Source organism: Callospermophilus lateralis, chromosome 5 (genome assembly GCF_048772815.1).
Source record: "Callospermophilus lateralis isolate mCalLat2 chromosome 5, mCalLat2.hap1, whole genome shotgun sequence".
Classification (NCBI taxonomy): domain Eukaryota; kingdom Metazoa; phylum Chordata; class Mammalia; order Rodentia; family Sciuridae; genus Callospermophilus; species Callospermophilus lateralis.
Window position 1 is genome coordinate 93,695,484 of NC_135309.1, and position 1,153,433 is coordinate 94,848,916.

At 35.6% G+C, this 1,153,433-nt stretch overlaps 6 protein-coding genes and 2 pseudogenes across 7 annotated transcripts; 5 read left to right on the forward strand and 3 right to left on the reverse strand.

The window, feature by feature from the left end:
• The first annotated feature begins 32,304 nt into the window (after window positions 1–32,304).
• Window positions 32,305–45,307, forward strand: Arrdc3 (arrestin domain containing 3). 2 transcript variants are annotated; one of them, XM_076856030.1, is made up of 8 exons: window positions 32,305–32,795; window positions 36,686–36,767; window positions 38,397–38,544; window positions 39,502–39,604; window positions 39,921–40,177; window positions 40,611–40,773; window positions 41,074–41,228; window positions 42,583–45,307. In XM_076856030.1, the coding sequence occupies exons 1-8, from the start codon at window positions 32,516–32,518 to the stop codon at window positions 42,637–42,639; spliced, it is 1,245 nt and encodes a 414-aa protein (XP_076712145.1). In that variant the 5' UTR covers window positions 32,305–32,515; the 3' UTR covers window positions 42,640–45,307. The 2 variants fall into 2 exon arrangements, with proteins under 2 accessions (XP_076712145.1, XP_076712146.1); XM_076856031.1 differs by lacking the exon at window positions 42,583–45,307 and having other exon boundaries at window positions 41,036–41,198.
• Window positions 45,308–196,417: 151,110 nt separating this feature from the next.
• On the reverse strand, window positions 196,418–196,894 carry LOC143399323 (ubiquitin-conjugating enzyme E2 G2 pseudogene; annotated as a pseudogene).
• Window positions 196,895–200,924: 4,030 nt separating this feature from the next.
• Adgrv1 (adhesion G protein-coupled receptor V1) lies at window positions 200,925–723,681 on the reverse strand. Its single transcript, XM_076857025.2, has 89 exons — window positions 723,499–723,681; window positions 720,899–721,048; window positions 719,473–719,568; window positions 717,261–717,365; window positions 714,933–715,046; window positions 713,502–714,067; window positions 712,871–713,141; window positions 711,931–712,260; window positions 705,698–705,874; window positions 703,265–703,488; window positions 697,878–698,004; window positions 697,609–697,794; window positions 696,680–696,860; window positions 695,395–695,558; window positions 694,106–694,229; window positions 692,736–693,002; window positions 687,998–688,124; window positions 687,197–687,414; window positions 685,770–686,513; window positions 679,089–679,462; window positions 671,366–671,542; window positions 667,764–667,944; window positions 666,220–666,422; window positions 661,314–661,443; window positions 658,229–658,309; window positions 656,277–656,416; window positions 654,129–654,738; window positions 647,228–647,443; window positions 644,155–644,370; window positions 643,194–643,438; window positions 641,762–641,943; window positions 640,164–640,975; window positions 637,397–637,606; window positions 630,464–630,594; window positions 629,772–629,871; window positions 628,974–629,153; window positions 628,216–628,379; window positions 626,063–626,156; window positions 623,995–624,073; window positions 623,736–623,874; window positions 623,008–623,149; window positions 620,482–620,744; window positions 617,977–618,152; window positions 617,127–617,251; window positions 615,490–615,647; window positions 615,230–615,376; window positions 614,805–614,912; window positions 609,855–610,119; window positions 609,007–609,129; window positions 602,616–602,838; window positions 602,089–602,293; window positions 597,861–598,007; window positions 595,196–595,451; window positions 593,615–593,817; window positions 591,070–591,246; window positions 590,520–590,702; window positions 588,087–588,266; window positions 584,834–584,995; window positions 577,599–577,716; window positions 576,394–576,517; window positions 575,357–575,495; window positions 574,989–575,174; window positions 574,495–574,727; window positions 572,232–572,380; window positions 570,251–570,452; window positions 569,547–569,766; window positions 567,119–567,358; window positions 565,611–565,760; window positions 564,102–564,575; window positions 559,596–559,739; window positions 557,361–557,535; window positions 554,802–554,937; window positions 551,933–553,038; window positions 549,004–549,121; window positions 548,028–548,199; window positions 544,825–545,067; window positions 535,710–536,117; window positions 529,309–529,493; window positions 522,997–523,246; window positions 522,299–522,438; window positions 520,360–520,520; window positions 512,372–512,472; window positions 397,739–397,855; window positions 383,159–383,337; window positions 299,201–299,358; window positions 269,903–270,024; window positions 213,128–213,319; window positions 209,148–209,322; window positions 200,925–201,043 (listed from the first exon to the last, which is right to left on the reverse strand). The coding sequence occupies exons 1-89, from the start codon at window positions 723,679–723,681 to the stop codon at window positions 200,925–200,927; spliced, it is 18,897 nt and encodes a 6,298-aa protein (XP_076713140.2).
• On the forward strand, window positions 213,663–214,066 carry LOC143400017 (developmental pluripotency-associated 5 protein pseudogene; annotated as a pseudogene).
• Window positions 723,682–792,531: 68,850 nt separating the features above from the next.
• On the forward strand, window positions 792,532–805,530 carry Lysmd3 (LysM domain containing 3). The gene is made up of 3 exons (XM_076856032.2): window positions 792,532–792,722; window positions 796,859–797,124; window positions 801,839–805,530. The coding sequence occupies exons 2-3, from the start codon at window positions 796,870–796,872 to the stop codon at window positions 802,502–802,504; spliced, it is 921 nt and encodes a 306-aa protein (XP_076712147.1). The 5' UTR covers window positions 792,532–792,722; window positions 796,859–796,869; the 3' UTR covers window positions 802,505–805,530.
• A 3,178-nt stretch (window positions 805,531–808,708) lies between these two features.
• On the reverse strand, window positions 808,709–843,472 carry Polr3g (RNA polymerase III subunit G). The gene is made up of 8 exons (XM_076856033.1): window positions 843,358–843,472; window positions 833,611–833,757; window positions 830,398–830,527; window positions 823,839–823,895; window positions 822,155–822,205; window positions 818,555–818,637; window positions 814,166–814,315; window positions 808,709–808,845 (listed from the first exon to the last, which is right to left on the reverse strand). Exons 2-8 carry the CDS (start codon window positions 833,725–833,727, stop codon window positions 808,759–808,761), a joined length of 675 nt encoding a protein of 224 aa, XP_076712148.1. The 5' UTR covers window positions 833,728–833,757; window positions 843,358–843,472; the 3' UTR covers window positions 808,709–808,758.
• A 182-nt stretch (window positions 843,473–843,654) lies between these two features.
• On the forward strand, window positions 843,655–863,639 carry Mblac2 (metallo-beta-lactamase domain containing 2). Its single transcript, XM_076856034.1, has 2 exons — window positions 843,655–844,555; window positions 862,736–863,639. The coding sequence occupies exons 1-2, from the start codon at window positions 844,102–844,104 to the stop codon at window positions 863,119–863,121; spliced, it is 840 nt and encodes a 279-aa protein (XP_076712149.1). The 5' UTR covers window positions 843,655–844,101; the 3' UTR covers window positions 863,122–863,639.
• A 35,952-nt stretch (window positions 863,640–899,591) lies between these two features.
• On the forward strand, window positions 899,592–914,732 carry Cetn3 (centrin 3). The gene is made up of 5 exons (XM_076857026.1): window positions 899,592–899,736; window positions 901,618–901,753; window positions 903,560–903,674; window positions 909,408–909,599; window positions 914,465–914,732. The coding sequence occupies exons 1-5, from the start codon at window positions 899,720–899,722 to the stop codon at window positions 914,506–914,508; spliced, it is 504 nt and encodes a 167-aa protein (XP_076713141.1). The 5' UTR covers window positions 899,592–899,719; the 3' UTR covers window positions 914,509–914,732.
• The last annotated feature ends 238,701 nt before the right edge of the window (window positions 914,733–1,153,433 follow it).

A 1,153,433-nucleotide genomic window follows, 5' to 3' on the forward strand; every position in this document is an offset into this window, starting at 1 on the left:
TAGATTATACACAGTTTTCAAAATTTTATGTGCCACAATCTAAACTGATTTGATCATTCATGAAACTGAATTCATTCACACTACTGTAACTGATAAGGTTTAGGAGTGACCTTTTATACTGCAGTAAGTCACCTCCTGAGGTAGATTAACCAATGGAGATCCGCAGGGAAGCCCTATTATCAAATCTTATGCCTAAGGAAATTTGCAGGTGCCCCATTACAAGCTACAAAACTAATAGTTATTTTGTACAACTACTTATCTACAAATGAAAAACCACACCCCTTCCCCTTTCTCTGCCCTCCACCTCCTTCTCCATATCTGTTTCAGGTTATTTTCATTTCAGCATTCTGGATCAATCAATTTCAGTTCAACAAATTAGCTTCCAAATATGAACAAACAAAGGAAGAGTAAATAGTTGTAACAGGAAATGCTAAAAAACTCTATAATGCTTTTTCCCCCTTTATGGAGCAGTTAACATTGCCCCCAAATTACCATCATTAATAACCACAAGAGATATTTATGGCTAGTTTATCCAGAACAACTTAAAATACAGCTGTATGATCATCTAGCACAGAAATAGCCATTAACATGTTAAAGGTTCCAGTGGTAGGGATGAAAAACCCCGGAAGACAAAGCTGGACATTTACCTCTGATAAGCTGTCAATACAATCACAGATTTAGAAGCAAGAGTCAAAGAATAAGATGGTATAAATTCTGTACTGGAAGGAGATAAAGAAAAGTCCTGCAGTAAGCTGGATTGCTTCTAGGAGAATGACAGGGGCACATTCATGTTCATGTAGAATGCAAAGCTACAAATTTTAAAAACTGGGGACAAAAGTGAATATTTATTTACAAGAAAAGAAATAAAAACTTGCAAACTTGACAGACAACACAGCTTTTTAATACTATCTTTCTACATTTGTATCTATATGTTCTTTGATCACATTTTCAAATGATAATTTGGTTACATTTTTCTTCTTGCATGATTGGCAGTTTTTTATTATTATCAATAGATTCTAAAGTTTCTTTTAATTTTGATTTTTTTCATTTCCAATGTCAAATAAATTTTAGGATAATTTTCCAATTTGAGAAAATCTTTCTCACTACCATTCTTTCACACGTGACAAGAAAAAACATATTTTTCTCTTTTGCTTCCATTTTCAGTGCCATTGATAAGCCCACCTCTCATGAGCTCTCTGTCCTGCTTCTTTAAATCAAGCTGCCTGATGAATCTCTCATGGTAGGAAGCTGCGCAGTCCGGCTGCTGCAAAATAACCTGGGGGGGGGGGGTGATGAACAATTTGTGTACATTGATACAGCAGGAGTGGGAGACATTTATTGTAGGACAGGAGGGGTATTTATACATTCCACACAGCTTATCTTAATTAACATAAACTAGATACAGCAGTCAACCAATAAGGAATCTCCACACTTAATGGCTAATGGCTCCGTGGTGTTACTTCACAAACCACTCCCTCTGGCAAAATGCCAGGCACCATCCTGACTTGTTTACAGACTCTAACAGGAAGCCTTTCCCATACAAAGCCAGTAGCTTTAGTTCTGAAACCCCATGCTAGACATAGGACACATTTCAATAGCCTTTTTATAATATTTCTCTATAAGCAGGTTGCAAGAAGCATTTAGACTAACAGGCACTTAATTAATTCTGTGCTAAATGTGGTATATAGCAAGAATTTGCCAAAAATTTCCCCCTCACCAATAGTTGTTTCTTGTGGTTTTGATTTCTTCCACATCCTCTGAAATTATCCAATTATTCAGAAAACTCATAAAATGTTAGATCATATTTGTTTTTAATAAAGTCATACTCAGATCTGAACAGGAAAATCATCCCTACTTCTGCAGAACAAAATCAATTTTTAAAAGGTATTACTCAAAAAGAGTGCATATAATAAAACAGAGTATTCTACATTTAAAGCAACATGTAGAAATATAGGCAACTGTGACCGTATCCATTCATAGGAGAGATGGCGAAGTTTTATTATTCGTGTCATTTTATTGTCGCAAAATGTTATGTCTTACCATAAACTACACAGTTTACTAAAGAACTGATAATAATCCCCAAAGTACCTAATATAAAAGCCAGATTTTAATACCACAAAATAAAAGCAGTATTTCCATAAAGTTAATTGAAAGCATCCATTCACACTATTCTTAGCATGGCGTTTCTGATTTGTGTCCCAATGATTTTACAAAATTAAAAAACTCAATAGGCATTTTTATTCTAAATTTAATAGTTTGAAAAAATATAAAGATCTAAAAATACTTCCTTATCATTTAGGAAATTCTAAAAAAAAAAAAAAAAGGTTTAGGATTTCAAGATAAAATAAGTCTTTTAAAACTCTCTTTGATTAAAAATAAGAGTAAAATATCACTTAAAGGCCGCTGTCCTCAATGCATATTAAAGAGACACCCAGGAAGCTTTTAAACTCCCCACCACCATCACTATCCAACCACACCCCAGACAAATTAATAAGAATATCTGTATTTAGAGCCTAAAACACCAGTATTCTTAAAGATCCCAAGCGATTCCAATGTGTGCTCAAAGCTGAGAATAATGGCTTTCCCATGTATTTGTAATCAGCTGGCAGGCAAGAGCAGACAAAAACACCTTTAAGAAAGTGCAGAAGAAATCACTTCTATTTGCTATAATTTAATTCAGAGAGAAAAGCTTTACAGAGAATGAGAGTTGGGGAAAGAAGTCATTCCAGACATGATGAATGGTCTGATTTGACTACAATAATAAAGCCTGAAAGGTAGGGTAGGCTCACACAATATAAAGAGTGTCCCAAAGTGGAATCCATTGTTCCAATGGTGCAGGTGGGGCTTGTGAGAAAGAGACCCCTCTTCAATTCCCTTTCACAAAGAGATAACAATTCCAATGTCTCTTCAGAGTCTTTCTACAGCTTTTTGAAAAAAACAAGATCAGCTTTGAGCTCAGAGTATAAAAGAGAAGTAAATAATAATAACTAAATAATAGCGAGAACTAAATAATAATTTTTTATTATATATTTTAACAGGTACTCTATATTTTTGACAGTGTTGGCTTTCCACTTGTAGAAAGGATATACATTTTTTTCTAAAGTGAAATTGTTTTTAAGTTTTATTAAAAAATAAATATTTTATAGTGTATTAAGTTAATTCACAAATAGAACATAGGATTAAGGTCACAAAAATGGAAAATAATTGTTAGAAAATTGAGCTACAAGCTGTCTGAAAGCTATGATCATAGATGTAATATTAACTAATCTTTAGACTCAGCCTCAGCTTTATCTATTTATAAATGGTCTTAAGTAAAGTGGCAATATAGATCTACACAGTTACCCTTGAATAACTCATTTATATCAATTTTTAACAAACTTCTCATACTGGTTGTTAGCAGAATTCTGTGGCTTGAGATTATAGGACTGAAATCCACATTTTCTTGTTGCTATGAACTGAAGGTTATTTTTAACTGTTAGAGGTCACTGCAACCTTTGACACATGGTCTTATTTTCCCATCTTTAAAGTCAGCAACAGTCTCAATCTGACTCTCTGTCTCTCTCCTGCCTTCCTCTTTCAGGTGAATCAATTGTCCCACATGGACAATCCATCATACTCTTTCCTTCTGAAATCCTTAACCTTAATCATACATGCAGAACCCCTTTCACTATATAAGGTAACATATTCACTGATTCTGGGGACTAGGACATCTTTGAGGGGTCTTTTTATGCCTACCATGATCACTAAGCACCATAACCCTCTGTGCTGGTTCATCTGAATTGTCAACTTGAGAGACATCTAGGATTAAGAGACTTCTGGCTGTGTCTGGGAGGCTGTTTCCAAAGATGATGGCATGTGAAACCACATGATATGGGGAGACCCACCCTGAAAGTGGACAACACTGTCTAAAAGGTTGAGGTCCTGGATGGAACAAAAGGCAAAAGAAGGAGGAAGCCCTGTGGAAGCAAGCACATGCATCTATTAGTGCTGCCATTGCCAGGGAACCTCAGACTCTGGCTTCTTCGCTCTTCCAATGTAGTCTCTCACCAGGGATTCTCCAGAGAGTTCCCAGACCTTCCATCTCAGCCTGGGGCTGCATCCTTGGCTCCTCTTGTGCTAAGGCTCCATCTTCTTGGGCTGAGCAGTTACTGGTTCCTCTAGTTCTCCAGCCTGGTAGATGGCCATAGTAGGACTATCCAGGCTCTCATTATGAAAGCCAATCTAATAAATAAATCCCCTTTTATATACTGAGAAACTGATGTGACTCCATTTTTTTAGAAACTAGCCTCTACCTCAGAGCAAAGCCTGTCCAAGGAAGGGGAGTGACCCTTGTCCTTGGAAAAACCCACAGAGCACTCCTAGGCGCATACCCACCCTGCTGAGTTGTTTGTCTGCAAATAACAGGAAAGATATGCCATCCCAGGTATCCCTGACTCAGTTAGGCTAGGTGAGGACCCATAGCAACCCCCTAGCAACCACCAATCAGCATGAGACAGGGAAAATACCTGGAATGCCAGATGTCACCCCCCCCAGTAGTTTATGGTGGTTGATAACATGTTGGGAAACCATGTAGTTTAGCACGTACACCCCTCGTTGCTTAAACCAATCAGTTCAAACGGAAACCCCCCTCTTGTACTAACCAATCACCCCTACCCAATTTGTTCCCGCCAGTGAATGTGCTAATCAATGTTAAGAGTTGTTGTTTGATTTTCCCGCGGTGTGAAATGATTTGCTGTGTGATGTTGTGACACTTAGAGTAGCCTCAAAAAACCTATAAAATCTCACTGAACAAAGGACCAGGACTCACTCCCTGGGTCTGCTGTGTCGGAAACCATTGTAAGTCCAGGCTCGAGCTTGCAATAAAGACTCTTCTGTGATTGCATCAGATTCGGCTCCTGGAGGTCTAATGGGGTCCCACCAATCTGGCATTACAATACAACCTGTTGGTCATGTTCCTCTAGAGAACTCTGAATAGTAAAACATCTGTTTTCTTCCTTTTCAATTGGGAATGTACTTTGTGGCCCAGTTTTCTGTGTCCTTCCAGGATTTGTGCAGGGAAGAGGGTAGAGAGGGGGGAAATGGGGAATAGGGACATATAACCTGCCTCTTTACTGCACAGCTCTTTAGAATAATTAGAACTGATATCAAAGAGTTGTACTTCCCCCCCAAACACACACACATACACACACACACACACACACACACACACACACACAAGAGGGCCCTCATCTATATCTGGACCTGTTTCAGATGAAAAGGTCCTGGATTTGGAGCTGATTCTGTAATAAAATGATTTATTTTATAGGAACATGATAGAAACGGGAGTTTATGGGAGGAAACATTTCCACCAGTGAAAGGCTATGGTAGATTAAAGATAACCACAATTTCTTTGTGACTCCTCTCATTGAAAGGTGGAGTTGGCTACTTTTGCCCTTGAATCTGGTGATGGCTTTGACAAATCGCATGTGACAGATATGATGTGATGGGACTTCTCAGCAGATTACTGTGCCTGTTGATGATGGAACGCAACGTTTTTTGAGCGAATGAATAAGAAAAATCGGTCCTGTGTAAAACTCAGAGCAGAGGACTACCTTAAATATTAATCATTTTATATGGTCTCATGGCCATTTACTGGCAGCCATGTGCTAGGCAGTATGCTAAGTACTTTTATATATATTATAATTGCACCTTATAGCAATTATATGAAATAAACACTTCATAAATGAAAACAGAGATTAAGTAGGATGCAAATAATCATATAATATGTGTTATGGTTTTGATGTGAGGTGTCCCCCAAAAGCTCATGTGTGAGACAATACATGAAGTTTAGAGGAGAAATGATTGGGTTATGAGAGCCTTAACTTAATCATTGAATTAATCCCCTGGTGATATTAATTGATCATTGAAGGTTGGTGGAATGTGGCTGAAGAATGTGGGTCAATGGGGCGTGGCTTTGAGGTATATATTTGTATTTGGCAAGTGAAGATCTCTATCTCTCTCTCTCTGCTTTCTAATCATCACATGAGCCACTTCCCTCTGCCACATTCTTCCACCATGATGTTCAGGCCCCCAGGAATGGCACCTTCTGTCTATGGATTGAGATCTCTGAAACCATGAGCTCCCAAATGAACTTTTCCTCCCCTAAAATTATTCTGGTGGTTTCTTAGTTACAGAAGTGAAAAGCTGACTAAAAGAGTAAGTGGCATAATGGATGTTCAAATCCAGATTCCTCTAATACCAACAATCCTCTTGCTTTCCTTCTTCTTTCTTTCTTCCATTTATTTTAACTGCATTTTAAATGGAAATAGTCAAAAGAAAAATACAAACACTTCAAAAGAGTGTACAGGGAATGTATATCTTCCTCTCACCTGGGACCCTATTCTCCTAGTCTTCCAATTCCACTCTTCAAAGAAAAGCACTGCTGTTTATCTCCTGTGTCATTCTAAATACAATCCATGAATATACAAATACAAGTGTGTCAACTTGTCACACACCCGTATGTCTCCAAAATTTTAAACAAATTGTACATTCCCACACACTTAAAAAAGAGAAAGGTAAAAACTTGAAAATCTGAAAGTAATTTGAGATAGTTTGTTTGTTTAAACAATAAAGCATTAATGTTGCCAAAAGAAATCAAATACTTACTTATTCCTTGGGGTTCTTTTCAATTAAATCTTTCAAATATCTGTTATTCTCCTTGTAACAGTTAAAGGATATCAAGTATTGTATTCACTAAGCAAGTAAAAAAATTCTAAGTAACTTAAGTAATTGTGGCAAGTTTTGTTCATAGGGTAGACAACTTCAGAAAAAAGAATAAATGATAGGGGTTTAGGTCTGACACTATTTAACTGATTTTAACTAACCACTAAGGAAAACACCATGAAAGGTATCAATAGAAAAAATGTAAACATTTTATAGAGTTTTGAAGCACTGAATCTATAGCAAATTTTCATAAGGAAAAATTATATAGGCTACCTCTTATACTGGTTTATTTCATCTATTTTTTTTACTATTTATTTATTTTCCATATTTTTATTGGTGCATTGTAATTATATTTAATGGTGGGATTCATTGTTATTTATTCATGCATGCACACTTCCACCTATTATTAATAAAAAATAAAATTTGAGCAATAGTTTTCTAAAGAGGTAGTAGAAAAGTTTTGTTAGTATAAAACAAGAAAGCATAAATTTTGCAAAAGATGAAAGGATGACTTGGCAATATGAAAGATTAATTCAATACTTCAAGAATCATTCTCCTGGAATAGACATTTATGTTTCAACTATGAGAAAATTATCAAACTACATCTTTCAGGATAAATTTAGCCAATAAATGTCACACAGAATAAAACTATCAATTAATAAAGCCTGTCTTTCCTTTAGTAGTAAGAAAAAAATGGTCCAAATGTTTAGTGATAAATTTTTCATCACACCTGGGTAGCTTATGCATCAAAGTGACAGAATAAATAATACATGTGGGAATGATTCACATTTGTCTTAGTTTGGATTTTCCTAGCAGCATACCAGGACTCTATTGGCAGGAGGTCCCAGGACACCCTGTATCAGAGTGGTAAGTCAGCAAAGTTTGTTTTATCAAGACAGTTGCCACTGTGGTAATCAGGCTTAATCCCAGATAAAGGGGGACACTGACAGCCCAGGTAGGTCATGCTTAACTTTGGGATGAGGAAGACAGGGTATTCATCCACTAAAGTTCATTGGTTGAGCGCTGCTTCTCCAAAGTGTTGATTCATGGACCCTTCTGACCTGCTGAAAACAGATATAGTGCTCAGACCCAAAGAAAGTCTTCAGAGGTAGGACCTGAGGGCTATGGGCAGCCTCTACTATAATACTTGAGACCAGGAGTAGGCAAACATTTTCTGTAAAAGGCCAGTCTTTGCCATTGATGATAATCTGTCATAGCTACTCAACTGTGTGGTTATGACACAACAGGAGTCATAGACCATACATAAACAAATGAGTGCAGCAGTGTCTCAATAATACTTTATTTGTGGACACCTAAATTTGAATTTTATATCATTTCATGTGTTACAAAATGTTATTCTTCTTTTGGCTTTTTCACCCATTTAAAAATGCAAAGACTATTCAGTTTGCAATCATGTAAAAACAAGTGTGCGTTGGATTTGCTCTCAGGCCCTAGTGTGCTGTTCCTGGTATTAGACTATTAAGATATTTGTCAAGCATTTATAAAATCCCAAGGGAGATAATGTTCAATTTTTGAGACTATCACAGATCCTTTAATGACTAATCTAACACAAAACAGCGCTTGTGTTTTGAAAAGTAGTTTATTTCTGTGTTGGTCTACAGCTCTATGCTAGAATTACCAGTGAGCCATTAAATGAAGTGAACTATATGAAAATCCAAGTGAAAACAAATTATTTCGCACTTGTTTAAAAGCTAATAGAGTTCATCTCATTAACCTGTTCTTTTACATCAGAGTAATCTTACATCTGATGACTACTAAAAAAAAATGAATTAGTATGTCACAGTTTCTCATCAAGTGCATTGGGCAGACTTGCATATTTAAATTAATTGGCTGAATTCTACATAATGCAATCGAAATAAGCTACTCCAAAATTACATTTTACAGGAGACTTGAGTGAACTCATAGGAAGGTGGGGCTTGTCTTAGACTCCCTGCATAATAAGCACATTACTTCTCTTTTGTAAATTTATTAGAAATCAATTTATAAGGCGCAGGAATAAGATGTTGTGGATCATAGGAGGACATAAACTCTCCTCCTCAAAGTACCCATTTATGTCAACATTGCAGGATGCAAAAGACAGAACCAGAGATTGTGATCTCCAACCTTCCACACAACGGCACATGACCTGGAGGACCCACTTGACAGCTCTAATGATCACTCACTTGTAAAATAGTCAGCTTTGCAAAAACCACCTTGCTAGATGCTGCAGATAGTAAAACAAACAGCCTCCTATTGTAAAACATATAGTTTTGTGCCTTAGAGGAAGCATTCTGAATACATCAATAGTCTTCAAGAGATTTCACTGAATATTATTTGTTGATTAAAACAGTATTTATGAAATATCTTCTATGTGCCAAGCCCAGTGCTAAGCCATATGTTTTCAGCAAAGAAACAAATAGACAAATCTTGTCGGCTCATAGAATACAGTCTATAGTAGGAGAAGATGTAAAACAAATAAACAAAGTACGACAATCACAGACTTTGCTAAGTATGTTAAGGGATGTGTTGAATACTATGATAAAGAATAGCAAGAGACCTGCCTAAAAACTGATTTTTTTTTTTAATGTAGTTTTTCAGGACTAAATTTTTCTGAAAGGGTTTCATTTAAGCTGAGACCTGAGAGAAAAGATCAAGGAAGCAATCCAAGATGATAGCAAGTGCGAATCTTTTTGTGAGAAAGAACTTGATCTGCTCTCAAAAGTGCCAGAAGGCCTGACACAAAGGAAGACAGGAATCAAGGGAGAGATGGAGGAAAGCCTTGTGAAAGATCAAGATGGGATCTGAAAGTTAAAGAGAGAGAAGGAATTGATGTTGAGTCCAAACTTGCTAATTTTATTAATTGGATTGCTGGCTGTATAATTTGCAAACAAAATGGAAACCAAGGAAAAGGTGAAAGTTGGGGCTAACATCTAGAATTTCATTTATGTATCTTAGGTTGAGTTATGTATAGACCCTTAAATGGGGATCTAAACAGAAATTTGGGTACATAAGTCTGAATTCCAGAAGAGAATTTGACTGAAGAAATACTCTAAAGTAGTTTTATCTGAGAAGGGGGCTACACCATTCAGTGACTGTTTGCTGATGAACAGGCCATTAAAATTTTGCCTTATAAGTCAGAAAAACACAGAGTTAAATCTTCACTGTGCTACTTGCTGAACTGTGTGACCTTGTGTAAATCACTTGACCACACTTAGCATAATCCTCTCATCTATAAAATTGGAAACAAAAAAAACAACCAGCTCACTTGGTTGGTGTTTTATCAGTTTTTTGTTTGTTTGTTTGTTTTTTGTTTTGTTTGTTTGTTTGTTTGTTTGCAATAGTGACCAAGAGACCTGATTTTAGAACAATTAGAGGAGGAAAATTTTATATGGGGGCTCACAGTGTCAAAGGTCTTAGTCCATAGATGGCCAACTGCATTTCTCAGGGCCTGAGGTGAGGCAGAACGTCATGGTGGACATGGGTGGCAGAGGAAAGTGGCTCAGAAACACGTCACTGGGTCACTGGGAAACAGAGAAAGAGAGACACCTCCTTTTGCCACAGACAAAACCTAAACTCCAAAAGCTTGCCCCCAGGTACCCATCTCCTCCAGTCACCCTCTACTTGCCTACAGTTACCACCCAGTTAATCCCCTGTCAGGAGAGTAATGTACTGATTAGGTTGAGGCTCTCATGACCCAATTATTTCACCTCTAAACTTTCTTGCATTACCTCATACATGAGCTTTTGTAGGAAACCTTATATCTAAACCATAATAGTTGGTTCTAAGATTAATGAAATTATTATTATAAACTGCTTTATAGTGTATGACATATAGCAAACCCCCACAGATGTTAACTTTCCTCCACTTTATTTCCACAAATCCCAATGCCTTCCTATATCTTTACCAATACCTTTTATATAACTAGCACCGGTTATCCTCTCCTCTTGTCTCCTTCTTTCTGCTTTCCTTTCTTTTCTTCCTCTTTCTTTCTCTCTCTTTGTCCCCATCCTCACTCTCTTTCTTCTTTTTTCTGTCAAAATCTGTTCAGCACCTACTACATAAATAATGCTGCTTTGGGTCATAGCAATGAATAAGAGTGTGATAGAAAAGAATAAAACCTTTCAATTTTTTTATCTTCCTAAAGACAGAATTAAATCAAACACCCAACTAATCTAATTTAAAATGACAAAATCAGTCACTACAAGAGAAAAAAATACTGAAAATATCTGTTAATTCAATTTTCTAGCATAGCTTAATATGAACAATTACAATCATTTTGTTAAAATAAACTTGGCTATTTCCTAAAATGTTAGCATTTGTGTCCTTAACTTCTTGCATGTTTCTTCAGCAGTAAACCTGGGACAACAGTACCCATTTTGAAAGATAGTTGTAGAAAGTAACTAAGACCATCTATTAAAAGTATATCACACAGCTTTGGATACAAAACACACAATTAACAATGTTATTCCCAGCTTCCTTCTTCTTTCTTGCATTTGAAAAATAATTTCTGATATTAAAATGTGCACGTACACACACACCCAGCTTAATCTTCTATAAGTTTAGATTTTATTTAACAAGTCTAATTTATTTTTGGAAAAGAACATTGTTTTATAATAAGAAAAAGGTGACAGTTTTATGTATGTGATGCTGTCAAAACTGAATCCAATACAAACATAAAAGAACTTGCTCAAGATTGAAATTGCCATGTAACTATATGTAGCTTGTGTTACACAGAAACCTCTCTTTGTTATTTTACACCAGTTACTGGGAGTAACATTTTAAATAATTTTTTAAAATATTTTTTAGTTGCTGATGGACCTTTATATGGTGTTGAGAATCGAACCCAGTACCTCACATATGCTAGGCAAGTGTTCTTCCACTGAGCTACAACCCAACCCTTAAATATTTTACTTATAACAATAATAGCACTTATTAGAACATATATGTGTGTGTGTGTGTGTGTGTGTGTGTGTGTGTATTTTTTTCTTCTTTTTTTCAATCTGGTACAAGGGATTGAACTCAGGGGCTCTTAATCACTTAACTCATGCCCCGCCCTTTTATTTTTTATTTTGAGAGTCTTGCTAAGTTGCTGAGACTGGCCCAGAACTTGTGATCCCCCTGCCTTAGTCTCTCAGTCCGATGAGATTACAGGCGGCACCACCACAAACGGCAAAAAACATATAAATATTCTATCTTGAAAAAAGTTTAAGAGAATATGAAAATTTGATAATTGGCCAGCAGATGGCACCAAGGCTCCAAAAATTTTTGTGCCAGTCACAAGGCCTTCAAAAGTTAGGAGGTTAGTCAACTTTTGTACTTAACAACCACCTTGAGGAATCATGGTAACCCATTTCCTACTAGTCAAGACTTCCTTACATGACCCTACCAGATTCTTGCTTTGCTGTTCATATTTTAACCTATCCTGTTCAGAAAGTACTTTCTACCAAACCCCTTAGCACGTAAGCTCAGTGAAGAGTTTGTTCAGTAAATATTAGACCATAAGATCAAATATTAAACAAAATTACTTCCAGCTCTCAAATTTTATTTATTTTAAATCCAAAATAATACTATAAAAACTGATTAAAATCAGCTTTCCTGAAACCATGAAGATTTAGAATCGAAAGAAGTATTTCATATGCATTAATGACACATGGGAATTTTGTTCTTGAGGACTATGTTCAGCCACTTCTTTTAAAAGGAATTTACCCTTTATGTGAGTTTTGTTTTCCACTTGCCCATCTCAGTACTGTGAATTTTTAAATCTGTTCTATATGTTTCTAGATGACGCTGAGATTTTGAGTCTTTATTGTCTCATTAAATTATTTGGGTTTCTTCTATTCTTTACTTTTAAAGATAAGAAAAAGAATATATTGAAATTATATTCTTTGACATTTTCAATGAATTAAATTATAAATGATCAAAAAAGAAAATTGGAAATTTTATCATTTTTTACTAACCCAAGTTTACATTTACTTCATGTGATAGGTTAGATTATACTGCTATAATCTACAACTTCCAAAATCTTAGAGTTAAGAAACAAAAATTTATTTCTCACTAATATCTCAAGTTCTCTTGAGGTTATTTGGAGACTTTCCTCTGCACTTACTCACTTCAGGTGATCTCTGTGGCACAAGAGAGAACAGTTAATCTGCACTTGTCCAAAAAGCTCCCACCTGGAAGTAACATATCACTTACACTTAGATCTCCTTGACCAAAACCAGCCTCATAGACACACCAAACACCAGGGGACCTGCATAGCAGAAAGCTGGAGTATCTTGTGAAGAGATGCTATAATTTATTAAATCATTACAGAAAATACAGTTGAAGGTCTATTAAGACTCAAAATATTTTACACAAGCTTTTATGTCCTTAGCAAACTTCTCTATATTTCCCATCTTTGTAAGGTAAACAGTAAAGTAAATGAAAAAAGTTCTTTCTTTTACATTAAAATTGGTTGGAAAGAAAAGACATGTTCAGGGAAAAAAAAATTTATGGTAACCAATATCAGAGGTTTTGATTAATATTTTCATAAGTGCTAAGGATGATGAATGAAGAGACACAAAATGTGAAATAGAAAAGACTAAATGAAGGGGAGGAAATTTGGATTATAGGATTATAGGAAGATTCTTGCTTTGCTGTTTATATTTTAACCTATCCTGTTAAATATGAACTATATAGTCCTATATGGATCATAGGAAGCATAGAACTTACATTAAACTAGCAGGATATTTGAGAAACAGGAATGACTATGAGAAGACAGAGGTGAAAATAGGAAAGATTGTTGAGTATAAATTATGCAAAACACTTGGATGAGACCATTAAGTTTTCTGACTGGCAAAAAATTTTAAGAGAACGTGAGGTTTGTTTGTGTTTGTGTGTGTGTGTATGTATGTGTGTGTGTGTGTGTAATAGAGAGAAGTGGTGGGCAAAAAAGGTAAGAAAGTCTTAAGAAGGTTTTTATTTCTTTTAATGGTTTGAATAACAAAGTTCTTAAATATCTGACACATCAAAATGTTCCATAGATCTTGGAAAATGCTATATAAACAAAATTCTAATTCAGCAATGAGAAAAAAAGAGTATTTCAAACATCCCTTCCGGTCAGGGGCATATCACTTAAACCTTCATCTGGTAGACTTGCCCCTGGGGAATGCCACCATCTGATCTTGTTTATGTAACTCTAATCTCAATTGTGTTTTACTTTTGTTGTGACCCATTCAACCACACAGCCATAGGAACAGGATACTGCTTAAGCATCCAACAATTAGTTATTTGTATTTTTGCAACTCTGGAGAGGGAAAGCATTACTTAGATTAGAATACAAGTATTTTTTCAATAGTTATTAAAATTAGGAGTATATTTTATCTTCAAGTAGTTTTAACCTGATTAAATCACAGTGCTTTTCTTTGAAGTAATATAATACTTTATTTTTCTTGGGTGGAGGGGGAGAAGCTTTGTTACATCACCTAATTTTTAACGCATATTTCTTTATGCAAGAAATTCTTCACTGCTCCAAATAAATCAACAGATGGTATAAATTTGAAAGATCGAACAGATCCAACATCTAATTGAGTTCATTATATAATATTAGGCATCATATTGGAAAATTCTTATTGCCACATGTTTTTAAATAATAACAATACTTAATTTTATACCTGTTTTAAATGTGAAATATTTCAGGTCTATTAAAACATACAGAGAAAAATGGTAGAAATATCTAAGTACCCATCATGGATTTAAAGGAAAAGTATGAAATGAAATCATCCACATCTCCACACACACACTGATCCAGCCTTTTCCCTCTTTGAGACAAGAAGTAAAACACTATCTCAATTTGATGTCTGTCATTATCCTGCATAGTGCTGTATCTTTACAACATGTGTAAACATTCATAAACAATACACAAGATTGTTTGGCACATTTTAAAACTTACAGTTGAGACTCTATCATCCATATCCTTCCCATTTTTCTTTTATCCCTTTTAGATGCTATTTTGTTGCCAGGACTTTCTCCTCTCCTGCATTTTTTTCCATATATTCCAGGACTTTCTCCTCTGCCTGCATTTTGTCCATATTTTCACTACAAGCAATGTTACTTCATCTTTTCCCAGTTTCGTTGTACACACATGTGAAACCTTCTGTAAATTCCACATCATTACCTGGCAGTCTCTCAACAGCAGTTCTCTTTTGCTTCTTCTCCTCACCAATACTTCCTTTTCTAAAATTTTCTAATTTTATGCCAATCCTATGGGTGTGAAATGGTGTTGTTATTCAGAGGTGTTTTCTTGTGTTAATGGACTCTGAAATTTTTCTGTTCTGTGAAATGGCTCTTCAAATTTTTGTTTGTTTCTCTGTTGGGTTATTAATTTATTTGTTACTAATTTTGTCGGTATCTTTATATATTTGGAATGTCAATTCTTTGAACATTAGTATTAATCACTATAAATATTGGTGAACCCATGGTTCAAATTTTTACTTTTTAATACTTGTCTTTCATGCCTGTGTAGTAATATTAGGCATACCTACATAATTAGCATGCAACTTTATCCATTTTACATTATGACTAGTGCTTTTTATATCTTGTGACTTATTTAAAAACAAAAAATTCACTCTGCTATGATTTGACTGTGTCCCCCAAAGTTCAGGTGGTAGAAATTTGACACCAAGGCAGCAGTATTGAGAGATGAGACCCTTAAGAGGTGATTAGGCTAAAGGATGCTTCCCTCATGAATGGGGCAAGTCCATTTTTGCCAGAGTGGATTAGTTTTTGTGGGAGTGGGCTCCTCACAAAAGGAATGTTACCATTCCTTCCTCCCCTACCAGAGCTGCCTCTTTCATTGTCAGTCAATCCACGCACTCTATGTTGCTGAAATCTGCTTAGGTTTCACAATCTTTCTCAATACGGAGTTCTAGGCAGTCACTCCCAAGTGACTACCACTGGCCAGTAGGATTATGCTATCTCAGCTTTATGCCAAATTACAGATAAGGAAAATAGCATTCTTCCACAGTGACATTCCCTTTTCATTTATACATAAGTGATTCAAATATTTGCCTCTTCTGTTTTTATTTTTTACTTTATTTTATGGGTATAATATTATTATTTTACTCCCTAATCATGGACTTTTTGTCTTTTCAATTATATGATGTTTTTAAGTGCAGTATCAACCATCACTACAATTTAGTTATTGAATTCTCATATCTCAAAAAATCTATTAAGGTAACTAGTCTATGATCAAGACTTTGCTGAATTCATTGGTTGAAGTTAGCTGTAATGTCACTGGTGGAAGATTTCAGAGATGCAAATTTACAAGAGTATCGTGTGGTAGCTGACCTATAACATTGTGCATTTTTGTATTTTATGAGGACATTAAATTTTGTTTATTGCAAGTATATAACTATCTAATTTATTCCGGATTCTGGACAATAAGAGATAATGCCTCAACCTAAAAAGGTGATTAAAAATTAGTTTATATTTTCTGGGGATTGAAATGGTACCTGGTCTACATGACAAAGATATATTTATTAAGTTTTAGCAAGAGTCTCATGGTCTAGAGAATTCTTTCTTACATGAAACTTAATTTTGCCCTACAGTGGAGCTTCCTCTAGAAGGCATCCCCCCACCTGCTGCCAAAAAAAAAATTTAAAAAAAAATGTTGAAGTCTGATAATAGCAAAAGTGAAAAAAGCTGGACTTTGTAATTAATCTCTGTTCAGTTTCTTACCAGCTATGTGATGCTGAGCAAAGTATTAACCTTTAAGAACTTGAGATTTTTTCACCTGCAAGATAGTATAATGCTATAAGGATTAATTATATTTTAAATTTTTTATTTACTTTTTTATATTTTTAGAAAAAACAGAACTTTGCTGATTACTTATGAAATTGTTTCTGTTGGGTTTTGTTGTTGTTGTTTTTATCAGAATTGAAGCTGAGGAGTCAGTGTTAACAGGCCTGGATTTGAGATGTGACCCATTCCAAGTTAATTAGTAAGAGGTCCACATGGCTATGTTAGGTGGCTGCCTTCCTATCCAGTTTGGATCTTTGACTCAGGTTTGACCCAGACACTAGCTTATTCCTTACAGGTAGGCTGGACTCCTTAGACACTGGCCCTTGGGATACATGGACAAAACGTCTCTTTCCATTCTGTCACCCAGATGTCCACTGAAGATTCCCTGCTACCCCAGCACTTGCAACTGCTCATATTCTCTATGCTTTATTCTATTTGTAGCTTCTTCACTATCTGGAATCAAATGTGAATCTCAAACATTAACTTGTTCACTACTTGAGTGTTTTAGTCAAGTTTTTCCATCATCATGACCAAAAGACCTTACGAGAACAACAAGGAGAAAGACTTCATTTGGTGTTCACAGTTTTAGAGGTCTCAGTCAATAGATGGCTGACTCCATGCTCTGGGCGCAAGGTAAGAAAGAACATCATGACAGAACAGCGTGGAGGAGGATAGCAGTTCAGGACACCACTATCAAGAATCAAGAGGGTTCCTCACCAGGGACAAAAATCTACACCTCAGTGACTTACCTCCTCCAGCCACACCCTACCTGCCTACAGTTACCACACTATCCATGGATTAATCACTGATTGGGTTAAGGCTCTCATAACCCAATCATTTCTTTCTGAATGTTCTAGTATTGTCTCACACATGACCTTTTGGGGGACACCTCATATCTAACCCATAACACTTGACTCCACCATTAAAAATATAAATTTCATAAGGGAAGCCAACTTGTCTCTCTTTTTACCAATGGATCCTCAGTGTCTAAAGCATACAGTGAATTCACTAAGTGTTAGTTAAATAAGCAAATGACTCATCAAGCAAATGTAACTACTGTATGCTTCTGAACATAAATTTCAACTTTGATTTAAGAAGTTTTAAGTAATTCACACAAAATATTACAGGGAAAGGTTGATTTACTAAAAACTTCTATATAGAAAATAGAGAAAAATGTAACAACATCTCTGTATCTTAAAAACAAATATTTCTGGAAAGGAAGAAAACTAGTATGAATTCTTTTGTGCTAAATAGGAATTAAAGGTACAGGTATTAATTCATAATTTATTTTATATAAAAATAAATATCACTGTAAATAGCTGTCTGTTTGTTAAGGAGGCCAACAGCAAAGAGCAAACCTAGCACTCGGATCCTGGCTTCTGAATGCCATTCTCCACTAAAAGAGTCCATAAAGCAATAGCTTATCATAGGTCCAGGACAGGGAAGGTACAAGATGAGCCTGGAACAATTGTGAATAAGAAGGAAAGCAGAAGAGATTGAAGAGTTGCCCCAGCAGTTAAGCAGAACACAGGATTCTGGACTAGTTTCTTTTGCTACAAAGAACATAATAGGGAGAATGGAAAAAATGTGAATGGAGTCTGAGGATTAGATGGCCATAATACATCAAAGTTGATATCCTGATACTGGTGGTTTTACTTCGACTATATACATGAATGTTCTTGTTTATAAAATATATAACCTCCTATATAAGTGGTGCATACCTGTAATCCCAGTATCTTGGGAGGCTAAAGCAGGAAGATAACAAGTCTGAGGCCAGCCTCAGCAACTTAAGTAGACCCAGTCTCAAAAAAAAAAAAAAAAGTTTTAAAAAAAGGATGTAGTTCAGTGGTAAAGCACCCCAAGGTTCAATCTCTAGTATCAAAATTAGAAAAAAAAAAAATGTAATCTAAGGTATTCAAGAGCACAATTAGTGACTTACTCTTAAATAATCTGGGCAGGGGGTTCTTTGTACTTGCACCTTTTCTATATGTTTAAGATAGTTTCAAAATTGTTTAAAATTGAACGTTAAAAAAATAAAATGAAACTAAATTTATTTGCCACCTGTCAGATTTGTGGAAATGTAAAAATTTGATAAGACATTTTATTGGTAAAGTTGTGGGGAAAAAAACAGGCACTTTCATTTATTTCCATTGAGAATTTAAACTAGTACAACTCTTTAGGAGGGAAATTTGGCGATGTCTATCAAAATTACAATTGCATATATCCTTAAGCAAGAGTAGCACTACTAAGAATATACCCTAGGGTAAGCACACATGTGAATGCAAAATAAGGTCTACATAGGTTTACCCCCTGCAATGTTGCAAATGTCAACAATTGGGAAAACTCAGTGTCCATAAATAGGTTAATTATGGTGCATCAATGAAATAGAGTGAGAAAACATGGTCAAAATATATAGTTTTAAGAAAAAAGGAGATAGACATGCTATTATCCTTATCTATTCAGTACACATTTATATATGTATCGAAATATCACAGTTTATGACATAAACATGTACAATTAGTGTGTGTGAATTAGAAAGAAAAATAAATTTTAAATATATATATATTTAAAATGTATTTTTTATGATATATATATCACATGATATATCATAAATATATATATATCACTATGATATACATATATATCATAGTGAAAAATTTAAAGTACAGGACAATATATAATATATTAAATTCAGCATCAAAATGCAGAATATAAAAATAAAAATACTTATATTTGCATAAAACTGAAAAATACATAAGAAAACAGTTAACTGTGGTTACCTGGTGGAGAGACAGGTGAGCACTGAGGAACCAGGCTGTTAAGAAGACTTTCTGGCCTGTGTTTTTATACTTCTGTTAAAACATGAATTACCATAATTTATCCAAACATTAATTTTGAAAATCACTCATGAGACATTTTGGATTTCAAAGGTTTTCCTTAGCCAAGAAGTTACTTTATTTTCCTCCTCAAATTCAGGGTCTAGCAAGATGGCTCCTTGCTCCTCTTCCCAGACCGCCCCATTTCATTCTCCTCACAGATAGCAGAAAGTTAGCCTGGTCCTCAATTCTACTTCCAAACCTTCTCACTAGCTCTTTAGGAAAGTTAACAAAACCAGGCCCTACTGAAAGGCAATTTGTCCTTAATGGTTGTGGGGCAGTAAGGAAACTACCCCCAAGCTGTCTTTTTTCTAAATACATTATGTTCTTTGCCCAAGAGAAACTCTAATGACCAGGATTTCCTCCACCTCCAGGAAGCATTCATTTACTCCTCCTTGGTGGTACCCCTCTGTGGGCACACAGGGTCTACCCACCCTAGGACCCTCTTCAGTTCTTCAATTTGGTGAGTGCTAATATGCAAGTACCACCATTCTCCTTATTTAATACTGAACTAAACTGCATCTATCTCTAAATAGGCCAAAGGCTCTGACCAAATTTGGAGAAACATTTAAAAACAAGTCAAAACTAAAGATTTTTGGCTGTAACTCAAGATGAAAAGGATAAACAAACCCTGCCCAAATGGAATCTAGTTCTGATATATTTTCCTTCCTTTCTAATTAAAGCCAAATGTTTGAATATTTTCCAAATTACCTCTGATGAAATTCACTGTATTATTTTGCCTTACAAAGCAGATAAGCTAATATTTATACTCTTAGTAAATTTATCTCAATACATCTACTCAGTTTACTTGCAATGGGGTGTCGTGAAATCTCCCATGGGCTAGCTCAGCAAGCTGTATTCTTTGATGGTCTGACTGATACATCTGTTTCCTGGGCCACGGAAAGAACTCTAGAAGCCAGAAGTGGTCAGAATACCATCTTATCTAACACTTTGCTATTATTTTTCTCCCTGGCAAGAATATAGAGGGACCAGGGGAAAGATTCCAGGATATTAGAGATCAGTTAACATCAATAGTGGAAAAGTGAAATCTTCCGACTGATCATATTTCAAAATAATTCCAATACTAATGATCTGAAACATTCTGGTAGTGCATTACAGAGGCCACTGTAGGTTTTATCCCATTTTATTCCTACAATTTGAGATAGATATAAATATATATTCCCATGCTATAAGTCAAAAGAGAGATAATAATAGAATTTCTCCGGATCAAACAATGAGGAAGAAATAAGCTTATGAAGTACCTGAATTAAGCTTATCTTCAGTGAGCTGAGTAAATCTCTGTGATTATTAAGTTTAATAATTCTATTAATAATGGGTATTTCCAAGTTCAAATGAGTTTTAAATTTTATGAGGCTACTGAATGCCTCGAGAACAGTGTCTGCGGAGGCTGGGAATTCCAGAAAATAGGAGCTAAAAAGGTTAATTTATTCTGACAGGAGGATGATTGATGAAAGGTAAAATTACTTATTTCTAATTAACCTAGTCCATTATTGAGTTCTTAACAAGAAGAATATGGATATCAAAAATGTCACTCAGAAGGAAGTTAGCTGAGAAAGCTAGTAGTCAGTACTACTCTGGGAATGATCGTCATTACACTTGTTGGCCACTGGGAATGCTTCAAGTCATCTTCACATTTAAGCCAGAATCTAAAATTCTTCTTTATTCAAATTTCTGTTTAGGGAACTATGGGGCTTCAGATTAACGAATACATTTTAACATTAACTTAAGTTTAAGAATGTCTTTCAAAAGTCTTAAAGAGAAATGTTTATTTTTTTAATCATCCCAACCCTGTTTACATACAAAAAGCCTTCAAAATAAAAAGTGAAATTTTGTTAGTGAGCTCGGTTTGTGACCAGTGATTTCACTATAGGACTAACTCTTCTCCACACTCTGTTACCTGCTCTCCACCACTCTGACCCACCATGTTCCAATAGGGAGTCAAACAAAATGATCATATTGATAGTACTTCTGATAAAATTAATAGTACCTTGACAACTTAATGTTGCTTTACAGAAACTTTGAGGGAAGCTAGCTGGCAGAACTCAGGAAAGTAGAATAAAAATAGATCATTATATTGAGTGGAGCTTAAGAAGGTAGAAGAAACTTACAGCCCATTCTAAGTTTTCTCATTATTATTGAACTAAATTGTTTGTGTCCTATCCCCTAAAATGTCCATGCTGAAATCCTAACCTCCAATATGATGATTTTAGGAGCTGGAGTTTTGGGAAGGTGATCAGGTTATGAAAATGGAGCCTGCATGAGAGGTACGAATGTCCTAATATGAAGAATTTGCCCACACTCTCTGCTTTCATGTGAGGACACAAAGAAGACCACCTGCAAATCAGGAAGAGTACTCTCAGCAACCACCAGATCTGCCAGCACCTGGAACTTGGAATTCCCACTCACTAGAACTGTGAGAAATAAGCATTTGTTGTTTCAGCTACCCAGTCTACTGTTTTCTCTTATAGCAGCCTGAACTAAGACAAACATTTATAATTCAGTAGAAGAGAGCTTTCCTGTTTCACTCAATATGGAGGAGAGAGAAGAGAGGACAAAAGTCAAGCCCTGGAGTTACCCAAGAGCTCCTTCTTAAGGGGGCTATATTTGAACTAAAGGGAGACATCAGTGTTCCTCTCTGCAGGCATCCTGGGTGATAAAGTGAACCAAAATGAAGCTAAACAACCCTAAAAATTGCAAAAAGTTATAAGGAGACTGCCAGAGGCAATAAAATTTTTAAAAAAATAATTTTTAAAAAATTTTAAATGGCCTGGAGATGTTATTTCAGTGGTAAAGTGGTCTGGTTCAATCCCAGGAAAGAAAGAAAATTGGGGGCGGGGGGAGAATAATGAAGAAAGGAAGAAAGAAAAGTAAAGAAGGAAGGAAACTTATCTTGATAATAGTAGAAAACGTAAAGAACAACCACTACCCCAAAGTGAATTCTTAAGTATAGGGATTATGAAAGGACAACTATAGAGCTAATTTTCCCAATAGTGCTCTAAATAAGGTGTCCCAATACCTTGAACACCAAAGTTATGGTGTTTCCTGTATCTCAGAGGCATGACTTATTCAGCCTGACTTTTACATTTACAGGGTACTAAACATTTACAGTAAGTTCCTTCTTCACCCAGGAATTGGAGGAAGCTGGTTTCTGACGTTGGCAGACCAAACCACATAAGAACCTTGGAACCTATTAAGAACCCATCTACTGTTTTTCTAGATCACTGTCTCTTCCTTTACTTTCTTAATATTTTAAGGAGCCATTCACTTCAACACTCATTCCCTGCACTTTAACCTCTCTCCATTCAATGTTCTCTATTCCTCCAAACTACCTTCTCCACACTTAGGCCTGGAAGCTGCTGAAGAAATCATTATGTTGGTGTCTCAATTCACTTTCAATTTCTATTCCAAATATGGTCTTCCACAACTATCATAAATTTTTTGCTCATTTTACTTTCTCATTTTCCATGAATTTCAGAACTTTCTGCTCTCTTTAAATCTCCAACTAGTCGCATGTCTATAATCCCAGCAGCTCCGGAGATCGAGGCAGGAGGATGCTGAGTTCAAAGCCAGTCTCAGCAACAGCGAGGCCCTAAGCAACTCAGTAAGACCCCGTCTCAAAATAAAACACAAAAAAGAGCTGGGGATGTAGCTCAGTGGTCAAGTGCCCCCAAGTTCAATCCTTAGTACCAAAAAAAAAAAAAAAAAAAAAAGATCTCCAACTAGATCCCTCCTCAGCAATAGCTGCATAGAGAAAATAAAGACTATAAGAAAAAAATCCACTCCACTTTGGCCAGGTATCTCTCAAACCAACTTATATTCAACTCACTCCTTGTGTTAAATAAAAACTATTGGAAGCCATTATTATGGACTAAGCATCTGTGAAATTAAAAGGAAAAGTTTATGAAAGCAACACTGAAAGAGCTTTTCAAAATGAAGCCAGGAGGCCATTAAAGGAATGAGACTTACACAGGGCTTAAGCTGCTGCCTGGAATGTGAACTTTGGTCACTTTCTCCCTTTGACTAAAGGCATCTGGAATGACTGGAACAACCAGAGACTCCAAATGCATATCAAGAGTTTATCAGACTTTTGTTTTCTGGACATTTCCACTTGGTTTAGTTTTGTATTCTCTATCTTCTATCGCACATGTAGCCCCTGTCAAGTAGCCCTTGTATTCATTTCCAAATTCAACAGGAGTTTCTCTTTAACCAATTTTAATTACTTTGTAATGATTAGGAACTTTTTACTTATAAGCTCCCATTTACCCTACCTCCTTCAGAACACTGATTCAGAGGAATTCAAATTTTTGTCTCCTGGATTACAATTCCTAAGACCTCCAAATAAAGTTCTTTTACTTTTATAGCTTCTAAGTTTGAGTTGATTGACGCTCCTTAACAGATCAAGCTAAAATCCAAAGGGAGTCACTTGTGCCAAATTTCAATGTACATAATGCTCCCGAATTATATACTTACAGTGGTTAATATGGTAAATTTCATGTTATATGTATTTCACACAACTTTTTAAAATCTAAAAAAAAAAAAAAAATCTTTTTAAGACTAAAAAATAGACATAAAGTTGGACATCATCAAGCTGAAACTAAGCTGTTTATCTGACCTTCTAAAGAATTCAGGACTAGAGAGGTAACAGCCAAATTTCCTAACCAGGACAATTTCAGCTGTCATAGCAATAAAGTTTAATTCTTACCCAAAACCAGGTGCAGCCATACATGCCTGTAATCCCAGCTATCCTGAGGCAGGACGATGGCAGGTGTGAGGCCATCCTGGGCAACTTAGACTGTCTCAAAATAAAAAAATAAAATAAAATAAAGAAAGAGAGAGAGAGAGAGAGAGAAGGGCTGAGATGTAGCTCAATGGTAGAGCATCCCTGGTTGCAATACCCAGTACTGTGAAAAAAGAAAAAGGAAAACATAACAAAACAAAAAAATCCTTAACAAAAAAGGTGGAACCTGAAGTAAGCGTAAGCTAATCTTTTTTTTTTTTTTTTAATTTGAGCTTTTTGTTGTTGTTGTTACACATGACAGTACAATGATCTTGACATTTCATACATTTGAATCAAATGGGGTATAATTTCTCATTTTTCTGATTGTACAGGTTGCAGAATCACATTGGTCTTACAGTCACCTATATACATACACCCATAATAATGTCTGTATATACTGCTCTTCTTCCTATCCCCCCTTCCCCCCACCTTCCCTCCCATCACATCTCTCTACCCAATCTAATGTGACACACTTTTTTTTCCTCCTCACAACATCATACATGTATTCTGTATAACAATGAGGGTCACCTTCCATCTTCTATGCAATTCCCCTTCTCCCTCCTTGTCCCTCCCATCTCTCCTTATTTACTTTAACTGGATTTAGATACTATATCACAGTAGTGACACTGACAACCAGCATTCATTTTTTTTTTAATGATGATTTGAACTTATTTTTAATTTTTCAGTCTCATGTGGTTTCATGTGGTTACTGGAAGAATTAATCATAAGATTCTACAATCTTACAATGGAAAATTGCTCAAAGATAAGAACCCATTATCAATCTATCACATAAACATTTATTGAGTGTGTATTATGTACCATGCTAAGTACTAAGCCTGTAAAAATGATTACCACTGCATATTAGATAAGACACGGAAAATGCCCTTGAGAAGCTTGGAGTATTATTGAAGAGATAATAAATGTACACACCACATAAAAAAAAAAAAACTGTTAAGGAATAGGATTTTAAAAGATGCTGAGAACCAAAAGCAGAAACATAATCTAAACTAAGCAAGGGACAGATTATACAGAAGCCTTCTTGCAGAAGGTAACACTTTATTGATCAAAATAAAAAGCTTACTGTATTCTTTTTCAGGACAATCTAGTGATCAAAAGCCCAGGTGTCAATCCCAACAGCACCAGTTCTCCTACTTAGTTAAGAGAACTAAGTAAAATAGTGAATAAAAAGGATAGTGCTTATTATAAAATATGCTATTATTCTGGTTGTTACAATTATAATCCCCCAAAACCCCTGTCTAATACACATATTTCTCAATCAGTATACAATCTCACAGTTTTGAACTTGTTGGCCAATATATTCATGTCTTATACATTTCTAATTGAAAAAAACAACCCTGCTTCATCCCCCAGGAACAATCCACTTTCCATCCTCCCATCCTCTGTAATCAACCAAGTTTCCCAAGCTCCTAAAAATCTTCTAGACTTCCTCTTATTACAAGACATGCCTGCCCCATGTGTACTTGTTGACATGAGCCTGACCCTGAGGTGTCCCTAGATGGTCTAACAGCCACAACTCTCTTCTCACCCTTCTCTATCCCCACTTCCACCAGGAGACAACTCTCTTACTCTTTGCCTTCAAACTACTCTCCTGATAGGTCTTCCTTATTTGGTGGATTTTATATAATTCACTCCTAGCCAGTAGTCAACATTTCATTCTATTATTTAATCTGAAGTAACAGTAAACTTTTTTGTTTTTGTTTTGTTTGTTGTTTCTGGAACCAAGGAACCAGATCCAGAAGCACTTAACCACTGAGCCCTTTATATTTTTATTTTGAGACAGGGTTTCACTAAATTGTTTAGGATCTCACTAAGTTCCTGAGACTGGTCTTGAACTTGCAATCCTCCTGTCTCAGCCTCCCAAGTTGCTGGGCATGCACCACCACACCCAGCAACAGTAAACTTTTAATAATTTGAATTATGTGAAAATGAACATATAACAACAAAAACATTTATAAAATAAAACCAAGATTTATGCAGTCAGACAGAAAAAAAGTGATTTCAGCTGAGCACAGTGGTATATACCAGTAATCCCAGCAACTCAGGAGGCTCAGGCAGGAGAATTGCAAGTTCAAGGCCAACTTGGACAGCTTAGTGAGATCCTGTCTCAAAATAAAATAAAAAGAACTGGGAGTGTAGCTCAATGATAGAGCGCTTACCTAACATGTGCAAGGTTCTGGGTTCAATCCCCAGTATAAGTTGGAATAAGTGATGTGATTAGAATCCAATATCACTGAGGTTTGTGAAAATTAGAAAGGTTAATGCTAGAAAGAGATATTATCCATATTATCCTCTTAGGTTTTTTTTCCATTACTATAACAAAATGTCTAAAACTGGGTTTTAGAAGTTACTCACTTAAGAAAGGCATTAAAACTTTCATGCAGGCTCCAACCCATCATCCAAGCATCCCTGTTAGGCCCCATCTCCCAACACTGCCTCACTGAGGAACAAAGGTTCTAACACTAAACTTTTGGGGGATACACTCAAACCATAGTGTCCTCCGAAGGTTCATGACTCTAATTTACAGTCAGTCATTCATTCCCTTGCAACATCTCCCATTGGCCATTTGTCTATATGTAAAAAGTTTCCTTCATTCATTTGCAAAAACATTCAAGGGACAGAAGACTACTCAGCTGAGTTTCTTCTGACATTCACCTTTTTGAGGGTTTCCATTAAATGTCATCAAAACAGATCAAAATAATAATAACAAATAAAAAATTAATTTAAAGCTAAATGATTTCTCTCTATTCCAGTGGCCCACCAGAGAATGCAAAGCACTCCTCATTTTTAAGAGCATAAAAGATATGATTTGGATGTTAAACTATTAAATAAAATTATATCTACTACAGCTTCCTATTTACAAGATTATTTTGGTTATTGAAAAAAACTGTATTTCTACTTTTCAAAGATCCAGAACTGAATGTTTTCATCTGTAAATTGTTAAAAATTTAATTCTCTTGCTCATTTTGGATATTTTGCAGTGTGCATCTTTATGACAGCATGTGTACTCTCATGTCCATAAAGCTTTCACATGTGTTCAAGTCCAACACAACAAAAGCACTAAAGTGCTTTGTGCCAGATTCTTTACAGTGAAATAATTTGAAATTTTTACACAACTATACAAACATTATGGGCTGGGGTTGTAGCTCAGTGGTAGAGCGCTTGCCTAGAATGTGTGAGGCACTGTATTTGATCCTGAGCATCACATAGAAGTAAATTAAATAAAGATCCATTTTTTTCCTAACAAAATTAGAAATTGAGTAGGAATTTTCCATTGCAATGAATTGATGTGGATAGTTTGTACATGAATTTAAAAAGATGTTTGTTACAAAAGTAACAAATATACAACCAATTCATAGATAAAATGCATGATTTTAGATTTAGCTATACCTAATCTGTTTCCTGACTCTAAAATAAAAGGAACTTTGAAACATGGAATTATGAAGGCTGTGAGTTCTCAGGAAATTAAACTTAAATCACTTCTCCTCCTTAGAACTCTTCCCTAGCAAATATATTTTTTAATCATAGCTACTTCCTCAAGTAAAAGTCCCCCCAAACAGGAAATATAGTTAACATGAACACTAGATGGTTAAGGATGGGTAATGAGCAATCCTCTCTTATAATTTTTAAATTATGGTAACCTAAAAATATTAATTTAAAATGGCAAATAAAACAATTTTAGAAAACAAACTTCAATTCTCTTGAAAATAAACTTCCATCAAACAGTACTGAGAAGGTATTGGCAGCAATTAAAAAGTTTTAGGGCTTTATTATATAATTTATAAACCCCTATTCATCAACAGAAGATACAGATGACTCAAAGGGTAATATTCCCAAGTAAGACACTGAATATGAAGTAGCAGTTAGCCAAATATGATGTTTTTTGTTTTGTTTTTGTTGTTTTCAGTACTGGGGATTGAATGCTGGGGCACCCTACCACTGAGCTATGTCCCCAGCTCGCTTTACTTTATCTTGAGACAGGGTCCTGCTGAATTGCCAAGGCTGGCCTTGAACTTGGCACTACTCCTGACCCAGCCTCAAAAGTCACTAGGATTTCAGTTGTGCAGCACCCCCCCACCCCGCCAGTTGCAAATACAACTTTGATGTCAAAAACTGGGTACTAGTTCATTTTGTTTATACTTTGCCACTAAAACCCGATGTCTATCAAAAAAAAAAAAAAAAAAAAACATATAAAGTTGTACTTGGTTGAAAATCACAAAATAGTTAGTAAAAGAAATTTACTGTTTCTTCTTGCAGGCCACAGGCCAGATACTACTTGAACCCAATGAATAAACTTCACCCACTCATCTTCTGTGGGATAAGAAGCATAGTTATAGTTTAATTGGCAATGCTTTCTTATTTTTTAGTTACACATCTAGATGGAAATAACCAAATATTAACAGTAAAATATCTTGGTAGATATAAAGATATGAGTGATTTTATTTTAATCAGAAAGAACAGATTATCTGGTACTCATAATCACACAAATTATTATTTCTTAGTTGCATAAAATAGAGGACAGATTTGGTCTGGATATTATCACAAAATCTACAACATATTTAAATGTCTATTAAGTATGAAGAATGTAACAAACACATATTTAACTCCCAAATATTTTTTAAGACTTATGCATTTTGCTAATTTTATTAAACATCTTTTTTTTTTTTTTAGCCTCCATGCCAAAGTCAAATTTTTTGCATTCTGATGATGCTAAAGGGTTCATGTCAGAGCTTCAAAATCATGAAGTCCAGAACTAAGACTTAAAAACAAACAACAAAAACCTTAGTTCAACAGCACTCATGTCTGTCAGGTACTAATAAAAAATAAAGATTAATTCTGTGTTTCATATTTTTTTTAAGAAACAAGTTCTGTCTACTGGTATGATTTTTCTTACAACCAAACACCAAATCTTTTTGTTGAGATGGCTTGCTATATATGTAGGTAAGTAGGTAGGTAGGTAGGTAGGTAGATACCGTTCAGTATTATAATACATAAAGAACTCCAGACTTGGCAGTAATTTTGACATATTGACTCAATACTATATATCTTGACAGCAATGATCATTTGTGAGTTTTTGACAGAGTTCTTGAGATTGGTTTCAAACTTTCAAACATAAAAGTAGGGTTTTGATTCAAAATCAAGAAACTACCATAAAAAGTGATTTCTAATTAAGCTCAGAAGAAGCCATGAAAAATAGAGCTAATTATTCTGTCCAGTGGGAATTTTATTCAGTTGTATCAACTGAATCTACTGGAAGGAGGAGAAGAAGGAAAAAGAGATAGCATAGTAGTGGGATGTTGTTCTGGGCACAAAAAGCAGCGTGTAACTGCACATTGGCAACAGCAAGACAAGCTAACAAAGGGGACAGAAGATGTACTTGACAGGAGTATAGAGAATTAGCAGAAGAGTAGGAGGAGATGGCATATGTAATGTAGGCTGGGATGCAGTAGGAAAGAGCCTTGGTGGTAAAGATGAATAGTTTAAATTTAATACAAAATACAATAAGGGCCCAGTGAAGCAAGCTGAGAAACCCTAGAGAATGGCTACAGCACAGCATTTCCAGCTGTCTAAAGGGTAGATCTTTAGAGAGGGAGTCTGGAAAAGGGGGACGTTTTTAAAATCATGAGAGAAAACATTCAAAATCGGGCCCAAATGTTATTTTTTGTTATTTTAGAAATGAAAAGATCAACAGGCATTTAGAGGTGCCAGAATTGTTTGTTTCTTGGGTTTACATTGTTTGAATAAACACAGGGAGGAAAACAAAGTGGAAATAACTCAAGTTTAGACACTTGAGAGTCATACGTGACCAAATCTAAAGTAAAGAAAGGTGATAATGAGGGCAAATAAATAGGATCTTACACGAAAATGACAACAGATAAAATTTTCTTGGCAACTTTTCAGTTACTAAAATGTTTTAGAAGAAACAGGAAAAAAATAAAGAAAAAGTAGCAAAATAAGTATGAAAGACAAATATTCAAGCACAGAAAATAGTGAATTATCCAGTAATAGGCATGATTAATTTCTTAAAACAATTTTCCAAACTACAAAATTTATTAAGGTTGTTTTTTATCAAAGTAATTCTAAACTACAAATTTTATTAAGGTTGTTTTTTATCAAAGTAATTCTAGTGTAATTAAATACTAATTCTTACTTTTTCTGACACAGGTTACGTTTTACTTTGAAAAAAAATAGTAAGAATTCAGCATTGTAAAGTAGCTCTATATAACTTAAACATGTATTTGGTAATGAACTTATGTACTCACTGTGTACTGTACCTTTTACTTTATTCCTTATTCAATATTTGAAAGCCTAAAAAATATTATGGACCATATGCTGAGGAAAAGTGACATTCTAGCAAATTCACTACTTTTACCACTAGGGGGAGAAAAAACACAAGCAGTATATGTTATCAAAGCTGGCAAGAGGCCCCAGGTACTTTACCTAGATTTTCCACCAGGTGTCAACCAAGAGGGAAAAGGCTATTTCTTCCAAATAAATACCAAACTTCAAATTTTAACCATACCAATCTAAACCAAGATAAATGACTTGCCTACTAGTTACTGTTTGCCTATTTATGTTCTAGATATACTGTTGAATCCAGGATAATGAGTTGTCAACTAAAATTAAATAAAATTTAGTTTATTTTGAAACAAACAGCAGAACCAATGAATTTAGTTTATTGGGATTCTCAGACTCAACCTATCCAAATATACTATACAGAACAATCTAAAATGCTTAAACATGGATAACTAAAATTTTTCCAAAGTATTTTTGGTCAAATATATAGTTCGAGATTCTTAAGTTTTTCTTTCTAAATTTCTCTTATGGTGTGCTATGTTGATTGCCAGTAATCTGAGTCCTTATACTCTGAATCCAATACGATGTGAGGAAGGCACTTGCTATTTTTTATCAAAACATTTACAATGAAATGAGAAATGCACCTATATTTTGTAGAATGAGAATCACTATTTTGAACTGTCCGAGGCTCTCCGCTGAAAATGAAGTTTTACAGAACTAAGTCTCATTTATATCCCAAGACATACTTCTTAAAAAACCATCCTATATGCTTCACTAATTTCTAACAAAGACTGTTCGGTGTTGTTATAAACCTGTCAGCTAAACCACCATGTCATACTGCCCCTTATAAGGTGGTACATTTTGGGGCCGAACTCTATTCTTACTCCCGTGGGCACAGGAGTTGTAATTGTCATACTCTGCAAATGAAGCCGTAGGTGGCATCTTAAAAAAGGACTTTTTTCTTCCTTCGAGGAAGTGGGCAAGCCTTTTCTCCAGTGTCATCATGGAAACAAAGTTTTCTTTGTTTTATTTTCTATCTAGAGGATGGAGAAGGCAATTAAGAGAAAAAGCAAAGCCTATTGATCTGATTGTAGTTTCTCTTCTTTTGGAGTATTCTGTTTTAAGGCTTCTTTGGCCTCTGCTGAGTTCATTTCGATTCTGCCTGCAAAGTTCTGTTGTTGTTATTGTTGTTGTTGTTTTTAAGAAAAAGAAAAAACTTAGTCAAGAATGCTCTTGTCTATGAATAATATTTGTCTGGCTTTTATTACGTTTTCTTTTGAAATTCGTTAGCTTAAACTCAGCAACCAGCCGCTTGCCCAACCGGTTTCTCCCCTTCCCCCACCCCTCTTCACACATCACTTTTTCCTCCTCCCATCCAGGCAGCTGGTAAAACCCTGCAGTGCCGGTAACGCACGCTCCGGGCTGGTCACTCAGCAGTTTAGCCTTACTTGGCTGTGCAAACAGTTCCCCACCCAGCCCTAGTCGCTTCCCGGCCGTTCCACCATTATCTTTCTATTAGAGTGTGCTCGGTAAGGGGTTCCAGATAGCATGTCGAGGGTTTACGGTAGCCTGCCTACCAATAGGAGCCCACAATGAAAAGAAGTCAGGTTCTGCCTCCCGGCAGCGCCACTGTCTCCTTCGCCAAGCTCTGCACCTACTGTACCCGCGAGCGAGCGTGCGAGCCAGGGAGCGAGCGAGCCGGCCCGGGTGGGGGCGCGCAGGGAGGGCGGACCGCAGCCGCGGCGTGCGCGTGCGCACTGGGGTTGTTTTTCACAAAGCTGCTCTTAAAGTGAGCTGGCAGGCTCCAGCCGCCCGTCTTTGTAAGGAGACCACTGAGACGAGCAGGAGCGCGGAGCAGCAGCCTCTCTGCTGCCCTGACTTTTTAAGAAATCTCAATGAACTGTTTGTGAAGAATCACTGATCCTGCCTGCAAGGTTTTTGCATGGCAAAGACACTGATCAGTGTTAAGTGAAGATCACATTTTATATGCGATCTTGACTCTTTTTTTGTCTTACATTATATTTTTATAGATTTTGTTATAATCATGGTGCTGGGAAAGGTGAAGAGTTTGACAATAAGCTTTGACTGTCTTAATGACAGCAATGTCCCTGTGTATTCTAGTGGGGATACTGTCTCAGGAAGGGTGAATTTAGAAGTTACTGGAGAAATCAGAGTAAAATCTCTTAAAATTCATGCAAGAGGACATGCGAAAGTACGCTGGACTGAATCTAGAAACGCCGGCTCCAATACTGCCTATACACAGAATTACACTGAAGAAGTAGAATATTTCAACCATAAAGACATCCTAATTGGGCACGAAAGAGGTAAGTTTTTATGTAAGTCATTAGACTAATTTTTTTGGGAAAAGTACCTTTTCGGTTTTCTCATTTAATGTGGTTCTTTTAGCATAACAGCAGTTTGATAAAGATTAGCAAAGTTGGAAGATTTTGATTCTCCTTGACGTTCTTCGTGTTTTAAGCCGTAATGCATGCAGGCATCTGCAAAGTGACTGCAAACTGCACTTATTCAACTACCTCTATACCCGGCTTGGTCTGTGCCTCTGCCATACGCACTTGTAATCCATTTGCATCTTACTTAGAAATTCAGCTTAAATCCGGTTCAATAATTTTACTAATATGTTTTCAGTTGAATTGCAAAAAGCTGCAGCACAATATTAGATTGTTTCTTCTTTTACTTTACAACCTTAGATCTAAAAACTGATCTTCAGTGAAGAAGTGAAATAACATTTTTAAGAAGGTCAGTAGATGTATTTCATTTCAATATTGACATGCAAAAGACTTTTAAAGACTTGATCATTGTTCTTTGATAAAGGGTTGCCCTGGCTTATTTTGACATATGGTTATCAACACCCCACGTGTTTTTTTTCCCTATTCTCTCCAATTCCTTCAGAAATTTACATCAAGCATTCTCATTTTAAAGGATAGTATCTGACATTATGGTAGGGATTAGGTCAGTATACGAAGCCATTCAGGGTCAGTAATTTTCTTTTCCAAGCATCATGTCTAACTTCGGAACGTGCATTCAATGAAACCCATGCCAGTTAGATGGAATTGAAAAGTGTACTGCACGTTGGATTTGATTTTTGGTTATAAGAGGGAGATAAAGGGTTGTCAAAGGGAGAAGGGGTCCTGAGATTTCCAATCTATTGTTTAAATGGTTACATTGTGGAAATATAGGAGACTCTAAGCTTGTTTTTCTAAGTTTCCACCCTTTGTTAGAAGCGGTTCAATCCTGTTTCGGACCAGTTCTGGGGGGTGGTGAGGAGGGGCGCTTCTTCTGCTCTCAGCAGATTGGTTACACGCGTCAGGTGGTGGCGATGACTTAATTCCTAGCCCAAGAAGAATATAATGTTAAAACTGGTTATGTAATTTTTGTGCTTCTCTTTTTTAATGCAGCATTTAGTTCAAGTCTTGACGATTTTACAGAAAGGAGAGGGGCATATTTTTACCTTCTTTATTTTATTAAAAATGTATGTCCTGGTAGAGTGCTAAGGCAAGTGAGAAATGAAGGATGCTTACAGCATTAGATGCATCACTGTGAAAATTTAAAGGTGAAATCAATTTAGGATTTTCATAGTTACAAGGTACTTTGCATCCTGTAATAATTTCAAGTTAATCTCACAAGGATAGCACCAATAGGTAATGCAAATGCCTAATGACAGCCCTGGCATTTGTTAAAGAGTGGACACATGAGTTTGTGTTTGAACCTTTCTGGAAATTGCAGCCTTGTATAAAATGGGTGAGAAGAAACAAAGATTTTTCTTTTAAGGAGTTGAGACTTGCAATGGAAAAAAAAGTAGAACAGTGATTTGTAGGAAAAACTTAATTTTACTAATTGCATAATGGTTTCATGGTAAAGAAAACTATCTGCCCCGCACCCCCACGAGATGCCCCCCCCAACCCCTGCAACGTGTGGACATGATCTTAGCCAGGAATAGTTTCAATGACTTAAAACTGGGAGCTCTCAAACTAGCCTGGTAACTGAGACCCGCCCCGGTCTCCCAGTGATAGGCGGAGTCGGGTTTGTTAGCCTGTTGCTAAGGCGATGCCAGGCGCTGATTGGATTGGGCACAAGCGGGTGGGGAGAGTGGGCTCGCGGTGTCTGGGGCGAGGCTTGGAACCGGCGTGCGCCGGTAAAGGTCCCTCCAGAGCAGCCGCCTCCTCTCGTGTTCGCCTTGGTTCTGGGGCTGCTTTTGGCGCCCGGTGCTCATGTCATACTGTGTCCTGTTGTCTTTTATGGCAACTTGCTTGGTACACCCCCCGAAAACGATTAACAGATGCAGAAGCTCCCACCGGCCTTACAGGTGCCAAATGGCCTTAGGCGCAACTTTAGCTAAAAACCCTGTTAAGAGGGACTTGGGTTAGGAAAAAGAGCAAGACCCCATTTTCCTGGGCGGTCTATAAATGCTTGTTTTCTCTTATTAGCGCAAACAAAGCGTATTTGCACACCTGTCCCGTCCCCAAACAGGCTACCCTAATTTGACCTGGGGATGGGGGGGCGGGGGATGTCAATTGCTGTCCAGGAGAGGGGAAAGTAGTTCAAACATCGAAATCTGTGTAGGGCCTTAGGGGAATATCTCTTGCCCCTTACCCCTTTGTTCCCCTAAACCGTGGCTCCCTCCCCTTCACCACCCAGTTTTCCCTTGCCTTTACTGTAAAGGTGTCAGAGTGGCCCAAGCCAGATCGAACCGGTCACCGGCTGGGGCGTGTAAAGCGGAAGCGCCGCGGCGCAGTCGCCCCGCCCCTGATCCAGCAGGCTAGGCTGCGCGGGCACGGGCGCGAGCGCCGCGCGACGTATGCCGTATGTATAGCGGAGCGCGCGAGCTGCGGAGGCGCGCGGGCGGGCCGGCTGGGATCTGCTCGCGCCGGTTTAGGCCGGTCCTCTCCTGCTCCGGTCTAGTTCTTGATTGACAGCCAGGCACTTGTTTACCACGGCTCTGCCCGCCGTGGCTCGCCTCAATGAGACTGCTGAGCTGGCACAAAAAGGAAGCAAGAAGGGAAGAAAGACAGAGGAAGGCAAACTTTGGGAGCCTTCACGGAGAACGTATCTAAAAGGCCCCCAACTCCCCAGCTAGTTTTCAGTGCTGGGATCTGTTCGGGGGAATTTACCCAGGGAACAAGGGAAATAATCTGTAGACATGAGCGAGTCCCAGTGATTTCGGATGAAAAATCGATGTGTAGGTGCTTTTCCTCCCATTCCTTTGATATAAGGGAAGCATCACATTTTTGTGTCTATTTAGTACTTTGGTGAAGAAAAATTAAATAATAATCCAGTTTTTCCTTGCTCTGGTAGCTAATTAAAAAGGTTTCTCCATCCAGAAAATAAAGACATTGCGTAATTGTATTACCTAGTCGAGGCTAAAAGTACTGTTTTAATAATTGAAAACCTCTCCCACATTTTTCAGTAATATATTTCTTCATGCCACTTAAGACATAATGCATTTGACCTAAAGAAATTGATTATAAAATGAAAGGTCATTCCTTATTCTAACAACTGGAAAGTACTATACTTCATTTTTCAAGGATATTGAACAATTTTGTTTCCTTGTTAGAAGGCATCTTTTTAAGTCCTGTCCTTTGTGATGAAATAAAGTATACTTTGTGTATATGAGATTTAAGCTGTTGCTAGGAATAGGACAACATGAGTGTTGAGTATTGTGATCAGTCTGGATCAATATGGAATTATTTTCAGCTATGAAACCAGCATTAAAATCACTTTTTAAAACCCCAGCATTTTTGATACTTTTCTAGTGGTTTGGGAGTTGTGACATGTATATTCCATTCTGTAATGTCAGTAGTATTCCCTCTAACTGACATACTTTTAAAATTTTTACATGAACAGTCTTTTTTATTTTATATATTATATCTTAATATTTTAAAACAGTTGGCAACAACGGTAACGATTGAAACTTGAACCTATTGTTTAGCATATGCTGTACTAGACAGGGATGCTTTGCAGTTTGGGTCATTAAAAAAAAAAAAAAAAAGCCTATAGGGTACAAGTATTTGTTTATTATCCCCCTCTTAACAGGACAGATGAAAGTTAAGGATTTTTATTTTATCCAGAGAAGTGGAGTGAATTAGAACTCAAGATTCCAAAGCTTATGGCCTTAATTATCTTATGAGCATCTTTAAAGTTGTACCACCCTGAGTTGTGTTAACATTTAATTATAAGCTTTCGTTTTTTGTTTTAGATGATGATAATTCCGAAGAAGGCTTCAATACTATACATTCAGGAAGGCATGAATATGCATTCAGCTTCGAGCTTCCACAGACGTAAGTATTTATAAGTAATAGGCATTTTTTATAGACATTCATTGTCAAAAAGCAGTCTTACAATGAAATATTTTTAAATTATTTTTATTTAAAAAAAAACCCTTTTCATTACAAAAACTGGCTAGAGGAAAACAATATATTAAACATAAGAAGCTATTTTTTTAGTCTGTGGCAAAATTATAGAAAGCAAGCAGAATTATTAGTATTCTGTACCAATGTTTATGAGGTTTTTAAAACATGAATAGTATTCCATTTAATGGAAGTGAATGGAAGATACAATCAAATAGTAAGCACTTTATAAATATTTGGTTTAGGGCTGGGGATGTAGAGCACTTGCCCAGAGTGGTTGAGACCCTAAGTTCAGTAAGTTTGGAAGGTAAAAATAAAAAGGAATAGCCTAACTTCAGTAGTGATATTTATATACACATTCGTTAGCTTCCATGCAGAGAGCTGTTAAGAAGGTCACATAAGATATTATGACCTGCACTTGAAATAGCTATCAGAATACTTTAATATAAAGCTTGGAATCTAGTATATCTTAATAACAAATTATTGAGAAAGATTTTTTTTTTTTTTTATTAACACCTTTTAACAGAGCTTAAAACCTGAAAACTGGCACTTGTACTGATTATTCTGGAGGATAAATTTAGATTACATAAGCGTTTATCAAGTGCCAGGTGAACATAATTCTATATTTTCTTAATTCTAGTGTTTGAGTTGTTAAATGTAGCATTCATAAATGTTTTTCAGAGTATTATATTTAAGTACTCTATTTGTAAACCAGTCATTTAACATAAACTCTAGAAGACCAGCATGAAGTGTAAGATTTAGAAGTACTGTATTTCATTGCTGCATTATATAAGTTAATGTGATAGTCTAAAATGTAAAAAAAAAAAAAAAAATGTGAAATGCATCTACCAGTCAAAGCTAACACTCTATCTTATAAATAATTAAATATTGTGTATTTTTAATAAAACCTGAAAATTGGCAGAGTTCAGAAACAGTTCTTATTTTGATATGAATTTAAGCCTTAGACAGTAAAGTTAGAAAATAAAGAAGAATTAGAACATATTATGTGAAAGCAGTTTTTCAGACTTCTGTGGACTTTATGAAATCTGAAATTTTTGAAACTGTAAGGACTATTCTAGGCATTTTCTTGGACCTTAATGAGTTGCTATAAAAAGAGGTAAAATAATTTCTTGCTAATGAGAAATGGAGCACTATAGGGAATTTGGTCTGAATGTTTAGTGTCTAGAATTGCTCAATAGAAGTAGTTAAGCCATTCTTAACTTTATTTTTAAACTCTTGACCTTTGCAGGAATTGTTTATCATACTTTCATAATTTTGCCACTAGCATTAAAAGTAGCCTCTTTTTAGTTTAAAGGGATTGTTATTCTTCTGGCTTTTTAAGGCAGAAATTTCCATGATATTTAGCTATTATTCATTGTTATTTGGAAATAAAAGTTTTTTTCCCCAGTGACTTATCCCTTTGGAAATTTTTTTAAACCATGGATTTTATACCTCATTGGTACATAAACAGTACGATGTATTAACACTTCTATTCTGACCTACTGTATAATTCTTAGAAAGAGGTATAAGATTAATATATTCACTTTATATTCTGCACAGACCACTTGCTACCTCATTCGAAGGCCGACATGGCAGTGTGCGCTATTGGGTGAAAGCCGAATTGCACAGGCCTTGGCTTCTACCAGTAAAATTAAAGAAGGAATTTACAGTCTTTGAGCATATAGATATCAACACTCCTTCATTACTGGTAAGAATTGACTGAATTATTCATTCTTTGTCTTGACATATAAATACTAAATAATAATCACCTGAACTACGGAATTTTTATAACTTTAAAATAACTTCATTTTTAAATTTCATACATATGTATATTTTTAAATACAAGAGGATACAAACTGGTGAAGAATATGCTCATATTTTTTATACTATAATAACTTAAAAGTAAATTTAGAAGTAAGACCAATATGTTGTATGAAATAAATCTGTTCCCTGGATAATTTTTAGTGGAAGAGGAACAGTGATGTCATTAATTATAATATTACATAATTGGAAATATCATAATTTAAAATTTGTACTTATATTGAATTATTCCAATTAGGGATAGTTGTCAAATGATGGGGAATTATCACTTTCTTGAAAAAACTTAATTCCTGCTTAAAATGAGTCTTTTAATGGCATTTTTATGAGATTAATTCAAATTTGACTTCAAAAACTTTGGTTTTTAGCAAATGATAACATCTTTAAAGCAAACAAGAATTATCCTTAAAAATGGGCAGTTTCCCCTTTTTTGCATATGATTTTTACATTCTCAAAGAAAGATGTTAACATTTGGATTATAACCAAGTTCCTTTCTGTGCTGCTTTTCCTTAAGGTAGTTTAAATAAAATTTGGAAAGGGTTTTTTTGTTTGGTTAGATGTTTTAAATTACTGTATATGTAAATAGATGGGCTAAAGCTATGGGATACTATGTTAAGCCTTTTGTCCTTTTTTCATTTAATTTGATAGAAATTTGTTTAAAGACAAAAGTAATGGTATATGCAGAAGCAATGAGAGAAAAAAGTATATTTGGGTGCATGGAAAAAAAGCAATAACAAAGTGACACTATTAGTTGTTAAATTCTCCAAGAATTAGAATTGTATTTTCAAATATTTTGTTATTTTGCCATTTCATACATTGATTTTTTTTCTCAATTTGTTTCTTACAGTCACCCCAAGCAGGCACAAAAGAAAAGACTCTCTGTTGCTGGTTCTGTACCTCAGGCCCAATATCCTTAAGTGCCAAAATTGAAAGGAAGGGCTATACCCCAGGTATGTATGAGCTTGATCCCCACAGAAAGTGATCTTTTTTCACCTAGCTATTGTGTCTAAATTTATAGTATTGGTGTCAAATAGAAACATCACATAAATATTCTGTAAAATGACAGAAATTGCATTTGCCTAGTTTCTTTTCACAAATTAGAAAGTAGTCTCTTTCATACAGCTGCTGTAAATGAGTCAGTCATTTTCATGAATTTTAAGTTACTTGCTTACTCCAAGGACAGTTCTTCATCCATGTAGTTAGTTAAACCTTCTAACATTGAATCTACATTACGTTGTGGTGTTTTTTTTTTCCCTCTTTCTCTAGGTGAATCAATTCAGATATTTGCTGAGATTGAGAACTGCTCTTCCCGAATGGTGGTGCCAAAGGCAGCCATTTACCAAACACAGGCCTTCTATGCCAAAGGGAAAATGAAGGAAGTGAAACAGCTTGTGGCTAATTTGCGTGGGGAATCCTTATCATCTGGAAAGACAGAGACGTGGAATGGCAAGTTGCTGAAAATTCCACCAGTTTCACCCTCTATCCTCGATTGTAGTATAATTCGTGTGGAATATTCACTAATGGTATGTCTAGGTTTTAAGAGGAGGGCTTTTTAAAAAAGTTGTAAAGTTATGTAGAAATAATTTTATCTTAGATCTAGAATTTGATTTGATTTTTTGTGTGCATGTGTGTGCAGTATTGGGTGTTGAACCCAGAGGCAATCCACCCTTGAGCTGTATTCATACCAGCCTTTTTAAAATTTTTTTTATTTTTTTAAGACAAGGTCTAGCTAAGTTGCTCTGGTTAGCCTCACACTTGTAATCCCTCTGCCTCAAATAGATAGGGATATTAGGCATGCACCACCACTACTGGCCTAGGATTTGGTTTTTATATTTTATACATACAAATACGTAGAAAAACTGAAAAGGGAGAGGGAACCTCAATTAATATTAAAACTGGGTTATTTGTGAAATCACATTTCTTATTCTAAACTTAATATCTCTTTTCAATATTTAGGTATACGTGGATATTCCTGGAGCTATGGATTTGTTTCTTAATTTGCCACTTGTCATCGGTACCATTCCTCTGCATCCATTTGGCAGCAGAACCTCAAGTGTAAGCAGTCAGTGTAGCATGAATATGAACTGGCTTGGTTTATCTCTTCCTGAAAGACCTGAAGGTAATAATGCCTATCTAAATTTAACCAATTAGTAGTAGTAGTAGTAGTAGTGTGTAGTAGTAATAGTAGTAAGAACTTTATTTTGCTTTTGATACTACATGACCCTAGATAAATCTTAATCTTTCTTTAAAGAGTAGATGTATGTACCCCTAATGTTAAATTTAAATTGATGTCTCCCTAGCTTTAATTACCAAATAATTATTATTTTGCTTTGACATTCTTTTTTAATACCTACTATTCTGTGTATTTTGACATGCATAAGAACATGCTGTTCGAATTGCGTGTATCTTTTTCCTTCAGCACCACCCAGTTATGCAGAAGTGGTAACAGAGGAACAAAGGCGGAACAATCTTGCACCTATGAGTGCTTGTGATGATTTTGAGAGAGCGCTTCAAGGACCACTGTTTGCATATATCCAGGAGTTTCGGTTCTTGCCTCCACCTCTTTATTCAGAGGTAAGAGCACCAACTTGAGTATGAAATGGGCTGGATTTAGTATTGCAGAGTTTAAAAAATAGGTTTTGATTATCATGATAATCAAAGAACAAATAATTTAGAACAGGAGATTAAAAGTTATTAGGGTTGTTGAATTTACTAAGTTTGACACAGAAGTAATTATGACTATTCACTTTTTATTTGGAAAAATAAGATAATGATCTTACCCTCATTGAATTCATTTTGTGTTTGGGGGGTAATTTTATATTTCAAGCATCAATAGAAAAAGTGGCATTTTACAAGCATTAATTGAATATGAGAATTTATCTTACTCCTCATGTTCCTACAATTTAGTTCTTGTATATTTTGACATTTGTTATAGGGTAAAGTAGTATATTTCAAAATACTTAAACAGAATTCCTACACTGGTATATTATTTTTATCTACCTCATCTTGATGGCAGTTAAGCAGTGAACATGAATAAGCTTTGTGCTTAATGGGAATAAGTTCATAGAATAGTGAGAAAAAAACTTGGAACCAGATATTATATTGGCAATGTTAGGAATAAACAACTCAGGAGCAGCTTATTGGGCCTTGGGAATTAGGGAGGCTTCTTAGAGAAAAGTTACTGTTAGGCTGTTTCTTGAGGGTGAGTGGTCCCCAAAAGGTGGGAGAGTCCAGTTACTCAGGAAGAACAGTGGATAAAGGAAGGATGTGAGGAACGAATCCAATTTTAGGATTTTTCAAAATGACTGGAAAATGTGCCTATGGTCCACATTTTTAGTACCTCTAAGATTGGTCTAGATATCCAAAATAATGTTGTAAATCACAAGACTTAGCTTATTCTTTGGGTTACTGGAGTTTACACCATTGTTTTATAATGAAATATTATATAATGTTTTATACTCTTAAATTTAGACATGAATTGTTTTTACTCTTAGTACTCTTTTTTTTTTTTTCCTGAGTGCCTTAATTGAAAGAGTCATTTTCCTTTGGGTGTGATAAGTGATCCTCTTCATTCACTGATAATAGGATATTCAGAATCTGTTCTTCAAACTTTTTAATTGGATGTATTTTTTTCCTATCCTATTATTCTAGTGCATTAGAATTTCTTTAGATGCTAAAAATGTTCTGCCATGTGTTCAGATCGTGGTAATACACTTTCATTCTGACATTTCAGTCTTACTAGGCAAGTCAGTCATTTGTGGCTTGATTTGAGGATTCCTGGCTGTCCGGGGGAATATTTTAGAAGAATGACAGTCTAAATATAATTCACTTGTAACTAATTCTTCATAAAATTCTGCCTCCTCCTTTTTGTAGAATGAACTTAAGATAACTCATCAAATAACAGTAAATGTTTCCCATTGTTTTCTAGATTGATCCAAATCCCGATCAGACTTCAGATGATAGACCATCCTGCCCCTCTCGTTGAAGGAACGCTTGGTTAAATCAAGTTGATGTGGGTTCCGAACTGTATCTCTTCCGGCTGAGGACAGAGAAGTATCTTGGAGACACGTTTTCAGAGGAAGTGGAATTGCTTTTGCCCAGAAAAATGGCAAATACATGAAACAACGAGTGATCATGCTTCAGAAGCCTACAGCAACATTCTGGGACTGCTCCAATATGCTTGAAGATCTAAGCTTTTCTTCTTTAAAACTGGCACATACTAAGAGCAGTCATCTTTAGCCTATGGTCATACGTGTCAAGACACCATGTTGTAAAGAGGGATGATTTCCTTCTTTTGATTTGAAAATTTGCACATGCTCAATGCTTACATTGTGCAGTTCAATGTCACTACAGCTTTTTTTTTTCCATTTAAGCCAGACTCTTGATACTCTTTTAAAACTTGTTGTGGTCTGCACAACAAGGAACAAAAGAAAGCTTTGAAAAAACTTTAACATGAAAAAACGCACTGACATTTTTTTTTTTTTTTATTTAATATAGCCTGGACTCTACCTGCGTATGCACATGCTCAGAATTGTCCTACTAGGCTGACCATGTATCACCTCTTCAGCTTGGATCCTATTGTGGATTTATTTACAAACATCAAATGCCTTCAAGCCAATCCTTTTTGCTGTATGTTTTGCAGCCTACTGTAGTAGATACGCAACAGATATGTGGGGAAAAAGAGATAAGAGGAGGAAGCTAATAAGAGACCTGTCAAGATTGTAGAACTTCTTGGTTTCTTTTGAGAATTTGTTGCCTTTCTACTATTACAGCAAAGCAGCATTTTGTTACTGACTGCCTAAAATCACTTAATCTCAGGTGAACGCATCACTTGCCAAACTGTTGGAATGCTATTTGTGTTTTGTTGCACTGTTGAGTTTTTTTTGTTGTTGTTGTTTATTTGGTTGGCTTTTTGGAGAGGGAAATTTGGAAACGGGACATACACAAAAGTGATAACCCACCCACATCCCCTTTTTGTCATTACATACAAGAAGAAACTAGCAGAGTTAAGAATGGAGTATAGAAAGGCAGTATGGCAGGCACCAGCAAAGAGTTAAGGGCTGTTGCTCTTAAAAATTAGTATTTTTATTATTATTTTAAAAATAGTGGAAATTTTCCAGTCACTGGGGAGAGGAGGGAAAAGTACATTTATTTTTATACAGAGTTACTTAATTACCTCCAAAACACATATGTTGGAAATCATTTTTGCCGATGCAAAGTATTTTAATGAGGATATATATATGTGTGTGTGTGTGTGTGTGTATATATCTCACACACACACACACACACATATATATACATGATTAGAGTTCAATTTATACATTTGCTATCCTGGTCAAGTTGACAGTATAAAAACCCAAGTTTATTCTAGAAGTATATAACTTCACAATTAAAAACACTAGAATGTTTGCTGGGATGATTTTTTTTTTCCATTATCTAAAAAACAATTTGCTAAATATGAAAAGTTATTCTGATGAGTATATATAGAGAAAAGAGCAATCACATCAGTAAATCCTAGGTTTTTTTAAGTAATTTACAGTTGGATCATAACATATACCAGCATTCATGATAACATTTAAAACCCTAATCTGAGGTACTAAGTGTACTGAATTTTTTTTAAGAAGGAATTCAGCTGTGATATTTTTAATGAAAATCAGCATCTCATATTACAACATACGTGTGAAATGGGTATATATATCTTACCATTTAACCCCACAATTAATAAAGTGGCTGAAAATAATAGTAACTCTGGCTTGGTGCTTGGTTAAATACTGTCTTAAAGCTTCATACAAAATAAATAGGCTTTTCCATAAGTGGCCTTTAAGAAAACATGGAAGACAATTCATGTTTGAAATAATGCTGACAGGGTGAAGAAAGCCCAGTGTAAAAATGAATCGCGTTTTAAGTGATTCGGTTAAAGGGTTTGGGCTCCCGTAGCAAACAAATACTAGATAATAAGGAAATGGGGGTGAAATATTTTTTTACTGTTGTTAAATCATTTTGTGAATGTCCCCCTCAAAAGAAGCTAGTGGAATATTTGGCATAAAGGGCATTTGGTGGTTTTCTTTTTATTTGGGGGGAGGGGGTTGTCAGAAAATCCCTTTTGTTTTCTCTCTTCTTATGTCTGACTGACTAGGGAACAAATGTTGATATGCATAGCATTGGAATACTTATTACCACGTACTCTCACAAGTAACACAAGAAGCAAGAATGACCAATATTGTGATAATTGGCACAGGATCACAAGATGTGATAAAATTTTAAGTTTATAAAGCTTTATTAAATAAAGTTTTATTTTTCCCATTAAAGTTTTTGTCTCCCTGTCATTCAGAGGCATTACTTTTTTTTTTCCTCCTAAATATTGGTCAATTCCTAATATAAGATGTGAGGTTCACAGTTGTATTCCAGTATTCAAGATGGATTCCTGATTTTTCAATTGGGAAAAGTAAAATCCAAAATGTTAGCAAAACAAAGTGCAATATTAAATGTTTGCTTTATAGATTATATTCTATGGCTGTCTGTAATTCTCTTTTTTCTTTTTTTATTTGGTGCTGAATATGTCCTTGTAGGCTCTGTTTTAAGAAAACTATGTGGGAAATGATTTAATTTTTCCTATTGCTCTTCCTTGTGGAAAATAAAAGTGTTTTTTTTTTCTTTTTTGTATAATTGTTTGGAGATTTATTTGACTCTTGATCATATTAGTAACACTATACATGCAAACACTATTAATATCCGCTATTCTAAGAATTATTTCTATATCTGAGCTAAAGAAAATTAAAACTGAAAGGAATTTTTATACTAATCATTGTTTTACTTATAACACTATAGAAGCTTTTTATAAAATGTATAAGATATATGTCCATAATTTTCATTCTTAAGTAAGAACCAAATCTAACCAGGAGAATTTACTTTCAGATATTAATTTTTTCCCACTATGATGCTTGTCAGTCAAAAGAGCAATCTGTTGAAAAAAAAACAATTTTTCTAAATTTTTAAAATAGTAATGAATTTCATGGAGATTGCTAACTTGAAGTTTTGGAAAACAGATATTGTCTGAAGTGTTTTACATGCATTCATGAATTATGAAGTTGTTTATGTAACTTGCTGTGGGATTCTCCCAATACTTCCAAATGTATTTTCACAGAAAGTATATTACAAATAGACATTTATACATACATTTTGTATTTATTTATAATCAATTTTTCAGAGGTGCTATCAGCCTTGTTCACTCAAATGATATACACAGGTATTAGTATAATAAGGAATAAAAGTGATAGGAAAAGTGACTACAGGATGAGAAAGGGAAACCTAGGTTCTCCGTTCAGTAACTAGATGGGGCATTGACAAAGATGTACAAGTTGACTTCTTATCTGCAAAATGGAAAAGTAGCTATCCAGGATCTTTTTCTTCCTGAAAGTGTTTGTACATTTTTTTTTTTTTTTTTACACAATACCTTCATTTTATTTATTTTTATGTAGTGCTGAGCATCAAACCCAGCACCTGGAACATGCTAAGTGAGCACTCTACTGCTGAGCCACAACTCCAGCCCCAGTTTGTACATCTTATAGTATTTACTTTTTTAAAATATTAATTTATAAGGAAATAATACTCTACATCATTGTAACATTTGGAAATTCACCCCTTAGCTTCTAAGTTAGCATTGGAACATAATGGCATCTGTGAGTTATCTTGTCTTTGTTTTATATTAACTATACTTATCAAACCACTTGTCATAATTTATTAAGTGGCTGAACTTAGTATATTAATGACAACTTCTGTTGTAGGAGGAAGAAATTTAGACTAGCTCCAGTAAGATAATGTATAAACTAATAATTTCAGGGATGACATATTAAACACATCTGGATCCAGGAATCCATATAGGGCCCTGGGGACATACTCTCGTCTTTCATCTATGTTAAGATTAACTTTTTAGTGTTGACCCTTATTCATATCTGCTTTTGTGTTAAATGACCAGAAAAAGGGACCCCAGTTCTTATAACCCACAGACAAATACCATCTGGAATCCCTAAAATCCCCAAGTTGTGGAGATCCTGATTTGTTGATACCTGTTCATGTTTCATACCATATAGAATGGATTTCCCAATTTACTTCTATTTCCAAAAAGAACAGTGGTCAATACTTTCTTCCTATATCCAGTAGTGTTTAAACCAGGAACAACATCCCCTGAAAACTCCTTAGGAAAGCAGAATATCAAGGTCTACCCCAGAATATTGACCAAAATCTACCTACTCAAATGATTCCAAGAATCATTTTACATACTTCAGATAGAATTTCATAATCCTTGAGATAGTGGGCAATTATAATTTTGAAATTCCTATATCAACAATCAGCATTTCTAAAACTTGCATGACAGTAATGCAGTATTTTGCCTTTCCTTCTACCTGATTTTCAAATCAATACAGAGGAGAAAAATGTTTCAACTCATGAAAATTTTTATTTATAAAAGAAAATTTATTTTTATTTTTGAGAAATGCAATCTGCACTCTTTTACCAAAAAAAAGTTAGAAAAATAATGATATGAAGAGCAACTTCAAATTTAAGATAAATTTATGGTTTGAAAATTCAAAAGCATACCTACCTGGGAATGAACACAGCATCATTATTGGTCAGCACAAAGCTAAACATAAGAGGAAATGTTAAAACGTTTTCAAACCTGTTTTATAGACACAAACTTATACAAGTGATGTCAAGTTAGTCATACAGAGCAAAAAAAACAACCACCACCCATTAGATTGTTTAGGAGTAGTATTTAGCATTTACATGTTTTTAAAATATGTGTTAGGGCTGGGGATGTGGCTCAAGTGGTAGCGCGCTCGCCTGGCGTGCGTGCGGCCCGGGTTCGATTCTCAGCACCACGTACAAACAAAAGATGTTGTGCCTGCCGATAACTAAAAAATAAATATTAAAAAATTCTCTCTCTCTCTCTCCCCTCTCTCACTCTTAAAAAAATAAAATATGTGTTACATACACATCCATATATACATACATTCTTTTTTATATAATAATATATATATCCTTACTTTTTAACATATATACATATAATGTGATCTATATATATCCTACTATGATTCAAGATTAAATATGATATTCTTTTAAGAATTTCTGGTATATCATGGCTAATTCTAACTGGAAACAGATTTATTCTACTTCTAAATGCAAGGTTTTTTATAACCAATTTCTTATCCAAACAGAATGATTGTTACTTCCGTCAATAGTAGGTCTCTGGGAACATTAATAAAGTTAAGATAATCAGAACATCATTTTATATAGTTTAGAGGTCTATTTACTAGTTGCACAAAACAGTCTCAGCAGTGAACTGAAGAATGTGAGAGATTCAAATATATTGTCTTAATTTTTTTAAATAGTATTTACTTTTCTTAAATATTAATTTTATTTATTTATATGTGGTGCTGAGAATTGAACCCAGTACCTCACACATGCTAGACAAATGCTCTGCCACTGAGCCAAAACCCCAGCCCAGTGTCTTAATTTTTAACTTTATAAAATGTTTATTTTACCAACTCATAGATCTAGTGATGATACAACTACTAAGAGTCAAAGTTTTACACTGTGATTGTTTTAGAAGATGTGATGTTTTTGCCAAAAGAAGTCTGATCCTTACAGAATATAGGAATTTAGCTGGGTGCTACGTGCACACCTATAATCCCAGCTACTCAGGACACTAATGCAAGAGGATTGCAAGTTCAAAGCCTGCCTGGGCAATTTAGCAAGACCCTGTTGCAAAATTTAATAAAAGGGCTGTGAGGTGGTGTTCCTTAATGGTTAGAGCACCTCTGAGTTCAATCCTGGTGCCCAAAATGTAAATATTTATATATTTATAGATAGATACACACACACACATACACACACACGTGTTAACATGTATATATCTGTTAACATGTATATGTGTGTGTAGCATATATATTTACATTTGTGGTAATGTAAATACATATATAATGTAAGTACATATATATGTGTATGTGAATTTGTACTTAACAGATAATTTTTATCAAATGAATTAACTGAAATAATGATAGAAATACAAATTGACAGAATAAACAGCCAGTTTCTAGCTTATTCTATTAAGGAAATCCACATTTCCACCTCCTTAATGCAAAGCACACTTTTGTAATCTAGACAGCTGGACAACTCAAAATCCCAAAAAGTAGTATTCAATATGTTTAGAATAATAACAGGAAGCTATGATACAACACATGCATCATGCAAACTATATGCTCATTGCCAACAAGAGCATACACAGAACTGAAAAGAACAAAAGCACATTTTTTTCTTCTCCAGTTTGTTAATTCCAAAATTACAGGGACAGAGGAGAAAATGTTCCCCTCCCTCTGGCCTCCCCCCAATCTGGAGAGCCAACTCTAGAAAATCTTTGTGAGGAGCTGCCACAGGAATACATGCTGTATAGAGAAGCATTGGTCAAATGCCTCAGGCTGTTGAGCTTTTATATCTGGAGCCGACTTCCTTGTTTCAGCAGACTGAGCAAGAAAATTCCTTATAAAGTCTCTTCTTACAGTGCCCCCAGGTTAATTTCCTACTTACAAAGACTGCTGAAACAAAGCACCACAAAGGAGCTGGTTTAAAACAATAGAAATGTATTCATATCTCAGTTCTGGAGACCAGAGTTCCAAAATCAAGATGTTGGTAAGGACATTTATCTTTCTGAAACATGAAGAGAAAATCTTTCCTTGCCTCTTCCAGCTTCTGGTAGTGATGGAAATCTGGCATTCCTTGGCTTGAAGTTGCAAAATTCCAGTCTCTGCCTCCATTGTCTCATGGCCATCTTTTCCCTGTGTGTCTCTGTCTCTCCATATGACATTCTGTTATGTCTCTTCTTGAAAGGACACCAGTACATTGGATGAAGGGTCACCCTACTCCAGTATGACCTCATATGAAGCAATTACATATTCAGTGAACATTTATTTCCAAATAAGGTCACATTTCCAAATAAGATCCCATTCTGAGATATTTGGGTGTTAAATATATAATACATGTAGAGTATATATGTGTATATATAATATATAGTCATATGTCATATAAAATATATAATATAATTTATATTTTTATGATATTTATATGTATTTATATTTATATAAAAATTATATATTATAAATTATATTATAAATAAAATTATAAAATTATAAAAGTTATATATTATAAATTATATATATGATTTATATAATATATATTGTAATATATGAGAGAGAAATTTTTTTTGTTTTTGTTTTTGATGTTTAGAGGTACTGGGAATTAAACCCAGGGCTATTCTACCACTGAACCACATCCCCAATCCTTAAAATTATTTTCAGTTTTGAGACAGGGTCTTGCTAAATTACCCAGACTAAGCTCAAATTTGCGATCCTCCTGCTTCAGCCTCTCAAGTAAATTGGATTACAGGCATATATCACCACACCTGGCTCTAACATATCTTTTTGAAAACACAATTTAACCCAAACAATCCCCTTCCCTCCAAAACACATATGGCAACTGTGTCGCATGCATAAGGAAAAGCTGCCTATTTAGAATACATACAGTTAGCTTTTTCTCACTTATATAGGGCAAATTCAGTGCTAAACTGTAAAATCAGTATAGGTGAAAGGAATCCCCCACTACCATTCCCTATTTTTTTTTTTTTTAATTGGCCTGATGCAGGTACTGTGGTGGGTAAGCACACAAAATATGAGATGAAAAAACTAAGTTCTGGTCCAAATATACTAATTTGCTCAATGAACTTGACCAAGTCATTTATGTTCTCTGGGGCCCCATTTCCTGTTTCCTTACTATAAAACAAAGGTCTTTGGGGCTCCCTCCAGCAATATCTTTCTACTTAGAGTGCCTGATATAATTTGACTAAATTGCCACAGCTTTGTGTAGAACTTTAAGATTTTATATTATTGTAAAATGGATGATTTCCCTCTATTTTAACTGATCTGTAGCTTAAAATTTATACAACTTAATTCTACCCTAGGAAGTAATTTATACTGCTATGTAGGCCACCACCTTATTTCAAAACAGTAAAAGCTCACCATGTTCTTTTAAAGTTGGCCAAAACATTATCCAGTAACCACAGTGCTTTGGAAAATACACTGAGTCAGGAATTAAAAATTCCTATCCCAGTCTTCCTCTCCATCTAATCACACAGCACACATCAGTAAACTCTCTGGACATCAGTTCTTCCTTCTTATCAATACAAATGAGAGTTTTCCACAACCTGTGAAATTTCTTCTAGCAAAATATTCTAAACCTTTTCTGGGAGTATAAAAATCAGGAGAGACCTTTCTTTTAAATTGTTACAAACTATGTAATTTGGTGTTAGTTTGGTTAATTAGGCATAATTCCTTTTCTTAAGATAATTGGAATTCCCATTTATAATATGAGGTTACTTATATATATATAAGTAAATATATATATATATATATATATATATATATATATATATATATATTTACTTAATATATATTCTTAAAACCAAGATATAAGAGAAAAATTTTTTCAATAACTTCTAATGTTCTATAGCACAATAGACTATGGTTGATAACAATCAATTATTCAAAATAGCTAGTAGCCAGAATTTTGAATGTTTCAAACACTAAAAAATGATGTTTGAGGTAATGAGTATACTAATTACCCTGATCTGATCTGATCATATTTATGAGTACAGTGTGACATTTCAATACATGTATTGAAATGTCACACTGTACCCCATAAATATGTGCAATTATTATGTGCCAATTTAAAAAACATATACATATATATTTAAACTTGTCCAAGACATTACTAGCAAATAAAGAATGGATTTGGTTTTATAAAATTCATGACAAGAAACATTAATTTGTAAAAAAACAAGCATTTGAATCTTAGTTGGTATAGGAGTCACAAGAGAGTAAAACTTTGGAAGAGTTGGCTTAGTCCTCAGCAGCAGCTGCAAAGTCACCTGCTACTTATTTATGGTGAAAGTACTTGTGACTCAGACTTGCATAAAAGAAGCAAGGAAAATAATAAGGTAAACTGAAACGTTCCTTTGAAGTAAGGTTGAATAATTAACTGTTCACTTAATATTGTTTACTTCTATGATAATCCCCAACTTCAGGTTAACATTAGATTCTTTCAAGGGGAAACAGGGAACCTGGGATAGTTCCATTGAGACAACACTACCAGGGACAAAGTAGAAAAACCTGCAGAAAAAAGTAGCATAATGGCTCTGCTACCAATCTCCCCTTTATTTCACAGTGAAATTTTCTTCCAAAATACCCTTGGCTCAGCTCTAATGGAATATAACATAATAGAGTTTTGTTACCTTAGGGTATTATCTGCATTATTCTATACCTCTTTGACAGTTAGCTTTCTTGATTCAATAATGGAGAAGAAAATTGCTCCAATTTAAGGAAAATCTATTAACTCGTTTAGTTCTCTAAGGTACTATTCTTCAATACACTGAAGCACTAGCTTACAAAATAATATCATAGAAGTCAAAAATTTCTGATCAGTTAGTACCTGGAGTATATATTCCTAAATTAAGGAAAAGATTGTTTGTCTTCTTTACTCTCCTTTCTTCTAATCCAATGTAGAGTAATTTGGGGAAGTAGAGAAATGGCACACATATATTTTTCTTTGGCCTGTCATATAAATACCATTCTATTAAGCTCCTAAAAGATACAGGGCCTCTTTATGTGCATTACCTTAGTAATCCTTACGATGACTTTCAAAGGTTGACATTATATCTTTTTTTTTTTTTAAGATGGAGAAGCCATGCTCAAGAAGAATTGAGCAACTACCTCAAATGACACACTCATCAAATTAGAAGTGAGTCACATCTAAGATTATTTGAACATGGATCTACATATATTATTAATTAACCCTTTATCTGACCCAAGGTTTGTCTTCAGAGAGCCCCCCTGGCCTGTTAGCTTCAGTCTGGTGCCTCCACAACAACAGTCAACAAGAACCAGACACCAGAATGGTAAATATAGTTAGTGAAGAGAAGAGGATCTAAAATACTGGGTTCAATTGTGAGCAGCCCTGCGCTCCCAAGGGACGTGCAAGTGGGAATAGGAAATTTAAAGGCAGCCCACTGCACATCGCCTTCACAGAGGTAAACTTCACAGAGGGCTGGACTGTCAGCAGCAGCTGTTGGTTCAGAGAGAAAGGTCAGTGAGAGCAGACCTGCCAAAGAGAGGAGAAGCCAAGGTAGAACCAGGAGAGAGGCACCCAATTCCAAGGAGAAAACCAGGTCACGGGGCGGTGCTCTTCCAGGCTCCTTGCCCACTAGGAACGCCTGAGCAAATGTACCTGGATGATCTGACAATCAGATGATGCCTCTGAAAATTGAACTAATTAACCCCTTCATTGCAGGGAGCAGTACTTCATCTCATGATGTTGTCTAGTGTGTGAGTAATACAGTTGCTCAAAACACTCAATTAAATGGAAGCGGGAAAGCTGGTTTAACTTCAAAACATCCCTGATGCACACTAGGCATTTTGGATTTCAGAGTTCTAACATTCACTCATTCTATAAGCAAGCCAACCAGCAAACATTCATATTATGTAGCACTGAACAAGGTGTATACATCCCCTGAGAAGATCAGAACTGAGTTCACTACATTTTCAATAGTCCTACACTACAGTGCCATTCACTGTTGACAGCTCTTTCAGGGTGACGGTGATGTCTACTTAGTTCTTTTTTTTAACACAATTTCTTTATATTTTCTCAGAAGATTAGCCTCAATTAACAACCCCTATGATGACTTAAACAACCATCATCTCCAACCCAATTTTTTCTCATCTCCTTTCTCTTATTCTCAACGACATTATAGATGCTTTATTTGGTAAATTGTCTAGTTGCTCAAAACAAATATTTCTAGAATAAACTCTTCCTCTCTCCTCATGTATCCAACCATACCTTCCACTGTCTGGAATTTCTGATCTCTGTTCATGAACCACTCTCCTCACCCACATTGCCCGAGTTATGAAGTCCTCTTAGTGAAGACCTGCCGCAGTCTGGCTGGGCACAAATCACGAGCCACTCACAGCTTTGTAGATTCAAACAGCAATTCTTTATTCCCGATCTCACACCGGCCTTCTACAAACACGTTCTTGGGAAATCCACGTTCTCTGCCCAAATCCACACCTCCACTGGGCTTCTGTCTCCCCAAAATACTGTCTGAATCCCGTAAGAACTCAGGAGGAACTCAGGCAGCAGGATACGCCCTATTCCCAGCAGGAATAACCTTCCTAAACCGGGAATGCCCTAAACCTGGATCCGCCCTGGTCCTAGAGCAAGGTCACCTTACATGCAATGTCACTGGAAAATGTCCTATTTCCAGGAGTCCTTCCACTAAGCAACATGGGGTACACTGGCAAGGAAATTGTCATACCTACTTGGCTAATGGCTCCCAGCAAAGATCACTATGGTAACTGGACCTCTCCCTCCACTTCCATTAGCACCATTCTGGTCTAGGTTTATATCCTGTCTCATCCTTCTTACTCTCTTGCATCCAGTTTGAAATTGCAGTTTAAGCACCAACTCTTCCATAAAGGCTTTTTGTTCACTCCAATCCTCACTGATCTCTGGAGTTCCCCCAGCTTCTATTCTACCTCCACAGTATTTATTTGGTTTATGATTTATTGGTCTTGCCTCCCTGGGGAGACCAAAAGCTCCTGAAGACAGAGACCAAATATATTCCTTTTGCATTTCATCCCCTCCCACAAACTCTCACAATAGATGGACCAAGATGAGTGCGAAATGATGCTTTAAAAATACCTAGGCCATGGTTAACACTTGGATACTGCTATGAACTGAATTGGTATCCCCCTCCACCCACATTCATGTGTTGAAGCCCTGCCCCGCAATGTGATAGTATCTGGAGAAAGTCTTAGGAAATGAGACCCTAAGGATGAAGTCTTAATCCAATAGGGTTATACAAAGAGGAAGATACATATCTGCCTCTTCTATTTCCCACATGAGGACAAGTGAGATGACTTTATGACTTAGCGAGAGGGACCTCATCAGAGAACTGAATCAGCCTTTACCTTGGTTAAGGGCTTCCAACCTCCAGAACTATAAAAAATAAATAAATAAATTTAAGCCATTTAAGTTTGTATTTTTTTAAGGCAGTCTTAGCTGATTAAGAAGTTAATTTTACTAAGACTGTTTTTCTTATTCTTTTACTTTTAAGCATTAGCCACATGGAAAAAGAAAAGAGGAAGGGCTATCATACAAAATGTTTTTCTCTGTATGTGAAAGAACAAGTGAGATTATCATAATTAAGGAAGGCCTTACCTCGCCCTATAAGTAGTGAAGATGGGATCTTGGTCCAGTTTTTCTACCAATCCTTCATGATAATCGTTTTCCCTACCCCACATTTAGCCTTGAGGTTTTCATGGGCTAATCATGAGCCTTCATCTTGTTACCTTGAACACAACTAATCATTCAAGGATGGGCAAAGGACCCCCTGCTGGCCAGAAGAATTTAAGCAGAATTTTGTGAGGATTTCTAAGAAATTTCTCATTGCCAAAGAAGAAATGTTCCCTTTTTTTCTGGAAGTCATTATACATGGGACCACTTCAGTTACTGTTTGTTTATTACGAAGGAAGCCAGGCTAAAAATGAAGTAGACTTCTTTGGTTTGAATGCATCCCCAAAATTCCAAATGCTGGAAATTTAATTCCCCAATTCCTATGCTAGTGCTATTTGGAACTGTGACCTTTGGAGGTGACAAGTTCTTAGGGGCTTATGGAAGGAATAATTTATCCATGGATTAATGGGTTACTGAGGGAGTGGTTTGTTATAACAGTAAGCTCTCTCTGGCTTACTTGCTGTCTCATCCTGTGATATCCTCTGCCATGTTATGATGCAGCAAGAAGACCCTCATCAGGTACCATGATCCTGGTCTTCCCAGCCTTCCAGATCACTAACTAAATAAAAGTCTATTCTTTGCAAATTACCCAGACTCGGGCATTCAGTAATAACCAACAGAAAATGGACTAAGACATAGACCAGAGCAGAGTGGAGAAATTCAAAAGATCAGTAGAGCTGGAGCCCTGACCTAATTATTCCTGAAACCTGACCTCCCTTCATACTTTCCAGTCTTCTGAGCTAGTAAATTTCCTTCATTACCTAAGCCAGTGTGAGTCTGGCCTTCAATTACTTGCAGCCAGAAGCATCCTTCTTATAGAAGAGAAAGTTAAAGCCATCAAAATGAGAAAATTAGTATTTGCAAGAGAAAATTCAGACCTTCTCACTCTTGGTGTCTCCAACTGATCCATTAATAACCCAAATGTTTTGTAAGGACATTTGTATGTGCTCACCAGTATTGTGCCTCTGCTAAGTGCCAGTTCATCTCACAGTCTGAGGCACTTTACTCTCAAGGACATTATGTTGAAATCACATTAATTTGTCCTCTCAGACCAACAAAAAAGTCTCTGACATATTGAATAAATGGAACAAGAGAATAAACATTTGAAGAGTCAATGCAAAGGAATATACTTAGGAGGATCAAAACTATACTAAGAAGAGCTGAAAAATACTTGAGAACCACTGAAAAAGGCCCTAGAAGCAGAATGAAAGCTAACAATGTAAAAACTGTGGAAATCAATTGCAAGCAGCAGGAAACCCTGAGTGATATATTTTTGTTATAGTGGGAATAATACAATTTAGCTAAACTCTTGCTGATTCAGGGGTCACAAACTTAATGTAAAAAAAAATAATAATAATAATTTTTGAGTGGGAATGTCCAAAGAGGATCTAATGACAGCAGAGCAACATTTATAAAGGAAGGTTTAGGATGGAGCTCAATGGTAGAGCATGTGCTCTGTAGGCATGAGGCCCTGGGTTCAATCTCCAGGGAGAGAAAATACTAGGAGAAAAAGTCTAAAACAAGGATAATATAGTCTAGAGGTCACAAGCTCAAATGCCTCAGTGACCAGACATATTCTAGGAATGAACTGTGTGCAATGGGGTGTGGACATGACGAAGGATCCGTGTGCTGTCCAAAGTACACAGGAGCTACTGGACTCTGTTGATGGGTGTCCTCTGGAAACATCAGTCTAGGAATTGGCAGATTTTTCCCCATTTTCTTTTTCAAAAAGCAGCTGGAAGTGTTTGTGTTGTGGGGAGGGGGGCACCAAGAGAGCAGAGGGAGGAGAGAGAGAGGAGAAATAAAAGGAGGGGCAGGCAAGGCATGCTCAGTGGTTCTCTGAGTTATCCTTTACAGGAATCACCTTAAAAGAGCCTGAGGATCAGATGGATCACCTGAGCATCGTTTGCTTTCCATGTTCACTTTTGTTCACTTCTTTTTCCACAGAAATACCCAGTAAAGGGCCATGGAATTAAGCAAACGATGTTCAGAGATAGAGGAGGGCTTTTCTACCTTCAGTGTGTAACGGAGAATCTTGAAGTTCTTGCTTTTTTTGAAAAATTCTGACCCCCAGCAAGGCTGGTGTGGTGCCTGAGATTTGCATTTCTAAGTAGCTCCCAAGTGTGATTGCCAATGGTTCACATTTTAAGCAATTAAAATTTAGAGCAAGTTTGTCAAACTTCTTTGACCACACCAAATTTTACTCGGTAATGTAGATCACATAAAACCAATGTACACATGTAATTGAAATAAATTTCACAAGACTAACTTATTTTATAATTTTGTGTGTACCTTGATATTTTTATTCTATTCCACGGTTTTATCCTATCCTATTGAGTTATATTTTATTTTTAAGACGTTGTTCATTACAAACTCAAACTCAATTTTGTGGCCCAACTATATATAGCTTATGATCTACAGCTTGAAAAAAATTTCTATCGATATTTTTTTTTCTTTTAGGTACCAGGGTTGAACTTAGGGGCCCTCAACCACTGAGCCACATCCCCAGCCCTATTTTGTGTTTTATTTAGAGACAGGGTCTCACTGATTTGCTTAGCACCTCACTGTTGCTGATATTGGCTATGAACTCGCGATCCTCCTGCCTCAGCCTCCCAAGATGCTGGGATTACAGGTGTGAGCCACTGTGCCCGGCTCTATCAAATTTTTATTAAAACACTTACATTACATTTTTTTAAAAATGTGAATGCCTTTTCATCTTTTCAGATGACAAAACAAGAAGAAAGAACCCTTAAACTTTGCTTGAGGAACATAAGCCAGCAGAGACTATAGTAGCAGCTAACAGGGGTTGAACACTTAATTATTTGCCATGTGTCTTCTTCCATTTGTGCTACTGTAACCGAACACCACAGAGTGAATAATTTATAAAAAACTAAAATTTATTTTTTCATACTTTTTGAGGATGAGCCATCCAGCACAAAGGTGCTCTTTGCTTCCCAGATGCCGCTCTGTCCTTCGGAGGAGAGGAATGCTGTGTCCTCTCATGGCTGAAGGTGGGAGGTGGGAGAGCAAGTAAGCTGAATGCTGTCTGAAGCCTCTTTTCTAAGAACTCTTCATGGCCTACTCCTACCTTACATGTCATTACATTGGCCATTAAGTCTTAACAACCAAACTTTTGAGGGGACATTTTCAAACCATGGTACAGAGTATGGTGAAGAACACATGCTAAAAAACAGGCACAATGGAGCATGCCTGGAATCTCAGCCACTCTGGAGGTTAAGGCAGGAGGATCACAAATTTTAGGCCAGGCTGGGCAACTTAGAGAGACCCGGTCTGAATTAAAACCAGAAAATTGGTTAAGTGTGTAGCTTCTGGAGATCTGGAGGCAGATTGCCTGGGTTCTAACCCAGTTTAACCACTTACAAGCTATAGACAAGTTACATCACCTGTCTGTGCCCCAGTTTCTTAGTCTATGAAACTGAGATAACAATAATACATACACATCCCAAATGGGACTTTGTAAGAATTGTTGTATATGTAGTATATGTAGCAGATGGATAAAACAGTGTATTGTGCTCAGAAAGATCCATTATTATTATTACTACTAAGGAATTCACAAAAGTAATATCATTCATTTTTCTAATAATCTTGTGAGATCATATACAGAGAGTTTGGGTGGCCTGGTTTCTACCTGCTTCATTGCTGATGGAATTCCTTTTTTATTTAGGGCATTCATCCCTCCCAAATGATTCAAGGTGAATCCTGATTCATACAGTGATCACAATAAGCCCTCTATTCTTGCCAATAACTCTAACACAGGGTATATGAAACAGTTCTGGCCTATAACCATGAAAAATCTGAGAAATGTTTCTTCTCCCATAAAGTAAAACAGAAGGAAGAGACAGCCTATCTTGTTGGACTGGATTTGGCAACCATGACAGAGACAGGTAGAGAATAATGTAAGAAGTGTGTTCATGGATGCAGGTAGGCAGGGATGTCATTTCCATAACAGAGCGGTAGATGAAGCCTAGTAGGAAATTTCCAAAAGTCCCACTCAGGGAATCGCCTGTTCTTCACCATGCTGCAACAGCCCCATTTTAAATGCATTTTCAATTTTAATTTAATTCTTTTTGCAGTGCTAGGGATTGAGCCTAGGGCCTTGCTCATGTGAGACAAACATTCTACCACTAAGCTACAATTCCAGTCCCCAAATAACCCCATTTTTAAAGAATTCCAATCATTTTTTTAAATGTCCTCAAGACACAAATAAATAGATATAGAAAACATTCCAGATTTGTTTGTTCACCTCAAGACCTTTAAGATCAGTTAAGATGGGTGAGGTAGGTTGTGTTCCTCTTAGTATGCACAGTGTTTATGTACAGGCGTGTACCACTTAAGGACTTTACTACCAATAATAGACTGTGTATACAAGGCTGGTCCCACAAGATTATGATGGGGCTGAAGACATTCCCATCACCTAGTGACCTCACAACACAATGCATTACTCATGTGTTTGTGGTCATTCTAGTGTCAACAAACCTACCACACTGCCTATCATATACAAGTATCGCACATGCAATTATGTACAGTTGGATAATAATAATAACTATGCTACTGGTTATTTGCTACACATATATGTATGTCGCCTATTTAGCATACATATTTAAAAAGTTTACTGTGAAACAGTATGCCATATTCTGTCCTCAGCAGTCCCACGTATTTTGGGGCTTGCTACATCTCTCGATTGCATAATTTGCTTTTGTGCTTGATATAATCCCACTGTGTTGTTATGTTCATCATAGTCCTAAGATGGCTATAGCATATACACACACCAATATAGCCTAGGAGTGCCATAGGCTACACCATCTAGGTTTATATAAGTTTACTCTATGATGTTCACACAACGAAAATGCCTACTCACATATTTCCCAAATCTAGCCTCATTATTAAGTGACATGTGCCTATATTTAATTTGTGCCATACTCTGCCTCTTGTACATACTTGATACTTTGCAGTTATTATCTTCTTATTTCTTGTGGATGGATTAGTTTCTTTCTGACTGCCAATTCCAAAATTATTCTGATGAACAATTTGAACCGAAGGTATTATTGACTAAGCATAGATTAACACATTACTATTTCCTGACTATGTTTTTAACATATATTTTACCTAAAATAGTTTAAATACTATGGAATTTCAAAGACTGACAGAGATCTAAGTATATTTGGGGGCAAGATGACCATTTTAACACCTCTCCAAATAGCACTCCTTTAGGAGCTGCCACAGACTCTGGAATCTGACATTTTTCTTCTAAAACAGCAGCAGGCACAATATTCTCCATGGTAACCTCTCATTACCTCAATAAACACAGGAATACTTAAATGAAAAATATTAAATAGGTATGATGTTTACAATTAACTATGTTATTTTACAAACTCATAACAACTGTTTTTAATCAATTTTTTGATTAAAAAAGAAATGCATTTTTTTTTTCACATTTTAACATCTCTGACATTGAGCAGTGTCTTGCGATTTTTGTTGGCCAGGTAGCAATCATGACGCAGTTGCCATTGACTATACATACAGAAATTTTTAGTTATTTCTGGTGACAAGACTGGAAAATTATGTACCCTGTCATTTTAGAACCACCTGAGTTATTGTTGTCCAAAATCCTTTTGTAGATACTTTCTCATAAGGTGAAGAAAATCTTAGCATCAATACTTGTGAATATATAATGACAATAGGAAGGCAGTCTTTGAAAATCCTACAATAGCTCCAAAGGCATTAATAGATCTGATTCAAAAAGTGAATCTAAAAAGCTAGAAATCTTTGGAATACCTTGACTAATTTTGCTTCTTTTTATCCCCTTTTACTACATTCAAGATTGCAATATGATTTTTTTTAAAAAAATGTATAACTGTGAAAAAATTCTTTAAATTATTTTTTAAAAAAGGAAAGAAAAAAGGAAGGATATTCTTTTGGAGGGGGTACTGGGAAATTTAACTCAGGGGTGCTTTACCACTGAGCCACAGCCGTTTTTATTTTATTTTTTTTCAATTAGTTTTAATTGTAGATGGACATAATATCTTTACTTTTATTTATTTATTTTTATGTGGTGTTGAGGATCAAACCCAGTGCCTCACATGTGCCAGACAAGTGCTCTACCACTGAACTACAACTCCACTCCAGCCCTTATTTTTTATTTTGAGACAGGGTCTCCCCAAGTCGCTTAGGGCCTTGATAAGTCGCTGATAAGTTGCCTTGAACTTTTGATCCTCCTGTCTCAGCCTCCCAAGATGTTGGGATTAAAGGCATACTCCATTGCATCAAGCCAGGAATAAAATTCTAAGTGATAAAAAGCATTGTGTCATAGGCTAATTGTGACCATTTTTTCCTTTCTTAATGGTACCCAAAATAATGGAGCATATCCCAGTTAGTGAGATCTTGAAATCCATGAATAGTATATATACTATATATAGTCCATGAATATTATTATTATATTATTAATATTATTCATAGATCAGATCAGAAAGGCTAAACAGCCTACACACACACACACACACACACACACACACACACATTTGCCAAAGGTCTAGAAGACATCTTTTCTCAGCACTAAAATATTTTGCTTGTCTTTTGGTATCTGTATATGAACCAGTTTCCCAAGGGTCCTTCTAATTTAAGGATTTGATCTGGAGACAGTATTTGCCATTCATGAAAACTTATATGAAATTCTCATCTCTAAAACTCAGTGCATATGAAATAAGAAATGTCATGGAAAATATAGGGTCTTCTCTTAACATAAATCACAATGAAGGAAAAAGTTGTCCAGATATTAGGCAGAAACGATAATGATGTAAAACAGATTGTGTATGTTAGAAAGAAAGATACAGTGTGCATATGTGCTCTGTCTACTTAGCACAAGTATTTTCCATGAGAGCCTGTCAGCCCCTGGAGAAAGAGGCATGCTTTTCGTAGGGTGACCTACATAACCCACAATGCAAAAGGTTTTTCTGATCACTAGAGTATGTTTAAGTGTTTAACTCCAGTGATTCACTAAATAGATAAACAATCAAGATCCCTCGTTTTTTAAAAGTTTTTGTAGTTGTAGATGGACAGAATGCCTTTATTTTATTTGTTTATTTTTATGTGGTGCTAAGGATCAAACCCAGTGCCTCACACATGCCAGGCATGATCTCTGCCACTGCCCAAGAGTCACAGCCACAGCCAAGATTCCCCATGTTTTTTTAAAATCTGAAAGTACCTAAAGGGAATCTTAGTATAATATCACACAGTGTTTGTAGGCTCATATTCTTATAAGCCCCTGCTTAACCACATGTAAACATTTCTTTTTTTTTTTTAATTTATTTTTTAGGTGTAGATGGACACAACACAAAGCCTTTATTTTTTATGTGGTGCTGAGGATCGAACCCTGGTCCCGCCCGTGCCAGGCGAGTGCTCTCCCGCTGAGCCACAATCCCAGCCCCATGGAAACATTTCTTTATAAACAAATCAATTAAAAAAGGTCTCAGAAAATAGGGGGATCCTGGGCCATGTGACACTGCTGAAGTGTTCAGGATTAAAGAAGTCTACAAAGATCATACTTTGTTGTCTACGTTTGGAATGCAATGCTTTAAATTAAAAACAATAAATCTTAAACTCTAGTTATCTGCCAATAATGATTTGGAAAGTGAAGCACAGATCATCTAGATGAACAGGTCTTTGGAGAGGAAAGAGTAAAATCTGAAAAGTTCCTGCCATGAGGTCTTTAAGAGAAGTCTGCCAAACTGACAGTTCCTGCGTTTTACTGACTGGGGGCTGGGAGGAGCATTTGGGGTGCTGGGGCAAAGACAAGAAAAGTCTTACTTGCTACAAAGATACTAGTCAGCCTGCTCTCAGTCAAACCAAGGATGTTAAAATCTTAATACTGATTTGATTCTCCCTTCTCTAAAGCAAGTTATGACTATTAAAAAAAAAAACAAAAACTAATGTAGGTCCAAAATTTTTTACAAGGTTGAGCTCAACAGTTAGCCAAATTTAGAGATAGTAATTTATTCAACAGCATTTTTTTGCGACTCCTAAATGATAAAAGTGTTAGGTAGAGTCTCCAGTAGCCTTAAACCTGAAACATTTTTCATGTAAATCTAAAATATCCAGGCCCTGCCTTCAAAAAGGGAAAAACAAAGTTCTTCCTGGTAACTCTCAGTATCTGCATTTGCAATGTGCCTGCTTCTGCTTAAGGAAGAGTCCTGTAAATAACCAGGAGCACTTTCAGTCATCCTAGAAGATTATGTCAGGGTGAAAAGAAAAAGGATTTTATGTCTATATTTTTCCTATAATGATCTAATTCTTCTAGAAAACCTAGTCTGAAATAAATAAACATAGAATTTCCTAAATGGACAGTTTATGAAATTTTACTATAGAATGTCCCAAAGTAATTTTCATTTCAATTATTTTCAAAGACTCCAGTTTTGAATTTTTTTTTTCCAGTCTGGTAATTTTAAACATTTTCTCAGATAATTTCAAATACATGAATATCTATGTTTATATTGATCTGTGTTGTTCTCAACAGTGAAAAATTATGCTCTCCCCAACACCCTGAACCCCAAGGTACATTTGGCGATGTATGTATACATTTTTGATTGTCATAACTTGGGGAAGGAGGCAGATACGGTTGCTCCTGGCATCTAGTGAATAAGGGAGGGAAGTTACTAAATATCCTACAGTACACAGCTCAACACCCACAACAAAGAATCATCCTTTCTGAAATGTCATAGTGCCAAATTGAGAAACCTTAATGTAGAAATATCTTTGTTTTTCTTTATTTGAAATGTGCAATGTGCTAAAGGGAACATAATTTAGTTCATATAGAGAAGAAACAATTTGGCATAAACCCTTTTTCCCATATGCACTCCTAGAAGCTAGACCTGTCCAGCATGATTTTTTTTTTTCCTAGTGCTGGAGATGAAACCCAAGGTTTCATGCATACTGGACAAGTGCCATACCCCTGAGCTACATCCTAGCTCAACCATAAATTCTTGCCTGGACTCCTTGTTTCTACTTCTGTCTCTTCTACTCCATTCTCTCCTAGAACGGCCAAAGTGGCAGTTCCCGTTGCTGAGGTTACTGTCTTGGTCCATTTTCTGCTGTCATTAAAAAATATGTGAGATCTGGTAATTTATAAAAAATATTACTTGGCTGACAGCTCTGGAGGCTGGGAAGTCCAGGAGCACAGCAGTGGCACCTGCTCAGCCTCTGGTGAGGTACCTGGTGGGGCACCTGGGGTGGGCATCTTGTGAAGTCTTCTTAAGGCATTAGAGCAAGTGCAGGATGTCACAGGTGAGGCAGAGGAAGCTGTCAGCCCCGGTCTCCTCCTCTTCCTATAAAACCACTAATGCTTCCAAGGGGACCCCGCCCTCATGACCTCATCTAATCCCAATTACCTCCTATTAACATGAATTTGGGAATTAAATTTTCAACACATGAATTTTCAGGGGGACACCTTCAGACCTATCAGTCGGTACTTATGAGACCCTGTGGGATTTACTTCCTGCCTCCTTCTGTAACCTCATAGTATATGCCCTTTGCTCTGTCCCCTAAATACACTGGTTTTCTTTTAGCTGCTCATATTGCCCTGATTGCTTCCATCCCAGGGCCTTCAGCTTTGCCCCCAACCCCTCTTTATCTTTTTTTACCCTTCACATCTCATCTCATCTCATCTCAGCTCAGTTTCACTTCCTTCATCTGGAAGTAGTCAAAAGCTATAGGCTGTCATAGCCTCTGAACTAGTCTCATTACTCTGAGAGTTGACATGATATATTTGTATATTCTTTTTTCTTTTTTCAGTAACATCTTTCCCTGCTAGTCCACCATAATTTTGCTAAGGCAGGGTCACTACCCAATTTAGTCATTATTGCCTAAGACAGCACAGTACATGATATAGTCGCCCAAATAATATGACTGAATGAATAGGTTCATACTTTGCCTTCTCGGATAGTTTACGTAACTGATGGAGGTTGGAATAAATGTTGCTTACATTTATCAATATACCTCATATACAGCTTGCTATATACAATGGAAAATACAGAATAGCATTGCTTAGATAGGAAGAGTTTTAAAGAGTTAAACTGCTCTAAATAATAATAAGAACTTTAGCAGTCTTGGGAATGGGAAGGGACTGAAAGAGGAAAGACCTGGGGTCTCAAAAATGTCACCGAAACTGTTATAAGGGGATATTAAAACCCTGTGGGATTAGACTCTCAGATTTTAGGAGGTATGGCAATGATTTTGAAGCTGTTTCCTACACTCTGTGGCTCTATAACTCTTTATTGTTAATATGAGCTTCAGTAAAATTTTGTCCACTCAATCTTATATTACTGGTGCTTTATGGAATGGTGGTGACCCAGATTATGTTCAGTGTTGGGACCAGAATGGAAAAAATACATCAGAGAGGGCTGAAGCCTGAGGTCTCAACAGATAATAGCAAACTGGTATGAAAGGAGTACAAATAGGAGCTCTCCGAGGGTGCCTGTGATAGACATTGAGACTGCTCTGATTTAACTGAAAGGGCTCCAGTCAATCTCATTAAACAAGGAGGTTTCCTTGCTCCTGCATAGGTGATGGGCATTTGTATCTGGATGTGAAATGAATGAAAGACCCGTTGCACTCTGTAATATCTCAGGTCTCTTTTTCACAAATCTCCCCTATTTAACATAATTAAAGGCAAAAGCATGAATCTGAAAACAATTGCTTTTAACTTTTTAATATTTCTATGTGTGCACATTTTCCCTGATATGTTCACTTATTTTGTTCTGTTAACTCTCATGTGACAGGCAAATGAAAATCATACTTACCCTTTATTCTGAAGTTCCCAGAAAGGTTCATAACTTCCTAAAAGTCACCTAGTAACTTATTATGGAAAGGAAAGGGGAAAAACAACTCTGAAAGGATAAGGAGAAAAGAGCTACAACCTCTCCACAGCTACTGTTTGCATTTTACTGTTAGTTGATGTATATATGTGAGGTTCTGTTTTTAAGCACTCTCATATTATCAATTCCTTCAATCTAGCAACTCCATGAGGTAGTGCTGCAAAGCACGGCTAAACCAGTCAGGGTCACTCCAGGTGAACTGGGCTGACACGAAATAATGACACAGATGGAGAAATACCTTTTTCTTTAGGTTATATGATGGTCCATCTGACCCAGCTCCCACCAAGGAGGCAAGGCAGACAAGAAAGAGGTGGGAGTGGGGGTGGGGGAGTTGGGGGGGAGCTAATCCATGGAACATTCTTTCCAACAAAGGGTAAAAGGGATTACAACAAACAGGTGGGTGTAATTCAACCCCATCGGGTGACACCCACTCCCAGAGCTGCACCTTTCTTATCTGAGCAGAGGTAAAGTCCACTTGCATTGCAGGGTGCAATACCAGTCCAGTACCTCTTTACTTAGGACTTAAAGGTGTGTGTTCAGGGAAGCCTGTTCAGGGCAGCCCCCAACAAGGTAGGTGTATCATTATCCCTATATCACAGGAAAGAATTTTGAGGCATAGAGAGGTTACTTAACTTACTTCAAGTCACACAGTTAGTAAGTAGTAAGACAGGATATAAAACCAGGCAATCTGCTTTCATGGGCTGCTCACTGAACTGATGTATAGTCATGCCCCATTTTAATTAAGTTCATACTGATTGGTTGACTTTCAACTAAGGTGTATTGTTAGGTAAAACACAATAATACATCTAGTTAATGCCACCTCTGTCCTTCATTTGCTCAGACCAGAGAAACATTCTCGAATTCTCTTTTCCTTACATTCTACATTCAACTTGTCAGAAAACTTCCATCACCCCTATTTTCAAAACTTACTCTGACTTCAACCACTTTTCACCCTCTTTACCACAATCATCCTGGTCTAAATTGCCCTGGCCTTAACACTGAATATGGCATTAACTGTCAAGCATCTTCTCTGCTTCTGCCCTCACTCCTATAAGGATGTATTTCCGATACAGTTTTCAGAGAGCCTTTAAAGAACCAGGTGCATTTGTAATCTCAGCAACTTGAAGAGCTGAGGCAGGACAATCTTCAGTTTAAGGACAGCCTCAGCAACTTAACAAGACCTTACTTTAAAATAAAATAAACAAGGATGGGATGTACCTCAGTAGTAGAGTGTCCCTGGGTTCAACCCCTAGAATTGAAAGAGGAGGTGGGGAGAAACTTTCAACATCACAAGCTAGATCAAATCCCTTGTCCTCTGAAAACCATTCAGTGGCTCAGAAAGCCAAATTTCTTACCATGGCCTGTGAGACCCTCTGCCTCTAGACTTCCTCCCTGCCCTTATCCCTGCAGTGACCTCAAATCCCATCTCTCCCATGCACATCGCATTTGGGCCACACCTGACTGCTGGCTGTTCCTTGAGTGATCCACACGGGCTTTTCACCTTACAGCTTGTGCTCCGTAGCTTCCTCTCAGGGTCAGGCCTCGCTTCCTCCAAGTCTTTATTCACATGATTAGCCTGCCCTAAGCCCCACTTTTAAATTATAAAGTGCTACTGCCTGAGTTCTACTGAACCACTTTTATTCTTTCTCTCTTTCTCACTCTTAGGTATTTTCCCATAGCTCATAACACTTTCTAGGGTAAGAGTTCACCACTTATTATATTTAATGTTTACCTTCTGTAGTAGAATTAAGTTTGTGAACACTAAAGTGTCTCAAGTGCCATGCATGATTGTTGACTAAATGAATGAAGGAGTAAGTGGTCATAGTGACCCTAAAGAATGAATATAGCTGGATTTTATTTATTTATTTGTTTGTTTGTCTATTTATTTATTTATTTATTTTGGTGATGCTGAAGGAGCTGGTTCTTAATATCAAAAAAAAAAAAATTTCACAGAGTGTATGAAACATATTCTATGGGCTGTTATGGTTTGAATATGCAGTGTTCCCCAAAAGTTCATTTGTGAGACAAGGCAGAAATGTTCAGAGGTGGAATGATTAGATTATGAGAGCTGTAACCTAATCAGTGGATTAATCCATTTGACGGATTAATAATTTAAATGGATTAGCTGGGTGGTTACTGTAGGCAGGTAGGGTGTGGCTGGGAGAAGTAGGTCACTGGAGGCGTGCCCTTGGGGATTATATTATCCCTGGCTCCTTACAGGCAGCTCTCTCTGCTTTCTGGCTGTCAAAAACTAAGCTGCTCTCTTCTACCATGTTGTTCTGCCCCATATCAGGCCCAGGGCTATGGAGTCAGCCAACCCTGGAAAGAAGCTCTGAAGTTGTGAGCTCAAATAAACCTTTCTTCTTTAAGTTGTGCTTGTCAGATCTTTTGATCACGACAATGCAAAGCTGACTAAAACATGGGCATATAAGTTCTTTGGCATGTAAATATTGTGTTTGGAATTTTAAGAAATGAATTTTTCCCTGTGAATCTCCAACTTTAAAATAAGTTTAGAAGTAATGATCATTATCACTTTAATTGAGTCGTGCTCCATTCCCACATTCCCCATACACCCCCTTTCTATTCACCTTCCAGGCCCCCAAAAGGAATAGGAACAGTTATGGAAAAATTATACGCAGAAACACTTTGTTTTCAGGACCGGTCCTCCTCCTAGCCTGCTCAACATATCCTTGTAAGTTTTCTTCTAGAGTCACTTCAGTTATGTATTTTATCATGGAATCATTCATAGAAATGGAACAGGGTAAACAGGAGAACCACTGCTGTTAGCAGGTGCCCTCATGCTATAAGCTGGCCGCCCATCCCTGCAGCACCTGAAAGTCTGGTCCAGCAAAAGATGCAACAGATTCCTGGACCCTTGTGAAAATGCTGCTTCCTGGGACTCCAGGAATTCCTACTGGGTGAGACTCCCCAGAGAGCTGGGCTGAGCATTGACCTTTGGGGTTTGATCCAGTTCTCACATCTTGCACCAAATGCTTTGCCAAGGCTGATCTAAGATGTTTAGACAATCATCATGGATAATATTTTCATGCATTCACACCCGAGATCCCCTATCCATAATTATATCTGATGCCTTCATGCAAACGTGTAAGCAATGGCAGGAGCAGTCCGCATACCCAGGGAGACAGAATTTATCACGACCTCTCTTTCAAGGCAATTCTTCCTCTATAATGTTCTGCCTTGGATGTGAGTTTGACTGAGGGGATGGATTCATTCATTCTCTCTCTCTCTCTCTCTCTCTCTGCAGTATTGAGGACTGAACCCAGGGACACTGCCACAGAGCTACATCTCCAGCCCTTTCAATTTAATTATGGGACAGGATATCATTAAGTTGCTGAGGCTAATCTGGAACTCATGATCTTCCTGTCTCAGCCTCCCCAGAAGCCATGTGCCACCATTCCATCTCTCAAATTAGCTTTGGTGTTCTTTTCAGATTGTCTTCTCTTTCAAGTCACATATCAAATTATGTTCTTGTACACCATGTTTTTGTTTTATTTCACCACCTACCAGTTTGCTCTCTCTCTCTCTCTCTCTCTCTCTCTCTCTCTCTCTCTCTCTCTCCCCCTATCTATCTATCTATCTATCTATCTATCTATCTATCTATCTTGCTTGTGCTCCTTGCACATGTGGCTGGTCCTCTTTTCATTTCCAACCATGTTGTGATGCAGCCAGAGGGTCTTTGCCAGGATTCCAGTGCCATGCTATTTGGACACTCCAGCCACTGGAATCAAGAGCCAAACAAACCTCTTTTCTTTATAAAGTTCTCAGACTCAGGTATTTTATTATAGCTACATAGAATAGATAACTACATACAGTTCCAGCACAACATGAGCATCTCAAGGGCTGCATCCTGTTACTCACTTTTGCATTAACTTGTATATGCCTGACTCATATTAGATTCTTATTAAAAGTTGATTTTTGGATGAGTAGATGGATTAATATAGGGATCAATGAGTGTCTAACAGAGATTTGCCTGTTGTTCTCACATTGGAGGGTTTTAAAAGTGAGAAGGGGTCAAGTGTTTCTAATTTTCACTTTGTTCACATATTTAAAACGCAGTTCTATAACTCTAGCTACAAGCCAAACACTGCAGCAGGCACAGCAGATAGAGCAAAGCAAAAGATAAAAAAGTCTTTGTCTTACAAAACTTAATATGGGGCACAGGGTACCACATAAATAAATAAACACATAAATGACTTTAAATAGTAAAAAGTGTAATGAAGGGAAAAAATATTGAGGGTCATGTGGGCAGAATCACTGGGTTGGCAGTAAGGAGGCTTCCCAAAGGGATGACATTTGAACCAAGTCCTAAATGATGATCAGAAACGCGTCACATAAGAGCATAGAGGTCACTGAAGGGATACATTTTACCTAGGCTCACAGTTCATTGGCCAGCACTGGTCACCTGACCTTGACTGATTTCAAGTTGACAAGGAAGCAGATCATTATATGCCCAAGAAGGAGGTGAAGGCAAATCATGATAAACCAATAATATCTCTCCAATGGGAAGAAAGAAAGAAGGAAGGAAGGAAGGAAGGAAGGAAGGAAAGAAGAAAGAAAAGGGGAATTATTAAAATAATAACTTTGCTATTTAAACCAATTTCTGTCTTTGAATATTAATAAATTTAGTGTGTGTTAAAAATAAAAAACCAGAGGAGCAACTTTTTGAACAAAAGGAGTAGCAAATATCTGACACATGAATGACACAGGCAAAAGACAAATGTGTGCCTGGCACACAGTGAATGAGAACCAAGGTGATGGCTCACAAGGAGTGCTACGGATATACCAAAAGGTATGGATTTTACTCTCAGCACAATGGAATGCCTTTGTGAAGTGTTAAATGGAGAGTCAGATGATTTGGTTCATATTTTACAGTAGAACCTCGTTGGCTGTTGTGTGCCAAATAGATCATGGGGAGCAAGAGTATAGGTGGAAAGACACAGGAAGGCTTGCGCTTTTGACTTGGCTGGGAAAGAAGAGCAGATAGGAAGAAAGGTAGGACTTTAATGTAGAATAGACAGGACTGCATGATAGATTGGATGGAGTGGGTAGAAAATATAAAAATCCTCCACCCATAAATCAGGTTATATGCTTTTGTTTTTCTTTCTAGTTCTTATTTTCATCTGTGAACTTGGGAATGCCATAATATATGCTACAGTGTGTTCCTGACTACAAAATTTTTAGGAACTGCATTAAGAAAGTCAGTGTAACATAGTGAAGGCAGTTATAGTCAATCTTTTTTTTTTTTTTTTAGAGAGAGACAGAGAGAGAGAATTTTAATATTTATTTATTTTTTTAGTTTTTGGCAGATACAACATCTTTGTTTGTATGTGGTGCTGAGGATCGAACCCAGGCCACATGCATGCCAGGTGAGCGCGCTACCACTTGAGCCACATCCCCAGCCCCATTTTGTTGTAATCAATCTTAAAGTTTAAAAGTGAAATATACTTAGTGGTCCTGGTTAAGCTCATTGCTAGTTTTAAAAAATTAAGACTATTCTTGAGTTTAGGTTTAAAAACACAACTTATGATTGAGATTCAGGATACACCATTGCAGAATGAATTTGTGTTGAAAGTTTTCTAGAGTTTAGTTTGTGATTGAGTGATGTGGTCTGAGTATTAAATTTATTGTCAATGTCAATTATACACACATTTTTTCTAACTTTGCTACAATTACTTATACCCTTTTTGATTCCATTACAAAATAGGTGTTCCCAACATTATTTCTTGAAATTGTAACTGCAATCTTTCATTTTCATTCTATCTGGAATTCTATCTGGAAACATAGAGATTGTTCATATATATATTTTTAGAAGATATTCACAGCTTTTCATGGAGATGTGGTTAAAATGAAGTGGGAGCATTTGCTCTTTGGCCATATTGAGGTTTATATTACTGCTGCTAGAGTTTGGATCAGGAATGTCTCTCAAGGGACATCTATTAAAGATTTGGTCCTCAGCTTGTGGCACCACTGGGATGTGGTGGAACATTTGGAAGGTGTGGCCTACTGGGAAAAGTTTAGGTCATTGAGGATGTGCTCTCAGAGGGGACAATGGGACCCCAGCTCCTCTGTCTCTCTTTAGTCTCTGGTGATATGAACAGTCCTTGTTATGGTTTGGATGTGAAGTATCCCCCCAAAAGCTCACATGTGAGACAATGCAAGAAGGTTCAGAGGAGAAATGATTGGGGTTGTGAGAGTCTTAACCCAATCAGTGAATTAATCCCCTGATTGGGATCAACTGAGTTGTAACTGAAGTGGTAGGGTGTGGCTGGAGGAGGTAGGAATTAGGACGTGGCTTTGGGGCATATATTTTGTATTTGGCAAATAGAGATTCCCCACCCTCTCCCTGCCTCCCTCCTTCCCTCCTTTCTGATCACCACAACATGAGCTGCCATCCTCTCCTGCCACGATGTTTAGCCTTGCCTTAAGCCTTGAGGAATGGAGCCATCTTTCTATGGACTAAGTCCTCTGAAACTGTGAGCCCTCAAACTCTTCCTCCTCTATAATTGTGCTGGTTGGGTCCTTTAATCTCAGCAGCAAAAAAGCTGACTAAAATAGACTTCTTCCTCTGCCATATGCTTCCATCATGACGTAGGCCCAAAGCAACAGTTCAAAGGGACCATGGGCTGCAGCCTCTGAAAACATGAGCCACAATAAACCCTTCCCCTTATTAAGTACATCTCGGGTATTTTGTCACAGTGAAGGAAAATAGACTAACACCTGGCAAAGTTGAGTTGCCTCAAAACAAGTTATTTGGTGTATAAACCACAAACATACAAGACTCATCTGAAACAGAGAAATGAGAAATATCTGTTTATTTTGTGTAATGTGACCAGATGTGTTTAAATGCTGCAAAAGCTGAGTCAAGTCTTATATGAGGCTAGGCACTAGGGAGAACAGCTCTATCTTGAGATTATAAGAAGAAGGTGCTTGCAATATTTTCTTTTAATCTATATCTTAAGCAAAGGGTCCCCTTCCTTTAGCTCTGTGTACTTTTTGTTTTTTCCAGTTCTGGGGATTGAACCCAGACCCTCACACACGCTAGGTAAGTACTCTACCACTAAATGACACTCCCAGCCCTACCTTCCTACATTTTTTCTGAAGCAAATTATGCACAACATTCTTATCAGTTGTACCAACTTGACAGCTAGAGCAGGCTCTAGACTGATCCATTGACTTACTTGATAATGTCTCTTTTTCTGCTTTCTTGTGAGCACCAGGCTGATTCTTAGAGCAAACAGGAATCATTCTCTTAGAGGACAAGTTATACCTGTGGCTGCCCAGCTCCTACAGGTGAGATGAGTCTGGTTTCAATCAACAGCCTAAGGGAAAAACTTTTTCTTAATCTAAGGAGTTTATCAAGATGAAAGATACAGTGGGGGAAATGTATGGAATAGGAACACTTAAGAGGAAAGGAAAATAGGGAAATGGGGCATTCCAAGTTTGAGGGTTTTGTGTGTTTTGTTTTATTTTTTTTGAGAAGTGATTTTGTAACTTTGTGGGGGTATTTATGTGTTCCTCTTTTAGATTGAGGATGCATCTTTCTGTGAAAAAAGAAGTTATTGTAAATGCATAAGTGTATTTCTCTTCTTTCTGCTAAGTGAACTGCTATTAAACATGCCCCTGTGCTCCCTTATTTTGCACCAAGTGAATGTTTAAACATTTTAAATAAACATGTTTCAGCTGCCTGCTGGGTGAGATTCCTTCCAGCCAGGAGGAACTCAGTGGAGCTGTTCAAGGAGATCTGGTTAATATCCCCGCGATTTATGCTTGCGGTAGAAATTGCACTAATATTTACACAAAGGGCGTGGTTTGGGGGCAATGGCAAAACCAATTGAAGTGGGAATTTGCAGTCGATGCCCACTAATGAAAATAGTTACAGTTCAGTACCCTTTCCAAAAAGCATAATTAGACCCTTCAAATGACATGTTATTTTCACATTTTTACTTTTAAACGACAAATTTTTCTTGCCATTCGGAACCTACATGAGACTACTATTTTGCAAAAATAATTAAGTTAGATAATATTCTAAGCTTCTGGATAACAACTTTTTCTTAAGTTGGCTCTTCTCCTTTAGGCTTTTCCAATTAGAAACAAAGGAATCGTGAATTTCTTGATGATTTTAGAAAACAAAACAAAACAAATAATGAACTACAAGTTATCTTTATGGTGTCTTGTACAACTACGGTTCTTGGCACTCCCAGTTCTTGAATGAGTTCCACTGGGGCAGAGAAGGAACTCAGGCCAACAGTTGCACTGCAAACACAGCTCTGCTAAAGTCCTTGTGGGTTTCCTCATTTAAGTGATGGGGGAGCCACGGGAAAATCTCCAACAGAAGGGTTTTACTTTTTCTTTGTTTTTGGTCTTCTAGTTCAACCGTTTTCTAACTTGTTCAGGAAGTAGAACATCCTGGAATTCAAGGTGCTCATTGTCATAGGATAAAATATAGATTTTATTTATTTCATTCCAAAAAACCCTGGTTTAGTACAAAAGGTATTACCAACATGTCCATAACTAGATGTAGATACCTAGATAGATAGATATAACAATATTTATGTATTGATTTTATTTATTTTTCAAGAATAGTCAATGTTGGTGCTGTAAATCACACCTCCTCGATCTGATATTTATAAATAAAGCATGTCTGCTTCCTGGTTTCCAGCTGGGGCTGTTTCCGTCTTTTCCTGTTAGTATTTGCTACTTGTCCACTCAGTTTTGTACCCAGAAGATAAGATGCAATAGTCGATGTTTAAAGAAAATTGTGGGGGCCGGGAGAGAAAAAGCAAACAAATTTTTAAAAAATTCTATCCACTTGTTTGATATTTATTTCTGAAAGTAAGCAAGTTCTGTTATTTGATCTCAACCCTGAAGACATTAGTACACCTCAAAGTCCAGCATTGGTATCTTTGAGCATAGCTTGAGAACAATTCTAAGTTGAGAACTCATTACAGCATCCAGTTGCTGCTCAGAAGAGAGACAGGGTTCTGGGCACAGTGGCACACACCTGTAATCCCAGTGGCTTGGGAGGCTGAGGGAGGAGAATTGCAAGTTTAAAGCTAGCCTCAGCAACTTAGCAACACAGTGAGACTCTGTCTCAAAGTAAAACATAAAAAGGTCTAGGGGTGTGGCTCTGTGGTTGAGTGCTTCTGGGTTTAATCTCTTGATATAGCCCAAGGTTAACTATAACTTTGTATAGCCTTCCACCATTCCTTTTTTATCTTTACTGAGTTCTGACTATGTGCCAGATTCTGATGTAATCCCTTTGCATGTATTAATATTTTAATCTTCAAAACAACTCTAAAAAGCACATAATATTCTTTCATTTATTAATTATTTCACTTATATTGAGTGCCAGACACTGTTTTATGCCCTGGGGGGTAGAACGTGAAATAAACAAAGTTTTCTTATTATGATTTATAATTATCATCAAGGGTATAATTCTGTTTGTGTTTAAATCCTGTTCCATCATTAACTAACTCTGTGACCTTGGACATATTATGTAATCTCTCTGTGCCTCAGCGTCTTTATCTGTAAAGTACAGATGGTAACAGTTCTAACAGTTCCTACCTGTGAAGGTTGATATGAAATGATAAGATATATTATTAATGAGTTAATTACCAAAAAACACTCAGAACAGTGCCTGGCAGACAGTAAACATGATATCAAGCATGTGTCCTGTCATGATTATTGTCTGCATGGCAAAAACACAAAACACGTTCCCTGTATTGGGCAGAGGAATGACAGACAGACAGACAGACAGACAGACACACACACACACACACACAAAGTAGTGATAAGTGATATGAAGATAAGTCAAATGAGTAAAGGAAATGATGAATACAGAAAATGAAGAAAGACCAGAGATGGTGTAGAGGGCTCCTTTTATATAGGTGGATGGTTTCCCAACCTTGCTGGGAAGGTGATGGGGCACCAGATCATGTGGCTATGCAGAGAAGGCTCCACGCAGAGGGAACTGCATGTGTGAAGGACCAGAATGAAGGATGCTTGGTGTGTTCAAAGCACAGGCCAACTGGACTGAAAGGGGGCATGATAGAGATGAGGAAGGGGGAGCAAGGTCATGCCAGGAAGACCTCTGAGCTGTGATAAGAACTTCCTGTCTTGATCAAATGATACTCTGATTTAAGTAAAAGAAAAGCCCCATTAAGTTGTACCCATCTCCACACCCAGGTTTTAAAAAAATTGGTGAAATAAAGCAAGAAATTCTGGTCTAGTTTTCTTTTTCTCTCTAATGTATCCCAAGCAGCAGAACAGCATCTGCCCCATAGTAGGCTCTTGGATGAGTGATTGAAAGAGGTTCTGTTCTAAAGTAAATAAAGGTAGAAGCCAAGTATTATAGTTTGAATATGCCATGTTCCCCAAAAGCTCATGTGTGAGACAATGCAAAAAGGTTCAGAGGAGAAATGATTGGGTTATGAGAGTCTTAACCCAATCAAATAATTAATCCCCTGATGGGATTAACTGAGTGGTGACTAAAGGCGGATAGGGTGTTGCTGGAGGAGCTGGATCCTGGGGGTATATATCTGATGAGTGGAGTCACTCATTCTGCTTCCTGATCATCACCTGAGCCACCTTCCTTTCTGCCACACTCTTCCACCATGATGTTCAGACTCACCTCAAGCCCTGAGGAATGGAGCCAGCTGTCTGGACTGCGACTTGGGAAATGAGCCTCAAATGAACTTTCCCCCCTAAAACTGTTCTGCTCAAGTCTTTTAGTCACAGCAGTGAAAAGTTGAGTAAAAAGACCACCAAGAAACCCGCTCTACTATCTGTGGAGGTTCAGTTGTCAGGTTCGTCGGCCAAGTGGACTTGCTGGTACGAACTCCCAGCATCGGGCAGGAGGAGACACGGGTGAGTGCACAGCTGCACGGAGGCCACAGGAGCCCAGCACAGCAGAGGGGCCTGCCTTCTGCAGACTGGCTCCCTCTCAGGAGGGTGAGAAAACGATGCCCAGGAGCAGAGTGTCTAGAGACAGCAGCCAGGGGTATGTTTACAATGATCTTCCCTTAGGAAAACCGAGGGTGGGGAAAGAAATATCCCTCTAGTCACTGAGATGGGCACAGGGCAGAGGATGTACAGAAGGGAAGAAAGAGCTCTGCTACCATTGCCTCTGTCTGCCCTGCAGATCCACTCTTTACCTTGCTCGCTCTGCTCTGTGCCTGGAGTGACAGGGCGAGGGGTTGATCTGTGAAGTGGGCACCCAGGAGATGGATCTGTGGTCTGGCTTTTTGCCCTCCAGTAACCAGTAACTGAGATATGACACCACTCATTTTTTTATTTCCCCCAACAACTCCTTACCTTTGTAAATATTGCCTTTATTAAACTCTCTTCAAATGATCCAATTTGTATATGCATCTTGTTTTTGCCCTGGCCCTAATAGATGCATGCTCTTGTATTTTGTGGGGGTGGAGTGGGTGGGTGTGGGGCAAGGAGGTGTTAGTTTGGATAAGTGTCCCCTGAAGGCCTATACGATGAAGGCTTGACCCCCAACCTCTTCTATTAGAAGGTGTTGAAACTTCATCAGGGTGGAGCCTGGGGGAAGAAAGTTGGAACATTGGGATTGTACACTTGAAGGGGATAGTGGGACCCTAGTCCCTTCCCCTCTCTCTTTGTTTTCTGACCACAATGAGATAAGCTGCTCCACCATGCATTTCTCACCATGATATGCTGCTTTGCCACATGCCCACAGCAACAGGGCCAACTGATCACAGACCAGAAACTGTGCAACTGTAAGTCAAAATAAACCTTTTCCCTTTTTAAGTTGATTCTCTCAGGTATTTTTTTCACAGTAATGGAAAGGTGACTAAGACAGAAAGAAGGCAGGTAAGAAAAGCAGGCCTGTTAGAATCTGTTGTAGGAATCCAGGTGAGAAGGGATTGTGTTGTACACCTGGGAGGTAACAATGAATATGATGAAAGACATTTGGAATTGGGATTTAATTCGAGGGTAGAGCAAACAAGACTTGAGGATGCAGTGAATATGGGATGTCAAGGGGAAAAAAGTGTCAAAAAATACTTATTTTGCAAATCTGCAGACCAGAAAGATGCTATTAAGAGGCCTGACAGAGAGGGAATTCACCATGGCTTGGGTTTTTATTTTTTTCCCCAGACACAGCAGGATATCCTCCAAAGAATTTGCAAGATTGCTCTAGTAAGTTTTTTCCTATTTGGTAGTGTTCATCTAAACACTGTAATTCCTAGTGCCTGCCCTGTGGTCTTCTGAGGTTTCTCCAATGATCTGAAATTTTGTAAATATTTCCACCCAAGGGAATGAATTTTAACCCACTTTAATTAAAAAAGCAAACGTGTGTATGCCACGCAACATTTTCAGGAGGAGGGAAAGGGAATATTTTAAACCAAATTACTGAGGGACATTGCAATTTCACAACTTTGGGTAACTACTCACCCACAGAATAAAACCCTGACCTGTGAGCAGTAAGTCTCCTCACTGGATCCACCAGCCCTAGGAATCATTCAGAATATGTTAAATGAGTGAGCATAGAATGTTTGGGATCCTGATGATCTCTGGATGAGTTGAACAAAGCAAAAACCGAAAAGATAAAAAGACAAAGGATAAAAGAAACCAAAGTGCTAAGATTATGGGGAACTTTTCTCCTTAGACTTCTTCAGACTCAAAATTTCTTGAAATAAACAGTTATTCCTTTTAGAAACAGTTTCTTTCTCTACCAATATTGCTTCATTATACTGGGCTTACCTGACCATCTACCTAAAACAATGATCTCTTCCCAGGCCCCACTGTCTTTTTTTGTTTGTTTGTTTTGTTTTTTTTGTGGTACCCAGAATGGAACCCGGAGACACACTCCCATTGAGCTACATCTCCAGTCTTTTTCAATTTTTGTTTTGAGACAGGGTCTCACTAAGTTGCTGAGGCTGGCCACAAACTTGTGTTCTTCCTGCCTCAGCCTCCAGAATTGTTGGGATCACAGTGTGCGCACCACACGGAACTCCTATCCCACTTTTGCACAAGTGCAGCATACACATACCAATTTACTCTTCTTCCCTGCATATGTGACAGCCTGAAATTATATTATGTGTTTGTTACAGAACAGCATAAGACTTAAATTCTCTGAGGCAGTGTCTTTATGTACCTTGCTAACTTTTCCAGTTCCTAGAACAGTGCCTAGAACTTAGGTGCTTAATAAATATTTGTTAACACATATTATTAACACACATTCTATTTTAAAGGTATTTTTTGGCAGCAGAAAGAGATTATCATGGTGATTCTAAAATATCTACATATGGGCTGGGATGTGGCTCAAGTGGTAGCGTGCTCGCCTGGCATGCATGCGGCCCGGGTTCGATCCTCAGCACCACATACAAAACAAAGATGTTGTATCTGCCGAAAACTAAAAAATAAATATTAAAAATTCTCTCTCTCTCTCTCTTTCAAAAAAAATCTACATGTTTCAAAGGAATATAAATTTAAATAAATGTTCTAATTAGAAATTGTGCCATATATCGACAATTTTTATTGTCTCCAGAGGGCTGGGGTTGTAGCTCAGTGGTAGACCGCTTGCCTTGCATGCATGGGACACTGAGTTTGATCCTCAGCATCACATAAATAAATAAAATAAAAGTATTGTGTCCATCTACAACTAAAATTTTTTTTAAAAAGCACTTCAGAAAGAGCATAATCTTCAATTAAATAACTCTACTTTTAGGAAATTGAGGGAAAAAATTACAAAAAGTATCTTTGTAGGGAAAATAAGTTTTGGTTAAATATATCATGAAGAAGCCATAAAATAATAATCCATTATAGCAACTAAATTGCTGTAGAAAGAGGTTTATCAAGTATTATTAAATTTAAAAAGTAACAAAGCAGCATGTTTAGTATAATTTCTTATATCTGGGGAAATTTTGGGAAGTGTATACTGTAGAACCTTAGTTTCATCTGGATTTTGAGAATGTAGATGTTTCAGTTTCTTCTGTGTGCTTACCTATATATTTTTAAATGTCTACAGACAGTTAATGGGAAAAGATGCTATTTCATTTTGTTTTGTGTTTAAATAGTGTTAAAAATTATAAGCAGCCAAGTAAAAGTCGTGGTGCATGCCTGTAATCCCAATGACTTGGGAGGCTGAGGCAAGAAGACCACAAGTTTGAGGCCAGCCAGGGCATTGCAGAAGGACCCCCATCTCAAAACAAACGAACAAAAAATTTTAAAGGGATGGGTATATAGCTCAGTATAGAGTGCCCTGAGTTAAATAGGTAAAATATGCAGTATCATTCTCTCTCACACACACACACATATTTTTATAAGCAATCTAAAGTGAATTTCCTAAGGACTCACAAATTACAGCATATATGAAAGCAGAAAAAGTAAAATCTGCAGGCAAATTTGCAATCTGAATGATCACTCTCTTTTTTTCTGTTACCCAAATATTTATCTCAAGTGGCAACTGTTCCCTCTGGGCTCCATAAAGGATTTGTAGAATGGCCACTGTCTGCTACAGGAAATTAATATTCCAAGTAATGAGTAGATTAACAATGAAAAACCCCAGGGGCGGGGTAAATAAAAAGCCACAATTCACTATTATCTTTGAGTGGAATCTGTAGGGGTCAGAGGCAAGCGAAGAGCTCTTCTTTCAAAGTCAAATCAAATAAAAGGTATTAAGCCAGCTGCGCACACAGGACCTACTGAACTAAGTTCTGTGGAAACACAAATGTGTGACCCAAAGCCCTTGCTTGCCAGAGACCACACTGATGCACTGAGGAAGTTCTCATCAGGAAAACTGTTCTGAGTAGGAAGCATGGTATTAGAGATGAAGACTGTGATTGTGGGCAGACAGCATGGGTTACTTTCCAAAAACGAGCCAGGGGTTGCAAAAATATAATATGAAAGTTATATAATATGACCAACTCTGCAGAAATGTTGAAGCGTTTATGGTGCTTAAAAATAAGTTTGAAACTTTATTTAGTTTATTTCATACATAGCACTGACAGCTAGTCCAACTCACAAATTTGAGTTACTTGTTCCTATAGGTTTTGTTTTTAATTGATCTTTGAACCCTAACTGAAAAGTTGAAAAACATTTTTCAAACAAAAAAATCTAGAGACTACTGTTCTTTAATGACCAATATGAAAATGTTGTGCTACTAAATTTTAATATTAGTAACTTCTGCAATTTTCAGGAAACAGCTACTAGATAGGATTTCCTCCCAGGCTTCTTTCTTAAAGTTTTATCCTGCTACTATTTATCTGCCAGGGACAAAAACAAAGAAACAAAATGTAGCAAACCAGTATGAAGGAGAAAACAAAACAAGTTAAAAGTCTATGTGTTGGAAAGATAGGTATAGATTTCTTGCAGGACCCTGATTGCCAACATATTAAATTTTGACTTTAACCTAAAGATAGTCAAGAGTCCTTGAAAGGGAGATAGCCTAGAAATTTAAAATAAGCCTCAAAGTTTCAGAAATAGAACTTATTGATAAAAGTCCATTTTTAAGATAAATCTCTACTCTTGACACATGAGGTCATGGCTGTCAAGCAAATTCTGTCAGTCACCAGATTAGAGATGGGTGATTTGGCATCCTGGCTAATGGGCAGGAAAGAAATGAACTTGTGTCATATCAGAGACCTCCACAGACACCCTGGGCAATGTGATTTGTCACTTAACCAGGGAGGCAGCCAGAATGTACCATCCTCCCACTGCTGAGTCATCTAGCCTTGGTAGCTATTTAAACAGAAGCTTCCAGGAGACACACAATGAACGCTCCACTCAGACAATGCCCAGACTTCCAGAAATCCTGCGTCCAGCTTGGATTTCCCAAGCCAAGTGCAATTTCAAAACCATTTTCATCCTCTTTTCCCCGGTATTGTCTCACTATGGGTTCTGAATTCAATCTCCTTTCCTCAAAACCAGCTGATCCAACCAGCACTCATGGGACCTTGGCGCCAGAGGCCACTAATTCCTCTCTCAAGTTTTCTCATGGCAACGATGTCCTCTCTGACCGACTTTTCTGTATTTATTCTGCATTAACAAACATGGTTTGAGCACCTGCTGTGGGCTGCTCACTGAGCTGCGGGTGAGGGCTGGTAAAAGGATGTCTTTAGGGGCTCACACTCGGGCAGAACAGTCAGTCAAAAGTCAGGCTAACACAGGGTACCGGTGGAGGTTCCCAAGTGAGTACATGGTGTAGCCCTGGACCTCAAAGTAAGTGGTGTTGTGGCAGGAGGGCAGGGACAATATTTCTTGCTAAAAGCTACCAGGCTCTGCCAGGCGTCAGGGGACATGAGAGGCATTGGAAAGATGGGGGATGGAAGGATGGATGTTTTAAAAGTGCTTTTCATATCTGACGGCGGCGTTCGCATTCCCACCTGTCGGCCAGCCCTTGCCCCACTTGACCTGGGCACACGCTCGCTGCTGGTCTGTCCTCTAAGCAGTGCTGGTGCACCCTTCAATGTGTCAGATGAGGACTCCTTTCACATTTGGCAGCCATCCATAAGCCACAACTGCCCTTCCCAGAGAGCTGGCTTTGGTTTTATAGCCTGCTTCCTGGCTGGCCCTCCGAACCACTGTTAAGGAACCTGAATTGCCATTTGGTATCACATGTGCTACAGGTGCTGTTGATGCAATTGCTAAAGGGGCTGGACATGACTGACGACTGGAGGAAGGGCAAGACTCAGCATGCCCATGCAACTGAGTCCAAATGCTGTTGTTATCTCCCAAGAAAAGGTATTGTAAATAAAGAAGAAGAACACTAGTTTATCTCAAACACCAAATATAAACTAAAAGATGTCCTAGGCACTATGTAAAAGCTTTGAATTCTCATAGTAATACTGTCCTTATGTTAGAAACTCATTTTATAGAATGAGGATTTTTGTGGCTCAGAGAGTTTAAGAGACTTTCCCAAGGTCACCAACTCCAAAAAATTCTCGATGACCCTGAACACAGGTCTATGTGACTTTGAATTCTAACAGTTCTTTAAACTGGTAAAATAGTTCACAGAAGGAACCATGGAATATTAATGTGGCAATAAGACTTGTGGTTCCAGCCTGATCATCAGTTTCCTAAGAGTAAGTATGAAACCCATAGGCTGAGTCTCTGAAGTTTTGTTCTGAAACATGCTACCAATCTAAACAGATCAGGTTGGAAGGAAACAACAAACTAGTTCATCAGATAAAAATATAATGAAGTATATTTACGTTACCAGAACTTTTAATATTAAAGACTAAAACATACACTGGGGAAAAGATATGCGGACAATATGCCTGCTTTTATGACTTGTTGATATCTAAAGGGTTTTTCCTTAAGCCTCAAAACAATTTACAGCATCGCCAGCAGCATTCAGTACATTCAGAACAGGATCCTCTCACCCGCAGCTGAACCAGGGCCATGCTTGGGACGGCACTGCGGACAGCGGTCCAGCAGACAGGCGGGGAGTGAGCCAGGGTCAGCGAGTGAAGAGGAGGGCAGGGCCATTTAAAGAAACATGGTTTATGTAAGTGTGATCTAATTGCTTCCACTGGAAATGGGTCATATTTGAGTTGAGAGAACAGGGGTCTCCATGACCACAGTGAACTCAGACCACCGCTTTTCTCTCACACTCTGAGAGTGTGGCCCTATGACGAAACAGTGATGCTTGCGTTCATTTCAATCTGTGTATTTTCCTCCCTCTTCCTTCTCATTTCCTAATGATATACTAGGTGTTTTTTTTTTTTCTTTTGGAGGGAGAGTTGATTGTTAAACATGTAAACTAAACAGGATATATCATATGACAGACTATGATAAATTTACTACTGGGAATAGGGAAAAAAAGTATGGGATAAAGAAATGGGTCTTTTTCGCCTCTCACGGCTGTGATTCAGTTCTGACTCAAAAGGAAGCGTGCCACCTCCTGAATCACAGAAACCACTTCCTGTCGCTGTTTGGTTTATTCTAGGGGCATCAGGCCAAGTCCTGCCCTGCCCTGACCCTGACTGCTGTGCACAGCCAAGGCGCTCACAGCTTGGGGTGATTTGGCCTCAGCTCCTTGAGAACAGTACATATTAAATTGCAAGGGTTTCATGTCCTAGCAAGGAGGCTTTAGCAATGTGGAAACGAACATGTGTTGTTTGGGAACCCACAGTATCGTTACTCAACCTGAATATCCTTACTTTTTCACAAGGTATGTATCCAGATGACCACTTGCAAGATCTGAATGTACGCTGGTTCTGTTTTTCCTGTCGGAAACTTGGGCAGTCTGTAGGGGTGGCCTTAGCCAGATGGGGCTTCAAGAGCATGCTTGAATTAGTGAAGCAACACTAGACTTTGCATTAGTTCATTCAGTATTTTTTAAGCATGTACTCACTGCTGTCTGTTCTTCTAATTAGGGGCTGAGGACACAGTGAGGAATAAATCCATACAGCTCAAGACATGATATGGGAGTTAGACACTGCCCTACCCACTAGAGAGGGATCCCACTTTTTCTACCCAGCACTCGGCAATTACAGCATCCAGCACTCAACCTTGAACAACAACAACAAAAAAAGCCCCTAAGCACTTGCTTATAAAATACATGCATGAAAGAGGAAGGAGGGAGGGAAAGAGTTTACCTCATCATCATCCTTTGTTGTATTTGACAGTGAAGATGAAAGTACCCAGCTAGTTGTTTTTTTCTATAATGAGATTTCCAAATAGACTGAAGGCTTTTATTCCTACATGGGTCTGGAGAATCTACAGCACCTCTGGACACATGTGGACTCTTGGTCAGCAAAGTTCAGGAACCAAGTAGGAGGGCCACTCGAGGCTAGGTCAAGGCAAGGCCTGAGAATCCTGTCTGAGAGTAAAAAGAGCTCTTTGCTCTCAGAATGGATCAGAGTTCCCAATGATAGAGCATCTATTATTTCTCTAATGATCCATGTCCAAAGATGTGTCAAAGAACAACTGCAAATCTGTGCAACTGAGCAAGTAATGGGCCTACCTCAGGGAGAAGTTGTGGCAATTCAAGGGTTACAGTGGTGTTTGGCACTCAGCCAGCTTTGCATGAGCAGAAGCCATAACTGCTTCCATGCCTACTCCCATACTCAGGCTGCACCTGAGGCCAGAAGTTTCAGCAAAGTCCAACCAACCACCTTAAGTCTAAGGACTGGATTCTATGGCTGCTTGTGTCCTGGGCTTTGTACACCCATGCCTTTCTTTTGAAAATCAAAAATATCTTAAGCCAGCCTCAAGTTGACATCCCCTGTCAAGACAGTAGTATCTAGGTTGCTATCAATATACTTACAAAGTACTAAAATCAAATTTGTGGCCAGGTTGGTGGAGCAAGCCTGTAATCCCAGCAATTTGGGAGTCTGAGGCAGGAGGATCACAAGTTTGAGGTCAACCTCTGTAACTTAGCAAGGCCCTTTTTCTGAATTAAAAAATAAAAAGGATTGGGGATATAGCTCAGTGGTAAAGCGCTCCTGGGTTCAACCCCAATACCAAGAAAAAAAATTTTTAATTTGTAAAGGCAGCATTTTTCCCAGACATAAAATCATATTATATTGAATGTTTAAAAATCATATGTAACCCAAATATGACTAGGAAGACTTATGTAGACTATTCTCTACACATTTGATATAATAAAGAAGAGAAAAAAGAAAAGGAAAAAAAAAGGAGGATGAGAAGTAGGAATAGATGGAAAAAATCCCACCAAAAGTATGATGAGTGTTGGAGCTTGTATTGAAGTTTTTTCTAAGTACTGAGGAGGCATTTATACTCTACCTCACACCAAAAATATAACTTAGATCTGGCTTAAACCTGGACCACCTTTCTTCAGAATTTCACTTCCTATAGAAACTCTAATATCTCCCTTCATGCAGATTCTTCCTCACTTGAAGGACACTTTTCTTCCTTATGTCCTCCAAATTATAGCAGCAGTCAGTCCCTCTGTCCTCATAAAGGTCAGTGTAACCCCCCTCTAAGCTTCCCCAGTTTGGCCCAATAAGGACAGGAAATTTAAATAAAACTTAGATTTTCAAAGTCAAGGCATTATAAGAGCCAAGAGTTATGATAACAATAACAGCAAGCAAATAAATTGGTTTACAAGAGTCTTAGAAGCCTTAAAGTATTTAAGCCTCATCTTCATGTACAATTTTGTTACTGTTTTTGTTGTGTTCAATAATGTATCCAAAGCTCTATACTTGGCATACAGTACCTGGCCCGTAATAGATGCTTGATAAATATCTATTGAATAAATAAACAAACTTGAGATTTAACATTTCAAGTAACATAACCTACTGATTGTTCTATTTTTCTACTTTTTTCTTTTAAATATTCGGTAAGAGACAAAAAGTCACGTATATATACATCTGCAGAACGAAATATTGTTTTCTGTCATTAATTGTTTACGATGTTACTTTAGGTCAAATGTCACAGAAAATTATATTGAACTCTTGACCAATCTATCTATTTTTTCCATTGGAATATTGGCCCAAATAAGAAATAACATCAAGGAAAAATTATTTTTTTGGCAGGAAAAATGTCCTCTCTAAATTCTTGTGTGTTTTGTTTTGATTTTTCCTTAGTGACTGGAGGCCAGTTTCAATCCACTGAAGCACAGATTCCAAATTTTCAATCTGGTTTTCTTGAGTACTGACTGAATGCCAAGAATGAGGCAATGACACAACACCTCCACCAAGACACACACGCACACACACACATGCACACTCCAGAGTCCAGGGCATATTCTGGTGACTTGCAAGAGTCTCCTAAATACTTATTGTCAGAACCATATTTTTAAAAATTTCAAGTAGAGCTCTTCCTTTGATCTCTAGCCAATGCTCATGAAATTTTTGTCTTATGTGCTGGGGGGTACTCCAGGCCCTATATCCTAATGGAACTATGTACCAACTGCAGATAATCAGCATCACCTAGTTATCCTTTATTTTTTTCCTTCCTGTTACACCTTTAGTTTTGATATGTTTGGGGTGAAGCAATGACTTTAAATACAATTATTGAAGAAACAATAATTTTGTGTTATCCTAGTGGGAAAAATAAAGGAACTCGAATTTTTTGGCAGCCCCAGAGGAATCACATGTTTAAGGTAGTGGAGGAGCAGTGCCCTGGAGGAAAGGTGGCCTGATTAACAGCCAAAAGTACAGACGTCCACTGGAAGTAACATGAGCACTAGGTTTGGATGAGACTCAGCTCTGCTGAGACTTGGGGCAGTTCATTTAATCAGACCTCCATTGCTTCAGCTGTTCACCAATATTCATACCTGCTGCGTATTTTGCAAATATGTTTTCTAAAAGTTAACTCAGTCTGTTGTTCTATGATTCCATAAATCTCAGAATAACCTTGTTCTGTTATAGTCAAATTCTCCCTCATTGACAGAAGTACTCACCTAGCTGTTTTGGTTTCTCTGATCCTACTCATGAAAGAACTTCCAAGGGAGCTGTCAATCAGGAGCTAACAATGGCATTTAAGGTCCCTTTTGAGTTTGATAGAGAAGGGGAAATAATTTGAAGGGAGACCAGGATCTAATCATTAATAGTGCAGTTTTTTACTTCCCTGATAGTTATGTTAGCTCACATTCGGTAAGTCCTTATTACATTCTTGGCATCCTTTTTATGAGTTACCTCATTTAATTGTTACCCTAATCCTTTGTGTTAGTGTATGGGTGTTTGACTATAAGTTACAGTGGGGCGGGGGGGGGGAGGGGAAGCAAACAACTCTAGCTAACATAAATAATCAGGCATTTGTCAGCATACTCACCTGGGAGTCTGGAGGAGATGGCAGCATCAGTGTCTTCACATTGTCACAGGTCCCCAGGATCTACCTGTCTTGACATCTAGTGTAGGATTCCCCTAACACTAATTCCTCTCTGTAAGACCACCATTAGTAGGAAATCTGCTTCCTTTTATTTACCTAGCAAAGGAGAAAAGGTGCCTCTACAATAAAGGAAAAAATAATAGCCTAACTTAGTTAAAGTCTGAAACAGTAGCATGTAGGGGGTGGGAAGGAATGCTTCTACAGAATTAAGGTTCATCTTCTAGAATCCAGAGGATTATGATTATTTTGAGTGATTTGGATGAATTAGAACTTATTCCTGGAGTTGACACAATTCCCTGAAACATACTGCCTGCTATACACTGGAAGAGGAATAAATTGAAACTGGGGGGCCAACTACATAGTATACTATAGGTAAATATCACTAATTCTCAATTTTCAGATGAGAAAATTAAGGCATGCAGTGGTGGGGTAAAAGGTAAATAATTTCCCCAAGATCACAACTGAAACATACCACATCTCCAGTTTAAAAATTAATTTATCTCCTGTATGCATTTTTTCCCCTTTGGTACCAGGAACTGAACCCAGAAGTGCTTAACCACTGAGCCACATCCCCAGTCCAGTCCTTTTTATATTTTATTTTAAGACAGGGTCTTGCTAAATACCTTAGGGCCTTGTTAAGTTGCTGAGGCTGGCTTTGAACTTGTGATCTTTCTGCCTCTACCTCCTGAGCCTCTGGGATTACAAGCATGTGCCACTGTGCCCAGCCCTGTACACTTTTCTTGAGAGTTTATGATATATAAAGGAACTCCAAGATAAGGAGAAGGTGCTAAGGGAAATACTGCAGCACTAGATATAAAGGATAAAAAAATTGGTTTTGCCTCTCCCATGCACTACCTGTAACTTGTTTGAAAATGGAATAACAAAACCTGTTTACTGGGGCTGGGGTTGTAGCTCATTGATAGAGTGCTTGCTTAACACATGTAAGTACTGGGTTCGATCCTTAGCACCATATAAAAATAAAAGTGTTGTGTCCATCCACAACTAAAAATATTTTTTAAAGTTAATGAGTAAAATAAAGATATTGTGTCTATTTACAACTAAATATATATATACATATATATATATATGTATATATATATATATATTAGGCAATTTACTGCAGTAGGAAAATATGTTAAAATAAAAACTGTGCAAGAGAACAGTTCTCAAAATGAAATCACTTAGGACCTTAAAAATGAAAATTCTTGCTTTACCCCAGTGATGCATCCCTTAACAAGCCCTCTGGGTGATTCTCATACTTGTTAAATTTTAAGAACCATCAGTCTTCTGGGTGTGGTAGAACATGCCTGTAATCCCAGCATATCTGGAGTCTGAAGCAGGAGGATCCCAAATTCAAGGCCAGCCTCAGCACTAAGTGAGGCCCTAAGTAATTTAGCAAGACACTGTCTCAAAATAAAAAATAAAAAGGGCTGGGGATGTGATTCAGGGGTTAAGCTCTCCTGAGTTCAATCACTGGTACTGCCCCTCCTACCACCAAAAAAACAAAAAGAGAGAGAGAGAAAGAAACGAACCATGGGTTTAAGGCATTGCCTGGATATAAGCTTTTATTTGCTCTTATTGTTCCAAAGACAATGGGCATACTGACATTTATCTCCTGGAGTTCAAAATTAGAAGTAGGGAAAGGAAGACAGACATTCTTTAATACAGGACCATACAGATTGATAGTTGCTTTAATACAGGTTGAATGTGTGTTGAAAACTTATAAAGAGATTGAATTTATTTACAACAAGATGACTCTCAGAAAGATTTATAGATAAGAAATAGAAAAGGCAGCAAAATACAACAGACACCAGAATGGCAATATGTAAATCAATGGTTGTGCAACTGATGTGATTCTGCAATCTATATACGGGGTAAAAATGGGAGTTCATATCCCACTTGAATCAAAGTGTGAAATATGATATATCAAGAACTATGTAATGTTTTGAACAACCAACAATAAAAATTAATTTAAAAAAAAGAAAGAAATAGAAAGGGGAAATACAGTTATGAACTGTTAAGCAGCACACATAAACTTCCAGTGGCTATTACAATAATGTAAATAGAAATTACATGAATATATATATAAACAGAAATTAACAAACTAGCCAGGTTCGATGGTGCATACCTGTAATCCCAGAAACTCAGGTGGCTGAGACAGTAGGATTGCAAGTTCAAGGCCAGCCTCAACAATTTAGCAAGGCTCTAGGCAAGTTAGTGAGATCCTATCTTAAAATAAAAGATTCAAATGGTTGGGAATGTAGCCCAGTGGTAGAGCACCTCTGGGTTCAATACCCACTACCAAAAACTGAAAAGAAAAGAAATTAATAAATGAGAAATCCCCCATCATATGAGAACAAAAACCCATTAGAAACCAGGAAGTAAAGACTTTAGTCCTAATGTTATGCTTGCCAACTGGCCTCAATGTCCTATTTTATAAAAAAAAATAAAAATAAAAAAAGAGGTTGGTCCCAATCCTCTTACCAGGGAAAATATAATGAGATCAGGGCAGGTGTAGATGTAAATTTCCCCAAGAAGAGTATGGCCCACCCTGGTTAAGAAACATCAGACTGAGGTAGACATGGTAGCACTCGCCTATCTGTAATCTCAGTGGCTCCGGGGGCTGAGGCAGGAGGATGGTAAATGATGGTAAATTCAAAGCCAGCCTTAGCAACTTAATGAGTCAATCCCCAATACCAAAAAAAAAAAAAAAATCCAACCAACCAACAAATATACTTCAAACAAACAAACTCAAAAACTACACACAAAAAAACAGAGAATCATTAGACTGAGCCTGGTGTGGTTTTACACACCTATAATCTCAGTGACTCCACTCAGAAGGCTGATGCAGGAGAATCAGAAGTTCAAAGCTAGCCTCAGCAACTTAGCAAGACCCTGAGCAACTTAGCAAGACCCTGTCTCAAAATAAGAAATAAGAAGGACTTGGGATGTGGCTCAGTGGTGAAGCACCCCTGGGTTCAATCCCCAGTACCAACAAACAAAAGTTCAAACTGAATGTTTTTAAATCTGTAACTATAGGCTAAAGAAAATCAAATATGCAGTTAACACATTAAGGAGGTATATACATATTATTAAAGTTTGTAAGCCTGTCTCTGCTTTTTTCCCCTTGCTCCATATTTCTAAAAGTACTTCAGTACCTAAACAGCTACTAATCAAACATCTGTAAGAGATAACAACTGTAAATGTCACCTTCCTGCATAGATCACAAAGTCCTTGGCAATCCCTTCCATACCAGACTAGTGAGTATTGTTTTTCTCCTTTCCAGATGGATAAACAGAGGCAAACTGAGGACAAAGGGCTTGCCCCATGTCACACACTTCAGTCACTAATTGAGATGCGATGAATGCCAGTCTTCTCATCCCTTCAAAAACACAGTGCTTCCAAGTTCTTGCTGTCAACAAGAACTTTTAGAAAGATTACCCTGGCTGAACAGGCACAGTCTTTCCTCTGATATCATGGATTCTATACCCACAGATTCAACCAACCAAAGACTGAAAATATTTTTTTTTAAATTGCATCAGAACTGAATATGTACAGACACTTTTCCTCATCATTATTCCCTAAACAATGCACTGTAACAGCTACTTTTGTAGCATTTACACTATATTGATTTTCTAAATAATTTAGAGATATAGGAGAATATGCATAGGTTCTATAGAAATATTATGTGTATTATGTCAGACACTTGAGCATCTATAGATTTGGGTATCTACTGGTCCTGGGGCCAATCTGGAGGGATACTGTAGGACAGACGTACATATAGAGGACATCCATGAAGAGAGGGAAAACCAACATGAAGCTGAGTATCTCACCTCACTGGCTCTAAGCCAAAGAGAGAAGAAAAGTAAAGTTTCAGGAATCAGATTTCCCCACCTCACACAGCAGAGGAGAAAGTGAGGGACAAAAGCATGGCAGTCCCCATGAAGAACTAGGAAGAGAAAGGAGCAACCACAAATTCAGACTTCAGGTGACTGAGATCCAGAAAGCCCGACATGCAGCCTAGACTGGAGAATAAATCTGAGCAGAGAGTCACCCGAGGTGCCAAGAGATGTGCAGAAAAAATAGTTAGTATAGTGATAAATTTTTAGTATAATTTTTGATACCAGTATAAAAGTGAATTCTGTAAATAATGATACGGGTGTGTTTAAGAAAAGAAAGAATTTTTGTCTTTAGATTGGTTTGTCTTTAGAACCTACAAGGGGTCTACAAAGGGCATTGCCAGCCAGTTCCTGAGTGGTAACGATTTATGTCTGGGGCAGGTGGGCAAACCATGTTTCCTCCATATTGCAGAATAAAGCCCTGCTTCCTGATGTCCAAAAAAAAAAAAAGAAAAAAAAAAAAGTTCTGAAACAAAATAAATTGAATATAGCTAGTTATCAAGTGCCATTATGTTACACAGTAAAACAAAGATAACATTATTCTTTTTTAAGTAACAGTTCTTATTTCTTGACTAACTGAATCATCCATTCATTCAGTAAATATTTATTTATTGCTTTGGTGTGCTGAGCACTTATCTCTGTTCTGAAAATATAATGACCAAAGCTGCTGCAACTGATGATGATGATGACAGCTAATGTAACAGGTACTGACAATTGTTTGTTGAGAAAAATATCAAAACCCAGCGTGGTTTAGCTTTGTCTTTGGGATTGCCCCCATTGACTATAATGGAGCTAACCACTCAGAACGTCTCCAGTTTCGGGGTTTTGTAACAGAAGCTGCTGTGGCCCCGCCCCTGGTTGGCGATGCCTCCCCCAATGAGAACAGACTTGCGCTCATGGTTCTTGGAAAGACAACAAAGCTGACACAGCCTTGTGATTTTTTTTTTTTTAATTAATTAATTTATTTATTTATTTTTGTACTGTGGTAATTTTAAATTACCAGAACTAATTCTTCTTTGTTTACCTCTTAACAAAATACTGGAAATGATGAGTAAAATAAAATAAATGACATCTGAACATTGTTTTAATGATAAAACGACAGCGTTCCTTTCCACTACCTTTGAGGTGGAAGGAGACATACATATGTATTTGAGATTACGTGCATTCATTCCGTACCATCTTTAAAGGTAAATGCTTCAGGAGCTTTGAAACCATTTCAGTCTTTTTACAATGTCAGTTCACTGGTGATGCTCTCAGGATGTTAGGAAATCTTTTGAGGCAGAAAGTGGGAAGGGAGCGTTGAGGCGGAGAGTGAAGTGATGCAATGTGCCTTAGTGCTGTTGGATTTCACAATTTGTTTTTCAATCTGTTTGGACCTCCAAAAGGAAGACTCTCATACGTCAAAAGCCCAAGAAGTGAAGTTTTAAATACTGGAAACAAAACCATAGAGTCTAAAATATATGTACACATAGGTATCCATATTCTTGGATGGAATGCAGTCAGGAATTAATGTTGGATCTCCTGAGAAATGTGAGTTTTGCTTTGTACAGCTTGTTTCATCTGAACACTTAAGCATAATAATAATAATAAGAAGAATTAAAAAGTCTACTTTTTTTTTTTTTTTAATACTGTGATTGAACCCAGGAGCACTTAACCGCTGAGTGTCATCCTTAGACTTTTTTTGTTGTTCTTGTTTAGAGACAGGGTCTCACTGAATTGCTTAGGGCCTTGCTAAATTGCTAAAGCTGGCTTTGAACTCAAGATCCTCCTGCCTTAACCTTGCTAGCAGCTGGGATTATAAGCATGTGCTGCCACACCCTGCTAGGTTCCTGCATTTTTTTTTATTAGTTACACATGACAGTACAATGATCTTGACAATTCATACATTTGAATCAAATGGGGTATAATTTCTCATTTTTCTGATTGTACAGGTTGCAGAATCACATTTGGTCATACAGTCACCTCTGTACATACAGCAATAATGATGTCTATTTTATTCTGCTGCCCTTCCTATTCCCCTTTCCCCACCCCTCCCCTCCCATCACATCTCTCTATCCACTTTGAGTATATATACACTATTTAAATATTAGAGATAAATCAAATCTGAGGAAGCCAAAAAAATTAAGAAGATGTTTCAAATGGAGAAAAACATTCAAAGACACTGTCTTAACTTAATAAAATTTACTACATGAAAAAAAATAAAAAAATAAAAAAGTCTAATAAAAAAACTTTCTGTCTTCCCCAAGGTCAAAATTGGAACAAATAGAGGAAATTGTTCTCCTTACTTGAGGGTGTTCATCATTCTCATAGTAAGAATGCATGTGATGATCACAAATTTCAGAACTGAAAGGTAAAGTGATTAGATAGGAAACATATAAAATAAAGTTTCTAACCTTCTATAGTCTCAGATACACAGTTTAAACTCTATGCTCTCATGTTATGAAAAGGTCAATATAATTATGATCAAGAAAAAAAAAAAACATGTTCCACCAGTCTGAGCACCTATGGGAATCTCTGTTGGTGCTCACCAGTTAACCCACTCACTGTATTGAAAATTCTATTTTCTACCCTCTGTTCAGCATTTTTGGAACAGTATTGATATCTCCGTGATACTAGTTAAATAAAAAATAGAAAATAAAGTTCTGAAATGGCATTAAGAATAGCAGCAATAAAATACAATTGTTTGGACATGTCAGCCTTGGATGCAGTTTGTTCCAATAAAATGTGTAGCTGGTTTGGTGTCAGGAGATGACTGGGATTGCTTTATTGGGCATGTGTTCATTAAATGTCTGCTAGTTAAGTGCCCTCCCTTTCTTCCTCCCTCCCTCCCCTTCTTTCTTTTTCTTTTTAGATGGGATCTCAGTGAGTAGCTCAGACTGGCCTTGAATTTGCAATTCTCCTGTCTCAGTCTCCTAAATAGCTGGGTTTACAGATTACCACTACAATGTGCAAGGCTTGCTAGCTTTTCTGTGCCTCTGATTTTCAAAATAAATTTTAAATACAATGAAGCCATGAATGTATTGTTTAAGGTAAATTTACCAATTAAATATAAAGTGACATGAATAGACTTTATGGAAATGAGATGCAAATTCAATGTTTAATTGCCAGTAGCAGAAGCAAAGCTTTGAAATAATCTCCATTATTATGGAGTCTATCACTCTCTCAAAATTCTTAGATTTACTAAACCATATTTTACTACCATCAATTGTATTAATGGGTACCACAAACATGTTTATTTACTTTAAGCCATAGTCAGCTCTTCCAAATAGATTAAGAACTATTTACAGCATTTTAAATCCAATGCACTTTACATTTCTGAGTAGAGAAAGAACACTATCACACTAGAACTGAGATGACAATATGATGAATCACATGTCGGTGGCAACATATTACAAGAAAATTTAAGCTTGTTAGAGCAGATATAGTACTAAAAATAAAATCCCACCTTCTCTAAAGCTCTTCTAGTTCCCAAGGCCATCATTTAAAAATAAATATTGCATCTATTTTTTCTGTATTTCACTAGTCTAAAATTATTAATATACTTTGTAAAGTGCACAACTTATTACCAGGTGCTAACTTCAGCAAAGAAGAAATCTGGCAGGAAGAGTGATTTGTCAGCAAGGTCTGCATCATGAACCTTGGTCCAAAAGTAGGAGGTGGTGGTCCAGTGAGCCAGGAATTGCCTGGCAGCATCAACATCCTGGCTGTTGCCTGGGATAGGTTGCATTTTTTGGCTTTTGTTCTTGATCCAAAAGTTCAAGTGTGAAAACCAGGACTGAAGCCTCTTCTCTGTTGGAGCCAGGATGCCCCCAGTTCAGCCAGAAGTGAGTCTGAGGGTGGAGTGGCCCAGCATTCCAGGAGTGGCACATGTCAGCAGGAGGTGTGCCAGGGCAATGTCCCAACCACAGAACTGGGCTTGCTGCACATCCTTCACTTCATTAATATACTGCATTTCTGGGTGGCTGGGCAGAGACAGTGTGGAGAAAGAATTAATATGTGACTTCCATGCTGCTGAGTGTATTAGATCAGCTTTGGGAGGAACATATTGTATAAGAGTCAGGCTGAGGCCTGTAGATTTCAGACCTCCTTCTACAGAAGAGGTCATATTTCTCCCTGTGCTTTTTTGCATAACCACGCTTCTTTGCATAACAGCAGTGGTTCCCACACCTAACTGCATCAGAATAAAGTGAACACCTCTAACAACCCTTCTAACATGACCTGTCCCATCATGAAGCTGGCATTTGATGTTCTAAAAACAAAAATTTTCAACAAGTACTACAATGATAGGTGTGTTGTATGAAAATTACAGGAGGCCAATGATTTGGATTGAGTGCAGGATTCCAATAGATCAGGGTAAAAATCAAAATGGAGCCACTTACACTAAAGATCTTTATGTCACCGAGCTGAGATGAACCCATTTATCAGACCTTCTGATTAATCAGAAGTGGGGTAATAACTGTCAAATATCTCAAATAAGTCAGTTTCAGTTGGTTTATTTAATAATAATAATAAAATTAAATATTTTCCCCCTTTTGTACCAGGTATTGAACCCAGGGGTACTTAACCATTGAGCCACACATCTCCAGCCTTTTTTTTTTTTTTTTTTTTTTTTTTTTTTTTTTTTTGAGACTAGATCTCATAAGGTTGCTTCAGGCCTCACTAAGTTTCAGAGACTGGCTTTGAACTTGTTATCTTCCTGCCTCAACCTCCCTAGGATTACAGGTATGCACCACCACACCCAGCTTGAAGTTAAATTTTTATACAAATAAAATAACCTAAAATATCCTCATGCTAAAAAACTGGTTATTTTTCTATTATTCTGTCCCCACCTCATAAGAAAAGTAAATTAAAAATGACCATTCCACCCTTTATTCTTTTGGTTTTTGCTTTCTTTAGTCATTCTCTGTCTATAAATCCAAATTTTTTTTCAGTCCATCTGAATACTAATTCTATTTTTATGAAATGAAGTGTTGTCCAATCCTAGAATGAGAAAATAAAAACAACTAAAATTAAATTAAGTTGTAGTTTTGTCCCTTGACAGATGTAAAAGAAAAACACCCCAAACTGTATTTCTCTCTATTCTCATACTTAGCACAGAATACTTCTTTGACCTAAACTGTGAGTTCTGCACCACCCCCAACATTTCCCCAGCATACCCCATGGGATGGGGAGGGGGGTGGGCATGACACTAATCTCTATTCAATTAGTTTATGGCACAATCTACCTAGAAATAGGGTCAGATTCCACAGGTTAAGGTCTCAGTCCCACAAGACTGCCCCTCACTTCAGATGTCAATCCTGTCTCAGGCTATTTGAGGTTCCTGCATAATTTTTGGGTCCAATAATTTCCTAAGATTATTCACAGAAGACAGGGAAACACTTTACCTACATTTACTGGTTTATTTCAAAGGTTGCAGATGAGTAACCAAATGAAGAGGTGAACAAGGCAAGGTACAGGAGGGACAAGGTGAGGCAGTGGAGCAAAGAGCTTCCATGTCTGTCTACGAAACACTACTCCAGAACTTTCCTGTGTTCCCCATCCCAGAAACTCATCAAACCTCATGGAGAGATTTTATAGAACTTCCTTCCAGCCCCTACACTTTCCCGGAAGTTGGTAGGTGGGGCCAATAGTTCCTAACCTCTAATCCTGTAATCAGCTGATCTTTTGGGTGGCTGGCCTATCTAGGGACCCCACCCTCTCAGCTCATTAGCATAAACTCAAATCTTGTCAGTGGCTTGTTATTGAATAGCAAAAGACACTCCCAGCATTCAGAAAGTTCTCCCCCTCCATTTTTTTTATTGGTGCCTCATAGTTGTATACAATGGTGGGAATTGGTGTTATGCACTCAATATAATAATATATTGCACTCAATATAATAATATATGGGCTAATATCATTCCCCAGTAATTCCCCTTTTCCTCCCCTCTTCCCTTCTCTCCTCTCTCTCCTGGTCCCTTTCCTGGATTCTAGTCACACCTCTCGAATTTCATGAGATTCCCCCTACCTTTCTTTTTCTTTTTCCTCTTGAGTTGCCACACATGAGAGAAAACATATAACCTTTGACTTCATTAATTTGGCTTATTTTGCTTAATATACAGCTCCATTCATTTTCTGTAAATTATGATTTCATTCTTCTTTATGGCTGAATATAACTATTGTGTAGCAGGGTGTTGTGACACACACCTCTAATCCCAGCAGCTCAAGAAGGTGAGGCAGGAGGATTGCAAGTTCAAAGTTGCCTGAGTGGCCCAGTATTTAAGTACTTTGGGATTCAACCCTTGGTACACATGCAAAAAAAGATTCTGAATATATGCCACATTTTCTTCATTCATTCACCCATTGATGGACTTCTATACTGGTTCCATAATTTGGCTATGGAAACATTGAGAAAGTTTTAAGGATTGTTTGTGCTCTGTAACAGGAACTGGAGACAAAAAAAAAACAAATATATTTCCTACTATATCAAGTGGACTATATGAATGAGGAAAATAAAATCAGAACACTATAGAGTTGTTTAAATTGAAAGCAAAGTCCACCTCACCAACCGTTTTCAGCTTCACTCTCAGAAGTAATAATTGTAATTTTCTTTTCTTTTTTTTTTTTTTTTTTTTTGTGGTGCAGGTGAATCAAATTCAAGACCTTCTGTATGCTAGCAAGTCCTCTACCATTGAGCAATGCCCCCAGGTCCTACTGTGAACATACTGATATGTGTTTTTCTGGACTTTTCTAAACACATACAAATTTTACATATGTAGGGGTTTCTATATGTTTTGTGTTTTATAAATTTCATTTTGTTTTAACAGAAATGAGATTTCAATGTTCCCTTTCCCTGTCATGTCAAAGTGTATGTGCAGAAAGCAGCTGGATGGGGTGCCAAATGGAATTTACTTTCCTTCCCTCCCTCTGAGTCTCTCCTCTGTGCTCAGGTTCTATGTGATCTCATGGCAGAAAGAGCTTTCCAGTATGAAATGCAGGACCCTGGCCATGCAGCCAGGATATGGCCACTAACACAAATAAGTCAAGCAGGTCAAACTCAGATATGTGTGTTTCCGAACCTTAGCACAGTTCAGAATCAGATTCTAACCAGCTGAAGATTTCAATAATTAAACTGCAATGAAATTAGAATAAAATTTCCCAGCGGCTAAAATTTTATAGTTCACATTTGCATTGCTCTTAGCACAAAAGACAATTAGGATATGTTTGAGAAATGGTAGCTGATTACTTTTTCACACACAAAAAAATGAGTGCTTTTCACACATCTTAATTGCTTTTCTGCTAAAGAAAGTGTAGCTGTGAATCATAAAAGTGTAGCATCCCTTCACATAATAGTTTTGCTTCATTAGCAGATAATAAATCTTGAATATTTGTGAAAAGTAACTATAAGACCCATATTTATGATGTTAGGACACTGCCCTCATAGAAGACAATTACAATAATACATTATAGTTCCCACAAATACACACATCTCTGTGTAAAAATAAAAATAATATTTTGAAATAATCTCTGAAGTTTTTCTTTCCTACATTTCTCTTGTACTAGTAGGTTAACAGAAAATACTGCCTCACCAGCCTTATCAACTTAAGGAGGCTCTCAGCAACTTAAGACCCTATCTCAAACAAAAGGCTGGGGATGTGGTTCATGGTAAAGTGCCCTGGGTTAAATCCCAGGAAGGAAGAAAGGAAGGAGGGAGGGAGGGAGGGAAGGAGGGAGGGAGGAAGGAAGGAAGGAAAGAAGGAAATACTGCCTCAAAAAGAGGGAGGATGTGTGCCAGTGGCATGCATTTATAATCCCAGCAACTTGGGAGGCTGAAGAATGAGGATTGTGAGTTCAAGGTCAATTTGGCAATTTAATGAGACCTTGTCTCAAAATAAACAATAAAAAGAACTGGGCTTAAGAGTAAAAAAGCTTAAGAGTAAAGCGCCTCTGGGTTTGATTCCCAGTACCAGGGAGGTGGAGAGAAAAGCAAGGATACAGACTAAAGAAATAAACTAAGGCACTCAGCAGCTCTTGGACACGGTAGAGAGGATCATCTCAAAAGACAACCCTTAAAGAGAAGAAAGGGCAGTTGGGTGAAATGGCACACGTCTGTAATCTCAGGGACTCAAGAGCCTGAAGCAGGATGATCACAAGTTTGAGGCCAACCTGGTCAATTTAGGGAGATCCTGCATCAAAATGAAATATAAAAAGGGCTGGGACGTGTCCCAGTAGTAGAACATATCTGGGCTCAATTCCCAGTATGGGGAAGGGAGAGTGAAAAAAAAAAAAAAAAGGAAGAAGAAGAAGAAAGGGATTGGAAGCTGCCAAAGACCAAGAGCCTGAAAGAGCCAGGCACCACAGATTCTATCACAAAACACAGTGTGAAAACAGTTAGTTCCCACCACTGAAAAGGGGAAGGAAGGAGCTTTTCCAGTGCAAAGATGAAGAGATTTAAAAGGAGAGCTGTTTAGTACCTACATGCCACTAGGTCCTGAGAAGGGCAATAGGATCCCTCAATAGGTTCAAGAAGACGGAAGATGGAGAATGTGGGAGGTTATGCTTCCACTCTCAGAATATAGTCAGAAGGGGGCTCACACCTTTGAGAGAAACACCATGTCCAACAAAGCAGCAGAGCCCAGCAGATGAGGGAAGGGCTGAGGGGCTGAATTGAGGAGAGCCTTCAACAGCAAATTCATAGTTCTTAAGAGCAGTGACTAACGTTACTGAGAGCAGCTAGGGAAATCAAAGCATGCTGTGGTAGGATGAGGGAGAATACAGAATGCCCTAACAGAGTGCTGATGGAGTGTTGGAGGTCAGTGACAAAAGAAGGGTGGCAGACCAAGGGCCCTTTGATGCCCACCTGATCTCAGGATATGTGGAGATGGGCTCTGGGGTTAGTTTAAAGTCCATGATAGAAAAACAAAGCTACCAAGTAGCCTGTCTCAGTCTGGGTCTGGAATTTTCAAGCCCACTATGATATGCACATGGACCCATACACATTATTTAAACACTAAATAAGTGTTTGTGTGTATGTTTTTTTTTTTTTTCATAATATCACAAGGCTTGGAGGTGTACAGACTTGAGCTTGAATCTTGGCTCATCCACCTAATAGCTAGATGAATTTTGGTAAATTTCTTAATCTAAGATTCAACTTCTGTAAACTAGAAGTAAGAATAGTGCTTAAAGATAGTTGTAAAGATTAAATGAGATACAGTTTACTGTAAGACCTGGCACATGTTAAGACCTTAATAAATGTTATTTATCATGATCATGAACAACATCACAGCCATCATAATTATTATAATTATAAAATAGTAATAAATTAGTATTACTATCATCACTGTGTGCTTGCTCATTTTGACTGTGAGTCTGAGCTTTTGATGGGCAGGCTACAATTACCTGTTGTGTGCACAGCATGTCACAGCCAGCTCTCAATATTATAAATGTTTAGAGGCTAACAAGACATTCATGAACAGCTCTTAATGTTAGTATTTAAGGGGATTCCCTTTTACATATTTTTTTTAAATCGGTTCGTTGGGTTTGTTTTTGAGAATTTGCTCAGGGAGAGCTAAGTGCCTCTAGCTTTGTTAACATTTGAGCCAGGATAGAAAACTACACTTTAAGTGAGGAAAGTCTGTTCCCCAACCACCCCCCCTCACTTAGATGGAAACATGGCAGCCAATCCGAAAGTCCATAGAGGTTTCCTCCTTGCAGAAAATTTTCATTTGAACCTTGCCCTAGCACTCACTGAAGAGCACTAGCTCAAGCATGGCATCCACCCATGACTCATGCAGGGGGCTTATTAATAAAAGATCCCTTATGGAGTAGACAAGTATAGCATTTCTGATGTGGTAGCAATACCTACAGTGTAAGAGGCTTCCTTCTGATCTAAGAGGTTCACTAGACAAAGCACCCAAGACACTTCTGGTTTAAGCATCCCACACCTTTTTTCCAAGAATGTCTAGGTAATCCTAGTTACACCATCTACTCCACCAAAGTACAAACAGAGTAGGAATCCGTGTCCCCAAATACTAAAACTCAATCACAAGCCCCAGTGGTCTGTGCTGTATTTGGTAGAAGAGGCATAAAGTCTGCTGGGTTCCTCATGGGCCTTAGTTAAAGCATCTAATCTCTTGACTGAGTTAATTTATCTATACAAAGGGAATAATGAATGATATTGTGACAATTTGCCTCAAAGGGATATTATGCAAAGGCACAGATGCAAGGGCAAAACCTTTGCAAATGCTGAGACTATCATTAACCAACACTGATTTTATTCATATGGTGAATCTGTTTATTGTTAAACCACAACCATTCCCTATATTCATGAAAAGTGTAGATAAAAGCTTTGTAACAGCAGACTTTTAGACTGCATTCAAGCTATCTTTAATTCATTTGGGCCTTTGAGTCTTTCACTGCTGGATCCTGAGAAGATCTGCCTTTTCCATCAGAAAGGAAGTTCTCTCCCAGGAAGTAATCCAATTTAGAGGCAGGCTTAGTCCTGGCTAGATGAAAAAGGACACATGCATGTGTGCCAGATGTCACCTGAATTAGGCCTGCCCTAATTCACAAAAGTCTTTTATTTTAGCTGATGGTCTTGTTGAAAAGAAAAGTTTTATGTGGATCAACATTTGGCAAGTACTTTCACAAGCATAACTGTTTTCTTACAATTATTAACAAGAGTAAACATTCCTTGGCTTATACTTATGGTATTAGAGTACCCAATGTTCTTGCATTCTTCAGAACCCATCTAGAAATGTTAGCAAATCATTCCGCAGTCACACTGAGATATGTTATGTACACTTGTGGAATAAACACATACAGAATTATAAGTAATCACCTTGAACTATAAAGGCAACTCTGGCATTTGAAGCCATGGGAAAGAGTCTGGTTCTTTTTTTTTTGCTATTGCTCAAGTTTCCTCAGCGTCCATGGAATTGCTGAGGAGACTTAAAACAAGCCCTCATCTACTGGGATGAATGCCAGCTTTATACTTTGGTCTGGCTGTGGAAAGTCCCAGAGTAGATCTAGGAATATCCTGGTTGGAAACAAGTGATTACATCATCACCATTGTCATCCTTTGCGTGTAGATGCCTCTCTCTCTCTGATGTTTCCTTCTCACACAGGACTCTGGAGAAAGCCCTCATTACTTAGTGAGTCAAGGCCTGTCTGGCCTGTTGGACCTCAGTGGATCAACGAGGCACCCAGCAAAGACAGTTCCTGGGGCTTACTCAAAGATGGAGCATGATCAAAAGTTATCCCACTGGGCCCTAGAATTGTTCTCTTGATTTGGTTCCTTAAGGTAGGAAACAAAGGAGTCCATGGCTATTCTTTTTTGTATTTCATGGGCTACTCCTTCAGTGATTCTCCTTCCCCTGGGGAAACGTGGGTTCTGAGAACATTCAAAGATTAATTGGAACTTAGGACAAGGAGCCATGTCTATTTGTTTTTTGAGATAGTTATGATGTGCACTGTTATTATACCTTGCTAATTTGATTAAGAGCGAATACATTTTATTTTTTCCTACTTTTCTCCACCAACTGATAACAAGGTTGGTTCATATATCATATAGTATTACCACCTTCCACACCCCAGTGTTTCCACATTTATGTTACTGAAATCTTTCTCAAGATTTGCATTTTTGTTGACTTTTGCTTAGAAATTATGAAGAAAACATTTTCAAACTAGAAAAGGAACTCATATATTTACTCAAAAAACACAATTGAGGGCTGGAGCTGTAGCTCAGTGGTAGAGATCTTGCCTAGCATGTGTGAGGCACTGAGTTCAATTCTTAATACCACATTAAAAAATAAAGATATTGTGTCCATCTACAGCTAAACAAATATATATATATATATATATAAAATTGACTGCATTCACTATTTTGTTTTGTTTACAGTACTGGAGATTGAACCCAGGGATACTCTGCCACTAAGCCACATCTCTAGTCCTTTCTATTTTATTTTGAGACAGGGTCTCATTAAATTGCCCAGGTTGGCCTCCAGCTTGAGATCCTCCTGCCTCATTCTCCCTGGGATTACAGCTGGGATTACAGCATGTTCCACTGAGCCTGGCTACACTCACTGTTGATTTATATTCAATTCTAGTAAAATCATTGAAATAGGCTTTTAAATATATGCTAATAAAATAGATACCTGAAGCCTATTAAAAAAGAAACAGCTTGTCTTAGATTCTAGTCTTGTGTTTACCTGGAATGATAAGGCAGGAGGATCTCAAGTTCAAGGCCAATCTGGGCAAATTAGTGAGACCCTGTCTCAAAAGAAAAAATAAAAAGAGGACTGGGAATGTACCTTAACTCAGAGTTAAGGTACCCTGAGTTCAATTCCCAGTACCAAAAAAAAAAAAAAAATCTGTCTTTGGCCTCAAGAAGGTTTATAAGTCAGTTGGAAAGACATTTATAAAGACATGTATAAGATACATGAAACACTGATACCATCATATAACATCACAAAACTTAAAGATTGGTCAGGGGCTGGGGGTATAAATCAGTAGTAGAGCACTTGTCTATCATGCACAAGATCCTGGATTCCATTTCCAGCAACTCCCCCTCCCTCCCTCTGCAAAAAAAGAATTCAACATAGATAGCAAGTGTATTTTACAAGGTCACGGAGAGATGAGATCCATTTGGTTTTGAGTGTTAGCGATCAGACTTCATAGAGAAAATGGAACTTTCCTATGCACTAAGATTATAGGACTTTACCCATGCATTAAGATTTTTAAGACTTGGTCAGGCATGGTGGCACATGCCTGTAATCCCAGCAGTTTGGAAGGCTGAGGCTGGGGAATGGTAGGTTTGAAGCCAACCTCAGCAATTTAGTGAGGTTGTATGCACCCTAGTGAGACCCTGTCTCAAAATAAAAAAAAATAAGAAGGTCTGGGGACGTGGCTCCATGGTTAAGTGTGCTTGGGTTCAATCCCTGATACCAAACAACAACAACAACTACAAAAGACTGTAAAATTTACCTGTGCATAAAGATTGAGGTGGATTTGAATACATAGTCAGGAAAAGACATTACATCATGCCTTAGCAAAAGTACAGAGATGAGTGCCATGAGGATTCCATGATGCTAAAAATTACAGATTATTAAATGAATTTATAAAAGGAGGTATATGAAAACCCATTATCGCAAGTAATTTTCCACATAAAATGCAGTTACTTTAGTGATGATGTTCACCACCTGAACAGAACTAGAATTATTTTCAAAGCAGTTGCTTTTGGGAATAATTTTCGAAAGATATCACATATCACCTAAATTATGTCTTCCCTGTTAAATTAAATTTGATAGACTATTGTTTGACTGAGCTTCCATACCAGGATAAAACAGACCAAATCAAAATGGAATAAGTCACACCACATAATCAAACTGAAACTTGAAGGAAGCAGGTAAACTCCAAACAGACCAGTTTTTTCCCCCGTAAACAGGAGATTCAAAGCCACGAATTGGAAAGAGCCCAAACAACCTGAATGACCATAATAAGGAAGTCTCCTCTGCTTTACACTTACAAGAAAAATAACCTGAAGCAACCTGACATTAATCAATCTGCATTTTTTCTCTTATTCTATTTCCTTGTTCCCATCTTACAAGAACCAACTACTCAGCCATGCCCAGTGGAATACTCACTGTTTTTTGTTGTTGTTGTTGTTGTTGTTGTTGTTGTTGCTGTTTTGGTATCAGGGATTGAACCCGAGCACACTTTATGGAGCACACTTTACTGCTGAGCCACATTCCCAGCCCTTTTTATTTTTTAACTTTGAGACAAGGTCTCACTAGGTGTCATACAGCCTAAGTTGCTGAGGCTGACTAAAGAACCTACAGTCCTCCTACCTCATCCTCCCCAACTTTGGGGATTATAGGCTTGTGCCATCTGGCCCAGCCACTCATTATATTCTGTAGATTCTAGAATTCCAAATAAAAGGGAATTAAATGTTTAGACTAAATTGGTTGCAATTTTTCATTTAAACACATCCAAAGCTCATATGTTGAAGTTAAGGGTTTTTTTTTTTTTTTTTTTTTTTTAAGGGGGGGGGGAGTACCAGGGATTGAATTCAGGGGTGCTTAAACACCAAGCCATATCTCCGATCCTTTTTTATTTTGAGACAGGGTCTCAAAATAACTTGTTGAGGCGCTAAGTTGCTTAGGGCCTCACTAAATTGCTGAGGATAGCTTTGAATTTTTAATCTTCCTGCCTCAGTCTCCCAAGCCACTGGGATTATAGGTGTGGGCCACCACGCCCAGCCATATATTTAAGTCTTAACCCCCACTCCATCTCTATCCTCCCCACTACTTAATTAAGCAGGATACAAGCTTTATTTAGTGAAATATTTTTTAAGATATGCCTGGTGTTGTGCTTTTTTTTTTTTTTTTTTTAAGTGTCTGGTGTTACTGGGGATTAAAACCAGGGCTGTCTACCACTGAGCTACATCCCTAGTTCTTTTTCACTTTTTATTTTGAGACAGGGTCTGGCTAAGCTGTCAAGGATGGCCTCAAATTTGCCATCCTCCTGCCTCAGCCTTCAGAGAAGTTGGGATTATAGGTATGTACCACTGTGACTGGCTTGTGCTAAACATTTTTTATTCATTATTTCTCCTAATATTACCTATAAATTGGTAAAATGGTGACAGTGATCTCCATTTTACAGAGGAGAAAACAGGCTTAGATAAACCATGTAACCAGCCCAAGCTCACACTTTCAAAAATGAAGTTGGGTTTAAAAATGAAGTTTGACTTCGTATCAAGGCAGCATCTTGGACAAGCTAAGAGCAATGAATTTGAATCAAGCACAGTTGTTGTTTTTTTTTTTTTTTTAACAGTAAACAATGTATATCATCCAGTTAAATTTATATAATACTTTATATAAAAATTTTTGATTTTTTTTAAAGAAAAGACTAGCACATTAAATGTATCTCTTGTATTGAATAGCTCAAATGTAGGAGATTGTTTCTGGCCTCTACTACCCATTTTGCTTTTCTGGGCTTTCACCATCTCTCTCACATTTTTGTGTTTCCTTATTTTATCTCATTTGGTGGCTTTTCCCTCCTTAAAAAAAGTTGCATAGTCATATTTCTCTGTGACCTTGGTGAGTCAGTTAATTACTCCAGTCTCCTTCCCTTGGAGAAAAGCAGTCAAAATACAAGGAGGCTTCAATGTTTTGCATCATTTCACACGCACGCACGGATAAGAAGAATACGATTTTCCCAAAGAAGCAGAACTACTGGCAACAGCTGGCACCCGGTGTGCCTTTGTTTTGTAAACCAGCCAAAAAGTGTCCATAATAGCCATTACTCACCTGTACCAGGACTATCTCCCTGACCAGCTATCTTTAATGACACAGTACCTGCTATTGACTTTCAGCATACATGTCATCGTTACCCGGACATTTGGTATGACCAACAAGTATCATTTGTGCATCAAGACAACAGGATGTTAGCTGAGGTACAGAACACACAAAGACATGTCCCCTCCGTTCTTTGGTAATCCCATACCAAATTATTATTGGCATGTTTCCAGTCTTTGGAATAATTTAGTTATTATAAAAGAGATTTGGAAAAGAGCAAAGATTGACAAACAGTAAATCAGAACAGTTAATAACTCCCCTCTCCCCAGTTATCCAACATTCAAAGCTTCTAGAGAAGCCACATTATAGTAATTTGAGATCCATAGCCCTGTGATGATTTGGTGCCTAATTTGCAACACATGTTCTATTAACGCGTTCTTCTTGTGCTTCCTTTAAAATATTGGAAACTATAAAAAGATCAGCGTGTTAACTCTTCTGCCAGGAAAAAGGAAAGGAAAATAAGTTAAAAACCTAACAACACGAAAAAAAGCAAGAACAACTGGAATCTCAGTTTTGAGGAAACACATGGGATGAAAGCATCCGCCTGAGCTCAGTAAACACTGGTCACATGTGAGTCTTCCCCTAGGCGGTGAATCCTGGATGTCACCAGGCCCTAGCAAGGAGGCGTGCGTGCTGGCGACCGTGTGCCTGTGGGGGCCTTGGAGCTGCGCGCAGTCGACGCCGCCCTCCGGGCGCGGGGGAGGGTCTTCCAGGAAGCCGCGGACCTCAGCCCGCAGCGCGGCTGCCTGGGCCGGCACGTATCGCCCAGCGTGACTCAGCGCTGACTCACTGCGCTCGCTGCCAGTGGATTTCCCCGTCAGCTGCTCGCGCTCCGCTGGTCGCCCGGAGTTCGCAGGACCTTGCGAACACACGCTGCTCGAGTGTGTCCCACACGGCACACCGGTCTCCTCGCTTTCAACAGAGCAGGACAGATTTTACTGCTTTTGAATCCCGACCAAGCAGAGAATTGCCTTGCTGGGTTTTCTTTGCCTGAGAACGAAATAGGGCACTAAACAAATTCTTTCGTCAAAACCTGTTGGAACAAGTCCCTGGCACCGTCCTTCCACAACGACTTGGACATGACCTCCACTCGGATTTCACTTCTCTTGTACTCAACTCTTGTCTTATTTTTGTCCTGCATTTTGTGAGGTTATCGTCCCCATATTTGATAACTAAGCTTGTCACAAACCCACAATTGTGGTGACGCAAATCAGGTTGGAATTTGGCATCGTGTGCGGGCATTGAGTGACTTACTGTAAAAACCAAGACCTTCATAAAGACGTTCTTATCTGTCATCTCAGTTGCTGATTAAATGTCTTGCTCATTTTCAGGCTGTCCTATCCTTTGAAAGGTTCTGTGATAGGTCTAGATGGACTGTTAAAAAGAAACGTGTTCTTGAGCAGTCATGCTCATTTCTTCCTCTCAAGAGTTTAAAATGGAGAGAGAAATAGGCTACATTTCTTCATGGATCACTTGCTCAGAAGCGCTGGGGCTATTTGATTAAAATGCAGTTCCTTTTAACTCCCCATCCAAACTACAGATTCACAATGTCCTGGGTTGGAGCCTAGAAGTTATTTCATTAAACAGCCTATGAATGATTTCCTATGTACATTTCGGTTTGAAAAATATCAGCTAGTGGATGAAGGTGGGAAGCTTCATATTATGCAGACTCTACAATCTAGAACTCTTTGTTCTAAAGTTGTGTTTGAAGTTTTGATGAAAGGCAATCGTATTTCTAAATTTGGTCTCATATATTAGATTGTGTTGCTTTAACTGTATATTAAGATAGACACAGTTCTTTCTTTTTAATTGAAAGTTTGGATATAAAGTAAAATCGAGGTGGAAAATGTAGCGCACTGGTGGAGCACTTGACTGGCATGAGGGAGACCCTGGATATGATTCCTAGCAATGCAAGGAGGAAAAAAATCATTACCTGTAGAATAAATTTTCTTTATTTTAGAGTAATATTTTCCAATCTGATTTTACATCAGAATTTCCTATAGAACTTTACAGAACTCTAATTTCCAGGCCAGATGCTAGGCCTTAAAAAAATACTTTTGAAGGTTAAAGCTGGGTGTAGATGTTTTGAAAATCTCTCAAGTTCTTCTATGAACCTTTGCAAACCATCATTATTCTCAACTGCAAAAGAAATTTAACTAACTCCACTATAGCTGGCTTGTATTTTTTTTTTTTTTAAAGAGAGAGAGATGAGAGAAATAGAGAGAATTTTTTAATATTTATTTATCTTAGTTCTGGGTGGACACAACATCTTTGTTTATATGTGGTGCTGAGGATCGAACCCGGGCGGCACGCATGCCAGGCGAGCGTGATACTGCTTGAGCCACATCCCCAGCCCCAGCTGGCTTGTATTGTTACAGTGCTCACTAATCTTTCAGTCTGCAGTGGTTCCTTTTTAAAAATCACTGTTTAAAAAATAAAATCCCCCACGCATGGTCATGCAGGCCTGCAATCCCAGTTACTTGGGAGGTTAAGGCAGGGAAGATCAAAAGTTTGAGGCCAGTCTGGACAACTTGAGGAGAGCCTGTCATTTTTTTTTTTTTTTCCTTTTTTTAGGTACCAGGGATTGAACCTAAGGGTGCTTAACCAGTGAGCTACATTCCAAGCCCTTTTTATTTTTTGAGACTAGGTTGCTTACAGCCTTGCTACATTGCTGAGCTGGCTTTGAATTTGTGATCATCCTGCTTTGGCCTCCCAAGCTGCTGGGATTACAGGCATGCACCACCACACCTGACTGACCCTATCATTTTCAAAATAAACAAAAGGGCTAAGGATATAGCTCAATGGTAGAACACTGACCTAGCATGTGCCACGCCCTGGGTTCAATCCCCAATACCTCAAAACATAAAAAAGGAATGGCTCTCTCTATATATGAAATTGGAAATGGCCCTGCAAAATATTAAATTATTATATTGAAAAGTTTACTTCTTTAGAAAGCAAGTTTGAAATCTCTGTATTCTAATTTTTTTTTTTAATTGCTGGGGGTTGAACTCAAAACCTTACATATGCTAAGCACCAGCTCTACCTCTAAGTACCTCCAGCCCCAAATTTTCCTTATTTATTTGTTTATTGGTACTAAGAATCCAACCCAGAATCTTGCACATGCTAGGCAAGCAAGGGCTCTACTACTGAACTGTTGTCCTTGTCCCTGATGACAATCCATTAACAAGGACACAGTTTTGAAAAAAAGGAAAAAGAAGGTTTATTGCTCTGCTAGCAAGGGAGAAACACAGGGGACTCCTGTCTCAAAGGCTGTTATTCTGCCCATAAATAGGAACAGGGTGGGGTGATTTTCTATCGGTGATTCAGAGAAAATGAGATTAAGGAGGAGAGATCAGCAAGGAGAAGTTTAAAGAAAAGTGGATAAGGAGGAGAAGTTTTAGCAAAAGAAGATTGGGGAAAAAGAAAACACGTTTTAAGTTTCAAAGCCACAAGAGACATAGTCAAAGCGCATCAAGTGAACCCCTGTTACAAAACTACACCACCAGACCTTTTTATTGTTTTGAGACAAGGTCTATTTAGATTGCTGAGGCTGGTCTCGAACTTGTGATCCTCCTGCCTTAGCCTTTCTTGTGATTACAGGCATGTGCTACCACTACTGGCTAAAATTTTCCTTATTTTTTAATCCCTTGAATATTTTACTTGTTTATTTTCTTTTCATCTCACTGGATGAATTTCTTCATTTCTGCTACCTTTTATGGCACAAAGCCTCTATCTGACAGTGCCTGACAAAGACATCTCCTGGCTAACTCTCTTATATTCTTGCTTCTCCAAATCTGGTCCATAATCAAGCAGCAGTAGTATCATGGGGGAGTTTGTAAGAAATGTACACTCTTAGACCCCATCCATAATTATTGAATCAGAATCTGTAGTTTGCAAGATTGCCAGGAAATGTGTGCATGTTAAAATTTGGGAAATGCTGTCTTAACTGTAATGATACAAGTTAAAATCCAGGGCTGGTGTATGACAAGTGAAGAAACAGGAATGGGGAAGGATATTTGTTTCCTGGTACTACTGCAAGAAAGTATGGGGTGACTTTAAACAATTGAAATCAGTTCTCTTACAATTCTAAAAGCTAAAAGTCCAAGAGCAAGATTTCTACAGGGCTCATCTCAGTCTGAAACTCTGGGCAGAACCTTCCCATGCCTCTTCCTGACTTTTAAGTAGACATGGATCCTAGGAGATCCTTGGCTGGTAGATGTTTTTCTCTATTTTTTGCTTCTGTGGTCTCATGATAGTCTCTCTGCATGTTTGTCGAAACGTTATTTTATTATTGGACAGCAGTCTTAATGGATTAGGGCCCATTCTCATGAATTCATCTTAAATTGATGTTTTGTTTGTTTCTTTGTCCCCCACCCCCCAAGAATATCAGAGCAACCCTAATTGCTGTCTTCCCAAGTCCCAAATTGTGTAACTCTTCCTTTTGTTCTAAAAGCTACCTAGTATCCCTTTAAATATTATACTATTTAAAATTTTTGGGAATTCCAATGTTTACTTGTAACTTATTACTTTATATTGTGATTTTATATTAAGTATAATTTAGCTTATTTCCCTCTCTCTCTCTTTTCTGGTCTTAGAGATTGAACCCAGGGGCACTTTACCACTGAGCCAAGTCCCCAGCCCTTTTTATTTTTTTATTTTGAGATAGGTTCTGGCTAAGTTGCTTAGGACCTGCCTTGTTTACTTGTTGAGGCTGGTCTCAAATTTTAGATCATACTGCCTCCACCTTCAGAGCCCTTGGGATTACAGGCTGCAGGACGACACTCAGTGCTTAAGTTATTTTTAATGGAGTCATGAGTTAGCTTCAGTTGGTTTCTGTTGCTTATGATCAAAGAAATCTAACCACTACAGAAATATTGATGGGGAGAACAAATATTGCCCCCCCACTAGAAGAACCTGAAACAATAGTCCGCATTTGTGATAAATAAAGCATGTGCTTTTGCAATATTAAAAGCACTTTTCTGTTTGTTTCATTATGCACTGTATTTCAAACTGAGTCATTTCTCCCTTCCAAGCCATCCAAATTACTAAGGAATGCAAAAGAAGGAACATTTCTTATTATGCTACTTGTAGACATCAAATAATCATTATGTTGTCTCCAATTTTTTTTTTGTGTGTGTGTGTGTGTGATGGTTTTTATAGTATTTGCAATATTAAGGAGCTCAAACAAGTTTTCCAAAGTTTCTTATTAGAGATATTTTACCAAGGGGCTGATTGGCATAATAAAAAGTCACTGTTAGACCAGTCTAAATGTGTTTTTTTTCCTCTGCAAGCAATAATAATAATAATATTAGCTTAAAGCTTTCATTTTGGCCAATACAAAATGTGTGCCATTTGAATTCTCCTAATAAAATTTAATTTTGCAGAGGTATATCAGCTTCTCAAAATCCTTATTCTGTACTCTAGTAAATATCCCTCTCTTTATATGTATATGTCAATGGTCACATGGTGGCTATGGTTTCATTTGAGTAAGGTATTGGGAGTATGTAGCAAAAGTCAATCCAAAATGATAGCTGAATTGAAATTACAGTAAATTATGAATTAGACCATTAATAAGAACTGAGATTCAATTATATTGGATAAATAGATGTGTAAGCACATTTTCAGGCTAGAAAACCAGGATTTATTGGGCCAAGCTAAAAATTCTATTCACTCTTCCCAATTTATGAAGGCAGTTGAAAGACATATGTAGAGAGAGCATTCCAGAACTCAATGTAGCTATCTACTGTTGAAAAATTCTTGGCTTTCTTTCAAGTAAGTGTCCTAATTTTTTAAATGCAAAAGAGCAACATTTCAAATATACAGAACCTCTCATCCTTACAAACAGATGCAAAAAAAAAAAAAAAAAAAAAGGTATCAACGATTCTTCCTAAGGCTTATATCTGTACTGAAATGCTGTGGTTCACACAGTTCACTTTCTATTAATAGAACAGTCTGATGACTCATTTTGTACATTTAGAGTCTAATGAGGATTTTCAGATCTGCAGTATCTATGAAGACCATTAATACTTTCTTCACATTAAATTTTTTTTTTTTTTTTTTTTTTTTGCAGGAGTGTGGAGGGAACATTTCTGTGAAAATAATGATTTTTTAAAAAAAACTTGTTATAATGTATATACAATAAGTTTTATCATTTTTAGTGAAGAGTTCTGAGTTTTGACAAATGCATACTGTCATGTAACTAAGACCACAAACCCAGAACAGTCCTTTCACTCCTTCAGTCCCACTCCACCCCATGCCCTTTTGAAGTCAAAACCTCCCTCCTAGCTTCCAGAAACCACTCATTTGTGGGTTTTTTTTTTTTTTTTTGGTGTGTGTGTGTGTGTGTTTATTTTTCCTTCTCTAGTTTTGCCTCTTCCAGAATGCCAGATAGAGATTACTAGGCAATATAGAGCCTTTTGAATTTGGCTTCTTTAATTTAGTATAATGCATTCGAGACTCATGTATTTTCCTGCGTATGTCAGCAGTTTCTTGGTTTTTACTGCTGATGATATTCCATTGTATGGATATACCACAGTTAGTTTATCCAAATAATGATATTTAATATTGATATTTGATATCAATAACTTTATTTTATAGACAAGGTTAGTTTCATGTCTACGAAATTATGCATTCACTAAAAGGGCAAAAAACCAATTCCTTTTGCATCTTAAATCCTTTAGTTAGTTTTGATTTACTTGACAATATTTTAGGTATAACTCTTTCAAAAATATATTTCTCATACAACCTAGAAAACAACAGATATTTGTTCAGATTCCTAATTGTGGTGTACATTTGAAAATGTGTTATGATTCAAAGGTTTTCTTTATCCATAAAGAGACTAAAATACAAGGAATTAATGCTGATCATAACACCAGGTAATATTTTTCTTAAAGTTTTTAAGTCAAGTGTTTTATGAAGATGCCATACAACCTGTACCTTTGAAGTGGCTCATTTCCCATTTAAATCCTATTAATCTTTTACCCCATGGAGGCAACAGGTGGTTTAAAAAATAGCCAATAGAACAATAATTCTTGTCCTTCAGGATGAGTGCCAATGGAAAAAAGTGACCTGAAATGCAGATCTCAGGCCTGACATGATGAAAATCTAATGCCACAGCTGTTGTCTCTCAGAACTGTCACTCATCATGTTTTAATTTAACAGTTTTGATTTAATCTTTTCTAAATACAGCACAAGATAACAAGAGTTACCAGCAAAGGAGCCAGGTTGGTGTTAGCACCACCCCCCTTTCACCTTCTTCACAGCCCTTTGGGTTTTATTTTCTGTGATGATTGCATCTTTGGGACACTACTTTTTATGTTCTCAAGGGCCAGAGTGTTTTTACTAGCTCATAAGCCTAAGAAGAATGACAGAGGGTTGATTTCAGGGTAACTTACTCAACTTTCTCATTAGGCCAGTTGGGATGCTTTTATGAACTATGAAGGTGACCACTAAAGTATAGTCTTGCGAGATGCTTTTACCAGCCACTTTAACTTGTAATGCACAGTGGAGTTGGATCTGAAGAGAAAAAAAAATCAGAAATATTAAAGAATCCACAAGTAAACTATGGGGACCAGTGAAAATATCAAAGTACAGGTTAATATTTAAAACTTGGTTGTGGGTTCCTTAAAACTTTTTTTTTTTAATGTACAATCATCGTGTTTGTGATTAAATATGGTTTTACTTCCTTTCTGACCTTGTCTTTTATCTTAGTTTATTTATTTATGTCTTATTTCAATGGTTGGGACCTCCAGAGTAATGTTGCTGAATAGATGTGATAAAAGCAGAGCTTTCCCTAGTTTTTGAGGAGGAAATATTTCAGAATTAAGTACAAGGTTAGCTGTAGATTTTTCACAGGTGCCCTTTATGAGATAGAGGATGACTTTCTATCCTGTTTGCTTTGTCATAAATGGGTATTGAAATTTGCCAAATGCTTTTCCTGAAACTATGAGATAATGATGGCTTTTTCTCACTTATTTTATTAATATGCTGAATTTACATTAATTATGAATGTTAAATAAACCTTGAAATCTTGGGATTAAAAATACATAACCTTGGTGATGACATATTTTATTTTATTTTTTAAAAATCTATTTATTTATTATTTTTGCATTACAATTCTTAACACACCATTATACAATAATTTATCATATCTCTGATTATATATAAAGTATATTGACACCAAATTCACATCTTCATACATATATTTTTTATAAGAATGAGGGTCTCCTTGGTGACATATTTTATTTGTTGCAGGATTGATTTGCAAATATTTTAAGATTTTTTTCTTTTAATACATATTAAGAAGATATTATTCTCCAGCTTCTCTTTCTCATTTTTGTTCTTAATTTTGGTACTGGCATAATACTCATATTGTAAAAGGAGTTAAATTGTTCAACCTCTCTTTAATTTTCTCATGCAGTTTGTGTACAATTAGTATTATTTATTGAATGTTTGATACAATTCAGTAGGAAAGCCACCTGGGTCAAAATATGGGTCTGTGTTGGTGGGGACTTTTTTGTTTATTTCCTTTTTGTGGTGCTAGGGATCAAACTCAGGGCCTCATGCATGCCAGGCAAGCACTCTACCACTGAGCCACATTCCCAGCCCCTTGTGTGAAGTTTTTAACTATGAATTCAAATTCTAAAATGCATATTTGACTGTTAGATTTCTACTTTTCTCTTATCCAAATTGGCAGTTTGTTTTTTAAGGAATGTTTATTTCATGTAATTAATTAATGTATTAGAATAAGGATGTTAAATATTTCCTCATTATTATTTTAATATTTGTAGAATCTGTAGTACTCTCCCTCCCTCCTCATGTTAAAATATTTGCTCTAATATATCTTTGAAGCAAATTAAGTGATGAAATGTAGGCATCTACTATATATCTATTTACCCAAACTTTTTCAATTTCCAGCATTTTTTCTTCCCTTTCATATATTATAGTTATGATCTGTCTAATTTTAGTAGTTAGTCAAGAATTTGGACAAACTCTTTAAATTTGAGGCTCATACTCTGTAACTCTTGACTTGAGTTATCTCTGGGGTGGGATTGTGGCTCAACGGTAGAGCACTCCCTTAGCAAGGGCGGGACCGGGGTTGGATCCTTAGCACCACATTAAAATAAATAAATAAATAAAGGCATTGTGTTAAAAAAATATTTTTTAAAAAAGGAGTTATCTCTTCCCATCCTCTCCAAATTTCCAAATACTCCTCTGGCCCCTCATGCCAATAAAGCCTCAGCTTTCTGCCTCTTGAGCAGGGCTAGGATTGGGAATTTACTCAAAGATCAACAAAGTCATAAATCTTGCTCAATGTAATTATGTTTAGGAAAGGTAAGTTATTCTCTCTTTTCTGCCTATGTTGAACTGTCCCTGTGTGGTCTTTCCTGCTTATCCACACTTCAGCAATCAGCTAGGGATTTGGGTGAAATTTAAGTTCAAAATTTGGGTCTCACCCTTTCTATGGTTCTTTTTCTTGAAGGATTTCTCCCTAAAATTCTAACTTCTCTGACAGTTTTTTTTTTTTTTTCCTGTTTTCTGCCTCCAGTTAGGAATGCAGTTTTTTAATCCATGCACATATAAGACTTTGATAGTGTCTGTCCTCCCTATGACTCTCTCTTGCTGTCCCCAAAGCATTGTTTTTTTTTTTTTTTTTTTTTCTTTTCTTCCACTCTTTCTTTTTTTGAACTGGGGTTTAAGCTCAGGGACACTCTTCCACTTAACTGCATCCTTAGTCCTTTTTGTCTTTTATTTTGAGACAGGACCTGGCTAAACTGCCCTAGCTGAACTTAAACTTTCCATCCTCCAACCTCAGCCTCTTGAGTTGCAGGGATATCAAGCATGTGCTGTCACACCTGGCTTCCAAATTATTGTTTTTTAAAACAAACACTATTTTGCGTGGTTATTATCATCATTACCTGACTACTTCTTACTGTCATAACCAGAAATCTGACTGTTGATTTTCTTTGCCTTCAGCTTTATACTCAAACATTGAAATTGTTTCTCATATGTGTGTTTTCTGTAAGTTGTTTGGGATGTTTTTTTTTTTTTTTTTTTTCCCTACAGGGATTGGGAATAACACTCTTCTTTGCACATGCCGCATGTTTAATTTCATTCCACATACATTTAGCGATTATTTGCCTGCCTTGAATACAAGGGTGAATAAAACATGGCCTTCATGATTTCTCTAATAGATAATGGAGTAAGAATATTGAATTTTTATATTTTTATTGATATTATGCTAGAAGTAGTTATAGGGTACTGTGGACCACAATGGATATAAGAGTGAAGACTCTCAGATTAGAGAAGGGCTTTACAAGAACCAGCAACACTTACACTAAATCTTGGAATAAGTTGAGATATAAGCACATGTTTATGAGTTTTGGTGAAAGTGCTGCAGAGAAAAAATAGAAAAAGGCAAGAATGTGATACCTTACTATTTGTAGAGAAGGGTCCAAAAAAGTGTTCCTAGATAAGCAGGCGTTTGGACTAAGGCCTGGAGTGAGTGAGCGCAGGAAATGGCCACGGAAATACCTGGGGTATCATATTCAGAATGCAAAAGAACACATGTGCAAAAGTAAGTTCTAAATACAAGGAGAAACATCTATCTAAAAAAGAAAAGTGCAGGAAAGACACATAATATGGATGGTTAAACAGGTAAAAAAATTAAATGAAACTCATGGTCATTTATAAATCCAACCATTGTAATCACCTCAAATGTATCCAAACAAAATAGACCCATGTGTCTATTTTAAGTAAATGCATTATCGTGAAAACACATAATATACAGATCGTATCCATGTACACTGGTGCATGCCTATAATCCCAGATGCTCAGGAGGCTGAAGCAGGAGGATTACAAGTTCAAAGCCAGCCTCAGCAATTTAGCAAGGTCCTAAGCAACTTACTGAGACCCTGCCTCAAAATAAAAAAATAAAAAGGGCTGGGATGTGGCTCAGTAGTTAAGCACCCTTGGGCTCAATCCTTGGAATCGCACCCCTCCCCCCCCCAAAAAAATTATACAGATTGTATGTTAATTTGTGAACACTAGAATTCTCAGTACATAAAAATAGCTCAATTTGGGGCTGGGCTGTAGCTCAGTGGTAGATTGTGAGGCACTGGGTTTGATCATCAGGACCACATTAAAAAAAAAAAAGTAAATGAATAAACAAATAAAGGTTTTGTGTCCATCTACAACAACAATAAATATTTTTTTAAAAGTTCAATTTAAGTTCAGAAAATGAGGAATAAGATAAAATGAGAATCATAGCAATCCTATGAAGTAGGGAATGAACAACTATTAGTTCTACAGTTCCATAAGCTTTAAAGTCTAGACAATTATATAGCCCCATTGCTCAAATAAAATGTGTCAAGGACCAGGATCAGTATCTAATTCTAGCCCAGATAAAATCTTTGATCAATTACTAACTCTTACTCAAGGATGTCCAGTTTTAAAAATCTTCTTTTAATTGAAGTTAACAAATACCAACATCATTTTTTTTCCCAGTGCTGGCCTCATGTATATCAGCCAAGCATTCTACCATTGAGCAACACTGACATCTTTGAATATCATCACCTTTAACACCCATGACAATCATCCTAAAACACCAGCAGATGAGTATAAGAAGATCCTACATAGTGTTAGGATTTAGTAATGTCCACTAAAGGATATATTAATAATTAAATATGTACAAAGATCCAAGTTGTAAGAAGTCTTTATGGTATTTATTAGCTACCTGATGTATGAAGATGCCTTATTCTGTAATTGTATCATTTCCTTCCTACTTATTTTGCAATAGCAAAATCTGTTCAAATACATGTGTACGTTGCTTGGAGGTAAGAGGTTAGTTTAGAAATTTACACAGAAAGAATATTCACAAGCACATTTAAGCAGAGCTGACTTGGGAGCTGTAATTTTTAATTCTGTGATGCTGAGCACATGATGACAATTACTTTTCCCCTGAAACAAAAACAAAAAAGAAAAAAAAATAGGGAGTAGGGTGACTATAGAATTTAGTTGTACTAAGGAAATTGGGTGGTGTGGATTCTTTTATTTCATTGTAAATATTTTGCAAATGTCTAATGTAAGCACCAGTAATTAGGCCATAATGGTAACTTGTCACTCTTAAATACAACAGCTGTGTGTATTTGGAAAGACCAACGACAGCTAGATTGTTCAGTAATTCTCTCATAGTTTACTCGGCATGATCTAAGTGTATTTTATTAAATGTTAAATATTTATGACTACATGGTTTAAAATTTTCTAAAGAAGGCATTTAACTAAATTTTGAGGAGGATTATTTCTTTCTGATATAACTTTATAGTGCCCAATAATGTGCTATGTATAATTTGATACTTGATAATTATTTTTTCCTCAGTCATGACTTCATAGGTTGATGGGCACACATGTATTTTAGAATTGAAATATATTTTTATTGGTTATTCTTGAAACTACTCAGAAGGCAGAAGGCAATTGCATTTCTATTTTACAGATAAAAGTATAAATATTTAAATGTGGTGCACCAGGCTAAAATCAAACGGGTAAAAGAATGAGTACTAGAACATGATTCATTAGTTTTGTATTTGAAGATCAGTAAGCCTTGGAACATTTGTTCCTGGACTGTTCTTTGGCAGGATGGAGTAAAATACATCTATATTTGTTTTTGGTGAGTGCCAATGCACATTTTTTACTGGTATAAGTTTAAAGTAGAACAGAATGTTAGGGGAAAAGATCACATTTTCCAAATAAAATCTGGACATTTGAGCTGGTGTTGTGGCTCAGCGGTAGAGTGCTCACCTAGCACTTGTGAGGTGCTGGGTTTGATCCTCAGCACAACATAAAAATAAATAAATAAAAAATCCCAGTGGCTCAGGAGGCTGAGACAGGAGGATCAAAAGTTCAAAGCCAGTCTCAGCAATGGCGAGACGCTTAGCAACTTAGTGAGACTCCATCTCTCAATAAAAAAATAAAATAGGGCGGGTTTGTGGCTCAGTGGTTGAGTGCCCCTGAGCTCAATCTCCAGTACCAAAATAAATAAATAAAATAAAGGTATAAAAAAAATATGGACATTTAACAGCAAGTATAATCTGGATTCATATTATTTGGGAACACCCGAATACATAGGATAACATAAATCATAACGTAAATTCATGTTGCCTAGTAGCAATTTTTAATAAAATCCATTTAAAATTAGAGAAGACGATTTGGAAACGCTATCAATTATTCAACCAATAACGGCATTGAATATCTGTTTTATGTCCATCAGTGGTTTAGGGTGATGAAATATGAAACAGAAAATAAAATGATCTTTGCTCTCAAAGAATTTAATTTTGTTGCAGGTTGGTCAATGCAAGGGAGCTTTGGGTGCTTCTTGATACCTTTCTTAAGGGAATCAGAATTCGTGAGAATCACTTAACTTTTGGAAGATACTATAAAATGAATATACAATACTAAAGATATTTGCTGCAAACAATATTTATTTAATTGTCAATGACAGTGTGATGTCAAATTGTATCTATTTGAAACACCTCGGTGAAGGAAAAGCCCTGACTAACTAGCTGATCTCTGTGAATACTTTCATCCTCAGAAAATAAAAGTAATATTTATTCTGTTTCCTGGTACTTGCAAAGAACACATGAGATGATAACTGCACATGTGCCCATAGGGAACTTCAATATCATTTATAAGCCAATTCCAAAACAACAAAAAGCCAACCCCTGAACTACACAACTAAATTTTAGGAAAAGATCTTAAAATAAAATTCTACTAATTATTTAACCTAGTTGGGCAATTATTTCTCCTATGTCCTACCACAAAACTCCTTCTTTTTGGTATTTTTTTTAGAAGAAAAAAAATAAACATTTTTTAATGCCAGATATTTGGTTAAAATTACTGAAAGACTATTATGAGTTTATTAGATTTTTTTTTCTTTTGAGATACTATGGATTGAACTCAAGTATGCTTTACTACTGAGCTACATTCCAAGCCCTTTTTGTTTATTTATTTTCAGAGAGTGTCTCGCTAAGTTCTCCAGACTGGCTTCAAATGTGTGGTTCTCTTGCCTCAACTTCCCAAGTCAAGGAGATTACAGATGTGCTCAACCACCCAACAAAATATCAGTTGTATTTCAATGCAGCAGCCATTTATTTTGCAAGGTCCAAATTCAATTCACTGTGTTAGACATGGAGAAAAACACATAAATGTAAATGTGCTAACTATTTTTGATGTCCAGATGCTTACAATCTAGCAGAGATAATTTCATAAATTCCATAACACTGAAATTATACTGCTGAGCTTAGTAGAGCATGCCTGTAATCCCAGTGGATCAGGAAACTGAAGCAGGATTGTAAATTCAAAGCCAGACTCAGCAATTTAGTGAGGCCCCAAGCAACTTAAGTGAGACCCTGTTTCAAAATTAAAAAGGGCTAGAAATGTGGCTCAGTGGTAAAATGTACTGGGTTAATTGCCCAGTACAAAAAAAAAAAAAAGGAAAAGAAAAGAAAGAAAGAATTTTACTAGGATGCATCTGAAATAAGCACTTAAAATTTTTTGATTGATGCATTATAATTATACAGAATATTGGGGTTCATTATGCCCTATCTGAATCTGCACATAATATAGTTCGATTCATCTAATTATCTGGTACCTTTCCTTTTCCTTTCCTTTATAGTCCCCCTTGAAAGAAGCAATTTTCAATAAGTAATTACTAAAGTAAGTAAGGTTATATATATATATATATATATATATATATATATATATATATATATATATATTTTTTTTTTTTTAATAATAAAAAATTGGCTGGGGAGCTGAGTGCTGTAGCACACACCTATAATTTTAGCCACTTGGGAGGCTCATACAGGAGGAGTCAAAGTTGGGGGCCAGCTTCAGCAACTTATTGAGGCCCTAAGTAACTTAACAAGACCCTGTTTCAAAACAAAAAATAAAAAGTACTAAGGATGTAGTTTAGTGGTAAAGCATCCCTGGGATAATTCACAGTACCAAAATAAATAAATAAATAAATAAAAAGATTATTAATCAATTGAAAATATAGTTTGTAGGGCTTGCATATGGTTTAGATGCCATAACAAAGCATTTTAAATATGTACAGAGAAATATTTTGGTGGACAACAGCTGAATGATAAAGTAGCCTGCATTACTGAAACCATCACCTATCAAATTCAAAATGTGTAGAAAATTATGAAGATTGTAATTCATTTTAAAACCTTTTTTTTTTCTTAATTTAAGCAATGCATAAGTTGCTATAAAATAAACAAATAGCTCAGTAACTTTTTATTGGTACTGTGGACTGAACTCAGGGGTACTTGACTGTTAGAGTCTGTAAACAAGTCAGGATGGCGCCTGGCATTTTGCCAGAGGGAGTGGTTTGTGAAGTAACGCCAGTGAGCCATTAAGTGTGGAGATTCCTTATTGGTTGACTGCTGTATCTAGTTTATGTGAATTAAGATAAGCTGTGTGGAATGTATATATACCGCTCCTGTCCTACAATAAACGGCTCCCACTCCTGCTGTATCAATGTACACAAGTTGCTCGTCACCCCCTGGCTATTTTGCCCAGCCAGCCAGGCTGCGGCACTTGCCCATTGAGCCACGTCCCCAGCCCTCTTTATATTATATTTAGCTACAGGTTTCACCGACTTGCTTAGCGCCTCAATTTGGCTGAGGCTGGCTTTGAACCCTCTATCCTACTGCCTCAGCCTCTTGAGACACTGGGATTACAGGTGTGCACCACCACACCCAGCTAGCTCAGTAAATTTTTGAGAATCAAATAGAAGTTTTCGTGGTTTACCTACACCTGTTCAACCTAAATAATTAGGAAAGATATCTATCTATCTTTGGACATTTTACATAATCCTAATATCTACAGCTTCTAGAGTGCTTGCCATAACAGCTAAAATAATGAAAAAGAAAAAAAAAAGATTAGAGTCCTAAGTAAAGATTAAGGATCAAATACATATACTTGTGTTTTCTTTCTCTCTATAATCGCATAAAAATGACAAAAAGTAATTTGAAAAGAGAAATAAACACATAAAAACAAAAAGGACAGAAGGGGATTCAATACAATAACATTTTGGAAACAGACAAACAGAAATGGTAACTACCCGTTAAAGCTTTGGAAAGCAACTTTGGGGAAAGTCAGAAGCAAATTTGTTTTTATTTCATATTTCTTCAATGCTTAAATTGTAGGAGGTTGTACATTTTGCTGTAAATGTGAAGTTGTAAATAGAAGTTGAGTTGAAAATGTAAGATGAAGTCAGATACCTCCCTGCCCCAGAGCTCTTCTCCTCTGTGTAACGGACCAATGGTACATCCTCAACTAAGAAGCTTGCAAGTCTACTCCAGAGATGATATCTGAAATGGAAGACACTAGGCCAACTGGAAGCTAGCAGACCATGGTAAGAAACGGGGGAATTTAATGAACTTTAACATGCTGAATTCCCAGAATGTTTACTTCCTGCTTCGACTCTCTAGGCCAAGAAGTGGAAAAATCACCTCAGGGTCATTTGATCAGCCAAGAACACCTGAAGATTCTGAGAGCAGAATTTCTCCAATGATCATTCATCAAGTAAAGGTCCCGCACAATATACTGCATCCAAAATACGCTCAGAACTCCCTGAGATTTCCCCAGATCTTAAAAAATCCAAGGTCACTTCATGCAACCACATTTGAGAGGACACTGATTTTTCTGTCCCACCCTGGTCACCTAGCAATTCTTGGGACTGAAGACACTCTCTGAAAGACAAGTGGAAACAAGGGATTAAAGCAACATGGACATAGGTGGAGAAAGAAAATGGAAATACTGTCTTTCATATTTATAAAAGATAAGAGAGAACTATATCAATGTGTCCATGTGTCTATCATCTATTATCCATCTATTCCAAACAACAACAAAAAACCACTTCCTTAAAAAACATACTCCATGAAAGGCTAGAGTTGTGGCTCAATGGTAGAATGCTTGCCTAGCACGTGTGAGGTACTTGGTTAAATCCTCAACACCACAAAAAAAAAATAATAATAATAATAATAATTAATTAAACAAAGAGGTATTGTGTCTATCTACAACTAAAAAAAAAAAGTTTTAAAAAAACATACTCCATGAAAAGTTGGAAAGATAGAGGAAATCTCTCAGGAAATAGAACAACAATAACAACAAAACAATGAGAAGGGTAATTACAGAGAGAAAGAGTTAGCAATTAAAAGACTAAAGGAACTATTAGTCCTACTAACTAGTTCTAATATCCGAATTGGAAAATTTTCAGAAAGATAAGATAAAATGGATAAAAGAAAATAGCCAAATAAGTAAGCCAAGAACATTTTTTCATAACAAAAGGATATGAATTTCTAGATTAAGTACAACTACCAAGAAGATATGATTTTTAATTCTTCTGTGATTTATTTTGGAGGATAGGCAATTTTTGACAATATTTCTAAATAATATATGCATATTGCTGCTTCTTGATTTTTTTCAGCTTTAGGCATAATCTATTGACTTCTTGCTTTGCAAGATGTGGGTTTATCACTGTTTTTCCCAATACTATCTTCATATAGACCCACCCGTCTTATCTCCCAGCCACCTCATGTAATTACTTTGCTATTTTAGCTAAATCAGTATTCAAGGTTTACCTTGTCATGACTGTTATGACTGTGTAAAAGCAGTTGACAGCTAAACCATGTAACATTTTTAATTTCTTCTTTTCTTTTCTGGGTAATCTTGTGTTTTCTTTTTTTTTTTTAATTTTATTTTTTTATTGGTTATTCAAAACATTATTGTGTTTTCTTTAAGTTATTCTTTGTCTTGTTTCTTCCATTGTGAAATTAGGTCCAAGGCTCAATGTATCTCAGGCAAGACCAAAAACAAAGATCTGAACATGGTCATTAAGAAATTTCTCCCTCCCTAGATCAGCTCTTCTCCCCTCTGAGTTACTTTATCTGCAGGCTGGCATTCCCAGCAAACAGGTGATAAGTAGAGCCTAGTTAACAGGCCAGCAATTTAGAAACCTCAGGAGATAAAGGGAGCCTTTTCCTTAGCAAGAGGAACCAATTAGCTCCAGCAAGAAAACCAACCTTCGGGGCTGAGGATGTGGCTCAAGCGGTAGCGCGCTCGCCTGGCATGTGTGCGGCCCGGGTTCGATCCTCAGCACCACATACAAACAAAGATGTTGTGTCCGCTGAAAAACTAAAAAATAAATATTTAAAAAAAAAAAATTCTCTCTCTCTCTCTCTCTCTAAAAAAAAAAAAAAAAGAAAACCAACCTTCAATCCAAAGGATGTGCCATTCCTTCTGTCCCCCTTCTCCTGAGTTACCTAGGTTTGGTGTCAGTTTTATCTCAGTCTCTAGAAAGTGGAATCTGAGTAGATCAAAACAGATAACACTAACACATTTTAAATTTGTATCTAGATCCTAGAATTATATCGGCTAGAAGTGACAAGATTTCTTTGATTTAATCAGGGTCATAACCAAATTATTGCAGATTTAACATCCCAAATTCACTGACATTGAACTCTGAAAATGATTTCTTTTTGTTGAAGAAATATTATATAAAGGGATAATGACAGCATTATAATTTTAGAACTAATTCAGAAATTTTATATTGATATGCAAAGGGGCAGAAATTCATATATAAATCAAAGTTAAGATATATTGATTTATGTTGTATTCTAATATTACAAAACATGTTTCTCTGCAGTTCATTTCATCTTTTAAATGTTGAATTTAATATTACTTTGATTGAGTTTTGAGACTCATGAGATCTGTCAAGTGAGGTAACAATTAACTACCAGAAACTTAGGGTTTGGGCTGCTTTACTGCTTTGTGAGTCTTTGGCCAAATAATAGCTATTTGATAGAAATAACCACAATTTCAGTTTCTAAGGAGGTAAAGCCTAAATTTGCTTTTCCTCTTTTTCTGGCGAGATATCTTTTTTATCAAACCAAAATTTCTTATCTACATTCCTGTAAAGAGGATCAAGAATGTTGATAGAAAAAAAATCTTACTAACAGAATATCAAACAAAAATGAATAGTTCCATAGTTCAGTGAGCCTCTTAGTTAGGTACCAATCTTTAGTGTAAATCATATTTGTATTTACTCTGCTATTATTTTATTATCTCTGTTCAATACAACAATGTTTCTATGTAAACTTTTCAGGGCTAGAAGACTATAATAACCACTTTTAATTAATGCAACATTGGCATTTGTAAATAGTGATTACAATAACAATAATTCTTTAAAAAGTAGAAATCTACAAGTTGGACACATTATTTAGTCCAGTTACTGATGAGGAAATTGATAAAGAGCATAGCAACTTGCCTAAGGCAATATTACATGGTTAGGGTTGAGCCAGCCTGAACCCAAAGCCCACATGACTTAATAAACAGGAGAACATTATGAGGACATTGGGCTTGTCCTGACAGCCTGTCTATTCCTAGTTTAGAATACCTAGAAAAAAAAAAAAAAGCATCAAAATGTATTTTGAATGGCATGTGGAATAAGCCAATTGATCTGTAATTTAGCAGATAAAAGTAGAGTGTGGTTATAAGTAGATAGATTGCTCATGTTTTACTCAGCTTTTTTTGCTGCTGTGATCAAAAGACCCGATAAGAACAACTGTAGAGGAGGTAAAGCGTATTTGGCGCTTCCAGTTCCAGAGGTCTCAGTCCCTTTCTGTTGCTCTGAGCCCAAAGTGTGGGAGAATTTCATGGTAGAAGAGTATGTAGAAGGAAAGCTGCTCAGGACACTGTAATCAAGAACCAGAAAGAGCTCTGCTCACCAGGGACAAAATATAAACCCCAAAGGCATGCCCTCAGTGACCTGTCTCCTCCAGTCAAACCCTACCTGCCTACAGTTACCACCAGTTAATCCCTATCAGTGAATTAATCCTGTTAGAGTTACAACTCTCATCATCAAATCATTTCACTCCTAAATCTTGCCTTGTCTCACATGTGAGCTTTTGGGGGATACCACATATCTATACTATACCACTCACTGAGTCCAACTATTGCCTATAAATATGATAAAAATAAGTTGGTAAGGATCAGAGCTCACCATGAAGAACAGTCTTTTTACAGTTCTGGAAAAAGAGAATGTTCTTTTAATACTGTGTTGTCACCCCTTTCTCTGTACCCCTTCTTCACCCAATCGTTTTAATTGTTTTTCCATACTGAGGATTAAACTCAGGGCTCCTCTACTACTTAGCTACATCCCCAGCCCTTTTTATTTTATTATATTTTAAAGTTGCCCCAGTTGGCCTTGAACTTGTGGAATTGTGATCCTTCTGCTTTAGTCTCCCAAGTAGCTGAGATTACTACAGGTGTGTGTCATCAAACCCAACCTCTCATAAATAAATAAATAAATAAATAAATGTAATTAATATATTAGATATACAAAAAGTATAGCAAATACTTAATCAAATATAGATATACCCATTATTAAGTTCCATTAGTTTTAACCTTTCACCATATTAGCTCATTTTTGTATTTTTATTATTCTTTTAAATTATATGATAGATGAGATGCTTTGAATATCATATAGAGAACATATTTATGTAGCTTAAGGAATAAGAAGATGAATGCTCAGGTACTCTCTCAAATTCTTCAAAACAGAAGGTCACTCCTAACTTAGAAGCCTTATGTTTCTCTTGACTGGTTTTAGTTTAACTTTTACAGAATTCTAAGTTAGAAATGATTTTTACCTCAAAATTCTGAAGTCACTGTTTTGGTATTTTCTGGATACCACCACTTACTGTGTTCAGAATCCTCATGTCACTGAGATTCTTTTCCAAGATTTATTTATTTGTTGTTTTTGTGATGCTGGGGATCAAACCCAGGGCCTCATACATGCCACTCAGAGCTGTACCATTGAGTTACATCTGTAGCTCCTCATTCAGATTCTTTTCCTTTGTACATGACCTGTTGTCCTCTGTGGAAACTCTTTCCCAGTGTTTTGAAATTTCCAAGTGAGGTCCCTTAAGATGGTACATACACTCTATGCTGTGCACTCAATGACTCTTTTTTTTAAAAACCATGTTCTTTTTAATTATACATGACAGTAGAGACAATTTTGACATATATATGCAAACATGGAGTGTATCTTATTCTAATTAGGATCCCAGTCTTGTGGATGTACATAATGTGGAGATTCACTATGGTGCTTCATACATGTACTCTATGAGCCTTTTTGAACTAGAAATTTATGTACATCTGCTCTGTAAAATGATATTGGATTACTTTTTTGATGGTTTTCTCCAGAACATTTCCCCTACTATTATTCAAGAACTAGACATGATGGGCTAGTGTCCTAATTTTCTTTTCTTTTCTGTCTTATCTCTTTAATTTTTTTATTTTGGCGCTACTTTCTGAGAGCATATCACAACTTTATCTACAAGGCCTTCTAATTATTCCTATCATGTTTATAATTTCCAGTCCCTCTTTTATTCTGGTCTTTCTTTCAATAAAGCATCCTATTCTTTGATGGCTGCACTGTTTTATCTCCCTGAAGATAAAAGTAACTTTAAAAATATTTTTCCCCTTTTATGGCTTCTATTTCTTAAAAAAAAAAAAAATGCTGCTTTCTGTTTCTTTGTTTTGGTGTCTCTTTCTCATATTCCCTGGTATTTCAAACTGACCCTTGACAGTCAGCTCTCAATTAAGAATGGGGCTTTAAAAAGATGTTTGGAATTCTATGTCCACGTGTGGGTTACTGATCAAGGGGGCTTTGTTATAAGGTGTTTGGCTAAATCATTTCATTTGGAAATCCATGACATTTGTACCTACAGGTATTTTGATGATAGCTGGAAGATTCCCCAGAAGAGATTCTTCCATTTTCATGCCTTGCAGGTAAAGCCTGGGGGCCAATGTTTCAGTCAGAAAGCTGGTGGAGGAATGGAGATATCTCAATATTTAGTAGGAAACATTTCATTTTTTTTCTTTTTAAAATTTATTTTAATTAGTGAAACATGACAGTAGAATGCAATTTGTTACATCATTTATAATGGAGTATAATTTCTCATTCTTCTTGTTATACATAATGTAGTGAAACATTTCATTTAACCCTCTATTTTTAGCACAGCAGCCCTGCCCTCAATTATGTTCTGAACTCAGTAGTTGAGAATATTCTGTTCTATCCATTTTAGGGGATAAACCTTCAGTGTCCTGCTGGGGTGGGAAAATGATGATCCCCAAACTACATGGAGTTTTAGGTATCAAGCAGTAGCATTCTCCTTCTCCTCCTCCTCCTCCTCCTCCTCCTCCTCCTCCTCCTCCTCCCCCTCCTCCTCCTCCTCTTCTTCTTCGATTTGCTTTTTGGTAAAAGGAGTTGAACCTAGGGGTGCTTAACCACTGAGCCTCATCCCCAGCCCCTTTTATTTTGAAACAGGGCCTCACTAAATTGCTGAGGCTGGCTTTGAATTTGTGATGCTCCTGTAATCCTCTGGGATTACAGGTATGCGCCATCACTCCTGGCTTCAAGCTGCTTCTTAAACATTCACTGAATCCTTTTAAGGCCCAAATTTGCTCTCGATTCCAAATTATCAGATGCTCCCACTGCTGGGTTGTTTACGAGTTTGGGATGTACATTAGGTTGCATATTTACTTTCCTTATTATCATTATAGAGTAGAAAGCTACTTGAATTCTGTTAAGTTCATTTGGCTTTCAGATTCCTATTCAGATTTCCCATTCTCTTTGTCCTTGTGGCTAAATCTTCCTTTTTCTTTATCTCACCTTTTTCTGCAGTTTAACTATAATGAGTTGAGTTGTGGATTTCTTTTACATCATTTCTTTTACTTGGAATTCCTTATGTGAAGTTTTGTATCTTTTACCAACCCCAGAATATTCTAAGCCATTTTTTTTTTAGTTGTCTTCTACTAGAAGCATTAATGTATATGCCACTGTACAGAATTCTGGGCAGTTTTTCAGCCTAATTATCAAACCCACTAATTCATTCTTCAGCTCTGTCTGTAAACTGCTTTTAATTTGTAAAATATCTTACATAAGCTTTTGCATATTTCATTTCTAGAATTTCTATTTATTTTTTAAAAATGTGTTCTTTAAATGCATTAAGCATGTCTCGGAGTATATTCTTTGTAGTTATCGTTTTAGTGTCTACAGTCTGCAGATTCAGTTCTGCTGTGGTGATGTCATTTTTCTTTCTCATTGTTTCTTTGCTCGTAGTGCTTGGTTTCATTCCTTTCCTTGGAAATTTATATGTGAGAATATTTTGAGACCTGGATTTAAAACACCTACATTTTGTTCCTACCCGGGGACTCTATTGACTTATGACTACTTTAATGCAGATTTTTTAGCTTGGGCATTTTGAGCCACAAAGGCAGTATCAGGTTTAGAGCTAGTTCAAGGTTATGTGTTATCAAGGAGGACTTCCCATCTTCATCCTTGATGAGGGGAGACAAGTTTCTTTACTATTTCCCTTTATCTTAGTTGTCCCATTGACAGGACCAAAATTTGCTTTTTTGGGGGAAGGGTCTTAAATTAGAATTGCCATACTTAAAATGACTTACAGTCTGTCCTTATTGTTTATATTTAAGCCATTAATCTTGAAGCTTTAGCCACATGCAGTAGCGCACATCTGTAATCCTTGGGAGGAGAATACAAATTCAAGACCAGCCTTAGTAACTTAGCAAGCCCCACAGCAACAGAGTGAGACCCTGTCTCAAAATAAAAAATAAAAGGATTGGGGATGTGGCTCAAGAGTTAAGCACCCCTGGTTTCAATCTCTGATACTATAAAAAAATTGTTTTTGAAGCTCTAGAACCCCTAGAATTCGTAGACACCCCCACCCCGCCTGCTGTGGTATGGATATGCTAAGCTATCTCGGTGGCTTTCACAACAAAGTTCTCATTCCTGCTCATATCATAATTCTTTATGGAATAGTCAGGTCTTCTCAGTCATTTTTTTCTAAGCTATGGGTTGAAATTCTGGGCTTCTACCTTGTAGAGCACCACCTGCAACATCTAAATTTTAAGATTTTACAGAAGTGCCTATAGGAAAGATGGTAGGATCAAGAGGGATGCTTTCAAGGGTCATACTTCTAGTTAGTTGTCATATGTCAGCCCCAGTCTAAATTCACAGGAGGCCAAGACATATAATCTTCCTGTGTGCTGAGGAAAAGGAATTGGTAAACACATAGAATTATCCACGACACTGAAGAGTACGCTGTATAATCTATTGGATCTATGAAATATAAATGTGCACAATGAAATAAAAGAATAAATAGTAAATCAGGGAAATAATTTATAATCCATGTAATTCCTTCATGTTTACAACATACAAAACTTGGTTCAAGCTAAGAGCATCCCATGCTCAGCATCTCTGAGCATCCTTGCTCCAACACTGTATTCTCTTCATGACAGGCTATGAGTTACTTTGGGAACCAATATGGTGATGCCTTTAGAATAATGTGTACAGAAATAAGATAAATTTTCTGGATTTATATTTCTGGGAAAGGCTGAAAGATTTGTTAGGATTTAGTACTCTGATCCCTCCTCTTTTTTTTTTTTTTTTTTTTTTTGTGTGTGTGTGTGCTTTTTTAGGGAACACATTGGCCTAACCTTCAGACATATGGTCCTCTCCTTTGCTTTTTAATCTGTACAATTTTTGTTCTCCATACCTGGGGTTCCTTATTACTGTTTACTCTTCTGATATCTTGTTATCTCTAAAAGCTCATATGTTGACTCTTCTCAAAAGTCTTCCTGGAATTCCCTAAAAGGAATTGCTTGTTGTTTCTCTGTACTTTCAATTATTTTTGTTGGCATTACTTGTTGATATGATAGTGTTGATATGACCACAATCCTGTATTTCCTAAAACACAGATATACTCATAATTAAGGTGTGAATATATTAGAAGGTTTATGCCTTGCTGCACTTATACTCTGTAATCTAGGACAATTCCAGACATGTAGAAAACACTCAATAAATGTGACTCAGTCACAGTTCTTGCTTAACAGAGTTCTCCAGGCACATGGTTAAACTATTCAATCCAGCTGAGATACACCATTTCCTTGTCTTGCATGATAGCGCTATTCCATAATCTGCATTATTGTGAGACTGAGACAGATTGCTTTAGTTATAAAGGAAGAAGTTATTGCGATCTCTAAAAGAAAGATATAAAGCACATTCAAGTGCACACCAAATCGACAAAGAATTACAATTAAATTTAAATATATAAGGGCTTGTTAAGCAGCAAGAGGTGAAGATGGAGCTGATTGGAGAAAAAGAAAACCTATGACGTGAGTTGAATAGCACAGGAAAATGTGGCAGTGTACCCAGCTTGGCTGTCCTCATTCGCCCCTCAGCTGCATGCTGACAAAACATTCACTCCCTCTATTTGGCAGCTGGAACATTTTCAGCAGGCTCAGAGTTCAGACATACACATATTTAGCTCCTCAACACGGCTCCCAATTGACAGTCCCTAAAATGGCAATCTCTGAAAATTTGGTCTTGGATGAATCTAATGTCTCATCAGAAAGAATTAAAAAGCAAAATAAATTGGTCCTTTTCCAGCCGAGTGCATTCCTGTATTCTGAAGACTTGAAATTATATGGTGCTAAGCATGGATTTTTCCGTTGAGTGTGGAAATCCTAACCCTAATGTTAGTCTCTTTTTCAAAGCCCCAAGTGGCAGGGAACAGAATTGCTAACTTTGGAGACAGTGGTAGATTTAATTACCACAGGGAAACAACTTTGTCTATAGAGAATGAATTTAGAAAGAAAACATACATCTGCTTTTTTGTTGTTGGGTTTTCTTCTTCTTTTTTTTTTTTTTTTTTTCTGATACAATTTAGCAAAGCAGCTCACATTTGTAGTTCTGGGATGACCACTGTATCTGACATGCCCCACAAAATCCTCCAATTTCCCCATCTTCTTTCCTGGACACCCATTTCCCATTTGTTTCGTTCTTACCACTCTGAACCAGCTCTCCTACTGCTACTCTCTAGGCCCTGGTGCTGAACGCTTCATAACCACACCAGTTGTTGTAATAATGGTGGTGGCAGTGGTGGTGTGTGGCTTGGTTGGGGGCAAGTAATACTACATGACAGATTGTCTCCTCTCTATATTTTTTTGATGATGACTAGACTTCAGAATTCTATATGTGCAAATCAAAACAAACAACAAACCACACACAAAACTGAGTACTAGGGATGTCCATTTCCTGCAGTGATACTTAGTATGAGATCAAACCTTCTATTAAGTTCAAATAGAAAAGACAGGGGAACAAAATCTACTTGAAGCTAAAGTAATTACTGAAAGCTTAAGAAGTGGGGAAAGAATTACTCCAAAATTTAGAAGAAAATAGAAATGCAGAACTTGTGTCCTAGGCTTGAGGCTAATTTTCTCCTACAGACATTTGATAATTCCAGAATTGGCATTTGGAAAATTAAGAAGATGCTTTGCATTTCTGACAATCTATTGAAGCCAGGGGTATAAGAGTATAAGTCTGGTTCTTCTCAAGTGTGGGCTTATTAACTTCTGGTTGGAACTCCAAAGAGATATGACTAAGAATAGAAGCATAAATTTAAAATAGGATAGAAATTCAGAACTATACAATTTACACCAGCATAAACACTTAAAAGGTTTAGAAACAAATGATTGTGCAAGATGGGTGTATGTAAATCTATAAAATATGAAAATCCTGAGAGAACTTGTGTGTGAGTGTATGTGTATGTGTGTGTGTGTGTGTGTGTGTGTGTGTGAATTTATCAAATTTTGTGTGGTCAAAAGTCACTGTTAACTGTCTATTTCTCTCCTACACATATACAGGGACTACAATTGGAAGATCATAAATAACATTAATACAATGGCAAAACATCATTCATATGATTTTATGTGTCATTTATAAGCATGATAAAGAATTTAATGTATTATGTAATACTTCAGAGATTTAAAAATATCACTTCTGAATTTAGGATTATTAAGATATTTGTTAGGAAATTTATATAAGATTTTAAAATAGTTCATTTTTAGTTATCTTCAAAAGAATCTCATTTTTCTTCTTAATGATAAAAATAAAGTCACTATACTTAAATATGCTTTGTTTGTATTTTTATTACATTTAATCCTATGCTGTTTTTTATTTCTGTATAGGAATGCAAAGAATAAAATTTGATTATACCCTTAGTTATTAATGAAAAATAATAGTAATTATTTAGTTATTGATATATTATAAATTCAGAATGCCTTAGGAGATTTAATTATTAGGAATTTATATTTGAAATAAAATCTTTAGTTTTTTTCCTTTGAGGAATAAAATTATCCTCAGTAATCATTATTATTAATACCAACAAAGACTGTACTTTAGCAGTTAATTATTTATAAATTATATTCCAGATCCCAATATCTTATGTCTAATCTTCTCAAATACAACCCCCAAATCTCCCTTAAATAGTGAGCTCTGTGTCATTACAAAATACTGGACACAGGCTACATATGAAGTAAAGAGAAGACTGTTTTGTCTCATGTTTCTGGAGGTTCAAGTTCAGCATTAGGAGGCCATATAGGTTTGGTTCTTTGGTGAAGGTAGCACATTATGGTGGGAATGTTTGTGAGGGGGCTAATATTTCATCTGGAAGCAGAGAAAGAGAGGTAGAGAATGGGCAGGGTCCCACAGTCCTTTTTGAGGGCATATTCCTACTTACCCAAGGATATCTCATTAGATCCCACCTACCAAAGGTCCATAGCACTTATCAATACCACCAGCCTGAGACCAAGTCCTAACATGAATCTTTGAAGGTGACCCAACACATAACAAATAGTTAGGTTTTTCCCCACAGGTCAAATTTTGAATGTCTTGCAGTGGGATGCTTAGAAATATATCAATGATATGCTAGAACTTGTGTGAACTGATCATGAGAAACAATTATGAGCATGTCTTTCCAACTTGTATTCAGTGACATCATATTTGCAGCTAAGTTGTGTGTGTGTGTATGTGTTTCTGGGGACCTAGGATTCATGGATGCTTGGCAAACATGCTACCACTGAAGCAAATACCTTTAGCCTCATATTGATAGGACAAAATTAGCTATAGGAGGCTCAGAAATGAGCAAACACTATACATCAGATCTATTTACCCTGAAGATACAGCTGTCAAACATCTACTAGTACATCACCATATTAGGGGAAGAAAAAAGAAAAGAAAACATGGATGTGCTTTCATTATAGGAAAACTATGGAATGTGAGAATGGAGTTCCAAGTGACTTGTCTGATTTAGAATTGTAAATTGTTATTCAAAATTCTGTGTATTTGAAGAATATTTTACTTTTTGCGGGATTAATTAATTTTGAAAGCTTGGAAGCTGCCTACTAGGAGTTTTAAGTTATGGAAAGCCTTAAGGAATCTAGGGCTCTTATCAAAGTGATATGCAATGTGATGAAATGAGTATCTAGCCATGTTTGTTAATTCAAGTTTGCTCTAAGATTTTCCCAATTAGAAACATGAACATTACTTCCTAGAACCTTGGTAAAATCTAATGCAAAAGGTCAAGGGACCTCAAATATAGAGTGCAGACTGGTGGACACATAGGGAACGATCTTTTATATTCTCCACTTTGTAGAGGAAACAAAAGCCAGTTTTCCCTCACAGCAATGAAAACAGATAAACTTCTCAGACATAATTTGACCCCAGTTGAGGTCTACAATAGAATTCACAAAAATATTTCATTTAATTTTAGCTCTCCTTCCTTCCTTCCTTCCTTCCTTCCTTCCTTCCTTCCTTCCTTCCTTCCTTCCTTCCTTCCTTCTTTCTTTCTTTCCTTCTTTCTCTCTTTCTTTCTTTCCCAGAGAAAAGGGGTGCTTTACCACTTTACCACTGAGCTACATGCCCAGTCCTGTTTGTTTGTTTATTTATTTTTTGGTATCTGAGATTGATCTCAGGGGCACTTAACCACTGAGCCACATCTCCAGCCCTATTTTGTATTTTATTTAGAGACAGGGTCTCACTGAGTTGCTTAGTGCCTGGCCATTGCTGAGGATGGCTTTGAACTGGAGATCCTCCCATCTCAGCTTCCCAAGATGCTGCAATTACAGGCATGTGCCACCATGTCTGGCTTTGTTCATCATCCTCAAAAAGTAACTTGATCAATTATACAAAAAACACAGACCCAGCTATTTTGAACATAATATGAACCCACAAGTTATCCTATCCATTGTAAGTATTTATAAGTAATAAGTAGACGTACACACAGACATGTGAAACCACCATGGTATCCAAATAATAAGTGGGCCTATTTTTATAATTGCATATTTTATTATTAATCAATATTCCATATCTTCTTCCTTGATTTTTTTTTTCTGTGAGCACTTGTCACCATATGTCACCCCACGGATATTTTCTAGCTACTCTTAATAGTATCTATTTCCGTCCACTAGAATGTGCAGCCCTATGTACTTAAGGGCCTTTTCTGTTTGTTTACTGCTTTATCCCCTCTGATATGTCCTTATTAGCCAATGGCACATGAGATATTCAGTGAATATGTTCTGAAAGAATGAATGAATACGAATATTGATTAAGAAGTCACAATAATTGAAATTCCAGTATTGTACTCTGCTTGAGATGTCACAGTAACCATTCAAAATCAGAAACAGAAGAGGCACAAACATGGCAAAAGTAAATGTTACTCACTAGCACCAAGTTTACTAAGCATTCTAGCTATTTAATATATTAAGAGTATGCTTCAGATGTCATGTCTCAACTTTGTATGAAGAATTAGGGAAGTATCTTCCTATTATTTTGATCAAATAGAAACAGTAACTTTAAAGCCAGACAGGTGAAGCTACTATAAACCCAATTTCAAGAACAAACTTAATTATTCCTAGAAGTCTCGGATATAGAACACTTCTCAACAATGAAATGCAATACAATGGTTTCCCTTCCTTGTTTTGGGGATTCACATTCTTACTAAGAGTTTCTTTAAAAATATTTAAAGATGTTCTTAGGGAAATTGATACTTTCATACAGACAGGCTTTTACTTTGAATAACTTTTCATATTTAGTCATTATTTTAGTACTTATAAAGGAAACCCAGGGACTCATTTTAGATTTACTATAGAAACAAGTTAAGAAAAACTTGCTTTTTAGTTAGCAGAAATGGGTTTTGTGGTTAGGAAAATTCATGTTATCCAGATTACAATAATGATATTAAGAATCCATTTGAAAATGATGTATTTTTTCACTTGGCTTTAATTATATAGAGATAGTAGTAAATAAAGCTTTACGTCTCTCTCTGTTTCTTGTATGACATAAAAATTAAACTTGTTTAATTGTGTATGTATGTGTTTGTGTGTATGTGTGTGGTGTGTGGTTTAAATTATTGAATTATTCAAAAAAATTGTCTATCTGATAGTCTAAGTGAGTTCCTTTGGGGACAATGGCTTTGTCATCCATATATTTCGTATGGGACTAAGATTATAATTGATTTTCAATAAATATTAGTGGAATGAACATTGCTAACTGACTTTAAAACTGTGTCCCTGCTATGAGGCCTATAGCTTTGGATTGAGAGTCAGACTAGATAATTGGTTTCTTAAAACCCATTTTATTTTATTTTTGTGCTGGTTGATTTGATGCACAAAGAAATTGGTTAAATGTTAAACATGAGGTTAATTTTATCTTATATATATTTAATATCATATTTTCTAATATCTCACAAAATACATCTTTATAAAACAGCTACTGACTTCAGATAAATGGAATAGTCTATCCATACTGGATAACCCTACTCCAATCCTACCCAGTTTTCCTTCTGTGAGCTAAGAAAATCAATACTTAGGTCATATCTACATCAGAAAAGTTAAGAATTTTGAATCACTTACCAAGCCATTAAGTTTCAGAAGAAACAAATTAAATATACTCAATTAATAATTGTTTGGTAGGCCTAAATTTCTAAGTTCTTGTTTTCAAACTGTTTTTCTATTTTATTGTGGGAACATAGACAATGTAGCTAGAACTCTTGAATGTTTGCTTTTGAAATTTTGTTGGCACATTGATCGCATGAAAGTTTCCTGTACGTGCTTACTTCCTTGCTCACTGTTATATCTGGCATATGCATATTATTTCTGTGACAGTAGTTCTAGTTTATTTTTTAATCCATATGGAGTTGGTCTCTGTATCCATAGGTTCCATATCTGTAAATTCAACATACCAAGGATCAAAAATCTATTTTTTTTAAACTGTGTTTGTATTGAGACTTTTGTCTTACTATTATTCCCTAAACAATGCAGTATAACAGCTACTAACACAAAATTACATTGTAACAGGTATTATAAGTAATATAGAGAGGATTTAGCATATAGAGGAGGATGTGCATTTATTATATGCAAATACTGCATACTTTATAGAAAGGCCTTGAGCATCTGCAGATTTCCGTATCCATGGAGGGCTGAGTGGCATCCTGGATCCCATCTCAGAAAGTGCATTTCCAGTATGTTTCATTCCTCTTCTTTACTGATCTTCAATATGTCTTTTCTCTATGAGAAAAATGTAGAATCTGAAGCCAACAAAGAAATAGAAATGTACATTACAGAGACCATGTGACATTTAATAAGAGTCCAAACTCAACTGGCTGAAAAGTTTTCTGTGTGCAATGTATTTCCCAAGGTCAGGAGAGTTCAAAGAACACAGCAAACTTTGTGAAGCATGCCAATGAATTCTGTAAAAGTTGTTTTTGTGTGTATGTGCATGAAGACACAGGGCTTGGCTGGTCATTTCGGTCTCCAGATGGTCACAGGATGCAGCCAGTAATGACCATGAAACATCCTGAAACAGATTATTAGTTTAATCAAGCAACATAGTCTCATTTGTTTGCTTATAAGAGAGGATTTTTTGTCAAAAATTTTGACGTGTTCTCTGTCATCCATTATTTTTTAGCTGGATTATTATAATGACATTCTAACTAGTTGCCTTTTTAACAATCTTGCTTCTTTTAATCTAGTCACACTGAAGTTGGAGAAGTCATTTTAAAACCCAATTTGAATTTTGTCATGCCTAGTCTTAAAAATGTTCCTGGCTTCCCATTGTAGTTAGAGTACAAAAATCTTCACCATGGCTTGATTGGGACCCCACTTTCCTTATCAGCTTTTTTTTTTTTTAAATACCACTGTCCCTTTGACTCAATGTTTCAGCAATACCAGCCACATGGAGCTGCTTATGGTTCCTTGAAAGCACCAGACTCTTTATCTCAGGGCTTTTCCACTCTTTCCACTCTCTGAAACTTTTTCTTTTGCAATTCAGTGCTATATGTACACTTGCTGACATCTCTTTAAGACTATTAGCACATAGCTGGCAATGGTTACTTTTACCTGGCCAGACCGGAATTCTCAAAATTGAAGATAGGTAAACATCATAGACAGACAGGTGGGACACAAGTGTAATCTCAGCAGAAGGAAACCATTTAGTATAAAAATAGCAATGCCATTTGTTAGAAATAAGGAAAACAGACTGAGGAGGAAGTTTGGAGAGAAAGGTAATCACTGCTTAGAACCTGTTGAGTTTGATTTATCTGGGATTGCAGGATGGAGATAGAGAAAAGACAACTTGATATGTGAGGAAGGACATGAGACGGTTAAGTTAAGGGCAGGGAAGGAATGTGAATCTAGAAGTTATCAGAACAATTTCCTAAGGAAATACTATAAGATAATTTAAAAAACAAACAAACAACAACAACAAACATTTAAATAGCAGGCACCAGTAAAGAAGACAAAGGTATGGTTTGATAAGTTAGTGTCTCTGGCAACAAGAGAGTGGGAGCTTCCAGAAGGAAGTGGTTCATAGTTGCAACATAGTAGGTAATTTATCTGAGGTGAGAACTAAAGGAACATAAGGGATTTGAAAACTGGAAAGTCACTCATGAGTTTTTCCAGGGAAATCTGAGAAACTGAGATAAAAGGAAAATAGCTGGAGACTGAGTGAGGACAAAGTGGGATATGAAGATAGGTAGCCAGAGACTGAAGACTATTCTTCGGTGGAGCTTGTTTGGGAAAGAGGCAAGGGGAAGAGGAACTGGGCAGTCAGCGGTGAAGTGGGTGCAGAGTTGAAGAATAGTGTGACATGGCTTTTTAAACTTAGTTTTTTGTTATTTTGCATTTTTCTCTTGCCTCTAACTTTTTATCTTTGTGTGTGTTACCCTGATGAGTTAACAGCATTCTGGACCCAAAGCAAGCACTAGATAAATTACCTGCTACTTAACCAAATCCCAGAGCAGCATACTCCAGTCACAGGGTCAAAGCAGAAAAGTGACATGGCCAAGTTCCGCCTGTCCTCCTGGTTGTTCAAGACACCCCTAAAATGAAATGCAGCTCAGCTGTCCTGCAGTGCTGCCCACAGCATGGTGTCAGTGCTGCTAGGAGCCTAGGAGGGAGAATTTACTAAAGTATGGAAATCTTTAGCATGTTTCTTTGTCTTTATTTTAGCTGATAAGCTGAATGAGACTGTCAACATAAAGGACCACAGGTACATTCCCCCCTCCTTAAACAACAACAACAAAACTATAGCTTTATCATCAGTAACAAAATCTGGGGGAGTAAGACCAAGGGTTGAAGCTATACCATAGAAAGTAAAGTTGTTCAAGGCAGCTGCCTCAGACATCTGTTTTTTATAGCCCATTAAAAAGAAGTTTGCAGGTGTTTCTCTTATAAGTAGTAAGCAGTAATTTTTTCCTTTCTCTCTATTTTTTTTTGCAAAGCCACACTATTATTCTGTAATTACTCTGTCATATTTTTAGTACATTATTTGACTTGCAGTGTTATTGATTTTTTTCCTAGAAATTTTTTATTATTGCTTTTAATATGCAATTTAAAACTTTTGCCTACTCTTTCATGTGCAAAGGTTTTTTTTGGACCGTGTTTTTTTTTTTTTCTTCAAAAATGGTGCCTAGAGGCCCATAATTTTCAATAGGAGTATGTTTATACTACGTAAGACAGGTGAGGTCCTTGTCCTCATGGAGTTTATCTTCCAGTGGGAGGGTATTAGGAAACAAGTAAAATAATAAATAATATAATTTTGGGGAACATTATGAAGGAGAATACACAGAATGAGAGAATGGAGGGATGAGGCTTCAGTTGGGTTGGGAGTTATTGTTTTAGACTAGATTATCAGAGATGAATTTTGGATTTTAATTGGAAATCAAAATGAAGGAAATGTGAGAAGTTCAGGGAAAGTAGACCCAGAATGGTAAAGCAAGACACAACCCTTGAGCTGTGTACTTAAGGAGCCATGTGTTTACCAGGGTCAGTGGAAAGGACTGTTACAGCAGGATAGGGTCATGTTGGGCCCTGTAGGCAATAGTGAGCATTTTGGATTTTATTCCACTTGTGAAAGTGGGGAGTTGTATTAATCAGCTTGGGCTGCCTTAACAAAATACCAGAGACTGAGTGGCTAAAACAACAGAAGTTTATTTTCTCACAGTTTTAACGGTTGGAGCATAACCAGTTTCTGGCAAGGCTCTCTTTCTGTCTTGCAGACAGACACCTTCTCATTATGTTGTCATATGGTGGCCTTTCCCTGGTGGGCATACAAATAGAGAGCAGATTCTCTGGTATATCTATTAGTGCCTTCCTATAAGGACACTATTCCTATTGAATCAGAGTCTATCATGATAACCTCAGTTAGCCTTAGTTATTTTCATAGAGGCCCAATCTCCACACTGGGATTAGAATTTCAATATATGCATTTTGGGGAAACACAAAACATTCAGTTCAGAAAGTTAGTCATTTTATGATCTGATCTAATTTGTAAAAGATTAATTTGGTTGCTGTGTGCTGAATAAGCCATATGGTAAAAGGAGTGAAAACAGACAGACTAATTAAAAAGTCTAAGGTAGTGGTCCAGGTGAGAGACGATAAAGGTTCTGAATAGCTTGACTGTAGTGGAAATTAGGAAGAAATGGATTTAGGACATATTTTAACAGCAAAGATGCAAGGACTTGCTAGTTACAGTTGTTTGAAGGAATGATAAAAACTGAAGAACGAAAGACCATGGTTTTGGGTCTGAGCAATGGGGTGCATGGTGGCAACATAAACTATGAGGGAGGACTGTGGGAGGAAAGGAGTCTGATGGAAACATCAGGAGTTGTGATTCCAACATGTTATGACTGAGATTCCTATTAGACAATCTTACAGTGATTTGGAATAAGCAGTTAGATGAATATTCAATTTGTAGATTGTCGACTCACAAACAACTTTCATAAAAAGTGTATCAGAAAGGTTCCTCATCATGTAGTAAAAAGCACCTAAAATTAATTCCGGTTGAATTAGTAATTAGTACATTGGGTAGATCAGAGAATCATTGGGAGAGCTGAAGAATCAGAATTCAGCCTAAATAATCAAGAAAGTCTTCTCCAAACACTCCAAACCAGAAATGACTCTGACGAGAAAACTGTGAAGTATATTTTAGGATGCTATTGCCCCCAGCTGGGCTTGAACCTCTAACATTTCAGTTTCCATATTATCCTGGTAGCCTATTAATTACATTGGGATGTTTCTATAATGATGAATGTAATTATTTGGTAATAGAAGATTATTTTAATCAGCGTTGTTCAAAAAGAACCAATAGGAGAAAGCGATAAGAAGGGATTTATTAGGGGAATTGACTCACTTGATTATGGAGGCTGAGAAGCCCCATGTTAGGCCATCTGTAAGCTAGAGACCAGGGAAGCCAGAAGCATGACTCACTCCAAACCCAAAGGCCTTACAACCAAGGAAATGAATTTCTTAGTCCAGGTCAGAAGTCCCAAGACCCTTGGGTGAGGGAGGGGTTCTAGCGAAAATCCCAGGAGCCAAACAACCTGGAGTTCTGATGTCCAAAGGTATGAATATAAGGGCAAATGACTTGAAAACAAAGAACCCCAAATTACCCTTTCTCCTACTTTTTTTCCGTCTGAGTCACCAGCTGAGTGGATGATGCTTGTCCACATTGAAGGCGGATCTTCCTCACTCAGTCCACCTTATCAAATGCCAATCTCCTCTGGAATTATGCTCACAAACACACCTGTGGCAGCCCACTTATTGTAATCAAATGCCAGACCACCTGTGTTTTCATTTCATCAGAAGGATGGGCTCAAGGCTTATTGAAGAATGGAGAATAATTGATGTTTTACCAACTATTTGGGCTCTCCTTAAGGTACTCAAGTAGATACCCCAAACCAGTCATCACAATGATTACATGATTATTCTGCATTTTATTTCCTTTTATTTTGCCCACCGTGTTATACGATATGATACTTCATGATGGAGGAACTTACTTTATGGTGGAAGAAAAAAGAAAACAGACTAGTAGTGTTCATGGGGTTACTGGCTGTACTCTGTGTCCCATCATCCAGTTGCTCTGTGCCTTACGGAATTTTGAAATGGCACAATGAATCTTCAGTTATGGTGCCAGCCAGAGATAACACTTTGCAAAGCTGAGGTGCTAGTCTGTAAGACAAGGTATGTGTTCTGACGTAGTGATCAGTTTATGGTACTGATGCTTCCATAGCCAGAATAAATGAAGGTAGTCATTAAGGAGCAGAACTGGAATGAAAGGTGTGTTTGTGTGTGTGTGTGTGTGTGTGTGTGTGTGTGTGTGAGAGAGAGAGAGAGAGAGAGAGAGAGAGAGAGAGAGACTGGGTATTGAACTCAGGGTGCTCTACCATTGAGCTACAACCCCAGCCCTTATTTTTATTTATTTATTTATTTATTTGTTTGTTTGTTTGTTTGTTTGAGCCAGGGTCTTGTTAAATTTCCAAGACTAGTCTTGAATATGCAGTCCTCCTGCCTCATTCTCCCAAGTTTCTGGGATTACAAGTGTTCACTGTTGGGATGAAACTTCTCACCAACTTGCCTAGTGAATCACTAAAAAAATTGGTATTCTACTTCAGTCCCTTTAAACTCTACTGGCTTAGGGGTCTTAGTAGACAAGAGAGGATTGCTTCTTCAAGGTATCAAGTAAAAACTGGCTTAATTGAATTGTAAACTAAGGCTGTCACTTCTTTGATTCTGAAATAGCATTAATCGTTTTTTAAGAAAAGGATTATGATATAATAGGAATGATTGATCCTGACTATAAAGGAGAAAGACTATTATTACACAACAGGATCAAGAAGACTGTTGATGGAAACCTACTACCTCTGGGATGCCTCTTAATACTGCCATTTCCAGCACCTAGATTTAAAGGAAACCCACAGCAATCAAATGTTGGAAGGAAAGGGTCAGCTTTCTCAGGATAGAGGTATGGGTAAACTCTTGACTGAGGGCAAAAGAAACTTGAAATTTATAGTAGAGGTGGCAAATCATCAGTACAAATACACCATCAAGAGGAATTGCAGAAATAAGATGGTAGTGTCTACTCATATTTTCTTTAATATGTATATTTATGTCTTTTTCTACATTTTCTCTCCATCCCTAAGCTTACTTATACAGTATCCTTTAGAGGTGGCTTATTTTATATATTAGCCCATAATTTACAGAATATTGAGACAAGGTCATGGCATAATTCCAGGAGAATTGGGCAGCTTCCAGAAATCCTGAATTTCAAGATGGATAAGACCTCAGCAGGCTCCCTTTATATGGGGGAAAGACAGTTACTTTAGGCTGAGTGGGAACATTTTTTTTCAGGAACTTTAAGTATGGTGGGAAGCCTGTAAATTGAAGTTAGGCTGCCAAAGGTTTGGCTTATAGAGGACATTCATGATTCATTTTGGCCACACAGTAACCAAGCCCCTTTCTATATTTGGGGAATTCTCCACTTATGAATCTTGGTGTGGGGCAGAGAGTCCATCCCTATCGAGTCTGAGAATGTTAGCAGCTTTTCTTGAAGCTCTAAGACTCTCATGAGACAGGTTCAGAGCTGGACTTTGACCAAAGAGTTAATAATGCAAGAAACCAAAAACAGGGATCCTTTTCCCTTGTGACTGTGGCAATGACAGCAATTATTTCTGTATGAAAAATAAGGCTGAGACTTGGTTTGGAATTCTTCCTTTGGATTCTTAGCCTGAAATAGGGCTCTGATGCTATCCCAGTGAATCCATAAACTACTCAATATGTATTTTAAACTACTCAACTATAAGCTACTCAACTATGCAATAAAACCTCATTAATTCAAATGAGATGGGAAGAAAGACTGTGTTCACCAACAGAAAACACTAGCTTTGAAAGTAACAAAGTATGTGCAACAAATAACTGTGTCTAAACACCATCAAAGCATTACCAGAAATGCCAGTTCTTCTCCCCTGGGGACCTATTTTCTTGCCAATAAGTGTCAAAATTCTTCCTTATATTGAATTAAAATTAACTTCCTTGGATTTTAAAAACACAGGCCTAAGCTCTGTTCTCTAAAGTATAGAACTTGCTTCCTTGAAGTATTTGAGGTCAAATATTGTACAAAGCATGTCTCCCAAGTTGTATTCTAGTCTCTTCAGCAGTTTCCTTAATTACACATTTTCCAGAACCTTTTCTATCTTGGGCACTTTTCTCCAGGAATTTTCTTGTTTGTCTATGTTGCTTTTACTAAAGTAATATAAAAAAATAGTACTATACAAGAATGTCTTTGAAAGATAAATAGCACAATAAGGAAACAAATTTATACCATGAATACAGACTATCCTTTGGATAACCATGACCTATCTTTCTACAAGTAGTTTGATTTGGTTAGAATGTCAATCCATGGATTTGGAGGTAAATAAAATGAAATAGGTTTTTTTCTTTCTTTTTTCCCCTAGAGAAGGTCTCAAATCATGCCTTCTTGGCTAGTGTAGTAATTACTAGTGTACAGTGCAAACTTTCACTTTCAAAACTTTAATTTGCTCAGGCTTGTCTTGAATTATCATCTGCATAAATGTATTTAAGGTTTACAATTTATTAGTAAATTATAACAGAATCTCTAGCAAAGTGTTTGATGTAGCAAGCACACAACCTGACCGATTTTGGATTTCAAAATGTGTTGATCCAGCCAGGGAGTCTCCATGTAAGTTTTCCTTTCAAATACTTTTGGTTGATCAATACTAGGTAATAATGCTTCGAACATTTGTCTTTCATATTCCAGTTATTCAAAGCACAAAGTGACACTTTTTTGGCATTGGCAATGTTACAAGTTTGAGGGGGAAGGATATCTATGAGCAATAAACATATGCTATTACTTTGTGACTGAAGGGGTTCTGTTTTATCATCATGTTGTTAATCTATTGGCCATAAACTGCTGTTAGTTAATTAATTTAATAACTGATATATTTAGATTTATGTTGACTAACTTACTATTTGCTTTCTGTTTGACTTGTTCTGTATCTTCACCTTTCTTTTCTTGCCTTCTTTTAGATTGTTTTTAAAAATATTTTCAAGCCTCTATTATCTAGATAAGTCTACATTCTTTTATTTCTTTGGTTGTTTCCTTAGAGATTGCATACTTATCAAATTTTAATATAAATTAGCACTGTTACCGCTTCCCAGATGATATAAGGAACTTAAAGCATTAGGACACCATTTAACCCTTTTCAACTTTGTTTATGTAATATGCATAATCTCCAACTCTAAGAGAAATCATTACTTAAGATGTCAGTGTAGGTGGCCAATTTAGATTTATCTTTGTATTTACCATTTCTAGAGCCTGCTATTTCTCTCTGTGTCTTCTAGGCTTTATCTGGGATCATTTTCATTCAGGGGTTAGTTTGAATGAGCTGTTCTATCATTCCTGGAAATAAAAGTCTTTATACATAATGGTTCAACTTTATAAATCCCTTTGCAGCTTTTAGACTAAAGATTCATCTCCATAGTCCCCAAATGTAGAATACTTAGATTATACTTTTTAAATTTTCTGAATATTGTAAGTAGCCTAAGGGAAATGAAATATATATTATAAAGTATAGGTAGTGTTAGGTAATTCCTAAACATATTGATGTACAATTCAATTTTTCCATTGAGAATTCAAGGTAGTGCCAAGAACTGAGCACAAGACTCTTTGGGTATCTTTCCAGAACTCAGTGAGATACTTTGAATCTTATTTTCATTTCTTAACTCTGTATTTTTATTTAGCATTTCATAATAATATCAATGTTATATATTTCAATTGTTATATTCATGTTTGGCTACTGTAGACCTCATATTTAACTAAAATCCATGGGCCTTTTTCACATTGCTACTGATATGCCAAGTAACCCACAGGAATAGAGGTGTATTAGGTGTAACCTACTTGGGAGATTATATTTTATTTGACTTTGTATTCTTAGAACTTATTGTAGTTCTATTTAATATATGTTTATTGAGTAAGAGAATAAATAAATTCAATAATGTTTTTACACTTAAGCAGAAAACATTGTGCTTGTCCTTTAAAGGTGTACATATAACTGACATTATTTATAGTTTAAAACAAGCAAAATGCCCTCTGCTTAAAAATAGCCCCAATATTTCATAGACACTTAAATCAACTATGGAAAATGATTAAATAATTGCAATTTAACTGTAGAAGTTCACCTTCTAGAGTATCCATATGCATAGTTAAAATTTTTAGAAATTGGTAACTTCAAGGCTGTCTTCAATAATATTTAATCACCACATGTGTAGATTATAATGGTGAAGCAGACACGAATGAAGTGAATTCAACAGATTTTTATCTGTAAATACCTATGAGTTCAGTTTAATCCAGAAGTATTAAAAAAAAACATGGTTTAAATAAAATACTTAGAGAAAGTAGCAATCTAGAGTCACAGAATTCTAGCTTGAAAAGATGATAGAGAACATTTAGTTCAAATCAATCTTTTGTATAGGAGAAAAGTTGAATCAAAAAAGATAAACTTCGGGCTATGGTTGTCAATCAGTGATAAAGAGCTTGTCTAACATGTATGAGGCACTGGATTTGATCCTCAGTACTACATCAAAATAAATGAATAAAATAAAGATATTGTGTCCATCTACAACTAAAAAAAGAAGAAGAAAAAAGGATAAACTTCTCTAAGTTCATGTGATTAGATTTGCAGAAACAGATAAAGCACATATATCCTCAGCCAGGAAGTATAGGACTTATAACTTTTAATTAATCGGGTTTTCTATCTTTTTCTCCCCTTCCCCATCCCCAACATTGATGATTAAACCCAGGACCTATCATACTGAGCAACATCCTGGTTCTTTTTATTTTTTATTTTGAGACAGGGTCTTGCTAAGTTGCCCAGGCTGGGCTAGAATTTGCAGTCCTCCTGCCTCAGCTTCCAAACTCAGTGGGACTACCTGTGTGCAACATCACACCTGGCTGGTGCCTTCTTAATGAAGGTCATTAGAAAAACATTTTAAAAGTCTTTGTTAACTTGTTTCTAAAAAAGAAACCTGGATTCTACTGATTCATATTTCAATGACCTTATTTTCCTGAAGAGCTACAGGAGTACATTATAATCATGAGGTTTTCCTATAGTAGTTGTAGAGAGAAGGCAGATTGAGTGAACTAGATGTAGGATGGACAGATAAATTATTATTTTTTTATTTCTGAGAAAAAGGAAAAAGATGTTTCATTACTTTGCTAGCAAAAGAGAAAACATGGGGACTCCTGTCTCAGAGGCTATGATTCTGCCCATCTGGGGGAACTGAATTTTTAAAGAGATAATTCAAAAACTACATTCCAGCTGTGCCCTAACACGGGACCATAATTCACTTGTTAATTGGGGAGAGTCTTAGATCTTCTGGCACCATCCCTGAAATCTGAATTATTTCATTCCTGTGATGGGTGTGTGTTCAAGGACAGATAACTGGGCCTAGGATGGGAAAGAGAATCTAATGTATGAAATATGATATGTCAAGAGCTTTGTAATGTTTTGAACAACCAATAAAAAAAAAAAAAGAAAGAAAGAAAGAGGAGGGGCAGGGCATAGCAATCCGGGAGGAACGAGGAGATGGCCATACATGACTTTGAAAGGTGAGAGATTAGAAGAAAAAAAAAATGTCAATTTAAAGATAATCTGTAGTGGCTGAGCTGCAAGGGCTATATTCAAAGCATGAAGTGGACCACTGTAACATTTCCCCACTGTCAATTTCTATATTCCATTTCTGTGGAAAAATGGGCCACAACATCTTCCAGTTGCCTCCTGCTGAAATATGGTGAAGTTGGGAGTGACCTGAAGTCCTTGTTCCCAATCAAGTCAGGCATGGACAGTTAAAGGCATTAAGACAGTACAGAGGTTCATGGTGGCAATTTGTTGCAGGTTACTGGACAAGGCAAACATAGGGCAGGGATCATGCTATGACAATGATAAACAAGACAGCAAATCATTATTTTGTTGTTGTAGTAAACAGTTAGCACAAAAGTAATTAGTGTTTCAGCCATAGTTTCTGAAAACTATGAAGACAATAACTCATTAAAGGTTAAGGTAGTATCCAACATGCCATTAATTTGTGAGTGGTGGCCATTTAAGGCTTTAAATACATTGGCAGAGTTATCAAAAGCATGTCCACAACATTTAGTTTTTATTTATTTATTTTTTCAAGAGAGAGAGAGAGAGAGAGAGAGAGAGAGAGAGAGAGAGAATTTTAATATTTATTTATTTAGTTAGTTAGTTAGTTTTTGGCGGACACAACATCTTTGTTTGTATGTGGTGCTGAGGATTGAACCCAGACCACACACATGCCAGGCGAGCGGGATACTGCTTGAACCACATCCCCAGCCCCACATTTAGTTTTTATAATGGCACATTATCCCTTTGAGCAGTAGTTAAGATATCTAATGTCATCTGGACAGATAATTTATCACTTGAACATAGACATATCTGAGAGCGAAAGAGGTATCTATTAATAATTATGATGGAGCAATAGATGCAAACCAGAACTATCCTGGGAAAACAAGGATAATCAGCTGGACAAATGTGTAGTTGTTTGTAGTTAATTGTTTTTTTACTAGGAAGCTGTGGACAAGAGTTCTGGTAATGGAAGTTAGGGTGGAGGCCTTTTTGGACTTGTTGTATTAAGTATGTACCTTAAATGATAACAAATTCTATTATTTGAATTTAGTCCAAGCAAATAAAACATCTAGAATTTACACAATCAGAAATTGTACATCTACTATTTCATTTCAGGACATCAGCATTAGTAACTATAGCATGAGTCAGGTCTCAAGCCGGAAAGGGAAAGTACAAGTTGTTTTGAGACACCTCAACCTGTTTCTAGTTCCATTACTAAACACGAAAGAAATGCAAATGTTTTATTTTCTTTTTGACTTGGGTCACATTCCATTGTGCAGTGATGTAAGGGTTTTAGTCAAGCATAGAATAATAAGGAGCAATTTGGGAGATGCTGTTCTAAAACCTTGCATTTGGTCACAGGTAACCAGAATCTAAGGACATGCAATCATTTGATTTTCAAGGTTAATTGTATGCCTGTTTACTTTTGGCATATTTTCTAGGAAGTTAACCTGGGAAAGCAAAGAGTAGGTTATGGTTTGCTTGTCTGAGAAAAAAAAAATAAGCACATGATTCTTCCAGTACTTTTCCTATCACATTGAAACATGCAAGTTTGGCCACCATGCTCTTCTAGGCAAACCATAGAGGCCTCATGACTTCTGCTGATAGCCAGTAATTTCTAGGCTGGATGCACATTAGAATCATCTGGGGAGATGTTCAACAATCCTGATGTGCAGGCCATACCTTCAATCAACTAAATTATCATGTCTGGTGGTAGAACTCAGGCATCAGTAATTTATAAAGACAGCAGATAATTCCAATACGCAGGCAACGTAGGGAACAAATGCAGTAGAATCAGCTCCAACCTCAGTTCTGGAGTCATTTAAGAGCTCATTGAGGAGTTCTAGTCCAGTGCTCCAACATGTGTGAAGGATTCAATGCTAGTCCAACTCACAAATTCTTGTAACCAAGCTTTTAGAGTTGTAGAATGAAATAAGAAAAGCAGGATCATTAGTTTTGGAGTTGGGTGGCTTTATTTTTTAACAGGATGAGGAATTTAAATTAGTTATAAAGCTGTGGCCCAGTTACTAATTTTCACTAAACCTCAGCTTCCTGATGTGTGAAATGGACCAATAACACCTCTTGTTAGACTGATACTGTTGCTAACCTTGTTAATGAAAGCAAATACTCTTTTTCATTCAATCTAGTTTTGGAAAAATATACTTCTAAACATATTTAGAACCCTATCTTTATGACCTTACATTCTAGGACTCAGCCTTTACTTTGATTGGAAATGCTATCTCAATGACCATAATCTCCCCTGATACTAGTCCAGTGGCTTATAGTCTGCTCCCTGCTGATGGATTTTCCTGAACTTTCATGCTATCCCTTCTGAATTTACTGTTCATGGGCTCTTGCCAACTGATCCATGGCATGTTCCAGAGCTTCTCTCTGGATATCACTGATGGTTGTTGCCTGTGAGCACATGCTATACACCAAGTTTCACTGGCCTGACTAGATATCTTCCTAGTATCTCTAATTGGGCTGTCACCCGAATTCTGCCTCAATTCAAGGGAATGTATTGGATTTATTTATCAAATTTATGTTTACTGAGCATTCATCAAACCCAAACCCTTGGATCCACACACAGGGAGTTTTAGTACACTGGAGGAAGATGTTCTACAAAAGGTGTATAAATACAGTGATAGGGACAGTTCCAAGCTTTGACAGCCCCTCAATCCTTTTTGCTTGTCAAAATATCATAGCATAGGATCATTGTTAAAAAATTATTTTAATATCATTTTGCAGGGTAACTGGCAAAGGAAATGGTTATTGGCTATATGAAGTTACGTTGGATACTCATATATGCTCTACACAATTGTCCATTATTTGTTTTATTCTGATATTATTTTTCAAAGTTCATTTCTTTCTCCTCAGGTACAGCAAGCACACCCTGAGGTCTACTTAGGGGTCATCTCAATGTACCTAAAGTGAGCCCCATGCTTTTCCTCAAGAACAATTTATATGTTGTGTGGCATGAGGGATCCTCTGGCTTGGTACAAGTTAACTGATCTGGCTCCACCTGTCAAATCCTATAAAGACTTTACAGATTTGTAAGCAAACGGGTCTCAGAGAAAGCCTTCATTGGTGGCCTTGCCAGCGATATGCATTTCAGAGCAATCAGAGATGATTTTACCCTTGTTGCCCTTCAATGGCTGTGCTTAAGGGCCCCCGATGCCCCTCTGCACCTTTCTAATGCCCTTCCTTTGTGTTATCAGTGGCTGCCTGCTCCTTTATATGACATTTTGAGGGATGAAAGTGACTGATGCTACCCAGGGTGATTGAGTTGTATATGGCTTGTGGGGGTGACCATGATGATGATGATGATGATGGTTGTTATTTGGTCACTTTAGGGAATTCAGAAGTAATTTACTGCCTCCTGGGCACTCTACTCATGACTTGTTAACCTTAAGGTTGTCCAGTTTTCTTTATAGTGATCAGGGATGACTTTTAAAAAATTACAAAGCAGATAAAAAAAAAACGGGTTTAGTAAATTTGCCTCCACTACTAGGCATCTTGTGCTGGTTTCCTAGGGTGCCCTCTGCTGGGCCCCAACTCGGTTTTCTGTTCTGGGTAGTAGCCTGTGAAACTCATGCCTTAGCTCTCATAAATAAAGAGTGTACAAGTGCCATTTATGTTGCACATCATTAGAATCCTAATATTTGTTTTTCAGGCCAACAGTCCAGGTAAGCTAATCATTGTCAATGTGTTTTATTGTATAAATGGGGAAACCCCAGCGCCTCTGCCAGAGCACTGTTCATTTCCACTGTGGCATTATGGTGATAATACTTCTATTTAGTGTCTAACTCACTGGTGACTAATGATGGAAACAGAAACCAGGGATACAGGAAGGGCTATGTTCTGAGAAATCAAAGAAGCAAATATTTTCCAACAGGCAGGACCTTCTGGCTTCCTTTAAATTACACTGTGTAGGCAGCTCTTTTCTAGCTATATAGCTATATGGCCAACCCCCATGGAGGTGTTTCTCACCCTGCCAGCCAGAAGAATGAACATCATTGTTTTCCTTCAGGTTTTTATGAAGGATGCCCTGAGCTCTTTGGATGGTATTATCTAAATCCTAATAACAAGTAAGTACATGGCATTGTTTTGTGGACTAGTTTATCCATAAAGATGTGTGTGGAGTATACAATCATTGGCATGACCTCTGCTGCCTTGTGTACTTTCTCATCTACTGAAATCAGTTGGGCAATCCCTGTCTGTAAGCACATTTCCCAAGAACTGGTTAGAGCCAGTCTTCATGAGAGGAACCTATTATGAAATCAGCTCCAGAGGATATTTACTTTGTTGAAGATCTTCTGAAAGATACACTTAATTTGAAAATAAAATTGTTTTCTTTTGGCTCCTACCTAGCCCCTTGGACATCATTGACCCTTGGGGGTTGGTTGGAATTAGAGGGAGATGACATACTGGGCCTGATCTGCATTTTTGTGTTGCTTTTCTCCTTGTCTAAATGGATATTTGCCTAGTTGTTGAATGTGTGTTCTTCACATTCAGGATCAGCTAACCAGATAGAACTATCAAGATAAAAATGTGATGAATATTAGGAACTTAGGGGAAAAAGAAGGATCAGGAACTTAGAGTATATAGCACAATTTTTTAAAAATATATTTTTTAGTTATAGATGGATATAATATCTTTATTTTGTTTATTTATTTTTATGTGGTGCTGGGGACTGAACCCAGTGCCTCACATATGTGAGGTAAGGGCTCTGCCACTGAGCCACAACCCTAGGCATAACACAATTGTTTTGAAGGTTCACTTTTTTAAAAATAATTTATTGTGTGAATTTTCTTTCTCTTTAACATATCCATTTTAAAATAATATTCATGCAAAAATAACTTTTTACATTGCTTTCCAATTGAATTATTAAATCTCTTCTATCCAAATCTTCAGTTAAATAAATTCTCCATTGAGAAATATTATCTTTATGTCATGGCTCCTGATCTAAAATTGTATATACCCAGGGATATATGCTTCCAAATTCAGGAAGCCCAGAGGAAGAATGAGGCTAGTCCAAGGGAAGCACTTCCTAAAGATCCACCAGTAGGTAAGGAGGACTCACATTCTTTGTTGTGATTGACTTTCGCAGGAGAAAACAGCTTATGATTAGATCTAGTGCCCAGTCCTGATGGGACAGGGATGCCAGGATTATCTACACAGAGGTGGAAATGAAGAGAAAATAAACTTAAAATATGGAATTATCAAGATGGACATAGAAGAGGCAGAAATGTGATAAAAGTAATGCAGATTTCTTGGGTTTCTTATAGACCTGTTGTACTTGTGATGTACAAGGTAAATAGTCTGGGAGTTCTGCCTTCTTGTTGTTTCTCTCTCTCTCTCTCTCTCTCTCTCTCTCTCTCTCTCTCTCTCTCTCTCTCGGTAATGGGGATTGAACCTGGTTGTGCTCTACCACTGAGCTACATTGTCAGTCCTTTTTATTTTTTATTTTGAGTTAGTGTCTCAAAATAGAGATTGGCCTTAAACTTGCAATACTCCTGCCTCAACTTCCCAAGTTGCTGGAAGCGTAAGCATTCACCACTGTGCCTGACCTCCATTTAATTTTTGCATGATAGCAAATTCTGTTTCCTTTTTAGAATTTTAAAATGAATATCCTTTTAATCTTAAGAGTATGCATATGCATTTGCTATTAATGTTCATATGTATTATTTACAACATACTTATTTTAGAGGTTAAATCATTGAAAGGTTATTTGAAGCTCAGAGTATGCTTTCCAATAGAAGGAGTCTTAGTAATAAGTTATCAAGTCAATTTCCAAAGTGAATTTAACACGTAAGACATCTGGAGTAGGTCTGGGATAAGCACATAGGTATTTGCACTTTTTTTCACAGACATACTTGGATGCAAGTGATCTGAACAACACTGTGAGAAACAGTATTATAAGAGGTTGAAGATTCTTTAAATAGTAAGAGCCAGAGACTGAGGACACTGACTGAGAGCCAGGGACAGGGCTGAGAAAGGGGTATAAAATATGCAAAGTTGTTTGTCCTTTCTCAGCTACCTAGTGCCTCTCCCCACCACCCAACAGGAGTAGTTACCTTGCTATTAGATGAAACAAGTTGATGAGGAGTAATGGACACTTGATCTAATCTACTTCAAATATTTTAAATTACATATTTGGAACAAGTACACCAATTAACTACTGCTGTTTGTACAAAATGAAGAGGTTCCCAGGGGATCTAGGAAGCCAAGGATGTTAAGTGAATAGAGAAACAGAAGACAGCCTGCAAATAAATAAATAAACAAACAAACAAATAAATAAATAAATAAATAGAAAAAAAATCACAGAAAGAGGAAGTGAGGCACTATGAGTTGGAGGTGGAGAGGGAGAAGGAGACAAAGAGGCAGAGAGAGGAAGACATGGAGAAAGACAAGAAAACCAGAAGGAGAGAATCTTCCCTGGAGCCTAAAAACTTGCCGCAGCAGAAGCAAGTCCCTTCTCTGTCTAGTGGTGTTTTCTATAAGTTGTTTGTTATCTTTCCAGTACATTCCACTTTTTCACTTAAGCTAATGATGTTCCTGGGTGAGAGGATAACCAAGAGTTTAGGAGAAGCAAAAAAAAAAAAATAATGAGAAGGATCTTATTCTCTCTACTACCTCTTCCCACCATTCTTTCTTTCTCTATTCTCTCTTCTCCTTTTCCTATTTCCCTTTCTTTCCACCTGGGGTACCTCAATCCAAGATTGTTGGGGAAACTAGTTAAAGATTTTTTTTCTCTCCTAATCCTCTCTATCCTCTTCCCTTCCTATTTTTGACTCCCTTTTCTTCGTCCTACCAGAGGGAGGGAACTTCCTTTTCTTTTCTCATCCCTTCTTGACCATCTCTGCCTTTAATGAAAATAAATATCCATGGGGCTGTGGTGTAGCTCAGTGGTAGAGAACTTGTGCAGCATACATGAGGCCCTGGGTTTGATCCCCAGCACCACAGAACAAAGAGCAAAACAAATAAATTAAAAAGTGTCCACAATGTGGGGGGCCATGGGAAGATTAGATGAACTTTAGATAGGGCAAAGGGGAGTGGGGATGGGGGTAGGAAAGATGGTGGAATGATGGGCATCATTACCCTCAGTACATATATGAAGACACGAATGGTGTGACTCTACTTTGTGTACAGCCAGAGATATGAAAAATTGTGCTCTGTATGTGTAATATGAATTATAATGCATTCTGCTGTCATATATGACAAATTAAAATTTAAAAAATAAATTTAAAAAAAGTTTCCACAAGCCAAGCACAGTGGTACATGCCTGTAATCCCAGCAGCTCAGAAAGCTGAGATAGGAGGATTGAAGATTCAAAGCCAATCTCAGCAACAGCTAGGTGTTAAACAACTCAGTGAGACCCTGTATCTAAATAAAATACAAAAATAAGGCTGGGAATGTGGCTCAGTATCCCCCTCCCCCCCCCCAAAAAAAAAGTGTCCACAATAAATCAAAACAAAAACCAAAAAAAAAAAAAAGAAAAAAGAAAAAAAAAACCACACACACAAGCAAACAAATGTCCAAGATGAAAAGGAAAGGAGACATTTCCAGGATCACCTGGGCACATAAGAAAACTCTATGTATTAAAATAGAATACATAGAGTAGATTTATTTAAAATATGGCCTCAGCAATTTAGTGAGACCTTCAGCAATTTAGCAAGAATCATCTCAAAATAAAAAAATAAAAAGAACTGGAATGTAGCTTAGTGATGGAGAGCCCTGAGTTCAATCCCCAGTATATGCTGCCCCCCCAACAAAAATAAAATAGTTCATTTGCTAACTACACTGAATTTGTTATTGATGTATTAAGATTATACATTGTTAGGGCTGGGGATGTGGCTCAAGGGTAGCGCGCTCACCTGGCATGCGTGCGGCCAGGGTTCTATCCTCAGCACCATATACAAACAAAGATGTTGTGTCTGCCTAAAACTAAAAGAAAATAAATATTAAAAATTCTCTCTCTAAAAAAAAAAAAAAAGATTATACATTGTGACTTATTCAAACATGCACAAAAATGATTTGATAAACTTCATTCCCTAGTATGTCCCCAAGCCCTCTCCCATCCCCTTCCTCAACTTCATTGATCTCCCTTCTATTTTCCTGAGGTCTTTTTTCCTCCTCTTTTTCTATAAATTCCACATACAAGAGAGAACATATGACCTTGAATTTGTGAGTCTGGCTTATTTCACTGGATGTTCTCTAAGTCCATCCATCTTTCTGAAAATGGTATAATTTTTAAAAAATGGTTGAATAAAGTTACATTGTGTGTGTGTGTGTGTGTGTGTGTGTGTGTGTGTGTGTGTGTGACATTTTCTTTATTCATCTGTTGATGGTTATCTAGGCTGGTTCCATAACTTGGCTATTGTGAAGTGTGCCACTATAAACATGGGTATGCATGTATCTCTATGGTATGCTGATTTTAATTCTTGGGAAAAATTCCAAGGAGTGGTATAGATGGGTCATTTGGTGGTTCCATTCTGAGTCTTTTGAGGAACTTTCATACTGATTTCCATGGTGGTCATGCTAATTTAAAATACCAACAATACTATATAAGTTTTCTTTTCTGCCACATCCTTGTCATTATTATTTGTATTCTTGATGATTGCTATTCTAACTGGAATGAGATGAAATTTCACTGTTAACTACATTAATTTCTTATGGTTCATATTAACATGATATGTGTTTATTTGGCCATGATAAACATTTTTCTTTCTGACTACATTGAATTTTAATTTAGGCTAGCTTGACAACATTTATCTGTAACAAATAAGAGTATTTATTATTCCCTTTGAAATTTAACCTAGTGTAGTGTTTTACTTAACAAAACACTTCTCTGGTTCAATCAACTCCAATTGTGCTAACTGGACCTCTAAAAATTTGATGATATTCACTGAAACAGAGAGAAAGAAATGCAAATGAGAAATAAAGATTTAGATTTGTTAATTCGCTTGAAAGATAACAGGTCATACATAAGAGTTACACCATGATGTTATCCAAAATTTTGCTTTGTTGAGAGGGCCACATTTAGAATGTTCCAGCTTAGTTAACGTTAGATAACTTTTATGAATGGATGGAATCATTGCAAACTCACCTGATCAAGACAGACAAGTTCTTTGTCTTAAAAGAAACTTTAGTGGGTTTTCCTTCTTGCATTTTGTGTGAAAATGGGAAAGATGTAGCTTAACATGAGCTGACTGAAAAGACAACTTCTATTCTTACCGGTTGCTGCTCACTGGGCTAGATATAGGAATTTTAATGAGGCACAATTTCCCTGGCTCTAAATTTTTTCACTTTCAAAAACTGTGAAAACATTTCTTTGAACAAAGATGCAAATATGAATGTTAGACAAAAGTAGATTGTCCAGATTGGATTTGGCTGGGATGAGCAGACAAACCCAGAATCCCTTTCCTCATGCTCCTCTTCCCACAGCCCTGGAACTCTACCCACTCCATCCTACCCACCTGCCTTCACCCTAGCACATCCATGAACTCTCAGGGTTTCGCTGAATACCCCCAGAAATCCCTAGACTGAAAAATCTCCACACCTGCTTCCAACTCATTAATTCTGCAACGCACTAAGGTTTTTAATGAAGACTCCACAAAAGGGAAAATATCTCATTTGCTCTGATTAGTTTTTATGAAGGCTGTCTGATGACTCTGCTCTTTATGATTAAAGGGGCAGCTGGTGTGGGAAATCAGATTTTTATTGAAGCTGCCATTTTCAATGCTAGAAATCACTTCGTATATGTGTTTGTTACAAAAAGAAGATCCCTCATGTTCCACAGTCTATATTTGCATTTTGATGGAACTTCAGGGGAAAGAATGTGCTCATAAAGTTAGTTAAAAGTGACTTTCCAGTCTCGCCTGGTTTATAAATGCACCTCTTCTTCCAGGAGCTCATAATCAGTCAGTATTGCTGATGGTTTAGGGAGCACACGCCACCTTCCTTCTTCCCATCAACCTCTTCAAGGGGCTTTGGAGTCAGTTTTGCTGTTTAACAGAAAAGAGTCTAATCTGGATGGGGAGATTATTTTAAAGTTTTACATTAAAGTATGGACAAGTGGGGACTAACACATCTGTACTTCCTGAGTCCTACTGTTGTATAAAGAATGTGACCCACAAAAAGTTACATGAAGTCTTAATCCTGAGGACCTCAGATTATGACCTTTTTAGGAAATGTAGATGTAATTAGCCAAAATGATGTCATCTGTAGTAGGGTGGGCTCTGATCCAATGGGATCGTGTCTTCATAAAAGGGGGACATTTAGACACAGACACACAGGGAGAATGCCACGTGAAGATGAAAGCAGAGAGTGGGGTGATGCTACAGAAACAGGAATGCTGAACATCGCCAGCAAACCACCAGAAGCCAGCCAGGAGAGGTTCAAGGAGCAGTTTCTTCCTCAGAGCCCTTAGAAGGTCATCGACCCAGCTGATACCTTAAGCCTTCCAGCCTCCAGAACCGTGAGACAATGCCTGTCTGTTGTGTGAGCTGCCCAGTTTGTGACCATCAATAGTAATTTTATGTGGGGTGATTCCTAAATTTTTTTTTTTTAAAGAGAGTGTGAGAGGGGGGTGGAGAGAGAGAGAGAGAGAGAGAGAGAGAGAGAGAGAGAGAGAGAGAGAGAGAGTTTTTTAGTATTTATTTTTTAGTTATCGGCGGACACAATATCTTTGTTTGTATGTGGTGCTGAGAATCGAACCCGGGCCGCACGCATGCCAGTCGAGCGCGCTACCACTTGAGCCACATCCCCAGCCCCATGATTCCTAAATATTAATAACTTCTTTAACACTTTACGACTTTTGCTTATGGTAGTATGTGCTATCAGTATTATTACTTATTTTGTATATTTTGCTTTTAAAGTGTACTTTTTGGTTAACTGGGCATAAAAAAGAAGAGAGGAGACTTTTTCTTTAAGTGGACTTGTAGTTTCAGTTCTCTAGAAAAAAAATCCACCTGATGATCTGGGTTTTAATGTAATAAATATCTTTTATAATGTATGGCCGATCTTGTGAGGAAAAAAAGGGAAATTCCAGGGTTCAAAAAGAACTTTTGACTCCATCCTCTGCTTTCTGCTTCTGCCTGTCCCAGCGAAGCACCATATTCACCTTGGACTACCTGGCCTTATCTGAAGCCATATGGACATTTTTCGTTGTTGTTGTTGTTTTATTGATTCTTTTTAGTTATATATAATATTAGGATTCATTTTAATATAATTATAAAAGCATAGAATATAATTTTATTCTAATTCTTCCCCTTTCCCTTCCCTCCTCCCACCCCTATTTCCCTTCCCTCTAATCTGCTGATCTTTCTACTATTTATTTATAGTTTTTTTTTTTAATTAGTGTCTTGAAAATGTATGTAAAGATAGGATTCACTGTGTACATAGGAAATTTGGGTCACATTCATTCCACTGTTCTTCCCTTGTCCCTTTCCCTTCCCACAATCCCCTTCTTCCTCTGTTTCACCAATGTTTTTTATTTTGATGAAATTCCCCTCTCCTCTTCCCTCTCCTCCCGCTTCTCCCCCCTCCCTCTCCCCTCTCCTTATTTGGATTAGCTTCCATGTATCAAAAAAAAAAAAAAAAAAAAAAAATCTGACCTTTGACTTTGGGGGTTTGGCTGCCCCATGACAAATGAATGGATAAAGAAAATGTGGTATATATACACAATGGAGCATTACTCAGTCGTAAGAATGAAATATGGAATTTACCAGTGGATGGATGGAACTGGAGACTATCATGCTAAGTGAAATATGCCAGACCTTGACACATTTTTATCACTTTACTGCAATGTGAAAGCAATAGCCAGAAGCAAAATTAAAAAGACATTATTATATAATAAATTTCTTTAATTTTTCCAAGTAGCAATGTCTTGGCAATATACTTCTAATTACTGCAAGGCATCTATTATTTTAAGGTTGTTACTTAACATTATTATGAGAGTATATTAGTAGAAATAAGTAAGTAAATTTATTTGCTTAGTTTTCCTTTAACCAGTAGTTGTGGTTGACATCATTGATTTTACATTATAACTAAAGAAAGTTGTGGCTGACTTAAACAAATTTTATTTTTACATCATAAGTAAATCATGTTTTTTTTTAATTTTTTTTAACCTGAAAAATTAACTTCCTTTTCCACAATAGACAAAAGGATAAATCTCTTCTTCTTTCTCCTGGTATTTCAAAGATCCATACAACAGGTGTTACTTAAGATTTACTTATCATGACTTTATGTAGCCAATCTCATTTAATTTTTTTTTAATTGTTGATGGGCTTTTATTTATTTTTTATTTATTTATATGTGTTGCTAGACATCGAACTCAGTACTTCACACATGCTAGGCAAGTGCTCTACCACTGAGCCACAACCCCAGCCCCCAATCTCATTTTTAAAATATTAAAATTTAAAAAAAAATTTAAGTGACCATGGGTACACGTTTCTTTTCAGAAATCTTAACCAACAAAAATCTCTAACAATGAACAAGCATATTTTGGTAAAGTAAATGTAATAATTAAACTAGTTTTATTAGAGTTTGATAACTTTTAAGAGCATGAATAATTTTTTTTTCCCTCATGCTATTTCATTCCATGAACATTATACAACTTTTAACCATTCCACTGAGACCTAATTTCCAATTACTTAACCATCTCTTCTGGTTCTCATTTGAATCTCTCTAGGTTGTATATGGGTTTTTAATTTATGGATTTTCCTACTAGTCTGGTAAGAGCAGAGAATTTAAGATCTATTGCTTTTCATTTGCTCAATTATTCAATATGGGTCAGCTCTGTAATAGGCATTGGTGAAAGAGAGCCAAAAAGCAGAGCCTCCCTCTGGCAGAGGCTGAGTGGCTATTTGCCAAATTACTTCTTCTTCCTGGGTGCCCAGCTTTATTACTTTCTCCAGTTCTCCTTATAATGGGTGGGGCCATGTGCCTGAGGCAAATGGCTTGTGGGCAGAGACCATGTGTAGTACCAGCAGGCATGGCTTATAAAATTTCCTTTCCCTTTTAAAAAAATGAACATGAATTAAATCTGGATGAGCCACGTGATGGAACTTGGGACCCTGACTCATACTTGGAGTAGAGCCACCTCACAATTAGGAACATCTGTTTTGGACTTCTTGTGGGAAAGAAATGAACCTCTATTGTATTAAACCATTCATATGTAGAAGTTTGTCTCCTGTGATAGGTAACATTGCCCTAATTAATACTCTGCACTTACAAATCAGAGGACAGATTTTAAAAACCACTATAGAGTAGACTGCTTTGACAATGGTAAAGTGTACTCTCATCCAAGCACAGAGGATGGCCTGGGAAATCAGGTACATAGCAGGTAATATCTGAATTGAATTTTTCCTAGGTAAGTGTCAGGCAAGCAGAGAAGAAACAAATGTTCAAGACAGGTAATTGTATGCAAAAAGATCCACCAGTTAGGAAGGATCTATTTCAAAGAATGAAAAGAAGTTTGGGAAGGGTTGAATGCTAACTTACTCGGAGGAGAATGGTGAGACATGACTCTTGAGAGGTAAAAAGAAGGCAGATGCTGCAGGAGGACTAGAAAATCTGAAAGGTGAAGAACAGGTGAGAAGAGGGCATTCTGGGCAGAAAAAAACCCTGGGTGTACAAAGCTCAGATTTATCAAAGAGCATAATGATCCCTGAAAGTTGAAAACAAACTGGCAGGCATGGAGTGAGGTAGGGGTGGAAAAAGGTAGATAAGAAGACAAGATTGAAGCGGAATCACAGACCCCTCTTCTCCCTGTCTCAATTCTGAAGGTAACAAAGTGCAGTTAGGAAATTTTAAGCTAGGAAGTAATAGACATATTTTACTTTAGAAATGCTCTGCTGGTAGAAAGTCATATAGAAGAAAGATTAGGGTTTATGTTGTCTTTTAACATAGTAATGTTTTATTCTTTTTCCTACCAAAAACCAGAATGAGTTTCCCATTAAATTTTACCTTATTTGATAAGAGAAAAAATTTCAGTGCATTTGATCATCACCAGGTCGTATTAGATTAGGAAAGACTGAAGTTCGGGGAGATTTCAGGAGCTATCAGTATTGTCCAAAACAGTGATGGTGGTAGTCTGAGTTAGGATGGAGTCAGAGGAAAGAGAAAAGACAGAATGAATTCAAGAAAGAGACTAAACAACTTAAAGAGGGGGCTTAGGTGGAAGCCAACATCAGAGATGACTTAAACTCTTTGTCTTGAATGAATAAGGAGCGGATAGTACTACTCACCCAAGAAAGGCCCGAGACAGAGGAAGGAGAACAATTTTCATGGGAAAGAAAATTTTGGATTTTGGAATGCTGGTGCTAAGATGATGGAGGCACATCTTGGTGGAAGCACAGGACTTTCATTTGGAAAGCTCAGGTTCTCAAAGATCAGAAAAGGGAGGCAGATTGTGGAATGCTAGTATATACCCATCCCAGTAAAGCCTGAATGAAAGAGAGATGGTCTAGGGCCAGCCAAAGAAAGGAGGTCTAAGTGTGGAAGTCACTTTATTTCAGCATCCAACAAATGAAAGGAAAGACTGAGGCAGGAGGAGAGCAACAATGAGGGTGGAGTTGCTCAGTCCCAACAGGCACTTTATGCAAGAAGGGCAAAAATTGTGCACCCCAAAGTCCTTAGAAAGGTTTTAGGAAACTTTTAGTGAAGCAGTGAGAGTGGAGGTCAGATTGTGGTGAATGAGGGGAAAGTATAGATGTAGAGACATTAACCATCACTGTACTTTCTAGAAATTTAACAAGATGTCTGGAGAGTGAGAGAAATGTAGAGTGGAGGAAAGATTCTCTTAGGAAGAGGATTTGGCCTGGGTACAATAGTGGGGCAAACTCTTAAAAGAGCCATGAGGTAGAGATACGGCTTCTCTTCATTGCTTATGTGGGCAACTTGTGGTAATCTTGGCTCTGGAACACAGCCATTGCTAACCACGGGTCCCACAGAAAGTCCCTCCCATGCTGACCCTTCACTGTGGGCTTTGGAGCCAGTCAGACACAAGCGTCAATCAAAGAACAATGGCCTGCCAGAGAGGTGTAGACTTAATTAACGTATACATTTAAAATGGATTTATGGAATATACCTCATCCATGTTTTGGAAAACAATTCCAAAAATTTGAAGTTAAATGAACTTAATCCAGGGAAATTAATGTTGAAAGGATTATTTAAGTGTTCAAATATTTCAGTAGTTTTTATTTTCCAAAATTCCACACATAACTCAAAAGACTCGTGTCTGAGTTATAAAACAGGTGTATTTTTTATTCTTTGTTTTGTGAACTAATGATGAAGAAAATAAGCCACTTCTCTTTAAAAATAAAAAAAAAAAAACTCTTCAGAATCTGTGGACATATGTTGCTTATTCCTACTTTTCTTGTTTGAGACACCAGGGATTGAACTCAGGGATATTTAACTACATCCCTAGACTTTTAAAATTTTTATTTTAAGACAGGGTCTTGCTAAGTTGCTGAGGCTGGCCTTGAATTTGCAATTCTCCTACCTCAACCTCTCGAATTGCTGGGTCTATAGGTGTGCATCACTATGCCCAGTTTCATTCCTACTTCTCAACAAGTTCTCTAAAACTTTGTAAAATTCAATATTTTTTTTAAATGAAATGCTTTGTCTTTTAATTCCATTAACTTTCCTTGTCACTTGATCAGATCAATAAAAAACAAAAAAATTTCTATTTTGTCTTTACTTATCTGTGTTTAAAATAGGCTATTTGATAACTTTCTGCTCTCTGGAGAAGAACTTTAATTAGTTTATTCTAGTTTTGAATTTTTCATAGAACAAGAGGAAACGAACGATCTAATGTCAGATCATTCAAGTTTGAGACCCAGATTTATCTTTCATTAAATACTAGGTTCCCATTTGTGTCTCAGGAACAACAAATAATAAACATACCTCCTTTTTAGACTATTTAATATCGGTGGACAAGGCTTACATAAATAATAATTTAGATCTCTACAGTTCAAAAAGAAGTAATGGGATAATAGCATTAGCTGACCCGGAATAATCCCATTTCTATAGATAACATGTTTTACTAGGTAGACCACAAAAACCAACTGGCACAGTTAAATGAGTTTCAAGAAAATTTCTTTTGAAGGTCTCCAAGGGGATTTCTGGTATTGAACCTTAAAAAAAATAGTACAGTTTGGGCAACCTTCTACACTCAGGGAGAAGTGGACTTTATCAAGGATTTAAAACGAGGGAAAAAACCAAAATGGACATAATGATTCAAAGAAATTATGCATTTTTTGTGGATTGGCCTTATAAATATATGAATATTTCTTACCCAAATTATAATTTAACTTTGCTTTTATTCCTTATTGTGTCTCCATATGAACCTAACATTTGATTCTGTTACACATGGTTCCCTGGAGTTCACCTAAACTTCGGTCTTTGAACAATGTGTACACTTTTTTATTGCCTACTTTCTCAGGGGACAGGGTAACACCTGAGTTTTAAGCAGTTTATTAGAGCCTTAATAAACATCCTTTGATCAGTTTTATTTGCTCTGTTAAAAAAGTGAACAATTACCATTCAATTAAGTAGTGATTCTGGTTCTTATTATAAAATCACAACAATACATACGGCCTTTTGCCAGTTTATGTGTTTAGGGACAATCTATTGAATACAAATGAGCTCATGCTGACACATTCCTAGAACAGGAATTTTTGATGAACTTTTTTTTTTTATTAAAAAAAACTAAACATTTGCAAATTTTAAAAGATATCTCATTTTCCAGGAAAATTTGGGTTTTTATTGGAGCAATATCTTGTGTATTTCACCATTTCCAATCTGTATTGCAGTTACAATTATGGCCATACTCATCTTCCTGCCTGTGGTCTACTGGCTACCTTTTCCAATGGGATTTCTCATGTAGTGTTTGTGTTTCTTCTGGTCTGCTGTTTTTTGTTTTGTTTTGTTTTTCCTGATCTGAGTTTTGCTGATTTTGAGTTTAAAGTTATGTAATGTTTGTATACTATTATCTTCTGGAAGTTGTGTTGAAGTAAGGATATTTGATTGAAGGGTGGGCCCTCCATTTTTTTCAAAACATTGTAGGTCACTCTAAGGTTTGAAAAACTTATGGGGAGAGAATGAGCTTATCAGCTCTGTTTATCAGCTTTTAAAGTAAGGTGATTCTAACAGAAATACCTACTGTAGAACCACTTAGCTATTTACTAGTTTTGAGATATGCCTTTGACTATCTACTTTAATCCAGGTTTGTAAAAGGTAATATTTTTCCTGAAGTACTCTCTCTCTTTTTTTATTGTGGTAAGATATATATAACAAACTTATAGTTCTAACCACATAAGTTTGCAGTTCTGTGGCCTTAAGTACGTGCACATTAACCTTGTTACACAAACATCATCACCTTTCCCCTCTAGAACATTTTTATTTCCCCAACAGAAACTCCACCAATTGAACACTTATGCCCCATTTCCCTCTCCCCTGAACAGCCACCTGTTTTCTGTCTCTATGCATTTAACTATTCTGGGTACCTCATCTAGGTAGAATCATGTAGTATTTGTCCTTTTGTGACTGTCTTCAATGTCATTCATGCTGTTGCATGTATCAGAATTTCCTTCATTTTTAAGATTGAGTAATATTCCACTGTATGTATACAACACATTTGCTTATCTATTCATCCATCCATGGACACTTGGATATGGTGAATATGCCTTTACTGTATTATCTCCAAAATTAGGATGATTTAAAATCATTGGAGTGTCATAGTTTTCAAATTAAGGCATAATTGGCATACATACTGATTTGTAAGCATATCTCAAATATTCTGAATTCCTGTGACATTGTATAGCAGATATTTTCTGATATCTGTAACTTTTATTTCATGTTTTAATGATATCTCTTGATGAGCAGAGATGTTTAATGTTTGATGATTTTCGATCACCATTTTTGTCTATTTTTTATGCTTTATCTCTTACTCTGTTTTCTAAAAGTTTGTTCATGGTTAGAATTAATTCTTCCTTAAATATTTGATGCAATTCACCAGTTAATCCATGTGACTAAAACATTTTGCTTTTTTTTTTTAAAAAAAATAGTCAATGTAGTAATTATTTTTCTTTTTTTTTTTTTTAAAGAAGGTTTTGTTATACATTCAATTCCTGTGAAAGAGATAAAGTCATTCAGATTTTCTATTTCTCCTTGAGTCAGTTTTGGTAAGTTGTGTGTTTAAAATAATGTTAATTTCTTATGGATTCTTTAATGTAGTGTCATGAAGTTACTCATATCATTTATCATTATTTTAATGTCTATAGATGTGTAGTGATGGTCCTTCTCTTGTTTTTGATATTAGTAGTTTACTTTTCCCCTTTCTCTCTCTCCTACTTTTCTTCATTTGATCAGTCCTACTGGGATTTAATCAAGTTTATTAGTTTTTATGAAGAACTAACTTTGGAATATATTGATTTTTTCTATTAATTGTTGCCTGTTTTAGAACTCTTCAATATTTCCCCAGTTCTACTCACTTTAAGCTTAATTTTTATACATTATATTTATATGTAGTATATATTTTGTATCTTATATATAAACCTAGTATTATATTTTAGTTGGTAGGGTTTTTTTCTTTTTGTACTACAAAATGTTCATAGTATTATATTTTGTCAGCTTTTGTCTTTTTGTAGTACAAAAATATTAGTGCATGTTTTATTCAGCACCCAACCAGAGCAACTGTAGAGGAGGAAAAGTTTAATTAGGGGCTCAGGGTTTCAGAGTTCGTAGTTCATAGAAGGTTGGCTCGACTCCTCAGGGTTCGAGGTGAGGCAGAACCATCATAGCAGAAGGGTGTGGTGGAGGCAACCAGCTCACATGGTGATCAGGAAGAGAGAGAGAGCATCTCTACTTGCCAGATACAAATATATACCCCTAAAGCCACACCCCAATTCTCATCTCCTCCAGCCACATCCTACCATTTCAGTTACCACTCAGTTAATCACAATTAGGGGATTAATTCACTGATTGGGTTAAGACTCTTAAACCCAATCATTTATCCTCTGAACCTTCTTGCATTGTCTTACACATGAGCTTTTGGGGGACTCCTCACATCCAAACCATAACAATGCAGTTTAAAATAAAAAAATATATATTTTAGATCTATGAAACAGTGTTATTTTTACAACTTCTAATTTTACAGACATTATTGAAAAATATCACAACCTTATTATTACAAAGATTTGGGACAATTTCCCTAAAGTTCAAATGTCTTAGAAAACAATATTAAACATTAAAAATAAGCATTGCATATAAACAGGTAATCCACAAAGAAGAAATATAGTTGATTAATAAACCTAAAAAACATGCAAAACAAGTTATAAAAGTAACAAATAGCACATATTTTCTTTCACCATTTAGATTTGTAAAATGAAAAAAGTGGTCAAAACCTCATAGTAAGCTAGGCATAGTGCTGCATGCCTATAATCCCAGCTACTGTAGAGGTTGAGGCAGGTAGGAGTTCAAGGCCAGGCTGGGTAACTGAGTGAGATCCTTATACACAGCAAAAATACACACACACACACACACACACACACACACACACACACAAAACAAAAACAAAAACAAAACCTATTAGTGGTAATTATGGAGGAAAATAGACATTTCTGTATTCAGTATTTTAGGAATAAGCTTTCATAATATAAAATGGACAGTTTCTTAGAGGAATTTTAATTATCAGTCCTTTCAATGATTACATAGTTCAGAATTTACATTAAGATAATGACTGCAAAAGGATAAATAGATGTGGTTACAAAAGTGTCTGTTTTTAACAGCTTTACTGAGATACAATTCTCATTCAGCCAGTACACTTCAGTGACTTTGCATAGCCATTGGTATGTGCAATCATCATACTCAACTCTAGTATATTTTCATCACCCCAAAAAGAAACCTTGTACACTTCAGCTATCACTTCTCTGCCCTTCTAGTCCCCATTCAGTGATGTTTTTAAGAGTGAAAAATCAAAAACAATTTATGTATCTATTAAGTTAAAGTCTGGTTTAAAAATTTGAAAACATCTAAGCAATGAAAAACTGTCAATATAGATATATATAAAGGTTTGGAAGTATTTCTGCAACCTACTACTGAGTGTAAAAGTGAGTTTTAGATGAGAACAGAAAAAAAATCATCACATGCATGATGTATATTATACGTAATATGTATATGTAAAAAGACCCATGGTAAGATGTCTGAGGGGATGTCCAATAAAATGCTCAAGACCAGATGGTGAGAACTGAAGTGTTTTTTGCTTATTTTCTGACACTCTCTATACATAAATTTAAAAACAATAAAACAATTTAGAAAAAAAATGCTTGCAATTTTTAATAAGAAAACAGTCTCTAGAATGTTATGAGATATCAGTATAATTCACTCACTATGACAGAGAAAGGATACTTTTATCTGAATTGAGAATTAAGACTGGATAAAGACAGGGTTATGGATACTAGTAGTTACACCACACAGACTCCTAAAATCTGAATGGTTTAAAATGACAAACATAGACACATTTCTCCCTCATATTCTGGTCTGATGCAGGTATAATTGCTTCCATCATTTCATAGTTATGCAATTTTACCTCCTGTCTACAAGCAGACAGAGAGGGGAAGAGCCAGTAGATGAGGTATGTTAAGGTTCTGGACCTGGAAGTGACTATGTTCCTTCTGCCCTCAGCCTATTTGCAGAACTAGTCTCACAGTAGAAATCTAACAATAAGGTATGTTGGAGAATATAGAAAGCACAAGGATATTTGTTGAGCACCATAATCTATTCTCTAATCCAAACATCATCTTTTTTTTTTTTTTTAACTAGTATTTGGGAAAACTTTAGCAACTTTCTTACTATAGCTTTAAAATGGAGCAGAATTAGGAAAGACCACTGCTGTCTCAGTAAGTTCCTTGAGCTGAAAGTATGGGAGATAATAGTGTGGCATGAAGGTTCAATCTTGGGTTCAGGACTGAATAGATCTGGGCTCAGAATCAAGCTTTGTGGGGACTGTGCTAGGACTGCAAAGGCTAAATTAGAATCTTAGATTTGGGGGCTCCTTGTTGAATTCTCAACAGTCCCATAGCTAGGATTAGTTGACCAATGAATTTGGGCTACAAGTTTGATAACCCTCTCACATTTGGAACCATATGGAACACTTTGACTCAGGTGGGGAAAGCTATTAGAATTCAGTGTTAATTCACTTACGATGACAGAGAATTGGATTGAGAAATAAGACTGGATAGATACAAATATCCAGGAAAAAAAAAAATCAGTTTTTTTTTTTTTTTTGGTTTGTTTTTTCAGGCTTCTTCCCTGAAAGAAAAACAGATACTGGATACACTGCTGTGAAATAGGTATCCTAGGAATAGTCTAGGATATTAATATATCTATGCCTCAGTGCAGTCTCATTGCAGACTGTCCCCACAAGTATGTTCACAAAATTAAATACAGTAAAGCAGCCTATATGCACTTTGTTTTTGGTTGGGAAATTTAAATAAATTAAAGTTAACTAGTTGCATTTCCAGTTGAATTTAGATCCATTCTGTTATCAAGTCCAGCACAGGGGTAGGAGCTGGCACGTGTCTGCAATAGCTCTAGAAGCAGTAACAATCTTCACAATATTACCTTTCATTCACAGCAGGTGTCTCTGAGGAGCTCCAGCACCAGAAATCACTCTGGTGGGTAGAATAGAAGCACTTCATGTGCTCAGTGCACCGAGGAACAGTCAAAACACAACTATGAAGAGGGGTGACCCTTTTACGACATTGGCCACTGCCTGATCTCTGTTGTTGTAATGACTACCACTCATCAGGTTTTTATGGCTCAGAGCGATCCAATAAAGAGAGCAGATGGAGTTTGAGTCTCCTTGGAGAACTGATTGGCAACCTGTGGAACCGCTCCCTTCACATTTTTGCCTTGGCCTTTTTCAGAGGTAGTAAATGAATATGACAGGGAAACTGATAGGAAAAATGCAAGTTTCCGGAGCTCAGAAGCTGCTCTTTTGTTTGTACTGATCAGGAGCTTAGTCTTATTCAGGAACCATAGTGATTTCTTCCCCATGCCTAGCAAACTCAGTGCTTCTGTTCACATTGAAAATTAGAACGCTGCACAGTGTTCAAACTACCTGACAGGAAGCGGGTATTTCTAGTCTCCATCACTCTCCACGGATCTTTTCTTTTTTTCTTTCTAATTATATTAATCTGCTCAGGCTGCCAGAACAATACCATAGATAGGACTCATGTGACCTCTCTGATTTCTGTTCTTTTCAGGGTACTAATCCTCTTGAGCTCCTACACCAGATCCCTTCTAAACCTAACTAGCTCCCAAAGAGCCTGTTTCCAAATATTATCAGAAGGAGCTCAGGACTTTGATATGAACTTGGAGACCCAATTCCAATCCATAGTGCTGATATAATATATGAACAGGCATACTCTAAGAGGTTCTTAGTGGATCTCCCTGCTCCTGTGATTTTTATTTTTAGGTATCAATTTGACTAGATAAAGAAATACCAAGAAAACAAGCCAAGTGCTACATCTAAATGTGTCTGTGTTTCCAGAGGAGATTGGAGCATGAGTCAGTGGACTGAGTGGGAAGATCCACCCTCAGTGTGGGCAGGCACCATCCAATCAGCTGGAGGCCTTGATGGAGCAAAAAGGGGAGGAAGAATTTCTGTCCTCTCTCCTGAAGCTGAGACCCTCGTCCTCTTTGCCTTGCACATCAGGATTTCAAGCTCTCCTGCCTTGGGACTCTAGGACTTGTACCAGTGGACCCTGGATTCCCAGACCTTTGACCTTAGCCTGAGAATCACACCATTGGTTTCCCTACTTCTCAGGCTTTCAGACTTGCTCTGAGCCAGGCCACTGGCATCCTAGCAGCCCCAGCTTACAGACAACTTGTGGTGGAACTTCTCAGCCTCCATAATCATGTAAGTCAATTGCCCTAAGAAATCCCCATTTATATATCTATCTCTCTATCTGTAATCATCAGCCCATTTCTGGGGAATTCTAATACACACCTAAAATCCACTCTCAGCAGAGACAAATTTTGGAAAAAATATAAATCATATTATTTCACACCCCCGCACACCTGTTCAGAGTCCTCCAGTGATTTTCCAAACCATCTAGAAAAATATCTCATGGACTCCAAGAGTCCACGTGATCCAACCTTCTTTCTTCTTCTAGTTGCTTCTTTGATCACTTCACTTCTCTCACCAAGCCTCTTGCTATTCCTCAGTGTACTTCCCTCCATGGCCTGTCATTGCCATCCCTTTGGCCTGGATCATGCTGTCCCCGGTCTTCAATGACTTACTCCTTGTCTTCATTTTTACCTTCTTATATGCCACCTTCTTGAGACGCTCTCTTTCTCCTGTACTAACTGGTACTCCATTTAACGTAACTCATCTATTTTCTAAAAGCTTTGCAAATGAAAGTTTGTTGTTTTTCAGTATATATTTCTAATGACCAGAATGGTGCCTGATACATCATAGAGACTAAATTATTGTTTATTATAGACAGTAGTGAAATTTTATGTACTTGCCAATGACACCCACTTGTATATTTCCATTTATATTCCCAATTTACTAGTGTTCTTTTTGATTTCCAGGCCTATATAACCAACTGTCTACTTGCTATTCTCAATTGATTATTTCATAGATATTTCAAACTAAAAAGTTTTCCAAATTGATTAATCTATCCCATGAAACCTGTATCTTCTATCATCTTTTGCTTCATGTAATGGTTCAAGTAAAATATGAACCATTTATTTTTTTCCTCTTTCTCACCTCCTCACATCTACGCAAAACCCAAATCTTATTAGTCCTGTCTCATCATGACTTTGTTCTTCATTTCATCTCTACCACTGCCACTCTTGTCCAAAATGTCACTGTCCTTTGTTGGGAGCACAGAATATCTTGTAATGGGTCTTCCCACTCTCCTCCTTTGCATACCTGTCTCATCTGTTTTCAAAGCAGTATCCAGAATGATGCTGGGTAATTTATTTTAATAACAATAGTGAATATTTATTGAATCCTGCTATGTGCTGTTATTCTTTTGATACTTGATGGTAAACAAATCAAACATAAGTTTTGACCTCCATAAAGATTAAAAATATAAATCTGTCCATGTAACTACCCCATGTGAAATATTTAAAAAATTAATTCTCACTGCCCATATAATAAAATCCAGTGTCTTCCACCTTGCCACCAGACCTGGTATGCTATGGCCCTGCCTGCTTCTCTGGTCCTAGCAGATGCTGGCCTCCTTCTGCCTCTTTGCCTCTGCTTGTCATGGCCCCACAGAGCTTTGGAAATTCTCTGTCTCAGAGGGTATTTCTTCCATTCTTTTCCTGAATAATCCTTGCTTCTTTTAGGCCTTTGCTCAATAGTTACTCCTCAAAGATGCCTGCCATGAAATATCTTGTTAAAAAATGAGTCTCCCCAATACACTCTTTATAAAATTTAAACATTTGATTTTATTATAGTTGGAAATTAAAGATTTATCTTCAATTGTAAGAGATACCTCTGTTATTATCTGCTTACAATCTTGTAAGCTTTGTTAGTTCAGAAGTCATGGTTTGATTTTCAACTGTCATTTCTTTAAGGGTTGAGCTGAGTATAGGTTCACAATTGGATATTTATAAGTAAGTATGTGTGTATGTATGTATGTATTTTGCAGAACTAGGCATTGAATCCAGGGTGATTTACCACTGAGCTACATCTAATAAATTGGCAGTTTTTTTATTTTGAGATAGGGTCTTACTAAGTTGTTCAGGCTGGCCTTAAACTTCGGATCCTCCTGCCTGAGCCTCCCACCTAGCTAAGATTATAGGCATGCACCACTGTACCCAGTCAAGTATTGTAACTAAAATAAGTAAATCAATCTCCCTCACTCCCCCAACATAAAAAAAAAAATACTCAACAGCCTTTTAATTTTGATTCCTTGAGCAGCTTAAAACACAATAAAACTCTCCATCAGGTTACTACAAAATGTACAACCTGCCAAGTAACTGAGAAAAGGGAGGAGTGTTTAACCATAGATTTCATTAAAATTGTTTAGTTTTCTGTTCAAGGTCAAAATTTGTAAATAGAAAGACTCATGTTTTCGTGTAAGGAATGTAGTTGAGTTGATCACCAGTTGTTCATTTGTAAATTACACCTTTTAAAAAGTCTATTTCTTAAAAAAAAAAAAAGTCTATTTCTTATGACATACTGACATTTTATTAATGGAAGTGTTGGAATTTCATGATCAAATTGAAAATCATTGCTACCCAGAGAGGTGTGAAAGCATATGTTCTACCGTTGTTATATGCTAGAACTACTTTGCCATATTTAACAAAGGACTTTGACAGATTATTTTATAGCCCCCAACACTATTTTGTTTTAACAAAAATGTTGTGGGTTTTTTTTTTGTGTGTGTGGTTGTTATTACTAACAACCACACAAAAAAAAAAATGTACCTCTAAATCCAGGTGTTTTAAATCAAAATACAAAAGACAAAACAGCCAGTAATAATAGGAGACTATTTTGGAATCAAGCTGAAGGCAATTGATTATAACTGATAAAATCAAGTTGAGGGTCAAAACAAAAAAGGTAGATCAGCCTAGATAGGGGGCCAACAACCTCTACAGGTCATGTAGGCCAAACTGGCCAGGCTGCTGTTTTGTTGTAGAACTCAGGAACTAAGACTGGTTTTACTTTTTTTTTTTTGGCAGGTGCAGGGTGAGCTGGGTACTGGGGATTGAACACAGGGACACTCAAACACTGAGCCACATCCGCTGTTCTATTCTGTACTTTATTCAGGGACAGCGTCTCAGTTGCTTAGTGCTTTGCCATTGCTGAGGCTGGCTTTGAACTGGAGATCCTCCTGTCTCAGCCTTCCAAGCTGCTGGGATTACAGACAGGCATGCGCTACCACGCCCAGCTGGTTTTATATTACTAAGTGATTGAAAAACAATTTTGTGGTATCAGAGGAAATGCAAGTTTCTTATCACCGTGTATATTCAAACTAGTAAAATCAAAATCTCTGCACATCTGGGTATCAGATTAAAAAAATAGCAAACAAACAACTTCTTACAGTGATCTTGCACAGAGTCAAAGTTAAAAGTTCATTCTCTTATTACTCAAAACCCAGTCCTCAGAGAGACGCTATCAATTTCACTTGGGAGTTTGTTGAAATGCAGAATTTCAGGTACCAGTACAGACCATAGGATCAGATACTGCTTTTTAGCAAGATCCCCAGATTATACCATATGTACATGCAAATGTGAGAAGTGCTGATCTAAACAAAGGAAAAGTTTGATTAAGCATTGCAGCACTGGGTACTCCTCTTTGTGGGGAAAAGGAAAATCATCTGCCTGTGGCTGGTATTGGATTTCAACCTGCAAGAGCAAATGGCAAGGGATAAAACATATCCATAGTGAAAAGTCATTTCTTCTGTGTGGCAGCTGCTACCTGTAGGAGCCCATTTAGCACTGTAAGTGGGGGCGGGGGGGTGTTGAATGGGCTTCCTGGAAAATAACAGAAGTTATTGAAAGTGCCAACCACACCAGACAACGAAGCTGGGTCTAAGGGCAATCTGGCTCTTCCCTCTTTCTCTGCCACAGCTCTAGTGGGACCTGTTATACAGCTTTCTCTAATCTCAACCTTCCCACCTGGGTCAGAACCAGGCTGACTTCTAGGAATCTGACTATAGGCTCTGCTACTGTCTGTTTGATCAGAAACATCCGTTTCAGAAACCAAAGTTCTCTGGAGCATTTCATCCCAGTGAGATCAAAGGCAGAGTTTCTGAGCTTTCTCTGGTTGCTGAGTCTGAGGCTTCCTGGGGACACAGTGAGTCACAGAGGAGCCACTGAGGGGCGAGGTCTCCAGTAACCTACACAAACTCCTTGGCAACTGGAATCTTGGATGGAAAGTTTTCCCTCTGTAATTTCCTCAGGCCTCTTCCACAGTTGAAACTACTTGTGTTCTCACAGTATTTCCAAATGCTGGTTTTACCCTCCACTGACCTGAGCAATTCTATTGCTGCTGTCATTAACTTTTTAACTGCTGGTAAGAGACCACAACATTAAGTTTAGATTTTCACTTTATTTTGTCTTTGTTTTTAGGAGAGGGAGAGGATGCGAAAATAGATAGCACTGGATTTAGGAGCAGCCATTAATACAAATTTAACCAAATAATACTTGATCTAGGCAAGAGATTAGTAGCCATGTCTCTCTTTTTTCTTTACATCCCCCTTTCAAATAAATATACAAATGATAAGAAAACAAACTAAAAAACCGGACCTTTAAACGCCTATATCTTGACCTGTTTAGGGAAGTTCCCATAACTTCACTTTGAAGTTACTGCTCTTCCAGTCCCACTGTTGGAAAAGAGCCCTTCCTAGGGCAGTGGTTTCACAGCGTGGTACCCTGGGAAGAAGAAGACCCTTTGCATCCAGACACTTGTTAAACATGCACATTCTCAGGCCCCCAGACTTCTGAACTGGAAGTTCTAGGGATGGGGTTCAGCCCTCCATATGATTCTTAAGTCATGCGAGAATTTGAGGACCTCATCTAATCACACCTGGTATAATTTACCTGGTCTCCAAGACATGTTGATATGCTTTGGGAAGAAGCTAGTTCCACCTGCAATCTCTGAAAAAATCTGAGTGTTATGAAGGTGGATCCTTAGGCTGAGCCTAAAGATTAACTTTTGATAGCCATCACTACACTTTTCCAAAGACCTTAAAACCTGTATTAGCATCACCAAGCCTCATTAATTCTCACAGTTACACAGTCAGTTGGTCATCTTTTGTTGAAAATGATGTACTCCAGAGTATGTGAATCGGTCAGAAGGAAAGGAATACATAGCTCTCATTTTGCAGTTGAATTATAACTTCTAGTCAATTAACTAGATAAATTAATGTTTATCTGGAAAGAATTAAAATGCCACCAAACAATGTGAAGTTCACCTGTCAAGATTTGGTTAGTAGAAAGAAGCCACTGTTCCCAAATATAGTTCCTTAAAAGCTAAAGGATAAATACAAAAACACAAGCAGTGTATAAGATATGTTTGCCGGATAAAACATAAAATGAGACTTAGCAGGGATCTCTGAAAAAGTGAGAGGTCAAAGTTGCTAACCAATGCTCTGAGACAGCTGTGGCCCTGAAGGAACCTAAGTCCAGTAGAAAAATCTCAAGGTTCCACTAATGAATGTACTTAGGATTACTTTAAAAACAAAAGTGAAAACAACCTCAAACCAAAGGAACTAGAGGCAAATGGTTTTCCATTTAAAACTTTCTTTTATAAAATAAAAGGTGAAAAAAGCCAGGCATGGTGTCTGGTGCACGCCTGTAATCCCAGCGGCTCTAGAGGACTGTGAGTTCAAAGCCAGCCTCAGCAACAGTGAGGCACTAAGCAACTCAGTGAGATCCTGTCTCTAAATAAAATACAAAATAGGGCTGGGGAGGTGGCTCAGTGGTTGACTGCCAAGGAGTTCAATCCCTAGTACTCCCCCCAAAAAATAAATACATAAAAGGCAAACAACAACAACAACAACAAAAACATTTAAAAAAATAAATAAATGGGAGTTCATAACCCACTTGAATCAAAGTGTGAAATATGATATGTCAAGAACTATGTAATGTTTTGAACAACCAACAATAAAAATTTAAAAAAAAAGACAAAAATAAATAAATAAATAAAAGGTAAGGGTTGGAGGGTAGCTCAGTGGTAAAGTGCTAAGCATATGCAAAGCCCTGGGTTCAGTCTTCAGCACCAAAACAAAGAAAACAACAACAACAACAACAAAAAAAAAAAAAAAAAAAAAAAAAAACAACCAAGCCAAAAAATAAAATGAAAGATAAGTTTTGAGTAATGTTTTAAACAAAAGAACCCATATGGTTTCAATGGAAAAAGCAGGAAAGGAAAATGGTTGGTCAGATAATTTCATATTCATGAAATGTGTGTATTATCCATCTGTCAGTCCATCCATCCATCCATCTATCCACTCATCCATTCTGGTGCTTGTTCATTCCTTCTCTCCATTTCTGGACACTTTGAGCTCTCCTTGCCCAAGGGATTTAAAATCATTCTTGATGATGAGTATTCTGACTTGTAATTATTGGTCATCAAGGAAACACAAAAGATTTGGCTATTTCAATCTGTGTGTTCTTGAACAAATTACTCAAGTTCTCAGCAGCCTGCTTTTCTCATTTTTGAAACAAAATTATACTTCTTTTTAATGGTTCTTGTTCATGGACCTTCTGTATAATCTGCCAATGTGGTATTTTTCTCCATGAAATAGAATTTAATGGAGAAACTCAGCAAACATTTATTTGGGTGTTTTGTTTTGCCTTGCTAAATTTGATATGCCACATTTCTTTGCATATTCTAGATGTTTTTTAAATTAAAAATGTTCAAATGTTATTTCCCCACTCAATAAAGTCTCTTTTTTATCAATGTTTAACAGCCACATTATTCCAACTAATCAACCTAAACATGTTTTTGTTCTCTTTACAATCTCAAAAGTACAAAGAACATCAAAATCCTTCTGTGTCTTCCTTTGTAAAATCTTCGTCTTCTTCCCTTTCCTTTTGCCTCATCCTCTTGAGTCTGGGCTTCTGTGAGAGCCCGTAACATAGTTTTCTGTTTCTGGTTTCAATAGTAGTGTAGTGGAAAGTTAGGCAAGTGTTAGAACTGCACTGTAGGAGCTTGACTTTTAGCTCTATCCCTTTATAGCTGCATAAACTTGGGAAGTCATTTCAACAGAAATAGTTCACATTTCTTTGTCTTCAAGGTAGAGATAAAAAAAAAAAGCATCTATTTCACATGTTTTTTTTTTTTTTTAAGATTCAGTGACACAGTAGATATAAAATACTTATAGTCCCTAATAAATACTACATAAAATGTTAGATGTTATTATTTTATTCATTGCTTAGTTAATCTTACTAAAGCCCATGTATTTATAATATGTTAAAATACATTCTACTATCATGTATATGTAAAAAGAACAAATAAAATAACTTACTAAAGCATATTTATCAAGTCCATTAGAAAATCCAGAATAACTCCCTATGCCAACAATTTAGATTCCATAGAATGTTCATGAACAGCTGATGAATTTTTAGGAAAACAGATATCATAGGAAGTTCTTAGTGCCTTTACCGTAAGCAACCATGTCTACTAGTTCAGAAGAGGATGCTAACTTAGTGAGACTCTGTTATGGCAAGACCCTCTGGAATCCAGTATCTCAAGAACAACTAGAACTGGATGACCTTGATTCATTTCTCCCAGTACAGTTTTCCCATTTGGTCAACACTCTATATGGTGTGAAATGAAAGGATGTTTGTTTAAAGGACACTTCTTTCAAGTGCAATGTCATGTTTGCTTTCAGTCGACTGCTGGTTAAATCTTCTGACTTTCACAGTTCTAACACCTCTGCCCTGACCACCCCTATTTTTCCCCCTCCTGGCAACCTGGTTGTGGTCATGGCTGTACTTCATTCACCTAGTTCTAAAGAATTTCAGAAAAATTTTTAAAATGTGTATAGCTGGAAAAAATAAATAAATACATAACTCATGTTCAATATAATGAAATTAAAAAATGTAGCCAAGTGAGCACTCTTAAAATCTGGAGTATTCAAATCAAGTTCCCTTATGTGTGTGTGTTCCAATTAGGCCGGATAAAATGCATCCTTAATCTACTATCTATGAAAGTAGGAGAAAAAAGCTGTATAATGCTGAAGAAATGCTGGAAGGGGTTTTCCTTTACAAATCTTGCATTATCACAAGAAAAAAAAAAGATGACTACAATACAATCAGATATTTTTAGAAACAACATTCCCATAACTCCTATTACTGTATATTTTTTAACTGTTCAATTTTATTGCTAATCTCTTACTACGCTTAATTTATAAGTTAAATTTTATCAGAGGCATGTATGTATAGAAAAAAACATAGAACTTGTGAGGTCAGCAGTTTTAGGCATCTACCAGGGGGCTTGAACAGTATCCCCTGTGGATAAGAGAGGACTACTGTGTCTTTTAGCCCATCATCACAAGTGTTGGGCTGACATTCCACTAACAAAACATGGGTGTAAGGAGAATCTGCCATATACATGCTGGGATATGCTGGGATTCACTAAAGTTGCTGGCCCTAAGGAACATCAGCCATTGAACTTCTTAGTCATGTCTTCTTGCAATTGATAAAGAGCATAACAGGCACTAGCCATAGGCATGCTTAGCAATGATTGGTAACAATTGATAGGGAGCACATCTCCATGGACATGGGCAAAGAACAAGCCCAGTTGCAATTACATAACCTCATTGGACATAACTAATGGACATTGACTTTTACTGGGTGTAACCAATCACCAATGTACACCACCAACTTGGAACTGTATTTAAATTGCTTGTCTTGCCACATTGAAGAATTTTGCTCCAAGTACATTGGGAAGACTGGCCGCCTTCCTGTACATTCTGGACTGTTGGAGTGCTCCAGCACACCCAACATTTTTGCATTAATTGTTTATATTTAATGATTGATGTGATTGAATATACACTTGGCATTTAAAGACAACCCACCTCTGAGTAATCATTATTAGTGCCACATGTGACAGTGGATTAGCAAGAGAAAAGCAGAATAAATTTATTCACTCATAGTAACATGGGAGTCTTCAGAAATGAGAACCTAATGACCCAGCAAAAACTGCTTACTTTTATGTTTAGGTTTGATGAAAAACAGAAGCTACACAGAAGTGTGGTTGGATGAAAAGGGTACCTCCTAATGCCAATGTACTCGGGGGTGCTTAGCCGGGTCTATGCAGATTACTCTCAGCCTGTATGGGTAGCAGTCCCTCCTCTGGGTTTAAGGCAGAACACCCATCTCACAAGTGCTTCAGAGAGGAAAAGAGAAGTTTTTTGGATTGCCCTGGGTTTGAAGAGTCCTAGTTCTATGATTTGCTTGGGAGGAACACAGTGGAGAGAGAAAGGAAGATAGGAGAATGTCAGAGAGAATTTCTTACTCCTGAGGCCTGTCCAAATTTTCTTCAACTCAAAGCAGTCAGCATGCCAACACACTCTATTGTGTTCTGAGGACCTGTATTATTTGTGTATTTTCTATCTCCATATTTCTACATGTGTATCTACTTATATATAGATCAGGCAAACTCATGGAGTTGGGGCTGAGATTAAGCTTATGAGATCTGTTGATGAACAGTAAATTGATCAAGTTCTTTTAAAAGATGAATCCAAGGCTCTACTAAAACTTGGAGAATTTGGAAAATACTGACACTTTGTATCCAAAATAAACTTTCAAGTTATACAAAATAAAACTAAATATCTTTGAAAATAATATGGACATTATGGAAAAGACTGTAGGTATTTTAAAGAAATTGTCTAGAAGATTTACAGTAAGTTAGATATGTGAAAAACCTACATCTTAGTTTCACAAAAATAAAACATGTGATAAACCTGCACAGTGGTACCAGCGATCTCATTTATGTGGGAGACTGTGGCAGGAGAACTGCTTGGGCCCAGGAGTTAGACCAGCCTAGGCAACATAGCAAGAACCAATCAATCTCTTCAAGTCTAAAATAAAGTAATAAAATAAAATACGATGAAGCTTAAAACAGATTGGTTGAGGCTTAGAATGTAAGATTATTTTTCAAGAAAGTGGAACAAATTCATTTCTCAGTATAACAAAGAAAGCTAACAACATCCTTGCCACACTCTGATGTAATAAAAAGTTATGAGGAACAGAGAAATACTGTTTCAAATATTCACTTATGGGTGGGTTGACCACATGTCCTATTCTACCCTCGTCAGTTCACGTTTATGATGTGTTGTCTTGGCGTGCTTCGTTTTGCTCTTAAAAATGTCTTAGTTTATGTGATTAATTGCTTGTTTATCTCCAAGATATATAAAATTAGATAAACAACATTTTATATGTTGACTGACTAAAAATTGCCTGATTTGCAAAACCTGAGATCTAATAAAAACTACCTGTTTCAGTTGGAAACAAGCCAATTTATCTTTCTAAAAGAGTGTTGCTTCTAGGAATCTTCCCAATGACAAAAATTCTGCCTGGATTTTGAAACTCTGGTGTTTTGTAGGAATTAACATTTTATTCTTTTCATTTGATAGGTCATAAATATATGACTTTTGGGAAGGACTAGGACATCTGACAGGAATATGGGACAGCCAAGAATGTGAGGCTAAACAAAAGTCCACTAGAAGTTGGGGCTAGGGGGAGTGTATTAATCTCATGCAAGTTCTTTAGACAATTCCTAAAGGGCCCAATAGAGTCATAGTTCACAAGCTAACTGTGAAGGTTAATTAAACCTTAATTATCTCCATTCACTTCCTCAATGCTCCCTAAGAAGAAAAGTCTTCCTAAGTAAGTCCTTATAACTTTAAGCTCTTTCCCACACATGAGCTGCCTAGAAAAGAAGTATAGACTTCTGGCAGGTTCCAGGAAGAGGTTTTACAGCAGTCTGAAGAATCTAAACTTCAGTGGAATATTGCCAACTTGCATATATTTTGGGGGAAACTACTCATATGACTCTAGACACGTGTTGCCAGAGATAGTTTTAGTGTGTGCCACCAATGCCTCTTTGTGAATTTTTTCTTGCTACTGCATTAGATAACTATTAAAATAAACAGTGATAGCATGATATATATTGGAAATCAGGGTCTCAAGTGAATTTAGGGGAACTACATCCTCACTTTTATCTTAAATCTCACATACACTTTAATAAATGAGATACTGTTAAGTGGTTATATAATATGACCAGTGAGAGCATTCTTGGTAAAGAGGTTACACAAATGTAAGGCATTATTATGGTTAAAATTTCACAGGTCTGAATCCTCCAGATTTCTTGGGGTGGTTGGCTCCAGAGTGGAATGGGATTCAGAGGTGCATTGCATCAAGACCATTTGGAATCAGAGGTGAAGTTTACCAACCTCTTCTCCAAGCAGGTGGGTGGGAGGCAGGGCAAGTGTCACCAGCTGATGTCTTCATCAAACTTGTTTTGGCAGTCAGGCGAGCCAGGCAACTTTTTCTGAGACAAGAAGAAGGGAAGAGAGGTTGGGTCAGGAGTAAAGCCCCAGTATGGCTCTTCCCCACTTCTTTGAACAACAAGTTCAAGTTGGTTCAGGTCATGCTTTTCTTTTCTTGAGTTCAAACTTTATGTGTGTAAGATCAAATGTCTTGTTCTTATAAAAAGTTAAAGGAAAGGAAATATCAAGGGAAAAAAAAAACAGAGAAATGGAAAAGAAAGAAAGCTGGAAAAGAAGCAAGAGGAAAGAGAGGAAAAGATCAAAGTGGAAACTGCTGATGGAAAAAATCTTAATATTTCTGAGCTTTGTTTCCCTGTAACCCAGGGATAATCAGCGTAAATAGCATTTAGTAAAGTTAATAAAATCATAAAATATAAAGTGTATGAAGGACAGAAAATAGTGCTTGACATTTATTGGTGAGCAAGAATTTTATTATTATTATTATAACAAGAGACTAAAGAGAAACAGTAGGGGTATCAGGAACAGTTTTTAAACGTCATATTTTCATCAGTCTTTTTTTTTTTTTTTGGTCAAAGATAGCTCCAATTTAAAAAAAATTAACATGAAACAAACCATAATCCCATCCCTTGTTGGAATGTATCATAGAGATGATCTGATGTTTGCCCTCTGAGCACCATTCTTGGTGTCTATGACCCAAGGAATTAGTGAACAGGTATAGATTTGTTTCCTCCAGACCCCACTTATAAGCCTGTGACTCGTGTGTGTGTGTGTGTGTGTGTGTGTGTGTGTGTGTGTGTGTGTGGCAATAGGTTTGCTATCATCCTTGGTTTGCTTTTCAATAAAAACGACATGATTCATCAAATAACTCAAGACCTTTTGCAATGGAAATAATTAGAAAGTATGCAGAGATGCCTCATGGGTTACAGTTGATCTTACTAGAGAGTCACACCCTGAGTCTCTAGGGTTGTTGGTGCCAAGCCTGAACAGCTGTCCCTTGAATTTCAGATTCAGTTGGACTGATTTTGGATGGTAAAAAGACAGTGACTAGAAAGATCATAAAAACCTTCAGAAATCTTTTCAATTATAGGTGCAGTGTTTTCAAAATTATACTGTTTTTCACTGAGCTCAGCTCCACCCAGAGGCAAGATCTATAGCCAACCAGAGAGAAGTGATTTTGGTAAGTTTCTACATACAGAAAGAAGAAATAAGGAAGCTCATGCCTTCATTTCTACCTGGGGTGCAGTGTTCATAGGGAACAGGCAATCATCTCATCTTAAGCCCTGCTAGCAAACTTCAAGTAAGCTTGTATCTCACACAAACCAGATCCTCCCTTTGGGCAAATCTCTGGGGCCCTCTCTGGTTGCTTGAAATCCTGTTCCTACTCCAAGAGAAACTCTATGCCCCATTTAGTTACAGTCTTAGTCACAACTAGCAATAGAAGCAGATGCAAGTGGTATCCACGACATTCTGTATGTCAATCAAGGAAAAGAGTTAGCAATTGGGAATATAATTTCTAGATACCAAACATCTAAAGACACATCATGAGCCAAGGATTGAGAAACACATTTTTTTTTTCTCCCCTCAACCTCTTTGGGCACAAAATACATCTGTTGTTTTATAGATCTTATATAAGCAAGCTCTATAATGTCAGAAGACCATTATGGAAGAAAACAAATAATTAAAAAAGACATCCAAAATGATCTAGTTCAATGGTTTATGATGTCCTTTACTGTATATTAGAATCTGAAGAATTATATAAAATACAAATTCCAAGCCCTATCCTCAAGAGATTTTGATTTAATTGTTCTGGATTGAGTTAGGCAAAAATATTTTAAATATTTCTCCAAGGTGATTTCAATGTATATTTAGGGCAGAAATGGTAGCAATTTATTTGTGTTCCTTTACCATCTAATAGTATCTAACATAAAATAAGGATTAAATAATGGCTATTAGCAGAAAGGATCAACATATTGTTTATTTAATAAAAATAAATGTATTATTTAATAAACATTAATTTTTCTAGATATTGGAAATAGAAGCAAAAATTTTGAGGTATGAGCTTAATTTGCTCTTATACTTAGTTCATTTTGGTGAGTTTTTCTCAGTATTGAACAAAAATAATTGAAGCTGGGCATGCCTGTAATACCAGCAGTTTGGGAGGCTAAAATAGGAGGATCGTGAGTTCAAAACCAGCATCAGCAACAGCAAGGTGTTAAGTAATTCAGTGAGACCCTGTCTCTACAAAATAGGGCTGGGGATATGGCTCAGTGGTTGAGTGCCCCTGAGTTCAATCCCCAGTACCAAAAAAAAAAAAAAAAAAAAAAAAAAAGGAGAAGAAGAAGAAAGAAAAAAAAAGTGAGTACCATATTGTCTCAAAGGAGACTCTTAAGATGTCATTTTTAAATGATTGGTTTTAAAAATATGTCTACAAATTCTTTGATATTCTTCCTTTAGAAGGGTGGAGTCTAATTTCCCTTCCATTAAGTGTGGACTGGATTTAGCAACTTGCTGAGAACAAAGTAGATGTTGTAGTGTATGACTTTGTTGACTAAGTCATAAAAAGGGATTGTGACAGAGCATATGCTTTGTAGAAAACAGCTGACATAGTGTCCATTCAGCTAGCCTTATGGAGAAGCCCACATTGTAATGAAATGAGGCTCCTGCTACCAGCAATTTGAGTGAGCCGTCTTGGAACTGGATCCCCTAACCCTTGCCAAGCCATCAGGAGACTTCTCATGAGGTTGCAGCTTGCAATTTGAACCACTAAGCTTCTCCCAGGTTCCTGACCCTCAGAAATTGCATGAGACAATAAATATCTGTTGTTTTAAGGTGTTAAATTTTGATTTAGATTGTTATTCCACAATACATAATTATTACTGTGATTGAAGATGCCTAGCTTCCACAAACTGGCAGTATAGTTGGAAAAGTAGGTTACATGCCCTAAAAACAAACAAACAAACAAACTATGGAAGTTTCTAAATAGTGTAGCAGATGAAGAGAACTGTTGTGCAGTGGAAATCCAGGTGATGATACTACATGGTATCATCATGGTCCTTGGGAACTGAGTACTGAGTCCTTTGTGAAGTAAGTCCTGAAGCTGAGAAATTCAGAGTTTATGGGGCAATACTAGATTGGTGGAATATATATAAATGTTTTTTTCCTTTTATCCCCCAAAAGAGTACTGTGGATTTGTCAATAACTAGTCATTTAAAGAAAGAAACCAGACTCATGAGAGCTTGAAAAATGATAGAATTTGGAAAGGTGGAAATATTGAGAACACTATAAAAATCTCAAGATATGTCTTTGGGAATTTTCTTCATAGCTGTGAGATGTCTTCAGAAGCCACTGATGGAATTAGTCTGTGAACCTGGATCTTTATGTGGCTCATTGAGACTGCATATAACAAGCCACCAATGCAGGCAGTTCATCAGTCAGATCAATAAAAAAAAATTGTACTTGAAATAGCCAATTAATCAATGTGCAAGCTGACTTTTCTTGTTTTTAAGGTTAATAGTGTTCCAACCATTCTCTATTATTGTATATTGTGTTTTCTTTTAACTGTACCAGAGATGGGCCTCTGTTTATCATTTGTTGAAATAACCCAATGCTGGAAAAGTTGGTTAGATTAGAGGTTGAAAGCCTGATTCAAGTTATAACAATTGGAGATCCATTTCCAGGAACGGAGGTCAGCAACTCAGTTGGTACTATAGTTTGAATCTTGCATGTTCCCAAAAGGTCCTCGTGTTACAGGTTTGGTCCCAAGAAGGGTGCTGTTGGAAGGCAATCGAATCTTTAAGGGGTGGGACCTAGTGGAAGGGCCTTAGTTCATTGGGGATATGCCATCAAAGGAGATTGTGGGAATATGGACCTTCCTTTTCCCCTTTTGCTTCCTGGCCATGAGGAGCAGCTTTGGTCTGCCTTGTTCTCTCCACCATTGCCACCTGGCATTCTCACTACAGGCCTGAAAGCAATGGGTTCACTCAGTCTTGAACTGGCCCTCCAAAACTATAAGTCAAAAGAAACTTTTTTCTCTTTACAAGTTAACTATCTTGGTTATTTCATTATAGTGATGGAAAACTAGACTGATACAGTTGGGGTACTCTCTTAAATGGAGGATATGTTGGTATATGTTGTTGGACATTTTCTCCTATATCAACTGGAAGCCCAGAGACTAGTCTAGAGAGGATGCAGGATAAGGAAGAGAAATAGGGAAGGAGGAGATAGAAACACACATACACAGATAAACAGAAGAGAGAGTTCCGTAGCCTTCATGAAATACTCCTGTAATTTTGTAACAATTTGTCAATTATCTCTTATCACTGGAGCTGGTTACAAGTGAATCTTTTCTGTAACTGAAATAATCTAATTATGATATCATTTATGATTTTGCGTTTTAGACTACTAATATTAAAAATGATTTGAAATTTGTCTATTGTATATTATAATAAACTCATAGGGAAAAGCATCTATTCTTTTGCAATTTAAATGATTTTCTTTTTTCCTAAATTGAATAACTTTCCAGATAAATGGCAGAAGTAAAAGAATTTATAAACAACATCTGTCTAGCTCATGTTATTGGTTATTTGTGTGAAAATTTGTCTTATTACTCACACAATTTTTTTTTAGCCTTTGGAAAAGAAAAATCTATAATTTCCTGTAAGTAAAAAAGCCAGGGGGAAATTTTTTTCTATGATCTAAACTATTTCTTCATCTTTAATTATGACACCTAATATTTCCCCATCCAGTCAGAAAAACCTGATCTGGTCTAAAGCCTTAGACTAATTTCACTTAAAAGAAGTTTCATTGGCAATAATCAGGTAATTTAAGCCAAAAGAACTATCCTGTTCCCATAAAAGATACAGATAAAATAATTAATAAGATAAACATAAAGATAGTTTGAAACCTAATTGTTCCATTATTACAATCAAATCAGATAAGAACAGTTTTCCCCTGTACATGGATTAATTAGATAAAAGCAAAAACTAAGAAATCCAGAAGTACCTTCTTCTGTTTTCTTTCTCTTTAGGTGTTTTGGATGATTCTGAATTCCAGAAGAAGCAGTAAGGTCTTTTCACAAGTGGTATTATTGTTCTGTTTCTGGGGAAAGAAAATATCTGAATCCTAGCATCTCAGGAGGGTGAGGCAAGAGGAACTCATGTTCAAAGTGAGCCTTAGTAACTTAGCAATACCTTAAAAAACTTCACAAGATCCTGTATCAAAATAAAAAAATTTAAAAGGTCCAGAATGTGGTTCAGTGGTTAAGCATTCCCAGTACCAAAAAAGAAAGGAAGGAAAAAAAGAAAGAAAATTTCTGATGCAGTATAGGAGACTGCTCTTCAGAACATTTTCATTCATCTTTTGGGTCCCTGACTGTCAGATCTGAAAGTTTTAAGATGTTTTTGTGTGTTCACTCTTCTCTGGAGAACTGCCATTTCAGGACTTGAGCTTCTGCCCCTTGACTATCTGTCAAATTTTGAAGGATTTTGAACATGTTTCAGAATCTCAAAAATTAATGTATTGATCTTTTATGAAAAATAACATAAATTCTTATTTCTGTTTCTATCTCATCTAGAAGTTTCTTTAGGGTAGCCATTTGTATTATTTCTAACACTTGACCTGAATGGTTTCTTATGTTAGTCAGGGATGATGCTATTAGCTTATTTTTCCCTCTGTTTATTCTTTATGGAGACCATAGGGATTAACACAACTGAAGGCTCTGGAAACATTTGATTCCTACCTGGAGTTTGAGGTAGAGTGGTGAGAGTTAGCAGGGAATGATACACCGGGGTTATGGGAAAATAGCTCAGGGTGAGTTAAAATGAAATGCCAAAAAGTCAGGGCAGAGGTGACAGGGTGGTAGGGATGGTGAAAGGAATATGTGTACATGGTATGGTTGGGATCTGAGGTGTCCCCAGAAATCTCCTGTGTGAGGCAATGCAGGAATGTTTGGAGGAAGTGGGTCACTGGAGGCTCTTGGACACTGTATTTTCCCTAGCTCCTTGAGTACTCTCTCTGCTTCCTGGTTGCCGTGTTCTGAGATGATTACTTTGCCACTCTCTTCATCATGATATTCTGCCTCATCTTGGGCCCAGAGCAAGGGAGTCAACTGACCATGGATTGAACCTCTGAAGTCATGAGCCAAAATGAACTTTTCCTCTTCTAAATTGTTTTTGTCAGGTCTGGCAGTCATAGTGATAGTGATACAAAACTAAAGCAGAATAGAGACACACATTAGGTTATGGTTGTCCACCTGAGATGCAGGGTTGTGGAAAAACGGAAAGAATGTCTCTATATGATAGAGATTATTGGTGATCATCTGTATCGGCTCCTTCCTGACACACAACTCAATATTCTTTCCTCGCTCCACTAGCATTTACATAGGACCATGTGACTGGGTGCTGGTCAATTGGTTCTAACTACAAAATATTGCATGAAAGCTTCCATCCTCTCATTCTTTTGCAGTCCAACCTGCAAGAAATGAAGGAATATGAGGACCTCAAGGATGATACTCCCACAGAATTGAGGAAGCCAACATTCCTGAGTCGTCATTTAGAGAAGATAGATATTGAACTTAGTGTATAAACAATAAATAACCTGGTATTAAGTCATGGAAATCTGAATTTTGTTTATTCCAATAACAAGTATTAATTATCCTGTTTAGTGTCTTTGGTTCTGCTGTTGTCTTTGACATTGTTACAGAATGAGAATAAAGAAAGAAATACAAAAATCGAAAAATATTACTCAGTATTACTTATTAGGCTTATAACTGATAGGTAGGCAGAAGAAAACAGATGGTATGGGGCATGGATGGTCTCATGAGATAGGAAACATTTTGTAGGTATACTGACCTAATTTTAGAACTAAGCTGGATATTTCTAAATGCGCTTTGATTAGTGTAAAAGAGGATTGACATATTTTTGACAAGTACAGTTAGAAGAATATGCCAACATCTATTTTATACATGTATAAATGAAGTACAATAAATTAATTGAAAAATACTTTTAAAAATCAGATATCAAATTTTAATTTCTTAAATATGTTTAAATGCATATTTATATACATATAAAAGCTTTTTTTTAAATGCTGAAGTAAGGTACATGCATTTCAAAATACCATGGGGAGAAATAGGAGAGGCCTGAAGTCCTGAGCTTGCTGAGTGAAAGAATGTTGTGGTGATGGGCAGGGTATGTGGGCAATGTTTGGACTGTGTGCAATTAAAGGAGGAGTGCACAGGGCCTGGGACCCAGAGAAAGCGTCAGGAGAGGGCTCAGTTTTCCCTTTGCCTTTTAGTACTTCAATATAGTCACTGAAAAGTGGGATTCTATTCAACAAAGGAAAATTTAGCGATCATATTTGGATGAGTTATTTGAAATTACAGAAAGTTGGAAGGGTAAAAGTTTTTTACCCTTTACAGTTGCTTTTGAAATATAGTTTTCTTTCTGAAACATGGAATAAATCCCAAAGTCTCTCAAATGTTCATTACTCTCAAATGTTCATTACTCCATGTATCATTCTTCTGTGACCATCGCCTTTATGTTATTATCTATTAAATATCTAAAGTTGTGGCACCATTGATGAGGTTAGATGTATTCCTTTGTTCCTCTACCCAACTGTCAGGGACAGACATTTCCTTTGGCTTGGAGTCCCCCACCATGTGTGTGTGTGTGTGTGTGTGTGTGTGTGTGTGTGCCTGAAGTAGATTTCCTTGAGAAGTAAGTCTGGTTCAGGGACAGAGATCCCATAAGCTCTAGCACCTGCAGTGCTAGTGTCCCACGGCTCACTGTGCACTAATCATGGTCACTTAATGTCATCTGTGAATAGGATTTCAAGGCACACTATTCCTACCAGGAACAGGGAGTCCACATCTGCAGATGAAAAACCTAAACAGTGATAGTTGCTTCTCTAGAGGTTGACTGAGTAAAAGAATACATGCCTTAAATACTACTTGTACTGAACCCAGGGCTCAGATAATTTCCAAAAAACTAGACACATGTCTTCTGATTTTAAAGATCACACATCTTCTTTTGTAGAAAACTTGGAAAATATAGAAAAACCAAAAAACGAATTTGAAAATCTCTCTAATTACACTGCTAATGAATTGCTATATACCTATATGTGTTTGTGTACAAATATGTATGTATCAATACATATTTGCATTATAAATATAACATATAAATATATAAATGTGTGTTACATCTTTATATAAATACATAATACTTGTATATATTTAGATTTCATAAATATGTAATAGTTATATATGTACTTATATATATTTAGATTTTTATTATACCCATTTTTGTGAGCTATGAACTGGGATTGTTTTATAAAAATTATTTTACCTAAATTGCTGATATTTTTAAGAACCTCTAAAAATATTCTTTCAAGTAACTTCAGAAAAGTTTTCTTTCTACAGTTTTTTCATTTTCCAAAATTTTGTATCATGAAGAACACATATGCTATTCATACCACTATTACATTTTTCTTTAAAGCATCTGACATCCTTTCTTTGATATAAAACTTTGGGCTTATTAGGGAGAACCAAGAACTATCAATAGCCACCACCATCAGAGGAGGCTTGCTAAACCCTGCCGTATGTCCTGCCTTGACTGCCACCAGCATGCATGCTGCCAGCAGATGTAACTGTAGGAGGCTGCTTTTTTAATGTCTACTTAATTTTTTTTTAGGCTACCTGATTTAATAATTAATTTAATAGTTTTGGTCATCATCTATGATTCTTTTACAGTCCTTGAAGCGTCTGTTATTGCCTGAGGTGGTTTCTCTGTTATTCCCAGAATGAAAATGATAAATGATAAATCATTTTAATGGTTTCCTATTTCACTGAAACCTTGGCACTCTCAAAGTCTATTTATAAGGAACATTCACATAAGTTACTTGTAAGGATGTGATGACATGCTGAGCTTAATTTTTACTTTGCATTGAAGAAGGCAGAGAATGAGCAATTCCCTCTCTGTGCTTCATGTTACACAGCTTAGATCTAAAACAGAAAGTAGCTATTGTTTATTCCAAGAGCCCTACGGGGCCTTGGGTTCTACACATTTTATCACAAGACACCCGGAACCAAGCTGATGAAGTGCATGAAATGTATTCTATTTCCAGTTGGCATCTGACCCCTCGGAAGGTCTAAGTAGTCCACAACCCAGCTCAGAAGAGGGTGTGGATGCTAAGAGAAGTACTATTCACTGAAGTTAAGAGGCTTGGCATCTTTGGAGTTTCTAAATTACAGTCACATTTACATTAATTACAATCTAAATTTTGTGAAAGAATGGTTGTTCTCCAAGGAGAGAAAAACAGGTCAAGAGTTTAAATGCCACAAATTGAAGGAATTCTTTGATTCCAAATTGTCAACCTTGTATTCTGGAGATAGAATTTGAATAAAATACAATGTTCACTGAACTTAGCTAAAGACTTCTGTAGGCTGGATGAAATAGGACCATATAGTCACAAATATAGTACTCAGAAACCAAGATAAGTGTGTAGTAGAGTAGTGCACATTTTGTGAGTAGGACATTTATGATTCGCTTCTTGTAGCAATGAAGCAGTATCTGAGTTGGCTTACATGTAATTATGCCAGTGCTAAATTTAGTGATGTTTTAGAAAAATGTTGGGTACTGGCAAAGGAAGCCTTCCAGAGTAATCATTTAGTTAATAATTCTTTTCTTGGAAAATCACCTTTCAGTGAACCAGGCAGACATCAATCTGGAGTTGACTACAAATTTTGAGTATATCTTGGTAACTCCTTTGTGTTCTAAAATTGTCAGGTATTTTATAATTTTTGTATCCTTAACTTAAATATTTGTATTATTAAAGAAGTCCAAATTATCACTTATTTTAAGGCTTGTGAAAATTGTACTTTCTTTCTAGCAACTTCATATACCTGTAATTTTTCAACCTGAATACGATTTATTATTGCTCTTGATGTTAGAGTCATTATGAAAATCCATTCTATGTTATATTTATTATGTTATATTTATTTTGTTTGGTTGTGGAGTTCATAATTTGTCTTATTTTCTAAAATTTGTATAAGTTCCTTTGTTTTATATCCAGGAAAGTAATTTCCTCCATAGGACTTCCTAGCTATCAGCAGGAATCGTCTAGTAGCCTGCATTTCAAAGCAAAGTGAACACCATGTAAAGAAAATGAATCATGATTGAACTTATTATGGGTAATTATTTGGCCTTATTAACTCCTAACCTCTATTTCAGTCTACTTACAGTTGAGAGAGAGAGAGAGAAAGACAGAGAGAGGGAGGAAGGAAGGAGGAGGAAAGGAGGGAGGGAAGGAGGGAGGGAGAAAGAGAGGGAGAGAGAGAGAAAAGAAGAAAGAGAAGGAGGAGGAAGAGGAGACAGAGCAGGAGAGACTAATTGACAGAGAATCACAGTCCTTATGAGCTAAGAGGAGAGCAAAAGGGCCATGTCATCCTGCCTGGGTCTTTGTCTTAGAGCAAAATAATTCACCTACATGAATAAAAATAATCTCATCCTCTGCTTTTAGTAGAAATGCACATTTCATTGGGAACACTTAACAGTTGAGTGTCTTTCTACCTCTTCTATGATGAAACATAATTGTTGTTGAAAATCCTAGAAGTCAGAACATACCAACTGTTCTTATCTCTTTTATGGCAGGAACAGAGCTGGTATTTATTTAATCGTTTTTTAAAAACCCAGAATTTAATATGTAATTCATATTTCAACACTTGATAGGAAAAATCTAGGAGGGACTTGTGTGAGGAAAAATAATCAGGGGTTTCCAGCTCAGCAGTGTAAGGGATATGCAGAAAAACTACCTCTATGAGGAGAGAATATGTCAGTCATTTTGGTTCTTTACTAACATTCTGACCAGGATCAGTATTCAGAAATGGAACTTCCTCCACCCCTCCATAACATCCCCATACACCAGCTGCACAGTAGGTGGGGCCTAGGAGCAGCCTGCTGGAGGAAGAAGGAGAAGATTCTCATTCTGTGCAGTGGATCTGCAAATTCATGTTTTCCAGGGACAGATGAGTATTCCCTCCATGGATATTTCAGTGCAACTGATTAATCTAGTGTGTATTCCAATCTCGATGTCCATATCTCTGAGTTAAAGAGTAACTAAAACATTTTAGAACTGTTATCAGTCATAAACCCTGGGTAATAAGATAAAAACAGAAAGAGAAACATTTTTTGTTTTTTCAACTCTGCTTGCCCCTCTGTCTCAGTTTAGATGCTGACTCACACTTTGGCACCTTAATTTGCATATCATTTCCAGCAGCTAAATAATTATCAGTTGGTGACTGAGGCTCTGGGAGGAACAGGCTAACCATCACCCATCTTGGTATTTTTGGAATTTCTTTTTACTTCTCATGAGCAGTAAGATGCACTTCATTTTAATATAAATCAATTTTTATTAGAATCCTTACTTACAATGTTAAATAAAATTTATGAGAGGCCTTTGTTTTTGACTGAACTCTGGAATTAAACCCCCAAAGACCAAACCAAAATGGATTCACTTAAGCCATAATCAAACTGCAAATACATGAAATAAAAACCCTGAAACAGGCCAGTTTTCTTAGAAAATAGGACATTTACAGCAATCGATCAAAAAGGACCTGGTGACCAGATGTGGTGGTTTCAGAGTTTGGGAGGCTGAGGCAGGAGGATCCAATTTTGAGGCCAGCCTGGGCAACTTTGCAAGACTTTGTCTCAGTTTAGAATTTAAAAAGGGCTAGGATGTAGCTCAGTAACAAAGTGTCCTTGGGTTCAATCTCTGTAACATGCCACTGTGTGCCCAACACACAAACACAGTCAACCTGTGTTGGTACAAGGAAGTACCTTCTGCTTTGAACTTTACCAAAAAAATAACCTGAAGTTACCCGTTGTTAACCAATTTGCTTTTTGTATCATGCTGTTTCCTTGATCCTAATCAAGTTATCTTATGAATACCAACTGTTCTGCCATGCCCAATAGAATTCTCTCTATTTTGTAGACAGGATGCTGCTTGATACACAAATTTCTAATAAAAGACAACTTGATTTTTAAATTACTTTGGTTGAAATTTTGTTTTATAAGCAATAGTCTGTCACACATTGTGTGAAGGATATGCTTTACTTAAAAATGTTTTAATGGTTTTTCAGAAATTATTTGACATAAGTGCACTATAAGAGGAAAAATAGAAAGGTGAATAAAAAGAGAAAGAATGAAGATCCAAATTTTCTTTACTATGTGAGAAGTCTTTTGTTGTAAGAGGGGGAAATGTAGAACTTCATTTTTTAATATAGGAATTAAGTTCCCTCACAAAAGCTGGACAGCATATGATTTTTTTCATTCGATAAATAAAAATACTATGTTTTATAAAGAGAATGCTGCTCCTCTTCCACCTCCCATGGACGCCCAGAGGTGACTCTGTCCCCATGGTCTTGAAGCAGGCCAGCAGTCTCCACACCACCTACTGCTTCCCACTCTGGAGAGGCTGCATCTCGTTCATGCCTGCAAACACTACATTTCTCCTCCTCTACCCTTCCAAACACAAGTCCTGGCATGGAATTTCAAACATTTAATGATTAATCATTAAATTAAACATTTCTGAGAAGAAACAAACCTGGCCTCCACAGAAGCTCAATACTGAGCCCCTGAACCAGAATTGTCAACACCACGAAATGTGAGATTTTGGTACAAGACAAATGTCTACTGGACATATTCGAAAAGGGAAGGAAAGAGGCTAATGTGAAATGAAATCTATTGCATGTTGCATAGGCCATCTCTTATTTTAAAAACAGAATCTCCTATTGAAATGTAACTTGTTTGAAACAGGCCGGCCATCTGCTTCCCCATACAACAGACCTATTGTTTCTTATGGTATCTGCTAGGGGTACTGTGCTGCTCACCTCTCTCTGCTATCAGAGACACCTAGACAGCACCAAAATCATAGGCTGTAAAAAAGTGCTCCCTCTACTTGGGGCCTGAAGCTGAAGTCCAGGTCCCTAGCCAGGTCCATTTTTTGGGGAAAGGCACACCTCTGCATTCTGTACCAGCTAATGGTAGAGTCCCTTCTGACTTCAAGAGCAAAGAATGGTCCTGGTGCAACCACAGTATACAGTGCAGAGCCCCAGAGTGACCCAACTTTTAGCTGGAAAAAGAAAAACTTGTAAAGGACTCAGGAGAAAAAGTCACTAAAACTTCAAAGATCTTCCCGTGCCTGCTCTAGCAGTGTACCAACAATCATGACATGAACACTCATCTCCTAAAAATGCAACCAGAGAAGCCAATGGTCTTCATGGCCACCAATAATCTTCTGTTCTGGGTTCCCATTTCTCACCCACCATTTACAAAGTGTTCCCAAAGGCGTTTCTAAGTGTGATTGTGATGCACAATAAATGAAGAGACTGTACCTAGGCTGTAAGAATAACCTCTACTTGTAAAACACAAAAGGAGTGCCATGGTTGTGCAAGCTTGCCTGTTTTGGTGGCAGCACTGGCAGCACTGTCACTGAGTGTCCCAAGAGCAGCACTGGAACTGCACCATGTTCCCTCGCCATCCACACATGGGTAGCCTCAGATCCCCAGAGACTTCTGCACAATCTGCTGGGCAATCTTGTAAAACTGCTCCTGTTAGTCCCGCCACACTTTGGAGGTATCCATGCTTAACTCCACTTCTGTTGTCACCACTGACAGCAACAGAGGGATCTCTTCTCCACATTCCACACCAGGTTTCACTTCTTAAATCTGTTCTTGTAAGTCCAGTGGGGTCATTGCCGGCTTGTGGAGGATGGAGATGAATTCTCTGCCATTTGGGTCGATGTTGCGACGGAACATGTCACAAGTGCACTTCATTTTCTGAGGACTCAGTGGGTAGTCAAGTGAGAAACTCATGATGCCAGGAGAAACACCAAACTCAAAACTGGTATTTTGGGGGCCCATGATCCATGCCTCCCGTTCAAAAAAATTCTCTTCACTCATGGGGCCTGTCACAATTCTTTCTGAAGAATTCAGAGTTAGTTGCTTGTACTTGGCCTTCAGCCTCTTGAGCGCCGTCCCGTGATGTTTGCAGTAGCTGCATCGCCACTTCTTCTCACCTGCATCCCAGCACTGGGGTGAGAAGTCTTTCAAGGGAAATTTTGTCATATTAAAAAAAAATGTTTTATATCTCTAAAAATAGTCTGTCTCTTCCAGTTATACCACATTTGGATCCCTGGACCAAAGGTAAATTCAAATAAAATCTATTCAATTTTTTGTTCATCCTCCCATTTTGTTGTTCTGTCATATTTGCTGAAGAATCCACATTGTCAAATTGTGATTTTTGAGCATTTTATTGAAACATTATTTTGTTGGCTTTAAAATATTTATTCTTTAAAAAATTAGTCACTGGGGGCAAGGGAGGAGAGGGATTATAAGGCACCAGAAAGTAAATTAGGTGCTTTTCCAAGCATTTTTGTCACTGTTGTCCTTTACTAGAAAGGAGGTCAACTCTCCAGTTTAGTTTTTATCTTAGGTGATTGGCAAGAAGCAAAGAATTTTGACTCATGATCTTTTGGACCGTCTTGAGAAATTAAATGTGGCTAAATAATGGAAAGGTCTTGATTTTATCAATAATTAGGTCCTAACAGTATATAGTAGAGGCATCACTCAGTTATGAAAGAGGACAGTTATGTTTCTCTGGAACTTGGGCACTAACCATCTGATGGACATAGCTTCCTTACTTTCAGAGTACAGTCTTCCCCTGGTTCACTATGATTAGAAATCACCTGTTATCAAGGGTTGAGTGTTATAGTGCAGCCTGTTATTTCAAATGTACTTAGCAGAGGCATAATAAATCAACCATGAAATGACAAACACACGCTTCTCTAACTTCCTACTGTGGAACCAGATAAGTAGGAGAGCTTGTAGATTATAATCATTTGGTTGCAAAATATTCATGCATATGTAATTTTCCACACAAAACCTGATAGGTGAAAAGTAACTGTTTCATGACTAACAGGTCATGAAATAGTAGAGAAATGAGGAATTTGCTCTCAGTTTGCCCCTTCCCCACCCCAAATAATCCTTAACAAACTATTCTATCTTCAACTTGTTATATACGTGCTATGGTTTTGATGTGGTTTGTCCTGCAAAGGATTAAGTGTTGGAGGAATGGTCCTCATTGAAGTGATTGAACCATTAAAAGGTGGGAACTAGTGGGAGGTGGTTAGGTCATTGGGGATGCCGCCCTCAGAAGGGGTTAATGCTAGTCTCACTGAGTGAGTTCTCTTAAGAGCAAACTGTTACAAAAGAGCAAGCCAGCTCCCGAGTCACTCTCTGGATTCCTGTCTCACCATGCTGTCTGCCATAATGCTATCCATCATGTGATGTAGCCCAGGAGGCCCTCATCAGAGGCTGAACAGATGGAACTGCCCTATCTTGAATTTTCAGCTTCTAAAACTATAAACTAAATAAACCTCTTCAGTTTATAAGGTACCCAGTCATGAGTATTTTATTATAGCAACAGAAAATGAACTAATAAGATAGGCCACTGTCAAAATGAAATAATGTTGGTTATAGGTCTTGAGCAGAAAAAAACTTGATGAATTATAGCTTGAAAATGAAAGCTGTTTGGTACCATGAAGATGTTATGAAATCTGATTGATTCAATAATCACTATCCATTTGAATATATTTCTTAAGAAAAATATCTGTAGCAATCTCTAAAAGATCAAGAAAAATGATGCTCTCTAATTTAGCTACTAGAATAAAGATGATTTAACATAAAATTTAAAGAACCCTAATTATGTAATATCCTAAATAACCTTGAATTGTACACTTTAAGTGGGTAAGTTTTGTAAAATAAGAATTATATCTTAATAAAGCTGTTAAAGAAATGTTATGGATAAAAAGAGATTTCAGACTAACTGAATGAGAAAGGTCACAGGTGATATCTGAGTGTTCCAATCTCATTCTTGAGAATTTGATTTGATTTGCTTCTTCCTCCTGAAAAAGCAAGTGTCTCATTTTAGTCTACACTGGGAGGAAACAGGAAGGGAATTACTACTGCTGTTGGCTTATGAACTTTGTTTTTGCAATCCAAGGATTGAACCCAGGGATTTGTACATACTAGGTAAGCGCTCTACCACTGAGTCACATCAGCAGCCCTAGAAGCCACAGTACTAAGGTTTTCATTCCAATATTTAAAAGAACAGTGGCAGGTGGTCCTTGTGATTCCTTATCAAGATGGCAATACAGACACCAATAGAAATCCAGTAAACTAAAAAACAAAAGTATCCCTGTTTGTCATGTTTTTTTTTTTTTTTTTTTTTTTGGCTAGGGTTTCCCAAATTCTGAAACCATGTAGAAACAAGTACCATTTGTCAACAATTACCTTTGTCAGACAGTTGAATGGCTAGATATCTGCTAAGTATGTTACTAGTGAATATGACTAGAGTATTCCACACAGTGAACATTCGTATTTCTGTAATCATCATCATGCAATAAAAATCCACTAACAATTTGAAAATGCTTACCAATTTCAAAAATAAATTAAATGGAAAGTGACATTTTAAGTTAGGGTGGGTGCAAGTAGGAGAATCAGTTCTAACTTAAAATGGACTACAGTGCAACATTGTAGGTTAAAAGACAACTCACTTGTCCCTTAAGGTGAATTCAATCTTATTACCAAAATTCCGAAAGCTCCTAAAAATAAGTTGAGTGCTCCAAAGATACAGTCTTGGTTTGTATGCTGTTTGACACTGTTGGGCAGCCTTTGCTTGCTATTTATGAGGACCATTTACTAACCAAAACTCAATATAGCAGGGAGGAGACAGATTAGAGAGAGTCCTCACAGGAAGAGGAGAGATTTATTTGACATCTCCTCAAGATAAATGAAGCCACTTCAGGAGAGAGAGAGAGAGAGAGAGAGAGAGAGAGAGAGAGAGAGAGAGAGAGAGAGAGAGAGAGAGGAAGGAGAAGAAGAAGTAGAAGGAGGAGGAGGAGGGGAGGAGGAGGAGGAGGAAGAGGAAGAGGAGGAGGAAGTGGAGGAAGAGGAGGAGAAGAGAAGAAGAGAAGAGAAGAGAAGAGAAGAAAGCAAGCCACACAACAATAGGGCACTTGGATATTTTTTAATTGTGACTTTAAGGGAAGTTATTAACAGAATAAAATATTCTCCCAGATTTTTTTTTACAAAAATTTTTCCTGAGATGCTAATGGTTTTCTCAAAAAGACTTAGGGATTAAAAAATAAAAGGTCAAAGCCTTCTTCAGCACAATCTTGTTCTGTTCCTAATGATTCTCCTGGAACAACAGTCAATGAAATCACCTCTAACACACCAGGGTTTGTTCTGGGCTATACTTTCTGATTTCTCATTCCAAGACAAAGAAAGACTAAAACTCCAAAACAAGAATTTTTTTTTTTTTTTTCCAAAACAAACTCTATATTGTTAGAATGAGCCACTTCTCAGCTGTGTGAAAGGCTTGGTGGAGTTATTTTTATCTGGGGACAAGACATTCATTCTGGAAAGAGTTCAGATCCCTAATTTTATGATGAGCAGAAATATATACTGTTGGCAAAAGACTATGTTAACTGCAGTATCCCTGTCAGCACTTAGGTGCAGAACCCTCAGCACAACATAATTTTATGGATCTCAGGAATTAAGTCTCCTAGATGCAGTGAAATCTTGATCCAGGTCATTGAATCAGTGCTAGAAGAACACAGACATTTGACACCATCTAGATACATTTTGCTTTTTTGCTCACGCACGTTTCCTCAAATAATGAGCCTGCATGATGCCAAATGAATCCCAGTGTTTTTATTGGTTATTACTTCCATTAAACAATGTTAGCCAAGTAAAATGATTAAAAGTCAACTAATATTCTTGTAATATGTATATCCTATTAACCTATTTAAATGGGTATTTATATAGCAGTATATTTTCAGGTTGCACAAATATAAGCCATTTATATTCCAAATATAACAATCACTTCTGTGTTAATCAGTACAACTCATGGATTCCTATTTCACAGCTGCATGTACTTAGCGGCTTAGTACAAAACCAAGACAAATGTGAAAGTATCCTCATTTGAACAGTTAGTGAAGCCTTAGAGGTGGGTGTCGGCGATGGGTATCCTCCTGAGTTCTACAATCTGGGAGTCAGTCAAGGTGCCTCCTTCCTGGCTGCCTTGACCAGATTCATTATCACTGACACTGAGACCGGCACCTGCAATGACAAAAGAATAAACATGAAAACAGTGCAGTGAGTTCTTGAGTTATATTAAGCCAAAACATGTTTATTTCTATATTATTTTTTTTTAAAAGAACTACACAATTTAAAATAGATATTAGTCCCTATCAGTTATGGAAGTATATTGACATTGACTTTGGTAACTTTCAAATCGGAATTAATCTCTAAAGACACAAATTTGTGGTCTTCATTGTTGTCTGTTTATTTTTGTTTGTTTCTGCATGGTAGACAGGTGGAACTAACTACCAAGAACAGTGTTTCTCAATTAAGGGCTTATCAAAATAAAAAATATGGAGGTTTATGAGATTTTTTTTCAGCAGGTGAGCAGGGTTTGTTGTTAGAAAACATAAACCCTCCAACCTCATAACTCCCACTGAGCCCAGCAGCTCCATTAGTTGATACTCAGTGTTGGTCAGTGATCTGCAAAGAAAAACAGGCACCAAAGACACTGGCTCTGAATGATCAGAGCTGATTCCAAGATGTAGGTAATTGTCTAGCTGTGCTGAAACAGATCCACACAGGGATCCTATGAAGCCAGCTTCTGTTAACTACAGACAATACCTGATATCTGTTTTCAGGACACTCCAATACTACTTTTCTTTTTTTTCACAATTCAGAATAATAAATTCTAAAACTATGCCAGACTAACACCTGTTCTTTTTTTCTGTAATACCTAGAACAACATGAACGCTCATGTACTTGTTCTCTCTCTCTCTCTCTCTCTCTCTCTCATACACACACCACACACACACACACCCACACACACACACAGTGGGGATGTGGTCACAGGGTATGCTTGTGTGAATCACCAGAGTTCACAGCTCCTCCCCCTCTGCTTGGCACCAGACTCTGCAAAAAAGGAGAAAATGAAAACCCAGTTTCCTGGGTAGCTGAGAAATCTTTCTCAGTCTACGATAGTCTGAGACAGAGGAAGGGCAATTCTGCAGAGCTGGCAGCTATGGGAAGATGGTGAATTTGCCTCCGCGTAACCTATGTGGAGAAGGAAGTGCAAACACACTGGTGCTCCTTCTGGCCAAGCCCTCTCTTCTCCTGGGCCTCTGTCCTTCACGCCCTCTCTGTTAAAGGCTGCTGTTGAAATTTCACTTCCTTCCTTTGCTTCAATGTCACATAACTTGCCCATCTCATCCTCTGATCTGCTGACTCTTTCCAGAGCTCTTCTGCTTTCTCTTGCATCTCCTCCTGCTGTCTCAGCATGGCAGCGCCTGTCTTAAGCCCTGCTTCAGAGCCAACAGGACCTTTCTGACCCTTGGTGCTCTCCCAGCTCTCCTGAATCATGCATGGCATTTGCCTGGCTTCTGAAGGAAAGCCTGTTCTCAAAAGATAAATGGCCATGCTTCTCTGCCAGGGATATAGGAGGACTGTTCGACTTGAAAGAACTTCGGGGTAAGATAGTGGCCATCCTACAAGGAGGAGGTGACTGAGACCCTGAGATTCATAGCATCTTTAACTGGATAAGAAAGAGCTCGTGGGCTTAGAAACAGAACTGCCCAACATGGGACCAGCTAGGAAGATCTCGGGAGGACCCTACAATCAGCACCAAAGAAGAGCAGTCTTAATGACTTAACAGGTACCAACCCACAGTGATCTCAGAGTCTGCCTACTTTAAATCCCATAAGGAATGCTGTAATAAAGCCTTTGGTGACCACAGGGACAAAGCGCCCTAGAAAGAAAAGTTCAGAGTACTGAGTGCACTGAACTTGTTTAGTAGCCAAGGGCCCTGAGAGATGGAAGAACATCCTAGCCTCCCCTTGAGTTATTACATCTAAATGAACTACCTTGTCCTCCTTCCTAATGTCTTCCCAGTTAAAATAAACACACAATATCCAAATATTAATCCATCACAGAGACTCAGAAAGGGCACATATTACACATAAGAATGACTAAGCAGAACTGGGAACACAAACTAGGTCTCCCATATCTTTGTCATTCACTGAGTGGTCTCAAATGATACTTGGCAGTAAGTATTATGATTTTTTTTCTAAGGTACTTTGGTATTTATCTTTTAAGCCAAAATTTTGAGAAAAACCCAGCTATTGTGATAACAGAAACTCTTCCCTTTGGTGGACAGAGCAGGCAACTTTGAAGGAATTCATGCAATAATTTACATTAATCTTGAACTTCCCCTTTTCTTAATGTTGAAACACGATTCGGTTAGGAAAAGGGTGATTATTGGGCTGGGAATATAGCTCGATTGGTAGAGTGCTTGCCTCACATGCACAAGGCCCTGGGTTCAATCCCCAGCACCACAAAACAACAACAACAACAGCAACAAAAAACGGGCGGGGGGTGATTATTAGTTCTATTTTACAGATGCAGAAACTGAGTGAAAATCAGAGATGTCCACTGAAGTGCCCACATCAGACCTCAGGGAAGTCACAGAATGGAGATATCTACCAGCCTTCTGATCCCAAATGGAAGGTGTTTTCTTCTACACCATATTGCCTCTTCTGAGGACAGCTCTGATCTGTCAATTCCTTCATCATGAAGTTTAAAGTGTTCCTCTTTGTCTACAGAATAAATTTCAAATTCCTTGGCACATATTTAAATTCTTTCTAATCCCGTGCCACTGAATGTCATGGCACAGGAACAAGCAGGTGTTGTGGAATACATTGTGAACTTTTAAAATTATTATTATATATAACAACAAATTGAACCCAAGAAATAATTTATAACATATACTGAATCTTAACTCTGCCAGACACTGTCCTAGGTGTTTTACACAGATGATTTCCAAGCCCTCCAAGAACCTACAAACTAATTATAATAATCCTCATTTGATAAATGAGGAAACTAAAAGGCTGAGTCCCTTGCTGAAGTCGCAAAGTTAATAGACTGCAGAACTGGGATTTCAACACAGGGTTCTCTGACTTTGTGGCCCATTCTTAGTTTTTAGCAGTTTCCCAGTGTGAGAGGGACAAGAAGGTCATATTCATTCCTTCATTCTTTTTTTTCTGAGGAAAAAATTTCAAAATCTTTCCAAACTTGAAATTTTCCCTTTCATTCTCAACTAACTCTGATACACTATACTGCAGAAGTTCTTGGAGTTTTAACAAGCAACAGTGGTTTGATGTGTGATCTCTCACAGAGAAACTTGAGGAGTTTGTTTTGGGTCTTAATTCTGAGTGTTTTCATTTGTGTTCAAAGACTTGTCATTCATTTCCTTCTAACTGAAGAAAAAGTCATTTCTGGGTTTCCAGGAGGGAAACGTTTACTGTGACATTTGAGTCATTGGCCTGAGGTAAAACTGGAAGCTAAGGCATTGGGGATGATGGGGAATCAGGCTAGTAGCTCTGGGAGAAGCTGTCTGTGAAGAGAGGCGTTTCTATGCCAAATATGCTCCAAACTTGACATTTTCTAGGATCTTGTCAGCTTTTGGATCTACATGAAAGTGTCAGTACTCAAGACAATTCTTGTTAAGAATGTAAATATAGTACATTCCCTTCCACTCTACCCTCACCCTCAGTGTAGACTGAGTCTCTCTTCTATTTAGCCTGATGCTTTTTCTTCCCTAAAATGAAGGCTGTCCGAGGGTAACTGTTCCCATTCTCCTAAAGGCTTGGTAGGGGGCACTGATGATACATCAGATAGTTCTATTTAAAAACAAACAAACAATAATATCCAAGACACCACTATTTTAGAACTGATGGTCTCACTTGCCTATGGAAAGGCTGGTGCCCTTCAAGACCAACTAATGGAAATATGTATTGTTTTTAGAGTAAAATGTGGATTTCTCATAGAAAAACACTTTATGAACTAGAAAATGACAATAGTGGTTTTCTGGTTTTAAGCAAAATTCAGTATGGTTAAAATTCAGATGGGGAGGCTGGGGTTGTGACTCAGCAGTAGAGTGCTTGCCTCACATGTGCATCACCTCGGGTTCAATCCTCAGCACCACATAAAAATAAATAAGTGAAATAAAGGCAATGTGTCCAATGACAACTAAAAAATAAGTATTAAAAATTCAGATGGAAAACAGTTCATGACTGGCTTTGGAGTCAGGACTTCCTACTTTAAACTAATATACGTGTTTTACTGTTACTTTGAAATTTGCAACAAAAACTATACACCAACATGGTGGTCTCAAAAATATTGTCTTTCTCATTTTTGAATTTGGTTGTTAGAGGTGAAGATAAAGGCACATTTCTAAGTGCTTAAAAAGAAGTGATAGTGTTTTCCTGTTTGGAAACGGATTATCTGAGCTTTCTTTCCCTCTTAGAGGTCTAATCTTTCTCAGTTTAATGTAATTAGAAAGAGATTGTCTTAGCTAAAAAGACATTAAATTCTCTCTAGTATACCCAGTAAAGGTATTCTAATCACTGAATTTATATATTATTTATTTATTTATTTATTTATTTATTTATTTATTTATACAGGAGATTAAACCCAGGGTGCTTAACCACTGAACCACACCCCCAGTCATTTTTATTTTTTAATTTGAGACAGGGTCTTGGTTAATTACTTAGGGCATCACTAAGTTGCTGAGGCTGGCTTTGAACTCTTGATCCTCCTGCCTCAGCTTCCTGAGTTGCTGGAATTACAGGTGTGTGCCACTACATCTGGCTCATATAAGTCTTTTAATATGTGCTCAAATATCTAAACACTATTTATTGAAAAAATAAAAATAAGTTCTTAGAGTAATTGAAAGGGCACAGGAAATGTTATCAAAACTTGACTACTGAAAGACCTATTTGGTCCTCTTTCCAGGAAGTCATCCATCCATCCAAATGTAAAAGAAAAGCCTGTTCATACATTCAAGAAATAAAAAAAAAAAAAAAAACATTAGGTACCAAATTGCTAAGATACTAAGATACCTTTATATCAGTTTAAAAGAATAATGTAAATTTTTATTTTTAAACACTATAATTTACAATCAGTAAATTTTATAGTTTTGATACTCAAATACATATGAGAGACAAGCATCAACCAGAAACTGTGGATGCTAGACAATCTGCACTTATGTTCAAAAGGGCAGCCATTGCTCAGCTCCAATGGAGCAGTGCAATATAGATTTCAGGTATTCTGTTGCTAAATTTTTCTAGAAATTCTGGGTTTTTTTGGGCTATCTCTAAACTTTTATATTGGGTCAAAAATATTAGAATGATATGGATTAAACAAAACACATGTTTGGCTGAATCTGGACTATAGGTCAATTGTAAATTCAGCTGTAGATGGAATGGCATGTGAATTGCTCCTTTATTTGACCTTATTCTGTGATGGAGAATGTCTGGGCGGAGTGCTTGATTATTATAGTACCTTTTCTAAAAATACAAGGAACCAATGTTAGAGATTGTTATTTTTATCTTTTAAAGTATTTATTTCCTAACGAGCCTAGGGAACTCTGAGGAATGCTAAACTAAATCTATAAGTAAGCAAGTCATTCCATACATTCCTGAATCAAATGCATTTAGTACTTGTTATATGTATATATATAAAACATGCAGATCTAATTGAATTATGCTCCAGGAATTCGTTTTATGTTTCCAGCGTCAGACCATCAACAACTGACAACACTGTATGTAGTACTGGGGACAAAATTTGCCCTGAGCATGATTATTAATCTGAAAGCTCCTTTTCAGTTCTAACTCCAATGGTTGTTTTATGTAGCTGATCATTCTCTCCTAAAACTCTCTTCCCTCTTTTGTTTTTGTTCTGACTATGCCAGAGTTTCTCTGTGGGACCCTTGTCTATTTACTCTTCAGTGTAGTTATTATATAGGACTTTGTTCCTGTTTTTCTTCCCTTTCCTTCTCTCCCCTCTGTTCCTCGTCTCTTCCCCCTTCTCCTTCTACTCTCCCAGATCTCACCTTGTTTGTCCATAGCTATAGGTATAAGCTATATATAATCTCTTTGCGGATCACTTTCAAATATTAACTTCCATTCTGGACACTCACCTAAGATCCCAACCTGAATACTCAGGAGCCACTAGGCCTAACATCTAAGTCTTAACTCCTCAGCTTCCCCCTGCTGACAAAACATAAATACAAATAAACAAATGTCTGATTACTGTTCCTTAGTCACCCAGGGCAGCAGCAGGAGCTTTGCAACTGTCCCCTGGGCTCCTCCTCAGCGGTCTTCCTGTGTTGTTCTTATTTTGTTTTCACTCCTAACATTTGAGGCTTTGACCTCATTTCCTTGGACTACAGTAATAAACTCCCAGTCTTTCTGATATTGCTTCTAAATTTACTCTTCATACTTTCATAAAAGTTATTCTGCCTCAAAAACTGATGGGAACATGTTAGGCCTCTCCTCAAAAACCTTCATGGCTATGTTCTACAAAAATCTCACTCCTTACCATGATGACTGAACAGTAATTTAATATCATGCAAAATATCAACAAGAGTTTTGCTTCCCCAAATGAATCTACACCAATAAATGTGCTTCAGAAATACCAGGTTGAGGGGCTAAGGTTGTGGCTCAGTGTCAGAGTGCTCACCTAGCACATGTGAGGCACTGGGTTTAAACCTCAGCACCACATAAAGATGAAATGAAGATATTGTGTCCACCTTACAACTAAAAAATAAATATTTGAAAAAAAATACCAGGTTGAACTAAATAAACTGGGCTTCTTTAGGAGTTTTAGAACTACTAAAACAATAATATGTAGTAAGAATCTTTGCCATTTCTCAAATACACTTGATCAAGGGATCCTCCTATGGAGAAGTGACTGTGAAGAGCTTCTTGCCAAACAGGCCCTACCCTGTCAAGCTTTTGGGCTTTGACTAATTCTATTTCCTCAGTTTGTAAGGCCCTTCCTCCATTCTATACGTGTTTAAAAAGTACAGGTTCTTCAAAAATCAAAACAATATATCTCATAGCCAATCAAACTGTAATATAATCAAATGTACTTTTGAATAAATATTTCGGCAAGTTCACCTAAGCATGGACATATCTTTCTTATTTGGATATCTAGAAATTAAAAGTTAATATATATTTTAATAATAGTGACAGTTCAACATTTTTTTTCTGAGGAAAAGAATGTTTTAAAACTACCCATTAGGGGCTGGAGTTGTAGCTCAGTGGTAGAGAACTTGCCTAGCATGAGTGAGGCACTGGGTTCAATTTTCAGCATCACATGTAAATGAATAACAATAAAGGCCCATCAACAACTAAAAAAAATTTAAAAAACAATTTTAAAAAAGTTACCATAAGGTTTGAAAAACCTAAAATTATCTCACAATATTCTTTTAAGAATAGAATTTTGACGAATGAATTATCTACTATATCTATACTATAAATCAAACATGTAGACACTAGAAGAATACACATTAACTAGTTTCCTGAAGAGCACATGACCTTTAATCATGTTTCCAGAGTCCTTCATGTGACTTAGCATATTTCTAGCATCACACACTGCTAAACTGTGGTGATTAGGACTGCATTTCTGTCCTCTGTAAGAGTTCCTCGTAGGGGTCACAGATTGAGTGGGATTGACAATACAGCGTTTCATTGCCACTTTATATAAACATAAGGGGCAATGAAACTCTGTGTGTGTTTGTGTGCATGTATGTGTGTGTGTGTGTGTGTGTGTGTGTGTGTGTATAAAGGAGCAATGAAATAATATACATATATATGTATATATAAAGGAACAATGAAATAAAGGGTCAATGAAATGCTCTATGTGATGGCAGTTTGAAAACTATAGAACTATACAACACTCATTATGCTGCCTTTGCAAGATTCTGCTTGAAAAATACTCCAAAAGAAGATCATTTTGGCAGGTCAGAGGCAAAATTCCCTCAGTGAAATCTCTACTAGCTATCTTACACAGAACTTGACTCAATAGTATCTTGGTGTTTTAGCAAGATTCTAGGACAGAGAAATTTACATTTAGTTGGAGTATGCCTCATTCTTTCTTAAAAGCAAATTATATATTATTTTAGGTTGTGCTATATTTGGTTCCAAGAACAAAATATTCTAGAGTTTAACTGGGATTAGGAAAGGGTCATGAGAATCAGGATGTGCTAAGGGTACTGATGGTACTGTTGCCACTTCTTGAGAAGATAAAAATAGTATCGTATAAGAGTTCCTACTTCTAATGTAATTTGTGGGTTCATACATACCAGTTTTTAATGCAAATATCAAGTCATCAAACTCCTGTGACTCTTCATCCGCTATCAATGACCCCTGGCCATATCCTGCAGTAGGGAACGTAGCTCCATTTTGTGGACTTGTCTTCAAATCAGGGCTGGCCTGACTGGCTTGTTGGAAGGACGCTCTCTCCCAGTCAGGTGGCACCTTTTGAATTGGGATAAAGGGAAAAGGAAACTGTAATGTGAATGCGTTCACATTCATTTTGAAATGCGTATTAACAATTTATTTCCACATCTTATTATAAAGACCCAGTGAAATAGCTATTGAATTGTTTTTAAATTAAGACCTTTAGTTTTATCTTAATTCTTTAGGAAATTATGTCTTTCCTTGTATCAATCTAATCTGGTGATTTAAATAATTTCTGTATTAGAATTACATGTAGATTTCTGTCCTGTAATGTGTACAGAAATAAAACTAATTTTAATCTAATAAGTATACTTTATTATTTTTTTAAGATGTGCAGAAGGAAATTCGGTTATGTACATATACATATTAAAGACTACTCCTAATCTTTAATCTAAAATAAATTTTAAATATAGTAGTTATCTATAAGAACACACTAAATTGAAAAAGAAATGTTTTTTAAACCCCTCCTTGTTTTCATTTAAATGATTCAGAAAATAAGTTCTATCATTAAATGTTTAAATGTACTCATGTTCTTCTAGGTTACTGGTAAACAATTCCTTAATCCTTCCTTTCCTTTCCAAGGCTTTCCTTCTGTGAAAGTCTTTTTATAATGCCTCCGACAGTCCCTCCTAGACAGCTGGATCAAGGCCAGTTCCAAGTCTCTGAGGAATGCAGAGCACACATTGAGCTATGTGGCTATGCAACATCCCAATGAACACTCCAGCAGTGGCTTCAGCCCAGGAATTGGACCATCACAGCTGCTGCTTACTAGGATAAGATTTTTTTTTAAATTTTTTATTTGTTTTTTTTTTCAGTTATACATAAAAGTAGAATATATTTGACATACATACACAGAGTATAACTTTCCATTTTTGTGGGTGTACACGATGTGGAGTTCCACTGGTAGTGTATTCATATATGAACATAGAAAAGTTGTGTCTAATTCATTCTACTATCTTTCCTATTCTCATCCCCATCCCTTAACTTCATTCCCCTTTGTCTAATCCAGTGAACTTCCTCTCCCCGTTTATTGTGAGTTAGCATATCAGAGAGAACATTCAACCTTTGGTTTTTTGGGGATTGGTTTATTTCATTTAGCATGATAGTCTCCAGTTCCATCCATTTACCAGCAAATGCCATAATTTTCTTCTTCTTTATGGCTGAGAAATATTCCAGTGTGTGTGTGTGTGTGTGTGTGTGTGTGTGTGTGTGTATGTCTGTGTGTATACTTTAGTTGGAGTATGCTTCATTCTTTCTTATCATTTATATATGATAATGTGATATATATATCACATTTTCTTTATCCAAATATCTGTGGAAGGGCACCTAGGTTGGAATTCATAGTTTACTATTGTGAGTTGAGCTGCTATAAACATTGATTTGGCTGCCTTACTATGGTATGCTGATTTTAAGCCCTTTGGATATATGCAGAAGAGTGGAATAACTAGGTCAAATGTTGGTTCCATTCCAAGTTTTCTAAGGAATCTCCATACTGCTTTCCAGAGTGGTTATAGCAATTGGCAGTCCTACCAGCAATGTATGAGTGTACCTTTCCCCCCACATCCTTGCCAAGATTTATTGTTACTTGTATTCTTGGTAATTGCCATTCTGACTGAGGTGAGATGAAATCTCAGAGTAGTTTTAATTTTCATTTCTCTAATTACTAGAGGTATTGAACATTTTCTCATATATTTGATGACTGATTGCATTTCTTCTTCTATGAAGTGTCTGTTCAGTTATTTTAGCATAAGGTTTTCTGAGAGACTGTAGGGGTACTTTAAACTGAGAAAAATGACCAGAGGACTTCAGAAATTACACTGAAAGAAGCCTGGCTTGGTGGCATACGCCTGCAATCCCAGCAGCTTGGGAGACTGAGATAGGATTGCAAGTTCAAGGCCAGCCTCAGCAATTTAGTGAGGCCTCAACTTAGTGAGGCCCTCAGCAATGTGGTGAGATACTTCCTCAAAATAAAAAAAACAAAACAAAACAAAAAGGGGATATGGCTCAGCTCAGTGGTAAAATGCACCTGAGTTAATCCCCAGTACAAAAAAAAAAAAAAAAAGAAAAAGTACACTGAAAGGAGATAATTCCTTAAAATTTTTAATATGAAGTTTATCATCTCGACAAGCACTGTCCAAAAGAACTTTCTGCCATGATACAAATAATTTATGTCTATGTTCTCAAATACCTAAAGCTACCAGACCCATGGTTGTTGGCACTTAAAATGTTGGACAGGGTGAAAGATAAATTGAATCTTTAATGTTTTAAAATTTTAGTTTAAATTTAAATAGCCACATGCAGATAATGGCTATTTTGTATGAGTGTTAATATCTAGACAAATGTTAGATTAGCTAATCATTCACAAAGACAAAAAAAAGTTTTTGAAGATTCATTTATGAACTTTTCATTATAAAAATATCTGGGTTTTTTTGCTGTCAATTTTGATGAAATAATTCTATTTTTTTAAAGAACTTTTGGGATACAGAAATGGTACTAGATTTCCAAATATTTAGAGATTCTATAATCTTATCTCAAATTTTAAATATTATACTTGAACTTACTCATCTTATAGCTAAAATGTGTACCCTTTGATCAAAATATCTCTCTATTTTTCCCACCCGCAGCCCCTGGCACGCACCTTTTTTTACTGTTTCCCTAATATCAGATAATAATTCTTTACATGAAATTTCCTTTGTTTCAAATATGTGTGTGTGTGTATATATATATATACACACACACACACACACACACACACATAAATATGTATATAAACAATATACATATATACATATGTGTATGTATGTGTATATATATACACATACACACACACACACACACACAATTTATATACAAATACAATTTGACTTGTGATCATTTACCTTAATTTTAACCTGACAGGAATAAAATTACTTTCTATATTGCCATGGAGGACAAAAAAAAAATGTCTCTGGGCAGGTAGATCACCTATCTATTTCCCTCTCTCCCTCCCTCTTTCCTATTGCTTGATCAATAAGCTGTTTTCCTTTCAGACAAATATATTTTGGATTCCTATTATTTTGCAGGACATAAAAACAAATGCCATTTCCCTTGGCTACTTAATACATAGAGGGCAATATGTGCTGCATGAGGAATGATAACCAAGAACATTTTAGGCCCCACAGAGATTGTCATGGATGTGCATGACCATCTCTTCCTGGCTAGATGTATCCAGGTTTGCCTTAAAATCTGAGCAGTGGCCTCATGCTATGGGTTGCATGACAGGTTAGTGGCAATGTGATTCAGACACAGGAAATCAAACTGATGTGGATAGAATGCAGAGAGCTGCAGGAGGTAGATTTTATAGATGAAATCCTGGCTGGATTTTTCAGTAGTGCCACAGAAGCACTGGTTCTGAAACTTCTTCGTTCTAAAATATTTTCTAGTCTTTAAGGTGAAAGAAGTTTCAGCTTATTTTCTTTTCACTGAGTGTTTGGGTGAAGGAGGAAAACTGTGGAAACATTTTTAGGAGGAATACTATTTTATAAATTACTTCTTAGGAGGACTCACTCACTGCCATATCAAATTACAAAAGATCTTGAAGAAGGAGATGTTAAATTTTGCTGTCTTTGATTTCCCATTACAAATTACTAGTCAGTATAGATCACAGTGTAGGGAAGAAGAATAATAACATAACAAGTATGTTATTACTACCCTGAGGAAAGAAAGGTCCAGAAAACAGGGGATGTCAACAGGTAAAGGATATAAAAGTTGTCAAGCATCGTTTATCTTATAATTTTTTTGACATGAGGAGGTTATCAAGGGGGTGGGGTGGGGATAAGCACACCTCTTCCATAGCACTGATAAGATTCTGGGTGGACTTGCTGATTTCACCCCCAGCAGGAGGCATTCCACTCCCTGGGGTGAAGAAGGCTGTGCTGGGTCCTGGGTGGCCATTCATTTCCACGGTATAGCTGGCCTTCATAGGGCAACACATTTGGTTGTGTAGAATGAAATAGACCACAAAAACATAAAGTCCCTGCAAAAGAAAAAAAAAACATTAATATGTCAAAGGAAGTTCTGCCATTACACTGGGGAATAAACACATTTGCATGCAGAATTGATTTTCTACAAATGTTCTCCAAATTCTATCAAAAGCCAAGAATTCTAGAACATGTTAGCAGTATAGCAAGAGGCCACTGTAAATCCAAATGTCACAAAATGTTCATCAATGTCCTTTAGGAGAACTCACTTTTCACTGATAAAATAGCTTTCTATCTTGGTTAAAATATAAGCCCTACAAATACATGAAAGTAGATAGAATGGTAGAGGTAATTCTGATTAGCTGTGTACATTTTGCTTTAGAAAACAAACCTCTTGGCATGGTTAGGACTCGCCTCCGCAAGACAGTGGTTGGTTTCCAGGAACTCAAGATGAGAGCATTTCCAAAATGTGAAGCTATTCCACTGTGGGTGAAAGTTCTGGAAGACCTGAGAGATCCAGAGATGTTCCAGGTCCAAATGTAACTGCTGGAAGCCCTCCTCTGCCGGCCTGCATGGATCTTGAATCCCTTACAGTAAGCAAGTGAGGAAGGCCATGCTCTAGCAGAAGGCTCTGGAATCTTCAGATCCCCTAAGGTCGTGGTTTATGGCTCCCACTTTTGAGCCCCAGACCAAGTGGATGCTTCAATCCCTGACTGAGTGGCAGCACCAGTGGCAGAAGCCAGGAATGCTCAAACTTGAGGAAGTCATGAATACCCTTCCAATTAGGCCCTTGGATGAAGTGAAGCTAATTTCCAGCCAATGTGATTGGAATCCATAGTTAGAAATTAGGTTGTGGCAAGAGCCGGAGTGGGGCAGGCTTGTTTTAAACTCTGCTATAACCTCTACAAAGGAGGTAGGGGAAAACCAAGTATTTTGGAGTCTCTGCCTTGCTCTGAGTCTTAATGTGTATTTCTCTTTCCAAGGTAACTAATGAAAGAACAAAGTTTTAAATAAGGGAGGAAAAAAAAAAGCAAACAAATCTTTTGCCTTCTATAAAATGACCATCTTTTCCCATCTATCTCACTTTCTCTCACCCTCTCTCTTAGTAAAATGATTGAAGTGGGAGTATCAAATGCTTCACTCATATTGTAAATATCTGGAAGGGCAGTATTAACTGAGCCTCCTAATTTCCTTTGTGTGTCTCACCTACTTATCATATTTGGAAGTACAATCACTGGGTAGGGACTCTGAGGAATTCATTGGATTGCTTAATATTTAGCATGCCTTGCTTCTCAGTACATGTTATGTAAGAATAATAAAGCTATCTTATGCATTCTTCGAGAGCTGCCGACCCTTTAAATTCTTTTGCAATCTGATCAAACTCTTGACAATGTCTATGCTGACGTCACAGATAGCAATTCACATTCTGCATTTGTGTTCTAGACATTCCACACTGGCTCTCCTTCATGATTTCTACAAGGGGTCCACTGTATACTTGTAATGATGCTTCTATAAAGCTTGGTAATTTTGACCTTTACAACCAGCCAATAAATGTGTTAAATCATGCCTTTTGTATCTGTTCATCCTGGTGTTTTACGTTTTGGATGCAGAATTCTTAAATCAATACACAAAGATATACTCAAGACATGCAGCTAATTAAAGACCAAAGACTTAACCTCAAGATTTTTTGGAAAACATGAATAAGTGTCTTCATTTTGTGAAATCTGTACTCTCCCATGGTTGCTAATATTTCTAATACTGTAGAAGCAACAATACACTTGTGAACCTGAATTCCCAACACCCTTGTTTTGGGAACTAAATCCAGGGACTTGCATATGCTAAGCATGTGTTCTACCACTGAGCTATATCCCCAGTCCCACGAACCTGAAACTTTTATCTATGGGTATAAATAGTAAAAAGTCTATTAGAAAACACCCAAGGCTTAAGAATTGCAAATAATTTTTATGTAAAATGAAATTAGAGGACAGTACAAAAGGTACACATACTAGCATTTGATCTCTGCTGCCATTTCTAGAATACTGTGATAATTTAAGCCTTTCTCCCCTTTCTTTCAAAATGATGCCTTCTTGGGTTGTGGTATTATTAAATTAAAATCAATGGTGTATTTGCTAAAAATATTTTTGAAAGCCATTTCTCTAAACCATATAAACATTTGTTTTCATTTTTATCTACCATTTATTTATTAGGGTTGTTTGTTCTTTTGGAAACAATATTCTAAGTTAGGTAAGTAAATTTGCTTCATGTCCAAATGATGTTGTGAGTAGTAGCAGAAGAAAAATCTTCCTGAAAACACTCATACACATCCAAATTTTTTCTTGTACGACTAACTTTTCACATGGCTATGACCTAATTGCATTGGCCACAGCAATAGACAAAACAGGAAAAAATTTAAACTGTCAGCCTTAAAAACTGTGCAAATGTTACTGATTTATTTCAGGATTTCTGTAAGTGCTGTGAAGTGATCGGGTAAAAGCTGGATCAGGAAACAAAACCCATGCTTTAAAACTCATCTCTAAGGACCCATTTGTTAAAACTGCACATTCTCTCTCTTGTTTGTTTTTCTATCTTGCCTTTTGTGCTTCAGGAAAGGAACTGCCTGCTGAAAATAACTTGCATGTGAAAACTGTATTTTTTTTCTTAAAAGCATAGAAATATACAGTAAATATTTTGAAACTTTTAGATGTGCCCCAGGAAACATAAACACTATTAAAATGGAAAGGAAAGAATGTTTAAATGCAGATTGTAAGACATGTGCCTGTGTCCAGACCAGGCTGGGCAAATATAGAAAAAGGACCTTCATTATCCAAAGTACTCAGCTGTGGAGGTTTCTGACCTCAGACTAAAAACAAGTTCCCATTCCAAACACTGTTGGATCGCAAGCTCTCATCTGTATGCTGATCTGGAAAGGAATTCTAAGAGAGAATCTGGAGTCTCACTTATTCGGTCCAATATTGCTGATTACCCATCAGGCACTGAGAAGCAAGGAAAAGACATTTGGCTCCTGCTCTCTAGCTGCTCATCAATACAACAATGTCTTACCAAGTAACAAGTTAACTGTCTCAGAAGCAGGACATATATAATCCATCTGTGCTTCCTATTCCTTACCACAAAGGCTTAAAAGGAAGAGAATTCTTTCTATGTACTGTCTTTCACTTTGTTGGTCCTCCTATTACAATCATGAAAAATGTTTTCAAAAGTCTTTAGATTATATCTGGATTGATCCTCATCAAGACCAATTCTGTATTTCTTTTCTTTTTATCTTTTTTCTTTCTTTCTTTCTGTACTAGGGATGGTACCCAGGGCCTTGCGCATGCTAGGCAAGTGCTCACCCACTGAGCTATATCCCCAGATATTTTACTTTTAAGACAGTCTCCACAAATAGCCAGGCTGGCTTTGAACTGAACTTTGGATCTTATGCCTAAGACTTACGAGTAGCTTAGATCACAGGTTTGTGCCACAACACCTGGCAATTCTGCATTTCTTTTGAGTTGGAAATTAAAACTTATTATCCAACATTCAGTGAAACACAAATGATAGTCTAAATGATTATAAGTACTCTTCAAATCACTAAGGAGCAAAAAAAGCACAGGAGATTCTGGTTGCCATCTCAATAATTTCTATCAGTACCATAGTACCATGGCATAAATTTAACATGAAGCAGTAGTAGGGGAGAAGTAGTTAAAACAGGAAGGTGATTCACCTGGGTTTTACATTTCTGAGATCATTTTACAAGTTCTCCAAGGCTTAACAACTCCTAGTGAGGGATGCCTAGGTTTCAGATGAGCTTTCCTAATCAGTCACATCCTTCAGAAACAGTGCAGAATAAGACACTCAGAATAAATGGTATCTCCATTGGAACTGATCTTTCTGCAGCTCAAAGATTACAAAATTGGGTTTAAAAAGAGATAGAAGAGCAAGGATGACTCCTATTAAACTGCAAACTTCCAAAAAGTAAGAGACCACGCCCAATTCACTGTATTGTATTTTTTAAACTTATAGTGTGATCTCTAGCTTGTAGGTGGAGCTTAAGAAATATTTGTTAAATAAAAGACAACGGTTTTAAATTTTCATCAGTGAGAGAGAATAGGAGAGGTGAGGACAGACAGGTCTGAGGCATGTGTTGGTTTTAGTCCTCTAATTCTTTTGAAACTATAGCCAGATGATTCAGGAGTTGTTCAATACAACTTCTGGTTCCGCTCAGTCTTTCTGTTTTACATGTCACATGTGCCAGGACTCTTCGTGGGAGAATGAAGTCTCATGGTCAGGTCTCTGTTCCTCTGGGTAGTGTCTGGCTGGAGGTGGGGCTGCTGTGTGCTAAACCCTCCCTCCGGTGACTGTCAGGCTCTTCTACTGGGGCTTCCACTGGCTATCTCTGGCTCTTCTACTGGGGCTGGGTTTGCAGACTTTAGCTACTCTTTCTTATGGTCTTGCCCTCCCCTTCAGATGCCCCTGGGCATTCTCCATGATCCCTTGCTTTTGGCTTCCACCTGCTCTTGGGCTGCTGACCTGCCGCTGTTGTGCACCACCAGTGATTTAGCTGCAGACAATGAATTTCATCCCAATGGCAGACTTGAAAAGACAAATGCAGTGTCTTGGCATTTGTATTTCTTTTTAGGTGTGAGAGAAGTAGGAATTTCATCTTTAATTGATTCATCTTTGAAATTGTGCTTAGGTTTAATATTTAAAGTTACTTTTGTTAATAGTCTTATTTATAAGAACCCATAATCCAACTGTGTATTAAATATACAAAGAAAGGAAACAAGTGGGTTTACCTTGGTATTTGTTGGTTAGTAAGCACAACTGGAACACTTAGGAATCTTGGGGAGCAGTTACTGCTCAAGAACTTTTAAAAATATTTGAATGGGATAAATAATTACCAAATACTCTCCAAAAACTATGTCAAGTTCTTCTGTAATTCCTTACTAGGTTAAAGAAAAGATAATGTATCTGAATAGATAACTTATCTATTCAGAACTAGTAAAGTCAAAACAGAAGTCTGTGGCTTTAGTCACGTTCATGACTAAATATGTGGAAAGCAGCAGGTCTTCAGTTTTTAGGTTTAAATAAGTATCTATTTCTAAATTTTATATTTCCTAGGAACATTTCAATAGGTTTTATTTTTGTCATAAATACTCAGTGTACAGATAACATATTGTCCCTATTATACAACCAAGTTTTGTATGTGTAATTTATGAATATATTTCTCTGTGTTGCTTGTGGGCACAAGAACTATTTGGTCAAAGTTCTCAGTGTGATAAATATCCACGATAATGATGAGCTCATGCCTCAATAACCTCATGGCCAGATGACATAACCCTGTACTTCAGCCTTTTTTTGTTCCAGTCTTGGTTATAGCACTTCATCTCTGAGTATCTCTATGTTCTCCATGTTTCTGGGGGTTTCAAAGTGTGGCGCTCCAATCAGTCATGATGCTACTTATCAGGTGTCAGACTTCTCCATCTAGATAGAAGGCACTGGGCTGGGCCTGGGGCTCAGCGGTAGTGCATTTGCCTGGCATGTATGAGGCACTGGGTTTGATTGTCAGCACCACATATAAATAAATGAAATAAAGGTCTATCAACAGCTAAATATATATATATATATATATATATATATATATATATATATATATATATAGAGAGAGAGAGAGAGAGAGAGAGAGAGAGAGAGAGAACTGTAAATCAAGTTTTTAAAAAGTCACAGGAACAGAAACTTCTAACTCCAGAAACCCTGCTGCATTGAAAATTCCTAGATTAGAAAATTTTCTGAAGTACAAATCGAGTTGGATAGTAAGACTGAGGGGAGGAGACTGGAGGTCTAAGAGTACTGAGATGGGACTAAAGAATGTAGAAGAGATTGGAAATCTGAGAATAATTTTTAAAAGTTTTAACAAAGAGGAGAAAATAACTGAGTTATGGCAAGCTTTGAATAAGAAGAATATTTTTTATTTAAAATTATAAAACTACTAAATTTTACTGTGATTATTTAAATATTACAGGTACTTTAAAACATCATTTTTTAAAATCAGCATTCTTTAAATGGCCTTTTTGAAAACAAGGTTTTAGAAGTTAGTGTTCAGGCCGAACATAGTGGCACACACCCTTAATCCTAGTGACTCTAGGAGGCTGAGACAGGAGGATTATAAGTTTGAAGCCAGCCTCAGCAACTTAGTGAGACCCAAAATAAAAAATAAAAGAGGGGACGGAGATGTGGATCAGCGGTAAAGCACCCCTGGGTTCAATTCCCAGTACCAAAAGAAAAAAAAATAGTGTTCAGACATCCCACTTAATCATTCTATGGAAAGTTGTTTGGATAGTGGTAAGGAATAGTGTCTCTGATGATGATGATGAGAGGGGAAAACTGGATGACATTGTGCCAGTAGAAATATGACATGACTTTATCATGGAAGCTAAAGCTCATACATGTTTGAAGCGAAAATATGGAAAATATTTTAAGTACCAGAGTGGCGATGAGGGGAGAAGGAAGTGAGGAAAGTAGCTGTGTAATGGTGAAAGCAGAAGTCATGTGTGTGTGTGTGTGTGTGTGTGTGTGGTTTTGGAAGACACTCTATGGAGAAAAAGGCTGAGTGCTCAGGATGAAATACAGCTGGGGGATTCGAACAGGAATAATGACCAAAGAAGTAAACAAAAGGCAACTAACTTGTCTGGCAAGTCAGATTAAAAAAAAAAAAAAAAAAAAAAAGAACAGCCACAATTATATCAGGGCAGCCAAGAGAAGATGCTGTTCCAGGAGGATGAGGTGGCTTGTGAAGAACAGATATCAATGAGAAAGAAGAGTTTGTTCATTTCAGATGCAAGTGATGCATATGGAAGAAACACAATTACGATAGAGAAAGAGATGAGAATAAACCAAAATATGTAGTATGTGGCAGTGTCAAGGAAAAGGTCCTTTGAGATTAGGAGAGTAATCTGACTCAGGACATTAGAGCAGCCTGTTCAGTAACCCTTCACACTTGGTAGGAAGGTTTTCTCCTCCTACCTCACCCACTTTGATCTTTAGTTTTCTTGTTTAGAGCAAAAGACTGTGTAGCACAGAGTTCAATTCCTTTAAACTACAAACTGAATCAAATGCTCCACCTGAAGAGAAATACTGAGTCACACTGCATATCTCGTGTTCTCTGCAACGCAAGACCAATGTAGGTGTGCCTTCCTGAAAATTCTAACATCACATCTGACACCAGCATCCCTTCTGGAAATGCACAATTTTGATATTCCTGATTTCTTCCTGTCCACAAGGTGCTAAAGGCAGTCAGTCAGCTAAAGATGCATATATTGAACTCCTAAAACTTGTATGTTGCTTTTAAAAAGAAAAAAAAAATTATTTAGCACACTTTCAGGAAAGCACTGATTTCATTATAATGCAAATTAAATATCAAAGATGATCTAAATGGCTTTGTTTTAGGAACATTCTCATATGAATCAATTCCAAATAATGATAAACCATGTAGACACTTATACAAATGCAAAACTCCACATTTGCTATACTAAAACCCTGTGTGTTTAACTTATGCTCTGGGAAAATAAGAAGTTTATCGATACAACTGGCAACATTGCAAATACTGAGATGTCTCACCAGTAGACGATTCCCAGAATTTTGCCAGTTTGGACTTCAAAACATTTTAATCAAGGAATTCTCACAGCACGGTGATCAGAAGCTTGTATTCTTGCAACTTTAAGAAACTTAATTTGCAATTCTTTCTAAGTATTTCTTGAGGTATCATAGTCTTTGCAATCTTTGCATTGATAGATTTCAGATAATAGAGTATCTAACCAGAAATAAATAATGATTCCAGATATTAAGAATTAGAATACATGTTGTGGAAAATATTATGTTACTGTTTTCATATACTCTCTTCTTATGATTCTTAGCTTGTTTTGTAGGGACAAGTCATTGAAGATCTTTTTATTGCAATTTTCTTATTAAGAAAATAAGAACACTAGGATTTCTCCGTTGATGGTATGTCATAATCGATTTACTAGCAAAGCTCTAAAAATCTATGAATGTTTTGATTTAAAAAAATAAAAATATAAGGCCAGGCACAGTGGTGCACACCTATAATCCCAGCTACTTAGGTGGCTGAAACAGGAAGATTGCAAATTTGAGGCCAGCTTCAGCAATTTAGCAAGGCCCTAAGCAACTTAGGTTCTGTCTCAAAATTAAAAATAAAAAGACCTGGGGATGTGCTTCAGTGGCAAAATGTCCCTGGGTTTAATCCCTAGTATAAAAAAAAATTAAAAGCAAACTAAGTTCATATTTATTGTGGAAGAGAGAAAAAATATATAGAGAAGCCAAAAAAAATTTTTTATATACCAAATATTAACACTCAGAAAGAACCACTCAATATTGGATGTAAACTTCCTTGAAACTACAATTTCTAGAGAATTTTTTCCCCCCAACTCATTAATTATGTAAGGAAATGTTTTCATGTGTAAGCAGGGTTTTGGAATAAGAACTGAAGGTTGGATTTATAGTTGGGCAATTGCTAGGGTACTTCAAGTTCTAGTTTGCCTGTGAACATTCTGGTTGGCTTGGGATTTGGGGTTTAGCCTCTTGAGTCAGCATTTTTATTAACATCACCTCCTTTCATGCTATTGGCAATGACAGTGTATTATATGGCAAGCTAGCAATTGCTCACTGAGCACCCAACATTGTAAAAGCAGAGGTGCCAATTTCATTTTATAAAAATCAGGTTTCACCCAGCTCTCTTACATGAGGATGATGTGCAATTTAAATGCTTTCCTATCTTTGGTTCATTAAAATTCATGTGTAATAGCTGAGTGTTATTTAATCATGAATCAAATTCATGTGTAATAGCCTGGAGATGTACACTGCAGGCTTCAGAGAGGCAGTGTCCTTCTTTCAAGGCATCTCATGCCCACTCATTGGTCTAGGCGTGGAGGCTACCAGGAGCTCCTCCACTCCCCAGACTTCAGACTACTGCTTGTAGAGGAAATCAGTAAAGGAAGATGGGTCCAGGGAAGGCTTTATCTAAATTTAGTGATGTCCTTCCAACTATTTTATCTTTCTTCAACAAAATAATGCTGCATATTATTCTTTAAAAGTTTGTGTTTACTGTGTGGTTCCTGTGACTGATAAAATGAAGTAAGAGATTCGGTATTGATTTCCAACAGCATACACTGGAATTCAAAAGGCGAGGCATGTGAATGAAGTCCTGAGCCCAGAATGCCTGCCAGGAGGTGGGCCTCACTCTCAGATTTCTTTCTCAGCAGAAACTTTAAACTTTATAAAGAGTGGATAAGTTTCACATGTGAGACTATCTCACCGACTAAATATCTGGCTGTACCTCTTTTAATTACCATTACACCAAATCAATTGTTTTCCCTTTTAAAAATAGATTTTAAATAGAGTATTTCTTTTCCTTATGCCAAAACAGATGCAAAGTCAGAGAAATAGGCATTATAATGCTTTCTATTTGGAGTCTTAGGACCTTCTTCGTTATCTGCTAATCTTTAAGAAAATGGAGTGATCAATTCTTGTAATTGATAATTTAACAAAAAATGTAAGGATTTTTGTTCATTTTCTTGATTGAAAACTGCCTATCTCTTGGAAAGAACAGGATTTAAAGTCAGTTATCTTGGAAATGAAACTCAGTTCTGCTGCCTGTTAAACATTATTAAATTGAGCAATACTTTCTATGAATCTTAGTTTTTTTTTTTTATTAGGAAAATGGGGATATAAATACCAATTCCTTCAGTGGATTTTTATGAGGCTCAAATAAAATAAAGGTAAGGTACATATTTGCAGACTATAAACCTGCTTTGTAAAGTTAAGGTGATATTTTTACTGCTAAAAGAATTTGCACAAAGTTAACCTCATTCTTAATATGACTGATTTATTTCCTTGTACTTCATCACATTCCTGCCAGTCAAGGGGGATTGTTGCTTCTGAGAAACATGGAAGCATCGGAAGGCCAAGCGGATCTTGATACTTAAATGCATTACACAGCTAAGAAGCACCTCTTTCCCAGAACTGGAGGAGAAAGCAATGCAAAGTGCTGGGCTGCCTTAGTGTGATTCTAAATACAATTCTTGACCATTTTCCTTCACATAGGGTCATTTTGCAAGATGGCAGCTGTTAATGCTTCAGTGGTTCCCCAACACTTTCAGAGTAGAGAACAGTATGTAACCCACTAATAAGCTTTCTGCGGTATGTTTCCTGTTTGTCACCACCACTCCTTCTTCAGACTCCACACTTGGGGTGTACTGAACTACCCGTCACATACAGCTCCTCCAAACATGCCATGTTCTTTTTTGGGTTTGCCCTGTAGACTTGCTGTTCCCTCTGCTCATCTTCCTCCCACAATCCAACTGGTCCTGCTTTAACTGTTTTTGTCTCAGCTTCCTCTAAGATGCAGGGATACTTCTCTGGCCACCCCACCACCCTGTACTGGTTAGAAAACCTGATCCAAGAGTCCTAGCCTTTTACAGTACTTATTTTATTATTATCTTTTCCAGCACTGAAGATTGAACCCAGGGCTTCATGCATGCTAGGCAAGCACTCTACCACTGAGCTACATACATGCTCAGCCCCTTTCACAGCACTTGTTATGCTGCCTCCTAACTGCCAGTTTCTAGCTGGTCTCCTGCATCACACCACAGTGCCTGAACTTCTTCAAGCAAGACAACTGGATTTCTTCACCTTTGTTAAGTCCAGCAGAAAGCCTCGGAAATACTAAGATTTTCAAAAAATATTTGTTGAGTAGATGAGTGAACATATGAAGTTCAAAAAGTCTATACTACAAGGCCTAGAAAAATGAGGGCAAGAAAATCTAGGATCCCTATGCAAAGAGCTCATGGGCTTTAAGGGCTCAATTTTCACTAAGAAATGGGTCTACCTGTGCCATCTGCACCTTGTCCATATGATATCTTCTCAAGAAATTTGGAGGTCTTAAATTGGAGTGCTGTCTTTGGCAGCTATTTCCATGACAAATCCCAAGTAAATAGGTATGAAGGTATATAATCACATTTTTTTTAAAAAAGATGACTTTTTAAATAACTTTATTTTCTTTACTTATTTTTATGTCATACTGAGGATAAACCCAGTGCCTCCCACATGCTAGGAGAACGCTCTACCACTGAGCCACAACTATAGTTATAGGGGCTGCTCCTATAACCATAATTTTTTAAAGAGAAAAGTTTAGATTTTATTAATTACAACATGAAATCTATGATACATTCCACATAAATCAGTAGTAAACATAAGTCCAACACTTAAAGTGTGATTCCTCCTTAAGAACATGCTGTTGCAGTTCTTTGGATTAATCTCTCTGATTATAATCAGATTTTTATAGGCTGTTAAATTGAAATTACAAAACACCTGTAGGTGCAGAGGATGAAAGGTATATTACCATACAGGCAATAAAAGCTGAATTCTGTATGTGAGTGGTGTTTAAAGTTCTCAGGAGTATATGTAAAATTATGTCATATTTTACTACTTTATTCATTTAAAAATAATATTAATTTAAGTATATAAGGTGATTACTATGTCTTAAAAAAGAAAATTTTCTAAAATTAAGGAACTAAATACAAAACCCCGAATTTTGGTTTCCTTTATGTAATTTTGTAAGTCTTTTGTGCACAGAGTGGTTTATATCTTGACTTTAAAATCACCACACTCATTAAAAAAATGTATATTTTGCCAAATTATGCTAATGTAGGTTATAATTTTTAGGACAAATAAAAATGTTGGATTTATATGACAAAGAAACAATATCCCCATGTTTTCTGAAAAAAAATTAAATACAAGGAAATATTCTAGATTTGTATAAGGAAATGTTCTTAATAAAAGCAATTTTAAAAAGTAATAAAAGCAGTTCATTAATATTTATTTTATTGGTGAAAAATAGTGAGTCTGTGTCACCATGCCAAAAAGATGACTGAGGCACTTTGTATGGTTTGTGAACACCTGTAATTGTCTGCACATAAAGAAGTAGTGGCCATTCCCGTGAGACTCATGACACAGGCTGAACACATATGTGTAAAATTAATAGGATTGAGATTCTAGTAGTTAGGTCTTTCTGATTTAATAAATCTTTAGTATGTGAAGTTGAAGTCAGTGATATAATGGACATTTGTCTTTTTTATTTAAAGGTAGCTATGGTTTAGGGAAGGGACATGCTCTTGATTCTATAAGTAGTTATTGCTTACTTGACAGTAGGTACATATCAATATTATTATTTTTTCTTTTGGTACCAGGGATTGAACTCAGGGTCAATTAACCACAGGGCCACATCCTAGACCTTTTTATATTTTATTTAGCGATAGCAACTCACTGAAGTTATAACTCACTAAGAGGGCCTCACTAAGTTGCCGAGGCTGGCTGGCTTTGAACTTGTGATCCTCCTGCTTCAGCTTCCTGAGCCATTGGGATTACATATGTGCCACCATACACAGCAGGCACACACTTTTAATATGTTGTGTGATTGCACAACCACTAAACACAAATCCAAAAAATTATTATAGTAATAATAATAATAATAATAATAATAATAATAATAATAAATAATAATAATAAAAAACACCCAATTATTATAGTAATAAATCATATAGGTTTCAGGTGGGATTCCTAGAAATATAAGATATGAGAAGCAGCACAAAAAAGAGGAAAGGTGGATTCTATCTCATTATATTTCTCTTTGTGCCATGCACCATATCAGGGACTTTGCAATCATTGTTGTTCATATCTTCCAACAATTCCATTAAGTTTTATCATCCTTCCTCCTATGAGCCTTCAGAGGGGCTTGGGACTTCTGAAGAGTTCTTTCTTAAGAGCATGATTCTCCTTTGCAGGCTTGGAAATGTGAGTGTGGAGTAGCTGAAGCACAGGGGGTTTGCTTGCTTTGTATTTGAGTAGTAAACTATCTCAGATTAGTGGCAGAGTGAAATGACTTCAGGATGAGCTCAGAAGTGGGGTGCAGAAGTAGTGTTAGTGGAGTTGGAAAGATCCAGACAGGTCATTTATAGATACTGATGTTACTCAGATGGCCTGGGATACTTGCAATGACCCCCTTTCTCCTTCCTCCTGCAGCCCCCAATCCAACCCATCAACAGGCAAGTCAATTTCATCTCTAAAAAAACTCTGGAACCTTTAACTTGTCTTCAGATACTCTGCTAATATGCTAGACAAATTCACCACCATCTCACACCTTCACCCAGACAAAAATCCCTATATCACTGCTCTCTTTACTTCCTCTTCTGCAATAAGTGTCTGTAATAGAAGATGTAACTTCATTCACTACTTAGATCATCTAATGATTGTTAGCCACTACTTTGAGGACAAAGTCCTGAATCTTTACATATCATTGCTTCTGCATGAGCTGGATTCTAGCCACCTTTCTTAGGCCATCACTGACACCCTTACTTCACTATCCAAATCCAGCTACCTAGTTCTCAGTTTAAGTTCCCCACCTCAAGGCCTTTGCAAATTGATTTATTCAATCATCCATGAAGGTTTATTACCCAGGTAGGGTGGCCAGGTCCTGATAGTGCTGTTCTCTTTGCCTGGAATCCTCTTTTAGGACAGATACTCCTGCTTGGGCCTGGTGATTTCACTCCTCACAAGTCCTCCCTGTTAGATGGCATCCTTATCCTTAGGCTTCCACAACACCCTGCACGGTTCTCTTTTAGGACTTACCACAGTTTGCAACAACGTGTGTGTGATAACCTTATTCAAATCTGCCACCCACAGTAGAATGCAGCCTGTGATTCATGCATTCTGTTTGTGAATCACAAACAGAATCCTGTTACTACTCTATTGAACCCTCAAAATCTAATGTAGTCATTTATTTAATAAATGCCTTTGAATGATAAATGGTGAGAATCTACCTGTTGAAATCTTTTCAGAAATAACCTAAATTATGATTCATAAAGATATTATGAAACTCAAATTTTCCTGAAATTCTGAAAGGCCTTCTAATTAAGGCCACATTGATATTGATGTAAGTAGTTTAAAATAAAGTCAACACTATAGTCTAAAGAAAAGTATTTGGTAAACAATGACAAATGATCATTTCGATAGTCAGCAAGCATGTAGATTATTCTTCACTGACTAGGGAACCAGGTACTTGATTTATTGATGTACTATTTCTTTTTATATTTAAAAACTTCTTTTTCCCTTTCCCCAAAAGTGGAGAGAAAGGGGCTCTATCCAATGACTTAGGCTTAATAGAAATACTTCTTTTAGTGTTTTTTTCCCCTTAATTATACAATTGCTAAAAAAATCGGACCATGTCTAATTCCAACTTCTGACCCCAGTCCCACTACAGGATTCAGGAGGCAGTGCAGGGCTCAGCTCATGAAGACTACATAAATTTCTTCCCAGGAGACCTGGACTCTAGTCTCAGCCTGCCAAAAAACAGAGAATACCCAGGTTTCCAGTTTCTTCATTTGCAAAATCACATTGTGCTGTCAAATAGATATATCAAAAAATAGTCTTTCTAGAATTAAAGTTTGACTTTTAAAAAATAATTTAAGAATATGATGCAGTTGCAGACTTATACTTGCATGTCTCTTTTTAGGGTTTATCATAAAGAAGGTTAAACCCATAAATTTACTTTCTGTGAGCAATTGGTCCATTTCGTTAGCTACAGACAAATCCCTTGTAATTTAGTACACCATGGATATTTGATAGTGAATCAGCTTTCTGGAGCCTTGTAAAAACCGAGTTATTTTTGAGCCCGCAAAACAAAAGATCAAATTTTGATCTACAATGTTCCCAAAGATAAAGGCAGCCTATAAAATATACTTGAGAGAAAACAAGAGTGCCATAGACTGCCCAACATTAACATAGAGGAGAATCCAAGAATGGCAAGCAACTCCAGAACCCACAGATAGAGGAGAACTCCACCTTCTCTCCAAAGTGCTTTCTAACTCAGCTTGGCTTATAACCTGCAGGACAGAGAATCAGAGAGGAAGAGAACACTTTAAAATATATTTTCAATAATGATTTCTGATCTTCTTGCTACATACATCAAAAATCATGAGTTGGAGAAGACGGAGCCCCTCTAGTAAATAAATGTCAACTATATTTGCTTATAAAAAAGGAAATGAATTTCAGAGTTCTAACTCATAAATGCAACAGCAAAACATTCTAAATCATTGTGATTTTAAAATGCCCAGAACAATTTACATCCATCTCTTAGTCTAGAGAAAATTAAGTACAACCAAGTGTCAAATACCAACACTTAATATCAATGGTGGACCCCACATATGATGGTGGTTCCCTAAGTGTATAACACCTACTGACATCTTAGCCATCTTCTTTAGGCACACACGATGATGATTTTTCTCATAACAATGAAACTGCCTAATGATGTATTTCTCAGATCTTATCCCCATTGTTAGACGACACATGGCTGTATTTTAAGTCCAGGCGTTTTCTCTTTTAGGCTGATTACTGTTTTCTCTCATCCATACTATGTCTTCTGGTTTTAATTACAGAAGTCTTGCTTTGTTTTTCCAACATTGAAGAATCTTTGTCTCACTGTTTTTATAATAATCCTCCAGGAATTTAAAGAAAACATTTATTTTCTAGTGAATCCTGTTCTTTCCAATTTGCCTGAAATCAAAGAATGACGATTCAAGTGCTAAGTACTGGAACACAGGAAAGATCATTATGGAAGTAGTGCCAGCCTGCCCAAAGAATGGCAGAATGTGCTTCCACGTTATCACTATTTTTTTCCAGGGTGTGTGTATTTGGGGGAGGGTGGCTGGAGTGGTGGAGAAGAATCATTTGAATTTGGGATATGGCAATATGTTGGAAAGGTATAATAAGACTTTTGTTATTCTTAGCATTCATTCAATTGTTTGTTCATTCATGGATCCATTCAATCATTCAACCTTTACTGAGAAAAGCATTGTTAAGGTTTGGAACACAGAGATGAAACACACAGCACCTGGGCTTCAAGTTTGCAGCTCAGTAAAAGACAGACAAGAGTAATCACATTATAATATATAAATGTTGTGATAAAACAAAAAAAAATTTCATATTTCAGGAACTCATCAAAAGCTTCAGAAAAATGATTCTCTCCCCAAATATTAATTTACAATAGAAGTGGTGTGCGCTAAGGAAATGGACCAATTGTTCACAGAAAGTAAATTTATAGGTTTAACCTACTTTATAATAAACCCCAAGGGGAGACAAAATAGAAGTTCTGTCCTCCTGATGGGCAGAATCACAACCTCTGGGACAGGAGTCCCCCCTGTGTTTCTCCTTTGCTACAAAACAACAAAACTTCTTTTTCCTTTTTCTTGAAGAGATCTCTTGAAATATATTCCTCCTAACTGTACATTATTTATCCTCTGGCCATATCTGCATCCCCATTCCCTGTAAACACCCCAGCCTTTGTAACTACCATTACACTCTCTACTTCCATGAGATCAACTTGTGTAAATTCAACATGAGTGAGATCACATAGTACCTGTCTTTCTGTGCCTGGCTTATTTCACTTAACATAATGTCCTTGAGGTTCATCCATGTTGTCACAACTATCAGGATTCTATTCTTTTCATGGCTGAATAGTATTCCATTCTGTATATGTACCACATTTTCTTTATCTGTTCATTAGTTAATGGACACTTTTTTTTTCTGGGCAACTGTGAATAGTGCAGCAATGAACATGGAATGCAGATGTCTCTTTTACATAGTGATTTCATTTCCTTTGGGACTCATCAATCATATGGAAGTTGTAGTTTTAATTTTTTAAGGAACTTCCATATTGCTTTGCATAATGGCTATACTAATTTACATTCCTGCCAACAGTGTGCAAGGGTTCCCTTTTCTCCACATCCCTGCCAGCAATTGTTATCCTTTATCTTTTTGCTAATAGCTGCTCTTGCTATTAGTGACAATGAGCACTTTTCCCTGTTGGCCATCCTTCTTGTGAGAAATTTCTAATCAGGTTTCTGCCCATTTTTAAATCGGGTTACTTGTTCTTTTGGTATGAAGTTGTCTGAGTTCTTATATATTTTGGATATTAACTCCTTGTCAGATATAGTATAATTTGCAAATATTTTATCCTGTTCTGTCGGTTGTCTCTTTGTTTGGCTGGTTATTTCTTTGCTGAACAAAAGCTTTTTATAGAAAAGTATTTAAATAGTGAACATGTATTATTTCTAGAACTCTTGGATAAGGACAAGCTGTGTTTATCCTTCAGTGGCTGGGAAGAAATTATCACTAAGAAGTCTTAATTTATTATCATTGCTCTGTGCCCCTGATTGTCTTAGGTATTATATTGGGTCAATAATTAGTAATAAATAAGTATGTTTTCACATTTATAACAATTCTGTACATAAGTTATTACTGTAGACATTTCATAGGTGTTAAAACAGAAGTTAAAATATTTAGTGCCAAGCTCAGCAGGTCAGGACTGGCTGGCTTTAGGATCTCTATTCTTTATATTCACTGTAAATGACAAGACCATCCTGCAAGCTAACAGCCATACTGCAATGCATTTTTGCTCTATTAGTAGAAAGAGGACCCAGAAAACAACCAAAAGTGAAACAACAAACCTCTAAACAACGTCAAGGCACTGAGTGGCTCAACTCAAAAATTTCTACAAAATTTCCTAACCCATGGAAACAGCTGAGAGTGAAAATGGAAGGAAAAGAAACTGTTTCTACCTAGGATCAGGTGCTAAAGTAACCAACAGAAAAAAAAGTGATGGAGCTTTGGATTTGAGACTGAATAAAATCTTCTTGTAGCACTTTATTTTCAGTATTTAACTGAAGGGAATCACAGATGTTGACTTAAACAAGCCATATGGTTCCCAATGACTGCATTGTAAACCCCAAACAAATCCTGTTGATTGTTCAAAATTCTAACACTAAGCAGTGTGATTATATTTTAAACAATGTTATAGAGTTATTCTTCCAGGCAGCATGAAAAACTCTGAAGACCTGTAAAGCTAGCATACTTCTAGCAAGTTTAAGAATCAGAGTGACTATTTAGGAAAGGGTTGACAAGGTTGTTTAGGCTGTGAATCAACAGCATGACAGTCTGTTGATTTTGAAAGCATCCCAAAATTGTATTATGAAAACAGAAAAAGAATTAAAATGGTTCAGGGCAAGTTCTGGTGTCTCCTATGAAGTCGGCTTCCTAATTTCTTTTCCTGGATTCAAGCTGTCAATCAGATCTTGCTTTCACTTTGTCTACCTACGTACGACTACATGGATGGTTTAGCCAGCTGAAGTGATATTTTTTTTTCTAAGTTATAAACTATTTTTGACAATCCCCTTGCAGTATCTTAAAACTCTGAGATTATTATAATTTAACAAACACAAAGTCTCAGCTTAAAGAAGCCTGCAGAAGAAATTTAAGGGGTAATAACAAATAGCTCTGCCTGGGGATGGGCTTCCATATTGGTAATGTCTAGTTCATCTCTAACCTGAGGGAATTATTTGGTTACTGTCATTCTGGAAATAATTATTGAGCAAACACCCGACTGTTCTGAGAAGTTGATGCCTACCTAGAGATGTTAGGGGGACTCTAGGTATGTTGTTCACTGCCTCTAAGACAGGAAGAATGGACCTTGAATGGAGAGTCAAACACCAGGTATTTCTTTTTTTGCTTCCACCCTTCCTACTTTCTACAGCAGTGGTCCAGAAATTACAGAGCCAAGTTACAGGACAAATCCTGTCTCTAGTTCAATGCTGCAAACATAGATTAAGTCATATCTTGGAATTCTTCCACAGAGAAAACTTACAAGAAGAAAAGCAACTTTTCAAAGCATAGCAAAATAAACATTTGCTCCATGACTTACTGAATTTGGCACATAGAAAAATAGGCACTTCCAGTAAACTTAGTGAGTTAAGTGAGGCACCGACTTCACCTTCCTGGTTGCTCAAGGCCACCAGACTGTTCTGGGGGGCTGACCTCATTTCCATTCCTAACCCTACCACCAAGTCTATTATTTGAGGCAAAGCACGTAACCTTTAGCTATTTCAACTCCTCTAAGTGGGCCAATGCTCCTGGCTAGTACCACAGTTGTTAGGAAAAATGTTGGATAATTAAATATGTTTTTGATATAAACATTGTTTTGGTAGTACACACTGGAAAATTATGAAGCATGTAAATAATTTAAAAATGTCAGTTTGGGATGAGGTGCTAAAATTTGTTAGTCATTCGAGAAAGAGATTCCCTAAATTGAGGGGATTTGTGGGAGGGGAGTAGAGGCATTAGAGATTTCGAATAAGAGATTTAATTCAACAAGAATTTACTGAGGACCTTTTGCCAGCCCTGTAATTAAGCTTTACAGGCAGTACAAAGGAACAGAGAGAGTGGGTCTTCAGGGAACTGGTTAGGGAACAGCCCTAGGCAGTGTTGAATGAGGTGCCAAGGGAGCAAAAATACAGAAGACAATGATGTGGGGGTTGGCATCAGAAGAGATTACTGTAAACTAGGAAGGGTACAGATGATCTCAAGGAAGTGGTACAGTTACAGCTGGATTCTGACGAAAATTAAGCTCATTTTTAAAAGGGGAAGAGAATTACATATGGACATAAGAGCATGGTCAAAAGGAGTGGGAATGAAATAAAACCTCTCTGTATTATCTATGAGTATAATCACTGTTTGTTACAGCCAATTTAATTTGTGATATATGTTTCCATGTTTTGTTGATCAAGTTACCACTAAAACTCTAGCACCAAGTACACAGACTCACAATAAATTTGGAGAATTATTTAAGACCATAAAACTATTTTCTTCTCTCCTCTTCCTTCTCCTTCTTCTAAATATTGAAGCTATTCTTTTCTGTTTATTATGTGCCAAGCAACAGGCTAAGCACCTTATGTTGACACATTTCACTTACCAGGATTTAGGGATGGTACTGCATGTGGAATTCAAACTAGGCCCCTATGATCCAAATCCTTAACTTTCTGCTATGATTTCCAAAGACTAGTGTTACTTGTGTTCTCTCTGGGCCTTAGGGATTTCAAATGCAGTCTCATGAATCATGTAATTTACTCTAATAACTCTATGATGTGATGCTACAGGTTACAGCTTTCACTGTATCTTCTGACTATATTCCTGATCCTTTTAAAGAATTACAGATGGTTCCCCATATCTGCCGGTTTTATATCTGAGGATTCAATCAATGAAGATTGAAAAAGTTCCAGAAAACACTGCATCTGTACTAAATATGTACAAACTTTTCTTCATGTCATTATTCCTCAGACAAATAGTTGTCAAATAAAACAACTATTTACATAGCACTTATATGTACTAGGTATTACAAATAATCTAGAGATGACTTAAAGCATACAGGAAGGTGTACATAGGCTATATGCAAATACTATATCAAAAGGCACTTGAGCATCTGCAAATTTTAATATTCTCAATTGGGTCCTAAAACCAGTCCTTCACAGATACCAAGGGATGACCTGGTATTAATGGCTACTTTTTTTTTTTTAACAAATGTATTATATATGACCTACTTCTTACATTTTGGGTCTTAAGGTCATCTAAAACTCATGTGTTGAAGGTTTGTTCCTCAACTGATGGCACTACTGGGAGATGGTGGAAAATTAGGAGGTAGAATCTAGAGGAAGGAAGTTAGGGTGTGTCCTTGAAGGGAATGCTAGGACCTTAGGCCTGCGTCTCTCTGCTTGCTGGCTGTCAGGAGGCAAGCAGCTTTTCTCTGTCACATGATGTACAGCCTTGCCACAGGTCCCCAAACACCCCAGCCAGGTGACCACAGTCTGAGACCTGTGAAACCCTGAGCCAAAATATATCTTTTCTCCTCATCAGTTGAGTTTTGTTCACAGTGATGAAAACCTAACACACCACCAAAAGGAAATGACATGAGCTTTTTAAAGACAAGTATTTGCACATTATGTCAGCAGTTCAGTTTAAAAGACTTTCACACGGGCTGAGAGAATGTCAATGGCTGTGCTTGTCTATTCTTGATGGGAACAGACAGATGTGAATGGTGGGAACAGAAGGTTAAGGGAATAATTCTATAAAATGGGCCCACTATGCTGACCCCCCCACACTTCCTTTCTTTTCCAAGAAGCAATTTACCTGCAACCCTGCCCAGCTTAAGTGGACAGGATATGCCACATTCCTCACCAATCTGCAGGAGAAAACCAGGCCCGAAAAAATGTCGATAAGAGAAACAAACCTAAGTTACCCTGAAGGGGAAGGCTTTGTAACCTTTTTCACAGACCAGATCCCAGAACTCAGGGAGATAAGGATAATTCCTCCTAACCATAAAATCTGTCAGAATTTCCAGGTATGAATCCAATTAAGACCAGTCAGCATGAAACAAAGTGAACAGGAGTTGTCATGGCAGTGAGGACTTGAATGTCTAATGTCATCCTCCTGTCAGTCAAATGTCAAGAGGTGGACCTGGGTGGGATTCTCTGGAAAGTTCTCTGGGATTCCCAATAAAACTGGAGTGCAGGAGAGACATGCTGTCCCTCTCCTCTTGAAGAGGACCCATTCCCTCCTTTGAGAGTGTCCCCTTATACCTTTTTCCATCCCTTCAATAAACTCAGTGTTCGTTACTCTGAGTGACATGTCTGAGATCTTTCTGACTTGATTGCAAGAATCGGGGTCTAAAGGGAGGTGTGTTTGCACTGCCTCAGTTTCCCAGAATGCCTTAGCCCTGTAACATTCTGATTGATTCAAGAGAGGCAAGTCCTGAATGTTGAGAATATATGCAATAGGAAATGGAGAAGAGCAGCTGTGACTTCACTCTGCCTACTCTGCTGGTCTTGCAGAGCCTTCCCAAACTCATTACTCTGAAGTCTGCGCTGCACACTGGCACAGCAGCTGAAATCGGGTGTCTCTGAGGGCCTGCCTGGCTCTCTCTCTCTCTCTTTCTCTTCTCCATGACTCGTTTGTCTCACACAAATGTGGACAGAAAAGTTCTAGAGATTTTTAAACCTCACTTTTGAAGTGATAATTCATTTTAGTATTAAATAATTAAAATATATATAGAGATAAATTAGTTGAAAAACTCATACAAATTCAAATACGAGAGCATTACAGAAAATTTTACATTTACATATTTTCGTGTTGTTTCTCCGAATTAAATCAACTAATCGAAAATTTTTCTTCCTGACCCTGTAACTTAAATGCTAAAGTTTGTTATGAACAGAGTTTTTGGGGAAACCTTTTACATTTTACTATGAAGTCTGCTTTTGTCCCATTCCTTGTCGCTTTTATCATGTTAATTCAGGTGTCTGCACTAGAAGTCAAGGATTTTTCCACAGGCATGTTAAATTCACCACCAGGACTTTTCAATCTTCAAGTATTTTTGGTCTAGTTTTGCTCACATTGCACCTACTTTGCTAAGTGATGTTAAGCCAATGCTAACTTCCTTTTGATGCAGCAATACTAAACTGGCCAAAGTTAAAATAAAATCTTACATAACGGACCTACTATTAACCCCACTTAACTGGGAGGGGAAAACAGGACAGATATTTTTTATGGGTATGTACCATTTATAGAGAATGGTGTGTTATGTTGTGGCATATTTATACATGTATAGAACATAATTTGATCAATTTCACTCTCCTGTACCTCCTTCTCTTCCTCTCCTCCCCCCTGACTCCCTTCTACTTTCATGATTTTTTTTTTCTTTTCCTTCTAGCTTCCACGTGAGAGAAAAGCGGAGCTATAAAGACATTTTTTTTTTGAAATTAATTTTGTGATGCTTTTGGAGACATAAACTCAAAATATACTAGAAAGTAAGGAGAAGAGAAAAATTTTAGGATAAAGGCCAAAAATAGACCAAAGGATCTGAGTCTAAGAGACATTTCCTTTGTCGTATTAATTAGATAATGAAACTCCCTGATGACTATTCAGAAATAATACATAAAAATGTGGAAGAAAATTGAAAACACATATGTGATTCAGAAAAGAAAGTCAAACCAACTGAAGGTGGACACTGAGGCCCTCCTTGCTTCCTTCTCCATAAAGAAGGCCACTAGGCAAGGCCATTTCAAAGAGCCTCCATGACCACCTATTTAAAATGCAGCCCATCTCCCTGCCTTGCACTCTCCTATACTTGGCACTTACCTTCTTAACAAGCTACATAATTCTCTTGTGTTTATTTGTTTTGTCTATATTTTCCTTCTACCTCTAACTCTCATACCAGAACATAAGTTTCTCGAAGGCAGGCATTATTGTCAGTTTTGTTAGTAGGAAAGTATTTTCTCAGTTTTCTGGTTTATCCAGATCACATAAAATAGTTCCTGGAATAGAACAGGTATATAAGTAGGTAGATAGATAAAAATTAAGTATCGTCTAACTCTAAGTACAGCAAATAGCTCAGAGAGTGAAAGAGTAATTACACAGTAATTCAGAAAATGTGATGTGTAAAAACATGGATGGTCATACTGGGAATTGCTACGTCTGAATGTTTGTGTCCCTCCAACATTCATGACGAAACCATACTATTAAAAGGTGCTGCTTTTAGGAGATGACTTGGTTAACAGGGTTCCACCCACAGGAAGGGGCTTAGAGCCCTGGTAAGGGAGCCCTGTGGAAGCTTTTTCCTTCTGCCGTGTGAAGATATACAGAATACAGCACCTCTGACAAAAAGGTCCTCAGCAGACACAAAACCTGCTGGCACTTTGATCCTGGCAACCTCCAGAACTATAAACAGCTCATTATTTATAAATTATCTAGTATACAATATTTTTGTTATAGAGGCCTGAGTGAACTAAGACAAGAATAATAGCAGTAACATAATAATTAACGTTCAGTGAGTGCTTCCTATGTATGGCCATCCTATCAGATATTTTACATGCATTGTCGTCTCATTCAGTCCTCACAACAATCCTGTAAGATAGGTGTCATTATCTTTCTTAATTTACAGATGAGGAAACTGAGGCACAGGAATGCACAGATCATAGATCTGATAAGTGAAAGAGCCAGGTTTTGAACCTAGGACATATGGTGGAGAGCTTATAGTTGCTATTCCCACAACCGGGAAGGCAGATGGCCAAGGCAGGTGGGTTTGGCATGTTTGCTTTATCTCCAGGAGAAGGCAAGATGGGCAGGAGGCCTGGGAGTCCCTCTTGAAAACACCAATATCCTGGCAAGAGACCTTTCTGAAACTAGCACTGTGAAACATTCAAAGGGAATTACCTAACAGTAAGACAAGCTCAGCCAAAGGATGCAAGTTAGGGAACCATGGTGGGGGGGGGGGCAAGAGAAGCAAAAAACAAGCAAACAGAAAACAAAAGCAGAACCCCCAAACCAACCAGAACAAATACAACAAAAAGCCAAACATGGGAGCTGGGTGGGGTGCTCCCAAAGATAAACTTGTGTATATTCTGTTTTTAAAATGTCACAACTATGTCATGACAATAATGACAATAATCATTTCCTGGACTACATTTTGCTAGACTACTCAGCTTTGTAATAGGGTCAAAAGGCTCAATTCAATAGAAATTTATGATTTCATGCTATTAAATAATGCTATTTTATTATTTTCACTTTATTTCCCCCAATAGAGTTATGGCGTCTCAATGCACTATGATGAGCACAAACTGCAGTAATAAATAACAACAGTTATCAGAAAGCTTCTTTGAACAAATTGTTCTTTCTCTTCTTCTTCCTGTGTGTGCGTGTGTGTGCTCCATCGTTCATCATCAATTATAAAAAAATGACTTCTCTGCTGGAAGAGCAAGTCCCTGGTTACCATTTGGTAAATGCCACTGTGAAATGTATTCATTAAAAGAATTTTATTCCCACAGCTATATTCTGTTCAAGAACATGTAAGGTCAGAAAAGCATGAGGAAAACATTATAACTTCCCCTCTTCCTGGTTGTTTATTGCACATATATGAACAACCAGAGAGTGATCATAAGTAACTGGCTGCCAAACTACGTTCTCCTTGTTGTTTTTCACTGAAAGGCCCATAAAGAAGAGGAAAGTTAGCAGCAAGTCATTAATTGCAATCTCATCTCTTCTTGTTTCAGCGTCACAAAAACATTTTAAGGTTTAACTTTACTGGTAAATAAAACACTTCTGAAGTTCAATAACAAGTTAATGGTCCAAGTTTGGTCATTTTTTTTTTATTCTTTTCTTTTCTTTTTAAGCCATAGTGACCTTTATAGAAGCTAAAGAACAACATTTGACATTTTGTGAAAAATAAAGAAACATAATTTAGCAATTTTTAACCAATTGCCGCATGTTACAGCTTTGGAGTTGCTCAACTCTTTCCAGACACAAATGTCTCTCTAGTGTGCTTCATATTCCTTTCAAAATCACAAGTAAATAAACAAAAATTTTAATTAGATGAGCCTGTATCTCATATTTGGCTGAGGTCATCCTTTCCTCTCTGGGAAACAAAATCCACTGAAGAAAGAAGGAAAAAAGAAAGTCAAGAGGAAAAAAAGAGAGAGGGAGAAGGGCCTGACAGTGGGCATGCAGGTTGCTCGTGTGCCAAATGCTCTGCACATTTCTGAACTACAACTCAGATTAAGCCAAACTTCAGGTCCTGACTCGGTTCTTCAGACTTCTGGCCCGACTTTCACACCATAAAGAAACACACCCATGAGCTGGGGAGCTGACAAGTTCTTTTCACTTGTCCCTGTTTTTAATCTCTTGTTTGGCCTCTTTCTTCCACTTGGAACAAAAATAGTTTGTTGTCTCCATCCCAGCCCCTGGACCACTGTCCACTGCTTCTATTTTTGGTGAAGATTTCCAATAGCCTGGCATAGGGATGGGCACATTCATTGAATAATAGGGAGGAGCACAACATTTCCCCTGGCCTGGTTAGTCAGGGCCTCTGCTTTTGATTTCCATGACTTTGTCTTACAATTGAGGAATAGGAACAGTGTTCCCCTTCACTCCCTGTGCTATACCAGTCCCACAGCGTCCTATTCTCTTCTGCATGAACATACCGCATATTGACAAGCACAGAGGAGCAGGATCTGGTCTGGCTCACATTGACATGCTCCTTTTCCTCACATATCAAGGCTACATGGACATGTGCTGGCTAAGGGGCTACAGTTCTGAGGTAGGTGGACTCCAGTATTTTGCCCCAGTCCAGAAGAGTTCCAGAATGTCCAGCCTTTCCCTCCTCCTCTATCAGGTCAGCCATGGACTTGAGGTCACTTGAGGAGAATGGATCATCCTGAGGCCACCCTGGGAGCTGGGGTTTATTACAGACTGTGTTCACAAAAGGGGTCCAAGAACTCTAAAAACGACTTGGATTAAAAAAAAAATCAGTGTAGAAAATCTGTGAAAGACAAAACTGGAAAAGTTTTCTTCCCTGATTAGCACGGAGTGTGAGGGAGAGGCTACAAGGAAGGCATAGGTCACATACTGGTGCCTTGCACACCGCCTGCCCAGGGTGTTCACATTGACTCCAGTGTTTAAAGGTTGTTCTTAAATACATGCCAATGGGGGGGCTGGGGTTGTGGCTCAGTGGTAGAGTGCTCACCTCACATGTGTGAGGCACTGAGTTTGATCTTCAGCACCACATAAAAAGGAATAAATTAAAGATATCGTGTCTATTACAACTATATATATATATATATATATATATATATATATATATATATATATATATATATATTTAAAAAATACATGCCAATGTTAACAAATCAGGAGCTGTCACAAAAAATTTGATTTCTGACTTTTTCAGAAAAATTAGAAGATCTGTTTGCTACTACATCCTCTTCTTGTCTAGAGCCAAGAGCTGCTGCCCCTTAGACAAGGTACACTTATTTCTTACAAGGAGCCCCAAGCCATCTGCTTCTTGCCCCTGCAGATACTGGAGTTTGTAACTTCTGGTGTAAACACCCTAAATCTCTAAGTCCCTGGTCTAAGTTCTAAGTTCTGATCAGTAGCTGATGGCAAGTCCTGGCTTATGCTGTTCTCTTGCTGGCTCTACCCTTTCTCTTTGCCTTTGAACTGCCCTGAGGCTGGGTCAGTACTGAAGAGTAAGAACTATGTCCTTTGCCAAAAGATCCAGAAAGGCCAAACAAAACCAAAATGTCACAACAGCACTCTGTTTTCCTGATGCCTATGAGTCCAATTGCTGCTTTGGCTAGAAAAGACTTTTATTGGTGTGGAAGATATATAACTCATATAATTGAGCCAAAAACTTGCCAATAAAAAGATATAAAGTCATGCCAATAGAGGAGGAGTTCTGAGGGCCAAAAGAGAAGTAAGTGTGTGTGGTTTTATTATTTTTCCTAATGCCAACCCTAAATCAGGCTGCAAAGTTGATAAATATAAAGCATGATGCCTCAAGCCAAAATAACAAGAACTCTAAAACCTTTGCTTTACTTCCACCTGATACTGTGGAGATATCATTTAGATTTCATCTTCAGGATAGTTGCCAGCTCTCTATAAGGTAGCAGATGCTAGCTTTTGGTGACACACAGCATGAAAGCCACCGCAGAGTTAGGCGATAAGTTGGTAACACAGAGGCAAAAGACAATTAAGGGCGATTTTCAAAGAGCTTCAGGGCCTGCAGCTGCAAGACTCCTGTTGGCTGCACAGCAGCAGTTGCCTACACTTCTCATCTTCATGTGGTTCTAAAAACATAAGCAGTCAACTCTGGACTGACTTCAGGAATCCAGTTGCCTGTCTGATTCCTCACAACACCTGCCGTTATTAATGGCTGCTAGGAATGCACAATGGCATTCTGAAATGGCACAAGATTGAATCTTTTCTTATTCTTCTCACTCTTACTGAACTGGAAAATTCACCATGTCTCATAAAACAAAACAAAAACAAATTCTCTATGGAACATGGTTAGGTGGATTCTTTGTTTTGTCTTTTTAAATATAGGGTTGAGTCCTTGTGTGCTAAGGGCTCACTCTCTCAGAGAACAGGCCATACATGGTTATCTTTAGGATTACTAACAGAGCTGCCAATGTGTGAGAATGATCAAGCCTGATTTAAAAAATAAGAATAGAGGGATACAATAGAAAACACATGTCAAAAAAAAAAGAAAGAAAAATGATAAATTCCAGCTGATAAAACAGAGATGGAGATGGAGAAAAAAAGAGAATTGCCTGTGATTTTAGACAGATACAAACAGAGCCAATCTCATCAGGCCCCTCACTGGTGCCATTTTCTGTGTCTTAAGGATGAAACCAATTTTTTTTTTTTTTCACTTTAGTGTCCATCTGTGCAGTGTGCTTAAGTGCAAGTGCTCCCAGGAGTTCCATTCAGTGGTTCTCAGCTTTTACAAGGCACTGTGATGGTGAGATGCACAGAAGACCTAAAAGTCATGGCTCTGATCTCAAGAAGATTATGCACTGGATTACAATTTTATTTTATGCATTTATGCATTATTTATTTATGGTAAGTTCCTTTTATACTGCTCTGAGCTCACTCTCTCAGGGTCAGTAGGGGGGAATGCGGAGAACAGCAAGAGTGTCCATGATAACTCTTCTGTGTTCCAGCAGAAGAAACTCCTTGGTGAATGTCTTAGAACTTGTCTTTAGAGATGGAATGAAAGAGGCCAAAATTCATTACTGCAATGGTCAAGGTATTAAAAGAAGAATGATCTTTTTAAAGAAATCTTTTCATTTTAAAAATTTCCCTAAACTGTTCCAATATACCACATAATAATGTTGCACCAAGGCTTCCTCTTATCACCGACCTGCACCCAGGGCCTTTTCAACTCTATTTTTCTCCAGTGTCCTGGCATAAACTTCATTGCAATCAAGCAAAGCTAACTATGCTCTCTCCTTCCTGTGTTTTTGCCCAATCCTTCTTCTACTGAAGAACCAGAAGAGACTTTCCTTTCCTCTAGACTCATCCAAATTCCATATCCTCTGCAGGCCAGCTCAAAGACCAGATCTTTCCTAGAGCCATCTCTGAGTTTTTTAGATATCCCTAGGAACTTCTCTATTATTATTACTGACAATGGTTACAAATAACACCAGGTGGCTAACACCACTCTCACAATAAGAGCACCAAGTATTTTCTAAGCAGCATTCCATCCTCCTATACATGGCCATGCTTCACACATACCAATGTTCTAATTCACCATGGTTCTACTCAGGTTTTTTGACTTTACAACAGTACAAAAACAAAACACATTCCATAGAAACCATATCTTGAATGTTAAATTTTGATCTTTTCCAGTTTAGTAATATTTGCTAAGATATTCTTTCACATTGCTGGGTGGTGACCATGGAATCATGGCCCCCAATTAGCCATGTGAGCATGAGGAAAATAAGCAATGCTACAATGTACTGTATTCAGCAAATTACATGAAACATTCAGTACTTCATTAAAAACGAACACATAAAATCATGTGTTAGATGACTTTACCCCACTGTGAGTTAATGTAAGCATCCTGAGCAAGTTTACAATAGGCTAAACTATTATGTTGTTAGGTTAGGTGTATCCAGTGCATTTTCAACTTGGAACATTTTCAACTTCTGATGAGTTCATCAGGGAAGTAACTCCATCGTAAGGCAATGAGTGTCTGTATCATATTACTCAGTATTCTTAACGATCCTAAGGTAGGTAGATACCATTATTATCTCCATTTTTTTCAGAAGGGGAAACTGAGGTGCATAGAAACTCGGTGACTTTCTAATAATATCTAGTAAGTGATAGACAATTATTATCATTATGATCCATTTAGAATTTAAGAAAGAAGTGATTGTGTTTCTTGAGTCAATATTTATTGAACAGTTATTCAATTATCTTAAATTAGGATTTGAGTAAGTGGTTTGAATAAATTCAAAATTGAGGTTTCAAGTGCAAAATGTATTCTTCTGCTTATCCTGAGAAATCTAAATTGAAGCAAAGAGAAGCTTATAGACCACCTACAAATGAAGAAAGATGAGTGGTATCCCAGAAAGACTACTGGACAACCAGTGGTTGTTGGAAACCCAAGTTTAGTTCCCAGACCAAACCCTTAAGGGCCTGCTGTTCTGGAGATCATTTCACTCTCAGAAGTCTCAGTTTTCCAATTTCAAGCAAAAGAAGAGCAGAGAACATGTGTACTTGCAAATGCTATAAAAAGAATGAATGACAAAAGCAATGTTTACAAAAACTCTCTTGGTTTCACACAAAGCACTGTTCATTTTTATAAAATTTTTAAATAGAAAAAAATGAAATTTTTAAATAGAACCATGAAATCCAAGAGGTAGATGGGATATTGTCCAGTTCTACTCATTTTTATAGATGAAGAGATTCCAGCTTCACAGTACGGTCAAGGTCACACAATTTGACAGTGACAAATCTGTGCTTCCTAATTCTCAGTTAAGGGCTTCGATTGCAGGTCGTCATGACCCCTAAGCACCACTAACTTCCCAGGAGGTTGCATACACATCTGCTGATATTTGGGCTAACTGCTTATAAACTTTTCATTTGTGTCTTTTTACAGTAACACTTTTCATTGACTTTTTTGGCCCCTCATGAAAAGACATTAAATAAGTAAACATTTAGAAAGGAAAAGTGACAAAGCAAATCAACCTTTCCAGCTTTGGTCCTTTTGTCTGTAAAATGAAGTCACTGATCCAAGATCACTAAGTCAGAGAGAATTTGGTTGATGATAAACATGCTTTTGGTCTTCCACGTGAAGCAGGAAGGGCCCGTGTGGTGTAGGAGAAAAACAAAAAGGCCATATACGTTTCTGGGAGATAACAACGTAGAGGAGCAGAGAGTAAACAAGGTGGTTGGGTAGGGGCAAGTGGCTGCTGGACATGGAAGAAGGGAATTATGAGACACATAGGGTCTCTCAGAATTCAGAAGGTAGAGAATGAGAAGGGAGGTCTGCGGAAGATGGAATGGGTTAGAGAAAAACAGGGCTGTGAGAAGTAGTGGTGGCAGCCAGGGATGCTTCTTGTGAAATTCATAGTATTTAGAGAGTGGGACAAACAGCACCCCAAGCACAGCAAGATAGAACCAGTCTTGTGCCCTACCACCTGAAAGGAGGTGGGAGACAGAGCAGTGTCTCTGAGCATGGAGATCAGGAGCGCATGTGGTTTTATCAACTCACACTGATTAGTGAAACCTTCTGGTGACTCAAGCAGAGCTGAATTTTAATCAGATTTTATAGTTAGTGTCTATGCACTTCTGCATTAAAAATGTTCATTCCATGCTTGAGAAAGAAGACCACATGACGAAATTAAATATCAAGGACTAACGAAATGCGGTTTTGTTTTGGTAGAGATGACCTTTCTGTTTCTCTGACTCTACTTTTCCTAATAAAATGTTTGATTTATATGGTTTAGAGACATAAAAAAAAACAAACACTGTGGACTCTGTCCAAAGAATAAAGTACTAAATGACAGTGTACTAAGAGAAATCTACCAGTTGCAAAATACTGTGGCTTTTATCATTTATACGTAAGTAACAACATACTGGAGCACAGAAGAAGAGGATGTAATGAGGATTTTTTATAAGCACATCTTAATAAAACCTGGGAAGACTTGGGTGATGAATATACCAAGTCTAGAAACTTGAAGCAATGATTTGGAGACTCACATTCTTCAAGATACTTCTTGCGTTTGCAGATCATGTTCAGAGCATGCTACTCTAATATTTTTCTGCTAATTTAAAGTGAAGCCCATTACAAAAAAACAGAACTGAGAAGGCATTCTATTGCCAATGAAGATTGTCACTCTTCATTGTATGGAATATTAGTTCATGTTATTGAAGATTTGTATGCACCTGAAATCATATTGACACTGATGAAAGAAATTCAAACATGTTATCTTGGGCCAATAAAAAAATTTTATTTTACATTTCTTTAAATATTAAAACAGGTTTGAAATTAATAAATTTGCAATGGACAAAATTCAAGTAAACGTGAAAAGCTTTTGCCAATTACTTTTCTAGAATGGCTATTTAATTATTTTCTTATGAAGAAAAAAAAACCCTTTAAACTATGATGAATGGAATTCTCTAAATAAAAGAATAGCAACAGGCTATTATAGAAAACTTTTTCAAAATACTCTCATAGGAATATAATATTATCGATAAAGAAGAGATTCTACTGAGATGGCTATTTTTCTTAAGTTTGTCTCAAGCATGAACATTTTTAATAGACTCTGAGAATTGTAAATGCATTATTAATACTATGAAAGTTGTGAATAAACTTATTACTAACACAAGTACTGTCTTTGACTTAACAATAATTTGACTTATAATTTTTTTTTACTTTGCAATGATGTTGTTTCTCATTTTCAGTATTGTATTCAATAAATTATATGAAATATTGAATATTTCATTATAGATTAGGCTTTGTTTTAAATGATGTTGCCCAAATGAACACTAATGTGTCTGAGTATGTTTATGGGAGGCTGGGCTAAGCCATGATGTTCAGTAAGTTTGGCGTATAAAATCATTTTCAAATGACAGTATTTCAGTTTCTGATAAGTTTATTTGGGATGTAACTCCATCACAAGTTGAGAAGCATCTGTATTACTATAATAAAATAACAAAGAAGCAGATTCCTCATAGAGTCAAAAACACTTGAAAGAATTTTCCTACTTAGGATGAGCAGTGAAGAGAGGCTTCCCAGTACAACATCCTATTTTCCTATAAATTATTCACAAAAAGTGGATAACTTAAAAACATATTATCTGTAGTTAGAAAACATTGAGAACCATTATAAAATCCATTTAGTAGCATCATAGTCCTTCCAACTCATTGTAATAGGTAGAATTGCCTCATGAACAGATAGCCTGCTAGGATTTGAAGCAGGGACGAATTTGAGGACTTTGTGATGAAAAAAATCTGGGGCAAACATTCAATTTTAATGTGTCTATCAATCTTTGTTGCAGCACTAAGGAAAAAATTCTTTTAAGAACTTCCTTTTAGGAGGTGATGAGGTCACTAAGTCTGTTGTAGTAATCAGCTTACACAATTCTTGTAAAAAATCTTCTTTCTGCACTATTGCACTGGAGATTCTCCAACTCTGGCTAATGCTGAAGATGGAGGTGAACACTCATGATAGAAGCACAAATCTCAGTACAGAATGCTGCACAGACACACAAGAGGAGATAAGCAAATGAAAGTAAAAAGAGCATTGACTGTTCCAGCTCTCATATCCTCACTTCATTTCTAGGAGACCTAGGCACAGTTCTGAGAACTGCTTCCTGGACTGAACTTTGGAGTGAATCCAAAGTTTCCACTCTCTTTTTCTAATTCCATCATTTCATATGGCCTATGTAGTTAGTTCAACTATACAATGTCTTTGTCTTGTCACTGCAACAAGTAATTAAATGGAGAAAAAGCTAGAGGATGATAGAAATCTTAATTGTACTGTGCATTTGCTGCCATGTTAGCATCAATCAATAGTCATGAAAATTACTTTGTGTCATGGATATCAGAAAACAGTGAGGTCAAGGGCGAGGGTTACCCAGGGTGGGAGTCCACTCAGGCTGCCCGTTTAGCTGAATGCATGTGACTTTGGGGTCTTGCATCTTCCTTCATGTATGTGAGTGTGGACCATGAGATCCAAAGCTCGGTTTCTTATAGCCCTTTGTCTCTCAGGGTCTCATATTTTTTTATTGAATGAGGCCTATCCTATATTTAAAAATATGGAACAGTTCATTGTCTCGGTAGAAGGAGCTCAGTGCAGCAGCTGTCGAGAGCAGGGGCTTCTGGGAGTGGGGAAGAAAGTGAAAGGTGGGAAGAGAAAGCAGCAGGGAATGAAAGAGAGTCAGAGATACACCATCAACTGTACCCTTTATTTGTTGCAGAATGATTGTCCTAAGAAGCAGTAAAAATTTCATTTGCTAACTTGACTTGATGCTCTTACTAAATTATAGAATTGGGAAAATGAAAAAATATAAATTTTCAGAAGCATATTCACCGTAGAATCCCCTCTCTGGACATGCCATCTAATTCTGCAGTCAAATAGCTCCCTCAAAAGGTCTTCAACTAAACTGAGATTGTTCTTTGGAGAAAAACGAATTTATAATGAATATCAATGTTAAGACAGACGAACATTTGTGGGGCATGGTGGCACACACCTGTATTTCCTGCAACTTGGGAGGCTGAGACAGAAGATCACAAATTCAAGGCCAATCTAAGCAAATTAGTAAGATCTTGTCCCAAAATGAAATATAAAGACTGTGGATGTAGCTCATTGGTAAAATGATCCTGGGTTTAATCCCAAGTACCACACAAAAAAATTATTGAAATGCATTAATTTTTCTTTTATATATTTTAATTCAGCTAGGAATGTTAATTCAACAAGCATTTGTTGAATAGCTACTATACACACAGTCTCTGCTAAAGCACTGTGGAAGAAGCAAATAAAAAGAGGTTTCATGGTCTTTCACTATTACATAACATAATGGATAACCTGGTCATGTTTACAGAATCACAGCTTTGCAATCCTGGAAATGTGTCCTTGCACGCAGCTGAACTTTTTTATGCTTCTGTTTCCCTATATGTAATATGGCAGATAGTCCCTATTTTTCTGGTTATAGAAAGAATTAAATGAAACAAGTATAATTCCACATAGTAAAAATAAATAATAGACTTACTGTTGTGATTTTTATTTAATACACATTAAAATACAGAATGTGTAATCTAACATACATACATAAACACATTCTGGTAGATGAATGCTCTTGGATGACTGAATAAATAAATGTAAGATTCCCGGTGTTATGATGTGGGTTCTAATATTAAACTACATATTTACTTTGAATATTTTTTTATTTTAAAATTTTTAAAAAAATAAATATATTTTTTAGCTGTAGATGGACATTATACCTTCATTTTATTTATTTATTTTTATGTAGTGCATTAAATTGAACCATAACAAGACAGGGACTGTCTATGTACATTTAACCTGAGAATTTCCAAAACTGAGAGTCTGATGTTACCTCAAAATGTTCTAAAACATTAGTCATGGAACAAAGGACAAAATATAACTGACAGATTTTATATCTACATCAAAGAGCTATGCCTTGAGGTCTACTTGCCAAAGAAGATCCCTGAATTGGTGACTATGTGGCCTGTGACATAACTGAACTTCTGAACAAACTGAATGATTAGCAATTAGAGAAATACTGCTGGTTTCAGTGATGTGCTGTAAAAATCTGAAGCTCAAAGTATTTGTTTATGTGAAACAATCTAAGTCAAAATGCAATCTTAAATCAAACCTTAGGGGAAGGAAAAAGGCAGTTCATGTTCCTGTACACCTATTAAGTGCTAGAAATTTTAATGTATTTTTTCAGTTGATTTTCACAGATGCCTTATAAAATAAGTAGCACTATCTCCATTTTGAAGAAATTAAATAAGTTGCCCACGATCATATAGCTGAAAAATAATAGGTCAGGATTGGTATTCCAATGCTACTTCTCAAATGAAAGAGAAATATTTGCCAAGGAAAATAGTGATATGGAATTGATTTAGTCTGAAGGATGGAAGACAGAACTTCCCAGATCCATCCATGTAAAGAGGCTTTAAAAAAGTTCAGTTTGTATTTGAGTTCATGCCATTAAAAATTTTTTTTTCCTGTAAAGTTGGAATCAACATTTTTCTATCCATATTCTGAGAGACAGACTTGTTTGCTGGAATGGTGACATTTTAGAGCATACACCATGAGTAGCCATTCTGTGTTGAATATGCTATTTTTTCCTGTTGGTTTAATCTCAGTTTTGTAACATAGGTATGATCATTTTGTAGTTAGAATGGCATATCTGAATATCAATCTTCAATTGCTTAATTATAGACTCTAAGATTTTATTCAGTTCTCCTCATTTATTTTTCCATTTGGGTGATATACAAGACATGAAGTAGACCTCATCAGCTTCTATAAGAGGTAGCACCCATGAGCTTCTTTATCATGATGTTCCTAGGACAGCAGCTCTGCATGAAATACCCATTGACAAGCTGATGAGCTGCAATGGTTCTCAAGATTTTCATTTAATTAATTATTTATTCCATATTTGTTGAACTAAATTTATTGAGACTTTTGCTGCTGGCTCTGATGGAGGTGTTGCAGATTAACTTCTCATTGAGCACAACTGTGCAAGCTGGGAAAATACTTCGGACACAGACACAACAACAAAAACAGTAACAGTAAGAAGATAATGGTTGAAGATTATCAAAGAGTAATGGAATCAGCCAGTACTTGAGGGGGCCATGATTCTGGAGTGAAGCAAGCCCATCGAAAGGGATGCCCTATATTTTTCTTTCTTATTTTCTTTTTGTGTTTTAAAAAATATTCCATAAAGGAATTTTCCAATTCAGTGAGATGCCAAGAGGCTAAACAGAAAGTTGCAGCTTGGGACTTGCAGCAATCTACCTAGGTTGGGGATTTAAGTTCACCAGGGTTCACCAAGGCAACCGGGACTTAAGAGGTGAACATTAAAAATAAATAAATAAATAAATAAATAAATAAAAGAGGGGGACTAAAAAGTCATTTTCCATTTCTGAGATTGCCTGCTTGAAGTGAGACACTAGAAGTCAACACAGAAAGTAGCTGCTCAGAAGCTAAAAGAACTCAGTGAACAATTAAAGAGTCCCCTAGGGCTGAGAAAGGAAGAAATGGAGCTCAGAGGTTGCCAAAGAGGAGGAGCTTCCAGAAAATGCTATAGCATTTAGCTAAGTCACTTGGGTTCTCTGAACAAACTTCCATTTTGTCCCAAGAAAGGAACCAAACTGTAACTAGATGAGCCTTTACAAAGCCTGAAATCTCACGGATAAGGGTGATCTACTCATTTTCCAAAAGAAAACTAAAATCTATCTAGAGGAAGAAATATAAACTTACTTTTATCCAGAGGTTGTAGACTGACTGCCAGTGGTGGGAATTTACCCTGAAAAAGCTTCTTTTGGCTCAAACATGGTTTGTTTTTTCCATTTTCATTCCAATGTTTTCAGGGAAGTCTGAACTCCCCAGTTCTTCTACAGTCCCTACCAATCTCTATGGTCTCCCCACCATACCATTTCAGCCATAAAAATTACTTGCTTGAATCTGAAGTCCTTGGCTATATATTTAAAAGCTGACAAGTGACATGCAATAGCTCTACGTTGTAAACCAAGATTACTTATGGTGATAGTCACAGAGGAGTTATAGGATCATCTTGAAGAGAACATTTCTGAGTGGACAAGATCATTCAGGGCCAGAACCAATGGCATCAGAGAACATTCAAAGACTAATATCTTTGGTCTCTCATTTGTCTTTACGTGGCTCTCAAGACAAACTTAATTTTCTTCATTTATTTATTAAGTTTTGCATGTTTTAAAATTACATGTTTTACAAATTTTATTTATGTACATACATTTTTACACTATCCTTAGAACAGAGTTTAGGGCCAAAATCAACACCTCTGTTTGGAAAATAGATGTCAAGTTGCTTAGAAAAATTAGGATTGCCTGGCACTTGGTTGCATGCTCATTGTATTGAACCTAACAGCCCAATATTAAAGAATGTTACTGTAAAACATACATACAAAAAATATACTGTTGGCCTGGCATGGTGCTGCAAGCCTGTAATGTTGAGGCAGGAGAATCATAAGTTCAAGTTCAGCCTAGGCAATGCAGTGAGGCCTTGTCTCACAACAAAAATTTAAAAGGACTGGGATTTATCTCAGTGGAAGAGCTACATCAGTAGTAGAGCTAGGTTCAGTCCTAGCTGAACCTAGTGCTCTCCCTACCCTAATATTTGAATAACACAAGAAATAAGAATATGATTTTAGATCCTGGGGAAAAAATCATAAACTAACACTAAGGCAAGAAATCTGAACGACCAGGTTAAAAACCAGTTTTATATGACACTTTGTTCTCCCAAAATGATTTTGAAGAGGAGGTATGTGTCTTGCTTACTCTCAGTCTTATAAGCTTGCCATTTCAAGTACCAGAGTGTGCTAGATCTTCTTGCAGGTGAAGTAAAGGTGACAGAACCTAGCAATGGTATGTTACAGGGTTATGATGCAAAAAGTGAGGTCACAGAGGGAGGACTGTGACATGGAAAGCAAAAACAACACAAGGAAATAAACAAAGACATTTGGCATTAGGACAGGAGAAGTGGGGAACTTGTCTGGAAGAACGGAGTGAGGCATCAGAAGGTAAAGTCTGTTCAAGCCTGCATTACTGAAACTGCATCAGTGAAAGCTGTTTACTGGAAGATCAGATCCTGACACTGATCTCTGGAAAAGCCAGCTCAAACAAAAGTGAAAATCCTGCAGTCTGTCTGAAGAGTTTTGCCAGGCCAATCCATAGGCTAATGAGGAGGCAATCTGAGACATGTCAAAGGGAGTCAGAAGTTTATTGCAAACAAAGACAATGACTTTTCACCAGCCCCAATGCTACTGAACACTGGAAAGTACGGTATGAGCTGATCAAGAAAATTTAAATATACCCCCTCATCTCAGCTTCTGTATATTTGTAAAGTTATGGAAATGTTCAGGGGTGTTTTGAAGAGCACATGAAGCAATCATTAGGCTTTCTGAATCTCACTCTACAAAACAAATGTAGTGATTTTTTTTCCACTGAACTTGACATAGCTCTGGGACAAATCAATGACAGAGTTCCAACCTCCCCTGGCTTCTACATGTTTATTCCAGGGTTTTCTGGGGAGACTGCATTTCCACTCTTCATGAATAGTTCATGCACTGGTCTCCAATGGAAACAAAGTGACATTTCGTATTACTGCTGGCTGTTGGAAAGCAATTGCAAAGGGAGTGCCTTGAAACAATTAGTCCTCTGTAACTGATTATTTAACAATGTGTGTTTCCCCAGAGCTGTTTATCCTCAAAAGGCAGCAGCCAAGACTAAATATGTACTGTATCTAAGCAGACACCTGCATGAAGCTTCTCTGGACACTACATGGAAATTCTCACTGAGAAAAATTAAAGATGAATTATTAATTTTCTTCTACATTCCATATGAGATGAAATCTGTACTTTTTCATGAGAAAAGAAATATATCCAGGGGATCCAACATGGCGGCCGGCGAGGAAGCTGCACTTTCAATATCTCCACATTAACGGGATCAGAAACACCAATTAAAACAGCTACATTCTACCTACTGAGGATCTTCTAGCAAAATTCCGTTGAAAGGAGACCTGCCGAGAATTAGTAAGTTTATTAGACGTGACAGTTTGCCCCAGACAAGTGAAACTTGACTGGCAGCGCGGGCTCAGAGTCCAATTCCGCGGCCACCCGCCGCTTCTGCAAGCGGCAGGCGGCCCAGAGCAGCGCGGCAGAAGGGTCCCCGCCCAGCCAGCAGACAGCGCCCGCCATCCCGGCTACCCTGGCGGCCCTGCTTTCGCTCGGCGAACAGCCACCCCACCCGGCTGGTTCTTAGCCACGCCGCTGCAGCCACCCGGCTTTACAAGCACCCCCGGCGGCCCTGCTCGGCGAGAAGGGTCCCCGCCCTGCCGGCAGACAGCTCCCGCCATTCCGCTCTTGTTCCGCAAGCAGCCACCCCGCCCGCTTGGTTCTTAGCCACGAGGCTGCAGCCGCCCGGCTTTACAAGCGCCCCCGGCGACCCTGCTCGGCGAGAAGGGTCCCCGCCCTGCTGGCAGACAGCTCCCGCCATTCCGCTCTTGTTCCGCAAGCAGCCACCCCGCCCGCTTGGTTCTTAGCCACGAGGCTGCAGCCGCCCGGCTTTACAAGCGCCCCCGGCGACCCTGCTCAGCGAGAAGGGTCCCCGCCCTGCCGGCAGACAGCTCCCGCCATTCCGCTCTTGTTCGGCAAGCAGCCACCCCGCCCGCTTGGTTCTTAGCCACGAGGCTGCAGCCGCCCGGCTTTACAAGCGCCCCCGGCGACCCTGCTCGGCGAGAAGGGTCCCTGCCCTGCCAACAGACAGTTTCCGCCATCCCGGCTACCCTGCCGGTCCCGCTCTTGCCCTGCAAACAGCCACCCCGCCCGCCTGGGTCTTAGACACGCGGCGGCAGCCGCCCGGCTTTACAAGCGCCCCCGGCGACCCTGCTCGGCGAGAAGGGTCCCCGCCCTGCCGGCAGACAGCTCTCGCCATTCCGCTCTTGTTCTGCAAACAGCCAGCCCGCCCGCTTGGTTCTTAGCCACGAGGCTGCAGCCGCCCGGCTTTACAAGCGCCCCCGGCGACCCTCCTCGGCGAGAAGGGTCCCCGCCCTGCCGGCAGACAGCTCCCGCCATTCCGCTCTTGTTCTGCAAGCAGCCACCCCGCCCGCTTGGTTCTTAGCCACGAGGCTGCAGCCGCCCGGCTTTACAAGCGCCCCCAGCGGCCCTGCTCGTCGAGAAGGGTCCCTGCCCGGCCGGCAGACAGCTCCCACCATCCCGGCACTCCTGGCGGCCCGCCCGCTCTGCGAAGGGTTACCCCACCCGGCTCTTAGCCACGCGGGCGCCATCTGCCTGGCGCTGAGGGAGCCCCCGGCGGCCCAGCGCAGCCAGAAGGGTCCCCGCCTGGCCCGACAGAAGGCACGTGCCCTTCCGGCTCTGCTAACGGCCCTGCCCACCCAGGAAAGGGCTCCCCACCTTGAGAGGATGGGAAGGAAATCTAACCAAGCCTCTATGAATTAGCGAACTGGGATCTAAAACCAGAGATTATATCAGACCAGAGACAAGCCAGTTCCACCTCTCCCTTCGGTCACTCCTGCAAGGAGCCAGGGGCCCGCCATAGCAGAGAGGGGAAGTCACCAAAGATCGGCCAAAGAGATTCCTTCCCAGCGGACTCTAAATTAGCAGGAGCGGCGAGGGAGCCGGACGGAGCTGGCGGGATCCGTGGCAGCGGCACGGGAACCGGCGGGAGCTGAGGCGGCGCTGACGCAGGAGCCGGCGGGAGCCGCGCGCGCGGGTCTCCCAGCTACAGCACCCACCAGTGCTGACGACTGAGGTCTCTTGCACCAGATACGGGGGCGTGGCTACCAGAAGAAAGAAACGCGATCAGTATGAAAAGACAAGGAAAGAAAGGACCACAAGCAATGCAGGTCAACTCAACTTTAGAAGAGGTAATATCTGCAGCAGATGGAATGTCAGATAAAGAATTCAGGATATACATGCTTCAGATGATCTGGAGTCTCAAAGAAGACATTAGACAGCAAAATCAGACAATGAAAGACCACTTCGACCACTTCGACAATAAATTACACAAACAAATCCAAGAAGCAAAAGATCAATTATACAGGGAGATAGAGGTTATAAAAAACAAACAAACAGAAATCCTGGAAATGCAGGAAACAATAAACCAACTTAAAAACTCAATTGAGAATACTACCAGCAGAGTAGAACACTTAGAAGATAGAACATCAGACAATGAAGACAAAGTATTTCAACTGGAGAAGAACATAGACAGCTCAGCAAAGCTGTTAAGAAACCATGAGCAGAACATTCAAGAAATATGGGATAACATAAAGAGACCCAACTTAAGGGTCATGGGGATACAGGAAGGTATTGAGGTCCAAACCAAAGGAATGACCAATCTATTCAACGAAATAATACGAGAAAACTTCCCAGACTTGAAGAATGAGACAGAATCCCAAATCCTAGAAGCCTACAGGACGCCGAATGTGCAAAATCATAAGAGAGCCACACCTAGACACATTATAATGAAGATGCCCAACATACAGAATAAGGAGAGAATTTTAAAAGCTACAAGAGAAAGGAAGCAGATTACATTTAGGGGTAAACCAATCAGGATAACAGCTGATCTTTCAACACAGACTCTGAAAGCTAGAAGATCCTGGAATAACATATTTCAAACGTTGAAAGAAAAGGGGTTCCAACCAAGAATTGTGTATCCCGCGAAATTAAGCTTCAGGATGGAAGATGAAATTAAAACCTTTCATGATAAACAAAAGTTAAAAGAATTTGCAGCTAGAAAACCAGCTCTTCAAAACATCCTCGGCAAAATATTACAGGAAGAGGAAATGGAAAATATCAATGAAAACCAACAGCGGGAGGTAGTACAGTAAAGGTGGGGGGGAATAATCAAAGAGGAAAACAAACCATGTTTAGTAACATAAATAAACAAATATGGCTGGAAGAACAAACCATATCTCAATAATAACTCTAAATGTTAATGGCTTAAACTCACCAATTAAGAGACACAGGCTAGCAGAATGGATCACTAAACAAGACCCAACAATATGCTGCCTTCAGGAGACACATCTGATAGGAAAAGACATACATAGACTGAAGGTGAAAGGTTGGGAAAAATCATATCACTCATATGGACTTCGCAAACAAGCAGGAGTGTCCATACTCATTTCAAATAAAATAGATTTCAAGCCAAAGTTAATCAAAAGGGATGAAGAGGGACACTACATACTTCTCAAGGGAACCATACACCAACAAGACATAACAATCATAAATATATATGCCCCAAACAATGGTGCAGCTATGTTCATCAAACAAACTCTTCTCAAGTTCAAGAGTCTAATAGACCACCATACAATAATCATGGGAGACTTCAACACACCTCTCTCACCACTGGACAGATCTTCCAAACAAAAGTTGAATAAGGAAACTATAGAGCTCAATAACACAATTAATAACCTAGACTTAATTGACATATATAGAATATACCACCCAACATCAAGCAGTTACACTTTTTTCTCAGCAGCACATGGATCCTTCTCAAAAATAGATCATATATTATGTCACAGGGCAACTATTAGACAATATAAAGGAGTAGAGATAATACCATGCATATTATCTGATCATAATGGAATGAAATTGAAAATCAACAATAAAAGAAGTAAGGAAAAATCATGCATCACTTGGAGAATGAACAATAGGTTACTGAATGATCAATGGGTTATAGAAGACATCAAGGAGGAAATTAAAAAATTCTTAGAGATAAATGAAAACACAGACACAACATATCGGAATCTATGGGACACATTGAAAGCAGTTCTAAGAGGAAAATTTATTGCTTGGAGTTCATTCCTTAAAAAAAGAAAAAACCAACAAATAAATGATCTAATACTTCAACTCAAAATCCTAGAAAAAGAAGAGCAAAACAACAGCAAAAGAAGTAGAAGACAAGAAATAATTAAAATCAGAGCTGAAATTAATGAAATCGAAACGAAAGAAACAATTGAAAAAATTGACAAAACTAAAAGTTGGTTCTTTGAAAAAATAAATAAAATCGACAGACCCTTAGCCACGCTAACAAAGAGAAGAAGAGAGAGAACTCAAATTACCAGCATACGGGATGAAAAAGGCAATATCACAACAGACACTTCAGAAATACAGAAGATTATCAGAAATTATTTTGAATCCTTATACTCCAATAAAATAGAAGATAGTGAAGGCATCGATAAATTTCTTAAGTCATATGATTTGCCCAGATTGAGCCAGGAGGATATTGACAACCTAAACAGACCAATATCAATTGAGGAAATAGAAGATACCATCAAAAGACTACCAACTAAGAAAAGCCCAGGACCGGATGGGTATACAGCAGAGTTTTTCAAAACCTTTAAAGAGGAATTAACACCAATACTTTTCAAGCTATTTAAGGAAATAGAAAAAGAGGGAGAACTTCCAAACTCATTCTATGAGGCCAACATCACCCTGATTCCTAAACCAGACAAAGACACTTCAAAGAAAGAAAACTACAGACCAATATCTCTAATGAACCTAGATGCAAAAATCCTCAATAAACTTCTGGCGAACCGGATACAAAAACATATCAAAAAAATTGTGCACCATGATCAGGTAGGATTTATCCCTGGGATGCAAGGTTGGTTCAATATACGGAAATCAATAAATGTTATTCACCACATCAACAGGCTTAAAAATAAGAACCATATGGTCATCTCGATAGATGCGGAAAAAGCATTCGACAAAGTACAGCATCCCTTTATGTTCAAAACTCTAAACTAGGGATAACAGGAACATACCTCAACATTGTAAAAGCAATCTATGCTAAGCCTCAGGCTAGCATCATTCTGAATGGAGAAAAACTGAAGGCGTTCCCTCTAAAATCTGGAACAAGACAGGGATGCCCTCTCTCACCACTTCTGTTCAACATAGTTCTCGAATCACTGGCCAGAGCAATTAGACAGACGAAAGAAATTAAAGGCATAAAAATAGGAAAAGAAGAACCCAAATTATCACTATTTGCAGATGACATGATTCTATACCTAGCAGACCCAAAAGGGTCTACAAAGAAACTATTAGAGCTAATAAATGAATTCAGCAAAGTGGCAGGCTATAAGATCAACACGCATAAATCAAAGGCATTCCTGTATATCAGCAACAAATCCTCTGAAATGGAAATGAGGACAACCACCCCATTCACAATATCCTCAAAGAAAATAAAATACTTGGGAATCAACCTAACAAAAGAGGTGAAAGACTTATACAATGAAAACTACAGAACCCTAAAGAGAGAAATAGAAGAAGATCTTAGAAGATGGAAAAATATACCCTGTTCATGGATAGGTAGAAGTAACATCATCAAAATGGCGATATTACCAAAAGTTCTCTATAGGTTTAATGCAATGCCAATCAAAATCCCAACGGCATTTCTTGTAGAAATAGAGAAAGCAATCATGAAATTCATATGGAAAAATAAAAGACCCAGAATAGCAAAAACAATTCTAAGCAGGAAATGTGAATCAGGCGGTATAGCTATACCAGACTTCAAACTATACTACAGAGCAATAGTAACAAAAACAGCATGGTACTGGTACCAAAACAGGCAGGTGGACCAATGGTACAGAATAGAGGACACAGAAACCAATCCACAAAACTACAACTATCTTATATTTGATAAAGGGGCTAAAAGCATGAAATGGAAGAAGGATAGCATCTTCAACAAATGGTGTTGGGAAAACTGGAAATCCATATGCAACAAAATGAAACTGAATCCCTTTCTCTCGCCATGCACAAAAGTTAACTCAAAGTGGATCAAGGAACTTAATATCAAATCAGAGACATGGCGTCTGATAGAAGAAAAAGTTGGCTATGATCTACATACTGTGGGGTCGGGCTCCAAATTCCTCAATAGGACACCCATAGCACAACAGTTAATAACTAGAATCAACAAATGGGACTTACTAAAACTAAAAAGTTTTTTCTCAGCAAAAGAAACAATAAGAGAGGTGAATAGGGAGCCTACGTCCTGGGAACAAATCTTTACTCCTCACACTTCAGACAGAGCCCTAATATCCAGAATATACAAAGAACTAAAAAAATTAGACAATGAGATAACGAATAACCCAATCAACAAATGGGCCAAGGACCTGAACAGAAATTTCTCAGAGGAGGACATACAATCAATCAACAAGTATATGAAAAAATGCTCACCATCTCTAGCAGTCAGAGAAATGCAAATCAAAACCACCCTAAGATACCATCTCACTCCAGTAAGATTGGCAGCCATTAGGAAGTCAAACAGCAACAAGTGCTGGCGAGGATGTGGAGAAAAGGGTACTCTTGTACATTGCTGGTGGGACTGCAAATTGGTGCGGCCAATTTGGAAAGCAGTATGGAGATTTCTTGGAAAGCTCGGAATGGAACCACCATTTGATCCAGCTATTCCACTACTCGGTCTATTCCCTAAAGACCTAAAAAGAGCACACTATAGGGACACTGCTACATCTATGTTCATAGCAGCACAATTCACAATAGCAAGACTGTGGAACCAACCTAGATGCCCTTCAATAGACGAATGGATAAAAAAAATGTGGCATTTATACACAATGGAGTATTACTCTGCATTAAGAAATGACAAAATCATAGAATTTGGAGGGAAATGGATGGCATTAGAGCAGATTATGCTAAGTGAAGCTAGCCAATCCCTTAAAAACAAATGCCAAATGTCTTCTTTGATATAAGGAGAGTTACTAAGAACAGAGTAGGGAAGAAGAGCATGAGAAGAAGATTAACATTAAACAGGGATGAGAGGTGGGAGGGAAAGGGAGAGAGAAGGGAAATTGCATGTAAATGGAAGGAGACCCTCAGGGGTATACAAAATTACATACAAGAGGAAGTGAGGGGAAAGGAGGGAAAATATAAGGGGGAGAAATGAATTACAGTAGAGGGGGTAGAGAAAGAAGAGGGGAGGGGAGGGGGGAGGGGGGATAGCGGAGGATGGGAAAGGCAGCAGAATACAACAGACTCCAGAATGGCAATATGTAAATCAATGTGCAACTGATGTGATTCTGCAATCTGTATATGGGGTAAAAATGGGAGTTCATATCCCACTTGAATCAAAGTGTGAATTATGATATATCAAAAACTATGTAATGTTTTGAACAACCTACAATAAAAATCAATTAAAAAAAAAAAAAAAAAAAGAAAAAGCACAATACCATAAAAAATAAATTTTAAAACACCCAAAAAAAAAAAAAAAAAAAAAAAAAAAAAAGAAATATATCCAATTTCTTAAATCTCAAGGGCTATTTTCATTAGGGAAAAGCTCTTAATAAAAGATGGCTTTAATTTTAAAAATGAACGTCAACATATACCACAATATATAGATGAAAAGCAAGGAAAGAGGGGATGAAAGAAGGAAGAAAGGGGAAAGAGGAGGAAAGGAGAAAGGGATGTGGTGTGGTGGAGAGAAAGAGTAAACATAATTTTTATACATAAGACAAATATTTTAAGAACTCAAGACACTCTAGTGGCTACCAAAGAACAATTTTTTTTAAATGGATAAAAAACATTCCCACTTTTGAGTCACTTATTTCCCAGCTACTTAGCAGTTTAAGACATGGGGCTAAGAATGAAAATAATTTTAACCAACTGATCTTTATGTCTGAATATGGGCTCTATATTTTTAGCTACAAAGTCCATGTTGCAACTCCCTTCTCTGAAATAGGGAATGATTCAAAAACTGCCAGGGAACATCTCGACGCCAGATGCTTGTAATAATGAACATGTATAAGTCAGTTACAGGGAGACCATCAAACAGGACCCTAGAGATGCTGAGAAGTCTCATAACTGACATACAGAGAAGTGTCACATATCGATAGTACATAAAATTCTGCTCCCTTGCCAGCTTATGCATTCCAGGAAGAATACATTTCAATATTCGGAAGGCTTCTTCTGTGTTTATGAACCTTCTTAGAAAATGTATTTTCCAGTATGCCCAAGTAGCTCATGCCTGTTACTTCGGGCTACCCTCATTACTTACATGTGATTCTCTACATGTGACAAAACTGTCAGACAGTGAGAAACCCCTAGAAGAAAACCTGAAATAAATGTTGTATGTTGGACTGAATTTGAGTGGTCCAGGTTAAACACAGAATAATACTTGAGGACATAATTATAGCTAAGAATGATATGCAAGATATTAATAAGTGGTATGTGCATTGCCTGATTGGAATGAACTCAGGTTTAGTGTGAGAAGCATCCTGGAGGTTCCCAAGCTGGCCATGTTTTAGCCTTTCAATTTGTTGGTGGTCTGGGGATGATTCTAACTTAAATGACTGGAAGTGTGCAACACATGTGGGTGGCGGGTATGGATAATAGCTGTTTCAGCATTTTATAATTGAGATGGCTCTACCTGGGCCTGCTAGCTGTGAGTCAGCCTGGTGATTATTTCTATTCATTGTTTACAAGTCTGGATATGTATTGGCTTTATCAATTTAAACAACTTGGGAGACAACAAGGGGACCTAAATAAGTAATAAAAAGGTCCATGTAAATGAAGGGTACATTTTAAAAGGTTTGGGTAACTAAGTTGGTCATATATAAGTCAAACAGTTATAACTAGTCAAGGTTTTTCCTTAATGTCAAATATTTAATGTACTGATATAAACCAAAGTTTGATCTATATGTTAAAATGATAAGGATTTCTTAAAATATCAATTTACTTTTTACATTGTGTCTGTTAAATTTTATTCTCTAGAGCAACTAGTCTTAAAGAAATTAAGGTTTTTACAACTCTGGTTAAACAGCAACTGTTATTTTAGAGTATTGTACTATATTACAGAGTCTAGATTTTTTCATTAAAGGCTAGACATGGTTAATATAAAAACATCATGTAACTGTGGTACTATTACTCTTCTTTACATATTAAATGTGTTCTTATCTTTCAGATATACAAGTCTTGAGAGTAAAAGATTTAAAGGAACATTTTATCAAGCTGGTGTTCTCCAAACTAAAGATGTCTGTAATGGTAATTTTAGACTTATGAAGATGGAAAATTTTATTGGAGATTTATTTATTTCATTTGGTGTTTTGTAACCAAACCTTATGTTTCTTTTACACTGGGATATAAAAATTTAAAGGTATTTTTAAAAGATAATGAAAACCTGATCTATTTAAAGGTTAATAATGTAAAACATAAAAATATTTTGCCACTTTTCCACGCAAAAGTTATTAGCCTTTCTTTGATTCATGTTTTAGATGTAATGTCACATTATGTTAGCTAACATTCATATAAACTCAGGAAATAATATATGTAAGCCTTATAAAACAATATCTAAAAGAGAGAGACAAAGATCAGCTTCAGAACCAGAACACTTAAGATTTGTGAAGAGCCCCACCTTATCTGAGATAAGGCTCTGCCTCCCATTTTACTAAATGTTAAAATGGCTCCAAATTAGGCCAGATTTCAATTCATTTAAAGTTGTATTCAAAAAATTGATTTTGTTGTAAAGATTATTGTGATCTCAAACAGGGGATATAATGTATAATTCAGCCAAGGTTCAAGATTATACACAAACTAAATATATTTTTACTTTTATTTGATTTTAAATTTTCCTTGTAGACTTTACTGCTGTTAATGCATAACAACCTAAGTTAATTTGAGATATTAAGCCATTATCTATAGACAGATAATAATTAAAAGGGATGAAAATAACTGTAAAGTTATAAATATCAATGTTAAAACCCAGTACTCTTACTTTAACTGGTAAGACTGGCTTGCTAGATGTTTAAGACCAAGACTTAAGGATTAAGATTAAAATAAAGGAACCAAGAAAATCAGTATTTGGGTCTTACCCTCTGAGTCGGCTTGAATCCAGAGAAAAGGGGAAGAGCTTTGCAACTCTGGGCCACATAACCTCTGGATTAATGAGAGGGAGATTAAAGAGACACTGGAAAATGAAAAGCCAATCAGTGCGCATGCTGTAAAAAAGGAGGGTCATTGAAAAGGGAAGACACCCTTAATGCTTTCAAGGGAAGCCACAGGGTCAGCAAGATCTCAACCCATCCTAGCGCAGATGGCACTATTGGAACTAAAAGGCTGCTCACAAGTTCCCCAAGAGTGTCCCTTAAGGGAACTCAGCTGACTCTTATCAATAGATAGGAGCAAGGTCAGTTTGACCTGCTTGAACTTAAAAACCTAATAAAAACAGTTAAAACCAAACACAATAATTCCTGGGCATTTAAAAAAAGAAACAATAATTGTTTTAATGTAACTTAAGATGTACATTTGTGTTAGCTCCAAGAATAAGTAAAACTGAAGACTATAAAAGAAAGAAAATTCTAGGGCAGGAATGCCTGATAACTATCAAGAAAAACTGCCAGAGTCAGAAATTTTTAGTTCATCTAAGGCCTACAGATCTTCTTAGCCCCCTACACAGGAGGCTTAATCAATGTTTGCTTAGTATAATTATCTAGCCCTAAAGTTAAAGGGATCTCTATTGAACACAGAGGTCATGCCAATAAAAAGATATTTTACAAAAATCAGATTATATTAAGTAATTAAATATTGGGTTTACATTCCTGATAACTCTGATAATGTTAAAGATTTACGTTCCCAAAAAAAGGGCCTTATGAGGCTTTGTTAGACCTTTGTCATGGGGACAAATTCTCAGCTTTTTCATTTCTAGTAAACAATTGTTGATTTCTATCATCTTCATGGTATTCATTGTCAAGTTCCAGATACGACAACTGCTATTTCGTATTAATCTTATTTCAATATTCATGTCTTTGTTTCTCTCATAGAAGCACCCACACCCGGGTGAATTTACGACCTGTTCTCCCTGAACCAGATTTTTACCATGAACCCCTCGAAAAAGGGACTTCAAACTGCTTGCCCCACTGCATGTTGCGCCCTCTGAGCTTTAAGCAGCAAAAGTGGTCATTGCCCTTTTCCTTAGAGCAGTAAGAGGTTCCTAACATTAGAGGGGGAAAAGAATCACAGTCAGTATAAATAAATAATAGGGTTAAATCCCAAAATGGTGGCCAGTCTGGGTCCAGAAAAAAATGTTAGTCATGTTTTTTCTCTTGCTTGGACTATGTTATAAGGCCCAAGCTGCTAAAACTCCCTATTTCACCAGTCAAGTTAATGTATATGCTTGTCCATTACAATCCCTTACCTAATTTAAAAGATAAATCAAAGGTTTTATTGTTTCCAGAAAAGGGGGGAATGTTATGGGCCAGGCTATATGGGCAATGACCAAAGAGACTCCATTTTGCCCTGAGACCCCATGTAATGTAGAAAATGGTTCTTCTGGAAAGCCCCCTATCAACAGTTGGTTAGCACAGCATGTTTGGCAACACAAAATGGCAATTCTTGTACAATATAAAAGTGCTCTCTCTTTGGTTCCCATTTTTCCCAGATAATGTACCCTGTCAGAGATTGATTGTGTAGATGTTAGTAACCATTCTTTTAACTTGTACACAATTAGGGATGTTTTGGTCCACTCCCTTTTCTGTTTATGATTTTAGATCTCATGGCGTTTGTTTACAGTTTTCAATCACAGAAACAGCCACTTAAGTTTTAATATGGTTTTGAACTAATAAAAGGTGTACTCAAACCCCAGGAGGGGGTTGAAGAGTGTAGATTTGCAGCCTACCCCTTGGCCCACCAGCTGGTGTATCTGGACCATCAACTGGTGAACAAAGGTTCTGTCTCCTGCTTTAAGATCGACTCCATGATTTATTGCAATCTTACCTTAAAGTTATAAATATAAGCATGAATTCACTTAGAAATGACAAACTAACCTTTTAGAAAATAAAGGTTCCTGGATTAATGGACCAGGGAATTAAAAAAAAAAAACAACTCCATATGAATTTCTGGCAGACAACATAGAGACACTGATTGTATGATATATCATAAGTACAGCCAAACCGATGACACAGTGATGAAGTTCCCTGGGAGTTCAACTATAGTAGTCCTTGGCCTTGTCAAGGACTTGAGAACAGCAAACTTGAGAGAGTGTGTATGGTGAACATCTATATTCTTGGCCTGATCCCTCCTGTTGGTAAGAGAAGCCTTTCTTTTGGTGAAAATCCCATTCTGTGTGGCTTTTGTGAGATTGATCAGACTCTCTTCACCATTGAAATCTGTTCATGTCCCAGGCCTGGTCAGAGTATTAGATAACATGTGACTGGTTCCTGGATAGAATGTGGCACAAGGTGGGGAGAGTCAGTCCCTCATAGGATTTTCCTGCTTAGGAATAAGTTTTTTCCCTGTTGGGGTTGGCAAGCCAGCAGGAGATGGGTCTGGTGGTGGCCCATCCATAGGTGAGAGGGAGAGTCCTGAAGCTTTTGAAATGTGGGCTAGCTACAGAGTAAGTATGAAACAGTTAATTTAAGTTTCAGGGTTCCTATTTTGAAATGAAATAAAGCACAAGGAAGCTCAGGATTTGTTTACCTCATTTAAGAACAACATGGGGAAGAAGCAAAAATACAATTATCATGATCACACTAACATGATATTTAGTAAGTACTAAAATTAGGAAAAGCTTCCCATGGAATCAGCATAAAGGATGTTTCCATCTTAATTCTCTGTATTCTTCTGACTTTGAAACCCAATAGTTTATTTTAAAAAAAAATAACCAAGAATATATAAATAATGAGGACAAGCTGGGTGAGGTGGTGCACACCTGCAATTCCAGTAATTTGGGAGGCTGAGACAGGAGGATTGCAAGTTCAAGGCCAGCCTCTATAACTTAATTAGACTCTATCTCAAAATAAAATATAAAAAGGGTTAGAACCATAGCTCAATAGTCAAGCATCCCTGGGTTCAATGTTCAGGGCTGCAAAATAAGTAAATAAAAAAACCCCAGTAACATCTTGCATAAAAATTAAGATTAAGTTCTTTGGGAACTTTTTTTTTATAACCAGTTCAAGGAATATTATTAAGCAATAAACTAATAGTAGACATATTGGAGTATTTGCATTATCATGTTTGCAAACTACTTCATGTACATTTTCTTAAATGCTCAAATGTATTATAAGTATGATGACTTAACCTTGATCTTTCAGAAAATGATTAATAAATTCCTAAGAACATTGTACATGATCAAGATATTCTTATTTAAAATGCATCAAATACTGAATATAAAAAACAATATTATAAATATATATATTTTTATCTATCGCTCTCAGAAGACATATGATGATATAATATTCTAGATCCAAAGTGAGGCAATAATCTCTGAGCAAAATCAAGTAGGCAAGCACAAGAACCATAATGTAATTTTGTGGTCACAGGTTGTTATAGTTTGAACATGAGATCTTCTAAAAGCTCCTGTTAATGCAGGATTATTCAGAGGTAAAATTATTAAATTATGAAAGCTGTAATCAGTCCATCCTAGTTTGAATGGATGTTACCTAAATGTAGGCAGGGGGGTAGTGTCTGGAGGATATGGGTCACTAGGGGTCTGCCCTGGAAGGGATCATCTTCCATGCAGCCTCTCCCCACATCCCCACCCCCACCCTCAGCACCTTTCTCTCTCTGCTTTCTGGCCACCTTGAGCAGGACAGTACTCCTCCACTGTGCCCTCCTGCCATGATGTTCTGCCTCACCTCGGGCCCAGAGCTGTGGAATTGGCTGACCATGGATTGAACCCCTGAAACCATGAGCCAAAATAAACTTGTCTTCCTCTAAGTTGTTCTTGTCAGGTATTTTGGTCACAGTGATGAAAAGCCCACTAATACACTGGTACTGATAAAGGCTAGTAAAGAACACAAGGGCCAGTACAAAAAAACAAGAAACCAAAGCAAAACAAACCATTAAATCTTCATGGAACATACTTGGAAGGTCTCACTACAGTGATATTCCACAGAAACTCCTAAACGGAAGACCCGAAGCAATTTATAAATTAAATGAACCCCAATCAACTCTGGAGAGATGATGTTTTCCAAGGGTTTCTTATTAGGCATTAATTTTAGGACTGATTCACTGAGCACCTATCTGTACCAGGAGTGTGCCACTGTGCCAGGTACCAAGCAATAGTGATCCAAATAGTCATTAATGTCACCTAGCTTGAATTAATCTCATTAAACATGTGTTTGAAATATTTTTAGTTTGTACTTATAATAAGTTCCTTAAAGAAAGAGATCATAAAAAAAAAAAAAAACAACTTCCCAATGAATTACAGTACAATGCTAACGGTCCTTCTTTATTTTCAAACCTCTATGAAAGCTCCATAAGTTTTCTGTGTAAGTGCTGCGATAGGTTACACATGCTACCATCATAACCTTAAGGTTTGCATTTATTTAATTACTAATGACAGGTTCAATTACAAATTAAAGTTGTCTAATCTCTGTTGAATTCCACTGGTTTCTAAAAGATATGTTTCTTGACCATTTTCCAACATAGTTCATTAGGTTTCTGCTCAGAAATTACTCTATCTCTTTTGTTATTTTCATCTCAAGCTTTCCACACATTCCTCTACACAAATGACCTTGCTTCCTGCCTTAAGAAAAAAGGCAGTGCCTTTGCTGTAAATCCCAAGTCCCAGCTCCAAAGCAGTTTTTCTTGTCCACCGGCTATTCTTCTTTCCTAGGCTCAGATAAGGGCCTTCTAACCCTTCTGTTCTTCCTGCCTCATCTGTGATCTTGCCATGACCAGTGTCCTACAGTTGTCCCTTCCTCCTTTGTTGTTTCTTTTTACAAGGAAAGAAAACAAAAAAACCAAAATTCTCCTTTGAACCAATCAACCAACCTCCTTTCCTGAACTATTACTTTCCCTCTCTGCATTTTCCATTTAACTCCTCTTTTCTCAAACTGTGGCTCCTAAGCTAGATGAGTCAGCATCACTTGGGAACTTGTTTGAAATGTAAATTTTCTAAGTCCACCCAGACCTACTGTTTCAGAAACTGGTGTAGAGCCTGATGATATGCATATTAACAAGCCCTCAGGAAATTCTAATGCTCACTACAGTTTGGGAACCACCTTCTTAGACCAAATGGTTCCTCAGCTCACATCCTATTTAACTTCTCTACAACACTTGGCAGAAAGTAGTATTGCTTCTATCTGAAGTTTAATTTTCTACCAATAACTGCAAACTCTTATTCTGGTTCTCTTCTTAACTCTCTGATCACTCATTAACAATCTCTTTCACTGTCCCTCTTCCTATATCTTGATATGAAATCATTTCTATGCTTACCACTGTCTCCAAAATTTCACCAATTTTCCTGCCTTTTCCCTAGAGTCTTGCTCATTATGTGACCTTCACTTTGATGAAAGGTGTCAGTGCCTAGCCATTCACCCAAGCCAGGAATTTCTACTTTACATTCTTACTTTGAATTGGCCAACCAAGTTTCTTTAATATTAATCTCCACAACTCTCTCACCTATTCTTTATTCCCAGGTGGATTGCCAGAACACTAGGTCATGTCAATAGTTTATCTGATAATAGCTGCACTTTTCAATGGCCACTCCTCAACATTTCTACTTCACCATCTAAGGGATAGCTTCGGTCATGTCAGTCCCATTCAACATGAAAAAAAAAAAATTCAAAAATGATGGAAATTAAAAAAAAGTCACAGCTGGGCACTGTGGCCCATGCCTGTAATCCAAGGGAGGCTGAGCAGGAGGATAACTAGTTCAAAGCTAGCCTCAGCAATGGCAAGGTGCTAAGCAACTCAGTGAGACTGTCTCTAAATAAAATACAAAATAGGGCTGGGGTTATGGCTCAGTGGTTGAGTGTCCCAGAGTTCAATCCCCAGGGCCAAAAAAAAAAAAAAAAAAAAGTCAGAACAAACAAACTACAACAACAACAACAACAACAAAATGATAACTTTGATGGCTTGCTATCAGAGGCTGAAGTTTAACATCCTGAGCATGGTGAGTTGGCATTTTAGGGCAACCTACCCTCTCTGTCTCCTCTTCTACCACTTCTTTTCTCATTGCAAAACCTTTCTTTCTCCCTCCAAACCTTTTGCTTCATCTAGACAAGATTGTTCACATTCTCTTCTTGCAGACTTGGTTAACAGTTTTCTCTGCCTGAAATATGCATCTCTAACTACATATGCCTCACTTATTTAACAATCATTAAAATTATTACAAACTAAATGGCAGATAGGATGAATGAAGCATATATCAGGTACAACTTGAGGTCATACATTCCACCTAAAGGGGCAGTATCTGATCAGGAATTGAAAAATGCTGGCATATAAGTATTGAATTTAAGAAAAGACAGAAATGGGGCTAGAGAAGAAGCTCAGTAGTAGAACACTTGTGATCCCAGGTACCACAAAATAAATAAAGCAAAATTTAAAAAGCCAGAAATACAGGTTTTTAATGTGACATTTCTCAATTTTAAACTCTTGCAGCAAATATTTAAAAATTTAAATTACTCCTATGTACCATTGAGTGTCTGCCAAATAAAATACATGGCTGTCAATTTGGACCTTGATTTTAGTTCCACTAGGCATTAGGGATCCAAAGGTGATGGAAACAGGGCCTCCCACCTGAAGGCTCACCTTCAGGCTGTGCTTACATGCCAGTGCAGGCAGGAGAAAATAGCCTCTTACTCAGCTCTCATAATGCTCTGTTAATATGTCACTTGCCATCATATGTTCTTTTAGCTAATTCTTACTCCCTTGAATCATCAGACCCTAGAAGGGCATAGACATCTTTTGGCGGGGAACTGGCAGCACCAGCACATTGCTAGGCAGGAGTAGGTCTTCAGTTATATCTATAGAGAGATACCCACGTATCAATTTGTATTAACTCTATTACAAACCTTTAAGTTATTATGTACTTTTCCCTTCCTAGGTTGACATTACACCTAGATTAGACATCACCATGTAAGCTACATTCTGACTGAAGAATTTGTCTTTTAAAGAATCACACATAAAGATACACACATGTTCCTTGTATGATGGTATCCCCAAATAAGGACTATATAGAGGTACTTTTGATAAATTGAAGAAATTATTTTAGACTAGGACAGACCTCTGCACTTTGAAACATGAGGAAAAGCGTTCATTTATCCTGCTTGTTAATCATGGGATGTAGTATTTTTCCATTTAACGAAAGCACTAAAAAGTCAGATTTAATTTTTACTGCAGTTATATAATTTCTAGTTATGTTATTCAGGAATATTCACAAAACTAATTGAAATTGTAAACTGTTGGACATGGATATTGATTCATTTCTTAGTAAAACCAAACATTCTCACATACTCTTCAGCATTAGGCTTAAGAGGGGATTGCTTGGTTACTGCTATTTCACTCCTCAGCTTGTCTAATTTCTAGACATAGCTACAGTCCATGTGTATAGGTCCTATATAGTTGCCATCTGCAAAGTTCATCAACATCAATCTTGCTGAAAAGAATATACTTTTGTAGTTACTTGGATGTTATCAAAATGAAGAATAAAATTTTTAAATATTTTCCCTATGTATATGATAAACAAGTTAAAATCCAAACCATATTTCAGATGTTAAAGATTTAGTCCCCTTCTATTTATTTTATAACTCTGTATGAGTTATAAAATAAATAGAAGTGCACGATTTCATCTATACATGAACTATTACATCTTTGATATTGAGACTCCATGTCTTATATTCATTGAATGTATCTTATCAATAAGACCATAAGGCTTACCTGCAGACTGTTGAAAATGACAAAGAGAACCAACATCCAGAACTGTCTGTAGGCCATGTGCAGTCCTCCCCAGAGCCATGCCATAGAAATCAGGGCAAAGAGATATAAAATCAGTGGAATTTCTAGAAATGATTAAAAAAGAAAGAAATTTTTAGCTTCAGAAGATTGCATAGTTATACATATACACAAAAATATTTTTGGCTCCTTTCTTGTGCTAGATACTCTATGCCTAAGTACCCATTTTACCCAAACAATCTCGGAAATCCTATTCTCATGCCAAAGAAGGCAAAGCACATCCCTGAGTCCACATTATTCATGCTTTTCCTATGGGTCTGCTTTTAGGCCTGATGACTGGGAAGGAACAGAACTGTCCTTCTCCTAGACTACCACCTGCTGGACTGTTCAGGAAGTACCACATGGATTATGGAGCCCCAGTGAATCTGTTCCACTGGAATGGAAGGAAGCAGGGTGCTCCCCAAATTAGCATAATCCAACCAGGCATTTAAGATCAGAAATCTTATACGTTTTTTGTGTGATGGAAAACATGTTCAACTCTTTTTCTTTTTCTTTTTTTTTTACTGTGAAGATATGAAAATATATTGTGAAGGTTAAGAGCAAAGATGAAATGACGAATTTGCTGTCAACCCTGAGTTCATTCTACCCATCATGTTCTCAAGCAATGTGTTTCAATGGTTTTCTGAACAGTTTTTTTTTTTCATATCTAAGGAACTTTATTACCATTTCTATTTGTCTATTTTGAATTTTATTTGATATTTAGATAACAAGTTTTATAAGATTTAGAAGGTGAAGAGATATTAGAAACCATAATAAACATATGTTCAAGCTGTTGAAAGATCTCAAAATGAACTGCACTACTGAGAACCCTCCTGACAGACCTCAAGGCCTTGTTTACCCATCATCGTCAATTAACATAAAAGTTCTATTTAAAATTTTTGATCCATTTTGAAGTTGCCAACCTGATCCTCCTTTACTCTCTTGAGTACTCTGATGTATATTTTCTACAAAGATATTTTTGTAGGTAGACACAATATCATCAAATAGGGAAATTAACTTTGAAATATCACTACTATCCTCATGTCTCAGTTATTCTAATAACTTCCTTTATACAGAAAGATCCAGCCTTGTATGACTGACACATCTCTGTAGTCTTCTTTAATCCCAATGGTTCTGTGTCTTTGACTTTTCTGACATGAATACGGTTGATAATTACCAGACAGGTTTTCTTCTAGAGTGGCATTAAATTTGAGTCTATTTGATGTTTTCTCAGGATTAGAGTTAGATTGTAAACTTTGGCAGAAATCACAAAAGTGATGCTAGGTTCTTCTTAATAGCACTCTAGCTAGAGGCACAAGAATTTGTTCCTCTAGGATAGATGCTCATTTTGGCTACTCGATGAAGGTAGTAGCTTCCTGGATTTTCCACTAAAAAGTGAGCCTTTACAAAGGGCAAGATCTTTGTAATTAATAAGTATCTTATGTGGCTTTACTTGAAAACTATGTATCTTTTTCTTTATCAAATATTTGATTTGTTCTTTCATTTATTTTATAAAATGGACTTCCAGATGTCTATATTACTTAGTGAGTCATTATCTATTATTATTCTCATTTATTTTGATGCCCCAATTGTTCATACTTCAAGAAGGTTTCTATACCTTTGTTATGGCCCTAATTTTTCTGTTAGCATCTACTTGTTATTGGCCCAAGATATTTCAGACTTTCACTTTCCAGTACTGTTTTCTCTTGGGAGAGAAAGATATTTAGAAACTGTGGTCTGGGGCTAGGTGTGGTCATTGTTTTTGCTGCTTCTACGCTCTCTCAGTAACCAGAGCTAGAAATTAGATGTATGTCCCCCACCCCCACACACATACTTACATCTACAGCTGTTCTCCCTTATTCTTGGAGGATAAATTCTCAGACCCTAAAGGATGCCTGAAACTATGAATAGTATTGAACCTCATATATACTGTTTTTTCCCTAAATATATATGCCCATTATGAAGCTGAGAACTTTTCTTTTACTTTAGGACTTCTCTTTGACATATTCAAATTGCCAGTATCACTCTTATACTTTTGAGACTTTATTAATGGTTATTTGAACACAAACAAAGCAATACTGCTCCAGATGATATTATAACCAAAATGACTACTAAGTGACTAATGGGCAGGTAGTATACAGTGTGGCTATGCTGGACAAATGATTTATGTCCTAGCTAGATGGAACTGGATGGCATGAGACTTAATCATGCTACATAGAATGTTGTACAATTTAAAACATGAATTGCTTATTTCTGGAATTTTCCATTTAATATTTTTCTGACCAAGTTTGATCGTGGGTAACTGAAATCACTGATAGGGATGACTACTGTATATTTCTGCATCTGTCTCCAAATAATGAAAATCATTAGTTCACATCAATACTTCCAGTTCCAACCCAATACCACGGGGTTAATTCTAGTTTCCTCCCTTTCCAAATTTTGTAACTACCCTTTCTGTTACTGATGGCCATGAAAGTGGGGGGGAGGGCATGTTGTTAAATAACTACTATAGATTCCACTTGGCAAATGTGTTTCAGAGAAAATAGAATAATTTAAGAAAAAGTTTATGTAGATGACTATTTCCTTTGTCATTAATGCCTGTACCAGGACAGGAGAGAATATGTTAATATTTAAATTTTATCAAAATTCATTTTTAATGAAATCATGTACTTTGATAAAGGGCCAGAGGGCTCCTTTGTGTTTGTTTATTTGTTTTGTTTTAAATTTCTGATGAAATTAGGAAACAGCCTATGCTATACTCACAAAAATCCTCAGATTAGGAAGCAGCTTGGGCAATTTCACTCTTTGCTTTCACTGTGTAAGTACAAAGTTCTATTTAAGTTCTGTGCAGAGTACAAAAGGATATGCTCAATTTATATGGACAACTAGGACCCAGATTCCCAAAATTTGGCCTGCAGGTTCTTTTCAGTGACTAGAGCAAAGCAAGTGCTATGTGCTAACAGAACCTGGTGGAGAAGCCAATAGAATATACTAGAAATACCCACTATGTTTTGTCTGGAACTCTGCAGAAAAGTGGATTGCTTGGCTCTCTAGATCAGAAACTCTGAAAGGAAGAAAGCCCAGTACAATATCTCAGTGTACTGAACCACAGCCTCTATGCTGGCTTTCCAGCTCGGCAACAGAAATTAAGACATGATTTCAAATGGAGGAACCATATCCAGAGGCATAGCTGGATTTTGTGGACTTGAAGCTCATAAAACCTGGGGATTTCTTTAAGTGTAAAACCATAATTAGGTACAGAATCTCAGAAGGCATCTATGCAGGTGAGAGGTCCGGAAACTTAAGCTTCATTAGCTTTGTCATTAATCTACAGCTGAAGAGGCATCTTTTACCCTCTTTGGGGCCTCAGTAAGAAGAGGTGATGGGAGTGGGTGATAGCCGTGAAAGTGGGGGGAGGGCACATTGTTAAATAACTACTATAGATTCCATTTGGCAAATTTAAAATTCATGCTCTATATAGTGGAAATAACATTAGTTAATTATTTCCCAAGTTGTCTCACATTTGATGAGCTACTCAAATTTCTGCTGCCTACAAATCAATGTTTAGTGAAGAAGGTATTTATAATTAGGAATGTTAGAAACAACTTACATTTAGGGTTGACTAGTTAACATAAAATAGAACCACGTCAATGTTCTCATTAAAAAGAAGCTCCTTAAACATAGGATTGGGCCCAAGGGATAAAGGTATCTATATAAAAGACTATGTTATTCGGAATAAACAAAACAACCAACAACCCAATTCAAAAATGGAAAAAAAGAGCTTAAACATTTCTCTACAGTACTTTGATAAAAGAGGCCTCAGTGCTTCCTTGCCCCTTCCACCACGTGAGGATGCCCCAAGAAATCACCTTCTATTGAGGTGGAGGGAGAGCAAAAGGACAGTCAGTGTAGGTATTAAATGACTGGGTCAGGAAAATGGGGTTGATTCAAGAGGAAATAAATTGCTAACACTACCAGGGCACTTCCCTTCCTCCAGGGAAATGTTCCTCCCAATAAGGAGTTGTTAATGAAGTACCTCCCAGGCAGCTCCTCTCCTTCCTTTCTGGGTAGATATGGAGAGGCACCCTGGAAAGTTCCTTTACCACCTTTTGACAGGATCAGGGGAGGAGGGGGCGTGAGAAGAAAGGATAAAAGGGGTAGGACATCCCCACTCCCTTGGGCACCAACTTGGAGGGTCCTCTGCAGAGGAGTATGTGTCTCTCTCTATCTAACCATTAAATAAATTTTTTTGCTCTTGCCTCAGCGTTTCTTGGGTGTTCAATCGTTAACATGGGACTCAGACATGATTCTCAGCATTGGTCTCACTACGAATCAAAAAGCAGATCCCTTAGCAAACACCAAACTTTTGGCACCTTGATCTTGGACTTCTCAGCCTCCAGAACCAGGATAAATACATTTTTTGTTGTAAGTTAGCCAGTCTATGGTATTTTATTATAGTATTCCAAACAGACTAAGACACTTGGGAATAAAAAGGAATAAAATTCTGATATATGCTATAAGATGGATAATCTTGAAAGCATTTTGTTAAATAAAAGCCATACACAAAAGGACAAACAATTTCCCTCACATTAACTTCCTAGAATAAGCAAATTTATAGAGATGAACATGGAAAGTAGAACAGAGGTTATCAGGAGATGGGAGGAAGGGAGAACAGCAAGTCATTATTAAATGGATATGGAGTTTATATTTAGGATGATGAGAAAGTTCTGGAAAATTTGATAGCAAAGGTGTCCCCACCACATTGTGAATGTACTTAATAATATCGAACCACACACTGAAAATAGTTAAATGTTGAATTTTATGTTATATATATTATTACAATTAAGAAAAAGGTAAGAAGAGTATACTAAGGAAATCAGGCTTGTATCAAGATTACATTCTACTACAGGGGGGAAAAAGTGAAATCATCAAAGTATTTAAATACTTAAATTAGCAAGGAGTCACTAGTGTGAAAAGCAATGTACTTAGAAAACATTTTTAGTGGAAAAAATTAAAGAAAAAAAACTAGCAAGTGGATAAGCGAGTTAGTACTACTATCACTAAGAAAGTGTTCTCAAGGAGTTGGTAGATTCCATTGAGAACACATCATATTTCTTAATTTTTTTAGTGGAAAATATGATTTCAATGAATTTAATTGCCATTTTTAAGGAAAATGCAGTGCAATATTATGTTTTGTTGTAATTGCAGCCTTTAAGCTATGCACCAGTGACAACAATAAAGGTTTTATTATGGAAATCACACTGCATTTACAAGAGGCTGAAATTTATTCTGTGTTTACAATCTTCTAAAGTGCTTGTTTTAATTTTACCTCAACTGACCTTCTGATTCTAACAATTTGAGATGTGTTACTAAAACAAACTCATCAAAATAAAACAAGGAACCCAACTGCAAAATGGTGTGGAGTTAAGATATTTGTTAATCTATTTCTAAGAGTAGGCATGCATCATATTTAAATTAGAAAAAAAAGCTAAATTGAAAAAAAAAGTTAACCAAAGGTTCAAAGGTCTTTTTTCCAAAACATGGGCTTTTATTTTTAAAATTGACAGACATTTAGAGGTAAGGAAGATTCAGTGATCTGAGCCAGGTCTTGGTGAGAAAATATCGATTGTGTTCCTGAACTTTCTTAACAAGGGTCAACACTAATTCCAAAATACCTGGTCACCAACCAGTGCTCTCAACAAATTTTAAACCAAGAGGTATTCAGAAGATGACAAGGCAAAATGTATGAACTTCCAAATCGGCATTAGGATACTGTGGGTGGAACAAGTAACAGCAAAGCTTATGGATTAGGTTTACAAACTGTTCAAAGAAACCCCATACACCTCATTTGGGTAGTTTGCAGTCCTCACTTTTGATCACTAGTCCTCTATGTGGTTTCAATTTTGGAATTTCCTTTCCACTTCATGACTTCTCCAACACATTGTCAGATATGTTGAAGTTTGATCACATTCAAACAGTCACTGAAAACTTTCTGGGCAACCTATTTAAAATGGACCTCTCAGCATCTTTTTTTCTACTCATCTCCCTCTTTCCTGATTCACTTTCTTCGCAGTACTTATAACCATCTAATTATATAATTATATAATTTATGTGATGGTTAATTTTATATGTCAACTTCACTAGGCTAAAGGATGCCAAGATATCTGATTAAATTATTTCGGGTGTGTCTATGAGGGTGTTTACAGAAGAGATCAGCTTTTAAATTTTTGAACTGAGCAAAGCTGAGGGCCCTAGCCACCCTGTCTAAACAGAGTAAAAAGGTTGGAATGCTTTCTTTCCTCTGCCTGACTGCTTGAGCTGGGACATGCATCTTCTCCTGCCCTCAGCACTCCTGGTTTGTAGGTCTTTAGATGTGGAATCCACAATATTCACTCTCTGGCTCTTAGGCCTTTGCACTTTATCACATATCTTCTGGGTCCTCAGTTTGATATGGCAGACTGTGAAGAAGACCTCTCAGTCTTCATCATTACATGAGCCGATACTTTATAGTGTACCTCCTATTGCTTTTCTGGAAAACCTTAATACAATGTACACATTTGCTTATTGTTTGATCCCCTAGGAGAATATGAGCCCAATGAAACCATTATCTCAATCATATGGAATTAAATCTTTCTCATCAAAGTAGGGTCCAAAAATTAGTTGAATGAATAAATAAAACCTAAATTCTAATTCAATTTTTGTAGGTCTGGCTAAGAGAATATGATAAACAAAGTAAATTTGTGGGATTAAATTTATATGCTCAGTATGTCTTTTACTCTCTATTTAAACAGCAGCAAAGGTGTAGAGAGATTTGGGCTTTGCAGAAGGACAAAGTGGCTCCTGGGTTGCAGAGGCCTGAACACAATTTAGGCTTGTGACTTGTAGACTTGTGTAAGCATATGAATAACATTCCTATGGCCAGGGATTCTTCCCTGTGATTGTTTGTTTATTAATAGAAGGGGGAAAGAGAAGAAGGGTGAAAAGCTATGATCATTTCCCAGAATCAATTCAGCTTATCCAAAATATCTGTAGATAAGCCAATTTCAGAGATACTGAGGAGTCAAGTCTACTCAATAATGCTGACATTAAAACTCTCTGACCAGGGGCTGGGGTTGTGGCTCAGTGGTAGAGAGCTTGCCTAGTACGCGTGAGGCACTGGGTTTGATCCTCAGCACCACATAAATATAAAATAAAGATATTGTGTCAACCTAAAACTAAAAATTAAATATTTTTTAAAAAACCTCTTTGACCACAAATCACAAAAAGAAATTCATTTTATAATGTGAACTATTATAATCACAAAAGAATTTTATGAAGCCTAAGTTAACATCTTTTATTTTTTATTTTATTTATTTATTTATTTATTTTTAGAGAGAGAGAGAGAGTGAGAGAGAGAGAGAGAGAGAGAGAGAGAGAGATTTTTTAATATTTATTTTTTAGTTTTTGGTGGACACAACATCTTCGTTTATATGTGGTGCTGAGGATCGAACCCGGGCCGCACACATGCCAGGCGAGCACGCCACCGCTTGAGCCACATCCCCAGCCCCTAAGTTAACATCTTGTTCTAGTCTATTCTGTTCTATTCTATTGACTCTATGCTATTCCTTTCCACTCCATTTCATTCTATTTGAAGTATGTTGTCAACGGGACTCACCAATGTGTTGTGATCCACAGTGTGTAAACCTCTGGAAGGTTACTTAAGTAGCTTGTAGGGTATCTTGGATATGAAAATAGGTACAGTGAACATAAACATCCTAGAGGTCTATAGCTATCACCTTCTGACATGGATTGAACCTGACCATTACTGATATGGGACGGATGAAAGCCTGATTTAGAATGAACTGTGCAGGTGAGCTACTGGATCTACAGGAACAGAAGACAGTCATTACTGGCCTGGAGCATATTTTATTGAGATGAAGAGAAAGTGAACAAATTCTCCATAAGTCTCATATTGAGAACCTGAGTAGCAGTGCCTCGTCAATTGCTAAGCTAGGGCTCTCCTGGAAGCTAAAGGACAGTTTAGCGTCAGGCCTACTTTGAGTGTGATTTATTGGGATAGGGAAAAAAAATGGTGAAAGCCTAGAATTATGGTCTCGCCTAGCAAAAGCTATATATAATTTTCAATTTGCAGGCTATAATTTTGAATCTAAGGAGAATAACCAATTTAGATGAGACATACCCACATGGACCTTGCAAGAACTGTTATTAGAGTAATTCCATTTGAACCATGTATTTCAAAGTTGCCAGATAGTATTCTACTGCCTGGGGTGTATAGGTGTGTGTGTGTATCAATTAAGTCTGTGACTCTTAAGGAAAAGGTAAAACAGTTTTCTTCTTGTGAGAAAAAAAATGTCCTGGAACTATGGGAAGGGGAAATTATCACTTGGGTTCATAGCTGACATAGTAATTCTCTACACACTTCATAAATGTTTCATAAAGTGAAATTATGATGAAAGTTTTTAGGAGACCAGAGTTCTAAAACAAACATGAAATCAGCTGACGAACAATTGGAGACTGGCTTAACCTAGTTTTTTTAACTACATTACCAGTTACTCAGCCTTTAAAGAGCTCAAAACACTTATCTACAGGCATGCTCAGGCATCTAACAGCAATTTCCAACACACCAGCTTTTGTAATACAATGCAAATGTACAATGCATCTGCATTTTGAATCTTACTAGACAGCCTCACAATTTTTAGTAATTAGTTACTTTATATTTGGCCATGAATAGCCAGTTAAGTTTTATAGATAGTTTGATAGGACATCACAGAATAGTCATTAAGATTTAACAGAATCACGTTTAGCACTGAAGTCTCCAGTTAAAACTGACACAATGTCTCAGAAAAATTAACACTAAGGATAACTCTGTGCATGCAAGGAAATATTTTTATGGGGTGTTAAATATGTCAGTTCCCAGAACTATTTTTGTGGTAGATTCTTAAGCTGGATAAATTCTAGCTTACCTCAAAGTTCATTTTCTTTCTTTAATTTGGTTCCTTAGCCATCAAGAAAAAAAAAAATTAAAAATTTCATTTGATTTTTAAAAAAATGTCCTTGGCCAATGTCACTATTCTAAAAAGTCTACACATGTCCAATCCTTTATTTCTCTGTCAATGTGATTAGTCTTCTTCCAATAACTATCAGATTATCTCCTTAGAATAAATGTTCTATTTCTTCAAAGCTTTGGGTATATGACTTATTCTCTGTTGTTAAATAATTATATGTGTAAATGGAGAAAAATGAATACCAAACCACATACAGAGCTGTTCTCAGGAATATGCAACAACTGACCCCTAAGTAGCCAGATATCTGCTTAAGCTTATCATCATCCTTTTAAACAAAAGCACAGCACCCACAGGTAGAATGGGGAAATTTTTGCACATGGGAATCAACTTGTATGTTAATGTTCATTCTTACTAACAACCTTGGAACAAGTCCTTAAAGAGAAAAGGAAGAGAAACAATTTTGTTAAGAAAGGCGATCCCCAGATTGAATATCATGTGCATGATCTAGAGGGAGGAGGCTGTCCAAAAAAGCCTCACAACTCCCCTCTGCCTATTTTGACAATATTTGTGTATTACTGATCAAGGTAATTTGAGTGAAGTGTTTGCACCCAATGATAACTATTACTTTTTTCCCTCTATTTGTCCATGTCACATGTAGCTTTTCATTTTTGTGGATTTTTAATTTTAATTTTTCTTCCATTCCGTGTTTTCTCCTCTTCCATCAGAAATTCAAACTGTAGTGGTTGAGCTGGTTCACAGTGTCTGACATTACTAAAAAATGGAAGGTAAATGCTGTTGCTTAATTTCCCCCTAAACCCCAAACTATGTTTTTATTTATTTATTTTAAGAACAAGAGAACTGGGATCTTGTTTAACTCCACGAGCCATGGGTTAGACATTAGTAGATAAGACAAATGAATGAGTAGTCATATAATTCTTTCAGTTCCTATGTTTTGTAAGCCCCATATGAAGTTGCTTTTACTCTTTAAGCCCATTTTTAATAGGTAGACAAGAATTCTAAGTTGCCTTCGTTTGTTCTGTGTTTGTTTCTGTCCTCTCATCTTTTTTCCTGGTAAAGTTTATCCATTTACCAGCTTGATGGAACACATTTGTAAAAAACCAATCCCTCACAATGGCAAAGCCACTTTAGTATATCATATAACAATGAATTAGTATTTATTGCAAGAACTCTTGGCCTTAAAGGGGAGGATGGGGCCAGGGAAACCACTGCACTTCTTCAAGACTTAACTAACTGTGCATAAGGACAAAATATTATTCACTTTAATTACTTATTAATTTGAAACTATAGTGATTTACATTGTCTTTTCAAAATTATACAATAGAATCTGAAATAACTATGCAACATTTTTACTCTTTTCTACGAATCAATTTTGATTTCTTATTTCAAATTGATGCATCCTAATTATAAGTCACATTATTTACTTTCTTGAAGGTTATTTATACTAAAGTTTATAACTTGTTTCTGTCAAATTCAATTTAAAAAGATCTCTTTTGAATATGGGTTCTCAGCCAATTAGGAAAGTAAAAGTATGCATGGAAGGTGAAACGCTATGACTGTGTTCAATTTATACATTCAAAGAGCCAGAATAGTTTTATAGTTATGAACAAGGATTCTGGAACCAGATTATTTGAGGGCCATTTACTAGCTGTATGTCCTTAGTCAATTTCCCTATCTGTTAACTGAATATAATATTAGTACTTCCCAAATAAGATGTTGTACATTTAGTGAGGACATAGTGATTGAAATGCAGAATATTTAATAAGAGTTCCATATAAATTTTAACTATTACTTGTTATTCAAGAAATGTATTTCTTTACCATAAAATGCATTAGGTAAAACAAAATAGATGAGAGGATGGATTAGTAGGGATCTTCTTTCCAAGGTTATATAAATATGAAGATGCATATGTATACATATACATACATATATACATTAACATGCAGGCAAGTGTGCACAGGTATATGCCCTATAGGAAAAGGTAGTTGTCAGGGAGTAGCTTGCAATGAGCAGTAAAATGTGAGATCGCATGTTTATTTTAAGTAACTCTTAAAGTTTTCTTTAAGTTATTGCCAAGGCAGATGAATAAATAATTTGTAGCAGATACCTTGTAGAAAAACACTGATACACAAACCTTGAGGATAAACAAATACAACTAAAGGAGATAATGGGGAGAGGGTCCTCAGTAAGAAGGATTTATGGGACTTTTTGATTTTTGTACTGGGGATTGAATCCAGGGCATTACCCACTGAGCCACATCCCTAGTCCCTCAGGGTCTTGCTGAGTTGCTTATGGCCTCTCTAAATGGCTGAGGCTGGCTTTGAACTTGGGATCCTCCTCCCTCAGCCTCCCAAGCTGCTGGGATTACAGCCATGTGTCACCAGGCCCAGCTATGAGAATAACTCTTGATAGGAACCATAAAGGTCAAGATAAAACCAGAAGTCATGGTGCCTAGTGTCTCTACTAGCTCAGAAGGGAGAATTCTTTTTCTTTTCATTTCTTTTCTTTAACTTTTTTTGTAGTTGTAGATGAACAGCCTGCCTTTATTTTATTTGTTTATTTTTATGTGGTACTGAGGATGGAACCCAGTGCTTCACCAATGCTAGGCAAATGCTTTGCCACTGAGCCCCCAGAAGGGAGGATTCTTTTGTGGTGCCCAGGCAAGAAGGTAACTTCTGACTGGCCACTGACCCAATTCCCACATTAACATGAGATTGACTTGTAGATGAAGCACCCTGAATAGAATGTCCACCATGACAGTTCTGGAGAGGACCAACTGAGGTTAAAAACAAAAAACAAACAAACACAAACAAAAGAACCTATACTGCCCACCATTAAAGAGGAGTTGAACACCTGATTGTCAAGGAGTGAAGAAAGAGGTCCCCAGTTCTCTTGGTAAACATGAAATGATAATAAATTTGGAGATAGTATTGCCTCGTTTGTCATTCTTTGCTTGGAGATGGCCCATTCTCCCTTGAGAGTGCTCTCTGCTTGAGCCTCACTTTGCTTTTCCTTTATTTTCACCTCACTTCCACTCTACTGTCACTTATCATAGAGTTCTCTTGCATGGCTTTTCCTGTCCAACTTTAAATTTACTTTCATTGGAACACAAGAACTGAGATTTGGAGACTAAGCTCTCTGCTTTCCTGTGACATATTCCTTGGTGCCTCAACTTGGAACAATAGCCAACTATAGGACACTTGTTCCTCCCCCAGATTTGGTTGAGATGAGATGTACAACTTAGCCTCTGATATCTTGCTTTTTGCTTTGGACTTCTCTGTGTACATTTTCCTCTGCCAAAAGCTCATCAACATGTCATGCCCGTGTGCTCTGACTTTCCTATTATCTCATTGCATTTGCTTAACTGTTTGTGCTGAGCAGTGACACTTTATCTGTTCCAGCTGGCATGGAGACTTGCACTTTCTTTTGCTTTTTGCAGCATCTTTTTGATTTTGAGCAAGGCTACTACAGAGGCAAAGGGACTATCTCCACTCTTGTGGCTATTGTCTTACGGCATACACCTGACTCACTCTAGGAATGGGCATTATATCATCTCATTTTAGAGGCTATATCAAGCATCTGGAGGATATTTAGGTCACCATCTTTATCTATTATCATCCTTATTCTTTCTTTTTTTTTTAAAGAGAGAGACAGAGAGAGAGAGAGAGAGAGAGAGAGAGAAAATTTTTTAATATTTATTTTTTAGTTTTCGGCAGACACAACATCTATGTGGTGCTGAGGATGGAACCCGGGTCGCACGCATGCAGGCGAGCACGCTACCGTTTGAGCCACATCCCCAACCCCCTTATTCTTTTTTTTTTAATAGCATTACTCCTGTTGTTATTTCTGGACTTGCTATGTTTCCAACTGTTTTTAGTCAGCTTTTTCACTACTGTGACTAAAGGCATCCAACCAGAACAACTGTAGAAGAGGAAAAGTTTATTTGAGGTCTTATGGTTTCAGAGGTCTTAGTTCACAAAAGGTTGACTCAATTCCTCAGGGCTCCAGGTAAGGCTGAACATCATGGTGGGAGCAGATGGCAGAGGGAAGCAGCTCACATGGTGATCAGAAAGCAGAGAGAGACTCCACTCTCTAGATAAAAATATATACCCCAAACCACACCTCAATTTTCACCTCCTCCAGCCATACCCTACCACTTTAGTTACCATTCAGTTAATCCCTATTAGGGGACTAAATCATTGATGGGGTTAAGACTCTCACAACACAATCATTTCTCCTTTGAACCTTTTTGCACTGTCTCATATGTGAGCTTTTGGGGGACACCTCACATCCAAACCATAACACCAACATAGTGACAAAAAAACCCTCTATTCCCCTCTACTTTTCAACATCAGGCCTAAACTACTCTTAAAATTGTATGCAAAAGGGTTAAGTGCCACTTCCCCAAGTTATATCATAAAGTTATAAATTAGATTACAAGCTTGAACAACAGAGATTCAGCAAATAAGCCACAAGTTGCTGAACTTGAACAGGCATGCTACAACAAGTTCTTGGGAACCAAGGCAGGGACAACTCTCAGTTCTTGGTTTTGAATGGAATGTATGAAAGGGATGTCTTCATATATCCGTCTCTCTTGGACATCAGTACTATTGAGGGATCCTAGGGTATTGACAGAGTCTGACTTTATTTATCTTACAGATAGGAAATCCTCACTGGGTTTTAGTACAGAATGGTTAGAGCAGATAGTCTAGCAGGTTTCAACCTTTTTCATGGTCACTCATGGAAGAGGAGACAAAAAACTACCAGGGGACTAGAAAAATCATGGTCAAAAGTGCATTTATTGACACTTTATCTGTTCCACATGGCAGTGGAGCACTTGCCTAGCATGTGTGAGGCACTGGGTCCAATTCTCAGCACCACATATAGATAAACAATAATAAAGGCCCATTGACAACTAAAAAAAAAATCTTTATTAAAAAAAGTGCATTGATTGAGCAGTGTGGGAGACTTTTATTCTTTGCCAAGAGTGAAATGGGAAATAAACTCACAAAACAAATTCCTGTCTTTTGTCCCTGGGGTTCAGGAAGTTATTGATCTAGGGCAAAAGAAAGGAGGGGAAGGAATAGGCTAATAAAAGTGAGGAATATAAATGAAAGAAAATTGGAGGCTGTCTGGTGATCTCTCTGGTCGCTTACTTGAATGTAACCAGTTTCAGTCAGCTATCTAAAGGGCAATTTCTGGCTTTCAGGCATTCTGTTCTCTAAGACAGGGATAAAATTCAGCTTGACCACCCTAGTAGTCCTATGTCACAGGAGAGTTGGGAGCTGAAACTGCAAACTGTCTTCCAATGAAAGAAAATTTAAAGTCAGACACCAAAAATCATGCAAGAGAATTTTATTATAAGTGACAGTAGAGTGGAAATGAGGTGAAAATAATGTAAAAGCAAAGTAAGACTCAAACAGATAGCACACTCAAGGGAGAGAGTAGGCCATGTCTAAGCAGAGAATGACAAAGGAGACAATACTGTCTCAGATGGCTGGCTGAAGTCAATGCTCAGTCAATGCTCTGTCTTGTTATTGGTTCCACAATTACAACAAGAAGAAAGTACTCAGTATTTGGGATAGAAGATTGGTTAAAAAAAAAAAAATCTGGGCATCATGTCACATACCTATAATCCCAGCTACCCAGAGGCTCAGGCAGGAGGATGGCAAGTTCCAGGCCTGCCTTGGCAACTTAGTGAGACACTGTCTCAAGATAAAATAAAAAGTGATGATGATGGGAATGTAGTTGAGTGAGGGAAGTTTTCCATAGCATTGTGTGAGGTCCTGGCTGGAAAAGAAAAGTACTGGGGGGAAAAACAAGGAAACAGTAGGGTTTATATAAGTTTGGCCTTGAAGATGAGCAGTATTACAATATGCAAATATACTGAGGTTAATGTAGTAGAAATATCATAAAGAGAGGCAAAAAAGGCAAATGGTAAATGAGTGCAAATTCTACCTTTTGATTAGAGGCTTTTTTTTTTTTTTTTTTTTTTTTTTTTTGGTACTGGAGAGTGATTGAATACAGGATGCTTTATCACTGAGTTACACCCTCAGTTCTTTTTACTTTTTATTTAGAGACAGGTTCCTGCAAGGTTTCCCAAGATGGCCTTGAACTTGTGATCCTCCTGCCTCAGCCTCCTGTGTCTCTTGAATACAGGTTTGTGGTACCCTGCCTTTCTTGGCTAGAGTTAAAAGGTCCGTGAAGGTGAGTAATGAGAAGATGTTTCAGTATCAGGTCATGAAGAGTTCCTGAGGGCCAGGTTAAGGAACAAAGAATTATTTTATAGCAAATGAATAGCCACTTAACATTTCCAAGAAGAGGTATGGCATGAACAAAACAGAGCTTAGTCTTATAGGAGAGTAAACAGGTTGTCGGCAAGAAGGTGGGAGGCAGGGACACAGGTCACTACTACAGTGAGCTAAACAGGTAACAGTGAAGGCCTGAGGCAAAAAAGCAGAGGAGTGGCTCCTACAATGAACAGAAAGGAATGAGCACACATGACAGAGACAGAAGCTACCACAGTACTTCCAAACCAGAAAACAATGAGAAAGCTGGGACCTCATCACCAGAGATCCAGTAAGTCTGTAGACTTTCAAACTAGAATTTCTGAAAGCATAGTTGATTGATCCGGATGGTCATTCTGTTTTGACAACCACTGATCAAAAAGTCTACGACTGCAGTGAAAGAAACTACACTGGGAAAAGCAAGAAAAGGATGAAGAAGAAGAAAGAAAAGAAAGGGAGGAAGAATAACACTGAGTTTGGAGTAACTGGGGCAAGGTGGAGGAGCAAAGCTGATAATTCTTGTGCTTATTGAAGATGAAGTATCAGAAAGAAACCATGTGGGTATGTCTAAAAGCAGAAAAAAAATGTGTGCCTGTAAGCAGGACTCTGGAAGATTTGAAAATGATTACCATGATATAAAAAAGGCAGAGACAATAACTTCAGAGTTATGTCACAAGAAGAAAGAGGCATGACCTTGAGTCAGCAGAAAAATAAAAAGAGTGTCTTGAAAACCAAGGTGAATTTCCGAGGCAGGGGTGGTTACCAGTTCTGATTTTTGCAAAGAAGCTTAAGGATAAGCACATGAGGAAGAGAGACTGGTGGATCTGGTGTCCAGGTTATGGGTGATGAAGGAAAGAGAATAAGCAAGGTGCTTTCAGTGATTAGCAGTGAACACAAAGTGATGAGTGTGAAGTGCTGGAAAAGTCTGTTGGGGAAGCTTGGGAGAGGCAGGGCGGTAACTTGATAAAGCAGTGATGTTATGAGTAAGCTCCTCTAGGTGGTGAAAAGAGAGGCATGTTTTCAGATGGAGGGGAAAGACCTAGTGGAGAGATTTTTATGATGGAAAATTCAATGAAACAAGTTCCAAGCAAAGGAAAAATAGATGAACAATATAATTGGGAGGATTGGCTTTAGTGAGAAGGAGCTGCTTATTTTCTTGTGAAAGTAGGAGGAACAGTGTCCAAAAAAGGAGACAACAAGAAGAGATGAAAATAAGGACAGTCGACTGAGATAACATCATGTTGTTTTTAATCTCTTAGATAGAGTGGATAGAAGGTATTACACATAACACTGATGGGCAGCAGGCTCTGTTTCAAAGATTACTTAAGAATCAATTAAAGATAATCCAAAGGATTTCTGAGAAGCAGAGATGGCTCAGTTAAGGTTACCTAGAATAAATGAGTATCCATTACAGAGTCCCACTAACTGGCTGATAAAAGAAGAGGAATGTGTGGCATGAACTGGCCTAGTGGTTGGAAAAATTACTTGAAGAGAAGCCCGTTGGTGAGGAAATTGAAGGAGCTAATGCAAATATCCTTGAAGTACCCAATCTCAGGTTCCACACTGGATTCTGAGAGGACAGTGAAAGGTTGAAATTTGAAAGGAGGGTCACAGTGAGGATACAGAACAAGTAAGAAGAAGCAACCCGGAGAGGAGGACAGAGAGAGGTGTGTTCAGAGATCTGCAGAGAGGAAAAAGGGGAAGAATGGAGAATGTCAAGAAGATGACAGCCACAGTAACATGATTGGGAAGATGGTGCAAGCACAAAGCACAGATTTCAAAATAAGAAAGTTTTATGCAGGGACATTGTGGCCTTGAAGTGCAGGAAGGAACAAAAATATTTTTGACATCCAATTAGTTGGAAGAAGGGGTCTTTTGTAACTGGTTTCAAAGGATGTGTTATTTTATGAGGCAGCCTATTTCAGTTACGATAAGGCAACTCAAAGAGTACTTTGTGAGGACCAAAGTTTGTTACTGCCTTTTGGCCCAGTGAATTCAAACTTCACCTTTGATATAGTGTTCTTTTCTTCTGAAAGAAAACAACATATTGTAAAAATATCATTTTCCTCTTTTTAACTTTTTGAGTTTTATAATGTGAAAAACATTATAATAAGTCTGATTGGCATTGTGTCAACCATGTATTTTTAAATAAAATTATGGTTCAGTTGCTAACTTCCCAGAATACCTGTTGCCACTTCCTATTTATCTAGCACTAGCAAACCTGTTTTACTTTCTTTAACGTTTTACCAGTTGATCAATTTAATTAAAGTGTAATCACACAAACTTACTTTGAAGAGCATATATTTTTTAAAGAACAGCACAGGCACTGAATGATACGTTGGAGTAACTTTAAACAATGAGAATGGCAATAAGTAATACATGGAAAAAGTTGCAAACCTAGAATTTAGACCTAAGAACATGTGATTTGATCAGCTATTCAGAGCCATGATATTCATGGATTACCATTTTGATGCCAGTAAATGTCATTCATAGACTAGGTCAAGGGCAAAATATAATGCTTTCAGTGTCATTAATATTGCAAAACAAAATAGCTTTGAAAAAAGGGCATTTCTACTGTCTAATTGTTTTATATATATTCTTTGGCCATGGTCTAAATACAAATTCTAGCAATACATTTCAAAAAGCCAGATACATTTTAATTAGCCAAAAGTTGAATGGAAGACATCAGTTATCTACTAAAAAAGGGTTGTTGTTTTTTTCTCTTAAATTGAAGCAATAAACACGCATGACTGTTTTATGTAGTTTTCAAAGAAGTAGGAAGTAATGACTCATTGGTAATTTTTTCAGGATAAATACAAAAGAATTAGAGAGGGAATAAATTCTTTAGAAAAGTGGTAAAACCTATTCATGTTGGGTATCAAGAAAGAAACTTGCCAGGCACCATGGTGCAGGCCTATAATCCCAGTGGCTTGGGAGGCTGAGGCAGGAGGATCACAAGGTCAAAGCCAGCTTCGGCAACAATGAGGTGCTAAGCAACTCAGTGAGACCCTGTCTCTAAATAGAAATACAAAATAGGGCTGGGGATGTGGCTCAGTGGCTGAGAGCCTCTGAGTTCAATCCCCAGTACTACCCTCCTTCCCCAAAGAAAGAAAGAAACTTGATCCAATTCCATTCTTTCATCAGCATAAATGATATACTCAAGTGAGAGCTAGCTCTGCTATGCTAAGTCTAGTCTTAGTCACGTTACTTTTAGGTAATAGCATCAGGTAAGTATGGCTAGGGCGTATAGAGTTTATATGGTGAAATAGTAGAAATTTCCTTTTATCCTTTAGTCTAAGGATTATCATGGAATGATTTAAATGACATAATCAGTTGTGCCTTTCAGAATCCTTCAGTATGGAATGGAGAGAGATGTGAATCCAGAAATATTTTTCTCTAGAGAGTGGCAATAGCCTGAGATGACTGGTGAAATAACCTAGGTGCTTTGGACTGGACTGTGTTCTTGACCCCTTAGACTTGTATGTTAAAGCCTTGATTCCAACTATGAGGATTTCAGATGGGGCCTTCAGAAGGCCCCATTAGATCACAATGGTGGAGGCATCATGGAAGAATTAGTGATATTACAAGAAAGGATATGAGAGGAATCTCTTTCCATGCCATGTGAGAGCACAGTGAGAAAATAGCTACATTGTAAAGAGGGTGGTTATGGATAACGTGCTATCCCCCAAAAGCTTCTGTGTCAATGCAGAAATATTCATAAGTGAAATAATTAGTTTATGAGAACACAACCTAATCAGTCCATCCTAATTTGAATGGACTGGCTGGGTGTTAACTTGTAGGCAGATGGGGTCTGGCTTGAGGAATTGGGTCCCTCGGGGCTTGCCTTGGAAAGATGCATTTCCCTTTGCTTTGCTTCCTGACCCCACCATGAACTGAGCATCTTTCCTTTGACAAGACCTTCAGCATGAAGCTCCACCTCATCTTGGGGCCAAAGCTGTGGATCCAGCTAACCATAGACTAAATCTCCGAAACCTTGAACCAACATGAACTTCCCCTCCTCTAAGTTTTTCTTGTCAGGTATTTTGATCACAGAAACATAAAGCTGACAAACACATGGGTCCTCACCTAAATCAGCTGGCACCTTGTTCTTGGACTTCGAGCCCTAAGAACTGTGTAAAAATAGTCTGCTGTTCAAGACATCTATACTATGATATTTTGTGTAGCAGCCAGAGCTCACTGGAAAACTAGGCATCATCATGAAGAAAGAAAAAGAGAAGGATACTTGAGAAATATTTAGAAAGAGTATAGAAGGAGGGAGTTATGTATATATCTGCATTCTGTACCAAGGACACATTTAAAATGGTTGTCATGCTAATAAAATACCAACACATATTGAATGCTTGGCAAGTTCCAGGGAGTATATTAAGTTCTTTAAGTGAATTAGTATTTCATCCTCCAAACAATCATATAAAATTAAGTATATTATAATACCTGCATTACCTATGAGAATAGTGAGAAAGCCTAGGGATGTTTCATTTCCAGAAAAACCGTGGGCAATCTTCTTTGGATAACACAGGCTGAAGTAGAAGATGAAGACATAATTTTGCAGCCCAGATTCCTTCAAGTTCTTTTGGGGTAATAGAAGCTAATAATTATTTTGATGGAATTAAAGTTCTCCAAGATTAATGTTTATGTGTTGTGATTATAGATGAGTCTCGGTACCAGAATGGCTAGGGTCCAGTGTTGGTGCTGGCAGCAGTGGTGGCTCTGGAGAGCTTGTGAGTTACGTCTGCTTCTCAGCCCAACTGCATGATCAACAGCGCAATAAATGTGGAACTTTTCTAAGCCTTGTACTCCCCATTTTTTGAATGATTAGAGTAATGATAATACCTGTTCCATAGGCTACATGTAAAAATTAGGGAAAAACACATATATACAAAATTCTCAGCACAATGTCTGGCATATCGGAAGTATCAATAGTTAGTGATGGAGGGGATGGAGATGATGATGATGATAATGACCATGACATGGACAATCAGGATCCAAGTAAATTCCTGCCTGTTACATGCAAATGCAGCCCACAAATATGCTTTATGCTCTTTGCCTAACTAGAAAATAAATGTGGGTTAAATCTAACAGGTTAGTATTGAAATAAGACGAAAGGGGAACTACCTCTGTTGCCAGTCATCAGTATTCAACTGAGAGTAGGGAAAAGTCAGACACTGATGTAAAAATCAGGAAACTTGAGTTCTAGAAAGACACAGTTCTTCAGTTCTTTTTCTTCTCTGGTTACATGTAGAAATCAGGGGCTTCATCAGAAATTTAAGCTTTCAACTCTATGATTTTATCTTTTACTCTTCAAATGGATGTGCAAAGCCTTCAGAAACCACTGATGTTATTGTTCTAGGAGTTTTGTTTTATTCAGTGCTAGAAATTAAATCCAGGGCTCCACAACATGCTTGGCAGGTGCTCTACCATTGAGCTGCATTTCCAAACCCGTTCTATCAAATCCCAAATGTTTTCAGAAAACAAATAGTAACAACATATCATATATAGGCTCAAGCATTTTTGATTCAAACCTTTGAAGATTGAGGGCACAGATATAACTCTACTCAGAGGATGAATATCCATAATGTATCTTGAAATATTTGGATTATTCCCACCATTTAGGCAAAGGATGGGAAGATTGCTCACAGAGATTTTTTGAGTCCAAGTGGAAGAGACTGCTCATTGTATAGCAAAAGGTCTGCGGTTTTTCCTTAGGTCTCTAGGCATTGTTTTTGTATTTTCTTTTCAGCAATAAAATTGGGAGGAGACTGCAAACAAGCAGCTTGCTGCCAAGGACATGTGAAACCTGTTATGTTGGTCAACCTGGATCTCATTCAAGCACGTACTACTACTAGGTAATAACAATTCTACTCTGCATTAGCAGAAGCCTCAGTTGTGCTTTGGGGAAAAAAGTCCCATTTTTCCAGTTTTATTTATAAACCATGAACATTTCTATAAGCAATAATATTTAAGATGACACTGACATACTTACAACTTTGATGTGGGAAAAATGAGGGTTCTAAAAAAGTACAAAATTAAATGAGTGCAAATTATTATTTGTCACAGTCCTGTAACTGGACAAAGCAGCCTTTCTGCTCTGTGTGGTATCTACTAGGGCTGGAACGTGTAAAAAGGCTTCTTTGCTCACGTACCTGAAATCAGATTGGGCTGACTGAAGCAACTACAGGTTGACTTAATACATTTCTCCACATTTCTGCTCCTCATGATCAGCTTGGGATTTCTACTACTGTGGTCATCAAGAGTGATATTGGACATATGTAGTGGCTGGCTTCCAAGACAAAGGAAGTTGAAATAGCTGGTCCTCTGAACAACAGACCCATTATGAGACAACATCACTTCCCTCACATTATACTTACCTAAGCAAGACCAAAGTCAGCCCAGATGTCAAAAGAGGGCAAGTAGACCCCACCGCTTGATGTGAGGATTAGCCTCCATGTCTTAAAAGAAGGGACCTATATTATGGTAGTAATCTTTGGAGAATATAACACCATATATTTCATTTATTAGGGGCTCTTCCTCCTTTTTCTTTTTCTTTTGAATTTCATTGAGTTTATTGTAACTTGATTTGAAAATTTTACAATGTCAGGAGTAAAAATGTCACTCATCTTTAGGTTTAATGGATGAAACTTTGTAATATTCATTATAATAAGCTTTCAACAATTTTTATAATAGCAATGGAATCCTGATTTAACTTACTAGTGTTGTTCTCTTTCAGGATGAAGAAATGTAGCTTCACAAGAAATGGAAGTACTAATCCTCAAAAAATGCTTCCAGGTAAGAGAAGTGGCCATTATAACACCTGGAGATTTTGAATGTGTCAGGTTCACATTACCCGTGGTCAAATGGATCAAGCCACCTTTCCATTTTTAAACATCATATTTAAATCTATGTGTGGGATTTTTATAACAAAGGGATTTGTAATCACCTACTTCCTCTTTTTATTCAAATTAATTTTCTTCCCCAGGTCCATGAATCATCCCTCACATAAGAACTGGCTGATGAATCAGAAAGGAGTCAGCAAATTCTAATGAGTCTAAAAGGAGAGACAAGCTTATCATTGCCAGAGATCAAAACTAACTATACCTGAAAATTATAGGCTTTGTTTAAAATGCTGTGTGAGACACTGAAATTTAGCTTAGTATACCTTTATCATGACTCATCTTTCTGGTGTATCCAACCCACTGAAGGGAGGAGGCAGCTAATGAATCTCACTAGAAGCCATTGACCTTCAATCATTCAGTTCATAGCAGTGAGGGCCCCCAAAGCCAAGCTATTAATGCTGTCCCAAGCCATGCCCAGCGACAGAAGAGAATGAGGTGGGGGACATGCATAACACTGAGTGCATTCCATTTCCTAGGAGCTCTTTCCTTGTTTTTCCCTTGGAATTCACTGAGTTTATTTAAATTCTGAAATTAAGGGATGTCAGAAGCAAAAATATCACTCAAAATGTAGACCATAAGATATTGCTACTTGTATTCATTAAGACCAACAGAAAAATGTTGGGGAAGTTGCCTGTTTTCATGCATATCTAATCTGCATAGAACAGGGTCAGTTTGGAGAATAATTCTACAGAAATTATGGAAGATTCTGAGTCTAAAATATTTTTTTTTTAATATAAGCTCTTCAGTTTAAATACTTTGGTTCCTGGTGTTAACTAACTGTACCTGCTCATCAAACCTAAAGCTCTAGGTAAGGAAATAATCATAATCATTCTGATTATTAATTAAAAAAAACTCACCTTGGCCACAGAGATTAAATTGAACCTTCTTTCTCAAAACGCACCTCATTTATTGTTAAAAATGATATATAAATAACTTCAAACCCTTGACAATTTCTGAAAAAAATACTTAAAATATAGCATAAATTGTATAGGAAATAGAATTTTATAAGAAAAGGGACTTGACTTTTATTCTTAATTTACTTCTAGAAAATGCAATTCTCATAATATTTTCTGATGGACTACAAATGCTCATCTAGTACAAGAATGAAGGGAAAATACAATTAAACTATCAGCCATCTAAGTAAAGTGCTTTATGAGAAGGATTATGTTGCATTCTTGGAACTGCAGAGAACTAAGCTGGATGTGCTTGAGACACATTAGAACTGCACTCCTCAGGTGCTAAGTGTACAAGAAGGTATAAAACAAGCAGGCAAGAGTAGACACTCTGGGTACAAGGTTGTGAGTTGCCTTTGAAGCTTGTTTGTCAGAAAACTGAGCTGCATCTGCTTACACCGCGGACTCTAAGCTCCTGACTGGGGCTTGTGCCACTTATCATAATAGGGTACAATATTAGAAGCAAAGAAAAGTTGCTTCCTATGTATACTTCCAAACCTATAGATGTGGAGCTTTCAAAATGTATTTAATATTATGATAATATGCTCAATGTTTCATCAATATCCCCTCCTTTTATGAGTATAGCATTAATGTGTGGTTACGATGTTTCTTTAATTCTGGAAAATTCTCAACCATTATCTCTTCAAATCATGCTTTTCCACCATGCCCCAGTTCTTTTCTCCTGATAATCTATTTATTCTTATGCCTTTTGGATTTGTTTTCATGTTTTTCCTTTTTTGTATACTTCCTTTGTGAATTCCTCAACTGTATCTTTTTAAAATCACTCATTAATTCCCTCTTCTCTGTGTCACCAGAGTTTATCTCAAATATTAAAATATTTTAAAATTTCAATAGTGTATTTTACATTGCCATTGTTTCTGAAATTATTTTACATTCATGTTTGTCCATCTTCATTTGCTCATACTTATTTTTGGTTTTGTTTTGTGTTTATATGCTTTTTTAAATGAATATATTATACTTTTTTTCCCAGGGGTTCATTGTGCAACTTTTTCTGTTAAGATCTAGATACTAAATATTGTTAGATTCTACAGGCCACATGCTCTCTGTACTCAACTTAGCATTGTGAAAGCAGCCATAGACAATATATAGACAGATGGGCATGGCTGGGTTAATTAAAAAAAAAAAAAATTAAAAAATAGATCTCCAGCCAGGTGCAATGCTGCTGGCCTGTAATCCCTGCACTCAAGAGGCTGAGGTGGGAAGATCGATTAAGCCTGCAAGTTTGAGACCATCCTTGTCACAATCAAAGAAACAAACAAACAAGAGCAGGTAATGGCACACATTTCAGAAAACAGTTTGGCAGATCCTCAGATCGTCAAGCATAATGTTAATATATGACCCAGCAATTGTACTGCCACATATACCCAAGAGAAAAATTTAAAAAGTCATTATAAAATCCTGAATATAAATGTTCTTTTCAGTGTTATTTGTAAAATCTAAAAATAGAAAACAAAGCAAATACCCATTAACTGATTAAGAGTTTTATATCCATAGAGTGGAATATTATTTGGCAATATAAAGGAACAAGATTTTGACACATGTTACAACACTGATGAGCCTTGAAGAGGTTAGGCTAAGTGAAAGATGCATAAAACCACATTTTCCGAGATTTTACTCTGCAAAGTGTTGGGAACAGACACTTTTAGAGAGAGAGAAGGTTGAACTGGTGGTTGCTTAGGGTTCAGATAAGTGGAGGAATTGGTAAGTGACTACTGATGGGTATGACAATTCTTTCTGGGATATTGAAAATGCTCTAAAAGTAGACTATAGGGATAGTTACACAACCATGTAAACATACTAAAAAGCCATCAAACTGTACAGTTTAAACAGAGGAACTTTATGGCATGTAAATTGTTTCTTGATAAACGTTTTTAAAAGTAGATAAATACAGTGGAGAAACAATTAGGTGAGTGGGCTATAGGGTCAGTTTGCTCTTTCCTGCTTCATATTTTTTAGAATTCTAGCATGTTTATTCAAAATTACTTATAGATCACTCTGCTTTGTGAAATGCTTGTGGATTTAATTGACTTTTTGATTTTAGCTTCCTTGTTAGTTTTCCTTCTGTTTTGGAGAATTCTAGATTGCAAATAATCTTGAGTAGAAAGCATTTGCTCCTTTTCTTTTTCTCTGATTTTTCTCTCTGGCTACCTTTCTATTGAAAGGTTTTGTTTTTGCTTCCTCTCAGGCCTCCTTGGGCTGACAGTCCAAAAAAGAGGACCATTTTAATGTCTTGGGCCTTCTGTCTCCATGGTGACATCATGGATGGGTAGATATGGTGTGAACTCTGAACACTTGGCCCTGGTTCTTACTGTGTTGTTTGTCTACTCCTGCCAGATTCCCTTAAGCCTTCCCAAGCTTCTGCAGCAGCTCCTTTCTTTCCATGCAGCATCTATTGCTCTAGTCTGTCATGTGTTAGGGGCTATTAGTTTCCATTTTACCATCATAGCATTTGGGATTCTTCTACATCTACCTGATTCTGGCCCCACAGAACATCAGCCAGCTCACTTTTTAAGTTTCTGCTCTATTTTTTAATGCACTGAGATCTTCATCTTTTTAAAAATACTCTTCTCTTTTATTTTTTTGAACTGTTATGTATATGGAGCAGAGCAGAAGGCAAAGCATGAATTTATTTACCATGCCATTCTGATGGGATATTTTACAGGTCAGTGCAATAAAATTTAGCAAGATTCAAACAGTGTCAAGTAATCCTGATTAGTGTAGATTAAAAATTTTGTTCCTGGAAATTTTGGATTGAGGTAAGTGGGGCCTATTTAAATGAAGGTTACTTAGAGTAGTTTACACATACAGTATAAAAAGGTCAGTCCAAGGTCAAAGTTGAACACTTAGTTTTGGGAAACAAAAAATCATGGAAAAAGAAAAAAAATAGTACTAATTAATTGTCAAAACGTTCAAGGGGCTATCTACAAATAGATCAACAAGAGAAATCATTTCATTTTGATAAAATGTATAATGGTTCCTCTTTTTTGGGGGAGTATTGTTCTATTGAACTCAGGAGCACTTGACCACTGAGCCACATCCCAAGCCCTATTTTGTATTTGACTTAGAGACGGGGTCTCACTGAGTTGCTTAGCCCCTCACTTTTGCTTAGGCTAGTTTTGAACTCACAATTCTCCTGCTTCAGCCTCCAGAGCCTCTGGAATTACAGGTGTGTGTAATCGTGCCGGGCCTAACAATTCCTTTTCTTTCTTTGTATTTAAATATATATATAATTGTAGATGGAAACAATGTCTTTGTTTTATTTATTTATTTTTTATGCAGATCGAACCCAGTGCCCCACACATGCGAGGCAAGTGCTCAACCACTGAGCTACAACCCCAGCCCCAAAATTTCCTCTTAATATTACATTTGGCTAGGATATCCATTTTAAACTGGTAGAATTTTATGGCATATTTATGATTATTAATTTAGTCATTTTTTCAATAAACAATAATTATGTTTCTGTTATCCACTGAGCACTCTGCAAGGCCCTAGAGATATAAAGATGAATAGTAAATATTAATTGACCTATTTAGTGAAGAAATCAACATACACACCTAAACCTAAACAAGTCACCATTCAGTTCTATGACAAGTGCTATGACACTAGGAGTAAATACTTTAAGGTCATGAAAGAGGAAACAGGTAATTCCAATCTGCAGCAATTCTGTTAAGAGGCAATTCCAAAGGCTTCACAGACAAGTTAGAATATTGAGACCTTTGGGAATTTCTGTAAGAGAAGTACAGTGAGGCCAGTGGGAACTACCTTATCAAACACACAATTTTTACTTAGATTACAGGATATTTTGAACAGCTTTGGGGAGTTAATGAACATTGACTATGGGAGGGTGAGAAGCCCCTTCCAGTTCTTTCATCCATCCTCATGCTCCCCTTTCACTGAGCACATAGGGTTATCAACTTATCACGAGATACTCAAAGTAGAGGCTTCCTTATGTGAGAGACATGGCAGGTGATTTTAGGAAAAGAATAAATAGATTGGCAATGTCAGGATGCAGAATAAACAGTGACTAACAGGGGAGATCTGTGGGGACTCTTAAGAGCTAAGAGTCTAGACTCTACTTTGGGCAAACAAGGAAGACCTTGTTTGACTACAGTGAAGTGAAAGTATTCACTTCATATTTTTGAAATATGACCTCTGAGATAGCAAAATGGTGAAGAAAAAGACTAGAAAGAGAGAGACTAATCAGAGTCCAAGTATTATCTCAACTATTGAACTGAATTATCATAGGAATAGGGGAATTAGAAATAACGTAATATTTGAAAAACAACAACAAAGCAATATTTCTATTAATATTTCATTTCAAGAGAGGACTCCCTACTTGAGATAGAATTGTGCTAGAACTTTCAGCGTTATGATGAATGCTTGAGGGCTGCTTTTCAGATAATTAGAGTATAGTTTTATCTATTACATCAGTGGTGGATCATATCCAAGAGGTGTATGGAGTGATTTAGGTCTGCAAAGATTAACTCATTGTGTTTGCCCCTCACATATCACCATTGATAATATGCAAACACTGGCCACTATTATTATAAATAAATAAACAAACTAAACAAAACTTATCATTTAAGGAAAGAAAAAACAACAACTTTTCTTTCCAAAAAATAACATCTGTTTCAATAAAATAAATCTAAGTTGAATAAAGCGCAGCTTTTGGATAAATTCTGTGTCTCCATAAAAATTAGGACTCAGGAGGCTGAGGCAAGAGGATTGCAATTTCAAAGCTAGTCTCAGCAACTTAGTGAGGACCTAAATAATAGTGAAACCCTGTCTAAAAATAACAAATAAAAAAGGTTTAGGGATGTAGTGGTAAAATACTCCTGGATTAGATCCCCAGTTCTCTCCACCATAAAAAAAGTAGTATTTCTACATTATGAATTATTTTTATTGAGGAATTTAAGATTACTCACAATTTTAAATAATATTTCTTCCTACATAATGATCACATGTGGAATGAGAGACAATAGAGAAGAACTATCTAGATAACAATATCTTAAAACCACCACACAAACTAATCAGAAAGTCTCTTTTCTTCATCATATTAGTAAATTTTTTTTTTTTTTTTTGTACCTTCCTGATCCAGTTCAGGAACTAGAAGACTTTTTTTTTTTTTAAATGTTAAAGTGACACCTTATAAGTGACAATATCTATTGAGTCCTTTAATATATTAGGCACTGTTTTAGAGATTTCCTATGTGCTATCCTGCTTAAATGTGACAGGCACTTAAAATGTGAATAATTCCTCTAAGACTGCCATTCGTTTGACTTCAGATCTGTAAAAGCTAAGAACAGAGAAGATCATGGGCCTAAGAGGGATCTTCAATGCTGTATCTTGATGACTCACACAACACTTCAGTGAGAGTTTTTGTCTGTAGGTGTGTGGTTATTGTTCCTAGTTAAGAAAATTCCCAGGAGACTGGAATCTAACGACAACAACAACAAAAAAAGAACCAGATCATAAAAACCTGTGTTAAGTGTGATTCAAAGGGAAAAAATGAACTGCAGTGAAAGCCCAATTTGAGCTGGAAAGACTTGCACTCTTAAGTAACCGGACATGTGTAGTCACTTAGGAAGCTGTCTGATTACATATGTTTTTAAACATCTGTCAGCACAATCAGAGCGCCACATGCAGAATATAGTGCTCGCAAGCATCGCGGAGGTTTGTTCAACTGTGAAGAAGTCTCAAAATCTCCAGGAAATAAATTGGTTTCACAAGCTGAGTGCAGATTATTATTGCATGAGTTGAGGAAAGCTTGGGAAGTGGCTCCCAGTCTGTGTGAGTCATTCACATGGACCTTAATACCTTTAGGACAAAACTTGACAGCAGCAGGCCAGCCTACAGGGCCCTGAAGAAAGAGATGTCAGAAGCACCAGAAGCAGGAGACACTGGGGAGGTAAGGCTTAGTTTAAGCCTTAAGAGCTAAAAGCTGAGCCTAACATTTTTCTGGGTTTTTTTGATTAAAAAATATTCACTAACATTTTCCCACTACTGAAAAGCTCCTATCTCCAAAATGCAAATAGAGTTCTTTTCAAACCTGCAGCGTTGGTTCTCCCTCTGAATACATCGTCGTAGGCTTTCCACTGTGGCTTCACCTGGTAGGCGTGGATGAACACCACGAACACTACCACCAGGCACATCAAAGGAACAAGAGCCGCGGTAAACAGGGCTGCGTAGACGTTTGGAATGAAACATCTGGAAGACAGTAAGGAAGAAAGAGCTCAGACAACTTCAATAAAAACGTTTTTTTTTTCAATTCAGAATGTGTCACTTCACTTATACTAGCTCTTTGTATCTAGATGGTGGCCAAATTGAAGCTTTGTTAGACAAGAGGCTACCTGCTGAAATCTACCCATGGCTTCACAAAGTAGGTTCTATGGAAGTTCCTGAGAAGCTCAGAAAACTTCAAAAAAGATTATGGTCAAGTAAGAGTGAGAGATGTACATTGTTTATATCTCAGAGATTCAGGGTGCAGATCTGCATTTAAAAAGACTGTAGGAAGTCACACAGTCATCATACCTGGACTCTGGAATCAGATTGTCACTGAATTCCAGCACTACATCTTAAATAATGAGTGACTGTTACATGAAAAAAATGGGTCCCTTCCTTTCTATTTCTCTTAGGGGCCTTATGATAGGACTCATGTTCCTTGGAACACACTTTGAGAATCATTGATTTGGTCACATCCATCTTATGTTTCAAATTAGTCCATGTTTTCCAGGGAGAGTCCAGGGCTCATTTCTAATGCCTCCCTCCATCTAACCTCAAATAAAGAAGAATACCATTAGGGCTTCAGGTCATGGGGCTGATTGTGGAGTTACTATGTCCTGATAGGCCTGATCAGTTTTCTATGGCTCTAAGGGCTGTGGCTGCTTCTGCATAGAAGGTGCTAGGCCATGGCTCTTTTCTTCTCCTTCCTCCTTCCTTCTTCTTTCCATCCTCTTACTTTCTCTATCTCCCCATCTTCTTTCCCCCTCTCCTTTTGGACTCCTCCTCCTGGCATAAGTCCAATTCAGGAAATAAAGGATGAAGGGTCATGGAATTACTAGGGAGCTAATCATAAAGCATTTCTTTGCCTGGCTTTGCCAACTTCATCTTCTTGGCCTAATTGTTCCTTGGGTAGCAGAGAAAGTATTCTTTTTTATTTTTTTATAGTTGTAGATGGACAGCATGCCTTTATTTGTTCAGTTATTTTATGTGGTGCTAAGGATCAAACCCAGTGCCTCACACATGCTAGATAAGCCCTCTGCCACTGAGCTACAGCCCCAGCTCGAGAGAAAGTATTCTTTAAAGGCAAATCTGAGGATTCCAGGGCTCCACCCTGTCACATTCACAATCCTGGCTTTTGAGCAGATGACAGTTTTGTCATTCCCTAGCTATACATTTCCCTAAGATCCCTTTGGTCTCTCAAAAATGAAGGTTATTTTCCATTTAGAAGCTATATGCTGTGCCATTGTATCTATTATTCCTGGAGTTTACATAGAACAACAGAGTCCAAAGTAAACTTTACATTATCTAAGTATATAATTTGGTTACAGTATAATAACCAGAAAAATAGTTTTAGAGATTCAACTGGAAATATTTACTAATGGGTCATATCATCCTCTGTTCTTTACTAGTATCTCCCATAAAATTCTTGCTGTTAAATTGGTTATCATCATCTAAAACTGTGCTTTTGAGATATGTATTCTTATATAAGATTTACTCCTTAAAATTTACAAGGCTATAAATTAATTATAAGAAATCATAATAGAAAAGAATATCTCTTCTATTTTTTTCTCCAATTCTTCTCCATTTTTGATACATAATATCTGTAAGCCTATATTATAATACAGCCATAAACATTGGACTTTGAAGAAAACTCAAGAAAAAGAACATATACCTGTATTTTGGATCTTGAAAATCTCAAGATCCAAAATACAGGTAATCAGAGAAATGCCCATTCACTTGGGAAAATAGTGCCTCAATTTTACATTTAAACTCAGATACATTACTAAAGGCCTTACTCAGATATCACTTTGAATTAACATGACCTGTTAAATGTATTCTTTGTGTAAACAAGACTCATCTTAACAGATACTTCAAAACATACTCCACATCTGCAGAGGGATGTCAGAATGATGAATTTCCTGGTTTTAGAATTTAATTTGAACAACACAAAGCCTGAATCCTTCCCTGAACACTCACCTGTATGCAGTAAGGCCTGTTTCTTTTAGATAAAAGGCCCATGATTAAATAAAACAGGCAAACACTAATGGCCTTGATATTAAATATATTTCTGCCTTACAAACAGTGTTCACATTGCTTACACATTATTTTGTACAGTGGCTTCAAATGATTTTTTTTTTCCATCTGAATGATGGATTTACAGACAGACTGGCCTAAAGCTGCTTAGATGAATTCAGAGACTAATGGAGGAACACACTGCCTTATGTTTTGCCTTGAAAACTGTCATCTCAGTTCAATTCGTGGATGATTATTAAACCTACTGTGACTTGTTCTAGTTGTATAAAGATTTGTCCAGAATACTAAGGCATAGGTATGATTTTCCAACACCCACACTTTCCTTTGGCCAACAACTGGAGAGGCTTACTTTTGTATTTGAAGAACTTGCCTAACATTTTCCTTTACCATGGAGAACAATTCTTGGAACACCATATCCAGATAACAATTCACCATCTTTGTTAAAGAATATAATAGACAAAGTAGACATGCAGGGGGCTGGAAGTAATCAGGTATGTCCACAGCACCTCTCAGGAAGAAAAGGGAATTCCCTGGGTTCTATTACTCTTAAAAATGTCCTTTAAAGTCCTCTTTACTTGTACGATGACATGGATCATTCATTCAGAAAGAAAATTACCTGATCCTGACTATCGCCCTTTTCTCTATTTCTATAGAGACCATGACTTCTCATGAGGAGTGGACCACTGAGACTCCCCTAACTTCATCATCCACATAATGTGGGTCAGATCACAAAGGAGTAGGGCTTTGGTTCCACAGCATGCTGGTCTTGTTGGCAGCTCCTTTTGCTGTCCATCTTACCTAAGGCACAGTAATATTGCAGGGCCCTCCCCATTGCCCACACCTGTCCAGTTGTGCCTCCACCCATCTCTCTTGAACAAAAACTACTTGTCTTTTATATTCTCTCTTAGTCCTTTTTCACTTCTGAGACACTAACATTTGCAAATGAGGTAGGGCTAGCTAAAAAGGGTTAAATCACAAGTACCCATAACAGACAAGGCTGTCTACTCCAGAAATTCAGTCCATGGAAAGTAGGTGGAACAAGCCATGTCACTGCACATCCCCAAATTATAGCTCCTATTCTTAACACCTTCTTATTTTAAATTCTCACTTAACATTTCCTTTAAAGCTAATGGGCATTTTTCTAATTTTCTTAGCAACATTGCCTGAATGGGATTTCTACTGGTATATAATAAAATTTACCACATATATTTAAAAGTGTCTAAGATAAATGAACTAGATCCTACCCTTGGGGGAATTTCCTCCAGTCCAACCGAATAAGTGGTGCAAAAAGGTAGTTTTGAGGATTAGATCACCTGAATGTGATATGGTGCTTTAGAAAACTGTGGATGGATAGACTAGTTTCTGAACTAAGGCTGGGAACAAATTCTTGGAAAAACCAAATGTGAGAAATGAGTAGACTGAATGCTATGCACACACCAGGACTGTGGAAGGAGTTGATTAACGTGCTGGCAGTCACTGCTTCAGGAACAGATCTGGCAGACCCCAGAAGAGGAGACAAAGACCATGAGGATTTGCTTTCTTATAAAAGAGCAAGGAGATTGTGTTCCTTGGAATCACCAGCTCATCCAGCTTCAAAGGACTCTGGTGACTCTTCTCTCTCTGGTTTTGGATGCTCTTCTGAGTTTCTGTAATCACATGACTAAGTTTTGCTGTTCCCTTTTAAATTTGAGTAGGTAATTTTTTTCCCCTTATTACTACCCACAGACAATGCCAATGTTTCAAAAATTTGTCAGGACTTCATTCTTTTCTCTATTTTTATCCAGATGAAACAAGTCAGTGCTGTCTCACGACCTTCAGTTCTCCTTCTTCCAAGTGTTCCCTCAGAACATTCACGATGCCTTAGGTCACTTTCTAATTTAGTAAGATTATTACCTCCCCTCAGTATCACTTTATCCTTACTGAAATGTTTTCATTCACATTACCTAACTTGATTTTTATAAATTTTTTGTGGGTGGCATGAGCATATTTCAGTTTCTTTACTTCTGTATGAAATCAGCCTAAGAAGGTGCTCAGAAGCTAAGGCATCCTCTTGAGAGTCCTAAACTCCACTTACAATCCCTAAAAGCCCCAGGCTGTGTGCTGGGAACTCCCTGTACAGGAGGTTGTGATTTGGATTCATTTAAGTTATATTTTAAATCTCAAGTTGACCCTGGCAGGCTGGAAGACTTGAAGAAATCCAGGCAGCTGGGTTCCATCTGGGTTTCATAGGTAATTTAAAAGGACAAAGGTAATGATATACTAATAAATGTTTGTTTCCAAGGTCTTCTTTGTAAGTAGTTCTCGATAGTCAGTGGTACTAGCTGTGATTCACAGGCTCCTGTGCCAACCTCTGCTGGGGCAACCCCTTTGTATTTTTTTTTTTCACGATAGGTGTATTCATCAAAAGCTACATATTTTGCTTCAACCAGCTTTTTCCTCTCCACCTGCAAACTCATGTTGATATCCTTCTTAACTTGGAGAGTAATGGAAATGGTCTGTCAGTTTCAGTCTACAAATTTACTTAAGGTATGGTCAATAAAGCATTGATCATTATTTATTGAAAACTAGTTTCTACTTTGTGTAGAATATATAATATACCTTTTATTGGTTTTATTCGTTGAAGCACACAGATATTATTCTTTATGTAGATGGTTATCCTTTATAAATAAAATTTATAACTAAGACTGAGAAATCATAAGCCAATAGTTATGGGTTCAATACTCCTTTACTTGCATGCCCAACTTACTTTCTTTCTAAAAATGATGCTCTTTTTCAACACAGGTTCACCTGTGAATCTATGTATATATGTGTGCATGTATTTGCATGTATATATGTATTTCCTGGTCCATCCAAAGTGACAGGAGAGGCTTAGAGAAACCCTATAAATACACTAACTTTAAAAAAACAACAACACATTTATGAAGACTCAATAAGAAGAAAATAGGTTTGGGCTTAACCACCTGCAAGATAGGAAAATATATTCCTCTCTCTTTGTGTTGTAGAGGATACAACAATTTCATACCAAGGGGATCCAACTGAATTCTAAAATGCACTTTTCTCCAAGTCTAAACTTTAAACAAAAATAATATGAAAATCAAATGGCAGATAAACTCTACAAAGTGAAATGGAATATAAAGATAGTGTGGACTTAGGATGGAGAAAAACTATATACAGTACTTTCCTAAGATGAATGAAATAATTCTTACATGCATTGTTACACACAAACATAATAATCCTATTAACTTTATTGTGTATGTGGAGAAAATGCCACTTAAATTATAAAAGGTCAAACTGCTTGTAGTATGAACAGGCTCATTTGCTTTCACTGTCACTTCTACAATTCTAAAATGAGCCCCACAGTTCCAGTAAGGATACATTAGAGTTAGTGGTGAATGTGCTTGTGTTCTCCTTGTGGACAGGGGCTATGATATTTTCTCTATATTTCTTTTCTTTTTTTTTTAAGAGAGAGAGAGAGAGAGAGAGAGAGAGAGAGAGAGAGAGAGAGAGAGAGAGAGAGAGATTTTTTTAAATGTTTATTTTTCAGTTTTCAGTGGACACAACATCTTTATTTTATTTTATGTGGTGCTGAGGATCGAACCCAGAGCCCCGCGCGTGCCAGGCGAGGGCGTTACCGCTTGAGCCACATCCCTAGCCCTTCTCTATGTTTCTTAAGGGCTTTGCACAATCAGATCCATAAGAAATGTTTAATTATTTCATTGATTTTTAACAATCTTTGAAAACCATTCACTTGAAAAAATATGAGTAGACAATCTTGTATTTCATGTAAAGCCAGATCAGTCCAAAGCCAAAAGGTGCCCTAGACGTGGTCCCTTCTATCAGGGAGATCTTAATTACAATAAATGCCCTATTTGCAGTTGTAGTGTTCTTCCATTAGCATCACCGGTGCTACCTGTTAAAAACACAGAACCTTATACCCCATCATACACTCATTCAGGAATCAGAACCTGCTCTCACGACATCCCCAGGTGTTCCCTATGTTAGTAAAAGTCTGAGAAGCTCTCTGCTAGCACACACTCAGGACATAATTCACAAATTAATCCTCACATCCCTTTGGCAGTGACTGTGTAATACAGGAAGAACCAGACCCAGAGGTTTCAGAGCACATGACAGTCCTGGCAGCCTGAAGAACCAGAGGGAAAGAAAAACAGCAGGAGAAAAATGATAAGAGAAGCAGAGACTGAAGATATTTAGAAGCCAAGATGAGCAATCTGAATGTCAAGCTGAAGAAAAAAAATAGAGCTTATAATAAAGTGAGAGAACCCAATAGATCTACAGAGTGGCAGGACAAGGTGTGAAGGTGAGTGCTGGACTACAGTGGGTATGGATGAGAGGGGAAAATTCACTTCTGATGCATCAAAACAACTTTTGAAGGAAGAAGGTTCCTATGCTTGTGAGTGCAATATGTGTATCTTTATCCTTACACCCCCCATGCACAGATGACCAGCCCTGAGATGCATGCCTGACCCAAAGAAGCCATGTTTCTGGCTTGCCCCTAACTTACAACTTGGGACTCTGCTCTAGAAATGAAGCTGAGACAATCAGGTTTCTGGGTGTTTCTTTTTTTTTTTTTTTTTTTTTTTTTTTAGCTATTGAGAATTTGACATAGAGAGTCGTCAGTTAATGATGAGCACTAGAACAGAAAAATGGCCTTATAGGAGTAAATACACAATGAATGTTCAGAAAAAAAAAAAAGAATAAAGAAAGCAGGGAAAGGGTGGGAAGAGAGTTCAGATGTTCACAACAACCCAGAAGTGAGAAACTCTGCGGTCCCTGAAAACCAGAGTATAACTTTGGTTTCCAGCTTCTAATTCCAGGTCCTCTGAGGTTAAAGGTACCTAATTTCTTGCTTTGAATATCCACAGGAATTGCTGTGGTACACTTCTATAGCTCTCCCCACCTGAACTTGAAGTAACTTTAGTGGGATTTTATATGCAATATAATGGCCATAGTTAAACCAATGGTGGGGAGCAAGTGATAGAGATCTCTGAGAGTGAGCACACAACTGTTTGTTAAAAGACGTCACTCTTGAGGCTATCAGTTCCATGTCTACCTGTTTAAGAACTTACTTTGCACTGTGGTTAGGGTTACTAACTCTATGCATTGACAGCTGCCTCAGAAAAAGGTCAACAGACAATCAAGAAGCTTATTTTAAAGTACTTAATATGTACTCATATGTTTATATTATTTGGAAGGATTAAGGAAAGAAAAATGTGGATAAAACAGCAATATTATTTCATCAAGTTAAAAAAGAACATATTTTAATTCATTGACTATTAAACTAACTAAAATTTTGAAGCAGTTATATGCATTAAAATACCATCATATGTATAATTAGTTCCTGGTGAATAAGACAGAGTTGCCCATATCCATTAAAAAAGACAAACTATATTTACAGATAACTCCAAAGATAAATAATAGACTAAAAAGTATTAATAGGAAAGATGAAAACAAATCTGCAAATCATGATATGACAAATAATTTTTTCCCCAAGAAACTTAAGTCTGCTTGAGCAGCCTGTTCCCTGAACAATTTGATGATACTGTTACAATCTGTTGGACCCCAGCTTGCCAACTTCACACTAGATAGGTTCCAGTGAATTGAACCCCTTCAGCATGTCATCAGAATAAGATTAAGCTGATATGTTATTGTTTGCTTGTACTAATGCTCTGTTTTCTCTTATAAAACCAAATTGGTCAGGTGCAGTGACACATGCCTGTAATCCCAGTGGCTCAGGAAGCTGAGGCCAGATGATCTTGAGTTCAAAACCAGCCTCAGCAAAAGCAAGGCACTTAACAACTCAGTGAGACTCTGTCTCTAAATAAAATACAAAATAGGGCTGGGGATATGACTCAGTGGTTGAGTACCCCTGAGATAATCCCAGGTACCAAAAAAAAAAAAAAAAACCAAAACCAAAAACAACAACAACAACAAAAAAAAAACAAAACAAACAAACAACAACAACAAAAAGCAAAGACAAAACCAAACCAAAATGAAAACAAAAAACAAATTGGTATTAGAAAATGTCATTGTTCTTGGGCATTCAAAGGTATCCTGCCCCTCTTCTTTATCACCAAGCCTCTAAGAAGATGGCTTAAACATTTTTATAATCATACCACTCCTTGTTCCTGAGGGTGGTAAAATTATAGGTTTTTATAATTTTCTTTTTACAAAAAAATACATTTACAGAGGTAATTATCAGATTACAAGATTCGTGTTCAAGAGTTTATTGATGTCCTCTGCACCCTCTTTACGCCATGTGACTTCATTGACAGCACTGGTGGACAATGGCTATCCAAATATAACTGTCAGGAAAGCAGCTGCAGGTGAAGTTCAGTGCTCATTTTGCAGACAGGGTGCATATCTTTCGTTAATGTTATAGACACATTTATTTTAAAAATTTTTATATAGAAGCTATTTTTACCCTTCATGTTTTTTAAAAATGATACTTCCATGAACTCAAAACATTAACAGCTTAGAAAAATTGGGGTTCACATGACATGTTAGCATACTTTTTGTTTTGATACCAGGGATTTAACCCAGGGGCTTTAACCACTGAGGCACATCTCCAGCCTGTTTTATTTTTTACTTTGAGACATGGTCTTGCTAAGTTACTCAGGGGCTGGCTAAGTTGCTGACACTGACTTTGAACTTGCTATCCTCCTGTCTCAGCCTCCCTAGCTTCTGGGATTACAGGCATGCACCACCACGCTTGGCTGTTAGCATAAACCATATTTCCTTTTCTTGATGAAAAAGTTTGTAGGCTTTGAAGTGATCCCTCCCAAATATTCTTATAATAATCTTGTGTATGCTTCATTTACATACCATGATAAATGTGATAAAGGAAGTGTAGTTCTCTGCTTATGAGAGTGTTACCAGGGTATACTCTATTGAGGATACAGGGTTTGAGGGGCAGAAAATCTTTATAGCACAGTGATAATTTCTCAAAGGGGCAAAAACGGTTTTGTAGAAGGGTAATTCAACTCTTAATTATTTACCATATTTTGCAGAACAGTGGCCACATTACAGGGTAATTACCATATCCATTCTCCATGGCCTAATTGCCCTGGAAATTAGGTCTATAGATTCCTCTGGATTACTTCTTCAATATTCCTTGCAATGTTCAGCACTCAGTCACACCTTTGAACCTTCTATCTTCATGTGGAAATTTATATCAGATTGCAATAACTGGTGCTCTTAAATGATAACATCATTAAGCCAGGTGTGGTGGTACATAACTGTAATCCCCAGTGGCTTGGGAAACTGAGGCAGAAGGATCATAAGTTCAAAGCCAGCCTCAGCAAAAGTGAGGTGCTAAGCAACCCAGTGAGACCTTTTCTCTAAATAAAATACAAAATAGGGCTGGGGATATGTCTCAGTAGTCGAGTGCCCTTGAGTTCAATCCCCGGAACCCCTCCAAAAAAATCATTAAGAAATTGTTCATTGAAGTTAGTCATCCTCTATGTAAAATATACTATATACTTCCTCAAACTCTAAGTAAAATTTAAGCATAGTGTCTGAATACAGTAAGGACACCTCACCATTGAAAGAAAAGTGTGAGTAAGTGAGGTTAAAAGTCAATCATTTTAAGGTCATTATCTCATTGTAGATCATAGAGTTAGGTCTCAACTCTTGTAACTCTATTGCAGAGCCCATTTCAATCCTCTTAGGCTGAATTATAAAAAGTTTATTGATGTGATAATTGCTCATATTTGTGGGATATAATGTGGTGTTTAAATACTCAAGTAATGATCAATCCAGGGTAATTACCATATCCATTCTCCATGGCTAAAGATTGCATAAGGTTCAGACATCCTCCAAGGCCCACTGTGATTGGAGGTTTGCTCCCCAAAGTGGCTGCACTGACATTTGGAACCTTTAAGAGGTGGTTCCTAGTGGGAGCTCCAAGGGTTATTGGGAGCATAAGGGACTTCACATGTGACCTTTTGAGATCTTAAGACAGGGTTGCTATAAAAGGAGCAGCTGTTCTCACCCAGCTCTCTCTGTTTTCATGCTCCAGATAGAATCTTCTTGTCCCACAGGTGTTCCCACCACTGTTACCCACAATAAGGCGAAGTAGTCAAAGGGCAGTCCTGCATGTGCTCTTTGGATTCTGATGTGATAGGTAAATAATACTCTTTTCTTCATAATCAGCCTTTTCCAGATATCTTTCTTAAGAGTGATAAAGAGCTGGCTAATATATACACTAACCATTTCTTTGTGGTAGAAGCATTCAATAAACCTCTGTTCTAGCCATTTAGAAATATGCAGCATTGTTAACTATGTTTACCTAACTGTACTACAGAGCAACAAACCTTCTTTCTTCCTGTTGTACATTTGCAGTCATTGACCAGCCACCCCACCAACCTGCCCCTTCTCTCGGGTGAAGAAGGTTTTTGCTCTCCAGGTTCTGGTAACCACTGTTCTACTCTCAACTTCCAGGAGATTAACTTTTCCATATTCCACATGAGTGAGATCATGCGGATTTGTCTTTCTGTGCCTGGCATATTTATTTTATGGAATGTCCTTCAGTTCTACCCATGTTGCTGTAATCGGCAGAAATCCATCTTTTTTTTTTTTTTTTTTTTGGCTGTGTAACATTCTATTTTCTTTATCTATTCATCTTTTGTCAAACACACAGGATGAATACAATCTTGCTAATCACGAATAGTGCTACAACAAACACAGAAGCACCTCTTTAACATACTGATTTAATTTCCTTGGTATTTATAACTCAGTAGTGAGATTGCTGGACCATATGGGGATTCTATTTTGAGGTGTTTTTTTTTCTGTTTCCTGTAATAGATATATTAATTCACATTACCATTAACATTTTATGTTTCTGTTCTACACAGCCTTGTTGTGATTTCTTGTCTTTTCAGTAGCCAGTCTGAGGTAAAATGATGTCTCATTGTGGTTGTGATTTTCATTTACCTGATAGTTATGTTGAACATCTTTTCATATACATGTTTGGCATTTACTCGTATGTCTTCCTTTGAGAAAAGTCTACTCAGGTTTTTGTCAATCTTCTAATTAGGTTATTTGATGAAGATGATGATGATAATGATGCTATTGAATATTTGGAATTCCTTATATATTCTGAATATTATTTGAAAATATTTTCATTCATTGCACACAATGTCTCTCCACTTTTTTGATTGTCTCCTTTGCTGTGCAGAAAAGAATATTTTTCGTTGGATGTAATCCCGTATGTCTATTTTTGCTTTTAGTGCCTGTGCTTTTCAGGTCCTATCCCAAAAATTCTTGCCCAGACCAACATCTTGTAGTGTTTCTCCTGTTTTCTTCAGGTAGTTTCATAGTTGTGGGTCTCATATTTAAGTCTTTAACCCAGTTTGAGTGATTTTTTCATAACTGATAAGGGAGGGGTTTGGTTTCATGTGGATATCGAGCCTTCTCAGCACCACTTATTGAAGAAGGTGCCCTTTCCCAAATGTGTGTTTTTGGTGCTATGTTAAGTCAGCTTTTTGTTGCTGTGGCCAAAATACCCAATAAGAATAACCTGAGAAAAAGTTCATTTGGGGTTCATGATTTCAGGCGTGAAGTCCATGTTTGGCTGACTCCATTGCTCTAGGCTGGAAATGAAGTAGAAGTGTGAAAGGGAATGGTGGAGAAAGGTTTCTCAGATCATGGTAGCCAGGAAGGAGAGGAGAGGGAGGGAGAAAGGGGGGAGGGGAGAAGGAGCCAAGGACAAATATAATCCATTAATCCATCAAAGGGATTAATCCACTGATGAGGTTACAGCTCTCATCATCATTTCCCCACTGAACATTCCTACATGAGCTTTTTGGGGGACACCTTATGTCCAAATGTTAATAGGTGCCTTTGTCAAGACATAATTGGCTGTAAATATGTAGGGTTATTTCTGTTTCTCCATCCTATTCCATTGGTTTATATATTTGTTTTTCTGCCAATGCCATGCTATTTTGGTTATTACTGTTTTGTAATATATTTAGAAGTAAGGTAGTATGATGCCTCCAGTTTGTTCATTTTTTCTAGAGACTGATTTGGCTACTCAGGGTCTTTGCATATTTTAGGATTGTTTTTCCATTTCTATGAAGATTGTCATTGTTATTTTAATGGGGTTACATGAATCTATAGATTTTTTTTGGTAGTATGGACATGTTAACATTAATAATTCTTCCAATCCATGAACTTGGGATGTATTTCTATCTATTTTATGTTCTCTTAAATTTCCTGCATTAATGTTTTATTGAACAAATATTTTAGAAGGTTGATATTTGCTGAATAGTGGTTGTACATCAAAAATGCATTCTAAGATATCTGAATGCTCTTAATATGCTCAATATGTGGTTTCTAGAGCTGATTGATGACGATACTATTTTTTTAAAGACTTTTTTTTAAGGTGGACACAATACATCTTTATTTATTTTTATGTGGTGCTGGGGATCGAACCCTGTGCCTCACATGTGGGAAGCAAGCACTTTACCGCTGAGCTATAACCCCAGACCCCAGTGATACTATTAATTGCTAATTACTTGTCATTTTTGTATGCTCTGCAATATTACACTTATAGCAGGAAACTTAAGAAATGTTGAGTTCCTAACTCCTTCCTTAAAATGTCCCGGAACAAGAAAAATATAAGGTAACAATGAGAGAACATTATAAAAATCCAATAATACACTGACAATATATGAGGGATATCTAGTTAATGTTTAAAAGGTTAAGAAAAATGAGTCAAATGCCTGGGGAAAACTTGAGATAGACATCATGGATTAATTTCAAAAAAGAAAAGTAAAACTGGAACTAAAGGAGATAGAGGCCAAACTTCTATCCACTTTATGGGAAATTCTTAGTTTTAAGGGGAAAACAGTACATTTCATTTTCCTTGAAGCTTTAAAATCTTAAAGCTTAGATCATGCAGATACAGAAGTAAGATTTTTAAAGCTCCAAGTTTCAAGCTGGAAACCAGATAAACAAATATCATGCAGTCTCCTTCATGATTTGTGTGAAGAAGTTTCTCAAAAGAAAAATGATGTTGCTAATACTGGTATAAGGTGGAGGCAAGGGCAGAGTAGGTAGAAGCTCTTAATGATTAATTAAGATAATTTACTTACAAAACCATAGTGTTAAGAATGGAGACTCTGGAGCCAGATTATTTGGAATAACACCAGGCTCATCTCTACTGACTTTATAATTTGGACCAATATTTAGCTTCTTTATACCTCAGTTTCCCAAATACAAAATGGGAGAACAACAGCATCTACCTCAGAGGAGTGTAATAAAAAACAAATGAGTCAATTTAGGTAAAGATCATGGATCAGAGCTGTAGATACTCAATAAAAGATAGAGATAAATATGGTTATTATGATCATCTCTGACTAAACCAAAATCCTCTTATGTACATACTAGACTTAATCTGTATTCAGAGTAAAAGAAGATGCCAAATAGCAGGCGGAAGTGTGAATATTCATCACATTTGTTTGTATGTAAGGGAATTGCTGAATAGTTGTGTTCAATTAAAAGAAAATCTTTCAACTGGGGCAGCCAGTGAAGATTTCATAGAAGGGATGTGGGAATCCAGCCCCTTCATTCTTGAATTTCTTACCAATCAGCAGATGCTATGTTTCTCAGTCATGCAAATAAGATTATTTGCCTGTGTCCATAACATCTCTGCATGAGAGGAAGGAGGAAAACTTTCCTTTCACTGCTTTTCCCCATGACTCACATGTATTTCTGCAAAATCAGTGTTGAAACCTGGCTACGAGTCAAAATGTTGAATTAGTTATGGACGATTTGACTCAAGGAAGACCAGACTGCCATGGTCACACCACCATAGGCTGATGAGCCAGCCTGACCAGATGTGTCAGCAGAAGTGGACTGACCCATCAGTTCACAGATATCACTAGGGATTTGAACTGATGGTTTTCACCTGCCACACTGCTGTCCCCTCCTCTCCTCTACCGCCCCCCTGGCCTAAAACCTCTAGAGATGGAAAAGGGTGTGGATGAGAAAGGCCAAGTACCTGATGGCTTTCTATAAGAGCAAGTGTTTTCTAGCGTCTTGGAGCCAGTATCCTGGATGGATCCAAGTGTTGACTATCAGAAAGCAGGATGTAGTGAATCTACCCATCACTCTGAGCTACCCTCTGGAAAAACAACAGCATTTCCTCATCTCAGTTAAAAAAAAATTCTTTGTAGAATCTTACAATTAGAAGTGATAGAAATAGAACAAGTCATCCTAGACTCCTTCTTGCTTTGTGGGGGATGACACAAGGACCCCGGATGCCTGCCCAGTGCAAAACTCAGACCAGTGCTGTAATGGTCTCCAAAGCACAGATCAGACTCAATGGAAAAATAGTCTAAAAGGTTTTCAGGGACCAAATTCTGCTGATAATCAAAAATTCTTTAAAGGAAGTATTCCAAGTATTTTATTTTACTTTGTATATGAATTCTTAAGGGCTAGGGGACAATGGAATAAATCATAGCATAAACACTGAACATGCACATTTCTGAGCATAATACTCACTAGCAATAACCCTGCAACATAGACCATGCTTGTTCCTCCCATGAAAGTTTTTAATGACACATTAAAATGTTTTCAAAATATAAAAATCCATACAATACATTTCATTCAGTTAGAGAGATGGCAAAGATAGAAGGAAATAGCAACAAATCCAAACTGGTATTCTGGCACTCATAAGCCCCCCTTCCACTAATGTTCCTTCCCCGTCTCTAAAAAAATTTGGCTTCTGTTGAGCAATATTTTATCATAAGGAATTTATTTCTGTCAACAGGATGTTCCTGTTATTTTCAAGTCCTGTAGTTTCAACAACAGGATTTCAAGGCAGTGAAATGAAATGGGAATGGCAGAGGAACATTAATTTCTGAGAAATAGTCCAAAAATCTGCTTTAAAAAAGAGGGGACTGTCTCCTTATTAACTTTCTGAATTTCTTTTCATTTTCAAAAAGTATCATGATCTAGTATTCAGTAAAAAATTTTGGCTAAAGTTCTTAACTTTTTAAATTATTGCCAAACTTCTTAATGTTAATGCTGGGCTGAGTAGTCTTCAAAAACTTCCCTTTATGATGTTATACTAGTTTTTTCTTTCATCTAACTTTCTTCAAATAAAAGTTGCATGACCTAAAAATTGAAGTAATTTAAAAAACACGCAGATAATTAAAAAATTCAGGAGTATGATTTGCAAGCCACCTGAGAGGGTATCATGTACTTTTATATTATCACATTTTTGCCAATGTCAGGGAAGCTTTTCATGATTTGTGTGGAAGACTATTACTTAGGTGTCTGGATGGGAGTCAGGAAGAATCATCTCCTCTGGATCTAATGCTTGCTTGAAGATAACACTGCCTGCCATCATCAGGAACAGAGACTTATTGAACTGGGGTTGGTAATGGTGGATATATACCAAAGCCCACTAAGGCCTGAGACATTCTGAATTTAAGATAGAAAGAGCATGATGGTTTCACAAAACCAGAGTGAGAAAGCGAGTGCTTACAGATGTGGACACTGAACAATGTGCCTGGCTTTGAACCCCAGCACTGATGTTGAATACTTCTATGACTGGCATGAGTGAAGTTACCTCCCTGAACCTCATAAGACTTGTTTGTATCATTTGAACAATTTTTTTCTTTTTTCAAATTTCTTTTTTTTTTTTTTTTTTGGTGAGGGATATATGAGAAAGTCAAATTATAGTACATGTGATAAATAATAAAGGATGGAAAATCTAAGTATGTGAATTGGTTTAATTACTTTGCTCAAATAATATATTTTCTAACCATGTGTGGCACATAACTGTATTCATATTCCATTTCATGTGATACTCAAATAGTTGGTAATTTTTTTTTTTTTTCAACAGCAAGCTTGTCAGAGATCCTATTGCGTAGTCATCACTAACCCTAACCCTGCTACTATTTCTCAGAAGAGCAAGCATTTCCTTCAGAGCCTCCACAGTAGCAACTTAAATGTGAAAGTCCTGGGTCAACGTTCAGTCGTTTAAAAACAAGGGACACACACATCCCTTTAAAATATGTGTCAAAACTTGGTACATTGGTGTATACCTGTAATCCGAGCTACTTAAGAGGATAAAGCAGGAGGATTGCAAGTTCAAGACCACTTTGGGCAACACTGCACCTCCCTGGATTCAATCCAAGGTATCACAACAAATGTGAAAAAATGTGTAAATCTCTGTCTGGTTCTGCCAAGGTAATCAAAATTGTCTACAGTAATTCATAGATTTAAAGCCACAGAGAGGTGAGACAGTGGTTAATCTTCAAGTTGGGCTCTGGAATGCTTACTTACAGGTGTTCTCTGTGGTTGCTGTTTTGAAGGACAGAGGAGCACATAAAAGCTCAGTGTCTTCCTCCATTATGACTAAGCTGTTATTTTCACAGTTATTATACTTGGATTCTGAAGACATATTCATTGGCAGTTAAGGCAAGCATTGTTATAAGCTCTGGCACAGTTTAAATGGTGTATTTTTCCAAAATTATATATCAAAACCTTAACCCCCAAGGTGACACTATTAGGAGGTGAAGCCTTTGGAAAGTGATTAGGTCATGAAGGCAGAGCACTTCAAAGGAATTAGTTCCCTAATAAAAGACCCCAGAGAGCTGCTTTGCTCTCTCTAGCATGCAAGGTTACAGCAGGAAGATAGCTGTCTTTTAAAGTAGGAAGAGGGTCCTTGCCAGACTAAATACCTGCCCTTACCTTGATCTTGGACTCCCCAGCCAAGACTTCAAAACTGTGAGACACAAACGTCTGTATTCACCCAGTCAAGAGCATTTTTAAAATGGTAGCTCAAACTTACAAAGACAGGTGCCTTCCATGTTATTTCAATATCTGGGCAACAGTAATTACATCCTTATTGTTTTTTCCCCCAACTTTCTTCTTCAGCAAAGGGGCACTGGATCTTCCTTTGTTATTTCTATAAACTACTAAAGTTTAATTGGTGTTCCTTAATATGTTTTAACTAGTTTATAAAGATATATATGCAACATAAAAATAATTATAATATGAGAGAAATTAGGCAAAGGAAAAATAAACCAAAATGAAACTAAGAGTGATACAAAAATGCTGTTTGCTAAAAATGGTCTATATGTTCATCCTAGTTTGTTCTCATTCGAAGATGTTTTAGTTCTCTCTCTCTCTCTCTCTTCCTACACACACACACACACACACACACACACACACCTTTCAGGAAAAGCACAACACTTTCCAACATGAGAGCATCATAGTTACTCCATCATATAGTGGACAAAGTTCTTGATCTTACATTAATGCAAAACCCAATGCTGGTGTTTGTGTGACTTCTATTCATTTGCTTAATTTGTATTTATTAAGCAATGGCTATGTGTCTACTCTCTGCTTTGCTCTGGTTATACCGTGATGGGCAAGACATGCCTCCTGACCTGGGGAGACCAGAGTACAGAGTGCAGGACATCCTCACTCTGAACAGCACTTTGATGCAGTGTATTGACTGACAGAAAAGCTACCTGAGAGTAGGGAAAAGCACAAAGGAATAAGTGAGTTACTGCACGCAGGAGAGGTGGAATCATTTTTGTCAAGAATGAGGACATCTGTTACTTTAACAAATGGCTTGTACAGTCTTGGGAGAGCTCTATTCCCTTTCTGGGACAATAGCAAAAAAAGGGCAATGCTCAAAAACTTCTCAACTTTGTTTCCTGTTGGTTCAGGAATCATCTGTGTTCTTATAAAGAGAAGGGAAGCGTGGCGAGATTTTTCAGGAAGATTATAATTATGATTAATCTTTGTTCCTCTGGGGCCATAAAACTTTCAAGGTCAAGGATATGTGTATGTGTCTGATACTAGAGTCAGGGACAAGAACTAATAAACACATAGAATTAAAATACAGGCTTGACTGGTTCAAAGATTTACAAGAACTGTGTATTTTACTAATTTTAGAAAAAGGGATCACAGAGAAAAACAGGTACCCCTCCAATAAAGTCCTTGTGAAGGATAATTGAGGAGGAAAGCTCAAGAAAGCCACCATATGAGAATTTCAAAAGAATTTGACATTCTAGAATCTAATCACAGTTACATCTGGAAGAGTTCCTGAACCACTGCCCCCTTCCCAGGACTCTTCAACCCCATGAAAATGACAAAACATGAATCATAGATCAAAGCCGAGTAGAGGACCTTGGGAAGTGCCATAGAAGTAAAAGAACTCACCATCCCTGAAAAATTCCACTTGCTTTTATTAGCCCATAATGAATCAATACTTAATGATATAAGAAAGCACTAATACTGGATTAAAGTAGTAAACAGGAGTATTGATGAAGCAAAATTTTCCGGGGCAAAAGAAGCGTTTGGTGTTATTTTTTTCCTGTCTTTTCATTCTAAATTTGTCCAGTATGGATGAATAAAAAACATTTCCTAATCTATAACTGAAGTCTGACATAAATATCTTAAACACAATATAAAGCATTTAAAATGTTAGGTCTAAAACTAGACTATCCTGATAATCCTACAGGTGATATCTTACAAAGAAGCATAGCAGAGTTTCTTCTTTTTCAATGCTGTTAACAAAATAGCACAAAGCACCACAACCCATTCAACAAATGCAATCAGAATACAATTCTGAAAAATTACATTATAAACTGCATTCTTTTAAGGAGAAGAGTTCAAGAATATTTAGAGGCTATCGTGGCTATCATACACGCTAAAATCAGATGCCTTAATCTTGCTAACACTCTTTTAAAAATTCTTATAAAAACTCAGGGCAGAGGCACTGATGTTAACATGTGTACTTGCTTGGAAATCCAAGTGATGCACTGCCTCTGGCTTTCCTTGATGTAAAATTAAAGAAGGGGGGGGGAGGAAAAAGAAAGAGGATGGGGTGGAGAAGAGAGAGAGAGAGGGGAAGGAAGGAATGAAGGAAGGGAAGGAGGGAGAAAGAAAAAAGCAGAAAGAGAGAAGAAAAACAGAAGAAAAGAAAAGAAAAAGCAAGGCATACAGACTTGGGAGTTCATTATATAGTTTAATCATTATCAAATAAATAATACTAAGATACTGTTCAAATAAAGTTACGGGTAATTCTCAATCTTTGATTAAATACAACGGATAAGAATCAGCTGGGCATGGTGGTATGGGCCTGTAGTTCCAGTTACTCAGGAGGCAAAGCAGGAGGATTGCTTGAGCTCAGAAGTTTGGGGTTAGTATAAGCAACATAGTTAAACTCCGACCTCTGCCCCAATAAAGAAAGAAATGAAAAAAGCCATTGCCACCAAAATGCTTATGATAGTTTTTCATCTTTTACATGAAATAAGTTTTGATGAGCCAAACATAAGATGGATTGCTAATGAAATCATAATGAGATTTTCATCATTGTAAAAAGTTCATGTTTACAAACAAAGGATGCTAAACATAAATTTCAAAAGTCAAATATATTTAAAACTTGCATAAAATCAATATTTCCCAGTGGATGGGTTGAAGTCCATACATTTAAAAGTCAATTTTGGCATATCTGGTGCCATATGGGGCCTCTCAGGATATTTGGATTCTATGTCTCATGCTAGGTATTCTGCTAGGCACTTTTGCAAGAAATCTTTCATCTAATCCTCATGATAAATCCACAAGGCAAGCATTTTTATCTCCACTCTTTCATTTGATGAATATTTATTTAGCATCTAATATAGGACAGAGACTATTCAAGGCTCCAGGGTTAGAAGATTCAGATCCTTCTGGAGCCTACATTCTAGTGGATAGTGCTTATTTTAATTCTGTTTAATCTAAACTTATCTTGATATAAGATGTTAGAAGGACTTTTAAAAAGTAAAGTTTCCTCTTAGAACACAATTGGAATCTGGCATAGAATCCTAAGAGACAGAAAACATGAAAAAGCATACAAATAATTATAGGCTACACTGGACAGTGATAATGCCATGACAAAAAATGAAATGGGTCTTTATGAAGTGCTGTGAATTGTTAATCTCAGGTGAGAGGTCAGAGAGTCATAAAGTTCCTTATTTAGAGGCTAAGTGAGATCTGAGATTTTCTATGACTGAATCAATGAGCTAGATCATAGACACCCTTTTCAGAATAGGACTCATTCAGTGTTCTTACCAATGTGTGGTTGCCCCAGACAGACTAATGTTGGTCCTGGAATGCTGAGACAGAACTCAAAGGAGACCTCACCCAATTGGGAAAAAGTCCTACCACTTTATTTCTCAAACTTAGAGACCTTCACTGTTACAATACTACCCAAATAGGTACAGGTAATTATTTTCCTAGCTCTTTATCAGGAAGATCTGGAGGAGGACATCTGGGATTCTCCCTGTAGGTCAGCACATGACTCATGAGGAATAGCTGTCTGAGTCGCTGGTGAGCCTGTGGATGTGTATGAGGTGTTTTGCAACTTCCTATATTATACTGTTATTCTCACTATGCTTAGTTTTTTTTCTTATTCACCTAAAGCACTCTTCCTTCAAAAATAACCAAGAGACATCAGAGATTTGGATATGAAATTTATTCGACATTGACATTTTTCCTTATTTGAATCCATTGCATTAGATATAGTTATTCCTGAAATCCCAGTATCTACTTTAACAAAAGCTATTCAGTAATTACACTCAGTGACAATATTTGTTATAATTAGTTAAAATATAGGGTAATCAGTGTCCATGTTATGGACATGTTATGTCCATGTTATGACAAATCAGCATAATATGCATGCATTTACTTATATATTTCATTTATTTATCCCAAAGGGACTACCACATTCCAAGTATACTACTATGTGGAAAGTCTAAAAATAAATCTTTTTTAAAAATGTGACACATTAATTTCCTAGGGTCCTAAGTGTGAAAAGTCCACTCATAACTTCTTCATAAAAATTCTTCAGAAGAATGGAGGAAACATTCCAAATCACCAGCCAATACATTTAAATAGAGAACTGGTCTGACAAATCCAATTACAAACACATGAAGTTTGAATCACACTCGGGAAACAGGAAACACTAAGAGTGTGAAAACACATGAGTTGAAAGAAAACTGAAAGTACCAGTGCTCCACTCCCTAGCAGAATCAACTTCTGCTGTGGTTCCATTGTAAGTAATGCATCCCCATCATCTCAAATCATCACCTTGGGATAAATAATGACTAGATATTAACAAACTATTATTACTAAAATTGAACATACAACAAATATCAGTGTTTCCTGAAGTTAGTAGGCCTTTGAATATTTTATAAATATTTTTAGAAATGTTACAAGGTTTTTTAAAGGTCAGCTCATGACTCCCTCCAACCCAATTTGCCTCTGATATTCTTTTGCTACCAAATACTCTTAAGAGTTTGGTAAAGGGAGTTGTAGTATTACCATGTACTTCAATCTAGATAGCAAGTTGAGACTAGTTTACTTATTACTTACCATGAAAGTTTATGGGGATAAAACTGTTGTGCCATGTAAACTGTGTTTAATAGTTTAAGAGCTTACCTAGAGATTGTTTTAAAAATTTTAAACCATCCTTCTCTTTGAAAGGTATTTTGTTAACATGGATCACTATCTATTGATTCAGCTCAGTAGTCTTAATATAGTATTATTATTTTTTTAATGGAAAACTAGAATATGCTGTAATCATTGGCTGAATGTGAAAGCCATACCAACAAGCCTGAATTTTTGAAAAACTTGGTTATAATTCAGTTATCATCATCTATCTGCAGGTGGTTTAATAAAAGTCCAGGCAAAATAACCAGAGTGAAATAATCTTCTGTTAGTACGGCTAACTACTTAAGAGGCAAAGAAGGCTGTAACTTTTTTGTGACTTTTATTTATTAAATAAGTTTACAACCATTACTTTTACAAAAGTAGATAAATATTGGTGCTACAATTTGGAAGTTTTGGTCAAGACATTGAAGAATTAGATATCAAAGTAAGAAGACAGACAGCTTTGTAAAAACTTGTGTAACAGTGTCTGAGAAGAGGTTTGATATAAGAGCTTCATGTGTCAAAGAAATTACATAGTCGGGGAAGGAGAGTGACAAAGATTAGAAAAAGGAAGATTTTGTTTTGTTTTGTGTGATGGGGGAGAGAGACAGGAGAAAGCTACAGTTGTGCTTCCTGCATAAACACCTGCCTCCTGGAGTGTGGGGGAGGGATGGAGAGTTTGGTACTCCCATTTGGAAAATCTGAAAGATGAGAGAGCCTGGCTCAGCCTGGCTCAATAGTCTAGTAGCAGGCTAGAAAACAAGGTGGCTGAGCTGAGAAAACCTGCACTTCAAAAGTTTACTGGGTAAAAGTGTTACATAGCTGTTTCTGGTGCCTTGTGCAAGAGAAAGCTGGGATGAGACAATACTAGTTCTTGTGGTACAGAACTTACCAGAAGGGTCTGAAGGCCTCAGCAAAGAGGGGCTGTACTACTGAATTACTAGATGCAAATAAGAAGCAACTTTCCAGAGGATGGCAGCCAATTTATGATAGTACCAATTAAATAAATATGCCAGTATTTTCTGCCTCCATTTCTATCCTCGCTCCCTGTGTTTCAGCTTTGGAGAGACAGAACTAAAGATTTGTTAATAGAGGTAAAAAGGAGCAAGGAAAAAGAAGTTGACCACATCCACTTCCCTATTGGCAAGGTTTATGCCTTATTAAGTTCTTGTTGCTGGAAAGACAGTTGTTGAAACTAAATAAAATTTAGCCTCTTTGACAATTCCATGGGACTGGGATTTGAAATAATTATATCAAGACTCTGATTTAAAGTAGTCATAGGACTCTCTATTTCCTAAGAGTAATTAGAATTTTCAAGACATTTGCCAAGGTTTTATCTAGTTGCAGGAAACTTGTTCCATTGAGTGAATTATAAAGAATGGGCCAGAAAACCCAGCCCCATGGTGCTCACCTGTGATCCCAGCAGCTTGGGAGGCTGAGGCAGGAGGATCATGAGTTCAAGGCCAGCCTCAGCAACTTAATGAGGCTCTAAGCAACTCAGTGAGACCCTGGCTCTAAATAAAATATAAAAAGGCCTGGGGATGTGGCTCACTAGTTAAGTGTCCCTGGGTTCAAACCCCAGTCCCCACCCCCCCCAAAAAAAGACTCAGTAGCAAAATAGCATTGTTAGGATTTCATGAATCCTGACATATGCAAAGACAAATAAAAATAAACAAACAAACAAACAAATAAATCTTGATCGCTAGACTAAACTAAACTGCCTTATTTATCAGATCAGTACACCTCAGAGATTATCATTTGGTTCCATGTAAGTTTCTTAATAAGGGACTAAACCTTTTAGGTGACATTAACTTATAGCCATATTCTTGTAGAGTGTTTCACACACACACCTTATCTACCCTCTTAGACAGTCAGGGGAGATGTCATCCCAGTTGTAAGTACAGAGGAACTATTTGCTAAGGAAGTTGCCCAAGTTCTTAGGTGAGGAAACCTGAGTTCCAATCCAGATCTTTGAACTCGCAGATGAATACTATTTTACTCTAGCACAATCACTAAATTTTGCCTGATGAGGTCAAAGTGTGGTGTTTCTTATAGTGAATTTTAATAATAGCAATGTGGCCACAGAGCATCTGTATTTTGCCTATGATTTCCATGAGACCTCTGCTGTATCCTTACAAGACTATCCATCTTTACAGATATTTTTGGGTGGATTTCTTTTATTTCTGGCCCAAAGACCCCTATGTAAGAGTGAGTAAAATGAATTATATTTTTTAAATTTCCTTTGCTGCCTGTGCTTCATGCATGGGTTGCCCTCCCTTCCTTCCAAACTACCTAGTAAGTGTCTTGTTTGTTTGTTTGTTTGTTTTCTGTAATGCCCAGTTACAGCCTCACCCTCTCCTCAAGTCCTTCTCTGAACTTGATCATCCATGGTGATCCTTCTTTTATCTGAATTTCTGTAGACAAGAATGATTTGCTGATGTGTATTGGTGTCTTATGACTTTTGTGTCTTATTGCTCCAGACTTTGAAGCTATTCAAAAACAAGGCTTCAGCTTGTGCATTTTTATATTCTGTTCGATGCTAAGCATATTGCACATGATTAAGATTCTAGAAACATTTGTTCTTTTATCTTTAAGGTACTGCCAGTCTGCACATAAATGAAAATTTAAAAGGCAAAGTCAATTTATTTTTATTTGAAAATACTGAAATAATAATATCAAAGCAAGTACAATTCTGGTGTGGGTTCAGAGGTCTTCCATTTTTCTAACATCCCCATCTTTACTTAGCCTGGTTAGATTAAAGAGCTTTTGGCTACTTTCTGTGGTATGTTCCAAAACAAAGCAATAGCTTTGACATCAGCTCATCATTGAATGATTCAAAATTGAAATTGAGAAAATACTTTTAATAGTCAATGCTGAAAAAATGCATACTATTACTACTTGAAAAAAAACTTACTCTTTATCAATGATGGAAAGATTTGCCATTTTTGTCTATGAAGAAATGACTTCAATCCTTTAAAGGTGTGCCGTTTTCTCTTCCTGTTTTAAGTATATGTTTAACTTCATTTATAAAGAAAACAAAATTGATGTGGAGAAGTTAAACTCAGGTCAGGGTTTTGTTGTTAATCACTCTTCAGAGTTGGGTATACCTTAGCGTTCTCTGATCCTTCACAAGCACAGCCTAAAACCAGGATCTGATTAATTCTGGAGTAACTGTGATTATTTTGTGCTCTAGAAAGTTCTGATAGAAATATCCATCTATCTGTTGAAATGCATTCTAACGTAAACATCTTTTATAATAATTTCTTCATCCATTTATCTTGTATTTGTTGAATACCTGCTATGTATATACCAGACAGTGTTCTAGACTCTGGAGATACAGCCCTACATAAAAGACCTCACTGAGCTTACATTCTTTTTAATGAAATAAAGTTAAAACATGAACTAGATACAAACTATAATACTGGGTGGTGGTCAGAGCTATAAAGAATAAAACAGCAACCGATTAGAGAGTGAAAAAGATGGTCAGGAAAGGCCTTTCTGAAGGCCGAAAGAATATTTCTCAAAGAAGGGACAGCAACTTCATAAGCTTGAGATAGGAACACATACAAAAATATCTAACACATAAGGGATTTCTTACCCAGCGCAAAGCACTCTGCTCAGTAGTCACTTGGAATGAGTCATTTGATTCTCATAATACTTCTGAGTGGTAATTACTAGTATTATCACTCCCATTTTACAAACAAGTGAACCAAGGCACAAAGAGGTTAAATAACTGGTTCAAGTTAAATCCTAGGAGGAGACAAAATCTGAGTCTGACTCCAAGAAGTGGATCTGGTTTGAATCTCTCCCTAAAGACTGCACTACCTGCCTTTCTAAATGGGGTGGTGGGGCTGGGCACTGAGCAAAAGTTTGTTGTAAGTCTCCTTACAAACCTTGTAATAAGAACTTTTAGAGTCATGAAGACTATCGCCATTTAGAGATAAAGGTGTGTGTGTGTGTGTGTGTGTGTGTGTGTATATATATATATATATATATATATATATTAAACATATGTATGTATATATATATATAATAAAGATATGTATGTATGTATATATATATAGAGAGAGACACACACACACATTACATATACACATACACACACATACATATATTTAAATTAAGACATAAGGACTTGAACCACTAAAATATCTGATATAACTGTATCTGGAAAAGAGACTCTTCAAGAAGCAAGTGAATGCAAATGGATCTGTGTTCCAAATGGGGACAACTCTACTGAATTATAGCCAAGGACACACTACAGATTTACTTCTTTGATTACATTTAAAATAGTAAACAGAGCTGGAACTTTGGTGCCTCTTCTCTTAAGAGTTACATCTGGCTTTCCCAGATGGGGGACAGGAAATTGCAGATATACACTGAACTGTGAATACAGCAACCATACAAGGCTCAAACTGTTGCTGAGCAAACATAAATAAAAATGCTTGGGGTTTCTATTGGCTCAAACTATAGCTTGTTTGTTCTCTTGGGAAAGAAAGAAAGAGTCCAGAAATCAAGTTTTAAAGATCTCAATAAAGAATTGGAGTTAACACAGTAAACTCTTTCAGGATTCTCAATCACATGTACAACCATCATGGAGGCTGAATTCAAGGGTGCCTCCCATTTATGAGTCTACAAGGGTGAGTTTGTTAAAGCTCTGACATACTAAATTTTACAACTGCATAAAGGAAACAGGACACAGATTGTTTGCTAATGTGTAGGGCATTATTTTTTAAAGACTGCTGTGTTTTATGATGCTGAAATTTTATTCAGATTACATTATCCTGATTTAATATTTAAAGATAGCTCTCTGCAATGTGATTGGCTAAAGCTGTGAATGTATCCTGCTTACACTTTGCAGCATCTGAATCTCCAAGGTGCAGGCATGCCTCCTCATGTCCAGAAGGCATGATTGAGCTGAGCTAGTATGTTCTCCTGGGCTAGAGGCGTATAGCTTAATTAAATCACAGGTAAACCAGCAGAACAAACCAAGAGTCTCAAGTTTAAAATATCTGTGAAGCAGTTAAATAACTTCCAGTTTTCTTTATCTTTAAAACTACTTCCCAATGGATAACTCATTTTAGCATTATTGCCTAAATTTCCATGAAATCAAATACTTTCCTCTATAAGAAAAGGTGAGAAAATCAACATATTGAGCATGTTTAGTGTCATGTGTTAAATTTGTTTTCAGAGCATCAAGTAAAAGAAAATAGTTAATCACTAAGTCTCTTGATGGCATGGAAGTTGTACTAGTAGTGACCAACTGAAATTAGCATTCATGTTAAGATATGGTTTCTAAAAGCTCTCCTCTAGCTTCAAGCAATTTTTCTGCTTTAAAATATGTTCTAGTTCAGTTTCTGTCACCAAGAAGTTGTTTGATATTGTGTGAGTCAATTAACATAGGTCAGCTTCAGTCTCATTATCACTTATAATAATGAGATGACCAGAGAAGAAGAGAAGATTGGGTAGATGATGGTCCTTAAGTTTCCTTGCTGAACCCAGTCTCTTGCTCAATTCCAATTTGACCTGGATTTGATACCAAGTCTATTTATAAAGGTGTTGTGACCATGTGTTTTTTTAATTTACTCTAACTGATGATATTAATAAACCCCATCTTTCATAATTACTGAATTCTCTATTGGTGATAATGATAGTGGAAGACAATCTGATGACCAAAAGTTGTACATAGTTAGATATTGTAGCAGTATCACATGGTCATAATCTTTTACTTGAACGAATAGCACATCAAGCTTCTATTCACTGAAAACACAGTAGCTAGAAGGTTGGCTACCTATGAGTCTGCTATGTAGGATGACAACACCAACATAAATGGAATATTTGGAAGAGCCTCGGATTCCGTACAAAGAAGATTGACAATTGAGTTTACATGCAAGGTAACCTCACCACACATTCACTCCACAAATATTTCAAAGTCCATTATGCTCCAGCTCCTAAGAAGCAAATTTATACAGCATGTGATTCTGTGCATGAAGGTTTTTCGCCATCTAACTCGTCACCCTACCTTGTAGCAGTACATTGTCCCCCTCTGCCAAACTCAATAAGAAACTCTATTTTGAAAGATCCCAGAGAAGGCTCAAAACTCATTCCAATACTTATTAACTCTCAGAATGAATTTCTCTATCTGTAGTATAAGTGTTTCATGTGTCTTCCCAAATTTCTCTTATTGTTTTATCTTGAGTAGAGGTGAAGAAAGAAAAATGCCCACTTCTTTATGAATTAGAAAAATATATCTAAAAGTGGTAAATTTCTCTCTACTGTTGCAATAATTTTCCATCTTTTAACTTCCTCAGAAGGTTTTATTCTGTAGAGATAAAGTGGTCTATACATATTTACTGGGTTTTAAATTTTATTCTGTCTCCATTACTTATCTTTGTAGGACTTCTCTGAATTCTTTCCAATGATTTTCAGTCTTTTTCATTAGCTGAGGAGTCCCAGCTTAAGGATTTAACTGAAGGGTAGCAAAATAGCAAAACTAAGTTATCATTCTGGATTCTACACATACTTTTTATTTATTCTTGAATTTCCTTGTTTTTTTTTTTTTTTTTTTTTTTTTGAGATTGAATTCAGGGGTACTTGACCATTGAGCCACATCCCCAGCCCTATTTGTATTTTATTTAGAAACAGGGTTTCACTGAGTTGCTTAGTGCATTGCTTTTGCTGAGGCTGGCTTTTAACTCATTATCCTCCTGCCTCAGCCTCTAGAACTGCTGGGATTACAGGGGTGGGCCACTGCCCAATTTTCTTGTTTTAAAATCATTGGCACCTACAGATTCACAAGCAACATACTAAAGTCTTTCCATATTTTATTTGTAGAATTGCTAAACTACCTCTCCTTCATTTTACATTTATGTTTCTTGTTTAATCTTCTAGACTCTCCTTTCTACATCTGCTCTTACTGAAACCATTTTATGGTATTTCCACGCTTTCTTAATTTAATAATCTGAAATAAACATTTATTATTTGTTGGCTTTCATGTCCATCCACCTTCCTGTAAGTTCTGGAATCAAATCTCTCTCTTATTATGGAGAACAAATTAAACCAGTAGTAGAGAAAATTCACAGCAGACTGGCCAAGGCAAATAGGTGACTGTGATGGGACAATCAGGACCACAATGATTGGTTCAGAGATGACTACATGGCTCAGGTAGTCATCCATGTTTTCATGGTGAGAAAACAACACACTTCCTCTGGCAAATCAGATGGACCTTGTAGGCTTAGAACAGCCTGTGACTTCCTTCCCTGCTTCATGAAGAAAGCCTACCCAATAATGAAGATAACAAAAAACTCCAGAAGGGACTCACAGACCAAGACTGAACCCTAGTGACATTCTTTGTATCTAGAATTACTTGTTCTGAAGGTTTTTGTGCTAGTTGAGTTAGATTTTTGTCAACTGAATTTTAAATACTCCAAAAAGATGCTTCTAGTAATTTCTTAATCCTAAGGAATAATTTACATATCAGAAGCATCAGACTTACTCTCTCTCTCTCTCTCTATATATATATATATATGTATATATATATATATATAATATAGTGATATTCAACTATATATTTGATATAGTCGACTATCACTGCATGTAGTATGTCTGTGAGTAGTAAGACAGCATGCGACAAGGACATATACCTTATTAGAATTAACACAGGGAGCACTGATTTAATTAATTAAAATTTAAATTATATAGATTGAAAGTGATCATACTGGCCAGAAAATTTGAAGTTCAATTATTTACCAGTTTATAGCACAAAAGTATTCTTTCTTCTAAGAATTCGAGGAAAAAAAAGAGTTGTATATTAAGGTCAGAAGGCACGTGTGACATCTCAATTCCCTACAGCTCATCTGTCATCTGCACCAAAGTTAGTTCTGAGAGCTCTGGAGAGAGTCAGGTTCCCTATGTGTATATATCTAAAACACTTTCTGTCACTGAAATAGAAGTGAATTTATGAGATCAATCCCAAGAGGCTAGTTAATTCTTTCTAGGCACTCTGCCTGTGCAGTTGCCCATGCCAGAAATCTGAGAATCATCCATGACTTTCTTTTTCTGCCTCTAAATCAACTCAGTCACCTAGGTCTGCCAACTATAGCTTACAAATATTTTTTGAATCCATTCATTTCTCTTCACCTACACTGCCACTGTCTATAGACAGATCACTATCAGCTTTTTCCAGACTGCTAACAATAATCTCTCTAAAGTCATGGTCTCTATTCATCCATTTCCCTATGCTAGGGAAGTTAGGATCTTGAATGTTCCCAAAGGTCCATGTGTAGAAAGCTTGATCCCCAACCTATAGCACTGTTGGGAGGTGGTAGAAGCTTTAAGAGATGGGGTTTACCGGAAAGAAGTTAGGTTATTGGGTCATGTATTTAGAGGAGATATTGGGACCCAAACAGCTTTCCCCTGCCTCTGTCTTTATAGCAGACATGACGTTATTTTTTCCATATTTTTATTGCTGCATTGTAATTATACATAATGGTGGGACTTATTGTTACACATTTGTACATGCATACAATATAGCAATATAATTTGGCCAATACCATTCCCCAGTGCTTCCCTTTTCCCTCCTCCTCCCTCTCCTAGGTCTTTTTTTCTACTTATTGGTCTCCTTTTGGTTTTCACATGGTTCTCTTTTCCTTTTTCTTCTCATTCACTTATGCTCTTTCTCTCTTTTTACTTCCTAGCCACCACGAGCATCTTCATCTGCCACACTCCCACAGTGAATGACTTACTACCTTACCACAGGCTGAAAAAACCTCCAAAACTGTGGCCCAAAATGAACCGTCCCTTTTATAAAGTTGATTATCTCAGATATTTTGTTGTCATAACACTGAATAACACACTTTATAACCTGTCCCTTATACAACAATCAAGTTGGGCTTTTAAAAATGAAGATCTAATAAGGTCATTCTCTTCTTTTTAGTAGTGATGGAAGGAGGACAAGGTTGAGAAGAGAAGTAGGCATGGAAAAAAAGAGAAAAAAGAATGTAAAAAAGGAGATGTAAAAGGAAAAGAAACACTGAACAATGGCAAGGAAAGTGGGTCAAGAGGAGAAAGGCCAGAGGGGAGAGAAAGTGACCATCCTTTCCCAACTCTTCAGTGCCCCTGCACTCCTTGCAAGCAAGGCCCAAACCCACTCTCGCCCCTACTATGCCTTTCTGCTCTAGTAATCCTGGGCCTCTTACTGGTCCTGCAATAATAAGTGTCCTTTCTTTCAGTAGGGTCTTTCTTCTCCCCAGAACACTGCACTCCCTACTCTTCGCCTAATAATTCCTATGTCTCTGTTAGGCCTGTTTTCAAATGTCAATTCCTCAGGGACACTTTCTTTGACCTCAGAAACGAGATCAAATCCCCCTTGTATAGTTTCATAAATTCATTTCACTTCCACTGGTGGAATTTCTTCAGTAAATAATTTTAATGCTTATCTGTCTTAAAACCAGTAACACTATGTATAGCTTATTCCTTTCTTATTCCTCTGATTATAGTGAAAAGATAATTAACTATCTATCCTTATTATTAACTTTATTGCCCTCTCTCAACTAATATTTGATAATAAACATTCCTGCTGACCTCATAGGATGAATATTGGGAGACAGTTCTCCATGGGTCTCTTGGCTTCTGTGTGGCTTGCAAGCATAGGCACTGACAGCTTTTGCTCTGGATCCTCTTTTTAAGAATGTATGAATCACTTTGGAAACAGAGACAGTGTTTCCTTCTTGGGCAGGTGGCAGATTTGTTTACTACTTAGGATAAAGATATGCAGATTCAGGCAGGTTTGCTTATACCTTTTATAAAAGATTGGGGTCTCCAAAACCTGGGGACCCTTAGGTGTCCCAACTGTGTGTATAGGAGCCACTGAAGCTGCTCTGCATTGCCTTTCAATGTGTTGGGGTCAAGGAGAACTAATATGAACATGGGGTTGTATGGTTTACCATGCCATGAATAATAAAATTACTGTGCCCCTGACCCCAAATTCTTATGTTTGTCAGTATACATGAAACTGACAGGCTAGCTTGTCAGCTACTGAGTAGAGTAAAATGTCAGATCTATCTGGCTCCCTGATAAGGAGGTCATCTATGTTTTGTAATCCTTGACATTAAAAAATATTTTCTTTTTCCTCCCTCCCTCCCTCCCTCCCTCCTTCCCTCCCTTCCTTCCTTCCTTCCTTTCTTTCTTTTTTCATCTGATTTCCTATTAGAAAATCTTAATGCCAGGATTCTTAATTGGATGTACAAGGATAGGCTTCATAGGCATTGTGAATCTTCCATGTAAGCACTATTTTAACATATTACTTGAAATGAGTATATTGTTTTCATCAGATTTTTCAAGAAAAAAAACACATTAAAACTATCTAAGAATATATTCCTTACCTCCTTATGAATATTTAAAATTTATTTGGTATATAAGTTATCACAAAACTACAGTTGGTTAATAATTTATGCATGCTAAACTTTATTCACCTTATATAAAGGAATTAAAATATTTGGTGACTCCAAACAAAAGAAAAATAAATTTTATGTGAATAATAAATCCGAGTAGGGCAGCATCAGTAATATGAAACACTATTACCAATATAGCAATATTAGTTTAAAGTAAAAATATAGAGGATAAATTTCAAGTTAATGTGGTTGATAATATGATAGTACTGATGTATAAAAAAATCCTCTTTTGCTCAAAAGCAAAAAAAAGTTTTAAGTTTATATAGTCTGACTAAAAAATATGGAATTATGAATTCTCATATGTGAAAATAAAGCTGCAACAAAATGTCACATTGGGGCTGAGGTCCAGTGGTTTACAGAAAAATTAGTAACCAGGGAGGCTATGTTTAATACCTGTGTGCAGGTGACATGGCCCTGTCTGCAGATTGCTAGAACTAAATTGCAGCAGAAACCTAGGACCCTATGAATGGCTGCCAAGATCATAAAATGGGAAACAGAAAAATCTTTGCCTAGAGAACTGGGAAATAGTTACCTGTCATAAATTTTGAACTCTCAATGTTGCCCCATATAGATGTGATATCCAAATTTACACTTTCAGTTAGCTAAGGAACATGAAACTTAAAAATTAAGATAAAACTTGTCTGGAACCTGTAAATCATGTAGGACTCCAACAAAGGGCACAGGGAAATTATAGAAAACATCCTTTTTCTAGTTGAGTTTACTATAAAAAATTATAAAGCCCACTAAAAATAAAGGTACTTATGTCATTCAAGAAGAGGCTGAAGAATTCTTAGCTTTAAATATCTGTAAATATATATATATATACACACACATATAGATACACAAATTCATACACTTATACATATGTATTTAACATATCTATATACATCTAAATACCATACAAACTAGTAAACAAAAAAGTAGAGTAAAAAAGAAGTTAATCAGCAATCACAATAAATGTTAATGTATTAAACCATGTAAACATACATGTATTAGCTAGTGAGCTAATCAGAGCTCCAAATTTGATTTAAATAATTTAAATGTCACATGAAATTTACCTAAAAATATCAACTCATAAAGTTTAAAGTAAAGGATTAGGAAATGCCACAGCAGAACAGAATGTCAGGTAGCAATACTTTAAATGCAGTCTAATGAAAGGGAAGGCTTTCTTTTTAGCCATTCACAAAGATCAAGGGTCAAAGAGAAACCTATCCTGGAAGACAAAGCAATGTGGGACCTCTACGTACCTAAGAAGACAATTTTTAAAAATATAATGGAAATACTGAAATAAATAAGCATTTATAAATGCATAATCATAATGGGAGTTTTTTTTTTTCTTTTCAGAACCTGGTCTGTTAAGTTACTAAAAACAAAAACTTTGTGTGTGTGTGTGTGTGTGTGTATGTGTGTGTGTGTGTGTGTGTGTGTGTGTGTGTGTTGCTAGGGATTGAACCCAGGGCGTAGTACATGCAAGGCAAGCACTCTACCAACTGAGCTATTTCACCAGCACCACTCCCCACCAAGAAAAACAAAAACCTAGGAAATGAAAGAATAAATTAATAATTAAGAGACTTAGTTAAAGAATTTAATTACAATTAATAGGGCAAAAAAGAAAACAGAGTTATTCAACAAAAGATAGTACAAGGAAAATCATAAGAAAGATATAAGTCAACATTAAGGAAATAAAGAAAAGGGAATGAAAGCAGTAGACCTGGAAATGACTCCAAGTCCAACTCTGTATCCCCATTACTACCACCTTGATCCAAGTGATAATTACCTGCGCCTCTATTGTTGTAGTAGCCTCCTAACTTTTCTACCTTGCTTCTGTTTACATCTGAAGCTGTAAATTTGATCATGTTATTCCTCCCAGCGCCCTCTGGGTATAAACTTAAAGTCAGAACTCACCTACTTTCTCTGACCTCTCTTCCCTTCCTCTCGCTCACTTTACATGGACGACACTGGCCTCTTCCAAATCCTCAGATAAGGCTGCATGCTTCTACCTTAGGGATTTTGCACTGGCTATTCCCTAGCAGGAACATTCCTTTCCAGTCACTCAACATGACTCACTTCCCTATCTCCTCTAAATCATTGCTCAAATCTCATCTTCTCAATGAAGCCTTTCCTGTCCAGCTTCTTTAAAATTGAAACCCACGTTACTCCCACCCTGTAGCAGACCTCCTTCAACTTGCTCCATTTTCTAAAACATTTTTAATCTTGTTAATATCCCATATATTATTTATATTTTATGTTTGTTTTTATTTGTCTCAACCTCATAAACTCCACAAGATCAGGGATCAATTATTTATTTTTCACTGTATTTTCTCCATCCAAAACAGCATATAGCTATTATCCAATAAAATTCATTGACTATCTGAAAAAAAATACATTTAAAGGATTGTTTCTTTGACAAGATATTAGCAATTGTTGAAATTAATGATTATTAAAAAGCGAAAAGACACAAAAATAATGTTAACAACAAAAGGGGGACATAGCCTTGGATATAAAAAAAAATCAGTATGAACCATCTTATGCCAGAAAATTTGAATACTTTGATGAAATAAACTATTTTCAAAAAAAAAAATGGCAAAAGTGATCAATAAAAATGAGAAATAAGCATGGTTAGCCCAAATGTACAGTATTAGGAAATTAGAGTAAAAAATTTTCTCACACCTCCCAAATCAAAAAATTGTAACAGCAAAATGTTAAACAAATCTCCATGTAATAGATAATCCAATCATATACAAATTTTACCAGTCCTTACCACCTCATTTTTTGGTGTTACAAGTTAGTACCAAAACATGAGAAAGAATTATTGTAACCAATCTTGCTCATGAATATACATGCCAAAATCCAAATTAAATTTGAATACAAGAGTAGACTAAAATAAAGGTAGGGTTGACCCAAGGATTTCAAAGATTGTTTCATATTAATACATCTATCAAGGGGCTGGGGCTGGGGCTCAGCTGTAGCACACTTGCCTGGTATATGTGTGAAGCACTGGTTCAATTTTCAGCACTGCATATAAATAAATAAAATAAAGGTCTATCAACAACTAAAAAATTATTGGAAAAAAGATATCTATCAATATAAGCTCACCATTTATAGATTAAAGGTGAAATATCATACAGCAACTAAAAGAGTATGATATCAAACAGAAAAGCAAATGGAGCAGAAGAGAAATGCTATGTACTCGGGAATGGGAATTTTTGTATAGTGTTTAGTCAGTGTTTAATGAATAAATGGGGAAAGAATAAATTATTTAAATGCTATTGAGATAATTATCATTAAAAAACAGATCTCTACACCATTAACAAAATATATTTCAAATAATAAAATATCTAATGTAAAAGGCAAAGCTTCAGTATTTTAGAAGACAATAAGAGGTTATGATTTTAGAAAAGATGATTTCTTAATCCAATTTTAAGGAAAATATTGGTTAACATGACTGCATTAAACTTGAATACTTCATTTGATACACAGAATTTAAAAGACAAGGAGAGCTATAAGCCAATATTTGCAACATTGCTTATTGACATATGATTATATTAATGAAAATGGTTTACACAATAAATCAACATAAAAAAAGTCTGCTAGAAAAAAGGCCAAGAGTTTGAAAGGGCAAAGCACCATGTATTGGTGAAACTGTGCGGGACATGCCCCTACATGACAGGTGGGGGTATTAAATTGATGGAACCAATTTTTTTTTTTTTTTTGAGAGAGAGAGAGAGAGAGAGAGAGAGAGAGAGAGAGAGAGAGAGAGAGAGAGAGAATTTCAATATTTATGTTTCAGTTTTCGGCGGACACAACATCTTTGTATGTGGTGCTGCTGAGGATGGAACCCGGGCTGCATGCATGCCAGGCGAGCGCGCTACGGCTTGAGCCACATCCCCAGCCCGATGGAACCATTTTTAACAGTAATTTGTCAATGTCTACTTTTTAAGATGTATCTATAAAAACCCAGCAATTTCCAATCTAGCTATACATTCTAGAGAAACTTTTATATACATACATCTTAAAATGTGTTAATTGAACCATTGTTTAAAACAATGAAAAATTCAGACAAATCTACACGTCTATTTATTGCTAGCTAATAAACTGGAGAAACAAATCATATTATATTCATACCTGGGCATAGAGAACGGTTTAAGTGAATGAACTAAATAAAGTACATGCATCATTTGGAACAAACTCTAAATCCTTCTATTGATTAAAAAAGCAAACTGCAGAAAGATAGGCAATTTCCATAATTAACACTCGATTTGGTTCATAAACAGTATAAAAACATAAATTTATAACACGAAGAAGTAGGAAGGGGAACTGAGAAGTCTAGATTTTTACTTGTTGGCCTTTGGCTCAGGCTGTTTGAAGAGAGGAACTTACTGGATGGTGATGTCTTGAACTGGAGCTGGGGAAGGTGTCACCAGATGATGGCTAAATTAGTGTGTTAGGTAAGCCTGGCCACTTACGAGTAAGCACTGCTAGGAGGATATGTGTAGGGGCAGAGTGTGGAGTAGGTCAAGGACAAAATTAACTTTAAGGATATCAAAGATAGCTTGCTATCTTTTGGAAATACAGCCAAAGGTAAATAGCAATCAGTCACAAACCAGGACAGTATCTGGGCCAGCCTTGGGTTTATGGGAAGGAAGGAGAGGAAGCAATCTTGGAATTGGTTCAGGATCCTTCTCTAAATCATGACCCAGATGGCCTCAGAGAAAACTCAGAAGCAGGATCCTTTACCCAGAAACCTATCTTTCCTACTTCTTTTATTAAAAAAAAAAAAACAAAAAACAAAAACAAAAAAAAAAACACCATTAATTGGGATAAAGAATTAAACTAAACCAAACAAAACTGGAACTGAGTAGCAAGTGGGTTTCTTGTGTCGTCCAACATACAAAGCCTGCTATTTAACAAATCCTGATTTAAAAGTAAATTCCATTAGCAAGAAAAGAAAGTCTGCCGTCTTGGTAAAGTTTAGAAACCAGCGGGCTCTTTTAAAAGTTCAGTGTAAGATTCAGTATTTATTACCACCACCGATATTGTCAATAAATTACACTCACCATTGTACAACACAGGAAAAAGCAATGTTCCTTGTTTATTATTGGCTGCTGTTTACTTTTAGCTCTGCTGTGGGAAAGAAAACTCAAACAATGCTAAGCTTTTCCTTAATGAGATCCTGATTAGACAATCTGGACCAATGAATGAAGTACAATACACCAAAACAAGAGAACAAAATTAAACTCTTTGTTGCTGCCTCTCCTATAAGCAAATCGTCGGGTACTTTTGGTATGTCTTCAGCACACAGCAGAGCTACCACGTCAGTGACCTTCCTCTTCCCAGTCAGTGCCTGACCAACCTAGCCCTCTAGTTTTCTTGACCCCTTTTCATGTTTGGAGCCTTTCTTGCCATGTTTCCAAACAGGAAATGAACTCACTGTATCTCAGTTTCACAGCACTACAAATTAACAGAGTCATATAAAGCAGGTATTGTAAAGTATTTGTGGGATTTAATGCATAAAAATTTAACCTGGGTTTTTTTTTTTTTTTTTTTTTTTTTTGGTGAGGTTTAGGGGTCCAAGAACATCATTGAGTTTATACCTTTACATTTCTCAAGAGAAAAAAATTCTGGGTTCTGACTGGATTATCAAAGAGGTTGCAACCATTATCTACTTTATTAATTTCCTCTAGTCAGATAGCTGGTAGAGTGAGAACTAGTTTCTGGTCCTATGGATTTCGGGTTCCACATTCATTGTTTTGTAAGAGCAGATGTAAACTTGTATTTATGAAAATATTGATTCATACATATCTCATGCATTTTAACTGAGATCTTCAGGGTTACCTGCCAGGTCTTTTTGTGTATCTCTAAAATTCACTTAGCACACAGACGTGTTGCCTTTGAGCTTAGAGTGCTCATGTTCAAAGTGCTATCAAGGATTTCTTCCTCCATAACTGAAATTCAAAGTCATGCCTTGTTAGTAAAAGATAACACATGCTCACCTACCTCTACCAACCTCCATTAAACAGAGGTTTAATATTGAACTTTTCCAATTTTTAGAACCTGTTGTCATGCAGGGAAAGAGAATTGTACCAAGATAGAAAAAAAAATATTATTTCATTATTAAATGGCAGGATTTTAAAATAATGGTTTAATTAATATTTACAAAAAAAACGAAGCAGTCAAATGATCTGTGCTTTGTTTTTCAAAAGACATTATCTTATGCCATGCTCTAAAAGATTTGCAAATTCTTTTGGTTTTGCTTAAAGTTTTTGCAAACAACTTATGAGGTGCAGAACGTTAACAGAACCATAAGCTAATGGTTTAAAGCACTGACCATGGAGTAGGTTCAAATCTCAGCTAAGTTATCTCCTATCTGTGTAACTTTATATAAATTTTGTGTAATTCCATCATGACTTAGTTTTCTCATTTTTAAAATCAGGATGCTGATAATAATAGTATCTACTTCATAGAAACAATTAGTAGTGAGCAATTATTGTTGGACAGCATTTTCTTAGTTATCATCTCATCGATTATGGTGCCTGTCTCTTAAAATTTATCACCTCTGCTTGCTGAGAATCTAGGTACTTTTGTGTATTGAAGTAACATGCCACGCTATTCTATGCATTATGCCGTAACAGTATATCATTACTTTTGGAATGATCACGGTGGAGCAAAAATAGTAAAATATCTTTCTTTCAATTCCCTATTTGGGTTGTCAGTGGAGATAATTAGAGTACATGTAATGGAAATGAAAATGTGTGGGTTTTGTAGTTACTTTTTACTGTTGCTGACTGGCAGTTCCCATTTCCAGGATGCCATTCTGAACTTGTAGCAGAAAGGTGGGGAAAAGAGGACACCACTGGTCTAGTCTTTCACCTGTCTAGTATTTAACCTGAAACAAATCATCCTCTCTGAAAGCTTGCCCTTCCTCGATGTCTTCCCTAGCAGAAATAAAAGATCTTATATACTCATAAGTAATTATATCCATTGTCTTAAGCATATGTCCACAAAGGCCACTGATTTTTATGCTAAATCTCATTTTCTTTTTGAGTATTTATGCATCCATTTTGTTAATTACTATTAAAGTGGTGACAGAGCGCTGGCTTAGCAGGTGTGAGGCCCTGGGTTCAATCCTTAGCACCACATATAAATAAATAAAAAGATAGGTATTGTGTCCAACTACAACTAAAAAATAAATATTAAAAAAAACGTTTAGGTGAGACATAGCTTCAAAAAATCTTCTTTATGCCTTTAGTCAATATTATTGCTTCTGGAATATACTAGCTCCTGATCTTGCCCTGTGTGATTTTTATACAAGTTATCTTCTACATGGGGCAGGAGGTGAGAAAGTGTAAACAGGAGAAGGGGTAACTGAAAAAAAGAATAGAAAGTAAGGGAATGTAAAAAAGAGGGAGAATTGTGTAGAACAAGTCATACTGTAATTAATGTGTAGTAGGTCTTTTACTTTGATGGCACTTGGTCTCAAGATTGCCAGCCTTAGTCAGAGAAGCTTGTTACAGGCAATCAACTTCCCTAGCCTAATGAAAGCTCAAAAAGCTGCAGTTGCAAGAAGAAATAGTAATGGAAACTCTAAAGTCTTTTATCTTGGCACAGTTCCCAGGGAAGTCAATGGGGAGACCACTCTAAGGGCCATGCTATGCAATTCGATGCTTTTCATTTAGCAGAATTTTGTTGCCAAGGCTACTGCATCAAGTTACCGAAATCTTAGTGGATGTAAATTGTCTCAACTGTCACATAACCTGGCAAGAAATTTAAAGGGTATGACTTCCTCTGAAAGGAAAGATTTAACCTCTTTAGCCCATTATGCAATAAGCAGAACTCTAAACCGAATGGAAAACCCTCACACTGTAGTTGGTCTGGGAGAACAAACCAATTTCTCTTTAAACCAAAAAGGAAAAGTTTTTGTGGAACCTAGTACTCCTCACTATGAAACATTTGTACACTCAGAGGAATTAGGAATTCAACTTTCTATCTCTAAATCATTTTAAATTCAGTTTTATAAAAAATATGCGTGCAACCGAGTGCTTTTAGCTAATCCCAGGAGAGAAACAAATCAATGCTGATTTACAAAGGATGTAAAGAACAGTTTAATGTTTTCAAATCTTAAGTGTTGACAGAATATAGAAAGAAGTTAATAGAGAAATGCCTTAATGTTTATTAATCTACTTAAATAGTTCAATAATACAAACGTTGCTTCCCTTCCTAAAATAGGCTATTAACACACACTTCCTTCCTCATTTCATTCCTGTTCTCTGGAAATCATCAAACACAGACAAGATTGGCAATACTAAGGATGCACTAGCTAAGATCACCTACAGAATTAGCCAGCTAAGACAAAGAGATGCTATAGGCTAGGGTGATTGAGGAGGAGGAACTAACTCCTGGCTGCACTTTAGAATCAACTGGGAAGTTTTTCAAGCATACCAAGCCTGAACCCTCTGCCCTAGGTGCAGAAATTGGTTCAAGACTGGGCCTATGCACCAATACTAGTTTTTAGAAGCTTTCTAGGTGATTTATTGTGTATTGGAGGTTGAGAACTACTAGTCTGTTAAGATAAAAACTTAAAAGGATGAACTTTAATTTGCAAAGTTAAAGTTTATCCTTTTAAAAAAAGGATAACTTAAAAGGATAAACTTTAACTTGCAAAGTTCTAATATGGGTATAAATTATTACCCTTAGCTCCTAAAATAATATTTTAAAGTTAATTTTAATGACATTTGCTGATTTTCATCCTCTCTCTCTCTCTCAGTACACCTATTTACATTTTCAAAACAGGAAAGGTAGCTCTAACAACCTTACTCATACTTCAGAAGAAAGCATTGCTGGGCCCTTGGTATCCTGTACACTTCATCATCCCTGGAGCCTGGGGTGGCCCAGGATCCTTTGGGCTTTATGAGATGAAGACCATGGATGAAGATACGATTTATATTCTCAAAGTAGATACCACACAGCAACTATTAATGTCTTTCACTCGGGACTCTGGCAACTAAACCTGAAACAGTTCAGAAAAAGTAATCTTGATTCAAAAAACCAAACCAAAGATAGGGAGAAAACACATGCATTTTTTTAAGTGGAACATATAGCAATGACTATATCTCTGGTATCAAATCCTTGCTTTCTATTCCACCCTAACTGCATTTCTGTGCAAATCTGTAACCCTCAGTTTTGTCACTTCCTTATGGAATTCACAATTCTCTCTTTTCACCCGGACTCTCATATCTCATCCCTAATATTGCTATGATCACCTACGTATTAATCTTCATGCTCACCACACAAAGCATCTGTACTCAACTTACACCAAACCACACATCACTGTGTTTTTAATATTTAAATATTGGCTTCATTAACTGTAAGATTTAGCATATGTTTGCTTATAAAGAAAAGTTTCTGTTTAATCTTCAGTTCTCCTTTAAAATCATTGGTTCTTAAATTTATCTACAGAATCTTCAATAGGGTAAAAAGAATCATTTCTATTTTAACTGCTCCCCAGAGAAGTAAGACATGAGATAAGCAAAAGCTTAAAATTTATGGAAATAGCCATAAGATCCCAAATTTTCTTTCAAAGGCTTCAACAGTCTACATCAAAATTAATTATTTTGCCTCTTCTGTCTTCTTTTAATGTGACATTTTAAAATAGCAACACAGAAAGCTGCAGGTTGAAACTACAGCTTATAAACCGGTTGGGACAAATTCATCCCTCACATTAAGGGAAACTAAATTGCTGTATTCCTCTCCCCAAAACTGTTTCACCACAAATAATCAAGCTTATCTGTGACCCAATTTTAGTTTCTCATAAGTGCGTGGGGAGGTGGGGTTCTATAAATCCGAACAGTGGAAACACTGGAAGGATTTATGAGCCTATAAATGGGTGTTAGCCATTTCAAGTAAATACAGGCCAAGCAAACTCTTAGGTGACTGTGTTTAGCCTTGATTACAGGGGTTACACAAATAAGAATACAAATATATTCAGGACTTAGAAAATGGCTTAGAGGCATTTGTTTCCATAAATCTTAAAGCAAAGGGGATACCCTGCATTAAGCCTCTGCATCACATCTGAAGCAGATCTGACTCCAAAGGGTTGAGCTGATCCAGATGGAGATACTATTGTGCTTTTACCTAGACCCTACTCTTCTTTTCAAATAAAATTCACATCTGCCTAAGTATTTTCTGAAAAGCCAGGACAAGGAACACTATGGGTCTATGCTATACTAGATGCAATGATTTGGGGGTAGGAAAGCCACACTCCATCTACCTGCTGCCATTCATTCAGGATAGCCAGTGAAATTTACCTATACTTTATCTTCTTTGGTAAGGATTCACATGAAAGATACTGACATGGGCCAAGACTGTTTCATACAGGAAATTTGGAAAATAAGCAGTCTCTAACTTGGTTCTCTGTGTAGGCTTAATTAGGTCTCTCATTCTTTTATGGGCAGAGAAATTATTAGTCTCAGCTTTGATTTCCCAACCTAATATCAATAAAACAGAGTTCATTAAATCATTTGATCTGCTTCCAGCCTCTCAAATTGGATTTTCTGTGCTTAACTTTGTAAATACAACATCATGAGGAAATTGAGAGAAAAATAACACCACCAAGGAAAGACAGTAGGCCTCAGTTAGAATTCAAGTCACATCTTATTTGCTAGTAAATGAAAGTGACAACCTTATGTCATTTTACATTATAGAGCTTCAAAAATATCAGTTATGACAGTTGTTATTGACGTTCTTAAAATGAGACAAAAATAAAGTTAGATAAAATATTTTCCCTTGGCAGTTCAAAGTTCCAACAATAAGCTAACCAAGTTAGAATAACTGCTGTTTCTGGTTGAAAAAATAATAATTTCTGTTTCTTGAAAAAAAATCTTAAATTTACATTGAAATTTGAAAATATATTGAAAGGGCTTAAAAGGAAAAAAAAAGCAAATCCTCATGTGCTTATAAACCATAGTTAAGCTTGAAAGTATTTAACAGTCAATGGAACTATTTCTCTTATTTGAATTGTGATATTCAAGTAAAGAAAGAACTAACTTATATTTAAAGTCAGTACCCCTTAAATACTAGTTTAGAGGTTTAGATGTGAAGGTAGTGGTGTTCAGTTGGTTTAATATCCTTTAAAATATTGCCTACAGGTTCATTCCTCTTCTCAATTTCTGTCAAGCTCCCATGTCTTCCAACTGAGATGCCCACACATTCCTTAGCCTTACAAACTTTGGAGTCTTGTGCTCAATGGCAGTGTGTCCTCTTTGTATGCTTAGCACTGTCTCATAGTCTGCAAATGCAAGAATGGATTCCAGGCAAGAGCATGATGGAAAGAATGCCATCTCAGTATAAAAGTCTGACTCTGTCATTTCTTAAGTTACATAATCTAGTGAAAGTCACTACGGGTCCCAAACTCTATTCTCTACCTGCAAATACAGCATAATAAGACCTCAGCTATTGTGAGAATCAAGTGGAATAATGTGCAGGGAAGTACTTTCTAAAATAGAAAGTCACATACAAATGGAAGCTGTCTGGCAAGTTCTTTTCTCTGTAATCAGCTGACTACATGATCCAGGCCAGTGAGTATGTCAGTATTAAAAAAGTCACATAGTTCAGAGGGCTGAGAAATGGAACTGGACACATGTTGGATTCCAACTCCTGCTTCTTAGGATCAAGGCCAACTTACAAAAGCTGACACCAGTAGCAGACTGACAGGAATGATTACTGTGAATTGCCTAGAAATAATGAAAACCAGATAATCTTACAGAGATAGCAACATCATTTGCAATCTATGGGGAAGAAATTATACCATCGTGTTGCAGCTTTAAGACAAAAACATTGTGTTTAAAAACATAGTTTTTCTCCTAAAACTTTCTAAAATATGGCATACTTTGATCACCAAGACCCAAACCAACTCAATTTTTTGGTGAGAATTTTAATGTTTCAGTTTTTCAAATGATAATTATACACTGAGCAACAATCAGAAACCTTGAGTGAGAAAGGAACAGAGAATAAGAAATATGTACACAAATGAAAGAGGAACTACTCTGTGAGAGAAGAGTTAAATTTCTTTCTCTATAAATTTAAATAGCTATCATTAATTTGAAGAGTTGAGGGCCAGTACTGAACCAATAACTGTTTAATTTGAATGACAATTTCTAGGGAATTCTAGGAATTTCATAATTAAAACATAATAGTAAAGCAGTTTACAGATCATCAGATGCCTTTGAAAAATGGAGAGACCATGTAGTAACACATCCAATTTCTGCCCACAGAAGAAAAATAACTTAGGTACTAAAGTTTGGATGTAATTTGTTCTCAAGCTGGAAACTTGATATCTAGTATAATGGTGTTGAGGTAAAAGGGACATTTAAGAGGTGAGGCCAAGTATGCCAAGTAGAAGGTAATTAATGGTCATAGGGGCTCCAACCTCATGGATGGATTAATGCTCTCAGAAGTGGGTCAGGTGTAATGTGACTGGTTTAGTTCTCATGAGATTAGGTTGTTGCAAAGCATGGCTGCCTTATGTCTAGACCTCTTCCGCATATGGCTGGTTCCTTTTCTGCTTTCCACCATGTTTTGATATAACCAGACCCTTGCCAAGATATTGGTGTCATGCTGCCTGGACCCTCTAGCCACCAGAATCATGAGCCAAATCTCTTTATATTATAATTACTCAGTCTCTGGGGCTGGGGTTGTGGCTCAATGGTAGAGTGCTTGCTTAGCATTCATGAGGCTCTGGGTTCAATTCTCAGCACCATGTATAAACAAATAAATAAATAAAAATTTATCAATAACTAATAAAAATTAAAAAAAATAATTACTACGTCTTAGGTTTTCTATATTATATATAAAATAACAACACAAAACAAACTGAGACACTAGGTAAGTTAATGGCATTGTGGTGCTCACACTACTACATCTGTCACTGTTTAGCCACTGAAATAGATGAGCTGTCTTAATGTTGGCCTCATTTTGCAGCACAGTGTAACATAGTTATTGAACAGTTGAGATGATGGGGGATGGTTAAGACTGTAGTAGCTAAGAATGATCACCCTTACCAGACCACAGCGGACGTCTGAAGGATGACTGCCAAAGGCCCACTGCTATATTTTCCTTACTACTGATTTACCCGTATACTTCTGTAGCAGAGCTGCTAGCTGCCTGTCCAGTTACTCATTCTTCTTCTGGCAAAAACGCTTTAAAATTTCCTTTGAGATTCATGTGGTTTGACCATAGCTGACCTCAATCCTCTTTGCTCTTGCTCTAGGGATGAGCCTATGACACGGATAGTCAATGTAATCTGCTCTCCTGCCCACAGTGATAAGTCCAGGGATGGAAACTGACTCAATGAAGCAATAAACTTTTACTAAGGATTTTTGTTGGAACCCATGAAATGAGAAAATCTGTTTCATCTGGTTTGGTAGCTGGAAGGAAGAGAGTCTGAAGCTACCAGTTCTCACATTGCCACCCTGAAGGAAGCATCTCACAATATGGAAATGACTGATTTCCATAACACGAACTCAACACCTCTATGGTAAAAGTCAAAATACTGTGACACATTGAACCTGAGTTCAGTAATGATTGAAGCCAGTCATTCACAGACAATTAATTTACTTAAGCTTTAGGGTTTAGCCTTGACAGCTTGGGCCAGGTTATCTCTCATTAGCATAAATTCTAAGTAATATAATTTTGCTTTATAAAATATGAAGATATTTATCAAATCAGCATAAATGCATTTTAGGAGACTGATTTTTAAGGGAACCTCATATATGACTATTTCATAAGAGAATCAAAAATAACTTCCTAATTTGTTTGTACAAGTGTACAGTTACATTTTCCCTTTTAGTTTATTTAGAGAAAATATGGTATGCAAGACTTAACAAGTTTATTCTTTTTAGAAAGGCAAAAATTGCCTTTCACACCTAAGAATCCAAAGCAAACAGTTTGAAGTTAGGATATTGAGTAACACAGATCTCAACTTTTCTTTCAACACCTCTCTTGAAGAGATGCTGCCCAAAACCCCTACCTTACTAGGCTGCTATGTAAATCTCCCATATCCAGTTTACTGATGGCAGCTCCCATGGAATCTCTGTCCAGGTCCTGGGACAGGAGAGAGAACTGTTTGAGAAACTTAGCTGGCTACCAGAGCTTTCTGGACTATCAATTGACTCCAAGTATTTAAGGGCAGGAATAATTGCATTCCAGGAAGCCCACCTGGGACCTCCTGCAGGACATGTGGCTGGCAGGACAGAGGGGAAGGAGACACTCAGAAGCCTGCAGAAAGTTCTTCCTTTCCCTTTCAAAACCAGATTCTTTATTAGGTCTCTGGACATTACTTTCTTTTCCTAACTGAATATAGAAGATCCACTTGGTAAAAACTCAGTAAGGCAGATTGTGAAGACTCTCAAGGCAAGACACTTGTTTTACATTGTCTTTTAGTGTATCAACCATAGTCTACACTTTTGAACAAGCCATTTATTCCTATTAGCAGTTTAGTTACATTGAATGCCAAGAGGAGATTCTTTTCCTTCTACATCCATAGCTTTCAAACTTCAGTCTGCATTAGAATTCTCTGAGGATTCTCCCAAACCTGGGGAATCAGAATCTCTGTAAGAGAAACCAAGAAATCAGAATTTTCAGGTGATGCAAGTCACCAGAAAACCACACACTGAAAAACATCCTGGAGGCAAATTCACTTCAGGAACACGTGTCCATTTGTGCCTTGAAAATCTAATCAAGAACAATTCACATTGCTGGTGCCATGTCTACAACTTGTTGCCACAGAACTGAAAAGACTTTTATATAATAATTGCTCTGACTGCTTGTCTGCAATCACCCCTTGAATTTATGCCACAGGAGGATAAAGTGTTCCTGACTCACTGGTGAAGAGACAGCATGATATAAACAAGCAGCCTCAGCTCTCCTTCAGATAGCAAAGCAAAAGGCATCTTGCCCCCATGAATCCACTGGTAACCTCTTAATTTGAAAATTTATCACGTTTGGGGAGGATGCTTATTTTTGCCCTCATTTTCAATGTGGAATTACAATTACTTTGTCTTTTGCCCTAGAATACATCTGTGCACTGAATGCAGTTCCCATGGTTTGGTAGCTGGTCAATTAATACCGTAAAAGAGAACAAGACCTCTTAGTAGGAAAAAAAAAAAAAATATATATATATATATATATATATATATATATATACACACACACACACACACACACACACACACACAAACACACACACATATACACATATATATGTCAAAATTGAAGGCTTAGCTATAATAGAACAGGGGTCTAAGTACCATGTTCATTCTGAAAAATGTACTTGTAGCAAGTCATGTTTGAAACTGTCATCATTTCTTGTAAATGATGAGTACTACAGAGTACAATGGTACAATTGTTTCATAAATGGTTCTTTTGAAATTCAAACTTACATCCTGAATATACCTAGGTTTTACAATCATATTATACTCTAGAGTAACACCAAAATTCTCTTCCCTGACCTGTTTATTTTTTTCAGGTTTTTAAAATCTTTGTTCTGTTTCTTATTAGCTTCCTTTTCTCATCCATGTACTTTCTTCTTTTACTATCACTAAGATTAATGCCAGGGATTACTTTTATTATGGTATCTTCAACTGATTACATGATTCTAGTGAGAATGCATGTAAAAGATGCTTCCCAAATATCTATTGAATTAATAAATAAATAAACAAACAAACTTAATGGCTTCTCTTCTTTGGTTGCATCATGTTTTATTCCCCCATCTTTATTAAGTCTATCTTCTCCAGGTGGAGTGGGGGGAGAGTAATCTTACATTTTCACCAATTGCCACATGATACCTAAAATTCATCAATTTATCCCTCAGCTGTCTGCTTCATCTACTAATGATCCAAAAGATAAAGTTCCCCTCCTTCCAGGGTCCAGAGGTTTTCTTTTCTTTAATCAATAATCTGCTTAAAGAGATTCATCTAGGAAAAGAGGAAAAGCAAGAGGCCTAGGTCATGAGTGTGGGAATTTGTGTCTTTGCTTGGAATCAAAGCTAGGATGGGGAGTGGTGTATAGAAGAGTGAAAACCCTCCAGGGACTGTTAAGCTCTGAAGAACTTCTACCATATGATGTCTGGAGCCAAAAAGATGACCAATAAATTTTTGTCCAATAGATAAGATACATTTTGTTGTTGTTAAAGCAAGTCATAGCCCAAATCAGCTAATTAAAGGTCAATTAGGAATTTAAAACATCTATATATCTAGTTACATGTTTTAAACATCTATAAACATATTTTACCATACCATTATTACCTCAGCACACTACTCGATGTATAAGAAGTGAATAAAGTAATAAGAGAAAAGCTACATAAATAATGATACAGGAAAATGTGTGGTACTGGCCTTAAGAATGTTTAAATAAATAGAAAGCTACTCATAGAAGAGAGAGTGTCCCTAAAATGAAGCAAGGCTTCTAGAAGAAGTTTATGGAATTTAACCCCAAAGTATATATAAGATTTTAACAGAGAGTGTGATAAGACTGAAGATGATTTATTAAAATAAATGGTATAAGCAAAGGGGCAGAGAAAGGAAAGTATACATTGTTCAAAGGGGAATGATAACAAATATTCCAACCAGACTAGAATAAACAGAGTTTCTAAAGCTATGGAACTAGCTGAAAAGCTATCCAGGGATTTGAAGGTTAGTCTAAGGAAATAAAATTTATTTTATTTAACAATATCTAGAAAACTGGTTACCAGGTAAATGGGCATAGGGGAAGGTAAACCAACCTGATCCCAATATGAAGACAAATTGAAGAGTATTAGTAAGCCACTGAAGTTGTTTGTATTTCAATATTTCAAGTCCTACATTTAAATGAAAATAGTAGGAATAGAAAGTAAAGGTCAGATGTGAGATATACTGTGAAGGAAGAATATAGAGAAGGGGAAATTTTAGACTTGAAGAGTGGAGAGTTAAGGTAAGTCCAGATACCTGGGAGAACCCTCAGTGCTGAGGAGACTATGGATCATTTCTCAGGCAGGAAACTGCTGGAGTGCAAATGTGTAAGTCTGTTAACTGCTACTACTACCAACAATGCAATTCCAAGCTAATAAGGTGGAGGTGATTAAGTGTGAAGCCATGTCTCTTAGCATTGCTCCCCTTTCCCTTCTTCTGACTTCACTAAATCTAAACAGGAAAAGCCTTCATGAATGAAAAGCATAAGTCATGCCATAAATATAATTATGAAAGTATTCAAGTATAATTTCTCTTCCTTAGAAAACAACATAAGGGATGACATAATTTAGCAAAGACATTTGCAAAGTTTTTATTTATTAACTTGAGTTATCATGGTTTTTGGTTTTAAACTTTTTTTTTTAAATTATGAAAGTAGTAGAACACGTTTGTGATAAACACAATCAGAAGACTCTGAAGCACAAAGTAAAGAGCTCCTGATAACCTCTCCCCATCTCATTCCCTAGAGGAAAATACTGTTCCTGATTTTTTTCTGTGCATTTTCATATTTGTAACACAAATTGGACCCAATAAAACATGCTGTCATCTCTTTCTAAGAAATTCATTCATCAAATAGTTTCAGTGTACTATTCAGAAAATCCAAGGTCAAATAAAGTCTGTGTCTTATTTTCAGAACTTACAGTCTAGAAGGAAGGAGAGAAAAATAAATTAATCATTACAATGTAGCTCATAATGTTATGAGTATAATAATAATATAATAATTAATGATTATTAAACAAAATTTTAAAACTCCAGAACACTTTTAGAAATTAAGGTTAATATAGTCTACTTCAATGAAAAGCAGATCCTAGTGCAGATCTTCATTGACTATAGAAGATTACAGATGGTTTCTGATGCAAGTAGTATATGAGTTAGCCAAGCATTTTTAGATGTTAGACAATTTCCTTTTTTATTCTATTTATTTATTTATTTGCGTATTTATTTATTTATTATTGCTATTATGGGGTGAACACCATTTAAAGTATCATTTCCAGTGGTTTAAATATCTTAAAATATCTTTGTCCTAAAATCTTTCATTTTATTTATTTTTATTTTTTAATATCTTTATTTTATTTTTATGTGGTGCTGAGGATTGAACCCAGTGCCTCACGCTTACTAGGCAAGCACTCTACCTCTGAGCCACAACCCCAGCCCCTCTCATTTTATTTTTGACCATTAAAAATCCATTGAGGGACTAGGGTTGTAGATCAGTGGTAGAGCATTTGCCTGGCACATATGAAGCACTGAGTTTGATCCTCACTACCGCATTAAAAAAAAAAAAAAAAACTGAATGGGGGTGGAGAACAAAGGTATTGTGTCCATCTACAATTAAAAAAAATTTTAAAAAAATCCATTTGAGCTGGGCATGGTGGCGCACGTCTGTAACTTTAGAGGCTTGGGAGGCTGAGGTAGTAGGATTGCAAGTTTGAGGCCAGCTTTAGTAACCTAGCAAGACCTTGTCTCAAAAAAAAAAAATATATATATATATACAGGGACAGGAATGTGGCTCAGTGGTAAAGCCCCTCTGGGTTCAATATCCAGAACAACAACAAAAAAAATCCATTTGAGCAAATGTCAACTTGATTTTCTTATTTCCAAATACCTTAGGATTCAGAGAAAAACTAAGCCTCTGTTATGATTCATAAATATGTTTGGACAGGCCAAACAAGAGTCAATGAACAGTGCCTTACAGACCATTTCATCTGACATGGATGTTTCAACATAGCCTTTGTGCCCTGTCAAGCATTTCCTCTTGTCTTAGAAGATGGATAGATGTCTGCTCAAATTTAGGTGGCTCTTTTGATCTTCCCAGGAACTGTGTAAGAAAGCACTGCTTCTCAGAAATGGTGAATGAGATCATTATTCACTACTTAGGAAGCCTGTGTGGCATGGTGCATTCAGCTTTTATGCATCCCCATTCATTCTGTTCTCCACTCACATTTACTTCCTACCCCAGCCAGTCTTTAGTAACTAACATTTAAATACCATTTTATTTGTGACCTATCATAGGCCAATTTTTGTCAATGAGATGCTAAGATGATGACAATATTGCTAGTGACCCTGATCTAATCAATGTCTTTGGATTCTATGATGCCTTAATGGAACTCAGTAATTAAAGCAACTTGTGGAGTTTTAGAAACACATAAAATATGTACTGATAATTTACACAACAATACTTAATTTTTGAAAAAATTTTAAACATACGCTCTTAATTGTTGATCTTTTCAGTCTTCTATTTGATTCCAAATACCTGAAGGCATAGTGTGTTAAAATCCACTCAATTTAGTAAGCACTACAGGACAAATTTATAAACACATATTATAGAATACTGGTTCCTGACATGACATAAATGATTAACTTTTGACTTGTTATTACAAAATTAAAAAAAAATTGAATAGGATGCTTTTGTTAAAGTCATACTCAAAAATTGTAGCTTCCTAAAGAATCTCCATACTGCTTTTCAGATTGGTTGCATCAATTTGTAGTCCTGCCAGCAATGAATGAGTGTGCCTTTTCCCCACATCCTCGACAACATTTATTGTTGTCCATGTTCTTGAAAACTGCCATTCTGACTGGCATAAAATGAAATTTTAGAGTAGTTTTAATTTGCATTTCTCTAATTACTAGAGATGTTGAACATTTTTTATATATTTGTTGATTGAATGTATATCTTCTTCTGAGAAGTATCTGTTTAGCTCCTTAGCCCATTTGTTGATTGGGTTGTTTGTTTTATTGGTGTTGAGTTCTTTGAGTTCTTTATATATCCTGGAGATTAGTGGTGTATCTGATATGTGTGTGGCAAAAATTTGTTCCCAAAATGACTTGGAATGGAACCACCATTTGACCCATCTATCCCACTCCTTGGTCTATACCTAAAGGACTTAAAATCAGCATACTATAGTAATACAGCCATATCAATGTTTATAGCAGCTCATTTCACAACAACTAAACTATGGAACCAACCTAGGTGTCCTTCAATAGATGAATGAATAAAGAAACTGTGCTATATATACACAATGGAATATTACTCAGCATTAAAAGAGAATAAAATTATGGCATTTGTAGGTAAATGGATGGAGCTGGAGAATATCATGCTAAGTGAAGTAAGCCGATCCCCAAAAACCAAAGGCCGACTGTTCTCTCTGATAAGTGGATGCTGATCCATAATGAGGCGGGACGATGGGAAAAAATGGAGAAATTTGGGGCAAAGGGGAGGGTGGAGAGGGGTGGGGATATGGGGGTAGGAAAGATGGTGGAATGAGATGGACATCATTACCCTAGGTACATGTATGACTGCACATATGGTGTGACAATCAGAGAAATGAAAAGTTGTGATGCAATTGTGTACAATGAATCAAAACGCACTCTGCTGTCATGTATATCTAATTAAAATGAATTAAAATGATAATAAATAAAGAAGAAGAAAAACTATTGTTTGTGTAGGTTATACCTATCAAAATTATAAATTAAAGCAGCTAAGATTTCAACTTATTAAATTGTTAAAATACTAAAAAATTTGTACCTTTCATCATAAACTATTTCGATTGTTTTTCACTATTTGATATACATGGGTATTTATTATATGACAGAGCAAACACCAGAGGTGTGAACATTTAGAATAAAATATAAAATTCATTTTGAAATCTCTCAGGAATATCTTACTTCATCAAGGGAAGGTCAGCAGCAAGTTGTTCTGGGGACAGAGCTGACTGTATGATTTACTTGGTTTTGTTTCTCTTTCAAGACCAAGTAGTACAATTTGAGAACCTGTGGTCAAACTGTGATGCTGGACTAGTAAAAACTTGTCAGTGGAAATAAAAACTGTTCTCAATACCACATCTATTTACTCCTCATCGAGGAAAGATCATTTTGTGGTAATTCTGAGAGGAAAGTCACAGCTGCTCTCTTTACCTCATATCTTCATGTGGGGAAAAGTCCCATCTTGAGGAACTTCAGGAAATGAGCAGCAGCATTGGTGTTACTCTATAATTTTCTCTCATGGACCTACACATTTTGAGGATTTTGTGAACTCAAGAGATAGCAAGTTACATACAAATGCCACAGATCATCTGAGGATAACGTCAGCATCAATTTAAGGTCAGTGTTGTGTCCGTACTTCACTACAAATACGATTTTTTTTTTTTTTTTTTAGAATCCTCTGAAAATGATTATGATTTACCAACATTTACTTCTAAGGAGCCACAAACAATGCTACTCTGGGGCTGGCTTGTATAGGCTCACAAGGACACACTGGTAGATTTTCTAGAATTTGGTGAACCAATGGTGAAACACAGCAACTATTCAAAATGAAACTATATAGACTTACAAACAAGTTAATTATCTGAAAAGCAGAGGTAATACTCAAACCTCAGCACTTTCTATGATTTTGCTTCATTTTACAACTATTCATATGTTTACTACATCTGTATGGTTAAAGTACCCTAGAACCCTGTACTATTTGTTGCTTACCTCTTTCCAGCCCTGTGTTTGGAGATGTTGCATTAGCATCTTGTCTTTGTCCATAGTGGGAGCACTTACAAAAAGGCAATGAACTAATGCTACAAATCAGTTGTCCCCTGCCCCACCAAACAGTTGTCAAACATTATTAGCACAACACTGGCGAGGTAGGCTCTGAGGTTATAAAGAAGAATAAAACATTTATACAAATGATGACCTGATTGGGAGACAGGTAAATATTTAACCATAAGATGTCTATTAAATGATAAAATAGGGGTGAAAGGCTTTACAGAGAATGAAAGCGTCATAATTTTGCTGGAGTTGTTTTGAGGAGGACTCATAGAATATACAAACTTTGAATTGAACCACTTATGGAAAAGAATAAATGGGTAATTCTGTTGATTGGAAACTTCAATTTAAAAAGGCCTACTTCTAGGAGTGAATTTCTTTTATTGAATACTACTAATTCACTGGGATTTCCAATTGCCTTTCTTGTGTATGTTACTTGGGGATTTATTTTTATTTCAATCAACTTTTTTTTTTTTTTTTTTTTTTTTTTTTTTTTAACCACTGTGACTAAAAGTCCCAAACAGCACAATTGTAGAGGAGGAAGTTTATTTGGGGGCTCATGGTTTCGGAGGACTCAGTCCATGGATAGCAGTCTCCATTACTCACATCAAGGCACAGTGTCTAGCAGAGAGAAGCAGCTCATGTAATGATCAGAAAGCAAAGGAAGACTCCACTGGGAGGATCCAACATGGCGGCGGGCACGGAGAGATCAAGTCTCTGACCTCTTCAGCTGCGTGGGCATAGGGAGTCGTAAACCATCTACATGCTGTTTGCTCAGGATCACTAGGAAATGCTGAGCTGATGTGGATCTGGGGCGAACAGTCTGGGCCTCTCAGTACACACACCGAGCCTGGATCGGCTGAATTCAAGCTCCTGTTCGCCTGCTTCTCGCAGACAAATTGCTGTGACTCAGCACTAAACAATCCTGCTGAAACAACTGGTCAGCCCTTCTGCACTACGGAGGTAAATGCCAACCGAGCCTTCATAGGCAGTGGCCACAGGATTGAAATGGGGCTTGGGAGAGCCAGTCAGGACCCACCCGTTGCATTGGTCACCCGGCAAAGGGAAACGAACTGTCGCCATTTGCATGGGATACCACCATGGCAGAGAACTGACGTCACCAGAATGCAGCGAAGGAGATAACTTCATTGAAACCAGCGGCGACAGGTGTGTAACACCCTAGCCTTCCCTCTCCACACAGCGGGGAAACCTTAAGGGCCCCTCCCAGCTCTCCTGTGAGCGCAATAGCCAGACCCAGGAAATCAGGAGTGGCGCGAGACCCGCGGGCCCGGAATTCCTGGCTACTGCTCCCACCAGTGCTGACAATTGAGGTCTCTTGCACCAGCTACCGGGGGCGTGGCTACTGGAGGGCAAGCAAATTTCGCTGAGCATTCTCAGCCCCAAGCTGTACAAACTTAGGGTCTAAGGGAATGGCAAACAGGGAGAGTGTACCCAGTCGTTCATGAAAACAGGGCTCCCAGGAGCAGCAGACCTGGCGTGTAGCCAGTATTGCAGTGAGCGGGGCCTGGCTTGAGGAAAATTGGGAAAGTGACTAGACACAAGAGAAGGCCCTAGGCACTCAGGATTGGAGACCCGCCCAGTCTGGGAGGAGGATCTGCTGCACAGTGATTGCTTCCCCGCAGATCGAGAGGAGAAGCTTGGCCCGATGGGCACAGCTCCACCTCCTGGAAGAGAAGTTAATCAAACTCTAAGACTGCATTTATTAATTTTTTTTTAATTTGGGGTTTTTTTTTCATTTCATTTTTTTGTTGTTGTTTTTAAAATTTCTTTTTTTTAAAATTTTTAAGTTTAAATTTTTATTTTATTATTATTATTTTTTAAATATTTTTTCTTTTCTATTTTTTTCTTTTGTCTTTTCAATTTTCTTATTCCCCCTTCCTTGAATTCTTCCTGCTTACTCTCATTCTCTCTAGTGACTTCTTCCCTTCCCTTCTAATACCTTTCCTCCCAAGCATCAAATAAATTTATAGGAGTAAACAGTAACTCAGCAGTCAAACAGACCAAGAAGTAACATGAGCAGCATGAAAAAGCAAGGAAGAATTAATACCAATACTTTTCAAGCTATTTCAGGAAATAGAAAAAGAGGGAGAACTTCCAAATTCATTCTACGAGGCCAACATCACCCTGATTCCTAAACCAGACAAAGACACTTCAAAGAAAGAAAACTACAGACCGATATCTCTTAAGAACCTAGATGCAAAAATCCTCAATAAAATTCTGTCAAATTGGATACAAAAACACATCAAAAAAATTGTGCACCATGATCAAGTAGAATTCATCCCTGGGATACAAGGATGGTTCAATATACGGAAATCAATAAATGTTATTCACCACATCAATAGACTTAAAGATAAGAACCATATGATCATCTCGATAGATGCAGAAAAAGCATTCGACAAAGTACAGCATTCCTTTATGTTCAAAACATTAGGAAAACTAGGGATAACAGGAACTTACCTCAACTTTGTAAAAGCTATCTATGCTAAGCCTCAGGCTAGCATCATTCTGAATGGAGAAAAATTGAAGGCATTCCCTCTAAAATCTGGAACAAGACAGGGATGCCCTCTCTCACCACTTCTATTCAATATAGTTCTCGAAACACTGGCCAGAGCAATTAGAGAGACGAAAGAAATTAAAGGCATAAAAATAGGAAAAGAAGAACTTAAATTATCACTATTTGTGGTCGACATGATTCTATACCTAGAAGACCCAAAAGGGTCTACAAAAAAACTACTAGAACTAATAAATGAATTCAGCAAAGTGGCAGGATATAAAATCAACACGCATAAATCAAAGGCATTTCTGTATATCAGTGACAAAACTTCTGAAACGGAAATGAGGAAAAACACTCCATTCACAATATCCTCAAAAAAAAAAAAAATAAATAAAATACTTGGGAAGCAACCTAACAAAAGAGGTGAAAGATTTATACAATGAAAACTACAGAACCCTAAAGAGAGAAGTAGAAGATCTTAGAAGATGGAAAAATATACCCTGTTCATGGATAGGCAACTAACATCATCAAAATGGTGATATTACCAAAAGTTCTCTATAGGTTTAATGCAATGCCAATCAAAATCCCAAGGGCATTTCTTGTAGAAATAGATAAAGCAATCATGAAATTCATATGGAAAAATAAAAGACCCAGAATAGCAAAAGCAATTCTAAGCAGGAAGTGTGAATCAGGCGGTATAGTGATATCGGATTTCAAACTATATTACAGAGCAATAGTAACAAAAACAGCATGGTACTAAAACAGGTGGGTGGACCAATGGTACAGAATAGAGGACACAGAGACTAATCCACAAAGTTACAACTATCTTATATTTGATAAAGGGGCTAAAAGTATGCAATGGGGGAAGGATAGCATCTTCAACAAATGGTGTTGGGAAAACTGGAAATCCATATGCAACAAAATGAAACTGAATCCCCTCCTCTCGCCATGCACAAAAGTTAACTCAAAATGGATCAGGAGCTTGATATCAAATCAGAGACTCTGCGTCTGATAGAAGAAAAAGTTGGCTCCGATCTACATATTGTGGGGTTGGGCTCCAAATTCCTTAATAGGACACCCATAGCACAAGAGTTAAAAACAAGAATCAACAAATGGGACTCACTCAAACTAAAAAGTTTTTTCTCAGGAAGAGAAACAATAAGAGAGGTAAATAGGGAGCCTATATCCTGGGAACAAATTTTTACTCCTCACACTTCAGATAGAGCCCTAATATCCAGAGTATACAAAGAACTCAAAAAATTAGACAACAAGTTAACAAATAACCCAATCAACAAATGGGTCAAGGACCTGAACAGACACTTCTCAGAGGAGGACATACAATCAATCAACAAGTACATGAAAAAATGCTCACCATCTCTAGCAGTCAGAGAAATGCAAATCAAAACCACCCTAAGATATCATCTCACTCCAGTAAGATTGGCAGCCATTATGAAGTCAAACAACAAGTGCTGGCGAGGATGTGGGGAAAAGGGTTCACTTGTACATTGCTGGTGGGACTGCAAATTGGTGCAGCCAATTTGGAAAGCAGTATGGAAATTCCTGGGAAAGCTGGGAATGGAACCACCATTTGACCCAGCTATTGCCCTTCTCGGACTATTCCCTGAAGACCTTAAAAGAGTGTACTACAGAGATACTGCCACATCGATGTTCATAGCAGCACAATTCACAATTGCTAGACTGTGGAGCCAACCCAGATACCCTTCAATAGATGAATGGATAAAAAAAAGTGGCATTTATACACCATGGAGTATTACGCAGCACTAAAAAATGACAAAATCATGGCATTTGCAGGGAAATGGATGGCACTAGAGCAGATTATGCTAAGTGAAGCTAGCCAATCCCTAAAAAACAAATGCCAAATGTCTTCTTTGATATAATGAGAGCAACTAAGAACAGAGCAGGGAGGAAGAGCAGGAGGATAAGATTAACATTAAACAGAGACATGAGGTGGGAAGGAAAGGGAGAGAAAAGGGAAATTGCATGGAAATGGAAGGAGACCCTCATTGTTATACAAAATTACATATAAGAGGTTGTGAGGGGAATGGGAAAATAAACAAGGAGAGAAATGAATTATAGTAGATGGGGTAGAGAGAGAAGATGGGAGGGGAGGGGAGGGGGGATAGTTGAGGATAGGAAAGGTAGCAGAATAAAACAGTCACTAATATGGCATTATGTAAAAATGTGGATGTGTAACCGATGTGATTCTGCAATCTGTATTTGGGATAAAAATGGGAGTTCATGGGCTGGGGATGTGGCTCAAGCGGTAGCGCACTTGTCGGGCATGCGTGCAGCCCGGGTTCGATCCTCAGCACCACATACCAACAAAGATGTTATGTCTGCCGATAACTAAAAAAATAAAGAAATATTTTTAAAAAATGGGAGTTCATAACCCACTTGAATCTAATGTATGAAATATGATATGTCAAGAGCTCTGTAATGTTTTGAACAACCAATGATAAAAAAAAATAAAAACATAAACACAAAAGAAAAAAAAAAAGACTCCACTGGCCAGATACAAAATACATTCTCCATAGCCACGCCCCAATTCCCTCCTCCTCTAGCTACACCTGACCATTTCAGTTGCTACTCAGTTAATCCTAATCAGGGGATTAATTCACTGATTGGGTTAAGACTTATAGAATATAATCATTTTTTCCTCTGAACCTTCTTGTATTTTCCCACACATGAGCTTTTGGGGGATACCTCACATCCAAACCATATAGTTTTCTTCAATTCTTTCTTCATCTTATCTCTTCACTAAAGGGGAAAGTTCTTTAATACAATAACATGAGGGAAAAATCATTATCATAAAAGAAAATATCTATATTTCTTATATTTGCTCTGGTCTGCGGATATAAGGATCCACCAGTAACCTCCCAGGATAGGGAGAGAAATGGGCATCTTTAGCCATGAATACCAGGACAGTATGAAGCAGACCAAGGCAAGAGAAAAGAAAATACAGGCTGAGCATCTCTAATGCAAAAATACAAAATCCAAAACTTTATGAGTGTTGACATGATACTCAAAAATTTTCAGGTTTTGTTGAATTTCAGATTTTGAATTTTAGAGACACTCGGTCAGTAAAGTCTATACAAATATTCCAAAGTCCAAGCAATTCCATAATCTATAACACCATCGTACATTTCAGATTAGGGATACTCATACTATAGATAGTGAGTTCAGGGAAGAAAAATTTATTAAAATGATGCTAGTTAACAAAGGCTTCAGGGGAAGTATATATTTTAAAACGTTCAGTATTCATGCTCAGGTCCAATAAGAGTATGGAGAAGCATATGTGCATGAAGCTAAGAAAGCTTAAGTTTCAGGACCACTCACTTGCAGAGTCTCTTTTAAGGCCCTGGAAATGCTCCTAAGGATATGGTCACCTAGTCATGTGTTTTTGTTAACTTTATGAAAGTAAAATATTTTAATTGCAATCACTTAAGGTCACTGTCTTTTAAATCGCGTCTTCCCTTCTGTCATACTCCTTGCATTGGGTTGTACTGGAATGACTGGTAGGCTGAGATGTGGCTAAGGGAGAACTGAAGGGAGGCTACATTTGCTGGAGTGTGTGGGATATATTCATGTAGCTTGCAGATATTTCCATGTAGGGTGAAATTATTGTATGCCATCATCAACTGTACCACCTTCCCAAGATGTCAGTGGTGAGGATATGCAGGATCAGAGGTTATTTAGCAATATGAAATGTCCAGCTGAGTCCAGCCACAGAAGAACATGGAGAAGAAATAGGCTTTGAGTATACATAGCCAGAAGCTGATCTATGGAGGACCTGAATTAAGCCTATGAAGTAGGAATGGACAGGAGAGAACAGGTTTTAAATGTTATCAGAATAAACAGCCCAGTGACTAACAGGATGTGGAAACTGGGTGAGTAGGATCTGCCAATGATGACTCTAGATTTATCTGGGTTGAGTACCTAGAGAAATCAAACTGCTGATAATAAAGTTGAAGGATGCAACATAAGCATATTTTTCACAATCATTAACAGGAACAGAAAACAAATTGGAATTGCTGACTTAAGTTTTCATGCAACTTGAAGCTATATTTGAGAATCTTCATTGAATTTCATCTTTATATAAGTATTTTGGATTGTCTTTTTATTTTAGGAGAAGACAATCATGAGAGAATGTATCTAAGATTACAATGTCTAGCATTCTCCTGATTACATTGTTAAACCCCTTATAAAGCAAATTGGTCTAACAGCATAAGTAATCTTAGCTTACTATGGCTTTCTTTTTCTAAGTGCTCCTTAGAAGTAGCTTAGTTAAGATATTCTTACAACTAAAAAATACATTTTAAAAAATACCTATATTTTAGAGGGATTTTTCCTAGACAAGGAGAATTCAGGATTCAATTTATGAAACTGCTTATAATATCTGCCTAGTTTTCAATTATCAAACTGTCCTGCATTCCATATTCCTCAATGCCACTTCATCATGTTTTCTCACATTTGAGTTTTATTTGTGCAGGAAGAGAATATATAAAATGACTTAGAACAACACCCACTGTTTTCTTAATCAGTTCATTTCTCTAAGATTTCAAGTCTTTTTACAGGTAGTCTTTGCCTTTCATCCAACCAAAGATTCTATTTGACAGAGAAGATTGAAGTAAAATAGAACTTAAGTAGCTTTCCTTTACTAACACTTTAATGCCTCATGCAGTATAAATTTTCTCTGACATTAATGAATTTTTAAGTTTGAAATAAACTTTAAATGGCCTCTTCTCTCCTCCAGTTATCATTTTATCATTTTTAGGTTTAAGCTTTTCTTTTCTTTACATTAGCCATTCTTTTTGTACTCTTGATATTTTATTACATTATGTCCTTCCTTCTTATATCTGAGTATACCAAAAAGAGTACATACACCCATATTGATTTTGATGACTGTCTCCCCTATGCCCTCTTTTTAAATTATTTTTAGCTATGCATTTGAATTGAATTTTTGGAATGTTCATTCCTCTGGCACTTTTCTTCTATAGGCTCCGTTCATGAAATATTATCTTATTTTTGTCTGTTTCAAAATTGATCTTCCTAAATTTTAGTGTGCACATATACCTATCTAATTATGTTCCCTGTTTATCAATGACTCCATAGGAAAATAAAGTTTTCTCCTGGGATCTTTTCATTTCTATTTCTAGAATTGAATAAAATTATTTCAAGCACTTTGCCTCGATGCTTCCTCTACTTTCGGAGAAATTATCAGATATTCAAATAAAATAACATTGTTTATTCTGTTTTAAGCACAACAGAATTACCAGTATCTGTTTGACAGTAGCTGTGAATGTATAGATAAGTCAGACACACTGGGTTTGATTCCTCATGTGCTACCTATAATTACTTTGACCTTGCATCCCTTTCCATCTTAATTTCCCATGAGAAAACAAGTTACCAAATGGTTTATATGGTATTTGTTTGATTAAAAGGGCCAGGTCTCTGTTAAGTATAAAGCTGTGCAGCTCTCAAGAACTTCTTCATGAGAAAGCCAGAGTTTTTATTTCCCTTCTGCTAGCAGTCCACCCTTCAACCAGTACTAATGAAATTTATGCCTTGTTTCAGAGGCTGCCGCCCACCAAATCCATAGGAATGGCAGGTGGAAAATGACTGTGTTAGAGTATAGTTTGGAAGCTTTATTTCTAAAACAAGATATAATTCCAGACCCAGAGACAGGAAAAACCCTGATAGGAGTATCCATTGGGAGTTGACATCTTCATGTATTCTACTGGTTTAAAGAGTCAGACAATGAGGCTGTGTAGGTAATGGCAGGTAAATAGAACTTCCACCCTATAAACCAACATGTATACTCATCAATCACTGTTAATTGTTTTATGATGAAGTATATGTCTGAGGTCAAACTTTGTATTTGAAAAAGGAGATTGTAAATAGGAACAAAGTGAACAGAGCCATAATATCATACTTTCATATACTAGATAATGTAAAGCTGCATAGAGATTTCATTCTAGAATGAGCAAATACTTTTTTTAAAAAATCAATATATGTGAGAAGAAAGAACAATGTCTCCCAGATCCAGAAAAGATGATGATGGTTTAGAAAATAACAAGAGCCAGAAAAAAATTTAGCAAACTGTATGAATTGTAAATAAGATATAAAAAAAGTCCCCTCCCCCAACTAAAAGAAGCAAAAGAAGGTCTATACAAAAGTTGTCTAATAAATGAACAAAGGGATGGGGAGGACGTAATATCAACTGATCCACACTGGAAGTGGTGATGAGGAGAATGGCAATGCAGAAAGTTCAGAGACAACCTGCAGGCAAACTCCAGGAGTGTGCCAGAATGCCTGGCCATGCAGAGTTGAAAACTGACAAGAAATAAAGCTTGATTATTATAAATGTGGAAGGTGAATTATGGTGATAAGTACTCACAATACTTTGGCATCTCCAACTCCACAAAAATGGAAAAAAATGTGTAAACTAGGAAAACTTCACTGGGATTGGACTTATATCATGTCTGTGAACTTAAGGATCTTCTAAGAATCAGACAAGCTTAGAAAGAAATATCTATAACTATATACATTCAAACCAAAACTTTGCATTTTAGAAATAAGATTTTAAAGATCTGCAAGTACCCAAGAAGCTGAAGAAAAAAATTTACTTCAATCAAGAAACAATACAGGGCTAACCTGTGCAACACCAAATACCAATGATACTTTTCCTGAGTTCCAGATGTGAAAATAATATCAACCACAAATAATAAATTATTTTATGCCATTAAAAGGAAAATAAATGTAACTTGAAATTGAATTAGCAAGTAGGAAACAGTTGAGAGAACAGAGAAAAGAGACAGTAAGAAGTCCAAATAAGCTAATGGATAGGCAGGAAATAAAGAACTCTCTAAAACATAGAGGAATAAAAAGAAATTTAAAGAAAAAAAAATTGAAAGCATACAAACAAGGCAAGAAAAATATAAGAAAATATGAATAAATTTTAGTATCATTTAAAAACATAAATCATATAGTGGCAAATATTTTCATTAGATACTATAATAGTCATATTTTCATATGAACAAGGCCCTTACAAATGAATAACAGAAACAGAAAAATGAACAAAGAGTATGAACAATTTATAAGTAAAGTACAAGTAGTACAAATTTATAAGTAAAGTACAAACAATTTATATTGGTTTCATAAAATAGAGACAGAAACAACTATATATCTCTCTATGTGCGATAGTAAATTTTATATGTGAACTTGAAATTTGGCATGGCATATTCATTGCAGAATTCTTTAAATATTAAAAATAGGGTAAGGAGAAAAATAACTGTTCAGACATTAATCTGTGTGTTTCTGGGAAGGTTTTTTGGATTAGATTAGCATTTAAGTGTGTAGATTGAAAAGTTAGATTTCCTTCCTTAAGGAGAGTGGGTCCAATCAGCTGAAGGCCTGAATAGAACAAGAAGGCTGATCCTTCCCTGAGTAGGAGAGAATTCTTCCTGCCTGATGGTCTTCAAACTTCCATCTGTTTGTTTTCTGACTTCGGAGGCCAGGGAGGCCAGCTGAAAGGTCAACTCTCTTGGGTCTCTGGATTGCTGACTTAACTTGCAGATCATGGGAAGTGCTGTCTCCACGATCGCACAAGCCAATTCTTTATAGTAAATTTCTTTACACACACAAACACATCTTCTAAGTTCTGTTTCTCAGGAGACCTTGACAAAGATAATGCATCTACCTACCAAAATCACAAAGCTAGTAAAACTCACAATTGAGGCTGACTCTCGTGCTGCCTGACTGCTACTTACTTTGCTAAAACGGAAAATGTCTAAACTTTTCTGAAGGACAATTTGGCAATCTCATTCTTTCTAAAAATGTCTTAATTTAATCCAGTAATCTCATCTCAAGGAATATGTGACATTGAAATATAAAAGCAAATTCACTGCAGACTTTAAAAATGGGAAAGGTAAGAACTGAAGTGTTGAATGCTGGGGAATGAGAAACACATTTGATAGTTCAGTTGTAAAATAGACATTGTAAATTCCTTAAAAATGCTGATGTACTCTTAGTGGTACAGGAAATTCTAATAATTAGAGTGATTAAGTAAAATAAGCAGGAAATAAAACTGTGTGATCCCAATTTTAAAACAAAAATCATATGTCTAGGCATAAACAGAAACACTTCAATGATTGGAGATGCTTATGTTTGAATGATGAATTTACATCTGATTTTCATTTTAAAAATTATACCTTTTCTGCTTATTATTATTATTATTTCTAAAACAAATATTGATTAACTTTATAAGAAAGAAAAGAACATTATTTTTAGAAAAAGTGATAGGCAGATCCTTACTCCTGAGGAGGTACAAAGTAGATGATACACCCCAACAGCAACTGTCAGAAAATCCTATTGAGCCAAAAATGGTTTTCTTAAATTGCAATCTAATACCCTTTTTGATAAATTGTTTATATTTGTGGGCATTTACTTTTTCATTAGAGATGTCTACAACAGAATTTCCTATTTAAATAATTAATTTGCTTTCTGAATAATACACCCTTGAACATTTTTGAATGCATGAGATTTTTACAGTTTTCCAAATGAGTCTTTACATTGTAATAGAAAGCTTCTGAAAATGAAAGGTGAGCAAATTTCTCATTTTCCCTAAAACTTTTACAGAAAATAAGCTAGATGAATTGCAATCTCACAAACATCTCAATAATTATAACTCAATCTCCTGCAGTTTACAATTACTTATTTTCTAATGCTTTATTCCAGTTTGATTTTCAGATGCCTAAGTTGTCAGCACTTTGTATTAAAATGTAATCATTAGTCTTCCTGATTCTGCTTCTAGTTAATAAATTAAGATGAACACAGACTAAGGTTCTTGAGACAACACATATTTTCATCATTTTGACCTTGAGTAGATAACTTTAAATGTTCTCAACATGTTGAAATCCCATTCTTAAAGCTGGAAATTCTACTTAGCACACAAAATATTTAAAATAATTAATTAAAATAATTCTAAAATAGTTTGATATCACACAATAGCTCACTATATATATTAGAATGTAAATTTCCTTTAAGATGGATAGTAGAAAGATATGTTAAAAGAGAAACATTCAGGAGAGACAAAAATTAAAAGACTTAAGATAGCATACCACTTTAACCTCCAAGAAAACAAAACAAGGATAAGAAAAACAGAACTCTTCAAATCACTGAAAAACATGAGAAAATAATCAAGAGAAAAATTAATACAGGAAGTTGAACAAGCAATTCAAAAAAGAAATGAAAATGCTAAATAAATCTATGCAAAGATATTCAAACTCATAGGGGTCATATAAACAAAAATATGCACTTTGTATAGTGTCTGGTTAACAACAAATGAAGTGACTAAAATATAACAAGGAAATTTAAGAAACCACATAATATATGTGATAAATACACATGAGATGTATAGCGCATTTTTGCAAATATTTACAAAAACCTTAAGGTGCCCAGAGTTGGCAAGAATGTAGGAGAATTGCCTGTGTCATAATTTATGGTTTTAGTATAAATAAGTACATTATTTTTAGAAAAATTTTCATAATATAATTCATAAAATGTAAAAAGTTATATAATATCTATCTTTTGATTGAGGCATTCCATGCTTAGAATTTAGGCTGTGGAAAATGTTGACACAAATGGACAAAGATACATATATAATGAAAATGCTATGATCTGGATGTGGTTTAAGTGTGTCCCCACAAAGGTTTATATGTTGGAGGCTTATTCCCCAGGGCGGCAATATTGGTGGGTAGTGATATTTTTAAGATGTGGGGCTTAGTGGCAGGTCCTTAGGTCAACTGAGGACATTCTTATGGAAGAAATTGTGGGACCCCAGTTTCTCTCTCTCTTTATTTATTTATTTATTATTTATTATTTTTGAGACAGGGTATGTCTCTATTGCCTTGGTTGGTCTCAAACTCATGGGATCCAGTGATCCTCCTGGCTTAGCTTCCCAAGAGGTTGCATTAAAGGTACATCAGACTCAACTTCTGGCTTCCTGTTTTGAGATGTAATCTCTACACATATCCTCCGACTGTGAAGTGAAACAGGCAAAGGGGCCCACACCAGAGCTGAGTTAGTGTTTTTCAGAAAGATTAAAGAGTGTATTATTTGCAATCAAATGACAAAGGTGAATACAAAATAAAAGAGTATAAATAATTTTAAAACTGTTTCAGAATAACTATTATAAGCTACTCTTATAATTATAAGCTATTCTTCAGAAATTTATTGTGTCCATAATGTTTAATTGGCCTGTCTGATAGGTTATATGGAATTACTACTTCATATGAGGATGCACATTCACAGACCTATATATGTGGCTGTCACTTATTGTCCTTTCTTCTGTGCCAGCTACTGTATATGCTTTTCCCCTACATGTGTCATCTCACTTAATCCATTTTATAATCCTATGACGCAGGTTTATCATGCCTATTCCTCAGATGAGGAACTTCAAGTTCATTGAGGGTAAGTAGCTTGCTGAGAGTCACATAGTCAGAACATGGCAATGTCAGTGTTTGATTCCTTATCTATATACTTCCTAAATTTCTGCTAAGCAGTGGAAAGCCACTGCACTCCAATCAAGGAAAATTTAACAGTCACAACCACATCTCAGAATATATCAATACAATGAACTTGTCAAAGTACAGATTTCAGATATTAAACACTCATTTACCTAAGAGTTGATGCTTTGCATACTACCAATCAGAGAGAGTTACAGGCTAACACCAGGCCACGGAGATTATTCGCAAATGTCAACTGGTCAGGGGAATTGAATAAACATTACTTTACTAAATGATGCTACTTGATGATAGTATCGCCTTTACAGAGAAGGGTCCTGGAGAGCAAGTTTGAGTAAATGTTATGTAATATTTTCCCCGAATACAGGACATCATGGGATTGGTTTATCTGATATCCTATGTAAAGAGTGTTTAATGAATATTTTACAGAAGGAATAAGTGAGGAAAATAATATATTCACAATGTTTTTCCAGTAATTATGATAGGTAAAATAACCCTAGAGGTTTTTTCAACCTTGAGTGTTAAATTGATCATTAGAAATTTTCATCTTTATGGTGGTGGCTCAGTGGTAGAGCGCTTGCCTAGCATGTGTAAAGCACTGGGTTTGATTCTCAGCATCACATAAAAATTATGAATAAAATGAAGTATTAAAAAAAGAAATTCTCATGTTTGTCTTTTCATGGCAACTCTTATTAACTGAATGCTTTGCTAGTGCATTTTAAATATTACATGACTATGGGAACATAGCTATAGAATACCAAGGCCCTTGAAACTATTCACACTAAATTCTGAAAAATATATACTGGAAAATTTTTGAAGCTATCAGATACCTTCCCTTCATTTTCCACAAGTACAACTACAAGTAGCTAACAAGGAACTTTGTCATGCTGTTTTGACATTAGCCAAACCAGGTCAATCTGGTGAGATCATTTGTGGAAAATTTCATGTTTGTGGGTATGTCATAAAGAACTGATGAGGATTTGTAATCTTTGATGCATGATGCACATGAATTTGAAAACCTACATAAAATGAATAAATTCATGGGTAACTATAGACTAACAATTTGAATTAGAAAGTTTAAACAGACCAATTATCATATAAGAACTAGAGAAAGTTATTAAGTGATCACCACACACACACACACACACACACACACACCCCAGAAACAAGCCCAGATGGTTTTACAGGGGAATTCTATCAAACCTACAAGGATCCATGCTCAATAAAAGGAAAGAAAAACATCTCATATCCTTTTATAAAGCAAGTAAAACACTGTTATTTAAACCAATAGAGACATAACAAAGAAAGAAAGATATAGAGAAACATTACTCATGAATAATCATGCAATAATACTAAATAAAATTAAAATAATGATAATACAACACCATATTAAGAAAATAATAGAATGACCATGGAATATTTCTTCCTGGAACCTAGGTTGATTGCATTAATAAACCATATTCCATATTCATATCCCTAAGAAAAATCATGTGATTGATTTCAAAGATGCTAAAAAAGCTTTGAAAAAATTCAGCACACATTCACACTAAAAACACTCAACATATATGAATTAAAAGACATTTCTTTTTTAATATTGTTTTTTAGTTATAGGTGGACACGATGTCTTTATTTTACTTTATGTGATGCTGAGGATCAAACCCAGTGCCTCACCCATGGTAGGCAAGCGCTCTACCTCTGAGCCACAACCCCAGCCCTAAAAAACATTTCTTAATTGGACAAAATATGTATAAAATCAACACAGGTTTCACTTTATGTTCAATTAAAAAAATGTAATAGAAAAATTCTATTTAAGATGACAACAAAGAATACTAAATATGTACAAGTATATTTAACAAGGAATGTTAAAAATCTGAAACAATCTTGAATGATATAAAACTAGAATTGAATAAATAAATAAAAATGTATCCTTTATTCTTGGTGAGTTTGATTCAATATTATAAAGGTGGCAGTTATACATAAGTTAAATTATAAACCAAATATTAACCCAATAACAAAACCAAGAAGCTATTTTATAAGGATAGACAATTTAGACATAAAGTTAATTAAGATAATTAATTTATTTTGGAGGATACCTGGGATTGAACCCTGAGAAACTCAATACCTGAGCCTTATCCCCAGCCCATTTTATTTTTTTATTTTGAGAAAGGGTCTCACTAAGTTTGCTGGCCTTGACCTTGTGATCCTTGTGATCCACCTACCTTCCAAATGGCTAAGGTTACTGGTGTGTGCCACTGGACCCAGAAAAATAAAGTTAATTTTAGAAAGTCAATATATAAGAATAATCAAGAAAACACTGAAAATGAAAAAAAAAAAATACTGTAAGGGCTGGAAGATGCAATCTGACACTGACTGGGGAGAAGGTTTGGGGGAAACAAAATGGAGCTAGAGCTCTTTCAAAGGTTCATTTCCTTCATTTCCAAAGAAAGCTCCAATTTGCAAGGGTCTCAGTATTTGACCCATTTTAGAGCTTAGCCACTGGGATATATCTATTCCTGTTAGAAACACTAAAACCAAGTAAATTTAACATCATGGCTGCCTGAGAAAACACCATTTAGGCAAATACCTAAAAGCCTTAAAAAGAAAACTGGAGCATTAGATATCTACAGAGGCTTTGAAAAGCTCTAACATATTCCTGAGAATCTACAAAACACAAATTTTCATCTGAAAAATATGTTCTTCATTGTGGAGGAGTTCAAATAGAATGAATGAACACCTGTCAGCAATTCTGCGACATTGCTCCCATACCGACAGAGATTAGATTTAACACTTTATAAACTCCTCCTTTTGTCTAGCTTCCACTGTCTGTGTAAAGAGGAGGATCTAAAAACCCTGAGTAGACTTGAGGGTGTAACTCAAGGCAGCAGCTGGAATTTTTCTGTGAGATAATGGAGTAGTCAGAAAGCTGAGAGATAAGACTGTAACTGGGATAAGGGAGCAAGGTGAGCATTAGCAGGTGAGCTGAATAACAAGTAGCAATAAAAAGCTTAATAAATGAAGCACTAGAATAAGAAGCTCAGGAATCTAACAGTTCTTTGGACAGGGATTTGAAATGTGATACACTTTTGAGTTAGTGCCTGAGACTTTATTAAAGCAGGCTGGACATTTTCCAACCCTTACAGTCTGCAATTCTAAGACCCTGTAGAAGCATAGTTTCAAGATCTCTTTATTTTTAGGGTCTGAATACATGAAACATGCTAGTTTCAAGCTGCTATTATTATGTGCATGCATTTGTATGTGCTGGTTTGTGCGTATGTGTGCAGATGCATAAGCACTTTCCACAGTACACCCCTGCCTGAGCAAATCCAGAAAGAGATCCTCACAATGCTCTACTTTCACAGAAGTGTAGCTGCTGCCTTCAACACTTAGACTAGTACACAGGCTCTCTGTATTTATAAGCATTCTTTCCTTGATTCTCTTGTTAAGTAATTTAATGAAAATAAAGATTCTCATATGATATCATATTTCCCATGCAGAACAATTACTTCTACATAGTTCCAATTTAGAATGCAGAGATTTGTCCTCTATATTAATAACATTATTTCCCAGTAATAGCTAGCAAAATTAGGTTATTTTCACAGGACTGAGCAATTTATAAAAAGGGTAATTTAGTTCAGGAGCAAGATAGTCAGAGTAGGTTAAAATGAATATTTGTTAAGAGGATCTAAAATAAAACACCAAGTTGAAATACTAAGAAATTAAATTACTAAAAAATGAAAAACCTAATCACTTTTAAATTTAAGTTATGAATATATGCATTTATTATGATCAAAGTCTAAGCTTGTAGAAGAGAATTCACTTAGACCTTCATACATAATCATTATTCAATAAATATTTGTTGGATTTTTCTTAAGTTTTAGTTATTATGATTTAGGAATTTAATGAAAAGGAAAAAAACAAGCACTTCAGAAATACAAAACAACTTATTATGTTGTTGTTTTTACTGATATTGACATTTATTAACCTGTTGGGTTCTTGTTGTTTAGAGTAAGCATACTGAGATCTGGATAAGTCATTGTCTTCACTTCTGCATAACATGGTCCTGACATTCATTCCCAAATACTCTATCTTGCAGTATTCACATAATGGGGTCCCAGACTGATGGCATATTCTCTATCTCAAGGTAACCCTTAGGACCATATTTTTTGTTTCCACCCTGGCTTTGACTCAGTTGTATATTCTGTTTCCTATACTTTAAATGCATCAGCTTGTTTCCTTTACCTATAGTAGCTAAGAAACCAACACCCTTTCCCAAATAGGTGGCAACTTTCAAAGATACTGAACATAAACTACTCAGTAGACACATAGTACTATTAACCAATGGCAATCACTCAAGGGCAGATTTCATTTACTTTTGCCTTTATTTTAGTCAAACACTATTCCCTTATGAGTATAGAAGACATCTTTTATTAACTTTGAGTGTTCATGATTCCTAATAGATCCATAGAATCATTTGGCTCAGTGACAAAGAATCAATAATAAGACTGTCTTGGGGTTTCCATGTTACAGAAAAAAAGTACATTTTGTATTTTATGGCTCTTTGGGCCTTTCTCCAACTCAGGTTGAGTGATTTAAATTCAGATTCAAAAACCCATTGGACTTGCTAAATTAGAATTTGATCTTAAATGCACATATGAGAAAATTTCCTTCTTATAAGATTTGACATGTCTAATGTGGAATTTAAAATCTTGAGACATTTATTGACCTCTAGGTATAGTAGATACTTTTTACTGATCATATTATTGTATGGAATCTTTAGAGAAAGTGTGATGTATGTGTGTGTGTGTGTCTTATTGTATAGAAAAAAATCATTTTCCCCTAAAATACCATATATTTAAATTTATTTTAAATTTTCTTTCTTCTAATTCAGATATTTCCACTAAGGTATAAAAGCCTCATCCTTCATAAACTTATTAATTTTTACTAGGTAATCTGAAATTAAGCATTGATCTCTAGGCTGAATCTCAAATTACAATGCTGACATAAATAATTTTCAATATAGTATAACTGATACAATCATAGGATTTATGAAAGGATATAACTCTACTGAGGTTATATTAAGTTGATATTTAAGTTGATGTTTGGAGAAAAATAGGAATGTTTTAGGTAGACAAAATGAAATAAAGGCATTTGGAACATAAAAGGTATATATGAAGATACGGGCACAAAATACCATGGAAAACATCAAGAAATTTAGTTAAAAAGGGGTCATAGGGGAGGATGGTTTTAAGGAATGATATAAAAAGCTAGCTCAGCAGTTTAGTGTCAAGGTGTGGATGACCTAATGAACCATGACCTTGAAGGCAATGAAAAGCAACTACTGGGTTTTAACCATCAAAGTGATATGATTCTTTCCACTTTGAAGAATTTAATGAATAGATTATAAAATGAAGATGTTAAGATAGGGACATGTATTAGGAAGTGACCTAACAACCAAAGATGACAAAGGTAAAACTGAAAATACAGTAATAATACTGGAAGATGTTCAGGAGTCAGATTAGAAAACAACTGTCAATTTTAGGATGTAGAATATAATGAAAAAAGTAGAAATAACTCTTAAATTTGCAGCCTGCTTACCTAGTGGACCTTTCATTAAAAAATGTGGGTCAAGGGGCTGGGGTTGTTGCTCAGTGGTAGAGCACTTGTCTAGCACGTGTGAGGCACTGGGTTTGATCCTTAGCACCACATAAAAATAAATAAATTAATTAAAAAATAAATGTATTATGTCCATCTACAACTAAAAAAATTATTTATAAAAAAGAATTTGGGTTGGGCTGGGGTTGTGGCTCAGCAGTAGAGTGCTTGCTTAGCATGTGTGAGGCACTGGGTTCAGTTCTCATATAAATAAATAAAGTCCACTGACAACTAAAAAATTATTTTAAAAAAACAAATGTGGGTCAAAGCTTGGTGATTACTTCACTGTGCTAAATGTGAGATTTCTGTGTGTCACTTTGATAAAGATGTTTATTAGACATCAGAATATATAACATAGATATGGAGCTTAGAAAGGGGTTTTAGGCGAGAAAGACAACTCTAGGGAGCTATCATGTATAAAACAATAGTAAGCCATGACAAAAGGTAAGAATGTATAGCAAGAGAAATAGGGCAAAGTCAGTAGTCAGAGAACACCAATATTTATTTAAAGTGTTTTAACTGCTATTATTATCATTTTCTATTAAAATATTAACTATAGGTTATATAAGTCACTTGGTAAGAATTTTTACTTTGGCTATACTTTTACTATGGTTATACTATTAATCAGATATTATAATTTTTTAAGATATTTATGCACTCTATAGAATCCACTAAATAAGCTCTAATGACATAGCTTGGGCAAGATTCATGCAAAACAAATGAACAAAACCATTTGTTGGAAGGAATTGGAAAGCTATTGGGGTAAGGTTTGTGACACCAAAATTTTACAAAGAAGAGAAGCTCATTGAGATGATAAAAAAAAAAAAAAACCTTTTATAATAAGTCAGTCATAAGGAAGTGATAGTAGTTCTCAATTTATATGTTCTAAAATGATAGCTTGAAAGTATATAATACAGAAAGGAGTAATAAACAAATTCACAGGCACAGTAGTGTACCTTTCTCAGTAAGCCACAGAACAAGTAGATACAAAGCAGGGGATATGCAAAAGCTCTGAACAGCTGCAAGCAAACTTGAATAATTAGTGTGTACAAACAACTGCACTCAACAGGTAGAGAATTTGTTTTTAATGAGCATGGAACATGTGACAATATTAACCAGAAGCTGGACTCCAAAACAACTCAACAAATTTCTAAGAACTGAAACCCTACAGATAATGTTCTCTGACAAAAATAATAAAAGATAGACTAACAAGTCAAAAATATTTGGAAATTAAGTCCTGCTGCCCTGGAGAGGCCCCACCCTCACAGTGTGGCCCACTGCCCCAGAGAAGAACACTGTGCTGCGGTTTCCTATTCACCAATGTGTGGCTCAACCCAAACTACGTCCATTTTGGGATATTGCAGTCATCTCCATATCCCTCCCCACATGGTAATCTCCACCGGGATACATTGGACAAGGTTAGGAGGCAGCTGCTTGTTGCAGCACTGCAGGCCACACTGTGGCATCACTGAATAGGTCACCCAATGCCACTGTATAGCTAATCCTTCCAGCCCCATCTCTGAAAGCAGTTGCTGTCATCTTGGGACACTTTCACCACCATCTTGGGGTACCTCTGCTGCCACCTCTGCTGCCACCTCTACTATCTTTAGCTACGGCAGCTTTCACCTTGGGACACAGACTGAGGCCTGAAAGCCCAACATAAAGGTACCTACAGCCTTGATGCTACTACCACCAACAACTAGGGACATGGCTCCTTCCATCTAGAGACAATAACCAGGACCTAGAAAACCATTATCAAGGTCCCTATGGACCTGGCTGCACCAGAGGGGGTGTGATAATAGATACCATCCTATTGTAGAGGCAACAGGCAGCCTTGCATGGTGTTGCCTCTCTTTTTTCTACTGCTAACAGCTAACTTCTTCTGATTACCCTTTCATTAGACCTATAATCTAATACCTCTGTATTCTTACATCCTACCTCATACACATCATAGCCAACCTCCTCCTCTGTCTACCACTTAGAAACTGTAAGCCCTTATGCAAACCTAGTGGCTACATGGTAGAAGATAACCAAACTCATCATTTCTGTTTATAGTGACAAAACTGTAAATGTCAAAATAGAAAACAATTGATTTATGGCTGCATATTGGTTGTATTGGGTGCTGTAAACATTGATATCCCCTGTAAAGGTGAGGTATTGGTAACCTGTAGGGACACCACAAGATTAGAGGGTAGAAGCTGTAATATCTCAGATCTGTACTGCAAGACAGGAAGACACACGGGTAATATGAAAAAACAAGGGAGGAAAGTGCCCCAAACAAACCAAGATACTACAACAATAGAATCCATTGATAGCACAGTAGATGAAATGTCAGAGGAGTTCAGAATGTACATAATTAAAATGATCTGTGAATTAAAGAATGACCTAAGTGAGCAAATTAGGCAAAAATTAATCACTCCAACAAAAACATAAGAGAACAAATACAGGTAGCAAAAGATTACTTCAAGAAAGAGATAGAGATTCTGAAAAAAACCCAAACAGAAATCCTTGAAATGAAGGAAACAATAAACTAAATAAAAAACTCAATAGAAAGCATCACCTACACACTAGATCACTTGGAAGACAGAACCTCTGACAATGAAAACAAAATATACAATCTTGAAAATAAAGTTGACCATATAGTGAAGATAGTATGAAACCATGATCTGAATATCCAAGAAGTATAGAATAATATCTAAAGACCAAATCTAAGATTTATCAGGATAGAGGAAGGCACAGAGATTCAAACCAAAGGAATGCATGATCTCTTTAGTGAAATAATATCAGAAAATTTGCCAAACATGAAGAATGAATTGGAAAATCAAATATAAGAGGCTTACAGGACACCAAACGTACAAAGCTACACCAAGACACATTATAATGAAAATGCTTAGCATAAAGAATAAAGATAGAATTTTAAAGACCTCAAAAGAGAGGAATCAGATTATATATAGGGGAAGACCAATCTGGATCTCAGCAGATTTTGCAACCCAGACCCTCAAAACCAAGAGATCCTGAAACAACACATACTAAGCTCTGAAAGAAAACTGATGCCAACTAAGAATATTATATCCAACAAAATTAAGCTTCAGATTTAATGATGAAAACAAACCTTCCATGATAAATAAAAGTTAAAAAAATTTACAGCAAGAAACTTGCACTATAGAACATTCTTGCCAAATATTCCATGAGGAGGAAATGAAAAACAACAATGAAAATCTGCAAAGGGAGGAACTACACTAAAGGAAAGACCAATTAAAGAAGAAACCAAGTAAACTTAAAAACCAAAATAAACCAAGATGACCTGGAACACAAATCATGTCTCAATAGAACCCTGAATGTCAATGGCCTAAACTCAGACAAAGACTGGCAGACTGGAATGAGAACTCCTGTACAACACATCAAAAATCCCAGAAAGCAATATGTTGCCTTCAAAAGACTCATCTCACAGGAAAAGACATCCACAGACTGAAGGTGAAAGAATGAGAAAAAAACGCATCACTCACATGGACTGTGTAAACAAGCAGGGGTTTCCATCCTCATATCAAAGTTAGTGGACTTCAAAGTTAGTAAAAAGGGATAAAGAAGGTAATTTCATACTACTTAGGAGAATCATACATCAACAAGACATAACAATCTGTTGTGAGCCACAGCCGAAGGGGCCCCAGCAAACTTCCAGCTGTCAGCAAACTTCCAGCTGCCAGCTGATGATTGGCTCACAGTGGCCCCAGCTAACTTCTAGCTGCTAACTGATTGGCTCCTCTGTGGTGATGCTCATTGGGCTGTTTCCCCGCCCTTTCAGACCACAGAGCTGCTCATTGGGGGACTTTTTTTGGCTCTGCCCACGCAACCCAGCCAATCAGCCTCAAGAGCAGGAGGAGTGGGGGAGGTTGAGAGGCTTGTGGGAAGCCAGTGGTGGCAGTTGGGCTCTGAAGGTTTTTCCTGAGGAGCTGTGTGGTTTGGTGTGTGTGTTCTAAAAATAAAGTTCGTTTCTTTTGACAAGTGGCTCCTGAATTGTGCCCAGCCAGACTGCGGCATTTGGATTGGTGCTGATAACGCCAAGGTCGCAGGTTCGATCCCCGTACAGGCCACCAAATGCCGAAGTCTGGCTGGGCACAATTCAGGAGCCACTTGTCAAAAGAAACGAACTTTATTTTTAGAACACACACACACCAAACCACACAGCTCCTCAGGAAAAACCTTCAGAGCCCAACTGCCACCACTGGCTCCCCACAAGCCTTTCAACCTCCCCCACTCCTCCTTCTCTTGAGGCTGATTGTCTGGGTTGCGTGGGCAGAGCCAAAAAAAGTCCCCCAATGAGCAGCTCCGTGGTCTGAAAGGGTGGGGAAACAGCTCAATGAGCATCACCGCAGAGGAGCCAATCAGTTGGCAGCTAGAAGTTTGCTGGGGCCGCTGTGAGCCAATCATCAGCTGTTAGCTGGAAGTTTGCTGGCAGCTGGAAGTTTGCTGGGGCCCCTTCGGCTGTGGCTCTCAACAACAATCATAAATATCTGTGCCCCAAACAATGGGGCATTTATGTGTAGCAAACAAACCCTTCTCAACTTCAAGAATCAAATAAACCATAACACAATAATACTGGGTGACTTTAACACACCTCTCTCACCACTGGATAGATCTTCCAAACAAAAACTAAACAAAAAACTATAGAACTCACTAAAACAATCAATAATTTAGACCTAACAAACATATATAGACTGTTCCATCCAACAACAAGCAAATACACTTTGTTCTCAGCAGCACATGGATCCTTCTCCAAAATAGACCATATGTTATGCCACAAAGCAAGTCTTTGCAAATACAAAAAAAAATAGATATACCACCCTGCATTCTATCTGAACATAATGGAATGAAATTAGAAACCAATGATAAAATAAAAAATAGAAGCTACTCCAACACCTGGAAACTAAATAATATGCTATTGAATGATGTACAGATAACAGAAGACATCAGGAAGGGGATAAAAAAATTCTTACAGGTGAATGAGAACTCCCGTACAACACATCAAAATCTCTGGGACACTATGAAGGCAGTAGTACTAAGAGGAAAGTTTATTGCTTAAGCTCATTCATTAAAAGAAGAAAAGGTCAACAAATAAACAGCCTGACAGTATATCTCAAAGCCCTAGAAAAAGAGGTACAAACCAACACCAAAAGAAGCAGAAAACAGGAAATAACTAAAATTAGGGTGAAAAAAATGAAATTGAAACAAGAAACAATTGAAAAATTGACAAAACAAAAAGTTGGTTCTTTGAAAAAATAAATAAAATTGATAAATCCTTAAACATGCTAATGAAGAGAAAAAGAGAGAAAACTCAAAATACTAACATCTGTGATGAAAAAGGAAATATCACAACAGATACTACAGAAATAGAGAAGATAATTAGAAATTCTTTTGAAAAATTTTTACTCCAATAAAATATAGAAGGCATCAAAAAATTTCTAGAGTAATATGATTTGCCCAAACTGAACCAGGATGATATACACGATTTAAACAGATCAATTTCAAACAATGAAATAGAAGACGCCATCAGAAGCCTACCAACCAAGAAAAGCCCAGAACCAGACAGATACATGGCTGAGTTTTACAATACCTTTAAAGAAGAACTAATACCAATAAAACTTCCAAATTCATTCTATGAGGCCAATATCACTCTGATTTCAAAACCAGACAAAGACACATCAAAGAAAGAAAACTTCAGACCAATATCTAATGAACACAGATGCAAAAGTTCTCAATAAAATTCTGGCAAATCAAATACAAAAACATATCAAAAAGATAGTGTACCACGATCAAGTGGGGTTCATCCTAGGGATGCAAGGTTGGTTCAACATACGGAAATCAATATGTCTACTGATGTGATGAATTACATTTAAAGATAAGAATCATATTATCATCACAATAGATGCAGAAAAAGCATTTGACAAAATACCACACCCCTTCATGTTCAAAACACTAAAAAAACTAGGGATAACAGGAACATATCTCAACATTGTAAAAGCTATCTATGCTAAGCCCTAGGCCAACATCATTCTAAATGGAGAAAAATTGAAAGCATTCCCTCCAAAAATGGGAACAAGATAGGGTGCCCTCTTTCACCATTTCTATTTAACATAGTTCTTAAAACACTGGCCAGGTCAATTAGATAAAAGAAATTAAACGGATATAGATAGGAAAAGAAAAACTCAAACTATCATTATCTGCCAATGACATAATTTCATACTCAGAGGATCCAAAAAATTACATCAGAAAAATTCTAGACTCAATGAATGAATTCAGCAAAGTATCAGGATATAAAATCAATACCCATAAATAAAATGCATTTCTATACATCAGTGATGAATCCGCTGAAAGAGAAAATGGAAAAACTACCCCATTCATAATAGCCTCCCCCCAAAAAAAATGTTCTTGGGAATCAATCTAGCAAGAGAGGTGAAAGACCTGTACAATGAAACTATAGAATGCTAAAGAAAGAAACTGAAGATAGAAAGATCTAAATTAATGAAGAAAAGGAGGAGGAGGAGGAGGAGAAGGAGGAGGAGGAGGAGGAGGAGGAGGAGGAGGAGGAGGAAGAAAAGATCTCCCATGCTCTTAGATAGGCAAAATCAGTATTGTCAAAATGGCCATACTACCCAAAGCACTATGCAGATTCAATGTGATTCCAATTAAAAACCCAATGTTATTCCTTATAGAAATAGAAAAAACAATAATGAAACACATTTGGAAAAATAAGAGACCCAGAATAACTGAAGCAATCCTTAGCAAGAAGAGTGAAGCAGAAGGCATCACAATACCAGATGTTAAACCATACTACAAAGTTATAGTAACAAAATGGCATGGTATTGGCACCAAAATAAACTTGTAAACCAATGGTATAGAATAGAAGACACAGAGATGAACTCACATAAATACAGTTTTCTCATACTAGACAAAAGCACCAAAAACATACATTGGACAAAAGATAGCCTCTTCAACAAATGGTGCTGAGAAAACAGGAAACCCATATGCAAAAAAAGAAAAAAAAAAAAAAAAAGAAAAGAAACTAAACCCCTATCCCTCAAAATGCACAAAACTCAACTGAAAGTGGATCAAGGACCCAGGAATTAGACCAGAGACCTTGTGCCTAATAGAAGAAAAAGTAGGCCCAAATCTTCACCATGTCAGATTAGGCCCCGGCTTCCTTAACAAGACTCACAAAGCACAAGAAATAAAATCAAGAATCAATAAATGGGATGGATTCAAACTGAAAAGCTTCTTCTCAGCAAAAGAAACAATCAATGAGGTGAAGAGAGAGCCTACATTTTGGGAGCAAATTTTTACCACACACATGTCAGATGGAGCACTAATCTCCAGGATATATAAAGAACTCAATGCCAAAAAAACAAAACAACCCAATCAATAAATGGGCTAAGGAACTGAACATATACTTTTCAGAAGAAAAAATAAAGTTGATCAACAAATATACGAAAAAATATTCAACACCTCTAGCAATTAGAGAAATGCAAATCAAAACTACTCTAAGATTTCATCTCACTCCAGTCAGAATGTCAGTTATCAAGAATGTAAGTAATAATAAGTGTTGGTGAGGATGTGGGGGAAAAGGCACACTCATACATTGCTGGTGGGACTGAAAATTGGTGCAACTAATCTGGAAAGCAATATGGAGAATCTTTAGAGAACCTGGAATGGAACCACCATTTGACCCAGCTATCCGACTCCTCAGTCTATACCCTAAAGACTTAAAAACAGCATACTATACTAACACAGCCACTTCAAAGTTTACAGCAGCAAAACTCACAATTGCTAAACTGTGGCAGCAACATAGATGCCCTTGAATAGATGAATGGATAAAGAATCTGTGATACATATACACAATGAAATATTACTCAGCATTAAAAGATAATAAAATTATAGTATTTTCAGGTAAATGGATAGAGTTGGAGAATATCATGCTAAGTGAAAGAAGCCAGACTCAAAAAAAAAAAAGGGCTGAATGTTTTCTCTGATAAGTAGATGCTAATGCATATATGGGGTGGTGCATGGGATAAATGGGGGAACTTTGGATGGGTCAAAGGGGAGGGGAAAGGGGGGAAAATGGGTAGGAAAAATAGTGTAATGAGACGTTCATCCTTATCCAAGGTACATGAATGATTGCGCGAATGGTGTGACTTTACTTCAAGCACAACCAGAGAAGCAAAAAATTCTGTTCCTTTTATGTACAATGAATTGAAGAGCTTTCTATTGTTATGTATAACTGATTATAACTAACAAATAAATAATAAAAAGAATACATGGACTAATTAAGAAATAACCAAAATAGATGGTGTGGAATAACACAACCATCTTTCACAGGATCTGGGGCCTTTTAAGTCTGGCAGTAGTCATTGATGACACATAATTTTTTATTTGAATTGCTCTCACATATTACAAGCATCTTAAGGACTAGAACTATGATTTTGTCATAAAACCTAAAATGATACTCCATAATTATTTGTTCTTTGAAAACATTTTTGATGTAGTCAGGTATACTCCAAGCAGCAAAAATGCTGCTTCAGGTACATACAAAGAGATGTTTTCTGTTCCCTTGGGGTGAATCAGAATGAAATACTATTTATTGGGGAGTAATATTAACACCAGGAAGGGTAGAACTGTTGTTCACACTGGCTATTTCTTCCATAAACATTTTTCTGAGAATGATTAAGAAATTATCTGTGAATGATTCACCAGAAGTTCTTAAAGTTATGTGGGCTGAGTTAGTGCTGCCAAGCATGCTATTTGAGAGATTAATTTAGAACTTTGGAGTTGATAATCATTCATGCTCAACTTTGACAGCCTGACTTCTATATATATTCCTCAAACCAGACACACATGCAATAAATAAATAAAATTCAAATATATAAAAAATTAGAAATTAAATAATGTACTTCTAAGCAACTCATGAGTCAAAGAAAAATAATAGACAATATTACGTGGCTCAAAATTTGTCTTGGGAAAGAACAATATTGATCAATCCCAGAAAAACTGATCGAGAAAGAGAGAAAAAAGTGAGAGAAGATACATATCATCAATATCAAGAATGAAAAAGAATATATCACTACAGATCACACAACTTTAAAAACAACAGAGAAACTGTGAGATGGAATTGACCAAACTATGTTATGTACATATGTGAATATACCATAGTGTATTTCACCTTTATACATAAGTATAAGCCACCAATCAAAGTAAAATAGAAGGAAAACCAGTAGAGGAGAGGAGACGAGGGAAAAAGGAAGCACTGCATACTGAAATGAGCAAATTATATTCCATGCATTCATGATTATGTGAAAATGAACCCCACTATTATGTATGACTGTAATGTATTAATAAAAACATAAAAATTTTGATTAGTTAGGTTAAATGGAAAAGTTTATAGAAAAAAGACAACTTACAAAATTAATGAAGAACCAGAAATAGGAAAGATGAATTGTTGTATATATTTTAAAGAAAATGAATATATAATTAAAAGTCTTTCTATAAAAAAACCTTAGGCCTGGCTAGCTTCCTGTGAGTAGTCTTATTACTAAGGAAGAAGTCCTTAACAAGACTTATAGTCTTGTTCTGCTAATACAAAAAGAAGGGTCACTTCCTGACTTCTTAAAAATGTGATCGGCATTAAATTTGACAAAAACTTTTTTAATAATAACACCTTACATATATTAATGCATTAGCGATTTGGAGAAATCTCTTCACTATGGGGAAATTTATTATACCTACATAGTGACCTCTGCACAAAAGATGAGCTATTAGATAAATCACAGAAGCATAAATCGTAGTATTACCTCTAGAGAAATGGCATGCTTTAAAATGATGATATAGGTAAACAATACTTTAATACAAATAATGTGCCAATTTATATCCTTATATTGAGATTGAAGTGATATTAGAAATATGAATCCTTTGAATCACAAATAAGTTCACAGGAGTATTTTATATGAATTAAGTAGAAAAGTAAGCTATAATATAGAATCTAGTCACTTTGGGTCTAATAATTCTACAACATTAAAACCAGATAGAATTTCATGTAAATTTTTTTACATTTTGTTTATTATAATTTAGTTGGTCATAGAGAACATCTTATAAAAGCTTAAGGTGGCAAATATTTTAAGAGTAAGTTATCTGGACATTCTTGTGTGATTGTTTAGTACTCCCTGTAGCAATCCTTTCAGAAGCATCAAGAGTTTCTCTGAGTTAATATCACTTCCATCTCGTCTCATTTATCAAGGCAGGGTGGGGACACATGTAAAAATAAAACTGTCATCAAATGAGCCCTGCTTTGCCAAATAATTCATGAAACTCATGGAAGGAATAGGCTGCTGGCCACCAGGGCTTGCCTCACATTTACTTTATATTTAACAAAGAATGTTGCACAATTTTCTAAAATCAATCCTAACAGCCCAAGATCTAAATGAAAGCGAATAGTCAATAGTAGTAGAACATAAAAGTTATAATAATTTTGAAAAGACACTATCATTTCTTTCTATAAGATTATAGGTTTTTAGAATTTTGTATGGATAAAATACATTATAATACTATAATCAGCATAAGAAAATTTTCTTGAATCTCAATAAAAAGAATGATTAAAAATAGCATATCAGCACGAGTTTAAATGTGTGTTTTATATAGCTAGGCTTTGGCTGAATGTTGTGTAGAGTATGTGTCTGTGACTGCCTAAAAGTGAAATATATGTGCATACATCAATAAGAGGTATTTGTTAAGTATATGACTGATCAGACACACTAATACTAGTGAAATGACTTCTGCTTGTATACTATTTTACCTTTTAAAGATTTTTCACATCCACTAATTGAGTTTTATCTTCACAATCCACCATGAAATAATTAAGTAATACTATCCTCATACGATTATGGATAGACTTTTCCTTCTTGTTCAGAATGTTACTTTTCCTTTATTTCCAGGAAATCAAGGGAGCTGGTTAAACTTTTTTATTACAAACGTTTGCTTTAGCTTTTCCCTGCATGCAGAATCAATAAAGGAGAGGCTAAACAGTCTTCAAAGCTATAAGATGTCTGATTCTGGGTTAAAGCACACACATATGTGTGTGTAAAGGAGCACTGTATTTCAAAGATTACAAGGGTACTTTGATAGGAACATCTGAGAAAGACATTGTCTCCTCATGTAGTATATAGACAATGCATTCTTTTTGATACCTTTTTTTTGGTATTTAGGGGTCTTGTGGTTGATGATGCCTGCTACCTTCAATTCCCCCTGAAAACACACTCTAGATAATGTCCATACTCCAAAAAAAATTTTTTTTTGCTGATTATCAAAATTTTCATCATGCCTTGATTTTGGTAGACATGATCATTTGACTCAACCTAATAAACTAAATATGCTAAAGTACAAATTACCGTAAACTTTTTGATATACCAACTCACCTGAGAAAATTCCATCTATCAGAGAAACCTGAGAGGCCATAGATTCTAGTTTAAAGAAATCATAGAGGAAGTCATGCTTCAGACAGCGTGCTGGGAAAGCTACCGGCACAGAAAAGCTAAGAAGGCAACGTGCCCTCCTGAGTGTACTTACAGGTCACCATGAATGAGTCCGTAGATCTGTGCCATGCTCTGATGATAGACACCCTTCAAAATAACTATGAGGAGAATCACCACAAAAGATGGAAGGCCCCAACTCAGAAGGAAAAACAGCAGATACCTCCTCTCTGTGTGTTCATCATTCATCACAAGCACGTACCAGAAATTCACAGACTAAGAAAGGAAACAAAAAATGAACAGGCTCTGGTTTAATGGCATTTCACAAACTTACTTGGCTTAAGTGTGAAGAGTCAGGGACCAGCAAAGGCCTAGGATCTACTTAATAATTACTGTTTTGATGTGATTTTTTTAAAAGTTAGTTCATACATACATTCTTTCATATAGCCAAGAAATTCAGCACACTTCAAAAGTCTAGGAACACAAGAAAATATTTAGTTTACTTATGTATCTTTTATTTTTCTTAATTTGCTCTGTTTTAATCTCAGTTATAATCTTCTGTGACTGTTCTGTAAATCTGTCCTAGAAGAAATGTGCACTGATATTCAAATTTGCTTCCCATGTGAACAATTCATGATGATAACGAAATAAAAGGCCCTACGTTTTTAGGCTTTTTTTTTTTAAAAAAATAGAGCATTATAATTACACATAGGAGTTGGGTTTATTTTGACAAAATCACCCCTGCATGAAATTTGATTTCAATCCTCATTCCTTTGGCTTTTCCTCCTCTCCTTCCTTCCTTTATACTCCCTCCTCTGTTCTACAGATCTTCCTTTTGTTCCTTTATTTATTTATTTTTGATTGGTACTTTCTACATACACATAAAAGTAAAATTCTCTTTGTTATATTTATATATGCACGTAACATGTCTTTTAAAGAATTCATTCTGCATGGCCTCCCTTTATCCATCCCTCCACTCTGCTTCTCCTTCTTCTACATTAATGATCTTTTCTTTATATTATTCTATCTTTCCCTCCATTTTTCCTTTATTTTGCTCTAGCTTCCACATATGAAAGAAAACATTCAACCTTTAAGTTTTTGGGTCTAACCTATTTTACATATTCTTCACTTCCATTAATTTACCAGCAAGTGCCATTATTTCATTCTTCTTTCTGGTTGAGTGAAACTCTATTGTGTATATATCCATTCCTCTATTGACAGACATCTGTGTTGATTCCATAATTTGACTATTATGAATGGTGCTGCCATAAACAATGATATGCCTGTATCACTACAGTATGCTGAGTTTAGTTCTTCTGGATAAATAAATACTGAGAAGTAGGATAGCTGGGTTATATGGTGGTTCCATTACTAGTATTCTGAGGAATCTTCACATTGCTTTCCATAGTGGTTGCACTAATTCATAGTCCCGTCAATGACTGCATCAGTGTACTTTCCCCCCACATCTTCACCAGCATTTATTATTATTTGTGTTGCTTTTTGACAATTTTTATTCTTTGAGGGCCTAACATATGGTAGGGCCAGACACTATTCCATTGAATGGGGTAATTGTGAAAATGACCCTAGTCTGAGTCCCAGTGGGAGACAGAGAATAGGAAACAGAAATTGATCACATGGAGAAAAAAATAATGGAATAGATTTTGTGGCTTCTCTTTCTCAGTTTATACTACCTCTTTTTTGTAATTCACTTGACAAACATTTGAGTGCTTACTAAATTTCAAAAATCAGTCAAGCCAGTGAGGATACAGGAATGAAAGTGACAGGGAAAGTATTTACTATCCTAAATCTTAGATTTCAAGCTGAGCAACAAATAATTAAGGGCAATATTTAACTTATACTTATATCTGTTATTTCTTATTAAAATAAAATATATACAAGGGGACAGCACATGGAGAGTGAAGGGGATGTGGAGAGAGGTTAGGTACATGGGAATAAGGAAACTGAGGCCTGCAGATATTATTTTTGGCCCCAAAGCCTATGCCTAGTTTACATCAAGCCAAATCTAGAAATTATATATTCTGTCTTCTAGTGTTTTATTTCCACAAGGAATTCTTGTATTTAATTGTGAGTTAATACAGTAATGACATTGAATGTCATGATAGACATATTTTACAACTATTCACTGGTAAATCATCCTTCTCAATTTTATGTGGTAGAAAGCATGAATGTAGATGAATCACACACATATGTATGTGGTGTGTGTGTGTGCACGCGCGCACGCACATATAACAGTAGGGGGATAAACCCAAGTAAAGATTTCTAGGGCCTCGGTTATGTGTACAAGAAGATTATTATAAAGATTCAATGATATGGGAGGGCAACCTCGCATGTGACTGAGTTAACTCCCCTACTGGGCAATGTGGCACCCATGCTGCTAGACTGCCTTGCTCTTCTAGGTTTGAGTAACTGTGTCTTAGCACGGGTCTTCCTACAGCCCCATGGGTGGAGCTGCACTCACCTGTTCCTTTGTAATATTACCCCTTGCCCTGTTTAGGATAGAATGTTCCATGGAAGTGCCTTGTGTGTGTCCCCTTCTCTTACTGTGCCCTTGGGTATGGCCTACCTAGATGTCAGTCAACCTGCTGACAGTGGACATCATGAAGATAGACTCAGCCCCCTGAAACCTGACCCCTTGCCTCATTTGAATAGGTTCTCCTCAATAAAAGGGGTCAGTACGTGCTCGCTCTCTATTCCTGTGGATCCTTAAGGTCAGAGGAGCCATCACAGTGATCCCAAAGAAAAAGGTATTTGTGTCTCTTGTGTGGTTATTTTGCACAGCCCAGTTAGCCCAGTTTACCTGGAGTGACCTCTGAGCCATTTAGTTGTGAACAGAAACCCGGCACAATGAGATATTACATATAAAGTCCTGAAAAATGTGTACACTCTCAAATCTGCTGTTAATATGTGACCAAAGAGAAATAGGTTAAGATCAAAAGCAAGTAATTATACAGTAAAAACCCTTCTTATGTGAGAAAAATATATTTCTAGTGTTTGTGGGAAGGCTTTCAGATTCTGTTAACTGAGGCTTCCAGGGAAGATTCTATCTGGACCAAATTGGCCTTGAGGGATTACTATTAGTCCACACTAGTGAAGGGAAAAAATGTTTGGTTACTTGGATATTTCTGTCTCTGATTTTTATTTCCTGTCAGCACTTCTTATCTTTATGTACATCTGCTTATATCTATAATTATAAAGCATGTTTTGAGTTGCTGCTTATGTAAATTTGTTCTAACTCCTTTTCAAAAAAAAAAAAATATAAGGTTCAAAAGTGTTTTTCCTCTTTTTACATTTAGCATAAGGATGTGGACCCAGGTAAATGGGATGTGTCAATAGTCTGATGCTGAAGTAATCAATACTGCGAGTTGGAGGATAAAACTGCACACAATGTAAGGATCACTGATTAATCTATCTCCAAAAGAGAAGTGCTGGTTATTAAGTAGATATTTGTGTGTATCCATGAATCATGGTGACTCAGTGCTCAATGGAGCAGTAGCTGGAAGACTCAAAAAGGAGAGTACTGGAAGGAGGTAAATGACTTCTAAATTGATTTACCATGATGAAGATTGGGACATTTGCAAAATGTCTGCTTGTACACAGATGGACATCAGATCCATCAGGATCACTGGACCTTTCGGCAACTGTCTGACCTTTACCATAGGCTAAGACAAAATTGAGATAAATTAATTGTTTGTTAGATTTATATATGCAATACTTCTGTAGTGTTGCTAAATTCTTGGATACTTGATTAAGCCAAACAAGCTTCAAATTCTCACAAGCTTTTGTCAATTTGAAAAAAAATATACGTATACGTATACATGCATATATATGTGTTTGTGTGTTTATTTATCTACCTACCTATCTATTCCTTCTTAAGAGAATCCAATCACTGAGGTATACTCCAAGAACAGCATTTCCCATTACGTGTCATTTTTAAAGCTACAGAATGCAAATACTATGCAATAAAACAATATTTAATTATTCTAGAATTACTATGTGGTCTATACATAAGATTTGTTTTGACTAACTCCTTTCAAATATTACTTGAATTTTATTTAAATACAGTAAGGCAGGCATGTGCTGGGACACACCTAGCTCGTGAGCTCCCCTTTTCTAAACATTGTCTACCTTCCTTTCCTAGAGGAGGGCAGAGTGGGTTCAGCAGCTCCTATGCTCCCTGACTCTGCTCCCCAGACACAGATGATTTGATTAGGGGGAGAAGGCTGGCCTAGTTTGGTCACATCTATCATGAATTCCTTGATTCCTTGATAGTCTAGGTGGGTCCACTGAAATAAGAGGGCGCATGAACTCGGGGGGCAGTCACAAGCATAGTAAAGACAGTGGGCCAGACATAATGGTGCATGCCTGTAATCCCAGTGGCTTGGGAAGCTGAGACAGGAGAATTGTGATTTCAAAGCCAGCCTCAGCAATAGTGAGACGCTAAGCAACTCAGTGAGACCCTGTCTCTAAATAAAATACAAAATAGGGCTGGGGATGTGGCTTAGTGGCCAAGTGCCCTCAAGCTCAATCCCTGGTACCCCCTCCCCCCACCCCCCAAAAAAAGAAAATGTGACTGTAGAGAATATTTTGGGAAGACAAAACTTTTCCCTTGCTCACAGTCCCATGTGAGGTCCACCTGCACTTACAATTCATGGGTTCAACAAGTTATCCTACAAAAGTATTATTTCTTTTGTCATTGCAATGTTTGGTTATATTGGCTCAACTTAGTTTTTCTTTCTTGTTCCAAAACAACTTGACTGAGGTGTGTATTGTTATCCTCAAGCAGTGGAATTAAAACCTCCAATTATTGATATTGTTTAAACAACAGAAGATAATAGAACATTTGACTATCCTCAGTCCCTGAAATCATGGCTCCTTCTTTGTAATCTAACTTAAGAGCATCAAGAGATCAATATGTTTACACAGCAATTTCATGCTGGCAGATACGTGTGTGTGTGTGTGTGTGTGTGTATAAATATATGTATGCATATAGAAATATATAGGTGATTTGCATGTCTTAGTGTTTGTGGGCTTTTAACCAATGCTGGAACTAACAGCATGCAATTAAATGGTGTCACTATCACTCAAACATGCCTCATGCTAGCTTGAGCATGGCTTGTCTGTCTTATGATTTTCTTGCTAAAGACTAAGTGTAAGATAAATATTTCGATATCTAAGTCTCTACATTTCTATCTGTAAGCTTTAAAAATGTCTTTAGAAACACAATATGATGATGGATAACAAAAATGAACAAACTATATTGTTATATTGTGTATATACAAATATGTAGCAACAAATCCCATTACTATATATAATTATAATGTACCAATTAAGAAAAAAAAAAGAAACATGTTCTGAGTCATCTCAATATGGTTAAGGTCAGACAGTTGCTGGAGGGCCTAACTGAAGAATGTCCATCTGTGTAAAAGCAGACACTTTACAAATGTCTCAATTTTTATATAATGAATCAATTTAAAATTAGTAGGATTTTAAGCAAAGCATTATATCAAATTTAACCAGCTACTTTAATCTGACTTGACTGTTTCTATAATTTGCACACACTCAGAATACAAGTTTCCTACCACTAAGATTGTTCAAATTGATGTGATGTTGTCTCTGAAAACAAGTCCTAACAGATTCAAAAATATCATCAGCATTATACACCATCAAATTGGCCACTTGGAAAGAGATAACAGAAAAAATACTTTGCAGTTTAAAAAAATTAGTAATATTAGTAGTTTACCACATCCTTACTACCAACTTGGCATAACTGAACTACCATCATCTTTTTTAAATACATTTTTTTAGTTGTATATGGACACAATACCTTTGTTTTGTTTCTTTCTATTTTTATGTGGTGCTAGGGATTGAACCCAGTGCCTCACACATGCTAGGCAAGTGCTCTACCACTGAGCCACAACCCCAACCCCGGCAACCCTCTTATTTTTATTATTGCTCACCAGTAAAGGATGATGCACTTGATTTTGCATATTTACCACCATTACCAGGATATGAAGATTACCTGAGTGACTGTGCTTAGGAGAACTTAACTAAAAGCAAATGTGAATAAGTGTAAAGAACCTTATAAAATTATATTTTTGAAAACTTCATATTATAAACAGAATCTACAGAAATATAGAAAAAGAATTTGCAAAGTTTCCCCCAAGATAATCTTCCAGGTGAATAATAAATAATATAAACAATGATATTTTTAAATTATAAAATTTTGAAAAAACATGATGATTAGAAAATTTTTGCTTTGGATTTTTGACATGGTCCTGGATGAATAAAGTGTATGTTTTTTTGCCAATATAATTTGCTCTCCTGCGTTTTAATTTCATACTCTGGTAAAAGAAGAGGTTAAACTGAAAGTTATTAATAACTTCCTGACACAATGGTTGAATTATTATAGAAATAATGATTCCTTAAGTAAAAAATATTAATGGCATGGTTATACAGACAACAAATTTTGGCAGGAGTACAGGCCTTTTAGATCATCTGACCATGACCTCTTATTTAGAGATGAGGAAACCAATGCAGTGAGATAAAATCATACCTTTTTCTCCTACTTAGTTATGGAACTAGGAAGTAAAACACCATCAAAAGTACCCTGTGAAGACTGATTTTAAATCGATGATTAATTTCCATGGAAATTCACATAAACATTGGCAATATTACCATGTGCATGTGAGTTTATTTTCTTGTCCTTATCACTTCCCAATCCCTAGTTTATATGTGAGTGGGATGTTTTTTCTTGATATGACTATACGTAGAGATAACTACTTCTCGTTCCCTGTTCATTGTGTACCAACATTTAAAGAAAATTGACAAAGGCTGTAGAATATAAATGGATGAAACATAACTGTGAGGTATGGCAGATAATTTTTTATATCTATCATACAAAATTAAATTTTGTAGTTATCTAGTAAAATACTTTGCATATAATCTTCATTGAAAAACATCAAGTAAATGAAAATGTACACAATCTATTTTGAGTATTTACCATTTTATATTGGTATAGTTCTGAATTTATTCATATATAAAAGAATGTGCTTATTCCAGAAAGAATGTGTATATATCTCACATTAAGCTACATCTCATTTAATCCAGACAACTTATCTCCTATATTTTATTTGCTCATTTCTGTTTACACAGAAGAAAACTGGAGATGGGAAAAGCACATTCCTCAGAATTAGCAACTGAAGCTATTAGAATTTAAACTGATTCTGCTTAAAATGCAAACAACCAACTAAAACACTCATATATGATTTAGGTCAAATATGAATATGAATGAAGTAAGATTGTGGTGTGCAAGCATGTTTACTAACATTCCTACATAGACATATCAATTTCTATTCTTATTTCTTTTTTATTATTTATTATTTTTGGTAGTAGGAATTAACCCAGATAAGCCTTATCACTGAGCTGCACCCCCAGCCCTTTTTATTTCTTATTTTGAGATAGGGTCTTGCTAAGTTGCTTAGGGGCTCATTCTGTTGCTGAGGCTGTCCTTGAACTTGAGATCCTGCGCCTCAGCCTTCCAACTTTCTAGGATTACAGTAATGCGCTACCACACCTGGTAACAAAACAAAATTTTTACCAATAACTACCATTTTCCAAGTATCTACAGAGGAAAATAAGACATACCTTGTTAAATGTTTTGATTATCACAGGTTGTAGTTATGCTCTCAAAAGTCTCATAAATAAAGATTCATTATTTATATAATCTTCATATAAATTAGCATATTAGTAAGCCAAATTATAGAACCAGTTTAGGTGTCTGTCAATGGATAAGTGGGTAAAGAAAATGTGGTGCAAGTGTGGAGTTTTATCGATCCATAAAGAAGAATGAAATTATGTTATTTTCAGGAAGGAAAATGAAAGGAACTTGAGAGCATTATGTTAAGTGCAAAAAAGGCAAACTCCAAAAGTCAAGGGTAGTGTGTTTTCTCTCAAATGTGGAAATTAAAGAAGAAAAAAGTAAAAAAAAAAAAAAAAAAAAAAAAAAAAAGGTGCATGGGGTGTCTCATGAAATCAAAATATTAGTAGAGTAGAGAAAGGGGACAGGGGAGGGAGGAGGGAGGGTAAAGGGGAAATACTGGGGAACCATACTGACCATATTGTCATATCACACTACCATCTATAATGAATAATTCACCAATAAAATATATGGATAACAAAAATAGGTTCCTTAAATTCCCTAAATTTTCATGGAGTGTGGAATACAGATTGGTATCCAGGAAGTTCTTTAATATTTGGTTATTAATCGTTTCGCTAGAATCCCTGAACTGACTGATAGCATCAAAATTTAGTCAGAGATGATAGATGTTATTAATCTCTTCATTACCATGTGTTTTTAATCATTCATTTCAGATGAGACTCTAATAAATGTTACCACATGTCCTTGCCCCAGTTTTCCTCCCTCCTTCTTAATATTTATTGCATGAAATAAATTGCAAGGCTTTTTGAGGATTGGAGAATTCAGTATTTCCTGGGTATGTCATTTTTATCTCAGTAATTACCACTCTGTTGTCCTTAATACTTTTGATGTCCCTTCAAATTAAATCAATGACAAAGGAAAAACAGGGATAATTTTAGCATTTCCCTTCCTGTTGCTATGCTCTGGCACTAAGTAGCCTTTCTATTAAGGAATAAATAACCTGCATATTTGCTTATTCATAAACTGGTTATGTGAAGAAATTAAGGCAGAAGATGTGAATAAATGCTCAAGTACAGTTGTAATTTCCAACCTTATTTTACCATTTAAAAATACATTTTTCAAATGAGCTTTAGTTTTGGAAAAAAAAAAAACATTACATTTGGATTAAACTGTGTCTCTAGGCATGAGATGCACAGACTGCAAGGATAATATAAGATTTGGGTATTTTTCATAATTGGAGCACATTGCCATAGAGTGAGTTAAAGTTATGATAGGAAGTTATCATTAAATTGGGCCAAATGAAAACTCAGGCAAAATTACATTTTTGGTTACTGCCATTGTAAATGAATATCTCAAACAATTTACTTGCAATTTATTTTCCTTCTTGGCTTAACTCATGATCTAGCAGTCCAACTGGGAGTATCTTTCATGTAAATAACAGCAAAGGCATGTCTAGAAGTTTATTCTATGGGTACTCCCTAAGTAAACAAATATTCATAGTGCAAAAATGATCAAGAAAACATTATCCACAATAGCAAACAATAACTGGTAATAGCAAGAATTTTATGAATCAGAGACCAAAAAAGTAATCACAGAATTACCATATTACAGCATAGGAAAAAAAGTACAGCTGTACATAGGGAATTCAAAAATGTCCAAATTTACACACATATATAAATGCATTAACAGAAATATACACACACAGAAATGAACACTCATGTGTACTTGTTTATATATTTATAAAGATTTGTCTATCCATGGAATATTCCTGGAGGTATACACAGGAAACCATTAGCAATGTTTAGCTTTGGGTGTGGCATTGAGAGTAGAACAGAAAATGGAGACTGTGCCAGATAGCAAGAAAGAGATATATTTTATTTTATATTTCTCTGAAGTGTCTGTTTTCTATCACTAGTATGTGCTATCTCTAAAATGAAAGCAAATTAAAACAGAAAAAAGTAATGAAAAGAAAACAACTAGTGAAATAAAGATGGTACAAGATTTTAAAACTCTCATTGTCAATCTTTCTTTTTCTTTTCTTTTTTTCTTCTTTAGTTCTTGATGAACATTTATTTTATTCATTCATTTATATGTGGTGCCAAGAATCGAACCCAGTGCCCCACACATGCCAGGCAAGCACTCCACCACTGAACCACAACCCCAGCCCGTCAGTCTTTCTTAAAGTAAACATGACCCTGTGGTCTTAAGGAAGTGGAAAATTTCGATAATTCCACTGAGTGGTCTTATATGAAGGGCAAACAGAAAGATAACTCAACTTCCATGGCCAAAACGTGAATTTGGGAGCTGTTTGCTTTAAAACAAAATAAGCAAAATATTTTCTTACTAGATTCCCACTGTGCACTGAATGCTTTCCTGTTAAAGAAAATGGAAGCCTGAAAAAGAATCAAGGCCCTCAGTTAGGAAGCCTGCTATGAGTCATGCATGTACTTTAATAAAGAGGTTAGAGATTATCCAGCTTGCTAAGGCTTAGCAGCTAGTTAGTGTCTGCTTCATTCAAAGTCAGCCTTCTTTGCACTGTGTCAAACTGAGTCTCTTCTGTAAAAAAGGTCTAAATTACATTGTGAAAGTGAAGTTTTGAAGTCTCTGATATTTTAGCCCCACAATTAGCTTAACTGATAATTTGAGAATGGAGTGTTTAGTTTGTGCCAGGCAGCATTGTAAGCTGTTTCTATGTATGAATTCTTTAATCTTTCCACAGTTCTCGAAGAGAGCTACCGTTATTACAAGCTGATTTATCAGATAAGAAAACTTAGGCTTAAAGAGGTTATATAAATTGTTTACCCATATTTTTTCCTTTAGCTACTCTAAAATATAATCCACGTTTACTATAACAGCATTAAAAAGATATTATACAAAAATAAAATAAATTTTCACATGAGGCTCAGTGGTGCATGTCTGTAATCCCACTGGCGGCTGGGGAGGCTGAGGCAGGAGAATTGTGAGTTCAAAGCCAGCCTCAGCAACTTAGGGAGGCACTTAGCAATTCATTGAGATTCTGTCTCTAAATAAAATATATGTTAAAAAGGGGAGGCTCGGGATGTTGCTCAGTGGTTAAGCACCCCTGGGTTCAATGCTCAGTAAAAAAAAATCATTTTTTCAAAATAAGGTTACTTATATGCATTTATTCTAAATGTGAAGGTGTAATGCAGATTAAAAATAAACATTAATAATAAACATTAATAATTCTGACAAACTTAGGCAAAATATTATAAATTAATGATTAACTTATCATTACAAACTATGCACTCACAGGCATTGAACCAGATTCCTTCCTATATGACTTCCTTTATGATTTTACTATGAAGTAAAATCATTAAAGTGTTAATATTTTTTCAATTCAATTTGACTAATGGTCATAGATTGACAATAGTTTGGCCTCCTATATGATGTTTTAAAAATATTTTTTCAACTCAATTTGACTAATGGTCATAGAGTGACAATAGTTTGGCCTCCTATATGAATGTTTTAAAAATGGATTCCAAGTTGAGCATCATAGTGCACGCCTGTAATCCCAGTGGCTTGGGAGGCTCAGGCAGGAGGATCGCCAATTTCTAAGCCAGCCTCAGCAACTTAGCAAGGTCCTATCTCAAAAGCAAAACATATAAAGGGCTGGGGATGTGCCTCAGGGGTTTAACATCCCTGGGTTCAATTCTTGGGACAGAAAGAGAGAAAGAGAGTGAGAGAGACAGAGACACACACATGGAGAGAGAGGGGGGGGCGCAAAAAAGTTAGGGAGGGAGGAGAAAGGAAGGGAAGGAAAGGATAGGGAAAGGAAAGAAAAGAAGAAAAACCAGGAAATATTTTAGCCCACAGCATTTTATAAATGGGAAAATACGGGTTGGTAAAGTGACAACCTCTGACCACAAAATAACTTATTAAAAGTAACCTGCCTAGAATACAGAAGTTATTGAATTTTCCCTTGTGGCCACACCACAAACCATGAAAAATGTGGTGCACCATCTGAAACACATTAAACTTCGCTGGCACTTCAAATAGATTTCCTAAATCATAAACCATAAACCATACAGAAATCTAATTAATGTACTGAATGTACATCAGCCATAATCGAATTTAAGAGGAAAAGATAGATACCAATTGCCATTACATTGGGTGAAAGTTTTTATACTGTCTTGTTTAAAACTCCCTTAAAGCAGGAAATGCATCTAAAACATGTTGAAAGTTGGTAATCTCTCTGAACATATATATTTTAGTGACTGGATTCACTCTACTTCTAGTCTCTCTAACTTTTGACAGTTATATTGGCTATGAAAGTGCTAAAGATGAATCAAAATTTGTTTCCCCATTTTTTCATTTTTTATTGGTTCATGTTAGTTATATATAACATTAGGATTCACTTTGATGTAATTATAAAGGCATGGCATATAATTTGCTCTAATTCGGTCCTTAATATATCCCCTTTCTTTTCTCTCCTCATCCCTCATTCCCTTTCCTCTACTGATCTTTCTGCTATTTACTGACAGTTATTTTTTTAAAAAAAATTAGTATCTTGTGGATGTACATGATGGTGAGATTCACTGTATGTTCATACATGCACACAGGGAAGTTAGGTTAGATTCCTTCTCCTGTTTATCCTTTATGCCATCCCTCTTCCCTCCTCATCAATCCCCTTTTTCTACTCCACTGATATTTTTTTTCCCTAATTTTTGACCCATGTGTTCTGTTTCTGCCAAGTATAGTTACCTAGTCCACCTTTTTTGTCCTGTAGTAAAACTTCTGTTTATAGACCCCTCCCCCAATACTTTTCCCATTTATTATCTCTAGCTGCCTGGAAGTTTCTTATAGGAAAGAAAAGAATAAAGAAGAGTCTCTCACTGGATGGCAGACCACCTTGCTGAAACATGACACGAGAGTGGCTACTGTAGACTGGACACTGTAGGTTAAAATGTTGCCACAGCTGCCTCCATACTGTTATCCAAGAGCCTAAGTCTGTGAGGTGTCCTGGTCAGGTATCTGATTGCTACTGATTTTATGTTAAATTAAAATCTTGAGTTGTTTACATTAAATTTCATCAGATAACATCTTTTCCTGTCCAGTGTTCCATCTATCAGTACATTTCTCTCTGTTTGTTCTACCATAATCTTAATGCAGGCAGCTTGTTGTTTTAACTATCCTTTCAACTCTGTGTCATTTGTAAATCTGATAAGTGGTTTCCTGTGTTTTCATGCAAGTCATTAATCGAAAACTCTGAATAGGTCAGGGACATGGACAAAGACTTTTAGCACACCCTGGGAACTCCATTCCAGAAGATATGTGGGTACTTATTAGAACTACTAGGCACATACTAAAGTTATGCTTAGTTAAAACCTAAAGAATTCTGAGATGAAAAAATCTAGGAGATTTATTCTAATTTCATATTTATATTATATGTTATATGATTTAGATTTACTGTTATTTCTTATTTTTTGAGGGTGTGTTAGAGAACACTACATATTTTCCATGATTAGAGCTGCTCAAAGAGCTGTAAAACACTTATTCTATGAGTTAGAAATTATTGTCTCCATATGCAAATTTAGAAGCAAACCTTGCAGGGAGTTATTAATTTGATTAAGCTTATATGGACAGTGGTAATGAATTCAAACCCAGATCTAAGCAACACTTGTTCTAATTAGTTCTCTTAACTAAATAGCTCAGCTCTCTTCTCCTTCAGCCTCCACCATTATCTCACCATACCTGGGAAAATACTCCATCCGGAGCCTGGATGGTTTTCTTTCATAATAATACCACTTCACTTTCTTTCTGCTTTTATTATTAATTCAATATTGCTATACAATCAAATCCAACATCTTTCTTATTCAATTATAATGACAAAAAGCATATAAAAGAGCCTACATGTTTCTATGTACATAAAACAGTTCACATGCACAGAGAGAAACACATGAGACCATTTCTATCACAAAATGATTTAACAACTCCATTGTGCAAAAAACATTATCAAAGGCAGCATTTTAGATGAGATATTTAATTAGCAACATTAATAACTATTCATGGTCCAATTCTTTGTCAAGCAAACCAGTACAGAATAACAGAACTTGCCATTTCAGTCAGAAAAGGAGTGTTTAGATCTCTCCCCAAACATTAATAAGTTCCTTAGGAGGCTTTGTGGGGTATATTTTGGCCATATTCTATATAGTTTCCCCAGGTGATCCCTTCCTGAGCAATGGCTCCATTTTCCAACTCAAAAATCAATTATTTTCTAGTGCATTTCTATAGTACACCATAGAGGCCTCAAAGATCTCCCCCTGCCAAAGATCCTATTAGAGGTCTCACAGGGACTTCACACTTAGCATGTCCCAAATTAAACTTGCCATCTATCTCTCCTTCTCCAGTGATCATAGTTTTAGGGCACATATGCATGCCAGAAACTTGGGAAACACCCCAGTTTTCATCTTTTGCATTCCTTATAACCAACCTCTACATCCTAAAGTAATACATTATTTTTTTAATATCCACACTAGTTATTTGTCTTTATTTATACTGTTCTCTCCCTAGTAAACACTACTTTTTTCTCTCTCTCTTGGTTACAGCCAATGCTATGTAACTGGCTCACTACCACCATCCATTCTTTCCTGTCTTCAAAAAACAAACAGGGACATCCATTACAGACAGGGACATACCTATAAAACCCAAATTGTATCACATCACTTCCTTGCTTAATAGAATTCTATTACTTCCCCCCAGAAAAAAAATTAAAATTTCACACCGTACCTTACATGAACTATATTGGAAGCCTCATCTTTTACCAATCTCTTGTTTCAAATCCTACTAGATTTCTCTTATTTTATAAAGTCACCATGTTAGACAGTTTCTAGGGACCTTTTTTTAAAACATATTCTGGAAATGCAGTGATGACTATATTGAATTACTTCCACTTCAGTATAAAGAATGTCATACTAAGACCACTTTGTCCAGATTTATTGGTGAGGTAGAAGGGAGTAGGGAGTGGACTGAGGTACCAACCTGAATGAGCATCCAGCTAAACTGGCAAAGATACAGGTAATGTGTGATGGCAGCCATGGCTGAACAGCTGTCCTCAGTGAGTTGGGGACTTACATATGCAGATACCAGGAACACAATCTGGAAGAAACAGATACTTCTATTTTTAAGTCATACTAAACTTGATGAAGAATGTTAAAAAATAAAAAAAAAACCTGCTTTCTCATCTGAATTTATGATTCAAAGGAAAAAAAATCAGTTGATTTGTTGCCCAAATTCATCTAAGTCTTTCTAAAAATGGAAATATAAAAATGGATTTTTGTATTTCTAAGAAAAAATAAAGTATATGAAATTATGCTACATGTTGCTATGGGCTCATAAGAGGAAATTCTCAAAGCAAACCTCATTCTTACCATTGATAAAACCAAAATCCTATGAAATAATTTTGTTTTTATCTAATTAGAGAATAGGAAACAGAGTGACAACACCCTTCCTTGTTTAAATCAAAGCTGATTGAAAAGCAAAGAACCCGAAGCTGGATTTTCGACTTTGATTTTACCATCACATGTTACATAATATATATAACAAAACAGACGTCAAGTGAGTTTAGAAATCAAATTCTATGATTACCTTAATCCTTGGATTTTTATTAAAACTACATTTAAGACTTTTTTTTTTTGGAAATCACCTTCACAATGAGGCATCTCTTGACTATATTATTTAAAATTACACCTTCTGCTTTTATCTGCTTTCCACACGAAAGTATTCTTTTTTTTTTTTCCCAAACACTATTCATCACCTTCTATCAAGCTCTGTAATTTACTTATTTAATATTTTTCATTGTTGTATCTGTTAGTCTCACCCATTAGAATGTAATCTGTGCAAAAGCGGGATGTTTACTCACTGATGTATCCCAAGCGCCTAGCTCAGTGTCTGGTACCTGGTAGGTGCTTAATAAATACTTTCTGAATAAATGAACAAATGAAGTACAATGCTTTTTGTGATTTCTATCTATCACTTTGTTTTTATTCAAAACACAAGAACCATATACATTTTCTAATGAAAAATGTAGCTGGCAAAGGAAAATTTGGACCAATAATATTAACACAACAATGTCTCCATCAATAAATTCCCCCAGGATTCAAGAATTTCTTCTTTTACATCACTTTTATTAGTGCATTATAGTTGTACATAATGATGAGATTTGTTGTTACGTATTGATATATGCACAGACTATAACAAGATAATTTGGGCAATATCACTCCCTAGCACTTCCTCCCTCCCTTTCTCCTCCCAGTCCTTGTTCCTTTCCTCCACTAACCTCCCTTTGTCAGTTCAAGTTTTTAACCTTATACTTTTAGAGGCTACTATTGTGCCTAAAATATGAAGTGATCAATAATTATTAACAGAATAAATGGTTAGTTCCTCCAAAAGGGGTGATTGTATATAAGAAGGAAACTAGCTAAATTATGTCTCAAAAATGCTTGCTTTCTTCAAAGAAGAAGCTTTAATATTCTTTGAATTTCCTTCTAAAAGTGAATAAAGTGCTCAAAAATAAATCATAACATTGTGACAAAGCATTATTTTAGTTTTCAAGTGATGTGCCCCTCCCAAATTCTCTTGTCTAAAGAGTGTATCAACTCTTCTTGAAAACTTCTGCCCAAAGTTGTTCTTAGGGCAGTATCACAGGGGTGAATTTGTCAGGATTGCAGTGAGGCCTTCCATGCTGATACAACCTCCATTTCACAGTGAAAGACTCACCTTACTCACCTTCCTTAGGCAATAATTGCATAAGTTCCAACATTACTTAATAATAAATGGATGGGCTGTGGCTGTGGGCCCAGAGGTAGAGTACTTGCCTTGCACGTGTGGGACACTGGGTTCGATCCTCAGCACCACATAGAAATAAATATATAAAAAGATATTGTGTCCATTTACAATTAAAATATTTTTTTAAAAAAATGGATAATGGATTTCATATCATGCTAAAGTAACTTTTCCTTTTTGAGAAAAAATTTATTTTTGTATTGAAGAGTGAATTCAGGCAGACTTTTCCACTGAACTACATCCTTAGTCCTTTCTATGTTTTTTTTTTTTTTTTTTTAATCTCAGACAGGGTCTCACTAAGTTGGCCAGGCTGTCCTTGAGCTTGTGATCCTCCTGCCTCAGCCTCCCAAGTTGCTGGATCACAGGTGTGCTTGAGAACTGTTTATTTGAAGACCTGAACTAGTTACTTGCCTCTTCCTGGCCTAATTCCTTCATCAGTAGTAGCTAGAAATTTGAAAAGGTAAAGTATAAAGTTCTTTTGTACTCCACAATTTCAGAATTATTTTTAAAATTCACATTACTGATTCAACATTCTATTTATTTAGCCCTGAATTTGGAACATGTGTAATACATACTATTAATGGTAGAGAGTTGTGTTCATATCACCCAGTAGTATTAGGGCTTCAATTTGAGTAGCACCTCTTTTATGAAATTAGTTGCACCCACATTTGGGGCTAATTATTTATTATTATTATTTCTTCTTGTTGGATTGTTCCTTTACCAATATGAACTGACCTTCTTTGTCTCTGTAGATTAATTTTGGTGTGAAATCTCCTGTCAGATATGAAAGTAGCTACTTCTGCTTTGGGGGGGGGGTTCTATTCACATGGTACATCAACTTCTATCCTTTCACTTTCAGCTTGTGGTTGTCTGTAAGGTGCATTTCATGCAAGCAGCATGTAGTTGTATCTTTTATATATATATATATATATACATTCTTCCAGTCTATGTCTTTTAATTGGAGAGTTAAGACCATTTCCATTCAACGTTATTAGAGAGAGATGTTTATTGACTCCTGCCATTTTGATTTATTTATCATATTTAATTTGGCCCTGTTTCTAATTTGCTTAGCTACTCTTCAAATGAGATTTTTTTTCTTGTGTGAGCTTTGAGGGTTTTTTTTTAATTTCTTCTCTGTGTAGTATTTTAAGTAAGTTATGTGTGCTGGTTTAGTAGTCATGAATTCTTTTAGTTTCTGCTTGTCTTGAAAGGTTTCTAGTTTTCTTTGATTTTGAAGGATAGTTTTTTATGAATATAGCCATCTTGGTTGACAGTTATTTTCTTTTAGGACCTGGAATACATTGTTCCAAAACCATCCTGGCTTGTAGAGTTTATGCTGAGAAATCAAAAGTGATTCTGATTGGGTTGGCTCTAAATGTGACTTGATGTTTTTATGATGAGGTTTTAAAATTTTACCCTTGTTCTGTATGTTAGGCATTTTAATTAAAATGTCTTATGGAGAGGTTCTTTTTCGATCTTCTCTGCTTGGAGTTCTGGATGTTCATCTCAGTCTGAAGGTTTGGACCCTTTTATGTTATTATTTCCCTGAATAATTTATCCATCCCATTAGCCTGTATCTCATAGCCTGCATCAATTCCAGTGATTCTTAAATTTGGTCTCTTCATGTTGCCCCAGAAATATTGTATATTGTTATAATGATGACTTTTTTTTTAAATACTGTCTGAATGTTTAACGCTAGCCACTTTGTATTCCAGGTCTGAGAGTCTGTCTTCAGCATGGTCTACTCTATTAGAGAGACTTTTAACTGAATATTTTATTTGATTTATTTTGTCACTTATTTCCAAGATTTCTGTTTGGATTTCTGTTTGGAAAGGATTTCTCTTCCACTCTCAAGTGTGGACTTTTGTAGGGTACAGTCTTCACTTCCCAAAGTGTCCTAGAATAATCTGGATTGAGATCCCCTCTTAGGTGTGGTGAACACAGCCTTTATTTCTCTCTGTTTTTGCTGTAGCAATGGATGTCCATAGGTGGGACCTGGGAGCCAGCCCTAGCTGTTTCCATTTGGAGCCTGGTCATTAGCTTGGGTTTTTAATCTCTTCTATTATTTGTATTAAAGGACAACTGAAGGTTGAGTGTCATTAATTTGTGTGTGGAGCAAGGTGTGCTGTCCTTTGGTTGAGGTTTAGTTCAGTAGCAGGGTAACTACCCTGTGAAATTGTAGTGTTCTTGTAGCTTCCCAGCACCTCACAGAATGAGTGAAACAAACAACAACAACCAAAGCAAAAAAATATAGAACATCAAATTAAATACTTAGTTCCTATTATGACATCTACAATGTTAATTGCCACAAAACCCAGAAATGGTAGGATCAGCAATTACCATTTGCAACAACAATAAGTAACCATGAACTATATATGGCATTCAAGAAAGCAACATTTTTCAGCTATGTTGTCCACAGCAGTAATAACTGCAACAGCATTAATGGTAGGGGAAGGAGTTACATACATCAATGAGTGCTAAAAGATGGTAAAAATACAGTTAATTAAAAGAAAATGATAGTAAAAAATAATTTCAAAAAGTGAACAGAGAGAATACAGAAGAGATGTAGCATGTAATGATTAAAAGGAAGGGGGAAGAAGTAGAAATAACAAAGTAAAAGGAGAATGAAGGAAAGAATAATAGAATTTGGTTATTAGTAGAAGAAAACAGGGAACAAGAAAAAAACAAATGAAAAACAATATAAAACAAAACCAAATTATATTAGTCAAAATCCCTCACCCTCAAAAGATAAGGCAAGGAAAAATAACTACATTTTAAAAATGCTAAAAATGAGGAAAAAAACACATATGTATATGTATATATGGTCATGAACCAATCAGCACAGCAAAACAAAAGAAAGAAAGAAAGAAAGAAGAAAGAGAAAATTAGAAAGATTATTAATAAAAAAAAATAAGGAATCATTTCTACAGCAGTGGTCAAAATAGTCAATGGGAATAGATGGACACTGACTGTGCCTGACTGTCTTTCTTTCCATTTCTTCTTGAGCAATGTTCTGACAGCAAGAGCAAGGGCCAGGCATTACAAATCCCTGTCTCTCTTTGTGTTTCTCACTAAGCTGCCAATTAAAGTACCCTAAGACTGAAGCTGGTTCAAATAAATCTCAGCTTCTCTTCTCCGCCCACGTATGATGTAGGATGGGATGGGAAGTACTGTCAGTTGGAGAGCTTGTCTGCACAGACCAGATCGTAGCACTACTAGGGTGGGGCTGCTGCAGGGTTTTATGAGTGGAGTTCCAGAAGGTGGGGCTTAGGTCTAATCAGGCCTCAGGGGCTTTACTGGGGTGGCTTCTACTCTGGAGAGATTAGATCAACATATTCCTATGGCCTGACAGTTGCTGATCTCTGCTGGGAGTCTGGATTTTGGGAGCCTCCCAAGGATTCTGCTTGTCAGGTGGGGGAGCCAATTCTTCACCCCCTCTGCTCCCCGTAAACACAGCCTTTTCAGGCTTCCTGGGCTTATTCCCCGAGTATATTCACACCTGCCTGTCCAGATTCCTGACCCAATTCAGCTGGTCACATACACCACCAGATTTTTATAAAGGGGGAACTGAGGACTTGAATCCCCTGGGTAAAACATTCTCTGTGCCTGTTTTGCTCATATTCTGCTACGTACACCCTAGGCTACATGGAAGGTGATTTCCAGGATAGTGCAGCTGTATTTTTTTCAGATTTCCCAGCTCCCAGAGCAGCTGATACAGCATGGCTACCTCAAGATGTCTCCTGCCTCAGCTTTCCATTGCCGGTTGGGAAACACTGAACACTTTTTAAGCACCAGTGTACATGCGGCTTCTGGATCAGCTAAGGGAAGATTGCTTTCTGCAGCTTTTTTCATACTAAATCTGTCCAGTGTATTACTATCTGTTCCCATCATCACTACTACTGCTTCCGCTGCTGCAGCAATTGCCTTGGCTCCAATGTAGTCTTTCTTCTTTGTTTAATGTACCCAAATTTCTGAGTCTCTAAGATACTCTTGACTGCCCAGTATTGAGTTTTAGTGAAACCTCTCTTTGACCCACCTGGCAGAGTAGCAGTACTCCTGCTGCTTGAATTTCAAGTGAATGCAGCCTTCCTCTAGTCTGCCATCTTGAATCCTCTGGAGTAAGAATTCTTGGAGAACCACGTATTACATGTGGCCAAGCCTACCCCAAACTAATTTAATTTAAATTAAAACTGAAATGAAATAATGAAATAAAGCACCCCTGGGTTCAACTCCCATTATCAAAAACAAAATCTCCCAGCATATTTAGCTCATATATCTTTAAGACTACATAAGCTAAGAATAGATGGATTTTTAACATTGTTCTTTTATTCAGACACATTGTGATGACAAGGTAGAAGGTAATTCTGACAGCATCATTTTTAACACAATAATGGAGAAAAAGGAATTTTTAAAAGTTATCATTCATATATTCTTTATATATTGATTCATTCGGAAAGTGTTTGAGCACCTGCTGTTTATAAAGCACTATGCCAGGCAAGATGAAGAGTATTATGGCAGAAAACTACTGTGTACTAGTTGGGTGGATGCTGCTGTATACCCTCTCACGTGTGTGTGTGTGGGGGGGAGGGACTGTGTGTGAATATGTGTGTAGTTCATATATAATGATATAAAGTCATTAATGTTTTTATCCCAATTTAATAAATTATTAAAGTTGATCTGATAACTAAAATTGACATCTTTAAAAGTTATTAAAGAAAGTTTTAGAGATTTTTGGAGTTCAAATTTTGGTGTTCTGAATTGTAAGACCAGTGTTCTTTCTAGAACACCATGCTGCTGCCTACAAAGCTAACCCAAGAAGAGTCCCATCTCCAAGTGCTGAAATTCTAGTCCACTCTTTCTCAATCCTTGTTAATCCAAAGCTTATCATAGATTCACATTTGCAATAGAATATAGAATAAAATGTCAATAGAATGCACAATGCTGTCTTTAATTCCACATAACATATACACATTTTAACCAAAGGAAAAGAATGAGAATAATTCCCCTGAAAAAAAAAAAAAACAGTATATGTATAATCTCTTTTTTAAGGGACTTAAAAATCCTCTGCTTCTTCTTGTCAATTAGAGGCCTACTGTGCCAGTCAACAGAGAAAACAGAATAGATATATTTGTCTCTGTTTGCATGTAAACAGTAATATAATGAATATTGGTTTTTCAAAAAAAACTTAAATTCTCAGCAGCTCATGATGGTGCATGACTGTACAACAGCAGCAGCTGGGAGACTGAGGCAGAAGGATTGAGAGTTCAAAGCCAGCCTCAGTAACTTAGAGAGGCAGTAAGCAACTCAGGAAGAACCTGTCTATGAATAAAATACAAAAAAAAAAAGAAGAAGAAGAAGAAAAAAAAGGCAGGGAGTTGGGGGGGGGGGGCACTAAGGATGTGACCCAGTGGTTAAGCATCCCTGGGTTCAACTCCCATTATCAAATACAAAAAACAAACAATTCAATTCTTTGCACTCCTTAAGATATGAAAACAAAGTTGGTTCTTTGAAAAAAATACATAAAACTGACAAATTCTTAGCAATGCTAACAAAGAGAAGGAGGGAGAAATTACTAACATATGGGATAGAAAAGGAAATATCACAACAGACACTACAGAAATACAGAAGATAATTAGAAATTCTTTTGAAATCTTGTACTCCAATAAAATACAAAATATTGAAGTCACAGACAAATTTCTAGGGTCATATGATTTGCCCAAATTGAATCAGGATGATATACATAATTTAAACAGATCAATATCAAGCAATAAAACAGAAGCCTACCAACCAAGAAATGCCCAGGACTGGATGGATTCACAGCTGAGTTCTACAAGACCTTTAAAGAAGAACTAATACCACTTCATATTATTTTGTGAAATGGAAAAAGAGGGAGCACTTCCAAACTTATTATATGAGGCCAATTCCAAAACCAAACAAAGACACATCAAAGAAAGAAAACTTCAGACCAATATCTCTAATGAAAATAGATGAAAAAATTTTCAATGAAATTCTGGCAAATAGAATACAAAAACATATCAAAAAGATAGTTTCCCATGATCAAGTGGGGTTCATGCCAGGGATGCAAGTTTGGTTAAAAATACAAAAATCAATAAATGTAATCCATCACATCAACAGACTTAAAGATAAGAATCATACAATCATTTCAATAGATGAAGAAAATACATTCAAAAAAATACAGCATCCCTTCATGTTCAAAACACTAGAAAAACTAGGGATAACAGGAACATATATTAACATATATAAAAATCTATCTATGCTATGCCTCAGGCCAACATCATTCTAAATGGAGAAAAATTGAAAGTATTCCCTCTAAAAATGGGAACAAGACAGGGATGCCCTCTTTCACCTCTTCTATTTAACCCAGTTCTTGAAACATTGGCCATAGCAATTAGATGAAAGAAATTAAAGGGATATGGATAGAAAAAAAAGAATTCAAATTAGAACCATTTGCCAAAGATATGATTCTATACCTGGAAGACCCCAAAAATTCTACCAGAAAACTTCTACAACTAATAAATGAATTCAGCAAAGTAATGGGATATAAAATCAACACCCATAAATCAAAGGCATGCCTGTGTATCAGTGATCAATCCTCTGAAAGGGAAACAAGGAAAACTACCCCATTTTCAATAGCCTCAAAAAACAAAAACAAAAAATCTTGGGAATTAACTTAACAAGAGGGGTGAAATACCTATACAACAAAAACTACAGAATGCTAAAGAAACAAATTAAAGAAGACCTTAGAAGTTGGAAAGATCTACCTTGTTCTTAGATAGGCAGAATTAATATTGTCAAAATGACCATACTACCAGAAGCACTACACAGATTTAATGCAATTCCAATTAAAATCCCTAAGACATTTCTTTCTCATAGAAATAGAAAAAGCAGTCATGAAATTCATCTAGAAAAATAAGAGACTCGGAATAGCTAATGCAATCCTTAGCAAGGAGAGTGAAGCAGGTGGCCTCACTATACCAGACCTTAAACTATACTACAGAGCACTAGTAACAAAAACAGTATAGTATTCACACCATAATAGACTTGTAGACCAATGGTACAGAATAGAGGACACAGAGACAAACCCACATAAATACAGTTGTCTTATATTAGACAAAGGTTCTAAAAACATACATTGGAGAAAAGATAGCCTCTTCAACAAATGGTGTTAGGAAAACTGGAAATCCATGTGCAACAAAATGAAATTAAACCCCTAACTCTCACCATGTACAAAACTCAACTCAAAGTGAATCAATTACCTAGGAATTAAACGAGAGACACTGCACCCATTAGGAAAAAAAGTAGGCCCAAATCTCCAACATGTTGGATTAGGCCCCAGCTTCCTTAATAAGACTTCTATAGTGTAAGAATTAAAATCAAGAATCAATAAATGGGATGGATTCAAACTAAAAAGCTTTTTCTCAGCAAAAGAAACAATCAAGGAGGTGAGTAGAGAGCCTATATTTTGGGAGCAAATTTTTACCACACGCACATTAGATAGAGCACTAATCTCTAGGATACATAAAGAACCCAAAATCATTAACACCAAAAAACCAAATAACCCAATCAATAAATGGGCCAACGAACTGAACTGACACTTCTCAGAAGATGATATACAATCAATCAACAATATATGAAAAAAATATTTAACATCTCTAGTAATTAGAGAAATGTAAATCAAAAGTACTCTAAGATTTCATCTCATTCCAGTCAGAATGACAGCTATCAAGAATACAAACAACAATAATTGTTGGTGAGGATGTGGGGAAAAAGGCACACTCATACATTGCTGGTGGGACTGCAAATTGGTGTAGCCAATATGGAAAGCAGTATGGAGATTCCTTGGAAATCTGGGAATGGAACCACCATTTGACCCAGCTATCCCACTATACCCAAAGGATTTAAAAACAGCGTACTACAAGGACACAGCCACATTAATGTTTATAATAGCACAATTCACAATAGACAGATATTGGATCCAACCTAGGTGTTCCTCAGTAGGTGAATGGATAAAGAAACTGGTATATATACACAATGAAATATTATTCAGCATTAAAAGAGAATAAAATCATGTCATTTTCAGGTAAATGGATGGAGTTGGAGAATATCATGCTAAGTGAAGTTATCCAATCCCAAAAACCAATTGCCAAATGTTTTCTCTGATTGAAGGATTCTGATTCATAATGGGGTTGGGGGTGGGAGGCATGGGAGAATTTAGATGAACTCAAAATAAGGCAAAGGGGAAGGAGGGGAGCATGGGAGTAGGAAAGACAGTGGAATGAGATAGACATCACGACCCTAAGTACATCTATGCAGACACAAATGTTGTGACTACTTTGTGTATAACCAGAGATATGAAAAATTGTGCTCTATATGTGTAATATGAATTGTAATGCATTCTGCTGTCATATAACAAATTAAAATTTTTTAAAAATGTAAAAAGACCTAAATTCTTTGTACTTCTTAAGATATGTTGGGCCCTCCTCTACTTTACTAGGAACACTGTTACTCTTCTCTCTGTAACTCATTTTTGAAGTGACTTTCTAGTATTTTATCCAAAACCCATTTAGTTTTTACAATGATAGATTCTTAGACTTCCCATTATTAAAACTAGGAGACTCCTTGCCACTGAACATGTATAACAAGCAAAATGTTGTCTGTTCTAAGGTAGGGTGCCAAAGGCTGAAGCCAGATACATGCATGATACATTATAGCAGAGTATGGAATAAAATATGAGGAAATGAAGAGTTGAGAATGATCAACTCTGATTACTCATCCAGGAAACAAGTCCTCTTTGCTCCTCAACCCTTCTCCTGCTAAGCCTATCTGCCTTTTGTACACCAAACTTTCTATTCCAAATGCATGTTTTTTTGCTATTTCCCAAACATGTTTCATCATGTCCCAAATCTTGCCTTTGTTCTTCCTCCTTTTATCTAGAATTTCTCTCTCATCTTCCTAGATTCAAATCATGTCCATCCTTCAAGGCACAGCTGAAATATCAATTTTGTCATGATATAGGACTATTTCTTTTAACCATAAATAAGCTTTACCTTCCCTGAATTTTTAGAATAGGAGTTTATTAATATGAGGATTGGTTTACCAATATACCTCAATTCCCCCATTTCTTAGATAAAATCCATCTTAATGTCTTATAAACTGTCCTTGTAAGAGGAGGATGTTTTGGACCTGCATAGACATGTGCAGGAACAGATGAGAGACGATGTAAAGACCCAGGATGATGATGACCATCCAAAAAACAAGAAGACGTCTCATACTGCATTCAGCCTACTGCTCCTGTGAACTCAAGACTCCAGCCTCCAGCATTGTGAGAAATACAGTTCTGCTACGTAAGCTATTCAGTCTTTGGTATTTTGTATTGGTAGCTCTGGAAAACTAATATACATATGTTAAATGTTTTTTGACATATCCTTAATCAGATTAAGAAAATTCCTATTCTATTCCAATTTTGCTGGGAATTTGTCTAGGAATGGACATGGAATTTTGTCAAATGCTATTTCTCTATTGAGATTATCAAAGATATTTCTCTATTTTGTTAATGTGGTACTGTAATTGATTTCTTGATGCTAAATTGAACTTGCAAGAGTGGGCTAGCTATTTGACCTGCTAAAACTGCACTAAGAATGTTTGCTTACCTGTTTAGAAGGAACACTGGTTGATAGTGCACCACTTCACATACAGTATAAGAACCTGACAATAGCACACTTCATAGTTTTTCTTCTGAACTGTGTGATATTGTTGGCAGACTTTTTACTTTTACAAATATTATAAACTTCACACTGTATTGCTGTCATCATCCAGAGCTAATTATCTTTAAAATATATTTAGATAATAAAAATTTCCTGCATATTTACCCTTTTATTTATCTTTTTCTGATGCTCTTCATTTTTTTGTTTGTTTCTGCAGAATCACATTACCATCTGATATATTTTTCCTTTGCCTGACCTTCTTTTTTTTTTTTTAAACATTTCTTGTAGTGCAGGTCTGCAGTAATAACTCCTTTTAAATTGTAAATTTGAAAACATTTTTTTCAACCTTCATTTGAAAGATATATTGATTGACAGCTTTTTCTTTTTTCTTTCCTTTCAGTACTTAAACATGTTGCCACAGTGTCTCATTTGCATTATTTCTGACAGGAAATCTGCTATGATTTTTATCTTTCTTCCTCTATATGTAATGGTTTTTGCTTTTATTTTTGTTGCTTTTAAGATTTTTCTCTTTACCACTGGATTTGAGTAATTTTATCATAATGTGTCTTGATTTTTAACATGTTTTTAATTGGGTTTCATCTAACTTCTTAGATCTGTGGTTTTACAGCTTAAACAGATTTGAAAATTTAAAAATCATTGTTTTTTCAAACACTTTTTCCATGCTAACTCTCTTTTAACTTCTTGTCTTTCTGAAACTTCAGTTGCACACATATTAAATCATTAAAATTTTCTAACAACTCACTGATGTCCTATTGATTTATTTTGATTCTCTCTGCTCCTTGATTTTTTTTTTTTTTTTGTGTGTGTGTGTGTGTGTGTGTGTGTGTGTGTGTGATGCTGGGGATTGAGCCCAGGACTTTTCATATGCAAGGCAAACACTCTACCAACTGAGGTAAATCCCCAGCCCTGTGCTCCTTGATTTTTAAGATGGATAATTTTTATTGCTGTGTTGAAGTTCATCAATCTTTTCTTTGATTATTCTCATCCAATGTATTTTTCATCTCCTATATTGTCATCTAATAAAAGTCTATTTGCCTCAATTTTAGTATCCATGTCTCAACATTTTAAACACAGCTACAGTAATTGTTTTAAATTTCTCCCTGTATCCTGATCCTAATCTCTTTGTAAATTCAGGATTAGTTAATTAATTGATTTATCTCTCAATAATGAATCATCTATTCCTTCTTTTTTCCTAGGCCTTATATTTTTTATTGAATATAAATACATTATTATTTTGTTTCTTTGGGTGTTAAATATTTGTTTCCTAGAAACATTTTTGAGCTTTCTTCTGGAATGTACTTGAAAGCTGTTTGATTTTTTTTCAATTCTTGTGGTTAAGACCTATCAGGCAGGACTAAAATGATCAGTTTAAGGCTAATTATTCCTCATGATTGAGAGGACATTTCTGTGTAATCTATCCAATTATGTGTACATCTTGAGGTTTTCAGTCTAACAGGTGAGAATATGTACTGGTCTTGGCCCTGTGTAAGCAACTGGCACTGCTCCTTCTCATTCCCCAACCCTGGGAAGTTTCTGTACACATGGCCTCATTAGTACTCAGCTGAACTGCTGATCTCTAGAGTCTGTCTTTGTGAAGTTCTCTTTTTTTGCAGGACAGAATCCTGCAAACTCGAAACCATCTGAGTTTCCCCAGACATTCACCTTATCTCCTAAATTCTGTGAGTCTGTCAGGCTCTGCTTGGGACAGCTACAGTCTGGGAAAAACTCACAAGGCAGTAAGTAAGCCAGGTAAATTGTTAAATTTACCTTGTTCATCTACTGTACCTCAGAGATAACTAATTCTACTGACTATTATCTAATGTCATGATTTTTTTCCATTTTTTTGTTTGCTTGGATTTGGAAGATAAATCGAGTCATGTGTATTCCATTTAGGCTTAAAATAGAAATTTAGTATGCATTTAATATGTTTCAGATCCTGCATCTTTTCTTTAATTAAAACATTTACCACTATCATGATACTCTGTTTTGAGCAGAAAGCTTCAAATCTAAATTATCTACATACCATTAATTACTTTGTGAGTTTTTTTGTAGCTCACATTTTCAAAACCAATTGGCTTCTCTCTCTCTTTCTTTTTGTGGTGGTGCTGGGGATTGAACACAGTGCAAAGCAAGCACTGTACTAAGTGAGCTTTATCTCAGCCCACAAATGGCTTCTCTTGACTACAAACTTTTATACTCTTCTCTACAGTTAGCTGACGAATAAGTTATTTTAAATATCACTTCAAATGATAAAAGCAAGATATTGTAAGACAAAAAAAAATCACAAAATGATTACTTCTAAACATTCTTTCCTACTTGTAAATCATGTATGTCTACAATATTCCTTTTCAGTAGAAAACTGCAAGCAACTTTAATTGGATGTCAAATACCAGGAGATCTTTATTTATCAGTCAATAAAACACTGGACTATGTTAGATTGGCTGTTTTCATGGTATTCACCAACCTAGTGACATTTCTATGAACCTAATACATGCTATAGTGACACATTTCCTCTTGCTTAACTTGTTATCAACATTTTCTCTCTACAACTTTAAAAAATTATTTGAAGAAATATTAAAAACTATATGAAAACCTTTAACAAAATATTAAACATAAAACATAAATGGAACTGAGTGATAATCACTAATTCCCTATGCATAAATGTGTAAGGCAAAAATGGAAACATAACCAATATTTTTTTTCTGCTTAACTATGCTCAGTATAGATCGACGGGAGCATATTCCAAAGCACTTGGAATAATGCCATACTTGCTTTCTGGTGTCTTCTCCACATTACCTGTGATCACATAACATATATACTAATCCATACTCAGGCCAGTATCTCCTTCATTAGTGTTTCTATTCTATTCCTTAAGAGAACGTTTAAGTGTCAGGAAGATTCTGTCACTACCAGATCTAAACTTTTGCTATTATTGATAATATTTTACTCAATGGTATAGTTATTTCCACTAATTTCACATAGCTAGCCATATTTTTCCCACATTGGCCAGAAAACTTTTAATATTCTTAGCTACTCCTCCATGGTCTTCATGTTAGAGAATTTAATATCTATTACGTAACTTTCGTGGCAGCCTTCCTTCCTTCCTACTTACATTTTCGAACAAATCTTGACTTCCTAAATTTTGTACTTCGGTTGTTACATAAATGTATGGATAGAATCAAAGGAAAGACTTTTGAATGCTAAAGTAAATATGCCTCTGAGTGTCTTAGGTGTGTCGGGGAGGTGTTTTATGTAATGCAGCAGATTTTGGCAACTACTAAATGGCATAAACTCGCCTGAACAGGTTTTTATGATATTTTTTTAATGTTACCATGGTGAAAATACAGTACAAAAATCAATCAACATATTTACAGTTTTAAAATGGCATATTCTGTACATGTTCTGTCCTTTGTGTATTCTTGTCTCTGCTTCTGTAAATAAAATAAGGTACAGATTTGCTAATGTTAAATATTAGCAGTTAGATCATTTAGCATGTCATTTGTTTTCTTACCACATACAACAATTAAAAGATACAAACACACACCAATAATTTCATAGCTGTTACTCAGACCCAAAGACAGGTGGAGATAGAAAATGTTCCCTCTATCAGTGTATACACAGTTGGATTCAGGTATTTGTTTTAGCATATGGCTTAAAAATGTTAGTCAATCAAATGTTGTCATTTATCATGAAAATCAAAACAATACAGGTTGTCAGTATATACCTCAATTTTCTTCATAGCTCATCATTGGTAGAGTGTTTTGGATATCTGCCACTCACAGATGAAGACATTTTTACAGGTTGTTTTATAAAATGCAAGAGTCAAGTTTACCAAAACCAAAGAGCTCTTTTTCCCCACTTTAGAATTTTTATAGAGGTATTTAATTATAGTTTTATTTTTTCTCTTTTCTTTAAAAACGTTTTTTCTCTCTGAGAAACAGATCTTTATGAGTCATCCATTAACAGTGACTAGTCTTTTTCAACTGGTACATAGCCAAAGAATTACTAACTTATTTTTATCAGTAATAATAATAATTACCATTTAACGAATAGTTATTATGGACTAGCTGCTGTGCTAAATGCCCTATAGACATTACTTCATCTTATCCTTCAATAACCTATGCAATTTAGAGATCACTGCCTCCGCTTTATAGAGGAGGAAACTGAGACTTAAGACAAGTAAATAAATTTGCTAAGGTCACAGACATAAGATACAACAGAGCCAGGACTCAGGCCAAGTGTGCGGATTCCAAAGCCTATGTTCCTCACCACAAAATACTTAAAATAACCACTCAAAATGATGTACTCATATATCTGAAAAGTCACTAAGGCCACATACTTCCTGTTCATACAGGTTCTCAAGAAGAGTACAAAATCTTTTCATTTGAAGGAAGAACAGGCATAAAGGCCAGCTGACATGTCAAGATCATCCAAATATCACAAAGGTTAACCTAATGTTTACATGTAGACTTAGATTCTCAAAGTCATATCTCTTAGTTCTTTGATGACTGAGTTTAGGAATTCTGTGGAAATAAAGTTTCTATGCCTGGAATGGACATTGAAATTCTTCACATAGAGTACACTGAGCTTCATATTCCACTCATTTACTGATGGAACTGGGTCATGACTCAGAAAACTCAGGTTATAGGCAATTTTGTTGTTGTTTGTTGTTAAGTGCCTTAGAATAAAACCATGTGAATTTTTCCATTTTATATTGGCAGTAAATATATGACCAGAATCTTTTATACAAATAACCATTCCGACTGCCAAAGTTACTTTGAAATCATGTGACAAGTTTACTTGAAATACATAGTGAAGAATTGCCATGTTTGCTTCAGAGTTGTAGATTGAAAATAGTTTGATTCAACTTTTCATGGAATTCCTTAAATTTAAGCATGGGTATGAGCTGGAAAGGAAATATAATTGAGTGGATTTTAAGAGAAACTCGGAAATTCTAATAGATTTCTACCCAAGTCTAACTGTAGTTCATTAACTCGTAGGCTGAATCTAACCTTACTGTGTAGATACCAAAGTTTACACTTCTCTTCCTAGGAACATAAAGGAAATGGAGTGACTTCAGATGTTTTTATAAATAAAAAAGCCTTTTATTCACATATAACATGGAGTATATGCTTGTTTGCCTTTAATTATGGAGAGTTTTCATTTCCCTTCTCTGTATGCCTATATTTTAAACTACAAAACAGAATTCCCAACTACTATATCCAGTGTAGAGTGGAACAGAGAATATAATGTCAAAGACTAATTTTACTGCACCATTGTTTTTGTTAGAATTGCTCTGCAAAGTACAGAAAACTATCCTAATTAGAAAAAGTTATACTCCATGTATGTATAATATGTCAAAACACATGCTACTGTCATGCACATTTAAAAACAACAAGAACAAAATATTATACTGCTCTACAAAAAGATTTGTAAAAACAGGAAGAAAGTTTTGAGTATAAGAGCACTTTCCCCCTGATAATTATTTTCTCATTCCTCCATTTAATCATTCATTCATTCACTCAGCAAATATTTTTCTGCATGCCTGATTCTAGAGCCAGGCTTTTGTTATTTTATTTTGAGTTCATCTATGTAAGACCCAACATACAGATCTCTCTGCTTTGGAATGGCAGGTAAAATGTATAGGCAATAGAAGTTATAGGGTCTTTGGAATAAAAAATAAAGGGATGCATTGTTTCTAGATTGGAAACAAGGAGATATTATGTTTCTGATTTATTTATTTTGGAATTAGGAAGAAATGAGAGTCAGTTTGGACTGCAATAACTAAACAACAATCATTTACTCCTGAGAGTTCCAGAAGCTAGAAGTTTAAGATCAAAGTGCCAGCAGACCAGGTGGCTGGTGAGGGTCCCCTGGTTTTGCAGATGGCCCCCACCCAAATTCCATCATATTAGAGATTAGACTTCAACACATAAATTTTGAGGGTCAGAAATATTTTGTCCACAGCAAAGTAGAAACAGAGCACCCAGAGAGCACCTTGAATTAACCCTAATTATGCTATTTTCTATGACACAAACAACTTTTTAGTTAACAGCCTAGTAGATCATTATTCACATAAATGATATACTGATTCACATACTTGAAGATGATCTATGGAAATATATAAATCACTACTAAATTTTATACATAAGACTAAAATTATATTAATAATATAAATTATTGCTGGGTGCAATGGCACATGACTGTAATGCAAGTGGCTCAGAAGGCTGAGTGCTGAGGATCAAACTTAGTGCCTCACGCATGCTAGGCAAGCACTCAGCCACTGAGTTATAGCTCCAGCCCTCCATTACTTACTAATTGTATGAACTTAGAAAAATTACAGAGTTATCTGGAACTCTCTTTCCTCCTCTGTAAAATGGAGATAATAATTACATTTGTAGAGTTATTGTGAAGGTTAAAAGTATTAATACGTATAAAACTTTAGGTGATTTACTGTCATTAAGTTAACAGGCAATTTGTTCAAATAGATGCCACTGTTTGCATGAAATTGGTTAGGTGAATAAACAGCTAGCAACAGAAGACTATATTTTTTCCAACTGGTAAATAACTTGGAGGTCAATCAATTACATTTTAAAGAACTAGAGGATTCTATGTTATTAATGAAGTCATATCTTCCTACGAGTTTCTCAATTTTGAATCAGTTTCAATTTTGTTTTAATTTTGCATAACTATTCTTGGAGAAGAAACATCAGGAAATTCATGAATTATCTAGAGTCTTCAATATTTGAATAGCTCAGTTCAAAAACAGAAGAGAAACTGAATTAACAATGAGCTGCATCCTCCAAGAAAATTCAGTTCTTGAAGTTGTCCAAATGGGCATATGAATTCTAGAATTGTCCTAAAATAGAGTGTTTTGTGCATATTGGGTAATGTTTTGACTCAAATAAATGGAAAAGGAAGTAATCAACATTATTAGGTTCTTAAGAGTGTGGTACTTTTCTGTGGTTTCCACAGTTGTTTCACTGTAACTCGCATTTAATTCTCTTAATCCCATAAGGTTATTATCCTTTTGCGATTGCTAAGGAAACGGAAACTTAGAGGTCTCACAGTTAACCAATGAAAAGCTTGGACTGGGTTTATCTGATCCCAATTCAATTACATTTTTGCTATTCTCTGCTATTTTTATGTTGCTTTAAGAAAATAATTGAAACTCAGGTAATGGCTATCATTAATTCTTTAAATGTGGAGACAGAGTTGAGATTGGCAACATAACTTTCAAGATTATTTCTGTTAATATGTTTCCATATTATGGAAATAAATTGTAAAAAGGTGACTGGTGAGCCTCACGGGTGAATACAATTATGCTCAAATGAAAAAATTATATGAAACTGCTTTTTAACTTATTTGTATGAACACTAAAATCTGTATTATTAAATGATAAGATAGGTGACACAATGATTCTCAACAGAAAATCAAGTGGCTCTCTTTTAAAAAAAAATAGTGAACAATTTTTCTATGGACAATTCAGCAGTATACAGGGAATAATGAAGAAGTGTACATAAGAAAACAAAGCAAATCAATACAGACAAGTCAAGAGCTATATAAAGTCCATTCCAGAGTCTATATGGAAGACATTTGAAGTGAAATTCCAGCACTCTCCATTTATAACTGTGTTCACGGAGAGCTCACTTGAGTTCAGATTTACAAGGGGAAAAGTTGATTCTCCCAAGTCATAAAACACTATTTGGAGTAAAACAATGACTTGTGGAAGTTCAATGGTACTTTGACTATACTGTATATCATATATCTACAGATAAGCCAGAAGCCACTTTTATTGGTATATTCCTAATACTTAGCACATTGGCTGGATTAGTGAGAATTTAATAAATAGCTGTTGAATAAAGATTTGTTATATTTAAGATATAAATTTATTTGGAAATGTTTACAAGCATACGGTTTCAACTTGAATTGGAAATCTGTTGATTTTTTCTTTTGCTAGCACCATTAAGTTATTCACTTTAAAATATATTATTAACTATATGCCAATTATTTATAGCCCTGGCTTCTACTAAGAAATTACATTACCTCTTAAGGGAAATGTTAATTCTTATGAGTAAACAGTGACAAGAATAAAATATAATTTTATTCCATTGGCTCTATTTGAGATTAGTAATGATCAGATGGTTTAGTAAACTTAAAATTTAAGGTAGTGCTATAATATGAATTTTAAATGTCCCTCAAAGACCCATGCATTAAAATCTTGCTCCCCAGAGTGAGGCTCTTGGGAAAAGGTGAAAGCTTTAAGAGGTGGGTCCTAGTGGGAAATCTTTAGGTCATTGGGGGCATGACATCAAGTGGGAACTTCACCCCTTCCTGTTGCTTTCTTTCTCTTCTCAGCCATGAGTGAGTAGTGTTGCTCTACCATGTGTTTCCAACAATGATGTGCCACCACAGGCGCAAAACAATGGAGCCAACTGACTGCAAATTGAAACCTCCAAAATTATGAGCTTAAATAAAACCTTTCTCTTTTTAAGTGTTTATCTTAAATGGTTGTTAGATGGAAAGCTGACTGACATAAATTGCAAAGAAATAATTAAAATCATGCTTTGTATTTTCAAGGATCAACAATAATTATGGGAATCTTATTCATTCTTTCACTAGTAAAGCAAGAGACACAGATATCTTCAAAACTTCAAGTCATTTTTCAAAATAATCCATAATTCTGAATTGTCTCCTCTTCAGTGTTGGAAAACTTATCACCTCTCTACAATACAATTAAACTAATTCTTACTTGAAAGGCAAAGACTATCCATTAGGAGTACTCTGTAAAAGACATAAAGAGCAGGAAAAAAAAAAGTTTTCTACTTAGGAAGAGTGGACCATCTAGATACAAAGATAAGTGAATGCCATATCAAGCAAGGGTCACACACCAGATTCCCTCTCTGCTATAGCTTTTTAAAAAATTGTTGTTGTTTATAAAATAATTATTGCTTGTTCTGCAAAGTGAGAATGAATATAAAGAAAGACTGAGGCCTATCACTATTAGTGTCAGTAAAGTAAAATACTTAGCATTAATTATTTTCAATTAACCACATCATCCCTAGGAAGAAAGCAAGACATAGGTAGTAGAACATTGCTTATAAATTGATTATTTATAATTATGTGAAATAATTGGAGATAAATACCCAAACATAACCATTCCCTCCAAAGCTCTAAACCATCCAGTGTGCTGGCATCAACATGTTCTGTGTATCACTCATTGGCTCAGGTTATTCAAGCCCTTGACCCAGGCACCTTTTTTTCATCATCCTGTGCAATTATTTTCAAATCTATTCTTTTTTTATTTTTATTTTTTTTTATTTTAGTTGTTCAAAACATTACAAAGCTCTTGACATATCATATTTCATACATTTGATTCAAGTGGGTTATGAACTCCCAATTTCCCCCCGTATATAGATTGCAGAATCACAAAGGTTACACATCCACGTTTTTACTTACTGCCATACTAGTGTCTGTTGTATTCTGCTGCCTTTCCTATCCTCTACTATCCCCCCTCCCCTATTCTCCACTCCCATCTTCTCTCTCTACCACATCTACTGTACTTCATTTCTCTCGTTTTTTTTTTTCCACTTTCCCCTCACTTCCTCTTTTATGTAATTTTGTATGACGATGAGGGTCTCCTTCCATTTTCATGCAATTTCCCTTCTCTCTCCCTTTCCCTCCCATCTCTCGTCTCTGTTTAATATTAATCTTCTTCCCAATCTCTTCCTCCCTGCTCTGTTCTTAGTTGCTCTCCTTATATCAAAGATGACATTTGGCATTCGTTTTTTAGGGATTGGCTAGCTTCACTTAGCATAATCTGCTCTAGTGCCATCCATTTCCCTGCAAATGCCATGATTTTGTCATTTTTTAGTGCAGAGTAATACTCCATTGTGTATAAATGCCACATTTCTTTTTATCCATTCATCTATTGAAGGGCATCTAGGTTGGTTCCACAGTCTAGCTATTGTGAATTGTGCTGCTATGAACATTGATGTAGCAGTGTCCCTATAGTACACTCTTTTAAGGTCTTTAGGGAATAGTCCGAGAAGGGGGATAGCTGGGTCAAATGGTGGTTCCATTCCCAGCTTTCCAAGGAATCTCCATACTGCTTTCCAAATTGGCCACACCAATTTGCAGTCCCACCAGCAATGAACAAGTATACCCTTTTCCCCACATCCTCGCCAGCACTTGTTGATTTCATAATGGCTGCCAATCTTACTGGAGTGAGATGGTATCTTAGGGTGGTTTTGATTTGCATTTCTCTGACTGCTAGAGATGGTGAGCATTTTTTCAAGTACTTGTTGATTGTTTGTATGTCCTCCTCTGAGAAGTGTCTGTTCAGGTCCTTGGCCCATTTATTGATTGGGTTATTTGTTTTCTTATTGTTTAATTTTTTGAGTTCTTTGTATACACTGGATATTAGGGCTCTATCTGAAGTGTGAGGAGTAAAAATTTGTTCCCAGGATGTAGGTACCCTGTTTACCTCTCTTATTGTTTCTCTTGTGAGAAAAAACTTTTTAGTTTGAGTAAGTCCCATTTGTTGATTCTTGTTTTTAACTCTTGTGCTATGGGTGTCCTATTAAGGAATTTGGAGCCCGACCCCACAGTATGTAGATCGGAGCCAACTTTTTCTTTTTATATACTTGCTATACTTTTTAAATACCTGTTGAATATTATCAGTCCCTCTCCCCTTTCCACTGTTATCCCTTACCTGGACTACTACACACACATACACACAGACTAATTTATCATAAAGGCAGGCATAAGAAATTCATTTTGAGAATGAATTTATCAAAATGTTTATCTCACTAGGAGATAAACATGGTTTCAAATAAAGCACAAAAGTTTTAGTCTATTCATTCCTGTTTTTCAATACAATGGTTGCAACACTTTAATGGATATAGTGCCAATTTTCCGACATTCAGAAATATTCAATTGTTAAGATGCTGGTGGTGCTCATGGACCTATCATTGTGCCAATTCCATGTGTAACAATGTGTAATTCTGGAAATGATTAATGAAACTGAAGCAAAGACATCCCTCCTTTGTCAAAGAAACTCCACATCAGAACACCGTGTACCATACTGAGTCATTTCCAAATAGTCAATATAACATGATCCACCTTGAAAGGAGAGGACTGGTCTAGATGAAAGGTAATGTACCTTACATTACATTCTAAAATTCTACTATTTATTGATTTAGTTGTTGATCTAATTTTTGCTTCCTTCTGGCTAATTATTTGAAAGCATCTCAGAATACCTGTGTCAGACTCTAATCAAAACTAGCCATCATGTACACCCTGTAATGCAGAAAGCACCTAGAGGATTTCCCTGAACAAGAAAATGAAAGTCCCCTGCTTTTTACCTCCTGTGCTCATGATCACACTCTTTTTCTAGATACCTATTCTGAGACTCGGCTCTTATATTCATTACCTCCAACATATATGTCTATAATGCTTCTTATTAATTTGCCATCAATTTAAATTTAACTTTTAGGTTCATTAAAAGAAATACACATACATGGTTTTTAAGACTATTTAGTTTTATAACAGACTAGTTGCTCTGCAGCTGTCATCTGAAATTTCCCTTTAGGTCCCTTAAGGATTTCCTTTGTGTCTCCCCTTTGCTATCACATCCACATGTTTCCTGGATTCTGTATCTTCCTCATCATTCCCCCTCTTTTAGTGAAGCTCATCTCTCTCTCTTTTTTTTTAATTTTCTGAGATATGGTACATGGAGGTAATTATTAGGGGACTTGCATGACTAAAAATCTTTTACTTTTCTTCTCAAGTGAGTGTCAGGTTAGCTGGGGAAAAAATTCTGATATAAAAATAGCATGGTTAGAATTCTGGAGTCAGTAGTGATGTTTAGAACTCTGAAACCAATTCCGAAGAAAACTCTTAGGTTGTCTTTGTATTCACAGTGTTCTAAAATGCCCTGATAATAATGAGCCTTGTTTCATTTGCTAAGCATTTGAAGAGCTTTTATGAGACATTCTTCAATTCCAGTAAAATTTAGGGTATTGTTTCTCTAGCAATTTCCTCCCTTTTATATTTTTCTTTTCTGACTTTCTGATCTCCTATGATACAGGTATGGGACCTGTTGGTCTGATTCTTTCATTTTAAAATTAACTTTTCTCTTTTGTTTACTATCCTTTTGTTCTCACCATAAAATTTTTGCATTATATTTAAGAAAAGAATTCATTTTTAATTTGTTAAATTAAAGTATAGCAAATTTGCAGTAGGGTACACTAATTATAAATTATAGGTAAAAAATTTAAAATGTATAGACCCGTGTGGCCACTATCAATATCAAGATATAGACCACTTCCAATGCCTTACAAGGTTCACTTATGTCCCTTGCCACTCGATACCTACAGCCTGAAATATCACCACGTATATGTGCATGAACATCAAATAGTTTTGCCTCTTCTTGAACTTCAGACATATAATATGTACTATTTCATGTATAGTTTATTTTTCTTAACAAATATCTGTGAGATTTATTCATTTTGCATCTATACATAGGTCACTATTTTTAATGGTCATGTATATACTGTTGAATGAATATACACAATGTATCTATTCTACTTCTGATGGAAATTTGGGTTGTTTATAATTTGGGACTACCACAAATGAAGTTGCTATAAATATTTCATATACTTGTCTTATATGGGATACTTGTGTCTATTTGTAGGAATGAAATGAATGGGTTGCAAGGGTAGCATATGTTTATCAGATGTTCCCACTAAAAATGCTTAATATTATCTCTACTGTCTTTCCTAATTTTAGTCATTCTGCTTAGTGAACAGTTGCACATCATTGTGGTTCACATTAATTTTTTCAGTGTTATTAATCCAGGCTCCAAGGCCAAAAGCAAAGTTTACTTTTCAGTCTTCAACCTACTTGCATTTATTTTTTCAATGTGCAGCATGTCTTCTTTTTCATATTTGCTTGCACATAGCTCCTCTTCTTCTATACCATAAAGATTGCAGCTTCAGAACCAAAAAGTCCTGGATGAAAATTTTGCTATCATCACTAACTAATAAATGACATCAGTGAAGTTACTTAACTTCTGAACTTCAGTATCCATAGATTTTAAAATCAAACTAATTATATCTACCTTGTGGTGTGGTTGTAGAGAATAAATTGTAACACATTTAGTACATCTCAGACATCTCTACCCAAGCAGCAATTTGGGAAAAGAATCTGAGTCTCCTGATTCTTCCTGGGAAGTCTGGGGCTATGTATTCGCCAAGGACCTCTTTTGTGTGTGTGTGTGTGTGTGTGTGTGTGTGTGTGTGAGAGAGAGAGAGAGAGAGAGAGAGAGAGTTACTGAATCTTTTAAAAATTTATATGAATTTTATATGTTGCTCCACATCATCATATTTATTTAAATTAAACTAAATATTAATTTTATTATGCTATAAAATAATATCAATGATTGATGACACAGGAAGATGGAACATGCGATATCTCATTCACCCTGGAACATTGTCCTTGGTGCCTGCAGGATAAATATACCTTTGTTTGACAAGAACATAGACTGGGGCAGAGTACTTGTACTTGTGACCTTCTTCATCCTAATTTGGGACCTGTCTTCTTTTCTTCCAATCTCTTTTAAAATCTGATGGGCCTCCTCCCAGGCTTATTTTATATCCCCTTTCCATCCTTCAATAGCACTCTGATACCTCATAAATCTGGACTTTAGCATAAATTCTTCTGAGAAACAAACATATTAAATAATTTACTCAATAAAAATAATCACACAGATATTGCAAAATGATTGCTATCCAAATCTCAATTCACTATCTTCTTTTCTACCACAGCTCTGATCTCCATCTCTGCTAATGTCATTCTTAAAATGTAATCAAAAACCTTTACCATGGATTCCAATGCTCTCATGATCTTTGCGTTGTGTACTCTGTAACCTCATCATCCATATTACTTTGCCCATTACTCACTTTGCTGCAGTACCTCAGCCCTTTTTAGTTCCTTGAACAAATCAAGCCATTTCTTGTATTAGGTCCTTTGCACAGGAATATACTCCTTCTGGCTGGCTCTTTTCCATACTACATGTCTCAGCTCAAGTATCATCTCCTATGAGAGACCACTCTGACCACACTATTAAAATTACTTTCATTTCATCAGTCTACTATTTTCCTTTGTGGCTTTCATCACAATCTAAAATTTTGATATTTGTTCTAGCCATCAGCCCCGAGCGGTGTCTGTACATTTGTACTAACATTGTTCTAAAATGCTCTGATAGTGATGGGTCTTGTTTTGTTTGCTAAGCATTTAAAGTATTTATGAGAGTAGGTGCTCAGTTAAATATGTGGGAGATGAAGCATTAAAGGATCAGTTGCTACCTACTTCTTGTCTAACACCCTCCCTAGGTGGGGTTTAATTTTGTCTTTTGGCTACAGGCCTAGTATCTGTTGAGTGGAAAGCAAGTCATGAGAGAGTTGGGTTGGCCAAAACTCTCCTACTGAAGACCCTCACCAATGCTTCAATGTTTGTCAAGTTTACTGAATTAAGTATCCTTAGATACAGAGTCCCTGCTAGTTCTGAAGCCCTGACTTGTACCACAGCCCTCTGGATTGGGAAGGTGAGAAGTAGATGTGGGTGTGGCTAACACCCAGATCCTGGCCAGCCTCTTCCCAGTGCAAATTTTCCTCCCTCCCTGTTGGAATGATCAGTTTGTGATACCATGGGGGTGAGGAAAAGGGAGAAAAAAGAAAAATTGTCTTTGGAATAGGAAGAAATCTAGTTCATTAGCCTGGAAGTAACTTGTACTATTTTGCTTTTTAGCTTCACCATTTAAACAGGGACTAAATCTAACAACGTGTTGAGCTAAAGGGCATCTGATTTCCAATCAGCACTATAACCACAGCAGTACTGGTAATATTTCTAGCAAGATTTAAAAAAAAAATGTTTTTGAACAAACTTTTGTGCTTACTAACTGCAATAGCCTAAAGATGTTAATATAGTTAGTCATTTCTCATTTTGACCACAAAGTCATCTTTTCTTTTTAATTTTAAGTATTTAGGAATTTGGGGATTTCATTTAAAAAATAAACATTCTACAATTTAATGCATACAAAATCATGTTTTAATCAATAGGTGTGCCCTTGTCTTAGTGGTAGAATTAAGTGGACTCCTTTTTTCTTGGCAGAATTTAACAATTCCAAAGAGGATGCTTCAGCAACACTGAACTGTTAAAAGTGTCAAAACTAATGAAAAATTTCCACTAGTTTGTCAGTTAAATAATTCAAACTGATAAATTAACTTCCATGAGAAACAATTGTTCCACATTTTCTTAAATAACAAGGAAATGAGTTATACTCCTATAAAAAAGTTGTTTATTTGAAGTAAAAAGATCTTTTAGGGCAACGGTTGTGCTGAAAATAAAAGTGGAAACTGATTAAAGTACATGTAAATTTGGGGTGCAGTTTTCTTAATATTTAATTTTTTGGTAGTTGTACAGCATGATTTTATTTTGTTTATTTTTTTATGTGGTGTAAGGATTGAGCTCAGTGCCTCACATGCTCTAGACAAGTGCTCTGTCACTGAGCTACAATCCAGCTCCAGTTTTCTTATTATTTAGTGTTTTTCCCCCTATATAATCCAGAATGAGTGTTTACTGCACTTAAAATAATCAGAATATCTGAATTTGGTTTTCTGATTTATAATTTCTCTTCAACATAAGGCAAAATAATTGGTGGTTCAACGTCATATGTTTATTTATTTATTTTTTCTCTTTTTAAGTAGAACCTAAATAAAAGATGTGGTATAATTATACTTAAAAAAAAATAGGTCTTTTCATGCAAATGTCAGATTTACAGACCAACTTGGGGTCACTGAGCATCCACAGAAAAGACAGAATCACATATTATTAAAACAGCAAGTTACCTTAGAGACCAGAAATTCAACCCATTATTTTACCAGTGAAAAAGAGCTCAGAGGAAAAAATAAATTATTTAATTCAAGAATATATAGTTTTTGATTAGTTTCTAGATACCAACAATTATCCAAGCACAAAAATGAATAAAACAGACTTGAAACATGCATGCCTCATGAACTCTCCATGTGAGGAAGGTAAGCCAATATATCAATATATAACTATAAATATGGTAAATACAACGAAGAAGAGAGTTAAACAGGAGACATGTGGTGAGTTGAATGGTTCTTCTCCAAAATTCATGTTCACCTGAAACCTTAGAAGTTGACTTTATTTGGAAATAGTTTTTGCAGAGGTCATTGGTGAAGATGAGACTGTGCGGTATTAGGGAGGGTTCCAAACCCAGTGACTGGTGGCCTATAAGATGGCCATGTGCAGACACACCAACACACAGAGAAGAGGGTCATGTGAAATGAAGGCATGACGAGAGCATTGCAGCTACAAACCAAGGAGCTCTAAAGACAGATGACCACCATCAGAAACTAGGAATTGACAAGGAAGGATTCTTCTCGATAGCCTCAGAGGAAGGATGGCTCAAACACCTGGAGTTTGGATATCCAGCCACTCAGAGTGTGGTAATTTTTTTATAACAGCCTAAGGAAACTGATAAAGGCTGTACTCTGACAGGAAGGTCATGGAAGGCTTCTCTAAGGAAGAGGCATTTAGCTGTGATCTCAAGAATGAGAAAGTGATGGCAGATATGCAACAGCCCCAGAATAAAGAATTTATCAAATTCTATATGGTGCATGATTTGTCCAAGGTTATAAGTCCAGCAATTTGCAGTCTTGGGAATTGGTTCTAAAGCCAGGGGTGAGAGCATTTTATTCTATGTCCTAGATTCAATAGATCCTTAAAAAAAAATAATAATAATCAACAGCCATCCAACCAGTCCACCTACCCTCACTGTTCAATTTTCTGGGCAACTGAAAGTAAAGCATAGTCAGAGGCTGGTGGTGAGACAAAGGGCAGTTTTCCGAAAGGGAGGACCAGGCTACCATTAAAGAGCTACCTCTCCTGGCCCAGCCAAAGCACCCTAAAGAAACACATAAGGGCCAGTTTAATCCGTTACCAAATCTTGCTGACTACTTATTTGGATATCACTGCACTTCTAATTAAAGAAAGGAAAGAAAAGGCTTCCTGGTACCTATAGTTCTGATCTTTCCTATTCAAAAACCCTATAATAGCCATTGTGACAACATTCCTAAAATATCCTTCATAACTCTGTTCTTACTGAAAAGTGCCAACACTCCCTTTTCCTACCCAATTTTGCTGGAGTGTCATGGATTAAAATCAGCCTCCAGATAGGTTTTGTTTGATCTGCTTGATATGCTTAGTTTTAAAAATCCAGGTATTTCACACAACAGTTAAGATACTCAATTGTTCTTGAAAAATAAGAAGGCCTCCTCCTAGGGAATGACTGGTTGGAGTTGAATAATAGTTTCCTCTCAGAAAGGGTACATATTCACTAGTTTCTACCATTCCTTCCAGTCCCCTGAAGCCTCATTTGAACAGCCTATTTGACTTCTTGTGGACATCTGGGGTTTTGAGTCCTGACCTATAAGGATTAACTTTGTGATCTTCACTGTGACCTTACTACTCTCAAACTTCTCCCTGGTCTCAAAATCAGAACCAACTATTAACCCTGGGAAACTCCTCAATCTTGTATATACATTTCAGAGTATTCCCTTTCATCTCTCCTTTTATCTAGTTTTATTCTCCCTCCAGAGGATGACTCAAGTTATAAGACTTTACTCAAATACACCTGGTCTACTAGTTTTCCAGAACTAACTTTTTATTGGGTCTGCTACTTAGAGTTTCCTTAATTGAATACTGCCTTGCATTGTTAGCTAATTGTTCAGTGCACTCGTTTAGCCAAAGATTACAGAATCCTCATAAACTTCTTTACTACCATCTTTGCACTTAGGATCCACAATACACATGATTAACTTTCATAAAGTGTTTGCCAATAAATGGTGCCCATGAGTCATTGCCAAAGAAAAGCTGGCAAATTAATCACTCTGATTGTTCACTTTTGGATTAGATTAGTTTTTTGCTTCAACCTTCCAATTTTGAACAATTCCTTACTCAATGAGTATCTGCCAAAGAGTAAGAATAATAAAAGGTATGGTTCTGTATGAATTGTTCTAATACAAGGCTTCACAAGAGGGAAGATTGAAACCATTGGATAAAATAACAGAGATCGCTCAGGCTTTTTAGGAGCAAGTGCATCATCACATTTTGACTTTTAAAGTCATTATAATATTACAAATTAATCTTGAATGGATTTTATTGTATGTCAAAATATAACAATAACTAGATTTTTTATCATATGCACCTGAATTGTGACTACCATCCTTCCAGAGCATCTGACCCAAATTTCCTAAATCCTTAAATTCTTCAGGGTATCTGCATGGTCAAATGTTGGGGTTAGACATTTCTCTGTTTTGTCTCCAATCTTGTATATTTTCAGCTGGAGAACTGGTTTGGCATTGATTCAAGTGGAAACCATCTAGCAGGTTTTAAATGGTTTTGGATTGATTCCTAGTAGCAGTAAAACCCCAAATTAATGAGACAGAACTGATTTGAGAATGATGAATTTGAAACATACCAGAAGCCCTCAAGCCCACTCGGCTTAACTCATTTCTGAAGGTCATTCTCATCTTTTAAAATGTTTATTATTTGTATTGGAAATTTTCACAAGATTAGTCATATAATACCAACCAATTCCTTTTCACCATGTCAGAAAATCTTGACTTTAATCCTCACAGAGGTTTATAAGTGACATCCTGATTTAGAGCAAATGGAGCTGCCTAATCACCTTCTACACTACTGCAATGAGACATCAGTTTGAAGTAAAGTTTTGTTTGCAGTTGATTATAATATCTGTTTAGAATATTTATTTAAAAGAAGTACTTAGCATGATCTTATTAAGAATTCTATTGGAATAGGTTTTCTTTTTATTTTTTTTTTCCTTGGGAAAAATCCAGACTAAGGATGCTATTTTCTTAGTATCCATGTTCTATTACAAAGGAGAGAAAAATAAGAGGCAAATTCCAGAGCGGTTGGGGAGGGGCAATAGGGGTATGCAGAAAGTTCTCCTGTAACACAGATAGCTATTCTGTGTCTCTTTCATAGAAGAACAAGAAGTTGGGGAGAACATAAAGTCCATTACCACACATTCACATGAGAATCTGTAAATGGCCTTTACTATGAATCTTTGAGAAAAGCTTTGGCTGAATGTCATTCCCCACCTGAGTATTCCTCCCTTCTGCTGCTCCCACCTCTTCTTGTCTTTACTAACTAGTGTAGGCTCAATTTGGCTGACTCCAATCTTTGTGGCATTTCCTCCCTCTCTCCCTCCCCACCCCTCCTTCCCTCCTTCTCCTTTCGTTCTGCTTAGAATAGAGCATAGCTTTTTGTTTCCCATGTGTCTTGTACAACTAATTCAGAAACTGAAAAAGATCACAGTGTATCATTCAATAAGCTATTAATTGAATATATTATTCAGATAGGCCCACCTGTCTGAAAAGCAAATACCTATCTAAAGCAAAGATAAATGCATGTTTACTGCTCATTATCGTATTTATCATATATGTGTGTGTGTTTCCTCTGTCCCCCTGGTTCTGGTAGTTCAATAATTTTCATCCTTTGGCTAATTGAAGTCATTCTGTGTAATTGTTCTGTTTGCTGTTTATGAAGTCCTACAGAAATATTTATGTAAGGAATTTGAAAAGAATCCAAGGGAAGTTTATTCAAATATCTTAACGTCTTCTGTTTTTCCAGTGATCGGAAGAGAAGAGTAAACAGAAATCTTGAGTTATCCAACAAAGGGAAAACTGGAAAATGTCACTGATACGGAGACTTATTTTAGGCACTGAAATATGTCCCAGTACCTATGGGAAGGACAGTTATTCCAAATTTGTTTTTTGTTTTTAGAATAAGCCTGGTTATTACCAAACTTGAAATGAAACAAAACCAATTTAAAGCAAGAAACATTATATTCAGATGAAATTAAAATTGGCACTATATAGTGGCCAAACAGCTGCCATCTCATATTAACTGCATTATGCCTTCTAGGGCCAAAGACAACAATGACAACCTGTTGTGAGTAGAGTTTTGGCCTCTGAATCCTGTAGATCCTGTATTTCTATGCCAGGGGTGTGGGAGAGAGAGAGTTGGGAAAAGTTTAAAACAAAAAACAAAACAACAAAAAAAAAAAAAAAAAAAAAAACAGAGAGAAGATGAGAGCAATGTGATAGGGCAAGTAACTCTTTTTCAGTCAAAACTTTAAAACACCCTTACATGCTTAACACACGCTTAACAAAGCTAATGGGATCTACCAAACTAAACCAGCTGAGAGAACTGAGCTTGGCTTAACAGTAAGTGTCACACACTGGAAAATGAACTTCTGCCTGTGCACATATTTTGTTTGGCCAGTAGAGTGTTTTTAATACTTGGACTGTGAATGGAAAGACAGGGCATATATTCCTCATGTCCCCACTGTCACCACTTTTCTTTGCCTGACACTTGTCTTCATTTGTACATTTATAGTATGACTGGCCCTGAAGGTCTTTGACCTCCCCCACTTCAGAACCTAAGCTAAGTCCTGTGATCAGACACCTCTGCTGGCTGCATCCTAAATTTTGCTTCCAAGCTCTGGACATGTTTCCATCTCTATTTTAGCAACACTGTCTTAGAAGCAAATTTACTGTGTCTACAGATGTGGCTGTGTATACAAAATCCCTATCTGTTCCCATTGTATAAGTTTGCAATGAGGCAGAACACTGAAACTCAGCCAAGTTTCAGTGTATTGTCACCTGTGTATTGTCTCTTTTCCAGTAAAGGACAAGCTTGGAATAAGAGGAATCATCATCAAAATTACGGATGTCTCATAAATTCAGGTTGCCAACTATAAATCTGCCTTTTGACTTATCTTTTATTCTTGGAGAAAAAAAGAAAATTACTAGTTAATGCATTTTCTCTTTGTTTGGATAGCTTGAACACTGAGAGTGCTTTTATATGTCACAAAATAAAAGCAACTCTAGTTTGGATAAAACAGAATCAGATTTACATCCAAGTCTTTAAAAGATAGTCACTGGGGATGGTAGAGTCATAGCCTATTCACATCCCTTTCTTGAAATAATAGCAGTTCTTTTGCTGGTCTGCTAGTTTGCAATAAATGCTAGGAACTATTTACTGGAACAGGTTTTAAGGAGAAAACAAGCCGACGATGGCATTTTGGAGTCCTATGGCAAACAAGAACATCCAGTTGTATGATTGGCACCCATGTTATTTCTGAACTTTGTGAAGAACTGAGGTGAGAATGACAGAATCTCATGAAACTAAACTGGCATCAGCTTTGCAGGATAAGACAAATGTATCCAATTGCTCTTAGGCTCTCTAAGAAAAGATGATTTTATTGTCTGATTTTCATAAGGCCACACAGAAATAAATGATCTAACTTATGGAGCTTTTGTAAGGATCATATGAGATTAGAATGACAAAGTATTTAAAACTTGGAAACCACTATTCAAGTATTGCAGGTGTTATTATTTCAAAATGAAGTGAAAAGAAATGCAACTCTTCCATGTGTAGAGAACAGTGTCTACATTTCCACTGAAAATGTTTATGAATTCTAAATATTCCAAGGTAAATGAGATTTTTTCTCTAAATTATTATCATTTTTTCCCATATTTGCTTTCATAATATTTTATATTCTTGTCATTTACAGCCCTTCCCCACCTGGCACAATAACATTAATCAACAGTATCTCCATAATATAGGAAAAATTCAAATTGCATGGAAATTAAGTTGTAAGGCTAGCATGGAATCCACATTTCCTGACCTTCGGTTTCATGTTCCATATGTTAGGCCCTGGAATTTGGATGATGAACTCCAATTAGCCTAATCATCACTGCTCAAAAATTCATTAATCACAGCAGCAAAGCAGAATAAAATAAGTAAGTCAATGAAAACTAGTACTCGACACCTGAATCATTCCTCACTCAGCTACCAAATTAAAGAAACTTCAACACACGTCTTACAACTAATGAAAAAACAGACCTTGTCTTTGACTACTATGTTTCAATATACAATTCTGAGACTTAAACTGACAATATACTTTACTATCATTGCTTTTGTTTAACTTTGTTTTACAAGCTCAAAGACTTGAACATATGTTCTAAAACTGGCACCTTCAATTATACACAAATAAAATAGACTGCAATTTTCTCCTGAATTTAAGTCTATAACTATGGCATCAGAATAACTGATGGTCTTCTACTACAGCAAACTGAACATGAAAGGCAAGTTTATACAAATATGGTGGTTTGCTAGGCATGTGATGAAAAGAATAAGAGAATATTTTTGGATACAGTTTCTGGGTTAAAAGATGATAAAAGTAGATCCTAGAGTCACCCTGTTCTTCGACCTTCACTGTGCACAAAAAACAAAATGTTAACTTCATTCAGTTTTTTCCGTGACTAATAAATACCCTGTCTGATCAAAACTATCATTAACAATACACTGTAATGGGGCTCCAGGAGGTAAAGATTCTATGATCATATACCTAATGCATGGAACAGTGGTTGGCAAATCATTAGTGCTCACTAAAATTTTTGTTCGGTGAAAGTGAGTGAAAATAAAATAGACAAAGAAAATAGACTGCAAATTAATAGACTGCAAAAATTAAGCAGAGTCTCTGGCCAAGGGAGCAGAGTCATATCCACAAGAGATCACAGAAAGCTTTCAAAGATGTACCCAATAAGGATGTCCTTAATAATCTAATATGTTTTGACACTGAAACATTACCAGCCTCACCATTATCTTTTCTCTCCAAAAAGTATATTCTTCAGTACTTATATTAATATGTGTTGCAGAAAGAAATAAATTAAAAGTCAAAGCCAAAAGAGTTGTAAAAATTGAGGTGGTCAAAATCAGAATAGCTTTAGGTTAATAAAAGTGAATTTTCAAAGCCATAAGTTCCACAACTGGAATGAAGGTAAGAAAATAAAAGGTTTCTTTGTCCTAATTGAAATAAAAAGTATTAAAAGGTAACTCCAATAAAATTATTTTTTATTCTCCTCTCTTGCTAAACCAGGCTACTTGGGACTTCCAGCTCAAGATGCTCAATGGGATCACAAAAAAAATCCATTCTAAGTACATATCTTGATGGATTTTTAAAAAGAAAAAAAATAAGGTTGGTTGCAAAAATGAGAGTCTGGATCAAATATAATCAAATACTGTTTTGAACCAGAGATGGAAATTTCAACAAATCAAGACACTCATCAGGTAAAAATGAAAGGCAATTAACCTAATCATCAATTTAGATATATGTGTACTCCGGATAAAATCAATTTCAGAAAAAATCTGGAAGAAATCTTAAAAGAGTATACTAGTAAAGGCCAGAGACTAATGAATAGAAAATTATCAATAAAAAGAAAGAGCATCTATAAAATACACATGGAAGTGAAGAAAGAATTGGTAAATCTGAAAAGACAGACATCTTGAAACTAAGAATGATGGTTATTGAAAGTAAAAGATTCAATGAACAGGATGACTCTAGCCAGGGAACAAAGAGTGAATCAATAAAAAGGTAGTGAACACCGAGGAACTGCCCAGAATGCAGCACCGAAAGATAAGGTTAAGAATGATGCCAGAATATTTACAACACAGGAAAGTACCACAACAAATCATCCAAACTCAAAACAGAGGATAGAGGAAATGGTGAAAGGATACAAAGAGTAATTGCTGAGACTTTTTCAGAATTAAAGAAAAGCATACGTCATTGGGTGCAAAGTACACCCAAAGTATTAAGTAGAATAAATAAGGATAGACTACATGACGATAAAGCTAGACCCAGAAATACTGTAATGAAACTGCAGGACATCAGGCACTACCAAAGGAAGAACAGAGAAATAATCCCCATTAGGATGACAGCTAGGCTGCCAATAAACTTGATGACTACAACAGAGAGGATGAAACAATATAATGGCATTTTCAAGGTGCTGAGGAAATATAGCTATTAATCTAGATATTAACCAAGCCAAACTTTGTGCAAGATCAAGGCAAAATAAAGACATTTTAGACACATAAAAACTGAAATTCCTGGTATCAACATACTCACTCAAAACCCTATGATAGTAGATTCTTCTGGAAAAAAAAATTGAACTCAGCAAGGAGGCATACACAAGAAACAAAAGTAAATACTCTAAGTAAGTACATATATCAATACTTCTTATCTATTTGCTGAAATAACGATAATAAACTTTTGTTGAAGAAAATTTATAAAATAAAAAATCAAAATTAATAAAATCCTTTTTGCAGCTAAGGAAGAAAAAAATAAAGGATAACTGTAGACATTATTCATATTAAATAATGAAATATGTATGTTAAAATTTGTGAGTAAACATTAATATAATCCATACTTTCCAAATTACCACAGAAAAACAAGATGCTAAAGAGAATATCAATTGAACAGAACACTGGTCAGTAGAAAAAGAAGAAAGAAAAAATAGAACACACAAAATAATATAGAAGTCTACCCAATATATCATACCACATTAGATATCCAAAGATTAAATTCACCAAGCAATAAAGAGAATAACTGATTCAGTAAAATAAAAAACAAAATCAAGCTATACATTTCTTACATGTGACATCTAAATAAAAAAAAATGTTAAAACTAAATATACAATTATTCAAACATATAAATGCATTAGAAACAGCAACATAAGGCCATCTTAGTAATAACAATATAAAACAATTTAAAGAAAAAAAAACATTAAAACATATAATAGCACCAGGCGCTGTAGTGTGCACTTGTAATCTCTGTAGCTTGGGAGGCTAAGACAGGAGGATCTCAAATTCAAAGACAGCCTCAGTAAAAGCGAGGTTCTAAGCAACTTATTGAGACACTGTCTCTAAATAAAATACAAAATAGGGCTGGGGATGTCGCTCAGTGGTTGAGTGCCCCTGAGATCAATTCCAGTAACCCTCAAAAAAGCATATAATAGAAAAATACATAAATACTCTTTAATAGAAAAATACAAAATATTTGAAATATATAACCTGAAAATAAATTTGGCAAAAGTATACGATTAAGAGGAGATAGAAACAAATACTCAAAATAGAAGATTTAAAACAATTATATCAAATACTCAAAGATCAAAAAGATAAAACATAAATAATGAAGGTAAGATATTTATGAGAAAAAGGTCAACAAAACATCATCTTATTCTTTAAGAATATTAATAAAATAGATAAAGCTTAAGAAAAGCTGCCCAAGGGGGGAAAACTCCAATTTTATAAAAGGAAGATTTTCATAAGTACATTTGATGTCATTTAAAAGAGTCACAGAGATAAAACAAATGTTATACCAGTGAATTTAAAAATTATAGATATACATACATATATATCTCTTGATAGAATGTGTACATGTATGAGAGTGGAGGAGGATACAATTAATGCAAAAAAAACATATAAAAAACAAAAAGTAGACTAGTCCAGTGATAATTAACTTGTTTCCATAATCCAAAACTGACTTCCCCAGAAGAAATCAAAAAGGCTCCTTTGACCAGGCATGGTGGTGCCCACCTGTAATGCCAGCTACTTGGGGCGGCTGAGGCAGAGATATTATTTAGTGAGATGATATCTCAAAACAATTTTTTTAAAGGGTTAGGAATGTTACAACTCTTGCCGAATACGTTCAAGGACCTGGGTTCTTCCCTCAGTAGCACGCATGCATGCGCACGCCCATACTCACACACAATCACATGGTTCCTTTGAAGAAGACACTCCGCGCCCCCCCCACCCCGCCCACTTAGAATGATTCATAAAGTTTAGGCTACATAGGAAATTTATTAGAAAATTTATTCTAAATTCAGATGGCAACTGTTCATTATGGGAGATTTTAATTCAAAAATTCTGAAAAAGATATTTTAAAAGGATTCAAGATAATCCGCATCGAGCTGACTCTTAACTTCACATTTTGAGAAATATGGCTTTACGTCACAGGACGTGCTTCTGGAACACTCAGCCCGTCTTCCTACTTGTGGCACCATGAACTATGGTGCATGCCTGGGGCTCAACGCAAAAATTCCTCTATAGCCACAGACTTAATCAATAACAGCAAAGGCACTGTTGCTGAATCACATGCTCATGTTTTTTGGACTTTTCACCTCTGTTGAACATACACACTATGAATATCCATGAGTTTTAAACACATAACTCTGTACTGGAGAGCAAAACTTGCCAAAATAGTTCACAGGCGACTGCTATTACCAGGGCTTGGTAGTGGATGTGGCGGAAGAAGAAAAGGCCCAGAAATGCTCAGGGGGCTATGAGCGCCTTGTTGCCAACAAATAATACCATTTTATACATTTTTAATGGCATACAAAGACAGAAAAACAAAACCGTAAAGTATGTGAAATCATTAATTTCTAATTTTACAAAAATATAACAAGAATTTAGCTGAAAAAAAAAAAAAAAAATCCAATCGCCTGGCTAAAGGGCCTTGATAGGGATAGGGAGTTTTCTAATCCAGATGTATATACCTAATGTTTCACTCATTCATCAAAAAAATCATATATTAAAAACAAAATGAACTGAATGTTAAAGCTCTCCCAATGTGATAATATTTGAAGATGGGAATTTGGGAGGTAAATAGAATTAAATGAGGTTCTCCTGATGGGATTAGAGCCCTCTCAAGGAGATGTAGCAGAGAGCTAGCCTCCCCTTTTCCGGTGTGTATGCACATAGTAGGATGTTAGAAGCCAAGAGAAGAGGCCTCAGACTGCTACCTACCTTACTGACCTTGGACTGCCCTGTTTCCAGAACTGTGAGAAATAAATATCTGTGCTTAAAGCCCCCGGTTTGTGGTGTTTTGTTATGGTAGTCAGAGCTAACTAAGATAAACAAACAAATAAAACAAACACCCTATAGCTGTGGCAGTCTCTGTGTTCTTAAAGACCCAACATTTTGAGTCTGGAGCAACAATTCAGAAAGTGATCTGTGATACCAAGTGATAAGAGTCAGGATAGAAGACACATATAAAATGCCCCTGGAGCAGAGTGTGCGAGAGGAGTGCTTATCTCCTATGATGTGAGGGATCAGGAGCTGCCAGCAGGTTGCTAAAGGGAGCTGATAAGCAAGATGGGCCTGAAAAGACAAGCAGGAATTATCAGACTTAAAAGGGTAAGTGGCAGTATAATGTTCTGAAATAACCAACATTTTCCCTTCTGAAGTTCCCTGTCATCTCTAACCACCCCCACTGATTCAAGCAAAGCTACTTTGTTGAGTAGTGTTAATTGCCCAGGGACAGCACCAGTCAAGGCAGAATGGAGAAAACAAGGAGATCAAAGGTCTGGAAGAATACTGAGCAAGGGCAAAACTTTCCACTCTAGACTAGAACAGATCTATGGAGCCAGAGGGAAGAGAAGAGATAAAGAGGAAGCAAAGAGAGTGAAGAAATAAAGAAAGACAATGCCAATTCCCAGGGAAAACAGGAAAAATCCTCACAGTTTTGGGTATCTGAGGTCAGTGGGAACCTATAGCTACTTTTCTGGAAATAGTTTCTGGATAGAAAAGGTTATACTATTTTTTTTTTTTTTTTTTAAAGACAGTTGTGCCTGAGACAGGCCCCTGTCTACCTCCTTACTATTCGAAGAGTCCAGCAAACCAAAGTAAAGCCACAGGAAAAGTCCTGGGGAAACCAGAATTGAGGTAGTTATTACCATCCAGTAGAAGAGAGCTGACTCAATTCCACTATGATTAAATAATTCTATTGCTCATACATCTGTGTGTGTGCACTCAGATTCACACCTGCTATCAGTAAAAAGACATTTGGGGTTGCAAAGAACCTAAATTAAACACAAGCGTGTTGTAAGGCAGGTTATTTTCAGAAAATAGCAAGCAGATGCCAAATAGTGAAAGCTTTCAGAAACCAAACTCATCATGTCTAACTTAAGCTAACATTACAGGGAACCATCATAGGTGTGTAATTGTGTGCAGGCAAAGAAACACAAGCTCAGAAATATGCTGAGAAAGACAATTAGTGTGGAAAGTATATTTGACCAAGAAGAAAAGAAGCTGGGAGAATAATAAGAATACTGACTCTTACAAGAATCAGAGCCATGATTTTGATTGAACAAAATACACTCTATGTGTGTGTGTGTGTGTATGTGATATAAATGAATCAACTTCACGAAGCGTTGGCCAAATGGACCCAGCATGTTCTGTCATTTAATCCTTAAAACAAGTTGATACACAGATCTCATTATCCCCACATTAGGATGAGGAAATAGCCTCAACACAGTTAAGAAACTTCCTCAAGTTTACACAGTACCGTCATCTCTTGCCTAGACAATTGCAAAACTACGAAAACTAATCTTCCTCCTTTCATCCCAGCCCCGTATAGTTGAGATTCTACTAAAGTTAATAATCCTCTGAAAAGTTAAGTCTTGTGCACAAAGCTCATCAGTGACTTCCCAATTCACTTGGAGGAAAATCCTCAAGGTTCTCACAACTCACTGATTTAATAAGCAGCCAGGCCCTCTCATATTTCAGACTCATGGTCCCTTACTGTTCCTAGCATAACCCTCAAGGCTGCACTTGCTTTTTGCTTTATCTGTAACACCCTCTTCCCCCCAGTTACATGCAGGGCTTTCATCCTCAATCCCTTCAGATCTCTGCTCTAATCATACTGTCCCTGGAAGACTTCCTTTGGTCTTCCCAAGTCAAAGCTTTCCTTCCACCATCCTTTCTCCCTTTACAATAATGTTACCCTTGTTCATTGTACTTCATCTCAACCTAGTGTACATCCTTGCCTCCCGACCACAATCACCTCCACCAAATATAAACACCCAAGTATAAAGGGTTTTTGTCTGTATTGTTACTGCTATAAACAAAATAGAATTGGGGCTTACATATAATAGCCATACAATAAATAAACTGATAAAACTAGATCTCAAACTCTGACATAACAAGTTTGAAAAAAAATCAATGGATTTCAATTTGATGTGCATTTGAAATATTCAGAAGGTGATTATTTCTGATATCACTAGTGACTTTAGTTTAATTTTACATATGTAATTATATATATATGAAGCCTGCCTATCAGTGTGTGGCCAGCAAAGATAAGACTGACTTTTCTGTGCTACTAAAAAAAAAAAAAAAAAAAAAAAATTCATTTTTTTCACTGCCACATGTGTTGTCAGTCTTATCTTTGATAGTCACATACTGTGTTTGTATGATAAATACATACACACACATACATAAACACACATAGCACACAACAACCCCAAAAGACAATTTGCTTTTTGTAACTCTGCATTTGTGACTAATATTTCAACTGTTCAGAACTGATATATATGTAGAAATCTACATGTTACTGCATAAAAGAAAAAATATTGGTGAGATAATTCTATTTTAAAGGGATTGGTATAACTTTTAGCTGACATTAATAACAAATGGACTGTTTTCTAAAAAGTTAAGCACCTCTGCATGAAATAGTACCTAGAAAAATAGGTAAAAAATAGGTAACCATTGAAAACATTTGGAAGTTTATTTTGTTTTTTAAACAGCTTAAGAAACTTACTAGCAAAAAAAAAAAAAATCCTTATCTTAGAAACAAAATAGCAAAGATGAATAAAAGCTTTTAAGACTACTGGGGAAGATCTTTAGGCTGCTTTGGGAAAGAGGGCTTGGGAATAGTGCCCCCTAGTCGTCAAAGTTATGTAGCAGTGAAGAGATGGAAAAATACCTTTCACATGAAAATGAAATGGGATATTTGAAAATCATACCGCTAATGGAAAAAAAAAAAAATTCACAGTCTTGCAAAAACTCATTTCCTATCAAGTCACCATTTCCTTGAATTCTCTCACCTGCTACAATAATTACACATGGATTTATACACAAGCAAAATAAGCTAAAATTTACTGCAATGCTTGAGAAATCCTTTCTAGCAAGTGGAAAATTTATAACAATTTATATGAGGAAGGAAAATAAAACAAAATGAGTAAAGTAAAAACCTAAAGCTAGAGTTTTCATGGTTCTTTCTGTTTCAACATTATGCTTCTGCTCTTATGGAACATTTATTCATGACCACTAAATACTCAATTAAGTTTTAAGATTTTAGATGCCCAAATTTTTATAATCAACAAAGATTAATATTAGTCTTTTTCTTAGCTAATACATAGCAAAAAAAATTCTCAGGCCTATGGTTGTGTGGACTCGGATTTCAATTCTGTCCATCAGCATGCCTATTGTGGAGTAAGAAGTGAAGTAAGAATGTGCAATTATTAAAATATTACTCTTAAGAAATTGTGCTTTCAATTGCAACTGCATGCCTATTCATTCATACTTGCCATACTTCACTTTCATCATTTATGTAAAATGGTCATTGATAAAAGATTTTTTTCTTTTATAATTTGTGATTTTAAAAGATTTGCTAATTTTAAAATACAGTTATATTACTTTGACGAAAGAAAACATTTTACCTAGACAAATTTTTTCAATTGGGATATCAATAGTAGAAGTGAATCAAGAAAAAAAAATTGATTTCTAAAAATTTTAATGTATGTAGCTCCACTAAGTGAACTACATTCTTGGATATATTACTTCTTGCATAACTGATTTCCTTCCACATTATCCCTCTGCTCTAAGTCTTCACTGTCTCCCCATTAATGGTAAAATCACACACCTCTTTGATACTTGGCCTTTGATGACTGCTCTTATTTACCCAGTCTGCTATCATTTCCCATTGCTCCCTAATTTTACTTTTTACTCCAGGAATCAAACTGCTCTTTGATTCCCTTGGTCAGAGCTGCCTCCTTTGACCAGTGTTACTTTACCTGGGCACTTCAGCTAGTACCTCTCTCCCCATCCTTCTTTTATTAGCCATCAAAAGTCCAGTACAACCACTCTGGAAAAGCATAAGAAGACTCCTCAGAAATCTAGAGATGGAAACACCATATGACCAAGCTATCCCACTCCTTGGGAGATCTAAAATATTCTACAACAATACACCCACATCAATATTTATAGCAGCACAATTCACAATAGATAAATTATGGAGTCAACCCAGATGCTCATCAATAGATGAATGGATCAGGAAGTTGCAAGATATATACATGTATAAAATTATTTATATACTTAATGTGATATATATCATTATTTATATAAACAAAGCAGAGTTCTACTCAGCCATTAAAAAGAATGCAATTATGGCATTTTCCAGTAAATGGATAGAAATGGAGACTATCATGCTAAGTGAAATTAGCTAAATACAGCAACACTAAATTCGAACATTTTCTCTCATATGTGGAAGCTAGAGTAAGGGGAGAAGGATAGGATTATATAAATAATCAATCAAATATATATTAATAGATGAGCAAAAGAAAGTAAAGTATGGGAAGGAGAATGGGAGAGGGGAGGGAGAACAGGAAACAAAAGTGGAGGGGAAAAGGGGGATCATGAACTAAAATCCATATCCATAAATGTGTGGGTATGTCAGGATGAACCTAACTACTATGTATAATTATAAATCTCTAATAAAAAAAGTCTATGAACTCTTCAGTACTTAGCTAAGGGTCATCTATTCTCTTTCACCTTTGGATAAATGAAGTGGCCCCTTCTCTGAGAAATTTTGGCAATAGTTCATAAGTTTTATTTTAGCACTGACACCCCATAGTAAAATGTTCTGTCTTAATACGTCCTTCTCAAAATCAGGGACCATTTGTGTCTATGTCTCAGCACAGTGCAAGGCCCACAGGGGGTGCTAAGTGTTTATCCAGTGGAATTGTCTCTATCATATGGGTACTCACATTTTGAGAAATATTTCTTTAAAACCTATAAAGGTAAAATGTTGTACAAGATAAATGTACACAATTTAAATTTGTTAATTAAAATAAATAAATATTTTAAAGGAAAAAAAGATCCACAGTTATTTTTACTGGTCTTGAACCATAATATTTCCTCATTTCCATTAAGTAGAGCCATTTATAGCAGTGTAAGACCAAGTAAATTAGGGCAATAAAATTATTATGTATGCTAAGACAACACTTGGGTCCTTTTTATTTTATTAAAATCACTGAAAACACTCAGACACAAAGCAATACTAATTCATTGACAAGAATTCATACATTGAATACTGAGTTATGAAAATCCATTTATAAAACCACCCCCACAATAAGAGACCATTACCATGCAGTCATTATGAATTTTAGAAGATTGGGTAAGAATGTTCCTGGTCAATTAAGTCTATGATGAAAAAGCATTTTTTAAGTTGGCATTCTTTTTCATTATATCTGTTTCATTTTTATTTAGAGTTTGCCAACAGGACCTATCACATGCCTCTGGCAATAAATACGTTTTGTTAGACAAGCACAGAAAGTAAATGTTGGCATCAGGTTTCTAATGAGAAAACTGAACATCTGGCCCTATAGCCCAGGAAGCTTTTGCAGTAAGAATCTTACCAAAATCTATCCTTAAAATAATACTGTTAAAAAATATGTTTTTAACATATTTTTTAATATGTTAAAAGTTTTTCTAGACAAACCATATTAAGGAAAAAAGAAACAACAGAAGACCTGAACAAGTTAGACTGTAAGTGGAAAGTCAACACTCAGGACTGAAATTAATACATATTTTAAATATAGATTGACTTTGTTGAGTTCATTTATTATAAAGCAGAATATGGCTAGGTGTGTTGGTACATGCTTATAATCCCAGTGACTCTAGAGGCTGAGGCAAGAGGATCCCAAGCTCGAGGCCAGCCTCAGCAATTAAGTGATGCCATAAGCAACATAGTGAGACCCTGTCTTAAAATAAAAAAATAAAAAGGGATAGAGGTATGGCTCTGTGGTTAAGCACCCCTGGGTTAAATCCACAGTATGGAAAAAAAAAGAAAGAAAAGAAAGGCAGAATATGGAAGACTAAATAAAATAAAATATAAATAGAAAAACAAACCTTTAAAATTATTTCCTAATGTTTTGTAGTCCATAGACATTAACCTACTTTCCTTAACATTGTACAGAAAAAAAGACATATATTTCTATATATTTTCAACACCTTAAATGTACTTAATGAAATATAATCCATATTGGATAAAATAATTAAAAGCTATTTAGAAAAGTGTTAATCATAAGTAGCAAAAAAGAAAGAACAGTATTAATAATACCTTTTAATTTCCAAGTTGTTTTTTGTACGTCTTCTGGTATATATTCAAATTTTAGATTTATATTCACTAATATTTAGATGTTAATATATATATTCAAATCTTTTTGTATTCTTTTAAATTGATTCATGGGAAATTCCTAACTTGTGATGAGATTTTATAGTATATATTAAAATTCAGAGCCCTTCTGTCATTAAGACAGATGCATTATTCTTTATTAACATTACAACAAATCTTACTGTAAAATTTGTTTATGAAAACATCCCTTTAGTTAATGGATTCTTTATAGGCATAATAAATCATTGTGATCACAAACTGCAAGTAATTCTATCCAATTTATGTGACACATGCATGTATACTGTTGTAAGTTTAAAAGGACATGCGTGGTCTTGGAAGACAAAAATGCTTTTGTTTCTCATGGAGATGAAACAATTTGGTTGGCTTAGTGCTGAAAATATCCAAATTTCAAGTGTGATTTCTTAGAAGACTATGTATACTCGGAGAAGACAAGACAAAATACAAATCAGGTCACTCAGTCTAAATGTATGGAGCCACCATGAGGCAGGATGCTCTGTGGAAGGTTTTAAGAACTTCAAATGGAACAGGATACAGTTCCTGCAAGAGGAATGGAAGGTCCCCCAGAGACAATGCATGAAGAACCACTGTTAATATGGTGAGTGCTATCTCTAGTGTCTGAGCACTAGCAGTTTCATATCCCAAAGGAATCAGTTACACACAAGATTACTGATCCAGTGGGTCAGGCTGAGTTTGTCAGAGTTTCTGACAAACTTCCCAGGAATGGCTGTGGGATGCTTCAGACCACAACCTGAGTAGCCAAGGTTTAAATCATGTGACATAGACAAAACATCTCTGAACGCCCTTTCAGTGCAGGGTTACTTAGGAAATCTACCTACAGGAGGTAACAACTGTACAGGATAATGGGAGAAAGAGCTTGCTAGACACAGCAAACACCAAGAATCCCGCCATACAACTATGAAAATACATCACCTGGTAAAGTGATGGTGAGGTAGCAAATGTGTTCAATATATAAAATATGTGGAATGGGTGACAAGAGTCAAGGCCAGAGAAAGAATCTGGGATTAAGCTGTGACATTCTATAATCTGTCATGCATCAAGGAGTTTATCACATAAGCATTTTAGACACCCTAGAGAAATACTGGGCTTTTTTTTTTTTGTTTGTTTTCCTGATAGAAATAACAGTACACTGAGTTTTAAAAAGATGATTCTGATATTAATGTGGCAAATGAACTGGAAGAAATAAATGTAAACAGGCGAAAGGTTTTTGAAATAGTTTAAACAAGAGATGCTGAAGACAGACTATAGCAGCGGACAGTAGACTGAGGTAAAGGAAAGTTCCCGAGATGTACTCATGAAGCTACATGTGGCATGCACTGTCCACTTAGGTCCACTTTCCTGTGCTTCTATGGTACAGAGTCATGGTTGAGGGGAGACTGCTATTCAGAGCTTACATCCAGTAGAATGTGAATGAAGATGCTCTAAACAATTAAAGCCTTGCTTTAGAGTCCACTTTTGACCTTGGACTTGCATTGTCCCTCTCCAGTCTGGAAGGGTCACCCTGAGGTCCTTTGTTGAAGAGGAAAGAGAGATACTATGTCCCAAGTTATTAAAGTGCTTCATGGGGTAGAGCTATCATTTGATATGAGACACTTACCTCAGACTCTTATAGAGGAAAAAAACAAAGTGAGCCAAACCAAAACAAGACAAAACTTCAGGGGTTTGTCTGACTTATCAGTTATAGGTATTATTTCTTATTCTAGAAGCTTAGTTTTTACTTTTAGCCTCTGGAGTATTCAATGGTTTAAAGTAGTTGTGAAGGATAAAGATCACAGGGGATTTCTGAATGACTAAATATAATAGCACTGACCACAGGGTTATAGTGAGCTATTATTTGACTTAAAAGCAGAAGAAATTGCAGGTCTGGGGAGATGATAATAAACTCCTATTTTGAAGGGTGAAGTTTGTGGTACTTGAGGATATCCTGCTGGAGATACTCAGCAGGTTTTAGACAAACAGTCCCAGAGCTCAGGAGAGCAGGAAAACTGCCAAGCCGTGGGAGGTAGGGCATACACAGGGAATGCACAGGGAGGGGTTGTGCAGTCGTCAGAGGAGGCTGTCAACTGCAGAACCTCAGGAAACAAAAAATGAGGGAAGAATCTCATAAAACCACATCAAATGAAAAAACAAAAATATGCGCTAACAAACACATATGCATTGATAGATGAATACTGAAAACATTTCAAAAAATATGGCAGTTGGCAAATTACCAAGGGAATACACATATATACTAAAAGTGCAGTAAGAACTGCACATGGGAGGGTTGGGGATGCAACTCAGTGGTGAAGAACGTGCATAGATGTGTATGACCCTGGGTTCAATCCTCAGTACCACAAACAACAATAATAAAACAGAACAAAACAAAACAGAAAAAAGCATGGGAATTGTAAATGTCAAAGTTTGGACTTTTAACATCTATTTGGGCAGGAAGGAGCATACACTCAGGGAGTGACACACAGGGAACGTGAACTCTGTTGATAGAGTTTTATTTAACCAAGTGGGAGGGAACATTGGAGGGCTCACTTTTTGAAGGATTTACATGGCTTTATAGTAAAAATTTGAAAACTAAAATGCTAAAAAGAGAGTTCAACAAAGTAGGATGTGGCAAACAATATCAAAGGATGATAAGAAATAACAAGTGACAATTGGATTTGGTGGGCAATAGCTTATTGATGACACTTATAAGGAATTTCTAAAAGTAGAGAATTTGGGTTCGATTTTCTTACAAAATGGCAAGTGTAAAATTCTACATTTACATGCTAAACATTATTGTCATTGAGCTATTCACTTTCTAGTAAATTGTGTAATTGTTTTATAATGAGCAAATAAATAAATTCTGTAATCTCTAGCAATTAGAGGAAAAGGTACTAGAGATATTGTGACTGCTGTACACCTAAAAAACATATATTCCTTGATTGGCTCAGTTTATTATAGAAATAACTATAAAATGTTAATCCCTTCCCACTGGCATATTAAAAATAACTATTAAATTCGAAAGACATATAAATTTGAATAGGCACCTGAATTTAAAATGATGAAAAGTAAAATATGACTCTAAAGAGAAAAAAGATATTTTTTATTCAGGAAGCCAAAACAATTTTCAAAGGAGTATTTGCTATGGTTTGAATGTTTGTGCCCCCATCATTCAAGTTCATATGCTAAAAACCCAACTCCAAGGTGAAGGTATTAAGAAGAGGTACCTTATGAAATGATTAGGTAAAGAGGCCTCTTCACCCATGAATGGGATTAGTGCCCTTGCAAAAGAGGCCACAGAGCTCATGTGCCCTTCAGTCATGTGAAAAGCCATTTGCAAACCAGGAAGGAAAGCCCTCACTTGACTCTTAATCTGCTGCTGCTTTGATCAGTTTCCAGAATTGTTGTTTAAAAGACACACAATCTATGGTACTTTGTCATAGTAGCCTGAACAGACTAAGACAGTATTGCAAAATATTCCTTTTAGAAAATATTTTTCCTATTTATTCTAGCAGTGAAAACATTCAGTGAGACCCAAGCTATTATATGTATTTCAATTAATGAAAACTAAACTCAAAGCCTAAATTAAACTTCACTTGAATCTCCAATAAATAATTAGATAACTAAAATTCATTTGAGCAAGAAAAAAGATAATTTTGTGAAAAACTTTAAACAAGGCAAACTAACTTGAATTTGTAGTAATGAAATTTTATACATACCAGTTATACTTCCCAACATCATTTTCTCATATTAACTTCATTTTTAAATCCCCAATCCCATGTAAATATCATCTCTTCAGTCACCAGAAGAAACTGCTACTGTAATTGGGCAAGACTTTCTCTTTCACCTACTATTTGGGAATGTAGCGACCCCTCTGAGAAGTGTGTGTGTGTGTGTGTGTGTGTGTGTGTGTGTGTGTGTGTGAAGAGGTGGGCATAAAGTGCCCTTGGGCAAAAAGAATAGATTCTAGGTAAAATCTATAGTCCTTGATGAGTCTCTAATTCTCAATGTTGGTTATGGGAAGGACGCAATTAGCAGCTGAAAACTAGAAAAGAGGTTTGAAGTTAGTCTGAGGTAAGAGGCTGACCCATGTCTAAGGTAGCAGATTGTTTGCAATGCTTTATGTGCAGTCAGAAACCAAGGGGTGATCTTCAGTAGGCAAATAAAAACTACAACAACAACAAAAAATAAGCTTTTAGATAAATATAATTCAAATTCTACATATGAAACAATTTTTGACCTTCAGTGAGCTTTGAAAGGTAAATATGGATTTTAGTGGCCCTCATAGGCTATTCCTCAAAGCCCTACAAAGCCCTGTAGCCACCTACAGCCAAAAAGCCTAAGCAAAGCCCATGCCTTGGAACCATCCAAGAAGAAAGTATGCCTACAAACAACCAAAATGACCAGGGGATATAAGGTGTTACAGTCGCTGCCTGACAGGCTTTAACCACGGAGGGGAAAGACTAAGTAAAGTCTCGAGAAGCACCAAGTGTGGACAGGATAAACACAGACACCAAGGTGTGGGGAGCACCTGCAAGGTCTTAAGGACCTGCTTCAAAGCAATTAAAAAAAAAAAAGATGACAAACATTTGTAGAAGCTTATTTAACGACCCAGAAAAGTGATTATAGGGGGAACACTGGTCTCTAGAAATTAATGTAATGCAATAATCAGAAGCAGTGACTCTGAAGTGTGGTTTCCTAAGAATAACAGCTTAGTTTGGGATTAGGAGGTTTAGACAGTATCAATATCTGAAAAAGATAGAGAAGGCATGACCTAGATCCACCACGATTAGGTCCCTGGATTATGAATTACTATGAATTCCTAATATATGTAGTTATATAACATATAATAATATATAATGAATATGTATACATTCATTCCACTACATATTCCACTGATTAAGAAATAAAGATGGAGAGGCCTTAATTGCAGTATTCAAAGAAAAAATACAAAAGAATGGTTTAAGTAATCATTATGAAGTGAAAAATACCAGGGATGCAAGGTTACCATATGCCAGACAATGTGTACGATATTTTTATGCTGATATCTCATTTAATCCATAAAAACTTGTCATTATTATATTCATTCTAAAGATAAGAAACCGAGACACAGAGATATTATGTACTTTAATGTCCAAAGTTACTAAAACAGTAACCAGTGGGGCTGTATTTCAAACTCTTACATGTATACATTTAGAATTGATAATCTTTCCATAAACTTTTGCTACCTACCTCTCATACTGGATTTGGGGACTTGTGCATACAGAAGATGCAAGAAAGAAAAGCCTTGAAAATGGCAGGAAGATTAAAACCTGGTGATGTGATTGTTAATAAAACAGAACTAGCCTTTGGGAAATAGATGTTTACACCATTTCTCTCTGAATCCGGGCTTTCGTTTAGTCTGATCAATGTGGCCTGTCATAAAACCAATGCAGGTTTCCTGAAAGTCAAGGAAGGCTTTTTTGGGATCAGAAGAAGCCTAGCAGTCCACTCTCTGGGACTGCTTCCTGCAAGAGTTAGCACCTCCCACCACATTAGACTGATCTAGACTGATTTATCAGAGCTATAGGAGCCAAACCACCTCAGCATCTACTCAGATGATTGATTGCAGAGGTTGAGAGGACAGACCCTGGGATCTGGGATATCTCAATCCAGTCCTAGCTTCTGTTCCTGATTGGGTGACCTGAATTATTTATCTCCTCCAAGCTCAGTTTCCATATCTGAAAAATGAAATAGTGAAATATATCTCCCTAAGGGCTCTGATAAATATTTAAGTAAAATAAGGCAGATAAAGTGCTCAGCTTAATAAACACTCTACAAGTGCTCTTTTTATAAAGATGATGGTGACAGAAGAGCAGAAAGAGAAGACAAGTGCAATTTCAAAATTAAGACAGTGCCTCTGAGCATCGGGGATTTGAGGTATTTGTTAGCCACAGTCCGCTTTCTGATTGATAGCATGTTGTCCACAGTGAAGGGTTAATAACACAAGGTGAAATTCTCCTGCACATTTCTTCTTTGAAGGAAGGAAGCTGATTCTCTTACTTATAGAGGAAACATAATTTCCTCAGCTGTTTGTTAAACTCAGAATTTGATGGAAACTTTGAGAATGTGAAGCAGGTTAAAATTGTTGATTTTGTTTTGATCCACTAAAGTTCTGCTTGCTTATTTTGAGTACTACAGCTATTAGCACAAGGTTGGCACAAGCCATGGTAGTTAATTTTTATCCACTCTTGGTTGCTAAAGTTAATTTACATTAAAAAATTTTGGCTGGCCATAATTTAAAGTCACCTTCAAATTAGACTAACCCACTTGTATCTAATTATAGACGCAGTGCTATAAACATTCCTCTACTTCCAAGGAATTACCCATGGCTCCATTTATAAATGTAGTTTTGTGCACCATTTTTTCTCTCTCCTAACTTTTTAGAGTTCTTAAAATAATGAACATTTAAAATATGTTTAGCAAATAAAAATTTCCAATTCCAGGAAAGTGATGAAACAAAAACTGACTGCTGATAGTGTTGCAATTGCTATGAGAGCCACGTGGCAGCTAGGGACAGAAGCTTTGCTCATTCTCTTTGATTTGATTTGGAAATGATTCAACAAAAAATTCAGTGATATAGCACCAATGTTTTTTTTTTTTACTGACTTACAAATGAAATATTCAACATCATATGAAAGTTTTAATGAATTATGATATGCAAATAGCCATTCTTAAAAAATAATCGCAGACTGAAAAAGCATGAAAAATACTTGCTCCAAAATCAAATTGTAATATATAATTGAATACAAAATAATATGAACATTATAGTTAAAACTATAAAACACTGGTTTTGCACTTCAGTGTACAAATCATCACCAACAGAGCTCCTCAAAGATCAAACTAGGCCTTACCACAAAAGGGTCCTCATCAACTGATCTAAAATTGTCTTCTAATACTGGTGGTGAGATTGAAGACAGTTTAGATTTACTTTAGTATAATATTGTTACCAATTTTAAAGTATCTTCATATATTTAAATGCTATTAAATCACATAACTATTAAAGTGCAATTTCAAATGAAATGAAAATTTACTATATTAAATCCACATTTTAAATATTGCCATTTACTTGTTAAATATAACGCTTACTTGCAATTTACTCACTGGAATGGGATTCTAGAAGGAATCCCATAAAAATACAATAGAGAATAGATTGCAGTTCTGCTGTATACTCACTGGGAGGCAAATGGCATCCTGTACTCAAATATTGCTGCATATCTTGCCAGTTTCCCGAGCCTTGGTGTTAGACCACACCCAGGAAAACCTTTTGGAAATGCTATAAAAAGGCTGATTCTCTGTCTATGCTCATCTCAACCAAACCCTGTCATCCCAAATGTTAAGAGGATCAAAAACTTTCAACGACTTGAACATATGAAGACACAACTCAAGTGTGACCGGAAGTCTTATTATTAGATTCTAAATGTTTACACATACAAATTATGAAATCCTGAACTAAAATCAACCAATCTACTCTTTTACAGTAATTAATCTTGGAACTTTGCCTAGGGATGAAGTGTGCCCATGCAGAGTACTACATTAAGGGCAGAGTTTATGATCTGGAGGCTGGATGACTCCTCCCCAGAGTGTCCCTGTAGTGGTGGGGGGGCCTCCCAACACCATCCAGTGCCCACAGCTCTCATTTGGCAGCACATTCATGAGTGGTTCATTTAAAAATTCACTGTGTATTTTGCACTTTGTTCTCATTTCCTTTTCTACCAATCTCACAATCAATGTTAATTTTTGTAGAACTTTTGAGTTTCTAGAAGAGTTTACCCTCAGACACAATGGAAAAACAAACAAGGTCATGGGCCTTGTCATGCTCAGTTCATGTGGCACTTCCTCAGATTTCTGACCAAACAACACAGAGATTAATAAGTAATACTAAAATCAGGGAGATCAAATAGCCACTGAATTCTAAAGTCCAAATCCACCATTATTCCACAAGACAAATCTTAAAAAGTTACTGTCAGCAATCAAGGTCCTTTAAAGAGATTATTTATTATTTTTATCTCTTTGCATGTCTTTTAAAATAATAATTAACATCTTACATAGTGATCAAGTGTATGTTACCTTAATTACATTTGTTTATACTACCTTTTCTAAGATTACCTTAAGAATTCTGTCTTGGTAAGTTACTATTCTCTAAGATAATCATGTCACAAATTAAGAATAATGAATATTAATATTAAAAAGTAGTGTATGTTTGCAATGTTTTCTTAGCAAAAAATTAGAAGAAAATATAACAGTAGGAACAATAATTTACTCTGGAGATATTTGTTATAGTCTTTGTACTTTTTTGTAACTGGTAAATTTCTCAGTTAACATAAGAAAGAGAAAGGAAAAGAAAAAATTATAAACATCACAACTCATCTAGTTTTGAGAGGAACACATGAGCAGAGGCTAAAATCTCTTTGTTCATAAGTGTTCCAAGTTACTTAGAGAATTAGTCTCTTATGAGATCTTGAAGGTAATTAAAATATATTCCACTGTGATCATATGACAACTGTTAATTAGAAAAGGATTCTTGAAAAACAGGTTGTTTTTGTTTTTTGTTGCTGTTAATAAATAAACTTGGCTGGCAGATTTAATGATCTGTTTAAAGATTATTAACCACTTGACCTACAAAGTTAATGAAAAGAATCTAGCAGCTTCTGGTGGAGTGAAAATCAATGAGAAATGGGGAAAACAACTCTTTTGTTAAAGGTTAATTATTAGATAAAATAATAATATGAACAAATTCTGACATAGATAACTCTTAGTAATACATTTTTTATGTAGTTATGTTTTACTTAGCACAATATTCAAACAGTTTGGAGGTAAGGCCTACACAGTTTATCTCCACTTAAGAGCTGTGTGATCTTTGACAAGTTAAATAAACTGTTTTCTTTGAAGTTGGTTTTATAATTTTTAAAATAGGAACAAAAGAAGCACCAAAAGATCCCTTGTGAGGTTTAGATGGTTGAGAACCCTTGTGAGTTTCCATGAAAGGTTTAACACAGTGGTTGGCACAAAATACAGCTTCAGTTCAGGTTAGCTTTATTATTCAGCCAAACTTAGATCCATTAGGAGAGTCCCACCTACTACCACACACCAATCCAAGGATTGGGTTTGCACTGTCAAAGTAGCCATGTTGAGAATCTATTAAACCTTAATAATTCATGCCATGGTGACAAATTACTATACCATGTTATTTATCTGCAAAGATTTGTGATGCTGAAGTGAGAGAAAACCATAATGAGCTATAAGCAACTCATTGTAAGTATTTTCAAATATAATGAACACATGCACCTTGAAAGTGCCTTTTCATTGATATGGTTTTCCCTGTGAATATTCACATGGAACTCATTTCAGAATGAGGTTTCATAGAAAAGAAGCACATCCTTCATGGGATGTGTAATGGGAAGTGATGCATAAATTGTGATAAATAGGGCTCATAACTCTGAATTGAGAATACCTAGGTTTCCACATCAAATTTAAATTTCCTGCAACCAGCAAAAAAATTAAAGGCATTTCTTAAAATTTTACTATTTAACTTAATCTTGTTATAATCGTAACACAATTGCAAAAGGAGTTTTAAAATTCCATGTGTATGTCAATCATCAAATTAAAAAATAAAATTTTATGCTACCACTGTTAGAAGTAAAACTTCTATTACACCCAATTGGTTAAGTAATTTCTACTAAATCCTAAGAATACTTATCACCAAGAAAACGGTATTAATATAACAAGAAAACAGCAGTAAAAAGTTTAGAAATTAAGGTTTACAATTTGGGCCAGGAGTAAAATTTACACAAAAGTTTTGATTTCCCTGGATGGATGGGGATCAGTGCAAGTGTTGCTTCCATCTGCCCTCAGTAACAGCTGAGCACTGAGAAGGCACTCTCTTCATTTCTGTAGTCTATAATACACACAATGTGCCAGGAGCCTCAAAGTATTCATGGGAAAATACAAACTCTTGACTAAGTGGGACACAGAATTTGAACATTGGTCCTTTTAATGATCAGAAATGCATGTGTAGTTCGTTAAAATAGAATGAGGTGAAAAGAGAGTGGGCTAGATACAGTGATTTGGGCTAAAGTTCCAGGGCAAAACTACCTGCTAAGTGGCTTACTAGATGCTTGGTTTCAGGGAAGTTAAACTCTTCATGCCTCAGTGTCTGCATGTAAGAAAAAATAATAATACCTACTTACAGTGTAGCTGTGAGGATTACATAAGCTTAAATAAAGCCTTAAAAAAGGCTTTGAACAGTGCCAGTGAATAAACCATCAATGTGAATTTCTAAAGATATACTGTGAATACTCCCAATCTCTTTGGTGAATGTAGCAATGATCGCCTTTCATTTTCGCTTGTTTATAAATATTTTTAATCATTCAATTCAATCTAGAAAACACTTTTAAAGATCTGTAAAATTATCATTTTTCATATAGTATGTTCCTGGAGGATGAAAATATATTTCAATCCCAACTTGAAAATCCCAAATTTCTACTATAGAGAAATAAATGTGGGAAGTATAGGTTTGAGAAATGAGCTCCTTAAACCCCTGCTAAAAGGTTCTCTCTTTCGCGTAATCATAAAGACAATAACCACAGCTTTTATTTTTATTTACCTTGTGTCAAGCACCTTGATAGGGAACTTACAATTTTTTCACAGCTTATGCCCATGACAAGTAAATGAGATTGACTCATTGAGTCAGTTGCTCACATCATAAAGCTTAGAATTGGTAGAGCCAAGATTTGAACCCAAGATGCTGGCTCCACACTCAGGACTCTGATGTTATGCGGCACCACAAGAGCAGACTCATAGTTGTTCCCTCATGCCCTTGTGTCCTACGTATAATCTGCCATCAACCAGAGCTTTGAGAAGAAACTAGAGAACCTAGAGAGCTTCTGTTTTAATTAGCTTCTGGGGAAAACAAGGGGAAAAGAGTCTATGACATTGTTTCTGATTCCAACAGCACATAATCTTTTCGGGATGCAGGAAGATAGGCTAGCTGAGACTAAAATAAATACATCCATAATAAAGGCAGGAAAATATTTTTTTAAAAAATCATATTAAAAGTTAAAAATTAAGTGAGAAGTTTCAAGATCAATTTTTGTATGATTCATTTTATGCAATAACAATGACCACAAGCAAAAATAACCTTTATGTTCTTTCCAGGTAAACCAAACAATTTTTTAATTTCCAGGGAAGTATTAAGAGAACAAATTCAAATCACACCTTTTAATGAACTTTGGATAAATCAAAGTGAATGATCATGAATTAAGCATGTGAGGTCTGAATGAGACAGTCTGGATCCAGAGTCACACTGGTGCTTCCTAATGTTTACAGATTACAAAAGAGTTCAAAAGCTACATGCCCCGTTGTCTGTTTGGAAGGGTCACAGTGCTGTCAATACTTGAAAGAATGAATCTAAGATAAAAATAGTATGCTCATTCTGCTGTCAACCCCCTTTTCCTGATCAACATCACTTAAAAATAGAGCTATACTGATTATACACTGATTATTTTTTTGGTAGACCCATCCCACGTGTTTAAGATGTCAGTTCTCTGTTAACACTCTGTTACTAGGTGTATTTGTAGAATGGACAGAAACATATTGATTATAACTCTATTTTTTCAATATAAATAATTTATGACCATTTTAGAGTAGGTTAATGTTATTTTCTCTTTTGAGTGGAAAAGTTCAAATATATAACCAAAATTATAATAGGAACAGATAGAAACACTGATGAAAGAACTTGCTATCACCTCTGTTGAAAAAGATTTTGTTACATATACTACATTAGTAAGAATTAATATTTCTCAAAGTTCCTAGGAATATAAATTCCCATAAATGGTTAGATTTTCAGTCAGTAGTCAGGTTTTTGCTATTAAAGATAAAAACAAAATCATTAATAGTGTGAAGAGTGTGTGTCCCCCTTTTCCTCAATAACTCAAAATGTTATTGGCTCACATGAACTTATACTCAGTATATTCACAAAAGAATACATAATTTTAAAATAATATTTAATAATATTTTAAAATATTAATAATATTATTTAAAATAATACTACTTAAAATTTATTTTAAAATAATACATAATTTAAAACTGATTTTTATTTTAAAGAATTGGAGTGATAATTTCCAGTGAGAACCTAACCATTAAATAAATGTTATCATCTGGTCAACTTCTTCAGAATAAACTTTAAGAAATTCTAAATTCATTTCTTGGATCCCATATTGAAACCACCTTCCACTGAGAGTATCTCTAAATATTTTCAACCAGATGACTACATAATAACCTTAATCACTAAGGACTTAAGGATCATGAGTACCAAATATGAATATTATTTATGTATAAAACAGAAACAATTTTTCTCATATGAGCACATACATAACTAAACACTACAAAAGTGGAAATTTTAAAGGTTGAATATAAAAATTAAATAAACACTCTGTTTAAATGGTTGGCTAATTATGATAATTTCATATTGTGCTTATTATCTCAAAGTAGAATAGGGTGAGGCTGTTTGTCAAAGACATTTATAAGCATCCATCTTTCTAACAGTTTTATTGGAAACTGCCCATTTTTATTGATGGAATATTTGTTGTCCTGATAAATGCCTCAAATATGCTTAGGGTGAAAGAATAGTAAGGTCCCCACTCTCTACCTTTTCAGGTAGTGGAATTTATATCCATCCTTCCAGAAACTTGTTCCCAAACTTGATATGCAACCCTCTGGCACATAAGAGACTTAATCTATAATTTAAATACCTACATTTTCACCTTATTTTCTATTTTAAATACATTCTTCATTTCTTTCATATTTTAAATAAGTATATTTATTTTTAAAAAGAAATTTAAGACAGAAACACATTGAGTCAGTCATTATAATAATTTCTTTCCACACCTCTATGGATCATCCTGCTTAATTTTGGGTGCAAAAATACCCACTTTGGAGATAACTGGCCTAAGAAATAAAATATAAATTTCAAACTATATTGAAAAATCCATCCACAGATTTATCCCCTGCCCCTGCTTTTGTATTTTCAAAAAAAAAAAAAAAAATTCCACTATTCCAACACATCATTTATACCAAGCAATCTAGTTGTTATGAGAGAACAAGAAGCGGGGCAGGCGATAGGGACTGTGATGTTCTCTGGTTAGATGTGCCGCCTATGCAAAAGATCAGCATCAGATTGAGAGTGCACAAGCCAAGCCTGAGTGAGAACAGCAAGTCAGCAACCACAGCCAGGCAGAAATCAGAATACTCAGGTCCCAGGAATTCAGAGACCAAAGGTAGAAGAAATCAAGCAGGCTGAGGAGAACTCCAAAGTCAAGGCAAGGCTTAAGATGGTCAAAAGGTCAAGGAGTCAGGAACCAGGAGATCCATTTAAGGAGCACAGGACTGGTAAAAAGACAAGGAAACAGATGTGAGGCCCGAGCAACAAAGAAACTTGACACTGCAGCAATTTTCTGTCATGGCCAGGAAGTTTCTTACATGTTTCCTACTGGATCTTTTCCCAGAATTTGGCTAGTGTGATTCTGCACAAAGCAGGGGGCAAACAGAAGAATTTGCAGAAGAAGAGGATTAGAAGGGAGACCAAGGAAATATTTCTTCTGCTCCCATTCCACTGAGAGAGCCTGCTGTCCTCATCCTTAAAACACCAGTCAAATCCTCCCTCCTCTCTTAGTACTTCCTTAACCATCTCAAAATATCATTCTCTAAATTTCTATACAAGTTTTAATCTCCTGAGTTTTTTACCACAACTTTGCGCACCCTTATATGTTTCCCTTGTTTTATGTGTCAATTTCACCAAAGATTTCTAGCTCGCAGAAAGCTGTGAATTCATTTCACACTTTTTTGTTCTTTTTAGTTATACATAACAGTAGAGTATATTTTGACATATTTATTCAAACATGGAGTACATCTTATTCTAATTAGGATCCCAGTTTTGTGGATATACATGATGATGAGATTCACTGTGGTTATATTCATATATGTACATAGCAAAGTTATGTCAGATTCATTCCACTGTCTTTCAATAGAAGTTCAGTAGATTAGATAAAGGGAACGAAGGGAAGGGATGGGGAAAAGAAATAGGAAAGACATACTTTGATTTTTAGGAGTCAATGCTTAAATGTTTCTGAGGGTACCTTGAGTATAATATCACTCTTTACTCAAATACACAGAATATGGTGCAAATAATATTTAGCATATAATTATATGAGATCAGATCATTTATATATTAGGTTATAAAATAAAATTGTTCCTTGAATTCAAAGTAAAAGTGAGACAAAAAGAAAAAAAACAGCAAAAGCTTCTGTTCCAAAATATAATAGAGATTTCCTTACTTATGTGAGATATGAAAAGTCAGAATAGTAAATATTGGACACTAGTCATTAAACATCGGTTTGCTCTATCCCCAGGTAGAATATCATAACATTCATTATTAACTTACAGACAAATTCCATAAATACCTACGATATGCCTATCATCCAACACATAGAAGACACTGTGGTAGGTGAGAGATGAGAAAAGAGGGATACAGAGAGATAAATACAGCATCATCTCTCTCTTAGAAAATCTAAGAGCATATGAAATATTTCAGAGCTATCTAATCAAGACCAGAAAGGCTGTCCACCAATTTGAGGTTGGGCGTTGTGTAAGACTGTTTTCTGTTGCTCTAACAAAATGCCTGCAGCTGGATAATCAAAAGAAAAGAGGAAGTCCAGTGAATGACATCAACATTTGCTTGGCTCTGGAGAGGGCCTGGTGAATGGCATCACCATGGTAACAGCATATATACAAAGGGTGAATGGTGCATGTAGAAAAGGGATGAAGGGGAGGTGCCAGTTTCAGTTACAACAACCCATTCTCATGGGAACTAATCCAGTCCCATATTACCTGACTCATCCTCACAAAACAGCATTCATTCATTCATAAAAGTGGAGCCCCATGACCTGATTACCTTCCACTAGATCTCATGCCTTATAGATCTCACTACCTCCGCACTACCACACTGGAGACCAAGCTTCCAACACATGAACCTTCAGGAGACAAACCATGTGAAACCACAGCAGGCATGAAGAAGAAGTAGTTATTCTCTTTACAAGGTCAAGACAGGCTGAGGACACCTGGAAGCAACATCCACAGGGTCAAAGATGAGAGACAAGTGAAGGTTAGGATAGAAAGCACCTAAAAGAAAAGGAGGGATGAAAGGTATGTCTGAAATGCAGCTTCATACCAAAGGAAGTTAGACTTTACTTGGAGGCACTGAAGAGCCATGGCCAATTTTAAAGTAGCAAATTAGCACACTTTATTTGGGGTGCTGGACCACAACTGACATTCACTGAGTAATTATTTAATTGTAGACTATTACTAAGACAATATGTGATTATCAAAGTGATTCATAACATTAGGGCTTATTCTTTCATTTCCAAAGTTAGCTGTTTTGTAGTAAAAAAGTCATCGAATTTTCAGACTCTCTTTAAAAATAACAACAAATACATACACAATTAGGCTGAAAAGAGAAATGTTGACAGTAGCACCATTTAATGTATTAATGATGCACATAATGACTATTATGCTGATGACTTAACTTATATACTCTTTCTTAGCCACATTTTATAGATATATATTAACTAATCATGGACCACAAGCAGAAGTCACCTTGTGTGAGGGGTAACTACAAATACCTGAGAATATAAGTTACTTATATTGTTATTCGAGTTGTTCAATTTTCCATGAATCACCAGTCTTTCAATTCTGCCCCCTCTTACATTAGAACAATAGAAAACCAAAAAGGAAACAAACCCAGTACTGCTTGCTTGTTGGTTTAAGGTACATTATAACTGCTTTATAAAGTATATCTGACAAACGACCCATAGTTCATTGTGTTCCAAGCAAAATATCACTATTCCAAAAATAATAGCAAAAGTTACTCAAGTAAAAGAAAACATTTATGATTTAAACTTGTAGGGGGATAGTATAATTGTCCCATTTTAAAGAAATAAACATTGCTCAATATTAAAAAAAATAAACTGTGGTGTGTATAAAACAAACATAAGAGATTTATCTCCATCTGAAAGCACATACGATATTATAATTTCGTGGAAATATTTTGAAGTAATGACTTCAAATGAATACAGGAAGAATGTTATTAAAAAGAACAAAGATTAGGAAATATACTGTAGTGCATAATCCTGCAGTGGGGAAGGGAACAGTCTCTTATGATCTAATAGGATTTTTCCATTCTTAACTTGGTTAGTCTTAGACACAAAGCAAATAAATCATTCTTGGTTTCTAAAATTCCATGGTGATACTCAAAGGAAATTAATTCCCTTTGCTAAACATGGTTCATAAAAACATATTATTAAAGTCAACTTGGTGAGAATTCTAAATTTATTAATTCAAAAAGGATGTCAATTTTTCTTCAAATAAAAGATTTTCTATTTTTTCCCATACAGTTTCTAACACAGAAGTGACTTCCCAGTTTGGGGAAATTTGTTTTGGTGGCAGAATGTACAGGTATGACATTTGTATAATAAAGAGCTTGGTAAACTCGGGTGGTAAAGGGACCCTCCCTTGAAACTAAATAGAGTACAGCCTCATGAAAACCCAAGTGTCCTCAAAGATACTCTGTCATTACTCCAAATATGAAAGGGGAAGAGCCTGATTACTGAGGAAAATGTGATTAAAATCCTTATCAGATATAGTAACTACATTGGAGCCAATATTCCAGCATCATTTTGGTATTTATTAATTAAAGAACTTAACGAATTTAGAACCTAATCACACAAGTTCTTGCACAAGTCAGGCAGCAATTGTCCTCCAGGTGCTAAAAATCAAAGGCAGGCACTTGCATGGATGCATATATTGAAACATGAAATTAAGATTATTAAGCAAAAACATGAATGAAAACTTTCTCCAACAAAACTGAAGTGTACTGTAGCAAGAAGCAACGTATGAAGCAGGGTTGAGGACAGAATGGCTATGGAAACCCTTCCTTCCAGCTAAATAAACTATGTGGAAATCATCTGGTCTTTGGTCAGCCACAGAGTTTGATGAAAGTACAAAGATTTCAAAATCTAGTGGAAAGTTCACAAAACAGGTATAAATCTTGTGACCTCCCAGAAGTAGGTGGTGACAGAAGAGAGAAGCATGGGAAGCAACTGAGTGATGAGAAATGGTTCCAAGTTGATTTCTTAAACTAGAAACAACTTATAAAATTGGTTATTGTGGGAAATGAATCAAAAGAGATGGAAGCAGGGATCTTCCTTGATTTCTTTCTTTCCCTCACATACAACATCCAATCCAGCAACAGATGCTGCCAGCCCCACCTTCAAAATATAGTGCAATCCTGAAATGCCTTCTCCCCACTACTAATTCCATTGTTCAAACAATCTCCATCTTTCATGCAGACTGCTGTAAAGGCCTCTGAACTTTTTTTTTCAGCTTTCACTGCCACATCCACTGTTTACTATAGTCCTCCTTCTGCACAGCAGCCAAAATTTTATAGAGACTTATCTCCCTTAGGATAAAACAAAGTATCATGAAGCTGCTAGACCTTACATTATCAGACCTACTCCTCTTAACTCATCTCCTTCTATTCTCAGCCCAGCTTGCTCCAGTCTAGTTGTACCAGATTTCCTGCAAGTTCTCAAGCACAATCCCAATTAACTGCTATTTCATACAATACTAAAAGCAGGCCAATGATAGACACTGTTTAGACTCTGGTAGTTGGGGAAATTTGTAGTTCAATTAAATTATGGAAATTTATATTCAAGTATAACAACAACAACAACAGTTTACCTGATTACACAACAATAACAACAACAAAATCAGCATAACGCAGGCATGTGTGGATTCATCTTGAAGATAATAACAATGTGTATCTGCTGCTCTGTGGACATGCAGAAACACAGAGGTAGCCTAGGGCTGCAGCTGAGCACATTTCATGGGAAGCATAAGATATTTTTACCAACAATGCATGTTTGAAAGGAAAAATGGAAAAAAAAAATGCTAGAAAAAGAGAAGCAGATAAATAGATATGCTACAGGACCTAAACTGTGCCAAACATATCATAGAGTTGTGCTAAGCAGAGGAGAAAGGGCTCATGTCTGAATCCTGAGGTGTAGGCCACATGGATTCTAGCTCAGTAGGATCCCATCAGAGCAAATCAATTATACTCTTACCACCAGGTCCAGGGCTTGAAAGACACAGATTCTAGGATGTTGGCACTCTTTTCCAACATACATATCACAGAATGTACTTTCAAAATAAAAATGATATGAGATTGTATGGCTTCTAGAATAGGTTACAGAATTCTATTCAATATTGCAAAGATAGTCAATATTTTTAATAAGAAACTGGCATCAATTAAACACTAATTATATACTAAAGTGTTGAGCTCATATTTTATCGCTTTGAAACAAACCGTGTGTGTATGTGTATGTATGTGTGCGTATGTATGTGTGTGTCACAGCCATGCCTTAGATTAAATTCTCCTTTGGGAGCAAGTAAAGGAGCCTAAATAATAATTTAAGAAAATCATTTGCATATGAAACATCAGAGTATGATTTAGCTGCTAAAAAACACAGCAATTACAAACTGATGTTGATATTATGTAAGGATCCTGAGCAAAAGTCAGATGGATTCACATTCATCCTAAGGGGAGGCTCTTGGGACAAAGGTTAGGGACAAAGGGGAGGTGATGTGGGACTGGGGACATTATATTTTGCAGGGGCAGCTGAATTTCACAACTTTGATTGTATTCACTTTTCACTGTTGTAAAAGCCTATGGGTTTGAAGTTGGCTTCAGACACCTCCCTCCCTTACCATGAAAAGTCAGGACTAAGGTGAATCTAACTGCCTTAAAATACTCCATATTTACTAACATTGAAATATTAAGTATGAAGGGCTCAGAGTTTGTCTTTTTCCTATTTAAATCACTATGAAATCAAGTGATAATCATGATTTACACATGGACTGATCGAGAAGCCTGACTAGAAGTTGAGTCCCTAATTGAGGACGTCTAAAGCCTCATTACAAAATGTCTAGAATTTACAAACCTCAGATTATTATATTTTTGTTTTAAAAATGGTAGTATAATATCTAAGAGTGGGGAAGACTTACTGAGGGAGAAATCAACCTCTGCCTAAAGAAATAAAATTCTAGACCTGGGGCTATAGCTCAGTGGTAGAGCGTTTGCCTCGCACTTTCGAGGCACTGGGTTGGATCCTCAGCATCACATAAATAAACAAATAAAGATATTACACAAAAAGAAATAAAATTCTATATGATAAAAAAGTGTCAGTCACGGGAGTGGAAAAAATTATGTCAAAAATTTAACAGTGGTGACTGGGGTTGTGGCTTAGCAGTACAGCACTCATCTAGTGTGTGCGAGGCCCTGGGTTTGATCCTCAGCACCACATTAAAATAAATAAATAAAAACAAAGGTATTGTGTCCAACTACAACTAAAAAAATAAATATTTTTTAAGAATTTAAGAATTTAATAATGATTTATTCTAGGTTATATGACAGACTGTTATTTAACAACAACAATAATAATAACAATAATCCTTTTCTTCTTCTTTTCCTTTTCCTCCTCCTTCTCCTTTCTCATCCTGTTTTAACTCCTTTTAGGAACCAAAAAGCATTGCTGGGTAGAAATCTATGTCTTTACCTCTTTGGTTCTAACAATTCTCCTTTTAAGACAATAATCACAAACTTGTTATTGTGAGTGTGGAATTGTGTCAATCCAGTCAAGTGGCAGTCACTCTTTAGTGAAAGTACAGAGCAGCTGCAAAGAAATGCAAGAAACAATGAATTCCATGGTCATATGTAGTTATAATGCATTGATAAAACGAAAAAATGAAGGTAAGCAGTGTTGCACAGTTTAAAGTTTTTCTACACTGGAAATTTGGGAATTTTTTTTTTTTAATTTTCTAATATTTAAATCATGACAAATTATTTTAAAACAGACAAGCAGCCAGGCACAGTGGTGCATGCCTGTAATCCCAGCAGTTTGGGAGGCTGAGACAAGGGGATTACAAGTTCAAAGCCAGTCTTAGCAACTTAGCAGGCCTTAAACAACTTTTCCAGACCCTTTCTCAAAATAAAATATAAACAGCAGCCCTGCGGACCATTGTGGAGCACAGACAGGCCCAGGACAGGCCCATTGACACCTACAGGGCACAAGCAGGCCTAAGACAGACCCATCAACTGGGTTGGTGGTGCTCCATCTTTGAACACATCGCCCAATGCCACCTTCCATTCTCCTCCGCCACACACACATACTCTATCACTGAAAGCAGCTGCCTCCATATTGGGACACCTTGGTCACCATATTTAGTTGGGGCAACTCCCAGCTTGGATCACTGGCTGGGCAGGCCCTGACAGTCCCCAAATACCCACTTTCCCTGGCAGCCACTAATCTGGCACAGTGACAGCCCAAAATAGCTCTCCAAGACAGGTGTGCAGCCCCCAAAGCACAACTCACAAGACCTCTAGAGAGAAAGGTCCCCAATTAGGAAGTAGAAAGAGAGAGGGTAAGTAAGATACAGTTTAGAGACTAAATTGGATACCAGGAACTATGCAGTCTACAGGAGATATAAGGAGATAAGACCAGGTGCCCACATCACGAGTGAGCTCCAAAGGAGATTCTTGGGATACAGTCATTTATCAGGGACCAGCTGGTGTCATACCCCACTTCCAAGTGCCTTGCACCCAAGATTAATCCTCCCACCCTGGTAGAGAGTGGAAATACCAGCAAATAACAGACAATCCCACCTGTTGGAGGAGAAGGGAAGCAGGAAAGATCTCCAACTAAAACAATCCTTGTTTCTTCCTTCAAGACTTTTTTTTTTCTTTCTCTCTCTCTCTATTCTCCTGCCCTCACATTCCCAACATTTGTGAATCCAAATAATTTGCATGAATTAGGATACTGAGGACAGGGACGTCTGAATAGTATATTAAAGTTTTGTTGTATATTATTTTATCTTCTATTTTTACATTTTTTTATTTTTCTTAATATTTATGTGGGTTTTTTAAAAATATGCTCTATTGTCTTCCCACTTACTTGTCTCCCCAAAATCACTTACTCTCTCTTCTCCTGCTACTAGTCATCATCTTTAGATTTGTCTTTCACACTTCCTAAGATTTAATAACTCTCTATATTCACCTCCTAACCCCTCAACATCTCACCTTATACCTTACCCCCTGTTCTTTGTCCACCAACAGAAACTGTAAACCCTTTTGCAAACCTACTATTTATAGTGTAGATAATAATTGAACTCACCATTTCTGTATATATTATGACAAAACTGTAAACGCCTTAATAGTCACTATTTGGTTTAAGGTTGTATATTGGTTATATTGGGATCTGTTAACATTGTTCTTCCCCTCAAAGGAGAGGTATTGGGACCTTGTTAGGGCACTATAAACCTAAAACGTAAAAACAGCAGACATGGATCCACAGGGTTAGAAGAAAAGACACATGAACAACTTGAAAAAAAAAAAAAAAAAACAAGGGAAAAAAGTGCCCCAAACAAATCAAGATATTATATTACAAGAATCCATGGCTAGCACAACAGGAGAAATGACAGAGAAGGAGTTCAGGATGTACCTACTTAAAATTTTCTGTGAATTAAAGAGTGATATAAGAGAACAAATACAGGCAGCAAAATATTATTTCAATAAAGAGCTACATAAGCAAATACAGGAAGCAAAAGATTACTTCAATAAGGAGATAAAGGTTCTGAAAAACAACCAAACAGAAATCCTTGAAATAAAAGAAACAATGAACCAAATTAAAAGCTCAATACAAAGCATCACCAACAGATTAGACCACTTGGAAGATAGGACCTCAGACAATGAAGACAAAATACATAATCTCTAAAATAATGTAGATCACACAGTGAAGATGGTAAGAAACCATGAAGAATTATGGGATAACATAAAATGACCATGAGTTATTGGGACAGAGGAAGGCATTTTCTTTTCCAAACCAAATAAATGAACAGTCTGTTCAATGAAATAATATCAGAAAAATTTCCAAACATGAAGAATGAATTGGAAAACCAAATACAAGAGGCTTATGGGATGCGAAATGTACAAAATCACAACAGATCTACACCCAGGTGAATTATAATGGAAATGCCTAGCATACAGAATAAGAAGAGAATCTTAAAAACTATGAGACAAGGGAATGATATTACATATAGAGGGAAATCAATTAGGTTATGTGCAGATTTTTCAACCCAGACCCTGAAAGCTAGAAGATCCTGGAACAACATATACTAAGCTCCGAAAGAAAATAGATGTCAACTAAGAATCTTATATCCAGCAAAATTAAGCTTTACATTTAATGATGAAATAAAAACTTCCATGATAAAAAAAAGTTAAAAGAATTTACAACTAGGGCTAGGGTTGTGGCTCAGTGGTAGCGTGCTCACCTACCATGTGTGAGGCACTGGGTTCAATCCTAATCACCACATAAAATTAAAATAAAAATCTTGTGTCCACCTATAACCAAAAAATAAATATTTAAAAAAAAGAATTTACAACTAGAAAGCCTGCACTATAGAACATCCTAGGCAAAACATTCCATGAGGATGAAATGAAAAACAACAATGAAAAACAGCAGAGAGAGGTATTACACTAAAGGAAAAACTAATCAAAGGAGAAACCAAGTCAAGTTAAATACCAAAAATAAAACAATAATGCCTGGGAATACAAACATGTCTCAATAATAACCCTGAATGTTAATGGCCTAAACTCACCAATCAAAAGACAAAGACTGGCAGATTTGATTTACCAAAAAAAAAAAAAAAAAAAAAGACCCAACAATATGCTGCCTCTAAGAGACTCATCTCATAGGAAAAGACAGCCACACACTGAAGGTGAAAAGTTGGGAAAAAACATACCACTCACATGGACTGTGGAAGCAAGCAGGGTCTCCTATCCTCTTATCAAATAAAGTAGACTTCAAATCAGAGTTAATCAAAAGGGAAAAAGAAGGACATTACATACTGCTCAAAGAAACCATACATCAACAGGACATAACAATTATAAATATATATCTGCCCCAAACAATGGAGCATCTATATTCATCAAACAAACTCTTCTAAAGTTCAAGAGTCAAATAGACCACAACACAATAATTCTGGGTGACTTTAACACATCTCTTTCATCACTGGATAGTTCTTCCAAACAAAAGCTGAACAAAGAAATTATAGCACTCAATAAAACAATAATTTAGACTGAACTGACATATATAGAATATTTCATCCATTAATGAGTAAATACACACTCTTCTAAGCACCACATGGATCCTTCTCTAAAATAGATCATATATTATGCCACAAAGCAACTCTTAGCAAATACAAAAAAGTAGAGGTAATACCCTGCATTCTATCAGATTATAATGGAATGAAATTAGAAATCAATGATAAAATACAGGGGCTCAGGCTGTAGCTCAGTGGCAGAGTGCCTAGCATGTGGGAGGCAGTGGGTTCATTTCTCAGCACCACATAAAAATAAACAAATAAAACAAAGGCATTCTGTCCATCTACAACTACAAAATAATAAAAAAATATTAAAATAAAAAATACACATCACTCTAATACCTAGAGACCAAATAATATGCTTTTGAATAAACAATGGGTTACAAAAGACATCAAAGAAGAGATTAAAAAATTCTTAGAGATAAATGAGAACACTGTTACATCAAAATCTCTGGGACACTATGAAGACAGTAGTACTAAGAGAAAAGTTCATAGCATGGATTTCATTCCTTAAAAGAAGAAAAAAACCAACAAATAAATGACCTAACATTATATCTCAAAGCTCTAGATAAAGAAGAATAAATATATTCCAAAAGCAGTAGAATATATGAAATAATTAAAATTAGAGCTGAAAACAATGAAATTAAAACAAAAGAAAAAATTGACAAAACAAAAATTGGTTCTTTGAAAAAATAAATAAAATTGATAAACCCTTAGCCATAATAACAAAGAGAAGGAGAGAGAAAACTCAAATAACTAACATCTGTAATGAAAAAGGAAATATCATCATAGACACTACAGAAATACAAAAGATAATTAGAAATTACTTTAAAAGTTTGTACTCCAATAAAATAGAAAATAACAAAGGTATCAAGAAATTTCTAGAGTCACATGGTTTGACCAAATTAAACCAGGATGATATACACATTTTAAACAGACCAATTTCAAGCAATGAAAGAGAAGACACCATCAAGAAGCCTACCAATCAAGAAAAGCCCAGGACTGGATGGATACACAGCTGAGTTCTACACGACCTTCAAAGAAGAAGTAATAAAAATACTCCTCAAATTATTTCATGAAATAGAAAAAGAGGAAACACTTCCAAACTCATTCTATGAGGCAAATATCACCCTGATTCCAAAACCAGATGAAGACACATAAAAAAAGAAACTGCAAACCAATATCTCTAATGAACATAGATGCAAAAATTCTCAATAAATCATACAAAAACATATCAAAAATATAGTACACCACAATCAAGTGGGGTTCATCCCAGGGATGAAAGGTTGGTTCAACAGATGGAAATCAATAAATGTAATTCATCACATCCATAGACTTAAAGATAAGAATCATATGATCATCACAATAGATGCAGGAAAAGCATCTGACAAAATACAGCACTCCATTATGTTCAAAACACTAGAAAATCTAGGGATAACAGGAACATATCTCAACATTGTAAAAGCTGCCTATGCTAAGCCCCAGGCCAACTCCATTCTAAATGGAGAAAAATTGAAAGCATTCTCTCTAAACATTGGAACAAGACAGGGATGCTCTCTTTTACCATTTCTTTTTAATATAGTTCTTGGAAACATTAGCCAGAACAATCAGATGGACGAAAGAAATTAAAGGGATACAGATAGGAAAATTAGTACTATTTGCCAACAATATGATTCTATACCTGGAAGACCCAAAAAATTCCACCAGAAAACTTCTAGAATGAATAAATGAATTCAGCAAAGCAGCAGGATATAAAATCAACATCCATAAATCAACATCATATCTGTATATCAGTGACAAATCCTCAGGAAGGGAAATGAGGAAAACTACCGCATTCTCAATAGACTCAAATAAAATAAAATAAAATACTTGGGAATCAACTTAACAAAAGAGGTGAAAACCTCTACAATGAAAACTACAGAACACTAAAGAAAGAAATTAAAGAAGATCTTAGAAGATGGAAAGATCTCCCTTGTTCTTCAATAGACATAATTAATATTGTCAAAATGGCCATTCTACCAAAAGCACTATAGAGATTTAATACAATTCTGATCAAAATTCCAATGACATTCCTCATAGAAATAGAAAAAGCAGTCATAAAACTCATCTGGAAAAATAAGAGACCCAGAATAGCTAAAGCAATCCTTATTGAGAAGAGTGAAGCAGGTGGTATCACTATACCAGACCTTAAACTATATTACAGAGCACTAGTAACAAAAACAGTATAGTATTCATACCATAATAGACTTGTAGACCAATGGTACAGAATAGAGGACACAGAGACAAAACCACATAAATACAGTTATATTAGACAAAGGCATCAAAAACTTATATTGGAGAAAAGATAGCCTCTTCAACACAAATGGTGCTGGGAAAACTGCAAATCCATATGCAACAAAATGAAATAAGACTCCTAGAGCATAAGAATTTAAATCAAGAATAAACAACTAATAAAAAAAAAAGAAACTCTGGGAGGTGGGGCCTAGGTGGAGGAAATAGATCAATGTAGGCATGTTCTTGACTAATATAACATGCTTCTAGGCCCTTCTTCACTTTCTCCCTCTGTTTTCCAACTGCTATGAGGTGAACAGCTCTGTTCTGTTATATGTTCCATGCTGTGATATTCTGCCTCCCCACAAGGCCAACCAATCATAGAATGAAATCTCTGAAACCATGAGTCAAAATAAATCCTTCCTCAATTAAAAAAAAATCAAGAATCAATAAGTGGGTGGATTCAAACTAAAAAGCTTCTTTTCAGCAAAAGAAACAATCAGTGAGGTGAAGAGACTGCCTACATTTGGGAAGCAAATTTTTGCCACACTCACATCAGATAAAGCACTAATCTCCAGGAGATATAAAAAACTCAAAAATCTTAACACCAAAAAACCAAACAACCCAATCAATAAATGGGCTAAGGAGCTGAACAGATACTTCTCAGAAGAAGAAACACAGGTGATCAACAAATACATGAAAAAATGTTCAACATCTCTAGTAATTAGAGAAATGCAGATCAAAACTACTCTAAGATTTCATCTCACTCCAGTCAGAACAGCAGCTATTAAGAATACAAGCAACATTAAATATTAGTGAGGATGTAGGGGAAAAAGACACATTCATACGTTGCTGGTAGGACTGCAAATTGGTGCAACCAATCTGGAAAGCAATATGGAGATTCCTTGGAAAATTGGGAATGGAACAACCATTTGAGCCAGCTATCCCACTTCTCAGTTTATACCCAAAGAACTTAAAAACAGCATAGTACAGGGGCACAACCACATTTTTCAATGTTTATAACAGCACAATTCACAATAGCTAAATTGTGGAACCAACCCAGATATCCTTCAGTAGATGAATGGATAAAGAAATTGTGGTATGTATACACAATGGAATATTATTCAACATTAAAAGAAAATAAAATCATAGTATTTGCAGGTAAATGGATGGAGTTGGAGAATATTATGCTAAATGAAGTAAGCCAATCCTAAGAAATCAAATACTGAACGTTTTCTCTGATATAAGGATGCTGATTCATAATGCGGATGGTGGGGAAGCATGTGTGGAACAGAGGAATTTTAGATAGGGTAAAGGGGAGGGAGTGGGAATGGGGGTAGTAAAGATAGTGGAATGAGACAGACATCATTACCCTAAGTACATGTATGAAGACATGAAGGATGTGATTCTACTTTGTGTACAACCAGGGACATGAAAAATTGTGTTCTCTTTGTGTAATATTAATTGAATTGTATTCCGCCATCATATATAACAAATTAGAATAAGTAAAATAAAATTTTTTAAAAATAAAAAGGGTTGGGGATGTGGCTCAGTGGTTGAATACCCCTGAGTTTAATCTCTGGTACCAAAAAATAGTAATGATAATAAAATAAAAATATAAATAAAAACAAAACAAGTCTGTAAGGTGTCAGATAAAGTATAAGGGATCCCAAAGGGCAATTTTGTCTAGAAAGTACAAGATATGTGCTTACTTTTCTTTTTGCACAAACCAATATGTACATTAATATTCAAGAAGCACAGATCTAAATTTTAAAAAAGAGCAATAATTATGTATGTGCAAAAATTCTAGGCATCTAAATAATAGCATCAAAACGACTATTAAGTCCTTATCTAAATGAAGGATAGGTAGAAAATATTGAAATATTACTTTCTGCTATTCAAATTTATTCAAAGGTGGTATCATTTTGCTAAAACAATAAGTGAAATAGGTGGTTTTTTTCTTATATTGTATATCTAACAAGAAATTATTATGAGAAAAAATACAAAGACTAAATCAAAGAAGAGAAACCAAAGGATCAATAGGATTATAACAAGAATCCTCTGCCATCCCATGGGACAGAACCATTAGGTAATAAAGAAAGTGTAAATGGCTAAAATCCCATAGGCTGAGATTTGAAAAGCTCATTCTTGCTATCAGAGAGTTAAGTTGAGAGAGAATATACTGGGACTGCTGAGTGGGAAGAATGGAGATTCTAGGAGGTAGAATAGGTTAACAAGTGAGGTCTAGAAAAAACTAAAAAATCCATTCAAACAAAGGAGAAAGACAAAATATGCCTGTAGGATGAAAACCAATGGTAGGGTACAAGAAAGGTGGGTGGTCAGAGGCAAATAGAAGAAAGTCCAAATTCATTTGTAAGACAGGTGCTGAGGTCAAGAATAGAAAGATGGTGGCCTGTCGTCAGAGGCTGGGAAACCAGCTGGAACATAGTACTGGTACAGAAAGAGGCAACCTGAGCACAGTCTTACAGCCTGGCCAGGCTTGGCCAACTTTTTGCTTTAGGGGAGGGAGGTGATGTTTACCTATTAAATGTCAGATGGGGTACAGAACATAATCCCAGAGAAATATGTAGAATGATCTGTTCCCTAAGTAGACTAGAAGCAAGAAATACTTGTCCTGAAGGTTTGGGACTGACGTGTGCCTGAACCATATCTTCATTACAGGTATGCAAAGCCATCATTCATCTGCCAGTGTGTCTGCTATCTGATATGGTTCTACTCAAACCAAGCATCCAGGAAGTTCTATTATCTCATTTACTTTGCAAACAATGTATGATAATGAAACTAATTTTTTAAATAATTTTTAAAAACTTTTGTAGAGGCTAAGTAATTTTTTCCACCTGTGGCCCTTGAACCTTATGCTTCCATAGAAACAGACAGCAGCATAGTCTGTTTTAATCTTTAACCATAAATGATTTCCAAGAATCAGTGATACCACCCTCAATTCTTATTTCTTTCAACCAGTTTCCAGCATTTAAATTTATTCAAGCATGACTAAAAATCAAACATGTTGAAACTACTAACCTTCATTAAGCTGTGAAACTTCCTATTCGGAAGCAAAATATTTCAGTAAAATAAACCCAATGACCACATTTGCTGTGAAGAGGGAGGATTGGGGCAATGACGCAAGACTGACTAAGGGCATCAAGCCTTAAAACTTGTTCTCTACCTCCAAGTTAATTTTTTCCGAATCCGGTTCACTGAGTTTTAAAAACTAATTTCTATGAGCAATTTGAGATAAATGAGCTAATCAAAACTATATTAACCACTTAAGCAGTGATATGGCCAACTGAAGACCCACAGTTGAATTTCCAGGTTCTTCTACTGGTCCAAGCACAATAAGTAAAATCATTGGTTCTAGATAGAAAGCATTACCCATTATTTTCTCCTTGTGGGCAAAAGGTCTTCAGCACTAAATAGCACTAAATAAACAGGACAGAAGGAGTGAACTTGAAAGTTACATCACACTTTACAAATTTCAGGGATTAATAAATGTATATGTCCTTAGAAGAAAAGGAAACTTTAAAATTTTCAAGAGAAATAATACACAGAGAGTTGGGTAGAGGAAACATCAAGCAATTATGTTCACGAGAAAAATCTGTATCTTACTTTTTTTTGATGGATATGTTAATTAGTTTAATTTAATCATTTCACAACATATACATATATCAAAACATCACATTGTAAATCATAAATGCATGGAGTCCTTAGTATCTGTGGGTGATTGATTGCAGGACCCCCTGCAGATACAAAAATCCAGGGATGCTCAAGTCCCTTGCATAAAATGGTGCAGTATTTGCGTATAACCTACACATATCCTTTGAAATACTTGAGGTCATCTCCACTTTGAATACCTAATCTATTGGAAATGTTATGTTGGTAGTTGTTATGTTGTATTGTTTAGGGAATAATGACAAGAAAAAAGTCTGTACATGTTCAGTACAGAAGCAATTTAAAAAAATTTTTTTTGATGTGAAGTTGGTTGAAGCCATGGATTTGGAGGGCTGACTGTATATTTAATTTCTATTTGTCGATTATACCTTAGTGAGGCCAAATGGGGAACTGACTCAAAAAAAAGGAGAATGGAACTTTGTATCATCTCTTAAAGCTGTACTGCATGAGAGCAAAACCTGTATATGTCCAGCTTTGCTAGAGTCCCAAATGGGGTATTCATCAAGAAACTTTTATAAAATGAATGATTTTTAAAAATTCAGTTGGGTGCAGTGTTGGCCCCACCTGGAGCACTCCTAGATTTGGGAAGAATCACTGAGCTGGGCTTATTGAGGTTTGTTTTTTGTTTTGTTTTGTTTTGTTTTTTAATTTTTATTGTTGGTTGTTCAAAACATTACATAGTTCTTGATATATCATATTTCACACTTTGATTCAAGTGGGTTATGAACTCCCATTTTTACCCCGTATACAGATTGCAGACTCACATCAGTTACACATCCATTGATTTACACATTGCCATACTAGTGTCTGTTGTATTCTGCTGCCTTTCCTATCCTCTACTATCCCCGCTCCCTTCCCCTCCTCTCCCCTCTTCTCTCTCTACCCCTTCTACTGTAATTCATTTCTCCCCCTTGTATTATTTTTCCCTTTCCCCTCACTTCCTCTTGTATGTAATTTTGTATAACTCTGAGGGTCTCCTTCCATTTCCATGCAATATCCCTTCTCTCTCCCTTTCCCTCCCACCTCTCATCCCTGTTTAATGTTAATCTTCTTCTCATGCTCTTCGTCCCTACTCTGTCTTAGTTACTCTCCTTATATCAAAGAAGACATTTGGCATTTGTTTTTTAGGGATTGGCTAGCTTCACTTAGCATAATCTGCTCTAATGCCATCCATTTCCCTGCAAATTCTATGATTTTGTCATTTTTTAATGCAGAGTAATACTCCATTGTGTATAAATGCCACATTTTTTTTTATCCATTCGTCTATTGAAGGGCATCTAGGTTGGTTCCACAGTCTTGCTATTGTGAATTGTGCTGCTATGAACATCGATGTAGCAGTGTCCCTGTAGCATGCTCTTTTTAGGTCTTTAGGGAATAGACTGAGAAGGGGAATAGCTGGGTCAAATGGTGGTTCCATTCCCAGCTTTCCAAGGAATCTCCATACTGCTTTCCAAATTGGCTGCACCAATTTGCAGACCCACCAGCAATGTACAAGTATACCCTTTTCCCCACATCCTCGCCAGCACTTGTTGTTGTTTGACTTCCTAATGGCTGCCAATCTTACTGGAGTGAGATGGTATCTTAGGGTGATTTTGATTTGCATTTCTCTGACTGCTAGAGATGGTGAGCATTTTTTCATGTACTTGTTGATTGATTGTTTGTCCTCCTCTGAGAAGTGTCTGTTCAGGTCCTTGGCCCATTTGTTGATTGGGTTATTAGTTATCTTATTGTCTAATTTTTTTAGTTCTTTGTATACTCTGGATATTAGGGCTCTATCTAAAGTGTGAGGAGTAAAGATTTGTTCCCAGGATGTAGGCTCCCTATTTACCTCTCTTATTGTTTCTTTTGCTGAGAAAAAACTTTTTAGTTTGAGTAAGTCCCATTTGTTGATTCTAGTTATTAACTCTTGTGCTTTGGGTGTCCTATTGAGGAATTTGGAGCCCGACCCCACAGTATGTAGATTGTAGCCAACCTTTTCTTCTATCAGATGCTGTGTCTCTGATTTGATATCAAACTCCTTGATCCATTTTGAGTCAACTTTTGTGCATGGCGAGAGAAAGGGATTCAGTTTCATTTTGTTGCATATGGATTTCCAGTTTTCCCAGCACCATTTGTTGAAGATAGTTGTAGTTCTGTGGATTGGTTTCTGTGTCCTCTATTCTGTACCATTGGTCCACCCGCCTGTTTTGGTACCAGTACCATGCTGTTTTTGTTACTATTGCTCTGTAGTATAGTTTGAAGTCTGGTATCGCTATACCGCCTGATTCACACTTCCTGCTTAGCATTGTTTTTGCTATTCTGGGTCTTTTATTTTCCATATGAATTTCATGATTGCTTTCTCTATTTCTACAAGAAATGCCATTGGGATTTTGATTGGCATTGCATTAAACCTATAGAGAACTTTTGGTAATATCGCCATTTTGATGATGTTAGTTCTGCCTATCCATAAACAGGGTATATTTTTCCATCTTCTAAGATCTTCTATTTCTCTCTTTAGGGTTCTGTAGTTTTTATTGTGTAAGTCTTTCACCTCTTTTGTTAGGTTGATTCCCAAGTATTTTATTTTTTTTTGAGGATATTGTGAATGGAGTGGTTGTCCTCATTTCCATTTCAGAGGATTTGTCGCTGATATACAGGAATGCCTTTGATTTATGCGTGTTGATTTTATATCCTGCCACTTTGCTGAATTCATTTATTAGCTCTAATAGTTTCTTTGTAGACCCTTTTGGGTCTGCTAGGTATAGAATCATGTCATCTGCAAATAGTGATAATTTGAGTTCTTCTTTTCCTATTTTTATGCCTTTAATTTCTTTCGTCTGTCTAATTGCTCTGGCCAGTGTTTCGAGAACTATGTTGAACAGAAGTGGTGAGAGAGGGAATCCCTGTCTTGTTCCAGATTTTAGAGGGAATGCCTTCAATTTTCTCCATTCAGAATGATGCTAGCCTGAGGCTTAGCATAGATTGCTTTTACAATATTGAGGTATGTTCCTGTTATCCCTAGTTTTTCTAGAGTTTTGAACATAAAGGGATGCTGTACTTTGTCGAATGCTTTTTTCGCATCTATTGAGATGATCATATGGTTCTTATTTTTAAGTCTATTGATGTGGTGAATAACATTTGTTGATTTCCATATATTGAACCAGCCTTGCATCCCAGGGATGAATCCTACTTGATCATGGTGCACAATATTTTTGATATGTTTTTGTATCCGATTCGCCAGAATTTTATTGAGGAGTTTTGCATCTAGGTTTATTAGAGATATTGGTCTGTAGTTTTCTTTCTTTGAAGTGTCTTTGTCTGGTTTAGGAATCAGGGTGATGTTGGCCTTGTAGAATGAATTTGGAAGTTCTCCCTCTTTTTCTATTTCCTGAAATAGCTTGAAAAGTATTGGTATTAGTTCCTCTTTAAAGGTTTTGTAAAACTCTGCTGTATACCCATCCGGTCCTGGGCTTTTCTTAGTTGGTAATCTTTTGATGGTTTCTTCTATTTCCTCAATTGATATTGGTCTGTTTAGGTTGTCTATATCCTCCTGACTCAATCTGGGCAGATCATATGACTTAAGAAATTTATTGATGCCTTCACTATCTTCTATTTTATTGGAGTATAAGGATTCAAAATAATTTCTGATTATCTTCTGTATTTCTGAAGTGTCTGTTGTGATATTGCCTTTTTCATCCCGTATGCTAGTAATTTGAGTTCTCGCTCTTCTTGTCTTCGTTAGCATGGGTAAGGGTCTGTCGATTTTATTTATTTTTTCAAAGAACCAACTTTTAGTTTTGTCAATTTTTTCAATTGTTTCTTTTGTTTCGATTTCATTAATTTCAGCTCTGATTTTAATTATTTCTTGCCTTCTACTTCTTTTGCTGTTGTTTTGCTCCTCTTTTTCTAGGATTTTGAGATGAAGTATGAGATCATTTATTTGTTGGTTTTTTCTTTTTTTAAGTAATGAACTCCAAGCAATGAATCTTCCTCTTAGAACTGCTTTCAATGTGTCCCATAGATTCCGATATGTTGTGTCTGTGTTTTCATTTATCTCTAAGAATTTTTTAATTTCCTCCTATAACCCATTGATCAGTCAGTAACCTATTGTTCATTCTCCAAGTGATGCATGATTTTTCCTTCCTTCTTTTATTGTTGATTTTCAGTTTCATTCCATTAGATGCATGGTATTATATCTACTCCTTTATATTGTCTAAGAGTTGCCCTGTGACATAATATATGATCTATTTTTGAGAAGGATCCATGTGCTGCTGAGAAAAAAGTGTAACTGCTTGATTTTGGGTGGTATATTCTATATATGTCAATTAAGTCTAGGTTATTAATTGTGTTATTGAGTTCAATAGTTTCCTTATTCAACTTTCGTTTGGAAGATCTGTCCAGTGGTGAGAGAGGTGTGTTGAAGTCTCCCATGATTATTGTATGGTGGTCTATTAGACTCTTGAACTTGAGAATCGAGTTTGTTTGATGAACATAGCTGCACCATTGTTTGGGGCATATATATTTATGATTGTTATGTCTTGTTGGTGTATGGTTCCCTTGAGCAGTATGCAGTGTCCCTCTTCATCCCTTTTGATTAACTTTGGCTTGAAATCTATTTTATTTGATATGAGTATGGACACTCCTGCTTGTTTCCGAAGTCCATATGAGTGATGATTTTTCCCAACCTTTCAACTTCAATCTATGTATGTCTTTTCCTATCAAATGCGTCTCCTGTAGGCAGCATATTGTTGGGTCTTGTTTTGTGTTCCATTCTACTAGCCTGTGTCTCTTAATTGGTGAGTTTAAGCCATTAACATTTAGGGTTATTATTTAGATATTTAGCCATATTTGTTTATTTATGTTACTAAACATGGTTCGTTTTCCTCTATGATTATTTTTCCCCCCTTTACTGTCCTACCTCCCACTGTTGGTTTTCATTGTTATTTTCCATTTCTTCTTCCTGTAATGTTTTGCCGAGGATGTTTTGAAGAGATGATTTTCTAGCTGGAAATTCTTTTAACTTTTGTTTATCGTGGAAGGTTTTAATTTCATTTTCCATCCTGAAGCTTAATTTCACTGGATACACAATTCTTGGTTGGAACCCATTTTCTTTCAGTATTTGAAATATGTTATTCCAGGATCTTCTAGCTTTCAGAGTCTGTGTTGAAAGATAAGCTGTTATCCTGATTGGTTTACCCTTAAATGTAATCTGCTTCCTTTCTCTTGTAGCTTTTAAAATTCTCTCCTTATTCTGTATGTTGGGCATCTTCATTATAATGTGTCTAGGTGTGGATCTCTTATGATTTTGCACATTCGGCGTCCTGTAGGCTTCTAGGATTTGGGATTCTGTCTCATTCTTCAAATCTGGGAAGTTTTCTTGTATTATTTCATTGAATAGATTGCTCATTCATTTGGTTTGGACCTCTATACCTTCCTGTATCCCAATGACTCTTAAGTTTGGTCTCTTCATGTTATCCCATATTTCTTGGATGTTCTGCTCATGGTTTCATAACAGTCTTGCTGAGCTGTCTATGTTCTTTTCAAGTTGAAATACTTTGTCTTCATTTTCTGATGTTATATCTTCTAAGTGTTCTACTCTGCTGGTAGAATTCTCAATTGAGTTTTTAAGTTGGTTTATTGCTTCCTGCATTTCTAGGATTTCTGTTTGTTTGTTTTTTATAACCTCTATCTCCCTGTATAGTTGATCTTTTGCTTCTTGGGTTTGTTTATGTAATACATTTTCGAAATGATCTTTCATTGTCTGATTTTGCTGTCTAATGTCTTCCTTGAGACTCCAGGTCATCTGAAGCGTGTATATCCTGAATTCTTTATCTGACATTCCATCTGCTGCAGCGATTACCTCTTCTAAAGTTGAGTTGACCTGCATTGCTTGTGGTCCTTTCTTTCCTTGTCTTTTCATACTGCTCGCGTTTCTTTCTGCTTGGTGAAACTGTTGTGTTTTTGAAATTTTCCCCCTATATATTTATAGTGCTTTTGTATAGTTGAAAAGTCTCCCTTGCAGGGGCGGGCGGCGGCTGTGCTCCTCCTCCAATTGGGGTGATCTGTCTACCACGCTGACGGGCCGCTGGGCCTGTTCTGCAGGTAGGTCACATGTCTGCCTACCTTGCAGGCATGGGCAGCAGCTCTGCTCTGCCCTTACTCCAATTGGGGTGACATGTCTACCACGCCGGCAGGTCACTGGTCCTGTTCCAGGCGTGGGCGGCGGCTCTGCTCTGCCCCTACTCCAATTGGGGTGACGTGACTACCACGCCAGCGGGTCGTTGGGCCTGTTCCGGATGCGGGCGCTCGGCCCCTACTCCAATTGGGGTGTATCTTACTTTTAAGGACCCTCAGAGCTTGGAAAGAACTGGATTAAGGCAAAGGCAATCACACCTGGGAAAGTTAGGTTAAGGTCAGCAGGGTCTGGGTGGACAGGGTATGTGTGATGCTCCAACTTTATTCATCACTGCTGCTGTGGGGTTGGGAAGGAGAAAGGGAGCCACCAAATCTGCATTTCCCTCTTCTAACCTGTTAGACTGTGTGAGCATGTTGTTTCTATGTTGTTTAAATATTCTTTAAAGAAACAACAAAAGAGAAGGCTTTTCCTACTTCAAGCACACACAGCCCAAGAAGGCTTCATAGGCAAAATGATAGCCCCTCAAAATAAGGAAGACTTGAACATATAGATGTAAAAACTTATTGTCAAATTGATGTAGCCTTGACATGATATATTTATTCTGCCTTTCCCTTAACAAGTGAATTTTCATTTGTCTGAACTAAATTAACTTAAATTTAAGTTCTATTATAAATGTTTATATTTATATAAAAATATGTACACAATGTGCTAAACTTCATGCTAGCTCAGTGACATTCTATACTCAGTTGTTTCTTATTGCAAGATATTTTTCTCTTTAAACACGTGGACAGGGCTGGGGTTGTGGCTCAGCGGTAGAGTGCTTGCCTCGCATGTGTGAGACCCTGGGTTCGATCCTCAGCACCACATACAAAAATAAACAAGTGAAATAAAGGTGTTGTGTTCAACTACAACTAAAAAATAAATATTTTTTAAAAACCCACATGGACAAACAGCCCAGCAATAAGAATTCTTAATAGGAACTAGTTATTTCAGAACAAATATATAAGAAAGAAATGGCTTCTTAAAGCAAGATTTATATTCATATTTCACAACCTGTTCATACTTTAGCTCATGGCTTCCTGGGACTTTACCATCCAGTTTTTGCTGAATGACTTGCCAACAAGATCCTGGCATACAGGGAAGTTCATCCAGTCCCACAAAGCCCATTATACTGCTTTTTGCTGGTGTGGTAAATAGGGGTTCATGAGAAGGCTGCTTTTTGTTTCCCCCATAAAAAATCTTAGTGCTTACTTTTTGAATCACATGGGATACGATTTTCTTTTGTCAGTTTCACTGCTACTATATTTATATTTCAGCCATAAGAATAAAATATAGCAGGTAGAGACCAAATCCATTAAATGGTGTCTACTTGCCTGATGTATTATCTACAATACAAATTTCTTTCTACTCAATTCTTAAAAGAATCCCAGTGCTTACATAATGCAAAACAAATAATTCACTATAGTATCAAATTTACTTATTCTTCAATTTGATCATTTCAGGCCAAACTTATAAGATCAATAAATTACAGAGAGAATTCCTTTACTTAGACTTTTAAGTTTTTGAGAAAGGTATTTTGGATCTCCTGCATTTAAACTAATTTATTATAGCTAATTAAAAAATAATTACATGGCCCAAAACCTTGCATTTTCAACTGCAATAAAATCCAGTTGGCTTGACCATTTTGATAGTCATCTACCTGCAAGACTAGAGTTCAGTGACCCAATCTTCATTCCCATTGGCATCCCTGAGCTTAGACAGAACACAGCACTTGTCATTCCAATGAATGACACGCACATATAGACAAAACAACTTTACTATTCACATAAAATTAATAAATTTATGCAGTCCCATTAAAGAAAAACTGTGGATATACTATTCCTGAATGCTTGCTTATAAACCTCTTGTAGAATCTTGTAAAATCAATAAGCCCCCTGTTACAGTATGATCTCCCAAACTGAAGAGATCAGCAAATTAAAAGTTATTTTGAATAATGACTTTCTACTAAGGTAGTCCTCTATTCTGAAATTTGCCAAAAAAGAGACAGATAGTCTATGTATTTTCTAAACAGAGAAAAAAAGAAAGAAAACGTTAATCTTTAAAAATATGTTATGACAAGACTCTTTCTGTCTACCTCCTGATCTTTTGCTAGGACTCCCATCTTATTCACCAAACTCCAGCTGCACTGTCTGTTCTGCTGCTTTAGCACAGAGCCTCTGGGCTTTTGCTCTTACCGTTTTCTCTACTTAGAATGTTCTTGTTCCAGTCTTTGCATCTCCTCCCAGATCATAGATCACTTCTATCTCAACTACTTCTCTGACCTGCATCCCTCCCATTACTTTCCAGTTGATTTTAACCATGACACTATAGAGTATCTAAAGTGTGTTTAATTACCCCTTTATGTCTGCCTCACATTCTAAGGTATTTACTCCCAGACAGTAGAGATCTTGCCATTTTTTATTTACCATTATGAATATAGATGCTTGCCAATATGTGAAACTCACAACACACCGAATAATTTAATGAATAATTAAAATTGATCTATTAAGAGCATTTTTTCTTTTATTTATTTATTTATTAAGAGCATTCTGACTTAAGGACCACTTTCAGAAATAAACACATGGCTTCTTAAGATTGACATTCCCAGGAAGAATAGAAGTTCATTGTATTAGACAAAGGGGAATAAGAGAAGGGAGGAAGGGTGGGAATAGGAAAGACAGTAGATGAATCAGACCTAATTTTCCTGTATTCATATATGAATATATAACCAGTGTAACTCTACATCATATTCAACCACAAGAGTGAGAAGTTATACTCCATGTATGTATGATATGTCAAAGTACATTCTTCTGTCATGTATAACTAAAAAGAACAAATAAAAATTTAAAAAATTGACATTCCCATTAATAAAAATTTACCTTGAAAAAGTCTGAGGTAAAGAATGAATTAGGTTCACATCCCTTCATTAAAAACAGATACTTAGTGCCCCATGCTCTGCTATTTGTTACTCACAGATATGCATCAACCTGTGCCCATTAAATTCAGGGAAGTTGCTAGACTTAATGACTGCTGAACTCTTAACAAGTTTATGAAAATTCGGCTACATAGAATTACCTTGAGGGCAGAATAGTAAAAACTTATTAATTATCTCACTTCTGTCAGTTGTTTTCAATTGCTGGTAGATAAATGTTAAATAAAATATGTGCTTTGAAAACTGTTATTCAATAAATTTTAAAACTATTATGTAATCAGCTCATAAATTATGGCAAATGGATACTGCTGGTTTGAATTGTATAGGCTAATTACACAAGGGAATTGACTATACAGACAAACATATTATGGTAGCCAGCCTTCAAGATGGCCCCAAATATCACCACCTCCTAGTAAAACTCTTTTGTGGTCCCCTTTTACATGGACCAGGGTTGTTCTGTCTCAAACATGGACTATGGAAGAAAAGATAGTAATCAAGACTAGGTAATCCAATAAAATAGGGCTTTCATCTTGGTCATAGCCTTCACTACATGTTCTCTGGGTGAATCCTGATACTGTGTTGAATGGTCTTATTAAAAGGGCAAAAGATGAGAATTGGAGGCCTTCTGACAGGAGAGCAGGCAAGGAACTGGAGCCTCTGGCCAACGGTCACATCAATATGCCATCTTGGAAATAGAATTTCTAGCCCAGGCAATCATTCATTTATCTCCAGCCCTTGCTGGTAGACAAACTGTAAGCTTACAAGATAGTCTAGACCAAAATCACTCAGCTAAGTCTCAGAAATTTCTGCTGACCCTCAGAAATTTTGTGAGGTAATAAATATTTGTTGTTTAAGCTGCCATGTCTTGGTATAATTTGTCATGCAGCAATAGATAACTATGACATTATCCTGAAACCCACTTGCCCCTGTTAACATCCTAGCCATGTCTAAATGTGTTTTAGACATTTCTAAAGGACACAAATAAGTATAAAAGAATCCCTCAGAATTAATATGTAACTTTAACAAAGTAGGTTGGAATTTGTCATTGAAAAATTAATATATAATTCTAGAAAATGCAAATTCATGTTTTGTGACAGAAGGCAGATTGCTGGTTCACTGGAGATGGAAGTGAAGGATTAAAAAGGGTAACAGAAGAACTTTTGAGGATAAAGACTATATATATTCATTACTTTGATTTGTGTTGATAATTACTATCGGCGAAAACATGTCAAATTTTCAAATTGTACACTTTAAATGTGTATACTGTGACTTCCCATTATACATTGTTTTAGTCAGCTTTGCGTCACTGTAACCAAAAGACCTGACAAGAACAACTCAGAGCGGGGTCGGGGCGGGGCAGGGCGGAGGGCTGGGGTTGTGGCTCAGCAGTAGAGCACTCACCTAGCACATGTAAGGCCCTGGAATCGATCCTCAGCACCACATAAAACATAAATATTAAAAAAAAAAAAGAGAGAGAGAGAGAACAACTCAGAGGAGGAAAAGTTTATTTTGGCTCATGGTTTCAGAGATTTCAGTCCATAGTCAGTCAACTCCATTGCTCTGGGCCTGAGGCAGAACAACATGGCAGAAGGATGCAGCAGAGGAAAGCTGCTTGGTTCATGACAGAGGAAACACAGTAAGCTCTGCTCATCAAAATATAAACCCCTAAAGTCATGACCCCAGTGACCTATTTCCTTCAACCACATCTACCTGCCTGCAGTTACAACCCTTAATCCACATCAGTGTATTAATCCACTATTAATTAGAGTTACACCTCTTATAACGTCATCTTTTCATTTCTGAACGTTCTTGCATTGAGTCATATGTGCACTAAACCATAACAACATCAATAAGGAAATTTTTTAAAAACTGATTATTGCTTCCATGATTTACCTAATTTTCAAATCATTGAGTCTGAATGATATTAGAATTTGTTAATTTGGCATAGGGGAAATTAAGAGACTAATAGAAACTCATTTTGTCTCATATCATTGAAATAATCTCATAAGCTACCCTAATTGTTCTGAAAACTTTAAACCAAAGAGAACTGGACACTCAAAGATTTTCCTCAAAACAATAAAAGTTGACTATACGAAGAATGTTAGGAAATATGAAGAAAAGATGACTTCACATTCACGTGGAGTCTTGTAATACTGCGAGAAATGAACCCTTCAAAGAGAGAAAGTAATGATTTAAGTCCATGAAAGATTCCATGACACTCTACACCCAAAACTACAAACTAGAGTTCTACTCAGCGTTTTCAGGATAATTCACCCTTTATTCTTTAAATCCTAAGGGATAAAATTTAAGTTGCATTTTCTACTCTAATCTCTAACTTTTCAATATAGATTTTTTCAATTATCAGATAAGGTAAGCAAATATGCAATTTTCCCATTTTAGAATCAAGGTTCCCATTTTCATTACATTAATTATTTATTACAAACATATTACTGCTTGCCAAATTAAATGTTACATATATACATAGATAAGCACATGGCTTTATGATAGAAAGCAAGGAGGTTTACGATATTTTCCTTTCTATGCTACAACATTTAACTTATGGTATTATCTAAAATAAAAATCATTTCAAAAGTGAGAAACAGGGTACTTCTATGTTACATCAAAATACAATTTCACTGATATACAGATGTTCCTCAATCTAAGATGATATGTCCTTATAAAATCATTATAAGCTGGAAACACAGTAGCTGAAAATGCATTTTATACACTTGAACTCCTAGCATCATAATTTAGCCTGGCTTACCCTAGACCTACTCAGAACACCTTTCATTAGCTTATAGTTAGGGAAAATCAACGAACAAAGGGCCTATTTTATCATAAATTTCTGAATATCTCATGTGACTTATTAAATACCTGAACCAAACAAGACTGGCAACAGGACACTCCCAAGTGTTGGTTAGCCTCATGATCGAGTGCCTGACCTGGAGCTGCAGATGGCTACCACTGCCTGGTGTCAAGAGAATGTTAGATGTCCCACATATCACTAGCCAAGGAGGTGATCAAAATTTTCCTATTTTAAAAAAAACATGTCTTTTCTTATAAATTGGATGGTATTACTATTTAATTATACTATTTATACTTGTAACTAAAATTTCATTGTAAGTAACTTGTTTACTTATAGTAAAAATCAAGATGTTAATTTTCTTAAGCAATCCTATTTAGAATATTGCTAGCCCAGTCAGTTATCTGTCATATAAGGACCACTTTAAGATATCATCTTTCAGTCTGTGTTACCTTAGAAGAGATGATGACCCCTGTAAATGTGTCTATTGTCAGTTTCTTGAGAGGTGAAGCAAACAATGAAAAAAGAAGAAATGTAAAAGTATATTAATAGTATATTAATCAAAGAGAAGGTGGTGACAAAACAAATTCATTTTTTTTACAAATTTATGAAATATTTAAAGTATTATGAAAAGGACAAAATATAAGCACCTATTCATTATCCAGAAAAATTTCCAAATTTTAAATGTTGAAAGAAATAAAGCATAAAGTGGCTAGGGAAAAATAGAGTTGTTTTAGGTTAGGTAGAGGAGAATAAAGTGAGGAGAAGAGATGTGGGGAAAGGAAGGAAAGTAGAGTGAATCAGGCATTATTATCCTATGTACATATGACTACACGACTGGTGTGATTCTACATCATGTACAACCAGGAGAATGAGAAATTATACTCAATTTATATATGATGTGTCAAAGTGTATTCTACTGTCATGTATAACTACTTAGAACAAATTTTAAAAAATAAAATGAAAAGAAAGAGAGAAAATTGTTACTGATCTAGCTCCTATATATTCTATTCCTATTCATTCCATTCCTATCCATTCTTCCTAGAGGTAAAAAGTGAGTTTCCTTACATTTTAATTTCATATTAAGCAGTAACATTTTGTTTGGAGGAAAGTATATTTGATGCCAATTAACAGAAGGCCAATATAAAGGATTTTCAATTTCATTCTTTATCAGGGAATGCAAATTATTAGGGAGGTATATGAAAAAAATTAAAAGTATAATAACTTGAAAATATTGGTGAAGGTAGAAATATACAGGACTTCATTTTTTATTGGTTCTTTTTAGTTAAACATGACAGCTTAATTCATTTTGGTATAATTATGCAATCATGGAATATATCTTATTCTAGTTAGAATCTCATTCTTATGGATGTACATGATCGCAGGATTCACTATGGTGTATTTATAGAAGTAAAAATTATTTCAGATTCATTCTTTTATTCCCTTTTTTGCCTTTATTCCCTTTTATCCAATCTATAGAATATCTATTTTTCTCTTCTCCCCCTTTATTGTGGGTTAGCTTCCATATATCAGCAAAAACATTCAACCTTTTGTTTTGGGGGGACTGGTTTATTTCACTTAGCATGATAGTCTCCAGGTCCCTCCATATACTTGAAAATGTGAAGAAGGGGATACACAGGAATTTATACAACACTAGTAGAAGTGTAGGTTGATGCGATGCATTTAGAAAACAATTTATCATTTTTTTGAGCAAAACTGAAAATAGTCCATGCTGTGGCCTAGAAACTACCCTTCCAGGTATTTGCCTATGAAAAAACTGACATATTCAGATGCAAGGTGGAATGTAAAAGGGTCATGTCAATAAATGTTAACAGTTGCCATTTGTACAGTGCCTTTTATGTGACAAGTACTATTCTAAGTTCATCCTATTTTTACTGTATTATCCTTAGAGCATTGCCTACTTCACAGAAAAACATCCCATTTTACAGGGGGACAAACTGAAGCACAGAGATTTATGACTTGTCAAAGTTGCACAACTAGTAGTGGTAGAACCACAAACCCAGGCTCTTCAGCTCTGCAGTCTATGTTGTTAACCATGATGCTGTGTGGTTCACTGCAGCAGTATGTACAGAGCAAAAGGATCCAAGTGTCCATCAGAAGAGGAAGGAACAACCAGTAAGCAGCACATTAATATGAAGCAGATAACACAGCCTTCAAATGCATAAAACAGAACTGCACAAACCAGCTTGTATGCATTTCAGAAACCTAACATGGAGTGAAAAGGCAAGTTGCAAAATGGTTTACAGTTTATGATACCAAAAGTCCCCTCTATGATTTATTTCCAATAGCTAAACTAGCTAAAGCAGTCTTAGGCTACATTAATACAAATATGGAATCGAAAGCAAAAAGAGTCCCCCTATCTCTGGATTAAGGATCAATAACACCTAAGATACTGAACCAGTACCGTGAACTTTTTTTTTTTTTTAAGAGAGAGTGAGAGAGAGAGAGAGAGAGAGAGAGAGAGAGAGAGAGAGAGAGAGAGAGAATCTTTTTTAATATTTATCTTTTAGTTTTCGGCGGGCACAACATCTTTGTATGTGGTGCTGAGGATCCAACCCAGGCCGCACGCATGCCAGGCGAGCGCGCTACCGCTTGAGCCACATCCCCAGCCCCAGTACCGTGAACTTGATGGATCAACTAGATTGAGTTTATAAATAAGCAGCTGGAAAGTAAAGGGTACTGTAGCTGTATGAAGCTTGTATGCAAAGAATAAGTCCGTTTCAATATAAGAAATGAAAACAGATGGCATCATCCCTCTCTTTCCCCATGGGTTTCACATGTGCCAGCACACACTTCTGATAGGCCTTCTCTTTTTGACTTAGGACAATTATAGTCATATTAAATATTAATAAACAGCCTTACAATTTCACTTATTAATATAAAATTGTACATTACAATTATTATTATTAGAGTTTTAATATAAAATTGTACATTCCAAAAAGTACACAGAAAATTATATGATAATTTGAAAACCTGGCTAATTTTACATGATAAAAAAATAAACAAATGATTAAAAAATATATAATGGAATGGTTTTTATATTACAGTATCTTAGATGATAAGCCTACCAGGGTATTTTCCTACTACAGAAATACACTACCAACAAAAATGCACTCTGTTTGAGAATGTAGATGTAAGGGTACATTTTAGTGCTGAAAAAACAATGGTCTATACAAAGTACTGTCATGGAACTCTTCCTCATTCTCCAAATAAGTCTCTTCTGTGTAATGAACAAGGGAAGCCTGTCATAATGCTGATGTCACTTCATCAAGACCATCAGTCTCCACAGAGTAGGATTACTCTTTATTGAAAAGCAGTTCATATTAAAAAAAAAAGTCTCTGTTGATAAAAGACAAATCCAATAAAGACAAATCTTTGAAATATTAAGAGAGGTTGATCTGACCACTGACTGATACACATGGCTAAAATGTTAGTTTTCATGGAAAATTAATGAATCAATGAGTAGGGTTATATTAAATGTTAATTACTCTTAATCTTAGCTGTTGAAAAAAAAATGCTTTAGGTTTGGGTGTGGTGACTCCATGTGAAAAACTTGCTGGCACTCCAGTGCAGACCTTGCTATGATTTCTTTCCAACTTTGGGCACACCTTGTTCAAAAGGCAAATGACTCATACAAACCACAATGTGATATTCAGCATTTAACTTGCTAATGATATCTCAGATGTAGTCACAGCTTTTAGAGAAAAATAGTAGTCTGAGAATTAAACACCATGGCTTGTACATTGCACTAGAATTAGTTTTGCAAAAATCCAGCAAAAGGAGTGCAGGATAAGGTAATGAGAAAGGCCACAGAGGGGTTGTGAAAAGGGTGCCAACATCAATAAATGTTACTCAACATTTGTACCACTTTACTAAAACAAGTCAAGCAGAGAAGGTGAAAATGGCTAGATAAGGAGGAGGAAACAAAAGCAACTAATGTAAAACTTGACTAAGTAAATCCATACTACAATGAAAAAAAAAAAACAACTAATGCATGATATTCAGCATCAAGTAACTTATTCATTTGCAATGAACAAAGGCCAATCAGAGTTATTTCTTTCTCCAAGGTCTAGAAAGAAATTTATGGGGGTTTTAATGTATCACTCCAATTTCTGCCAATAACATACTATTTTGCTTTTAAATACTTTTACCTACCATAGAAGAGTGCTAAGTTACTAATTTTTTCAACACAATTTTATAAATACCTGTGATTTTATGCCCTCGTAATGCAAATGTGAAGAAAATCTATTTTGCCCTGTAAGACCTCAGAAGTGCATAATGAGGTAAGAATCCATACAAATAATTTTTCTTAACCAAATAATGTTATTGTAGAATACTGTCAGAATCTGTTTTCACTTGAAGTTCACTCTTCCTTCTTGAGGATAAAAAAAATGATATAATGCAATATAGTTCTACTATTCCACACAAAACTAACACAACAGATCTCACCAACATCAACATATTTGATATTGCAATGACTCTTTCATGCACATGTGGTTTAACAGAACCCCAGGGAAGAGCAATACTCAGAATCACAAAATTGGGGGAACAAATCAAGAGTTAAAGAATACTGTTTAGTTTTATTTGCTTTTATATGCTCTATCAATTTAGAGTATATACAGAAATGTCTACTTTTTTCCATACCTAAAGTCAACTGTGATTTATTCTTTTTTCCACACAAATGGAAAAATTAGTTACTGTGTCTTATACAACTAAAGGAAGAAAGTATTGGCTAGTTAATATTAAAGACTTACATATAATTTATATAAAAGCATGGTAGAGGAAGAATGGGATAGAGTTGAATATTACATATCCATGTTTGGTTTTAGTTTTTAATTTGTACTCCAATATCAAATTAGTTGTTTCTAAAAATATCACCCAAATTCTATTTCTTACCTAACTTTGTGGTCCTACATTAAAGACAAGCAAGTTAAACATAAGCCTTAGTTATTTTTTTTTTTCAAATAAGCATGTACTTATGGCTTCCCTTTAGTCAGGAATCGTGGCAGGCAATGATTGTACAGCAGTGACAAAAGCAGTCATGGTTCCTGTCCTCACAGGGACATAACCTCATGAGGGAAATAGAGGTGAATAAGTTAATAACCACAGCAAGCGGAGTACTACAGAGGGTAGGAAAAAACTGAGAGTATACCATGTGCTGTGGAGGTGGGAGGACGAGAGTGAACGACAGTGATAAAGAAGGATCAGGCAAAAAAGCACTTCAGGCAAGGGTCACAGAGGCCACAAAGGTTCCAAGGCAGAAAACCAAGCTGAGAACAGTGGGGTGGAGGAGGGTGTTTTTTGGGACCACTGGCTGGAACTGCCAGGCTGGATCTTACTAGACATATTAAGATGCTAAATTGAATTTGAAGAGCAGTGGGGAACTATTAAAGGTTTCAACTGATGATATGCATGGCATTTTTAAAAGATGATGCTGACTGCTTCATAGAGAATAAATTTGTAGGGAGGAAGCAGGCAGATCAATTAAAAGAAGTTTATTTCAGTAGTTATGTAAGATGTATGGTAGGTTAGACAAAAAGTACTAGATGAATCTGGAAAACAGTCCTGGTATAATTTAGAGGTAGAATAAACAGGATTTTCAGATAGACTAGACAAAGTCTCATTAGTAGACTGTGTACACACAGAGGTGGGAATGAATAATGACTAAGAAAACCCATGAATAATGGATCCACAGAAATGGTATCAAGAGGACATTAAGCATTTTGTTTAGACATGTTAGGTTTGAGACACATGTGACACATCCACAAGGAGCTATGGAGGGGCAAGAAAGACTACAAGACTAGAGCTTCAAAGAGTGATTTGCAACCAAGCTATAAATGTGCAAATCATGAAGCACACAAAAGTAGTTAAAGCTATTGCTAATGATGAGATCACTTATGGTGAGAGTATGGAGTAATATTTCTATAATTTTAGGATGCAGCAAAATTTCCTGAGGAGGTTCTGATTCAGTAGGTTTGGGGTGGAGACTTTAAATCTGCATTTTCATTAACCTCTCCATGCAAGTCTTACCTCAGTGCCATTTTTTGAAATACTGCTACAGAGATAGAAAATAAGTGATCCCAGTAGTGAACTGATGAGCTCTAGATGGCTAGAAGAAGATCTTGAGAGGCTAAAGCCAAATACCAATCAGGAGAGTATGATCTATGCAATTTGAACCAGTTTCAAAGGGAAAAATAAAAGGAACCTAACTATTAGGCACTACTAGTAAGAAACTTGTCTGAGTCTCTTTGAGCAAGTTCTTATAAAACAGTGCCAAGATTAGGCCTCCAGGACAATAGATTGGTATAAATTCTCAATGTTGCTCAATAAATTTGTGCATGATCACTTGGAGGAAAAAAGTACAGATGATATCAGCAACGAGATTGCTGGTACTTTTCTAAGTACAACGTCTTACACAGCTATACTAAAGCCATGAGAGGGCATCCTGGCCTATCACTGGCTGTGCTGGAGTTAAGTAGACACTGGTCAACCTGCTTCAATGTTCCTGAGGATGAGGAAGGAGTAACACTATTCCTCTTTCTCCTTTTCTCTTTCATGTTATACGAAGCTAACCTCAGGGCCCCAGTGCTTAGTAACTCTTTAAACCAACAGGATATGAAAAGAAGGGCCAGATGAATTATAATGAAAATTTATTTTGTTTTCTTGAACCTTATATTCTGTTACCAGCCCTTTTCTTGCCCTCCATATCTGCCTATTATTTTAGCTGCTGAGAACTCTAACCATGCAGACATCATCTTGTATCAGACAAATTAAGCTTCCATCTTCTCTCAAAGCCTATCATGTTACACCTAGGCTTGTGTAATAACCATCTGATCCATAAAATTACCATATGTTGATGGGTTTATTATCTACTATAGATTTGTATTTCAACAGAAGCTTCTGTAGAGACAAACTTTCGTTTGAGGGAGTTAAGATAATATCAGAGCATCCCTGTTATCACAATGGAGAAGATGTACTAATGAGACAGAAAGACCACCCATTGGCAGCCAGGAAAAGTGTCTAAGAGAAGGGAAGAAGGAAGAGAGGTTTAAACATCAAGCTCTGACCTAAGCTGGTCCAAGCCACAAGGATAGTTCTTTAATAGCCCCTAGACATGACCAACCATAAAATATATTTTCTCTTGGACCAACAACCCCTCCTCACCACGGCCATTATGCTAATAAAGACTTAGAAATCACTTTTCTTCAGATTTGCTGAAGAAGACAAAAATGGAGATGGTTGGCCCCTTCCTGAATCCTATTATTCCATTAATCAATGATAGGGATAGATCAAGCCCATACAAAACCCTATGTAAGACACCCATTGGCATCCCTTTCTTGGGACAACTCCTTTTTCAGGAGCTCTGCTTTCTTTCTGTTACTCTAATAAATCCTGTTACTTTGCTCTTAACTTGTGTCCATGGATTTTACCCTTCAAATTTTGCAAGACAAAGAACCCTCCTGACATCCACACTCTGTGCTGCACTAAGCGTGGTGAAGATAATTTTAACAATCCTCCATCAACACCCAGTAGATTGCTATCTAGTTTACCTGTAAAATCCAACAGAAAGTTTAAGAAGTCTTTGAGTTAATCACCTAGAAGCAAACAAACTTTTAAAAGACTGCCAAGAATTATAAACTGCTATAGAAAGCCGATTTCATGTTATGAAATCTTGAACATGTATATGTATGAATCTGCTTTGTGAAAAATCTATACAGCACCAAAGATTTTCTTCACCAAATAGAGTTACAAGCAGTCCTTAAATGAACAGTTACGTACCAAAACCAACCAGGTACAAGGTAATTAACATAAATTTGGGAAAGAGACATATACAAAACATTATTAGGTTCAGAGGTCCACAGCAACCATTCAAATTCAGTTTGAGGGAAATACTGCAAGACCTCACATACCACAATTGTGTGCCAACACACAGGACTTCTGTGCATCTGCAATAAATGCCCCCATGATACTATAGAGCTGAAATTAGCACAGGACTAAGTTGCTCTGATTGCTAAGGAACTTTTCAACTGTCTTGGATCACCTCAGGGTGCAAGATTCACCAGGATGCAGAATTTTCAGTTCTAAAATCAACACTGACCTAGTCAAACAGGGATAAGTGGTTGCCTCAAATCATGACAATTATTTATCTTGAGCTTTGGGCTGGGGAAACAAAACATGATTACAATGTGGGGGCTAGTTTTAAAAAAAAATAGACAACATAAGGAAGAAAGAGGAGTCATCATTAAGATATTCTAGAGTAGTTAGAAAGATGATTATTGTCACAGGCATATGTATATATATATATATATATATATATATATATAATCACTAACATATCTTTTTCATTCCTCAAAAGTGATACTGTGAAAATGTATTAGCCATGATGGAGGAAACCACAATATGAAGTAAGGAGTCAGAAGCAATTTAATGATGCAGCTGTGTTGAAACCAACATCCTAAATCAAAGGGTTATTCATGTTAAAAATCATTCATTGGCTATATATTTTTGTATTTCTAGGTGTTGTTTCTCATCTTCCATGACTTTAATCCATATTCAAAAGTTCCTTTAGGAAAAGAAAAAGCATTCATTTTCTAGGTGTGAAATGCAAACACAGTGAGCACTTCATCATGTTTAAACAGGTAAACGGTGAATGCACCCAGAAGCCTGTCCAGCCACAGATAGAGTTTCACCATCCAGAACAATGGTTTTCTTGAGATTCTGAAATGGAAAATATCACAGAAGAGTATTTAAGTCTATAATGAAATAATATATAAACATATGTGCAGTGGGGAAAAATAGGCTTTGGAATGACTTGGATGTATGCTATATTTATAGCTCTATCAGTCACTTGGCAGGAGACTTGGGGCAAGTTTGTCTCTGCATCTGCAAAGTAGGGATTTAAAAAGTAAAATCCCTGGTTCTCCACAGAGTATTCAACAATAGTTCTTTTCCTTCCATCCAAAGTGCATGAGAAAGATACAAAAAAAAAAATATTGAAAGTTTTCTGGAAATAACTTTCAGAAAGGAGAAAAGTCTTTTTAAAAAATAGTTATAGTAAGGCAAAAAGTATCATATTAATTTTAAATTAAAAGCTATAAATAGCTTTGGGCTTGAAGGTGAGTGTGTTACATGATCTCTTTACACCTGTGAGGGGATCTGGAATTTTCCACTATATATGAAATTTAGATGTTTTTCCTTGAACTTAGTCCTTAATATAAAAGTTGGTTTACATTTCAAAGTTAAAGGGAAAATAAATGTCCCCCATTAAAATGGGGGATACCTCTTCTTTCCAGCCTCTAATCATTTTCTCATACTTATTTTCCAAAATGTGCATTAAAACCTTAGGGATAGCTGAGAACTATTATAAATTCTGATTATCTCTCATCACAACACCCAGTCTTCATCCTACACTGGCATCAGCAGGCCAAAGTCCACGGCTCCTGAGGTATTTAATGGAAAAATACAAGATTTAAGAAGATAACTTTCCTAAGATTTTTAATGAAGTTTTGTGATCAGGCAAGCCTATTAAATGGGAGCACATTTAATGAGTACTTAAATAAGATTATTAACAGCCTAAATAATCAGTCCCCTTAGCCCCACACAAAAAATGTCAAACTAACAGGGTCATAATTTCCGGCAACACTGGTTACAGGTGCTCTGGTCTTTGCTGTTTTTTTATTCTTCCCCTTTAACTTGATTAAGTCAGAAATAATAAGGAAATGTGAACCCTTCCTGGAACTCATCATTTAATTATTTCTTTTCAAAAATTGCCCAGGTGGAATCCAGCAGTGTCTGGCAATGTACTGAAGTAGGATCCAAGAAATACAAAATATTCCATCAATTATCAACTAAAATTAAGATGCACAACAAAATTTTTCCCATTTGGTATTTACCCTCATGGTCTAGTTTTGTTAAAATGCAGATGCAAATATCATCCAGTTATGGAAGACAAGAATGCATTACTAAGCAGAGAAAGCATACAATTCCTCAAAGACTAAAAGCAGAGGATGTCATAGTACAAAGAACACCTACCAGACAGAACAATTGACCCTATAGAGCAGACTGCTTCTAATTCACAGACAGACTGAATATTAAAGGTCATAGCAAAAATCTGCTTGCGTTTCAGGGGAAACTTAATTATAAGGATAAGAAGCTATTAAGGAAAGAGAAATTTGGGATTAGCAACATTTCTTGACATGTTAATAATATTCTCCAAACAACTGCTATATTGATATGGAGGCTGCCATCAACAAACTGTGTGATTTAGTAGTTCCATTATACTCCCAGAAGTTGAGCCAAGAGGTGATTCCAGAATGGATCTTCTGATCATTTCATTTTTCCCATAGAAACCTTCTAAAACCTTGGAAGTAAAGTCCCAACTTCTAAGTCAAGCTTTCAGAGTCTTCCATAAAGTGATCTGAACCTGCCCATGTAAGCTTTACCCTCCAACATTCTCATTCAAAGATGAGGCATGTCAGTTACAATGTCCCACTGGGGTATTTTTAAACATGTCCTGTACTTTCTAAATTCAGATTGAAGGTATGTCACTGATGTTTTGAGTTTTTAATTATTGCTTTTTGTTTAAATTGCTTAAATGGTGTCTTAAAAGAACTTACTTTAATTGAATTAAAATGTAAAATTAAATAGATGTCATTTGTCATTGGGAAAAGTTAAAGGATAAAATCACACACATGAAAAGCGACACATTGAAGAAGAAAATTGAAATTCCAAGAAGCTTGTTTCAAAAGTTAAAAAAGAAAGAACCCTAAACAAAATATCTTGTGTTTTACTCCCATATCTCAAGGGTTTTTTGTTTGTTTGTTTGTTTGTGTGTGTGTGCCAGGGATTGAACCCAGGGTCTCTTAACTGGGCAACATCCTCAGTCCTTGTTATTGTTTATTTTGAGACAGGGTATTGCTAAGTTGCTAAGGGCCTCACTAATTTGCTGAGGCTGACTTTCATTTTGTAATCCTCAGCCTCCCTGGTCACTGGGATTACAGGCACATATCACCATGCCCAACCCATAACATATTTTAATGATTTTTGTGAATGAATCCTGCTCATTCTTTTCAAATCTTTTGAGTTTATAGTTCACCTTGTTTATTGACACTGGTCTTGCTTTCAAAATGTGTACACAGATTGTTTCCAAATGTATTTGACAAGTGAATTTACTTGTGACTATCAAGGTCTTTCTCTCCTATATATTTCAAAACTATTTCTGGAAAGATGCTGTTAGGTGGGCAACTTGAGTTCCACTCTTGTGCAGAGAACCTTGGCAGTGGATGCTTCTCTCCCTCCCTTCTGCATGCAGACTGGGAGAAGTAAATACAAACATTTAAAATACAGCTGAGTCTGTGACTCTGTTTCCACAATATCTTCCACTTAAAAACTGAAGTAGGCTCATCCAAGGGAAAGTGTCACATTGGTCATCTCATCTTCTCATTTGTTTCAGTCTGTCCATAAAAGGAGATTTAGCAAGAACAACACGTGGCTAGTCTTTACCCTCAAGTAAATTATAATATGTTAGTGGGGAAAAGAGTAAATGTGCAATCCAATGTTCAATAACCACAACACACTATATAGCTAATTTCACATTCCCTTGTTTGCTTCCATTTCTCATCTGTATAAATCTCTTCTGTACTCCTTGGATTCCAATCTTGAGAACATCATCATCATGATGACTATGTTGGGGTTGGCTAGTCAGATTACTTATTTGATCAGTCTCACCTGGAATTTATAAATGACCAGGAACATAGAGGCATTTTTTTAAAAGTATGTCTTTGACATTTCATAATTACTCCTAAAGAAATCATTTTTTTTTTAAAAAAGATGCCATTCAGAATAAGATCCTAATAAGCCTTAGGACTACATGATAAGTAACTCTCTGGGGAATTACAGATTTATAAAACAGTTTTCCAAGGGTGTCCCAAACCACTTCTTTTAGTCCTCTGATTCCATGTCCAACTTAAGTGGTAAACACTCTTTCCTTCAGGTCGCTTCCTCTCTCAAAACCACCACTGACGCAGACATCAGCTGGAAGAGAGACCTCTGAGGATCATGCAGCAAGCATCATACGTAATTTGGCAGCCTCTAGTAAACTCCAAGGAGAGTAAATCAAATATCGGTGACCGATTGTGAAGCCGAATTGCTTCCTCTTTCCCAGTTTCTCACAAAACTGTTTGAATTCAGCTTCCCTTCTCCCTAACAGCAGCCAATTCTGACGGAAGTCTGTTCTCTTGAACTTGTTCTATTTAGGAGAAATTGCTTATATTGTTTTCCCAAGCCTATTAATAACTTAGAAAACAGTTATACATGCAGAATTTTAAACAACACTACACATATTTTCCTGTAGTTATTTTTGCTATATTTTCGTATGGTCTGAATTATATTTCTACTTCTAGAATATGAATTCAATAGTAAATTCACAAAGGGTAGAATCATAGAAAATATACACAGGATATATTTCCTACCGTTATACAGTTGGAGTTTTTACAACTTCTTTGTGTGTTTTTTAACTGAATTTGACCCTTAGGGCTTACCAAAAAGGGAAACATAAAAAGTAGTATTGAATTAATATTTTTATAGAAATTTAAATATTGTAGTAGTTAGTTATATTGATATATACTTTTGTGGGTCTTTAATATATAGTAGGCTGTACCTGAAGTAACACTGAAAAATACACTAACTTTTGCCTGTTTTTTCACTTGAATTAATAACAAAATGTTCATTGGAATTGTTGTGGGGAATTATTTTTTAAAATATGCAATAGCTTTTATCTCAATGAATAATGAATTTATATGAGGCATTACCTGAATGTATCAACAAAAGACTAACAAACAATTTATATGAGGCATTACCTGAATGTATCAATAAAAGACCAAAAAACTCTATAATTCCTGACAGAACAGGAATTATCTTATTTTTCCATAAGCAATAACATAGAACTGAATACTTTGGTCTTTTCAGATTAGTCCAGTTAATACATTCATAATAAAAATGCTTGTAAGACACACACAAAAAATGTGTATGTGGACCCCAAATTCTTATCCTAGAAACATCTCTGAGAAATTCTTATTTCCTGTTATCTTCCCCAACTCAGGTCTGCTCAGGTTTGGAGACCATTCTTCAACTCCTCAAAGTCTGCATTAGAAACAGCTCTCTTCCCTCATCAACTAGCCCTACCCAGTTGAACCATCCCTGAATCCTTGCAAACTAAATAGAATATAATCCAAGTTAGAACACTCCTTCGGCATTGTGAATCCTACCAGACACAGCCCATTCCTCAACCTTTACTAATGTCTGTATTTTAATTATATATAGATTCTACCTGATGAAGACGTCTCATCTTTCAAGACAGCTTAAGCATTCTCATCTTTACACAGGCATTAACAGTTACATGAATTTACAGATTCTCCTGACCAAACCCCTCATCTTGCACGGAATTAATAAGTCCTTTATTATTATTATTATTCACACTGTATACTGACAGACTCCCATGTGCATGTACTGCTCTATTGTGTTCTGTTTATTTGCTATGGCCTTCCTTGTAGACTATCCATTGCTTGAGTATCTCAACTGTGTCTTATGTTTTTCTATTTATAGTTCCTAGCTTAGAGCATGATATACCACATAGGAGGCTAACTAAGTAGAGAACAAGAACAATGAGTTACTACTGTATACAAAAGACAGATTTAAATTGTGCTTCCACAAAAATTTCACAAAAGGTCCTCTTCTTTTTGTTATCTAGAGAATAAATAGGTTTTTCTGCTCTGATTAAAACTCACACAGGAGTTAGGAAATACAGTTGCTTGCCCTCATCTGACTTCTATATACTCACACAAGTCTTAAATAACCCTAACAAAGGTTTTCAAAAGTGCTATTCCTATCCTTAGAGTAGAAGGTTCCTCAAGTGTGGATTGTATGTATGAAAAGAATACATTTTTAATGGGGTCTGTGAGTATCTAGTGACTTAACATTATGGTAACAACCTGAACTAAAATACTGACAATCCAGCTTCTCTAGTTCCAGGGGTTAATTAATCTCTTAGACTCCTGCAAACCTTGCACCTCTGTGGAGTGAAGAAATATGTTAGCAGTGCCTATACACCTGAATTTATGTAACTTTTAATGCCTATGCTACTCTTCTAAAAACAAGTATGCATTGAATACATTTCCAGACAGATTCAAAGTATTCAACTTTGAATTAACCAACTTTGAATTATTCAACTTTGAATTAATCAACACTTCCAGGTTTGATATAAAGATTTCCAAGGTACAAAACTATACTCATTAAATGCAAAGATCTAAATTATTAAAAACATATTTGGGAGAGTAATGGAGATTTGTAATTGTTACATTTCATTAACCCAGTTGTTTTCAAAATCCGTGGCATTATAATGAGTGCTTTCAGATACTCATAGGCTAAGAGGCTTTTGCAGTGTGGTATCAGATACAAAAAACTCAGAAGCTCACAATTATACACATGACCTAAACATGACAGGGTTGCTCATTATGTCTAGACCTAAACATGACAGGGTTGCTCTTTTTGTCTGCAGTATGTTGGGGAACTTTTGTCTCAGCCCCAATTTCTACAAACTACCAGTATAACAACCTTGTCCAAATTTAATGTCCTATATTAATTACTTTGGCATGATAAACATTCATGAGTTAATTATTTATTAGAATTAGCTAACAATATCTCTCAAGAATGTCTACACCTGTTCTTAATACAAAATCTTATTTCAGTGTAATATAAGAAAATCTTAAGAAAAACTTTTCTGTATACTCCGATGGTTCTTCTCTCTTCTCTAATCTTTCTTATCAATAAGAAATCACTGAAGCCCTCTGGCATGGTAGTAAATACCAGTAATTCTATTGACTTTGGAGGCTCAAGGTGTGGGGGTTGTAAGTTTGAGGCCAGCTTTTGCAACTTAGTGAGCCCTGTCTTAAAACAAAAAAGAAAAAAGGCTGGGAGTGTAGTTCATTGGTAGAATGGCTCTGGAGTGGAAAAAAAGAGAGAGAGAAAGAAAAAGGAAGGAAGGAAGGAAGGAAGGAAGGAAGGAAGGAAGGAAGGAAGGAAGGAAGGAAGGAAGGAAGGAAGGAAGGACTAAAGTTGTTTCAGCTCAATCTTTAAGCACACTCTATGTCCTCAACCCTCAGAAACCTTACCATATGCTATCCTGTTCACCTGGAGAAGCATGTACCTAGACCAAGAAGGCTTGTTTGCAGAAGTCTTCCTCTGTCCTCCATCTCACCTCTCCCCACCCCATCACCTATGTCCTGGCCACCTGCTCCCATAGGCTTCTGGAGCAGGAAGAGATATACAATAGAGGCTATGGAACAAGTAAGGGTTTTCTGGAAGTTCCCACTCAGAATGTTTTCTTTAATTTTTTTCTTTTTTTAGTTACAGATGGACACAATACTTTTATTTTATTTAATTATTTTTATGTGGTGCTGAGGATCAAACCCAGTGCCTCACACATGCTAGGCAAGTGCTCCACCACTGAGCTACAACCCCAGCCCTCAGAATGTGTTTTACCATGAACAAAAGTTACAGAATACAATTAAGATCCACAATACCCAGAAAGATAAGGAGATAAATGGGCTTTGACTTGGGATCTTAACTTCCCTTTGCAACTATTATTTTCTGGATAAATCTAATTCTGAATTGAACACATATAAATTAGAGATTTGTAATAAAATTTTTGTTTATAAGTGGTCGATCACAACAACAGTACATTTAAAGATATGAATAAGTCTTTTTTTCAGAGAAAAAAAGAGAAAAGTGAAACTTGAAGTTATATTTGGTATTTTGTTTTCAAGATGCTAACATTTGTCAAAATTAAAGTTACTACAACAATAAAAGTCCCATCAAAGATTTATTTCTATTTATTTATTTATTTATCTTTGGAAATATAAGGAAGTTAAAATTATATTTAATAGAAGAAACTATATTTTGTTTGACCATTTGCAATTATTAAGTTATTATGTTTTATATTTAGTAATATTTTAAAGAATATAAATTTGTTAAATCAGAATAAATAATCTCTTCTTAAAAATTTCAGTTTTGTTTGCTTTTTTAAGGAACTGAGAATATAGGAAATGCTTATTTTCATGAGAAAATGATAATAGGTTAGTTTCAGATTGCTGAAGAATGTTCTTGAGGAACAAGCCTATAATTTTCTTTAACCTCATTGTTTTTTCTCATTTATTTAACCAGTTTTATTGAAAATCTAGTATGTGCCAAAAGAACTTTTTATGGGTACTAAAATCAGCAAGCAATAAAAAAAGACAGCCAACCCTTGATCCAGTGGCGTTGATATTCTACGAGATGGGAAGTAGGGAGGAAGAAAGCACATAAAACACAGTAAAGAATCAAGAAATTTCATATTCTGGTAGATAACATGAAAAAAAATCACAGTGCTGTGACACTGTGGAGTGTGGGATACCCAGGAGATTTGCTTAGAGGTGGTAATGAGCTGAGGGTAAATGAAGAAGAGTGTATGCATGAAAACGATCATAAGCAAAACACAGGGATGGGGTTTTCCAGGCTTAGGTATTAAGAGGAGCACAGGGCCTAGGGGAGTTAGCTTGGTGACTAATGCTCTCTGAATGGCGGAGGTGGTGGAAGATGAGATCAGAGACTGGACAGGGATTGACCCTGAGTCAATGGAGGTCAGAGATCATCTGTTATGTGCAACAGGAAATCACTGAAGGGTACTGGGTGAGAGAATAATTTGAGTGGATTTCATCTTTAAAAGTACTATACCTGCTGTTGAGAGAATGGATCATAAAGAAAAGAGTTAGAATGAAATTAAAGCAAGTTGTTTAGATGTTCTTCTAGATAGGTGGTTTAGATGAGCTTGGTAACAATGAAGGCTGAAAGAAGGGCTAAAATTGAAATACGCTATGGAAGGAGCAAAAAAAATGCATTTAATTCTCAAATTTCCTTTTTTCTTTTTTTTAAAGGAAATCCATATCTACGAAAAAAGTTTTATCTTTTGTGAAACTGAGAAATTTGTATTCAGAGATTGACTTTCATTCCACTTTGACTTCTATATTCTAGAAGGGGTGAGAGAACACTTGAGAGGACAAGAACACTTGCTTGGAGCTGAGCCCTGGTAAAGCTGTGGACCTTCTCGGTTAAACCCCATGAAATCACTTGCACAAGTCATATTCTAAAGATGAAATCTGGACACAAAATCCTCTTGGTTGTTGATATGTCACATGTAAATGTTTCAGTTTGGCAACCACATTCACCATTGCAATGCAAACACAGTGCCTGAAACCAAGTTCCTCCCCTTCGCTGGCAGAACACAGAGTCTATGTTCTGGGAGTTGATTTGCTCAGGGGCTCAGCCAAAATTACAGCCTATAGGAAGGGCTGTTTCATTCTTACTATCATTGTTGTTTTGATCTTCGACATTTTGGCATAGTATATGATATACAAAGGAATGGTCTCTTCCCTCCGGGACTAAAAGGAGATTAGGCAGACAGACAACTAAATGGAAGATCTTCCTTCGGTGGAGCAAGCAGTTAGAGCTCAAAGGGTTCAATCATTGAAAAGCTAAAGAAAGCAAGATCTTGGAGAGTTAAAAAGGAGGTTGAAGAAAGACCTACTGACAGGATTAATCTAGTTTTAGAGTAAAAGTTAAAACTGTTTGCAAGAAGATCCTGTGATTATGCTCCACTGAAGTGGAGGGGGAAAGTACCAGGGAGGACTCTGGTCTCCTTTGCAGATGGGTAGCAAGACTCTGGGTCTTGACTTTGAAGTTGACAGATGTTCTTGATGTGGATCCTGGGGAAAATAACATAATCTTATAGGGTCTCAGGTTTCTCATATGCTATTTAAAAGTGAAAAAAGAATAACACTAACTACCTCATAGGATGCTGTAAGATTCTATGGAATTGTGTGCATCATAATCCTTAGTACTGCTTCATTAAATATTTATCTCTGTATTTTAAAAACATGTACCTACTTCAAATTTAAATGTATGCATACACATATACAAAAAATCACTTCACATATTAATATACGTGTATTTTTAAAGTAGACGCGCGTGCGTGTGTGTGTATGTGTGTGTGTGTGTGTGTGTGTGTGTGTGTGTCCCCAATTTTTAAAGTCCTAACAATAAGGATATAAACAGAAAAATATTCTGGGGAAAAAAATCACTTCATTTGGAAAAAAATATAAACAAAGCAAAATTACTAGTAATGTCTACTATAGATAATGGAAACCAACAGAAAAGCCTTTGTGGGACTATACAGTGAGAAGTATGGGAACCAGTTTGGCAGAACCAACTGGTGAAAAATCATCACCTCCCTTCCAGTTGATTTAAGAAAACCTCAATAATAGAAATGCCTCCTGAGGGTGCTCAGTGTCTGACTCAATGCAGAGTCCCAAGGGTCTGTGTGGGTTGTGTGGCAGCAGTAAGCACCCTTGCCCTCCTCCTTTCTGGAGCCTTGTATTTCATGCTCTCTGAACATGACCTAGTATCTATCTTCATAAAAACTTTGCCAGAGAGTAATTCTCATTATTTTGCCAAATTTTTTAAAGCTGAGGGATGTTACCCATTTGTCCTTCTAATTTCAAAACTGGGACTCTCCCATATTTATTTAGAGTTCTTTAGAGCTATCATTAAATATTCATAAAAACATTTTTTTCTCATACACTGATTTTCCCTAGCTAAAGACATCAAAAGAAATCTTTTAAAAGTCAAGGATAGTTTATGTTTCTGAGGCTGTAATAGAAGATTCCAAACTGGTATTTTCTGGTAAAGTCTGGATTTGCCTCACAAATTTTCCTAGTAACAAAAGCCATGTTGCAAACATGATGATAATGTCACTGTAGCCTCATTCAGGGTATTACTCACTCTTTCTGTTGCTTTGCTACTTCAGCACTTGGGAAAGTTTGAATTTCCCAGTAGTGTGACCATGATACTATTTTTGTATCTTCAGTGTCCACTTACTTTCAACTTAGCTAGAACAGTCTTTTTGAGTCGAATTTTCAAATCTTGCTGAGAAAAAAGAAGCAAATTTTATTATTTAGAAACTTTAGAAAAACAAGTTTGATATACAAAGGGAAATGCACACACAAATAGGAAAACAATAAAGATAAAATATACTTTTTCCTGGAATTAAATACTTTGATCAATATTAAATTTTTACTCCATTTTGAATACACACATCATCTTAATCAGCTAAAGCAACTTGTGCATTATATTAATGGTTCTGTTTGCAGAAGCAATTATAAAGTTATTTGATCATTGCTAATTACATTTTTTCATGATTGATTGTAAGTTCACTAGAAGTTCAAGAACAATACCAAAATGTAAAGAAATCACAGAAATTAGGATTCAAGAATGGGGGGGGGAGCTCAAACTAGAGCTCTGTTTTATTCTATGCATAATGTCATTCGGTTAGGTGCCATAGTTCACAGTTACTTAAAGATAAAAACTTACAGCACAATCAAACCACACAAATGAAACCATGCCCCAAAGAAATTTACCAATTCCTATAATGCTTTTGTGGGACTGCCATAGGAAGTTCATCTTCAAGGAAAGAAAATATCAGTGAAGATAGAGGAGATCTAGTCTTTGGTGGTGGACCCACGGCCAGCATCCCTCTGATAAGAGGTCCATGATCAGAGTCACCAGACAACCGCCTTCTTTCATAGCAAGACTTCTCCCTGGTGTGGTCCAGAAGCCTCTTCCACTTCTTCCCTACCCATTTACTCTTGAAACTTCTCTGTTTCCATCATCTCTCTCACAGGTTTCCAAAGACTTTGTTCTTTTTGAATTTGAGGATCAATTTCCCACTGAAGATCAATCCTTTCAATTGAAACCTTTTTTCCTTCCTCAACTTAAAAAGCCTTGTATTTTAATTCTCTCCTGTTGATCCTTCTCATTCTAATATGTTGTTTAAATATATGTGCTTAGGACCAGAGAGACTTGAATTAAAATTCTTCTTCCCTTTATATTCTACCTGTGAGAGTTTAAGGCAGGTAACATAAATCTTAGTCTCATTTTTTCCATATGTAAAATAGGGATGATAATTGTACCTACCTTGTCTGGAATAAACAAGGCAATACATGTGATTCACCTGGTATGGTACCATAAAGACAATTTCTTCAAGATATCAACTGTATGTTCTATAATCACAGGTTGTCTACACAACCTGTCTCAGAGAACCTCTTCTACAGTGCCACATTTTCTACATTTATGTAGCCAACATCTAAGTCACTAGCTTGAATGTGCTATGGAAATTCTAAACCCCTGATGCCCAGAATTGCATGTGTCCCTCTCTAGCTATTAAACTCTTTAGACTTTCCTATTCAAATCAAATAAAATCACTCATTCACAGCCACCTTTAAATTTTCTACCTCCTTTGATGATTGGTTAAATTTCATTAAATTCTCATTCATAAGGTAGCATAACATAGTGGTTAAAAGCAAGAACTGGAGGCCGGCCACTGTGTTCAAATACCAGTTCTGTTACTTACTACTATATAGCTCAGGGCAAGTAATTAAACTCTTTATGACACAATTTCCTCATCTGTAAAGTAGGAATATTATTAGTACCTTTCTCATAATATCTACCTCATATAATATTTAGTAAGTATTATGTTAATATTTATTAAATAAGATAAAATTTGCAATGAGGTCTTTTTATTGATTTAAAGAGAGGAGTCAAAAACTGCAAAACTTCCCACAGGCAAAATATGATGTTTTAATAGTTTTTTTTTTTACTTCATTTGATCTCATTGCATTACCATTGTTTGAGCTCACAACCCATCATACTGAGATGACAGTGAATGTTGCCCACCCTGCCTTTCTAAGCTGATCTCCCTAATTCTGGCCTCTCATCTGGTTTAATCCTTTTCTTCTTCTTCAAGTTTCTCCCTGCCAAATTAACCCTTAAAAACACTTCTTTTATGTTGTGATTTTAAGGACCAGCTGCATGGGAACTCTGGAACTTCTCATGGTTCTCAGACAATGTGGAAACCCCTCACCTGCAGCCAAGACATCTGCTTCTCAGTGGCATCTGCAAGCCTTATCAAAATGAAGCTTGCCAAGCTCACTGTAACGTCAATGCATCTTTTCTTGTTTCCCTGTATAGAATTTGCTATATTTTATCTTCAAATTTTATGCATCCTTCGACAACTATTTCTCTGTAAGGCCTATTCAAGCTGAGGCCCTTTATCCTCAATCTATGCAATACTATACAGTACACTGCAGAAGAAACAATATTTTTCTCAGTATGCATATACCTGGTTCTTACCTGGAGGTCATGGGATAGTTATTTACATGTTTCATATCTCTTCTGGTATTTCCTATTGCACACTTAATATCATGCATATGGTAGATGAGAAATGGTCAAGTTATGGATGAATAATGACCCCTAGGATAAGAATTTGTTCAATTTCTTTTTGTTTTAATTTTATTAATGGATCATAGAATGGTTAGTGATGATATTTTTGCCATATAGATGAGAATACTTAAATTGAGAGTCAAATATCATAATAAATAAAACTTAAATATATATTTCTCTCTCTCTATATATATATATATATATTATTTTTTTAATACTGGGAATTGAACCCAGGAGCCCTTTACCATTGAGCTGTACCCAGCACTCTTTATTTTTTAAATTTGAGATGGTCTTGCTAAGTTGCCAAGGCTGCCCTTGAACTTGTGATCCTCCTGCCTCAGCCTTCTGAGTCACTGGAATTACAGGCATGTTTAAATCTATATTTCTATTTATATACAGCAGGCTTTTTAGTCATATTCAACAAAACTAATCTCTACAAAAGATTTGGTTAGGTATCTTGGAAATATTTTGTATGAATAAAAGGCTTACATAATCATTACTATTAAAGTGATACTCCTAAACTTTATAGGAAAGAAAGAACTTGGGAAAAGAATATTTCTTTTGGCAGGTAAGCTACCTAGCTTTTTCCTAGTGGTTCACTTTAGGTCCAAAATAATACTGGTAAGTTCCATAAAGTTCCATGAGAATGTTGATGAATTCCATAAAGTGTGAAATGCTATAAGAAAGACCAAAGTAAAAGCCTCATTTGTCCTCTGAACTGTATATTAGTTTGCTTATTCAAGTACCTGAACATCAGAAGAAAGCAGCCCCAAGAATATCAAAGAGATGAACTTGTAGAAGGTGTAGAATAGTGATCATGAGAAGATGGGAAGGGAAGAGGGGAAGGGGGATAAGAAGAGGTAGGGTAACAGTTACCAAAATGCAATTAGATGGGCAGGAGTAGCTCTAGTGTATTACAACACAGTAGGGTAACTATAATAACCATAGTTACCCTACTGTGCTATAATATGGTTACTCTATGGTTATTTTATTACATGTTTCAAAATAACTACAAGAAATGGAAATGCTAATTACCTGATCACTATACATATTGTATTCACATTGCATTATCATACTGTACCCAATAATTACATATAAATATTATGTATTGATCAAACTATTTTAAAAAGGAAAAAAACAAAAGAGAGTATCAAAACACAGCAAAAAAGGGAAATATAAATGTTTGCAAGTAGATTCAATGACTTTTTGACATTTTAAATGAGAATAGAACATTAATGGACTTTTTTGAATAAAAATTTACAGTAAGGAAAAGAGGTTGAGAGTTTTGGGGTTTAGTAAGAATAACAACAGCAGTAATAAAAACAACCAGATGTATGCATAGGTCATAAGAGAACTAATTTAATCTCTTAAAAAGCAGCATCTGGAAACCCACTCACAGTTACTCATTCAATATCTGAATTTTAACTGAATGCCTACATTGAAGTATCCTGGGAACAAATTTTTACCCCTCAAACATCAGATAGAACTCTAATATCTAGAGTATACAAAGAACTCAAAAAGTTAAACAACAAAAAAACAAATAACCCAATCAACAAATGGGCCCAGGACCTGAACAGACACTTCTCAGAAGAGGATATACAATCAATCAACAAATACATGAAAAAATGCTCACCATCTCTAGCAATCAGAGAAATGCAAATTAAAACTACTCTAAGATACCATCTCACTCCAATAAGAATGGTAGCCATTATGAAGTCAAACAACAATAAGTGCTGGTGAGGATGTTGGGGGGGGGGGTGAAGGTACACTCATACATTGCTGGTGGGACTGCAAATTGGTGCAGCCAATTTGGAAAGCAGTATGGAGATTCCTTGGAAAGCTGGGAATGGAACCACCATTTGACCCAGCTATTCCCCTTCTCGGACTATACCCAAAAGACCTAAAAAGAGAATACTACAAGGACACAGCCACATCAATGTTTATAGCAAGCACAATTCACAATAGCTAGTCTGTGGAACCAACCTAGATGCCCTTCAATAGATGAATGGATAAAAAAAACTGTGGCATTTATACACAATGGAATATTACTCAGCACTAAAAATAGCAAGATAATGACATTTGCAAGGAAATGGATGGCACTGGAGCAGATTATGCTAAGTGAAGTTAGCCAATCCCTATAAAACACATGCCGAATGTCTTCTCTGATATGGGGGTGGGGGTGACTCAAATTGGGATAGGGAGGAAAAGCATGATAAGAAGATTACCACTAAATAGGGAAGAGAGGTGGGAGGGAAAAAGAGGGAGAAGGGGATTTGCACGGAAGACGGAAGGAGACCCTCATTGTCATACACATGTATGATGTTGTGAGGAGGAAAAAAAAAGTGTGTCACATTAGATTGGGTAGAGAGAAGTCATGGGAGGGGAGGGGGGAGGGGGCTTAGGAAGGACAGCAGAATAAAATAGACATTATTATTGCTGTATGTATATACGTGACTGTATGATCAATGTGATTCTGCAACCTGTACAATCAGAAAAAAAAGAAATTATACCCCATTTGATTCAAAATGTATGAATTGTCAAGATCATTGTACTGTCATGTGTAGCTAATAAAGAAAAAAAAAAGACACACACAAAAGAATAAAAAAAAGAAAATACTTCCTTGATCCGTTTATATCTGCACTAATATACAGATATTTTCTATTGAATAATGACTTTGCTTCCCTGGTTCCAATCTTCAAAGAGAAGATCTAATGTTGATACTAGTACTTAAGCTCTTAATTACTTTTCTTTTTCAGAAGCAAAAGTAGAAATAACAAAGGATAGTGTGGTTAATAAGTAAGTAACCAAAACTTTTAACTAAGGACAAATCTCTTCTGACTAAAGAACAATATATAATCTTTCCTGTTGCTCTATTTCAATTGATAAAAATAAGCTAGTCAGATACTTGTTTTCAGGCCCTAAGCACACAATGTTTTTTGTTAAATATTTTTTGTTAAATATTTTGTCAATGGACCTTTATTTTATCCATTAATTTATTTATATGTGGTACTGAGAATTGAACCCAGTGTCTCACACCTGCTAGCCAAGCACTCTACCACTGAGCCACAACCCCAACCCCACACAATGGCTTTTTTGAGTTATTAATGTCAACAAAAGAGTGTAAGCTGCTTGGGAAGAAACCAAGTCTGTGGCATCCAGAAGGAGCTGGCATATGGGAGGTCACACAGGGGTTCTGGCTTCAGTCATACAGTCAGTGATTCTCAAAGATTCCCAGGTGCCAGATTCCCAAAGCTAGAATGACAGAGCCCCCAGTTAACAGAGAATCTTCTAGCAGGGGCATCTGAGCAGGATCTTTCCTGAGACACAGGCCATTACAAAACAACATCCCCAAATGTTGCAGAATGAGAAACTAGACAAAGGAAAAATTGAAAGCTTAAGTTTTGTTAATTTCCAGAGGAAAGGCCTATGAATCTTTTTTTAAAATATTTTTTAGATGTTAATGAACCTTTATTTTATTCATTTATTTATATGTGAAGCTGAGAGAATCAAACCCAGTGCCTCACACATGCTAGGCAAGTGCTCTACCACTGAGCCACAACCCCAGCCAGTCCTATGAATCTTAGAGCAATTCTCTTCCTTTTTGAGGAGAGGGTCTTTGTGTCTGAAGTTCTTGCATACCTATTGCTGCCAAAAAAAATAAAATTATTTCAAATTCTCAAACATTCACAGTGACATCTGAGTTCAGACACTGTACAGGCGTGTCAGTAAATGTAATAATATTTACTTACATAAGTTTTTTGCTAGACAAATTTAGTAATCAGTTTCAGAAAATGTGCTTAAGCCAAACAAACAACAGAGAGAGAAAAACAAACATTCCCCACTTTTAAGTATTATTAATCAAAGTAAATATAGTTCTATCTTATCATCATGTTTTCTATGAGGAAACTTCATTTCTTTTTTTAGATTTGGAGAATTGCTTTTCCTGATAGAACCCCCAGAACTGAGAACGCTGATCTGCAAACTTGTCCTTTGCCCTAGTTGTTTACCAGCCTTATCAGGGGACACATGGGTTGGCATGTGATTCTGAGACAAAAAAACCCCAAAGATATAATTAGATGTTTTCCCCAGAAATATCACCCAATGCCATGGAAGTTTGTTTGATATTGTTCACATCATACTTGGAAGTAAATTGTCTCACAATTTTTTTGCTATTTGACAATTTTCCTTTAGAAAGAAAACAAATTTCCTTTAGAAAAACATGACTTGGCATTGAAAAAAAAGTACCTATTTTTGATAAACTAATGGTAATATATTCCTAATTTCACAAGTTCTAATGATGTCATTCTCCAATAAACACATTTTTCTGTATCAATAGCATGCTTCTTAATGAGCATCACATCATAAATAAAATGATGAAAATAATTTATTCCTTTGAATTAAAATACGGATGGTAAGTGGTAGCAAGGTATACCAAAATCAATATTGTACAAGCTTTCTTACGTTACTGCATTGATTAATGCATCTAGTTCACTTCTGAATCAAGGGGACAAAAAGACATAGGAAGGAAACCATAAATGTGTTTGCTATGCGGCAGATAAACATCCTTCAGCCCCGCCAAAGTAATATTATGAGAGTACTCTTGAGTTTATACTGAACCCCAGTGCTGCCAGTTTTTAATAAAGTCAAAAACTGACCAGATTTGCAGAAAACAAAACAAACACACACAAAAAACCAAAAACTTCTACTGCCACCTGCTGGTGTTTTCTAGTCAATGATACTCAAAGGTGTTAGAATGACAAATGAGTTAAGCATTATCTTTTGATTTTTAAAACAAGTATAATCTTTGAATTATTACCTACTCTTCTCCAGGTATAGATGAACATACAATACATATAGTTAATAATGTATATAATATTCTATATAATTCTAGAAGTGTAGAGCCAGACCTAAGCATATTTTTCTGCCTGTTTCATGAACAGACCATACCACATTGTTCTAAAAGGAAGACAAGGATGAACACATTTCCATTCTTTCCTTTCTCACAAAAACCCATTCTGCTTATTCCTAGGTCAGCAATAAATATCTGAAGCCAAATGATCTTGGCAGACCTGTCCACAGAGTATAGGTACAACTCTGACACTTGAAATCAGCTTCATAAGATTTTTACCAAGAACCACAGACCAAGTCTGTATTTTTGAATACTTTTCTACAGTAAATTTAAACTCTAAGGATATTGACATAACTCTGATGGAGGGTCCCAAATGAGCGTTCTAAGGCTGAAACTATATATCCCTGTATAACTGGAGTTGTGAACAACTTTAACATTAGAAAGAGTGGAGCCTATGTTCCTGCAATCAACTTCATTTCTTATTTTGGAGGGTCTAAGATTTTTTTTTAAAGCCTTAGATAAAAAAATTTTAAGGGAGATATTATTCTTTTTAACTTTGAGGGTATTTTTAAAAATCAGAGGAGACAAGTAAAGCATGCTAAGAAAACAATACTTTCTATCAATCACATACCATTGTTTCCCAGAAACAAAATAGGAAAATTATTTTTTAATTATTTCATAACACTAGTCATACATTATATGATTTTTTTTCATGTCACATTGCTTTGTCTATTCTAAAAATATGCTCAAAGTCTGCATTCAACTAATTATTTTCTCTAAAATCAGTTCTAAGTACAATGTGAATTGGAAGGCAATGCCTCAACACATAAACTCTGGTCTTTCACATCCCTAGACAGGAGCAAATTTGTCTGCTAGAACACCGAAGAGTTTTCTATAATACTGCAGTGCTATAATTAAGTCTTGTACAAATTCTGCTGCCAAAACATCACCAAAATGGGTGGTGAATACAGGCCAAGTAAACTCTAATTATGGAAGGCGGGTTTTCTAAGATCCTACATACAAGAAGGAAGGCAAGATCAGACAGCTAAGACAGGCTACTGAGGTAATATAAATAGCCTTGTCAAATTCAATGCAAGCCCCCTAGCTGCTATCTTCTGTAGTCACAGGTATGTTAAAAAATACAATCTGGGACCCTCTACTTGGAAACTAGCACTTGATTGTTCTCTGAAATATGAAGTTATGAAATTAATAGGTGATTGGTTCCAAAAAGGCAACAGAATGCCAACGTACCAGATAACTTTCCATTTCAATCATTTCATATTTCAGGCTCTGTTCAGAGTTCAGTAAAGTACACTTTAGCATTCTAAAAACCACTAAGCAAATTGTCAGTAAATAGTACAATACACTTCCCCAAACTGGACGCCTTGTGTATAACCAACACCCAGTCAAAAAGCAGAGCCTTGTCTGTCTTCTAGAAGTGTCCTCCATCCAGACAAGGAGAGTTCCTAATTTTATAAAATAGTATTGATATATAAATAAATATAGTATTGAATAGTTCTCTCAGTAAGAATGTTGCATAGCATATTCTTACTTGCTAGATTCATACAAATGATTATGCCTTATTTCCCTTTTTCTGTATAAATGTCTATGCCTTTCTTTCCCCTTATCAGTAAACTGTGTGAATGAGTTGGTTACTCATTTGAGTCTAACCCAAATATCATCTCCTGTGTTGATGTCTTGACCTTCACAGAATGGATTAAGTCCTTATCCATGATATTCACAGAGTAGTTTGCAAATAGCTGTGTTCCCACATCTCACTGAATTATAGTTATTTACATGTACATATACTTCCTAGAATGTAACTCAAGGATAGAAAAGGAATTTAATTTCATCTTTTGATCTGCCTTCTCTGTCTTCAACTGTGCTTTCAATCTGATGCTTTAAATTGCACAACAATGAATAAGTTGAGAAATGGAACAATTTTTCAAATGAGTTTGTTTTTTCAAACTGTATTCTCTTAGGTCAAATGAAACAATATTTATTTATGCAGATGTTTTAAAGTGTATATCATCTTGTTTATTCTTTTATGGTGCTGGGGATTAAAGCTAGAACCGTGTACATGGCAAGCATGGTCTACTGCTGAGTTATATCCCTAGTCCCAGTACATATCATCTTAACTCCCTCTAGGTGAAGAATTTATAACAGAGTTATGTTTTATTCCACCAGATTAAACAACATATGTTCATATTAACATATATAAGTTATCAATATACTGACTGACAATAGGATGTTTGTCATTTTTCTTGTAGGTGACATCAAGATACTTTTCCTTGAGGGAAGTTCACAAAATATACATTCTAGGCCTGATATTCTCATTTCCTTATATTGTTCTCCTTCCTCATCCTCTTCTACTGCAAAACTAAATGAGCTTATTTCAACTCAGTCGAGATTCACTGTATTTAGTCACTCTAAGGATTACAGAAGAAACATACATCTCATATAAATCAGACATGCCAGAGCTCTCCTACCTGTGTACCTAAGCTGGCTGCCATCATGTGAGTCAGAAGTTTAGCTGCAAACATGGAGTACCTGGCACAGAAGATGTGGGAAAGAACCGCCAAGCAAAGACCTGTGGAAACAAAAGAGGCCATGTGTGGTTTTGTAATCCATGAAGAGGCAAATAGTATCACAGTGGAAATCTTTGGGACAGTTAAGCACATAGGGCTATCATCTGACTATGGCTCATAGCAAAACACATCACCCCTGGGAAAAAGTACATTTTACCTGATGTATAAATTCTTTGTATATATCAATTAAGCCCAAAGAATGACTTTAATTTTCAAATATCTACATGTTTGCATCCCTGATGAAATAATGAATCAAGCATATTAATTTTAATAAGGATTTAGTTTTCTATGTTTAAATTCATCAAGTTTTACTGTTTAAGAAAAAGTAATCAAATTCCAATCTTTTTTCAAAGAATGGGTGGCTTGGCTAAATAGAGATATTTAGAGAGGTGATTTTCAGGCATAAAATTGTGAAGGATACTACCAAACCTCAGGTTTGGCAATTACCCTCCACCTTTTTTTTTTTTTTTTTTTTTTTTATCTACTAGAAACAGTTATATAATTGCACCAGAGGTAATTATGAACTTTAAAGTCAACTTTACACTGTTGCATGCCAAAACCAGGAGGAAGAAATGTGTTCTATCCCCAGGATGAATTTTAAGTTAAAGATTTAAATTTCTAAGTGGTATGAATAAAATTATTCTTATTATCTCTAAGTCTACTTGAATTCACCTATTTACACTATTTTAAGAGGATGATTAGAACTTCAGCACTAATCCACAATCTTTGCAATTCTCATTTTTTTTTTTTTCCTTTTTCATTGGGGTCACTGTGACGGCTCCTCTGACCTTAAGGGTCCACAGGAAAAGAGAGAGAGAGAGAGAGAGAGAGAGAGAATGCACGCGTTGACCCCTTTTATTGAGGAGAAGCTATTCAAATGAGGCAAGGGGTCAGGTTTTAGGGGGCTGAGTCTATGTTCATGATGTCCACTGTCAGCAGGTTGACACATATTTTTCTTTTAATGCTAGATTTTAAAAGCAGAATACATACATATTTTAAGAATATTTTCTGCCTTTTAAAATTTAAATGTGCTGCCTATGGTAACCATGTGCTTTTCACTTAAATCTTTTACCCCAGCCTTGTCCTCAAAAGGATAATTTTGTCTAAGAATTACTGAAGCATTGCAACAATTGGCATTCCCATGGTGTTTTGCAACATACTTTGCATGCAGCACTTCACTTAATTATGTCAATGCTTCCTTGGCAAACAGATCTCTGATTTAACATTTTGTTTTCTTCCATTATCTTCTCTGAAGCTATATGAGCAAGCTTTCAGAGTATATCACTTGTTAGTACAAATGGACTGGGCATCTGCAAAATGCCCACATAGGGTCTTGTGACACATTTTATGTTCAAAAATGCCTCTCAGATCTCCTTTTGGGGAAATATTCCCATATACTTTTATATTTCAATAAGGTAAAAATATTTCAGTAAGGTAGACAAAGAGCCCCCACAAGAAGGAAGTTTCTGTATTAGTCAAGACTTTTTGTCTAAAAATTTGACTCCTCATCATATTCCCTTTTCATGATACAAATTTAGTGGATTAAATAGGACAAGCTCAGTAATGTTTAACCAAGTATCCTGAGCTTCAATTAAAATGCTAACATGACACCTGGTGGTAGACCAAGCTCCAAAATCAGGGGCAGGGAATCAGGCTAGATTCTATTAGCCTTAACTGTAATGTGTCATGATTATTTGCTTCATTATTTATTTAGGAGAGAAGAATATTGTTACAAACTTTAAGCAGCCTGTGTCCTAGACTAAGGAAACTTAGCCGTCATTGGGCAGAATATTAACTACATAAGGTTTTAAAAAATAAATACTTAAGATACCAGGTTTCTAAAAACCATATAGTAATTTAAGCTTCTAAAACACTATATACTAGCATACTAATTTAAGCAAATAACATATTTACTTTCTTACCTGAAGTTGAATAACTACATTTAGCATATAAACTTTAAATTTATAAGTTAATTTTTTTAAACATAGAAGTTTTTCTGTTAAAATTCCTTAATATAATTAGGCAAATCACAATGTATAAAATGTTAAAAACATGGATAAAACTTTTTAGACAAAATAAAGTATAACAATTCCAGGTACTTCTAAAGGTTTATTATTTATAGGTTTTAAGAATTGATCTCTTCACAAGTATATAGAAAAACAAGCAACTCACTAATTTCCCTTTATTTTTTTTCCTAGCAGTATATCCCAATTTATTTGGAAAAGAACATTTAATTAGTTCTTTGACACAAATGACTTTGCTGCATGATTCAAAATTGAGAAGGAAGATAAATTAACCTTAATAAGGGTAAATTATAAATTACCCTTAATGATAAGATAGATAATGTTTGATTTAGGTAAGAAAAGCTCAAGAGACTACCTTTAGTCTTTACCTATTATCACACTTGACTTAATATTTTATTTATCTATATAATATTGAATGTTTTCATGTATATAAATATATTAATATTTGCATATAAACTGGCATATCCAGAAAACATCTCTGTTCTTGAGCATCATTTACAAAAGGGGTACACTTTTCATTTAACAGAAGTTTATTCCATCACATGATAAATATTAGTATTTTTTGCCACAGATTTTTAGTTAAAACATTTATCATCTACTAATCTATCAATTTATGAATTTTGACATTCTCTACAAATAATCCAAACACAGCCCAATTCTAATTATTTTATTGTTAAATAAGCTATCAGCTTTTTAGGTTGGTTGTTCTTTCCCCCACTTAATGCTGGCAGTACCTGTAATGCTTTCTACTTTTTGTTACTCATATCTACTGATTCCCACATTTCTGCAATTCTTCCATGAGTACAATGCCTTTTGTTATTGCTACCAATAAGCTAAGGTCTGGAAAAGGAAATAGTCAACCCTGAAAAGATTTCTAATAGGGACATTGTAGGAAGCACCATGGAATACATACATCTGTGTATTAGGGAAAGGATTTATTCCAGAGGGATGAGGTTGTCATGGAGACCCACCTCCAGATCATCAGGGTGTTAAACCTGTGCTGTTCAACACAATAGCCACTAGTCACAAATGACTATTTAAATTTAAATTTTCATGAAAAAATTTTAAAAACTCAGCTTCTCAGTTGTGTTAGACATATTTCAAGGGCTCATCAACAACCTGTAGCTAGGAGCTACTGTATTGGACAGTATAAAACATTTTCACCCATCACAGAAAGCTCTAAGGGAGAGTACTGTGTTAAACTATTTTGAATATGAATATGTACTATTTCAGAAAAAAGTATTAAAAATTATAATATTAAAATTAAAAGGTATATTTATTTATTCATTTAACAAATATCTATTAAAACTAGTGTATGTCAGTGATTGTGTTGGGTGATGTTCAAAAAGATACTCACTGCTCTCTGAGAGCTTGTTTCACTACAAATCTATCTGTATTTTCCTCCATAAAAAGACTGGCTTATGAAAGTTGACACAACACAATTCCAGTCAAAGATATGTAGAGGAAAACATTGTGGGTGGCTTTCAGGGAAGATCTCACTGCTTTTAAAACAGTGCTTCTCTGTTGGTACGCCTGGACATTGTTAGTGTGATGCTTACACTACTGCAACCAACTCAAGACCATGTAGGGACAAGGCTCAGGGGAAAAAAACGTTTTTGGGGAAAGAAAAACAGAAATATGAGAAGAGGCTGGGCTCCTAATGATACCATCAAGGTATTAAACCAGGAACCTTAAATCTGTTTTAACCTTTTAGTTGTTTTCTATTATTTGCAGCCAAAGTCATGCTAAACAATATCCTATACAAATGTAACAACCAAACATCAGTATGCCATGTCAGAATTAAAACTATGTTCTCTGACTTCTTCAACTGTAGTCTTTTTAAGCTCTAAGCATATTTTTTGTATTTAAGAATATTATTTTTCTATTTTAAGCATATTTTTTATCCATTTAATAGAATGAAGATGTTTTGATATATTACTCATCACATTTATAATATCTACTTTAGGACATCCATTTGATGTTTCTGTAAGAACTTGATAGAAAATTTTAGAAAATTTTACCTTATTTTTAAAAACAATTTTGAAGTAAATATGTGACATTTGGCAATGTTATTTTTTTTTTTTTGAAAAACTTTTAGAATCTTAGTTTGTAAAACAAAAAGTGCAATCTGAATATTCTTGCAGTTTTTATAAGCATTGAACAAAAAAAATATGTTGCTTCAAAGGGCTTTGAGTGGTGTTCATTTACTTAACCTATGAACCTTATATTTAGCATTTTATAAACAGTTATTTGTAGTGAACTTGAAACTGTGTTGGCATTTATATATAGCATAAGATATTTAGTAGCCTATAAAAAGTTAAGTAAAAGTTGGGCTGGGGATGTGGCTCAAGCGGTAGCGTGCTTGCCTGGCACGCGTGCGGCCCAGGTTCAATCCTCAGCACCACATACAAACAAAGATGTTGTGTCTGCCGAAAACTAGAAAATAAATATTAAAAAAAAAATTCTCTCTCTCTCTCTCTCTCTCTCTCTCTCTCTCTCTCTCTCTCTCTCAAAAAAAAAAAAAGTTAAATAAAAGTTGTCAATTAAAAAGGAAAGCTTTAGTTTGCATTAAAGGATTTCTCTACTTAAGAGAACAAAATAAAAGTTAAATACATATGAGGCCTGGCCCAGCTCTGCCTCTGCTTAAAACCACTGTAAACATGGGAGACTTACTGCAAGCACATCAAAATCACCTCACATATTCACTGATGTTAAAACATGGAATATGGAATACTGTAGGTTCTCTTTGAGAATATAAGACTATGGATGGGGCTTATGTTAAAATCAGGACACACACAATCCAAAGGCTGTCTTTGATAGCATACTATCAAAGCAGGGCACAATGAAGGAGGTTTCTTTGACATTATCATCCAAATAGTAATGTGTGCCCAAACCATGCTGAAGTTCCTGAATAATTACATGAAAACATATTGCATAATCATAGGAAGCTGGCTTTAAGTTATATTTCTTCCATGTTGTTTTGTGGCTAAGTTCCATAAAGCTATATTTCAAGGCACACAGCACTCGTTTTCTCATTCTCTCTTCCTATCCATCTCACCTCAAGAAATGACCCTAGTTTAAATTTCTGGCATTTTGTAAATGGTTAATTCTTGGTATATGCCTCTTTCATCTTTCTAAACTGAGGATTGCTAAGCATTTTGGCCTCTGTGCCTACTTTACACATTGATTGTTTTGGTTGTTCTGCTTTCGCATAGAGCTACAAAATAGATTAACTTTGATCTACTGTGATTAAAACAAGGAAAGGTTAAATTCCTTTCTAACTATATATTACTATATTTCAAAAAAGAATTAGTTAATTACTATCAAATTTAGAGGGATATTCAATAGGACCTGACCCAAATTATAGCATAGATAAGACATAACATTCTCTTTTCTGGTTCCTAGGGCCCAACAGAGGATAGGCTTTCTTCTCCCACAAACCCCTATGCGAAGCTACAATTAAAGCACAAAGACTGGACTTTAAGTGTCATTATTGACAGATCATGCAAATTACAGAACAACGTGTCATGGACAAGGGGGAAAAACCAAGAATTTCAAATTACTGAAATTAATTCCAACTTGAAAGTAATAAATGTAGATACTGATGCTTTGGTGCTTGTTAATTGTCAAATACATCAGCAAATCTATATTGCCTTTTCTAGAGTAAGCTACAGAAAAGAAAGATTTATTAACAATTCTCCCAGGAAAAATGTTATAGTCCTGCTAGTTTCCATAAAATCAGGATGACTTTCTCTGTTTAATTTTAAAAACTCTTTGCTTTGATGATCAATATTTGAAACAAAACAAGAAAATTTTGTGGGTCATAAAAACACTTGAATTTTATATCTATGGAGAAATGTAAAATGACAGGATTTTTATTTCAATATTGTACCTTTCAATTTCATTTCATCTGCTTATGAAATTTCTTTGCTTTATAAATTCATTGGCATTAAAGTAAAATGGAATTTCTTACCTATTTTGGAACTATAATGGACAAAGAAGAATCTATTAAGTAAGAAATTATAAAATTTATGAAAGACATTACTAAGAATAAGAAATTACTAGCTGAGTGTGGGCATGCCTGTAATCCCAGTGGCTCAGGAGGCTGAGGCAGGAAGATCATGAGTTCAAAGTCAGCCTCAGCAACAGCAAGGTGCTAAGCAACTCAGTGAGACCTTAATTTCTCTAAATAAAACACAAAATAGGGCTGGGGTAACCCCCTAAAAAAAAGAATAAGAAATTATTAACTTTTGCTATTGAATCTAAATTAGGTTCATAATTAAGATACATTAAGGAAAATTTGTAGCTATATACAATCAAATTAAATTGGAAATATTTTAGCAACTGAACTAAGAACAGTAATTAATTGCTTGACTCTGTCTCCAGAAAAACCCAGTGACAATTACATTTACAGATAAAACATCATCAAAGCAGAATATCAGAAATGTAGAATTCAATATATTTCCCACCTTATTAAGTAGATATCATTTATAATCATATATCATCAGGGGAATATTGAGGTATGCGGAAACTAAGTAATTTACTCAAGGTTTCACACTCACTAATGGCAGATCAAGTATTTGAAACCAGACATTCTGGCTTCAGGTTTTGTATTTTAAACCATTACCCTATACCTAGTTCTCTGTAGAATAAACATGTTGTTCACAGAAAGAGTTGTGGAGCTTTAAAAAGTAAATTAAGGCACAGAAGTACTGAAGATGGGGGACAGAAATATAAGGTAAGGAATTCTCAGACTTCCAACCATATAATTAATATAGTAGGTGAGAATAATTCTATTGATTAGTTTGACAGGTACTAATACAATTTAAGTTCCTATTAATGCCTTAAATGGGACTTGGATATGGAAAGTGATAGATGACTTTTAGAATAATTTCTATTTGTTTTAATTAGTTATACATGACAGTATGTCCTTTGACACATCATGTATAATGGAATATAATTTCACATTCTTCTGGTTATACATGATGTAGAATCCTACCAATTGTGTAATTTTATATGTACATAGGGTAATAATGATAGATGATTTTTTAATACAGTGTTTGCCATATTTAAAATGGTTAAGCTGTAGAATACAAATCAACCAATGGGTAGGTTTTTTTTTTTAACTATTGCAAATAAAAAATTCTTTGACTGTATTATCTCAAATAATCCTGACATTCTATCTCACAGAACCTGCCCTCTAAACCAGCAAATTATAACCTTTCTTACTATCTAGCTTCTCATATTGTGTTATATATTCCTTAGGAGTTGGGACTAAGTCCTATACTTTTTACTCTGTCTGTAGTATAAGTGGCCCTCCATAAATATCTATTGTGTGAATTAATTAATAAAACAAATAGGAAAACAACAGGAAATGATTAATGATATTCATATCTTGCATATATTAAAGAACCATAGAGTGGCAGAGAGGGAGGGAAGGAGGAGAGAAGTGCTGGGGAGTGATATTGGTCAAGTTATATTGTTTAATTGTGTGCACATACAAATATGTAACAATAAATATCTCCATCAATATGTACTACTATGATACTCCAATAAAAAATGTGGAAAATATTTTTTAAATGACCAACCCACGTATGTAAAGCATGAATGGTTTTCACAGATAAAATATTGAATGGGAAAAGTCAAAGCCAAAATGAAATATACGATTTCATTTGTATAAAGTACAAAGACAAGTGAACCGAATATATACTATTTGAACTCAGAAATAAGTGTAGTAAATATTTTTTCTAAATATCAATTGACATTGTTTTGGGGGGAAAAAACTATGGAAAAACAAACCTTCATTCTCACAATAATTTAAAATTATTGACTTGAAATTATTGACTTGAAAACACTATCACTGACCTGATATACATATAAATCCGGAAGAGAAAAAGGCTTCGTTGTATGAAGACAAGTTGTCAGTCTGAGCGTAGGCAGCATACAGGGACATGTGTGAACAGGCACATTCCACGTAATCTGCAGTGTCCTCAACCACTTTGCAAAACTGACTGTCAGACAACCAGCTGGAACAAAACACAATAGTCACTATTCCTCTTTCGTCAGTACTTAAGATGTTGAAATGTCTTCTGAAGAAAAAATTACTTGCTGAACTTAAGTGTTCTTTACTCAAGACCTAAGCAGACCACGTTTTGAAGAAGGAACACCAAAGGGAACATCTTGTCCAGGATATGAGCCAATAAATTCCACCAGACACCTTAAGAAACAGTCTAAATACAACCACACCTGCCACAGCATTCCCAGTACCAAAGAAGCTGGTCTTCCGACAGTAGTACCAGTCCCTGCCTATAAATGTAAGACAGACCCACTCTTCTCTATCACTCTAAAATCCTAAGAGATAACATAGCTATGATATGTGTAGTTCTTGCCCTTCCATATGATTTCACAAGTTCTTGTATTTTGAACCACATAATTTACTTGAATGCTTTTCTAAGATTCCTTCCTCACCCTTTTTTAAAAAAATTTTTGGAGCCGATTATATATGTTTTCCAATGTACTTCAAATGCTTCACTCTATAAATTTTGGCTCATTTTGCATTCCCAGAGATTACAGGTTTATGCTCCCTTACCTTTTAATGCATCTTGAGTCTATTATTTTTCTAATGACATATAACTTCATAACCTAAACTGTGGATTTGAGCTTGAAACTTTTCATTTGGGCTTGAAACCTTCATTTCTAATTATACATTGAGGACTGCAGACTATGTAATGATGCTCCTTGACATATGATGGGGTTAACTCATGATAAACCCATCATAAGTCTACAGTATTACAAGCTACAACTGCACTTAACCTATACAACCTCCTGCATATCATAGCTTAGCTACACAGTGCATTCTCATAATTATGCAGCTGACCAGGAACCATGGCTTAGTGTTGCAGCTCAGCATCATGAGACAGTATCATGCCACATACCATCAATAAGGAAAAAGAGCAAAATTCAAAATTTGAGTATAAATTCTACTGAATGTATATTACTTCTGCTCTATTCTAAAATAGAAGAATACTAAGTTGAACCATCTTAAGCCAGGGACCATCTGCATTAGGTTTGAGATATGCCTTCAGGCATAGGAATTTCACTTCAAAATGTTTTTTTCACAGAAAACGAAAGAGACTAACCAAAATTTTGCTGTTTTAGCAGACAGTTGGTTGCCCAACAAAGACATTAAATTTAGTTATAATTTTAGCTTTTGTGGCTAAAACTCAATAATAAACACAATCCTAGACCTTCTCGGCCAGCATTGCCTGGCCCTGCACCATTGATTGAGATCTGAGTGATAGTAACTACTCAGAAACTTGTGACCTTAGGTCAAGAGAAAAGAAATAATTGCTTTTATTCCCATTCCTATACCTGGCTTTAATCCTAAAATATATCCAACACGTTTGGACTAGAATTATAAATCCTGCTATTCCCTCTAAACATAGAGTGTCAGCTCCTGAACCACAAGCCCAAGTGAAAGGAAGACAAATAATGAATTTCCTTCCTTTCCAGCAAACTGATGACTTCAGAAAAGTTATCTGAATTGAGCAGGACTCATGTCACAACCTACAAAAGGAGCAATAATAAATAAATAATGTGCTACACACAGTTAAATCAGTTGGCTGAGCTTGCCATCTGAACGATGCTAGACCATTCCCTATGCTCCTCTGTCTTATTGTAGAGATTATTCTGTGGTGTTAGGTCACTGAGTGCCACCTCTATATCCAGTTAAAAAAAAATAGGTTTAATGGTGCTGGTATGTGGAAGGACTAAACTCTAATCTTCAAAAGTTGTTAATAAGTACCTTGCTGTAGCCTGATTCCAAAGGAGACAGAGAGATGTCCGAGGAACAATTCTAGGCTCAGCAGCATAAATCCTGTAGAGGACTTCATTGTTGTTAGTCAGGAGTTGTGAACTCTGATCTTTCACACTCAAAGACAATACCTGTAATAACAAAAGGAACAGAAAATTCAATGACATTTTCGAATCAATGTTAAGAATGAATTTCCCATACTAAACTCTATTTCATTTTCATAATAGTTATCTGTTTTCTTCCAGTATTAATAGAGAGCTCACTTATCAATGCAGGATATCTGACTGGTCTTCCATCATGCACATTCTACCTCTGCTTCATTCATTCAGTGATATTCAGCTAACAGCACTCACTTTAACTATAATTTGCCAACTTTATCAAGAGTGAGGTATACAATTGGATATTAGAGAAAGCTATATTTTGTTACTTTCCATGTGTGTGTGTGTGTATATATATCTTATACAACTCATATATTGAGTAAAATAACTCAATAAAACAGGAAAGAAACATTTCCAACTATTTTGAAACTAAACATTCTATAAATGGTTCATGAACATGAAAGACTTCTTATATTAATTCACCACATATGGTATCTGCCAAAACTCTGATCAAAGAGATGTATTCTGATCAGATGTCTGCTAAAGAAAACATGGGATTCTAACCACATAATTTTTAAAATGATAGATTACCTTGTTTTTCAGGGCAGGAAGGTTGTTACCACTTATAAACCACTGCTGACTGCTATACTCTGTAAACTGGACTAATTTACATGAATTTTTCCCAGCCATTATTTGTGCATCTGAGACATCCAATAACTTCTCTGGAATTCTAATATAATCCCCTTCCTTTCCTTCAAACTTGTGCCCATTGATTTGCTGAGGATACCAGTGAAGAGCCAGTATTGACAAGTATGGGCAACTGTCAAGGATGGTTTTGCTTCTGCAAGAAAAAATAAATAAAAAAGATTCTGCTAAAATGGCGAGTATTTACAACCATATATCCACTTAAATGCATTACATTGCGATTCTGCTCTTTATACATAACAATGACATTACCAACCCAGGAGCACTAGGTAAAATCTGCTTTCAGTTCCTTTATGGTTAACTGTTATGAACTTTTCCACAAAACTTTCCACATCCTCTTGACTAATCCTCCCTGTAACCTAAAACAAGGATTTGTTTTTGTTTTTGTTTTGTTTTTGGTTTTTTTTTTAAGGCTGGTTAATGGATATCAAGATACAATCTATGGCTGTAAAATGTACTTTTCTGTTTGTCACATCAGTATTGGTGGAACAGGGTAAGAAAAGGGTATCCCCACTAAACTGAAGCACTGTTTGATTCAAGAACATCTTAAGCCTTAGCTATGTCAAGAGCCATGTTTCACATAGAGGGTACCTCATGCCTTTCTAACCCATAAGAGCATTTGAACTAATATAACCATTTGGTAAGAAAAACGGCTCTGAAGAGTGAGCTTTATTCATTTAATAGTTCAGATTTGAAGATTTCCTACGTATGATAAGATCCTGTGTGCAATGAAATTACTTTCAAACCTCAATATGTGTCGAAATCACTTGGAACTTGGCTTAAAATATAGCTGTCTAGTTTACACTCAGACTTACTAACTCAGAAATCTTACTCACAAGAGGGGGTTGGCAGTCCTAGGAATCTGGATTTGTAACCAGTCACCCAGAGAATCTGTTGCAACCTGTGAACCCATTATCATTGCAAACAATGAAGAGAAACAAAGATAAATCAGATCTGAAACATGTCTTAAAAATTATAGAGAACATCAGGTCATTAGTATAAGATTTATGCATTAAGTGTTTAAATTACATGGACCACAACAGATGTAAAGTATATATAATTAGACCATTGATCTAAATGATACCTTGCCAAGACCCCCTAAGCTAGTAAATGAAGAGAATTTTAAATGAAAGATTTGAGAAACAAAAGGAAAGAGCAAAGGATAACTTTTTCCTCTAACTATACACCCGTCTCTAAAAAGTAAAAAAATAAAAAATAAAATAAAATTTCCACAACTTCAATGACCACAATTGAATCTGCACCTTCAATTGTCTATACCTAACCCACAATTTATCCAGAGCTCTAGGTCCCAGTGTCAAGTGTTCTATGAAAACACTTCAATTTCCATGGGCCACACATGCCTCCACACAACTTGTCAGAAATCCAATACAGTCTCCCCACGCAGCTTCCTAAATCATCATTGGGACTCCCCGCTTAATAGCTGCCACTGCAGAACCCGTGACCAGGCCACAAAGCAACTAAGACCAATGAAGTCCACCCCCATAGCTGCACAGACACATTTTAGGCCCCTCGACCTGTAATCTACTGAGATTCTGACTAGTCAACACTACCATAGATTCTTCTATCTTGGCAAACCAACATTATATCACAATTATATCACAATGACTGTCCCCACCCTCGATAAAAACCAACCCTTCTTGGCACCTAACCTTTTATATTGATGCCCTTCAAATGCACTTATCTTGGTCAATCCCATAAGCTACTTCATACCTAGACTGAAGTGTGGGGGGCACATTAATATGTTGATCAATTGTTAATGTTGAATGGCCCCTATACTAATTCACTGTGACCAACCTCAGTGGTCACAGTGAATTAACAATAAACAATCCATGACATTGGTTTTATTTGGTTTTCAGGTGACTGTTCTGAATTCCATCATTTTTGACACTATCCTTGCTTAATTCCCACACCTTCTATTCTGAGCAGATGCTCTTGATGTTGCTTAAGACAATATATAGATATGCATAATTATAGTTATCTTTGTCTTTGGAATTACTTAAGCAAAACAAAATAATAGTGATCTCTCTCATTTTCTATGTTCCATTAATTTGAACATTCATCTTCACTCAACAGTTATCCCCTATGTAGTCTTCCCTTTCCTTCAATCCTTCCCTTCCTCCTACTGGAGAGTGAACCCAGGGGCACTCCACCACTGAGTTACACTTTCAGTCCTTTTAATTTCTTTTTATTTTTTGAGACAGGTCTCATGAAGTTGCCCAGGCTTGACTGGAACCTACCATCCTCCTACCTCAGCCTCACAAGTCTCTGGAATTACCACCTAGTTTTCCTATTTCTTGCTTTCCCTCTTTTTTAATAACAACAACCTCTTCAACATGATGTTTCTAAAATACCAAATCTGATTTCTCCCCCACCTCTCTCTCTCTCTCTCTCTCTCTCTCTCTCTCTCACACACACACACACACACACACACACACACACAAACATTCTGTAGCTTAAGTGGGAACTTACTTTAAACAAATCAGCAATCCATGTCAGAGATTTCTGAAGACAGGATTAAAGACATATATTAAAGGTACTAAGAAGGAACTGCTAATCATTGATCTCAAATAGACATCTAGGAGCAGTGGAAAAGATAAGAAGCGTCCTGAAATGAGGCACCTGTGAAGTTATTGATACCTTGCTCATTTTTCAATAAAAACCTCAAACACTGGGACTCACCCTGCAAGGTTAAAGAAAGAGTACAAGGAAAAAGGGTGCTGGTTCTTTGTCTTAACCTTGTCACCCACTGGCACTCATGTGGAATGAAAGTCTGAACACCTAGGATCCATGAGGTTGGAAGGGAGTTGTTACAAAGCAGGACTGTGGGATCAAAACAGGACTGTGGAAGTGAGTCCATACTTCATCATAGACTGGTGACCAATGAAAAAATAAATAAATAGAAGGGTGGCCAGTACAATAGAGGATGAAAAATGGGAGGAGGGAAGAGGGGAGGCATACTGGGGATTAAAATGGAGCAAATTATATTCCATGCATGTATGACTGTGTCAAAATGAACTGACTGTTATGGGTTACAACGAACTAACAAAAACATTTAAAAGAACTATATTAAAGTATAGTGTATATATACACTATACTTTATAACATATATATGTAACTATTATATATAAAACTCTCTCTCTTCATATATGTGTGTGTGTGTGTGTATATATATATATATATAAAACCTTTGGTGAGGATTAAGTTGAACCTTATATAAATTTCAATATTATAATGTTATAATGTTTCAATATTATAATTCACTCATATTCTTCATTGCAAAACTATGTCAAGACTAGAGCAGAGGTATACAGTTAAGATCACTTATGTTATTATTTATATCTTGCTCTCCCTGATAAAAAGGCTACCACAAACCTTTTTATGTCTGTATTAACAATCTCTTTTAACTTTGTATGTCCTGGAACTTAAAAACTAACATTAAAAGTTTTAGGTATTCAACTGGTATTTTAGTTAACCTGCCAGAGTTCATAAAGGGACCTATAAATAAAGAGAAGATTTAAATTATTATATGAGTTTTTAAATGTAGTTTTCAGAGTGTCTCTAAATTTCAATGTAATAAACACTGATGACAGCATTCATTGAGAATAAATAATAAAATTGATAAAAGTTTTACATAAACTTAGTCTTAAGCAGATGTCACTCATTAAATAATGGTTATTGTTGTTTTATTCTTTTTAGTCACATACAACACCAGGATACACCCTGACATAATCATAAAAGTATGGAACAGAACCTGCTCCAATTCAGTCCCCAGCACTCCCCACCTCTGCTCCCTCTACTCCACCTATTCTTTTTCAATCCATTTAGAGTTTACTTTTTTTTTTAATTAGCATCCTGTGAATACACCCAGTGCCAGGAACCACCATGCCACATCCATGCACGCTCATTAGAAACCTCAGTCATACTCATTCCACTGTTCTTCCCTTTTCCCATCTCTTCCTCCTTTTAAATCCTCTTCTCAATCTCAACTCCATTGATGTTTCCTATATTTTGATGAAATTCTGTCTTACTTTTTCCCCTTTCTCTCTTTCTCCTTTTTTTAAATCCCTCATCCCTTATTTTCTATTAGCTTCCACAAATAAGAGAAAACATTCAACTCTTGACTTTCTGAGTCTGCCTTACTGCACTTAGCATGATATTCTCCAGTTCCATACATTTACCGGCAAACACCATAATGTCATTCTTCTTTATGGCTGAGTATTGTGTATCTGTACACAATTGTATATATATACCACTCCATTGTGTACATATACCACCTTTTCTTTATTCATGCATCTATTGAAAGTCATCTAAGTTGGTTCCTTAGTTTGACTACTATGAATTGTGCTCATATAAACATTAATATGTTGCATTACTATAGTATGCTGATTTAAAATATTTTGGACATATACTGAGTAGTGGGAAAGCTGGGTCATATGGTGGTTCTATTCTTAGTAGTTCAAGGAATTGCCACACTGTTTTCCAAAGTGGTTGCACCAATTTGCAGTCCCACCAGCAATGTATGAATGTACCTTTTTCCCACATCCTCACCAACACTTATAATTTATTCTGGATAATTGCCATTCTGTCTGGAATTAGATGAAATTTCAATGTAGTTTTGATTGCATTTCCTTAATTGCTAAAGATGTTGGAACATTTTTCCTTTTATTTGTTGACCATTTGTATCTCTTCTTTTGAAAAGTGTCTGTTTAATTCTTTTGCCCATTTATTAATTGAGTTACTTGGATTTTTGGTGTTAAGTGTTTTGAATTCTTTGCATATTCTGGATATTAACACCCTGAGGAGCAGGTAGGAAAGATCTTCCTCCATTCTGTAAGCTCCCTCTTCATGCTCTTGTTTCCCTTTGTATGCAGAAGCCTTTTAATTTGATACCATCCCATTTATTGATATTTTTAGTTTATTTTTGCACTTTAGGAGTCTTGTTAAGGAAGTTTGTTCCTGAGTCAACATGCTGGAATATGGGGCCTACATTTTCTTCTAGCAGGTGCAGGGTTTCTGGTCTAATTCCTCGTTCTTTGTTGTACTTTGAGTTGATTTTTGTGCAGGGTGAGAGGTAAGAGTCTAGTTTCATTCTTCTACATATGGACTTCCAGGTTGCCCATCACTGTTTGTTAAAAGGGCTATCTTTTTTCCCAACATATATTGTGGCACCTTTGTCTTAGTATCAGAAAACTGTATTTACATTGATTTGTCTCTATGTCTTCTACTCTATTCCACTGGTCTTCATGCCTGTTTTGGTGCCAATGCCATGCTGTTTTTGTTACTATCCCTCTGAAATATAATTCTAGATCCTATTTCCTCTGTGAAAATCAAGTTGAATTTCAATTTCCAGGCATGTTCTATTATCAGCCACTTTTATGTTGTCAAACAAAATAAAACATTTTTTTTAAAGAGAGAGTGAGAGAGGGAGAGAGAGAATTTTTAAATATTTATTTATTTTATTTTTTATTTATCGGCGGACACAACATATTTGTTTGTATGTGGTGCTGAGGATCGAACCCGGGCCGCATGCATGCCAGACGGGCGCGCTACCGCTTGAGCCACATCCCCAGCCCCAGAATAAAACATTTTTTTAGGTCTCTAAATGCACTGCATTTTATTTTTTCCTTCTCCTCTGGCTAACTTCTTGCTATGACACTCCAGCCCGAAGTTCAACAGAGTATGAGAGCTGTCTTTGGAAGCACAAGTAATAGCACATCAAAACACTCCTAGGGCTGGGGCTATATAGTTCAATGGTAAAGCACTCGCTTCTAATGTGTGAGGCACTGGGTTCAATCCTTAGTACCACACGAAAATAAAATTAATAAAGATATTAATAAAAAGACCCCTAAAGTTCAGAATCAGCTCCCCTTTTTTTGGTCCTATTCAGAGTGTATCTTCTATTCATTGAATACACAAAAGTTAGAGACATGGCTGTTTACAACTTTTAAAACACACTTTGAAATAATAAGAATATGTTGCTAACAGTATTCATTCATTTTTCTTCATGGAACTGTTAGGCTTTTTTCAAACAATTCGCTTAATTTGCCAAACAGGTACAATGCATTGGCCAAATAATTCTGAATTACATCATGTCAATGTCAATTTGCATCACATGTTGCTTGGTAAACAGTGAAGAAATGCATGTAAGGTACTATTGATGTATTAGAAGATACTTACTTTTCACCAGGAGAGCCACAGGTAACATCAGTCAGCAGAGAAAAGGCAAAATCTTCAGTCACTTCTGTAAAGTGGCTGAATCCTCTTGTATCCTTGCGCTTTGGATTAACAAGAGCACAAAGAATCTCATAGAAAAGAGTTCTGCTTTTGATACTGAAAACTTGATTTTTTCCTTCAACAGTTATCTAGAAAAAATTCAAGTATAAAAATATATACTTCAAAAATAAACTTCTTAAATTACATGTCATCTACATACTACATAAAATATTAATGGTTGTTAATGTGTTTACAAACATGAACCTATGAAGCATTTAAGAGAAACTGGTATTTCAAATACATACATTTGCGCTTTAAAATGCAAAATTAACATTTAATTTTAAAAAAAGACACAATAGCTAAAATATTTTTCTATTTAATCTTTAATAGCCCAAATGGTCACCTGGATCACTTAACTACAATAGTTAGCCTGATGAATTAAAACAAGTCCCATTTTTACACCACCCCCAAGAACATACATTCTTTTGACTAGCATATAAAGAAATAAATTCCTAGAGAATATTTTTTCATAATGGAAGTAGGATTATTTTTGTCTGTTTTTCAATGAACAGAAGCCACCATATGTTATTAAATTCTAATAATCAAAACAAGAAATTATTTTCAACCAATAGTACTCAAAACCACCTGGCATCCTTGTCTTTTTCAGAAAGTACGACCCTTCCTACTTTGGAAGACTACATTATTCATTATTGGGGGAATAAGAAAAATAGGGGGAAAATCACCTTCATGGTTTTTCCTTGCCAGAATGAAGGAGCCCACATTTCAACTAAGACCTAAGCAATGGTGTGAAGCCACTGACTTATTTTGTTCTATTTTAATATATCTAATAAGGTCCTATTAATTTTTCAAACTCCAAGTCATCACTTTCTCTATAGCATACATTATGCTCTACCTGCCAACACACATTATCACTCTTTGCAACTTGCACATAAACTTATATTAGCCTTGAAATGACTTATCCATTTCTCCTGCTAAAGGAGCTCATAAGGAAGTTCTCCATATATTTTTTTTTATGATTTTGTGACTTAGTAACAATCCAAGCTCAGAAAAGAACTCAAGATCTGAATTTATATTAGCCACCTCAAAGATAGGAAGGCAGAATGCAGAATAATCCATAGGGGAAATACAATGAAAGGAACAGAATAACAATTTAACAATGAGGAAATTACAAATGAAGATACAAGAACAGCTGATTGGACACTGAAAAAGCAAACTGGTCATAACTAATGGAAAATAAGCTCAAGAAACTCTCCTAGAACTCAAAGAAAACGTAACAGACAAGTAGGACAAATCCCTCAGACACAAGCATATGAAAGAACAGATACAAGAAAAAAAAATACCAGTTCTTTAATAAGCTAAAGAGACACTCCTGCCTAAAAGTTCAGAGATTACTTTAAACCAGAGGAAATTAAGAAAACAAAAACCCGGACATATCTGGGTGATTTTCTTTTAAATATTAAAAAAGTCATACTAGAAATCAGAAAAAAACATAGCAACAGAGAAACAAAAATTCAATCTGACACAAGGCATTTCTGAAAATGAAATGCCAGAAGCCAACAGAGACACAGGTACATAATTTTAAGAACTAAAAGTTATGATCCAAAATTTCTAGAGTTTTTCAAACTGTTATCCATGTTCAAGGAAAACAATTCCTTTTAGTAGAGTGCACAAAATAAAACAAAAAGGCCATTTATATAACACTTGGTTATTGTGGGCACTTCATAGTTCTTAGAACTTTATGTTAACTTCTCTAATCTTCACAAGAATCCTCTGAGGAAAGTCCCAGTATGATCTTTGTTTCGTTTCCAGGGAAAGAAACTGATTCAGAAAGAAAATAACTTAAGTCAGCCAGAGCACAATGTTGATGACTGGCCAAACCCAGGAGGTGTTCCTGACAGATACCTGCACTGACTCCCCAAATCCCCCACAGGCTTGTCGAAAAACAACACAGATTGACTCAAGTCACAGACAACTTAGTTAAAATTATTGCAATTATAAAATACAAAATCAGTCAGTAAAATACAGATTGAAATCTAAACCAGTTAGTAATATTATAAATTATATGTACAAAATAATCTTGGCATCAAATGCATAATATTAAAAGTGTATGTGATAAAAAATAAATAGTCTGGCTTTTTAAGGACATTTTACATAAACAGCTACAAAAGAAACACCCAAATTATAGAAATTGACTTAAAAACAAGCAGAAGACTTGAAACAACCATAGGAAAAAATTAAAAACCTGTCAGGGTTAAAAATAAAAGAAGCAACCATTGGAAATGGGAGATGGTCTACCAAACTTCCACAAAACAAATTATTCATATGCTCTTTCAAGTTTTCCAGAACACAAAATTAGACCTCCTGACTCATGTTTTATTAACCTCTAATTGCCAGGAAATCTAAATCTGGTAAAATTAAAATTGTAATATCGAATCCAGCAGGGTTTTAAAAGACTGATAGTGCTATTAAGGCAACTGACAGCTTTTAAAATTATTTTTACTGTACCATGCGTGGGAAAATCAGAGGCCAGAATATCATGTTATTGCAAAAATATGCCCAACCCCAATGTTGGATTTTATCTAGAAGTCTTCATATGAATCATTTAAAGCTATTGCTTTTTTTAGGACAATATTTGTATCATGCAAACATGAATAAATAACACTTCTAGAGTGTGTGATCTTATCTAAGATATTGAGATTTTAGTAAAAAAAAAAACAAAACATTATGGAAAATAAAACAAACATTATGTAGGGCAGGTTCTGTTTCAAAGAACTTAGAAACTTAGAACTTACAAACAGTTTTACCTGCAATACAAGATTTTATGTAACCAAGTTCTATTCAGCCCTGGCAGTTTTAGGCTGTAACTTCTGAAGCTGAGGTTTATTAGTGTCTATTAGTTTAATATGATATATATGAAAGGTTACTAGATGAAGTATAAGACTCCTTGAATTTCAGATGAGCCCAGAATAACTGGTTGCTAAATAAGTATGTCAAGTAAGTATTTTATGATGTATATATGCTCAAAATTTAGTTGTTGTTTATCTGAATTTCAAACTTAACTGGGCATTCTTTAATTTTATTGGTTAAGTTTTATAACCTTATCTATATGTGATTATCTAAATCTTCAGTGCTTTGTTTTATTATTCTTGTAGTTTAATTATATAACTATGTCTATAAAATGAAATATTTATTTGTGGCATACAGTCATGCATAACTTAACAAGGGAGATATGTTCTGGGAAATGCGTTGTGGATAGTTCTGTCCTTGTGAATATCATAGAGTACTTACTACCTGGTAAGTAAGTACCTACATGCAGGATACATGGTTTGGCCTACTGCTCCCAGGCTACAAATCTGTACAGCATATTACTGTACTTAATACTATAGGTGACACATGGTAGTATTTGCAAATGTAAACACAGAAAAGCTACAGCAAAAATACTAATAGGAATTTATAATCTTATGGGAACACCATAATGTGGTCCATTATTGACTAAAATGTTTTTGTGTGGTTCATTCATGGCTGTATTTTATCAATGCACCAGAATTTATTGAACTAGGCCCCCCTAGATAGCAATTTTTTTTCAATTTTTGTTATTACCGTAGTAATGCTAAAATAAGCATTGCTGCCATATATGGTATTTGAACAAATGTTCCCAAACCCATTTGTTCTGCTTGAACACAACACACATTAGGTATTCACCTACAACAAGCTTTAAAGGTTATAACCCAAGAATTTCTGAGGTACCCCAATTTTTCCCATATTAAAAGGAAATAGAAAGTTCCTTTTGGTAAAGCACACAAATAATCATAACAAAACAATCAAGATATATTATTTGATAACCACTTAAATCAGTGTTGATTCTTTTTTAAAAAATATTTATTTTTTAGTTATAGGTGGACACAATCTCTTTATTTTATTTTATTTTATGTGGTGCGGATATCGAACCCAGTGCCTCATGCATGCTGGGCAAGTGCTCTACCTCTGAGCCACAACCCCAACCCTCAGTGTTGATTCTTGACCAATGGTATATAACCATCTTATATAACTTTCTGAGGAGAAGGGGCAGCAGAATTTTCTTATATCTTCTACAAATCATTTGATCTGAGGTTCTCTGCTCTACCCTAAACTGTTCTCATGCATGCTTTCCCTTGTCTTGGCCAAAATCAACTTGCTGATGTCCCATGCCATTTCATCATTAGAAAATTTAAGTAACATGGGCTGAGGTCGTGGCTCAATGGCAGAGCACATGCCTCACACATGTGAGGCACTGGATTCGATCCTCAGCACCACATAAAAATAATAAATAAAAATAAAATAAATCTACTGTGTCCATGTATAACTAAAAACAATATTTTAAAAAAATTGAAGATAACATTATTTTCTGGAGTGAGATCACTATTTTCTAGAATGTTCTCTGTGTGAAATAACAACCACTTCTCTGCTTTACAAGCTACTTGGTATGGCCTCTTCTTCTTACCTATATACATAACAATTTTCTTTTTTATACTTTGAGCTTTATATTTTAAGAAATATCATGGGAAATAGAATAGACATGATATTCTAAGTCCCTGCTGTAAACATTTTAAATATTTAAAGGTCGCTATGTTAGAAATATAGTATTAATAAATTCATACATATGTGATCAAAACTTTTTATACTTATATGTAAATGTGTTACTATAAAATATCTTGGTAAGAATCCCACACACACATTCTCATGTTTTCCTCTAGTACTAACTCTTTATTTATCTATTTTCATGTATGTCCTTGGGCTCATATCTCCATTTAACTCCATCATTTGCAGAAGTGTAAATAAATAAATGGGTTTAAAACAAAACCTAGTTGGTCCACGTCCAGGCCAAATTGAATGCCTAAAGTTATCTGACCATCCCATAGTTTTTCCTTTTCTGGGAAAGTTTCCAGTGCCCAAGAGGAACAGAGAACAAGCAGTGGATAATTGTTCCTGTTTCGTGGCATTTAAACTAAAAGCACTATGTGGATAAATACCTACTCCAAGTCCTCTTTTTATTTTTTAAATTAAATTATTTATTTATTCTAATTTGTTACACATGATGGCAGAATGCAATTCACAGAGCACAATTTTTCAAGTCACTGATTGTACATAAAGTATTTTCACACCATTTGTGTCTTCATACATGTACTTAGGTAATGATGTCTAACTCATTCCACCATCATTCCTACCCCTCTATTCCCTCCCTCCCCATCCCTTCCCTTTGCCCTTTCTAAATTTCCTCTATTCCTCTCATATTACACTCCAACACCATTATGAGTCAGCCTCTTCATATCAAAGAAAACATTCAGTTTGGCTTTTTGGGATTGGCTTGCTTCACCTAGCATTATATTCTCCAGCTCCATCCATTTACCTGCAAATGCCATGATTTTATTCTCTTTTAATGCTGAGTAATGTTCCATCATGAATGTATACCAAAGCTTCCCTATCCATTTATCTACTGAAGGACATCTGGGTTGGTTACACAATTTAACTATTGTGTATTGTGCTGCTATAAACCTTGAGATGACTGTGTCCCTGTAGTATGCTGTTCTTAAGTCCTTTGAGTATAAATTGAGGAGTAGGATAGCTGGGTCAAATGGTGGTTCCAATGGGAGCAAATCTTTACCACAAGCACATCAGATAGAGCACTAATCTCTAGGATATACAAAGTACTCAAAAACTTTAACACCAAAAAACAAATAACCGAATCAATAAATGGATTAAGGAACTGAACAGACACTTCTTAGAAGAGGATATCAATTAATCAACAAACATATGAAAAAATGTTCAACTTCTCTAGCAATTGGAGGAATGCAAATCAAAACTACTCTAAGATTTCATCTCACTCCAGTCATAATGGCAGTCACCAAGAATACATACAAAAATAAGTGTTGGCAAGGATGTGGGGAAAAGGGCACACTAATTCACTGCTGGTGGGACTACAAATTGGTGCAAGTCCTCTTTTTATGATTGCAAAAACAATAGAGGATCAAATGCCAAAGACAAGTGAACAGTTTCTGGGGAATCAGAAAGAGCCTGCAGCTTCCAACATCTGTTCTGCCAATTTAGACTTTGAACTATTTTTTTTTTTTTTTTTTTTTTTTTGCTGCACAAGATTATGCAAATTGAAATTGAGGGTGTCAAACAAGCATCCCTCATATCCAAACAAAAGTTCAGTGTCAGGTATGATGAATTCTACTCTTATATTTAGAAGTTTAGTGTTATCACAATTCTATGTATGTGATATAATAGAATGTGACTTTTGTGTTGGTTTTCTAATTTGTCAAGTTTTATTAAACCAAGTATTTCCATTTACAAGGTTTTCTTACCTTTCCTATTAGATGCACCACAGCACTGAGCTGTTCATCAGTGTTCTCTGTGGCTACATTCATGTTAATGTCGTGGAGCACTCTGTTAAGAATGTCTTCATCAAGGGGCTGATGTAGCTGATCGGCAAGGCCCCAAATTGCCTGTGACTCTGCATCAGAGACAAGAGTGATGTTGGCAGTACCATATGCTTTATCAATTCTGGCACCACCTTTTGAGCCCAAAAGCACAATCTGAAAGCGTTTAGGAAATGGACTTGAAGATCCTATCTCCGGCGTTAGGTTGACATCCAACATGGTGTTACTCTGGCCAGGTTCAAAGACCAATGTGCCTTCATTTCTCATAAAATCCTTTCCAGAAACAGCTGGAGATATGAGAGTACGACCAATTGTTTCAGCACTCCTCAACTCCTGCAAAGGAAACAATAACATATAAGTGAAACTATGATGTCTCTGAACATGCCATAAACAAAATTTTATTTCGTAAAAATAAAATTCTATTTTTGTTAAATAAACTGATGGGCAATAACAAAAGTGCCGTTAAACTATAGGGCTTCATATGATTTCTAATCTAATTAATAATTTGTAGAGATAGACATACATCATACAGTAATGGAGTTTGGAAAGACAGGTTCTTTTGAGTGAACATGTCAAAGAAGAGAACTAGAAAAGAAATGTCACTTTTTCCTCATAAATGTCTCCCAGGGTGAACACACTAAAAGTTGTACTTTAGCTTACACATGCCGGAGAATATAAGTATGAAGGAACAAAAGAAATATTAACATTTCATTCCTACCTGGAAATTTGTTGGGGAGGTAGTTGTAAAGTATGGAGAATGAGGAGGAGGCAGAGAGAAGGAAGGAGAAGGAAGAATAAACTGGTCTCTTGCTCACACTTAAATACAGGAATGTGTTATAAGGTCCTAAATGCATATACCTCTCATATTTTCAGTTTGATTATTAAAAAGTATTCAGAAAGTGAAGCATGAATACTTAGTCAAGGAAGAACGAAAGGAATTCACATTTATTTACAACTGAGCCAACAACTATGAAACTCATAGTATAGCCTAGGATTGCATAATATAGATGCAGAATTAAAGAGCAGGTCACTCATAGGAACTATTATTCTAGCGAAGACTTACAGAAAACAGAAGAGCTATGGAATTAGTTATCTATTAATACATGGTGTTTTATGACAAAAAAAATAGACAAAGTAAGGGAAGGGAAAAGGTCAGGGCACAGTTTTAGATAATGCTAGTTATAAAAGCTCTTGAGCTGATATTTAAAAAGACCTCAGTGAAGTAAAGAAATAGGTTACATGATGATCTCAGCAGAAATATTCTAGATCTCAGGAGAAATATTCTAGGCAGGAAGAAGTGCAATCACAAAGTCCCTGAAGTAAGAACCATCTTAGTATATAAGAGAAGAAACCAGAAGGCCAGTGTGACTGGAAGCTCACATGAGAGGTGTAAGGAGTCATTTGGGTGGGCACAAGGTTGGAAACATGGAAAATACAAGAAAGGCCCACTTCATTCAATATTTTCATCAGTGTTCAGGCTGTTATCTTTATTCGTCTATTAACAGGAAATAAGCAGAGAGGCAGGAAGAAAGAACAAGTTTTTGCAATAGTTCATGTAAGAAACAGTGGTAGCTTGATTTAGGGTCCCAGAAGTGGAAAGATTTGAAGTACCCAGACTGGGAATGTATTTTGAATATAGAGTTAAGAGGACTTTATGATGAATTCAATGCTGGGTAAAAGGAAAAGGAAAATTGAGGATAAAGTCTAGCAGTTGGCTTTGATGAATAAGTAACTGGATGAATGATGGAAAGCTAGGGGAAATATTGTTGAAGGAGATATCAAGAGTCACTTATCATGCATATTAAGTCTGAGATGCCTCAGACACTGAAGCAAAGATTTTGAGTAAGAAAAATAAGATACGTAAGTCTGGAAAAGGGGAGACAATTGATAAAAATTTGGGAGTCCTCAGCTTTCAGGTGGCCTTAAAGAAATAGGTCGGCATAGTGTAGCCTAGAGAGTGAGTCTGGGTAGACTCCAACAGGCATCATCTAGGAAGACCTACACTGACATCAGAGAGGAACTCCCAGTGAGGTAAGTATTAAGAGCAGGAAAGTACCACAACCCAGAAACCCAAAGGGAACAGCATCCATCAGGAAGAGGAAGTAATCAACTATAAAAAAATGAATAGTCAATGAAGACAGTCTTTTAAAAACCATCTGCAGAACAATGATAGAACAAAAACCTTACTGAAGGAAACTACTCAAAAGCTTATTGGCTTTTATATTTTAAATGGTTACACTACATATATGTATTGAATATTATATAACAAAAATCAGAACATGTTGGATGGGTATTTAACAAACATATTGTTGAATGAAATAAGAATGCCTCAGACCAACATGCCTCAGAACACAATTTCAATTGCATAACTTCCTAAACAGGTAGACCCAAAAAACATATGGTGGTTGGTGAAACTACAGATAAAATCAATGGAGTAATTAAACATGAAATTCAGAATAGAGGTTATTTGTAAGATAACCTCTTATAACAGAGAGGGGTTCATGGCCCCTAGTTTTAAATTCCTGGTAAAGCTGGATTTCTCACAGAGGTAGTGGTGTTTGATTAGTATGAACTACATATGTACATTTTGTACACTATTTTCTGGTAGAATTTGTCTCATAATTCAAATATTTAAAGGAAGTGAAAAAATAAATATGTTCTTATATTTATAAAAATATGGCACAAACCATCAGCAGTATGCTATTGGAAAGTCAATATAGAAACAGATTTGAATAAACAGGCATTATACGAATAAGATGTAAATTCACAGTCTTTCTTGAACTTGTGTGCTCTGAGCTACTGCGCAAAATATAGATGATTAGCATCTAGAATCTGTTTTCAAATTTGGTTTAGCTATAGGCCTATTTAATGGGAGCATAACTAGAATGGGTGAGCTTTTCATTATTTGAAGTAATGAAGATAGAAAATTCCTTCTTTATATCATCAAGACTTAAATATTGGAGAATATATGCTGCCTGTGGTATTTATGTATATGGGAATGCTGACCTAACAAAGTATATGGATGTTATAGTGACTATTCTAACTTCATTAATCTCTCCAAAGTAAAGTGAAAATCATCATTATCATCATAACAAAATGGTAACTTGGTTCATAATTGTGTTCTCATCTTGCAGTTCTTGGGAAGCAGAATTACACAGCTTTATCTTCTAGCAATGTGCCTAAAATTCAGAAAGAAAGAAAGGCAGGGCAATGAAGCAACAGGAAAATAACACCAGAGAGGTAAAATTATTATTTTGATTTTTTTAAAATCATACTTGTTACTTTTCAATAATTGTAGATTAACATGCAGTTTTAAGAATAATAAAAAGAGATTTCCTGCACCCTTTATTTAGTATCCCTTATTGGTGACATCTTGCATATATATATATATATATATATATATATATATATATATATATATATATGCAAGATGCATATATAAATATGCATAATATAAATCATGACCAGGGTACTGGCATCAATACAGACAAGATCATCAAGACATTTTTTTTTTTCTTTTTGGTACCAAGGATTAAACCCACAGGCACTTAACCACTAAGCCATGTTCCCAGCCCTTTTTACTTTTTTATTTTGAAATAGGGCCTTGCTAAATTGATGAGACTGGCTTTGAACCTGTGATCCTCCTGCCTCAGCCTCCAGAGCTACTAAGACCACACATACTTGCCACAGCACCTGGCCAAAACTTTTTTTTTTTTTTTTTTTTTTTTTTTTTTGAGAATCCTTCAGTTGACTTTTGTCTGCACTCTATGCACTATGACACTCTATGTCATCTCTGGAAACCACTAAACTCCAATTCTATGATTTTTTGACTTTAGGAGTACTATATAAATGATATCATACAGTATATAATTTGGGGATTTGGGGATTTTTTTCACTTAGCATGATTATGCGGAGGTGACTCTGGTTGTCATATGTGTCCATAGGTTATTTTTAATTATTACTGAGTTGTGGTTCAGGGCATGGACATACCAGAGTTTAATCATTCCCCCATTAAAAAAAAAAAAAATTGTTGTGGAGGCCTGGGGTTGTAGCTCAGTTGGTAGAGCATTTGCCTTGCATGTGTGAGGCATTGGATTCAATCCTCAGCACCACATAAAGGTATTGGGTCTACAACTAAAAAATAAAAATAAAAAAATAAATAAAAATTAAAAAAATAAAAAAAATTTTAAAACAGAGTGTATATTTTCTTTTATAAAAATCTGCCTTGTTTTAGTTTTGTGCTATTATGAATAAGCTGCTATAAACATTGATGTGCAGGATTTCATGTGAACATAACTTTTCATTTCTCTGGAATAAATGTCCCAGGAGTGTAATCGCTGGGTCATCTGGTAGTTCATGTTTAGTTCTTTAAGAAACCAACAAATTCTGTTCCAGAGTGGCTGTACCATTTTATATTCCCATGTCCAGTGAGTAAGTGATCTGAGCTAGTATCTGAATCCTTCCAGCATTTTTTGGTATGGTCACTGATGTAATTTTTGCTGTTCTGGGTGTATACAATGATACATCATTGAGGTTTCTAAATAGGCATTTTGATGAGAGCTAATGATGTTGAATATCTTTTTATGTGTTTTTTAGTCATATATACATCTTCTCTAATGTCTCTTCGTGTTTGTTTGTTTGTTTGTTTTCTCTATTTTTGCTTATCATGTCTTCCTTCCTGGTGTCCCACGTTTTTTCTTTTTATAATTCCCTTTCTAATTAGAAAACTTTAGCTTAGCTATTCTTTCAGAATAGGTCTGTGGGCAATAAATTATTTTTTTTCTTTACTTTTATAATGCCTTAATTTCTCCTTCATTTGTGAAGGATATTTCTCCTCAAAATCGAATTCAGCGTTGATGGTTCTTTTACCTCAGCACTTGAAAAATGTTGTATCACTTCTACCTGATCCCATGATTTCTGGTAAGAAATCTGCGATTGTTCAAGTTGGTTTTGTCCCATAGATATTCATATTTTCTCTTTCAATATTTTTCTCCTTATTTAATTTTCATATGTATCATATATCTTGCTTGGAGTTTTCTCAGCTTCTTCTTGAATTTACAGATTATAAACTTTAGGAAATTGTGCAGTCATTATTGTTTCAAGTATTTTTCATTCCTGATTTTCCTTTCTTTCAGGACTCTAATGACACAATGTTAGATCTTCTGTTACTGTTACATTGGGAGGCTCTTTTTATCTTTGTCAATCTATTTTCTTTTGCTGTTTAGATTGGATAATTTCTATTATTCTATCTTCAAGATCATTGATTCTTTATTTTGCTCCCTTCATTCTGCTACTGAGTCTATCTATTCACTTTCAGTTACTGCAAGTTTCACTCTTAAAATTTCCATTTTCTCTTCTTTGTCTTCTATTTATATGCTAACACTTCCTATTTCTTTGTTGAAACTTTTTACTTTTCTTGTTTCAAGAATGTTTATAATTGCTAATTGAAGGATTTTTATTGGTTATTCTTAGTTATACATGACAGTGGAATCCATTTTCATACAGTTATACAAGCATGAATTGTATCTTATTCTAATTAGAACCCCATTCTTGTGGATATGCATAATGGTGAGATTCACTCTAGTACATCTATAAATGTACAAAGAAAAATATGCCAAATTCATTCCACAGTCTTTCCATTTCCTCTACCCACTCCCTTCCCTTCATTCCCCTTTCTCTAATCTACATAATTTCTGTTCTTCCCCTTGCCCCCCCACCCTTAATGGGGGTTAGTTTCATTGAAGCCTTTTTATGATGGCTCCATTACAATGTCAGATACATTTACTTCTGCCTTCTTACTATAGGCACCTGTTCATCCTTTTCATTTTTTATTTTCATTCCATTTTAGGTCTCTTTGCATTATTAGTAGAACAAATGATTGATAAGCAAAACATGGACATTTTGCATATTATTTTACAAGATTCTTAATATTATTTAAGCTTTCTCTTTTAGTTGGCTTCTTTTGATATTGCTCTGGCAAAGTAAGGGAAGATGTACTTTATTACTGACATGTGAAAGTATAAGCCTAATTTTCCCACTTGTTCTCTGTTGACAGAAGGAGATTCCTCATTATTGCTAAGTACCAAACTCATCCTCAACTGATACTTTCCTGCTTGAGAAGGGCCTAAGTACCTTCCTACTGCCTCCCCAGAGTATCCCTGAACACCATGAGGGAGCTGGGTTCCATTTTATTCTACTAGACAATGGTGAAAGTCCTGACTCTCCACTTTGTCTCTCTAATACTGTGCCAGCAGAGAGCCTGAGGCCTCTGGCAAGGTAGAAATCTAGATTCCTCATCCATTCTTTGTTGGTGTGTGGAAACAGATTTTTTCTGGGGTGTTTGGCTGAAGTACTATCTATCATGCTAGGCTACCCTTTTTCTGTTCCTTTGACTAGAGATAGCAGATTTTGTGAGGGCTTTAAAAAACTTTCCTCCCATTAGTGTTTCTGTATGTCATTACCTTTAGCTCAAAGTCTAGGATTCAAAGCAAAAAGAAAACACTGGGAACCCATCACTGTTTTACTACTTGGGTCCCCAGCTCTCTAGCTCCTCTGCTTTCTCATCTCCAGCTTTCAGAGTCTTCTGATGTTGTTTATAAATAATGTTGATGGTCTTTAGTTGTACTTATTGGGAAAGTTACATTGACTCCATCTTCCCAGAAACAGAAGCCTTCCATTCCTAGAAAACTTTACAGATTTCATTCTTCACTTTCATTTGTGTTTGTTGAAATGGCATTGGTATAACAGCACTGCCATGAATACTCTTTACTAAGTTTTTTATTGCAAGGTAGTATTTGAATTTGTCAGAATTAATAGGGGGCATGTTTCTATAGACGTATGTTGAAAGAGAGAGAATATAAGAAATTAATTCATGCAGTTATGGTGACAAACGAATCCCAAGATCTTCAGGATGATATGGCAATCTGGAAATCAGCAAAATTTGATGGTTTAATAATAGCCCAAGTGTGAAGGTCTGAGAACCAAGAAAACCAATGGTGTAGTCACAATTCAGAATTCAGTAGGCCTAAAACTCAGGAAAAGCCAATGTTTCAATATGACTGTGACAGCAAGAAAAACTGTGTTTCCAATTCAAAGATTATTAGGCAGGAAGAATTCCTCTTTACTCAACTGAGCTTTTTTGTTCTATCCAGGCTTCTACTTGATTGGATAATGCTCATCAACATTAGGAGGGCAATCTGTTTTACTCTGTCTACTGATTTAAATGTAAATCTCATCCAAAAATGCCCTCATAGAAACACAAGAGTAAGGTTTGACAAAATATATTAGCATCCTGTGGGCCAGCCAAATCAACCTATAAAAATAATCATCATAGTAGGGAAAACTAGAAATTCATGACATATATTGTCCCATAAATGTCCTTTAAGAGCTACATGTTAGTGACAACATGTGTTTTACCAAGAGTCACTTATGACAAATCTAGAAAAAGTGTAAAGAAATATGTTAGTGATATTGGCATCAGATTTTTCATTTGGCAACTTCAATTCTCCTATAGTCTATATGTATCACCAGTATAAAATAGTTTAAATGTACTTCAAATCTCTTCTATCAGCTGCTTTTCATCTCCAGCCCCCCTCTATTCTCCCAAGTAATGAGCATGTAGTGATATATGTCATGGAAGAAGAGCAAGAATGAAGCATGTGCTTTTTCTCTCTCTCTCTCTCTCATTTTTCTTCCTATCTTAAATACTATAAGAAAAAATACTAAGATCTTCCAACTATAAATCAAAATACTTCTGTCTGCAATTATACCATACCACCTCAAGGTATGTAGAATAGAGTTTATTTCTAGGGTCTCATGTAACAAAATGTTGTTTTTTGAGAGTTGAGCTATACTCTGTAACAAAGGTAATTACTCTGCCTGGTGGGCTTGCAGGACAGCTTACTACTCAAAGGCTAGGCCTGGCCTCCCATGCATATCTACAGCTCACTGGCCATACACATGTTGTATTTTATGCAAAAAACTGTTTTTTGAGCACAGAACAGTTGTATCACCTAATAGTGATACAACCAAGCACTTATTATACAAAAAATTCTAATAAAACTTTGTAATCTTGAGGTCTAGAGTCACCAAGTATGGGCTATTTAAACAGCATAAATAATAGGACTGTCTAGAATGATAGCTTTCTGTGGGTTTTCTGGGGGCTATAGGAGTCAAGAGGGGAAAAAAAAAAAGAGAGGGCTGAGGGACCATCTCTAATCCCACAAGCATGCCTTGTGTAAAGAAGATACATATTCTTGTCTTAGCTATTTAAGAGTTTTGCTGTTAAAGTAAAAAAATGAATGTTCAGAAGTATAGGGCATTGTTTGGGCTAACTAGATCTGGTGACTTGGTGTTAACAGCATTGCTCTTGTGAGCCTCCTATACCCATCTGCTCCTTGCCTTTACCCTGACATCACCTAACAGGATGATTATGAAAATGTGGCAGTGAGGTCTCACAAACTCATGTATTTGAAGAAACCCAAAATATAATCAGTGTTTGAGGTTCTAATGAATGAAATTTTTAACTACTTCAGAGATAGGACATAGCAAGTACTTTTTTCCTTCTGATCTCATATAGTTACATTCTGAAAAAAACTTTAACTCTTATGAGACTTAATAGAACAGATTTATACCAGAGACTTTGAATTCTGTAATTAACTCTGTCAAAAACAAAGAAAAATCAAATTTTATCATTTTAAAATTGTGGATGTGTAACCGATGTGATTCTGCAATCTGTATTTGGGGTAAAAATGGGAGTTCATAACCCACTTGAATCTAATGTATGAAATATGATATGTCAAGAGCTTTGTAATGTTTTGAACAACCAATAAAAAAAAATAGAAAAAAAAATAAAGCATTTTTAAAACCTGTCACTGATGAGAGAAAAATTGAATAAAGCTTAGTTGTAATAAATAAAATGTGAATTATAATGGCATCCTCAGAAATAATCTATCAATTATTGTCTGTTTTATTACTACACTTGTTATATACAGCTAAAGAAGAAAACCTTAATGCATGTGACTACAGGCTATAAGCTTACCTGAGTACTAAAGTTAACAGATATCATCAGTCCTGTCCCAGAATCTCTTTCCACCTGCAAACTGATTAAAGTGGCCTTCTTCTCAGCCACTGCCAGCCGAGAGCCCACAGAAAAATACACAAGGCTTAGAGGTTCATCACTTTGTAAGACTTTAATCTGTGCAAATCTGGCACTGTTGTTTATTGCTGCTCCAGCAGTGACTTCATAGAGTTCCACGAAAAAATACACTTCAACTCGAGGTATCTGACAATGACAAGAGAAAAATATATACAACTACTACCAATTTATTTCTATTTTGGGGCAGTTCTAGCATCAAGAAATGTTGTAATACACATAGATCATTATAGAAATGAATGTACAATTAAAAAATAAAATTCTTATGGTAGGTAACTAGAGAATTAGATTTACTTTTAGGGGCTAAGGAACCTTAATAAGGAAAGTGAATACCATTAGAGCATGTTATATGCATGTGTGAAAATGTTACAAAGAAACCCATCATTTTATGCACTTGATACATGCTAATAATTATAACTAAAAACAAAATAAAAGGGCATATAGTTGGAAAAAATACATTTACTTTAGGTAAGCTTCTTACCAGACGACCAACATTCAGAGACAACTTGACATAGTACATGAGCAAAAGGATAAATAAAATGTATTCATAAAACAGAATATTATAGAGATATAGTGAAAAGACTCATAGATGGACCTCAAAATATGCTGAGTGAAAATATTGTTTTGAATATATATATATATATATATATATATATATAGAGAGAGAGAGAGAGAGAGAGAGAGGTACAGAAATAGATATTGAAAGAATAAAGTTCCAATAATTCACTGTTTCAATATATGTTGTTAATGGATATTTATGCAAAGAATTAAAACAAAAAAAACAAAACAAAACAAAAAAAACACAGAATAAAGGAAAACTCAGGGCAGCAGCTGCCTCAGTTGGAGGTAGCAGGAAGAGACCAAGGCAGGGTATGGAGTTGAAGAACACTGAGGATGGGGGAACAGAAGGGTTTCAACTTTGTCAGATTTTACTTTGATATCTTTTCTTTTTAAAGAGCTTTAAATGTATAGGACCAAATATTGATAATAATAAATTCTATAACTTCATATGTTTTTCAAAATTTCACAAAATTCAATTCAAATAAGTCTAAATATATTCTGCTAGTTGTACCTTGCTTCTGTTCTACATTTTTACTTTCTCAACATTCTGAAATAATTTATTTTCTAAAGTCTGAATTCAACTTTAAAACACATTATCAGTCATTTGTCATTATGAATTATTCACTCTTATACATAATCTAAAAACATTAGGAGTACCGTTAGCTTCCCGGCATGACTCAAAAAAACTAAGCTGATGTGGTTTTCAACTGTTCCTGAGATTGTCTAATTTGATATAATGCATCATTTTCATCTATCAGCAAGGACCTTATTCATTACTTGTGATTTTTGTGTATGTGTGCTGGGGATTGAGCCCAGGGGTACTTTACCACCGATCCACATCCCCAGCCTTTATTTTATTTTATTTTATTTTGAGACAGGGTCTTACAAAGCTGCTTAAGGCCTTGCTAAGTTGCTGAGGCTGGCCTTGAACTTGTGACCCTCCTATCTCAGCCTCCTGAGCCCTGGGATTACAGGCATGTGCTACCATGATCATTTCATTATCATTTTGATGATAATCATTATGTTGTGAAATAATACAACAAATCCTTCATATTATCCAAGAATAAATTGCATCTTAGTCACACAATAAATACCCTTAATTTCATTTTGCTACATGAAGAAATGTGTTTAGCTTTCATATGATACATATCATTCTTTACTCTTTCTGATCAACTGTCAGCAAATATTGAAATACGGAAATAACTATACTTATTCCACTTTTGAGAAGCCAAATTTAGCAAATACCATAAAATAAAACACTAGGAAAGTATGGGTAAGTATATTCAAGAGCTATTATTCCCTAATGACCAAGTGAGCTTGAATTCACAATGATTTCTTTCAACTGAAGATTTCATCAGATTACTTAAAGACTCTTTCCTTTATTTTCCAGTAAAATATTCCTTTTCATTGTCATGATGATTAGAACATTACTTACAACCACTTTCAGTCAAAAAGAATATATTATAATCTAAGTGAAGATCTATCTAAAATTGAGCAGTGTACAGATGGTGCCTACACATAATTAGACCCGAGGCAAAGGTATCTTCTCTCAAAAAAGAAACATTCTATTCAAACAACATTGCTTAAGTCTACTGAGAAAACAAGACACATAGATCACACCTGAGCCTCTCGAGACTCCTAGATGTGACTGGAGACCTTACAAGAACCCATTCTATGTATAACTGCTAGAAGATTTCTTTCCTAGTTAAGTCAGATGCACTCCAGGGTGATCTTTTGCCCTGACTAATATTAAAATAGTTTTGCTGGGATCAGATCTGCTCAGAAGCAGAAAACCAATTTAATAAGGATACGATATCTTACTAAAAGCTCTTTAAAAATTCCAACAAATGTTTAAACATTCTGCTTATTTTAAGCAGATTTCATGAGTTAAGAGCATGCTTCCTAAGTTAATTATTATCTTATACACTGTAATATAGAGCCAACAATAAATCATCAGAAAAAATGCAAGTGAGTTGAAATGGAGGGATGGATTTTCAACAGTTAGAGTAATCAGAAATACTAATCTGGTTGAAAATGACTCAAGACGCTAGTATGGCAATATGTAAAAAAGTGGATGTGTAACCAATGTGATACTGCAATCTGTATACGGGGTAAAAATGGGAGTTCATAACCCACTTGAATCTAATGTATGAAATATGATATGTCAAGAGCTTTGTAATGTTTTGAACAACCAATAAACAAATGAAAAAAATAGCTTAAAATGAAAAAAAAAAAAATGACTCAAGAATTGTTTACACAATGAGTAGCTGGGCCAGAGGACAAAAAAAAAAAAAAATGACAAAGAAACACTGACAAGCTTATTTAACAAAAATTGAAAAATTTAAATTCTCAGTAAATTATCAGCCTAAAATCTGTGATCCAGCAAAATGATTTTGACATTACAACTAGGCAAGATACAAAGAAATTCCACATAAACAATATGCTTGAGTTTCCATAAAATGATTTAAAAATGATTACTTATAAAGAAACATTGGAGGTTTACCGCCTTGTGCCTCATCATTTCTTACCTTCCCTGGCTTAAGTTCAAGGCTGATGAAGCATTGTGTTTGACCTGCTGTACACGTCGTGTTTCCTGACACAGACAGAAGTTCATCCATCAGGTTCACTCCTTCTTTCTGGAGAACAATGGCTGTTTTATTAAGTGTGACTCTCCAAGAGACCTGGACATCTTCAAAGGCTCTGTGAACAAAGTGTACACGTGAGCAGTGTGGTATCCAGTTCACCACCACTGATAATGCTGAAAATGACCAGTTCTCCCCATGACAGAAAGGTTAAGGCTCAAGGTCTACACAGTATTCCTCAACTACACTCTATTAGTAATGAATAAGCATTTGTGGAACTATTCTACATCAAGAATGTGAGAGCAAATAATATTTTTTTTTGCCTATAATATACCGGAAAAGTGAAAGCAAAAATTAAAGAGAACCCAACTTATGTAAACACTTCTCATTTATCTTTTAGCAAAAATTTCTCTATGAAACAACACTGTTAAAAAATAGTTGTTATTACAATAAAGGGCAAAAGATTACCTACATTTTCACAGAACATTTATGTGCAAAAAGGAAAATGTGTGTGTGTGTGTGTGTGTGTGTGTGTGTGTGTGTGCGTGCACATATCAAATATATTTATGCATCAGAATTCAATGCTGTTACTATATTATAAAATGCAAACAAAATTTTGGTACTCCAAGTGTCCCTCAGAGTGTAATGGTATATGGAGTCCTCAGAGAACAGTAAATATGATAGAGTGATGATCTACAGAATCTGACATCTGTGAGGTACTTCACAAAGTACGAAACATTTGAGACAGCCCTACATTATGATAATGAACCAAATGTGTTAAATCCCAGATCAAGGACTACAGCGTCTGCACACTGACACATCAAACTCCATGCTGCCTACTATCAATGTTTCATCCTGTCTCTACTATTGTGTGAATCCCAATTAGTGTATAAACATACACGCACACACATATCAGTCACACCTGTTTGGCTGCCTTGTGACAAGAAGATGCAGTCTCCTCATATCAGCTCCTTCCCCCAGTTCAAGTCCACACTGGGAGTCCTCACTGAATCCTAGGATTCCATTATAGAGATCACTTCCTGAAAAGAAAGGAGGAGGCTATAATACATTTAAGAATTTACAAGATCTACAATGACTCAGGAATCTTGCCAACTCAGAGAGCATAAGTGAAAAATCCAGAAATGAGGAGTGGGAGCTACAGTGTTTAAAGATCTTCACTAGAAATAAACCAAATATCTACCCTAAAACATCAAGGTAGAAAACAGCTTGAGAAACAGTTCAAGGAAAACACCAAATCCTCCTCCCACCTAACACACACATACTCATCTCTCTGATGAGACCTTCCTTTACATTTGATAGCACTTGACATTTTAAAGTCTGTGTATCCCTACAGAATGTACCTATCCAGCAGCAGCTGTTTCACTTCTTCCCAGCACCAAGAAGAGTGCTCACATTTGGTAAGCATTTACTAATATCTGTTGAATAAATGAGCTCCATTTAACCCATCTACCTTCCTAAAAGTGGACTGACCAAAAGGGTTCATGTTACACGTTCAGTTATTTACCCTGGAACAAAACAGAACTACTAAGGAATTCTGACTCTTCTGAGCAACATTTAAGTTTACAGGAACCTTCAAACTAAAAAGATATAAATATATCTTTTGAAATAAAACCAGACCCCATACTACACTAATCACTTCACATCCTGGCCAGCATATGAGTGAGCTTCTAGGACTAGAGAAATGCCTGTGTACATTTTCAGCAGCTTTCTATTTCCCAGTGACCTGGTTTTGCAAAGTGATCTAGGAAGCAATGACCCTAAAGCAGTCACCTTCAAAAAATGCTTACAACCATCACTTGTAAATTTCACTCTTGAGGTTCCCAGGAGACAGAACTTCTAAAGTTAAAGACTAGGTTAAGTTAAGGACACAGAAACTACTTAACTGTCCTGATTGAGGAAAGCTTATAGTTAACAGCCCCTGCTCTATTTCCCAGGTCTGAAATGTAAGCAAATGTGGAGTCCATGTCTTATGAACAAGCACATAATGGGTTAAATTGGTCCAGGTTCCCCAGGGTGTCTTGTCCCAGCCAGTCCCCATTCTCACTAACTGATCATGGTGGTCATTCCTTAGCCTTGCATCAGAACCTGTATCAGCATTTTCTGTTTTGAAGGGATCATTTCTTCACCACCTTCGGTGGGGATTTGGTTTCTCTAAGTAGACTGTAAGCTTCTCACAGGCAGAGCCTTCATTTATTTTTGTTTATAGAACAGTAGCACCTAACATTATCTAATGAAAATAATACTTTCCTTGCCATATCTACAACAAATTTGGGTCAAGTTTCTAGTAAGATGCTCCAGGCTTCTAATCTGCCAAACCTGTTTTATTGTAAAAGTGCTTTCCAAAATCTAAATGTAAAAAGATAATGAAATTAGTTAAAGATGAGAGAAATCAGCAAAATTAATGATCCAGTTAAAACTGAAATATTATGAAGAAAAAGAGCCAAGTGAGAAAAAGATGAAGGGTACATTTACAGGAAGACTGAAAAACTCAGGATACTATGACCATGTGGATGTGACTGGTGGCATGCTGATTTTAAATCTTTTCCTCCCATACCTCAGATAGGGTGTTAATTTCCAGGATATATAAAGAACTCAAAAAGCATTACACCAAAAAACCCAAAATAATCCAGTTGGTAAATAGGCAAAAGAACTAAACAGACACTTTTCAAAAGAAGAGATACAAATGGTCAACAAACATATGAAAAAAATGTTCAACATCTCTAGCAATTAGAGAAATGCAAATGAAAACTACACTGAGATTTCATCTCACTCTAACCACAATGGCAAGTATCAAGAATACAAGTAACAGGGGCTGGGGGTGTGGCTCAAGCGGTAGCGCGCTCGCCTGGCATGCGTGCTGCCTGGGTTCGATCCTCAGCACCACATACAAACAAAGATGTTGTGTCCACCGAAAACTAAAAAAAAATAAATATTAAAAAATTCTCTCTCTCTCTCTCTCTCTCTAAAAAAAAAATACAAGTAACAATAATTGTTAGTGAGGATGTGGGGAAAAAAGTTTACTCATACATTGTTGGTGGGATTGCAATTTAGTGCAACCATTCTGAAAAGTAGTGTGGAGATTCTTGAGGAATCTCAAACACTAGGAACAGAATTATCATTTGACCCAATTATTCCACTCCTTGGTATATTATCTAAAGGATTTAAAATCAGCACACTACAGTGGTGCAACCACATCAATGTTCATAGCTGTACAATTCACAATAGCTAAGCTACGGAACCAACCTAGGTACTCTTCAACAGATGAATGGATAAAGAAATTGTGGTATATGCACACAATGGAGTATTACTTAGTCATAAATAACAATGTGTGTATGACATTTGCTGGTAAATGGATGGATCTAGAGACTATCACACTAAGTGAAATAAGCCAATCCCAGAAAACCAAAGGGCAAATGTTCTCTCTGATATGTAGAAGCTAACTCATAATAAGGAGATGGGGAGGAATTGAAGTTCAGAGGATTAGACAAAGGGAATGAAAGGGAAAGGAAGGGGGATGGGAATGGGAAAAACAATGTAATGGATCGGACATAACTTTCCTATGTACATATAGGAATACGACATGGTGAATCTCAACATCGTGTATGCCCATAAGACTGGGATCCCAGTTAGAATTAAGACATATTCTACACATGTACAATTTTATCAAAGTGGTTTCTACTGTTATGTATTACTAAAAAGAACCAATTAAAAAATATTAACTCTAATGACTCAAGTAGTTCACTGTCTTAAGCTAAACTTAAATAGATTGATCTTATTACAACTTCCGGGCCACAAAAGTACATGTTTTACCTCCATCACTTCAAAGATACCTGCAATAATAACCATGGCAAAAGCTGCAAATCCAGTGGCATCCTTTCCCTTTACAATCTGTGCTCCCCCTTGAGGGTCTGTGAGGAACACAAAGAAGAATTCCTGCCCTTCAGGCTCATCATCATCCAAAATTGGAACAGATACTTTACGTTCTCTTTCTCCATCCAGAAACATAAGGATAAGACTTTGTTCTTCAAAGTCTTCCTCTTCAACTGCCCATGTCCAGTTGGAGGTTTCATAGATATCCTGAAAAGGCAATGCATTTGGTTCCTTCTGAGCACATCTCTCGCCAAAAGTTTTAACTGTTACACTGACATTGCCTTCAAACCCACCAGTTCTTTGGATACGAATTTCTACAGCATTGAATGTGCCATTCTTCATCTCCTCTTCAACATAAACAATGGGGGGTCCAAGACTAAATGTTCCATGAATGGAAATACTGGCAGTTACAGTGGTCATGTCAGGCTTCTCAGGCATGGTAGATGAACCATGAACGGTGACAAGGTTCTCAGGGGTGGCGGACATACCAGTTGTCTCAGTAATGATGGCAGCCATTTCAGTTGTCTGAGGAATGGTAGTTAACTCGCTTGTGCCAGGATGTGTGGTAGAGTCATTTTCTACAGGAATGAGAGTGGTATCAACTGCGACAGCCACAGCTGTCATGGGGACAGAAACATCCATGCCTGCCACATCATCATTATCCAATATTGTGATCACTGCAACACTGAAATCTAGATTCAGGCGTGGTCTCCAATTAGCATTAAACTTTTGTAGTCCCTGAATTTCTACTGAAGTAAGATTAACATAAAAAGTTTCTTCCATCTCATGAAGCTGATCGTTAATAATGGTTATTTCAAAATCAACTTCAGCTTGGAATTTTTGGAAAAACATTTCCCCTTTCTGTATAGGCTCAAAGTCTTCTAGTGGCTTTGCACTTCCTGGAGTTGTCTCATAGGAAACTTTAATAAGATCACTGTGGAACCCAAACAGTCTTTGCACATGTAATCTGATTATCTGTATATCTTCTGAAACCATGATACTTCTTGAACTAGGGGAAAACTGGAAGACTCCCATAGGTTCAATTTCAGCAATGGTGAAACCTGATCTGGAAAAATATAAAACCATGAGAATTGATTAAAATAGGACTACCACTGTAGAGAGTATTCTTTTATACAGTTATGACGTTGCTCATGAAGCATCTTATAAATGACATGGCCTTACAAATTCCATACCCAAAAAATGAATGAGCAACAGTGACAGAGAAAGGACTTAACAAGTCTTGGCTAAATGAAGAGCTCTCTTAGGTCTCGGCTATAAACATTATCATTTATAAAAACTCTATAAACTCTATCATCCTGGGGCCACTAGCAGAGAAATCTGAAGCCTCAGTCTCTCTCTTACGATGAGTAAAAGAAGAACAAAATCTCTGTGATGCTCTAGACATCAAACAATGTTCTTGTCTACCAAATAGGAATATTTACTAGTACTAGGAACACAATTCTTATCTCCTCCAACTGTCAGCAATGGGAATATTCTCTCATGTAAATGTCACTGAAACTCTCTATATAAATTGGAAGAAACATCCATGATTTAAAATTTTATCCTTTTCCTATGAATTTTTATTGTGAATTAATAACTATATCAAAAATTGCAACTGGTGGCCCATCAGTCTTAATTCTGACCTCGGACATATTTTCTTTGACTAATAGAGTTTAACATGTAAATAAATTAAATGTGAATTTGAGTGCTTTTAAGGAAGATACCCCAGGCCTATCCCTCTATATTGTCAAGCACTATCAGCACATAAATTAGTGGTTAGAGTTCAGCCTGTGAAAAGACAGTCAGGGTCCAAATTATGGCCAGAACATGAGCTGTGTAGATGCTAGGTTTATTACCTTATGTATAAATCATTCTTCATTTATAAAATGGGACAAATAGTTATATCTAGTTCAAACAGTGGCTGTTTGGAAGAGAGAGAGAGAGAGAGAGAGAGAGAGAGAGAGAGAGAGACAGCATAAAACAGCGTGGTTTAGGAGAAGCACTATAACACTGAAAGCTATTATTGGTGTTGTTAAAGGCATTTGAATTTATGACCTTTAAATATGTTCTCTGGACAACCATTTCTTTTTAAATGACATATGCATAATGTATAATCTAAAGCAATGTTTGACTTCACCAACAGATGCCCTCCCACATAAATGTGCGTGCACACACAATAGTCTTGTTACAAATAAGCAAACTGAGGAACAGAAAGACCAAGTAACTTTCCCAAAGTCACATAGCAAATCAGTGGCAGAGCCAGAACTAATAAGTGTGGTTCTCAGATCTGCCTTCTGTTCTGGCCAAGTGCATCTCAGGCATGAGAAAAATAAACTGCTTTTAGGCGGGATATATTTAATTTCAAATATGCTTGGTTCCATATGAATAGTTATAACAGATACATCACAAAATGAAATAAACTTAAAGTCAAAGAGCTACTTGTTTGAATAAGTAACATTATTACCCTACTATGATGTTTTATTCTTATTTGTTATCACTTGGGGAGATCAGGTATTTTCAGTGGCTTTGCAAAAGACAGTTTCCTTTAAAACAAGCATATTTGACGCCACAGTTTCTACTGCGAATGGGACTCAGGGCCACCATTCTCAAGTTAAAGGTCATGATGAGCTCTGTAAAGCAAACAGAGTGGTGGCTGCTGAGATCCAGCCTCCCAGGTGGCATCTTTGGCGTACAGGCTATATGTTGCTTTATAGTTAAATGGTTTGCATCTGCTTCAAGGACAGTGACCCCTGTGCTTTCTTCTGTAGTGACTGATACCCCAGACCATTCCTCAGAGAATTTCTGGGCTGAGAATCAGGTTGGTCTTACCGGAGTTGGGCTCCACCAGGAGCAGTGCTCCGCACACCTGACAGGTGAATGACGAAGGCCTCCAGCCGACCAGGGCTGGGGAATGTCCACAGCAAAACTCCTTTCCTTTGTTCACCATGGGAAAATGACAGGCTCCCTGAAAGGAATGTGAAAAGTGAAGCAGGCTCACTCTTGGATTCTTAAATTGGAATTTGACTCTTACACATGCAGTAAAATATTTTCTTTTCCAAAATTTTGGTAGAGTCCACAAAAGATAAAATATTAAAAACTAGGGGAGGGAAAGATATATAAATAAACTTGCAGAAGCTCCCCTAACCACATAAACCCAACTTTCAGTCCCTGTCTACTCATCACTTATCTTCCCCTGTCCCCAGCTTCATGGCCAAACCAGTAGTGAAAAGAGAAGAGTGTTAGGCAAGAGTCGACCAGTACTTAGTGTCAAGGGTCAGGCACTGGTTCAAATTCTGACCCCAGGATACTTTGGAAATGTGTCTTGAAGTCGTTTAGGATAAAATATCACAATGTATGTATGTATGTTATTTTAGGTTAATTCAGAAAAAAATAAATGTTACAAATATGGTAGAATATAATAACTGTTAAATCTAGTCAGTGAGTTTGTGGGTGTTCATTATATTTTATTTTCCATTGTGTTGACAAATTTATTAGAAAAACTCAAAAAAGCTAATCAAGCCTATTTAAAGATATAAATCTATTTTGGGGAACTTCTGTAATTTTAAAATAAGCAAGTTATTATAAATTCACTAAAACTTCTAAAGATTAATTTCATATGTAAACGCAGTAACACACACAGACTTAAAGAGCAATGTATTCACAGATAAATATTTTTAAATTTTCTAAGTTGTTACCAGCACAAAAGTAAATAAATAGATAGGATATAAGGAGCTGTGCATATCACTCAAATTGACAGTTAGGTAGGGGAGTAACAAATAAGTTTTACTACAGAAAATACAATAGATGAATGGATAAAAAAAAGTGGCATTATACACAATGGAGTATTACTCTGCATTAAAAAATGACAAAATCATAGAATTTGCAGGGAAATGGATGGCACTAGAGCAGATTATGCTAAGTGAAGCTAGCCAATCCCTAAAAAACAAATGCCAAATGTCTTCTTTGATATAAGGAGAGTAACTAAGAACAGAGTAGGGACGAAGAGCATGAGAAGAAGATTAACATTAAACAGGGATGAGAGGTGGGAGGGAAAGGGAGAGAGAAGGGAAATTGCATGGAAATGGAAGGAGACCCTCAGGGTTTTACAAAATTACATACAAGAGGAAGTGAGGGGAAAGGGGAAAAAAAACAAGGGGGAGAAATGAATTACAGTAGATGGGGTAGAGAGAGAAGAGGGGAGGGGAGGGAAGGGGAGGGGAGGGGAGATAGTAGAGGATAGGAAAGGCAGCAGAATACAACAGACACTAGTATGGCAATAGGTAAATCAATGGATGTGTAACCGATGTGATTCTGCAATCTGTATACGGGGTAAAAATGGGAGTTCATAACCCACTTGAATCAAAGTGTGAAATATGATATATCAAGAACTATGTAATGCTTTGAACAACCAACAATAAAAATTTTAAAAAAATTAAAAAGGGAAAAAAAAGAAAAAAAAAGATGATGAAGTAGTTTTAATTTAGGGGATGTGCTAAAAGGAAAATCAAGCAGAAGAAGTACTTGATACATTATATCAACATTACCTATCCAGTGGCTACAGAAACCCCAGTAACCTCTTAACCAAGCACCTCAATTCCCTCTGAACTACTGGGATTCCTGTTGGGATGCAAGCTGGCCTGTCAATATGGTATTTTCTCTGTCCTAGGCTCTCACCCTCATCTAAAGGATTTTAGGTTTTTATTCCATTTTTTGGCTGAGAACTTGAGAACATGAAAATCTTTCCATCTTCACAGAGAGACTATGGATCTCAGTTCTTACATAGAATTCACTACACTTATGACTAATGGTACATGATATTTACCTGGTGACCAGGAGGACACTGTGAATAAATGACAGGAGGAGGGGGAAGCACAAAGATTCTGAGTCCACTGAGATCTCCTTTATAACTGCCATCACAAGGATTTGCAGTGCGCTCTGTATAACACGGCACAGGTCAAACCATCTAATGCTTATGTCTTACTCAAAAAGTTATGATATAATTTTTAAAATTCAGTATGTTAAGTAACCACAGTTGTTCAATCAGAAATATTCAAGTGGACATGTAAATTGATGCAAAGTTACATCTTTTTCATTACCATATGGACCAAATAAGGTACTTAGAACTACTTTTAACAAACTCTTAATGTATTGGCAAAGCATTCTGCTTAGTGACCACTGTTTTGAGGTAAGGTATGAAGTCTTCAATGTGTTTCAAAAAAAGTTTCTCTCCTCCTCAACAATCTGCTCTCACAACCCTGATCACTTACATACGGGAACACTATACGAGGAAGCTAATAGTTTAGTGTCCAGAGGAAGGATGACCTGAGAAAGTGGCCACTTACACACCTGCCTATCCTATAGGCTGATCTTAGAAACACTGCAACTCACCCAGTATTGGGATCATGTTACCAACAGTGATGGACTCAGGGATTTCTAACCCAGGAGCATATCCTGTGGTCCAGGTCACTGAGAGAGCACCATATGTGCCTGTCCTAGAAATCATAACTTGGCTTGTGCCGGCAGTGATATCCGTGAGTTGAAAAGCAGTGGATTCAAATCCAACCTGAAGAAAAACATGTTTATATTATTTCATATTTCATTTGAAAAGTTCCAGGGAATTTGAAGAGTGTGTTAAATGTCAAATTTCCTTTTGTTTATATATTTCCTTTTTTTTTTTACAATATATTCAATTAAAAAGGTTTAAGAAATAAAATCTCATATTTGAAAATTTATTCTGCTTCATAATTTAGATTATAATCTATAGCTTTCTCTTTTTGAATAAAATGCAATTCCCTCTTTGGACAATATCCAAAAAATAAATAAAACCATAATTAAGTGAAAGCAAAAAAAAATTTAAATGGTATTTTAATATAACAACCTGATTTGTCTAAAACTGAAATCCAAACTTTTTCTAAGATATAACAACATATTTCTTCATTACAAAATGAGCATCATGGACTGAACCTTCTATTAAGGTTTTCAATTCTTTGATTCAACTTGACATCTTTTTGTGAAGATCAGAAAACTTCAAAGATTTTTTTAAAAAATAACTGTCCTTTTCACAAGCATCACATCCCAGGGCATGTGATTTATAGATGAAATAAGTTCTGGTCAATGAGATAAAATAAAACCAGATTTCTAGCTTCACATTGTGATTCAGACAGCTCAGATTACCTCTTCTGGTTTCAATAGCTGTAAATTTGGAATATCATTTGATCAATGGTTTTATTGTAAGACTTACTCTTCCCTTTTAAAATTAGAAAGAAGAATAGCAGAAGGGTGTGGGAGGATGCTGAAAGACAGCTTCTGGAATCACAGAGTAGAAAACAACAGTGACAACTTTCACTTGACACTAGTCTAGAGTCTCTGTCACCGAGATCTCTGGTTAGCAACTGCCAAGAGCTTTGAGTGAGATCATGCTTGCTACATAGCTGGAGGACAATAGGAACATACCCTAGTCATATCACAAGCACACATACACACACCGTGTAAATACTGGCAGGAGTACAGAGGATACATTGCACACATAACGTTGCCCTTCAGGGTGGGTAGTAAAGTGTTGTGTACGGGTAAGGAGTAAGAAATACTTAGCTACTCCAAATGAATGTCTTGGGATAAAACTAATCTATTTAATAATAACCAGTAAGCACACACACACACAAAAAAAACAACAATGTTTCAGAGACTTTTAGTAAATTCTATTCCCTTACTCATTCTTGAACAAAAGAAAACAAACCCGTTCCTTTCAATAATTTTTAATGCTGGTGGATTCCGCTTTAGAGGACAGAGCAAGTGCACTTGCTATGAAGAAGATTCCCAGGAAAGAGTAGCTAAAGAGCATTCTGTAATGGCCAGAGACTGTATCTGCCCATATTCCTACCCATTCAGTCACACAGATTCCACATCAGCATCTGGAGCCAGGCTTGTCATTTGAGCTCCCATCTGAAGGAGTAAGGAGGAATTATATCTCATAACATCTTCAAACAGACATCATGTTGCCATAGCCATAGACAGCAGAGCTAACTTTGTCTTATATGGGCAGAATCAAAATAAAAGAAAGTAAGGCCTTTGTTCTTCTTCAAATTGCTGAAATGATTGGGCAATAATTTTTTCCTGAGAAGAACTTGGACAACTCAGATACTTGGGTGCAACCATATCACAGAAAGACTTCTAGCATTTGCATTTATCTAAGTCAGCACAAACTTGCACAATAAACCAAAGCCTGAATGGCAAAGACAAACATGAAAAGATCTGAAATATTCACTAATATTTCATTCTAATTTTAATTACTTAGTACAGATAACTCAATAGTAAATAGTTGATATCAAGAAAAGACTTGGGCATTTCAACTTTAGGTTGACTGTTATTTTTAAAATTCCACAACTTACATTCAAATTCTACAAGATAAAAAAATTTCTAAAACCCTAAAAAAGTAAACATATTTCCTAACTAGTATTTAAAGTTGCCAATTACTTTTATATCATTTATCTATTATGTCAACTTTGATATTCACAGGTTTATTCAGATTGAATAGTTGATATTAAGAAACTTTTTAGGAACTTGGTCCTTCTTGTGAAGCTGCCCTCTGCTGGTCGGCTGCAGTACCACACCAGGGCCAATTACCTGAGAATTGGCTGCTTCTTCAGGGACTGGAAGCACAGCAGATTTTGCTTCCTGGAGAATTGTTGGCATTCCATAGACATTTCCACTGAGGAGCATCACAGTCACCAGCTGCAAGGTGATATTGGAGCCCAGTGACAGAAAGACCTAGAAACCAACAGCATCAATTACGTTTTTTAAGTTGTTAAGAAATGATTTTCGGAGTGATATAGTGAGCCTTTAGCACACTGCCTGAGGTTCCCTTAGTAGCAATTTCATCATTGTGTGACCTTAGTCTTAAAACAAACCTCCAGCGTTTAGAGTGTGAGGTGAGGAGTAGTCGTTGCATAGTATAAAAACTTGCAAAGGTTCCATGTGTACTCAAATAGTCTCAAAAAGAAATCAAGTAGCAATGTTGGTGAAGAAATAATGTGTCAAGGGAATGCAAAGAGCACACTGTTGCATATTATCAGGCCCTGAAACCCTATAAAATCCACTTCTTCCTCTTCATTAATTCATAAAGAATTAATGATATTTCCTCAAAATGGACAATGAATTAGTTATCTTGATCATTTGAATGTTGGATAAATAAAAATTACTAACATTATGTATTAAATTACCAGTGGACAAAATTTTAAAATCTAACAAAATAGGGGAAGTTCTGAACTTACAAACTGATGTTACACTAAAAGTATTTTTGAAACTTATAATACAATTTTACATAGAAATATTGTTATTGGTAATGGCTAACCCCAAGTTGTCCCATAACCTGAACTATTCCTAAAAAATTTTGTATCTTTGTTAAATATAAAAGCAACCACTTCTATGCAGTCTCTTCTTCTTTCAAAAATAATGAACTTAAACGTGTCATTTCCTCAAATGTACAAAGGGTACACCATAGCAGTTTCAAATGATGTGCAACCTAAGGGCAAAAGATGTTTCATTCTTTCCAAATGACATTTACTGAGCCAGGGGAGAGCTTAGTGATAGAGCACTCGCCTAACATTTGTTGGTTCAATGTCATACTGTGAAAAGAAATTACATAACTAAACATGAATTTTAGGTCAAATGTTAAGGAAACAAATCATAATATTAAACTTTAATCATGTGTACCCCACCTAGCTGGGTAGCTAGTGATAATTTATTCCCATTTTCTAAAGAATGAAGGATGAGGTGTCATCATAAGCACAGAGTCCCTGATGCCTTTCCTCTTAACTCTCTGTTCATGGGCCCATCCCAGACTTGTGTGATGCAGCAGTTCTTCAAGGTACAGGAATTAAACATTAAAATTGAACTGCAGTCACAGCAGATTTGAGGAACAGCTGGTCTACCCACAGAAGAGTGGTTAGATGAGTTTGAAAAGGAACTTGGAAGTTTTAGGCAGTGATCCTGTTCTTCAACATGGCCTTCCATATCCCTGATCCAAGACTACCTCGTCAGTGCTATTTTATATATTTCTCGTCACTCCTAATGCCATTTGGGCACAAACAGAAAGAATTTATAGTCCCATGATATCCTGTGCACATTTCCAACACTGTGCACCCACATACTTTTTTAATTGGTTGTTAATGAGCCTCTATTACACTCCACAAAAGGACCAGAATGACAGAAAAAGTGTCTCAATCATCTTTGTATCTGTTCTGTGTTCCATAAACACCAGCACAGAGATGAGTGCTCAAAAAATGACCCAACCACAAAGGTAAATCTCCTCCTTCATTCCCACTTAAGCCCTTTAAACCTAGACATGTTCCTTCAGTGAACCAGTGGTTCCTGCAGTCAGTGTGTGCCTCATCCAAGAACCCACTTCTTAGACAGGTGTGGTCCATGATCCAGGTCTTAAACCTACATCAAGAGTCTTAGCAGAAGCTTTCCTTGTTCAAAGACCCACTTGAAGTAGCCACATCACAACAGATTAAACATGTCATGGCCTTGGTTGTCTTCCCTTTGGTTGGCCTATCCTGACCTGTCTGAAATCCTAACTTTTACCCAGAAGTATGGAGCAAGAAGAATTATATACTCTGCACTATGTGCTGTGTAACTATATTGTGTAATAATATTCCAAACCTCAAAGAACAATGTGTTATATCTCGGATGGGAGGGAGGAAGTGAATCCTTAAAAAAATCCTGCCCTTGTTTTATAAGCATGTTGTATCTTGCCCCAAAAAGTTACTTTGAAAAACTAACTCACCAATATCTAATTATGTGCAATTTTATACCACACATTGTCAACTATAGGAGTGAAGAAGAAAGAATCCATGCATTTGAAATAGGTTAATGAAAGAAGTTATAGTAAGCAAATATAGCAAGCTTCTCAGTATGCATGAACTAGTAAATTTTATTTCTATTCTCGAAATTTAGAAACAATAAGAACAAACTAGGTTCAAAGAAGATTTTAAGAACACTATACATAATTCAAATGTGGTATTAGGAAATCTAAGTGTCTTCATAAACTATGCCATTATGCTGTCCAAGTAAAATGAAAGAAGAAATACTATCATTCAAAATGATCTAGGTACCACAAAAAGCTACCTAATAGCCAGGCAGATCAAGTGTCTTAGTCCATGTAATATATATCATATATTTTAGGTGAGTGCAACTTTCAACTGTACACATCAGTTAGCAAAATAATACAATAATCTTCTCTGTGGAAGGCTTGTTGGCAAATTAATGCAATATATAAAATGATACAAATTTATTCCTTAAAAAGTTAAAGAATGACCCCTAGTATTCATTAGCAGCTTATAATTTGACTATTCAGAATGTGATGCTATAAATGTGTTGGAGAATGTTTCCAGTTATGTAATTTAGGCACGATGTATTTTTGAAAATTTCTTCTAATTTGTAAAAGAGACTTAATACAATGATTTTCTGCTTAACTTAATTTCCCTCTCTTTTATCCAGTATTGCACTATTTTGGATATAGGATTTGGAGTTTAAAAATTTATAAATCAGGGCCATGTCCTTAAGTCAGTTTTCCAGAAAATTACAGGCTTGTAGTAATAATTATGAATCCCACGTCCCACAAACAAGCCTCCATTTTTATCTTGTATCAAACACCAAAAACAGTTAAAGACCTAGGTGCACAAAAGATCAAAAACTTACACAGTAAGCATGAATTAGTGTAATGGACTTGTTGCTTATTCTGAATGACCGCCTTTCTTCTATTGATTACAACTTTATATAAAATGGATGAAACAAATAAGAAGCTACATCATTTCTCTCTTGCTTTGTGTTTTGTGAAGTCTCTTTCCACCACCCTTTATTTGTTGCAAGTAAATCTCAAAACTTTCTGTTATTTTTAGGAATATAAAAGACCAGGCCTACATAAACTGAAACTCCAATCTCACATTCAATCCAAGCTCCCTGTTTATGATAGTTCTTGCTTGATTAGGATCTATAAAGAGAAAGAGGTCATACTATGATTTCAGTACTCTTCCAAACCTCAGCCCCAGGACCTTCCCATCAGTCATCTGACACTTCCAGGTTTGGGACAAGAGGAAGGCCTCTTTAAGACAGAGTGACAAAAACTTTGACTCTCTGCTATCCTCCTTTCTTGGCCAACACTGACAGCCACCACAGCTCCATGAAAATAGTGCCCTAATATTTAGGCTGTGATCATGTTTCAGCATGGCCTTCCATATCTCTGATTCAACTTCATGGCCTCCATTTGGGTGTTCCTCAAAGGCCTCAGAATTCCACTCCTCAGTGTTCCTCAGAAGAGACAACTTATTCTCTTGATGACTTTGTGATTCACCCCATTTTTCACAATGCACCCTACTGATTCTTCACATGGTAACTGCAATCTGGCTACCTTTTGGGCAGTCTTTCTTAATCATAAGAGAATTCAATTAAATAACTTCTCTCCTATCATAGAGAACAATGTGGTTTGCACCATCCTTGTGAGGATTAAGATAAACAGTCACTTAAATCACTTTCAAAGTTCAAAGACTGAGAAAGACTGCTGGGGTATCTACTTGACCCACAGAAAATGTAGGCCTTTTTATCGCTCTTTTTATGGCTCAAATGATGGCAGAGAGATGTGCTACTCTCTCTTTCTTAATCTCTCAAAAAAATTATACTGAGGGCTGGGGATATGGCTCACGCGGTACCGCGCTCGCCTGGCATGCGTTCGGCCCGGGTTTGATCCTCAGCACCACATAACAAAAAATAAAAGATATTGTGTCTGCTGAAAACTAAAAATTAAATATTAAAAAATCATACCGATTTCCAGACTTTCAAGGACTGAAGCAGGTATCATTTTCTATACTTAATGCAGGCCTTTCAAGTCCCAGAGAGCAAGAATAAGTCTCTCTCACTATACTATCCCGGAACTTTGTAAGTATTGAATAATCCCTGCTATTATCTAGACAAATATACTTAGTCATTTATAATCTACAAAAGCATTGTCCAATAATTACTATGCATTCCCTAAGGCCTTTTCATTGATATGTTTAAATGTCTAAGCAAGACTCATAAGTAATCATGAGGTAAGCAAAGACTCCCTAAAAGAATAATAAGGACATCACAAACCTGATTCTTTATTGGAACCATGTCAACTTTATATCTGGCACCATCTTGAACCACCAGCTGCATCTCTGCATTTTTAGTAGCAACTAGCTGTTCTTTATGATCAGATGATATTCGAAATCTAACAGCCACATCTCCAAATGTGCCAGCAAGCCTGGTGATATTAATTTGGACAGATCTAATAAGATCCTGTCCAATAAGTATTGACTGGTGATCTGGATACAAGGCAAATACTCCATGTGGATCATCATTTGCAGACACAGAGAACCATGTGATGCATTTTTCCACATCCAGTTCTGCTCCTCCCTCTACAGAAACTAGCTGTATCACACAGTCCTCCTCTATCTCAGGTATATCATCTGGCAGCAAATGAACATCAAAGCTTGCATCAGTCTCTCCATCAGCCATGGTGAAAAATCCATTTGTAGAAATAAAGTCACCAGTGATATCAAATTCACTACTTAATTCCCAGTAAATCTAAAATAAAAGGGAAAAATTCCAACAAAGTTAGATAATCCACTATATTAAACCAAATAAATTAAATATCCCTTTATAAATTACAAAAATAAATTTTGTTGTGCATCATTACATTCAAAGCCAAATCCTCTAAGTATATGTAAGTTTGTGTAGTATATGAATCACTGCAGGCCTTCATTGTAATTTGCAGAACATGATTTAAAATTCTCACTAATTGACCTGCTTCTAAAATAATAGAATATTTGGAAGAAAGAAAAGCAAGTTAACTAACTTTAGCACACCAATTCCATAATTACATTAATTAGTGAACCATATACGATATTTTAAGATAAAAATAAGTAGAAAATTTGATGATTCATATCAGAATTTGGTTTTGTTTATTTTAAATATAAAGGAAATATTTATAAATTATCAAGAATTTATCATTACTTCCCAAGCATTGTTGAACTCCAAACTATAAAAATTCAACTGAAGAAGTATCAGTTAATATTCATTACTGGAAGAGAGGTTAACTGTAGGCAGAAATTTCACAAAATATATTTTTCTAGCAAAGAAATGTCTGTCGTTGACCTTAGCCAAATACCAAGAGAACTTCCAAGTGAATCCTCAGTTTATATCAATAAACACAAATGCAACCCCTTAAAAAACACTTGCTAAATGGAGAAATCCTGTTGATAAATAAAGCCCTAAAGAATATAAAAAGTAATTTCTAAAAAAAATCAGGAGGCTTACACAGAAAAGGCTCCATATTTATAGCAAGAAATAAAATACAAAATAGTTTAGTCCTTCACAATGAAGCCTGAGAAAGGTCCTTCACACACTAACTGTAATCATATTGAATTTAGAAAGAAAACCAGATTTGATGAGATCTGGAGAGCCCAGAGGTGCTTAAATGAAGCCTCTCAATTTATCTCAAAAACCTAAGTAATTTTAGTTTTTCAAAAACTTTAAAGAAAAATGCAGGCTCTCTGTCCCTCTTGACCACATTCAATAGATAAATTGGTGTACTTGGAAAAATCAAATGAAAAATAATACCGTAATTTCTCCAAAGGTGCCCTTTACCCTTCTGACAAAGAAAGTGATGATCAGCGGTCCTTCCAAACCTGGTGGCTCCACATAAGTCTTCTTAGATAAAGACTCAGGAGCAAAATAAACAACTCCATTTGGATCACCAAACTTTTGTATCTAAATAAATAAATAAATAAAGACCATTAAGAGAGCAGAGTAAATAAACGACTATGATGAAATTATAGCATCCAACATATTAATGCACAAATAAGCCGAGAAAATAGAAGAAACATAGAAATAACATTTGACTATAATATGCTTGCCTACTTGATTTAAAAAAAGAGAGTAAACTACTATACTAACTGTTGTCTCACATGAATAGGTTTTTATTCCATAAAAATAATGGGAACAAGTATGCAGAAAATTATAATTTGCAAAACCTGAAAATGATATGAATTTGATACCTAATTTTTGCTTTATTCATCTTAATTTTCTAGCTATGGCATAAAGTGGACAGAGGCAAAAATGCCCTGTAATGCTTAATTTTATGCCTCAAACAGTAAGGACTACACCTCCAGTTGTTTGGTCAAACAACAGTCTGGATGTTGTCAAAAGATGTTCTATAGATATGATTAACCTTAAGGATCAGCTGACTCTAAATAAAGGAGATTAGCCTCTATAATGGGTGGCCTTATCCAGCCAACTGAAGAACTGAAAAGCAAACACTGAAGTTTCTTGCAGCAGAAGGAAATGGTGCCTCAAGACTGTAACTCAGGAACCTTGCTTGAGTTTGCAGCCTGCTGGCCTGCCCCACGAATTCCCACTCAAGACCCACAGACAGCCTCAGTTCTTTCCTGGGTCTCCTGCCTGCCAACTCCCATAATCACAGGAGTCAATTCCTTAAAATCTCTTTCTCTTTTGCAATCACTCTATGTGTATGTGTCCTACTGGTTCTCTTTCTTCAGAATACTATGACAGAAGTAGATTCCCAAACAAGAGTATTTTCCAAACAAAAAAAAAATCAAATCGGGCTCTCTCTCTACATTGTTTTCAGTAGCTTACTAATACTGGGCTACTTAATTCCCAGTAATTCTGGCCCTCATGACTAGGTGACTCATATCACATATATAGAATCCAGGTCTAATACAATACCAAATCATTGTGCTAATCAAACAAGTGCATTCTTCCTTCAAAAAACCTGATTTATAGCACATTAATAATTTTTCTTTATTTTGAAGACAAAGATGACATAACAAATACTTCCTCTGTAAAAGTGCCAAATATTCCCAAAACACCAAATTTTCTCAAAGATTGTAAAATAAGTATCACTCTATTAAAACTTTTTAAAAATTGCTAATAATCAGGCTATGTCATGAACAAACATAAAAATGAAAAGATTTGCTCTGTTGGAATTACTATGACTTCTTATGGCTTCATAATTTTCAATTCAACACAAGCATATTGAGTTTCAAACACTATAAATTTATTTGATAAATCTATTAAATCTGAAATTTTGTAGGTAAAGTCAGACTTACAGTTAATGTAATATCTTTAGCTCTGGAGTCTAAGTTAGCGTCTCCTTTCACAAGTTTAAGTTTAATTACAAAGGTCTTTTCAACTTCAATTTCTTCATGAGGATAGATTGCCAGAATTATGGTTCTCACTCCATCTTCTCCATCTCCAAAAAAGAAGGATCCGCTCACTGGGTCTGCAATGTCTCTGTTCTGTGGTGGTAAGGTTTCCTGAGAATTGGGTCCTACTATCTCCCAGTTTACCTGCAAAATGTTTTGCTTTTTATTTTTTAATAGAGAAGATCAGTTTTAACCAAAGGATTATTGCAGTATATGTAGTATTAGAAAAAAACTAACATACATATATTATAAAACTATTATAGGATAAATCCAGAGAATTCCTACTTCATCAGCTTATTTTTTAATAAAACAATGGCATTTGCAAATATAACCTGCATGTCTATGTAGTTAAATTCCTATTGTAAAATGAACAGAAATCTTCATAAATTGTTATAAGTAACAAATTTTCACATTATAATAAACGTATTTTTAAATTTCAATAATTCCAAATTTCATATTTTTCATATCAACTATGAAGGAAAAAAAAAAACAGGGCACTTGTTCTTGCTTGTCACTTGATCTTTTAGCAGCACTACATGCTATCTTTCTTGGCTTGTATGGTACTTACAGGGCACATGCCTTCCTGGTTTTCTTCCACCTTTACTTTCAGTCTTCTTTGCTGGCTCTCTGCTCTGAATGCTAAATTCCAGAAGCCCAGGGCTCAGCTACATACTTTCCACATCACTATCTACACTCTTTGGTCTCACGGTTTCAAACAACTCTCTGAGTGTCAGTGTATTCCCACTCTGCCGCAGCCCTGACCACACACTGTGCATGCACTCACACACTCCCCTGCCTACTTGACTCCTCCACCGGCATGTCAACTAGTATCTCAAATTAACATGGCAAAACAGAACTCCTGATTCACCCCCAAACTTCTGAATATTAGAAAACAGTACTATTTAGCCAATTGTTCAAACTAAAATTGTAGAAGGTATCCTTGATTCCTCTCTTTCTCTCAACCTCCAATTTGAACCCAGTGAATTTTCCTCCAAAACACACTCAATGTCTATTCACTGATCATCTCTTTCCACCACCATTTCTGCAGAGGGCAATAGCTTCCTAACTTAATCCCTGCTGTTTCTACACTGCTCCAATGGCAAACCACTTTTCTAACAGAAGTCAGGGTGAGATGCTTTCGATGACAATCCATGACATTATTCCCTTTCTTAAGTCTCTGTAATAGCATCCTATTTTCACCTAGAATTGATATTTCACCTGGAAAAGGAGGTTCTATGTGATTAAGAACCTATTGAGCCCTCTGATCTATCTTGTACTCTTCTACCATCGCTTGCAAGCCCTGACCACTGGGACCTCTCCTACCTCGTGTCAGGCTATGTCTCTGCAGGACTCCCACATTCTCAACCCTCTAACAATTACATGCCCTCAGCCTTCAGCTTCAACATCATATCCTCAACATCCAACTGAAGGTAGCCAGCAGCCAGGCGTGGTGGAACAAGCCTGTGATCCCAGCTAGTTAGGAGGCTGAAGAGGAGGTTTGCAAGTTCAAGACCAAAATCTTAGCAAAATCCATCTCAAAATGAAAAATAATAGAGGGCTCAGGTAAAGTTCAGTGATAGAGTGTCCTAAGTTCAGCCTCCAGTGTCACACAAAAAAGAACAGTAGACAGCAAGTCATTCACAATTGTATCTCCCAATATAAACAGAGCCTTAATTGTCATCAGATAATGTGTTTTTACTAATTTTATTACTGTTTAATAATGTTTTCTAAAGTGAGCACTCTGTAAGAACACATAAGAGATCTGTCTAATTCACAAATATGTTCTTAGTACTTAAAACAGGTCAGCACATAGAAATCTCCCAATAAATATTTGTTGAAGCTGGGCATAGTAGCACATGCCTATAATCCCAGTGGCTCTTAAGAGGCTGGGCAGGAGGATCACGAGTTCAAAGACAACCTCAGCAACTTAGCAAGGCACTAAGCAACTCAATGAGACACTGTCTCTAAATAAAACACACGCAAAAGGTCTGAGGATGTGGTTCAGTGGTGGTTCAGTGCCCCAGGGTTCAATCCCTGGTACAAAAAAAAAAAAAAAAAAAAACATAAAAATAAAAAAAAAAATATTTGTTGAAGTGATTAATTTAAACAGCATCATTAACTTGCTCTCAAGAATTCCCTGAGGATAGATGTATGTCCAGTACACTTTTATGTACTTCATCTTATCCAGAAACCATTTTACCCATACATACAAGGTAATTAATAAATACTATTTATTGATTGTGAATGAGCATATATATTTAGAGAAGAAAATCCAAAATCAAATACAGTCTATAAAAAATTATTTTTAAAACCAAAAAAAGAATAACTCTACCTGAATCTCTCCTAAGAGTCTTCCAGTTCTTTCGAGGACCAAGGATAAAATCATTGTGGAATTGGGGTTAGGAACAGAAATTTTGCTTTGATTGAGAAATCTTATAGTGCTAAATGGAGATTCACTCTTGGTGATGGTGATTCTGCTCACTAGGTGGCGCCCAAGGATCGCTCCACCAGTAGCTCCAGTGAGAAGAATTTCAAAAGGCTCCTCAAATTCACTGCATAGCAAGAAGGAGCAATTCTGAGTCTAAACATATTAAAATGCTTGTAAAATCCAAATAACTAGTCATTTTCCAAATTGATCATACATATTCAAGGCACAGTAGTCACACACCAAATGGAAGAAGAGGGTGCTTAACTGAAAGCATGAATGATCAGCATCAATATTATATAACCTAGGACAGTTATTAGACTTTCCTCCTCTCTTTTCAGTTGCTTAAGGCTTAAGGCAGTGCACTGAAGGATGTTTCCACATTCTGATTAGAGTTTTTAAGTCTACAGGAATAGAAATTATCTCTTCTATTTGAAAGAAAATGACATACACAACTATGGTGTTTCCAAGACCCCTTTCCCTATGCCCAGTATCCCCCAAAGTCTTTCATCTGCTCTTTCTCAATGGGCACATGTACTATGGGTGCATGTTAGAGTCAGATCTCAACATCATGTTTTATGTGGGCCCACACTGTTTCCTGGATTACCAACCTTTCACTGCCATCAGTGATGGAGACATTTATAAAACTTAAGTTCTGTCCATGCTGAAAGGTGACTGAACTGCTGTGCAGCATATAACTGACGCCCCCTGGAACAGCAGAGGAGCTCTGAGAGATGACATCAGCAGTCACAATGCCATAAGTTCCATGCAATCTCACCACTGGGATTGCAATTGCTCGGACATCCTCCTCCACTGTAAGGGGAACTGGGAGTTAACTGGTACACTGGACAAAGCAACCAACTTTTATACGATTCAGACAAATTAAACTAGGTAACTAAACATGATATGACAAGGCAAGAACTTGGTTTTTTGGTAATTCATTTATCACTTTAAAAACGATTAGTGTAAATTTCATGACTCATTTTTTGGGGAATAATGTAGTTCACTAGATGTTGAAAGTTATAGTGAACAGTAAAGGTTAGAATCCAAACAACCTATTTAATCATTAGCATAGGCATTCCTTCTCTGTGTACCACGTACAAACATAAAGACTTGGTTTATAAGACAACGTTAGCTGGACTTAAGAAACTTCAAATTTATATATGGATTACAAATTTATATATGGATTACTTCTATATAGTTTGTTGAAAGATAATAATATAAATAAATAAAATGTATGCTACTTATATGAATATTTTAAAAATCTACATAAAAAATTCTGTTATGGTTTCAGGTCCTTTAAAATATACTGTGAATATGAAAATGCAACCTCAATGCTTGATTTCAATTTAAAAATTAATTTTAAAATCTTTATTTCTACTTGAGCTGTACTAACCTCAATATATTAAAATATTATTTCATAGAGTTCACATATCTAGGGCTAAATAAGACTGCACTTACATAAAAACTATATATAAAGAGGCATTACCCATGATTCCCCAAAAGAGAGTGAATCAAAATTAGGAAACGGAAAAAAATAGTCAAAATCCTATTTCTTCCTTCATGCAAAAATTCAGAAATAGTACTATCTTGTTCAGAAAAGTTCAGAAAATAGTACTATCTTGCATGATTTACCCATAAGAGTCATTATTAACCAATTCCTCAAATGATTTTTTGATGAACTTTAAAAATGTCCAGATAACCAAAGAATTTTGACAGAAGCAATGCAGCCAATAAATTACTTGCCCAAGCAAGATAACATGTTAATCTTTCAGGTTAAATAGCATTTTTATTTGTTCTTTTTAGGTATACATGACAGTAGAGTGTATTTTGACATGTTATACATACACGGAGTATAACTTATTCTAATTAGGATCCCATTTTTGTGGTTGTACATGATGTGGAGTTTCACTGGTCATGTCTTCATATATGAATATAAGAAAATTATGTCTGATTCATTCTACTGTCTTTCCTATTACCATTTCCCCTCCCTTCCCGTCATTCCCCTTATATTCTTCCTTTGAATAAAACCATTTCCTAGAAAGGGAGCTTTCTCTTTCTGCCTAGAAAGGGATATAGCCATAATTCTCTGTACTCTGCTTCTATAGAAGGGAACGTCTACAAAGGGAAACTGATACTCAAACTATTTCCAGAAATAGGATCAAGATCCAGACACTACCTCCATCTGCACCAATAACAAAGTCATTTCAAAGGTAATTATTCACTAAAAAGTGAATATTCACTAATTTCTTATGACATAGGAAATTAAATAATTTAGAGAAGTTTTCATTAAAATGTGTAAAACAGAAACATTTTAATAATCCTAAGGTTAAGTATAATTTTTTCTACAATTATTTGTTTTTAACCATTTGGCTTTGCCATATACAGAATGGTTCAAGACTTCATATTGATAATTAAAAACATTTTCAAAATTAGTAAATATAAAAATATAAAGATATATATGTGTGCACACACACATACACACCAAACCATGAAAATTTTACATATGCAAATTCAAACTGAATACTATGTTCAGGTACTTTCTAATTGAGAAGATGGTGGAAAACATACAAGTAAGCCACTTGGACTTACCTTTGAAAGTAGTATACTTTGGGTCAAATTCAATGATTCCCTCTGCATTATCATTTTTCATTATTATGATTCGAACAACAGAGGTGTTTCCTATTTCAGGAGGTTGATCTATCTGAAGTCCATTTTCTTGGATGGTAAAATCATATCCTCTTTGGAAAGTCATAAAAAATAAAATTTTAAAACACAAAAAATAAATAACAAATACATAATTGCTTAGCATAAATTGAAAGATCCTTTGGGATCTTTTAGCTCCTGTAACTTAGCTCTATTAAGTATTGTAATACTTTTAAGAATACTCAACACTAAGGTACTCCTTTTTTTTTTAAATGATGTTTTGAAAAGATTTCTGTGCTTCTCCCAATTATTGGCATCTTCATGAAACCAAAACTAATATAAAATCACTAAACTTGGGCAATGTGAACATAGTAAATCTAGTAGGAAATTTGGAAGCAACTGAAATAAAACAACCCTCTGGAGATCACTTCTGAGCACATGTATAGTAATGAGCCGTGGGCACTCAGAGAGTAAACCAGGTAGGGGTGAGATTTACATTGCTAGGTTAAGAGGGTTGCTTTAAAGATATAAGGAGTATCTTTTCATTAATTAAATTTCAAGCTAAGCCATCAAGATTTAAGAAAATATTTTAATGAAATTATAATTCCTCTATATTGAGGGCAGTTTACATGTATAATAACATTTCTACAAAAGACATTTTTTAAGATAGATGTTATTCCCATGGAACAAGCTTTGACTTACAGGGCTTTATGACACTCCATTTTCTAAAGATAAAAAAATGACAATGAATGATTTTAGTCCTTACAATTCTCAAATTCTGTTTACCTGATATTTATAACCTACCTTGTACTAAAAGTTGAAAAGTGGTAAATAAATATTTTATATTAGGCAAAATCGGAAAACTGAGGATTAAAATATTAAATGATAATAGTAACTATTATCAGTTCTCTGAGATGGGTTGTAAATTAGCTGATTACCATACACTAGTATCAAAGCAGTAGTAATTCTAGTGATCAGGCAACAAGGAAAAAACACTGTGTTATACTTCTTTTCTTTTTTTTTTTTTCAGATCAAAGAAGTCCAGAAATTTATCTGGAAGGACACACTTTTTTCCCAGAATTAAACTTAAGTAGAAACTACTTTTGTAAAAAGAATAGCCAAGAAGGCAAAAATCTTTAAGTCCCCTATAATCAATCAATAACACAAATATGATCTCACATTTAATTAGCTATTTCTTCCAAAATGAATTTATTCAATTCAAGGGATGACCAGTTTGACTTTTAACATATTTAATATGTGTAGAAATTCATTCCCATTGCCAGTCACCAAATCATTTCTGGGAAATTAAAGATTTGAAGTATAAGTAAACATAAAACGTTTTTACCCCAGCTGAGATGATGTACCCTCTACTTAAGTCACTGAGAGAGAAATATTTTAGTTTAAAAAGTTTTTAAAGCACAAAATTATGTAACAAATGTAAAACTATTTTCATATACAAGAAAAATTTGTTCCAGATTCCTATAAACACAAAAGCTATTCTAGTGGAAGGACCCCCTTTTGTGTCCTTTGTAAGCTGTGCAGAGGAGAGGAGCTGGCAAGGCTGCTGAACCTGTGAGCTGTTCAACCATGGGTACTCAAGTATGTGCTAAGGGTGTTTTCCATCTTGTCAACTGAGCCAGCTCCATGAAAACAGAGAATGAAAAAGACTCATGATGGTTAAATTTTCATCTTCACTAAAACCTTAGTGCACATTAATGGCCAACCATCTTCCACTCAAAAATTTCCCCACTTTAAAACTGATGTTGGGCACCACCCATAAGAAAACAATATAATATAGCTTTCAGATACACAATGGAAGATGCCCCTCCCTCTAGTTCTTTCTCAGGTACAGAAACAGCAGGAAGCAAATTCTGCCACCCCAGCAGACCTGTGACCTAGAGAACAGTTAGGATCTCTCCTCACCAAATTACTAGACACAGGTCATGCTCATTCCCTACCTGTTCTGAGTGAATTCACAGACCAGAGCCACATACTCTGTATATTCAAGAGAAAAATTAAAATTTCAGAAAAGTGCAAATAATAACACCTAGTCTTTTTCGTAATTTCCCTTCTATGAGCTGTTGGAACAACACATAGGTCGAAAACCAGCAAGAAAAGAACAGTTGTACACCTCAGTATTGGTGTCTACACATGTAGCTTTATTCATTCTCTCTCCCTCTTTTTTTACTCATTTCCTGTTCTCCTTTACCTTCCCTGGAGTTCCACCTTTAGAATTGCTACAGAAAATTCTTCAGGGCCTTCAGGATGGTCGTCATCAAGGATTTCAACAAGCAGACTCTTCGCCGTCTCTCTGGCTTCAAAGAGGAGCTCCCCTGATGCAGAAACAAAATCTGAGCCAGCATCTGCTGTCCCACTCACAGTCTTGAACCAGAGTCTCACCAGGCCAAAATATCCACCCAAACGGATGACTGTGACATTAACCTAGGCAAAAAGCATTTTCTCATTTGATTTGGATGTCTAATCTACCAGACAACATTATCTCTAATTAAAGACTATTTACCAGGATTATGTCAAAATTAAACATGAATTTATAAAGTATATGTTATATGTTAAAATAATGTTAAGAGCAATTTAATGTGCTTATGAAAAACTTTAGAATACAACAAGGGAATACTTTTAAAGAGCATTCACAACATCAAAAACAAAAACAATATTAATATTTTTAAGTAAGTCACACCATACCCCCAGTGCTTCCTCTGACACTCGAAGCTGGTCCTGTGAAAAGGAAAATCGGCCATAGGGAAAGTCACTGGCCACCACAGTGATGTTGGCCGTGCTTCTGGAGTCACTCAACACTCCTCCCTCGCTGACTTCAGTGAGCTGAAACTCATAGAAAGACTTTTCCTCAGGAATATTATCATTCAAAGCCTAGAGAAGGATGAAAACAATCATTAACAGTAAAATCTGTAAAACTTAAAAATTCCTTTTACATAAAAAGCAGCAACAAATTCTGCAATATTACCATCCTCCTCATGGCCCACCCCAACACCACACACACACACACATACACACACACAGTGAAGGGCATAATAAGCCAGCAACATTGATACCTGTATCACTACAATGGCTGCAGACTGTCCATCTCGCATTGTCAGTTTTCCTGACGTTTGAGCAAACACCCCCACAGAAGGAGGGATGATTCTCCAGAACACTGTGACCTCCCCCCAGATCGCTGGGCCGCGAACAAGGCTACAACAATACACAAATGTATATTCAATACATTTTGATGGCTGGTACTTTTCCTAAAAGTTTACTGAATCTTTCAACAGTAATCAATTTTCATTTATTTCAAGAACTTAATACTTTTAACTAAACTCGTCTATCAATTATAAACTGCAAGGAAGTACTTAGAAAATACTGAGCTAGTGTAGTGTCAACGTATGACAAGCATATTGGCAAAAACTGAACATTAATAGTGGGAGGTTTAGGGAATAAAAAGAAGTTGTTATAGATTTTTAATACATAGGGCATAAAACATGAATAGCCTAACAAACTTCTCCAAAGAATAATAAACACTTCATACATGTGCATGCTAATGGAAAAGGATAAAGAATCATCTTTGGATAACTATCACAAAGATAAAATATTGAGTCAAATCTGGCCACTTCATTGATGGCTGCCACCTCTATTCCTCATGAGAAAATTTGAGAGAAACAGACATTCCTATGATCATACCAATTTAGTTATATGATAAGTCCTGACATTGTAACACTTAGAATCAAAATCTTTGATCTTGATGCTTTTTTAAAAGATGGTTTCCAGCTAAGGCATACATACTAACAAAGATGGAATATATCTCCTATATTGCACAGTTAGCTACAGAATAGGGCTGAAAGCATGGACTTTTGATCTCAATGCCAGGAGCTTTCCTTGGTGTAGGTTATGCAAATCATCCATTAGTCTGAAACCTTTTTGGGATCTAATTTCTATTTCAGTCTAAAAGGTGCAGCATTTCCAAATGATGCTACCTCTATGTAAAATCATGATGCATGAACACTGTGTATGCACTAAGAATGGTGTACTATGACTAATCCTTTAAACAATGTCATCACCCCATAGAAGCAAAGAAAAATCTTGAAGCTCTTACCTGATGATAGCAGTACCATTATATTTAGCTGAAGGCTCCCCAATGAGGACATGCCTAGATGATGGAGCTATCCCAACTTCTCCTGGCGCTCCCCTTTCTCCCAAAATGATTATTGATGCACTACCTAAGTTGATGATGACACATAACACAAAAGGATAACTACCCAAAATACATACAGTAATGCTAGAATTTTCCTGACCACAGAATTTGCTTTTTGTCACAGACCCATGAATAGGATGGAGTTTTGATAGCAAAAAAGACATGTAACAATACAAAGTTTTTATAATTAAACTCTGGGCCATTTTTTACTGTGATTATTGTTGATAGAACACACAACAAAAATTTTCTTGAAACATTCTCTACTGATCCAAGCAACAAGTCATCACAGGAACCATATGATGCCTGTTTCTGAAGTGTCAAAATATGTAGTTTCTAGTTTCAGATGAAAACAGGTATACTCTACATATCAAACATAATGTGTTGGTTTAAAATAATGTTGTATTATAAACATAATATGTTTCCAAAATTTAGGAAATCAAAAACCATTATTAATATTTCAAATAAATAATTCCAAACTTACATAAGACAAGCACATCAGAGCACATACAGAGCATGCATGAGGCCCTGGGCTTCATTCCGAGGAAGGGAAGGGAAGGGAAGGAAAGGGAAGGGAAGGGGAGGGGAAGGGAGGGGAGGGGAGGGGAGGGGAGGGGAGGGAAGGGAAAGGAAGGGGAGGGGAGGGGAGAGAAGGGAAGGGAGAAAGAAAACATGCACATGACAAAAATGGGTTACATTGAGCATGTTGTTCTGAAACCTATTTTATTACCATAACAATTACCCATGTAATTGTTATTGTTTTCAATGTAATTGTTTCTCTGCCACATCATTTTAAATGATTGCATACTATTCTGCCACATTTAACCAGTCTCCTAATATCACATTATTTAGGAAGCTACCATAATTAATTTTATAATGTTGCTTCATAAAAAATTTTTTATTTAAAAAGTCACAGCTGAGCAGTATGAAATCTGACCTATGTCTTACCAACATGGGGTATTATAATGTTAATTTAAAAATGTATTTACCTTGAGTACATCTTTATGTTTTAGCAAAATTTTAGGAATTAGAAAACCTAACATTGCCTATCTCTGTAACTACTAATTATCTGCTTTAATCTACTTTTTAATTTCCAAAATTTTTCTTACCTTTTGCTGGAGATATTTCTACCTCATCAATTGGTAACAGCTGAATTGTATAATGCCTGTCCTTTTCCAACACGGTGTCTTGCAGTGCATGCAATACAATGGTCTTCTGAGACTCCATCTATACCAAATGAGAAGAACAATAAATCTTCCAGATTGACCGAAGTCAAACTTTGAGTGTTTTTATTAGCAGAATAAGGTTTATGTGCATAATCACTTTTTCAGTCCTTTCTGTCGTCCAGAATAAGGGTTGCATCTAGGGAGAATTACTATACAAAAAAAGTCAACTCTGATTATAAATTCGATTTATGCTCTTAATAGGAAAAATTTTTAAAAATTAACTCATCTCCTAAATTTACTGAAAAATTTCAATACTGGGGTTCAATCTTTTAGAGGACAAATGGTTACATCGTAATGTAAACTGTAAAAAGTCACATATTTAATATCTGTAAGGGGAGTTGGCTCCATTCAAGAAGAAAACCAAGCAATGGATGACCTGAGATTATAGTCACAGCTGCAATCAATAGGCTAGAGATAGGCTGTAGTTAATTATCACTGACATCCTTCTCATGACCTGTTTTGTCAATGTTGAGTTATCTCTGGCAACTTCCTGGTTAACAATAGTACCAGAGGCAGCAATACAGGAGCCTAATTCATAAGGAAAATCTAGTGCTTCCACCCAGGAACCTGGAATTTTATATACACATTTCAGTTTTTTTTTAATCATCACCTTTCAGATTTTGTTTTCCTTTGTTCGTATATGTTCCATTTGTTTCTTGCTGAATGCATCCTGTTTTCTTATACTTTTTTCCCCTTGCTGTTAAAACCCAGGAATGCTATTTGTTTGTTTGTTTGTTTTTGAGATGAGATCTCAAGGTCTTGCTATGTTGCCCAGTCTAGTCTTGAACTCCTGGGTTCAACAGAACTTTCCACCTCAGCTTCCCAAATAGATGGAACTACCTATGCACACCACCATGCTTGGCACAAAATATTACTGATTTTATGTTTCATTCTTTCTTTCTTTTTTTTTTTTTTTTTGGTCCTGAATCTTAGGAGCACAGTTTGTATTGATCCTCTTCTGGTCTTCAGCACTATTTCCACTGGACAAAGGGTGGCCTTTTATTTCTACTTAGTCTTTGTCCCTTATCTGCCCATTTCTTTTGTTCATTTTATTTTGCTTTTTGATACTGGGGATTTAACTCAGGGATACTTTACCATTAAGCTACATCTCCAGTGCTTTTTAAAATTTTGAGAAACGGGCCTCCTAAGTTCCTGAGGCTGGCCTTGAATTTGGTGATCCTCCTGCCTCAGGCTCCCAAGTACCTGAGATTATAGTTGTGCACCACCATGCCCTGATTGTTGTTTCTGACATGGGGTCTAACTATTTTGCTCAGGCTGGTCTCCTGAGTTGAAGTGTTCCTTTCATCTCAGTTTTCAGAGTAGCTGCGATTATAGGTGCTCACCAAAGTACCTGGCTTCTGCCCTTTAAATACCATTTGTCAAATCCCTCCTCATCCTGTCATTCACTCTTAAATGCATTGTGTCTGCTTCTTAATTTTTCTTTCAGTATATACTGTTAAAGTCATCCACATTTCTGTATGCAGATTTAATTTATCCTTTTAATTGGTGTGGACAGTCTATTGTTTGCACTTACAATATTTTCAACATTTATCTAACAAGAACTATTAATTGTTGTAAATAATACTACCACAAACATTCTTCTACATGCTTCTTTGTATATACAGTAATTTCTCTGAGGTGCTATTGGTTGAAAATACAGTTAACGCTCATAATTTTTGGAATCCCTATTTACAAATTTGCCTGCTCAACCAGCCTTTTTTTTTTTTTTTTTTTTTTTTTGTAATCCCAGAATCAGTATTCAGGCACTTTTATGGTCATTTGCAGAGATGTGCACACTGGCAAAAACTCTGAGTCATTTTAACATATTTTTCATTTTAAATAAGCACTGCAACTCAGACTTGAATAGCTTATCTAACACAAAACAATATTTTCTCCTTATAACATATCACAAACTCCTTGTTGAAGACTGAAGATTTCAGCTCTACACTTGGGGGCCATTTAAAAACAGTGAATTCACCAACAGAAAATGAAAATGGAAATAAAAAGGCAATACATTGACAATGACAAAGACATCTGTTTACATTATGAGAGTGGAAACAAGAAAAGTCACGTCTTGTTCTACCTCAGGTGGGAATGTGCTAATTGGGCGAATCTTATTTTCCACCACTATTTGTGTGTCCACAAATGACTGTGAGAGAAGCAAGAGTACTGATTTGGGGATTTACAAATAAATTTTAGTCAACAGGCAAATTCACAAATGTAGCCTTGTAGATAATGATCAACATGCATCATAAGAATCAACAAGAATCATTACACAGTTATGTTGCCACCCACCTTACTACTCTAGATATAAGGCAGTTTCCATGTGGTATGATCTCCATTTCTCAAAAAAATTGACAAGAAGTAACAGGAAAAACTGCTGACAGGTGATTACAAGTAGCAAATGCCAATGTTTTTGGAACACTAGTTACAAAAGATAAATGTTCTGGGATAAAAGGTGATGGGGAAGTTTCATGGGGAAATATATTTAGAAGAGTTTCTCTATTAGAGATTGAAAATGTATGCAAGTAATTTTTTTAATTGCACCAGGAAAGCTTTCTTAATTCAGTTTGGAGTTTCCCAACTCTATTTGAACACTCAATCTTTTAGAGCAATTATTAGTCTGCAGAACAGCAGTACAGAGCAGTGGTTCAAGAAATGCTACTATAGACTACATTAGGAAAACAAAAACAGTTTCTCAGCTTTTTGAAATTTAAAGCCATTAATTTTTGATCATACAATGTACAAAAAAGTTGAGCTTTACTGTATTAAGTTGAGGTACCAACTTGATATTTTATTAGAATTTTTCTAAATGACTTTGAAACTATTTAAAAGGTTTTTGGAAAGCATTTTCTAAGTGTTAGGGGGTTGGTTAGCCTCTTCACAACCATAACTTCATGTAATCCTTATAGTCTTTATTCAGGTTCAGAATTACTTGTCCTTGGTTTGCATTAGAAAACCAAATGTGAGAAGAATTAATGAACTTTCCTGGAGTCACATGCTAGCAAATGGTAGAGTGAAGATTTGAATCAAAGTTAACTAGCTATGGACTCTACATCGCTTTTATTTTTTCGGTGGCTACTCCCAGTATCACAAGAGAATTAAGACTATAAAGTGAGTAAAGTAGATGAGTATAGGTGACAGAAAACTGCAACAGTACATAAATCCTTGAGAAAGTGGAATTAGGGAAAAGAGAACACTGAGCAAGAAATGTAAAATGCAGAGAAACAAATAAGAAATATCAGAACTATAAAAGCCATGGTGAAACAGAAGACTCTCAAAGAAAGGTGTTAGTATCAAATATTGACAGGAATCAATGCAGTGGAAAATATATAACCAATTCTTCAGTGCAAAGAATTTGCATTAGTATGAAAAATAAATGTTTAAGATAAATTCTAAAGTAAAAAGAGCAAGTTACAGAACAGATTGCAGACTAAAATTCCATTTGTGTAAGAATAAGATACATATGCTTGAATATGCACAGAAAAAAATTGGAATGTCATATAAGAAACTGTCAATAGTGGTTACCTCTGGTAAGTAGCAAAGCAAGATCTAGGAGAATTCATGGGGATTTTACTCTTTTCACATCCATCTGTATTGATTGTGGTTTACAGGAAGACACATATTTTTATAACAAATTAAAATATAAAGATGGAGGGAAGGGATTTCTAAGTTAAACTGGCAGCAGGCTGATTGGGGGAGATGCGCCTTCTTCAAATGCACATATAGACACCATAAGGGACCTATACTGACAACAAAGGAAAAAGAAACCGAGAAAAGGTTTCTAAAATCAAGGCATAATTTTCTCTTATGGAGGTATCAATCTGGGGTTGACTAAATGGCACATGTACATTCCCCAGCCTGAACATAAATAACATGGAGAACCAGGGTATTAAGACCATTTGCTGAGGTCTCTGAACTTCAGGCCACAGAGACTACACTGACCACAATAACTGGCTGCCATAAAATGCAAAGCTGTTGTGCTCCTACTCTCCTCAGCTCTTCCTCTTCACATCAATTCTGATCCTACAATTCACATTATGCATAGAGTAAATGAGATGGGAGTGATGTGTTACATCCCAGGAATTACACACTTCACATGAGTACCCTTAATAAGGTCCCAAACAGGAATGCACATTTTTCTAGAAGTCTAACAGCATTTTAAAAGTGAATATATTGGATCTGAAGTAACTTTCCTACGTTCATACATGAATACACCACTATGTACAACCACAAGAATGGGATCCTGAATAAGTTATACTCTATATATGTATAATAAGTCAAAATACACTCTGCTGTCATGTGTATCTAAAAAGAACAAATAAAAATGAAAAAAGTGCATCTATTACAAAATAGGCACAAGTAACACTAAAGAGAACTGCATGACTGAAGAGATGAAAATTAAGAGATGTATTTAAGAATAACAATGTCAAAAAAATGCAATTAAAAAAAAAAACATTCCCCAGAAGCAATAAACAGTAGGATCCAAGCTGCAAAAAATTTAATCAGCGATATACAGAATAAGTTGGGATTTTTAAAATCAGAATGCAAAGGAAAAGGTGGAGATAAAAATTATGCGTGTCAAAGTGATGTCTCAGAGCATTTAATTTAGTTTCTCTGTGTGTTTCCTTTCCTTTGTTCTTTATCCAGGGGCCATTTTACTTCTTCCAGGCTACGTTGAAAGCAAAGTTTCTAGGAAATTATTGAGCTAAAGGGAAATACAAGATAGGGAAGAAATAATAGTATTCTTGTGATTAAAATCTTTTGAAGAGGTAGGAAGAAAGCAGGAATGGGTAGAGGGCAAAGAACCAAAATTAGCAGAAAAATTACACTTATTCATAGAAGACCAAGGGAAACAGTAGGAGAGATTCTCAAAACTTTTCTTGAGCATGGCTCTACCCCAGATCTCCATGTAGATTTTCTGATGTCCAGTGAGATCTTATCCCTTCAAGAAAGGACTCATTACTCCATGTGCTGGGAGTATTTCAGGCAGACAACTCTCATCTTCAGGCCCCTTTGGAAATTGCCTCATCTGAAGAAATACCTCTCCTGTAGGTCAGATCCTCTTTCTGGCATAGTTCACTTATGGTGACTTACACAACACAAGATTATGAAACTCAACGTTTCTAAAACTCGGGACAATTTTGAATTGTTAGTCCCTTTTGAAGGCAAGCTATAGTGTGTGGTAGTGTCAGTTTAATACTCCATCATAGCTTGCCTTCAACCCTGCACAATGCTGCTGCTTCTACTTGAACAGATGTTGATCTAAGGTACTCTCTCCAAAACCGTTAGGCCCTGCATCTCATAACTTTCTCACCAGGAAAGACCTACTGACATATCATCTATGGACATTCATCAGTCCTGGAGGCTCGCACACTTCTGTAATAATATGGAGCTCAGATATCCTTCATGCAGAAAGACATAGTCAGAAGTGACTTCCTCTAGTGCCAAGAAAGAACTGAAAAGATCACAAGGAGAATTTCCCTGTAAGTGGGGGAAGAGTAACTCTCACAGTCATTGGTACATTTTAAGGCAGTCCAGGAAGCTATTATACAGTTAACTATGGTACCACTAGGGCTGCCCTGTAGACTAGTATCTCAATTGTCAAAGTGAGCATGGCTGTGAGAATTATTTGTGGGATTAGAGATCCACCTGTGTAGTAGTAGCCATAAGCAGGACCAGGAGAAGACTGCAGGGGTTGTCAAAACCAAATTAGAACCCCTGTCCTGTAGATATGGATACCTTAGAACTAGATATGCAAGAACAATGGTGCTGCTATACAATTGTACATAAAGGAAACTCAGCCTTCAACCTGTTTAAGACTGGTGACAAACAATTAGCAAATAGGGTCTAATCCAGGAATAAATCCATCCTTCTTGAGGCTGTGCTCTGAAAAGGAATGGCTTTACCCAATAGGGGAAAAGATAACATTATTTGCCATTTGGTATAGATGCTCAAAACCAGAAACCCTTTGTAATCACCTGAGAAGTAAATCTTGCAGTTAGAACCTGGTAACTAGAAAAATATGCCCATTATTACCAAGGAAAACATTCACAGAAATTCATGACTCATTTCTAAATTTTAAATTCTTTGTATGCTAGGTGAGAAATTTTCAGATCATAGCTAAGGTACGCAACCTAGATGTTTCCTGACTCACCGCTTATTAGATTCTGAGAAACAAAGGGATGCTATATCTGCAACACCTGAAATTTAATGCCATTAGAGCAACCAATACCTCAAAAATGGTAATATTTAAGGAGCAAATAGACTGTCAGAGGGCATCACTAATTAATTTATTATTCACCTACTAGTAAACCAAAAGAAAATACTGTATTTTTTTCTTTGGTTGTGAAAGCTCTGAAGAAAAAAAAAAAAAAAAGCAAGACCCCTGGTTTCTGGTTCCAGTAGTTGTAGAAACCAATCATATGGTCAAAGAGATCCTGCTCATTCCTCAAAGTAAAGTAGACAGAACCTTTCACCTTCACTTGTTGTTGTAGGGGGCTGAGATACATACAGAAGGATTGTAATGGGCTTCCCATTCTTAAATTATGTATCTTGATTCAATTTTCTGAGCAGCTGTAATATCAATCTTTTTCTCAAAGTGTACAGGGATGTTAAAAATTTCAAGCCTTTGTAGAACTGAGACTATCTATGAGATTGTATTATTATGAGACACAATCAACCTATTCTCAATATAAAAGTTTTGCATAGTCAGAACTTTGCCCTCAGTCAGAGAAGGAACTGTAAGAAGTTGGCTGTGGGATAGAAATAGAGTGTGAATTAAACAATCTGACAGCAGAATCGAGAGTTTTCTCCCTCTTTCTCTCTCAGAGAAGAATTTTTTAAACAACGTCTTCATTTTATTTTTATGTGGTGCTGAGGATCGAACCCAGTGCCTCATTCATGCATGCTAGGCGAGCACTCCACCACTGAGCCACAACCCCAGCCCTCAGAGAAGAATTTTTTCCCCACAGTGTAGGGAATTTCAAAATATTCCAGATGTACTAAATACTATCATATAAATTCACAGTAATATTATGCTAAGATAAATTAGAGAAACTACAAATTATAAATATCAAATTAGAGAAATATAACAGGAGTCCTCATCCTGCCTTTACCTCATCAAAATGAAGTGTCCCACTTAAAGGACTGAGATTATCCTTAGCTTTCTCGTCTACAGTCCACCGAAGTCGGACGGCGCCCTTTCCCCCTGGGGACCGGATAACTGTCAATGTCACATATGAATTGTCATCAGATAACAGGGAATCATTGACCATTATCTGAAAGAAAGAAAATCCAGTAACATAAAAAGAATAACAACAGAAGAAACAAACAGAATCTTCTTTTCACGATGACCGCAGTTTTCAAATTTAGAATTCTATTCATAAAATGTTTCAATCATGGCAGAGAAAAATATTTCACCCCACTTCCTTTCCTTCTTAGACACTCAACAACATGGCATTTCCCATCTTCTCTTGCAACTAGATGGAGCCACTGAATTCTTGTGAATAGATTATATCCAGAAGCAACATATGCTGCTGACACTCTGTCCATAAACTTCCACACAATCCTCCACATTCTCTCTTCTCCCATGTGTCAGGTGAATAGAGAGGATGCCTAGGACCTAGATGAGAGATAGAAGGAGCCCGATACCTGAGTTATCAGTTGAAGACAAGGTATCCAAAACAATTAGCCAGCAAGGAATACTGGCATAGGACTCTTATATAAAGAATAACATTATGGGAAGGAACTGAGATTTAGGGGTTCTTTGTAAAGGTGTTCAGGCTCCCCACATAATACAGATCTCAAGCTGTCCTCTCACTTATCTGCAGTTTACCCAAATTAGTAAAAAGAGGTTTTTAGTTAAAAGAGGTTTAACTTGATTTAAAGAGAGGAGATTTGATACATTAATTTGCCAGTATTTTTTTTACACAAGTCCTTATTAAGATAAGTAATTCAAATGAATTACACATGTTAACTCAGTGAAGTAAAGTCTGAGTTGAACCTATAATATCCACCTGTGGTGCAAATGCAAAATAACACAATGCTTCCATTTTTAAGGCAGATGCAAACTTAATAAACATGAAATATAGGTCGGTTGTTGGTTTTCCATGAGACTTTGCATTCAAACCAAGAATAAAGATTTGAAGCTAACTGATAAGTGTTGAATTTCCATTATTTGTCAGTTCTTCATACACTTTGCTTTTTTAAGATCCACAGAAACTCAGAAATCAGATGTGTATGCATATTTGGCAAAAAGGGGGCCTGGAAAGTAGTTTGATATTTAGACTGATATTTACTAAGAAAGAAAAAAGAAAGGCATCCATTATAAATCAATTGTATACCTGTGTTGGTTTTTATTCCACAAGATATAGCATTAGTTTGGGTTTCATATGTAGATTTCTGTAGATCTCTGATATTCCTAGTGTCTTGGCATATATACTGCATTATTCTATGAGCAGTTATTAACTTGGATACATTAATACTAATCTTTCCTCAATATTCTTCAGTTCTCAATCTAATCTGTGGCACAATTAATGCTAACAGAATGTTTACTGTGTGTGCAATATTGTATGTTTATATACATGTTAAAAGATAAACTCCATGTTACTGGGGACTTTCACAATAAAAAAGATGGGATATAAGGAAAGCAGCTGGAAAGAGCTGCCAATAAACTATTCATTCTACACAATAAAAATAGCAACTGACACTTATTTTAAAGAAAGCCCAGGTACATCAACTCATTTACTCCACATAACAGTTATGAGGAATTATACACTGCAGACTGAATAACCTAAATCTCACTTGTGAATCTTAAGACAAATTGGAAATTTAAGGCTATTTCGATAAGATATTATTTCCAGGCATGATTCAATTAGGTTTAGAGCACAAAAGTTTATGTTAACAGTTAAGATAAAATGAATAAGCAAAAATTACTTATGAATAGTAGCATAACTTTATTTTCCATATCAGGAAGAGAAACTTAAAAACGCAATATCCAACATCCAACTCCAAAAGTGTGATGAACTCCAAAGCAAAAAATTAAGGTTTTACCACCTGAAGATTTCAACACTAAACCTGAAATTTTAAACCTAAACTCATAAGCTAATAGAGGCATTTTATAAAAAATTAAGTTACTTATTCATACATATTAAAATATCCAAAGAACACCACGTGGTTGAAAATACACAAAATATTAATGCTGTCTCTCTTAGGATACTAATATTATGGAAAATTTTACTCTCCTCTTTAAATTTGTTTTATTTTTTTCAGACTTTTAATGCTGTCTGAGAGATAATCACAGCTATTCTTTTGCCAATCCATCACTCCTTGGAAACAACTTGTGCTGTTTTTTTGCCAAGGAAGAAAGAGAGTTTCAGGGGGCCACAGCCAAATTGTGCTCTGTTCATTTTATAGTTCCTATTTCCTAATGAAATTAAAATTTCAGTGACCAAATCATTAGGTAATTATTAAGCTCTATTTAAATTCTGGAGCGTATGAAAAGCCCAGCTCTGAGAGGCAAGTTGTAGATCTAGCCTTTCATGCACAGAACAGTAAAGACAAGGGGCAGTCAAGCAGTTTATTACTGAAAATGATACAAAATGATCAAATATAAATGATTAAATAAAGGGAGTGATGACATACGTAGTCAGAAAAGTTGCTAAGTATATGGGGACTATTTAAGGATCTTTATGAATATTTCATCTGGGAATTTTCTTTAAAAGATAAAATCATAATAATTATGGCCCAAAGATCATGTAATAATAATTATGATAGAGTTATAGTACTTTCAGATGTGGTGATACTTTAATATTAGTTGCCAAGCCACGCCACACAAATATTTAATTCTTATGATTAACCAATCATAAGAAGCTTTTTTCCCTCCCTCAGCAGATGAACCAATAATAAGTGAACTCCCTCTTTCAGGTCTTGGAAGAAAACAGCCAAGTGAGAAGTGAGAGGGAAGAAATATGACAGCGTACCAGAACTGAGGGAAATTTCCCTCACCAACTAAACCCATCATGGGATGCCACATTCAGGCCATGATAGTCCTGTTATGTGGCCAGGATGGTGATCTGTAGAATAGACAGAAAATAAAAGATATGGACAAAAAGTACTTCTTGGTCTAGTATACCCAATAAATAGGAAATCACATTTCCTCTGTAACTATCTGGTGTTAGGAGCTCACATTATATAAAGCTGTATGTATATGTTGGAGTATTGGCCCCTAAATTAACAGCAAACTCAAAAGATAGTTGAAGAGAGATTTGTAAAGGAAGAGTAATGAAGAATTTCAAAACAAAAGTAACAGACACTTTTCTACTTAAAACTATATGAGAATTTCACACTCCCCTGATATATTTAACTTACAGTCTGTTTTTCAAATCCAAATACTCCAAGTGGAGAATCATTCTGTGGAATAATTACAGTTACCACAACATCATCCCCCAGTCTGCCACCTCCAGCCACATGGATTAAGGAAATATTGAACATCTCCATGAGTTCAACCTCAGCATCATCAATTATGGTGATTTCTATCATTGCAGTAACCTACAAAAGAAAGGAAGGAAAGGAGAGAGAAAGAGAAAAATATAGATAGGAAAGGAGAGAGGGAGAGGAGGGGAAGAAAATATTGTAATAATTTTTCCTTATATATATTTCAATAGAAACTTAGAAACATGACACAAAAGAAAAGAGCAATAATTTTTCCTGTTAGAGTTGTAATACTTTTAAAATCATGTATATTTACAGTAGTTGAAATCAGAAATTTAAAAAGTCTGCTATTTTTAAGATAAAACATTATAAATGTAATAAAATATATTATATTTACAGATAGAAAAAACAAGAACTTCTTAATCTTGAAAAAAATATTATAAGTGCTATGAATGCTCTAACAACTATTGTACAAACATAAAACCTAGTGTGCTTTGTTTTACTACATGACAGCAAAAGAAACAATAAAAATTATCATTGACTTCTGCAATTCATATAAATTCTATTGATTTCAATTTTTTTAATGTAGGGGAAAAGAAAAGCAGGAAGAAAGGCCCAGGTTTTTTTTTAGATTTTTTTTAAAATCAGAATTTAATTCATTTCTCTGAGTTTATGTTAAAAGTTTTATAAACTTATAAATAAACTTGGTTCACCTTGTGATTCCCCTAGTAGTCATAAACCTATACTATATTCAATATTTAAAGTCTCTTTTTGTATACCACAGGTAAATTCCAATACTTTGACATAGATCTTTCCCAGAAAATGAAGTTTTCTACCTAAAACCTTTAATTTAACAACAAGGAGAAGCAAGAAATCTGGATGTCACACTCAGATAAATGAAAGCTTGAACAAAATCAAATGCTATAAGGGAAGTGTATTAAAATGTGTGCACCTCAAATCAGTACTACAGGATAAGACTGTCTTCCATATGGATGTGGACTTAAAGGACCAGGATGATACTAAGGATGTTGGAAAATGATGAGACTTCAACTATGTGCTCAGAATTACTACTGATGACGTAACTAAAGTTGGAAGGTTGCTTTGGTGAAAAATCAATTTTTTGTTTCTGCTTTTAATGTAAAAATCTCATGTACTTAACATTTCCTCCTCCATATTAATAGGAAATGATTCAAAGTTCTAAATCTGATAATAGAAAACAAAAACTCATGATTTTAAAAACATTAACTATAATAGGTCTCTATGTGTAGAAAAATGTAGATTTGCATGCTTATCTTTTAACAGAATTTCCTGAGCCCCTAGGGGCAACCAATAAGTTTATGAATACTATGCAGATTTGTCAAGGCAAGAATAAAGCTACCTATAGATTCTGCTATATGAAGTTACTAATATTTTCATGGTTGTGCATATGCTTTTTCCACTTTTTCATGGAAAAATGTTATGAAGATATCTCATTCTTATATATTACAAAACACCCAATTTAGAAAATTTACAATACTTCGGGAATATTTTGTAATTTTTAAGCTTGGTAGACCTAAATCTAGAATGTCATTCACTTTTTCAGGTTTTAATAAAATAAATGGAGTTTGGGATATTAATTTAATATTTAAAATTTTTATTGGAAATTCTAAATTAAAATATGCATTTATAAACATTACGAAATAAATAGAGGGGGTAGCGTTATGGCTCAGTGGTACAGTGCTTGCCTAGCATGCATGAGACATGGGTTCAATCCTCAGCACCACATAAAAATAAAATAAAGATATTGTGAAAAAAATTGTCCTTAAAAACTTTATTAAAAATAAGAAATAAAATAAAAGCATTTGTGATCATAAATACAGTCAAGTTCATCACGTATACACTGCAGGCACCTCTAAGTTAATCATTATCCTGTTTTAGAATTTTGGGTTTTTAATGGAATCAGGTGGGGATTCAAAAAAGGGTGAGCTAGGCACAGTGCCTATAATCCCAGTGGTTCAGGAGGCTGAGACAGGAGGATCATGAGTTCAAAGCCAGCCTCAGCAACTTAGGGAGGCGCTAAGCAAGTCAGTGAGACCCTACTCTAAAAAAAATGCAAAAAATGCAAAATAGAGCTGGAGGTATGGCTCAATGGCCAAGTGCCCCTGAGTTCAATCCCCAGTATCTTAAAAAAAAGGGGGGGGGTGTAATTCTTGCTTCTTAAATTTCTCTTCCTAGGCCCACATTTATTAATAATATCTGTGTTTGACTTGACACAGAAACATTCAGAGTTATAATACAACCGGCAATCATTAATGCATGCTCATTTGGTAGATACCTATAAAATTCTTGAAGAAGAATCAAAAAATACTAACATGTTCATGACAAACTTACTTGCCCATCTGAAAATTCAAGAATCCCTTGAGATGGATTAAAGTCTTCCAGGCCAGCAGTGCCTGGTATTGCTTTCCAGTAAACATTTACTGTCTCGAAGCTTCCAGCCAGCCGGACTACAGGAACCTGAAGAACGTTCAAGGGTGGAGGCAACTCATGAGCAGTAATAACTCCACCAACATCCTTGAATAAAGAACACAAGTTGAAAAGTAAGACAAAAGGGGCAACTATCCTAAGTCATCATCTTGTAACTTTTTTGCTTCCACTTATATCTCATACTTCACTCTTCAAATTATAAGTTAATAGAATGGAAGAAGGCATGACAGGTCTTTAGAACTTTTACTCTGAAATTTCACAAAAAATAAACTTGATAAATCCTTTGAGCTGGTCAAAGAGAACTAAGAATTAATTTGAAAGACAAATTTGGTTGTTCATCTATTTTAAAATACCTACAAGCAAAGCCAATTGTTTTGCAGAAAATACAAAAACACTGAACAAATCATCAGGGATGAGCTTCTACATTACTATAAATATATGAAATTCAACTCACGCTAGTAATATGAAATATAAAAATTCCTCTGGGATCATCATTTTCCTCAATCGTTATCTCAGCTATTTCCATTCCTGGTCTCTGTACACTTGGCTGCTCTGCAGAGAAGTCAGAGTTCACCAGGTTTACCTCAGTGATGATGATGATAAATCCTTCTTCCAACTCAGGAGCATCATCCTGGGAGGTGGGGTAAAATAAATAGTGCTTTTCTGTTTTTGGTTGTGTTTGTGAGGTGGAGTCTCACTATGTAGAGCATACTAGTCTTGAGCTCCTGGACCCAAGAAATTTTCCTGCCTCAATCTCCCTTGTAGCTGGGACTACAAGAATTAGCAAGGATGGTAGAATATGATAGACATCATCACCCAAAGTACACTAACTGGTGTCAACATACTTTATATACAATCAGAGATATGAAAAATTGTGCTGTGTATATGTAATAAGAACTGTAATGCATTCTGCTGTCATTTATTTTAAAAAATAATTACAAAAAGAATAAACCATCATTCCTAGCTAATTTTGAAAGAAAAATATTTAATTTGCATTGGAAACTTGATATTTTTCAGTAGGGAACAAATGAGTTCATCTACATGAATGGGCAGCTCTATCACACACAAAAAGATTCATATTCAACTATATACATTCTCACTGATAACTTCAGGATCCATGGGATGTTCAAGATTAAAGGCAATGTTTCTATGGAATGCTCATTCTCATTAGCAAATAAAATAAGTTTTAAAAACCTATCCCACAAATTTTATTGTTGAGGTACAAGGGATTGAACCCAGGGACACTTAACCATTGAGTCACATCCCCAGCCCCTTGGTTTTTTTTAATTTTTAATTTTGAGACAGGGTCTTGCTAAGTTGCCTACGGCCTCACTAAATTGCTGAGGCTGGCTTTGAACTTGCAATCTTCCTGCCTCAGCCTTCCAAGCTGCTAGGATTACTGGTGTGCACCACCGTGCCTGACCTATCCCTCAATTTTAACATGTATTGAATATGCCTTTCATATTTAATATTCCAAGAGAAGTTTAGTAAATTTTACTTTTCCTTTAAAAGTCAAAGTTCTAGACCTGTAAATGTAGATGTAATACTATATTTAATTCATTCTTAAAGGTTTTTATTTTATTTTTGAACATGGAATAAAATTTCAAAACATAAAAAGAAAACATGTAGAAAGGGAAAGGAAACCACCTACCTACACTATTCCTGTATCTTTCCCAGACTGTCCTCTTCAGAGGGGAGGGGGGATAGTAGAGGATAGGAAAGGTAGCAGAATACAACAGTTACTATTATGGCATTATGTAAAAATGTGGATGTGTAACCGATGTGATTCTGAAATCTTTGCAATGTTTTGAATAATCAATAAAAAAATATTAAAATCATCATAATTCTATTTCTTTGAAATGTAACTCAGAAATAAAAGTTTCATATGTGTGGCAATTTTTTTGTTGTTGTTACTCAGAATGTTCAATTAATCTAGATGTTTCAATATCCTGAAATTCTTTAAAAAGTTTCTTTTAAGTTTAACAAGGAAATAAGATAGCCGGTAGAGAGGAAGAAAGATGATTATTGCCTATCTGGTATTATAAGGAAGAATTCTGTTTGTTCTCATTTTTGAGTGTATTAATATTAATATTGGCTTAAAGTATACCACACAATTTTATTATCATCTTTTCTCTTTTCCTAATAAACATCATATAACTAAAAAAAAAAAAAAAAGAAGTCACCACTAGCAGGAAAACTAATATTATGACATTTATGTAATAATATAGACATATAATAATCAACATATAGTGCTATTAATATTACAATGTATTATTTATTAATACCTTAGTTGATTTAAGTGCATAGTGTTGGGAATCAAACCTGCCACATGTAAGGCTAGTGTCCTGCCACTGAGCTATATTTCCAGCCCCAATAATTATAATATAATGCTATTAATAACATTAATACAACTATTACCAGTTTCAGTTTTTTTGTGTGCATCATTATAGATTTTCCGCATATTCTCTCTCCCTCCTTCCCTCCCTCTCTCTCTCTCTCTCTCTCTCTCTCTCTCTCTCTCTCTCTCTTTCAATATGTAAATATAGATATACAGAGCAAAAACTAGACCTAAGCCATCTAAATATTAATCTGGATTCAAGTAATTGTACCCTGAAATGAAATTATTCCCCTATCAAACCAATAATAAAAATAACTAAATTGTTTCATTTGTTCAGATATTAGTTTAAAACCACTAACCAATCAACATAATAGTACAGACAACCAGGCAAATAATTAATCCAAATACAATGTTTCAAAGTTTGTTCAAATTATTCCCATTCAAAAATTAATATAAATAATATGCTTATCATTTTTGTAAGCTAGTTATAAAATGTTTATTTATTCATATTAAATATTTATTTAGGTGGAAAAATTACTCACATTTTCTTTATTAAAAGGATCATTAAACCAAAGATTTTTTACCTGTAAGAACATCACAATTTTACATTGAAAAGCATTTTCTTTTCTTTTCTATCATATTTATTGCCATCCATACTTACTGGCAAAATGGCAACATTCACATGAGTTTCTTTTATGTTTTCTTTCATTATTATTGTTGTTTCTTGCAGTACATAATCTTCATTTTCAATAGCTTGATTATTTGTGTGTAGCGAGAAGTTGGGTTTCGCCTTCAAGTGAATGGCAATGTCCCCAAAGAACCCTTTATCTCGAACAATGTACAACTGCAGATTGGTGATGTTCTCTATGAGACAAACATGCCTCTAGTCAGTATGCTTTTCTGTTTGCTGTCAATGTTGTTTCAAGTAATCACAATGGAATGTTCTGCACTATCCTTTTAAACAGTTAAGCAAACAAGTAAAACAAATACAGTACATACTCCCAAGGAGTATTCTGTGCTTTGTCTCCATTGTCTGAAAATCACCATCCATTCCTAGCATTTTGTCTAATCCCTCAGCTCTGATTCCACATGTAGCTTCCTGTGTTGTACACAACATACTAAATTGCTAAAAGTCTTAGGGAAGTGCATATGTAAAGTTGAACAGAGGTTATATGTTTAAAAGATTTTTTAAAATAAATAGTGAAATACATGAAGACTCGCTTAATGACTAACCATTAGAAGAAGAGTGATTTTGTTCATATGCTGAGGTTCTCTCTTAAGGTTCAAAGTATTTCACAACACCTACACTTTATTTCATTTCTTACATTTTTAAAAAATTAATTTGTCATATAAAATGCAGTAAAAATGCCCGTTAATATTCACCTGTAGGTCTATGAATTTCTAATGACTAATGCTTTGTCTTTCTTTCCAAATTCCACAGTGAGATTCCTGGCAATTACTAGATATTTCAAAAATGTGTGTTAAATAAAAAAAAAATGGCTTATTTTATCATAAGTCTATTATTTTAGTTCCTGAACGCATGGAAATATAAAGACCCAGGAAATATTAAACGTCATTTTTTTCCCATCAACTCTTCCAATGAAAGATATTTGAAAGTTGGATATCCACACTGTTATCTGAAAATGTTAGAATCATTTCACAGTGTATTCTAAATACATATTACATTTAACCCTTTTTTAAAATACATCAAATGACCTTCATCCATAAATTATATTTATCCAACAATACAAAAAGTTATTTAGGTGAAGATTTCAGCACTTAAAATAAAATAACAGTGACTGACCAATGTACACTTCACAGGATAAAATTTTTTCTCACTACTCTTTTGGGTTAAGCAATTTATACATTGATACCATGTGCTTCTCACTATGTTGTCAGGGCACCATACAACTACTAAAAATGTAGAGAGAAAATATGAGTGAGGAATGAGAACAGGTAAACAAACAATGAAGAGAAACTCAAATAAAAACCATTTACCTGTATTACAATGACTTCACTAAAGTGTTAACATTTTTATCATGATAGTGTGTCTTTAAAAATTGAAGGTATTTTAAAAACCTTATTGCTAAGTAGTCACATGATCATAAAATTTGACGAACAAAAATGGCTATGACTTGTCAAATTGGAAAAGTCATATAAAAATAGAAATTTGCATTTTTTGTAAGCATCAGAACTAAATTAGCTTTTTACTAAAGCCTGAAAAATATGTAACTGAATTTACCTGTAGGCTCTGCTACTGTGGTGAAGAAAGACTTGGCATGCCAGCCTACCAAGCCATAGGGAGAGTCACTGGGCAGAGTAGTTATCACAGACTTGTTTCTTTTCTGATCAATAGTAGCACCTTTTGATGGGTCCTCAACCCCCTCTGTGGCAATTCGGGTTAGGGTTATGATCACAACCTCTGATAACTCTGGTATATCATCAGCAAGAACAGTTAGGGTAATTGTAGACAGTGCCTGGCCTTCAGTAAATGAAATCTAAAATTTAAGAGAAAGATTTTATTTATCCTGTCATTATCACTCTGCAGTAAGGATATTAAAAAGTTTGATTTTCTTTCAATTAGGATACAATTTAACAAAGAGTTTAGCAACAATATGTGATTGTACAAATAAATAGCGTTTACATTAAAAATAAGAATGGTAGGAAAAAGAAAAAGTAAACCATTTCTAAACCTAAGCTAATAAATCATATACTCAAGTTGTAATATCCTGGAGCCTATTTTTCTTTCTAATTTAGTGTACAAAGTCTTTCTGAAAATCTGTTAGATAACACATGTAAAGTTCTATAAAAATAAAAGAAGGCGGCATGCCAGCTTAAACATTTTTCTCTATAGAATTTTTGTCAGGATTGCTACTCCAGATAGAGGCAACATTTAACAATGAATCAACTAAGGAAAGAGAGAGAGAGAAAGGGAGGGAGGGAGAGGGAGAGAGGGAGAGAGAGAGAGAAAGGAGAGAGAGAGAGAGAGAGAGAGAGAAAGAGAGAAATCATAGCATCTCTCTCCTTCTCTGTCTCCATTGTCTAAGGAGACAGATCCTAATTTGCTAAAAGGCATCTGAAGTCCCTGTTGACCAGAATTCTGTCAGCTTCTTGAATGCTATTTCCCATTATGCCCACCTCATACCCACTCTCCAACAATATGGCTACAAACCACAATTATTCAAATTGGTATTACAGGCCTATGCATCTACCCCTGTTGACGTGCACCTTGCCACTCAGGGAAGGCGCTGGAAGATATAAACCCAAGAGTTTTATTAATAAAATCAGGAGTGAGAAAACTACTGCCCACTGGCCAAATCCATTTTACATAAATGAAGTTTTATTGGAACACAGCCAAGTTTATTCAATTGCATGTTGTCTATGACTGCTTATATTGTCTACTTTATATCATCTAGCACAATTGTGCTACAAAGGCAAACTAGTTGTGAAAGAGAACAGATGGCTAAGAAAGCCTAAAATATTTACTATCTACCCTTTACAGTAAAAAAGTTCTTATTCCTGAGTAAAATAATTAATTCTTTCAATAATATAGCATACATTTGGGGTAATAGTAAGCACTAAATTACAAATAATTTTAATCATGCTTTTATATGAAATCTTAATTGGAAATATGTAATTCAGAAATACGACCTAGAGTCTTGGTAGCTTGCATAAAGTAAATATGAAATTCAATGAAATTTGCTGTAACATTACTTTTTTAAAGTTTTTTTTTAAATATTTTTTAATTGTAGATGGACACAGTATCTTTATTTTATTTATTTTTATGTGGTGCTGAGGATCGAACCCAGTGCCTCACTGAGCCACAACCCTAGCCCTGCTATAACATTCTTAATACAATGAAATTCTACTCACCTTTCAAAATAAATGAAACTAGAAAGGTGGATTATAATAATCAATTTTCCTTTTTGGGGATATTGCCATAAAAGTTTTTTAAAACTAATTCTTCAGAGAAGCATTTGGGCAAAACAAAACAAAAAACTTGACTAATCTATAAAACCCAAGGCAAGCCAAGGAGACAACCCATCTTGCACATCAGACAAGAGGCTTCCTGAAACCCCTTTTTGTGAGTCATCTACTTCTGTGGCCATCCTGATTCCACTCTGGCACCTGAGCTCCAAATTTATACTGTCCTCCAGTTAATGCTAATGTGATCCTCTACCCACATCTCTTCTTGGGACATACAACCCCACAGCTGCTGGGAACAACAGCTTCTGTGCTCCTCACTGGGGATGGTCCTTACATGCAGCAAATGTCTCACCCAAGATTATGCCCCACTAGAAGGTGGCATGAAGTAAAGAACTACAAAAATGGGGAAGCCAATGGTTCAGCCCTAAAATTGGAATGACTCCAAAGGATCAGCTTGACTGCAGAACTCTCCCACAGGATCAACTTCAATTATAACTGCCCCATAGATCAACTTCTCCCCCTCCACTTTCTTCTGTTCCTCTTTTTCTTATGAATGCAACTCAAATAAACCTTCTGCCCATGGTTCCCAATCTCTATCATTATACAACATTGATATACCTTTTCCAGAAGGTTGATTATTTTACCCAGGCTTATTCTTACTTACCAGCCCCATTTTATCTAAACATTAATAACATGTTTCCATCCACTGTTTGGGTGGTTTTAATTTTCTGACAATGTAATACACTAAAAATTTGATATATTGAACCTCAAGAGGGATAACTATTTACAGATAATTTGGGTTTTATAGAAAAAAGGAAAAATAACCATAGCAACAAAACTAACCTCAAATTGTATTTCTCTCTGTGGTAATTAGTAAGAATTCAGTGTTGACATTTCATCACTGAGGCAGGATCTTGTCTCATATATCAACAGTAATCATAATTTGTATGTGTCTTCTATAAGTTTTGAACATTACATACCACTCCCGAGGTAGGAAATATATCACCAATACTTCCGTCAGCTTCCCATGCTACAGTTATACGGCCATATGTGCCTTTTAAGCGCTCAACATTCAAGGTTACCAGGCTATCTTGCTCCATTTCTTCTATTTGCTTAAATAATGAATTCTGAAAAATACACCAAAAGTCACAAGGAGTGACTTGAAATCACCTAAATATAGTCTTTTCTTTATTTCATGTTATTATGCTTTTGTAGATTTCATGGTAATAAGCAATGTGAAACAGTAAATGAAAAGTAACAGTTAAAAATAGTAAAGTAGGATGACTTATGATTTTATTTTAAGTAAATAAAATACTAGTCAATAAAGATTTAATTTTATAGGATTATTTTTATTTTTGTTCTATATTTTTCAATTTTGTTGAGTGAACATATTATTAATTTGATAATCAAAAAGCATGTTCTTTTATAAAATAGTACTTATAACATATAAAAAGTTTGTAGAATGGAAAGGACATGGAGTCAGGTGAGCAAGAAGCCTTTCCCCCAGAGTAAGGTCTAGCAATCCCTCTAGGTCTGTTCTTCCTATTGGTAAAATGTGTTGGACCTACAAGGTCTCCAGCTCCCACCCCAGTGCAGCACATCATGAGAATGAGGGTACTCCTTCTGATCATTTGCAAATGTAACTTTATGCTTAAATTCACATCCTCTAACCTATTTCTGTTCATGGTGTTTCATACCTACCTCACAAACCTTACAACTATTTTACCAGCCAGAAATCTTCCTTTGCTTTATGTTAGAATTTCTTTCTTCTCACCTATGCTTCCTAGCCTCTTACCTTTTTTCCAAATTAATTTGCACCTCTGTGACTTAATATTCTTCACTGAACACACAACAGAAGATCTCTTGCCAGCCATTTAATGAAATTTCCTTCAAATGAATATTTTAGATAATCCCTTCTTACAATATATCCTTGGCTTCTCAAGGGTAATAAGAAAAAAATATGGAGTTTTAAAGATTTTTTTCTTTCCAGTAAGATTTTTCATGTCTTTTTACTATGATAATCTGAAAAGAGAGTCCCCCATTAATTTCTTAAAGCTTATGAAAGCTTCTATTTAGAATGCTAATTTCGGTAAAGATCCTATCCTACAGTGATACTTCACACAGCATTTTAACAAATTGTTACAGATGCTACAGAGTAATAAAATCTTGCTCAAGGCAAACATTCCTGAAGAAAATGCCTTGATTTTAAAATATGCATATAATTTATTCAGGAAAGACAATGCCTTTTTAAAAGAAAAAAAAATCCTCTCTGGCTCCATTTTCTCCATAAAGGAAGTTTAGTTAAATAAGGTCTTCATGCAGCCAGAAATATTCAAGATATTCTTGTCATCTATTACACCTCATCTTGAAAGGAGACTGTCCAGACAAAAAAGAGCTGTGTTGAGGAATTCTGAAAGGGCTAAAGGAATCCAGGGTACTACACATTGGCAATGTGAAACCACAATGATTTAATATCTCTAAACAATTTTAAAACAGGGTTCCTAAAGTGGAATCTACCATGCCCATACAATTGAGGATAGTCTGTGCTCTTTATCTGCGGAACAGCTTCAAGGTAAGAAGATGGACACATGCTGCAGAACATGAGGGTTCTTCTCCCAGAAATGCAGCTCTGCCCTACATACTTATCTGTTGTCCTGCAAAGGCTGTGCAAATGTTCTGCACCCCTCCATATGCAATGACACGATCATTGAAGCACCCTTGCAAACAACTGACTGAGGACATTTGAATATCCAAAGCTTGTCATCTTACATCCCCCAAACTTGCTCCTCTCACAGTTGTTCATATCTTGGGGAAGGGTAAATTCATGCTTCCCATGGTTCTGCTTATTGCTGAATTACTGCAATAGTCTCCTGAATTACTGCAATAGTCTCCACACTCCTGTGGGAGTGTCCTTCCCACTCACAGTATGTGTTCAATATTATAGTCAGAGCATTCTTTTTCCAATGAATCAGGTCACACATTTCTTCTACCCTAACTCCTCCAAAGGCTTCTAAGAGGGCAAACTGAGTACCATGCTAAATAAGGGACTTGTGTACAACAATATTGACATAGCAGTCCTGATTGTTGTCCCTAAAAAGGCCAGCTCACAGGCTGGTCCTCAGCTAGTGTTTGGGAATATGAATTTCAGGAGGGTTCCTACCATTCCCAGAACTTCTGTTTTTGGTACTGGAGGATGAACTCGAGGATACTTTACCACTGATCTATGCCCCAAACCCTTGTATTTTTTTTTATTTCTAGAGAGGGTCTCCAGGAGAATCTTTGTCTTTTGATCTTCCTGCCTTAGTCTCCTGAGAATGATAAGATATGCACTACCACACCCTTCTCTATTCCCAGAGCTCTCAAGTTGCTCCCTGTGCCCAAGCTATTTGTACAAATAATGTGATTAACTAACATCTGTTTTCCTTCTGGAAGTGTAGAATTTTGGTAAGTGCCAGGAAGATGGTACCTACATGACCAATTGCCAATTAAAACCTTGGGCACTGAGTCTCTAGTGAGCCTCTGGTTGGCAAAATTCCACATGTTGTAACAACTTGATGCTATGGAAATGAGTATGTCCTGTGAGACTCTGGGAGAGGATTCTTGGCAGTTTACACCTGGTTTCCTCTGACTTCACCCATGAGCATTTCCCCATGGAGAATTTTGAGTTTGTATCCTTTGATTTAATGAATCATAGCTATGAGCATGATTCAACACTAAGTATATGAGTGCTCCCAGTGAATCATCAAAACTATGGATGGTCTTGGGATCACAGGCCCCTGGCTAGCCTCCTGGACCGATCTCCCCCTCCTACACTGACTGTAGCCAGTGACTTCCTTGTTGCTCTATAAGGACAAGAGGGCACTGCAGGCCTCTCCTCTTGGTGATGGGTCCCTGTCTTAACTGTTACTACCCTGGATGTCAATATAATTCAATTTTCAACCCCTCCAGGCCTATGCCCTTCTGTAACTCCATACAGCCTTTCCTGACCATTCTATTTTATATTTCCTATCTACAACCCACACCCCTTCTTTCATGCTCCATATGCCTTCTCTGCCAGATGCTTCTTAACAGCACTAGCACCGTCAGATATAGTACATGTTTTATTGTATCTTTGCCTATTGTCAGTGTCTCCTTGATCCCCTCTAAGATAATGAAGGTAGAGATTTTTATTGTTTCATTCTCTGACATCTTTAACATCTGACAGAGTATCCAGAACATAGTGTTTATCAAATATCTGCTGCATTTATGGAATAAATGAAAAACCAACTGATCACGTTTGTTGCCTAGTTCTGGTCAATGAGAGATAAGAAGTTTTTGAGAGGCTTTGGGAAATTTCTCCTTTAATCAAAATGGGATATAAAGTATCTCTCTGTCCCTAACTGGACATGAATAGAAAGCAGTAGCCCAAATAATAATATCAGTTTTCAAACAACCAACGAAGGATCCATTTTGAATTAACAAAGTAGAGAAAGAGAAAGGACCTCTATTGACACAGTACAATATCCAACTTCTTTCTCTGTGGACATGCTCTTAACATTTAAGCTAATATAAATTAAGTTTTCCTTATATGTAGAAGATTTCAGAGGAAGAGTGATAATAGCTGTAGATATAACTCTAGTTCAGAAGTCAGAATACACCTAGCAAATATAATACATGATGCAACATGAATGGCTGTTCTTTTGCTCACTGGCAAAAGCTGATAAAGGCTGTGTGTGGAGTAGATCTAAAAAGATTAGCATGGCTGGTTTTCCTCAAGACAAGACATCTGCATGTGTGCAATGCACATATAGTTATATCTCTCTTCCATCCTCCCCACAATAATAAAATTTTATGTGATATGTATGACACAACACAGTGTATAGTGTATTAAACAGTCTGTCTCATCATTGCCCTCTGGTAAAAAGGCTAACAGCAGAGACAAACTCCTGGACCAAGAACAATTAATTTCAAATTGAAATAAAAAGAATAACTATAAAAAAAAATTAGAACAAGTTGATCCAGAGGCCCCACTGTGAGTAAGACAGCAAATTCCAAGATGCCAGCAGAATTCACCTTAGAATGCAGAACAGGGGATAAAACCATGGCAAAGGAAGAGAGAACGGCTGCAGGGAGTATGACTCACTCACCAGGGGCAGAAAAGTGCTAATTTATAAATGAGAATGAATAAATCACTTTGACTTGCGAGTGTAAAATCCTTAGTATCATTACCTGAGCAAATCCAACAACTCCATAGGCATCATCATTAGACAGAATAGTTATTTTCACATAGCCATTGCTACCAATCTCTGCTCCACCTTTGGGATTTTTAAGCTGAACTTTGAAGGATTCTTCTTCTTCTGGAACTACATCATCAAGAATATTTACTGCTATTGTAGCTTCTCTGTCCCCAGGTTCAAATATCAGTTCACCTGAACTAGCATAAGAAGTATACATAAAATAAGTTAACAACAAATTTAAATTACACACATACTAGATTATTCATGAAACACATTACACTGAGTAATATTAAAGTTTTGGAAGAATCACATTTCATAAATAAAGTTTTAATTAAAATTATGTATATAGTACTGAAGAACTTCATAGAATTCATATTAGAGATATGGATAACATCTCTATTTCTGGCTTAAAAATAGCTGTTCTATTTTATATATTCCTCAGTCATTGAGACTTAGAAATTTGATGCCATATGAAATTTTAGTGAGCATACAGACACCTAGCATAAATGTTGGACCTACCTAGGAATAAAGTCAGACTGGCTGGAGATGTAGGCCAGCTCGTACATGTGTGAATGGGCAGCTCCCACAACAGCAATTAAATTCTTGCTTGAATTAAGGGACTTTACTGTAACAGAAACTGCATCCTGAGCAGAAGGTCCTTCCAGAACAAATGAGAACTGATTCAGCTCTGAATTCCAGCAGTAAAGAGTAGACCCTTTTTGGCCAAGTACAAGTATGTGGACTGCAAGAGAGAAAGAAAAGGCACTTGGGGTGAAAAGTGAACTCTTTCATACACTGTCTCCCCCGTTTCCAAAGAAAGCTTTTCCCAAAGTTCCACTTTGACATCTCAAACTAAGTAAATATAATGCCATTTCCAAAAGTACCTGAATATAAATAATAATTTATGAGTGCTGTGGAGTGATCAATCCAGCTGGACAATGTACCCACATGCATTTAAGAGAAATGAAAACACTGTCTGGTAACACTCACATGGGTTTTGTATTCTTAAATTTATCTCTATATCTATTTATAAGTACTTTTAAAATATATATATATATATATATATATATATATATATATATATATATATATATATATATTTAGTTGTAGTTGAAAACAATATCTTTATTTATTTATTTTTATTGGTGCTGAGAATGGAACCCAGTGCCTCGCACATGCTAGGCGAGTGTTCTACCACTGAGCCACAACCCCAGTCCCTATAAGTAATTTTTTAAAGTAAAAAATATCCATAATCACACCACTAAATGTTTTAATTTTTGTATTTTCCTCTCTAGTCACTATATTAATTTATATCTGACAGTTGTAAATAGTAAAAAAAATTGTATAAAAAATTCTAAATTAAGAATTTTATCCCATATTTATAGTTTTATACAGGTTTATATGTTTATATGTTGCTGTGTAGTATATAAATTCATAATTTAACTAATGCATAGATAATAATATGTAGGGTTGATCTTCAAGATATATTTAATAATTTCCATACATTGGCTATCTGTTGTTTTACATTTCATTTTCAATATTAAGTTAAGACAGAATTTTTATTATTTCAATAGATAAATTATTCAAGGTTATTAGGCCAAAGTGTATGAACAAATTCATGACTCCTAAAGTATATTCTGCCAAAGCTTTTTGAAATGTTATCAGAAAAGTGTATTTTTATTAAATTCAAAGCAATGGCACACATTTGTATCTACAGAAGTTGGGAAGGAAGAGGGCATACATGTTGTATATAATACTAAACAATCTTGAGGCTTAAAACTGGCCAAGGTGGGTAGGGGATCCATATAGAAACATCCAAATTCCAGCACTTATTGAATCTCAATGGAACATAAACTCCCAAATAAAACTGATTGAGTGTTAAAATAGCACATGGAACTGGAAAGCATGAGGGTCTTCTAAACTGTTAGCCCATAAGTTATAGTGGCAAACCCCATATCCTTACTCCTACATATCAAGAACTACTGACCATATTTGTTTACAGCAGTTAATTTAAGTACTATTATAGTTTGTAAATGTTGTGTAAAAGACTAAGAAAAGTCTTATTAACACACATGAATCTTTAACTATCCATATATTTTGCATAAAGCTTTATAAAACTGGAGATATTCAGAAAAAAATAAAACTCAAATGGATCTGAAAGCCCTCAAATTTAGCTGACAGAGTCTCAACCAAGATCAAAACTAGAGTGATCCGAGCACCACTGATTTTGTGTCTCCACCTTCATAGATATTCCCTATTCACTTTTCAATTGGATTGGTATGAATAGGAAACAAGTTGATAATGAGACGTTCACATTAAAAAATATGGGTGCTAAATCTACTTACAGATACTCTTCAACTTGTAATAAAATTATGTCCTGATAAATCCATAATAAGTTGATAATAGCATCAGTCAAAATGCATTCAATACTGTTAACCCACTGAACATCACAGATTAGATTAACCTGCTTTAAATGTGCTCAGAAAAAGCCTCCAGTTGGGCAAAATCATCTAACACAGAGCCTATTTTATAATTGAATACTGAATGTCTCATATAACTAGTTGACTACAGTACACAGCACAGAATGCAATCTCTGCTGTTTGCGCCGTGATTATGGGGCCAACTGGAAGCTGCACTCCTTGCTGCTGCCCAACATTGCAATCATGCTGCATATCACTAGCCTTGGAAAAGGTCAAATTTCAAAATATAAAGTATGGATTTGATTGAATATATATCACTTTCACACCATCATCAAGTCAAAAAACGGAAAATCCTACGCACAGCCATTTTAAGTCAAGGACCATCTATGTATACATATAATGAGTATTTCCTCAGAAAGTAAACATTTATAACATTTCAAAAGCATGAAATTGGGTCAGAGAATTGATAACGAAAAATCCTAATTCTCTACTCTGGGGCACGGAAGTGTGACTAGTACTCATATAAAATTCTCTTCCATTTAGCAAAACAATAAAAGAAAAGAAAAGAAACAGAAGTTATCTCAAAGAAAGGCAATCAGACAAGACAGATCAAGAAGTGTAGATAAAGAGAAGTTTGAGTACTGAATGGTAGAAAGTAAGTATTCCTAACATTTACAGATGTGAGACTTTAAGAATGAAGACAGTAAGAGACAGTGTGGCCAGGAAGGGCTACAGAGGAAGCAGCAACATCAGGAGAGAACTGAGTTCCTGGGTAAGGAGAAGGGAAGGTTCAGAGGAAGGTCTGGGATACAGTCTATCTGTTCCACAGGGCCTTATGGGAGCATGTGGGGAGTTGAGGGAGGTGGGACGGGGCATCTGGCCTAGACATCAGGGTTTGTGTGGTCTACAGGATGTACAGACCAAATGAGGATGAAAGTCTCTTCACCTCCATGTGCCCTGGACTTCTCATGAAGACTAAACGGAGAGGAAGAGAGCAACCATTTATTCCAGATGATTTCCAAATAGGATGATGTCCAGAGGTCATAGTTTTGGTGAAGCTAACAGTTGGGGGACTAAGAAAGGAGGGTTAAGGTGCCTTCCAAGCAGTATACAGAGCTTTGAGGTTTAAGTGAGATTTAAAAAGCAAGGGGTGCTGAATAGGCCCTGGAACATAATAAACATTCAGTCATTAAAGGCTATAGATTTCCTTATGTTCTGAATCCCTTACCCACGTATACTCTTTTACCAGCCTTTTAAAAAGTAGAATTCAACAAGGTTCAGTTTGAGTTCTTTTTCTCATACTACATAGTCTCTTTCTAGACCATTCCATCTCAGTCTATACTAAAATGATCCTCTGAACTTAGTGACTTCCAATGTTTATCTGTGACTAAGGATTCTCTTCTGAACTCCAACCAGTAATATTTACTCAAAGGCATCTCAAACTCAACATATCCCAACCAAATTCATTATCTTTGCCCCAGAAAGGCCCAGTCCTCCCCCAAGTCACCTCCATGATAGTTGTTGTATCCTGTTTCCATTACCTGCAGAAATGAAGGCTCTTGACAACCTCTCTCTCACCTACCCCAAACATCTTGCTGACCATCAACTCCTCCGGATTTCACTCATGAGATATCTGAATCAATCTACTCTGATTTTCCACCTGCATCACCAACCACTTTCCAAGCTAGCTCTAGTCTGAAGTATGTGTCTCCAGAGTGTCTTCAAATACTTTTTCTTAGTAGCCTCTATGTTTTTCTACCATGACAGCAAAAAACTCCCCTTTAAAACAAACACACAGCTCCCCCCATCCCCATCCCTCTCTCTCTCTAACTTGTCTCCCTATATTTCTTCATCACCTTTTCATAAAAAGTACCCGAATACTTCTAGAAGAAAGACAAAACTCTTTCAAGTCCCTAACTGATTTATCTGTTTAATCTTTGGTCACACCCCACACTACTGTCTCCTCCTTGCCTGTTTTGGATCATACTGGTCTTCCTGGTCCTTCCCTCAAAGCACCACTCACCATCACCACCTGACCTCTGTACATGCTGCTGCCTTTGCCTGGAGCCAATCTCATGCTCAATTCTTTGTCTCATAAACTCTAACTCAACCTATAGTTCTCAGCTAAATAATTCTTCGCTAAGAAAGTTTTCTGGTTATCTCTTTAGACCAGGTCAGTTTTTCCCCATTTTGTATTATGAAAGTACTATATTCCATTCTTTTTATCTGTTTATGGCTAGGAAATTGTGTGCTACATATGATGTCTCTCTTCCCTACTACGTGCTAAACTTCTTCAGAATAAGGACAGACTATATATAATTTTTCTTACCCTTGTTTCCCTAGGTTCTACCTCTGTGCTTGGCACGTAATTGGCATGTAAAATACATCTATTAACTAATAAAGAAGAGAAGGGTAAAGGGGAATATGAGTTTATATGTCCTTGCAGTCTTTGTTATATCCATTCTTCCTCTTCCATATAAAGAACTCAATCACTACCCAATAATCTCTGTCAAGTCATTAATCAGAATAAAATATGTGATCCTCACAGTCATGGCAGCAATCTAATATTTTTAATAAAATATTTGACACATACAAAATAAGAAAGCCCCCGAACATTCTTTAATGCATAATTTCAGCTTTCAGGGGATCTATAATAAGCCACTCTAAATAATTACCTACAATCTTTTCATACTTCCACAACCTCAAGTCACAGAAACAAAAGAAATAAAAAGACCTCACAATGGGTCCCTTAATAAACCTCTGGCAGAATTTCCCACAAATTCTTTTAGAAAGTTTGCCTATTATATTTTTAAAAAATCTTTAAAGGCAATTCTATAACTTTAATTAATGGCCCATTCAGGCAGCACACTTCATCCTTAATTTATTAGACAACTATTTTCAATAATAATAAGTGCCTCAAGTAGACACAGTTAATCCATTTGAAAACTTGAGGTATAAGAGAAGCAAAAATTAAAAGGCAAAAAATTAAGGGACAACTGAAGAAAGACAAACAAGTATATGATGAAAGAAACATAATTTATTCAGCAAATCCATACTGAGCAAATATGAAAATCAATCAAGCTGTATATCATAAGAGAGTGCAGCAACACAGGACTTGTATCAGTGTGTGGACAATGTAAAGAGATAATCTGAGGAGGGGAAAAGGAGAAAACAGGCAGGCACAGGATTTGACAGCAGAATGAAGACAGTCTAGAGACCTGAAAGCCATGCCATAGTCCAGATGGAGAGTGGCGGGGTCTGGGAGAATATATCATGGATGCAGGGCTGAGGAGGAAGAAGTAGAAAACACGGAAATGAGATGCAGTGATGTGTGTGTGTGTGTGTGTGTGTGTGTGTGTGTATGTGTGTATGTGTGTATGTGTATATATATATATATATATATATATATATATATATATATATATATATATATATTAGAAATGAGAGGTAAATAAGCTGTGATTCCTGGTCAGTATTGAGGTGACTTAAGGTGACAGTCACAAAGCCTAACAGAGAAAAAAGCAGTCAGGCACCTAAGAGAAAAACTGCAAAAACAGTCTCCTATATTTGCACCAAATCCTCCAGTCTTCTCAATATGCTTTACTTTATACGTTTTAACTTTTGTGAGTTAGAGTATCGTCAAAAATCAATATCTCTGAAATCCAACCCTCTAACAATCTCTCTATCCATTATTCACTAGTGTCTTCATATTTTTTATTGCTTCTCTACTCAGACATTAAGACTATGAAGTTAGGGAATTCTTCACATCTACATAACAATGACTTACATATAATATTTAATTAGTAAAAGTGTGCTGTTTCATTCATATGGAATTGGTATGTCTCAATCCAACAGCAGGACTGTGATTCATTTGGACTAGCCTGTGTAGCCCCTTGGGCTTGGCTTCCAAGTTCCTCTGGGCACCTCAACAGCATACATGATGATTCACCGACTATGTGTTCTCCCTGTACTGTTGACACCTTCCCTAAAGGCAACCTGAACAACTCACATGGCAACTGGACTCAGCTGCTTCTCTTTCTCAACGGCCTGCCCAAGTGATTCCTCCAGACAGCAGATATACTACACGTATATCCAACTTTCTGACTTTTCAAAAAATCCTTAAATGCTAATATTTCCTCTCTTCTTATATATACTTTCATATTTAAATAAATAAATAAATATATATATATATATATATATATTTAATGTCATTTTCATTTTCTCTAAATAAAAGAGACAAGAGACAAAAGAAATATCCTATCTTTCTTCTTCATTAACATTTTCCCCTATATTTTAGTCACTTATTCTCAAGGAGCCTTTTGAAATTCTAGGACTTCTGGAAAGATTGTTGTACAGATATTTATTTTATACTCTTTTTAAAATACCCAGTCTCTGGAATGTGACAATTTTATGTCTAATTCAATGAGATTCAAATAATCCTATTTCACACTGCCTTTAGGACGACTGGTTAGTAGTTGAAAAGTCCTTACCTATTCCAGAGGCTGGTGTGAAGGAATGGATTCTGTTAACGGTAGCAAAATCCAGAGATTGGAAATATCTGAAAGAAGACTGTCCTATCTCCCAGAGGAAAATATCAATGGAATTCTGATCTCCTACAACAATAGAGTAATAATCAAATCTTGAAGTAAAGGTTACAGAAAGAAAACGGCAAAATTGCCTAGTAAGACTATAACAAAATGGTAAATCTAATTTAAGAAACAAATTTCATATGAATCCATTTAGTTCAACAAAAACATAACTTTTTAGATAATGTTTCAAACGTCTTTGCATTTACCACACAAAGTATATATATACATAGTTAGCTATTGACCATGACCCAACCATAAAGCAAGAAAAGAAGCAAAATATTTTCTTTTTTTAAACATTGTTGAAATTTTATCTAAATTTTTGGTAAGCAAAAGAAATCACATTCTTATTTAGAAAACATTTTTGAAACAATATTGTCAAAAGTTGCTGAACACTTTTTATTAGTACTATAAATTATTCATGACACCCCAAACATATTCAGATAAAAAGTTACCTGTTTGCACTTGTCTATGAAATCTTCATAGATCATTCTATTCTACCCAACCACCCCTTATTTGATTTTAACATAACTTTAAATTGGTGGTTCAGGGCACTACAAGAATACTGGCATAATGCTTATTTTTTCCTCAAATTGCATTTATACCTGATAATTAACATTATCCCTCAAGAAATAGTCTATGGATTACCTAAAAAATTGTTACAAGAGCATTTTCATATAAAATAAACATTATGAAGGCTAGACGATTTGGGTAATAGCTATATTTGCATTATAAACACCATGTCATCTTACCTAAGAAGGTATTTTTGGCAAAAATTAAGTAAATATCATCTCCTGAAGACAAAGCTTCAACTTGTGTCGTTCCACTGACTGGCACTTCTTCAAAGTAAATAAATGTGCTGCCAGACCATCTGAATAAAAGGGCGTGTAGCCTGACATTAGCCTGGGAAATTGCTAAGAACAAAGAGTTGCCTCTGTTGAATAAGGCCATGGTCAAAACACCCCGGACAGGAAGATTCTGTTGCAATGCAAAGCTCTGTCCATTCCATCTGAAGACCTGTAAGAAATGTTCAAATATAAAAACCTTCATGACTAGGAATTTAGCACTAGGAAGAATTTAGCCAATGTCACATGTCTATTCTCCTGTATCCTTTTATTTAGTTAGGTGATACTTTTATTAAGTGGGAAAGTACCAAGCCTAATGCTTTCTCCCCTTTTTTTTTATGTGTGTGTGTGTACACACATGCATGCAGAATAAATGAAAGAGAAATTATTTGAAAATAAATCTTAGAAGTGAGTACAAGATCTTCTGATGCTGCAACATCATTTCCAACATCTTGATAAACAGCATATAGAGAAATGCCTAAACTATTTTCATCCTCATGGTGGCAATGCATACAAGGCTTCAGGTTAAGTGTTCATAATCTTTAAAATTAAAAGAAAGTGTATAATAGACCTGGTTTACTATATAATTTGAGCACTTTCACAACAAATTATACTTATTCAGGAGATGGAAGATGGTGGAGGAGACAGAAGATAATGGAGTAAAGGAAAGCTACTTCCCAAGCTGCATCCTGGTGTGGTAGGAGCCCTCTTCAAACAAAGACAAGAGGCACAGCACAGCTAGTAGATATGTGCACATGCAACTCTGTTGAACAATGTGGCACCTTTAGTAAGCAGGTATGCATGTGTTCCCCCAGAACAAAGAAAGGCAGTGTGGCACACTGAGCATGCAAACGCAACTCTGCTAACACTCAGAGCACATGTGCAACTCTGCCAACACCCCAGTGGGCCTGTGCAGTTCTGTCAAAACTTCCTTATGATTTCACATTATAGAATAACCACATGAAGTGTATTTTTCCATATAGGGGAGACAAAGGAGCTAATATGTAACGGGGGAAAGGGAGACTAGCAGTGGCTATATAAGGCAAATCCCTGCTGCAATAGGGGCTTGGCTTTTGGATGAAAATTCACCCAGTCTGTCCTGGCACAAAATAAACACTACTTTTATTAACCACCCTGGTGTCATGTGTCTGTGTGTGAACCCCACAACAGTGGCCTGGGACCAAAGCAGCAGGTGTACAGCTTCTTAACAAGGTGGGTAAAAGAGGAATTTCAATAAAATTTAACATTAGACACTGAAGTGGCTCAGGGACTCAGGAATTTGGGTACAATAACTGAACAAGAAGGAATACATTGGAGCAGACCTGGCAGCCCCACCACCTATGCAGATTCACCACAGACAGAGGGAGCAGAAGACAGTCTTCATAGAGAGAAACCTGAGATCAAAATGCTACCTATTCTTAACTGATCCAGAGGCTGTACTGCACGCTAATGCTTGAAAAGCACGCTCTATATTTCAACTGGTTGCGGAGAGATGAGGCAAGTCACAATGTCCTGCACACAGCTTGGCCAACTATTCTTCTGATATTAAAAAAAACTTAGCACCAAATATAATAATAATAATAATGCAATCAATAAATGGGCAAAAGATCTAAACAGAAACTTCTCAAAATATGAAACACAAATGGCCAACAAATATATGAAAAAAATGTTCAACAGCAATCAGGAAAATATAAATCAAAATTACAATACAATGTAATCTCAACCCAGTCAGAACCGCACTGCTCAGGAATATGAATAATAATTGCTGGCGATGTTGGCGGGGGGAAGGTACACTTGTACATGGTTGGTGTGACTACTAAACCACTCTGAAGAGCAGTATGGAGATTCCTCAAAAACCTAGAGATGGAACCACCCTATGACCTACCTATCCCACTCCTTGGTATTTCTCCAGAGAGACATAAAGTTGACACACTGCAGGGATATAGCCACCTCAACGTGTACCGAAGCAAAATTTTCAATAGGTAACTTATGGAATCAACCCAGATGCCCATGAGTAGATGACTGGATTAGAATATATATATTCTTAATAAGTATCACAATTATGATACATACACACACACACACACACACACACACACACACACACAATGGAGTTCTACTCAGCCATAAAAAAAAAAAAAAAGACTGAAATGATAGCACTTTCTGGTAAATGGATGAAAATAGAAAATATCATGTTAAGTGAAATTAGCCAAACTCAGAAACTCAAAGTTGATATGCAGAAGCTAGAGTAAAATAAGGAAAGGAGGAGGTAAGGAAAGGATAATTCAAATGAATCAAATATTAAATAATAGACAAGTGAAAGGAAGTCTAGCAGAGTGGAGGAAAGGGATGGAGAGGGGAAGGAGGATGGAAGGGAAAAGGAGGAGGGAAAAGTGGATATCATGAACTGAAATAGATTTCCATGCATGTATGAGTTTTTCAGGATGAACCTAACTACTATGTATAACTATAAGGCTCTAATTAAAAAAAGAAAAAATAATAATAATTATGCAGTCAACAGGACTTTGGAGATAAGCATTAAGCTAGGAGCCTGGGTACACTGACCTCCTCCTTTATCACTCTTATTAACGATGAGGAAAAGGTAAAAATTCACATAGCAATAATTGAAAATAAATGATGACCATAAATTGAAACTGGTACTGAAGTCAAAAGTCAGGATGATATGATGAAAGAAATGTATGTATTAGGGGAATGAAGTTAGAAGGAATGACATGACAGTTTCTAAGACACAGATGGTTGTGGTGCTCTGAATAAAAACTAGCCCAGAAAGCTGACAGTGCTAAGGGGTTGAACAGTCAAGACAGGAAAGGGGAGGTCATGAAGTATCCTTCCTTGGGTGACTATACAATTACCAATCATGTAGGGGTTCTTCAGAGATTGAAATATTAATAATAATTATACAAGGACATGGCATGATCCAGTACTATACTGAACCAGAAGAAATATGGTTATCCTACATATATAGTATACTAACTAATGCCAAATTTATTATAATTGGGAATCACTAAATTTTTTAAATGAGTAACATAAATCAATATTTTAAAAGATTACTCCCGCTACCAATAAAGAATAAATCTGAGGAGATCAGGGAACTTCAGAGACTAGCTTGGAGACTAACAGTTCAGGTAAGAAAAGATAAGAACTAGGCTTAGATGGAGATGAGCTGAGGTGGAAAGAAATGTCTATACTAAAAATATTATGGAGACACAGATTCGAAAACACTTAATGATCAATTAGATGTGAAATAAAAAAGGGGGGTAATTCAACAAAATATATCACAGAATTCTCCCTTGAGCACTTGCATTTCTGAGGTTACTATTTCCTGAGATAAAAGCAAATACTCAAACACAAGTTTCATAGAGAAAATTAATTACAGTTCAGCTTGATATACATTATAACACACTCCTAAAATATATTTAAGTGGATACATCAATAGGCAGTTGGACATTCAAGTATGGACTACAGAGGAAAGGTTGCAGATATGATTTGAAAGACATTAGCCTATAGCTGATATGTAAAGCTAGCCTATAGTTCCTATGAAGAGCTACAGAACTGATGAAATTTCCCAGAGTAGGTGAAAAGAAAGAAGAAATCTGAACTAAAACTGAATTATGGAATACTCTAAGACATACTGATTCAGAAAAGGGAGGAGGAACCAGCAACTGAGACTGAGCAGACAGACTTCTTAAGAAGGAAAGCCTTGTGGTATCACAAAGCAAGAGTAGAGGGGCTTGAGATTTGGGGATGAGTAAGTCGCATGCTGGTGGGAAGTTGTGTAAGACAGTGATAAACATATCCACTGGATTTGGTAACCCAGTCGCCATGGGTGAGCATGAGAAGTAGACAAAGCTAGCTGACACTTCTCTCACAACGTCCTACTGCAGAGGGGAGAAAATAAATGAAAAAAAGAAACTAGAAGGGGAAGAGATCAAGGGAGGGATTTCTTTGTAAACTGAACAATTCTCAACTATTTATGCCAACTGTAATAATCTCGTGGAGAAAGAAATGCCAGCTATGGAGGGAATAACTAAACCTTATGAAGGCTGAGGGGCAGCCATGTGAAAGGAAGGGCTTCTCCAGAAGGACACTCCTCCGCTGCAGCAGGAGGGAGGGACAACACTGGCTTTTAAGTGGGATGTTGAATTTGGTGTTGGGAAAATAAGTAATCTCCCTCTAGTGACTTTCATTTCACTGAGGTCATTAGTTGAAAATGAGGCGATAAGAAGCGTGAGACACAAAAATTATCAATTAAGCATTAAGGAGATTATAAGATGTAGTGTGCTAGAAAAATGTGAAATTTCTGGGGTGATGCTGAGTGCCCAATTGGCAATGTTAATCATGAATTTTTAGTGATACCATCTGTCTAGCTGTGTGATTTTTCTCCATAATGTTTTCCAACTCAATTAAATTCTGATTAAATGTTCATGTTTATGATTACATTTGCTTTGGCTCTTGAAGAACATATAATATTCATAACTGTTGTTTAAAAGTTAATTGGGACCAATCAATATTCATGTTCTCCTTTACTACTTTATCACAAACTATGGTTTTCTTTTATATCAAATCTCTAGACCCTACCTCATAACTTTCAATTACGGTATTTTTTTTTTTTTTTAAGATAGAGAGAGAGAGGAGAGAGAGAGAGAGGGAATTTTTTAATATTTATTTATTTATTTTTAGTTTTTGGCGGACACAACATCCTTGTATGTGGTGCTGAGGATTGAACCCGGGCTTAACGCATGCCAGGCAAGCGTGCTACCGCTTGAGCCACATTCCCAGCCCTCAATTACGGTATTTTTTAAAAGTGGGAAGATCTTCATTTTCAAAGATTCAAACCTGAGTTAATTCGGAATCCTCTCTTTGACTTGCAACAATTAAATAATCTTGACTGTCTGAAGTAAAATATCTTACTTGGGAACTTTCAGAAATAATGATTGTTTGCACCTGCAAAGAAGACAGAAGAGTGGGAATAAAAATTTAAAGAGTTTAACTCAGAAAGGCACTAAATATTATACTAATGAGTTAGTATTTGATGTTTAAGATTTGATGTTTAAAATTATTCTGATCACTAGGTATGCATATATCATTTCAAGCCAGACAAAAATAGCCCCAGGTTAAGATACCTGCTACAATTTGTATCAACTTGCAAAAAGCCCTGTTACTCATTAACATAGAATATACATTGTCATCCATTTAGATCAATCTTACAAATCTGAATTTCTTTTAGGTAAAGCAATATAAATTGAAGATTTTGTTTTTACCAGGAATAATTGGAATCCAGATGTGAAGGTATACACACTGTTAACAGAAGACTTCTCTTCATTTCTTTCTTTATGAGTAATTACAAAGTAGGGAGAAAGACCAATATTAAAGGCCTCACAAGTTTTAGGATTTTGTATCTTTAAATCCTAGAAAATGGGAATTACAAAAAAAAAAAAAAAACCAGTTAACTCACAATGTATCTCACATTTACTTGTATATTTTATTTTGTGCACTGTGAAAAAAAATAAGCAATGTTTACCTTTACTGGAACAAAAATCCCTTGCCATCGGTAAATAGTAAATGATGATTTTCTTAACATTATACCATATACTGAATCTTCCAAAGTAAAGAAACACCAGCCAGAAACTGGCTTGTCCAAAAAACTTTGAAATATGGAAAAGACAACATCCATTCCCCCTAAAAAACATAAATCATTATTTACCAGTGCATAATTCCTTCTCAAACTTATTTGCTCTAATTTGTTATTTAAACACTGAGACTAATGACTTCATTACAAATAAACTCCCCATGGTGTGTGTGTGTCGGGGGGGGGGGCTAGAAAACTTAAAAATAGTAACTTAAAATAACAATTTTAGATAACAAAAGGAGTACTAAATCTTCACTCTATAGCCATATGAACTTTCCCAAGGTCTATTTAAATATAAATACTTGCTAACTGTAATTTTAAAGGGAAATAGGATAAAACATGTTTTATTTCTTTCTTTTCTTTTTTCCAGCACTGGGGTTTGGACTCAGGACCCTGGGCATGCTAGGCAAGCACTCTCCCATTGAGCAATAGCCCCAGCCCGTCTCCCACCCTTTAACACACTCTTCTGGTATCTGCAATCTACTGCTTTCTCCTGTATTTCTCACCAGGTCTCCAAATCCCCTTCGTGAGATCACTCTGCTATCCCTAGCCATTCAATCTGATGCTTTTCAAATTTCAGGCTGGGACTTCTTCCCTTCTCTGTCTAGAGCTCTTCTTCTCAGATTGTTAAATCAATGTCCACGATTTTTAAAAACAGTAACACATGTCAGATCCCTAAGTCTATCTTCCAGCAGAGACCTTCCTTTGAGTATAAACGCCTTCTCAAAAGGAACTCAAACTTAACATGTGCTAAAACACATTTATTTTAATTCCCTCACCAAAACAACACCTAGCCTTCTTTCACATATCTCTTTCTTAGTCAGTGGCAAGACACTCTATCCTATCACACAAGCTGAGGAACTAGGAGTCATCTGGGTCTCACCCTCACCCTTGCACCCAGTTCATCACCTGCTCTAAACTTCCATCATCTGTTGCCCTTTTGCTCATCTCCATGCATCCTCTCTTCTCTGCTATACCAACCAATTCTTTACACGGTCCTATGAATAACACTTCAAAATGCAAACATGATCATACCACACCATCTTCCCTATGTCTAAACCACTCAAAGGTTTTCCATTAACTCTGGGATAAAAGATTGACATCCATAAAATATTTCTCAAGTTCTTCAATGATCAGTGCTTCTCCAGCAAGTTCAATATTCTCCCCTATTTCTGTACTCCCTATCACTGAGGTTCTTCGATTATGACATGTCCTTTTATGCCTGAGTCTCCTGCCTCTAAAGCTTCCCCCTCTTATCTCCCATGTTCCTCCAACCCAGTTCTTTGCATAATGATTCCTACACATTGATTTTTACTTATTTATTTTGGTACACCTTAAATTCTAAGCTCCATGAGCTCGGTACCATGCTTAGGCACTCAATAAATATTCATGGATATAGTAATAAAATTAAATATCTGTTTCCTATCTTTAATAAATCCATAAGTTATAATTCATGGAAATAATGTAAATCTTATACACGCAACATTTCTGAGTTACAGCATTTTGTTCTTATAAAAAACTGAACATACTCATGCCAAAGGCTGTTTCAGATATCGTCTCCCACTGCACACTCACAGCTAAATCAATGCCATTAGTACGTGACACATTTAAGTATACCGTTCTGTTGGCTTCTTCAATATCTATAGAAGTGGCTCTGAAATTGTGGAAAGCAGAAAAAGAATATAATTTCTACATATTTAAAATATATGTCACATTACCAGCATATGCTTAATATGCTTCTACATTTATACAACCCAAATGACATGCACAAATTTGATACATGAAGAAGACAAATGGGTGCTTGAAAATATTCATTTATAGAGTTTTTTTAAGTACAAATGCAACACTCATAATCAGAAAATACTGAAGATTAGTAATTTAACATTACACATTTTAAAACTGTCTTTTTTGAATTTCTTCACACATAAATCAAAAACATCTGACAGGAAAAAACAGGAAATTCTTAGTATAGGAATAAAACTAAATCTCTTAAAATACTGTCAGTTTCCAAAGGAAATTTTATGACTATAATCATTTTAATATGTTTAAAGAGTCATTTATTTGGATTCAGTGACCAAGTATATTTTATATTTTTTCTTGCTTTTTATTTCTAAAATCACAAAATAATGCAGGCCTTTTCCTAGAAGTGCGAACTATAAGAAAATAAGAATTCTGATGACACCATTAAGCAGGCCATGGTTAGGTTTTTGATGTTCTCTGTTATAAGAGAGCTTGTGGACTATGGATCTGTCTTCTGGAATTCATTTTAAAAGTCCACTTTACAATAATCACACCTCAATTTTCTTTTGCATTTTCTTATGTCAAAAATTATATCTTCCTTATTTTCAGAAGTGATATTTTCTTATAAATAAATTATACCTGTTTTCAATAGCAGAAATACTGAACAGCCCCAAAGGAGCCTGATTTTGTAATACTGTTATTAAGGTTTGAACCTGCGCCCCTAGTCTAGCACCTCCCGTCGGATTAAACAAGGTGCAAACAAAATGCTCATCCATTTCTGGTTCTGTGTCTAATACAGCAGAAATGTGCAGGGCCTGAAAACAAAATTAAAAAAGTAAAGTTACTAGAATAGAATATATTTGCAAAACACATACAGAGAAATTTATTAAACATTTTAGAAACCAAAATAATGTCTTTCAAAAAACAGCACCTCTTTTTTATTTAATAATGGTCCCCATAATGTGATAGCTACAACTATTTCATGTTATTACTTTTGGTATTTTCAACACTGTGGTATCCTACATGAAAGTGTCTAAAACATAAATGACATTTTTAAATAACACAGAATAAAATATTAAAATATTAAATTCATGTCCTTTTTTGGGATACTTTTTTATCCTGCTCTGGCTATATAACTTCATTAATCTCTTTCTAGTCTAGGATTCACCATTAAAAAGCCATGGTAGAGGGGCTGGGGTTCTGGCTCAGGGGTAGCACTTCCCTAGCATGTGTGAGGCACTGGGTTGAATTCTCAGCACCACATATAAATAAATAAAGGTCCATTGACGATTAATATATATATATATATTACAAAAAAAGCCATAGTAGGAACAAATTAGAAACATCCAAATGTTCATCAACAGGAAAATGGATAAACAAATGGTGACCTGTTCAATAAAACACTATTCAACAATAAAAAAGGATCAGCTACTGATGTCTGCAACCACACAAAATTCAGAAATATGTTGCATGAAAGAAGCTAAACACAAAAGAATAGATATTATAAGGCCCTATTTATACAAAGCTCAAGAATCAGCAAAATGAGTCAATTAAAACATTACAAAGTGGTTTCCTCTTGAAAAGGCAAGACGCAAAAGAGAACCATCTGGGTAATAGTAATTGTTAATATCTTTAATCTGAGTGGAGGTATTATGGTTTGGATATGAAATGTTGCCCAAAGTCTCATGTGCTCAGAGGTAGACTTTTTGGAAAGTGATAAATCATGATGGCTCTGATCTCATCAGTAGATTAATCCACTGATGGCTGAATGGACTACTTGTATTAAGTGGGTCACAAGGGATAGAGGTTGTCCTGGAAAGGACTGGGTTCTCTCTGGCACTTTCCTCTTGCTTTGTTTTCCCCAGGTGCAATAAGCTGACCAGCTTTCCTCAACTCCACCCTTCCACCAAGATGATTCTACCTTGGAGCCCACTGACATGGACTGAATCCTCTGAAATGCTAAGTGAAAATAAATCTTTCCCCACTAAGTTGTTCTTATCAGTGTTTTGTTCATAGTGATGAAAAGCTGACTAATACAGGTCATTATATGTGTGTATACTATGTTTAAAATCATTAATCCATATACTTGGAATTGGTGCATTTTACTATTTATATGTCAAAATAAAAACGTGGAGCAAAAACAGTTGTGTGAGCCAAAAATATTTAGTCCAATTTTCTCTAATGTTTAATTTACCAAATGAACACAAAGTTTTACTTAAATATACGCGGAGAAAAAGACACAGAAAGTCACAGTAAAAAAATATTTTTAAACATTTTAAATTACAAAAAAATTATTAATAGAAAAAGTGTGAATAAAGCAATGACAAATTTTAATATGCTTCAAATTTGAACTTTTGTATTTTTCACAATTTAAGTGTGTCTTTGAAGAAATCAAAGATTTTAAATTTGGAAGAACGTTTAAAAAATGAACAAAAAATATGTTGAACTTTACAAAAACTTAAAATTGAGAAAGTTATTTGATTGTTAGATGAATTAGTTTAGAGGAAAGGGCTGCAAATATATTTCTTTAAAGCAGTATTTTAGCTAGCTTGAAAAATGTCTAAAGATAATGCAATGAACTAATTTAAACTTCAACTATATTTTTAAAAATAAAGTTTAGTAGGAACAGAAAATCAATATACAGGAATAGAATATTAATGTATAGAAAAATAAGTTTGGAAACTAAACTTATGTAAGGATAGATCACATTCATAATTAATCTCAAATCCAGGATTTTTCTCTTTAAAACACTATTCCTATTCTCAAACAGTTTGAAGCAGCAGTTACATGCTGTTTAATTAAAATGTAGCAAAAAGAAATGACTGACTGGGGCTGGGAGCTTTTTTGGCTTATGCTTTATATATAAAGTGAAGTATACCATTTAAATAAGTTTGGAATTTAAAATAAAAAACAATATGTGTATTTTTATTGTTTACATATTTCTCTATTAATAGTAAATTCCTTCAGTTGCCCTCTATACATATTATATATAGTACATTAGCACTTGTCACATAATAATCTAATCGTGTCTTTATTTCTCATCTACATTGGAAATATCTTTTTCTTCTTTTGAGGATGCAGGGAAAAATATTTTGTAAATATTAGAGTTATAAGCTTCATCCTTATTAAAGTTTCATACTGTACCTTGAGTCGAACACCTTCTTCTAATACAATATAGCCTTTGGAAGGAGTCAGGTCCTTGGATTCTGTTGAAGAATTCACTTCTGTGACAATGAACTGAACTGTCACAGTTCCAAACAGTCCTCGTGCAGGTTCCCGAACAATGTACAAGACCGCAACGCTTTCCTGAACGTAGAGAGCTGCTGGCTCTCTCAGGAAAAAGTGCTCACTGTTGTTAAATGATAGAACTCCAGGGCCATCATCATTAGCAAGGATGGTAATTACAGCTGTCAAAAAAAAAATATTCAATGATAAATGAAAATAAGAAGGGCTGTTATAAATGCTGTTATAAATGCTCAAGTGATCATTTTAAGAGTACCTTTTCCTTTTTTTTGTTTTTAAAGAGGGGTCATTTTTAAAGCATTACATAAAATTTCATATTCCTTTATTATATGAAAATACTCTGCAATCTTAGAATGGAAGGTAGGTTTGTCAACCTGATGTGATGCTACCTCTCAGAAGTCAACATCAGAGACGAAATTTAATGATGAAACAGTGAAAACTTTCCCAGTAAAAACAGAAACAAGACAATGATGACTGCCAGCACTGCTACTGCTCAACATGTCCTGGGCTATCCGTCAGGCAAAGGTAATGGAAAGGAAGGTCCAGAACTTTCATCCTTAAATGAAATGCTTGTCTACTAACAAGATACAAAAAAAAAATTATCATATGATCAGAGTTTGAAATATAAACTTAGAAAAGATTCAAGATAGTGGAAGAGAGGAAGGCTGCATTTCCAGTTGCTCCATGACTCCAGACTCAAGCATCAGGAGAACTGTTTCTCAGCAAGGTGGGTAAAAGAGGGAACTCACTGAAATTCAATTTTAGAAATCATAGTCTCTTAGAAACTTAGAAATAAAGATGCACAAGTCAGTTGCTGCAGCAGCACTGGTTGGCCACAGAGGGGAGGGATAATTTATAAAGAAAGAGACAAAACAGACAAATTTAGCATGGAAAAACCTATAGATGATTAAAAAAGTCATAATTTAGCTACCCAGAGGCTGCACAACAAGCTCTTGTTTGAAATGTGCTTGTTGTGAAATTTGTTTCTCTCAACTGACAAGGGAAGACTGACATGGAAGCCACCTTGCAGTCTGCTGCTGCAGAAGCCTGCAAGATCATACAAGCACTGCCATAATGTCCCATCATGTGGCCCAACGTGTACCTAGTAGAACATAAATGCAAGAGTTTCGGACAATATTGTACCCATGATGATTCAAGTAAGAAATACAGAGGGGAGTACAACTCACTAACCCTTTGAGTCAGGTGGCTCACGTGACCAGCTGAAGAGGTCATGAAACTGAACAAGTGGGTGTGAATACACTTAGGGACTAAGTGTGGGAAGGCCATGTTTGTGGGCAGCAGATTGTATAAGATCCTTAGAGAGGTGTAACACCTGGGGAGGACTGGCTTTCCTGTCCTACAAATAGAATTCTAGGGAGATTCCTGAGATCCTGGCAGAGATTGCCATCAGCCTGGCACTAGGAATGTGTGTTCTCCAGGGAAGATAATACTCAACAAAGTTCTTAAGCTCTGATTAGACCTAAGCCCTAGCCACCAGAACATCACTACTAGGACTGTGCAGTAGCCACACACTGTGCAGAAGCCCCACATTGAGTGCATCAATGCTGTCTGTCTGCACAAAACTGCAGTTGATAGTACTTCCCATTCCTTCCTATCTTATAATGGTAAGAAGGGAAGCTGAAATCTATTTCAAACAACTTCAGTGTTAGGCCAATCCAGTGGGCAGCTTAGTGAACAACACAAAAAGGAGTTAACCCCAACCAAGATTGTGTCTCTTACTCTCAATACATAGCCCAAGAAGAAACAGAATGACAGTTGAGCATAGGCACCGACATCCACCTTTATCAACACTTTGAAACACCTAAGTGGAGATAATTCTTTAAGTGTGCATGTGTGTATGTGTTCTTGCTGGAGTGATTGGTTGGTAGACATACATACATACATACATACATACATTTGTTTCTTTTTATCCCAGTTGTAGCATTTTTTAAACATGTTTATTTTTCCTTGAATTGACCCTTAAGGGTCTGTGTTTTTGTCTTGTTTATTTTTGTTTTTTTTGTTTCTTTTTTTACTTGTTTCTCTTTCTCTCCTTTTTTTTCTGCTCACAGTCAAATTCTCTTGTTCCCTCTTTTTCTTTCCCTTTACTTTGTTTCATCTATTTTTTTCTCCTCCTTCTTTATAGCTATAACTTGCAACATCTTTTCTGCATTCTCTCCATTCATGTTTGGGACATACTAAATTGAGGAAATGACTCAATAATATCTTTAGTACCAACAAACTCTCTTTTTTTGTTCTTTACATAAATATATACATACAAAAACACTGAAATAGAATTTCAAGATGCCTAATTTAAAATGTTTTTTATTCTAAGTAGAAATCATCAAGTCTCTAATCTGCCTTTCCCCCATATTAGGGAAACCAGCATGAGAAAGAGGTGGCTATGGAGAAGAAATTGTCAAATACCTATTGTCTGTTGCCCCAGTTCCAGTCCAGGAGAAGGATTTGTTAAAATGAGCTGAAATTTTTCATCTCCTTCTGGAATGTCATCATCAAGAATCATAATTTCTATATTTTTATGTCTTTCTCCATCAGCAAAATGAAGAATCTGGTTAAAAGTTAAAAGGAATAATATGATTTTAAAAAACATTTTTTAAATAAAATGTTTGGGACGAAACACGATATAGTTGTGAACACAAAGAATTAGCTATCTTAATTTATTTAAATTGACAGTGTTTTATTTGAAAAGTAAAATTTATGGAGGAAAAGAAGAAGCTGAACATCTGATTAAGGGGAAAAAGTTATTAAGAAACAAAGTAAAAAGTTTTTAAAACACAAAGTGTTTCAGTAAGTTAAAAACAATGAAATAAAGGATAAAAATTTCAAGATAAGGAACACTATGAGAAGGTCATCTAATGATATGAGTTCCTTAACACAAGATCTGTATTCTCCAATATCAATTGTTATAATAGAAAAATTAATCTGCACAGAATAATCGTTACAATAAGACTAAATTTATATTACTTACTAAAATACTAAAATTATTTTGCCACATGAAAATCTGTTCTAATTTACTGTGAATTAGGTTATATAATAGTGTTCTAATTTATGTAGGGCAAGTCACTATAATTCTCAGGGAACAGTAATTTTAAAATAATGCATAAAGGTCGTCTGGGATAGATGTTAAGACCTACCACTGGCGTGAAGATGTAATCCAGCCCCAGTTGTGCTTCCAAATTCTGGGCGTACACAAACAAGGACACATGGCCAAGAGCCTCTCCACTCCTGTGCGCTACCAATATTACACTGCCATGGGTTTCATTTACTTCAAATCTGTAAGAACAGAAAGAGAAAGTAAAGAAAGTTTTTTTTTTTTTTTCTATTTTGAACTTCTATTTGTAGATGGTAAAAGATCTGAAGCTTGGAGAAGGGCTCACAGAGCCTTGGGATCACCTGCTGTGCTTCCATTGGATCATCCCTCGGGCACCATCGTTGGCATCAATAATGATTTGTGCAGTCAAGCCTTCTGAATCTGAAAAATATGCAGACATATTTAAATAAATACAAATTTATTACTATAAATTTTGTATAAAGTTTTATTATTAAAGTTTAAAATTTTATTATGCTTGATCTAGAATTTAAAGATAGTCCCTATGAGATTATATAATTCCTAATATGAATATTGCTGATATTACTCAAAAGAATTTAAGACTACAAAGGCACCAATGCTAATAACATCTGAAAAAGACCACTTTGCTGACAAGAGCCACTGACTTATAAAATTTAAATCAACCACGAACAGCATGAAAAATAAGCAACTAAGGTTATGGAGCTTTTCCTATTATTTTAATGAAATTTAAAAACTCGGTACCTCTGTTCTGTAATAGAACTATTTCAGATGGGAAGGAGTAGAGAGGCAGAAAAAAGAGGTAAAAGAAATGAGAAGAGAAGGGCAGGCAAGGAGTGGCACAGAGACAAAGACAGGTCTGGTAAAGAGACACAAGGACAGGGATACACAAACCAGAAAGCAAGAAAGATGGGGTTTCTATTAAGGAGAAGGAGAAGAAGAAGAAGTCTTTGTAGAATGAAAAAAGAGACTAAGGTTGAAGTGAATTTCTCTTATCATTTTTAATTTATTCTCTGTCCATCAAGCTTAATATGTTACCAATACCTGCTATTCAGTCTTGAAATATTAACTAACCCTGTTACTTATGTTTATTTGATTGTTTTTTAATATTTGCTCTTTTCTTTAGGTTGCCTGTGACAGCTGCACAGGTAGAGAAAGGAGTAGGGGTTTATGCACTTCTCTCTAGATTGAAGAGAGCAATACTGAGAGAATATAAAACCAAGAGAGAATATAAAACCAGGATTTGTGCCCATCAGAGTATCCCAGCTCTGCCATTTCATAGCTGTGTGATTTTGGACATATTATTTAGTTTCTCTTAGCCTCAGTTCCCTCATCTATAAAATGGGAAGATGTAAGTAACAGCAGTTTGTCACTGAAAACATATGAAATAGGAGCATCATAATGCATTGAACATCAGTCATCTACTCAAACCACCTCTAATATGAATATCACAGAAACAGAAAGTATTTTATTAGTTTTCTTAGTATGAAAAATGTTTATCATGTAATCAGACTTGATGGACCAGCTTAGTCATTGCACTCTTCTATTTTTTTTTTTTTTTTTTTTGCAAAAGATCTGAAATTTGTCAAACAATAATATGTAGGAAACTAATTACTTCCTTTCAGTGTTTTCAAAGTTGTCACAATGAGTCTCTGATGTGAATAAGGAATGCTGTTCCTCAAGCCACTGGGCTTACCCAGGCTTGTCCTTCACCAAGTTAATGTCCCCTGAGTGCAATATTCTTTCTACCCTCATGATGGGGCCATGGAGCTGGGCACCCTCTGTGCTACTCACCCCCACCCCCTAGTGGGCCATCACACACACAGGCTTCAGACAAAATTCCTTAATACTAAAACATCCAAACTGCAAACAGGAGTTTTTGCTCCAACATGGGAAGTCATCTTTTTAAAGGAATCTACATAAATCTATACCAAAGTTCAAATTTTACCTTTCAGTCTGTAATGAATTAACTGAGTCTTTTCTAAAGCATGAAAAGAAAAAGATCAAAGGTCAAAAAAGAATCAGAGAACACAACAAACAAAAGATCTCTTAGCAAAAAGAAAATAAAATCACCTGAAAGTTGGAGAACTAATGAAAATAGCTAATTAAATGTTTAAAGAACATGAAAATAAATGCCTTCCCAAGAACTAATTCTATTTTGAGGATTACAAATTTGCTTATAAAATAGTTGTAAAATGTAAAGACCACCACATAATAATTCTTAATGTGTTTATACTATCCAACGCCCCAAACCACAATAATGCTGCTCTCTAAAATAAATGTAAAAAGCTCACATAGTTGAAATGAACAAACACACTTCTGATTAAAAATGAAGTTACTTTACTTCACTGGAAGGAAGTAAAATGAAACGAGCAAACAAAAGAGCCATCATACCTAGTCTTGGAGGAAAAGAGGTTAAAGGGGCCATGATAAGTTCCACATAGGTTAAATTCACCAGGAAATATTCTTCTAGTTCAGGTATATCATCCTACAAAAATTACACCCATTAAATTCCTTTAATTATGCTTTCAAAAGAATTACAAATCAGAAGCTATTTTTAAGATGTCTTACAAATATATATGCATAAACAGTATACAGAAAGTATCAAAATGAAATTGCAGCAGAAAATATCTAAATTGGAAAAAAAACATAGAAGTATTAAACTTATACCTAGCTGTATAGGTTGAACAGTATGAAACCACTTAATAATATATTTTCAGCCTAGACCTACATAATACACAAAACAATTATATCAATATATAAACCTGGTTATTTTAAATGTAACATGAACAAAACATTTTAAATTCCATAATATCCAATATTTAGAATGAGGGATAGAATGATATCATTATAATACACACACACACACACACACACACACATACACACACATTACGTATATGCTTTGCAATGAAAGAGATCTTCAAAATTCTATAATTTTAGGTAAGTTGCTTAAATATTAAGGCTCTAATTCAATCATCTTTATAATGGAAGAAATAATAGCTACTTTGGGGTGACATTGTAATAATAATTTAAAATAATGTTTGTGGAATACATGATCTACAGGCAATACTTTTCAAATGATAGTTGTTATTATTAATCATTAGACCACATAATACCAATGAAAAACAAGGCTGGTGCCCAAAAAGTAAAGATAAGCAAAATCCATGTCATGAGGGACCAACCAACCACTAATAGTTACACAATTTGTAACTATTTCTTTTGTTTATCAAACCTGCAATGTTTTAATCTAGTGCTACTCAAAGAGCAGAAAAGGTTTAAAGAGCTAGGGAGAAAGAAAAGAGAAACTAAAAACCCATGTTTAAAAATTTAGACCAAAGGGGGAAGAAAAGAATGGCTATATATTTTCTGTTTTTAAAACTAACATAACTAAGGAATAATCCACTTACTTAAATTTAGTTACAGTAACAGATGAGACATTTGAAAGATGACTTGCCTGTGATTTTTGTCAAATCCTGTGTTACCTGTTACATACTGATATAATATTACCTTTTATTTTATGGATTTGGAATTCTCATAATGCTACCTTAGCTCATAGTGCCACAGAAATTAATAAAAGCTACTCACTTCAGATGGCTTATCCTACTTTTAAATTCATAAAAATAGAAGACCCTGAGAGAATAGAAGCTTTTAAAAATGGAATTCCCAAAATACATAGTAAATTGAAAAATATTTTTTCAAATGAAATATTCATTCTCCACTATATACCATCCCCTAACCTCACTATAATACTATTTTTATAAACCTCTTGGATTTTAGTATTAAAATATTTTATATTTTAATAGCTGAAACACTAAGCCTAAATCAATATGGGAGTTCGCAATATGAAAATTATTTAAAGTACAATTTCGGCCACCAATGATTACTTTAAGCTTGACCATAATCATATTTTATGGTATCAGTCTCTAGTGAGGTTCCTGCTGTCTCTAATTTAACAGGTTCTACCCACAAAGACTGTGACCTACATGGATTTGCTGGTCCAATAAATTGTTTGGAGTAATCAAAATGCTCCTTGGGAAACTTTTAGGCCAGTTTCTTCCTATAGGGAACTGCCCTGAGGAAATTCTCTTTTTCACAAGATGTTTCTATAAGCAAAAGCACAAAAACAGAATAGCCCGTCTAAACAGGAGGACAAACTTCTGTGTGATTTGAAAAAATAATAATTTGAAAAAATAATTTTTTCATGAAAAATAATAAGCTGATTTAAAGGAACCAGGAGAGGGAATGAAACAGAAATGAATTCAAGAGTTTCTGGAGATTATAGTTGTAAACTATACCAACTTTATATTAAAGGCAGAGTAATATTTTAATATAGAGAGAATTAAAAATTATCACATTCTCTTAGCTTTCATGAAATTCATTACTTAAATAGGGCTTGCATGTTTTGCTTACTGACTTGTACTTCTACTGGTTGGTAAAAATCTCTTCCTGGAAATATTAATATGTTTTAGGATATTCTCTAAGGTTCTACTTTGGGGTTACTTCAGGTTTAATATAATAACAGGAAAATAACAAGAGAGTTTTACCTCAAGTATAGTTATGTTGATGGCTGCTGCTGTTTCCCCTTCTTCTAAAATCAGAAAGCCAATTACTGGGACAAAATCAACTTCTGCTTCTGCAAGGTTTCCCTCAGTTTGATTCTTCAGACTCAGCATTCCAGGAACCGTGGTATACGTAACATTGATAGCTCCTAATTGAATTGGTTCAAAAAGGTTTTGTAGTTATTTAAACTTCTAAATAAGTCTCACTGTGTCCTCGGCCTTTCCTTTAGCAACTGCAGTAACTTCTACTGTTGACCTCAATTCCTTGGCCTTTCCTATTTCCACAGTCTTTACCATGTGAGGATCAGCGATGGCCCTTTCTGGGTAAGGCATACAAACCCCACCTGGGGACCCTGAGTTTGTGTAATAGGAAATAAAATTGATGATGTGCTAGTCATGAGCCTAGACCTAAGGTTTTCACTTGCTTTCTTGTGCTTCTACTTGTCCAGGAGAAGAATAAAAAAACATGGAGAAGAGCCAGCCCAGCCAAGCCCAGTGTTATCAGTGGACCCACATGCCACCTCCTACCACATGCTGCTGAGATTTGTTACACATCATTTCTGTGCAAATAGATAATTCCCTTGGAATCTTTTTAAAATTAAAAAAGTTATAAAGTACTATCCCAAACTAATAAATATTATTTTTTCGTTCCCTGATTTAGTTTAGTAATGGCTTTATCCACACAAGTAGAATACTTAGAAAGCCCTTGCCAGAAACCCCATTCATTCTAGAGCAATACAAACCTAGAGATCCAAATTCTCTGTTGATGAAAAGCTGAATTGTTATGTTAGCCTCCTGCAGTAAGACAAATCTTGATGAAAGAGCAAAATTTAAAACTCCATGTGGTTCATCACTGGCTTCCACCGTCAAGACAGCTGCGTATCCTTGAGTATCAAGCAGAGCAATTCCTGCTGGTGGAACTCCTAAAAATATCAGGGACCCCATTAGGAAACCTAACAGCAATTTGGCATTAACATCTAAATATGTAAAACATATCCCTACTCTAAAGCATTTTAAAGTCACCAGAAAGGGTTCTCCTTTGTCACGTCTCTACAGAAATCTCCCAGGTGACAAAGATCCTGCATTCCACCCACCCTTCCAGAGAGTAAATCATGAAGTTTTCACTTGGCATATTATTGTCATTATTGATTGTATTTGTTATCTGAATTTCAGAAATGGAGTAGAATCTAAGGAAAGTACCTAGATGTCTACTCAAAAAAGACTAAATTTGAATTGTTATATACTATAATTGGTCTAAAATCCAAATGAGTTTGTTGACATAAAATTAATTTCAAAATTTTCTACTCTTGAAATGTATTTCATTCCATAAGTAACTATTTAGCAAAACATTTTATAGCTTTTTTCACTTGTCCACAAAGTATTCCCAATCCTGTGCTAGTGTTTTTCGGATCTAACATTTCTAAGGAACAGACAATATTTAAAGTAACATTTTTAAAATTGATATTTAACTGTTAGAAATACAGAAAGCAATACCGTTTCTTTTTTGAAAAGAAAAAGTTCAAAACTGAATTCTGAACTACCTTGTGTCCTGACATCGTACAAAATGACTTGATACACTTCTTTTTCCTCAGGAATGTTATCATCCAACAAATGCACCAATATTGTTTGATTCGTTGTCCCCTATGTCAAAAAGAAAGAAATCCATCTTTGTTTTGTTACTGAACATAAATGATCTCCTCATTGTATTAACCTTATAAATCATGCATCCAAACATATTTTCATTTAAACAAACATGTCTGTGAATTAATGAAATTAATTAAATAATGAATATTGACATGAGAAACCAGGGTTAAAGCAGAAAGGAGCTAAGTGTGGAAGATTCTGAAGGCTGAGCTAATTAATGTAAATCTTATCTAATGAGGACTATTAAAACCTTCACACAAAGCAGTAAGTTGGGGAGATTTTTACAACAGTGGTGAATAGGAAAAAAAAAATGGAGAAAGGGAAAGAAGATACCAGTGTTGCAGAGATGTCAGTTACACAAAGTCCGCTGTAGTGCACAGGCAGAGGTAATAACTATTTGACTTAATACTCAGAAAGTGAAAATGGAAAGAAAAAGAATGCATACATCATCAAAGAAGAATTCATACCAATGGGTGTGAAAAGAGAGAATGATGATAACTATAATACAGTGATGTTGATTTCTATCCCATTTTCCTCAACACTGTTTTTTCCTAGAAATTCACGGTGAAACTTTTCTTTGTGGTATTACCTCAGGAAAGAAGAGTTGTCCAGTAAAGTTAGCAATATTGAATTCTATATTTTGTCCAATAATTTTCCAGTTAACAGTAACATTTCCTCGACCAGGAGGTGTTCTTATCACATGGAATTGCAACATTTCTCCTGCAAGTGAAATGTCCTCATTGATAAGTACTTAATGGAAAATGAGCATTTACATTTGAACTCAATAAAACCCAAATCTCAAGCATGCAACTACTGCAGCAGCTTTTCCAAGAACATTACAAAGCTGATCTGTTTTGTATTCTCTAGAAGCCTTATTCATGCTTATTGCTTATTAACACTGAGATCCCACTTCTAAATACTTTCATTCAGGAAATTCAATATACAAAATTTATAAGAGCACATGCTAAAATGGGAAACACAAACTAGTATACACTCCAAAACATGCACCAGAACATGAATGTTCTGCAAGTCAAAGAAAATAATAAAGTCCTCATGATCAAAACTATAACATGAGCAAATTCTTTCTTCACTTTTCAAAAGGAAACAAATTCCTTACACCGATATGCAATGTGATTTTACACAATGCATGCATAAAAATGCTTGCAAATACCTGAAAATCACATTTCTTTAGATTGTAACTTACATATACCATCAATGATTTTGTTTTATAGAAAGAAATACAAAGGAAAGGTGTCAAATCTTTATATCAATGTCTGTAACTTCATCAAAGTCACAGTCATTCATTTCAGCCCAGATAACTGAGTATTTTAGATACTTCCTATTCCTGGTTTTTATCTCTATGTATCATTTTATAAAACTGGAGAAAATCATAAGAATTTCTTTTTCATATTGCTAGAAGTGGGAAGAAAACTGCTAAGAATTAAGCTGATAACTATGTGACTTGCTGAAAAAATACTCGATTCACTAGTTTTATATGATGATGAATACAAGTTAATGTATTCTAATGAAAAATAAAGAATACTGTTATAGAAAGATAAACAGAACAATGCTTAAAAGCATCCTTATTCAAATTTTATACCACAGACATATAATGGAAACCCACAACTATGCATTTAAAAAGTCACTTTTACTTAGTTATCCAAATAGCTTTGCCTTATTCAAATTTTATACCACAGACATATAATGGAAACCCACAACTATGCATTTAAAAAGTCAGTTTTACTTAGTTATCCAATAGCTTTGCCTCCAACATTAGCAAGTCCTCCAACATTTTTTAAACAAAGGGAGTAAAGACAAAACAATAAAATGTAATATTTTATCAAACTGCTACAGTTTATATTTCTGAAGATAATAAAATGAATACATATTTCTAATAGAAATTTCTTAAATAAAAATACCATTTATTTATTAATTTAGAAACTATTATATTAATTGCTAAAAACAAAATAATATTTCATACTAAATTTTAACACATAAATTTAATGTAATGAATCACTTTTGTAGAGTGGAGAATACATATAAAAAAGATAAAAGCATCACAAAAATGTTTTAATTCATTTTAAGTATTTCAGTATAAACATTAGTACTCTAAGAATTGGCTTTTCCTTTTCTTTTCTTTTTTTTTTTTTCTTTCTTAGCACATAAGTACTGCAAGTGAAGAATCAAATTCTCTAAAATATTAGGTATAACAGAAAAAAGTGTACAATCAGCCATAATTGTCAGCATACTAGTTAAATTTTTTATTTGTATACCTCATTTGAATAAAATATAGACAGACAGTACTATCAAACTCTGGAGTTTCTCTATTGTACAAATTTCTTATAGAGCAACTTGTTAAAAAATAAGTTTGTTACTGAAAAGTATAGGAAAATCCTTGAAGTTAAGATGTTTCACCTGCAGTGTTGTCTGCTTACACAAATAAAAAGGTCCTAAAGTCATAGTTTTCAAATATTTATGAATCGCAAATCTGGTAATGGTTCAAAAATAAAATTATGATAGTTTGATTAAATGCAAAAAATGCAAAGAAAACACAAATAGCAAGAAAATAAAATGTAGTCAATAAAGATCCATGTTGAAGGGGGACTTAAAATAATAAAAAAAAATTATGGCTGAAATTTGTATATGAAGATTTGGGAATCAATATTCCATTCTGAGGTTAAAATAAAAGTTAAATGTTGAAGGGAGGAAAAAAAGTATTCCCACAAACTTAATATGTGAAAAAATATGCAGTATAACACTACTTTATAAATTTCACTTCTGAAAATTTAACAAGTTGCCATAAAAATAACTTTCAAAAAAACATTGCAAGAAACAAAATCTGAAGTATGGGTACAATGGGGCACACACACATACACACACACCCAGATAAGTTGAAAAGTAAACAAAGTATTTCTTAAACACATAATCTTATAAACCTATTGCAAATTTATCATGTCAAAAGTAAGAACAGTGTGCAAATTTTTCTAAACAATAAAATGTTGAAATTGATTCTTCTTCCTAACACAGACACCTAGAAGCTAGGCCTATTTAAAATGCATCTGGGAGAAAAGCAGTAGATATACCACAGGGTCACCTTCTACCAAAACACAGAGTTGACCAACAAAGTTAAGGGAAAACAGGAAGACTCAGAAACAAGTGCTTAGTCTTCAAAATCTAAGATGAAGGACAGTAGGAAAATTCTTGAGAGTGTATGTTCAAGTTATCCCATAAGAAACATTTTCCTAGGTGCTATACTGCCTTCTGGTTTTTGCCAAGAATGAAAGTTGGAGGAACACCCTCAACTATCAAAGTCTGACCACATGACTTGAAAATCATCTTGATATAAAATTCACGAAGTCCACCCAAAGTGGACAACACATTTCAAGCTTCAGGCAAAAGATCTATCAAATAATGTCTAGACCTAGCCTAATACAGATAAAGAAAATAAAACAAAAATGCATTTTAATAACCCTGAGTGTTTCATCCACTTATTCCTCAAACCAAGATTCTTTTTATAAAGATAAATGGCAACTATGAGGTATATAAAATAATAGAAAACAAAATACAGAAAAATAGCTTAGTCAATAAATGATACATGATATATATGGATCACCCAAATTTATTGACTCTACAATGAAAAGAAAATGGTTAAATATTATAGGAATATGAATAATTTGAATCATAGACTGCCAATGTGAACACTTTTAAAAAAACAATTTCTAATACAGCATGCCAATATTGGTATTTTTAAAAATAATTACATTTCTTATTCAAATCTTTATGTAAAAAAGCTTCATGCTGTCTCTAAGAAAATAAAAAATTTTAAATCTATTGAACATGACATGATGATTATGATGCTGCTGAGTTGGGTGAGTGAAAAATCTAACACAGGTTTATAAAAAGTACATTTATGCATGATTTGCAATCACAGTAAAGTCCATTGTCCCATATTTCTAAATTCTGTCCATTACATTTGGAAAAAGTAATATTTACCACTGGTCATCTCTCTAATTGCTTTAGAACAAACATAGAAATAGGATTCCTCAGAATTCAATACATAGCAATCCCTTCCTGTAAATCACAAATGGAATTCTAGAGCCCAAAGTCCAGTATTATCCACATTTTAAATCTAATCATACAAATGAAGTTCCAACACTAGCCAGAAGCAATGTTAACATTGTTGAGAGCCCACAGAACACGATTTTTTAGCAGTTATCCTTGAAGAATCACCATGAGGTTTTCATTAGTTCACCTTAGTAAACTCATCTTAATACACATTTCTCTATGAAGTTTTTGTAGTAGTATTATAAAGAATACATACATAAAATACTGAATTCTTGAGGTGCATTATGATTTTGAAAAAATAAAATCAATTTAGGTTGTCAGAAATGGCTTAGGAATAAAGGGGGGAAAGTAAAAAATAAAAATTATCCTTCACTTTTATTTGAAAGATGTAAAATAGCTATGGAGTGCTCATGCAAGCAATAAAAACAATTCATTGTTTTCTTTCCCATACCAAACACATAATCATAGACTGGTATGCTGATGCAAATTTTTAACCAATAACCCACTTGAACCATGAATTTTAATTACAAATCCATTTTCCTCTTTGTGTCTCCTGTAGTACCCAGCTGTTGATAAATGAAGACACCAGAATACGGTTTTCAGGTGAAGTTCATCCAACCCAAAGAGAATACAGGTGCTGGTGTCTGAAATTTCTCCAAGATCTTTGGTGCCCAGAATGAGAGCCTTGGTTTCTTTAGAAACCATGCATTACTATCATCACCACTAGACACTCACAGGATGCATGTGCACAACACTAGGTATCTTACAGTTAAAATCCCCTTAAGTTAATGCTGGAAATTCATATTTTTTGTATTTTTTAAAACTGAAATTCCAGGGCTAGGGTTATGGCTCAGTGGTAGAGCACTTGCCTCATATGTGTGAGGCACTGAGTTCAACTCTCAGCACCACATATAAATAATGAATAAAATAAAGGTCCATCAACAACTAAACAAATATTTTCTTAAAAAAACGAAAAATTCCATCATATCACAGCAAAGCACATATCTAGTCTAGCTCTAAATTCCTTCTTTCATCTAACCTTCCCTGGCCTTAGATTTATTTGTAGCCTCCATACCATCAACACTTAGATTCTCTATTTATACAGCATTCCCTGCCCAAGTTTCTTCAACAAAGCAAAAGCAAATTCAAGATACACCTCTTTAATTTATTTTCTCCAATGTTGCTCCTTTCCTTGTTCTCATGGCCAAAGAGCAGTGCTTCTCAAAATTTTATACTGTAAAAAGGCTGGGGTTGTAGCTCAGTGGCAGAGTGCTTGTCTAGCATGTGTGAGGCACTGGGTTCCATCTCCAGCACCACATAAAAATAAATAAATAAACAAAATAAAGGTATTTTTTAAAAGAGAACACATGGAATACAAGCCCATAGATAATGCTTCTGGATATCAAAGCAAAGTGAAACTGGTGTAAAAGTTTATCTCATCATAGACCATTAGCACTCTGTGAACGGGAATAGGCCTGAGGACACTGCTTTTTTTTTTTTTTTTTTTTTTTTTTTTTTTTAAGTTGTAGATGGACACAATACCTGAGGATGGAAGCCAATGCCTCACACATGTTAGGCAATCATTCTACCACTGAGCCACAACCCCAGTCCGAGGACCCTGCTTTGAGGGCACTCCCCAAAGGCCACTATATCCTTTAATTTATCCTTAGATATCATCTTTCTATCCCCAATTTTTCTTTACAATCCGTCCAGAGCTGCTACTATTTTCTCTAGCCCATTTGAAAATCTTACTTGTTGGTTACATTAGTATGAGACCCATTGATTACTTCCTTATTCTGGTAACTAATGAACATTTCTCCCTAGTTTCTTCTGACCCTCTTGGTCCTCTCAGCTCTTACTTTCCCAGTAACTTAGCTTGCTGTTCTACATGATTATGTCCTTGATAACTTGTTTTCTCCTATGTTCCCAAAGATTGTATTTTCCTGATTTCAACTATCTCTGAAAATTCAACTTCTATCTCTGAGATAGAAATAAAGTCTCTTACCAAATTCTTCCTTTCACATGGATATTACTACTCACATTCATTACTCTTTCAATTAAAATCACTTCACATATTTATCAAAAATCCTTGCATTGTCAGGTTCTGCAGCAAATACAAACAAAACAGTCTCTCCTCACAAGGTGCACTGTAATGTGGGCTTTGGATCCAGTGCAGCTGGGTTTAAAGCTCCACCTCTGATCTCCAATTCAATTTCCTTATGTAAAAATCTTGTGTATTCAATTATACCCAGTTCATAGGACTGCTGCTAAAATGAAGTGAAATAACTGATGTGGAGCAACTATCACACAGAAAATACCCCATAAATATTCTTGTTGTCATTAATATTAACTATCCCAGCAGTGACATTTTATTTCTGCTCTGTTACAAAAAAAATTTTGGTAGTTAACGATTTGTCTTTAGATTGGGTTTATGGCAATTTGTTAGTCACTCTTAATCATTGTTGCTAAGACAACATGCAATTCTAAACGATTAACAATAGTAAAGAGTGTCAGAAAATGGCTCAAACATTTGCATAGATAAGTTCAATAAACTTGCAAGTTGGGAGAATATACTAAGAAGACAGATGGTAAACACTGAAATGCATTCAGTTTCCAGCACAGTCACAAATTAGTTATTTGACTTTGTCAAGTTATTTGATTTCTCAGCTTTGTTTTCTCATCTGTAGAGATCCATATACATGATCTATATCCTTTTTATTTCTTAATTCTTTAAGATAAAATTATTTTTTAATTCCAAATACAAACTATGTGCTGAAACAATCTGTAAAATTTTTTGAATTTTACAGATTGAATTTTTCTCAAAATAGGCTTATTCAAAGACAAAAAAACAAAACAGTTGTAATATCTAAAACACAAAAATTAACCTATATATGATATGCAATAAAAAATAAAGATTCAAGAAAATTACAGTGTTTCAAGACAAAAAAAAATAGATATTACTTAAGATTTTCCAGTTTGGCACTCTTTATAAAACATACAAAAACAATATAAAATCAAGGCTAAAATGTTCACTGATTTTAATCTAGTACTTGTTTTTTTAACAGGGAGCCAATATTACACTGTTTCATAGTAACAGCTACTAAAAAGCATATACTACATTTGCCAAGAACTGTCTAAGCACTTTACACTTATTATAAGCTCATTTAATCCTCATGAAGAAACCTATGAAGTAAGTAACATTTTGCCATTTAACAGATGAAAAACCTGGACATCCCACACCAGTGGAGAGTGGCAAGCTGGAACACAGTATCATTCTGTAAGCCTCCTACATCTAGTTAAGCAGTTCACTAAGCCTCCTCCCAAACATGTCCCGCTTGAATGAAAACACATAGTTCAACAAAATAATTAAAGGAAAAAACTCACAAGCTTTAAAACACTAGGCAAAAAATGATACCCATAGAAAAGAAAATGAATGTGCTCAAAAAAAAGAACCCACCTTCATGACCAATGACAGATCTGGAAGCAGTCTGAAAGCTAACAATTCCCGCCACATTGTCATTGGCCAAAATGTTCACTCTCACAGTGTCGGAACTGGGCAAAATTCTACTTCCTCCTTCAGTGTACACCAAACTAACTATGATGCTTTCATCATCCTCTGGATCGGAATCATCCAGAATGGTTAAAATGGCTGTCTTTTTGGTTTCACCTATAAAAAAATATTAATGGAATTAAAAACCAAAGTTAAGAAAATCACTAATGTAGAGAATTCAGAAAGGCCCCAAATAATCTCTACCTTAAAAAGGGAAGTAAAAAACAATGTGAGTTCATTATAATAGCTCAGTATTTTGGGCAATATTAATACCATTAAAATCAAATTTTCTTTGTTCATCTATATATATATTTTTACACACAAAACACCATAAATATTCATTAATGTGTAGAAAAGAACATTCTGAGTTACTAAAAGATAAAGGGTAGAATTATTTCAAAGAATCATAGCTTTATTTCTTGGTCTTTAAAGAACAATGACCTAAGTAGAGAATAAGCTTTAAAAGCATTTTATATCTAAGAACAATTCCTTTAAAGACAATGGGGTCTCATTCTCATTCTGGCATTATTGTGGAAAATTTTTAATCAGGTATTCAACTTAACACCTCCCTGAAAAACCAGAAGCACATAGGGAATTGTGATCAAGATGGCAGAATGGGATAGGGGGAAGGAAATGGATGACAAATACTAAGTGAAAGAACCAACATGAATAAGATAAGTCTTTGGGTAATTAGACAATGTCAAGTACCAACTTCTAGGATGTAGAGCACTGTAGGAAGCAGGCAGAAAATAAATTCAAAGGCAGGCAGGATGGCCAGAGGGGCCTAGTAATTTGCTTTGCAATTTGATCTAGGACCCCAGTAGTAGATAGGGCACCAGTGAGCATCCTAAAAGCAAATACTGCATCTGTGGTTCAGCCCATGGTGTCCCAATTTACTTCCTCCCCACTCTAGGAAGAAGATAAAAGAGAGTAAAAAAGAAAAGTTAGGAGAAAGCAAATTAAATGCTGATGTTCTTTCCCTCCTGACCCTGATGCAGTGTTGAAATTGCCTCAAGACAGTAGATATTATCTAATAATCTAAGTTAGCTATGAATTATAGTCCATTTTGTGTGATGCAAAAATTACAATTCAAGAAAATATTTTTAATTTATATAATGCTATTACTCTGTATGATAACTTTCTTTGTAGTTTGCAGAGCCAACAGAAAATCTAAATTTTTATCACCACTCCATCCTCATTACATTTTCATTATTTCTTTTGAAACAAGGGAAAAATGTTATCAATTACCAAACTACCCCCTTCCATCAATTACATCATATTCCCCTATTCCCCAAGTCATTTGCTAAGCCATTACAAAAATGTTTTCTACTATTTTAAAACAATATTATAAAACATAGTGCTGACTAGATGCTTCAAAAAGTTTACTTTTTCAAAGGATGTCCGTACCGTACCCCTAACTAGTTTATGAAAAAAAGTGTTTGTGTTAAAAAGTTAAACAACAGATATAATGGGCTGATCCTAGATATGGAACTATGAATTAAGATTTATTTCCAGGCTGGGGTGGTGGCTCAGTTGTAGAGCAAATGCCTAGCATGTGTGAGGCATTGGGTTCAATCCTCAGCACCACATAAAAATAAATAAATAAAATAAAGGTATTGTGTCTGACTACAACTAAAAAAAATTTTTTTTAAAGGTTTATTTCCTTCACTTCATTGCATATTGTGAGGATCTTATGAGTAGTCACTACTTTTTCAATCAGGAAAACACTGTATTAAAAAAAATGTATGGAGTCTATAATTGCCCAAAGCAGGATTTCAACAATGATTTCAGTAAAAACTTTCCCACACCCAATTAAACTAAATACCTTTGTTTTGTTTAGTTTTTTATGTTTGTTTGTTTGTTTTTTGTTTTTTTTAATGTGGTTCTGGGAATCAAACCCAGTGCCTCACTCATGCTAAGCAAGTGCTGTACCACTGAGCCACAACGCGAGCCACCAATTAAACTATTTTAAACATATGAACTTTTCTGATCTTAAATATTAGATGATTGGACTAGTCCTTAAAAAAAAATCAGTGAATCTGACCCTAATTCTAATTTGTTGACCATATTATATATAATTATAATACTGATAAAAATTTTTAAATCCCACCTAAGTTTAAGAACAGAATTATGGATTAATTTACACTGTTTAATTTAGTGTGAATGTGGTCACCAAATTTTATGCTACTTAACTTTTAAGTTATTTTCATTGACGACTTATCCCAACTTGTCTAGTATATTTGAAAATGCTCACACTTTGCCTAGGTAGTACTGCTTACCCATATAGTGGTTTTAAGTACATAACATTCTTGTAATTTTTCTTACAAAATTAAAACCTGCCTTATGGTTGCCTCTAAAGGCATTGCTATTGTGGATAAATGAATAAAATTCACATATTCCCTGAAAATCGATAAACACTATAATCAATAAACTATGCTATTCAATAACTAAAAAGATACGTGCAGGGTCATGTCTGCCTAAATATGTCACATCAATCATTAATAAGCTAACCAGTCCTATTTTTTTCCAAAACCATACTATACTTCTACAAGTTAGCAAGAATATGCGTACAGGAATACACATATTAGCAAGAGTTGTCTTGAACATTATCCAAAAAATTGACTCTAATGAACTTACCAGGGAAAATTGAAATCCATTTAGAACCATGACTCACCTTCAGCAAAAGTCAGAATGTCTCCAGCACCTATAAAATCTAAACCTTCAGTAGCTGTTCCACCAACAACACGCCATTCAACAGTCACCTGACCTAAGCTGCCTCCTGTCCTGTAGATCACCAGCTCCACTGAGGTCTGAGGCTGCTCCTGAACTTCGACAAACAAGCCATCTTCGGAGGTATTGGGACTAATACTATAAATCACAAACACTCCAAAAGCATCACCATTTAGTGCTATGGTAACTGTAGAAGTATTTGGCTGTCCAATGGTTGGCTGATTTTCAAAAGTGGCTGTGATGTTCATGAGATGAACTTCAAGGAGAGAAATTAGGAAACTCTCATCCATCTCTGGAAAATCATCAGGAAGAATAGAAACTGTGAGATTTGCAATTTCATCACCTTCCAGCATTATGGCCCACTGCCTTGTCACAGGCTCATAGTCACTACCAGCCACAGCTTGACCACTAAAAAGAGATGCTACCCTGGTCATGTTTTTCCTGTAGGTCCAGAAGTCTGAATGATTGACAGATGGGTTGATGGAGGATGTCATCCAAAAACACTGAGGACCCTCAGAAGCACTGAAAAATGAAAACGCCAAGCAAGCATGTTCTTTGAGGCACAGAGTGGCACAGGTGTACTGGGGCTCCCCCGCTGCAGAGACATTCACCCAAGTTCTCCAAAGTGGGTCAGGCACCCCTTGAATTGGTGATTCATAGTAGGACAGTAAATCTTCGCCTTCCTCAACTGCAAGAGCCACTACATCAATGTCGGAAGTACTGTAGAACAACAACAGCTGACCAAAGTGCCCTCCACTAAAAGATGGAGGGACAATTAAGACAGGTTAAGCACTCAAAGTCATCTGCATATTGCACAAACAAAAGAGCAGTGCTGATTGTGGTTTTTCTTTTTTTTTATGTTTAAAATAATAATACAAACACAACGTGCTTCCTAATTGCATGTCTTTCAACATTTTTTTCTTAGGGAACTTTTGCTAGTTTTCAATCAAACAATGATTTTTAATAATGTTTATTTTTTAATTGAGCTATGAAAATATCTTGCAAGATATGCAAATGGTATCAACTTCAGAATTCCCAAGCAGAATTACAAAATGAGTTTTAATTACTAGATTTTACTGAAGATAACAATAGTAACAGTACATTTGGAAGAAATGTAATGACTTGCTCTAAGATCCCTCAATCCTACATTATCTGTTCCTAAAGGAGCTCAGTGAAAACTATGCTGCCTTGAAAAAGAAATGCAGGAAAAAAACAGAATCTGAAAATCAAGCACTTCAAACAAAATCTGAGTGTTCTTTAACTTAAAGTTGTATTTAAGTTCTACAGACTGTAGATTAAAGTAATAAATTTATGAGATTAGAAAACACAAAGGTATATAATCTACTATTCATTTCACTAACAATAGGTATAAGTATGATGGATCATTTTACTAATAAACATAATTCAACCAACACATTAACCTATAAAATAAATTATAATATGGAAAAACCATCAAATCCAAACTGTTTAATTGTAGAAGGATCCTTCTTCACCACCCATAATTCCCATCACTCCCAAGATGCAAGCAGCCACCTCATATACCTTCGCCTGACAGTGATGTTAGCACAGGAACTTCTTTCCAGAGGCTCTTGAACACGATAAACTGACTGAACAAAGGCTACTGTGCCATATGGATTATCATTGGCAGGAATAATAATATTTGCCACTGGATCTAACCCAATAGTACCTCCACCAGAGGCATCAGTTAGTTGCACTTGGATAACCTAAAAATAGAGTGAAAACTTCCTTAACAGCATCCCAGCTCTGAAATTAGAGTAAGAATGATGCAGGTAAAAAATCAGCAAACATATCCATACAAGCATAAAAATAAAATGGACTAAGTATAAATGGACTCAAATAAAACTCCCCCAAAACATTTGTAAACCCAGCTTGGAATAGAATAATTCATTATCAACTTAATAATAGAGCATGATTATACATAAGAATGCAGGCTGTTTAAATTCCTTTATATTCAGTTTTATAATCATATAAATCAATTTTAAGATTCCTATTTATGTTTATCATTTCAATGATATGACTTTTATGTCCTATACCTTTTTATTGAGGGGAAATATTGCATATGCATTTTAGCTCAAAGTTAAATCTATTATGCTTTATTTCCCATGTTATCCTGAATGGAAATTCTGACAAATCTTATAAGAAAAAACATCATATTGTATTGCAACCTTTAGAAAGAAGGAAAGAGAAATGTTTTCTATATATAAATGAATAATATTTTAGAATTGAATTATGATTTGCATTCAAGAGAAATTCTATGGACTCCTATAAAATTTAATACTATTAAAGAATGAATGCTAATATAATACTTTTATGAGGTCTAAGCTTTAGTAATACTTGAATTTCATAAAATAAAATTATCTTCAGACAATATGTTAGTGATGGATGAATCAGCTTTCCCACTGAGACTCTAATTTTAGTTGCCACATTGCTTCTTCATCATAAAAAATATAAAACAGGAAAATTACCTAGCTTATTTGTTAAATAAGCTCTGAAATTAGAGTAAGAATGATGCAGTTAGATAGTAAACTCTCAATAATAGTTGAAGAATAATAAATGAAGAGTGGAAAGTCAAAATCTACACTTAAAAAAGATTGGCTTGCATCCAAGCCAAAAGAGATCATAAATACAAATTAATAAAAACAAATGTAGAAAAAAATGAACATATTTTTATATATTTTTAAATTATTTAACACCATTATTGAAAAATACAATGTAATTGCACAAAAAACAATCGTATACTAATAAAATCTCATGTAGACAAAAATCTATTTCTAGAATATTCCTCCTCTTGTTATTTGTAAAGATCACTTTTATACTACCATACTTTGACATTCTTGCAGAAATAATTCATCTGACATCCTCTCTAAAATGTCATAGCCAGAGTCATCTGTCCTAGTCACTATAAGACAAGGCACAATTTACAGTGTCATTCTATACTAGCCATTCCTCTCACCTCTTCAATCTCCGGAACGTCGTCAGCCAGGACCTCTAACAACAAGGTTTGAATGGTTTCCCCAGGGGCAAAGGTCACATTACCTGAGACAACTCGCAGGTCGCCAGTAGCAAGCTGTCCATTAATGGTGGCAACCCACTCAATAGTAACATTGCCGAGTGTCCCAGAATTTCGAATTATTGGCAGGTTTACCTTCACTGAGTTAAACTCAGGTTCCTCTACAATAAGTTTAGTAATCTGAAAACCTGGAGGGAAGACGGATACAAAGTATAACTGAGTCAACACAGAACTAACAAGGACCCTTCTACAGTGGATTCTTTCTTCCCCTAAGCTACCTAAGTAGCTACATCCCACAAAAGCAGGGTACCATGCTGTGACACAACTTTGTCAGGCCTGCCAAAGTTTCCAATCGTTATTTTTCATTGTGCTAACAACAGAAATCATAAAGTGAGATGTCAACAGGGATCATGTATATACCAGCCATGAGTGAAATAATCCAGTGGGAACTGTGGCTAACTATACAAACAGGCCTGCCTCGTCCCCAGGGGTAGTTGCTATTTGCTCCCATGACTGATACTATGCAGGAAAGTGGGGTTTGATATTGCCAGATTTTCCTACTTATCAGGAAAGCCCAGAAAGTCAGATCTGAATGGCAATTTCTACAAATTAATTTTTAAAAGAATTACCTAAGACTCACAAAACGCATCTGAGAACCAAATCTGAACAAAAAGCTAAAAGTTTGTGATTTCCATCTCTATGTTAAGGGGTGAGTTACTCACTTTTTTTAAAAAAAATTACTATCCATGCCTGTCAGGCTACATAGGGGTTCTATGTATCACTAATAAACAGGTTAAAAAAGAACACTTAATCAAATCAATTCTGAGTCTCTACAGAAAAGAAATGGCCATTATACTTGACTTATACAAACAAGTAAAAGAGAGATGCAAACAAGCCCGATTACCAAATAATCCATAGGGGTCATCAGAAGCCTCAATAATAATGACAGCCTCTGTCAAAGCCCCTAGTTTCGCTCCTCCTGTTGTTTGATTCAGCAGCTGCACAAGGAAAGATTCTTCCAGTTCAGGGTAGATGTCGTTAATGATGTATATTGGCACAGCTTTACTGGTTTCCCCTTCCAGCAAGACCACATCTGATGAAGCTATACTGTAATCTTCACCTGCAAGGATGAAAAGTAAAATGTTAACACTTATTCAGAATATGATAAACATTCCACACACTAGGGAAACAATATTTACTCCAAACTTTATGGTATACCTGGGGAGACATTTTCGAGGATATTAACTATATCTATTCTATTTTTTTTAAAGAGAGAGAGAGAGAGAGAGAATTTTTTTATTATTTATTTCTTAGTTCTCGGCGGACACACATCTTTGTTTGTATGTGGTGCTGAGGATCGAACCCGGGCCACACACATGCCAGGCGAGCGCGCTACCGCTTGAGCCACATCCCCAGCCCAACTATATCTATTCTAAACAAAGTTTTCTAAAACTAATAAAAGTTGGATTTGTTAATATCATAAGATAATGGAAAAAACTTCTTAAGGTTGTTCAACTTCATGTCTTCATTTTTCAGGAAGATACTTATATACTTTACTATAGATTGATTCTCTCCGTCCCTCCTTCCTTCTCTCTCTTTAGAGTGAGATAGACAATCATTACCATAACATGGTTCCTTCTCTACAAAAAAAAAAAAAAAAAAAAGAGTACAATACTTTAGAACAAAGAAAAGAACTAGAATTCCAATTTCACTGGGGAAATAAACTATACTATTGCAGAAACGACATGTTAGCATCCTCAGTGATACAGCTGGAAATGACAAACTTTCCTACAAAGCTGGATAAAAAGCTGCTGCTGAGTATTGCTCAGGGTGGCAAGAAAACAAGCACTGGATAAGGAAAGGAGGGAGATTCCCTTTAGATCCTACAGGCGAACTCCTCAGAACACTAATTCCCCCCACCTGTCAATAGATGAGGTTGTCTAGAGACAGTCAGGCATTCTTAGGTCTGTGCATCCTCTAATGTGCACAGATGAAGTAAGCCTGGCTTGTTTTTCCTTTTTTTTTTGAAGATGGACAAAATGCCTTCATTTTATTTATTTATTTATTTATTTTAAATTATTTATTTATTCTACTCTGTTATACATGATGGCAGAATGCAATTCATTTCATATTACACATAGAGAGCACAATTTTTTAAATCACTAATTGTACACAAAGTATTTTCACACCATTCGTGTCTGCATACATGTACTTAGGGTAATGATGTCTAATTCATTCCACCATCATTCCTACCCTCTTGCTCCCTCCCTTCCACTCCCTCCCCTTTGCTCTATCTAAAGTTCCAACATTCCTCCCATCCTCTGCCCCCATCACCGTTATGAGTCAGCAACCTCATATCAAAGAAAACATTCAACCTTTGGTTTTTTTGGAATTGGCTTGCTTTACTTGGCATTGTATTCTCCAGTTCCATCCATTTACCTGCAAATGCCATGAGTTTATTCTCTTTTAATGCTGAGTAATGTTCCACCCTGTATATATACCAAAGTTTCCCTATCCATTCATCTACTGAAGGGCATCTGGGTTGGTTCCACATTTTAACTATTGTGAATTGTGCTGTTATAAACATTGATATGGCTGTGTCCCTGTAGTATGCTGTTTTTAAGTCCTTTGGGTATAAACCGAGGAGTGGGGTAGCTGGGTCAAATGGTGGTTCCATTCCAAGTTTTCCAAGGAATCTCCATACTGCCTTCCAGATTGGCTGCATCAATTTATAGTCCCACCAGCAATGTATGAGTGTGCCTTCTTCCCCACATCCTCACCAACACTAATTGTTGTTTGTATTCTTGACAGCTGCCATTCTGACTGGAGTGAGATGAAATCTTAGAGTAGTTTTGATTTGCATTTCTCTAATAGCTAGAGATATTTGAACATTTTTTCATATGTTTTTTGATTGTATATCCTCTTCTGAGAAGTGTCTCTTCAGTTCCTTAGCCCATTTATTAACTGGGTTATTTATGGTTTTTTTGATGGTAAGGTTTTTGAGTACTTTATATATCCTAGAGATTAGTTCTCTATCTGATGTGCTTGTGGTAAAATTTGCCCCCATTCTGTAGGCTCTCTATTCACCTCACTGATTATTTCTTTTGCTGAGAAGAAGCTTTTTAGTTTGACTCCATTCCATTTATTGATTCTTGATTTTAATTCTTGTACTATAGGAGTCTTATTAAGAAAGTCAGGGCCTAATCTGACATGATGGAGATTTGGGCCTACTTTTTGGATCAAACCCAGTGCCTCACACATGCTAGGCAAGTTCTTTGCCACTGAAGTACAGCCCCAGCCCAGGCTTGTTGTCTTTTTTTTTAGCAAGAATCATGTTCAGATGATTTATGTTTTAAATCAGGCATCATATCCCCCTCATTCACACTCCTATTCCTTTGAGTGAACACTAGAATTCTAACTGAACTGTTATTGGGCAAATCTCCCTCTAAATTCTGGATCTCCTATATCAAAGAAGGCAGTCTCCAAATGTGTGCATTTGGCAGTCAAATCATTCTGCTTATACATAAAATAGTCAGTGCTAACCATTGTCTCTTCCATATTCTTCATAAATAAACAAGGTAAAATAATGGCAGATAAGCCTACTCCAAAGAACCAAAATTAATGGCTACTCATTTTTTCCTGCATTCCTTAGTAGTCATTTACACATGAAACCCTTTCAAAAAATGGAAAAAAAAAATCAGAGAAAGCCAATGACATCCTTAGTTTACTTTTCTTTGGCTTGTGCATACTTCAGCTGTCATAACTTTTGAATTTTGGTACAATTTTACCAGTGTTTTTCATGAATTCTACCAATTTGGAGTCACAGATATGTAAAATCTCTAGATTGGTATCTAAACAGACACAAGAGTACTGATGCTTTCTAGTTGATTTTTCGAATTATGTCCTTATGTGGCTTTGTTAATCCAGACACATGACCCTTTAAAACACTTCACTGCTCCTTAGATATCTTTCCTTACCAGCTACTGCAGTTATTGGCACAGCTTTAAACTTCACAGAAACATCTGCAAATGCTCCTCCTGTTCTAGTCACATTGATAATGGGTCCAACATGATTTTCTGTCACTCGAACCACTGGCGCTGAAAGCTGAAGGGTTCCAAATGCATTGTCGTTGGCAAGGATAATTAGATGGGCTACAGTTTCTACCTTAGGTCCCAGGCGTGGAGAATTTGGAACTAAAAGAGAAGAAAAGCTAATATATCAAATTTCTAAAAACGGGTTAAAAGTCATCAAGAAGCCTCAATAAAACTGCATCAGCCAGATGTCTCTCTCTACTATTTATATTTCAAAGGATTTAAATCTGTATATGCACCACCATTAAACTAGACATTGGAAATACAAAAATAAAGTAAATAGAAAATCCCTGCTCTCTTGCACCTTACAATCTAGGGAGATTTTTCTTCATATAAAAGCTTGGCAAAGGAAAGATTACCCTACACAAGTATTTTTAATAAGTATTGGAAACTTCTGAAAAAGCAGTGAAATGGTTCAAGTATAATTAATCATCAATTTACATGATATTACAAGTCATAATAAGCCTACAGAATTATGTGCTTCTATTTAGTTCATAATCATGCCACTAAAGAAAAACAGCACTCTGGTTATGAAACTGAGTAGAAAAGGCATTTCCTTCTAAGTTCCTTGAGCTCAAACACCAGCTGCAGACTCCAGTCACCCCACTGCACTGCAGAACACCAGAATTACTCCTCCCATCTAACTGTATTTGAATACATATAATCCAACCTCCCTCTCTCTTCACTTCCTACTACCTTTCCTGGCCTGTAATAATCACTCTAGCCATCTACTCTCTTTTTTGAGATCAACATATTTATCTTCTTCACATAAGTGAGAATATGCAGTATTTATCTTTCTGTGCCTGGCTTATTTCACTTTTGATAAAGTTCTCCAGTTCCATCCATTTTGCCACAAATAGCAGGATTTCATTCTCTTTGAGAGTCGAATAATCTCCCCTGTACCATATTTTCTTATCCATTCATCTGCCGAGACAGATAAAGACAGGGATAGATATATATTATTCAGCAGATTAGGAATCAGGCATAAAGAAGTTGAAGAACTCATGTAAGATCCTCTACTAGTGCCTATCAGACACAATGAGGAGGTGTACTAAATGGCTGGCCTCATTTTCTTACTTTCTATTTATGATCCCCACCATATCAGCTACCTGACCTTTGGCTCTCCACCACTGGGCACCCTGCCCTGCAACCAGGTGCAGGTGCTAACAGCTGCTCCTCTCATGGAAGTTGATGATTATACTTAGAATAGAGCAGCAAAGATCCTAGCAGGCCCTACACTGATTTGTCTACTAAAATTTGAGTCATCAGCAAGTTTATAAGATGACAGAATAAAGGAGATTGCTTTCCTGACTGTTCTGTGGCATGAAACCAAGAAAGCAGACAGCAGCTTCTCAGTGAGCATTTTTGAAGGCAGTCATTTTTCATGGGTCAGTTTTTTGAGGACTAGGAGTTTTGTTTTGTATTCTTTCATTTTTAAAAAATTTTTACTTTACATAGACATATATATTTGCTCTTACCTGTTTTGCTTGATTCTCTCTTTTCTTCCACTAACAGCCTATCTCTATTGTTCTCTCTTTCACTCAGTTTTTTACATCTATCTTCTTTCCTCCTCCCTCATAACCATCACATTCTATATTGCTTCTGTTCTCCCCCTGTCCACCATTTGAAATGGAGAACCCTTTTGCCAACTTGCTGTTTTCATTGTAGACAACAGCTGATCATATCATTTCTGTTTATTGTGATAATTAACACTGTAGACATCATAATAGAAACTATTTGGTTTAATGTTGTATATTGTTTGCATTGGTTGTTGTTATTATTTGTCTTCCCCTAAAGAGTGAGGTTCTGGAAACCTTCAGGGATACCATAAGTCCAGCGGGCAGAAACTCTAGTGCCTCAGATCCATTCTGTTAGAAGGGTGGACACACAAACAACATGAAAAAGCAAGAAGCAAATCATCCCGAACAAACCGAGACACTCCAATAATAGAAATCCATTGACACCACAGTGGAGGAAATGTCAGAAAAGGAGTTCAAAATGTACATGGTTAAACTGATCTGTGAAGTAAAGGACTGAATAAGGAGTGAAGTCAGAGAGAAAATATAGGAAGTGATAGATCACTTCAATAAAGGAATAAAGATTCTGAAACAACAACAACAACAACAAAACAGCAGAAATATTCAAAATGAAGATATCAATTCCAAATTAAAAATACAATTAAAAGCATCACCAACAGACTAAATCACTTGGAAGATAGAATTTCATACAATGAAGACAAAATATATAATCTTGAAAACAAAGTTGACCGTAGAGAAAAAAATATCAGGAGACCATGAACAGAACTTTCAAGAAATATGGGATAACCTGAATAAATAAAGATTTATTGGGATAAATAAAGGCTGGGAGATACAAACAAAAGGAATGCACAATCTTTTCAGTGAAATAATATCAGAAAATTTCCAAAACTAATGAATGAAATATAAAATCAAATACAGGAGGATTACAGGACCACAAATATACAAAATTACCCTCATTAAGGCACATTATTATGAAAATGCCTAACATATATAGGGATAAAGATAAAAATAAGGAAAGAATTTTAAATGCTGCCAGATAAGAAGACAGGTAACATTATAGGGAAACCAATCCAGACCTCAGATAATTTCTCAAATCAGATCCTCAAAGCTGGGAGGTCTTGGAAAAATTTATACCAAGCTCTGAAAGAAAGTGGAAGCCAGTCAAGAGTACTATACCCAGCAAAATTAAGCTTCAGAATTGATGATGAAATAAAAACTTTCCCTGATAAGCAAAAATTGAAAGAATTTACAACTAGAAAGCCTACACTACAAAACATACTCAATGTGATATTTTATGAAGAAGAAATGAAAAACAAAAATGAAAACCAGCAAAGGGAGGAACCACACTAAAAGAACACTGAATCAGGGAGAAACCAATTCTAATTAAAAACCAGAAGTAAATCAAAATGACAGGGAATAATTATCATATCTCAAGAACAACATTGAATGTAAATAACCTAAACTCATCAATCAAAAAAACATAGACTTAAAGATTGGATTTTTTAAAAAAGGACCTACAATATGCCATCTCCAAAGAGACTTACCTCATAAGTAAAGACATCCACAAACTGAAGGCTAAAAGAAGGGAAAGAAACATCATTCACATAGATCGCATAAACAAGCAGGGGTTGCTGTCCTCATATCAGATAAAGTGGACTGCAAGCCAAAGTTAATCACAAGATACAACGAAGGATATTTCATACTGCTGAAAGGAATTATACATCAACAAGACATAATAAGTGAAAATATTTATGCCACAAACAATGGAGCATCTATGTACATCAAACAAAACCTTCTCAAATTCAAGAAGCAAATATACCACAACAAAATAATACTGGGTGACTTTAACACACCTCTTTCACTAATCGATAGATCCTCCAAACAAAAACCAAACAAAGAAGGTATAGAACTAAAAAAAATATGATTAATAATTTAGGCTTTACAGGCATATATAGAATATTTCATCCATCAATGACTGAATACACTTTCTTCTCATCAGCACATGGATTCTTCTCTGAAATAGACCATATCTTATGCCCACAAAGCAACTCTTAGCAAAAACAAAACATAGAGATAATACCTTGCATCCTATCAGATCATAATGGAATGAAATTAGAAACCAAAGATAAAATAATAAATAGAAGCTACTCTAACACCTGTAAACCGAATAATACACTATTGAATGATGAATGGATAACAGAAGAAATCAGGAATGAAATTTAAAAATACTTATTTTTCAAAAGAGGGAACCCTTCCAAACTCAGTCTATGAAGCTAGTATCACGCTGATACCAAACCAGATAAAGACACATCAAGGAAAGAAAATTTCAGACCATTATCCCTGATGAACATAGACACAAAAATTCTTAATAAAATACTCACAAATTACACACAAAAACATATTAAAAAGATGGTGCACCATCATCAAGTGGGATTCAGCCCAGGGATACAAGGTTGATTCAACATATAGGAATCAATAAATGTAATTCATCACATCAATAGACATAAAGTCAAGAATAACATGATTATCTCAGTAGATGCAGAAAAAGCATTTGACAAAATAGAACACACATTTGTGTTCAAAACACTAAAAAAACTAGGGAGAATGGAAACATACCTCAATATTGTAAAAGCTATATATGCCAAACCCAAGGCCAACGTCATTCGAAATGGAGAAAAATTGAAAGCATTCCTTCTAAAAACTGGAATAAGACAGGGATGGCCTCTTTCACCACTCCTATTCAATATCGTTCTAGAAACTCCAGCCACAGTAATTAAACAGAAGAAAGAAAGAAAAGGGATACAAATAGGAAAAGAAGAACTTAAAACTATCCCTCTTTGCTGATGACATGACTCTATGTTTGAAAGACCCAAAGATATCCACCAGAAAACTTTTAGAACTCATAAATAAATTCAGCAAAATGTCAGGATATAAAATTAACACCTAGAAATCAATTGTATTCCTATATATCAGCGATGAATCAACTAAAAGAGAAATTAGGAAAAATACTCCATTCACAATAGCTTCCATGAAAACTACAGAGCACTAAAGAAAGAAATTGAAGAAGAACTTAGAAGAAGAAAAAATCTCCCATGTTCTTAGATAGGCAGAATTAATATTGTTCAAATTAGCCATACTACTAAGAGCATTAAACAGATTTAATGCAATTCTTATTAAAATTCTGATAACATTCTTTATAGAAATAGGAAAAGCAGTCCTGAAGTTCATTTGGAAAATAAGAAGCCCAGAACAACCAAGGCAGTTCTTACCAAGAAAAGTATAGCAAGACGCATCACAATACCAGACCTTAAATTATACTACAGAGCTACAGTAACAAAACACCATGGTATTGGCACCAAAACAGACATGAAAACCAATGGTACAGAAATAGAAGTCATAGAGACAAACCCATAAAAATACAGATATTTCATACTAGACAAAGACACCATGAATATACATTGGGGAGAAAACAGAGCCTCTTCAACAAATGATGCTGGGAATTCTGGAAATACATATGTAATAAAACAAAATTTTTGACCCCTATATCTCACCCTTAACAACCCTCAACTCCTGGCACATACTCACAGTGGATACTACTCAGCCATAAAGAAGAATTAAATTATGGCATTTGCCAATAAATGGATAGAACTAGATACTATCATGGTAAAGTGAAATAGGCCAATCCCAAAAAAACTAAGGCAGAATGTTCTCTCTGTCATGCAGATGTTGACTCTAGGCAACAGGGAAGGGAGGAATGAAGGTTCACTGGATTAAACAAAGGGGAATGGGGAAAGGGGGGAATGGTAATAGTAAAGACAGTAGAATGAATCAGACATAACTTTCTTATGCTCATATATAAATACATGACCAACATAACTTCACATCATGTACAACCACAAGAATGGGAACTTTACTCCATTATGTATGACATGTCAAAAAACATCCTACTGTCATGTTAACTAAAAAGAAGAAATTTAAAAAATAAAAAAAATTGAGTCACTATCACAGACTTGCACTTAATTATTCTTTCTTTATTCTACATTATAGCTATGCGGAAATATGCTGCATGGTTCTGGGAACAGAGAAAACATAAAATATACGTTGATTGTTTCTCCTATCCCATAGCACACAGACACTCTGTGTGTGTGTGTGTGTGTGTGTGTGTGTGTGTATAACACTTTATTATTAATAATTGCTCATATTTATTGATAATGTTTACCTTGTGCCAGTGCTATATTAATTTTTGCATATTTGCTCATATTTAATCCCTATAATACATCTGTATTATAAATAGGGAAACTGGGACTTTAGACGATTATGTTCAATAGCTTATTGTTATAAATTTAAAAATAAGTTATCTAACACCAACACACACAAGTCCTAACCATTATGATGTGCAATAATCCCTTTTGGTTTTATTTCTATTTTGATACATTTGTGCTCAAAAACCAGAGTGCATTCTCTAATTCTTACTTAATAAGGCTAATTATTATTTTAATTTCTCTGTTATTATAACTAATCCGGCTTTTTAAAAAGTGAGGGGTATTGTGTAAGAATTTTTAAACTTGACTGTAATTTAAAGATTTAATATTAGCAATTGTAAATTTCCTCTATAACCCTGGACTACAATTACATTCATTGTGGTTAAGAATGTGGCTTCTCATACATAATACATTCATGCAGGTGTTGAGACTCAGGGGAAGAAACTTGCTTGTAAAGAGCTTTACATACTGACTTTGAATCTTACATTTTAAGCTAAGTCAATATGCTAATCTTAGAATCTTACATTTTAGCCTAAGTTATTCCACAAATTTTCACAATTTCCTACCTCTACACAGCCCTGTCCCCTTCCTTCATACATGTTACTTGTCAATACAAAGAGCTTTGGTGGGTTAATGAATTTCCCAAAAGTGGATCAAGGTGAAGGGATCTCAGGCTCTTGTTACTAGGATTAGCCCTGGACTCACCAGAGAGATTCCAGAATGCTTTGAAACTACAAGTATAATAGTATAACAGTAGTAGAGGTCAATTACACACAGATTATACAGAAGCTTCTAAAATGTTGGAATGTAACTGACTTCTAAAACATGATTTCTAAGAAAAAAATGTATTCCACATCCAGTTGTCTTACAGATAAACTTCTGTAAGGATGATCTTTTCAAAGTGAGAGCTTACTATTTTTATAAAATTTTCTGTTATAACCAATTCTAAAAATTCATTATTTTGGCAGCACACTAATGCATACTTACTTGGTCTATCCTGCACTTTCTCTATTAAAGTAGAATTGAATAGTTCAATAAACACTGACTCCGACCTTTCTGGTTCATCATCATCCAAAATTGAAATAGTTATTGTGGCCTCAGTCTGATTAGCTCCAAAAACAGCAAATCCAGAAGCTGATATATAATCTCTTCCTTGACTTGCTCTGGCTAAATTAGGTGGAAAATAAGGTAGTTTTTTCATATCATCTACTGTAGCATAAGAGACCATAACTTTTCCCATAAGGCCTTTCAGCCTTATTATTGATAATGTGATGTTCTGGGTTGCTTCCTCAACTTCAATAGGTCTATTCTTCTCAGAAAAAATGAATACCCCATAAGGATCATCACTAGCCAAAATTGTTAATGTGGCACTAGTATGAACTCCCAAAGAACCACTGGAGACACTCAGGATTGACACAGAGAATGCCTTATCCAGCTCTGGATCTTCATCTGGCAATATTTCCACTGTGATATGGGCACTCCTCTGTCCAATATCAAAGGTGATGTTGCCAGAGGTGAAGGCAAGATCCCCATTAGGATCAGAGTCTATGTTCCAATGCAAAGTCACTAGAGACAGAGTTCCATGACTCCTCACAACCTGCAAAATAGAGTATTAAAATGTTTCAAAAGAGAAATTGAAACCTTTGACCTAGAGGTTTACATGTACGTAATGACAAGTGCATAATAAATTTTAACTTTACATAAATTCCTAAGATTATAAGATTATTGAAGTCAGGAACCATACATTATGCATCCCTGAAGAATCTCAGAGAGTCATAGAGAAAATATTTAAAAAGTTATTGTTACATGAAATCACAAGTTGATGGAAAATTTTTAAATTCTGCCTAAATTTTAGCTGTATCTCAGACAGAGTTATAATATGTAACAGTAATGAACAAAATGTGACTACAAACTTATTATATTTAAGCAAATCCCCTTGAAAGTTTTTACATTTACTGCAAAACATGGTGTGTGCTTCATTGTACATAACAAATGGGTGTGCTTTTTCTGAAAAACTAGTCAAAAAATTCATTTTTAAGAGAAGTCATATTTTCTTTCATCTTTGATATAGCAAATACCAAAACTTGCTTGACTCAGTAAATACAATACATTTAAGAGGCAAAAAATGCTTTTATCAATATATTAAAAATCAAAAACTTAAAAATTATTCCTTATTTCCCCAAATAATGTTTATGTAGATAAAATAGTGTTAAATTCTGAACAGCAGTTTTATAAAAATGTGATCCACTCCCTTAATTTTTTTCTTTCCTAGGTAGTTTCTATTTCTGAACTTGATAAATTAATTCCACAAAAATTTAATGAAGACATGCCACAATAATAAAGAAATACAATAACTCAAAAACAAACATGTTTGAGTTAGTGTGCTTAATTATTTGTACAAAAGCTGAGGAAGCTGAGTCATTAAGCAATAGAACACTTCTTAATTTCTTTGCAACAAAGCAGAGTGGACATACACACATATCAAATAGAATTGTTATTTTTATTATTGATATTCACGAATGTTTTGGATTTTCCTTCCTTCTGAGTAAGAGACAGTATAGAAGGCACTTCACCCAATGACATTAGGTATGGCCATGCACCTTACTTTGACCATAGAAATCTAAGTAAAAATGATTTAATCCGATTCACAAAGAAGCTATAAGGTCAGTATGCAGTTCTCAACACCCACATTTCTTGTCTCTTTTATGAAGGTTGGGATATAGGCAACTGTAATCCATGGTCCCCAAAGCGACTGATGATCAGAGACCCTTTTCAATTTAAGTTGGACATATACCATGAGTGAAAAGTAAATTTTGGTTGTACTAAAGATTTTGGACATGTTTGTTATCACAGCCTGCTTGAACTAATACTAAAATTTGTGCAAGTTAAATACTTGGAGTACACTCCATTATATTCTTTGAAGTATGAGGTAATCTCAAAAAAATAAATAGTCTTATGAAAAATTAAACATAAACACAAATGCCAAATGACTACTCAATTAACAATTCATAATGTCCCCATTATAGCTTCATTAATTTTTACCTACACACAAAAAAGAAAGCATAAAACACACCTTCATAAGAGAATAAAACAATTTTTATAAGAAGAGAATGTGTGTAGGAATGGAGTACTCACATTTAACATAACAGTGCTATATCCATCTTCTGGTTCTGTTCCATTGACAAAGAGTGACTCTGGGCTAAATTCAAACACACCATGAGCATGGTCAGAGGCTGCTATTGTCACTAGAATCTGGGAAGCCACTCCTAGACTGGCTGCATGAACAAGTTCCAATGAACAGCAAAAATAAAAGAATGTTAATCAGTAATTGACAAACAACAGGAAAAGCCAAGAAACAACTTCATGAAAGAGCTGTTGCTTTGACTGAACACATAATTTGTTTTAGAAAGAAAGGCAGACACAAATGGTTGCCACACATATTCATGTTTTATGACCTTTTTCTACTTTGGCACCAATGTGATATACAAGTGCTGCATAAGCTCTTGGAGATAAATAAGGAAAACTTGATTTACTTTTTCATCTCTGTGAAAGAGGACATTCATTCACACAGTGTATATGAGGAAGGTCTCTCACGACCTTTACTGACCTCAAAAGAACATGAGCCAGAATTACTCTAATCTTTATGAAACAGTAGTTTCACTATGATTTTAGTCAACTGGACTAAACAGATTCTTGGTTTCAAATATGCATTAACTCTGGTTCTACTTTTTGCATCTTAGTATAATATTGATTTGTCTCTCTGATCCCAAATAGACCATACTAAGATCTGAGGAAGAATTTTAAGTTTTCCTAATACCCATTTTCACTCTTTATGTTTTATTAATATTTGCAGACAATAAAATGAACAATTCTAAAAATAATACAGTAGCTATATGTACAGATTATGTGACACATTGATGGAAGTTAGAAATGAGGAGAAGGAACATGAGTTCTGACATTGGAAAAATAAGCAGTTGAGGGTTAGAAAGTGCTCTCTTTCTAAACATTTTAAACAAAATTATTCTAAACATCTATCCACATATGTAAAAAATATTTGAGTTAAAAAGCTGAATCATGTTTGTATATGAATCTACTTGAAAAGACATCTTCTTTTCAATTATCCCTCATTAATTGATAACTTTTTCTCCTTATTTATTTCCTTCCTAACTTCTTTTTCCCATTTGTTTTGATCAAATGTTACATATAAAGACTCATGGTTATTTTTTTACAGAAAGTAAATGTGATACATTTAACATGAAATTATAAGCGTTCTATTTACCTCTTTTTAGATATTCAAAACTGTCTATTTTTTTTTTTTTTTTTTTTTTGGTATTAGGGATTGAACTCAGGGATACGCTACCACTGAGCCATATCCCCAACCTTTTTATGTATTTTATTTAGAGACAGGGTCTCACTGAGTTGCTTAGGGCCTCACTGTTGCTAAGGCTGACTTTGAACTTGAGATCCTCCTGCCTCAGCCTCCCAAGCCGCTGGAATTACAGGCATGTGCCACTACGCCTGGCAAAAACTACCTTAAATTTTTTAACAATCATTTTTATAAATGACATTCAAACAAAACTTTCCAATCAGAATCAGGAAATTGCAGTAAGTTCATCAGGGAGAAAAGCCTGAGCATCAGAATCAGACAACGATGTGATTCTGACTACATTACTTTCCAGCTATATAACTAAAATCCTAGAGCAAATAACATTTCATAAAGTTGCTTTGACAGTTAATGAGATGAAATATGTGAAGGACCTACACTTAGTAGGTGCCAATAAAGATTTTAGTACTACCAGCACAGTGCTGGATGCCTGCAATACCAGCAACTTGGGAGGCTGAGGTAGGAGGATTGCAAGTTCAAGGCCAGCCTGGGCAATCTAGTGAAACCCTGTATCAAAATCAAAGTTAAAAAGAGCCAGGATGTAGCTCAGTAGTAGAGTATTTGCCTAACATTAACAAGGCCTTGAGTTCAGTGTCCATTACCAAAGCACGGAGGAGTGGTTAGTATTTTTGTTTCTAAAAAGAGAAAAATAAGTGAAAATAAAAAATATGTACTAATAAAGAATCTTGGAACAGCTGCTTACCACGTTTGTGAATAGTTGGAAGGAAGAATTCCATGTCCCCATCACCACTACCACTGCCATCAACCCTAAAGAGTTCAGTCACTTCACAGGAGAGACACAAAGACACAACCCACACAACACACATTGACACAATGAGAAAATGAAGAGCTCTTAAAAATATCAAGCAAAGAGGAAAATGAAGTAACAATCATCTGATGATAGTCATTCTTGCACAGAATACAAATTTTTTCAAAAGGTAATGCTGTAACATCTGTCAAACTACCAAATTATCAAAAATTTTTTCATGGTTTCAGGAAATGCTCCATGGAAATTATGATTGGCATTTCATATTTCCAACCATTTAAATGATTCTACTTTTAAAATTTCACCTATTTACAACAATGTAAATTGCTTTCTAACATTTTAAAAACTATTCATATGAATATTAACCAGGCTCAGCAGCACATACCCATAATCCCAGCTACTTGGGAGGCTGAGGCAAGAACATCATACATTGGAGACCATCCTTGGTAATTTAGGAAGACCCTGTCTCCAAATGAAATAAAAGGGATAGGGATGTAGCTCTGAGGTAGAGCACCCCTGTATTCAATCACTAGTATCGGGGCGGGGGGGGGGGAAGTGTGTGTGTCTGTGTGTGTGTGTGTGTGTGTGTGTGTGTAATCATATATCTTGTCCTATATGCCTGTGATAGTCATCTTGCCACTCAGAACCACCAATTCAAAATTTGGGAAATGCATCAAACATTTCCCTTCCACACATTCAAATCACCGTCTCAATCTTGTTCACCCTTTTGCCACTGACATTGTGGAAAGAACCTTAGATAAATAGATAAAAATTCTACTTCAGCCCTGGTTGTGAAAGACACCCATTTTAAAACCATCAGCAATACACTAAACTCTGTGGCATCTCAGTTTTCTCACCTTCAAAAAGTCCTGTCTTTCATAGAAATATTGTAAAGTAATAGAAATATTGTAAAATCAAATAATATAAAACATGATAAAAATATAAAACGCCTTGGCAATATATAAGGATCATAATAAAGATTAAGCATTTTTACACCTTTGATCCAATACATCTTATATGCCAACCATTATATTTGCCAAATGTTTACGAAGATGATGGAAAGGGCAGTGATAATAGCAATAAAAAAAAAAACAGAATAAGAAAAGCAAAACTACAGCTATACATATGTGCTCCTGCCAATATACTTGATTGACAGGCAAGTTTAAGGTTAACCTTGTTCTCAGTCTTTCCTCAATAGAGTTGGAAAGTTATAGCACCCAGGACCTACAATCATCTTACAGACATAAGAAGCAAAATAGATTCCCAGCAGCTATCTAGGCCTTGCTCTCACTTCTACATGATTATATAGGAGTCATAAGAAACAGGTATAAAGTTCAGCACCACATATATTTTGGTTAGCATAAAACATCTAGTCTGACTGTGGTTACCTTATATAGAATCATTTTAGAGAAAAAACAGTATGGAATAAGAGCTACTTCCTGAACTTTGAAAGAATTTAGCTCCACAAGCTATTTTACAATTAGTAAGCAGTCCCTAGGTGTGAATGAGTCTAGGAGTCACTGTTTGGATACCTTTTTCTGCAATCCAATTCACTGAGAAAAAGTAGATTCACTGCTACTATTGTTTATTAAGAAACCTCAAGATTCGTTTTCAAATGAGAACTCCTGCTCAATTACTATGTAACAATATATATTTGAGAGATCTGAAGGAAAGTTTCTACCAAAAAAAACATAAGTATCGATATGATCATAAATATCATCTCAAGAATATCTAATATTTGGGGTTGGAGCTGAAAGTCATGGTAGAGCACTTGCCTGACATGCGAGGTCCTAGGTTTGATTCTCAGCACACAAAGAAAAGAAGGGGAATATTTGATGTTTCATTATTAATTAGTATTGGGTACAGCCACTAATATTCTTTCTTTTAAGTAAATGAGTATTTCTAACTCTAAATGATACAAAGAGAAATTTCTCAAATACTTTTTGTTTACTTTTTATTAATGATTTGAAGATGTGAGGACTTGTCTCTGGAGGGCAAGCAAAGATGGCTTTTTTATATGCCACTTGCCAGAGGTCATCCAGGACATTTTTACTACTTCATGCATTCACCAAGCTGAGGCACTGTTTATTTAATCACTGCCTTACTCCCAAACACTGGCTCAGTCTCTGTTGCTTTTCCCTGGCTTTTGGGAACATAGGAAAGGGTTTGCATACTTATCCTAAGTCCTTCTTTATACAAAAAGACAATTTTAATATATCTATGCTACCCAATCTCTACCTTTGGATAGCTTATACAACATGACTCTCTTCATATAGATGATGCAGATGATGGTAATAATGATACAATAATACCAGGTTTTGTAATGAAAGGGATTGTGCTGGTGAATACCCTATAAATTTCAATTTCTTATACTTACAAAGGTAATACAATGCATACCACATGTATTCTATAACAACCCTAGCAGCCCCTGATAATCACTCACATTAATACTTGTGCAAAGAAGCATGTAAATAACTCAGCTAAATATAACAAATAGCTTCACTTGCATGCACATGATATGAAATATGTTTTAACTCCAAAAATCTCTGAAAAATTAGAACTTTCTGAATATCAGATTGAGAATAAGATATTAGTGACCTTTGTTTTTATATGTGGAAATAGCTTTAATAGGGCTATTATGAAAATTCAAAAGGGAAGAAAGAAAAAGGGTAATTTTAGGGGCAGTTAGTATGACAATTATAATTTGGGGATTTAGAATAAGTGTACTTTAGGGAAAGATCAAAGCGTAATAAAAGTGAACTGAATAATACAATATGTAGTATTCATATAATATATCATATAATAAATCGAGATATTACTGAGAACTAACCAAAGGTTATAGAAAATTGAGTTGAATATTAATTTATAAAAGTAATAACTAAAATTTCATAGAGAAAGTAATTCATTCATTAAAAGAAAAAAAAGTAAGGTTAATTCAAAGAAACTTCTTTAATGGAATCTGCTGTCATCACAGTATGTGGAAAAGCATATATTTGATGTTTTTTTAAATTGTCAGTCTTACCTCCTCCCTCCAGGTTTAACAACTCAACTTTAAAAGATTTTTCCAGTTCAGGGATAGAATTATCAGTGATGTTGACAAAAATGTATTTATATCTTTCTTCTGGTTGAAATTCTAATGTGCCAGCAACATTCTGAAATACAAATGAAATGTTAATCAATTAAATCATAATCATTGTATATGAAATCACAAAGTGAGAATGTTTGCTTTATATCACCTTGTTAGATACTGAAACAGAAGAAGATAAGTAAATGCAAAATTTAAAAACTTCGTTGGATATTAATGGTGTTCAATGAAAATTCTAAATACATATTCTTCAATTAAATAAAGGAGATGGGCTTCTAATTTTTTAATTTGTTTATTCATCAAAAATGTAGTCAAGACAAATGATAAATCATAGGCAACATTCACAAATTCCTATAATTACTTTAATGAGATGCAAGGAATTCTCTTGATCAAGTATATTTAGAATTATTACAAATTATATAATTGAGAATTTTAAATTCTCAATGTATAATAATAATGGCATTTTTCATTCTGAGAGTCCCCTCAAGCAATAGCATATATTAGTCCATTTGGCAATATATCCTGTATTATACTTGAAACTGGAATTCATAATGTAGATCTCAAATCAGAAGAGTTCACATACTTGCAAAGAAAGAGTTATTCCAAATCAAATTCTTATTCCTTCCATTATTTCATATAAACATTTTCCTCTCAAATTATGAGAATATGTTTTAAAGTTGTTTAATCCTTCTGTGTTAGTTTCTTTGGGCAATTGTATTTCACCTTGTGAAGCTATTAATGATTTTAAAGCTAAATTGAAGTACTCTAGTGTGAAAAGCAGGTTGTACCCTGCTCTGAGTTAACTCCATGTTGTATAGAACAGCAATGCCTAACTCTAAGCTATTCTATTTTATAAATCAGCAGTTTGCCATGAGTACTTCATTTTGAGTGCAAGTGCTAATGATGAATGTCTTGGTAACTTCTCTGGGCAAACAGATAACCCCCACATATAGAATCTATTGGGAAGCATAATCCCTAGCTTCCCAGCACAATCCTAAGGCACAAACCAATAAATAAATTAATCATGTTAATAAAAATGACCACCTGTGACCTTATCAAATTAAGTCAGAATCACATGAACATATGGTCATATTAAACCTGTATCAGAGAAATCCAGTGGTGAGATTATCCATCTCACCATATGCAACCCCCTTAACCTGAAACTCGTAAAAGAGAAGCACCTAAAACAGCAGTAGGCAGAACTCACCCACATGTACTCATCATCTTATCAGATCATGTGGGGAAAGCATGATGAGGTCCACAGGTGATGGACTCTCAACTCTGTCTCTGAGGCTTCAGCTCAGCTTGAAGTCTCTGCATGATGTGGTCCTCTTAAAAACTGCCTGTCATCCAGACCATGGCCAGAATAAGTTTCATGCCCTGAATAGTTCTGTGCTCTGAAACAAGTTCCCATGGGGTGCTAATCTCTTCTGAGCACCTGTGGTGACCCTTTTACCTTTGTACCTTTGCTCTTGTCTTTGCCCCCAGTGCAGTCTCCAGAATCCTGAGGCTGTTGTTAACCCCTGTCTTAGACTTTCTGTAACATACACAGCACTGTGCAAAGTGTAATATGTGACTTGAGTGTTTCAGATATTAGTAATAAAGTTTGAAATGGAATTTAAAAAACTTGTGATTGTCCTGCTCCTGGGTACCATTAATACTCAGTGAATTGATGGTGATGAAAGTGATGTAGTGTTATTTTATTTTTAATTTATTGGTTCTTTTTAGTTATATATGATAGCAGAATCCATTTTGATACAAGCATGGATGTGGTTTGTGAATTGTCATTCAATAAATTCTGACACTATAGAAAGATACAAATGTGTCCAATGTATGTTAATAGAATAGCTTGCTCACAATACCAAGTACCAATTTCACTTGATCCCTCATTTTATTCACTTTTACAACCCTTAACCTAACACATAGCATGTGCTAGCACAATTGCTTGGGAGAGAAAAACAAGACAAATCTTTGTCTCTATGAAGAACATTCTAGAAAGAATGTTAAGCATCAACAAAAAAAAGTTGGAATAGAATAATAATAATAATAATAATAATAATAATAATAATAATAATATAATAATAATAATAATAATAAATGCTATCCAACACATACAGTTATCTCAGTGAGAAAGTAATTTTGCCTATAATTTAGTAGACTGGAATAATTCTACAATTTTTAACAACACAACTGAAAATTGTTTCCTTTCTAGGAAACGTTCTTATTTGAACTCGGCAATCTCTTACACAACAGGCCACTTTTCTTCTGGAACATATTCTTCGTTGGTATTCCAAGGAACCAGACTCTCTGCTTTTCCTTTCTATCTTTTTACCTCATCCTTTTCAGAGTTCATTGCCAATTTAAACATTATCCTATGACCTTTAAAAATTATTGTTCATTATACTCTTTAGGTTTTCTGTCTGAATAAGCTCGGCATTCTCTAGGTTTTTATTACCATGTATATGTTCCCACCTACCAAATTTCATCTCCAACCTCTGATATCCAGACTTAAATTTGAAATTCTTCCTTAATTTCTATGAGAGTCTCAAATTTGTGATCTTTCCTTAAAAACTATGTTTCATCCAGTTCTGATCATAGCATTAAATTGTGAAGCCCTGTTCTTTTAAGTAAATTACCATCAAATCCTGCCATTTTAACTCTGAAATATTTCCTGAGCCCACTTCCTTCTTTTCATTTACTTTGTCACCAACCTGATTCAAGACTCCATCACCTCTTGCCTTGCTCCAAGAAACAGACTCCTCTCTTGTCTTTCTGCCTCCTTATCTGTACCGTCTAATCCATTCTCCATGGTTCAGTCTAGTGATCTTTTATAAATGCATAACACCTTTCAAGTATTTCATCTTCTTAAAAAAAAAGAAATCCAATAAAAAAGTCTAGCTGATCTGCAAGGCCCTGAATGAACCCCTCTGTGTGCACCTTGTCTTTTATCACCACACCTAGCTCTCCACATTGTGGAAGCACTGGCCCTCTTGCATTTTCTCTGACAGCTCCTTCCCTAACTGACACCTTTGCTCAAGCCATTTTACCTATCTCGAGCAGTTCTTGCCCCTTTGTCTTTCTTCTCTGTAAACCTCAGGGATCAGCACTGTCCAACCAAATCAACACCCACCTCTCACAGATCTCATATCTTGAATACTTTCCACAGCTGTAACTCAGTAATTATCTAGCTGTTTAAAATCACTACAGACAGCTGAGATCTATGCACCTGGATAGTGCAGATCACTTTTAACTTGGTACATGAGAATAAAGTTAACAACAGTGATATCTGAAAATTCAGTTGTTTCCTCTTCCGTACATGATGCCTCCAGTCACCTCCCTTCCCTCTACATGAGCATACACACCTCATCTAAGAAATCTTATTCTTGTGATAACACAAACCAGAAAGAGTTGACACATTATAACAAATGGTAACAGCAGAAGTTATCAGGTTATCACAGACTAAGTAACAGTTTAAAGTGGTGACAGGTAACACACAGGATATCTAAGTACCCTGAGAATCCTCAGAAATGCCTCCAAGGGCATGAGCTTTCTCATATTGTGAAGGATGGGGACAGATGGCTCCTTATTTTATTTTGTTTTAATTATTAAAGAAAATGATAAAACAACTGGCAGTGAGCAGGTTCAAAGTAGAAATTTAAAAACATTGATATGAGGACTAAAGCACTGCTTTAAGAGAATGCAGAGAACACATTAAGTCAAAATGAGATGAACTAAGGACAATTTAGCTAACTGGACTGTAGTTAAAATTAATGGAATTCAGTTAGTAGCATTCTGGGCGTTGGGAGGAAAAGCAGACAAAAAATACAGAACATTGTACCTTTGTGTGGGTCTTTTTAGGAAGAAGGTGAAAAACAAGAAAATGAACATTAAATTTAAAGAAAATGAATCTTTGGAAAAACAAAAATATTGAAGAATATAAAAATCTTTCTTAAGGAGAACTGCCAAAACTGAAAGCACTTGCTCAATAAGAATACTGGCAACAATAAGACCAAGTAGGTTACTGAGTGTTACTACAGATGCATCATGTACAATACAAGGCACTTCAACATAGCCATTTATCTTCAGAATGACCCTGCTATATGATATATCTCACTTTTACAGGTAAGGAAACTGAACTTAGGAAAAACTAAGTCTCCCAAGGCCACACATTTAAAGGTGAGGTTAAATCCCAATTCTGTCCATTCTAAATCCCTAGCTTTTATATATATATATATATATATATATATATATATATATATATATATATATATATATATACATATATATATACACACACATTACTCCCCACTTGAAGAAAAAAAATGATTAAAAAGACATTTAATTTCTTTACAATCTTGATTATGTCTGATGGAGATGACAGGATTTGAAATATTATTTAAGAAACTTTTTTCTTTTTTTTTTTTTTGAAACAGGGTCTCACTAAGTTGCCCAGGCTGGCCTCAAACTTGGGATCCTCCTGCCTCAGCCTCCAGAATCAGTGAGATTAGAGGTGTGCACTACCATACCTGGCAAGAAAAAACATTTTACATGTATCTGATCCAAACCTACAACATTAAAACAAATAATATGAAAGAAGCCTATGACAAGTATAAATACAAAAAAGTACAGTAATTATTTAAGTGTCAGGTTTCAACATGATAAAGCATCTTAATTTGCCTAAAGTTAAAAGGTCAAAAGGCTATCAGCATTCATTTTCTTTGTTTCGTATATTCTAAAAGTCCCTTTCAATCCTCCAAGGATAGTGTCCTTATTTTACTCTGCTTTAGTTATTAAAGAAGTTATTTTAGAAGGACAAATGGAGCTTCAAAGGATAATGACGTACCTGGTAGTCCTCAGGACTGAAAGCTGTCAGGGACACTGTTCTATATTCCGCAGTCACCCTTCCCAGGAGTCCTTGTGCACGGACGACCAATAACCGGACCTCTCCATCCTCCTCCTGCACAGTGATGTTTGGCACACTGCTTGCCGGCAGGCTCATGGGGTCATCAGGCTGTGGGGGCAGCCCCGTGGAGAACTGCAGCAAGCCTGGAGGAGGCAAAGAGACAGGACATTCTTCTCCCAGTCACCTACAGGACAATTCCTCATTCATTTGAAGCAATTTTAATCACCAGGCCAAAATTCTGAGGGCCTTAATGTAGAAAAGATTTTAGGCAAGGGCTGGAGTTGTGGCTCAGTGGTAGAACACTTGCCTAGTAGGTGTGAGGCACTGGGCTTGATTCTCAGCACCATATATAAATAAATAAATAAAAATAAAGGTCCTCAACAAACTAAAAAATAATAATAATAATTAATACATAAATAAAAAGATTCTAGCCAAGATTTGATGAACATGCTTTGATATGAAATGTTTATAAGCTTTCATAATGTTAAAAGTATAAATGCTAATTTCCCTCGTCTTTACTCAAAGAAAGGTTTTTTTCCAAAAGAAACATCAGAAAAAGGAACACTGATGGGTTTTTAAAACATACATTTTTCAGAGGGGAGGGGGGAGAGTAGAGGATAGGAAAGGTAGCAGAATACAACAGTTACTAATATGGCATTATGTAAAAATGTGGATGTGTAACCGATGTGATTCTGCAATCTGTATTTGGGGTAAAAATGGGAGTTCATAACCCACTTGAATCTAATGTATGAAATATGATATGTCAAGAGCTTTGTAATGTTTTGAATAACCAATTAAAAAAAATTAAAAAAAAATTAAAAAATTAAAAAGATACATGAAAAAAAACATACATTTTTCAAACACATACTTTTATTTTATTTGACTGGAGTCTCTTATAAATTCTTGAACCCATTGTAGAACAGGATTAGTGGGACCTTAAAGGATTTGTAACACTTAAAAAAAAAATAACTACAAAAAACAGTGTTTCCCAGGTTTCTACCTAGATTTATATTACTTTTCAATACAAAAATATTCTTAATTTAGTAGGACAGACATCTATGATAGTTCCCTAATTAAAAAATCATAACTTTTCAGCACACGCTCCAAATTAATATAAATAGAGATAACTTCACGTCTTAAAGGCTAATAAAACATAAATTAGAAAATACTTCAATTTGTGAACATACCACCATATACTAATTTTTAAATTAAAGGAATTCTGATAGCATAAATGGAATTTTTTTTTACTTTTAAAATATCCTGCAAAACTTTCCAAAATATATTACTTAAGTTTAGAAATCTCTTTTTATTTTCTCCCATAAATAATCTCTCTCAAAATGGCAGTTTAGAAATTAAAGACCTTAGAAGTTAGAAGGTCTCAAAGAGTTCTGCTTCAATCATTTGCAAAAAGTCCCTTAAAAAATACTTAATAAAACCAAGTACACACAGAGTTGAAAGAACAGCTTTTGAACAGGGTGAGTTACCAAATGGATGATCACTAGCTTTGACGGTGATATCTGTTGTTTCCTTCTCAGGATCTATGCTTGCACCACTGGTAGGAGTTGAACCTAGTTTCCCATCTCCAGGAATTGCAGAAACCAATGTCACCCGAAAATACTCATTAAGCTCAGGAATATCATCATCAAGAACATATATATTCAGGACCTATAAATTTATAAATCCAAAGGCATTAAGCAATGAGGCATGGAGAAACTACTTACCAGAGGAAAATAAAACAGTTAAATTATATTTAATTGAAATTTCTATTTAATATAACATTTCTACATAAGTTTACACAATTAAAGCAAACATGTGTATATGTTTTTATATGTGTGTGTGGATATACATAAACATGTGTACATAAATCTATTTTTATTTTATATATAGAGAGAGAGGGAGAGAGAAAATGTGGTGAGAAGGTGCCATAACTATGAAGCAGAGAATGAGCCTCGCCAGACACCAATTCTACAAGCTCCTTGATCTTGGACCTCCCAGGCTCCAGAGCTATGAACAATAAATCTGTTGTTTAAACTTCCCATTATAAGACATTTTGTTATAGCTGTCTGAACAAACTAAGGAAGGAGCTGCATAGTAAAATTTCCTATCTTAAAGTATCCTATTCATGCAGTAATATCATGTAACGTAAGATATATTGATGTGCTATATCAATATCATATCATAAACTCATACCAAGGTCACTGGTATTGCCAGTCTCAGGGTAGAGTTCCTAATGAAGGAACTACATGATAGCATGTAGTAGGCTGGTAAGAAAGGACAGAGCAGCATGCAGGTGTCTAGAGTCTAATACCACTAATAAGTATTTTAGAAAGTAGATTTATAGTAAGAATTAGAAGTCTGGCAGAAGCAATTAGTCCAAAAAAAAGTTATGAAAGAAGTAATCATAACTCAAAAATGTTCCATAAAATTTACAGCAAATAAAAAATTCCTTTTCCTTTATTAATGGATATATCTAGTGTCCCAGAGTTTAAACACAGACCCACTTTCCAAGAAGCTTACAATCTGTTGTAGGAGACAGATATATAGAAAAACCTTTAAAATGTAATGCAGAAATGTCATGATAGAGTTGTGTACAAAGTGAGAAAGAAACAACTAACTCTACCTGGTAAAGGTTGTACAGAAGAGGCATTTGAAGCAAGCCCTACCTAATGGATTTATTACAGTTGAAAATAATAATCAGGAAGGATATTCCAAGCAGAAGATGCAACATTGGCAAAGGCATGTGCTGGGAATGGTAATTAGGTCATAAAGTCTGGAGCAGTTGAAACAGCCAGATGAATGACCAGGAGTTGGTACATAGAAGATTTTATGCTTCTATCAACAGGAATTTAGAGTTTATTTCATTAGAGATTAGAGGTAAACTTCTGAATCCTAAGCAGAAGATGGACAAAATGAGAAATCTTCCCTAAGAGGCGCACCACGGCACAATGTACATAGCATGGACAGAGAGCAAAAGGAGATGCAAGAGGAAGCCTTAAGAAAAGACTGACCTGAAAGGATGGAATTCTGAACCAATGCAGTAAGAAAAGACAAGGAAAATAGCTGGATTTGAGAACTGACTGGCAATAGATGAGGACTGAGGGAAAAGGAGGAATGAAGGGCGACTTCCTGCTATCTCCCAGAAAGAAATGGGGCAACAATCTGAAAACAAACCAAATCCAAACAGTCTCCAATCACTGACCACTGGCCTAAAAGTACCCAGACAACTCGTTTATAAAAATGCTTTTCCGAAGATTTTGATTCAGTACGTCTGAGGTATGCTCTAAATTTGGTTTCTAATCTCATTTAAATCATATTTTTATGATTACAGTTAATAGATGGAATAATCAATGTGTTTTTAAAAAAGCAGTCTAAAAATGAAAGTTATTACCTAAATCACATCATTATTCTTGAATCATGTTGTTATTTTCTTTAGGGAAAAAGAAATTTAAAAATTATGAAACATAATATTTAAATAATTCTTGACTGAAACATTTGTAACTATTTTACTTACCAAATTTGATTTACTATTTTATCTCTTCCAAATTGTATATGAATGTAAAAACAATGGTTTCCAATTACATTTTTATCGCATAATTGGTAAAAATTTCCCAAGTACTGGGGATTGAACACAGGAGCACACAAAAACACTGAGCTACATCTTTGTTTTTTATTTTTTATTTTGAAACAGTGTCTTGCTAAGTCCCCTGGCTGGTCTCAAACTTGCAATCCTTCTACCTCAGCTTTCCAAGTCACTGGGATTATACATATGCATCATCATACCGGATGTAGCTGGTAAATTTTCCACAAGAAAATCTGGGGTATCAAGTCTGTTTTGCCAAATAGAAGCATTAAACAGTTACCACACACTATCTTATTTCATAAAGAAAGAACACCTTGCTGGTCATGGTGGTGCACACCTATAATCCCAGAAGCTTGGGAGGCTGAAACAGGAGCATAGCAAGTTCAAACCCAGCCTCAGAATGTGAGGCCATAAGTAACTTAGCTAGACCCTGTCTTAAAAAAAATAAAAAAGGGAGTATAAGGGATGTGGCTCAGTGATTAAGTGCTCCTGGGATCAATTCCTAGAACCAAAAAAAATGAAAGAAAGAAAAGAAAAGAGAAAGAACAGTTCAAATCCAAGACAATATTAAAAAAAAACAGAATAAAATATTATCCTGCAAATCAAATAATTTTAGCTGTATGAAAATTTATTGGTGTCCTCATTTTACCAAAGATAAGCAAATTCTTTTTCATAGACCTATTCGCAGATAATAGGAAACATTTTTTGTTATAAACCATTTCATTCGTTTCTTTCTTCTCTCAAATTATATAGATTTGACTACTGTTCTGCTTTTTTTTATTTTAAAAATGTTTGAATGATCTCTCAACTTAATTTTGTTATCCAATTAATTTGTTGAGTCCCTCAAACTCTCCTCAAAGACTATTTATTAATCACAAGCTTTAAGTTATTTGTATGAATGCCTGATGAACTATAAGCTATTTATATTTTAATGTAAAATATTATATTGATATGAATATTCTAACATTATATATTAACCAAATATTTAAAATTCTGATACAGGAAGAAATTTTATTCCAGTTTCATTATAGGAAATATCATTTATTTATGTAGCATCTACTCAGCAGTGAGACTATTTTAATAAAACTGGAGGTAACTTGCACTTTTGAAGTACAAAACAAGTATCTCATTTCTCCAAATTTAATGTAAATAAAATGAAATTACAGTTAAAAGAATTTCTCATTGGCTGATTGGAAGAGTCCCATTAAGAACTGAATGGTTTCTCTCTGTATCAGTAATAACAAAATACTCACAACGATATACTCTCAAGCTATACCACTCTTATTATATTGGGATTAAAGAATAAATAAAACTGAACATATATTATTCAAAATTCTTAACTTTTCTTTTGCATATACTAGAATATATATGCCATGATATACACCTCATCTCCTAAGTATTTAAAGTTGCTTAAATAGAAAAAAAGCTGCAACAAAATTACAGAACAAACACAGCAGAAAAACCTTTCCAGTACACTTTCAAAGAAACAAAGAAGGCAGGGTTTACCTCAGATCTCTGCCAAGGAAGGAATGTGATCCTTCCACTGGCATTAGCAAAATCATCAACAAGGTAATTAATGCCATTAGATTCGATCTGTGAGATGGTGTAAAAAACATGTACATAATCCAGAGCTCCCCTGGTTCGCTCCACCACACATGAAATGGTAGATCCCTCCTCTGCAATCTGAAATGGAACATAAATTATTGACATGCATTATGAATATATGTATTAAAATCAGTGATAAAATTAAAATCTTTCACGAAATCTTCTCTTTAACCTAAATTTATAACTTTCCACTTTTCTTAAAGGGACTAGAAGGCCTCTACAATCCCCCAGATATACTTCTGATTGCTAAGAAGTATTTACAATCATTTGTTTCCTCTCACTCATTCATATAGATAAATAAAACAAATGAATCATGACCTCTAAACTTTATATGCAGCTCACTCGTTGAATCTCTTGTGTGCCACGATGGTGCTAGATGCTATGTTTACAAAAGATTTTTTTCCTTTCAAAAAATGCATAATCCTTTCTCTGAATAAACATAATCCTAAAGAGAAAGACAAACTTGGGATTTATTGATGATTTCAGCACAGACCAGACCACATGGGGCCAGAGGTGGGGGTAGAGAATGAAACCTGACATCAGGAAGAACTTTACAGACATAAGAAGCAATACAATATATCTGGAGGAATTATTCTGGGAATGATATAAAGTACCAAGTGGAGAGCCTCAAGGAATACCTAATGTGGAGACAACAGTCAGATCAAAAAGGACATTTGATGTCATGCTTAATATGTTTTTAATATTTTTGTAATACATATATACAAGCATAAAACACATGTGTATTTTTCAAGAAGGTAATGTTTTGATCTAAAAAAATTAATATCAGTTTAAATATGGAGCAAGAAATTGCAATATTTTAAAAAATAAGTCTTCATACTTTCAAACTCTCAGGCTATCAGTTCAGTTTTAGTTTTATGTTAGCAGATACATAATTTGGAGGGAAAAAAAGAACAAAAAACTGAAGAGATTAAAAATACAAGTATTAGCTATGCACAGTGGTGGATGCCTATAATCCCAGTCACCAGAGAAGCTGACACAGGAGGACCACAAATTCAAGGCCAGCCTCAGCAAATGAGTGAGAGCCTGTTTCAAAATAAAAAGGGCTGGAGAAATAGCTTGGCAATAGAACATCCCAGATTCAATCCCAAGTACCACAAGCAAAAAAACAATTTGAATAAAACCTGAGTTTTGCATGTGCTTTTAAACACAATTTCATCCACAAAAAATATGGGGGACACAGGAAACTGAATCCACCCAAAACAAGCTATATAGGAACACACACACCTCCAACATCTACCATCTGCCTCAGTTCACCACATGCGCTGCTACCACACTTCTCTACTTCTAGGGTTACAACTGTTCCTCCAATTTTAGATAACCTTCCTTCCTTCACTTTACAATGGCACACAAACTGAAATCCTTCCAATGCCAACTTTTACAAATATTCATAATGTTATTTTCAAGGTAATATGCTGTATATACTATAGTGTGGAAACACTAAACATTTAATGTACACAATGTTTTAATTAGGTCCCTTTCTTTTTAAATATCACTGACCAAGTTTTTGAGTAGTATTCTCCTAACCCTATCTTTTCCATAAGCTCAGGGTTTCTCACTATGTAATCTGGCATAACATGATGGCTTATAGGGACTCATCAACCATATCATGTTAGAATGAACTGTTCTCTGGGTGAGGCCATCCAACCTTAAAGGGTTGGAGAGAAAAGAAGGAAGTAACAAAAAGACCCGGATGCTTAATACAGCATCCTATTTAATTTCCACATAAAGTTTTGCATCTGCATTTTCATACTGACAGAATAGAAACCGAGCAAGTGTCTGGTAGAAAAAGTATGGCTTTAATGTCATAGACTTCTGAGTGTCTTCATTCTACCACTTGTCAAGCATTCTCAGTCTCTTCCTAAAGGAGGACCATAATGTTTCATGGACTCTGTGGAGATTTAGTGCCCCTTAAAATACAGACACATGCATAATAAAAAGCTACATGAAAATACTATCTCACGTTATAAGGAAATAAGCATGCATATATCATTAAAAAGCAAACTGATTACCATATATTTCAATTCTCATTACAATAACAATGGATTTTCTCCATTTCCCACCCTAAATTTTTTTGAGAATGAATATTTTGAATGAGTTAAATTAATAAATCATTCATCTAAGTATATAAATATTCAGCCCTTCCTTTCTCGGCAAGAGGCATGAATCAAATAGACCCAAAGATTCAGGAATCTGTGAGGGTTCCTTAGCCACTTAAATTTTTCTAAGTCAGAGAATAACCATGCAGCATCCAGGCCTAAGATAAGAGATTTTTGTTTGCAAGAATCACACTACATTTTTCAGTTAGTAAAAGCATCATCAAAATCTATAATTTTTTTAATGTTTTCAGTTTTAAAAAGGAAAAAGCAATCACTATCCTTATAAAATAAGAGTGTGTATGGACATATGCTATATATCAAAATTGTATAGAAAATTTAACAGGTTAGTACTATATTCCATAAAGCAAGCTTTATAAATTTCCAACTAGAGAAGATCCTTTAAATATAGAAGGTTCATTTAAAAAAATCACCTAGGATGCTAGGTAAAAATCTATCTTTAATTCTTATGAACTTAAAGAGAAAGGACATAATATTTGAGGTTTGCTTTTAAAACTATTTCAGATGAAACAAGATTGGCAAAAGCCTGATAATTACTGAAGTTAGGTGACGGGCACACTGGACCAGTAATTTTCTCTTGTGTATTTGTGTATGTGTGTGAATATATATATGAAACTTTTCATCAAGAAAGATATTTAATTCCACATTTTGCTTTTTCCCTCCCCTAACCAGTATGTTGATCCAGGAATGGGAACCTGAATCAAGGAGGTTTTCCAGTGGTATGCATTAAATATTTTCACCCAAGGTCTTTTGTAGACAATACCTCAAGAAACACCAGACTACATAATATAATTATTAATATGAATAAGATTAAGGCAAGGGGCTAGGGTTGTGGCTCAGTGGTAGAGCACTTTCCTAGCACATTTGGGGCACTGGATTCCATCCTCAGCACCCCATAAAAATAAATAAATAAAATAAATATTAAAAAGGACTAAAACAAAATTAAAACCTGATAGTATTTTCTAATATAAATATTCATCTAATTGACTTTTGAATCATGCTACAAACATTTAGGCCAGTGTGTGAAAATGCACAAGATCCACAGTACTCTTCGAAACCACACTCAGTAATTTCACAATAGAAACAACAGTCCTCACCACTGTTTCCTCTTTCAACTCAGGAATTTGCCAAATCTTCAGGTCAAGTATTAACAAAGGTAATGAAAAAAAACAAACAGTTTTTAAAATGTATTTACTCGGAAAAATAAAACACAGTATTCTAAGCCATGAATTGTTCTTCTGCATTAAACAGAAGATTAGTGTTAAACAATTACAAACGCAGTTAATTTTTAATTTTCTTTCATGCTTGGGTGATGATCTGTGCTATCAGATTATATTGATAATCACTTATTTCTAAAGGAATCTATTCACATAACATATGGCAGGCACTTAAAAACAAACACAGTGTAAGAAAATGTAAAAGTGTAACATAACTCAGAGAAGTATTTTTAAAGGATCTCTCTTGCCTTCAGAAAATTTGAAAGGATCAGGAGGGGAAAAAAACTGGAATTTTCAATGTCTTTGCAACAATACAATGGAAAAGAATTTATGGAAATGACAGTAGTTTTTAATTGTGAAAAACAAGTAAGTTTAAGTTAGAGTGAAGACAATCCCATGCATAAAGTAAATCCAGTTCTCAAATATTTTCTTTTAAGAACTCCTGAACAGTCATAAAATTACTGAGAACTCTAGAGGAGTTTTGCCTATACTGTTGAAGTCTGTTGATATTTATCATATGACAAATATAAAATGATCAAATTAAATATTATTTAATAACATACTTTAAATACCTATGAAAAATCCATTCTGAGCAACATATCTTTATAAGTAGCTATATTTAAAAACAAAACAAAACAGTGATAAGATCGCACTGTTTTACATTTTTACAAGTCTCTTTCATGTTGCCTTAACAAAAAACAGCTAGATTCTTATGTCTCCTTTTTGAACCAATTGTTGTTCTCTGTTATTTTACTTGAAGTATATAAAGACAATCCTGCCCTATCTAAATACATAATTGGAAAAGGATGAAGATTTGAAGTCTTTTTCAGATGATTGTATGTTTTTATCTGCAATAGTATACCAAAATTTGACGAGAGGAAGTTCCTCAACATTTAGCTGCAATGTTCAAGCATATTTTATTACATTAAAATACATTGGCCTACTTTGTACTCTGAATCAATTTTTTACACATGCATGATTTTATAATAATATGCAATGATTATTTGGAAAATATTGGTTTACTGAGTTATACATATCTTCTCTTTGTTGACACATTTCATCATACAAAATAATTATACTGGTTGATATCACTGTCAATCTTATCTGAAAAGTCTAAGTAATGGGAAACAGTCAAGCTCACTTTGGCAGATAAAAGTGCTACAAAATTCAAATTTTCATTTGAAAGACTGAATTTTTCTTATCATCAGCAAGAACTGTCAGTTGTTTTTCTTGTAATCAATAGCTCACTCTGCTTATTTTCATGAAAATGTCTGCCAAATAACCAAGTCTGAATAACTAAATGTCAGTCATTTTAAGTGAAACTGGTGTTCCATGAAAACAGAAGCTAGTTAAACTCATGACTCAAAATTTGTATAAGCACTTTTCATGGAGACAATTACGATGTTGTGATAATATAGCCAGAAGTACTTCATTTGTAATTCTTATATCATGAAATTAGCATGTTTTAAACTATGGATGGTGAATAAATAACTGGTACAATGTGGCACTGCAACCTTGATTTGTGTAAAAGCACTAGAAGCTATGTTTTTAGTATAAAATGTCATTAAAAGGAAGAAATAAAAAAACTAAAGTATTATTTAAAAAGTTAGTTTTAACCTTGTGGACCCCCTGGAAAGGACCTCAGGAAACTCCAGGGGTCCTTGGAAATGGACTCTCTGGGTTACTTTGAGAATGACTTCAGTATGCAACCAATAAATATCATTGTTGTTTATGATGATATTGACAATATTTGAGGATTCCTCCCTCAAATCACAGAGATTAAATTTTCTATTAACTTTTTAAGAATGAAACTGTGTAATCTTCATGAAAGTCAACAAAAATTTTCCTATTTTATTCATCTAAATATTTCTTTCTAATGTGGACACATTCTATTTCCATTCCATTTTGTTCTTTCCAGAACTTCAGCTTGGGTACTATGGTCTATGGAGGAAACTTCTCTCTTCTTCAATGAAAGGCTTGGCTAGTCATGTTCAAAGTCAGAAGTCAACAGGAATACAGCTACATACCTAGATAACTAAACCAATACTCACCACAATCTATCAATGAAATTTGAGAGACAAGCCAGCATTGAAATCTTAACTATAATGGTAGGTTTTAAAATTTTGTTATGTATTTTTCCCATCAGTTTGGTTGTTCATGTAGTTTAACTTAGTCAAAATACATTTTAAATCTGCACTGCTCTATGTTTTTTTCATGTTTTAATATTAAAATATATTCATAAGCTCCAACAAAGATTTATTGAGTACTTATCATACTCCATTCTTGGTAGTATAGATACAATAATAAACAATAAGACCATATTACACTCAAAGATCTTTCATTTTTGTGGTGGAGGGGGATAACCAGTAAATAAGAAGATTTTAAAATAACAGAAGGAATTTGGGAGTGTGATCAATGCTATGAAAGAAAAAATAAAACTATGGATGGATAAAGAGTTACAAGGCAGAAATAGAAATCAGTTACTTTAAATAAGATGTTCACACAGAAAATGTCTTTGGAGCTGAGGTTCCAATGACTAAACATGAAGATGTGGAACAACAGTGTTGCAAAGAGAGATCAATAATGCCCAGAGGTCAAAACTGAAGCCACACAAGTCAGACAGAAACCAAAGAAGACAACAACATGAGGACAGATCTTGAAAGGAATCTAAGTTTGCGTGGCACCCCAATAGTTTTTATAACTTGATAAAAGCCATCAGTCTTTTTTAAAATAATGATATTAACAACTTAGAGAGAAAGATGGCAGCTTAGAATCACAAGACACAGGTATGTTCAAATTCCAGTTCTTCCCATTGTATCTGAGAACCAAAAGGGGAAACTAATATTCATTAAGCACTAGTAATCACTAAGCTACAAATCAGTCATATGACTTGATCATTTCCCACTTACTTCAACTTGGGTTATCTTCTTCCTTGTGCCTGAAAATGTCAATTTCTTGTTCTTTACTATAAAGAAACTAATAATTAATATGTGCTGCACCTATAATATGGACTTTCAGAAAGGCAATAAAATTTGATATATAAAAGTTCTCTGAACATTCATATAAAGTAGTTTCATTGTTGATGAACATATTTCTCTTAAGTTGTAGATTTTTATGATGTTTGTTCTCTCTAGTTAAGAGGTACTCTACTTATGATATAAAAAAATATGACCACCATTTGAAGATCTCTTATGATATAACCAAACCACAGAGCTAAAGGGACTATGTGACATTTCAGAGAGCCAGGCATTCCCATTTAAGCTACAATGATGCCTGTGCCATAGATAAATTTTTCAAGTCCTATACACCCCTATTTTTCTTACTCATTTCAATTTACATAGACACTCTTCTAAATCTATCAGAATCAACTTGCAAAGGGAAATGTTCTCCTGTTTCTTGGCAACATCCATAGACATTGAGCTGTTGCTGTCACACAAAACACCTGTGAAGTGGTTTCATGCACTCTCATATTACTGCATGGGAAACCAAGATGATTACTAATCTTTGAAAACATGGAAAGAACTGATAAGCACAGTAAAACTCCTAATGAATTTAGCTGGCCAAGAAGGTTGGCAAGAAACGCATCTACAGACAACACTGAAGAATGTTATAACAACTAAAGTATGCTTTGGACAAGGAAAAAACCTCAAAACTCATATTTGAATAAAATTTCATTAACAATTATATATACTAGCTTTCAATACATATCAGTTCATTTACTTATACAGTATCCAAAGCAGTACCCAAAAGTAAATTATGTGTGGAATATGACTTGAATTTTCAAAATGCAGTAACTTTAAGGATAATTGCTAAGATTTACTTGCTGTCTTGTTTAATTTATTTATTTATTTATTTATTTATTTATTTATTTATTTATTTATTTTAAGTACCAGGGATTGAACTCAGGAGCACTCAACCACTGAGCCACATCCCCAAGCCCTATTTTGTATTTTATTTACAGACAAGGTCTCACTGGGTTGCTCAGTGCCTCGCCATTGCTGAGGTTAGCTCTGAACTCGCGATTCTCCTATCTCAGCCTCAGGAGCTGCTGGGATTACAGGAGTGTGCCACCAACTCATTAATTTGAATCAAACTGTGAATTTATAAGGGCAGAGACTGCAATTTATATTTGTAAGCACCACCTATACCACACACTTCTGGCCCAAAAAGTAAATACTTTGGCAATCTTACCAAATAAAAGAAAGCCCAGACCCAAACAATCTCACCCATAATAAAATTTTTAATTACAAAATTTTCCAGTTCACTGCTTACCTCTGGTATACAAGCTCCTGTGAAACCAAACAAGCCATTGGCATTGTCACTCTTTTGTATGATTAATCTTGCTGTAGTATTTTCTTCAGAAATGTGAGCTCCTCCATATACAGAGACTAGTTTAAGAATGAATAACTCTTCTCCTTCCTCTTCATTGTCATCTCTTGCAGAAATAATAAATGATTTGTTAGTTTCTCCCTGTCTGAACTCCACATATCCAGAAATAGGATGTAAATCATTCTTTGAAGGCATAGCATGAAGTTCATAAATTTCTTCAAGGGTCAGTTTCCTCTCATAAGACCTTACATCCTGCATCAGACCTGTAAACCGGTCATTACCATTCATTCCTGCCCCAACTCTCAATATTCCAGGACCTGAAATGAGACAGAGGTTTAAATGCTACATATCACCTGTCATGTCCTAAATTGTAACTTAATTTAGAAAGCAATCCAATCTCATTGAAAAATATTTTTATATGTAAAAATTTAATGTAACTGATATACAAATTAAGGTTATGTTCTACTATGATAAGCAATGAATCTATTAAGCAATAACTAGAATTTATGAAATGTTGAACTAATGAAATTGACAACTATCTTCAAATTAAATAATAGCCTTATAAGTCATTCTGTCAGTCTGTCTAAAACCATTTTAGGATTTAAAAATAACTACACACATATACACATAATCAAGCATGTATGTTGTGTGTATGTGTATTTGGATACACATTTCTTCATGACTTTTTATTAAATTTACTTGCCCGTCTAAAAATGGAATGGTTTAATTCAGTCACAACTTTAAAAATTTAGTATTCCTATTCTTAGAGAACTTCAAAGCTTGATGTATTAGAAACTCATCTTGAGCTAAATGAAGTAAGAATTCAGAAAAAAAAAGGAGTTTCCATGAGTCAAATATATTTCTTTATCCAAATAACTAGTGGAATAAATACAGAAATCAAAGCATTTCTTCCCAGAAACATTATATGTGAGTCTTAGGGACTTTTTATAATAACATGCAGCCCAACAATGTTACTTCAATCTCAATGACAACACTTCTCAGGATTTTACCAGTTCTTGTTTGTCTCCTTATTCCTTGCCTAACAATTCAGCTAAGATAATGAATTATGTAAGGTGAGAGTTTGGCAGTGATTCGGGAAAAGAATGCACTAAATGTTTCCTATCAATAGTCTCAACGAAGGCAGTTTTACAAATTGTTACCCAGGTTGCTCCTTTAGTGAAGTCACAAGTATTATACACATTATCACAAGTGTGCCTACTATGGAGACCACCTTCCTGCCCAGTAAACCAGAACCATTCCTCTGAACTCCAGGCTGGTGATAAATCCTACGATGTGCTCCCTCCTCTAGAGTTATTTATCAACTTTAATGACATAAGTTTCCCAGTCCTCATAAAACTATCTGTTGCAGCCAAGAGACTGCATAGAGTCAAGGATATAGAAGTGGGTAGGAGGGAAAGGGAGAGAAAAGGGAAATTGCATGGAAATGGAAGGAGAACCTCATTGTTATACAAAATTACATATAAGAGGTTGTGAGGGGAATGGGGGAAAAAAAAGGAGAGAAATGAATTACAGTAGATGGAGTAGAGAGAGAAGATGGGAGGGGAGGGGAGGGGAGGGGGGATAGTAGAGGATAGGAAAGGTAGCAGAATACAACAGTTACTAATAGGGTATTATGTAAAAATGTGGATGTATAACCGATGTGATTCTGCAATCTGTATTTGGGGTAAAAAATGGGAGTTCATTACCCACTTGAATCTAATGTATGAAATATGATATGTCAAGAGCTTTGTAATGTTTTGAACAACCAATAAAAAAAAAGAAGTGGTCAGCTCTTCTTTAGTTTTGTTTCTGTGATGAACTAAAACAATACTGTGTTAAAAGATTATATTGGGTTTTGGCTCCTCTATGACTTGGCCATGTGATGCTAGTTAATTTATTTACCAATTCTGACTTGTATTTTCTTACCTATAAAATATTTAATAAATTATAGTGAAGTTAAAATTTGGTAATGTATGAAAAAAAACATTTAAATATAAAACACTATATAAATTTGAGGCATTCTAAATGCTTTGTTTCTATGACTACTTCTCTGGAACAAACATCATCAATATTTCTCTAATTTTAGAGAAATTTAACTATTTAAGCTAAAATGCTAAATCATCCAAAACAAAAAAAAGTTATAAAGACACTACAATATCATAATGGTCCCTTCGGAATGGAGAGAACATGGTAATATTCCCCTTACATTTTTTTAAATTTTTAAATATATATATATATTTTTTGAACCTTTACTTTATTTATTTATTTTTATGTAGTGCTGAGGATAGAACCCAGCACCTCGCACATGCTAGGAGCACTCTATCACTGAGCCACAATCCCAGCCCTGCATCTTAATATTATTCTATGCTTTTTAAATTTTGTAAAATGCATATATATTACTTTGACAAGGAAGTAAAAATTGGTGATATATATATTTTTATAGATATAAAAATTTCAACAATACACTTAATGTTTATAATGGTGATCTTAGAATTATAGTAATGAGAATGATTGTTATTTTTTGTTTTATATGTGTACTTTTAAATTTTCCTAGATTTCTGTATTGACCATACAATTATTTCTTTGAAAATACAAATTTTTGAAACCATCACAAACCTACCAAAATGGTTTTCTAAAGATAAAATAAGCATTGGTGAAATGGTACTTTGATACACCAAAAGTGATAATATAAATAGGTTCAACTATTTTGGAAAACTGCTAGGTTTTATCTATTAAAACTGAATAAACACACACACACACACACACACACACACACACACACACACACAATGATTCAGCAATTCCATCCCCAGGAATAGACAGCCGAGAAAATTTCATCCAAAAAACTTATGTAAGAATATTCAAGAGAAATGCTGAATGTAATAGCCAAAAATTGGAAACAATGCAAACAAATTTAAAATACCATGAAAAAATACTGTTCTAATTACACAATGGAATACTATAAAAACATGAGCATGAGGTATGTAAAATAGGCAAAAATATGGATGAAACTCAAAAACAATACTGAGCAAAATAAGTCAGAAATTCAATTCTATTTACCTAAATTTTAATACAGGAAAAATCAATATTAATGCTCTTAAAAAATACCAATCATAGGTGGGCAGGGTAGTAAGTTACTAACTAGAAAAGAACCACCAGTTACTTCTAGAATGCTCTATTTCTCGATTGAAGGCTGGTTACACTAAGTGGGTGATGAAACTAATGATATTCAAGTTTTATAGTTCATCTGTCTGTACTTACAATACTTATCATTTATACACTTTTAATATGTTTTCCTTTAAATTAACACGTAAAAATACATAGGGTACATCTGACGTTTCAATACATATGTACAATATGCAATGATCAGATCAAGGTAAAAGGCATATCTATCACCCAGACATTTTTCATGTTGGGACGTGCAAAATTCTCTCTACTAGTTATTTTGAAATATTCAATTATTTGTTGTCAACTACAGCTAACCCAATGTGCTATGTAAAATTAGAAGTTATTCTACACCCCTGTACCCATTTATCAACCCTCTCTCCTACATCCTTCCCAGCTTCTGGTCACCACGATTCTATTTTCTATTTCTACAAGATTAACTTTTTAAATTTCACATATAAGTAAAAACATGTGATATTTGTTTATGCACCTGATTTCCTTCTCTTAATATAATGTTCTCTACTTCTATTCATGTTAGAATTTCATTCTTTTGTGGCTGAATAATATTCCATTGTATATATATATTTTTTTTTCTCATCCATTCACCTAGAATAATTCCATACACTGTCCACTATGAATAGAGTTTCAACAAATGTCACTTTGACATATTCAGTTCAATTCCTTTGATTGGATATATACCCAAAGCAATTGCTGGTCCACACGGTAGTTCTATTTCTAGATTTCTGAGGAAAACTAGAATACTGTTTTCCACAATGGCTATACTAATTCATATTCCTACCAGCAGTGTATGAAAGATTGCCCTTCTCCACGTCCTCACCAATATTTGTTATTTTTTGTCTTTTTGATTACAGTAACCATTTTAAGTGGGTGAGATGATGTCTCATTGTGGTTTTGATTTGCATTTCCCTGATAATTTGTGATATTAAACATTTTTTTCATATACTCGGTGTAATTCATGTAATCTATTTTGAGAAATGTCTGTTCAAGTAATTTGACTAATTTTTAATTTGATTATTTGGAGGGTTTTGCTGTAGAGTTGTCTGAGTTCCTTATATACTACAGAAACTAATCCCTTACTGGATAAATATTTTCCTTTTTGCAGATATTTTCTCCCATCCCATAGGCTCCCTTCTCTTATGTTGAATTTTATTGAATGCTTTGGCTGTACTGATTGAGATGACCATATGATTTTTAATCCTTCATTGTGTTTATGTTTGATATTGATCAATTTGCATATCTTGAAACATCTTTAATTCCTAGCAATAAATCCTATTTGATTGTGTGTATGATCTTTTTTTAGGTGCTGCTGGATTCAATTTTGCTAGTATTTTTTTGAGGATTTTTGTACCTCCATTCATCAGGGATATTGACCTGTGCTTTTCTTTTTGCGTATATTCTTGTTGGCTTTTATGTCAGGACAATGCTGACCTCAAAAATGAGCTCTGGAGCATTCCCCCTTTCACTTCTTTGGACTAGCTTGAGAAGTATTGACATTATTTCTTATTTAAAAGTTTGGTAAACTTCAGCACTAAGGCCGTTTGGTCTGGTCTTTTCTTTTTGGAAGACTTTCTATTACAGATTCAATCTTGTTAATTGTTATTGATCTGTTCACATTTTCTGTGATCTCTTGGTTAGATTTTAGTAGGTTATATGTGTACATAAATTAATCCACTTCTAGGTTTCCAGGTTTTTGCATATAGTATAGTTCATAATAGTTCCTAATAATTATTTGTATTTCCCTAGTATCAGATGAAAAGTCTCCTTTTTCATCTCTGATTTTATTTATTTAGACTCCCAAAGACCAATGGTGTGTCAGTGGGGCTGAGCCTCTGCTTTTCTGGGCCACAGTGATCTAAAAGTTTGAGAAGAGGAAGAGGCTATTCAACTGCTTCTTGAGGCAATGGAGGATGGATAGGGCTGCTCAGTTGCTTCTTGGGTGCCTCAATGGGCCAAGCTACTCAGGAAAGGTTGCTTGGCTGCTTCTTGGGGTTGTGGGTGGATACATGGGGCTTTTGTGTGCTGAGGCACTCAGGCACTTTAGTATATTTTATAATATATGCTATATTTCATTGATAACTTTAAAAAATAAATACATATGTGGTTTTAATTTTTTCTTTCCAAGTGACACATTCAAAAATAGTATAAGTTCTTTGCAGGAAGCCAAACAAAGGAAAGAAATACCAGTATTCACAATCCCCAATCTTTTTCATTTTTGTTCTATCACCATTATTTTCACTAAAGGAATCAAGGTTAATAGATGAAAGTGTGAAAATACACTTTCATCTGTTAACCTTGATAAAATAGAATCAAATTATAAAATGGAGTGAATTGGTTATATAATAGATAAAACCAACATTTGTGTGTATACATACACACAATCAGAAAGTGAATAATTTAATGCCATAGAATATTTCTAAGCACAGTCCTTGGGCAGAAATTGGTAGATGTGTACATGATGTTTGTTTTTTCTATATAATTTATTCTGGAAAAACTGCAGAAGTTAACACCTAATGGTGGAGATTCAGAGGGAAAATACAACACTATAGCCACTTAATCTCTGCTCTATCTTCTCATTTAATATAAAATAGAATCAAATTATAAAATGGAGAGAATTGGTGACATAATAGATAAAACCAACATTTGTGTGTATACATACACACAGATGAATTACTCATGGAAACAGTATGTGGTTTGTCTTAAAGCCAACAAAAATGATCTCTTTAAAACACTCCACAGAATTCACTAATTTATCTCCTGATACTATAAATACTATAATTATTTTAATGTGATTTTTCTCCTGATTCCTTTTTACCTTATGCCTACCCACATCTACTTCCAACTACACTGAACCAGTAGCAGATCCCCAGGTACAATACTCTGCTTCATATGTCTACACTTTTGCTATTCTTCTGCCTGAAAAATTATTCTCTAGTACTCACGAGAGGAATAAATGATCCTCCTTTAGAGTTTTTTCATTATTTCTAAATTTATTACAGTAATCTGTCTATATCTCTTCTAAAGCCTATTTATGAGTAAAGACTATTTGATGCATCTCTGAAACATTTAATGCAGAATTTATCATGGTCTTGATAGGCACATCGTTTTGTTCAAAGAAAATAAGGCAATACAAAAACATTTTTTAAATATCTGCAAGACTAGTATGGCAATATGTAAAAATGTGGATGTGTAACCGATGTGATTCTGCAATCTGTATACGGGGTAAAAATGGGAGTTCATAACCCACTTGAATCAAATGTATGAAATATGATATGTCATGAGCTTTGTAATGTTTTGAACAACCAATAATAAAAAAATAAAAAAATAAAAATAAATAAAAAAATAAATATCTGTAAGCTTTTTTAAAAAAAAAATCAAAATTTAGTTGAAGATTTTAGAACCTAGAAATTTCAAAGTCCTAGTTGCAAAGATGACACTCACCATCACTAATGGCTTCCCCTTTCAGACTCTTGATTCCTCTTGGCATTGCATTTCCATCCAGGTAGAATTCAATTATACCATCGTCCACAATAATTAGAAGATGAAGCCAAACGCCTTCTTCTAAATATTTCTTGACTGTTGTCTTGGCAATGTATGTAGCATTGGATCCCAAAGTTTTATAATGAAGGGAAAATGTCACATGGGACTCATTTGTTTGAATTTTCACCCCATAGTAGATGTTTCCATTACCATTATCCTTTGCTATAACAAATCCATTTGTATTGGCATTAGGCATTACCCAAGCTGAAAATGTGAAGTTGGCAATTGTGTTATTCCTAGAGGGGTGATATTTTGCATTAACAGTCCCAAATGCACCTTCCAGTCCACTGAAATACAAAGCATCTGTTCCAGTATGGTGACGCCGCATGTGTGGTTGTAAATGCACAGTGCTGGGGAAAATTCCAACCAGTAAAAAATCTACCATTGCGGGCAGACCAGACATGAACTCACTGGACACAATTTCCCAGCCTACTCGTACATCACCAAAGACACCTTGTTGCCTCAAAATGGTGAAGTTGGTAATATAAGACATGTCATCTTCTGAGAGCACATCTTCTGCCACTTCTCTCTCTAAGCACGCTGAATCCAAGATGAAAATTCCAAAAGGGTCATCATTGAATGGAATCATTACTGTCACCTGAAGGTTGGTTTCTGCAAGTTGGCCTCCAGGACCTGGGGACCCACCTGTAATAAGAAAATTTGTAATGAATGAAAAACCAGTTGAAGTACTTTCTAGTTTAACATATAAAAAATTGTAGCATATGAACTTCTAGTTAAATAATTTATGCATCATCAATGAGCAATAGTATCACCATGTAGCTTTCACCACATTTTGGGGGACATATCAAATAACACTGACTCATCACAATTTTATAATCAGTCAACCCTGAACAAAAGCTATAAGCTGGAGATGTTAAATTCCTATGCTTAAAACCAGAAGTGACAGGAAAGCAAATCGTTTAAATTATGGCAAAGCTTTAAACCACTATGAATGTACTTCCTAACTTCCTTTAATGTTTTAGGAGAAATACAACATTTGATGTAGAAAAAGTCTATTCACAAGTTTCATGGTGAAGGTAAGCCTCTATCTATAAAACTGAACCCAAGTAAGACCATAAAATGAGACTAAAAGCAACACTTTGGGGCTGGGGGTTTAGCTCATTGGTAGAGCCTGTGCTTAGCAAACACAAGGCCCTGGATCTACTCCCAGTGTAAAAAATAAATAAAAATAGATAATAATTCTACCAAGAAGGGTACTTTGATATTTAAAATCAAAAAATCAAGCCAGATGCACTTCTTTCATCAACTGGATTTAAGTTATAAAATATAAAATTTTGTTGGAAAAATAAGAGATGGAAAAACAGCACCTGTAATGTTTATGAGCTTTAGAATATAAAATTCATTGAATTCGGGAATTTTATCTGGAAAAGCATGGAGAATTATTGGTTTTGCTCCTTCTCCATCCATGAAATTAACAATTCCTGAAGTTTCATAGAATTCTTGTCCATGTTGCAGAACAGAATCATTCTGGAACAGCTGCCAAGCCACAGTCACATTACCAAAATGTCCTCGGTGCCTCAAAATCCTACATAAAAAATTGAATAAAATTAGTTTTTATGAATGCATAGGAAATATAACTCTAGTGGGACCAGTCAATGCTATCTCCTTAAGTGAACTAGCCAACCAAGAGAAGATGAAATAGAACTTTCAATACACAGAAATGTCAGCTGAAAAGTCTTCAAAGTAGAAACTTGAATACAAATTCTAAGGTCAAGTGGAAAATATTTTAATGATAACTAATGATTTTTTTTTCAAAACAAAAGTACAGAATAAGAGCAGTCACTGTGTCATTTTAGAAATGTTTCTGACGATTTGGATAATTAGCATTTTTCAGTCTTGACAAATGATGGAACTGGAGTGAGGAGAGTGAGCAGAACAATTTCTGCTTACCAGCTGAAGTGTTTTTGTTTCCACTGATTCTTGTTTAGACAAATGGCAACAGCATAAACAGAGTTTATCATTCATTGAGACTGACAGCTTTAAAATTATTCAATTTCTGATCAATTTTTTTTTTATTTTTGAAGGATTAACAAGTATTTCAAATTTTCAGTACTCAATAATTTTTTCATTCTACCCAATTTTTAATTTCCTCATCCAAACAGGCTTACCAAAATGCATTAGTCTTTCCTTCTTCCACTGCTTTGTCTATATGCTCCAGAGAAAAAATACCATTTGGGTCATCATTAGCTTCAATTATGACTGTAGCTATTCCATATTGATATACTACTGTATCACCTAAATTAAAAGTGGAAAAGTCAAAGCAATAAAAAAGTAGGTAGCTTGCTATTTTAATATTTTTAAATTAAGAAATAGTTTTATAATTAAAATCAAATTTTCTGCAAGAATTTCCTCAGTGAAGGTCACAGAATAAGTGTAAAATATTGCTCTATTTCTCCAAAGATGTTTATGTTTATGTTCATGTTTATATATATACACATACATATATATCTGTATGTTTATGTACATTGTGTACAGAGATAACTAGTTTATTGTGAAATAGTTCCTTTTATCCACTGAGAATACATTTAGTTACAGAGGAACTAATTTACTTAAAAACAAACAACACATTTCTTCCAATAAATACATTGCTACAATAGCTTAATTAAAAATAAAAGTTTTTTTTCTAATTTCACATTTTTAGGACGATTCATTTATTGCACAAAAATAATGAAGGATTCCTCTATAACATTAAAATGCTCCTGTCCATGTTTATTGGAATCATCTGCTCAAGCATTTATCTTAGGTCTCTTCCTTCAAACAGCAGAGTCTGACCTGGTCATACATAGAAATAAGCAATTCCAGTGGTGTCAAATCGAATTCCTTTCTTCTCCACAGTACCTATATGTTTGGTCTCTTCATCTTATTTCCCTGAAGTCTCCACCACTTTACTATTGCTCCAGGGACACTCCACGTGAACAAAAGTCCTGCTCAGCTTCACTCTCCTGACTAACTCTTACCACTCTTGAGGACCTGCTTCAAGCAGCAGCTTTTCTGGAATCCTACCTTGACTCCCCAGGCTAAATGCCTCTACACTGTGCTCCCACAGTACTTTGCTCTCTGTTGATCTATCACAACAACTGTCACACTACACTAGTGTCCAAACACACACACACACGTACACACACACACACACACACACACACACACACATATACAGACACTCATAAATCCATTGTAAGCCCCTTGGGCAAATGATTCCTATTAAATTCTATACCTAGAAGAACAGATACTCAGTCACTGGTGTTCAGAGTTATTTATTACAGAACTGATACACATAAGACTCTTATTATTAGAAGAGGACAAAACCTCTGACTTTGTCATGGAAACAAATTTCCAAGTTTGCTAAATTATACATAGCAAATTAACACATCAGGAAAAAAATTATATAAATATATGATTGTAATCAATGTCAATCAACAATTAGCCAATGGAAAGAAAATATACATTTTAAATTGTGTAGAAAATGCTAAAAATAAAAATAAAAAAACAAAGAGCATATCATAAAATCTAACAAAAATAAATAAAAAATGATAAAAAACTAATTTTAGCAGGGTTTTCCTATCATGTACAATTATAATGCAATATGTCACAGGCGGTGCTTAAAGCTCATTCTATTCCTTTATAAGATGAACCGATAATATTTAACAGGGGCTTTAAGGGTAGCCACAGCTTTTTATCCATTTAGGACATTACTATGAGCAATAGTTCTTAGGCATAAACACCTACGGTCAGCACTAGGTCACGCAGTGTGATGTTTGTTCAGCCCTCCCACCACAGGCCCACAGGCTCATCAGGTTTTGATGCCATATCAGAGAAAAGAAAAGGAAGACAGAACTAAGAAAAAAATGCATGAAAACAAAAATTCTTGTCATTCAAATCTTCATAGTTAAAGTAATTACATCCCTATATGTTACCATGTTTGGAAAAGTATCAGAGCCAAATACAGGGAGAAGAATGTAATTCTTCCTATGAAGAATTCCTATGGTAATGTAATGCCACCTCAGGCTGGCAACACCTGTACTTCAGGCCAGTAACCCAGTCACTTCTGTATGCACTTGTATGTGCACTTGTGCTTGCACGCTCTGCCTCTTTTTCTCTCTCTCTCCCCACTACCCACCTAACTCTCTCAAAGTCAAAATTCTTCCCCAATTACATAGTTTACAAAATTCACTGAAACTCTTTGAGGAGTCATTTTCCATTCTCTTTATAAGAAATTCAGGATACTTTAATCTACTATTTAATCAATAGTGAAATTTTGTTTCTGATAATATTTTAATTAATTTTAACCCCCAAAATATTTGAAATACAAAAATTTCACCAGAATTATGCCAAGTAGTTAATAAGTTAATGTTAATAAATATTAATAAATGTCATCCGGAGCTTATTTCTAGAGCAAATGGTTGTAGGATGGATGATCTCATTCCTTCATAACTGTTGTGTTCTTCCCACTAAAAATTTCTGGTTTTCCACTTTTACTTCAACAAGATTATTTTATCTATAGCAATTTCTTTCATTTTAATATTGGGAAAATAATTGGACGTACCAAATTTTTTTGGTCTATGTAACTCTGTTTTTTGCAGTTGTGAGATTTCTTTTGTGGTCATTATTGTACAAAGTCATTTTTTTCCTTAAAGATGATAGATTTTAGTTTCCACTTTTTTGAGGTATTCTTAGTTAAATCATGTGAAAAATGGGAAACAAAAAGACAAAAGGAGAAAGAGGGGAAAGAGGAAGAGAGTCAGCAACGAAGAAAGTCAAGAGACAGGAAGATGGAGGGAAATAGCAAAAAGAAATATCAGGAGATCTTTCATTTTCTCTGCTTCTTTAAATACCAAAAAGCACAAGGTGGAACACAAGATTGGCATTCACACTGGGCATGTCAGGCAGGCACTACAGTGTCCCAGTGTCAGGGGTTATTGCTCACACAGGGTAATGGATCCTCTCCGTGGGAACTAAGCTTGGTTCTGAGTGCTGGAGCCAGAGTGGGGTGCTCAGAGCAGGAAGTTAAAATCCTGGTGGGGTAATCCCTGAGTAACCTTATTGTAGAAACAGGGAAATAGAAGCAAGGAGAAAGTGGTTACATACAGGGGAAGTTGGTCACAAGCATAAATATATTAAAGATAATGGGAACTAGATTTCTTAAGGAAATAACAAAAATAGAAAGGGAGGAAACTAGACTGAACCTGATATATTGAATAGGAATGGAAACAATGGCATGAACTAATGATCTTCAACATACATAAGCACAGAACTATAAATGCATGTACATGTATGTACATGAAGTGCATATACCCCCATCTGCACACTAACAGAACCCAGGATGATCAAAACCTGGGTGCCCAGATTCTAGTTACTAAATAACATTCTTCACTACAAGGAACCAGGGCTTCTTGGAAAATGGCTAATTTCAGGAATGTAACAGGAAAAGTACAAAATTAGCTTTGAAGAGCTTGCAATGTCAGAAAGTAAAAATATGTCCAAAAGACAAAGTCATCTCAAATAGGTTACCACTGGTCAAATCTGACGTACTGTGGCCCTGAAAATAAATGATAGTAGTGAAAAATAACTCACTGCGTTAAATAGAAAGTTTAAGTCCATATGATAAATGTATCAATGAAAAGACTGAATATTTTATGAGTAACAAGACATTTTCATAGTTTCAAAGTAACTCCCCACAAAATATGTACTCATCACAACGGGAAACAAAGCACAGTAGAGAAGACTGAAGGTCATCACCTAAATTGTGGTCAAAGGGAACAGAATAATGAAGAGGCAAATCAGAATCTTGTGATGATTTTATAAAGGGATGGAGGATAAGAACACAGAATTATTTCTGTGAAATTCCTACCAAGGATTCAAAAACTGAAACCAATAATAAAGGAACATCAAACAAACTCAAAACGAGGGACATCCTAGCTCTTGGTCTTTTACACTCAGCAAAGACTGAGGAATTCCTTCAGACTGACAAAATTAAAGGGACATTACAATTAAATGCAATGCATAGTTAAGGAAAGGATGATTTTGCTAGAATGATATTAAAACAACCAGGGCACTATGAATGGGACCTGGGAAAATAACCCCATAGATGTTAACTTCCTGATTTTTGGAAAGTTATATTGTGTTTATGTTGGAGAATGTCCTTGACAGCAAGAGATAGACACTAATGTATTTAGCAATGATGGGACATCACATCTTCAACTTACTCTGAAAATGTTCAAGGGAAAGAGTTCCTTGTAACCCCAAAAGAACAAAATAAATATCAAGAAAAGCTAAAGCCTTTCCAATTTACTAAAGACAGAGTCAACACATTCTCAGGGTGCACACGGCAGAATCAAAATATCCTTCATTTATGGAATGGAAAAGAAGGAAGAGCACATCTTTTCCCCCTTGTAAATTGCCACTCATTTGGGGATAACTCCAGAGAATTATCAAGGAGCCAATTAGAGTCAGCTGCCTACAGAATTAAGCTTCCCAACCAAGTGAGCTATCCTCCCAGATGGAGGAAAAAGCATTACAGGACACTACTAATCCCTAAGCAATGGATACATAGGCAATGTCCGTGGCAGCTATGGGTTCAAGACCCATTGCTTTAGGGTCTTTATATCAGAATTTTCCATTTTTGTAATATTATGAAAGAAAGGTTCAAAAGCATAGCAGGGTGTATATGACACAAGAAGTTTTAACACTTATATCATTCATCTCATTCCTTAAGAAAGCAGTAGAACAAACAATTTTGTTCATGGACAGTCACAGAAAGTACAGCTGGCACAACTACTGGACAGTGGTACTTAATGTCAGAAAAGAACTGAAGGAAACAGATCTACCATAACAACACAGTGTGCTTACCTGTTGAATTAAAGAGGATTATATAGAAAGGCTCATCTGTTTCGGGGATACCATCTTCATTAACATATACAGATAAGCTCTGTTCTCTACTTCCAACCTCAAAAATGAGGGTTTCCTCTTTTTCAGCCGGAACAAAGTCTCCCTCTTTGGCTGTGGCCTTCCCATCTACAGTAGCATACTGGACGGTGCAGATAACATCTGCAGATCCATTTCTGAGGACTGTAAAGTTAGCAGTCTCTCCTTCCTGAACCCTCACCACACGAGGCTCTGAAATATCCATAGAGAAGGAACATGTGAGCCTTCATGATTCCATCTATGTATTTCCAGATCACCTTTTTCTTTTCTTAACAAGAAATTCCCAGTACTCTCTGTGCTTAAAATTTTTGCTCTGGGGCTGGTGCTATAGCTCAGTGGTAGACCACTTGCCTAGCACGTGGAAGACACTGTGTTCAATCCTTAGCATCACAAAAATAAATAAATAAAATAAAGGTATTGTGTCCCCCCCAAAAATAAAAGATTTGGCTCTGTTTCCAGCTCTGACATGAAGCCCCCCTGATTACTTCAACCATCAGCAGCCTTCCTTTTCCCTTAATTCCTACAAAATCCATTGTCTTCAGCATTCATTGTCTGATAGCACCCCTGTCAGTAAATTATGTATTATTTAAAATCTTCTGCCTACCACTTTGTATATATCATTTTGTAGCTGAAGTTTTAAGGTCTTTGAGAATAGGCCTGGATATCTTGTTTTATTTTTGCTGCAACACTTGGCAGAAGCCTGAGTATAAGACTAATTAATAAACACAAATTCACTGGAGGCTAAAAATTGTAATCCAGAAATTCAAGAGGTTTAAAAGGTTCCCACATCAGTAAACTGACCTTTATACAACTTAGAAAAGTGGGATTTAAGAAAGAATTAGACATCAATTAAATCTCATCAATAAAAGATGCCTCATATAGCAAAAGTCAGTTCTAAAAAAAAAGCAGTAAATATATCCATTAAACATTAGCTACTATAGTTAAGTGGTCAGTCACTAGGTACAATATTAGGTTCCAAAGTGGCCAACCTCTGTATTAGAAGTAATCACATGGAAGTGTTTTCCTCACAGAGGAAAGATATACCTTGGCATTTAAAAGGAAGAAACAGAGATAACAAAAAAGCACTTAATGTTACTTTCATTTTGCTTCAGAAGATATTTTGAAAAATGGTTTAAACTTCAAACAGACTGAATAACAATCAGTAAATGAATCATGAAATCATATGCAAGCATCAATTAATTACATTTTATTTAAAATGCTCAGTTAAAATTAATTTAAGTTATACACTGTTTAAGAAAGAAGCAAACTCATTCAAATAAAAATAGCAATACCACCTGCAAAATAAATGGGATCATCATTTCTTCTAATCCTTAGAGTTGCAGTTGTTTTATTTCCCACTTTAGCTCCTCCAGTGGCATTAAGTAGGATAATGGTAAATTCCTCCATTTCCTCTGGAATCTTTTGGAAAATGATATTCATTTTAAATCAACTGATTTATGCATATAATTACATTATGTATTCCTAAATTATTATTTCTTTTTTTAAAAAAAGTTCTATTAACAGTACTAATCTTTACCTCTATTTCTGAGGCTGAAGCTTATGAAAGTGCTTCTATAAGACTCAGAACTGCCCCCCCCCCCCGAATTATTTTAATTTGTATTCATCCAAACAAACACTTTACTTTAAAGTGTAATGGAAGTATACATATTTTGTCTTACATAAACTAAAACTAGATATAACCTATATCTATATGTATGTCTACAACTCTATATAGAAATAGGATATATCTATTTATGTATCTATATGTACATACATATATCCTATATAAGTATAGGATATATATATATGTGTGTGTGTGTGTGTGTGTATGTGTGTGTGTGTGTGTGTGTTGTATATATTATTTCTGTAAGAAAATGGTAAACACATTTTTTGCTTATAAGAAAATAATGGAACACAACAAAATGAGCAGTCAAAGGCCTCTTACATGGTTTACTGAGCTTTCACACAAGCCAGTCATAGAGACCTTACTTCAATATTCTAAAAAGATGAGATATCCACATCTGAGCTTAAGTGAATCCCAGGTAGGCACTGTTTCTCTCTTACATCATTCCTATGAGCTATGCCTCTCCTCACCCTAAAATACAAAATTGCTCATCTGTGGGAAAAGAGAGAGGCCTTCAGAGATGTTCTAAGTGCAGAATCCTGAGGAAGGTTTACTCTCCATCACTAAGTTCTTTCTGGTTTTTATCAATAAGATGAAATAGCTTGTTGGATGCACAATCCCTTGGCACAGTGTCCTGATTCTCAGAATGCACCAGGGTACCCAGAACATGGCCTTTCTCCAAAGAGTCTAAACACAAGCTGAAGCTTAACCTCTCCCAAAAACCACAAATCCCTGAAGTTTGACACATGAATTTCACCAACCACTATCAGTTGTAAGAGAAAGAATGACTCAGAGAAACCAAAAGCATAACATTCCCCTTTTGCCTCAGTCAGACACTGTCTTACCTGAGCTCTTTATATACACTTTTAACACAAAATGTATTACCAGATGTTTTGGCTTTAATGAAAAGTAGAGATTGATCAACTACAATAAGTGGAGAATTATATGTGCAACATTTACCTCGTCTGGAAGGGAATAAATGGTGATATTTTTTGAAAATTCCTTATCTCCAAAGAAAATTGTCCCTTGCACAGGAATTACGTCTTGTGTAAAGTCTGGACTAACCACCCATGAAACACTAACATCACCAAAGTTTCCTCGATGTCTTATTACGCCATAAACAGCTGTGAAATACAAACAGGTAAACTACATATGAACATTCACTAAACATTAAAACAAGTAAAGAAATTGTTCAAATAAAGTAAAAATAATACTTTGTTTTAATAAAATCTAATTTAATAAAAGCCAATTTGCTTAGCATATCCCCCAAGGTTCACATAAAAATATATTATCCTATTTCCCCTCTGTAGATATAAAATTAATAAAATTACAAGACTCAATATTTTCCATCATAGTATGGGATCTTAAGAGTCATTTGGCATGGAGACAGATGGTGATTAATTAGATACAACTATCATAAAGTCCTGTAAGAATATCTGCCAAAGGCATTCAAAGGAAGTCTGACCTACCTACTCAGAGTGATTTCCCTGCCTTGACAAGATTTCTTTAAAAACAATATTTTTCTCAATGAATGCAGTGATGCACACCTGTAATCTCAGTGACTCAGGAGGCTGATGCAGGAGGATAGCAAGTTCAAGACAAGCCTCAGCAACTCAGTAAGACCTTGTCTCAAAATTTAAAACTAGCTGGGTGTACTGGGGTTGTGGCTCAGTGGTACAGAACTTACCTAGAATGTGTGAGGCACTGGTTTAATCCTCAGCACCACACCAATAAATGAAATGAGAATATTGTTTTATATATATATATATATATCCATAGAAAAGTTCAGGTAATTGATATATATGCATGTATGTAATGACTGGGAATGTAGCTCAAGGGTGGAGTGCTTGCCTAGCACACAGGAGGCCTTGGATTCAATCTCCAGAACCACAAAAATAAATAGACAGATAGATGGAATGTTTCTCACTTCCTGCCACTGCAATATTTTCCAGCAGTAACTCCTAGCATTAATGTGTTCTCTATTGACTCATGCTTGGGTACTTGAGGGCTCTGCATATGGTTAATTGAAATAAAAATATAACTGATGTATCATCACAATGCTAAGACAGACATAAAAATTGCAATCCTAAATATTATTTTTTAAAGGACCAATTTCTATTCTATGTATAATTTCTAAAGCAAAATGAGCAACTGAAAATAATGGGTTACTGAAGAAATAAACTAAAAAATGATTAATTTCTTCTTCCATAAATAGAAACAAAATATAAGAAACAGGAAAAATTACCACTGTAGATATTATCTGCTTTGCTTTCATTTATTGTCTCAATTAGACCATCAGAAACAAACTCTATAATCCCATGAGGATCATCATTTTTTAGAATCGTTATGTTGACAACGGAAGCACTTCCCAACTTGCTTTCCCTTTCACCGTGGCTGCTGAGGACCACCCAGTAGTACTCATCCAACTAAATGGAACATGTCAAATTAGTAAAAATGTAAAGTTGACATTTCAGAGCAAATAAAATATGTGTATATTCAAGAATATTAATATATTCACATTTTAAGATACATACAACTCACTGAAAAGACAAGAGAGCTGATTTTACTCCTAAAACATTTTTAGCATGTTCTCCTATCAGTTAAGAGATGCCAGATATACATATATATTATACAAAAAGGGAAAAGATAAACAACAATCTATTCTAAATGGTAAGAAGTCAGGGACTTGTCACCGATGATCTAGTAGTCAAACTAATAAGAGTAACAAATATAAAATCTACATATGCATTAGTGTGTAAACATTAGGGAACAATATCTGGTTTCACTAATTCAAAAGTTAATTTTTTTCCTTTAAAAAAGTGATTATATAGCAAAATTTCATTTCAAAACCATATCATTAAAAGTTCAGTTAATATGAATCACATAAAATAAGGTTTAACATGAACAAAGCTAAAAGGAGATAAAAATGGATCACACACTGAAAGTCTCAGAATGTTTGGTTTGTTTGGTATTTCTCTTTCAAGGACAAAATACATCATTCTAATTTGAATGAATCTTACTTTGCTTTTTGAGATTGTTTTTTGAATTTTCCAAACATAAGTATTTCTCATCCCTTCTTACATCTTCTTGACAATGTTTAAAATATTTGTGCCCATAACATGATAGATACAATCAATCTTCTACAAAAGCACAAGGGAAAAACAAAACCCCTACCTCTGGTATGCCATCCAGTCTTGACAGCAAGGTGATTACTATTTCTCTTTCCCCAGGTTTAAATTCCAGAACACCTGTGTTTCCATAGAATTCACTGCTGTCTCTGGGCTCTACTCGGTAATGTAGAAATTGTTTGACGAGAGCCCCCCTGGATCGAATAATGTGGAGCTCTACAGAATCCCCTTCCTTTAAAAAGAATCCACAAGATTTTAAATCCTTCTAGATCATTCTTCTTAAGTTGTGAGTACAGAATAAAGTTTCATACTTACTTTTATAACATAGGGTCCTCTGGAAGCAGGAGAAAATTCAAAAACTCCCCCAGGATCATCATTTTCCAAAATAACTAGGTCACGGGTAGTATATCCAGATTTCAACACTTGATTTTCCACATTTACCCTGGAGAAGGTGGAGGGGAAAACACACTTGTTATCTTTAATCTACTTCTGAATTTGGTAGACTTCAAAGGCAATATTTACAACTCTTCCAGATAATAATAAGAAAGGTAATTAGGAATTAAATCTCAAAGCAAATTTATACATATTAAAATCACTTAAAACCAAAACAGCTTTAGCCACAACACTTATGGAAGAACCATTCTGAATACACTGCATCTTTTCTTTTTGACTGAAACAAACCTGGCATATGTACCCCAAGAATACAGTAACAAAGAGTTATAAATGTATTTACAGAAAATATAAAAAATTACAGATTTTGTTCCAGTTTCAGAAAAAAAAATTTTTGCAACATGTGATTAGAAAATACCTTTAAATAAAACTTTTTATTTTACATACATTTGAATTTCTTCTAAAATTTCATTACATATGATTATATTATGTACAAGTTGGATAACTACACAGACTATGGCAAGCCACACTGATTTTTTTTAAAAATGAATGTAATATGATTAGACATTTAGGGATAGTTTTGTGGCTTTCAATTTTTTTTCTTTTAAAGAAAGAAGAAAATGGATCTGAGAAGCATGACATGTTATAACAATTCTTATATATTTATCAAAAGAATATATTAAATGTTATTTTAAATTTCTGGTTTTATGCTTAGTGTGTAATTAGAATGATCAAAGAGACTACAAGGCTCTGAGGGCGTAAAACCAGCAAGGTCTTAAGAATACAACAGTTACTAATACGGCATTATGTAAAAATGTGGATGTGTAACCGATGTGATTCTGCAATCTGTATTTGGGGTAAAAATGGGAGTTCATAATCCACTTGAATCTAATGTATGAAATATGATATGTCAAGAGATTTGTAATATTTTAAACAACCAATAAAAAAATTGCAAAAAAAAAAAAAAAAAAGAATTCTCAATCCTGAAAGCTGCTCTAAATTTTTCCAAATGTCACTTCCTATTGAACTAGAGAGTATTTGGATAAGATCTTAGAATCACAATGAAACCACAATTTAATATGTAGAAATATGTGTCAAGAACAGTTCACTCTATGAATAGACAACATGAACTGACATCTTCTCTTGCTTTTAAAATCTGACAACTGATATCTAGCATGCATGTGTTAACGGAAGAGATAATTCAAATAATACAACAATTATTTATGATATTGTTAATAGAGTAATATAATTTTCAGAGCAAATTTGCCCATATTTAATTTATATCGATATCTTCACTAATCAAAATTCCCTGTGTCCACATAAGCTAGGAGACAAGAAAAGTGGATTAAAATACAAAGTATAAAAGTCTACTCAGAACCAGGTACAGTAATACAGGCCTATAATCACAGCAACTTCAGAGGCTGAGGAGAATCAAAGTTCAAGGCCAGCCTCAGCAACTTAGTGAGACCCTAAGCAACTGATTTTTTGAGACTCTGTCTCAAAATTTAAAAAAAAAAAAAAATCCTCTGAGCATAAAACAAATGAATTTACTTTATTTTTTAAATGTTCTTAAGATATGCTTCCCTTACATAAAAAGCAAATTTGAAAACCTCTCTATAAAACACAGAAGAAAAAGCAAGACATTGCTTAGATACACTAAGAAAAATAATGGATGAGTTACGATAATGGGTTGCCAATTCTCTGTAAGACAAACTTTAAGATTCATAAAAGATGTTGGGAAAAAAATTTCACCAGTAAAAGCACAATAATTGTTCTCTAGGTTATGAAAACTTAAAATTATGAGTTCTTCAAAATGTGATAAATTACCACATAATTCAAAATCCTCTGAAGTAAAATGGCATAATAAAATTGTTTCTCAAAGATTTTATCAAAAATTTTAAATGCATTCATAATTTGAAACTACTGGGATGAAAACATCCCAAAAGTTTCACATAATAGTCTCCTGTTATCATTAGAAAATGAAACTACACACAAATCATGCACAGCCAGCTGGATAAGCACAATTTCTCAAGACTTGTGATCATGCAGTGCAGCCTCATCACCAAACAGTAAGTTGCAAAATAAAATGGTGAATCACCAAAAACAAGGCATTATTTTGTACACTTACCCAAAATACACGACAAATCTTTCAGTTTCTACCCTGTCAATACAAAAAGAACTGTGGGCGGGGGTAAAAGGAGGCAGAGGCACTATTTGCCACATTTCACTGATACTACTAGAAACTTAGAATGACAGAGTGAAAAAAAAAAAGTTGAAAGAAAGCCCCTTTCTTTTCCCCAAGAGCTACTAATTTTCATATTATGGAAATGGTGCACACTGGGTCCTATCCATTGAGAAATGCCAGCAAGAGGTTCTGCAGTTCCCGCCTATGGAAGATGACCCTTGGCCAGCCAGCATGTCAAGATCCATTCAAGACATTCCTTCCCACCTCTCCAGGGTGCTTGTGCCTGCCAAGCTCTGCATATGCTCAAACCACAGCAGCTGAGCAAATCTCATTCAGCCTACTTACAATTACTTAGTAGCTTTCATTATGTTTTTTAAAGAAACTCCATCCTCAGATGTAATGCCAGTTCTTCGAGTTAGAGAAGTCACAACTCTATATGCAATCTCTATGTTTCCCTGTTTGCACAGGAATATATTCAAGAAGCCCTAAGATATCATGATAACTTTTCATTACAACTTTATATCAGGAAATCTAAGCACTTTCAAATCCTCAATGTATTTCATTTTAAAATAGTCTTGAAAAGCACACGTTAAAAAGTAAAGGCTTTGAGCTGAATTTTTAAAGTCAAATGCACCACTGATAAATTACCACATAATTTAAAATCCTCTGAAGTAAAACGGCATAATAAAATTGTTTCTGATTTGGAGAAAATTAAGAGTATTTTTAACTAACTGGTATAGGAAGTAACATAAATTGTTTAGTATTAGGGCAACTTCAGTCTACATTTAATTGAAATACAAAGAATTTGAACTTGACATTAAGAGAATATTTTACACTGTATTATAATATTGCAATATTATCCTATGACTCACTATAATCACACTAGCATTCATTCATTCATTCATTTTTGTTAAACATGCAAAATTAAAAGGTTTTGATAAAATAAGCACTTTGAAATCATGAATTTTATTCTCAAATTTATTTAAATATTTTTTGAACAGTTAAGTGTAATTTGCTTATTCTTTTCCACACACTAGTAACTAATTGAATCAAGACATTTTAACATATATTTTGATTAATTTTCTCTATTTGAAAAGAATCAATAATTTCTAAGATTTTCTACCCTATATTTTCACTTCCTTGTATTCTATTTTTACCCATAGAAGGGAGAAAAAGAAGCAAAAGCAAAAAAAGAAAAAAGAAAACAACTTCAAAGTAATATTTAATGAATTTAAAATGTTTAAATAAATGACCAAACATTACTATTTTGAAAGAATATAAAGAATAGTCACTATGAATTTTCAGAGTTATAATTTAAATCATTCTTTAAATACTTAATTGTGAGCAGGAATTCTCAAACAAGCTAACAAAGTTTCCTAGATTGCTATGACTTTGGTTTGTAATCACTGTTCTTTTTTAGTTAGTTTTCGTCAACACTGTCCACAGATTTAATACATGCTTAAACCTAATTTATAGAAAAAGGGGGATACATGAACAAAGACCTGTATTTTCTCATATTTCACTGACTTTTTTTCATCATGAAATACCTTTTAATACTTAATCTAAAATATATATATATTAAGCATGTATCATTTAGACTCAGTATATGTGTGTGTTCACTTAAACTCAGTGTGTTTGTGTGTATTATGGTTTATATGTGACATGTCCCCAAAAACCTCACATGTGAAACAATGCAAGAAGGTTTGGAGGAGACATGATTGGGTTATAGCCTTAACATAATCAGTGAATTAATCCCTGATGGGATTAACTGAGTAATAACTAGAGGCAGGTAGGGTGTGGCTGGAGGAAGAAATTCATTGGGGGCATGGCTATGGGGTATATATTTTAAATATGGAGAGTGAACTCTCTCTCTGCTTGCTGATCATCACATGAGCCACTTCCCTCCACTACACTCTTCTGACATGAGGTTCTGCTTCACCTTGAGCCCTGAGGAATGGAGCCTGCTGTTTCTGAATTGAGACCTCAGAAACTGTGAGCCTCCTATTAAACTTTTCCTCCTCTAAAGTTGTTCTGTTTGGGTCTTTTAGTCATAGCAGTGAAAAAGCTGGCTAAAACAGTGTGTGTGTGTGTGTGTGTGTGTGTGTGTGTGTGTGTGTTTGGGTTTTGCTTTCTCGGTTTTTTTGTTGTTTTATTTTTTGTGGTTCTGAAAGCAAACAAAATGAACGGTGGCCATTCAACAGATTTGTTTTTCTTTCACAAAAAACTTTTAAAAAGTACTCATCAGGTATGTAAAATGTGTTTAGACAAAACATCTTCAAAGAAAAATCTACATGGTCTTGATAATAAAATAGAAAAAAAATCAAAGGATTATGCAAAGTAGTTTTTTACTTCTTTATTCCTGAGGAATATCATATAAAATATCTCAAATTTACCTATGAATTTTAGTGTTTCTAAATACGAATTGTACAATGTCCTGAAGCCACAGTAACTTTCTATAATCTGTATCTCATTGATATAAAGAGACTTATAGAAGATAAACTTAGTTTTGATCATTAAAAATCATTAACATCAATTAAACACTGTATCTTTTCAATTTTAGAAAAGATTTTCTAAATAACTGAAAGAAAAATTCTTAGATTTTGTAATATTTTCTTAATATAAAGTGCCCCCTGAGAAATGCTAAGTAACTTATGATAATGACTGGAAAATTACCTCTTAAATTTGTGTAATTTTTAATTCTCCAGAAAATAACTCTTAACTTTTAAATTTCATGTAAAAAAGAATGAAGATTAATGTTTTCTTTTACTCACTCAAAAAAGCTATATCCCTCTTCCCTGTTGGAAAGGAAGCCACCAGAGTTATCTGCTTAACCTAACATTTTAGAGATGTTGTAGTCTATTCTTTTTTTAAAAAATATAGCAATATATTGGCTTCACTTCAAATTTCATATACTACTTCTCAGACATTCTCTACATAATTCTTCCTCACAACAAATAGCAGGGTAAAAGTTCACTAAAAGATATTTTATCCATAGTCTAACCAGAAACTATAAAAAAGTAACAGACTAACGGCCAACATAATGCAATTCACTTGATTTTTTTTTTTTTTTTTTTTTTTTTTTTTTTTACTTCATGAAGAGAAAAAAATTACCTCAATGGGTTATTACCTGTCTAGAGAAAGTGTTACAGTTTCATTCATTTCCGGTATGTCATCACCCTTGACAGTAATGTTGATTGTTGTGTCACTTTGCCCAGATAAAAATACAACAGAACCATTAAAGGGACCTATATCATCCATGGTCACTGCTTCTGAATTAAAGCCAGAGGGCTTCAAACTCCAATAGACGGTGGCCTGGCCATCAGTTCCATCCCGATGCAAGGGAATGTATACCTTATTTAGGAAAAAAACAAAACAACAATTTCCGCTACAATATATGCTCACAAATAAAATCAAGTCTGCAGATGCATGTATTATTAGGTGAATGTGTATTACGTGACATTAAAAATAATTGAAGAAGTCTTCTCTTTAAGCATGATAATAATTTGGGGGGATTTTCTTCAATTTTGCTAATCAAATTTGTCTGGAAAATTGCCCCTGCCCAAAAATGTATCTGACCTGGTATTTATTTAAATGAAAAGACAAATATTTTAAAAGCTGAAGAATCATGACAAACATGCTGAAGAATAAATTTTCATCAGAGGTTTTATTAATATCAAAATATAAACTGAAAAATAAACTTTTGTAATTAAAACAAGGAAATTTACCTGGGCACAGTGGCACACACCTGTAATCCCAGTGGCTCCCAAGGCTTAGGCAGGAGGATCTTGAGTTCAAAGCCAGCCTCAGCAACTTAGCAAGGCCCTAAGCAACCCTGTCTCTAAATAAAATATAAAAAGGGCTGGGGATTGGCTCAGTGCTTAAGCATACCTGCATTTAATCCCTGATACAAAAAAAAAAAACTGGGAAATTATGTGGTGTAAAATACATCTTAAAGTAATAGGGAACAAAAAAAATGTTTCTAACCAATACAATAAATAGCATAAAAAATATCACGACTCCTGTTTATTTGGGGCAAGATTTCTGATGTTGATTTCCTCATTTTAAATGAAGCTAATGAGTCTCAATTTTGCAAGCTTTTGGTAAGGCTGAGAGATTATTTAAGCAATCTAGAACACTAGTAGAAGCTACATAATTGAATGCTATTATAATAATTTTGAAACAAATTCTATTTTGTTCAAATGCATTACATTTTAAACATATAATAAGATTCACTTCAGATCATGATGAAGCCTTTTCAAAGAATTAATACTCCATGGTAACTATGCTATTCTTTTTACACTCCTAAGACACTATTATAGTTTTTTCTTTGCCTTTTAATATATCTCATCTTAGGGGAAAAAAAAATACCTTCACCACTAACCATTCTACTATTTTGACTAGGAATGGTCAAAACCCAAAGCTAGTGAGCACAGCTATTTTCTGAGGAAAGCAAAAAAGGTACCATGGCTGGCTCCTGTATCACCTGAGGGAGTGAGTATTGCTGGGGTTGTATACAGGGCACAGCAAAAGGGAAACTGCTACTTCTGCTGTTTCCTAAGAGGGAAAGAATACAGTTCCAAGAGCCCAAAACTGACTTCTCTCAGTGGAAAAATGTTGAAATGGGAAGTTTACCTTTCCCTCAAACTCCAAATCATTATAACCACTTGCTTCTGGGTATCACACAAACAAAAGCAATTCCACTCTTCAAGAATAAACTAAATGCTTTTTACTTTTTAGAAGTAAACAGTATGTTTTTAAAATATGGAAAATCAAACCATCTTGAAAACTGAAGCTCTCTGCCCATTTAGAGCATCTAATGTATAAACAAAGGAAATGTCACCACATTTTGACATGAGATTTTGATAACAAAAACAACTCTCCTCATTCCTGATCTTAACCTTAACCCAATTAAAATCAAATTTAAGTGTGCATTTAGGATCTTAGGCAGATAGTAGCTCTGGGAATGGCAGCACAGGACAGAGCTGCCCTGAGATTGCTGGAGGCTTGAAAAAAATTCAACTAGGTATGGTGAAGAGGTGCTCTATATGTGAATATGCTTGTGTGTGTGTGTGTGTGTGTGTGTGTGTGTGTGTGTGTGTGAAAATTTACATATACACATAGAATTAAAAATCCCTAAGTTTCAGATTTCACAACTTTGCCATCATCATCTCCAGTATCAAACATAAGACCCAAGGCTGCCACTTCAGCCTTACCCAAGGCGAGCAAGTGGCATGCTCAGAAAAGGGCAACTTAGCCATTAAAAAGCAGATTTACACTCAGCTATGATTACATCAAATATCATGGCTCTATCTGAAAGCAATCAAATCTAAATATACTATAGTCTCACCAGGAGCAAATAATTCCAGTTGATGGAAAATCACACACTATCAGTTACTTATGTAACTTATCAGTTACTTATGTCAAGTTGTCTATCAAAGGAATGAAGATCTATTTCATTTTCAAGATCTATTAATTCAATATGCTAACACTATTTTTTAAAAAATATTCTGTAAATTATGCAAACACATTAGACCCCATCAATAAGAAAGAACCCACTTACCACCTCAGTAGCAGAATCTTCTGGTTCATGCAAAATGATTGGAAAATTACTAATGAAGCCAATTTCTCCATTAGCAATGGCTGGAGTAACCAGTAAAGAAATATTTCGGATTTCCCCAAATCTAGGACTTATAGGTGGGATTAGGGGTTGTATGTTCACCAACATCACACTCTCCAACTAAAACAAACAAAAATAATAAGAGCATATAAGATAGAAACTTTCAAAATTAAGAAAAACTGTTAATAATGGTGGTAATAAAGTACAAAGGGGTGAAGATCACCAAACACCAGGGAACTTAATTCTCTTCCTTCTATCCCTTTGTAATCAATCTCCTTGCTGCACTGGCTGCTTGAGAATTTTCTATCTCCCAGTTATTAATATTTACAGGGTTCTTCCTAAACCCTTTATCTTATAATTTCATGCAATCTCATGAATAATCTTTGGACCTTTCCCTCAAACTCCAAATCATTATAACCACTTGCTTCTGGGTATCACAGAAACATCACGCACACACTTTACAGAATGTCCAAATAGAAATCACTACCTCACCACTACCATCACCAGCAACCCCATCTGCTTTTCCTCCTCATCATCCATATCCAACTACCTTGACTTTTAAAGCCAAATGCCAGATAACTGTCCACATCTCCTGCCTCTGTTCCACTGACCCACACTTCCAATCACCCACTTCCCTTCTCTGGAAAATCAAATCCAGTATCAGAATATGATTTGTAACTCCAATTGTAACTTGATGTGTGTGTCTTTATGTGTAAATAATATAATGCATATATAAAATACAATGTCCCTGTAGTTAATGAAGATGTCATGAGAGTAACTTTTCTCTATGTTCTCCTCATCTAGAATGCCCTCCCTTCCTCATCTCACATGTCTAAGAAGCACTGACTCTTAAAATTCAGCTGAATTTCCCTCCCCTTCCAAGAAGATATACTAGATTCTTCAGTCCTCTTCATGCTGCATCTTCCTGAAGTTCTACTGCTGCCCTCAGAAAGCTTAGAACTAAATTACAAACATGCTGCTTCTTTATTATCACCATCTTCTGTGCTCCAGGCTTTTTACTTCCTAACACACCTGTAGAACTCTCTGAGGATCTGTATGCTTCCCAGCATTTTCCTCAATACATGACATATACCCAGAACAACAGTACCTGCATAGCAGATTTTTATTTAATTCATCCCTCCACCAAACTGAGCTCTGTTGGAATACTAATAGATAACAAACTTCAACACCTTACACATTATGTTTTTTTTTTCAAAATACAACTTATCAATACACACAGTGTTCACTTGAGGATCATAGGAATATAGAACCATTACAGACTACAAAAGCCATAGGGATTTTAAGTTAAAATACAATTTTAAGTTTAACAAAACATCATATATCTCCTTCTCTGTAGAGTCCTTTGTCAGGCTTTGTAATGTTGAAATAATGCCACTAAGTAACCACCAATAGAAATTTGTGATTTAAGTTGATTTACACAAGTGGACAGGAGTGGTACTGATTTCCAACATACTTTCATACTTTTTGATCAATAATTTTAAAGGGCAAAGCAAATGTCTTTTTTGAATCTCTCACATTTGCTTTAAAAATCATATATAGAGAAAGACATGAAGAATTCCATTTTTTTGGTAAGTATTCATTTGAGTAAAAGAAAAAAAGAAGTTAGACTGACCAACTTTGTCAAGTGTTGCTAAGCAGACTAATCCAAATAAAATGATTCTTAGAATGTGGCTTTTACTTTGCAAAATAAATAAATGCAAAGGTAAATATGTAGTTGAAACCTCACAACTGACATTCTTTCTGGAGAAATTGTGTGTGTGTGTGTATATATATGTACATATGTATATGTGTGTGTGGGTGTGTGTGTGTGTGTGTGTATATATATATATATATATATATATATATATATATATATATATAAACACTTTGATGTTGGTGAACAAAGAAATAACAACAGAAGTTTATTAAATGAACTGAACAAAAGGAAATATTAGAATTCATCCATTCCTCCCATACTCCCCCTCCCTACCCCACCATGAGTCAGCCTCCTTATATCAGAGAAAACATTCGGCATTTGTTTTTTTGGGATTGGCTAACTTCACTTAGCATTATCTTCTCCAATGCCATCCATTTACCTGAAAATGCCATGATTTTATTCTCTTTGATTGCTGAGTAAAATTGCATTGTGTATATATGCCACATTCTAGATAGGGCAGAGGGGTGGAGGGAAAAAGGAGGGGGCAGGGGATTGGCAAGGATGGTGGAATGTGATAGACATTATTATTCAAAGTACATGTACGAAGACGCGAATTGGTGTCAACATACTTTGTATACAACCAGAGATATGAAAAATTGTGCAGTTTAAGTATAATAAAATTGTGATGCATTCCGCTGTCATTTATTTTTAAAAAAATTTAAAAAAAGGAAATGCTAATTTTGAAATGGTATGTCAGCATGGATTATTTCCTAGTCTATAAACCTTTTTTTGTCTGGGTTCCCTAAGCATCTGCTAAATCAAAATTGCTCCATTCATTCATAAAGAAAGTTCTTTGCTTTCAGATGTTTTGATACTAGGACAGCACAATAGTGTTCCCACTTCTGCCAAGAGTTGCATCTTAGACTAATGTGTTTGGCTGAGAGTAGTTAGAGGAGGATGAGTGCATGTCTTGCTCTCCTTGCTTCAGTTCCCTCAGTTTTCCACCCAGTCTGATGCTTTCTACCCTGGAGTTGCTCATCCATTGTGTGCGATGCAAACTAAACAACCTTCTTACTCCAACTAGCTTTCCAGAGCCAACAACCGTGCTAACCTCAAGGAATTGTGTCAGTGACTAATGTTGCCTTCCCCCTCCCTCCCCAAACAAGCGTTCCATTAATTGTCTGCACTGCAAGGCTTTGTTTTTTGACTGAATAGAGAGATACATAAAAAACAGAGTCTGGAATCAATGGTGCAAACAATTTTCTGATCCAAAATCATCAAAAATCAGGTTTCACATCCTTCTTCAAGTTTTTTTCTCAGTTTGCAAGTGTCTTCAAAAATAAATTCTGTCATATTTATATAGAATGCTGAAGTGAAATAACTAGGATAATGTTTGACCCTGAGAAGGTTCTTAATGAAGATTTGTTAAGATAGGAATACTCTGCAGCTACTTTGAAATAACTATTAAATATTTCCAAAGATTAAGTTTACTATCTAAAACTTGCTGGCATTAGCATAGATATAGAAGTTTCTATCCAAACTGTTTGCAAGGCATTATGAGAAAAGAAACTAGGTTACTAGAATGGAAACAGAAATATTCTCTATTACTCCAGAATAACATTTCTACATCATCAACCACTTCATATGATTGCAATTCCTCTAGAATTACCAGGATACCCAGGGCTCTATGAAAACAAAAGCAACAGTGTGATATATTTGTGTGATATAAACTCCATTTGTTCAATAATTTGTTTTCCTATGAGTTGTAGCCTATATGAGATCAGAGTCCGATGGAAGGGAGAATTGAACACTGATATATCATGGACAAAAATCTTAGATGATACTAATGAGAATGCTCTGAATACAAAGCAGAGGACAAAATGAGAGCTCTGACATCAGAAAGGAGACAATAACTGTTAAACTTTGAAACTACTCTCAACAAGATATACTCCAGAGACTCTCAAAAATGTTGGACAAGCTACCTTGAGTGTGAACTCATGAAATTAGTATGCATTCCCATTTAACAGAATCAACTTTAAAAACCAAACAAGTTATGGCATGTTTTTTGTATAGTGCTAAACTTAAAGTTGTTTCTCTTAAATTTCTAAATACACATCTAAGTGTCCTGGTGGCAGATTATAGTTGTTTAAACTTCTTGCTCAACAAGATCTGGTTCTAGGCCTGGTCTACTCCAATTCACAGACCCAGATTCCTGTCATCTGGCCACTCATCTCACAAGAGCATTCCACAAGCCAAGGAAGAAAGGGACACAATTGTGAACAAAACTATGTTAGTCAGCTTTGCATCACTGTTACCAAAATAACTGACAAGAATAACTTTGAAGGAAAAGTTTACTCCTCTGGGTTCAGGGTTCCAGAGGTCTCAGTCCATGGACAGTCAACTTCATTGCATTGGGCTGGAGGTAAGGCAGAATAGCAAGGCAGAAGGGCATGAAGGAGGAAAGCCATTCAGCACATGACATCCAGGAAGCAGAAAGAAAGTGAGAAGCCAGAGGCAAGATGTAATCCCAAAGGGCACGCCACTGGTGACCTAGTCCTTCCAGTCATACCCCAGTTGCCAGCAGTTACCACCCAGTAGTCCATTCAAATTGTTAATCCATCAAATGGATTATCCACTAATGAGGTTACAGTTCTCATAATCTAATCATTTCACCTCTGAACATTCCTATAAGAAGTCTTTGGGGGACACAATACACCCATAACAAAAGCTGTGTGCTATTTACCCATCAATCCAAAAGAAATCTAAGGGTCCTCCAGAGAGTGAGTTCTCCCCATAGATGAAAGCATGCATAATACCAAAATTTTCCACTTGAAGGAGACATAAAATAATCATAAAGATGAAGATTAAGATCTCCCACCACCAGTAACATGAGGGTAGGCACATCACAAGTAAGCCTCCCCTACAGACTGACCAATCATACATCCCCACCCCAGTCCAACCAGGAAGCCTCTTGGCCAGAGTTCTCATGAAATTCACAGAACACAAGCATGAGTGGAGAATCAGCTAAGAAAGACACAGTCTTCAGAATGAAAGAGGCTGCCCAGCCGAGTGCTGAGCAAGGTGGGAGTCACATCTGTGTAATTCAGGACACCTAGGGTAAGTCACAGTGTGCCCTCAGAGATCACAAGCAAGTTACCTAAAAAGGCAAATCGTTTTCTTCCCTTCACATCAGTAACTCTGGAAATTAAAGACAATACTTTCCTAGTGCTGAAGAGGAAATTATTTCATTCTAGAAATGTCTACTAAGCCAAACTATCAAATGTAAAGAAATTTCACATTTTCAGTTGCTCAGCAACTGAGAAATTTTCCCTTGCCTATACCCTTTCTGCACATGTATTTGAGGAGAGATATATTACCACAAAACTATAATATAATCCATGAAGAAAAAAAGGAAGAAAATCAAGAAAACTCAGGAGTTCAATAAAAAATTCCTGAGATGTATATGAAAGAAGCAAGAAGTTAGAATAACTAAACTCAAGGTTCAACATGGATGGTAAAAGAGTTGGAAGATCTCAAAAACATTAGATAGGCTCTCCCAACATCAAGTTGGCCCTTATATAGAAAGGGGATGATTAAAAACCCCAGAAGAGTCAATAATAAATTATAAAATAAAGTCTAATCAAAACTATGAAATAAATTTAAGTGAAGCATGATTCAAAGAAATTAATGGAATATAATAAATTCATTTAACATATATTTCAGGTTACAAAACATGATGACATAAAATTTTAATTTTATTGATCCATTCATATTACTTGATTCTGTACTAAATTTATTTATATAATCAAAACTTATTAAACAGATTTTATTGCTAATTTTCAAAACCAACCAATATTGAATGCATGGAAAACAACATCAGTGAGTGCAGCTCTGCTAAAGTTTGAGGAAAAACAATGTTTTGGTAATAGAAGGTCATAAATAAGAGAGCAAAGATGGAAGGATATATTTCAGGGCCCTTATTCCCTTTAATTAAGTAATGAAAAGTCCAGAGATTCTATTTACAAATAATAAATAAATCAGAGGCATGTTATTTAAAAGCAATTTTTCTCATATTGCTTTTTTTAATCTGTGGAATACCTTTCCTATAGTATTCACTATGAAAGCGTATTTATTCCAAAACCCAACTCTTTCATTACATTTTCCCATATCAACTCAAAAGAATTGTTAATGTCTCTTTCCTACCCTCTGCTGCAACAGCCTGTTAAATTATTCTATTATGTCATCCAGTGCAGTCTAAAATTTGTGTTTCATAACTGGTATACATTTAACATTGCCTAATATTCATTTTTGTAGAGCCGTTGTCTTATTTAACCCTGTATACCTAAGGAACAGGCACCATTTCTCCTGGGGCTCCCTAAATACCTTTAAATAACAAGTAAAATCTAAACCATAAATTGAGAGCAAAATAACTGTTGACTACACTCACAAAGGTAAGTACACTCACAAAAGTAAGTACACTCAGTTTAACCAAAATTGGTTGTTTTTATCATTAAAGTACCTGTACTATGAAGTGGGCCCCATTTTGAAGAAAGGCATCATTTCTTATTGGTAACTGTGTAGTAACTTGAGTTTTATGTTCTGGAAAAATGAGGCTGTTTTTCCTGGATGTATTTAAGATGCCGTCCTTCACTTGCAGGGGGTCCGCAACTCCAGCAGGAATGTAACGTGCAGAATAAAGCATCCTCACATCTCCTTTAGTTCCTCCAAGTCTCGTAAAACTCAAGGATAAATGTCTTTCACCTGGACTGCTTTCAATCTTCTGATTTTCCATAGGAAAAAATGTTATTAAGCCATAAACATCATCACTATCCTGAATGTAAAACAAAAGCTGCAAATAAAGAAATAAAATATTAAAGTACAGAAAACTCACATCTGAGATGATCAAAATCTAAATAATCTAGGTTACTCTAATTTTTTAATTTATATTTTGGTTGCATAGGAACACAATATCTTTATTTTATTTATTTATTTATATGTGTTGGCTGAGGATCAAACCCAGTGCCTCACACATGTGAGGCAAGCGCTCAACCACTGAACTACAACCCCAGCCCCTAGGCTACTCTAATTTTTAATATTTACTTATATGCCATGTTTAAAATGACTCATTCTTACATGTAAGAAAGTAAAAGGTAAACCAAAAAAATATTTGAAAACTTTCCTAAATTATAAATTTAAAAAAATTCTAGGGTTAGAGGAATAGTTGAGTGGTAGAGCACTAGCCTAACATACTCAAGGCCCTCAGTTTTCCAGCACTGGAAAGAAAAAGTGAATTTTTTATGTGCAGAAGAGACAATGTTGATAAACAGGTAGGGAACCATATATCCGTAGTTCTTCCTGTCACACTGAATTAAATAGAAATTTGATTTGTCTGATCAAATTCCATGGCTCTTCTGCATCCCAGAAATACTGGCAAGAGTAAAGCATAAGAAGAGCTTTACCTCTGCGGGTTCGCTCACTTCAGCTCCTCCTTGTACTGTATGAGGCAGAATTTTAAGTAGAAAAGCTTCAGCCTCTTCTGGGAGATCATCATTAACAATGGTAAAAGGAATTGAGGCCAACATCTGCCCTTGTGAAAAATGGAGAACCCCAGAACTTGGTCTGATATCTGCTGTCACCGGTGAGGGATCACTGCTGTTGCGTGTCAACACCCAGTTCACAGAAACATTCCCGTGGGTCCCGCCATTCCTAACCACTGTAATTTCTTCAAATCTAGAATTTTAAAAAGGAATATATTGTCACATCATACAATTTCCCTTAGATAGGTTCTCCCAACATCAAGTTGACCCTTATATACTGTAGTGGTAAAAGCAGAGTCCGTCACAAACAATAATTAACCCTGTATACCGAAGGAATGAAGGAGTAGATATGTGGAGGTATCCAGGGAGATGACCATAATATGAGTTCATTTGCATAGTTAAATCATATTCAAAATACAAAGGAAACAGTGAAGCCATGCAGAGAAAACGACTCATACCCAACAATTCAATGTTGTATCCAACACCTCAAAAAATTAAATCTTATAAAAATATATTAGTATAATTGTAGCAATAAATTTAAAGTAAATCATACCTTGACACTGTATCTTCATCAATTATAACTGGCCTTTCAAACAAGATGCTGTTGAATGAGAGGACTCCATAAGGTTTGTCATTTGGCTTAATGGTAACCTGAACAATAGAAGGGCCTACTAGCACAGCGTCTCCTTGTAAGGTGTCCTTTAGCAACATAATATGAAATGATTCAGCAATCTCTGGTATGGTGTCATCAACTATTTGGAATTTCAAGTGGAATTCATGAATTAAAGGTGGGAAAACAATAGTTGTGTTTGGCTGAAGATCAATGAAGTCTAAATTTTGCTGGGCATGTGCTGTTGAATTCCCAGTTTTAATGGTATATCTGATTGAAACTTCATATTCATCAGATCCAATCAGATTTCCATTGTTATCCTTCCCACAAACCACTGGAATTATGAGTACGTGGTCTTCCTCAGGTACCAAGTAAACATTCTGAATGAATCTCACGGGAGCATCATTTTTCTTGATGATAATCTCAATTGAATTCCTAGATGTGTTAATCTCAGCTCCTCCTTCTAAACTTGTCATGTAAATAAAAAATATTTCATCATTTTCTGGTACCTGGAAAAGGAACATTAACAGTAGCAAAACATCAATAATCAAAACATCAGCAAAGAAACCAAAGTATAAAAAGTCACTGTTTCAATATAATCACACAGAAACTTTAAAAAAGTCTATAACTGAAGGGAGCAAATAGTCTCCATTTATTAAACTATTTTCCAAAGGTAAATAGCCAGTTTCATATAGGAATGGAAAAGTTAATAAGGCAATTGGTAAAGAAATCATACTTAAGTATGATTGGCTGCTATTATGGGTTAGACCTGTAAAATCTTGGGTCCCGGTGCAGCAGCGTTCAGAGATGAAGCTTTTGGAAAGTGACTGTGAAGGTTCTGACCTCATCAATGGAATAATCCCTTGGAGTCACAGCTAAATGGGCTATCAGGAGTGGAAGAAATTGTAGAAGGAAGAACCTATGTAAAGGGAGTCAGGCCTCAGGGGGCATGTGTTGGGGAATGTATCTTGTCCCCAGACCTTCCCCGCCCCACCCCTGACTTCTCTTTGTCTGCTCTCTGGCTGCCACAAGGTGAGCAGCTTTGTTCCTCCCATACCCTTTCCACCATGATGCTCTGCCTCACCACAGGTGTGCAGCAATGGAGCCAGTCGACAGTGACTGAAACCTCTGAAACCATGACCCAAAAGAAATCTTTACTCTTTTGAGATTTTTCTCTTAGGTATTTTATCATAGCAATGAAAAAGCTATCACAAACACAATACACAAACTTTACAAAAGACTTACATTCTTATATTGTATTATTAAATAATTTCAAATACTGAACACAAATTAACACTTGGCATAGGCTCTCTTATCACTCTTGTTACACAGACAAGAGTCCTTGTCTCCTCTGAATGTTTAAAATTATCCCACCTCATCATCAAGTACTGTCAAGTTATAAATTACTGTTGCTCTCCCAGGGGGAAAGGTGATATTTCCTCTAACTGGACTCAAATCTTCTTCAGGGGGATTTGGGCCTCCCTCCACCTGCAAAGAATTAGACAATGCCATCAAAAAACACAAAATATTTCATTAGATTAGATGTCAGTTAACAAAAATCTGAAATTTAAAGATGCTTATCAAGAATTATACGAATCTATGGCAGTATGTATAAACATGGATATATAATTAATGTGATTCTGCAATCTGTACACGTGGGAATAATAAGAATTCATACCCCATTTGAAACAAATGTATGATATATGATATGTCAAGATCAATGTAATGTTTTGAGCAACTAATAAATTTCTGATGTTTAAAAAAAAGGAATTATACAAATCTATGTATGTCTGCCCTTCTGAAGAACAATCAGGGTCTGTAATGTAATTACATACCTTCACTATAGTATGTTAAATTATGTGGTTTCTAAGATCTTTTTTTTTAACCACTCTATTAAACCTTGTGGGAGAACTCTATAAATATTTCTTCTGGAGCAGAAGGGTATTCACGATTATAAATTCCCTTAAGAAATGGAAGGAAACGTCCCACCATTGGCAGTATGACTTTGGGCAAATTATTTGATAACCTTTTGCAGCATTTTCCTCATCTTTAAAATGGACATAAAAATTTCCGTTTTACAGGCTGGATATGAAGATGTAATAAAATCATTCATTTAATAAAGTATTTATTGAGTACTCTGTGCCTGATCTCTTTGAGGATACAATAGTAGACAAAGCACGTGGACAGATAATGGGAGAGAACAAATGTTGAACAAATAGACATGTGTTAGATGCAGACAAATACTATGAAGAAGAACATGAAAATCTGAAGGAGACCGAGTGCTGGGGAGGACTGCTTTTAGATGCAGTGATAATCTGTGTAAGGTACTTAGAACAGCATATGGAAATATAAAATTGTTCCACAAATATTACCTGTAATTATTTAAACAAAACAAAAAGTTATGATCCAATAAAATAACTTTAGACATACATAGATAAGCTGAAAAATACCATAACTTAGAGTTCATATCCTTTCTATGGCCAATTATTTTCTAATTTTTCCCATATTTTTTATTAAAAATAGTTTTTTTGAAATTATTCTCTAAATGCATATTCCTAAGAACATGAAAAATCACTTAAGGTTTCCCATGTAGAACTTGCAGGGATACTATATATTTAGTTGGTGTTTATGATGTTTTTCACATTGTCTTACTTATTTTACATTCTTATATAACTAATATGACTACCTTCTAATGTAGCCACACTTCAGTATAAATAAAACCTTTCTATGTTACAATAGACTTGTGTTCTATCAATCCAAATATCTTCTGTATTTTCATTAATAATTAAGGTAGCAATTGGTACTATAAGGTTTGAAAAAAGCATATTTGATCATATTTTATATGTAATAAAACACAAAAATGAGCTGAAAATTTAAATGTGAACCTCATAGAAGAGCAGTGTGGTGATAGGATGGTCATTAAGCAGTAAACAATGGTTATAGCTAGCATTTAAGAAATGCATCTCATCCTCTGCCTATCTTTTTCATGCCACATCTTGTAACACCCATGATCCTCCATGGTCAAGGCATCTGTTATTAATACCATCCATTAAGTGTCTTGAGAAAAAATCGGGGGAAACTAGATACAAAATAATTTTCTACAAAATTCAGTAATCCACGGCTGTTTTTAAAATCTGTACTTGAAAATGTTCATCATAAAAAAATCTATGAGTGCTGGGGTTGTGGCTCAGTGGTAGAGCACTTGCCTAGTATGTGTGAGGCACTGGGTTCAATTTTCAGCACCATACATAAATAAATAAATTAAATTAAGGTCCATCAACAACTAATGTATATATATATGTGTGTGTGTGTGTGTGTGTGTGTGTGTGTGTGACTATATATATACATATATATATATATAAGATTCTATGAAATTTACAGAAATAACATTATTCTAGTTTGTGATCTATAATTCCATATTTAAAGTGATACATTTTATTCATGTAAACATTATATATATTTCATATACATTTTATTCATGTAAACATTATATATATAATATATATATTATATAGATAGATAGATAGATAGATATGCAGCAAGGAAAGTATTTATATTAACCATGAAATGTATAAATAGCAAAAGTATTTACCTTTTTTTAGTGTTGTGTTTATTTTACAAAGGACCTTAATTTTGAAAATTATAGTCATCTGGTATGGACTTTAAAGTATTTTCACTGAAAGTGTTCCAAAGTAAACTTACCTCAAAAGTCACAGTGACCATTCCATAGGTCCCCTTTTCCCTAATGAGAATAAAAGGCACAGACTCATTTCTGCCCCTGGGCTCACTCACTGTGATTGATGAAGGCTATTGGGACAAGCAAAGACAATCCCACATTAATCAAACAAGAAAGCAATGGTTAAAACTATTACTTTAGAAATGCTAACTTTGCACAGGCAAATCAATTCACATTGTATATTCTTGTGACTATAACATTCCCAGCATCAATTAACTGTGGCTAATAAAATGTTTAAAAAATTCAAAATAATATGTAAAGGGAACATAAAACTAGCCAAATAAAGATGTAGGTTCTTGACCTGGTTCTACCAGTTGTCTGTTCTGCTAAAGAATCAAAGGTTCTATAGTTGAAATATGGTAAGTTAAAATGCTCACAGAGCCCAGGTCACAGAAGTGAGTTAAACCTCCACACCAAGATAGTAACTCCTTAGAAGCACCCCTGTACCTTACTCCCTGTCACACTTGCCTTATCATTGGTCAATTTGTGATTGAAAACCAGACAACCCCCAGTGACTTTCAGGACATGATCACTACCAGAACAGAAAGTGTAAGAACTTCAAATGTTGAAAGATGTCACCTTGGTTGGCTGAAACTCAAGGAAGATGAGGAGGAAGGAGGATGCACCAAGAGCCCACGCTTGATACAGCAGCAGTGGCCACCTCTCACAGTGGCACCAAGTTTCCATATCCCTATTCATTAAAGGGGCTAGGAATACCTGTGCCAAAGGGTTGTGATGAGATTTCACTGAGATAATGTATTTTAAGCACTTATCCTTGTACCTGACACATGCTAAGGGATCAATAAATGTTGGCTATTGTCACCATCATCTGTATCATGTTTATTATCGATATAATCATCATCAAAGCTGGAAACTGAAGTCAGCCTATTGAGCACCAACGCTGAGCTTAACAGTTACTTACTTTAATTTGAAGAGCATGGGACTCAGTGGGAGCCTGTCAGAAGCTGCCTGGCAGCACTGAGACCCCACCAGTCAAAGACCTGGGACCAATCTCAGAGATTACGATTGATTTGTAGAAACTAATGGATACAATGCCAAAAAAAGAAAAGAAAAGAAAGGAAAGGAAACGGGGGGAAAATGGAAACAACATTTAAACTAATTAGTATGAGATTGGGGTGATAACTTGGAGGGAATGTCCTGGAGAGAAAGCAATAGAGAAAAATTAAGCGATTAAGGAAGCCTGCTCCAAAATAATTTCCTTTAATTCAAACTAAAATGAGTAATTCAATGAATGTTATTAATGCAAGTTACCAAATATCTAATAAATTAGGTTACTCTAATATCTTTTCTAATGAAGATAAGGCAACTCTAAAGATCATATTTATCTATATAGCCCACCTGTTTCAAAGATAAGGAACTAAGAAAAGGACATAATGCTACCATTTGTAGTAGTGATCTAGATTGGAAAATGAATAAGAGTCTGGGATCATATTTTAATCATATTTTATTAATGATGCTAAGCAACAGAACTCACAAACACTCTCAGGAAGGTTGTTGGAGCCTAAAACTTAGCAGCTAAATACAATTGTACTGGAGACAATATCCTGTTTTATTTCAAGTGCTAGAAAAAAATTTTCTCAAGGACAGACCTGCCTTGTGTGCTTGTTTCTAAAAATAAAACCCTCTGAACATGGAATTGTCCATAAGCTCAGGAATTTGGTATTGAGGGGAAGAAAATAAACTGCAGAGCAAAACTGAGGGAAATGAGATGGATCTTTCGCCTACATCATGAATTAACAGGAAAATTTTCGGGTGGGGATTGACTATAGAATTTTGAAGAGCTGTAATGCCTACTATTCAGTTTTAAGATTACTAAAGATTTTATCAGTATTCTTTCAGTAGACAACGCTTTCTTTAGGTGGAATTGGAGCAAAAGGTACCTGGGTATACATATGAGTTAGAGAGCAGCCAACAGAGGTAACAAATGAGACAAGTAGAAAGATATGCAGAAAGACATTATAAGTGGTGAGCATGATGTTAGAAACCTTCTCAGTTCACAAATATCTCAGGTAGAACAAATGCAAGGTCTACAGAATGTGGGATAGAGACAGAGGTAATGCTGAGTTTTATTCAAATATCAAAGGATAGGATGATGTTATCTAATATCATGAAAAACTACTACCTAGCAACCATTAGAATCATCAAATTATAACATACCATATTGAATGAAATAATTCCAAATGCATTGTCATTTGATAATATTGTCACAGTAACAGTTCTTGGCCACCCAAGCTTCACATTCGATAAAGGTTTCTAAAATAAACGTCCAAGAATAGAATAATAAATTAAATCATTCAGTAGAATTTGTCTCTAATTAATTATGTAGAATATGAATAAAAATACAAATATACTTTAAATAAGTAGATTAAGAAAACATATTCAAATAAAGACAACCTGGTAAAAGGGTCCCAAATGAGATCATTTTCAAAAACTTTAAAAACTATTAATCACTATTAACAATAGTATAATTAAAGTAATCACTGCCTAGTAATGTTATATTACAAATTGTTATAAATTACTATAAAGTCATTCACTAATATAGTGGAATTAACTACGCAATATGAAATTCTATTTAAACATGATTTGTTTTCTTACACTATATAAGGGGCTGAAACTTAAGAATTAGTTGTTATATAAATCATAAAGCCAAAATAAGGTAAAAGGTTGCTCATGCCTGTAATCCAAGCAGCTCAGGAGGCTGAGGCAGGAGGATTGCAAATTCAAAGCCAGCCCAATCATCTTAGCAAGGCACGAAGCAACCTGTGAGAATTTGTCTCAAAATAAAAAAAGCTAGGGATATGGTTCAGTGGTTAAGAACCTCTGAATTCAATCTTCAGTACCAAAAAATAAAAAATAATTTAAAAATAAATATAAAATATTGAAGCATTTTTTTCTTATAAAACTAGAGTTTTCTGAAACGTTTCTATTGATATTCAATGGCAACATAAAAGAATATACGAAAGAAAGAATGACTCACAAAAGCAAAACACACCTATTTCAAGTGTCATTTTCACAACTCTGAAACAATGACTCTAAAACTAATAACTAACTAATAAACTAATAACTCTAAAATTATTCTTTAAAAATTCTCAGAAAAATTAACTAGACTGATTGAAGTTAGCAGTCACTGCCTCAACCCAACAGATCAAGTCATAAATTTCAATTAAATCTTAAGCTATTCAAGTTTCCCCCTGCCCCAGGGGTATTCTGAATTTATTCTAAGGCAAAAGGACTTCCACGCTTGCTTTTTGTATTCTTCTCTTTTGAACTCACAAGTCATGCTCATTCTTTATTCATCTGATAGTTGGGGAGGAAAAAAAGAAAAGGGTAAAAGGGAAACCGAGGTTGCTGGAGCATCTGTCAAGGCAATGCCTCAGTAAGCTGAATGGATCCAGACACTAGCTGGAGGATCTTCTAAACATTTTGTCTGAGGAGTAACCAAAACAGGGGATTGCCAGAGACACTGTGGTCCTGGCTTCTATGAAAACCACTACTACCTGGTCAGCTCACCTCTAGATAAATAGATTTTTAAGTATTGCAAGATTTTTATGAGCTTAAGGTTAAAAGGGAAAGAATGACTTACCTGCAATGTTAAGTGAAAAATAAAAGTTTCATCAGGCTCTGGTAAATCATCATCACATACTGCTATGTACACTGTTCTATTTGTTTCCCCCGCAGGTATAAAAGCTGCAGCATATGTGTCAAAAAAGTCACCAGTGTCTTCTCCATACAGCTATGAAATGCAAAACATAAGTCATTCATACTTAACAGTTAGGACAAGCAAAACTGATGCTTTGTCAAGAGACAAAGCATAAATCAAATGGAGCTGACATTTATAGTAGGATGTACAAAACTATGAAACATAAATATTTAAAAACTAGTAAAAATCTTCAGAAAAAAGATAATAATAATAAACGATTCTATATAAAAAAAACATTTCTTTGTGTTGTGGAAGAAAAAGAAATAACTACATAGAAAATTAACAATTACATAGGAAAATAATGCTGTGAATTTTTTTTTCTCTGCCTCTAGATTGACCTGAAGTGGGCTATACCAAACCTAATAAGAAGCGGAATTGTGGGTAAAATTCACAAAGAGATGGAAGTGAACTGCCAAAAACTGCAGGGAATTCAGTTCTTTTCCCAATCAGTTTCAAAGAAACTGTTATTTTCAAAACTTTCAGCCTAAAGTTGAATTTATATTATCCATAGCAACTCCAATAAAGATCCAATCTGAAATTTCTTGGTCCCTACAAATTTTCCTTAAATTTTTAAGATCTTAAATTCTGTAAAATCAGCATTGCTACTAAGATTCTAGGGGAATAACAATTACAAAATTATAAAAGAGCAATTCATTACCAAATCCAATGAGATTTCTTTCATCAAAGAGGAAATAAAATGAGGAAAAAATATGCCTTCATAAAAATAAAAATGAAGAACCTGTGTAGAAAAATTGTAGTCAATTTCTGGTTCTAATTTATAAAAATAAAGTAAGTTTTAAATACTTGATAAATCAAAATAGTTGTCAAGGGATGTTGTAAAACTTGTGCTCAAATCTTACTAAAGAAAAATGACACAGTATCAGTGTTATCAAGAGCCAATGCAAAAAAGTACAGTTATCCAACCTATGAAAATCACTTAATAATTCACAATATGGAGAAATATTCATATCAGGGAAACCTAGAAACAAGCTCAATGAAAAACATTTAAGGAATGATCAGAATGCAATGACACTGTCAAGAAAATTGAAAATAGGGCTGGGGCTGGGGCACAGTGGTAGAGTGCTTGCCTAGTATATGTGAGGCACTGGGCTCAATCCTCAGCACCACATAAAATAAATAAATAAAATAAAGGCATGCTGTCCATCTACAACTATTAAAAAAAAAAAAGAAAGGAAGAAAGATTAGGAGCACTGATGGGGAAAGCTCCCTGTGAGGTTAAAAAAAAAAAAAAAAAGAAAAGTGAAAATAAAGGAACAAACTGATAATTATTAGGTTACTATCAAGATTATATTTAAAAGATTATCAAATATCATGTATACTTGAACTAAGAATAAACTCAGTAAGTATATTCATATATGTCATATATAAATGAAAACTAAAAGCAATGTACAAAATTATAACATTGAGTAGATTTCATAAGTAGTTTTTCTTCTTCTGTTTTTGCAATGTTTCATAATATGACAGTTTAACCTACTGTTTAAAAATTTGCCTTTGCAAAACAAAATTGTGCCTTAAATATACCAATACCCTTAACAGTCCTATGACATTACTTTTTGATTAAATACATATACACATGGCACACACAATCTATCCAAAAATTGAACTGTGCAGAGGTAGATCAAGAGTTTAACAAATTCTAATAAACTTTATTTAAATTAATAAACTTAGTTTCTCCCACAAGAAGAAATCTCTAAAAGAATTTGGTGTTTTTTAATTGTAACCATTCTCATTTACATATTTCATGTATTTTTTCTAAGCAATCCTGCAATAGACAATATGTCTAAGCAGGGATGTTATGATTCAAATTATACAAAATAAAATGCTCTTGCTTTAAAATAAAGACACAAACATTTTAAATCATCAGTCTTTATCTTGAAAATGCTATTGTCAAATACACATGGCTACATTGGAGCACTCTATGAGCCTATAAGAGACATGAGTAGAATAGTGTTATCTGCAAATCATTTATCATAAATAGACTATTGGGCTGGGGATGAGGCTCAAGCAGTAGCACGCTCCCCTGGCATGCGTGCGGCCCGGGTTCGATTCTCAGCAACACATACAAACAAAGATGTTGTGTCCGCCGATAACTAAAAACTAAATATTAAAATTCTCTCTCTCTCCCTCTCTCACCCTCTCTAAAATAAATAAATAAATAAATAAATAAATAAATAAATAAATAAATAGACTAGTACTCAAATTCTCATAGTAAGGGGAGGGAGGACGGGGGAAAAGGAAAGGAAAAATGAGGAATCACAAACTGAAATCAAATTTCATGCATGTACAAGTTTGTCAGGATGAGCCCAACTACTCTGTATAAGTATAAAGCTCTAAATTAAAAAAAAAAAAAAAACCATAACCCTCCCTCCAAAAAAAAAAAAACTCATAGAAAAAAATTCTTTAATTACAACTAGAAATTTCATATCTATTTCAATAAGAATAGAACTACAATAATTTCTCACCGATACAATTGCAGTAACATTTGCAGGCTCTCCTATCCTTTCAATGACAAGACGAATAACTGTAGTACTTGTTTCATTAACAACAAATTCTGTTTGCCCAGCAAACCTTATTTCTGTTTCTCCAAATACAAAAGAGATGAATAAAGCTGAAAGAAGGTTTACTAATGAAGATGCAGAGGGCATCCCTATAGGAATAAAGAAAAAAAGATTAGTCACATAACATAGCTAATATATTATCATTATATTTTGTATCTATAGGTAAAAACATATAATGAAGAGTTCATCAACAACTAAGATATAAATACATCAAACATTAAGTCATCCAACTTGAACTTGTGATGCTGGAGTAAGTTAAAAATTTCACTCTCTTCTTATGGTTCTCCTTTTACTGTTTGTAATCAATTTTTTTCTATGCCATGATGGTATTTATAAGGTAAACTTTATTTACTTTAATTTCTTACAAAACTTATTGGTACAATTTAGTCTCAGAAAAACCTAAGCAGGGACAGAAAATTAATTAAAGTCCATCTTTCTTCAGATAAAACTGGAAAATACCAGCCAACACTAACACATTTGAAGCTGAAGTTTTACCTATATATAAATTGATTTCTTGGTTGATGTCTACTTGTTTGTTAATTTATCTTGAATTTTTTTAATTTAGTGATTGCTAGGAACTGTTAATCCTTCAAAGAAGACCTAAATTTCCAAGACTTAAATTCCATTTTATTAATTAAAATGTCAATACTACGTCTTAGAAAAATCCACATTTCTTTAAATAAGCAAATTTGGTAAAGTGTCTATTTCCTTCTTTTCCATAACTCCTATTGCTTTCCTCTTACTACAATATATGCATTTATGAGTCATCAATATTGTTCCTACTTTCAGCTCTGTTTTCAAAAGCACAACACTGCAGTGGCCTATTGAAAGAAATGCTGTTTTGTAATGTAGATGTACCTCTAAAATGTGAGCAATTTATCTCACGGATCATTAAGATTCCAATGGATCTATGTGATCAGTCACTCGAACATAACGAGTCCATGCATTTTAAAGGAGCGTTGCTTTATGTATGCTATGAGCCAAAATGCCTCCCATTGATCTTTATCATGCCCAAGAGGTAATAAAATGCTCACACATGTGGTATTTCCATCTGGCCACACATGGCTTTTTATTTAGGAATCACCAAATAAACAAATTCTTGATATATTCTAGGGTTCAGATGCAATTTGCTCAGTGAAGTATATTCAAGGGATGCAGGGTATGATGGCTTAGTGATGCCTCACAGGCTCCCAGTGGCAACCATAGACAGAGATTCAGAGTGCATATGGAGTCCAAGAAAAGGACATAGGCCAACAGGGACAGAGATTCTGGAGGGCCAGGACATGTTTTTACAGTTGTTCCTTCTCTCCAAGCAAACCTGTCATTAGGCTAAAGGACTCGGGAGAACTAAAACAGATCTTTTTCAACAGCTGACTTCACCATTCTTTCCTGACTTCTAATCCAAGAACCTTAGTGGAAAGAAAATAGAAAGAAAAGGAAGGGAAAAAAGCAAAGCATAAGTGAGAAATGCTTTCCCATGTTTGTTATAGGTAGGAGCAGCTCTGAGCTAAACCAAAGTCAAGGAGGGAAAATCTTGATTCCAAAGTCATAATGATTTCATATCCCATTTATGACAGGTAGTAGGAAATAAATGTCTTAGGATGATGGAAAGAATACAGAATAGAGGGATGAGACAGTAACAATTTAGGCCCTTGGGTGTAAAAGAGAAAGATTGACTTTTTTCCTACTGTGATTTTGAAAGAAATTTCTCAAAACCTGGCATAGGAGGTATAATAGAACTTGATAGAATTAAGAAGATATCTGAAGTTCACATGAGATTATAGCAGAAGAAGAGGAAATCACAAACAACTGAGAATTGTGCTCAAAATTTGTTCTGCATAAGAATCAACTAGGCATTTTTGAAAATATCAATTCCTACTATCAGAAATTCTGATCCAGTTGTTCTAGTTTGAGGCCATTTAGTCTTTTTTTAAATTTTTTATTTGTTCTTTCTAGTTATACATGACAGTAGAATGCATTTAGACATATTATACACAAATGGATTATAACTTCCCATTCTTGTGATTGTATATGATGTAGAGTTACATTGGTCATGTATTCATATATGAACTTAGGAAAGTAAAGTCCAATTCATTTTAGTGTCTTCCCTATTCTCATCCTACTCCCTTCCCTTCATTCTCCTTTGTCTGATCCAAAGCACTTATATTCTCGCCCCTCTTTTTATAAGTTAGCATCCATATATTTGAGAGAACATTTAGCCTTTGGTTTTTGGAAATTGGCTTATTTCACTTAACATGATAGTCTCCAGATGCATCCATTTACCAGAAAATGCCATAATTTCATTCTTCATTATGGCTGAGTTCTATTTCATTGTTTATATATACAACACTTTCTTTATCCATTCATCTGTTGAAGGGCACCTAGGTTGGCTCCATAGATTAGCCATTGTGAATTGAGCTGCTGGGAACGTTGATGTGGCTGCATCACTATAGTATGCTGATTTTAAGTCCTTTGGGTTTGTTTATAATAACATCCTATTCATTCTGATGCAACTAATCCTTGGGATATACTTGGAAAAACGTATAAAAAAGTATAAGGGATAGTATGAGGAATAAATGTATAAAAAAGTATAAGGGATAGTATGAGGAATATGTCTTCAAGTGGACACATGAAAGGCTCCAGGCTAATAATTCTTCAATAGTAGAGACGTGAACTTACTACAAAGTTCCTCATGTGTTTCTCTACTTATTCTGATATTGCATTTTATGATTCCATACACCCTAAAGAAACATTGTAATGACCTATAGAGAATAATAATGACAACAAATACTTATATAGTGCTGTTTGGGTATTTATACACACATTAATGCATTTAATCCCTTCATATCTCTGTGAAGGTTATAGTATCTTTAATACCGTTTTATAGTGTGAAAACTAAGTCTTGTAGTTCCAGCAGCTAGGGAGGCTAAGGCCAGGAGATTGTGAATTCAAAGCCAGCATTAGCAATTTAGTTAGGCCCTAAGCAACTTAGCAAGACACTGTCTCTAAATAAAATATAAAAAGGGCTGCTGGGGATGTGGCTCAGTGGTTAAGCACCCTTCAGTTCAATCCCAGTACAAAAAAAAAAAAAAGAAAGAAAAAAAAATTAAGGCACAGACAGGTTAGCTAACATGTCTTGTCATTCAGTTAAGCTAAGTGGCTAGGCAGGATTTGAATCCTAGAGTCCACTGCTAGACCCTTTACCCAGAAACCCAACTACACTGCCTCTTACATTTTAATCCTAGAAATCACACATCTCCATCTTAAATAATCTGGTAGATTATTTATACTACATTTTCCCAAGCATTTAAATACTTTAAAATGCAAAATAACCAAACTGCCACAAAATTCATAATTATGAGACTTCTAAAAGTGTGCACCTTATTATTCTGAAAAATGTTACATGTATTTAAATGACACTACTATTCTCTTGACTATTTTAAATATTTAACAGCATCTTTTATTGTCAGAACCAGTGAACTCAAAAGCTGCATTCTTACAATTTCCCAGGCAATTAGAGCTTTAACATCTTGTGTTTAGGTCAGTTAAATTCATTTTAAATTGGTTCGCATCAATAAGCTTGAAACTATGCAAAATGAACAAACAAGCATGATTGGAAATGACTCAAAAGGTGTGACATCATTGATAATTACAACTCCTTGGCTTTCATCTTTTCACACTGCAAGAAAGGTTGTTGGGGCAAAGTTGGCATTCAACAGAAATTAAAAGATGAAAAAAAGCTTTGAAAATGACGTTTCCACTAGAAGACGGGGGTAATTACACAAAAGCTGAACAGTTCTTTTTTAGAGTAACTAAGTACATTTTCTCTGTCATACTAAAAAATTTAGTGTTTAGAACTTCCTTTATGTTTTATTAAACTCAGAAGATTAGGCATAAGTAATTGGCACCATTAGTAATATTACTAACATCACAGGTCACTTTTTCTCTTATTAGATTTAATTTAAAAAATTTTACATGCCACATCAGACCACTTATTTTAAATTTTTCTATAAAATGAATTTCAAAGATAAGTTTGAAGATCATAATGTGTGTAATTCATTCTGTCACAATCGTGAAAGAATAACTTCAGCATCAATGACATTCTTCCTCTTCTCTCTTCTGGCATGCTACTTCAGTCCTCAAACCCTCTCATTTCTAACTACCATCTATGTTCTTACACCTCCCACTCTTGTTGGGTATGATTCAGAGGAAGTTAAAACTGTTCCAGCAAATCCAATGTCTCATCCCTTCATAGATCTCTTACTATGTTAAGTAGATAACTTGAGAGTTAGGTTACTTTCTTCCTTCCTATTTTCTGAATTATACTACAAAGTTTTGATTGTCTTGATAACAAACAGGTACAGAGTCACAGGTTCTTGAGTTCTAATAATCATATTCACTCTACCAACAAGTCGCCTAATTCTGTAAGCAAAGAAAATTTCAGAATTAAAACCTGGAATACAATAGAGTAGCTTTTAAAATGTAAATTGATTATTTTCAGAGAGCAATTTACAGCTTAGCGTAAGGACTGTATATTGAGTGCCTACTGTACATTTTAGCACACTGGACTAATTGCTGAGGACACAAGAATACTTAAGATATAGTCCTTTCCTCTAAAAAACTCACAAGGATATGTAAATGATTCAGATGGGGGTAATAAAGTCAAGAAGACAGAATTCTGAGACTTTTGCTTAAACACAGGGATGTAGATTATCTGTACCTCAAGGGTTGGGATTGTGATGATTGGAGTCAGTTTCTCCCACGAATTGGAAATGAAACCAATAGCTGAAGAATGAATTGAGAAGTGGAAAGGAGAACCAAGCTTAAGTTTCTGAATCCACTTTTACTCTCCATTTTCCAGTTACTGAGACAATGAATCACACTTTTGTTCTATGGGTTTGGGTTGGACTTTCTGTCTCCTTCAATGTCAATCTCCAACCTGTGACTTTGTGAACCAGTGTTAAGATGTGCCACATGGAAGGTCCCCCGTCCACTCTAGCATGCAGCAGCATTAGTCCTGTGCACCTTTGCTCTGCTCATGCAATTTTCACTACCAGCTGTACTCAGAACACGTATTCTCCCCTCCACCTCAAAACTGGGAATGGCTAGTTAAAAAATTTAGGACAATTAGTTAAACAAAGAATATTTTCAGAATAGAACATGGCAAGACACGAGTACACCATATTGACTCAGTTCCTGAAAAAGTTAATGTTCTGATTGTCACCAAGGAAGCCCAATATCATGTTTCTTTCAATCAGTCAGGTATTAATTCCTTTCTACTGCTATTCTCCAGATGCCCCTTTCTATCCTTTGAAATTTTTTTCTTTTTCTCTACTTTGTTCCTTACTTAAATTACTAGCATGATACATTTAATATCATAAAACATCATCACTCAACAGCAATGTGTTGTAACCACAGAATTCTAAATCTTGTTTATCAAGGCTAGCGTTGTTCTCTATCCAACTTCATAGGACTGAGTACCTTAGGAAATAAACAAGCATAGCATGTTTTGAGAACATAGCAATTGTCTCCAATTTCAGGACTCAATAACTTTAAAGCAGCAGAGTGGAAAAATTAACACTGTTTAAAATAAGTAAATAAATAGATAGATAAATAAGTAAATGAGGTTCAAGACCCAAAAGATGACAATGTAAAGAAAAACAAAGTTGGATGATTTTACAATAATCAACTTAAAGAAAAATTTTTCTCAGTTTGAAAGTTAGTTCTCTTTTGTAAGTTTCAAAATAAGCAACTGCACAATATCTATAAGTGATGGGAGAAGATCCCCCAAAAGACAAACAGCATTTGTGCAGAATCCAAGGGATGCTTTGGCTTCTCAGCTTCAGCTTTTAATGTCAATGCCGTATCAAACATCTTCCCACGGTGTGACCACCAGGTAATCAATACCGAAAATATGATCCTAATAGAGCAAGGTTTTCAAGTTTAGAATTACCTGAATTCTATTACATTTACTAAGGGGCATTCTAAAACTATAGAATTACTCCCATGGAATAGGAGAAGTTTCATCATTCATATCATCAATTATTTAGCATCTAAGAATTTTTAATCTGTATTGTTTGTATTTGGTAAGTACTATAAAAACTGAACTTTTCCTTTTTTCATACCAAAATAGAATTTAAATTTGAAACTTTAACAACAAATGATAAAAATAGAAGAAATGTTTTTAATATATTTTGTTTCTGACAACATAATAAGCATACATGTTTATGGAGCACACTGGGACAATTCAATACTTCTATACAATTGTAATGATCAGATCAGGTTAACTGTCATATCTATCACTTCAAACATTTGTCACTTCTGTGTGTGTGTGTGTGAGTGTGTGTGTGTGTTAAAGATTTCAATTAATTGTTGTCAACTGTAGTCATCCCAATGTGCTACAATGCATTAGAAATTATCCTTGCTAACCAACTACATCCCTATATTCATTTACCACCCTCTCTCCCCGATATCTCCCCAACACCCTTCCCAAGCTCTCATAACTACTATTCTATTCTCTACTTTTTTAGACCAATTTTTATCTTCTAAAGGTAAGTAAGAAAAGGCAGTATTTGTCTTTCTGCACCTGACTTATGTCACTTAATATAATAACATCGTTTAGTTCTATCCATGTTGCTACAAATGACATGACTGCATTATTTTATATGGCTGAATAATATTCCACCATGTAGATATACAACATTTTCTGTAACCACTCATTCATAAATGGATACCTAGGTTGATCATTTTGCCTATTGTGAATATGCTGCAATAATGTGTGAGTGGAAACATTATCAAATTAAAAAAGTAATAGTTTCTCAGAATATAGCTAACACAATTATCTTTATTTTTATTTATTTATGTTTAATCTTTAAGGAATGCTCTGTTTTATTTACCTTTAAATTACTTGTGTATGTTCGTGGTACAATATTTTAAAAAAATAGTAAATGGTGAAAAATAAGTCTCTCTCACAGTAGCCCCACCAGCCATATGCTTGTCCTACCCATAGACTACTACTCTTGTGAACTTCATTTGTAAAAAAATCTTTCAAGAGATACTTGATACTAATGTGAATACATATACATGTATATACATATATAAATGACACTAATGTGTATATACCCACAAATATATATAGAATATATATATAATATATATATAATATATATATTTATTTATGAAAAATTCTTGGAACAGACTTTGTTTTCCTCCATGTACAGAGACAGAAATAAGCACACCCTTCCAAGATGTTGATGAATAAAGAGATACAAATGAAGTTCACAAGAGTAGTAGATTATGGGTAGGACTCTCTCAACTATACACCGTCATCATTAGAGGTTCATCAATAAAGGGACAGTTTCCATTGAACAGATATAAAGACCAAGACTTCTGGGACCCAACAGGAGAAGGAGTAGAATCTCAGCATTCAGTCAGCAGCTGGTCTCTTACTCCCATTTTCCTCAAGGAGCCTTACCCTCAAACATGCCTCACATCATTGGTCAAAAGATCAAGCTTTAGGTTTGCAGAGAGAATGCAGGAGAGATCCGAAAGCAGTCACACAAGGCAGAGTGGGAGATGATTCTTAGGCTCTTTTGGAGCAATTTTCTCCCCATCAAGTTGCCCATCTACCATCAAAAGTTACAGAGGCTCCTGGGGCTCCAACTGTCTGTACTTTCCTGTGCATTCTTTGGGCAGGTCTGGCTGTTTAGACCTGCAGCAGGCTTAGAGTTAAGCTGTCTTGAGTAAGCAAAGCCAATTACTATTCATCCATCTGCCTGCTGGCTCTAAAACTGCATAGCTATAGTTTCCTCTCCTCTTCCACTTATCCTTGTGGGTTTATATAATTTTTAAAGTCTTTTTCCATAAAGTTTTAAGTGGTGTAGGTAGATACAGTATTAAAGATGTGCTTCTAGGACTGGGAATGTGGCTCAGTGGCAGAGTGTTTGCCTCGCAAATGTGAGGCATTGGGTTCGAGCCTCAGCACCACATGAAAATAAGTAAATAAAATAAAGGTACTGTGTCCAACTACAACTAAAACTTTTTAAAAAAAAAAAAAAAGATGTGCTTCTACAGTTAGTATATTTCTCAATTTACATATCCAAGATCTCCTTAAATCCTGGCTGTTATGACTCTATAAAATGTTTTAGAGCTTCTCATCAAGTGCTTCTTAGAGTTTATTCTCATCACCCTCATATTTTTAACTATTTTTTTATTCTTTCTTGTAACTCCCATACATTAATCATAAGAGGAATAATAATAATGGAGCACTTAATCGGGAGTCAAAGGACCTAAGATTGAATCCTACATTGGATGATTTCCTTTGTGTTCACAACATGATTTCTTCAACTTTTGCGTACATTTGAAACTTTCCATAATAAAAAGTATTTTATAAGAGAACCTTTAAAGGCAATTTCATTGCACTCAGTAAATAACCACTCCCTACTCACTTGTCAAGCCACGCTGGACTTAAATGCCTCAAGCCCTTGCCCACATTTCTGACACTGCTGGTGGCTCCCAAAGCTTGTGGATACAGACATGAGGCTCATGTAATGATTAATTTAAGAAAGAACATCCAATACTTGGAATACTTGGATATAAGGCAAAAAATGTGTGGAAGTTTTGTGTTTTTTTTTTTTTTCAGTAAGAGTCCACCTCAGGTATAATCTCTTTTTTAATTAGTGCATTATAGTTATACATAATATTGGAATTCATTTTATTACAATTATATAACTAAGGAATATAATTTACTCTAATTCAGGCCCCTGCACTTCCCATTTTCCTCCCTTTCTCCTCCCCTTCTCTCTCCCTCTGTTCCATTTACTGATTTTGTTCTATTTATTTAAAGTTGTTTTGTTTTGTTTTTTTTTAATAAGGCACTCCAGATATACATAAAGGTGAAATTCACTGTGGTATGTTCACATATGTACATAGGACAGTTTGGTCACATTTATTACACTGTTCCTCCCTTTTCCTCCTCCCTCACCGTCAATCCTCTTCACAGATCTGTCCTTTATTTTCAAGGAATTCTGGTCCCCCGTCCTTTTTTCCCCTCATTTTACTCAGTTTCTGCATATGAGGGAAAACATTCAAACCTTGCACTTCTGGGTCTGGTTTATTTCATTTAGTATGACAGTCTCCACTTCCATCCATTTACCAGAAAATGCCCTCATTCATTTTTCTTTATGGTTGAGTAAAACTCCATTGTGTATGTAAAGCACATTTTATTTATTCATTTCTTTCTTGACAGGCATCCTGGCTGGTTCCATAATTTGAGTATTGTGTAACTATGCTACTATAAATATTGATGTGGCTATATCCATATAGTAGACTGATTTTAAATTCATTGAATATATACCAAGGACTTGGATAGCTGAGTCATTTGGTAGTTCCATTCCTAGTTTTTTGAGCAATCTCCATACTGCTTTCCAGAATGGTTGTACTAATTTTCAGTCCCACCAACAATGAATGAGTGTACCTCTGTTCCCACATTCTAACCCAATATTTATTACATTTGTATTCTTGATTACCATTCTGACTGGAGTGAGATGAAATCTCAGTGTAATTTATATTTGCATTTCTCTAATTGCTAGAGAGGTTGAACATTTTTTTCATATATTTGTTGGCTATTTATATTTCTCCTTTTAGGAAGTGCCTGCTGAGTTCTTTTGCCCAATTATTAACTGGGTTGGTTTTTTGTTTATTTGTTTGTTTGGGTTTTAAGTTCTTTGAGTTCTTTATGTATTCTGGATATCAATCCCCTGTCTGAAAAACAGCTGGAAAAGCTCTTCTTCCATGCTGTAGGCTCTCTCTGTGCTTGTTTTCTTCACTGTGCAGAAGTTTTTTAATTTGATACCATTCCAGTTATCAATTTATTTATTGCGTTTTAGGATTCTTGTTAAATTTGGTGCCTATGCCAATATGTTGAAGTATTGAGCCTACATTTTCCTCTAGCAGTTGCAGAGATTCTGGTCTGATCCCTAGGTCTTTGACCCACTTTGATTTGACTTTTGCACAAGGTGAGAGATAGTGATTAAGTTTCATTCTCCTCCATAAGGAGATCCAGTTTTCCCAGCACCATTTAGGCTATCTTTTCCCCAACATTTTTGGGCCACCTTTGTTGAGTATCAGAAAACTGTATCTAAGCAGGTTTGTCTCTGTATCTTTTGTTCCACCGATCTTGGTGTCTGCTTTGGTGTCAATACCATGCTGTTTTTGTTACTGTAAGCTCTGTAGTGTAATTCAAAATCAGGTATTGTGATACCTCCAGCACCACTCTTCTTGTTCAAGATTGCTTTGGCTATTCTGGGTCTTTTATATTTCTAAATGAATTTTACAACTCTTTTTTTTTTCTAGTTCTGCAAAGAATGTCATTGGTATTTAGATGAGGATTGCACTGAGTCTGTGTAACACTTTTGGTAATGTGACCATTTTAATAATATTAATTCTTTGTCAGTTACTTTCAACTGCATAGACCCACCTAACATTTAGAGAAATGTTTTCTGCTGAATCAGCAGTTTTTTACTACTGATAAAAGACTCCAAAGGACTTAGGAAAAGTACATGTAAAATTTTAGAAAATTTTATCCAGTAAAGGCACAATTTTATTTAGTGAAATAGATAATCCAAAGGTTAATGATAGGACATTAACCAGTTTTATATCTAACCCAGAAATCTTAATATCCCTTTATTCATTTATTTGTAAATTCCTTGTTTCTCATTTGAACCATTATTAACACCTTTTTATTTCCCTCATTAAGTAATGAGTTAAATAAAATCATTGACATGCTATCATTTTATATTTGTATAATAATCATGTTTGTAAAGTTTTGCAAAATGCATTTTCGGATAGTAGTATTTTTTCAAAATAAACAATATGACACACATAAGATTTTGGTTTCATTTGTGTAAACAACAGTGCAGTTAGGACTAAAAGTAACCTTTTGCCTAATACAAACAGGATAAGTAAATACTTGATGTGAGACATAAAGATTTTTAACTCAAGTATCTCGACTTTGATTTCTATCTTTCCAAAATGGTTATGCTTGGCATTTCCATGAGACTATTGGCTCCCATCTTCACAAGTCCAGAAACTGATCACAAAAGCCATTCAAGCTGCTCATGCTTAGATCACACATGCCCAGCAAGGAAACAGGAAGATACTCACATAGAAGTTTCAATCTTAGAGCTATGTGGGAATCCGGTTAATGATAAGATTTCAAGCATGCTTTCTCCATCCCACTTTCAAAAAGTATGAAATGAAATTCTCAGGACTCTAAATCTTTTAAGGGAAACTTCAAACCCTAAACCAGTCATGATATGTCCTCATATCTGATAAATTTGAGTCTGTAACGGCATCTCTATCAAGGCACAGTTAAGACATACTTGTCTTTTTGTTCCTTAGAAAACTAAGGATCAAATGCTTAGCTTTCTTGAGCCACCATTAGATGGCACCTCTCCATCTTCAAAATCAACAATTTATTGAATTATGAGTAGATGTCTTAAGAACCTAAACTTTTTTAAAAAAAAGGATAGATTTTTGCCAACCTATAACTCTTCACACAAAAAAATAATTTTATAATTCAGATAACACCTCAAAGACAAAATTCAAAAAAAAAGCAATAAAACAATTTTCCTAAAATTAATATTTCACAGAATATAGATCTAATTAATTCTAGCCAAATTAAAAAAATAATAATTTACCCCCTAAGATTCAATATAACAGGGGTCAGGAAAGGTATAAGACACTTTCTGTAACTTTTTCCTTTGTACCTAGTTATTGTTCATATTTTGCTTTTACTGAAGAATTTAGGTACCTATGTTTTCTAAATGGATGATTTGCATTCATGGTAGGCAAAGAAGAGAGCAAAAGAAGGACTTCATTTGTAAGCCCAATGGTTTCAATCCAGAAGTCAGAGACTTGTGTTGTAGTCCATACTGTGTTCACAAAAATAATACCCAAAAAAATCACTTTTGCCAAGATTTAAAATTGAGGAAGATTCACATTTTAAATTATTTTGCAAAATAATTTCAAAATTGTTTTGCAAAATTACCAGAACTGGCAAATCCAGGTCCACAATTCTCCATGGCATCGATTGGCAGGAATTAGGCAAGAAGCAGCTGTTGTTCAGATGATTTTTTTCCCCCTAGAACCCTCACAATGCCCTCTCAGACTAGAGTCATAGAGGAAGGTAAAATATTTTTCACACTCATGTCATTCAAAGGTCGAAAAGGAGATGTGCATGTGTGTATGAGCACACAACCTTGTGTGCTACCTCCCAGCAGTGCTCCAGGAATTTGACTTTATAGGATAACAGGAAACATCCTTGGCAATGCCTATGTGAGCATCCTACTGTAGATGCCCTGATATTTCTAGCTGGACACTGCAGGTGTTCAGCCCTCAGTCATCTCCAAAATGAAAGCTAGCACTGGATCCAGCATCAATCATGAGCTCTAATCTGATCTCTGCCACCTTCCTAGCTGTATGAGTATATCTGGGCCTCTCCCTTCTCTGGGCATCAAGTTGCCTCAACTGGGAAAACAAAGTAAAAAGAAGGGCTACAGTCCTAGGGTAGTCAAGAGGTACAGAGGTGGTTTAAGGTTCCAGGCTCCTGAACTTCAATTTCCACATGGTCAGGAAACATCATTGGTATCCTAGACTGCCCTGTGGGAGGACCCATCCTCCTTCTGGCCCCACCCCACCCCCACAGGAGCAACATTACAATAAGATAATGTTTGAGATAAATGAGGAGCAACAGGAACCTGGGAAAGTTTGAAAAGAGCAATGAAAACTCACAATGGACCTCAAGTCAGATGGGGAATGAATTGAAATATTGTTTGAAAAAAACAAAATGGTGGAGCTCCTGGTGTTCCTGGATGAGCCCCACAACTTGACTCAGTATGTCAGCTACTTCCACACAGTTTAACAGGCATGAGACCCACAGGTGGAAGAAAAGCCTGGAAACACTGGAAAGGCCCACATCCTGGCTGCACTCCTCACCACAGAGAGAGAGAACAATACTTTTCCGAGTGAAAAAAAAAAGTGGTATTCTATCTGTAATAAGTTGTGCTTCCTCCAGGCTTAAAAAAGTGGTGGGGGAAGAGGTAGAAAAGAAAAAGACCAAAGGCTCAGAAGGTATTTTGAGATAGGAATTATAGCCAACCCTACCCCCCACCCCCCACCAAAGCCCAGTACCATCTTCAAGCTTAAACACTACAAATATTTTAACCATTTCATTTTTGCTGAGCTCCTAACATGATTATATCTTAGAGTTGTTTTTTTTTTTATGATCTTGGTAGTTTTAAGGAATAATAGTTTTTTCTGGCACAGCTGGGATTTGTCTGATGACTTTCTCACTATTAGACTGGGGTGGTGGTTTTGGGATAAGTCCAAGAAGGCCAGTGACATTCTCACTTACTGTGTCATATCAAAACTATATATTATTCACATGACATTGATGTTGAGCTTGATCAGCTTGCTGAGATAGTGTTTCCCACTAACTACCCCACACTCCTGGAAGGAAGTTACTATGGGCAGCATCTCTCCTCCCCCTCCTTTTTTTTAAAGAATCTGTTTTACTTTAACTCAATAAAGCTCACTTCCACCCCCCATTCAATTGTTAAAAATGATACCAGGCATTGAAATATTATTTGATGTTGCACTGCAGATTGAAGTAACTTAGTGAGGACTCAGAAAATGCCAGGGATATACATGGAAGTCCAACAGAATAAATGAAATACAGAACCACTACAGCGTTCAGTTTTTGAAGACGTGTTGTCAAAAGGTTAACAGGCAATTTCAGATTTTGTACTTTCAATTCTCTGAAGTCCTATGTGTCTAAGCTCATGATTTCTTCTGCTTATAAATCTTTGGTTATAATGTCCCAAGTTGTACTGATGCTATACACCCTATTTATTGTTCAGGCTTCCAGCAAGGCCCAACTGACCATTGATTCCTACTATTTCCTAGGTCAATTTCTTGAAACAATAGTAAAGTCTCTGGCAATATCATTGATGAGCCACTTTCCAGCCAATAAGAGTTTACACTGTTCTCCAACATTTAGACTAATGGGCTAGCTGGTGAGTGGCAGTGTCATGCTACAGAAAATGCAGCAACCCCCACTGATTTAGCATGCCCTGCGGCTCACCATGTGGCCACTTGGGGAGCCCCTGAACTTCAGGAGTCTATTTCCTCATCTGTATGCCTACTGACTTCATCTGGATATTTTGACCTTGGATTTACTTACCAAGTCCACAACTTTTTTTGTTTTTCTAATGCATTGATTTCTTCTTTAATCTTCATCAATTCTCTATCAGTTCAGTTTATTATAGCTGTAACAATCATAAATGTGATTGTACTCCAAGGACAGCTGCAGCTGCATCTCAATTCCAATAAACTTAGCAGCTGATGTTATGATATCCTAGCTTTGAAAGTGTGCTGCTTCGCATATTAGTTCCAGTTTGACATAGATATTATTTAGCAGAATGGGATTTTCCCTAATCTCCAAGAAGGAAAAAAAGATTTTTTATTTTATTATAGTCTTATATTTGTTGTAATAAAATGTAGGCTTTAATTTAATTTTGTTCACAACATATTGTCTTCCAGTCACCACTTTCATTTATTAACACAGAAGAGAATTGTATAAGCATAACTATGATATGAAAAAAACACTTTGATATTTTGGTCTTGCCCACACTTTGTTATGGTAAAGTAACTTCTTCAAAGTTACTTTTGTCAATATACTTGTAACTCAGTAGTTACAAGTATATTCTTCAAAGTGGCCACACTGATTAAATAAATGTTGTTCAATTACTTATGTAAAGCACTAGAAGCTCACTGTGGTCCAGATAAGTAATTCTCTTTACTATTTATAAGGTGCTTAAGTGACACATTACCTATTGTCATTGCCAGTAGCTACTTTTTTATTTATTTTAAATTTTTTATTCATGCATTATAATTATACATAATCAGGGGATTTGTTGTGACATATTCATATATACTCATAACAAAATTAGGCCAATTCCATTTCCCATAATCTCCCCCTACTTTCACTCCCTGCAAGCAGCCATTTTCTAATTTAAACAAGACACTTTTTAAAAATAAAATCCCATGACTTACTAATTTTTAAAATACCCGCAAGCCTCAAAGACTATACAAAATGCTATTAAAATAAGAGTCTTAATTTGAAATGACAGTATCTGAACATATTCTACTCTTTCCCCAACTTCTACATTCCTCAATGACTTTGAAACTTATAAAATCTAAATCTGTATCACACATTCCTCCATCTCAGGAAGTTTGAGGCCAGTGATCTTAGGTATTAATTTATTTCTCCATCTGCCTCACAGACATTGAACTTGTGAGAAACAAATCTAGTATGCTACAATATTTTGAAAATATACTTGTAACTCTGTAGAAAAATCTGAGATTAGACTTCTCTGGCTTCGCAATTTCATAGTAGTTTATAAGTAAAAAGTACAATGAAAAAACCTAAGATCTGTTTTTTATGAATTTCTATAATGCTTGGTAAGATTATAAAAGTACCATCAAACAGGTATATATCTTCCATATACTAAAATGAATCTACAAAAGATTGCCAAACACCCTCCAAAAATAGCACTGACTCCAGAATAAACTCATTCCAGACCAGTTTTTTACTGATCAAAGAGTGAATAACATCTATCAGACATAAAAAATTCTATGTCAAAGTAGAAAATTTTTCAGTTCAAGAAATGCCTAGGAGTGTATTAATAAGAGACCACAAATACTCATACATTGTTGATGGTACTGCAAATTGGTGCAAACACTCTAGAAAGCAATATGGAGATTCCTCAGGAAACTTTGAATGGAACCATTTGACCCCCAGATATCCAACTCCTCAACATGTACCCAAAGGACCTAAAATCAGCATACTATTGTGATGTGGTCACATCAATGTTTATAGTAGCTCAATTCACAATAGCTAACCTATGGAACCAACCTAGGTGCCTTTCAACAGATAAATGGATAAAAAAAAAAAAAGTGCAGTATGTATACACAATGAAATATTACTCAGTCATAAAGAATAACATTATGGCATTTGCCAGTAAATGAATGAAACTGCTAAGTGAAATAAGCCAATGCTAAGTGAAATAAGCCAATCCCATAAAATCAAAGGTGGAATGTTCTCTCTGATATGTTGATGCTAAAACACATGGAGGGTCTGAATAGAAGTTCATTGGATTAAACAAAGGGGAATGAAAGGAAGGGAGAAGGAATGGGAATAGGAAAAATAGAATGAATTACACATAACTTTTCTAAGTTCATATGCGAATGAATACACAACCAGTGTAACTCTACATCATGTGCAACCACAAGAATGGGAAGTTAAGCTCCACGTATGTATGATATGTCAAAACATTCTCTTGTCATGTATAACTAAAAAGAACAAATTTTTTAAAAGTTAAGAAAAAGCAACTGAGATGAATCTGACCTGTATAAAACATTTCTATAATATCTTCTGTTTTTTTTTTATTTTAAATCAGGTATTTGTCACATTTGATTTAAATTCATCTTCACAGAAAAGCAATTGCCTAATAATATATTGGGCTTACTCTTTTTGGCTTCTACAAACATGCTTGGTCAATATACCTGGCTTTTCTTAAAGCAGTCACTCTAACTTATACAACACTTTCTTTTCTTACCTTAAACTTCCACTCTTTGGGGATTTTTGAGGTCATGATCTGCTTCCTACACATATTCCAAAATTAAGTGTTTCTCCTCTTTTCTTACTATTAAAGGATATAGTATTTATTTTCTATTAAGTGTAATTTTAAAGGCAGTTTTGGTATTAGTCTTAAGGCTGGGGTAACGGAAAAAAGTCAACCAATCAGGAACATTTAAAATGAATTCCTGTTTTAGTTACTAAAAATACTTTCAGTCTAAAGTTCTACTTCTGGAAACATTCTTGTAGATGTTATATTATGTGAAATGGAAACTGAGTGAGTTAATAACAATAATGCACACAATTAAGCGTTTACTATAAGCTGTGCTAAGAGTATTATATACATTATTTCACGTAACCTCATGACTCCTTTCTCAAGTAGATGATTTAATTCCACATTTTCTGATGAGAGAACATGTTTAGGAGTACAACTGAGATTTAGAGGTGCTAAGCTACTTGCCAAGCTAAACACAGATGGTAAGAACTGAGCCTGGATTTAACCTGGACAATGTGATCTGGTTCAATTTGACAAGAATGTTCTTGTGGCTGTCATATGACAAAAAAATGATTAATTAATGATTAATTCATTCCTAGGAATCCTTGTACGTAACAAGTATGAACTAGCCCACAACACCCCCTGGTGCCAATGGATCACCACTTCTTTGTTTCTTTAAATTAAATTAAGTCCTCCAGATGCCGTGCACCATACTGGCAAGAAATCCATTGTACTTCCTGGAGCTCCCCTACTTGCATGCTCCAGAATTTCAGGGGCTTATGCATTCCTCAAAAAGGTCTTATGTCTCCCAGAACACACTGTTCTATGCTGCCACTAAGTCTTTATACCTGGTGCCCTGTCCAAAGCTGATTCTCCTCCATCTGGCCAGGCTTGCTGCTTTAGGCTATGGCTTCCTGCCTCACACCTCTCTGCTCTTAGTATGGGCTAGTATGACTCTCTGCAGGAGGGTCACTTTGCTGCCAACCACTTCTTTAGTGCTATCTTTGCGCCAGAGGATCCTTAAAAGGCTCTTTCCAGTTACAGTGCTTAGTGTCAAGTTTTTTTCAAAGCTTAGTCCTTAGTGGACAGGATTGTTATGCTGTGGCTGTATCTAATATTTGTTCTTCTTTCAACAATATTCAAAGTATACGTCCTGTGTTTCCTGTCTGCCAGGAAATCTAAAGTCTCAAACCTGGGCACATAGGAGTAGAGATGATTAAAACCAAGATATTGGAATACAATTCCATCTTTCATGAATTCTTTCCTAAATCCTCTTTAGAACAGGTTTTACTTCCCAACTATACCTTCTATACTAATTTATGAACAGTTTTTGGAAAAATAATTGTATATCTTACTATAATTGAAAAAGAAATAATGTCTATTCTTCTTTGCTGTCATTACTGCATCAGAATCTCCATCAATGTTAACCGTCCAACCTTAAACTTTATAATAGTTTAAACACTTAAGGAACTATATTTTCCTGTCTCAAAATTCTTTCTCTTTCTCTATCTCCGTAGACTGTCTCCAAAAATGGAATACCTAAGTCCTCCCTACTAATAATCCACTATTCATGTATGCTTCTGAGAGTACGCTTTCATGATCCTTGGAGACATTACTATTACTCTCTCTTCTCCTCTCTTTTTCTTTCCAGGGGTGGGACAGGTAGAAAAAGTACATTGTTACCCTTTCAAACTGGATGAGACCACTTGCAATAAATTATCGAGAGCTGCAAATTCTTTACTTCTTCACTATTCCTGCCTTTGAGAATGGAGTGTAATTCCTCTTCCCTTGAATTTGAGTTTTGATGACTGGTTAACCAACAAAATGCAATAGAAACACAATATTCTGGGTCTCTGAGACTAAGTCAAAAAAGGTTTTGAAGCTTCTGCCATGTTGTTGTGGAATGCTTGTCCCAATGGAAGTCAGTGACAATTTGCTTACTCAAGACTGCCACACTTCCAGGAAACTAAGCCAGCAATAGGGAGAGGCTATATGAAAAACATACCTGGACATCCTCCAGCCACCTCCCCATATCATGTGCAGCCATGACCTTACAACACGTGAGTTGACCAGTGGTCAGTTTGATGTGAGTAACTAAGCAGTCAGATGACTCTTAAGCCTCAGCCACAACCTGGCTATAACTCTATGGATCCCAAGCAAGAAGAGCCCACCTAAGCCCTTCTATCCCAGAAGTAAGAGAGATCACCATAAATTAATTTAAGCCACTAAGTCTTGGGGTGGTATATTATACAACAAAAGATAACTAGATCATGTTTTCTTTCATACATTAATTCCCCAAATCAAATGCAATGTGTCACTTTAATTTTTTACATAATTATTTAAAATAATGAGGAAAGTCATAGGATGAAACATTAAAGATCATATATGTATAGATTGATAGATACAGATACAGCTATAGATTTTGTTGTTGTTGTTGTTCTTGTTCTTATTGCACTGGAGATTTAACTTAGGGGTGCTTTACCACTGAGTTACATCCTCAGTCCTTCTATTTTAAGACAAGGTCTGGCTGAGTTGCTCAGGGCCTCACTAAATTGCTAAGGCTCGCCTCAAATTTGCAATCCTTCTGTCTCAGCCTCTCAAGCCCCTGAGATTAGAGGCATGCATCACCAGACCCAGCAAATAGAATATATTTAATTTAAAACTTAACTTTTATGATTCAATGTATCTCAAAATAAATATTTTACATTGAATAAATAAACATGCAAATACATTTACATATACAAGACGGTGTGTACATAATAAAGTACTGGAAGACCAGTGGTCAACTTTGGGTGAAGGACTTTCAAGTGACTTGGGTGTTTCTTTGTGTGTTCTCTTATCTTTTCCCTAGTTTCTGCATTGGATATGTTTTAGCTTGATTATACTGCTCTTGAAAAGCAAAAAAAAAAAAAAAAAAAACCTAAAATTAGTACTCTAAATCTAAACCTTACAACCAATCATTTAACACCCCTACTCTAACACTTGAATTGTGGGTGTCAACCCCCTGGGATAATTACAATCTACAAACTGCAATCTTGCACTTGAAATTAAATAAATGTATTCTCAAACCTGTAAGCAAAACAGAGAACTTTGTGAAATGTTTCATACTCACCTGTTTTTTAATAAAATAAAAAGGCAGAAATATCATTTAAGCTAAACAAGAACACAGAATTAAAACAAATTTCAATCTTTTCTTTGACTCTTCCCAAACTATTCTCTTCATTTCTCCCATCCTCTGTTTTCCCCTCAGCTGCAATGCATCACTTGAGGAGAGAAGCCACAGTTCTCCTCACACATGTATTTCAGAGCCTTGTGTGAGATCTATGTAATAAAACTTAACCATGGAAGAAAACTTGTAAGAGCAAAGGCAGCCTTTCCTAAATTCATTGAGTGTGTGCACTATTGAAGTGGGCACCCCCTTTCTCCACAGAAAAGCCCTCTTCACCATGGCTGATTTTGGGACTGTGAGCAAAAGAGTCTCTGCAAGAGTCCAATGTAGATAAACTTCCCATTTTCGTGTCACCCTGATTACTTGGCCACCAGCCAAGAAGATGCCAAAACTCCAGGTGTTGGACACCCCCTTACTAGTTTTCACAAACATATCCAGTATAGTTCTTTGAAGAAATGTGCAAACAAGGCCTCTGGCCTTGAGCTGGGCTTCACAGAGATGTCTAAATTTTTAAGATAAGTTACAAATGGGCTCCATGGTAACAGCTGGCAGGGGGAGGAAAGAAAGGGGAGAAGAAGCTCTCCCCTTCTCAGGTGTTGTCCTTGAAGAGTTAACTTGCCCAGAACAGTAAAAGAAAAAGCTGCTTTTATGTGAACTTCTGCAGACTGTGAACTTCTGAGCCCCTCCCCTTACACGCTGGGTATAAAATTCTGAAACTCCCTGAACTCGGGGTTCAGGGGATTGATTGATTACAGCAAAGGCTGTACCCTCTGAACCTGGCTGCAGCCAAATAAAACTATTTCCTGCTGTCTTCGGTGCCTTTGTCCCTACAACACTATGATACCTTTCATCTCTTGAAAAATCAAAATAATAAAAATAGTATAATAAGTAAATCTGAGGAAGTCATTTTTATTGGTTGTTCAAAGCATTACAAAGCTCTTGACATATCATATTTCATACATTAGATTCAAGTGGGTTATGAACTCCCATTTTTACCCCAAATACAGATTGCAGAATCACATCGGTTACACATCCACATTTTCACATAATGCCATATGAGTAACTGTTGTATTCTGCTACCTTTCCTATCCTCTACTATCCCCCCTCCCCTCACCTCCCATCTTCTCTCTCTACCCCATCTACTGTAATTCATTTCTCTCCTTGTTTTATTTTTCCCATTCTCCTCACAACCTCTTATATGTAATTTTGTATAACAATGAGGGTCTCCTTCCATTTCCATGCAATTTCCCTCTTCTCTCCCTTTCCCTCCCACCTCGTGCCTCTGTTTAATGTTAATCTTTTCCTCCTGCTCCTCCTCCCTGCTCTGTTCCTAGTTGCTCTCATTATATCAAAGAAGATATTTGGCATTTGTTTTTTAGGGATTGGCTAGCTTCACTTAGCATAATCTGCTCTAGTGCCATCCATTTCCCTGCAAATTCCATGATTTTGTCAGTTTTTAGTGCTGCGTAGTACTCCATTGTGTATAAATGCCACATTTTTTTTTATCCATTCATCTATTGAAGGGCATCTGGGTTGGTTACACAGTCTAGCTATTGTGAATTGTGCTGCTATGAACATCGATGTGGCAGTATCCCTGTAGTACGCTCTTTTAAGGTCTTCAGGGAATAGTCTGAGAAGGGCAATAGCTGGGTCGAATGGTGGTTCCATTCACAGCTTTCCCAGGAATCTCCATACGGCTTTCCAAATTGGCCGCACCAATTTGCAGTCCCACCAGCAATGTACAAGAGTACCCTTTTCCCCACATCCTCGCCAGCACTTGTTGTTGTTTGACTTCATAATGGCTGCCAATCTTACTGGAGTGAGATGCTATGTTAGTCATTACATTGTTAGACTGAAATATGGGGAGTCTTTTTCTAACAATGTAATGACTCCCTCAGATTCACTTATTTTACTATTTTTGTTATTTTGATTTTGATCAATGAGTTCAGCATACAAAACACACTGAATTTATTTCCCCACTCTACCCTCACTTTCTATCATAACTGCCCCTTTCTTCACTTCTAAAACTCCCACTCAATAATTGGACTTTTTTAAAAAAAGGATATCTATCATTTTTCTCTTTATGTTTCTTACAATTCATGAAAAAAATACTCTCTTTATTCTTCCAATGTGAAATTTTCATTTGATCTTTTAAATCCAGAGTTCATTTACATTAAATGAAATCAACTTGGAGTTATGAGGTTATAAAAAGGTAGGCTAAGGAGGTTTTACATGACTTACTTGAATTTCTCTTCTAACTTGAACTCACTTTCCCATTATCAAAGTCATCCTCTCCCAATTCTAAATCTTTCCTGTTTCCCTAACTTCTGCCAGCTCCTGTGACTTGAAATATTGACTTATGGATTGGGATATGGAAGGATAGCAATACAAACATTACTGTCAGGGCAGGAGGTAACTTCCTTGTTCCTGGAGTCCCTTTTTCATGTGACTTGCTGATGCCACAGTTCTCTGGTATTCTTTCTCATGCAGTAGGTACCCCAGTCTCCTTCTCTGGATCCTGGCCTTCTTCCAACCTCCATATGATACAGGATCCCTGTTCCCAGGCCTCTCCATCCACAGTCGCTCTCACTGGGTCTCATTCACTCTATCGCTTTAAATACCTTCCCCCAAATTCATAATCCCAGCCTGACTTATCCCTAAAAAATTCCATGTTCAGACCTCCAAAACACTATGTGATATCTCCAGGTGTAATTTTTTTATAACCTAATTTTTTATTTTCTGAATATATAGCACATTTACATGAAACCAAGATTAAACCTATATAACAAGGTGTATCCAAAGAATTCTCATTTCCATTCACCTATTGCTTCCTTCCTCCTATAGATAACAATTTTTAATAGATTTGAATTTAGGTAGTCTGTGCTTCTTTTACAACCCTATGTATGTACTGTCAAACAAACAAAAAGAAACAAGGCAACTGTGAATCAAATAATGATATAATCACAGACAAATGAATTGTTTCTAGTAGCTTAAGATAATATTTGACTGTATATCTTTAGAAAAATAAATTCTGAAGGCAAATATAGCTGCAAAGAAAGCTTATACTTCATTCAGTATTTTTAGTGGTATTATTAGTATTTTTACATTGTATAAATTTTTATATTTTAGAATATATACTTTGAAATCACATTCTATATATGGCATATATTTTGAAAAACATGCTATAAGAAGCAAATAACAATTACATATGGAAAGAAAATGACAATAATTTTTTAATTATGTAAAATCTCTGAAAGATTAAACTTGAATATGAAATACTAGCATCACTTCCTGACTAGTTTTCTTTGTAAAAATCACCGTATTTCCTGGTTTTGTCCATTTTCCATCGCTTAGATATAATGACAACTCAGATATATTAGCACCTCTAGTACTCAGATTTTTATCTCTAAACACCATTCTTCAATAAAAGGAACCACAGCTAATTAGAGAAATAACTGGTGTCTGTGGAAGGAAACATGCAAAACAAACTGGCAAGGAAGGTTAAACAGGGTCACATCAAGAGGACACCACAGGAAGATGAAAGGGGTCCTATTGCCCCCTTGCTAAAATTTTTGAGTATCTAAAGGATAATGACTACAATTTTTAGAAATACACTGAATATATAAACCCATATGATCATAAGCATAATTAAAAAAATAATTTGAATACCACCATTGCAGGTAACTAGTGCACCAATTCCTTCTTTGAAATTAATATTTAAAAGGAAAGAATTAAACATTTATTCTGTTTATCCTAGGTAAACTTCTTTTCAGGGTAACTAAATAGCTTAGCTGTTAAGGAAAAAGTTCTTCATTACAGAAAAATTCCAGCTACATGGCAAGACTGAATGAAAGAAAGGCTCCTATCAGTAACACCAAATAAAATAACAAAGGCACTTATGAGTAACACCAAATAAAAAGTTGTTTCTTAGATGAAACAACAAGATTAAAAGTTGATGGAAAACTCAACAGTGGAGGGATTAGGCTGTCACCACCTGAACCCACTACTAAATACTAGGGTCAGTAAAGTAACAGAGTACACATGATGTGCCTCCAGATCTGCACCAGTACAAAGTCCATAGCACCACCTGTGTATCCTTCTTGCCCCCAAAAGCAAAATCTGACTCTAATTGAGGCTAACTTCTAGTTTAAAGAAAAACTAAGGATAAAGCCAGACTTGGTGGCACACACCTATAATCCTAGCTACTTAGGAGACTGAACAGCCTGGGCAACATAGTGTAACCCGTCTCTAAAAAAATAACAATAAAAAACAAGGGAGGAAGGAAGGAAGGGAAGAAGGGGAAAATGGGATAAAGAATCATATTAATTAATGCAAAAGGAAAAAGAAAACAAATTTAGAATGTAGAGATTCTATAGGACAAATTGCCAAAATTCTTCAACAAATCAAGGGTAGGTTGGGGAAAGGGATGCCAAAAGACTTGAAAAGAATGTCATGTCAGAATAGAAGATCTAGAACTTATATTTATATTTTAATTAGAGGAACCCAACTATAAACAGACATTTTTGAAACAATCAAGGAAAACTTAATTTGGACTCATTATTGAATGTACCACAGAATTATTGGCAACATTCTAAGTATTGATTACATTGTAAAAAAAAATTCATATATTTCATAGCTATATTCTGTAATGTTTGAGACACATAAAACAGTATGGAAAAATCTTGAGAGTTGACAGTTCTGGACTATGAGTGTAAAGAAGATCATTTTACTATTCTCTGTACTTTTGTATATTTTTGAGGGATTTCAAAATTTAAAAAAATAATTTCATGGTAAACTCCACATAATGAGAGTTCTAACCAGAATTTTAACATTAACTTTTCCTTCTCCCACTAGAAACTTCTGTGGGTTGGAGGCATATAGTTGGACAAAATGTTGAGTCCTCTTCTCTTTTTCCCTCAGCTGGTCAACTGTATTCCATCGCTACTGAGGGCAGAGAAAGGTGGATGATGGGTAAGGTCAGGATTGAGGAGAAGCAAAGAAAAGGGTTAGAAAGGCTCTTACTTTTTTTTTTTTTTTTAAATGGAGAGAACTTATAAACTATTTGTTTATTTATTTGTTTATTCATTTATTTTTATATTTTATTGATTTTTTAAATACACGACAGCAGTGGAATGCATTACAATTCTTATTACACATATAGAGCACAATTTTTTGTACCTCTCTATATAAAAAGTATGTTCACGCCAATATGCCTTTATATATGTACTTTGATTTTTTTGCATTACAATTCTTAATACACATATATACCACGATTTTTCATGTCTCTGTTTGTATATAAAGTATGTTGACACCCAATTCAAGTCTTCATACATGTACTTTGTATAATGATTGGACTGCTATGAGATGTGACCTAGCTAAGTCATTCTCTTTAAATTTCTTCATAGAGTTTCACTGTTAAGTTCCATCAACTTCAAGCTGCAACCTGCAGGGTATGTCTGATGGCTAATCCAGGTTACCTCTCAGTTTGTGACCCTGGCAGTATACCCACAGGAAATTACTACCAGGCTCCCCTTGACTTGACAGGCTATCTATCATTTGGGCAAAAATCCCTTTAAAATAACGTACATCCCTATCATGGGTTTCATGGCCAGCCCTTGGATTCACTTCCTTTTCACCCTGCTATGGAAAGTGCAGTAATTCATCCTGGACTCTTTTTTCTATCCTGCTACAACAGGCAAACTTAGCCCTTCAAAAATTAATCAAGACTCTCCTGCTATCATCTCCAAACACAAATCAACACTCCAGGAAGTTTTATTGAAGCCTTTTGCACTACACTTAAAGAGATGCACATGGGGTGGGGGTAAGAAGGACAGGAGATATGCATAAAACTTTCACAGTTCTATCAATGTTAATTTCCCTCAGAAAATTTTCATATTTTATTTCACTTAATTTTTTATATATTAATGTGAGAGAATTCCAGGTATGTAAATGGTTTTCTATTCATTATCTTCTTTGAAATTCTATATCTTAATAATTTCTCACAACTCACTTTTTTCATTTTTAATATAAGTAGACATTTATATGATATATATAATCAGATAATACATATATGTGTGTGTATATATAGAGAGAGATAGATATAGATATACACCCCTCAAATCGAAATTTTAACTTGAAAAATGCATCAATGAATATATGCCTTCAGGAAATATAAATAGTTTTCTCCCTTTCTAAAGTAACCCAAAAACCATACCCCCATTGCCAGATTACTACATCTGTCCAATATAGTCCATGATAGCTACTTTGTTACTATTTTTATTAATACCAGCAGTTTAGTGGCTTTAAAATATGATCCAGTATATGATCTGTTCCTGTAGTTCTAGCTACTTGGGAGACTGAGGTAGGAGGATCGCTTGAGTTCAGGAGTTCAAAGCCAGCCTAGACAACACAGCAAGTATTTGTCTAAAAAAATAAAAAACAAGAAAGAAAAGAAAAAAATCCCACAAATTTTTGACACTTTCCCATTACAAGAGAGAACATGCTCCCTATTCTTAAATTTATATTCTATGGCCACTTGACCAATAGAAGTGGCCAAGGAGTTGATAGCCACCATCAACTTGTTAATACATCATTAAGTGGCACATTGGTGGAAGAGGATCCAGCTTGTAAACACCGAATACAGACAAGCTATCCCCACCAAACCCTACCCAAATTGCAGATTCATTAACAAAATAAGTGGTTATTTTAAGGCTTGAAGCTTTACAGTGGTTGGTTACAACTGAAATATATATAATGTAGGGCTCCTATCCAAGTAAAGGAATACAAAGCTAGATACAAAACTGTGAAGAGGCTAAAGCTTTTGAGCTCTAGCAATGTTAAAATAAATTTATATCCTCTCCAGGAATCTAGAAGAGGAAAAAGAAGCTAAACAAGAAAGTGATCTTTTGGCACCCTAATCATCAACAATTTGTATTTATGTGTGACAGTATGAGCTAACTGCAGCTAACTGGTTCAGGGCTACATACAACTCCAACTGTTTTACATATGTCAACTCATTTAATCCTCAAAGTGACCATCTGAAGTACAATAAAGGTGCTATTATTGTGCCCATTTTCAGATGAGGAACCTGAGATTAAATGAATTTGCCAAGATCAGACCTTGGAAATGCAAAGTCAAGTACAATTCATGTCATCAGGATCCAGATGCATGCTCTTCACTAGTCTAAATTCTTTTATTATCAAAGGAATCTTGTAATCATCATACAGGGAAGATAATCTGGAAAGTCACCATATCTATACCATTAATCATGTTAAAAATAAAATTAAATGAAAAGTGCACATTTATTCTCTTTTCTCCATAATCAAACTCAGTCTCTTATTGGTAGAACAATCTGTTATTTTCCAACATAATGAATAGCAGAATCCTTATACTGAATGCTTTACTGTGTATTAAGGCCTATTCAATTTCAAACTCAACAGTGATTGTTATTTGTAATTAACTGAAAGTATAAATGTTATTTGTGGATATTATGAAATTTTAATAGAGCAAAGCAATGAAAAAAGGCAAGTATAAGGCCCTAATTATAGCCATGGTTGGATACATTCATCATCTTTGCTGAAAGAACTGGGCCTGATCACCAGCAAGATCACCTGTTCAGGGATGGGGCTGTAGCTGAAAGGCAAAGCACTTGCCTAGCATGCCTGAGGCACTGGGTTCAGTCTCAGCATCATATATAAATAAACAAAAATAAATAAATAAATAAATAAAGGCATGCTGTTCATCTGCAACTACAAAAAAAAAAAAAAAATCACCAGTTCAAGGCCAGCTTCAGCAACATATTGAGGTCCTGAGGTACTTAGCAAAATCCTTCCTCAAAATAAAAAAAATAGAGATGAGGTTATAGCTTAGCAGTAAAGAATCCTTGGATTCAATTCCCAGTATCTAAAAAAAAAAAAAAAAAAAAAAAAACTGAGCCTCAGGAAGGAGGGGAAAGAAAGGTGTTAGGGAACTAGATGATTAGGAATAGGTTTTCTAAATGGATGCTGCCAGGAAATCATAAGGATTTTAAAACATCACTATAAATTATTATAAAAAATCAGAATAAATTTTGAGGTCAGTAAGTATAATAAAATGTGAAAGGTTAAGTCATAGCTCAACATGTTTTATGTTAGAATATTCCAATAAGCAATGAATAAATTAAATGTCAACCCCAAAATAATATCACTCATGAATAGTGAGAAATAGAGTAGGGATGAAGCAAAATTCACTGAAACAGTTTCAAGGAAATTTATTAATCACATATTATTCTCAATAATCATAGCTCTTGACTAGTAGGCATATTACTGAGTTATAAATGCTAATGCACTTAGTAACTTAACACATGAACAATTTCCAAAGTTTCCGGACTTTATATAAAGCAGTACTTAAATATGATATAAAATTGCCATATAAAGGGTTGAATTGCTTTGTGTTCATATTCAAAGATTATTTCAAATTGTTTATGGTTTAGGGAACAAATGTTCAAAAAATGTGAATTTCTGACTAAGGGTTTAAAAATATTTTTCAGCTGAGCATGATGGTTCATGCCCATAATCCCAGTGATTCAGGAGGCAGAGGCAGAAGGATCACAAGTCCAAGACTAGACTCAGCAACACAGCAAGGCCCTTAGCAACTTAGTGAGACCCTGTCTCAAAATTAAAAAATAAAAAAGAACTGGGGATGTGGCCCAGAGTAAAATGTCTTTAGGTTAAATCTCCAGTACCAAAAATATATATGTATTTTCAATGTAATATGCCCAATAAAAAACTCTCACACAGATTTCTTTATGGTAATTACTTATACTAAGATATTTAAGATAAGTGAATTCATCTTAAAGTTAATAAAAGTATTATTGTAAGACAGAGGACTACTTTGGACTCTTAAAAACAACAAACCAAGTTTTTCTATTGACTTGAATTCCCTCATTGAGGATATAAAAATTCTCTCACCTATATCAGGTATATAAAAAATTCAAAAAGGTAAAATATAAGAGGATTTTCTGAGGAGAAATTTACATTGGGAGAACTGTGGAAGTGTTTTGCATATCCCTTGTCCACCTCCTATGTATCTGCATCACTTTAAGTGTGGTGAAAAAGGCTTCTGCAAAACTCCTTTGGGAGTTTGGTTTGTGTTTGGAGAAGACAGCAAGAAAGTTGTTTTAGTCACTACTGTGACCAAAAGACCTGACAAGAACAATTTTAAGGAGAAATTTATTGGGGGTTCATGGTTTCAGAGGTCTCAGTCCAGAGACAGCTCCATTTCTCTGGGTTCAGCTCCATTCCTCAGGGCTCAAGGTGAGGCAGAATATCATGGCAAAAAGGTGTAATGGAGGAAAGCAGCTCAAGACATCACACCAAGAAGCTGAGAGGTGGGAGGGGGAGGGGGAGACAGACACACACTCCACTGGTCATATATAAAATATACGCTTTAAAGGCACACTCCCAGATACCCACCTCCTCCAGCCACACTTTATCTGTCTTCAGTTACCACTAAATTAATCCCTACTAGGGGATTAATTCACTGATTGGTTTAAGGCTCTCATAACCCAATCATTTCACCTCTAAACATTCTTGCATTGTATCACACACAAGCTTCACTGGGACATCTCATATCCAAACCATAACAAGGATCTTGATTAATTTTTGAGCTAAGCTTGCCTATTATAGCAGGATGGAGTCATGAGTTCAGGATAAACTGCCTTGCCTCCCACTTCCTGGCTAAATGAGTGTTCCAATATGCACATGAAGCTCCTTGGCAAAAATCTGGGAGACACTGGTTCCCTAGATTTAAGAAAACCTTTTTCAATCATTAGTTTACCCCTAAGCTAACCAAGCAGAGATTACAGTGAACATTCATAAGAAAAATACATAATTTAAAAATTACTTCAGAAAATTCACTAAACAAACAACAAAAGCAGTAACAGCAAGCAATGGGAAAGAAAATCTGATTTCTAAAGCAACAGATTACATTACTTAAAAGGACCAATTTTCAACAACAACAAAAATCACAAGATATGCAAAGAAACAAGAAAAGTACAGCCAATATACAGGGGCTTAACAATGACAAAGAGAAACTGTCCCTGGGGAACATCCCAGATGTTCTTGACTTACCAGACAAGGAGCTTATGTTAGTTGTTTTAAATATTTTCAAAGAACCAAGGGAAATCATGTGTATAAAACTTAAAAAATAATAATAATTTTTGAACAAAGAATAAAAATAATTTCTCCCCAAATGAAGATTATCATAAAAAGATAAAAATTATTATACAAAAACAAATTCTGGGGGCTGGGGTTGTGGCACAGCAGTAGAGCACTTGCCTAGCATGTGCGGGACACTGGATTCGATCCTCAGCACCACATAAAAATAAATAAATAAAGCATAGGTATTGTGTACAACTACAACTAAAAAAAAAAAAAAAATTCTGGCAGTGCAATAATTGTATTTAATAATTGTAATTAATTGTATTAATTAATTACAAAGGCTCAAGAGTTGATTTAAGTAGGCAGAAGGAATCAGTGAAGTGTAAGACAAGTAAAACTAGTCTGAAGCACAAAACAAAAGGAACATAAGTGAACAAAGCCTCAGAGTCACCTGGGACACCATCAAATACTAATATATGCATAAAGGAGGCCACAAGGAAAGAGAGAGGATGTATTTGAAGGAATATGTGAAGAAATAATAAGTGAAGGTTTCCCAAATTTGATGAAAAAAATCTACATATCTGAAAAGCTGAACAAATTCCAAGTAAGATAAATTCAAAGAGATCCTGATCTAGACATATACCCCTTCCCATAGACACATACTAATCAAATGGTCTAAAGCAAGATGATAATCAAGTGGTCTAAAGCAAGAGACAAAAAATCTTGAAAGCAGCAAAGAAGAAGCAAATCATCATATAAAAGTGATCCTAGGGCTGGGGTTGTAGCATGATAGTAGAATATTTGCCTAGTATGTATGAGGCACTAGGTTTGCTCCTCAGCACCGCATATAAATAAAAAATAAAGACCCATTGACAACTAAAAAAAAAATGTATTTAAAAAAAAAAATGATCCTAGGCTGGGGTTGTGTCTCAGCGGTAGAGTGCTTGCCTATCACATGCAAGACCCTGGGTTCGATCCTCAGCACCACATAAAAATAAATAAATAAAATAAAGGTATTGTGTCCATCTACAAATTAAAAAAAAAAAAAGTGATCTTGATTGAGACTGGGGCTGTGGGCTGGGGATCAGTGGTAGAGTGCTTGCCTAGCACCTGTGAGGCACCACATAAAAATAAATAAATAAAATAAAGGCATTGTGTCCAACTACAACTCACACACACACACACATATGTGTGTGTGTATGTATGTATGTGTGTGTGTGTGTGTGTGTGTGTATATATATATATATATAATCCTGATTGATAGCTGATTCCTTATAAGAAAACAAGGAAGTGAGAAAGCAATTGGGTTGATATATTTAAAGGGCTGAAAGAAAAATTTACCAACCAAGAATCCAACAAAACTATAATTCAAATTTGAAGATGAATTAAGACATTTCAGATAAACAAAAACTAAAGAGAATTTGTTTCTCACAATCTTCCTTTCAAGAAATACTAAAGGAATTTTTTCAAGGTGAAATAAAAGGACCTGAATCTACATGAAAAAATAAAAAGCACCAGTAAAGCTCACTTGATGTCTAAATATAAAATACAACATAAACCGGATGCAGTGGCTCACACCTTTTTGTCCTGAGTTAAAAAACATCTACATAAAACAGTAAGTATAGGCCCATATTGAAGAGCACACAATGAATGAGGATGTAATTTGTATGGTAATAACAACACAAATGAGGGGCAGAGATGGAATGATATAGAAGCAAAGCTTTTTCACACTGAAATTAAGATGATATTAATCTGAATTAGAGTGTTATACATTCTAATATTAATTATAATACCTAAGGCAACAATAAATTAAAAAATATAATAAAGGAAGCAACCATGAAATTGAAATAACTCATTAGAAAATATCTATTAAAAATAAAATAAGTCAATAAGAGAGGAAGAGATGATGGAAAAATCATAAACATGTAAAAATATAAAAATGATAGACATCAATTCTACCTTATCAATAATTACATTAAATATGAATGGATTAAACTCTCCAATTAAAAAATCAAAGGTTGGCAGAATGAATTTTTTTCCAGTGACTCAATGATATGCTCTTTATAAGTGATGCACTTTAAATTCAAAGTCACAGATAAGTTGAAAGTAAAAGAATGGAAAAACAATGCAAATATGCAAATAGTAATCAAAAGAAAACTGAAGTCATAGGAAGAAAATGGTACTGTAAACAAGAAGGCCATTTTGAAATGACAGAAAGATCAATCCATCACAAAGACATATTGGTTATAAATATCGGCACTCAACAAGAGACTCCCAAAATACATGAATCAAAAACTGATCAAGCTGAAGGGAGAAACAAATATTTGAACAATAATATATATTTCAGTACCTCATGTTCAATAATGGATAAAACAACTAAACAAAGAAGTGCACGTGCGCGCGCACACACACACACACACACACACACACCCCAAAAGAATTAAACAATACTATAAATTAACTAGATTTAAGAGACATCTACAGACATATTACCCCACAACAGTAGAATATTTATCATGTCAAAGGTACATGAAGCACTCCCCAAGGGAGACCTTATATAAAGTCATAAAACACACCTCAATAATTTTTTTTTTTTTAAAGATACAGTGTCTCCCTGTGTTGCCCAGGCTATCTCAAACTCATGTAATCCTCCTGCCTCAGCCTCCTGACTAACTGGGGGTGCATGTCCAGCTTAAGTCTCAGTAAAGTTAACAGATTTCAATAATACAAAGTACTCTTTAGCCACAGGAGAATGAAATTAGAAACCAATAACAGAAGTGTGGGTAATTTACAAATATGCAGAAGTTAACAATATTGTCCTAAGGGACCAAGGAATCAAAGAAGTAAATTATAAATGGAAAACTACAGGCTACAGCTAAAGTAGTACTTGGAGGGGGAAAACAAAAGGGTATAAATATTAAAAGACAGATAGATCTCAAATAAACAACCTAATCGTCCTTCTTAATAAAATAGGAGAAATTGTAAACCCAAATCAAAAAAACAGAATACTATAATAAAGATTAGTATGAAAATAAGTGAAATATAGACTAGAAAAATATGAGAAATCAACAAAATTATAAATTAGTTATTTGAAAAGATCAACAAAATTGACAAATATTTATCTAACTTTCCTAAGAAAGAAAGGGAGAAGATTTAAATTTATATGATGACAAATTCAAGAGGGGTCATTACTACCAACTATACAAAAATAAAGGTAAATATAAAAAGCACCATGAATAATTGTTTACCAACAAATTAAATAACATAGAAGTGGATAAATCTCTCAAAAGATAAAAACACCCAAAACTGATGTGACACATGCCCGTAATCCCAGGGATTCACAAGGCTAAAGCAGAAAGACAGCGAGTTCGAGGCCAGCATCAGCAACTTAGTGAGACCTTGTCTCAAAATAAAAATAGAAAGGGCTGGGAATGTACTTCAGTGGTAAAGCATCCCTAGGTTCAGTCCTCAGTACCAAGAAAGAGAGGAAGAAGAGAAGGAAAAGAAGGAGGAAAAGGAAGAGGAGAAAAGGGGAAGAAAAATCTGAGTAAACCATAACAATTAAACAGATTGAATTGATAACCAAAAAAAAAAAAAAAAAAAAATCTCCAGGATGAAAAACCTAGGACCAGATCCAATGACTTCATTGGTGAATTCTACCATTTAAGGTTGAATTAACATCAATGTCTCGAAAATTTAGAAAGAAAGAAAGAATACTTCCCAAATAATTATTACCCTATCAGGGTAATACTAACCTCATAAAAGAAACTAAGACTTATGAATGTTTATGCAGAAATTCTCAAAAAAAAATACTAACAAACCAAATCCATATAAACATATAAACAAATTATACAACATGACTAGGTTAGATCTATCCTAAGAATACAATGTTGATTCAACATACAAAAATCAATTAATGCAATGTACCATATTTATATGAAAAAATGCACATCTCATATAGATGCTGAAAAAGGAATCAAACACTTTTTCATGAAAAGAACACTCACAAACTAGGAATAAAAGGGTAATTCCTCAACCTGATAGAGAAATTGTATCCACAGCTAACAACATTTGGTTTGAAAACCAAAAGTCTCTCCCCCTGAGATCAGGAATAAGATAAGGATGTCCACTGTTATCATTGCTAGTAAACATGGTCCTGGAAACTATAGACAGAAAAAATAGGTGAGAAAAAGAAAAAGGGAGAGAGAGAGAAAAAAAAGAGACATATCCAGGTTGGAAAGGACATATCTATCTCTATTTGCAGATGACATGAATAAAAATACTTATAGGAAATTCAACCAAAGATGTGTGAGAATTGTGCACTTAAAAACTGCAAAATATCATTGAAAGAAATTAAACTAAGTGTAAAGGTATCTTGTGCTCATGGATTGAAAGACTTAATAGTTCTAAGATGCCAATACTTTCCAAACTGTACCATAAAAAATTGTAATGCAATTCCTGTCAGAAACTGACCAACTGTTCCTAAATGCTTATGGAAACACAAGGGATCTAAGAGAGCCCCCCACACACAAAAAAAATAAACCTTTCCTTGAAGTTGGAGGACTCATTCTTCCTGATTTCATGAGTTACTACAAAACTGCAGTAATCAAGACTATGAAACACTGGCAGAAAGACAGACAAACAGATCATTGACAAAGAATTGAGATTCTAGAAATAACGGTCAATTGATTTTTGATGATGGTGCAAGTCATCAATGAGGAAAGTAATCTCTTCAACTGGATCTAAACATGCAATAAAGGAAGCTGGATCTCCTTATTCAACCCATAAAAAAATTAACACATAATAACTTGGCATTAAATGTGAGGGATAAGACAATAAAATGTAAAGTGCAGCTACAAATCTCAATGAGCTTGGATTTGGCAATGTTTATTAGATATGATATCAAAAGCACAAGCAACCCAAAGAAAATTAGATACATTGATTTATCATAATTTCTATTTTTTGTGTTTCTAAGTATTAGAAGATTAAAAATGAAAATGAAAGAAAATATTTGCAAATGATATATCTGAAAGTGATTAATATCAAGAATAGATAATGAACTCCCACAACTCAATAAAAAGTCAAATAACCCTATTTTAAAATGGGCAAAGGACTAGAAAATACATTTCTCCAAAGAAAATTTACAGTTAGCAAATGAGCCCCAAGGGGAAAAAAATGCTATTAATTAGGGAAAAGGAAATCAAAACCACAGTGAGATCCCACTTCACACCGAATAAAATGGGTAGAATCAAAAAGGCAGACCACAAGCATTTGTATGGATGTGAAAACCTGGAACACTGAAACAATGCTAGTCAGAATGTAAAATGGCACACACTGTGGAAAACCACTAGCAATTCATCAAAAAGTGAAATACAGGGAGATCATGCAAGCCAACAATTCCACTCCTTGATAGATAACCATGAAAAGTGAAAACATGGATAGACAAAAACTTGTACATATATGTTCATAGTAGCATTATTCATGGTTGTCAAAAAGTAAATATAACCAAAATATCCATTAACTGATAAATGGAAAAATGAAAGGAATTCTCATACAACTGAATATTATTTTGCAATAAAAATTGAAGTACTGATACATGGTACAACATGGGTGAATCTTAAAACCATTTTACTAAGTAAAAGAAGATAGACACAAAAGGCCACATACTGTGAGCTATATTTCAATTTTTAAAAGAGAAATTGCACTTCCAATTCTTTTTCTCTTCCTTCAACACTTCAGTCAGAAAGAAAACAAGATACCTGAATCATTCTTGCCTCTATATCTTTGGTCTAAGCCCCTCCCAAGGCCCTTCTCTAGACATCTCTCTGCTTTCTCTCTCTACCATTCCAGATCAAGTTCCTCTTTTTCCAGCACAAGTCCCTCTTTTTCCAGAACACCTTCCAACCTTGGCTGACTAGTTAGCATAGAATCCCTGAGCTATCTTCATTTCACTCCTGCTTATCAGCATCATTGAATTTAGCTAAATAATAAACTAATGACTATAACTGTAGCTGCACTTAGGGCTTTCTTTTTATATCACAGATGAAAAATACAGAAGACAATGCAATTCTTTCACATTATCAAAATCGTATCAATCATCTGACAGGCTTGTACTGAAAACACTTCAATAATGCCTTCATTCAGTCCAACATCACTTGAATAATAAAAATGTGTTATTTTACTTTCAAATAATTATATAAGTACAGCTATGCAAAAACAGTGCTGCATTAAAAGATGAACTAAATTGAATTACTGCCCCATGACATGGATTAAAAGCTAATATCATTCCAATTATTCGAACAAAAGGATTGTCACAACATATAGTAGTAGTTCCTGCACAGACATATGAGGATATACAGTAAACATGTTAATATTATCTAATTATCAAAATTCATGACCAAAGAAGGTAACAAAATTCTGTTTTCCATTAGCACACAAATACAAAACCTTAAATTACTTCCATAAAATGTCTCAGAGCATTGTTTCACTTGTTATAACACTTAAAAAATTTTCTTTGATGCATAGTCCCCTACAGCATTCCCTCTTGCATAGCAACTAAAGTCAATGTAAATAATTAAGAATTGCCTCTTCATTGTTAATTTTGAATCATCTTAGCTCAATTAATGGCAGTATATATACACCCTCTGTTTATTGTGCATATTGCATGCAGAAATAAACTATTAAGGGTGCCACACAATGCCTTTCAGGGACTGCATTTTATTTGAAGCTACTTTATATCTTTCAACCTGTGCCACATTTCAATAATGACTATTTATAATTACAATCATTCCTTTATTAGCTTGGCATTTCATTTTCCTTGTCCTATGGCACCCTACAGCTGAAGACAAGGAAAACTCTCTGTTGATTAGTTATTTAAGACCAGCAACAATAACTATGCTGGAGAGAAGGCTACTTGGAGAGGATTATGTAAGAGCTAGCACTCAACAGCCTCAGACAGAAAGCAGCAAATTATAAACCCAAGTACTTCCTTGCATGTAACCAAATTGGCTAGTTGAAATGCTAATTGCCTTTCAGCACAACTAAAGACAGACAGGGGACCTTGTGCTTCAGAGAATGAAATGCATTTTTACTCCACTTCTGCACCATTGTCTTGCTGAGAATCATGTGAAACCTATTCATAAAGGTAGCTCTTTCCCTAACCTTTAAAATGTGGGAAATTTATTTAGTCCCTACCAGCACCTCGGATATGCTGATGTGCCAAGTTGGGAACAGATGGTTGGATTAAAGCCATGTTAAGCCCCTAATAAAGCGCAAAAGAACACTATGCTCAAATATATACCATATAAACACCAAGAGAAGAGAAAATGTGCCTAAGGAAAGGGAGTTTTGAATAACAAATAAATTTACAAAATTAAAGTAACTAAATAACATTATCTTTAAAACATATAATATCAATGTAATTACATTCACACACATGGAAAGAGCTGTCACTGCCTGTCTCAAAGAGACTCCCAGCCTCCCTTTATACCTAATCATTTTATGAGAATTACTTCAAAACTCATTTATGGACAATTACTCCAACAATGTTTCCCCTTTATATGAAGGGGTTTCATTCTAGGTTTCTAGAATACTAAATAAATGAGAGAGAAAACCCTGTCTGCAATCTGCCTTCATTCTGAGGTACAGTCAGACTTATGCCTGACTGCACCAGAAAAGGGCCCCATGACCACCTGCCCAGCAGCTGGGGGAGGACTTGGTCTGGTACATTTTAAAGTGTATAGTGTGTCACAGTGGAATAAGAAAACACAGCCTTTGTACTATCACAGCCTTGTGTGTCCCAGCTCCACCCTCATCCTCCCCTGCCACTTCATCTACAACAGTGCTGGGGTGCTGTGGCTTCCTATGTGGCCTGACTTACTGGGGAACCATCCATATAAATAAAGATGCCTCCTGTACTCCTGGTCCAGCGTCATGAAGGGAATAAAGTAGGCATGTGAGGACATGGGGAATCACCTTTCAATACCACTCCCGTCTGCATGGAGTAGAAAGAATATGGGTTATTAGTAGTGTGTTCATCTTCCCTTCTCAACAAATACATTTATTTAAAATCTAAACAGCCTGAGAGTGACAGAATATTAGGACAAAAAAAAAAAAAAAGAAAGAAAGAAAAAAAAAAGCTTTAAATTGTCAGGAATTAAGGAAAGAGAGCTATCTCCCTGGCTAGATGTTCTCCAAAACAGAGGGGTTTCTGTGATTTTTCCTAATTCCTATACTGTTTGAACATTCCACATGACTTTGAAAAACAACATTCTTTACAAGTCAAAAATCAGAGAGAGAGAGAGAGAGAGAGAGAGATGGAGAAAATGCGTGTGAAGCTTAACTATGTGATTTTTTTCCCACAAAATCAGGGAAGCACTCATCCAAATCTCTCCATGGCAACACACGAAGTTTTCTAACCACACAAAACAATCATCTAAGCAGCACAATACACTTTGGATCATCTGCAAATTGTTTAGTTGTCCCCTGTATGCCAAAAATAATAATAATAATAATGATTTCACAGTGCCTCCACTGTGTAGAATTTGTACATGGGGCATAAAATAATGAGTTGTCAGGGGCAAGTAGATAACATGGCCACTTATTCAATAGATTAACCACTTAGCTAAATTCTACAGATACTGAGAAATATACAATACAGTCACTGTCCTCAAGGATTTTGTATTCTAAGTGGTGCAACCCTGAAATTTTCAATGAAAGAAGTGCATCAATCTAAGAAAGGGCATGAGGTGACATTTGATGAAGTGGCAATGAATCAAACAATGAATAACCAAGTTTATCAGTTAAAATATTTAGTTTACGAGAACATACACATAACTCAAGTCATAAATGGGAAAACAGAATAAGCAAACTTAAGTGAGTCTCAATTTTCCTAGGCCTCAGTTTCCTCAAATACAAAATAAAGGGTTTGGTCTAGTCTGGCTCTAGGACTTGTCCCAGTGCTTTCAGAATTCATATTGTATTCATGGCCTATGAATTTCTGAGCAGTGAAGTATCACACAATTAACCTAATACACAAAGTATTATCTTTGTGGGTCCTCCCAGGACATAGATCTTTCTGCCTTAGTTTTTTCGTCTGTAAATCAGGATACTATTTAATTCATTGTTGAATATAAAGTTAATCTATTTAAGGACTTAGTACAATTCCTAAGTATAGTGTACACTTAATAAAGGCAGCATACCATTACCATTCATCATGGGAATATGAACAAAGACTTTAGTCACAGCTAACTCTGCTCTGAATACCCTTCTCCCATAAATATAGCATCATTCATTGTCTTGAGCCTGGGCACCTCCAAGTAGAAAGACAGCTGGCATACACTAGTTTTAATATAAGCTTCATCTTTCCCACATTATTTCTACTAGTCATTTTTATGACTAGAAAAGTATTTGTGTTCCAAATATAGCTCATATTATCACTATCTGATATTGAATACAATTGTCATTCAATTTAATAAATATATATATATATATATATATATATATATATATATATATACAGCATGAAGCTATAAATATTATTAAAATATTGTATATTATTTAACACATAAGTTCTATATCTGAGGATATAAAAACTCAGTGTTGTTACATAATTTACCTTTGCCTCATTCTAGACTCATATAATTAGATTACTTCAGTTTATAGGCAGTTTCAGTTTTTATTGCTCACATTCAGTATAGAGTAGGTACTAAGAGCCCTAGGAAAGACCTTTGATCTGCCTGGGGATTTAGGACAAGAATATTAAACTTTCCACATCTCAGTATCGTTATCTGTACATTGGGATGATACGATTCAATTTATGATGGTGATGTGCTAACTACAATAACCAATATGAAAGGGTTTCTGAGAATTCCTTAGTTACAAGTCATTCAAAAGGGGTGACCTAGTTTCAACCATCATGGAAATAAAAATATTCTGTCATACTTTAGGTTTAGTGGATGTATTTCAATTACTTCTTTTTAAAGTTACAATCTTGAGCAACATATTTGTTTTTAGCCGAAATAAGTCTTTGCAATCACCCAGCCAGCCCAATCCTTTTATTTTTATAAATAAATATACTAAGGCCCAGACTGATGTTGAATGTACAAAGTCACTGTAAGTTAAAGCAGAGCCAAGATATAATTAATCACATATATTTAGTTTATTTTACTATAACACATTTCAGAGTGCATCTGGAATCTCCCTATAGCCTACTTTTATCTCAAATAAAATAAATTTAAGAAATTGCCACCTAGCCTAGGAAATTATCCAAAAATAAATTGCTGGTGTTCATCTGTGTTCTAACTGGAACATTTTTTTCTTTAATGTCTTTGTTTGATCTAGTCTTTTGATAACATGACACACAAAGAAAGGAAAAAGCACTTCAGTAATTTAAGGTAATCCTAATTTTAGCAAGAATCTTTTAATAATATCATATTAGTTAAGGTATGTTTTGAGCTTTATCTTAACTCTTGGTAAGTATGAATCTTTAAAATTTGATGACAATTTCTTAAGGAGTGCAGTATACTTATAAACACATTATATACATTTTTAAATGCTATGGATTTTGTGAGTTGTGAAGAGTTTCTTTTAATAAAACTTTCATTAAAGTTTTTACTGAACCTTAAAATCAGTTTTCCCCTAATGAGTGCTGTCATAATTTCTTAATTGCAGTTTTAAGAAAAAAAAAATGTTTCAAGATAGTTGAAGATATTCAAAATGTGCAAGCATATTTCTACAATTCCAGGTGAATTCCAAATTCCCTGAAATCAATATATTTCACTGATATTCTCCAACGCAGTGGTTATTTTGGAACATTAACAAGACTATCTCAACCTTCTGGTTATCAATTATTACCTATGGCGCTCCGTTCTTGACCGGTTATTTTCCATGCAGACTTTAAAGCTAGAATTCGAGTATCAAACAGGCAGAAACAGAAGAAAAGAAACTTTTCACTTTGCTCATTCACTTTTCACCTTCTTTGAGATTAGGAAGCTTTGAAAGGGGCAGGTGGACAGAAATATAAGGCTCACTGCAAAGCCGCAGCCTTGAGCAGGCGGGATGCACACCCTCAGCTCTGTCCCGTTAACCCGCAAGCCGCAGCTCTGCGCGCTCGCCCAGCCTCCCCGCGCCCCAATCCTGGCCCGCCCTCTACACCGCCTTCGCCTCCCACCTCCAGCAACAGGTGCTTCAGCAGCGACCCCGAGGCGCCGAGGAAGCTGTGGCGCCTCCCTGGGGCACTGGAATGCTAGGAGCACAACCCCCAGTCATAGCTTACCTTGCCCTGAAGACACCAACATCTGCGCACGCCCTGCCAGTCCTCCCTTCTCACACCCTCGCTCTGCCTCTCGCTCTGGTTCCCTCGCCTCCTCTGGCGGCTGATTCTTTTCCCCACTACGGGGTCAGAAGGAGGGCTCCATCCTCCTCCCACTCCTGCTCCCCTCCATCCTCTCTCTTCTCCAATAGGACTCGCGCTTCCCGGGGCTCCGCTCACCTGACCTATGGAGTGGGGGTGGCTGTCCACAGTAACACGCTTTCCTCTGCACAGCAGGCAACCAAGTCCGCGCTTCGGAGTCGGGAACACCCTGCGTTGGCCATCCCTAATGGATTCTTCCATCAGTGAGGCGCCTAAGCTGACCTGCCGGGGAGCAGGAGCTAAGAGTCCTGCCTCTGCCCGCACATCCCAGCTTTAGTACGTGTTAGGCGCCTTCTAATTGTCCCCTTAGGCTAAACTTTCTAGTTGCTCCCTTGGGCACAAAATCCTTCAAAGAGACTGTGGGGCACTCCAACCCTATACTCCATTGTAAGCAATTCCTACTTTTCTTTCATAAGAGAAAATCTGTTTACTGAATCTCATACCGTTCTTAAAAGTATAATTTTTTTTTCAGCATTGATTGAAGTACTCCCTAAGGTGTTCACCCCATGAGAATTTGATCACAAATTGATGAAGTATTAGAAGTAAAAGCTCTACCCCAAACATATACTTATAAAAACAGGGACCTAAGTCAACATCTGGAATGAGCTATCTGTCCCTTCATATATAAAATAGTATTAATTCCTACCTTATGGCTGTTAAAAGGATTAAATTAATGAGATTGCATGTGAAGACCAACTCCTCACTGTACACTTAGTACGTGGTAAACTCTCAGATAATGTTGTGTCCCCATCCCTGACCCCCAACCCCGTTTGAAAAAAAAAAAAAAAAAAGTCCCAACTGGGCAAATGGCAGCTCCAAGGCTGAGGCAGGAGGATCACAAGTTCCAGGCCAGCCTCAGCAATTCAGGGAGACCTGTTGCAAAATACAAAGAACTGGAAACATAGCTTAGAGGTAAAACCTCCCAAAAGCCCCAAATAGACCAGAGCATCCAGCAATCCCCATCTGCACCAGAGATTTTTTTTTTTTTGAAGTTATTTATTTATTTACTTACTTATTTATTCTAATCAGTTATATATGACAGCTGAAAGTCCTTTGATTCATTGTACACAACTGACGCACAATTTTTTACTTCTCTGGCTCTACCCACTGCACCAGAGATTTTCAAAGCAAATGCAGCATTGTTAGACTCATGAAAGTCTCAGACCTAGAGGTGGGTTAAAAATTAGCTGTCCAACACTATCTCACCACTGTTTATTGGGGCTGGGGGGATGAAAATAAGAGCAGATGGAGTGGATTAGTAAAAGGCAGAGGTAGAATTAGGGTCCTAGGTCTCCTAGTTCTAAATGCAGTGCTCATAAATACCCTTACTAATTAATTGGAATGGGAATAACTAGATACTATGAGTTACAAACTGCTTTCTGGGGTACTAATTTAGTATTATTATTACAGGTTGTCACTGAATGCCTCACCCCAAAGTTGCAACACTCAACAAATAGCTGGATATCAAAAGTAAAGATTATTCAGGCAAAACAGTTTGTACAGAAACTGCCTGGGAATGGAAATACTGCACTTCGTGGCTCTACAAAAGGTAGTGAGAACAGCCTGTTTGTTGTACAAAATGTACGTGTTAGAGTTGAACAAATTAACAGAGTAGACAAGCAGGCATGCTTACTAAATTCAGTAGTATAGGAAATGAAACATCAAGACAACCCAATGTCAAAATAGTGAATCAGTTAGTTATCCTAGTCATAATGTGAAACAAAACAATAACATTAGAAAAATATTTTCTTACTGATTATTTAAAACTTCTTACCAAAATGCATATTCATCCCACATTTTACTTGTTTTAATAGCATATAAAAGGACCTTATTTGTGGCTAAATGTTACTTTAACTTATTAAGACCCTGACAAAGTCATTGTCTTCCAACAAGTATTTCATCTTAGTTCTTGTTTCACTAAGTTTCATCAATAAACACGTTCTTCACAACTGAACCTAGCCTGCCTAGACACTCTGTTTATGACATCTTCCTAGGCATTGTAAACCCCTCTAATCTACTTCAGGGAATTAAGTGACTCATTAACAACTGCTACTGAGTGTTTAAGAAGCAGAAGAACCTGTAAGGCATTGTGGGGGGAAGGGAACTTCAATCTCTAAAACAATGCTGAATTTATTGAACTTGCACTCTTTCTGAGGTGAAAGTTTAATCAATCAAAAGAAAGAATATACCAAGCTAAAAATGCTAGCCCACAGAGTGCTAGATATGTTGTTAGTGATCTTTCTGTCACTATAATGAAATCCCCAGATACGCTGATTATCTTATAAAATCAACTTATAAAGAGAAAGAGTTTATTTTGGCTTGCAGTTGTGGAGGTTCTAATCCAGGATCTGTTGGCCCCATTGCTTTGGGCCTGTGACAAAATAGTACACCATGGTAATAGCACATAAAGGAACAACAAACTGCTTTTTAATGAGCTAAGGAGCAAAAGAGAGGAAGAGGTTGGGGTCCCACAATCCTCTTATGGCATTCTTACAATAACCTAAGGGCTTCCCACTAGCCCCATCTCATCAATGGTCCACCACCTCTCAAGAGCACCACCTGGAGACCAAGGCTTTAATACATGGGCCTTTAAGGAATTCAAGGTCCAAACTATAGTAGATGCTGTAACAGAAAAAGAATAAATGGATCTCCAAAAATCTGATGATCTCTGCCTTAAGAAATGAAATCACAGAAAACAGTATAGCTGGTATTTTTAATGCTAATGTTTGACAAAGTAAAGTAGATGCTATCATATGCTGAACTTAATTCAATTAATGTCCATTGCACTTAAATTCAAATCATTACATGGACCAATGTATGCTATATGATTCTGTCCCTCTTTCATCTCCAGCTTCATCTTGTAGCACTCTCCCCCTATTTCACGTATTCTCATCATACTGACCATCAAGTACAGCAAAGCACTCCTAACTCAGAGCCTCTGCACAAGGCTTTCCCTCTGCTTGGCACGTTGTTGATGCTGAGCTTCATATGACTGGCTCCTTTCATCTAGATATTTTTTTAAACCTTAACCATTAATCACAGTTTAGCGGGACTTTTGTTCTTCAAATTATGCTTTGATAGGGAAAACAGAAGGAAAGAAAGAGGATTACTGAGCGCCTGGAGATAGAACACCTGTGCAGGTACCACTGAGAAAAATGGGTGTGGAAAGGGAAGCTGAATATTCTGTAAAACATTCTGGAAAAACAAAGTTAGCCCAATTCTCAGTACTGCCTAAATATAGCATCGGTAGAATGTATTTTTCCCTATAGTAATCATCATCAAATCAATAATTGTTTATCACAGCAAAGAGTAATGAGCTTTCTTAATCTAATAGGAAAAGTAATGATGTCATACAATTCTTCCTTCCTACTTCAATTTAGTAAGTCTTACATGTTAAATATAATTTATAAATCTTCTCAAAAAATCTTTTTAGTCCCTTGAAAAAGCTATTTCTCATCCTTGGGGTTTTAAGAAGAAGCTTAGACATGCAAAAACTAATTCACCAAAGCAGTAAAACCAAACTTAGGTAATATTTATTTTCTTTTTTGGCCACCCCCAAAGTACTATTAAGATACTACTTCAAAAGTGCCCAAATCTAGATTGAGGGGGAGGAAGGAAGGGCAGGAAAGGAGAGGAAACACAGAATGAATTTGACAGAATTATACTGTATACATGTATAAATATACTATAGTGAATTCCATCTTTATGTATATCTATAAAACATCAACTAAAAATATATAAATGAGTGTAAGTAGACCAGTAGAATAAAAAAAGGGAGAAAGGGAGGAGAAAGGGCATGGAGGGGAACCAAGGACTGAAATGGAGTAAATTAAATTCTATGTTTGTGTGATTATATAAAAATGAACCCAACTATTAACTGCAACTATAAAGCACCAAGAAAAGTAAAAAGAAAAAGAAAAAAAAAAAGAGTACCCAAATCTGTCTGCTGAAGTCTTCTATTTGGGCCCTAGCCCCAAGACAGGAAAATAAAATAGGGATCGCCAAGCTCTTGCCACAAACCTGGAGTCCTTTCTCTTCTTATTGAGAAGCTCAGAATCATCTGTATCTAAGAATAATTCAACTGGTCACACCAACCTCCTCACTTGCATAGCAATATGTAACAAGGTTCTCAATAAATTTTAATGTTTATCATCTTAGAACTACACAATAGAAAAACAAACTAAGCTTAAATCCATGTTATCAAAGAGCCAGGGACACCATAACAGGTTGTCTTAGTTAGCTTTTACATCACTGTGACCCAAATGCTTGACAAGAAAAACTTAAAGGAAAAGTATCAGAGGTCTCAGTCTACAGACCATTGACTCCTTTGCTCTGGGTCCAAGGTGGGGCAGCACTTCATGGTGGAATTGCATGGCAGAGGGAAGCTGCTTTCCTCCTGGCAGTAAGGAAGCATAGAAAGAGCAAGGGAGAAGAGGCCACACTCTTCCAGCACATGTCCCCAGTGACCCACTTCCTTCGCCACTACCCACTTGCATGCAGTCACCATGCAGTAAGTGCATTCAGCCTAGGATAAACTGATTATGTTACAGCTCTCAGAATCTAATCATTTTACTTCTGAATATTCCTACATTAACAGGAGATTTGGGGGGACGCTTCATATTCAAACCTTAACATTCTGCCCCCGGCCCCCCAAAACTCATGTCCATCTCACAATGTGATATTCATTTAGTTCTTCTTTAAGAATCCATCATCTTAATAGTTAAAGCATTGCCCAAATGTCCAAAGTCTCCTCTGAGACTAAAGGCAAACTCTTGGCTATGAGTCCCTGTAAAATTCAAAAGCAAGTTACACATGTCCAGCATAAAGTGGCACAGAGTAAACATTTCCATTCCAAAAGGTAGGAATAGGGGCATGGAAAGAAGGAATAGAACCAAAACAAGATCTAAACCTAGAAGGGCAAACAGGTCCTGTAACTCTGCCCTTCACTCCACATGAAGAATTGGCTGTTAGATGTGCTTTTCAAAGGGTTTGGGCAGCCCTGCCCCTTAGGCTTTGCCAGGTGCAGTACATATGGGCTCTTTAAGTCTTGCTCTCTCCACAGCAAGCAGCTTTTCTGGGCAGACAGTCCATGTTACTGGCTTCGCTAAATTCCTGGGATCTCCATTTCAACTTCAGCTTCCCTTTACAGTTTCATGCATCACCCTCTCAAGGACCCTGCTACATTTTGCCCGGCCTCCCAGGCCTTCCAAGTTTTATGTGCAATTTTCAGCCAAACTTCGTGTATTTAAAATCTTTTAGCTCTGTTTTCCACTCCCAATTTTCACAGAAAACCTGACTAAAAGCTGCCAACAACATCCATGCCACTGACTAAATCCTGTGCTGTTTTAAAATTTCCTCCACTAGATTAATTAGTCTACAGTTTTTAAATTTAGCCTTACATAAGTCTGAGGATGTGGACAAAATATAGCCAAGTTCTTTGCCAGAATATAACACAAGTGGCCTCTAATCCAATCCCCAGCAGAGTCCTTATTTCCTTCTGAAACTTCATGAGCACAGGCGAATGGAAGGGTCAAGAAACAGAAAGGGAAAGGGAAGATGCACACTTCTAGGACATGCTCCCAGTGAGCCACTCCCTTCAACCAAGCCCCACCTATGTACAGTTACCATCCAGCTTAACCATTCAAACTAGAATGGACTGATTAGGTCACAATTTTCATAATTTAAACATTTCACTTCTGAATATTTCTGCATTAACAGGAGCTTCTGAGAGCACCTCATATACATACTATAGCACAGTTTATCAAATATTTGTCAAATTATTGATGTGATTGGACCAAAAAGTGGGAAGGAGGCCCCTTTATCAAACCCAAAATAAAAATCTATGAGACAAAGAAAATAATGTCCTGATCCAAGGGAATCAGAGAATCCATTTGACATCTAAGAATACTTTAAGCCTGAGAATGTGCTCTTTGGTCAGAAAAAGACAAGTATTCTTGGTTTTTTTTTTTTTTTTTTTTTTTTTTTTGAAAATAAAAAGCCCCAGAAATCTGGATGAGTCCCTGAACAGTGTTTAGCACAATCATCTCTTGGTACTACCACTTAACTTGAACATTCTGCTCCAAATGAATTTTCAGTTAGCTCGTCTCTTGCTTAATAATACTTAAAAGCCTATTGCCTTTGAGCTGCCACAACTTGTTTATCTTCTTCCCATAGTACCATAATCCTGCTAGCTGCAATGCATATTTTAAATGCATACCTGTTTATTGAGAAGCTCTAGACACTCAGATATGAATATCGTCTCTGCTCATGTCAGAGAGATACAAACAATCATGCTTCAGGAGAGGGAAGGAAGAGACTACTTACTGGACTCAAGATGACCTTCCTCTTGGCTCAATCTAGACTCTCACAGCCACCCTGCTTGGGCTCTTAGGACTTGCTGTTATCCTTCTGACGGAATAGCCAGGTGCTTCCAGTCACCCCTACTTCTAGGACCTAGTTTAGCCAGGCTTTGACTGAGTCACTAGGAAACACAAATAAAAACAGTTTTAAACCTCTATGCCAAGGATCAGAAAAAAAAAATTGTTGTGTAAAGGGCCACACAGTAAATATTTCAGGCCAAGACGCCATGAGGTTTCTATTACAACTTTTCTAATGTACAATTCATATTGTAATGTGAATGTACCCAAAGACAATATGTAAAGAGATGAGCATAAGTTTAAATAAAATGTATTCACAAAAACCGGTGGCAGCCAGAGAGGGTCCCAAGGGCCATGGTTTGTTGATCATTGCTCTATGCAGAAACAAAAATTATTTATCAAGTTCTTTTTTTGACGCATGGTTTGTTGATCATTGCTCTATGCAGAAACAAAAATTATTTATCAAGTTCTTTTTTTGACGTTGGTGCCCTATCCCAACACATATTTATGGAATACCATTGATATATAATGCCTCAGAGATATGAAGATGAATAAGAATATGGTCCCATCCCTCAAGAAGCATTCTGTAGCAGAATTTGCTGTCCTGTCCTCAAAAGTCCTCTTATGCACTATATATGTTCTCTATTCTTGACTCTTTGCAATAAACCTGAACTATTTCTTATTCTAGGCCCTTGTTTTTATAAAATACTATTTCTTTTTTTTCTACATAGCATTTAAAAAATTTTCTTTAGTTGTTGATGAACCTTTATTTTATTCATTTACTTATTTATTTATATATGATGCTGAGAATCAAACCCAGTGCCTCACACATGGTAAGCAAGTGCTCTACCACTGAGCCACAAACCCAGCCCACTGCCTAGTGTTTTTTTTTTTTTTTTTTTTTTTTTTTTTGTCTAGTTTGCAATCCTGGGAATTGAACCCAGGGTCACTATACACTAACAGACCCAGTCTTTTTATTTATTTATTTTATTTATTTTATTTTTTTTTGCTTGTTTGTTTTTGAAACAGAGCTTCACTAAATTACTGAGGCTGGTGTTGAATTTAAGAATCTCCTGCCTCAATCTCCTGAGTTGCTGGGATTATAAGGTGTGCACCACCATACTAGACCTTTACAACTGCTATGCTTCTGAATTCTGGTTAACTTCTTGCTTGCTTCAACCTAAAATTCTAACCTTTAACAAATTTGCTTCAAGTTCCTCATTCTAAAATAAATATAAAAATCATCAACATATGATACCCCTGTCAACTTGCTATGGACATTCCCTTTGTATGATATTATAAAATGATGTATTGAATTGGTAATGTGCTGCTCATCTACAACTGGTAATTAGGCCTAAGCTGAGACCACAGAGACAACAAGTGTACAACTTCTAAAGCCAGGTGTCAACCACTGGAATCAAACTGACTCTACAGTCTAGAGGTAGAAGGAAGGAAAATAACATAATTACCTACCTCCATTCTTACTCTAAGGGAAAGAGGCAAAGTGAAGAAGCAGCTATAAGCAGCTGGGAGTAGGTGGAGTTTGCATCCTTTCTTTCTTTTCCAAAAGAATTGAAGAAGAGATTGGAGACCATGTTGTAGAAGGAGGATTGGTGGCTCATTCCTGTCAGAAGCCAATAATTTCCTGAGCTTCCCTGACCCTACCACTAAGAGAAAAGATAATTGGGAAAAGAATATGGCAGGGGAAAGAGAAGAAAAGCAAGGGGAACAGCCTTACGTACTTACCCATAGGATGGTGTAAATCTCCAATACTATGGAAGCCACTCATAAGCAAAATCTTGCCAATACCTGATGAAGCAAACTACCTGTGCTTTGGAGATATCCCTTGAACAAAATGTTGTGTACTTCCTGGAAATAACTTAAGGGAACAGGTAAGGAACAGTCCACTTCAAGGGACCATGCCATGTGGTAGGCTGACAAACCCCAACAGAACTTTCACATGTGTCTTTGAAAATGTCAGTATGCCCCTTGCATAGATTTTAGCTAGACTTTGTTATCCAGAGAAACAACCACAACCATAAAGAGGAGTGAAATACCTGTAGCAATTAAACCAAAGGATGTTTGACCTTCTTCTATTCTCCCTCTCACCTCTCAGTACACAGAATAGTTTGGCTTTGAATAGGCAAAAAAGGATATATACAACCATAATTCACACACACACACACACACACACACACACACACACTAATACACACTTCAGATTGATCTATCCAGTTGTAAGGAAGATAAAGTTTTATATATGATTTAAGACTGGTGTTTTAAACTACATTAAAATTATCCAATCTATGCAAAAGATTTGCTACCCAGCAAAAAAGGAATGTTTTGATATAGGGTACAAAAGGAAGAGACAGCAAACAATAATACTGATTCATACTTAAATCCACAGAATTAAAATCCCTTAGCAAACATCTTAGCATTTTAAAAAATGTTACTATGGATTTCAATGTCCCAAGCTTGCAAAGGACAAAAGACTTGGCAATCCAACCATAAATGTACGAAGCATTCTTACATAATCACTAAGCACAATACAAGAGTCAAAGATCTGAGTACTATATAAATGAACCAGTTTAAATTAGTTTCACTCATTATTTTACAACTTTATTTGATCACAGAAACTTTCTTCCTGTTCTATTCTTATTAATATTCAAAATACACTTTTGGAAATGCTATTTTAAAGTATTAAAGTCTGACTCTGGATATCAAATGAAAGTCATATGAAGTTAATGAAAAGGCACTCAGCTTCCTGGTGGTTTGGCAGACTTATGATTTGGGTGGTCTTGTCTATGCCAATCCTTTCAGGGTTACAGAAGTCCTGTGACTCTTGGCAATGTCATCTATACTAAAAACCTATGTGAGTGATGCCTCCTGCAGTTGTCCCCCAAGGACAGCATAAGAAGACATGTATTACATGAGAGGGTTGAAAAGTTCGGGAAAGTCTTGGAAAATTTAGTGGAGTCGTTCCTTAGAGGAGTAAAAGGTATATGTCAAAAACTAACTTAAAACGCTAAGTCTGGAAGGACTGAAAAGTTATCAAGATGGCTGCTGAGAGACTTTTTTTTAACATCTTCTCTGCCCCATACCAAGATGCCATGATCAAACTTCTGCAAAAAAAAAAATCAAAACAAAACTGGCAGCAAAGCCCCCCAAAAGGTTCACACGTGTACACTTGTGTGAGGGAAGAGAATGGCAGAAAGGATTCCAGCTCAGCTGTGGCTGGAAATGAATGCATGCCTTCACAGGGAGGAGCCTGTCAGCCCTGGTTGGTCTTGACTGAGCACTGGGGTGACTGAACACTGCTTCAGAAAGCTTAGGGTATGCCAGAGGGAAAGTGCTAAAGATCTCCTACTGGTGATGTTCTCATAGTCTCTTGTCTTGACAAAGTTTTGCATCTTATCTAGACTATTTCTGGGTTATCTAGAGGGGAACAATTTAACATATACGTCATAAATATTTTGAAATCTCAATGTGCCCTTTCAGAACTTCCTCTGTAAACTATTTGGTCCCTCCCTACATAGAGAAAGTGTACAAAGAAAGTTCTTTTTAAGACTATTTGTCATGTCAGCAGTCAACTCAGACTGTCAAAGACAATAGAAGGCGAGGCGCATCTTAAACAAGAACTATGATGACAAAAGCAAATAACAACAAAAAAGCCTTTACTCTCTTGTTTTTTCATGTGAAATTATGCTTCACCTTTTTTACTTAATTACTCTCAGTATGTCGTTTTTTCTAGAAGTGTTATGTAAGAAGCACATGCTGAAGTATGTGATCTTTGTGCTTTACTACAAATATTTTAAATCTTCATCTTCCTGAGTTAAAAATATTCTTCCTCAAGAAGAGTGTACAGAACAAGATGTCTGAGACTGTAAGATGAGTCAGTAGTACAGCTTCTATTTCTAAAGACACAGAGGAGCAAAAATAAAGGCATTTCACATGGTTAGGTCCAGATGATGTCAAGAGATAGAGTGTATACTGGTTGCTTAAACTTAAATAAACATTTTGTTGTTGTTGTTTCCTTATCTGCAAAATGGAGATAATTCCTACTGCACAGCGTTGTGTGTGGATTGAATGACTTAATGAAGTTTGCAACATAATAAGATTTCAATAACTGACAAACAGTCAAACAATGAAACAAAATAAAAACAAGGTTTTCTACTCTAGATGTATTTAGATGCTTTAAGAACATTTGTCTTCTGAATTAATCCAATCCTGAAAGCATTATGCTACTAATCATGCAAAACTAAATTTAATAAACTCATGTCACCAACTTTAAAATATTTTAACATTAAAATTTTTACAATAACTTCTTTTCATTCTGATTTTAATATATATGGATAAATTTATACAAGATAATTTATAAAGAAAATAACATACAGATTGCTGATAAATAGTTCCATCAAATGAATATTAAGATCAAGTGAGAGTCACATGTTCCTATTGTTTCCTAACAGTTCCATCTTCTTATAAATCTAATTATATACAGATTAGATAGTATCTGATTATGTACTATATTTTATTTTTATTACTAGTCATATGTAGTATTGTCTTACATTAGTTAGCAAAGGATGAGTCAAGTACAATTTTATGTTTCGTGGAAAATATTTTAAATTTTCACCCTCCCAAGCTTAAAATCATTTTGTCCTCAAGAAGTCTTTTTACAAAACATTTACAGAGAATGCTGTCTGAAGACTTTAAAAACCAACAATAGCTTCTATTTCTTGGCAAGAAGCATACGTCTGAACAGTTTTTCTCATATTTGAAAAGGAATTTCCCTATAAATCAGACACAACTGTATATGGAATTTTTAATCCTTTAAGAACAACTAATTAAATCTCCTTCCCCCGCCCTCAGTTGCCTCTGGTTTAGGCAGGGTGTGTGTGTGGCACTTCCCATGGTTTGTCATTCTGCTTTAATGACAGAGGGAGGAAACCAGCAAGGCTCACTAACCACACTGCATATCAGGATGTCACCATGGCAGCATTTGTCCACTTGTCAGAGTGCCTCTGAAATGACTCAGCCATTCATTTTGTTGAATCAATATTGAAGCTTTTCAGATTCATTACTTGAGGTTTGAGAGGAGATGAGGCAAACAAGTCCTTCATTCCTAACATCAAGTTTCTAGTTGGGCTAAGGTTATGATTTCTGTCTACACTTTATTTATGAGGATAGACTATAAGGTTTCTACTCCACGAACAATTATATTATTACATGCTTGCATTTACAATCTGGATGATATAGTAAAGGATAATTTAAATTTTTCAAAAACATTCTGTTGCCTGTAGTAAATTTATCAAATGCTGAATCAAAGTTAATTTCCTGGGATGGGTGGAGGAGGAGGTATGGAGTACAATGTAAATGTTTGATATAATTATCTATAAATCCTTGGTGAAAATTTTTTAACTTCCATATTTATATATTACATCCTGAAGCATAATTAATAAGAACCAGAATAAGAAGGTCATATGCCAAATACTTCTGTTAATCATTTACATCAACAATACTTTCTCCATTCAACAAATACAAAATTATAAAACTGTCTAATTTAAACTACTGAATTTTCTTAAAGTCCTTTTATATAACCATGTAACTTTCTGGTATATCATGTCTCAAAGTGAGTAAATTCTCAGTCCAAGAACTCATTGCATATATTTTCAGTTATAACTAGGCAAAATTCAGTGCAGATCTCATCAATACCATTCAAAGATAAAATTATGAGAAATCTTCATAACTATAGATCTTAAAGATCTTATAGGACCAAGCTAAAGTGAAAGAGGACAAGTTTCTCTTCAGTATTTCTCCTTTGGATCTCTTTCCCAGGGTGAGGAATCTTCTAGCCAACATCACACTTCCTAGGTCCTTCTTCAATGGATCTCACAGGACACTAAACCAATTATCCTAAATGGGGCAAGTCTGTATAGGATAACCTGACAAGTCATCCATGCTTACAAGGAAAGCCATCTCAGGACCCCCATGCTCTACCAAAGATTTCTTCTGTTTGAGGTAATGTTTATTTTACCAGTGGCTGCAAGCAAACAAAGCCACTGCAAACAAAGCTCTCACTGTCTATTCCCACAGGGGACAATCAAACCCAGTCCCAAGAGAGGCTTGACTGATGGTATGGTTTGGGCACCTCGAAGGGCTTTGCAAAATTTCTATCTTACATGTGGGTGTCTTGTCCACTTAATGCAGACATCATTGCTAGAAGTTTTACATTTCAGGTTGAAGTGCTCTACCTTTAAAATCATATTGAAATGCATAAAGTGCACCCTGCAGAAAGCTTTAATGCTTTGTCTACCACTTTTAGGTAAGTCAGGTCATATCAGAAAACTTACACTGGAATTGTCTCATTTTTCAGAAAATAGAAAGTCATAAAAGTTTTCTTCTTTGTAAGGTCCTGAGAGAGTAAAATCATTGTTAAGATTGTGCTTGAAAGAGAACTGGGCAGGCAAATAAAACTTTAACACTGCATTAGAGCAATCCCACAGGGAACACTCCTGAACAAAATGGAGTTCCCTAATTCTCCTTATTCTTTTTTTTTTCTTCCTTTTCTTTTCTTCTAAAAGCAAGGAACTGAATTATGAATATTTCCTACAAGAAATGCTGAGCTAGTTAATTTCTGATAATTATAAAATCACGGGTGGCCACTAGTTCAAAAGAAAATCTTTCCCAAATAAAACCAATTATGAGCAGACTTTAGCTGTGTCCCTTTATCCACTGCCAAAATGCAGTATCAATGGAACAGAATGTGAAAGCTCCAGCTTTGATATGAAAGGTACTGAAAGTATTCATCTTTTGGTGGTTGTTCTGCCACCATATGGAACGGAATAAAAGGAACAAGAATTATGCACCATCAAGTTGAATTATGCAAGTGGAGAGCAGGAAAGGCAAATCAGAACCAGATGTATATATGTTCCTTCATTTAAAAAAAAGAGATTTTTTTCATTGATATCACCAAGTAACCAATGCACTCTGCTGGCAGGGTGAAGTAATTGAAAATAATGTAAAAGAAAAACCTTGACTAACATATTATCATTAAAGTAGGAAAGCATGTACAGCAAGGAAATGCTTTAAAATCCCAATGTCTTTAAAACATCAGTATCAGACTGAACAATATGAAACTGATATTTTCTTACATTAAAGTGGCCAAATTATAGGCAAAATGGTTGAATAATACCAATTTCATATGGTTCCACCTCAAACAATGTTCTTCCTGATTTCATATGGCAGTCTATTCTGTTCTTTGTCATCATCACTTAATAGAATCAGATTTGCTTAATTTTAATTAATTTTGTTTCACCTTATTTAAGTGTTTAAGCTATTTTAAATGGAATGACTTCATAACCACATGAATCAATGTTCTTCCCCCCTGCCTTAACTAAGAAATATTTTTAGAGACATTTAATAAAATGTCTCACTCATGTCGGGGCCTCCTCTCAGCAGCCATGAGGCACTTAGGGAAGCCCTTCTTTATTTGTGACAATGATGGAATACTCTCATGCATTTGAAGAAGCAGATCAATTCTATTTGTATGTCCCTTCTATAAATAGTGACATAAGCAAAGTGCCAAGCTTCTTCCCTACAGTACCTTGAGGTGTCCAGAGAAAGAACACATATTAAGGGACTGGAAGGTCTGATGATGAGGCCTAGGGGCTGCTGAGGCAGAATTGAGTCAAGCTTTATAGTCATGCAAGTCAAGAGCAAGGGAAATCCTACCTGTTGGTAATCATCCTAATTCTCATAAGGAATACTACACCTGTCTGGGAGCGGTGGCACATGCCTGCTGATCCCAGGGACTCAGGAGATTGAGACAAGAAGATTGCAAGTTCAAGGCCAGCCTCAGCAACTTAGCCAGGCCCTAAGGAGATCCTGTCTCAAAATAAAACATAAAAAGGGGCTGGGAAGCTAGGGTTGTAATTCAGTGGTAGAGTGCTTGCCTAGCACATGTGGGGCCCTAGGTTCAATCCTCACACCACATAAAAATAAATAAATAAAATAAATGTATTTTTTCCATGTACAACTAAAAAATATTTTTTAAAAAGGAGGGTATGTGTGTGCTGGGGGTGTGGCAATCTTGGGTTCAATCCCTGGTACCAAAAACAAAAAAAACAAAACAAAACAAAACAACCACATCATCTTCTCTAGTATATAGGGACAAAGCCTAGTATGCAAAATTAAAAGACTTGAAGCTGGCTTATCTTAAGAAGAGTGTTAAAGGGGGAGTGGTAGTGCATGCCTGTAATTATCCTGGCCACTTGGGAGACTGAGGCAGGAGAATTGCAAGTTCAAAGCCAGCCTGGCAATTCAGCAAGACCATGTCTCAAAATAACAAATAAAAAGAGCTGGAATGTAATTCAGTGGTAGAGGGCCTGCCTAATATGTACAGGCCCTGGGTTCAATCCCAAGTATACCAAAAAAAAAAGCAATTGGGTTGAAAGGAGAGAAGAAAGAGTGGGAAGTGAGTGTTGCTGAATAGGACTGAGTTGAAAGAGAAAAATAACTGCCTCTGAGTGTTGCCTCTATAACTGGGTTCAAAGATATAACCCTGGGAGTGGGATGGGGGGTAGATAGGCATTATCCACATTCCAGGGCTCAGCAGCCAGAGAAGAATCAATATCCAAATTAATCTTTGGCCTGTGCTCAGAAAAACTGTAGTTGGCTTTCATTTTAAGGGCAGAATTTTGGGTGGCAATACTGAAAAAAATTCATGTTGTCAGTGATAATCTACTCCACCCAATAATTGGAAGACTTCTATTTGCAATTCACATAAAAGCAACACAGCACACAATTCTGGACAGTTTCCCAGGAGAAGAATAACCCTTAAACAATTCCCCCTAAATTAGAGGCGGTCTGGCAGTTTCTGAGGTTAGAAGCAGTCTGGCAGTTACTGAGAAAGCACTTCTTTCCCAAACTAACCTGCGGAGGAAATATCGTAAAGGAGTACAACACCTAAGTGGCCAATTTGTTGCATTAACTTAGTTCTGTTCTTTCTCACCACTGTTAAATCTGGAGTGTTTTCATTCTTTTCTGTACTTGCATGAAATCTTGAGTAGATATCATGCCTCACACTCATTTTCAAATATTAAAAAATCATCTCACTTCTCAAATAGTACACAACAAAGCTTAATCTCCCCTGTAAGCTTTGAGAGTGAAGTCCTTGCATGCTTGTGCCTGACATACTTTGTAAAGCCTTCAATGGGAAAGAAGGCCTGGTTACTCTTTTTGTCTATTTCTGTCACATCTTAAACTTCTCACTTTCATGCTTTCACTCTGTTCCTTTCTGAATCCTTCAGAGTTGGCAAGTAGGAAAAGAGAGAGGTAAATGAAGATTCTTTCCCAAATGAGTTCTTTGCAGATTCCCATCTGTGGGGATATCTGACGTGAGGAAGGTTCTCCTGGGCAGGCCTTTTGCAATTTACTCTCTAGCATTTACTTTTGGAAGCCATCATGGACCCCTGGAGGTCAATTTATCCTTTACAATAGGTCCTGTGGGTAGAGTAATTTTAGAATTTAGAGCCTTTTGTAGTGTCTATAGCTGTCCTTAAACTACCATCACTTTCCTTTGCATCACTATGCCTGCAAAGCTGAGTCAGACTTACCATTTGATTTTTCAAAGATGTTGGGTGCCAGTTCCTCTATTTCTCAAACTCCTTGTCAAATTCTCCAAGTAATTTTCTGACTCTCCACTACTTCTGCCTGAGGCTGGTGAAGATGAAATGAATAGCATGACCTCAGCTCTCTCCAAAGAAATTCTCACTACAAGCTTCAAAATCATTTCCTGGCCCCCACTGATGTACCCTGGAGGTAGGTGGTGAGCTAAGAATCACAAAATCAGCTACTGATTTCTTCACAAGGTAGTTAGTGGCTAATCTTGCAGATTAGGGAACAAGCATCTCAGTTCAGAACTCTGATCTATTATTTTCCAGCTATGTGACCTTGGGCAAGATACTTAATCTCTCAGTTTCTTTATGTACAAAGCACTTAAGTCTCTGAGAAGTAAAAGCAATAGCTATGGCATAAAATTGTTTTAGAATCTAAATGCACAAAGTACTTAGAGGAATGCCCAGTTATAAATGATGAGTCAAATGGACATTGGTTCCTTCTGATATAATGCACTGAGAAATGACCAACATTGCCAGTGTAGGATTATTGCCAAAAAATATTTAACCTGAAGTTAATCATGAGGAAACAATCAAATCAATCCAAATTGAGGTACAGTTTACAAAACAAGTATAGACTAGATTTTTAAAAACTATAAAAAGTCAGGTCAAACCAAAAAACTCAAAATAGGGAAAAGAGAACTTGGGGAACATTTTTGGATTGTAAGAAACTAAGGAAACCTGGCAATTAAATGCACTTCATGATCCTTGATTAAAACCTAGATCTCATTTTAAAATAAACAAGCGCAAAGAGAAACCCAGATAAAGGACACAATTTGGAAAATTTTGAATATTTAAATATAAAAAATAATATTACATTTCTTGAGTAATTTATCTGTTGTGAATATGTAGAATATCTTTGTTTTCAGGACACATGCTGAAATATTTAGGGGAGAAGTGTCATGATATTAGTAATCTTATATCATCCCTCAAAAAATTGCATTAAAAAATTAAAGTAGGCCATATACATACTAAATCTCTCAAATAACATGTGACACATAATAAACAATCACTATATTATTATAATGAACTATGCATTATTAACATATAGTTGTAGATGGCTGAAAACATCATATTTGAAATTATTATACACACATCAAATTGAATTAATATATTGACTCATGAATTTGCTAGGCCAGAACCCACTGGTGGTTAACCTGTCACCATTCTCAAACCCACCTGTGTGACTTTAGTAGATGATTTTGCTGGGCTCCTAACCCTCTCTTCGTTCACCTGATGGAACTGTATTTTCCATGGCTGCCTTCATTCTAGCTGTAGAGATAGTGCCCACTCTGCTACTTTTCATCCTCTGCCTTCCTTCCTTCAACTCCATTCCTCACTTCAGACCATGTTTCCCACTAATAGTACAGTTTCCAATCTTCTAATTTACATTTTGGTAGCTAAAAAGAAGAGAAAAAAATTTTCTAGTTATGCTTTAATCTCTAACATTTAGATTCACAACTGATTCACTCCTTGACCTTTTGGTTAAGATCAAATGTAAATTTACAACTGCCTTATATTAGAAAGTCTTTTGAACCTTAAATACAGTAACTTGTCTTAGATTGCCTTCTAGTTGAACTTAATGGTTCTCATATTTCTTAGTCAAGATGGCTTCACCCTCTTAAAAATTGAAGACCTAAGGTTTTGATTAGATGAGTAATAGCTACCAACATTTACGATAATAAAAATTAAATCTCAGCTGGGGATGGTGGCTCGTACCTATAATCCCAGTGATTGGGAGGCAGAGACAGCAGGATCCCAAGTTTGAGGCCAGCATCAGTTACTTAGCAAGATCCTGTATCAAAATGAAAAACTAAAAGTGACTGGGGATGTAGCTCACTGATAGAGAAGCCCTCGGTTCAATCCTTAGTAGCACTAAATGAACAGATAAATCTAAGAGCAACTTAAAGTATTATTTATTAATTAATGCAATTAAAACCAAATTCATTTCATGTTAATGTAAGTACTATGTTTTTATAAAAATATATTTTTCCAAAACAAAAATTTAGTGAGATCAATGGCATGATAATTTTATAAATCTCTTTGATGTCTGGCTTAATTGAAAATAGCTAGACTCACTTTTTTTTTAATTGTGGCAAAGCACTCCTAACACAAAATTGTGCAGTTTTACCATTATAAAATGTACCAGTTCAGTGGTATTTCATACATTCATAGTAATCTGCTTTCTATCTCTGGGTTTGTCTATTCTGAATTTTATATCAAATGGAATCATACAATATGTGCCCTTTTGTGTCTGGCTTCTTAGCATAATCTTTTCAAGGTTCACCCATGTTATTTTGTATCATATAGCAGGATTTCATTCCTTCAGCTTATGTATGTATTTCACATTTTGTTTAGCCACTCATCTACTGATGGACACTTTAGTTATTTCTACCTTTTGGCTATTGTGAATATTGCTGCAATGAACTTGTACTAGTTTCTGTTTGAACACCTGTTTTCAATTCTCTTGGGCTTATATCTAGGGGTAGAATTTCTGGGTAATGTGGTAATTCTGTTTTTTGAAGAATTGTCAAAATTTTCCATAGAAACTTCACCATTTAACATTCTTATCAGCAATGTACTAGGGTTCCAATTTTTTTTTTTTTTTTTTTTTACATCTCTGTCAACATTTATTTTCCACTTAAGAAATGATAATCATTTGGCGCAATGGCATTCATCTGTAATCCCAGAAACTCCAGAGACTGAGTTAGGAGAATCACAGGTTTGAGGCCAGCCTCAGCAACTTAGTGAGACCATTAGAAACTTACAAGATCCTGTCTCAAAACAAAATATAAAAAATTTTAAAAATGCTGGGGATATAGTTCAGTAGTAAAGCACATTTCCCTGATGATTAATGATGTTGAACATCTTTTCATATACTAGTTATTTGTATACTGGTTATTTGTATATTTTCATATACTGATTATTTGTATATTTTCAGAAGCTACAAAAATGGGCCATGGGTTCATTATTTAATTAAGTCATCTTCTTTTTGTTGTTGAGTTTGAAGACTTCTTTCCTTTTCTGGAATAGATTATGATTTACAAATATGTTTTTTCATTCGATCGGATATCTTTCATTCCCTTGATACTGTCCTTGATGCCAAAAAGCTACAGTATTGATGAAGTCCAGATCTGTTTTTCTTTTGTTTCATGTTTTTAAGTCTTACCTAAAAAAAAAAAAGTGCTTATTCAAAATCATGAAGGCAAATCTGTGCCTATGTCTCCTTTATGAGTTTTCATTACTTCCTATATTTAAGTCTTTGAGTTAAATTTTGCATATACTCTGAGTAGGAGTTCTTTTATACTTGGAGATTCAGCTGTCCCATCATCATTTGTTTAAGAGATTATTCTTTTCCCTTAGAATGTCTTAGCACCTTGATCAAAAATAAATTGAACATGGGTATGTGGGTTTAATTTTGAACTCTTAATTCTATAACATTGGTTTATCTGTCTATCCTTATGCCCCTACCACATTATTTTAATCACTGAAGCTTTGTATTAAGTTTTGCATTTGGAATGTGTGAGTTCTCCAACTTTGCTCCTCCTCCTCCTCCACCTCTTCTTCTTCTCCTTCTCCTCCTCCTTGAGATTGTTTTGACAACTCAACATCCCTTATCATTTGATAGAAATGTTAGGATTGGCTTTTTCAATTCAATAAAGACCATTGGGATTTTGACAGGGATTGTATTGAATCCATAGATAGCTTCAGAGAATATTGTAATCTCAATGATTTTAAGTTTTCCAATCCATCAATACATAATGTTTTCCCACTAATTTAGATATTCTTTAATTCCTTAAGCACTGTTTTATAGTTTTCAGTGGTTAAGTCTTGCACCTTCCTGACTAATATATTCCTAAATATTTTATTCCTCTTGAGGCTATTAAAAATTTAATTGTTTTCTTAATTTTATTTTCAAATTCTTTATCATTAGTGTATAGAAATACCAGTGATTCTTTTGTTGTTTTTGACCTTGTATGCAACCTTCCTAAAATCATGTATTAGCTTTGATAAAAGGTACAGTCTTAACATTTTCTCTGTGTTCAGTCTACATTATTTTGGCTAAAGTATATGAAAAAAATCTGTCTCCATACAAATATGTAGTTGGAATAGAGAAAGGGATTTTAATATTCAGCTAATCATGGATATTATTTGACACTAGACCAAAACTCAATAAATGATAGTTTCTAAAAAGTTATTTGTAATGAAGAAGGAGAAGGAGAAGGAGAAGAAGGAGAAGAATAAGAAACCATACCAATAGGATTTTTTTTTTACTCATTTATATTAAAATACCTTGACCTAATACTTTGATTGGATCTTTTATCTGTGCATATATTATTTATTTGAAAAATATTGGCTCCCTGAGTTATGCACATTTTCCAAGTTGACAAATTTCCTTAAGAAATATTTGAAAAATCACATTGTTAATATCGCCACCAATCTCATCACAAAATTCTTTTAGTTTTAGGAGGCTGCTAACCTCACAGAGGCAATACAAGCTTTCTAAGATTCAATTATTGTATGAGAACTTGAGTTTTATCAGTGGTCACAAGGACTGTCTTATTTTCCTTGAAGTAACTGGCATATTTTCCTCATTTTCAAGAAAATATTCACCAAATATTCAGTTGTGAGTGACTATAGTTTTTCCTTCACTCACTTTCTATTCAAAGTAGTGCCCTCGGGTAAAAAAAAAAAAAAAAAAAAAAAAAAAAAAAGTTTTATTCAGTTCCCAAATCAAGCAAGGGCACCAGAGCTTTTCTTCCTGATGACCCCTGTACTTCAGTGTGAAGCAGGGGGGCATTATGTATATTTCTAATTTCATCAGAAAGAATAATGAAAGGCTACATACTCAATAGCTGAGATTTAATACAAGGAGTACCTTTTATTGCTTAGTCAAAAAACATTTTTTTTTTTTTTTGTGGTGTTGGGGATTGAACCAAGGCCTTGTGCATGAGAGGTAAGCACTCTACCAACTGAGCCATATCCCCATCCCTTAATTAAGAAACATTTTGAAGCAAAATTTTAAAATATTTGTGTTTTAATGAGTACATAAAATGCAAGAATGCAACAACCAAAAACATAGTTTGGTGACCCTGCCTAAGAATTGGGGATACGAAGGAGTTCACAGACCATACTTGGACAAAAGTTGGTATAGCTATTAAAATGTTAGTTTTATTGGGCTGAGGTTGTGGCTCAGGGGTAGAGAGCTTGCCTGGCGCGTTCAAGGCCCTGAGTTTGATCTTTAGTATTACATAAAAATAAACAAATAAAATAAAGGTATTATGTCCAACTACAACTAAAAAATAAATATTAAAAAATGTTAGTTTTATCAATTGCCTTAACTTCATACATATTGGAAGAGGTAGATGTTACCATTCTTATAATTTCATTGTTGATACTTTCCAGAACCTTGGCCGTACAGCTGGGTATTCTGATTATATATATACAACATGAAATAGCAGTCTTCTAGTTTTTCTGAATTTGTAATTGAGAAAAAGGTAAAAAACGATTTATAGAAGGTAACACAGAGCAGAATGAAAGAATTTACTATAAACTCAGCATAGTCACCATGTCAGGCAATTTTCAACATTATTCACTTCCAAACTCTGTCCCATCCAGTTGCTAAAACCAAATAAAGAAAAGTGCTAGAATATCTGTTTACTAGAACAGATTATGTATTGGTTTGCCTTACAAGTAACCATAATATTTTTAAACCAAAAACCATCCTGTCTCAGGCTAATGTTTTGTTTTGCATAAGCATTAATTATAAAGCCTGTATAAATTATCTCTCACATAGCCAAGAAAAACACCAAAGGATTTTTCTTTAGAGGATTAGTGTAGTAAAATATTTACCTTTCAAAGAAATGATTAAAACAATGGGATTTAGAAAACTTCATAAACCAAATATTCATTTATATTATGTTATGCTATCTAAGAAAATCTGTAGTATGATCTTAGGGACAGAGTAATAAAAAGCAAGTCCATCAAGTTTAAATTAATACAAATTGATTCTCCTAAAAAAATAACAGATTGGTTTAGAATTTTAAAACACTCCAAGGATAATAAGTCCTTTTTAAAGCAAGAAATCAAAGAAATAAGTTTCTGTACATTCCTTCTTAACCGATTGTTCATTGATCAGCATTCATTATTGCCAAATATACTATTCTTCATGGAAAGGACAGAAGGTTTCACTGCTCTTGCCATGTATGCTACCAAGTAAATCCAAGTATGAAACATTTCTTTGAAGTCAGCAGGCATTCATTGCTTTACATAATTCTGAAGGGATTTAGAAGCCTGTTAGGATTAAAGCTTGGGGAAAAGGGAAAAAATTTCAGCTCAACCTTAACTGTAAATGAAAGAAAACATGAGAAAAAGCGAGAAGGGAAACTACTTAGATTCAAGCATTGTTAACAGATATAATCTGGCTTTTTAAGAATAAATGGGGAAAAAGAGATCCCAAGTACAGAGTCACAATCAATGTGTACAAGAAAGAACTAGTGAAAAGTATTTTTTTTTCTTTCTTTTTTTTAAATCTAAAAGCCTCATGGAATTAGGGGCTTGAAAAAAGCATTTTCATTTTTATTTATTTTAAAATATTTATTTCTTAGTTATAGTTGGATTCAATACCTTTATTTTATTTCTTTATATTTTTATGTACATGAATACTGATCAATGAACAATCAGTTAAGAAGGAATGCTGAGGATCGAATCCAGGGCCTCTCATGTGCTAGGTGAGCGCTCTACCACTGAGCCACAACCCCAACTCTGAAAAAGTATTTTTAAATCAAGTATTTTTAATACAAATCACTGTGACATTTGGTGGGTTCTTTGGTTCAATAAAACCTCTCTTTTCCTGAGTTACTGTTATCCCAATCCTCCTTATGAAAACCAAATCCTTGCGGTGATTTACAAAGACCTGTCCAATCTGGCTCTCTCAAGACTTCATCTATCATCTCTCCAATCAGGCCTTCCCTTACCCACACTATGAAAAATGCAAACCCCCAGACCCAAAACACTCTATACTTCTTCCTCACTTAATTTTCCTCCTCCATCCATTTATCAACATCTAACATACTAATGCTTCATTTATTTATTTTTTTCATCTGTCTGTTCTTCCAAGAATATAAGCTCCATAGGGAAAGGCTTTGGGCCTGTTTGTTTGTGTATATCCTCAGTACTAAAAGAAGGGCCCTGTAATATTGCATCTGCTCAGTATTGTCAGCCAAACAATGTTATTTTGGTCTGTATTTTGTCAGATAATCACTACCTTCCTTTAGGAATGTATGACTCAGTATTTTACAATTTTTATTTTGAGCACAGAAACTTTGTAAAGTTCTTGCTTGGTTTTTCAGATACTGTTGGTTAAGCTGAGGATTGTCACAGAAGCACTCTCAATCTAGGAAGACCTCTACTAGAAAGAAGATGCTGTTGCTTCTCCAATTCTCCCTATATGCTTTCAGTCTCTAACTTTTCTGATTCTTTGAGTATACTACTAGAGACCTACAGACTAACTGAATGTCCACCCTAACTCTAACCCTCACCCAATTCTATAGACTTGCACATATCTCATGTTTTCTTTCAGTGCCATAGACTTAATTGAATTTATCTGACCATTTTAGGTTTTTGGAGGAGTAGGCACACACAAAAGTAGGCTGTAGGCCCTGGGGACATTCACCTGCACTTATTTGTCTGGGTGCCCATACTTATTATAAAAGACCATGCAAAACAAAGCATTTCCACTTATAGTCTGCTTAATTGTAGGTATATAACTATTTCTTTCTACATGCACCAATTGCCTAACTGCAGAATTTAAGAATAGTATTTATTTATAGCTAATGAAGCCTGCATAGATGGAGATAGTGGATAGTGCCTGTCTAGTGGATTTCAAGTCATATTTAATATTCTTGAATGGCTTAATGCCACTTATATGCAACTCTAAATTATATATATATAATTATATATATATATATATATATGTGTGTGTGTGTGTGTGTGTGTGTGTGTATAATGTATAATGTTATATTACATACATAGAGCTCAATTTTTCATATCTCTAGTTGTATACATAGTATACTCACACCAATTCGTGTTCTCATACGTATACTTTGGATAATAATGATCATCACATTCAACCATCATTAATTATCCCATGTCCCCTCCCTTGCCCTCCCACCCCTCTGCCCTATCTAGAGTTCGTCTATTCCTCCTATGCTCCCCCTCCCTATCCCACTCTGAATCAGCTTCCTTATATCAAACAAAACATTCGGCATTTGGTTTTTTGGAATTGGCTAACTTCACTTAGCATTATCTTCTCTAATTCCATCTATTTACCTGCAAATGCCATGAATTTATACTCTTTTATTGATGTGTAACTCTAAATTCTAAGGTATATTTGACTGTTCTTTTATCCACATTATGGCCAAGATGTGACTATACTAATCACCATGTTTAAAAATCACAGGGTGAAAGACAAATAGGCAGGTCATCTAATAGATCTTTCAGCTAAACAGGTATCTAAACCATGCAGAGTTTTTTTCCCTAAGACTTCTAGAGAAGATACACAATAATTTTCTCTACATACATATTATTTGAAAATCAGAGATGAGGTTTTTTTTTTAAAGATTACGCCATAATTCAATTTAAAATTCATTTAAGAGATTAGGTATTTCCTTAGAATACAACAGTATTTTGCAATTTTGCTTCTTGAAAATAGACTGAAGAATAAAAGGCTGATAAGAGGTTATAGGAAAGAGCAGAGAGTGAAGGAGCAGGGCTGAAAAAATCAGAGAGTGGGAATCAAGAAGAAATGTAAAAAGAATTCAAGTTTTGTTACTCCTTCATTTTTTTTTTTTTTTTAATTTCTAAAGTGAATCTTTCCACCAGGCCTTCATCATTTAATATTAAGTACAGACTTAAGAATGATTAAGAGATGCATGGTTCAATACAGGATAACTATAGAAAAAAAACAAGTTTAGTTCTTTAAAAATGAGATATGTTCACTTTTAGTAATTTTAATAATGATAAAAATATATGATAAAAATAATAGAAATATATGATAAAAATAACCACATTTCTGCCACATCTTTTCAGACTGTCAAAAATTTCTTGAGTAACTTTCCAGAAAGAAAATTTAATTCAGCCTCCTGCATAAATAAATGGGGATGTGGAGAGGTGTACATGTAAATTTTTACTCCAAAAGGAAAATATCATATTTCCTATATGATGCTTTACTTTATCATTAAAACATTTTGAAGATTTTTTTTTATTTGCTTAGAGTTATGCAAACTCCATGACAAGGGGACCTTGTCTTTCTAAGCACTGTGTCTATAATGCCTAGATCAAAAGCTCTTGTTTTTTTTTTTTTTTTTTCCTACAACAAAATTTCTTAGGGAAATAAATAAATCAGAAAATTAATTAAAATTAATAAAAATCAATATAGATTAATTCATTCTTTTGATCCAAAGTATAATATACATTTTAAAAAATATACCAGAAGTATCTATTCAGTTACTGGTAAACATTTAGAATGTTCTCCTTTATAGTCAACATTCTTGAAAATATGTGTTAAATCTTAACCAAATGTAGCTAAGTGAATGTAAGGTAGTTACTTAACAAAGAGTCCAGTCAATTCCATTTCTAATTCTGAGAAATATTGCCAAATGACACTCCTAACAGGTTGCTTCAATTTACACTCTCTTTACCATACAACTTTTACTCTGGAGCAACTCACAAACCCTGAATGTTAGTAACAAAACCACACATTCCTACAAACTACACATTCTTCTATCTATGGCTTTTTAATGGAAGCTGTGGCAGATGAGATCTCAAAAAAACCAAAATTCCTTTTGACTTTGCTGAGCACTGGGGACATCATTTTTCTCAAAGACAAAGTATTTGTTCTTACAGACCACAGTGTTTTGGAACTTGGCCAAAATTCATGGCTAACTGCTTCCTTTGTATATTAGAATAATAAAATATAGTTCTATCACAGCTTTTTTGTAAAAAGTTCAATTATTGCATTTTTTTCAAATAAAAATTACAATTTAGAATATGCAGTTAATATTGAGAAAGTGTTTAAACAAGGGATACAGGTAGCAGTCCTGTAGAAGTGTTTGAAATTCTATCTGGGTCTCCCAAGGATTCCACTGCTATTAACATTAAAATAAGAAAAGTAACCTATATGTAGAAAGAAGGTTGTATTCCCATTAACATTCATGAGGGCTGAGCAGCTGAAGCCCTACACAAGTGGGGAATATGTCCTTTGTCTACTGATGAGAAAATGTCTCAGTGATAAATGGTTACAGACAGGGTGTCACGAGGGCAACAGCACACAGAACAGCTTCAACAAACTTTTTTTTTAAGTCTTCTTCTGAAGCTTTTTGTAGTATTGTGGAGCGTAGTGCCTATCATCTCAAAATAAAGGCTAATACTGCAATACAGAATTCCTAACCTTTGCTGAAACACATCCTAGAAAACCAAAAACATACCGTTTGAAAATAATTTAGAACAAAGTTTCAACGGCTTCAGGAGGTATTCAGACATTCTGAAAAGGAATGTAGCCAGCATAATGGCTATTTCTGTCAAAATGGATATTGTAATGAGTTAGCATGGTAGTCAAAGTGCACCCTCTGTAGTGTCAACACTGGGAAACATCAGATTCATTAGAATGGTTTTACATTCATTTACATAAATTTAAACATGTTTATTCTCATTTAGTAAGTTTATGAGAAATATCATATATGAAGACACGAATTTCTTATTTAACGAATAATATTGCACAGAATCCAACATTAACTACCAATGACTTCCAGTTAATTTTTAAACCGAAATAAATTAGGTTACAAGTTGTTGACACGCTTGTCTCATCGAGCCTGAGAAAAAGGCCACAGGGCAAACACTTCCTGTGGCCTGGCTCTAGGTGGCTCACTTTCCTCACCTATAACCACGAAGGACGCTATAACCCCAGTTCGCCAGTATTTTGCCTCTTCTGCAGATTTTAGCATGAAGAGAGGTATAAGCATAGCGCAATTTTCTAAAACAGGGCTATCAACACTGGGCATTTGCAGTGTTCTTCCCCTGAAGAAAACTCCAGATACAGAGTAAGAAGAAATGTACAGTAGCTCCCAGACAGATTCTCAGCACTACTCTCCTTGGGGACAGTCTCGGGCAGCGCTGTGTGGACGGTGCACAAAGGCGCAGGCAGCAGATCGTCGGGCGTCTAGAGTTGACGCGCGAACTTGGAAGGACTAAGCTATTCCACTAGGGAAGAGGAGGCGGGGCCTAAATGGAGAGGCAGGGCAGGGCTGGAAACAGAGCCCCTCCCCGGGCCCCAGGCTGGCAGGCGCCTGCGTGCTGGGCGTGGGCCTGTGGTTGGACGCCTAGGGTTCAGGGCTCGCGGTTGCTCCTCAGTCCTACGCTTCCTCCCCCGCCCCTTCCCACCTCCGCCCACTTGACGCGATGACGCATCGCAGGTTTGCGGACGTGGCGGCGGCGCACGGTCGGGAAGGCGGAGACGTTGGCGGCAGCTGCGGCGGTGGTGGCAGCGTTGGGGGACCTGAACTGCTAGATAACTAGGCTCGGTCATGAACTTGCCTGGGACAGGAGCGGTGGCGGCGGACCTGGCATCCGTCTCCTCACTGCGTCCCCCTTGCTAACGGGACAGGTAAATATGGCGGCGAAGTGTGTGTGTGGGGTCCTGGGTTTGGCAGCGGTGTTGGACTTCAGCTGAGTCCTCCCTGGAGTCCTCGCGGAGCTCGGCCGCAGGTGTGGTGGGGCGGCGGCCTGGAGCTCGGACCCGGTTTCGCTTGGAGGACATCCCCGAGGCAGGGAACATCTTTGATGCCAGTTCCGCCACAGTGCCTGTCACACTATCGAGGAAACCTAGGCTCCGAGGAAGGGCTTCTATCTGCCCGATTTCCGGGGCTGCGCTTTTCCCACCCAAACACAGTATTTCCCCCGCAACTTTGCGTTGGCGTTGATTATTAGCTGATGACATCTCCTCCACATTATCCAAGTGTGACGTTGTGACAGAAAAATCTGCCGTTTAGTCTTTGTTAGGGATGACAGGGAAAGGAAAAACAAAAGTGTGCAGTGGAGAGGGAGGGAAATTAAGTCTTTAAAAACAAATTTTCCCCTGGTGGACACAACCCTGTGATTCTGTCCCAGTGCTGAACTAGCGTATGGTATTTCTTTTATCGCTTCCCTCTTAGGAAAGTCAAAGCGAAACACCAGCAGCAATTTTTATATATAGTATGACGGTGTTTGGGAAACCATTTGCAGTTGTAGACCGAACTGATGAAAGCTTTTAACACTGTATCCACTGGTAATTTTTTTTTCCCCTCTGGCCTCTTGTAATCTGTGTAGCATGAAGGCTTGTTCCAGATTTCCTAAGATGTATTTCATGCCTTTTTCCTGCCCTAATAGAATTTTGAGAGGGGCGAAGAATAGAGCCAGAAGATTTGGATACTTTGTACTTTATAACCTCTAAGTAGTTTGTTCAGATAATTATCTTTCTGGGCAAAGTCTTTTTACTTCCTTTAGAGGCACAAGCAATTCTTTGGTAATTCAAACACGAATACCCAGTTTGTGTTATATTCTCTGCCTGCATTTTGTTGTAAAGGAGAGTAGAAAGAGAATCCATGCAGTTCTAGTCTTTTAAAAAAGCAATATACTATGGAGAGATATTGATATAAATATCCAAAGTGTCTAGGAGGTATTGCTTAGTGACTTTCAGTTAGTTGTACTAAGCTATGAAGTTTTAAAAATAAGATTTTAGGGAGAAAAAGTCTAAAGGGACACAATAATCAGGTCATTATAGCCTCATGTATAAATTGCAGTTTATTAAGTGATACTCAACTCTTTTGATCATGGATGCCTTTTGAGAATATGAAACAGTATTCTTCCCAGAAAATGCACATGTATAAAATTTGCCTATGAATCCACAGGACTCACACAGATACCCTTGATTAAAGATACAAGATAAAAAAGATTTGGTTACATAAATGGAAATAAAGTTTTTATCTTTGTAGGAATATGTGTGATCATGACTTCAAAACTGCTGAGATGTGAAATGTGGGTAGATTGCCTTAGGTGGCTGTCAAGTTAGAGATCCTACTTCTTGGTAATAAATAAGGTAGAACCTCTGAGAACAATTGAAACAATCTAATACATAGCTGTGGTTACTATATGATGTGAATAGAAAACCTTAATTTTTTAAAGCATTACAATGGGTTGGAAACCAAATTTTAAGGATTGGATTCAAGTATGAAATAGCTTCAAAACATAAGGATGTGCCTACCTAGAGAATGTAATCTATTGTCATCATTTTACAAATTCAGACTTTTGGAGTTGTACTTTTCTGATTTTTTTTTTTTTTTCCTTTCCCTCTTGGTACTCATTCATAGTGTTCAAAACATAACAATCCTTTGTCTAAACATCATTTGTCCTCCTTGGCTTCCATGGCATTACATTTCCTTTTCCTCTGGACATTCTTTTTTCATCTTTTATGGCAGAACTTCACCAAGGTACTAAATCTTGGGCTTCTTTTTTTCAGGGTAAGGAGCCAGAGTTATTACAAAAACAAAAAACAAACAAAAAAGTACCTCTCTACCCACCATTTGTATATTAATGAATTTTTGTGCTATAGTCTCATTATTAGGCTCCTTGAAGTTCCAAAGGACCCACTAATTTATTTTTCTTCTTTTTTTCAATTAATTTATTTATTTTAATTAAGTATATATGACAGCAGAATGCATTTTAATTCATTGTATACAATTGCAGCACAACTTTTCATTTCTTTCTTATGATGTAGCATTACAGCATATGTGCAGTCATACATGTACCTAGGGTAATGATGTCCATCTTATTCCACCATCTTTCCTGCCCCCATACACCCTCCCAACCCTCCCTCCTCTTTGCCCAATCAAAGTTCCTCCATCTTTCCCATGCCTCCCTCCTCCCTGTTATGGATCAGCATCCATTTATCAGAGAGAATCTTTGGCCTTTGGTTGGGGATTGAGTTACTTCACTTAGCATGATATTCTCCAACTCAATCCATTTACCCACAAATGCCATAATTGTATTCTCTTTTAAGGCCATTGTGTATATATACTACAGTTTCTTTATCCATTCATCTATTGAAGGGAGTCTAGGTTGCTTGCACAGTTTAGCTATTGTGAATATAGCTGCTGTGAGCATTGATGTGTGTGGCTGCATTACTATAGAATGCTTATTTTAAGTTCTTTGGGTATAGACTTAGGAGTGGGATAGCTGGTTCAAATGGTGGTTCCATTCCAAGGTTTTTAAGGAATCTCCATACTGCTTTCCAGATTGGTTGCACCAATTTGCAGTCCCACCAGCAATGTATGAGTGTGCCCTTTTCCCCACAACCTCACCTGAATGTTGGGTTTCTTTAAGGTTCAATACTGGGTCCTCTTTTCTTACTCTGAATTCTGTAGGTGATCTCATCTATTTCAGTTTCACTTATGTGCAGATTAGTCATAAAATGATAACCTAGGCCTTTCCTCTAACTATATAGCTCACTGTCAGAGATATTGAATATAGTCATGCCCCCACTCCTAGCTCTTCCAGCTATCTATAGCTTAGGGAATGGCACCACAGTTTATTCACTTCTGCAAATCAATAATCTTGGCGTGATCTTTAACTTCTCTTTACGAATCTGAGCCACATTGAAGCTTGAAGTATTTATCTCCTAAATTCCTCTCAACTGCCCCTCTCCACCTTTCAAAACAATATCTGAAAGCAGTCTAATCCTTTCTTATGTGAATAAGTAAAACAAAGCCAAAACAATGTGGAATTAGTTTTTTAGGTTCTTGTGTTTATTTTGAATGAGAATAGCTCAACTTGATGAATGTGTGTTGGGAGTGAGTATGCAAGTAAACAAAAAATATTAATTGGTAGATGTTTTTAATTTATATCAATTCTCAGTCATAGTCATAGAATGCTTTTTCTAAATTACAAATAAAAATCACAGCTAAAATCTGTTCAGTCTTGGGCTGGAGTTGTGGCTCAGTGGCAGAGCGCTCACCTAGCATGTGTGAAGCACTGGGTTTGATCCTTAGCACCACCTAAAAATTAATAAATAAAGGTATTGTGTCTATCTACAACTAAAAAAATACACTTAAAAAAATCTGTTCAGTCTTTATGTACCATAAATTCAATTTGATGAGTACTCTAAATTAAATTGGGTGAAGAGTTTTCAGGGGAAGAAAATCCCTGGTCAAAGAGCAAATTCATGGTCTATATAGAAGGCAAATGCTGTACTAAATATAAATTCTGAAGTTAACATCTTCCAGACAATGATAGGTGTAAATATATTTCAGTCTCATGTGAACTTAAAATACACAAGCCAGAAAGTTTTGAATTCGTCACAGTTTGTATATGTATGTGTAAACATACTTTGATTCTATCAGAACTATAGTTGTAAATTTAGCCACAGATTTTTAAGACGTATATGAAAATAATTTGCCTAATTTTCTTCCCATAGTCAGAAGAAGAGTAACTTATTTTTTTTTTTACCAAAAAGAAAAAAAAAAATGTAGCATTTGCCTTGTTAAAATATAATTACCCCTATATGTTTTGTGATAAATGGTCCATTGGATTATTGTCTCCACTACCAAATATGTTTGTTGTACTTCAACAATTATAAAACTCGAGTTTTAAGTAAACTAAAACCATTATTTAAAAAAATTTTTAAAAAGAGTAATGTTAAAACTAATGTAAATACATCAAATTGATCAGCTGCATCCAGAGTTTTCTGTTTTTTTTTCCCCCTTCCAGATTTTGACAGTATGGCAGGGAGGCATCAGAATCGTAGTTTTCCTCTCACAGGAGTTCAGTCAAGTGGTCAAGTACATGCTTTTGGAAATTGTACAGACACTGATATGTTGGAAGATGAAGCTGAAGTCTATGAGCTTCGATCCAGAGGAAAAGAGAAAGTCCGAAGAAGTACATCAAGAGATAGGCTTGATGATATTATTGTACTAACAAAAGATATCCAGGAAGGGGATACTTTAAATGCAATAGCCCTTCAGTACTGTTGTACGGTAAGTTTTAATTTAATTTCACATAATGCAGTTCAGAATAAACTTATTTGTTCATTACTCTAACCTACTTGAAATAAATTTTGTGTCCTTTTGTTTCTTTACCCCTATTTTGCTTTTTTTTTTTTTTTGGTCTTTTTTGCACAGAATCCTGTATCATGTCTGTGGATGGATATAACTAATATTGTTTCTTTCTGTACTTTTGTGCTTGAAATACTGTGTGTGTGTGTGTGTGTGTGTGTGTGTGTGTGTGTATTTGAAGGTTGATTATTTTTGTTTTCAAGATTGATAATATTGGGCTGGGGATGTGGCTCAAGCGGTAGCGCGCTCGCCTGGCACGCGTGCGGCCCGGGTTCGATCCTCAGCACCACATACAAACAAAAGATGTTTTGTCTGCCAAAAAACTGAAAAATAAATATTGAAATATTCTCTCTCTAAAAAAAAAAAAGATTGATAATATTATTCATATTACTTTACAACTTGTGTTTTCATTTCTTAGTATTTGATGGATATCCCTCATGATCATCCCTCATAGTCTTAGTTCTAACTCATTATTTTAATACTTATATAATGTTCATAGTATTAGTAAGATATCTTCTACTCATGAATAGTGAGAATTTTCTTGGTGTTTTACAGTGTGCACTATCATCATTCTTTAAAAGATAGTACCTTTTGGGGATAGGTTCCTAATAAAATGAATGACATTCTTAATTTCAATAGATAAACTCTATTTTAACCCATTTTAAATCTGTGTTATCTCCATTTTGGGCCTTTAGCATAACATGTTTTTATGTTAATACATTGATAAAGAAACTGGTTAGAACATTGATTTTATAATTTTTTGTTGTCATACTCCCAATGGAATAGAATCTGAAATGTAACTAATATGTACCTCCTTGCATATTTTTAAGTAAATGTTTTAATTCCACCTAATAACTTAAAGCAGTTACAAAGGAATGTAATTCCAAGTGTTGTCAATATTAATGTTAAAAAATACAATAATTAGAATACTTCTTAAATGTATCCATGGAATTCTAAATATTATCAGGATTTGCTATCTGAAATCTTCATTTAAAAAAAGATATATATATACACACACACACATATGTACATATATATGTATATTCTTTTATATATATTTATATGTATAAACATATACATATACACATATGAGAGCTGTTTTTTAGTAGTGTGAAATTCTTTTATTTTTTCTTTTTTATTAATATTTTCATCTTTTCACAGAATTTTTCATAATGTAAAATATTTTTATACTTGAAAAACTTTTACTGATTCCCTGTATTGCAGTAGGAATAAACACATTTATAGATTTTTAATATATGAATGTGTGTGTATATATGTGTATATATATGTAAAAATTGAAATTGAATGCTTAAAAATTTTCCTATGATCATGAGGTTGTACATATTATTTTTTCTGAATAAAGTAATTATAATTATTCAATAATATAATTAAAATTCAAAACAAATACAATATAGATTTTGATTTAAAAATTTATAAGAACTGAGTGGTAGTTTTTGTTCCCTAACTTGTTCATGTATAGCGACACAATTCCTGTCATTATTATTGGAAAATATAAAATTTAATTTTTTAGTGCAAAAAAATGTTGTATACATGTTTTATAGAGAAATAGATGAATGAGAAATACATTGACTGAATGTGTCTTGTCAGAAGACAAGCCAAAAACAAGGTGGAGGTCCAAGAGAAGAGTATGGTCCAGTAGCTTTTTAGAGAAAGCATTAGCTTTCCTTCAGTTAGTCTAGTAAATTTTCATAGGAGGGAAATTTGAAATGCCATTTGAGCAATAGGTCATATTTCAAATGAGGTGAAAAGGGGAAAGTGCTTCAGGCCTATAACAATGGTGTAGAGATTCCAAGAAGGAAATAAGGTGAACAATAGAAAGAATTTTAATAGGTGTTTCAGAAATGAGTGGCACAGGCTGATTGGGATGAAGCACTTTGAGATAACTGGGAAAAGTTTAGTCTATATTGTAAAAGAACATCATTATTATAGTTTTAATAGAAGTGAAGCAAAATGGTGGCGGAAGGAATTGGAAAGGATCCAGAAAAGAGATTGTTGGAATAATTCAATTGAAGATTATCAGGGATTAGATCAAAATAATCGTGAGTAGGATAGAGAAGAAGCTGATAGAAAATGTATTTGGAGAAAATCAAAGGATGTATTAGTTGATTTGTTATTTGAAAGGGAGAGTCATAAAACTGAATAACTTAACATTAGAGGAGAGATGGGATTGGTCACAGTATTGGGGAAGTTGATACAACAAACTTAGGGTATTAAGATAAGCAATGCTTCCTTTTGGGCGGCTCTTTTTTTTTTTAAAGATGGACACAATATCTTTATTTATTTATTTTTTATATGGTGCTGAGGATCGAACCCAATGCCTCACATGTGCAAAGCAAACTCTCTATGCTGAGCTATAACCTCAGCCCCTGGGTGGCTCTTTTAATAGAAAAATAGTAACCTTAGAAAAGGATTTATAATAATCATTTTTAAAATACAGTAAGTAGTGCTGTATTTTGCTTATAAATGATCTTAAGAATTATTTAAAATATGCCTATTATAAAACAGTGTTGAGAAGAATAAAAAATTCAAGGTTGAAATCCTAAATGCAATCCAGGAATTTTAGCAAAACAGAAAACATTATAAGTACATTCAGAGAGGTAGATGCTAAATCTTTGAAGCCTTGTTTAGAAAGAGTATTGAGCAGTTACTATAATAGAATATAAACAAAAGAGCATTTAAAGAAAATGGGGTCAACCTTTGGGGGGTTTAATCAATTAATTGTCATTTACTATAAAACAAAACTGCCCCAAAATATTATATGATGACAAAGCACTCTTTATATTTGCCATCTTATCGCTTAGCTATTCTTCAGTCCTGTACCCCTACTCCTACACATACACACTCCAAGAGAACTTTTCCAACATGATGACCTCTTTCATTCTTCATAGTATTTGATCACTAATCTACATTTGAGTCTGTTCACCACTTCCTCCTAAAAGCTCTTCGCTTGACATGCCTGTCTTGGCTGGTTTCAGATTTTCCTACTACTAATATTTAATAATAACTAACATTCATAGCATTTATATTAGTGCTCAAAGTGTTCCACATATGTTTTATTTATTTATTTTTTAGATTTTTAGTTGTAGATGAACACAAAACCTTTATTTTTTATATGTGGTGCTGAGGATTGAACCCAAGTGTCTCACACATAACAGGCAAGCACTCTACCACTGAGCTACAACCCCAGCCCATCTGTAAGGTAGGTTGTAGAATCACTAACATTTTATAGGTATGGAAATTTGAATGCAAAATGGTTAAACAAGTTGCCTCAACACACAACTAGAAAGTGTGAATCAGGCTTCAAACCTAGATACCTATCTTTTTTAAAAAATATTTATTTTTTAGGTGTAGATGGACACAACACAATGCCTTTATTTTTACGTAGTGCCGAGTATCGAACACGGATCCCGCTCGTGCTAGGCGAGCACTCTACCCCTGAGCCACAATCCCAGCCCTAGATACCTATCTTTTAACCACCATTGTATATTGCCTTCCTCGCTACTCTTCTAAATCTTTGTGGATTTATTGACATCTCTCTCAAATGTTGCCATTCCTCAGGGATATAAATCATTCTTCTGAGTTTTCAGACATATGTCTTCAATATCTTCCACTAGTATGTCTCAAGTACCTCAAAGCCAATGTGTCTAAAATCTGTTTATCCTGTTCTCACCAAACACAGTACTACATATCTCATTGAATGGTATCATCATACATGCAGTTGACCAAACCACAATCTAAGTTCCATCTTAGACTCAACATTACCTCTCTGATATCAGTTGGATAATACATGATTAGCTTAGATTAAAACATTGATAGGAACAATAAATGGGAATATTAACTTAGATGTGGTGAGAGAGCCTAGCATACTTATTGGTAATCTGAGAAATGCTCCTGTCTTCCCGCTCATCACAATGGCATAGGATATATGGACAGTTGGAGGTTATTTAATATGTGGAGAGAAATCATCTGTGACTATATTACATGTGACAAATGTATGCATTTACACTGAGGAGTTCAGGGAAAAAATGGCCTTAGAAGACAAATGAGAGGGATGAATTACTATATTCTTAAGATTTTTTTTACACTTTTAACATCTTTGAAATTTGCATGATGACTTCATCATTACATTTGGTGTTTTTTTCCTGCCTTAAAGATAACACAAAATAATGGTACATCTTAGAGTTGATGGCTTCTTAGTTTTGATAAATGATGGCACTTGGGTAAGTTAACATTTGCTTACATTCCAATTGCCAAATTGTAATAAAGAACATAAGTATCTGTAATGCTTCCTTTGCAAATTGTTTAAAGACACAACAGTACAGTGATATTTGTGCATGATATACAAAGTGAAACAACTAGAATTTACTTAAATTATATTAGTGTTACTAGTATGTAGGTGATTATAAAAAGTGGAGATTTCCTAAGCCTGGTAGATCAAAAGCAGTTTAGATTCTCATCTACAAGTAAAATTAAAATCTCTCTGGGTGTGGTAACTTAATATTACTAATAATTGAGCTCAAATCTTTTCCCCTCTCAAAGAAATGAGATCAGTGACAATTGTTACCTCTGGTGTGATTTATAATTCAGTTGAATGTTTAATTTTTCTTTTTTACAGGTAGCAGATATCAAGAGAGTTAATAATCTCATCAGTGATCAAGACTTTTTTGCCCTTAGGTCTGTCAAAATTCCAGTTAAAAAGTTTAGTTCATTGGCTGAAACACTTTATCCTCCAAAAGGAAGACAGGCTTCACGTCCTTCATCTGTTCAATATGCTCCAGAACAACAGGAAGTTTTGCCAGCTAATGATTGTCTTTCTTCTAGTGAATCAGCTGGCAGTTTTTTAAAAGAAGTAGATCGAGACATAGAACAAATAGTAAAGTGTACAGATACCAAGAAAGAGAACCTTAATGAGGTAGTGTCTGCCTTAACAGCACAACAAATCCGTTTTGAACCTGATAACAAAAACACCCAACGCAAGGATCCCTATTATGGAGCAGACTGGGGAATAGGCTGGTGGACCGCTGTAGTGATAATGTTGATAGTAGGTATAATAACACCAGTATTTTATTTGCTCTATTATGAAATTTTAGCTAAAGTGGATGTTAGTCACCATTCAACAGTGGACTCTTCACATTTCCATTCAGGAATCACAGCCCCATCACAGCATAGAGAAATGGAAAATGGAATTGCTCCAACTAGAGGAATACATGTTGGTCAACAAGATGATCACAAACTATATAGAGAAGATTCTCAGCCACCTGCTGCTCAACACAAAACATAGCAATTAGCTCATAATCAAAGTAATAGGGATCAAGTGTATCTGGAATGCGGTGACTCAGTTATATCCAGTGTCCACTTCCGAGGCAGAGTTTAGGGTGATTGACGATGCTTATGTTTTTTACCTTTCTAAAAGTTTTTGAGCCATTTACAAGTGGATTATGTATAAAATCCCTGAAATTGCTAGTTGTTGATGTTAAAAATAGTCAATCCATGAATATGTTATATGAATGCTTAAAGCAGAAATGAATTTAAATTTGTGCTTAGGAAGTTCTCAAATTGGAAGATGTATCATTTTTCTTACTTAAGACTATTTATGTTTAAATATTCTCCTTTTAAGATTATTCATGTTAAATTTTTGAATCAGCATACTGATAGTTTCAGATGTTTGCAACTGAAGAAAATTTGTGAACCACCAAAATATTTAGTTGCAAAAAATTTGATTCTGAAATTATTCTTGATAGTATTTAACATTCATCTTAAAACTTTAAAAACATTTAGGACATGTGCTATGAAAACACAGGTAGAAAAAAATGGAAACATAATGTATAACTTCTACAATAGAGGTTGAGAAATAGATTAAATATTTTAAGACCCCAAAATAATGTGTTATGGTTGGGAAGTTGCCGTTTGATCACTAGAACACTGGATTAGGTCAGGAACCAAATGTAATCTTATCTTTTAAAGAATGCTTAAGACAGACCCTTTAACCTCACCTCTGCTTCTATTTTTAAAATATTTGCCTCTGATATTTGAAAACATTTTTTGTACTTCTTTGATGAAAAGTGTTATACATGTATAGATTAGCATTATTTAGGAAATAACTCCTTACATACTGTGATAAATCATTGCTGTTACATATAGTAACAGGCCTTAATTACATTTACTGCCTTAGAATATTACTTTATGTAAGTTAATATAAGTTTTAGAATTTAAACATTGTTTCAGATGGTCCAGTTGGATTCAGTATAGGTTAATTAAGCAAGCTCATCTCTACCTTCACTTTGCAGCACAAGTTAATAAATCAAAACACATCTTTATTACCTTTGAGGTCTATTGTAGTTCATCAAGCAAAAATAAAAACAAGAGGCCTTTTGCATTAAATAGGAGATAGTTGCTGTATTTGTTGATCTCTTAACCTGTTTTTCAAAGGGAAAATATCCAACCTAGACTTTTTCCCCCCTAATTGTAGCATCAAATTGAGGGAAAGAGGCCAAAAAGTGGATGGTTGAAAGGACTTGATAGTACCATTTTTATAAGATATGCTGTGGATCAGCCAGTCTGACTAAATAAGAAACGTTTGCATACTGATCATATCATTTTTTTAAAGTGTGTGTTTTAAAAATGTTATTAGTTTAATGACTCAATAGATATGAGTTGTGGAGTCTGGATTGCCTGTTTTGTGTATAATAAAGTATATACCTTAAGATATATAATACCATCTCATTTTCTGGGTATATTTTCTGATATTTCAATATTTTACATCAGAAACTCTAATCTTGGTATGAAATGGTATAAATATTTATGGTAATTGGGATTTATATACTTTCAGGAGAAAGCATCATAACAAGGACAAAGAAGCCAAACATTTTAAAGTCTTTGTATATATCAGAGGACTTTAGAAAATGACCAGAGTGTTCAATAGGAAAGTTGTGAATTGATTTTTTTCAGTAAAATAATTCTCAGTTGTTTTAATGTGCCTTGGGTATCTGGAAACGGGGAGTATGATCTTTCAATTTATGCTCATTGCTAATTTGGCTAGTTTATATACCATTTAAGCCTGCTGAAAAATCAAGTTTTAGGATAGTAAATGCAGATTATTTCAGTTAGAACAGTCTTGACATCCTTTAAAGATATATTTACATCAAATTGATAAGGTTAGAGTCACTGATTCATTTTTGTTAGCTTTACTTTGAAATTGTGACAAAGGGGTCTGATTACTTAAAGTAAGAAAATACTGAAGTTGGCTAAAATTCATTTCTTTCTAGTATCCTTTTTGAAAGAAATACATCATATCCTTATAAAACACAATCAGGCAGTTTCCCTTTTCTGTATATTTGAATTACATATAATTCTCTCTATATAGGTTATATATAGAGAATTAAAGAGTTTAATCTTTGTTTTTAAAAGAAAAATTGCTTAAGAATGCAGATTTGAAATTTTAGCTCTTAAAAAGTACTAATATACATTCAATTTGTTGTAAATGCAAATTACGTTATATAATTAGATAAGCATAATTGTTTGATATTGGATTTTAATTGTGTTGAAACCCTTGTCTGAATTTAAGGCCTTACATTTGTATGTGTGTATGCAAATGTAACAAAACTGTGAATCATAGTATTTGGCTTACTTAAAAATTGGGAGTTGCAAGTAAAGAAAAAATACATTATTTTTAGGGCAGGTTTTTTGGTTTTTGTTTTTAATTTTGGATAGACATGGCTTAAAGGTTGTTTTGAACCTAAATGGGTAGCCATTTAGGTTAAATATTTTTGCTGTCCACCCCTAGAAAAAAAGATGGGTTATGGTCTCCTGGCCCTGTTAAGAATTACAAAGAAACATGTAATTTCAAATCATCTTCCCAAATAACTTTTTTATTTACTTTCTTTTCTGGACTTTTACTTGCTTGGTCAGTGACCTAGAAAGTTCTTTAAACAAACCACTAGTTAGTAAGATCTACTTCCAACATTACCTATTTGGGAATATGAAGGATATAGTTAGTTTTAGAAATATGAAGTAAAGGTCCAGTCAAAGTGTTAAAAGGGTAAAGGTGGAGTTCAGTCTATTTAAATGGTGCATTATAATGGGAATCATTCTTAGTTTGAATTACAACAATGTTGCTCAGGAAATCAGTATTTTTCTTCTAAGTATGTGCATATTGCACTGTTAGACCATAGACATATTTGCTTTATTTAATTCATTTTATGTATGCAAAATTTATAAATCTTTTGTATAATGTATTTTATACAATTGTACAATGTAATAATAGAACATTATGTTAAGTGTACATCTGTAAAACTGGTTTTTAAAACTTTTTGCCCTTTGTTTTTCATATTTTAAAAGATGTAAAATGTAATAAAGTTTCTATTTTATTATTCAATCTAAAATTCAGGCTGGTGAGTTTAATTGACTAAAGCAAACTTTTCTTCTCTACTTTCAAACTGACATTCCAGAGACACTCTAAGATTGAAAACTTGCCAATGGTTTATGAGTTAAGGTTTTTACTTGCTGTGCTTAAACAAAATCTTCTGGATTATTTATAGGTCATAAATGTAAAGAAAAAAAAAAAAAAAGGAAATTTTAGAAGAAGAGTGTTTAGAGGGTTTTCTTCCTGGAAGACTTGCTCAGGCATGGTCTACAACTTGCTTATGAAGTCATGGATCAATCATATAAAATGCTCTATTTATCTGTAAATTTTACTGGTAAGACAAAAATATCTCTCCTTCAAAAATACTAATTTTAAAAAATTGAGAAAGTTCTTTAGAACATTTATTAATGGAGGAAACTGTGGGGTTTTTTCCATATGTTTCTCCTTGATTTTCCCATTTTTAAAAGCATATTGATCTTGAAATTGTGTTTAGATTTTTTTTTTTTTTTTTTTTTTTTTTTTTTTGGTTAAAAGGAGATTTTTACAAAGTCCAGAAACTTTAGCTACATTAAAGCAAAGTTACTGATCTGAAGGTGGTAAGGGAGGAAAGGCTAAGAAGAATTGTCTGAATTTCTTAGCATTATCTGGTCATTTACCAAACCAGTGATCACAGTAATATTATACTGTCTTCCAAATCTCTTGGTTTGCCATTAAAACTTTTTTCCTAATCACATACCTAGAGTTTTCATTTGTTGTTTGTGATGGTTTATTCAAAGATATTTCACAGAGGTAACCCTGCTCAATAAATACATAGTTACTATGTAAAACCTGTATTTACAAACTACTTTTTCTTACCTATTAATAAAGGTTGAAATTAAAAATATTAAACAAAAGGACACAATTTTATTTTGTAAGAATTTAATGTTAAATACAGAAAAATAAACATTACAGCAACCAGGTTTGCTTGTTATAATAATTTTAAAGACACATCACCAATAAGTATTTTGTGTTTATGTGTGTGTGTGTGTGTGTGTGTGTGTGTGTGTAGGTACACACACACACACACACACGTATATATTAAGCTATCTCTTGCCTTCCTGTGGAATAACTTCACAGTCTCAGATCTTCAACCAGAAAAAGAAAAGAAAAAGATGGTTTATGCTGGTAAAGCAATATTCAGACCCTGTCTGATCTCATGATTAGCATACTTTAAAATTGTAAAAAGTTGTTCCAAAGTGGGGAAATAAGTTTAAATGAGAGATGGCCAGGACCTCTAAAGAGTAAACCCTTGTCCAAAGGTGCTGGCCTAACTATCTTTAGGACTATAACTAAAGACAAATATAAAACTAGGAAAAGAAATACCTTTACCTTCAGTGTATTTGCCTGGTTCAAGCTTTGATCTGCACATTTATAATAAAGAAAGTAAACAAATATAGAAATAAGATTTCTATAAACAAAATGGTATTTGGCTCTGGTACACCAAAGGAAGTGAGAATAAAACACCTATGTTAATTATTCCCAAATGACAACTTTGCCATTATTACTAAAAACTTCATCTGAGGTTTCTATTCTAATAGATTGCAGCTTTAAAGAAGACTTATTCATATTTCCATTTAGAATCTTAAGATCTTTTGATACATTCCTTTAAATGAGAAGTCACATACTATGAGTACAGCATTAAACTAATAAGATGGGTTCTCACACCCATCTTGAATTATTTGAGGAAGTATTTCGATTGAAAATGATCTTTTTCCTGAGACAATCATGTTGCAAAATTGCACAAGACAATACAAATTTTCCCCACAAATGAAAGATGGGAAAACCTGATTATGAGGAAAACATTTGTTTCTCAAAATGTTTTTCAGTCACTTTCTAAGCTTCAACTATTTAAAAGGTAAGAATCAAATTTAAGATATGATCATTTATTTCTCTAAAGTAAGAGAATGTAAACATGGTAAATTCTGGTTAGTGTTTAAACACTTTTTATAGGAAGTAATTTACAAGCGGAAAAACTAAGGCACAGAAAAATAATCAAGTTTCACGGTTGAACTTAATATTACAGTAGAAATAAAATTTAGGGCTCTGATTCTCAGGTTAGTGGGTAATGAGTAATATCTTCCCAATAGGTAAAAATGAATTTTCTTCGTTTGTTTTGGTGGGTAATGAGAAGTAGTCTGTTTTTGAAATCTATTATATGAATTTCCTTGAAAATCTTTGGCATATTTAAGTTTTTGGAGACTTGAGGTTTCTAGGCATTTTCTCCCCAGAATATAAAATGGCAGGGAGCTAGCTTTTAAGTTAAACAAAAAAGATTAATGACCTGAGTTAATTCTATATTATAATCAACTATACAGCCTTTGAGTCCTGTGAAGCATAATAGAGGCCACTACACTAGACCAAATTCACACTCATGCTTTCTACCATGAAATTTATATAACCAGGACTTATGTACTTAAGTAATAAACAAGATGTTTCAGTCTGATTTTTCAAAAGCCCAACTATTTGAACATGTCAAACTTACTACAGAGGATCACTAACTCATATTTTGTATGGTATGAAGTTAGCCCCAAATTCAAGTATTTATAATATTCATCCCAAATGAAAGCCTCTCCGTACTGGCTGACATGTGAAATTTAAATAGATCAGATTGATATTTTTCCCTGCATGTATGTTTTTGATCATAAAACCTCCAATCTTATAAGTTTGCACTTTAAGAGCCCAGGCAGGTTTGAGGAGTCATAATGTAATACTATAGAACATAGCACGTAAAAGATAATTTTCAAGTTTCTTTGTTTTTAAAGTGCTCCATGTGCTATATTAAATCATCTTCAGGTGATAGAAATCCATTTCAACTAGTAATAATTTTACAAAAAAGATCAGTTAAACAAGAATAAGTTGTTCAAGTATGTATGAATACATAGATTAAGAGATGCAAAAACTCTTTAGCATAATCAAATCCAAATAATACAAAAATCCACTAACATACACAAGAGGGATGGCAAAGTTGTTAAGGAGGAATGTCAGAGTGTCAGATAAATTTAAAAGGTAACTAATGTATAAAAGCAATTATGACTATTTCAGTAACAAATATTTATCCAACAAAACATAAATCAAGTCTGTCCAACTGCTTAGAAGCTATATTATCATTAATTTTTTTCTTGAGAAATTTATGGCTAATAGGTTGCTTCATCCATATTGTCGTCACTTTCTGCACCAAAATCATCTCCATCTTCAAAATATGAATTAATGTAGTCATTTTCCTAAGTGAAATGATATATTTCTTAGTAAAACTAAAAAGTAGTAACATTATTATTAAAGAATACAATGTAGACTGTTACTTTAAGTTTATAAATACCAAAATTAGGTAATAAAATAAAACAGGCTTACAAGAAGAGTCTTTGCTTTTTAAAAATCTCTAAAAGACACATTAGTTTTCATACATGTCTGCCTGTGCTACTTTCTTCCTCAAGACACCACTTCCTAGTATTCTCAGGCACCAACTACTTTAGACAACATGAAGGTTTGGCCAATTCATCACAGCAGATATATCTAAAGCAGTTTTCCCTAGTGGGATGATACATCGGTTAGTGAACTTAAAATACCATGTATCTACCAAATGCATGGACAGGTATCTCCTTACTTTGACTTACCTACATAAGTGTCTACGTCCAGCTTATTAGGATTTTTCCAGTCCAGAAAGTTGGCCTGGTTTCTCTGGTGCCAAGATTCAGAAATGTCTAGAAACCTAGCTGAAGCCCAGAGCCTTTGTACTGGGAAGGGATGTGGCAAGGGTGAGAGTTCAAATGAGACCACCATATAAATAGTCATAATTCTATATATAACCTCAGCACACATGCATGTGTGGAAATGTAAGCAAGACAACTGATACATAAAAGTAGAAATGAGTAAGGAAGGGCAACTCTAGTACCCTAAAGTGTATATTACTTGGTTGTTAGACATAAGCACTTCCTTCAACTATTTCAGTGGTTTGAATGAGGTAGTTTTGAGAAATTATACTCTTGATATACGAATAAAGTAGCAGAATCTGTTGAAACTGATGGCTCATTTGATCCTTGTTTTTTTCTTGAATTACAATATTAAAAACCTTGAATAAGAACAAAGTTTTTGCTGGGGCTGTAGCTCAGGGGCACAGTGCTTGCCTAGCATGTGTGAGGCACTGGGTTTGATCTTTAGCACCACATAAAAATAAATAAAGGCATTCTGTCCATCTACAACTACAAAAATATATTAAAATTAAAGAACAAAGTCTATATTTTCTTGATTTAATATATAGGTATTATACAGATAATTTGTTCCATTTTATCCTTCAAAACAAAATGCTCATGAAATTGACAATTCATTGAGTAAATTAATGCCACAAATTTTCAACTAAATAATTAGTAGCTAAAAAGAGCAAAAAGGATAACTTTACATCTAGAAAGGCTTTAATGGAGTTCTCTTTTCAATTGCTCACTCAAAATACCTCATTTCTCTATTAGTTTGAAGAAGCTTTTTGCTTTTGTTTAATTTTTTAATAAAATGGAGTTATATGTACCCACTTACAAAAACAATGAATACTGGGACTCAAGAAGAACTCTGCACTGGGTTTTAGCAAAATACTGCACAATACAGTTTAAATCCACTGTAAAAGGAGATCTTAATTTCAATCCAGATGTGATCCACAGTCAACTCAAGTGGACTTTTCCAAAAATCACTGTTATCCAGAACACTGCCACTACCCACTAGAATCTAGTAGCACTCATATGCTAGTTGTGACAACCAAAACTGTCTCCTGACTTTAACTAATGTTGGTTTTGTTTTGTTTGTTTTTTGTACTGGGGGTTGATCCCAGGGGCACTTAGCCCCTGAGCAATATCCCCAATCCTTTTCTTAATATTTTATTTAAAGACAGTGTCTCACTGAGTTGCTTAGGGCTCGCTACATTGCAGAGGCTGGCTTTCAACTTGCAATCCTTCCTGCCTCAGTCTTTTGAGTTGCTGGGATTACAGGCATGCACCACCATGCCCACTAACTAATGTCACTTAAAGGACAAAATTATTGCTGACTGAGGAGACCTGGTTGACAGCAACATGTTTGAATTATGATCCATACTTTGCTCCTTCTAGTCCAAACAACTGAGCTTTCTACAATACCAGTATAATCACACTACTACAATTCAGAGACTAGCAGGAAGAACTCAAGATACCACAAAAAAGTATAAGAAACATAAAAATGAGAAGCATTATATATCAAAAAGAAAGGGCAGCAATCATGTTTCCCTTGGCACTTAGAACAATGCCTTGTGTACAGTAGATGCCCACAGTCTTCTTAATTGTTTAATTAAAATAAAAGAAATAATGTCTTAAAGGAATTATTATAATAACCCAATCAATAAATGGGCAAAGGAACTGAACAGAAATTTCACAGAAGAGGAGAGAGGATCAGTTAACAAATATATGAAAAAATGTTCAACATCTCTAGCAATTAGAAAAATGCAAATTAAAACTACACTGAGATTTCATCTCACTCCAGTCAGACTGGCAATTATCAAGAATACAAGTAACTATAAATGTTGGCAAGGATGTGGGTTCACTCATATATTGCTAATAGGAATGCAAATTGGTGCAACCACTCTGGAAAGCAGTATGGAGATTCCTTAGGAAACTTAAAATGGAACCGCCATTTGACCCAGTTATCCCACTCCTCAGCACACATCCAAAGGACCTGAAATCAGCATACTATAGTGACACAGCTACATCAATGTTTATGGCAGCTCACTTCACAGTAGCTAAGCTTGGAACCAACCTAGGTGCCCTTCAACAGATGAATGGATAAAGAAAATGTGGTGTAGGTATATACAATGTACTATTACTCAGCCATAAGGAAGAATGAAATTATGGCATTTGCCAGTAAATAGATGGAACTGAAGACCATCATTCTAAGTGAAATAAGCCAAACCCAAAAAACTAAAGGTGGAATGTTCTCTCTGATATGTGGATGCTAACACACATAAATGGATGTGTGTGGTGGGTAGAAGTTTGTTAGATTAGACAAAGGGCAATGAAGGGAAGAGAAGGAAGATGGCAACAGGAGAGACAGTAGAATGAATTGGAGGGCTGGGGATGTGGCTCAAGCGGTAGTGTGCTCGCCTGGCATGCATGCGGCCTGGGTTCAATCCTCAGCACCACATACAAACAAAGATGTTGTATCTGCCGATAACTAAAAAATAAATATTAAAATTCTTTCTCTCTCTCTCTCTCCCTGTCTCACTCTCTCTTAAAAAAAAAAAAAAAAAAGAATGAATTGGATATAACTTTCCTGTGTTCACATATGAATACACAACCAGTATAATTACACATCATGTACAATCACAGAATGGGAAGTTATACTCCATGAATAATGTGTAAGATGTCAAAATACATTCTACTGTAAAATATAACTAAAAAGAACAAATATTAGAATAAAAAGAGTTGTCATATTTTTTCCAAGTGTTGAATGCTTCAGAAAAGCCATGTGAAATAAGGACTAAATTTTGTCTGTGGTAGAGTTCACAGCAATAAATTGAATAACATGGAGGTAAAAATAAGATTAAAAATTGCTCAATGGGGGAGAGAGGTGAGCAAATGATGACAGCTGAAGCAGCTTTGTGACAGCATGATAGTTGGAAGGACAATGTGGGAAACATTTTATACTGAGAGATAAATATGTAAAAAAAGATATCAAAAATATGGAAAGGGAAATGACCTGAGGCTTATGGTTTGAAAAAAAAGAGCAGAATGATTAGCACCAAATAGGATGAAGGGAATTTCTTCCACTGATAAAAAAAAAAAAGCAAAGGAAGAGGTAAGACATTGAGATTGAAGACAGAGAATATGAAATTAAGGGAATTTCCTCTAATGGCTCTATTTTCTATATGCAGTAACTATTTCCTGCCAAGAGTGCAAGAAAAAGTGGTAAAGAAGTGAGAAGAACAAAGATTATCTGAAATAATTATACAGTGGTAATTTAACAAGAGAAACAGGAAATATGTTAGCTGACAAAGTGGGGTTACTATTTTATTTAGTGGCATTAGTATCTGTGATTCCTCAGAAATGCTCACTACATAGGTTTGAAGGGAAGAAGAAGCAAAGAGCAGAAAAGATCAAGGACTGCTTTTGTCTAGAGAGTGTGCTGGGAGACCAAATATAAGACAGAGTAATGTCGAGAGAATGAAAGGTAAGCAAGGATCTAAGCCCTTTAGAGAAGGAAATTAAAACAGGAACCAATAATAGGAGACTAAGGATCAGTTGTATCAGCAGTCTCAATCAGAGTGCAATGAGAAGAGTGATCTGGAAAGAGAGCTGGGTACAAATAAGACATGTTTAATTTTAAATGTTTAAACTTAAAATTTATCTGCAAGAATAAAGAGAACACTCAGGAAAATTCTGACAAAAAAGGGAAGCAGGAAAGACAGGCCAACTTGTTCCAGAAGTAGATCAATGGAAAAAGAGTTCAGACACACATCTATAGTAAATATGGCGATCTAATAATGGACAGAGGCAAAGTTTTAAATCAATGAGGAAAGCAAATCATTTAACAAATGAGCTTAGCAGCCAGTTAGCCACTGGAAACATAAAAATCTATCTCTCCATTTATATCAATAGAAATTTCAAAAAATGCAAAATGTAATGCAAAATAATTAGAACAGAAAGTCTTCACATTTGGAGCTGTTTCAGGTGAAGACAAGATTCAGAATATGTTAAAAAGAAGGTGAAATGGAATGGCTGGGCACAGTTGCATATATCTGTAATCCCAGCAACTTGGGAGGTTGAGGCAGGAGGATCAGAAGTTCAAAACCAGCCTCAGTAATTTAGCAAGGCCCAAAGCAACTTAACGAAACCCTGTCTCAAAATAAAAAGATAAAAAGGGCTGGGGATGTGGCTCAATAGTTAAGCGCCTTTGTGTTCAATCCCTGGTACCAAAAAACAAAAACAAAAACACATTGAAATGAACTGAAGATGAAGTTCAGCAGAACAGAGAAGAAACTCTTAGCCTAGGCTTGTTGTATGAAGTGTTGACACAGCTGCAAAGAGGCTATGACCAATAAACTTGATTAACTCCAGCTTTTGAAATGCACCATGTTTCTAAAATTGGAAATACCAAATCCAAAACATGGAGTCCTGATTAAGCCAGACACCTGAAACTAAACCATCAATATTCTCTAATAATGTCCATGCTGTCATGGTACCACTGTAAGGACTCCCTTCCAGACCTGTATGACTAAACTCTCTACTACCTTAAATGGCTGACTAAAGTTTTGATAAGATTTGTTAATTGCACTTAATCTGATAAATTGCCTTAATTTATGGAATTCCACTTACAAACTTGTGTAGGAAGTTACTTTATCTTTCAGTTTGACATTATTATCATTTCAGTGCTATAATAATTCTCTTGATACCAAGGAATTGATGCCAGTGACAAGAATATACTTCTGGTTCCTATCAAGCTGGTTATTGATTTTAATTACATAGCATACATCTGATTACTTATTAGACAATTTTTATGGTTGGTAACTGTTACTCTCCCCCAGTAGACCTTTACCTCCTCTTGCTCTTCTTCATCATACTCCTCCTCTGCAGCATCCTCATTGTCATCGTCATCATCATCGCCTTCTTTACTTTTCTCTTTGCTTCCTTCTTTTTCTTCATTTTCCTCATCTGATTTTTCACCATCACCTCTCTTTTCCAATTCCTGGTATAAGTGACTTTCATTAATTTATATGAAAGCACTAAACTTTGATCTCCCAGCCCAGCCCAAAGAGAACATACTTTCCTCTAATCCCATTTTACCTCCACACTATGAGTTGGAAACCATAAGTTGACTCAAGAAAGGAAGCACTCACTGTCCTATAATTACATGAGTATTTCTTTGATTTTGTAACTTAATAGTTGGATCTTAGGTAATGCTGGGTTTGTCAGCTCTGATGAACAATGCTTTATTTTATGATTTCTATCCTACCTCCCTCTAAAAAATTTGACATGATTTAGTTTATAGAGAAAAACTTTCAGAATGTTATTTTGTTTCCCTTTTAACATAAAAGGAGAAAAAAAAGAATGTAATGGTAATATTTCAAATTGTCCATGTTTTTGTTTATAAGTGAGACTGCTGAAAACCACAGTGTCATTCTGGGAGAAAGTATCCTAATCACAGACTATCCCTGTCTATCTCTGTCTTGTTCTTCATTGTTTACTTCACATTTGCAGGATTTTATAATATATCTGGAAATTAAAATTTAGATCGCACTCAACGCTAGTGATCATTAGCAACTCTAAGAGAGGAAACAAAGGAGAGAATCCAAATTATGAAAGTTTTGATTGCCTGATGGCTACACTTATCCACTTGGTAAAAATCATTATGCTACCTTCTCATGGCATATAAACTTTACTTTAAAACTGCATCTTTGCATTTCTATTATGACTACCAATGATTTTCTTCATTAGATAAAAAAAGACCTGTTGTTATTACTGTCACTCTCTCCTAAATTGTACTATTGCTCACTTTGCAAAAATGTTAGAAATTCAAAAGTCTTCTAGAAGGTAGGTATAACAATAAATTCATATTAATACTAATAATGAAGGCTTTATTTTAGCTAATTTGTTATTCTTTTTTGTTTAACATTTTTTAGTTGTCAATGGATCTTTATTTAGTTAATTTACTTATATGTGGTCCTGAGAATCAAACCCAGGGTCTCACGCATGCCAGGCAAGCATTCCATCACCAAGCCACAACCCCAGCACCAATTTGTGATTATTCGTAAGTAGTAATTAGAACACTTATCCATCAACAAATGCACCATCTGTTTCACAATATATGTGCTTTGTAGATTATATATGAACAGAAAACCTGTTATATCTGAGATGGTTACAACTTAGCTATTTATTTGTTGGTTCTTAAATATTTATTTAGGAAATCCTTTTAATTATATCCAAGTTGAAGTTAAAGAAATCAAAGGCAATGAGAGGACATCATGTAGATTCAATTTCTTAGCAAGATCTCCTTTTCTTGTGTATAAACACTCCACTCAGGAAGAACAAATAAGACCAAGGTAATAAACATGAGATGATTTATCTTGATACCGTCTTTTATGTTGCCTTATGAGTTATTACTGCATTATAATGTGTGTGATTTTTCTAACTGGCAATGTTCTCGGAAAAATTACAAGTAAACAAAATACTTGCAGATGAAATAGATCTTTTAAAACATCTGTAAAACACACACACACACACACACACACACACACACACATATATATATGATACTGTGTTAATACTAATTAATAAATGAAATTTTGTCTTTTCTATTTTAATCAGATCATAAATAAAAAAGGCCTGAAATGCATAAGTTTGGGTAGTTAAAATGGAAATTGTGCTATAATCATTTAACTCTGTGCAAGATATTTACTGTTTCTGAAAAAAAACTATTAATTATTATTTTATAATTAGCAGTTATTTAACCAGTTTATAGAAAAAATTTTTAAATACCGAACATTCAGTGTGACATAGGGATAAGGAAGTCTACATTTTTACTACTGTCATCTCAAATATCTTTAAATAAATAACTTCATCTTTCTACCCCCCACACCCAAACCAAACCCATAAAGTACTTAAGTAGATTAACAAACAGAAGAGTTCTATGACATTCTGTTAAAAAGTGATTCCAGAGCCACACAATTTAGCTCAATACTTCCTCCTTCTGGGTTAAGGTACCGGTGTGAGCCCTTCTGATTGGTAGCTTCCATTTTCTCTTCTATGTTATTTAACTACCTAAGCTTACTACATTAAATATTTAAGAATAAAAAATAATAATGTAATGTAAAATCATTTCAAAGACAGTCCATTTACATATGGAGAACTGTTCTTCTATCCTAAACACTATACAGGCACCACATAGAACCTCCCCTCTATGTAATGCAGAAATAAGAAACTTGTATGCCAGTTTATTGCTGGCTGATTATTCATGAGATCTGACTGTATGTTGCTACCTCCCCATATAAGGGTATTCTATTGTAATCAGTTTGAACCTTCTTTTGCTGAACAAATGAACAATCACAGAATCAAATAGAAATAGCTTTCGTAATATTAAAGTTGCTAACTCACTGGGATATCTAGATCTAAAACTCCAATTTTAACACTGTTTTCTGGAAATGGTATTAAATGTAAAGAATAAGAAAATAGTTTGTTCTGAAGAGAAACCACACCCAGAGGTGCAGATTAATCTTCCCTATAGCTTCTTACAGTCATTGCAGCAACTTTTTCCAGGAGGCTTTAAGAGCAGCCAGAACTGTGTTCAATCAGTACAAGCTAGATGTCCTGCAATCTCATCTATCATTCCACCACAGTTAAGCCTGACAGTTATTACTATTCCTTTATCAATCCTCTGGCTTTATTTTCCAGACATGTTATCTCAGGCTCAAGTATGGGCCAAAAAATAAAATAGCAAAAAAATGAGTTTCTGCCACCAAGTAACTGTGTCAGCTTGATCTGGCAAGTAATTGTTTACACCTTTGACTTCCTCCTCTGTAAGTAAGGAATAATAATACCCACCTCTCTTTTGGTGTTTCAAACTCTTAAGGTTATACTGCATGTAAAGGCTTGTCAAAGAGCCTGGCACATAGTAAGTTCTCAGTAACTTACTGCTATTATCATTATCAATGCATAGTAAATACACACATTGGTATTGTGAGTAATTTGGTATAAACTCCAGGGAGAGCAATATGGCAATAATTAATCATTTTATAAGTAGATAAAACAATTGGCCCAACAAATCCATTTCTAGCAATCTACTCATGTGAAATGACATACTCAACATGAACTCATTGCATCATTATTGATAACAGTAAAACACTACAAAAAACATAATGTCCAGCATTAATTGAATTAATTAGGGCACATTCTTACAGTGCAGTCACCAAAAGAATGAGACAAGTTTTGAACAACTAATAATAATAATAATAATAAAAATAAAAAAAGAATGAGGCAACTCTATACAGACTGATATGGAACCACCTCCGAGATATTTTGTTAAGTGATAAAATGAAGATGCAGAAGACTGAGATATACTGTCTTTTGTCTTTAAAAAGGGAGATTCTGTTTTTGTTATACATAAAAATATTCTGGAAGGCTATACAAGAAACACTGATAGTCAACAGTGAGGGAAATAAATGACTGGGAGAGGGATGGGAGGGCAATTTTTCAGTCTATTAACGTTCTGATTTATTTTATCTGTTTATTTTTTAAAATAGTATCTTTACTGTTAACTTGAAGCAGGAGGATCACAAGTTTGAGGCCAGATTAATGAGACTGTTTGAAAATAAAATTTAAAAAGGGCCGGGGATATAACTTAATAGTATTGCATACCTGGATTAATTCCCCCATACTGGGGGTAGGGACATGGAAAAAAGTAAGTGGGGCTGGGGGGTAAAGAGAGAAGAAAAAGATAAAAAAATTAATTAATTAAGATACAATTTTTTCCTCAATAGAACCTGCTATATATATATATTATAAGACATGAGGGGAAAAACATTTTAAAAAGTACATATACACTAATAGTAGGAAAAATGAGATTTTTTTTTTGAAAGAACTATATTTTAGGCAACCTTTTCATGTTTCTCTCCTCTCCACAAATAATTCAAATGCAAGGGGAAAATAGGGATATGGTAGAAAGAAAGCCTGTGGTAGAGGTTGAGGTACTTTGCCAGGTAAGTGGTCAAGAAGGATGGAGGGGGGAGGGGGAGAGGGGAGGGGGAAGGGGGGAGGGGGAGGTTTCCACATGTCCCAGGTAACAAAGTTCAAACCTTCTCATTGGCTTTTGTGGAGGCTTGCTTCTGCCAAATCCATTTATTAAAAAGTAAGAGAAGGCTGAAAGGTTAAAGTGAGAAGGAATCATTTTACATATTTTCAGTTTGTTTTTATAGTAAGAAGAAAACCCTACCTCAATTTTTTTCAAAACATCTGCAGTATTAGCGAGTGAAGTACCTTTGTCTGTATCTTTTGCCTTTTTGGATTTTGGGTCTGCTGAAATAAAACCACCAGTTAACATATTTTTCTATAACAGCAACCATGATTATATTTTTGTGCCTTTTCATATGCTGAATAGTATAGTAGTATGTCACATGAAGCAGTCACATAATTTTAGACTGAATTTATTTTCTCAAAGAATAAACAAAATAAATCATCACAGCTCTCCAATGTCCAATCAAAACAAATGATAATCACCTCATAAGATATATTTTAAGACTGTAGCCAGATATATTTTTACTAAGTACTGAAAATTTGAATTTGCAATTAGTACCATTAGGGACAAAATTGCTAAAACGTTACCTCAGGTGGAAGCACTTTATTACCAGGAAATGCTCCCCAAATTTTATCTGCATTAGCTTTCTGTTCAGTCATTAGCATTTCATTTTAACCAAAGCAATGTTACTAGGTTTGAAAAATAAAAAAGAAGTGTTGGATAAAAATGGTAAAAGAGACAAGAAAGAGGTTTTATTAGGTACAATAAAGAACTACATTTGGAGTGAAGAGTAAAATGGTTAAACTGAACACATCCATCATATAAATCTCAAAACTCAAAGCATATAAATTAAACATTCTAATTTGGGATATATAATTTGTTTTACCCATATAAAAATATTGCCTTATTTAAGGCTATTCTGAAACTGCATAGAACATAGAATTATTTCACACATAAATTCTGCCAGCTACCAAAGCATTATGATAGGCTAAAAATTGTACCATTATCATCAGAAGTATTACATCTCTTTTCCAAGATCAAACTAAATACCTAGAAATTACTTGTTAACAGAAGAAAGCATGGCTTAGAAAGATGTAATTTTATTAAAGATTAACATTTAACCTACAGAAGAAGAAATTTTTAGATTGTGGTGAATGACCTATAACTGACGGAATTCCCCTTTAGGAGTTATTGAGCTCAGAGCTCCCAAACATGTATTAGTGAGGTTTGCTCAAACAAAAGTGACAGATGTAATGATCTTTATCTTTCTCTGCCCTCCTTAAGGGCAAAAGCTCTTTAATATGAACTGTGGCACACAGAGTATTGCATATGAATGAGATCTGAATAAATATTGTAATATCAATGACAAAACCTATTAGCTAAGAATGTGATTTACTCATATCATGAAGTCTTTTGCTCTAAGGAATACTTATCAAATTATTTAATTTCATAATATATAAGTCTGTAAAATGGATACTATACAAATGGTCAGGTAAATATTCTTATATAAATTACTGATTTGTTAACTAAAAGTCAGTTATAAGAACTGGGGCAGAGCACTTTCCTAGCAAGTGTGAGGCTGGGTTCGATCCTTAGCACGGCATAAAAATAAATAAATAAAAAACAATTAAAAAAAAAAAAGAATCACACCAATCTATATTTAAGAAAAAGAAGTCAATTAAAGAATTGAGTCCACTCAGCACTTTAGCTACATATTATTTGGGTTTTATATAATGCCTAATCCTATATGAATAATTGGGGGAGAAGTATCAAGGACTATTTTGTCCCCAAATATAGCCAAATGTATGTATATATTTGAAATTTTGTTTGTTTCTCTTTCTTTCAACACCTGTTGAACTGATTCTTCAAGAAAACCTTTTTTCACCTATGACTCTTTTGGTACTGTTTACTTTCCCTAAATCAGTGAAGGCCATCAAAAGGGAGAATACAAGCCTACGAAGAAGAAATCAAAAAAATTACACCATGTGCATAAAAAATATTATAACAGAATGGGAAAAAGAAAGCTTTGTTATTGTTTTGATTTTTAATAAATGGAATTCTGCTACACTGGAAGATTTTACAAGATTAATGTATACATAAAGCTCCAAGGATGAGCAGTCCTTGAAAAATATTTGAAAACATTAATTCTAAAATGGACACATTTTTTTCAGCTCTTGAAAGAATACTACTGATTTATGATCCATGAAGACATCGCCAGAATCTTTCATGCACATGTACATTATTATGAAAATATTTCCTCAAAAAAAATCAAGGGTTTAATAGACAGTAGATAACTCTGATATCTCCATACTTTCTGTATTCAAGCTAAATATTTTATGTAATAAGACTTTAAAATAAGATAGAAATACTTCCAACTTTTACATATATATATATATATATATATATGTAGATATTTATGTTTTTACACATATGTATACATAAAAATAAATTATATCCTTCAAACTGCACTTTACTATATGTCAATTATACCTCAATAAAGCTCTTAAAAAAGCAATGGGAATTTCCTCTTCTCTTAGTTGCTAAGTGCACCGTTCTTAACTTCTCTGGCTACTCCCTTTTTCTCTTCATTCTTGATGCCAAAATTCTCTAAAGACTCATCTACACTAGAGGTTTCCATTCCTAAGGTCCCACTTACTGCTTAACCTATTCCAATACAGACCTATCCAAGTCATTTAAAAAATTCTCCCTGAGGATACCCATGACTGATATAAAAAGATAAACTGATGTTTTTCAGTCTTTGTCTTACCTGACCTGTCTGCAGCATTTTTAACCTCCCTGAACACTGCTGACCACTTTCTGAAATATCCTTCCCGGTTGTAGGTTCTTCCTCCTGTGGCTCTGGTTTCACCTCTCCCTCTCTTTCTACTCCTTCGCTCTGCTGATTCAGTCTCCTGGACCAGTCCATTAAATGCTGGCATTACTCCAAGCTCAGGCCCTCTTTCCTCTTAATTATCGAATTGCATCCTAGATGATTTCATCCCTTCTCACAACTTCAACTATCATCTCTCTGCTGATGACTACCACCTCCATTCTAGGTCCACACCCCTGTTTCCCACCACATGGTCAAATATTTCTGTTTATCTCAAAGGAACCAGAAAAAAATATCTCTGAACCAAATTCATGATTTTCTCTCACAACCTGAACTTTGTCCATGTCCCTCCAACCACCTCATGTTAGTAAACGCCCACTCATCATTCAATATCAACTCCACTTCCTTTTCCTAGAAGAACCCTTTCCACACCTCCCAATGAAGGCAGTCATTTAATGTTTTTTTCTACACTTGACTGGCAACTCCAGGAAGGCATAGATAGTGCCACAATGCTCTGTGTTTTATTCCTCTCAGCACAGTGTCTGGCAATAGCAAATACTCAATTATTTACTGAATGGAATTACTAAAGAAAAACAAAATGCAAACGTACACTTAGTATTTGTATATACAATATAATTCTATTTTACCAGTTTCCCAGTTGTATAATATTTTACTGTAGCCAGTATAATCATCAAAAATTTTGTAGATATACAAATGAAAAATTCTATATAACTGAAAAGTTTCTCCTAGCACACAAAATTTCCGAAATTGAAAAAAGGACAATAACTAAACAAACCCCCCCAAATCAATAATAGTTACAAAAACAAAGCTTTGACATAACAATCAAAATGCTAGACATATTTTAAGAAAAAACATTCAGAACACTGAACATAACTTCAGGTTGATAATACTGTTAACATAATTAAGCAACAACCTTCTACCTGCATTACTATTGCTACTAAATGTACCTTTTTTGCATTTTTTCCTGGGCATCATCTCTCTTGGGAGTCTTCTCCAATCTGGTGTACAAAAGAAGAAATATAAAAATCTCCATTTCCTCTAGGAATCAGTATTATTGGATATAACTATTTAAAGATATGCCAGTTGCCCATTTAATGACAATAAAATTTCTTAGTATCAAACTGTATAGATTTAGACTAAAATATAACGAATATAACAGACAACGATAAATTTTCTCCTATAAAGAAAAAAAAATGCATTGAAATAACTTTGAAATAGTGCAATGAAATTTGGTGGGTACAAAATCTTAGGATAATTCTTTGGAGATGTTAGAATTACAACTGTTTTTGTTAAAGGATAATTCTTTGGGGATGTTAGAATTACAACTGTTTTTGTTAAATATTATTTATTATATGACTACTTTGTAGGTTGTTAGTACCAATACATGTGAAATGAAATAAATAATTCCAACAATTACCTGAAAACTTAAAAATATAAATAGATGTTGAAAGATAAATTCGCTCCAATAAATGTTTTTTTTTTTTTTTTTTTTGCTTAAATTAGCTAAAAATGGTCCCTCTACTTCTTCACTTTCTTTGAATTTTGGGGGATCTAGGGGGAGAGAACTACCAGTGATTGAACCCAGGGCCTCACATATGCTAGGCAAGCATTCTACCACTGAATTATACTTCCAGCCCCTACTTTTAATTTTTAAGTATAGATATAAGCAGAAAATTGAAGCAAAATAAAAGCAGATTTAATAATACTCTGTTAATAAATAAATTGTGCATTTGAACAAAAGTTAAGTCTCAAGTCCTTTTACATGAATTAATAACTTTTGCTTTTAATCTGTTTTTATAAACTACTCATAGAAGATCATAAGTATGTAAAGAATCATTTGAGAGATGATTATTAATGAAACAGAAGAAATGAGAGGGATCTAAGAGTATTTCCAAGGGGTCCCAATCTTCTTGGTTGATTAACATGAAAAGAGCACTAAAATCCATGGAAATGATAATGCTATTAGTACCATTTAGGAATTTACATAAGGGCAATTTCTATAAAACTATGAACAAAGATAAAAGGTAAGTGAATTTAAATGAAGAAAACTGAGTTCTAGTGTATTGGAAAATGAACCTGATGGATCATTTCATTTCTATAGCAACTGCTTTTTATTCGCAACTGAATGGGCTGGTTGAGACCTCCCCTACAGCCCCTTCCACCCAAGGTAAAATTTTACATGTTGAAAACAAAACTCTTTTAGTTATGGTTCTAATGAAAAGGCATGCTGGCAAATAAAACTAGCCTATGTCTGCTTGAAGAAAAGGAAGATCCATGGGCTCGATTTAAAATATCCTTAAAACTAGTTTTTTACTCTGTCCTCAAAAGCTTTAAAATCATTCAAGAGCAAAGAAGTAAGTGTTCTTTGCAAATTAAAATTGTGACTGTGGCTTCTGAATCTAGAAAACCCAAGAGGCTTTAGCAAGTCCTATTTTTATAAGAATGTATTTTGAAAACTTCAAAAACAACACTTCAATTTTTCCTTGTTATGGTATCAAAATCTTTTCCTCTTGGTTTCCAAAAGATTTACATTACAAATGAGTTACAGAAAATGAACCAGACTGTTTTCCTATGGTGAAATAGAAAACTTATCCTCAAAAAAGTATTTTAAGATCATCTGTTTTATAATACCTGGTTTCCACTCTTCTTTGTATACCTTCATATATCTTTTACTATACCTTTCAATATCTAGGGGAAAAAAGAAGAACAAAAAAATCCATTAGAAATATCAAAAAATTAAGCCATTCTTCTAAAATAATTGCAAACATCCGATAACATCTCTTATTTTATCTTTGGGAGTTTCCTATACCATCATACAATAGCTTGAAAAGAATGGAAATTTAAAAATCAAGGACCAAATCAAGGATCTAAATTTCTTCTAGAAAATGCTCCCATGTAGTACAATTATGTACAATTAACAAACTACTTGTTAATTGTATCTTGTATTAAGAGAAAGATAACTAAGAACAAACAGAGACAACCAGACAGAGCAGGCTTCTTTAGGTACTTAACTTACTTCAGATTAAATGTTTAATATTGCCCTCAAAGTTCTCACTCATAAAAAGAGGTCAACAGAAATGAGGGGGTTATGCATTACAATTATTTCTTTTTTAGAATTTTCTGCAAAACACATTCTGTATGTTGAAAAAATTTAAATAGTATCGTAAGAAAAATTGTTTTAGCCACTTATCACTTGGGTCCAATGGAGGTTTTTTCTTTTACATTTTTCAATATTTTTAAGTTACTTCCAAATTTACAGAAAAATAAAGAAATACTGAAAACCAACTATTGGAACCCAATTTAAGGGTCAAAAAATATGCATAAATTTCCCCAAAGAAAATGTGTAAAAGAACAAAGAACACATGACATTCTGCTTAACATGTCAGCTGGAAAATTAAAATCAAAAGCACAATGAGATACACTTTATGTCCACAAAGGATGGCTAGAATAAAAAAGACAACATGAGGACAAGGTGGTGGAGAAATTGAAGAATTTCTGTTGATGGAAACATAAAATGGTATAGCCACTTTAGAAAAAAGTTTGACAGTTCCTCAAAATGCTAAATATAGTTATCATTTGATCCTAAATATATACCCAACAGAAATAAAAACAAATACCCTCGCAAAATATGTACATGAATGCTCACAGCAGGATATAGCCCCAAAGAGTTGTAGATGGACAAATGCCTTTATTTTGCCTTATTTATTTTTATGTGGTGCTGAGGATCAAACCCAGTGCCTCATACTTGCGAGGCAAGCACTCTGCCACTGAACCACAATCCCAGCCCCTCAAATATATCTTTAAAAAAATTTTTTTTTAGTTGTAGATGAACAATACCTTTAATTCATTTATTTTTTTTTAAGTGGTGCTAAGGCTAGAACTCAGTGCCTTACACATGCTCTACCACTAATCCACAACCCCAGTCCTCAAATATATCTTTAATGGGTTCAAACTTTCATTACTCATGGTTTTCTCCTGACATTTGCATCATCTAAATGATTCCAAATTACAAATGTATTTCTTTACTCTCTCTCTCTCTCTCTCTCTCTCTCTCTCTTTTTTTTTTTTTTTTTTTTTTTTGCAGGGGGTGGGGAGGTACCAGGGATTGAATTCAGAGCATTGGCCACTGAGCCACATCCCCAGCCCTATTTTACAGGCAGAGTCTCACTGAGTTGCTTAGAGCCTTGCTTTTGCTGAGGTTGGCTTTGAATTCGTGATCCACCTGCCTCAGCTTCCCAAGCTCCTGGGATTATAGGTGGGAGCCACTGTGCCTGGATACAAATGTATTTGTAATACATTCTGCCTTATCATACCTGAACTTTCAATTATTTTTCTAGTACTTTCATAATCAAATGCAATACTTTAAAAAACTTTGAGAGCTCATACTTCCATTGAAGAGGGATGGCTCAGTCATCTTTGCTCCATATTTGAAAAACATTTTCATTATTAAACTTAGAATCACCACCGGATGTGATGGCACCTGCCGGTATTCCCAGAGAATCAGGAGGCTGAAGCGAGTTCAAAGCCAGTCTCAGCAACTTATGGAGGAATTAAGAAACTCAGGGAGACCCTGTCTCTAAATAGATACAAAAAAGAGTTGGGGATGTGGCTCAGTGGTTAAGGGCCTCTGGGTTCAATCCCTGGTACAAAAAAAAAAAAAAAAAAAAAAATTGAAATCATTAATATGATCAACCCAATAAACTGTTTCATTTCTACATAATCTATTTTTTCTTAATCATTTTTGGTTTTGCCTTTGACTTCAGCATTTGTCTGCTTATAAAAAACATTGAATAAATTTTATGTGTAAATATCATAAAAGAAAAAAATATGTCACAAGATATCTTAGCAAACAGGATGTTTCGGATTCATATTACAAAATATTATGGGATGAGATCCTTTTCAGATAACATATTTTTAATTCTTAAAGATGTATTATTTACTCATTGATTCTTGAATTTGAGAAAAGTCATCTAAGATACAGTCATCTGAAGACTCACCGTCTGAGATTTTAGTTACATAATCAATTTCTCCATCATTATTAGTGCCCAGAGAGCTGGCATATATCTCTTTGCATTCAACTTCTGATTCATCTAAGAATTGTGAAATATCTTCCTCTGTCAGTTTTCTTCTTGCCATTATGAAGAGAAAATGAAATATTCTGAATTCTCAATTGTATTCAAAACTAAAAGAGGACAAAACAACTACAAAGATGGGGATCTCTACAGACTTCTTTTATATCTTCTTAGAAACTGATGTGACAGAAGGGCACAGTGGTATATTCCCATAATCCCAGCTACTCAGGTGGGCTGATGCAGGAGGATCTCAAGATCAAGGTCAGCCTAGGCAAATTAGTGAGACCTTGTTTCACAATAATTAAAAAATACAAAGTTCTGAGAATAGTTCAGTAGTGAAGAGTTTACCTAGCATGCCGAGTTTGACACCCAGCACTGCAAAAGAAGAGAGGAAAAAAGAAAAAAAAAAACAACAATGATGTAATACTTCAGACAATAGGACAACTGAAGGACAGCATAATAGTGATGATTTATTTCAATACTGCACCATCCTTCCGTGTAACTTCATCAGTATTCCATTTTTAAAAATTTTAAATCACCCACATAATGTGGAATACTTGATGAATGACAATGGAATTATTACTGTGATGATGAAATAGCAATCTGTTTCAAGATATAGGAAAAGTAAGATCACACAGAGTTCACAGTCTATTTTTAATTTGTAAAAGGGTTCAATGAGCTGATAGGGTCAAAGATAAAATGAGTTCTCTTTTCTTATTTATTTATTTATTTTTTTGGTAAATTTCTCTTTGTTTGGAAGACTTTTATGAAAGAATAAAAGTTATGAATACCAATCAGCACAAATAGTAGCAATTACTCAAAAAGAAATTTAAAAATTTAAACTGGTTTTCATGGACCCTGATGGTATACATTGACAAATAAACAAAACCCTATTTATTCAATGATTGACCTTGTGGCCTTACTGCAGGTAAGCATAAAATTCAATTAAGCTTTTGAAGTTCTTAAAATGGCTTAAAGAACCATCACTATGGTCATGATCCTGTCTCTTTGTCTGCAGACCGTGTAGTTTAGGAACCTGAGCTGGGAAGCACTGGACTAGATGATCTCTATACTCTTGTGACTAAAACTCATTAAAATAATATTGATTGGTGTTTTTCCATTATAAAAATAATAAATTTTATCACAAAGAAAATACTATTCATTTCTATAATTTCCCCTGAAAATACTATAACTTTTAAAGATATCACAATATGAACTATTATTTAATGCCTATGCCCTCTGTTCTTTGAAAGATCTCAATTCCCTGATCCATCAGCCAATGATTATCAGAAAGTCTTGCAATCTCCCACCCTAATTGTTTGTACTAGTCTCTAGTGACTTAGTTCTCGACATTAGTCTATAAATCTCTCTTTCCTAATGCCCCCAGGTGGTAAATAAAAGGGGGAAGACTGGTGGAGGTACCGTCATACAACACTTCTTCTGGAAAATGGTTCCCTTGGAGAATTGGGTACTTCTGTTCTGTCTGGACAATCGTTTTTATTCCATAGTATGTATTTTATATATGTTTTTATATACAGCAATCCCCCCACCACCACCATACATAGTTTTGCCTCCTGTGGTTTGTTACTGGTTTCAGTCAAACTGATCTGAAAATATTAAATGAAAAATTCCAGAATAAACAAATCATGTTTTAAAGCGCACCTTGCTCAGTAGCATGATGAAATCTCATACAGTCTAGTTCCATCCCACTCAGGACATGAATCACCACTTTGCCTAGGATACCCATACTCCATATGCTACCTGTCCATTAATCACTTAGCAGCCATATCCATTATCAATTATAGTACCAGTGTTTGTATATAGGTGTAGGTACTATCTGTGGTTTTAGGCATCCACTGGGGTCTTAAAAAATACACAACACCAGTAAGGAGAGGACTGCTGTGTGTATACATATATAAACCTAGATACATACATATAAGTAAGTATATTGTAAAAGCATATATATGAATGTCTTTATTTTCAATCAATTTTTTTTTAGTTATCAATGAACCTTTATTTTACTTATTTATATGCAGTGCTGACAAACAAACTTAATGCCTCACACATGCTAGGCAAGCACTCTACCACTGAAATACAACCCTAGCCCCTAGCCCTTGAATCAGTATTTTTCAAACACATTACATCAGGAATGAGAGGTGAACATGAGGATTTCAAGGAGAATTTACTTGTATCAATTTAAAAATTCTACAAAAGTTTTCTCCTAAAAGAAATGAAAGCAAATGATTCTACATAGATTTATATTTTATTGCATAGTTCACAACAAAAAAGTACCCCTTGATCCAGGTGTACAAGCCAACTACTCCCATACTATATTATGTTCTTAATTAAACCCTGTTTAAAAGACTCACATAAATGCTTGAATGAATTTGATACCTTTTTAAATGAGACACATGCATAAATGACAACATTAAATTAAGCAAATCTGTCCCATAATCTAGAGAAAAGACTAATTTCAAGAGGACTAAAGTATACCCTGACCTATCATTTTTTCTATTAAGAATATTTATTTGGTTCATTTAATCTTTATTAAATCTAAAAAATGAGAGCTTTAATTTCATTTTTAAACAGAGACAAAAGCATTCAATATAATCATGAAAGAAAAAAAGTTAAGTAGTTTTGAGGAAAAATATTTCTTATCAAACCATTAAGTAACTTCAAGCAATATGTTTTGAAAATTAAGTGATCTTGTCTAACATGATTATTATGATCACATATAAGATCACCATAAGACTTCCTTTTTGACTCTTAGCCAATTCTGTCTTTCAGAGAGAGAAAAATGGAATGCATTTTCAATACTAATGGAATGAGATGATATCACATGAGTGTCTCATGGTTTAATGATGTTGTTTTGAGAACTTAAAGATGTATTGATTTCTCTAATTTCGACAAGTAAGGGCAGAAACTGAAAATCAATATAGTTCTACTGTGCTAAATAACTACTCAGGAGTGGGTTCATGTTCTCTAAAACTACTTCCCACCTCCATTCTGAAACTGTTGAGCCTTTTCCTCTCTGCCCTTAGCATTAGCAATGAATACATATTTTATATTTTCTACCATATCAGACACATAAATGATAAGCCAAAAATCAAGGATTTTTTATTTTTAACCTAAATATTAAATAATTAGAGATATGCATAAAAACAATAGTAATCATAGCATTATATACCTGAGCCAAAAACTGTAAGTAACCTTATATCTAACAAAAGTGAATTATTTACAATTAATAATGCTATATCCACATAATGTAATAACAAATAGTTACTAAAACTTGTACTTTTCACTAGGTGCAGTGGTGCACACCTGTGATCCCAGCTACTTGGGAGGCTGAGGCAGAAGGATCACAAGTTTGAGGCCAGTCTCAGCAACTGAGAGGTATCATATCTCAAAATAATAAAGAGATAGGAGTGTAGCTCAGGGATAAAGTGTTCCTGAGTTTAATCCCCAGTACAGCAAAAAGAAAAAAAAACATCTTGTACCTTGAGTTTTTGAGAATAAAAAGGACATGTGAAAATGCTAATGTTTCTGGGTAAAAAACAGAAGGAAAGTATATAACACAATTTTATAAAGAAAAAATATAGAACATACAATAAAATATTAATAATTGTTCTGTATACATAGGCCTGCGTAATTTTCACCTTTAAAAAGTTTTTTGGTTTTCATAGTTTTCACTGAATATATACAACTTCTATTGTAAGAAGTATTTTAAAAAATAAAATATCAAGCCAGGTAGTGGTGCCTGTAATACTAGTGACACTGACACAGGAGGATCGAAAGTTCAAAGTCAGCCTCAGCAACTTAGTGAAGCCCTAAGGCAACTCAGTGAGACCCTGTGTCAAAATAAAATATAAAGAGGGCTGGGGATGTGGCTCAGTAGTTAAGCTCCCCTGGGTTCAATACCCAGTATCAAAAAATAAATAAATAAAATTAAAAAATGTACAAAATATCTTTTCTTTCAAATCAACCATACATTTTTTTAAAGGTGGTTGTTAATCTCCAAGCAAAACAAATAAACTTTCATTAAATGATCACATATTTTATACTTAGACATTGTTTATCCACAGTCATTAAATCACAACATGAAACAGACTCATACGCACCTTGTTTTTCTTCAGGTGTTTCAATAAAATAAGGCATTCTTTTCATTGTTTCTCTCAATTCCTGTTTCAAGGCCAGCATATAATCTTCCCCTTCTCCTGTTTTCAGTGGCACTGGTTTATAATCTATATCCTATTTTAATTAGGAAACAAAGGTGTTTTTAGTAAGTAAAATATTTTAACATCTCTTTCATCTACATTCTAGAGAATGTCAATTTTATTTAATTTTACAGGTATGTGTTTAAGAGCAATAATTTTTGCAATTAAAAGATGTTGAGCTTCCATAATCTATTTATCTTTTAGCCATTCCTACTTTATTCTTATTTTAGAGGTATGAAAGAAGCATAATTTTTTTTTAAATTGACCCCCCACTGAAAATCATTTTGTTATATTGTCTATCAAACAATGTGATTCCATAGCTTAAAAATCAAGGCACCCATATGGGAGAAACTGCTCTAGTTTCTATTAATCTCAACTATTGATGATGTAATTGGTGGGAGAAATAGCATAAGAATACATATATAAATAATAGCAATTATCATTTAACAAGTAGTTATTATAAACAGGGTCATCTCAATATTCATCATTCAGTCGCGTGTGGTGGTGCATGCCTGTAATTCCAGTGACTTGGGAGGCTGAGGCAGGATGATTTCAAGTTCAAATCCAGCCTCAGCAACTTATCAAGGCCCTATGCCAACTTAGTGAGACCCTGTATCAATATAAAAAAGAAAAAGGGGTGGGGACGTAGCTCAATGGTAAAGCACCCATCGGTTCTATCCCTACTACCAAAAAATAAAAAATAATACAAAAATTCAACATTCATTCTCTCAAACTATTGCAAATATTTCCTCTTGTACAATGAAAAAATGAAGAAATAAATAGTTTTGAAGCCCATATAATAAGTAAATGGCAAAAGAGGAGTTTGAAGACACATTTTGATTTTTAAATATTCCACGCACACATAGACACACATGCACATATATGTGTAGGTATATCTAATTAGACATATAGATTCATTGAAAAGCGAGCTCCCAGAATACATGGCAAAGACATTTTTTTATTTCAGAGAATAAGGATACAGTACATATGTTTGATTTGGAATGCATTCATTCATTCTTTCTACAACTATTTCATGAATACCTAATATACACCAGACATGGTTAGAAAATAGGAGATACAACGAGGAAGTAGTGAAAGCCCCTGCCCAAATGGAATTTATATTCCAGGGAAGAGACACACAATAAGCAAGTAATACAATGAGGTGAGATACAATTTCAGTTAGTGATAAATGACCAATACATGAAGGAAGTCAGAGGAAAGATGACAAGAGTGCACAAAGGTTAGAGATGGTTGATCTACAGGAGGAAGCATGCATGGCCTCTTGGAGAAGTCACATTAGAGTAGAGATATGGATAAGATCAGCAAGCCATTCATGCAAAGATTGGAGAACAGACATTCCATACAGGGAACCAGCAGGGACAAAGACATCAGAGAGCAAGAAGACCAGAATAGATAACAGAATGAGAAAGAGTGGTAGGAGGGGGTTGGAAAGATATGAGAAAAGCCAGACAGGCAGAGCCTTTGAACCAACATCAAGGAATTTTAAGTTTACTTTGAGTATAAAACACCATCAAGTACTAACATTCCTTGTATTTAGAAGTAATCTCTTCACACATGGAACACAGCTTGTTTGTTTGTTTGACTGATTGAGGTACTGGGGATTGACCCTAGATGCTCTACCAATTAGCTACATTTCCATTCCTTTTAATTTTTTTACTGAGACAAGGTCTCCCTATGTTTCCCAGGCCAACCTTGAACTTATTCATTATGTTTATCCTGCCTGAGACATGAGTCACTGGGATAATAGGCATGCACTATCACACGAGCTAAGAAGAGCTTGTTTTAAAAGAAACCCCTGTTAAAGGGACATTATGCCTATACCTAAGATATTCCTAAGATATTTGTCTTATGAATTTAGGCTATACTCACTATCAAAAAGACAAAATATCAAGAGCAAAAAGCTGAGACTCCTTATGTGAGCATCTAGATCCCCAGATACTTTTGTACAGGACCCTCTTCTGACATAAATTCTCTAATAAAGGATTTTTCCACTAGAAATTGGAAAAGATTCATGAAGCAAAGGGCATGTGGTTAATTATGAATTCTACCTTTTAAACCACAGCACATGCACATCTGGAAATATGAGCTTATATTTTAAGCTAAATATAAAGTTAAAACACTAGACATGAAGCCAGTTAAGCTTGCAACATAAGTACTAAATTTAAAAGGAACACTAACATACATATTTAGAGAAACTAGCAAAACTCAAAATGATTTAGTAAAACAGGAAAATAACAAACACCACCATCAAAAAGAAAAGTTCAGTGGGAAGAAAAGGACAAATGGTATACTAAGGAGCAAAATTACATTCTATAAATACAAGAAATAAAGAAAATTGTTAGATGAAAGCATCGTAGAATGCAAACCATTGTAAAACCTAACCTGACATTTAAAAATATTATTTTGATAATTAGAATACATCAATAATAAAAATAGAAGATACAAAAATTAGAAAATAATTCTTTCTTGGTTCACAAAGTACTTAGCATATTGATAGAATTAAATATACAGTTTTGTTTTCACTATTTTAAGAAAGCAACATAAACTAGGCATAATGATGTGTGTCTGTAATCCCAGTGACTAGGGAGACTGAAGCAGGAAAATCACACGTTCAAAGCCAGCCAACAACTTAAGAAGACCCTTAGCAACTTAGTGAGGTCCTGTCTCAAAATAATAATGTGAAGGGGGAAAAAAAAGGTTTTAACTCGGTGGCAAAGTACCTTGGGTTCAATCCCCAGAATCAAAAAACAAAAACAAAAAAGATTTAAAAAAGCAACTGGGTGCTAGGGTTGTAGCTCAGTGGTAGAGCATTTGCCTAGCATGCATGGGTACTGGGTTCAATCCTCAGCACCACATAAAAATAAATAAATAAAATAAAGTTATCTTGTCCATCTACAACAAAAAGCAATTGGAAAATTAGAAAAGGTTTAGGGAAGAACAAATGAATAGCTAAATTAAAGGTAAGTAAAACACACTATTTTACTTTCTTATACTTGATATCTTAATGCTATTATATATTCAAACCCTAATAGAATTTTAATTTTCTCTGAAACATGAAAAAAATACACATTGAGAATTCAACTATAAGGTACTTACAGGAAATAGTGGAGGTGGTTTCAACACTACATCTGGTAACTTTTCACCTCTGCTAAATCCAACAGCCTCAATATTAAAGGTATAGGCAGCACGACCTCTTCCTTTATTCCCAGCCATCAGAACTAGTTATGCTACAAGAATGCCAAGCTAAAAGACATAATTAATGGTTAAGATTTACCAGATCATAGCAAAAAAAAAAAAGGAAAGAAAGAAACCAACATTTTAAAGCAAAATGCAACAGAACTCCACCCCTATATAGTATGGCTGATTTTAAAAAAAAATTAGCAAATCTGTAGAAAAACAAATATTCAAAACTGATGGCTGAACCCTTCATGTCCAGTTACATTTTTCAGATGAGATGATGATGGCCTCAATTCCAGCACCCAAGTCCTGAATGTCCTATGCATACTCTGGGTCTGCACAACCCATCAATGCAATTCTGTCTCTGTGGTTTGGCAACAGATTCTCAGATACATGTAAAAAGTGGAGACAAGAAAAGTTTGGGCTGATGAGGAGAGGGTCTCTTGTTTTTATCCCATCCACTTGAAGACTATTTCTATGGTATGGATCTGGAATGTCCCCCCAAACCTCATGCATCAAAGGCTTGGTCCCCAATGCAGTAATGTCCAGTGAGGCTTTGGGAAAGGGATTGGCTCTGACCCCATCAATGGATTAATCCACTGAGAGCTGAATGGACACTTGAAGAGAATGGAAACTATAGGCAAGTGGGGCATGATTAGAGCAAGTAGGGCCTGTCTCTGCCCACCTACTCTCTGCTTTGTGGCTACCATGACCTGAGCAGCTTTCCTGCACCATTCCCTTCTGCCATAATGTTCTGTCTCAACTCAGGTCCCAGGTAATGGAGCCTTCCATATGATCATGGATTGAAACCTCCAAAATCATGAGCCAAAATTAATCTTTCCTCTTCTAAGTTGTTCTTGTCAGGTGTCTGGGGCCACAATGAGGAAAAGCTAATAACAAAATCGATACCAAGAACTGGGATTAATCATTGCTGTGATGATCCTGACCATGTGGTTCAGAAACCTGTAGAGATAGTTTGTGAGAGGATTTTGGAAATGTTTAGAGATGCAGGCTAAAGAAGCCTTATGGTGTTGTAAGCCAAGTTTAATGATGATGCTGGTGTGGGCTCAGAAGACCAGAATACTGATGTGAATGGAGACATTAAGAGTGTGCTCGTGGGGTTTCAGAGGGGAATAAGGACTCTTCTGGGAACTGGATTAGAGGCCATTCATGTACATTCTGGTAAAGAACATATCAACATTTTTTCATATTTTCATATCAACATTTTTTTTCATATCCTGAAGTTTTATGTGAGGCTGGGTTTAAAGGTGATAAACTAGTTTATCTGGTGGAGGAAATTTCAATTCAGACAGTAGCATTTGTATTGCTGGGTACTTTTAGCCAGGTTTATTGTGGTAATCACAAGCAGAAAGCAGAGAAGAAACATTCGAAAAACTTACATTTTAGCTAGAAAAGCCCATGTAAAATTTGGTTCAAGGAAGTTAGGGTTGCTGAAGACATTAGTGCCACTGAAGAGAAACTAACTACTTTGCTGGAGACAACAGGAAAGTGGCATTGATGGCATCTTGGGAATCAGCAAGTCCCACTCATCCCAGACTCATGTATATAAAAGTGAAAATTTGTTTGAAAGATTTTGCTTTGAGAAGTGATGGCAGGAGTACCCTGCTCCCATAGGACTGCCTAAAAAGTTGTTTTCCCAGGATTAGTTTCATCATTGTCAGTTGCCGTGGCACCCAGAGGCTACTGCTGCTATGATCCAAGGGGTCCACTACTGCTTGAGCTAGTGGCACACCTGGTGTTTTCCATGTGGTGCTGGTGTTGTAGGCATGAAGGAATGAAAGAATAATGGAGGCTTGAATCGAGATTTCAAAGGAAGGCCTATAAGGACAGGCAATGTGTCCCAGGGTCAGACCCATTGAGTGTAGCTCCTGGGAGGGCAATGCATGGAACCATGAGAGTTAAGCCAAAGCTAGAATGAAAATCCCAGCAAATCAGAAGTTACAAACACTTGGTGTTTTAAATTTGTATCTGTGTTTTTAAAAACCCTCTAAGTACTGAGCAGGGGGATGTCCACCTGTAATCCCAGCAGCTCTGGAGGCTGAGGCAAGAGGATCCTGAGTTCAAAGCCAGCCTCAGCAAAAGTGAGGTGCTAAACAACTCAGTGAGATCCTGTCGCTAAATAAAATACGAAATAGGTTTGTGATGTGGCTCAGTGGTTGAGTGCCTCTGAGTTCAATTCTCGGTACCCTCCTCCTCCAAAAAAAAAAAAAAAAAAAAAAACCCTCTAGGTAGTTCTTATGCATACTAAAGTTCATGAATCACTGAACTGAAATAATCAAATCATGATCTCTTGGGGCGAGAATAGCTTCAAAAGTTTTCTAGGCAATTCTAACACATAGGAAAACTGCTATATGAAAACTTCTCTGGTAGAAGTCTTAGCTACTAAGTAGTAGCAAAGTTAAAATATACCTGTAGGATCACTTACTTTATAGGTTCCATCTTTGAAATTGAAATCATACAGATTATCTAGATTTAAAGAAATGATCCTAAAAGTGAAATAACTAACTGCTGTAAATCTAATAGAATTCAGAATGTGATGCCTGACTTTTTAACACATTTGCAAGGGAACAGCAATACCAAGGTGTTAAGCCTTAGATATGAGGTGTCCCCAAAAACTCATGTGTGAGTCAATGCCAGAAAGTTTAGAGATGACAGGGTTATAAAAGGCTTAACCTAATCAGTGCATTAATTCCTCAATAGAGACTAAGTGTTAACTGCAGGCATGTAGGATGTGGCTCACGAAGGTTGGTCCCTGGGTGGGGTGGGGGGCATACCTTTGAGTTTTATAGACTATCCATGGTAAGAACTTTCTCTATGCCTTTCTGCTTCCTGATGTGATGTCCTGAGCCACTTTCCTCTGCCACGCCCTTGCGCCATGATGTGCTGCCTCACCTTGAGTCACAGGGAAGGGAATCGGCCATCTATTAACTTGGACCTCTGATATCAAGAGCCCCCAAATAAACTTTGCCTCCTCTAATTGTTCTTGTCAGGTCTTTCTGGTCACAGAAGTGAAAAAGCTGACTAAATACAATGAGCTGCACTTTTAATGTCCTCATACATTTAAGGATCCAACTACTCAAAATCAAGACATATATTCAATATCCTCCTCTGACGAAATCTTGTTTCTTCTTTTCTGAGAATTACTCAAGTAGGATGGCATAGGTTTGATATGATGGATGTGACAGTGAGAACATTTTCAGATATAATTTTCCATTGTAGATTTTCTAAACTCATCCTTAATGCCTCCATATTTGAGAGTTTTCCTTCATAATTGCTTGAATATTAAAAGATGATTTTATCTTTGCTGTTCTCATTGTAAAGTGCAACTCCATGCCTTTTTACTTAATTTTACCATACTATGAATACAAATGTAAGTAGGAAAAAGACTGCAATAAACTCCCAAGTACCTACCTGTTATAATTTGGATCTGAAATGTCTCCCAAAGGCTCATGTATTGAAGGTATCCAATATTCAGAGATAAGGCTTTTGAGAAGTGGTTGGATTATAAAGGCTCTAACCTCATCAAAGGATAATCCATTGAAGAATTTATAGCTGAATGGACTATTGGGAGATGGTGGAGACTGTAGAAGGTGGGATCTAGTTGAAAGGAGTGAGTCTTTGGAGATGTGCCCTTGGGAACTATATCTTGTCCCCAGTCTCTTCCTCTCTCTCCCTGCTTCCTAGCTTCCATAAGGTAAGCAGCTATGCTCTACCACATCCTCCCACTAGGATGCTCTGCCTTACCACAGTCTCAGAATCAATGGTATCACTTGTTGCCACTGGACTGAAACCTATGAAACCATGGGCCAAAATAAAATTTTAAAGTTTTTTTGTTTTTAAGGTATTCAGTCACCATGACAAAAAGATGACTAATACACCATATCACTCAACTTCAACAATTAATAATGACTAATTTTCATACTCTCCCATTCCCATGAATCAAATTATTTTAAACTCTTCTTTATGCATCTTCTCTGAGGTAAAGGCTTTTAAAATAATATCATGTAAAATTTTATAATAATTCCTTACTATCCTCTTATATACAATCAGTATTTAAATTTCCTGTTATCAAATAAATGTTTTTATAGTTACTGTAAGTCAAGATACAAAACATTCACCATGACAACTGATGAACACATCTTTTAAATTTCCTATCAAAAGTTAAGAGTTCCTATCTCTTTAAAAAATATATATATATTTTAGTTGTAGTTGGACACAATAACTTTATTTTATTTATTTATTTTTATGTGGTGCTGAGGATTGAACCCGGAGCCTGGCATGTGCTAGGCAAGAGATCTACACTAAGCCCGTTCCTGTCCCTTTTTATCCTTACCATTTATTTATGGAAGAAATGAAGTTACTGTCCTGTATGATGCTTCTCAAACTTGATATAAGCAAATTATTTAGGAATCTTGTTAAAATGCAGATTCTCGTTCAGTTGGCCTGGTAATTTGCATTTTCACCAAAGTCTCCCAGGGATATCAATGTTGCTGGTTGATGGACCACAATTTTTGAATAGCGACAATTTCCCTTATTCTAGATTTGAAAGATTGTATACTAGAGATATGGCTTAATGTACTCCTCTATTCACAGGATTTCCAATAAACAGGTAGACTAGATGCTTACTCAGTCTTTTTTCTTCCTTAAGAACACTTAAAAGAGACACTTAGTTTTCCTACTGCATTGCACCAAGCTGCACATGAAATCTTTTTTGGTTATGACTAAGGTGGTTAGTGGGTCAGGTGCTACTGATGTGTTTCATTTACTGTAAGGTGGCCATGTATTTTCACCTAATGAGTTTAGCAGTCCCTAGATCCACTACTAGATCCTAGATCTGCTACTCCAGTATGGATAGCAATATGGTGATATAAACTTTTTCTTATTCTTTCTGATTTATTGGTTATAATTCTACCAAGGATTAATTTCCCTTATCCACTATTTAGTTACCTTGAAACAAAGTTCACACAGCAAACTCATATTAATAAACAAGGTCATTCCATCTGTTCACATTAAAGAGAAAAAATATCCAAATAGCCTTGTTTCAATTGCTGAGTCACTAAAGCATATGCTGAGCCTATAGAAATCAGGTCTTTTAAGTACAAAACTGCTGAACAGAGGGTTCACACTTTCATCGTAAAAAACAGCTGTAGGAACCTAACAGGCATGGTCAAGACCACTGGGCTGCGTTCCAGTCCAGAATCTGCCATTAATTAAAGATTAAGAACAATTCTAGGTAAAGTTTACCAAACTTGTCTGAACATGAGAATTAAGTGGAGGATTTGAGAACATGAGAATTTAACTGGAGGACATACAGAAGGCTAGGGGATCCTCAGGTTTTCAAATTTAGTAAACTAGTATCTTCAGAGCTGAGGTCCTGGGAAATAATTTGGAAAATCACTCTAAAAATAAATATATCAGCTATCATTGCTTTTATCAAGCAATCTTTGGTGTATAAGTTGAGTGTATAAATTTGGGTGCATAAATTGGTATCATTAGTCAATGTTCTGCCGTTGGCAGAAAACCCAATCCTAGCTCTTGAGACACCCTTAGTAATTACACGGCATTCTGGCTACAAATACAACTTTTTAGTTTGGTCATCATGAGTCAGTGCTTCTGCTCTTGCAGGTGGCTAATTCATTTTCTTCCCTTGCAGATTTGAGAAGCAGTCCCTGGATACTGGTACTGAATCATGGAAGAAATGCCCCACAGGTAAGGCCTAAGGATAACTCTTCAAAATCCTTTATATTGCTCCATCCACTGCCTTTTTTTCATCCTGCCAAATCTGCTGAATGAAGGGGTTTTTAACACCTTATTTCCTCATTATTCAACCCTTCTACTTCAAGTAGCCCAATTTGAGGTATTACTCAACCAATATGGGGAATTCCAGGCACAGTGCTAGTAAGCCACACATCACATCATTAAACAAATCAACCACCTATTTTTTTTCCTTCAAAATGTCTCTTTGTTTGTAATTTCTCTACCATAATCCAGCTCAGCCCTTTCCCATACCATTTCTGATTAACTGCAAATTTTGTAGTATCCCTGTTTCTTTTGACTCATCCACATTATTTATCCTACAGCACAGCTTTGGTTATGCTACTCATTTCATCTTCCCTCTTGGATGGTGAATTAAATTCTAAGTTCTTAAGTATTCAGGGATCTTTTAAGATGGTTGCAATCTATCCTTCTGACTCTCTAATCCATAATTCTATCTAGACTCTGTTTCTTCAGTGCAATCTGCCTCTCCTTCCTCCCTGTCTGGATGCATCTCTTTTCACCTTAACACCCAGCGTAAGGTGAAAACACTGGGTCCTCAACATCCACAAGTCATTTAATCTCACCTTGCTCTGAATAAGATCCTCTTTTAAAATCAATGGGTTTTTAAAAATTGAAGTGATATGTATTGATAGACTCCTCAATTCTAGACGGGGGGGGGAAAAAACCTAAATGGGCCTTTTCCAAAGGAGAAATGTTCTTTTATGTTGTTGTTGGTTTCTTCAACTATATTAAGAATGGAGATTTTATATCCCTCACTGTTTAGCATAATGATTTACATACAACAATTTCTCCTCAATTAATGTGAAGCCTTCCCAATCTATTTATTTATGTTATATAATTTGATGACAAAATCTTCCCATGGAAGTACAATTCAATCAGCTTACTATCAAGCCGTTTAAAATTTTCCTGAACTTCAAAGTTAACAGAACAAAACACAACAGCCATGGGCTTCACTCTAGAACAATAAAAGCGGAACCTCTTAAAGGCAGAGTTTAGGCACTGGTTTTCAAGCAACCCAGAATATTACAATGTGTAAACTAAATTAAGAAGGATGGCAGATTAAAACTTCCATTTTGTAGACAAGGAAAGTAAGGTCCTAAAAGGTTATCTGATAATCTAAGGAAACAAAATTAATTTCTATCAAAGGCAGGAATAAGTTAAAGCCTCAGGAAACCTTTTCATTGCCCCTTAATCTATATTATGCTGCTTGAAGCACATGTGTAAGCTTGTTGAAAACCTTTTTAATCCCAGGAGTGTCTTTCATCAATGAAGTGAATTAGTAACTGCAAAACAGACTCAATTTTAAAATGTGAAATCAGCAGCATTCTTTCAATACAGAATGCTTCCTGAAAATTCCTGCTCAGAATTTGTTCTGAAAGGTTTGAAAATGGGTACAGTTCAAGAGCTGAATATAAAACTCCATTCTAGTCACTATAAAAACCACCTCTTGGCAGAGAATGAGTTATCTCTGAAATTGTCCCATCTCTAAAATCTTATGAGTTATGGCTGTGACTAAAATGCACTATTTCCCATGTCATACACAGTTCCTTTACATAACAGCTATAGTTGAATAAATATACAAACAGATGGAAGCTAGAGCAGTGAAAGTTAGGTCTCAGTATCTTTCCCATGAATGCCTCCTAAACTGCTCTAGTCAGGAGGCTGATGGTCATTCCTGCTCTGGCCCTATCACCTTTGATCTCATCTAATAGTAGATGATTACTTGCTGTGTATTCTCTCTTCTTTGTTCCCTTTCTGTCACCTCTGCTTTACTGTAGGCCCTCAGCATCTCTCATCTAGACCTCTAAAATACAACAAATAAACTTCCCATGGCCAGACACCCCCTTTCAATGCACTCTCCAGTTATCTTTCTAGAATACAAATGTTGTCATGTCATTCTCCTTAATCAACAGAGATTTGAAGTCTAACTTTCTGCCTCTTAGCACACGCATCATACACTAGCTATGCCAGCTTTTGCATGCAGTGTTCTGCCTAGAGTGCCTTTCCTACCACATCCACCTCAACAAGCCCTAGCATCTTTTAAGATATCATGCAAATGACACCTTGTGATCATTTCCTTCACCCTATCCCTCTTTTCTCTGGGCTTCCCAAGTACTACCCTCCTTGTTTGGTCCTTTTTATAATCATGTTGTAATTGTTGATCCTAGTCTGTCTTCCCAGGGAGAGTCTCAACATCTATCCACCATGTCTTTATTGCACATTCTCTGTGTCAAGTCATCTTCTGTGTATTAGGAATATAGTAGAGACCAAAATAAAATATTTGCTCTCATGGAGCTCATAGCCCAGTATGGAAAATGGCAAAAAAAAAAAAAAAAAAAATCCTAGAAAATGTCAGGAAGTGATAAGTAGGTGAAGAAAAATAAAGCAGGAAACATGGATGCTACTGTGGAAAGGGTAGCTGAAGAACTTCTGTAGTATTCATTAATATTTGAACAAAAACCTGACAAAAGTGAGGGAAAGAGCCCATGCAGAGAAGTATGAAAGAATATCCAGGCTGAAGTGGATACAGAGGGCCTGTAAATGTGAAGGCCTCCTTGGAGACTTATTCACCTTTTTATCCCACATGGCTAAGCAGAGTCTGGCAAAAGTCAAATAACTATGCGTAGACTTACTGCTGAGCTCATATCCTAGTACAGATTTTGTTCCATTTCACTTCTAGTGGTCCCCTCCAGTCTAGAGGAAGAATACCTCACTACAGAGAGCACTGTATTTCTCTGTTGAAAAGGCCCTGACATCACAAATGCCACTCCCCAATAATCCCTTCTTCTGTTTCCTTACAGCACCTCATTTTTACTTCTTCTGTGATACATATCACATACTGCCTTACATTGCAAGGGTTTGTGTACAAAAAATATTTTCCCTCAAATTCTTGAGAACCCAGATCATGACCTTTTCACAAAATTCTGTTCACACATCATCTAGTTCAGGGACTTGTGCTTAGTCACCAGCTGAGTAACTGCACAACCTCTACCTAGATTAGCAAAATACTCGGGCCACATCCCCCACCAAAGACTTTGGGAATGTAGGGAAGGAGAGTACACCTTTCTTTCCACCCAGGCTTATTATTAGTTGCCCCAATAAATGTTTGTATAATTATGTTTTATAATGCTTCTCATGGGTCTCTTATTACTTTTTCCCGTCTAAGCAGGGAGGTTAGTCAAGTTCTCAAGAGAATTTCTGCAGACTAAGTAGATGTTTCAAGGGGGGGGGGGGGAGGTGGAGGGACCTGGACCAGAAGTTAGTAAGAGGAGCTGATTTGTGTGGCTGAGGAGGCCACACCCAGTCATTACCCACTTTTCCTGTCCTCACAAGGTACTACACCTTTCCTTAATTGAGCTTTTCTAACAACTTTCTTTACTCTCTTCCAAGAGTGGACAGCGAACCTCTCCGAAATGGAATGGTATATAGAATTTCATTTTTTTTAAAGAAAAACCATATTAACACCCTTCCTTCCCATGATACAGAGAAGTTGCCAACAATTAAGAAAACAGATAAACGACTATCTGTCCTTAGCTGCAATATGCAGCAATGACCAGTGCCTAAATAAATCACCGGTTTTGCATCAGTCTCCTCCTATCAGTAAGAGCATAAATTCCCTTGTAACTCACTGCGAACAGTTCCAGGATGAGAAATCTATGTAACATCTAGAAGGGACGACTTTAAAAGACTGAAAAGACCAGGAGAAAAAAAGGTAAAGCTATCTTCCAACGCCCCATTCCAGAGGCGCTTTAATTAATTTTTGCCCCTGACCCACTCCCCCACCCCTGCCACCTTCTCCATGTGCCTCTTTAACTCCCCTCTACTCTCTACCTCCCTTCCCAAGTCCTGGATAGCTTCCTCTGTTACCTGATCACTTATTCTCGAGGTTTGGGCAAAACTGTGCGCCAAAGTGCCGGCCGGCAAGGAAGGGGTGCGAGCAGCGGACACCAGCGCTCGAGTGCCGCAGGTTCCACCTTGGAGAAGCGCACACCGCTCTCCACGCGGCCCCAGAGCGCATTCTGAGCCTACAGCTAGCTCCGCCCATTCCAGACAGGCCCCGCCCCTTAGGAAAGAGCTTTTTAGCCCTTGGCAGGCGCCGTAGTCATCAACCAACAGGCTTGGCCCGACTCTTTCCGTGCCGGCTGCTAGTGCGCAGCGCAGCCAACCTGTGGGCGGGGGTGTAAGGGAGCGGAGAGCCAAGCCCGGCACTTCCCACGCATTGCTCAAAGACTCTGCAGTCAGACCCCTAAGGTGGAGAAAGTGTCGCCTTGTGGGTGTCCAGTTCGCTGCAGTGACCCCTGCGTTAACGTTTTCCGGTGCTGCGGCTGCTGGAGCTTCGATTATTCCCGCATTTGGGCGCGGGCGCGCAGCCTCTGCACTCTGCGGATCAAGCAGGAGGGTGCTGGAGCGGACTCTCCCAACAGCGTCTTTGCTTGTCCTCCTGCCTCCCCACCCCCACCCTGCGCCACCCGCATCCCCGCCCCCTCGCTCTGCGCCTCCTCCTTGGCTGCGGGCAGAGGGCTTCAAACAGCCGCAGCGCCCAGTGTCTGGACAGCCTGTAGGAGGCACACACGCCTACACCCACCCTGCCTAGCCGCACCCCTGCCCAGCATGTCGGCGCTCGAGTGGTACGCCCACAAATCTCTGGGCGATGGCATCTTCTGGATTCAAGAACGCTTCTATGAGTCCGGCAACCGCGCCAATATCTGGCTAGTGCGTGGCTCCGAGCAGGACGTAGTGATCGATACCGGCCTGGGGTTGCGCAGCCTCCCGGAATACCTGTATTCCTCCGGCTTGTTGCAGGACTGCGGGGCCAAAGAGGATGCGGCGCCCCGGCCGCTTCTGGCTGTGGCCACCCACGTGCACTTCGACCACTCCGGCGGTCTTTACCAGTTCGACCAGGTGGCCGTGCACCACGCCGAGGCCGAGGCCCTCGCTCGCGGGGACAACTTTGAGACCGTGACCTGGCTCTCCGACAGCGAGGTGGTGCGGGCGCCCAGCCCCGGCTGGAGGGCCAGGCAGTTCCGAGTGCAGGCGGTGCAGCCCACCCTCATTCTGCAGGATGGTAATAGGCCCCCACGGGCACGCGCTCGCGTTAAGGGAGGGGATTGGGGAGAGACTGTCCGAGTACTGCGTATTGCAAAATTGCGTGGCCATAGTGGGATTATTTGGGTACATCGCAGAAGCATCCCTTCTGTCTTACCCTTCCCAGGGTAAAAGCCCACTACATCAGTGCCGAGACCATCGCAGCCTTCTCTGTCAGTAGACAGTAGCTCTGGTACAGTGTAGTGATTCTGAGTACTCGATTGAAAGCTGGCACCACCCCCTAGTCAGTTTCCTGTGTCTGTTGCAGTAGTAACACTACAGAGACGGGTGACCAGGGATTTCCCTTTCTTTCCCCCTGAGAACCCATCTGACATTTCCAGGAGCTTTTATAGCAAGTAGACTTTTAAGGAATGACGCCTCACGAAGAGTACCTGTCGCACTTTGTGCTTTCGAGAACTGCTGACTTAATTTGCTCAGTCACCACCTGGTATGAACAGTTCCCACCTGTAGGCTTAGAAAACCATCAGAGCAGTGATTCCAATCTGCGCTTCATTTTTATCTTTCAGATTGGTTTCTTTTCTTGATGTTGCCTCGCTAGAGAAAAAGCTTGATAGTGAACATAAAATAGAATATGTCTAGCTTATGTAATGTCAGATATCTGGTCTGCTTGAAAGCGATGCCTGAGAAAGATTAATAAGCTTTGTTTCCTATGGGGTGAAGTATGTGGACTAATAAATAGATGGCCTTGGTCATCTTTGGTTATGAAAGACGATGCGGTTTCAGAGAGAAATTCATGGAATAAAACAAGATAGGGGCCCTACTCTTTCCACACAGGAACTTAAATAATTGAGCTAATGAGCCACAACAGCATATTTGGTATATTTCTCTTCTATTTAGAAGAATTTTAGCCTCACTACGTATTTGAAAAGAGGTAACCAATCCCCGATTAAATGTCTTGCCTAGCGAGATGGTGATAAAAGCTAGGATTTGAACCAAGGCACAATAGGTCAAAGCATGAAGAACATACCATAAATCATACCAAGAATTATGATAATTCTAAGCAGAATGTGAAAGTCCCTTTTCTCCTTTCTATCTTATCATTTTAATTGTCAATTTAGTCTATTGAAACATGCCTTTATGAAGAATATCCAGTTTTGCACTACAGTGAAGCTAACTATAAGACTAAACAATATAGCAGCTAATAAAATGTTTTTCAAAAATCAGTTTTTCTTACAGATGATATATTGATCATTGTGATATTAAAAAAATTGTAAAAGTCTATGTCTCATCCTCCTCCCAAAAGTCTCCTTAATGTTTTAAATCTGAGTATTTAAAAAACAAAACCTGTTAGGTGAGAGTCTTACATTATCTGACAATTTTAGATGAAAAAAGTATTTATATTAAATATACTTTTAATCATTATATTTCTTTTGATAGAATTGATACTTTTAGAGGTAGCATTTCCAAGCAGTTGATGGACATTCAGACTCTCAAGGGCAAAAGAATGGTAGGGATTATTGTTTTATAGATGAAGAGAGGATCTACACAGACCTGAACGCCATTCCCGAGATCTCCTTGACATTTTGGGAAGGATTCCTGAATCCAGGAAGGTTTCCTGAATCCCAATTGATGGTAGAATCCTGCCATTTTTGGAGCTGCAAAGGGCCTTCTAGCCACTTGTGTGGTGCTTTAAAGCTTTGAAGGTGTGAAAAGAAAGCTTAATATTTACAAACACTTTGAAGGTGGTAGTACTGTGTTATCAAAAGTTGTTTTTCATTAAGAGCAGGATGCCTCATCCTCTCAAGTACCATCTAATTTCCTCACTTCTCAAGAATATTAATTTCCTGTCTCTTCTAGAGGATGAGGCCTGTTAACTTGCTATTAACATAATCCAGATACCTAGAAGGAGATATAAAATACTTATATTAAAAAACCATGTACAGATGCACACACACATACACAGTACATACTAACAGCATATAGTCTTCATTACTTTGGTTAGAACACAAAGTGGCTGAAATAATTTATTACATTTCATTTAGTGAATTGATGATCACCTTTTATGGAGAAGCATAAATCTGTGCACTGACTCTCTAACCCCAAAGCAGACTTATAAATGAGGGACAGGAGGACAAGGAGAGAGCAGCCACGTAAGTCATCCAGTGCATTATCTTTGATGAAAAAACAGCTTGCCTTATTAATAATGAAATGATATTTTCCTGTGAGAAGATAGTGCTAGATCCTGAATGGGCAGACAACATGTTGCCTATTTTTTTTTTCAATATTCATGTGATTCAAGTTCTGGCATTTTTGTCTCTGTTGGATGTGTTTAGACAATTTTCCCAGAGTCACCAGATATTATCTCAGAGGAGTGGTTTCAGGTAGACCAAAATTATTTGGGGAGATAAAAAATACAACATACAGATTCCAGAAAGGTAGAAAATTGAACAGATACATCTAATTTGGCTCCCTTCCAATGCTGTACTAGTACTGCTAGTAAGACATTATGATTTTTGATTTCAAGCATAAATCTACATAGGCTAAGAGAACTGTTTTAGATGCTAGAAAGTAGATGTGGTGAGTATTTTTTTTTTTTTTACCATGCCAGCAATGGAAAATCAAGAGTGAATTCAGTCTGCACAAAAGAAGCCTTAAAAGGCTCAGAAATTAGCAGTTGTTGATACCTCAGTGGGGGCAAAGGGAATCCTAAAGTAAAATTGGTTGTAAGAATTTTAAGCTGTTAAAACTCTGTAATCCTTCCTTCTTATGTGTATGCCCCAGCTTCATCCAGTTAGTCTATTCTCTGGGAATGGTAAAATAGAGAACTTTCTTGATTGAGAGATGCTGAGTTCTATTGAGTTCAGGGACTCAGTGTAAAAAACAAAAGGTATAAGAAAGTGTGTGTGTGTGTGTGTGTGTGTGTGTGTGTGTGTTTCCCTACTGGATGCCCAGAAGTTCAAGAACCAGGCCTTTACCTGCAGGGTAGGAAATTAGGAAAATCTTATCTAGGAATTTGACCCCTAGAGGAAGATGCCCATGTAGAGGAATTCTTAAGTAATCTCTGACCTGCTCTCGCTCTCTCTGCTATGAAGCATAGTTCACTAGCCCTCATTATTGTGCTTCAAGCAGCATTTTTATTCCCTGTTCTTAAATAGGCAACAAGCATTATGAAAAATCTGAGAAAATTCTGTAACATGAGATCAAATATTAAAACAAACAGCATAAAGCAACTTGTGGGGGGACTGTTATCAGTATCATTAGGGAGATAAGATGAGCTAGCTCATACCAGATAACCAAGCAACTATTATAAACAACAGAACAACATCCACAAAGAGCTCTTGAAATTTAATACATCAGAAATTACTTTGTAAAAGATATAGAAGACAAAGTTGAAAACATATAGAAGAGCAGTTAGGCAAAATGTAAACGAGGTGAGAAAAAGACTAAGTAGAGGACCAGTTTGGAAAATTCAATATTGGGATAGTATAAGTAGAGATAAAGTAAATTAAGTGAGGGAGAATAAATAGGAAAGAAAGAGGTAATCCAAGAATATATTTCATAGTTAAAAGATGTGAATTTCCAGTACCATGAATAAAAACACGTCCAAGCCAAAGCACATTACTATAATATTGCAGAATATTGGAATCAAACAAGATTCTATGAGCTTCCAGAAATTTAAACACAAGGGTTATTTATTCAGATTAGAATGGCTTTGGAGGTAGAAAAGAAACAAAAAATGCCTACAAATCTGAATGACAATGATTATCATACTAGAACTTTATTATCTTTCCCATTATCAATCAAGTTTTCAAAATATTATTTCCCACATATTGAAGCCACCAGGACAAGCCCCTTCAAAATAAGGGAGAAAAACAAGAAAGAGGAAGACATCTAGTAGAGTAAACAATAAATTGAATACAAAGGATTGTCACAAGAAAGTATAAAGGTGGTACAGTGGATTATACTCTGACAAAGACAGTACCCCAGGCATAGAGAGCTCCATATTGGAGCAGTCAAATTATAATTCTGTTGCATCCAAGTGTGGTGAGAAGGTGAGAAATGCATACACATGTAAAGATGATATGGTATATTGAATACGAGGAATAAAAAACTAAAAATCCTTCAATATCATAATGAAAATCAAGAGGTAACATAAAAATTTGAAACTAAGAAATAATAATACATACATGAAATTAGTACAGCGTATGTAATTGATAAGCCAAAAAATGGAGGATAATTATTTGGTAATGAGTATATCTGGAATAGTTGGTTGAAATGACTTAAATTGTTAAGATTGTTTGCTTTTGAAAGCAAAATTGTCAATAGAGAATGGGGCAAAAAAATGTTCTTACATTTTAAGACCTAAATATTTTATTTCAAATATTTACACATTTTTTAAGTAAAATTAAAAAAGACAAAGGATGACATGCCATGATGTGAATGGTCACTTGAGACATTGAGAGATGTCTAATATGACTGGGATCTGGACAGCTGTATCAGAGTGAGGCTTGGAAGGAGTGTGCATGTTTCACATGTGATACATTTTCTAGGCCACTCTAGCTCTTGAGAGAGGACACCATGAAATCACCATCTTAAAGTGATACTGGGACCAGAGAAGATGATGAAGAAGCAGCAGCAAATGAGGCTTTTTTTTTTTTTTTTTTTTTTTTTGCATTCTGAAATAGATTTCAGCTACCCCAGATAGACATGGGGGTCCTTGCTTCTTGCTCTCTTGCCCTATAAGTATAATCAGAACCAAACTTATTTCAGTCTTTATTCCTGTGGCTGTAACATTGCTTGGAATCATCTCTTTAAAAAGTCTTTAGATATGGCCATGTTCCTTGAATTCGGTTTGCAAAAAAACCATTTGAGGAGCTTATTTTAAAATAGCAATTTCTCAACCTTAATGCCATAAACTTCAGATACAATAGGACTGGTGGGAGACTGCCGCAGTCTGGCTGGGCACAAATCACGAGCCACTCACAGCTTTGTAGATTCAAACAGCAATTCTTTATTCCCGATCTCACACCGGCCTTCTACAAACACGATCTGTGGAAATCCACGTTCTCTACCCAAATCCACACCTCCACTGGGCTTCTGTCTCCCAAATATATTCTGAATTCCATGAGAACTCAAGGGGAACTCAGGCAGCAGGATACGCCCTATTCTAAACCGGGAACGCCCTAAACTCGGATTATCCTAAACCGGGAACACCCTAAACACGGATCCGCCCTGGTCCTTGAGCAAGGTCACCTTCCAGGAGCCCTTCCACTAAGAAACATGGGGGTACGCTGGCAAGTAAATTGTCATACCTACTTGGCTAATGGCTCCCAGCATCTCCCCCCTTCTGATTAATTAAACAACAAGTAATGTGGCTTAAGTACCGTGCCTGGTAGGTTGTCCAATTCAACATATGGTTCTTACCCGTCATCGGAAAACTGACATTTAGGCGTCATCCTCCTGTCTTAGGTTGATACCACTGTAATTGGATCATGCCCGTCACTGACTACCGGTCCAGCATATAGCCATTGGCCCCAAAATTTTAGACCATCACTAGCAGAAGGGAGGAGGATACAGAAATGCCACGACACCAAGCCAATTGACAGTTCCTTTGGAAAAATTGCATCATTGGTGACACCATCAGCAAAGATCACTGGTGACACCATCAGCAAAGATATGCCAGCACTACCACAATTAACATGGGGTGCGCTGGCAAGGAAATGAAAATTGCATCACTGGTGACACCATCAGCAAAGATATGCCAGCATTACCACAATTCGCTGCACCAAAAGCTAGTTACATAGTCCAGGCAAGTTCTGCAAGCAGTTCAAAGCAGAGGAATCTATCAATATGTCCATTTCCTCCCCAAATCCGTTTCCTCCCAAAGTAAGTTGACTCCTTGATTGAGCATTACTTGTTGAGTTATATTCATTGATGCATCAGTTTATACAGTTTACTGTGATAGCTATCATAGAAGCTGTAGTTTGGTTTTATCTTTGTCTTCACTGGCACTGGGATGAAGATAGGAATTCTGCAATGATGCTAAAGAGACATTATCCTGAAAAGAATTATTAAATATAATGAAAAGGAAAGGTGAAAGTAAACAAACAGATCTGTTAACTTTCTTTAAAAAACAATCCTTAACAGCTGTTTACCTAATTTAAATTAAGCCATTTAAATCACGTGAATAGAAAAAAAAAATAATTCGGATCCATATTTTCATGAGCGCTCCTCATATAAGAAATATGGACATATGCACACACAGACATACAACACAAAACACAAGAGTACAACACATAAGACAATAATAAAGGCCTTGTACCTTTACCTAGGTGAAATCTCCATTGTAATGTTTAAAAACTCCAGTCAAAAAAAATAAAACTGATCAGAAAAACATTAACCTAGGTTTGTATGAGCTCAAAAAATAAAATAGAACCTTATGATGTGGGAAAAATGCAATAATAAAATAGATATTGAAAAAAGCATCCTGGTTAATCACTGTCACAGATGTAAGAATGGCCAAGCTGGAGTTCTGGATATCAGCTGTTATGGATTTGAGTCAAATTGTCTTCTTTTCGATCTGTAGAAATCGTTTTGGTTAGTCTTTCTGGAATCCAAATCGGTTGCTGTTTTCCCTGTGGAAAAACACAAACAGAGCCCCGACTCCAGACAATCACTGGGTCAGAACCTTTCCATTGTCCTGTTAGAATATCTTTCCAAAGTACTTTAGGCTTATGTACATTTTTTGAATACATATGCCTTTCCGCAGCACTAAGTCCTGATGAATCCAAATTTTAAAAGTTTAGAGTAAAAAGGGTTATTTTAAGTTTATCTTTGGGGATATATACCCCCTTTCAATTCCCTCTTTTTGCTTTAATAAGTACGATTTAATAGTTTGATGAGCTCTTTCAACTATGCCTTGTCCCTGTGGATTGTATGGGATTCCTGTTATATGAGTAATACCAAATGATGAGCAAAATTGTTTAAAAGAGGTAGAGGTATAGCCAGGACCATTATCGGTTTTTAACTGTTTAGGAACGCCCACAGTGGCAAAATTTTGTAAGCAATGAGCTATAACATCTTTAGTTTTTTCTCCGGCATGAAGGGAGCCCATCAAAAATCCGGAAGAGGTATCAACTGTAACATGTAAATATTTTAATTTTCCAAATTCTGGCAAGTGTGTGACGTCCATCTGCCAAATATGGTTAGGTATCAGTCCTCTAGGATTGACTCCAAGATTAACTTGTGGTAAAAAGGTCACACAATTTTGACATTGTTTTATTATATGTCTGGCTTGTTCCTTAGTTATTTTAAAATGCTTTTCTAAAGTATTAGCATTGACATGGAATCTTTTATGAAAATTTGTAGCTTCTTCTAGTGTAGAGAAAATATGTATGTCATGTGTAGTTTTACCTGCTAAATCATTGCCCAAACTAAGGGCTCCAGGCAATCCTGTATGTGCCCTGATATGTCCTATAAATAATGGATCTTTTCTGTCCCAGATTAGACTTTGTATAGTGGAAAACAAAGAGAAAACAGTAGAAGAAGTGGAAATCCTACCAGCATCTTCAAGAGATACTATAGCATTAACTACATACTGACTATCAGGAAATAAATTAAATACAGAATCTTTAAACATCAAAAAGGCTTGTAAAACTGCATTAAGCTCTACCTTTTGAGCTGATTGTTTGGGTACTAAAAATGTAAAAGTTTGATCAGGGGTAACTACTGCTGCTGTACCATTATTTGACCCATCAGTGAATATATTTGGAGCATTCATGATAGGGGTTTTTCTTGTCATTTTTGGAAAAACTACAGGATGCTTAGACCAAAAAGACAACAAAGGATTAGATGGTAAGTGATTATCAAATGAAACATTAGATTTACACATGATTATTGCCCAAGTATTTAACTCATTAGCTAACTCATCAATTTGATCCATAGTATATGGAGTAATAATTTTATTAGGAGAAATTCTAAACACTCCCTTTGCTGCTTTTATTCCTTTGAGTATTAATTGTCCTACAGCCTCAGGATACCTAGTAAGAATAGTGTTAGGAGAATAAGATAAATGTATCCACAATAATGGACCTTTTTGCCAAAATACTCCTGTAGGAATATTTTTTGTTGGTAGTACAATAAATAATAAAGGCAAACTTTATCAATTCTATCCAAATGTATATTTTCCATATATGTCTTAATAATTTTTAATGCCTTTCTTGCTTTAGGAGTTAACATGTGAGGTGAGTTTGGATCTGATGGACCTTTTAGAATATCAAATAAAGGTCCCAACTCTCCTGTTGGTATGCCTAGATAAGGCCTTATCCAATTTATGTCTCCCAATAACTTTTGAAAGTCGTTAAGTGACTTGAGTTGATCTACTCGTATTTGAATTTTTGGTGGACGGACCATGGTTGAGGATAATAGAACTCCTAAATAATTAATTGGAAAATTTAATTGTACTTTATCTATTGCTATCTCTAGATTATAATTTTTTAATAAGTTTGTAAGTGTGGCATAACATTCCAGCAATGTGTTTTTATCTTTATGTGCCAATAATACATCATCCATATAGTGAAAAATTTGTAGTTCAGGATTTTGATTTCTAAGTGGCTGGATTGCTTTGTTAACATATATTGGACACATATTGGACTGTTAGCCATTCCTTGAGGGAGTACTTTCCATTCATATCTCTGATCAGGACCTTCATGATTTAATGCAGGGATAGTAAATGCAAAACGCGGACTATCCTCTGGATGAATTGGAATTGAAAAAAAACAATCTTTAATATCTAAAGCTAAAACATGCCAGGTTTTTGGCAAAGCAGACAATTGAGGAATCCCTGATTGAGCAGGTCCCATAATAACCATCTCATTATTAATGGCTCTTAAATCTTGCAATAATCTCCATTTACCAGATTTCTTTTTGATGACAAAAATGGGAGTATTATGGGGAGATATGGAAGATTGTATATGTCCTTCCGCTAATTGTTGTTTGACCAGATCATGGGCTACTTGTATCTTTTCTTTAGTCAGGGGCCACTGAGGAACCCACACTGGTCTTTCTGATTTCCAAGTAATTTTGATTGTCTCAGTGGCCCTTTCTGAAAATCCAACCCATGTCTGTCTGTTCCTTGATCTATTTGAATTGGTGCTGCTATACCTTGTCCTTGTTTTCCTAATCTTTTTTCTTTCCTAAAACCTTGTCTAGCCCTAGTAGTGGGCACATTAGGATTCATGTTATTTGTTAACGTCAAACCTAATTGATCGAGGACATCTTGTCCCCATAAATTTATAGGAAGATGATCCAAATACATATGGCTGTATAGTTCCTTCACATCCTTCAGGATCCTTCCAATCTAATACCATTGCACTTCTATGGGGATTAGTCGCCACTCCTAGGCCTCGAAGCGTTTGAGTGGCTTGTTGTAATGGCCAGTGTTTTGGCCATTCCTGACTAGATCTGATGCTAAGGTCAGCACCTGTGTCCAGTAGCCCATTAAACTCGTGTCCTTGAATATTTAGTTTTAGCATTGGGCAAGAATCTAAATTTAAAGACAGCATAGCCCAGTCTACACCTGTGGAGCCTAATCCCCTGGAATCTCTTTCTACACTACAACTGTAAAATTTATCATGTAGGGTGGGTATTATTAACAACTGTGCTATTCTATCTCCAAGTGAAATTACTGATATACCTCTTGGAGAACTAGCTATAATTTTTATTTCACCTACATAATCGGGATCAATTACCCCAGGACTTATCATAAGTCCTTTTAATGTAGATGAACTACGTCCCAATAATAAGCCTACTGTTCCTTGGGGAAGAGGTCCTTTTATTCCTGTGGGAATGATTTGAACTCCCATCTCTGGAGTTAGTACTGCTCTGGCAGAGGCGCAGATGTCCAACCCTGCGCTCCCTCTGGTTTGTCTGATGAGGGATTTAATGGACAATGTGTCCTGGGCACTACCCTGATGGTGTTGCTGGGTTCCTCCACTGCCCCGTATATTTTTGTTTGTGGGCCCCGGAGCATTGGGCCCCCCTGTCCGTTTTTTGCCAATGCAGCCTGATGCCTTTCTCCATGATATCGTGGGTAAATACCTGGTCCTTGTCCATTTTTTTATAAGGGAGTACCCTCTATGGTGGTTTGAGAACGGCATTCATTAGCCCAATGTCTCCCTCTACGGCATTGTAGGCAAATACCCAGTATTCTATTTCCTTAATACCTAGTTTTGTTAAACCCTCCTCCTATGGGGCAACTCCTTTTAAAATGTCCTGTTTGTTCACAATTGTAGCATGTTTTTGGCCTGGCATCTAAAGCCTGTTGTACTGCAGCTGCCAAGACTTGCCCTTGTTCATTAATATCTCTACATAATTTAATATATGTGTTTAAATCTTCATGTCTCCATGGTCTAATAACCTCTCTGCAGCAACGATTTGCTTGGTCATAAGCCAGTTGTTTTATTAATGGCATTGCTTGTTCCATATCCCCCAAAATTTTGGCAGCCGTTTGAATTAGCCTATCTACAAAGTCAGCGTAAGGTTCATTAGCTCTCTGTATTACCTTGGATAGCTGACCTTGTAAATCTCCATGTCCTTGTAAAGTCTTCCATGCCCTAACTGCGTCTGCAGCAATTTGTGCATATATAGCAGGATCATATTCAATTTGTTGCCGCTGACCCTCATAAGGTCCTTTTCCTAACAACATTTCTAGATTTCTTTGAGGGTAACCGGCTGCTGCATTTCACCTAGCTGTCTCCGTGCCAAATTCCTCATTGGCAACCTTCCATAACAAATATTGTCCTCCATTTAGCACAGATTTACACATGCTAGCCCAATGCTGGCGTCATGTCCAAGTTAGTAATGGACTCGACCATGCTTACCATGAAGGGAGCTTGGGGACCATATGTTGTTACAGCCTCCTTTAACTGCTTCACTGTTTTTAAATCTAAAGCATGGTGAATTCGCTGCCCTCCTACCTGTTCACGTACAGGGCATGCTAATCTTTGAGGTCCTGTCTCAGGATCCCAATTATCAACTACGGGGTTTGAGGGCTACTCAGCTGTTTCTATCGGTGGGGCTGTTGGTTGAATTACGCCCTCTGGTGATAAAATGAAGTTAGTAACAGCCTCCTGTTGTGGCCTTTTTCCTAACAACCCCTTTTCCTTTAAATTTTCTTCCTCTGTCTGACTAGCTCGAGAGACCTTCTCTTTTGCTTGATCTAAAATGTCTTTCTCCATGTTCTGAACCTCTAACAATTTACTTAACATCTTTTCAGTTTGTTTTAATCTACTATAAAGATAACGCAACCCAATAAGAACACAAAACAAAACCGAAACTGAATGAAACAAAAACGGAATAAAAAATCGTTGTATCAATTTTCTCTTCCTCAGGGCCGACAAACTTCAAACCTTTAGTCAACCATTTTTTCCAGTTTGCCTGAGAAATTTCTAGGGATAGGCAGCTTGAAAGAAAAACAAAATAAATCAAAAGAAGAACACATTGTTTTTTGAAGTGGTCACCCATTCTCTCGCCTTCCCTCTGGGGCGAGCAATTTCACTTACCCCCAAGCTTCAGGCATTCCACGTACGAGCCACCAGATGCCGCAGTCTGGCTGGGCACAAATCACGAGCCACTCACAGCTTTGTAGATTCAAACAGCAATTCTTTATTCCCGATCTCACACCGGCCTTCTACAAACACGATCTGTGGAAATCCACGTTCTCTGCCCAAATCCACACCTCCACTGGGCTTCTGTCTCCCAAATATATTCTGAATCTCATGAGAACTCAAGGGGAACTCAGGCAGCAGGATACGCCCTATTCTAAACCGGGAACGCCCTAAACTCGGATTATCCTAAACCGGGAACACCCTAAACACGGATCCGCCCTGGTCCTTGAGCAAGGTCACCTTCCAGGAGTCCTTCCACTAAGAAACATGGGGGTATGCTGGCAAGGAAATTGTCATACCTACTTGGCTAATGGCTCCCAGCAGGAGACAAAGGAAACCTTATTGTTAACATAAATCCCAGGTGATGCTGATGAAGTGGGTCTGCATAGCACAATTTGAGAGAGAGATTATTTTATGGAGTTACATTGCATAGAATTGTATAGTATAATTATGGTGATACACTGCTTCCGCTTGATCCTTCTTCAGGTGTTGTCACCACTGAATAGGCAATGCTGGCTAACTAGTAGTTCTCAAAGTGCAGATCTGAACTGAACAGCCTCAGTGCTATCTGATAACTTGTGCAGATTCTTCATATTACACTGTATTTATCAAACCAGAAACTGGGGCCAGTACCCAGTGCTCATGGTTTAATAATTCCTACGGATGATTTGGCCACACATTTAACATTTGGTAACAACTGGTATAGTTCATTGCTTCCCAACTTCCTGATAATGAAGGAAGTTTCTTGTTCAGCATTCAGATTCCAGAGACTCTTCTCTAGGAGACTGATTTAAGAACTCCGGACTGGGGCTAAGAATGTGTATGTCCAACAAACATCACAATCAAATCCTAGAAATCGAGGTTTAATTGCTTTTCAAACTATATCATGCATTTAAAAGAAAAGAAGAACAAGAAGGAAAAATACATGGAAAACTACTACCTCTACTATGGCTGCTGGACTTACTGGTCTTCAGACAGTGCTTTGAGAAGCACTGTTGTAGAGCCAGATCAGTTCAAAATAGAAGAAAGGCAAGGTGATATAGACAGTGGCACAAATGTCACTTCAAAATCAAATAATTAGAAATCTAAAGTATTTAGAAAAATCCTTTGGAAAGTTAATGAAGGCTAGAATGGTTTTGCCCAAACGATCCTCCATATGACCAAAAAAAAAAAAAAAGAAAGAAAAGAAAAAAAGAAAGAAAAGAAAAATCACTACAAGATTATTATTAAATTTAATATTACTTGGAAAGCTAGGCAAGATTGATTAGTGAACTACCAAAATGGCTCTTTACTGTTAAGATTAAATTTAGTAACTTTTTAAAATGAAATTTCTACCACTTCCTACTTTTACTATAAAATTTTAGTTCCTATTTTTGCTTAGCTTTTCTTTTTTTTTAATACTAATGATATTCAAATAACAAGGAATTCCTTTGCTCTGGAATTCACAGAAGAAAGAATATGAATCCGTGGGCTTGCAAAGCAGAAGCCAGGAGTACTTAACATATTTAGAAAATGAATTTGAAGGTATAAAAAATTATTGATTTTTTTGCAATCAGTTCTATTGTATCTCTTTTTACTAGCTTTATTTAGATATAATTTGTGTACAATTCACATATTTAACACAGTTCATTGGCTTTAAATATAGTGACGGAGTTATGCATCTGTCACCATAATCAATTTTAGAACATTTCCCTTACCCCCAGAATTAGCACCATACCATTTGGCCACCACTGTCTCCCATGCCCTGCCCCCCATGAATCTCTCTACTCCCCCCCAAATAAATCTCTAAGCCCCAACCCCAACCCAGACTTGTCTGTTCTGAAAATTTCATATAAATGGAAACATACAATGGGTGGACATTTGTGCCTGCTTTCTTTCATTTAGTTAAATGATTTCAGGATTTATCCACATTAGAGTAGGAATCAGTACTTCATTTCTTTTATTACCAAATAATGTTTTTGTTTATGAGTATGCAACATTTTATTTACCCATTCACCAGTTGATGAGCAATTGAATTGTTTCCACTTATTATATCCTTTTTAAAAGCTTTACTTTTTACAAATGGAACTTCAAAATCAAATAATTAATAATAATGTTTAATAAATAATATTATATAATAATTAATAATATATACAACTAGTAAATATAAATCATAAATTATATAATAATTATACAAATTATAATACATTATATAAATAACATTATGTATAATAAATATAAATAATATATTATATATAATAATAAATAATATTTTAGTCCACCACCAATGCTCCCATTTTTAGTGTATAGTTTGATGAGTTTTAGGAAATGTGTACATTTACATAGTCATAAGCACAATCACGTTTGAAAATGTTTTCATCACCTTAAAAAATTTCCTCTTGCTTCTTTCCAAACTATCCTGGATCTATCAAACCAGAAACTGCTCTCACCTCTGGCCTGATGATCATTTTGTGTCACTATAGTTTTGATTTTCTGAAAATTCTCAGTAAATACACTTATGTAATACATAGTCTTTGTGTCTTCCTCTTTGCTTTTTGCATGATGTTTCAGAGATTCATTCATGTTGTTGTCCGTATTCATAGTTCATTTCTTTCTATCATTGTAAGGATACAAAACTTTACTTATTTATGCACCTGTTGAATGAAATTTGAATTTTTCTAATTTTGGGCTATTATAAATGATGTTGCCATGAGAGTTTGTGTATAAATCTGTCTGTGGGACACATGTTTTCATTTCCCTTGGTACACACCTAGAAATAGAATTCCTGAGTTGTATGTGATAAATGTACGTTAATTTTTTAAGAATGTGCCACACTGTTTTCCAAAGTATTTATACCATTTTACATGCCTAGGTACAGCCTATGGAGGTTCCAATTTTCCATATCCTTGCCAATGCTTGACTTTGTTAGTTCTTTTGTATTTAGCTATTCTGATGAGAATGTATAATGTTTCACTGGGATCCAATTTGCATTTCCCTAATGACTAATGATGTTGAATATCTTTTCAGATACTTATTTGCTACCAGATCTTCTTTGTAAAAGATCTATTAAAATATTTCCTTTTTTTTTTTTTAAGAATTGAGTTTTTTATTATTGAGGCATAAATCCCCAATACTACTGATATGTGTATTATATGTAAAATATATTAAGTATACATATAATATTTTATCTCAGTATATGGGCTTACTTTTTCATTTTATTAATGGCAATATTTAAATAGGAAGTTTATAACTTAGATGAAGGCTAATTAGTGATTTTTTGCTTATGATTCACGTTATTTGGCTATATCCATGTATAGTCTAAGATTGCAAAAATTTTTGTCTTCCTTTCCTAAAATTTTCATCTTCCTTCTTTTCCTATGAACTCTCAAATTAACTCTTTTGAGTTAATTTTTGTGAATATTATGAGGTGGAAAGTTGAGAAGTTCACTCTTGTTTGCTCACTGATATCCAAAATATTCTAATTTTGTTTAGTGAAGACTGTCCTCTTACCCACTGCATTACCTTGGGTTGAATTGTCTTCAACTTTGTGAAAATTCTATTGACCCTATTTTGGGTGTCTACTTCTGGAATCTGCATTCAAGTATGTGAGAATAATGTCTGTCATTTAGCCATTGACATATTACCTACTGTAGTGTATTGAACATCTTGAAATTAGGTCTTAGAAGTCTTTCAACTTTATTTTTTTATTTCATAATAATTGTATTGGTTATTGTAAGTTATTTGCATCTTATGTAAATTTATAGTCAGATTTTCAATCTGTTCAAACAAATATGTGAATGTTTTGGTTGATATTGTATTGAATCTGTACTGAGCATTAAAGTAGCTATAAGACCATGTGACTATCTAAATACAAATTTTAGATTTTAAAATTAAAAATTAATTTCTTTGTTGTACTAGCTATTAGTTGCCTGTGGTTTGTAGCTATCATATTGGCTCAGAATTTTAAACACTGTTGAGCAATGGGAAAAATGGGTTAAACTACCATCTTAATGATATTGAATGTAATAGTGACAGTATATCTCTCCCTTTGAATAGAATGAAATTATTGGGTTCATTATTTTTTTTTCTGTAGTGATATGTTTCCTATTTCATTTATTTTTGCTGCACTGTTTATTATTTGTTACTTAATACTTCATGTCTGATTTGCTTTTCTTTTCATATCTAAGATAGTTACTTTGGTTATTGATTTTAAGCATTTATTGCTTATAAGATAAGCATCTAAAGCAATTTTCTTCTAAATACTGCTTAGCTATATTCCATACATTTTAATGTTTTATTTTTACCTAGTTCAATCCATATTTTTTTCTAATTTTCTAATTTTTTATTTCATAAATTTGGTAGAATTATTATATTTAATTTATGTGGATATTTCACGTATTCTTTGGTATTTCTATTTTAATTATGGCCTTTTTTATTATCCAAAATATATTATAGGCTGGGTATCATGGTGCACATATGTGATCCCAGCTACCTAGAAGACTGAGGCAGGAGATCACAAGTTCCAGACCAACCTGGGCAACTTAGCAAGACCCTGTTTCAAAATAAAAAATAAAAAGGGCTTGTGTTACAGTTTAGAGTTCTTTTAGCATGCACTAAGATCTAAGTTTAATTCCTAGTACTGCAAAAACCAAAAAAATTGTAAATTAGGTTCATTATTTCTAGTTTTCATAATTTTAATTATATGTGTCAGAGAATATAACTTCAAATGGTTTATTCCTTTTAAATTTTTCAAAACTTCATTGATGTCCTTGTGAATATTCCATGTACAATTGAAAATAGTGTGTACTTCACTATATTGAAGTGAAGTATTTTATATATGTCAATTAGGTGAAGTTAATTGAAGGGAGTTGTTTGGGTCTTTTGTATCCTTATCTATTTTCTATTTATTTGTTTTATATGTTTTACTCAGGGAGAGGAATTTTGAACTCTCCAAGTATGATTATTGAATAATTTATTCTTATTTCAGTTCTGTCAGATTTTCCTTCATGCATTTTTGTTCTATGTTTTATGTGCATATACATTTATTCTTTTAAAATGTATTTACCTGATTTATATCCTCTTAAAAATATACTTGTTCTCCTTAGCATTTCTTATGTTAAAAATCTATTTTGTCAGGGCTGGGGTTGTGGCTCAGCGGTGGAGCACTCACCTAGCATGTGCGAAGCCCTGGGTCCGATCCTCAGTACCACATAAAAATAAATAAATAAATAAAATAAAGATTTAAAAAATCTATTTTGTCTTATACTAATATAGCCACTTGAATTAATATGCATATGGTGTAGCTTATTCAACTGATTTTGTCTTTGGCTTTCTAGTTCCTCTTTTGTAATTGTATATATCTCTTTCTTTTTAACCCAATCTGATGATTTCTGACCATAATTATAGAGTGTTTATCCCATTCATGCTTAATGAAATTATTGATACAGTTGGGTTTTAGGTCTGTCTTATTTGTTATGTCTCATTTTTTTTAAAAAAAAATCTCTTCTTTTTTATTTAAATAGCTTTATTTTATTCATTTATTTTTATGTGGTGCTGAGGATTGAACCCAGGGCCTCACATGCTAGGCAAGCGCTCTACCACTGAGCAACAGCCCCAGCTCTTAATCTCTTCTTTATGGTTTCCTTTTGTTTTTAACCAATCCTGATTATTACACCATTTAATTCTTCTACTGACTTTTAGCTATATTTTAAAAATTTTCTTTCTGTAGTGTTTTCACTAGAGATTACAATATGAACATTTTACCTTATCATGATTTACTTCAAGTGAGTATTGGTTTAATTCCAGTGAAACAGCAATTTTGTATCCATATAGCTCCATTTGCTCCCCACTCTGAATAACTGTAGTGAGTCTGAAATTTTATCCTACTTGCGAGTTAGCCTGCCATGGTTTAATGGATTCTGAAAGAGGACATGAGGTTTCTGGGTCAAAAACAAAGGGTAATTTATTATAGCAATAGCATTAGCCAAAGCATCATCATATGTACCAATTCCTCTAGCCCTAATGTCCATAGGGTAAACCAACAAGGGACAAAAGGTAATATAATTCACTAGAACAACATTTATGAATTGTGCCAACAGGATAGTGGTACTGTGGGCTGTTCTGAAATGTAAACGTTTCATAAACAAATAAGTCTGAGAAATTGTACACCTATACTTACCTTATATATTTCTACAGTATTCATTGGTATATTAAAAACTCTAAAAGCCTTACAAAAAAAGAGAGATGGTTAATTTTCTTAGAAGCAACAGTTCCAAAATCATTTGACCACAGAATCATCTTCTTTATCATAATGACTCGCAGAAGCAGTGTTCTACATTACTCACTTGGGGAAATACTGGTCTAGCAAACAGTAATTAAATGTAAACCATTTATTTTTAAATCATCATTCAGAAATATAGTTTGTATGGAACAAAAGTAGAATGAGTGTTATCCTTCCCAATTTTCCTAAAACCACTTGAAGTACTTATGTTTTGTAAATGTTTGAAGTCAAGTATACAAACAAATTTATCTGTAAATTCTGTTTCAATTTGTAGGGGATGTGATCAACCTTGGTGACAGACAACTCACTGTTATGCACATGCCAGGTCACTCCAGAGGCAGTATTTGCTTACATGACAAAGACCGAAAGATTCTCTTCAGTGGCGATGTTGTATATGATGGATCACTGATTGACTGGCTCCCATACAGCAGGATAAGTGACTATGTTGGAACTTGTGAACGTCTAATAGAATTAGTGGACAGAGGTCTGGTTGAGAAAGTGCTCCCTGGGCATTTCAATACCTTTGGTGCTGAAAGGCTTTTTCGATTGGCTTCTAACTATATTTCAAAAGCTGGGATATGTCACAAAGTATCTACTTTTGCCCTGAGATCTCTTGCAAGTTTAGCCCTGCGTGTAACAAATTCGAGGACCTCACCCTAGTATCTAACCTATAATCTATTTTGATTAACTGTATACATTAATCCAATTCATTTTGTGCTGTTTAAAATGGTTAATAGTGTGCATTTCAAAGTGCTTTTATACCACTGTTGCATATTAGAGGGGGAAAAAAGATTAAGAATGAATAAGCCAAAAAGAGGAAAGTTTTAGTTTAATTTTTTTTCTTCCAAGTAAGTTATCACTTAAATAAGCTTATAATTTGCCAAAGCTATCATAATTTGTACTCTAAAAATGCCGTAAGTATATAAAGGGACACGAAGAGGCATTTTGCAACACCAGAAAGAACTTTCCTTGCCCATTTTTCTTATTTTATTTCCTAGGTGACCCGTGAAAAAAGGCATCTAGAACCTTGTATTTACATGGTAAACTTGATTTTTTTAGTATATTATTTTAAGATAAAGGTTTTGGGGTTCAAAATGCATTAGAATTCAATATAAACATGTAAAATCTAATCATTTAGAATGACAGCCAAAACATCCCATGGTTATTGTCTAGAATTATTTAAGCCTCCTTCATTTTATTTATACTGTTTGTAATTATAGCATACATTATATGCTATATAATTTAACTTATGAAAAATTATAATGAATTTTGTTTTATTGCAAAGCTTTAAATATCAATTGCAGAGTACTTTAGTAAAAAGCTACTATTTATTGTTGTCTGTTATTATGTAAGTAATATTTTCAATCATAAAAGTGAAAATCAAATGTGTGTAATCTAATAACAAATTGTCAGATTTCTTAGAAGGACACTGTCAGGAAAATTTGAAAATACACGTATTGAGAATAATTTTTATTATATCCTATTTTATTACTAACAGTTATTATAAACAAAAATTTTCTTCTTAAATAGCAACTTCAGTATTATCATATGTTACAGTATCAAAACAACTACAGAGATCTATTACATCTTGATATAAACTATTCTTTTACCTAACATAACGTGTCTGTACCACAGAAGGATTTTCAAATTAACTGCAAAATGTCCATTAGATATTGATCTAGAATGAATGGCCTTTTTTATCCTGATTCACAACACCTATTCCTGTTCAGTATTCTTTGTCTTGAATGAAAACAAGTCTACATTCCTAAGTTATAGGAAAGGTTAAACCACTATTCAGTAAAATGTTTTGATTTGGTGCTCTTAATAACCATTTATTAAAAAGCCTTTCAGAGTATTAAAGGTTTTTTAAACATTTTTTTCACTGAATTTTTATTTTATTATTGACATGTCTAAAACCAAGCTGAAGATGCTTTGGAAATCAGATCTTTTTAATATTAAGAAGGTTTTTTTCTGTCAAATTATGTAACTTTTTCTATACTGCAGACACCCAGAATTTTTAGCTTTTTATTCATACACACACACACATACACACACAAATAAACACAGTCATGTACATACATTCACAGCACCGTGGAAGCTTCAAAAGTTAGAGACATTATAGCTGGAAATTGAAGGCACATGAAACATGAATAATAATATATACAAGTTGATGTTTATATAAATTGCATAAAAACATAAGGGACATAAAGGGAGGGATGTGAAGTTTAGTTAGGAAAATTTCCTGTTGTTAGGGTTTTTAAGTCAGATTTGGAAGGAAGATTTGTCAGGTGGTTCGGGTAGGAAATAAAAAGATACAAGAATAGGGATATAAACATTGCTATATACAATATGCTTGTGACAATATAAATTTCCTTTTCAGGAATTCCATTTCTCCCAAGCACCATGTATTTAACATTAGAAAAAGAGATTTGTGATTGTGTATAAGAGTCATCCTTAATGCAGATGAGCTGAACTGTCAAATGCCACCAAATGAACCAGAGAGTCAGATAGAGACCAAGATTGGTTCAAATATAGAATATCATGAGAATTCTCTGTGATGGTCATTCAAAGCAGTAGGTCTGTTTCAACTGACAGTACAACACCAAGAATATAGATTTGGTTCAGGGCAACTACAATCACTTAATAAGCCTTAAATATAGCCATTATTTTTATATCAGTAGCACAAAAGAAAACCAAAAGTCCTTAACCATTGACCATTTTTATCTTATTTTAGGATTTTTTTTAAATCAGAGTACAGTAGGCATTGAGTTTTATTAGAAAATATTTACTTTTCCTGAAGGATTTCCTTATTTACTAAAAGTGTTATTTTTCAGAACACATTAATATTATTTTTTAAGCTCCCAATTTTTTTAAAAAAATTTCAAACTGTAATACAACATAAGACTGTGGTATTTTGCTGTTGCTACAGTGTGAATAAAATGGAAATACATTAGGGAAAGGATATCATTCATTGATTATCCATGCTATACATTTAAAATATGCATTATTTAATTTAATCCTAGTTCTAGCACCAAGAGGTAATTGACCAGCTTCACACAACAGGACAAAGCTGGTAATTGAACACAGGTCTATCTACTCATGAACTGTGTTCTTTCTTTTATACCTGTACAACACATAAAATTGGCAGTATATTTTTACTTTTCCAAGATGCCACATGTGCCAAGAATAAATCAGTTGATATTGAAGCATAATAATGTATTTAAAAAAAGCTTTTAAAATAAGATATTTTCACCCTGACAGTGACCCTTATTGTAATTTATGATTTGGGGAAATATTAGAATGTAAGTATGATTCAAAGTTGTTAAATGTAAGACATTTAGAAATAATTTTTATTTATATTGTTAATAATCTTAGGATATTCATTTTTCTTATATGATGTCTCTTTCTGAGAATCTTAAATGAAAACCACGTGTGTTATCCTGATGTAGTTGAATAAATAATCATATGTATTGTTCTTACATGAATAGTAATATGAATGTACTGCACAAATTGTCCTCTTATAATTTTCAGATAAATGTAAGTAAACATTTGTGTGATAAATATTAAAGTGAACATTTATTTCAATCTATAATTGGTATTTTTATGACATTAACAAATTTCTATTTCATTTCTTATAAAGGTATTTCTTATGTGAAATGCAATTTTGGAAATTTCTCGATGAATGAAGAGTCAAAGTCTGGGAATGAATAGACAACCTGGAAACAGAAAAGTACTTATATAAACCTTTATTTCTTAATTAGATAAGGCATTTCAAATCGATGGATAAAAGATGAACTATATAGTAAATACTACCATTGTTGATGTGAAAAAAGGCTCTTACCATCATAAACAATAAATTCCTGATAGATTAAAGTTCTAAATGTGAAAAACAGAATTACATATGTATTAAAAAAAACTCAAATTATGTATCCTGTAGGGTGGGAAATATCTGCTTTATGTAGAAACAAAAACAATTACAACATTTAAAATGCATTAGAATTTAGATGCCACATGGAAAATTAAGAGAGAAAGAGAAATTAGAAGAAAATATTTACAACTTGAATAACAGGGGGAAAAGAGCAAATATAAAGCATGCCTGCAAATCAGTAAGAAAAAGGTAAACTGCTCTAAGGGAGTTAAGACCTTTACTCTACCCTCTTAGGTTCTGTGGCTGGACCTGAGAATTAAATTGACAAAAGAAAGATTAATAAGAGAATATTATACAAATTTTATTTGATGTTAACATTTTTCCATGTATACAGATGCTTTCTTTTATAAGAAATTAACTCACAGAAGTAGAATAAGCCTGAGAGCTTATATACCATTTATCAAAGAGTAATACATTGTGAAGATGTGATAAGACAAAGGAAAGGGGAATTTTAGCTATGGGAAATATATTGTGGGAAAATGAATAGAAAATACATGGGAAAACACAAGAGAAGAGAAGGGTTGTTTAGTAGGCATATGAAGTTTTTTAGAGGAAAATCATCCAATAGTATTTACATACAAATTATAGGAGGAATTTATTTGATTATGTAAGAGGTTTACATGATTAGAAGCTGCAAAGTTTCATAGTGGCCATCTGCGGGTTGGAGAAAAGGAAAACGCTGGTACTAGCCAGTAACTGCCTTGTCCAAGAGGCTGGAAGCTTCAAAACAAGAGGGACCAATGATGCAGTCCCAATCCAAGACTGAAGTACTAGGAGTTCCTTGGAGAGTCACTTGTACTAGTCTGTATTCAAAGGCTTTAAGAATCTGGAGTGTGGTATCCTTCAATGGTGGCAGCACCAAAAAACTTTCACCAGCTCAAGAAGAATCAAGTTTGCAAATGCACATATTTTTGCTTTTCTTCTAATTTTCAGTCCATTCAAGTCCCCTGACTATTAGACTGTGGTGCCCACATTCAGGCGGGTCTTCTTCCACTTAGTTCACTGACCCACATGCCAGTTATATCCAGAAACACCCTCACAGACACATCCAGAAGTTGCTTTATCAGTTTTTCAGACATCTGTCAATTCAGACAAGTTGACAACCAAGATTAACTATCATGGCAGGTTTGTACAGATTTGACTTAGTATTGACTCCTTATATCAGTGACAAGAATGTTCTCCTGGTATGGGGATGGAGGGCACCTCTTTCCTTGGAAAATGTGTGCTTTTAGGAACAAAAAGGGAAGATCAGAGAGGCCTTCCTGCATTTACTTTTTTTTTTCAGTTACCTTCACCTCAAAGTAATCCACATGCCAAAGTGGCATGTTCTTATCTCCTTCCCTGCTTATAAAAAAAATGGATAAATTATATGAACAGATTATTTTACAAGAGGAGACACAATGGCCAAACATAAAATGATTCAGAACTTCACTATTAATTGGGGAAAAATAATTTAAAATAATGAAATTATTTTAACTAGATTTTAAAGTTTTGGCAATACAGAGTATTGGTAAGGGTAAGTGGATATTTCACTTTGTACTACTGGCAGTATGAACTGCTCCAGCCAGTTTGGGGGAGTAATTGGAGTACATTTGGCATATTTGGTCTTTGTGATAAGAATGGTAGTCTGAGCTGGGCACAATGGCACATGCTTTTAATCCCAGCTCCTGGGGAGGATGAGGCAGGAGGATTGCATGTTTGAGACTAGCCTGGGCAATTTAGTGAGACCCTGTATCAAAATAAGATCAACAAGGCTGGGGGTGTAGCTTGCTGGAGTAAAGTGCTTACCTAGTGTGTGTTAGCCCCTGAGTTCCAATGCCCAATGTTAAAAAAAAAAAAAAAGGTTGAATATATACACCTTTTCCTCTATTCTTTTGTGAAACTCTTAATCAAATGACAGAAAAGACTTTTTTTTTTAATGGCATAAATTCAGAGAAGCAAGAATGGTAAAGGAGATAACAGCGACAACATTTTGAATTCTCAAAAGCTGGTGGGTGAATGAAAACTGATTTGGCTAACTCAAAAAAGCTTAAAACTAGGCCAGGAAAGTGATCTTACAGTGGCAACCCCCCTTCAAAAGACTTAAGAGATACTAGACAACTCTAGGGGTGAGGGTAAAGGGTTTTATTTAATTTATTTAATTTTATTTAATTGTGTTTGATTTCGAACTTCCAGATTCCTTCCTAACTCTTCACTGGTGTGCAATTTCCTCTTCCCTACCTCAGGGAATTTGATTTAGACTTTGTGTGTGTGTGTGTGTGTGTGTGTGTGTGTGTATGTGTGTGTGTGTGTGTGTGTGTGTGTGTGTGTTATGCTAAGGATGGAACCCAGGACCTTGTGCATGTGAAGCAAGCACTCTACCAACTGAGTTATATTCCCAACACTTTGATTTAGATTTATCAAAGAAAAGCAATCTATATTTTTAGGATCTTGCCCTTGCATGGACCCCTTCCAAAATCCTGGAAGGAGCCTGAAATATGTGTTCAAATGTTTTGTTTAATTTGTTTAAATACATTATTTTCAAATTCTTTCTCTCAAAACCTCCAAATTGTATAATCTTTAGGTCCCACAAAACTGGGGTCTGCCCCTGACTAGAGGATTATTATGTGGGAGGATAAAGCTGAGTATCCTGTGTTAGTTAACTTTCTGTTACTGTAAGAAATAGCCAACATATGAGCTTATGAAGAGAATAGGTTTATTTTAGCTAACAGTTTTGGAAACTTTAGTCCATGACCAGTTGGTCCTGTGGCTTTGGGCCTGCGGTGGCATAGCCACCCACCTCATGATGGGAGAACATTGTGAAGGAGACCCATTCAACTTGTGGCTGAGAAGAGAAAAAAGAGAGAGGAAGAGACTGGCATCCCACAGCAAAGGACAGCTAAGTTAGCACAGTAAACTTCAGGGTCATTTGATGTTACTGTCAGTGAGTTACAAGGGAGAAGTTGTCAAATGAGAAGACATTCTACTTTCCTTAGGTTAAATTTTTATGTGCTTCATGGGAATTTCCTAGAGTTGTCAAGGTTTTGGTTTTCCATTGTAAGTGTTAGCTTCAGGTAAAACACTATTGTAAATGACTAAAATATATTCTTTTGACTTCTGTATTTGCTAGAAGCCTGGCAGTGTTCTCCTTAATGGTTTCAGGTCACCCTATATTATCATTAGTCATAATTTTAGTTATTTAAAAAAATGTTCGCTTGCCACAATATTATCTGAAACTAGCACTTATTATGAAGTTTTATATAAATACAGATGTCCATGATCAATACCAGACAAACTAAATTTCTTAATATTCTTGGTATATTTTTTTACATTCTCTGTATATCATTTTTTAGGATGATTATATATGTCTCAAGATTTTGTCTTTTATAAAAGAATGTTTATCTACATTTTTTGGATTAAAGATAACATTCACTAACTTTTTTGAAAATAATATTAATCACTGTCCCTAAATACATTTGTGCCTCTTTAAAAACTGGCTTTATTGTTTTGTTTTGCATAGTAAATAAACAACCAAATTTCATTATCAGTTTCACTAATATCAGACACTTTATGTTGGAAATTTTTCAGTAATAGACTAACCACAACCATTTAAAGCCTCTGTCATCCATGGAAGGTTTTGTTTTACTCTGATACTTTCCTAACCTGGAAGTACAAATAACTGCATGTCAGAGTTTGTCTTTAACAAAAAAGAATCAAGCCAGGTGTGGTATACACTTATAATCCCAGCAGGGTGAGGCAGGAGGATTTCAAGTTTCAGACCAGCCTTAGCAATTAAATGAGATCCCATGAAACTTAGGGAGACCCTGTCTCAAAATAAAAAATAAGAAGGCCTGGGGATGTGGCTCAATGGTAAAACACCTGATTCAATCCCTGGTATAAAGAGAAGAAAAAGAAATAAGGATCATCTCAGAGCCCAATGGAAAGGTAGTACGGCAGCTACTTCAAACCATTGTTACTTCAAAGAACAGACCCTTGAGCATAAACTTCTGATGGGATTGCTTAAGCAACTTTCAGAGCTTACAAGTGTTTTGAGTCAAGATTCCAAAACCTTCTAGTTGACAAACAGATGGTTTCTTAAGATTGCTATCTCAAGAGCTAATGGAACAAAATTACTTCTACTTAAGTAATCATAAGGGAAATTTCATGGTAATTATTGGTACAAAATATTGATGCTATCTTAATGTTCTATTTCCTACATATATAAGGAAGTCTTTTCTTCTTCTTAAGCTGTTCACAGCCCACAACAATTTAATAAACTGCTTGTTGTAATAGAAACAAAACATTAAAAAATATCTGATTCTTATTGATCACACCTGACCCCAACCTTCAGAAACTTCAATTGAGTCTTTTACTTTCCATGGTACTCTAGTTACATTCCATTGTTTAAGTAAGAATCTTTCCTCCTTTTGGTCATGATATAATTGGAAAAATTCATGATACAAACAAACAAAGTCTTACATGTAATGTAATATTTGAGAACGGTGCTTAAGTCAGATATTACAACCACTTTCAGGAAACTAAGAATGACTTTCCTTATGGACTCAATGTCTTCAGAGTCCTTTCAAGAAAGCTGGCCTGTACCCATTTACAGGGTCCCAGACTTAGGGGAATGTAAGACCAGTAACGTGAAGGTATTTTTGAAGCCTCAAGAATGAGAGATTTCCCCAAGTTCATTGGTACTGCTTTAGTCAGCTTTTTCGTGGTTGTGACCAAGGACCTAACAAGAATGATTTTAGAGAAGGAAAAGTTTATTTGGCACTCACGGTGTCAGAGTTCTCAGTCCATAGATGTCCAATGCCATTGCTTTGGGCCCAAGTTTTGTCAGAATATCATGGTGGATTTAATGGCTCAGGACATCACACGGGTTGGGGGGGGAGTGCGGGGGTGTGGGGGAGAGAAAGAGAGGGCAAGAGAGTGTGAGTGTGCAAGCGCTCATGCAAGAGCACTCTCTCCCCCTTACATGGACAAAATATATACCCCTAATGCATACTTTCATCAACCTATCTCCTCTGGCCAATCCTATCTGCCTACAGTTACCACTCAATTAATCTCTATCAGAGGATTAATGCACTGATTAGGTTAAGGCTTTTACACCCCAATCATTTCACATCTAAGCTTTCTGGCATTGTGTCCCATGAGCTTTTGGGGGACACTCATATCAAAACTGTTAACAAGTACTATCTATGAAAACTGGTTTGGAGAGTTTCTTGAATTTGGCTTGCTACCATGGAATAGTAAATAATAGAGGTCTTTAAAGTTCTAATCTGAAATTCCTTATGAAAATTTACAGAAGAAGCTAATTTTGTAATTATTCATTATACTGCTAGATTATCTTGAATCAAACTTCTAAAAGGCCTGTGTGGTAATCCAACTTGCTATACTTATGTAAAGAATCAAACCAAACCTGCTGAGACCAGCCTTGTTTTGTGCTTGAGATAAACTGTGAGGTTATCTTGATCAAAAGAATGGAGACTGGAGGGCAAAAACTGTGCTTCAATGGAAAATCTTGCATTGTTCAGAGCACATCCTTTCAGGCTATCTGATTTTATGGGATTTCTACACTTACCATTGCTTTTGAGCTATTTTACCACTCTGTAAACGGTAATTAGATGATAGCGATGTGTAAAATCTGTCTGAAATTACACACATATATACATTCTGCTTGGTAGAAGAACCACAGAAGCATCCTCCAAAAATGCTAGTTTATGTCTCTTTAAATTCATATCAATAATTCTAATGTATAGATATCTCTGCTCTTTGACTTTCCCCTTGAAAAAGAAATTTTCAACATCTTCCTAGTTTTCTCATTAAGAATGAGTTAAATAGAATCATTGACCATGTTAATTTATGTCTATATCAGAGCCATGATTATAACTTTTTTTTGAAAATTATCCTTCAGCAAATGTATCACTCCCATGGTGGCCTGTTCGTACAACACTTTTAAAAAATATCATTATCATACATCCAATACTGTTATTCTCTACTTATGTTACTTCTCTACTTACATTACTTATTCCTCACAACAAAGCAAGTGCTATTACTCTCTTGACTCCCCCACCCTCTTTTTGGCCTGGAGAGCCTGAGAGAATTTATAGATAAACCAGGGAGGAGTAAGATCCAAGCAGCTTGGCTCCAGGGTCTGCACTGTTAACCACTACTCTATTCTCATAAACAGGAAAACCTTTATTTGTGAGGACTAGTTTTGAGTCCTAGCATCAGAGATTTCTCAAGATAAATACATAATATTAATATCTAATTTCAATTTGGCTTCCCTCAGAGCTTAAGTAACTAGGAAGACTGAGCTAATTTTTTTTTTTTTTTTTTTTTTTAAGCAGCAAAGAGGTGTTTATTGCGAGCTAACTTGGTCCTCCACGCACACACAGCAACTGGTGACACTGAGAGGCCTGAGCTAATTGTTACTTCAGTTACTTCAGTTAATGGCTCTCCCAGCACAGCACAAAGGCCATTAACCAATATTAAATGTAATCCCGCTGCTTTTTGCCCTGGAGTATGCTATACTGCATGAGGCATCTTAAAACTTTGCAAAGCACCTCCTCACGTACTGATTACTGCAGTTTTTCTGCCAATGGCTGTCAATCTTTCTCAGATAATCCCAGGACTCCCCAAAGTAAATTACAGGTATGCCATAACTCTAAAATTTATGCCAGACCTACCCTACAGGTTAAAAAAAATGAATCCAGAAGTATTTGAATAATAGGAAATTTGCAATAATATGAATTGAATCCAAGGCCTTGTATGTGGTAGGCAAGTGCTCTACCATTGAGTTATATCCCATCTAGAGAAATAGCAATTCTAAGCCTTGACTATATGTTTAAATAATGTAGTAAATTTTAAAAGTATGAATGCTTGGGATACACACAAACCAACTAAAGCAATATCTATGTTGATTTGTACAATTTTAAAAGCCTGAATAAAGATTCAATTTTCCTTCCTTCCTTCCTTCCTTCCTTCCTTCCTTCCTTCCTTCCTTCCTTCCTTCCTTCCTTATTTCCTTCCTCTCTCTCTCTTTCCCTTTCTCTCCCTCCCCTTCCCTCCCCCTCCCTTCTTTCCCCTTCCCTTCCCTCTTTTTTTTTTCTTTCTGCAGATGGACATCCAAGTTTCTCAGTATCATTTATTGAAGAGGCTATCCTTTTTTAGCTCCTTGTTGAAAATTAGTTGACCATATTTACATTCCCCCCTGAATCTCAGGCTTTCTATTCTGTATCATTGGTCTGTGCATCTGTTTTAATGCCAGTACGATACTATTTTGTTTACCATAAAATTTTAAGATAATTTGAAATTAGGAAGCATTATTCTCCTTTCTTAAGATTGCTTTAGGTACATTGGGGTGTTTTGTGGTTCCATACAAATTTTAGGACTCTGTTATCTATTTCTGTGAAAAAAATTGAAATTTCACTAGGGATTGCATTGAATCCATAGATCACTTTGGGTAGTATGGACACATTTACAGCACTGATATCCATGAACAGAGGATATCTTTTTATTTGTGTTTTCTTTAATTTCTTTCACCAGTGTTTTATTGTTTTCAGTGTACAGGTTTTTCAACCTTTTGGTTAAATTTATTACCAAGTATTTTAGCTTTTTTGATGCCATTATAAGTGGGACTGTTTTCTTAATTTTTTGGTAGTTTATTGTTAATATACACAGATGCTACTGAGTTTTGTATATTGATTTTGTATTCTGAAATTCTACTGTATTATTTTTATTATCTCTAGCAATTTTAGCTGGATTCTTTTGGACTTTCTTTCTGTGTGTGGTACTAGGGATTGAACCCTGGGAAATTTTACCACTGAGGTATACTTCCATCCCTTTTTAGTTTTAATTTTGAGAGAGTCTTTCTAAGATTCTCAGGCTGGCCTAGAACTTGGAATCCTCCTCTCTCAGTTTCCTGAATCACTGGAATTACAGGGGTGTACTACCGTGCCAAATCTTCTGGATTTCCATATATAATATTATGTTATCTGAAAACAGACAATTGTACTTCTTCCTTTAATGTTTGAATGCATTTTATTTAATTTTCTTGCATAATTGTTCTGACTAGGACTTCTAGTTCCTGATCTTTTTTTGGGAGGTTGGAGTTGGGGGTGGAGTTTGAGTTTGGAATGATTGGTAGAAATCACCAGTGGTACCCATCTGGCTGGAAAATGTGACCTCAAATGGTAAAAGGGGTCAAAGAGTTTTCAGTGGTTCTTTTTTAAAAAATATTTATTTTTAGTTGTAGATGGGACACACAATATCTTTATTTCATTTTTATGTGGTGCTGAGGATCAAATCCAGGTGAGCACTCTATCACTGAGCCAGAACCCCTACCAAGTGGTTCCTTTTCTTTTTTAATACTTATTTTTTAGATGTAGTTGGATGGAATACCTTTATTTTATTTATGTATTTTAATGTGGTGCTGAGCATCGAACCTAGGGCTTCCATGTACTTGGCAAGTGCTCTACAGCTGAGCTGAGCCGAAACCCCAGGCCCCCCACCCCACCCCAGTTTATTCTTTTTTTAAAGTAATTAATCGAAAAGCTCATCAATTTCTAAAGGAAGTAATCCCATGATCTAATCTATTTCCAAAGGCCTTACCTATAGATATCATTATATTGGGGTTATGTATATAGAACAACTTTCTTGACTTTCCCACTTCTCTTCCAGAAATCCAGTCAAATGCTAGTTATTTTGTTTTTCTAGTAATAGCACCATCATCTTCATGAGGTGATTCAAATTTGTCTGTTTTTGTCACTTCCCCTTTAGTTTATTTCTGGGTTCTATCTCACCCCACACAGATTACTGGAGGAATTTCCTATTGTGCTTCCTCTCCCTTTATTTTTTTTCCCCTCTCCTAAAATCTGAGCGATATCAGGATTTCCCTACAACACTAGCTTTAATTATTAATCTCCAGCTTAATATCCTTTAATAGTTATATATTTACTTACTGATGGTAAAAATTAATATGCAATGAAAGTTGTTACTAGAGGTAGAGAAGCTGTGGTGTCCATTTGTTTTTGGTGTACTCTTAAGTTCATAGCAAAATAATAATAATGAATTTTAATTATCTGTACTGTAATTGTTAACATAGTTGGAATAATTGGATATAATCATAAAAACCTGGAAAACTTTTTTTAATCTACATTTTGAGCTTAAAAGTGCATCTTCTATAATTAATTTTGATTCTTATTTATTTAATACGTAGCACTGAACTAAGTAATGTGAGAATGAGTGCATATAAAAGTAAAAAATTATTTGAAATGTATTCCATATTAAGTAAGCCAAAAAAAAAAAAAGATTCTGGTAAGCTATTACGAAAATGAAACACAATAAAGAAAGGAAAAAAGAGTAATTGAATCATTGATTAAAGCGTCAAAGAGAAATGCATTTATCATGAGAGGATTTGTTTCCATTGAACTTTTCAGTTTATTTAAAACTTAAAAATAGGGCTGGGTTTGTAGTTCGGTGGTAGAGTGCTTGCGTAGCAAGTGTTAGGCACTGGGTTCGATTCTCAGCATCAAGAATAAATAAATATATAAATAGATAGACAAATAAATAAATAAAATAAAGGTCCACTGACAATTTAAAAAAATATTAAAAGAAACTTAAAAATACTTGACCATTAAATAGACAATAAATTGAAAAGTTTTTAAATATTAAAATAATAATATTTCTTATGGCTAAAATGGTAAAAATTTTAACCTTTAATGAAGAAGGCCTGATAAGAGCCACCAATAATTTGATTTTTCTAATAGAAATATATGATATGGAAAGAATTACAAAAAAGATGCCCAGGAAGACTCAACCTGATACGAAAGTTCTATTTCATTTCATTTCATTTTAGCAACACTTCAGTCATGGGCTGTGTGTGTGAGCTGTGACCCTTTTGAGCCCACAAAGCAGACTGGACTGAGGATGCTGCTCTGTCTGGGCTGTGCAAGTATGTGTCCCTTTCCTTTGTTCTACCTTTGATCCCCATATAGCACATAAGATGGGTGTGGCCTTCCAAGGTATCAAACTGCTGACTCAACCCCCTGAATCTTGACCCCTTGCCTCATTTGGCTTCTCCCCAATCAAACGTGCTCCTTGCTCTCTTTCTTGCCTGCTTTGCCACCCTTGTGGGAGCTGCGGCTGAGGAATGGTCACTGAACCCAAAGAAAAAGGTATTTCTCGTCTTTGTGTGATTATTTCTTGTCAGCTCAAATTCACCTGGAGTGACCCTGATTAATTTAGTTGCCTGATGCCACATAAAGTCACTTGAGAAACAGGTGTAAGAATCACCATGAAAGGCTGGGGTTGTGGCTTAGTGGTTGAGCGCTTGCCTAGCACATGTGAGGCAGTGGGTTCAATTCTCAGTACCACATAAAAAATAGATAAATAAAATAAAGCTTAAAAAAAAAATGCACCATGAAGACCACAGACCACTGTGTTCTCAGGTCACATAAATGAGGTCTTTCCGTTCTGCCCAGGAAGAATTTCCACACATCTGGCAGTGTTGCAACAAGTAGGAGTTATCAATTGTGTGTTGCAACTAAAAAATTTACACACAAATCAGCAGCAATATAGGTGAGGTTTATCAAAAAGAAAAAAATTTGGTAATTTCAAAAACTAGTGAAGAAATAAGATATAATTGTGCTACCTAGGAAATGAAAAAATGATAAAAACCCAGTGATAAAATACCCCCTCAGAGTATTATGACCTCTGCTTCTTTTTGAATTTGCTGTTCTCTGTTAGATCTTGCCCTAACCTTGAAGTTCAAGAACTTAGCACTGTCTGCCTCATTGGCTTCATTCCCAGGTTCAGAAGTTCCGAGGAAAAGAGTTTGATTGGTTCAGTTCAGGTTAGAATTCTTTAGGTAATGGCAGTGGTAACGGTGGAGGCCTTGGTATATGTTTTTATAGGGGTTGTGGTCAGTTAACATACACTTTCCCTCATCAGCAGTTTAGTGAAATCCTCAGGGAGTAAAGCAGGCTGTGATTATATTTCCAGTTCTGTTCTGGAATTATACTGTTAATAATTGAATCACATCTTTTTTTTTTTCTCCGATTTCAAGAAATTAAAACAGTACACACACACACACACACACACACACGAGGTATAAAACAGTTGACAGAAAATTAAGGTTGTTATGTGATCCTCCCACTTGAACTCTTGTCTGAATTACAACTAAATCAACAAATATTTATTGTTTCCTTTCAATGTCCTTAACACTTAACACAGCATTAAGGTAGGGATGAGAAGAATAAGTGATAACATTGATTTTTTTTTCAGTTGTTGATAGACCTTTATTTGATTTATAAGTGATGCTGAGAATTGAACCCAGTGCCTCACACATGCCAGGCAAGGGTGCTACCATTGAGCCCCAGCCCCAGCCCAATAACTGATATTTGATACTCAAGTATTTTCGAGTTATTAGAACTCCAAACCCTGAATGGCCCCTCCATTTCTGATAGTTCCTAGTTGTCTCATAGATATATGAGATAAAATGCTGGGATTACATTTATCCAGCCTGCTTTCTACATTTTTCTTATCTGCTTTGCCCTTGTAGACATTTGCATTTTCTAATTATACCAATTCTAGTCTCTGGAAAAATTAGGACACATCACCAGATTTGGATTTTTTTTTTTTTTGAGTGTTGTGGATCAGACCCAGGACTTCACACATGCTAGGCAAGTGCTACTTGCTACTGAGCTACACCCTCAACATCCACATTTGAGAATATTAAGAGGCATAGCATGCTTAAAATAGTGAGTCAAGTCAGAGGAGTCACTTCTATTTTCCTTTACTTTAGGGACGATTCTTTATTTATCTCCTAAGAAATCTATTTATAGACCTAAGGAAATCCAATGTTTGCTTAATGTATTCCAAAACCTAATGACAATGTCCCGAATTTAATCATCAGCCCTATTCACCATTTGTTCAGGAAATCTAGTGCAAAAAGTGCCTCCTTGTGGTTTATCCTAATATTGCATCACATGAAATAAGACTGATATTACTGATCCCCACCAAGATGATTATTTTTTTTATATGGAAATATTGGGGAAATTGCCTACTACTTGGAAAAGGTAAAAGAGAGACTGAATTTGGAAGATCTTCTGAAGATACCAGAATACATATACACACACACACATACATACACATACTTTTGCCCTGACCAAATTTCCTGTGAAGAGGCTATTTTACATTTCAATATGGGTTGAAATTAACTTGCACAAATCTAACAGTAATACAAATAATTCTTAAACACAGGAATGCCAATTAATTAGTCTGTTATAAATACAATCATTTTCTATCTTGTGGAAACATACTTTATTGCCTATTAGAAAAAAATAGGATATTAAAATTTTGCATTACAAAGTTCTTTCCAACTTTTTTTTTTTTTTTTTCTGATTCCAGGTATTGAATCCAGGGATGCTTAGCCACTGAGCCATATCTTCAGCTCTTTATATTTTTTTATTTTGAGACAGGGTCTTGCTAAGTTGTAAAGGCTGGCCTTGAACTGGGATCCTTCTGCCTCAGTTTCCTGAACTGCTGGGATTTCAGGCATCCACCAGCATGCCCAGCTGGCTCTTCTCAATATTCTCAACTGTGTATTTATGTATATGTTTTTGAAAATTCCCTTTAAATTGATTTTCTCATTAATGAGTTTAATAAATCATATATGTTCATTTTATGTTTGCAATAGACTAAAAATTATATTTATATATTTTATTTTCAAAACATTGCAATTTAGCAAATCAAATGCTTGATGTTTTGATGATCATATTTTGATAGTTTCAAATAAAAAACAAATACAGGGCTGAGGTTGTGGCTCAGTGAAAGAGTACTTGTCTAACGTATGTGAGGCACTGAGTTGAATTCTCAGCACTGCATATAAATGAGTCAATAAAATAAACGTCCATGAACAATTAATAAAAATATTACCAAAAAAAACCACACCAAATACAACTTACTAAATGTATAAACTTATATTTAACAAAATCAGTGGTAGTTATCCTGAGGTAGAAAGAGGACTTGGGGTATAGTGATTAATTTTTGTGTGTGGTGTAAAATTTTCTGAGGTAGGGAAATCTCTATCACAAATATTGTCTGCTCTTCAAAACCTTTCTTTCATCTTTGTTCATGGTTTCTAATCCACAAAGAGGAGAAAGAAGTTTTAGAAATGATGAAATTATTTGAAAAGATAAAAATCAAATATTGGAAAGAATGTGGACAGATTCAGAAACACTGCTCAACTATGTCTTTCTGTATGAGGTCTCCTTAAGAGCTTGGAATCTTGGAAGTTCAGATATTCCAAAAGGAAGCCAAAGCCATCTCTTTCTACCTCAGTGACACAGTGGCATTGCTGTAATCAGACAACTCAAACACAATAAATTGCTCTTTAAATATACTAAAGTTTCTTCCCCTGTGATTTCCTTTTCTTTCTTTCCTTTTTTAGATAGAATCGAGAAATAGCAAATCTTTTAAAAATATAATTGAATGTTTTCCTCAAGAGCCATTTGTCTAGTTTATTCACAAAGAAACAAAGATATTGCCATCTAGTGGTTTAATTGAAGAAATTTAGTAAAGCAATTTTTCTCTTGAAGTGTCATGTATTTTCTTCACGTGGCCCCTAATATGAGAAATTTGTTTTTAGAAGGCAATTATTAATATGCTTTTTCAAATTAATGTTTCAGACTTGGATGTGCATATTTTTCTTTTCAGGTTATATTTTTATCAATTACACTCAGAATAGGAATAGAACACACAAAACCTTTCCATAATTGAAGAAAATATGAATAAAATATGATGTTTTACTAAAGAACTCGTTGGATTTAAACAGATTAAACAAAATAATAAAGTGTCAAATTAATAGCTTATAACAAAAATTGAGAAGGAACTATAAAACAAATGGATATATGTTATATATTTATACAACAATCTTTTCTGAAGTACAATCTGAAGCTATGGTTCTTTGCTTTTGTTAAATAGCTCACTTATAGCAAAATTGACACAAATGAATATTCTATGAAATACTATATCATTATTAACTTTGATTATAAAATAAAATATGTATTTCTATAAAGCTATTCAATTAAAATCCTTGACATTTAAATTATAAAAAATATATCAACAAATTTTACTTATAGTTAAACTCAGAAAAATTCACAGATATTATTATTTACTTTCTTCATAGGTACAGAAAGTACCATTATATTCTTTTGTAAAACAGAGGCACTCTAATCTACTATAGAAATATTTTATTCTTATAAACCATGAGACATAAGAACTTCTACAGACATTCAGACTCCATTGGACCATCATAGAAATTTTCTTGGGTTCCTTTGGCTGTTCCAGGTTATCATTAACTCAGGTTTATCAAGTGGAAACATCTTTTCCAGTTCCTGAGTATTCTGATACCACTCATAAAGCAAATTTTATACTTCAGGGACAATAATAGCTTAACATGAGTAAAGCACAGTAGAGCTCCCTTCTTACTCTTGGTCTGGAGAGTACCATGATGACATCCAACCATCCTGGAACAAACAAGCTGCTGGCTCTTTTCATGACATTTTCTAGGGTGGATACAGAAGTAAGAGGGGAGACAAAGAGCAAAACAGAGGATGAGACAGGTTCGGTTTCTGATCTCTGTGTAAAATGACTAAATTTTTGCAAAAGGTCTAGGAGCAGACTACCTTGACACCCCTGGGCAGCTTATGAGGGGAAGGTGGAGGAAGACTTGTTCTCATCCTGCTGCCCCCTCAGTTATGGTCACAGATCCTCTTGTGATTGGAAAACACTCAACATTTGGAGCAAGGTTTGGTTGTGACATCTAGTAAGAAAATCTTCAGGAAAGAAGTCAGACAAATCAATCAAGATAAAATACTTGAACACTGTTAAACTTCAAGAGCTATTTGTGAAGTGTGCTAATAACTTCTTTTGAAATGGATTACAACACTTTTCTAGAGGAAACAAAGACTAAGAGGGTGTCCATTTGCAGAAATGACATACTGAATGTAGATATGGCCTGTACATTTGTTTATTATAGGAAATAATTTTTTCTTCAAGATCAATATTGACTTTTGTCTATGGATATAATTCAGTAAGAGACTATTTGTCTAGCATGCACAAGGCCCTACATTCATTCCTGGCACAACAAAACAACATAAAACAAAAAACACAAAATTAAAGCTTTTCCCCCACCCTCATTGATTCATGAGCTAGAATCTTTGGGACTAGGCTTCAAACATTATCTTTAAAAAGTTCTCTGGGTTATTCTGATATATCTGAGTTTGACAAGCACCCTTCTAGACTCCACCAGCTAAACCAATAAGACTAAATACTTCCCAAGGAAAAGATTTTAAGGCAATCAAGGGTGAAAAAGTGGAACAACTGGTCAAATTTAATAGCCACTTAGCTGGAGGTCTGGCAGATTACCAAGGAGAGTCCCAGTTTAAAATACCAACTGTACAGGGAGTTATCTTTTAAAGAGTCTTATTAACACAGGTGGCAACCTGATAAAATCTCTGTGAAAGAGTGTAAATATTCAGAACTTTAATTTTATTTATTAATTGAAATGTTATTTATTGAGTGCCAAGTATATGCTAGGAGCTACGTTAGGCACTATAATTACAAAGAAACTGTTCTTTGCTTTAGGAAAATTGTGTCATAATAAAATAATTCTTAGACTGCAGTATGGATAAACATCATCTTCTGCACATATTGATAATGCAAATATTCAGTATCTGGTTATGAAGAATAATAATATAATTAGTAAGACAGAAGATAAATGGATGTTTAAAATGCAACACACAAGTTTTAAGAGACATATGAGATGCTATTTGATCACTAACCCAGACCAATAGTGAAAGGGAAGTACCAGGCATGTATTTTTTTTTTTTTAATAGAAGGTGATTACAACTTGAATTCCCAAATAAAAACTATAAATTTCCTAGATTAAAAAAATATGGGAAAGAGTGGAACAGTGGTACTAATGATGAGAAAGCATGACATATATTAAGTACTAAATCTTATGCCTGGATTTAGGAGTTGAGGGTAAGATCCAGGGGAGATGCGTTAGATAAATAATTGGGACTAGATCATGAACAGTCTTATAATCTAAAGAGTTTCACCAAGAAGGAAGTGGTGAATCAATGAAATATCTGAGGTAGAGGATGGCCTCATCAGAATTAGGTTTTAAAAAGAGCATTCTGATACACTGAATGAAGGGATTGGCTAAAAGTCAGGATAAGGCCAAAAAGGGAGACTGGCAGGAAGACCATATATTTAAGCAAGAGATGTGAAGTGCTTCCTTTAAGGTAGTTTTATTTGGGTGGGGAAGAGGGAAGGGTGAGATGTTAAGGTGATTAAATTGATGGAACATGGGAGGTGGGGAGAAACAAAGGAGGTAGACAGAAGGACAACTTCCAGGTTTCTGGTTTGATTCCATTCATCTCAATTCCTAAGTAATAGTGTTTCCTTTTTTTACTTGAGAAGACTTTCCTTTTGCCATTTTAGTGCACATAGTGTACTTTAAGTAGCTCTGTCATTTGTTGAATGCTTCCACGCACTGCTAGGTAAATACATTATCTCACAAAAGGAAATGTTGTCAGTATGCTGGCCATATTCCCTTGAGCCTTTCTAATGGTCAGCTGCAATGGATTCTACCTCCTGTTTACTTCTAGGACTTTCTCTGCATGCTGCAGTGTGCCTGACCTGTGTGATCAGGAAGGCCAGGAAAGTCAAGGAGTTAATAGCACCAAGGAGAAATGGAATGGTGAAAATAACTACTCTTCCTAACCCTTCCACAAACAGTGCCTAGTAAGGGTGCCCCTAGCTGCCTGCAGTGGGGATGTACTCATTAGCACAGTGATTATTGGCTTTTCTCCTTTCCCTCCCTGACTTTATCACACTCTATGTCCTGGGATAATTTCCCAAATAATATACTTTCCCCAAAACCTTGTCTCAGAGTCTGATTTTGTGGAAACCTAAGTAAAGATACTCAATCCTCATAACAATCCTATGCAGATGGTAAATGTGATTCTGGCCACCATATGTGCAAATGGATGTATGAGAGGTTAAATAAAATGATTATATCACTTAGTTGGTAACTGCTAAACTTGGGATCAAATCCAAAGGCTGTTATCTTTTTTTTTTCTTTTTGAATTTTTTTTAGTCGTAGATGCACACAATACCTTTATTTTGTTTATTTATTTTTTTATGTGTTGCTGAGGATCGAACCCAGTGTCTCACACATATTAGGCGAGTGCTCTACCACTGAGCCACAACCCCATTCTCCAAAGCCTGTCATCTTAACACTATGCTATATTGTCAGTCCTGAATTCCAAGATGCAAACTAGGCATCACCAACAGTGGATGAAAGCTAGACAACATTTCCAGACAACACTGAAGCTGGTGACTATTTTCAGTCTCTAATACTAATTATTACAAATGCTGAACTTGAGAGTTGCCAAGTTCAGCATATCATGCCTTTCCTTATGCCTGCTTTAGGGGGTTGAAAACTCATCTCGTGGTTCCTTGCCCTTACTGAGTGTGGTAGTAATGTTGATTTTAGAAACTGAGCATATCATTTTTGGAGGGGGACAAATGTAATCATATAATGGCAGAAAGTGGTATGATGCATCCACTAATCCTTTGCTCTACTTATCAGACTTCCCACAAGTATACTTTCTTGGTTTGGCTCTTGGTTGAGAATATGAGGTGAAAGTGAGTGGAAGGAAAAGGGCCTTGCTTGATGTCAAGAAAAACAATATGGAATTCCGAAGCACCTCAGTATTTCTCTCCTTGTATAGAAAACAACCCACATTGAAGTAAAGTTTGAATGTGAGGATTGGAGAGATCTCATCTCAATTCATTCACCAAATAGCTGTGTGAAATTGAGCAAGTCAACTACCTCCTCAAAATCTGGACTGTCCTCTGAAAAAAGAAGTGCTTCAATGTGGCTGATCTGTGCATTCCTTTCTAGTCTTAATATCTCTGTTGTTCTCTCAATTCCTGACTTAGTTACTTGAATGAAGGATCCTCAGCTTCAAGTATCCTGGCCTGCTTTTCACTCCTTGCACATATTTTGTACTTACTGAGGCTCATGCTTTTTCTTTTGATTTCCCTTTGCTCTGAAATGCTTTCTCTTTTCTTGTAAAATTTCACAACTTCTTCTGCCTTGATATTGAGGAACTAATAATGCCCTCCTCTGAATCCCTAAGTATTTATTATCACACCACTCATTCATAGGGCACTTAGCATTTATAGCACAAGAAAACTCTGCAAGGGATATTACTGTAGGTGAGGAGTATGGGATTAATTGGTAGAGAAATGGTTTGGAGCGTAGTTCTCAACATGTGGTGGACAAATCACATTGAGAATCACATATCTAAGGCTTTGCTTCTTTCTCTTTCACTGATCAGACTCATGCTAGCTTGTCAAACACTTCAGGCTGAATGCAATTAGTATATAAATGAATTCAAATACCTACATAGGTTTTAACGAACAAAATGAAGCAGTGCATTTGCAATGAACTAACAGAAAAGGGAGTCCTGCAAAAGGACACCATAAGTCTCACCTGAAGGGGGCAGCAGTACCTCGGCTGTGAGAGGTAGGAGCACCAGTGTTGCTGGATCTTTGGTTCTTCAAAAATAGTGGAAATTGAAAGTCTTTGTTCTTTGTTGCTGAATTTTTAACATTAGCAACACAACTAAACATTTTCAACATGATTTTTAAGGCCTTATTTAATGGAAGGAGGTCTCTAGTTTATGGTCTTCTTTCCCTCTGTCCAGTGCAAACTGGCTTTTCCTGTGATGTTACTCTCTTGGAAGGTCCTTGTACCAGCTTTGTGACCCAAGAAAAGTAACAACTTGTTCAATATCAGTTTTTTTGCCCATGATATATATTTTAACCTTAGAGGATATATGTAAGAGAAAACACCTATAAAACATACTACACAAAAATTAGCACAAAGTATTCCAAGAATGTTTATTTCTACTGTTCTCGAATCATGACTGCAGCCTGGCTTTCTGCATATCATACTCTAAATATCTTCATGTCTTCTCTGTTTATCATGCACACTGTTCTTCTCTTACCCTCAAAGTTTTAAATCCTTGGATTAAGTTATGTGCAAGTTTCTTAAAGGTAAAGACTACCTTAGTTTCCTCCCTACATTAAAAATGACCTCTACAGGATTGGGGTTGTGGCTCAGAGGTAGAATGCTCACCTAGCAAGTGTGAGACACTGGGTTCAATCCTCAGCACCACATAAATAAAGATATTGTGTCCACCTATAACCAAAAAATAAATATTAAAAAAATTACCACTACCACCTTTTTATCTGGAAACTTTCAATCATACAGAAATGTAGAAAGAATAATATAATCTACCCCCGAGTACTCATCCATTCTCAATTATTTTAGGCAGGATGGGGCAGATTACTAATATGTATTCCTAAAAGATTAAAGTTATTTTCTTCCCAAGCTTTAAAAATTTAAAAATTCCATATGAGGCAACACTATACAGCTTGAACAAACACGGACAAAATTTAGTCATAAGACTATTGCTTGTAACGTAATCCTTACTGTGTGTGTGTGCACACACATGCGCATGCTCAAGCTGGGATTTGAACCCACCACCTCACGTGTGCTAAGCTTGCACTCTGCCACTGAACTATACCCCCTGCTCCTGTCCCACAACTTTATTATAAACAATAAATGGTACAGGGGAAGCAGGAAGGGATAGATTCATAACTCAGGGTAGAGGAAGAAATTATTTCTCCAATTACCAAGTGGACCTGTGAGCTTAAAATGGTTTCTACCTTATAGTTCTTATAATTAGAGAAAATTTTCAAAATACATTTTGTATAAATCTTGGTTAATAGAAATGCTATGACTGTTTGATTAATAAATGTGTCTCCCAATACTAATGTGCCTTTGTTTCTCTTTTCATTTCTGTGTTGGTTCATATTAGTAATACATAACATTACAATTAATTTTGACATAATTATAAATTCATGGAATATAATTTGCTCTAATTTAGTCCCCGGTACTTGCCCTTCCTCTACCTTCCTTCCTCTTTCTGTTAGCTTTTCTCTACTAATTTTTCTGCTTTTTACTTATAATTCTCTAAATAAATTAGTGTCTTGTGGATATACATAATGATGTAGCATATCATATATGTACATATCAAAGTTAGGTCAGATTCATTCACTGTTCTTCTTTTACCCAGTCCCTCTGCTCTATCCCCAAGCCCCTTCTGATCTTTCTTCTATTTTGGTGGAATCTCTCCCCCACTCTGTTTTTTCTTATCTCTCTCTGTCTCTGTTTTTCTTTATGTTAGATTAGCTTCTACAGATAAGAGAAAACATTCAATCTTCAACTTTATGGACCAATTATTTCACTTAGTATGCTAGTCTCCAGTTCCATGCAGCAAATGGCATAATTTCATTCTTCTTTATGGTTGAGTAATACTCCATTGTGTATGTATACCATAATGTACCTTCATTGATTTATTAACCTGAGTTGACCCCTTTCTTCTTGGTTTCCTGCACACCTTTTCTTCCAAGTTTTCTTTCCATTACTCTGGCCATATTATTTCACATGCCTTTGGTCATGTACCTTATTATTATTATTTTTTAGTTAATTTTATTTAGCTCCATTACCTTACCATTTGAATATTAATAATATCTGTCAAATTTTGCTTTATTTTTTTACTAAGGATATTCTTTCCTGCTTCCCTCTGTCTTCATAAGTCAGATGAAAATAAAACAATGAAGCTCATTGAAACTTTTAATGTCTTCATCAGGGATGTGTTTGACTTCTTTACTGAATCAAATGGTAGTTTTTGAATCCTGGAAGATAATTTCCTCATTTGTTTGTGCTATGCACAATATAATGCTTAATAACATACTTTTAGGTTTAATCTATATTATCGACATTTTATCATTTCCTTAAACCCATAATCAGAAAAACAACAAATTAAGTCCTAATTTGTAGCATTTGACAATATCAGTGGTATAAATATTCCCATAATGACTAATTTCAATCTACCTGTATGAGATAACTAAAGATGTACAGTAATACATTATTGTATAGCATTTCCATTTTATATATATATATATATATATATATTTACACACACACACACATTTAATACACACACACACACACATTTAATATAGATCACTTCCTAGAGACTAGGAAATGTCTTTTTCTTCATTCAAGGCTCATAAAAGCAACTTCCAGACCCATCACTAGCTAGTTAATAATATAATAATTAGAAAATGGAGAATTTTGAGTATTTATTGCTTTTTAGTTAAAAAATCATTTATTTAATTGTAATTTTATATAATTTAATTTCACAAAATTATTGAAGATTTAACAATTTTTGAGATTTAAAATTTCTAAAGATTTGATTTTTGTCTGTTCAGAACTCCACTGACACTGGCTTTCTCTCTATTCCTATAGTATGCCAAGCTCTTTGTGCATTTGCTCTTTCTCTGCTCTTCAGTCCTTTACTAGATGGGATTCTGATATGAGCTCAAGTGTTGTAAAGAGACCTCTGACCACCCTAATTGAGCAGCTCTATCCTGTTATTTTCCTTTATTCTTTTCACAGATACTTGGCAATCATCAGTTCTGGGAAAAGTATAAATCTATGGTGTTTACTTATTGGAATGGATGATTCATGCTTATTTCAAAAGAAAAAAAGGGCAAAACCAAAAATCACTGAATTATCTAAGCAACAACAATGTTTGAGGAAGCCTTGTCCTGCCACACTCACCAGAGTAAATTTGTATTACCAAATCTAGACCTTTGCAAATTCAATAGGTGAAAATTTGTCTTATTGTAGTTAATTTGTAGCATGTATTTTATTTTTGTCTTCTGTTATAATAGATGAACATATTATAACATGTTGCAACATATGTGTAATACACTACGGATAATCTTTTATCTTATTTTACATAATACCTCACATTCCATTGAATTTTACTTGTAGGGTATATTGCACAATTTAGAAATATGTGTATGTATTTTCTTATCCTGTCCCATGAAAGCTCCTAGTGTGATTCTTGGCTTCTTTAATCTACATTCACAAAGTTTACCTATAGTTTATATTCAGATATTGACTGTTTTAATGCATGTATGAATGTATCTTTTTCAGAATTTGTTTTCTGGTAAGCAGTTCCTACATTTTACTCTTTGGCAAAAATACTTTTTTCTTTTTAAATTCACAATTTTTGTTTAATAGACTAATTCTTCCTTCCTTCTTATTCTCTCACCTTCCTCCCTCCCTTCTTCTACTTCTTTCCCATTCTACTCATATCTAAGCCGTTGCTAAAGCAATCACTTTATATAATTAGATGCCACAATTTGGGGAGGAAAAGAGAAGAATTTTTCAGGAACATTGTGGTTTATTAAACTAAAAGAACCATTATTTCGCTCCTGCTCTTGATGTTGTCTTGATGTTGTATGTAGGTGGTAGCTAAAAATAACCCTATTAATATTCTCCTTTATATTGTATTCACCAGCATGTTTAGTGCCTCATTACTAATGAGAATTCATCAAAAAATAATGTAAAATTCTTTGTTTCTGATGGTTTTAATAAGAACACCATTTGCGTTCAGAGATATCCTACAAATATAAATATCTAAAAACAACTTACTTGATTGTAAGAAATATAAAACCAGACAAAGAAAAGAGACTAGGAAATGTCTTTTTCTTTACCCAAGGCTCACAAAAGCAACTTCCAGACCCATCATTAGCTACAAAATATTCTGATTTGAAGAAAAGAATTGAGATTAATAAATCATTTCAGTTTTATGCAGTGCCTCATAGGAAAGCTTACAGTAGGGTAACGATAGATAATAATAATGTACAATATATTTCAAAAATCTTAAAGAAAGGAGTTTAATGTTTTCACTAGAAAGAAATGATATATATTTGAGGAAACAAGTGTGTTTTACCTGATTTAAATATTGTACAATGTATACATATATTGAAATATCACACGGTATCTTGCAAATGTATATGATTTTATGCTTTTATGTATCAATTAAGAAAACAAATTAAATTTAAATAAAAACTCAAAAGACTAGATGGCTTATTTATAGTCTATTTTAAAAAAAATATTATTTGTTGTAGATGGACACAATATCTTTATTTTATTTATTTAACTTTATGTGATGCTGAGGCTCGAACTCAGTGCCTCACATGTGCTAGGCAAGTACTCTACCACTGAACTACAACACCGGCCTTTCTTAGCCTCTTAATAAGGACTTATAGGTTCTATTTTACTTTTGCTATATTTTTCAGCACATTCTAATCCAGAGTTTTTCTCTTTCTAGTCAATAAAGCATTCCTCTATTTACTGTTGGATGCCAGAGCTGTGGATAATCCTAGACCTAAATGTAACTAGCTGTATTCCCAGTTCTGGGCACAACAGGCCTCTTTTCAGGGGCCCCTGTTTTAGAACCCACTCTGGCCCTTCTTCACTCTTCCACATAAGGTGAGGAGTTCCAAGGGCATAGAAGATACACTCACATTGGATCCACATTCACTCTTTCTGCCTCCAAATACTTGGAGCCCCAGAATTCCCTGCCCAAATGGCTCTGAGCATCCACTGGAGCTTTTGTATGGCAAGGGCCATGCCATAGGAGTTTATATTCCTAGGACCAAGGATGAGAGTGCCAAGGGTGAGAATGGAGCTTGTATTTGCAGAATGGAATATCCACATACATACAGTGGAGGCACCTCACAGTGTGGCTATGAGCTGGAAGAAGAATAATCCATATTCCAGGATTCAGTATGGAGTTCCAGAGAATCTCAGAATTCTAACTTCAAAGCTAAACTTCATGTTGTTTGTTATAAACTATGTTTGTCAAAGGAGGAGGATAGAACACATTTTATTCAACAATTAGTTAGTTTTATTTATAATTTTTAAATATTTATATGTAAGATATTTTGGCCCACATTTGCACCAACCCTCACAAATGTTCGTTAAGTGTCTGTTGACTGGGTTCCATATCTTCTACTTCTTTTTTTTTTTCTTGCAAGTTGGAGAGTCATTTTCAGCTACTCTGGTCCATTTTAAAGGGGAGCTAGAATTTACCATTTGTCTTATGTGAATACTTTATCAGCCCACTCATTTTACAGCAATTCTGTGAAGAATAGTAATTCCTATAAAAGGGAAAGGAAACTCAAAAAAAGGGACTTTCCTAGGATCCCACAGTTAATCTGATAGCTAATTGTCTTCTCTTTGACTACTACCTCCATTCCTGCCTGACTGGAGGTAACCACAATTCTGATTTAGTCAACATTGATTAGCTCTGCTTGCTATTGAATTTTACATAAATGAAATTATATACTACATGCTCATTTACATTTAGTCTTTTGTATTTAACTTATTTCACACAAAATAATATTCACGAGCCAGGCATGATAATGTAGGCCTGTAATACCAGTGATTTGGGAGACTGAGGCAGAAGGATTGCAATTTTGAGATCAACCTCAGCAACTTAGTAAGGCACAAGGACCTAACAAAACCCTGTCTCAAAACAAGGGCAGGGGATGTAGCTCAGTGATTAAGCAACCCTAGGTTTAATTACCAGCAATAATAATAATAATATCCACGAGTCAACCTTGTTGTAGATTATATCAATAATTCTACATTTTTTCTTGTATCTCTAGTAGTATTCTATAGGATGAACATAAATTTGTTCTTTTACCTGATTTATTTCCAGTTTGTGATTATTATAACTAAAACTGAAATGAACAGTTTTGTGAATATTTTTGTTGTATGACTAGCACTTCTCTTGGGTATATATTCAAGAATGAAATCACTGTGTCATAAAGTAAGTGAATGTTCAATCTTAGTTTTACAAAAATGGTTGTATCATTTTACCTTCATATCAGCAATTTATCTATTTTCTTGCCACTATTTGCTATTGTTAGTCTTTAAAATTTTTTAAATTTAATTTTAGCCATTTTGGTACATACATAATGATTGTGGTTTTAACCTGTATTTTCCTGATAACCAATGCTTTTGAATACTTTTTCACATGCTCATTGGCCATTTAAATATCCACTTTGCAAAGATGGTGGAATGAGATGGACATCATTACCCTAGAAACGTGTATGACTGTACATATGGTGCAATGCTACATTGTGTACAACCAGAGAAATGAAATGTTGTGTTGCAATTGTGTACAATGAATCAAAGTGCATTCTGCTGTCATATATACCTAATTAGAATAAATATATAAATAAATTTTTAAAAATCCACTTTGCAGAGTGCCTATACATTTATTTTACCTACTTTTTTGTTTTCATAAATGATTTTTAATGCTTTGTCACATATATGTGTTGTATGTTTTGTCCCTTTGGTTTTGATTTGCCTTTTCGGTTTTCTAATGGTGTCTTTGATTAGCACACATTTTTATTTTGCTTACAAATAATTTATCAATTTTTCCTTTTATAATTAGATTAAGTCTTGTTTAAGAAATCTTGTCTGTCCCTAATGTCATGAAGATATTCTATTGTTTTTTAAGATGCTTTGGAATTTTTTCTTTTACATTCCAGTCTGTGACCCATCTCAAATTAATTTTTGTTTATGGAGAAAGGCAGGAAAGGCAGGGATCAAGGTTTTTTTTTTTTTTTTTTTTTTTTTTTTTGTGTGTGTGTGTGTGTGTGATATCCAGTTGCTGCAGTGCCAATTGTTGCATGGATCTTTTCCCCATTGAATTTTACTGGTGCCTTTGCAGTGAAGCAGCTGATGGGTAAGTAGGTCTGCTCTACTCATAGTTTTCTATCCTTTCTCGAATGTCATACTCTCTTAATTATGGTGACCTACTAATTGTGAAAAGCCGAGGACATTTCCTAGTCCTTCTATTCATTTTTTGGGCATACTTTAATTTGCCAACCACTCACATTTTTTTTGTGAGCCAACTATGCATTGGAGTCATGCAGATACAGTTCCATCACCATGTAACTTGTACATGAAATCAAGAGCAAGTGTGAGACAAGAATACTTAAGACTAGGAAAGGCTAAAGGATGAGTGTGTGTTACATTGGAGCATTGTTTAATAAAGCTTTCCAATGATTATTTAATTCTCTAGGAAATATATCTTTGATTCGTTATTTGCTCTTGATTAGGGTTGAGTGTTGAAAATGCTAACTTAATAGATTTTTGACCTATAGAGATGCAAAAATTTTTCTCTAGTAGAAAACGTAATGCCAAATATTAGTAGGTTTTTTTCCCTATAGGATATTAGTTTGAACATAAATCTATTTAATTAATTCTATAAATGGCTAAGTATAACCTAATTTTTTTTGTAAGCCAGCTTAACCATTTTTCTGGTCTCCTCATAGAGAGTTAAATAGACCTTAGAACATATTCATTTTATATTTGTATAATAGCCATATCTTTAAATTTTGAAAATGATACTTTGGCAATAGTGTGGCATTAATATAATTCTGGGGAGTTATATGAACTGGCTGACTGGTGATGCTATTATTCAATACAGAAAATCAGAAGGATTTTAAAAGATAATTATTTTTGTTTTGGTACATTATGCTATATTGAGGTAGAAATGCATGATCCACAGATGAAAATTTAGATTTGAAGAATGATCATAGAGTGCTAGAGTTAAAAATTTGAGAAATTTTGAAGTCATTATCATGTAGTTGATAGGAGGTGAGAGTATTTAGGGATAGTATGAAAATATTAAGAACATAATTCTGAGGTGGGGTAGGGAAAGAGAAATAAACATTTATGGAATGGATGGAAAAAAGCCACCAAAGGAAATTAGAAAATGTAGTGAAAATCAGCCAGTTTAGAGCAATTTTAAGGAGCGAGTGGTTAATGTGCCAAAGTGACCCAGGGGAAAAACCAAGATGGGAATTGAAGAGAAGTAACTGAATTTAGCAATTAACAAGTATTTGGTAACCTACTAAAACTATTTCCAATAGAGAGAAAAGGATATAATTCAGATTTGCTGTGAGTTGAAAGAAAATGAGATATGAGGGAATGGATACTCTAAATATAGTTTAATATTTTAGAAAGTTTGAATCTAAAATCTAAATCAGATCCTAATAAAAGGTTAAAACCTGCTAATGTCTTTCCATTACCCTTGGAATAAAATTCACCTCCCCACATCATGGTCTGTGGGCTTCATATGATTAGGACTCTCCTAACCAATCTGACGTCATGTATCCTTTTGTCCCTCATTATGCTTCAAACATTTTTTTCTATTCCTCAAGTAGCCTTTTTTTTCTGTCTTAGGGACTTTGCCTTTGCCATTCCTCCTCTTAATATACTCTCCCTCCAGATCTCCCTCCAAGGCTGATGGGACAGCAATGAAGTAATGCTGCACAGATCTCTCTTTAAGAGAAAACCTGCTGTGAGGAGAAGTGGTAATAACTCAGCACCCATGTTGTGAACATGGATGAACTTGTTTGAGTTTCTGCTTTCATTTCCTTGGGGTATACATCCAGAGTAGAACTACAGGATCATATAGGTCATATTACATTTGTTCTAATTTTCCCACATCCTCACTAACACTTGTTATTTTGTCTTTGTTTTTATAGTAGCTATTCTTTTGTTTTAAATTGATGCAAATAATTGTACAAATTTATGGGTTACAATGTGGTTTTAATACATATATATTGTATAATGATCAAGTTAGTGTAATTAGCATATCTATCACTTCAAACATTTATCATTTATTCGTGGTTTAACATTAAAAAAATTTTATTTTGTAATTGTTTTGAAACATACAACACATTGTTAACTTGTAGTCTGTGCAGCTGGATCACCAGAATGTATTCCTCTCCTCTATTTGTAACTTTGAGCAATATTTCTCTATTTTTCCAACCTTCTAATCTTCTCAGACTCTGGAAACTACTTTTGTACTCTCTACTTCTATATAATCAACATTTTAGATTCTACCAGTCATTCCTTGAACATTTCACCTCAATGTGGTGTCTCATTGTTTTGATTTGCATTTCCTTAATGATTAGTGGTGCTGGATATCTTTTAATGTTTTTATTGATCATTTGTATATTTTCTTTGAAGAAATATCTATTCAAGTCTTTTGCATATATTTTCATTGGTTGGTTGTTATTGTTGAATTATAGGAGTCATTTATGCCTTCTGGATATTAATCATCTATCAGATACATATTTTCCAAATATTTTCTACCATTCTTCCACATGGCTTGTCTTTTCACTTTTTTTTTTTTTTTTAATACCATGGATTGAATCCAGGGGCACTTAACCACTGAGCCACATCCCCAGTCCCAGCACCCCCTGCCCTAACTTTTTGTTTTATCTTGAGAAAGGATCTAGCTGTTCTTTATAGCCTCCCTAAGTTGCTGAGTCTGGCTTTGAATTTGCAATTTTCCTGTCTCAGCCTCCTGAGCTGCTAGGGTTATGGGTGTGTATTACCACATCCAGACTTTTAACTCTCCTTAGTATATTATGATGCACCAAGGATTTTAATTTGATAAAGCCCAATTTATCTACTTTTTCTTTTGTTGCCTGTGTTTTTGATGTCATAACCAAAGAATCATTGATATTGGACATCTGTATTGATTACTTTCTTCAGTTTTCATTGTTGTTTTCTAGAGTGAACTGTTAATTATAAAGTTTGGCACACATTTTATTTAAAAGCATAGATATTTTACTTTTGTTTTCAATTAGGAATTGAACTCAGGGTTCAATGAGCTACATTCAAATACTTTTTTAATTTTTAAGGGTTTTACTAAGTTGCTGAGGGTCTTGCTAAGTAGCGAAGTCTGTCCCCAAACTTCCAAACTTCCAAACTTCCAGCCTTAGCCTCCTGAGTCATTGGGATTACAGGTACGTGCCACTGTGCCCAGTGATATTTACATATTTATGTTGTCAAATCTATCATCCTCTTATGAGCTCTGACTTGGTAATTATGCTGAGGAAGACTTCCTGAATTCTAAGATTGTAAAACTATTGAATGATATATTCTTTTAGTAATTTTCTTTTACAATTAAAACTTTTAACTTATTTTGAATTTATTTTGATAAAAAATTTGAAGTCTGTGTCTAAATTTATTTTTCCTAATTAATTGCTTTTACTTCTTTTACAGTGAAGAAATAAATACTTTCTTTATATGTCACTGACTGCATTCACCTTGTGTGCCCATTTCTATCCATTGTTTGGCATCTATCCAATTTTTCTTCTTAAAAATACTCCTTCAGCTATCCATTAATTCATTTTAGACCAATTTCTTTTAAATTTCTTGTTTATTCCCCTTTCTCTTCCCACTGCCTTATAAGGTGTATTAGTTTTCTATTGCTGTCACAATAAATTACTTCAAGCTTAGTGGCTTAAAACAACACCCATTTGGTATGTCACCTTCCTACAAGCCTGACATTTAGGTACAGTGTGGTTCAACCCAGTTTTCTGCTTAGGGTCTAGCAAGGACTCCCAAAATATTATCAGAGTGGTGCTTCTTTCTTGAGAGTCTGGGGATGAATGGTTCTTCCCCATTTGTTCAGGTTGTTGACCCAATTCAGTTCCATGCTTTTGTAGGACTGAGGTCCCTGTTTTCTTGATGACTGTTGGATTGAGGAGTCATCTCAACTTCTAGAAGCAACCTATGTTCTTTGGTTTATTACTTCATTTTTAAAGCTAGTCATAGTGAGTCTTTCAACTACTTCAGATCTCTCTGACCCCTCCTGCTTTAATACGTTTGCTTCTAAATGGAGAAAAGTATCTAATTTTTAGAGCTCCTGTGATTATATTGGGTTCATTGCATAACTCAGGATACACAATTTTCAGGCTGGTAACCTTAATGGTACCTGCAAACTTTCTTTTGTCATGCAACATGATATACTCATAAATTCCAGGGAAAAGGACATGGACATTTTCGTGGGCCAGTCTGTCTCCATACTCTTATATTTCACATCTGTTATTTTTGTATTTCACTCTTATATTTCTGGACAGCATCTCTCAGACAGAGTATATGATTAAGCTTTCTAAATTATGTTGTGACATGATTTTTGTCTTCACAGGAAATAGAATTCTAAGTTCAAAATAACTTCAGTTTAGAGTTTTGAAGGCCTTGCCCTTTGGTATCTAGTGTTTCTGATGAGAAATTTGATGCTAATTCATTATTCCTTTAGGTTAGATTCTTACCTTTGGAAGCTTTTAGTCTTCTTTATTTTTTTCATGCTCTAAAATGTCTTGTTTATGTGGCTAGGTTTGTTTCTTTTACCATTTATTTTGCTCAGACCTAGGTGAATCCTACCCATCTGGAGACTTTATGTGTTAATCTTTAGTTCCTTGTAATTTCTCATTTCTTTGATAATTTTCAGTCTTTCCAACATTTGCTGTTGTCTCTGGAATTCCTATTAGATATATGATAAATTACTCCTCTATGTTTTTTCCAAAATGCCTACATTTTTGCGTGAATACTGTATGTTCTGGAATGTTTCCTCAATTGAACCACCTTACCATTCTATTATAATTTTAACTTCTGCAAACATATTTTTAATTTTGACAGTCTTTTCTTATTCTGACATTCCTGTTTCAGGATAATGATTTTTCTGATACCATATTTTCTTGAGTATGTTTTAGGAAACTTATTTCCTGTTAAATTTATTTCTAGAAAGTTCACATTGCTATTATTAATCATTATATTTCATAAATATATTGATTTTGTATGATAATCAGCTGCTTTACTGAATTCTTTCATCAATTACATTCTTTTATACTCTTGCTTTTTCCAGGTAATCATATCATTAATACATAATATAAATTTTATGTCATTTTTTCTTGACTTATTGCATCACTGATGAGAATTTCAAGAATAATATTGGTAATTGTTTTAATGATGTCTAAGGCAGACCTGCTAATCTCATTTTTATTTTGTAATAGATGATCTGACTTTAAGGTGTAGCAGGGCACAATGTTCCAGATAGATTACTTCCCCACCATTCCTTTAAGAGGATATTCTGTTAAAAACATTTTAGTTTTACATTTTAAATCTATTTTCACCAGATTATTTGCCCATGAAAGGACTATAAACATCTCATAAATCCTAGTTTTAGAGACCAGATTTGAGAAAAAATTTTATTTTAAGTATGTTGTCCACATTTTAAAAAAGTATTTCCTGTACCTGCATTATCTATCTTATTAGAATTGAATATTTGAATATTATTCAGTAACTTTTTAAAATTGAGATGATCTCCTTCATCTAGAATGATTAATAAATATTTTGAATTTTCCTTGCACTTTAAAAATAAACTTCACTTGATTATAGTAAAATACTCTTTTAAGACATTATCAAACTGATTTTGCTAAAGTCTACGATTTTTTGCACATATGTTTACAAATAAACATCAAATATGAGACTGGTATTGGAGATACCATGAGCCACATGCTATCTCTGTCATCACTGGGCTTATAGTGAAAAATTTTAAATGCTTTTTTAGGATGCTGAAGGTTGTGTTACCTTCTAAAAATAAGCCCCCAAAGTCTCCATTTTCCATTTTCTCTGCTTTGAGATTAAAGAGCAAAAATTAACTGTTAAAGAGTTTTTAAAACTCCTCCATAAATCTAAGTATGCTGGATGATTATAATTTTGTGTAAGTACTTTTAGCATTTTTTTTCAGTTCTGTTATTTACCAAATCCAGTTTTCTATCTTTATTTGTTGTTTTCCTTGGAAAGTTACTATTGTGTTTTGATAGTACATATTTGTTCATGAAGTTGTGTAGTTAATAAATTTTAAACCTCCCTTTTAAATTACCAATTTTTACTGGCAATATTCTTTCTTATTACACATCACAGAAACCCATGAATTTTATCGATATTGGTAAAAAGTAGCTTAATATGAGAATATTTTATCATTTATTAATTTTATCATTCTTTTAAATTTTTTGTTGCTTTTTCAATAATCAGTTATTTTGTTCTTCCTTTCCAACTTCTTCAAGTACATGCTTGGTTTATTTTCATCCTTTATTATTTAAGTAAAATTATTTTCTTCTAAAGCTTGATTTATATCTTATATTTTCAATACAATATTTTTCAATGTCATTACATTCTAGTGTATAATTGCAATCTATTTTCCTTTTAGACTCAGTTGATTAATAAGGTCTTTTAAAATTAAATATTTTATTTTTAGGGATGCTATTTCTTATCTATTATTTTTTAGTTTCTATTTTATGATGTTTACTTGCCCAAATTCATCTCATCCTTCTATGACTAATATATCACTTCCTTCAGGAGGCCTCTGCCTGGCTGTGTTTTTCCTTCTCTTTATATACATCCTTTACACATAAAGTATTTGTTTATCCTTCCACTTTCTCTGACCCCCGCTCTCAGGCTATTTTATTCACTTTTTAAAATTTGCTGTTTAGTTCATTTGTAAATTTTCCACAGCAAGATTACATTCAATGCAACAAATATTGAGACCTATGCATCATAGGTACAAGGAATAGTATTAAATGGAAGATAGAAGTCTTTCAAGAAATTAAGCCTAATAGGAAAAAGTAATAACTCGACTTGTACTCAAGATAACATCTGTGTACTAATAGCTCACAGAAGTGGAAAATAAAGGACAGAAATGATCAAACCCATTTCAAACTGTACTGAAGAGGAAAAAGGAAGGGATGGTTTGGGTACCACTTCACCGTAAATAGCCTAATAATCCAACCCAGTGACAATTCAAGTATATAGTCCATAGCACCTGCCTCAGAATCACTTGAACGGTAAGCGGAAAACAAATCCACACTTACTGAAATTAGAATGGAGAAAGGAGCATTTAGACCTGTGTTTTAAACAATTCCCCGGGACATAGGACATCCAAAGTTTTAGACCAGTACGAAGCCAATTTTCTCAGATCTCTTCCCCAGTTATCACTCCCTCCTTCTAGGGGGAGGGCGGCCTCCGGAAACTCTTCTTGTCCCCTCCCTCGGAGTTGTCCGCCTTGTCTCAAGTCACCCAACTTGGGTCTGCAGGTCTCCACGCGCGGGAGCAGCCGCCGCCCGCCGCCCGCTCCACACGCGGAGAGTTGCAGGATGGTCCGGCAAAGGATTGGGGGGGAAAGCATCAGGGCAACCTAATGGGTGGGAGGGGCAGCAGGAGAGCTGGGCAGAACAGTTTATTTGATTGACGCGAAATTCCTCCAATGAAAATGAAGGGCTCGTGAAGCTTCCGCCCTACCGGGCAAAACATTTAGCAGCTTTCAACCAATCCAGCCGGTCCTAGAGGCCGCTGAGGTCGTTCGAGTCTGTTGAACGGCTTGTGGAAGTCGTGCTGCGTTGGGTAGGGGTTTAAAATCGTTCTTGAGAGGAACATCTCTGTCCGAAGAGAAAATGAGTTTAGCTCTGAGGTCGGTAATAAGGAGGCGGCAATGCCCACACCCCGAAGCCGGGCCCAAGGGCGGGTGTAGGGAAGGGAAGCCATTTGCAGCCCAGGCAAGGAAGAGGTTGCAGTTTGGGACCAGCGAAAGGAACCCCGGCCAACCTGTCCGGACCCCTCACTCAGGGGTCCTGGGGTCCCGCAGGTGATGAGCCCAGAGCTTTTCAGCAAAGGCGGTCATTTCTGTCAGAGCGTTGGGCTTGCGTGGGCCCAGAAGACAGGTTTTGTTGCGAGCCAGGAGGCAGTGAAATATCGCGAGGTTTCTACCGGTGTTTGTGCGAAAAAATCAGGCCCTGGAGGCTCCCTTCCTACCGTTCCCGGTGCCTGGTGTATACCGCAGCTAACGTAATCACTCACCTGTGAATGTGGGAAAGAACATAAAAGCTTGGTATATTCCGAGAGAGTCATGCTTTACTTGATAATTGGGGAACCATTTTAGTGACTTCGACTGGCATTCTCACCTAGATTTCGTTTTTGAATTTCTTGAGCTTTCATTCAATTCCAGTCTCTGACCCTCTGTATGTTGCCCTCTCGGTATTTAGACGATGTGCTTTATCCACAAAGTTATGCCATTCTAGAAACGTGCATTGCTGTGCTTAAAGGCAATCGTGGTCCCCATTGGCTGTGTTCACGTGTGTGTTCTGGAGTTGGACTTTCTGAGGCTTGGGAAGGGAATGAATGACCCCAGGAATGCCCAGATTTGTGTAAAGTCAGGTCACTTGTAAAGGAAAATCAGCTTTATTATACTGTTCCTGCTGGTCACTTTCTAGCTATCTCGTCATTTTGGGGGGTATGTGTTAAAGACCAAAATGACTTTGAAATGTAATTGGATGACACATTGGAATACTGTCAACTTTTTTTATATGTCAAAGTTTTACAGGATTCTTCCATGTTTTAAAACTTGTGCTTATACACGTGTTGCACCCTCATTTAAAAACTTGGACCACTTTATAAATTGGCAGCTCTTAAGGAGTACATCTCTGATTTTAAATTTTGCTTTTTATTTTTTTAAGCATTTCCAGAGTTTGTTAGGAGAAAGAAGTTTTAACATATAATTTACATGTTAAGTGAAAATTACTTTTCACATTTTCTTAAAAAATTAAGTGCAAACATTATGTAGTATGTTTTGGTCTCTAATATTTGTGATATCTTTTGGCCTATAAATATTCTGGTTGATTTGTTAATATCAGTGGAAGAAATTACAAATAAAGTACCAAACTGTTAGAAAAACATAATCTAAAAACATTGTAAATTTAAAAATTTAGAATGCCAAAATAATTTTATAAGTCATAGATAAATTACATTGTTCTTTTTTAGGTAGAAATTTTAAGAACTTATTTAAAAGTACTATCAAAAGTAAATGAAGTATGTAATTATTATCAATTATTAATTTCATTTGGAAACTTTTTAAATGATTTTATAGAATGTTGTGAATATGGTATGGGTGCTTTGGTTCTCAGTTAGTACATACTTAGGAGGGAAGAGGGAAAGTTTGATATTATTCTTTTAATAATAACCTGATATATAAATATTCAGTTTTGGGAATACAAATTATTAGCCCATAAGTCTAGCCTTTTAAGTTTGAAATAAGCAGGGCTTTAACTTATAGGGAAAATTTCTTTATGATTCTCCAAAATGTTTCCTTTTATGAAACTTGCAAATTTGGGCTGGGGTTGTGGCTCAGTGGTAGCACGCTTGCCTAGCATGTGTGAGGCACTGAGTTTGATTCTTAGCACCATATACAAATAAATAAAATAAATAAAGGTCTGAAATTTGGAAAATCACTCTGTAGCTAGTTTGCAAAATATATTTGGATTAAAGTGAACTAAAGGCTTTTCTTTCCATTTCATAGAAGTGAACTTGTAGTTGACAAAACAAAGAGAAAAAAAAGAAGAGAACTTTCTGAGGAGCAGAAGCAAGAAATTAAAGATGCTTTTGAGCTATTTGATACAGACAAAGATGAAGCAATAGATTATCATGAATTAAAGGTAACTAAATTAAAATATTTTTCTATAAAATGATTTCCTTTTTTGATAGTTTAATATATATTTCTAGACAGTTATTTTAATTAAACTGATTTTGGAATTATAAAGCCATTTTAAGCACTCACAAGTGCTGTAATAGAATGGAATCAATTCCCTAGCATAGCTTTTAGAAATTCTTTCATTTAATTAATAAAATGAAATATATTTTAAATATAAAGTTATTTTAAAAGGCATTTTAAATATAAAAGTTTATTCCTGTGGAAGGTGATTATTTTTCATTCACATAATTAAACCATTTCAGAACATGGAGTTTAAACAGTTCTTATCATATTCTTCTCCCAATGTTGGTTTCTTTCTTTTGTGGGAGGGGGATTACTCATACTTTTGAAATTAGAGGAACATTATAAGTTTTTGCATATTACCTTTGTTACATATTAGTAACAAAGTACCAACCTACTTTGTTTAGTGCACACTATAAATTGTTTGATACTTGATGTTGATGCACACTAATGGGGATAAATGTCAGTCTTGAGGCTTGGAATTATTTATAAAGATAAAATGGAAAATTGGTGTCTAGGGTTATAGGGGTCTTAGAGAAGGATGGCATCTTGAGATTTTGAGTTTTCTTTAATGGATAGGTGAATATAAATGTGTACTTGGTAGTTTTAATTTTGGTAACTTTCTAAGGGATTTTTAAATAGAAGAATTCCAGATAGGAATAGGAACTATACAGTGACATGATAGAACATATAGAAGCAATGATGAGTCCATAAATCTAGCTTTTTTAATCCTGCAGTCCTCATTAACTCTCTTTTTTCTAGTTGTTCTTTTTTTTTTTTTTTTAAATTTGGTAATTACCCACATTTGTTCTATTCTTCCTTTATAATGTGTCTTCCATTTGTTACCATTGACTGTCTTGGTTTGGGACTCACTTCATAGCTGAATATTCCTATGTTGTTTCCCCACTTCTAGTTTGTCTTGTATACTACCATTAGATTTAGATCTTTCTTACATTTTCTTTCCATATTGTTCATTGCTGACAAACTTTTATGCTTCTTTATTACATACTGTATAAAGGTTCAGATTCCTTTCTTTCTGTTGAATGCTTCCTATATTTCTATTACTATCTATTTTTCTCATTTGCTATTTGCTCTCATCTATTTGAACTCTTCTTCTGATAAGGTAAATAGTTCTGTTCACCTCAAACCTATTCTTTCTTTTAGTGTGTTTTTAATGCCACTCATCCTTTCTAAATGTCCCATTGCTACGCTTTATCTATTCATAAGGGACAACTTGAACTCTCCAAGTAAGACTTTGTTAACCAGTAACATATTACTCCATTCTGTTACTAGCAACAAAACTTCTCTTTCTGTTTCCTTCATTGTTAACCTCAGGATTCTGGACCACTTCTTTAGTAAACAGTCATTGAGGATTTGATGGTAATTCTTAATCCTTTTGTCTCTTCTCTTATATAACTTTCTAATACTTATGCCATGTCTTTTCTCTATTTTGATTCTAATTCCTTGAGAACACATATGTTGTTGAAATTATACTTGTGTTAACTCAGTACATTGTAGAATATACAAACACTTGTTAGTCATATAAAAAAGTAAAATATAAAAGAAAAATATTTCTATTAAGTTTCAGTGGAGAAGAACAACTACATTAACACTGCTATTTTAGAGATATAAAACATTTAAAATAATTATATTTTATTAACATTATTTCTTAATATGTAAAATCTCAAGAATCAGAAATCACTTTTGTAAAGAATGCTTTATAATTTGCTTTTCCCTTTTAATCCAAAAGGTGGCAATGAGAGCCTTGGGGTTTGATGTAAAAAAAGCTGATGTACTGAAGATTCTTAAAGATTATGACCGAGAAGCCACAGGGAAAATCACCTTTGAAGATTTTAATGAAGTTGGTGTGTATTTTAATAATCTTTGTAACCGGCTGTTGTTGGTAAATTATCTAATTAATACAAGATTTTTCCTTTTTTAAAATTCTCATGAATTTGAATTTAAATTCTTAAAATTCTCATGAATTCTCAAGAAGCAACATGATTATAGAATTTTGTTATTCAATGTTGGTGTATAATATAGCTCTTATCCAGGTTATCTTTTAGTGCTCCTTTTTTCCTGGTTTTCAAAGAAAACATATTTATAGCTTTGCTGTGAGATTTATAGTTTTGTCTTCATTTTGTTCTAAAGATTCTAACAAGGAACTATTGTTTTTTATGAAAAGAAGTTTTTCCAAGTAATGTGTATTTATTTTATGTTAAAACTAAAAGGGTGATCAAAAAATTATTTTCTCTCAGTAAAACAGAAAATTTGGTATCCTGCTGTGTGGAAAATATTTCCCAAGAACTTTTTGGCATGTGATTTTTGTTGGCAAAGTGGGAGAAGAGGAGACTTGTAGCAGTTAGTACCTTTGGCTGTAGTTGAAGTACATGCCTTCAGGTTGACAGAGTTTATGAGGGACTACATAATTTGGATAGACTTGATTTCAGTGAATAAAGTCATCTGTTTAGAGTTGAGGGTGGGGAGAAGATTATAGTGAGGGAAATAATTGGCTGACTGGAAGTAGGAGAAAACATTTTGGAACTTCCAACTGAAGATAATGGACTTAATGTAATTAAATTTTGTATAGTTGATTTTAGTGAATTATTTATAGCATACATAGATGAGGCTTTTTCAGAATGGAAGATTCTGGAAGGCCAGGACTTGGCTATTATAACTTAAATTGCCTAGAATGTTAAACATAGAATGTATAAATATTCAGGTTTATTTCAATTAAATTATTTTTTTTAAACCAATGATAACACTTTGTATGAGTCATAATACAAGCATATCATATAGTTGTTTTCAGGTATTTAAAAAATTTGGAAACAAATGCAGTTGCGTGCACACACACACACACACACACAAACACATACACGCCCCTTATTTTAAATATTCAGCAAAAAGCAACATGGGAAGCAAAAAGAAAAATAGATTTACAGTAGTTATTATTTATTATTTTTTCTTTTTCTCTGATTTGAAAGCTCAAACCAAAAGTGGTAGAGACTAAAGATAAATGATAAATCTAAGAGAAAGAAACCACAATATAGAAGAGCATATGATTGTTTAGAGAGGCAGCTTATCCCTTTTAGGAACATATTTGTTTTTTTTCCTCTAGCTTGTGAAAGTATTTACTTGAGAGGAATAGTGTCACCTTTCTTCTTCTGAAATAGAAGTTCTTCTGAGGTTTATAATTGTAGTATTTCAGTTTCAGCTCAAATCATTTATAGAAATAATGTGTTAGGATATTTGGAAATGATACTATCAGGAAAGAGCAATAATTCCTTTGGATGGATTACCTTGGAACCAGATTCCCTGGGTTCAGATGTTGGTTTTGTCACTTACTAGTTATAAAACTTGATAATTTTACTTCTCTGCATCTCATTTTCAATTGTAAAATGGGGATAGTTGTAATGTCTCATAAGGTTCTTGTGAGGTTTAAATAAGTCAGTAATATTTGAAGTGCTTAGAAAAGTACCTGACATATATAAGTGCTACTAAGTGTTTGCTATTATTATTTTAAAAAATAGACTTTGTTTCATTTGTTTTCAGTACCTAAAAATATATATGCATCACTGGGACATAAAGTGTATCCTATTTTGCATATATTTTTCTCATTGTCTTTTTCATAGATGCAGACTATTTTAAGCACTATTATTATCATTAATAATTCTACACATCATTTCATCTTAAATGAATACTTTTATTTTGCACCAGGGAATGAACCCAGGGGCATTTAACCACTGAGCCACATCCCCAGCCCTTTTTGTATTTTATTTTGAGACAGGATCGCCTAAGTTTTGCTTAGGGCCTTGCTAAATTGCTAGTCTGGCCTTGAACTAGTGATTCTCTTGCCTCAGCCTCCCAAGCCACTGGGATTGCAGGCTTATGTTACTGTGTCTGACTAAATGAATATAATTTTAAAATTATAATTTTAATGGAGACCACATGCCCATTTTGTTCCTATCTTTTCCTGACACCCTGTCAACAAAACATAAATACTGGGTTCCTTCTAGAATAAATAGCTATGATAAAACTTAAGCTCTGACTCTCAAAGATCAACCTTTTGACGTGCTCAACACATATTTTGGCTATTTTAAGGCCACCTATTGAGTAGTAGTATCCAATAAAGCTTTATTACTGTTTGGGTATCAAACAATCAAGAACTATGTATAACACCCATTTGTTGATTACTTTTAACTAATAAGGGATCACAGATTAATTTGTTTTATGCTTTGTGACAAGTGACTCTAAATCAGTACATTTGAGTCTTAATTTTCTGTAGTGTTCCTTTAGATATTTCCCAATGAAGTCTGGCACTTAATTGGGTTATAATACTAGGGAAAAAAACACTTAAATATATTTAATCCAAGTTTAGAGTCAAGGCAGCCTGAGGCTAATGAGTGCAGTAGGTATTTTAGGAATTGCTGTCTTTAAGACAAATTGGATGTTTGTATTTCATCTGTTTTTGGCATATATTATAATTTAATTGCCTATTTAGAATGGAATATTGTATTTTCATTATGCTTATTTGACAAACACTGAATTTTTTGGCATTATGTAATATACTGATGTGAGGAAGGGGAATTAATGAAAAGTTACCAAGAGATTCTTCTTTTCAGAAGCTTACAATTTACTACATCTTTGGTACTATGAGATAAAGTATAATTTTGTCAAGGATGGGAATTGTCGAACTATAGCTCTTGGGACACATTTAATGGCACTCTGTACACTTCCAAACACATTCTTTTATGTTGCTTTTCTGCTAACATAGCAGTTTTGACAGAGACCTTATAGTCCCCTGCAAAGCATAAAATATTTGCAATCTGTCCTTTAACAGGAAAGATTCCTCTGGATGAGAAATTGAAGATGATTTTCTAGAGGGGACTTCTAATTTAGGCCTTTAGAATGTGAATAAGATCTCCAAGGAGAAGTTTTCAGGAGTAGAGAAAAGGCATCATAGGCATACAAAACAACAACAAAAAATGATACTGAAACTATTGCAGTTTGGGAAACTTCAGTTAGTGCCCTTGGCTAAAGATTGGGAAATGACTGGGAAAGTAGGCTTGGACCAGATTAGTAAAGTATGGCATAATACTGAGTTCTGACTTTAGTTAACAAAGCATCATTAATAATTTTTAAGGAATGGGATATGATGTGTTTTAGAAAGATAATTGATGAAAATATAGTAGACGATTTGGAAGAAAAAGATTGTAGACAGAAAGTACTAGACTTTTTATCCTGATGATGAGGAGGATAAAAAGGAAAGGGTTATATTTAAAAGTTTTTTTTTTAAAAAAAACTTCAGAAATACAAGAGCTAATCATTGATGATGTTTATGGGAATATAATTTAGATATTTGAAGTAGGGGAAACTAGCTGTTAATGATGCTTTTGGGGGCCTAGTGGACTGGGATTCAACAAGGAGCTACTATGGGGATCATGGAAGGAGTTTGGAGTACAGCATGCTGACCTTAAGTAAGTGTGATATGTTTGGACAGAGCCTTTGAAAAGGCAATGAGAAATATAGTTGATATTTCTACCATGACCTTTAGTCATTTTTTTTATTTACTTTTAATGTAATGGTTTTGAATTTTCTGTATTCTAAAGTGATTTTTATATGGGTAAGGTCTAATTATTTTGATGAAGTACATTTCTGATAGTGTAGTGAAATCATTTGAAAATAGACACATGAATAGAAATTTGGTATTCTGTAAAATAAATGAAACTTATCTTAATTGCCTGTATGACAATTGACTTATTTCATTGGAAAAAAATGTTCTTATAATTAAATTTTACTTTGTAGAACAGGAAAAGAATGTGAAAGCATGGAGGATAGTCACTATAAAATTATATGCTATTTAATGTTTTAGCTGTTCGGAATTATGGGCATTTTAATTCCAAAGAAATTTTTATTCTAAGAGAGTATTGATACAAGACTATATAGACACATAAATCTGAAATAACTAACACAAAGTACTAGTGGGATAAGAATTTGTACATCTTGGAGCCCCATCTGTTCCCCAGATCACCCTGTTGCTTCTTTAAGTACATTAATACTTTTTTGCAAGCTGCTTTTTTGGTTCACCTGTCATGTTAATTATTTAATTGGTGAAGAAAATTTCTTAACACTTTTTTTTTTCCTTGTCCTGCTTTTTTGTTGGGACTAAATTCAAAATAAGTTGAGTATGAGCCATAGAGTTAAGTGTGGTATTTTATTTTGGTGTTATGGCTGTATATATGCCAATTCCTTTTTGACTGAATATTTATGAGCTTTGATGATTTGCATACTTGTAGTAATATACTTCAATTAGTTACTTAGAAGCCTATTTGGATAAAATTAATGGATTAAAGTATTGAATATACGTGTGGATGACATAACATCAGCTTCAATAGGTGCTTGTTCAACTAAATACAGATGATGTAGCAGCAAAACAACTTGTTGAGAACTTGGATTGTATTTTTTCATTTGGGGTTCATTTAAATGTTCTAGTATTTCCTATCTACAAGCAGTTGCAATTTTCTAAAGATTCTAAAAGTCTCAACAGGACTAAGTTACTTTTAATGGTATAATGAAAATCATATAAATAACCTTTTCTTACAGAGATAGAATAGCATGTAGAATAACTTCATAAGTGTTTATTTACATATTTTCAGAATTTTTTCTAGTAACTTAAAAAAATTATAACACAGATTTTCAGTTCAGTTTTCATTATTGTGGCTATTTATTGAAGACAGAAAATGTGGAAAATATTTAAGCTGACTGTATTGTTATATATGATTACATTTAGTACATTAAAGTATACTATTACTGTTAAGGTCTGAAATCACATTTATTTTCAGCAAGTTGTTTGAGAGTTATTATACTGAGCAAACTGGATATGACTTTAGGGAGACCTCCTTTTCAGAGGGTTTTGTTTTTTCTTTTAAATATAGCTTTCTTACTATAATCAGATTTAATCCTTTTAACTTCTCACATTTTGGAAAACCAAAAGTTTCTTCTACTCATGAAGATGTTAGTTGAATTTTCATCTACTGTCCGAGATTATACCTCTATCAATGATGGCAGTGCTTTTTGTTAACTCCTCAGGTCTTGTGTTGTTGTTTGTTTTTAAGTTAGATTAAATTTGATGCAGAATAAATGTATTAAGTTTAGTTAACAGATGGCATTAATCTAGTTAGCTCTAAATATTTTCTTGATATTTCTAGAAGTAGGCTATAAACTGGATTTATTTTTGCTTGATGTCAGTGGAACCTAGTGTAATTCTTAGTACAGTTCAATAGTAGACATTAAATAAATAAGGTATATATGTAGTCCTTTTTATTTTTTGCATTTTTGTGATATACATAGTTTTGCATACCCTTATAATAAGATAAATTGTTGACATTTAAAATCTAAAATATAGATTTGATTTTTCTAATTTTAAGCTTATCTATGAATTTTATGAATCTAATTTGACATTTTATTTATAACTATGTTAGACTAAATGTTGACAGATTTGCAGTTTTTCTTCTTATTTAATATTTAGTTGATTTCAAATACAAATGCTTTTGTGATTATGCAGGTTTTGTTTAAAATATATATATTTTTAACTGTAGTGACAGACTGGATATTGGAAAGAGATCCACATGAAGAAATACTGAAGGCATTTAAACTATTTGATGATGATGATTCAGGTAAAATAAGCTTGAGGAATTTGCGACGAGTTGCAAGAGAATTGGGTGAAAATATGAGTGATGAAGAACTTCGGGCTATGATAGAAGAGTTTGATAAAGATGGTGATGGAGAAAGTAAGTTTTGCATAAAACCCATTTTCCAAGTATCCTTGATATCACACATACACTAAATTTTTCTAAAACTAAGTGACTTTCAAGACCCTTTACAAACTTATCATTTCTTTCTTTCTGAGACAAGATGCCCAAAGTGGGCAACTCCTAGGCTCAAATAATCCCCTGCCTCAGCCTCTCAAGTAGCTAGAACTACAGTCATGAGCTACTGTGCCTTGCTCTAAACAGTCACTTTTTGTTCAGTGTGTTATTCATCTTGTAATGTCATATTTTTGCTTAACTATTTGGCAAATTCAATTTAAAATGAAGCAGATCTTTAAAACCTACTGTACAGATTTTAAAATTAAGTTCCATACTTCAAGAAGTAGTTTAGTTTTCTCTGAAGATAAAACATCACCAAAATTTTAACCACTCAGTAAAATTTTATACTTTAATGCTTTTTCCCTCAACCTACATGCATTTCTAAATTAAGTTATATTTATTTTACTGTTCGAATGTTTTTAATCTGTCTTTCCCTTGTTCACTGCTCTGTCCTAATTCACACCCTGATTTCTTCTTAGCAATTTTGTAATAGCCTTATTTATTCTTTGCTTGGCTACCTATTAGGAGCAGTGTTCTGTGTGCTGACTAGTGCTATACAATGAAACAGGCAGATGTGGTTCCTGCCCTTACTTTGCTGTCTTTTACAGCCTTCTAATTGCACTCGGTGTACATAAATCTCTAAATTTCTTCTTCAGTCTATTGATAGCATTATTTTCCTAAAATACAGGTTTGATAATACCATTTCTGTGTTTAAACATTTTAATGGTTCTTCATCGCCCGCAGAGTAAAATATAAAGCCTTCTATGATCTGTCCCACTTTAAGTAACTAGTTTTATTTCCCACTGTATTCTTCCACTTTTCTACTTTAGCTCTCACCTCCTGTATGTACACACATTGACAGGATACTCTGTCTCCTTTTTTGTGCAGTGCCTTTCATCATGCTGTTCCTTAATCTTAGAGTGCTCTAATTTGCCAATTTCTGTCTGCTAAAATGTTATTCATTTTCCTGGGTACATTTTAAACACTAGCTTTTCCTCAAAAAACCTCCCCTAATGGTGTGTTTGAATTGAGTCTTCCATTGAGACTCATAGCATTTACAAGAACAAATTGCTTTGATACTTTCATGTATTTAATATGGATTTTTTTGTTTGGGAACTAAATTTGGTTAGAGGTATAAACTATTTTTTTGTATTTTAAACTGCTAAAGATCATACTATTTTGCTGCTTCTTTTGTGGACTTTAGTAATTGCTTTTGTGAATTTTCATGCTGTCTAGTTTTTAAAGACAATGAATTTTTAAAAACTTATGTATAAAGCAAAATAAATATGATGTATGTGGAGTTGCTACAAGATAGACATAAAGCTGTGATAATGGTATAATATCATACCCTGATCTCCCTAAATAAACATAGTACATATCTTTTTGGAAAAAAGAAAGCAGCATTTCAAAAGATGCTGTGGACCATATTTTAAATAATGATGATTATTGCTAACATTTATTTAGCAGTTAGATTTGTGCTTCAAGTGTAAATCTTTAAATTATAAAACACATCTGTGTTTCAGATTATTAATTGTGTCACCTAGTTTTCATAATAACTTTTGTAAAATATAATATTATACCTTTACATACATAGGATAGATGCATGAATAATAAATGAAGAAGCTAAATCTTTGAGAGATTAATAGCCTACCCAAGATTATCACAAAGCTAATACAAGACAGAACTGGAACTGAAACTCAGATCTCCTTAATAACAAAGAATGTGCTTTTATATATAATACTTTATTGCATCTTGTGCTATAAAACAGAGTGTTGACTAGATTTCTATGTTTATGGAGTTTTAGAAATGACATACTAATATAAGAAGCAATCTATCAACTGGTACTTCTGATGCTAAACTTTGTTTTTATCCCTTTTAAAGACAGATGTTCTTTAAGGTATTTATTCTGTTTATTTATTCCCTGTAATTCTCTAAAATTCTTATTATAAGTAACTTGTAATAAGATTTACTCTGTGAAATTATTGAGTTATGAAAATTTTCTTAAAGGCAGCAGTGTGGAAGAAAATAAATCCATCACTTGCTTGATTCAATAAATATTTTTGTCAAATGCTTGTTTTATGCTAGATTTATGAGACATTGTTGATAGAAGTTATAAAGTTAAATGTACAAAGGTAGCACTGATTCTCTTCTAATTGTCTGAAAGGCTGATAGTAAAGTATCTGATTCCTCTAGCTACTTTCTCCTTTTATGTTTTTAGGTATGGAATAGCTTAAAATACTTTGAAGAGCTATCATACTCTAAAAGTATATATGTATAAATAATATAAACTTAAGTGTGTGTGATGAAACTTAATTTAAAACTTAAGTAGCAGAGCAAGAATTTTGTAGATTTTGAATATTTTAATCATGACTCTGTTATACTGTTAAAATGATATATAGTAAATTCATCTAAGAGTGTTCTTATTATGTTCTTTTTCTTAAGAACATACAATCTTGCTACCTGTTTTGGTCTAGATGCCTCAGTCTATGTTTACTAATCAGGGGTTCTTAAAAGGAGGTGAATACTGATTAAATTTTGAAAAGTTTTTATATATTTGCACTTTTAAATATTTATTGGGGGGACATAAGGGTCATAGCTTTCACAAGATATTCAAATGTGGTTATTTAGCTCCATAATTTAAAGATCACTACTCCAATTTCTAAGATCCTTAAAGGTAGTGTGAGAATGTTACAGAGTTTGTTCTCACCACATATGTTACAGTGCCTTGTAAATGTTTAATACTGAATACATATATTCCTGGTTTTCTATCAGCTTCTGAACAACTCTTTCTCCTTAACTTGAAGTTTATTTTTGCTAGGTATGCATTATTCTTTTTCTGTTACTGTATTTCTGATGGTATTCTTCTACTTTTGCTCTTTTTCCACCTCTTTCAAATTCCTTCTTATTTCAAAGCTCAAATAATGGTTTGCTTTTACCTAATTTCTCTCATTAATAATTATTTTTTCCTTCTATAATAGATATTTTTCAACACTGGTCTGTATTTTAATAATAGGTCATATTTTATGTTAGTAACATGTATTCTCTGTGTAAGGTATAAAACCTAATTGACATAGTTATTGAAACTGGTTTTCAATGTGATTTCTGCAACTAGTATATTCTTATTTATTTATTTATTTTAATTAGGTATACATGACAGCAGAATGCATTTTGATTCATTGTACACAATTGCAGCACAACTTTGGAACTAGTATATTCTTTTTATTCCTGATGTACATGGTTGTTTCCTCAACATTTTTAATTGGTTAATTTTTCTAACTTTTTATTATGTATATTCTCAAACAGAAAACTGTTTAATTATTACAATGAATACCCCTGTACACCTGCCTAGATTCAGTAATTAATATTTTACTGTATTTGCTTTATCCATGAAATGTTTTTTGAACCACTTGAAAATTTTTACTATATCCATGTCAAAAATGTTTCCCCAATATTTTAACATTATTGAGAATAAGGATTACTACTAAGAATAAGAATAACATTAATAAGAAAGAATAAGGATATAGTTTTGCACCTCAGACAATTATCAATAATTTTATAGTATTATTTATTATCTTTCTCACTTCAATTTAGATATATTACAAAGTAAGAACCTTAGTGTCTGTTTTGATTTATTAGATAACATTTAGTGTGGTGTTGGCGTTCTCTAGACACTTAAAAATATCTGATTAAATTCAGTGTTTTTATATTTTGTCATTGAGGATTTTTAGAATTAGAAACAATCTAAAACATCATCTGATTTTCATTATATTCAGATGAAGAAAATGAGATGAGGAACTATTCTTGGCAGAGGTATAACTAGAAGTCAGGTCTTTTATTTCTCAGTGTAGTTTTTTTAACTATTATTAAAATTATCAATAATAGTTTGTGGTTTAAGGGATGTTAAGTCTTGGAGCCATAAACTCATAAATTCACCTGTTAGATACAGAACATTTTTTTCTGAACATTTTTATTAATTTGGGTTTGCATGTATATACTGTGTTTTTAAAATTGTATTTAATAAGATTATCTGATTTCCTGTTTATTTCTAGGTTATTTCTTAAATAATATGCCCTATAAATTGGAGATTCTTATGGACATTGGTAAACTTACAAGTAGTTGTTATCAATGGATTTTCCCCCCTACATTTACATCTGTATTTTATAGTTGCTGTATTTCTTTGATAATTAAGATGAAATCTGTATTTTTCAAATTGCCATTTCTGTTGATGCTTTTGAGATGTGGTGACCTAGTTTCAGTTATTTTTTTTCTTTAAAATAAACTTTTAAAAGTTCAAGAAGAACAATTTGAGTTTTTAAAAATTTAATTTTCATTCTTTAGAATTCTACTTATTTACATGCAAGATATGTTTAAGCTTATTTGTGAAGGAAGAGTTTGCTAAGTGAACTAGTCGAATAAAGATTATAAAGAGGAGTTGTTTAACCATTTAAGAAATTTAAAATGTCATGTTTTTGAACTGTTTTATCAAGTGTATACAAATGCTTTGACTGTGATACTGTCTAAGTAACACATAATATACTGACTTTTCCCTGGTTAATATTATAGAATACTAATTTAGAATGATTATCATATGTATTTTCATATTCATAAAGTTCTATTTAATAAACATCTTTTAAGTTTTTAGCAAAGAAGTAAAAGCAAAAAGCCATCAACTTACTATAATTTTGTATAATATAAAATTTAAAAATTAATATAAAATGATTGTTGTATTATTTGCTGAACAAATAAGGTATCTATTTCTGACTGTTTTATTTTCTTTCTTACTACAGTAAATCAAGAGGAGTTCATTGCTATCATGACTGGTGACATTTAAAGAATTACAAGGATAAACACTAAGAATGTTGAAGTTACCATATTACATTCTATTTTTTTGTGCCTGGAGCAATGTTAAAAAGAAACCTACTTAAGTTCTTATTCTCAGAAGGACCAACATTAAGCATCTTCTGTATTTATGTTTTATTGTTAACTTTCTTTGTATGAGCATTGTTTAACTTTGTATTCATAATATAGGTTTCTATAAAATTTTTAAAAATCAAATCATGGTACATATTCTTTGCAGATTTTTTTATTTAACATTAGTCATTTCTTTTGGTGCACACTTTTTTTTAGACTTTCATTAATGTTTATTTATTAGTATTCTAAAGTTTTATAAATTTTCTATTTTACTTTGCTTTCTAAAATCTTTTAACCCTTTTAATAGAATATTCTAAAATCTTTTTATATTTTTACTGGTTTCTAAAACAAAGATTGAAATACAAATAGTGATAGAATAATGAATAATACCTTTATTTCCATCACAAAGATCTCATCAAATTTTACATTCTGTTTCAATATTAGATGACTCAACATAGGCCTCATTTCTTATATTTAGAGTCATGCCTTTCTATTTAGAGGGACTAAACATTGTGTATATGGATTTGACCTGTTTAACTTTGTGTTCTTGAACTCCTTTGGCATGTTAACATAAGAATGAAAGTTAAATCTGAGTATTTCTTCCTTAACCTAATTGAGTGAGAAAAGTTTGAATCACCTAACTTCATAAAAAAGTGAAAGATTTAAATTTTGATCATTTAGAAAATATGAAAATATAAAATAGTAAGCTACAGAAATAATTAAAGGTTATGTTTAATGAAAATAAAGGAACATTCTGTGATTCACCAGGAAACAGTAGATAGACTTTTTCCAAGTATTGGCTCTTCTGCCTTGTAAAAGTTCATTAGGGGGAAACAAATGACTACAGGAGATAGGTCATAGAAAAGTGGTACCCATTCCAGGCCTTCACTAATATGTTTCCTGATTATATGGGCTTTCTTAGGAAGGAAGTTGGGTTGTCTATTTCAGTGACCTTTCTTTAAACTTCATGTTTTAGATTTAATATAATTTGAAGTACTTTTAAATGCTGTGAGCCTCCTAGAGTATTGTATTAAGAGTTAGCCATTAGAAATTTAATAGAAAACTAGTAGGGATTACTAGAACAGTGATGCTATTTCAAAGAATTCTCTGGGAACAAGTTAATTGTTCACCTTGAATAGAAAATTTGAATGTAAAATCAGTGTTTATAATAATAATCATTGATTCAGAGCAACAAATAGAAATTTAAAAATTTGTACTACTTGTACTGATGATTGCCTTCTGTGTCTTGATCATGAAATATACTGATTTCCAGGAAAGTGAAGAATAAAACATTAAAGTAAGTCTAGACTTGCTAGTCTATCACTTTATTGGAACAATACCTTTTTTGTTCCCTCCTACTTAAAGAGATATCTTGTTTTTAATATAAATACTTTCTTTCCCTCAGATGCCAGTAGTTCTATTTTTATGGTGGGTTAGGGAAGAATGCTCACTGTTCATGTTTGTGTAACCTTTGTCTTATAGTAGAATATGAATTATTTGTCCATTTCTTCTAGTGTTAATAATCAGTAACTGTAGAGTTGAAAGGCTTATAAAGTTGGATAGTAGAGGTGGCAGTATGAAGAAAGAGTATTTTCTGTAAAAAAAAAAAAAAATAAGGAAGGGGCTGGGGTTGTAGCTCAGTGGTAGAGCCCTTGCCTAGCACACGTGAGGCACTGAGTTTGATCCTCAACACCACATAAAAATAAATAAATAAATAAAAAATAATGGGGGGAGTGGATATTAGTCATATTTATCTTTAAAATCACAACCACACTTATCATTCAATTGCATTTCATGATATGAAAAAACGTATTTTCTGCTAAACTTCCTTAGCTCTTTGCTGCTATACTTCCTGGTGAGCTTTGCTAGCTTGAAATTTATCAGCTAAGATCTTTTCCTTCACTATTGTTATAAGCCATAGAGTTTATTTTCTAAAGAAGTTATGTAATTACTAGTAGCTCTTAGGATTTATAGTCGTCTGGGTAGGTAGTTGATATGGGGAGGATATAGAAAACAGTTTGTTAAGCATTTACTATATGGTAGTGTAAAAGAGTAGGAAAAACTTTTCCTACACTTAGTTTTTATTTCTGACATCAGATTTTCTAGTGGACACCAAGTGGCAATTTATAATTCAACTAAGTTCTGACACTGTCTCCAAAAGGTAGTGTCAGATCCAGCAGCTTAAGGACTTGGTTCCACAAAATTGCCTCATGCTTCAGATGGAAATCACAAGCTTGAGGTTGTTACCTATGCTTCTGACCCATGAGAGCTATAATTTAGAAGTTCCTGCTGCCTACTCCTTGGGTTAATTAATTTGCTAGGATGGTTCTCAAAACTGGGAAACACTTATGTTACTGGCCATTATAAAGGATATTTAAAAGGATACAAATAACCAGCCAGATGAAGAGATAAAAGGACACATTTATGGGATAAAGGGGAGCTTCTAGCCCCATTCCAGGCATACTATCCTTCAAGCACCTGTAAGTGATAGGTATTTTGGAAGCTCTCTGACCCTGGGTTTTTATGAAGCCTTCATGAAATAGGCATGATTGATTACATTGTTGACCTTTGGTGGTCAAAGGAAACTTCAGCCCCATTCCCTTCTCTGGAGGTGGTCGTGGGAGTGGCACACTTCCTGTCCTCCAATCACATGGTTCATTCTCATGGTACTATAATTGGAATGAATATTGCTCAGGGGAGGCTGACAAGAATAAGCAAACTGGAAATAGCATGATTCTTTCTCTCTTCTTGCTTTCCTACTTCTGTCCTCTGTTCCTTCTATTAGTGGAGCCTAACAAAAATTCAGCTGGCAAAGGAGAAATATAATTTTGACAGTCCCAACTCTAGTCATGTTGGAGTGTAGAAAAGAGATCTGTGCTATGGGGAGAAAGTAGCTCGGTAACTAGCACTGCTGACCATAGATTTTATTGGAAAATTTGAAAGTGAAGCTGCTTGGTGTAGGTGAGCTATAATTTACAGTGGGTCAACAGGTGTAAATCAGAACTGTCCCAGCAAACCAGGTTATATGATCACTTGATCTTTGTGAATCACTTTTATTTGAGAAGTTATGTTTTATTCTTAATAACCTAGGATAGATACTGTTCGATTGTCTTTTATGCAAAACAAAAAACAAAAAACCACCACACACACACACAAAAAAACCCACCAAAGTTTAGAAGGCTTAACCAAGGGAATAGGCAATAACTTGAGTTGGAATTTGATTGCACGCTTTCTTATTTTAGTGTACTCATAACCACTAGGTGATACTTTCTTCTTACAGTGATTTTTATAGATTCTCTTAAGATGTAATGGATGAGACCTTTAAAACCACAAAACATAAAAGAGAATTTGAGATTCAGAAGCTCAGCAGCAAAAACATTTATTAAACATTTATGCTCAATTTAGCAGGGCATTGTATTATGTTTTATTCCTTGTGAGTAAATGTTTGGTGTCAGACCTCTGGAAGTTTATAAACTTGGATAGACTATATTTTTACATTCATGTGGACAACATTGAAAAAATAAAATACATTAATTTAAGAATTAAAATTGCAGTTTTAAATATTTATTGAGAAAGTACATATTATTGAGTAGTAAAGACTTGAAGTTTTCATTTTGAGGATAAAATTTAGGAAAGTATTTTTTTCAAATTAATATTCCTGATAAGGTTTTATCCTAGGAATTGCTTGAAATGAAGGGAACTCTGGGTTTAGGAGAATGGTTGATAAAAGTTATATGGGAATGTCTTTAAGGTAGTAAGCAGAGAGGAGAAGGGAGCAAAGTTTATGAACCTGGACCTGATAGTCCTAAAACAAAGCTCTTGTAGGTCTCAGTGGAGCTGTGGTGGGGCAGGGTGGACGGGGAGGGTGATGGTGGTGATCAGTAAATGTCATTTTAATAGTAGGATTATAAATTGTTCAGAATTTGGGAAGCAGAAAATCTCAGAAAAATGTGGCAGTCATCTGGGTAAAAGCTTAGTTGAATGTTGGAGATCTTTGTTAAATAGCCTAGGTTCACCCATTCTAGTAGAATAGATTTTCAGTTGGAATAGGTAATTTGTTTACGTTTCCTATTCTGAATTCAGTATATCATATAGTTAAAGCATTTATTAAAATCTTCATCCTCAATAGTATGAAAAATTGACAAGAAGGATCTAAAACTAGAAAAGTCTAGTTTATCAGAGATATGTGGAAGGTGAAGTTACCTCCCTGAGATATACTCTAAATATTAGATGTAATTATTAATAATCTATTGTTTATAAAATCCAGCTTATCTTTTTTATTAGAACTTTGGAAAGCTATATGTTTGTACTGTTCTGAGAATATATAAAATATTTTTTCATGAAATGATGATTTTAGGAACATTACTGACATTTTGTAGACTCAAAGATCAGCAGGGTTACCTTCACTTTATACTTAATTAAAATGTTTTAAAATAGATTTTCTTTATTCCATTATAAAATATATTGGGGATACTTAATAGGATCCCTGGAGTCCGACATTTCCATTTCTGATTTTAATATGCTTGTAACATTTGTCCAACACACTACTGTGTTCTCTGAAAAGAGTGATCATTTTCTCTGTATGGTATTACCATAGACTGCCTATCCCCAGGGCCTTCCAAAAGGTTCATGTAAAACCTGACAGCAAAGAAACATATACTGTTGTGGGACATAAATTCTCGTGACTTATTGATGAAAATGTACTTCTGATGGATAGCTTTTTAGAGTAAAACCCACTCAATATACATCAACTAAATGCTAAGTGATAAAAATTTCCAAATCATATTTCCTACCCTTGAGAATCTCCTGAAATTTAACAGCAGGTTAAAGGTATGGGGTTGGCCTACTGAGAAGCAATCTTTCATTATAAAATGTGCAATTCAGTTGTTTTGAAAGTTCATGCTTTTAAAGGTCCTGCCAAACAGGTAGATGTAACCATACTTAAAGCAAGATCTGCATTTTCTTTCTTATTTTCTATTAGACTAAAAATGTTCAATTTAATGTGAATAACTGGCCCAAACTAAACTTTCCAGGAGAGTTTTTCTGTACCAGTCTTCTTGGGTGGTAACTGTTGCTCATCTTAGTCTTTAGGGATGGTGAGGCATTTTACAACGTGGGCCATAAAAACAAAGAAAGTGGGGAAAAGAAGCAAGATTTGGATTCTAATAGTGTTCTTTGGGAAAGAAAACTATTCAAATCTAATTGGTTTCACTACTGTAGCAGATTAAAGAAAAAAGAACAAAATTGGGAAAGATTTTTGAAATACTAGGAAAGTAAAAATCTGTTTAACTATCTCATTTGGTTTTGGGGAAAATTAAATGAGGTTTTATTTGTGAAAGTATTTTGTGAATTGCAGTTATATGAAAACAAACATCATTATGATTAGGTTTATTCTATAGTTCTATTATTTACCTATGTGCCCAATTTCCTGTCATTCTGTAATCTTGGAGGTTATGGGATCTTCAGTGCCTCTTGGGCCTGGTTATACTCAGACCCAGGTAGGTAGGGTGTTACTTGAGGGTCAATTTTAAAGTTTCTTTGGAGTATTTATAAACAGGTAAGCAAGCCAAATGTTCAGTCTCTTTGAAGGAAATATAATTTTATATATCTTAGATAATCATATGCTGTTAACATTTTGTCAAAATAAGCTTAACAATCATGATTAATATTTCTACTTGTTATTAAGACCATCGGTTTAAGAAAAATTGTGAAAAAGCTAATCTTGCTTCCTAGCATCTACTAGGGTTTCTTCTTCTAAAGGGTTAATTCATGTGAAAAAGTTCTTTTTAAAGTTTATGTATCATATTTTTTCCAAAAAAGCATTTGTAGCAAACCTCTCAAGCACAAATATGGTAAGATTATTAAATTAGAAATAATGTAGATCACAAACCCGATAAAAGGAAGAATAAATTAGTATAGAAACAACTTTAGTTACTTGGAATCAGATGAAAGAGTTTTCAGACTAATGATGGTTAAAAAGACACTGTAGAGACCTGGGCAAGGCTCACCTCTCCATCAGTAACTGCTGTCTTTTACTACCTTTTCCCCTCTTTCCTCCCCCTTGTCTCCTATGGAATTAGAAATTTGTTGAATTAACTTTGAGAAATGTCTTTATTTGAAGTGAGTGTGGGAACTAGCCCCTTCCACAGAGGTGGGAAATTGCTAGACCTCTGTTATGTTGTTGTTAATCTATAGACTCATTAATCTGTTCCTATATAATCAAGAAACGTCCTATATAATCAAGGAGTCCAGGCTGAGGTAAAAAATTGAGGTAAAGGAGAGGTAAAAGAGAGTTTGATTTATGGTATGGCTTATAGTATGGATGCAGAAGTTTTCAGAAGTACTAATTAATTCACATGCTCATTTGCTCAATTATATACTTCATATACTAATAGGAACATGCAATTAAAGGGATTAAGACTGTTATAATGTTTGAACCAGTTTGAACAAGATTCTAATAAATTAAGCATTGAGGAATACACTGATTGTGTTGATGGCGGCCAAGGAGTTCCTAAACATCAGGGAAGCCAGAGACTTAAGATTGATGGGGAAACTGGCAGAAGTCACAGAGAAATATTTAGTGGCAGTGGGACACTGATGGCAGAGAAAGGATTGCCAAGTAGTTATTGGCCTGTGGGTTCAAGTGGTTCCAGTTCTACAGTCTGATCTTAGAAGTTCTGGGATCTCTAGGACCTTTAGGATGTGAAAAACAGCTTAAAAAAAAGAATATATAAATTTCAGTTTTTTGCTGCAGACCTACACTGATTGAACATTAATTTTCAAGAAGACAAGGAATAGAATCTGAGTTCCAGAGAGGTTGTGCTTCTATGTGGTCAAAACTGAAAGAACTGAATGGGAATTATGGTTCTTGTTCTTGTTTTTATTTCAAGAACTTCTATCTCATGTGTTAAAGAAGTTGACACGTTTTTTTCTATTATCACTTGATAGGAAGTCATCTAAAGTAGCTTAACAGTGAAAATTGTACCTCTTGGTACTTCAATTTGGATATATTCTTGTGAGTTTTCAATGAGCAATAATTGTTCTTTCTTGCCTCAGGAGCTATTTGCCTTGTATATATGAATAATATAGAATATTAGAGGAATCATTAGATAGTTAGATTCTTATTAATCAGTATATGTTTTCTTTAAAGCTTCATTATATTGCCTATTCCATTTTGTTAGTCTCTACCAACTAAACTATGTTTTGGGAGATGTTCTTTTTTAGGGTGAGGGGTTTTGATTCATGCAATTATGAATATTATTAAATACAAATTTACATGTAGAGAAGATGGCAGCCAATCTGTGGGCCTTCTAACCTCCTTTAATCAGCCAGTTTTTCTCTAAAAGCTTTCCCTGTATATTTCTTCAAGGAATTACAGTACTTAATCCAACTGCTCAAATTAGAATAGTGATTTGGAAGGAGAGAAAAATAGGACGAACATATTTTCAGTCTCCACCAGGGGGACCTATTGCTGCAACTAATAAATTGTTTTGAGCAAGAACATACATTTCATGAGTTATACTACTATAGTTTTTATTCTTTAAAAGTTTGAAAATTATAATAAATGTACTTGTATAATAATTATATTTAATGTTATAAATTATTTTATATATAATTGAAATCTAAAAGTAGAGAAATAAGATGAAGTCTTGATTTGTTAGCAATAATAAGCTTTTTAAGTAGAGTGATTATAAGATGCAACTATAAATTCAGTCTTTAAGAATAATTTATATTTCACATATCTACAGGATTTCCTATAGAAACCAGGAAAGAAGATCTTTTTCATAAAGCACATTTTCTCATATTTTTTATTGGTGCATTATAATTGTAAATAATATTGGGGATTTGTTACATATTTGTACAAGCACACAAAAAATCAAGTAATTTGGCCAATATAATTCCCCAGTATTTGCCTTTCCCTCCCCTCTTCCTTTCTTCTCCTGATCTCTTTCCTCTACTCTACTGATCTTTTTGGTTTTCATGAGATTCCCTCCATTGTTCTTTTCTTCTTTCCTCTCTAGCTTCCAGACATGAGAGAAAACATATGACCCTTAACCTTCAGAGTTTGGTTTATCTCACTTAATGTTCTCAAGTGCCATCCATTTTCCTGAAAATGACATAATTTCATTTTTCTTTGTGGCTGAATAAAATTCCATTGTATATATTCATGTTATTCTTTCATCCATTGATCAACAACTAGGCTGGTTTCATAGTTTGGCTATGCACATTTCTAAATTTTGTTAATTCAGTGTATGTTATTCCCTTCTGGATTTTATCTGGGATTTAAAGGCTTACAGGTTTTCTGAAACATTTTCATACTATAATATTTATAAGCACAAAATGGTAAGTTCTGTAATCACAAAATAAGTAAATCTATCTTTGTGCCTCATTTCTGGTTGCAATGACATTTTGTTTTGTACTTTCAGATTGTATGCATTATTATCATTAGGAATAGATAAATAATAAACTATTAAGAGAGATGGTTTATGCTCATATCTCTTAATAGTCCTTAATTGTTTATGGTTCAAATATTCTCCTGAGAACTCTATAATTTTTTTTATTGCAGATATTTTTTTACCAGACTCATGTAACTACCTCATTTCTGATTTTATTGATTACAAGGTATTAATGGTTCTCAGTAGTGAACAGTCTGTAAGCACTGTAGGACTGATGTCACTATTCCCATTTTTCAGATAAGGAAATGGAGGCTGAGAATGATAACATTATTTGGCTAATGTAATATTCTCTGCCTTGTGATTTTAAGCCCAATGTTCTTTCCAAAATATCCAGTTAATTTTAACATATCCCAGACATGGACTAACGATTATTTCAAGCATATTTCCTTACCATAGACTAGTGACCTCATAATTTGAGTGTTAGTAGGCATTCTGTCAAAGACATGCTCTTCTATATAAGAAATATCTTGTTCTGGGTAGCCTACTTGGATAATTTCCATTGTCCTTTATACCAACACATGGTATTTTAGGTGTAGCAAGAGCTACTTTTAATACTGTAATTGCGTGCTTGACTCAACAGTGTTGTAATAATGCCTTTGAACTGCTTACACAAATGCATGTATGCATACACACACACAGAAAACTTTCCAAAGAATTAACTCTACAAGAATGATTAATGATTATAGTGCTCTATTTTTTTAAAAAGAATGAAGCTCAAGCATAGTGAAATGAAGATTGTTTTAGACATAAGAAAGTTTTATAACAAGAGAAATACAAAATTAAAGTACATTGTATATCACTTTCACCTATTCAATTTTATGAAATGTTCTGTTAAATGCTGGAAAGTAGGGGAAATAAATAAACCAGACAATTTTTGGCTAAAAATTGGTACAACTTCCATGCAGGAAGATAATTGGCAGATATTGATAGATAATTGGCAATATCTATCAGCACACCACCTGATCCAACATGTTTCTTGGAATTTAGTGTATGTATGTATATATATATATATATATATATATATATATATACATACTTGTACACATGTTTAATTATGTCTAAAACCATTCATTATAGGTTTGTTATAGCAAAAATTAGAAACAAATATTCCATGATAGGAAGCTGATGAAATGGAATACTATATAGCTATTAAAAGGACAACTAAGGACTGGGGTTGTAGCTCAGTGGAAGAGCATTTGCCCAGCCTGTGTCAGGCACTGGGTTTGATCCTTAGCACCACATAAAAGTAAATAAAGGCATTCTGTCCATCTACAACTATAAAAAAGTTTTAAAAAAAGGATAATGAAGTTCTATTCTGATGTGTAAAACACTTCAAACACATTAAAACTGCAAAAGTATAGGGCTGGGGTTGTAGCTAAGCAGTGGAGCACTTGCCTTGCACGTGTGAGGCACTAGATTCAATCCTCAGCATCACATAAGAATAAATAAAGGCATTGTGGGAAAAAACCCAAAGAGATCTTTACCCAAGATAGTTAATTGTAAGATAGTATAGAATTGTCTTACAATAAATTATCTTGGGTAAAATGGAGGAATTCTATTTCTTTTTGTATAGAAGAAGAAACTCTTGAAGGACACATAAAAGCCTGATAAAAACAATTGTTTAGGATTTAGGGACAAAAGAGGCAACTGGATGACGAGAGATGGGTGAGAGAAAATTATTTTCTAGAAGTATGAGAATATTTTACATATTTAAAATATATGAGAAAAGGATATGTAAGTGTTTAAGTAAACAAATATATCTTTGAATATGTAAGAATATGTAAGGGGAAAAGAATATGTGTTTAAGTAAACAAATATATCTTTGCTCCCTAAAATGACAGATACCCATAAAACCAAAAGAATGAAATAGGAAGAAAAATAGCAAAATTTTGGAAGCTAGAAAAGCAAATTAAAAAATGGTACTGACTCAGCAGACGTAGAAAGCCAAATTCTTTGCTAACAGTAGGCAAAGCTGAGATGCTTTCACACTGCAGACTATCCAAGAGTTTCAGGCATTTCCAGGTGCCTCTGGAAATGGGTTTGTGGTGGGGCAAATCTGACCTCTCCGGGCCTCTGTACTCATCTATAAAATGGAGATATTATCAATACACAACTCACAGGGATAATGCCAAAATACATATCACAGGGTTATTGAAGGATACTGTATGAGAAAGATTAGAAAAACATTGTACTGTTATGTAATAACCACTATATAAATATCACCCATTTATATTGTCTCTTATAGGTTGAATTGTGTCCCCTGCACTGTATCACATGCCATTCCTAAATCAACTAGGAAGAAAAAAATCAACTAGCAGAGTAATGAAATTGCAATGTTTGACTTCATCCAAATTGTTTTTCACACTCTGAAATTAGAACAGACTCAGGCATTTCTGAACACACCCTAACCCATACTGGAACAAAGTCTTGATTAGGTCAGTAAGGAATCAAGGAGGAAAGAGACAAATGCCATAGTGTAGGGAAGGAAAAACATACGTTTTAGAGACAGTTCTCATCAGATAGGAAGGGAAAGTAGAAATTTTTTAACTGGGAGGAGGGGTCAGGGTTGAATATTCTGGCTCCCCAGTTTTGTGGGAAGGAGCATTGTACACATGGTTGGGGGTAATACAGATACTCAGATTACTAGAAAGGAACTTTTAATTCTGGCTTCCAGTAAAAAGCCTGGATAGTTGACTTTTAGGAAGTTCTGAAATTGGAATAAAGTCACAACCGATATGACATCGTGTAAAAGAGAAGATGGCTGAAGGATAGAGCTAGGTGAATGGGTCTGTTGTGGTGTATGATTTATATGCTATCTGAGGTTCTGGCAGAAGGTAGACTGTAGATCTGGAGACAGTGGCCGAGAGAGGCCAAGACATTCTCAGGCTGCTTCTGAGAGAATTGACAAAATATGCTGGGCCCAAGGGAGCCTCTCTGAGGATTTGACAACTTCACCCTATTCTACACTCTCAGGAAGTGGAAAGGAGGAAGGACAGTGAAAAATAGTCCTGTAGGAGACTTTGAACTTTGCATTGACTGATTATAGTTTTACATGCAAATAGACTGAATTACATTTAATTGACAGGTTTCTGTTCCACTGGAATGGGCCCCCAGAATAAGAGGTCAATTACAGAGAAAAAAATACTATGTTTCCTCAACTTAAAGTATATGAAATTTGAGCTCAAATTTTACATATTTCACTATCATTTTACATATTTCACTATTATTTTATATATTTCACATATTTCACTATTGTTTTTCACCTTTTTTGGGGAAATCATGGAAAAGTGGAAAAGGAAAGAAGAAGTGTGAAGATGAAGGCATATGGGGCCCTTTTGAGGAATATCTAATGCTAGGTCTATATATTTTCAGAAAAATATTTAGCATTATGTAAAAATACATAAAATTATTTGCCTCTTTTTTTCTTGAAAACATTAATATTGCTAATGAAACAATTTTTCATATAAATAAGCCAAGTATGATCTCATTTAATTGGGTTTTTAAATATGCATGCCTTAAATCTTTTTTGTATTATGTAATGATAACTATGATTCACTACAAAAACAAACTACCAGTTTACTTATTTTTATTTTGTTTACATTATGTTTTCTTTTTCTACATATGTTTAACCAGGTGGAAAACAACAGAAAATTTCCATTTTTTTAAAACAAATATAACCTGGTCAGGAATCAAATTTACATTCTAATTGCATAATAATAAATCAGAAATGTTTATGGTCACATCTAGCACCCAGTTAAAACTCAGCACATGCATAACAATAATAAGAAAATTTGTCGGCCAAAATGTTGTAATAGCTACTAAAAATACATGAATAAATTTTAATATACAGACAGGAAAAAACAGACATACAGTGTGTATTTGAGGCACATGTATCATTTGAACAGGCGCCAGAGTTATATAGCTAAAGATTAAAGTGTGATTTAGAGATATGTTCTATTCCGTATGCACGTACGTTGCCTCCATTAGCATTAATAGAATTTGCATGCACACAGTTAGGAGAGAGAACTGAAATTTGTTGAAAGGCAAAATGATTTTTAACTTTGCCTATAATTCCAGGAGCGTGGGACTGTATTATTAAAAGCTCTGTGAAAGGCCTTAATTTAGGAACTGAGATATAGAAGCTCCATATCAAACTACTACATGTATACTTCGTTTGTATTATTAGAGAAAAGTGAGCCAGGAAAGCCACAGGATTTGTCAAAAGCTGTTCTGGGATTATGATACTGTGTAGAAATGGGGAAGAGTATCTGCATTTTGTATGTGGCTTAATTTGGGGAATATGAACAATTTTTAATGTGGGACAAAATGTGAGTGATGTCATTATGGACAGTGGTGCTTGCATGCACACACATACACACATACACACTAAGTTGCTTATCGTCTATAAGCATCTGTCCCCTATCTAAGATTTAGGAAAAAATGTTTTTAGCCTATTGAGTACATTTCTTTTTCTTGCTGCAGAATTCAAATAAACTTGAACCCTAAAGTCCCAGAAAAAGCATTTGTAAAATTGGAGGAAAAACAAATTTGTGTCCTCCCATTTACTGTTTCCTAGGAAATGGCTACCCTTAAACACATCTATCCTTTTAGTTAGCATCAAGAAGAAATAGATAAGCTAAATAATGAATTAGACCCAGATGGCAACAAGTAATAGACAACTTTCTGTAGGAATAACTGCATTTGAAAGTACTGTTTATTTTGAAAAGCCCTTGGGCAATGTATTCATTCATTCATTTTGTAGATTCATAGTGAATGTCTACTATGTGCCTGTCACTTTTCTGGCACTATTGACCCAGAGGCAAATAAGATAAAGTTCCTGACCTCATGGATTTTACAGGTGAACAACATATATTAGGAACTCTGTGAATGTACATACTTTTTGACTTAATTATTACATTTTAAAATTAATTTATCTTACAAATACTTAGAGATTTAAGATTGATACATGGATTTAAATTTCCATTACATCATTATTTATTATACTGAGAAACTATTGTTTTCTTAAATGTGCAGTAGAAGAATGCCATGTATCAAATACCTATGTATCTTTGCATATATGTATGCATTTTTTTTGCACATATGTGTGTGTATATATATATAATATATATTATATATATAATTATATATTTGAATATATCTACGAACCTATATAAATATTTGATTTTAATTTTGTTTTTGCCATGCTGGGCAAGTACCAGTCCCAGCATTTATTTTGAATTTTCTACAAATGGACAATTTTAGGCAGGGAAATTTGGATACTTTCAGTTGTCTCGCTTTTCTTCTCTGTCTGAAATTCCAGAGCACATATTGATATTTAAATTAAAAATATTTTAAGTGTCTTTCAACATAAACATGTAAATTTGATAGACTTTGGTTGTAGAAAATACTTGTGAAAAGCAAGGTCCTACTATGTCCCTTCCTTACACAAATCTTCTTACCCTGGTTTTGGAAAGGTTGTCAGTTTCTATTCCAGAATCCTTCAGTGCATTCCTCTGTATCTTGGAGGTAAGATAGCTCAGATGTGTTTTAGATAGTATGTATCTTTGAGCCAAACTTGAGCCTTAAGAGGGAAGAAACTATAGAGAGAGAGCTGAAGTGCTTTCCTACTCCTTACCAAGAAATGTGAGTTGTAAGGTGCTCAAGTGTAAAATATGTCACAGAGTATTCACAGGTATTTACATTCTACTTGCAAGCAGGTGGAAGAATTAAACTTTCTTCACCTCTGAAGTTAGGTGAACTATGTCACATGTTTGGTGAGATCTGAGCAGAGGTGGGTATGAGTTCAAGTGAGGAAACGGCGTGTCGTCTATCAAAGTCCTGTTATTGTGATGATCACAGAGCTCTGTAAGATGGACCTTCCACCTGGAAGCTTGGTTTCCTAGTGATTTAAGATTTATTGCCCAGTGATCCACCTTGAGTATTTAGCATGGGGCTAATAAAAACTCATTGTATCAAGTTTGCTATATTTTGGAGGTTGTTTATAATCAAATCACAGTCTAATCTTGTTGCACTGATACAAAAAGTAAAGCAAAAACTGATTTTAAGGTATCATAAAAGCATTGATTTGTATTCATAAGTCATTTGCTATAGATTATTCTTACAAATAGTTTTTTTTTACCCCAAATGCTTATTATGTGCCAGTGAATCAGAAAGAATTACTGATCCTTAAAATCTCAAATATCAAATAATTATTCCTTCTATATCTACCTTTTATAGGGCTTTCTCATTAGCTTTCTCTTTGTATCATTATTAATCACATGCAGTTCACAAGACAGTGAAAAGTGTTCAGCAGGGCCTGTTACCCATAATCAAGAGCGCAGAGAGGGGCAGAGAGCAGCAGTCATAGTTTTATGTGTGGATTGATACAGAGTCTTTGAAACTGGCCTTGGAGTGTAAAAAATGCCTACTGTTCTAATTCATTCTTTTGTTTACCAATTTTAATTAATTGATTAATTTTAAACTAGAAGTTTCTAAGTATAATTCTACTATTTTATAACCATTCTATAATATTTCAGGTAAGTTGTGACAAACTGAAGAACTTTTCTGTATTAACCTATAAAGCATTTGTTATGAAGAAATGCTACACTCTTATTAAAAAGATAATCATGAAGAACCTTTCTATAATTATGGTGTGTCTGATTTGCTTTCTCTGCAGATTGACTTTTTTTTTCCTTTTCTAGGTAAACAATCTTCCAAAAATTTCTAGGTTTTAGGTTTTACATGGCCTCAACGTTTTTTGTGTGTTTTTCTTTTTTTCTTTTTTCTTTCTTCCCTTTTTTTTTTTTTTTTAAATCTTGAGCCTTTTCTAGCTCTAATTTTGAAAGAGGGTTTTGCTAAGTCACTTAGGGCCTCACCAAATTGCTGAAGCTAGCCTCAAACTTGTGATCCTCCTGCCTCAGCCTCCTGAGTCACTGGGATTATAAGGATGTGCCACCATGGCCCACCTTGTTGTATTTTTTCTTATGAATACAATTTTAGCAAAAAGGATATAAATTGGAATCTACTAAAAGAAGCAACACATTGGTGAGGTATGGGAGGATTCCATTGTAAAGTTTCAGGTCTTTTCCCCATGGAGTTAAGACACATCATCATTCTGGCAAAATGATATGTAACAATATACCTAGAGTGTGTCTACAAGGGAAGCTCACCCAAGTACCTGGGTCCATTCTGAGAGCCATAGCCAAGTAGGAATGACGCATGGCATTTTGCTTTGAAAGGTGACCCTGCTCAGGGATTAGGGTGGCTCCAGGTTTAGGGTGGATCCTGCTGGATTAGGGTGGCTCCGGTTTAGGGTGGTTCCAGGTTTAGGGTGGATCCTGCTGGGAATAGGGCGTATCCTGCTGCCTCAGGCGCCTGCTCCTTGAGTTCCCATTGAGTTCTCGCGGGGTTCTGAGAGAATTGGTGTGTGGAGCCCGGTGGAAGCAGTGGATTTTTCCAGAACGTGCGTGTAGAGTGCCAGTGACAGTTCGGGAATAAAGAGTTACTGTTTGAATCTACAAGGCTTTTGGTCTCCCCCCTTCTGATTAATTAAACAACAAACAATGTGGCTTAGGGACCGTGCCTGTTAGGTTGTCCAATTCAACATATGGTTCTTACCCGTAATCAGATGAACTGACCTCTAGGCATCAGCCTCCTGTCTTAGGTTGGTACCACTGCAATTGGATCATACCCATCACTGACTACCGGTCTAGCATACAGCCATACTTGTGGATAGGCCTATGCACCAGTGTGGGGGGGTGAGGTTCTTTGCCTCACCTCTGTTGGCCCCCAAATTTGGCCTTGGTGCCAGTGGGGGGGTGAGGTTCTTTGCCTCACGTCTGTTGGCCCCCAAATTTTAGACCATCATTAGCAGAAGGGAGGAGGATACAGAAATGCCACGGCACCAAGCCTATTGACGGCTCCTTTGGAAAAATTGTACCACAGGTGACACCATCAGCAAAGATATGCCAGCACTACCACAATTCGCTGCACCAAATGATAGTTCACAATGTATACAGTGATACATAATCCAGGCAAGTTCTGCAAGCAGTTCAAAGCGGAGGAATCTATCAATATGTCCATTTCCTCCCAAAGTAAATCGACTCCTTGATTGAGCATTACTTGTTGAGTTATTATTCATTGATGCATCAGTTTTTACAGTTTACTGTGATAGCTATCATAGAAGCTATAGTTTGGTTTTATCTTTGTCTTCACTGGTATTGGGATGAAGATAGGAATTCTGGCAATGATGCTGAAAAAAAATTATGTAACATTCCAACAGGTACTAAGAAAATAATTTTCTGAACAATTTACATTATCCTAAACAGAATTATTAAATATAATGAAAAGGAAAGGTGAAAGTAAACAAACAGATCTGTTAACCTCCTTATTTGTGCACATATTAAAACAATCCTCAACAGCTGTTTACACAATTTAAATTAAACCATTAAAATCACGTGAATAAAAAAAAATTTGGATCCATTTTTTCGTGAGCGCTCCTCATATATATGGACATACGCACATACAGACATACAACACAAAACAGAAGTGTACACACATAACATACAACACATAAGACAATAGTAAAGGCCTTGTAGCTTTATACAGGTGAAATTTCCATTGCAATGTTTAAAAACTCCACTGTCAAAAAATAAAACTGATCAGAAAACATTAACCTGGGTTTGTATAAGCTCAAAAAATAAAATAGAACTTTATGATGTGGGAAAAGGCAATAATAAAATAGATATTGAAAGAAGCATCCTGGTTAATCACTGTCGCAGATATAAGAACAGCCAAGCTGGAGCTCTGGATATCAGCTGTTATGGATTTGAGTCAAATCATCTTCTTTTTGGTCTGTAGAAACTGCTTTGGTTAGTCTCTCTGGAATCCAAATTGGCTGCTGTTCTCCCTGTGGAAACACACAAACAGAACCCCGACTCCAGACAATCACTGGGTCAGGATCTTTCCATTTTCCTGTTAGAATATCCTTCCAAAGTACCTTAGGCTTATGTACATTTTTTGGACACATATGCCTTTCCGCAGCACTGAGCCCTGATGAATCCAAATTTAAAAAGTTTAGAGTAAAAAGGATTATTTTAAGTTTATCTTAAAATAATCCTTCCCAATTCCCTCTTTTTGCTTTAATAAGTACATTTTAATAGTTTGATGAGCTCTTTCAACTATGCCTTGTCCCTGAGGATCGTATGGAATTCCTGTTATGTGAGTAATGCCAAATGATGAGCAAAATTGTTTAAAAGAGATAGAAGTATAACCAGGACCATTATCTGTTTTTAACTGTTTTGGAACGCCCACAGTGGCAAAATTTTGTAAGCAATGAGCTATAACATCTTTAGTTTTTTCTCCGGCATGAAGGGAGCCCATCAAAAATCTGGAAGAAGTATCAACTGTAATATGTAAATATTTTAATTTTCCAAATTCTGGCAAGTGTATGATGTCCATCTGCCAAATATGGTTAGGTATCAGTCCTCTAGGATTGACTCCAAGATTAACTTGTGGTAAAAAGGTCACACAATTTTGACATTGTTTTATTATATGTCTGGCTTGTTCCTTAGTTATTTTAAAATGCTTTTGTAAAGTATTAGCATTGACATGGAATCTTTTATGAAAATTTGTAGCTTCTTCTAGTGTAGAGAAAATATGTATGTCATGTGTAGTTTTACCTGCTAAATCATTGCCCAAACTAAGGGCTCCAGGCAATCCTGTATGTGCCCTGATATGTCCTATAAAGAATGGATCTTTTCTGTCCCAGATTAGACTTTGTATAGTGGAAAACAAAGAGAAAACAGTAGAGGAAGGAGAAATCCTACCAGCATCTTCAAGGGATATAAAGCATTAACTATATGCTGACTATCAGAAAATAAATTAAATACAGAATCTTTAAACATCACAAAAGCTTGTAATACTGCATTAAGCTCTACTTTTTGAGCTGATTGTTTGGGTACTAAAAATGTAAAAGTTTGATCAGGGGTAACTACTGCTGCTGTACCATTATTTGACCCATCAGTGAATATATTTGGAGCATTCATGATAGGGGTTTTTCTTGTCATTTTTGGAAAAACTACAGGATGCTTAGACCAAAAAGACAACAAAGGATTAGATGGTAAGTGATTATCAAATGAAACATTAGATTTACACATGATTATTGCCCAAGTATTTAACTCATTAGCTAACTCATCAATTTGATCCATAGTATATGGAGTAATAATTTTATGGGAGAAATTCCAAACACTCCCTTCACTGCTTTTATTCCTTTGAGTATTAATTGTCCTACAGCCTCAGGATACCTCGTAAGAATAGTGTTAGGAGAATAAGATAAATGTATCCATAATAATGGACCTTCTTGCCAAAATACTCCTGTAGGAAAATTTTTTGTTGGTAGTACAATAAATAATAAAGGCAAACTTATATCAATTCTATCCAAATGCATATTTTCCATATATGTTTTAATAATTTTTAATGCCTTTCTTGCTTTAGGAGTTAACATGCAGGGTGAATTTAGATCTGATGGACCTTTTAGGATATTAAATAAAGGTCCCAACTCTCCTGTTGGTATGCCTAGATAAGGCCTTATCCAATTTATGTCTCCCAATAACTTTTGAAAGTCGTTAAGTGATTTGAGTTGATCTACTTGTATTTGAATTTTTGGTGGATGGACCATGGTTGAGGATAATAGAACTCCTAAATAATTAATTGGAAAATTTAATTATACTTTATCTATTGCTATCTCTAAATTATAATTTTTTAAATAAGTTTGTAAGTGTGGCATAACATTCCAGCAATGTGTTTTTATCTTTATGTGCTAATAAAACATCATCCATATAGTGAAATATTTGTAGTTCAGGATTTTGATTTCTAAGTGGCTGGATTGCTTTGTTAACATATATTGGACACATAGTTGGGCTGTTAGCCATCCCTTGAGGGAGTACTTTTCATTCATATCTCTGATCAGGACCTTCATGATTCAGTGCAGGGATAGTAAATGCAAAACGTGGACTATCCTTGGGATGAATTGGAATTGAAAAAAAAAAAAACAATCTTTAATATCTATAGCTAAAACATGCCAGGTTTTTGGCAAAGCAGACAATTGAGGAATCCCTGATTGAGCAGGTCCCATAATAACCATCTCATTATTAATGGCTCTTAAATCTTGCAATAATCTCCATTTACCAGATTTCTTTTTGATGACAAAAATGGGAGTATTATGGGGCGATACGGAAGGTTGTATATGTCCCTCCGCTAATTGTTGTTTGAACAGGTCATGGGCTACTTGTATCTTTTCTTTAGTCAGGGGCCACTGAGGAACCCATATTGGTCTTTCTGATTTCCAAGTAATTTTGATTGTCACAGTGTCCCCTTCTGAAAACCTAATCCATGTCTATTTATTCCTTGATTTATTTGAATTGGTGCTGCTATATCTTGTTCTTGTTCTCCTAATCTTTTTTCTTTCCTAAAACCTTGTCTAGCCCTAGTAGTGGGCGCATTAGGATTGATGTTATTTGTTAATGTCAAACCTAATTGATCTAGGACATCTCGTCCCCATAAATTTATAGGAAGATTATCCAATACATATGGCTGTATAGTTTCTTCACATCCTTCAGGATCCTTCCAATCTAATACCATTGCACTTCTCTGGGGATTAGTCGCCACACCTAGGCCTCGAAGCGTTTGAGTGGCTTGTTTTAATGGCCAATGTTTTGGCCATTCTTGACGAGATATGATGCTAAGGTCAGCACCTGTGTCCAGTAGCCCATTAAATTCATGTCCTTGAATATTTAGTTTTAGCATTGGGCGAGAATTTAAATTTAAAGCATAGCCCAATCTACACCTGTGGAGCCTAATCCCCTGGAACCTCTTTCTACACTACAACTGGAAAATTTATCATGTAGGCTGGGTATTATTAACAACTGTGCTATTCTATCTCCTGGTGAAATTACTGATATACCTCTTGGAGAACTAGCTATAATTTTTATTTCACCTACATAATCGGGATCAATTACCCCAGGACTTATCATAAGTCCTTTTAGTGTAGAAGAACTACGTCCCAATAATAAGCCTACTGTTCCTTGTGGAAGAGGTCCTTTTACTCCCATGGGAATGATTTGAACTCCCATCTCTGGAGTTAGTACTTCTCTGGCAGAGGCACAGATGTCCAACCCTGCGCTCCCTCTGGTTTGTCTGATGAGGGATTTAATGGACAATGTGTCCTGGGCACTACCCTGATGGTGTTGCTGGGTTCCTCCACTGCCCCGTATATTTGTGGTTGTGGGCCTTGGAGCATTGGGCCACCCAGTCCGTTTTTTGGAAATGGAGCCTGATGCCTTTCTCCACGATATCGTGGGTAAATACCTGGTCCTTGTTCGTTTTTTGATAAGGGAGTACCCTCTATGGTGGTTTGAGAATGGCATTCATTAGCCCAATGTCTCCCTCTACGGCATCGTGGGCAAATACCCAGTATTCTATTCTTTTGATACCTAGTTTTGTTAAACCCTTTTCCTATGGGGCAATTCCTTTTAAAATGTCCTGTTTGTTCACAATTGTAGCATGTTTTTGGTCTGGCATCTAAAGCCTGTTGTACTGCAGCTGCCAAGATTTGCCCTTGTTCATTAATGTCTCTACATAATTTAATATATGTGTTTAAATCTTCATGTTTCCATGGTCTAATAACCTCTCTGTAGCAATGATCTGCTTGGTCATAAGCCAGTTGTTTTATTAATGGCATTGCTTGCTCTCTGTCCCCCAAAATTCTGGCAGCTGTTTCAATAAGGCTATCTACAAATTCAGCATAAGGTTCATTAGCTCTCTGTATTACCTTAGATAGCTGACCTTGTAAATCTCCATGTCCTTGTAAAGTCTTCCATGACCTAACTGCATCTGCAGCAATTTGTGCATATACAGCAGGATCATATTCAATTTGTTGCTGTTGACCCTCATAAGGTCCTTTTCCTAACAACATAACTAGATTTCTTTGAGGGTAACCAGCTGCTGCATTTCACCTAGCTGTCTCCGTGCCAAATTCCTCATTGGCAACCTTCCATAACAAATATTGTCCTCTATTTAGCACAGATTTACACATGCTAGCCCAATCTTCTGGCGTCATGTGCAAGTTGGTAATAGATTCGACCATGCTTACCTTGGAGGGTGCTTGGGGACTATAGGTTGTTACAGCCTCCTTTAACTGCTTCACTGTTTTTAAATCTAAAGCATGGTGAATTTGCTGCCCTCCTGCCTGCTCAAGTACAGGGCATGCTAATCTTTGAGGTCCTGTCTCAGGATCCCATTTATCAACTACGGGGTTTGAGGGCCACTCAGCTGTCTCCAGAGGTGGAGCTGTTGGTTGAATTACGCCCTCTGGTGATAAAATGGAGTTAGTAGCAGCCTCCTGTTATAGCCTTTTTCCTAATAGCCCCTTTTCCTTTAAATTTTCTTCCTCTGTCTGACTAGCTTGAGAGCCCTTCTCTTTTGCTTGATCTAAAATGTCTTTCTCCATGGTCTGAACCTCTAACAATTTACTTAACACTCTTTTGGTTTGTTTTTTACTAATTTCTAATCTACTATAAAGATAACATAATCCAATAAGATAACACAAAACAAAACTGAAACTGAATGAAAAAAAACGGAATAAAAAATTGTTGTATCAATTTTCTCTTCCTCAGGGCCGACAAACTTCAAACCTTGAGCCAACCATTTTTCCCAGTTTGCCTGAGAAATTTCTAAGGATAGGCAGCTTGAAACAAAAACAAAATAAATCAAAACAAGAACACATTGTTTTTTGAAATGGTCACCCATTTTCTCGCCTTCCCTCAGGGGCGAGCAGTTTCACTTACCTCTAAGCTTCAGATGTTCCCTGTATGGGGCCGCCAAATGCTGCAGTCTGGCTGGGCACAAAATTACCCAGCCACCACAAAAGCCTTGTAGATTCAAACAGCAACTCTTTATTCCCGAACTGTCACTGGCACTCTACACGCACATTCTGGGAAAATCCACTGCCTCCACCGGGCTCCTCGTGCCAATTCTCTCAGAACCCCGCGAGAACTCAACGGAAACTCAAGGAGCATAGCGCCTGAGGCAGCAGGATATGCCCTATTCCCAGCAGGATCCACCCTAAACCTGGAACCACCCTAAACCCGGAGCCACTGTAATCCCTGAGCAGGGTCACCTTTCCAAGCAAAATGCCATGTATCATTCCTACTTGGCTATGGCTCTCAGCAGGTCCAGAGTTTGTACTTCATTATGTATGCATGATTGACTGAATCATTAGCCACTGATTCAACTCAGTCTCCAGGTCCCCTCCCTTCCCTGGCCAGGCTCAAAGCCTGAACTCTCTAATCACATGGTAAGTCTTTGTAGAGAAGTCAGCCCCTTTCCTGAATTGCTTCTTTACTATAAACTATCTAGATGCCCACCATGAATTACCTTGTCAGCATAAACTACCAGGGGTCATTTTGAATAATTAAGACATAAAACTTGAGGCAAAGGCCATCCAATTCGTTATGACTTATCCTCCCCACTGCCCCTCTTTCACCAATACTACTTCTAATCTTAATTCTTGGCAATTTCAGTCATGTAGATATTTGGTTCTTTGACCATTTCTCCTTTAGTGATATTTATAATTTACCTTAATCTTTAATTCCCACAATCATACTTTAGCTCTTGACCAGTAACTGCAACCTCTCTACAATTTCAGTTCTATGTAGTCTACTCTCTGGCCATTACTAGCTATTTTTCTACCTTTCTCCCTCTAGTACCTTGATTTCAGTAATCCTTTCATCTCACAAGGACCACCAATCTATTGATTCTACCACTATCTCACTTCTCATCATCTTAATATCCTCTCACATTTCCTTACTTAGCTTACATCATCACGATTCTCTCTTGCATAAGCCCTTGACAACATTTCTTCTTTCTCCATTAATTGTTCTTGCTGAGCCAAGATGGCATTCCTGGTTAAATATAACATTCATTCCACTTGTTTAATGCCTGCTGTCTTGAAGCTGGATGTGATAAATGAAAAAACTCATGACCTTATCAATTGGTTTATTTTAAATCCATGCCCACAAACCTCATGTGGGACCTTAGTGATTCCAGGTAATCATGATATGTATCCTTAGTCTAGGAGTGGAAGACTGAATGTGTGATTATTTTACATGTTTTCCTCTCATATCATACTTCTAATACTTTCTATTGTTTTTCTCAGCTAATGAATTTTCTTTCTACTTTATTGAAAACATTTAAGAGAGCTTCCACAGAATCTCACAATAAAATCTACTAGCATTTGCACCAATAGTCTCTGTTTTTATCCCTATTGGAGACAAACCAGAATTGCTTAATCTGAAATATGACTTCCTGGGAAAATAATCTGATTGAAAAAGCTTTGATCTATCATTCATATTCAGATTTATTAATTATAGTGGAATGCACCAGTTCATTGAACAACATATAAACAGTCCTGACCCACTTCTTAATGGGGCGGAATTTTTTTAGCTTAGAAGGTGTATACAACAGATAGCAGTTGGGACATGGTAGAGTGGCTTCTTCACTTAGTGCTTTTCAAAAAGTTTTGTCTTAGGGTCTATTGAATCAGAATTACCCTGGAGTTTTACCTTAGATTTACATATTAAATTAGAGTGGAATCTCTTGCAGTGGAAGCCAAGAATCTGCTTTGTAGCGAGTTCTCCAAATGATTCTTCTATATAATAAAGTCTCCTCTGCTTAGTGAAATAGACTTGGAGAGATGTCCAATGGCAACCTGGATCTACAAGATGGATTCCTCATTTATGATTAGATAACAAAGGACTGTATTTAAACAATCTCATAATTGATCTGATTAATCAAAGCTTTATTTTAATGCGATTAGTTGATTGATTAGTTTTAAAGATTCTGTTTGTACCTTTTAGTCAGACAGTGAATGAGGATGAACATTTAATGACTGGTTTTTGTGAGGCAGGCATTATGCCCCAAGTGAAGAGATACATAGTGAATTATACACTCTAGAACCCAGGTCCTCTTACTTTTAGTCTAGTACTATTTTGTGTTAAATTTACTTTTCTTAAGTTTAATTTTTGCCTTTATTCTCTATTTTTACTTCTAATATAGTTAAAACTTTAACTTTTTTGACTTTAGTGTTTTCAGAGTTTAATAGGAGTTTTTCTTATTAAGTGGTACAGTAGAAAGAATGTTAATTTTGAAGTTAAATTGAATAAGCATTTCATTCCTGGCATGTAATAGCTGAGTGAGTGAGCAAATTCAATAAATTCTCTGGACCTCAAGCTCCTCATCTGTTAAATGGGAATAATACTGCCTACATTGTAAGCGTGAAACAAATAGATGCTTACTGGTTCGATTCTGTTTCTCTTACATATCTTTTAGCTAATTTTTGTTCTGTCTAGATTAATTTAACTTGACTAAAAGTATTTATCATGTTTAGTTTCCCATTTGTTTACATTTTTCTAATAGGCAGTTTGAAAATGATTAAAGGTGTTTTTTTTTTTCTGATTAATTGGTTGTCCTTTCCATTTATGGTATGTAATATTCATCTATCTTCCATGTAAAAAACCCATGTATCAAGGTTATAAATTAAAGAGAACTCTCTTACTCAAACCATCTTCCTCTTCCTCTTCCTGTCCTTCATTAAGCAAATGCCTTGGTACATATTTCAGGAGGTGCTAGTGAAGTTTGCCCTAAGGAATCTTAGATTTATCAGTGGGAGAGACATCACAAACAATCAGAAAGGTAAGTCAAATAGATTTATCAGTGGGAGAGACATCACAAACAATCAGAAAGGTAAGTCAAAATAAATTGAATAACATTCTAAGCAATTGTAGGAGAGCTTCCCCAGGAACCTGAGTAGCTGTCAGGCCACCATCAGCATAAGTAAGTATGAATGCAGCTCTTTGAAGAATGATCAACTTTTACATGAAATAAAGGTTCCATCTGAAGCTGGCACTGGCAACCAAAATTATACTTCCTTTCCTGTCTCCAGGGCAACCCATAAAGGGAAAATGAATGATGTCTATAATTATTTACCAATCTCTATTGCAAGGTTGTGAGATATAAAACAGGACCTTCCTTCTTACTGTTGGAAATTATTCCTAAGAATAGTAATCAAGTATGCAATATTTAAATCTTTCTTTGTAATGGATGTAATAGCTAAAGAGAGGAGGATTAAAATAATGAAGTGGATGAAGTTTTTCCTTTTTCCCTATTATGGTATTGGAACATATGATATAAAATAATCACTTGTAGCCAGGAGTGGCACACCTATAATCTCAGTGACTCAGGAGGTTGAGATAGGAGGAATGAAAATTTGAGGCTAGCCTTGACAACTTAGTGAGACACTATCTAAAAAAAATAAGTACAAAGGGATGTGGGTGTAATTTCGTGGGAGGATGCACCTGGGTTCAAGCCCCAGTAGTGCAAAAAAAAAAAATATGTATATATATATATATATATATATAAAATAGTCTCTTGTGTTTTGATTCTAAATATTTTTAAATAACAACTGACCACATATATAACAATGGTCCCATAAGATTGCCTGGTTATATCATAGTCATCTTAATGTCAGCACAATGCATTATCACATGTTTGTGATGATGCTGGTGTAAACAAACCAACTGTGCTGCCAGTCCTATAAAAGCATAGCTCACACAATTATGTATAGCACAAAATACTTCATAATGACAATGACTGTTAAGGATTTATGTATTTGCCATACATATTCATTTATCATTATATTAGTGTGTTCTTCTAGTTACTAAAAAAATAAGCTTATTATATCTGAGTGTGGTGGTGCAAACCTGTAATTCTAGTGATTTGGGAGGCTGAGGCAGGATAATTGAAAGTTTGATGCCAGCCTCAGCAACTTAGTGAGGCTTTAAGAAACTTAGCAAAAGCCTGTTTCAAAATTAAAAATAAAAAGGACTGGGTATGTGGCTCAGTGGTTAAGTGCCCCTGTGTTCAATGTCTTGTGCAAAAAATCTCAAAACATACAAACAAACAAACAACAACAACAAAAGCAACACACAAAACAAAAACAAAGACAAAACTTACTATGATGCAGTATGCTATTTACACAGGCAACAGCCTCATGAGTTTTGTATTTTCTTTGTCTCTTGATTGCATCATTTTCTCTTTTTCTTGATTTAATTTTATGTTCTTTTGTTTATCATGGCCCCAGGAGCAATAGGCAGCACCATAATTATGCCAGGCAACCTACACCATTTAGGTTTTTGTAAGTGCATGCTGTTATATCCACACAATGAAAATATCCCCCAATGATGCATTTCTCAGAATGGGACATTTCTCAGAAGGTAGCCTCATCACGAAGCAAGGAATAAATTGTTTAAATTATTGCACATTGAATATGTCCCCTATTTCCCTCCATGTTCTCCCTTACCACTAGTTTATTTTTTTAATCTCACATATTTGCCATGTTCTTTACTTCACTTAGGTTTTGTAAGATTTGCATACAATATGTTAGTAGAAAGTATAGCTAACATATAAAATGGTCTTGTATATAAAATATACTAGACCAGAGAGATAAGAGAAAGGATTTAACTATGAATATTTATTACCACAAGGGGGTGTGATTTGTAGCAGGATGAGAGTGAAAAGGGAATAATTAACTTAAAAAAAAGCTATTGTTTGACTTGTTAAAGTAAATGCAGATTTCATAAAATTGTACTTAATTAAATGAAAGAAAAGGGAACAAGACAAAAGCAAATAAAATAATCTCACAAAATAAACAGGAAGTTTTTCAAAGAAGACTTTCCTACCAGATTGAGTCTACCCATTCCTGGGTTGTAGCAGGTACTGAGGAAGGGCATTGAAAATTATTGTAAAAATTATCTTGGAGAATTTTGACACATACCCTTACTACACTTTCTCATCCAGCCTTCTGATTCCTAGCTCAATTCATGAGCTACTGCTTGGAGCAAATAACCTTCTTGGTTTATTGGTTAATATGCCCTATAAAGGGAACACAGAGGGGAGCCTTTCCTCATATTTGAAAGTAGCCACCTTGAGGAAGTGACTTCTCAGCTTGGGATCTTTTCTGTGAGTAGGAATTAACCAGTGGAAGTGGGAAGAGAGGAATGTAGGGGAACTCTCCAGACAGACACACCACTGCACAGCAAGACCCCAAAGGGAGGGAAGAGAAAGCCAAGTGGATTCCAGAATGGCAAAGTGTTTAGTACAATTGATGTATAGACTTCATGTATGAGCTCATAGATGTGGGGAAGTGAGAGGAGCAGAGGAAAATGTGTTTCAAGAGACATTATGAGAAGTTTAGAATTCATCCAGAGTTCAAAGGAGACATTAGAAAGTTTTAAGCAGAGCAGTGTTATGATCATGTACTTTTATTGTGGGAGCAACGACGGAATGTTTCCAGAGAACTTGAGGTTTGTCTTCAAAGTGTTAGACTGTGCCATATACATAGAATTATGCTAACTCAAGTAAAAAGAGGAATAACTAGGCTAAGAACTGACAATCTTAAAGAAGGCGGTCAGCAATGATAACCAGACAGAAATGGGGCTATCTTACAAGAAGGCTTTGACGGCTTTGTTGCTTAAAATCAATCTTTTTCTGAGCAAAGGAGATGCCCTTGGTGTGCCAGTCTTTTCCAGTTGAATGTGAAGAACCCATGTTCCAATGTGCAGCCATCTCACCCATACTGCTTACAGTTTACATTAACATCACTTTACTATTAAGTAGCTTTATTAATACAACTTTGTTATTCCACTGTCTTCATCAGTTTGATTTTATTATTTCAGAAAATTATTGCCTAGGAAGATGAAATTGCCAAGACCTTTATTGTTTGTTTCAGAAAGTTCTTGAAAATACACTTAAGCAAATATTAGACTATGACAATTAAGGTAGCAGTGAGCAGCTTGTTTACTGTTCAAGAATTTCCCTCTAAACTCTTCAAAACTCTCTCCTCCTTATTTTTACCATTATAAACTAATAATCACAGATTTGATCAATCATTAATCAAGCTGCTCTTCCCACAGCAAAAGATTCACCTGAAACAAATCTGCCAACTCTCATAGGTGCCATCTTTTTCCTTCCTCTTCTGAGTCAATGTAACATTCCTGTCGAGGAAGTAAGTGGCCACTCTCTCTGTGACACGTGGTAAACTCAGGTTTGCTTTGTGAAGAGGTTATTTTAGTGGTGTCTTCAGGTAGTAAAGTACCTATAAGAGTAATTTCTTATTTTATCTGCATTTTGACCCATAGTTTCAAACCATAAGCCCAAATTCATAGTCCAAGCATATCTCACTTCACTTCCTGATTTGTTCTCTTTCTTTCAATCTGACACATGGCATTTACAGCCAGCAAGCCTTGGAAATGTCATTTGTGGATCAGTCAAAATTATTGTTTTTCTAATTACTGAGTCTGGGAATCTATTATGATTACAGGAATAAGTAAGTGAACTTATGATTCCCAGCCAATCAGCCTACATCAACCAAGAAAGACTTTGAAAAAAAAAGCTATATAGATTTTATGTAAATTTGGTATTTATGAGCACCAAACTTTTAGCACTGACATCTGCCTGAGAAGAAACTTCATTTACAGCAGTGGCAGAAATGAAGTTCACTGTGAACTAGTTTTGGATACCATATGCTTTAACAAGCTGAAGAGGAGGGGGAAAGAGGCATTTTAAAAACAGATTTTTCTTGCTCTCACTGTGGATGATGTTGCATGACAACATTGTGACATCATAACTTACGCGGTTTTACTTGCTGTTGCACCAATATAGAGAGCATCCGGGAGTGTAACAGCACCTTGGATGTGCAGGGCGCTTTCCTTCCATGGAATTTAAGGCACTTCACAGGCATTTTCTTTCTAAACCTCACAACATCTCTCTAAGGTATTGCCAAACTGGAGACAAATTTCACAGTTTAATCATGTGGAACACATTGGTAAATATAGATGTGCCTTTTAGAAAGTTGCTTTAAAGTGTATTTTGCAGCTCACAAGACGTTTCTCAGGGTGTAAACCAGTGGTGTAATGTAAAGCTTTTGGCCCTCCCCCATGTGAGCTGGGAGGATAGACGTGTTTGGCACAACACTTACGGTGGCACAGGAGGGAAGGAAGGTAGCGCGGGACGCAGGCCTGCTGTTTGCTTACATGTCCTTCCCTTCTCTTCAACTTTTCAAGGCTATTCAGGGGTGCCTCCTGTACCTCCTTATTCTTTCCAGCACCAAAAAAAGAAGACTGAGTTATAAAATTTAATTTGTAATTAAAATTCTGGTCTGATTTTCAGGGCCCAACAAAAAAGCCCATTTTATTTTCAGGCCTGTTGACTCTAATTCTGGCAATCAAACCAGTATTTATGATGTAGTTTTAGTAGAAAATGGGGTCTTCTGATGGGAATGTGGTAGCATTGCAGATTTGCCAGTTTCTTGTCCTAATCTTTCCAAATCCACAGTGAAAGGGAATAGGCCCATTCTCAGAATAGTCCTCCCTCACAGACACCAACCTTTTCCTTCCAAGACCTCCACTTCTCCCAATTTCTTAGAAAATATTATTTGAAGGAGAGCAGAGACCTGGATTGAATCCTAGCTGTGCCATGCAATAGCTTGTGAGGATGCCCGGGTGAGTTGATAAACCTCCCTGAGTCTGTTTCCTCATTTGTAGTTTATAGATAACACTTAACTCTCTAAGTTGTCGTGAAGATTAAATAGCAAATGTGTGTTATAAATTCTAAAGTACTTAACCTGGTGAAAGGTTTTTCTTTTGTTGTTTTGCTTTTGTTTTCAGTATAGGAAAGCTACTCACTAGATAAAAAATGAGGCCTATCAGGAACAGTTTGGTTGTCCAGTTTTCTGAGGATGATTTAGCCTTTGATTACTATCCAAATGAGGATAATGATTAATAATTATTCCAGAACAACCACAGACATATAAAATAGAGCTATCTGAGACCAACCAGGATATATATACTCAACCTACACATCAGAATCTTTGAGTGGAAGTGCCTGAGCCTAATTGTATATGGTATTGCAGATAGGAATGTTTGCATTTTATGAGTAAATGCAATGAATTAAAATGCTTGCATTTTATAAGTATCATTTATTGCTTACAAATCATTTGAACCTGTAGATACAACTCCTATTTTTATCATTCCTTGTATAGTTTTTATTTCCCAAAATGTGGCATATGGAAAATTGATGGTATAGGAGACCATGTTAACTGATATACAGCAAACATTTGTTTTAAAACTATCATGTCAAATTTATAATTTTGGAAGTAAAAAAGTTTTATTTTAAAATAAATTTGTTCAGGCAAAAATTTGAAGTGATCGAAAGATAATAGGCAAATCTTAACTGTAGTTGAATTACATATATGTGAAGGTTGACCTGGAATGAATGATATGTGGGAAACTCACTTGATAAGATACAGCCAGAATGAAAAATTATGCTACTCAGTATATGAATGAACAACACAATAATGCATTGCCTTTTATTCAAGGTAAAGTGCTTTGCCAGGGTTGAAGACAAGTATCTGATAGTGGCTCCAGGGAAGGAAATAGAAATGGAGTAATGGCAATTGAAAATCAGACATGGATACAGTTCCTCATTAAGTTCTGAGTCTGACCATCATTTTTGTACATTATTAATGTAAACTATGTAGGAAGAATGACAAAATTTGGCAAAATTCTATATTTACTCTGATTAATTTTTTTGTAGGGATATTTTATGCATGTTGATTCTCTGAGAGACGTGATTTAGGACGGGGTGAGCTAGTCTTGTCTTGAGAATTTTATAAAATAAAGACTTCTTGAACTCTTTGAGGAGTTCATTTAACTCCTGATAATCAGAAGAGTTCTTCCTGATATTTGGCCCCAGTTCCTTCTACTTTATGAGCAGTTTCCAAAGAAATAGAAAAATGGGAAAGGTTTTGCTGTTCTTCTCTCTGCATTTGGTTAGAGACAATGACAGCAGCGGCCTTTCCTATCCTCACCTTCTTTTGTTTATACTCATTTTTTTTTTGTTTGTTTGTGATTTCTGTCAGTGGAAAACACGAGCTCTTCTTATTGTTTTTGTTTGTTTGCTTGAAATGGAGATAATTTAGATAATGTATCAAGATACTTGGTATGAATGATCTGATGTCAGTTATTAGCAATTATATCCTTCCTAAGACACATAAGAATATTTGAGAAACTGTCATTTACAGATAGCTGTGTGCACTAGAGTTCAGGGTTTGTAAAGGTTTACAAGTATTTATGTATGATTTTGTGTGTGTTTTTTTTTTCCCCAGAGATTTTTTTTTTCCTTGTGGAACTTTGAAAAATGAAGAGAATTAAGTTGTTTCTAAAAAGCCAAAGCAGCCTGCCATCTCTTTTTCTTTTCTGGGCTACGGTCCAATTTGCACAGCAGTTGCAAAGAAAAAGCAAACGCATCACTAGATTCAGCGAGAAATATTGTAACAGTATGTAATCTCTGTCAAGATAAAATTGCTTTGTGATTTACATTACAATAAATCCTGACCTTTAAGTGCTGCAGACTAAGCTAATCTGTGAAGTACTTTATTCCAACACTGAATCAGCGAGTGCAGCTCAACCAAAGTGACTGTATTAGTCCCACGGTGGTGTGGTTAAAGAGCCTATATATATCGAAGCAGATTACAGAGCATTGTTCTATGTGTACTATAATAAGGAGAATAATTGAAATATTCAGTCTGTTTCATCATTGCAAAATAATAGAATTATTTTAACCTCCCTTTTGTTTGCCTATTATAGGAATTACAAGTAGCTACATTTAAATATCATTAAGGCTTGATTTAGATTGATTAGGAACAAGGAAATTCAGAATTAAGGTTAAAATACCACACAACATTTCAGCCTTAATTCACTTCTTAGGCTGTTATTTCTTCTTCTTTTTTTGGTAAAATATTTAAGATGTCATGTTCAATTTTCCAGGACCAATTTTGAGTATTTGGCCTTTTGTCTGCCTAGGTCAAGGATTAGGCTCATCAATCATTAAAAAGTGAAATGCTCTCAGAAATATTATGAATTTAAAAGATAATTAGAATTTATCAAATTTGGGAGGCTTAAAGCCATTATTTCTCCAAATATTTTTTCTCTTCTTCTCTCTTTTCTTTCCCTTGGATTTCAGTTACACATGTATTAGACAATTGATAGAGTCCCAAAATAACAGATACTTTTTCCAGTCTTTTATTTTTCTCTTCCCCTAATTTTTATAGTTTCTGTTGCATGTCTTCAAATTCATGAATTTCTTTTTCTTTTTTTAATAGTGCCTAATCTGCTGTTAGTCACATATATTGTATTTTTAATTTCAGGTTCCCAAGTTTTTATCTCAGAAAAGTTTCATCCTCCCCACCCTGGCCAAATCTTCTTTTTTCTTGTCATTATATTGATCTCTGCTAATTTCGTCAGCTCTGTTGTGAGCATATTTTTGTGCCTGGTCATTATTAATTGAATCCTACACATTGCATTTTTGTGTTTGTATTTTAGAATTTTTTGTGTTTTTTGTGCTGGGTCTTGTCCTGGCATACAGTTAAGTTGTTAGGAATCAGATTCTTTTCTTTCTTTCTTCCTTTCTTTCTTCCTTCCTTCCTTCCTTCCTTCCTTCCTTCCTTCCTTCCTTCCTTCCTTCCTTCCTTTCTTTCTTTCTTTCTTTCTTTCTTTCTTTCTTTCTTATTTTTGTAGTTGTGGATGGACAGCATGCCTTTATTTTATTTGCTTATTTTTTGTATGTGGTGCTGACGATCGAACCCAGTGCCACATATGATAAGCAAGTGCTCTGTCACTGAGCCACAACCCTGGTCCCAGGAATCATATTCTTTTGAGACTTGTTTTTAAATGTTGTCAGGAAGATCCACAGAGGGCTAATTTGTCATCACTATTAAGAACCCGCAGCCACATCAATGTTTATAGCAGCTCAATTCACAATAGCTAGACTATGGAACCAACCTAGGTGTTCCTCAATAGATGAATGGATAAAGAAAATGTGGTATATATACTCAATGGAATATTACTCAGCTTTAAAGAAGAGTGAAATATGGCATTTGCCAGTAAATGGTTGGAGTTGGAGAATATCATGCTAAGCGAAGTAAGCCAATTCCCCCCAAACCAAAGGCTGAATGTTTTCTCTACTATAGGATGCTATTTCACAATGAGGCAGGGGGTACTAGGGAAGAATAGCATTACTTTAGATTAGGTAGAGAGAAGTGATGGAGGGGAGGGGAGGACATGTGGGGATAGGAAAGATAGTAGCATGAAACAGGCATTATTACTATATGTATATATGTGACTACATGACCAATATGACTCCACAACATGTACACTAAGAAAAATGAGAAATTATATCCCATCTATGTATGATATATCAAAGTGCATAAGTGCATTCTATTGTCATGTATAACCAATTTAAAAAATTTAAAAAAAATTTAAAAAAGAATAAACCATCTGGATTCTTTGTAGTGCTGGTGTATTATGAGACTTCTCTCCTCTGGCTGGTAGAAACATGGATCGTTTCCAACCCTGCAGGAGCTATGTGAGTTGATTAGCCTACTGCTTCTGCTGCTTCTTTATTTGCCCAGAGTTACTTTCTTTTCTCACATGCATACCTCAGAGCTCCACCAAAGATCTGAGGGGAACACTGCAGATATCTGAGAATTCCTGTCTACCTCCTTCCTTTCTGGTACTTTGCACACAAATGTGTCATTTGTGTCATATCTGTCATTTACTGAAACATTACTATGTGGTGCATCGCTGTGTTTGTTTAGCCTTCCTACCAAGATGTTTCTGGAGACAGCAAAGTAGATGATAAGAAAGTTATTCAAACAAACTTTCAACACAACACATTGTACTAATTGTTAGTGCTCATTGTGCAATCACAAATCAATATAAAGATTGCCAAGAATGTAGGGCTCCAAAAACCCTTTAACTCCTTAAAATCAAAACTTTTTTACTTCTTTCACAATTATGTATAAGAAAGTGCTTTGTAGAGTGCCAGAGGCCTCTTCCATTGTTTCTTAGGGCAACTGTTGCTCTGCTCTATTTAAAAGTTTCATTGAGTGAGGGGAATAGTTTTAATTTTAGCAAGACAAACTTTTTTTTAATTTTAGATTTTTATAATAAATTTATAGGGTGCCTCAAGGCAGCTTGATTTGCATTATTGGGGGCCACTTGAGAAACTCATTAGGGACAGACCACTCTGTTCTGCCTTGAGCACTACTGCCTGGAACCAGAATTGTTCATGAGATTCTTTACATTATAAATAGAGACAACCTCAGGGCAACATATCAATGTATACTGGAGGGTCTTCTTATGCATTTTGAGGGGGGAATAGCAGTTTTGATATTCCCAAGATGAAAGTATCCCCAATGCTACAAGGATCTTGAGTACTTAGCTGAAATAATGTTTTGAAAAGTCAATTTCATTGCTCCAAATAATTTTAAAATTAAAACAGTGATTTTCTGTAGTCACTTTTGTGCCAAAAAGAAAACAAAATAATTGTTTAAAGGAAAGACTGTATAAAAATGTTAATAGATTGATATAGGCAAGGCTACCCATATGCATACATAGTTTTTTATGCAGCTACCTATTTTTGTACCAACTTTTAAAATGTTGACAACAATAGACTCTTTTGACTTACCAGTATGCAAATATTCTGTGGCCTAATCTTCAAACGATGAGTAAGAATATCTCACCCATCTTTTGTGGTGTCAATTAAGCCAAGGAATACCTTTGAAATACTAATTTTATTTTCATTAAGAAGCAAGCTTATTTTAGCTGGGACACTTTCCAATGACCTGGGGCTTTGCTGTCCTCACGTTGTCAGACATACTCCACCTCCTTACACACAAAGATTGATTTAACACAGGCCTGTGGCTCTTGAGGTTTTGTACCCATCTTCTTAATTTGGGATTCAATAGGGATACTTCATTCACCTATTTTGTCTTAGACTTTGTTCTGTGGGTTTTTGATCTTATTGTGGTAAATGTCTTAACTATTTTTAAGTTGGAATTTGGGGACATTCAAAACTATCCAACTGCCATTGCTGTCTTCCCAGAATTTCCCCTACCTTAATTTCTTAACACTTTTGCTTCCTCACTTGTTAAAGACAACTGAACAATCTTCTAATATCCTTTATAACTCTAATACCTTTGTATAAGGAAATGCTGTTTGAACCTAACTATACCCAAAATTGTGGAGGAAGGGATACATGTGGTGTTGCCTCACTTTCATGCTTAGACTCTGCAGGTCTATGAGTAAGTTGCTATATGCTATGATTTTACTTTGATCCCTAAGTAAATATATACCCATCTGCCTATTCTCCCATCCTAATAAGAAACGTCTTAGCCTCTGTATAGCTTTGTTTCTACAGGTACTTATCAGATTTGCTGTACATGTGAAACTACACATTGTCATGCTATGAATATAATTTCTCACTAAGCAGACCTGATTGCAACATGGAGGAGAAATGTGTTATCAGATTTTTAAAAATAAACTGTTTTGGCTTTTCCACATAGAGAATTTTTTTTGCCTGCTACCATAACCCTGGGCCACTTAACATAATCAAACTAGAGCTTGAGGTTTCTTTTAAGATTTAATAATCCCCTAAAGAAAATTGATTGACTTCACCAGTGGGTGAAGCGTGGAAAAAATGAAAAACAAAACAAAACAAAACAATCTAGGCATCTGGCAAGTCATTGGGGAATTCTGGTAGATGATAGGCAGATGCTGTTTTAGTGCCATCAAATGTCCTTGTGTAGGCAACTACTCATTTTGCTCTGTAGCGGGACAGTCTGTTGAGTAGTTGTCACGAGAGGTTCCAGCAGAAAGTACACTCAGTGAGTGAATAGACTAGAGCACATTTCAGAAAAAGATTCCATCACCAAAAGAATCCTGGGTCCCATAAATGTACAGCACTGATCTTTTACCACATTCCCTGAGGCCATATGATCTAAATAATAAATATCTGTGAAATACCTGCCATATGCCAGTCACTCTGCTAGGGACTATCTTTACTTTTCTAAGATAATTTTTTTTTATTGAAGTCTTATTTGCATAGGCTTAAAAATCAAAGTAATAGCTGGATCTGTTTTATTTCTGCCTTCTAATTCTTTTGTTCAGGGGACACTATTTTAAATGATTCTTAGGTGTTTATTCTAATATTTGCCTTCATATATCTAATTAATAGCTTTTATTGCTATTTCTTCATTTGTCAATTTTAAGTATAATTTATTTCTACTTCTTGCCATAGAAGATTATGGTATGGTTTTCTATATCCCCATTTTTTAATGTAGAAATATTTTACCTTTTCTTATGTTTCCAATAAAACTATGTAATAATTTTTATTTAAATCAATATCTGTTTACATGGTTATGATCATACAACTATTTTGCATAACTTATGCTCTTTTGTTTCCTTTCTTATGTGACATGTTTCCTCTGAAATTAAAAATCCTTTGGAGCACATACTTAGCATGTGCAAGGTCCTGGTCAATTCCAAACACCAGAAACAAAATTCCTTCTTTTTTATTTTTACTTTTCTACATAAGTATCCTTAATTTATCCCAATTATATAACAGAACTAAAATTCTAACACTTTGGGTGATTGTCACAGGCATTGGGAAATACAGAAATTCCTTCCTGAGACCTCTGTGTTCCTGCTCTGACCTGCTCTGGTAGCCCTATACTACTGCCACACAGCTGTCATGGGGAAATAGCCACTTTTTTGTCTGTCACATGTCTTTGCCCCCTGATTGTCATGCTTTTTCTGACTTTTCCACTTTTTATTCTTATGGTTTAATTTTTAAATTTTTGAAAATTAGTTATACATGTCAGTAGAATGCATTTATGCACTTTGATATATCATACGTAAATGGGTTATGGTTTAGTTTTGATTATATTTTTCCCAGTGTGCCACTTTCCAATTCATTTATCCTTTTCTGTGCTTGTCTAATCTGTTATTGCATCCATCTATTGATATCTTAGATTTAGTCATTTTATTTTTCATTTCTAGAATTTCATTTTGTTATGTTTTAAAATACAGATGTCAGTTCTGAAGATAGAATTCTTTATCTTGCCTCTTCTTTTCTTCAGTAAATTATTATATCTACTTTAAATTCTTTGTTGATAACTCGAGTATCTGCACTTGTATCTACCTGTGGGAATATTTCCAGTTTTTATTTTTATCATTCTGTTTTTAGTCAATTTGTCTTCCTCGCATTTATGATGATTTTTGACCTAGTGCTGAACATTGTAAATTAAAATTATGGAGATTCTTGATGACTTTATCTTTATCCAGAGGGAATTTTACCCTACTCACAGCAGATATTTAGAGTAGGATCGCTTTAGACCAGTTGAAGACATATTATTTACAGTCTTTGTTTTTCCAAAGGTATTTCTTTTTTTTTTTTTTTTTTGTGAATTTCAGCTAAAATTCTGGAGGTGTTTACCAAGACCTCTTAATCCTAGTGAGCTTAGTGAGCTTTGAACTCCAATTTTTGTCTCCTTGATGCTATAGTTAATACTTAAGACTCTGCTCCATTTTCAGATTGCAACTGGAGATTTATGCTTGGTTTCTTGGTGTCTAAGTGTGCAATGTAAGAATCTGGGTAAATGTCTTTAGGGGAAAATGTTCTAAGAGATGTCAGGTTGTATTGTTCAGAGTTTGTTAGAGAAACAGAAACAACAGGAGATTATCTCTCTATCTATATATAGAGATCTTTATTGTGAGAATTACCTCATAATATGGTTATTGCGCACAGCTGAATAACAAGGAAAACCAGTGGTATAATTCAATCTTGGCCCAAAGATCTGAGAGCCAAGGAAGCCAACAGTATAACTCCTACTTTGATGTTGAAGGTCTGAGAACTCAGAGCCTACTGGTATACGTCCTGGAGTCCAAAGTTCTGAGAATCAAAAGCTCTGATGTCCATTGGCAGAAGATGACTATCCTGATTGAAGGAGAAAGAGACAAAATTCACTCTGCCTCAACCTTTTGATTCTATTTGGGCCCTCAGTGAATCTCTTTACTTGATCTGTTGATTCTAACACTAATCTTTGCAGAAACACATACACATTCACATAATATTTTATCTGTCTTGAAAAAATGATAGCTGAGCACACCTCAAGTTGATACATAAAATTAACCATCAAATATATTTACTACTTTCTGTGCTCCTCCCTCCAATTTTTTTTTTTTTTTTTTGGGTTTTAGCTTTTCAAGTGTTGGGAACCTAGGCATCCCTGATCTTGAATTTGAGCGTGGTGAGACTGACACAAACTCAGGAATATTCTCTTTATTTAGTTTTAGTGCCCAAATGGTAAAAAGTAGTGGTGAATGTAAAGCTTACTTCAGAGCTTTACTCTTTTTTATGTGAACTTGGCTCTTCAAGTCCTGTCTGCTTTAGTTATTGCCAATGACTTAAATCAGTTGTTTTTATAGATTTTATAGTTTTGGGTAGAAGGTCTGGGTGGAAAGATGACACACAGAAGAGGACAGTAATTATTACTCTGTGTGTAATGTTTTTGCTTTTCCTTTCTCTGGGAGCTACCCGTAACTTCTCCTTCTTTATAGTCAACATTATACATTTTCATAGGGGTATAACTTGATATAATTCTTTTCTTATTCACTATTTGTTTCCATTTAGTTTGGAAACTCATGACTTTCAGGATTTGAAACTTTTCTTTTTGACTTTCCATTTTTTTTTCACTTTCTGCAATTCCTGATATTTTGATATTGGACTTTTGGATGGATTTTTTACTTTTTAATTTTCCCTTCTCTCATCTTTATGTCTATGTCTTTTTCCTTGGGCCAGCTTATTCAGAAAAGACTCTTCCAAGCATTTGTTCTGGGGCGTTCAGTGTGGCTGCTGGTGTTCTGAGAGCCAGGCAGGGGATGGGTTTGGAGGAAAGGTAGTTCAGAATGTGACTTTCTACTAGGTGCTCTGTGTTCAGCTGGGTGTCATGCCTAGGCCTTCAGCTGTTTTTCTGGGCCTCAATACAGAGCACCCATAGTTCACCCTTTCCAGAGAATAAGCCTTAGGCTTCAGCACGGAGGAGGGAGATGAGACTATAGTGTTGTTTTCAGTCATGCTCCATGTGCACCATTCAGAAATACATGGTGTTGCCAGTTCTTGAGACTTTCCAGGTTCTGTGGCACAACTAGATTGTACTCTTAGGTTTCATCTTTTGCTGATATGTCAAGAAAATTCATCCATTTGCTTTTCAAATTTTAAATTTCAAAATTTTCACATCTTCTCTTCATCTTTTGTCTCCTATGTTCTTCTTTCTTATTTTTGTTGTCCTTGTGAATTTATGCTTAATTTCTTTCTTTCTTTTTTTCTTTCTAAATCTATACTTTTAGGGGAAGAAAGAGCAGGTGTGTTAAATTCCCCATACTTACTAGGACACGTTAGGTGCTTTATATACATCACAACCCTACACAGTGGATAATTTATATAGAGGAAGAAAATACTGAGTAAATAGTAAGTGTCAGAATAAGATTTATAACTCAGTCTAACTGGCATCAAATCCTCATTTTGGAAAGTTTTTTTTTTTTTTAAACTTTGAAATTTCCAAGTTTTACCCACAAGTATGGGAAATTAAATACTTTTTGAAAACAAAGTGATTCCTGAAATTTAGATTTTTTGCAACATGCATTTACTTTCTGTACTAGCAGTAAATTCTTATATGCATATCACACTACAATGAATAACAAAGTTTGGAAAGTCAAATCTAATTTTACTAATATATTTTTCATTATAGTTTTTTTATTTTACCTTTGAAATTACTCACCCTAAATTCTGGAGAAATTATTTTCTAATTGAAACTTTTTTCTAGATTATATTCCCCAATAGACTCTCTCTTTTCTATTATAGAGAATAAACCTCTTTGTTTAACTTTCCTTCAGTAAAGCCTGAAAATTTATGGAAAGTTTCTTGTTCTCTTTGCCTTTTGGCTATTTCAGAATTCCCTTTTGCTTCCTTTCATTATATCATTGGTTCTGTTTCTGGAAGTCCTTTGTCCAAATTTCTCTGTACACTCATCACACAATGATTTATTCTTTTTGATGGGAAACAAGTAAAATCTGTGTGAAACAAATAAAAGCTTTTTCAACAGGCACGTTACATACTTTGCAACAAATGGAGCCTGTAATAATTGGAAAACTTCTATAAGAAACCTCCATTTAAAAGTTGTTGCATACAGCCAAACATAGTGGCCATTCCTATAATCCCAGTGGCTTGGGAGGCTAAGGCAGAAGGATCACAAGTTCAAGGCCAGACTCAGCAACTTAGTGAGGTCCTAAGCAACTTAGTGAGACCATGTCTCAAAAAATAAAAACGACTGAGAATGTAGCTCACTGATAAGGTTCAGCACCTGTATTTGATTTCCATGATTAGCCCAACCCCCAAATTGTAGCACCTGTGCTTTAATATTAATGCTAAAGAATAGAGAAGCTAAAGAATAGAGAGTTTTACATAGGGAAGTGGAATTATGATGGGTTGTTGTCACTTTTAAACATTTTTGTTCCATGGGAGTTTTAAAGGAGCATGTTCAACTTTTGAAATTGTCACATACTTTCAGGCAAAACCTCTCTTTTCCCCCCTATTTTCAAGAGGTAGAATGGTTTATATCTGCTAAAAATTTACAAGAAAAATGTCTGGATGGCCACAGAGCTGAAACCAATATGGAAGACACTGATGTTGAATATTTGAATTGAGAACAAATTAGATCTCAAATTATTTCTGTGGTCTTTAAGTCTCCTAGTACTCTGAAACTTTCACATTATTGCCCTTTTAAACAGAACAAAAATGACTTTCTTTGATTGAATGCCTACCAGAGTTTTCCATTTTTTTCCAATTTCTATTCGCTGGGAACTTTCTTTTGCCCTATTGGATCAGAAACATTTTACTTGCTCTGTATCCTCTGATTTGTATATTTAGTTTATTCTATCTACTTTACTTACAAATGGACACTTTTCATTTGTGTGTGTGTGTGTGTGGTGATTCCTGAACTGTTCCATGGTGTTCTGTCTCTACCGGTTAGACTACAAGTTTTTATAGTTAACAAAGGAATGTCATGCTGACTTTACCTATGAATGAAACAGAAAATGTATATTGGTGTTTTAATTGGTGTGTTCTTTGGTGAAGAAGCTGATGAAAGATCTCCATATCTGCATGTGATACTGTGTGGTTGGTCATTAGCAAAGAGACGACAGGTGACTCCATGATGTCCTAGTGTCACATACAGCCCGGAAAAGGATAAAAATGAAATAAAAGGAAACCATTTCAAAGTAAGGTAGTGAACCTCTATCTGATTACATGATCAATTAACAGAAAGAGGCAGGTTGAGGAATTTCCTAAAACAAGTACTCAAAGGGACATCTAGAAACCACAAAAGGATAAATATGTAGGTCTATTATAAATCATGGTGACCTCTTCTGTAACAAGGGCAGCTTCCAACAGGCAACTCTGAATAAGATTTAAAAATTGGTGTTAAAGCCAAGTGGAGAAAATAAAAATGTAAGCAAGAATAGCTTCAAAATGACTTTGTTTCCAAGGCTTTTAATGATAACAAAATAGTAGCAAAGAAGAATAAATCCCTGAGGAAAGGCACAAATAAGGATTAAAATCACCAATGTTAGAGAAACAAACCACAAATTAATGATGGAATTTGCCCCTAAGAATAGCAGAAAAAGGGATTTAAATAATTTTGAGGAATTGACTCTCTTGGAAGTGGAAATTTACTTTTTAAAAAAATATATATAAGTTTTGATGAAATAATTTTTTTGTTTCTATCTGGCCTCAAATGTATATTTCTTATGTCTTTGTATTTGGTCTATTAAGAATAAAACTCATGTTATCCTCTGCTGACATGCTTGTGAGGATTTGCTTACATATTAGCCCAGACTGGAGGTTGAGACGTCAATCACTACAGGGAACATAGAAAAACTGAGGAATTACAACTAGTAACTCAGACCATTATAATAAGACATGGAGAGATATGGTATAAGCAGATAGTTGCTGGTACCCCCCACATAGCAGAGTCCAACAAATATTTGATAAAAGAATGAAAAAATAGAGGCTGGGGTTGTGGCTCAGTGGTACAGTACTTGCCTAATATGTGTGAGGCACTGGGTTCAATCCTTAGCACCACATAAAAATAAATAAAGATTTAAAAAATAAATCTTTAAAAAAATGAAAAAAATACAATTATGAATGCTGGAATCAATTATTCCATGTATATCAAAACAGATTATAAAAATAAAAGTCTTTTTCCCATCTTAAGCACTGTTCCAGGCATTTTTATATCTTGTTTAATTTGTAAAACACCTTTCAAAGGTCAATATTTCCTTTAATTTTAGGGACTCACAGCTCAAAGATGTTAAGTGTCTCGCCCCAGATCTCTCATCCAGTAACCAGTGGAGCCAGGACAGGAATTCAAGCTTGTTAACTCTAGACCTGAGCTACCTCTTTTTCTTGAACCGAATGCACAGGTCAGAGCTTTCCTCCTGCTACTCTTTGGAGGAACTAGCTTCCAATATGGGCTGGTAGAGAATTTTTAACAGTGTTCCTTTTTGCCTGCCTAATGAATACCTTCATCTGAACATTGCACAGGACATGGTCAACAGTTAAAGGGACAAAAGCTGAACTCACTGTCTTTCTTTATAACCTGTTGTTTCTGCTACTTTTTTTTTTTTTTTTTTTTTTGCATCTGTTATAATTAATGGCACCATGTTCTACCCAGGGAGCTTGTGAATAATTCTGTTCTTACAGCCTCCGCAGCCAATTGAATCCCTAGGCTCTCGCCTCTAATATATCTATGATGTCTGAACTCTCTTTCCATTTCTGCAGCTGATGCCTTTGTCAGACCTTATTTTCCTCTCTTGTACTACTCCAAGAAGATTTTGATTTGCTTCGCTGTCTCTTATCATCACCATCTCCAGCTCAACCTCAGCAATGAAGCTGGAGTCATTCACCCCGGTTAAAAACTTCTGCTCTAGGGAATAAAAAGATATCTTTTGCTCCCACAACCCCATCTTCCACCTCTCCACTCATAAACCACAAATTTATATCTTTAGCCAGATTTTTCTGCAAAGCATCCACATGGATGTTTTCAACTCAGTAAATAATACAAACATCCACCCAAAGCCTCTGACTTTCTCATTCTAATATGTACCAGTTACAAGTTCTGCTTCCTGGATAGCTCTCATTTCTGTTCATTCTCTTTGTTCTAACTACTGCTGCTCTGGTCCAGTCTTACGCTTTTGAGACACAGTGAGCCACTGGGGCATCCTTAAAAGTTTCCTTCCACATAGGCACTCTGTACCTGTGGTTTCCCACTTCATTCCATTTTCTTTCCACATATATTATAATTTCCAAACTCTGATGCAGACTTTTTTGTATTTTCACATTTATGAAATCAGAATATGTGCTATAATCTACTTTGTATCATAGTTATATTAATAGCATTTGTTTTTTATACTGTATATGATGGTGCATTTTATAATTAATGGTATCTTAGATTTAATGAGATGATAATAGAAAAATTTTCTTTCTGGATAGCCTAATCCTCTGCATAATACCTTCAAAGATTTCCCATTATCTTTAGGGTAAAATTAAACCCTTAACATGTCTGTAAAGCCTTGCATGTTCTGCCCCTTGCTTACCTGTGTAGAATCATTTTGTGCTACCCCTTTCTTAGTTATCTATTCTTCAGTCACAATCACCCAACAACCCATTTATTGGGTGACTGCTGTGTGGCAGGCATTATGATGACTTGTCAATGAGCTGAAGAAATAGACCCAGCTTGTGCCCTCGTGGTGCTGAGTGTAGCAGCTTTCTTGACCCTTCTTAAATTCACCATATTATTTCTTGCTGTAAGATCCTATAATATGCTAGTCTTCTCTCGGGATGAGTCCCATCTTTGCCCTTCCACCTATCTAACTCCTACCTCTTATGCATCCTTCTGGGTTTAGTTTACATAGCACTTCTCCTAGACATCCTGTGAAATACTCTCACGGCTCCTGCCTTTCTTTTCATGGCACTCACAGGATATGCTTTCTGAGCACTTGTGTTCATCTCCACACTGTTATTAAGGCTTGGGGCCATATCTATCCAACTTGCAGCTTTCATTCCAGTCCTTATTGCAATGCCTGGGCCACATCAGGGCTTTCTAAATATTTATGGAATAAATATGTAATGGAATTGGAAACATGAACTCAAAATTGAAGCACCCTGAGGTACTCTGAATTTTCTAACATTCGAATGTATTATTAACACAAAACAACAAACAAAGGAGAGCCATCAACATATGGTTATATGAGAAGTTTTAGGTTGACAAGAGAGAAGAGGAAGAAAATATATTACCAATTTTATGTTGATACTCACAAACACTGGTATTAAATATTATAAATATTTTTTCCATAAAATAATTTTCTAGTACTTCAGCATGATATTTTTTATTACAAGCAATATACTGACAAATATTTGCACAGTAGTTTTTGTGTCTAAACAGATTAAATCACATCTTTCCTTTACTGAACTTAAAGACACCCTTCTCCTTGCTCTTCCCATTGTTTTGAAGATGGATATCATGGTCACAGTTGGTCACGTTGATGGTTACCAGGCAGATTCAGTTCCAAGTGGGGAGTTAGCTTAGCATTCAGGCATAGCAAACATGAATTCAGTTATATTCTGAGAAAGCAATTAAAAAAGAATCTCACTCATGTCATCTTTTAAAAAATGATGTGTTTTCATTAGAATCCAAAGCAATCTTTAACTACTATCTTTTCTTTGCTCTAGATATAAATTTTGCTTCAATTATATATATGCTAGTTCATTATGCAATTGTATGCTTCTTTAATTGCCTCTACATTTATATTAGCATAATCCTCTGTGTTACCAAAGAAAAATTGGAGAAATAGTTAAAAAACAAAACAAAACAAAAGGAATCTAACTGTTCAATGCTCCACAATAAGTAAAGAAAGAGCTACAACTTTTGGTTTTTTAGTTGTTGAATTTTAGTTCTCTTATTTTTAGTGACATCTTTCCAAATCCTTGGATGAAAGGGCTATAGAATTGAAATATTATTACCACGGCCTATAGCAACAAACTACCTCAACATAGGTATAATCAAAAGGAAATTTCTTATAACTACATTCATATTCAAAGATTCTGTGATATAAGCCAACCCCTGTGGGGGTATTATTTTCAAACATAACAGGTTGACATTATATAATTACACACTGCTGGATATTGAAATATCAAAAAAGGAAAAAGTGCTTATGGTAGTACTCACAGCACACTATTATGAGTATTCACCTTTATCCACACATTTTTAGGGAATTATTTCTAGTTACATATTACAGACTTTAGCAAAGATTTAGTGATTTATTTAATATCAATATTAGGTTTTGACATTAATGTCTTAGCAAGCGTAGGGAGGCGTGATTCTCAGACTCACTTTCACTCAATAAAGGGGCCCCAAGGTAACGCTCTTCTCCATTGTTCTGTGCTCATTTTGTTGAATAGACATCTCATATTTGTACATATAGCTTAGTTTCAAAATCCCCCCCAATTATCCCTATAATTTGTACTTTCATTTCTATTAATTTTTCTTTTTATTGTTCCCTTTTGATGATGACATTGTTTATTTTTCAGGTAAGTTCCTCTGGTTCATTTTGACATCTGCTTCCACATCTTGCATTATTTGTGGAAATGATGAGGGTTTGCCAGACTTTCTGATTTCTCAGATTCCTTTTTTTGCTGTTCTAAATGTTATTTTCCTCCCATTCAGTCTCTGTGTTGTAAGCAAATTTTATCTTTTTCCCTTTTGAAGTTCAGGTTACTAATCTTTGTATGTTTTTCCAGATTTTTTGATCTATGTGGTACCCTGTGAAATGTAGTTTCATAGGTGTTTAGGCCCCAACTGCCATCATTCTTCAAATTGTAGTTCCTTTCTCAATTTGGCCCGTGTGATAATCTTGAGTCTCCTTTTCTTACTCTGTTATGTAGGAATTATCTATTGGCTGCTTTTGAATTTATGTTTTATTCATACATTTTTTTTTGCATAAACAAACAAACAAAAAATAGAGAAAATACCCCAAAGAGGATGCGTACAGTGATAGGGTATGTAATTTTACACTTACTTAATATTCTTAGCAATTTTTTTTTTGAAAGTGACTTACCTGAAATGAATGAAACTGGAGAATATCATGCTAAGTGAAAGAAGCCATACTCAGAAAGTCTAAGATTGAATGATTTCTCTCATATGTGGGAGGGAGGCATGGAGGGAGAGAGGGAGAGAGAGCGAGAGAAAGAGAGAGAGAAGGAAAAAGAAAATGATCTCATGAAAATAGAAGGGAGACCAATAGAGTAGAGGAAGAGGATTGAGAGGAAGGGAGGATGGATGTGGGAAAGTACTGGTGAATGAAATCTACCAAACTATTCTATGACCAGATATGAACATACTACAAAGAATTCCATTTGTATATGTGTGTGTGTGTGTGTGTGTGTGTGTGCACATGTATGTGTATACATATATATTTATAAATTTCTTTTACAGTGTGGAGATGAACGTAAGTGCCAAGAAAGCAAGTCCTGTGAGTTCCATGAAACTAAAATAATAGTAATAGTAATAATAATACTAATAATACTAATAATATGGAGATTAGTAGAGTAGAACAAGTGGATCAAGGAAAGGAAAGAAAGGGAATGTTCTGAGGAATGAGATTGATCAAATTAGTTATATGCGTTTACAAATATGGCATAATGAATTCCACCATTATGTGAAATTATAATGCACCAATAAAAAAATAAAGTGACTTGCCTATGGAGAAGAGAGGAGAAACAGAATTCTAGAATAAGAGTGTGAGAGACACATATAATCTATTTTGGGGAAACATTAGGTTGGTATATAAGAGCAGTTATTCCATGAGAGTAAATATTAGTAAAGCAAAAAAACTGGTCTCACACATAGTGGTACAGTGAGCTACTGCTTCTACCATGGACAAAAATCAATGCATCAATCTATCAGTCAACCAGCAGTAACAGAATGCACTGTCCCAACTAAGGGAGCTCAGACTTAATTGGGCATGTGCTCAGTAAAGGTGATCCAAGACTCTCCATGTAACTTTGAGAGGGTGAAAGAAGCCGAGGATTTTTCTAGGCTGGCCTTATACACTCTCATATTTCCTTTGTAGACCTATCTTACTCTTTCTTTTCATGGTAGGTGAAGACTCCAGATGTGAGGGTGCAAGATGGAGGTCCTTAATTATCAACCTTCCACCCCTAATCTCTAATGACTCTAAGGGATAGAGTCATTAACTACAATAAGTTCTCAATAAATCTTCATGGACTGAAATAGCATCTTGCAAAAGAAATTCAGCTAGCCTTCTTTATTTGTTTGCTTGGTTTTAACAAATTATACTTAGAAAATCTTTACCAGGGGCATCTTTATAGTAAAGTACCATCTTGATGATACAGTAAAGTATCATCTTGAGGTATGCAACTGAAATCATTATCTTTCTACAGAAGAAAAATGGGAAATCTTGTTATCACTAGAAAACTAGATAAAGTGAAAATAGGCATCAAATAAAAACCAAATGCAAATATGCTGGAGACATAGTGTAACTGTTCTGCTTTATCTCTCATAAAATCTGCTCTTCACACCCTTTATTGCCTCTTTGGGGTGTTGGTGTTCATGAATAAAAATATTACTTCAAAAACAAAACAAAAATTTCTTTGCTCTAATTAGGCAAAATGAAAGCCTTCTGTTACAATTTATATTATTACAATTTTGACATTTTCTAATGGCAAGAAGGAATTCTATTTTTAAAAAAGTCCTATATTAGAAAAGTGCTTTGAGGAGACTTCCAAGTTCTAATAATGCTTGAATTTTTGTAGTTTATTATTTGATGCCCCAAATTATGATGTAATAAAACAATTTTGGTAGTACCTGGTTCCATTTTAAATAGTAATTGATCTTCAGAATTCTATGCATATAGAATATTGTGTCTAGTGACTAAAATGTAAAAAGTAATAATTATTAGAAGTTACATATATAATAGAAGCAGTCATTTCTGGTCAGGAAATCTTGAGCATAAGGTGGTCAAGTAGGAGTTACCCATATCAAAACCACTTGAGTGGGTTCAATCTGAGGCTTCATGAGCACTACAGAGCTGTTGAGAATGAATGAACTATATTGAAGAACAACCAACTATAAAGGAAATAGAATGAGTTCTGATTTTGATTGTCAGGTGTTTCTCATTAAGTATCTGGTGATATCTTAGTGTGGCAAAAGGCAGTATTTCTGTTGTAAATTCAGCTTTTTTTTTCTATAGCTTGCTGATTTTGTTTAAAAAAACTATCTTACGTTATCTTTTCTAGTACATCTTTTTCTTGTGTCAGGGTCTTTATTAAACATTTTGAAATACACAGTTAAGAGCACTCACAAAGTTTTGCTCACGGTCTTTTAGGAAAATTTCTTTGTTCTAAAATATTTTTTATTTTATTTTCTAAAATGAATGGCTGTTTTATGTTGCAATTCTGCCTTATTCTATCCAAAATGTTCTGGGCTTGTGTTTGTTCTGCAAGTATTACTGAGCACCTGTGTTAAGCAGGTATTATGCTAAATACCACAAGGGTAACAATGAATTAGATAGGGTCAACCTCTAGGCTACTCACATAGTAGTAGGGAATAAAAGCAAAGAGATAATTACCATATGATAAAAAGCTGGAGTGGAGGCAAAGTGGGAATGTTATGAGAATGCATAGGAAGGGATTCTAGTCTTGCTTTCATGGGTCATAAAGGTCTTTCCAGGAGAAGAAGCAGTGAAATTGATTACTGAAACATGAGTAGGATTCAGAAACATCAGAGAGTAAGAGTGGAAAGGTTCTTCTAGGAAGATAAGCGACATGCACTTGTTGTCTATTTTTGTTGTTGTTGTTGTTGCTTCAGTTTGAACCCAGGGTCACCAGCATTCAGGGCACATCCTTAACTGCTGAACTATACTCCCAGCCCAGCATGCATACTCTTATATTGACTTGGTTCTTCTTTTTATGAAAGAAGTGCTTAAACTGATACTTTCATTTGGAGATACATGAAGTGTCCCCACTGTTGACTGTCTGCAAGTAAGAGCAACTTGGACACATTGATGGGCTAATCACTTTTGTGTAATGGAATGAACACATCAGCTTGCATATACTGACCTAATAGATCTACTTGTTGATAACCTACACAAAATAGAAGGGAATTTGGAAGGAATATTGTTGTTAATAGTTAGAATGTTTTTGACTGAAAGTTAACAACACATAAAAGAAAAACAATGTAAATTGTTAAATAGTTTTGAAATTTATTTCATAAAATTTCCAGGAGTAAGGCAAGCTTTTTGTCATCATGGCTGGTGTGAAGTCTGTAAGGACCCGGTTCTTTGAAACTCTGGGCTCTGTCATACTCAGCATCAGCTTTATTTGTTATTTATTTCCCCTTGTCATTACCATTAGGACCATCAATGCTATGGGATTTCTTTTTCTTTTCTTTTTAGTTGACAAATAATAATTGTATACATTTATGGGGTACAATGTGATGTTTCAATGTATTTTTTATATTGTGGAATGATTACATCAAGCTAATTAGCATATTAACCACATCTCATATTTGCCGTGACAACATTTAAAATCTAATCTTTAAGCAATTTTGAAATGTACAATGTATTATTTTTAATTATTGTCATCATTCTGTGCAATCAATCACTAAGGATTATCTCTCTTGTCTCGCTGAAAGTTTATACTCTTTGATCAACATTTGCCTACCCCTATCCACCCCCCTCTTCAAGCCTCTGTAATCATCATTCTTCTCTCTGTGTCTGTGAGTTTGGCTTTTGATTCTTCATATAAGTGAGATACATCATGTGGATTTCTTGTTCACATCCAACAGGAGAGGGTGAGATCCTCTACCTCAAATATGGAATCATGCTATTCCCTTTAGTCTGATTGGTGTATTTAGTACATTAAATCAAAAGTGAGAGTTTCATATTGTTGTTTGCTTTGTGGAGAGGTACACTCCACATAGGGAGTTGGGTTATTCTCCCTGAGTCATGGAGAGAAGGCATAGATAACAAGGAGATCATAGTTCTTTAGGAAAGAAAAAGGGACATGCATATGGCATATGCAAATAACTGTGTATTTGACCACACTCTTCACCAATTCTTTATATTTGTTCAACTCAATGGAAAGCAATCTCTTAACTCAGATAAAAAATTTCTACATATCACTCGGGGGGAGAAAGGGCATGGTTCTAATGAATTCTAACTCTTTGAAGTACATGAGGCTTGGTAATGAGGGAGAGACAAAGTGAATGTTGAGTTGTGGAGACTGCTGTTTTATCTTTTCTTTCCTTTACTTTCTGAATTGTACTTTTGTACTTTTACATTGGTTTCTGTGGTCCACATTTACCAAAGAGTAGAAAGAAACTGTAGGCATTTATTTTGCTGTAAAAGTATTTTTAGATGTTTTGTGGGCTCTGTATCAATTACTATATAACATAGAATTAGGAAGGAATGTGCAAAATATATTTAGCAACCTTTGGTAATATTTTAAGAGCATTTGATTCTGACACATGCTATGTAATTTATAGAGATGTAGGTTACATCATCAAAAGGTTACATATTGGGAAGTCTACAAAAAGATCCTTAACAAAAATACCTTCTTGAAACACAGACTGAGGAATATTCCCTTAGAGAAAAAATATGCTATGATTGTTCAGGTTTTTCTTTTTCTTATTTTCTTTTTTACTTCCTATGTAAGTATAGTTTGGTGATTTCTCATCATGACACAGATGACTGAGCCAGAAATGAATGTCACTTGGATGATTGACCTCTTTTAAAAAATTTGTTATTTTTAGATATACATAACAATAGAGTGGATTTTGACATATTATGCATACATGGAGAATAACTTCCCATTCTTGTGGTTGTACATGATGGGGAGTTACACTGGTTGTGTATTCCTATATGTATATAGGAAAGTTATGATTGACCATATTTTCATTCAGGACTATTCTTTCCCTCTGGCTACCAGGGTGATGTGAAGTGCTTGCCAGAGGCTGGACAAAGATAAACATATCCCCCTATGGAAGTGACAGAGTACAACTGTATAAACAAATGCAAAAGGTTTGTCTTTGCAAGTTCATTCAGGGCAAACTTTGATATACAATAGGAGAATAAAATGAATAGTTTAAGGACTAGGAGATGATAATTTCAACCTAATATTTGCATAGTTACATGTTTTCCAGAGTGTTTTTATATACATTATTTCATATGATGGAACTCTGATCGAAGGGAAGGCTGGCCATATAGCCATCTTACAGATTAGGAATCAAGATATATAAATGTTAAATGAATCTTGAATAGGAAAATGGCTCAGAAACTTGAACTCTTTGTTTCTTTCCTCTGTGTGTGTTTTCTAGAAAAATGTTTTACTCTTCTTTTATTTATTAGTATTTTTAAAGAAAGATAATAAAGCCAGGAGTAGTGATGCCTCCAGTCTCAGTGACTCAGGAGTCTGAGGCAGGAGGATTTCAACTTTGATACCAAACTCAGCAACTGAGGCCCTAAGCAATTTAGTGAGACCCTGACTCAAAATAAAACATAAAAGGGATAGGGATGTGGTGCAGTGATTAAGCATTCCTGGATTAAATCTTCAATACCAAGGAAAAACAGAAAGAAAAAGAGATTAAGAAAACAAAAGAAAAAAGAGAGAGTTGAAAAAGAACAACAACAACAACCCCCTCCTCATGCTAAACACACAAGGCTATCTATTTCTAAAAATCTGCATTTGTTGGATTAGAAACTCCTGCATGGTGATAGGTATGGATTAGTAGAAACTGACTTTCAATGAGTCAAAATATTTTAAATTCCCTTTAAAATATAACTGCATTTTTATCTTTTATTCTTCATTTTATTCTTCATCAGGGGGAGGCTCACATATCCAGTGATGACCTGTTTAATCTCTTTCAATGCATTTCTTATGTTTTGGCTTTTGTTCTCTTACCTTCCTTCTCAAACTAAATCACCCTATTCATAGGGGTGTTTGGACTTCAGCTTACTTGGGAAGTGCCGAAGTCTGGCTGGGCACAAATTCATCAGCCACTCAAGCAGGAACAAACTTTATTTCTGAAACTCCCGCCAATGCCAAGCGCACGCTCCCGGGAAATATGCCGAACCACACACACGACGGCGTTCTCCCCGACCACACTACACCAACAGGAAAATCTCTCCTCCAGAAATCCCTCCTATCGCACTTCCCCAACCAATGGGAATTCTCCAAGAGTCCCGCTAGAGCTCCAAAGTAGCAGACCGAGGCGTTCAGCAGGGGTCTAATATCCAATTGGATGCAGATCTTAACATAATCATATCATCTCAATGGCTTGCTGGCGTCACCTTTCAACCAAAAATGCCATGCATCATTCCTACTTGGCTATGGCTCTCAGCAGGAAGCCTGTATTCAAAACCTGGAGCACATTAATGGGCTCTCTCATATCATTTAGAGTAAGTCTACTTAGGAAAATACCATGGAGGGAGGGGTATTGCTGGGAGTCCTTGAAATCATGTCACATAGTTGCTACCCATTCCCAGAATGCCCCCAGATACGATCTTAAGAATTTGATGATTGACACATAGTTGGCCCACAAAAAACAGCTATAGATAACTATTGAGTTTGCTGCTGGAGTGACTGTGTTATGTGATTTTGTGCTTTCTGAATACAAAATAGATCTTCAAGTACAGTATACTTTTTGACAGCTGCTGATAACATCTGAGAGACAATTTAATTCGTCTGCAACTAGAGCAGCAGAAAATAAAAAAGCCAACAGGCTACATGACTACCCCAGCCTATTTGATGAATATCAATAAATATGGATGAAACACCTGAAGGAGCACACGCATGCCTAGTTAGCAAATTTGCCAAGTATGCAGACAATGGGTGTACTGCACAATCATGTTTGTTGAAAATAAAAAAGAAAGGCACACAAATAGGGCTAGTGAGAATGAAGCTTCAGTGACAGGAATCGTATAATACTCATAAGCATCTTTCATCTGGGTAGTTGAAAGCATTTTAAAAGTGTCCTCAGACACCCTTCTTGTGCTAGTAGGTGGTAAAGAAATATCCACTCCATTTAAAGTAAAAAGGATACTGAAATGAGAGTTGAAAAGTTAAGTGAACTGCTCATTGTCTTGGTCTCCTATAAAGAGGCTGTGTCTGTCTGCAGCAAGTATATTGTGTCATTTGCCCCCAAACAATCTTTTTCTAGCTCTGTATAAATTATCTACCTGGCAAAAAGAAGACTGAAGCTGAGAGCAAAAATACACTTCTGTGGGTGTAATTGTATTCGTGGCCAAATAGAACTTGGACTTCTTCCATTAGTAGGAATGCCTGGTGGTAGTACTAACTTTAAAACCCTGAGTCGTCAACAAACAGAAGGAGCCTGGTTGAGCAGGATCGGAGAAGAAGAAATGGAGAGAGGGGATAAATACGCAGGAGCTTCAAAGGATTCAACATGACACTTCCCAGCAGGAGAAAGCTTTGTGGGAGGGAGGGATCCTTTTTTCCAGGTTAAGCTCATTTCTTTTCCTCCCTTTACCCAATCACTATTCTTGTTCCCTCTTACTCCTTGGCTTCTCTGGAAGAACCAGATATTGGAACTGGGAACCAGAGGGATATGGACAGGTTTCTTCCCAGCAGGGGGCAGCAGTACTGAGGCCTCCTCCTGCTGAGGACATTCAGCATTTCTCTGAGCATCTTGCTGGCTCCTACTTTCTCATGTCATCCTTTCCTTCTCTCACATGTTGCTCACAGCAGCTCTGTTGCACTGACTGGTCCTTGTTCTTGCTTAAGTAAGCCAGGAGTGTTCCTGCCTCTGGGTCTTGACACTTGCTGCTTCCTCTAGAGGGAATGTTCTTTTTACTCAGATCATATCTTTATAGCACTATCCCTGGCTTCTCAATTTAAGTTTTACAGTGACCAAACACCCTACTTTGTAGGATTTTAGGATGAGGTTTTCCTGGGCAAATGAGGATGGCCTGGTTACACCCCCACCTCCTTCTTTTTGGGTACTGGGGATTGAACCCAAGGGTACTCAACCACTGAGCCACATCCCAGCCCCATTTTTTTTTGTATTTTCTTTAGAGACAAGGTCTCAGTGAGTTGCTAAGTGCCTGGCCATTGCTGAGGCTGGCTTTGAACTCTTGATCCTTCTGATTTAGCCTCCTGAGCCACTGGGTGACCACTGGGTGGTCACCCTATCTTGATTGCATCTCCATCTGTCTTCTTCCTTTGCTTTTCCTCTTTGTATTTATGACCATCTAAGACACTATACATGTAACCTACTTATTTATTATCTGTCCCTCCATTTCCCGTGTGATCTTCATGAGGGCAGAGATTTAAAAATAAATTTAACATTTGTTTTATTTACTGTTGAATCCCCCATGTCCAGCATGACTTAGAGCAGATACATGGTAACTATTTTTTAATAAATAAGTAAAAGAATGAGGATTCTAAAAAGTATTAATCAGATATGAAGAAGTCATGTTGGGGATATTATTTCCTGAAGTGAATTATTCAATTCATAAAGTCTTGGTTAGATATAATTTGGCTCTTAAAATAAATACAGTATTTCCTAATAAGTAACGAATTTCTTGGAAAATTTAAATGTTTTTGTTTAGATTTTGAGATCAAAGTCATTCAATTCACCTTTAGACTAACTTGTTGTAAACATAGACTTAATGGATACACTCTTAGTATGGTGGTGGATCATTTGTGTGGGTTTAGGTCAATGGATTTTTATTTATTAGAATGTAGTTATCAATGAAGATTCAGTTAGTTATAATGCATTTAAGTCTTTTATTTGCCATTATGAGAACTCAGGTATATGTTTGATTAATAAATATATCACTTTTTCTCTTAATATTCAGTTATCAACTGGATGAATAGATGGATGACTTTAGCAAGCAAACATACATAAACCGAAGTGAATTATAATCTCTCTACTGCACAGGAAAACCAACTAGGGTTGAAGCCCTTGATCCTACTTCCTTCTCACCATTTACATTCCCATGGGTCCTTGGATAATCACTTGACCCTTTGGAACATGTTATTTATTTATTTTTTTTTGTACCAAGGACGATTAACCACTGAGTCACATCCCTATCCATTTTTATTTTTATTTTATTTAAAGACAGGGTAGGGATAAGTTTCTTAAGGCCTTGCTAAGTTGCTGAAGCTTGCTTTGAACCTCTGATCCTCCTGCCTCAGCCTCCTGAGCCACTGGGATAACAGGCATGCACCACTATACTTGGGTCTTTTAATGTGTGAAATGAGGATGATAAAGACCCACATACTTTTACCAATTTGATGTAAACTCAAAACAGGAGTGGAGATTCTTTGGGCCTCATTAGGATCTGTATTAGTCAGGGTTTTTCCAGATAAACAATCCATAAATTAGGGAGCTATTTTCCTGGTGTCTTCTTTCCAGTTCTAATTAAGCCACCTTAAGAGAAGCAGGTCATGTTCTGGGGGTAGGGTCTGTTCCTCTTCTTTAAAGTAGATATTGACATTTCATTTCCAAACTAGATTCTATCTTGATTACTCGGCAAACAAAGCAGCTAAATGATATGATGATTCATAGGGACTCCACGTAGTTAGGCTGTCTGTGATCAAATCCCGTCTCTGCCATTTACCAGGTATTTGGCAATGAACTCGTGACTCATTTCATATGTATCTCTATCTCCATTCTCCACAACAAGCATGAGATTTAAAAGAGTTGATAACTTTAAGCATTGGCTATGATTGTATTTCTTTAAGTGACTACTCACTTAGCAGAAGTGACCCAGTCCTTGCTCCATACTTGGTTTCTGGTACCCTTTTTTTTTGGTAAAGATTCAGTAAGCTTATTTTAACATCTATAGTTTTTAGGGTATTTAAAGAAAATTAAGTATCATCTCTGCAGAGTGATGCCCTTTTGCCAATTACCTCTTCCCACTCCCAGAGAGCTACAATGGATTTCAGGTACATTTTTTAATTATTTAAGAGTGACAACATGCAAGACAGGCCAGTCACAGTATATACTAATTATTTTACTTCTTTATTATTTATTTATTTTATTTTGAGACACAGTCTTGCTAAGTTGCTTAGACACTAGTTTGCTGAAACTGGCCTCAAACTTGTGATCCTCTTGCCTCCTTAATTGCTGGGATTACAGGCATGTGCCAGACCTCTGGGTAATTATTGTACTTATTAAGGAGCAATTACTGCTCTGCTTATAGGCATCCCCCTATTGAGGGAAAACTTGAATTTATTTTCTCAGCCCATATCTTGCTATAATGACATCACCTATCTTCATATTGCAGCTGACTGACTCAGGGAAGGGTAATCATCTTGGTGCAGCTAGTTTATAGGCTGTCTGGTGAATGGCCTATGAGGTGATTTTGCATAAAAGTTCTGTCAAAACACAGATGATGTTGATTATTTAGGCCAACTCAGATGTTCTATTTGGGGACATCTTACTGAAGATATATGGAGTAAGTGAGAGTTATTTTATTGGCAACAGTAGGGCTGAGTGAGCTGAAGTAACGGGTAAGCAGAAGCTATGAGCAAGCAAAAATCATGCATAAGCGGAAGGCAGAAGACAGATAGCACAAAGTGTGAGAGAGTTGGCTTGGTACTGGTGAAAGCAGGAGTGGAGGAGCTGGTAACAGAGGGAGATAAACACAGTCCTTCTGTTTTAAGGCTCACTAGCTCCCATACCTGTTTGGAGTCTTTCAATTGTTAACATGTTCCAAATTCTGAAGGGCCAGCCCTGGCTGTGTGTATAGGTTTGGTTGAGATTATGGCAATGTGTATGTTCACAATATATCCTCATTATCTGAGGTCATTTGAGGTACCTCTGATGCTCACCAAAGAGCTTAAGGATCACTCTACATGCTGCAACCTTTCCTTTTATTATGGGGAAAAAACTCCCCAAAACTTAAAGGCCCTTGACAGCTGGAAATAAATTGCATTCATCATTACAAGTCCATATTTTTAAATCAAATGTGTAATTATTACTAACTTTGTTCCAGAAATATTTTTAAATAAGTAAGTGAAAAATTATCATTGTTCATTTTTTCCTTTTTCTTTATGGAGATGTAGGTCTCAGACAGCAAAAGTCACCAATCTCAAGTGTTCAGTTTGATGAGTGTTGATATCTGTGTTCACATGTACAAGCACCACCATGGGCAAGGTGTCAAATATTTCCAATACTGCCAGAACTTAGCTTCATCCCCCTTTTAGCCACTTTCTCCTAACCCTGAAATGGTGCTCTCTTTCTGCTGTCTCTCACTACACATTGTTCTTGCCTATTCTTTAATCTCATATAAAAGGACTACTCCAATAGATATTTTTATGTATACTGTTCTCTTTGTTCAACATAATGTTGAGATTCATCCACGTTGTATGTGTTTCAGAAGTCATTCCTTTTTATGGGTGAGTAGTATTCCATTCTTATGAGTAGGTCATAGTTTATTCTTTCTCCTTTTGTGCTGTTTCCCTGCTTTGGGCTATGATTATTTCTGTGTAAGTCTTTTGGTAAACAGAAACTTTAATTTCTCTTGGATAAATACTTAGGAATGAAATTACTGGGTGATGATGTAGATGCAAGTTTGCTTTCATAAGGAATTCTCAATGTAATTCTCATCTATAAATCTTCTTCCATGAAGAGTTTTAGATTTTCTCAATTTCAAAATTAGTTTCACTTGACTTTTTGTTTTTTATTCCCAAGAGTTTTTACACATTCTGATACTTCTTAATCATATATATGCACACACACATATACACTTATATTATATATCTAAATTTTTACTATATGCAAATTGTAAATATTTTTCTCCCAGTATTTGGGTTGCTTATTCATGTTCTTTTTTTCTGTATTTTTTTTAAAATTGGTGCTTTATAGTTGTACATAATGGTGGAATTTGTTGTTATGTATTCATAAGCGCACACAATGTAACAATATAATTTGGTCAGTATCATTCCCCAGTATCTCCCCTTTCCTTCCCGCCTCCCTTCCCCTGGTCCCTTTCCTCCACTCTACTGATCTCCCTTTGATTTTCATGAGATTAACCCCACCTTTCTTTTCCTGTTTCCTCTCTAGATGTGAGAGTAAACATATGACCCTTGACTTCTGAATTTGGTTTGTTTTGCTTACCATAATATTCTCAAGTTCTATCCATTTTCTTGCAAGTGACACAATTTCACATTTCTTTGTGACTGAATAAAACTCTATTGTATATATATCCCACATTTTCTTTATCTATTCATCCAATGATGGACACCTAGGCTGGTTCCATGGTGTTTGACTGTGTGAATTATGCTGCTGTATATATGGGTATGCACATGTTACTCTGGTACAATACTTTAATACTTGAGGATAAATACTGAGGAATAGTATAGCTGGCCATAAGGTCCATTCCTAGTCTTTTGAGAAACCTCCATAATGACTTCCACAGTGGTTGTAATAATTTGCAATCACATCAACAATGTAAGTGTTCCTTTTTTTCCAAATCCTCTCCAGATTTATTATTGTTTGTATTCTTGATGACTGCCATTCTGAATGAAATCATTCCCTTTACCAGTAGTTTTGATTTACAGTCCCCTAATTGCTAATAATGCTGAACATTTTTTTCATGTATTTGTTGGCCCTTTGTATTTCTTCTTTTGAGAAGTATTTTTTTAGTTCATTTGCCTATTTATTAATAGGGTTTTTTGGTTCTTTATATATTTTGGATATTAATCCTCTGTCAAAAGAGTAGGTAGCAAGAATGTCTCCCATTTTGTAGGTTCTCTTTTCACATTTTGAGTTGTTTCCCTTGCTGTGCAGAAGCTTTTTGAATTTAATGCCATCCTATGTATTAACTCTTGGCATTATTTCCTGAACTTTAGGAGCCCTGTTGGGAAAGTTTTTACCTGCACTGCTATGTTGGAGTGTTGGCCCTACATTTTCTTCTAGGAATTGCATAGTTTCTGGTCTAATTCCTAGGTTTTTGATCCACTTTGAGTTGACTTTTGTGCAGGGAGAGCAATAAGGGTCTAGTCTCATTCATCTGTATATGGATAACCAGTTTTTCCAGCACAATTCATTAAAAAGGCTGTCTTTTCTTCAATGAACATTTTTGGCATCTTTGCCAAGGATAAAATGATTATATCTGTTTGGGTTTTTCTCTGCATCTTCTATTCTGTACCATTGGTCTACATATCTGTTTTTATGCAAGTACCATGCAGTTTTTGCTACTATAGCTCTGTAGTATAATAGATCAAGTATTTTGATGCCTCCAGCATTGCTTTTTTGGCTTAGAATTACTTTTGCTATTCTGGGTCTTTTATTCTTCCAGGTGAATTTTAGAACTTTTCTTTTCAAGTTCTGTGAAGAATGTCATTGGTATTTTGATGGGGATTACATTGAATCTATATATTGCTTTTGGTAGTATGGCCATTTTAACAATATTCATTCTGCCTATGCATGAAGATGAGAGTTGTTTCCATCTTCTGGTATCTTCTCCAATTTCTTTCTTCATTGTTCCATGATTTTCATTGTAGAGGTCTTATACCTCCTTGGTTAGATTTATTCCTGGGTATTTTATTTTATTATTTTGCTGTGAATTGGATTCTTTTCCTGATTTATTTCTCAGCAGTTTAATTATAAGTATATAGGAAAGCTATTCACTTTTATATATTGATTTTGTAATCCGGTACTTTGCTGAATTTGTTTACTAGCTCTACCAGTCTTTTGCTGGATCTTTTTGGATCTTTTAAATATGGAATGGTATTATCTGCAAACAGTTTGACTTTAATTTAACCTATTCTTTTCCTATTTTTATCCCTTTAATTTATTCTCTTGCCTTCATGCTCTGGCTAGAATTTCTAGTACTATATTAAATAGAAGCATTGACAGTGAATATACTTCTCATGTTTCCGATTTTAAAGGAAATGCTTTTAGTTTTTCCTTATTCATTATGTTGTTGGCTTTGGGTTTTTTGGCATATAACCTTTATGATGTTGAGGTACATCTTGTTTTTTCAGCAGTTTTATCATGAATGGGTGCTGAAGACTTTATCTGCATCAGTTGAGATGACTAAGTGATTTTTGTCCTTAATTCTATTTATGTGATGAATTGCATTTATTGATTTGTGTATGTTAAACCATCCCAGCATTCCTGGGATATAACCATCTTGGTTGTGATTGACAAGCTTCTTAATATATTGTTGAATACAATTTGCCAATATTTTATTAAGGAATTTTGCATCTAAGTTCATCAGGGATATTGGTTGTAATTTTATTTCCTTGATATGTCCTTATCTGGTTTTGGTATGAGTGTGATACTGAATTCATAGAATGAATTTGGAAGTGTTCCATCCCTTTCTATTTTATAGAATAATTTGAGGAGCATTGACATTAATTCTTTAAAAACCTAGTAGAATTCAGCTGAGAATCCTTCTGGTCCTGGACTTTTCTTTGATGGAAAACTTTTTACTATTCCTTCTATCTGATTGCAGTTATTGGTTTGCTTAGGTTTTATTTTTATGTCCTTTTGATTCAATTTTAGAAAATCATATGTGTTTAGAAATGAATCCAAGGGGGATCTCATGATAGTCAAAGGGAAATAAGTAGAGAAAGGGGACTAGAGAGTGAGGGGAGGGAAGGGAGGAGGGAAGTACCGGGAATGATGTTGGCCAAATTATATTGTTTTGTGGTATATAAGTATGAATATGTAACAACAAATCTTATCACTATGTACAACTATGCTGCACCAATTTTAAAAATGTGGAAAGAAACAAAAAGAAATGTGCCTATTTCTTCTAGGTTTTTCCAATTTATTGGAATATAAGTTTTCAAAATAATACCTAATGATCCTCTGAATTTCTGTGATGTCTGTGGTGATTTATATTTTTTAATCTCTAATTTTGTTAATTTGGATAAATTTTCTCTTTCTTTTGGTTAAGGGCTTATCAACCTTGCTTTTCTTTTCATTGATCATTTGTATTTTTTTAGTCTCAATTTCATTGGTTTTGGCTCTGATTTTAATATATCCTTCCTTCTCCTGAATTGCTTTGTTCTTCTTTTTCAAGGGCCTTGAAATGTGTGATTAGGTTTTTTATTTGGGATCTTTCTGATTTTCTTATGTAGGCACTCATAACTATAAACTAACTATAAACTCTTAGAACTGCCTTTATAGTGTCGCAGAGGTTCTATATGTTATATCACTATTTTTGTTTGATTCTCAGAATTATTATCTAAAAAATTGTTTCTTCTATTATACATCATACTTCAAAAGTATATTGTTCAATCTCCATTTGTTATATAGTTTTTGTAGGCTCTTATGTTGTTGATTCCTAATTTCATTCCATTATTTTCTGATAAGATACAAGGGATATATACATCCTTTTTTTTTTTGTATTTCCTAAGAGTTTGTTTGTGTCCTCAAATATGGTCTATTTTGAAGAAAGTTTCATGAGCTGCTGAAAATAAAGTATGTGCATCTGTTGTTGGATGAATATTCTATAGATGTCTGTTATATTTGATGTATAATATTTTTCAAGTCTAAAGAGTCTTTACTCAGTTTTTGTGTTGACCTACTATTGGTGAGAGAGGTGTTGAAATTACTCGATATTGTTGTACTGGGGTCTCACAAGGCTTTGAGAGATGTCTCTTTTAGGTAATTAGATGCACCAACATGAGGTATAAATATTTACTATTGTTGTATAGTATTGTTGAATCATTCCCTTTACCAGTATCAAGTGACCTTCTTTGTGTCTTCTGATTAATTTCGGCTTGAAGTCTACTTTGACAGACATGAGATTAGCTATTTCTGCTTGTTTTGAGGGTCCATTCTCATGGTATATCAATTTCCACCTTTCACTTTCAGCTTTTGACTGTCTTTGCCTATAAGGTGAGTCTCTTGCAAACAACATTTAGTTGGGTTTTGTTTTTCAAGCCATTCTGCCAGCCAATGTCTTTTAACTATAGAATTGAGACTATTTACATTCAATGTTATTATAGAGAGATGTTTATTAATTCCTGCCATTTTGATTTATCTATAATATTCAAATGAGATTTGTTTTTTTGTGAACTCTGTGATTTCTTTTTTATTTTTTTCTGCATGGAGTATTTCTTTAAGTTAGTTCTGTAGTTTCAGCTTAGTAGTCATAAATTCTTTTAGTTCTTACACCTTGGAAGCTTTTTATTATATCTTTTTGATTTTGAAGGATAGTTTTGCTGGATATTGTAATCTTGGTTGATGGTTATTTTCTTTCAGGACTTGGAACACATTATTTCAAACCCTCCTAGCTTTTAAAATTTGCATTAATTGGCTTGTCTTTAAATGTGATCTGGAGTTTTTCTCTTGAGGCTTTTAAAATTCTATCATTGCCCTGGATGTTAGGCATTTTAATTATATTGTGTTGTGGAAACTTAAAAAAATCTCATCTATTGGAGATCAAAGGTTATCCATTCTGTAAGCCTGAATCTCATAGTTCTTTAAATTCCAATGATTCTTAAATTTGTCTGTTAATGTTGTCCTAGTGTTCTTGCATATTCTTATCATTGTTGCTTATTTTCTTTTAATACTGTCTGAATGTTCAAGACTGGACACTTGGTCTTCAAGATCTAAGATTCTGTCTTCACAATGCTCTATTTGGAGAAGCATGAATATTTTATTTGACCTGTGAACATTTTCTTTGATTTATTGTGTCTTTCATTTATCAAGTTTGTTTGGTTCTTTTTAAATATCTCTATCTCCTTATTGAATTTCTCATTTATATCCTATACTGACTTTCTTCATTCATTCAGTTGTTTTTCTGGGTTCTCTTGGAATTCATTGATCATTTTTATAATTATTCTTTTGAATTCTTTATCTGATATTTCATCCACTTCAATATGTTTAGAGAGCCAGGCATGGTGGTACATACCTGTAATCCCAGCAGCTTGGGAGGCTGAGGCAGAAAGATCACCAGTTCAAAGCCGGCCTTAGCAACTTAGCGAGACCCTAAGCAACTCAGCAAGACCCTGTTTCTAAATAAAATATTAAAAAAGGATTGGGATGTGGCTCAATGGTTGTGCCCCTCTGTTCAATCCTCTCTCTCTCTCTCTCTCTCTCTCTCTCTCTCTGTCAGTTTATGGTGAATTATGACATTTAGGAGGTGTCATATTACCTCACTTTTTTCTTATTTCTTATATATTTGAGTCAGATCGTATGAATCTGTTGGGATGAAATTTCTCTTGTATTCTTATGTGGGGCCTTTTTAGGGCACAGCTTTCTCTTGCCAGTGTCCTGGAGTGATTTAGTTTGAGACTTCCCCTCAGAGGTCTAGTATCCACAGCCTTTCTCTTAATTCTTTTTGTTTTTCTGTTTTTACTGTAGGAGCTCGTGTCTGTGAATGGGACCTGAGGATCCACCCCTAGCCATTTCTACTTGAGGCCTGGTCATTAGTTTGGGTTTTTGTTCCTTTTGTTCTTTGTATTAAAGTATAGTTGAAGTTTGAATGTCATTAATTTGTGTGTGGAGCAAAGTGCATTGTCTTTGGTTGGGGTTCAATTCACCAGCTCATTCTCTGCCCTCTAACTTATAGGATCCCTATACTCTCCTATCACTTCACAAAAGAAGTGAACAAAAGAAGAAAAACAAAAAGAACAACTGATAAAAACCAATATATAGCATTAAAATAAATATCTATAATATACACAACACTGATTGTCATCATTACAAGGATGTGGGGTAAGCAATTGCCAACAGCAAAAGTGATACATAACTGTAAACTAGGAAATAGCTGGTGTCAACTCTGTCATCCACAGCCTTAATATTTGCAACAATATAAATGGTGGGGAAAGAGTTATATAAATTAATTAGCTTTGGAATATAGTACAAATACAGTTCATTTAGAGAAAAGAAAATCTGATAGGAAGGTAGAAAATATATAATGTTCAAAATGTGAACACAGAATGCAGAAGAGCCATAGCAAGTGAAGTTCATAAAGAAAAAGAACAAAAAGCAGGAAAAACAAAGTAAAGGGAGAGGGAAAAAGAGAAAACCAGAGAGTTTGCCTATTATCAGGAAAAGCAAGCAGAGAAAGAGGAAAAACAAATGAACAAAACCAAAATAAACAAAACAAAAACCCCCCAAATCAACTATCATTAAAAATGAAAATAATGATGATGATGATGGTGGTGGTGATGAAGAAGAACAGAAAAATGATTCTTAATGAAAAAATGAAAGAATTATTTCCACTGAGATGGTCAAGAAAAACAGTCAATAAAAATGAATGATCATTGCCTATTGCCTAATCCCAACTGTCCTTCTTTCTATTTCTTCTTGGGCTATGGAAAGTGGGGGACAGGAGGCATGCACCAGCTAGTCAGTGCTGGGAGTTGTTAATACTGTCCTCTTTCTGTTGCTCACTGAACTGCCAGTTGGAGTGGCTTAAAACCAAAGCTGGAGGAAACAGCTCTGAGTTTTCTTTGCACCAGTCTAAGGACGGATGGAATAGAAATCACTCTCAATTGGAGATTTGTCTGAAGACCAGATGGATGCAATGCCAGGGTGGGGCTGCTGCAGAGTTCTGGTGAAGGAGTTCAGGTGTCAAGGACTTAGGTCTAATCAGTCTTTAGGGTTGGTTGAGTGGTATCTGTTCTCAAGAGATTAGATCAGCACACCCCTATGTCCTAGCAGGTGCCTATCTCTGCTGGGAGTCTGGATCTCAGGAACCTCCCAAGAATTCTACTCATGGGTCAGGGGAACCAATTTTCCACCCACTCTGCTGCCCACAAATAAAGACTTCCCAGGCTTAGTCCCTGAGCATATTCACACTCGCCTTCAGATTTCTGACCCACTTCAGCTGGTGCTATGAGCTGCCAGACCCAAAGAGAAAGACAGCTGGGCTCCCCTTTATTTTTATGACTTGAATTCCCACTAGTACAGTCTTTTTTGTGCCTGTTTCAATTACATTCTGGTAGGTACACCCTAGGCCAAATGTTAGGCTCTTGCTGGGGCAGTTTGGCAATGTTTGCTATGATCTCCCAAGCCTCAGCAGCAGCAAGCTGCTGGTTCTTTCCTCAGCTTTCTATTTACCAGTTGAAAAATACAGATGACTTTTCTAACACCAGTTTGCTGTGCAGCCTCTGAATCAGCTAAGTTTGGGCTGCTCTTCTGACTTACAGGTTTTTCCATGCCAAATCTGTCTATTGTGTTTCTCTCTGTGTGTTATCCCTCCACTCTGAGGTGATCCAGTGCTGCAGCAGCTGGCTTGGCTGCAATATACTCTTTTTTTTTTTCTTTTCGTTAAATGCACCTGAATTTCTGGGCCTCTAAGACACTCTGACTATCTAATATGGAATTTAGTAAAATCTCTCTTTCGTCCACTTCACTGAGAAATGGTACTCCTATGCTTGAATCCTGGGCCACAGAGCAACTAGAAATGCAGCCTTCCTCTTCTCTGTGGTCTTGAATCTCTCTTAATTAATTTTTTCATTGTGTTTTTTTTTGATGAACAGAAATTTAAAATTTTCATACTGTGAGCTTTTTTGAAAAATATTAGACATTTTATGCAAACCAGAGTAATCATTTTTGGGTATTTCTGAGTAAAATATTTTCGGATACTAAAGGGAAATCAGCTTTCCTAAAAGCATCTTCCCCTGCCCTCCCCCCTAAGAAACACCAGTAGTTTGAGGTCAAGAACATGAATTTTTTATACATTGTGTGTATCTTCAATGACTGTGACATTAATTAGTCAGTGGTGATTGTTATATACGGGTTGTTGTTAAAAATTCCAACATTTTAGTTATGAGGCACTTTCAAGGAAAGAAGATGTTATATATTACATAAAATACAAATAATACAAATTAAAGTATTCATATTAATTAAAAAACATCAAGTATGGTTCAGAGTTTATAGACATTTTATTTTTATTAATAGTTTAATTTTAAAATGAACTAAAATGCATTAAGTAATTAAAATGTGGATCCCACAATATTATTGAGATACTAAATAACTATTAATTTCTTTATAACAACTATTGTCCAGATTAGAATTTTTTACCTTTTGGTTTCTAAAGTATTGGAGTTTTGTTATATATATATATATATAACAATTCATACTCTCTATGACTCAGTTTCCTTATCTGTAAAACAGGAATAAGAACAGTAGCCATCTCACATTTTGGTTGTGAGAAACAAATGAATTGACATATGTAACTACTGTGAACAGTCCCTGGCATAGAGAAGGAGCTCTGTGTTAGCTGTTGCTGTTTTTATTATTTCCCCTTCAGGCACCTGAGTATGTCTACTAGTTTTTAAATTAACACATCCTGTTTTATTTTCAGTTATTTCCACACGGCAGATACAGTCTCCGAGTCTACACAGCTTCCTTCTACACAGAATGCTCAGGTAGCCTGTCTCCCTCAGAAAGCTCAGGGCTCCTCCACACCTTTCATTTGATTCCATACATAGGCACAGATTCTTCTCCTAATTTTCTACAAAAACTGACAGAGATTTGGCTATTAGTTTTATCAAACTATACTAAAGGCTCCTGGATAACATCTTTTCAAGGTAATTCCTTAAAATTAGAACTAGGGAAATTCTGGGTTCTAGTAGAAACAACAAAAATCAATAACAAAAAGTTCAACTCCTCATGGTCTTCAATACAAGCAGGAGATCAAGAAAAATATATAAACTAAGCAACATATATTTTGGGGGAAAAACATTTGTAAACCGTGAATAACATAGAATGTCAAATAGTGCCGCAGGGTGGCAGGTATTATGGAAATGAACTGGGAGTGAGATTTTCTTGCAGAAGCAGATCATAAATAACATGAGAAAATATTTACCATTCAAAGGAAGGGGCCCTATTTGAATAAAACTGTATGGGACTGAAAACTAGCAGGGAAGAACATTAGTGCTTGTAGAATCAGGACAACAAATGTGGAAAGTACAAGGGGAACACAGTGGCAGTGGGGCATAGTAAAGAACATAGATGTCACAATGTGATACAATAAGAAATGCATATTTGGAGCCAGGTGCAATGGCACACACTTGCAATCCCAGGGACTTGGGAAGCTGAGGCAGGAGGATTGCAAATTCAAAGCCAGCCTCAACAATTTAGTGAGGTCCTGAGCAATTTAGCAAGACCCTCTCTTAAAATAAAGAATAAAAATGGGCTGGGAATTGGGGATATAGTACCCTGGGTTCAAACCCTTCTACAAATAAAAATAAATGTATATTTGGTGTTTATCTTGGTTGTTGGCACTGGCACAAATTTCCTAAAGATGGATGGATTCCTTGAGCTAAGAAACTAGAATGCAATCTGCTATGGTTTGAATATTTCTGTCCCCTCCAAAATTCATGTGGAGTAATAAGTGTTAGTTGTATGCTAGTGAGATGATTAGTAGCTCAGGACTATTCACCAGGATCAAAGCATGATTAGAGAACTGAAACTTTCAGCCATAACTCATCTCTGAATATGGGGGAGGAGCTAGAGGTAATAATCTCTAGTGGCTAGTGATTTAATCAATCATGGCTACATAATAAAAATCTCTGTAAATCCCCTAAATGACAGGGTTTGGAAAGCCTCTGGGTTGGTGGACACACTGAGGAGGATTGTCCAGGAAGGGCATGGAAGCTCCATGTACACTTTACCTCATACATGCCTTGTCCCACAGATCCCTTCTATTTGGCCATTCCTGAGTCCTATCCTTTATAATAAACTGGTAAATGTAAGGGAAGTAGTTTTTTTCTGAATTCTGTGAGCCATTGTAGCAAATTATTAAACCCTAAGAAGGGAGCTGTAGGAACCCAGAATAAATGTATAAGTGACTATCTGGTTTGGTATTCATGCCTGGAATCTGGAGTGAGCAACAATCTTATAGAATTGAGCCCTTCATCTCTATGCTAATGTTGGATAGTTACTGTCAGTTACATGTTACAGATACCAAAAAAATAATGAAATAAAAACAAAGTAATTCACACTAAAAGATAACCAGATTCTGGAAGATAAAAATGGGAATTGAAAAAATTTACGAAAGAAATTAAAGGTTAAAGAAAATAGTGAAATTACTTCAGAAATGCATATTAAATAACAAAAAGTACAGAAACACTAAATGTCATGAAAATACAAGAAGGGTATCAGGAATCAAAAAGAATAAAAGAAGTAAAAAAATAAAACAAATGAAGACTCCAGAGAAAAATGGTAGATGTAGAAGACAGGATTCCCTTAAAATATAATTAAAATTCTTGAGTAAGAAAAACAAAATAAAATAATATAACAAACATTTAAAATTATAATTCAAGGGAACATTTCTGAAATAAAAAAAAAACCTTGAAGCTACATTTTGAAACGGCATGTCACATATCTAGAAAAATTAACCAGAATTAATAATAAGAAATAAATAAAATTATTGGACTTAAAGTAAAAAAAAATAATTGGGATAAATAGTGAGAAAATCATAGTCACTTACAAGGAAAAATAGTTTTGTGATACTTTTCAGTGGCAACACTCAATGCCTACAGAACAGTGTAGAGTGGTATCTTCTGAGAGGGTGAGCCAAGGATCAACAAATGTAGCCAAACTCTTCTTCATGTGTACAAGTTTTAGATGAACAGAATAGAACTCATAAAAACACGAAGATGCTCTTCTTTCAGCCAAGAGATGACTAAGGAAGCACTGGCAAAAGAACTTGTAATAAGCATTACATAGATTTAAATATACTACCAAGAATAAAACAAAGGCATAAAATGGTAAGAGTTATATAATAGTGTATAAATGTTGTATGACTTGATAGTGTTTGAATTGAGCACTTGAAGAAAGGTGGGAGGAGGAGGAAAGATGGCAGAAAGTAGAATGAGCTTAATAGTTGTGTCATAAGTAAAACTGGGTGTAAAATAAGATCATTTCACAGTGACAAATCAAGTGGAAGAAATATAAGCCTATGTAACATTCCAAAACCAAGCAGTTCGAAAAAGGACTATTGATTAAAATCGAATGGTGGAGGAATGTAGGAGAGGAAGAAAAAAAAAAAAAACTGGTCAAGGTGCTGTCTGTCTTGTAAGCTATCACTGTGACCTGATAATTTTTATAAGGCATATTTTCATAAAATCTTTAAAAGGTATGTATTTTCAATGCTATTGAACCTGTTCCAGTTTAATAAAGAAAACAGGAAAATGTCTAAATTTATTTTATGAACTGAGTACAACATCAATACCAAAACTATTAAAGTTGGACAGCAAGGAAAAAAACTATAAGTCAACCTGCTTCTCAATATTAATGCAATTATATTACATAAAATATAAGCAAACAGTATTCAGCAATATATTAAAAGACTAACACATCATAACCAAAAGAGTTTCATCTCAAAAAGTAAAAATGTTTCAATATTGGTAGTATTCATAGATTTTACGGGAACAATTACCTGATTATGTCTATAGATATTTAAAAGGCATGTGACAAAATTCAATCTCCATTTTTAATTTATTAAAGAAAACAAAAATTGGGAATTGATGGACTAACCATATATATATATGTACATATGTTTACACGTGTCCACACATATATCTGCATGCTTGTATGTCATCATCCCTCAAATAACATTTTACAAAATAAGTAAGTCAGGAATAGGACAATGACACTCATTTTCAACATTAGTATTTTAAAATTTTTAAATTAAAATTTTACTGACAGTCTTAGCAGAATAAGACAAAAGAAAAAATATTAAAATTATAAGGCTAGGAAAGGAAAAGGCAATCTCTGAATGAATAACTAGAAAATTCCAAGACAATCTATTGAACTATTATAAACAAAGTTCATAAAGGTAACAGAACATGAAATTAACATACAAAATAAATAGCCTACATCAGTTAGTTAGAAGATATAATTGAAGAGAATACTGTTTACAACAGTAATAAAAAGGATATGATGCAGTGCAAAAACAATTCAAGTTGTTTATTTTTTATATTTTATTTTTTCCATAGCTTTATTGATGTAAAATTGAAGTACAATAAAATGCACATATTTGAAGTACAAAATTTGATCAGTTTTGACATGTATGTAACCAAAATGATCCATAATAAAAGCATTTTCACTACTTTTTAAAATTTGAAATCATGTAGACTGTGTTTCCTGCATGATTTATTATATTAGAAATCAATCACCTTATGATATATAGAACCCCACCCCCATATGTCAACTATTTCAAAATTAAATGGCACTCTTATAAATGAGGTCAAGGAAGAAAGCACAAGAAAAGTAAATAAAAAGTCCTTTGAACTAAATGATAATAAAAGCTTAAAATATCAGGATCTCTGAAATGAAACAGTACACAAATGAACATTTACAACTTAAAGTACTTGTATCAGAAAGAAGCTAGAATAACAATCAAATTATTTTCAAATTATGTAGTAGGAAGAAAAAATAAGAGTAAGAGCAGAAATATATGAAACTGAGAAGAAATAATACAGCTAAAGTTTGATAAAAATCAAACAAGTCTAATAAAAAATGTTGTTTATTTTTATAAATAAAAGCAAACAAGCAAAAGTGTCCTGAAAACCTAGCACTATATGTCTTATTTCAGAAAAACCCAATAACCGAAAATTCCTTGTTGATGTTTTTATTCAATTTACATTAAATTTATAAGCTGATTTAGGGAACCTGTGATAGTTAATTTTATGGGTCAATTTGATTGGGTAATGTGATGCCCAGAAAGATTGTAAAATATTATTTCTGACTTTATGGGTGTTTCCAAGAGGTAAGTGTTTGCATGGTTAGATCTAGCAAAGATCTATCCTTACCAGTGTGGATGGACATCTTTCAATCCAAGGAGCGTCTGAATGGAACAAAAAGGCTGAGGAAGGATGAATTCTTGCTCTTTTCTTGTGAGGAGACACCTGTCTTCTCTTGCAAAATCTCCTGCTTCTCCAGCTTTGGGACTCCGAAACCTACACCTGTGTAGCTTCCCCTGGTTCTCAGGCATTTAGACTCGGAATGAATTACACCACTGGCCATCTTGGTTCTACAGTTTACAGTCAGCAGACTGTGGGACTTCTCAGCCTTCATAATCTCATCAGCTGATTCTTGTAATAAATCTCATATCTATATTTTGACCTATTTATTTATCAAATATATCTATAGATATATAGGTATGTTGGTATATATATCCTACTGGTTCTTTTTTTCTTGAGAATCCTGATTAATACAAAATTAACAAACTTCAGCAAAATTTAGAAAAATACCAGGGACCCACTAGGAATATGTGTAAAGGGCATGAACAGACACATATAAAAAATAGGGGAAATAAAAGCCCACATATTTTGCTCAGTCATAATGTGAAGATGCTGAACTTCACACGTAACAAGTGAAAGGTAAGTTAAAATGCCACCACAAAGCCATTTTTTCATCTGTCACACTTGGAAAAACCTAGAAGTTTGGTTTAGACTGTGAAAACAGTGTGGGAAATTTTTCTTACAATGATGGGATAGTGTAAAATAGCACAACTTCTTCAGAGAGAATTTGGTAATACCTAATAAAACAACAGGTGATTTTTCATTCTTATCCATCAATAGGAATCTTCCGGATAAATCTGTATAAACAATTAGATTTTTGTAGCTGTGGGGAAGTCCACTGGGTTAGCACATTCATTCATAAGATTTGCCATCATATGGCGTGAAGTGTTTAAATCTTATGAATCTTGTACATTTTGGCAACATGTAGTTTCCAGTGCCCACATGCAGATATTGGGGTGATTCACTTCCCCACTTATGAAATGTGGCCTTATCACTGAGAACAAGGCCACTTGCAAAGACATATTCATTGTCCAGGTGAATCTGTGAAATTGCAGCAGTAATTATTCTAGCTTATTTGTCTCCATCAAGGTCTGGGCCATATGCAAGCAAGGGTTTCATCTGGAGGTGCCAATGAGGAAGGTGCCAATATGAACAGCAAGAGATGCCATAAATCCCCTTTATGCTCCACTTGTTTGTGCTGTGGCAAATTACTTTTTTTAAAAAAATTTTTAGTTGTAGTTGGACACAATACCTTTATTTTATTTATTTATTTTTATGTGGTGCTGAGGATCCAACTCAGTTCCTCACATGTGTTGGCAAGTGCTCTACCACCGAGCCACAACCCTAGGCCCCACAAATGATGCTTTAAACAGGTGGGGATTTGTGGTATCTTTAATGATACCACATGATATTTGCACTACAATTCAGAACAAAATGTTACAAACTCTAACACACATGAAAATTACAAATATAAGGGTAATTCAAGAGTTCTGTGTGCTCCCTATGGCACATGTAACCCACCTGTTGAGTGTAAGTTAAAGCTGTCATTGCCCTGCTATGTGTGCTTGGCACTGGCTATTCCCATGGGCACAATAGTCTGGTTCTTGGACAAATGTAGTTCATGTTTTCCCACAGCCAGTAGAACCTTCTGAGAAGTCTCAAAGCTCAAGATCTGGACTGTGAATTATAAGGCCCAATGTGAGCAGAGAAAATTTCACCTTCCCATTCACACATGTGTTGTCTCAGTCAGTCTCTCTTGTGTCTGCATCTTCCCATTTTCACTTCTTTTTAGGGAAATTCTAGTCTTAGAACATTTTTGGTGTGTGTTTGCTCCAAAAAATCACATTAGAACATACCAGTCCAACATCAGATTATTTTCAAAGTCTGGGATATTTAATCTTAAATTATAACAGGAGGGAATTTCCTGCAATGCAGTCTAGTAAAAGCCTTTTCAAACCTGGCTGTGTTTCAGAAGTATGCATGAAGCTTTCTAAAAATATAGATTGCAGGTTCCACCCGAAATTCTGACTCCAGTTCACTTTCATATCCTTGAAAGCAGCATAATATCCGATTTTTTTCAGTAGTTCTAAGTCTTAGTTCCTATGAACAACAATTAAACTTATCACACATTACAGGGAAAACAACAGTCAGAAGGTATGCTGCAATAAAAATGCAGAACAGAAAAAAGAATTTTTCTTTCAAGGAAAAGAGTCTTCAGAGGCTGAACGCAACCTTTTACATTATTTCAGTGAGCATTTTTAGTTCTTTGGAGACACAGCTTCTTAAACACCACTACTTAATATTTTTATAAAAAGGGTCTCAATTTGGAGATGAAGGCACCCACACACTTCCTTTTCTCCTGGCCAGGTACCTAAGAAAATAGCAGGCTGAGGTGAGAGCAGAAAGAAAGTTAAGCCCAGAAGAAACACTCTTCCCTGTTACACAGTTACATTTTACTAGTTTTGCTGGAAGTGACTCAAAACAAAAATAGGAATTAAAATCTTATTAAAGCAGTCTTTACTAAGAGGGAGAAGGAGCATAAAATATTGCCATTCAAATTTGTAACTGAAAGAAGGGTGCAAATTGAGAAAAAAAACCCATGTTTTTGAAGTCAAGGGAAAAGATCTAAGGAAAGAATGCACACTTATGAGAAATCTTACATAATAAGTTACCTCTCGAGAATTGATAGTACTCTTTAAAACTTTTGCATTGCCCTATAACCTGTAATTGTAGAAATTATAATGACAAGCAGGTTTGCTTTCTAAAATTAAGTTCATCTTTATCTACACAGTGATGTAATAGGCATTTTATACCAATCAATCTTTATCTATATGGTAATTCACAATTTCTTCTATGGTTATATCAATGCAATTTGTTTTTATCTAGAATTATCTAAAGTTTATTTTTGTTTCCTTGGGAAAATGTGTTTTTTGTTAAAATAATTGTGTGTGTGTGTTGGGGGGGGGTGGTACTAGAGACTGAATTGAAGATCTTGAACACAGAAGGCATGTACTCTATCATTGAACTACACGCCCAGTGATGGAATAAATCTTTATTAAGAGAATTTAAAATAATACTTGAATATAGTTTACAAGAGTTTTTACAATTTTATTTGTTTATTTATTTTTGGCTAGAGAACATTTGGTAGAAAGCAAGGAGGCTAATTGTAAGAACATTCTAATAATAATTATGACTATTCAAGAAGGAATGGCTGTTAATTCCCTCTCACTAAGAGAGTTCACCTAATTATCCAGGTTGAATTATCATTCTTAAGTGTTGTTGAAGAAATTCCCTCTATTTTATTGCTTTTAGATATTCAATGAAAAAATAACATATCGAGATGAGATGTGTAATTGTACTTTTTACTTTAGCATTTGGATTTTTTGGGGGTGATTTTATAGCACACCCAAATTGTTAAACAGTGTTTTTGATATTTTTTTTTTAAGTTGCAACTGCTGATAGTCATTTTGATATAAAAATTGATGTGACAAATGAAATAATGCCATCTCTGACATACTGTAGCCTTGACTTTATGAAAGAACACCAATTTAAGATAAAATTAAAAATCATGTATAGAAAATAAAACACCTTGTAATAATTTGTTAGGACATTTTCCTGCTGTTTTAAAATCATAGTCTTTCATGCATCTGATACTTCACCCACACTGAATGAAAGTGACACTCATATAATGGACTCATGTTTATGCTTCTGTGGGTTATTTGGAGAGATTCAAGCCTTACTATATGTATTTTGCCTGGTTTTAAAAAGTGACTTTGTTTCCAAATGACATTTCATGAGAATCAGAATGTGAAATTTTTGTTGCTATAAGAAAATATGCCTACATTATATTGATTTGCATTTATCATTAATACCTATAAATTAAATAGCAAATGCAATAATACTACCTGGTTTATCATTTATGCTCATTACATTATGCAGACAAAATCCTAGTGTAATATTAGCTTATTTCTCATTGAATCAATATTAAAGGTAAAACTCAGGCTTGAATATTTTTTTGTGTGTTATTATTTGAGGAAGAAGGACCCATGGTGTTCTGACAGAACAGCTTTTATTTCCTACAAACTATAGTTGCTTATTTTCAAAACAATTGAGAAATAGCAGAAAATAAGGATATGACAAAGGGTTTTAGGGATTAAGTTTAAACTTTTAACAGAGGCGTTTAGGCATCTGCTTTGTGACTGGATTGTAATTCTTGACAGTGTATTTTGCCAGGGGCACTGGGCAGAATTGCCCTTCACGCCATACTTTCATTTTCTGTGGTAACAGGGCCTTTGGGTGAAGCTGTCTACATTTTCCATAAATACAATTGTTACTGATGTAAATGGAGTGGAGCATATACACTAGCACTTATTGCTGAAGATCTTAAAATGTTTGTCACTTGCCTAGACTTCTTGTTTACAGTCTCTGTGGATACAACTGGGGTTTTAGCATTACATCTAGTATTTCTCCTCCTCTGAATTGTAGTCATTCCCTTGTGAGTTCTGTTCTACCCCTGAGGTTACTTCTTTTATTTTACATTAGCAACTTGCCATTTCATGTATTTATATATTCAGGTTTTCAGATGTCTAAGGAAAAATAGTGTATTATATACTTAACTCCTTTTTACCTTGCTCTCTCTCTCTCTTTTTTTTTTTCTTTCCAGGGCCACCTGTGCATACAACACAGCCTTCCTTTTGCCTGACTTGGAAGAGGGAATTAAAAAAAAATTATCCTAAAGGTAAAATGTGGCTTGTTTTAACGAACCTTAAATTTTAATAAAGGCTTAAGACGGACTAACTTAAAAACATTTTAAGTCTCATGATCCAGAATTGAGAAACTGTGAGTAACTATATCATGAAAAATCAGTCTTGTAATTCTTCTCTTTCATATACTCAGTTACTTGAAGATTTAAAATGTGACCTTACAGAGTTTCTCTATGCATGTGTTTGCAACAAATACAGATATTTATCTTTTTTTTATTATAAAACTGGAACTGTAATACACATGTTGTTTGTTTTAAAACTTAGCAATATGCCACTCAGTTTTTCTATGATTAAGAAAACTTTTCCACTCTTCTTACAGTTATGTAATATTTCACTGCATTGATCAGTTTATGACTCAACTAGTCCCCTATTGATGAATATTTGTATTGTTTCCAAGATGTCACTGTGACAGTACACAATGACTTTATTTTTACATCTGTTTCACACTTGAATGATGGTAACAATAGGATAATTTCAAAATATGATTTTAAAAACTTTGATTTTTTAAAGAAATGAGTACTATTCTTAAAGATTCTAAAAGACTGGCACAAGCCATGCCCCCTCTTTAGAAAATTAGGCACACAGATTCAAAAAGTTTTCTTTCCCTCTGACACATTCCTGGCCTAATCATGAACACTTTCTTGCTGCACTGCAACAGGGGGCCTCCCAGAGCAGAACCCTGGCTGGGTCCAGTTGAGTTTCTATATTTTGAAACTATCTTTCTTGTCCAGAAAAGTACTTTTACAAACTGGCTTTCTGCTGGTACATGTCTCCTTGCATTACCATTTCATTGTTTAAGAACAGGTCTCTTCTAAGCATGAGAGGAAGAGTTCTTTATTCTTTTGCTAAATTGGTCAGCCAAAGAACAGCTTTTGGTGAATAAAAGATATTCTCATTTTAGCAAATGAAGGGGAAGTTCTATTCCCTCCAGTCCAATGCAAAATGTTGTTATTCCTTTAAAATGTTCTAAGTGCTCAAAGCGCTGGAAACTGTTCAGAACATACCACAGAACCCAGTTCCTCCCTGCATTCAAAATGTTTACATTCTAAAAATGACAAGAGAGGGAAGGTTGGGAAGGTAGCTAGATCCGGAACAGATGGGCACATATGCCCTCTCTCCTTACCAAATGCAGTCCTGTGGATGGCTCAACAGTTAATGTAGATTTCTCTTTACTAAGTTTTATAAGTAACTCTGCTGTGCACAGCCAAATGACTTGAAATGTGAAGATGTAATGCCTCTTTGCTGTGCCCTGCTGTTCAAATGTTCTCAGCTTTGACAATTTATCTTGCTGGAAAATGTCTTCGGAATGTCAGTCACTTCAGTTCCCATGCTTGCCATTTGCATGTTGCACACCTGCTGGTATCTTTGGTTGTGCTCTATTGTCATTTTTCTGTGGGGGCGGGGAAGGTACAATATTACATTTGCAGACTTGGAGTTCAGTTTATGTGCCGTTGGGAAATGATTCTTGTGAGTCTGACTGTTCTTAACAACATCAATATCACCTACAAATAAGCGCTTACTGAGCACCTGTGAAAATTTTACTGGTACATTAGCCACTTGTGATTAGAGGTGATTGAAAGACAAATTCCTTGTCCCATATGAGGCTACGCATATATACAAAAGCACACAGACTCACAAATAAGTCCTCACAAACAGTATTGTCTAGGCAAACATAGATGTAGATATTCCAATTAACAAATCAAAATATATTAATAGTGGTGGCAAGGTAGATGGGGACATAAAAAGAAATAATAATCTGTGCCCTAAATTCTTCTCTATTGTGTTTCAAAGACCATGTAATAACTTGTTTCAGTGAACATGTAATTATTAGTTTATTAAAATAAATGATTTTTAAAAAAGCAATGAAATACTTTTAATAACATTTTATCAATTAGGATAATTATAATTGTCAGTAACAGGAAAACTATTTTAAAATTAGATGACTAATAAAGCATTTGTTACTTGACATAATAAAATCCTAAAGTGTTTCAGGGCTGGTTCCACTGATTCAAGGATGTTATCAAGGACTGAATTCCCTCCGCCCCCTTTCCTGATCTACCATTAGAAGAGTCATCCTCTAACATCACAGTGTGTTCAGAAGTGAAAAGGGAAGAGGGTACAACCTTTCTCATGTCAGATTTTTCTCATATGCCTACTATCTTTCAATTTTGGAAAATTTTAAGCATGCAATCTTCACCCGGTTTTAACAATCACTGACATTTTTCCAATCTGCTTTATTTCTTCCTTTCCTATGTTTCTTCTTTCTGCCTAAGTATCTTGAAGTAAACACATATACTTTATCTAAAATGTTTTAAAATGAAATTTTGGCAATTAAGAACAACCAAAATACTGTTATCACATGTAAAAATAATATAATACCTTCAATTTATTTATGTATTAATCTGTGTTCAATTTTCCCCGACCATCTATAGAAAACATTAAGAAAGCAAAGTCCACACACTGCTTTTTGTTGATAATGTTTCTCTAAACTTTTTAAATTTATAATATTCCTTCTCATTTGTTTTATTGGAGAAACTAGTTTGTACTCTAAATTTACATTCTGGACTCATGGGATTACTTGTGTGTGATCAGTTTAACTTGATCCTCTCTGCTTCATATTTCTAAACTCTAGATTTAAATATAGAGACTTAGGATTCACTTTTGTTTTGTGAGAATTTTACCATGCACATCCTATGACTTCAAATCAGAGGACTTTAAATCTTAGCATTCCTAAAAGTCATCCACTATTTGTGGATTCAGAAGTTTGTTAGTAAGATCCATCCACCATAGAGTTCCACACCAACTTTTGTAGAATATTTTAGCATTTATTTATGTTGTTGCCCAGATTCATTCTCGTAAGAGTTACATTTATTAGTTGGAATTTTTGAATAAAGGACTCGTCCTCATATACTATTTGGTTATTCAAAATATAAGAGAGAATAAATACTGGATTTTTGGTTTCCCTTATGATTTCTTCTGTTTTTTTTTTTAAATGAAGAAATTTACTTGCCTATGCATCTGCAGAAGACACCTCCCCACCCACTTCTCCTTCTTCTTTTAATTTTTTTTTGTTTAGTTAAGATGGACACAATACCTTTATTTTATGTTTATTTTTATGTGGTGCCAGAGATCAACCCAGTGCCTCATGCAAAGTGCTCTACCACTAAGCCACAACCCTGGCACTACCCCCTGACTTCTTATTGGAAAGTTTTGCATCACATGTCCATTCCTAAAGGGAAATGAAATAACCATGATTATCTGGGACAAAATAAACTTAATATCTTGGTGTTGAGTAGAAGCTGCCTTTTGGGAAGAACATGATTGACTTACATTTTAAAAATGACGAGAGAGAAATTCCCACACACTTTGAACGTGTCTTTTCAATGTTACCAACATCAAGTTGAATTTGCGTGTTCTGAAAAGGCAGAGAAATTGCAGAGAAGTGGGTAGAAATCAAAAAGTATGTTAGAACATTGTTGTCTATCTGCTTGTGATTGTCTTCTTATGTTTTGATCATTGACAAGTTTACTGAATTCATTGAAATAAAATAAAATAATAAATTCATTAAAATAAATTTGTGTATTAAGATAAAACAAATTCAATAAAATAAATAAATAACTGTTACTGGCACTCAATAATCTTTAGTTTCTTTGAATATTTATTTTTATATCTTAATGAAATTCATCATGAGTCATTGTGGTACCACTACTTGAATGTAGTGCTTCAATGGCTTGCCATTCATTATGATCTCATGGCCTGGAGCTTTCCCTGTGACCACTGTGCATATCCTGCTGAACTCTTGTTACCCAATACATCTTATTAGTCTCTGAAATTTCTTTGTGGGAATTCAACAATATGGTTTAAGCATAGAAAGACACAGGAAACATAATTTTCAGCATAGATGAATTTATATATATATATATATATATATATATATATTTGTGTCAAAAGTCAAAAGGGTGAAGATAACCTTAGTTGTAGTGCTAACTGCTGTATCCAGGAGAGTTGGAAGAATAGCTAATTTTTGTTGAGTATGTATGTTTTAACTTATTTAATAATATACAACTCTGATGTGGAACATTCCCATTTTTCCAAGATAACAGAATTTTGATGCACAGAGAAAAATTACTTTTCCGGGTTCATAAAGTTAGTAAGTAAATGACAGAGCAAAAATTGTAACCTGAGCCTAAACCACTTATGCTGTACTCATGAAATGTGGAACAGGGATTGGCAATCCTAGCTGTTCAGGAAACCAAATTGTAAACAACATTGTCAAGTGTTGGGATGAAAGTTACGGGCATGGAGGTGTGGAAGCTCCATAAAAGATACTTCACCTGGCTGAACACCAGCTGCTTACAATGTACTTTTCCTGCATTGGCTTGGGTCTGCAGTATATATTTTCTGCATATCTGACTAGCAGAACTTTGGTAGTTGATGAATGAATACACTTATCCTTCCTGGCTAGGGTTATGGCTCATTCTTCTCCAGAGAAGCATCTGACTTATCTTTCACCTAAGAAATCTCCCCCCATCCCCCACCATATACACAAACTTAAGTATCCATACTCTGAGGACCCCTATTCTTACACTAGTTAAGCTAGTAAAACATTGCAAGGATCACCTCATGAGCAACCAATGAGAATGTTCTCTCATAGGGTTCAGAAGGAGAAGCAATTAGAGTGTAAATATTATGAAAGCAAGAGCAATATTTTTTCTTTTGCCAGGTTATTTAACTCAGAGGAATTTCTTTACTATCACTCTAACTTTGGACACAGACACAGGCTTTGTTGAATCTTTCTTATTTCTGCCTCCATCTTTGAGATGTAAAATTTCACTTTTGAAGGAAGGAAGAAACTTTCAATTTCTAATTTTGGGAATTGAAATGGAATCAGTCAACATGTCCCAATACCAGATTACTTTTAGTACATTTTTAAGGGTCACAATTCACACTGATCCAGCCATAGATCAAATAGAAACTTAGCCTCTGGAGTTGAACAATGCAGGGATTCTGTGTGAACCCTTGACTTAAACTAAGCCAGTCAGACTACCTGAACTTCAAATCCTGAAAGGAAAATATAAGGGGGAAAACCCCCCAGAAGCTTATCATTCTTTGAGAGCTTCCTAAGGATTCTGAACAATAATTTTTGCTCTTGAAATCTCACGGTTCTGCCCTCTCCCAAGACCTGATTGTTTAGATTTAAAAAACATGAACCATATCTTTAGATAAATTACTTTTTATGCTGAAGGTGCTCAGAGCTGGCTTCTATTGATTTCAACCAAAGAATTCTAATTGTTTATTCATATACATCCATTTATGGTTTATCACTAAGTTTTGAAATTCCCACACACTTTGAAGGTGTCTTTACAATATTACCAATATCAAGTTAGTTTTACTTTCTATAAGCTTGAAACACTATAAACATTAGAAAATATTTATAATATATGTAATTAGACATTGATATAAACATATCATATATCTCATGAAAGAGGGAGATGAGGTGGGGGAGAGATCCTTAAAAAATGTCAATTTCACTTCATTGAACTTATTAGACATGAAAAAGAATCATTTTTTTCATATTTGTGTTTTTTACTTTCTGTGTTCTCAGTAGCGGTGTGTGTAGGCAATAGAACAAATAAAAATGAATGCGTGAAAATGATATAAAGAAGGAAGGATGAAGGTAAGAGTTGGGTAGGAAAATTCCTGGAATGCTTGAAGAAAAAGCCAAAAGAGGGGGAGAGGTGAAGAGGTACATGCAAAGAAAGGAGACATGGAAAGTTCAATGCCCACTAGGCTCACCTGGTTGTCTCTGTGCTACTAGCACGCCCACTAGGCTCACCTGGTTGTCTCTGTGCTACTAGCACACCCACTAAGCAGGTGACACAGTTTTCTCCTTGAAGTGTATAGTTCTTAAAACTTAACTATGAATATACTAAAAGGAAATACATGTTTGAGCAGGAATTGAAATGCCCCCTTTTCCTTTAAATCACACTCAGTCAATATTTCAAAGCCCATTATTGATACTAACAATTACATTTGTTCAATTTAAGGGGTGCCAACAATGAACAATGGGGTAAAAACTCGTTAATCCTCCCAACAATCCAGTGTGGGAGGTTTCATATTCTCATCTACAGACATAGAATCTGTAATTCTAAGAGTTTAAATTATTTCCCCAGATTTTTCTACTGGACAGTGGCTGAGATGAGACCTGGAGTCCAGATTGTTTTCACTCCATCCACTCACCGGCAGTGACCTGAACAACTTTTCTCTTCATTGTCTTTAAATTCTCTCCCAGAGTGGCTCCTTCATGCCTCACATGTACAGGTTCTCTATTTTCCTCCTCCTTGTCCCATTTCTGTGCCATCTTCTGACAATGAATATTCACATTTTCATTTCAGGAGAAGGGGACGCTCAAGCGGCAATGCTGGAATTTTTTGGAGTAAGGCCAAGAGGCCCGAGTTAATACATTAATGCTTGTTCCTATTGTGTTTGCCTGTGGATTAATCACCAAATGTTGGTGCTTGTTCCTGTAATGTTCGCTTATGGATTTTTCACGATTCTAATCCTTACAGCTTTAAACTAATGACCTGATTAAATACATTTACCACTTTGTTATTTGTACCTCAGTGTCTGAGCTTTCTATATGTTTGGATTAACTGGTTTTATTCTTTTAGTTTAAAGTGGTGGATAAATACATGTTTCCATTTTGTATTTCACAAGCTTTTTAAAAAATAATCTCATGAAATCTTTTGGTAACAGACCATCCTAGAACAAACCAAATTGTAAAGCATTTATTATGTGCAAATAATAATGCGCTCACTCCTATAATACGTGTGTGTGAGAAAGCAGAAGTCATAAAAGACTTGTTTTCCATTCTCATGAAACTTACAAGCTAGCTAGAATTATAAAATTATAGGGAACCAACATCAAGCCGTATAGGTCAGTATTTGCTGAATTATGAGGTGTGATTAGAAAACTGAAAGGGTTTATAGAAATGGAGATTGATGGTGTTTGGAGTTGCCCTGGGAAAGTGAGATTTTAGTTGGCTCCTTAAGTACAGCATCACTTGGGTAGACAGAGAAGAGACAAACATTCCAGACCAGCAGGATGTGAGCAAAGGCAAAAGGAGCAGAAATGCAAAATACCCAGGAAGAAGATTCAAGTGATGATAGAAACCTTTCTACTTCCATACTGGTTGATTTAATGTCTGATATTGTGCAAGCCATTGTCTTTCTATGCCATGTACACTTTAGTATCATTCGACCACAGTTCTGTTATTTTTTTTTTCATATGATCTTTTTTAATTTGTTTTGCTGTTACATGGGTTATATACTTTGTTATTTTAATTCATGGTAGTAAAATAAAAACTAATATTCATTGGTTCATGAATTGTTTTGTGCATAACTCAGCACCTAGCACAACACTAGGCACATAACTGGTGCTCAGTGAATGCTCTTGGTTGTATGTGGAGATTGAAGTTTTATATATATGTGTGTGTGTGTGTGTGTGTGTGTGTGTGTGTGTGTGTGTGTGTTAATATTTATTATTTTGTTGTAGTTGGACATAATACCTTTATTTTATTTGTTTATTTTTATGTGGTGTTGAGGATTGAACCCAGGGCCTTGCATATGCTAGGCAAGCACTCTACCTCTGAGCCACAACCCCAGCCCTGAAGTTTAATATATTTTTAAAGACATTATTCTTTGAAGTTGCCTCTTACATAATCAGAATGGCATGAGAAGAGACAGGCTCAAGTATGTGTCACTATCCCAGTGATTGTAAAGTGGGTTGAAGTGCTTTTTCTCCTAGATCTGTGAAGTAGAGGAGAGATGAGGTCAGAAAACATTCCGTCACTTCAGAGAAAACGCCCATGAGGATCTAATTGTGAGAAAGCTGTCCAAGTGATAGGAGGGTGAGTGGCTTTGCTTCCCATTTGGTAACACTGCGGTGTTGTGACAAGACCCTAGATACTGTGGCAGACCTGTGGGTGGCCTTACTTGCAAGCATTTCAGAGACATGCTCTCCTTGTGCCAAGCCATGAAATCAAATTTTGTTTGGAAACTGAAGGGCTTATATGTCTCTTTGAAAGTCAGCATATCACAGGTATTTATTTTCAGCACAACAGCTCCATCGGCCATAACTAATAAATTCTTTACACTGAGACCAACTTTACTAAGTACTGGCATGGGTAGGAAGTGCTCCTGGAGTGAAGACATTTCAAAGACATTTTAATACAGTGGCACCATGCGGAGGGCATTAATCTTTCTTGTGATTTCCTCTTATTGTAACAATGGAAAAGGCTTCTAATGTGCAAACCTCGTTAAATCAATCATCTTGGGAATTTAGATGCACAGTGTGATAAAAGCAACAACTTTCTCTACCTTTAGGCAATTTTCCATATGTTTTGGAAGTTGGGATTTAGGGAAAATAAGCTCTTTGATGGATTTATGATTCAGCTTCAAATGTAATATTTGAATTTCACTTTATTAGCCAGAAGAAATAGAAAGCCCTAAATAGCTAATAAAATGTGTTTCATTTTTTGATAATATTTATTGCTTTTATACAACTACTTGGACACTCCCTTTATATCTTTAAGCTGTAACTACACTGATGGAATATAATATGAAATGTATTAATTTGGAGCAAGAAGCTGTTTATACTGCTCTTTATTTATGTACAGTCCCTCAGCTATTTCTATTTAAGAATTTGACAGCTATTATTTGACAAAGCAGTTTTATGAAGAAGATTAAGAAGTGTGAGAAAAAAGACCAGACAAAATGTTGTTAGAGATACAGATTTTGCTTCAATTTAGCTTCTCCTGTTTGTGATAGAAAAGTACATGGGAAAGGAACACTAACTTCCGGAGTATTTTAAATTTGGACCTAGATGCACATAGGTTATGCCTACACAACTGCAAACGTTAGTAGTGGCAGGTGGGAGTGACAAAGTGTGGGAGGCCTGTTTTAATGCTAGAACAGGATCGGTCAGAGGAAATGCACAATTAAAGCATTTGCTTTAAATCACTCTCTGCTGCTATATTAGGCAAAGGAATAAATTCAGAATGTTAACTTTGACTTGCTTTTGCTAAATGCCATCCATTATTTACCTAGCTGCTGGGGGATGTCTGAGCATTTCACACCAAGACCGTATGAACAGGTCTGAGGGTACACAGGATCACATTGGTACCATCATTTGTGGACCTGCAAATAAACCGTCTTGTAACTAATTTGATTAAAGGTTATATTGCTAGATCTCCAGTGAGCTCTGCTTAAACTATGGATATTGGTTTCAGGAATACCTAGATTGGATCTATAGACCAAATGGGAAACTCTTGCTCCTAACTCAAGAATTCCACAAATCAATATATATTGAACCAATTTTCTCACTGCTTTCCCGTGGTCCCTGGCTTGGTATTTCTGAAAGTCATATTAACTCTTTTAGAGACATTGCTGTTATATCCATAAGAGACAGTGTTTTATAATTGTTGCCTTATCCAGCTCTATTCTAGTTTGTATTGCACTCACCATGTAACACTATGGTATTAAAAACAGAAACAAAGAAACAAGAGAATTTACTGAAACAAAAGAGCTGTATTATTGAAATGTAATCCATGCTAGTTATCAGGAAATTTAAAATATCAAGTAATGATATTTCAAAAGATATTTCACATGTATGTTTGTGTATATACATATACTGAACACATTTATAGAACCAAGATTAAAGAGGGTTTCAGTATTGTTTATAAAGTTGTAATTGTCTTATTTCCCCATCCTAAATTATCACTGATTCTGTAAACTTGAATTTGTCAAACACTTGTTTTCCTTGGAAACCTGTGGTTTGACTAAGCACTTAAGTCTTTTAAATAAGTAGAACATTGCATTTCGGTGTAAGTAAAAGCTTACATGACATCTAGGTAAACTTACACTATCAAATGACAACTGAGATCTCCATGGCTCGGAAGGAGGTGACCCTGTGGGAATGAAGTAAGCCCTGGAGATAAGTGGTCTTCTAACATGTAACTGAATTGTGGTCACTTCTCAAACACACTTAGCTTGTAACGATGGTTTACATTTGGGTGGTATTACATATATTTTCATATTTAAATACCAGTTTCTTCTTTTTTATCTTTCTATTTTACCCCTGTCTTTTCACCTCCTTGGTTTTTAGAATTGTCTACTTTCCATGGGTTTTGACCTGATGATACTTCCAATAGCCTATTCTCTGGCCATTCTTGGCAATAAATATTAACAGAATTTCCCTCTGTGACTATCTACATGTTAAGTAGCTCACAATGCAGTCTAACTGTCTTTGATCCACAGCTCCGAGGGAGGTGAATGGGACTTCCTTCCTATTCTCTATTTATTTTGCCTCTGTACAATTTTTAGGTTTGAAAAATTGAACTTATATAAAACTTCTAGTGGGTGAAGGGGGAAATATTCTTAAGGAGAGTACTCTTATGTATGATTCAATTACAGATAGGTAGGAAAGTGAGCTATTTAGAATATAGCCAAGAGTGGAGTGAATAAGCCAGGTGATTTGGTAAAGACTTGGAGACAAATGTTATTTTACAGTGTTGATTATATGGGCCATACCATATATTATATAGTCTTCATTGATATGCTATGTAATAATAATGATGATAATAAATACTATATATTATAAATTTATTCTTTTATGCAATTAAATAAGTATTTTCCAAAAAAGCATCATGATAAAATATTATATAGACGAAATGGTGGTATTATAATTGTATTGTTATCTCTTCTCCCTGCTGCCAGATGTGTCTTGTGCAGAAACTTTCATACGGAATATAGAACATACTTGTTTCGTGAATATAATTCTAACTCAAAGCAGGGCCAGAACTTGCTGTGTAAGAGCATGTGCCAGTTAGTGACAATGGAATTCTGGATTCATTTTAACAGAGGATCACTATTTATTGATGTGGTCTTACTTCCTTTCCTGCTTTCTGCTGTAAGAGCAAAGACCTTGGCACTCTGTTCCTGGCTGAGTCAGTTCCACCCATTCTGTCTTTGTCACTGCAGGCCCAGCTCTGCCTGCATCTCAGCTCCATATAAGGAGAGGAATGTCTGCTCCCGCCTGCTCTGCCTGCTCTGTCTGCCTTGACACCCTGGTATATGTGCTCTGCTCACTGTTGCTTGTCTACTCTGATCTTTCCCTTGTGACTGATGCTGGCTTTCACACCTTTGATCAGTATTTAAAATGCTTTCCAGGATCCTTGTGAACTCAGTTTGATATCAGTAGCCTTCTTCCTTCCTTCATGCCTTTGATATTTCATAGCCTTTGCTTTATTAAGTTTTTCTACCTCGTTTTCAAGTACAAATAATTTATCCAGCAGATCTCCAGATGAATGACACCTTGTTTCTGCCATATTTGCAAGGATCCTGTGAGGACCTTCAAGTGGTAGAGCTACAGATGGGTGTGACACAGACTTTTTAAACCCAGCTCTTGAGAAAGTGGTACTTGCTCTTGAGATGTTAAGAAGGTAAAAGCCCGATTGATAAAGTAGGTTGTCTATTACAAATGAGGGATCAGAGTGTTTGGCAGTTTTCTAGAGAATAGTAGATGTTGGAAAGACTATAAGAAATGATATAATTCAACCCGGAATTTGATAACCCCAGAAGGGTTATCAAACAATGTTGAGGCCCGAATAATGTTGAATAATGCTTAAAATTGATTCCTACCAGAAGGGAACCAAGAAGAAGGAAGCACCTGGTTAGGCAATAACTTCTCGGTAGGTAAGGTGGACAAGATTCCTTTCAGGGGTTACTACTGAGTCTTTGAGTGTGGGAATCAAAGGTACTAAAATCTAGCCTTAGCGAGTAAACAGTGTTGTATTTTGTTCTGAATGCACGTCATCAAAGAAGCAAAGGAAAATACAGATAACCATAGTTCAAAACACAGTTCAAGTCCAAGAGGCCAAGCAAGAGAAGGAATGTGCATAAGGAGCCAAGGTTACTAATAAACATAAATTACAATGAAGAAAGCTGAAGGGGAGAGGTTATAAAGGGATGGGGCAGGAATGATTCCAGAGTTGACAAGTGGACAGCTGTTGCTGTTTATTCATTGACTGCAATCTTGGAAGTTAAAAGCAATTGGGGAAAAGACATATGGTAAAAGTTTGTAGAAGCCAATCAACATGGCTATCTGACTTCCTTTCAGAAATCTTCAACAGTCTCAGGCCAGAAGAAATAGAAGAGAACAATTCACAATTAGGGATTTTAGGCTTTGGAATTGTCCTGGCAGATAATTGGAGGGGCTGAGTTGGGGTGATTAAAGAGATTAGTGAACTAGAAAAATGATGGTTGAAGGAATGAGGTTCTGATTTAACAGAAGAGACTAATTGCTAGGAAATAATTATCACGAGGGGGGTAAATGATATAGGCTGTCATAGTATAAATTCTTAAATAAGTTCTGATGAGATGCTACCTTCCTTTTATTTGAAATCAACCTTCCAAAATCACATTTGGAATAATTTGACCCTTCTCTCTGTTTATATTTCAGAGTTTCATTTCTTCCTTTATGCTGGGAAGGCAGTTTGCAGCATTAGTTTTTCATTTACCCTTACAATGTAATATGGCTTTGTGAGAGGTTTAAAGATATGGCATGTGTGGGAAATGTACCTCCTACATTATTCATGAGACAATCACGAGCTTGAGGAAATCTTGCATGCTTAAGACACAGAGAGCTATGTGATTATAGCAAAAATGACTGGTCAGTCCAATTTGACGCTTGCTTGGCAATGTCCCTGGGGGTTGCATGAGTGAGAACACGAAGCCCTAAATTTATCACCATCATGGTGTTGAGGTGAACCGTAGCAAACCGTGTTTTATGGTTTCATGTTCAGCTACAGCACATAGACATTAATTATTTCAAGTACAAATAAAGAAAATATGTAGAAAATTTCTAGTCTAAGTGTTCATCATACCTAGTCAATCTATAACATTTGGAGATAAACTTGGGTTGGATTTGCTAAAAGTTCTATCTGTGTCAATGGAATAATTTCTGGATCCTTCTTCTACTTATTGCTCATAATTTAAACCACCAGTTAGTTTATTCAAGTGGCATAATTGTATTTAGAGCCAAAAAACAAATGTTTCTCTTTGTTTGTCACAAACTTTTACATGCAAAATGTTGGGCTATAAAGCTGTTTTCTTGTTCTCAAAATGAGTGTGAGCCATAGATAAATGAATAAACTGCATGTCTGAAATGCTGTTTTATGAACGAGTTTAAAAATGTACTGCCTATAGCCTATGTTTGAAGGACAAATATTGCTTGTGAAAACAGTTATCCTCAGACAATTTTTTTTTTTTTTTTTGTGGGGGAGCTCTACATATAGTAAATGAACAGTCCCTAAGTTAGGAAGTGGTAAACCTATCAACAGCTTATGGTGGTCTTAACTAGCAAAGGAGAAGTGTGGACTAACATCTTTTGTGTCTATTAAGAAATGCTGAGCTTTATCTGTCACATACAGAGGCACACAGTTAGTGCCACCCAACTGAAAAGACTTGTCTTACATAACCAGCTAAATTCCTCTGGCTACCTGGTCTACATTTTCTGCTTGATGCAGATAGCTGGTAATTCCTCCCCAGGTGCCTGCTCTTTGTGTTTTCTACAGACTTTTTATCCTCAGTGGCCACCTGGTTTACATTCCTTTTGTTGGATTCTAGCTTCCATCTCCCTCCGTTCTGAATAGTTTTGCAGAGATCAGCATGTTCTATTTCTTGCTGAATGCCTCTCTTTCTCTGAGTTACATTTTGTTTTTGTACTCTCATTTAATCTTTTTTCTTGCCTCTCTTCTAATTAACTCCATCGTTGCCTCCTTCATTATGCTTGTAATGAGGTCACCGAGGTGTTCCGAAATCTCTGCTTTTCCCATCTGCTTCAGGGTTCCAATTATTTTTCTTTGGAAATCTGAAGGTTTTTTTTTTTTTTTTTTTTTTCTTAGTAGAAGCTTCCTGTAAAGCTAAGTCTAGGATGGCCTCTTTACCTTCATCAGTTCAAATGAAAACTTTCAAGATTATACAGGCTCTCTATGGTGTAAAAGGCATCATTTTCTCTAGCAGAGAAATGGAGTTAGAGACAACAACAGTTGAGCTACACAGAAAATTTAAATATCTTTTGAAAGAGTGTGAAGTCTGTTCTTCCAGATTGCAAGTAGATGCAGGTGAGAAATTTCAGAAAGACACTTTTATCCACACTTGGACGTGAAGGGTATGTAGCTAACACAACAAAATGAATTTTAAAGAAAATTTGCAAATAATATATTTTAAGGAAAAAGTTTCTTAACTTCAGTAGCTTGCTTCTAGAGCATTATTTTCATGTCGAATTTTGCAACAGACCATTGTTTATTCATTGATATGGATTGAATTGTGTCTCTTACTCCCAAATTTATGTATTCAAGCCCTAACCCCCCATATGACTCTGTATTTGGAAAAAGAGCCTGTAAGTAGGTAATAAATGTTAAATAAGGTTATGAAGGTAGGGCTCTAATTGAACAGGACTAGTGAATTTTTAAGAAGAGCAAGGAAGACCAGAACTCTCTGTCTCCTCTCTTGGTAGGTGCTCGTAGGAAAGACCGTCTGAGGACAAAGCAGCTGTCTGCAAGCCAGGGAAGAGAGCCCTCATCAGAAACCAGACCCTGATGGAACATGGATCTTGGAATTTCCAGGTAAAAGAACTATGATAAAATATACCCTGTTGCTAAAAGTTTCTACTCCGTGGTGTTTTGTTATGGGACCTCAAACACAGTAATGGGGCTATTGAAAAGAATTCTTTTAAAATGAGAAGAACCTGTGCAGTTTCCCAAAACAGAACATAAAACCATGTGTAATAAAATATTCATTTAAAAAATATAGGAGAAGTTGGGCATGGTGGTGCACACCTGTAATCCCCATGACTCAGGAGGCTGAGGCCGGAAGATTGCAAGTTTGAGGCGAGCCTCAGTCACTTAGTGATGTCCTAAGCAACTTAGTGAAACCTTGTCCCCAAATAAAAAATAAAAAGGGCTGGGGCTCAGTGATTAAATGCTCCTGGGTTTGGTCCCCAGCACCAAAAACAAACAAACAAACAAATAAATAAATATAGATACTGGAATCTTCATACATCCCTGATGTGAATGTGAAATGGCATAGCAACTTTGAAAACAGTTTGGTATTTGCTCTGTTAAAACAGAGTTGCCAAATGACCGAGCAATTCTTCTCCTTAGTATATATTTGAGAGAAATATAAGTATCTAACTACACAGAAATAGGCACATGGATGTTCACAGCAGCATTATTTATAATGGCCAAATAATGAAAACAATCCAAATGTTCAAAAAGTGATGAATGGATAAATAATATCTGGAATAGCCATATAAGGAAATATTGATGAACTGATCCATGAGACAACATAACTGAATCTTTAAATGTTAAGTGAAAAAAAAGCAAACCATAAAAACTACATATTGTATGATTCCATTTATATGAAATGCCCAGAATGGGCAAATCCATAGAGACAGAAAGTAGATTAGTGGTTGCCTGGGGCTCAGGGTGGGCCGTTGGGGGGAATGGGGAGTGACTGCTAATTAAACGGTATGCAGTTTCTTTCTGTGAGGATGAAAATGTTCTAAATTAGATTGTGGTGATGGTTGCACTACTCGGAGAACATACTAAAAAATGTGAATGGCATACTTCAAATGGGTGAATTTTGTGGTGTATGAATTGTACCTCAAAGTCCTTAAAAAGTGAGTACATCCTTATATACACACATACACAGAAACATCCTATAAGAAATGTTATTAAAATATCAATAAAAGCTTTGTATAGTTTTCATCTGATTTCTTACTTTCATGTTTTAAATTTGTTTTTGAATTTTCAATGCTGAAAATACTTTTTGATATCCAGAGAATAAATAAATATTATAAACTAAGTAAGTTCTAGATTCTCATAGCCTGACCAAGCTTACTTTCACAGGTTTCTCAAACAGGAGTGATGATGAGAACAAGTGCCATCCACCCTGAAGCTCTCTGTATCCATTTACTGAATATTCATTGTGTGCCAGGTTCTCTGCCACATGTTGGAAGGACTAGCCTTTTGAGACAGTTACTTTATTTTTTATTCACTAATGTGATTCACTAATCTATTGGTGGATGAATGAAAAATGGAATGAATGAAGACATGGTTGTCTCCTCTTTCAGGGAGGTTGCTGTGAAGTTGGGGAGGCAAACATAAAACAGGCAGGTGCACAAGTGAAGAGATGGAAATGGGTGCTGGGGGAACATTTTGTAGAGACTGGACACCCAGGCTAGTTCCTTTAGAACAGCCTTCTTGATGAAGCTGATTTCTAAGCTGAGTCCTGAAGAATGAGTTGGTAGGAGGGAGAGAAGAAATTCTAGGCAAAAAGGACATTCCATGTTCCAAGGTAGCTTGGGAGTCGTCCATTAAAGAAATTTTGGACTGTGGTTAAGCTTATTGGGAATATTGAGTGAGGAGAATTGTAACAAGAGGAATTAGAGGAATTGGACAGGATACAGACCATGAAAGTTCCCGAATGAATGCTGAGAATTTTGGACTTTATCTTGAGACAATGATGTTAGAAGACCTTTAAATCTCAAGGGTGTCTCCATTATATCTGTTCTCCTTTTTTTCTTTGTGTGGTACCAGGAACTGAACCCTGGCATACTCTACTACTCAGTTGCATCCCTAGCTCTTTTTATTTTTAATTTTGAGAGAAGATCTGGATGACTCACCCAGGCTGGCCTTGAACTTAACATCCTCCTGCCTCAGCCTCCCAGATTGCTGGAATTACAAGTGTGTACCACCACTCCCGTTTTCTTTTGGTTTTGATGAGTCCTCCATTTAGATTCCTTCATTGGAGTAGGCATGCATTTTCTTGGAGGCTAGCCAAGAGTAAATTGAAAACAAAAAGAATAGGAGGATGAGGAAATCTTTAAGCAGAAATTTTATTGCCCCCCCCCCCCCCACTGCTTCCTCTCACTCTTACCTCAGCCTGTTGAGGAAGTGAGGTCCTGGGTCTGAGAAAAGGTAAGACACTTCTACTGAGCTTCTAGATCTGGTAAAAGCCGAGTTCTGACTCTCACTAAACTTTACTTTGGAGAGATGTTATTGAAGTCCGTCTTACTTTGAAGTGGCCAGAGGCTCCAGGTAGCAGCATTTCCAGCCCTCCCAGAGTTTACACCTGCAGCAGGTGTGATCTAATCTTCCTGGTCTCAACATAGCTTTTGGTATTTTAGAGATTCTATCTGACAGGTGACTCTTAGTTAAGATAATAATTACTACTCTGGATGATATTTTAATGCCACCTTATATTTTAAATTCTTCCTTGTCTTTTAAACTTACTTAAACTTATTTAAACCTTCTTCACTTCTTATTAGACAGTAACAACTCTATGTTTTCTATATATTTTGACCTGTATAAATAAAATCTGGCTTTTATTCTCATAATCTTGGCATATGATAAACCATATCCAGAATCAATGTTACACATACTAATCAGAGGTGGAATCATTAAATACTTTTCTGTGGGAAGAAACAGAATTCAGTGTAGAGAATGGAACTGAAGGAAGTGAGCAAGTGGTCCCTATGAGGGATGACAGTGGCCTGATAAGATTCAAAATAGTGCTAGAAAAGAGGAGAATGAAGGCAGGAGACAAAGGAATGGAATGATGACAATAATGGCAGGGATTTTTTCATGCATTCTTCTATGTGCTCTGTTAGGATTATCTCCTTTGCTTACTTCAATCCTCATAACAGACTTCATGAGCTAGAACCCATTGCTGATTCACATGCATGCTGACTTTGACTTGCTTGATGCTCCAGCTCACTGTCTGAGCAGCTTTGGTCATCATCATATTGGTTTTCTATCAATTCTTCCAATAGGCTTTGTTCTTATGGACTTGGGACCTTGTGTATGCTGTTCTCTCTGTTTGGAATTCTTTGAACCCCCAGTCATCGCAATCTCCAGCTCATGTGCAATCATCCAGTTCAAGTGTACATTTAGATTTCAGTTCAAGTGCTCCTTTTTCAGAGCAATATTGATACCCAAATTCAAGTGAGATACAATTATTTCATGATCCGATACCATTATACATATTTATTCAATGATAGTTTCCATTAAAATTTATTGTATAGGTGTGTTTGATTCATTTTTATTATAATTTACACTAGATGATACATTTCATGGAAATAGAAATCATGACTAGGTTTTGGTTCTGTTTATTTATTTATTATTTATTTTGCAGTACTGGACATCAATCCCAGAGCCTCCCCCATTAGACAAGTGCTCTGCTCCTGAGTTATATTCGCAGTCCTCATTTTTGTATTTTCATTTATTTTTGATCACTGTATTCCTAGCATTTTGCATGCTGCATGCATATACAAAACAATAAGCATTCAATTAGTGTTGCTCGGATAGATTGTGAACTTGGAGACTTTCACTTTCCCTGATTTACTTTTAAGGATCTCTCAATCTATAACGATTCTCTTACTATACAGATGTTGTCCCTTCATAGCATAGAGAGTGATCATCAGTCCTCCAACAACCTGTACCTGGACTCAGGGGTTCTCCTGAACAGTAACACTACTATGCCTCCACTTCCATTTGTCTTCCAGGTTCACTTCTCTCCCTGTTACCAATACTGCTCCAATAAGAACAAAGACTTGGTTTTGAAGATTTCATTATTAAACACAGAGATGTGTGCCTTTAAGTTGACCAGAATTCAAGTCAAGACATGGAACAGTTATTTATAAGACAAAAGGATGGTAAATGATCAAAGACCAGGAAGTTTTATTGCAAATAAGGTTTAGTTTATGCATTTAAAAGGCATGACAGTCATAATATTAGAATACAACATGAAATTTCTAATGTAGGAATTGCAAGTTTGAGATGGTATTAAGACTTCAGTCTCAAAGGCCAAGGGGACCAAAAACATGATCACCTCTTTCTGCTTGAGGACAATTAAAAAGGGAGACAGGAAAAGAAAGATATCTGAATTAGGTTTTCAAAAAGTCAAGAAATTACAAAATTGAAACTACTATGGGATTTCCAGCATGTAAAAATATTTTATTTATATAAAAGGAAAATGACAAGATAAATTTTTTTCAGGTGACCAGATTACAGTTGAATTATTCTTTACCTAATTTTCACTTACATTTATATTGTTATATGCAATACATAACTTATTTTTCAAGGAACTCCAAGTCCTCTGTAAAATGTCTAGGTATAATTTACAGTGTTTTTCTCTTATGGACCAAATTCCCTTTTATATCAAGTAGTTAATCTCAATAATAATCCCAAGAGATTTTGGTCCAGTTAATAAGAAAAGATAAATATGGTTGTAGAACTTAAAAGAGAGAGAAAGAGAAACACTTTTAAGAATTTATTTATTTATTTATTTTGATTAGGTATATATGACAGCAGAATGCATTTTGATTCATTGTACACAATTGCAGCACAACTTTTCATTTCTCTGGTTGTACACAATGAAGCGTCACACCGTATGTGCAGGGATACATGTACCTAGGGTAATGATCCATCTCATTCCACCATATTTTCTGCCCTTATGCCCCCTCCTCATCCCTCCCTCCTCTCTGCCCCATCAAAGTTCCTCCATCCCCCTCTCCCTCCCGTCATTATGGATCAGCATCCCCTTATCAGAGAGAACATTCAGCCTTTGGTTTGGGGGGATTGGTTACTTTACTTAGCATGATATTCTCTAATTTTATCCATTTACTTGCAAATGCCATAAATGTGTTCTCTTTTAATGCTGAGTAATATTCCATTGTGTATATGTACCACAGTTTTTTTTTTTTTTATCCTTTCATCTAATGAAGGACAGTTAGGTTGCTTCCACAGTTTAGCTATTGTGAATTGAGCTGCTGTGAATATTGATGTGGCTGCATTACTATAGTATGCTGATTTTAAGTCCTTTGGGTATAAACCTAGGAGTGGGATGACTGGGTCAAATGGTTGTTCCATTACAAATTTTCTAAGGAATATTCATACTGCCTTCCAGATGAAACAATTAATGAGGTGAAGAGAGAGCCTATATTTTGGGAACAAATTTTGCCACATGCATGTCAGATAGAACACTAATATATAAAGATAGATAGAGCACTCCAGGATATATAAAGAACTTAAAAAACTTAACACCAAAAAAACAAATAACTCAATCAATAAATGGGTTAACGAGCTGAACAGACATTCTCAGAAAAAGATATACATTCAATCAACAAATATATGAAAAAAGTGTTCAACGTCTCTAGCAATTAGAGAACTGCAAATCAAAACTAAGATTTTATCACATACCAGTCAGAATGGCAGTTATCAAGAATACAGACAACAATAAATGTTGGCAAGGACGTGGTGGAAAATGCACCCTCATATATTGCTGGTGGGACTGCAAAGAGAAACATTTTTTACTTTGTGAGGGATGGAGCTAGAACAGAAGTACCTCTGGATCTGGGTCCAGTTTAGTGTTGATCCACTGTCCTACTTGGACTCCAATCAGAGTAACTCAGCAAGATCTAAAAGCAAACTTTACACACCCCACAGCACTGTTGAAAATATTCATTTTCAACTGCTATGATTTACTAATAATTTCGTAAATATTTATTAAACTTTGTTATTTGCCAGTGATTGTCCTAGGTTCTGGGTGAACACACAGGGGCTTTATGCTAGTAGAAGAAAGATAATAAACCCTCAAAGTAGCAAAGAAGAAAACTATAATATTGCAATGAGTAATAAGTAAAGAATGAAGGTTGGCTCTCTGATAGTGACTACTGGATCCCAGAAGCCGGAGCCCAGAAGCTGGTTATTACATAAGACGATGGGGATACTTCTCTGATGGGGAAACACTCAAGTGGGACTCAAAGAACAAGCATGATGCCAGCACAGGAGCAAACTTTTACAAAGGCCTTGTGGTAGAAACAAACAGCATGTTCAAGTAATGGGAAGAGAAACTCAGTATCGCCAGATCATAATTGGAAAAGTAGGAAATAACTAGTTTGTCAGCAATTTGTAAGCTAGACTAAGGAAAATGCATTTTAGTTTCATGGACACAGAAAATCATTGGAGGATTTTAAGTATAAATATATATGTATGTATAAATATATATTTATATATAAATGTATGTTTCTGCCATGCCTCCCTTCCAGCAGGTGTCTGAGACTGTACATCTGGAATAGGGCTCAAGTTTGCAGGCAATGCTGATGCTGATCCTCCAAGGGGAAATGATTAATAATGGAGAAAATGAGGAAAGACTCAGAATGCATGTTAAAGTTGAGGTGATAGAAACTGCTAATAGTTTGAATTTAGGGAGTGGGAAAAAAAAAAGGAATCAACGTTTAGAATTTTGGGGATGTGGTAGAGATACTCATAATTGAGATGTGGAGGTCTCAGGAAGAAGCAGTTTGGACAGGAAAAGAATAAGGAAAGAATCAAGATTCAATGAAATAAGAAGAAAATTATGAAGACATTACATTTTAATGTTTGGATTGTTTTAAGTATAATTTTAGAGTATTAAGGTCATCCAGTCCTTTCACTGAGATGTGGGGGTGGTACAGAGTATATGGCTAGTTTGGGCAGGTGACAACTAAATGACGAGGGCCAGAATGGGGACTGGAACTCCAGAGGTCACATTGTGGTTTTAGGGAGCCAGATGCATGATTCAAGCCAGGCAGACAAGTGGCTGGACAAAAGTGATGTCAGGAACCATTTAGGAAGATTTTATATAATGGCATTGGCTGGTGTTTTTGTCTGGGATCTTTGGGCTGCAGAGAACTTTGATGAAACAGGGCAATGTACAGGATTAGTAACAAGTCAGGAACTTTGTTATGAGTAAGTACATCTGAGAATAGTAACAGCAACAAAACTTTATTGATGACCTAGTCTTTGATAATTATTGCTGAGTGCTTTACATGGATTATCTAATTCTTACAATATCCCAGGAGATAGGTACCATTACTACCCTATTTATACAGATGGTGAAATTTAGTCCAAGTGGTAAGTTGTTTGAAGTCGCCTAGCTAGAAAATGATAGATCCATGATTCATACTTAATGTCGTTGAATCTCAATATATCTTAAGTTTCAATAAAGCAGATGTGTTTTGGGGGGCTTACTTTTTTGCTTGCCTACAAAATTTTTTATAACTTTATTTATTTATTTATATGTGATCATGAAGATTGAACCCAGTGCCTCACACTTATTAGGCAAGTGCTCTACCACTGAGCCACAACCCCAGCCCCCAAAATGTTTAATGTTAGCTTTTAGACAAGAACATACATCCCTCCATCCCCAAGACCTTTCTATGAAAAATCTAGGTGAAGTTATATTCTTTTAATTGATCGTTCATATTCCAGAAATGCAATTCTTTATAAACCTGAGGATCATTTACATGGTCTGTGCCTGAAAACAGTATTTTCTGCACAAAATAAGCCAGAACTTATATCACTATGTTTTTTAAAAGTGTTGATAAATTAAGTATGAAGGTGTTAATTTTTCTTAAGAGATGGGGCTGGGGCTGTAGCTCAATGGTGGAGTACTTGTCTGGCATGCTTGAGGCACTGAGTTTGATCCTCAGCACCACATAAATGTAAAATAAAGATATTGTGTTCACTTATAAAACTAAAAATAAATATTTAAAAAATATTTCCTTAAGAGGATTTTTGTTTGTTTGTTTTTCATTCCAGAAAATGTAATGAGATGTCAGGCTATTTATCTGCTTCCCCTACCATTCCTTGTCTGATATTTTTCATCTCCTTTACTGTTTCTCACACCTTCATCTCCTAAAATAACATTTACTGGGAACATAGGAAAAGAAAACAAAATATAACCCAGACATGGAACTCTAATGGCTGGTAGTCCTTACTCTCTGCTCCACAGTCTCCCTGGCTCTCCTTGGCTGCTGGCACAATCCCTACACAGTAAGTAGGAGAATTCATCAGGCTTGCTTGGGGCACCAGCTAGATAAGGCAGAGATACACTTTTTTTTTCTTTTTTTAAACAACATTAATTTTCATGGGATAGTTTTCTGCCTAGAGAAACTTTCTAGGGCTGTTCACTTGCTGTTTTCTATAAGTCTCTGAATAAATTATTCATTTGAAAGCTTCAGACTCTGAACAGAGTGAGACTTTTAAAGAACCTATCTACTGAATATAGACTCATTGAGAACAATGAGATAGCTTTTGTTAAAGAAATAAAATTATTCCACAGTACATATTATTTTAGGTAGTCATTTACTAGATAGTTATAATAATTTTGTAGAAACAGCTCAGTAGACTGTGCAGCAAAGACCACAGATCTACAGTATGCTTTATCTCCTACCGGCTTGGCCTTTTTTTTTTTTCCCCCTGAAGAAAAGACTTTCCGACACATTTTCCTGTTTATAATTTTTAAAATTACTTTCAAACATCAGACTTTCTTTATTGCACGACCTTTGTTCTTTGAAACAAAGTATTATAGAAACCTAGATATAAAATGTGTTTTGACTGGATATTATTTTGAATTGAATGGAAAAAACAGGAAAATCCTAAGTCGCGTAAATAGAAATATGATGTAATTGGAGATTGGGAAGGTGTTTGGCAGAAATTTCTTTTCCTGAATGTTTCTCTAATAGTCCAGATAAGTTTCTACTGTGTTTCGATTAGCTAATTTAAATGTAATCTCCTGGAAGTAGCATTAAGATGTCATTAAATAACAACTGATGTGGGAAATATTTGATATTTAGTTAAGGGAAAGAATTAATCAATGGGTTCCAGAGTAGACTGCAGTTGGAATAGAGGTAAGGCTGTTCCACAGAACTATTTTTTCATGTAGATGGATAGAAATGAGAGGAAAATATAAAAGAAAACCTTCCCCAGTGGGCTTATTCAACTTCACATTCTGAGGGAGACTCTCTTGCTTAAAACCTCTGATGATAGACATATTGTAGGAATTTAATTGTACTATATGATCAATCTTCCTTCTCTGGCCATAAGGGTTAATCTTAGCTGGGGTATGGAAAGTAGTGATGAACTTGAAACAAGGGCAGCCATTCCACAGAAAGGCCATGACCTATGGAATGGTCTGATACAGCATGAGTGTGACCCATTAGGTTTTTCTTTTTAGTTGTTTGGATTTAGCTAAGGGAAAGAAGTAGGAGCTGAAATGGGTACTATGGTATAAACATGGCATCCTGTGGAGCCATAAGGAAACCAGTTTAGAGGAAGCTTCCATTTTAAATAAGTAAAGGAGGGCAGTGATTCAGATCACCTAGCCCTGGAAAGCTGATGCAGAGAGTAACTGGTTCTTTGAGCCTATGAGTCATCTCACAATAAACTTCCCTTCTCTCAACATGGCCTATGTGAACCTCTGTTGTAATCAAAGTAGTTCAACTAAGCACTGCCTGATTAACTTTTGCCAAGAATGATCTTGATGATCAAATCTGGAAGCATGTCATCATCATTTGACTAAATTTCTAGAAGTAAGAAATTTCTAAGTCCAAGAAGCAAAAAGTTAGTTGTAGACAGAACTATTTTAGATGAATGTATTAAATGTGATGCATTCAATGGGAATCTAGTTGAGAAAACTCTCAGCCCATTTTATAGTCCTCTTAGAGTACTTCCTTCTATGGTTTAATCTTGTATGAAGATAGGGCCTGAGACTATGCTTAGGTTAAAAAAAAGAGAAGAGGATAACTACTTTTTATGTAGAGGGATGTTCATAAATAACTATGCAATTATCTATAGCACTTGATCCTAGAAAATAAATGCAAATGAAATTTCACTCAGACTTGCTTCACACACTACCATTCAGTAACATCAGGGTCTACCCAAATTAAACTTAAGACATTTTCATTTTGGCTTCACTTATTTTTAAAGTGTGTCCTATAGAAAAATCTGCTCTGGTCTCATCTGACGTGCCATCTATTCCTAAAATTTTGGTTCTCAAAAATGATTAGCTCTACCATAGGATACAAAAAATAAATAAGAGCAAAGATTGTAAAATGAGACCATGTGTCCAAACATTCCACGTATGCCTTGGCAAATAGAGTGCATATATTAATACAAATCACACTTAGTTTGCCAGAGAACAGAGTCAAAGCTGGCATAAACAAGATTCCTGTTGGACAGATCAAATAGGGAAGCCTAGCAGTGACCCCCTGGAAAGAGGGAGACCTTGTAATTTGTTGTCCAGACTGGGACACCATTGGTAGTGGTAGAGACACTAACTGGATGTATGACTACCCTAGAAGGGAGTCAAGTTAAAATTTCTTCTGTAAAATTTCTTTTATCTAATGACCAAATAGCTAAAAAATATCCAACTCTTTTAAAGAATTCCTACTGTTATAAAATCACTAATAAAAAGCAACATATCAGCTAGGAAAGTGCACTTAGCCCTGCTAAACTCTGCCCAATGTTCCCTTGCTTGACTCAGACAGAGACAACAATGAAGCAGCTTTGGACCCAACAAAGGAAAGTGGATTCACCAGGTTCTGACCATTTACACTAGGGGAAATTACCAGAGGAAGCCCAGGGACAGTCCCTAGGATTGTGGGACCATACCAGAGGGAAGTTGTCTGAATATCCAGTGACAGAGACCCAGCAGGAAGTGACTGATCCCAGCCTTCATAGGTGCATAACCTGAATGGTGATCACAACTGGCAAGTAACAGGACCTTTTTTGATACTAAAGGGAGTTTGCATCAGAATTAGAGAACAGAGGGAATCAATACCCACCATTCACAACCTGGGGCAGTGGAAACTAGAGTCCAGGTGAACCACTGGAGATTCATTATTATAGTACCTCAGAGAGCTGTGTCAGCTGGGGGAATACTTCCCCACCACAGAACACATGTGAAAAACTCACAACCAGAGTTCCTGTGTTCACAGCCAGGCTCTAGGATCTTCACTGCCTTTAAAAGGATTTTGCAAAGAGGAGCCCCACAGCAAACACAGGGGCACTCCAGGGCCTGCATCCTGAACTATTGCACACAATAGAAAGAACCAACCAATAACACTGCACCCTCTGAGCAGTCAAACCAGAAGATGCTGATAAGAGGTTCATAGCAACTAGGGAATTGGTTCCTGTGCCCCTGCAACTTGGAAGAGATCCACAGCCAAACACTGATAGACATCTGCTTAATGTCTAAACACCAATGAAATCCAAACCAAGATTCAACAAGAATTTTCTTCACCCTGACATGGAACTATAAGCAACTCTAATGTCAACTTTGATTATGTAAATAACTCCTTAATTTGAACAATAATTTTTAACCCAATAGCCAAAATTATAACTTCAACCTATCTGAATGTATTTTGTCTAATGTTTTAAAGCGTTAATTGGAATCCTCCTATCTTTGTTTTCCTAGCTCTAGTTTCTACCTGCTTCTCTTAAACCCTATTTATCCTCTTGCTTTATTGGCTACTACCTCAAATACTAACCATTCATCTATTTCTCCTTTATATCTTGATGTAATTTATCCTTTCCTTTCATTTCCTTTCTTCCTTCCTTCCTTTCTTTCTTCCTTCCTTCCTTCTTTCCTTCCTTCTTCCCCTCTCTCTTATACATCCAATTTTTCATCCTCCCTCCTTTTAGCCCTCACTTAAAGTTATAGTAAGTTTACTAAATTAAACAACTAATTTTTTGATCTGTTCCAGAACTTGACTATAGGTTTATACCTGAATTTGAAGAATTGCACAGAACAATTGCAACAAGTTTTTGTTTCTTATAAGGTTGAATAGAACAAGGCTTGTCTCAGAAGTGATTATAGGTAAATAGGGTTCAGTGGCATCTCTTAATGTGGTGCTGATATTGGGATCAGCAGAGGTCATACACTGACTTACAATATCATTATTTGGATATTCACCCAACCAAGGGCACTTAAGAAAAAAAAATCTCACAAAATAATCATTCATTTAAAAGAAGAAGTCAGGACTATACTGATAGATAGGTACACATACAAACAATATGAAAAAACAAGGGAACAAGCCACCCCAAACAGTCCATAATGCTTCAACAACAGACTTTGTTGACACCACAGTGGAGAAAACATCAGAGAAGGACTTTAGAAAGTTTATGGTTAAACTGTTCCATGAAATAAAAGAAGATGTAGGAAGTAAAATAAGAGAGAAAATAGAGGAAGTGAAGATCACTTCAATAAAGAGATAGATTCTGAAAAAGAACCAAACAGAAATCCTTGAAATAAAAGAATAAATAAGCTGATTTAAGTATTCAATGGAAAGTATCACCAATTGATTAGACTACTTTGAAGATATATTTTCAGGCCTTGAAGACAAAGTATATAATCTTGAAAATAAAGTTCACCACAGAGAAAAGATATTAACAGACTATGAACAGAATATTCAAGAAATCTGGGATAATATTAAAAAGCCAAATTTAAGATTTGTTTAGATAGATGAAGGCTCTGAAATATAAACTAATACAGCACACAGCCTTTACAATGTAATATTTAGAAAAATTTCTAACCCTTAAGAATGAAATAAAAATTCAAATATAGGAGGCATATAGAACTGAAAATATACAAAATGAAAATAGATAAATTCCAGGACACATTATAATGAAAATACCTTACATAAAGAATAAAGATAGAATTTTAAAAGCTTCAAGAGAAAAACAACTGGTTACATTTACAGGTAAACTAATCTGAATTTCAACTGATTTTTCAACCCACACCCTAAAAGCTAGGAATTATACATACCAAATTCTGAAATAAAATGGATGCAAACCAAGAATACTAATACAGCAAAATTAAGGTTCAGAATTAAAGATGAAATAAAAACCTTCTGTGATAAACAATATCTAAAAGAATTCATAACTAGAAAGCCTGTACTACAAAAAATAATCAATAAAATTTTTCATAAAGAAGAAATGAAAAATAAAAGTAAAAATCAGTGTAGGAAGGAATTACACTAGAAGAATAGTCAATTAAAGGAGAATCAAATCATTTTTAAACACTAGAAATAAATCAAAATGGCAGTAAATAAAAATCACCTCTCAATAACATTGAATGTAATGTTCTAAACTCTTCAATCAAAAGATATAGGTTGGCAGACTAGATTAAAAAACAGGAACCAACAATATTCTGTCTGCTAGAGAGTCACCTCATAGGCAAAGATATCCACAGATTGAAGGTGAAAGAATGGGAAAAAACACACTATTCATATGGATCTCATAAACAAGTAGGAGTTTCTATTTGTCATATCAGATAAAGTAGACTTCAAGCCAAAATTAATTAGAAGAGAAAAAAATAATTTCATACTGCTTAAGGGAATCATACATTAACAAGATAAAATGATTCAAAATATTTATGCCCCAAACAATGGAGCATCTATATACTTTAAAGAAACCCTTCTCAATAATAAGAATCAAATAGACTACAATACAATAATACTGGGTGGCTTTAACATGCCTCTCTCATCACTGGATAAATCATCTAAACAAAAACTGAGGAAACTTTCTACAGAAATAGAAAATGCAATTAATAATATGGACCTAACAGAAATCTATAGAATATTTCTTCCAGCAATGAGTGGATTCACTTTCTTCTCAGCAGCACGTGGAACATTTTCTAAAATAAGTCACATTTTAGGTCACAGAGCCAATCTAGGCAAATACAAAATAAATTAGAGATAATACCTTGCATCCTATTATATCATAATTGAATAATATTAGAAATCAACAATAAGAAAAAACCCAGAAACTACTCTAACACCTAGAGATTAAATAATACACTGTTGAATGATAAATATATAGCAGAAGAAATCAGGGAGAAATTAAAAAAATACTTTGAAGTTTAGAAGACTAGCAATACAACATATCAAAATCTCTGGGACAGTTATAAAGGCAGTTTTAAGATGAAATTTCATTGCACTGAGTTCATGCATTAAAAGAATAGAAAGATGTCAAATAAATAATCTAACATTATATCTTAAGGCCCTAGAAAAAAAAGAACAAAACAACACAAAAATCAGTAGAATATAGGAGATAATTAAAATTGAAGTTGAAATAAATGAAATTGAGATTAAAAAAATACAAAAGTCCAACAAAACACAGTTGGTTTTTTGAAAGAATAAGAAAAATTGATAAATCCTTAGACAAATTAAATGGAAGAAAGATGGGAAAAAACCCCCACAAGTTATCAAAATCTGAGATGAAGAAGGAAATATCACCATTCACTAATGAAATCCAGAGGATCATCAGAAGCTATTTTGAAAATTTATACTCCAATAATCTAGAAAATTTTGATGATATGCACAAATTCCAAGAGATACAAGACCTACCCAAATTGAACCAGGAGGACATGGGAAACTTAAGCAGATGAATTTCAAATAATAAAATTGAAGCAGTCATCAAAAGCCTTCCAACAGAGAAAAGTTTAGGACTGGATGGATTCTCAGCCAAGTTCTATTAGATCTTTAAAGAGGAACTAATATCAATCCTCCTGAAATTATTCCAAAAATTAAGAAAGGTGGTAACTTTGACAAATTCATTCTATGAAGCAAGTATCACCCTGATACCAAAATCAGAGACAGACACATCAAGGAAAGAAAACTTCAGACCAATATCTTTGGTGACCATATATACAAAAATTCATAATAAAATATTGGCAAACTTCATATAACAACACATTAAAAGTATGCACCATGATCAAGTGGGTTTAATCTCAGGGATGCAAGGTAATGCAGGATACTTCAATGTTGAATCTGTTGAAAAGAAACCAGAAAATCTATCCTGTTCACAATAATCTCAACAAACAAACAAAAACCCCTGGGAATCAATTTAGCGAAATAGGTAAAGGACCTCTACAATGAAAACTATAGAACACTAAAGAAAGAAATTTAAGAAAACTTCAGAAGACGTTCTTGGATAGGTAGAATTGATATTGTCAAAATGGCCACACTACCAAAAGCATTACACATATTAATGCAATTCCTATTAAAATTTCAATGACATTCTTTATAGAAATAGAAAAAGCTATCCTAAAGTTCATTTGGAAAAATAAGAGGCCGAGAACAACCATACACCCAAGGCAATCCTTAGCAAGAAAAATTAACCAAGAGGTATCACAATACCAGACCCTAAGAGCTATAGTAACAAAACAGCATGGTATTGACACCAAAAAAAATGCATGAAGACCAATGGAAAAGAATAAAACACAAAGACAAGCCAACATAAATACAGTTATTTCACACTAGACAAAGGGGCCAAAAACATCTGTTGGATAAAAGGTTGGCTTTTAAACAATTGGTGCAGGAAAACTGGAAATCTATATATCATAGAGTGGAACATAACCACTATCTCTCACTCTGCACAAAACTCGGCTCAAAGAGGATTAAGGACCTAATAATTAGATCCAAAACCCTGAACCTGCTGGAAGAAAATGTAGGCCTAACACTCCAACATGTAAGCTCAGGAACTGACTTCCTTAACAAGACTCATAAAGTGCAAGAAACAAAATAAAAAACCAATAAATAGAATGGCATCAAATTAAAAAGCCTCTGCACTGCAAAGGAAACAATTAAGAGACTAAAGAGAGAGCCTACAGAATGGAAGAAAATTTTGGCCATCAGCTCCTCAGATAGGGCATTAATATACAGAATATGTAAAGAACTCAATAAACTTAACACTAAACAACAACAACAAAAAAAATCAATGGGCAAAGGAACTGAACAGACACTTCATGGAAGAAGAAATACAATTGGTCAACAAATATATGAAATGTGTTCAGGGGCTGGGGATGTGGCTCAAGCAATAGCACACTCGCCTGGCATGCGCAGGGCACTGGGTTCAATCCTCAGCACCACATAAAAATAAAATAAAGATGTTGTGTTCACCGAAAACTAAAAAAGAAATATTAAAAATTTCTCTCCCTCTCTCTCTTAAAAAAAGAAAAAGAAAAAGTGTTCAACATTGTTAGCAATTAGAGAAATGCAAATTGAAACTACACTATGATTTCATCTCACTTCAGTCAGAATGGCAACTAGCAGGAATACAATTAACAATAAATGTTGGCGAGGATGTGGAGAGAAAGGTACACTCATACATTGCTGGTGTGATGCAAATTGGTGCAAACACTGGAAAGCAGTATGGAGATTCCTCAGAAAACTTTGAATGGAACCACGATTTGACCCATTTATCCCACTCCTTGGCATATACCCAAAGATCTTAAAATCAGCATACTAGAGTGATGCGGCCACATCAATGTTTATAGCAGCTCAATTCACAATAGCTAAGCCGTGGAACCAACCTAGGTGCCCTTCAACAGATGAATGGATAAAGAAATTTTGATACATATACATAATACAATATTACTCAGCCACAAAGAAGAATGAAATTATGTCATTTTCTAGTAAATAGATGAAACTGGAGACTATCATAGTAAGTGAAAGAAGCCAATCATCCAATGTCAAAGATTGAATGTTTTCTCTGATATGTGGAAGCTAATCCAAAATACGGGTATGGGAGGAATAAAACAAAAAAAGAGTAGAAGAAAGATCAGAGGAGTTAGACAAAGGGGAATGAAAGGAAGGGAGGAAGGATGGGATTGGGAAAGACAATTAAACGAATCTGACCTAACTTTCCTATGTACATATATGAATATACCCCAGTAAATCTCACCATCATTTATATTCACAAGACACTAATTTAAGAAAGTAAAAATAAACAGCAGAAAGATCAGAAGAGTAGAGGGAAGGGAATAGGGGAGAGAAGGAGGGGAAGGGGAAGTACTTGGGACTGAATTAGAACAAGATATTTCATGCTTTTATAATTATGTTATGTCAAAATAAATCCTATTGTCATGTGTAGCTACAAAGAACCAATGAAGAAAAAAAAGAATGAAAAAAGAGAAAAGCAATATATCAGTATTTTTATCTTTAGGGCCACAGCTGCCACATTTTAAAACAGCAAACTTGGGCACTGAAGCATTGCTGTAGGAACTTGACCCAATTTAGATTGCTGCAAGCAATCTCAGCTATCAGGGTCCTCAGTTCTCTTGAGCCAGGTCCATTGACCTTGAAGTATTTCTGAGTCAGGTCACGTGTGCTAGCATTATTTGTTTTCAAGTTGAGATAAAGTTCACATATCATATAAAATTCACCATTTTAATTATTTTTAAAGTATGCAGTTTAGTGGCTTTTAATATATTCACAGAGTGTGCAAATATCAGCCCCAATGTAGTTTATCTTTAAAATCTACAGGAGACATCATTACATTTTAAACGTTTTTATGTTTGTCAGACATACCTAACATTTAGAAAACTGATATTAAGAAGAGGTTATTTCCTTGTTTTTGATAAGAAACTGCAAATATAAAGAAAAAAAAATCTTGCCTTACAACGTGATATTTTGGTATACTGCTTTCTTTCTTTCCTTAGAAACATTGTTCTTATCATGATGAAATTGTTTGAATTTTTCCCCATAAACTGGTTTATTAATTAGAAATAACCTTCCTTTTTGCATAAAGACAAAAGAACCACATCTTTGGAAAGCTAACAGATAGAAGTCTGTGATTTGACTGTTTAACTAATATAATTTTAAGAAGTTTAAACAGAGGGTTGACTAACTTCCAAAATTAATCTGGTAATACCATAATTTGCTTTGGTTTATTTTGATGGTGAGCCCAAGAAACAAGATGTGTCCTGGGTTTTCTAGTTTCTCAACAATGGACAAGCATGGGATACCGAGTTGAGTTATCCACGCACTGCCATCCATTATGACTACATGGTGGTTCTAAATTGTTTTCTAGATTCACAAAAATTCTCTCTTCCTTTTATAATGTATACTTCATAGACTTTTACTTATCAATAGACAAAATACTCCACAAATGTGAACAGTTTGGTGCTCATATGCCATAATTGTTTAATTTAAAAATTGCATCATTTAAAATGATTTTTGGATGTCTTAGTAGATGTATACAAAATATTAGAACACAATAAAAATAATTTATAATCATGACTATCTATACAAGAGTCAATTGATTATATTGCCACTCTCCTTTATTAAATGACATTGATGTATCATTTTGTCCTTTATTAATAGTACTTTGAGGACTGGGGTTGTGGCTTGGTGGTAGCGTGCTTGCCTGGCTTATGTGAAGCCCTGGGTCTGATCCTCAATACCACATATAAATAAACAAATACAGTAAGAAAATCCATTGGCAACTAAAAAAAAATTTTAAAGAAAAGAGTACTTTGAATATTCTTGTGTTTCCATTATTGTGGCATTTACTTTTCAAAAAGAATTTACTTTCAGAGAAAAAAATCATGGCATTTGCAGGTAAAAGGCTGGAATTAGAGAAAATAATGCTAAGTGAAGTTAGCCAATCCCCAAACCAAATGCCAAATGTTTTCTCTGATATAAGGAGGCTGATTCATAGTGGGTAGGGAGAGGGATTGACAAACTCTATATAGGGCAGAGAAGTGGGAGGGGAAGGGAGGGGGCATGGGGTTACAAATGATAGTGGAATGTGATGGACATTATCATCCAAAGTACCTGTATGAAGACATGAATTGGTGTGAATGTACTTTGTATACAGACAGAGATATGAAAATGTGCTCTATATGTGTAATAAGAATTGTAATGCATTCTGCTGTCGTATAAAAATAAAAAAAATTAACTAAAAAAAGAATTTACTTTCTATTTGTGCTCCCAAGTGACACACGTTTATTGATTAAATAATAAAGTTTCAATTTTGTTTTATTAAATTCCAAATGTTTTCTGTGTCATAAAATGATCACAGTCTATTATAATACAGTCAAAACCATAATTAATAAAATAATCAGAGGCAATGACAATGAGAAGAATGAAATAATAAGCAAGACTGGTGCAGGTAATGTTCCATTTAGAAGAAAATATGTAACGTACACTAGAAAACTTGCAAAGATGTTGAAGCTTGGCACTTTGGTCAGATTATTAAATTTTATCATTTTCGAGATCCAGAGTAATCTGCATGTGTGTGTGTTCACTTGTACATTTATACACATTTAATACTCTCAGGATCAAGACTGGAATGCAGGTTGTAATTTGTTCAAGCTTCCCCCCGCCCAACCCCGCCAGTTTTGTCCAAACACTGTCATTGTAAACCTTGAGATTGGAACATAATACTTTGGTGTTTAGTGTTGAAAAGAGGATGTTTAAGCAAAGAAAAATCACCCTAAGGTACTAGACTCTTGACCAGGGAAGAAATAGAAATAACTAGGAAAAGAGAACACAGCAGTTTTGCAGATTTTTTTTTTTTTTTTAAGAACCACATCTCATGAACTCATTTATTAACATCTCAATGTACCTAAACTGGCCTTTGGTTAAGCTGCATTTTAACCCTATTAGGTTTGTAATAGAGAGAATGAAAGAGGAAGAGACACAGGAGACACAGGAGAGAGTCCCCATTGTAAGTTATCTCATTTTCTACTACATTGGATAATATCTACTATGGGGATTGTAAACTTTTGGGCACAGTGATATATTTTTGAACATCTGAGATACTACACACTGAAAACACCATGAAATAAAAATAATCTCTTCACACTTCCCAACTGGCTGTTTATCAATTTTTTCCTTTCCCACATTTGTGCATGAAGTGTCCCTTCGCAGCCAGAAACCCTGTGGTGTTTTTGGCTCTGATTTGGACAGTAACTTGCTTATTTTCAAAGTTAACAGCAAAAAGCAAAGAAAAATGTACTCCATTAGTGTGTTACATTATGTAAAGAAAACAAGATTGCTAAATACTGCCATCCACTATACTTCCAAGCATTTATTTAAACCTTTTCATTTCAAATCAAACATCAAATGGAACAGCCCACAAATATTAGAGTTGAAAAAAGTTAAGTCTCAGAGGTCTTAGAACAAGTGACCATTTAAAGTTTCTGTAAACTCATCTTCTATCAAGCCACCTCCAAGAGAGTCAGTCTCTCTCTCTCTCTCTCTCTCTCTCTCTCTCTCTCATATACTTAGATAACCACAGAAAATATTGAATATTGACTTTCCTGTCCTTCACCACAAGGAAAAAAGCATAGGGCTCAGTTCCTTCAATGGCTGTGTGTGTGTGTCTCTGTGTGTGTGTACGCGAGTGTGTGTTGTAAATTTAACAAGCAATGACAATAAAAGATGAGTACAGTGAGTTGTGAGATCAAAAGAGTATGTGATCCCGAAACCTGCTTTGAGATTCTTCAGGTACAAAGTTTATAATGGATTCTGAGTGTGAATAACATTGCTGTTTTTGTTTTTGATAAGCCTGAAGCTAAGTATATGCTGTCTGTCAGGGGGCTGCAAAGGACATGATAGGGCTATTATAGCAGGTTTTTCCTCCTTACTCAGGAGAGGCTCCTGCTAACATGCCATTTCCAAAGCAAAATTCAGCACTAGTTTCCAGAACAGTATTCCAAGAAAATGTTTTATTTTGCTTGGAATAATTAAATTATGCAATCCTAGAACTAAAAGATTTCTTTGTTCATGGGAAAAGAACAAATCCTACTGTTTTGATGCACTGATTATACATATGAAGGAAATTATGCAGTTTTTCTATTTATTTTATATATCTTTTTAAGTACATAGGAAACCGTTTAGAAGAGTACAGTAGTAATTGAAGCAGTGCTTCCCTCTTGGGAGCTGATTTGGGTTTGGTTTGGGATGAACATCAACTGAGACTTCAGAGTTATTTGTAATGTTTGCAGTTTAATGCAAATGCACAAATGTGTCATTTGAGAAATTCAAATAATTTTAAAGGAAATTATCTTTCCTGGGCTCTTGCCCTTAAACAGAATATCAAAGTTATTCAAGATAGCCTGTTATTTTCCCACTCAAAGTATTTTTGATGGAAAACCTCATTCCTTGAAACGCCAGTATTTTATAAACCCTGGGGCTATCATTTTTTCCCCTTTATCTCTAAGTTAAATAAAGAGAACATAAATATCTCTAAGCATTTTTTTTAGTTCTTTTTTTCTTTGTGAAAGATGAATGTAACTGAAGGAGGCTGGGAGACATCATGAAACAACAGGGAATTGCTGAAAGTTTCTAAGAAATAGTAGCAGTATTCAGGACAATTTGAAAATCAGCATCCCTAATAATGTAGATTCATTTATGGGATCAAGTGTGAGATCAACAGTATAATTGATGTTGGGGCTGCGGTTGTGGCTCAGTGGTAGTGTACTTGCCTAGCATGTGTGACACACTAGGTTTGATTCTCAGCCCCACATAAAAATACATAAATAAAATAAAGGCACTGTGTCTATAACTAAAAATATTTTTAAAGAAGTACAATTGATTGTGTTTCTTTATATAAAGCCTTTAGTGGTAAATATCATAATAGAAATGACTAGGTTTGTAAGTAAAAAATGCAAAACAGATGGAGAGTTGTACAGTGGGGTTCTCAATTTCATCTGCACAGTAGCAGTTACTTTTAGTAGTAGTGGTATTTATTTATTTATTTATTTTGTAGTGCTGGGAATTGAACCCAGGGCCTTGTGCAGCAAGGCAATCACTCTACCAACTGAGCTATATCCCCAGCTTCAGTAGTGGTATTTTTAAACAGAAGAGACAGAAACATGATACAGTATTTATGTAGTTGGGACAAAACAATCCCCAGGCTCTGCATGTAAGGACAGTCATATAGATCCTTGCCTGCTAAGTTAAATTAGGACTGGCTCAAGTCTCTACATGCTAGATTGGCCAGAAGTACAGTATTTCTTACTTGGGGGAGAGTGGGAAGGGATAATAAGTTGCAAGGATTGTCCAGGAATTTTAGCAATTTTGCAAACCAAACACAAGCCTCACTCACAACAGTTCACCAAGCACTGGATGCACTCAGAGTAGCTTTATTCCTTTTCTGCCCTCTGTATGCATTCTGCTCTGCTGACACATTCTCCTGAAGTTGAGCTCAGCCTTCTTCCATCTAACTTTCCTGGGGTTTACTCAAGTGCTTTCAAGGAGCATGCCTCTAATCCCTCAGAGGCAGACATTGAGCCCATGGTCCTCAGTGCCCAGTCTGTTTGATCACACATAATTCTCCTTGGAGTCTTCATTGCTGGGCCCAGATTTGTTTCAGTGTATGTTTATTAAGAATCCTAAATACTTGTTTACCCTTTCCTCCCACTAAACAAGGATATTCAGCTTCTTTCCTAAGAGTTTACTGTCTGGGTCAGAATTTGCCTCAACAATATTTTAGGGATCTTTGTTTATTAAATTTCATCTGCTTCTGGTCTTTTGACTTATCCATGGCCCTCCTTCACATCTATCTGGCAACTTTCACTGTTCCTAATTCCTACGTACTTGCTTGCCTGCTTTACTTTCTTCTTGATGACTTCCCTTTGTCTAGTATGACACAGAAGGGTCTTCCTCACCTTTCTATCATATTAGCAAACTAAGAGAAACTTCTTGAATTTCTAGTAATTGAGAATCCCAGTGATTGTGTCCTATGAAATAGGTGACTGTAAAGAAGAATAAGATTTTATACTAAGTTGTGGAACCAAATTTATGAAGAATTTATTGACATTGAAAAGACCATATATATATAAAAGCATAATTTAAAATGCTTGAATCTAATGTATGAAATATGATATGTCAAGAGCTTTGTAATGTTTTGAACAACCAATAATAAAATAAAATAAAATAAAATGCTTCATCTTTTCAAATCTTAAATTTATGACCATATCTGTAGGGGAAAAATATCCCATTTTTTTTTGCAAATCCTGACATACCACACACATTTCTGGTCATGATATTAATGTGGCCATATCAGAGTATAACTACATCACCACTTCCTTCCTAAGAGAAAAATGTAACTGCTTTAAAAAATATATTGGAAAATCGGAGAACATATTTTTAGTTTATATACTCTAACAATTTAGCACTGAAATATCCATGTCATCTTAGAAAGTCTAATATGGTGATCTCACAATAATAGAACATGTTAAGGAGCAATAACTTTATATATATTTTATAAATGACTTGTTCCAGGATACAGGACACAGTTTTAGTAAGAGGACATTGGCATTCATTTAGGTTTGATAACATTACTGCTGAAAAAGGTCTCCATCATTTTTTTTTTTTAAAGAGAGAGTGAGAGAGGGAGAGAGAGAAAGAGAATTTTAATATTTATTTTTTAGTTATCGGCGGACACAACATCTTTGTTTTGTACGTGGTGCTGAGGATCGAACCCGGGCTGCACGCATGCCAGGCGAGCGAGCTACCGCTTGAGCCACATCCCCAGCCCCTCCATCATTCTTAATAGCTATATTATTTGGACAATTGTTTTGCCTATAAGTAGTGATCCTTGTGTAAGTCTTAAACATTAGTCTAGTCTTCCTTTTATGCAGCCTCTAGGTCATCTAAGCTTAAATATAGGTGCATAATGCTTTATTTGTGTCACAATATCCTACCTCCCAAATCTCTCTTGGAAAAGCTGCAAAATGCAGCTTGGGAAATAGCAATTATTAGTTGGCAATGACACACGTTTTCTTTTACAGAACTTTGAATTATGCCTTTTTAGCAGATCTGTGATCATGGAGGGCAGTATTCTTGCACAGCTGTGGTTTAACCTCAAGTACTTTTGTCACTTTTTTTTTAAAAAAAATGTATTTCAATTCTGACATTTAGAAGATTGCAGCTTTGAAGAATTTGTGTGGACTTTCTGCAAGCATTTTATTTTGCTAATGAACTAAAATTGATCTCTGTAATTGAAAGATAATGATACTATTTGACTGTAATGACTAAATACTAAGAGAAATTCTACATAAGTGAAATTGTACATATCCCTGGATAAGACTGCTTTATCTTAATTGCAAAATCACATTGTATAGCTTTTCTAAATTGTTTAATTATGAAAGAAAAAAATTAGATGAAAAGAGCAGTGAGAAGGGGCATGTGCAGACTGGGGTTCCAAGCTAGACTCCTTGCAATGCTTTGGGCAAATCCCTTCATTTCATTGAGATTCAGGTTTTCACCTATAGACTTGGTGGAACAAGGTTATTTAAGGTCTCTTTTAGTTCCTCCATCTCCGTGAATCTGAATCCCACCAAATTGATTTTTCATAGTCAGTAAAAAATGTGAACAAAGCTGAACTGTGAAATATTTGACAAGCATTAACGGGATTGAACATGTTTTAGACATTCAGTGTTCTGTAGGAGAAAAGAACAGTTAGGAACTATCCCCACCCCCATTCCACCCCCGACAGAACTTGTATTCCTTTAAATTTGAAACACTGTGCAATTGCCAGTTACTCTAAGCTGGTTTTGTGCTTCTTGCGGTAAGGACGAAGAGAGAATGCTCTAACCTATAATTTCACAGGCCATGTTGTACTTTATAAACTTGGTAACGAACAGTGGGTTTGGTTGGAGATCTGGATCAGTTTAGGTGGTGTACAGTCCAGACCATACTAGATTTATTCTTGATACAAGGGTCATGGATCTTACTGAGATTTGTTTTCCCCTTGGGGGTAGGAAAAGAAGAGAGATGGAAAAGCAGACTGCCTGCAATACCAGAGCACCTGCTTTATTAAATCTTCCCCAGAGATGTTCACTATTAAGCTCTGAAATATAAGATCTTACTATAAATGGCAGAGAGAAACCTGTAATCTCTTCATTTGTAATATGCATATTTTACTAATTTCATATTAAAATCAAATTTACCAATCAACTCAAGCACAAGAATATACTTCTTTGTAGAATTTTGTGCATAGATACAGAATATTTAACTGTACAGAGAATGTTCACATATTCATTAATAAGGATTCTTCCATGAGACAAAACATATTCATTTTTATTGCCTCTGCATTTCTAGAGTCTGTGTCAGAAACTGTCTTAAAATATTAGAGAGAAGATTTTAGAAACAGGTAGAACAGACTTGCTTAGTATACCGGAAACTATTTAGCTTTATTTTTATTCAGGGATAAAAATAGTATTCGTGCATATATTTTGGAATAAAAAGGGATAAATAAAAATGCAGTTGTAGAGCATACAAAACTCGAAATACTAGACTACCTTTTATCTGCCTCGGTATTCACATGGGGCTAGTTTTTAGTCATTTGCATTAATATACTTTTTGCCAAATACCTGAGTTAAAATATTTGATCATACTTAATAATTTTTAAAAGGACAATATTTTGAGATTTTTTCCCTTAAGAATTAAGTATTCTATCATCCTGTAAAGAAGACTCATATTATCCCAGACTTACATTCTGAATAAAATAATTCCAAGTTTGCCACTCATAATGTATTTTTTATAATGACAATCAAAACACTAAATAATTCAGTTTAATTTAGACATAGCAAAATAAAATTTGCTAAATTCAGGAAAATTGAGCTAGTTAAGAGTTATGGCAGAGAAAAGATCTCTTATTATCCAAAACTGAAGAAGAAATGAAAAAGGCAGCATCCAGAGTGGGAACAGATTTTGGGATGAGAAGCCTAGTAATGGAAGGCCATAGGTAAACAATGTAAGTGTAATGTGTTAGCCACAGCACACAGTGAGCTTAGGGCTCCCTGGACGTACCCCTAATCATGACAAAACTGATATGAATTTTTCCATGACTTGGCTGGTTTATCTGAAAACTGGGGACAATGGTAGAAAAGCAAGTAGAAAGTAAAAGCTCCGTAAATTCTTCTTGGGAACTATTTATATTTGAAAATTATTTTTTAGATGAAAAGGTTATTTTCTGTGGAAGCTTGGCCAATATATTAACTTATATTTTAATGCAATAACTTACTAAAGAACCCCAGGAACAGGGATGATATTTTGGGGAAATCACTCTTAATGTTCAGAAAAAAATGTCATTTTATTTATGGAATGAATTAGAACCAAACCCATTCATTCTATGAGATCAAGAATTTTTTAGAAAAGTGACAAAAGGCAATTTACTTAAAAAATTTATGAAAAAGAGATAATTATACCTCAATAAAAAACAGGCACATCTCCACAAAAGTATCAAGGTTAACATATATAATTAAACTCCACTCTCTTTTATTTATTAAACTGACACTTTTTAAAAAACAATAAAAATATATTTTGCACTTTAGTGATTAACTTTATCACAGTCATTCTCCAAATGAGCAAATGCATCAAGAAAAAAAAAATAGAAAAAGAAAACCTGAGCAAACTGCCAAATAGGTTGAATTCTGGCCTGTGGGCTCAAGCTGGAACATGACTTAGTGAAATTCCTCTTGATTATGCCCCCCTGTTCTTCTGAGATGATACTTCAAGCACAGGAGATTTCAGGTCACTTTGACAGGGACTTTTCCTTTTTCTGTTCTTGAGATCTGCATTTGCTAATGCTATACAGGTAATGATAAGTGACACTTTGATTCATTAGGTTGATGACTGTTATATTATTTCAGAGACTGAAAAGAAGGCAAACATCTGTGTTGGTCTAAATATTGATAGCAAGAAGGGAAAGGCAGTGGAGGATAGGCATGTTCTCTATACTTGGTTTCTAACTAGATTCTGTTATGATCAGGAAAAGCAAAGCTCAGGGATCATTTATGTTTAATGTCCCTAAATGCCTTGACTGAGTGCCTTGGTTTTTGTTTGTCTGTGCCCTTCCAGACTTTTCACAAGGTAGATATTATCCCAGCCATCTATTGACTAGACACCAAAGCAATATGGTGAGTATTAGCTTGAGTTTGCTTTGCTCATCAGGAGAGCATTTATTTGAAAAAGCAACACAGCTTTTCAAAAACTGGTTTAGAAATCAATAGTCTTTAAAGTGTGGTTCCAGGCCTCGCAAGTGCTGTGTCACATGGAACTTGTTAGAAATGCAAATTTTGGGGGCCCTACCTCAGACTTATAGAATCAAGAATTCTGAAAGTGGGCCCAACAATCTGTTTCCATAAGCCTTCTGGGTGATTGTGTTGTATGCTAACTTGGAGAAGGGATTCTAGAGAACAGGTTTCTTATCTCAGTTTTGTCACTTTCTAGGCATTAGATCTTGGTAAACTTGCTGAACTTTTTGATCCTGTGGTTCCTGCTCCCATAAAATGAGAGATGACCAACAGTGGCCCTTCCAGCTCTAACATTCTGTGAGCCTGGAATTCTAATTACTTGGTAAAAGAGAATTCATCAGGAAAAAGCAATGGCTAGACATCTGGCTGCAGCGATAAATCTGATATTGTTCAGTTACATACTACTGCCACATGTTTAATGTACAGTGATCCTTCTCAATCCTCATTAGCTCCATATCTTCCTTGTAGCAGTTACTGTAAAATAAAATGAGTCTGCTAAATAACTCAAGACCAATTCAATTGCAAGTAAGTAGAATAGATTACAATGGTCTTACTTTTAATTGTGGAAGATGACACAAAGCATCAATGATATTGTACAATATAATTTGAAAATACACAGCATTCATCAGAAGACCCCCCCCCCCAAATTCATCATAAACCAAATGCCCAGAAAGTACATAATTAAGTCTATAAGAATTAACAGGATGCCATAACTCCTTTTTACATTTTAATTTAAAGTTTAAAAAGTGATAAACATAATTTTTCATATGGATCTGCTAACGTATACTTCTAATAGTCCAATGAGAGTAGTTAGCTCAAATGGCTAAAGAATGAATTTTCTATTTTCCTAAAAGCAAATGATAACATACTTTTCCATGTGTTCAGAGGTGTGTTAAATAGTTTGGAAAGCTATGGCTCCCACTGAAAATGCTATATGTAAGTCTTTTCAGTATTAGATGTGAATGTGAGTATGCAGATTCTATCAATTAGGATGTGGGCCTGCTGTAACAGGCTATGAACATGGATACTGAGAGATACAGGTGTTGACATTTTGTACATTTTGGTTATGTTAATAGTGCAGACAAAACTAACCTTATTCACTCTTTTGTTTTACTAATTGGAGTCATTTTTATACATATAAAGTATGCTAATTTTCAAAAGATGCACTAGTGATATATCTGCTTTGACTAACATGAAACAAGTGAAGAAGATTGCTTATATAAAGTAGAAAGAGAGCCCACTACACATGTGTGGCACGGGTGTGATCCAACTGGCCTGGACTAGGTCTGTTCGTATTCTTCAACTGAATCAAATACAACATACAGTTGGTTGCTTTGTTTAAAAGACTCTGTCTATGTATTTGCTTGCTTTTGTATTTATGCAATAGAATGTTAGTGATTGTGAGCTTGTTTATAATATTATGTAAACAATATTAATGCAACTATTTTTATTACTCTGTTTCATATATTCTTCGAATATATTAAACTGGCAATCATTTTTAAAAAGATTCTTGTAAGTGAGGTCTTGGAGAAGCATCATGCAAAATTACAGAAGACTAATTTTAATTGAGTTGACTCTTCTTTTTTTAGGAAGTTATTGGGTACTCTCACAATCAGTGATTCCAAGTTATAGTCTTTGGCTTTAGGTAGATACAGAAATTCTTTGCAGGAAAAATCTATTAAAAATATAAAAAGAAGACAATAAATGGCTGGGTTTTCTTTCGAGTGGCAATGCCATTTGTCCAGAAGGGGGAGCTCTCAGTCCGTATGCAGTCGAGCAAAGCAGACAGTCTGGTGTCTTATCTGCTGCTTGGAAATTGTCTGACAGGAAAATATCAACACAAACCATGCGATTTGCCGCTGGAGCACGCTGGACCTCATCTGCTTAAAAAGATGCACGGATATAGTCATCACAGTTCATAATTTAATAAACTGCTAAAAAACCCACACATTTTCATTTTAGCGACTTTGGTCTCACAACTAAATTCACATTGCTACAAAGACATTTGAATTTTGCACTAATATGTCATGAGCACTGCACCCATTGCAAATTAATGAGTCTCTGAATAGCACTGTGCATTTGTCATTTGAATTTATGCTAATGCAATGAGGTCTCCTGGTGATGCTGATCGTCCATAGCAGCTGCTCAAACCACAGAATATACCAGCACTTCCCTTCCACTTTATATTACTGCCTCCTCTCTTGGCTTTTCTGGCCTGTCACTTAGGCAGCAATCCTGTAGCTGGTTATTGATAGGGCTGCTAATTATCTTTGACTTTACACTATTGGCCTGACCCCCAACACTGAGCAGAAGTAATGGATCAGTGTTGAGAGAATTATGTACATCACACAGTGACAGCCTCAGACCAGGAGGTCAGAATGAGTTCATTGAAAACCAATTGTATTTGCAAAAGATGTTGGTATGGAAATTGGCAATATTTTTCAGTGATATTGTGCAATTTATATCAATAAGTCAATCTAAGAAAGTGACTGTACTTTCTGCAAACATAATGAACAGCATTTGTATATGTGTGCCAAAATACAAGGGGACTTTTCAGTTTTTTTTTCTTTTCTGTTCACACTGCAATCTAAGAAAATGGTCATGGTAATACTTCTGGGTTATCAGGGCATCTGAGTCTTCATTATGGTTGTACAAATTGCCTGTTGGTCAAAGGGATGAGGTGACACATTTGAATCTCATCGTGGAATCATTGGCACAGGGGGCATATTGTGTGAAAGGAAATGCACAAATAAGCACTTTTATGGGACATAAATCAGTGACAAAATGTTCCCAGTGTTGGTTTTCTTTTTTTTCCCCAAGTCTTTATTGTGAAATTAAAATTTTTTCTTGGGCACTTTCATTTGACCTGCTTTTAGATCTAAGAATGAAGTTATAGAGGGTTTATTCTAATGAATTCAGGAATCAAATTTGGTGTTTAGAAATGATATAGAAAAATTAAGCAGCAAATTCAAAAGCTAAATACAAAAGTACATAACTTGATTATATAGTCTTAGAAAATTGTTACCGATAAGATGTTCTTTTTCTCCCCACTCAGGAAAAACAAAAACAAAAACATGGAAACTTTTTCTTTCAAATAAAAAAATAAAATAGTAAAAAATATATATATATATATATATATATATTCTTTGGTAAAAAGGTAGCATGGTTAGTATTTACTTCCTAGGTTATAAATGAAGCTGAGACAACTAAGAGTCAATCCAGAACTATCTCGAGGAGGAAAAAACATCCCAGGGCTGATAGGTGTGATTGTTCATTAAGTGGTGTCAGGAAGAACAGAGTGCAGAAGTAAAAGTGACCTGTTAATTTCAAATAATGCCCAAGAGCAAAAAGGCTCCTTCTGAACAATACAACTCACAAGAAGAGGATTTTTATTCTGACTCCACAGCTTAGTAAGCTGCTCAGGGCACAAACCCCAGGAGAGGCAAACACTGCTGTCTCTCTCTCTCCTTGTTGGCATCAATTTAAGGGTTAAAGGGCCACTCTGAAGAAAGAAACTTGACTCAGAAGGCAGTTAATTGATTCTTTACTACAGCTCCTCCGTTTTCCATCAAGGAGGGGAGACGTTTTCACTCTTCTTGGAAAAACTTTGAAATGTAAACTGTTTCGATTGATGGCTCCTTCTGGCCCTGGCAACTCTTTTTGGTAGCTGGTGCTCTTTCTGTAATACTTGTTAAAAACGTCTCCGTAGCAAAGATGTTGTTTTTTATGTGATTTTTTTTTTTTTTTTTTTGAGTCGGCACATGTGTGAGTACAGACAGGCTCTCATCTTGTGCGGCGGAGACTGGCAGGTGAACACCTACTCCTGTTGCCCTTATTCATTTGCAGTACTTTATAAGATTAGTCTCTTGGAAAGCTGTTTTCAGTCGAAACTGTCAATCCTCTTCCAATGTGGTCTCTCTCCCTGGAATAACTTCTCAGAACTTGTGAGGATTTTGTGGCCAAAAAAGTCCCTTTCCTATCCCACGGTTGCTCCTGTGTGTCCCCAATCACATGCTCCTCACCTTCTATAGAAAGGGTACCTGGGGACAGCTTGATGGAGTCAGAGGTATAGCTACAGTCTCAAGTGTTTAGAGTAGTCTTTATATACACAACTTCTACCACCCTCCACTTAATTTTAATCATTTTATCTTGTAATAGAAATTCCATTTTTAATCTGTCATCTATGAAATGACTGTGTGTATGTGGTTTTTTTTAACATTCTTGCGACAATCTTAGACTACATCCCTGTGGAAAAAAATTCAGGTGGCGAAATCCAATCTTCTTAAACTGATTGATTTAGATAGTGAAATTGGTTAAACTACACAAACTAGAATGAAAAATACACATTGTAGTCTAAAAGTTGATTCCTTATATGGATCCGATGGACTGAGTAATGGCAAATCATTTCTTTATCCTGTGATACACAGAGCCTGTTTCATGAATTACATATTCTTATTTGTTGGGGGACTTTGTCTGATCACGCTGGATGCATCTCTGGCTCTTCCTTGTTTTGCTGCCATTGCTTTTCTGAAGGATTGTATTCCCTTGTGTGCTCCATGATGAGAAAGCTCTAGGCTGCCCTGGTTCCAAGGGAGCCATTCTTCCCTCCACCCTCTGCACTCTGATTTCTCCCACTTGCCAGCCCCTCCACCCACCAACACCATGTTCTGTGGCAGTGAGGCTGCAGATCGATGGAGACTTGACTTATCCATTGTCAAGTCAGGGATTGATTAATTAAGTGTGTGATCTTAAGGGCATTAAGTCACGCTGGCTGTAGTCTTCTTTAGCCACATGGCTGCTCAGAGTTCAGATGTGCTTCTTTCCTTCCATATACCACTTACACATGCACATATGTATGTGTGCATTCCCTGAGTGTAATTGTATATATATTCTCATATATATATACATATGCATGAATATCTGTATATATCTATCTGTAATGGGAGTGTGTATGTATGAATATATATGTGCAAGTGTTTATATATGTATATATATACATATATAAATCTAGACTGGAATTTTCATACTGCTACTTTTAGTTTTTAAAATTACAGGTTAATAAGTAACACTTGTGTAAAATTATCATAGAAATTTCTCAACTCATTTTCAATTTATTTACTGAAATATAGGTAAATATCTCCCCTAATTCAAAATAGAATATTAATTTCCTTCCTATGATACTGAACTTTCAATTAATGATTGATTCTATTTCATTTCCACATACAGACACATATATGATTCCTATGCAATATGTACACACCCTGTAACAAGGCTTCTGCCTCCAGAATGTTTATAGTTGAGTAGGAAAATAAGCTTAGAAGGAAGATGAACAATATTGTAAGAAATAAATAGAAAGTGTAAACAATGTAAAATGATTCTTTTGTATCAAAGTGAAAAGTATTAAGTGGTATTTACCTTTCACAGACGTGTTCTTTGATGTCTTACATATAATTCTTGGTTTCTTTATTTTTCAGAATATGTAAAAGAATTCAAATCTGAAATTAACTGACAGAATGATGGCTCAGGTCAGTGCTCAGCTTGCTTCTCTTCTCCACATTCTCTTTTCCTCTTGTTCTTCTTGGTCCTCTTGGGGGCTTGGGACCCACCCTGAAACCTTATCTCTGCTGTAATGGCCAATGTCATGGAGACCTTTCTGTTGACCCAGGTGGTTGTCTGGAGATCTCTGGTCTTTTCACAAAGGATTTAGTTATCAGCAAATTCCTACCTTTACAAAGCTTGCTTTATTACAATGGGCTTAAGTTGACTGAAGAGAATGATGACAATTTGCTCTCAGAGAGGTTTTAGTATGCTCATTTGTAAAATGAAGATAAATTTGCAAAAAATTGCAATTAGATGATATCTAAGATCCCTTCTAAAGTAAAAATTCTCTTTTTTATAGTTTCAAATGTTAGTATCATGGAGATTCAATTTTGATTAATTTGGAGTCCTCGAGCCTAATGTATAGTTTAAAAATTTTCTTGGGTTGGGGGTGTAACACATGTGAGGCTCTTGGTTTGATCCCAGCATCAATCAATCAATCAATCAATCAATCTCTCAAAGCATTTAAATTGAAATGTGCTTTGAGTTTGACAAAAGAAGTTGAACCCAGTAAGATTTTTATTTTAAGATTTGAAGAAATAGGCAAGGGAGAAACAATCAGAAGGATGAGAAAGAGAGAGTGAGAATCAGAAATGTTTTAGGGAGTGGAGGGGAGGAGAAACAGCAAGGAAAGTGCTATATGAAAAATCACTTCTCTTAAGACTCCAATGAATCTCTGGTATCAGTTCCCAAGTTCCTTAATGAAGTTCCCTGATACTGAATCACTCACCTTTCTACTTTCTGCGACAGACACAGGAATGTAAAATTGAAGTCTCTTGAATTCCAAAGGCACAGGATGAGTATGCACCATTCCAATTTTGAATACTGTACCAAGGGAAAAGCAAAGGTGCTTTAAAATCTTTGCACTAACAGGTGCACTGACAAGAAAAAAATTACTGAGTGAGGAAATTTGAGATTGTGATTCAACATTTATTTAGGGTCACTAGGGAGAGTTTTAGCTTTTTATTTTTCTTATTTATTTTAAAGCTTTTAGCTTTAAATTTTTATTTTTTAAACTATAATTTTAATTGACAGATGAAATTGTATGTATCATGTACAATATGATGTTATACGCACTTATAGAATGGTTAAATTTAGTATTTCACATAGTTACTTTTGTGGTGAAAACCTTTAATACCCACTCTCTTGTGGGAGTACAATATATCATCGTAAATTATAGTAAGCGTGCTCCATTATAAATTTCTTGAACTTAATTCTCAAATCTAATTGAATTATGTATCAATTCTTTGACCTACATCTTCCCCCATAACCACCCCAGCCTCTGATAACCACCACTCTATTCTTTGCTTCTATGAGATCAATATTTTTAGATTTCACATATGAGTGAATCATATGGTATTTATCTTTCTGTGCTTGGCTTATTCCACTTAATGTTCTCCATATTCATCCATGATATTACAAGTGACAAGCTTTCCTTCTTTTTCATGACTGAACAATATTTCATTATGTATATGTAATTATCACACATTCTTTAACCATTCATTCAATGATGGATACTTAGATTGTTTCTATGTCTTGGCTCCTGTGGATAGTGCTTCAATGAACATGGGAGTGCAGATGTCTCTTTGATATACAGATTTAATTTCTTTTAGATATATACACCCAATAGTAGGGCTGTTGGATCATGTGGTATTTCTATTTTTATTATTTTGGAGACCTGCTATACTGTTTTCCATATCTGTACTAATCTAAATTTCCATAAACTGTGTATAGGGGTTCATTTTTTTCCCAAATCTTTATCAATACTAATTTTTTTTGTCTGTTTTTGTTTTTTGGTGATGGGGAATAAACCCAGGACCTCACAAATGCTAGCTAAGCCTTCTAGTAGGTAACTATATCCCAGCCCTTATGTCTTTTTGATAATAGCCATCTTAACTAGAATAAGGTAATATCTCACTGTGATTTTGATTTATATTTCCCTGAGGATTAGTGAGAGTGAACACTTTTCATAGACTTGTTGACCATTTGTATGCCTTCTTTTGAGAAATGTCTACTCAGTTTTGTTTTTAAACCTATTTTGTATCATGGTTGTTTTCTTGTTGTTGAGTTGTCTGAGTCCCTGAGTTTTGGATATTGATTCCTTATCCTATGAACAGTTTGTAAGTGTTGCCTCCCCTTCTGCAGCTCCCTCTTCACTCTGTTGGTTGCTTCCTTGGCTGGAGAGAAGCTCTTTGGTTTGATGTGATTCCATTTGTCCACTTTTGCTGCTTTTGTTGCCCATGCTTCTGGGTTCACAGCCAAAAAAATCACTGCCCAGATCAAAATAGATGTCCAGTTTTCCCAACACCATTTAGTAAGAGACTATTCTTCCCCATTGTGAGTTTTTAACAATTTTGTCAAAAATCAAATGACTGCTAAATGTGTAGATTTGTTTCTGGGTTCTCCATTCAGTTCTATTGGTTTATATATCTTTTTTAATATATATTTTTATAACTTTATTTATTTATTTATTTTGTGGTGCTGAGGATTGAACTCAGTGCCTCATCCATGCTAAGCAAGCACTCTAGCACTGGGTTACAGCCCCACTCCTATATATCTTTTTTTTTTTTTTTTGAATGCCAGCACTGTGCTGTTATGGTCACTATAATTTTGTAGTATATTTTTAAGTCATATAGTGCAATGCCTCCAGCTTTTTCCTTTTTGCTCAAGATTGTTTTAGCTATTTAAGGCCTTTTGTAATTCCACATGAGTTTTAGTAATTTTTTTTTTTCTAAAAGTTAACTTCTATCTGAAGGTCCCTTTACAGTATATGTGTCCCTTTATAGTATTCATAATTTAACAACATTTTTTAAAAAAGTCTATGAACATATTAAGTATTCTTAAATTTCTTTCATCAATGTTCTATAGTTTCTGGGGTAGAGATCTTTTGCATCCTTGGCTAACTTTATTTTCGAGTGTTCATTTTGTTGCCCACGCTTTTTTTGTAGCTATTACAAATGGAAATGTTTACTTGAATTTTTTTTCATGTAGTTGGCTCTTACTGTGTAGAAATAATATTTATTTTCATATATGATTTTGTATTCTTTGACTTTACTGAATTCGTTTATTAATTTCAAGTTGTTTTTTTTTTTAAATATAAGAGCAAAAGTTACAATTTAACTTCTTCCTTTCAGATTTGAATGGCTAATGGCTCTGGCTAAGACTTCTAGTACTATGTTGAATAAAGTGGGCATCCTTGTCTTATTGTAGATCACAGAGGGAAAGTTAAAAATGTTACCCCATTCCATGTGTCCTCAGAAGTGGGTTTGTGTTTTGTCAGCTTTTTGCTGTTGTGACCAAAAGACCTTATAAGAACAATTTTAGAGAAGGAAAGATTTCTCTGCGGTTCACAGTTTCAGAGGTTTCAGCCCATAGATGTCAGACTCTGTTGCTTTGGGCCCAAGATGAGGCAGAACACCATGGCAGAAAGGTGTGGAGGAGGAAAGCATCTCAGCACACCAGGGAGTGTGTGTGTGGGGGAGAGAGAGAGAGAGAGAGAGAGAGAGAGAGAGAGAGAGAGAGAGAGAGAGAGAGAGAGAGATATCCCCTCAATAAGAACAAAGACGCATCCCCAATGCCCTACCCTCTCTGGTCACTCTACCTGCCTACAGTTACCACACAATCCATTCAACTGGATTCATGCACTTATTATGTTAAGCCTGTCAAAACCCAATCATTTCACCTCTAAACTTTTTTGCATTGTCTTACTCATGAGCTTTGGGGAGACACCTCATATCTAAACCATAACAGCCTGTCATATATGACCTTTCTTGTATTGAGATACATTCTTTTTGTATTTAACTTGTTGAGGGCTTTTATTATGAAGAGATATTGAATTTTGTTATATGCTTTTTCTGCATCTATGGATTGATTATATAGTTTTTGTCCTTCCTTCTGGTAAAGTCATGTATCGTGTCTATTGATTTACCTATGTTGAACCATTGTGTTTGAGCAATCCCCAGGATGAATCCCTCTCCATCTTAGTGAATGTTGTTTTTAATGTGCTGTTGAACTTAGTTTGCTGTTGTTTGGTTGAAGACTTTGTGCCTATGTTCATCAGGGGTGTTGGCCTCTAGTTTCTTATTTCTGTGTCCTTGTTTGGCTTTGATATTAAAAGCAAAACAAAAAGGAAAACAATGCAAAATATCAATGAAGCAGAGATAGTTTTTTGAGAATATAACTGAAATTGGCAAACCTTTAACTCGACTAATAAAAAAGTGAGAATTTTAAAAATCGTATGTAAGAAAGGAAGATGTTAAAATGTTAAAAATATTTATTTTATTAGAACAATGTCTGAATAATGCAATGATAAGTCTTTTGTGGCACCTGTTCTAATTCATGTGGGGAAACTAGAACAAATATCAACACTTGGTTTTAAAACCCTACCCATCGAGCATTACATATGAAATAAAAACCCTACACAGGACTACAGCTGATTCTGAAAATATGATTCATCATCCTCCCTGTCTTCATGTTCCCTATAGGGCCCAATTTAGGGGCATGGTCACAACAGAATAGGCAAATAGTGCTTGCCAAATCATTTATTTTGCTAAAATATGCTAATCAGCTTAGTAGTACTTGTTGGTTTTAAAAACAATGAACAATATTGAAAGATGTCCACATTTCTGCATCTTTCAAAAAAAAAAAAAACAACAAAAACACAACCTTTAGAAATCTTATCTGGCTCTATGAAAATAGACTGCACACAAACAAGATCCATCCCTTCCTCCTCCCACTCCCCAATTTAAATCAACTAATTAAGAAAGACTGTAATGAGAAGGGAATGATTAACTCATTAACTTAATCATTGTCATACTTGTGAATATGGACTTGTACCAGAGTTAAGAGGTTAATGAATTCAAATACATTGTCAAAACTGCCTATGGTTTTCAAAGAGGAGAATTTTATGTTCTGCAGTTTATGTGCTCAGGAGGCAGAACTCAACTGTGATAAAGTTCGAAATCAAAATAAATTCTTGAAATTGTGCAGCAAATGGTGAGTAGGAAACAGATAAGAATTTCTCTTTATCACTATTGCCAACATCACTGTTACCTTCAAAGCCACTGCTATCAATACTACCATGATAATCACAAAGATTTTATTTTATTTTTTTCATCTTGATAACTGGAAATTGACTTGCTTGGGCACAGACTGTTCACACATAGATTTCTCTAGAATTCAGTCTTTGGGCATCTTTCCTTCTTACTACAAATGTTTTCTAGCAATTTTGTCTCTCTACTGTATGTTAAAAACTTCTAAAAATATGCCCCCGAATCAGCTCTTTCTGAGCCTATTACCTACTCTGTTATCCACCAAATATCATAGGTGCCATGCTAGGTGCAGGGGTTCCAGTGGTTAAGAGAGCAAACACAGTCCCTGTATTGGCTGGGCTTACAACATGCCATCCCTCGGATGAATCCTTCTTGATATTAGTGAATGATGTAGATGCAGTTGATAAATAATAAACAGAAATGTCTAAGTGCCATGTGTTACTGTTTAATAAGTAGATGATGCAAGACATGATGTGACCTGATTTAGATGAGGAAATATCTCTAAGATTGTAGCAATTACATTGGAATCTGAAGAATGAGACCGAGTAGTCCAGTGAAAGATTGGGAGAAGAGAATTCCAGAAAAAAAAAATCTATGCAAATGTCCTGAGACAGAAAAGAGCTTGACAGCCTGAAGAGTCTGAAAGAAGGGGCACATGTGCTTGCAGGATTGAAAGAGAGTGTGTGTCATGTAACATATGACAGGAGAAGAACACTGGAGAAGACCATTCAGAGACTATGTTAGCCACAGGATTTAGATTTTGTTTTAAAAGAAAAAGGACACCATTGATAGGTTTTAAGAAGGGGTGAATGATGAAGACTTTTGTTTAAGTAACACCATTGTGATTATTTGTGGAAAATTCACAGGAGGAAAGAAGTAATGGAAACCTGAGAACACGGGTTGAGTTGAGAGATGGTGCCTCAGAATAGAAGGTGAAAATGGAGAGAAATGGGATAGGTTGATGGACATGAGTGGTGGGAACCTGAAAGTGGATACTGTGCTGGTCTCCCATGTGCTTTCTTTGAAAAAAAGCAATTTACCTGGGGCCGCTGTGGCCCTACTCTGGCTTAAGACAATAGGGTGTACTACTATTCCTCACTGAGCAAACTGTTGTCTTCAGAACTATTGTCAGGGCCTCCCTGCTGATGAGAATTCATGTTATTCAGAAGAGAGGGGAGCTTTTATGACTGTTATACCAAAAATTCTAGAACTTAGGAGGATAAAATTAATTAAAAGCAAAGATCATTGACCATAAAATAACAGTAAGGACTTAAAAATATGATGTGATCCTACTGTCAGTCAAAGGATGGAAGGTGATAACCTGGACTCTAGGAATTTCTCTAAAACCCCCAATAAAATCAGGAAACAGAGGGCACATTTTTACTCTCCTCTCTGAGAAGACACAATCTTTACCTTGAGAGAGTCTCTTTTTTTTTTTTTTTTGTCTTTTCCCTTCTAATAAATTGTGCTATACTTATACTAAGTCTTGTGCCTTGCCTGAAATTTTCTCATGCAAGAGCACAGGAGCTGGAAACACAACACAGTCTCCTGTAATGAGATGGACATTGAGCCAAGATATATCTGTAGGTAGAACTGGCAGATTGGATCTCTATTAAACAATGTGTAATAAAGAAGGGTTGAGGGGAGTCTCATTTGTCAAAGAATTTCCACACCACTGACAAAATAATATAAAATTATACAAACTGGGTACAGTGGCACACACCTGTAATCCCAGGGGCTCAGGAGGCTGAGGCAGGAGAATTGTGAGTTCAAGGTCAGCTTCACAACTTAGCAATGCCCTAAGCAACTCAGGGAAACCCTGTCTCTAAATAAAATATAAAAAAGGGCTAGGAATGTGGCTCAGAGGTTAAGTGCCCCTGGGTTCAATCCCTGGTATCAAAAATAAACAAATAAAGAAAGGTTACACAATAATTGAACAGACTATGAAAGGATTTTTGGAGAGGTACTGTTCAGGATTGCAATGTGACACAAATCCAGGGGACTATGATAACTTTACCATGTGCTTGGTGTAGGAGGCCTGCAGTCCAGTAGCCCTCCAGCTGCAGAATACTGATTGTGCTTTGTTGCCTAGAAAGATTATAAAATAGGATGACATGTTGAGAACCCCCGTGAGTAGTTGTGCTGACTTAAGGAATGAACAGCCCTTTGTGAGTCTACACCATTCCTAGGAAGGGGAGACCTTTTGCTAGCTGATCTTCCCCAAGTAGGACACTTAATGCACTATCCAAAGTGTTGCCATTGCACAATTTATTTGTCTAAAGGAGTGATCTTCTATTTATATGCCATGGGTCGCCCTGTTTCCATTAGTTAAATAGCCTACATGTTCCACAACTTACTTCTTAAAACATACAAGGTGATGGTACAGGGCATTAGAAAACATTCTAGGTTATAGATGGCATAAACATCATGGGAAAATGATCTGTAGTACAAAGAAGGAAGTGTCTGTCAAGGTAGATGATTTAGAGACCAGTACTTCTGGCTATCATTTGCATATGCCAGCTGCACTCAGTTGAGTGGGTAAAATCTTTAGGCAAGTCACCTCTACATCTTCCTAGACTGCTTTCACCTGGGAATTCTGGGCTGGGTGTGCCTAGTATCCCCTCATGTCTACAAGGCTGATAATTTTTAACCACTGTGAGAGACTTCTTCCTTTGGTAATAGGAAATAAACTGGGATGGGGCAGAGATGGGGGTGGGTGTCTGGGGAGATGGGGATAAGGGGTGTGCAAGGAGTGCTGTATATTTGGCTTCTTTCCTCTTCCTTTCTGTTCTCCATATCTAAAAGGGACATAAGTTTGGACACCCAAGTGTTCTTGTTTCCATAGTTTTGACTGTTAAGTCTGATTGATCTCTGAGTGAAATCTAAGGAATCTTGATTAGATCTTTGAAATTCAAAGTGATTCAAATTTTCAATGTAGGCCCCAACACCTCAACGCAGCACAGAACATTTATTTCACCCAGTGTTGGCTCCATCTACAGTCTTCATTATTGCAATGAATACATTACGTTGACCCAGGTGACGAAGCCAGAAACCTGGACACTTTTATAGTTCCTCTCTCTTGCTGCCTCTCCTTGTCTTCACTGGTTTCTGAAGAAACCTGTCTCTTGAATTCATCTTCTTTCTTGCATATCTATTATCCAGCTAAGGCAGTTATAATGATATTTCTTGAATATGTATTGATCACTTTGTCTCCTCCTTAATAGTCTCAGTGACTTAATATCTTGAAATAAAAATAAAGTTTCTTGGCAAGTCAGACAGTCTTTAACAACTAATGTCTCCCATATACCTATTGGTTTTATTTCTTTTTTTTAATGGGTTTTTTTTTAGTTATATATTACAGTAGGATCTATTTTGATATATTTATACAAGCATGGAATATATCTTGTTCTAATTAGGATCTAACTCTTGTGGAGGTACATGATGGTGAGATTCACTGTGGTGTGCTCATATATATGCATAGAAAAGTTTTGTCAGATTCATTCCACTGGCTTTCTTATTTTTATTCCTCCCTCTATCCATTCCCCTTTGTCTAATACTTTGAACTTCTATTCTTATCCTCACCCCCTTGTTGTGGGTTACCATTCACATATCAGAGAAAACATTTGACCTTTGATTTTTTAGGATTGGCTTATTTCACTTAACATGATAGTCTCCAGAGCCAACCATTTACTAGTAAATGTCATAAAGTCATTCTTCTTTATGGCCAAGTAATATTCTATTGAGTATTTATACCACATTTTCTGTATCCATTCATCTTTTGAAGGGTACCTAGGGTGGCTCCATAGCTTAGCTATTGTGAATTGTGCTGCTATAAACATTGATGTGGCTATGTCACTGTAGTATGCTGATTTTAATCCCTTTGAGTATATACCTAGGAGTGGGATATCTGGGTCAATTGGTGGTTCCATTTCTAGTTTTTTGAGGAATCTCTATACTGATTTCTAGAGTGTTTTCACTAACTTGCAGTCCCACCAACAATGTCTGAGTGTGCCCTTAGTGGGAAAAGTGAAGCAGGAGGCATCACTATACCAGACCATAAATTATACTACAGAGTTATCATAACAAAACCAGCATGGTATTGGCTCCAAAGGAGGTATGCAGACCAATGAAATAGAATAGAAGACACAGAGACAAGCCCACATAAATACAGTTATCTCATACTAGACAAAGGGGCCAAAAACATCCATTGGAGAAAATATAGCTTCTTCAATAAATGGTGCGGGGAATACTGGAAATCCATATGTAGCAGAATGAAATTTAATCCCTGTCTCTCACCCTGCACAAAACTCAACTCAAAGTGGATCAAAGAACTAGGAATTAGACCAGAAACCCTGAACCTGCTAGAAAAAAAATGTAGGTCCAACACTCCAACATGTTGGCTTAGGAACCAGAATTCTTAAAAAGACTCCTAAGGTGCAAGGAGTAAAATAAAAAATCAATAAATGGGCTGTTGTTTTTCATTTCCTGACATTCCCTTTTCAGCTACATTGAAAGGTAGATTCACATATATTTCTTGATTGTCTATGGCTCTATAACTTTCAAATTCTTTTCCTTTTCTCTGGCTCCCCTCTTTATTTTCCATCTTCTGGCTAGCTCCAAATTCATCTTTGTGATCCAGATCAAACATTACCTGCCTTGAAAAACATTCTGTTCCTTCTGTTACCTGTTTCTGACAGGTGCCACCTCCCCAGGGGGAATGTGGGGCTTTTTCTTCCATTCTAGGCTTGCCTCTATATAGGGCTGTATTGTTTTGTCTCTATTGGGTCACCTTTTCATGAAGATAAGGTATAGGGTATAGTGGTTGAGAATGTGGGCTTTTCAGTTATGCAGACCTATTTATCAAATGTGTGACCAAGCCAAGCTTTGGCTTCTGCATTTATTATGAAAGATTATTGAGTTAAAAAGACAAAGCAGGAAGAATGCACAACTGTGCCTGGTATACAGTAAGGGTGTAACAAATATTGTCTGTCACTTTTAATAGAAATACTTTCATTTTTCCTAGGAAGATACCTAGTAAATGTTATTTGATTGAATAAATATGCCTCTCTCAAAGAATATTAGCATGATATTCTCCAGTTGCATACATTTACTGAAAAACCAAAGGCTGAATGTTTTCTCTGATATACAGATGCTAACTTGCAGGTAGGGAAGAATAGAAGGACTTTGGATTAGACAAAGGGGAATGAAGGGAAGGGAGGGGAAATGGGAATAGGAAAAAGGATAGAATGAAACAGACATTACTATGCTATTTGCATATATGATTTCATGACACATGTAGTTCTACAACATGAATGACAAGTTATACTCCATATATGTATAATATGTCAAAATACATTCTACTGTCAGATATAACTAAAAAGAACAAATAAAAAATATAAAAAGAGTATTGGCTTATAAGATTTTAAGGTTAACTTGCATTTCGTACAAGAAAACTATCTTAAGCTCAAAGTTGTTTAGACACCCAACCCTTTTTACAATGAATTGTCAGGCACATGGATGTAGAATAGCCTAGCAGATGACTAAAGCACAGGGTCTGGAGAGAAAAATGGGGCTTGTAGGAAAAACTTCTGTGTGATGAAAATGGCAAGAGCCTTTGAGCCAAAGGGATGTCTGGGATGCACCTTTAGTTTTTTGTAGTCATAATGTTTCTGTGTTTTTGTTTCCACCTTCAGACATGTGCCACTTAACTGGTAGTTAAAGTCTGCCTGATGCACTGCCTTTTTCCAGTAGAGCCTTTGATTATGATACTTTGGGAAGACTTGATGAAAAATGGGGCTGCATTTCACACATGGCACATGTGATCAGGAAAACAGTAACTCTGTGGCAACACTTGTGGCTATTTGTGCATGGGGTTGACACTGGATTCCTACTCACCATTTGGCAAGATGAGGTAATTTTTTAAAAAATTAGTTTAGTGAAACTGGGACACAGAAAATTGGAAGAGTTTAGGATACTCAGATTGTTAACACAGCATCATACTTTAAAAAACTGAAATCTTATGATCAAAGTGGACTACTCAGAATATGTGTGATTAGGTTATGGTGTGAAGGGAAAGGAATATCTAACTTGCTTCCACTGCCAATATTGCCATATTCTTTGGGTAGAATCATTGCTTCTATTTTATCATTTTAACTCTTGAAAATAGGTCTCTGGAGTAAAACTTAACTCTAGATTTTTAAAATAACAAAACAGAGTCTTACTGAGTGAGGGAGGAAGACAAGAAAGAAAAGGCAGAGTATAAGGACAGAATACTTCTATTCCCTGTCTTTTGAATCCTTATATTTCCTTGCTCTACTACCTAATCCCCAATTTTCCTTTTGAAAAAAGTATCTTTCTCTTATCCAACAACTATAACTTCCATGGCCATTGTCTGGCTCCAAACATCTTGTTTTGACCCACTCTCTTCTTGTTAACCCCTCTTACCTTTCCTACTCTCTGTTCCATCTCCCACCCAGCTCACCCTGATCTCAAGACGGAAGTTCTCTCCATGCCCATACTGGGAACAGAGGGTTCAACAGCTTATTATCAGTATCTCTTTTGGTGACCCAAGTCCTGTTGAAATGAACTTCTTGAGACATACCTGCTCTCTTTCTCAGAATCTCAGAAGGAGATCTTTATACATGATGTAGAAACCTCAATCATATAATTATAATTTTGTGTTTTGTTTTGGATGTTTGCCCAAGTGGACGACCTTATCTGTCAAGAAAGGGATGCTAGATGGGCAATCATTAAGGAAGGTTGGGGATAGGGTTGTGGCTCAGTGGTAGAGCACTTGCCCTTCACTTGTAAGGTACTGGGTTCGATCCTCAGCACCACATAAAAATAAATAAATAAATATATTGTGTCCAACTACAACTAAAAAAAATAACTTTTAAATAAAAAATACGGAAGTTTGCTGGGGATTAACGAAATAAGGTTCATGACTGGTTTTAGTATACTGTGAGACCCTCTTCCCCAGTCTATTTAAAGCATAGATTTGAGCATTAAGGAAGATAATTAAATATTATACTGATTAATTTTAATGCTGATAAGACCTTAAACTGATTTTTTACCTTCTCTGGGCTTTAAAGTCCTCAGTAATAGGGCAGGTACAGAATAACTGCCCAGCTGGTGAGTTGTTTTTTATGAGACTGAAGTTTCTCGAAAACATAGTAGATGACTTTTTTTCATCCTGAAGCCTGGAGTGAAATTCCAATGGTGTCACCCAATTTGAAGACTCTTTCTGCCTTATTTGGACCAAAGCCCCAGTGCCAAGGGCCAGCATGTGTCTCATCTATGACTGTGCTGACTGCCTCACCCAGGCTGCTGGTGTTGAAGCAGATTCCATTTGGAAATAGGCCAGGTAACTTGTGTCTCATGGGATACTCTAGAATTTTATAGTGTATATTTATATTTGTGTAATTAGCACATTTTCTAATTAAGTGAGAATTAGTGTGTTTTCCTAAGTATAATTAAAATTATTCCATTTACACATTGAACACAGTAAAACATAACTTCTAAAACAGTGTTTAATAAAAATAATAAATAGTGTTTACTGTATACAAACATTGTTTTAAGGGCTTAACCTATAATAGCTCATTTAATCCTCAGAACTCTATGAAGCAAAGTTTCTTTATTAATCTCAACTTACACATCAGGATATTAAGGCAAAAGGGAAGTAAGTGATTTACCTAAATTATACAAAAGCTCAAGGTCTGGGAGTATCTGACATAACAAAATTTGACAGGACTCTATATGGAGTGACGTTCACAGGTGTTTGTGTGGAAAGAGGCAAAATATGAGGAGATGAGCGCCCAATTTAAAGGTTCCTGGAGTTGACATTTAGGGATCAGGAGAGAAGTGTAGAAGACACAGAGGAGCGTGTTGACGGCAGTATAGAAAGTGTGAGAGTGTCAGAAGATTGAAGATAAGAAGAATATATTTCTTGGCATTTTATGGGGAATATTCAGTAGATAATGCAGATGTTCAAGGTGGAAATATAAATTACTTGAAGAAAAGATTTAAAAGGTTAATTTAGAGAGATGTGAACAGAGTACAGTTCTGCTGCTTATTCATTCTTGAGTTGTTCTATAGTAGAATTGATTGAACCCTTCACTAGTCACTAAAGGTGTCCCACACAAGTGATTCTATCCTTGGGTAAGTGGGAAATGCAGTAAAGTATTAAGGAATTTACCCAGACTATTAGACACATGCATAATAGTAACTGTTGTGTTATATCTGGCTGTAAGTAAATTTTAACTCAAACCTCCATCTGAACATAATTGTCTAAGCAGGGAGAAGTGATCAGTTGGATGCAGATAATATCCTATTTTAAAATGCCAACTTTTAAAAATTTTTGTAACAATTTAATGGGCTCCTATGGATATTATTTTTCCTTCAAAACTGTGACTTTATCTTCTCAGAGATGAAGTTCTCTTTTTATAATATATATTTGGTAATGTTACCTCTGCTTTCCTAAAATAAACCCCCTGGATAACAAAAAAGAATCAATAATAGTACATGTTGAAGAAAAACTAAATAGAAAGATTAATATTAAAATGATATATATTTCCACATGTGAATGTTCTGACAAAGCAACACTAGAAGACATGCATGTCCCTGTTTGAAAATCCCTGTGGATTTGATGGTACAGATGCAAACTGACACAGGTATGTTAAACCAGAGCCCAAATAACATGAGTCATGTCACTGTCAGTGATGTGATATTATAGAATGATGATGAACAACTGTGGGTAAACTTCCAAACAAAATAAAATACAAATTTTTTGTCACTTTTCACAGTATTTGCCTGATTCAATCTTGGGGACTCAGGTCTATTCTGAAAAAAAAAAATAGGCTCTGATGTCAGTAGTGTCTCAGGTTGATCATAAAAATATTTCAACTTGTCATTTCCTTACGTAGGCTAAGTAAAAACTTATCCAACAAAATACCCAAAGACTAAATGGCTTAAATCAGCAATGATATGTTATTTCCCACAATTTGTTGGTTTGGTTGGGCAATATATTTCTGAGAATATCAGTCAAATCTCCTTAAAACAACTCCACCCTCCCACATTTTCAAATTTCCACCTGGCTGACTTCCATTCACCCTTCAGATCTCAGTTCATACATCATTTTGCCAATACATCATTTTCCCTGATTCCAGACTAGACAAATTCCTCCTGTGGTAGACCTCCATAGCATTCATTTTCCAATGTTTACTTCATTCTTAACTGTTGTTCTATATGTTCTATGAGGACAGGTTATGTGTTTTGTTCACAACTGTATCCTGGTTACCTTATGCCAGATGGTCAAAAATAATTGTTTTGCACTAAATTGCATTGAGTTGATTTGAAATTGAATTTATTGATCAATTGCCAAAAACATTATGACCTTGATTTTTTAAAATGGGGCCTAATAATTTCAGAAAGTATTTATATATTATTTAAAATAGCCTTGTATCAATTAAAGAAAATGTTACCCTTGGAGATTAAATGAGATGAAAAATTTGATCAATAGAAAAATCCTGGTACATTCATCCTCCAGTGAATTGTTACATCAATATGTCCTTAGCTATTCTGCTAGTTGGTGCTTAGAATCTTCAGGATCTGCATCCTTACCTGTCTAGATGTCTCATCACTTTCTGGTTCACCTGTCTTGAGTACATACTTGGGATCTTGAACTTACTTTGAGTCTTTATCTCTTTGTACTTAAAGCCTGGGTATTTTTGCCTTCTAAGGATTTATTTTGTTTTGAATCACACTTGCTGTACCATGCTCATCCCTTAAGTGGTTGATCCTTGGCGCTACTCATAGTTTACAATTGATCTACACAGACGTGAGTCTTAGTTCTCACCTGTGCATCTAAGCCTCTGTTTTGTCCTGATCTCCAGGAAGACAAGTGGCACTGACAATATTGGTTAAAGGAATGAATTTATAAAGTGACTCTTTTCTGCTTTCCTAGTGTGGGCTATTCAGACCAATTATGCTTGTTTATGCATATCAATAATCTTTAAAAACACCTGCTTATCACTTGTTGTTGATTCCTCTCATGATCTAGAATTAAAACTTTGGAATAATTTGATACTGTTAATATGGAGTAAATTTCTTCTCAGTTTTCTAGGATTTGGATTACAGAGGTTTTATTGTACTATGTTGTTGGTTTATCCAGTGTGACTTACTTGGAATATTACAAACAGGGACTTGAATAGATCATATCTAGAGCCCCTTGCAAATGCAAAGTCAGAACTCTGAAAATCCCCTCACATTACTTCTTTGTGTGCACTGAATGAAAACTCCCTGAATTGCTGGATTTTCTCTGCCTTTACTTGGTGCAATATCAATTCTTATATAAAGAGCGGGGTGTAGTGATGGACACATGTCATCCCAGCACCTTGGGATGCTGAGGCAGGAGGATTGCAAATTTGAGGCTAGCTTCAGCAACTTAGTAAGACCCTGTCTCAAAAAAAAAAAAAAAAAAATAGGATTGGGAATGTAGTTCAATGGTAAAGCTCCCCTGGGTTAATACCCAGTTCCCCCACTGCCCCCAAATACCAATTCTTATGCAAGAAAATGGGACCTGGGAGAGTGAGGTGGGATGGAAGCAGGTAACCTTTTTATTTGCATGCCCACATCAAACGTATGCTTGATCAGCCTTGTAGTTGGAATAAGTAGTAGAAGCAATGCTATGTATTTGAGCTATTTTGAGACATTGAAAACGTTGCATCTCTTTCAAAATTGGCCACATCTTCTTTGATTCTCTTCCCACTCTGAACATAAAACAGGTGCACCAGTAATAGTTGGCACAAATTGAAAAAGTTTTTGCATTGAAGACTGATCATTTCTTGTAGTTCACTTAATCTTAGTCATCAGTGTTGATTCAGAGATATTAAGTATGGTAATAACTTGAAGCCAAATTAGTCAAGATTTGGCCAGCGCTAACCAGGGTTTGCTTTAGCTGTGGGAGGAACTTGCAAAAGGCAATATTGATTATGTCTGGGATATGCCAATTATAAAATTTGACATTCTGATTTCTGCTTTTTGTTTAACTTAGAAGCAGATTCTGCTTTGCTCTATTTGTGAAAGACAACTGGATGAGTGAAGATCACTACTTGCAATGAGACAAGCATTTTATCTGAAATTAGAGGCAGAAAACAATATCTCTTTTTTTCTCATTCTAACTTGAAATGGGCAGAGGTGAGGAATATTACTGAAAAACATTACCTAGGTAAAAAGAGAAAGATGAAAAGACTAAGAAAGTCAGGAGTGAAACTTGAGTGGAAAATTTTTTTAAAAATTAAATTATTTTTAATTTTATATATGATGATTATAATGATGAAAAAACTTCCACTATAAAAAGATAATCAGGAGCTAGAAGAATATGAATAAGTTGATGTACAGAAAATGGAAGTAAGTTGCCACTTTGTGATCAATACAACCTGCAAGGGGTGACAGAGATGCCTTTCTATCTAATGCAATCACACTGTACTATGGATAATAGCATGTTAGGGCACGTCCTCTCTCAATTTTGCCTAAGGAATGAAGATTATGGGAGCTACATTCAAGAATGAATTATGAGGTTGATTTCAGAATCAGATGATTCTCAAACTCATGTTGGACACCAAGCTTGAAAAGAGTTTTGTAAAATCATATATATGTGTATATATTTATATGTATAAATATACATATATAGTTTTAGATGGAAACAGTAACTTTATTTATTTATTTTTATGTGATGCTGAGGATTGAACCCAATGCCTCACATAAGCAAGGCAAGCGCTCTACCACTGAGCCAGCCCCTTGAAAAGAGTTTTTGGAAAGAAGTCTGAATACTGTGGTAACTTGAGAGTTGGCGAGGAGTCTTTTTACTTCAAATCTAATGAGAGAGGTTCAGAAGCTCAGAAACTCAGAGAACTTGATGTCTGATTCACATCTGAATAAGTTAAAACAGCCTTCAAGAAAAAAAAAAAAAGGGCTGCATCTGGAAAGTTTCTATAGGTACCTCTGTTAGAAGGCCAAAGGTGAATGAATTGTAGCCTTGGGGAAAATTCAGTAGGAATGTTAGCCTGAAGCCATTTAAACATGGAGCCCTGAAAAAAAAAAAAAAAAAAAAAAAAGATGGCATATCTAATCTGTGTAAGTAGCTAAAGGCTATACCACAGAGGTTAGCAGCAATGGAAGGATCAGGAGCAGTCGGGTTATAGGTGAAGCCTTGACAACCTTGGTCAAGGGAATTGCAGTTGGAGGTACACAGCATGAAACTCCCCACAGAATCTACAGAAGTGCCCATGAGAGGATGTATCCATTTAATTTTCTACCAGGTCTGAAGAACATGGGACTTTTTCATGGTTGTTCTATCAAGTAAGAACTTTCACCTTTTTCTCTCACCTCTCACCTTTTCTCTCACCTTTTGTCCCTTCAATCACATATTTTGGTCCTAGAAGACTGAAAGGCAAGCATCTATTGAGTAAGAGAGAAAGAAAAATAAAATGAGAGGGGAAAAAAAGAGAAGGAATAGATTAGGTCTTACTACTGAAGGCCCGTGGCCCATCACCACCCAGTCTTAGCTGGAGTACAGGGAGGGAGAATTTCTTGTGAATGCAGTTTGAAGTGCTATTTAATATACTGATTACATAACATCTGAATGAAAGGGTTAAGAGGCCTTTAGAAATCAGAGTTTCTAATGCTGATGGAAGATAGAAAGGCTTTCTGATTTCATCCTGTATCAGGGGTAAAACTTCCCCCTGTGATCATCCTTGAAAGACAGAGAAAGACAGAAATCTTAAGAGAGATTTTGATTACATACCATGAATACTTTTCCAAAGCCCTGGGTCTAAAGGAAAATGCATAGGTTCTATTTTTTTCCACTTATTTTTTTTCCTTTTATTGGAAGGGTGTGGTAAGCAGAGGAGGGCTTGTTTTATTTTAATGATTTATTTATGTAATCAGGGAGGCTGCTCTGCAGACTGATCTTCGTTGTATTTTCAGAAATTTGGTTGCTGTTTCACATCACATTGATAGCTTGAACTCTGCCATGTTGGGAATATTTACAGCACAGAAATTGACAAATACTAAATTGACAAATACTAAATACTTTCTCCCTGTATCTTTTGTGTTTAATGTTAGTTATCTTTGTTGGAAGGTGCATTTGCTTCCAGTTTGTTTCTAGGAGCCATAATAATATTCTCATTTTTTTTTTTTTTTTGGCGTGGAACAAGGGATAACAATGGACAGATGTGTTTTCTACTAAATTGAAGTGGTATTGTTTACAAATTCTAAAATGGGGTTGAAAGGATTTTATCCTGATCCAGGCTGCTTTTCTTTTTCTCTCTTCTTTGTGAATGCATAGAGAAACTCTAGGTTCATTGGTACCAGAAGCAAAGGTTGAATGGCTACATCTTAACTCATTCTTCCCTGGGCATCCTGGAATCTTTATGGCAGTTATTAGAATGTGCAATTCTGGGTCATTGAACAACTAAAGGATTTTAATGCTTTAATTAAACAAAGAATTAAATTATCAGCAAAGATGACCTCCTTTTTTTGGTAAGCAGATCATCTTGAAATGGGTTCCAGAGATGTATTAGCATCATTGTAAGAAATAAGCATGTCATGATTGTCTCCTCTGTGTTCTGTATGATCGCTTACATTTCTGGAGTCAAGTTTGGTCCAGCTAGAACACCGTGAAAGAACAACACACCTTAGTACTCTGTGGGAGGGGGGGGTTATGAGATTATGTGGGGTACAAAGATGTGGGGAAAGGACTGCAGAATTTTGGAAGACTCATCTACACAGAAACACAGATAATTACTGGTGTGTGTATGTGTGTGTGTGTGTGTGTGTGTGTGTGTGTGTTTCAGTAATGGTCCTTGAGCATGCTAGGCAAGTGCTCTACCATTTAGTTACATCCTCAATCCTTCATTGTTAAAGTTAGAATGCCATTTGTATGATCAAGATTAAATTTTAAAGGGTCTTTTATTGTTCTCTTTTTGGTTTATTAATGTATTTGGAAAAATTACTTGGAGTTACATCTTATTTATCATTTCATTTTTTCTTGTTAATAGAGTACATTGATTCCTGACCCTGGCTGCTCCTTACCATCACTTGTGGAACTTAAAACTCCTGATGCTTGGCCTTTATCCCAGAACAATCAAGTCCTAGGGTAACTGAGAACTACTGCTCTAGAATATAAACTTTTCATGGAGTCAAGGGTGACTTTAATTTAGTTTTGTTCACCATTTAAGGGGTTACTAATTTCTAGAGTGATCATTTTCTAGCTATCACAATTGCATATGGCTCTTCGAACTTTCTTTATTTGTGCATATGAACTATTTTTGGTCAGATGACACCCCCTAGATAAGCTGCTGTTTTGCCCAGGATGTCAGTTTTACAAGCTGTTAATCTGATAGGCATTTCTATGTGCCTTTTCCCCCTTGATACGAAAAGGAACCTGTTGACACGTCAGCACATCTGGAGGAAACATGCTTCTAATATTCAGATTGTTACTATTCACTTTGAATTAAAACCTATCAAACTTGACATGGATCTTTGAAAAACAAAAATGAATCCTTATGGGTAACAGTATATGTGATTCTGTAAAGAGAGCAAACTAGGCAGAGAGCCTTAAGGAGTTTTCCTTATTGCCATTTTATCACAGGAAAGGACCTTGGAGGATATTAAAACTTGACTCTTGTCTGTTGACCTCATAAGAGATACAGCTTCTGTTAAACATGTTGCTTTGTTTTTGTTCTTGTTCCCCTGGCTTATGTGGCAGATTGTTGTTGTTGTTGTTGTTGTTGTTGTTGTTGTTGTTTTTTTAAAAAAAAAAAAGAAAGAAAGAAAGAAGAGAAAAAGAAACCTCAAGACATGAGGTAAAATGAATACCATGCTCTGGTGACTGGTATATACCAAACTGGAGGCAAATTCACATGAGAAAAGTGCTTGACAAAAATATTTCATCTGAGATATTTTCCAGCTGAGTTGCCTTTGCATTCTGTTCCCACCACATTCTCTGAATTGCACACTGGAAAAGCTGAGACATTTAACTTATGCTCTGAAAAATACTGGGAACTTGGGCACAGAAAACCAGGTTCTTTTTTTTTTTATTTTTTATTGCTGTCTTTCTGCAACAATTTAATTCTTTTTTTATAGTGTTTATACAAAGAAAAAACAAATTTAGGAAGAATTTACTTTCTTTAAGTACTGTCAACCTTGTCAGTTACATATTCTCTTGCTGTATAATCGTACCTTGTTATTATTGACAGGTTATATAGAACAAATGGTAATAGCCTTTATTTTTGGTTTATACAGGTTGCAAGGACAACAATATAGTGGGGCTTAAACTGTAGGTAAGAAAATGTTTATAAATAGCATATGTGCCAAACCAACAGAAATATTTAAATATGTTATTGAAAACACATTGTTTATATTTGGCTGTTATCTATATTGATTATTTATTTTATGTCAACAGCATGTTCAGGTCTCTATAGTAAACATAAAGTTTCTTTCTTAAACACTTCTCATCAAAAGTACATAAACTTTATCAGGACAATCCAGGCATGAAATGGAGCATGTTACTATATTTTTCTGTGTTTATATTCTCTCTTCCTTTCTAATTTGGATCATGAACCATTTGGCAAAAACTACGCTTAAATCTTTCAGCACTTATAGAATAATAAGTAAAGGGCACTTCTGCCAACTTATTGAAAAATTCTATTAGAAGAGACAAAGAAACTTGACTGAAGAGATTGTACAGGACTTAAAGGAATCTGGAGAGTTTTAGAAAATGACTGACAGAGAAGACTGATTGTTCATTCATAAAATATCTATTAACTACCAGCTATAGGTAAGGCACCATACCAGACCCTGGTGAGGAGCTACTCCTAAGAAAGTCTAGTAGAGGAAATGAGATGCATACAAATAAACATGAGGCAAGAGAGAGTGTGAACATTCACTCTAAATTTATATTTACTCCAGGTTCTTCTAGTAACTATATGACAGTAGGGAAGGTGGGTAGCCTATCTGAACTCAGTTTCCACATCTGTAAACAATATTGTGGAATCTTTGCCTCCCAAATCCTTTCTATTCTTTAAATAAACATTGTTAAAAAGAGGATGCATCTATGTTATACAGACTTAAGAGCAGAGAAACTGTTTTTCTTTAAAAGGATTATCATTAACAACTTATAAAAATTTAGCGAGTCAATAAGAGATAGACAAGTCTGGTACAAGTCAGAAAACATGAGAATAAGGAGAAAATCCTTATCATAGTTCTTTTATTTCTTCCTTCTCGTCTGATCTGCCACTGGGGTTATTTCCTAGTTCTCTCTTAACCCCCACGATCTATGCAAACAGGTCTACCTTTTGAGAGAAGCTTCCCCTCCTGCTCACAAAAGCCTCTTCACCCACATCTCTCTACCACCACACCTTGCTTTCTTTTCCTCGTGCCTCCCACTACTCTCTGCCATTGAAATACATATTGCTTTATACAGTTAATTATCTGCTTCTCTCATGATAGTGTAAGAAAGTAAATTTCTTTTTAATGACCACAACTTTTGAACAATAGCCTTTCTTCTTTTTCTACATATTTATTTAGTCTCAGCAGTACTGCACTAAACTAGTTTATTAATTTGTGCTAATCTTTGCAAATAAGATTTCACTTTCCTCTGTCCTTCCTTCCTCCTTTCCTTCTTTCTTTCCTTCCTGCCTTCCTGCCTTGCTTCCTTCCTTCCAATTTTCTTTCATTTGAAGTTTGGAAAGGAATTTTGAGTTAGATAGTAAAGAATGTGGAGCCTTTAGTTTTCTTAAATATCAAACTAGAAACATGTAATTGTACATGCCTGTATATTTTGTTATTTGCAAAGTTTATTAAAACAGATAGAAGAAGCAAATTTTATATATTTTCCACGTTCTTTCTGCAACAGAACCTGAATGTACATGAAGATTAAACACACACACACACACACACACACACACACACACAAACACACACACACACATACACACACATAAATATACATATATATAATATTTCTGAACTTCACAAATTATCTATTTCTTCTTAGGTCAGAACAAGTTTTAATTTTATTTTTGATTAATTAAAAATAAAGCATCTGTATAGTGAGAAGTTGAACTGTAGCTAAATTTGGCTCACATCATGAATCATTAGAATACTTAGATAGTCACATTGTCATCTGCTACAAAGTTGCTGAGAGCTGTTGCATAGGATAAGTTAACTAAAAGTAGAATCTCTTTGGAATGCTGTAGGTGAAAAATTATTTTGTTATTTTTGGAAAAAATGAAGTGAAGCTGCTTGCATCATATTTTCATTCCCTGCAAAGAAAGCCAAAATAAGTTTAAACTAAAGGCAAAAAAGTGGTTGCTTAAATTGAATCTAAATGATAAATTTATGGCAAACAATTTATTTGAATAAAGTAGAACAAAAGAGAAGGAATCATAGTCATTTCATGAAGCCCATGTATCTTGTATAACTATAGTTTTTAAAATTATAGCTAATCACTTTTAAAAGTTCTTGCTTTTTATCAATTATCAATAATATCCCCCCAATTTACTACCACATACAGATACAATTGCAGATATACATTTTACTGTTTGTATTTTTTTGTGTGTATTAATATAATTATAAAAAATGCATTAAGTAGATTGGAATATCAATTTAGGACTTAGGTTTATCTAATACATGCTACCTTACAATTGTGGTGCTAGTTTCTGCTCAAGAACAAAGCCACAGACACATGGCTTTGTGTAATTTGGTACTATTTGCTGCTTGACCCATCATTGTTTTAATGTGGCTCTTGGCAACAGAAGGCTTTGATGGGCTATGTTCCTACAACAACTGTCTGCTACTAACATGAGAGAAAATGAAGGACTCCACTTTCAAATAATATGGGCTCCTTAATCTTCACAAGCAAAGAAAAGTCAATCAAAATATAATATTTGTTTTCATCAGTATTAAGTTTAGATATCATCCTTTCCAAAGCTGAGCAAATTGGTTCCAAATCTAAGTAGTTAGATTTATACAACCAAAGTAATCATGTTTGTGCTGGGCAGTGATTACATTTTGTAGCTCTGTTCATTTTAAAACCAGCTCATGGTTGAATTATAATGGGATATCAGCCTAGAATTTACAAAAGAAAAATTTTGGACTAGTGCCTCCTGGTTGCAGCGAAGGCAGATTTTATCAGTTTTTGTAGGACAAGAATATTAAATGAGCTTTTCATTTTACTAGCTAACATTCTGTGAATTTGTACTTGCATGACTGAGACAAGTATGGCTCGATTTTGCTGGGTGTAGGTGAGCCTAGGTTACCATCTGCTATTGCCACAGATTCCTCTGTGCCTCTCTGAGCTAGAATCACACACATTCCCTCCAAGACATCCTGATAGCTGCTGCCATGCCCACCCTCTCGCATTCTAAAGCATCATATTTTTAAAAAAGTAAAGTACATAGTAAGAATTTAATACAAATTCAAATTATGCAAATTCATACTTGGATGTATTGAAATATATCTGGCTTATCAAGGAATTTCAACCAAGTAGCTTATAAAGATTTTATAGTTTCTCCTCGAGGCCTACTAAGATCCTTTCTATCTGGGTTGTGAAGCCCTAAGACAATCCTAGGCAAATTCCATAATTCCATAAATCTATTTAAGTTTAGATCTTCAATTCACTGACTGATTCGCAATGTATCTCCACCCTTGTTCTAGAGCTGGGTTGACTAGAAATGAGGAAGCGAGTGAGATGGGCTCTCACTCCAGTGGGTTGGAAGGAAGGCTCTCACACTGGGTACTATGTGAATGTCTTGTCTTTCTCCTTTTGCTGGAGCTAGTGCCTCTGACATTGGGAAAGGGAGTGAGGAGGATGAGGGGAAAGGAAAAGTGTCCCTTACGTGGTTTTCAGTTAGTTATCACTGCTTTTCTGGTTTACATTTTAGTGCCCCCAGCATGATAGCTGTCTGAAGCCTGGCTCCTTTGAAGGCATCTGGGGGACATTTCAAAGAGCTCTGGGGTAGGGAGCTGCCTCACTTCTTCTACCTGGTTGGTGGGTTCAGGTTTAAATGAAGGTGGTCTCCCTTGGCTGGACTTCAGGTTAGATAGTTCTGCCTAGCTACTCTGCAGTGTTCACTCAAATCATAGAGAACCAGTGTGAACCTTTTGGTTATTCCCTGCTCAATCCCCATCTCCCCAGTTCTCTTTGTCTTCCCTGAAATAGGTGCTGAAGCAGATGAGCAAGAAAGTGTCAACTGAGGAGTGGCATACCAGTGTTCTCTTCCATGTAGCCTCTTCTGAACCTCAAAGGTGACTCTCTTGGAATGCTCTCTTGTCTGGAAAGGGGTTTGCACCTCCCCATGAGGACCCAGGGGCATCTTTTTTTCCATCAACTCTGAATATTCCATATGGCTGGTAACTTCACTTACTCTTCTGCCCCATTGCTGAGCATGGCTGACAGAGATGGCAGAGGCAGTGGTAGGAAGACAGTAGTTAATTGGGTAGCGTTCTCTCAGTTGACTCTTAGTCAGCTCTAATGGAGGTGTCTGTCCCCAGTGGCTGGTGAATATCTTTAAAATTTAAAGGTATAAGCCTCTCCTTTTGATTAGTTTTGAGCTCTAGTTGCTCATTTTAGGATTACAGGAAATCCTAACAGCTGTTAAAATATCAATAAAATCTGCTTTGTGTTCAAAATTTGAAGTAACAATGTTTCTTGAATTTTTTTTCAGATTTCCTTAGTTTTTATTTAATTCCCTTTCTCTGTTCCAGATTACATCCAGAATACTACATTATATTTAGTCATTAGGTCTCCTTAGGGTCCTCCTTGCTGCAATAGTTTCTTGAATTAAAAAAAAAAAATCTGCGAACAATTCTTCAGCTCAAACTTGTTAGGTCAAGGAGTCTGAACAGTGAAAACTGTTAACTTATTTCCTCCTAAAGGTGACCTTTTAGTTAAAAAGAGTCGCATTCCCATCCTTTGTGATTTGTGAATTATGAGTGTTGAATGAGGCAAGGTTTTCCTTCATCCCATATCTCAAATGTAAAATAAATAAATATATATATATATATGAAGCATACAAAAATTAGAATATAGCAACATATTGTAGTTGATCAAATTCCCTTCAATATTTTATATAACTAAAATCCAATGAAATGAGCATGGCCCTAATGATTCTTTGATTCTAGTTTCAAAACTAATACAGTTATTAGTATGACCATTAAATATCCACATATTTTTCCAAATCATAATTTATAAGAGGATGTGTTATTTATATTTGCTTACATTTTGTCTTTGTCTATGTTATTTCAGGGCTTTGAATAAGAACAGAGAAATAATTTGGCAAAGAAAATAGATGCATTTATATTAATATTAATAATGATAGAATTATATGGTTTTATCTGGGAAATAAAGTGGTAAAATATTGTGTCTAAAGGGGTAAAGATACCACTTAAGAGGGAGAAAGGTAAATCAGTGATACATTGGTAACAGAAGGAAGAGAGTGGGGATTGAACACACAAGACATTCTAGACCTGGGACCTAGTTATCGGATGGGTGGGATGGGAACAGAATTCATGTCAATCCTGAGAGCTGTCTGAGAATTATATATAGAGATAGGTATGTTGTTGAAAAGTGGAGAACATGATAATAAAGATTCTCTGAAAAGGGGGGTTCCTGGGAGTGTTGTGATAAACCTATGGCATAGATATCATATTCACTCCTACATGTACATATGTGTACACATGGGACTGTTTTCCTACATTTTGTGTCCCTGATGCTATTGTGATTACATTGAAAGAACAGAATAGTGAATGTGTGTGGTATAGGAAACAGGGAGTAGATTGCATTCTCTTGTTCTATCAGGTGACAATCTCACTCTACATGTGAGAGAGAGGGTGACTTGGAACTTCATCTACCTGTTCACTAAGACTTTACCTAATCCTCTTTCCCAAGTAGTTTTCACCCCCACGTATCATGTCTTCCGGATGCTAAAGTGGAGTTAATTTGGAGAGCAGTAGTTATGTGCCACCTCATCATCTACTCCTCTTACAGAAAGTCTGCTCTGGTTACAACTTCAGTTTTTCCCCACCTCACGTCTATTCTGAGCCTCTGTGATTCCTAGAGACTTTCTTGCCTGTATAGCTTCCCAAGAATGGAAAACTGATCATCTCTTATTTTTGTACCATGTGAGCCACTGAAACTAGCCCAGAGCTGTTGTGGAATCGCCAGAGTGTGGTAGGGAGAAGAGCTTGCACATGACTGGGGTTTCTTTTGCCAGATACCTGGATATAGGGGCAACAAAAGGGAGGATCCAAGGAGCCAGTCGATGTGTGGGAGACTTGATCTGGGTTGGCATCAGAATTTCAAAGTGCTCACAATAATTTTTATCACTGAGTGGGGGCATTCTGCTTGCAGGGAGGTGTGACGGATTGAAGCAGGAGGCCAGCCAGCATTTAGGAAGGGTGACTGATGATAGGTACACTGCAGGCCATGTCCCGACCCAATAGGACTGAGTTGGGCCCAGGCAATGGAGGGTGCTTCTCGCCTTCAGGAAAGGAGCAGGAAATATGGTCAGTGCTAGTATTTTCACAGCTTTTTTGCTGCTGTGACTGAAAGACCTGACCAGAAAAATTTTAGGGGAGGAAAAGTTCATTTGAGGGCTCACAGTTTCAGGGGTCTTGGTCTATAGAAGGCTGGTTCCATTCCTCAGGGTTGAGGTGAGGCAGAACATCATGGCGGAAGAGTGTGACAGTGGGAAGCAGTTAACATGGTGATCAGGAAGCAGAAAGAGCGAGAGAGATTCCACTCTCCATATACAAAATATATATCCCATAGCTCCTGCCCCAGTGAATCACTTCCTCCAGCCACACCCTACCTGCCTCCAGTTACCACTCAGTTAATCCCATCAGGGATCAATTCACTGATTAGGTTAAGGATATAGCCCAATCATTTCTCCTCCAAACCTTCTTGCATTGTTTCACATGTGAGCTTTTGGGGACACCTCACATCCAAACCATAAACGGTGGGAACTGGAGGTCAAAGGAAGCACCAACTTTAGGTCAGAAGGATAACTATTTCTAAACTTCATTATTTATTTATTTATTTGCTGAAAAATGGACACCTAAAACACTGTCAAGTTTTGCTGAAAACTTAAGAGAACCTATGGTCAGTTGAAGGTCATCAACACATTGCTCTCAGGGTTAGGGTCAGCAGGAACCAAATTTTCACTTTGTTTCTGTTTGCTGTTAGGCCAGAGACATTTTTAGAGGGCATAGTCTAGTTGTGAGGTTTGCATGTGGGTTTTCTAATAATACATACAGAATTCTTAAGAAGGAAGTTGGGGTGTGAGGGAAGGTCTATGGCACAGAACCTAGCAAAGATAGATTTAACACCTTAACTATTGGAACTCGGTATCTTTAAACAAAAAAAAAAAATGTGAATGGATTCAGAAGCATCCTTCAGTGGCCTCCTCTTCTTCTGATATTTTATTTCTGCTTCCAAAATTCAAAAAAGTTCCAGAGGTTCAGAACTATATTTTATTTATAGTTGATATCTACTCTTTTATCCTGAAATGCTTTGGCTCAGAGCTTGGAAAGAAGAGGATTTGCAATAAAAAAAAGTATAGAAATGAAAACTATATAAAAAAAAGCCTCATGACAAAGGCATTAGGTGCAAGTATTTGCATTTCATGTTTCTAAATGACTCATTGAAACTCTTGTTATTTACACACACTCAAAAGCTTTTAATCAGGTCTGTTCTTGACTTGGCAGTTCCCAAAAATTTCATGAGAAATTTTTGGTTTTTTTCTTAAAGAGAGAAGTGAGTATCTATTTTGATCAATAGTAATGGGAAGGAAAAATTAGTTAATTCTCTCTGTAGTGGGTGAAAATTGGAGGTTGCAGTAAGGACAAACGCTCAAGAGGGGCATGCAGGGCTGCTTGCAGAGAACTCATATGCTTGGGTTCAGTGTTTGGCCTCAGGCCAAAGGCTGCAACTAACAGGAAAGTGTCAGCATCTCAATATAATTGCATGTCCCGGAGCCTATTATTGCACTAATAAAAATGCTTTTCAATAAATCTGAGAAAGGAAGAGGGGGAGAAAAAAGCACCAGGAAAAAAGAAATTGCCTGAAATATTTTATTATATTTAATAAAATTCTCATTAATGGAAAGAGTAGCTTTCTGCTAAATAAATGTGCTTTAATTTTATTTTCTGATTAATTTGATTTGGAGGGAAAGGCAAGCAATACATTTTTTTTTCAATGTACATTCTTAAAGTAAGAGTAAAAGGTATGCAGGCATCATTGTGAGTGAATGTTTTCCCAAGGAGAGAAGCAGGCAGGAGGACCAGGCACCAGAAGCCTAGGGTCTAGTTAACAATCATGTCACTGATACACTGAGTGACCCTGGGGAAATGATTTAACCTCTCTGTCACTATATGTGACGTGTTAAATGTTTCATGCTTACAAAAATCTTTGAAATACTAAGAACGTCAAAGGTGTTTGACATGTGTACTATTAATCACAACAGAATCAATATGGAGCATATATGCCCACTAAGAATCATCTTGAATACACACAGTAGCACTTCTGAGATTCTTTTCTGTTTCGTATCCATAATAAATACTTGAAACTTCATTATAAAAAAAAGCCATTTTGCTATCCTCATAGGAGCAAGCCCAACAATGCTAGTGTATGAATGTAATCTATAAGATTTTTCTCTTGTGTTTTCTATAAAACAAAGAAACACAAAACAGTAATGATGATAACTAAATTTGTTGCTAACTTATTATGAAAACTATAAAAAATAAAACAGGTGAGGAAGACTTTTATATTAATTTTTTGCCATGAGCCAGATTCTTACATTCATTGCCCTTTTTTTTTGATGCTTAAGAAAATTTCTGGCACCTAGTAGGTGCTCAACAAATATTTATTTGCTGAACAAATGTGTTTGTTTCTTTTCTGTTGTTATTCTCAAAATAACTTCATAAAACAAACCTTACCTCCATTACTCAGAGGAAAATGAGGTTGAAAAAGTCTGAAAAATTTTTATTAAGACCACACTATTAGAAAATGGCAGAGCCAAAATTTGAGTGTTAATTAGTCTGACTCTAAAACAATAAAGGACTGGTAGTATTTTGATTAATACAGGTAATCATTCCAAAGTTACTATAATTATGAATTATTATTATGGCTTTATTGAGTGAAAATGGAGCTGATATGAGATCACCAACTCACTCTGGACTCTGAGGATTTTGTAAGTGACTTATACGCAATAGCTAGTTCTGAATGAAAGTGTGAGATGAAGGGAGGTGTTAAATGTCTTTCCCTGGTGAAGAAGTCACTTGGCATGGCTCATGTGGGTCTTGCAGGCCAGGGATGAGCCACAGGAGCATATCCATACACAGTCATGGATATGAGGAGTTGATAGGTAAGGTAGATACTTGAGATGAAACCCAGGCAAACCCATAGCATATGTAGGAACATGATTTGGGCAGATGCTAGAGGAGGGCTCTTGCTGCCCATATTGATCTCTGTTGTCTGACCACTATCTGTTTGGCAGAGATAACATGTTTTGCTCAGTCTTGGCAGAATGCTGTCCAGCCTTGAGTGCTGGTTATCAACCTGCTTCCTCTCTATTCCCAGTCTGCCCTTCGTTGCCCTGCTTTGTACTACTGTAGTTGCAACCAGGGAATTTTTTTTTTTGAGCCAGCTGACCCAAATTAAGCTGAAAGGGCGCTGCAGGAAAAAGGAGTTTCTCTTGGTCTTTCCAGTGTGTTTGCTTCTTCTTGCTCCTGCAGGATGTGAACCAGCAACCCAACATGTGATGCTTGTTATTCTGCTAGTTTCGCCAGCACCCAAGTAAGTCTGTATTCCAGGAAGATTTGCAAAGGGTGCCTACAGTGGGGGTGGTTCCCCAGAGAGCTTCCCTGGTGTTCTAGGTCAGTTTCTTGGAGATTTTTGGCAATACCCTAGCTAGTGGTTTCCCAGCAAGTCTTGTTAGATGCCCCAGTGGGCAGCTTCCCAAAGTCTTACTGACATTTTAGAGGTGGGTTTTTGGGTCTCCTCACAGGTAGTTTCCAGCCAGATTCTCGGCTGCCTGGTGCCCACAGTCATACCCTCTTTGATGAGGTCTGACTCAGCGTTGGAGGAAAGCCCCCTTCTAAATTCAACCCCTCTTTGGGTTCATCTTAGCTCTAGATGTAATAGCTGCATCTTTACATGCTCTGCCTTTGTTCTTTAAACTTCTCTTGCTCTTTGTAGTTAATTATCTGCTATAAGTTAATAATTCTTTATATGACTTTTTTTTTTATCCAAATTACTCATGTGGCTTCTGTTTGCTGATCAGACCTGGATCAATACACCAGGTTGCCCTCAAAAGTAGAGGCTGAGGCTGGGGCTGGGGTTGTAGCTCAGTGGTAGAGTGCTTGCCTTGCATGCGTCAGGCATTGGGTTCGATCCTCAGCACCACATTAAAAAAAAAAAAAAAGTAAATAAAACAAAAGTGTTGTGTCTATCTACAAAAAAAAAAAAAAAAAAAAAAAAAAAAAAGCAGAGGCTGAGCCAAGGTCCCTATTTGATAGCAGTTTATTTGGGAATATAATCTTAGAGACCAGAAAAAGAGGAAAAGGGAGAGAGAAGGTATGAGAAAGTGTTATTGAATCAGTCATGAAAGAATTATTGAATCAGTCATGCCAATGGGCAAGTGGTTTTTCAGTCCTGAGATATCATAAGAAATATGTATCAGAACCATCAAAGAGGAGGGAGAATCAAAGCACCAACTCCCTTCCATTATTGTTTAACAGAGATTTGGAGTGAGGGCCTGTCAGATTGATCAGTACAAAAATGGTTGACTCCTGGGCTGGGAATGTGGCTCAAGCATTAGCGTGCTCGCCTGGCATGTGCGGGGCGCTGGGTTCGATCCTCAACACCACATAAAAATAAAATAAAGATGTTGTGTCCACCGAAAACTAAAAAATAAATATTAAAAAATTCTATCTCTCTTCTCTCTCTCTCTCTCAAAAAAAAAAAAAAATGGTTGAATCCTACCTAGAACTGGTTGCCTCAGAAGAGGTTGGAAAGAGAGGAGAAGCAGAAAAAAAATGCAATCAGGTGCATAAAAGGTGCTTAATACAATCACCAAAATAGGTAGTGGCTATTTAAAAATATTTCTCAGGGGTTATAAAAATTTGACTGAAATATCAGGATCAGAAAATTAACTTGATAATTCAAAACTTTATGAGCTACAACTTTCCCTCTTCATTTAAGGTGCCTAGATGGAGAGGAAGCAAGAGTGGGTGGGCAATCAGTCCAGTATTCCTATTGGAATTCACTAAGAGGAGACATATATATTACTGGGAGCAAGAGGCCTTCTAGTACAAGAAATGTGCTATTTATGTCTATCAAATGTACTATATTATGTCTGTCAAAGCCAAGAAGTCATAGATAACCAACACAATGAATGAATTATGAAGAAAATTATTTTGAAAACCAGGAATTATGAAGAGGTAAGTCAAGTTGTGAGCAATTTAGGGTTCAGCTTAAAGCACGTGTCCGAGGATTTTGTTTTTCTCTAGGCCTGGGGATGCAGATGTTTAGATAAAACTTTCTTACATGTGAATTCTGATACTGAAGCTGTGGGAGAATAAAAATACCCTTTATTCTATTGCCCTCTCATCTGAACACTTCCCTATCTCCTCATATCCACTTTCAACCTTTAGCCTTAACTCAGGGGGATAAGGGTAAAATCAGTCTTCCTTATGATTCCTTCATGCCACTTACTATCCTCATGCCTGACAGGGTTGTTGGGATGATTAAACTAGATGCCACAACTCAGCAATTTCTAAGTTATTCATCATTTGAGGCTGATGGTATTTGTTTCTATGACTAGTTTTAACTTATCATTTCCATTTTCTAACCTAGGAGCAAAAATTACAAGACTTGACAGTGATTTAAAATATTTGGAAATTGGAATGAAATCTAGAGGTCTGGTTTTGTGCGATTGGCCTTCCATTTTTTTCTGCTTAGAAATGCTACCAAAAAGGTATTGTGTAAACTAAGTGCAAAGAGGCACAAGTAACACGCTCTCAGTCACACAGATCAGCCTTTCCTGGACTTCTCAGTCCACAATCATTTCTTCCTTGACTGAAATCCTGTTGCACCGTTGTATGTAGTGTGATATGGCCCTTCTGACAACAGCCCCACACTGTCAAAATATGTTTAAATTCAGACTCTTCAGTTAGAGACAAGGAACCTTTATTTATATCATTAGTGCCTAGTGATGCTAAAAGGATGATGAGCTCTGTGTGGTGTAGGGAGAAGGGGATAGATGTGGGGATGGATGCTGATTCTGTCACTTATCAGCTGGTGACTTTAGGAAAGTCACTTAACTTTCTGCATCTCAACTTCCTTAGTGTGTAAAATGACATAACACAATCTTTCTGACAGGGTTGTCAGGATAACTAAACTAGATACTGTTAGCTCACCAATTCTTGAAGTGTGATTTATGGAAAAATGATTCCAAAGAATGATTCTCCATAAGAAATATTGCTTAAATTATTTTATGAAATGTGGTGCACTGCATAAACCTTTATTGAATCATGGTAGGTGTGCTTCTCATGCGTCTGACCAACTGTTCTTTTACTTAACATATATTGATATAGAAGATACACTGAGAAATGTGACTGAATATAACTATCACCTGTGCTTGTGTTAGGGTGTACAAGTTTTAGGATTTGGTCAGTATGTTTAAAAGGTTAGTAGAGTGCTTGTCTAGCATGTGTGAGGCACTGGGGTTGATCCTTAGCACCACATATAAATAAATAAACATAAAAACCCATCAACAACTAAAAAAAATTTTTAAAAAAAGATTGTATAGCTACTAGGATCAGGGATAATTATTTCAGAAACATGAAAAGAAAAACCATAGTATATAAAATGCTTCCATTTGTGTTTACAGATAAAGAATAAATGTCCCTTTATTGTACTGAAAATTTTGGACAGGATGCTATAAACTATCATAATAGTTTTCTCTATGATAGTATCTGGGCAGAAGGGAATAATATAGATATTTTTACCATTTAAAATTCGTTTTTTTTTTTTTTTTTTTTTACTACAAACAGGTATTATTTGGCCCCAAACAGTTAAATGTAGTAAAGAGGATAAACTAAACATCTACCTTAATTTTTGATGATTTGCAATAGTAAAACTTTAAGCTTTCATAGTGTTATATCACTTGCTAATTACATAAAATTCCTTGTGAAAAAGAATTTTATGATCAGCAGACCAATTTCTGAATTCGTTGTATGAGCTTGCCAGTTTGGTAATGCATATATTGTACCTTGTTATATGTAAATTCAACAAAGATATTGATCTTTCAATTTGAAAGTCCACTTCTAGATCTACACTGCAGAAACCATACTAGAGAGCCTTAGTAATACTGATCGGTAGAATTAAGTCCCCAGTTGATTCTTTGATCTATAATGCTACTCTGAAAAATCTTAAAATAATTTGCAAATATGTCAGTAGCTGTACAAAATTTGCTATGTCCTGGCTTAAGTAGTTGAAATTATAATCAGGCTAAGAAACTCATAAGAAAGGTCACTCTGTATGACATTAACTTTTCAAATCCAAAAGGTAAAAAGTATTGTAAAGTACTTCCTCTACATCAATTTCTTTCAGTGCAGAAGAGGTGGATTTGAATATGCAGTGATCGATAATACAAACAGGAAAGAAAGAAAAAAGCTCCAGTTCCTATTCACAACATAAGGAAGGTAATTTGCTGTGTATTTCCAGTACATGAGGTACTTAAAGCACATTTGGCAACACTTAGCAGTAAGTGGCAAATCATTGTTATGTCTCTCAGTACCCTACACACCCTCATCCATCCGGTGTTGGGGCATTAGAACAGTCCTGTGGCTGAATCTATTCTGTAGGTCTTGCCAGTGTTTGATTTGAATTTTTCCTTAAATTAATGGCTCAGTTTTGTAAAAGTTGTATATTTGGCATTAATCAAAGCTACTGTGTTCATCTCTAGTAGGGGAAAAAAAAAGAAACAAAATGGCCTCTTCTGTTACCAGTATTCATCCATCCCTCATTTGGTCCTGTCTCCTTTACTGATTTCCCAATGGGCTACACCCTCTGATCTCTACATAGAAAATTCACCATTTCTTAGTAGAGTTGGAATTTCCTGTTTGATATCCTTCTAAAAATAAAGTCGGAAGGAAAGAAAAGAGAGGAAGTTAAGAAAGGTCAAAAGGAATACTCTAGGGGATATTTCTTCTCAGAAGTGATAGATTAGTATTTAAACCAACAAAGGAGAAATCAGAATAGCAAGTTCTTCAGGTATATTTTCACCCTTCTTTCTTGTTCCTTTTCCTGTGCCCATGCTTTGAAAACTAGTGGGCAACAAACAATCCCCAAACTATCACTATCCAAGAACCATGTGCTGAAAGCATCAAATGATATCGGGGATCAGTTAAAGAATGTTTGTAGTTGGGAACAGTTTGCTTTTTATTCCTTACAGTTGTGAACTTTTGAAAAAATACACACACACACACACATTAGGATGAATCTTGATTGATATTGGACATTTTAGAAGATTTTAAAAGAGATATATAATAAAGATAATCCTTATTAATTTTCCTTACCAAGTTAGGCACTCTTTGAAGCATTTTCATTTAACTGTCATGCCAACCCAATAAAGTAAGTACAGTTAATATTATTCCCATCTCAGATAAGGAAGATTAGCCCTAAAGAGACTTGCCCACAGTCTCACAGTTAGTGACTGGTGGACCAGGATTGAGTCCCACATAATGAAGTTCTAGAACTAGTGCTCTTAACCCTTACCCAGCACAATACAACCTCCTGATGAGCATAATTTTAAATAATGCTAGCATATCTGATTCATTTGTTTCATATGTAGTATCACACAATCTTAGAGAAAGAAGATCTAGCAAGGGAGAGGTGATAAGAACTAATCTTGATTGTTAAGTGCCAGGACACTAGCGTGCACAAAGAAGCAAAGAATGATTCGTTCTCCACATCTGCTTTGATTGACTTAGAGATCAGTGAACTTTATTGGTAAAGGGCTAGATAGTAAATGTTTTAGGCTTTGTGGGCCAATCATTTCTTTGCTTTCCTATTGCTTTCTTTTTAAATTTTATTTATTTATTTTAATTAGGTATATATGACAGCGGAATGATTCGTTGTACACAATGCAGCATAATTTTTCATTTACCTGATTGGACACGATGTAGTGTTGCACCTTATGTACAGTCAGTCATGCATGTACCTAGGGTAATGATGTCCATCACATTCCACCATCTTTCCTGAGCCCATACCCCCACCCCTCTTGCTTTTCTACCTCTTCCCCCTCCTCCTCCTTCTTTGTCCTCCCCCCTACTCTACCTCCCCCTCCTACTCCTCATCCACCTCTTCTTGTCCTCCTATGCCACTCCCCACAGTTTTAAATTGTGGTAAAATTCACATAAAAAATTTTACCATCTTAACTAACTTTAAGTGTACAGTTTTGTAATATTAAACACATTCAAAATGTTGTACAACCACCACCAATGTCCCTCTACGTAACTCTTTTCATCATGCATAACTGAAACTCTATACCTATTAAACAAAACTCTCAATTTCCCCCATGCCCTAGACTTTGAAAAAGACCATTCTACTTTCTGTATTTTCTGTATTTCTATGATTTTGAATATTTTAAGTACCTCATGTAAGTGTATTTTTTTTTTGTGACTGGCTTACTTAGCATAATGTCCTTAGAGTTCATCTAACTTTTAGTTATGAGTCAGAACTTCCTTCCCTTTTAAGTTTGAATAATATTCTATTGCGTATATATACCTTAGTGTGCTTATCCATCTTATCCATTCATCTGGCAGTGGATATGTGAGTTGCTTCCATGGTTTAGCTATTGTGAAAAATACTGTTATGAATATGTGTATACAAATATCTCCTTGAAGCCCTACTTTTAGGATCTTTTCCTGTTATATACCCCGATGTAGAATTACTGGGTCATATGGTAATTCCATTATTGATTTTTTTCCAGAAATGCCATATTGTGTTTTATAGTTCCCATACCATATTGTGTTCCCAAATACAGTGTATAAGAGTTCAAATTTCCTACACTTGCTCTTTTTTTTTCTTTCCTTTTCCTTCTCTCTCTCTCTCTTTCTTGATAGTAGACATCCCAACTGGTGTGGATTGGAATGTGCTTTTTGGTATGTTGTATATATTTGAAGAAATGTCTAAGTACTTTGCCCACTTTTAAGTTGTTTTTTTTTTTTGCTTTAAATACTCCTTATATATTCTGTTAATATTTGATCAGATGTAGAATTTGCAAATATTTTCTTTGATTCAATGGGTTACTCTTTTACTTGGTTGATACTTTTTTTTGTTTGTTTGTTTTTTGGTGGTGCTGGGGTTTGAACCCAGGGTCTTGTGCATGTGAGGCAAGCACTTTACCAAGTGAGCTATATCCCCCGCCCTGATACTGTCTTTTGATACACAAACTTTTCACTTTTTCATGGAGTCCAATTTGTCTATTTTTCCTACATTGCCTGTGCCTTTGGTGTCATATCCAAAAAAATTACTACCAAGTCCAATGTTGTTAAGCTTTTGTCTTTTATTTTCTTCTAAGAGGTTTTGGCTCTAGATCTTGCATTCAGTTCTTTGATGCATTTTGAATTAGTTTGGTTAGTTAAGCAAAAGTGAATTTGGCGATAGATAAGGGTCCAACTTCATTCTTTTGCATATAGATATCCAATTCTCCCTGCACGTCTTGTTGAAAACCGTTCCTTCCTCTTGGCATTCTTGTCAAAATACATTTGATTCTATATGTGAAAGTTTAATTCTAGGCTCTTTGTTCAATTCCATTGGTCTATATGTCTCTCTTTATATCAGTACCATACTGTTTCGATGACTGTAGCTTTGTACTAACTTTTAAAATCTTTTCACTCTACAGGAATTTCCTAAGTATTTCTTGTTGAGTAGATCTAGCAGTAATAAGCTCCTTCAGCTTTTCTTTAGCTGGGAATGTCTAAATTTCTTTATCACCTTTGAAGGATAATTTGTCAGTCATAAGATTTTTGATTGAAAGCTTCCCCCCCCCTTGTCTTTTAGAACTTTGAAATGTTTGCTCATGCCCTCTGATTTCTGATGAGAAATTTCTGATAAGAAACTGGGTGACCATTCTATTGAGGATCCCATGCATATGGTAAGACTCTTGTCTAGCTGCTTTAAATATTCTATCTTTGTTCTTGTCTTTTGAAAATTTGATTACAATGTTTCTTGTTGCATGTCTCTTTAAGTTTATTTTATTAAGAGTTGGTTGAGTTTCATGGATGTTTATATTCATCTTCATGTCTTTCATCAAATTAATGAAGTTTTCAGTCATTAGTTTCCAAATATTTTCTTGTCCTTTTCCCTATCTCCTCTTTTTGTATTTTCACTTTATAAGTTAGTCCACTCAATATCTGGCAGGTTCCTTAGGCTCTCACTTTTTTTCAACCTTTTTTCTTTCTATTTTTTAGGCTTGGTAATTCCTATTGTTCTATCTTTATGTTCACCGATTCTTCTACTGATTCAAATTTGTTTTTCAATCCCTCTAGTGGAATTTTCATTTCAGTTATTGTACTTATCAGTTCCACATTTCTTTTTGAGTATTTTTTAGGTTTTCTATCTCTATATTGATTTTTCCATTTTATTCCTATTCACTCTCTTGACTTTTTCATGTCTTTTGAGCATTTTTAAGACAGCATTAAAAGTCTTGTTCTAGGAGATCTGCCATAAAGTCTTTTTCTGGGATATTTTCTGTTGATTTATATTTTCCTTTGAAAGAGCCATACTTGACTATTTCTTTGTATGCATTTGTGATTTTAAAAAAATGGACATTTGAATCTAATAATGTGGTAACTATAAATCAGATTTTCCCTTTCCATGGATTATGATGTTTATCATTATCAATTTCATTCATTATTTTTGTTCAATTCTTAGAGAATAGCTTGTTTTCAGGAATCAGCCTGAGATATAAATGTAAGGCCTCCTCAGGTCTTTTCTGAGTGTTCACCTTTTCCTGGGTATGCATGATCACTTTCTAGTTTTCCCTGTCTTGCAGTGATTTTGAATGTCCAAGTCCTTAATGTCTGGTTCTCAAGTGGGAAGGAATGAAAGAACGGAAGATAGGAGGCTGGACCCTTAAATTTCCTGGAAGTCACATCAGCTAGAGAAAGATCTTGCAGAGACTAGGGTAGGTGTAATAATAGCTACCTGCCTCTTTCTTTGTACCCCTGTGATAAGAGAATCAATCAGTGATCAGAGCACAGATTTCTCATGTTTGGAGGACAGTATGATTTTTATTCACCCTGGCTCCTGCATGGCATGCACAGGTTGCTTCAGGTACTCTGCTGCCTGCTGTGGGATTAGGGTTGGGTAATAGGTAGCTGCTACTGTACTAAGAGCTGAAATTGACCACATTTAGCTGTGATTTATCTTTCAAGCCTTCTCCTGGAAGTTTTAAGCCTTCAATAAATTCCAGAGTTCCACAACTGTTTAATTGGATGGATTCTGCCAGTGCACTTTTTTCTAGGTAGAGAGAAAGATGTCCAATTTTTTTTCACTCTATTGTCTTCCCAGAATCCTGTCATGTCTTCCTTTTCCTTTTTTTTAAAATGTAAAAAGTGTTCTTTAAATTGACTACTATGAGCTAGGTTTGGTCTGTAGGCTAAAGTTTTCTCCACTAAAAAATGAATGAAATTTGTTTGCTTATGTTGTTGAAAAAGAAGGATGAGCTTTGGAGAACAGTGTATCACTGTTCTAGTTTCATACCTCTGAGACTCACTGAACCTTCTTTATATAGTCTGAGCTTCCCCTAATTTGAAAATCTTAACAGCAGCATGTTCAGTTTTTTATTATTGTTGTCAGCATTCAAAAATTTGGGATTTTGGAGCATTTTGGATTTCAGATCAGGGATGTTCAGTGGCTGGAGTCCATGCAAAAATTGCAAAATCTGAAAAAAAAAATCCAAACTCTGAAACTCTTCAGGTCCCAAGCATTTCAGATAAAACAATACAGATATTCGGCCTGTAGATTTGTCCTCAAGCTTATTCTTTGATCATTACAGGATGACTTTATAGAATAACCAGAATTCCATGCTTCTTAAACTTATTTGAGGAATGATGTGTGTGTGTGTGTGTGGGGGGAAGGGCCTCTGCTGGTAAACACAAACCACAGGAATCCTAAGAATCACTGATTGATAATCTTATGATTTGTTACATCCTAAACTGATTATTGAGACTAGAAATTTATGGGTCTGATCTGCTTAGGTTTGAGTTTTGAAAACACTTAAATATCATGTGTCAAAAGAAATGGGATTGCCAATGGCTCCAACTCATTAGCCTGGAACAGGATCTGAGATTTTGGTTTTTTTTTTAATAAATTTCCAGGTGATGTTAACCGTTGCTGTCCCATGAACCACACTTCGAGTAAGAAGATTTATCAAAAACTTATGCCTACTCAGTAATGAGGGATTGATGGAAGAGATTCTGGGGAGATAATAAAAAATGTCTAGAAATGTCTAGAATTATGTTTTTTATAGCTTTTGAAAATAATACATGAACAGTGTGTGGATTAGAAAGTGAGCTCCCTACCATCAGTATCTGAAGGATGGCTATGACCCAGGTTTTATATCAAGAGAAATTGTTCTTCATAATAGAGGGAGAAGGATTTAGAGCTCCCAGACCAGTCCTGGGGAGAGGCATAGAAAGACACAGAAAGAGGTGGAGAGAAAGCCAGGAAGAGAGAGAGATACATGAACAACCTTGTGGAATCATGTTTACTTATAAATGCTTATGAAAAGTGAAACACAGAGACAGATTTTCAAATGAAGTGAAATAGAGGTAGTATTTGAAAAATACAGACCCATGAATGGGCAAGGAAGCCAGTGTGTAATACAAGCCACAGGAGTTACCAAAATTCTTAGAGATGCCGGTCAAAATGGGAGATCTCAGAAATTTCCTGACCTGATGAAAGCCAATCACTTCTTACCACCTGAGTTAGATGCAGTATTTTGTTGGTGAGGTGGGTGTTATCAGTATTATCCATTTTAAAATTGGGAAAACAAAGCTCTAAAGAACCTGACCAGATTTTCATAGCGAGCAGATTGGGGATTTGATTTCCAACTGACCTAAATATGAAACCCATGCTCATTTGATTACACGACTCATTTTTTAAAAAAATTTGAGCACAAAAGCAAATGAAAAACCTTAATAAATGAAATAATAGGTGGATCACCGTTGTGGTTTGAGAATTTCTATATGGAAGAGATTTGGGGTCAGCAAGCTATATGGAGGTATGTTGTAGCTAGGGATTTACCTTGAGGTGTGTTTCTAGCCTGCACACTATTTTTATTTAGGTCATGTGTATATTTGAGATGATGTTTTGGGACTCAGCTAAAGTCCCTCCAAGCCTCCTGTCATGGTGTCCCTGTGTGGGACCTTAATACATAAGGGAAAACAAAATTAAATTCTTTTTTTTTTCTGTCTCTAAGGATCTCAAGGAAACTTGAAGTGAAAAACACTGAAGTATGTCTCTTCTTTCTTCCAATTTCATAAATGAGGAAGCAAATCAGAGATTTAAAGTGAATTCCAAGGTAACACAGCAAATTAGCTGCTGTTACTACAAAGACTATTAAATGCAAAAGTTTAGAGACCAATTTCTTCAATTTGTGTTCAAGTGCAAATAAAAATTTAAATAGTTGCCTGAAGTGTGACATTATTTTGAGATTTGTGGAACATTTGACAATTAGAATTTGCTTTCTTTTTAAGGAGCAATATATGAGGTACAGATATACTTTCAGAGTTTCTCTTTATATACTACAATTTTTTTAAATATTTATGTTTTAGTTGTAGGTGGACACAATATCTTTATTTCATTTTTATATGCTGCTGAGGATCAAACCAAATGCCTCACATGTGCTAGGCAAGCACTCTACCACTGAGCCACAATCCCAAATCCCAGCCCAAGATACTACAATTTTATTTATTTTTACTTTAAAATGTTTTTGTTTAGTGGGGTGTAGTGGCACATGCCTGTAATCCTAGCAGATTGGGAGGCTGAGACAGGAGAATTATGAGTTCAAACCCAGCCTCAGCAACTGAAAGGCACTAAGCAACTCAGTGAGACTCTGTCTCTAAAATAAACTACAAAATAGGGCTAGGGATGTGGCTCAGTGGTCGAGTGCCCCTGAGTTCAATCCCTGATACCAAAAAAAAAAAAAAGAAGTTTTTGTTTGTTACATTATTATAATTTTGAATATTTTGAAGACTTGGTTATGTTTTCTCAGAAGAACATTATTTTTCTTTTAAATGTTTGATTTTAGGAGTCACCATAGTCTTAGTTATAACTACCATTACATACACAGGCCAAATTTTTGCCAACAGAATATGTATATGAATTTAGATTAAAATCAATGAAAGGTCAAAAGAAATTCACTTTACATAAGAATAATTTTGCTTTTAATCCGTTATTTGAAACAGATGACACGTGCTATGTTATTTGATAGTATAACTGTCAATTACATTGCTATTAATTGCCACTGGGTCCTTGTTATAAAAGTGTCTTTTAAAAAATATTGAAAAATAAATTCATCTGAATTCAGTATTGACTGTGCCTTCTATTAGGCTTTTGGCCAAAATATGACTCAATAGGGTGAATACAGTAGCTGGAGCAGTATAACAGCTTCACCCTTGGAAATCCTCTGGAGTCAAATGGTAACCACAGGACCCAAGGGGCACGTCTTGACAACGGTGCCTTTCATTGGTGCAGACGGTCAACTAAAGGACAACACACAGTGTTACAGGCCAGATCTATAATTCTAATGACCCAACTATTTGGCAGGAAGCATCATATACATAAAAAGTCATGAAACTAAAATAAAAATATATTCATGGGAGCTCAATTTTTTGTTCTCTGGATGGAAATAAAAAGACTAAACACTGGTAGCAAGGAGTGGGTGGGAGAGAGATTGTAACGGATCACAAAAGTAACTGTTTCCTATAAAATGGTAACCAAGCCTTCATAATACAGTAATATAACAAGTAAACTTGTTATAAAACAATAACAAAACCCCCACACATTAGGAGAAACTCTGAAAATTAATTTATTGTGTCTCTAATATAAAGTTGTTTCTATAGAAAAAGAAAATTCTAATTCTCAAGTATTCCACTAATAGAAAAATATATCAATACATGAGGCAGTTATTTGAATCTTTATTTATACTATAAACACAAATTGAAGAAATTGGTGTCTAAGTATTTGTATTTACCAGTCCTTGGAGCAACTGCTGCTAACTTGTGTTACCTGGTAATATTCACTTTAAATCACTTTGAACTTAGGTTATTCAGAATATTCTCTTCCTTGTGGCTTAATGGGCTCCCTTGAGTTCTGTTGCTCTCTGCTTCTTCTCCTGCCCTCTTGTCACCAAAATAAGCAGAGTATTAATTTTAATGGCACGGAGCAAAAAATCTCCCATTAATAAGTTCTCTGAAGTAATCCTTCATTTTTTTCATTCATAAATTAAATATTCTTATTTTTTATAATTTAGGGAAAAGCTATTCATTCATTTATCCCTCTAGGTCCATTAGAAACTATAATAAATAAGAGGACCTCCCATCAATTATATATTTACTTACAGAATAAGTAAAATATATTTAAATATATTTTAATTTCAAAGTTTCAGGTCCCCAAATCCATTTGTGTAACACCCTAGTGATATAAGAAGATATATATAGCAAGTCAACCAGGTCTGTATGCTATAGATAATTTTGGGATTAGTTGTGTTTTTAATCATTTAATTTATAGTATTAAGTCCTCATTTTTTTGGGGGGAGGGGATCAAATCTATATGAAATATCAGAGCATCCAAAGTGAAATAAAGAGCCATTGTTTCAAAATGCCATTTCCTCCAAAATCAAGAATGTATTTATATCACTACAGAGTCTAATGCACATGGCCTCTCTTCTCATTTTATGCCTATTTAGAAAACTGATTTCTATTATGCAAGGACATTTGTTGCTTATTAACTCTTTGCAATCATTATAGTCAGTGTAAAATCTCAGATTATCATGAAATGGTGAATTATTATATAGTTTTTAATTAAAAACTAAAATAAGCTTAGTACTGTATTAGATTAATTGAAATATCAAATATAGGGAAATAAAGTTATTAAACTCTGCCTCTTCTGTACCCCTCCTACTCTGGGGCCTTGCCATCATGAGTATCCTTTTCAATAAGTTAAATAAGAGCATTTACTGAAGAGATAGTGAATCAGTGAATCAAATGCAGATTGATGTGTGATTGGTAGTCCAGAGATCTGGGTTTTGGATGATTTCTTCTGGTGGATCAGGGGCCTGGCAGTGTGGATCTCCATGTCTGGAACAATATTGGTGTCCAAGAATAGGGAGGTGAGAGTGAAGTTCAAGGGGAAGGGAGTCTATCCAGGGAAATGATCCAAGAAAAGTGGGAAAAATGGATTTTATTGAGAAGTCAGGAGTTCTGAGAGTGCCGAACAGTGCAGAGTATGCATGGGGGACAGGCAGGGCGAATGAAGAAGAGACAAAGTAGGCCTCTGGCTTGGACCACTCCACTGGGTTAATATGACGGGTTGTGAACAGGGAGTGTGAATACTGTTACAGGGCTTTTAAGAACCTTAGGACTCCTTATATGCTAAAATAATTCTATGATATTCAGTGCAGAAACAATGTATTTTTGTGTCATTCTTATCTTGAAATTGAAAGATGGTATTAGAATAATGTTAATTCAATGAAAGATAAGAAATTATTTTTCTAATATTTTTTGCCCCACTATTTCTCCAGGTCTTTATTTCCAGGAGGAAACATCAGGAAGGTCATTACCCTTGTTTAGTGGTGAGTTGCCTTGGTTTCTACTGAGGTCATATCATGTTAGATCACTATGTGGAGGGAATAATACTGTCTGCTTGGAGGTCTGTAGAACTTCAGAGGTGTGGACACTGGAATCTCTTGAGAATTCTCTTAGGGTCCCAATGTTCCATCTCTTTGGGCCAACAACTTACAACTTTTTTTACTTTTTCTTCTTCTCTCTCTCTCTCCATTTTTTTTTCATTTTATATTAGTTATTGAACATATTGGGAATCAGGATTTTTTCTTAGTTGCCAATTGACTTTTCCATTGTGCTTCTGTAAGGATCTTTGGACTTTTATCCTGATGGGCTAAACAATTTTTCATCCCAGTATGAGACTGACAGGAGAACAGGAAAAAAAGAAGAAAGGAATACATTCTCTCTGAAGTCATACTGATTGTTGACTTCGAAACAGTCCTCTGCTTGAGTGTACCTCCAAGAAGGCTGTCCCACTGTGGATTCCAAATAAATTTTGTTCTGTGAACTGAAGCTATTAACAAGTTCTTTCGAAGTTTGTTTCTTCTTTTTGTCCACCTGCCCCCCCACCCCCAAATAACAATATAACATCTACTAACTGAATTTAATTGGACACTTTTGCATTTAAAATAGGATAAAATAAATTCTATTGCATGGCTAATGTGATGGAGGTCTAAATATTCTTCATTAGTTGTTCTACAAATTATGAGTATGTGTTTGTTGACATGTCCAAGAAAAAAATAATCACATACTGCTTAAAAATATCATATTTACTAGGGATGAAGAAGAGAATGCCTCTACTTTGCCTATTTTCTTTAAAAGTAAAGAATACCTCTAAAACCCTCTAACAGCTTCTCTTTTATTAGTAGCTGAAAGAAATCTCAAGGAGATGAGGATACTTTAAAAATAAATAGGAGCAACATGAAAAGGTGCTTATCTTTCTGAAACCTCCATTGTTCAGCTATGGTTAATGTTAGACATTAAAGGTTGGTGTGTTCATCATCATATTTTATTGAAGTTGGTAATAATTTACTTATTATCTGCAATGGGTTTCTGAAAAATATTTCTCTTTCCATTAAGGATTTCATTTTCAGCATTTGCTTGTCAGTTAAATCCTCACATCATTAATGTAACTTCTCATCATAGGCAGAATTGAATATTCATGCCTAGCTCAAATCACTGTTATTTTGGCCTCTTACTTTTTTTTTCCCCCCTGAAAGTGTAGGATGTTAACCCATCACATTACAGCTAAGATCGTTATGTTTTCTGAGATTGAATTGATTTGGAGATGAAATTTGAAGTTCATACTTGGTCATTTTTGTACCATGGTTGTAATTTTTGCTTTTAACCTAGACCAGGTACAGGCAGGTCACTAAGCTGTTTGGTCTTTGTTAACTACTTTATTAACTCTTTGATAGTGTTCTGGATCCCATAGTCATACTATTATCAACACTTCAAACAGTGAGTGGTGAATACAGTTCTTTACCAATGATGACTGTCTCTCAAGTTTCTAATCTATAAGCAAGGAATTCATTTCCTCATCTGCAAGACATTTGAAGAGTATTTGCTGATGATCAGCCGTAGACTGGTTGTTCAGTCAAGCCTCTTTCAGCTATAAGATTCTAAAATTCTCTTTGTCTATGGTTTTATCTCACTGTAGATAAATAACATTAATAAGGCTAGTCTTTAAGAACTTTTTTTTGAGGTAGGGGATTACATTTTCCTTAACCTGTATCATGGTGGAACAATGCAGGACTAATGGTGTATTTTGGGCCCTGCCCGCTTTCTGTGTCCTTGCATATATGCATCTGTCTTCTAAGGACAGGTTCATTTTGAACTTGGACAATAAGAAGCCTTAGATAATGGACCACAAATGGAAAGAAGAGATAAAAATTCTTTTTGCTTCATAACTCACAAGAGAACTGAGGCCCTAGGCATTCTCAATGTCTAATTGAATTAGACTTGTCACTGTGCCTTTATAAAATCTGATTATTGAAAGCAGCTTAACCATCATGTCCTTTAGAAGAAAAAGTATAAGACTGAGGACAAATTAAACCCAACTTTCTAAGCTCAATGAAATATTGGTAACTATTTTCAAACTGAATAGAAGGAAGGAAAGGTTCATGATGGGTAGGGGGAAAGCAAATGTGTTTCAGAGACTACCTGACCTGTCAGGGAGTGAGGTTAAGAGAGGTTCTAGGGAAATAAGAAGATAGGCTACAAGACTGTCCCTATGTAGAGGGCATGTTGCTGAACAAAGATGCATATGTAAACATAAAAGCAACTAAAGTGAATGCTATATGGATGTCAGTTTATGGCTTGAGCCTGAATGTGCTTGCATTACTCTTTGATGGCACACATAATGTTCCAGGCCACACCAGTCATTTAGTGGTTGATTTACTATCTAAGATTTACTTGGGGGAAGTCATAAGGCAGGAGAGAGCCTAATTAATATTAAACATCAACAATAATTTGGACTTGTTTTTTTAAGTTGCCTGGTAAAGGAACTTGCAAGTTCTGAGTTATCAGCATGAATAAATGGAGGCTTCTTGTGCTCCTGGCCAGAATCCTTATGAATTGCTTAGCATATAAATTATTATGGAAAATATTTTTGATATAGTAGAACTCAACTCATTCATTTAACTAATCTGCAGATCCAATAATTCTCAAACCAACCTCAGTAGTCTCCTTGCTCAGTAAAGTTTATTAATAGCAGAGAGCTGTCATGAAATCTCATATTGCAAAGATTTCATTACTTCTACCAAAGATGTTAGAGTACAATTACTGGTCTATTTATTACTAAATAATTTAATCAAAATTAAAATGCAAGCCTACTGTAAGGTAGAACAGTAAAATTATTTTTAGTGCCATGACATCACAGTAGTTTGTCCTGTCCATATGCATAGAAAGTACTCACATGGATGATTTGCTGTGCTCTTCAAGATTCTTCATTAAAATGAGAGTAAAACTTTAGAAAAATACTTAAAAGAAGGATTCTGAACATTACTGGGAATATATGGCGTAAGTAGGAAAAATGGTAACTGCCTCAAGGTGTGGAACAACCATAGATTTTTACTTATGTGTCTAATTTTTGTGTCCTTACCCTCCATAATAACCCAATATAATTTTTACCAAATTTGCAGTTCACATAAAAGAATAGACTGAGAAAGAGTATATAAATGGAAAAGTATAATAGATTTTCCATATAAATGATGAGTTAACTATCTGAGGGGAAAGAAAAGCAACAGGCCAGAATCACATTTCAGCCTGAAATCATGATTTCAGCTAGGCATGAACATTCAACTCTGCCTATGATGAGAAGTTACATTAATGATGTGAGAATTTTACTGACAAGCAAACTCTAAAAATGAAATCTTTAATGAAAAGAGAAATATTTTTCAGAAAACCATTGCAGATAATAAATAAGTTATTACCAATTTCAATAACACATGATTACTCTATGCCAGCTAATTCGTTATATGCTGCTTGAACTTTGGTTGAAGAAGAATATTTCTGTGCAACTCAGTCCAACAATTCACAATCTGAGTGCCTACTGTGTGTGTTGTATGCATGAGTTATCTTAGAGTAGAGTGAACAGGATTGAAACATTTCTAAGAGCCCTCTGTTTTGTTTCAGGTGACAGAAGTGCTAAATAAATCCAATAATTATGTCACATTCATCCAGCAAATGTTTATGGAGCACCTGCTGAATTTTTTCTCATTTTAACTCTGTAACAAGATATTAAATTAGAAATTTTGACTCAGGTACCACATGATTAAAGGTATTTTCAATGGAAATGGCAAAAAACTGGCTTTATGACTCATATATATTTTGATTATTTTGAGTGTATAAAAATGGGAAAGGTGAAATTAGAAAGGATTTGGTGTTTAGGAAATTCTTTGAGCTCTGATTCTTTCCTTCCCTTCTTTCCCATCAAGAAGGGTGGGAAGTGCTTTATAATTGCTGCCCAAAGCTGAGAGTACACAGTAAATGAGGCCTTTCTTATATTTGAAAAAATTAAAAGAAACCCTTGTCAGTTAAATAGAGGCTATGTTTAGAGATCTTTACATGGTTTAGATATTAGATTCCCCAAAAGATCTAATGAGAGACAATGCAAGAAAGTTTAGAGGTGAAATGATTGAGTACAAGTCTTAACCTAATCAGTGCACTAATCCCCTGATAGGGATTAATTGAGTGGTAACTGTAGGCATGTAGGGTATGGTGGGGAAGGAGGGTCTCTGAGGGTGTGACTTTGGGGTATATATTTTGTCCCTGTTGAGCCAAATTCCCTCTCTCTCTCCCTCTGCTCCCCCTCTCCTCTCCCCTCCCCTCCCCTCTCCTCCCTTCCTCTTCTCTCTCTTCTCTTCTGTTTTCCCTCCTCCTCCTTCTCCCTTTCTCTCTCTCTCTCTCTCTCTCTTCTTCCTGGGTGCCATGTCCCCAGCTGCTTTCGTCTGCCACACACTTTGACCATGATGTTCTGCCTCATCTCAGGCCCCAAGGAATGAAACATCATCTATAGACTGACACCTCTGAAACCGTGAGTACCCAAATAAACTTTTCCTCCTATCATTGTTCTTATCAGATCTTTTGGTCAAAACTATGAAAAAGTTGATGAAAACAATGATGACCTTCTTTCCATCTTCAGTCAGAACTCAGAGTAGGACATTTTGCTGGGGTCTTTTAAAAAAGGATTTTACCTGGCTGGGGTTGTGGCTCAGTGGTAGAGTGCTTGCCTAGCATGTGTGAGGCACTGGGTTTGATCGTTAGCACCACATAAAAATAAATAAATAAATAAAGGTATTGTGCCTATATACAACTATAAGTAAGTAAGTAAGTAAATAAATAAATAGGATTTTACCACAGGGAAGCTCTTTTATTAAGAGGCTGTAGAGTGTACCACCTATAGTGTGTAGCTGTGGTAAGATTTGCAGGTTCAGTTAAAGAAAAGGTGCTCAATCTATGTCCAGAAAGTGACATCTGAGGGGTTTAGGTGGAAAGATTATGGAGAAATTCTGAAAGGGCCTGTAAGAGAATAGGCAGCCTTTCAATATCCACCAGTTATTTTGTTTTTCTTTTCTAATCTAACTTGAACCACAGAGGAACTGGGGACCGTAATTATCTAGCTGGTAGAACTGTGGAATGTGTAGGTGAAGGAGAGAGGGGTGGGGAAAGAAGGGGGAAAGGGAGGATGAGGAAGAGAGAAGGGATGAGGAGAGAAGGGAGAGAGGAGAAAATAACTTAATTGCTACATAAAAGTGTTCATGAATTGAAGGTCTCCTGCTTTCAGATATATTTTCCTATATTCATCTCATTATGTATAGCTAAAATCCATGGACATTCAATAGAAAACAATCATAAGAAGATTCAGAAGGTTTCAAAAATGGCAGACTAACTAGGGAACTTGAGATATGAGGAGTGACATAGTGATGAGTTCCTTGGGTTTTCTTTTAGCTTCATATATCATAGGGCAGGTGGTACTGGAGAAGCCAATAACCCAGAAATGCCAATGGATGCAAATTAATAGAAACAAAAATACATATACAACAAATTTCTTTTTCTCTTTTTTATTTAACCAAAGAACCAGGAGAAGAACATTCTAACAAGATAGAACTTTAAGTCAGTAACTGTTTCACCCAGGCAGACAACACAGAGAAAACTGTTGCTTTACCATGACTTGCAATGGTCATGTAGATAATTCCAAGGAATCTACAAAAATACTACAAGAACTAATATGTATTTCTGCAAGGTTTGCAGCCTACAAAATAAGAATATTAACATGAAAAAGCCCATAATATTTACAGGTACTATGAATGAAAATGTGAAAACTGAAATAAAAAAAATACAGTACCATCTATAAACATTTAAAAAATAAAATGCTTTGTAAATCTAACAAAACATACTTAGGACTTTTGTGTCACAAACCACAAAATATGGATGAAATGAATAAAAGTAAATCTAAATTAGTGGACACATATACTGTATATATGAGGCAGAAAATTGAACATAGTAAAGATTTCAGTTATCCTAAAATTAATATGATATAAAGGTTTTGTGAAATTCATGTAAAAGTATCTGCAAGATATTTTTATGTTGGTAAGTTTTTTCTAAAATTTATATAGAAAAGTAAAGGTAGTATTAAAGTTTAAACATTTTTGAAAAGAAGAATAAATTGGAAGGAATAATCTAATTACAAGAATTATTACAGTATACAGTATTGAAGATGGTATACTACAGAAGGAAGGACAGATTTCTAAATCAATACAACATAATAAATAGTTCAGAGATATGCCACATGAATCTGAAGGCCAAGTGATATTTGACAAAGGTGCAAAAAACAATTTGGTGGAGGAGCAGTCTTCTCAATAAATGATGAATCAATTGGTTTTGGGTGTTTGGAAAAAAGTATTTTGACATAAACCTCACATGGTATACACAATTAAATAAAAATAAATCATAAATTTAAATGTAAATTGTAATACTATAAAATTTAGATGATGAAGTAGAAGAAAATCTTTGGGACTTTGGGCTTGGGGAAGAGCTCCTAGACATGACTCTAAGAATATGATCCACAAAGAAAAAAAAAAGAACAATTGAACTCATTAAAAGTAAAAACTTTTGTTTTATGTGTCTGTCAAGACAATGTAAAGATAAGATACTAACTGGAGAAAATATTTTCAAATATTATATATATTCACATCTGACAATAATACATGTCTAGAATATGGGAAGAACTATCAACACTCAACAGTTTAAAAATATAATTAGAAAGTAGGTAAAAGACACAGATATTTTATTGGAGAAGACAAATGGATTACAAATAAGTTCATGAAAAGATATTTAATATCAGTAGCCATTAGAAAAATGCTAATTAAAATTACAATAAGCTATGGTCATGTCCCTATTTAAAAAGTGAAAAGACAAGACCAAATGCTCTCCAGGAAAAGAAGCAACAGGATTTCTTGCACATTGTTTCTGGCTATGTAAAAAGATAAAGCATTTTAAAAGATAATCTGGAATTTTCTTTAAAAACTGGACATATATTTATTAAAATTTACTGCAATCTGGCGGTCCCAGAGAAATGAAAGCTTACATCCACACAAAAACTTATATGTGACCTTTCATAGCAGATTTATTTGCCATAGTAAAATACTGGATGCAACCAGAATGGCTCCTCAGTGGGTGAATGATTAAACAAACTGGTGCCTCCACCATAGGGAATACTGATCAGCAACAAAAAAGAATGGACTATCATACCCTATTTAAATGGCTCTCAAAGACATTATATTGAGTGAAAAAAAGAAAGAGGAAATCTCAAAGGTCACTTTAAAAACATTCTTGAAAGTACAAAATTATGGAGAGAGGAAACAGGTTAGTGGTTGCTAGGGTAGTGGCTGCAGGACTTGGGCATTACAATCAAAGGTTGTTGATGGGAGATCTTTGTGGTGACAGAACTGTTTGATATCTTGATTGCAGTGGTGATCAAATGGATCTATAATGATAAAATAATGTAGTTCTATGCATATGCATCATGCCAATGTCAGCTTCCTGGTTTTGATAGTATACTATTATTACGTAAGATAAAACCATTGGAGGAATCTAGGTGAAGGATACATGAAACCCCCTAGGCAACTTCCTGGGAATATAAAATTATTTCAACATAAAAACTAAAAAAATGTTTATTATTAAAATGTTTGTGACTAACGTGTTTGTTATGGTTTCTATTACCAGAAAACAAGTAGGGAATTCTTAGGATTTCTGACTTTTTCTCTGACTTATACATGACTGTTCATAGCAGATTTGTTTGACATGTTAAAAAACTGGATGCAACCAGAATTGTTCCTCAGCACTTGAACGATTAAACAAACTGGTGTGGGAAGAATTGGTGTGCCCCATGTTGAACATAAAGGGACAATCAGAGGCAAAATTAAGTTGCTTGTAAGATGGCACTTCATGTTGCTGCTTGCTCAATGTTACCCTGTATATATAATACTCTTTTTATAAAATGCTTTATTCTCTTGGTTTTGATTGAATGACACTCTTCTTTTACCTGTATTTCTTTTCACAAAATACATTTTTTATATTCTATCATTTGGTGGAGACCACTAATGAGCCAGTCATTCATGTCATAGCCTCTGACTCACAACTCTTAATTTCTTTCCCATCACCACCACCCCAATTCTATTCTCTCATGTGATCAACCACCAAGTTCTGTTGCCTTTTATTTTCTAACCTTGTGTCTGCTACCACTTCCCCTGTTTTTGCCTCCATTTCCCTCTCATATAAATTCACATAGTGTCTCCAACCATACACTTTCACATCTGCATGCTTGTTCTTTATCCTCTGGTCACTAGCTGGAGTGATTTATCTGAAATGCATTTAACTTTTCCGTTTATAACCTAAATTCCTTCAATGGTTACTCATTGTTCACAGGACTGATTGAAACTTCTTGATGTGCCAACCAAGGTTGTCAGTGTTGTGGTCAGTGCCAGCCTCTCCAGCTTAACCCTTCCACATACCCTGATTCACATCTTATAGAGATTGTTCATGCTCTGTCCCCCAGCTTGAATGTTATCTTTATGTGGAGTACATACACATATACATTGCTATATTATTATTAAAATTCAGTTCAAGGCTCAAGGCTTCCAGAAAACTTCTGAAACTTTTAGTCCAAGTCAGTTTTCCATTCTTGCCTTCCTCACATTGCTCTTTTATTTTCTGCCTTATGTATTAGTGTGTTTATCTGATAAGTAATGAACTGGATTGAATTATCTCAAAGTCTTTCAAGTTTTTTTTTTTTTTTAATGAATCAGTGAGGTACACCTTGTATCATTTGACATCTCTCATTCCACATTCATTCAAATTGAATAAATACTAGTTAATTGTTTCTGTATAGCTATGCTGTCAGAAACAAGATATAAAAATAAGTGAGGGATAGACTTGCCCTTCTTTATCTGTAAGTATACAACATGCATTTTTATTTGTTGTTAGATGGGGAAAGTAGGGCAAGACTCTCTTGAGTATATTAACAATTTTCTTAAGCCATGATAATTGGAAGATGAGCTCCATGAAGCATTCTGTTGCCCAATCATGCTGCAGAGGAGTCCTTGTGCTGGCATAGAAATTTTCTGTGGTCAACACATCCTTACTGCTTACAGCATTCAGTACAAGCAGAGCCACAGACCCTATGAGTCAGTTTATGCCAGTTAATTCATCTCGAGCACTTCAGTAGTAACGTCAGCTACTTGGTGAAGGCTTTGGGAATCTAATCTTTCTCTACAGCACTATCCACAAGATAGTGGAAGAGCATTTATAGCAGTAATAACTTGGTGAGGTCAGAACTTAGATGTTTTCTGTTGTCAGAGAGCCATGCTGCCAGCTTTCTAGCACCACTTCCCCGTCTCCCATGTTGATTCTAAACATTATTCTGTTTTTATTGTTATTTTGGTTGTAAAGGATTAGGAAGTGCTAAAGTAAAATGTTGCAGGGCCATGGAAGACTCAAAGCTCTTGGTATGACGCCTGGTCCTTTGTAATATTAAACAATCAGTGTATAGAAACAATGAAAGTGTGTCTGTGCAATTTTGTTAGATATCAAAAGACCCTTTGGAAGACAAAGAGGGGAAGCATTGCTGCCTCTCTTTTTATACTATGACAAAGAGCTAATTCAGCTTCTTTAACAGAAACTCAATAAGCACAACCCTTTCTAAAAGACTTTATATTCAATGTAAAGGAAAATGTGTCTTCAAATCCTATGAGTTCAGCTTCCACTGGTTTCAATGGGAGCTGTACATTCAGAGCCAAGGGGTAATTTTGGCCTATGTGTTTCCCCCATAAGTTCTCTTGGGTGATCATGTTTTGCTTCAGCAAAGTGTTTCCTCTAGCTATTAGAGCCAGTTTTTAAAAGTTTAAAGGAATGCGAATAGGCCAAAATCTAAATCAATATTGTGTAGAACAAATAAAGAGAAAAGAGATTTAGGCAGCCAGCATATGGTGTGTGCTCCAATTCCCTGGTAGGCAGATCAAGGCAGTTTCAATAGGCACTTAAAAATAAAGAAGCCTTAAAAAAAAAAAAAAAAAAAAAAAAAAAAAAAGCAGATGTTAACAAAACTGTTCTCTACTCCTCATTGAGAAATGACTGGTTAGGTTTTCAGATCAAGACACTGGGATCATGTTGGGAAATGCTATTGCATGGTGTCAAGTGAGAACTAGGCCATAGAGAATCCCAATCAATAGGCAAGGAGCTTATTCACCTTCCTCAATGCTAATTATTTTACCCAGTTTTTAACTGACTGTTTGGTTTTTAGGCATATTATTTTTGTTCTTGTAGTTTATATGAAAAGTATGTGGTACGAAGACTGCATTCTCCTTTCTAAACCTCTACTTTTTCCTTTCAACTCCCCCTTAGAAGTCCTCTTACTAATAACATTTGCGGGGAGAACGCTGGCCTACCCATCTCTAGGGCTCTGAAGATTACTCATTATCTTTTGCCCTTTGAGATCCCTGAGTGATTCTAGCTCCAAACTGATGACTGGAGGGAAATACTACATTCAGAGAACATCCAGAAGCAAGTTCATCACACCAGTTTATGGTAACCTTTTACTTCGCTGTAATAGCAATTTGAGATGTCTTGGTAGAAACACACACACACACACACACACAAAGAAAAGCTCAAGACCTTCAATTTTTAAAAAGAGGATCTTGCATAAGATGCTTTAATTGCTGAAATGCCAAATTTATTTTATTATGAAGAAAATTTACTTTTTTAAGAATATCCCATAATAACTGTAGCTGTAATAGAAATAAATGGACTTTGTAGATTTACGTTCCAGGGCCTGCTTTTACACATATTATCTCATGAACCTCTAAACCAGTTATAAAGGATTTCCCAGCCCCCCCCCCCAATATAATTCCAAAAGTTAAGTCCAAAATCCTAGGAAATATATATTTTTTTAAATTATGCCAGGAATGGTGACATTTGTCTGTAATTTCAGCAGTTTGGGAAGTTGAAGCAGGAAGATGGCAAGTTTGATGTCAGCCTCACTAACATAATGAGGCCCTAAGCAAGTTAGTGAGACCCTGTCTCAGAAAATAAAATAAAATAAAATAAGCACTGGGCATGTGGCTAAGTGGTTAAGCACCCCTGGGTTCAGTCCTTCCTGGTACAAGAAAAACAACAACAACAACAATAAAACAAAACTCCCAAACCAACTAAACAACCAACCAACAAAACTAGGGAGGTCTGAATTCCAAAGTAATCACTTAAAATATGTATGTGTAATTTTTTTTGCCAAATAAAAATTGTAAAATCTAAAGTGATTTGACCGTTAGTTACATGTCATGGCAATATCTCAGGAGAGGGATTCTCCTTGAATAAGCCAGGATTCCTGAGTTACTATTACAAGGTGTGATAGGCACCTGCTTTCTAATTCCTCTGCCTCTTCTATTTTCCTCTTCTTAAAAACTGCTTCCTGAGTTTTTTGACTCTATGTTGAAATATTTATAATATATGGATTAACCTGACTGATCAACTCGATAGGCAGGAAGGTTTGTGATAAGGAGCTAGTGAAAGTGAAAACCATGGTTGAAAAGCTGGTTGGGGCTAAACTATGAAATTTGAAGGTGAGCAACTAAGGTTTCTGAGAAGGAACATGGCACTGAAAGAAATATTTTAGACAAATAAAGCTAGCAGTTATGTCCAAAAAGGGGATAAAATTAGTATCAGAGGGAGAAGTTAGGAAGTAGCCCCAGGAATCTAGGTAGAAGGTGATAAAGGCCTAGACTTATTTTAGCTCTGTATAAAAACCTCATATTTCCATGTCTTGGGAACTCCAAATTTCCTAACATTGCCCAGAAGTTCATCAATCTCAGAGGCTTTAAACCAAATGGGACACTTAAAAATTTGTCACAGGGATTGTAGATGTAACTATACAATTAACTAAAGAAATAAGACTGCAGTGGAGCTCAATTTACCTGAAACAATGTACCTGCACAGACACAGAGTAGCTGATGCTCAATTTATGTAATCCTTTCAGACTGTAAGTAAAAATTACTTCGTCGTCTAGGAGAGAAGAGATTTTTATTTCATGGCTTTTGAGACTGACCAGGGTTGCCTTGGTTGGACTCTGCACTGTACTTCCCCTCAGGCCTGTCTTTCCATGGGTAGTGCAGAGTTCATATTGCCTCTCCTAAATCCCTTTGGGGCTGCTTGTCCATGAGTGAGGACTTTCTGCTGCCTTTCTTGGGAAAGCCAGGGGCAGCTAGTCAGTGTCTTGGCTTACAACTTGGTTAACTGGCAGCACATTGCTTCTTGTTGACTTATATGGGTCTGAAATTTTTCAAGGAATTATTACAGAACAGAGGAGTTTAACCAAATAGGAGATATGGCTTTTCTAAATACTGACAAGGTTAAATTCAGCAAACATCAGGATTTGCAGTGATCTGTGTGATCCTTTTGGTAGGTACTTTACTCTTCACAGCTCTATTTTCTATGGTACGTAGTGTTCTCTTGAATGTGTCTTTTGAGTTAGGATGCTGTTTAGACAGTGGTAGAGCTGGCACACCATGACATGAAATGCTGTATTATTCATTGTTTGGTGACTAGACTTTGTATCTGTGGTAAAAATAAACATGATGCTTCTCAGTTTATTTCAATCCATTCAATACTTTCCTGTAATTGCGTAACTCCCTTGAAGGAAAGAAAGAAAGAGCAAGACAGGAAGGAGGAGGAGGAGGAGGAAAAGGTAGAGGGAGAAGGGGGAGTAGAGGAGGAGCATCAGTCACATCCATGAGCTTATATGACATAGTTTTTGGAGCAGGCTGAATGGCAGCTTCAGTTTTCAGAGATGCCTTAGTGGCATTCTAAGTATAAAGAGTTATTTTTCTTCCACAATGACAGTTTTCCTTCCCATTCTTTCATTTGGAAGCAGTCATTTTTATGCTAGTAAAAACCATGGTTGCAATTTTTCTCATTAAGATGGAAGAATCAATTTCTGGCCATTTGGGCTTCAACTTACTTCACAAATGTGCCAGTAGGTGTTGCTATGCTAGCACTAATGTTGATTCCACAAAATTTAACTGGTCACTTTGTGGTGAGTGGGTCCCTAAACAATCCTAATTTGTGATTTCCTTTTCAAAGATCAAAATACTGCCACCAAATACTGAAGGCCTGATGGGATTATTTTGACTGCTAAATAAGATTTTAAGTAAAGAGGATCTTCTGTTCTGCTGTGTCATATCACAGAACTGGAAAATAATTCCAAAGACTTCCCAGTAGTTAAGATAGTTTTGGTCTTTGGAGGAACAAGCAAAGACAATTTGAACAAATAGAAGATCATTTTTTTCGTTTTCGCTCTTCCTAATTCCTGTGCTTCATTCATAATGCATATTATTATCACTCTAGTGTCCCAAATTCACTTAAAAAACAAAACAAAACTGAAGATCTCTTTGCCTGGTATAAGCTTGCAGGCATAGAAAATCCTTGAAGTGTATTCTTGTTTGTTAGATAAAAAAGTAGATTCACACGGGACCCACAGTTTAACTCTTCATGACAAAGGGTCTCAAGTGTGTTTACACTGAAATGTGTTTTAATAATCCCATGTAGGCAGAAGCAAACGTCTAACCAGTGTTAACTTCTATAACCCTGAGTGCTGTACTAAGTATTAGACATGAACAATAGTTTCTGCTTCTGTTTTAAACCTAAATTTTCTGAGCAAAACCTGAAAACTTGGAAGACTGGAATATTTGTGTTTGCTATATTAAAAGATGAAGTCTTAGTATTAAAAATTCTACTAATTGATTCTTGGGCAATAGACCAACCACTTTGATGTGTGCTTTGAGGAAAAAAAAAAGGTGTATCATATAATGCTTTTATATCTCATTTTCTTCATTGTATCAAGCATGTGAAATTGAACAATAAAAATCCCAAACTGTTGGGGCTAGGGTTGTGGCTCAGTGGTAGGGTGTTTGGCCTGTGTGAGGCACTGGGTTCAATCCTCAGCACCACATAAAAATAAATAAATAAAATATAGATATTGTGTCCATCTACAACTAAAACAATATTAAAAAAAGAGGTTATTTAAAAAAAAAAAAAAGAAAATCCCAAACTGTCAGAGTGTTTTTTTTTTTTTTTTATCCTTCTTTTAATTGCTAAACATGAAAGAAATCTACACACCTCAGGATGAAAACTATGCTTTGATCTGAAAACACTGTTTCTGGAATATGGTACACATCTTTTCACATTCTTGTGAAAGAAAAGGCAGTGGGTGAAGAAATGAAGAAAGAATAAAGCTCTAGAAGGAGATGAGAGAAGGCCAGGAGAAGCGTGAAGAAGGAATGGGAAGGTGAAGCCATTATGTTTTTGTTTTCATAGTTGCAACTATTCAATAATATGAAGTAATAACAGTTTATTGAGCCTTTAACAGGTAGGGCTGAATCGCATGAGCCAAAGAGAACATGGATTTTTCATAAATTGCTCAGTGCACATTTTAAAATAATCTTTAATAAAACAGTGAAGTACTTCTGTTTTAGAAATCTCTTAGCACTTTCTAAATAGCAAAACAATAAAGCATCACAAAGAGAGGGTTCAGAGCAAAGTAAATAAATAAATAAGTAAGTAAATAAATCTGAACATTTCTGTATTATTTTATAATGAATTTTCATTGATTTTTTTTAGTTGTATGATTTGTAATCTGTGCTCTTTCCCCCTCCCTTTATCCCTGCCTCCCTCCTTCTCTTTATGCTCCTTTTCTCTGTATATCTCAGTGGTGTCATTTAGGGGCAATGTCAGTTTGTGTTAGTTAGCTGAGGGAGATCACACAAGGTGAAGGGAAAGGCACCTAGACAAGTTTTCTCCCTGTAGAGTTTCATTATTGAAATGCTCTGAAGTCATGGGTGGTGAGTGTGAAAATGGAGAGATGCAGATTGGTTGGTAACCAGAGATGCAGCTTTCTAATCATACCCTGTACCATCCCATGGAAGCTGGGTTTAATTCAGCTAAATGGCCCATGTTACGGACTTTACTCCCCTTCAATTTGGTTTCTCCCCTCTGGCGAATTCTTAATCAGAATTTCCAACTATTTAGTAACTAAATTAAAATCTGTAAATTGTAGGCAACTACATCTAATGCAATGATGTATCCATAATCATGGAAATTACATAGAACATTTGGTGTTATGAATGTTCTAACATAATAGTAACAAAGTTGAACTTTGATATAGTGAAATAATATTGTTAGATACAGCAATAAAGCATAAAGGGTCACTTATCTTTACTTCTGAAGAAAAGATTTAAATGGTAGATGCTTTTTCTCAAAAAAATGTTGATTTAAAAGGAGTTAGGTGCAATATACCCACTCAAATAATAAATAATTGTGCTTATGAACGGATTGCTTAATATGTGCCAGATGTTTTGCTAAGCATTTTCCCTCCTTTATTTCATTTCATTTTCACAACAATTTAATGAGGCAGATTCTTCTACTGTTCTCTTCTTGTGTACTGAAAAACTGAGACTCAGAAAGGTTAAGTAAGTTCCCAAGGTCATACAAGTGACTGAAGCTGGAGCTGGAACTCAAATTCATATATGTTCAATTTTAAGGGGTTAGCTTTTTTCTACTATAGAAATATAATGTGCATATATTTATGCATTTCATTTTTATTAGTTTTGTTTTGTATGAAATGCTCATCTCAAAATGTGAGCAAATCAAAGAGATAATTGAGTGTGTGACATATTTAGTTTAAGTCAGACTTCCTGCCCTGTAGGCATTTGTAATGGAAAGTTAAGCACTGATACTTGAAATTGTGAAATAATGTCAATAAAATAGAAGACTAGAGAAGATTAGAGTAAATAGGGATAATGAGGAAAGGCTTCCTGAAGTAGGAGAGACTAAACTGAATTCTTACAAGTATAGAGGTGTGTGAATATTATTAAAATAGCTAGTAAAATATTCTTAAGGTGAATAAATTGCTATTAGGAAAAAGTGAAGCCAATACACTAGCTCAGCATTTCCTAACCATGGGTATGCATTAGAATCCTCTAGAGTGCTTCATAAAATACGGTTCCCCGGGCTTCACCTGTCCAATTATATATAATCTTGCTATAAGAACATGTGTAATGGTATTTCTTTGATGTTCTCTAGGGAATTCCAAGGTATAGCAGGTTCTAAGAATCACTGGTTAAAATTGTATTGGGCATTTGGTGCATTGGTGTTGCGGCAAAGTACAAAATTAAATCGAGTGGATGATATGCAGCCAAAAAATAACAAGATTCTTATGTCAGACTGATAGTATAGGCATGGATTCAAAACCGGAGATTTCTGAGTGATAGAAATCAAGTCAATTCAATTCAGCTGATAAGAAGTGTGAACACATTGGTGTAAGGTACTATAGAGGGATATGAAACATGAACAAATTCTGGTTTTGCCCTTCTGAGGATCATGGAGGTGGTAAGAGGTATAGTGATAGTTGTGTTAAGGCACACCTGCTAAAGCCTATCATGGAAAATCAAAATACTCTGGGATTACTTAGAAATACACTAGTTTGGACTGGAAATAACTCAAGGTTTAAGATAGGAGATAGCTATTATTCATATTTTGACCAATAAGTAAAAAAAGATTTTTTTTTGGAGCAAGAGAGGAGGAGAAGCAGCATTCTGGGTATAGAATGTAATAGAGTTTGGTGGCTCAGAGTTTAATGTGAGTGAGGGTCTAATGGTGGACAGTAGAAAGGAACCAGGTAAGAAGTGGAGAGAGCTCAAAGAGAAAGGAGGCTTGAGGCCAGAGTGCTGTAATATCTACCTGAGGGCCAAGGTGTGAGTCCTAGTACTTTGAGTAATGAACTCCTGACTCATCCTCATAAAGAATGCACATGCTGCTCACCAAGAAGGTGGAGTGTGGCTGAGGATCAGGTGATAGAGAAAGTAGTGAGATATGGCATGCTTGCCATCACAGGACATTGAGAGTACTACTAGGGATGGATGAGGAACATGAAGCCATCGCTCCACAGAGAGGTTATGTTAAACTTGCCACACATTCTCATGATTCTGTGTTACCCTCTTTCTATCTACTCATACGGAAACTGTCTTCCAGTTATGCTTCTGTTCACCTTTTTCCTAAGTATTTTCAAGGAGACTTAATTTGAGCTTTCCTTTTTACCATGATAGCCCTTTATTTAAAAAGGGAGTTTCAACATGTATTGTTTTATTAGAGTGTGAATTTGTGTGGTTCTCCTTTAGGTTGTGAGCTTTTTGAGGCAAGACCCATCCAACTGTCAAAATAATGTACACATAGATGTGTGAAATGACAGGCAGATTGGCTTGTCTGGACCATAGAACTTTTAATTTTTTTAAAAGCTGAAACTATAACATTTAAAAATATTACATCGAGCTTATATGTATCAAACTCGTTATTCAAATTAATCCTTTCCATAAACCTGGGAGGTAGACATTATTATCTGTAATCTAAGGCTTAGTGTGGCTAAGTAACTTGTTCTAAGTCATATAATTAGTTGCCTGGCTCCAGGCTTTAACTCTAACTTTATTTCCTACAGCAATAGTTCTCGGTCAGGCAGCAGAATCCCCTGGAAGGCTCAGCCTGATTCAAAATTTTAGAGCGGAGAGCAAAATTTATTTTCTAGCATTGTCCTACCCAGGTTACAGATGCTGCCAATCTGAGGACTGTATTTGTGATCACAGACTCTGGTTTAAGATGTCCAGATAGAAATATATTTTTAAAAGGTATCCTGGCGTGATACTTAATGAGAAACTAATGTGGACAATCTCCATGGCTGAGGGCCCTCAATGGTGATATGACTTTATTATGGCACCTGTTCAGAAGCAAAAGGCACAACAGTGGGGTTCTTCATGATTCTGAGAGGAAAGAAAAATGGATAGGTATGCTAGACCAAATGTATTAGAGTAGGGACTATACTGGAATTTGAGTCTTTCTGTCTTTGGCCTTTTGCAAATTCCAGCCAATCAGATCTTCCTAAACCATTGCTTCCTCTGGGTGTTACTCAGGTATCTATAGAAGCTCCCAACTAACCACTGGTCTCAGGTGGCGCCACTCTTCCTTCTAAGCTGTTCTTTGCTGGGACTCGTCCACCAGGATCAGCCTAGGTCTTTCAGCCTCCAGAGTCTCACCTGGCACCTTTGTTTTTCCAGTTCTCCTTGGTCAGTTTCATGGGCATCCTAACACCCTTGGCTTTGCTGAATCCCAGTCACCTTCCTGAGTTCTCTTTATTACAAAAATTAAAATGTAAAATTAGTGCTTACATGGTAATAACAGAAAGAGCACAGAAAAGCTGAGAAAGAAAATTTAACTGTCCCCTGATCCCCAATTCCTAGGTGCCACTTCTCAGAGGAAAGAATTTTTAAGCCTTAAAATTCATTTAACTGTGCTGCTATTTTGTGATCAACTACTTCCTGCCCTGAACATAAAGACATAAGACTTCTATATTCCCTCCCTGTCCTGTCTACATAGTAATATTGTATAGTTGATCAGATTAGTTTCATTACTAAAACTATGGGAATATTGTTCTTTTTCAATCTATATTAGACATTGTGCTCATTTTATTGTCTCCTCCAGATTTGTGTTCGAATACCTCTCCATGGCCCAGGGCCCCCAATGGTGATGTGACTTTATTATGGCACCCGTTCAGAAGCAAAAGGTACAACAGTGGGGTACTTCTTGCCATGCCTCCTTCTAATATTATTATTATTGCTTTTCAAACCCTTTACCAAATCAGGCAGTTTTTCAATTTTTTTTTGAAAAATTTGTTCCCGGTGTTCTTGTGATTCAGTCGTCATTTGTAGTTCCCTTGTTGGATGGTTATTGCTGAGTCTGCTATAAGGTAGTCGTCTTAGGAACTCGCTGCTACCTTCCTGATTTTAGTCAATTGTTTCTTTTTGGTTTATTTTTTGCCTTACCTTTTTAAATTTTGGTTTATGCTGTCATTTTTTGAAGCACATTCCCAAATATTTCTTTTTATGTTTTTATTTGTGCATTTCAGTTATATATAACATTTTAAATTTTAAATTTTCATTTTAAAATATTCATAGATGAATATAACATAATTAGCTCCATCCCAATCCCCTGGACTTTGCCTTACTTATTCCTTCTCCCTCTTTCTGATTTTCTTCTTCTATCTTACTCATCTTCCTTCCATTTACTTATTTTTAATTGGTGTATTATGCTAATACATAAAAGTGTGATATATTCATACATCCACAAAATAACATAATTTGGCTGATTTGACTCCACAGTTCCTCCCCTTTTCCAAGCCTCCTCCCTCCCACTTGATTTTCCTGCTCTACTTTTTGCCTTCTATTTTTATGAGATCCCCTTTTAAAATTCTTTATTTCTTCTTAGATTCTGCATATGAAAGAAAACATTTGACCTTTAACTTTCTGAGTTTGGCTTATTTTACTCAGCATGATGTTCTTTAGTTCAATTAATTTACAGCATATGTCATAATTTCATTCTTCATGACTAAGTAAAACTCCATTGTGTGTATAACACATTTTCTTTATTCCTTCATCTATTGAGAGACACCTGGGCTGGTTCCATAACTTGGTAATTTTGAATTGGGCTGCTATAAATATCAATGTGCCTGTATCAGCTCAGTATGCTGATTGTGATTCTTTTGGATAAATATCAAGGAGTAGGATATGTGGGTCATATGGTGGTTCTATTCCTAGTCTTTGAGGAACCTCCATACTGCTTTCAAAGTGGTTGTACTAATTTACTGTCCCACCAACAAATTATGAGTGTGCCTTTTTTCCCACATCTTCATGGGCATTTAATGAGGAACATTGCACATGTTCTTGCACACCCGATAGTATCTTTGCATGTAAATATTTTATTTCTAGTTTGGCTAAATTGTACATAAATTGATGTTGACAATTACTTTGCTTCAAAAAGATGAGCTTTTACTCCATTTTTTACTCCTTAATGTTCAGTGTGGTTGTTGAGAAATAGGATTCTGTATTCTAATTCTGTGTAAGAGAACTGGGTATTTTTCATTCTGGAAAATTTTATAGTCTTTTTTTTGGTATTATAAAAATTCACCAGAATTTCCCCTAATGCGAATAGCTTCATTTATTTGTTTATTAATATATCTGTTTTTTTGTTGGGATGTTAAAAGCTGGAGACCAAACTCATAAATTGTGGAAATTAGTTTTCTTTGACAATTATCTTTTCTGCATTGTTTTGTTTTTATTATTGTCAAATGTCCAATCTCCTGGATCAAAATCTTTTACTTTATAAGTTTTTATTAGACTTTCCATCTTTTTTCTCTTTCTGTTTACTATTTTGATAAATTTATACTTTTTATTTTCTGATGCACTGCTTATGGTTTTATTTCATAAATGTGCTTTAATTAGCAGTGACTTTTTCTTGTTATCTATTTTTTTTTTTTTCATAGCAATTTGCCGTCTCTGGGGTTGTATATTTTGGTGGATTCTTATCTGTCTCACATTTAGAATAGTTCCTCAAGTCTGATGATTGTGTCCATTTTGGAAACTAAGATCTCAAAAAGTAGAATGGGAAATTTTTGTTTCTGTTTGTGACTTGTGAAATGTAAGGGATGGTTTTGCAGTTACTATTTGGAGAGCTGACACTTATGCTAGAGAAGCACTGTGTCAAAATGTAGTGATCTTCTCCTGCGATTTTTAAATTTTTTTTTTCCATAGGAAATATATTTATTCTCCTCACAAGGATAGAGATCTAGCTACTAGAGTTTCCTGCAGCACATGGAATATGAATGCAGAGTTTGTGGGGCCAATTGACTCTTCATTAACTACATTCTTTTGTGAATACTTTCAAGTCTGTGGTTTTGTTTGCATCAGTTATCATTTCTATATCTGCTTAACACTTTCTATAATCTTGTTGCAATCATTGTATGCCAATGAATTCTCCAGATTCCATGCTGGGTACCCTGGTACCCAGCCATTGGCTCAATGTGGTTTGACTGTATAGCACTCACTTTAGGTTCATACTTTTCAATTTCTTTCTTTTTTTGGTGCTGGGGGTCGAACCCAGGGCCTTGTGCATCCGAGGCAAGCACTATACCAACTGAGCTATATCCCTGGCTCATACCTTTTAATTTCTTTATTTTAGTGATGTCTTGGGAAGAGCATGAGTAGACTCATGTATAAAATCTCCATCTTTATCCCAAGTTTAAAGCCCAATTGAATACTACATTTCTTTCTATAAAACTTTGTTTTCATGATTTTAAAATACATTTTATTTTGATAGATTCTAACCTATTATAATAAAATCACTTTTCTCATTATGCCACTTATCCTTATTTATTTCCATGTTACTTTTAAGATTTTAGTCAATTAACTGCTTAGATTTCTTTCAAGTCCCTTTATGATCAACATATATGTATGTATAAATATGCCATAATGAATCACAATTTTCTGTATAATTAATATGCACTAATAAGAAATAATTATTTGGGGGCTGGGGTTGTAGCTTAGTGATAGAGCACTTGCCTAGCATCTGTGAGGCACTGAGTTCAATACTCAGCACCACATAAAAATAAATAAATTAAATACAGGTATTGTGTTCATTAAAAAAAAAAAAAAACATTAAAAAAAGAAATAATTAGGCTGGGGTTGTGGCTCCGGGGTAGAGTGCTCGCCTAACATGTATGAGGTCCTGGGTTTGATTCTCAGCACCACATAAAAAATAAATAAACAAAATAAAGGTATTATGTACAACTAAAAAATAAATATTTTTTTTAAAAAAGAAATAATTAAGCTGGGCAAATAGTAGGTGATTTGAAAGTATTTTTTTTTTTTATATTGGGGATTGAACTCAGGGTCACTCAACCACATCCCCAGCCCTATTTTGTATTTTATTTAGAGACAGTGTCTCAATGAGTTGCTTAGTGCCTAGCTTTTTGCTGAGACTGGCATTGAACTCCCGATCCTCCTGTCTCAAATTCTCAAGGCACTGGGATTACAGGCATGCACCACCATACCAAGCTGAAAGTAATTTTTGGTTGATTATATCCAGGAAATTAAGGAGATAAAAGACACAACAGATAGTATAAATCTTGTTATTTGGCAAAGTGATAGCAATATTGTCAAAGGTAGTAAAGTTGAGAAGGGGAGACAGCCAGATTCTTGTGGATGTTTGTGAGAACTTTTTCTTTGCGGATAGTCCTTGAATACCCTTTCTAATCTGAGGCTATGTCTTACCTTATTAGTTTCTCTTCAAGGCTGAGGTTAATAATTCACTTTCTCAGCTTCCCTTACATGAGAGTATGACATAATAATGTAACCAATCAGATGACCCTCAGCAGGACTTCCATTCAGAAGTGAGCAAATGAGTAACTCCTTCTGGTGTAGGTGGTTTCAGAGATACCTGGCGCACAAGTGTGGAAGAATCCCTGTTGTCCTGTGATGTGCAAGGCAGTCTCTCAGTGTGGTCTGGGCATTTTTTAATTTTTATTTTTTTGACTAAGTAGCCACCAGGCCCAACCCTCAGGTGATCTTGGAGACTCTGTAGACATTCTTTCCCTTTGTGTCTGTTTTCATCTAAGAATCCTGAAGTATAAAGCAAGCAAGAAAAAGTATGTGTGTGAGAGATGAAGTAGAAAATAAGATGAAAGTAAAACTTATAACTCTTTTTTGAACCATGGAAGCATATATAAGAAATAATTCAAGAAGCAAAAAAGTAAAACCAAAAATAGGAGAACAAGAGACAGTTGGTTTTACAAAAACCACAGGCAAGGAAAGGGAACATGCAGCTTCCCATTTTATAATTACATGGAAATGGGAAAAAACCGAGAATACTCATTTAATTTTGCTCTGGAGTTGTGAGTGCTGAAGGGTCATCCTGATGAAAGTCTGCCCAACCTCATAAGTGTACAAAGTGAGGGGGAAAATAATGGACGGATTTTGGGTTTTGCCTGTCATAAATATATTTATCTAAGCCTTAATATTTGAAAAATTTTTGGAGATTGAACTTTTTACTTCTTCCTCTAATTTTTGCCAAGTTAATTTGTTAGTACATTTTGTAATTGCTTATCAATATTCCTTCATTTGTTCTCCCAACCTCTTGCACTGCAGGGAAGAAATCATGTTCTGTGAGAAAGTGAATAATTGTTTTCCTGCTACCACGAGTGAGTTGGATTGGATTAAAGCAGCCAAAGAAATACACTGCCTTGATTGGAACTACTGGTTCTATTGTTGTCCAAGGAGGTTGGCTATCCCAGGAAAAAAGAGAGGAAAAGAGAATTGACATACATGTAGTCAGAGAACTGTATCAGGGAAATATAGGTGGGGGGTAGGAGAATGAAAGTAGATGTGAGGAAAATGAACTTAGTTTAGTTTGGACATGTTGGGTTTTTCCTGGTTGATGAGTAAATGAGCTGTAATTGGTAATATTAAACTGAAGCTTGGGTGGAAGTTTGTGTCTAGAAATAGATAAGAATCATTCCATAAAAGATGATCATTACAGATAGTAGAACTAATGTTGTTTCAAAAGGAGAGAGCACAGAGACAAGACCTGCTACTGAGCAGAGGAAGAAACCCATATTTAGGAATATTGAAAGGTAAAGAACAGTCAAGAAAGCAAACAGAATAATCAAAGCAGGTAGGATGAGAAACAAAATGAAGTGTTTCCATGGAAATCAAGAGAAAGTGAAGGGAGATTCTGTCAAACAGTACAATACCATAAAACTATGGGAAATCTTCAAGCACTGTGCTTTGTATCCTAATCTACATATTAAATGGTACATGGGAGAGCCTCAGTTAATATTAAATGTATGAATAAGTAATACAGGAACATAAGACTGGGAAAGTAAAGTAGTTATCCAGATAAAATTTTAGTAGATTTGGAGGATGCAGACACAGGTTTTAGGGACTTAAGGAGAGGATGAGTAGGCACAGAGATAATTGGTCTAGACCATTAAGAAATTTGGGCAGAGAAAGAATATATAAAATAAATACCTATTAGAGAGTCAGCAGAATCCAATGGAAGAAATTTTATAAATTTAAATAGACCTTTGCATGACAAAGGGCACAAAAAAGGAACCAGTGGATGAGTTTAAAAAATTGCCAAGAAAGTACTTGATGAGGGAAATACATGTATCGTGACACTTTATCTGGAAAAATTCAAGAACAGCATTTACAGATGTATCCCTTTTGATATAGTGCAATGAAAAATATTTCAAACCTGACCTACTTTGAGTCACAGTTAAGTGCAGAATCTTAGACCACAGGATTGTGAAACTTCAACAGTCCTCAACCTCTTCATTTGACAGAACTGATTCTATGGATAATTTGAATCTTATAGTAAAGATAGATCCAATTTGAGAATTGGAGAAAATGAGGATTGGCTTAAAGTTACTTTCTCTTTTGTTTTCTAATCCACAGAACAATACAAAAGATGTATGGTTACGTGTTGCTATCTGATAGGAATATGTTCTGAGAAATACCCTGTTAGGTAATTTCCTCATTGTTGTACATCATAGGTTGTCCTTGCACAAAAAGAGGTGGTTGCACACGTAGGCAATATGGGGTAGCCGCCATTATGTATGCACTTTGATGTTGATCAAAATATTGCTGTGTGGTATATGACTGTACACAAAATCAAGGAAATAATGAATGGATGCAACTTCTTGATGCCCCTTTTATCATTATTAGTCAAGGTTTAGGCTAAACTGCTCTAACAAGAGAGCCTACCTACAATATGTTGAGTGAGAGAAGTTTTGTCTCCCATGGAACAGCATACTGATGAGTGGCCCAGTGCTGTTAAGGCTAAACTTTATCACTCATTGTTGCTTCAGTATCATCATTTCATAGCCACCAACAGGGGACAGAAAGACTTCAAGGCACACCATCTATATGAAGGAGACTCGGAAATTGTACAAATTCCTTCCACTCATGTCTTGTGGTTCCAGCTTAGTCATTCAACTACAGGGAGCTACAAAAGAGCCTGAGAAATATAGTCCCTTGCTGGACCTCCATTGCTGCTGCTGTGTTTTTATTCTTCATGGTTCTGCATAAACATTGCTGCTTGTAGCATCAGTTAGGTGTTTCAGATGGGAGAACTGAGGCAACAAAACAGACATGCAAAATGAATACTTAATGAAACATCACAACATATTGAATAAATATGAGAGAGATTAAACACCAGTTTATGAAGGCATCTATTTAAAACGACAATTCTATTTGGGTGCCTGTTTGAATTTCTACCATGCAGCATTTTCAACCAGTGTGTCTGTTGTCTCTGGGCAATTAAAATTATTCAGCATCAAAATCCTAGCTCTGGGACCAGAAAAAGGAATCTAAGAAGCATTCACTAATAGTCTGATTCAGAACAACTGCTTCTCCCTTTGGTCTATTCATGCATATTTCAATTGGCATTAATGTAAAGTACCAAGTGGGCTCTCTTCTACATGAAATCCTTGTTCCCAACTTGGCAGCAATCCTGGCACTAGGTTCTAAATGGTCATTCTGGGATGGTAAATCAGCAATCCTCAGCTGATGGGCCTAACAATGAGGAGATTGCTGGAGGCAGGTGGTGTTGTGAGGCCTAATTCTGTTGGCATTAAGTGACAATTCATATTTGCTGCAGGATCAGTAAATTGCACTGTTTTAAAACAGGAAATCTGAGTTAAAAGCTGTGTAAAACCATTATACTGTAGCCAGCACTCCAGGCTCTTCTAATTAGGTCATTTGGAAAAAGATGACCTTTTAGTTTCTGTGCCTCTTGGCTGGGGACACATGTTTCTGATTATCATTTGTATTTTATTTTACCAAAGCTGTTGACAAGCTGAGCTTTTAGGGTGTGCATGTATGAATGTGTGTGTGTGCACACATGCACATGCACACCCTTTATGGAGTTGATGACATTTTTGTGTTCTAGCATTCTGTAAAAAGAAGATGGAAACAATGTGCACAGTAATCTTAGTGTCAGAGCAACCTAAAGTCATAAGGACTTGAGTGAAGAACACACTAAAGGGCATTTCTGATGTACTGGTGTTTTAAGAAAATTGGACTTTAACTTGTCTGGAGTCACTCTATCAATATTTATTCTGTTTTTGGCTGGCAAGTGTGTATAAGACATAAGAAAGAAATGGACTTCAGTCCACATTCTTACTAGAAAAATAACTATTGGTCATGCTTGAAATTCTGTCTGGGACCAAAACCAAATATCTCACGATGATCTTTTAAGGCTCACTTGTCCTTCTCCACACTTTCTGGGGAATGTTTACAAATGCAAACAAATACTGTCATCCCATGACCACATCTTCCAAGAAGTTCAGAATTAAAAGGACAACATCCTTCTATTCTATATTTTAGGAAACTGTCCCCCAAATGAGGTGCTTCCAAAGGCTGGCTTCTCTGCTGACTTCTTTTTTTGGTTATGGGGAAAGTTTCTCAATGTGCTATCAGGTTCTTCATCTGAGATCATAAAAATCATAAAATTACAGAGTTGGCAGGCCTTTGAGAAGGCTTCTAGCTCACAGTCTGCCTTGAGGCCTTTCTGAACTTAAACTCTCCTGGAATATAATGGTCTACTTTTAACAATCTCGCACAAGGGAGAGTTGACAAGGAAGGATGGTACTATCTAAATGTTTAATATATAAATTACTCTGGCAGTTTGAAGAAAATGTATGGAAGATGATTTGAAGTTTATTATGAAATTGCTAATAATTTATTCAACTCAATTTTCTCTTAGAAGTTATATGGTAGGTAATGATGGGTCTCTAACTGAGTGGATCTAAGTCTGGAACTGGCAGTCACTGTTTGACAGGTGTTGGCAATGTGCCAGCGCACCCTGAGCAGAGGTTCTGAGTGCATAGCTTGGGTAACAGCCCAGTAAAGCCATACATAGGTGAAGTGTTTCTGGACTTGGGCACTTTCTGAAGTCTGCCAGTTTATCCTGTTGGTAAAGCAGAGAATTTGTCTTTTAAAAAAATAAACATCTCTAGCATGGGAACTCTTTATTATTGATATGTTAACCAGCATTTAAAGAATCAACTGCAAGTGGTGAAAAGGAAGACATTTCAATCAACATCAGGGTTGAGACTTGGGTCCAGAAGATACTTCCTCTTGCCAGTTAAGTAGCTGGTTCTGATCACATTCAAGAAGGGGCTAAGAAAATGTCTCCAGATGACCTCCAAGTACAGGGGCTGGGATTAACCAACTGTTCTAGATGCTATGCTCTGAAATTTGTCCATTTGTTTGCTCTTAGGTCACATTACTCAAGGGCTTAGCCAGTGACTGAGTCAGATAGGGGTGCCGGGGAAGGCATGTTCCTGAAGACATACAGGTCGTCTGATAGCCAACTTTGGCTTGAGAGCATCCCCACTCCCTCCCCCACACTGTCCAGCAGAACTGCACTTAGACTGCTAGGCATTCTAGGTTGTCTCCATCCAACTTTCTTTCTCTGGGTACTACACTCAGTGCATGGTCCCTATAGTGCTCTCAACACTCTCCCAAGAGCCCCTGGCTCCCTCCCCATTTTTAGCTGTACTTTCTCTAACAAAATCCCTGCCTAGAAAATCCTATTTCCTCAAACACAGTGAACCATGTGCTGTGGTGCTTTATAAAACTTTGTGTGAAGGCTTGGGGGATTTTATAGGAGAATTATAATAATGTGAAAAAGGAAACCTTCAACCTGATCAAATCAAACCATTTAGTACCATCTGGGATGCTTATCAGAGTGAGTATAATTTTGAATGGTTTTACTTCGCCCCTTGCACCCTGAGCACTGCTGAGGATCATTTTATCTCCCACAGAAGGGAGTTCCCTCAAATCAATCCTTCCAGGAAATCTAGGACACTTCTTGCGTCCTTCCTCATTTCTCACCCTAGTCAATACATTTAAAAGAATTAATGTCACACTGATCTCTACAAAGATGTTGTAAAGAAGCTATCCTTAGGTCGTGTAGTCTGAAATTCTCTATTTCAGAAGAAGATTGTTGGCTTTTTTTTGCATAAACCACAGGGTTATTACAATGATTTTCCTCAGACATGAAGCATTATTTCTCTAAAATCATATATTGGTTTTATGTTTAGAACAGCATTCCTCAAACTTGACACTACTGACATTTTGGACCAAATAATTCTTTATTGTGGTAGGTGGTCCTGTTCATTATATGTTGCTCAGCATGCCAGTAACACCAACATCCCAGTCATGCCAAAGTAAAATGTCACCACACCTCACCACACATCCCCTCTGAGGGACAGAATCACCCACCTATGTTGAAAATTGTTGCCCCAAAGTAATAGGCATAAGCAATAGGCAACTTTTAAATAGCATTTTGCATCCATATGGCTGAGCATCTACAGTGTACATTAAATGTAATCTTAATTAAAAAAGTAAAGTCCAAGGAAGATTTTTTGTGTGTTCATGTGTGAAACAATCTACCTCTATAATTCTAGGAAGAGTGAACTGATTTGCTATCTGAACAATGTTGTTTATAAATGCAGAAAAAACACTAATGCCACCATTGTGCTAAAATGTTAAATGGGTATAGAACTGTATATTATCTTCCAAAGGTAACAGAAATCTCCTTCCATCCTTACTTTTATTTACGGTGAGCACTTTGTTTATATGATATAGATATGTGCCTTTTAAAAATCCCATCCCCTGGGTGTGTCAAGGATGCCTGTGCTCTGTGGCCATCTTTGTAAAGCTAGATATTGACCTTCAGATTATCCTAAACCCAGAGGGGCTAAGGTTCTGCAGCTGGAAGCAGCTATATGTTGATTTCCTCTGGTTATGCATGACAGACACATTACTGCTATCTGCTGCTTTGTGTAATTCTTACCTTCTGGCCCTGCCTAATGTTTCAGCCTTGAGGGTGAAAGAGCACATTTGGTAGAGTAACTTATTGGGATCATCTGAGTTTTGGCCTTCATTTTAGTATGACTCCAAAAGGCAGCAGTTTAGGGGGTGATTCCTATGGTAGTTAGGTAGGAATGGAGCTCTGTGTACTTCCTATGCTCATGGTAGATTCAACCTGAGACATTTCTGAAAGCAGATGCTCTACGAATTAGGAAAGATATAAAAATTTTACTTACCATGTGGGTCTCTCCTTAAGTATTTATTCTTTGGTTTGCACATTATTTTCTCCTCTCTGTAACCTTTTGATCAAATGAAGGATTCAAGATATAAGCAATGAGGGAATTATATGATGACCCAAAGTAGAAAATGGCTACATATCAGAATGGCAAACACAGAAGTTACTGTCAGAATTTATGGAAGTGGGTTTCTGCTGAGGGCAAATTGAACATGGAAAATGCTCCAAGAGGCACTGGGGCTTGAGTTAGGCAATGAAGATTGGGCAGGATTTATGGGTAAAGAGAAGGGTTACTGAATCACAGACACAGGATGCATGTGTGTATAAAGAGTGGGAGCAAAATCTTGGATACAGAATCAGGCTGGGAAGGTTGTTTTTACTTTTGTCAGGAGCTGTGAGGGATTAATATGGACAGGTAGGAATGAGGACCAATGCAGGACATTTAGTTTAGGAGCTTTTGAAAATGTCTTACAAATGTTCCTTCTGCAGCTTCATTGATAATAATAGAATTGCCAAAATCTGACTGAAGGTGGAATCCACTGTTCCCAATACTGGTTTCATCAAAAGGGCTTTATGAGAAAAATCTGTTTTCTGAGCGTACAATAAGGAAACAAAAATGTACTTATGAGAGGTTTTTCTTCTTAAAGTGAGCAGGTACTTGAAGAAGAAGCAACTTTTTTTCCTAAGTGATGTGCTTAAAAAATGAGTTAACAAGGACCTAAGTTAGTGCTTGTGGGTAGTGCATGACATGGACTGTAGGTTCAGAGCACCTCTCAGTGCTGTGCATTTGATAATGACTATCAGAAACTAGCTGCACTTACGAGAGGTAGAAGCTGAGTATTGACTTTTGTAAGTTATTGATCTTAAAATATCATAGGCTGCTTTTATACATACAAAGAATGTTGGCAAGGGTGCATCTAGAGTTTCAGATTATCTTAAATATGTATAATTGGCTCAGAAAGACTGAGAGTGAGGGTGGGTTATGATTTTTAAGTTATTTTCTTAAAAAATCTGGTTGGTTTTCATCTGCTTTGAATTATCCTACTTTAAGAATTGGGTTCAAAAAATTTCAAAAAAGTCTGAAGAAACTAAATTTCAATTTAAAAATGAAAACATAAGTGTTACCTCCAAACTGTACCTAAGATAAGTGCCTTTAAGAATGATACACCTGATTGTAGAAGTTATTTATTCAAACCCTGACTTTTTCCAGAAAACAATTATTAAGAGATTGTTTAGGGGGTAGGGTTGTGGCTCAGTGGTAGAGTGTCACCTGGCACGTGTGAGACACTGGGTTGGATCCTCAGTACCACATAAATCTAAATAAATAAAATAAAGGTATTGTGTCCATCTACAACTAAAACATTTTTTAAAAAATTTAAAAAGAGATTGTTTAGCTCTAGGTAAATTTCTTTGAGATATGTTATACATTGTGTGTGTGTGTGTATGTGTGTGTGTGTGTGTGTGTGTGTGTGTGTGTGTGTTCCTTAGCCAATTATATTTAATAACCCCAACATGGAAACCATTGATTAGATCATAATCAATTGAACATTATTGGGTAGGATTAGATTATAAAGATCAAAATCTGGAAAATCTTGGGGGTGTATAGAGGGAGAATGGCAAATCTTTTCTGTTTTCCACCTATGTATGTTGAGGAGTTGGGGAAGAAAGGAAAGTAGCATGTTTATCAGGTCTTTCTTTCTGAGCAAGTAAATGATCTGATCTTGTGGTAGTTACATCAGCCTCTTCATTGCCACCAGCCTGAGGAGCCACCTGTAAGTGCATAGTGAAGGTAAGATGATGGGCTCTTGCTTGAAGATGTCTCTTTCTCCTATGGTTGAGAGCAGTAAAAGAATCATTTCCTACATGCTTAAGTGGGGCAGAGTGCTAGAATTACAGCACAGTTCACACTGGCAAGTTAGGGAACCAGTTTAGGTGTCTGTCAACAGATGAATGGATTAAATATAATGTGGTATATATCCAAAACAAAGTTTTACTTGGTCATAAAAAGAAACAAATTGTGTCATTTGCAGGAAAATGGATGGATCTGGATAACATTATGTTAATGGAATATGCTAGTCTCAGTCAGTTAAGGATTGTATGTTCTTTCATATGTGAAAGCTAGAGATAAAAAAGTAAAATGGAATCTCATAAAAATAGACAAGTAGAGAAGAGGAAGGGATCAGGGGAGGGAGGAGAGAAGGTAAAGGGAAGTTACTGGGGAATGAAACTGACAAAATTATATTATGTGTGGGTATGAATAAATTTCATCACAACAAATTTCACTATTATGTACAATTATAATGCACCAATAATTTTATTTTTTAAAGAGTGCTAAAATTGGAACCATCAAACTTCAATGCAATATGTAGCTGGGTATTATTGGAAAGGTAACTCAACTTTGCTATGCCTAAGTTTCCTCTGCTCTTCATTGAGGTTGCTCCCTTTAGAAATCCATTTTCTACTTGAAATACTCATTTTGTCCTCTAATTCTATGAAATCTCCTATTTTATTATAAAATTTATGAATTTTTACACTCATTTGCATATGTTTACCTGAATGTAAAAATAACATTTTCAATTAATGATGAGTTCAGTGGATGCTCTGGTAATCTGTGCTTTCCTTATCTTATAGCTCCTAAAATGCCCTGGCACATAAAAGTGTATGTCCAAAGGAGCTTTGGTTGGAGGAGCAGTGGATTAAACATTATGAACTAATTCCTGCTCATGTCTATCTGGATAGGGTGAGCTATATTGTGATAAGAAATAATTCCAAGTTTCCAACGGATTAAGAAAAAACAAAGGTTTATTTATTTATTTTTTTCCTCATGGTAAGAGCCCTTGCAAGTCAACTGGGGAGCTCTACATATTTTTTTTTTTTTTTTTACTCTGGTTCTTGATAGAAAGGGAGACTACATCTCTATGCTTTCACTATCTATGATGGGCAAGGCAGGATCATGGAGATGTGATGAATTGTCCATGGACTTTCACATCACTCACATTTCATTAGTCAGAACAAATTATGCCCAGCTACCATTCTAGAATGTTTTGGAAGGAGGAGAGCCAGAAGTTCAGGCAATGGGGCTAATGATTCCCACATCAGCAAAAGTCAATAATAGGGCATAAAGAGGTGCCCAAAAGACAGGACTGTTTTGGAGGTAACACCTGATGATGACCAGGACTGTTTTGGAGGTAACACCTGATGATGACCAGGACTGTTTTGGAGGTAACACCTGATGATGACAGTGGCCCTGGAGCCTCTTCACAAAACCAACCCACACAATAAATTCATGCCTAATTTGGTGTTTTCCCTTTACTATTTGCATACTTTGAGCTATTGTATCACTCCCCAAAGAGTGTTTGGGATCCTGAGGACTGCATTACACTTATATTCTATTCCTGCTTCCCTGACATTACTTCCAGAGCATGCCTTGATTAGAGCTCTGGGTGTTTTGGACCTTTTTGGCTGTACATGACAGGCAGTTTCTGCTTAACTTTTTTTTGCAGTTGGATAAACACAGCTACTGCTTTTGAACTGTAGAAGCTTAAGTTTCAAGGGTTACTTTCTCTCCAGCTTCTTAGAAGGCAACTTATTACTAGAAAAACAGAGCAACCTTCTTCTTTCAATACTAATGTTGTTACCAGAAAGGAGGAAGAAAGCTCTAGAGAAGGAGGGATGCCCCTAAAGGCACAGTGTTTTGGAGGCTGGCTTTAGTTTGTCTACCTGGGCTCCTACTCAGTTTGCCCAGGTCTCTGTCTTGAGGCTGTATCATAGCCAAGTGCTGGGCCTGCTTTGTGCTTCTTCCTTTCATGTGGAAAATGTCTGTGGACTGTCAGGGAACATTTTCTGAGCATACCTTTTGTAACATAGTATCAAGCACTAATGAAAATTTGAGGTAAACTGAGCTACTTCTATACAGTTTTTGAGGCTTCTGGGGTATTAGAATAAAGTATGCCAAAAGAGGATCATAGAAACTGATGAATTTAAAGCTGTTAGATAAAATGCTTCTGTTTAAAACTCTTGCCAGCATGCTTATGAAAGTCTAGGTGTAAACTTACTTAGTTATATCATCAAAAATCTAAATTTGAGTCCTATTTTGAATATGAGGCTTATGCTAAATGGTACTGTTGGACTCCCTCTCTCTACCCTCACTGTGATAGGCCCTGGGAGTAAACATAAGACATTCTGTCTCCCTGATACACTCAAAATCAACCAGGGGAGTCAGGATTAAAAATATAATACTGTGAATAGTACAGGTAGGCATCTAATAAGGTGCTAAACTGGCAGAAGATATTATACGTGTTTTTAAGAATTTGGAACATAGATTACTTTGGCTAGGGGAGTCAGGAGTGGTTTCATAGAAGGGATGGGAGAGGTGATCTAGGAACAAGAAGGATATAAGGAACAATAATAACAGCAACAAAATATATTGACTTCCTTCCTACTTTTACACTCAAGTAAAACTGGCTCTACTTTACCATTTTTTTCTTGTTGGTCCAGTCTCCATCATTATCCTGGATCAGAGCTCTTCTGAAATTCTATGTAATTTAAACCCTGTGTTGTCCCTTTGAAGTATGTTAATATGTGTGTCGACAGCCACTAGAGATGCAGATTCGAGAGCAAACAAGGAACTCTGCTCATGCTTCCCTTTGAGGCCAGAAGGGAGCTAATAACTTTCCTTCCAGGGCTTGCGAAACCTGGCAGGGGATGAGCAATATGGATGACTTGAGCTGATGCAGGCAAGCCCTTGGGAGAGCTTCTGAAGCTCTCCTGTCTTTGGAGTGAGTGAGAATGCCTCATATGGAGCAGTCCCTGGAGTTGATGGGACCAGATCCACAAAACTGCTTAGCTGTTGTAGATCCCCTACGGCCTCTACTTGGATGGCAGGATCCTGGGGAGCACACCCTGCGGAGTCACCAAGTCTGCAAGAGCAGGGGAGAGCAGTTACCACCCATTGAATCCTGCTCCCTGCTGTGGTGCTGAGTGGAGGGGTTTTGATCAGACTGAACTTTCTTCACTTCTGAGAGGATGTGTATTTTTTCTCTCTCAAAACCAAAGTTAGAATATTTGTTTGAAAATGAATTTTTAGACTCTGGTTTTAGTTATAAATTTCCATAGGGAACAATAGAACTGTAGTACATTTCTAAATTAAAACTTTGCATTGTTGATGAAGTTTTGAAAATAACAGGACTAGGCAACCCAAACATCTGTTACTTTAATTCTTTTCTCCCTTAACATGCAGCAAACTTGTGGCACTAGTCTTGGAATGTGGGCACTGTCTCTGATTGGTATTTGGGGGAATTTTGGAATGCACAGGAAAATAGAGATAAGATTCTGTGCTTAAAATTTATAATGCATTGCAGATTGTACTGTGGGTTTCTGAAACAACGAAATGTCATGGTGGGTTTTAATGCAGTTTAGAGGAACAGCCCAGTTCTTTGATGCAGGATATTTAAATTACCGTTAGTCACAACATAAAGCTCAAGTTCAAAATTTGAATCCCCTTCCTATTACTACACATCCAACTACTTGAAATGGAGATGAAATTGTATTACTCTGGGGGAAAACGCAATGCTATTTTGATGATCAAATGTACTAAGAACAAAAGTTCCTTGTAGCCACATTGGGTGTGGTGTGGAGAAGTTTCAGCCAACTTGGCCCTGGACAAGTGGGTGGTGTTGAGCTGGGTAGCTTTTGCTATCAGCAGCCCTGGATGAAAAAGCTGGGGACTGGACCTGTTAAGGGAAAGAGCCAGCCTGGGTCCAAGGGATGCCCTAGCTGCTGAGCCATGGCTTCTGAGTCACAGCAAACTGAGATCTTACTCTGTAGGTCCAGGAGAGCTATCGTGCCACAAGTTTATCCTTGTACAGAGGAAATATTAGAAAAGGATTCACTCCCTAGAAGAAATCTTTGTATGTTGCCATTATAATCATCATCATTATTTTCTGGCAAAGACTTCCTAAAATAAATGTGACATTGAAATGCTTACTTATTACAATATAACCTACCAAGATATTGTCATTTGCTGGGAACATTAAAGACTATTATTTTCTTTTAAAATTTCATCTTAACCTACTTATGTTGGGCCAGTCAAGGATGGGGCTGGAGTTGGGACTGCATGGAAACTATGTCTAGATGGTGGTGTTGTTTTATCATCCTCACAGACGTCCTGTGGGATCTCCATGGGAATGAAGGATGACCAGGTGAGCAGATTTACTCTGGTACCATCTCTATATCTCTATATAGACAAAGATATAGTGTTTGTAGTCAGATGGCTCCAGAGAAGCTCGGAGTTCAGGCTGGTGAGGCAAGTGCTTCTGAGCTCATGTGCTTCAGCCAGATCCTATTCTATGCTGACCGGTTCCACTTTTCAGTTTTCTGTTCTTTGGGGAAACCTTTGGATCTTAAGTAGTCAAGTCTTCTTGGCTCCTTCAGTTTCACAGTGGGCCCTGTTCCTTCACAGTGAGCCATTTCCTCTTAAGGCAAGTGCTGGTTTCTCTGGAAGCAGCAATAGGAGGACTCATGTGGGTTCTCATAGGTTCTTTTTTTCTCTTCTTTTTGATTTTACAAAGTGAAATGCTTTTCACTTCAAAAAAGAATTTTTTTCCTTAATTCCCAAGGACCAGAGTTTTCTTCCTATTCACTTTTAAAATGAAGTAATTGGCTTCTGATGTGTGCAGCATATATGTAGGCCAGAATTCAAAACTAATATTTGTTGGTTTGAAAATCAAGAGCCTGGCTTTTGTAACAATCAAGTCATTTCCATCTCTATAAGAATGACTGTTTAAGATTCTAGCACATTGAATTTTCCTCAGTGAAGTCTTACAGTGAGCCACCTACTCACCTTAACACACATGCTGGCCTGGAGACTAGAGGATGGCTGTGTCCACATCCGAAGAGCATTCTTAATCTCTGGAATCAAAGTGATTTGTTTCCCACATGAGCAACGTCTCACATCTACATTATTAATTTGGTATATATTTTTTCCATGAAGTAAAAAACATTTGAAGTGTAGGTTTGCAAGAGTTTAAGGAGAAAACTTAATGGCTATCCCCTATTTTCTCTTACTTTAGACATGAAAATAGTGCTTTTCATTGTCATTAATGAAAGCCCAAATACCACAAATTTAGGCAAGCTTTCAGGCAACTTTAGAAACATTTTAAAAGAATCAATTTCACTTTCAAATATTGTATTGAAATGTGTAGAGGAGAATTCTGAATTTTCATAATTGCTTTCAGTTAATGATGTAATGAAGCTTATCTTTTCTGACTTGTCCTTTTGTCCTCTCTCAAGAGCACATGCTTCTTCACTCATGGCCCACCAGTGACATTCTCAACATTACAGAAGAAAACCCTTGAAGTCATCCTGTTCTCCCCTCCTATTCCCACAATTGTCTTGAATATTTATAACCCTTGTGTACATACAACCTGCTCCAGAGGACAACTTCTCATGCCCTTAGGTGGTTGAATGTCTTCTCATATAAATGCTTCTTTTGTTCTTGGACCTTCTTCTTGGATTTGCTTCTACAAATGTATTCACATGCATGGTTCTATTCCACAATACACACATACAGTCCCTACTCAAATTAATGTAAAATGCCTTTGCAAAAGTTCTGTTACAGTAGTTGATAAGCATCCACATTATAAAGTGTGTGTGTGTGTGTGTGTGTGTGTATGTGTGTGTAGGAGTAGTTTGTTTTGTCTGTGCTCTATGCATTCAGACACTGAGAGTTTTTTTTTTTTTTCCCTTCAGTACCTGAAGTTTTTATTATGTAATTTGGAGATTTTCCTTTCTGGATAATTCTTTTTCAAAAAGTTTGAAGACAATTTGCACAGCAATTTTGATTTACCTGTAGGTGGAAAGAAGGATAATTTTTATACTTTATGGCAATTTCAGATTTTTCATATGTGGGTAATCTTATGAGCTTTCAAAGCAAACACATCAAAAATTTCTATTTAGATTGAAATGGTTGAAAGTAATACTGCAATATTTGTATTTTTAAAATAATTACTACTATCTATGTGTTTATATATATATATATATATATATATATATATATATATATATATATATAAAACATTACTACAAATTTCTAATTGTTATTTATTTTGAAAGTACTGGGTATTGAATTCAAGGGTGCTTTACCACTAAGTATATCCCCAGCCTTTTACATTTTTTTTTTGTAATTTTTAAATTTTGAGACAGGATTTCACTAAGTTACTTGAACTTGTGATTCTCCTGCCTTAGTCTTCCAAGTAGCTGGAATAAGAGTCATGTGACACCATGCCTGACCTACTTAATTATTTTATCTGTGCATTTTTAAACTATATATCTTAGGCACAAAGCAAATATTCTTTTTATTTTTGAGTCTCTGGAAAATCCATTTATTTATATTTAGTACAGGAAAATTTTTAATTTTTTTGTTGAAGAAGGTATTTTTTTTTTGAGTTGAGAAATAAAGCCTTTTTTGAAATTTCCAAAAGTATACTTTAAAATCATGCTCAATTAAGGGCTTATTATAGGGACTGGGTCACTGGGTCACTATCTCCCTTACCATTTCCACTTTGCCTATGAATCACTAGCATTTAGGAAGCATGATTCCTTTATTCCTTTCCCCTGAAAGCATAGCATGTCCACGAAGTTTACAATAGCTATGAAGCCCTATTGAAGGAATTAGAAACTCTCTCCTTTTAAAAGTGGAATATCTTCTGCCAACCTGTAAAAAAAAAGCCTCCTCCCTCCCTCCCTTCCTTCCTTCCTTCCTTCCTTCCTTTCTTCCTTCCTTTGAACAACTTCAAGTGCTCTGAAAACTAGAAGGAAAACATATTACACAGTCTGAGAATACTGAGTTGATGAAGGTTTGGCAATAGAGGGAAAAGATCTTTTTAGGACACTAAGGCTGAGAGGTAGCTGGTTTAGTGGGGCTATTGAACTAGAATGGCTTCTTTTTTATTTCTTGAAGGACTAAATCAACCACGAAAAGGTAATAACAGTTTCAGTAATAAAGACTGACTTTTAAGAGGGTTTTCAGTAATACTAACTCTAATTCAACATTATTCCCAAAATGGATATTAAATATTACTTTATAGTGTACTGAATAAACCATGTAAATAGGCAAAGAATTATTATGACATGAACCTTGTATTGGACATTCACCTGATTTGCAACTGAAAACTTACTATAAGCACCAGTATTACAATCACCATTTCATTATGCTTGTGCACATGCCCCTAGACTATTAAGACAGGGTTTTCCAACTAGGACTGTGGACTATCTCTGTCCTGCCATTGATTTTTGTGAATAAAACTTTGTTGGACACAGCCGTGGCTAGTTATTCAAGCCTTGAATGTATCTCCTTTCCTTGTTGGGCAGCAGGGTTGAGGAGTGGTGACATACTGGGTATGGTTTGCAAGGCCAAAAATATGTAGCCCTTAGTGAAAAAGTGTGCTGACCCCTGACCTAAGACATCAATTTTCTTTCTGATGGTGTAAAAAAAAAAAAAAAAAAAAAAAAAAGACTGTTTGAAAAGTCGTTTTTTTCTCCTATGATTAATTTTTCTCTTTTTCATACTAAAACTAAAAGCAAAAACAGATCAAAGAGCAAAACCCAACAAACAAACAAATAAAGTCCTTATGAATTTAAGAAGTATTCGAAGGAATCATGAAATAGGTTCATTTATATATGCTGATGTTAATGAAAAATTTTATTCTTGCCATGTAACATACTTAAACATACCTAAAAGACATATTTTGGTTCCAGTTTTGCCATTCCTTAACTAAGGGGACAGTAAACTGTTTTGGTTTGGGGCAAGACAGTAAATATTTTAGGCTTTGTGTTGAGAATTTATTTTCTCATATAGAACAAGTGGTGGGGTGGATTTAGTCTGCAGGTCCATTGTTTGACTACCTCTGCGCTAGTTCAGTGTCTTGATAGGCCATGACCTACATGGGTTGCTTCTTCAGGATACTAAAATTAACAGTGCCTTCCAGTTTTAATAGTTTTCCATCTTGTTATGTGAACCAAAGCCAATGTTTATAAAATTCATTGCATGCATTTCCTTACCATGTGGAAAATAGAGTCAGAACAATACAGGAGAAGTGGCATGTGATGAAAAACTAAACTTTTAAATTTCTGCTGTATAAATTTCTATTGCTACATAATAAATTACTTCCAAATGTAGAAGTGTAAAACAACAACTTTTTAATTTTACTCTGTTTTGTGGGTTGGAAACTCAGAGAAGTTTTAGTGGGCTAGTTTTCACTTGGAATTTCTCATTTGGTTGTACTGATGGCAGCCAGAGTTGTGGCTGACTGGCTATAGGCGTGGACTGCACAACAAGATGGCTGGCAGTTGGTGCTGGCTGTCCAGTGGGAGCTTAGCTGTTGACTGTTATGTTTACACTTGGCATGTTCACTGTAGAGGTCTCAGGGTAAGCAGACTTACATGGTACTTTAGGTTATCCCAGAGTGAGAATCCCCACAGAATGTCGAATTCGCTTCATGGCCTATCTTGACCTACTTGCAATATCTGTACTCTTTTAACAGTCTATCGGTAATGGGATTGCCCAGATTCCAGTGGAGAAGAGGCCAAATCCATCTCAGTGAGAGCAATGACAAAGAATTTGGGGCCATATTTTAAAAATCACCATACCTTGCTTTTTATAACTCTAACATAAAATTAATGTAATTTTAAAATTCAATATTGTTTCATAGTACCAGTTATTATATAATTAACTAATGTTAGTAAGGGCAAGTCATCATCATTAGGATCTTCCCAGATCTCAAATTAAACTGACAAAGAGAACAAATTCGATTGATTTTCCACTAAAGTACTTGTAAGATTTCAAAAAGATATGCTACAATGTTTTTGTCTTTATAGAGTTGCTTATTATCCCACATGACAGAGTTGCATTTGTTCCGACTGAGTATAAATCAGATCTGAGTTAGTGAGCAACTTGAATTGTGGAGTATTTTAAGAAAAATGAGGTTGTTATTTTTATGTAACTAAGATGGGCTATGAAAGGCATTACTAAGCAGAATAAATCACTCATTTAATATGTACTTACTGAGAATTTACTATATGGCAGGCACTGTTCTCCATGCAGAGGATACAGCCGTGAAAAAAAGATAAAAATCCTTCCTCTCATAGAGATTAATTCACGGCAGGAAACAGATGCTAAACAAAAGATATATTCTAAATCACATTCTGACAAGTACTATGAGAAGAATGAAGTAGGGGGAGAGGGATGTGGAGTAGGTAGATGATTAAGGATGGGGTGTTGTTTTAAATAACTCAGTTGGGGAAGGTGATATTTGAACTAAGAATGGGCAGAGGAGCTACATGGTGTTCTGGGAAAGCACTGTTGAGGGAGGTGCAGAGCTTCTGTGGACTCTGTGAGAGACTGGAGGCCAATGTGACCCAGGGAAGGACCAAATGGGAATATGGTAAGAGGCAGGTTAGAGAAACAGCAGTCCTGATGGAGGTGGTGGGCATGGGGGAACTTATATGAACCTTGTCAGTCACATGAAGGAGTTTGAATTTTATTGAGTAAAGTAAGAAGTCAGTAAAGAGTTTCCAGCAAAGCAGTAACATACTATGATTTAGATTAAATAATAACCGGTATTTGGGTATGGTGTAGGATGGGAAAGAATCAAGACAGAGGGCCCAGTTAGTAGGCTTTTGTGTTATTTTAGGCTAAGATATTTGTGGATTGAAATAGCATGCTAGCAGCAGAGGTGATTGGAAACCCTAAATATGGATAAGAGACTGTCCCCATTCTATAGATGAGTAAATAGAAGGTGAGATAGTGTGTTCAGTTCATCCCAAAGTGGTAAACTAGTAATCAAACCTAGATGTAATACCACAGGTCAACTTCAACATGTGGACTGTCACACATTAATATTAACACCCAAATGCATAAGAATTTACTGTGATTTCAGTGGATTGGGCTAAATTAAAAGTGGTTAACCATAGTCTTGCTTTTTATACATTTCCTCTGACCATGCTTCTTCATTGCCTTCATTTACAAAACATGTGAATTAACTAAACTGGACAAAATTTTAATTACATTACCACTTTGTTATGTGGTTTCTATGGAAGGTGAGGACATGGTTGCAATAACCCACAGCTGCAAACTTTCTACTCTTGTTCCAGTGAACAAGGCCTGTCAAGCTGAGATAGTCTGCTGTTGTCCATCTAAGAACTGAAACATTTTCAAAGATATTTCAGAGACATTTTTTTTTCCAGGCTCAGTAAAGATGGAAGAGAGTACTGACATTTATGCTGGGAGTAATTTGGAACCAAATCTAAGGAATTGAAAGTTTTCACTGAAAGGTAGGTATTACTAGCACTCTTCACTGTGGTCCCTTAGGCAGCCTGGAGAGTCTCTTCTGATCAAATCTTTCTTCCTCTGGGCAGAGTGTGGGAGGGAGACTCCAGTTTTGTTCTTGTTGGAGTAATTAAAAACATGCTTATCAAGAAGAAACTGACTTCTCTATCATTAAGTTCATGGAATCTTTTTGTGTTTTCTCCACCATGCTATTTAAATCTCCTAATCATTCTTATTCTTACCTCCTTTGTGAGCTCTTGAGTTATTGACAAGGTTGTTTACTTGCGCTTCTAGAACTTCTGTTCCTTGACTCCTAGGTTCTATCATGTTTTTGTTTTTGTTTTTCCCATTCCATTGGATTGAGGTCTTCAAAGTTAAGCATCTTTCAAAGTAGTGACAAGAAAAATATAGCTGAAGGATCAGTAACTCCTTGATAAGTAGCTTTGCTTGATGTCATTGTTGACTGCCAAGGGGCTGGGGATCCCTGTCAGTCACTAAATGACATATTGGCAAGACTGTAGTCTGCTACTGGAGTTTCTGTGTTTGGGAACACACTTTCAAGGTAATGCGATTTTCATATATTCCCAGAACCTCACACAGTGCCTAGAGCATAGTAGGTACTCAATAAATATTATTAATATTAATTATTTAACCATATTTTGAAAGTTGTGCTAACATATGGCAGGTAGATTTGTTGCAGATCGGAACAATGAGGTAATTTCTTGTCAGTCCTGGATAAAATTTATTAATACTAGAATAAATAACCTTCCAAGCAGGCAGAGACTTTTAGTGTGACTCAATGAATTGATATAAACTTATATTTTTAAGCCATCAAAGTAAGAAGAGGTTAAGACTAACGTTTACTTATTAAGATAATTTCCTAATCATTCTTATAAGAACTTAATGAGTGACAAACTGACGCTGGATATAAATTTATGATTTCCCAAAATAACATTTGATTGGTTTGAGTGATGTCTTACATCAAGTAATCATAGTTAATTTTTGCTTCTGGAGAGATTTGACTTTACCAGTCTATCATGTCATCAGATGTATTTCAGGAATGATTTCTTTGTCTGTTGATTTAGAGTTAAAGAATTCCTTTGGAGATTCTCTAATGTGTAACTTGTAGTTTTATCAGGGTGGGTGGGACATGTTCAGAATAGTGGCAAAAAACTCACTCTCCATTTGAAATATACAGCAAATACCTAAAGAATTATTTTATATTTAAAAATATTTTAATCATATAAATCAGGACCCAAATCCCTGCTTTCCCCTTCTTGATCAGGTACAGCCCAATTCTTTCAGGGGTCTCCACCTTCTCTTCAGTAGCAGCAGGCACTTCTTCTATGAGCTATTGCAGTTTCTCAACTTGATCCTTCCCTTGAGATCTGGTGGTTTGGCCAGCTCACTGCTTCTCAAACTCCAACTGCACATGGAAAGCCCCTTGGAGCTCTATAACTATCCATGTTCTTGTCTATAGGGAGCAGCATTGAATTGGCCTGGGATGGGGCTTATTTTTTTGGCATTTTTGGAAATCTCCCAGGTATTTTTTTTTTTTTTTACAAAATACCTTTATTTTATTTATTTCGATTTTTTTATGTGGTGCTGAGGATCAAACCCAGTGCCTCACATGTGCTAGGCAAGTGCTCTACCATGAAGCCACAACCCCAGCCCTCCCTGGTATTTTAAGATGCTGCTGGAGTTGAGAGCAACTAGGTGAAAAGAGTATAGTCTTTGCAGACAAGTCTAGAACTAAGTCTGACTTAGTTTTCATCCTTGAGTTTGTTTTCCTACTGGTTCCTCAAGGAATTTCTGAAACTTTGGTGAACCTAGTAATTGTGACTTGTGGTTCTTTACTCTCCTAAACTACTTCCTGTATTTTCTTCACTCATAATGTTTCTTAGGTAGGAATCTCAAAGAAGGAGGTTAGAGAAGGACAAGGAATCCTGATGCTACTTGGCATTGTGATATGAGATGGTGGAATGTGTTCATTAAGTGAATTGGGCAGAATCCCAGAGTAGTGGATTGGCTAATCAAAATGCAATCAAAGCAAACACTTAATTTTAATCAACAGTTTCATAGCAAATAAGCATTTGTATTGAATTTAGTAAGTCTTAGATTGAAGTACTGGCTTCTCGATATCTAGCTATGTGACTTGTATAGTTTACCTACCCTCTCTAAGCTTTAGTTTCCTTATTCATAACACAGAAGCAATATCTACTATGCTTGCTTTACGTGGTTCCTGTATGTTGGGATTAAATTAAATAATAAAATTGAAACAACATTTTATACTATAAGAGATATACAAGTAATATCACTACTATGGGTTGAACTGCTATAATACGGATTTATGTAAACACATTTCATGGTTCACTTTTCAATAAGAGAACAATTCTGGGGGAACAATGGTTATAAAACTATAATTAAATCAATATGTCATAGTCTTCAACTAATCTGCTTGTGTGGCAACTTTGTAGAAAATGAAGAATGCGTCTTTTGTAAACATGATTTTTAACTTTAAATAGTATGTGATTGTTTACTGGTTTTGAAGAACAAGTTCTATATCACTTTCTCATCAGTTAACCTTATATTTAAGGCTTTTATTCTAATAGCTATTGTGTATAGTAGTCATTAAGAGAAATGAAAAATAAACTATAGGAATAGAAATGTTTGTGGTACTATTGCAGAAGAAGTCTTAGCTTTATCTAAAGTTGTGGTGTTCAGTGAGCACAGGTTGCTAGAACAAATTATCATCCACTGGGTGGCTTGAATGATGACTTATTCCCTATGTCTTAGAGGCCAAGGAGTCCAAGAAGAGCAAGTGACAGCATGCCAGGTTCAGGTCAGGGCCTGCTTCTTGGATGCTGACAGCCACTTTCTACTTGTTTTCTCAGATGGTAGACAGTGGGCAAGCCTTTCCCTGTCCTATTTTAATAGTACACTAATCTCATACATAAGGTCAGCACCCTCATGATCTAACTACCTCCCAAGAACCTCACCTCCAAACACCATGCCTTTGGGGATTAGAGTTTGACATATAAATTTTGGGGGATCATAAACATTCAGTCCATAACAAGTGACTACCAGAAATGGAGTGGTGACTAACAACCAGAACCACCACTGACTGTGCTAATGCTATATGCCAAGCCCCATGCCATGTGTTTCAGATACTTTGTTTCACTTAGATTCCCCCAAATTTCTGTGCAAATCCTCCAAAATATATGTATATGTATGTTATATTTATATGTGTGTGTATATGTGTGTGTGTGTGTGTGTGTGTGTGTGTGTGTGTGTATATATATATATATATATATATATATATATATATATATATTCTTTCTGGAAAAAATTAAAAAGCTGAGGCAGATAGGGACTGGTATTTCCCTCTTTGATTTTAACTATTGAACAACATGATCTTCTAGTAATCACTGTTGAAAAGTTTTACCAGCATGCTGATTTCCCAGGAGATGGTAGGAGGGGCTTGGAAAGTGGGTTGGGATGAGGGACAGGGTTTCTCTTAGAAAATTTGGCTGTGTGCACGTGGCCACAGTGGAACTGTATGGAGAGGGGGCTTCACATACTAGATGAAGAAAGTGTCCTCACAGGGAACTGTGGATTGCTGGTCCTCGACCACCCTGCTCCAGGTGATGAAGCACACAGCATCACTAGGTCTTAGCAACATCCTGAGCAGGGACATGTACATTCTCACTAGTAGCAGTGACAGTGGTTTGATTGCCTCAAGGCATAGACAGTGGACTCTTACATCAGGCACTGGCAGGAGAAGAACACAATGGATGTCACACTATAGTAGATTGTACTTGATCATTTCTTCTGGAGTTCCCAGAAGAAAGCATTGGGGTACTTTGCAATAATCAAGGGAGACACACCCCAGTAAAACACTGGTGATTGCTGTGATGTACCTGGAGACTGGAGTGGCTTTAATAACAATAGCAACAACAACAAAAAATTAACAATTAACTTACCATGCGCTCTTCCAAAAACTTTACATAGAATTATCTCAATCTTAAAGCAGTTTTTTGATGAGCTGGAGAGCTAAGTAATATTAATATCTCTAACAGATAAGAATCTTGGAGACAAATAACTTGCCCAAGTTCACACACATTAATCAATGCAAGATGAGACTGAAATCAGAACTGCTTTTAGAGCTCATATCATATAGTATAGTTCATTTGTCTACAAAAATTCTGTAAATATACCTTTTGATCAAAACTACCATGAGCATTGGAAGCAGATGAACGTCCAAGACCATGGACACCAGGTTGGATTAATTAACCTAACAGAACACAGCTGGGGCTTTTTATTTCTATTTCTCATAGCTTTTTTATTTTAATTGATCCTATGACCAGCAGAAACCGCTAGTTGTCTAGGAACAATGAATGAAATTAATTATATTCTAAATGTAGGTTAATTCAGAAAACAGCTTTGAGTAAAGAGGCTTTTGATTGTTTTAAATAGGCCAATATTGTTCAGCGATTCTCAATTACAAACACAAATTGTACAATCCCAGTATAATAAAAGTAGACTTAAAGAATCATATGATCATCTCAATAGGTACAGAAAAAGCATTCTACAAAATACAGCACTCCTTAATGTTCGAAACACTAGAAAAACTAGGGATAACAGGATCATATCTCAATATTGTAAAAGCTATCTATGCTAAGCCTCAGGCCAAGATGATTCTAAATTGAGAAAAATTGTAAGCATTCCCTCTAAAAACTATAACAAGACAGGAATGCCCTCTTTCACCACTTCAATTAAACATAGTTCTTGAAATGCTAACCAGAGCAATTAGATGAAAGAAATTAAAGGGATACAGACAGGAAAAGAAGAACTCAAACTATCACTATTTGCCAATGACATGATTCCATACCTAGTGGATCCAAAAAATCCCACCAGAACATTTCTAGAACTAATAAATGAATTCAGCAAAGTAACAGGATATAAAATCAACACCCATAAATCAAAGGCATTTCTGTACATCAGTAACAAATCCTCTGAAACTAGGAAAAACTACCCCATTTATAATAGCCTCAAAAAAATAAAATACTTGAAAACTAGCATAATGAAAGAAGTGAAAGACCTCTACAATGGAAACAACAAAATGCTGAAGACAGAAGTAAAAGAAGACCTTAAAAGACGGAAAGATCTCCCTTGTTCTTGGATAGGCAGGATTAATATTGTCAAAATGATCATACTACCAAAGCACTATAGAAATTTAATGCAATTTATATCAAAATCTCAGTGATATTCCTCATAGAAATAGAAAAAGTAATCATGAAATTCATCTGGAAAAATAAGAGACCCAGAATAGCAAAAACAATCCTTAGTAAGAAGAGCAAAGCAGGTGGTATCACTATACCATACCTTAAACTATACTATAGAGTAGTAGTAACAGAAACAGCGTGGTATTGGCACCAAAATATACTTGTAGACCAATGGTACAGAATAGAGGAGACACAGAGACAAACCCACATAAATACAGTTTCTCATATTAGCAAATGTGCCAAAAACATATTGGAGAAAAGATAGCCTCTTCAACACATGATGCTGAGAAAACAGGAAATCCATGTGTAGCAACATGAAATTAAGCCCCTATGTCTCTCACCATGCACAAAACTTGACTCAAAGTGGATCAAGAACCTAGGTATTAAAGCAGAAACCCTGTACCTAGTAGAAGAAAAAGTAGGCCCAAACCTTCATCATGTCAGATTAGGCCCTGACTTCCTTAACAAGACTACTATAACACAAGAACTAAAATCATGAATCAATAATTGGAATAGATTGAAAATAAAAAGCTTCTTCTCAGCAAAAGAAACAATCAGGTGAATAGAGAGCCTACAGAATGGAAGCAAATTTTTACCACACATACATCAGATAAAGCACTAATCTCTATGATATATAATGAACTCAAAAATCTTAACACCAACCCCCCCCAACAAAAAACAAACAAAAAACCAATCAAACAAATAACCCAATCAATAAATGTTCCAAGGAACTGAACAGACACTTCTCAGAAGATGATATACAATCAATCAACAAATATATGAAAAAATGTTCAACATCTCTAGCAATTAGAGAAATGCAAATAAAACTACTCTAAAATTTCATCTCACTCCAGTCAGAATGGCAGCTATTAAGAATAAAAACAGCTATATGTGTTGGCGAGTATGTGGGGGAAAGAGCACACTCATACATTGTTGGCGGGACTGCAATTTGGTGCAACCAATCAGAAAGTAGTATGGAGATTCCTTGAAAAACTTGAAATGGAATGACCATTTGACCCAGCTGTCCCACTCCTCGGTTTATACCCAAAGGACTTAAAACCAGCATACTACAGTGACTCAGACACATCAATGTTTATAGCAGCACAATTCACAATAGCTAAACTGTGGAACCAACCTAGATGCCCTTCAGTAGATGAATGGATAAAGAAACTATAGTATATATACACAATGGAATATTACTCAGCCTTAAAAGAGAATAGAATCATGGCATTTACAGGTAAATGGATGGAGTTGAAAAATATTATGCTAAGTGAAGTTAGCCAATTTCAAAAAAACAAATGCTGAATGTTTTCGCTGATTTGTGGATGCTGATCCATAATGGGAAATGGGGCGGGGGGAGCATGGGAGGAATGGAGGAACTTTAGATAGAGCAAAGGGGAGGGAGGAGAAGGGAAGGGACATGGGGGTAGGAAAGATGGTGGAATGAGATGGACATCATAACCCTAAGTACATGTATGAGAACATGAGTGGTGTGACTCTAATTTGTGTATCACCAGAGACATGAAAAATTGTGCTCTATATGTGTACTATGAATTGAAATGCATTCTGCTCTCGTGTATAACAAATTAGAATAAATAAATTTTTAAAAAGTAGCCCTTCTAAAGGACATCTTGTTTTGAAAATCAAGATTGGCTAGGATTAAAGTGCTTTCAACTGTTTATAGAGATGATGAATGTTTAAGTGTTGTATATAAAAGAATTCAGAACCAAATAGGGCAAAAGGGATTTAATGATTGTAACATACTCAACACACGACACCCCGTCACCTATTCCTAGTATGTGTGGGGTCTTCTTGATCTATCAGTCTCAAACACTGAATTATTTAAAGTCAGAGTCCAATTGATTTCCAGTTGTAGGCCTGGCCTAACATTTTGACACTCAGCATGGGGTAACATATGTTGCCAGTTTTTTTCTGACTTTAAGATATAATTGTGATCTAAGCCAGGTCTGGTGGTGCATGCCTATAATCCCAGTTATTCAGGAGGCTGAGGCAGGAGGATCCCATGCTTGAGGCTAGCCTGCAAAATTTTGGGAGACCCTGTCTCAAAATAAAAATGAAAAAAAGGGTTGGGGATATAGCTTAGTGGTAGAGTGTTCCTGGGTTCAAAACCCAGTACTGAAACAAAAAAGAAAATAATCTAGTTATGATCTATACTATTTCCTCATTTTTGTAACTTTGTCCTGCTCTAACTTTCAGCTCTGGATCCTGAATGTTGACATCTTATCCTCTTCCTCTGTGGCAGATTCCTTTTTGGTAACCTACCTGGGACTTCACTTTCTTTTTCTTGCATAACTCAAATCTGTTCCAAATTTCAAGTACTATCATTTAGATATGTAATGTCTCCCAAAGGAGACATTTGTTAACCATTCAATAAATACTTACTGACCTATTTCTCTGTACTAAGTACAGTACTGCCTGGTACTAAGCTAGGCAGTGAGGATTCAGAGGAGGACAACACATAACTTTCTCAGAGCTCATGGTCTAGTATGTGTATAAAGAAGTGAATAGAGAAGTACAGAGAGATGAATGCTAGGTAGACAGAAGGGTAGAGTAGCAAAAGGAAGAGGCACCTAGCAGTCTTGAGAGGCCAGAGTAGACACCCTGAAGATCAGATGTGAATGACCACTGAAGTGGTACAGAATAGACCTTGGGAAAGGGATTTAATGATTGGCCTCTCAAGACTGCTAGGTGCCTCTTCTTTTTGCTCTTCTACCCTTTGTCTGTCATCTCTCTGTACTTCTCTTTGCACTTCTTTATAGACCATGAGCTCTGAGAAAGTTGCGTGTTGGCCTCGTCAGAATCCTCAGTGCCTAGCATAGTACCAGGCAGTACTATACTTAGTACAGAGGAATAGGTCAGTAAGTATTTATTGAATGGTCAGGCATACTTGTTCCTAGATGGTGGCCTGGTCTTGGTCAACCTTGTTCAACTGAGTCAACTGGGATACTTTAAGTTTCCAACTTCAGTTTTTTGTAGATCTCCAGTTCCCATACTTAGGGATGCCAGTGTAGCTATGCCTCTAGAATGGGAAAGAGCCGAGTTAGTTAAGGACACAGACTGGCCCAATCTGGCCTGTTGATTGCTAATCTGTGGTGGGACTTTCAACACTGGTTTTCAAGCATCTGCCTCAGATAAAGACGAGATGCCAAGCCCAAGTGATTTCTTAGAATTCAGAGTATTCTAATTTTCACTGTGAGATAACACATTCTGGACATAAGGCATTTCAACATTAGAGAAAATGAGAAGCCCTCATTTTGATTCTGGGGTGAAGCCAGTGTTTTGAGATGCTCCATGATAAATTTCAAAAGGCACCAGTGTCCTCATTTATATAAAATGTTCCTCTGTCCATAGGAACCCTAAATTTTAGAATCACTAAATTCTTAGACCTAGGAAGGACTTTTGAGATGATCATTTTATAGATGAGGAAAGCTACATCAAATATTTATTCAGTGCCTGTAGTGTGCAAGACAACAAAATCATCCTGAGCCAGGTTGTTGCGTACTCAGGCTGACATTGCTGCTCAGTTTACATTTGGACTGGATCTCAGATCACCTGATTTCCATAAGCATTGCTCTTTGAGAAATGGAGTGGGATCATGGAGACCTTGGTTCGTGCCTGTGCCATGCAGTCCTGCCCCACAGCCAGATTGTTTCTCTCTCCACGGGGTTTTCATTATTTCTTTTTCTAATGCATTGTTTTTTTTTCAAGGTCTTGTATTATTTTAATAGTTGGCCTGTTGAGTGTGTATACTTCAGGGCTAATTATCTTATTACTTATTTAAGACACGTATCTGAAATTGGCAATAGGGGAACATTTAAGTGGCGCTTAAGAAGGAAATGGAGGGCAGTTGAAAATGGCCATACTTAGGCAGTTAGATGTTTTTGGCTTATGTTTTATGAGCATAGATTTTATGTTTTTGTGTATCTCCTAAAATATAATTAAACTATTGCCAAATGCTGATGACTTTGTCTAATGGAAGAGAGCTGAGGTTTGGGTAATATAAAATGGAGGACAGCCCCCCAAATTAATAATATTTGGTGTTTTGAGTGTGTTTCTATTCTCTCTTTCATTTTTTTCCCCCCTGAAAATTGTTCAGAGCATCTGTTATATATCAGGCACTGTATTGGGTATTGGAGACATTGGTATTTATTGGAATGTAAACATGGAGGCCAATATAGACTCTTATCTTCAATAAAATATTTGAGGTATAATTTTAGAGTAAACTATTAAGTTTTGCCCTGCTATATTTCATTCCTCCTAGAAGTCAACTTTTGTTGGGGACTTGATTTTTTTTCCAGTTAAAGTAAGATTTGCTTTCTTAAAACGTTCCTGGAGGAATTCTCCTAGATCAGTTGGTCCCCTTGTATGTAAATTGCTGTGAAGGGTTTGGGATGTCAACAGAGCTGTCATCATGTAGATTGAATGTCAGTTGTGAATATAATTTCTTAGATATAACCTAAGATGCATTTAGAAAGAACCACTGTTTTCCCAGGAGTCCTCTTCTGCCTTTGGTAAGACATATTGTCTGGTCAGGTGATTAAAATTGAGTTGTAGCATCAAGAAGAAATCTTAAAAACTATAAAAAAGATTAAATGATGCTGAATTAGTGCACAATTAAATTAATAAAGAAGTCACAATCAATAAATTGTTGCATGCCATTTTCTTTTCCTTTTTGAAGCTAATATTTCTAAATGGTTAAAAATATTTATTTAATAAATAAATGCCTTTAATTTTTTGAGAACTGATGTGATTCTGGATTAGTCAGTTTTCTTAAAGATGTATCATAGTGCATCAAGTATTCGTCCACAAAATAACACATAGAATATCCAAAATATAAAAATATTAAAATCTATAAAATCAAAGGCAAATGCAAAGGATTCATGTGTTGATGAAGTCTTCAACACAAGTTAGAAAATATTAATCTTGAAGGGATATACATATACAATTTTTTATTAAGTAATAAAGAAGGTGAGAGATGGTCAAGCCTCTTTCCAATCTATCCAGTTTACCTTCTCCACTGGCGGTACCTAATGATTGGGTAAACCCACAGTGGTCTAATGGCATTTAAGAGACATGCCCCCGATATTCCTGATAATGATATTATTCCTATCATTCTACTTACATTAAGACATCTTTTTCATATGAGATTTTTATCAAAATATAAATAGGAAAGTGATACGTGGGACCTAGTAAATGTGTAACATGAAGTCATTTCTCTGATTAATTTGGTGTTGCTCAGCTTATAGGTAGACATTGGAGAAGGCTGGGCAAATTTGGGTGTGAGGTGAGGGATGGTCAGAATGCAGCTCTAGGGGGAAGACTTGAGGACACTGGAAGGAAGCAAATGGACAGGAAGACTTGGGTGATGGGCCTTAAGGAAGCTCCTGCACTCTGGGTGGTGGTCTGTCTGTAGGGAGAATGATTCTGTCCAGGGACCCCGGACTCAGCCTGGGCAGTGCTGTTACTACACTATCTCTCTTATTAAGCAGGACATTTGAAATTGCAGAGCAAATAGTTCTACCTGCCTTATGTGGCTTCTTTGAAGATTAATGAGGTAATGCTTAAAAAGTTCTGGGGATGAAAGTTTCAATATAAATGTGTATTCTGTCAAGAAGAGCTCTCTTTCAGAGCTGGTATTTTTAAAATAAATGTAAACACCTACGTTTGCTGGTGTCTTAATCCTGTTATTAGGCAGCTGGGCAGAACGTTGGTATTTGACCCTCTTCGTTGTTTTTCTCTCATCTGTGTTTCAGTGGGATATTTTTCACAGACATGGGTCATGTCAGGTTGAGTCAGTCATTTCATATTGAAATAAAGTCAGAGAACAAGCATTTGGTCTAGAGCCATAGGCAGGGCTAGGTTGCACATTGATGCCCAAGACCCGAGCATTTAGGTCCCCAGCAAAACAAATATAGACACAAACCCACCAAACTAGAAAGAACCTAACAAAATTTTTCCATTTATATAAATTTGGTGTGTCTTTGCAAAGTATAAAACAATGTTTCCTAGTGGAAAATTGCTTTTATGAATGATAAATTGAGGCTGGGAGTGGGGCTTAAAGTGTGTTTAGGGCATCTGGAGGTCATGACCCTCCCCTGATCAAGAGAAATGGTAGGGAGAACCACTGAACAGCCTTCTTGTGGGTACAGGAAGAGGTCAGTGGTTATGGGGTGTGTGTGTGGACTTTCCGAGTATATTCTGAAATTTTGTTCCTTCCTTCTTTTATCCGTGCTTGATAGATATTTGGGTACTCAAAAGCAGAGATTTGATTGGTGTTACCAACTTCATTTTATTCTGCAGCATGACTTGATGGACCAGCAAAAATGTAATTGGGGCATTTCAAAGAGAGCATGAGCCTGCTGGGAGGAAGGGCCTAGGCCATCACTTTATTTTATTGTGCTATATTGAGCAGAGAAGAGAAGAGTGAAGGGAGGAACAGGGTCTCTCTTTCTACAAAGCTAGGAGATAAAGGTAAATTATTTTAAGAGGAAAGAAACAGGGCTTCTATATAGAGTTAATAAAACTTAGCAATTTGATTTCTTCTTTCTTCAAGATGGGACATATTTTCTCTACCCCTTGCATTTCTCCTCCCAAATATTGGACTTTGCATTTTAAAACAGAATACCTGGCTGGGCGTGGTAGCACACACTTGTAATCCCAGTGGCTTGAGTGATCCCAGCAGCTAGGGAGGTTGCGGCAAGAGGATTAGAAGTTCAAAGCCAGCCTCAGCAAAAGCGAGGACCTAAGCAACTCAGTGAGTCCCTATCTCTAAATAAATACAAAATAGGGCTGGGGATGTAACTCATGGTTGAGTGCCCCAGAGTTCAATCCTGGTACCCAAAACAAACAAACAAAAAAACATACAAATGAAAACTAGAATACCTGGAAGTAATAGATCAGAAAAATTTTCCAGAAAGAAATGTATATCCCTTTCTTGCCTTTGCAACATCTTAGACAATAAACAGGCTTAAATATATTAGTAATGATATACTATAATTCCAGGTACTTGGGTTTCAGAATGGAAGAAAGGATTTTTTCAGAGAATTAAGAAAGATAGACGGGGATGTTAGACATGGCCAATGTTTTCTAAGGGGCACTTTTGAGGAGGTGCTGTGGATCTGTAAGTAGTCCAGGAAATCAAACCAAAAGAACAGAACTACCTTCCTTTTATTCTTGCCAGGCTACAGAAACCTCTGCTTGTCCACAGAAAGAAACTCAACAATGCCAGGTCCTATAAGCACTGGCATACCATACTAAATCTCTGCTCTGCTATTTTGGGTAATCTAGAGGAAAAATAGCAGACTGACTAGGAGGAAGCATGGGGGCCTGCCAGGGCCATGACGTACAGGTTTCCAAGTAAAGGTTACGGCTGAATCACAAGAAGCATGTCTGAGTCAGGCTTGGCTACAAAGCCCCTTCTTCTCGAATTCCTCAGCTTTGCTCAGGGGAAGATAGGGCAGGGATTCACAGAGATCCCCCCCCTTCTCAAAAGCCATCCAACAGGTCCTCAAGCCAGATTGTGTTGAAGTTTCATGAAACCTAGAAGAGATTGCTGCTGGAGGTATTCTCCATATCATTTTCCTTTTATCTTGCCATTTGGCCATCGAATAACTCATATAGCCTTTTTAATGAAGCCAAGGATTCCCAGCGGAGAAATAATTAGAACCACTTGTATTTTTCTAGCACTGTTTGATGTTTCAATAGCTCCAGTGAGTTTTATTCACAGTGGTATTATTCACACTACTGTTAGCATGGAAAATAAAGGAACTTTGAAAAAGAATATTTTTCTTGTGTTGGGTTCTTCTGAGTCCCTGGATGAGTGGTTTATTTTTCTTTTATCAGATGTGGATGGAATTGGTAGCGGGGTCATCTACTGAGTACTGAATAAAATAACTCAGGAAAAAAAAGTCACCATATTTCAAGTCCACATGTAAATAAACCAAAGGGCCTCTCTTTTTTTTTTCTTGTTTTTCAGAGGAAGAATCCAGGTCACATCTGTCAAAATCTCTTAGTTTTTAAGAAAAATGGCTTTTTATCTTCAATGTTCAGGAAAATCTTGGAAATAAATGGACTTAAATAAGAGATCAGCTTTAAATGTAAGTATTATAGGAAGACCCTCCTTCTTTGTCTAGGAAACATCTTAATTAAGGGTCAATAAGTTCAAAACTGACGAAGTGAATGCTCAACTCGAAATCATACTAAATGTGGAATTTTCACACATAGAAAAACCATATTTTTAAATACTGATTGCATTAGTTAGCTTGATCTACCATAGCAAATACCTTAGCCCTAGAGGCTTAAACAACAGGATTTATGTCCCACAGTTCTGGAGGCTGAGTTCTTGGTGAAGGGTCTCTCGCTGCCTTGTAGACAGCTGCCTTCCTTTGGTGTCCACAGGTGGTGCAGGTGGTAGAGGACAATACTGGTTCTCTCAGGTCAGGACAACCTCCCTGTGACCTCATTCAATCTGAATGACCTCCATAAAGGACCTGTCTCTGCCACTGTTGCACAGGGGTGAGGCTTTCAACATATACGTTTTGATGGGGCACAATTCAGTCCACAGCACCAATTGTGACTAGTATGAAACCATTTTTCCTGCCAGTAGGCCCTGTCTCAAGAATCAGATCAGTCAGGGGACATGAAAAGCAACTTAGTTTTGACATTTTTATGTTTTTTGCGGGGGTGGGGAAGAGAAGTAGTTGTAAAAATAAAAAAAGGCACCACTTTCTCCTATACTGCTGATCCACTTTAAGAATAGGGGATATAACATAGTCACTATTTTAAGAACATACTTGAACTGCACATTTAGTTTGATTTATAAAGAAAAGGGAGGAAGGGGGAAAGGAAGAAAAGAAAACAAAATATTTAAAAGGAGGAAAAATGAGACAAAAATAGTCCTAGAGAAAGACAGACACACAGGAGAGAGAAGGAGAAATCCATGAAAAAGAGTGGATGACAAGGTGCAACAGAAGGATTTGTAAATGAGGAGTGAGGCTGGAACACAAGCTTGTGGTTGTCTAGCACAGGGTTTGGTAGAGGCCGGTGGGGGGGTCAAGTACCTAGGTATGAAACCTGCCTAGTCTGACCAGTTATTCACTGTGTCACCCTGAAATTTCCTCATGTCTCTGGGCTCAATTTCCTCTTTAAATTTATGGGCACACTATAGTTATTCATGAGAGTAGAGTTCATTTTGACATATTTATAAATGCACATAACACAGTTTTATTCATTTCAATCCCCCAGTACTTCCTCTTTCCTCCCCTCTTCTCTCCTCCAATTCCCCTCCTCTACTTTATTTATAATCTTTATCTTATGATCTCATGGCAATCCTTGGTTCCTGACACATAGGAAAAGCTCAATAACTGTAAGCACTATTATAACCATTTGCTCCCCTTTTGCACATGCTCTGTAGCTGTTGTTGATAGCTCTTCAGATGGGATTCACACTCCTGTTATTTTGACTTGGACTTTGTTCCCATGCTTGGTATGGACTTTGAGTAATCCTGCATGTGATATTAAGCAAAAGCTCATGATTTAATGTAAATCATCCTCCTTCTCTCTCCCCAGACTGTAGTTATTAAAGATTGTATTCTTGATGGCAAAATAATGCTTTATCAAGACTCATCACAGCTTGAAGGTCAATAGAGATTTCTTACTGGATTCCTATCACTTGATACATGCATTCAAGAGAATGAAGATTTGGTTGTTAGTTTTCAAGTGCTTTGAATCTACTTGTGTTAAATATGATTTGGGTAAATTATAAATTTTCTTAGACCTAGTTGCTATGGTTTGGCTCTGGAATGTCCTTTGAAGTCTCATGTGTTCAGAGGTAAGGGTTTTTTTGGTAAGCAATTAGAGCATAAATTCTCTGACTTCATCAGTGGATTAATCCATTGATGGCTAAATAGAATACTGGGAGGTGGGAACTAGCAGGAGGAAGTGGGTTACTGGGGTTGTACCCTGAAAGGGTATGTTAGTTAGCTTTTCATTACTGTGACTAAAATACCCAAAAGAACAGCTTAAAGGAGGAAAAGTTTATTTTGGCTCATAGTTTTAAAGGTTTAGTCCATAGTAGGCTGACTTCATTGCTCTGGGACCTCGCAAGGCAGAAAATCATAGCAGAAGGGTGTGGTGGAGGAAAGTTACTTAGCCTGTGGGGACTGGAAAACAGAGAGGGTGAGGCAATGGGGACAAAATATAAACCCCAAAGACATGCCCCCAGTGACTACTTCCTATAGCTACTGCCCACCCACCTATAGTTACCTACTAGTTGGTCCAAATAAGTTTATTAATCCAGTAAATGGATCAATCCATTGTTTAGGGTGAATCTCTCATGATTTAATCATTTTACCTCCTGAGTTAACACAGGAAGTTTTGGGAGTCATCTCACATACAAATAATAACAAAGGATTCATCCTCTCTCCGGCCTCTTCCTCTCTTTCCCTCTGCTTCTTGGCTGCCAAGAGCTAAGCGGCTTTCCTTGTCATGCCCTACCGCCATGATTTTTCTCCCTTGGAGCCAGCTGAATCCTCTGAACTGAATCCTCTGCAATTTTGAGCCAAAAGAATTTTTTGCCCCTTTAGGTTGTTCTTGTCAGGTATTTTGGTCAAAGTGATAAAAACCTAACACACTATTTTTTTTCCTTTTTTAAAACAGGAAAAATATTAAAATGTATTCACATTCAAGATATTCAAGATATTCAATGTTCTTGAAACCTGATTCCCAAATCAGTGGAAACCATGAAAGTGTTCTTGTTTATTTTCCTTCCTATTTTGCCTTTCTCACTGGTTATTGTTCCTGAGAGAGACAGTTTCATTTAGAATTTCATCTTGTGGCCAGAGCAGGAAGTATCAGAAATCTTGTGAAATGATCAGTTTTTGAGAACTTGGCAGTTTGGATTAACAGATGATGCTTGGAAAAGGGTCAGCTCAGACAGACCCCAGAGATACTGGAAACAGGCATCCTTGCGATCACAGTCCTGATCCTGCAGTGCTGGGTGAGTGCAAGGAAGTTCTGTAAAGTGTATAGGCACCCGGAGGCACACCACCAAAACCCTGGTCTTTTATCCCCCCTTATTTCTGTTATGTTCTTTCTTACTTTCTGTTTTCATCTTTATTTTCTCATGTTTTTTTTTTTCCCCTTTCTCTTGGCCTTCTCTTTCCCTACTTTCTGCCATTTCTCAAAGAACCTGGTCTGTTTAGATTGTAAGATGAGTTCTGTGATGAGACTCAAAACAAGCAGTGGAGAGAAGGTATGCAGATGAACAGAGCAATGAAAAGGCTATTTGAGTGTATATGAAACTGAAAGTAGGCTTTCTGGTTACTGTTTGCCTCCACTGAGAGTTCTTTTAGAAGATAGTTTGTAGTTTTATTTTACATAGTGATCTTTTTTTGTTTGTTTGTTTTCTCATTAACTTTAAATTTTTCTCCCCCTTTCTGCTATTGGCCATACTCAAGATTGCATATGTATTTTATATATATATATATATATATATATATTACCATATCTGCATGCATAAACAGATTCAAAATCTCTGTTGTCTGGTATATTCTGCCAGGCTTTTCATCATCTGTATCTTACCTGGGGGTGGCTGGTGGTGGTGAGATGGGGATCTTCAAGGATGTACTTTGCAAATGTTATGGGGTAAGCAGGGGGTGGGGTGGGGGGTGGAGTTGGGTTGCAGAGCACTGCTTTTCTCCTTGAGCACTGTTTATCCCCATTATGACTGTTTGCATTTCCTGAAAAGCCTCGATTTCTGCCTTTCGTATTTTCTCAGCCTCTGATGCTGGGATTGGTCTGGTTGCAGATGGCTGAGTTACAGTTCTGGACCTGTGTGCTTTTTGCGTGGAATGCTTCCTTAACTGACTTTGTGGCTCTTTACTCAGGAATGTGGCTGGCACACTTTCTTTCCTATTAGTATCCTGTTCAATTAGTGTTGTATGACAGGCCGAGGTAGTGTCTACAGCCTCACAGGGGAGTGACAGCAGAAACCTGCTTTTTGTCTGGTGACCCTACAGGGACGTCTCCATCAGGGTTTGAATCTCTGGTGCACAACTTGCTGCATCTCATTCGTGGCTAATTTGCATCTTAAGCGAAGAAGCGTCTTACTTTCCAGTCATCCATATTTATGATCTATCAGAGTACATGGGTGACTCCTTTCAGTGCAATTTTCCAATGCCATTAGTCTCTGTATTCCAAATTAGGGCCATGGTGATAAACAGGCAAATAGTTTAGGAGATTTCAAACAGGGGATAGATAAACAAGGGTAAATAAGAATAAAATAACACTAGTATGTAACCCAATTTAGAGAAAATAGTGCACATTTTATGTGATCACCTTAAATATATTAGTAGTACTGCTAAAAAGTGCCTTCATATTTATATAGTAAAGTATGCTAAAGACTTTCACATGCATTTTTAAAATATGTTCCCATTGAAAAATCCGTGAATTGGCATAATGTGGATGAAAGCAAGAAGACTACCAGAGAGATAAAAAGACTTACCAAAAATTGCACAGAGTTAAAACTCTGACATTCTCTGCCCTACACTTGTACTCTTGTCATTTTAATATATTGTTTGATAGAGTAATTTTAGGCTATTTTGGACTGTTTCCAACATTCAGTCCAGCTGAATAAATATAATGGAAACCCCATGGTAGGTATACTGTTAGATTCCAGGCACACAAAGATGAATATAAAAATCCACCTTTGTGTTTCTCCTATGTCCTAATTTCTCCTACCAACATACCTGCTCAGAGATAAGCCTGGATTTGTATGGATGGTATGGACATATAACTTAGTATCCCCTCTCTTCACTTGCATTCCAGAATGAAATTAGCTCCCGTATTGGAAGAAGTGTTTTCGGTCTCTGCTAAACTAAGAAGATCTTGTATCCTAGGCCAAACTACCTTTTCTTAGATTAATTAGGAGAATTCTCTCTTTATGTTCACAAAGGTGAATCCTATTTGGAAAGTGGTTTGGCCAGCTTGCTGCCCTGTGTCAGGTGTACCTAACCTATTAAACTTTTCCTTTCCTTCACTGAAAAGTGTGGCTCTGGGAGAGGGATGAGTGCATGTGAGAGAGAGAATGTTTGGGTGGGAAGCAGGTGGGGAGAGATTGAGGGGATCTATTGTTTAGTTTTACCTTAAGCAATGCTGTATAATTTTTCAATCATCCTTCATTGAAGGGTTCTCCTCTACCTGGAAAAATATATTTCTTACCTTGCTATAGTGACTACCTAATTTCTCTCAATCCCTATTTAGATGATTGAGCTCAATTTTTTAACATTCTGCCTTAATTTTTTAACCTTTGGTTCCATTTGCTAGCCACTATCTCTATTCCTATCCACCTCCTCTCAACTCCTGTTATGGTTTGAATATGACATGTCCCCCAAAAGTTTATGAGACAATATTCAGGGGTGAAATAATTTGATTATGAAAGCTGTTACCTAACCAGTGGATTAATTCATCTGATGAATTAATAATTTGAATGCATTACTGGATATTAACTGTAGACAGTGGGGCACTGCTAGTGGGTCACTGGGGCATTTACCTCCAGGGTTACCCCTGACCCCTTGTGCTCACTCTGCTTCCCATCTGTCATTATTTGAGCAGCTTTCTTTCACCACCCACTTCTGCCACAGTGTTCTGCCTCACCTTGGGCCTAGATAGAGCATTGCAGTTGGCTGAACATGAACTGAGCCCTTTAAAACCATGAGCCCAAAGTAAACTTTTCCACCTCTAAGTTATTCTTGCCAGGTCACAGCAAGACTAACACACCTTCTCAGAGATGAAAATGACCTAATTGCTCAACGTGGTATGGATATTTTTTCTGTTTTCAACTTCTTTGACCTTGACATACTAGGAGATAGAAATACATACCCCTCGTTCTAGAACAATTATTTGCTTTTGACTCAAAAAAATCTATCCCACATATTTTTCTTTTCTCTACTTCACCCTTCTTATTTCTCCTGTAGACTCCTGAACATGGGGTCTACCACTAGGTCAATTCACTCTCTATATAGTGTGTTTTCTGACCAAATAATTATATTTATGTCCACTGATTCAATAACAATCTGTAAGGCAAATTCTCACAAGTCGATAAATGCTCACTCAGTTTAGAATAATGATTGACAGCTTTCTCCAAAACATCATGCAGTGTTGGCCTTCTGCACCTCTGCACTTATGGGCTCCACATCCCTTGTCTCAATATCCATGGGTTCAGTTGCCTGTGAAAGAACATACTTAAAAAAAATATTCAGACTTTTTCCCCTGTCATTCTATGAATAAGATGTTACAATAATTTTCATTGTTTCAGTATCATAAGTAAGCCAGAGATGATTTAAAAGTATAGAGGAGGATGTCTAGGCTATATGCAAATACCATGTCATTTTATGTAAGGGAATTGACTGTCCTTGGATTTCTGTATCCATAAAGTTCCTGGAAACAATCCTCCCAAAATATTGAGGGGTGGGTGACCATATTTCAAAAGTCTACCAAATACCCATAATAAAACCCCCAAATTATCAAAGTAAAAAATGGTTCTTTCCTAACCTAAACCTTTTCTTATTCCTGCATTCCATATCTTAATGTCATCCATCCTATTAGAACTGAGTGAGCTGTGACTCTTCTCTCATGTTCCAAATGCAGTTAGTTATGAAGACTAAGTTCTCAAGTGTCTCTCAACCTCTCCTTCATTATCCTCAGTTCCAGTATCTTATTCTGGTCTTTCATTATTTTTCCTTAATAGAGTATTTCAAAATCTTTAACTATTTATAATTTATTTGTTACTTTTCATGTGAACATGGTTTAATGGTCACCTATATAGTTAGAATGCTTTTTAGTTAGAATAGGTTCTTGTGAAAAATACTATGTTTCCTTATATTTTCTGTATCAACTAGGAAAGTCCCTTATACATAGTAGAGACTCTAAATAATTTGTTAGTTAATTTTTTTTAATCCTAGTTAGATTTCCAGTCCCTCTAAGTTAAGAATGCTCTAGAGGAAAGCTGGGTCTCTGAAGGCAGAGATCTGTTTGAGTTCCTCTGTCTTCTGTTCTAGAGAACCTTCTCGCAAAGAATGCTATTCAGGCTATACCTACCCTGGCTTCTTCTGTGTGGTGGGAAAATGCTCCTTTAATGGGCATCTCCAATGGATAATGAGCACTAATTTTTGGGGTTGTGCTGTAATAATAGGCAAATGTCAAGTTGCATTATAGATGTGTTCTATATGAAATCTGCTTAGAGATTTAAAGATACATATTTATGGAGATCTGCATATTTAAATCAATTTGCATTATGAATATATGATGCATTATGGCATACGATGCTTCCATGTGAGATGTAAATATTCAGATATATTCTACTTTGCACTGAGTAAAAGCATTTCTTGGCATTACTGAGAAAACTAGTGTATCCTTGTAATAATAGGTAACTGCAGTGAGTTTATATGTAGTGGAAAGTTCTTTTACATGTAGATCCATTTCTTACGAATGAGTGGGGCAAAATTCACATAGGTTCAAAATAACAATAAAATTCCCTGAAGAAGATGTGACATGGGAGATGGACGTAGAGTCTTATTGAGTCCAAAATACCCATATTTTACTCCCAGTATTTAAAATAATTGCTCTTTTCTCAGTTGAGGAACAGATGACTAGCTAGCTTTTGCTTATGGGACCTGTTGAAACAACAACAACAAAAGAAAAATGCATAGTATAAAACACCAGAACCATACTTAGCATGATAGGATGCTCACTTATTGAAGATATACATGGACTGTGGTGACTGAGGAGAGAGGCCTACATCTCTTCTTTCTGGTACCTTATTCTACTGACTGTGCTTGTTGAATGGACAAGTGAGAAAAATCATCTTACTGGATTATTTTTTAAATTTTTATCACTTTTGCATGAATCGCATGAGCTTAGGATATGAGTCTACTGAGTATCCAATAATTTATGTATAGAATATATTTGGGGGTTAGGCGTTGTGGCACAAACTTATAATACCAGTGACTCTAGAGACTGAGGCAGGAGGTTGCAAGTTTAGCAACTTAGTGAGACCCTGTCTCAAAATTAAAACAAAAAGGATTAGAGATGTGGTTTAATGGTTAATTATCACTGGGCTCAATCCCTAGTAATTAAATTAATTAATTAATTAAGAAGTTGGTTATGGTTTCTTTTTAATAATACCCTAAAATAAATATTCACATGATTTATTATTTTTGCCAACAGTGATCCCTCTTAACAGTAAGGGTCCAAGATACCTAGTTTTTTGAGTCCACAGATTTCTTCAGTATATATATATATATATATATATATATATATATATATGGATTCTGATAATTTTGTAGTGAAATAATTGCATGCTATTCACTGCTTAATTTGTATTCAGAATACTTCCAGCACCTGAAGTAACTCATAACTTCTTATCTTTATCATTAAGTCTTGAAAATGAAACATAAAATATAAAATTTAAGTACTTCTAGAACTGAAAGATGACAGTGTTTTTATTCAATACCCCATTCGGGCCTTGGTCACATTAAAACAAACTTAAGATGTTGTACCCCCTAAACTATTTCAACCTCATCAAATTTGAAAAGGTAGAACTGTTTAATTTGCTTTCATTGTTCAGCCCAATATTTTCTGGAATATTGAAATTTACTCTGAAATCATGGGTATATTTTACCTCAAATTTTTGAATATGTTTACATAAATTGTGGGACTCCTACTCAGGCAACATTCTATACTAAAGAATTGCTTATACAAATTGTGTTAGATTATTTAAGTAACTTAAACCTGGCCAAATTTTCTTAAAATAAATGTGTGTGAAATTCTACGGGATCAAAGGTAATTAATGTTTTCCAGCAGTAAGCGTGATAAATACTTGCTTGTTAAGTCAATTACATCCAGACAAAACTTGAATGTGAAGTAAGGGTGTACTATAAGTAAATTGCAAATAGCATTCATGTAACAGATCCACTAATTTGCCACTTGCTATTCTAGCAAGATTCAAAAAATTAGATAGCTGAAGTTGCTGTAAGGAACACAATTTGCTGCATAGATGCCCCAAGAGAAAACTTCAGGCTCCAGCTTTGCCTGTTGATTTTTACCAAGTAGTCACCTGGGGTCTGTTTTGAAACAATCTATGATCATTCACACAAAAGCAATAATTGTATAAAAATATTAGAAACAAACACTGTGCTTCTTGATAATGTAAAGCTTTTTGGTTAAGATCTGCCAAGTACTTATAGCAGAGTATCAGTGGTATTGGCCTAAAATACAAGTATAATAGGAAAATTGGAGGAAGAAATGACAGCATTCCCCGTTGAACTGAAATTTAATGAGGGTGCTGAAGAGATGTAATTGTGTGTTCCACCTGACTCAACTTTTAATTTACTGGAATCTGTAATATGTTCTCTAAAGTTATTGGTACTTAGTAAAGTAAGTTATGATTCTTGCTTCTCCACATTTACTTGCAATTAAAAAAATGCTTGAATCAAAATAGGAAAAATAACTATACTACCTGGTCCATCCTCATCTTCACAGAGCCAGAAAGTTTTAAGATGAGGGATTTAATTTATTTAAAAGTTGGTTATGGTTTCTTTTTAATAATACCCAAAGATGAATATTCACATGATTTATTATTTTGCCAACAGTGAGCCCTCTTTAACAGTGAGGGTCCAAGATACCTAGGTTTTTGAGTCCATAGATTTCTTCAGCATTTGGCATTTCTTGGCAAAATTGAAAATGTCTGTGGATGATGAGAAAATATGTAATGGGAATTAATAATTGAACTTTCTTTAGTTTTATTTTCTGTCTCAAATGCTTTAATATTTCTGTATATATGTATGTGTGTATGCATTTCATTATCTTGCTAATTTACATATTTGCTTGTCTGTTTTTGGTGACTAGGCTTAATTTTTCAAAGTTGATCTATTCACACTTTTCACTAGAAACTGTATAGAGTAGGTGTTGGAAACTTTGTATGACTCCCAGATAACCTTCTAAAATTGTGCAGTTTTAAATGAGAAGAACCTAGCCATATCTGTAGGAATGGATCTGTCAAAAATGGGATGATGTCTAGAGAGCTCTCATTTTTAAGTTAAGAAGCAGTGCCTCCTGGGCACCTTTACTCTTCTGCTTCCTGTGTTTCCAGGACTTTCAATATTCCCAGCATCCATCATAGGTAAGAGCCTGATCTCATAGCAGGCTGACTTGGCTTTGGGCTCTGAGTGTCACCTCATTGCCCGAAACTCGGGGCAAACATGCTCTTCCCATCCTGTAACAATGTAGGATGTTAGTTCAGGTTGACGGGAATAGTCCCTTTCTCTAGGATTGGTATAGGGATAACAAGAGCCAGTGCTTGTAGAACACTTAGTACAAGCAATGCCTATGGTAGAAGTAGAGCCATAATTCCTTCTAGCATCAGGGTCCAGGCTCCTGCTTGTCTTGGTGTCATCATGACCCAGGCTTCATCTGTCTCCTAGAAAGAATCAGTTCCACATGCCCAGTTTTCATAATGCAGACAGAGAAAAATGCACACTCCACACATTTTTGTTTTATTTCCCACCTTAATATCACATCCTTTATCTGAGACCTGGGTTTTCCTTACATGGTTGATAATGTTAAACAGTAGAGATGATGATGAAGAAGATGATGGCAAGAGCAACTCAGTTTTTAGCACTTACTAGGTACCAGGAACTATCTTACGTGTTTTACTTCCACGATATTACTCAGTCTTTAAAAATGTCATGATATAAAAGGTATCAACATAGTTGTTTTACAAAAGAATCATATAATTTGGCAGGTTAATAAATCATCTTTTCCTACTTTTTATGAAAAAAACTTCATGTTTTGCAATGTTAGGTATTATAAATAATTAGAATTCACAATTTTCCAGACCAATCCCAGAAATTCATTTCTAAATAACAATAATATTAGCATTTAACTCTATTCAGTGTTTAGGCCAAGCATTGTAGTGAAAATTCACATGTTAATTCTATGACAGCCTCATGAAGTAGAGGTTTAAAACTGTCCACATTTTATGTTGGAAGAAACTGAAGGTAAATTGTTATCTTGCAAAAGGTTGTGGAAGTGGCATGAGGGGACAGCAAATTTTTGATCCAGGGCAATCTGATTCCATCCTTAATCACTATGCTGTCCTATCTCTCAGTATGTGTGATGAGATAGAAATACAATAGTTTGCATATGTGTTGTATATCTTCTATTTAGCACTATGTGAAATTTTAACAACTGTCAGAAAAATCTTTTTCCATTCCTTCCCTGGAATTTTTGTAATTTCTGTCTTCTATGATCAGTATAATTTCACACTCTTCTCTGCCAAACCACACCTCTTTCATTCTTCCTTACACAATTTGAATCTTGTTGACTGTGTATAGTCTTTCTGGACAGACTAGAAAGACAATAGCATGGCCCATAACTCTCATAACCAATCCCTGTGCCCAGATTCATAAACTGAAGTCTGCATGTTTGTGATTTCTTTTTTCTTATGTTTGTGCTTTTCCTTTGTATCTTCTGTGCAAGATCAGGTGCATAGTTGATTCTTCAAATGCATTAGGACTGTTGTGAATTCTCCGTTCATTAAGAGATGGGGAATAGGTTACTTCTTGGTGTCCCTCTGAAGTGCAGTGTATGCAGTAAGTGCTCAGTATACAGTTTTTTTCTCAGTATATAGTTTCTTTCTGATAAACATAAAAGAAGTGTAAATATTAGTAGACACTGCCTTAATGATTTAAACCTGTGTGGGCCTTCTGCATTTTGTCTGTGTACAATTCTGCATATTAAGTGTTAATTTTTAGATTTCATCTTACTCTGGAGGCATAGTAGAAATTATTAGGTTAAGAATCACAACCCTGATAATTAGCTTAGAGATTCTGAATCAGGATGTGTGCTGTAAAAAGTGATTTTTTGGAGCATTTGGCCCTAAGGGGTTAGATAACCAGCTGTCTCAGATTTTATACCTGCCAACATGTGGTTCGGTCAATAGGTATGAAGAAATGTAACAGAGCAGGAGGGAGTTCTTCTCCTAACTCTGTCTTAACCTCTGGAGAGTAAGACAAGGTCCCAATTCTCTTTTGGGGGCAGTTGGGAAAATTAGAATTATTTATATTGTACAATATTTGCAAAGTGATTCACAAGCCCCCCCCTTTTTTTAAAGTTCTTGCTCTCAATTTGTATGCTCTTCCCATTTTATAGAGTGATATGGTAAAGAAAGATGTAAATGTTTTCCTTTGGTGTCCAAATGAATTAATTGCAAACCAGAGTAAATACTTAAATACTTTTAAGGGCCATTCTGTTTTTTTCCCCCCAGTTTCAATGTCATCTTAATTTGAAGGCAAATAAAAACAAGAGGGGAGAAGAGTAGAAAAAAATGTAGTAGAGGGGGCAAGGAGGGAAAGACGTATTATATGTGTATTTTCATCTTTTTGAATATTAACTCTGCATTGGTTGTGTACTGGATTAAAAATTTATTCATACTTATATGTCCAAAGAAAACATTACTTCTTTTTATTGTAGCTGATATAATTCTGCTGACTAGCATCTCCAAAATCCTATTCTAACCATGCTAGTTAGTGGAGAAAAAAAATCATTAAATTTACTTGTGTGTGGACTTCAGACTCTTCTAATTTAACTGGTCTCCTGATTAGTTCACAGACTCCTTCCCTTTCTCCTTCTTCCTTCTCTCAAGTAGCATCTAAGTTGAGAAAAATTACTAATGATCTCAGGACACTTGTGTCAAAAGAGTGAGCCCTTGATCTTGTGTTGGTCTTGGCTGCAGGAGATTTTTGTAGTCTCTGGGTGAGTTCTGGCAAGTCTCTGCTGAGGTGTAGGTAGGTGGTGGACATTATACTAGGTGTCCTGGTCTCCTGCTGCTGTAATTCAGTCTAGTTTCATGGTTTTGTTCTTTTGAAGAGCCTACCTACCCCACTTTATAGTGGGTCCCATTTCAGCTCCTTCTGGCTCTAGGAAACTCCCAGAATAGGGATGGGACTTCCATTTACAGTCTGTCTTTCCTCTGTTATTAGCACACTCTACATGTGGGCTGGTTTCTCCCTCTGCCCCAGGCACAAGGGAACTTCCATGACTCTTCCCCACCTCACAGGAGAGGGGGAAGGTTTGGGAGAGATAATTCAGGTTCTTTCTTTGCCCATAACCACTGTTCTGCTCTGGTAACTTGTAAGCCAATGGTGGTGGTGGAATTGTTGTAAAACCATGTCTTAGAGTTCCAATGCCACCAATGAGAACAGTTTTTGATGTTCCCTTAAAGATATTTAACACATTTTCCTTCTTTGGAACTTATTCCAACATAAGTCAGGATGGAGTTTTCTTTCTGTATTTCTGTCTACTTCTTTACACAATTCAACAATCCAGGTAGTCCGTCTTTTCTCATTCTCTTCTTTGGAAGAAATTTCCCCCATTTCATAGTCTCTGTTTATTCCAACATTCTAATAATGAAAATCAGAAACCTTAAATTATGAGGGATTATAATATTGCAGAAAAAATAAGTCTTTATGTATTATAAAAATGCTTACCATTAACTAAAAAGATAGCAGCAATAGAGGTTGAAAGATATATTTAAATACTGAGCACTTAGTGACTACAACTTGAAAATAAAAGGTAAGAATCATCTGATTTTTTTTCAGTTTATTTATTTGCTATTTGTGCTGTATTCAAACGTATAAAAACTTCATTGTGGTATCCACACATTTTCGAAGCATTTGTGCTTAGTGTATGCACAGAAATAGTAGAGCCTTGTCATTTAACCTATTGATTCTTCTTTACTTTATGACTTTAAGCAATTTACTTAAACTATATCATTTTGTTTCCTTCATTCTGAAATGGAATAATAATTTCTCTTTGTTCACTGTACAGTTGATGTAAAAATTATAACATGACTATAGATGAAACTTCTCTGGAAGAAAACAAAAACTAACAAAACAAAAACCCAAAACAAACAAAAACCCAACAAAGTACTTATTCTGAGCACTTGGTCAAGTTTAGTAAATAGAACGAAAGGTCCTAACATCAAAGACAAGAATACATATCAGCATCATAAATGAGTTAGGGGGAATATGCTTTAAAAACTTTGATGGGTTCCAATGCATGCCTAATAATGGAATATATATCAATAAAATATGTTTACTTTTACTTATTAATGCTATAACTATGTATGCATATGTAATTAATACATTTGCATAAAATATGTGTAGAATATTCACAGACATAAAGATAATTTGCAAAAATTGATACAATATGAAAATCCAAGATTATAAATGTCCTAAGTTTTCAGCCTGTTTTCCTAATTAATGAAGTTGATAAGATAGGTATAGATTTCACTTTGGTGGGACCTTTTTTCCCCCTCTACGTTATTAAAAGGTCTTCTCTATATTTACTCTTGAAATCAGTGCTGATTTGAATGTTTGCCAAAATAAAGTCCCACTAGTCATAAGAAATATTACATTTAGCTAAACTCTGTAATACCAGTTTTGGAGATTCTGAGTTTTTAAACCAAAAGATTATACCCAACTTTTTGCATGTAGTCTCACTGAGTTTGCGCGTGGAAAAGGAGGAAATCAAAGAGAAAGGCAGGGAAAGTTAGATTGCTATGATGATTTGTATGATATAGTGCATAATTTTTTCACCCATTTAAAAAATATATTCTTCCATAAATCTCTGAAGATTATACCTTGGTTAAAAGTAAGTATAGTAGATTTTTTAAAAATTTAAATATTGGTTACAATATGGAATCTACAGTATACTTCTGAGTTGTTCTAATTTTTAATGAATAAAACTTATCTTAAAAATGAAAATTTTCTATGATACATATATCCTCAGTGGGTAGGCACTTAAATGAAGATTTGAATCTACTTATTAATTTTAGTATTATATCTAATAAATTTTCATAATTTCTCTCATGTTTTGGTATTTTTTTAAAAGATGGAATAGTGTAACCCAAGGCCAAAGTGATATTGCTAAAAAATATGAGAAAAATAATAAAAACGATCAAAATGCATTTTGTAAATATTAAACAGATTGTTCAAACATTAACAAATGATTGTTCAATCATTAACAAAAGAGAGGTCATAATCATGAGTATCAGACTCAGGAGTTGTGATATAGATTCTTCTGAATTTACAGCAATTTGCCATTACATACAATGTAAGTGGCTTGGTTTCAAATGACATAAAGAAACTCTTTTAACTAGTCTTCCAAAGGTGGAAAAGAGCTTTAATTACTTTTGGAAACGTCACAGAAGACACAACATAGATCCATATGAATTACTGGACTTCAAAATCAAAGGTTTCCTTTTGAAATAGAATCTGAAAGGAAGTTGTGTGTTGCTGCATAATATTAACCTGGGGGACTCCTTTAAGATTTGATGCATTCTTGAACAAGCACAATTCCAAGATTTATTGCAATTAATAGTAAAAATAAATATTTACTAAGCATCAGCAATGAGAGAGATGTTGAAATCTAGTATGTCTTAATATTTAGTTAAAGAGATTTCTTTTTCATGGGGGTAAGTTAGGCCTATTTCCTATCACTGAGTGAGAAATGGAGCAGCCTCATGGGTAGAACTGGGAAAAATGCCAGTTACACACATATGTGCAGCTACCTTCAGGGCATCTTACATATTTTTCAATCCTTTTTTGTTTCTTTTGGCCAGTTTCTTCTTTCTTTTTTTGATTACCCACCTTCTTTGGTAATTTATAACCCAGAAGATAGGGATTTCTCATTTGTGCTCTTATCAAACATTGGTCTTTTTAAAGCTATGTGAATTACTTATAGAAAAAAAAAATTAGTCAGCCATAGTTTCTTTAGCAAATATTCTCTTTTTCTTTCTTCTTCTTTCATTTGAATCTATTGCTTTTATCCTCCCTTCTGGAATTCCCCCTACACCCTAGCCTTCACTGAAGGCAGTAAAATCTATATTATTTAAAGAACATGAGTTTTGCAATTCAGAATTTAAGATAATTTTCTGTTAATAAAGGGGAAATCATATATTAAAAGCATATTGTCTTCCTATAAAGAAGTAAAACGTGTTAGAAAACTTTCAACCTTCTTTTGAATACTTTTTGGAGTACCATCAAATCATGTCTAAATATTTTTCTGCTGTGAGGCCTGGGTTGCTGTGGGGCCTGAGACTTGTCAGCTTAGAAAGCACTTAGATCAAATTGACACAGTGTGCTGTCCATAGTTTATTCATAGTGAAAACCCGAGACCTTTACCTTGATCATTTTTGAAAGAATTATTCAGAAAAACAACATTTAAAATAAAAATTCACTATGGCTATTAAAAATAAATTTATAGCTCAATATAGTTGCATAAATGGTTTCTACATCAGTGATACAAGACATCTTTCTCCACATCCACCCAGCCCCATCACCTTTAACTTTAGTGATTGATTAGAGAATTTCTCATCCAGAAAAGCCATGAAAACAATGAAGAGTCCCCTTTTTTCCACTTTATATAAAATGTCTCCTCATGAAATGTTAATTTCCAAGGAAATTTGATTTTTTTAAGCAATGATGAAAACTTCAAAACAAAAGTACAGCAGGATATGGGACATTTTGGAACTAGCTATAAATGTGTTTTAACTAAAACACAGGACATGGAAGAGGGAGAACAAGTTACAGAGTCTGCAAACAACATTATCACAAAACCCCGCATTTTGTGCTGAGCGAAAATGTTTTGACTTTCTTCTGAATGTCATGGACACTTATTGGAGGTTTTAGGGAAATAGGTCAAAACTCAATTGGAATTGTATTTTTAGGTAGGGACTTCTGGCTTCAGTCACAAATATGGCA

Coding starts and splice junctions, on each gene's coding strand:
- Arrdc3 (XM_076856030.1), top strand. CDS start 32,516: ATGGTGCTGGGAAAGGTGAAGAGTTTGACAATAAGCTTTGACTGTCTT. Junction 36,768..38,396: donor AGCTTCGAGCTTCCACAGAC/GTAAGTATTTAT, acceptor TATTCTGCACAG/ACCACTTGCTACCTCATTCG. Junction 38,545..39,501: donor TCAACACTCCTTCATTACTG/GTAAGAATTGAC, acceptor TGTTTCTTACAG/TCACCCCAAGCAGGCACAAA.
- Adgrv1 (XM_076857025.2), bottom strand. CDS start 723,681: ATGCCCTCTGCATCTTCATTAGTAAACCTTCTTTCAGCTTTATTCATC. Junction 696,861..697,608: donor GACTGGATGGCATACCAGAG/GTAGGGGTTTTG, acceptor TGTTCCATTTAG/TTGGATGAGTACTACTGGGT. Junction 567,359..569,546: donor GACTCTTAGGAGAGATTCAG/GTAGAGTTATTC, acceptor AACATTTTGCAG/GTAAACTGGGAGATAGTAGG.
- Lysmd3 (XM_076856032.2), top strand. CDS start 796,870: ATGGCAGGGAGGCATCAGAATCGTAGTTTTCCTCTCACAGGAGTTCAG. Junction 797,125..801,838: donor CCCTTCAGTACTGTTGTACG/GTAAGTTTTAAT, acceptor TCTTTTTTACAG/GTAGCAGATATCAAGAGAGT.
- Polr3g (XM_076856033.1), bottom strand. CDS start 833,727: ATGGCTGGGAATAAAGGAAGAGGTCGTGCTGCCTATACCTTTAATATT. Junction 823,896..830,397: donor AACACCTGAAGAAAAACAAG/GTGCGTATGAGT, acceptor TTTTTCCCCTAG/ATATTGAAAGGTATAGTAAA. Junction 814,316..818,554: donor ATGTTTTGAAAAAAATTGAG/GTAGGGTTTTCT, acceptor CACTTATACCAG/GAATTGGAAAAGAGAGGTGA.
- Mblac2 (XM_076856034.1), top strand. CDS start 844,102: ATGTCGGCGCTCGAGTGGTACGCCCACAAATCTCTGGGCGATGGCATC. Junction 844,556..862,735: donor CACCCTCATTCTGCAGGATG/GTAATAGGCCCC, acceptor TTCAATTTGTAG/GGGATGTGATCAACCTTGGT.
- Cetn3 (XM_076857026.1), top strand. Junction 901,754..903,559: donor TAGATTATCATGAATTAAAG/GTAACTAAATTA, acceptor TTAATCCAAAAG/GTGGCAATGAGAGCCTTGGG. Junction 909,600..914,464: donor TAAAGATGGTGATGGAGAAA/GTAAGTTTTGCA, acceptor TTCTTACTACAG/TAAATCAAGAGGAGTTCATT.